At 43.5% G+C, this 1,094,939-nt stretch overlaps 7 protein-coding genes and 1 long non-coding RNA gene across 11 annotated transcripts in view; 3 read left to right on the top strand and 5 right to left on the bottom strand.

Moving 5' to 3' along the window:
* Window positions 1-28,450, bottom strand: part of DCP1A (decapping mRNA 1A) — a 69,191-nt gene extending 40,741 nt beyond the window's left edge. The window contains exons 1-3 of the mRNA XM_040359272.1: window positions 28,242-28,450; window positions 22,026-22,066; window positions 19,832-19,959 (exon numbers count right to left, since the gene is read on the bottom strand). Coding sequence (XP_040215206.1) covers window positions 19,832-19,959; window positions 22,026-22,066; window positions 28,242-28,406 — 334 coding nt within the window. The 5' untranslated portion in view covers window positions 28,407-28,450. The remainder of the gene's footprint in view (window positions 1-19,831; window positions 19,960-22,025; window positions 22,067-28,241) is intronic.
* Window positions 28,451-131,344: 102,894 nt separating this feature from the next.
* On the top strand, window positions 131,345-593,656 carry CACNA1D (calcium voltage-gated channel subunit alpha1 D). Its single transcript, XM_040359270.1, has 47 exons — window positions 131,345-131,416; window positions 189,682-190,003; window positions 192,446-192,551; window positions 324,712-324,851; window positions 329,969-330,120; window positions 333,523-333,675; window positions 336,804-337,000; window positions 345,465-345,568; window positions 372,737-372,906; window positions 399,501-399,588; window positions 404,995-405,021; window positions 408,334-408,494; window positions 411,157-411,382; window positions 413,905-414,112; window positions 422,483-422,603; window positions 426,562-426,676; window positions 431,336-431,405; window positions 432,604-432,652; window positions 434,618-434,819; window positions 438,266-438,395; window positions 444,971-445,030; window positions 453,218-453,324; window positions 458,697-458,784; window positions 464,037-464,144; window positions 469,169-469,221; window positions 471,955-472,101; window positions 474,003-474,204; window positions 480,511-480,669; window positions 483,408-483,518; window positions 489,226-489,351; window positions 512,080-512,208; window positions 513,446-513,511; window positions 515,208-515,299; window positions 517,573-517,732; window positions 519,203-519,330; window positions 523,985-524,081; window positions 526,847-526,949; window positions 530,773-530,874; window positions 540,644-540,774; window positions 553,164-553,283; window positions 562,750-563,126; window positions 564,797-564,823; window positions 580,038-580,178; window positions 581,039-581,202; window positions 583,867-583,988; window positions 589,101-589,421; window positions 592,062-593,656. The coding sequence occupies exons 1-47, from the start codon at window positions 131,389-131,391 to the stop codon at window positions 592,362-592,364; spliced, it is 6,513 nt and encodes a 2,170-aa protein (XP_040215204.1). The 5' UTR covers window positions 131,345-131,388; the 3' UTR covers window positions 592,365-593,656.
* Window positions 593,657-606,279: 12,623 nt separating this feature from the next.
* CHDH (choline dehydrogenase) lies at window positions 606,280-657,095 on the bottom strand. Its single transcript, XM_040359269.1, has 8 exons — window positions 656,949-657,095; window positions 637,296-638,060; window positions 637,052-637,203; window positions 636,460-636,589; window positions 631,094-631,228; window positions 628,983-629,125; window positions 609,938-610,040; window positions 606,280-607,772 (listed from the first exon to the last, which is right to left on the bottom strand). The coding sequence occupies exons 2-8, from the start codon at window positions 638,041-638,043 to the stop codon at window positions 607,354-607,356; spliced, it is 1,830 nt and encodes a 609-aa protein (XP_040215203.1). The 5' UTR covers window positions 638,044-638,060; window positions 656,949-657,095; the 3' UTR covers window positions 606,280-607,353.
* An 8,908-nt stretch (window positions 657,096-666,003) lies between these two features.
* On the bottom strand, window positions 666,004-696,712 carry ACTR8 (actin related protein 8). The gene is made up of 13 exons (XM_040359267.1): window positions 696,517-696,712; window positions 695,007-695,177; window positions 694,738-694,848; window positions 693,448-693,552; window positions 690,874-691,047; window positions 688,915-689,008; window positions 685,705-685,837; window positions 682,894-683,047; window positions 678,490-678,585; window positions 674,760-674,900; window positions 670,848-671,109; window positions 668,196-668,359; window positions 666,004-666,369 (listed from the first exon to the last, which is right to left on the bottom strand). Exons 1-13 carry the CDS (start codon window positions 696,652-696,654, stop codon window positions 666,226-666,228), a joined length of 1,887 nt encoding a protein of 628 aa, XP_040215201.1. The 5' UTR covers window positions 696,655-696,712; the 3' UTR covers window positions 666,004-666,225.
* Window positions 696,713-696,948: 236 nt separating this feature from the next.
* SELENOK (selenoprotein K) lies at window positions 696,949-710,791 on the top strand. Its single transcript, XM_040359268.1, has 5 exons — window positions 696,949-697,055; window positions 700,789-700,879; window positions 702,204-702,287; window positions 708,047-708,136; window positions 710,106-710,791. The coding sequence occupies exons 1-5, from the start codon at window positions 697,037-697,039 to the stop codon at window positions 710,107-710,109; spliced, it is 288 nt and encodes a 95-aa protein (XP_040215202.1). The 5' UTR covers window positions 696,949-697,036; the 3' UTR covers window positions 710,110-710,791.
* Window positions 710,792-745,256: 34,465 nt separating this feature from the next.
* Window positions 745,257-763,659, bottom strand: LOC120945247 (parapinopsin-like). The gene is made up of 4 exons (XM_040359266.1): window positions 763,113-763,659; window positions 758,228-758,556; window positions 748,525-748,767; window positions 745,257-745,859 (listed from the first exon to the last, which is right to left on the bottom strand). Exons 1-4 carry the CDS (start codon window positions 763,450-763,452, stop codon window positions 745,725-745,727), a joined length of 1,047 nt encoding a protein of 348 aa, XP_040215200.1. The 5' UTR covers window positions 763,453-763,659; the 3' UTR covers window positions 745,257-745,724.
* Window positions 763,660-1,032,363: 268,704 nt separating this feature from the next.
* LOC120945246 lies at window positions 1,032,364-1,043,004 on the bottom strand. Of its 2 annotated transcripts, XR_005750548.1 has the most exons (3): window positions 1,042,357-1,043,004; window positions 1,034,554-1,034,729; window positions 1,032,364-1,032,608 (listed from the first exon to the last, which is right to left on the bottom strand). It is a non-coding gene; the product is annotated as an uncharacterized LOC120945246 (long non-coding RNA). The 2 variants fall into 2 exon arrangements; XR_005750547.1 differs by lacking the exon at window positions 1,042,357-1,043,004 and having other exon boundaries at window positions 1,034,554-1,034,835.
* CACNA2D3 (calcium voltage-gated channel auxiliary subunit alpha2delta 3) overlaps window positions 1,040,703-1,094,939 on the top strand; it is a 1,177,822-nt gene continuing 1,123,585 nt past the window's right edge. The window contains exons 1-2 of one of the 3 annotated variants that reach the window (XM_040359261.1): window positions 1,040,703-1,041,913; window positions 1,042,513-1,042,594. In XM_040359261.1, the coding sequence (XP_040215195.1) occupies window positions 1,041,681-1,041,913; window positions 1,042,513-1,042,594 (315 nt within the window). In that variant the 5' untranslated portion in view covers window positions 1,040,703-1,041,680. The remainder of the gene's footprint in view (window positions 1,041,914-1,042,512; window positions 1,042,595-1,094,939) is intronic. The other 2 variants (XM_040359262.1, XM_040359264.1) reach the window with 2 other exon arrangements.

The following is a 1,094,939-nucleotide window of genomic DNA, read 5'->3' as shown; positions in this document are numbered from 1 at the left end:
TTTTAGTTGCATCCTACAGCAAAGGCCATGGTCCACAGAGAGCCTCAAAAGCATCAGAGGGATCTCATTGCTAAAGGGTATCAGACAGGAGAAGGGTACAAAAGAACTTCCAAGGCACTAGATATACCATGGAACACAGTGAAGACAGTCATCATCAAGTGGAGAAAATATGGCACAACAGTGACATTACCAAGAGCTGGACGTCCTTCCAAAATTGATGAAAAGACGATAAGAAAACTGGTCAGGGAGGTTGCCAAGACGCCTGCAGCAACATTAAAAGGAGCTGTAGGAATATCTGGAAAGTACTGGCTGTGTGATATATGTGACAACAATCTCCCGTATTCTTCATATGTCTGGGCTATGGGGTAGAGTGGCAAGACGAAAGCCTTTTCTTATGAAGAAAAACATCCAAGCATGGCTCAAATTTGTATAAACACATCTAAATTCTCCCAAAAGCATGTGGGAAAATGTGTTATGGTGAGCTGAAACCAAGGTTGAGCTTTGTGGCCATATTTCCAAAAGATAAGTTTGGTGCAAAAACACTGCACATTACCAAAAGCACACCATACACACATCGAAGCATGGTGGTGGAATCATCATGCTTTGGGGCTGTTTTTCTTTCGCTGGAACAGGGGCCTTAGTCCAGTTAGAGGGAATTATGAACAGTTCCACATACCAGTAAATATTGGCACAAAACCTTCAGGCTTCTGCTAGAAAGCTGAACATGAAGAGAAACTTCATCTTTCAGCATGACAACGACACAACGCATACATCCAAATCATCTAAGGAATTGCTTCTGCAGAAGATGATTAAAGTTTTGCAATGGCCCAGACCTGAATCCGATCTGTGGGGTGATCTGAAGAGTGCTGTGCACGGGAGATGCCCTCGCAATCTGACAGATTGCGTTTTTGCAAAGAAGAGTGGGCAAATTATATATCTCTATCTCTCAAGATGTGCCATGCTGATAGACTCAGCCAAAAAGACTAAGTGCTGTAGTAAAAAAAAAAAGGCGTATTAGTTTAAGGGTGTGCACACTTATGCAACCATATTTTATTTTTTTCCCTCCACCTAAATGATTTCAGTTTGTTTTTAAACCGAGTTGTACGTTTGTAGGTCACATTGAAAAGGTGGAAAAAGTTCCGAAATGATTTTTCCATCACAAAAATCTAACATTTTAAACAGGGATGGGTAGACTTTTTATATCCACTATACATTGGGCACATGAGCATCAGAACTGGACCACGGAGCAATAGAAGAAAGCCTGGTCTGATGAATTCAAGAATGGTTGAGGAACACAAGTTTGAAGAGTTGACTCTAGATTCTCCATATCTCAACAATCCAATCAAGCATCCATGGGATGTGCTAAAAAAAGTCTGATCCATGGGAGGACCCACCTTGCAACTTACAGGACTTAAACGATCAGCTACCATAGCATACCTTCAGGGACAAGTCCATTCTGATGGATAATGGTGGGAGGTCATAATGGTATGGCTGCTCTATGAATGTAGGATGGAATAAAAAAAGGTCCACCTCTTATTCAGGATTTTTTTCCCCCCCATTATGAGAAGCAATAGTTTGACTTCTATGAACAGAGTACAAGGTCTGTATAGTTGGCCCTTGACCAGTGCCCGTGACAGGTGCAGTTGTTCATATTAACCCCTCCAGCACTGGCAGATAACCACCGAGGGGGTATCTGGGGGCAGAGGTCTTTAGATTTTAAACAAACACAGCTGCTGCCTGGGAGACTGTTCATTCACCGTAAGCACCATCCCCAATGTTGTTAATTTAAGCTTTATGATCATGATGCAGGAGAAATCACTGTAAAAAACAAAAACAGGCTAAAACAGTAGTTTTTACAAAATAAAAATCTAATATTTGTACAGTAAACGCTCACGTAAGAAGCATCAAAGCGCATGACAAGTAGCACCTCTCCGTAAATACAGCTTCACAAATCTGGTTGCAGAAGAACTGAAGATGACTCAAAGTGATAGCACAGCGCAGGGCGAGATAAGAGATGCCAAAAGCTGACTAGCTAAGCCCAGAACTAGATCCCAAATCAGCATTTGTCTGCCAACATCAGAGGGCTCCTTCTGTGCAGCTGGCACCGAGTCATGTGGAAATTCCAGCAGAAGGATGCAATGTCACAGACTTGACAGTAATAATACGCACAGAGGTATCTGACACAAGACAAGCCACTGAAAAACGTGCGCTGCTCTTCCTCTTGTTAATCAGGCAAAGCAACTAATGGTTCAAGTGTATGACCAGCCAAAACTTTGTTTTTATTTCGGATAGCATGTAGGATTAGAACCCCCGTTAGGTGTTTTTTGCCATCAAGCACTCAGAAGGATTTCCCCTTGCTTACTGCCATAGTGACAGGAAGAGAGGGATAGGGTCCTTCCACACAGGCGTTCCATTTGGTTCATCAGTTCAGTCACATTTTCACAAGAAAAAATATATTCAGTTCACATCAATATTTCATCCGAACAAAAATACGGTCTTGATCAGTTTATAAAAAAAATGGATTTGATGGATGCGGATGTAAAAGGACGATTGTCTGTTTACATCCATTTTTCCATAGAGATGCATCGATGTCCGTTTTGGGTAAAGAAAAATGGAACGCCCCTGTGAAAGGGGCCAAAAGTCTCCAACAGCAACAGACCAAAAAAAAAATGTGTCAGCACTAATTTGCAGCGTGCAATCAGTGCAGATATGCACAACATCGTATCGTACATATAAAGAAAAATGCAGAGCTTAAAAGTTGTAGATAACAGAGAAGGAATAGAACCCTTTGTCCAGCCTTACTCTTCTCTGTGGTCCAGCTGCAAAAATATTCCCTCTTTCCCTGTCAAGGTAGGCAGTTGCAAGAACATGAAGTCAAGGGGTGTCTTCCCAGCATGGCCTCAGAGAGCAATAGAAATCCACATAGAATCAAATTATCCTATACTTTAATCACTTCAGCCCCAGAAGGATTTACCCACTTCCTAAACAGGCAATTTTTTGCGATACGGCAATGCGTCGCTTTAACTGACAATTGCGCATCGTGCGTCACAAACAAAATTGGAAAAAAAAAAATTCCGCTATAAAACCAAAATTTTTCTGCTATAATAAATATGCCACAAATTTAATTTCTTCATCAGTTTAAGACGATATGCATTCTTATATATTTTTTTTACCATACATACACATATTATATATATATATATATTTTTAATAAACGTATATTGATAGGTTTACGAAAAAGTTACAGTCTACAAAATAGAGATAGATTTATGGATTTTTTTTTTTAATAGTAATGGCGGATATCTGCGACATTGCAGCGGACAGATCAGACACGTGACACTTTTTTGGGACCATTGACATTTATACAGCGATCAGAGCTAAAAATAGCCAGCGATTACTGTATAAACGTCATTGGCAGGGAAGGGGGTTAACACTAGGGGCGAGCAAGGCGTTCAATGTGTGTGTCCTAGGGAGTGTTCAACTGTGGGGGGATGGGACTGTCTGAAGGAGGAGACCGATCGTTGTTCCTAATCAGTAGGAACAACAGATTTGTGTACTCTCCGACAGAACAGATTTCTGTTTACATTGACAGATCTCCATTCTGTCTCTCTCAGGAGCAGACATTGCGGCCGCCCGTCACGTGCATCAGTTTCTACGTTACATGGGGGGGGGTGGTTGGGGGGGCGCGCGCTCCCCTTCACCCCTTAATGCTCATTTCATACAGTTATGCCGATTTGGGCAGGGGAGCCAACCATAATACGGCGGCTGGTCGGCAAGTAGTTAAAACATATCGTATCAATTGTAGCCAAGACCATGGTGCCATCTAAATTCCAAAATATAGAAGACAGAGTAACATTGGGACAATTACATGCTCAGATCCCCCCCCCCCCCCCCCCCCAGTGTACATGAGGCCTAAGGCTGGTAAACACTGCTGATAAACAAACGATTAGGAGCAGTTGGGCATTTTTTTCACAGGGTCGTTTATAGTGATTTCTAGGCAGTCGAGTTTAGAATAATTTTTTGGAATGGACTGATGTTCATTTGAAACGCCAAAATGTCTACAACAGCCTGTAAACGCTGCTAAACTCGAATTTAGCAGCGTTTCGTTTACAGACTTTTTATTAACAATTTTTTTTTTCACAAAGCCGGTTAACACGGATAGCACAGGAGTCCAGTGCATCTTGGGCTCTGTTTCAGGTCCAGATTCAGGCAAAAATTTGTGCCCAATTAGACTTTGAGACGGAGAACAGGGACGCACTGGACCCCTGCTGTGAACCACATCCGATCCAAGTGTGAACCCAGCCTAAGGGTATACAGTATTGGAGTAACATTTAGGGGAATAAAGTCAGAGACAGACTGTGATATGGTCAAGCCCAAATATTTCACCTTCTCAACACACTGAAGTGGGCAGCTCATCGGAGGCCCTGAGGGTTGGGGAAGGAACCTTCAAAACTGCAAAATGTGTGACTTGCCCCAGTTACAGGTAACTTTAAGACCCGGAAATTTAGAAAATGTGGATTAAAAGCCTTTGAGGTTTCTGCTAATGTTTTTTTTTATTTATATATACATTTTTATTGTTTTTGCAAAAGGATACAAAAAAGATACGCAAAAATTAAACCTAGACAAGGTATAATAAAGGTAGAAGACCCCAATAATCAAAATAATAAGCAAGAGACCCCCCCCAAAAAAATAATAATAATAAAAACACACACACACACACACACACACACACACACACACACACACACACACACACACACACACACACACACACACACACACACACACACACCAAAAACATGGCTTCTAAATTGACTGCAAATGGAGGTTTAGGGCACTGCTGTATTCTTCCTTAGAGGGTCTATGTTCAGTCAAAGACGCCTCAAGCTGGTCTAAAGCCCCGTACACACGATCCAAAAAACGTACGAAAAATGCCGCTTTCAAAGCGATCGTACGATAATCAGGTCGTTCGTACAGAGCCGATCATGACAGTTCATCCAATATTATTCTAATCGGACAAGTACAGAATTTTTTTTCCGTACGATGCTAGATCGTACAATTTTCATTTAATCAGTACAGCCGTAGTTCGAAGATACAATACAAATGCATAACACATGACATCACTTCTGATTTTGCATTCTGTCGTATGAGATTAGGATGCAAAAAAAAAAAAAAAACGGACGTTCATTCGTCGGATAATCAGATCGTGTGTGTACAGGGCATAATGCCGATCAAATCCAAAAAAGTAGCAACATGGTATAGCCATAGGCAGAAAGAGGAATAACAAATGTCTTTATTGATATGGTTCCTCTTGCTGCGTATAGCTATGCTACATTCACTTTTTCCATTTCTGTATTAATATGGGTAATCTTGTTGAATACGGCTATTCTTTTTGGATTTTTGCAACCCAACTAAAATTGTTTATTGAAGGTGAAAATTTTCTTTCCTGGTGAAAATGGTGCCTTGCCAGGACATAGAAAAATATACAACAGGGGTGTCAAGTAGCAAAATATATCTAAAAGTATAAAAAAATAAAAAAAAAACCTTGGGCTTTTCAAAAATGGACATTAAACAAGAAACAAAAGCCAATAAAAATGTGTGTTTTACCTCCACCAGATTTCCCAGAGCCAAACAACACAGCTCTCCATGTTCTGTTTTCTCCTGTGCAGCTGCCAGAAATCCATCTCCCTGGCCGCGTGCTGACAAGCATTTAATGAAGACAGAGGAAGGAATAATAGGAGAAAAGCATTTGTAGGAGAGCCCTGGAAACCCATTTTAAATGATAACAGAAATTCTCTGTAGAACTATGAGCAAAATAAAAAATGACATATGATGCACTGTCACTAGCATTAACAGCATTTTTTTGTTTTATCCAAATCCCAGTCCCCAGGTTTCAGAACCTGTTGATCCCAACAGTAGACCTATTACTTTTCCGTGGCTTGTAACATGCCAAGCTGTCCAGCAAAGGTGGCATTTCGAGAGTTGGGGCAAACCCTTGAAACTTCTAGTGCTTTAATTTGTCCCCACCAAAATAAAACAAAATATTCTAGTTGGCCAGTTCTCAGATGTGGTGGCTGCATTCTTTTTCTTTGTCTCAGGACCATTTCCCTTTTTTATTTTTTAACATGGGGATCCTGCCAGTTACACATTTTCAGTGCTACTTTCAATGCTCGCTGGCTGTACAGAATTTATGGAGGAGCATCGCTGCCACCTTAGGCCTCTTCCCTTATCTTTCTTACAACCTTCCCCTTGTCTCATCTCCATTAGGCCTGCTTCACTGTCTTTTGCTTGTATAGGAGCAGACTGAAGAGCAAGTGTTGTTGAAGCTTTTAAAAGCACCATTCAAGTCCAGTTTGTAAATATGCCACTTTAAAAACAAGCTGCTAGCTGGCTTCAGCACTACTTGCAGTTTGTTGAAACCCTGCTAGCAGCTTGTTTAACCACTTGCTTACCGGGCACATATACCCCCCTCCTGCCCAGGTGAAATTTCAGCTTCCGGCACTGTGTCGCTTTGACAACTGCGCGGTCAAGCGACGTGGCTCCCAAACAAAATTGACGCCCTTTTTTTCCCCCACAAATAGAGCTTTCTTTTGGTGGTATTTGCGTTTATTTTTTGCGCTATAAAACAAAAAAAAGCAACAATTTTGAAAAAAAATTCAATATTTTTTACTTGTTGCTATAATAAAATAGCCCAATTTTTTTTTCCAAAAAACAAAATTCTCAGTTTAGGTCGATACGTATTCTACATATTTTTGGTAAAAAAAAAAAAAAAAAAAAAAAAAAAAATCACAATAAGCGCTTACAAAATATGACAGAATTATTATTATTTTTACTAGTAATGGCGGCGATCTGCGATTTTTTTTATTGGGACTGCAACATTATGGCGGACACATCGGACACTTTTGACACATTTATACAGCGATCAGTGCTATAAATATGCACTAATTACTGTATAAATGTGACTGGCATTGAAGGGGTTAACACCAGGGTGTGAGGAAGGGGTTAAATGTGTACCTGTATTGTGTTCTAACTGTGGGGGGTGACTGGGGGAGGTAACCGATGCCGTGTCCCTATGTACAAGGGACACAGATCGGTCTCCTCTCTCCCCTGACAAGACGTGGAGCTCTGTGTTTACACACAGAGCTCCACGTCCCTGCTCTGTCATTACCGATCGCGGGTACCTGACGGACATCGCGACCGCCAGGCACGCGCATCGGCATCTCGGGGGCGCGCCCCCCAGTGGCCGGAGGAATCCAGGATGTCAATAGACGTCCTGTTGGATTTTCAGAGCCACCGTGAAGCTGTCATTTTACAATGACCCGGGGCTCAAGTGGTTAAAGCAGAGTTACGCCCCCCTCCTCCTACACATACTGTAGCTGCTGACTTTTAATATTAAAGTGGATGTAAACCCAAATGCTTTTTTTTTTTTTTAAGTCACAATGTACAGTATACAAGATTTCCTATCATCTGTGCCCAGTCTTGCCACACAGAGTTAATCCAGCTCTGAGCAATCCTCTTTTATTGTTCAGTGAAATACAACAGACTTCCAGATAAAAACCAAAGTCCTTGCTTCTAAAAAAAAAAGTGCACAATTCACATCCCCTCCCCTGTGTTTTGATTAAATGTTTTCAAAATATGGGGTGAGCCACAGTTCAGTGCCATGAGAAAATGCAACAGCCATCAGAATATACATAGAGCTGGAGGGAAGAGGGGAAGGGGATGTGAATTGAGCACTTTTTACAGAAGCTGTGTATGTCTGCAAGCAGTGCACGAGATATGTAAATAACCTGTCACTCAAGCAAGGACTTTGGTTTTTATCTGGAAGTCTGTTTTATTTCCCTGAACAATAAAGAGGATTGCTCAGAGCTGGATGAACTGTGTGGCAAGACTGGGCACAGATGATAGGAAATCTTATTCTCTACATTGTGACATAAAAAAAAAAAAAAAAAAAAAAAAAAAAAAAGTGGGTTTACATCCACTTTAAGACACTTACCTGTCTTGGAATCCAGCAAGGTTGGCACCCCAGCCGTTTCCATCAGCTGTCGGGTGCTGCCGCCACGATTGCCATTAAGGCAACCCGGCAAGACGGAACCTTACTGCGCATGCGCGAAGCACGCTGTGCTCTCTTACTGGCCCGGCAGCACGGGAAGGTGGAGGCCAAACTTCTGATGCCGCGGCGAGGTCTGACGTAAGTGGGGGAATAAGATAAGTGGAAGTTCCACTTTGGGGTGGAATTCCACTTTAAAGGCGACGATCAGCACTGCCATTATAATCTGTGCATAACATTCCCAAACAGGAGCTGAAGGATACTTTAAAGGCTTACAGAAAGCTGCTCAACGCTAGCTGGAATGCTTTCCAAAAGCTTGCTAAAAGTTTCATAAAGAACGATTCACAAAAGTTATTTCATGCCATGAATTATTCAGAAAGTGCTTCCCAATCAAAAAGAGACGCTAGTTAACTCTCAGATTATAGAAAAGTCATATAATGCGAATAAGAATGATGTGTATAACAGGTAGGCCACCTGGATTCACCACAAAAAGCAAATAAGCAGGTCCCCAGGTACTCCGATACCCCTAACTGAAATCTAGCGGAACCAATTGCCTTCAGAAGTCACCCAATTAGTAAATACAGTCTACTTGGTGGAATTTAAATCTCAATATCAGTACAGCTGTTCACCTTAGTGAACAAAAACAGCACTATGAAGGTCAAGGAACACACCGGACAGGTTAGTAATAAAGTTGTGAAGTTTAAAGCAGGGTTAGGTTCTAAAAAAAAAAAAAAAAAAAAAAAAAGAAAAAACACATCCCAAGCTTTAAACATCTCTTAGAGCACCGTTCAATGCATCATCGGAAAATGGAAAGAGTATGGCACAACTGCAAACCTACCAAGATATGGACTTCCACCTAAAACTGATAGGCTGGGCAGGGCAGTGGGCAAGGAGAGTATTAAAATCAGAGAAGCAGCAAAGAGGCCCATGGTAACTCTGCAGGAGTTGCAGAGATCCACAGCTCAGATAGGAGAATCTGTCCACAAGACAACCATTAGTTGTGCACTAAACAAATCTGGCCTTTATGGAAGAGTGGCAAGAAAAAAGCCATAAGTCGTCCAGTTTGCGAGAAGCCATGTGGGGGGGACACAGCAAACATGTGGAAGAAGGTGCTCTGGTCAGATGAGACCAAAATTGAACCGTCTAAAAGCAAAACGCTATGTGGGCTGGAAAACTAACATTGCACATCACTCTGAACACACCATCCCCACTGTGAAACATGGTGGTGGCAGCATCATGTTGTGGGGATGCTTTTCTTCAGCAGGGGCAAGGAAGATGGTCAGAGTGGATGGGAAGCCAAATACAGGGCAATCTTAAAAGAAAACCTGCAGTTTGCAAAAGGACTTACGACTGGGGCAGAGGTTCACCTTTCAGCAGGACATTGACCCTGAAAATACAGTCAGAGCTACAATGGAATGGTTTTAGAGCAGGGATATGCAAATTAGCAGACCTCCATCTGTTGCCAAACTACAAGTCCCATCATGCCTCTGCCTCTGGGTGTCATGCTTGATGTTGTCAGTCTCACTATGCCTGATGGGACTTGTAGTTTGGCAACAGCTGGAGGTCCGCTAATTGCATATGCCTGGTTTAGAGCAAAAGCATACTCATGTGTTAGAATGGCCCAGTCAAAGTCCAGTCTAAATCCAATTGAGAATCTGTCAGTCACAGAGCTTGATATTTTGTAAAGAAAAAAATGGGCAAAAATGTCCCTCTCTAGATGTGCAAAGCTGGTAGAGACATCCCCAAAAAGACTTGCAGCTATAATTGCAGTGAAGTGACTCAGGGGGGCCGAATACAAATGCACCCCACACTTTCACATATTTTGGGGAGTGAAGGTTGGCTTTAATAAACCACATTGCCAAGATGATTTAATTCCATGCTATAAAACTACAACACAATTTCTACAGATTAAAACCATAGGCAATACACTAAAACCGTGCACAAAATGTATTATACAAAAGTCAATGTACATGTGCCAGGAAACAAAGAAAGCCGCATAAACAGCGCAGAGTAAGAGAATTCCACAATGCATGGCTGCGTTTCTTCTCTTAGCATATCTACATATATAATGGAGTAATTCCATGGACACTGCTCCGGCATTCTGGCATAGAATTAAACATTGCTTGTGATGCGCCACAAATTTGTAAGCGGGACTCTAGGTTTCCACATAAATGAAAATAGACCGCCGTTCACTTGTTAGATATTCGTCTCCCAGTTTAGTTTGCCTGAAGCTCAGCTGCCATAGTAACTGTGTTTAAAATCCCTTTTCCTCATGTCACGCTGAGACATCAAGAGACTTTGTGATATGTTCCTGACACCGCCTGTGGCATCTTCAGCACACAACAGAGGAGCAATACAGACCCCTCGTGGAATGGGAGATGCACCTTAAAGCTGAACGCCAGCATTACCTTCTGTCTTGCCCAGTTGTACAGACTCTTCTCCTGTACTAAAAATGAAATTACTTACTCTAATTCCACTGCATACTGTGAGTTTCTCTCAATGTGCATTAAAGTGGTTGTAAACCCTTATTGACCGCTTGGCCCTACAGGCAAGCCTAGATTAAGGCTTACCTGCAGGTGCAAGAAATATCTCCTTAACCTACACGGTTAAGGAGATATTTGCAGTAAAAAGCCTGCGTCGTAGACAACAGCGCAGGCGCACCGAGCATGCCGTTAATGAATGGGAATGTGCCGTCCGACAGCTCCCGCGCCATGTGTGGGAGTGACGTCACTGCTGCTCTGGCGATACCAGGAAGTCACTCCGGGTATCATGGCGGAGGAGGAGAGGAACGAGGGTCGATGCGGGGGTTCGATCTCAGGTAAGTAATTCATAATGAGCTAGTATGCTAGGCAGTTTTTTTTTTTTTTTTTTTTTCGGAAAACTTTCAGAGGGTTTACTTCCTCTTTAAGGCCCCTTTCACACTGAAGCGTTTTTCGAGCGAAACCTCATCTGCAATCACAATGTGCTGGTAAAGCAGTGCTAAGACCCTAAAGTTTTAGGGCGTTTTTGCAGTGCCTCAGTGTGAAAGGGTAAAGCGTTTTTACAGCGCTTTCAATTCATTTCAATGGAGAGGGGCGTTTTTGGAGCGTTTTTTTCAGCGCCCAAAAGCTGCTCCAAATATGCTGCTTACAGAACTCAGTGTGAAAGGGTCCATTGAGATGCATGGAGAGCATTTTATGAGGGTTTTAAGAGCGCTATTTTAACGCTAAAACGCTGTAGAAAATGCTTCAGTGTGAAAGGGGTCTTAAAAGCTGCAGCAAACAGATAGCTCTTCTCATTTCCTGGCTGAAGGACAACCAGCATCATCTAGCTAGGGCAGGGGGCTTACAACTTTCTAAACAAAGGGCCAGTTTACTGTCCATCAGGGGGGCGGACTGTGGTCAGTGGGAGTAAACAATGCCCCATTGCTGGCCTCAGGAGGGAGGAATAGCGCCCCCTTCATTGGTGTCAGTGGATGGACAAGTGCCTCAAGAGCCAGATACATTAGCATGTTGGTGAGCAGGCATAGAATGAACTGGGGCAGGCAAAATATTAATCAGATAAAATAACAGCTGTAATCTTCAGTGTTCCCATCGGATCCAGGTGTGTGGCTGCTTTTAGTGAAAAGCGGGCTACTTCTAATATTCAAAATGTTTTTTTTAAAGTGTTTAAACCTAAACGGATTTTGCTCATTTATAAACCAACAATAAATCTTACAGTGTCCTCCTAATTCCAGGTGCACACTGAATAGAAGTCTCAATTTAAAGTTCCACCGTACATCTCTCAACCTTCCGCAAACCAATGAGAGCTCTTTAACAGACAGAATTGGTGCTCTTGTGGGTGGAGTTCCAGATCAGAAAAAAAAAAAAAATGGGTCTGTTCATGCCGTTTTTAGGCTTATTATGCTGTGAACTTCAATAAGCTATTTGAAAAGTATAACCGTACATGTGTATACAAAAGACCTGAATGAACCCCCCCCCCCCTTTTTTTTTAATGCCAAAATGTTAGTCATCAGATGTAGCGCAATCCCCCTTTATACTGCCGAGCTTTCATAAATTAATAAAAATAATTCCCATAAATTACTATATAGCATTTTAAACATTGTATTATGGCACAGAGTATTACAGAGCAGAGCTTGCAAGTGTGTGCTTATACAGTATTATTTTTTATGTTTTTTAACTTGGAATAAAATAAATTTTGCCTTTATACTTGCCTATAAAGTTCCACTAGCTCGAAAATTTAGGGCCGGATTCAGAAAAGAGATACGCCGTCATATCTCCGAGTTCGGCCGGTCGTATCTATTAGCCCAATTCAGAGAATCAGTTACGCATAGATATCCCTAAGATCCGACTGGTGTAAGTGTCTTACACCCTGTCGTATATTAGGCTGCATAATCACGCTGGCCGCTAGGTGGCGCTTCCGTATAGTTACACAAGGAATATGCAAATGAGATAGATACGCCAATTCAGAAAGGTAAGTCCCGCCGCCGCCGGATTTTTTTTTACGTCGTTTACGTTAGGCTTTTTTCAGCGTATAGTTACCCCTGCTATATGAGGCGTAGCTAATGTTAAGTATGGCTGTCGTTCCCGCGCCGAGTTTTGAAATTCTTACATCGTTTGCGCAAGTCGTTCGCGAATACGGCTTTACGTCACTTACTTTCACGTCGAATCAAATACGTCCTTGCGGCGTAATTTGGAGCAATGCACACTGGGATATTTTAAGGACGGCGCATGCACCGTTCAAAAAAAAAAAACGTCAAAAGCGCGGGGTCAAGTAAAATTTAAATAAAACACGCCCCCAATATCCCCATTTGAATTAGACGGCCTTACGCCACAACACATACGTTACGCCGCAACTAAGGGCGCAAGTTCTTTCTGAAGTTACAGTGGCGTAACGTATCGGAGATACGTTACGCCGGCAAAAAGATGCGCTCATCTTTCTGAATCCGGCCCACAGTGTTTAGTACATTGAGGGATGTTGGCAGCTGTGAGTCCCAGTACTCTTAATGGAATCAAATTTTTCATATATGATAACCTTTATAGATGATGTTTATATATGTTTTGTTACATAGTAGTTCTCTTTAGAACTGCTCTTTTATTGATTTTCTGTAATTATATGAGGGACAGCCTGCACATGGAATAGCCCGAGACAATTATTGTTAGCTATATAAATATTGTCAGAAATTCTAACCCATGGGTCTTCAAACTACGGCCCTCCAGTTGTTCAGGAACTACAATTCCCATCATGCCTAGCCATGTCTGTGAATGTCAGTGTGTCACAATCCCTCATGGGATGTGTAGTTCTACAACAGCTGGAGGGCTGTAGTTTGAGGATCCCTGTTCTAACCCTTCTCCAAGTGTAATTTTGATTTTGCCCCTCTTGCGGAGATTTCCCATCACTTCCTGTCCTGACAAAGTAAAGGAAAATCTTCTCAGTCAGCAACAGTGGCGATTTTTGCCAGCACACCACAGATCTTCAGATTAAAATTGGGGTACACACTATAAGAAAATCGTGCAAACGTTTGTCTGATTTTCCTTGATGTTTCACAGCTAATCGGAACCGATAAAATAAAATTTGTACGGAAATATTCCCGTAGGAAAAAAGGCTTTTTTGATGTTTATGGACTCTGATTATGCGCAGTCTTTTTGTGATTTTTCTTGTATGAAAACGGTACACATTAAAACAACAATTGTTCGTTCTGTTGGTCCCTTCAGGAATTTTTGTTTGAAAATTCAGAATCGGCTGTTGAAAGTTGTGTACACGCTATATGAAAATTCTTTGGACGAAAATGTTCGCCCGATTTTCTTATAGTGTGTATGAACGAGCCTCAAGACCAAATGTTTGTTTAATTGAAGAATGATCGCATCAAAAGGAAGAAAGTGCAACATTTTGGAGCAATGCAGGACCCCTTCAGCAGGGATGCAGAAGGGGTCCTGCACGGCTATAAAAATTTTGCACTTTCCTGTTGATGTGATCATTCTTCCAAAAAAAAAAAAAAAAAAAAAAAATGCAATAAAAATAGATTTGGATTTTATCTGAAGATCGGTGGTGTGCTAGCAAATATCTACACTTGACTATGTAGGTTCCACTTGGATGTTGCTGGAGCGCCTATCATCTTGGAGCCCATTCCAGGAACATGATGGAAGATCACAGTCAGCCAAAAAAAAAGGGGTGTGGGGGTTTACTATTGGGGATCACATACGGCAGGTTGCCACTGCATAGCAAGTTCTGAAATGCTAGCTGCCTTCATCGCTGGCCGACGAGAAAAAGAGTATGAGGCTGGTGAAGTCTGTACATGACCCAGATCAGTATCCTAAAGTGGTTCTAAAGGCTGAATTCTTTTTTTTTTTTTTTTTTTTTTTTTTTTTACACCTTCAAGCATTCTATGCAAAAAAAAAAAAAAAAAAAAAAAAAAAAAAAAAAAAAGGTACAAAACCCAGTGTGCAGCTCCCCCTCAGTCCACCCAAGCCTAATCGCAGTCCGATGCGCACAAGAGAAGCGGCTCTTCCAGGTGTCCCCCTCCTCATTGGCTGAGATGGAGCAGCAGTAGCTATTAGCTTCCACTGATGTCAATCACAGCCAGTGAGGAGGGCTGAGTCAAGCTCTCTGTGTCTTATGGACACAGAGCTGGCTTGGGAGGGAGCAGGTTGCTAGGGGGGCACTTGGCAAGGTGGAGAGACCCAGAGTGTTGGCGGGTGACCCGAGAAGAGGAGAATTAGGGGGGATCTCTGTGCAAAACCCATACAGGCAAGTATGACATGTTTGTTTTTTCTTTCATTGTTTCCCCTTTCAAAAAAAAAAAATAGGTCTAATTTAGCTATTTTTATTACTTAAATGTATTCTCTGCATTAAGGTTACATTCTGAGTGCAGTCCGGCTCCCCCTTATTGAGCCCCATCTGAATCCAATGCTGTCCACAAGAGTAGTGGCTCGCTCTGTTCTCTCCCTCCTCATAGGCTCAGAGACAGTAGCCCCCACTGCTGTTAATCTCAGCCAGGGAGGAAGCGAACATTTAAATGTTGCTCATTTTGTTTTCATATCCATCACCATGCAGCTGAAGTAATTAAAAGGTATAAACAATACACATGTAGAAAGAAATAGTGGTATGTCAGCTTCCATTATGGAGCTCATTAGTCAAAGGCGACGATGCAATTTTGTGTTGCTAAAGCACAAAAAGTACAAACTAAAAAACTAACAAAACAGATAGCAGCAAAATTTGTGGGGGGGGGGAAAAAAATAAAAAATCTAGTCTGCTATGGGAGTTTAAAGAAAATGGAATGCATTTCTGCACATATTTTCTTGCGTCATTATTTTGCTAGAATATAAACATAAAATGCATTTTATATACGTTTTTTGTTTATTTATTTAAAAAAGTCAATGTTTTTTTTTCATTTAGGATAACGAAGGAAATTGTAAGGACCTTGTCAGGTTTTTTTTTTTTTTCCTTTTGCCGTTTTGAGTTCTGATATTACTTCCTGCCCCAGAAATGCAACAAAAAGTAAGAAGGAAGCTCTCCCAAGTAAGAGGACATCTTACGCCGCGCACACACGACTGTTTTTCATGATGAGGAAAATGCAATTTTTTAACTTTGTCATTAAAAACGATTGTGTGTGGGCTGCAGAGCATGTTTCTCGACGTGAAAAATGGCCATTAAAAATTTAGAACATGCTCTAATTTTTCGCATCGTTTTTCACGTCGTGAAAAAACGATCGTGTGTAGGCTTAAGCGATGAGAAAAAAAAAAAAAAAAAAAAAAAATGGAGAAGTTATGAGAGGGGAGCGCTCATTCTGGTAAAACTAGCGTTTGTAATGGAGAAAGCACATTCGTCACGCTGTAACAGACTGAAAAGCACAAAGACTGAAAAGTGCGAATCGTCTCTCAAAACTTTTACTAACATGAAATCAGCAAAAGCAGCCCAAAGGGTGGCGCCATCCGAATGGAACTTCCCCTTTATAGTGCCGTTGTACGTCATCGCGCTTTGCTCGAGCATTTTTTTTCCACGATCGTGTGTATGCAAGGCAGGCTTGACAAGAATCACTTCGAAAAAAAGTTTTTTCCATGACATTAAAAACGGTCGTGTATACGCGGGCATTAGGACTCATGCACACTGGAAATTTTTACAGCTGCTGTTTTTGCCTTCAGGCGTTTTTTTCTGTAGCTAGTAAACTCCCCAGCATGTTAGAAAAGACAAAATGCAGCGCCTTCTAAGCGTAGCAAGCTTGTTTAATGGGAGTAAAATGTTCAAAAACTTATAAAAGGCCTACTTACAAACATCAGTAGGTACAGGCAGAAATATAGAGATCATCCGCATATGTATCCCGGGGACCGTTTCGCAAGTCTCTTCCTCAGGCTGGGCTGAGGAAGAGACTCGAAAGTTTCGAACGCGTGCACCTCCCGCACCCGGAAGTGACGTCATCTGCAGTCCGCAGTGGATACCTGACCTCAGCCTGTAGGTTCCGAGAGCGTCTCGGTTCCTGCCGCCGCTGCTGCACAGAGAGTGACATCCCCACGCTGCCTGCGCCAGGACATCGAAACGGTCCCCGGGATACATATGCGGATGATCTCTATATTTCTGCCTGTACCTACTGATGTTTGTAAGTAGGCCTTTTATAAGTTTTTGAACATTTTACTCCCATTAAACAAGCTTGCTACGCTTAGAAGGCGCTGCATTTTGTCTTTTCTTGCTTTTATACAGATTACACTTCATCTGTCAGCTGGCAGCCATCTAAAGCAAGGCTATAGTGATATAGTGCTATGGACATTTGATGGACTATGATATTTCCTTTATAGCACTGTCTTTTGGGACAATTTTTACTTTTCCTTGTCATTCATCCTTAGTCCCCTTCCCAATCCAAATTTGTTTGTTGTGATCTCCAGACATCCACAGGGAGTGCGCTTGATTATCATGTTTTGTTTTATGTCCCCAGCATGTTATCCTATGTGTCCATGGACACACAGACTGTTAGAGCATTTTTCTCCAGCCAACTCTGGGGAAAAAAAAAGCTTAAAAATAAATAAGTCAAAAAACATGTGGCTATTCAGCATTTATGAGCATTTGAGCCATAAGCTTTTGTGGGACTATAGTTTTGCTAGAAAAAAAAACCCACTACAGCAAAGACGCTGCAAAGCCCATTCTACAGCCAATGCTACTGGCATTTTTATAACGTCCTGTGTGCATGACGACAGATGTCACCAGAACAGGTGTAGCTGTTGGAAACATTTCACCTCCTGTGCCTGCGACAACTCAACAATTTTAGTTTTCTATTTACTTTCCGTAGCAGAGACTGTGAGAGTGAATGTTCCTAGAGGGGGCACAGACAATGATGAGAACAAGGTTTTACTTTAAAGCCTAGTACACACGATCAGAAAATCGTATGAAAAATACTGCTTTGGAAGCGATCGAACCATAATCTGATCATTAGTACATAGCTTTTGAGAGCTGATCAGAAAAGGTCCTGCAAAATTATTCGCTAGGACAAGCATGAACACTTTTCTCGTACGATACCAAATCTTACGATGTTTGTTTAATCAGTACAGTTTTCATCTAAAAATACAATACAAGAGTTGACTTCTAAATTTTGATTCTGTCATACGAGGCTTTTCCTAACTTTAGTAACCTATTAAATTTTCGATATGAGACTAGCATGCAAAAAAACCAGGACGATCGTTCGTCTGATAATCTTATCGTTTGTACCAGGCTTGAGGATGAACAATACAAGCAGCTGCAATTTTATGACAAGCAGTCATCATGCCATCTGATTAAGATGCTGAGCTAGCTTTCATTCTATATTCCTCACTGATGACTGTAGGTAAGCATGATTAATTAGCATACAGTAATTAAAACAGCTCAGCAGGCGTAAAAAAAAAATCCATCGGTCAACCCTGAATGTCAACAAAAATCTGTGTCCGTGGAACAAGCACCTTGTACTCAGACTGTAGATCAGTGCATCTCATACAGCTCTAAATTAAAAAAAATAAAAACTTCTTTATTTGTCGCAAGGATAGAACACCATGCACTTCAAACAGTATGTTCTAAATCAAAGCCAAAAGGGTAAGAGCTCCATTACACAAAATGCGTAAAAAGCTTATTGTTTGTAACAAATAAAATGGACTTCTATAGCAACAGTCGGTTAAGCACTACCTAACCTTGAAATGCTACCTGAAAAAGCTTATACTTCAGGGATTCAATTTCATTCAATATGTTCTCATGCTGCAGATTTTGTTTTTTCCCTTTTGAGGCATATAACAAAAAGTATAGCACGTGTTTATATCTACAGGTGAGGCAAATATATTTAAAAAAAAAATGCAGCTCAATTTTTCTGCACTTGAGTTCCTTGATCCGCCACCGGGATAGGTTGGTGTCACTTTCCTTGTTGGATTTTTAATTTGATATTTTAGGGAAAGCAAAGTTGGAGGTTAACATGGAGAGTGACAGAACAGAGTGGCGTTATGACCAATGTGCATGGCCATAAGGGCTACGTCAGTACCCTACATGCAGGGGTTCAGTGGCAGGCATTAAACATGGATTGGAGTCCTCATTTTACTCCCCTTGTTGTCAAAGTATTTACTTTAGAGTTCACAGCAGTACATTCATTTGCAGCTAAAAGATCAATACAATGCTAAACTTATTGATCTCAAAAAGTGGTTAAAGTCAAACAACGCTTTGTATTATTTGGTGGGCTCAGTATCCTTCAACTACCTTTCGTCCAAAAGTGATAGTTAAGTTATTGGTGTAGCATGTTGTGCAAAGAAAGTTTCTGGCCTCTTATGTGTCATTGATACCCCAACAATGACCTCTACTTGTGACAATTCAAATTCAAAATAAATTAGAAAAAGTCACACATCCCCTTAACAGTTGAAACAACAGGTGGCAGACCGTGAAAAGTCACCAGATATACACTATATTGCCAAAAGTATTGGGATGCCCGCCTTTACATTAAGTTTAATGGCATCCCAGCCTCATGCCACGTACGCACAATCCGAATATTGTACGAAAAATGTCGTCCGAGAAAAAATCGTCCCATAATCGGATCGTTAGTACAGGGCTTCCGTGAGCCGATCAGGAGAGTTCATCCGATATTATTTTATCGGACATGCACGAAAATTTTCTCGTACGATTTTCGTTTGGTCAGTACAGTTGTTGCCGAAAATACAACACAAATACATTACAACACATGACATCACGTCCGATTTTTTTTTCTGTCGTATGAGAATTTTCGTGACTTTAGTAACCTATTCAATTTCTACTTGCGACTAGTAAAGGGAAAAAGTCGGACGATCTGTCGTCCGATTTTCGGATCGTGTGTACGTGGCATTAGTCTGTAGGGTTCAATATTGAGTTGGCCCACCCTTTGCAGCTATAACAGCTTCAACTCTTCTGGGAAGGCTGTCCACAAGGTTTAGGAGTGTGTCTATGGGAATGTTTGACCATTCTTCCAGAAACGGATTTGTGAGGTCAGGCACTGATGTTGGACAAGAAGGCCTGGCATGCAGTCTCTGCTTCAATTTATCCCAAAGGTGTTCTATCAGGTTGAGGTCAGGACTATGTGCAACAATTAATGAAATATGCCAATGCTGAAAAAAACAAAAAACAAAAGCAGCCATGGACTATATTACCTTTAACTAACGTTTATTGGGAGGCTTGCTGAGTTTTACTGGGTTTCCTAAGGGCCCAGCCCTCTACCTAGCTATAAGCATGGGCCACAGACATCTCCTAGTGCATAAAAATGCGTACATAACTTTCTCACCATGTACAAAATCAAAAAGCAAGTGCAGAAATTTACATTACACAATTAGGAACACTCACAACTGGAGTTCCGGTACAGCAAGAAAGGTTCATGAAGCTGAAATTCTAGATCTTTGTTGACAGGCTCCACCAAATTGTGCATGTTAAGGCGGTTCATTATCGTAAAGCCATGGTGCGGAGATGCTGATCTAAAAAAGAAGAAATAAGAATAAATGGACTTGGGTGTTTTCTATAGCTGCTTGCAAAAGGACAAATTATGATATCAACATGGGAGCTTTTAGAACCAAGCTGCCAGCATTGGGCAACAAAGTCTTAGAACCTACAGACATCCAAGAGTGGACTGAAAAAAAATGCAGCTGTACATTGGGGTAGATTTACTAAAACTGTAGAGTGCAAAATATGGTGCAGCTCTGCGTATAAACCAATCAGCTTCCAGATAATTTTTTTGTCAAAGCTTAATTAAACAAGCTGACATTTAGAAGCCGATTGGCTACCATGCACAGCTGCACCAGAATATGCACGCTCCAATTTTAGTGAATCAACACCATTGTACATGGTCAGGGTGCGCACTGTGTATATAGTAGTAGCTTAAAGTGTATTTAATGGCAACTTAATTTTTTTGGGGATATTATTTACACCTCCAAAATTTGGTATATGGAGCAGTTAACAGTTCAGTTTACAAAAAAATATTTTATCTGTGAACTGCTCTACATACAAAGTAATAAAGTTGCACACAAGAAGAAGTCTTCAGGTAAGGACCCAATGGCAGGTAAAAAAGAGAAGCTAGTAAAAAAGACAGACAGCGCATTTTATCTACCGGTATTTTATCTTTGCAGTTGTCAGTTCTCCCGCTGGTTGACGGAGCAGCACGGCTCACTACATACCACACAGATAGTAAAAAAATAAATAAAAAAATAAATATATATATATTGTTGTTTACTGCACAGAACTAATCTTTTCTATAAAATTTTGTTCTTGTGTTGTCATTTTTGCTCTTTTTAAGATTCACTAGACTTTAGCGCTATGTTGGCATTTCTTTTTTAAAAGAGAAGCTGGTGCTGACATCCTCAGGATACACAAAGTACCCCGACAAGTGGCAGTCCTTTAAGTGGAAGAACAGCCATATTGGAGATGTATTAAACCTCCTTGCTATTGGGATAATTACCTAGCTCTTGCAGTCCTCTCATTTGCTGCATAGTGATATTAACGTGGGGCTAAGCAGATGATAATCAACAAGTTGTAAAAGTGCAACAAAAACACTGTAGGGTTGATTTAATAAAGTGTGCAAAATCTGGTGAAGCTGCACATGGTAGCCAATCAGCTTTTAACGTCAGCTTGTTCAATTAAAATTTGACAAAAAAAAAAACCTGGAAGCCAATTGGTTTCTTTGCAGAGCTGCACCAGATTTTGCACTCTCCAGTTTTAGTAAATCAACCCCCACTGTGTTTGGTGGGCTCTGGGCATACTATGCAAGCATGCACAAAATACTTATTATGACACTTATACCTTTCTGTATCCAGAGTTGTATGCAGATACTTGCATATACATCCTACAGTAAACCATGCTTCCCCAGTTGCATTTTTACCAGCATCCCACTATTCCAGCCACCGCAAAGAATATTACAGCTGGAGGCTGAACAATGGATCTCTACAGAATCCTATAGGAGTCCCTGCCTCGGGAGATGTCCACATGGAAGCCTATGGGGTACGAATATGCAGGTAATAGAAAATAGCTGTAGGTTCCCAACACTGCAGCAAACAACCTGGGGAATGGAGTTAAGAAAACCAATGGGAAGAGGGAGGATGGGTTCTGCAAGTTGGGAGGGCAAAAAGGAGATGTACTTTCCCACAAAATGTACATTTATGCCTTAATACAATGTGCATCTAAGGATCTCTATCACATTGTACTTCAAATAGCTTTAAATCTCTCAATAACAAACATTCAATCACCAGTGTAGTCCTATCCTACGCTTTCATCAGTCTTCTGTAGTAGGATAAAGCTGGCAAGACGTGGAGTGGCAAAGGCCAGTTCCTGATGAACCAGCTGACATTCGCTTGGCGAGTTCCCCTGAGAGCCCTCTCCCACCCGACATTCTTCAATCGAAGAATGTTGGCTGAACAGTGGTATTCGGAAAGCCACTAGTGTAGACTCCAGTGGTTTGTCAAAATGTAAACTGTTCAGAAAAATAAAACAAACAGTGCGTGGCCAGCACTTACACATTTTTAGCACCAACTTTCCATGTAATCATACGCACCTTGTATAAACAAATAAGGTCCCTTCTATGTCGGTCTTCTCCTGTTTAAAAGAAAATATATTTTTACTACGTTAATCTTAACCTGTGGACCTAAAGACCCGTTTGTATAACAAAACAGTTTAATCAAAGCACATTCTCGCAATAAAGAAAATAATGAATACTTACCTCCTCTGCCACACAATGCTACTCTGTTGTAGAGAACACCAAACACAGACTGCATAAGTACCATGCATTCATCCGTGGGCACAAATTGCCCTAAACGTTTAAACTGCTAGGTGCACCTTTCAGTCTCTTGGAGCCGATTCACACTGCGGTGGCACGACTTCGGGGGCGACTCTGAAGACGACTTCAGAGGCGATTAGCAAAATGACTTCTGTATAGAAGTCAATGCAAGTCGCCCCTGAAGTCGTACAAGAACCTTTTTCTAAGTCGGAGCGACTTGCTTCGCTCCTATTAGAACGGTTCTACTGCATAGAATGGGACGCGACTTGTCGCCCCAGTGTGAACCGGCTCTCAGGCTGCATTCACACTTCAGCGTTTCAAACAATAAGACAGGAAAATGTATGGACAGCCGCACTCCAAAAAAAACATTTGAGGTTGTTGTTTTTTTTTTTTTTTTTAAAACGCACAAAATCACAGCAGAACAAGAAAACACACTGACACGTTTCGCACTATTGGCTAGTGCTTAATCATAGCTATGATTAAGCACTAGCCAATAGTGTGAAACGCGTCAGCTGTTTTCCCTTGTTCTGCTGCTGTGATTTTGCAGTGCGGTTTCATCTTTTTTTTTTAAATAAAGACAACCTCAAAAAGGTTTTTTTGGGAAGCAGCTGTCCATAAATTTTCCTGTCTTATTGATTGCCTCGTGCATTGTCAGCACTTTCTTTTGCTTTCCTGGGAGGAGATTGATCACATAAGCGGAACCACCAGGAGCGGTAATTCCCCCATCCAGCGTTTCAAAGTCGCACATTTTTACTGCGATTTTGTGCAGGTCCCCAATGTAAAAAGCAGAAAAACGCCTGTAATCTTTTCTGCGCTTAAGGCCTTTTGCTTCAGGTGACAAAACACTCAGATGCGAATAGGTGCCATTGAAATTAATGGGATTTTGCTTGTTGTGCGTTTTTATGGCGTTTTATGAGCTAAAAACGCTCCGGTGTGAATGCAGCCTGAGAGTTTAATAAGTTGCCAGCAGTGTGGCTGAATAGTGAACCTGAGCCCTCCATCTGCAGCTAAACACTGGAGCCCCAGAGCTAATCACCCAATGTACATAGGGCCTTAAAGCCCAACTCCAACCAAAACAATTTATTTTGGATAGAGCTGGGAAGGGTTATAACCTCTGTCAGGTTTTTACTGATGTCCCAGTTGGAAAGATTCCCTTCACCCCCTGTTGGGACAGGAAGGAATAGAAAGTCTCTGAAAGTGGGATACAAACACTTTTTTTTTTTATAAGAACAGGGAAGGGTTAAAACTACAAGTGTTTTTTGCTTTTTTTTTTGCTGTCTGCATTCCTGTTTCTGCTCCTTTACAGAACAAAAAACACTTTTTGGCTGGAGTAGTCCCAGCTTTAGTACCCCAAACGTAAAGCTGCTGAGCCTCAAAAAATTCAGTTCCATTTACACACCATCCGCAAACACCGTCCTAGGCAGACTTTGTAAATAGTAAGACACTTGCTATCCTCTGATGCATACATAGAAATTCCATCTAAAAGATGTAAAATGTGTCTTAAAGGAGAACTCTGAAGCAGCCTTTGTATCTGCATGCCAATAACACAAAAGGTTATTTACTGAAGGCAAATCCAAATTGCACTACAAGTGCACTTGCTGTAGATCCGAGGGGGACATGCAAGGAGAATAAAACAGCATTTTATCTTGCACATGGTTGCAGGTGCATTTTTCATTTTTTAATACACGCTTTTGATCCATTGAAGACTTTGGAACCCAAAAACCAGAAAAAGTCCCGGGCCCTTTCCATAAAATGCACAGATGTGAACTACATCCATAGCAAACCATGTTAAATGGACTGTAGGGGGTTTCTGCAAAACTGAAAACGCACAGAAAAAAATGCATAGGTGTGAACCAGGCCTAAGGACTTGTTTGCACTTGTGGTCAGGGGTGGTAAAAAGAGGTGAGCCACAGTTTTGCCACATCCATTAGGTGCAAATGCAAGGGTGCAACTGTATAAACAGCACAGCTGCAATGGTTTGTGGCAAAAATTATACCCCAAATACTTAGACCCCTTTCACACTGAGGAGTTTTTCAGACGGTATAGCGCTAAAAATAGCTCTGCTATACCGCCTGAAAAACTCCTGCCCAGCAACTTCAATGTGAAAGCTGGAGGGCTTTCACACTGAGGCGATGCGCTGGCAGGAGAGAGAAAAATCTCCTGCAAGCAGCATCTTTGGAGCGGTGAGAGGAGCAGTATGTATACCGCTCCTTCCCATTTAAAACAATGGGAAACCGCGGTAATACCGCTAGCCGGGGTTAATACCACACTACTAGCGGTCGAATCCCGCTGCAAATCCGACGGTATATCGCCGCTATATTTAGCGGCGCTAAACCGCCACCGCGGCTCCTGCCCCAGTGTGAAAGGGGCCTTAGCAATATCGCAAAGCATTCTTTTGTTGGACAAGGGGGAAAAAAGCCTGGCCTCACCATCTCTTCCAATCAGAGAATGATTTGCATATACCGTATATACTCGAGCCGAGCATAAGCCAAGTTTTTCAGGCCCCCCCCCCTTTTTTTTTTTAGGCTGAAATTACGCCCCCTCAACTTATACTCGAGTCAGTGTACCTGAATTCTTGACAGGCGTCCATTTTTTTTTTTTTAAAGTCGCGGCTTCCTCTTGGCATTCCGCGATAGGCATTTGACACTGTGTTCAGCCTATCACAGAGGTCCTCTGATCCTCGGACAGTCTCCCAGCAGACACTGTGTTCAGTGTTCCGCCAATCACGGATGTCCGCTTGTCCGAGGATGAAAGAATGTCCGTGATAGGCTAAAACCGAGTCTAAGGATGAGAGGACCTCCGTGATAGGCAGAACACAGTGCCAAATGCCTATCACGGAACGCCAGGAGGAAGCCGCGACTTTTAAAAAATGGACGCCTGACAAGAATTCAGGTACTCGGGCACAGTAAGACTGCAATGGGCACAGTGAGGCGTGCAAATGGGCATTGTTGACCCTCTCTTCCGCTTATAGTAGCTGTTGCATTCTCACCCTAGGCTTATACTCGAGTCAATATGTTTTCCCTTTTTTTTTGTGGTAAAATTAGATCCTCGGCTTATATTTGAATATATACGGTATTAAAGGAAATGCAAAGCAATCTCCGAATGGCACTGTGCAAAGCGGCCAACCTTCTGTGTTCACTAATCAGCAAGGCAGTTGCTCAGCATGAGACCTGGAAGCTAGTGAAAAAATGGTGGACTGTGGTCCGGATCTAGACTGTGTTGCTCTCCTATCTGAACCGCCATTTAGGAGTCAGCCGCAGTTCTGAACGGCGGGTGGGGGCTTCAATTAACTTTTAAAGTTAACCAGCAGGTGACTGGTGGCTAGGATACAGGGCAGTCCTAGCAACCAATCATCAGCTTGTTAAGAACAAAAATTTAACAGCAGCCGCTCCTACCCACTATTCAGAACTGTATAGCCCATGTGTGAGGACTCAAAGCACAATCCCATTCTTTTATCAGATCTTCCATTCCCCCTCCCCAGCATAGCATCACATCACACCCTCTTCCATGTCACCCCCCCACATCGGTATCCTCTGCCTCCCTCCCCCACCTTCAAATCACCCCCACAGGGCTGGGGGCGATTTGAGTCTCCTTTATCCCCCCTTCTAATTACACACCCCCCCCCCACCACAACAGCAGAGTCCTCTCCCCACCCCCCCCCCCCCTTTACGATGGTGTCCTCTGTTCCTCCCTTCACATTACATACATTTGTCCTGGATCAGACACCTTGTAGCGGGTGCCATTTGAAGGGGTAATTTTAGTTCAATTATGAAGTTGATTTGTAATTTTTGTTTTATTAAAGGACATCCATATAAATAGATATTGCATCCCCTCCCCCCCCCCCTTCCCTTTTCTCGGGAGTGCTTGAATACATTTTGTGAAAAATTGTTCTTTTGTTTACAGATTTTACATTGGGCATCTACCCCTGAAGAAGTGAAGCAGCATTCATGAAAGTTATAGGATGTACCTATTGTTATGTTTTAGAAAACTGGCCGTGTGGAACATGTACATGAATTAGTATCAGAGTGTACACCGATATACTGTATATTGGTAATGAATCAGCTTGCTCTTTTACTAACTCTTCTATTAATGTATAAGATCTTCATCAATTATGCATTATAATAGTTATTTTTTTTTAAATGTAATGCCCCATTTAGAGCGGTAGTAAACCGTAAAAAAAAATTTCCTTACAAAGTTAAGAGCATAATGTGCATTATAATATGCATCGCCTACTAGCATATTATGATAGACTTACTTGAAAACAAATCCCTCCAGCAGAGTGCTGACACGGCTCCCCTGGGACTCCCCATCTTCACAGGCTGCGGCTGTTTGGCCGAGCTGCGATGATGTCACTGACCTGTCCACCGGAGGCACAGCTTTCGCTACGGACGGCACGCAGTCTATTGGTGACCTTACCGAGCTCCTAAATACGGTGTACATTTAGGGGATATTTACTGTGCCTTATTATAGGCTTACCTGTAGGTTTAAATCAATAACAAGTCTTCACTAGCACTTTAAAGTCCCATGGAAAAAATGTTTAGTTTTATGTATGGTGTGGTGTGGTGTGGTTGTAGTGACGAGCCAAACCAAATCCTAAACGTGGATAGGCACTTTAGAACATTGGTCTCCAAACGGCAGCCCTTTGCTTGTCTTTTTCCGGTCCTTGGGGCACTATGCCCCCCTCCCACTGACACCAACTATGGGGCACTATTCCCCCCCCCCTCCTACTGACACCAACTATGGGGCACTATTCCCCCCTCTCACTGACACCAACTATGGAGCACTATTCCCCCCCCCTTCCACCAACAATGGGGCACTATCCCCCCTCCCACTGACACCAACGATGGGGCAATAATAGTTTGCCCAATACCAAAGATGTGACATTGTTTACTCCCATTGATGTCAAAACATTTTCTACTCAGGTTCACCCCCCTAAAGTTTGAAGCACAATAAACTGGCCCTTTGTTTAGAAAGTTTGGAGACCCCTGCTCTATCATTTTTCCCTATGCTAAGGCAGAGGAGCTGGGCCAGCACAGATAGCGTGCCTAGGGTCACATCTCTGGGGGTGGGGAAACGCATGCAAAAATCACGTTATTGACCCTGCACTGTAGCAGACGCATTGGGGGTGCCATTTAAAGTGGTTGTAAACCCAAAAACAACAACAAAAAAACACAAACCCTGTAAGATAAAGACATAATAAGCGAATATGCATTGCATACTAGATCATTATGAAATACTCACCTTACATCAAAGCTGTGGCAGCAGACCCGCACACTACTGTGACCGGCGACGTCATTATTTCCGGGCGCTGCGATTGGCCAAAGCCGCAATGACGTCACGGCACGCTGCTGAAGAAGGAACGCCACGAGCGATGACGTCGGCGCAAACGTATATGGTAAATATCTCCTAAACCATGCAGGTTTAGGCGATATTTCCAGTACCTACAGGTAAGCTTTAGTATTAAACGTACCTGTAGATACAAGTGGTGTAACAGGGTTAATGGCCACCCCCCAGCATGTTCACTTTTCATGCACAGCGCCGCAGCACCATGTGATTCAGTGCGCTGCAATCCCCTCCCCCCCCAAAAAAGTTGGGGACTTGTAAACTTTGAAGCGAAGGGGCTGCTCTACCTGCGACGTGTACAGGCAACGATGTGACCCCAGGGGGGTGGTAGGCACTCTAAGGGGTGGAGGGCTGTGACAGAAAAGAAGGGAGAGGGCTGTGCTGGAGAAGTCACATTTTCTAGAATGTTCTGAGTGTGAGAAGGGAGCTCTGGAAGTGATGTTCCTGGGTTATGACCTGCAGTGGAGTGGTGACAGGTTCTCTTTGTAACTATAAGGCCACCATAGGGAGGACAGCTACACACGCCTCTGCTGTCACCTCACCAATACATTGTGTGCCCGGTATTGTCCCGACCATCTGTGGGGTCCCCCATGTAAACAGATCTAGCACAGGAGACACCTCCTGGCTCCTCCTCTCTCCGGGCTCACTCACCCACTCATTGGCCTTAGCACTGAAGATGTACAGGGCCACCTGTCCGGTGACATCCACAATGCCGCTGATGTACGGGTCCGAGCGGCGCAGAGCCGCCAAACTCATCTCATGCTCCACTTTACACCGCGACTCCATCTTGCATCGACACTCCGGCTGGTGCACCATGCTAAACCTTCCTCCGCTGCCGCATATAGTTCCGCGGGAAGGAGGGTTCCGCCCGCTCGCTGTGGGAGATCTGCCCTGTGCGGCTGTCACAGACTTCCACTATGGAGACCACACTGATGGTCCCTTCAATGCAGAACATTGTTTCCCACTAAAGAGAACAAAAGTAGAACTAAAGGCAAAACTTTTTTTTTTTCATTTGGATAAAGTAAGGGATATAACCTTTTTTTGCCACCTGTGTTCCACTGGGGAGATTTCCCTTCACTTCCTGCCCCATAGGTAAAACAGGAAGTGAGAGAAATAGGAACTAACGTCCCAATTAGAAGATTTCCCCACTATTATTGTTCTGGTGACAAACCAAAATGTGGGATTTTCTTTACTTTCACTTTCAATGATAATGGTAAACAGGACAAATAGAGAGAGTGAATCTCCATAAAGCGCCTGAAAAAAATTCTGCAGCTGCTGACTTTTAAAATAAGGACACTTGCGTGAGCCCCACCGAGACTTGCTAGTGATAGATGCCAAATGTGAAACCACTACGCCTTATGTTTTACGGCCTGCCTTTGATTGTATGTTGACTCCACTGACTATGTTGAAATGCCTGTAAATGATGTGGTCCGACCGGGACCAGCTCCTCTGTTTATAAATAAAACTTTTGAAAAAAAAAAAAAAAGTGACATTGGAAAATATGAATAGAATAAAACCGTACTTCAGGTGAGAAAAAAAAAAAAAAAAAAAAAAAAAAAAATAAGGACACTTACCTGTCCGCGGCGCTTGCGATGTCCTCGCCCGAAGCCGCCCCGTCCCTCGGCTCCCAGATGGAGGCACCCGCATCTTAGGCCTCGTACACACGGACGGACTGTCCGATGAAAGCGGTCCGCCGCACCGTTTTCATCGGACAGTCCGCTGCCGGATTTCTGTCTGATGGTTGGACACGATACGCGGTGACGTGGCCGCGCCATCGCCGCGACGATTACGCAGCGACGTGCGTGGCCCTGGAAGGTCAATGCTTCCACGCATGCGTCAAATCACTTCGACGCATGCGAGGGCTTTCGGCCAAGCGGACATGTCCGTACAGACGACCGAACATGTCCGACGGACAGGCTTCCAGCGGACATGTTTCTTAGCATGCTAAGAAACATTTGTCCGCTGGAAACTTGTCCGATCCGCCGGACAATTGTCCGGTCGGCCGTACACACGACCGAACATGTCCGCTGAAACTGGTCCCCGGACCAGTTTCAGCGGACATGTTTGGTCGTGTGTACGGGGCCTTAGCGAATCAGGAAGTGATGCCTTGCGGCTTCACAGCCTTGTTCCCTACTGCGCAGGCGCGAGACGCGCTGCACGTTCTGACTGGTCCTTGCTGTCTTCTGGGACCTGTGTGTCTCTCAGAAGACAGCGGAGGAGGGGCTGGACATGGCATAGATTGCTGTGGATACTGCAATGATATTTCGCTGGAAATGGGAGCAAATACCTGTATGTCACATTTTTGTAAATATTTTATTATATCTTTTAATGTGGCAACACTGAAGAATTTGACAAAGTGAGTACACTCCTTAGTGAAAATGTCCAAATTGGACCCAATTAGCCATTTTCCCTCCCTGGTGTCATGTGACTCGTTAGTGTTACAAGGTCTCAGGCAGGGCCGATCCTAGGCAGTGTGCACAGCGTGCATTGCACCCAGGCGCCTGCAGAGGTGGGGGCGCTGAACATCTAACAGACTCTCTAACAGAAGCCCTCTCTGTGTCCATCACAGAGGCCCCCCTCCAGGTCCCAATAAAGTACTCTGCTTCTCTTCCTGTATTTTGTTTAATGTTAAGAGATCATGTTAGGATCCCAGGTTAATGAAGACTTCGTGGTGGAGCATCTCTGTGGTTGAGTTGTTGCCATAGAGACCTTTGTAAAGGGGAGGAGTTAGTAAAACGATGACGCCCATGTAGGGGGCGCCAGAAATATTTCTGCACCCAGACGCCTGTGACCCTAGGATCGGCCCTGGTCTCAGGTGTGAATGGGGAGCAGGTGTGTTAAATTTGAAGTACTGGTCATACTGGTCACTGGAAGTTCAACATGTACTGTGACACACTAAGGCCCCATGACAACTGAGCATATCTTTTTTAGGCAGAAAGTCGCGCAATTTCACCACGATTTTTGCTGCGATTTTTTTCGTGACTGCGACATTATGGCGGACACTTTTGGGACCATTGTCATTTTCACAGCAAAAAATGCATTGTTTACTGTGAAAATGACAATTTTCACAGTTTGGGAGTTAACCACAAGAGGGCACTGAAGGGGTTAAGTGTGACCTCATTTGTGTTTCTAACTGGATATTTTTTCTTTTTCAGACCATTCTCTCTAAACCCTAGAGATGGTTGTGTGTGAAAATCCCAGTAGATTAGCAGTTTTTGAAATACTCACACCAGCCCGTCAGGCACCAACAACCATGCCACATTCAAAGTCACCTAAATCCCCATTCTTCCCCATTCTGAGGCACTGTTTGAACGTCAGAAAGTTGTCTTCACCACATCTAGATGCCTAAATGCAACATGAGTTGTTGCCATATGATTGGCTGATTATCAATTTGTGTTACCAATTAATTGAACAGGTGTACCTAATAAAGTGGCCGGTGAGTGTATCGTATTTGCCGGCGTATAAGATGACCTTTTACACTTAAAAATATGGCTCAAAAATCGGGGGTCGTCTTATACGCAGGATGCAGACTGCGGGCGTCCATTTATTAAAAGCCGCGCCTCCTCCTCGTGGTGTTCCGTGATAGGCGGAACACTCAGTTTCCCATAAGAGCCTGTGTTTAGTGTTCCGCCTATCACGGACATCGTCTCGTCCTCGAACAAGAGGACGTCCATGATAGGCGGACAACTGAACACGGGCTCCTTTGGGAAACAGAGTGTTCTGCCTATCACAGAACACCACGAGGAGGAGGCGCGGCTTTTAAAAAATGAACGCCCGCAGTCTGACTCACTCTGCCAGGAATAAAGGAATGAAGATCGGTGAATTGAGGTGAGGCAATGGCACAGTGAGGCAATGGTACAGTGAGGTGAGGTGAGGCAATGACACAGTGAGGTGAGGCAATGGCACAGTGAGGTGAGGTGAGGCAATGACACAGTGAGGTGAGGCAATGGCACAGTGAGGTGAGGTGAGGCAATGACACAGTGAGGTGAGGCAATGGCACAGTGAGGTGAGGTGAGGCAATGGCACAGTGAGGTGAGGCAATGGCACAGTGAGGTGAGGCAATGGCACAGTGAGGTAAGGTGGGGCAATGGCACAGTGAGGTGGGGCAATGGCACAGTGAGGTGAGGCAATGGCACAGTGAGGTGAGCGAAATGGCACAGTGAGGCAATGGCACAGTGAGATGAGGTGAGGCAATGGCACAGTGAGGTGAGGCAATGGCACAGTGAGGTGAGGCAATGGCACAGTGAGGTGAGCGAAATGCACAGTGAGGCAATAGCACAGTGAGATGAGGTGAGGCAATGGCACAGTGAGGTGAGCGAAATGCACAGTGAGGCAATGGCACAGTGAGATGAGGTGAGGCAATGGCACAGTGAGGTGAGGCAATGGCACAGTGAGGTGAGGTGGGGCAATGGCACAGTGAGGTGAGGCAATGGCACAGTGAGGTGAGCGAAATGCACAGTGAGGCAATGGCACAGTGAGATGAGGTGAGGCAATGGCACAGTGAGGTGAGGCAATGGCACAGTGAGGTGAGCGAAATGCACAGTGAGGCAATGGCACAGTGAGATGAGGTGAGGCAATGGCACAGTGAGGTGAGGCAATGGCACAGTGAGGGGAGCGAAATGCACAGTGAGGCAATGGCACAGTGAGATGAGGTGGGGCAATGGCACAGTGGGTTGAGGTGGGGCAATGGCACAGTGAGGTGAGGTGGGGCAATGGCACAGTGAGGTGAGGCAATGACACAGTGAGGTGAGCGAAATGGCACAGTGAGATGAGGTGGGGCAATGGCACAGTGGGTTGAGGTGGGGCAATGGCACAGAAAGATGAGGTGAGGCAATGGCACAGTGAGGTGAGGCAATGGCACAGTGAGGTGAGCGAAATGCACAGTGAGGCAATGGCACAGTGAGATGAGGTGGGGCAATGGCACAGTGAGGTGAGGTGGGGCAATGGCACAGTGAGGTGAGGCAATGGCACAGTGAGGTGAGGTGGGGCAATGGCACAGTGAGGTGAGGCAATGACACAGTGAGGTGAGGCAATGGCACAGTGAGGTGAGGCAATGGCACAGTGAGGTGAGGTGGGGCAATGGCACAGTGAGGTGAGGCAATGACACAGTGAGGTAAGCGAAATGGCACAGTGAGATGAGGTGAGACAATGGCACAGTGAGGTGAGGCAATGGCACAGTGAGGTGAGGCAATGGCACAGTGAGGTGAGCGAAATGGCACAGTGAGGTGAGCGAAATGGCACAGTGAGGCAATGGCACAGTGAGATGAGGCAATGGCACAGTGAGGTGAGGTGAGGCAATGGCACAGTGAGGTGAGGTGAGGCAATGGCACAGTGAGGTGAGGCAATGGCACAGTGAGGGGGGGAAGGGGCCGTCTTATACGGCGAGTATATCCCAAAACCAACATTTTAGCTGGAAAATTAGGGGGTCGTCTTATACGCCCAGTTGCCTTATACGCCGGCAAATACGGTATATGATTATTTGTATAGAGTTGCTTTTTAACATTTCGTCACTTTTTCATAAGCCCCGAGCAGAAGGATCGATATATCTTTAAATGCATTAGGCATACAGTTCCTAGCTGTGCCTCTTGCAGTTTAAAATGTTCCCAGACTTAATTCAGAATCCAAGGGTAGAAAAAAGGAAGGCTTAGAACAGGTCCTAAGTTACTCTTCTGTTGACGGAGAACAGTAGAAGAATGAATTATTGATTGGATGTCTTTTAGAAGCAATGATCTGGTGCAGACAGGTGATCCAATATCCTATATCCTTCAGAGTCGGTGTGCGGTTTCCTTTGGTGATTATGACGAAGAGCTGCAATCATTTCCAGCAGACTTTGCCGGAATAGTGCATCTAAGTGGGGCTCGCGATGCTGGGCTTATATTTTGGAACATGTCTGGTGAATTAAGGTAAGTTGCAAGCTAAAATTATAATTTTATGATGTGCAGTTTTCTTTGCTAAAGAATGATTTACCCCTTAGAAGAAAAGCTATTGAACATTCATAGCCAGAAAAAGGGACCGGCAGCACTGCATGCCTGTACTGTCATAGAGGAAATGAAAAGTATTCATAGGATGCAATAGATTTTAATGTCAAGTTATTAAAATTCAATTATTATAAATGGAAATAGTTTGTTCTCTGTGTAATTATATGTTTTATAAGATAAATTCTAATCTTTCAGATTATTTATTAGAGGCTTACGCTGATATATAGAGTGTTATACAAACTGGATTCTAAATTACAGTGCAATGGCAATAATATAGTATTTGTTTTGTTTAATGTATTCATCCAAGAATGTAGAGCAATTGTATTGATTATGTGTTTGATGCACCGGTAAGAAAGATGTGCAGACAGGGCCGGGACAAGGGCTGGGCAGTAGGGTCGGGTCTGCTTCAGTATGTCACAGTACATGTTGTCATTCATGGTTCCCTCAATGATCTGTAGCTCCCCAGTGCCGACAGCACTCATGCAGTCCCAGACCATGACACTCCCACCACTGTGCTTGACTGTAAGCCAGGGGCGGACTGTCCATTGAGTCACTCGGGCACTGCCCGAGGGCCCCATGCCACTAGGGGGCCCCATCAGGGTTGCCAGGCTCAGTAAAACCAGGGACAGTATGTAAAAATCGATGTTTTTTTTACATCTGTCCCTGATAAGTCAGAAACCGACATGCTTTTGATGTGAAAATCCCGAGATTTTAGCTGCCCCACCTCTGCACTGCCTCCTGGCGTGGTGGCCATCTGTAAGCCCAGGGGCCCCATAATCTTCTATTGCCCGGGGGCCCCATGAGTTGTCAGTCCGCCCCTGCTGTAAGCAAGACACACTTGTCTTTGTACTCCTCACCTGGTTGCTGCCACACACGCTTGACACCATCTGAACCAAATAGGTTTATCTCATCAGACCACAGGACATGGTTCCAGTAACCCATGTCCTTAGTCTGCTTGTCTTCAGAAAACTGTTTGCGGGCTTCCTTGTGCATCACCTTTAGAAGAGTCCTCCTTCTGGGACAACAGCCATGCAGATCAATTTGATGCAGTGTGCGGCCTATGGTCTGAGCACTGACAGGCTGACCCCCCTACCCTTTCATCCTCTTCAGCAGTGCTGGCAGCACTCATGCGTTTATTTCCCAAAGACAACGGGCCAGATTCAGGTAGATCTGCGGCGGCGTAACGTATCGCATTTACGTTAAGCCGCCGCAAGTTTTACGGGCAAGTGCTTGATTCACAAAGCACTTGCCTGTAAAGTTGCGGCGGCGTAGCGTAAATCCCTCCGGCGCAAGCCCGCCTAATTCAAATGATCCGGGTAGGGGGCGTGGATCATTTAAATTAGGCGCGTTCCCGCGCCGAACGTACTGCGCTTGCTCCGTTTTGAAATTTCCCGCCGTGCTTTGCGCGAAATGACGTCGCACCGACGTCATGTTTTGAACTTCGACGTAAGTTACGTCCTTTCCTATTCACAGACGACTTACGCAAAAAACATTTTTTAAATTTGACGTGGGAACGACGGCCATACTTTAACATGGCAAGTCTATCTATACGCCACATAATAGCAGCTTTAACTATACGCCGGGAAAAGCCGACTAGCGACGACGTAAGAGAATGCGATGGCCGCGCGTACCTTCGTGGATCGCCGGAAAAAGCAAATTTGCATACCCGACGCAGAAAACGACGCAAACTCCACCCAGCAGGCGCCGAAGTATTGCACCTACGATCCAAAGGCGTACGAAGCCGTAAGCCTGTCGGATCGAAGCCAGATGCCGTTGTATCTTGGTTTGAGGATTCAAACTAAAGATACGACGCGGCAAATTTGAAAGTACGCTGGTGTATCAGTAGATACGCCAGCGTACTTGCACTGTGAATCTGGCCCAACCTCTGGATAAGATGCTGAGCATGTGCACTCAACTTCCTTGGTCAACCAAATGCGTCCTGTTCTGAGTGGAACCTGTCCTGTTAAACCGCTGTATGGTCTTGGTCACCATGCTGCAGCTCTGTTTCAGGGTCTTGGCAATCTTCTTATAGCCTAGGCCATCTTTATGTAGAGCAACAATTTTTAAGTTCCTCAGAGTTCTTTGCCATGAGGTGCCATGTTGAACTTCCAGTGACCAGTATGAGAGAGTGAGAGCGATAAAACCAAATTTAACACACCTGCTTCCCATTCACACCTGAGACCTTGTAACACTAACGAGTCACATGACGACGGGGAGGGAAAATGGCTAATTGGGCCCAATTTGGACATTTACACTAAGGCCCCATACACACCATAGAATCCATCCGCAGATAAATCCCAGCAAATGGGTTTCAGCGGATAGATCCTATGGTGTGTACACGCCAGCGGATCTTTATCCGCGGATATATCTCCCCTGGGATGGATTCCAGCAGATCGGATATTCGCTGACATGCAGAACAAATCCATCTGCTGGAATCCATCCCAACGGATGGATCCGCTGGTCTGTACAGACTCACCGAATCCATCCGTCCGAAGGGATCCCCCGCATGCGTCGCAATGATTCAACGCATGCGTGGAATTCCTTATATGACAGCGTCGCGCGACACGTCATCGCCAGAGGATTTCGGCGCGGATTTCAATGGACCGTATCCGTGGATAAATACTCCCGTGTGTATGGGGCCTTAGGGTGTACTCACTTTTGTTGCCAGCGGTTTAGACATTAATGGCTGTGTGTTGAGTTATTTTGAGGAGACAGCAAACTTACACTGTTTTACAAGCTGTACACTCACTACTTTACATTGTAGCAAAGTGTCACTTCTTCAGTGTTGTCACATGAAAAGATATCATAAAATATGTACAAAAATGTGAGGGGTGTACTCACTTTTGTGAGATACTGTATGTGATCTTTTTACCCTAATGATGAATTCCAGTGGACAAATGTAAGTACTGTATGTATATACCATACCTGTGGGATCCTGGTGGAAATGGGAAATCCTTGTAGTAGGCACCGCTAATAAAGTGATCTCCACTAGCTTCACTAGCTCCACTAGCCACTAGCTTCTGGGTCCCGCCGTGCTGTGCCCTGCTGCATTGTGAACACAGGGGGTCACCCGCTCAGCTCAGGTGCCTTTCGGACAATGCTTTGCACTTTCTCAATCAAGGAGAGATCAGGGGATCTCACTAGTTTGGTATATACACGCTTACATTGATCCAAGCTAGGCCAATTCAATTTTGTAAAAATAATCCATAACTGACTTGGATGATTTTTTTTGGGGGGGGGGGGGGGGGACGTTCTTCCTGCAAGACAGAATCCCAAGCATGAAATGCATCTTGCCTGTCCCTAGTCACATTGATGGCACAGTGGCTGCGTTTGATGGCATGGCACAGTGGTGACAATTAATGGCACAGTGGCTGCATTTGATGGGCACAGTGAGGCTGCAATTTTTTTTATTTTTTTTGTTTGCGCCCCCCCAAAAATTTTGAGCACCAGCCGCCACTGATCCTTGCCCTAACCATTCAACATTTGACATCCGACATGATGATAACTGGTGATGGGTGAGGGTAGGGGGCGCTGAGTGAACTACAATTAGAATAGAACTGAATATAAATGTGTCATACACAAATAATAGTACATATATTAAACAATATTGTGCTCAGATAGTGTCAGTCCAAATAAAAAATAAGTCCATGCATAATTCAATATGAGTGAAAATAATACAAAAAAATGTGCCATAGAAAAATTTCAATTATATAAAGAATCTTGATGATTGAGTTGCGTGATGAAATAAATGTTCAAAGTGAAGCCTTCACCAGTAAACACAAATAATCCACCCGACGTGACAAGTAATAAGATGGCTCCTTACCAACTCTATATGACCCTTTAATTAAAAAGAGGTCGTATGCGCTTTGTTTACACAAGGTAAACCAATGCAGACTCAGAGGAATCCAATCGACCGCAATCAGCCAGATCCAAACCAGATAGCAGATGTCACAGCATATAAAGGAAATAGAAGCCGCAAATAGTGTAACACTGATTTATTGAGCAAAGTAAAACAAAGATAGCCAAGTGGCCCCTTACTTTGTCCGGTGCCCAAGAACCCGACACTGAGGCTGCTGCGCGTTTGTCAGATAAAGGACCGGTCTCCTGCGCCGTGTAAGCCGGAGTGCGTTCCACAGCCGACAACCAGCTCAACCGGAAGGTGCGTATGTCTGCGTGACCAATAAGCGCCTCATGATGATAACAGCAGCAGTAAAATTATCTCACTCTGGGATTGTTTTGATTGGTCAAAGGACAAGTCAGACTATCACAAAGTTGGATCAAAGTAGTATCCTGTTCATTCAAGTCGGATGGATGTCGGATCAATGTAGGATCGATGTCGCAGAGCAAAGTAGGATGAAAGTAGTATGACTGTCGTGTAGTATCAGTGTGAACCCGGCCTGAGGCTGGGTTCACACTGGTCCGACAAACGTTCCGACATTAGGAGCTCATGTCACATGACATATGAAAATCAATGTTTCCCTATCAGAGCCGGTGCATTGCCACGAAATGAGATTTGCCATCGGATGAGATGGTCCGCCTCCATCACATCCTATTGGCTCACTCCTGTCACGTGACATATTTAAACGTCAAGTATCGACGCGAACATCAGTCTCAGCTAGGCTATCATAGGGAGAGGATCTCCTCCCCCTGTGATAGCTGAAGCTGCACGGAGCTGGTGCACGGAGCTCACATGGCCTCTGTGGCCCGATTCCGAGAGCGGAATCGGGCCACAGAAGCTCATACATTTACTAGGCTAATAAATGTTCTCCTTTATTACAATGTCAGGCTAATAAATGTTCTCCTTCAATACAATGTCACTTCGGGATCTACAGCGATATCGGGATCCCTCTGCCCGATAGCGCTGCCATGCCTCCCCGCGAGCGCGATAGATCCACAGCGCTATCGGGATCCCAATGCCCGATAGCGCTGTCAGCGTGCCTCCCGCCAGCGCTAACTACACCCCGCGCCCGCAGCTCTACTCCCCGTCCCCCGTTAAGGCTCAGGGAACGGGGAACAGAAAGTAGAGCATCGGGTGCAGTTAAAGTAGTAGTGCGCAGGCGCAGCACTACGCAAATAGCTCCGTGCACCAGCTCCGTGCAGCTTCAGCTATCACAGGGAGAGGAGATCCTCTCCCTATGATAGCCTAGCTGAGACTGATGTTCGCGTCGATACTTGACGTTTAAATATGTCACGTGACAGGAGTGAGCCAATAGGATGTGATGGAGGCGGACCATCTCATCCGATGGCAAATCTCATTTCGTGGCAATGCACCGTCTTAACTGGTCCGACTTTGAAAAAAGTTCCTGCACTACTTTGGTCCGACTTTGATCCTACTTCAGCCCATTGAATATCATTGAAGTCGGATCAAAGTAGGATCCTTGTCCTTACCATCCGACTTGTGGCATCCGAGTAAAAGGAATTTATCCCACACTGGGATTGTTTTGATTGGTAAAGGACAAGTCAGACTATCACAAAGTCGGATCAAAGTAGTATCCTGTTCATGAAAGTCGGATGGATGTCGGACCAATGTAGGACCGATGTAGGACTGATGTCACAGAGCAAAGTAGGATGAAAGTAGTCATATGACTGTCGTGTAGTATCAGTGTGAACCCAGCCTCAAAGTGGTTGTAAGGCCGGGTTCACACTAGCACGACAACAGTCATACAACTTTCATCCTACTTTGCTCTGTGACATCAGTCCTACATTGGTCCTACATTGGTCCGACATCCATCCGACTTTCATGAACAGGAGACTACTTTGATCCGACTTTGTGATAGTCTGACTTGTCCTTTGACCAATCCCAGTGACATGAGCTCCTAATGTCGGAGCATTTGTCGGACCAGTGTGAACCCGGCCTCAACCCATTACAACCACTTTAACCTACAGGTAAGCATAGATTAAGGCCCTTTCACATGTGCGGACCGTATGTCCGCATTTTCATCCATCCGTTGCGGATGAAAACGGGACATACATTGGTCCCTATGTGATTGCGGGTGTCAGAGAATGACCATCCACTGACACCCGTAATCACCCGCCTCCGCAAAGCTCAGATTTTTCAGACGGAAGAAAATCCTATTTTTCTTCCGTCTGGCGGATCGGATCAGGTGAACACGGACATACGGTCCGTGTTCATCTGATCCCCCCATAGGGGAGAGCGGAGAAAAGACAGGGCGGTCCCTGCACAGTGTGCGGGGACCGCCCTGTCAGTTGACGGCTCAGCGGGGATTTTACGGAGGATCCCCGCTGAGCTTTACGGACACACGGAGGCGGATCATTACTGATCCGCCCCGTGTGAAAGGGCTCTAAGGCTTACCTGTATGTGCATCAAATATCTCCCAAACCTAAAAGGTATGCTATGCATACTAGCTCATTATGCCTTTGTCTTGCAGGGTGTTTTATTTTTATTTATTTTTTAGAGAGGGTTTACTTCCTCTTTAAGGTACCCATCAGATCTTAGGCTTATGCCGCGTACACACGATCGGAAATTCCGACAAGAAAAGTCCGATGTGAGCTTTTGGTCGGAAATTCCGACCTTGTGTATGCTCCATCGGAATTTTTCTGTCGGAATTTCCGCCCAGAAAAATTTGAGAGCTGGTTTGGGAAAAGTTCTTGTCGGAAATTCCGATCATCTGTACGCAATTCCGACGCGCAAAAAAACATGCATGCTCGGAATTAATTTGACGCATGCTCGGAATCATTGAACTTAATTTTTCTCGGTTTGTTGTAGTGTTGCACGGAATTTGGTGTGACCGTGTGTATGCAAGACAATTTTGAGCCAAAATTCCGTCGGAAAAAAAATCAATGGTTTTCTTGTCGGAATTTCCAATCGTGTGTACGCGCCATAAATCTGACTTGCTTCGATCCACGATGGCTTTGACAGGCTGTAAGAAAGCGATATGTTGCCTCCTGATATAACCCTGTTAACCGCTTGCCGACCAGTCGCCACAGTTTTACGCCGGCAGGTCGGATCGGGTGCGCGAGATCACGTAATATTACGTCATCTCACAAATCAGCCAATAGGGGCGTGCATGCGCCCCCCTGGTCCAAAAGCGTGTGCCCGGCGGGCGCGTTCACCGCCGGGCACCTGCGATTGCTCGTTACAGAGCGAGAAACGGTCCTGTCAGGGGGAGAAATGCCTGATTGTCTGTTCATACAACGTATGAAAAGCGACCAGTCATTTCCCCTAGTCAGTCCCACCCCTCCTTCATTTAAAACACACCCAGGGAACATAATTAACCCCTTCCTCGCCCCCTAGTGCATTTTTATAGCACTGATCGCTATAAAAATGCCAATGGTCCCAAAAATGTGTCAAAAGTGTCCGCCATAAGGTCGCCATACCGATAAAAATTGCTGATCGCCCCCATTACTAGTAAAAAAAAAATATTAATAAAAATGCCATAAAACTATCCCTTATTTTGTAAACGCTATAACTTTTGCACAAACCAATCAATAAATGCTTATTGCGATTTTTTTTTATACGAAAAATATGTAGAAGAATACGTATCGGCCTAAACTGAGGGAAAAAATTGATTTTTTATATATATTTTTGGGGGATATTTATTACAGCAAAAAGTAAAAAATATTCATTTTTTTCAAAATTGTCGCTCTATCTTTGTTTATAGCGCAAAAACTAAAAACCACAGAGGCGATCAAATACCACCAAAAGAAAGCTCTATTTGTGGGAAAAAAAGGACGCCAATTTTGTTTGGGAGCCACGTCGCACGACCACGCAATTGTCAGTGCCGAATCGCAAAAAGTGGCCCGGTCATTGACCAGCAATATGGTCCGGGCTGAAGTGGTTAATGTCGCATCACACCGCTGTGTAGGGTGCCCACGTGTCCCGGATTGCCCGGGACTGTCCCGCAATTGACATGTCTGTCCCTGGTCCCGGGCACCTTCATTCCGGGACAATACAATGTCCCGGAATGAAATAGAGGACACAGTTACCCCCTACTAACTAGTAACTACATTTCCGGAACTGGTTGCTAGGGCTAGCGTTGCCTGGCGTCTTGCAACCAGTGACAATTTACTCTCAAACAGTGAGGCCGGGAGCGAGGCCTTTGCCTAGTGCAGCACTACTATCCCCACCCACCTCGGCACCTCCTCCTTCTCCCGCACCTAGCGGCAAGCAGCAGGGACTGGTGTGATCTTCACTCTCCAGATAGCAACTCCACTCCTTTCCTGTAATGCACGGGGCTCATGCAAAGGGAGTGACAGCAGTACTATGGGTGGCAAGCGGCACTGCATCTGATGGCAAGTGGCACATTCAGCTGACAAATAACCCACTGCCAAATTCCCCATAAACCCCCGAGACTATATTTCCCCCGTCCCGCCCTCATCTTTTTTTGGGGAAGGTGAGGGGGACGGGGTGTCCCTGAATGATAGTTTGGAAATGTGGTCACCCTACCGCTGTGGCTCTATAGATTTGCCTTGGTCACACTCAGCGCAGTGTCATCTTAAGAGCATTATAGGCCCCCGGGCAATACAGTGCACTGGGGCCCTGTCTACACAATCACGCACAAGAATTTACTGACAAAAACCATAAAATTTACTGGCAGAACCACATTTTTTACTGCCACTGCAAAAAAAATACCTAAAATCGCAGTTTTCAGTGCCGAACAATGCAAATGTCAGTATTTAAACTATAAACATATAGCTAGTGCTATTAGCAATGTGTTTAAGTTAAAAAAAAAAAAAAAAAAATGTCTTCATTGACATGAAGGTCAGGTTACTATAACCCAGCCAGCACAGAGTTTCCTTTTAGATCAGAGTCTGCAGGATTCCCCCTTACAGTGAAAGGGAACTCTTATGTAAAGGGGAACGCTGCAGATCATGATCTAAGGGGGGAACTATGATGTTGAGGGGGGCTCTGGTGACCAGAGACCACATTATATCAGAGTCCACTGCTTTTTCTTTCCCATTTACATCAGGGTCCGCAGACTGAGTTCCCCCTTGCATTGTAAGGGGGAATCCTGCAGACTCTGATGTAAAGGGGAACTCTGATGTAGGGGGCACTCTGGTGACCAGAGACCACCTTCCTTACATCAGCAACCCCCCGCACTCGTGGAGGACCGGATCTTCTCTGTAATTTCCGCAAACTGGGCATGGGCAGTTCTAACCCGTCACTCTCCACAATTTTTTACTGGGGTTGCTGGGCAGCCGGTGGGGCCCCCCAGGCAAGCGGGGCCCCCGGGCAACTTCCCAGCGTGCCCAATGGAAAAGATGGCCCTGACTCAGCGGCAGTAACACTGTACAAATGTGACAATGCTGTTTCATTTTTGCTGCGGCCAAGAAGCACAGCCTTTGTGCTTCAAGGCCATGGCATGTATGCAGCCCTGAGCAGCCTGATTTTACAGCCTCCCAGCTGCAAGTGTGAACAAAGCCTATGCAATTTTAGAAGGCTTTACTCAATTTGCTTGAGTTTGTTACATAATTATCTTAAAATTTGAGTTCTTGACATCCTGCTTGACTTTTAACACTATAACATTTAAGGCAGGTCTCAAGTCCTGCAGGAACGCGTGGGAACGGAGTTCCTGCATTTTTTTTACAGCAGGAACTCAGTTCCCTTTGCAGGACTAGAGCAGCCGAGCCGCCCGAGCCAATCCTTCACTAAGCGGCGATGCCCAGCTCGAGTCACTGTCAGGGGCAGGCGAACCTTAGTAATCCTTTATGTTACTGGCCGCTTCCTTTATATGGATTCATCAGGTAGTGTGCGGGTATTCCGTCACTTCCTCGATGCCGCAATGTCTCCTGGGAGCTTTTGTCATTGTTCCCAGGAGACATTGCTTCTTTCTAAATCCTGCGAGAACTCGCAGCAGACCTCCGCAATATCTCCTGGGAACAATGACAAAAGCTCCCAGGAGACATTGCAGCCAGGGGCGGACTGACAACTCATGGGGCCCCCGGGCAATAGAAGACTATTGGTCCCCTGGGCTTACAGATGGTCACCACGCCAGGAGGCAGTGCAGAGGCGGGGCAGCTAAAATCTTGGGATTTTCACATCAGAAGCATGTCGGTTTCGGACATATCAGGGACAGATGTAAAAAAAACATAGATTTTTACATACTGTCCCTGGTTTTACTGAGCCTGGCAACCTTGATGGGGCCCCCTAGTGACATGGGGCCCTCGGGCAGTGCCCGAGTGACTCAATGGTCAGTCCGCCCCTGATTGCAGCATTCGAGGAAGTGATGGAATATACCCGAATATACTACCTGATGAAATCATATACAGGAAGCGGCCAGTAACATAAAGGATTACTAAGGTACAGTGGATCGAAGAAAAAAAAACATGTGGTTTAGTAATTATGCATATGAGCATATCATTTTTTATTTTTTTTTGGTGGGGGAGTGGATCTTGGGTGGGAGTTCCCACACTTTTTTCCCCAGGACTTGAGCCCTGATTTAAGGCCTCTTTTGACACAGTGGAGTGGGTCGCTGCCTTGGAGGGGCTGACAGTGACAATGGCCCCCCATTGTCTCTTTACGGAGCTTAAATAGCGAACCTCTGTAATTTGTTTGGCTTTACTTTGTCAACATAAATCCTCGGCTATAGAAGAAACTGCAGATTACAAAGGCTGCTTTTCTGTTTAGTTAGGTACATAATACTTTTTTTGTTTGTTGACCATTTTTTGTGTGTCTATATTATCCATGAATACAGGGAAGTTGACATAGCTTGAACAGGAAATTATTTTGTCCCCTATGTGGAAAGGGTTAAAGAGACCCAGGTGACTTGTGGTGGATTTGCAGAAATCATAGCTGCACCTGAAAGTGGAAATTACATTTAATGATGACTATGTGCCGGAGAGCCGTAATCCAAAAGTATTCCTAATTCTGACTTCAAAGCCTGTCAACAGGAAGAGGCAGACAAGCCTGGTACACCGTGATGGTACCTGACAGCCACATCAGCTCGAACCTGACAGCCGCCAAGCCCTACATGCAGCTAAGGAGCGTACCATGATACAATGAAACGGGGGTAGGTGAGAAAATTGTGTTACACCGTCGGATCTTAACTGCAATTTAAAAATGGCCGCTGCTTGGTTCTTTTTTGTCCTATGTGTCATTTTTTTTTTTTTTTTTCTGTTGATTTTATTGTTTCCTTCCTGGAGACTCTGGTTACAATGTTGTCACCTACCAAGAGGCCATTTTGGCCGCTCACAATTTTTTGTTTCGGGTTCTTGTCATAATTGTTCCTGTTGAGTTATATGCTGGTGGGAGTCCTGCTGTGGGCGATAGCCATTGGGCTGACTCTCCACCACTACGTATTCATGACTGTACCCTGACTGTGACACCTTATGCTGTTCATGTATAACTTGTTAAAATTCTAATAAACATATTTTCAACTCTAAAAATGGCCGCTGGGGCGTTCTCGCTGATTTACGCAGAGAATATGTAAATCAGCGAGATACGCCAATTCACGAACGTACGCGGGCCCGACGCAGTGTTTTTACGACGTTTACGTAAGGGTTTTCCCGGTGCATAGTTACCCCTGCTTCTATGAGGCGCAGCCAATGTTAAGTATGGCCGTTGTTCCCGCGACTAAATTTTAATTTTTTACGTCGTTTGCGTAAGTCGTTCGCGAATACGGATGGACGTCATTTACATAATCGTCTAAAGCAATGAGCAATGCACGCTGGGAAAATTTCCGGACGGCGCATGCGCTATTCAATCGGCGAGGGGACGCGCCTGATTTGAATATTCCCCTCCCCCTAGCCGCAGAATTTGAATTCCGCCGGAAGAATTACGATCCGCCGCCGCAAGTTTGGAGGTAAGTGTTGTGTGAATTACTCACTTGCCTCTAAAACTTGCGGCGGCGGATCTTAAATCAGATAGATTACGCGGATCTAAATATCAGCTGATCTATCTGAATCTGGCCCAAAGTGTTCCTTGCAAAGAAAATAATTCTTGGGGGGGGGGGGGGGGCAAATCTGAAAGACCCAAACTCTACTCAGCACTGATTCTTTTTTTTTTATCTTTTAATATAGTGACAGAATCGCTTTAAATTTTCATAAATCATCCCTTTAATTACCGATAAACACAGATTACATTGTGGCTGATTAAAGGTGTTAACTGTGTCTTGTAAAGCAAGGAACCTGAATAAGGTTACCAATAATTGTTGATGAATCTGATGGTCCTATGACATTCTGTAGTATGATCATGACATAAACGTAACTTCAGTGAACTGAAAAAAAGTATACAGATCAGGCACATTAACCACTTCAGCCCTGGAAGAACTTACCCTCTTCCTGACCTGGCCATTTTTTGCGATACGGCACTGCGTCGCTTTAACTGACAATTGCGCGGTCGTGCAACGCTATACCCAAACAAAATGTATGGCCTACAAATAGAGCTTTCTTTTTGATTTTTATCAGGACTGCGACATTGCGGCGGACAGATCGGACACATTTGACACTTTTTTGAAACCAGTGACATTTATTTAGCGATCAGTGCTATAAATAGCCACTGATTACTGTATAAAGGTCACTGGCAGGGAAGGGGTTAACACTAGGGGGTGATCAAGGGGCTAACTGTGTTCTCTCACTGTGTGTTCTAACTGTGAGGGGATGGGACTGACTGAGGGAGGAGATTGATCGGTGTTCCTATATACTAGGAACAAGTGATCTGTCTCCTCTCCCTTGACAGAACGTGAATTTGTGTGTTTACACGTTCCTGCTCTGTCAGGAGCGATCGCGGGTGCACACGCATCGGCTCCTCAGTGATGCGGCGCGTCCGCCCTCCACGGAGGACGTCATATGATGCCCCCCCCCAGGATGGGATATCCCATCTGCGGACGTCATTTGACAATACACAGGCTATGAAGTGGTAAAAGCAGAACTACATTGCATCTGACCACCACAAACCAAAAACACTATTTAATTCACTTTTAATATTTAAAGCAAACTCACACATCCATGTTTTTTTGCAGAGAAATCACTTTGAAAAACCCACGCCTAGCATTTCTAGTCGTGGCTATGTTTTGTAAGGGCAGATGATTCAAGTAGAATTTCCTTTCTTTTTTTTTTAAATTTAAGCATCATTAAAATCACTGCTCCTGAATCTTTAGGTGCAAACTACAGAGCACACGTGCAGTACACACCAAGTAGCTTTAGGTGCAAACTTCAGAGGACACAGGCAAAAAAACACATAAGAATACTGCAGCTAGCACAATCACCTGCCTGCCAGTAAATTAGGAAGAACTGATCTAGCTAAACTATACAGTGTATAAATATATGTACAACACCTGGGATGTATATATATCCTCTACACGCTGTAACTTTAACTGACTAACCTGCCTGCCTGCCTGCTCTATCTACCTGAAAAAAATGACACTCTCTCTGTCCTCTCTTAACCACCGCAACACACTACACAAGGCCGACCTGCAGGCGGCCTTTTATAGTGTGGGGCGTGTACTAAACCCCCTGAGCCATAATTGGCCAAAGCTTTGGCCAATTATGGCTCTCCGTTTTTTGCAAGCTGTGATTGGCCAAGCATGTGGGTCATAGTGGATGCTTGGCCAATCATCAGCCAGCGATGCCGCAGTGAATTATGGTCTGTGAAACGTAACTCGAATTTGGTGCGAACGACCCGTTTTGTTCGTATTTCGACGAACGATCGAACATACGATGAGTTTGACTCGAATACGAAGCTCATCCCTAGTTTTGGAACTTGAGGCAGCCAGGAAAAAATGTATATAGGTGTGATTTATCTGGGTACTGCAGTTTTTTCCAGTCCCAAAGACAGTTTGGGTAATTGGCTCCTTACTATGCTGGTCCCAATATGTATGTACAGGTATGTGAGATACCGACCATAGACTGTAAGCTTCTTGAGAACATGGGCTGATATGAATGTAGAGTATGTAAAACAATATGTAAAGTGTCGGCACTCATAGGTGTGCGCAGCCTATTGCAATAGGGTGTGCACCCCAAAGCTCCAACACATATGCATTTGACATATTTACCGGCCTCTTCCCCGCTCTCCATCCTGAAACAATGGGATGAAGGGGGAGCAAGAGAGCACATGGGGGACCCAGCCAACAAAAAGAAGAGTAACAGGGAAAGGAGGGGTGGCATATATTAGTACCGATCCCCTATATTTTGTGGCAGCTGAATGGTGACAAAGGGGAGAGAATGAGAAGCCTACTTTCAGCTGCTGCAGGATTAAAATACAGATCGGTTCCACTAAATTTCGCCCCCCCCCCCCCACCACCTCTCCTGGCCAGGTTCTGAGGGTCGGCAAGGAAGTGTTGCGGTTTACCTGTCACCTGCCCACCATTGACAGGTTGCCAACCCCAGGATTAGGGTGTGCCCAGGCACACCTCTTGCGCACGCCTATGTTGGCGCTATATAAGAGCTGGGAACTCTAGATTTTCTGCCCAGATCTTACTGCTGATGAGTATAAAATAGCTGGTGAATGGTTCAGTCCACCAATGATTACCTCCAAGGGAAATATCCATTTTGGACGGGCTAACCCTTTAAATCAGTGGTTCTCAACCTGGGGGTGGGGACCCCCTTGGGGACCCCCTTGGGGGTCGAATGATGATTTGCCAGGGGTCACCAAATATTGGCCTGTTTCTGAAGCCCACACCGCTCTCGCAGCCTTTTCTCGGCCGCCCAGCTGGGCTGTTCCTGGAGCCCGCAGCCGCCCACTCAGCCTCTTTGCAGCCGCCCATTCAGTTCACGGCATGGCTGGGGGGCAGAGACTAGAAGTCAGCTGACTGGTGAGGAAAGTGAAGTGGGAGGGGCTGAAGGAGACCCTATCTCCTGATTTCAGCATAGGTGTCACTGCTGCGAGACACCACTGTAGTACGGGTTCCACGCTACGAAAATAATTTTACTGTTAGGGGTCCCCACAGTTTGTGAAATGTTATCAAGGGGTTACGACACTAGAAAGGTTGAGAACCACTGCTTTAAATGGGCAATCCTATAATTCTATTACAATTCTAGTCTTGCTTTCCACATCCTATTAAGTCTGACTTCAAGCAAACACTATAATAAGATCGAAATTCATTAGAGCAATTACATTTTCAAAGAATAGACAGCAGTGCTTTCATTCTTTCCTTCCTATCTATTTCAGTATTCAACCTTTAGATGTGTCCTTTGTTGGGCAGAATTGTTAGAGAGAATGGCTGCACATTAATGGATGTAACGCGCTATAATGTATATCCTTCAACTTTGATTATGTGTCACAACAGTCTTATGCAAATTCTGTTTACATTTTGTAATAGCATATCTAGTGCTCATTAGCCATTGTTTTCACAGGTTGTGAATATACGTGACCTTAAGGGAAACAGTTTTGAACTTAAACTAACTGCACACTTTGCGTCAGGACAAGGTATTTTAGCGCACAAGACGAAAAGGCTAAAGTACAACCTTTAAACCCCCTCCAACTGTTTTTCTAGTTCCTAGGCTATACTTTTCTACATCCAACACCTGTTATGTAACCTTTGCATAGATGCATAGATTATTGTTATTAATTGGGATTTATATAGCACCAACAGTTTGTGCAGTGCTTTACAATATAAAGGGATAATACAGTTTAGTATAGAAGGACTAGCAGGGCCCTGCTCACAGGCATGTACTGGCTATCGGGACTACCGGGAGTTTCCCGGTGGGCCGGTTCCAGTGACAGACTGTTTCTTAGGGCGCACTGCTGCCTAGCCTAGCCGGGAGGCTACAGCCCTGCCCGGATCAGTTTGCCAGGCTGAGCGGCCAGCACGGCTCTGCTGAAATTGTGCGGAGTGACTCTGACGACCTGGAGTGTCATTCACTGTGTGTGCGGCACACCTAAGCATAATCTGCTCAGCCTCCAGGTTCAGTGTGCAGGCCCCACGGTCTCTCCAAGCAGCGCTGTCTCAGTGCACCATTCAGATTGGTGGTGAGTTGCCGCCGCCCCCCAGACCCCGCCAATCACTGCAGCCTCGCTGGCACTGTGTGCCCAGGACAGGTGCCATCCCAGCCAATGAGGTGCTGAGCGCAGGCTTGGCACTCCGCCCACCTCAACATGACGTCATCCCCTCCTCCAGGCCCCAGTCCCACCCACAACAGATCAGAGGAGCCTGCGCAATCCCTGGCTGTTTGGACTGTCCCACACGGTGTGTGATTGCTGAAGAGTCCAAACGAGGCTACAGCATTTAAAAAGGAGAGAAAGAAGAAAGCACAGGGCTCTGGAGAAGAAAGCACACAACCTTTACTTTTGAAGGGAACTGTTCTGCCCAAATTATAGGGATGGTGACTGACAACAGAGTTCCTAAAGGTAAGCCAGGATGGCAAGTCCCATATTTCAACCCCAACAGACTACCTTTAAAGATGTCCTAATAGCTATTCTCTACAGATTTTGTCTGTTATCTTCACCCCCCCTGTCAGCTTCACCCCCCCTGTCGGCTTCACCCCCCTGTCAGCTTCCTACCACTCTGCCCCCTGTCATCTTCATCCCCATTGCCAGCTTCCTACCACCCCACCTCCTTAAATTTACAGGTGCACGTTACATATGATGGATGCAGGGACAATTTTTTTTCTTTCATTGACAACACGGACAGAAGGACATTTGTCCTTCCAGTGAAACCACCGATGCAGGGGCTTTTTTTTTTCAGTGAAACCACAGATACCCAAGTCCCTGCGTACCCATAGTGCATTGACCTGTGCTTTTTTACTTATAGTGGAAGGTTTTTACCTATGTGTTTTTTGCACAATTGTGTATAGCTTATATACTGTTTTTGTGCGTGTTTGCAAAATTAAAATTAAAGTGGTCTAGATGAAGTCCAAGGCCAAATTTTTAGCCCAGCCCTGCCTGGTCATGGAGCTTACAATCAAAAACGGAGGGGGGGGGGGTAGTACAAAAGCTAAAAGCTGTGGGGGATGAACTGACAGAGGTGGTCGATGTACAACTTTTAGGTGGAGACACAGTAGGTTTCTCTGAATAAATTTGTTTTCAAGGTGGACAAGGCAGGAGATTAGTGGACATATTGAGGTGGGGAGTTCAGAGGAACTTCAGGGAGAGGTTCTGGAGAAGTCCTGGAGGTGAGCATGGGAGGAGGTGACGAGGGAGCTTAGAGAGAAGGAAGTCTTGGGAGGAGCGCTACATTTACCCATGTATTTTTTTTTTTAACCACTTAACCCCCGCCCGCCGTCAAGGACGGAAGGCGGAATCCCCTATTGTTCTGACAGGACATCATATGACGTCCTGTCATTTAAAGCCGCTAGGGGGTGCGCGTGCGCCGCCGGCGGCATGCGCACCCGTCGCGTTACTGGGAACACAATGCGCGTATCCGGAGGCTGCGATGGCCGCCGGGCCCCCGCGATTGCCCAGTAACTCAGCAGGATCGTGGATCTCTGTGTGTAAACACAGAGATCCACGTCCTGTCAGGGAGAGGAGACCGATGCTGTGTCCCTTGTACATAGGGACACAGCATCGGTCACCTCCCCCAGTCACCCCCCCCCTCCCTCTACAGTTAGAACACTGACTAGGTTACACATTTAACCCCTTCCCCGCCCCCTAGTGGTTAACCCCTTCCCTGCCAGTCACATTTGTACCGTAATCAATGCATATTTATAGCACTGTTCACTGTATAAATGTGAATGGTCCCAAAAATGTGTCAAAAGTGTCTGATGTGTCCGCTATAATGTTGCAGTCCCGAAAAAAATTGCAGATCGTCGCCATTCCTAGTAAAAAAAATAATAATAAAAAAATCATAATTATGTTCCCTATTTTGTAGGCAATATAACTTTTGCGCAAACCAGTCACTATACGGTTATTGTGATTTTTTTTTTTTACCAAAAATATGTAGAGGAATACGTATCGGCCTAAACTGAGATAAAAAATAATAAAAAAAAGAAATGGGATATTTATTATAGCAAAAAGTAAAAAATATTGTGTTTTTTTTTCAAAATTTACACTCTTTTTTTGTTTATAGGCCAAAAAATAAAAACCGCACAGGCGATCAAATACCACCAAAAGAAATCTCTATTTGTGGGAAACAAAGGTCGTCAATTTTGTTTGGGAGCCACGTCGCACGACCGCGCAATTGTCAGTTAAAGCGACGCAGTGCCGGAAGCTAAAATTTCGTCTGGGCAGGAAGGGGGTGTATGTGCACAGTAGGCAAGTGGTTAAACAGTACACGAAAAATATGAAATAAAATTTTATAGTTTTGCTAAATTTCTCAAAGGAAACAAATATTCATTTTGTAGCAAATTCAATTTTGCCCAAATCACTCCAGAGGCTACACAATATGGCTAATTGTATCTTCTTCTAATGGAGTAGAGGGATGAAATTCAAGCTGTAATTCACGTGGTGTGGGCCTGTCGGCCATCTCCCTGTCAACACCGTCTTCCTCTACAAAAAGTAGATTTTAATCAACTTTTATCAAAGGAGCCAGTCTAAAAATTTTCATCCAACATTACTTGCATTTAATCAAGTATTCAGCAGCCCGCATAAAATTCTAGCCGGCAGCTGATGTTACTGTATTCATGCTGCTTAACATGAATAGGGCCCATGGGGCTGAAGGAGGATATTTGAAGTGTTTGGCCAGTTTAAGTCATACAGTACACTTAGGTGGGTCTCATGGCTTTCGAAGAATCGCAGATGTCTCTACATGCGTCATTCCCAGAGAGACTTCTTCCTGTCTGTGGTCATCTTGTACTATATATTTTACCTGACCAGCTGGTGTTCCAGCACATTGATGCTTATATTTACCGGAGAAAATATGCCATTATCGTTAGCAGATGGATAACCAATAATTGGCTTAAAGAAGAACACTAGCCTAATTAAAAAAAAACAGGATATCGTGAAGAACTGTTGAAACTGCTAAATATATCTAATTAACACTTTTAACTGCTTGCTTTAGAAAAGCGGCTAAACTGTATTAACAAAATATGCGCTCATCTCTTCCTGTCTGCACCATGTTTATGAAACTGGACGTTAAAATCCACATTTTACATGACTTAGTAGAGTTCATGGTGGCATAACCAAATTACATATTTGTAGTGATATTAAAGCAGAGGTCCACCATAAAATTAAACTTCATTTTAACCACTTAAGCCCCGGACCAATATGCTGCCAAGGGGTTTTTACAGTTCGGGACTGCGTCGCTTTAACAGACAATTGCGCGGTCGTGCGACGTGGCTCCCAAACAAAATTGGCGTCCTTTTTTCCCCACAAATAGAGCTTTCTTTTGGTGGTATTTGATCACCTCTGCGGTTTTTATTTTTTGCGCTATAAACAAAAATAGAGCGACAATTTTGAAAAAAATGCAATATTTTTTATTTTTTGCTATAATAAATATCCCCCAAAAACATATATAAAAAAAAATGTTTTCCTCAGTTTAGGCCGATACGTATTCTTCTACCTATTTTTGGTAAAAAAAATCGCAATAATCGTTTATCGGTTGGTTTGCGCAAAATTTATAGCGTTTACAAAATAGGGGATAGTTTTATTGCATTTTTATTTTTTTTATTTTTTTTACTACTAATGGCGGCGATCAGCGATTTTTTTCGTGACTGCGACATTATGGCGGACACTTCAGACAATTTTGACACATTTTTGGGACAATTGTAATTTTCACAGCAAAAAATGCATTTAAATTGCATTCTTTATTGTGAAAATGACAGTTGCAGTTTGGGAGTTAAACACAGGGGGCGCTGTAACATTTAGGGTTCAGTGTGTGTGTGTTTACAACTGTAGGGGTGTGTGGCTGTAGGACTGACATCATCGATCGAGTCTCCCTAATAAAAGGGATCACTCGATCGATGCGCCGCCATAGTGAAGCACGGGGAAGCCGCGTTTACACACGGCTCTCCCCGTTCTTCAGCTCCGGGGAGCGATCGCGACGGAGCGGCTATAAACGAATAGCCGCGCCGTCGTCCCGGATCGCTCCCCGAGGCTTGCCGACCGCCGCATGTACCGGGGGGGTCCCGATCGGACCCCCCACCCGCGTCAAGCAGAGGACGTATAGGTACGTGCATGTGCCTGTCCGTGCCATTCTGCTGACGTATATGTACATGAGGAGGTCGGCAAGTGGTTAATAACTTCCCTGTAATCTAAAAATAAACATTTTGTCAAAAAAATAAATAAAATTGTCTTGCCTGTAAATTGCTGTTACTAGGCAGATTTGCTAATCTGTTCCTGGACCACGGTGGGTCTTCTGCCCTTCCTAAGCCGAGTGGCCTCCTGGGAAATGAGTGTCATCATTTGACAGGAGTCTGTGCGCTTTACTCTGCTGGAAAATCTACGAGCACCGTTCTACTGTGCATGCACGAGATCTAGAGGTGCATGCTGGTTACCCAGCATGCACCTCTCACTGAAAGCCCAGGAAGACACAGGAACTGGGCTTCACATGCCCACAGCTATGATGGAAGCGGCCACAAGATTGCCGAGAGGATATCAGGTAAGTGTTTGCACTGATTTCTGTAACGACGGGGGATTTATCAATATGTTTTAGGGAATATTCACTGTAATTTAATAATAACAAATACTGTAGCTGCTGACTTTTAATATAAGGACACTTATCTCTCCAGGGAACCCGCAATGTCCTCACCCAAGCTGATTCTTCAATCTGCTTCGGGTGCAGGCACCAGCATCTCTAGTACGGGAAACAGGAAGTGAAGCCTGTTTCCTGCTGCACCTTGTGAATGGTCCAAAGCCTTCTGTGACCTGTGATGTGTTGGAGAAGGCTGTGGGGAAGGAGGGGAGGGCTGAACTTCCAGCTCAGTATGCTGCAGCGATCCAAGCCGGAAGTGGGAGCGGGTACTTGTCAAAACCTGGTAGCAGAGCTTCCTCTTTTGGGTGGTGCTCCACTTTAAAAAAAAAAAAATATTTAAATAACAAACATGTTATACATACCTGCTTTGTGTAATGGTTTTGCACAAAGCAGCCCCAATCCTACTCTTCTGGGGTCCCCTGCTGACGCTTCTGGCTCCTCCTGCCTATGTGTACCCCCCCAGCAAGCTTGCCAGGAGAGTGCTTGTGTGGGATCACTCCCAAGCCTCACTGTGTGCATCTACTGACACACACAGTGCGCTCAGAAACGCCCCTCCGCTCCCTCGTAATTGAATTTGTTTGATGGCATCAGGAGCAAGTGAGGAGAGAGAGAGAGAGCAGTGCCACTGCTGGATTGAGATTGGGCTCAGGTAAGTATTTACAGGGGCTGGGGCTGCATCTAAAAGGCTTTTTGCCTTATGCAGAGAATGCATTAGAGTTAGAAAAAAACTGTAGCCTTTACAACCACTTTAAAGTTTCAGTGAGAAAAAAATAAACACATTTATGCCGCGTACACACAGTCAGACTTTCCGACAACAAATGTTCGATGTGAGCAGGGCTCAAGTCCTGCGGGAACGCGTGGGAACGGAGTTTCTGCACTTTTTTCACAGCAGGAACTCGGTTCCCTTTGCAGGACTAGAGCAGCTGAGAGCAGCCGAGCCGCCCGAGCCAATCCTTCACTAAGCGGCGATGCCCAGCTCGAGTCATTGTCAGGGGCAGGCGAACCTTAGTAATCCTTTATGTTACTGCCCGCTTCCTGTATATGGATTTATCGGGTAGTATGCGGGTATTCTGTCACTTCCTCGATGACACAATGTCTCCTGGGAGCTTTTGTCATTGTTCCCAGGAGAAATTGCGGAGGTCTGCCGCGAGTTATCGCGGGATTTAGAAAGAACTTGCTGTACTAAGGTACAGTGAATCGAAAAAACAACAACAGTAGTAATTATGCATATGAGCGTATCACTTTTTTTTTTTTGGTGGGAGTTCCCACACTTTTTTCCCCAGGACTTGACCCCTGGATGTGAGCTTGTTGTCGGAAAATCCGAACATGCGTATGCTCCATCAGACATTTGCTGTCGGAATTTCCGACAACAAATGTTTGAGAGCTGGTTAGAAATTTTTCCGACAACAAAAGTTCTTGTCGGAAATTCCAATCGTCTGTAGCCAATTCCGGAATTTCGGAATCATTGAACTTCATTTTTCTTGGCTCGTCGTAGTATTGTACGTCAACCACGTTCTTGGCGATCTGAATTTCCGACAGCATTTGTGTGACCGTGTGTATTAAAGACAAGTTTGAACAAACATCCGTCGGAAAAAAATCCACGGTTTTGATGTTGGAATGTCCGATCGTGTGTACGCGGCATTGGGGTGCAGTAACACTGCACTACGCTCTGGTTCAAGGGCGGATCCAGAGTCTAGTCTAGGGAGGGGCACTGCCAGAAAATAAGGTGTTGCTTACAGAACTCAATTAGGTGTCCGATGTGTCCGCTGCAATGTTGCAGTACCGCTAAGAAATCAGTGAGAGGTGAACAAGAGATGGTCAAAGACTTCAGACATGGTTCAAGAGATGATCAGAGACTGCAGACATGGTACAAGAGATGGTCAGAGACTGCAGACATGGTACAAGAGATGGTCAGAGACTGCAGACATGGTACAAGGGATGGTCAGAGACTGCAGACATGGTACAAGAGATGGTCAGAGACTGCAGACATGGTACAAGGCATGGTCAGAGACTGCAGACGTGGTACAAGGGATGGTCATGGTACAAGAGATGGTCAGAGACTGAAGACATGGTACAAGAGATCAATGCAGCCTCATCAGTGCCCATCATTGCAGCCTCACTGTAAATATGAATGCAGCCCCACTGTATATATGAATGCAGCCCCACTTTTGTATATAAATGTAGTCCCACTTTTGTATATAAATGCACTCCCAATTTTGTAAATAAATTCAGCCCCACTTTTGTATATAAATGCAGTCCCACTTTTGTATATAAATGAAGCCTCACTTTTGTATATGAATGCAGTCCCACTTTTGTATATAAATGCAGTCCCACTTTTGTATATAAATGCAGCCACACTTTTGTATATGAATGCAGCCCCACTTTTGGAAATGAATGCAGCCCCACTTTTGTATAATAATGCAGCCCCACTTTTGTATATAAATTCAGTCCCACTTTTGTATATAAATGCAGTCCCACTTTTGTATATAAATGCAGTCCCACTTTTGTCTATGAATGCAGTCCCACTTTTGTGTATTAATGCAGCCCCACTTTTGTATATTAATGCAGCCCCACTTTTGTATATTAATGCAGCCCCACTTTTGTATATTAATGCAGTCCCACTTTTGTCTATGAATTCAGTCCCACTTTTGTCTATGAATTCAGTCCCACTTTGTATATTAATGCAGCCCCACTTTGTATATTAATGTAGCCCCACTTGTGTATATGAATGAAGCCCCACTGTGCATGGCACTCACCATGGCATTGCCTCGACTGGGAGCGCTGCAACTCAAAGCAGCCTCAAGACAGGCAGCCTACCGGACTGGGCCAGTCCGGCCCTGGTGATGAGAGAGAGAAAGTGAGAGACTCTGCAGCAGTAGCTGCAGGCACCGCAAAGCAGTTTTTAAAAGCCAATGTGACATGATTGTCTCGGGGGGGGGGGGGGGCATTGCCCTGTTGCCCCCCCCCCTGGATCCGCCGTTGCTCTGGTTGAGAGCAGTTTTTGGGATTTTTATGGTCTCCTTTATCTATAGCCATGGGTAATTGATGCAGGTCTTTTACTACGTGGGAGTGCTGATAAGTATTGAGCCTTACCCAGAAAAATATGATCTAAGAAGCTGTAAATTGCAGGGTGTACTGGCCAATCTGTCTTTATTCAAAGGTGCAAAAATCAACTACCTATGATTTAAACTTATCTTTCTTTTTCAGGTCCAAAATGAACATGGCAGCACCTCCAGAAAAATTCACTGTGGAAGCGCATAGGACCATATGGGAAAGGGAAATGTGCAAAGCAGATCCATGATGAAATGTCACAAACTTTGGGTGACAGTGGCCCTTCATATGTAACAGGTAAACGTTGGGTTGTCAATTTTAAAACTGGCCATTTCGATGTTGAAAATGAGAAACCTAGTGGAAGGCTTGTTCCTGTGCTGGCAAAAGTCAAAAGTTTTGGGATCCACTTTGCTGCAAGGTCTCTCATTCCCAAGTCTTTGTGGATAATGGCACCAACTCTCTCTCGTGATATTCCCAGATATGTTGCAATACTTTTAGCTGATATTCGGTGGTCCTCCATGAACATGAATGGCTTTCACATTTGCAGGCATAGAGACAGAAACAGGTCTTCCACTGGGTTTCTCACTTTCAACACCGAAATGGGCAGTTTTAAAATTGACAACCCAACAGTTGCATATGAAGGGCCCCTGTCACCTAAAGTTTGTGACATTTCATCACCGATCTGCTTCGCACCTTTCCCTTGGAGAAACAGGAACTTGATTATGGTCCTATGTTCTTCCACATTGAATTTTTCTGGAGGTGCTGCCATGTCCACTTTGGACCTTAAAAAGAAAGATACCGTATATACTCGATTATAAGCCGATCCGAATATAAGCCGAGGCACCTAATTTTACCACATGAATCTGGGAAGACTTATTGACTCGAGTATAAGCCTAGGGTGGGAAATGCAGCAGCTACTGTAAGTGGAAAAGAGGATCAACAATGCCCATTTGTAGCCTCACTTGGCCATTTGCAGCCTGACTGTGCCAATTTTCAGCCTCACTGTGCCCATCTGCAGCCTCACTGTGCCAATCTGCAGCCTCACTGTGCCAATCTGCAGCCTCACTGTGTCCATCTGCAGCCTCACTGTGTCCATCTGCAGCCTCACTGTGCCCATCTGCAGCCTCACTGTGCCAATCTGCAGCCTCACTGTGCCAATCTGCAGCCTCACTGTGTCCATCTGCAGCCTCACTGTGCCCATCTGCAGTCTCACTGTGCCCATCTGCAGTCTCACTGTGCCCATCTGCAGTCTCACTATGCCCATTTCCAGGCTCACTGTGCCTCTCTGTGCCCATTTGCAGCCTCTCTGTGCCCATTTGCAGCCTCTCTGTGCCCATCTGCAGCCTCACTGTGCCCATCTGCAGCCTCACTGTGACCATTTTCAGCCTCAATGTGCCTCACTATGTCCGTCTGCAGCCTCACTGTGCTCTCACTCATTTACCCTTGATCTCCCGCTGTGTCATGTTGCAGTCAGTGGCCGTCCATTGTAACAAAGCCCCGCCTCCTCCTCGTTCGTGATAGACGGAACACCGATCCCAGCATTGTATCAGTGTTCAGTGTTTCGTCTATCACGGATGAGGAGGATGTGATTTAACATAGCAGTGCTCACCCAAAAATCAAAGACTAGTTTTGGGTTAAACTGGATTTTATTTATTTGTATAGTTTTGGGTGTCACAATATACCGTTTCACATTGTGTCATCTGATTTGCGTTAAGTCTTAATTACTCCTTATTTTGGAAGTAGAATGCCAGTTGTGTCACTTCGAGTGGATCTTCCCTGTTTTTTTTCTGTTTGCATTTCAAAAGAATTTCTATGTAGATAGAGATGAACGTGGCTGTCAACCTGTGAAAATGGCAGCGTATTTTCAAAGTGAAAACTCAAGACAACATCAAGGAGAATCTTTAATAAGCTCGTGATGCCGTCTCCTTTTATTTAAATAGAAGCCGTCATCTTACGGTTAGCTTGTTTTTTTGCATTGGATGTAAGCTGTTCCTCTGGATATTTTGTTTATTTCTTTGTATGTTTTTCCTATATTTTTACTGTCTTGTGAGTCCCATAGCTTGGATTAGTAAAAATACATGTAGTGTCTTTGCTCCTCTCCTATGGGCTTTCAGAGTATTACTTATTTGTAGCATGTAAATATCAGTACTCCGTGGGAAGTTAAAGTGTTACTAAACCCACAATAGTAAAATCAGTCTGTATATGCAGTAAAACATGTTTGTTATACTCACTGCGGAACCTAAGCGGTTAATCCTCTGCATTGTGTAAAAAGGATGTTTGATCCTGTCTTCTCCAATCCTCCCCTTCTTTTACAGTCCCCAATCCATCTGCTGATAATACAGAGCCCTCGAAGGCACACTGTACATGCTTAGTTTGCTTTATATTGCTAGTTTTTTTGGGGAGGGGGGTGCATGTGATCAGCACAGGGCCAATCGGCACTGACCAGACAGAGGGTCATGAGTCATGCAGGCTCATAAGACAGAGAAGAATAAAAACTTTTCCTACAAGCTTTAACCCGACACTGATAGAAGTCACAAGACTGTTATATACTGCTGATGAGAAAAGGTATTTAGCAGTTTATTTTTACTAAAATAATTGCATTTCCATGTTCTGTGTACTGTGGGAGACCAAATATAGTAAATGCAGGGCCTTGGGTTTATAACACTTTAAAGGGAAGCTCCATATTATCCATTACTCAGGGACTAGTCAACTGAGTGTTGCATGTACTTCACATTTCTGTGTTCATGTTCATCTGCTGATACCAGGTTCCGTTAGTTCCCTAATGGACGCACCACCACTGTTGCTGATTGCCTGATGTTTGAATGACTTTGTATGCAGTTGCCCATTAAAGTGGTTGTAAGCCTCAGACATAAAATATGAACAAAGCATATACCTCTATAGTGTATACTTGTCTCAATTAAGAGCGCTAAGTATAATTTCTGTCGGCTGTCTGTGACAGCGGAGTGATCTCCAGCTGATTGACAGCCTCAACTCTGTTCTTGTGTGCTGTGTGGAGAGGGGGGTGGGGTTTCTTCCCTCCAATCAGTTTTTAGATCTCTCTTTACTGAGATCTGTTTTCTGACAGCTCAGACAAGCTTCATAAACATGTACAGTGGAACCTTGGTTTAAGAGTAACTTGGTTTAAGAGAGTTTTGATTTGCGAGCAAATTTTTTTTTTTTTAATTCTGACTCGGTTTGCGAGTGTTGACTCGCAAGATGAGCAGAATTCAAGCTAAATAGGCCTGCAGTACCTAATTTGGCCTGAGGTACGGGGGCGCAGAAGCCGAGCAGAGACGAAAATAGGACTGCAGTACCTCGTACAGGGGGCGCAGGAGCCAAGAAAAGCCGAATATTGTCCTGCAGTACCTCATTTGGCCTGAGGTACGGGGCGCAGGAAAGGAGCCGAAGTGTCCTTGGGCCTTTTCTAACGTTTTTGGCACTCTTTGGCGCCCCCCACCTCTGGCCGCATTCGGTATTGCATCCCATTGAAGTCAATGCAGAACTAATTATTTTAGTTTCCATTGACTTCAATGGGAAAACTCGCTTTGATATGCGAGTACTTTGGATTACGAGCATACTCCTGGAACAGATTATGCTCGTAATCCGAGGTTCAACTGTACAGCATATGTAGGAGGATTTATTTCATCTCTGTATCATGTGAGGCCAGTCACATCACTGGGTATATGTAAGTGTTTACAACCACTTTAAGGTTTTAATGGGCCCTGAGTGAAGGTGAAGCTGTAGGTGCACCATTCCCTATATTATTTTTATGTAATCAACCTCCAATACCCTCCTGTACCTTCTGTATTGAACTGTACTGTAATTGTGCTGCCCCCCCTCTACATTGTAACGCGCTGCGTAAACTGTTGGTGCTATATAAATCGTGAATAATAATAATAATAATAATAATAATACAATCATAACTTTTATTTTGCAATACCACATATAGTTTTTATATATATATATATATATATATATATATATATATATATATATATATATATTTAAAAATCCTACATTATATCTTGCGTGTGTGTGTTCTAGTATTAGGTTCAAATATTAGATTACTTACATAGCTTTCTGTACCCAGTTCATAATTACAGTATGCCTTGTGCAGCCTAAACTGATTTATAAAATGGAACAATTGTTTGCACTTACTTTTATAGCTAGCTTACTGTAAGTCTTAACAACTTGTACAATGTATCATCATTTAATAGATCCGTGTCGTGACCATATTGTTTGGCATACACTTGAGTCCTGTTTAGCTTACTGTAAATGTATATATATTCATATCACTTATTTAAGAGAGAGATCAAATATGTTAGGGTTGTGATTCCACTTCCATTTTTTTTTTTTATATATTTCTTTATTGATTTTTTTTTTCATGAAAGACATCTTTACTTTAAACAAGTTTCTCTTCTCATCTAAAACATACATACACGTATTTATCGGCGTATACCGCGCACTTTTTTGCCCTGAAAATCAGGGCAAAATCGTGGGTGCGCTGTATACGCCGATACCCGCTCATTTCCCGCGCCGAGTTTGAATACTGCGCCGACATATGCCGAGCGCAGTACACTCGTGTATTGTCGGGCAGTTTTGGCTCCTCCCGCACTGACGTCCTGGACGTACAGGACGTCAGTGCGGGTAGCCGAGCATTGACGACAATACACGAGTGTACTGCGCTCTGTATATGTCGGCGCAGTATTCAAACTCGGCGCGGGAAATGAGCGGGGAGGACGCCGCAGAAGGACGCCGGACCCGACGAAGAGGACACCCGAAGCCGCAGACGGACGTCGGACCCGACGAAGAGGACACCCAAAGCCACAGAAGGACGCCGGACCCGACGAAGAGGACACCCGAAACCGCAGACAGACGCCGGACCCGACGAGGCCGCCGATGGACGCCGCGCAAGACATCAAAACTGTAAGTACAAAAAAAACTTTTTTCCACAGGATTCGGGGCAACTTTAGGGGTGCGCGGTATACGCGGGAGCGCGTTATACCGCGATAAATACGGTAATTGAAAAACGTCAAACACAACATAAACCCAAACACCCTTCCTCCCCCCCCCCCCCAACCTCCCGTCCTAGAACCCCTAGGCCATTTTTTTTTCTCGCATCGAGTCAGTCATGAAATATTCTTTCTTATGCTCCCATCATTTCTGCGAATTTCATTGTCTGCTTGTAGTCTACCCATCGCTTCCATTTCTCCTCGTACTCCTCTAAGCCCTCTATGTCACTGAACCTTAAGTACTCTAGATTTTGTATTTCATTTATTTTATTACACTGATCCCCCACCAAAGGGCTTTCTCTTTCTTGCCAATGTCTGGGTATTAAACTCTTTGCGGCATTTAAGAGCTGTGGAAGCAATGTTTTCAGGTATCTCTTAGATGGGATTCTAATCCCATGATGTAAGCATCCCCACAGGTCATCTGGGACTTCGATGTTGGTTATTTCTATTATAAGATGTCTAATCATACGCCAGTATTTTGTTATTTTTGGGCAAGTCCACGAAATATGTGCCGTAGTGCCAATTCCCAGCACCCTCGCAAAATTCTGTCTCCTTATGGCATTTATGTGCCTTATCGGGTGTTATGTACCAACGCACTAGACACTTATAATTTAGCTCCGTCATGTTACTATTTACTGACATGGAATGTACCCTCTTCATTAATTGCTTTATCTCTGTTTCATTCAACTGTTCCCCCAGTTCCTCCTCCCACTTCCTAATGTATGGCGGTATGTCCTGCCCTTTCACATCCTTCAATATTTTATAGATCCTGGAAGTTACTCCCCTCCCTCCTTTTTCTCCACAGAGTTTCTTCAGAGGCTGTAGATTCGCAGCCGATCTAATAGGCTGGGGTATCGCCTCAAAGAAGTGTTTTAACTGGGCATACCACCATTCATCAATCACTACCAATTCTCTTTTATTTTTTTAATTCCTGGTATGTACTCAGTCTATCCCAGCCCTCAAAATTTCCACTCGCCTACTAGCATTTGGCGAGTGGATTTAAGCTGGGGGCGAGTGATGACAGGGCTGCATGACCAATCTCCCTCCAATCTGTGCCTACACTTAGAGTCCCGATGAGATTGGCGGCCGAAGAGGAAAGGTGCATGCTCGGGAAAAGTAGTCTGGTGAGCCTCGCACAGGCAGAGCAGTACACAGGTGCTCTCCTTACAATTCTCATTAAGCCATGGGACCTAACAGTATGACCTCTCTGAGCCTGCCCCCCTCCCCCGGGCCCTGACCAATGTAGATGGAGAGCAGAAAGTAATGAGTAAGGTGGAGGATTGCAAAAATTACCACTCCGGTGCAGCGCTCACTGAAAGTTGCCCTGACATGAGAGCGGCAGCCTTCTAGTTTGTGCAGTTTTCTTCTCCTTGTGCTCTATGTAAGTGTCCAACAGTTTAGCCTGAGCACTGTGAACAGACTGGTCTCAATGTGTGCTGTGCGCTGTCAGTGTGCGCTGTGCTATGGTGTCAATGGCTGTGCAGTTGTGTGGATCTCAGCGCTGGATTGTACTCCCTCCCGCTGTGCTGCAGCTCCTCTCCTCTCTGCCAGCCTGAATAAAAGGGGGAAGTGGGGACATGCAAGCGTGGAGCCGCACACACAGGCTCCTGATGAATGGGAGAGAGAGATAGGATGGATGGGAGTTGCAGAGGAGACAGCAAGAGAATGGGGAAGAGACCCAGTTCTAGTGCCCTGTCCCTCTGGTCTGCCCCCAGTGCCCTGTCCCTCTGGTCTGCCCCCAGTGCCCTGTTCCTCTGGTCTTCCCCCAGTGCCCTGTCCCTCTGGTCTGCCCCCAGTGCCCTGTCACATTTTGTTAAAGTTGTTGTTGGTAAATATTTAATTTTGTAACTTGATTCTGCATAAAACATTGTCATTCCATGAGATAATCTACGAGGGCGTGTTTACGGGTGCAATTAGGCGCAGGGCAGTGTATGAATTAGGTGGGGCAACTGGTGGCGAGTAACTCTTGAGGCCTGGCTAGTAGCTCAGGACTTGAAATTTTGAGCCCTGGTCTATCCAATGTCATTACATCTTTCAATTGTGCATAATCCATTTTCCAAAAATGTTATCTATACCCGGTGAAATAATTTGTATCCGTTTTTTTGCATTCCATGTGATACTATGTGTGTCCCTACTAAGTTCTCTGTATTGTGCTGGAATACATATTATCTTCCCCAGTGTGGCTTTACTAATTTGATATTCCATATTTACCCATCTCTTTTCTTTATTGTTTTTAACCCATTCTATTATTGGTGTGAGGATAATCGCATTGTAGTAGTTTCTAATGTCTGGTGCTCCCAACCCCCCTTGTGCCTTTTTTCTTTGTTAATGTTGTCCAACTAATACATGCTTTTTTTCCCTCGCCAAATGCATTTTAACAACATCGTTTGAAAAGTTTTAAAGTAGACCTGTGGTAGTTAAATCGGGAGCGTATGCATTTTGTACATAATTTTGGGTAGGAGTACCATTTTAAAAATGTTTATTCTTCCGCCCCATGATAGTTGGCCTGGAGCCAATTTATTAAGTTCTGCCTTAATATCATTTAATAAAGGCACAACATTTTCTTTATATAGAGTCTCTATAGTTGTTGTTATCTATTTGATAGGTGTTTTCGGTCTATTTTTGTTGTATTCATGCTTAATACTTCAGACTTAGTCGGATTAATTTTAAAATTGGATACCTCTCCGTATTCTTTTAAAGATCTCATGAGGTTTGGAAGGGGGTATTCTGGGACTGGTTATAAAAAATAAGATTTCGTCCACGTAGGCCGCTAATTTAACTTTATCCCCCTTATGTCCGTGTTCCGCCTTTTTACCCTTAATAGAGGTTCCAGCGCCAACATGAACAGCAGTGGGTATAGGGGACACCCCTGTCTTGTGCCATTATACATTTCAAATGATCCAGAGAGGGTCCTATTAACTTTTACTCTTGCCATGGGTCGGTTACATAATGCCTTTATCCAGGTAGTCATTCTTGGACCTACTCCTATTGCTTCTAAGGTGCTATGCTTGAAACCCCAGTCTACCCTGTCAAATGCTTTTTCAGAGTTAACTGACAGGAGTAGACCTGGGGCCCCGTTATCTTTAATTTTCTGTAAAGCTAGGAGAGTTCTGATTCCGTTATCCCTCCTCTCCCTTCCTGGGATAAAACTGACCTGATCAGCATGTATCAAATCATTCATAATTGTTTTCATCCTCCCCGCCAGTATTTTAGCAAATATCTTAATATCACAATTTAATAGTGAAATCGGTCTATAGCTAGAGCTAAGTGTGCTATCTTTGCCCTCTTTCGGGATTATGGTGATAGTGGCCTCTTAACGCCTCCCTCTGCATCTCCCGCCTTGCGCCTATCCCATTCATATAAGAGCAGAAGTAGCTACCAACTGAATATTCCATTGATCTAACCAGAATCTGATATTCAATATTGTTATGCTTGTCATGTCTTGCTTCTGCAGTGGTGATTTCTAAAACTGGTATTCTGCGTTCCTGCTGTTATTTAGAGAGGAGTGAGCTTGTATCACTTTTTAGCATATACAGGGTGTCCCAATGGTTTGGCGCCATAGGCATCAAATGATAAGAAATTATCATTTTTTTTTTTAGGCAGGGTTCACACCTATGCAAATTGGATGCGGCCTTCCCGTATCCAATTCGCAAAGCAGGGGAATGTGACTGGCTCTCTATGGCGCTGGTTCACATATCTCCGCAGCAGGTCCGGTGCGATTTGCTGGAAAAACACACCCCTGCTGTGCGATGGATCCGGCGATGGTTTGAACCCAGCTTTAAAGTGCAGCTGGTTCAGGACCTGCATAGTGATGAAGCAGACAGGCATGTGGAATATTGTGAGTGGTTCTTCCATCAGTGAGAATCACTTTTGCCTCATTTCATCTCAGTGGCAGCGTCACCACCAGCACAATGCACACTACTGGTCTTAAAACAACCAAACTGGATGGCTAAAGGCCATTTTCAAACTGATCCTCATATTATGGTGTTGGCGGGATATTTGGAGACAGATAAATTGGTATTTTTTTTTTATAGTAATGTAATGGGAAACTTAGCTTTGTATGTTACTGTTTTCTCTTGTCTCTGTTAGATTACATTCCTTTGTTAAAATGAAATAAAATGTGGTTTCAACAAGACGGTTGCCCCCACCAAACTTTTTTTTTGCAACATATTACATTACACATTTCCATACCTTATGAGTCAAAAGCCCCACCAAACTTTACTATACCTGTAGGAACATTTTAAATCAAACTTCTCCAAACAGGTGGATCAGAAGACAATGTCCAAATGAATGGCCTAACGTTTTTTTTTTTTTTTTTTTTTGCATGCTGGTCTCATATTGAGAGGTTACTAAACTTACGGAAATTCTCGTACGACAGAATACAACTTTGGCAGTGATGTAATGTGTTGTATTGTATAGTATTCTTTTGTTTCCAAGCATGCGCGATCTTCCTTTTCTGTTTTTTTTATGGACAAATACAGTACTGTACTGATTAAACGAAAATTGCACAATCTGGTATCGTAACAGAAAATTTTTCCTGTTTTTCCCTTTGGGTAATTTTGGATAAACTGTTATCATCTGGCTCTCGAAAGCTACAGTATGTACCAATGATCAGATTATCGTACGATCGGTTCAAAAACTGTATTTTTCGTCCAATTTTCTGATTGTGTACACTAGGCATTAGTCTCCAAACTTAACAACACTCAACTTTTTCTCTTTTGTCATCTGAAAGGGGTTGTAAAGGTAAATTTTTTTTTTCCTAAATAGCTTCCTTTACCTTAGTGCAGTCCTCCTTCTCTTACCTCATCCTTCGATTTTGCCTTTAAATGTCCTTATTTCTTCTGAGAAATCCTCACTTCCTGTTCGTCTGTCTGTTAAGCCGCGTACACACGATCAGTCCATCCGATGAGAAACGGTCTGATAGACCGCTTTCATCGGTTAACCGATGAAGCTGACTGATGGTCCGTCGCGCCTACACACCATCGGTTAAAAAAACGATTGTGTCAGAACGCGGTGACGTAAAACACAATGTGCTGAAAAAACGAAGTTCAATGCTTCCAAGCATGCGTCGACTTGATTCTGAGCATGCGTGGATTTTTAACCGATGGTTGTGCCTACTACCGATCGGTTTTGACCTATCGGTTAGGAATCCATCGGTTAAATTTAAAGCAAGTTGGCTTTTTTTTAACCAATGGTTAAATAACCTATGGGGCCCACACACGATCGGTTTTGACCGATGAAAACGGTCCATCAGATCGTTGTCCTCTGTTTAACCTATCGTGTGTACGAGGCCTAACTCCACACAGTAATGCAAGGCTTTCTCCCTGGTGTGGAGTGTCGTGCTCGCCCCCTCCCTTGAGGGGGGTAGGGGTGAGCACGACACTCCACACCAGGGAGAAAGCCTTGCATTACTGTGTGGAGTTACAGACAGAAGAACAGGAAGTGAGGATTTCTCAGAAGAAATAAGGACATTTAAAAGCAAAATCGGACTGCACTAGGGTAAAGGAAGCTATTTTGGGATTTTTTTTTTTTACCCTTTACAACCCCTTGAAGTTAGTAGTTGCCAGGACAATTATTCAGCTAAAGAAGAAAAACCACCTCTGTATGTTACATCAGATCAGATCTAAGACATTTTCAACTTTGAATTCTGCAGATATGCAAGTGTCTGAAGTCTACTGGCGTTTTTTATTTGTTTTTATTTTAACGTCCAGTGTGCATGAGGCCTTAAACTTACTCAATCCCAGACTGTATATTGCAAACGTGTTTTTGGTCCCAAAGTGAATAACTTTACATACTGTATATCTATATTGAACCTCATTTGTCCTGTGCATACACAGTATCTAAGATCCGTTGCAACTGTTCTCACAACAGTTTTCAATTAACAAAAGAAAAGCAGATTAAAAAAAAAAAAAGATAAAAATACAGCCTTGAGGCAGATGAGTTGGAGCTGAGCAGTGTGAGACTGGGGGTCATTTTTACACATGCTTTGGTGACTGATATCAGGCAAATTTCAGTACATATATTTTAGCTAAGAGGCATTTTTTATCTTTGAGCAATTCATCTTATGTGTTTCATTTGTTGTGTGTGTATAATGTTTTTTTTTTTTTCTACAAATACACTATATTGCCAAAAGTATTGGGATCCCATGCCTTTACACGCACATGAACTTTAATGGCACCCCAGTCTAAGTCCGTAGGGTTCAATATGGAGTTGGCCCACCCTTTACAGCTATAACAGCTTCAACTCTTCTGGGAAGGTTGTCCACAAGGTTTAGGAGTGTGTCTATAGGAATGTTTGACCGTTCTTCCAGAAGCACATTTGTGAGGTTAGGCAGTGATGTGGGATGAGAAAGCTTGGCTTGCAGTCTCTGCTCTAATTCAGGGGTCTCCAAACTGCGGCCTGAGGACCAGATGTGGCCCTTTTCTAGCCTTTATGCGGCACTATTCCTCCCACTGATATGAGGCAATATTCCTCTCACTGACACCAACAATGGGGCACTATATCTGCCACCATTACCAATGATGGCATACTACTCCTCCTCCCATTGACCAACAACCCTAGGGCCATATTTATTTTCACTGATGCTGGGCCCATGACATTTATTGCCCTTGCTGGTCACAATCCGGCCCTTCTTAAGTCTAAAAGACAATAAACTGGCCCTTTGTTTGAAAAGTTTGGAGACCCCTGCTCTAATTCATCCCAACGCTGTTCTATCTGATTGAGGTCAAGACTAAGTGGTGGTTGTTTTTGCTGAAATAACATTGTGTTTGTTTAGTTGCAAACAGTGTTTAGGGAAGTTTTTTTTATTTCTGTGTTGATCACGTCTATAGACAGCTATACGCTGTGCACGGCCATATGTTGTTCTGTGATACATAATCCTATGTGTGTTGCCAATTAGCAGGCAGACAGGAGATAGACTGCCAGCCAGAAGGAGATAGGAGATGTTCACCATTTAATGATTCTTTCATCAGTTCTTTCAAAGATAACTGATTATGTGATCAAGTGGCAGAACTGGCACAGCTTAAATTCGATACACAAATGGTTAAAAAAGAGTGTTAAAACTCCCGGGAGCTCATTAAAAATGGTTTAAATGATGTACATCTGAAATTTTACTTATTTTACTCTTTAAGCGATTCCCCCGGGCATCCTTCTGATCCAGAAACTATTGGTTTTCACTGTAAATTCTCCAAGATAATTAGGAAGGTTTATTAAGCTGAACTCCAAGAAAACAGGAAATACACAGTTGAAATTCATGTATGTGATCTGCCTTACCTGCCAAAGGATCTGTAATTCTGTTCAGGACGTCTTGTGATCTACACACCCCTACCAGACAACCAGACCAGGCCCTGTACTTTGCCCATTAAAGGAAATATTATGCACCTCTGTTGCTCACATTTAATTTTCTTTCTTTACCCTGCCACTCCATTCATCCGTCATGGGCTAAATATTCAGATTCTAGAATTAGGAGACACTGTCATGTCAAAAATAAAGTTAAATAAATCTTTACTGTTCAAAAAAACTACAAATGCTCTACTCAGATAACATCTGCAATAAAAGTAATTGACAGAATGTTTTCACATTAACCTAGTACAATGGAAAAATAGCTGTGCAACTAATGTGAATACTATAGTAGTGTTAATACAAAGTAAAATAACATTTAAATAGAACAAATCTTTCGCCCATACATGAAATATTACATTACTGGTGAGAAATAATAAATCAAACATGTGAGAGTCTATTGTTCAAACAACAGAATATGCATCTGATGGTAATTTGATAGTAGGACAAAGTCTTATGAGACGAAACGGCGTAGGGTGGCGGCGTGCTGACGTCTAGAAACCGCATACTGTGTCCCGGAGTGAACGGGTTGTGCTAGCCGGCCGGCTATAATTTCACAAGCAAATTTTATCTACATTCTTGTAAGTGTGATTTTACTCTTTTTAATAAATTGTTATATGGGTTCACACTATGTAGCCTTTTTCTTCTCCATGGTTTCAATCAACACTGATTACCGGTCCACTGTGGTAGAAGTTTTGGCTCTTGGATATCCTGCCACGCAACCCCCTGGCTGGGGAGTAAGCCATCTGCTGTCAGAAGATCTCTAGTTGGGATCTTCCCTTCTGGTAAGGGACAGTGTGATTGAGAGGTGGAGGTGTCCTGTCTATTCATGCACTTTTCTGAGGTTCTTGCATTTTTTAATGTCACTATCTGCTTGAATGGGAAAAGGATTTTTTCTACTATCAAATTACCATCAGATGCATATTTTGTTGTTTGAACAATAGACTCTCACACGTTTGATTTATTATTTCTCACCAGTAATGTAATATTTCATGTATGGGCGAAAGATTTGTTCTATTTAAATGTTATTTTACTTTGTATTAACACTACTATAGTATTCACATTAGTTGCACAGCTATTTTTCCATTGTACTAGTTTGTTTGTGGGTATCTCACATTTTAAGCTGCTTGCATTTATATATCCAATATCCACTTAGACAGCGCGGTATCTTCACATTTTTTCACATTAACCTGCCTGAGCTTCTCCCCTGACATTTTACTGCAATTGGGGCTTAAAGTGTTACTAAACCCACAACAGTAAAATCAGTCTGTATATGCAGTAAAGCATGCTGGTTATACTCACTGTGGAACCTAAGGGGTTAATCCTCCACATTGTGTAAAAAGGCTGTTTGATCCTGGCTTCTCTGATCCACCCCTTCCTCCACAGTACTCAATCCATCTCCTGATAGAACAGAGCTTTGGGGGCACTCTGCACATGCTCAGTTTGGTGTGTATTGCTAGAGACTTTTCTTTTTTTTCTTGGGAGGGTGCATGTGATCATCCCTCCTCTTTCAGCACAGGGCCAATCAGCACTGTCCAGACAGAGGGCCAGGGGTCCTCCAGTCTCATAGAACAATCAGGGGAGAATGAAAACCCCTTTTACAAGTTTTAACCAGACCGAAAAAGTATTTAGCAGTTTATATTTACTATAATAATTGCGTTTTCATGTTCTGTGTACTGCGGGAGAGCAGTTATAGTGAATGCAGGGTCCTGGGTTTAGTAACACTTTAAGGCTAAATTCACATGGACAGCCAGGGATGGCCGCTGGTGAGAACTGGTAGATAGTAGATACTTGGTGGCGGAGCTAAACGCTGCACGCACACAGAGTGTGAGAAAGGCCTGGCCAGCATCAAGCAATGGCCGACGCTGCCACTGTTCACAAGTAATCACTCATCTAAGCCATTACATGTGAACAAAGCCTCTTACTGACCCTGGACTGGACACAGACAGCTTGCATCCAGGGGTGGCATTTTAAAGTGGTTGAAAAGGCTGAAGATTTGTTATCTTCATACATTTGACAGCCATGCAGGAGTGACTGCAAGGCTATAAACATGGTTGTGACGTGGAACTTGAATAGGTTGTGTTTGATGGCAGTACTGGCTGCATGAGACCTGTGGTGTAATTTGTTTGCAGCAACCATGACATTGCGTACTAACATTTTTTTTTTTGTGCTCCCCGCTTACCTGATGCTGACCGTGCCACTCTTCAGATACCCACACAGAGGATCCAGTGTTGTCCTGCTGGGATCCTCTTCTCTGCAGCTGCCGCAGAGTCCTGCGCCACCATATTCATCTGTGACGTCATCGGGAGGCTGCGCCAGCTCTTCTGGGTTCTGGCCCAGCCTACCAATGCAACGCTGCTTGGCCTGACCTCCTCCTCTGTTAGTGAATGGGGTGACGTGCAGGGCTTCTGGTGCCTTGTGGGATGATCAGGTCACCTATCCCAGGACGTGCCAGGGGCACTGCCGTAATTGTCCTAGGCAAGGGGTCTCCAAACTTCCTAAACTATGGGGCGGTTTGCTGTCCTTCAGACTTTAGGTGGGCTGGACTGTGGCCATCGGGAGTACAAAATGTCCCAGCATCAATGGGAGTAAACAATCCCCCATCAGTGGTGTCAGTGGGAGGAATTGTACCCCATCATTGGTGTCATTGGGAGGAATTATGCCCTATCATTGGTGTCTTTGGGCCCCATTGTTGATGTTATTGTGAGGAACTGTGCACCATCATTGGTGTCACTGGGAGGAATTGTTCCCTTCATAAAAGCAAGCAAAGGGCTGCATCTTCTAGATTGTAAGCTCTAAAGAGCAAGGCCCTCCGATCCCTCCTGTATTGATTTGTATTGTAACTGTACTGTCTACCCTCATGTTGTAAAGCGCAGCACAAACTTTTGACGTATATAAGTCCTGTATAGTAATAATAATAACAATCTGGTCCCTGGGCTGCAGTTTGGAGACCACTGGCCTAGGCGAATGATAAAGAATGAGGGAATGGGCAGAAACTTAATAATAAAAAATATATACATGTGTGTGTGTGTGTGTATATATATATATATATATATATATATATATATATATATATATATATATATATATATATATATATATATATATATATATATATATATATATTATACAGGGCTTTTTTTTCAGCTGGAACTCAGTTCCACCACCTCTGGCTCAGGCCCTCTGCTCCCTGCTCACCACTATTACTTGTAAACATTAAAGTCTGGCTTCTGTGTTTACAAGGGACAGCTGGTCTATCAATGGCTCCCACAGATATGATCTGCTGAGTGGACAAGGAAGATGCAGGTGAAAAGAAGATCCCAACTACCCCACTGTATCATCTCCAACAGGGTGCTTCAGTTTAATACAGCAACACAAGTAAGACATGTGGAAAATAGTGGAGTTTTCGAGGAGGGAGAGAGAAGATGGGGGCAGTTCCTGGAAGGGGGGTTGCATGCAGAGGTCAGAGCTGAAGAGGGGTGAAAGTGAGATGTGCATTGCGGATGGGGGATGCAGAGGTAAGCACATGCGGAACTCTGCACTCTGTGTGTAGTGCACCCCTGAACTTTGCACTGTGTGTAGCGCACCCCTGGAACTCTGCACTCTGAAATTAATGCACTCCTGGTATTTAATGCCTCTTTAAGACCCTTGCACAGTTAGTGAAATTTGACCACACCCATTATTTGATGTGGTTTGGAGGGTGTGTGGGGGAGGTTGGTTTTGGGGGTGTCGTGGTTGAGTTCCTGTACCTATTTTCTGAGAAAAAATAAATAAATATATATATATATATATATATATATATATATATATATACATACATACACACACTGTGCAATGGTGGGATGCAGAGGAGCCAAGTCAATGGAATGGGGAAGATCCACTTTAGGTTGCTGCCTATATTTACCGTCGTGCCCCAAGACGACGTCCTTTGAGTGACGAAACGGGTAGGTAGAAGCGGCGTGCTGACGTCACCACGTTTACACAAGTTTACGCAAGTCCCGGCTGCTATTGAGAGTCGGCCGGCTAGAATTTTCTTAATGCTGTTTTTTTCTACTTTATCGTAAGTGTCCATTTGTCTTTTAAACTTATTACATTTAAAAAGGTTTTATACTATGCAAGCCTTTTGTTTTTTTATGGGGACCCATTGATGTATATTCGTATGAGGATAATCACTGCAGAGGCTGAGAGGTTCGTTGCAAGGCACTCAGACCCCAAGCTGGGTTATAAGCCATAGGCGCTCCCTGATACCCTGTAATAAGGGATCATATCTATCTGGTAAGCGGCAGTGCGTGCTTAAGGTGGAGGCACTTTCCTGTTTTCACTTCCTTTGGGGTGTTTGGACCATACGTCACCGTGGATGAGTTTTAGATATATTTTCTCACAAACTACCACTTCTGGTTTTCACCGACCTAAGGACTTAATAGTCGTCATCATCACTTTTGTATTTATAACAACTGAGGCCCTTTTTATATTTGTCTTTACATGGATTCCTTTATGGCATTCGTCTAATTTTTTATTATTCATTGTATTGGCATATTTGGTTCACTTTAATTTTTGCTTTATCCATAACAACTTTGTGACACCATTATTGAGGTTACCTACAACTACAAGCTACATTACTTTACTGGATTTCATTCAAAAAATGTTTTCAAGGTGTAGCTGCTAGCACTTGGTTTAGATCAGGGGTGCCCAACCTTTTGAAGAGCGAGGGCCACTTAAGCAACTTGGTAACCAGTCGTGGGCCACAATGAGCGGAGCGGGCGGATGACAGGTCATGGCTACTCTATAGGCCCTCTGATGCACCCAGATGGAAGGGGACAAATTCCCTTCTGTTTGGATTGGAGGTAGGCGGCGTAAACTGACATCTGTCGCTCTATAGAGGTGAATTGAGGGTCCCATTTGGTCGGGCTGATCGTGTGAAAAGGGCGTAAGACTTAGGCCCCTTTCACATTGAGGAGTTTTTCAGGCGGTACAGCGCTAAAAATAGCGCTGCTATCGCGCCTGAAAAACTCCTTCACTGCAGACTCAATGTGAAAGCCCGAGGGCTTTCACACTGAGGCGATGCGCTGGCGGGAGACAAAAAAATCTCCTGTCAGCAGCATCTTTGGAGCGGTGAGAGGAGCAGCATGTATACCGCTCCTTCACCGCTCCTTCCCATTGAAAACAATGGGAAACCGCGGCAATACCGCCCGCAATGCGCCTCTATAGAGGCACATTGCGGGCGGTATTAACTCTTTATCGGCCGCTAGCGGGGGTTAATACCGCACCGCTAGCGGCTGATACCTGCGGCAATTCCGGCGGTATAGCACCGCTATTTTTAGCAGCGTTATACCACCACCACAGCTCCCGCCCCAGTCTGAAAGGGGCCTTAAGCAACTTGGTAACCAGTCGCGGGCCACAATGAGCGGAGCGGGCGGATGACAGGTCATGGCTACTCTATAGGCCCTCTGATGCACCCAGATGGAAGGGGACAAATTCCCTTCTGTTTGGATTGGAGGTAGGCGGCGTAAACTGATATCTGTCGCTCTATAGAGGTGAATTGAGGGTCCCATTTGGTCGGGCTGATCGTGTGAAAAGGGTGTAAGACTGCTTTCACACTGAAGTGCTGCGGTTTACCCACACCGCGGGTGAAGCGTAGTTCACCTGTGTCTATCCTACGGGTTAGCTGAACTTTGCCATAGACTTCGCTTGTGGCAAAAGCTGGCGCTGTAGAGCACGCATCAGCTTATGGGGCTCTGCTCCGCAGCTGCGTTCTTCCTCTACCACCAGCTTCATTCACAACACTGATGCTGCGGTATGGCGGGTCGGCAACCTGCGATCTGGGCTTGCCAACCCACCAGTCCAGAGCAGGAGGTCGCGGGCCACATCAGAGGGCTCCGCGGGCCACTGGTTGGCCACCCCTGGTTTAGATAGTGCTTCACAGGTCAATTTATTCAGCTTTTTTCTTTTTGTCTATTTTTACCGTCGCCCGTGAAAATAAGGCCTTAAAGTTACATTGACATGTTAAAGGTTTGATAAGATTTTATTGATCTGATTTACATATTTTATCTTGCTGGCTTCATGTTGTGCAAATGAAATACAGAAAGTGAGTGAAGTTATTCTTCTCAGATGCACAAAAACAAGCAAAATATACTCCATTCAGGACCTGAACCCCATAGGCTTGTGCCCAAGACAGCAGCCTCAGATGGAACGTCTTTTGACAGCTGAATTTACTGCAAAGTGACACCATCTCTTGTCTGTTGTGTGTAACATTTTCATATCACTGAGGAGACAAAGGCACAAGGCTGAGAGCAAAGTAGGTCACCATGCTGCATGTATAAGGAACCATTGCATCCCTCCTAAACCTCTAATGCTATGCTTATCATTGCTGATGGTCAGGAGACAATGGATCCTTGTACACTTTTGTGGCTTTGTGAGACACTTAAAACCCAATTACCGAAAGCCGAGAATGTTTGCGATCACATATGAGCACCAGGGTCTCCAAGCAGCTGTAAAGGCTGAAAGGATCTGTGGAGTGTTCTGGAATTATTCCCCTCACCCTTACTGCTCTATAAATAAAAAACTTTCCAAAGTCCCAACCTGTTTCATTGTCTTGGAGATACAGGGCCGGAATGTGAATAAAGTGCAGTTATATATAGATCACACCTTGCCTGCCTGGAAAGCGTTAAGTGGTCCATGCTTGGAGCCGTGAAGACCGAATTTCATGTCAACAGACGAAATGTACAATTATCCACGTCTTGCCTCACTACTTGTGCATATCCGAAGGAAAATTATACTTTTGAGGCCCTGTTCACGGAGGGATCCGTTTGATACTATGTCTGCTGCCCTTCCAGCGTAATGGAGAGCAGTTATGGGTGGTAAAATACACGGCTCACCTATGGCCCGGATTCACAAAGCACTTACGCCAACGTATCTCTAGATACGCCGCGTAAGTGTAAGTATGCGCCGTCGTATCTATGCGCCGTTCCCATAAACTGAGATACGCCTGAAAATAGGCTTCATCCGACCGATGTAACTTTCCTACGCCGTCGTATCGTGGGCGCATATTTACGCTGGGCGCATTTGCAGCTCCCATTGATTTTCTATGCACATATGCAAATGAGGGAGATACGCCAATTCACGAACGTAGTTGCGCCCGGCGCATAATATACGCGGTTTCCGTAAGTCGTACGTCAGGCGTAAAGTTAGGAGGCGCAACTCATGCAAAGGTATGGACCAGGGAACACAAGCCGTCGTATCTTTTGTCGTTTACGTTATACGTGAATATGACTAGGCGTAGGTTACGTTCACGTCGTAGGCAGTGATTCGACGTATCTTAGGCAGTTGTTTCGACGTGATTCTGAGCATGCGCACTGGGATGTGGCCACGGGATGGCGCATGCGTCATTCATTTTCAGTACTTCTATGACGCTTGGCCCATCATTTGCATGGGGTCACGCCTCATTAGCATGGCTCACGCCCACTTACACATATGCTGGCTTACGCCGAGGAAACCCAGCGTATCTTTAACGGCGAGTGGGAGCGAGTGCTTTGTGAATCCAGTGCTTGCCTCTGTGCGCTGCGGAAAAGAGATACGCTACGGCGGCATAAATATGCGCCGATGTATGTGAATCCGGGCCTATGTGTTTTTACCACCCTACAAGGGCAAGTGTAGAGTTATGCCAGGTCAGGAAACAAAGGGAAATTTACCTTCTGTAATATTGACAGCAGAACACTGACAGAGGCTCCAGCCCTTCCCTACTCTATCCAAAACAAAATAGAATATTTTTGGGCTGAAGTTGAGTTTTACCCTACATTCACACCTATGTGCTTTTTGGTGCTTTTTGCACAAACGCACTACAGTCCATTTAACATGGTTTCCCATGGATGTAGTTCACATCTGTGCGTTTTGCGGTACTGTGTTTTTTGGAAAGGGTCTGGGAATTTTTTTCCCGCAGCAGATTGCGATTTGCATGTAATAGACTTCAGCAGCCCAGCATGCACCGGTTGATTATGTCACAGGGGGTGGTGCCACCAGGTGATGTCGCGGGGTGGCCCCTTACCTGTTTAAGAACTGTCAGAAGGAGGAGCAGGCAGTTGGCTTCGTCACGGGGAGAACTTTTTTTTCTCTCTCTTTGTCCAGCGGGGCAGCAGGCGACGTGATCATTGATAAATCTACATCAGGGGACATTGTTTGTTTTTTTTAATAAAGGAATTGTCAAAAACTGTGTTGTAAAGACAAAAATATTTTCCTCTTAAATTAAAGTCTGACAGTAGCTGATAAAGTAAAAAGTAACCTTCGATTTCCCTTCTAAATATTTGTTTTCTTTGTTTCCTTTGTCAGAATTTCTCACTTCCTGTTCCTCCTCAGTAAGCTGTTCAGTATGCTGTTCTGGCTGACTAAACACTGCTCGGATGATTGTGTGAAGTTTACTGAGGAGAAACAGGAAGTGAGAAATTCAGACAAAGAAAAAAAACATTTAGAAGGGAAATCGAAGGAAAAGGTAAGTGAAACAACAATGCACTAACTTAAAGGAACACTAAATTACTTTTTACTTTATCAGCTACTGTCAGACTTTAATTTAAGAGGAAAATATTTTTGTCTTTACAACCCCTTTAAAGGAACCTATTTAGAAAATAAAAAACAAACCTTTACAACCCTTTTAAACTGATGACCTACTGTATGTCCTCACGGCTACCAAACAATCCATAGTTCATGCTAGGCTAAATGACTCCCTCACATTAACGGCAGTTAAAAATAGACTTCACGTGACTTTTATCACTGAAAAAGCTAACAGCGAGACTGACAGACAAAATTTCCAAATTCCACTGGGTTTGGGAACCCTGGGTCACAATTAGGCCAGCAAATTATGACCGTAGGCTAGTTGGTCTATGATACCTACTCTTGTTTTACTACTTTTGTCTTTTTTTTTTCTACTTTTTTTTTTTTTTTTGCTTCTACTTTTTTTCTACTTTTGTCTTTTATCTACTTTTGATCACACTGGCATTACAAGCAGGCGTTTAAGAGGCATTAAAAAGGTCCCTCAAATGCCTACGCACAAGATACACTAGACAGACCTGTGCATTTGTTTTCGTCCGAATGCATTTTTGTCCGAATCTCAGGTATTTTCGTTATCTTTTTAACAAACGAAAATGAACGCACAGAATATGAAAACCAAAGATCCGACATAAACAAATGCTTTATTTTCGTTTTCGTTGGTCGAATATGCCTAACCTTAACTATGGGCAAGATCCACATACAAATAGATCGGCGCAGCGTATCAGAGATACACTACGCCGCCGTATCTTACCTGGCTTTAAATCGAAGAATTTGCGCCGTAAGTTACGGCGGTGTAGTGTATCTCTGGCGGCGGAATTCAAAACGGCGATTAGGGGGCGTGAATGAAGCCGAATGAACTGCGCATGCTCCGTTTCTAAATTTTCCGCCATGCATTGCGCTAAATGACGTCGCAACAACGTCATTTCTTTAACTCCGATTCACGGACGACTTACGCAAAAAAAAAAATCTAATTTCGACGCGGGAACGACGGCCATACTTAACATGGCAAGTCTATCTATACGCCGCAAAATACCAGCTTTAACGATACGCCGGAAAAAGCCGACTAGAGACGACGTAAGAGAATACGACGGCCGCGCATATGTTCGTGGATCATCGGAAATAGCTAATTTGCATACCCGACGCGAAAAACGACGTGAACGCCACCCAGCGGACGCCAAAGTATTGCATCTTAGATCCGAAAGGCGTACGAGGACGTATACCTGTCGGATCTAACCCAGATGCCGTTGTATCTTGGTTTGAGGATTCAAACCAAAGATACGACGCGGGTAATTTGAAAGTACGCCGGCGTATCACTAGATACGCCGGCGTACTCTGTCTGTCTGTCTGTCTGTGGATCTGGCCCTATTAGTCCAACATTATAGAGAGAAAAGATCGCTGCTGGAATTGGGTGGGGGAAGTAAAATAAAAATAATGATGATGATGAATGTTATTGGCTGATTGTAACCGAGGAGGAGAAGTAAAATAGCTAGAATTAAAGCGGGGGTTCACCCTTAGAGGGCACTTTTTCCCCTTAGCTTCCTGCTCGTTTTCTCTAGGGGAATCGGCTATTTGTATTAAAATATGTGCAGTACTTACCCGTTTTCGAGCTGCATCTTCTTCCGTCGCTTCCGGGTATGGGCTTCGGGAATGGGCGTTCCTTCTTGAGTGACAGTCTTCCGAGAGGCTTCCGACGGTCGCATCCATCGCGTCACGATTTTCCGAAAGAAGCCGAACGTCGGTGCGCAGGCGCAGTATAGAGCCGCACCGACGTTCGGCTTCTTTCGGCTACGAGTGACACGATGGATGCGACCGTCGGAAGCCTCTCGGAAGAATGTCAATCAAGAAGGAACGCCCACTCCCGAAGACCCATACCCGGAAGCGACGGAAGAAAATGCAGCTCGAAAACGGGTAAGTACTGATCATATTTTAATACAAATAGCCGATTCCCCTAGACCGAACGAGCAGGAATCTAGGGGAAGAAAAATTTTTTTTTTAGAAATGGGTGAACTCCCGCTTTAACTTGACATTTCAACATGAACAACGAAGTTTCGATAAAGTATCGAAAATTTTTGAATCTGTCATTAAAGGCTTATGGGGCCAGATCCTCAAAAGAGATACTCCGACTTAAGTGCTGTTCAGTCTGTGTGTAACTTTGGAAACGATCCTCAAAAGGCTTTTTCCAAAGTTACACAGAAGATCCGGCATGTGTAATTGATTTACACTGCCTAATTTTAGGATGCAGTACCGCATCCGCCGCTGGGGGCATTTCGAGTCGAAATGCCGTTGCTAGTATGCAAATTAGCACTTAAGGCGATCCACAAAGCTTTCTAGCTTCTTTTTTGCGCCGTAAGTGTTATTTTGCAAGTGTAAAATTAGGGCTCGTTTTACAAAGTGTAAAGTTAGTCACACCTTGTAAAGGCCCATTGCAGCGACGGCATTTGGTATGCTTTCCCGAGGGAGAACTCCACGTCAATTTGTAAAAAACAAAACCGGCATGGGTTCCCCCCCAGGAGCATACCAGGCCCTTAGGTCTGGTATGGGTTGTAAGGGGACCCCCCCTACGCCGAAAATTTGACGTAGGGGGTCCCCCTACAATCCATACCAGACCCGTATCCAAAGCACGCTACCCGGCCGGCCAGGAAGGGAGTGGGGACGAGCGAGCGCCCCCCCCCCCCTCCTGAGCCGTGCCAGGCCGCGTGCCCTCAACATGGGGGGGTTGGGTGCTCTGGGGCAGGGGGGCGCACTGCGGGCCCCCCCACCCCAGAGCACCCTGTCCCCATGTTGATGAGGACAGGACCTCTTCCCGACAACCCTTGCCATTGGTTGTCGGGGTCTGCGGGCGGAGGCTTATCGGAATCTGGGAGTCCCCTTTAATAAGGGGGCCCCCAGATACCGGCCCCCCACCCTAAGTGAATGGATATGGGGTACATCGTACCCCTATCCATTCACCTGGAGGCAAAAAGTAAAAGTTAATAAACACACAACACAAGGCTTTTTAAAATAGTTTATTATTCTGCTCCGGATGCCCCCCCTGTCTTCGTTATTAGCTCAATTACCAGGGGGGGCTTCTTCTTCCGCTCTCCGGGGGTCTTCTTCCACTCTCCGGGGGTGCTTCTCCGGACTCCGGGGGGGCTTCTCCGGACTCCGGGGGGCTTCTTCCATCTTCTCCCCTCTTCCGCTCTTGACTCGGCGAACCCCGGTTCTTCTGCAGCTCTCCGGTGCCTTCTTCTTCAGCGCTGGCTGCCTGCTATGTTTGTGTGTTAGCTCGATTTCAAACAGGCAGCCGGCGCGGTCTTCTGTGGCGTCAGGGTCTTCTCTTCCTTTCTTCCGATGTTGCCTCGTCGCCTGTTGTCGCTGTAATGATGGAAGCGCGCCTTGCATCACATTTATATAGGCATCACCGTCCCATCATGCTCCGGCAGGTACCCACGTGGTGGGTGCCTACCCACGTGCACCCACCACGTGGGTACCTACCGGAGCATGATGGGACGGTGATGCCTATATAAATGTGATGCAAGGCGCGCTTCCATCATTACAGCGACAACAGGCGACGAGGCAACATCGGAAGAGGGGAGAAGACCAGAAGACCCTGACGCCACAGAAGACCGCGCCGGCTGCCTGTTTGAAATCGAGCTAACACACAAACATAGCAGGCAGCCAGCGCTGAAGAAGAAGGCACCGGAGAGCTGCAGAAGAACCGGGGTTCGCCGAGTCAAGAGCGGAAGAGGGGAGAAGATGGAAGAAGCCCCCCGGAGTCCGGAGAAGCCCCCCCGGAGTCCGGAGAAGCCCCCCCGGAGAGCGGAAGACCCCCGGAGAGCGGAGAAGCCCCCCCGGAGAGCGGAAGACCCCCGGAGAGCGGAGAAGACCCCCGGAGAGTGGAAGACCCCCGGAGAGCGGAAGAAGAAGCCCCCCCTGGTAATTGAGCTAATAACGAAGACAGGGGGGGCGTCCGGAGCAGAATAATAAACTATTTTAAAAAGCCTTGTGTTGTGTGTTTATTAACTTTTACTTTTTGCCTCCAGGTGAATGGATAGGGGTACGATGTACCCCATATCCATTCACTTAGGGTGGGGGGCCGGTATCTGGGGGCCCCCTTATTAAAGGGGACTCCCAGATTCCGATAAGCCTCCGCCCGCAGACCCCGACAACCAATGGCAAGGGTTGTCGGGAAGAGGTCCTGTCCTCATCAACATGGGGACAGGGTGCTCTGGGGTGGGGGGGCCCGCAGTGCGCCCCCCTGCCCCAGAGCACCCAACCCCCCCATGTTGAGGGCACGCGGCCTGGCACGGCTCAGGAGGGGGGGGGGGGCGCTCGCTCGTCCCCACTCCCTTCCTGGCCGGCCGGGTACCGTGCTTTGGATACGGGTCTGGTATGGATTGTAGGGGGACCCCCTACGTCAATTTTTCGGCGTGGGGGGGTCTCCTTACAACCCATGCCAGACCTAAGGACCTGGTATGCTCCTGGGGGGGGAACCCATGCCGATTTTTTCTTTGAAAATTGGCATGGAGTTCTCCCTCAGGAATGCATGCCGCTGTCATTTTTTTTTTCCCCGACGCAACTTTAAGCCGTCGCGATCCTCAAAACTCGGCGTAACGTAACTTCGCGCATGCGCAGTACGGCCGACGCGCATGCGCAGTACGGCCGGCGCGGGAGCGCGCCTCATTTAAATGGGACTCGCCCCATTTGAATAGGAACGCCTTGCGCCGGCGGAATTTTAGTTACACAGCCTGAATTTTCTAGATAAGTGCTTTGTGGATCGGGCACTTAGGTAGAAACTTTAAGCCAGTGTAACTTAAATTGGATTTTTTAAGTTACGTCAGGTTTTTGTGGATCTGGCCCAGTGTGTCTGTTGATAGTTGTAAGAAGATTCGACGAAGCAGCTAAACTGTACGACGCCGCAATCATACATTTCCGGTCAAATGCTCTGCCCATAAGCTATAGAAAAATTCTATTGTTGGTTGAGTAGTAATATTAATTAATAAATATAATTATTACTAGTCATACAACATTAGAATTCTACTATAGCTTGTAGGCGGAACATTCGACCGGAAAAGTATGATTGAAGCATCGTACTGTTTCGCTGCTCCGTCGAATCTTCTATGAACATTCGACAGACAGTCAGACACCATAAGCCTTTAATGACAGATTCAACCCTAATTCGTTCGGATTTTTGGACGAATGCAATTTCCAACGAAAAACAAAATAAATAAAAACAAATTTCGGGAGTAACAAAATAAATAAATTTTTCAGACGAAAACGAAAATCCGAAACAAAATATTTCAGTGTGCACATGTCTACTAGACAGCATATAGTGCTGTTCACACTAGGCGTTAGCGTTGCGTCGCGTCAAAATTGAAGCCTCATGTCGAATCAGGAGGCGCTTAAAGCCTTTCAATCCCTCCCATTCAAGTCTGTGGTAATGCCTCGCAAATGCTCTGGCAGGCAGTTGTGGGGCAGTTGCAGGGCGTTAAGATTAGTTCATTTAGGCCCCTTTCACACTGAGGCGCTTCTAAACTGCCAGTAAAACACTGAGCACTTTTGAAGTGCTTTTCAGGTGCTTTTGAAGAGCTTTCCATTAATTTCAATGGAGAAGGGCATTCTTTCACCACCCTGCTAGTGCACTGCCCCAGTGTGAAAGCATTCATTGATTTTAATAGAAATAGGTTTTTGTAAACTTTTCAGGCGCTTTTTTTTAGCGTGAAAGTGCCTGTAAAGCACCTCAGTGTGAAAGGGGCTTAATGGAATAGGCTTTTGTGGAGCAGTTTTAACGCGTCCTAAGACCCCTTTCACACTAAGGCACTTCTAAACTGCCAGCAAAACACTGAGCGCTCTTGAAGAGCTTTCCATTCATTTCAACTGAGAGGGGCAATTTTTCACCGCCCTGCCAGCGCACTGCCCCAGTGTGAAAGCATTTATTGTTTTAAATGGAAATAGGTTTTTGTGACCTAATCAGGCGCTTTTTTTTTGCGTGAAAGCACCTAAAAAGCACCTCAGTGTGAAAGGATACTAATGCCATAAAACACTATAGGAGCGCTTGTTGAGCATTTGAAATTTAGTCAAGTGTGAACAAGCCCTTAGGCTACTTTCACACAGAGGCATCACGCCATCGGCGGTAAAATGCTGCTGATTTTAGCGACGCTTTACCGTTGTTTTTGCAGCGCTTCTCGGGCGCTAGCAGGGCGCTTTTAACCCCCGCTAGCGGCTGAATAAAGGGTTAAAAGCGCCTGCAAAGCACTGCTGCTGAGGCGCTTTGCAGTCGCTTTGGCGGCAATGCCCATTGATTTGATTGGGCAGAGACGCTTTAGGAGCGGTGTGATCACCGCTCCTACAGTGCCTCAAAGATGCGGCTAGCAGGATTTTTTTTACCGTCCAGTGCCAGCACACCACTCCAGTGTGAAAGCCCTTAAAAATAGCGCCTGTAAAGAGACTCTCCTCTTACTCCAGTGTTAAAGCCTGAGTGCCCTTGCAGGATGCCCAAAAAAGTCCTGCAAGCAGATCTTTGAGGCGCTGTAGGAGCGGTGAAATCAATGGGCACGATGGTAAAGCGGCACTTTGCCACCGACGCCCCAGTGTGAAAGTAGCCTTTATGTCCCATGGGAACATAATAGAGTGTTTGGTCTAGACTCGAGTTTGAAATGTTGGCACATTGTGCCACCATTACATTTTTCAATTTGCTATAACAAGAAATAATTCACAGACAGGCCATATACATTACAAAAGATTTTCCTGAATAAAGATGTTTAAAGAGCAATGAGAACAAGCAAAATAACAAATCAGATTTCACTTTTAATTTATTTCTGAAAAGTCGTAACAATTAAATATAATTTCCAGCTGGTTGCTGTGGGTGACTGAACTTTGCCCATTTCTTTATACTTTATTAAATAAGCCTGATTTATTTTTCAAGTCAAGAACAACAGATCAATGATAACAATATTTGAACAGAGTAGCAAAACATCCTGAAAATATTCTATGATTACATTATGAAACAAAAAAGTATAAACAACAATGTATAGTATATTAAGAGATAACAGAAACAAATGTGAGTAATATATTGATAGATGTTTAACTATATCGCATGGACAAAGTGGTATTTGCGGGTAGCAAAATGTAGTAGTAGTAGTAGGCACTTGCCACTCGGGATCTTGGGTTCAGTGCTGACAATGTAGTTCCTAAACAGGAATCTTTAGCACCCAAGTCAAAAAGGCAGACATGCGCCTCCCATTGGCTGTGAACTACTAAAGCAGAAAAGGTTGCAAGTCCTGCTTTTTTTTGCATCCCCTCCTGCTGGAGCACCCAAGGTAGCCGTCTTTTCTGTCCACTCCTCTGTCCAGCCTAAAGCCTGGTACACACTAATAGCTGGATTCACGTAAGGCGGCGTATGTTTTAGCCGGCATAGCGTATCGTATTTACGCCACGCCGCTGTAAGTCAGAGAGGCAAGTGCTGTATTCACAAAGCACTTGCCTCCTAAGTTACGGCGGCGTATCGTAAATGGGCCGGCGTAAGCGCGTCTAATTCAAATTGTGAAGAGGTGGGCGTGTTTTATGTAAATAAACCATGACCCGATGTGATTGACGTTTTGATGCGCCGTCCGTGGACATATCCCAGTGTGCATTGCTCCAAAGTACGCCGCAAGGACTTATTGGTTTCGACGTGAACGAAAATTACATCCAGCCCCATTCATGGACGACTTACGCAAACGACGTAACATTTTCAAAATTCAACGCGGGAACGACGTCCATACTTAACATTGGCTAGGCCAGCTTTTTGTTCGACTAACTTTACGCCTGAAAATGCCTTACGTAAACGGCGTATCTTTACTGCGACGGGCAAGCGTACGTTCGTGAATAGGCGTAATTTGCTGATTTACGCATTCTAGGCATAAATCGGCGTTCACGCCCCAAGCGGGCAGCGGAACTAGACAGCTAAGATATGACGGCGCAGGCAGTCGTATCTTAGCTACATTTAAAGTGGTTGTAAACCCACTTTTTTCACTTTTACCTACAGGTAAGCCTTACCTGTAGGTATAAAGAATATCTCCTAAACCTGTACGGTTTAGGAGATATTCCCCTCGCAATGCGCCGCTGATTGAAGCGGCGCATGTGCAGGGGGGATCCACGGCGAAAGGACCGGCAGCCGACGGACCTTGCCGAATTTAAATCTCCCGCGCGCACGCGCGGGAGTGACGTCATCGCTGCTCCAGCCAATCACAGCGCTGGAGCGGCGATACCTGGAAGACACGCCGGAGCAAGATGACATCTCGCTCGGCGTGGACCAGGTAAGTGTTCTTCAGCTCGTTCCAAGGTAAGTATTTCATAATCAGCCAGTATGCGGTGCATACTAGCTGATTATGCCTTTTGCCTTGCAGGTTTGAAAAAAGTTTATGCGGTCTACAACCGCTTTAAGTGTATCTCAATTTGAGAATACACTTAAATGTACGACGGCTTAGATTCAGAGTTACGCCGGTGTATCTACTGATACGCCGGCTTAACTCTTTGTGAATCTAGCTATAATAGTCCAACGTTAGTACAGCGATCTCCCTCGCTGAGCTGTTGTGTACCGACAGAGAGATGGCCCCCCGCCAGAACACTTCATTCATCTGAACAGGAGCTGGTCGGCTGCTGGTTTTCCAGCATGCTAGTCCAACAGAAGCCAGGCAAATGGTCGGCTTCTGTTGGACCAGCTGACATATATACAGGCCAAATGTAGGCTGTTTTTTATTGAACTGGTCGATGTCTCCAGACACCGGCCCCATGTGTACTAGGCATTAGGTGAAAAGGCCAAAGTACTTCCCATAAGTTGTGAATTATTTAGGTAGAAAAGGTTGCAGGTCTTGCCATTTGCTCTCTTTCCTCCTGCTGAAGCACCCAAGGTAGTCACATCCCTCTGCCTACCCCTTGGTCCAGCCCAAGGCGAAAAGGCCAAAGTGAGCCCCCATAATCTGTTAACTACTTAAGCAGCTTAGGTCGCAAGTGCTGCCACTTTTGCAACCTCCTGCTGAAACACCCAAGGCCGTTGCCCATTCTGTCAATCCCTCAGTCCAGCCCTGAAACCTGGGACACTGCATGAAATTGGTATATTTTAGTTCACTACATATGCTCTGGTTTTTCTCTAAAAATGCAAATACATGCTAGTGCTAGTAGGTGAAATAGCTTTTGCTGAAATGTGGGTGAATGCAATCAAGATATTAGATTGTTGGCACTTTACAGACATTGAATTGCAAGGCCCTGAACTTCTGTAAATGGTACTATGCATTCAGCAATTTAATGACTATATAACCCAAGGTAATAACAGTACAGTGGAACCTTGGATTACGAGCTCAGAGTGACATCGGTGCCCCCGGACCTCTGGCCAAATGCGGTACTGCACACCGCAGAAGCTTGAATCCTGCTAGTTTTGCGAGACAACACTAGCAAACCGCAGGTTCCATTGTAACAATATTCTGGCTCCTCTGCAAATCTACTCAGAGATTCCGCATATGATCTTACAGCACAGGTTTTGAAAGAATGGTCACCCAATAAACCATTTAGATGTTGTCATCGAAGGCCCTGAAGTGCAGAATGCATATGTCTCAGACCTGACGACTATTTATTTATTTATTTATTAAAATTCTTAAAAGTACAAAAAAAGTACAAAACGCAGTCAGTTACCCGTAGGCCTCAATGCGCCGAGAACAACAATACAGCAACAACCAAAAAAACACACACAGGCAGCAGAACAGATCAAATTTAAAATGGTAGCAGATCAAAGAACTATAAAAACCTATGTAATTCCATAGGCTAGACTGAAAAGCTCAGTTTTTAAAAGCTTCCTGAACTTAAAAAGATCATTCTCAAGCCTTAATTTTAGAGGCAGGGAGTTCCAAAACTGTGCTCCCTGGACCGCACTCGTCCTCCCTCCGCATTTTTTCTTACGAAATTTAGGAATCACCAAAGTTTCCAAATTAGCCGACCTTAAGGTACGGTTGGGCACATACTTGGTGAATTTTTCCTGCAGGTACACTGGCCCCTTGCCATGGGTAGCCCTGTGCACCATGCATCCAGTCTTAAACAGAACCCGTTCCTTCACGGGTAGCCAATGCAGGGCTCTCAGCGATGGCGTGATGTGGTCACGACGACCAACACCCGTGAGTAGCCTCGCAGCGGCATTCTGAATAAGCTGTAATTTGTGCATGATGTTATTAGGTAAACCCAGGTACAAAGCATTACAATAATCTAATCGACTTCCAATAATGGCATTGACCATGGAGATCTTATGCGATTCTTCAATAAAGCGAAAAGTCGACCTCAGGAGTTTCAAGTGGAAGTGACAAGAACTCACCACCTGGTTTACCTGTGGTCGTAGCGTCAATCTCTCGTCCAAGATGATTCCCAAATCCCTGACCTGGGTGACTGGCACTGGGACCGATGAAAACGAGTCCGGCCAGGTAGGGAAACCGCCCGACCATGGCTGATTGCATAAAACCATGCACTCAGTCTTGGAGCCATTGAGCATAAGATAATTGGCCCCCATCCAGGCTTGAATTTCCTCCAGGCAGGTGGCCAGAGTTATCTGTGCCCCCCCATCCCTGGGCAGAGGAATGTAGAACTGGGTGTCGTCAGCGTAGACATGAAAAGATAGGTTGTGGCGGCGGATGATATATAGCAGAGGCCTCAGATAGATGTTGAACAGGAGCGGCGATAACGCCGACCCTTGAGGGACTCCACAGAACAGGGGACTATCAGAAGAGCAGTGCAGTCCCAGCCTTACTCTCTGAACCCTGTCCAGCAGAAATGAGGTCATCCATGCCAATGCTATACCATCAATGCCTGCCACAGTCCCTAATCGATCAAGCAGTCTAGAATGATCGATGGTATCGAATGCTGCCGACAGATCCAGCAATACCAAGGCCGAAGCCTCATTTCTGTCCAGGGCCCAGAGTAGATCATCCTGGACTTTGGTCAAGGCGGTTTCAGGACCTCTTCCTGGTCGGAATCCAGATTGAAAATCATCGAGAATGGAATTGGACTCGAGATGGGGCTGAATTTGCCACACTGCGGCTCGTTCCATGATTTTTGCCAGAAATGGTAGAGTTGAAATGGGACGATTATTGCTCAACACGGAGCGTGCCAGGTTAGCTTTCTTCAGCAGGGGAATAATCACCGCCCGCTTCAGAATACCCGGCACTGTTCCAGTGGAGAAGGAAGTATTTACAATGTCGGCAATAAAGGGGGCTAATGTCTCTGCGGCGTCCTTCACTAGTTGCGCAATGCAAGGATCAAATGATGAGGACGAGGCTCTAAGAGACTTGAGGATATTCAGAATATCTAAAGTAGAGACGTCCACAAAACTAGAGAATCTTGTACCTTCATAGATGGGACAATATTCCTCAATATCTACTACTTTGATATTATTCCTAATAATTTCTATCTTTTCATTAAAATAATTTGATAAAATATTACAAAACTCTGGTGAAGCTTCTTCTTCCGGCTGTCTACATGCTGGATTAGCTAGATTTTTCGCAACTCTAAAGAGTTCAGCTGCTGCATTTTTAGCATTAGCAATTTTTTCAGAGAAAAACTGCTTTTTGGCAGTTTGTATCCCTAGTTTATAGTTCCTCAGGGCTGCGGTATATACCTCCTTGGAGGCGGGCACCGGATTTTTTCTCCACGCTTTCTCCGCTGCTCTGCACTTCAATTTTAAACTTCGGGTCACCTGGGTAAACCAGAGGGGATTATTATTTGCTTGCCTAATGCAATGATTTCTCTTTAGGGGGGCTAAGTAGTCGAGCGCTTTTGTAATAGCCGTATTGAAAAAATTAATTTTCTCAGCTGCGACTTTAGTGGACTCAAACGATGCCTTATCAATATTCAACAGGAAGTGGTTACTAAAAGCCTTAACATATATTTTAGTGAGATTTCTCGAAAAATTTTTGGAATACTGTTCCTATTAGGAACATGAGGTAACTTTTTGCGAAATTTATGGCTGTGATCAAATAATATTAATTTGTGATCACTCCATATAATCTCTTTCGGGGGATATACTTTCTCTATACATCCTGACTGGAAAAGCCAGTCCAGGGTGTGGCCCGCTTTATGAGTAGCCCCTATGACATCTTGGCTATAGCCAATGGAGTTTGCAAATGCAATCAACTGCTGGGCTTCCGAATTATTTACATCGTCAGCCCAGCAATTGAAATCTCCCAAGACTATAGATTGGGCATATCGCAGGGATTGAGTCGTTAGGAGTTCGCACATCTCCTCGCCAAACCTAGCTTTAGCATTAGGAGGATGATAAATCACTGCCATTCCTATGGTTACTTCAGGGCTCAAGTTGCACTGCAGGAAAAGTGTCTCCATAGACGCATAAGAATCCTGCGTGCAAGTTTTTATAATTTTCAACTTAGCCTTGTATATGCAGGCAGTTCCTCCACCTCTCCCCGAGCTACGGTCACAAGATAGTAGCTTATACCCAGGCGGGACCAATTCGTCCAGTCTGGGCGGGGAAGCAGGAGAGAACCAGGTTTCCGTGATTAGCAGGTAATCTAAATCATACTCTAATAAGGTGTCATAAATGGCTGTCGCGTTTTTTACCACAGACCGCGCATTAAGAAGTCCTCCTTTTATTGTAGAATTAATTTGTTTATGGGTTGGGGTTTTTTCATCTATCAAAGTATCTGCATTAGCAACTTTTGGTACTGACAAGATTTTCTCAGCTCTAAGATTAAAATTAAAATCAAGCAAATTATATTTATTCAATTTCATCAAGGTTCTAACGGGAACATGTCCTTCCATATTAAAGGTTTTTAATTGGACAGAAGAGTACACAGTTCTGCTCTGACTTTGAGGACTATAATGGATGGTCGATACCATAACGTCCGGCCTACCACCAGTTTCCATTATAAATAAATTTAAAAAATACTAAAACTCTTACCAGGAAGACTAAGCTGTTATAATTAGCCGTACTATGTCTATAAAAGCAACTGCTACCAAGAATCACAATCAAAGGCTCACCTCGACTGCTGCATGGTAAAATTTGTGCCCAACTCAAAAAAAGGGGGGGGGGAACCCACCTGACCCACCCCGGACGGGCACAGACGGGCTTCCCTCTTGCGCGCCTCCGGCGCGCCGCCGGCGCCCGCTGCGCTCCGCACAGCGTCCCGCCGCCTTTGAAGGCCTGCTAGACCCCGCCCACAGTGGGGAATTAGTCCCAGCTTCTCCCAGAGAGGGAAAGCTGATTGCTGATGACACTGCACCTGTGCGGCCTCTCCAGAGGCAACTTTACACAGCAGTGGGAAAGGGGCTGTTTGAAGAAAGTCACTCCAGGGGACACAGTCAGGTACAGTCAGGAACTGAAATTAAAATAATGCTGCCCTCCGCTCACCAGTGAGCCGTCTTGGTGCTGCTGATTATGATACTGCTCCGCACAGCATCCCGCCGCCTTTGAAGGCCTGCTAGACCCCGCCCACAGTGGGGAATTAGTCCCAGCTTCTCCCAGAGAGGGAAAGCTGATTGCTGATGACACTGCACCTGTGCGGCCTCTCCAGAGGCAACTTTACACAGCAACTTTACACTATCATACACACCATATACCCATGCCTACTTCCCCTCCCCCATACATTTGAGCCCTCTGGAGTTGCTCAAAACCATTTATCCAGTGTTGCACAAAACTATCTTTTATCCTTTTATGGTGTTGACTCCGATCCCGTCCTTGTCTTCTTTTCATTTTTTTCTACCCCCCTCTTTTTCTCTATTTCCCTCTTATCCTATTTTTTCTACTTCATTTTTTTTGCAAAAAAAAGCCTCAGATTGTACACATTTACAGGCTTATGACCCCTCTAGAAAATTGACCTTATATTTTGTGATTGGATGGGGATAGTACACTTACTACACAAAAAAATTAAAGGAACACTTTTTAATCAGAGTATAGCATCAAGTCAATTAAACTCCTGTGGTATTGATCTGGTCAGTTAAGTAGCAGAGGGGGAGGGGTGTATACAGAGGGGGTTGTTAATCAGTTTCAGCTGCTTTGGTGTTAATGAAATTAACAACAGGTGCACTAGATGGGCAACAATGAGACAACATCCAAAACAGGAATGGTTTTACAGGTGGAGGCCACTGCCTTTTGTTCCCTACTCTTTTTTTCTACTAGTTTTGCATTTAGCTAGGGTCAGTGTCACTACTGGTAACACAAAGCGATACCTGGACCCTATAAAGGTTGCATAGGCAGTCCAATTCCTCCAGGATGACACATCAATACGTGCCATTGCCCGAAGGTTTGCTGTGTCTCCCAGTCCCAAGAGCATGGAGGAGATTGCAGGAGACAGGCAGTTACACTAGAAGAGCTGGACAGAGCCGTAGAAGGTCCTTAACCCATCAGTGGGACTGGTATCTTCTCCTTTGTGCAAGGAGGAACAGGATGAGCACTGCCAGAGCCCTACAAAATGACCTCCAGCAGGCCACTGGTGTGAATGTCTCTGGCCAAACAATCAGAAACAGACTTCATGGGGGTGGCCTGAGGGCCCGACGCCCTCTAGTGTGCTCTGTGCTCACTGCCCGGCACCATGGAGCTTGACTGGCATTTGCTATTGAATTCCAGAAATGTCAGGTCTGCCACTGGTGCCCCCTGTGCTTTTCACAGATGAGAGCCGGTTCACCCTGAGCATATGTGACAGACATTAAAGACTCTGGAGAAGCTTTGAAGAACGTTATGCTGCCTGTAACATTTTTTAACATGACCGGTATGGTGGTGGGTCAGTAATGAACGCATATCCATGGATGGATGCACAGACCTCTACAGGCTAGAAAATGGCCCCCTGACTCCTATTAGGTATCAGGATGAAATCCTTGGACCCATTGTCAGACCCTTTGCTGGTGCAGTGGGTCCTGAGTTCCTCCTGGTGCAGGACAATGCCCCCCTTCATGTTGCGAGAGGATGCAGCCAGTTCCTAGAGAATGAAGGAATTGATACAATTGAATGGCCCCCACACTCACCTGACCTAAATCCAATAGAACACCTCTGGGACATTATGTTTCTCAGTCTGTTCAGGAGCTCAGGTCCAGATCTGGGAGGGAATACCTCAGGACAGGACACCATCCGTCGTCTCATTAGGAGCATGTCCTGACGTTGTTAGGCATGCATACGAGCACATTGGAGCCATACAAACTACTGAGTTCTATTTTGAGTTGCTGCAATGGAATTTCAGCAAACTTGACTAGCCTGCTGCATCATTTTTTCACTTTGATTTTTGGGGTGTCTTTGAATTCAGCCCTCTGTAGGTGGATAATTTTCATTTCCATCAAACGATGTGGCATCCTTCCGTTCCCAACAAATGACCCAATCCATATCAGTATAGATATCCTTAATATTTGTCCCCATTAAGATCTGTTGTGTTTTAAAATTGTTCCTGTAATATTTTTGAGCGGTGTATAAAAAGTAAGTTCATAAGTACTGTCAACTATTACTGCTGCATGTCTTTTTGATGTTCCTGGGTATTTTTGCAAAATCGAATTACCTACTAATGTACAGTCTGTATATTTTATTCATATAATGTTCTATCAGAAAATAATAAATATATTCAACCCTAATATTACCTTGGTTACCTTATTCAGTGCTTCAAGAGACACCTTGCCCATTCAGCACTGTCTATTTTAGTGTCCCTGGGGTCAGTTACAGTATACTTGCCTTGCCAGAGCTCTCTCTTTGCTTCTGCTGCAACAGGTGACAGTACCCAGTGCTTCTGTCTATGTGGCCTCCTCACAGTGCCCAGGCCTAGCAGACAATTATTAGGCCAGAGCACTGTCGCATGACCAAGGCAATGACATCATCACTCACCTTAGCATCCCACACCAGCTAAAACTTACGATTTTAGCGTTGGGTGTGGTGAAGGCAGGAGCAAAGAGAGAATGCTGACAAGGTATCATGGGTTTGACAAGTCTCTATTGTTGTGGAAATTTTATGAAGATGCATTTAATATGTATTGTCATAGTGTCGCCCAGTGTTAGTACGCCCGCAGCCCGCTCTAAAGAGCTGACTGGGGCAGACTGGCGCTGGTTGAGTTCCGTCTGGTAGTGGAAAACTTCCTGGGATGGGAGAGAGGTGTTTGCTGAGTGGGGTATGTCCGCCAGCGAAAGGGCCCCTTTGCACAGACGATCATCTGAGGGGATTTGTTTGCTCTGCAAGGACATTATCGGTTATAGGCGGATGTACGCTCTTGTCTCTGCTGTGTCTGATCAGCACATGTCGAAACTCGTAGTGTGCACCTGCAGATCCCATCCATAAGGAACTGTAGTAAAATCCGGGTATGCTTTGTTCTCTGGAACAACACAGAATAAAGATTCCTATCAGTGGAAATACGGGAGTCTTTGCGTTGTTATGGTCAGAGACGGAGTCCATGTTTGAAAGCCATGCGGCTTCTTCTGTTTAGCTTCCAGGTACAGGGGACAGAAAAAACATGCATGCACCCTGTCTCTGCTCAGACACGCCCATAAGACTCCTTTAGCTATTATTCATTGGTTGTTTGTATTAACTCATCCTGTTGGAAGGATTTCCTGTGATGTCATTTCCCATGGAGGAAGTGATTGGCTGCTGGAGCCATCACTTCCTGTTTGTCGATGCGTTTGTGATTTATGAATAAACAGCCAGGCACACTGGTCACTGGGGCAGCCATGCTGATGGAACTGAGAACGTAAGCTCTGGTGATGTCTGTTTACTTGGGGATATACGGGAAATAGAGTGATAAGTAAGATGCATTATATCATTAGATTAAATGTGTGCTTATTAGCACAGGAGATATGGTGTGCGCTAAGCGTACATCCAAATTTCCATGATGCTTTATAAGGTCACTGCTACTTTTCCCTGATAGACAAGGTGACAAAAGTCTCTTTCCTTCCTGTGTAAATGGAGTGGTCACGTGACCGCCCCTTGCAGCTAGAACAGGGGGGAGCCCAGCATAGGACCAATGTGTTCTCTGTCATGGGCTCCAGATGCTACCTTGGGACAGCCTGTGTCTAGTTTCCATGAGATTCGGGTGGGCACTAGAAGCAGGAACCCCTAGGCCTCACCTGTCATCTGGCAGTGGGTTGGAGCCCTGGGAACTCTGAGTTGAGGTGCTGGATTTCTAACGGAAATACTAGTTTACTGCCACCCACAACAATAAGCTGTTAAGTTAGTTAAGGGGTTAAAGTTGTAAATCAAACCAGTTTCTTAGGACCTTTAGGATCGCATGCTCCATGGCGGCTTCTGTGCATAAGAACTGCACCTTGTCCCAAACTCACGTTCCTTTCACTCTGGAAGTGAACTTGAAGAACATTAGAGTGTTAAGCCTCGTACACACAACCGGTTTTCCTGTCAGGAAAACTGCCAGGAGAGCATTTGGCTGGGAATCCCGGCCATGTGTATGCTCCCTAGCAGTTTTCCCATCAGGAAAACAGCCGAGAATCCCGACGGGAAAATAGAGAACCCTGCTCTCTATTTTCTCGTCGGGTTTCCCGGCAGAGTGTTTCCTGCTGAGAAAAACGGTCGTCTGTATGCTTACCTGTCCCAGGTAAACCCGTGCATGCTCGTTAAGAGTTCGACACGTGCAGTAGCATGCAAGTTTATTGTGGGGTGTAGCAAGATGGCGGCGACAGTATCGAATGTGACGAGCGCCGGCTCGTCGTAGTCGATGACGTCATCGCGTTCTTGCAATTCAATAGAACGGCGTTTTTTTTGAATGGCCGTCTGTATGCACGGCTTTGCAAGACAAGCTTGCCAGGAATCACGTCAGGAAAACCAACGTTTTTTTTCCTGACGGGATTCCTGACCATGTGTACGAGGCTTTACTGTATTTGCCGGTTTATTGTATATGAGTTTTACAAGTTGCTTTGTAGTAGTATTTGCATCTGCACAGGGCAGACTGGTTGGTTTAATGCTCTGCAATCTCCTTTTCATTTACCAAAGGGCAGTAAATAACAAGACTGGCTGACCAGAATAAAAAATATCTTGGAGGTTTAAACAGTAAACACATCTCTACTTTGTATTTAGATCAGTGGTCTCAAAGTACCGGCCCGCGGGCCATTTGCGGCACGCGGACCAGTTATAAATGGCCCACAGGCAGGGCGGAAGTGGGGGGAGCCATCTGGTGGTGAGCCATTGGTATTACAAGTCATTACCACCAGATGTGAGCTGGCGCCATCTGGTGGTGGCCGTTGGTATTACAAGTTAAGCATTACAAGTTAAACCGCAATTCTAATGTCATTTTACACTATTTTCACTGCCATCTTCTTCCCTCTAATTAGAACCCCCAAACATTATATATATTTTTTATCCTAACACCCTAGAGAATAAAATGGCGATCGTTGCAATACTTTCTGTCACGCCGTATTTGCGCAGCGGTCTTACAAGCGCACTTTTTTGGGGAAAAAATTACACTTTTTTTAATTAAAAAATAAGACAACAGTAAAGTTATCCCCATTTTTTTTAATATTATGAAAGATAATGTTACGCCGAGTAAATTCATACCCAACATGTCAAGCTTCAAAATTGCGTCCGCTCGTGGAATGCCGACAAACTTTTTTACCCTTTAAAATCTTCATAGGCCACGTTTAAAAAAATCTACTGGTTGCATGTTTTAAGTTACAGAGGAGGTCTAGGGCTAGAATTATTGCTCTCGCTCTACCAATCGCGGCGATACCTCATATGTGTGGTTTGAACACCGTTTACATATGCCGGCGCTGCTCGCGTATGTGTTCGCTTCTGCGCGCAAGCTCGTCGGGACGGGGTGCGTTTTCTGGCTCCTAACTTTTTTAGCTGGCTCCTAGATTCCAAGCAAATTTGTCAAACCCTGACTTACACCAGTGCTGGTGGTAATAATGCGCTCGCTGACACCAGTGCTGGGGGTTAATAATGTGTTCGCTGACACCAATACTGTAGTTTTTGAAGTTTGAAAGTTTGCATGCGGCCCCCCATGGCATATGAAAACTTGTCTTGTGGCCCTCAGGTAATTTGAGTTTGAGACCCCTGATTTAGATGTTTGTTTGTTCCAATTCAAAGTAAACTTTATAAAGAGCTAACCTAACCCCCAAAAGAGGGAAAGATTGCAATGCAGATGCCCCAGCAAGCAATAGATAGTCCAACATTAAGCAGTTAAAATAAATGATTGTGTAGTGTACATTGTGCTTTTCAAGGCACTGCGCATCTTAAGACAGCAGTTTTTCTTTGTTACACGTTTGTATTTTTAGTGCCTTAGCAGCATGGATATCACCATTCTACCTTCAGGTGTTGATCACACTTTTCAATCTCACATCCTATAACATATAATAATAAATAGGCAGGATGTGTGGTCCTCAGCTTTCATTACAGCTCACTTTAAAATCCTTCGGCATATTAATGATATAACTGCAAAGAAAAAAATGAATTTACCTTTGTCTGTATCAACTCCTAAAGCAGAACTTTACCCAATGAGGGGGGGGGGGGGGGGGGGCAGATACCCATTACGCCTTACACTAGGATCAGCTGTTGACTCTGATTTTTGTTTTAACTGGCTCAAGGCCAGATTCACACTGTTGCAGTGCATTAAGGCACACGTTACACAGGTTATTACACTCGCCAACGTACATTGCATTAAAGGGGTTGTAAAGGTTTTTTTTTTTTTTCTAAATAGGTTCCTTTAAGTTAGTGCATTGTTGGTTCACTTACCTTTTCCTTCGATTTCCCTTCTAAAATTTCTTTTTTCTTTGTCTGAATTTCTCACTTCCTGTTCCTCCTCAGTAAGCTGTTCTAGCTGACTAACCCCCAGCCAGAACATCTCGGATGATGGGGGCAAGTTTACTGTGGAGAAACAGGAAGTGAGAAATTTAGACAAAGAAAAAAAACATCAGAAATCAAAGGAAAAGGTAAGTGAACCAAAAATGCATTAGCTTAAAGGAACCTATTTAGAAAATAAAAAACAAACCTTTACAACCCCTTTGAGGCAATAGTACAAGTTTTTACGCTCAATAATGTACAAAGTATAAGTACAGTTCATTCATCCTGAATTAGCTCTCTGGGTTCCACCTTTTTTTTTACCACACTGTGCACAGTAGGCCAAAATACATGTGCTGTATGTTATAGTGCTTGGTCTACGTGCATTAGAAGGCCATTAAAAATAAAATTATTTTGTTGATGCTACAGTGTATTGGTTACTTACAGTTCACCTACTATGGGTTCTTATACCAAGAACCCAACGGTTACTTACAGTTCACCTACTATGGGTTCTTATACCAAGAACCCAATGGTTACTTACAGTTCACCTACGCAACCCAACGCACTGTTCCCAACACACACGTTCCTGTAGAAATGGCTGTGCATATAAGTGAGCGCTGAAGCGACCATCGGCTGGAATCAGAGCAAGAGAATTTAACCAGCACACCAAGTATCTCCAGAATGGGTCCAAAGCTTTATTCAGCAATCACATTGTTACAACAGATAGCAACAATTCGGAGACACACAGGACCCCCTTCATCAGACATGGCCACATACCCGATGAAGGGGTCCTGCATGGCTCTGAAACTTTGCTTTCTGCTGTAATGATGTGATCACTGAATAAAGTTTCGGGCTCGTTCTGGAGATCCTTGGTGTGCTGGTGAGGTGACATTCCCCTGTTTTTATATCAAGAACAACTCTGCTATCAGAGTAGGGTGACAGCTGGTAATGGTGTACTGATGCAGAATGGGCAGATTATTTTGTCCTAGCCTCCGTCTGCATTATGTTGCTACGATCATGGCCGTTAACGAGGCTCCTGAAGGCACGATGCTGTGCCTGCTGCAGGCCAATGTGCCAAAATGAGGAAGCACCTAACTCAGCACAGCCCTGGCTACGACCTCTCCTCTTTAATGTGATACTAAGGCTAGCCGATTCACTATTCGGGATGAGCCGAACACCCCCTGGTTCGGTTCACACCAAAACCTGCGAACGGACCGAAAGTTCACGCAAACTTTAGAACCTCGTTAAAGTCTATAGGACTCGAATGTTCAAAATCAAAAGTGCTCATTTTAAAGGCTAATATGCAAGTTATTGTCCTAAAAAGGGTCTGGGGACCCGGGTTCTGCCCCAGTGGACATGTATCAATGCAAAAAAAAGTTTTAAAAACTGAATTTTTTTTCGGGAGCAGTGATTTTAATGATGCTTAAAGTGAAGAAAAAGGTGAAATATTCCTTTAAATATCGTACCTGCTGGGTGTCTATAGTATGCCTGTGAATTGGCACGTGTTTCCCGTGTTTAGAACTGTCCCTGCACAAAATGACGGGCCCACCCACCTAGTGTATTACCGTTTAAAAGGATTTTATTTAATAAATTAAAACAATAGTCATACTCACAAAAGGAGTTATGGACAGCGCTTGTCAGACAATAAAACTGGTACACAGCATCGCCAAACGAACACGGTGACAGCACGGATCTGATGGTATCAGACCGGTAATATGGCTTACGCGTTAGAGGCTTGGTGGTCCATAGGTAGTTACGGACCACCAAGTCTCTGATGAAGGAGGTACGCCTCTAACGCGTAATCCATATTGCCGGTCTGATACCATCAGATCCGTGCTATCACCGTGTTCACCATAATGTCGCAGTCACGAAAAAAATCGCCGCCAATAGTAGTAAAAAAAAAAGAATTAATAAAAATGCAATAAAACTACCAAAAATAGGTAGAAGAATACGTATCTGCCTAAACTGAGGGAAAAAAAATTGTATATATGTTTTTGGGGGATATTTATTATAGCAAAAAGTAAAAAATATTGCATTTTTTTTAAAATTGTCGCTCTATTTTTGTTTATAGCGCAAAAAATAAAAACCGCAGAGGTGATCAAATACCACCAAAAGAAAGCTCTATTTGTGGGGAAAAAAGGACGGCAATTTTGTTTGGAAGCCACGTCGCACGACCGCGCAATTGTCTGTTAAAGCGACGCCTGGGATGCATATATATCCTCTACACAATGTAACTGAAGCTAACTGACTCGCCTGCCTGCCTGTTTTATCTAACTCAAAATAAATGACACTGTCTCTCTCTCTCTCTGTCTGTCTTTAACCACCGCCGCAACACACTACACAAGGCCGCCACGCAGGCGGCCTTATATAGTGTGGGACGTGTACTAAACTCCCTGAGACATAATTGGCCAAAGCCACCCTGTTTTTTTTTGCGCTGTGATTGGCCAAAGTATGCGGGTCATAGTGCATGCTTGGCCAATCATCAGCCAGCAAGGCACTGCGATGCCGCAGTGATTTATGGGCCGAAATTCGGCGAAAAAGGTCGAACATCCATTGTTCGAGACGAACATGGGTTCGACTCGAACTCAAAGCTCATCCCTATTCACTATTGTAAGAAGAGGGGAGTCACCAGACAGTTGGACAAAGGGTGTTGGAAATATAATTTCACTACTGGCCTACCAATCTTTTTGCAAGACCTGCTACACATGCTTGCAATCTGGCAAAAAACACAGATACCTGTTCTTTTATTTTTTCACACCCCTGCCATTTATTTATGGGCATTCCAACTTCCCCATGGATTCCAGATTAAAAGGAAATTCCTTACCTTGTATTTTTATCCCCCGCACCACAGTACATTTCCACATATCCCATATCACCATCACCTCTCATTATGCCAGTCTCCTTTTAAAATAAAAAGAAAACATTTCTTATCAGCATGATAGTCAATTTCCCTTTGCTATGTAAGTCCTTTTAATTGCATCTGAGAAATTAATCATCTTCAGTACAGAATAGGGGCTATACTGCAATTAATGAGCCATGTTTAAATGTTAATGAACAGTCTCAGCTTTATCATTCAGACTGCATAATATTGACAGAAATATAGAGATGAATCATTACAATCAGTAACATAAAACTCTTCTTTTTTCTTTTTTTTTGCGGAAGTGTCCAATTAATTTTTGCTTTTTATCAAATTCCATCATTATTAAACTCCATAACCTTCATCCATTTCATTTCTAGACAGACTATCACAGTACAGAGCTGTCAAATAGGAGGATGTCATACATATAACACTGTAGAACTTAACTCTTGCCCTTTGGTGATATCATTTCAGCCCTTACAGTAATGGTAAAACGTGATTTTTTTCAAAAATAATTGTAATTACTTCTTTAGTCTACTGATTTATTAGTGAAGGGGTTGTAAATTAAATAAAAGTCAGCAAGAGCGCAGTACTGTACTGTTTAGAAAAGTTTGTGAACTTAAAGTGAATTTAAAAGAAAGAATTGGAAAACAATGTTATACTTACCTGCTCTGTGCAATAGTTTTTCACAGAGCAGTTCTGATACTCTTCTAGTTGGGTCACCCACTGGCGGTCCTGGCTCCTCCCCCCTGCCAAGTCACCCTAATAGTAAGCCGCTTGCTATGGGGGCACTTGAGGAGGTTCGCTCCCTAGCTGTGGTCTGTGTGCCTATTCACACACAGATCACGGCTCGGCCCCGTTCTTTCCAAATTGGCTCTTTGGCTGTGATTGACACTACTGCTGTTTGAGAAAACTAAGGAGAGAGAGACCTGGGAGATCCGCTGCTTTCATGCATATCGCTGGGTCAAGATGGGGCTCAGGTAAGTACAGGGGAGGGCTGGCAGGGGGGGCAGGGTGGAAATCTCCCCCCGGGCTGGTGACACTATGCACAACCACCGGCCGCCACTACCAAATGCTGTTTTTGCAGAGCAGGAATATGCCTGCTGGAGCTCTGTTAACACAGGTCACAGCCGCTGCTCACCTCCCACTGTGCAGCCGTGCCTGTGTCAGCTCCGAGGTAGATGGCTGCAGAGCTGAGCTATGTCTCGTCTCAGACATAGCTCAGCCTCAGCGCACACCAGTGCTGACATCCCCTTCTCTCTTTGCATAGACACGAGGACTCGGATGTAAGGGGAGGCTCTGTGCGGACTCTGATTTAAGGTGGGGTCTCTGTGCAGACTCTGATGTAAGGGGGGCCTCTGTGCGGACTCTGATGTAAGGGGGGCCTCTGTGCGGACTCTGATGTAAGGGGGGCCTCTGTGTGGACTCTGATGTAAGGGGGGCCTCTGTGTGGACTCTGATGTAAGGGGGGCCTCTGTGTGGACTCTGATGTAAGGGGGGCCTCTGTGTGGACTCTGATGTAAGGGGGGCCTCTGTGTGGACTCTGATGTAAGGGGGGCCTCTGTGTGGACTCTGATGTAAGGGGGGCCTCTGTGTGGACTCTGATGTAAGGGGGGCCTCTGTGTGGACTCTGATGTAAGGGGGGCCTCTGTGCGGACTCTGATGTAAGGGGGGCCTCTGTGCGGACTCTGATGTAAGGGGGGCCTCTGTGCGGACTCTGATGTAAGGGGGGCCTCTGTGCGAACTCTGATGTAAGGGGGGCCTCTGTGTGGACTCTTGTGATCATGATCCATCTCTTTTCCACGCTCTATGGGCCACTTGACTGGACTTGCCCCCCAGGCCTAAGGCTGCCAGCCCTCCCCTGGGTAAGTATAAAGTGGGGGGGCTGGGACAAAACTGCACCCAGAAGGTTTTTTAGGTAAGGTAAAAAAACATGAGTCTTTAGAAACACTATTAATGGCTCTTCATTCAGCTGTGGGAGTGAATTGAAATACAAGGCATTTCTGGGTATGTCTGACCATGTGCTTCACTTTTTTAAAGAGAGCACAATGGAATCTGGTTCTCTTTCAGCTACACTGATTCTCCATTAAGTCTACAATGGAAAGGAAGTGAGGAGAATGATTAATTTCTATGTGTGTAAATCTCAACTTGTGCTACTGAACTCTGTAAACAATAATAGGAGGTAAAGAGAAACTGAAAACAAATATATTTTGAATGCCCCCCCCTGATGCACCTTACTATCACACCTCAACGCATCTCTGTTTCAGCACACCACAGTGCACAGATGTGAACCATCTTTGTGTTATGGTGCATTGAAAAAAAAAGTGCCCACTTACATTTTTTAGATGGACCTGATTGTAAGCTCATGTTAGTATATAGGCAGGTGGATGTAAACAGACTTGTCTTTATTTACATTGGATTACCATCCAGGTCTGGTAGAGAATGGAAAAGGACTGCATCCTTTTCCATTTTTCCAGACCTGAACATCATGGATCAGTGGTAGTCTGAAGTAAACGATCGCAAATACATTTTGAGCCAACCAACCACGGATGAAACATGGGTCCTTAAATATCCACTACCAAAATACAGAAGTAAAAACTTAATGGGCAAAGATATTAAAAAAGTGATATCCATCTCAATCTGTTCACAGATCTGTTAAGTGGACCCCATCATGGCCCTCATGAAAGGACCCCTAATGCATGAAAACACCATGTGCATTTTCACAACCCATTTTTGTGATTCTGACCTTGGTTTTTGCTTGAAAACAATGTGAAAAAAATGTTAGCTATAATTCCCTTTTTCATTTTCTGTATGTTACAAATAACTCTATTCTGTGCTTGTAGATGTCTACAGGGGGCTCTGTTTTCTACTTTAGAGCATTTAGAAGGGTTAATTCACCATCTTTTCTCAATTACTAGTGTAAATTAAAACTAGGATTTACATGGCAATTGTTCTGTTTTTTTTTACAGTAGGGATTATATCAAAGCACCTGTCTTCCCTGAGATCTTATTAGTGAAACCATAGGACATAATTGCGTTAGTCATCCAATATGCATGATGATTTTAGCCTGAAGCCTTTACTTTCTGCCAGCTGCAGGGATTTGTGTGAAACGGAAAAAGGCAGAATATGCAGTGTACTGCAGCTTCAAGAAGCAGACTTTCCAAGGATAAAATGAAAAATTTTAGAAAATGATGGGCGGTTTAAATGTAAGTAGGTAAGAAACCTCCACACTTGTTAAATGTAGCGCCTGTGTACTTTCAGTACAGGTGCTATGTTAAAGAGGGGGTTCACCCTATAAAAAAAAAAAAAATTCCTAGCATTAAATTAAGCATAGTAGCGCAAGCTACAGTATGCCTTTATTTATTTTTTTTGCCCCGTACTCACTGTGTAATCCTATAGTGAAGATTCCGACTCCCCGCGGGGAATGGGCGTTCCTATCCAGAGGGAAGATGATTGACGGCTGGCTCTGGCACGTCACGCTTCTCCGGAAATAGCCGAAATAGGACTTGGCTCTTCACGGCGCCTGCGCATAGTCTGTGCGCATTTGCCGTATAGCGCCGTGAAGAGCCGAGACCTACTCCGGCTATCTTCGGGGAGCGTGACGTGCCATAACCGGCCGTCAATCATCTTCCCTCTGGATAGGAACGCCCATTCCCCACGGGGAGTCGGAATCTTCACTATAGGATTACACAGTGAGTACGGGGCAAAAAAATAAAAATAAAGGCATACTGTAGCTCGCGCTACTATGCTTAATTTAATGCTAGAATGTTGTTATTGTGGGTGAACCACCGCTTTAAATTTAGAGGGGGATGAGAGAGTTACTTTGCTCTCATCCATGTTGATTTGTTTAAATTGGGTTTCTGCCAGGCTGGGCTGTCCTGTGGGTTCATTCTGTGTTCCGAAGATACATTTCCATCTTTGGATAGCAGGTGGTGCCAGAGGAGGCCAGGCAGAGACGCCTTTCTCCAGCAGCCAATCAGAGGAGAGTTTCCCTCGCGGGGCATGCTGGGGAGGGTATTTCTTGGGTCATTTTGTGAGTTCGTTTTCGCCCGTTCCTGGTTCCCGGGTGCGGCACCCACCTTTAGGGTTCCCAGTTCTGGGCCCTCATGGCCCAGAGCAACTGAAGCCGCAAAAGGGGCCCCAGTGACTTACTGGGTCCCCACATTCTATGAAGGAGATCCCAAGCGAGTTGTGCTGTTCGGTGCGGAGTCGGTCTGAGGTTAATCCCGGAGGCAGGTGATCCAATAGGGCTTGGACGATCCATCGGGGATCTGGGTGACCGGACACAGGCACGGAATTAATCTCTTTGCCGCCCCAAGGCTGGGTCCTTCAATGCTGCCCCCGCCTGCGCAGTACGGGGGGACATTTTTCGGCAGGACACTGAGAAGCGGGGGGGGGGGGTGTTGCTGCCAAAAATGACATTGAGCATTGGGGGGGGGGGGTGCTGCTGCCGAGAAAATGACAAAATGACATTGAGAACCAGTAGGGAGGTTGCTGCTGCCAAGAACTATCTCACCTTCTCTTTCCTCTGTTTTTTCTCCTCTCACCATCCGCATTACAGGGGGGAACTTCCAATATGAAAGTGAAAGTGTCCTCTCCTCTCAGCCGCAGTGCCGCCCCTGCACCCACTGCCGCCCCGAGGCCTGGCCTTGTTGGCCTTGTCTGGAATCCGGCCCTGACCGGACACTGAGAAGTTGTATGCTGCAACTTGTCAGTCGGTGACCCAAAAACCAAGAAGTCTACCTGAGGGAGATTCAGGCAAATTATATTCGCTGAGAGGATTCGCTCTATTATCTAAGTTCCTGAATAGAGGGCCTGTGGCAGAGGTTCCACTCCTAATTCTAATTCCATAGAGCCAAGTCGGTGGCAGAGACTTGTTTTCCTTCTCAAAGGTTCCGAGTGATACCCTAGCTGCCAGGTCGGTGTGAGAGGCCTGTCCAGGTACACTATACCCACTCCGGCTGGAGTGGCGACGTGAGTTAAAGTCCCATTGGAGGCAGGACTGCTTCCGTTATCCATAGGCCTGAATCTGAAAATTCTCATTTCACCAACCTATCTCTATCTACCTCGAGTTAACTGTTTGCCATGTTGGGCGAGAAATAAAAGCACAGAAAACGACACCCTGCTGTTTGGACATTCCATTATTGCATCATCAGCATCATCCCTAGACACATCACAAAGGTAACATAACATGCCGTCCCAATCTAACCAGCGGCTCCTGAAGGGGTAGCGCTACAAATTATATATGTAGGTCCTAGAGGCCAAATGAATGCGAGAAAGGACCGTCCATGCATCATCAATGTGGATTGTCTTTACAAGATGGCTATAGTAAAATCTACATATGACCATGCGTTGCCTCCATGTAATACTGAAAGGTACACTCCAGTCATCTATACATTTTAGCCTTAACCTAGCTGTGACAGCCCTGAAACTGGTATTGATAAAGTCATTACCGCTTCTGGGTTAATTTGTCACAGAGGAGATAGAGGAACATCCGTTCCCCCATCTCCTCTGTGAGAAGTTGCCCTGGAGAGCCCAGGAACCACCTAACCCTAAGGCGGTGTTGGTGTGTGTGGGGGGGGTCTTCACAGCATGCCGCCTGGATCACTTTTATAAAACGGCGATTGCCTGCTGAAAAAACTGTACTACGAACATGTGTGCAGCTGCAGCCATGATCTTGTAATAACCACTTGCTAACCGGGCATTTATATACACAGAGTCATCTTTAATGTTGATTGGACCGTGGCCAAAAATTGTCTTGCTTCCCCATGCAATTTTGTCCTCCACCTGCTCTGAGAGACTGAGACATACAATAAATATCAGTTAGACTTAAAATCAGTTTACTGTATCAGATCAGGCAGTGATTGCGATTGGTTGCCAGAGGTTACAGCATATCATTACCACTTACTGACTGGTTGCTAGAGGTTACAGCATACATTATGGCTCACTGATTAGTTGCTAGAGGTTACGGCACATGATTTCTTCTTGTTAATTGGTTGCTAGAGATTACTGTACAGCAATACTGCTCACTGATTGGTTGCTAGCGGTTACAGCACACATCATCTCCTCACTGCAGAGGGGCATGATATACATATGAATGTTCCCATTATTTACATATGAATGACGGTTATTTACATGTAAACACAGGGGGGGTTATTTACGAAAGGCAAAGCCACTTTGCACTACAAGTGCACTGCAAGTGCACCTGAAAGTGCACTGAAAGTGCACTTGGAAGTGCAGTCACTGTAGATCTGAGGGGAAGATCTGAAATGAGGGGAAGCTCTACTGATTTTATCATCCAATCATGTACAAGCTAAAATGCTGTTTTTTAGTTTTTAGCTTTCAGTGCACTTGTATTGCAAAGAGGATTTGCCTTTCATAAATAACCCCCAGGGTCTGCAGGTGAGTCATCTGTACAACAATAGGGCAGAGCTGGGCAGAATTAGTAGCAGCACTTCGCACTGAGATATCAGGACACAGCACAGGGCTAAAACTTCAAGGGACAAGGGGATTTAAACTGGGGTAGTTGGCAAGTATGAGGCAGCGGCTTTGGGCCCCACAACAATGACAGGGCCCAGCCAGCTGCCCCTTTAGCCCTTCCTTAACCACTTGCCGCCCGCCAATGACATATTGACGTCGGCAAAGTGGTTGTAGAATCCTGACTGGACGTCATATGACGTCCTCAGGATTCTGAGCCGCTGCGCACACCCTGCAACACCGATCAAGGTAAAGAGTCTCTCACGGAGACTCTTTACCACATGATCAGCCGTGTCCAACCACGGCTGATCACGATGTAAACAGGAAGAGCCGTTGATGGCTCTTCCTCACTCGCGTCTGACAGACGCGAGTAGAGGAGAGCCGATCGGCGGCTCTCCTGACAGGGGGGATTTGCGCTGATTGTTTATCAGCGCAGCCCCCCCTCGGATCGCCACACTGGACCACCAGGGAAGGGCAAACAAAAAAAAAGTATGTAAAAAAAAAAAAACAAAGCATTAAAAAATAAAAAAGATGCCAATCAGTGCCCACAAATGGGCACTGACTGGCAACATGGGTAAATCAGTGCCGCCCCACAGTGTCCATCAGTGCCACCCCACAGTGTCCATCAGTGCCACCCACAGTGTCCATCAGTGCCACCCCACAGTGTCCATCAGTGCCACCCCACAGTGCCCATCCATGCCCAGTGCCCACCTATCAGTGCCCATCTGTGCCACCCATAAGTATCCATCAGTGCCGCCCATGAGTGCCCATCTGTGCCGCCTATGAGTGCCCAGTGCCGCCCATGAGTGCCCATTAGTGCCGCCCATGAGTGCCCATTAGTGCCGCCCATGAGTGCCCATCAGTGCCGCCCATGAGTGCCCATCAGTGCCGCCTGTGTGCCCATCAGTGCCGCATACCAGCGCCGCCAATCAGTGCTACCTCATCTGTGCCCGTCAGTACTTTTTCAAAATTGCCAGTCTTTTTTTAGTTGTTGCGCAAACAAAAAAAATTGCAGAGGTGATCAAATACCACCAAAAGAAAGCTCTATTTATGGGGAAAAAAGGACGCCAATTTTGTTTGGGTACAGTGTAGCATGACCGCGCAATTGTCATTCAAAGTGCGACAGTGCTGAAAGCTGAAAATTGGCTTGGGCGGGAAGGTGCGTAAGTGCCTGATATGGAAGTGGTTAAAGACGGCCCTGTATATACGTACGCTTGTTATCAAGAGGTCAAAGAATTAGTCCACCCATACCTAATGTTTTACTTATGGGTGGATGCTGTAAGATCAGATCACCTACTGGTGTCATATCTTCTTGGAGACTCTAGCAGTAAGATCCAGCTGCTTTATCTTTCCCTGCTTTAGATGTCCTCTCTACGAGCTGCTGTATTGGGAGTCTCTGCTATCATTTTACAGCAGCAGGGTTTCAGTCCTGATATTTTGTACAGTGCAAAACAGTAAAATAAATAAGAGAGAGAGTGACCCCTGGTATTGGTGGCAACAGCTGGGCAGACCTCGGAGCTCTTGTGTAGGTCTCTCAATAACAGAGTTTCAGAAGAAAAAAATGGGGTCAGGAGATATTTGAAGCAGTAATTCAAGTGAAAAATGTCTAGGTCCCCTTCAGGTCCTGGGCAATGTCTGCTGCCTGGATTGCCTCTTTTATAATCCACCAGTGATTTTCATACAATGGTTTGCCTAAAGCGAAGAACATTCTTATCTTTTTTTAAAACTGTGCCATAAAATTGGCTCAGTGCATGAAAATCTTTCTTCTTTTCCTTTTTTTTTTTTAATATACTGGGAATATAATTCTCTTGGATGCCAAGAAAATTGAGGAACTAGTGCTCCTCGGTATGGCTCATGACTATTCAGTAGCTCCACACTATAGGTGGCTGTATAACTACTTGAATACATTAAGAATTTTTACAATCCAACCATATTGCTGGGGTGCAGATTCTTCAGACTGCTTTGCAGTTTCACTTAAACAGAACACTAAATGCTCATGAGATCGAAATGGAAACTAATTGAATTACTGGCAAAAGAGATATTTCACAAACTGAATTCAGGCTTATTTAAAGAGCAACTCCAGCACCCAACAGAAAATTATAGTATAGTAAGTCCCCTACTTAAATACCAGTTTCGTTCCGGTGACTTGTCGTTAAGGTTCCCCTATCGAGATGGTTCCTGTAAGGACTGCGCAGGCGCAATCCTTGCCGACGGAAATCTCTGAACCTCGCCCGGCATCCATGCTCATTCCTTAACATCTCCGTGGATTGGAGGATGTTAAAAAAAGAGCCAGGAGGCCGAGGCGAGCAGAGTGAGCCGTCCGAGCGAAGCGAGGACGTGAGACCGACTGGCCACTTTCCTCAAATTCCACGTCGCCCTGGATGCCGGCCGAGGTTCGGAGTCCTGCGCAGTCCTTACAGAAACCATCTTGATAGCCGAAACCATATCGGCAGGTCACAGGGAGCTCGCTCGTAAGTCCAACTTGTTCGTCTGTCCTGTGAGTGCTGATCAGTATGTTCTAGCAGGGGGACACTAGCACAGCTGGGGAGATCGCTGCACCAACATTGCTTGTGTTGGTATGGCGATCTGTCCGTTTTTTTTTTCATTCAGCCCAATTAAATCGGTCTGCTTTCAGGGGACTCCTTTAAGTAAAATAACCCAGAGAGCAGAGGTAAACACAGGAGGCTAATGAGTCAGAAATGTGATGTTACTCAGGGCCCAAGTCCTGCGGGAACGCATGGGAACGGAGTTCTTGCACTTTTTTCACAGCAGGAACGCAGTTCCCTTTGCAGGACTAAAGCAGCCGAGCCACCCGAGCCAATCCTTCACTAAGCGGCGATGCCCAGCTCGAGTCACTGTCAGGGGCAGGCGAACCTTAGTAATCCTTTATGTTACTGGCCGCTTCCTGTATATGGAAGTCCCTAATGAAGTCACGAGACGGTGACGCAACGCCGTAGGACAAGGAACCGCGTGATACAGGCAACCAACCGGAGGCCAGCAGACTGTAGCCGGCTAGTCACACGCCGCATTCTGTGCTGGGCGGCTAGTTCAAACTGCACTGTACCGCAACTGTATGGAATAAACAAGTTTTATCCTTTACTTGGACGTGCTTCACTATTTTTTGGCACCTTTCCTTCCCACTGGGCCCTACCTGCTTACACTCACGGATCGGAGGATATTGCACCCGAGGACCATCCATCCTACCAGGATATCGGTGGAGTGTATTTGGAACGGGGGACCGGTGACGCTGAACCTGCAGGAGAAGACAGCATTTGCCCTCTATGTGAATTGACTACTGGATGAAGGTAAGGGCAATGTGAGACTGCTGCTGGATGTATTCACCTGACACAGAAGACCCATTCCCCATCTTTTCCCATTGAGTTTAACGAGTAATGCTCAGTGACTTGTGTAGTTGTACACTCCATATTGCACCCGTCCTAACATTGATCATTCTCTCCTTTTCAATCAATTTTTTTCTTGTTTTTCACTGGACTTTTTCCCTCATAGAGGCTATTGTCACTGTATAATTTGGTCTTGCAGTAGATTGGCTTTATCACCTTTAGGGTGACCTGCTGCTGTAGCCAATCCGATGACTACACGGCTCATTATATGTTAGGTTTGCACTGTTATTTTATAGTTTAGTTGTTTTTTGTTTAAATTGTAGCGCTGATCACCATTTTTACTTATCCTGTATATGGATTCATCGTGTAGTATTCTGTCACTTCCTCGATGCCGCAATGTCTCCTCGATGCCGCTTTTGTCTTTGTTCCCAGGAGACATTGCGGAGGTCTGGCGCGAGTTATCGCGGGATTTAGAAAGAACTTGCTTAAAAAAAAAAACATGCGATTTAGTAATTATGCATATAAGCGTATCATTTTTTTTTTTTGGTGGGGGAGTGGATATTGGGTGGGAGTTCCCACACTTTTTCCCCCAGGACTTGACCCCTGATGTTACTTTAACAAAGTGTCTGATAACCTCAGTTAACTTGAGCTATATGGGTCCAAGCAGGAGGAGGGTCGAGAAATGTCCTTGTTTTAGTTTGTCAGTTTCTTTACCCTAGCACCACAGTCCCAGCAGGCCTGCTTAACCCCAATATTTGACCCAGTGCAATATTTGACCCAGTGTGGAGTCACATATAAATGACTAGTGTACTAAAAACAGATGGGGTACTTTAAGATCTCGAGTTACCTTAGGGTGGTGCACTTGTTGATCTCCTGTAACGGGTGAACACAGTACATTATGGGGTATTGATTGTCAACCTTTGAGCAAAATAATGAATTTAATCCATTTTGGAATAAGGCTGTAACATACCAAAATGTGGAAAAAGTGAAGCACTGTGAATACTTTCCAGATGCATTGTATACTGTAAATAAGTAGAGAGCAGTGCAGCGCAAAACAATATTAATAAAGTGAAATGATCCACAATAAGTCCAAAAGAAATAAAAGATCCAGCAATCCAATTCTTAGGAATCTTCACCACGTGATATTAGGCACACCAAACTTAAAACGTGATCCCTCCACCGATAAAGATGGGAACTCTCACCTCAGCAATAGACCACTGTATTACCAGATGGTCAAATGAGCATGTAAAATTCAGCAGAGAAAACCAGGGAGCAAAGTGATGTTTCAATTCCTCATAATGACAGGCAAACACATGGACCGGAACATGCAGGGAAAAAGACAATATCTAAGAGCTTCCGCTGGGTTCAATTGCTTTAATTCAGTAAAAACATTCACAGGCTACTCACACATTAGCCGGTTCAATAAGGCATTCGAAAATCATGGCATCACAGAGTTCTTTAGGACAGCAGCGAGCGACGTGTAGTAAGGCTCCTGACCCCCGGACGCGTTGCGTTTGACAACTTCCTTAGCAGGGCGGGCATTGTATACTGTGTGTGTGTGTGTGTATGTATGTTTATATATATATATATATATATTAATATAATGTGTAGCACCCTGGAGTTTAGGCAGGGTTGCTATTCACAAATATACTTGCCAGGAGTATGTATTTTGTGACCACCCTCAGTACTTCAAAGCATTAAGGTTTTTTTTATTTTTTATGTTCTATTTTTTTATAGGGTGTGGGTGGGGGGTGGTGGAGTGTTTGTCTCTTTTTTGTTTTTTTGTTATGTAGTGTCTGTTTGGTTTACGTGATTTTGTTTGTATTGTTTTAATATTTGCATATACAATTAAAAATAATAGGCTGACAATATCCACTGAGTGGTCTCCAAACTGCAGCCTGTGGGGCAGATGTAACCCTTTGCCTGCATTTATCTGGCCCTTGGGTCCCTGCTCCTCCTATTGACATTAGTGATAATGAGCCACCATTCCTTCCACTGACTGACACCAACCATGGGACGTAATTCCTCCCACTGACACCCAATGATGTAACATTCTTCTTCCCATTGATTTAAATAATGGAACACTGTTCCTCCCACTGATACCAACAATGGGCCACTATTCCCTCCACTTACGCCAATGACGGGGAACTATTCCTTTCAATAACACTAATGATGGAGTACAATTATTTATTTTACTCTGAGGCCGCGTACACATGGTCGTTCCAAACCGATGAGAATGGACCGAAGTTCAGTTTCATCGGTCCAAACTGACCATGTGTATGGCCCATCGGTCAAACCGATGGTTAGTACCGAAAACCATTGGTTCAAAACCTGCGCATGCTCAGAATCAAGTCGACGCATGCTTGGAAGCATCGAACTTCGTTTTTTTTCAGCACGTTGTGTGTTTTACGTCACCGCGTTCTGACCGGATCGGTTTTTGGAACGATGGTATGTACGCACTTCAGACCGTCAGGCCACTTCAGCGGTGAACCGATGGAAATGGCCCGTCGGACCATTCTCATCGGTTTGGATCGATCGTGTGTACGCGGCCTGACTGACCACCAGGTCTGAGTCATTGTTTGCTCTCACTGACACTGGGGCATATTTTATTCTGGCTGCTATCAGTCAGTCTGGCCCCTCTATATTCTGAAGGACAGTAAACTGGCCCTTCATTTTGCTGAGAGTGTTCTTGTTTTTTAACAACCTCACCTATACAACATATTTAGTTTTAGAGCATCTCCACTTCACCCCCTGAAGATGACCGCCCTCTACAAGGTCGAAACGCATCAGATTTCATTATTTATCATGCGTATCATGTTTGTATTTCAATAAGATTGCCATGCTCTTTTTGGTTTGCCCTTACGGTCTAATTAATATACTGTTACATTGTGTACATGTTTTTATTGTGATTACTGTTATTTTTTGGTTTAAATATAATAGATATGTTCTCTGTGAGACGTATAAAACACTAATAAAACCTTTGTATTAATCTAACAACATTTATTATTTTTTGCTGCAACACAAATCCCCACGGGGTAAATTTTCTTTTTTCTTTCTACAACAATCTGGGGTGTGCAGCGTTTTACCCACCTCCGGTATCGCTTTTCCTTGCTTTTATTTAGAAAGTTTGGAGACCTCTGCACTAGAGGATGTGTGTCTGACTAGGCCTGTTATTTTACAGAAGGCAATGGACAGGGTGGTCAAACTCTGGTGTCCAGTCATATTTAAGCCTCATACACACGATCGGACTTCCATCAAACTTTTACGTGCATTTTGGTCCAAATGGGCGTTGACCGTGAATTTGGTATGCATACACACGGCAGAACATTTTCAGCCAACTTTCACCAAATAACGTGGTTTTGGAGATCTTTACCGCCACCCTTTGGGCAACTTCTGCTAATGTTGTCTGATCTTTGGACTTGTGTACACACGATCGGATTATCGTTTGAGAGCATGCACAGTGACCATTTGTCCGTTGAAAAACCGAAAACAATTGTCCGATGGAGCATACACACGGTCGGATAAAACAGGGCTGTCGGACCGTTGTTGTTCAAATGTCGGATTGTGTTTATCGGCCTTAAGAAATACTGCTGTAACATGAAAGTGGAGGTAAAACTAGAAAAAAGGCTGATGGTACAATCCCTATCTGCTGTGGATTAATGTCTATTTCTGTGACCTTGGTTGGGGTTTACCCTTGCTCGTTGCACTGACCCCCACATACATTTAGATCGGCGCAGCGTATCAGAGATACACTACGCCGCCGTACCTTACCTGGCGTATATTCGAATCCTCAGCGAGTTCGCGCCGCAAGTTACGGCGGCGTAGTGTATTTCTGGTGGCGGATTTCAAATTGGGCGGGTTGGGGGTGGGTTTCATTTAAATGAAGCGCGTCCCCGCGCCGAATGAACTGCGCATGCGTCGTCCCGAAATTTCCCGCCGTGCATTGCGCTAAATGACATCGCTAGGACATCATTTTTTTAACTTAAACGTGAGTTACGTCCATCCCTATTCACGGACGACTTACGCAAAAAATAAAAAAAATTCAAATTTCGACGCGGGAACGACGGCCATACTTAACATGGCAAGTCTATCTATACGCCGCAAAATACCAGCTTTAACTATACGCTGGAAAAAGCAGACTACAGACGACGTTAGAAAATGCGACGGCCGCGCGTACGTTCGTGGATCGTCGTAAATCGCTAATTTGCATACCCGACGCGGAAAACGACGCAAACTCCACCCAGCAGGCGCCGAAGTATTGCATCTAAGATCCGAAGGCGTACGAAGCCGTACGCCAGTCGGATCTTACCCAGATGCCGTCGTATCTTGGTTTGAGGATTCAAACTAAAGATACGACGCAGGAAATTTGAAAGTACGCCGGCGTATCAGTAGATACGCCAGCGTACTTCGTCTGTGGATCTGGCCCAATGTCTGTACCATGTCTACTTCCTTACATTACTTTGAATCAGGGCAGATCACACAGCAGCAAGAGCCTTACATCACCCAACGCAGCGAGAAGAAGCATAGGAAGTGTATTCCTATACATGAAATCACAGCTACAGGGTAAAGGAACGCAATGTTGCAATCGTTCTACTGAAAGATAAAAATTCAGAAGCAGTGCAATCTTCTTGTTTCGCAGAACTAACATTTCTCTATGCACCAAAATAGATTAATCTTGTGTGTGTGGGAGCAGCGCTCGTCACTGGGACTGCGCTGAATACTCTGCAGCACCACAGCTTGGGGGGATTTTCATTTAAGGCTCAAACGCTCCAATTCTTGCTTTCTTTGAAGTTAAATCCTGGCCCACATTTTAACTACACTGGAGACACTCAGGAATAGATGGGTAAAGCAGAACAGCCAAAGGTGACCGGAGTGCTAATTAGTCACAGTTCGTTTCTTAAAGGACGATTATAACAATAATGTAGGCAAGCCCAAAGTGCATGAGGCATTTTTTAGCAAACCTGCCAAAAAAGTACCATTATTATTATTATGAATTATTATGTGGTAAATGTTCTATTACAGGAGCAAAGGTGGCAGGGTGTTTTACTACTCCAGGAATTTCATTCGCCTTGGCTGAAGCACCACTTGCACCTTTAATATAGAGTTGGGAAGCGAAGCGAGGTTTCTTCAGGTACCTGTTGAGCACACAGAGGCCTCCTATGACCCATGCACACATGAAAAGCCAATGGAGGCGGCCATTTATGGCACAGAGGTACCATGTTGCAAAGAGTTAATGTTGCTAACTCTAGATCAGTGGTTCTCAACCTTTCTAGTGCCGTGACCCCTGGATAAAGTTTCCCAAGTTATGGGGACCCCTAACAGTAAAATAATTTTCGGAGCGTGGGTTGTCAGCACCCAAGGCAAGACAAGTAATTTGCGCCCCCCAGCCCACGGACATTTAGCGCTCCCTGAGTCCCTTCCACTCATACAGTATTGAAACCCTCTCTATCCTAATTTCTTGCTTTTCCCCCCCCCATCCCTCGCTCTGGCCGTCTTTCTTGTTCTGTCTCTTATTCTTTCTCCCCCTTTTTCTTTGTTCCTCCCCCTCTTTTCCTCTCCCTTCCATGTATTCTCTATTTTTATTCCTTTTTTTACTCCTTGGTGGGGGGAGGGGGGATTAGTGGCATTGCTGGCACAGAGTTGGGATGAGTGGCAGTGCTGGGGGGAGTTCTGATCAGCCAACTTAGTTGCTCTTGATCAAGGTTGTCTGCTAATCTGAGAACTGTAGTGGGGACTTTTAATGGCAACTTTAATCACGGGTAGTGTTACTCACTGTGTCTCCGACTATGTGGTGTCTCATAGCAGTGACACCTATGCCAAAATCAGGAGATAGGGTCTCCTCCAGCCTCTCCCACTTCACATTCCTCACCAGTCAGCTGACCTCTAGTCTCTGCCCCCCACCCATGCCGTGAACTGAATGGGCGGCTGCAAAGAGGCTTAGAGGGTGGCCACGGGCTCCAGGAACAGCCCAGCTGGGCTTCCGCAGGCCCCAGGGACAGCCCTGCTGGGCAGCTGCAAAAAGGCTGGGAGAGCGGTGCAGGCTTCAGAAACAGCCCAGCATTCGGTGACCCCTGGCAAATCGTCATTCGACCCCCAGGTTGAGAACCACTGCTCTAGATGGTTGCACCTGATCCATACAGCCACTGGTGCTCGGCTTATGGTCTGAGGATCACATAGGGCCCTCCTCACCTTCACTTTTCCTGGCTTGACATCGAGAGTGGAGTTGTACTGCAGCATAGATGTCACTCTATCATTCCTTCACAAAAGAGTTATTATGCATAGGAATATTACTGTAATACAAACCTGACATACTGTGGATTAAAAACTATTAAAAAATTATCATCCTTGTTCACTATCAGAATTTGGGAGTTCTTGATTGACTGTGTGTTATACAGTCAATTAGGTATCTAAAAAAGGAATATAATTACCAATAGAGTTTAGAATAACTTTGTCTCTAGAATTTGGTGCATGCTATTATTACTAAGTCCCATGGTATATATCAGGCGTCTCCAAACTAAACAAAGGGCCCGTTTTTTGTTCTTCAGACTTTAGGGGGGCCAGACTGTGGCCAGCAGGAGTGGAAATTTCCTCAGCATCAATGAGCGTAAACATTGCCACATTTGGTATTAGGGGGAGGGATAGGGCCCCAATTGTTGGTATCACTGAGAAAAATAGTAGCCCCTTGTTGGTGTCAGTGAGAGAAATGGTACCCCAATGTTGGTGCCAGTTGGCAGAATAGTGTCTTGTATCAGTGGGAGGCATAGTGCCCCAAGGGACAGATAAAGGTAAGCCAAAGTTCGCATTTGTGAACAGTATAGTGTGTCCAGACTGGACTGTTCATGACTGGACAAGCTTGCTTCACATCAACCTGTGGACCTCCGTAGCCATCTTACCTCTCATCCAATTGGATGCGCAGTGAATGGACGCTATTCACTAGACTTCCACATGCTGACGAACTACACCAGCGTTTCTCCATCAGTGGATACCAGCGCATTTTTACAGGCTGAACTTTGAGGGGAATGGGTGCCTATTACTACGGCCTCCGTAGCCATTTTTCCTCAGCCTCTGCAGCCATGATCTCAGAGTGGTGAGAGCCTCTGGGCAACTTATATTCATAACACCCGTTTACTTTTCCCCCTCATCATCCTGTATATTCCCAGTGGATTTACCTGATTATCCAGCACTGTCTGGACACACTATACCGGGACAAGGAACTGTGTAGTTTATGCATGCATACATAGTATGCCAACAGCCAGTTTATTCTTCTATATTCGGCTCAATTGTCCTTTGCTTACCTAGACATTTTACCACTGGTACACCGGCAGCCTTTTAAATCCAGTACTTGCTGACAGACCCACTCTCTAACTTAGGCTACGGACTTCTAGCTTAGTTCTATATGTTTGATCTACTAGCTGAGGCAATACCTCAACACTATAACCATACAAGCACCCGGACATACAGCATATGTAATTGGCGATTTTTGATTATTCAGGATCAAGAGCAGGCACCGCCCCTTTATTTTTGCTAGCAGCTTCATTCCCCTCATAGCTGGTTCCCTGCATGTGTGTTGTCATTTTTGTTATTGTGTTCTATTTTACGCTTGTAATTTCAATAAAACGATTTTTCTAAATTTGATATTCCGTGGTTGATCCTGGTTGATCCTTCGTATAGCTCTTCTTTGGGACATTATCTTGTTCCACTTATTAACTTATTTGAGCTTTGGAGGCATCCTGTTTTACTGACGAATCGGCTACTATCATTAATATATGTTGCTAATATGCAACACAGGAAAGTGGATTCCATGTTTGTTATCAATCTATTTAAAAAACAAACAAAAAAAAAAAATATATATAGGGCTGCGGAAATTAATGATTAATTACTCGATTAATCATTAATTTTTTAATTTTAATCAGTAACCGCCCTATTATATAATATATATAATTACACAAACGACACTATATACTTTGAACTCTATTATATACTACACTGACTGCACACTACACTAACTACCTGCCTAATCTCCCTTCATTCACTATATACGGCCGCCGCATAAACAGCAGCCTTATATAGTGTCGGCCGTGGACTTAGCCCCTAAACCATGATTGGCCAAAGGCACCCTGCTGTGATTGGCCAAAGCATGCAGGTCAGGTGCATGCTTTGGCCAATGAGCAGTCGTCAATGCACTGTGCTCTCGCAGTGAATTATGGGGTGCTCTGCGTCAGGTGTACTTGCCGAAAGCACCCCATATGTTTGTTCTAAGAACAAAGGAATACCCCATGTTTGAGTCGAACGAACATTGGGGACCATCTTTTGTTATCACATGAAAAGATATAATAAAATATTTACAAAAATGTGAGGGGTGCTGTCACGTACCTTACCAGAGGCCGAAGTGCTGAGAGGGCTTCCCTTGCGACTAAGTGCAGAACGCCCCCTGGAGGTGACACGGGGAGCTATGCCCAGAGATGCAGGTGTTGCCAGCTGCGACTTGCTGAGTAGATGTTAGAGATCAGCTGTAGACCAGGATACGCAGTCAGGCAGGGGTACCACGGAAGTAGTAGGTGAGGTGGACTGGCAGGAAACCCAGGGGCGGAGTCAGGAGCGGAGCCGGTAGTCATACACAGGAAGCAGGAAGTGACTGGAACAGGTCAGAAGGCAAGCCGAGGTCATACACTGGATCCAGCAGACAGGAACAGGACAAGGATAAGCAGAGAAACAAACCAGGGGTCATACACGGAGAAGTCTGGTCAAGCAAGCCGGGTCGTCAACAGGAATACAAGGAGAACAGGAACAAGGATTCAGGATCACAATAAGGGCTGAAGATCATGCAGCAGTTGGTGACTGCTGCAACAAGCTTTAAATAGGGCACTGACGCCAGGAGTCCCGCCCCCATTGCGTGCGCAGTAAAGAACAATGTATTTATGGTGTTGTTGCCCGTATGCGCGCGCATGCGCCTTGCGCTCGTATGCGCGGGCATGCGCACTGTGCTCGTAGGTCCGTGCAAGACAGGTCTGCCAGTTCTTCCACGGTTGGTTCTCTGACAGGTGTACTCACTTCTGTAAGATACTGTAATTTAAATATTTTATCGAGTATAGATTGATTATTTCTATTGGAAGCGATCAATCATAAAATCATTTTTTGGTAGACTAATAGGTCTGCCTCCTGTATTATTCTATATTATCTTGTTTCCTCTGATCACTAGTTCCTGATCTAGCTCCTGTACCTTTCTCAGTCTCTGAATGCCCCAGTATTCTTCTGTCATTGGTCTCCACTGCTTAGGAGACTCAACCTCCAAATACAGCCTACAGTTTTTGTTAGCTACTTCCTAACAAGGCATGAAGGGGCTAGTAGCTCCACAGCAGCTGCTGGTTACCCAGCACTTATGTTGACAGTTTTCATGAACAGAGTAATAAAGTTTTCTGATTCTCTACCAAGAAATGTTGGAGAACTGGCAGTGTCGTTTAATTAGGATCGCTCTCTACAAAACATCATCCCGCACATGACACCTCTGCATATTATCAAGGGTAATTATGGAAGAAAGACAACAGGAAAAGTATGTAATGGGGAAATCCTGGACAGTTTGACAGGTGGGAGTGAGGGGGAGATCCTAAAAAAAACACTTGATTCAAGAAAGACAGGCAGCTAACTAGTTTAAAATACAGTAGACTTAAGCCCTGTACACACGATCGGATATCTGATGGAATCTAATCCGATGGATTTTTTCGTTGCATATCCGATGAAGCTGACTTTCATCAGTCTTGCCTACACAACATCGGTCAAAAATCCGACCGTGTCCAAACGTGGTGACATAAAACACTACGACGTGCTGAGAAAAATTAAGTTCAATGCTTCCGAGCATGCGTAGACTTGATTCTGAGCATGCGTGGATTTTTGACCGATGGACTTCCACACAGACGATCGTTTTTTTTATATTGTTTTTTTATCCATAGGAAAAATGTATGTGTGTGAAAAGGGCCAAACGCTCAATAGCGCGGCTCGGCAAAATCTGCTGATGTGGAAAAACGCTGATAAAGGCTAAAAAAACGCTGATAAACGCTATTGCAAAAACATTTAAAAAAAATCAAACACCAGTAGCTTTGCAGTAACATTAATTTAATGTCCAGTGGTCATAAAGCCTTAAAGGGGTTGTAAAGCTTTGTGTTTTTTCACCTTAATGCAACCTATGCATTAAGGTGAAAAACACCTTGCACTCTCGGGCCCCCCAGGCCGCCCGTTTTACTTACCTGAGCCAAGAAACTCTGTGGGCACAATCCCGCGATGCTTTCCCTCAGGCTCTTCATTGGAGATTAATAGCAGCGCAGCCAGTGGCTCCAGCTGCTGTCAATCATATCAATGACGGGGGGCCGAGTGATACACTTGACGACTATGGCCAACACTGTCTCACACGGGAGCGCGCCCGCAAGCTAACCCCCTTGGGAGAGCACTTCCCAGAAGGGGGTTAGATCTTGCGGGGAGGAGCCGATACAGCCGCTGAGGGACCCCAGAAGACGAGGATTGGGGCCACTCAATTTTTTTAACCCTTACAACCCCTTTAAAGTCCACCGGTACATTCCTTTTTCCTCTCTTGTTCCTTTTCACTATTTTTATTGTTACCTTGATGCACCAGCTTCGATAATTTGATTACCTTACTTAGAAAAAATATGCAGATAGAGAATTGTTTTAGGTCAGTGACTTGAAGTATTTAACCACTTGACCTCCGGAGGAATTTACCCCCCTTCATGACCAGGTCATTTTTTGCGATACGGCACTGGGTTACTTTAACTGACAATTGCGTGGTCATGCACCGCTGTACCCAAACAATTTTTTTCCCCACAAATAGAGCTTTACTTTTGGTGGTATTTGATCACCTCCTGCATTTTTTTTGTGCTATAAACAAAAAAAGTCTGGCAATTTTTAAAACTCTTAAAAGTGGTTATAAACCCTTACAGACCACTTATACCTACAGGTAAGCCTAGATTAAGACCTGAAGGTGCAATAAATATCTCCCAAACTTCAGGGCCCGGATTCAGAAAGGACATACGACGGCGTATCTCCAGATACGCCATCGTATGTCCGAATGAGCGCCGTCGTATCTATGCGACTGATTCTTAGAATCAGTTGCGCTTGAATTTGGCCAAGATACGACTGCCGAAAGTCTCCTACGTCGTTGTATCTTTTGTGCATATTTACGCTGGCCGCTAGGGGCGCTTCCGTATATTTCCGCGTCGAATATGCAAATGAGGTAGATACGCCGATTCAGAAACGTACTTGCGCCTGTCGGATTTAGCTACGCCGTTTACGTAAGGCGTCAGTCCGGCATAACTTTACCCCTCATAAAGCAGGGGTAAGTCATGTTAAGGTATGGACGTCGGAAAACGTCGGAACGGCGTCGTATTTTGCGTTGTTTCTGTAAGTTGTACGTGAATGGGGATGGGCGTAGGTTACGTTCACGTCGACTAAGCATTGAGTCGGCGTAACTTAGGGAGAAAATTCGACGTGATACTGAGCATGCGCGCGCATGCGCCGTTCGTTAGGCGCGTCATTTGCGCGGGGTCGCGATTCATTTCCATACAACATGCCCCCTACCAGCCTACTTTGAATTAGGCAGGCTTACGCCGGCCAATTTACGCTACGCCGCCGCAACTTACGGAGCAAGTGCTTTGTGAATACTGCACTTGCCTAAGTTGAGGCGGCGTAGCGTAAATAGGATACGCTACGTCCGCACAAAGATGCGCCCAGGTACGTGAATCTGGCCCAAAAGGTTTAGGAGATATTTGCAGAAAAGACCGAGCGTGCCGTTTCCAACGGCGATCACGCTGTGACTGGCCGGAGCTGCGGTACCCGGAAGTCACTCCGGGAGAGATGGCAGCGACGGAGGAGGGGAACGAGGACCGCTGTGGGGGGTTCGATCTCAGGTAAGTAAATCATAATGAGCTATTATGCTATGCATACTAGCTCATTATGCCTTTGTCTTGCAGGGTGTTTTGTTTTTAGAGAGAGGGTTTACTTCCTCTTTAAGACTGTGCTGGGCGACAGAGCAAACCTTCTGGCAATGGCACATATTGATGTGCCATCCTGGAGGAGTTGGACTACCTGTGCAACCCATAGGGTCCAGGTATCACCCTGTGCTACCAGTAGTGACGCTGACCCTAGCCAAATACAAAACTAGTGAAAAACAGTCAGTAAAGATGAGTAGGGAAAACAAATGTCAGTGGCCTCCACCTGAACAAATATTCCTGTTTTGGAGGTCTGCTCATTGTTGCCCATCTAGTGCACCTGTTGTTAATCAGTTGCAGCTGCTTTGGTGTTAATGAAATTAACAACCCCTTCTGCTGCTTAACTGACCTGATCAATATCCCAGGAGTTTAAATGACTTGATGCTATACTCTGATTAAAAAGTCTTCCTTAAAAAAAATTGAGCAGTGTATATACGTGATGCCGTCCTGTGGCAGTAAAACTGCTATAGTATAAGGTGGACCTTAAGTGATTAAAGACTGGAAAGATAAAAGAATTCAGGTCCAAACCAAACACCAACAAATATCACAAGATATATATAGGCTGTTACCATACACAAGACATGATGGCCAAAAGCAAAAATGGATGGAGGGATGAATGATTCCTATTCAATGCATTTCGTGGTTTTGTTTTAGCTCCTCATAAAGACTATAAACAAAGTATACTGTATGTCAGAACCCTATATATAAAAAGGAGACAAAAAATATTTTTGAAGAATTAAAATACATTGAATAACTATATACAGTATAAATCCACTATTTAACATATTTAACCTATTGACAGTTTTTTTTATGGCATAAATTATTTTCTACTTATGCAAACTTAACCCTACATTAGGCATTTTCAGGTGTTTTTTATGTGTTTTGCAAGTGCGTCCATTTAAGTCTATTGGTCCAAAAATGCTCATTGTCTTACCAAAAACAGCACCTGTACTTTTTTCCAAAATGCGTGGTTGAGAAACACACAGCTGTGAATGGGGACTCTTGTAAATGGGTCCAGAAGTGTGGGGGCTGTGTAATGTAAAGAGGTCCAGAAGTGTGGGGGCTGTGTAATGTAAATAGGTCCAGAAGTGTGGGGGCTGTGTAATGTAAAGAGGTCCAGAAGTGTGGGGGCTGTGTAATGTAAAGGGGCCCAGAAGGGTGGGGCTGTGTAATGTAAAGGGGCCGAGAAGTGTGGGCACTATGTAATGTAAAGGGGTCCAGAAGTGTGGGGGCTGTGTAATGTAAAGGGGTCCAGAGGTGCGGGGCTGTGTAATGTAAATGAGTCCAGAAGTGCGAGGCTGTGTAATGTAAAGGGGCCCAGAAGTGTGGGGGCTGTGTAATGTAAAGGGGTCCAGAAGTGTGGGGGCTGTGTAATGTAAAGGGGTCCAGAAGTGTGGGGGCTGCGTAATGTAAAGGGGTCCAGAGGTGCGCGGGCTGTGTAATGTAAATGGGTCCAGAAGTGCGGGGCTGTGTAATGTAAAGGGGCCTAGAAGTGTGGGGGCTGTGTAATGTAAAGGGGCCCAGAAGTGTGGGGGCTGTGTAATGTAAAGGGGTCCAGAAGTGTGGGGGCTGTGTAATGTAAAGGGGTCCAGATTATCTTTAATTAATTAGGAGGTGAATGTGGCCCTCCATGCATTCACATACATTGAATCCGGCCCTTAAAGCGGGGGTTCACCCTATAAACAAAAAAACATTTTTTTTTCTTCTAGCATAAAATTAGGCATAGTAGCGCGAGCTACAGTATGCCTGTCTTGATTTTTTTAGCCCGGTACTCACAGTGCAATCGTACATTGAAGATACCGACTCCCCGCGGGGGAATTGGCGTTCCTATCCAGACGGAGGATGATTGACGGCCGGCTCTGGCACGTCACGCTTCTCCGGAAATAGCCGAAATAGGCTTGGCTCTTCACGGCGCCTGCGCATAGTCTGTGCGCAGGCGCCGTATAGCGCCGTGAAGAGCCGAGACCTACTCCGGCTGTCTTCGGGGAGCGTGACGTGCCAGAGCCGGCCGTCAATCATCCTCCGTCTGGATAGGAACGCCCATTCCCCGCGGGGAGTCGGAATCTTCAATGTACGATTGCACTGTGAGTACCGGGCTAAAAAAAATCAAGACAGGCATACTGTAGCTCGCGCTACTATGCCTAATTTTATGCTAAAATGTTGCTATGGAGGGTGAACCACCGCTTTAAGTGGAAAAAGGTTGCTGACCCCTGCACTAGAGGGTGCTATAGTAAATTCACAAAGTGTTAACAAAATGTTAAGAAAAGACAAGAGAGATTGTCTTTTCCTAACATTCTGCTAAAACTGTGAATAAATACTGCTTGGACCTTGAAGAAGGTGTCCTCGAAAATTGTATGTTAGTGCAAATATAAAAAGTATCATGGACAGTATTCAGAATTCACCTGAGTCTCAGCACGCCACTTCTGGGGAGTGAAGACTGTCTGGAGATTGGAGAGGGGAAGGAGGAGGCTGCTTTCTCTGCAGTTTGTTATCTGTGAGTATAGATGGAAAGGGGGGGCAACTCTGATGTGCAGAGGGAGACCTGGAGGCATCTGATGTAAGGGGGGGGGGGGGGGGGGGTTGTAATGTGTGGAGGAACATCTGATGTATAGGGGGCACTCTGATGGGGACATCAGATGTATAAGGGGGCACTCTGATTGGGACACCAGATGTATAGGGGGGCACTCTGATTGGGACACCAGATGTATAGGGGGGCACTCTGATGAGGACACCAGATGTATAGGGGGCACTCTGATGGGGACACCAGATGTATAGGGGGGCACTCTGATGAGGACACCAGATGTATAGGGGGCACTGATGGGCACACCAGATGTATAGGGGGGCACTCTGATGGGCACACCAGATGTATAGGGGGGGCACTCTGATGGGCACACCAGATGTATAGGGGGACACTGATTGGGACACCAGATGTAAGGGGGGACACCAGATGTATAGGGGGGACACTGATTGGGACACCAGATGTATAGGGAGGCACTCTGATTGGCACACCAGATGTATAGGGGGGCACTCTGATGAGGACACCAGATGTATAGGGGGCACTCTGATGGGGACACCAGATGTATAGGGGGCACTCTGATGAGGACACCAGATGTATAGGGGGCACTGATGGGCACACCAGATGTATAGGGGGGCACTCTGATGGGCACACCAGATGTCTAGGGGGGGCACTCTGATGGGCACACCAGATGTATAGGGGGACACTGATTGGCACACCAGATGTAAGGGGGCACTCTGATAGGGACACCAGATGTAAGGTGTTTTTCTTGCACTTGAAATATTGATGTGATTGGACTATTTTTATTTTATATTAGAGCGCAGTTTGGACCTCCTTAAATTTGAATTCATTACCACTGCCCTAGGTGGACATTTTTGTGTTGCAGGAATGTGCGCAAAATTGTGTGCATTCCTGCAATGCACAAAAACACACAGCCCCTTTGCAGGTGTTCAGTAGTGCCATTAGATCTTAAAGTATAACTAAAGACAAAACTTTTTTTTTAGTTTTGGATAGAGTGGCGAGGGATTAGAGTGTCTATCAGGTTTTTATTGCTGTCTGTTCCCCAAGTTAAGGAGATTCACCCGCTCTATTTGTCCTATTTACAATTGTCATTGAAAGTGAAAGAAAAAGAAATCTTAAATTTTGGGTTGTCCCCAGAAAATAAATCTTCCAATGAGGCCATTAGTTCTGGTGATTCCCCAGGGAATTCCCTAAATTTGCAGGGATTTCCTCTCACTTCCTGTTTGGCTATGGGACAGGAAGTGAAGGAAAATATCAGCAATGGGACTATTTGTACTGCATTTTGTTTTTCATTTGTTTTGTATCCTACAAAAAAAAAGTTACTGCTCGCCGCTAAAGTGTTCGGATTTGTCTTGAAGAAAAGGTGGCAACCCTATCCCTATCCCTTCCAATAAAAGCACAGGAGACATAATTTCCCCTCATGTCTGCTTATACCAGTCTGATATCTGGTCCTTCTCCACATCCCCCGCTCTTCGGAGCACATTTTTATAATATGTGACAGGAAAGGGGGCTGTGAAGCCAAGCGAGTGAACAAAATCCCAAAATTTTCTTGTTTTTCTCACTAAATATAATTTTGATCTGCTTTTATTTAATATTCTATTTATTGAATGGGGCATTTAGCAGTGTGAAATACATGTGCGACACGCACTTAGATTCACCATTGCTGCAGCAGAACTATTCTGTATGTATAAATAATGAAGGAGAGTGGGAAGGTGGTGTGAATGACACTGTTTTTAGAGTGTGCAAATAAAGTGATGTGGAGTTACTGCAATCCCCCTCCCAGCTGCACATATTACTGTTCCCTTTCTTCCCTGGCGCCTCATTTTGCCACTAGGAGCAAAGAAAGAGCCTTATGTAACTCACAAGATGTTCTAGTTGGCATTTACATTAAAAAAGGGGTTGTAAAGGTTCATTTTTTATTTTCTAAATAGGTTCCTTTAAGCTAGTGCATTGTTGGTTCACTTACCTTTTCCTTCCATTTCCCTTCTAAATGTTTTTTTTTCTTTGTCTGAATTTCTCACTTCCTGTTCCTCCTCAGTAAACTTGCCCCCATCACCTGAGTGGTGGTTAGTCAGCCAGAACAGCTTACTGAACAGCTTACTGAGGAGGAACAGGAAGTGAGAAATTCAGAAAACAAAGAAAAAAACATTTAGGGCCAGATCCACGTAGCGGATCGTAATTTTAGTCCGGCGTAGCGTATCGTATTAACGCTACGCCGCCGCAACTTTAAGAGGCAAGTGCTGTATTCACAAAGCACTTGCCTCTAAAGTTACGGCGGCGTAGCGTAAATCTGCCGGCGTAAGGGCGCAGAATTCAAATGTTAAAGATGTGGGCGTGTTTTATGTTAATTTTACTTGACCCAACGTTAATGATGTTTTTTTTAACGGCACATGCGCCGTCCGTGGGGGTATCCCAGTGCGCATGCTCAAAATTAACCCGCAACAAGCCAATGCTTACGACGTGAACGTCATTCTACGCAAAGCCCTATTCGCGAACGACTTACGCAAACGACGCAAAATTTTCAAAATTCGCCGCGGGAAACGATGTCCATACTTAACATAGGATACGCCTCATATAGCAGGGGTAACTATACGCCGAAAAAAGCCTTACGGAAATGACATAAAAAAATGCGCCGGCCGGACGTACATTCGTGGATCGCCGTATCTAGCTAATTTGAATACTTGACGCGGAAATCGACGGAAACGCCACCTAGCGGCCAGCGTAAACATGCACCAAGTCGTACGTACGCCAGTCGGATCTAGCCCAGCTTCAGGCGTATCTTGTTTTGTGGATACAAAACAAAGATACGCCGGAGCAAACTAGAAGTTACGCGGCGTATCAATAGATACGCCAGCGTAACTCCTTTGTGGATCTGGCCCTTAGAAGGGAAATCGAAGGAAAAGGTAAGTAAACCAACAATGCACTAGCTTAAAGGAACCAATTTAGAAAAAAAAAAAAACTAACTTTACAACCCCTTTAAGTAGAGGCCTCTTCCCAACCCCCCCCCCCCCCCGTGTGACAGTACTGGACCACTGGGCAAGTACTGGTGCTGTCACATGGCCCTTCATCCCTTAATACCTGGACATTAGGGATGGGCCAAACAACCCCCGACTCGGTTCGCACTAGAACACGCAAACAGGCAAAAAGTTCTAGCGAACATGTAAACCCAATTAAAGTCTATGGGACACGAACATGAACAATCTAAAGTGCTCATTTTAAACACATATATGCAAGGTATTGCCATAGAAAGTGTCTGAGGACCCGGGTCCTGCCCCAGGGGACACGCATCAATGCAAAAAAACGTTTTTTCAGGAGCAGTGATTTTAAAAATGTGTAAAGTGAAACAATACAAATTTTATATTTCTTTAACCACTTCAGCCCTGGACCATTTTTGCTGGTCAATGACCGGGCCACTTTTTGCGATTCGGCACTGCGGCACTTTAACTGACAATTGCGCGGTCGTGCGATGTGGCTCCCAAACAAAGTTGCCATTTTTTTTCCCCCCACAAATAGAGCTTTCTTTTGGTGGTATTTGATCACCTCTGCGGTTTTTCGTTTTTGCGCTATAGACAAAAATAGAGCGACAATTTCTTTTTTACTTTTTGCTATAATAAATATCCCCAAAAAATGTATAAAAAAAATATATTTTTTCCTCAGTTTTCCGATACGTATTCTTTTACATATTTTTGGTAAAATCGCAATCAGCGTTTATTGATTGGTTTGTGCAAAATGTATAGCGTCTACAAAATATTGGATAGTTTTATGGCATTTTTATTAATATTTTTTTACTAGTAATGGCGGCGATCAGCGATTTTTACAGTCACTGCGACATGGTGGACACATCGGACACTTTTGACACCATTTTGGGACCATTGTCATTTTTACAGCGATCAGTGCTGTAAAAATGCACTGATTACTGTAAAAATGACACTGGCAGTGAAGGGGTTAACTTGTAGGGGCCATGAATAAGCACTAACTAAGTGTGAAACGCGTCGGCTGTTTTTGATTTCTGCTGTGTATTTGCGGTGTTTGCTCATGTTCCTTTAATAAAGACAACTCAAGAGTTCTTTGGTGTGCGGCCGTCCATCCGTCCTTTGCTACTTTCCATTAACTTGTAGGGGGTGCTGAAGGGGTTAAGTGTGTCCTAGGGAGTGATTCTAACTGTTAGGGGGTGTGGCTACGAGTGACACGTCACTGATCGCTGTTCCCGATGACAGAGAACAGACGATCAGTGACATGTCAGTAGGAAGAACGGGGAGATGTTGTGTTTACACTAACATCTCCCCGTTCTTCAGCTCTGTAACCCGATCGTAGGACACCGGCGGACATCGAGTCCACGGGTCCCACGGTCACGGAGCTCGCGGCGCACGCACAACCACATGGCGGCAAATTAAAGGGGACGTACCTGTACGCCCATTTACCCAGCCATGCCATTCTGTCGATGTAAAATGTTGTAAGCGGTTAAGGGGAACTTAAAATAGGGGGAATTTAAAAAAAATCAATACCAGACCCTTATCTGAGCATGTAACCTGGAGATCAGGATGGGGTGGACAAGCAAGCGCCCCCCCCCCCCTGAACCATACCAGGCCACATGCCCTCAACATGTAGAGGGTTCTTTGGGGTCCCCCCCCCAAAGCACTTTGTCCCCATGTTGATGGGGACAAGAGCCTCTTCCCGACAACCCTGGCCATTGGTTGTCGGGGTCTGTAGGCGGGGGGCTTATTAGAATCTGGAAGGGGGGACCCAGATCCCCCCCCAACTGTATAAGCATCAGGTACAGACAAGCATGGAAATTTTCCTCGTATGATACCAGAACGTACGATTTTAGTTTAGTCAGTATAGTTGTCGTCTGAAAATACAATACAAATACATTACAACCAGTGTTGCCAACCGTCCGTATTTTTACGGACAGTTCATAAAAACGGGCACTTTTTCCCCTCGTTCGTAAATGCCAGTGGTTGCGGAAATGTGCCAGTAAAAATAGCAGAGATTGGTTCGGCTTGGAACTGCGTATGGAGATTGGAGGCAGGGGGTGATGGTGGCTGCGGTGGCACTGCAGAGGGGGATGGAGGCAGAGGGTGTTAGTGGCAGGGGGTGATTGGAGTCAGGGGGTGTTGGTGGCACCGCAGAGGGGGATGGAGGCAGGGGACGATGGAAGCAGGGGGTGATTGGAGGCAGGGGGTGATGGAGGCTGCGGTGGCACTGCAGAGGGGGATGGAGGCAGGGGGTGTTGGTGGCACCGCAGAGGGGGATGGTGGCATCGCAGAGGGTGGGGATTGGAGGCAGGGGGTGATGGAGGCTGCGGTGGCACTGCAGAGGGTGGGGATTGGAGGCAGGGGACGATGGAGGCAGGGGTCCTGCGGGAGATTGGAGGCAGGGGGAGATTGTGGCACAGCAGAGGGGGGTGAAGGCAGGGAGAGTTGGTGGCAGAGGGGGATTTGACTAAATAATTTGCCCTTATTATATCGAAAATAACAAAAATATGTTTTTTGACCTTAATATCTACATTAAATCACATTAAATACTGAAATTTGCACCTAAAAATGTAATTCAGTAACTTTTGTGAAATGCCAATAAAAACTTGGCTGCGCCAGTAAATTTCGGGTGTCGTGCCAGTAAATTTCAATCTGATAGGTTGGCAAAACTGATTACAACACATGACATCACTTCCGATTTTTTTTCTGTCGTACGAGAATTTTCGTGACTTTAGTAACCTATTCAGTTTCTACTTGCGACTATTAAGCAAAAAAAGGCGGAAGATCTGTCGTCCGATTTTCAGATCGTGTGTATGGGCCATTAGACTGGTGCAGCCAGAATCTGGAACAGCTGTGGGAAGCAACCAGTCAGCTTCTAGCATTTATTTTCAAAGCTTAACTGAACAAGTGAAAGCTAGAAGTCGATTGGTTACAGTGCACAGCTGCTCCAGACTTCGTTCATGTTATGCAGTGATGTGCTACCACCGGGAATGTCATCCTGTCCAATGGACGGACACTGAAATACATCTCTAGCATGATATTCATGGCGATCTCCTCCCAGCACCGTGTACACCGCACATCCTACAACACACGACGGCCCCGCACTGTCACATCGCACATCACTGCCCTCCGATGACAGCGGACACGGCGCCCGGGGCCGTCAATGAAGAGTCCTCGGCTCCTCCCAGCAAGCGTGTTCTGCTCTCCCATACGCCGCCCAGCTCTCCCCCAAATCCCCGCCCACCTTCTCCTTAGCCAGTGGCGTCACTTCCATTCCTAAACCCTCTCCACTCCAGCGGGAGTTAATCCCAGCCCCGCCCCCCCGGGCAGGTTAACCCCTTCTCCTCCAGTGCGCAGTGACAGGAGACTGGAGCGGTTGCCATGAGAACCGCGGTCGCCCGGATGTGAAGGAGATGCCGGCCGGAGCTGCCAGGGATCGCCCGGTGCCTCAGTGACATGGGGGGCGGGTAGGGGGGCCGGACGGGAGAGAGCGCTCGGATCGGTGCAGGGATCTCGGCTTTCTCTGGAGGGGGCAAGGATGGACGAGCCGGGGGAGCTGGCCGGAGGTAAGACACGCTGATGTGTGACCACAACCGTCCTCTGTGTGACACCCTGACATCAATGGTGACATCGGCATCATCCGGGCTGACAACCCCAGCATCACTACATGACAGCTCGGGGACCCAGCATCAGGACCCATCATAGAGGAGACCCAGAGCCCCAACATCAGGACCCATCATCTCCAACATAGAGGAGCCCCAGAGCCCCAACATCACAACCCGGGGACCCAGAACCCCAACATCAGGACCCATCATCTCCAACATAGAGGAGCCCCAGAGCCCCAACATCACAACCCGGGGACCCAGAACCCCAGCATCAGGACCCATCATCTCCAACATAGAGGAGCCCCAGCATCAGGACCCAACACCCCCAACATAGAGGAGACCCAGAGCCCCAACATCACAACATGACAACCCGGGGACCCAGAACCCGAGCATCAGGACCCAACACCCCCAACATAGAGGAGACCCAGAGCCCCAACATCACAACATGACAGCTCGGGGACCCAGCATCAGGACCCATCATCTCCAACATAGAGGAGACCCAGAGCCCCAACATCACAACATGACAGCTTGGGGACCCAGAACCCCAGCATCAGGACCCATCATAGAGAAGACCCAGAGCCCCAACATCACAACATGACAACCAGAACCCCAGCATCAGGACCCAACACCCCCAACATAGAGGAGCCCCAGAGCCCCAACATCACAACCCGGGGACCCAGAACCCCAGCATCAGGACCCATCATCTCCAACATAGAGGAGCCCCAGCTTCAGGACCCACCATCCCTAACATAGAGGACATAGAATTCCCGACATCCAGGAGACCCAAAGCCCCAGCACCAGGACATAGCATCCCCAACATCCAGGACATAGCCACTCCAGTATCCTGGGGACCCAGAGCCCCAACATCACAACATGACAACCCGGGGACCCAGAACCCCAGCATCAGGACCCAACACCCCCAACATAGAGGAGCCCCAGAGCCCCAACATCACAACATGACAGCTCGGGGACCCAGAACCCCAGCATCAGGACCCAACACCCCCAACATAGAGGAGCCCCAGAGCCCCAACATCACAACATGACAACCCGGGGACCCAGAACCCCAGCATCAGGACCCAACACCCCCAACATAGAGGACCCCCAGCTTCAGGACCCACCATCCTAACATAGAGGACATAGAATTCCCGACATCCAGGAGACCCAAAGCCCCAGCACCAGGACATAGCATCTCCAACATCCAGGACATAGCCACTCCAGTATCCAGGGGACCCAGAGCCCTAAAATACAGGACTTATCTATCATACCCAACCTACAGGACTTATCATACCCAACATACAGGACCTGGCATCCCCAATATCTAACACATAGCATCCCCTACATCCAGGGGACTCAGAGCCCCAACATATAGGACTCATACCTAACATATAGGACCTGGCATTCCCAACATAGAAAACTTATCAGGTCCAGCATCAGAATCTGACATTCCCACATACAGGGGACCCAGATCTCCAACATTGGCACCTGTCATCCCCAACATTAGAATCTATCATCCCCAACATGGCATCCCAAACATTCAGGAAACCAAGATTCCCAGCATTAGATCTATCATCCGCAACATACAGGAGACTCAAATTCCCAAATGCACAGGACCTAGCATCCCCAACATCAGAATCTGACATCTACAACATCCATGGGACCCAGAACCCAATTTTTAGGAACCTAGCATCCCCAACATCCAGGGGACCCAGATCCCAAATATCCAGAAACCCAGCATTCCCAACATCCAGGGGACCCATATTCCCAATATCAGGACCTAGCATCCCCAATATTCAGGAGACCCAGATCCCAAATATCCAGGGGACCCATATTCCCAATATCAGGACCTAGCATCCTTAACATTCAGGGAACTCAGATCCCCAGTATTAGGAACCTAGCATCCCAAATATTCAGGAGACCCAGATTCCCAATATCAAGTACCTAGCATCTCCAAAATCCAGGGAACTCAGGTTTCCAATATCAGGAAACTAGCATCTTCAACATCCAGGGGACCTATATCCCCAATATCAGGAACCTAGCATCCCCGACATCCAGGAAACTCAGATTCCCAATATCGGGAACCTAGCATCCCAAACATCCTGGGGACCCAGAGCCCCAATAACAGGATCTAGCATTCCCAACATCCAGAGTACCAAGTTCCCAGCATCATACTTTGAGAACACCATTATCAGGTCCTTACAACCCTAATATCATGACCTGACATCCTCAGAATCCAGAAATCCCAATGCCGAAAAATCAGGATCCAACTTTCAGAACCTTAGAATCCCAATATTAGATCCTAAGATCTTCAGTATTTTCGATCTGTGATCCTAATAATCAAACTCCAAGTTCCCCAGCATTCAGTACCTGAAAACCCCAATATCCAGGCCCTTTAATCCCCAACATCAGGACCTGAGATCCTCCATGTATCCCCAGTATCAGAATCTGAGGACCCCATCTTACTGCGTATCTGGGATCAATGTATACAGATGCCTCATCAGCTATGCCACAAATGGACCCTCAACCCTCCAAATCTCCATTCTAAATCAACATCCTCCAGCATTATATCTTCTTCACTGCACTTGGGATACTCATACATGGTGATATGATAGAAGACAGGGTCCGACTTATCTTCACATCAGCTGATCTTTTCTACTGTCAGCTTTACACATAAACAGCTATTAAGCTCTACCGAGTCGTCTCAACCTCCCCGCACATCCACATTTCAGCTAGATATTGTAGGTAGACATCTCTTAACCCTGTGATCTGAAAATAAATCGATCATCCATGATCTGATCTTTGCACACACACACAGTCAGATAACCTTTCCAGTAACACTATGCACATATTCTATTTCTGGAACCCAAAGATACACGTAGATGTTTGTGGCAAGAGTAGTCACCATGTGCTGCTACCTTCATTTGACCACATGCCTGATATAAAAACATCAGCAACGTGTCCAGATGGCACTACAATCCATGCAGATGTACCCTGTGTTTAGATGTACCCTGTGTTTAGATGTACCCTGTGTTTAGATGTACCCTGTGTTTAGATATACCCTGTGTTTAGATGCACCCTGTGTTTAGATGCACCCTGTGTTTAGATATACCCTGTGTTTAGATGTACCCTGTGTTTAGATGTACCCTGTGTTTAGATGTACCCTGTGTTTAGATGCACCCTGTGTTTAGATGCACCCTGTGTTTAGATGCACCCTGTGTTTAGATGCACCCTGTGTTTAGATATACCCTGTGTTTAGATGTACCCTGTGTTTAGATGTACCCTGTGTTTTGTATATTGACATGCTGGCATTACAAAGATTAATTAGAGAAAGACACGCACATCATTCCAGGGCATGGTGGTCACACTTGACTATCTATCTATCTATCTATCTATCTATCTATCTATCTATCTATCTATCTATCTATCTATCTTTCTAACTGTATCTATCTATCTACTGTATCTATCTATCTACTCTATCTATCTACTGTATGTACTGTATGTATGTATCTATCTATCTATCTATCTACTGTATCTCCCGTATCTCCCGTATCTATCTATCTATCTATCTATCTATCTATCTATCTATCTATCTATCTATCTATCTATCTATCTATCTATCTTTCTAACTGTATCTATCTATCTACTGTATCTATCTATCTACTCTATCTATCTACTGTATGTACTGTATGTATCTATCTATCTATCTATCTATCTATCTATCTATCTATCTACCGTATATATCTATCTAGGAACTCCTAACATTCAGATGTCTGGGGAGCAATGGCTATTATATTTAACTCATGCCTTTCTAAGATTTTCCTAATGAAAGATTAAACCAATGATTGAGTGTGATCCTGAAAATGGGTTCCAAATTTCTTCTGAAATAGTTTCTGTACTGTATCTAGGGCTGCAACTAACGATTATTTTCATAATAGATTAGTTGGCCGATTATTGTTTTGATTAATCGGTTAATAACCTTAAAGAAAATACATTTTTGCATTTTTACATTTTGGCCAATTTGTTGTTGGGCAGATTTAAAAAAAAAAACACAAATTGCCGCAAGAACGCACTACATGCTTTTCTGCAGCTTCTCCATTGAAGTATATTGAAGCAAAAAAACAAAATAGCACTGTTTTGTGTTAAAAAAAAAAAAAAGAAAAAGTCCTTACCCTTTCCAAATACGCAGCAGCTGAAAAAAAATCATGGATGTGAACGTGTCCCATAGGAAACATGTAAATGAACTGTAGTTTGTTTCTACAAAAAGCACCAAAAAAAGCCCCCACATAGGTGTGACCATGGCCTGAGATGTTTAGTAACATAATGTTAAAGAAACTAAAATTAGTACAAAAAGAGCAAATAATCACTACTGTAAGGGGTTATTTTTTTACTGTGGGACAGTGAAAGTAATATTTACAGTAGCAATTTGCTCTTTTTGTACTATAAGAGCCAGTTCACACTGGGGCGTCACGACTTTGGGGGCGACTCGGCCAGGCGACCTGAAGACGACTTCTAAGGCGACTTGCAAAATGACTTCTGTATAGAAGTCAATGCAAATCACCCCGAGTCGCCCCCGAAGTCGTACAAGAACCTTTTTCTAAGTCGGAGCGACTTGCGTCGCTCCTATTAGAATGGTTCTATTGACTACAATGGGACGCGACTTGTCAGGCGGCTGTGTCGCCTGACGAGTGGCCCCAGTGTGAACCGGGTCTAAGGGGCTAATTTTTTTTTTTTAACCCCATTATGTTACTGGCCGATTAATCGATTATGAAAATGGTAATCGATTAATTTCATAATCGATTAGTTGTCGATTAATCGATTTGTTGTTTCGGTCCTAATGCTGCGTACACACAATCAGTTTTCTCGTCGGGGGAAAACTGTCATGTTTTCTCTTGGACGAGAAGACCGGGCGTGTGTAGGCTCTCCAGCAGTTTTCCCCGACGAGAAAACCGACGAGAATCACAACGGGAACATTTTAGAACATGTTCTAAATTTTCTTGTCGCGAACCGCTGCGTTTTTTTTCTCTGCAGTTTTCCCATAGGGAAACACTGCTAGGGAGCCTACACACGGCTGGTTTTCTCGACCAAGAGAAAACCTGTCGGGAAATCCGGCCGTGTGTACACAGGGAAAAAGGACCAAGCCGGTCCTCGGTTTTCCCGTCGGGTTTCTCGGCGGTGTATCGTGTGTACGCGGCATTAGTCTGGATCCTAACCCCATTCCAGTATCACACTTCATCGTCCAACTACTTCTATTACTCTACCTTGGTCCATAAAACCCTTTTCACAGGTAGGCGCTATTGCGCTAAAAATAGCGCCTGAAAACCGACCCTAACTGTGTCTCCAGTGTAAAAGCCCCGAGGGCTTTCACACTGGAGCGGTGCGCTAGCAGGACGGTAAAAAAAGTCCTGCTAGCCGCATCTTTGGAGCGGTGAAGGAGCGGTGTGTATACCGCTCCTGCCCAAATAAAATCAGTGGCTATAACGCGAAATTGGCGGTTAAGCGCCACTAAAACGAACGGCGCTTATCTGCCGACGCACCTCCCGCCCCAGTGTGAAAGGGCCCTAACTTTCCTGTTTTCATCCAGTAGCGAACCTTGTAGCATCCGTATACTGCACTACCAGACACTTATTCATTCACCCATCCATACTGTGGATTGTAAGAAGATTCCACTTTCTGTAGAAGTGAAACCTACTCTAATCAATTTTAATGACAGCGATTGACTCCCATCCTGACCTTCATGCCGCGTACACACGACCGTTTTTCGGGTTCTAAAAAATTACGTTTTTAACGGTCTAGAAAAAACAACGTCGTTAAAACGTCCTTGCCTACACACGATCGTGTGAAAAAAAAATGCTCTAGCAAAGCGTGGTGACGTACAACACGTACGACGGCACTATAAAGGGGAAGTTTCATGCGGATGGCGCCACCCTTTGGGCTGCTTTAGCTGATTTTGTGTTAGTAAAAGACGATTTGCGCTTTTCAGTCTGTTACTGCGTGATGAATGTGCTTGCTCCATTATGAACAGTAGTTTTACCAGAACGAGCGCTCCCGTCTCATAACTTGCTTCTGAGCATGCACGTTTTTTTCACGTCGTTAAAGCCCACACACGACCATTTTTTACAATGACAACGTTAAAAACGTAGTGAAAAAATCGAGCATGTTCGAAATTTTTAATGGTCATTTTTTAGATCGTGAAAAATGCTCTGAAGCCCACACACAATGACATAAAAAAAAAAAACGTAATTTTTTAGAATCCGAAAAACGGTCGTGTGTACGCGGCATCAGTCTAAACTACCAACTGATTTCATTCTCAACTACAAGATGGGTATTGCCCTGATGGACCCCATTGTTGACGTCCATATAAAATGATCCCTCCCTCCACCATATGTAGAGTTTATATATACAGTCTACATATCTGTGCTGTGTTTATTTTCTCGCCGGACCCCCAATCTGATCTGCCCGTCCTATTATAATCCATTCACCTAGCACAGCCAATCCGTAATTGCATTTGATTTATTTCCAGAACTACGTTAACACTGCGATACAGATCCACACGTGATCATTCTCTGATTTCTAGAAAGGAATTAACCCCCCAGCCAAGCCGTCGTGCGTTGTATTGTTCCGTAGATTATCTTGCCAGTTCATCATGTTAATTGCGTTCCATTTCGCATGCTAAAGCACCGTTTCCTTTCTCCACATATCTGCGTTTGTTTTATGTCCATGGAGAAGGCCAATGATTGGATGCAAGGGTTAATGGAATATGATGGAGAACACATAATCCACTATACATAAGAAACATATATACAGATGTGTTATTGCTAGAAGGACTTTGCGTTTCCGCCGCTTGGCTTATGCTTTGTGAAACGTTATTCTTTGGAAGGGAGAGTTATAATTTGCACACAATGTTTAGCTTTGTTCTGTCTTTTTATTTTTTTTTGCTGTCGCGGATATTACATCTCTACTGTGATGTGTCAGTGTTCCTTGGTATGTGAAATAGAGGCGTGATGGATTTAACGTGTAACGTTCACGTTCGCTGGTTTGATATCGTGTATAGGTTACCGTGAGGTAAAGTTGCCACCTCATCCCTTTAAACCTAAACACATATGAATTACACATACATCTCTACTGTGATGTGTCAGTGTTCCTTGGTATGTGAAATAGAGGCGTGATGGATTTAACGTGTAACGTTCACGTTCGCTGGTTTGATATCGTGTACAGGTTACCGTGAGGTAAAGTTGCCACCTCATCCCTTTAAACCTAAACACATATGAATTACACAGGTTCTGAGGCGAATTTAATGCAGATAAGTCAGCCAGTGAGTTTAATTACCACCTTCATCCGCCACAGAACCTGTGTAATTCATATGTGTTCGGTTTTTAAAGGGATGAGGTGGCAACCCTACCGTGAGGGGGAGGGGGGGCAGCTTTTGTTTGTACCATGGGATTAAAGGATATGCAACCTGTCTGTATCACTCTCAAACAGTGGGGGGAAGTGCTTGTAATATAATTATACAGACACTCTGGTCTAGAGGTCACTGAACCCACTCGCTTTTGTTTGCCATTTTTGGACTTTCTTAGAGAATCCTTGAAGAGTGCTCATAGGAGCTGCATAAGATGGCAGTTTTATAGGAAGGATCTATTATTTATACAAACGATCGCTCAATAAAAATGAGTGGTCATATCGGTGACTTGTCGTTAAGGTTCCCCCATCGAGATGGTTCCTGTAAGGCAGTGGTTCTCAACCTTTCTAATGCAGTGACCCCTTGATAAAGTTTCCCAAGTTGTGGGGACCCCTAACAGTAAAAAAAAAAATTGTAGCGTGGGTTGTCAGCACCCAAGGAAAGACAAGTAATTTGCACCCCTAACCCACTGATATTTAGCGCTCCCTGAGTCCCTTCCACTCGTACAGTATTAAAACCCCTTAGGCCTCGTACACACGACGGGACCTGTCCGATGAAAACGGTCCGCGGACCTTTTTTATCGGACATGTCCGCTGGGATCATTTGGTCTGATGGCTGTACACACCATCAGACCAAATTCCCCACGGACAGGATACGCGGTGACGTGGCCGCGACGATCGCGACCCTGGAAGGTCAATGCTTCCACGCATGCGTCGAATCACTTTGACGCATGCGAGGGCTTTCGGCCGAGCGGACATGTCCGGTGAGTCATACAGACGACCGAACATGTCCGACGGACAGGCTTCCAGCGGACATGTTTCTTAGCATGCTAAGAGACATTTGTCTGCAGGAAACCTGTCCGCTCAGCCGGGAATCCGGTCCGGTCGGCCGTACAGACGACCGAACATGTCCGTGGAAACTGGTCCACGGACCAGTTTCAGCAAACATGTTCGGTCGTGTGTACGAGGCCTAATAGTACATTTTAGGATGTGCCACTCTTTCTCTTTGTTCTCCTTTCTTTCCATTTTATCTCTCTATCTGAATTGTTTTCCCCACCCATCTCTTTAGCCATCTTTCTTTTTCTTTCTCTTATTCTTTCTCTCCCTTTTTCTTTGTTCATACCCCTCTTTTCCTCTCCCTTCCATGTATTCTCTATATTTATTCCTCATCTTACTCCTTGGTTGGGGAGTTGGGATGAGTGGCAGTGCTGGGGGGGAGTTCTGATCAGTCAACTTAGGTTCTCTTGATCAAGGTTAGCTGCCCATCTGAGAACTGTAGTGGGGACTTTTAATGGCAACTCTAATCAAAGGTTGTGTTATTTACTGTGTCTCTGACTTTGTGGTGTCTTGTAGCAGTGACACCTATGCCGAAATCAGGAGATAGGGTCTCTTCCAACCCCTCCCACTTCACATTCCTCAATAGTCAGCTGACCTCTAGTCTCTGCCCCCCCCACCTATGCTGTGAGCTGAATGGTCTGCTGTGAAGCGGCTGAGTGGGCGGCCGGGGGCTTCAGAAACAGCCCAGCTGGGCAGCCACAGGCTCCAGGGACAGCCCTGATGGGTGAGCATGAAAAGGCTGGGGGAGTGATGCGGGATTCAGGAACAGCCCAGGATTTGGGGACCCCTGGCAAATCGTCATTGGACCCCCAGGTTGAGAACCACTGCTGTAAGGACTGCCCAGGCGCAATCCTTGCTGACGGAAATCTCCGAACCTCGGCCGGTATCCAGGCTCATTCCTTAACATCCCTGTGGATTGGAGGATGTTAAAAAAAGAGCCAGGAGGCCATGCGAGCGGAGCGAGCCGTCCGAGCGGAGCGAGCCGTCCGAGCGAAGCGAGGACGTGAGGCCGACTGGCCACTTTCCTCAAATTCCACGTCGCCCTGGATGCCGGCCGAGGTTCGGAGATTTCCGTCGGCAAATATTGCGCCTGCGCAGTCCTTACAGGAACCATCTTGATAGCCGGATCCAGATCGTCAGATCACCGGCAGTTACAATCAGTAGGCTCAAGAAAAACTGTCCATTATAGACGTGTGTGAAAATTTAAATTTACGACCTTCTCATTCCTTTGTGTAACCAGCATCACTAATAAAAGGCCTGTCCTTTATAAAGTTGTATGCATTTGATTGGGAACATTGAATTGATGATCTTATAGACATAAAAATTGCACATGTGCAGTATGAAAAAAAATCCAACCATTTTTAATGTGACGTTGCGAGTTCCTGTAGAAAGCCATGCTGTGATTATTCAGAGGAAGTGTAAAATTTGGACCTTTTTAGTGTTTTGTCCATCAACACATGGACAGATTATTTACGGTACTTAATAACAACAGATCAAATAGATGCGCACCTTTTTCAAAGTATTAATGAGAACGGCACCATTTTGATGATCTCACAATTGTTGGTTACTTTTGTGGAGAGAATTATGTTTTTCAGTGAATTTATGGAGGGGACCCAGATCCCTATTATCAGAATCTAACATCCCCAACATGCAGGGGACCCATAATCCCAATATCAGGACATAATATGTCCACTCTCCAGGAGACCCATATCCACAACATCAGGACCTGACATCCCAAAACACACAGGGGACCCATATCCCCAAAATCGGAATCTAACATCCCCAACATGCAGGTGACCCAGATCCCCAGCATCAGAATCGAATATCCCCAACATACAGGGGACCCAGATCCCCAGCATCATAATATAACACCCCAATATGCAGGGGACTAAGATCCTTAGCATCAGAATCTAACATCCCCAACATATGGGGTACCAAGATCCCCAACATTAGAATCTAACATTCCTATAGGGGACCCAGATCCCCAGCATCAGAATCTAACATCCCCAACATCCAGAAGACCCATATCAACATCAGGACCTGACATCCCAAACACACAGGGGACCCATATCCCCAGCATCGGAATCTAACATCCCCAACATGCAGGTGACCCAGATCACCAGTATCATAATATAACACCCCCAGTATGCAGGGGACCAAGATTCCCAGCATTAGAATCTAACATCCCCAAAATACAGGGGACCCAGATCACCAGCATCAGAATCGAACATCCCCAACATATAGGGGACCAAGATCACCAGCATTAGAATCTAACATCCCCAACATGCATGGGACACAGATCACCAGCATCTAACATCCCCAACATATGGGGGACCCAGATCCCCAGCATTAGAATCTAACATCCCCAACATACAGGGGACCCAGATCCCCAGCATCAGAATCTAACATCCCCAACATACAGGGGACCCAGATCCCTAACATAGGATCTAATTTGCTCCAGGAGACCCATTTGACCAGAATTGTGATTTTTCAGGATGTTGCATGTCCAACATCCAGGAAACCCATACCCTGAGCTTTGGGATCTAACACTCCCAACATACAGGGTACCCAGAACCCCAGCATCAGGATGTGACATTTCTATCTTAAAGGAACCCAAATCCCCAGCATCTGGATTTGACATCTCCAACAACAAGATCATGCAACCCCAAAATCCAGGGGACACAGACCCTGCACATCTGCATTTGACTTTGCCAAAATGCGGATAAACCCAGATCCAAGCATCATCCCAGCATCCAAATCTGACATTCCCAACACCAGAACCTGACATCCCCATTATCTGAACCTTACAACTCTAAGGCCTGGTACACACGATAGGATTGATCCGCGGATACGGTCCGCCGGACCGTATCCGTGGATAAATCCTCTGTGGATTTTAATCCGATGGAGTGTACACACCATCGGATCGAAATCGACGCCGAATTCCCATCGCGGTGACGTGTCGCGCCGTCGCCGCGATGATGACGCGGCGACGTGCGCGACGCTGTCATATAAGGATATCCATGCATGCGTCGAATCATTACGACACATGCGAGGGATGGGTTCGGACGGATCCATCCGGTGAGTCAGTACAGACCACCGGATCGATCCGCTGGTGCCGATTCCAGCGGATAGATTTGTAAGCATGTCTACAAATTTTTATCTGCTGGAAATCGGAAATATCCGCTGGAACGTACACACCAGGGGATCTATCCGCTGAAACCGATCCGCTGAGATTTTTCAGTGGATGGATCCTCTCGTGTGTACGGGGCCTAATATCATGATCTGACATACCCAGCATCCAGAAATCCAATTCCCACAAAACAAGCTCAGATAACCCCAACTTTCAAAACTTTAGAACATGGGTCTCAAACTGGAGGCCCGCCAGCTGTTGCAAAACTACAAGTCCCATGAGGCACTGACAGTTACAAGCATGACACCCACAGGCAGAGGCATGATGGGACTTTTTTTAGTTTTGCAACAGCTGGAGGACCGCCAGTTTGAGACCCCTGCTTTAGAACATAAGGTCTTCAGTATTCAGGACACTTTGTTTTGTTGCCATTTTTGTACATTCTCATCCTTGATGATAAAGTATATGCTACTGTGCAAGAGATAATGTAGAAGTGTTGATACTTTTGCTCATAGACACAACAGGAGATGGCCGTTTTTTTTATTGGTAAAAAAAATCTGTAATTTCTACAAATGTTTGCTCAATAATGGTCATACCAGTAGTTATAATCACATGATTGCGATATGCTTTGACAAAAGTCTCAGAAAAATACTCTATGGGAAAGTAGACGGTATATTAAATAAATTATTTTTAAAACCTTACTAAATAGAAAAAAGACAGCAGACAACTTGGTGGATATTAAAGGCCGCAGTTGTTTATTATTGGTTTAAATAAATATATAAATAAATAAACAAATAGTGGGTAAGCAATCAATAAATAAAGATATAATTAAATATATAAATAAGCTTTAGCAAGCCTAGCCACTACGGCTCAGGCTGCAAACACAAATTACCCATTTCAAACTCAAACAATGCCCTCATGTAGCACTATAAATATAAACACTCAAACAATGAAAACACATAAGTATATATATATAATATATATATATATTTTTATTCTTTTATTAACTTATTATTATGAACAAAAACCAATAGCTTGTCCCCCTCTGCATAAACACAAAGGTGACCTTACCACATAATAACAAGCCGCAACATAAGTTAAAAAAGAAGGGGAGGGGTGGGAGAGAACACCACGGCTCCTGTCCTCTGAGGCGAATGAGCTCCATGCTACAGAACCCTCTTTTTATAGCCCCAAAACGGGCTAGATCTGGCCAGTTTAAACCCGCTTTTGCGCGGGCTCTACACGCGGCCAGAGAGAGGACACCTGTGAACTAGTTTAAACCTGATTTTTTTGAGCGGGCTTTTGCAGGTCAAAAAGAGGCCACCTAATATTGTCCCCTCAAGACCCGTGAGCCCGCTCAAATCCCCCTGAGAGAGACATGCTCACCAGGAGGAACTTAAAACTGCCCTCCCGCCACTTTCCCATGAGGAAAAGGGGGGCTAGAGACTGCCTTCCCCCTTTTCCTCTCATTCTATGCATTTGTGTGACTATTTGAGTTGATGACCATCTCGTGCCTTCATCATGTAACTAAGCCTATCTCTTACACAGTTGCATGCATGGGTGACATTTAATTGATGGTCTTATACATGTTTAAAGAATTGCATGTACAATAAATAGATGAGAGAAAAAAAAAGATCCAACCAATTTTTAGTGTGACATTGGCGTGTTGATTTGAGTATTCCCGTAGAAAGCCATACAGTGATTATTCAGTGAAGATGTAAAATTGCACCTTTTTATTAGACAGTTTTGTCTATCAACACACGGGCAGATGATTTGCCTAATAATAACAACAGATCAAATATTTGCTCTCTCTCTTCAAAGTATTCCTGAGAACACCACCATTATGACAATGGCACAGGCGTCAGTCACTTTTTTGGGGAGGAGGCAAACAGAATTATAGCTGTAAGTGATATTTTACTTAAAAAAAGCAAAAGAGACTTAAAGTGGAACTTCACTCGCCTTTGGGATAAGTAAAAGTCACCAGCTACAATTACTATAGCTGCTTAACCACTTTATTACTGGGCACTTAAACCCCCTTCGTGCCCAGACCAATTTTCAGCTTTCAGCGCTGACGCATTTTGAATGACAATTGCGCGGTCATACAACACTGTAACCAAATTAAATTTTTATCATTTTTTCCCCACAAATAGAGCTTTCTTTTGGTGGTATTTGATCACCTTTGCGATTTTTATTTTTTGCGCTATAAACATAAAAAAAACGGAAAATGTTGAAAAAAAAACACAATATTTTTTCTTTTTGTTATAATATCCCAATTTAAAAAAAATAAATAAAATTTCCCTCGGTTTTGGGCGATACATATTCTTCTACATATTTTTGTTAAAAAAAATCGCAATAAGCATATATTGATTGGTTTGCGCAAAAGTTATAGCGCCTACAAAATAGGGGATAGATTTATGATTTTTTTTTTTTTTTTTTTTACTAGTAATGGCGGCAATCTGCGTTTTTATTTTTTTTTTTTGGTCAGGCCTGCGATATTGCGGCAGACGTATCGGACACTTTTGACACAATTTTGGGACCATTCACATTTATACAGCGATCAGTGCTATAAAAATGCACTAATTACTGTATAAATGTGACTGGCAGTGAAGGGGTTAACACTAGGGGGTGAGGAAGGGGTTAAATGTATTCCCTGGGTGTGTTCTTACTGTGTGGGGGGAGGGGACTGACTGGGGGAGGTGACCGATGCTGTGTCCCTATGTAAAGGGACACAGATCGGTCTCCTCTCTCCCTGATAGCACATGGAGCTCTGTGTTTACACACACAGCTCCACGTCCCTGCTGTGTCACCGATGATCGCGGGTGTCTGGCGGACATCACGGCCGCCAGGCACACGCATCGGCTCCCGAGCGATGCGCCGGGCACGTTGTTTCCCCGCTGCGTGCCCCCAGCGGCGCGCATGGGGAATGACAACAATAGGACGTCCAAAGTCGTCCACTTGGCACTTGAGAGCCGCGCTGTGGACGTCTTTCGTCCATATCGCGGATCCCAAGTGGTTAAAGTGGAGTTTCCGTCCCAAATTTTTTTTTTCATTATTGTGCTCATTAGACCTAAAAAAAAAAAATTTTTTTTACTCATCTGGAAATGCCTGTTGCTATGCGGTCCCACGAAATCTGCCTTTGGAATCACCTAGGATTCTGACATCATCTCCCTCTAATGCTCCTGGGAAATGTGTGTCATAATTTCCCAGGATGCAGTGCACTACCCAATTATCACTCCCCATCCAAGACTTCCAGGAAGTAAGTGCTTGTGGGCTTCACAATGCCCTCAAGCAAAATGACAACGGTGTGGACATAGTTTTATAAACTATGTTTTTTTAATAACTATGCGGAGCGGCGGCGGATTGTAAAATAGTAAGTGACCGGATTTATATTATAAAAACGCAGGATGAAAGGACATACGATTAACAAAATGCTAATTGTGGTTGGAACCCCGCTTTAAGAAGTACATAATTAGCAAGCCATAAAGTTCAGCATTGTCTCTTAGGCACCCAATATTTAGCAGGGCTTCTGATCTTCTGCACTGCCATTTCCCCTATTAAAGCGGGAGTTCATCCAAATTTTTTTTTTTAACATTAGATTGAGGCTCATTTTGTCAAGGGGAATCGGGTAGTTTTTTTAAAAACGAAGCAGTACTTACCGTTTAAGAGAGCGATCTTCTCCGCCGCTTCCGGGTATGGTCTTCGGGACTGGGCGTTCCTATTTGATTGACAGGCTTCCGACGGTCGCATACATCGCGTCACGAGTAGCCGAAAGAAGCCGAACGTCGGTGCGGCTCTATACGGGCGCCTGCGCACCAAAGTTCGGCTACTTTCGGAAAATCGTGACGCGATAGATGCGACCGTCAGAAGTCTGTCGGAAGACTATCAATCAAATAGGAACGCCCAGTCCCGCAGCCCATACCCGGAAGCGGCGGAGAAGATCTATCTCTAAAACGGTAAGTACGGCTTTGATTTAAAAAAAAACTACCCGATTCCCCTAGACAAAACGAGCATGAATCTAATGTTAAAAATTTTCATTTCCGGGTGAACCTCCACTTTAAGGAGCCAGCTGACACTTCTGATGACTCAAAGTCTGCCCCCTACTGGCCGTGATCCAGACTGCAAGGTCTTGTAGCCTGGGAATCGTGCCGGTATGCCGGAAGGCTGCTCGTGGACTAAGGGAACGTCACCTTTGAAGAATGAGTCAATAGGGGCAATAGGAGTACAAAGATACTTTATTTGCGTTAAAAAAAAAAAAGATTGTGCAAGGGTGAATTCACACCACATGCGGTGGGACTGCGCAGTCCGAATGACAAAGTAAAATGTCTCCCTATCTGCCCGGTTCACACCACTGTGTTGTGGTGATGTGCGGTGATAAAAGTGCTGCGTACACTACTTTTTTTCAGCACAACATATTGTGAGACAATCCACTGCGGCCGGTAATTGAAGTTTTATGAGATGTGACATCTCAACAAAGTTTTGTTTAAAAAAAAAAAAAAAAAAAAAGAACAGTGTAATGCGCAGGTGGGTCTATCATCACTGTGCTGATCTGGCGGGGCTGAGCTGGCGGGGCTGAGCTGGCGGGGCTGAGCTGGCGGGGCTGAGCTAGCGGGGCTGATCTGGCGGGGGTTGAGCTGGCGGGGCTGATCTGGCGGGGCTGATCTGGTGGGGCCGATCTGGCGGGGGGGGGGTGGCACTGCACTTCTGTGAACATACCTAAGAGACCGGGGGAGGAGGACAATCATTTGGCGTGTAATTTACGGATGAATGTTCGCTTTGATATTGAATGCTTAAAGTCTAGATGGAGCCTTATATGTCTTGTATACATAACGGCAAGAATTCAGACTTCTTTCTCTGATCCGGTCTACCTTTAGTTCCAGTGTCTCCTCTTGTATTTTCCGTAATATCAGTGGGACCTCCTCGTAGATCTCAACAATAGAGTCATGGAGGGATATAGGAAAGGGTTAAAGTGGTTGTAAACCCTTACATATACCCAGTGAAGTGACTGGCTTCCATTAATACACAGAGATGAAGCTACCGGTAAGCCTTCTACATAAGTTGTACATGTTTATCTGCAGTCTCCTCTCCTCTACAGCAATTCAAAGTCCAGAATTTTTAAAGCTTATCTGAAGTGTCAGAAAAAGGGGGCAGAGAGCTGAAACCACACTCTGCAGAGCTTAGTGAGGAGAGCTCTAAGAGCTGATTGGAGGAAAGGGACACACCCCCTTCAAGCAGCACACAGGAACAGAGCTGGGGCGGTCAATCAGCTGGTGGTCCCTCCCCTGTCACTATTTTTCTCTTGGTGTCAGGAAAACTTGTCAGAAGTGACCATTGCTGATAGCAGAGGAACGAAGCAGAAGACAGAAATGACACTTAGTGCTCTTAATTGAGACAAGTACACACTATAGAGGGATATGCTTTGTTCATATTTCATGTCTGAGGTACTGCACTGACTTTTTAAATATATTATTGTAAAACCTGCAGATTTTCGGTTAATATATTTAATAATTTCCTTTCAGAGATATAGATGTGTGACAATTCTAAGCTGCTGAAATACACCTGCAATTTCTAGTACAGCCACCATAGCTTGTTCAGTTCTGTGTAGTGGGTTGGGGAATTGATACTGATTGTATCAATCTAAACTTTAGTTACTTTATACTTAAAACTGAACTCTGATTTAAAAGATACAAATGAATGCAACTCTGTTTACCATACAAGCAGTGCAAGGGTCTGAATGTGACCAGCTTTGACTTTTGCAATCTGTGATGGAGTGTGAGAGGAAGAAGCAGCACAAGGAGCCAATGGCCCAGATTCTCAAAGGGCTTACGACGGCGCAACGCCATGTACGCCGTCGTAAGTCCTAATCTGGGCCGTCGTATCTATGCGACTGATTCTTAGAATCAGTTACGCATAGATATCCATTAGATCCGACAGGCGTAAGTCTCTTACGCTGTCGGATCTTAAATGCATTTTTTTTTTTTTTTTGCCGCTAGGTGTCGTTTTCCCCGTCGAGTATGCAAATTAGCTAGATACACGAATTCCCGAACGTACGCGCGGTCGACGCAGTGAAGTTACGACGTTGACGTTAGGTTTGCGCGGCGTAAAGTTGACCCTGCTATATGAGGGGCAACCAATGTTAAGTATGGCCGTCGTTCCCGCGTCGAAATTTAAAAATGTACGCAGTTTGCGTAAGTCGTCCCTGAATGGGGCTGGACGCCATTTACGTTCACGTCGAAACCAATGACGTCCTTGCGACGTCATTTGCTGCAATGCACCCTGGGATATTTTCCAGGTTGGCGCATGCGCAGTACGTTCGGTGCGGGAACGCGCTTAATTTAAATGCTCCACGCCCCCTACCCGGCTAATTTGAATTAGGCGGGCTTGCGCCGGGTGATTTACGCTATGCCGCCGCAACTTTACAGGCAAGTGCTTTGTGAATAAAGCACTTGCCTGTAAAACTTGCGGCAGCGTAACGTAAATGACATACGTTACGCCGCTGCAGAGATACGCCGGATCTATGAGAATCTGACCCTATCAGTCCATGTATTCACATGGGGCATGCTGATAAACAGAGAGGACTGAATGACAAATCAATTACACCCATCACTGTGCTGCTTCTCTTTTTACTTCCCAGTCACAATCTGGGGCTGGTCCAAGAGGACCTGGGCTCATAAGTGGGTGGATTAATGCTGTCATACCAGATTGAGGACATCTAGTGGCAGACAAAAGTACTGCAGTGGAAATCTCTAGATTGAAAGTAAATATTTCAGCAAAAGCCGTTTTTTTTTTTATTTGACTTCATTAGATCTCAGTCAGATCTATTCCCACTAAGTGAACTGATAGCTATATACAGTGGGCAGGCCCAGATTTCCCACAAGGCCACTGAGGCCAGGCCTTGGGGCGGCAGGGCGCCAAGGGGCGGCAGTGGCATGGAGTCCCCCGATGCCTGGAACATACAGTTAAGGGCGGTAAGTTATGGGGGAATCCGCTTGCTCGTTAATAAGTGATGTCGCCGAAAACACTTATAAAATTTGTGCTCCCGTCCTTCCTCCCCTCTCCCCCCCACCCCACATACCTCTCTTTGCTGGCTCTGTCTTCGGGACTCCGTCCTCCCCCCCAGCCACCGAGTCTGTCTCCTGTCCCTGCTGCCGATGTACACAGAGAGAGGGGAGAGCTGTGCTCTTCCCATCTCAATTATGATAGGAGTTCTAGCACAGTGCTAGGACTCCTGTTTTGGAGGTGACAGGGTCAATAAAGAGAACATGTCACCTCCAATTGCAATCACACAGGGAATTGTTTTCTCCCGTGTGATAGCAAAAAAGTTAAGTGAACAAAATTGATAAAAAATAAATAAATAATAAGAAATAATAATTAAATTAATAAAATAAAAAAAGTAAAGAATAAGAAAAATAATAAGAAAAATATACAAAAATTTAAAAAAGTAAGCGACAAGCTACTAATAATAAATAAAAAAAATGATAAAGTAAAAAAACAAAACATATTTTAACTAACCGTGCCGCTCATTCTCCGTTGATTGGGGGGGGGGGGGGTGTTCCGGTTGGTAGGGAGGGGGTGCATTGCGGAACCTGGCCTTGGGGCGGCAGGGAGAGCAAATCCGGCCCTGACAGTGGGACCTTGGTTTATGAGTTCCGCGGTTAACAAGCTGTTAGAAAGACGAGCAACTTTAAAAAAAAAAAAATCTGACTCGGTTTGCGAGTGTTGTCCAGCAAAACAAGCAGAATTCAAGCTACTGGGGTGTGCAGTACCGCATTTGGTCAGAGGTGTGGGGGCGCCAGTGACACTCGGAATGGTTCGGAAAGACTTGTAATCGCTCGGAAATACTCAGTTCCCGGGTGTTTCTGTGCCTTTCCGAGGTCAGCCGAGCTGTCGCCGAGGCCCCCCCCCCCCCCCCACCTCTGACCACATGCAGTATTGCATGCCATTGAAGTCGATGAGGAACAAATTATTTTCGTTTCTATTGACTTCTATGGGGAAACTTGCTTTGATATGCAAGTACTTTGGATCACGAACATTCTTCTGGAACGGATTATGCTCGTAATCCAAGGTTCCACTGTCCTTGCAGTCTTGAGGTTAGACTTTATTTCAGGGGAACAAAAGAGTAGCACAGGATGGGAACTAATAATGCATTGAGGGATGTCATGTTTTAGAAACATGGGAACAGAAGTAGAGAAATTTATTAAAATAGACCAGCAGATACGGTAACTCATTTAAGGTCTATTTTAGGTCTGTGAAGTGAAAGAATCATTGTACTCTGCCTACGCCATCTCAAGCTTGGTAACCATTTTATTCTGGAAACGCATAGCAGTTTCCTTTTTTTGCTTTCATGATATTTATTTGACTATTGCTATAGCGTTGTGATGCCTGAAATGCTTGTTTATACATTGTACTTCTATACAACGGTTACCTGAAGTGATATTTGAATTGTCATATAATCAATAAAAACATTCAGTCCCTGTATAGGTAGCAGTTGATTTTTAACATGGTTGGAGAAATTCCAAGAGCCAGATAGCCAGTGTACCTACAATTTACTGATGCTTCTAAACCTTTGCCAAACTTACGTCCAGTGGCGTCTCCAGCTTTCATATTTAGGGGGGGGGATCACATGGGGGGACAGGGACAAAAGTAGGGGGGCCAACTATAAAATGCAATTTTATATATATATATATATATATATATATATATATACACACACACACATATAATGTGTAGATGGGGAAATTGGATCATTTCTTTTTTTTTTTCATTCAACCTAATAGTTGAATGAAAAAAAAGTTATCAATGTGTGGGCTGCCTAAGAGCTAAGACCAGCCATAGACAGTTTAAATCTCAGCTGGTTCAGCAGGAACTGGCTGAGATTTGAACCATTAATGAGCAGATTATTTTATGATTATCACTAGTGGTTGCTGTATAGCCACTAGTGATAATCACTGTTTGTCGGGAGAATACAATTGCTGGGCAGGAGGGATATTCCCCTGTCACCACTGTCTGTGTTGATGGGGGAATCATGCAAGTTTCTTTCCTGCAATCTGTGGATGTAGGAAAGAAATTTGCACCGTATATTACCTGCCTAACTGAAAGTGAATGTAAATTGTGAATGTCTTGAAAGAAGAGGAGAGGGGGAGGGAGACAGATGGGGGAGAGAAGGGATGGAGATAATGCAGTTCAGTAATTACAGAGTACTGCAGTCTGCAGTGCACACACTTACCCACGGTCCAGGCTAGAATCTCAGGCATCATTCACACACAGCCAGGAATGCTGCTAATTTTCATATTTTCCGCCCACACACCCCCTCTCTTCAGATACGGCACACCGGGATAGTGTGGGCAGGACTGAAAGGAGGAGGAGGAGGACCTGTATTCCTCCCTGCTCGTATGTGAGGAGAGTGAGGGGGGGGGGGGGGGTGGCTGGACTCGCTGGGCTGTAAAAGAGTGTCATAGACTGACACTCGGCTCAGCTTGCAGTCACCACTCTCGGAATTTACAGGCTGGTTCTCCTGTCCTCCTGTCCTAAGGACGGGAGAAATCAGTCTGTTTTTTCAGTAACTGAGATGAATGCTTGGGCCCCCCCTCCCCCACAGTACTCATGGAGTCCTTTCTGCAACTTGCTCTTCTTCGTGCCAATGAGGTTGCAGGGGAAGGAGCGGCCGTGGTTGTGTGAGCGCTCGCATTATGCAGTGTCAGCGAGCAGAGGGAGGGGGGAGGAATGCCCCTCAGAGCTGACTGGGGACGCTCTCCCTCTCAGGAGAGACTGTTACTCCAGCAGCGGCCCGAGCAAAATACAAAAAATGCAACAAAATTTTTTTTTTGGAGGGGGGCACATGGTGTGGCACAGCATGATGTTGGGGGTGTCAGGGCCCCCTCTGGCCCTCCCCTAGGGTCGCCATTGAGTACGTCCCATGTGCAGCTTTCTGGCTGATGAAGCCAAATGTTCCTCCAGTATTTTTTGATAACATACTGCTTTCATCTTGCCATCAATTTTGACAAAATTTCCTGTCCCTTTGTAGCTCTTTCATCATAAGCCTTGTTGACTCCTCTCCAAATGTAGCGTTTTATGGTTGTGGCCAAAAAGCTAAATTTTGGTCTCATCACTCCAAATGACTTTGTGCCAGAAGGTTTGAGGCTTGTCTCTGTGCTGTTTGGCATTTTGTAAGCGGGATACTTTGTGGCATTTGTGTAGTAATGGCTTTATTCTGGTGACTTGACCATGCAGCCCATCTTTCTTCAAGTGCCTCCCCAGTGTCGGTTTACACTACAGCGACATGAAAGTCGGCGAGACTTTGCGAGGCAATTTGAGGCAACTTCAAGGCAACTTCAAGTCGCCTCCAGGACAGGCAACTTTGCCAGTGGCCAATCAAACAATAATCAGCTCTGTGGGAGGGAGTAGTGTTGAGCGGAATACGCCATATTCGATTTCGCGATATATCACGAATATATAGACGAATATTCGTGAAATATTCGCTAAAATCGAATATTCGTGATATTTTATCAAAAATAATTTTTTTGCGAAATTTCGCTAATGCGAAATTGATTGCGAAATTTTGACAACTGTGGTAGGAGAACTCTGATTGGCTCTGATGCAAAAGAAGGGCGGAGAAAGTATTCGCGAATATTCGGAAATCGAATATTCGCGATTGCAAATATTCGGCACCATAAAAGGATCGCCTCAGCTTAGCTACTCGGCCCAAGGTCTCTAATCATACCAGCAATGCTTTTAGACGTCGATAGGATGTGATCTGTTTTAAAAATAAATTAGAAAAAATACGAATATTCGGAATAGCAAATTTTGGCCGCGAAATTCGAGTTATTCGCGAATATTCAAATATGCCATATTCGTAACGAATATTCGTAATGCGAATATTCGTGAGCAACACTAGGAGGGAGGGGTTTGCCTGAGAACTATTTTCTCTTCCTGTAACTTTGCTTCAGTAAAGACACTGATCCGAATTTGGAGGCGACTTCCATTGAATTCAATGGGTACAGGTCGCCTAGAAGTCGCCTTGAAGTAGTACAGGAACCTTTTCTGAAGTCAGAGCGACTTCAGAAGTGTACATTAAGACGGCTCTCATTCACTTTATTGTAATTTCTCATGCCGCACCACTTGGGGCGACACAAGTCGGATCCCAAGTCGCGGTAGTGTGAATGGGCACTTATTGTGCATCTTGAAATAGCCACACCACATGTTTTCAGAGAGCCCTGTATTTCACCTGAATCCAGAAATGTCAGTACATACTATTAATGGGAACAGTCCAGCACTGCCATGTAAAGATTACAAAAATTAATTTTATGCAAAATAATGAAAAACAGAGGAACACAAACACATAACGGATATTGGCCAACGTAATAAAAACAATTTATCCTGGCCCCCGTTCTCCTCCTACGGGTGTTTATGAAGATAATCATCGGTACTTGATTGTCATCCTTTTTGGGAAATGTCATATGTATGACAAATCTTATGTCCCAGTGGTGTGTGGGATCATGGGACATACAGTACTGTGCCAAAGTTTTAGGCAGGTGTGAAAAAATTAAATAAAAAGTAAATAAAGAATGCTTTCAGAAATTGAAGTGTTACTAGTTTATTTTTATTAACAAAATGGAAAGTAAATGAACAGACGAGAAATCCAAACCAAATCAATATTTGGTGTGACCACCGTTTGCCATCAAAACAGCATCAATTCTTCTAGGTACACTTGCACGCAGTTTCTGAAGGAACTTGGCAGGTAGGTTGTTCCAAACATCTTGGAGAACTAACCATAGATTCCTGCCAAGCTTGCCTTGAAAAGCCATGTATACACACGGCCACACAAAAGACCCGCTGTTCTTTTGAATGGCAAGAACGCAGTGGCGTCAAAGGCTAAATTACGTTCTATGCTACCGCGCATGCGTCGAATTGTTATAGAGAATGCGCAGTTTATTTCCCCTTCGGGAAAACTGCTAGGAAGCATACACATGGCCGGGATTCCCGGCCAAAAGCTCTTCTGACAGTTTTCCTGCTGGGAAAACCGGTCGTGTGTACGAGGCTTTAGTCGTATTTTAGTCTTTTCACTAAAATGCCATTTTGGTTTTTAGTTGTATTTTAGTCATCTCAATTGTTTTGGTTTTAGTCATATTAGAGACTACAATAGTATTAATTTAGTAGACAAAATTAACACTGATATACAGGCTGGCACAGCCCTTTGCTATGTTTTCTTGGCTTTGGGTTTTAGCCAGCCATGGGTTAAAGCTTTCAGAATAACCATCATATCAACTAAAAATCAATGAAAATAATTCATGGACAGCCGCACACCAAAATAAACCTAAAAAGGTAGCCTTTATTGGTGTAAAAAGGATAAAAAGCACAGCACAGCAAGCAGTGGGTTTAAAAATCTGACGCATTCATAGCTATGACTAAGCACTGTGCGAAACGCGTCAGTTTTTACCCCACTGCTTGCTGTGCTGTGCTTTGTAGTGCTTTTTATCCTTTTTACACCAATAAAAGGCTACCTTTTTAGGTTTATTTTGGTGTGCGGCTGTTCATGAATTCTTTTCATTGATTTTTTGCCTTGTGCACCCACGGTCTTTGAGGAGGACATTGATTGCTTATTGCATTTGCCTGGAGCGGCGGTCTCTTTTTCATCATATCAACTAAGTAAGGGAACTTTAAAATATTTTGATAATAATGTCTGTGTATGGCCCCATTCACACTTGCAAATGGGTCCGTCAGCAATCAGAAGTAAGAATCGCAGCTGGGTCACGGGTTAGATGTGGGCCACCCCAGTGAAATCAATGGGAGGCCAACAGCTCCTGCTAATCACAGCCGCTTACAATTATGGAGCGATTTTTTTTTTTTTTTTTTTTTTTTTGTGGTTGATCGCTTTAAGGTGATTGCTCCATGAGCGATTACGTATGGGCGGGCGTGATTACTGCGGGAGCTTTCAGCCTCCCATTCATTTCAATGGGGCTGTCCCGGCATCTAACACGTGATCCCACTGGGGTTCTTGCATCTAGTTGGCGATGGCCCCATTTGAAAGTGTGAATGGGGCCCTACACATGCATTAGCACTCATCTTCACCCTATTTACCAAGCTTAAAGTGGAGTTCCACCCATAAATATAACATTACATCCGTAGTTTTAAAAAAATGTCATTAGTCCTTTACGAATTTTTTTTTTTTAGATGCCTTCAAAGTGTTGTTGCTAGGCAGAATAGTTAATCTTCCAACTTCCTGCACATAGGTGCTTAATGCTTCCTAACCTACACCGCACAGACTCCTGGGAATGTAGTGGGTGTAACTTTCCAGGAGTCTGTGCACTCCCCAGTCTCAAAGAATCATGTGACTTGGAAAGCACAGGTGCTGAAACCTGATCTGACACTGTTTGTGCAGCACTGAGCATGTGCGAGATTTGCAAGGCTGAAATCCAGGAAGTCATACAGTCTGGCTTTATGATGCCCACACTTAAGATGGCCCCAGTCAATTTCTATTTTATAAAGTGTCTAAATGCTGTAACAACCTAACAAAACGGACCTTCGTTTACAGACTAACTTTACTAGAATACATTAAGCTTGTGTATTACAGGGGTATTAATATTTAAAAAGTGAAATTGTGGCCGGAACTCCGCTTTAAATTGTATCTCCACAAAAATGATTAGAAGTCTGTTTATACTTAATAAAATAAAAAGTTTTGATGTTGTGTTTATGTTACATAACCTGTGCGATTCTCTAGTAATTACTAGGTATGAGCTGGTTTCAGTCCAAACTCATGTTCAGCTAAACTTGGAAAGAAACTGTCAGTGCCGGCCCAATCAGCTGCAGCCAGGGCATTCTCTGCCCCGCAGGTGCACATACACAAAAGAGTGGGGTTGCCCTGGCTGCAGCCAATTGCTTCCTTTCTTCATCCTTAGTAATAACCTGTTGATGCTGCCAGTTCCCTCTCAATGCAGGAAATTCCCAACCATGCTGGCTTGCTTTTATTCAATTGCAAAGTGTTATCGGCAACTGGAGGCTCCTCTGGCTAATTATTTATGATCGAGAATGAGCATGTTGCACATCTCTTCTGATGGCACATGAGTAGTAATTCTAGAGGAAACTCCAACAGTGTACACTCTAGACTAGAGCACATGTGTCAAATAGAAGGCCCGCAGGTCATTTCATGTGGTCCTTGCACCCAGGGCGTTATTCATCCATTCTGCCACCTCCTGGCTCTCTGAACTTCGTACATAGCGCACCCCTGAACTGTGCACTCTATGCATGGCACACCCCTGAACTCTGCACTCTGTACATAGCGTACAGTCAGCCCATCCTATGTAGTTTTGCCGGGGTGTAGTGTACTCTTAGTATTATATACAGTTGGGAAACTTTTTGTGCCACATTCAGAGAGCATGTGGTTATGGATTGCAGGGCTTCCTCCCACTGGTCTCCTGTAAGTTGGCCAAGGTCCCTCTCCCACACAGACACCGCCTTACAGGGGTCAGCCCACAGGTGTTTTGTGAGTAACATTTGGTAGCATTGGGATATGATCCTCTTAGTTACAGTGCTGGAGTGCAGTACGTAGAATACCGGAGGGGGCGACAGTGCCCACTCTCCTGCATCCCCATGTGCAGCAACAGCATGCCGGAGCTGAAGGTACGAGTAGAGCATAGTGGCGGGTAAGTTGAATTTAGCTTGTAGGTCAGGGAAGAATAAGGCCCTGTACACACGACCGGATCGATCTGCTGGGATTGATCCGCGGATCAGTTCCAGCAGATAGATCCGGTCGTGTGTAAGGCCTAGCGGACATTTTCAGGCGGATAAAAATCCAGCCGACGGATTTTCAGCGGATAAAAATTTCTTAGCATGCTAAGAAATCTATCCACTGGAATCCTGTCCGCCGGACTTATCCGGTCGTCTGTACAGACTCACCGGATAAGTCCGTCCGATCCCATCCCTCGCATGCGTCGTAATGATTCGACGCATGCGTGGAAGTATTTACCTTCCAGGGTCGCGCACGTCGCCGCGTCATTGTCGCAGCGACGGCGCGGCCACGTCACCGCGGATGTATTCCGCGGGGATTTTGATCTGATGGTGTGTACAGCCATCAGATCAAAATCCGCCAGAGGATTTATCCGGTGGACCGTTTCCAGCGGAAATCCTCTCGTGTGTACAAGGCCTAACAGCTTACCGTCACTATATATGTGGGATAGCATAGTCACACCATGAGCGTGCCACCTGGGCCCCTGCTGTAACTTAACCAGCTCCACATATGAGCAATTGCCCCATATTGGGCTAAAACCTTTGCACCCCCTGGAGTTGCCTGCCCTTGTTTTTGTATTAGCGAGAGCGTAGGAGTCTGTTTATTAGATTTCAGGGACATTTGCGCCTCCAGTCCCATCGGGATGGTCTCAGCTCCTCCCCACTATCTAGTCTTCTTTATTTCCCTTCATTACTCTACAAATGGAAGGTGTAATATCACCTATTATGACTCGTCAATGCAACCCATTGTCATAATGTACTGCGTTGGGACATAAACGGTCTCCTTATATTCCGATCACTGAAAAATTCTCCAGCCGTGTCCACTACCTTCTGTGAACCTGAAAAACAACTATTGAATGAAAAATAAACACAAAACACTGATTGATCTTAAAGTAATTGAGCTGATCTTAAATTATGGGCCACAGGAAAGTGTTCTCGTGTTTGCGGATTTCTGTGTTGTATCGATTTTGGTCCATTAAATTGTTGGTTGTGTGCAGTTGTGTCATTCTGACATTAAGGCTGGTGGCCAGAGATCTTTATTTTGAGATTAGAATCATATTGAATTCTGCTAGTGTCGTGTATTTTAAGCACTTCACGGTTCCGTGTTCATATTATACAGAGTGGGAATTACTTTGAAAGCTTTTGGGTGAGACATTTGACAAAATAATTGTGTGTAGGAAAACCTTATTTCCCCGAGCTGAAAGTTATTGTTGCTTGTGAGTAAGAACAGTTCTTTACTCTTCATCAGGTTTGATGCTCTTCACATACCTAATGCTGGTCATACATTTAGTCCATCCATTCTTCCTCCAGAACAGTCTTTCTCAACCATTTCAACATAGGAACCCTTCAACCACTTAAGACCCGGACCTTTAGGCAGGTAAAGGACCTGGCCAGTTTTTGCGATTCAGCAATTCGTCGCTTTAACTGACAATTGCGCGGTCATGCGAAGTGGCTCCCAAACAAAATTGGCGCCCTTTTTCCCCACAAATAGAGCTTTATTTTGGTGGTATTTGATCGCCTGTGCGGTTTTTATTTTTTGCGCTATAAACAAAAATAGAGCAACAATTTTGAAAAAAATGCTATATTTTTTACTTTTTGCTATAATAAATATCCCCCAAAAATACATAAAAAAAATTGTTTTCCTCAGTTTAGGCCGATACGTATTCTTCTACCTATTTTTGGTAAAGAAAAACGCAATAAGCGTTTTATCGACTGGTTTGCGCCAAATTTATAGTTTTTACAAAATAGGGGATAGCATTTTTATTAATTTTTTTTTTTTACTACTAATGGCGGCGATCAGCGATTTTTTTCGTGACTGCGACATTATGGCGGGCACTTCGGACAATTTTGACACATTTTTGGGACCATTGTCATTTTCACATTGTTTACTGTGAAAATGAAAATTGCAGTTTGGGAGTTAACCACTAGGGGGCGCTGAAGGGGTTAAGTGTGACCTCATCTGTGTTTCTAACTGTAGGTGGGTGTGGCTGTAGGTGTGATGTCATTGATTGTGGTTCCCTATATTAGGGAACACACGATCGATAAAGGCGCCACAGTGAAGAACGGGGAAGCTGTGTTTACACACAGCTCTCCCCGTTCTTCAGCTCCGGGGACCGATCGCGGGACTCCAGCGGAGATCGGGTCCGCGGGTCCCGCGGCCACAGAGCTTCGGACCGAGTCGCGGGCGCGCGCCCGCGACCCACGGCTGGGCACTTAAAGAGGACGTACCTGTACCTGCTTGTGCCCAGCCGTGCCATTCTGCCGACGTATATGTGCAGGAGGCGGTCCTTAAGTGGTTAACCACTTCCCGCCCAAGGACGTCATATGACGTCCTGGACTTTCAGTGGGGATATCTGAAAGATGCCTGCAGCTACAGGCATCATTCAGATATCCATCTCTTCAGCCGGCGAATCCCTCCACCATAAGAACGATCATAGCGGCGGTTCCGCCGCTTGATCATTCTTATAGGCGTCGGGAGGGGACGCTCCCGCCACCATCCGGTGCTTCTCCGGGCTCTCCTTTGCCATCGGAGACCCGGAGAAACGATCCGCCGGCGTCCGATGGAAACCATAGAGTAGACTGGTGACCAGATGGTCACCAGTCATCTCTATGATCGTCGGAGGCCCGGGCGCGATGTTATGACGTCACGCCCGGGTCCCGGAATGTAAACACAGCCGCAATCGCGGCTGAAAGCATTAGATCGGTGAATTTTTTTTCACGATCTAATGCTTTTCAGCCTGGAGGAGAAATGTGCGGTCTTATTGACCCCGCATCTCTCCATAAAGAGTACCTGTCACAAACATTCCTATTACAAGGGATGTTTACATTCCTTGTAATACGAATAAAAGTGATCAAAAAAAAAATGACAAAAAAAGTGTGAAAATAAATAAAAGAAATTGAGTAAAATAAAAAATAAAATAATAAAAACATTTTTTTTAAACGCCCCTATCCCCGGTAGCTCGCGTTTAGAAGCGAACACACACGTAAGTCCCACCCACATATGTAAACGCCGTTCAAACCACACATGTGAGGTATCGCCGCGTGCGTTAGAGTGCCAGCAACAATTCTAGCACTAGACCTACTCTGTAACTCTAAATTTGTAACTTGTAAAAAAAAAATAAGCGACGCCTATGGAGATTTTTAAGTACTGACGTTTGGCGCCATTCCATGAGTGTGCGCAATTTTAAAGCGTGACATGTTAGGTATCTATTTACTCGGCGTAACTTCATCTTTCACATTATACAAAAAAATTGGGCTAACTTTACTGTTTTGTTATTTTTTAATTCACAAAACAGTTTTTTTCCCCAAAAAAGGGCATTTGAAAAATTATTGCGCAAATACTGTGCGAGATAAAAAGTTGCAATGGCCGGAATTTTATTCCCTATGGTGTCTGCTAAAAAAACATATATAGTGTTTGGGGGTTCTGAGTAATTTTCTAACAAAAAAAATGTGATTTATGCATGTAGGAGAGAAGTGCCAAAATAGGCCCGGTATGGAAGTGGTTAAAATAACTTTCCGGTGTCAGGGAACCCCTGGTAAAAATTACTATATTTGCAACTCATGATAGATAAGCGCAATGGTCAGGGGGAAGAATGCTCTTTATGCCCTGTGGGGGCAAACTGCAAGGATAGCTTTTGGCCAGGAATCCCGGCCGTGTGTATGCTCCCTCGCAGTTTTTCCGATATACAGATATACAGCGACTGCACTTCCAAGTGCACTTGTAGTGCAAAGTGGATTTGCCTTTAGTAAATAAACCCCATTGTATCATTTATATTTATCATTTCTAGGCTAACCTTAGTTTGCCACTATCCACAGAAAAAGATATACGACTATGGAGTTCTATTAGTAGTATATCAGTATAACTATGTCATGCTTCCCTTTGCGGAAAGTGTGTGCTGTCCATGTGAATAATGGCCGTACCAGCAGCGTGTACCTTGCTCTCAGTAAACGTATAGCGACAGGGCTTCTCTAGAGAGCTCTTACTTTTAATGGTGGTCATTAGTAAGCTTTGATAGTAATGTTCAGTCATGTATCTTGTGGGTGGTCTGCCGGGAGCCCAGAAGATGAGTGAATTTTTCTAAATATCTGAGAGCATCGATCAATACGAGGCCTAGCTGTGCCCAGGAGGCTCCCTATTATACACGTGTCCCGCATCAACCTGCCTTGTAATGGCACAGCGCGTATTATTAACCGCCGAGCTTGTTTTACATACAAAGCTACAAAGCTTCCGGCTCGTGTATAGAGCTTGCTCATTATGAGGTGAGAACAAGGCAGCCCTTTCAATATCCGGAGACATACTAGTGATCTGTGATACAGCTAAACATTCTAGCAACTAGAAAACAGAAAATCTTTTGCATGGAGGGCCGCATTCACCTGCTAATAAATGAAGATAATAATAATCCTAACACAGTAATAATAACAGGAAAGGTTTACCTCACTTTAACCAGGAAGGATTTACCCCCTTCCTGACCAGAGCATTTTTTGCGATTCTGTACTTTAGCTGACAATTGCGCGGTCGTGCAACATTGTACCCAAACAAAATTGACGTCCTTTTTTCACCACAAATAGAGCTTTCTTTTGGTGGTATTTGATCACCCCTGCGGTTTTTAATTTGCGCTATAAACAAAAAAAGAGCGACAATTTTGAAAAAAAAAAGCAATATGTTTTACTTTTTGCTATAATAAATATCCCCAAAAAATGTATAAAAAAAACTAATTTCTTCCACAGTTTAGGCCAATATGTATTCTTCTACATATTTTCAGTAAAAAAATTGCAATAAGTGTATATTGATTGGTTTGCGCAAAAGTTATAGGGGCAGATTCACGTACAGCCGCGCAAATTTGTGCGGGCATAACGTATCTGATTTACGTTACGCCTCCGCAACTTACACGGGCAAGTGCTGTATTCTCAAAGCACTTGCTCCGTAAGTTGCGGCGGCGTAGCGTAAATCACCTGGCGGAATTTAAATTCGGCGGGTAGGGGGAGTGTATCATTTAAATCAAGCGCGTCCCCGCGCCGAACGCACTGCGCATGCGACGTCTGTAAAATATCCCAGTCGCAAGGACGTCATTGGTTTTGACGTGAACGTAAATGATGTCCAGCCCCATTCACGGACGACTTACGCAAACGACGTAACTTTTTCAAATTTAGACGTGGGAACGGCGGCCATACTTAACATTGTTGCGCCGCACTTATGCCACCATATAGCAGGGGCAACATTACACCGGTAAAAGCCTAATGTAAACGTTGTAACTTTACTGCGTTGGCCGCACGTACCTTTGGGAATTCGTGTATCTAGCTAATTTGCATACTCGACGCGGAATTCGACGGAAACGCCACCTAGCGGTGAAAAAAAAATGCCGTTTAGATCCGACGGCGCAAGAGACTTGCGCCTGTCAGATCTAATGGATATCTATGCATAACTGATTCTTAGAATCAGTCGCATAGATATGACGGGTCAGATTAGGACTTATGACGGCGTACATGGCGCTGCGCCGTCGTAAGTCCTTTGAGAATCTGGGCCATACCGTCTACAAAATAAGGGATAGATTTATGGCATTTTTATTATTATTGTTTTTTTTACTAGTAATGGTGGCGATCTGTGATTTTTATTGGGACTGCGACATTATGGGGGACACATCGGACACTATTTTGGGACCAGTGACATTTATACAGCGATCAGAGCTACAAATAGCCACTGATTACTGTATAAATGACACGGGCAGGGAAAGGGTTTAGTGTGTTCTAGGTAGGTGTTCTAACTGTAGGGGGATGGGCTCACTACAACATGACAGATATCACTGCTCCCGATGACAGCTGAAGTTGTCTCGCAAATGAAAAAATTATAGAGGTAGGACTGCAGTACACTGGGGTGCTGTGATATGGCCTCGGTAGCTTACGCATATATTTGCAAATGTGTGCAAACTAAACCCCTTGTTTTGACATGAACTGTTAGACAGGGTGAATTTGGTTTGTTGCAGGCTGACTGGTATGTGAGCTGGGAATTTTTGTTTGTGTTTTTTTGACAGTGTGAGCACTGCTCAGTCTAAAAACCGGGAAGGGAAACAATCGCAAACGGTGCCTAGTGTGGGGTACAGCGTAAAGGTGGTCATAAATGGATCAAAATTTGTCTGGTTCAGCAGGGACCAGCCAAATTCCAATCCATGTGTGGCCATTGCAGATGAACAGAAATCAATCTACCGATCAACTTTTAGGCTTCATTTCCATGGACGTTTTTACAGCCACTTTTTTTTTGCCTTTTTTACAGCTTAAAAACGCCTGTCCATGTTTTTTTTTTTTTTTTTTTTCTGGAGTTTAAAAACGCAGCGGTAGCGGTTTTTAGCGTTTTTGCGTGTTTTTTAAGCGTTTTTGAGCGTTTTTACAGCTCTAAGGCTGGAGCTTCAGAACACACTGGTCCTGGTTTTTTTTTTTGCAGCTTAAAAACGGCTCAGCCATCTACAGCTCAAAAACGTCATGGTGGGCATGAGGCCATAGACTAACATGGAGAGCCGTTTTTAAGCTGCAAAAAAAGCTCAGAAAAGTGGCTGTAAAAACGTCCAAAAACGTCCATGGAAATGAAGCCTTAGAGGACTGCCCTATCAGATACAAGCCACTCGATCAGCGGCTGCAGCATTGATCTGTGTATTCTGTCAGCAGGAAAGATTCCCCGCTGTCAGAATACAATAATGCAGTGGGGAGGATTCCCCCATTCACCTTGAATATGTGGATGGGGGAATCGGTTCAGTTTTTCTTGTTCAGCCCGCTGGTTCAACGAAAAAACTGAACCATGTATGACTAGTTTAAGACCCCTTTCACACTGAGGGCGTATTGCAGGCGCTACGGCGTTAAAGTAGCGCCTGCAATCCTCCCTTAAAAAGCTGCTCCATTGTCTCCAGTGTGAAAGCCCCGAGGGCTTTCACACTGGAGCATTGTGCTAGCAAGACGGCAAAAAAGTCCTGCTAGCCGCATCTTTGGAGCGGTGTGTATACCGCTCCTTCACTGCAGCTATACCGCCCGCAATGCACTGCTTCAGCTTTCTCGGCCGCTAGCGGGGGTTAAATGCAACCCGCTAGCAATCGAAATGCGCCGCAAATCCACCCATACCGTCGGCGGTAAAAATAGCAGCATTTTACTGCCGACGCTATGTGTGAAAGGGGCCTAATGCCACGTACACACGATAATTTTTCGGGTTGTAAAAAACAACTTTTTTTTTTAATGTCATTAAAAACGACCGTGAGTGGGCTTCAGAGCATTTTTCGGGTTCTGAAAAACGGGCAAATTTTTTTTCGAACATGCTCTATTTTTTCACGACGTTTTTAACGTTGTCGTTTTTCGGGTTGTAAAAAATGGTCGTGTGTGGGCTTTAACGATGTGAAAAATCCGCGCATGCTCAGAAGCAAGTTATGAGACGGGAGCGCTTGTTCTGGTAAAACTACCGTTCGTAATGGAGTAAGCATATTCATCACGGTCACGCTGTAACAGACAGAAAAGCGTGAATCGTCTTTTACTAACACAAAATCAGCAAAAGCAGCCCAAAGGGTGGCGCCATCCGAATGGAACTTCCCCTTTATAGTGCCGTCGTATGTGTTGTATGTCACCGCGCTTTGCCAAAGGATTTTTTTTTCCACGATCATGTCAATCAAGTTGGAAAAAAAAATCGTTTTTTCTAGAGCCTGAAAAAAGTTGTTTTTTACAACCCGAAAAATGATCGTGTGTACGAGGCATTAGTGTCACTATTCTGAGTTTGCCTCTGTACTCTTGGTGCAGTGACATCCTAAAAGTGTAACCTTTCCCCTCGCTTTCTTTCCCGCTCCCGCTTCCTTTCCCGCTCCCGCTTCCTTTCCCGCTCTATCCAAACATGAGAAAAATAAGTTTTGTCTTTAGTTGCACTTCAAAGCATCAACATTCAAAAAGCCACACAAGTTGTTTTACATATGTTTATTTTATCTCATGAAAATTTCCATATCAAAATCTTCAGTTTAGAGAAATATATTTCGCATTAGTGCAAAATTATTTTTTCCAAAGAAAATTAACATTTAACTGTTGAAAACCTCTATTTTCTCTTAAATCTGTGTTTATCTCATGAGGCCCCGTACACACGGCCGAGGAACTCGACGTGCAAAGCACGTCGAGTTCCTCGTCGAGTTTTGGGATGAAGCCGCCGAGGAGCTCGGCGGGCCGCCTTCTCCCATAGAACAACGAGAAAATAGAGAACATGTTCTCTATTTTCTCGTCGAGCTCCTCGGCGGCTCCATCGAGCCAAAACTGTACAGACGACAGAGTTTCTCGGCAGAATCCGGGTTTTGACCGAGTTTCTTGGTGAATTCTGCCAAGAAACTCTGTCGTGTGTACGGGGCCTGAGTCTTTATGTAATCACCACTGCATATGGGCTCTTTTTCGCTGCTAAACTCAGTAGACACCTTTAGAAACTCACTGTAAGGCCCCATTCACACCTCAGCATTTTGTAGCTTGAAGCTCAAAGCTTCAAAACGCTGGAGGAGGGAAAAAAACTATTATGCCGCGTACAGACGGTCGTTTTTTGTGATGAAAAAAAACGTTGTTTTTAAAAACGTCATTTAAAATGACCGTTTGTGGGGAAAACGTTGTTTTATGTCTTCTGAAAAACGTCAAAAAAAAAATTCAAGCATGCTTCAATTTTTTATGTCGTTTTTCAAAACGTCGTTTTTTGTGTCACAAAAAATGACCGTGTGTAGCTATAACGACGTTTAAAACAACGTTTTTAAACCCGTGCATGCTCAGAAGCAAGTTAGGACGTGAGTTTGAATAGAACAGAGTGCTGTCGTACGTGCTGAATGTAACCGCGCTTTGCTAGAGCTTTTGGAAAAAACGATGGTGTGTATGCTACATCGTTTTTGAAAATGAAGTTTGAAAAACTTCGTTTTTTTACATCACAAAAAACGGCTGTCTGTACGCGGCATTATTCTCTGGAACTTTTTTTGGAGCTCAAATCGGGCAGATTGGTCTGTTTTTTTTTTTTTTACTTTTTTAAATAATAATAATAATAATAATAATAATAAAAAACTTAAATAATACATAAAAACTCTTGACCCCAACCTTTTAATTTTTAGCAGACACCCTAGGGAATAAAGTGGCGGTCATTGCAACTTTTTATCTAGCACAGTATTTGCGCAATAATTTTTCCAAAGCCTTTTTCTTGGAAGATAAAACGGTTTCATGAATTAAAAAATAACAAATCAGTAAAGTTAGCCCAATTTTTTTTGTATAATGTGAAAGATGATGTTATGCCGAGTAAATAGATACCTAACTTGTCATGCTTTAAAATTGCACACACTCATGGAATGGCGCCAAACTTCGGTACTTAAAAATCTCCATAGCTTTAATTTTTTTCTACAGGTTACCAGTTTAGAGTTACAGAACTATTGCTCTCGCTTTAACGCACGCGGCGATACCTCACATGTGTGGTTTGAACGGCGTTTACATATGTGGGAGGGACTTACGTGCGCGTTCGCTTCTGAGCGCGAGCTACTGGGGACAGGGGAGTTTTATATTTTTTTATTTTTTATATATTTTTTTTATTTTACTTAAAGCGGATGTCTGCTGAAAAAAAAATATTAAAAGCCAGCACCTACAAATACTGCAGCTGCTGACTTTTAATATTAGGACACTTACCTGTCCTGGAGTCCAGCGCTGTCCGCAGCAGAGGACGAGCGATCGCGTGTCACTCTGCTGCCCCCCCTGCCATCCTCGGTGAGGGAACCAGGAAGTGAAGCGCTCCGGCTTCACTGCCCGGTTCCCTACGGCGCATGTGCGAGTCGCGCTACGCCTGCCGATTGGCTCCCACTGTGTACTGGGAGCCGAGTGTTCCCAGAACTCAAGACATGGGGGAAGGTCTACATTCTCAGGAAATATATGAAAGCACAAACCTCTTCTCACATAACATATATATAATATTTACAAAATCCATCAAACCTGTCAGCTTCTAGAATTTCAAAACTCGGGTTCAAATGTCACATCAGGAGATTATTATCTCAAAACCCTAACATTCACATCACAATACCAGGGATATGTATTCTTATTGATTTATCCAGATTTAAAGAAAATAACACAGTCTGCCCGAGACTGTGTGGCCGAAAGTGGGTGCAAATACCTGTCTTTAGACAGGTATCTGCACCCCCCTACCCCCTGAAAGGTGTCAAATGTGACACCGGAGAGGGGGAGGGTTCCGATCAGTGGGAGTTCCACTTTAGGGTGGAGCTCCGCTTTAACTTCTTTTTATTTTTGCACTTTTAAAAAAAAAAATATTTTGATCACTTTTATTCCTACCGTGTTTCCCCGAAAATAAGACACCGTCTTATATTTTTTTTCCCTCAAGAAATCACACTATGGCTTATTTTCGGGGGATGTCTTCTTTTTATTACCGGCAAGTATGGTACAACAGTATGGTACAACAATACATTTATTCAACTATCCCCTGGTGTTTGTGTGGGGTGAGAGACTGTTGCTGGTCAGTGCTGGGGAGAAGCTTTACTTCAGTACAGAGCGTCCTTCTCCTCACTTCACTGAGGAGACTTTTTACTTTCACTTTCACCTGACAGGGGGAGCCGACCTTATTTATGGGGCTGCTGACACCTCTCCGGTCACTTGGATATACCGTGGAGCAGATAAGAAGGGCTGCACGACTTTTTTACAGCTCCTGAGCTCCGCACCATTACAGTACGCCTATCACGTCTTGTTTACCGCTCCGCTACGCATACGACACGCCATCACTACGTCTTATTTTCAGGGATTCGACACGCCATCACTACGTCTTATTTTCGGGGGTATGGCTTATATTTCGATCTTGCGTCGAAATCTCGCTACGGCTTATTTTCGGACTATGTCTTATTTTCGGGGAAACACTGTATTACCAGGAATGTAAACATCCCTTGTAATAGGAATAGTGTGTGACAGGTCCTCTTTATGGAGAGATGCTGTGTTACCTCATAACATTGACAAAATAAAAGAGTTGGACATTTTAGGTGCATTAGCTGCCCATAAGCCCATATGTTTTAAGCCCTTATATGAAGTGTCTATTTATTTTGATGAAAGTAAAGGTGAAGATTTCCAATCGGCTTTCACCTTGGTTTGCTAAATGACATCCTTTGTGAGGGTTTTCTCACAGAGCCGTCCTCACACAAATTCATTCCAGGTTTCCATTAGTTGGGAAATGAGTCTGATTTGTCCTGCCTCACGCCTGTCAGTGTTTCCTCGCCTCTTTCCACCAGTTTAAATAATCTTCAGTTCACAGTGCTGTTTCTTAATCAGCAAAGTTAGCTGGATGCAGGTCTCATTACAGATATATAGGCTCTGAAATGCTGGTGCAATTTAATACCCTATTATCTGTTCATAAGCCTCCAGTGACATATTTCAGAAATGCTATCCCTCCTGCAAATATTTCAGGAATTACTTTGTGGGTTAGAGCAATTGACATTTGCGATAATTAATAGAAAATATTGGATGCGTTGCAGGTAGGCAATAAGTGTCCCCGTTATTTAAAATGGATCTTTTAAAAACATTACATGTCTGCACAAATCCATTTTTTATATTTTAAGACCAGGTCTTTTCTGAAAAATAGGATATTCAAACTGCAACCTCAATAGGCGTTAATCAGACCTTATGCCCACGTACACATGACTGTTATTCATGTCATTGAAAAAAAAAAGTTTTTCTCTACGTGATTCCTCTCAAGCCTGCCTTGCATACACACGATCGTGAAAAAAAAAAATGCTTGAGCAAATCGCTGTGACGTACAACATGTACGACGGCACTATAAAGGGCAAGTTCCATTCAAATGGCGCCACCCTTTGGGCTGCTTTTGCTGATTTTGTGTTACCGCGTGTTAGTAACAGTTTGGTGAGAGACGATTTGCGCTTTTCAGTCTTTGTGCTTCTCAGTCTGTTACAGCATAACGAATGTGCTATCTCCATTACAAACGCTAGTTTTACCAGAACGAGCGCTCCCGTCTCATAACTTGCTTCTGAGCATGCACGTTTTTTCCCCCCTCGTTAAAGCCTACACGCAATTCTCTCATCTATCCTGGATAGGCCATATAAACTCGGTGAAAATTATGATCTTACCGAAACTCTTGTACTATTTCCACACCCTACCCGTGAGAGTTCCTCCACATTTTCTCCGCCTGCTCCAAAGCAAGATCCTACGCTTTATCTGGGCTAATAAACACCCTAGAATCTCCAAGGCCACCCTTTTCATACATAGATTACAAGGAGGCCTAGTGATCCCCCACGTCGCCAACTACTACCCAGATCTCCCAATTGACACTACTTCACACTTCCTCTGATGTCCCCCTGTGGGTACTCTTGTAGCTCTCTAATGCCTTGTTTCCACTGAACAGAACGGTTCGGGTCAGTAAATTTGGAGCGGTTAGAATGGGACCGGTCTATTCTCGTGAGCGTTTCCACTGCAAATCGGACCGTCAGGGGCCATTCAGGGTTTAGAAAAAATGCCTAGCACGTCCACCAATCAGTGGAATGTATTGTATCTCTGCCCTAATGGAACCGTTCCATTTTCTATGGCCCCACATCTGAACCAGGACCCAGAATGGTGCGGTACGGTTCGGTTTAATGGCACACTTTTCATAATGGAAGAATAGCGTACCGGACCGAACCGTACCAAACCGATCCACTCAGTGGAAACAAGGCATAATTGTGCCCCTCTTTTCATACAGGTGCTTCTATGGCTTCCTCAGAAACTATGACCTATGTCACTAAGCCCTCTTATGCAACAAAGCTTACAGGTGTGAGACTCAATGAGGTACTCAAGCTCTTTTATGTCTCCCTTTCTTCCCCTGCTACCAATTACTAATAACCCATTGTTCACTCCCTTCCTTGACCAACCTCAGGCGTTTGTGTGGTGAACTTCCTGAGGCCTTATGCAGGTTCGCCATTTATTGACCATGCATACTTCACCAAGTGGTGTGCTTTTTGTGTGTCCTATGACGCTCCCCAGTCAGAATTATTTTGTTTTCTGCAGCTCCAACACTGGATAGCTTTGCTGCTCCTTACTTCTTCTTATCCATTTCAGACAACCACTTTCGAACATACTTTATCTATCTACAATCCCCGGGTCCTCTATCTCTATTCTCTATGCATCTTTGAATGGCCGATCATCTTTCACCTCGCTTTCCTATGTGTATCAGTGGGAACAAGATCTGGGTACTGAGATTGACCAGGCGTATTGGAGTAAGGCCTGGTCTTCTGTAGCTAAATGTTCCTTTAATGCTGCAACTTTAGAAGCAGCGTACAAAGTGCTGTTGCGGTGGTACTGGGTTCCAGCTCGTATTGCCCATGCTAACCCGGCCTCTAGTGATCACTGTTTACGACAGGGGTGCCCAACCTTTTGAAGAGCGAGGGCCACATAAGCAACTTGGTAACCAGCCGAGGGCCACAATGAGCGGAGCGGGCGGATGACAGATCACGGATACTTTATAGGCCCTCCGATCCGCCCAGATGGAAGGGGACGAATTCCCTTCTGTTTTTCAGATTGGAGGTAGGTGGGGTAAACGGACATCTGTCGCTCTGTAGAGGTGAATTGAGGGTCCCATTTGGTTGGGCTGGTCGTGTGAAAAAGGGCCTAAGGCTGCTTTCACACTGATGTGCTGCGGTTTACCCACACCGCGGGTGCAACGTAGTGCACCTGTGTCTATCCTGCGGGTTAGCTGAACTTTGCCATAGACTCCGCCTGTGGCAAAAGCTGACACTGTAGAGGAAGCTTCGGCTTATGGGGCTCTGCTCCGCAGCCACTTTCTTCCTCTACCACCAGCTTCATATACAACACTGATGCTGTGGTATGGTGGGTCGCAACCTGCGATCTGGGCTTGTCAACTCGCCATTCCAGAGCAGGAGGTCGTGGGCCACATCAGAGGGCTCCACGGGCCACATGTGGCCCCCGGGCCACTGGTTGGCCACCCCTGGTTTACGAGGATGTGGCCATCGTGGGGATGTTCTACATGCTTGGTGGTCCTGCCCACAATTGGTGAGATTCTGGTCACGAGTGTTTGGCTTGTTGTATTCTTTTTTCATTTGAATGTCCGAAAAGAAGCAAAATTTGCACCGTTGCATTGCCCTATCCCGGGTTTATTTGCTCGTCAGCGAAATTTTGCAACGAATCTGTTTATAGCGGCTAAAAGGACGATCGCTCGGGTATGGGGAAACTCATAATCCCATTTCAGGAAGTGAAAGATCGCCTGACGGCCATGATGATCGATGAAAAAATGTTTAGTATTCTTAAAGACACACATGCTAAGTTCCTTAAAGTCTGGGAGCCATGGTTGGCGTATGCCTTCCCTGACCTCCCTCCGACTAGTGTGGGTCGGCTTTGACTGGTATCCTAGGTGATGCTGGGTCCCCTCTTCCCCTTCTCCTTATTCCTTCCATCCTCCCTATCTCTGCTTTCCTCTTTTGACTTCTCTCACTGAGTTGTCCCCCCCCCCCTTTTTTCTCCTCTATCACTCTTTAGCCATCGATGGCTGCCCAGGACCATTTTAGTGCTGAGTTACTAAATTTGTTCTGGTTACCTTTGCACTCTATGGCAGTGGTTCTCAACTCCTGTCCTCAGGATCCACTAACAGGCCATATTTTAAGCATTGCCTTGGGGAGATGCAGACTACAATGCTGCAATCACTGAGCAGCAAAATTATATCACCTGTGATGTAAAAGTGAGTACACCCATCACATTTTTGTAAATATTTTATTCTATCTTTTTTATGTGACAACACTAAAGAAATTACACTTTGCTACAATGTAAAGTAGTGAGTGTACAGCTTGTATAACAGTGTAAATTTGCTGTCCCCTCAAAATAACTTAACACACTGCCATTAATGTCTTAACCGCTGGCAACAAAAGTGAGTACACCCCTAAGTGAAAATGGCAACATTGGGCCCAAAGTGGCAATATTTTGTGTGGCCACCATTATTTTCCAGCACTGCTTTAACCCTCTTGGGCATGAAGTTCACCAGAGCTTCACAGGTTGCCACTGGAGTCCTCTTCTACTCCTCCATGACGATATCACAGAGCCTTGCGGCTTTACAGACAATTTCCTATTGCGCATGTACCAGTAATGCTGTGCTTTGTGAATGGTCCCGTAGTCTTCTGGGACCTGTGATGTGTCTCAGAAGGCTGCGGGGGAAGGAGGGGGCATCTGACCGGAAGTTGGAGTAGGTATCTGTCATAACCAGGTACCCGCTCCCCTCTCCCCCCCAAAAAAGTGCCAAATGTTGCAGTGGAAGGAGGGAGAATGCAAGCAAGCGGAACTTCCCCTTTTGGGTGAAGTTCCGCTTAAGTTCTGCTTTAAATAAGCCTTATTGAAACTGTTAATGTATTGAGCAATTTTAACAATTGTTAAACTTCTGGTGTTTGATCAAGCTCATTAGTGGTAGGTTGCTTAGTTTTGGGCAATTACTTGCGATCGTATTTACGATTCCCAGTGGATGGATTTAACTGAAAATCGGCAGGTGTATGGCCAGCTTTATATCTGTTAAGCAGAGAGTGAGCCCATGCTTGTGGCCTTGCATATTTTGGGGGGGAACCCGTAGTGATCAGACATTTTACATAAAATTCTTGGCTGTGATTCTTCATTTGGGCTCCATTTGTCCAATTGCTAGGTTGATTATTGTTGTTATTGCTTATTGTATTATTTTCTATCATCAGATTTACATGATTACTACACATTGACAAAATATACAGGGTGGGTCATTTATATGGATACACCTTAATAAAATGGGAATGGTTGGTGATATTAACTTCCTGTTTGTGGCACATTAGTATATGTAAGGGGGGAAACTAATGTGCCACAAACAGGAAGTTAATATCACCAACCATTCCCATTTTATTAAGGCGTATCCATATAAATGGCCCACCCTGTAGATTAACAAACCAAACATTTCAGTGGACCCTATTTTTTTGTAACATGCTTCAATGCCAAATTGGTGAGGACTGCTACCATTGATCATTATGATTGTTTTACTATGAACTGCAGGAAAATGCATTGAGGTATTAATGAGTTTAAGGTCTTGACCACGTAGCTGTCATTTATCTCCTCATAAACTGCTTTACTGTTATGCATGTCTCTGAGACTAGTCCTCCTCTCCCCTCCATAGGATGACGACAGTACAACCTACGTAGCTTTTATGTCCTTGGGCGTAAGTCTTGTTGCGTGGTCTCTTTGAGAAGTAAAACTTCAGGCTGAAAAATGCCAGTCAGAATTTAATTCTAAGGAGTTATTTCTGGCATTGCTTCTCTGTGTCACGTCTCAGTCTCTCTGCAATCTCTAAAGTGTTGTCTGTTGTTTCGCTGAGAGGATTATAAGTAATATTCTAGCCAATCTGATGGCCAGTTCTGACAGAGACATGGGTCAGGTTTCGAAAACCCATATTGTACTGAAGATAATGAAAGTGGTTGTGGAAGCACTGCATATACAGTATGTGCAGGTGAAGTTTTGGTAAAAACATATTTACATCAACTCATTTGACATTTAGGCAGTTAACTGTAGGCCTTGATTGGCAGACCCGTGCATGGTTAAATTATCATCTGAGAACCTTTTCTCTTTATAATAAATATGCAGTACAATCAATATCGGCCTTTCTCAACTAGGGTTTTGTAAAGGTGAAAAAATCTGCGCTAAACCCCTATCTAAATCAATATAAGTGACAGAAATAATAATTAAATAACAAGATAATTTAAATTGTGAACATTCCACATAAAAAAGACTGGTTTTCCCAGAGATTACTACTAGGGCAATGAGCAATTTTTGTAAGGAAGATTCTTCTCAATGACCACAAATGTAAGTAGCATTCTTCCAAGTGACCATTTTGGTAATGTACAGTGAGCTGTAGATACATTAATTATTAGCAGGGGTTCCCTGAAACAGAAACGTTTTTTTTTTAAAGGCCCCCTTCAGATTGGGCAGACTCCTTCAATTGGAATCCGCCTGTTCAGTGGGGTCTCTCTCCGCTGATCCCAGCTGAGCAGGTGGATGACAGGTCTGTGTCAGTTATGCAGAGCGTAAACAACCATATCCCGCTGTTCTCTATGGGGAGGGTGGACTGCCTTTCCATTTCCAAAAATGTTTTATTTATAACAGAGGAAACGGCCCACAAGGACCACAGTACAAACATAGTAGTACATCACAGCTCGTAACTGAAACAATCACCAAGGAAAGGTTCTCCTGAGAGCGTAATGGGGCGACTAAGCCCCAAGCATGCCCTACAGGTTGACCACGGAACCTATCCTCCCCTTTTCCGTTTACAACCAAAGATGTTAGCAATAAGAGGTGAGAGAGTAAGAGATAAGTGGACAGATAGCCCGGTGTTAGCGGGGAAGTAGGGGGGAGGGGGGGGAGTGAAGGCAGAGAGGGGGGGTGGAGAAGGGAACCCATGGGCATGGGTCAACACGTTGTGTTTACAGGAGACCGCTGTCTCTCAAAGAGTACAGCTGAAGATTAGTTTGGAGCAGTTGCGATAGGGTGAGGGGCGGGCGGGTCTAAACCCGCCTCCCCCCGCAGTAGTTGCCCTTCATTGGAGTACTTAAAAAAATTCCAATGTTGCCAGGTCATTTTATACTGTTCTTGTCTGTTTTGGCTAACAAATGGATGGAGTACAGCGCTCAGGGTGTTTGCACACAACAATCAAATAAAGGGTTAAAAATTAATAAAAATAATAAAGATAAAATTGGTTGAGAGAATCGATTAGTTTAAGATAAAAACACATTGGGGATATGTGGTATGGTAGTTCATATCAGAAATCCATGATAGGTTCAGTCCCAGCAAAAAAGCCTAAAAAGGCTGTGGTGGATGAAAATAAAAGTAAGGAACTGATGTGGTTGAAGGCAGTAGTTCAGGGCTGCTATCCGGGAGCGAAGCCAGCTCGGTGTATACAAGAGAAAAACAAAAGAAAGAAGCGCCTCTGAGTATACTGCTTTTAATTTAAAACATAAAAATATATATCCAGCACTTACATCAAAGTAGTATGGTGCAGTCGTGGAGGCTGGCGTGCATCTATGACAGACAGTCCGCAAAGCGTGAGATGTAGGCAGCCGGAGAGAGCCGGGGGGAGGAACGGCTAAGTCCTAGTTGTTATGCCGCTGCTGGGCAATGGAATCATCAGCTGTTGCGTGACGTCAGGTCGGACGGAGGCTGAGGGGGACCACAACGCGTTTCAGAGCCTGCGCACGGAGAAGACCAGCGCGCTCCTTTTTCAAGTGTAATGAGTGGAAGACAGAGCTCATATTTTAAACAGTCATGTGGTTCGTGCCGACCAATCGGCATACAAGGATAACGAGCAATTAAAATAAATGGAATTGCTTGGTTGAAACTGACAGCGGGACAAAGATTATATATATATACACTTAAACTGGAAAAGTATAATCTAAATAAGGTGAAGATTAAATGATTATCTATATATGCATAATGAAAGCAGCTATATAGTGCGGGAAGCGTGTTTAGACAGGTTAAAGGATAAAAGCCACGTATTAAAAACATTGGACACTAGAGGGCCGCCAGAGAAAAAAATATATATGTAGAGCCAGTGCCTCAGTTTAAAGTTGTATTATAATAGGAATGCTTATAAGGGGCGTTGCTTCGGGTAGTGGCAATAAGACCCGAAAGGCTGTGATGAGACAAATATAAATATAAAAATGACATGAGATTAAATGTAAATATAAATAAGAATTAATCATATAAAAAATATAATAAGTAATAAAATACAATATAAAGACAAGTAGGAACAATCATTGAGCATATCAGGCCTAAGTGTAAATGGAAGCTGATACGTGATAAAGTATAAGGGGATATAGGGGGTGGGAGGGGGGGGAAGGGGGGGGGGGGGAAAAGAAGAGAAAAGAAAAATAGGCGTGTAGGTGGGGCTGCATACATAAACACACATATGTATGCATGCATCCACATATACATGTTGAGATGTAATAACACAGTGAAGTTTAAAATGTAAAGAATATATATATATTTTTGGATATTTAAAGAATGGCGTTAACATCTAGTTCTTCGTTGAGGCCGAGAGGAGAGAGACAATCAAGAGTAAATATCCAGAAAGTCTCGCGTTCGCACAGTCTGGAAAAACGCTCAGCCTCAGAGAGGCCCCTAGGTATGGATTCAATGACCCATACCCGTAGGCCTTCCGTAGACCGGTCGTGATGCTCCAGGAAATGGCGAGGCACACTATGTTCGTCACATCCAGCCTCAACGAAGCGTCGGTGTGCACCAAACCGCTGTCTCAAAGGGTTGATGGTGCGACCAACATAAAGTAGTTTACAGGGGCATGTAATACAGTACACCACATAGTCGCTGGAACAATTGTGAAAATTGTCCAGCGAGTATGATTTACCTCTGTGGAAGAAATCTTTTTGGCCATGAGTGACAAATGGACAGGTTTTGCACCTGGGTTTGTTGCACCTGTACATCCCTTTTAGTGGGATCAGACAGGTGGAATCTAGCGGTTTAAGACTTTTTAACCTACTGGGTGCTATCTTATTTTTGAGTGTAGGGGCTCTTCTGTAAGTTACTTTAGGTTTATCACACAAGGTAGTAGCTAAGTGGGGGTCCTGTTTAAGTATGTTCCAATGTTTTGAAAGGATTTGTTCCATTTTTTTGTATTGTCCATGGAAACCGGTGATAAAACGCACAGCAGGTTTTTCTGGTGATTTAACAGTTTTGGGTTTTTTTCCGGGGAGAAAGATATTGTAAGCATGATCTATTAATGATTCGGGATATCCTTTTTCAAGGAATTTTTGTTTTAAATGAGCACTTTGGAGAATATAGTCGCTATCTTTGGTACAGTTTTGGCGTAATCGGCAGAATTGGCCTTTAGGTATGTTTTTAACCCATAATGGATGATGACAACTATCATAATGCAGGTAAGAATTTCCTGCAGTGGGTTTAGTGTAGTTGCGGACGAATATATTGTTGTGTTCGTGACATAATTCTAGGTCGAGAAAGGCCAGAGATTCCTGATTCCACACGAAAGAGAAAGAGAGTCCTAACTGATTGACATTACAGTGATCGACAAAACTATTCACCAAATTGGGGGGACCGTCCCAGATGATCACAATGTCGTCGATGTATCGGCCGTAAAAAATGATGTGTCTTGAAAAAGGGTTGTCTTTCCATATGGCTAGGTTCTCCCAAAGACCCATGGTCAGGTTGGCATAGGAAGGGGCAAAATTTGCCCCCATAGCTGTCCCATGGGTCTGTAGGTAGAAGTCGCCTTCAAAATGGAAATAATTATGATTAAGGCAAAAGGAGGTAGCCTCTAGAATGAAGGCCATCTGTTTTGAATTAAGCAGGGGATCAGAGAATAAGAATTCCTGTATCGCACGAAGGCCAATATTATGGGGAATGGAAGTGTATAAGGAATTGACATCCAAAGACAACCAGGAGTAGTTCTCCTGCCAAGCATACGGGGACAAGAGTTCCATGAGATGTATAGAATCACGTATGTACGATGGGAGTTTCTGTGCTAGGGGCTGCAGGAAAGAATCTATGTATAATGAAAAGCCACTGGTTACACTGTTCATAGAGGCAACGATAGGCCTACCGGGTGGATGTAATGAATCTTTATGAACCTTTGGTAGGTGGTAAAAATATGGGGTGCTATAGAAGTCTTTTCGTAGAAAAGCTGCTTCTTTCTTGTCAATGACTAGGTCAACTGTGGCTTGTGAGATAAGAGTGTCGGCTTCTTCACGGAAAAGGGGGAGGGGATCAATTGTTAGTTTTTTATAAGTGTTAGTGTCGGCTAGTAATCTCAAGGCTTCAAGCACATAGGTCTGTCTGTCCTGGATTACGATGCCTCCACCTTTATCAGCTGGTTTGATTATGAGGTCAGGATTGTTGAGGAAACGTTTGAGGGACGCTCTCTCTCCTGATTTAAGGTTAAAATTGTGGTGTTTATTTAAGAGGGCTGACTGTTGGCATAGCTCTTGGAATTCAGCGAACACTACTCTATAGAATGATTCTAGATACGGTCCCTTCGATTTTGTAGGGAAAAATAGTGATTTGGGTTTGAAGGATGTATGTATAATGGGTGGTGAGGTAACCAAGTGTTGAGTGAGTAAATGAAAGTCAAGCTCAGAGTTAAACTCGCCATCGTCTACGAGTAATGGGCTCATGTGGGACGTTTCATGAAGAGAGAGGTTTATAGTAGTCTCATTGGAAATGGAGATAGGTGAAGACTCTTTCGATGACAAGGTGTCCTTAAGGGATTGTATATGATAAAATCTCTTGAGGGTAAGATTCCTAATAAATTTATTAAGATCTTTAAATAATTGGAATGGATTGGGTTGGATAGTGGGGGAGAAAGTTAGTCCCCTACTCAATAGTGCGGAATCTTCAGGAGACAATATGTGAGAGGACAAATTAAATAACTTTATAGTTTTTGCTGTTTGGCACTCAGGGTGATGTTTTCTACGTCCTCCCCTGCATCCTCGTCTATGTGTTTTCTTTTTAGCCGGTGTTTGGAGTGGGGACCCTTTTCTAAAAAAGGCGAAAATGACAACGAGGTGGAGTATGATGGTATTTCCTCTCTATTAAAATCGCCTAAGATTAAGTCAAATGAGGTGGATGGGGGAACATCTGGAGTAACAAAATTAGTACCTATATTGGTGATATTAGAGGAGGAACTAAGTGCAATGCCAGGATTAGTGGTGCATGGTACAACGATATCAGTGGAGGTGATATTGGATGTTAAAATTACAGAGGACACTGTTTCACCAAGTATTGGAATAGAAGTGGAGGTAGACGGAGATGCTATAGGTTGAATTGATGGCCTATTTCTCTGTCTATGTATAGGTTGGGCCCTTTGGGGTAACGGGCGGGCTCTACAAGGTGTAGTGGAAGTACTGTGCACAGGTATATCTGTGTGTTTTAAAGCTACACGTGGGATTATTTTAGAATACGGTAAGATGGACATAAGAGCTGGTATAGAGGAATTGTTCTTCCATGAGAAGATCTTATTTTGACGATAATCGTCTAAATCCCTATGAAATTTACCCAATTTAGTTTTAATGAGAAAATTCTCATGAGTTTTGGTGTTCTTTTTCAGGGTCTCTAGCCAAGTTGGTGGAAGTTTTTGTTGGAGTGATGTAATTTCTAACGAAACCATCTGTGTGTGATGTACTAACTCATCATATTTAATGTGTCTTTGACTGATGAGTACTCCTATTAATTTATTAGTGCAGAACTCAGCTATTCCTTCCCACTCTGCATTGTGGGAGACATCTAAGAAGGAACAGGTCTTGAGAATTCTCAAGCCTCTGGGAGAGATTTTATATTCTAGATATTTTTTGAGAAAAAACTCATCCCACCATTGTGTGTTGGTGGAATTGATGAGTCTTTCTAATTTTTTGAATTTGCCACAGAGAGAGTATCTATCGGGGCGAGAAAGTTTAGAGGAATCACAAAAAAGGTCAGAGGGCAGACTAGTATATAGGGTATCTAAAACATCATATTTATGGTATTCTATTTCATTGATTAGTTCCATCTGGTCAAAATATAATGTATATATTTTTTATATATATTGAGGACTGGAGTTTGGGATAATAAGTCTAAAATTATGAAGTGGCTAGAAAGTTTTTTGGTCAGCAAAGGCACAAAGATGCTGTTAAAATAATGAGCAATGTCCTAAAATACCAAAAGGTGAAAGGTTCTATCTATATATAAAAAATAGTCATTGACTGGGCATGACAAATGGAAGATAATTACTGGAAAATAATTACTAATAAGATGAAAGTCGGACAATCAAACCTAGCTGCTATACAAGACTTCAAGGAAAAACAGAAACAAATGGATGGAGTACAGCGCTCAGGGTGTTTGCACACAACAATCAAATAAAGGGTTAAAAATTAATAAAAATAATAAAGATAAAATTGGTTGAGAGAATCGATTAGTTTAAGATAAAAACACATTGGGGATATGTGGTATGGTAGTTCATATCAGAAATCCATGATAGGTTCAGTCCCAGCAAAAAAGCCTAAAAAGGCTGTGGTGGATGAAAATAAAAGTAAGGAACTGATGTGGTTGAAGGCAGTAGTTCAGGGCTGCTATCCGGGAGCGAAGCCAGCTCGGTGTATACAAGAGAAAAACAAAAGAAAGAAGCGCCTCTGAGTATACTGCTTTTAATTTAAAACATAAAAATATATATCCAGCACTTACATCAAAGTAGTATGGTGCAGTCGTGGAGGCTGGCGTGCATCTATGACAGACAGTCCGCAAAGCGTGAGATGTAGGCAGCCGGAGAGAGCCGGGGGGAGGAACGGCTAAGTCCTAGTTGTTATGCCGCTGCTGGGCAATGGAATCATCAGCTGTTGCGTGACGTCAGGTCGGACGGAGGCTGAGGGGGACCACAACGCGTTTCAGAGCCTGCGCACGGAGAAGACCAGCGCGCTCCTTTTTCAAGTGTAATGAGTGGAAGACAGAGCTCATATTTTAAACAGTCATGTGGTTCGTGCCGACCAATCGGCATACAAGGATAACGAGCAATTAAAATAAATGGAATTGCTTGGTTGAAACTGACAGCGGGACAAAGATTATATATATATACACTTAAACTGGAAAAGTATAATCTAAATAAGGTGAAGATTAAATGATTATCTATATATGCATAATGAAAGCAGCTATATAGTGCGGGAAGCGTGTTTAGACAGGTTAAAGGATAAAAGCCACGTATTAAAAACATTGGACACTAGAGGGCCGCCAGAGAAAAAAATATATATGTAGAGCCAGTGCCTCAGTTTAAAGTTGTATTATAATAGGAATGCTTATAAGGGGCGTTGCTTCGGGTAGTGGCAATAAGACCCGAAAGGCTGTGATGAGACAAATATAAATATAAAAATGACATGAGATTAAATGTAAATATAAATAAGAATTAATCATATAAAAAATATAATAAGTAATAAAATACAATATAAAGACAAGTAGGAACAATCATTGAGCATATCAGGCCTAAGTGTAAATGGAAGCTGATACGTGATAAAGTATAAGGGGATATAGGGGGTGTGCCAACAGCTATGCCAACAGTCAGCCCTCTTAAATAAACACCACAATTTTAACCTTAAATCAGGAGAGAGAGCGTCCCTCAAACGTTTCCTCAACAATCCTGACCTCATAATCAAACCAGCTGATAAAGGTGGAGGCATCGTAATCCAGGACAGACAGACCTATGTGCTTGAAGCCTTGAGATTACTAGCCGACACTAACACTTATAAAAAACTAACAATTGATCCCCTCCCCCTTTTCCGTGAAGAAGCCGACACTCTTATCTCACAAGCCACAGTTGACCTAGTCATTGACAAGAAAGAAGCAGCTTTTCTACGAAAAGACTTCTATAGCACCCCATATTTTTACCACCTACCAAAGGTTCATAAAGATTCATTACATCCACCCGGTAGGCCTATCGTTGCCTCTATGAACAGTGTAACCAGTGGCTTTTCATTATACATAGATTCTTTCCTGCAGCCCCTAGCACAGAAACTCCCATCGTACATACGTGATTCTATACATCTCATGGAACTCTTGTCCCCGTATGCTTGGCAGGAGAACTACTCCTGGTTGTCTTTGGATGTCAATTCCTTATACACTTCCATTCCCCATAATATTGGCCTTCGTGCGATACAGGAATTCTTATTCTCTGATCCCCTGCTTAATTCAAAACAGATGGCCTTCATTCTAGAGGCTACCTCCTTTTGCCTTAATCATAATTATTTCCATTTTGAAGGCGACTTCTACCTACAGACCCATGGGACAGCTATGGGGGCAAATTTTGCCCCTTCCTATGCCAACCTGACCATGGGTCTTTGGGAGAACCTAGCCATATGGAAAGACAACCCTTTTTCAAGACACATCATTTTTTACGGCCGATACATCGACGACATTGTGATCATCTGGGACGGTCCCCCCAATTTGGTGAATAGTTTTGTCGATCACTGTAATGTCAATCAGTTAGGACTCTCTTTCTCTTTCGTGTGGAATCAGGAATCTCTGGCCTTTCTCGACCTAGAATTATGTCACGAACACAACAATATATTCGTCCGCAACTACACTAAACCCACTGCAGGAAATTCTTACCTGCATTATGATAGTTGTCATCATCCATTATGGGTTAAAAACATACCTAAAGGCCAATTCTGCCGATTACGCCAAAACTGTACCAAAGATAGCGACTATATTCTCCAAAGTGCTCATTTAAAACAAAAATTCCTTGAAAAAGGATATCCCGAATCATTAATAGATCATGCTTACAATATCTTTCTCCCCGGAAAAAAACCCAAAACTGTTAAATCACCAGAAAAACCTGCTGTGCGTTTTATCACCGGTTTCCATGGACAATACAAAAAAATGGAACAAATCCTTTCAAAACATTGGAACATACTTAAACAGGACCCCCACTTAGCTACTACCTTGTGTGATAAACCTAAAGTAACTTACAGAAGAGCCCCTACACTCAAAAATAAGATAGCACCCAGTAGGTTAAAAAGTCTTAAACCGCTAGATTCCACCTGTCTGATCCCACTAAAAGGGATGTACAGGTGCAACAAACCCAGGTGCAAAACCTGTCCATTTGTCACTCATGGCCAAAAAGATTTCTTCCACAGAGGTAAATCATACTCGCTGGACAATTTTCACAATTGTTCCAGCGACTATGTGGTGTACTGTATTACATGCCCCTGTAAACTACTTTATGTTGGTCGCACCATCAACCCTTTGAGACAGCGGTTTGGTGCACACCGACGCTTCGTTGAGGCTGGATGTGACGAACATAGTGTGCCTCGCCATTTCCTGGAGCATCACGACCGGTCTACGGAAGGCCTACGGGTATGGGTCATTGAATCCATACCTAGGGGCCTCTCTGAGGCTGAGCGTTTTTCCAGACTGTGCGAACGCGAGACTTTCTGGATATTTACTCTTGATTGTCTCTCTCCTCTCGGCCTCAACGAAGAACTAGATGTTAACGCCATTCTTTAAATATCCAAAAATATATATATATTCTTTACATTTTAAACTTCACTGTGTTATTACATCTCAACATGTATATGTGGATGCATGCATACATATGTGTGTTTATGTATGCAGCCCCACCTACACGCCTATTTTTCTTTTCTCTTCTTTTCCCCCCCCCCTCTTCCCCCCCCTCCCACCCCCTATATCCCCTTATACTTTATCACGTATCAGCTTCCATTTACACTTAGGCCTGATATGCTCAATGATTGTTCCTACTTGTCTTTATATTGTATTTTATTACTTATTATATTTTTTATATGATTAATTCTTATTTATATTTACATTTAATCTCATGTCATTTTTATATTTATATTTGTCTCATCACAGCCTTTCGGGTCTTATTGCCACTACCCGAAGCAACGCCCCTTATAAGCATTCCTATTATAATACAACTTTAAACTGAGGCACTGGCTCTACATATATATTTTTTTCTCTGGCGGCCCTCTAGTGTCCAATGTTTTTAATACGTGGCTTTTATCCTTTAACCTGTCTAAACACGCTTCCCGCACTATATAGCTGCTTTCATTATGCATATATAGATAATCATTTAATCTTCACCTTATTTAGATTATACTTTTCCAGTTTAAGTGTATATATATATAATCTTTGTCCCGCTGTCAGTTTCAACCAAGCAATTCCATTTATTTTAATTGCTCGTTATCCTTGTATGCCGATTGGTCGGCACGAACCACATGACTGTTTAAAATATGAGCTCTGTCTTCCACTCATTACACTTGAAAAAGGAGCGCGCTGGTCTTCTCCGTGCGCAGGCTCTGAAACGCGTTGTGGTCCCCCTCAGCCTCCGTCCGACCTGACGTCACGCAACAGCTGATGATTCCATTGCCCAGCAGCGGCATAACAACTAGGACTTAGCCGTTCCTCCCCCCGGCTCTCTCCGGCTGCCTACATCTCACGCTTTGCGGACTGTCTGTCATAGATGCACGCCAGCCTCCACGACTGCACCATACTACTTTGATGTAAGTGCTGGATATATATTTTTATGTTTTAAATTAAAAGCAGTATACTCAGAGGCGCTTCTTTCTTTTGTTTTTCTCTTGTCTGTTTTGGCTGGTTAGGATCAAGTCCTCTAGTCTGCTTACTTCGTCCACCCGTCTAATAGTTGGCTGGGTCGTGGTCTTCCATAAAATTGGGATACAGGACTTCGCTGCGCACAACTGAAGCCCCCTATATGCGGGCTGGTGTGTCGTTAGCGTGTAGGAGGAAGTAGGCTGGGTCAAACGTGATAGATCGGTCGGTAAATTGCTGTGTTATCCTGTGAACCTCTCTCCAGAATCTCTGGAGTCTAGGGCAGGACCAGAAGATGTGCAGAATAGTTCCCCTCTCCGCGTGTGCCTTTCCATTTCCATCTGACAGGCGGATGGGGAACGGATCCCCGTGCATCCTCTTTTTAGCAGGCAGGATCAGATTGGGTGCTGGCGGGTGTAAGCGGACATCTGCCGCTCCATAGAGAGCTATGGACGATCAGGTCTGCCTGAAAAACTGACAGGCAGACTCGACTGGTCAGTGTGAAAGGGTGCCTAAGGGTTCCTTCATGTTAAAAAGTTTGAGAAAGGCTGGTGTAAATACTGTAAAGCACCACAAAAATTTCAAAAAATCACAACTGTTGTTCATTATTGAGTTCGTTTGTGTATAGCATCATCTTTCAACTTTTTAGACATATCTACGTGTAACCGCTCTAGTGAACGCGAGTGAACCACAACTGCGGCTAGCAGGGATTTCAATGCACGTCCCTATGTTTTGTGAGATTTTAGTAGTAGGCCCCAGGTGTCACTCCAATCAGAGAACAGGAGTTTGGGGGGTCACTACATCATCTCTCTCACATATAGGAATGCGTTGAGCTACTAAGGGCGGAGGTATTACAACATGCCTCCAACCGCTAGCTAAGTAAAGTTTTTAAGGGAACATGTATTTAAAGCGGAGTTCCACCCTCTTTTTTAACTTTAAAGCTTTGTATAGCATACTGCCCCCTTAAACATATTTGGCATGTGTTTATTTTTTATTTTAAAAACTCACTTTGTTATCGCTGTGAGTTTCTTTCTCCCGCCGCGGCGCAGCGCTGCTATACCTCCTGGGACATGTTTGTGATCAATCCCAGGAGGCAGGGCTGAAGGATCGCCGCTGTTTCAGCTCGAGCGAGCGGGCTGGAGGGGGCGGGCTGGAGGGCGGGCGGAGGCGGAGAGATGTTTAACAGCCCCGCCCACCGCCAAGGGAAGCATTGCGGTTGTCTTTGAAACATGCGGTCCCACCCCCTGTCACTCTCAGGATCCCAGCAATAATCTGGCCGCTGGACGAATGTGGGCGGGGTATCAGGAGGGGGGGGGGGACCGTGCAGCAGTGTGGGCTCCTCAATGCCGGCTGGCTGGGATGAAGATGACAGCAGCCGGGGGTGTGTGTCCAGCCTGTCATCAGTGTTAGCAGAGATCAAACCATGTGTGTGTGCTGTCTGCTAGAGATACGCCAATATACAGCCCCACCCCTGTCATCTCCATCCTCCCTGTCACCCACCCCTGTCATCTCCATCTGTCATCTCCATCCTCTCCGTCACCCACCCCTGTCATCTCCATCCTCCCCGTCACACACCCCTGTCATCTCCATCTGTCATCTCCATCCTCCCCGTCACCCACCCCTGTCATCTCCATCCTCCCCATCACCCACCCCTGTCATCTCCATCCTCCCCGTCACCCACCCCTGTCATCTGCATCCTCCCCGTCACCCACCCCTGTCATCTCCATCCTCCCCGTCACCCACCCCTGTCATCTCCATCCTCCCCGTCACCCACCCCTGTCATCTCCATCCTCCCTGTCATCTCCATCTTACATCTCCATCCTCCCTGTCATCTCCATCTTACATCTCCATCCTCCCCGTCACCCACCCCTGTCATCTCCATCTGTCATCTCCATCCTCCCCGTCACCCACCCCTGTCATCTCCATCCTCCCCGTCACCCACCCCTGTCATCTCCATCCTCCCCGTCACCCACCCCTGTCATCTCCATCCTCCCTGTCATCTCCATCTGTCATCTCCATCCTCCCCATCACCCACCCCTGTCATCTCCATCCTCCCCGTCACCCACCCCTGTCATCTCCATCCTCCCCGTCACCCACCCCTGTCATCTCCATCCTCCCCGTCACCCACCCCTGTCATCTCCATCCTCCCCGTCACCCACCCCTGTCATCTCCATCCTCCCCGTCACCCACCCCTGTCATCTCCATCCTCCCCGTCACCCACCCCTGTCATCTCCATCCTCCCCGTCACCCACCCCTGTCATCTCCATCCTCCCTGTCATCTCCATCTTACATCTCCATCCTCCCTGTCATCTCCATCTTACATCTCCATCCTCCCCGTCACCCACCCCTGTCATCTCCATCCTCCCCGTCACCCACCCCTGTCATCTCCATCCTCCCCGTCACCCACCCCTGTCATCTCCATCCTCCCTGTCATCTCCATCTGTCATCTCCATCCTCCCCGTCACCCACCCCTGTCATCTCCATCCTCCCCGTCACCCACCCCTGTCACTTCCTCTGACACTCCCGTTGCTATTGAAACCTGATCTGAAACCATTACATTGCTTGTACAGCACTGAGCATGTGCGAGGCTGAAATCCAGGAAGTCATACAGTCTGGCTTCATGATGCCCACACTTAAGATGGCCCCAGTCAAATTCTGTTTTATAAAGTGTCTAAATGCTGTAACAACCTAACAAAATGGTCCTTAATTTACAGACTAACTGTAGTAGAATACATTAAGCTTGTGTATTACAGGGGTATTTATATTTAAAAAGTTTTTATATTTAAAATTGTGGCCGGAACTCCGCTTTAAGGGCGAAGCCCGTATACAAGTAACAACGTATGTCAGGCACGTAGCATATGAGAATACCGCATGCAATAGCAATTTACTTAAGAGAGACAACTTTAGCGTAATTGAATTGAAAGTGTATGTCCCTTTTAAGGTATTCCTCAGCAGTCAGCTGAAGATGCGCCAAATAATCCCAAGCAGCAGGATAGCATTAAATAAGCCAATTTTAAATACCGTACTTGTAACGGCTATATGTGAAGCGGGTAATTGTAATAGTACTTATCCGTTTTGCAGGTATGAGAGTTTTCCAATAAAGAGAGTATTGCAGCAGCAAGGGACTCGTCCTTGGAGGGTCTCCTGGTGGGGGGTATCCCGGGGTGTCCGCAGCATCTACAGCAAGGTCACCAGCATGGATCCAGGAGTGGATGGTTCCCAGTTTAAGGCATAAATGGTACATGTAGTTTAAAAGTAGCTAAGGCGGCTACGGCCGACAATAATAGAACAGTGTGCAGTCTGCACACTGTTCTGTTTATAGGTCCCCGGCAGGTGTAGTGCATAGCACTGATTCGTGCCGCACTTCCGCGTTTTACGGTGGAACGCACGTGGCGCCGCCCGATGATGTCATGGCGCGGTATGCGTTCCAGCGTGGAACGCAATGCGGCGCCGAGAGCGCCCGTTACACTACGACACATACAGAGAGATCATAGTGTAATCTTCAATACATTTTATTCACACAAAATGTCTTGTACTCACAAAATTACTTGCTGTAGATGCATATCTCACAAATTCCATGAAATGCAAGATTCCCCTAACCAGTCAGCACAAATCTACAAAACTCTCACAGCCCCCTAAATGCTGCCTCGATGATGCAGGAACCTTGGATATTATGGGTTTTGTCAAAAATGCACAATGCTTTTTACATTATCAAGTGTGACAATTTAAACTCAATTTAATCGTGGGCCGCATCAGCCATATGGTTGCCCTCAGAGGGCCGGTTGTATCTGTACCACTATGTATCTAGTCTTTTATTCTTCAGGAGTGCGTTACGTACAGCTTGCAAAGTTCGGGAGTATGCTACGTATAGAGTGCAGAGTGCAAGAGTATACTACGCACAAAGTGCAAAGTTCAGGGGTGTGCTGTTATACCCCACTGTGTAGGCAGCCCTCTGTGTAGGCAGGGAGATCATTCTCTCTCTCTCTCAGGTTTTGGGGAACTGTGTACATTGGAAAGATGCTGGAAGCAAAGCTTTCCCTTGTAAACACAGAAGTCTTCTGTGTTTACAAGTGACAGAGGGGAGCGGGAACAGAGGGATGAGAGCCGGAGGTGGCAGAATAGAGTTCCGCCACAAATGAACACAAATCTGCAGAAGAGCTTATTGATGGACTCTCTTCCATTTCAAGTAGACTTACTTGAAAAAAACTGGTCTTGCACAATACATGTTTTTTTTTTTTTTTTTTTTAAACAACTCAGCATTGGTCAATGGCAAACTGATGCACTATATTACATGAACTTTAATGGCATCCCAATCTTAATCTGTAGGGTTCAATACTGAGTTGGCCCACCCTTTGCAGATATAACAACTTCAACTCTTTTGGGAAACCTGTCCACAAGGTTTAGGAGTGTGTCTATGGGAATGTTTGACCATTCTTCCAGAAGCGCGTTAGTTAGATCAGGCACTGATGTTGGACGAGTAGGCCTGGTTTGCAGTCTCCACTCGAATTCATCCCAAATGTGTTTTATCAATTTGGGGGTCAGGCCAGTTAAGCTCCTCAACCCAAAACTGGCTCGTTCATGTCTTTATGGACCTTGCTTTGTGCACTGGTCCAAAACATTTAGTGGAGGGGGGATTATGGTGTGGAGTTGGGCTTGGCTCCTTAGTTCCAGTGACGAGAGCTCTTAAGGAGTCAGCATACCAATACATTTTAGACAATTTCATGCTCTGAACTTTGTGAGAACAGTTTGGGTGATTGCCCCTTACTGTTCCAACATGGCTGCACACCAGTGCACAAACCAAGGTCCATAAAGACATTGATGAGCGAGTTTGGGGTGGAGGAACTTGACTTGTCCTGACCTCAACCCAATAGAACACCTTTGGGATGAATTACAGCAGAGACTGCGAGCCAGAGATTTAGTGACAGGCTAACATAAGGTCAAAATAATTTGAGAAGGCTAAGCAAGCATAGAGTTTTTTTTTTTAAATAGCCTTTATTACATAAATATAAAATGCTATACATAAGTCTATTTAAAAAGTATTTTCCAATTAAACATATCTTTAATGTGCTTCTTTTTTTTTTTTTCACAGGGGCGAACTATGCAAGTAGCAAACGACCTCCACTTGCTGTTGATGGGCCAAGTCTCCAGTCCAGGACTTCAGCACCATCCAAACAGACTGTCCTATCTTGGCAAGCTGCAATCGATGCTGCTAGACAGGCCAAGGCTGCCCAAAATATGAGTGCCACCGAGCCCCTGCCGGTTGGATCCCTGTCACAGAAAAAACGGCAACAGTATGCCAAGAGCAAAAAACAAGGGGGAGGCTCAACAAACAATAGACCAGCCCGTGCCCTTTTCTGTTTGTCTTTGAATAACCCAATCCGGAGAGCCTGTATCAGTATAGTAGAATGGAAGTATCCTTTTCTTTTCTATTTGCCAACTGTGATCAATTTGAAATGGACATTGAGCAGAAGAGTTACTCTATGTGCTGTCTTGGCTTTACAAGGTTCTAGAATATATTTGAAGGTTAGATCATTTTTTTAGGATGACGTGGGACATTAGAATGCTAATTCTTACTGCATTTTAGAGCCCATTCACATCTAGGCGACAAAACGCCCAACGCCGGACGCTTGTGCCGCTAGAGGGGAGAATTCCCATTGCTGTCTATGGCGATGGTTCACATCTCATAGACGCCGTACGCCTGTCGCCTGAAAAAAAGTCCCGGACCCTTTTTTTCAGGCGGCATTGGCGTTCGGCCATACAAAGCAATGGGAAGGCTTTGTGAAAAAAAAAAAAAAAGTTACACACTCGCGGCAAAATACGCCGCGTACGCGGCGTATCTTGTCGCGGAGGTGTGAATGCAGCCTTAGGGCCTTCAGTCAGGAGATCCACAAGTTTTTTTTTTTTTTATAGATAATCAATAAAAAGCTACACTTTGTTCAGAAGACCCAACAACCCAAATTACATTGCCTACTAAAAATCCAAGAGCCAATTGCTATAAAAGGGTTTTCTGTAAATATTAGGACCACATCCACAACATTAGTGAGCCCTGGCTTATGGCCTTTCATTCCAAAGATCTATCTTTTTGTCTTTTTGTATCACTTAATTACTAGTATAGAGTTTATAACAGTTGGATGTTGTCTACCTCTTATATTTCCCTAATGACATAGAAGATAGGTGAAACCCTATTCACTTGTATAAACCATTGCAGAAATATAGAAAAGTGAGTAGTCCATCGAGTCTGCCCATTTTTTTTGTTTCTTTTTTTACATTTTTTTTTTGTTGCTTCTTTTTTATTAACTTTATTGTCTGAGTATAGATCTATGTTTGTCCCAAGCATGTTTGAAGCCATTTACTGTTGACTGTCTCACTACCTTTGCTGGTAGTTTCTTCACAGCATCAACTACCCTTTCAGAAAAAATAATACTTTCTAAGATTAGTTTTGAAGTATCCCCCAGTTAGTTGGAGGTCACATACCCATGTTCTTGATTTTGGTTTCATATTGAAAAGAATACCCTCCTGAATCATATTTACCCCCTTGATGTATTTAAAGAATTCAATCATGTCTCCCCTTTCCCTTCTTTCCTCCAGACTGTACATACAGTCAGGTCCATAAATATTGGGACATTGCCACAATTCCAACTCTTTGGCTCTATACACCAGCACAATGGATTTGAAATGAAACAAACAAGATGTGCTTTAACTGCGGACTTTCAGCTTTAATTTGAGGGTATTTACATCCAATTCAGGTGAACGGTGTAGGAATTACAACAGTTTGTATATGTGCCTCCCACTTTTTAAGGGGCCAAAAGTAATGGGACAAATTAACAATCATAAACATAAAATCATTTTCTTTGCCACACCTAATGTTTTTGCTATCTCTCTGATGGTTTTTTTTTTTTTTTTCAGCCTGATGGCTTGCTTCACTGATAGTGACAGCTCTTTGGATCTCATATTGAGAGTTGACAGCAACAGATTCCAAATGCAAATAGCACACTTGAAATGAACTCTGGACCTTTTATCTGCTCCTTGTAAATGGGATAATGAGGGATTAACACACACCTGGCCATGGAACAGCTGAGCAGCCAATTGTCCCATTACTTTTGTTCCTTTAAAAAAGTGGGAGGCACATATACAAACTATTGTAATTCCTACACCGTTCACCTGATTTGGATGTAAATACACTCAAATTAAAGCTGAAAGTCTGCAGTTAAAGCACATCTTGTTGGTTTCATTTCAAATCCATTGTGGTGGTGTATAGAGCCAAAAAGATTAGAATTGTGTCAATGTCCCAATATTTATGGACCTGACTGTATTAAGTTTCCGAAGTCGTTCTTGTTATGTTTTATCCCCCAGACCTTTCACCATTTTTGTCTGAGTATTACTTGTCAAACATATTCTAGCACAGGGGTCTCCATACTTTTCAAGCAAAGGGCCAGTTTACGGTCTTTCAGACTTCAGGGGGGGCCAATTTCTGACCAGTTGGGGTAGAAAATGCTCCAGGGCCAAGCATCAGTGAGAATAAACATGGCCCCAGTGTTGGTGGGCAGTAGGAGGAGAAATAGTGCTCCATCATTGCTATAAGTCTAAGAAATACTGCCCCGTTGTTAGTGCCATTGGGAGGAATAGTGCCTCATATAGTTGGGAACAATACTGCCCAAAGGGCCGGATGAAAGCTAGCAAAGGGCCACATCCGGCCCCCGGGCTACAGTTTGGAGACCCCTGTTCTAGGGAACCACTTAATGTCAGGCTCCATCAGAGGGTCCTGGGTATGTTCCTGGTCAGTCTAGCATGTTCACCAAATGTTTAATATGTATTCATAAATAATCGTTTTTTGACCTTAACCATCTCTTCAGACCATTTGACATATTTATATTAGTGGCAATTTTTGCCAATTGTGTGGCCTTAGCTGTTTACATTCCATTCCCTGAAGATGATTCCAACTCCACCAATCACAACCTGGTAAGTCCTATGGTTTGACATTTAAATATTTCATGGAACTGTGATTAGTGACATTCTTTTTGTGTGTTATGCTGGTGTAGCTACGTGAAGAATCTCTTTGACTTGTTAACTGGACCTGGAAGGGTTGATGTTTGAAAAATTGTAGCATCAGTCTGATTCTAGAGGAAAGAGGAAAGAAAACATGGTGGTCTTTTGATGTATTTTCGAATTGGTCCTGGAAAAAGTAGCGCTGGATTGTAATTGGTTCCAGAGGGCATCGCAGATTCTTTTTTTCCTCCAGTAAATAAGAGATATTGTTGCACAATGTTCTCATCAGTCAAGGAACGGCACTGGGAAAGTAGAGTGCGGTCAGGTTTCCGAAAACCCACGTTGCAGGCAGAACAATCTGTGTTTAAATACAATGAATACTAATAATAAGAATGAAGAGAGGCTATCATCGCTTTTTCATTACATTTTATTTAATTTTAATTTCTAAAATCTTGCCAACAAAAAAGTCTGCTTTCTAACCCCTCTTAGCAGCTTATATTTTCCTCCTAAACCACAGCTATGCTTTTTCTAAGTGCACAGTCAGCAATCATGTCTCATTGGTCTCTCTATGTGAAGTTTGGTTTCTATAGGTGAATGTGGATATTTGATCTGTCAAATAAAATTTAAGCTGCATTCACTTTAAGCTGTATCCAGCATTATAAGCCTACTAGCTACCGCAGCATACACATTTGGCATACAGTTCAATCAGGCCCCTATGAAGTTTAGTGCATCAGTATACATTTTGGAGCTAGACATTCCATTGTCCATTGTGTGATGCTAATACTGTGTTGTGTCTATTGTACTGATTAAGTCTGAAAGGTCAGATGTCTCCTTTCAGGGGTAGGGAATTAGCATGTCAGTTATGTTTAGTAAAGGAATGTGACTTGTCAAGCTGTATGCGGAGACAGGCTGTCTGGATAATGACTAATAATTAACTCAACTGGATGTCAATGTCTAAGAGAAGGTGTATTGAAGCCCCCCCATTGTGTGATGTGTGGGTGGAGTGTGTCTTTGTCCCTGTGATTAACTGTACCATGCTTGTACTGTATATAAGAAAGCTAAGATACCATTAAAAGTATTCATTCATACATTTTGAAACCAGAGAACAGAGCGTATGCCTCGTTTATTCTGGGAAATGAGATGGATCGTGTCTGCTGGCTTGTCTGACTGTTACACTACGCTTTAAGAAACTAGCTGTATTTCCTTATAAATCAGTGGCTGTCACAGGTTCTTAAAAAGGCAGTAGTTAAAACTACCTGGAGTTGTCACCTGTGTTGGCAATATTAAAACTGACACAAGATCTTGCTTGAATTAGGCATAGATAGATAAAAATGAAACTACCTCCAGAAACATCTTAACGCCTTTATCGAATTCCCCCTTTGTACTCTGCTCAAAGTCCAAATGTGTAGGCAAAGCTCATTCATCCTATGTGAATTGTGTATTTATTTAACCGCATGGATGAACAGTGCACCATTAAGGAAGTTGCTCATAGCAACCAATCGGCTTGTGTGTCATGCAATAGGAAAGAACATATATACCCAAGAAAGCGGGAAAAAAAAAAAAAAAAAACGATGACAAACATAAATTTCTTAACATATAATGTAAGAGGTCTCAGTTGCCCTGAAAAAAGGCATATGGTACTAAGAGAAGTTGAAAGGTATTCCGCTGAAATAGTTTTCCTGCAAGAGACGCATATAACGTTGGATTCTAATGTCAGATTGTATTCTCGGGCAGTTCCCATTTGGTATTATGGGGACTCCCCAAAGAAAAGAGCTAAGGGGGTTGCCATAGGAATAGGGAATAATATCTCTTTTACAGTAGAAGATAGGAAGGTAGACCCGGACGGTCGTTATCTGTTCCTAAAAGGAGTACTCCAAGGAAAAAAATACACGTTAGCAAATATATACTGCCCAAATAACCAACCATACAAATATCTGAGGGGGATCTTGAACGCTTTAATGGACTTTAAATCAGGACATATAATACTAGCAGGAGACTTCAACCTCTCAATGGACTATCAACTGGATAGTACATCCGGGGCTCAGAGGCGAAATATTAAACAGTTTAGAATATTAAGAAAAAAAATGCATGACTACTGTTTAATAGATCCTTGGAGGATTACACATCCAAATAAAAGGGACTATACCTACTTCTCTTCCGTCCACGGAACATACTCAAGACTGGACTATATAATGGTAGACCACGAGTTACTGGAAGAGGTAGTTAAAACTTCAATAGGGGTAACCACAATTTCAGACCATGCTCCTGTAACAGTGGAAATTAGATTCAAAGAGACAGAGCAAAGAAAAGGATCATGGAACTTAAACGAAGAACTTATAGAGGATATAGAGGTAAACAACATAGTGAGAACGGATTTGGAGCAATATTTCACCCTCAATAACACACCTGAAGTAAGGGTAGCTACTGTATGGGAGGCCCATAAGGCATACATCAGAGGGAAACTAATCTCAATAGGAGCAGGGAAGAAAAAGATAAGAAAATTAAACATGAAAAAATTAACAACTGAGCTATTTGAACTGGAGCAAATGCATAAGGAGCGAGGAGAAAATGAAATATACCAAGAAATTGTTGTAAAGAGGACCCAGCTTAGAGATCTTATGAAGGTTGAAACAAGAGACATATTTAAAAATGTTAGAAAGGAGAGGTATAAATGGGGGAACAAACCAGGGAAACTTTTAGCTAGAATATCTAGGGAAAAAAAAAAAAAAAACTACATAGAAAAAATAAAAAACCAAGACGGCCTTATGAAATATAAGACGTCCGAAATCGCGGAGTCCTTCCGGACTTTTTATAGCTCATTATATTCAATAAGAACTAATGAAACCCAAGAGCAAGAAAGGATGAGAAAAAGGAAAATCAGGGAATACTTAGAAGAAGTGAAATTACCTAAAATCTCCCAAAACGACATTGAATCCTTAGAGGCCCCAATAACTCAAGATGAGGTACACAGAGCCTTCCGGGAAACACTGTGTGGTAAGAGCCCAGGCCCCGATGGTTTGCCGATTAAATATTACAAAACATTTAAAGAACTTTTGATCCCAGAGATGTGCAACTATTTTAACAAAATAGGAGAGGAAGAGGAAATAAGAAAAGAATCTCTATTGGCAAATATTTCTATTATCCCTAAAACGGGAAAAGATGGAACGTTGTGCTCCAGCTATCGACCAATAGCATTGTTAAATGCAGATCTGAAAGTATACGCAAAAATATTAGCAACTAGGATAAAAAGTTTAATGCCGCAATTAATAAACCCAGATCAGGCGGGCTTTGTAGCGGGCAGAGAAGGAAGAGATAATAGCATAAGGACTCTGTTACTGTTACAACAAGATCCAAAAAAGAAACCCCCAGTCGTACTCATGTCCTTAGATGCCGAAAAAGCATTTGACAGAGTCGACTGGGGGTTTATGATGGAAACCTTACAAAATATAGGCCTGGGACCAAGGTTCATGAAATGGGTAAAGAACTTGTATAGTCACCCGACGGCAAGGGTGAAGGTCAATGGGAGTATGTCGTCTGTGTTTAACATGGAAAACGGAACCAGACAGGGTTGCCCGCTCTCGCCTCTCCTATATGTAATAGCCCTGGAACCGTTGTTAGCAAAAATTCGGGAAAACCCGGGGATAGGAGGGGTGAGGGTGGGAGATGAAGAACACAAGGTGGCGGCGTATGCAGACGACATACTCCTATACTTGACCAAACCGAGAGTCTCCCTCCCTAATGTCATAAAGGAAATAAAAAGATACGGTGAACTCTCAAACTTTAAAATAAACCCGATAAAAACAGTAATTTTGAATTTAGGGATAGATAAAAAAGAAGCAGAAGAACTTCAGAAAGAGTTTCCATTTACATGGGAAAAAGAAGCTATAACGTACCTGGGTATAAAAATTACATCTACAGTTGAAAAACTCTATTCGGCCAATTTTGTCCCCTTAATCAACGACATTAACCAAGACCTGAAAAACCTAGCAAAAAAACATATCTCCTGGATAGGCAAGATTAATGCGTTCAAAATGATGATATTACCAAAGATAACATACAAACTTCAAATGCTCCCAATAAAAATACCGCAAAGCTTCTTTAAAGTAATTAAAACAGTAATTTTGAAATATATATGGGCAGGAAAAAAGGCTAGATTAAGCTATCCAGTGCTGAGCATGAAAAAAGAAGGAGGGGGGTTGGGGCTCCCCGATATAAAAAGATATTATTTTGCTGTAAACTTAGCAAGGTTGGTAGAATGGACAAACGCATACACAAAAAAAAAATGGGTACGTATGGAAGAAATATTAAGTAGGACACAATTAAATAGAAATATATGGATACCACCGAAAATTAGGGAATTGAGCACGAACACACATAATATAACAAGGAACGTATTTAGAATATGGGACACAATATTTAGACGGGAAAAATGGGAGTATAACTCTCCATTAACCCCATTAGCAGGCACAAATTTTTTTCCACCAGGAAATGGAACACGTTTTGGAAAGCACCTAGGGGAGAAAAAATTAAAAGATATTGTTACACGTGGGAAAATTAAACTAAGACAAGAGATAAAAATAGGGGAAAAGGAACAAAATATGAGTGAATGGGAGTATTTGCAGTTAAAACACTTTGTGAGCACACTACCACAACCAATTAGGGAAGATAAGACACTATACCCAATAGAAAAAATATGCAGCATGGATAAGCCTCTGACACATGGAATATCAAAGGCATATGGGATATTAACAGAACTCGAGACTCAAGACACACTGCCTTTCTTAGAAAAATGGGAAAGCGATATCGGTAAAAAAATTGATAAAACACAAATGATAGGTGCAGTATACAACCATGCCGCGGACATTACCACCATAGAAGCAAACTATAAATGTATGGTGCGATGGCACCTGACCCCATCAAGAATGAGTAAGATTCATCCAAGAAATTCAGAGCTATGCTGGAGAAACTGTAAACAAAAAGGAACAACTCTACATATATGGTGGGACTGCCCGAGAATCCAGGAATATTGGAAAGAAATCTTGAAATATATTGTAGAAATAACAGGGGAGACGATTCTATGTAGCCCGCTGCCCTGTCTGTTTCATGGAACTGAAAAAACAAAAAAACAATATGGAACAACTCTGGTCCCAGTGTTATTAAATGCAGCTAAGGCTCTGATCCCAAAAAATTGGCTACATCCAAAGAGGCCATCAATTAAAGAGTGGATAGAAAGGGTGGAATATATAGAAGAGATGGAGTTTCTGGCCTGCAGAGAGACAGGAGAAGAGGACAAATACAGGGTGGTTTGGGAAAAATGGAAAGTATTCAAATCCTCAGAAAAGTTCGCCCAGGGAATGATAGAAGCAGATAGCTGAGAAAGCATAAAGAAGATTACATGGCACACAGATCTGGGGGGGGGGGGGGGAAAAAAAAAAAAAAAAAAAAAAAAAAAAAAGGGTTGGGACTAATAATGTTATACTAGCAAGGAATGCAGTCAGACTTGTTAAGCGGGGAAAGATTAATTAACAGTTTAAAAATGTCAAACCTGTAATGGCAAAAAAAAAAAAAAAAAAAAAAAGAAAAGGAACTTAATCATAAGAAAAGGAAAAAAAAAAACCCACGAATGATGCGAAGCCGCAAGAGAGACGCTAAGGGCGGGCGAACCGTGAGCTAGCCTCTCCGCTATATGTGAGCAGAGTCTGACGTGAAAAAGAAAAAAAAAAAAAAAAAAAAAAAAAAAAGCAACCAATCGGCTTCCATTTGTCATAGCTGCAATGTATGTTTAAGAATGAGCCAAAGGTTCTGATTGGCTATAGGCAACAAGAACTATACCTGATCCCACACTTTTTGTACATCTGCTCCCATCGTGCAGCAGGAAATGTGCTACTGTGATACCATTGTGTGTTGTGCTTATCCAATAATGCAATTGATATGAACGATGGATATTATTCTGTGATTGACGATGGTTCAGAGTTCCTGGTAAAATTCTACAGACCTCAGTCAGTCTATGAACAGCATGTTACATGACAGAGCCAGGCGGAATGGCACTTGTGAATTCGATTTGCAGGGATGTATTGAAACTGGGAAAACAAGGTCCTGCTCTGTGATGTCTGAAGTGGATACTTACATAACGAGACGCAATACGTAAATTAAATATATTGAGATTGCTGTGTGGAAGATAATTGGATTTGCTCTCTGAGGCAGATCTCGGGTTTCATCGTTCTATGTGCTTGTATTCAATGTGTCATCTGACAGCTTGGTAATATTGAGCTGGGAGATGTAGGTGGAGAGTTTTTAGTGGAATTTAAAGTGTGAAAACTGCCATGTAATTTCACCCATTATTCTTTTAAAAGCTCAGGGGAAAAAATTGGATTTGATTTTCATATTGTATGTGCTTGGTTTGTTTTTGTGATTAGGTTTTATACATATTTCATGTCCTTTAATGCAGATATGCAGATATCTCTAGCTCCCTCATCACCTCCTCGTATACTCGCCTCCAGGACTTCTCCCAAGCCTCTCCCATCCTCTGGAATTCCCTACCCCAATCTGTCAGACTATCTCCAAATCCATCCACTTTTAGGCTCACCCCCCGCAGTTTTTACCCTTTTGTATCACTTGACCCTCCCTTCTAGATTGCAAGCTCTAACGAGCAGGGCATTCTGACCCTCCTGTATTGAATTGTATTGCAATTGTACTGTCTGCCCTAACATTGTAAAGCGCTGTGCAAACTGTTGGCGCTATATAAATCCTGTTTAATAAATAATAATATCTTGCATTTTATAGGCATTAGCCACTTAAAATAAATGGAAAATAATTGGATTTGATCTCTGAGGCAGATCTCGGGTTTCATCGTTCTATGTGCTTGTAGTATTCAATGTGTCATCTGACAGCTTGGTAATATCGAGCTGGGAGATGTAGGTGGAGAGTTTTTAGTGCAATTTAAAGTGTGAAAACTTCCAAGTAATTTCAACCATAATTCTTTTAAAAGCTCTGTGAAAACAATTTGGATTCGAGTTTCACATTCTATGTGCTTGCTTTGGTTTGTTTTCGTGATTAATAAATATGTAATGTCCTTTAATGCAGAAATGCATTGGAATGCAAGGACCATTTATCTAGAAGTCTCTCACCCCAATTAAACAATACTAAATTAAGCTGAAAAAAAAAAAAAAAAAAAAACCTTTAGCAGACCCTGGGTTTCAGTCTCTTGCTAAAGACACCAGTGACATCACAGACACAGTTCAGAAGTACATTTCAGGATTTCAGGTACCCAGGTTTCCCAGGAGGCTGCAATGAAAAGTGATGTCACCGGTGCATTCAGGAAACAGCCGAAACGTAAGTCAATGGTATTTTCTTTCCTTTTTAGTTGATTTTTTTTTTTGGGGTGATGGCTCCCATAAAAGTGGAACTTGCATTTTATAGGCAATAGCCATGTAAAGCTTCCAATATATGTGTTGTGTACTAGTGTTGTCCTATATATGTACTGGAGAAAGGAGAGCAGCACTCCTGTCTCACTTGCCCCCTTCAAGGTCTGACTTACAGAACTGTAAAAGTAAATCTACTGTTTATAGGGAGTGTACAGAGGTTTTGTATATATTTTATTTCTGTATTATCGTCAAGATAAAAAAAATATTAAAAAGTAAAAAAAAAAAAAAAAAAAACCTTTGTCCTACGATGGAAATCACCTTCTGCCCCATCAATTAACTTGTGGAAATGTTTAATTAGTACGGCCATCCCACTATATAAAACGACATACTTGTCCAGAGGCTGTGCCAAGAAATTTCATGAAGTGTGAAACCTTTGGGTTCCCCTAGTACTAACATTGATTCCCCAGATGATTAATTCATGTCTATGTTAGGTTCGGCTAAATATATGGTGTTGACATTAGTGGCCTACCCTACAGTAATGTTTTGTTCTGGCAAAATGCTCCTGTTCTTTGAGATCTAAGAGGGGGTGTTCTTTGCGCTCTTTATGCTTTTTATCATGCTTTTTCTTGACTCATGCTTTGTAGAATGTCTGAGAGGAGGATTGTTTAGACAAATTGGAATGTCCGTACATCTCAGCCTTCACTGGCGGATGGAGCATATTACTTGTAACTACTAGATTTAGGTATTAAGGTAACTAGGTTATTTTGGTTATGTAGTTATTGTTATGTAAGTGAGCCTGGGTATGCCCCATAGGTTTGTTTTGTAACTCGACCTTGAAAAACTGTAATAAAGATAATAATAATAAAAAAAAAATAGTAAAAAAAAAAAAAGTGTGTGTGTGTATATATATATATATATATATATATATATATATATATATATATATATATATATATATATATATATATATATATATTTATTTATTTTTTCTTTTTAATAAAGTACATGTGAAATATTTCATATTTATATTCTAGCTGTTGAGCCATCTTGTGGAACTTTAGCCAATAGTCTCCATTTTGTCTCCATTTTGATTGTTTTCTCTTGGTTGAACAAAGACTATTTTTTAATTCAATGGCTCAAGCTGACATTTACACACAGGTGAATGAGTCAGTGATTTATCAAATGGCAAAGGTTTTAGTGAAAGCCATCCTGCTGTCCTGTCTCTGTACAGTGGAGATCGAAAATGTTTGGGCACCCCAGGTAAAAATTTGTATTAATGTGCATAACGAACCCCCCTTTGTTTAGAAAATTGAAGGATGATCTTCGCCGATGGGCTGACTATTCCTTATCATGGTTTGGCAGAATAAATTCTGTCAAAATGACGCTCTTACCCAGGTTACTTTATTACTTCCGAACTCTACCAGTGGCTGCCCCGAGAGGAGACTTACAGTGTCTACAGGCTGAGGTTCTCCGCTTCATTTGGGGTAATAGAAGATCTCGACTGAGAAAACAGACTTTATATGTCCCAAAACAGAAAGGGGGTCTGGGCCTTCCTAATTTGCAAAATTATTTTCAAGCTGCTCAGGTGGCCCAATTGGCCTATACTACAGCGGCTGGATCCACGCCTCTTTGGGTTTCGATTGAGGCGCTTTCCTGTCACCCATTGGCCATAGGAACATTGATGTGGCTCCCTAGTCGACTACGCCCTTCTATATTATGCCCCTCTTTATCACATTCATTGGCAGTTTGGGACAGAGTTCGTCACCGGGCATCTTTAGCATCTCCGCACACTCCCTTAGCCCCCATTTTTTGCAATCCGGAATTCCCACCTGGGTTAGTGCCTCAATCATTTCAATGGTGGTTGAATAAGGGTTTACTTAGAATTGGGGACTACCTTAGTGGGTATCAGATATATTCTTTCCAACATTTTAAGGACGAGTTGCAGGCACCTGAGAGTGAATTGTTTCGATTTAATCAAATAGTTTCTTTTTTTAGGCGTAAGCTTAATCTGGTTACTGAGCCACTTGCACTCACAACATTTGAGTTGATTTGCCGGGCAAAGGGGTTAGTAACAGGACGGATATCTGCGGTCTATACGTCCCTCGCTGAACCGAACTTAAAGCTCCCTTATATGAAACAGTGGGAAAAAGATCTGAATATTGTTATTGATTTGGCGGATTGGCAAGACATAGCATATAATTTATCTAAAGTTTCTATCAATACCACGCTAATTGAAGCCAATTATAAAACTCTTTTACGTTGGTATCTGGTACCGACTCGGGTAGCTAAAATGCATGCGTCCCCTTCGCATAATTGCTTTAGGAGTTGTGGTCAGTTGGGGACAATGTATCATGTTTGGTGGCAATGCCCTATGGTGACTAGGTTTTGGATTAGGATATTTAATTTGATTCATTCAGTGACGGGGGTGAATATTCGTAGATCCCCCGAGATAGCCTTGTTCCACAGATTGCCTGATGAGGTACCCAGGAAATCTGTAAAACTAATCACGTATATTTTGTTAGCGGCGAGAATAGCAATAGCTTGTCAGTGGAAACAATTGGGTGTTCCTCTGGACTTGGTTAAAAATAAAGTAAATTGGATTATGGTAAATGATAAACTCATGCATATACTTCATAATAATTCTGAAAAATTTGAGAAAATTTGGGACCCGTGGATTCACTATATTTCGGTTCCTTGAGCTCTGGGTTGACCCTCTTCTACCCTTCTACTCTCTTACTTTTCTACTTTTCCCCCCTTTTTTTTTTTTTTTTTCTCTTCCTCTTTCGTTTCCTTATTTCCTCTCTTTTTCTTTCTTTCTCTTTCCCTCTATTAATTCTTGAATATACTTGTTTTCGATTTGCATTAGGTCATTTTGGAATCCTGTCTGCTCTTTAGACTCTCAGGAGTTTTATACAGATTGCATGTTATGTATCGCGCAGTATTTCTTTTTGATACATATCCCACTTACGTATGTTTTTATACTGGTATCTGGGCTCCTATAGGGGTGGGATTTGTTATTGTGCTATTGATGTTCTTTTCTACACAAGGTACTGATATTGTGTAACGATTAGAAGTATTTTTCTTTGGAAACTGTACTGGTGTAAAAATTGGCCTTTGTATGCTGTTTATTCTGCTCTTTTCTTTAATAAAAACATTGAAATATAATGTGCATAACGAAGCCAAGGAAAGATGGAAAAATCTCCAAAAGGCATCAAATTGCAGATTAGACATTCTTATAATATGTCAAAAAAAGTTAGATTTTATTTCCATCATTTACACTTTCAAAATTACAGAAAACAAAAAAATGGCGTCTGCAAAAGTTTGGGCACCCTGCCGAATTTATAGCATGCACTGCCCCCTTTGCAAAGCTGATACCTGCCAGTGTCATGGATTGTTCTCAATCATCGTCTGGGAAGACCAGGTGATGTCAATCTCAAAGGTTTTAAATGCCCAGACTCATCTGACCTTGCCCCAACAATCAGCACCATGGGTTCTTCTAAGAAGTTGTCTAGAAAACTGAAACTGAAAATAGTTGATGCTCACAAAGCTGGAGAAGGCTATAAGAGAGTTAGTTGTCTCTGACCATGTTTTATTTGGCTAAATTTAAGACCTCTGTTCCAGCTTTGGCTGTGCTGTGTGTCCACTGTCGGTCTGGGGGGGCCTCACACCCCGGGCCGGCAGGTGGCAGCAGTAGAGTCAGGGTCGTGTGGATACTTCTCCTCGACAGCCAATCAGGAGGGTTGATCGCCTTGCTGTGCATGCTGGGGAGGGTTATTTAGGGGGCAGACGCCATTGGTTTGCGTCGTCGCCTTGCCGCCATCCACCTGGGGAGTCGTCCCACCACCCCCGCGTGTGGCCGTCCTGGCCAGGGTGTGTGTGTTGCAGTGTTCCTGGCTCCAGGACCATGTTGGTCCGGAGCATTAATCTACCTCGTAGACTCAGTAATGCCTCGTTTCCACTGAGCGGATCGGTACGGTTCGGTTCGGTCCGCTTTTTTGGGTGTTTCCATTATGAAAGCGTGCCATAAAAGCGAACCGTACCGGACCATTCTGGGTCCTGCTTCAGATGTGGGGCCATAGAGAATGGAACGGTTCCATTAGGGCGGACCTACAAATACATCTCACTGATTGGTGGACGTGCTAGGCTTTTTTTCCAAAACTTTGCATGGTCCCGGATGGTCCGATTTGCAGTGGAAATGCTCTGCAGAATAGACCGGTCCCATTCTAACCGCTCCATTCTTTCTGACCCGAACCGATCCGTGCAGTGGAAACAAGGCATTAGTGGACTGAGTCTGCAATTTGCAAGTGGTCCTGGGCTGTCCGTCCTGTGGGATAGATGGAGAACCTGTCTGGGGATACCGAGCACGAGGCTGGTGTCTCAGGAGAGGCCTACTTGTTCATCGAAGGACACTTCGTATCTGAGAGGTTGGACGATGGTTGCCTATCAGTTCCTGACATAACTAAAGCTGTTTAAAGGAGATCCGGGTGCTGAATCCAGTTGAGAAGGATTTTGGACCGAAACTATCTCCACCTTTTGGAGGGTCTGTGGCAGAAACTTCACCCTAAAGTTTCCGAGTGACACTCTGGCTGCCAGGCTGGTGAGGGAGGCCTATCCAGATGCACTATACCCACTCTGGCTAGAGTGGTGAAGAAAAGTTGTCGTTGGAAGCAGGACTGTTTCTAGAAACCAGTTACACCTGAGTCTGTCACCTTCCATACCTTCTATCCTTTCACCTTTCTACTTTTACCATTTTTACCCCGTTGGGTAATAAAAGCACAGAAAAGACAATGGCCCGGATTCACAAAGCACTTACGCCGACGTATCTCGAGATATACTGCGTAAGTGTAAATATGCGCCGTCGTATCTGTGTGCCGTGCCCACAAAACTAGAAAGGCCTGAAAATAGGCTTCCTACGACCAACGTAACTTGCCTACGCCGTCGTATCGTGGGCGCATATTTACGCTGGGCGCATTTGCCACTCCTATTGATTCTCTATGCACATATGCAAATGAGGGAGATACACCGATTCACAAACGTACTTGCCCCCGGCGCATAATATACGCGGTTTGCGTAAGTCGTACGTCCGACGTAAAGTTATTCCCCATATATGAGGCGCAACTCATGCTAAGGTATTGACCAGGGAACACAAGCCGCCGTATTTTACGTTGTATGTGAATAGGGCTGGACGTAGGTTACGTTCACGTCGTAGGCAGTGATTCGATGTATCTTAGGCAGTTGTTTCGACGTGATTCTGAGCATGCGCACTAGGATGCTGCCACGGGATGGCGCATGCGCCGTTCATTTTAAGTACTTCTTTGGCGCTTGGCCCATCATTTGCATGGGGTCACGCCTCATTAGCATGGCTCACGCCCACTTCCACCTACGCCGGCTTACGCAGAGGAAACCCAGCGTATCTTTAAGAGCGAGTTTTGTGAATCCAGTGCTTGCCTCTGTGCGCTGCGTCGGCGTAGCGTATATTAGATACGCTACGCCGGCATAAATATGCGCCGATGTATGTGAATCCGGGCCATTGACTTTATTACAGCTCTCACACAGTACCCTAGACGGCGGGGAAACAGAGGTAACATGCCACCCAAATCAAACCAGCAGCTCCTTCGGGGCTAGTTCTACATAATGTTTTTTTATGTCTATGCAAAAGTGGTTTGCCTTTTATTTCTGTTTTAAACGGAATGGGTTGTTTAACAAGGTGATTGTGTACAATCACTTTAAGTTCTGCTTTAGGGTATTTATCTTGGGAATTTTTTATTTTTTTTATTTTATTTTATTGTTTGGGGGAAGGTGAATGGACTGGGGTGCCCTGCGGTAAAATACTGCATATGGTGAAGGTGCCAATCACGGTGGCATACGGTGTTTGGTAAGTGGCCAGCCAAGCCTCGTAGTTTCCCATGAGATCTTACTGTTAATGGCTGGCCTTATTTACACAGCAGACCAACTCTTCGTGTTTGTTTTTATTAACCAGTGAGCCTAATTCATCTAAGATCCAAAGTTTACATCGATGCTTCAATTGTTTTAATGTGTCTTTCATGCATTATTCATGTAGTCTTCTTTTACATTCAAATCTATAGAGACTGCAGTGAGCGAGCAACCCTTCTTTTACGGGGGTGGATGCAAGTGGATCCATCAGTCTGTTGTACACAGTTGTTCTCTTTGAAATTCATGTTTGATGATTACATTTCTTATTCACCTAGCCTGGATTTCAAACATTTTTCATTCTCCAGCAGCATACCGACCGACAATACATTAGCCAAAAAGGACAATAGGCTTTTTTATTGAAATCATGCATATTTTTCGCTTTCCAGATAGAGAATTGGGACTTTTGCAGAAGTAATCATCCACTACTTTGCAGGTCTAAGGCACACATTATTAGGGCAGCAATACATGGAAAATGTTTAATTATGAGATTGTAGAGCTCCTGTCTGTCTATTGATTGGAAATTTGCAGTAAGGTAGCTGAAAGATTCTGGTACATAGCTCCCAAACCAAAGAATGATGCCCTACTATTATGCCGCGTACACACGATCATTTTTCGGCATGGAAAAAAAAACGGCGTTTTTCGGAATGTCTAAAAAACAAAGTTTTCCCAACTTCATCATTAAAACGATGTTGCCTACACACCATAGTTTTTAAAAAAATGCTCTAGCAAAGCGCGATGACGTACAACACATACGACGGCACTATAAAGGGCAAGTTCCATGCGGATGACGCCACCCTTGGGGCTGCTTTAGCTGATTCTGTGTTAGTAAAAGACGATTTGCGCTTTTCTGTCTGTTACAGCGTGATGAATGTGCTTACTCCATTACGAATGGTAGTTTTACCAGAACGAGCGCTCCCGTCTCATAACTTGCTTCTGAGCATGCGTGGGTTTTTAACGTCGTTTTAGCCCACACACGATCATTTTTTACAACCCGAAAAACGTCATTGTTTAAAATGTCGTTAAAAAATGCAGCATGTTTGAAAAAAAGTTTGGTCGTTTTTGAGAACCCGAAAAATCATGTGAAGCCCACACACGATCATTTTAAATGACATTTTTTAAAAACTAATTTTTTTTAATGCCGAAAAATGATCGTGTGTACGCGGCATTAGGCCTCGTACACACGGGCAAGAATCTCGTCAGGAAAAAAACGTTGTTTTTCCCGACGAGATTATTGGAAAGAATCTCTTGCCGCCCGAGCGTATACACTGACCTTTTCAAAAGTACTGCGGTTCTCTTGAAAGGCAAGAACGTGGTGACGTCATCGCGTATGACGTAACATTCTATGCCATCGCCGCCATCTTGCTTCACCCTACCTATTCCGTGGAAGCTACTGTGCATGCGTCAAAGTCATTTCGAGCATGCACGGGGAAAGGTGAGTATACACACTCTCTGGTTTCTTGTCAGGAAACAGGCCGACAAGAATCTCGACGAGAAAATAGAACGCAGGTTCTCTATTTTTCTCATCGAGATTCTGGCCAGATTTCCTGACGAGAAACCTGAAAGCCTTGTACACACGAACGGTTTTCTCTGCAAGAAAGCTCTGCCAGCAGTTTTCTTGCTGGTTTTTGCCGAGAAAATCGGTCGTGTGTATGAGGCCTTAGCCTTAGGCCTAGCACATACGAGCAGAGCGCTGGGCGACTTTGAGCCCATGTGTATGGCAGTCGGTCCAACAGAAGCCAGATATTCGGCTGGCTTCTGTCGAAGGGTCATGGCCCAAAACGGTCTGCCAACCGACTCCTGATCAGTGCTCGGCCTAATGGCTAAGAGCGATCACCAGAGTGTTCTGGGTCCCCGCCTGAACACTCCGGTCATCCCTCTCAGCTGTCCCCCTGTCAGAACACAATGGCACAGAAGGGGAGATCGCTGTACTAACATTGGATTGTTAGTACAGCGGCTTCAACCTGACCTGTGAATTTTTTTCACTCCCCGACTGCCTCCCCTAAGCTGCCAACAGAGCCATACAGGGGTATATACAAGCTTTGCATTGTGGAGTGTCAGAAATTATCTCTGCTCTTGTGTTCTGCAGGCGATTCAAGTTCAATTTAAATGGGGCAACATCGCAACCACCTCACAACTGCTTCACAGCGTATAGACATAGTCCTGCTGCTCAAAGGTGAACCGGCATATGGCTGTGTGACCTATGGAGTCTAGGGTGCATGCCCAGTCGCAGCTGTGATAATCCAAACAAAGATCTTCGGGTGGCTATACTGCCAACATAAGATCCAAAAACACCTTTATTGAAAATGTACACACAGAGGAGGGAAGAGGTTGACATGTTTCACACTGAAAAAGTGTTTTCTCAAAAACAGTATGGTAGTTCAGGCTTTTAGGAGTTAAAACAGGCAGTGAGGCAACACAACGCCTCTTGCCCACCTGTCAAATGCCCTCTGAAAAGCCATCCACTGCAGATGGCTCTTCAACCGGCCAGTGCTAGTGGAAATGAACCCTAAAAGTCTCGTTCACACTGCCAGTTGAGGGGCAGTTAAACCCTGTGGTTGAGCAGTGTGAAAGGGGCCTGAGTCTCATCACTATGCAGGGCCGATCCTAGGGTCACAGGCGCCTGGGTGCAGAAATATTTCTGGCGCCCCCACATGGGCGTCGTCATTTTACCAACTCCTCCCCTTTACAAATGTTTCTATGGCAATGACCCAACCACAGAGATGCTCCCCCACGAAGTCTTCATTAACCTAGGATCCTTACATGATCTGTTAACAATAAACAAAATACAGGAAGAGAAGCAGAGTACTTTATTGTGACCCGGAGGGGGGCCTCTGTGATGGACACAGAGAGGGCTTCTGTTAGAGAGTCTGTTAGATGTTCGGCGCCCCCACCTCTGCAGGCGCCTGGGTGCAATGCACCCTGTGCACCATGCCTAGGATCGGCCCTGTCACTATGTTGTCACTGGCATTCTGCTTGCCTGTTTCTGAGTATGGGGGGAGCATGTTTCCCTCTCCCCTATGTCCCAGAATACAGGGACCAGGCCTAAGTCGTCAACTCCAAGCCTCAGCATTGTCCATTGTGGGCGAAGAAGGTCCTCTGAACTGCTCTGCTTGCTGGATAACAATTATTAGCTGGATTAGATGGCTTTGACATGTTGCATAGAATTGCACTCAAAGCAGAAAAAGTATTTCAGGGTTATGTGGTACCTGTCATGATAAAACCAGAACAAGTTATTCAAGGCAACATGTACTTTGCTTTAGATTCAGTGATATTATTATTAGATTGTACATTTCCACAGTCAGTACCTGCAAAAAGACATACAAAAGTTACATTTTACTTACTAGAGTCTTGTGTCAACTCTAGGTGAGAGGAGACCCGAATCGGGGAGCCCATACCTTCTAGGGGGGTTTCCAGCAGTGTTAATTTTGGCAGAAAATTTCAATTTAGTTTTAGTCTTAGTTCTAGGACTAAAATGCATTTTAGTTTTAGTCCTTTTTTAGTGATCGTATTTTAGTCAAATAAAATCGAATGTGTTTAGTTAACCACTTCAGCCCCGGAAGGATTTGCCCCCTTAATGACCAGGCCATTTCTTGCGATACGACACTGCGTCGATTTAACTGACAATTGCACGGTCAAGTGACGCTGTACCCAAACAACATTGACTGACTTCCTTTTTTTCCCACAAATAGAGCTTTCTTTTGGTGGTAATTTATCACTTCTGCGTTTTTTTTTTATTTTTTTGCACTATAAACAAAAAATGACTGACAACTTTGGAAAAAAATAATATTTTCTTTTACTTTCTTCTATAATTCATATCCCCCAAATTTATAAAAAAAAACTAATTGTTTCATCAGTTTAGGCATATATATATTGTTCTACATATTTTTGGTAAGAAAATCACACTAGGTGTATATTGATTGATTTGCGCAAAGGTTATTGCATCTACAAACTATGGGAAAGATGAAGAAAGATGAAGAAAAAAAATAAAAGCTAATGTAATAAATAGTTTAATATAGTGCCTCACCCTGCCTAATTGGCCCTAGAGTAAAGCCCTGTACACTTGATCGGTCCATCCGATGGACCGTTTTCATCGGTTAACCGATGAAGCTGACTGATGGTCCGTCGTGCCTACACACCATCGGTTAAAAAAACTATCGTGTCAGAACGCGGTGACGTAAAACACGACGTGCTGAAAAAAACGAAGTTCAATGCTTCCAAGCATGCGTCGACTTGATTCTGAGCATGCATGGATTTTTAACCGATGGACGTGCCTACAAACGATTGTTTTTTTTTCTATCGGTAAGGTATCCATCGGTTAAATTTAAATCAAGATTTCTTTTTTTTAACCTATGGATAAATAACCGATGGGGCACACACACGATCGGTTTGGTCCGATGAAAACGGTCCATCAGACCGTTCTCATCGGTTTGACCGATCGTGTGTACGCGGCATATCTCCCAAGAATATGGGTTTAATCAAGTTTATATTTTAACTGTTGGGAGTATGAGAGTTTTATTTTATTGTATATGTTTATCTACTGGTTATATAATTAAGCAATTCATATTCATTATATGTAGATTATGAGTTCTTCTTTTGAAACCCCCACCTCCTTATGGACTCTCTGACTATCCTGCATAGGCCTTTAATTCTAAGACGATTGGCTGTGATGTTTTTATGGAACAGAAAGCTTGAACTTTTTAGATTTACAATTTGGTTTTCTTCTTTTTATCTTTCTTTTTTTTGTCCTTCTATAAATCTATTATGACTGGGAGATTAAGCTGCACTGGAAGTTATTTTGATCCTTTCTGGGGAAATGGGAATGCATTTGCATATGAAAATCTATCCTTAAAGAGCAAGTAAACTTGGCAAGCAATTTGCTTTGTATGAAATAACTGTTCACAAACATTAATGTAACTGTTTTAGGATTACATTTCAAAACATCTGATTCTGGGTACATGATCCTTTAAATGAGTTTCCATCTGGATTTCTGGTTAGCATCTTTAGAAGGAGAGGGTAGCCATAGCAGCCCATGTAAATCTGTAGTTAAAGTGTTACTAAACCTACAACAGTAAAATCAGTTTGAATATACATTTACACATGCTTGTTATACTCACTTTGGAACCTAAAGGGTTAATCATCTGCATTGTGTAAAAAGGCTGTTTGATCCTGCCTTTTCTGATCCTCCCCTTCTTCCACTCTCCCCAATTCATCTGCTGATAGCACAGAGCCCTAGGAGGCACTCTGCGCATGCTCAGTTTAGTGTGTGTTGCTAGAGAGTTTGGGAGGGTGCATGTGATCAGCACAGGGCCAATCAGCACTGTCCAGACGGTCACGGGTCATGCAGCCTCATAGGACAATAAGAGGAGAATGATAACTCCTCCTACAAGCTTTAACCAGTGCTCAGCCGGACACGGATAGAAGTCACAAGACTGCTATATACTGCTAATGAGACAAGGTATTTAGCAGCTTATATTTACTACATTAAAGGAGTTGTAAAGAAATTATTTTTTTCACCTTAATGCAATCTATGCATTAAGGTGAAAAAACATTGGATGCTGCCGCCCCCCCCCCCCCCCCCCCGAGCCCCCGTTTTACTTACCTGACCCCTCGAAAGTCCCGCGCGGTCCCGAGATTCTCTTTGTCGCTCAGCCTGGCCTCTGATTGGCTAGAGCGGATGGCTTGAGAGCAGCGCAGCCATTGGCTGACGTTGCTGTCAATCACAACCAGTGACGCGGCGCGCCGAGGCCGAGTGATGCAGTGAGCGGCTATGGCCGCTCGCTGTATCACAGGAGCGCGCCCGCTTTTACTGACCACCATGCGAGCGCTCGCATGACTGTGGTGAGTAATTGCGGGGAGGACCAGAGACAGCCGCCAAGGGACCCCAGAAGACGTGGATCGAGGCCACTCTGTGCAAAACGAACTGCACAGTGGAGGTAAGTATAACATGTTTGTTAGTAAAGGAAAAAAATGTTTTCATTTAAAATAACACTTTAATTGCATTTCTATGTTCTGTGTACTGTGGTAGACCAGATATAGTGAATGCAGGGTCCTGGGTTTAGTAACACTTTAAAGTGTTTGTTAAGGCACAAGTATGAATCACTGACAGCCCCTCTATTAAACTCAGGCATACCACACTGTATTTGTCTTTTGTAAAAACAAGGCTTGTAAATACCTATTTAGAGAGATCTTCAGGCCGGTCACGTGACTCGCGGACACTTTTCGGCTTCGATACATGGCTTCTGCAGAAGGGGCCAAGATCTCCCTCTGATGTCAGCTGAGGAGATCACGTGGAGACCTCTTGCAGAAGCCCTGCCCCGGAGCTGTAAAGCGGCCACGAGTCATGTGACCGGCCTGAAGATGGCTCTAAATAGGTATTTACAAGCCTCATTTATAGAAAAGACATATAAAGTGTAGTATGCCTGAGTATCATAGAGGGGCTGGCAGTGACCATTTAAAAGTTTTGGATTTCTACTTATAGCAGGGGGGGGGGGAGACACACAACAAGGTGCTGACAGGCACAGAGGAAGGGGTGAGGGGCAGAGAGAAGAGCTGAGAGCAGCTGCGGATGACGGAGGGGTGTGATCACGGTGGTCAGGGCTCAGCAGCCCTGATTATCGTGGTCAGTACAGAGGGGAGATAGGAAGAGACAGTTTTTTTTACAGTTTAGAGGGGGGGGGGGTGAGATTATACAGCACAAGCACTGTGCTGTTTAGTCTGCTTTAAGGGAACAGGATATCTATTTATTTTTTTGGGGTCAACAAACACTTTAAGTCTCTCTGAACTAGACTTGTTAAAATGTTCAAATTACCTATTACTACTATGCGCTATGCTATGTGTTGGAAGCCGTCTCCGCTGGGAGAAGACAGTGATTATCGCAAAAGAACGGCTTGTACCCAAGTTGATTGATTTCTGCAAATTAACGGTTCGAATCTTGACCAGTTCCTGCTGAGATTCGAACCTTGTAGGGCCGGCCTTAGGCACAGTTAGCATTTCTTAGTGTTGCCTATAACAAATCTTCATTTTTTTGAGTATGGTCCGCTTAAAACTATTGTTTTTGCTGCAATGAATCTCAGTGCAGTGTCTTGACTAATTACTTGACAAGAAATTCACACTCCTTCCCTATGGGCACCCCTTTGTTTCTTACCCTATGAAGATGGTCTATATGCAGTATCCACAATGTCTTACCAGTTAAATAAATCATCATTCCTTCTATTTCCTGGCACAAGCCAATGACACCATAGTGAGAATGTTCTCCCAGCAGGCTTCCTAGAACATAAATTTCGATAAACTTGTGTAACCTTCATGTTATAGGCAGAAACACATAAAATTAAACAAGCCGCAATATCAAGTTTAAAACAAGACTTTTCAGATCTTGTGGAGGGATTTTTATAAATATTACATGGCTTCCATTCTTGCATCCTTCTTTGAACACATTTATCCAATAGTTTTTAGAGGCTATTAACCTACTTCTATGTCTTTTGGGACAGTACCTCTTCTGGTTGGTATTCTGGACTGAGCAGTTAATATTGTCTGAAGTCATGAGGCTCCATGCAATAATATGATGATGGACAAACATTGTAAACATGCTTAAAGTGGACCTATACTACAGAGTGGGCCATTTATATGGATACACCTTAATAAAATGGGAATGGTTGGTGATATTAACTTCCTGTTTGTGGCACATTGGTATATGTGAGGGGGGAAACTTTTCAAGATTGGTGGTGACCATGGCGGCCATTTTGAAGTTGGCCCTTTTGAATCCAACTTTTGTTTTTTCAATAGGAAGAGGGTCATGTGACACATCAAATTTATTGGGAATTTCACAAGAAATGCTACGCTGTGGGCTCTTGCTGAATGAAGCTAGGACAGCCACTGATGTTTCTTCATTAGACCCCTTTCACACTGGATACGCCTATAGCGGAGCCTTAAAATCGCGGTAAAATCGCAGTAAAATAGCAGTGTTTTACCACGATTTTAACGATCCACTATAGGCATAAAAAAAATTATGTTTTTTTTTTATGTCATTAAAAACGATCGAGTGTGGGCTCCAGAGCATTTTTCACGATGTAAAAAAATGGGCATTAAAAATGTAGAACCTGTTTTAATTTTCACCAAGTTTTTAACGTCGTAAAAAAAAGTCGTGTGTAGGCTTTAACGACGTGAAAAAAATGAGCATGCTCAGAAGCAAGTTATGAAACGGGAGTGCTCGTTCTGGTAAAACTAGCGTTCGTAATGGAGTAAGCACATTCATCACGCTGTAACAGACAGAAAAGCGTGAATCGTCTTTTACTAACACAAAATCAGCAAAAGCAGCCCCAGGGGTGGCGTCATCCGAATGGAACTTCCCCTTTATAGTGCCGTCGTACGTGTTGTACGTCACCGCGCTTTGCTAGAGCATTTTTTTTTCAAGATCGTGTGTAGGCAAGGCCATTTTAACGATCGGGTTGAAAAAAACGTTTTTTTCTAGACCCTTAAAAATGTCATTTTTTTACAACCCGAAAAACGGTCGTGTGTACGCGGCATAATACATAGAATGCTGAAGCGTTGGTCATCTGATCTTTGCAGAAAGGGCTTAGGGGAAGGGATCCAAGCAGGTCCATGCTAGGCTGTGGCTCTCCTTGAACTTTGAGGGCAGTGTTTGAGTGCATGAAATATTATTCTTCTCCGGGACGTAATAGACAGATGCTATATGCAGCATTCAAACTGTGATTGCCTGCATTCTTCTATGCCGCCCCTTCCTATACCCTTTACAATTCTATTTCACAGTAAGGCTGCCTATCAAAGTGATGTGCCAATAGGAATGTTAGATGGCAGGGTTTCGCTGCAAGCTATGATATTCAAAATGGCCATCATTCCACCATTACAGAAAGTATGCCTGCACTTTATATTTGCAGTAGTCCCCCTCCCCCTCCTTTCCTCTAGTGACAGAGCCACTTTAGGCCATGTGCAGAACAATATATTTAATTTGAAAAACTAATATTCTCTTGAGATCTCTTATCTATCTACCATGCATATCTACCACTTGGAGCATATCGATTGAGTTCGCCAGTGTTCCCCGCAGGCAGCTTAGTGTATCAAGAGCTCATGTCTAGCGATTGAAGGTAGCCATGAAAGGCCAGCTGAAAATAGTAAGATTATAAAGAAAAAAAAAGGAGATAAATGTAATTAAAATCTACTGTATATTGTTACACGTTAGAAAATTATAAAGGACAGGTTGTGAATACATATATATATATATATATATATATATATATATATATATATAAACTGCACTATTTGGGTGAATAAATCAAGCTGAAAAAATAAAAACGTGATTCATTGGCCCAGGCCTCCTTCTTCAATTGCTCTGAGGTCCAGTTCTGATGCTCATATGCCCATTGCAGGGATGGACTGGCCATTGGGACTACAGGGAGTTTCCCGGTGGGCCGATGGCTCAGTGGGCCGGCTTCAGTGACAGCGGACCGCCGCCCCCCTTCCACTCCTCTGTCTCTCCCTTCCCGCAGCGCTCACCTCCTCTCACTCCCAGCAGCGCTCACCTGGGGGGGACAAAGAAGCAGGGGGAGGACCAGAGGAGCATGGGGGAGGGGACAGACAGCTGACTCAACAGCTATGGCTTGGGAGTTTCTCACTTCTGTCTAACCTTGTCCCATAAGGGGGGCACCAAACTGATTCTTTGCCCCGGGTGAAATAATGTCTAGCTTCCCCACTGGTACTGCCTATAAGAGTACCAGTACCCGCCATTCTACTCTAATAAAGTAGAACGGCTAGTGGCTAGTGAAGGGGGAGAGAGGGGTTGGGTGGCCGGGTGCGCGAGTTGTCCGGCCGCCATGGGAGAGACCTGTCAAAGTGGGCCAGTCTGGATAAAGTCCAGGGCCAAATTTTTGTTCCAGTCCAGCCCTGGCCCATTGTAGGCACTTTTGGCTGTGGACACAGGTCAGCATGGGCATTTTGACTAGTTTGTGGCTACGTACCCTTATACACACCATACTGCGATGCAGTATATACAGTATACATATCAGGATCTTAGATTTGTGTTATAATAGATGTTTAATGACAACCGTGGTTGAAAAACCGTGATAGAAAATTTCTTTGATATCATATTTGATCAGATAGTGGCCTAGTGTCTTATATACAGTAAATATTTACTAATAACATTTGACTGAAGATACATTTTGACCAATGATGTTTTAGGGTGTGATACATTATAATCAGATAATCATCGTTAAAGAGGAACCTCTGGAAAAAAATATATTCAGCAGCTACAAATACTGTAGCTGTTGACTTTTAATAAACACACACTTGCCTGTACAGGGATCCAGCGCTTCCCCTATCTGGGCCAGTTCTTTGCTGCTCTTCGGGTCCCTGGCGCGGCCATCTTGGATGTGGGAAGCCGGGTGTGACTTTCTGCAACTTGAGCTAGTTAGCCGAGTCATTCTACATACGCATTTACCATCTATTTTTTGGTTACCAACATTTGAAGTCCTTGGAGGTCGCTTTGAGAGTCTCAGCATTTGATTGGTTTCAAGAGATTTGCATATGCCCGATTGACCCTCACGAACGTATATTCCTCGGGGTTCAATCTGTCCGGTAAGCCTCTCTTCAGTTGGTGACGGCTTCTTTTCTATTTTGACTTTTCACGATTGAATCAAGGGAACACTCTTCACTTATTATTTATTGGACTATCACCTTTTCACAGAGACTGTATTCACATAGACTTTTGGTCATATATATTTACTCATATATGTACATTTAATTTAAAAATGCTCTAATTGAATAGGTGATTGGCACTTTATGGTGGTTAAGCTGGCCAAAGATGGATAATTTTTCTTACAGTGGGCTGAGCGCAAGGAAAAAAAAAAAAGATTTCCCTATCCACACAGTCAACACTGGGACATCGTATTTTGATTTTGGGGACGCTCCACACTCAGAATACACTGATCATTGATCAATACAAATTTTCCAACAAGCCCATTTGACAAAAGTTGATCGTTAGATCAACCTCCATTTGGGAGCGTCCACAAGTGGATTGAAATTTGTCTGGTCCTTGCTGAACTGGCTACATTTCGATCCATTTTAGTCTTGCCGTCAGGGAGGTCAGGCGCCCTGTAAGGCCCCTTTCACACAGACGGGACCGTTCAGGTCTGCCTGACAGTTTTGACGGCGGACCTGAACGGCCGCTCCATGCATCTCTATGGAGGGTCGGATGTCAGCGGACACATGTCCGCTGATATCCGATTCGCTAAAAACAGACTATGGGGAGATGTCCCCATCCGTCCATGGCGGATCGAATCGAGTAAGATCTGATAAAAAACGGACATATTGTGCGTTTTCATCAGATCGCTTCAGAGGAGATAGCGGCACCCGACAAGCCCCTCCCCGCTCAGTGAGCAGAGAGGAGCTTGTCATCCGTCGGCTCAGCGGGAGATTTGCTGGCAGATCTCCCGCTGAGCTGGCGGGAGCAGGCGGACTCCGTAGCGAATAGCGGAGTCCGCCTAGTGTGAAAGGAGCCTTATGTGTTTTAGGGGCCTTTCACACGGACGGATAGAATGGTGCTTTTAGCGGATTCTCTAGTTTTCTACCGCAGCTAAAAGCACACCATGCTTTCCTATGGCCCCATTCACACACAACTTTTAGCTGCGATTTCGTTGCATGCAGTTTGGTGCGAATAGAAAAAATAGAATTGAATGCGTCCAGGTGCGATTTAGCGCAGGTAATCGCAGTCTTTTGTGTCAACTGCGGATAGAAGCGTGAGAAAAAAAAAAAAGAACAACAGGAAGCACATCATAATCAAAAAAAAAAAAAGGTTGCTATGGAAATGACTACCGCAGCTAAACGCGGCCGCATGTAACCGCACGTAATCGCAATGTACAAATGCAGCTAATCGCAGTGCCCAGAGCCTTGAATTTTACCGAAAATGTACATGCTTTTAATTGCGGCAAAACTGACGTCCGTCTGAAAGGGGCCTTACTAGTTATGTTTATATTTTTATCCATTTTTTCTTTTTCTCCTCTTTTTTTCTTTTTTCGTTTTTTTTGTTAGTTGCAATGGTTTTTATGAAACTTTTGTACCTTTATTCATATTTTCATTAAAATGTAAGATGGAAAATGTGACTAGTTCTGAAAAACTGAAACACTAACTCAAGGTGGAACATTAACAATTAATATCACCGACAGACTATATATAGAACTGCAAGTGGCTTGTTTAACGATGAGATGGTTAGATGTGATTTGTTTTCAACTGCATTATGGTAATGTGATTTCTTTATTTAATTGTTCGCAGGTAGACAAGCTGCTAAGATTAAGACTTGGTGAGGATTAGCTGTAAATGAATTAGGGACACAAGGTTAGCTGTGTGTCACGCATTGTTAGATTGTGCGCTGTCTCATTATACCATTTCTCTGTTGAATATTTCATTTGGCAGTGTAAGAGCTCTGCAGCACATTGTTACATAACAGCACCATGTCATCATGTATGGAGTATATATTATATAATATATCTGATTGTGTTATTATAAGAAATATGCAGATGAGTGCGTACTCTGTCTATTCGTTCAACTACCATTCATAGGGTAACGTTGATTTTGAACAATAGAATGCATCATATTTCCTTTCAAGAGCTGTACATTTATAACATATTGTGGGGCTCCTAGCGTCTTCGAAATTTGGTGAGACCCAGCAACAAAAACAGTGGAACCTTGGATTACGAGCATAATCCGTTCCAGGAGAACTGAGGATGACACTCTAAACCAGGGGTGCTCGACATTTTAAAGAGCGAGGGCAACTTAACCCTTTCACGACTAAGCCTATTTCTGACATTTGGGGCCAGATTCAGAAAGACTTACGCTGGCATATCTAATGATACACCGCGTAAGTCCACGGATGCGCCGTCGTATCTATGCGCTGTATTCACAGTACAAGATACGCCTGAATTTTGGCTTCCTACGACCGACGTAAGTCTCCTACGCCGTCGTATGTTGGGTGCATATTTACGCTGGCCGCTAGGGGCGCTTCCATTGATTTACGCGTCGAATATGCAAATGACCTAGATACGCCGATTCACAAACGTACTTGCGCCCGTCGCAGTAAGCTACGCCGTTTACGTAAGGCGTACGTCCGGGGTAAAGATAAACCACCAAATAGCTGGTCTAAGTCGTCTAGGGTATGGACGTCAGAACTGCCATTGGATTTTACGTCGTTTGCGTAAGTCGTACGTGAATGGGGCTGGGCGTAGGTTACGTTCACGTCAAAAGCATTGAGCCGTCGTATTTTAGGGAGTATATGCGACGTGATTCTGAGCATGCGCGCGCATGCGCCGTTCGTACAGCCATGCATTTACATGGGGTCACGACTCATTTTAATACAACACGCCCACTACCTGCCTACTTTGAATTAGGTGGGCTTACGCCGGCCTATTTACGTTATGCTGGCGTAAATATGGGAGCAAGTGCTTTGTCAATACTCAGCTTGCCTCTCAATGTTACGTCGGCGTAGCGCATATGAGATGCACTACGCCGGCACAAAGATACGACAATGTACCTGAATCTGGCCCTTGGTGTTTACAAGTTAAAATCTGTATTTTTTGCTAGAAAATTACTTAGAACCCCCAAACATTATATATATATTTTTAGCAGAGAATCTAGAGAATAAAATGGCAATTGTTGCAATATGTTATGTCACACGGTATTTGTGCAGCAGTGTTTTTAAACGCAACCTTTTGGGAAAAATACACGTTCATGAATTAAAAAAAAATTTAAAAGTAAAGTCAGCCCAATTTATTTGTATAATGTGAAAGATGATGTTGCGCCAAGTAAACAGATACCAAACATGTCATGCTTTATAATTGCACGCACGTACAATGGCGGGAAACTACGGTACCTATAAATCTCTATATGCGAGGCTTAATTTTTTTTTTTTTTTTTTTTTTTACGGTTACCAGGTTAGAGTTTCAAAGGAGGTCTATAGCTAGAATTATTGCTGACGATCGCGGCAATACCTCACATGTGTGATTTGAACACCGTTTACATATGCGGGCTCAACTTCCGTATGCGTTTTCTTTGCTGCGCAAGCTCGTGGGAACAGGGGCGCTTTAAAAAAAAAAATCTTATTTATTTTATTTATTTTTATAATTTAAAATTGTGTTTTAAAAAAAAAAAAAAATTTTTTATCACTTTTATTGCTGTCACAAGGAATGTAAACATCCCTTGTGACAGTAATAGGTGGTGACAGGTACTCTTTATGGAGGGATCGGGGAACTAAAAGAATAAAACGTCTACGGCAAATTGCAGCTAACTTGCCATAAAACTGTAGGTGCACTGCGCTGAACTTGGTGTGGGTAAACCACAGTACATTAGTGTGAAAGCATCCTTATAGGGTGTCAGGACAGTAAGGGCTAGTTTACATTTGCAGTTTGAGGGGTAGTAAAACCCCTTAGTTAAGACGTGTTTTTAGCCCCCCAACCACTTTTTTTTTTAAACAGGAAAGTTTCAAACAGGCCCGGTCCCCCTTACCTGTTTCTGAACACCAATCTGTGCACCGGGCGGCTCCCGTCCCGAGTCCCTCAACTGGTCGCCGACGCCTCCAGGATGACGCTGCAGGTTGCACTGCCTGTACGGGTCCGGTCCGTCAGTTGCTCCGCCTCCTGCAGCCCTCGCTCCTTTACATCATGCCGCTGAGCGGCCAGGGGAACCATGGGTGGGGCCACTTACGTCACTCACTGACGTAGGACGTAGGCGCCACGTAGCCAAGGATGAGACAGTGAGACTATCACACACTGAGACTGCACAGGTCAGCGCCGCTGTGGGGACTCGTCCTTCAGATGCCGCCCGCAGCGGCAGCCCACACCACACACACTCTATCTTAATGATTGGGCGACTGTCACGGACTGGTCAATTTTTCGCCCTGTTCCCTGGCGCCATAAGGCAAGTGCCCATGTTGCCTTGCGCTAGCACCGGCCTTGCTTTAGGGCAGCAGAGGGAGGGTATTATGACTCAAGCTAAAATCCTATAGTAAATATGTCTCACTTCTGTTAAGCATTGTCTTGCTGTATGTGACAGAATTATTGAATGTCCATAAGTTCTATATAAAGAAGGAACCTCTTCAGGATAGCTGTGTTATATTGGGAGGCCCAGTTTGGCATTGGGCCTAAAATGGTTAGAACTTGAGACTATACAGGAGCTGCTGTCTCTGTACTTGTATAACACACAAAGTGACGCTAATTCTTTATATGGCCATAGAATGCTTAATGCTTAAGGTCATGGGAAATATGCTGAGATTGTACACAGTCTCTGCTACATAAAGAATACCCACTGGTTGTCTGAAGTTTTCAACAAGGGATACGTGGTAAAAAGATGAGGAAAGATAAAACGTAGATATATACAGGGGGCTGAGCGCAGTCCTCTACTTAATGAGGTGCGGAAATATACATCCTTAAGTGCTCCCATAAACAGTAGAGGTTGTATAACATATACCATTCATGTTTTATTAGTGTATGTAGTATGCATGAGGGTGATAAATCAGAAAATATTTAGTTTCTCCTAGTAAAGACGCATCTATTTTCACTCTTGATAAGTCTAGACCCTAGAAGAGTGTGCGTTGTGTACTTTGGGTTGAGGCCTATATGAAAGAACTCCATAATGCTTAAACCTTAGAGTGATTGTAAACAATCGCCTCGTAAAGACAACCCATTCAGTTTAACCACCTTACTGGGCACTTAAACCTTCTTCCTGCCCAGACCGATTTTCAGCTTTCAGCGCTGACGCATTTTGAATGACAATTGCGCGGTCATACAACACTGTACCCAAATGATATTTTTATCATTTTTTTTCCCACAAATAGAGCTTTCTTTTGGTGGTATTTGATCACGTCTGCTGGTTTTTTTTTTTGCGCTATAAACAAAAAAGACAGCAAATTTTGAAAAAAAAACACGATTTTTTTACTTTTTGTTATAATAATATCCCAATTTTAAAAAAAAATTCTCAGTTTAGGCCGATACATATTTTTGGTTAAAAAAAATTGCAGTAAGCGTATATTGTTTGGTTTGCACAAAAGTTATAGCGCCTACAAAATAGGGGATAGATTTATGAAATTATTTTATTTTTTACTAGTAATGGTGGCGATTTTTGTCAGGCCTGCGATATTGCGGCGGACAAATCGGACACTTTTGACACTATTTTGGGACCATTCACATTTATACAGCGAAAAGTGCTATAAATCTGCACTGATTACTGTATAAATGTGACTGGTAGGAAAGGGGTTAACACTAAGGGGCGAGGAAGGGGTTAAATGTATTCCCTGTGAGTGATTCTTACTGTGGGGGGAGGGGACTGACTGGGGGAGGTGACATAGCTGTGTCCCTATGTACAAGGGACACAGCATTGGTCTCCTCTCTCCCTGACAGGACGTGGAGCTCTGTGTTTACACACAGAGCTCCACGTCCCTGCTCTGTCACTACTGATCGCGGGTACCTGGCGGACATCCTTAAGGATGGCCAGTAACACACCTTCTGTATTGGTGAGACACCACTCTGGAAGAATGAGCACAAGGGGCACAGCAAACAGCACCACTGTAAGTCGGGGTGGGGTGGTGTAGTGTGGGCAGTTTTGATACGCTTAAGCCTAGTACACACAGGCTGAATGTTGGGCGGCATCAGCCAGTTCAATAGAAACCGTCCGACATTCAGCTTGTGTGTACTGCAGCCGGTCCAACAGAGGCCATGACCAAAAAAGGTCTGCCGATCAATGGTACTGACCCAAGTGTTTCCGACGGGAAAAAAGAGAGCTGCCCCATACACACGAGCGGTTTTCCCGTCGGAAAAACTGCGATAAGAGCTTTTGGTCGGGAATCCCGACCGTGTGTATGCTCTGTCAGACTTTTTCCCACAGGAAACCTATCGGGAAAAAAAAAGAGAGCGGGATCTCCTTTTTTCTCGGCAGGAAAAATCATAGCGGGAAAACCGTTCGTCTGTATGCTTTTCTGACGGGAAAAAAACGCACATGCTCAGAATCAAGTCGAGGCATGCTCAGAAGCATTGAGATTTTCTTGGCTCGTCGTAGATTTGTACGTCACCGCGTTCTTGGCAGTCAAAAGTTCACCAAACTTTTGTGTGTATGCAAGGCAGGTTTGAGAGGAATTCCATCGGGAAAACCATAATTTTTTTTTCCAACGGGAAAACCGCTCGTGTGTACAAGGCAGTTGTCTTTTTTTTTTTATGGAGGTTTTTGGCAGTTTTCCCGTCGGAAAAACTGTGAAGGCGCACGGGATTCCCAGCCAAAAGCTCTAATCGCAGTTTTCCCGTCGGAAATCCCGGGCCGTGTGTACGAGGCATAAGAATTGGCAAACTGCTATATATAAGGGGGCAGATTTACAAAGATCTGCCCCGGCGCATTGTATCCGAGATACGCTACGCCGCCGTACCTTACCTGGCTTTAAGTCGAATCCATAAAGAATTTGCGCCGTAAGTTACAGCGGCATAGTGTATCTCAAGCGGCGTAACGGGGCGGAATTCAAATCGGCGATTAGGGGGGCGTGTTTCATTTAAATGAGGCGCGTCCCTGCGCCGAATGAACTGCGCATGGGCCGTCCCTTAATTTCCCGCCGTGCATTGCGCTAAATGATGTTGCAAGGATGTAATTTTTTTTAACATAGACGTGAATTACGTCCATCCCGATTCACGGACGACTTACGCAAACCAAAAAAATTATTCAAAATAAACGTGGGAACGACGGCCATACTTAACATGGCAGGTCTAACTATACGCCACGAAATACCAGCTTTAACTATACGCCGGAAAAAGCCGACTAAAGACGACGTAAAGGAATGCACCGGCCGCTCGTACGTTCGTGAAAACGACTTGAACGTCACCCAGCGGACGCCGAAGAATTGCATCTTAGATCCGAAGGCGTACGAAGACGTAAGCCTGTCGGATCTAACCCAGATGCCGTCGTATCTTGGTTTGAGGATTCAAAACAACGATACGACGCGGGTAATTTGAAAGTACGCCGGCGTATCAGTAGATACGCCATCGTACTCGCTCTGTGAATCTGCCCCTAAATGTTTGTTTTTGGGTTGAATACTGCTTTCATTTGAATAATAAAAAAAATAAAAAATGGTCGCTGGACCTGTTGTAGGCCATGGCTTATTTTTCTATGCAGAAATTTACCCTGGTACGAAAAAACAAAACAAAAACGGCAACATGCTTTCTTGCATCTGAAGATTCCAAGCGCAAAATTAAATTTTTTATATTATAAAAAAATAATAATAAAAAAAATACGTAAAGAACAATAAAAAAAAAATGATAATAGTCTAGTGGACTGCTCTTTCTAGTCTCCTCCATCCATTCCTTTCACTAGACCATTACACACTCTTGCACATTTGTCCTTTCAAGTCAATTACTTAATACACACAGCGCAGTCATGTAACATAAACTGGAGACAGATCCGCAAGAAATGATTTTTTCCGGTCTCTGTGAAATTACAGATTGTGTCTGTTCACCGCTTAACTATTCCCTTCTCCATCTGTCCGTGGATGATACAAAAGATCTGGAAATGAAGCATTGTGCACAGCTTATATTCAGCAGGGAGGATGCTTTAGTCATAGGCCACGGAACAGATTCTATCAGCTGAGCAATAGAGAGTCTCGTATTGCTGAGGGCCACATGTCTTTATCAGAGGACAGATGAAAGACTGTGGTAAATGCGTGACAATGACCAGCCCGGCCTTATGTGTGGCAAGCACATGTGACGCCGATACGCTTTTTTAAAGGGAAAGGATTTTCAAGGAGCGCATGTTTTGAGTTATTATTGCCAGAAAATTATTTTGATTTTGATTTCGCATTTTATAAATCTTGCCTTTTATATTTTATTGTATTATTCAAGCCTAAAGCCTTGGCTTTAGGTTTGCTTCTCATTGCAAGACTTCCTTTTGCTCTGCTGAAATAATTATCTGCTGGTGTGGGGTTCCTCCAGTAGCGGTGCGTCCATACAGGGCGCAGGAGTGCCGCCCCCTCTCTCCTGCACCTGTCTATTCCCAATAGATTCATGCATTGCATTCTGCCCCCTATTGAGGTGTCTGACCCCTTGTCTGATGCTGGGCATCTGAATTACAGCAGCGTTTTTGTTTTTTTTTGGAAGCTGATTAGAGCCTTTTGCCGCGCGCACACACGGTCGTGAAAAAAAAACGACGTTGCCCACACACCATAGTTTTTGAAAAATTATGAAAAAAGCACGGTGACGTACAACACGTACGACGGCACTCTGAAGGGGAAGTTCTATTCGCCTTTGGGCTGCTTTTAGCTGATTCCGTGTTAGTAAAAGACGATTCACGCTTTTTTGTCTGTTACAGCGTGATGAATGTGCTTACTCCATTAAGAATGGTAATTTTACCAGAACGAGCGCTCCCGTCTCATAGCTCGCTTCTGGGCATGCGCGGGTTTAAAACGCCGTTTTAGCCCACACACGATCATTTTTTACAACCCGAAAACCGAAAGAAGCCGAAAAACTATGTGAAGCCCACACACAATGATTTTAAATGACGTTTTTAAAAATGTCATTTTTTTTCATGCCGAAAAACTACCGTGTGTACGCTGCATTAGGCTTCCAAATTGGTAAACAGTGGGCGCAATGCTGTGCGTTCGCTGTTTACTCAGTGTTAGGTAAGCGAGTAAATCGCTTTCCTAACACTGGCCGGCCTCTCAGCCAATCAGGTCTCGTTACCTGTTACCTGATTGGCTGAAGCAATCGGGCGTCCAATCATTGCAGAGGACAGGAAGAGGACGGTAGAAGACATTGAGGAGGACTTGGAGCGTGGAGGACAGCGCCGTAACCTGAGACAGGTAAGTGCCGGGCGGGGGATGCACACTGGCAGAATTTGATGGGCACATTAGCGGCAATTAATGGGGTACAGTAGCAGCAATTGATGGGGCACTTTGGCGGCAATTGAAGGGGCACACTGGCAGTAATTGATGGGCACACTGGCGGCAATTGATGGGTACAGTAGCTGCGTTTGATGGCACAGTGGCGGCAATTTATGGGTACAGTGGCTGCGCTTGATGGGCACAGTGGCTGCGCTTGATAGACACAGTGGCTGCAATTGATGTTTTAATTTTTTTTCAGTTTGTCTGCGCCCCCCCCTTATCCAAAAAATGTTTTGAGCACCAGCCACCACTGGCTTCCTCCATGTCCAACTGAATGCTGTCTCCACATCCACGTCCCCCTTTGCCATTGATTTGTACAAGTCTCACACATCGAACAGGCAAAAGTGCAGTTAGTGGCCCCTGGCCAGTGGAACCCAGAGGTAGCCGATCAGTGCTTGTCTCACACAAAGCAGTGATGAACAGCCAGATGTAGACTACAAGAAAGAAGCCAGTGGGTCCAAGATGGAGCTCATCATGCTAGTTAAAAGGTAAATATTTTAGGAGAGGGGAAATTTTCAAGCCCATGGAGCAGCATGACTGGCTTTAGATCAAGGGTAGTGATCATTGGAGCCTAGGTACCCAGGCCAAACTTAGCAGCAACAGCTTGATTGGGCTAACTTGGCAATAACTATATGGCTTTTCCCTAACATTATTTTATTTAAAACTCCTCTCTGTTTTTGTTTACAGGCTGACAAATGCACAGTGTAAATATATATATATATATATATATATATATATATATATATATATATATATATATATAAATGTGTAAATATATCAAAAAGCTGGAGATGCAATCTCAGTTTAAGTTGAATTCCTTCACTTCAATCTTCATGCATATAAAAGTTACAAGCAAGTTACATATATACACTATATTATCAAAAGTATTGGAACACCGGCCTTTACACGCACATGAACTTTATTGGCATCTCAGTCCGTAGGATTCAATATTGAGTCAGCCCACCCTTTGCAGCTATAACAGCTTCAACTATTCTGGGAAGGCTGTCCACAAGGTTTAGGAGTGTGTATATCCCAAAGGTGTCCTCAGGCGGAGGTGCAGGCCAATCAATTTCCTTTACCCCAACCTTGCTCACCTATGTCTTTATGGACCTTCTTTTTAGCACTAGTCCAAATCATTTGATAGAGGGGGTATTATGGTGTGGGGTTGTTTTTCAGGCGTTGGGCTTGGCCCCTTAGTACCAGTGAAGGGAACTATTAAGGCATCAGCATAGAAAGACAATTTCACGCTACCGACTTTGTTTAACCTATGACAATGGTCCATCAGTCCGTTCTCATCGGATGGACTGATCGTGTGTACGCGGCTTTACTCTCTGACTTTGCAATCTGCATGCTTGTTCCAGGCCTGTGACTGAGGGAGTATAAAAACCAGAGCTGGCCAGGCAACTAGCATTTTTAAAAGGTCGGCAAAAGAAGCCCTATATTTCATATGAAAGAAACACAAGGCATTTTTGTAAGTCGCGTCTTTCCCAGGAGATTATGTTTCCATAGTAATTTAGATAAAAATGTGACTTTCTGTCATTCACGGGTTTCCTCTGGACAAGACATAAAAAGACTGATTATGAAATCTAGAGGGAACAATTTCAGTTCAAGGCAATGTCACCGGAATGACTGGCTCTATTTCTGTACTTTCTTTATAATTACCACGTTATTTTCCTCAGAGGAAAACGGAGACTTGTGCTTTGTTAGTGATCTGGTACGAGATATGCCAAGTGCCACTAGGACTCCGTGTTTTATTGGCAGCGCCCAAAGCACAAGGACGTTCTTCTGAAAAATGAACATGATGGCTGTATAATGCTATAGTATCGTATATAGACACGTTGCTTCTCATACCCATACAACACACTTTTAATACATAAGCACTGAAGCCGCATACACACGGCCGGGAATCCCGGCCGTGTGTATGCACCCTAGCAGTTTTTCTGTCAGGAAAACAGCCGTGAATCCCGACGGGAAAATAGAGAACCTGCTCTCTATTTTCCTGTCGGGATTCCCAGCAGAGTGTTTCCTGCCGAGAAAACCGGTCGTCTGTATGCTTACCTGCAGGGTAGAAAAACCGTGCATGCTCGATAACACTTCAACGCATGCACGGTAGCATACAACAATAGTCTAGGGTGTAGCAAGATGGCGGCGACGGAATCGAATGTGACGAGACACCGGCTCGTCGTAGTCGATGACGTCACTGCGTTCTTGCCATTCAAAATAACGAAAAATCGTTGGTTTTCCCGATGGGATTCCTGGCAGGCTTGCCCTGAAAAGCAGGGACCAGTGAGGACGCACAGCGCGACTCGCACATGTGCAGTAGGGAACCAGGAAGTGAAGCCGCACGGCTTCACTTCCTGATTCCCTCACCTAGGATGGCAGCGGCAGCAGCAGCCGAGAGCTGACGCACAGATTGGCTTCGGCTGCAGACATCGCGGGCGTGCTGGACAGGTAAGCGTCCATATATTAAAAGTCAGCAGCTGCAGTATTTGTAGCTGCTGGCTTTTAATAAAAAAAATTCGGCGGACCTCCGCTTTAAATGAAACCATATTGCCACACTTAGAGGCGCCTCTCTTCTATTTTGTACTAAGTTGTGACATGACCCTGCTTGTATATCAAGACGTTGCTTGTATATCAAGTCAAAATGTTTTAAAAAATGTTGCTTGTCTTGCAAAACGCTCTCTAAAAACAAGTTAGTCCCCATTCACACCTAGGCGTTTTTACGCCTGTAGTGCTACGCCGCTGCCGCCAGAGGGATGAAAACACATGTCCCTCTATGGAGATGGTTCACATCTCCACGCTGAACGCCGGACGCCTGCCGCCTGAAAAAAGGTCCCGGACCTTTTTTTCAGGCGGCTTTCGGCGTTCGGCTAGGAGATGGGAACCATCTCCATAGAGGGGGTCAATCTGGGGCACATCTAGGCGGACAATACCGGCGTTTTGTCGCCGCAAATCGCGGTACAAAACGCCGCTATTTGTACCGCGATTTGCGGCGACAAAACGCCGCAAATTTGTCTGCCTAGGTGTGAATGGAGCCCACCTCTTAAACCAAGGTTTTACTGTACCCGCAATTCTTCTTTAAATCCCCTGCCAATTTCTTACTGCTATTTGTGTCCACATTGGGTAGATTCATCACTCTATTTGTACTGAGGACCATTGTCACTAGGAAAAGGGAAGTGAGGGGGAAATCGAACATTTTTGAGCTGTCCTCAGAAGAAGAGGTAAGGGAAAATCTTCCAATGGGGACACCTGTTCTGGGGGACACCTGTTCTGGGGACACCTGCTCTGGGGACACCTGCTCTGGGGACACCTGTTTCGGGGGCACCTGTTTTGGGGGACACCTGTTTTGGGGGGCACCTGTTTTGGGGGGCACCTGTTTTGGGGGGCACCTGTTTTGGGGGACACCTGTTTTGGGGGACACCTGTTTGGGGGACACCTGTTCTGGGGGACACCTGTTTAAGAGGACAATTCCAATCACTTTTTGGGCGATTTCTTCCATTTTCCTCTTGCTGCATATCTGAAATAAAAAGCGAAGGAACATTCCCCCAATGGTACACACTCAACAAAAAAATAATCTGGCAATGTTTTAACCACTATTTACCCTATCTAAAAATGCGGCTATAGATAGACTTTTAACTACCAAGTAAATGTTCACGTCTACACCAAATAAGCATTAAGCTGGCCATACACCATACAATTTTCTTATTCAATTTCCTTTAGATTTACCTTCAACTGTGTAGTACAAGGGCTTGCCTGATTGTATACAAATTGAAAGTGTTTAGGTTTGACCTCATATTATATGGTTTGGGTAAATCTAAAGGAAATCTATTGACGAAAATTGTATAATCTATGGCCAGCCTTAGCCTGGTTTCATACAGGCGGTCCAATCAGACGTTTTTCAGTTTTTCAAGAGGACCTGATCTGACCAGCCATTGCTCTCTATGAAGAGGCAGATGTCAGCAAATATGTGTCCACTGACACCCTCTGGCATCCGATCCCGTCCTGTCTGACAAAAACAGACGGATGGGGGATCCATTCTCCATCCCTTCGGCGGATTGGATCACAGTCAGATGGGAAGAGATGTCCATTTCCATCCAACCGCCCCATAGAGAACAGCGGGGCTGTGTCCTCTCTGCATAACGGAGCGAACATGGACCTGTCATTCACCTGCTCATCGGAGAGATCCCCTGCTGAGCAGGCGAATGCACATTACGAGGTCCGTCTCGTTTGAACGGGGCCGTAGGGTATCTTCTGTCATAAAAGCCCTGCCTGATTGCTTTAGGTTCCGCTTTAAGACCTATTATAATGGTTGAATTAGATGGACTTTTTTCAACCCGACTAACTATGTATAATCACAGGTCGACACATTTCATGGATCTCTTCCGCTTCTTCAGGAACCCCGTAATAGATAATTGTAGCTATATAACATATTGTAGTCTTCAAGCTTATAAATAATATGTAATCAAATTTTTAATTTCCAAAATACACCTTAAAAAGCCTCAAGGCATTAAACCCCAAATTAAATATATATTGTAGCTTATCATTTATTAGATGTGTCGTGCTCGCCCCCTCCCTTGAACTACAGGAGAGTCAGGACACTCTCTATATTGCAGATAGAGAAAGGAGCTGTGTGTTAGTGGGCGTCCTGACTCTCCTGTAGTCCAAGGGAGGGGGCGAGCACGACACTCCACACCAGGGAGAAAGCCTTGCATTACTGTGTGGAGTTACAGACAGAAGAACAGGGAGTGAGGATTTCTCAGAAGAAATAAGGACACTTTTTAAAGCAAAATCGAAGGATGAGGTAAGTGAAGGACGACTGCACTAAGGTAAAGGAAGCTATTTAGGATTTTTTTACCTTTACAACCCCTTTAAACCCCGGACCATTTGGCTGGCCAAAGACCAGGCACTGCGTCACGTTAACTGACAATTGCGCGGTTGTGCGACGTGGCTCCCAAACAAAATTTACATCCTTTTTTTTCCCCACAAATAGAGCTTTCTTTTGGTGGTATTTGATCACCTCTACGGTTTTTATTTTTTGCGCTATAAACAAAAATAGAGCGACAATTTTGAAAAAAATGCAATATTAAATATCTCCCAAAAATATATGAAATAAAATAAATTCCTCAGTTTAGGCCGATATGTATTCTTCTACGTTTTTTTGGTAAAATTGCAATTAACGTTTATTGATTGGTTTGTGCAAAAGTTATAGCGTCTACAAAATAGGGGATAGTTTTATGGCATTTTTATTAATATTTTTTACTAGTAATGTCGGCGATCAGCGATTTTTATCATGGCTGAGACATTGTGGCGGACACATCGGACACTTTTGACACCATTTTGGGACCATTGTCGTTTTTACAGCGATCAGTGCTAAAAAAAAGGAATGAATACTGTAAAAATTTCACTGGCAGTGAAGGAGTTAACCTGTAGGGGGCGCTGAAGGGCTAAGTGCGACCTAGGGAGTGCTTCTAACTGTTAGGGGGCGTGGCTTGCCGTGGCACGTCACTGATTGCTGTTCCCAATGACAGGGAACAGACGATCGGTGACATGTCACTAGGAAGAACGGGGAGATGTTGGCCCGGATTCATGTACCTCGGCGCATAGTTATGCCGGCGTAGCGTTTCGAATATACGCTACGCCGACGTAGCGCAGAGCGGCGAGCACAGTATTCACAAAGCACTTGCTCCCAGCGTTGCGCCAGCGTAACGTAAATTCTTCGGCGTAAATCGGCCTAATTCAAAGTAGGTGGAAGTGGGCGTGATCCATCTAAATGATGCGTGACCCCATGCAAATGATGGGCCGAACGAAGGCGCATGTGCCGTCCCGTGGAAGCATCCCAGTGCGCAGGCTCAGAATCACGTCAGAAATACTCAAGATACATCGAATCACTGCCTACGACGTGAACGTAACCTACGCCCAGCCCTATTCACGTACTACTACATAAAATATGACGGCTGTTCCCTGGTCCATACCTTAACATGACTTACACCTGCTTTATGAGGCTTAACTTTATGCCGGACGTAAGCCTTACGCAAACTGCGTATATGATGCGCCGGGCGCAACTACGTTCGTGAATCGCCGTATCTCCCTCATTTGCATATTTGCAATGAGGTGGCCAGCGTAAATATGCGCCCAAGATATGTCGGCGTAGGAAAGTTACGTCGGTCGGAGGAAGCCTATTTTCAGGCGTATCTAGTTCTATGGGCACAGCGCATAGATACGACGGCGCAAATTGACACTTACGCGGCGTATCTCGAGATACGTCGGCGTAAGTGCTACGTGAATCCGGGCCGTTGTGTTGTTACACTGACATCTGCCCGTTCTTCAGCTCTGTGAGCCGATCGCGGGACACCGGCGGACATCGAGTCCGCGGGTCCCGTGGGCATGGTCACGGAGCTTGCGACCATACGCCCAGCAATTTAAAGGGGGCATATATATATGCCCATTTGCCCAGCCACGCCATTCTGTCGACGTATAGGTGCGTGCGGCGGTCGGCAAGAGGTTAAACCAGTCTCCAAAAAGGTACCGATTTCAAATACAAGAACTAATGCCTCGTACACACTTATGGGTTTCCCGTCGGGAAAACTGCCATGAGAGCTTTTGGCCGGGAATTCCGGCCATGTGTGTGCTCCATCGCAGTTTTCCCGACAGGAAAACTGCCAGGAAAAAAAAGAGAACAAGCTCTTTTTTCCCGGCGGTTTTTAAGCTGGCAGTTTTATTATGGGAAAAGACTGCGGTGGAGCATACACACGGCCGGGTTTCCCAACCAAAGCTCTCATGGCTGTTTTCCTGCCGGAACACCGGGTTTTGTGTAGGGGGAAAAAGCTACTGAGCAGGTTCTTGGTTTTCCCCTCGTTTTTTCAGACCGTTGTCCTCTGGTTAACCTATCGTGTGTACGAGGCCTCAAGGCTGCTAGATGATGCAAATGCCAACTAGTTTGGGAAGTACATTGACATGCTTATGGAAATATGATGATTGCAAGTAGCCCATCCAACTGCTGGCCTACAGCCGCTACCCCGCTCACCGCCTGGCCACAGGTTCGGCACCAGTGGTTTTAGCTTTTGTCCAGCGCAGGTAAAAGTGTTTCATTGTAACAGAAACCTTCTTGTTTTAGTTGCACTTTTCGGCTGTAGATCCGTATTAATTATAAATCCGGCACACAGGGGGCTGTCAGTATCCAGGCACTCTTCCATGTAATTGAAAGTAATTAGATCTTGTCGAGTCTTTGGATTGTGTGATGAAGATGTATCATTTGTTTTAGTGCACCTGAGAGTGAAGTTATCCCCTTCAGACACTGTGCTGTATACTGTATTACATAATGCTGCAACCTATAAACAGTGAAAGGAGAAGTGCACCTTTGTGATAAATCCTAAAATCAATGCGATGCCTGGCTGATTTATAGAGCTGGATTTCTATACAGCACTTATCTTTAGTGAAGAGTCTAGAAGCAAGTGCAAAATGTCTCACCGAAAACCTGATATGAGATAACTGTATTCAGTTAATGCACCTAATTAGTTTTTTTCATATGCTTTTATTTGTATTTTACTCCTCATTTACATACAGAATAATCTCTTTAAAGCGGAGTTCAGCCAATTTTTTTTTTTTTTTTTAAAGTTAGCCGCTACAAATACTGTAGCTGCTGACTTTTTTTTAAATAAGGACACTTACCTGTCCAGGGCACCCGCAATGTCAGCACCCGAAGCCAAACTGTCCCTAGGTTTTTGGGTGGAGGCGCCGCCTTCTTCGGTAAGGGAATCACAGCCTGGTTCCCTACTGCGCAGGCGCGACTTGCGCTGCGCAATCCCACTGGTTCCTGCTGTCTTCTGGGACCTGTGTGTCTCCGAGAAGACAACGGGAGGACAGAGGAGGCGCCCTCAAGAGGCATAGATAGCCGCGGGTGGTTCGGGTATCTATGGCCGGAAGTGGTAGTAAAATACCTGTATTACACAGTGTGCCCTGGACATCTGCTCCCCCCTGAAAGGTGCCAAATGTGACACCGGGGGGGGATTCTTCTGAAAAGTGGAAGTTCCATTTTTGGGTGGAACTCCACTTTAACAAAAGTGACAAGAGGATGGGACCAACCATACCACTGTCAAAGGTGTTTGGGGAATTGCAACAACAGTTTTTGTAAGAACATTTTAAGTTGAGCTCCAGACAGATGCAAAATACCAAATTAATGCCGCTCTATAATCAATACATCATTAAAGCTTGTTTGTAAGTCTAATAAAAGACTGTCCCACGGTCCAGCAATGCGGCCGCCCGAAGCCGTGCTCCTCTCCTCCGCCTTTCCGCGGTGCCGGCATTGCAAGTGTGGGCACCTGACTGTGACAGCTTGCAGTTTCACAGCCGGGGCCACACTGCACCTGCCCGGGTCGCGCTGCGCACTCTTAGTGTCGGTTCACACTGGGGCTGCTTCAAAGTCGTCCGATTCTGATGCCTCCCTGCACAGCGCGACCTCAGCTTGGCTTGCAAACGACTTCTTTAATAGAAGTCAATGTGAGCCGCTCAGAAGTCGCCCACAAGTAGTACAGGAACCTTTTACTGAGTCAGAGCGACTTGAGTCGCTCCCATTAGAACAGTTCCATTGCACTGCATGGAACGTGACTTGTCAGGCGTCTAAGTCGCCTGACAGGTCGCCCCAGTGTGAACTGGCACTTAGTGGCCAGGCAATCTTCTGGGACCTGTGACGTGTTCCAGAAGATTGCAGAGAGGGGGGGGGGGAGAGGAGGAGTCGCCTAGACGGTGAGGCAAAGAGAGCAGGAAGTGGTAGCTGTCAAAACTAGGTTATCTCCCCAAATTGGTACACAGCCAGCAATCGATACCTAAGAGAGGTTTTAAATCTTACCTGTTCAGGACAGTTTCCACATTAGGACACCTCTAATGGCTCTTGCTGTACATACTTCATATCTGAGTGCTCCCACGTTACCATTTTGGCTCGCTTATTGCTCAAATAAGAGAGAACTACTCTTTTATGCTAAATACCCCCTGACATTTTGCTAAGGACTACTCATGAACAGGCCCAGACTGGCCATAGGTCTGTATTGTAGGGGGGGTTCTGTATTGTAGGGGGGTCTGTATTGTAGAGGGGGTCTGTATTGTAGGGGGGTCTGTACTGTAGGAAGGGGGTCTGTACTGTAGGGAGGGGGTCTGTACTGTAGTAAGGGGGGATGTATTGTAGATGGGGGCTGTAATGTAGGGGGGGTCTTTATTGTAGAGGGGGTCTGTAATGTAGGGGGGTGTGTGCACTGTAGGGAGGGGGTCTGCATTGTAGGGAGGGGGTCTGCACTGTAGGGAGGTCTCTGTAACATGCAGGGGGTCCAGAACTGTTAGGGGGTGTCTGTGTAACAAACTGTGGGGGGCTGTGTAATGTAAAGGGGTCCAGAGGTGCAGGGTGCTGTGTAATGTAAAGGGGGCACAGAGGTGCAGGGTGCTGTGCAATGTAAAGGGATCCAGAGGTGCAGGTGCTGTGTAATGTAAAGGGGCACAGAGGTGCAGGGTGCTGTGTAATGTAAAAGGGTCCAGAGGTGCGGTGCTATGTAATGTAAAGGGGTCCATGGTGCTGTGTAATGTAAAGGGGTCCAGAGGTACAAGGTGCTGGAACCCCACATCCCATCATTAAAGCGGATGTGCCACGGGGAAAAAATATTAAAAGCCAGCAGCTACAAATACTGCAGCTGCTGACTTTTAATATTAGGACACTTACCTGTCCTGGAGTCCAGCGCCGATCGCAGCAGAGCACGAGCGATCACTCGTCTCTCTGCTGCTCCCCCCTCCATCCACGCTCAGGGAACCAGGAAGTGAAGCGCTGCGGCTTCACTGCCCGGTTCCCTACGGCGCATGCGCGAGTCGCGCTGCGCCCGCCGATTGGCTCACACGCTGTGTGCTGGGAGCCGAGTGTTCCCAGCACACAACGGGCGACAGACGGGATGTGACGGAATGCCCATCTTTCGCCCGTAGCGTGTGGCCGGAAGTGGATGCAAATACCTGTCTTTAGACAGGTGTCTGCACCCCCCTCCCCCCTGAAAGGTGTCAAATGTGACACCGGAGGGGGGGAGGGTTCCGATCAGCGGGACTCCACTTTAGGGTGGAGAACCGCTTTAAGCGCTGCTGCCGCACTTAAAGGAAATCCTGAACAAAAGTCAGGTATGGCTATCTTTCCATAGTTACATTGGTCCAGCTTGCACACTTCACATCCCATAGTCTATGATTCATCTCGGGAAATTAAGTCCGATCACAGGGGGGGGGGGGGGGGTTTTGGATTTTTGGAGGAGACTGAGAGCATTAGAAGGGAATTTTTGAGTTAAAGTGGAAGTAAACCCTCCTATTGTTTTCAGCCAAGGAAGCTGCTATCTTGGCCTCTGTTTAATCTGCAACTGCCACGATGCTGCACATGTGATCAGTTATGAAACCAGCCATTGGATGGTTTGACAGTTTGGTTGAGAGTACAAGCAAATGTGACATCTAGCATTTCCGGCATGCCGGGAATGTTAACTGTTTTTTTAAACTATCAAATAGATGGGTTTACTTCCGCTTTAAGGCCCATCCGTACACACGATCGGATTTTTCAACGGGAATTGTGTGATGGCAGGATGTTGTCGTTTCTATGCTCCATCGGACAATTGTTGTCGGAAATTCCGACAACAAATGTGGGATAGCATGCCTTAAAATTTTCCCACAACAAATGTGCAATGTCGGATTTTCCGATCATGTGTACAGAAGTCCGAAAAAATCCAAAGTACAAACACGCATGCTCCGAACCAATACTAACCATAAGAGAACATTAGCAGAAGTTGCCCAAAGGGTGGCACTAAAGAGCTGAAAAAACACATAGTTTTGTGTATGTTGGCCAACAATTCTTTGCTGTTTTGTATGCTATACAAGTTCACGGCCAACTCCCTTCGCACAAAATTCCACGGCTTTGTCCGCGAAAAATCCGATCTTGTGTCGAGGCTTAAAGAATACATACATTCATAGAATTTTATTAAAACTAGAGTTCAGTGATGCTTTAAAGTGGATGTAAACCCGATTTTTTTTTTTTGCTGTCACAATGTACAGTATAAGATTTCCTATCATCTGTGCCCAGTCTTGCCACAAAGAGTTAATCCAGCTCTGAGCAATCCTCTTTTCTTTTTTCAGTGAAATAAACGGACAAACAGGAGAAAACTTTTGTCTGTTCCGCCCCCTTGTTGTGAGTGACAGGTTATTTACATATCTCATGCACTATAGATTGAAGACAGGCATTATTTTTTTTATTTCCCACCATCCCTTTTCTGAAGTCATGTGGTTACTTTTCTGGATGTTAGTGATCATAGCAGAATGTAGTGTAAGAAATACACAGGACAAAATGCATGTTGACAAGGGGTGTGTAGAGGTGGGCGGGGAGTCTACTGACATCACGTTTTGTGCCCAGACGTTGGAGATCCCCTTTATTATCTCCACATTTTGCTGATAGATTAGTATTTTGGAGAACTGGCAGCAAACTGTATTATTATTATTTTTTTTTGCAATCTATAAAAGGTTTCAGAGCCTCACAACGAACATACTTAAGATCTTTCATTAATAAAGCATAAAGCCGTTGAGATAAAAGCACGGAGGTGAAATAAAAACATCCCACTGCTGTAACAAGAGGCCCGTGCTCAGTGATCAGGAACCGCTCTTTGAAATGCACCGTATAATTATTGCACGGCAGTATAAACATGCCCTGACAAAATACTCATTAGGCCCTTTGAAAACACAAATCCCACAGAAGGCTCAAATGGCTTTTTATTGTCATAATATCGCTAAATTATATTCTTATTATTTATGCGTTCCGTTATATTTCATTTACGGATTTTACGTACAATAGGTCTGCTGAAACCTGGCTTTAAAGAATCTTTTCTTTCCCCCGAACGTGGAAACATAGCGGCACCTTCATAATTCTCTCCCTCAGAACGTGCCTTGTTCCCTCACAAGATGTCCCCCCAAGTAGGCTAAACAGCAATGTTATTGATAATCAAAGTCCTCATCTCAGCCTCTAACCAACCCTCCTGGCCACCTACCGTGCTGCATAAATGAGTGACTAGCGACTACACAACATAGACAGTGTAGCTTTGCCCTGTCTATGCTGTGCAAGACAAGTTGTGTGGCTCTTGGGGCCCCTGCAGACACTAATCAGTGTTTCCCTATTGCGCTGTTATTGCACTGATTTGTAGCATCTTCCTGTAATATGTCTTCAGTCTGTGACTGTGCTGAAGCATGTCCCCAGTCTCTACTTCTATAGCACGCTCACAGTCTCTGACATTCTCTTTTATGCATGTCCACAGTCTCTGACCATCTTTTTGCATCATATCTGCACAGTCTCTTACCATCTCTTGTATCATGTCTTCAGTCTCTGACCATCAATTGTATCATGTCTTCAGTCTCTGACCATCTCTTGTATCATGTTTTCAGTCTCTTACCATCTCTTGTATCATGTCTGCAGTCTCTGACCATCTCTTGTATCATGTTTTCAGTCTCTGACCATCTCTTGTATCATGTCTGCAGTCTCTGACCATCTCTTGTATCATGTCTGCAGTCTCTGACCATCTCTTGTATCATGTCTTCAGTCTCTGACCATCTCTTGTATCATGTCTGCACAGTCTCTTACCATCTCTTTTATCATGTCTGCAGTTTATGACCATCTTTTGTATCATGTTTTCAGTCTCTTACCATCTCTTGTATCATGTCTGCAGTTTATGACCATCTCTTGTATCATGTTTTCAGTCTCTTACCATCTCTTGTATCATGTCTGCAGTCTCTGACCATCTCTTGTATCATGTTTTCAGTCTCTGACCATCTCCTTGTATCATATCTGCACAGTCTCTTACCATCTCTTTTATCATGTCTTCGTTCTCTGACCATCTCTTGTATCATGTTTGCAGTCTCTGACCATCTCTTGTATCATGTCTTCAGTCTCTGGCCATCTCTTGTATCTTGCCCACGGTCTCTGACCATCTGTTACATGGATCTTCAAACTACGGCCCTCCACTTGTTCAAGAACTACTATCCCCATCATGCCTAGTCATGTCTGTGAATTTCACTGTGTTACAATGCCTCATGGGATGTGTAGTTCTACAACAGCTGCAGGGCCGTAGTTTGAGGATCCCTGATCTATTGTTTCATGTCCATAGTCTCTGACTATCTTTTGTATCACATCTGCCATCTCTGACCATCTCTTGTATCATGTTCGCAGTGTCTCACTATCTCTTTTATCATGTCTTCAGTCTCTGGCCATCTCTTGTATCATGACCATAATATTTGACTATAATCCTATTATGTATCTTTTGTCTCTGTTGAATATTCATTGAATAGCACCCAGTCTCTGACCATCTCTTGTATCATGTCTGCAGTCTCTGACCATCTCTTTGTATCATATCTGCACAGTATTTGACCATCTCTTGTATCATGTCTTCATTCTCTGACCATCTCTTGTATCATGTCTTCATTCTCTGACCATCTCTTGTATCATGTCTGCAGTCTCTGACCATCTCTTGTATCATGTCTTCAGTCTCTGACCATCTCTTTATATCATATCTGCACAGTCTCTTACCATCTCTTGTATCATGTCTTCATTCTCTGACCATCTCTTGTATCATGTCTGCAGTCTCTGACCATCTCTTGTATCATGTCTTCATTCTCTGACCATCTCTTGTATCATGTCTTCATTCTCTGACCATCTCTTGTATTATGTCTGCAGTCTCTGACCATCTCTTGTATCATGTCTGCAGTCTCTGACCATCTCTTGTATCATGTCTTCAGTCTCTGACCATCTCTTTATATCATATCTGCACAGTCTCTTACCATCTCTTGTATCATGTCTTCATTCTCTGACCATCTCTTGTATCATGTCTGCAGTCTCTGACCATCTCTTGTATCATGTCTTCATTCTCTGACCATCTCTTGTATCATGTCTGCAGTCTCTGACCATCTCTTGTATCATGTCTTCATTCTCTGACCATCTCTTGTATCATGTCTTCATTCTCTGACCATCTCTTGTATTATGTCTGCAGTCTCTGACCATCTCTTGTATCATGTCTTCATTCTCTGACCATCTCTTGTATCATGTCTGCAGTCTCTGACCATCTCTTGTATCATGTCTGCAGTCTCTGACCATCTCTTGTATCATGTCTTCAGTCTCTGACCATCTCTTGTATCATACACACAGTCTCTGACCATCTATTGCATGGATCTTCAAACTACGGCCCTCCAGTTGTTCAAGAACTACAATCCCCATCATGCCTAGTCATGTCTGTGAATTTCACTGTGTCACAATGCCTCATGGGATGTGTAGTTCTACAACAGCTGGAGGGCCGGTGGATTGTCGAGACCCCATTGGATCGCCAGCCTCTCTTGGCTCTCCTCAGATGGACTCTCCACCGAACAGCTTTCACAATGCTTGGGATCTTCTCAATGATAGAGACCCAGTCGATTACTGGGCTCCCTGCCACAGCTCAAATGTTCAGGACACCGAGTGGCACAGGTACCCCGGCCCGGAAAGCCATTTTGCCGGGGCGCCGTGATGCAGTCACCCTGAAGGTGGGTGCCGCACTCGAAGAAGAACCCCAGACCAATGGCGTCTGTGCCATAAATACCCTCCCCAGCATGCACAGTGAGGAGAAACCCTCCTGATTGGCTGCTGGGGAAAAAGTACCCCAAACCTCGACTCCAACTGCTGCCACCCATCGTCCGGGGTGGGAACAGCACCCCAGAAACAGAATGAGCCCACAGCACAGCCAAGCTGAGACAGAGACCCAATTTGAAAATATTAACTGGATCAGAGAGCCAACTACATCTCTGATCCCCCTCTAAATTTAAAGCGGGGGTTCGCCCTGTAAAAAAAAAAAAAAAAAAGTTTTTTTTTTATTAGACAATTAAATTCGCATCGTAGCGCGAGCTACGGTATGCCGGTCTTACATTTTTTATGCCCGTACTCACTGCGGTATCGTTGATTGAAGAATCCGGGGAATGGGCGTTCCTCTGGTGAGAGAAGGTGATTGACGGCCGGCCCTGGCACGTCACGCTTCTCCGGAAATAGCCGAAATAGGCTTGGCTATTCACGGCGCCTGCGCATAGCCTGTGCGCAGGCGCTGTGAATAGCCGAGACCTACTCCGGCTGTCTTCGGGGAGCGTGACGTGCCAGAGCCGGCCGTCAATCATCCTCCCTCTCCATAGGCACGCCCATTCCCCGCGGGAGTCGGATTCTTCAATCAACAATAGCACAGTGAGTACGGGGTTTAAAAATTTAAGACCGGCATACCGTAGCTCGCGCTACGATGCCGAAAGTAATGGAATAATGGGGTGAAGGAGGGTGAACTACCGCTTTAAGCTAGCACCCGTTCCTTGAAGTAACCAGGCGCTACACAAAGAATACCCAATCAAATGCAAGTAAAATTAAAAAAAACAGCATTTTTGCTTGCATGTGATTGGATGATAGACGTTTACTAAGCTCTGGAGAAAATGCCCTTGCTGAGTGCAACTGCCCTTGCAGAGTGTAGCAATTATTTGCCTTTAGTAAAAACTAGGGTTGTCCCGATACCGATACCGGTATCGGGATCGATACCGAGTATTTGCGGGAGTACTTGTACTCCCGCAAATACCCCCGATGCCTAAATAGAATACTTGCCGTCACCGCCGCCGTATATCGCAAATCCGCCGCTGCCGCGTTAATCACCGTGCGGCGAACATTACAGGCACCTTTAGTTTGAATAGCTGTTTTGCCCACCGCGCCGTGTATAGACACTCCCCCCTTGGACGGATCTATCCAATCCCGAGCAAGGGGGAGTGTCCTTTACACGGCGTGGCAGGGAAAACAGCTATTCAAACGAAAGCTGCCTGTAATGTTCGCCGCACGGTGATTAACGTGGCGGCGGCGGCATCATCATTAGGTATGGGGGACATGGCTGCATATGTTTGGGGACATGGCTGGATATATGTGGGGGGACATGGCTGCATATATGGGGGACATGGCTGCATATATGTGGGGGACATGGCTGCATATATGGGGGACATGGCTGCATATATGTGGGGGACATGGCTGCATATATATGGGGGACATGGCTGCATATATGTGGGGGACATGGCTGCATATGTTTGGGGACATGGCTGCATATGTGGGGGGACATGGCTGCATATGTTTGGGGACATGGCTGCATATATGTGGGGGACATTGCTGCATATATGTGGGGGACATGGCTGCATATGTTTGGGGACATGGCTGCATATGTGGGGGGACATGGCTGCATATATGTGGGGGGACATGGCTGCATATATGTGGGGGGACATGGCTGCATATGTGGGGGGACATGGCTGCATATGTTTGGGGACATGGCTGCGTATATGGGGGGACATGGCTGCATATATGGGGGACATGGCTGCATATTGGGGGGGACATGGCTGCATATGGGGGGGGACATGGCTGCATATGGGGGGGGCATGGCTGCATTTGTGGGGGGACATGGCTGCATTTGTGGGGGGACATGGCTGCATTTGGGGACACATTTAAAAAAAAGTATTGGTATTCGGTATCGGCGAGTACATAAAAAAAAGTATCGGTCCTAAAAAAGTGGCAACAGGACAACCCTAGTAAAAACACCCCATAGTGGTTTCCTTTAGTGCCCTGTGTTGGCTCCTGCCTTTACTGGCTTCTGTGGGGGGGGGGGGGGAGTAGAAGTAGGGGCAGATGGCTCTATGACGGCACAGGTGACAAGATGACAATGCCCACATTTGCCATCACACACAATCCTGAATACACAATGGGAAATCTTCCGCGCGCGTTGCAGGAATCGGAGCCCCATAGTAAACTCTCCGGCATTTCGGCATATTGCTTTGTGTAACGGCTTTGGAATGCAGCCTCAAGATTTATGTTATTTTTCAATATCCTTGGTTTCATCTGAAAGGATACTTAACCCAGTAATTGCTTATACTTAACACAAATATTATCCAGAAACCACAGGATTGTTATTTTAATTCTTAACAGCGTGGCAGCTAAGTGAGAGGTGTCTACATTCTCTCGGTGCAGCTAAAAGCCGCCCAGCACAAAAATAAAGCATCTAGGCTAAATTTAGGAACCTGATTACATCTGTCCTTATGCAGGGGGGAGGCAAGAGGGGACTCGCTGGAATTGGTACGCTGAATATTGACTAGACCGGTCTCAGGCAAGCCATAGGAAGCTTGTAAAAAGCAAGCGATACTCCCAATCTAAAAAGCCTCTTCTTTTCTCAGCCATTGGCTTTCTCAGGTTAGTACAGGAGGATGTTCCAACTATTTAGAGCCATTTCCTTTGATAGGACCTATATACGTAAAGCCAGGGCTGGTGCAAGGATTTTTGACACCCTAGGCACCCCCCTTGGCTTCACCCTGACTCCAGCCCCTTTGTCCTGCCCATGTATACCCCACCTTTTTAATGAAGCGCCCATCAAATTCAAATACAGTCTTACCAGTGCCCATCAATGCAGCCTCACCAGCGCCCATCAATGAATGTTTCTTTGCTTCCATTAATTCAGGAGTTGGGACACAGGCACAGCCCTCTGACACTATGTACAAACAGACCGCCACCTCTGACACTATGTACAAACGGACCGCCGCCTCTAACACTATGTACAAACGGACCGCCACCTCTGACACTATGTACAAACGGACCGCCACCTCTGACACTATGTACAAACGGACCGCGACCTCTGACACTATGTACAAACGGATCGCGACCTCTGACACTATGTACAAACGGACCGCCACCTCTGACACTATGTACAAACGGACCGCCACCTCTGACACTATGTACAAACGGACCACCACCTCTGACACTATGTACAAACGGACCGCCACCTCTGACACTATGTACAAACGGACCGCCACCTCTGACACTATGTACAAACGGACCGCCACCTCTGACACTATGTACAAACGGACCGCCACCTCTGACACTATGTACAAACGGACCGCGACCTTTGACACTATGTACAAACGGATCGCGACCTCTGACACTATGTACAAACGGACCGCCACCTCTGACACTATGTACAAACGGACCGCCACCTCTGACACTATGTACAAACGGACCGCCACCTCTGACACTATGTACAAACGGACCACGACCTCTGACACTATGTACAAACGGACCGCCACCTCTGACACTATGTACAAACGGACCGCCACCTCTGACACTATGTACAAACGGACCACCACCTCTGACACTATGTACAAACGGACCGCCACCTCTGACACTATGTACAAACGGACCGCCACCTCTGAGGCCCCGTACACACGACAGAGTTTCTCGGCAGAATTCACCGAGAAACTCGGTCAAAACCCGGATTCTGCCGAGAAACTCTGTCGTCTGTACAGTTTTGGCTCGATGGAGCCGCCGAGGAGCTCGACGAGAAAATAGAGAACATGTTCTCTATTTTCTCGTTGTTCTATGGGAGAAGGCGGCCCGCCGAGCTCCTCGGCGGCTTCATCCCAAAACTCGACGAGGAACTCGACGTGCTTTGCACGTCGAGTTCCTCGGCCGTGTGTACGGGGCCTGACACTATGTACAAACGGACCGCCACCTCTTGACACTATGTACAAATGGAACGCCGCCTCTGACACTATGTACAAACGGACCGCTACCTCTGACACTATGTACAAATGTACCGCCACCTCTGACACTATGTACAAATGTACCGCCACCTCTGACACTATGTACAAACGGAGTGCCACCTCTGACATTATGTACAAACGGACCGCCGCCTCTGACACTATGTACAAACGGACTGCCACCTCTGACACTATGTACAAACGGACCGCGGCCTCTGACACTATGTACAAACGGACCGCGGCCTCTGACACTATGTACAAACGGACCGCGGCCTCTGACACGATTTACAAATGGACCGCGGCCTCTGACACTATGTACAAACGGAGTGCCACATCTGACACTATGTACAAACGGACCGCGGCCTCTGACACTATGTACAAACAGACCGCCACCTCTGACACTATGTACAAACGGACCGCCACCTCTGACACTATGTACAAATGGAACGCCGCCTCTGACACTATGTACAAACGGACCGCTACCTCTGACACTATGTACAAATGTACCGCCACCTCTGACACTATGTACAAATGTACCGCCACCTCTGACACTATGTACAAACGGACCGCCACCTCTGACACTATGTACAAACGGACCGCCACCTCTGAGGCCCCGTACACACGACAGAGTTTCTCGGCAGAATTCACCGAGAAACTCGGTCAAAACCCGGATTCTGCCGAGAAACTCTGTCGTCTGTACAGTTTTGGCTCGATGGAGCCGCCGAGGAGCTCGACGAGAAAATAGAGAACATGTTCTCTATTTTCTCGTTGTTCTATGGGAGAAGGCGGCCCGCCGAGCTCCTCGGCGGCTTCATCCCAAAACTCGACGAGGAACTCGACGTGCTTTGCACGTCGAGTTCCTCGGCCGTGTGTACGGGGCCTGACACTATGTACAAACGGACCGCCACCTCTTGACACTATGTACAAATGGAACGCCGCCTCTGACACTATGTACAAACGGACCGCTACCTCTGACACTATGTACAAATGTAGCGCCACCTCTGACACTATGTACAAATGTACCGCCACCTCTGACACTATGTACAAACGGAGTGCCACCTCTGACATTATGTACAAACGGACCGCCGCCTCTGACACTATGTACAAACGGACTGCCACCTCTGACACTATGTACAAACGGACCGCCACCTCTGACACTATGTACAAACGGACCGCGGCCTCTGACACTATGTACAAACGGACCGCGGCCTCTGACACGATTTACAAATGGACCGCGGCCTCTGACACTATGTACAAACGGAGTGCCACATCTGACACTATGTACAAACGGACCGCGGCCTCTGACACTATGTACAAACAGACCGCCACCTCTGACACTATGTACAAACGGACCGCCACCTCTGACACTATGTACAAATGGAACGCCGCCTCTGACACTATGTACAAACGGACCGCTACCTCTGACACTATGTACAAATGTACCGCCACCTCTGACACTATGTACAAATGTACCGCCACCTCTGACACTATGTACAAACGGACCACCACCTCTGACACTATGTACAAACGGACCACCACCTCTGACACTATGTACAAACGGACCGCCACCTCTGACACTATGTACAAACGGACCGCGACCTCTGACACTATGTACAAACGGATCGCGACCTCTGACACTATGTACAAACGGACCGCCACCTCTGACACTATGTACAAACGGACCGCCACCTCTGACACTATGTACAAACGGACCACCACCTCTGACACTATGTACAAACGGACCGCCACCTCTGACACTATGTACAAACGGACCGCCACCTCTGAGGCCCCGTACACACGACAGAGTTTCTCGGCAGAATTCACCGAGAAACTCGGTCAAAACCCGGATTCTGCCGAGAAACTCTGTCGTCTGTACAGTTTTGGCTCGATGGAGCCGCCGAGGAGCTCGACGAGAAAATAGAGAACATGTTCTCTATTTTCTCGTTGTTCTATGGGAGAAGGCGGCCCGCCGAGCTCCTCGGCGGCTTCATCCCAAAACTCGACGAGGAACTCGACGTGCTTTGCACGTCGAGTTCCTCGGCCGTGTGTACGGGGCCTGACACTATGTACAAACGGACCGCCACCTCTTGACACTATGTACAAATGGAACGCCGCCTCTGACACTATGTACAAACGGACCGCTACCTCTGACACTATGTACAAATGTACCGCCACCTCTGACACTATGTACAAATGTACCGCCACCTCTGACACTATGTACAAATGTACCGCCACCTCTGACACTATGTACAAACGGACCACCACCTCTGACACTATGTACAAACGGACCACCACCTCTGACACTATGTACAAACGGACCGCCACCTCTGACACTATGTACAAACGGACCGCGACCTCTGACACTATGTACAAACGGAGTGCCACCTCTGACATTATGTACAAACGGACCGCCGCCTCTGACACTATGTACAAACGGACTGCCACCTCTGACACTATGTACAAACGGACCGCCACCTCTGACACTATGTACAAACGGACCGCGGCCTCTGACACGATTTACAAATGGACCGCGGCCTCTGACACTATGTACAAACGGAGTGCCACATCTGACACTATGTACAAACGGACCGCGGCCTCTGACACTATGTACAAACAGACCGCCACCTCTGACACTATGTACAAACGGACCGCCACCTCTGACACTATGTACAAATGGAACGCCGCCTCTGACACTATGTACAAACGGACCGCTACCTCTGACACTATGTACAAATGTACCGCCACCTCTGACACTATGTACAAATGTACCGCCACCTCTGACACTATGTACAAACGGAGTGCCACCTCTGACATTATGTACAAACGGACCGCCGCCTCTGACACTATGTACAAACGGACTGCCACCTCTGACACTATGTACAAACGGACCGCCACCTCTGACACTATGTACAAACGGACCGCGGCCTCTGACACTATGTACAAACGGACCGCGGCCTCTGACACGATTTACAAATGGACCGCGGCCTCTGACACTATGTACAAACGGACCGCGGCCTCTGACACTATGTACAAACAGACCGCCACCTCTGACACTATGTACAAACGGACCGCCACCTCTGACACTATGTACAAATGGACCGCCACCTCTGACACTATGTACAAACGGAGCGGCGGCTGCCTGCTGATGCTGAGACTTAGTTGCTTGTTGCAGAGAGAAGAGAGTAGGCACACCAGTGGCCCAGGTGCCCCTAGGTAACAGTGCGCACTAGGTGGCTGCCTAGTTTGCCTAGTGGTAGTACCAGCAGGATGGTCTTTATTGCATAGTAATAGTGGTCCAGCTTGGCACTATGTAAGTATGCACATCTTATACTAGAGGGGCCCATGGGCAAGCTGACAATCACTGTAGTAGTTGGTGCTACTACAGTCATAGCTATGATCTTCTGGGTCCTGTGCCAAGCAGATGCCCCAATGCACACTAACTACATATGAATTTGTAATTGGATTAGGCAGAGATTGTGATGTCACTGTTCCTCCTCTTTTTATATCAACCAATCAAAGAACGACGCCCTGTATTCAATTCAACACACACAATTTTTTTAAGCAGAGGCACTGGATAATAAAATGGTTGTTTATGCAATTTTGTATGTTGCACAATATTTGTTCAGTGGTTTATTAATTCAAATTTTCAGGAAAAGATGATGAACCTTAACAAAATATAATATATATAATAATAATATAGAACATGATGTTACACTAAGGTAATAGATACCCAACATGACATGCTTTAAAAATTGTGCGTGCCCGTGGAACAGCGACAAACTACGGTACATTCAATTATTATATATGTGATACTTTATAGGCCTTTACGGGTTACCAGTTACACATAGACTTACACAGGAGGTCTGGTGCTAGAATTACTGCCCCCACTTGCGGCGATACCTCACAATTGTGGTGCGATCACTGTTTACATATGTGTGCAGGACCTAAGTGCGTGTTCACATTTGTGTGTGAGAATGGGGGGGAGAGGGCACATTAAAAAACAAACAAAAAAACAAACAATTCTTATATATTGTTTTGACACTCTACCTTGAAATTTTTTTTTTTTTTTTTTTAAATTTAACTTTATTGCTATCACAAAGGGATGCACAACATCTGTTGTGAAAGCATGGGCCATGACAGGTCTTTTTTTATGGAGAGATCTGGGGACTATTAGACCCCAGATCTCTCCTCTGTATTCCAAAGCAGCCAATCAACCCCCTTTCGCCAACCGTAAATGAGATTAATCAGCTGTGTAGCCCAGGGCTCGACAAATCCCGGCCGCCAGGTCGCCATGGTGACTAGAAATGGTGTCCTGGCGACTTTTTTTTTTTTGTGAGCTGGCGCCGTGGTGAGCCGTTGGTATTACAAGTTATTACCACCAGATGTGTGAGCTGGCGGCATCTGGTGGTGGCCGTTGGTATTACAAGTAAAGCATTACAAGTTCAACAGCAATTCTAATGTCATTTTTCACTATTTTTCACTGCCATCTTCTTCCCTCTAATTAGAACCCCCAAACATTATATATATTTTTTATCCTAACACCCTAGAAAATAAAATTGCGATCGTTGCAATACTTTCTGTCACGCCGTATTTGCGCAGCGGTCTTACAAGCGCACTTTTTTTGGGAAAAAATTACACTTTTTTTAATTAAAAAATAAGACAACAGTAAAGTTATCCCCATTTTTTTTAATATTATGAAAGATAATGTTACGCTGAGTAAATTCATACCCAACATGTCACGGTTCAAAATTGCGTCCGCTCGTGGAATGCCGACAAACTTTTACCCTTTAAAATCTTCATAGGCGACGTTTAAAAAAATCTACAGGTTGCATGTTTTGAGTTACAGAGGAGGACTAGGGCTAGAATTATTGCTCTCGCTCTACCAATCGCGGCGATACCTCACGTGTGGTTTGAACACCGTTTACATATGCGGGCGCTGCTCACGTATGTGTTCGCTTCTGCGCGCAAGCTCGTCGGGACGGGGTGCGTTTTCTGGCTCCTAACTTTTTTAGCTGGCTCCTAGACTCCATTTGTCAAACCCTGGTGGAGCCACTTGAAACACTTTTACATTTGTAGGAAATCGCTGGCTCTACAAAATGGCATTTGGATCATGGCTGCCACTGCAGCCATGACCCAGAAATCACCGCTCCCATCCAAGAATGTACAGGTGTGTCCCAAGGACCAGAAATGGTTAATTAAAAAAAACATTAAACTTAACCATCCTTATTTTTATTATCCCTTCCCCTGATGCAGAAATACGCGTGTGGAAGCACCAACCCCGTGCAATATTGTAATTCTGTTTCTGTAACATGTTTCAGGCCCTGGCTAGTGGAGCCAAGTTGCAAGCCCTGGACATTGGTGTCACTTCTGGCTATACGGACTAGCAGGTGTTGGGTTGGGTATAACTCCAAATCTTTCAGTAGATTTCACATATCTCACCTACATATCGGCTGCCTAGTTAGCGGTTTGGCTGTAGTTTGTTTTTGAATGATTTACCTGGATTGAATCAGTGCTGTTCCCATGAGACCTGCTTATTATTGATGGGCTGTGGGTGAGGACTGTTTGATGTCGTAATCAGGGATGTGACTGGCTCGTACATTAACAGATGTCTAAAAAGTCAATAGGTCTGTGACCTCACTTGTAATGTGTGTACACGGCTGCTGTGTTTGTTTATTATGAACATGAATCACTTTTACCGGGATGCGAACTATGACAGGTGTGGGTTACGTAGAGCTAACAAGGTTTTGTTGATTTAGTGATAGCGTTGTTGGGCCATTTTTTTATGTGGTTGTGCTTTTTACATGAAGGAAAAACAGCTATACGGCTACACTGAAAAATCTGATCACATATTTACATTTATACACATATGGATATATTTAGTACATAGGTATAGACTATATAAAGCCAAAAGTTTCATTTGATTTTGGATTAAGTGGAGATTTGCTGTCGCTGTCTGGAAGATCTTATTTGCTGTTGAGAACTCCCCTCCACTTCCTGTCCCAGAAGAGGGTTGCCACCTCATCCCTTTAAACCCAAATACTTATGAATTACACAGGTTCTGAGGATAATTTAATGCAGATAATGCACCAAGTGAGTTTAATTACCACCTTAAAGCGGATGTGCCATAAAAAAAAAAAAAATTAAAAGCCAGCAGCTACAAATACTGCAGCTGCTGACTTTTAATATTAGGACACTTACCTGTCCTGGAGTCCAGCGCCGTCCGCAGCAGAGGACGAGCGATCGCTCGTCACTCTGCTGCTCCCCCCGCCATCCACCGAGAGGAAACCAGGAAGTGAAGCGCTCTGGCTTCACTGCCCGGTTCCCTATGGCGCATGCACGAGTCACGTTGCGCCTGCCGATTGGCTCCCGCTGTGTACTGGGAGCCGAGTGTTCCCAGAACACAACGGGGGGGGGGGGCGGCGGGAGGTGACGTCATGCCCGCAGTCTGCCCGAGACTGTTGTGGCCAGAAGTGGGTGCAAATACCTGTCTTTAGACAGGTATCTGCACCCCCTCCCCCCTGAAAGGTGTCAAATGTGACACCGGAGGGGGGAGGGTTCCGATCAGCGTGAGTTCCAGTTTAGGGTGGAACTCTGCTTTAACCACTTCCCACCTGGCCACTGCACATATAAGGCTGGGTTGGAGCTTCCTCCTTCTGAGAGGACGTTCAGGAACGTCCTTCAGAAGGAGGGTGATCACGTGCGCGTGTGCCTGCGCAGCGGCGCGATCCCGAGGCGCTTGTGTCTCCCGGACACGGTGCATCTCCGATCGGTAGGAGGGCTCTATGATTGGCCCTCCTGATCACATGACGGCTGTGTCCAATCACAGCTATCATGTGATGAAAATAGAGAGACGGTTGCTAGTTGTCAGTGATCAGTGAGTATGAACTGTTTTTTACAGCTTTTTACACACTGATCACCGGCCTAGTGTCCCCACACAATGTCCCCAAAATAGTGTCCCCACACATGTCCTCACACACCTGTCACCTGTCCCCAGGGCCGGACTTACCATTGGGCTTGACCTGGCTCAAGCCCATGGGCCCCGCCCAATAGGGGGCCCCCTTAAAAAAAAAAATCTTTTTTTTTTTAGCGGTCCGGAGGTCCCCAGGGGCCCGGAGGCCCCCAGGGCCCCCGGACGGCAACCCCCCCTTTTTTTTTTTTTTTATAAAAAAAATGATTTATCCGATGAAAAAATCCATTGGATTAGATTCCATCAGATATCCAATCGTGTGTACAGGGCATAAGGCTTTGTTCACATCTGTGCGGGTGCGGGAAGGCGTAAAATCACATGAGTTCCTGCACCGCAGGAAGATGCACAAAAATCATGCTGCTTTTAAAAGAACGTGCAGGGGGTGGGGGCATTAACTCTTTAAGGCACCCCCATGTACTGAAAAACGAGGTGCAGTCTTCCACACTCATGGTGCCAAAGCACCATGATGTTTCTGTGTGCCTGAATTAAAAAAAATTATTGAAGGACCTTTATCCTGGAGGAATTGCAGTTGTAGCAGTCAATTCAAATGAATCAAATAAAGAAATCTGCCCCTTGCACGAGCATCGAGAGCGTGTGGCACACTGTCAGCTGTTGTGCGCAGGCGCCATCTATAGCTGATCGTAAATTCTGATGTTCGGAGGCTTTCGGCGGCTCCGTACTGCGCATGCAGAGTTCCGGACGGGCATTTCTCGACAAGGGACTTTCTCAACAGGACACCGGCTCCCAAATCCAAGATACTGGCACCGGAGAGAGAAAACTGGGTGAAAAATCAGCTCTGGCAAGAACAGAGCTAAAAATACTGCATGCCGTACTATTGTCTTTGCAATCTATGTGAGATACAATTTCCAGAACATGGAAAAGCAAACAAGCAAAAAACATTTTAATTGCATAGAAGTTTGAGAAAAACAATTCTGAAAATGACACATTTGTACTGTCTGAAAATACACCACAATTTCCCTTTCATATATAGATAAGGAAAGTGAAAATAAGGCTATTTTCCCCGCAGTATTTACATCTGTTAATGCCCGTCAAGAGCCTTGGCGTAATGCTTAGCCTTGCTTCACCACCCTGGCCTGGTAGAAGCGCTTGTCATAGGCTGGCCACTTAGCTGCTCCGTGTGCTTAACAAGGTTAGCGGAATTAGAGCAGGAGTCAAACGCAGGGGGGACAGCAGTTGAAGAAAATGATATCACGAGCCAATCCAGAGATCAGGATTCTGCCAAGTAATGTGAAGTGTGCCAACCTCTCGGTGTCCGGACTGGAAACAACGTCCATTCAGCCACTGTAATCAGGATGTCATCGGCTCGGCTGATGTAATAAGAGGTATCTCTTTGGCATTAACGACTTGTCATCGTGACGAATCGACTTTTTAAACATGACTCATTATCTTCCATTCAGCACTAATCATGTTTACTCAGATTGTTTTGTCTATGACATTACTGAATGCATTAAAGTACTCCAGTTACTGCAATTAAGAGATTTTATATATGACTTGACTTGACTTGCCAGGGGGCCCTATAATCTCCTATTGCCCAGGGGGCCCCATAATATCCTATTGCCTGGGGGCCCCATAATCTATTGCCAGGGGGCCCCATAATATCCTATTGCCAGGGGGGCCCCATAATCTCCTATTGCCCAGGGGCCCCATAATCTCCTATTGCCCGGGGGCCTCATGAGTTGTCAGTCCGCCCCTGAATTTATTATTTATTCAAGTGGCATCATTCAATGTTAAAGCGGAATTCCGGGCATCATTTTTTTTATTTATTTTTTTGCAAGCTAAAATTAATCACATTAAATAGTCCCTAAAACATATTAAAAGCTCCCCGATCGTTCCAGAAATCATTGCTAACACTTGCCGTATATCCTCCAGCTCCTGTTGTGGCCGTATCCATCATAATTGTGGACATGTGAAGCCCAGTTCCTTTTTCTTCCTGGTTTTCAGGGAGAGGTGCATGCTGGGCGATTTTTTGGCCCAGTAATACCCAGAGACTCCTGGGAAATGAGTGTCATAATTTCCCAGGAGGCAATGGGGTCTTAGGACAGGAAGTTGAACCACCTAGGACTAGGAAGTAGGCAGATTACGAAATCTGCCTGGTAACAGCAAGATAGAAGTGAGTAAAACATTTTTTTTTTTTTTTTTTACATTAAAGGCAAGCTGTTAATGGAAAGTAATTTTTTTAGGGTGGAACTCCGCTCTAAACGATAAAAATAATGTAAAAGTCATGTTTTGGTATCCCATGTAATTGTCAATCAGTAGGTGTAAATCTAGGATGAGAGAGAACTAGTCATGGGTGAGAAGAATTACCCCTTATGCCGCGTACACACGACTGTTTTTCGTGTGTGGGCTCCAGAGCATTTTTCATGACATGAAAAATGGGCATTAAAAATTTAGAACATGCTCTATTTTTTCGCGTCGTAAAAAATGGTCGTGTGTAGGCTTTAACGACTTGAAAAAACTGTGCATGCTCAGAAGCAAGTTATGAAACGGGAGCGCTCGTTCTGGTTAAACTACCGTTCGTAATGGAGATAGCACATTCGACGCTGTAACAAACTGAAAAGCACGAAGACTGAAAAGCGCAAATTGTCTCTCACCAAACTTTTACTAACACTAAATCAGCAAAAGCAGCCCCAAGGGTGGTGCCATCCGAATGGAACTTCCCCTTTATAGTGCCGTCGTACGTGTTGTACGTCACCGCGCTTTGCTCAAGCATTTTTTTTCCACGAACGTGTATAGGCAAGGCAGGCTTAACAAAAATCGGGTTGAAAAAAACATTGTTTTTTCTAGACCATTAAAAATGGCCGTGTGTACGCGGCATAAGACCTCTTTCACGCTACAGACCAATCGGGTACTCCTGTCAGTTTTTTCAGCGGACCCTATCGGACCATCCATTGCCTTCTATGGAGCAGCAGATGTCAACTGGCTTCTTTTCTTGTTGACCGTGGCCACCAGGCCAAATAGAGGGACAAACCTCATCACTAATGAAAGTATAGACGGCAATAAACATTTGACAGATAGTCTAACCCTTTCCCACTTTATCTAAATTTAAAAAGAAAAGGGTATCCTTAGAGCAGCCCTCAACCAGGGTTCTGTAGAACCCTAGGGTTCCTCCAGAGCTGGGGTCTCCAAACCTTTTAAGCAAAGGGCCAGTATTTTGTCCTTCAAACTTTAAGGGTGCTGGCCTGTGGCCAGTGTGAGCAGAAAATGCCCTGCCCTCTATGGGAGTAAACAATGCCCCATCATTGGTATTAGTGTGGGGGGGAGGGAGTATTGCCCCATTGTTGGTATCATGGAAAGGAATAGTGCCCCATCATTGGTGTCAGTGGTAAGAATAAGCCTCAACATTGGTGTCAGTGGGAGTAAAAGTGCTCCATCATTGGTATCAGTAGAAAGATTAGTGCCCCATCCTTGGTGTCAGTGGAAGGAATAGAGCCCCATCATTGGTGCCAGTGGGAGAAATAGAACCCCATCATTGGTGTCAGTGGGAGGAATAGAGCCCCATCATTGATGTCAGTGGGGCGAATAGAGCCCCATCATTGGTGTCAGTGGGATGAATAGTGCTCCATCATTGGTGTCAGTGGGAGGAATAGAGCCCCATCATTGGTGTCAGTGGGATGAATAGAGCCCCATCATTGGTGTCAGTGGGAAGAATAGTGCTCCATCATTGGTGTCAGTGGGAGGAATAGAGCCCCATAATTGGTGTCAGTGGGAGGAATAGAGCCCCATCATTGGTGTCAGTGGGAGGAATAGTGTCCCATCATTGGTGTCAGTGGGAGGAATAGTGTCCCATCATTGGTGTCAGTGGGAGGAATAGTGTCCCATCATTGGTGTCAGTGGGAGGAATAGTGTCCCATCATTGGTGTCAGTGGGAGGAATAGTGTCCCATCATTGGTGTCAGTGGGAGGAATAGTGTCCCATCATTGGTGTCAGTGGGATGAATAGTGTCCCATCATTGGTGTCAGTGGGAGGAATAGTGTCCCATCATTGGTGTCAGTGGGAGGAATAGTGTCCCATCATTGGTGTCAGTGGGAGGAATAGTGCCCTATTCTTGGTATCAGTGACAAGAATTAAGGCCTATTGTTGGTGTCAGTGGAAGGAAAAGTGCTTTGTATCATTGGGAGGAACAGGGCCCCAAGGGCCAGATAAAGGCAAGTAAAGGGCCACATCCGGCCCTTTGGAGACCACTGCTCCAGAGGTTGCTATGGGTTCTTTGAGCTGTGGCTGATTAACCTCCTATTTGATAGTGGATGGATATCTCTGGAGGCAATGCCACATGACAGCAGGGCTTTTGTTAGAAATCATGGGGCCCCTTATAGCCTTCCCGATGGAGCCCCCCGACCCCACCTATACCACCCCCCCAGTGGTCAGTGTAACAGCCGCACTGACTTTATCTGATTACACCCCGAAAATGTAAAAAAAAACGTTCCTCCTCTGCTCCCACCTCCTGGGCCCTTCTGTTGGCGTGATGGAGTCCATGTTGGCGTGATGGAGTCCATGTTGGCGTGATGGGGTCCAGGGAAATGTCATTTAAGCCCCGGTAAGCAAGTAGGGAGCAGGGGTGCCAGAAACCACAGAAAACCAATATTTAATTTTTAAATATAAAAATTTATATAAAATTGATTATTAAAATAATATAAATGTTTTTCACTTTTAAATCCAGGTCTTTTCTAGGTTTAGACCAGGATATCTATCATTTTAAATACATCGGTGTACTAGGCTTCAAAGGGGAAGCCATAAAATCTGTATAGTAACAATTTCATGATTGACACAAAACAGTTGTAATGTAACTAGTAAAAACATCCAGAGACTGTAAATCTGGGAGACAGTGTACTTTTATACAGAAGAGGAGATGTAATGTTCTCGTGTCTCCCTGTAGTATTTAAAACACTGTCACTTGTAAAATCAGCATAAGTAATGGATTTGTTATTAGCAGTCAGGAAAGACGAGGTTCTTCATTTGTGACCTCAATAAGAGCTGTCCCCGCGCCGATTTAAATGAGCATGCGCAGTCCGAGAATTTTCCCGGCGTGCATTGCTCCCACTGACGTCGCTAGGACGTCAGTGGTTTCGACGCTTACGTTAATGACGTCCATCTGTATTGCAGAACGATTTACGCAAACTACGTCAAAAAATTCAAAATCGACGCGGGAACGATGGCTATACCTAACATTGGCTGCGCCTCATAGAAGCAGGGGTAAGTATACGCCGGGAAAGCCGCTACGGAAACGTCGTAACAACACTGCGTCGGGTTCCGCGTACGTTCGTGAATTGGCGTATCTCGCTGATTTACATATTATTCAGCGTAAATCAGCGGGAACGCCCCCCGCGCCATTTTTAAATTACAAATAAGATCCGACGGTGTAACACAGTTACACCTGTCGGATCTTCGCCTTATCTATGCGTAACTGATTCTATGAATCAGGCGCATAGATACGACCAGTGTAAGTCAGAGATACAACGGCGTATCTCTTTGTGAATCTGGCCCATAATAGTTAACTGATTCCTTTTAAAAACGATTAAAAATAGATAAAAACCAATCATATAATGTGCCTGCAGTTTAGTTTCGTTTTTGCTGTTGTTTCCTGGTTCTCTGATGTGCAGAGAGTCAATAGAGGGTAGTGAGCCAATAGAGGGCAGTGATACTTTGTCTAAAACTCCTCAGCACCAATCCAGTTTCGTTTTACACACAGTAATCACACCTCCTTGATTAGTGACCACCGTGAGAAATCTCCCAGTACTGTGGTGATCAGGAAACAGACAACCAGGAAGTGTCCAGAACAGAGAGGATTTACAGCAACATCAAAGCAAAAACGAACAATGAGGACATGAAACCAGGACTGCAGTAAGGTAAAGGAAGCTATTGAGCCGCAAGAGCCACCGTGGGACCCCTGAAGAGGAGGATCGGGGCCACTCTGTGCAAAACGAGCTGCACAGTGGAGGTAAGTATGACATGTTTGTTATTTAAAAAAAAAAAAAAACGATCCTTTTAAACCACTTTAATGTCTAAACCGCTGGCAACAAAAGTAATTTAAGTCTTGTTTGAAAAGCCTTACTTTGAAATGGAAGACTCATTGGTTAGTAATCAGAAATAGAGCAGAATCTTCACCTTTTCAAAGCTATCAGACACTTGGCTTGAAGGTGGAGGCCATAAACTCTGTTTAGTCTAAACAAATATCTGATTGACACTGAACAGTTGTAATGAAAGTGAAAGAAACATTCACAGATTGTAAACAGTCTATTTGATACAATGTAATAGAATCAATTCGCCTTGTATTATTTGGAACCCTGAAATGTCACATAAAACCCGCAGAAGTAATACATGTGTTATTTATTGGCAGTGTTGAAAGATGACTTTCTTGGAGAATGTGATTTCCTCCTGTTCAATATCTTACATTCCTGTGTTCTTTTCAGTTAAATCTCTTTGATCTTTAGATGCCCATACAAATGCAGATCACACCAAGAGTTCTCTTTTTAGTAGCATTCATATATACACTATGGGCCAGATCCACGAAGCCCGGGCGCAACTTAATTTTTCGGATTTAAGTTACACCGCCGCAATTTTTCCAAGTTAGTGCCCGATCCACAAAGCACTTACCGACGCTGGTTTACGGCGCAAACTCCCCCCAACGGCTATGAATCAGCCGCATAGATAGAAACAGGGATACAACGGCGTATCAGCAGATACGCCTGCGTATCCCTTTTGTGGATCTGGCCCTATATTCCCCCAAAAATTGGGACGCCTAGCTTTACACGCACATAGGGGCAGATCCACAAAAGAATTACGCCGGCGTATCTATTGATACGCCGGCGTAATTTTAAATTTCCCGCGTCGTATCTTTGTTTTGTATCTTCAAAACAAGATACAACAGCATCTCGAATGGATCCGACAGGCGTACCTCTTAGTACGCCGTCGGATTTAAGATGCAATTTTTCGGCGGCCGCTAGGTGGCGTTTCCATCGAATTCCACGTCGAGTATGCAAATTAGCTATTTTCAGCGATCCACGAACGTACGTCCGGCGCATTTTTTAACGTCGTTTGCGTTCGGCTTTTTCCGGTGTATAGTTAAAGCTACTGTTATGAGGCATACTCAATGTTAAAGCGGTTCTCCACCCTAAAGTGGAGTCCCGCTGATCGGAACCCTCCCCCCCTCCGGTGTCACATTTGACACCTTTCAGGGGGGAGGGGGGTGCAGACACCTGTCTAAAGACAGGTATTTGCACCCACTTCCGGCCACACACTACGGGCGAAAGACGGGCATTCCGTCACATCCCGTCTGTCGCCCGTTGTGTGCTGGGAACACTCGGCTCCCAGCACACAGCGTGTGAGCCAATCGGCGGGCGCAGCGCGACTCGCGCATGCGCCGTAGGGAACCGGGCAGAGAAGCCGCAGCTCTTCACTTCCTGGTTCCCTGAGCGTGGATGGAGGGGGGAGCAGCAGGGTGACGAGCGATCGCTCGTGCTCTGCTGCGATCAGCGCTGGACTCCAGGACAGGTAAGTGTCCTAATATTAAAAGTCAGCAGCTGCAGTATTTGTAGCTGCTGGCTTTTAATATTTTTTCCCCGTGGCACATCCGCTTTAAGTATGGCCATCGTTCCCGCGTAGAAATTTAAAATTTTTACATCGTTTGCGTAAGTCTTTCGCGAATAGGGATTTGCGTAGAATGATGTCACCGTCGAAAGCATTGGCTTGTTCTGGGTTAATTTCGAGCATGCGCACTGGGATACCCCATGGACGGCGCATGCGCAGTTAAAAAAAAACGTTCTTTACGTCGCGTCACAATGTATTTACATAAAACACGCCCCCTATCACAGAGATTTGAATGCCGCGCCATTACGCCACCAAAGATACACTACGCCACCGTAACTTACGGAGCGGATTCTTTGTGGATTTGAAAAATAAAAAGTAAGTTACGGCGGCGTAGTGTATCTTAGATACGCTACACCCGGCGGATAAATGCGCCGCTGTACGTGGATCTGCCCCATAAACTTTAATGACCTTCCAAACTTAGTCTGTAGGGTTCAATATGATGATCGAGTTTGGGGTGGAGGAACTTGACTGGCCTGCACAGAGTCCTGACCTAAACCCAATAGAGCACCGTTGGAATGAATAAAGCTGCATTCACACCTGCATTCACACCTGAGCTTATCATCATTTTCAGGCGTTAAGTCACGCTTTTTTACAGCGATTTTTACTGCGTTTCTTGCAGCGATTTTGTACAGGTCTAAAGGTCACCAATGTAAGCAGAAAAACACTTGTAATCTGCCCAAAAAGAAGCTTGTGTACTTTTTTGGAGCTTCAGGCAACAGAACGCTCAGATGTGAACAGGGGCCAATAATTGAATGGGATTTTTCTTGTTGGGCATTTTTTTATCTTTTGAGATGAGCATTTTTACGAGCGTTTTATGAGCTGAAAACTCTCAGGTGTGAATGCAGCCTTAGAGCGGAGACTGCGACCCAGGCCTTCTCGTCCAACATCAATCAGTGCCTGACCTCATAAATTTGCCTTTTTCTTAGTTTCTCTTATAAAAGTTTGCAAATACTGTATATACTTGAGTATAAGCCAAGTTTTTCAGCCCTCGGGTTATTCTTGAGTCAATACCTTGCCTTTTGCAGAATCGGATCTGTGTACCTGAGTCTGTGACATAGACGTACAGTTTTAAAAAATCGCCTTCTTGTCCTCTCGTCTATCACGAACGAGAGGGCGATCGTGATAGGCAGAACACTGAACACAGTGTTTTCTGGGAAAGCGAGTGTTCCGCCTATCACGGAACCGCACAAGGAGGAGCGCGATTTTTTAAAACTGCACGGCCGCCGTCTATGTCACAGACTCAGGTACACAGATCGGATTCTGCAATGGGCATGGTGAGGTCAGGCTGCAAATGGGCACGGTGAGGTCAGGCTGCAAATGGGCACAGTGAGGTCAGGCTGCAAATGGGCACAGTGAGGTCAGGCTGCAAATGGGCACAGTGAGGTCAGGCTGCAAATGGGCACAGTGAGGTCAGGCTGCAATGGGCACAGTGAGGTCAGGCTGCAAATGGGCACAGTTAGGTCAGGCTGCAAATGGGCACAGTGAGGCCAGGCTGCAAATGGGCACAGTGAGGTCAGGCTGCAAATGGGCACAGTGAGGTCAGGCTGCAAATGGGCATTGTTGACCCTTATTTCCGCTTACAGTAGCTGCTGCATTCTCACCCTCGGCTTATACTCGAGTCAATACGTTTTCCCATTTTTTTTGTGGTAAAATTAGGTCCTCGGCTTATACTCGAGTATATACGGTAAGTACATTTTGACCAAAATTTATACTGCTACATTTCTTTGGTAAAAAGAACCCAAATCAGTGCAAATTATTTGGTCTGTGTGGAAGTTATAGAGTCTACAAGCTATGGTGCCAGCCAATCATTAAAAATCGATCAATCCTGATGTACTGACGGCCTAGCTCATTTCTTGAGGCCCTAACATGCCAGGACAGTACAACAATTTCCCAAATAACCCCTTTTGGTAAAGTAAACAGTCCAAGGTATTTAGTAAGAGGCATTGCGAGTTTTTTGAAGTTGTAATTTTTTCCCACAATTCTTTGTAAAATGAAGAAATGTAATATTTTTTTTCACAAAAATTTCATGTTAACAAGTTATTTCTCACAAACGGCATAGGCATACATGCAACTACACCCCAAAACACATTCTGCTACTCCTCCTAAGTATGGCGATACCACATGTGTGATGCCTCGTACACACAACCGGGATTCCTGAAGGGAAAAGATCCGTCGGAAATCCCGGGGGGGGACCGAAAACCTGCTTGGTAACTTTTCCCCTGTCGGGAAAACTTAGATGAGAGCTTTGGTCGGGAATCCGGACCGTGTGTATGCTCCATAGGAAAACTGCCGGGAAAAAGTCTGCCGGGAATCCCGGTGGGAAAAAAGAGAGCAGGTTCTCTTTTTTGTCCGGCGGTTTTTGGACAGTTTTCCCGTCGGAAAAACTGAGAGGAGCATAAACATGGTCGGGATTCCCGGCCAAAAGCTCTAACGTCGGGAAACCCGGCCGTGTGTATGAGGCTTGAGAGTTTTTCACAGTGCAACATACAAGGAACTTCATGCATTGTCCACTTTAAAGACTAGGGCCCAGATTCTTAGAGGAGATACGACGACGTATCTCTGCGTCCAGCCGGTCGTATCTATGCGCCTGATTTTCAGAATCAGAAACTCGATCGGAGCTGGATTCTGCCGAGAAACTTGGTCGCGTGTACACTTTTCAGCAAGGAAGCCGTTCCTCGTCGGGCCAAATAGAGAACATGTTCTCTATTTCCTCGTTGTTCAATGAGGAAAGTCGGCCCGCCGAGATCCTCGGCGGCTTCAACACTGAACTCGACGAGGAACTCAATGTGTTTGGCACGTCGAGTTCCTTGGACGTGTGTACGGGGCCTAACAGAACTCCAACATTTCTCTTTGAAGGGAGGAAATCCTTTCAGAACAACCATCTCTACAGCACTCCACCGATCCAGCCTGTATGGTAGAGTGGCCAGGCGGATGACAGCCCACCTGGCATTTGCCAAAAGGCACCTGAAGGACTCTCAGACCATGAGAAAGAAAATTCTCTGTTCTGAAACAAAGATTTAAAGGGGTTGTAAAGGTTTATTTTAATTTTTTTTTTAAATAGCAAACATGTCATACTTGCCTCCACTGTGCAGCTCGTTTTGCACAGGGTGGCCCCGATCCACGTCTTCTGGGGTCCCTCAGGGGCTGTCTAGTGTCCTCCCTGCAAGAGCTAACCCCCCCTCTGGGAAGCGCTCTCCCAAGGGGGTTAGCTTGTGGGTGCTCTCCCGTGATACAGTCGGCGGCCATAGCTGCCGACTGTATAACTCGGCCCCGCCCCCCGGCACGCCGCGTCATTAATGCGATTGACAGCAGCAGGAGCCAATGGCTGCGCTGCTATCAATCATCCCAAGAAGAGCCGAGAAGCCTGGGCTGAGAAGCCAGCGCGTTCACGACCTGGGACTTTCGAGGGCTCCGGTAAGTAAACGGGGGGCTGGGGGGGGGGGGAGCTGGGGCCTGTAAGCATCGGATGTTTTTTCACCTTAATGCATAGGATGCATAAAGGTGAAAAAACGCAAAGCTTTACAACCCCTTTAACTCTTTTGCCTGAATGGCAAGCGTCATGTCTGGAGGAAACAAGGCACCGCTCATCACCTGGTCAACACCATCCCTACAGTGAAGCATGGTGGTGGAAGCATCAGGCTGTGGGGATGTTTTTCAGCGGCAGGAACTGGGAGACTAGTCAGGATCGAGGGAAAGATGAATGCAGCAATGTACAGCGATATCCTTGATGAAAACAAGCTCCAGAGTGCTCTGGATCTCAGACTGGGGCAAAGGTTCATCTTCCAACAGGACAATGACCCTAAGGAACCTAAGGCCACAGCCGAGATAACAAAAGAGTGGCTATGGGACAACTATGAATGTCCTTGCGTGGCCCAGCCAAAGCCCAGACTTGAACCTGATTGAACATCTCTGGAGAGATCTGAAAATGGCCGTGCACCGACGCTCCCCATACAACCTGATGGAGCTTAGGAGGTCCTGCAAAGAAGAATGGAAGAAACTTCTTATAAATAGGTGTGACATGCTTGTAGCATTATAATCAAAAAGTCTTGAGGCTGTAATCGGGGCCAAAGGTGCTTCAACAAAGTATTGAGCAAAGACTGTGAATACTTATATGTATATGTGATTTATTTCGTTTTTAATTTTTAATACATTTGCAAAGATTTCAAACAAAACAAACTTCTTTCATGATGTCGTTATTGGGTATTGTTTGTAGAATTTTGAAGAAAATAATGAATTTAATCCATTTTGTAACATAACAAAATGTGGAAAAAGTAAAGCACTGTAAATACTTTCCGGATGCACTGTATACTAAATATCAGGTTCATAGGTGTGCGCAGCCTATTGCATTAGGGTGTGCACCCCAAAGCTCAAACACACATGCATTTGAAATATTTAGCGGCCTCTTCACCGCTCTCCATTCTGAAACAATGGGATGAAGCAAGGGAGCACACAGGGGACCCGGGCAACAGAAGCAAGAGTAACAGGGAAAGGAGGGGTGGCATAGATTAGTACCGATCCCCTATATTTTCCTTCTGTAGCAGATGAATATTGACAAAAGGAAGGAGGCGGAGAAGCCTACTTTCAGCAGCTGCAGGAGGAAAATACATATTGGTTCCACTAAATTACACCCCCCGCCACCTCTCCTGTCCAGGTTCTGAGGGTCGGCAAGGAAGGATTGCGGTTTACCTGCCACCTGCCCACCATTGACAGGTTGCCAATCCCAGGATTAGGGTGCCCAGGCACATTCCTTGCGCACGCCTATGATCAGGTTAGTATCATAGTAGCATCTGACAAAAAGATCTAAAAACACTGAAGCAGCAGACTTTGTGAAAATTAATATTTGTGTCATTCTCAAAACTAGAGCTGTATATGTTTTCTTATTGCTTGCGAGCGTATATAGGATTGTATACCTAGGATCTGAGTTATACAGGAAGGTGTCACATATAAGTGTCTATTACAGGGATTTGACATTCTAATCGGATGGATGTTGTAGCAGGCCAATTTTTCTTACACTGGAAGATATGTAAAAATAGGGAGGAATCTGTTTATCTCTCAGGAACACAACCTCTCAACGAGACGTCAAGTGCATTTTATAGCAATTGAGGCCATTTTGCTGTGTTTGCTATGGTAATCTTATTTATAGGATGTGTCGCCAGTGAATCATTTTAATAATCTCATTTACAAACCTAAGATTGTTCTGATGATATGTAAACTTGTTTTCTCAACAGATCAGGGCCCATTATTATAAACAGTCTCATTTCTCCTTGTTCTGGACTTGGATCTCAACTGTTTTGCTGGAGTGAAATGTCTGTCTTAAAGTAGAACTACAGGCAAAACCTTTTTCCATTTTGGATAGAGTAAGGTTTATTATTGCCATCTTTGTCCTATTGGGGAGATTTACCTTCACTTCCTGTCCCATAGTCAAACAGGAAGTGAGAGGAAATCCCTGCAAATTAAGGGAATCCCCATTAAAGCTGGGTTTCCATTCTGTTTTTGAATTTTTTGAAATAGGACCTTTCATTTATCTTTCTTTAATTCTTTAGTATACCGCATACTACGTCTTTTAGTCCCGCCGTTCCGCCGACTTATATGCAATAAATACCTTATATTTCTTTCTCCTGAGCCTTCATGCGATTTCCCATCTTGCTTGTGGGCAAAGTGAAACCCACAAGCAGTTGCTTCCTGGATTAGTTGGGATGACGCGCCCGGACGAAAGAGCCGTCCCGCCCAAATCTCGCGCATGCGCAATACTGCTACAGTGCCGCGCTGTCTATGAGTTTGGTTGCCATCGCAACGAGCGTCGGACTGCTTTGCAATAACGAGATTCTCGTACAGGGGAGGTGCACGGCTGAATGACTCCACATTTCCCAGGAGCATTAGCGCTGTGGAGCCGAGGTAGCTGACGTCAAGATCCTAGGTGGATAGGAAGGCAGATTTCGTGTTTTTTTTTTCTTTTTCTTTTTTAGGTGTAATCTACAATTTAAAGCAACATTTTTTTTTGGTGGAACCTCCACTTTAAGTGTCCCCATTGGAAGATTTCCCCTCTATTACATTTCTGGGGACGATGAAAAATAAAAAATAAATCTGCGCTATCAAAGTAATTGAGCGGCTACAAACAATCCAGTGAAAAAAAGGAAAGCAATACAAACAGAAAAAACAAAAATGCAGCGCTTAAAAATGTGAGTAAATAATAATGTCTATATGGAACACATATATGTGTAAACGTATAAGTCCATAAGTGAGTGGAAGGAATCTTGGCTTGAAGAATGTCAATCAGTGTATGAAAAACACTGTGGACATGTATTCCAATTATATTAAATAAAAATAAAATAATCAAGGTCCACCAAAAATAAACGTGAAAGTAGAGGTGAGATGATCAATCAGTAACAGTGACACGACACCCACAGTGATCCAGAGTAAACTGAAATATAAGTGATAACGCCCGCCACCATTGGAGGCTTACCGGATGCGATGGACCCAAATGAGCTTATGCCCAAAGGATCAATAGAGCTTGAAATCAGTTGAATCATGGAGATAAACCGAACCACATCAGAACGTTCAACCAGCAAACAACGATGAAGTTTTTCACTTAATAACAGGTGGACAAGGTAACTCTAGTTGGAAGATGGTTCATGGAAGTGGAAAAGCTTGCGCAGAGTATGTGGAGGAAAATAAAAGGCACATAGCGTAACTCCGCAAAAAAGGGAAGTTTAATAATGGTTAAAAAAACTTACAGTTATGTAGGTATTAAAAGACATCAATGTAGGATAGTGCATGGCAGCAGTAGAGTCCCGACGCGTTTCGCTACAATTAGCATCGTCTGGGGTAAGACTCCACTGTTGCTACCATGCTTTAAATGTAAAATATGACCTGGTTCGGGGACACTCCCCTGGGGGATCGTCCAACGAGAGTGCACTTCCGGGTCAACATAATGTCTCATACAATGCTGATTATATAAAACAAATATCATGCAGAATCTGTAAAGATATATATATGCAAGTAAAATGTGGCCAATAGGATATTAAAATCGACCAACCTGGTATAGTTGTGATGTGTGCCTAATAACGCCTGGTGATCGGGTGGGATGAGAACTCGTAACCCGGTCACGTGTGCATCTGAGGCTAGTGTCCAGGACCAATGAGAGGGATCCACGTCACTGCGCATCACACCAGAGTGGACAAACGGCGAATGAAAATTGCCGTCTTTCCGGTCACATGACCGTGTCCACAAGGCGCATAAACAAACCGTCATACGGCGCGCCAGAGATCACATGGATCCGGCGTAGCGTCGTAAGATGACGATCTTAATGGGCGTACTCACCGTGTTTCCGAACGTCACTGCGTGCGCGCGTATATACGCACACACGCATTGTGTTCCAGAATAGATAAACGTGGAACGCTGCGCTCCACTGTGCGTTCCAGAAGGTCAAGCACTGACGCACAACTTGGACGCCTGGAATACTAGATGTTTGTAATAAAATACCCGAGAAAAGACAAGGGGGTGAATTCAAATATAGTCACAGCTTATTGATAGTCTGTGTGGAATATTAAAAATAGGTAGGATTGTGTCTGCTATATTATGAACAAAACACCAGCAGAGAGACAACAAGTCTTGATAAAGGAATGTTATATATTACCAAATATCAATATACCTACATATTTGAATATTATGATTCCAGAAATTGTGGTAAACACAAAAAATGGAAAATAAAAAATTAAAAATAGAAAATATATGTTTCTATCTATTAGTAATTTCTTAAAAAAGGCTGTATATGTAAAAAATAATGTGTGCAATATTGTGTCCAGAAAATGACTCTACCATGGACGAACCCCCAAAACAGGTGGTATAATATGAATATAATACACTCCATTATATATATATACATAGAAGAACAATATTAAAAAAAGGTTTAAAACATATATATATGAAAGAAAAGAAATAAATAACATTATTTTCACCGACCCACATTATATGGGCCACAATTAAACCCAGATGTGTTTTGGGCAACACCGATTAGGTTTATTTTAGAGAAAAGTGAAAAAATTGAACATAATAAGTTAGGACATTATAAAGATGTTAGGATTTATTAATAAAAGAATTGATGTCCCACTCTACATTGAGGCCTGATGGTATGTGAGTACCTAGCTCATAAATCCAGAATGTCTCGAGTTGGGACACCCCGCGAGTTTTTGGACTACCTCTCCACGGGGACACAAATTGATCTATAATGAGAAATTGTGTACCAGTAGGGTTCTGGGCATGATGTTTCTTATAATGCCTGGGTACAGTGTGGTGAATGTCCCCAGCTAGAATAAGAGCTATATGTTCGGCAACTCTGACAGAGAATTTCCGAATGGTGCGACCAACAATATGTTGGTCGCACCATTCGGAAATTCTCTGTCAGAGTTGCCGAACATATAGCTCTTATTCTAGCTGGGGACATTCACCACACTGTACCCAGGCATTATAAGAAACATCATGCCCAGAACCCTACTGGTACACAATTTCTCATTATAGATCAATTTGTGTCCCCGTGGAGAGGTAGTCCAAAAACTTGCGGGGTGTCCCAACTCGAGACATTCTGGATTTATGAGCTAGGTACTCACATACCATCAGGCCTCAATGTAGAGTGGGACATCAATTCTTTTATTAATAAATCCTAACATCTTTATAATGTCCTAACTTATTATGTTCAATTTTTTCACTTTTCTCTAAAATAAACCTAATCGGTGTTGCCCAAAACACATCTGGGTTTAATTGTGGCCCATATAATGTGGGTCGGTGAAAATAATGTTATTTATTTCTTTTCTTTCATATATATATGTTTTAAACCTTTTTTTAATATTGCTCTTCTATGTATATATATAATGGAGTGTATTATATTCATATTATACCACCTGTTTTGGGGGTTCGTCCATGGTAGAGTCATTTTCTGGACACAATATTGCACACATTATGTTTTACATATACAGCCTTTTTTAAGAAATTACTAATAGATAGAAACATATATTTTCTATTTTTAATTTTTTATTTTCCATTTTTTGTGTTTACCACAATTTCTGGAATCATAATATTCAAATATGTAGGTATATTGATATTTGGTAATATATAACATTCCTTTATCAAGACTTGTTGTCTCTCTGCTGGTGTTTTGTTCATAATATAGCAGACACAATCCTACTATTTTTAATATTCCACACAGACTATCAATAAGCTGTGACTATATTTGAATTCACCCCCTTGTCTTTTCTCGGGTATTTTATTACAAACATCTAGTATTCCAGGCGTCCAAGTTGTGCGTCAGTGCTTGACCTTCTGGAACGCACAGTGGAGCGCAGCGTTCCACGTTTATCTATTCTGGAACACAATGCGTGTGTGCGTATATACGCGCGCACGCAGTGACGTTCGGAAACACGGTGAGTACGCCCATTAAGATCGTCATCTTACGACGCTACGCCGGATCCATGTGATCTCTGGCGCGCCGTATGACGGTTTGTTTATGCGCCTTGTGGACACGGTCATGTTACCGGGAAGACGGCAATTTTCATTCGCCGTTTGTCCACTCTGGTGTGATGCGCAGTGACGTGGATCCCTCTCATTGGTCCTGGACACTAGCCTCAGATGCACACGTGACCGGGTTACGAGTTCTCATCCCACCCGATCACCAGGCGTTATTAGGCACACATCACAACTATACCAGGTTGGTCGATTTTAATATCCTATTGGCCACATTTTACTTGCATATATATATCTTTACAGATTCTGCATGATATTTGTTTTATATAATCAGCATTGTATGAGACATTATGTTGACCCGGAAGTGCACTCTCGTTGGACGATCCCCCAGGGGAGTGTCCCCGAACCAGGTCATATTTTACATTTAAAGCATGGTAGCAACAGTGGAGTCTTACCCCAGACGATGCTAATTGTAGCGAAACGCGTCGGGACTCTACTGCTGCCATGCACTATCCTACATTGATGTCTTTTAATACCTACATAACTGTAAGTTTTTTTAACCATTATTAAACTTCCCTTTTTTGCGGAGTTACGCTATGTGCCTTTTATTTTCCTCCACATACTCTGCGCAAGCTTTTCCACTTCCATGAACCATCTTCCAACTAGAGTTACCTTGTCCACCTGTTATTAAGTGAAAAACTTCATCGTTGTTTGCTGGTTGAACGTTCTGATGTGGTTCGGTTTATCTCCATGATTCAACTGATTTCAAGCTCTATTGATCCTTTGGGCATAAGCTCATTTGGGTCCATCGCATCCGGTAAGCCTCCAATGGTGGCGGGCGTTATCACTTATATTTCAGTTTACTCTGGATCACTGTGGGTGTCGTGTCACTGTTACTGATTGATCATCTCACCTCTACTTTCACGTTTATTTTTGGTGGACCTTGATTATTTTATTTTTATTTAATATAATTGGAATACATGTCCACAGTGTTTTTCATACACTGATTGACATTCTTCAAGCCAAGATTCCTTCCACTCACTTATGGACTTATACGTTTACACATATATGTGTTCCATATAGACATTATTATTTACTCACATTTTTAAGCGCTGCATTTTTGTTTTTTCTACATTTCTGGGGACAACCAGTAAACCGGTAAACAGGACAAATCAAAAAAGGTAAATCTCCCTAACAGGGACACAGACAGCAATAAAAACTGACAGGTGTTCTAATCCATTTCTAATCTATCCAAAACTCTTTTGTTAGACTTTAAAAGGCCATTCCAGGTTACACATCAAACTAACAAGCATCAAACCAACGAGCTCCTAACACACCACATAAAGGTGATGATGTCACAGTTAAGAAAGTTTACCAAGTCAGGATTTGGTGTAATTGACTGGCCCCGAAACTCAGAGAGCTTCTCATATGTAGGGTGTTTAGGTGAGGTTCCTGAAGAATATGATAGAGGACTTTCTTTAAAGCGGATGTCCGCTCAAAAAAAAATATTAAAAGCCAGCAGCTACAAATACTGCAGCTGCTGACTTTTAATATTAGGACACTTACCTGTCCTGCAGTCCAGCGGCGTCCGCAGCAGAGGAAAAGCGATCGCTCGTCACCCTGCTGCTCCCCCCTCCATCCACGGTGAGGGAACCAGGAAGTGAAGCGCTCCTGCTTCACTGCCCGGTTCCCTACGGCGCATGCGCGAGTCGCGCTGCGCCCGCCAATTGGCTCCCGCTGTGTGCTGGGAGCCGAGTGTTCCCAGCACACAACGGGGGACGGACGGGATGTCAGAAAATACCCATCTTTTGCCCGTGACGTGTGGCCGGAAGTGGGTGCAAATACCTGTCTTTAGACAGGTATCTGCACCCCCCTCCCCCTGAAAGGTGTCAAATGTGACACCGGAGGGGGGGAGGGTGCCGATTAGCGGGACTTCACTTTAGGGTGGAGATCCGCTTTAAGGCCAAATGGTCCAACCTTCCAAGGCTGGTTTGAACCTGACTGGTGGCTTTAGGCTCGGTTCACGCCTAATGCCAATGCAGCAGGGGTCCTGGTTCACCGTTTCAGTTCCAATTTCAGCCCGAATTTTGGGCTTAAAGCGGAGGTCCGGTAAAAAAAAAAAAAAATAATTAAAAGTCAGCAGCTGCTAACACTGTAGCTGCTGACTTTTAATAAGGACACTTACCTGTCTTAGTCGCCAGCGATGTCGGCCCCCACTGAGGTCGATCCTCGATCCTATCAGCTCCAGGAGCCGCCATCCACAGTAAGGGAAACAGGCAGTGAAGCTGTGCGGCTTCACTGCCCGTTTCCTACTGTGCATGCGCGAGCAGCGCGGCGCTTTGTGAATAGGCCGGCTGCTTTCTGGGATACACACAGTTCCCAGAATGCAGCGCACCTCATGCACAAGAAGAAACCGAGTGTAGGAGGAGGAAAAGGATCCACCGCGGAGGATGAAGAGGCAGATTCGGGTCTTCCGCATAGCAACAGCTATTTCGGGTAAGTAAAAATGTTTTTATTTTTTTAATTTAAAATTTCTGGAGTCAAATTTTTTTTAGGGTGGAACTCCACTTTAATTTGGACCTGAAACAGACCAAAAGACGCACAGGACTCCTGTGCAAAAAAATGGAAGTCATTCCCAGAAAAGTCAGTCAGGGGGCACTCATACTTATGCAGATAATCTTTTCCCCAGGAGCTACTTATTGTGCCTTTCAAGGTACAAATTACCATGCACTGGGGTTGATTTACTAAAACTTTAGAGTGCAAAATCTGGTGCAGCTATGCATGGTAGCCAATCGGCTTCTAAGTTTAGCTTGTTCAATTAACCTTTGGCAAAAAAACTAAAAAGATGATTGGTTTCTATGCAGAGCTGCACCAGCCTTTTCACTCTTCAGTTTTAGTAAATCATAAAAGGACATACATTTTGTTTGGGAGCCACGTCGCAATTGCCAGTTAAAGCGACGCAGTGCCGAATCGCAAAAAGGGGCCTGGTCCTTTAGCTGCATAGTGGTCCGGGGCTTAAGTAGTTAAATGCAGGTTTTGGGCAATTTTTTTTATGTGGGCAGCACAGTGGCTAAGTGGTTCCGCCTGGCAGTACTAGGCTCGACGGTTCGAATCCCAACCATGGCACTACCTGCCTGGAGTTTGTATATTCTCCCTGTGCTTGTGCAGGTTTTCTCCAGGTATTCCAGTGTCCTCCAGTTTCCTCCTACACGCCGAAGGCTAGCTGGTAGGTTAATTGGCTCCTGTCTAAACTGGCCCTAGTATGTGTGTATATGAATGTGAGTTGGGGACTGTAACATGAGTCCCTTTTGGGCACAGATTGAGCCAGGAAATAAAGGGACATATGTTGGATTGTTTTAACATGGACAGTAATCCACCATACATTCCTTAATGTCTGCAAAGAATATTCTGACCCGACCGGTCAATAATGACTCATTCAATGCTTAGCCCAGGCTAGTGAGTTGTTAAATGAGGCTGGCTCTTGAAAGGCCTTTCATTGTGTGATAACACTGTTTAAAGCCTAGTGATGCTCAGGTGTGAATACCTTTCTGTCGGAGACAGACCGTCTGTCTAAAGATGTGGATTGAGGGGAAATCATTGTGTGATGGTGTTTTGTTTGAATTCGGTTAATGAAGGAATGTGACTTCTCAGGTGGAGTGATTAGGTCATGTTAATTATAGACCGGCGCCAAAATGTCTGAAATGTTTAGCAATTAGCCCATCTGAAGGTGTATTGAAGCCCCCCAGGGTGTGATGTGTGGGTGGAGAGTTTGATTGTTCCTTTCATGCTTGAACTGTATATAAACTTGAGAGCTAACCATTAAAGATATATACATTTGAAACCAGTAACAGAGCAAGTCTCGTTATGCTGGGAAATGGGATGTCTGATGTCTGTTGGATGGTTGGAGTGTCAGATAAGCTGTCGTGGTTGATGGATGGGATATCGTAAACGGTGGTGACCGTTACAGGGACCTTGGATTGTAAAATAAATATAAAAATAATTATATTCCAGCTATCATTTGTGGCAGTTTGGCTTTGAAAGATAAAACCTGATTTTGTTACTATAAAAGCTTTTTTTAATTATTATTATTATTATTATTATTATTTATGTTTTAACACATTGATAAAATGGCTAGGTGCCACTTTTTCTATCCAGTGACCTGATGCTGTTTGTAGTCAGCGGTTATGTCACACAAATAAAAAACAGCCCCCGGTACAAGCGGCAATCAGAACGAATCAGCCTGTCGCAGCATGGACGCCAGTAATGTAAACAAAGCAGGGACATATCTCTATCTCAGAAGCAGGTTTGATGGAGCAGAAAGACTTTTTTTTTCCTGCCTGCATGCAAAGCATCATCTCCTGTTTGTTTTCTGCTCCGGGCAGCCGCCCCATTAGTGACCGCATTCAAATCTGCATTTAAGTCAACAAAGAGCAGGTGCTTTTGCTCTTTCGCAAGAATGCTTTATTACCAGAAATAACACCCTTTTAGTGATATTGATAGTCCCTTTACAAGACAATGTGCTCCTGCAGAAAGCACGGGAAGCTCTCTTCGCTCTCAAGTTACACTAAACGCGATCCGTGCGTCTGGCTGTATGGGGTCGCTTAGCCAGACAATACTGAATATATGTATATGCTGTAGAATTAAAGAAAATGCTTGACATAACAAATTAACCACCTGGCCTCCGGAAGATTTACCCCCCTTCAGGACCAGCAGGCGATTTCTCGCAATACGGCACTGCTTTATTTTAACTGACAATTGTGTGGTCGTGCGATGACATACCCAAATAAGATGTCATTTTTTTCCCCCCAAATAGAGCTTTCCTTCGATGGTATTTGATCACCTCTGCGGTTTTTATTGATTGCGTTATAAACAAAAGAGCGTAAATTTTGAAAAGAAGAACAATGGGCCAGATTTACAGAATAAGTACGCCGGAGTATCTGCTGATACTCCGGCGTACTTTCAAATTTGCCGCGTCGTATCTTAATTTGTAATTCACAAACAAGATACGACGGCATTTGGCTAAGATCCGAAGGCGTACGCCTTCGGATCTTAGGATGCAATACTTCGGCCGCCGCTGGGTGGAGATCGCGTCGTTTTCCGCGTCGGGTATGCTAATTAGCTGTTTACGGCGATCCACGAAGGTATGCGCGTTCGTCGCATTCTCTTACGTCGTCGCTAGTCGGCTTTTCGCGTCGCAAAGTTACAGCTTCTTTAGAGGTGGTGTAACAATAGACAGCCCATGTTAAAGTATGGCCGTCGTTCCTGCGTCGAATTTCAATTTATTTATTTTTTTGCGTAAGTCGTTCGGGAATACGAAAGTACGTTACGCACGTCGCCATTCAAAACATTACGTCGGGGCGACGTCATTTCGCACAAAGCACAGCGGGAAATTTCAAAACGGAGCATGCGCTGTACGTTCGGCGCGGGAACGCGCCTAATTTAAATGGTCCCCGCCCCATTTAAATTAGGCGGGCTTGCGCCGGACGGCTTTACGCTACGCCGCCGCAAGTTTACACGCAAGTGCTTTGTGAATCAAGCACTTACGATGAAAACTTGCGGCGGAGTAACGTAAAGGACATACGTTACGCCGCCGCAAACATATGTGAATCTGGCCCAATATTTTTTACTTTATGCTATAATAAATATCCAATAAAAAAGAGTTTAGTGAGGGAGTTTATGGGAGGGTCCAGAGCGAATATGTATGTATTTTTTTTGTCAAGAGGATTGTATTCATGTTTGTTTTTGGCAGAGTATTTGCCCTGTGCTTTTCCATATGCTGTTTTATGTAAAGAAAAGAAAAAAACAAATAAACATATAAAGTACAAAAAAAAAAAAAAGAGTAATATATCGAATTTCTTCATAAATTTAGGACAATGTGTATTCTGCTACATATTTTTGGTAAAAAAAAATCCCAATAAGTGTATATTGATTGGTTTGCGCAAAAGTTATAGGGCTAGATTCAGAGACAGTTACGCCGGCGTATCAGTAGATACGCCGTCGTAACTCTGAATCTACGTTGTCGTAAATTTAAGCGTATTCTGGAAACCAGATACGCTTAAATTAGGCTAAGATACAAGCGGCGTAAGTCTCCTACGCCGTGGTATCTTAGGGTGTATATTTACGCTGGCCGCTAGGTGGCGCTTCCGTCGATTTCAGCATAGAATATGCAAATGAGCTGGATACGCCGATTCAGAAACGTACGTGCGCCCGGCGGATTTTTTTACATCGTTTGCGTAAGGCTTTATCCGGCGTAACGTTACTCATGCTATATGAGGCATAGCCAATGTTAAGTATGGACGTCGGGACAGCGTCAAATTTTACGTCGTTTGCGTAAGTCGTTCGCGAATAGGGCTTTGCGTAAAGTACGTTCACGTCGAAAGCATTGACTATTTGCGACGTGATTAGGAGCATGCGCACTGGGATACGTTCACGGGCGGCGCATGCGCCGTTCGTGAGAAACGTAATTTACGTGGGGTCATGTTTTATTTACATAAAACATGCCCACCTCTTGACAATTTGAATTTGGCACGCTTACGCCGGCAGTTTTACGCTACGCCGTCGCAACTTACGGAGCAAGTGCTTTGTGAATACTGCACTTGCCTCTCTAAATTGCGGCGGCGTAGCGTAAATAACATACGCTATGCCCGCACCAATTTACGTCGCCCTACCTGAATCTAGCCCATAGTGTCTACAAAACAGGGGATAGATTACTATACTATTTTTACTATTATTATTTATTTTTAATAATAATAATGCCGGCGATCTGCGATTTTTATCGGGACTGCGACATTGCGGCGGACAGACACTTTTGGGGAACCCATCTGAGCGAGACCACAAGGAAGCTGTCACTGTTCTGAGCAGTGGCGGCTGGGGCTCAAAATTTTTTGGGGGGGCGCAAAGAAAAAAAATAAAAACATAAATTGCAGCCTCACTGTGCCCATCAAACGCAGCTACTGTGCCCATCAAACGCAGCTACTGTGCCCATCAATTGCCGCCACTGTGACCATCAATTGCCGCCACTGTGACCATCAATTGTCGCCACTGTGCCATCAATTGTCGCCACTGTGCCATCAATTGTCGCCACTGTGCCATGCCATCAATTGTCGCCACTGTGCCATCCCATCAATTGTCGCCACTGTGCCATCAATTGTTGCCACTGTGCCCATCAATTGTCGTCACTGTGCCATGCCATCAAACGCAGCCACTGTGCCATCAATTGTCACCACTGTGCCATGCCATCAAATGCAGCCACTGTGCCAATAAATTGTCGCCACTGTGCCCATCAATTGTCGTCACTGTGCCATGCCATCAGACGCAGCCACTGTGCCATCAATTGTCGCCACTGTGCCATGCCATCAAATGCAGCCACTGTGCCAATAAATTGTCGCCACTGTGCCCATCAATTGTCGTCACTGTGCCATGCCATCAAACGCAGCCACTGTGCCATCAATTGTCGCCACTGTGCCATGCCATCAATTGCAGCCACTGTGCCAATAAATTGTCGCCACTGTGCCATCAATTGTTCCCACTGTGCCCATCAATTGCTGCCAGTTTGCCCCCTCAAAAACCGTCAGTTTGCCCCGTAAAATGCCGCCAGATTTACCCCTCAAATACCACCAGATTGCCACCCACCCGGCACTTACCTTTCTCGGGTCAGTCATCCTCCCTCCATGCTCCCTCGATGTCTTCTCCCACCCTCGATGTCGCTTCAGCCAATCAGGTTACCGGACCCGGTGAACCTGACTGGCTGAGACACGTGTCAGTGTTAACCAGGGAACGCACACCCTGTGCGCCCTCTGGTTAACTATTTGGAAGCCGATTAGAGCCCACAGTGCTGCTGGCTCTGATAGACACTTCCAAAACCAACCAACTGCTGGTATTCAGATGGCCTGTATCATTCAATCTATGTATTGTTGACTTGAGTGACGGGTGCAAGGGAGAGAAGGGACGGCGCTCCTGCGCCCACTATGAACGTACCGTCACTGGTTCTGAGCCAATCATAAGTGGCTGAAGCACGGTATGTGGCCCCCAACCCCCCCCCCCCCCCAGTACATTGTATTCGCCATTGTCAGAACACATTGATTGGCTGCGACATGTCCCTTCAAAATAAGTCAATCAAACAACTACAACAACTTCTACTGAGCAGGAACAACCACACACTGATCGAAATTTGGCTGGTTCTTGCTGAACTGGCTGAATATTCATTAGTGTATGGCTAGCTTTAGGCCTCTAGAATAGGCATTTCCATGCTACAATTTTTCATGGGAGTTTCCCTTTAAGTTTCTATTCTGCTCGATTTCTCTAATTATACTCTTTAGCCGCTGGATTTTTTTTGTGCTGTATGTGTTGGATGTAGTATCCGTTATTTTACCATACGGCGCTCCTGAGCCATGCCTACATTTGCTTGTGTTGCCTGCGGTAAATGGGTCAGATATGGCTTTTTTGTTTTTATGACATATGGATTGATGACACAGAGAGTGTAATGTGTATATGTGTGCAGATAATTACTTATGCTTATTTACAGTAATTTGGAGTAAACAGCTGGTGAAAATGTCGAGTTGTATCATCAGTTACAGATATTTTATAAGTGAGAAGCTACTAAATCTTTTCCAATCTTTTTATTGCATTTCACATCTTGTGATGTAACACAGTGTCAGAAAATAGTTCCACTTCTAAACGTGAAATAAGCACTGTTTGTAGTGCTTTGTATTCACTTATCAGAGTCTTCCATTTTTTTCTTCAGCTGTTATTGTAAGAAATACATTTTAGGCCTCATGCAAATGGACCCAAGAACGTACATTGTAAATTATAGGTGTATTTCTGCTCCTGGGAGACATAGCTGCAGCGTACAGCCGACTATAGTAGTGAATGGCTGTATAATAGTTGTATGCAGGTGAACATGCACACCGGCGTAAATCCCTGAACATGCTTGTTTGCGTCCAGAGATTTATGCATTGCACATGTTTACACAAGCACAACATGTCCTGGGTGCAGCCATTCATTACTATAGGCCAGGGCTCAAAATCCGGGCCCCCCGGTCGCAATTGCGTCAAAAAATAGTGACCCTGTGTCTCCGTGCGCCCCGACCTCCGCACGGCGGGCCCGCGCCGGCAGTTAATTGAGGCCACAGCTTTGCAGCCTTCTGCAGGCCTAAGCTTCCTTCTGTGATCTTGTGGTGCACCATCTTGTGGTGGCCGTTGGCATTACAAGTAAAACAGCAATCCAGCAATTCTAATGTGTTTTTCACTGTGTTTTCACTGCCATCTCCTTTTCCACTCTAATTAGAGCCCCCAAACATTATATATATTTTTTATTTTAACACCCTAGAGAATAAAATGGCGGTCGTTTCAATACTTTCTGTCACACCGTATTTGTGCAGCAGCCTTACAAGCGCACTTTTTTGGAGAAAAAAATACACTTTTCGTAATTAAACACAGCTCTCCTCGTTCTTCAGCTCCGGGGACCGATCGTGGGACTCCAGCGGCGATCGGGTCCCGTGGCCGCGGAGCTTCGGACTGGGTAGCGGGTGCGTGCCCACGACCCACGGCTGGGCACTTAAAGAGGACGTACAGGTACGTGCTTGTGCCCAGCCGTGCCATTCTGCCGACGTATATCTGCAGGAGGCGGTCCTTAAGTGGTTAATGGCCTGCAATACCGCATGTGGTCAGAGGTGGGGGAGCACCGGTGAGCCTCGGAAGGCCGAGGACAGATTGGCTGAACTCTAAAAACCTTGGAAAGGCTCAGGACTGGAATATTTCCGAAGTTTTCCAAAAGGCTCCGCTCGTATTGCGAAACGCTCGTTAACCGCGTAACTCGCAATCCGAGGTTCCCCTGTAAATGGTTTGGGCTTGCTGCCTTCAGTAAAGCTGCCGTGTTTCTTGGATGGGATTAGAAGTATTGATTTTGCTTCTGTCTTAGCTTTGCTGTTTAAAGAAGGAAGTTTTTTTTTCTTTGCTGGGAAGTATTTGTTCTCAGCATTAACTTTATCATCACTTTTGCTTCGGAAAAAAGTCTGTACATCATCTGTTATGTCCCCGAGGTATTGTCCTCAAAAATGTTTCCCAGAGAACTCCTTGAACTTTCCTCAGTATAGTTCACCACGTGCCTCTTATGCGACACAAGGTTCAACTCCTTATTATTTCCGATTTTAGACTCCCGGGAAAAATTAAACTAGTGCTAATAACAAATTGACAGCAGCTTTCATGTACTGTAATGAAATGGTTGGAGGAAATAAACACTGTAATTGATTCCATATTGGCCTGTGTGTACATATTTTCTAAAGGATGGTGACGCATCCTGTAGTTTTTCACCTAAAATCTTGTCCATGAATGTTTAGCAGTATGTGATAGACCTAGTGAGTTGTAGGTCCTGGGGCTACATGCTTAAGCTAGAAGAAATTAGAGATCAAAATTGGGGTTCAATGGGGTCCAAGACGACTAACCATTACAGTATTCAGCAAAACAATGCAGATGAAACGGGGGGGGATTCAATAAACCATTTACAACACTGTTCTATCATTATGGCCCCTTAAAAACTGTCTGCGCCTAATTCAGGTATGGTTACAACAGGTTTAAAAAGAATTAGCGCCAGTTTGCAGATTAGGATTATATGTGCGGAAAGGTTGTGTTAAATGCGACGGCTTCCTACACTGGACTCTTGTGGTTGCTAGGAAGGCACCAGCTCCCAGCTTCCTAGCAACCAATGACACCCTAGGTCCCATTTAGCTGCTTGCCTGGACATTGATGGAATAAAGAATCGTGTCATTTTAAAGCAAATTTGCTTTTCCAAGGAAAAATAAGTAAAAGTAAATCTGTTGCTTTGCCTTCCATAGAAGAGTACAGATCACAGTTTCACTTTAAAATGGTTATAAAGGCTTTTTTCCCCCCTAAAATAACAATGTTATACTTACCTGCTCCGTGTAGTGGCACAGAGCGGCCCATTCCTCCTCTTCTCGGGTCCCTCTTTGGCACTCCTGGCCCCTCCTTGTTGGGTGCCCCCACAGCAGGCAGCTTGCTATAAGGGCACCAGAGCCATGCCACAGCTCCCTGTGTCCATTTGGGCACAGAGCCATGTACCAGCCCTGCCCCCTCCCTCTCCTCATTGGCTCAATGAATATGAATGACAGCAGCGGGAGCCAATGGCACCACGCTGCCGTCTCAGCCAATGAAGAGGGTGAGTCTTGGGCAGCTGAGACACTCCTGCAACATCGCTGGATGTAGATGGGCTCAGGTAAGTATTGGGGGAGCTGAGGGGGCCTGCTGCACACAGAAGACTTTTTTTTTCAAAATATGTTTTTATTTATGGAATCAAAGATATGTGATATTATACAGGTATTTCAGACATGAATGGTACAATAACGGTGAATAGAAAAGGCATAAGTACATTCATAATCCAATTGACCCAGCATAAACCTTAAAAAGGGGTAGGACTAATTCTAAGATCTGTCCTAGGATAAATGGCTTTCGTCTTATAGGGCAGTATTCGGCTCAAGCAGCCTCGATGGTACACTTATGTTGTTACACTTAAGTGTAGTATGAGCAGGGCTTTTTTTCTCAGAGAATAGGTGCAGGAACTCCCTACTTCCGAGTCACCTGTTGTGTCCACCCCCTACCCACCTCTCAGCACCATTCCTTGGTTCCACCCCCTACACACCTCTGAGCACCATTGCTTGGTTCCACCCCCTACCCATCTCCGAGCACCATTACTTGGTTCCACTTCCTACCCACCTCTGAGCACCATTGCTTGGTTTTACCCCCTACCCACCTCCGAGCACCATTCTTTGGTTCCACTTCCTACCCACCTCTGAGCACCATTGCTTGGTTTTACCCCCTACCCACCTCCGAGCACCATTCTTTGGTTCCACTTCCTACCCACCTCTGAGCACCATTGCTTGGTTCTACCCCCTACCCATCTCCGAGCACCATTACTTGGTTCCACTCCCTACCCACCTCCGAGCACCATTGCTTGGTTCCACCCTGTACCCACCTCCGAGCCCCATTGCTTGGTTCCACTCCCTACCCACCTCCGAGCACCATTGCTTGGTTCTACCCCCTACCCACCTCCGAGCACCATTCTTTGGTTCCACTCCCTACCCACCTCTGAGCACCATTGCTTGGTTCTACCCCCTACCCACCTCCAAACATCATTCCTTGGTTCCACCCACTACCCACCTCTCTGTAATGGATACAGAACCAAGTATCAATTTGTGGTGCTAAGTAATTTGTTTATGATAGGAAGTAAAATAGATCCCTTGTAGCCAGCAACAATGGAGCTCCCCCAGCAACAATAGACTCTGAACAGCTAGCAACAATAGACCCCTCCCTCAACAGTTGATGTTTTCCAGCAACGATCGTCTCCCAGTAGCATAAGAGCCCCCCGGCAACAATAGATCCCCTACCAGCGACAACTGACCTCCCCAGCAACAATAAACCCTGCTCCTGTAACAATAGATCCCCTCCAGAAACAATAGATCCCCCAGCAGCCAGCATTATTAGACCCTCCAGTACACCCCAGCACCCCTTTGCCATTACATACATTCAGAGCTGGAGGTGCCGGGACTGCGTTCCCCCGCGTTCCTGCTGAAAAAAAGCCCTGAGTATGAGGTATTATAGTCTGTTATCCTTGGGAAATTATCTGTGACGTGGGTGTCTCAGGTGTTGTGGAGTATCTCTCGACAGGAGAAGGGATATTGCAGTTGGCATAGAAGGCATTAAGTTAAAAAATCATCTGCCTTTAGAACCATTCCAGTGGAGTTCCTACTATATAACATTTATTTTTTGCTATATATAGTTTTTTAAATACTATTAGTTAGATGACTCACGTATTGATGCTCGATTTGTCAATTTACAATCATAGGATATATTCGATTCTTCTCTCCCTGGGATGTTCCATATTACTTGTGGGCATGTGAAGCCCACAAGCAGTATCTTCCAGGTCTCGGTGCAGCTGAGCGACCAGCATGCACCTCCCAGTCTCGCGCATTGGGCAGTATGTATGGCTCGCAGCACCGTACACTTCTAACGTTGCCATCACAGCGTCATCAGAAGTGCCCGCCCCGTTGTGATGGCAACCAAGATAATCACTGCCGTCATCGTGTCAATTTCAGTTTCGGAATACGCGATAACGAGTGGCGGCCATCCACACTAACACATAGTTCCCAGGAGACAGTGTGCTGCCGGATATGACGGGCATATCCGTGGGTGGCAGAGAGCGGAAACTCCGTTAGAAACTGAAATAAATGAATAATTTCCATTGCAAAAAGATTATGCCGCAAGAATGCTTATAATGCTAAGTAATAAAATGTGCATTAGTTTGATAAATATTTTGCCCCCGTAAGGTGACTCGTAGTTTTGCTGGATAAAGCATTGCATAGGAGGCCTGCAACTTCAGCAGGCGTTTTTTAATCTCAGAGAAGCGTGACCTATTCTTTTGAACTGCAGCCGAGAAGTCTGGGTAGAAGGAGACTCGCGTACCATTAAACTGGATGTTTCTCTTTTCCTTGGCCAGCCGTATAATAATTTCTCTGTCCCTGTAATTCAGCAGCCGTGCCAGTAGCAGACGGGGAGGGTGTCACGGCGGTAACGGTCTGGTTGGGACCCTGTGGGCCCTCTCCACCGCATACAAGTGTGTGATGGCCTCTGTTATACCTGAAGGGTTCCACATGTACTGGCACTTTAAGGCTGGCTCCACCCAGCAGTGATGACAAGGGTCAAGGGGCATAGTAGCCATCTTAGAGAGACCACATGTAGGAAGCAGAGATATGTAATGTCCTGAGATGCATTTTGCAGTGTACCTCCTGTACTGAATAAACATCCATTGTACCAGACCAGAGTCTTGTGTCTCTCACAACACAGAGGATATAACAGTGGCGACGAGGATGGGATTTACAAAGTGTCTATCAGTCTGAGAGAGAGACAAAGACATTGTGGATTGTCACCTGGATAAAAGCAATCACAGATCCCAGCAGGAACATGTCATTAATCGGGACATTAAGTGAGTTTGATGGAGAACAGACATCCTGGAGTTCCTGGGTTGAGAGACTGGAACAGTATTTCAGTGCAAATGCCATCCCAGACAACAGGCAAGTAGCAGTGTTTCTGACAGTGGTTGGGGCCAGGACATATGACACTCTGAGGGATCTGCTTTCCCCTGTAAAACCAGCAGCTAAGACATTGGCAGAGCTGCTGACACTGCTAGAGGATCACTTCCAGCCTAAACCATTAGAAATTGCAGAAAGATTTCGCTTCTATCAGAGGCAGCAACAGACAGGTGAAGAGATTAAAGTTTATGTGCTCGCCCTTCGCAGACTAGCCTCGACCTGTTCTTTTGGGGACTACCTACCTACTGCACTGAGAGATAAGTTTGTCATGGGACTGAATTGTGAGTCAACACAAAAGAGACTGTTATCAGAGAAAGACCTTACCCTTACAAAGGCAATTGAGATAGCTTCAGTGATGGAAATGGCTGTGAAAGATACAGAGGAATTGAACCCCCAGAGCAGAAGGGAAGAGGTGAAGCAGGAAGTTTTCAGAACAGCAGTCAAACCAACTGCTGCAAACTGGAAATACAGACCCCCGCCAAGCCGGGAGTCAGCTTGCCACCGTTGTGGCAATACAGACCATGACCACAAAGTCTGCCGGTTTAAGGATCAGACCTGTCATAATTGCGGTAGGACCGGCCATCTGAAACGAGTTTGCCGTAGCAAAAGGGTGCGAGATAAACAACCTCTGAACCCCAAGACAAAGTCATATATGGTGGGAAGATATACATCATCATCTGAGTCAGAGGATGAGGCTGTGCTCCACAGGTTAGACATACATCATATGCATTCAGCACCCACCGCAATGACTGTAGATGTAACCATTGAGGGAAAGAAACTTAGGATGGATGTAGACACAGGAGCAGCAGTTTCAGTTATCACCCAGAAACAATGGAGACAACTTCAGACCCGAAAAACTGTCCGCCCAACACCAATCAAACTGCAGACATACTCAAAGCAGATACTCCACCCACTGGGTTACGCAAAAGTACAGGTATTGTACAAGGGTCAGACAAAGAGACTGCCATTATATATCCTAGAAAATGGGGGACCCCCTCTCTTTGGGAGAGACTGGATTGCTCACTTTGGTATGCCAGACATCGCCATAATTCCCTGTAACACCGTTACCATTCCATTAGGAGATAATGAGGGATGGGTGGTGTCCCTGAAGCAGCGGTTCCCAAAGATTTTTGATGACCAGTTGGGAAAAATAAAGCATGACTGTGTGAGACTCAAGCTGAAACCCAACGCTCAGCCTAAGTTCTTCAAAGCTCGGACAGTACCTTTCGCACTCCGAGCAGGTGTGGAAGCAGAACTAAGTCGGCTGGAGGAACAAGGTGTCATCTCAAAGGTAGAGCACAGCGAGTGGGCATCACCAGTTGTACCGGTAAAGAAATCGAATGGGGACTTGCGCATTTGTGGCGATTTCCGCATGGCACTGAACTCTCAACTGGAAATAGACCAGTATCCCCTACCCAGAGTAGATGACATTTTTGCCTCTCTTGCAGGAGGTCAAAAGTTCACCAAGCTTGATCTCAAACAAGCATATTTACAGTTTAAGGTCCATCCTTCTTCCCGCAAGTTTCTGACCATCAACACCCACAAGGGACTGTATCAATATAATCGGATGGTGTTTGGGGTAGCCTCTGCCCCAGCCATTTGGCAACGAAAAATGGACGAGATTTTGGCGGACATTCCTTTCACTCAGTGCCTGCTAGATGACATGCTCATTACAGGACGGACCGACCAGGAACACAAGCAGAATGTGGAGCTTGTGTTGGCGAGACTCCAAGAACAGGGTCTGAAAGTGAACTTAGCAAAATGCCAATTCATGGTGCCTAAATTGGAGTTTTGTGCCCACCTTGTGGATGCAGAAGGTATACACACCACGGAAGCCAAGGTTGATGCTTTAGTCAAAGCTCCAGCCCCAACCAACGTCCAGCAGCTGCGATCATACCTTGGCTTGCTGAACTATTACCACAAATTCCTGCCAGATCTGGCACACACCTTGTTTCCGTTGAACAAGCTTTTGGAGAAACACTCCAGATGGGACTGGTCGGCTGCATGCCAACGTGCTTTTGAAGTTTCTAAGCGGAAGCTGTTGGCGTCACGCATGCTCGTGCACTATGACCTCCAGAAGCCTCTCACCTTGGCTTGTGATGCCTCACCCTATGGTCTGGGGGCGGTACTATCCCACATCTTACCAGATGGGTCAGAAAAACCAGTGGCATTTGCCTCCAGGTCTTTGACAAAAGCAGAAAGCAATTACTCACACATTGACAAAGAGGCTCTTGCGCTGATATGGGCAATTAAGAAGTTTCATCTTTACCTGTATGGTAGGGAATTCACCATACTGACGGACCATAAACCACTCCTTCAGATCTTTAGCCCTGACAAAGGCATCTCCCAGACTACTGCGGCCCGCCTCCAACGCTATGCCCTATTCTTGGGGGCATACAGCTACAAAATTCAGTATCGTGGTCATGATACCAATGCTAATGCGGACGCTATGTCCCGACTGACAGGGAGGTCCATGGACTCTTCTCCACCGGTCAAGAGTTGTCGTTACACCAGCCTGTCCTTCTTGTCTTCTGGGGAGATAGCAGCCCATACAAACAAGGATACCTTTCTGAAAACCATACTCTCCTGGGTACGGTCCGGTTGGCCTGCAACTGTCACACAGGAGTATGAACCTTTTTTCCGTAGGCGTATGGAATTAACTGTGGCTGGCAACTGTGTTTTATGGGGAGACCGAGTGATCATTCCACAGACCCTCCGGAGACACATTCTGGACTTGCTACATACTGGTCATCCCGGGAGCACACGTATGAAACAAAAGGCCAGAGGCTATGTGTGGTGGCCAAACCTAGACTCTGATATCACAACATATGTGAATGCTTGTGCTGGATGTGCACAAACGGCAAGAGACCCTCCTCGAGGGTGCGTCCAGCCCTGGACTTGGCCCACGGTTCCTTGGTTTCGCCTACACTTGGACTTTGCAGGCCCGATCAGAGGACACACCTTCTTGATCATAGTGGACGCCCATTCAAAGTGGCCTGAGGTCATTCCTGTTACTCAGCCAACGACTAAGGCAACGGTTTCCATACTGTTACATCTCGCTGCTACGTTTGGATACCCCAGAGAAATCGTCACAGACAACGGTGCACAATTCACCAGTCAGGAGTTTCAGCATTTCCTGACTGCCCACAACATCAAGCACAAGTTGACCGCACCTTACCACCCGGCTACAAATGGTCAAGCAGAGCAGTTTGTGCAGACTTTTAAACGCTATTTCAAAGCTACAGTGGCTGCAAGTAAACAACAGTCCCTGTCACCCCAGCAGCTGGACTCCTTCCTTTCTGCTTACAGAAATACACCACATGCAACCACTGGGAAAACTCCAGCAGAACTCCTTCTGGGGCGGCAGCCATGGACTGTTTTGGATATGCTCCGCCCTCAAACAGTCCAGGAACATGTACTACAGTCCCAAGACAAGATGGTCAAACACAATGAGCTCCCCCGATTCACAGCCCAACAAAAGGTATGGGCCCGATCTTATGGGGCTTCCAACACCCGTTGGCTTCCTGCTGTCATTGCAGAGACCTTGGGACCCAAGATGTACAAGGTCCGCCTGGAAGATGGTTCCATTTGCAGACGTCATGCGGACCAACTGCGTCCTCGTTCTCAACTGCCCGAATCCCTGATGCCGGCTGAACCACCAGTGTCTCAAGGATCTGCTCCCAGCGAATCAGGATGCACAGAGACTGATGATTGTCGGGACTCTGAACTTTTGAACTCTGCTCCAACAGAGCCCTCCAGCTCTGGTCCGGAGGTCTGTTTACCCTCTGAGCTGGGGGATCCCTTCTTGGCCCCGCCGGTACCCATTCCGGCCAGCCCTGTATCCTCCGGTCCCGAATCGCTGGATGCCCGGCCTCAACGACACTGTCGCCCTCCTGACCGGTTTCAGTTGCAAGAGCGGTTACGAGACTTTCGACGGGGCCGACGGAAGTGATCCGATGACATATTAACCCCGCAAGCTTGAAGTCCCGTAATTCTCCTGTGTTTGGAGGACTGTTATTGGACAGTTATCAGTTAATGTTTTGTGCCTGTTATTGTTTTGTTTTGTTTTTTTTTAGGGATGGATGGAAGGTGTTATACCTGAAGGGTTCCACATGTACTGGCACTTTAAGGCTGGCTCCACCCAGCAGTGATGACAAGGGTCAAGGGGCATAGTAGCCATCTTAGAGAGACCACATGTAGGAAGCAGAGATATGTAATGTCCTGAGATGCATTTTGCAGTGTACCTCCTGTACTGAATAAACATCCATTGTACCAGACCAGAGTCTTGTGTCTCTCACAACACAGAGGATATAACAGCCTCTTTTACAAAGACATCTGACAGCCACTGTTCCACAAATTGCGTGGGGTCACGGCCCTCCACCTTCTTGATTAATCCCACTATACGGACGTTATTGCGCCTTAAGCAGTACTCAAAGTCCTGAGCACGCATGTCAGTGGCCTTAGCCAGGCGTGTGGTGGACTAAGACTACCTAAGCATTGTGGAAAGCTTGTCTTCTATTCCGCTAATCCTACTCTCTGCTGCTATGGTTCTCTCCCTTATTTTTTGTATGTCTTGTCTGATCAGGCTAACCTCCTCCTTTAGACCCCCAAAACGGTCTTGCAAATTGTTCACTGAGGCTAAGCACTTGTTCACTGCTCTCAGGATGGCAGCTAGGGTTGGTTGTTCTCCCCCTCCTCTCCAGGATCCTCAGAGTCCTCCATTATGTCAGTGCAGTTCTTAGCCTGGTCAAACATGGCTGCCGCTCCCTGCTCATTGTGTCCCTCCTCCATGTCAGTGTCCCTAGGTGCAGTGGCATTGTCCAGGGACTGCACACCTGCCATGCCCGATTTCTCAGTATTTTTTTGGGCGTAATAGCGCATGTCTTTTGGGTGGTCTCAGGTGTAGTCTTTGGGGTATTTCAGTTGTTTACTCACCCCGTCTTTAGACTTTTCCCCCCGCCTCGCGCCTCCTGTTTGGACGATGGAGCTGTGCCATTTTGGTAATCCATCCTCGGGCCGTCTCTTCGGCTCCCGCGGGTCATCATTTCCACTATGCGGGTATAGGTGGCAGTAGGGTGTACAGTGGACATTCCCCCATGTGAGGTGTCCAAAACCGGGTGTTTTAGGGTGCTGGAAACCGGATTAATTCAGAATGAAGCCAGGAGCTCTGTGAAAAAGCGTCTGCTCACATGCTGCGCTTGTCACCCCCCGTTTGATAAATATTTTAATTCTAATGTAAGGTATGACCAGGCCATTGTTTGGGACATTTTAGGCCCCTTTTCACACTGGGGTGTTTTTCGAGCGTTATTCGAGCGTTATTCAAGCGTTATTCGAGCGAAGCCTCATCTGCAATCCCAATGTGCTGGTAAAGCACTGCTAAGGCCCTAACGTTTTAGGGTGTTTTTGCAGTTCCTCAGTGTGAAAGGGTAAGGCGTTTTTACAGCGCTTTCAATTCATTTCAATGGAGAGGGGCGTTTTTGGAGCGTTTCTTTTAGCGCCCAAAAGCTGCTCCAAAGATGCTGCTTGCAGTACTCGGTGTGAAAGGAGAGCATTTCATGAGCGTTTTAATAGCGCTATTTTTAATGCTAAAACGCTGTAAAAACGCTTCAATGTGGAAGGGGTCTTAGTGTACACATTTCTTAGTTCAATTTTAAATAAAATTGTCAATATTGGAACCAAAAGTGAATATTTTAATACCCGAGATGTAGACCTGTCAGAAGACTTCAGCTGTAGATCCATCATGCCGCTATACGTAAGTGTGTCCGTAGATGGCTTTCCATCCTGGTGCTCTGTAATCATCTTATGATTGTGCCAGGATTGCCATTATTATATGTACTCAATGTATCTCCTCCCGTGACTGTTACTTAAAGCAAAGTGTATGTTAAGTGAATTTCTTAGGCCTCTAATACTTTCTCTAAGAGAAGATTCACCCAGAAATGTGACCTTGCTTTTACCTTCTGGCTAAGAAGTAGAAAGCACATTTATTTCAGGAGTTTGGCCTCTTTCAGTCATAATCTAGCGAAAGCGGCTGCATGATTTGTTTCCTCGTAATTGCAGCTTGGATGAATAAACAAAACAAAAAAATGGAATGGTTTCAAATTAGAGTATATTCATTGGAGTTTAACAAGTGACCAGATCTGCGTTTCTACTATACGATGGCAGGACTGCTTTTTATTTTAAGCTTTGTATATTTTCCTGATTGCTCCACTGGGTCAGAGAGAACTACCTTAGGGTACAAGCACACTGGCGTTTGGACAGCGTTTGCATTAGATTACGGTTGGGTGCGTTTGCTGTGATCAGTTTAAAGATAATTAGTGGGAATGCTCAATAGCATTCCCAGTATTGTTATTCGTTTTTTATTATTCTTATTAGTGGGAATGCTCAATAGCATTCCCAGTATTGTTATTCATTTTTTATCAGTAGGAATGATCAACAGCATTCCCAGTATTGTTATTCATTTATTATTATTCCTATTAAAAAAAAAAAGACAGATTAAAAAAAAATACAAAACCGTTTTATATTTAGTGGGAATTCTTCAGCAGTCCCACTATTGTTGTTCGTTTTTTTATTTATCTTTAATTTACATTTTATTCCTTACGTTTTTTGGCTCTGCGTAACTTCGGCATACTTTCAGCTGTTAAAACCATTCAACTTTAAAAATGTTCAGCTCTCTCGGCTAATGATGTCTTCATTTTTTTTCTACTATTTACACTTTTTAAAATATTACGCCTTTTAACGCTTTTTTTAACATTGAAGTCAATGAGAGCATGTGACAGTTTATGATGGGGCAATAGGTTGGGGGCACTTTTTGATGGGGCAATAGGATGGGGGCACTTTTTGATGGGGCAATAGAATGAGGCGGTTTCATCAACTCAGCCACCTGTCTGTCTGGTGTGATGTAAATGAATCTAGGATGGCTTCTGAGGATCTGTCATTGTGTCTTGTGCTAATTGACCTTGTATTGTGTGAAGGTCTATTGATGATAAATGTGTATTGTGAGTTAGCAGACAGCCTAAAGGTCAGGTGTATGAAGTATCAGTTGTAGTTAATTAGCTCATGTAAATTATGTCAGAGCCGGAGTCAGAATGTCTGACTAAAAGATGTGTATTGATGGGACTCGTTAGGAACCATTGTATGAAGTTGTGGGTGGAGTTGGGTCATTGTTCATTTGGAGTAGTATCCTAACTGTATATAAGAGCCTGATTTTCTCAATATAGGGTCTATTCGTATGGAACCTCAAACAGAGCTGTGTGTCTCGTTATTGGGGTTTGTTTGCCTGACTGTGGAGTGTCGATAGCTGTCTTGGGTTCGGGAATGGAATATCTTAAACGGCTTTAACCCCATGGGTCATTTAGCAGCATATTGGTCCGGTCCTTAAGTGGTTAAATGGCTTTAACCCCTGTCCCATTTGGGGTTCCGTTACACTTATTTATTAGTGTCTCCCTATTATAGAAGCTGTACTAAATTTTTTAGCAATGAAAAGCATTCTGTGAATGGAGGATGGGCGGATGAATAAAAGCTCCACCTTCTTCATTCATAGAGTGATTTTCAGTGCTGGATGCTACAGTACAGCTTCTATGAATAGAGGAGGCTGGCGGAAGGGGTGAGCATAGTTTATACTTTTGACAGGTCCAGGGGTTCATTTTTTACTCCTCCCCCCTCCGCAATACTGGATGTTTACAGCTGGGGGGCAGAGGAACAAAGATTTAAACTAAAGTTTCATACAATCTGTGGATTTTTGTCTGAAGGGAGTTGGCTGGGAACTTGTTCTGCATACAGACGGCAGAACTTTTTCAGCCAACATACATGAAACTATGTTGTTTTTTAGCTCTTTAGCGCCACTGTTTGGGCAACTTTTGCTAATGTTGTCTGATGGTTAGCATTAGTCTGACGGATCCGTCAAAATTAATATAAGACCCAGGCTTATTTTCAGGGAAACACGGGTAGGACCGATTATGTCATCGGCTGCATCTACCATAAATATCTCCTAAGCGACGCACGTTTAGGTGATGTTTACAGAACCTATAGGTAGGCCTTATTATAGGCTTACCTATAGGTAAAATTCATTCATGGGAGTTGACTTCAACTTTAATACGGCACATCTGAAAAAGTAATCTCCAGTCTTCATTTTCTTGTATGCAACATCACATCCCTGGTTGTAGACATTTCTTATCTGAGCCATTGTGTAGGGAATTTTGCCATGTTGCTGTTCCCTGCGGGATAAACAGAGGTCCTAAGTGGGAATTTAATTACACTTTCTCCGAAACTCACTAGTTACTGCAGATCAGAGAAATGTCAACAGTCAGATTATTTTATAGTTACTTTATATAAATAGTCTGAATTTTTTCTGGAAGTCTGGCTCCCCATTGTCTGCCATTAATTGTCCTTTATTCTTCGATAAATGGAATGGAATGAAAAGGTTTTGAGCTGTCGGGCTGTCTTCTTATAACTTCTGATGGCCAGGTAATAATATGGTTATTGAAAGCTGATGAGACCAGCCTTCATCTCTTGTCCAAACTCAGGACTTCCATTGATGACCTTCACTAGTAATGTGATCTTGGTTGTTTTCCCCAAACCTCTCAGTACTAGAGTTTCATAAAAATAAAAAGGTTTTCACCTAAAGGATCAAAAAAAGAAAAAAAAGAATAGCCGCTAAACTCTTTTTGCATCTATATTATATTCTGTATATATGTATTTGTATCAATGTATTCCCTAATGCAATTTAAGAAAATTGGCATCCCTTTCTGTGCAAAGAAGAAAAAAAACACTACTTCATCTGACAAAGTTAAAGCAAGGTGTGAGTTTAATGCCACGCTCACATTATTGAAGCAAGAACGCAGAAGAGCAGAAGCTGCCTGGAGAAAAAACTCAACAAAGGAAAACCACACAATCTACAAATTTATCACCAAAAAATATCACAAAGAAATCTTTAAAGCAAAAAAAGAGCATTTTTCAAATATCCTCAAAAAAGCCCAGAACCGTCCACGTGAACTATTTAACCTGGTCGCTCAGACTATGAATCCAGCCTGCCTAGAGGCTCCAAATTATGAATACATCCCATGAGGCATTGTAAAACTCTGAAATTCAGACATGACTAGGCATGATGGGAATTGTAGTTCCCGAACAACTGGAGGGCCATAGTTTGGAGACCCCTGCTCTAGGGTGTTAGTAAAAACAATGTATAATGTTTGGGGGTTCTAAGTAATTTTCTAGCAAAAAAAAATGTTTTAAACTTGTAAACACCGAGTCTGAAAAACAGGCAAGGTCCTTAAGTGGTTAGATTGTAAGCTCTTATGAGCAGGGCTCTCCTAACCCTCTTATAAATCCTGTATAATAATACATATCTTCTTTAATAGAATGACTTTAGCCACTCAGTCGAGTATTCCTTGGGTCCTGTTAGGAATATTTTCTTTGGTAGATAGCATTTACTTTTTGAGATATATATATATATATATATATATATATATATATATATATATATATATATATATATATATATAAAATTTAAATACCTTACCCGCTAAGTGGTGCATTACTTGAATGCCAATCAAGAGAATGTCCATTAGCTGTGTGTTTTTTTTTAAAGCGGAGTTCCACCCAAAAATGGAACTTCCGCTTTTTGGAACCCTCCCCCCTCCCGTGTCACATTTGACACCTTTCGGGGGGGGGGGAGATACCTGTGTAACACAGGGCATAGATACCCGAGCCACCTGTGGGTATCTACACCACTTCCTGCCCCCGCTGTGTTCTGGGACACACACAGGTCCCTGAAGACAGCATGGACCAGTGGGAACATGCAGCGTGAGTTGTGCATGCGCAATAGGGAACCAGGACGTGAAGCCGCAAGGTTTCACTTCCTGATTCCCTTACTGAAGATGGCAGCGACTCCACCTGAGAGGCGTGGAAGAAATCCGCTTCGGGTTCCGACATTGCGGGCGCCCTGGACAGGTAAGCTATGATTAAGCACTAATTTATAGTGCGAAACGCGTCAGATGTTTTTTTATCCGTGTTGTGTGCTGTGACTTGTAGTGCATTTTTCCATTTTCCTTTTTTAAATAACGACAACCATCAAGGTTTTTTTGGAGTGCGGCTGTCCATATTTTATTTTTCCATTAGCTGCAGTATTTGTAGCTGCTGACTTAAAAAAAATCGTCGAACATCCGCTTTAATTAATATTTGTCTTTTGGTTTTGCAGGTTACGGGTTGTAATTTTTTAATCCTGCTTTTCCCCATACCCCAGTGTCTGCTGTCCTGTTTTTTAAACCTACCTGACATTTATTGTAATCTCATTCACCTTACATGGATCACTGGCGATTGTCAAGAATTATGAGCCAGTCAGCGCCTTTAGTTTTGGGTGAATAACAACACTTTTATATCAAAAGAATATTTTGGTCGGTTTGCTGCAACTGACATTTTGCGGATTACTTTGTGTGTAGGTGTGTTGTAACATTACACTGAGATGGGAAGATGAAGCTGGTGATTAGGAGATGAGGCCTTCTGTGAACTTACCACCAAAGGTGGAGCAAATGAGTCACCTCACACACAACCATGAATAAATTCTTTTCTCCGCGGCACCTCTTATCTTTGTCGCCTCTTACATTTTGCAATATCTGTTGTTGATAGCTTCTGTGAGTTCCTCATTTATAAATAAATATTACAATTATAAAATAAACCTGCCAGTTCCCAAAAGTTATGGACCGTACAATACATGTACAATGGTGTCTCTAGACACCTTAAAGCGGAGTTCCACCTAAAAATGGAACTTCCGCTTAACCCACTCCTCGCCCCCTTACATTTGGCATGTAATTTTTTTGGGGGGGGAGGAGTGGGGGCTTCAGGAGAAGGGAACTTCCTGTCCCACTTCCTCCTTCCGCCGAAGGGGCTGGAAAGGCGATTAGCTTAATCGCCTTCTTGCAGCCCCTCCCTGTAGGCGAGCGCCTGTCCAATCGGACGGCGCCGTTCGCGCATGCGCAGTGCCGCTCGCGCATGCGCAGTGGGTGCCCGGCCGTGAAGCCGTGTGCATAACCTTAAAGGGGTTGTAAAGGTACAATTTTCCCCCTAAATGGCTTCCTTTACCTCAGTGCAGTCCTCCTTCACTTACCTCATCCTTCCATTTTGCTTTTAAATGTCCTTATTTCTTCTGAGAAATCCTCACTTCCTGTTTTTCTGTCTGTAACTCCACACAGTAATGCGAGGCTTTCTCCCTGGTGTGGAGAAAGCCTCTGGAGGGGGGAGGGGGCGAGCAGGAGGGTCCTTAGGCCCCTTTCACACTGGGGCTTTCAAGCGTTATTCAATCGTTTTTCGAGCGTTATTGGAGCGAAGCCTCATCTGCAATCCCAATGTGCTGGTAAAGCACCGCTAAGACCCTAACGTTTTAGGGAGTGTTTTTGCAGTGCCTCAGTGTGAAAGGATAAGGCGTTTTTACAGCGCTTTCAATTCATTTCAATGGAGAGGGGTGTTTTTGGAGCGTTTTTTTCAGCGCCCAAAAGCTGCTTCAAAGATGCTGCTTGCAGGACTCTGTGTGAAAGGGTCCATTGAGATGCATGGAGAGCGTTTTATGAGCGTTTTAATAGCGCTATTTTTAACGCTAAAGGGGTCTAAAAGTGAACAACTCAACACCAAGTTCACTATATGGACCCCTTATATATTTGTACATGTTGATCAAATCCCCCCCTTATTCGCCTCTTGTCAAGAGAGAATAAATTCAGTTCCTCTAATCCTTCCTCATAGCTGAGCTCCTCCATGCCTCTTATCAGTTTGGTTGCCCTTCTCTGCACTTTCTCCAGTTCCCCGATATCCTTTTTGAGAACTGGTGTCTTACTAATATTGATTGGTTTGTGCAAAAGTTATCGTGTCTACAAAATAGGGGATAGATTTGATGCATTTATTTTTTTCTTACTAGTAATGGCAGTGATCAGTGATTTTTAACGCGACTGCGACATTGCGGTGGACAGATCGGACATCTAACTGACATTTTTGAGATTTTTTGAGAACCAGTGACATTACTACAGTAATCACTGCTAAAAAATATGCACTATTATTGTACTAATGACACTGGCAGGGAAGGGGTTAACATCAGGGGCGATCAAGGGGTTAAATGTGTTCCCTGTTTGTGTTTTCTAATTGTATGGGGGACTGTGCGACTGGGAAAACACACCGATCTGTCACAGATTCCTGCTTAGCAGAAATACAGGATCTGTGTGATCTTCCCTATCAGAACGGAGATCCCCATTCTGTCACTGTGGGGAACGATCGCGGGTGGCTGGCGGACATCGAGTTTGCCGGACCCGCTGATTGGCTCCCCTGCAGGCTAGTGGGAGAGCGCTCGTGCACACCCACAACAATGAGTTCACAAGCGGACGTACACCTACGGCGTTTTGTGGGAACGAGCCAACCTGCCACTGTATAATGACGGTGGCTGGTCGGAAAACAGTTAAAGTGGATGTAACCCTGATTCATGAAATTTGACCTAAGCACATGTTTCTGTTTTGTTTTCTTATCTCTCTCCAAAGCCCTGACTCCTGTGTCTTTTTGATTTTCCGTTCCTCTGTTATTAGCATAACTTCTGACAAGTTCTCCGACAACCGAGATAAAACCGGCCTGAATTTTGTGTTGGGGTGGGTACTATAAATAGATTAGCAGAGAGCTGGTCTATTCACAGCACATCTCTGCACATTCCTTCCTTCCTTTGCCTATGGGGGGGCCTTTCCTCCAATCAGCTGTCACACAGTGTTTGCCAGGAATCCACTCCCAGTGCTGGACAGGCAGAAAAAAATCTCTAACACGATGTGCACTTTCTAAAGAATATAGCAAGCTGAAGACAGAAGATATACACGTAAAACTTATGTAGGGAGATTTGATTAATCTCTGTGTATCATCTGAGGCTGCTCACTTTACTGGGTATATGTGAGGGTTTACATTCACTTTTTCAGCACCATTTATTAGTAAAAGAGAGTGTACTCATCAAGACTATGCGCCTGCCAGCATATAATGGGGGGGATTTACTAAAACTGTAGAGTGCAAAATCTGGTGCAGCTTTGCATGGTAGCCAATGAGCTTCTAACTTCAGGAGTCCAATAAGAAGACTTCAGCTGGAGATACAAGCGCTAACGCGTTTTGAGGGATATGACTTCCACATCAGAACTCAATGACGCTGAAAATAAAGACTCTCATTATTCTCAATGGGTCCATTCACACCCAAGTGTTGTATGAATTGTTGCCTGTTGCATGAAGTTTGAAAAAGTACACAAGCTTCTTTGGGGAAGAATCACACATTTCTCCTCCTACAAGCTTTAACCAGACACTGATATAAGTCACAAGACTGCTATATACTGCTGATGAGAAAAGGTAATTGGCAGTTTATATTTACTAAAACGATTGCATTTCCATGTTCTGTATACTGTGGGAGACCAGATATAGTGAATGCAGGGTCCTGAGTTTAGTAACACTCTAACTTGCGGGGGGACTTTTTGTATTCTTTTCGGAATTTACTACCACCTTAATACTATCGGGAGGTGTCAAGAATATCTTGTTATAGCAGCTTTGATTTCTGTTTGCTTTGTACTGACAGGTTTATTTAGCCCTCATGTACATGGATGTTTAATAGCTCAAACGTCCTCAAGCTTAAAATTCAGCTACAGCTGCCAGTACAAGTTAATGGCTGTACTCATAAAAGCTGTACTCATGTTGACTTTGTGTGTTCTGGGCACATACTGCTCTAAAGGTTAGTACTATTCGGTGCAATGTCCAGCTGCAGCAGCTTTCAGCCTTTCATAGTGGGGCTGGACGGTACCTCTGTGCCTTCCACCCGCACACAAATGCTGCAATCTCATGCACAGGGACCAAAAGCCCAGTGTGCATGAAGCCATACTTAAAGTGGAGGTTCACCCTAAAACAATTATTTAACATTACATTACATCCAGCATACTAACGACATGTTCAGTATGCAGGTATTTTTTTTTTTCACCGTACATACCGTTATATTGTTATTTTCCCCCCAGCTTCCGGGTTCTGATTCCCGCGGGACTGGACGTTCCTATCCCTGGGTTAGATGATTGACGTCTGGTGAAAAACTTCCCATGGCGCATAAGGCGCGTCACCAGTTTTCCGTAAGTAGTCAACCTGCGAGTCGGCGCTATACGGTGCCTGCGCCCGCCCTGTAGAGCTGACTGCGCAGGCGCCATATAGAGCCGACTCGCAGGTCGGCTATTTACGGAAAACTGGTGACGCACCTTGTGTGCCTTGGGAAGTTTTTCACCAGATGTCAATCATCTAACCCAGGGATAGGAACGTCCAGCCCAGCGGGAATCAGAACCCGGAAGCTGGGGGGAAAATAACAATATACTGGTATGTACGGCGAAAAAAAAAAATACCTGCATACTGTACATGTCGGCAGTGTGCTGGATGTAATGTTAGATAATTGTTTTAGGGTGAACCTCCACTTTAAGGAAGACTTTTGTATTGATGAAACAAGCCTATTTTTCTGCACTTACTGCTAAAAGCTTACTAAATTTTTGGATGGCACACTATGGCCCAGATTCTCAGTGAAGATACGACGGTGTATCTCCAGATACGCCGTCGTATCTCTGCGTTGTGCCGTCGTATCTATGCGCGTGATTCTTAGAATCAGTTACGCTTAGATATCTGTTAGATCCGACAGGCGTAAGTCTCTTACGCCGTCGGATCGTAACTGCATATTTACGCTGGCCGCTAGGGGCGTGTACGCTGATTTACGCGTCGAAATATGTAAATCAGCTAGATACGCGAATTCACGAACGTACGCCCGGCCGACGCAGTAAAGTTACGCCATTTATGTTAGGCTTTTTCCGGCGTATAGTTACCCCTGCTATATGGTGGCGTAAGTGCGGTGTACCAATGTTAAGTATAGCCGTCATTCCCGCGACGAAATTTGAAAATTTTACGTCGTTTGCATAACTCGTCCGTGAATGGGGCTGGACGTAATTTACGTTCACGTCAAAACCAATACGTCCTTGCGGCGTATTAGAAGAAATGCACACTGGGAGATTTCCACGGACGGCGCATGCGCCGTGCGTAAAAAACGTCAATCACGTCGGGTCACACAACATTTACGTAAAATACGCCCCCCTGTTCCAAATTTGAATTAGGCGGGCTTACGCCGGCCGATTTGCACTACGCTGCCGCAACTTACGGAGCAAGTGCTTTGAGAATACAGCACTTGCCCGTCTAAGTTGCGGTGGCGTAACGTAAATCGAATACGTTACACCGCCGCAAAGATACGCCGCTGGACGAGAATCTGGCCCTTTATTTTCCAGGAATAATTTTTCTGTCCCATACAAGACCTGCGTATAATTTTATTTTCAGAGATTTCCCAGCATGTTGCACTCTGTAGTTATATGTGGACTGATTGCGACTGCTATGTCAAATGGCAACAGACGTTGTTAAGCATTCAGGGTGTTCATAAAATATTTTCCCCGGTTTAAAAAGGCTGTAAAATATTGATTTCAGGCTGTGTGAAACGTATAAGTAATGATCTGGAAGTGCTTAAATCATAAAACCACAAAATGATATAAACACGAGTAGAAACATTGGGTTGCTAAGAAGTTGGCACATTAAATAATTGTCCATGAGCAAGAATAAGTGCACTTTCACCACATTGCTTTTACTAGTTTGAGCCGCCTGCTCCAAAAACAGAATTACAAAGGGCACAAGTCTTGCCAACAGCTAGAAGATTCAGACACCAGCCTGCAGCCTTTAGAAGTGTACTAACACTTAGTTCCCCATCTGCAGCCACTGCTTATATTCACCACTAGAGGGTGCTGTTTGGAGATGGTGATAGGCTCTATATTGGGATAAATAACTCCCTCTAGTGGTAGCCTGGAGCAGCTGCTGCAGAAAACAAGTAAGTGCAAATCTCTTCCTGAAAGTTGCAAGTCAGCTATCTGAAATGTTTGACTGCCAGAGAATGCATGGGCAACATAATTCAATATGTGCTAAAAATGCTGCCGCCTTCCTCTGCCCCACGCTCCCATAATTAAGTGAATTAAAAGAAATACAAAGCTGTCAGGTGTCCTTTAGCGGCACCTTTTCCAGTGGGGGCAGCATTGTGGACCATGCCTGCCAATGACCAGTGCCCTCGGGACCTGAGAAGACCTACCACTGGACAGTCAACAGGAAGTGAGTGGCCGTGTCACCCAGGCAGTGATGTGGCACCCTGCCACTCTGCAGTGAGTTAGAGAGAAGACTTGGAGCATGACCATGGATTTTATAAAGTCAAAGGGTTTTTAGATTTTTTTTTTTGTATTGCTGCAGGTATTAGAAGGAGGTGGGAGTATCCATGGCTGGAGCACAGTTTTAGAGGACTGATGTGTTGTAACATGGCTGCTGGTGTGCGCAGTACCCATGCTCTTTTAACTCTTTTGGAATGGCACAATGTTTTTGCACCAGAGTACATTGTAGTGCAGTGCAATACGCGGTGAAAAAAGTACCACATGCCCTACTTTTTAAAGTGGTGTAAACTGGGCAAATAGAACACAAGGTACTTTGCCTTGTCCATGTATTGGGACTGCACTAGGAAAGATTGCTCAGGGCAGCCCAACGCACCTGGTGTCAATGGGCCCTAAATCTGCAGTACCTACTGGGGCATCCAAACCATACCTGGATATTGTTTTTATGTATTTGTAGAACTTTATCTCTAACGTCTTTGAAATGGTATTTAGTCATCATTTCCTCCGCTGTCCTTCAGATTCAAGTCTTGAATTACAATCACGGAAATATGTAGGTTTTCAGTGATTCACTGGTGGGAGGTCAATTGTAAGGCAGTTGTGTCCTTGTTAGGCAATTGATTTTGCCTGCATACACTTTGAGATTCTTCAATAAAGAGATTACATGCTTATGACAACAGCATATTTAAAGAGGTTCTAAAGCCGGAAGTTTTTTTCCACTTTAATGCATTACCTGCATTAAAGTGATATTAAAGGCATTTAAAAAAAGACTAAACTTCATAGTTTCCTGCTCTGTGCAGTGGTTTTGTACAGAGCAGCCCCGATTCCCCTCTTCTTGGGTCCCCCGCCAGCCTGACCCCTCCTTCCTGCTAAGTGCCCCCAGAGCAGGCAGCTTGCTCTGGGGGCACCCAGGCAGGCTCGCTCCTAAGCCACTGCTCTACGTGTCCATTCAAACACAGAACCATGGCTCTGCCCCCCTGCATGACTGTAAAAAAACTATTTTGTGCACCCGCCCCCCCCCCCCCTATAGTTACCTGAGCCCCATAGCGATCCAGAGATGTGCACAGGAGCCTCATCTCTCCAGGGACTCTCCCTCCTCATTGACTGAAACGACCATTGGCTCCCACTGCTTTCAATCACAGCCAGTGAGTCTCCTTAGAGGATATCTAAAGGTACATTTTTTATTTTAATTTTTTTAAACAAGCATGTTATACTTACCTCCTCTGTGCAATTGGTTTTGCACAGAGTGGTCCTGATCCTCCTTTTTTGGGGTCCCTCAGCGGCGCTCCTGACTCCTCCCGTTCTCGAGTGCCCTGTCAGAAAAGCGCTCTCCCTCAAGGCACCCGTGTGGGGAGCAATGATGTGTCCTGCTGCTGCGTCTATTGACACAGACAGCAGGGCTAGGAACGACTCCCACATCACAGCAGCGGGAGCTAATTGCTGCTCTGCTATCAATCTATCCAATCAGAACACGAGACACCGGCTGGAGCTGGTGTGCTTGTTCCTGGCACAGACAGGGCTCAGGTAAGTAAAATGGTGACTCTGGGGGCTGCTACACTAAAGGTTTTTCACCCTAATGCATAGAATGTATTAAGGTGAAAAAACTTGAGGGTTTACAACCCCTTTAAGACTTCTTAGTCCTTTATCAATGCAGCGCTGTGCCCATATGGGGTTCTTTCTCTCTCTCCTTTCACAGGCTCAAAGGCAGCAGCAAGAGCCATTGGCTACTGCTGTTGTCAATCAAATGCTGTAAGGAGGGAGTGGGGGCAGCCCAACCGTGCTGTCTGTATTAATAGACACACTCAGCTTCCCTCAGAAGCGAGCCACAGGTGCACCACCATAGGAGTCGGCTTCCTATGGGGTACACTGAGAAAGAGGAGATGGGCACGCTGGTGGGGGACCATACCATTGCACAGAGCAGGTAAGAATATGCCTTTTCATTTTTCTTAAGATTGTTTTCTGAAACTAAACTAAACAGAGTAGAACATTTTTAGGAAAAAAAATAACTTGGCATTGGGCTTTGACCAGGACATAATCTACTTATAGTTTTTTTTTTTATCTTAATAGCTTCCTTTACCTTAATGCAGTGCTGTTCTCATGTCCTCATTGTTCGTTTTTGCTCTCAAGTTGCTGTAATTCTTCTCTGATCTCCACACATCCTGGTTGTCTGTTTCCTGATGACCACAATGCTGGGAGCTTTCTCTCTGTGGTCACTAATCAAGGAGGTGTGATTACTGTGTGTCTAGTTTCCTTTTTCCAAACCATCACTGCTCTATGGCTCTGTATGCTCTGTAAGGCAGAGAGGCAGGAAACAACATGCAAAAACTAAACTAGAAACTACAGGTACATTATGATTTGTATCTATCTTTAATAGTTTTTAAAAGGAATCAGTTAACTATTATGTCTCTATACCCTGTAAACAGTCATTTCAGCAAAAACATTTTTTTTATTTACAACCCCTTTAACTACTTGCCGACCTGCCACCGTCGTTTTACGGCAGCAGGTTGGCTCCCCTGCGCAAGAGCCCGTAGCTCTACGTCGGCTCTCGTGACTCCCATGCGTGTGCCTGGCGGGCACGATTGCCCCTGGGCACACGCGATCGTTCGTTACAGAGCGGGGACTGGGAGCTGCGTGTGTAAACACACAGCTCCCGGTCCTGTCAGGAAGGGAAATGCTGATTTTCTGTTCATAAAATGTATGAACAGAAGATCGGTCATTTCCCCTAGTGAGGCCACCCCCCCTACAGTTAGAACACACCCAGGGACATACTTAACCCCTTCCCCGCCCCTAGTGTTAACCCCTTCACTGCCAGTGGCATTTTTATAGTAATCCAATGCATTTTTATAGCACTGATCGCTATAAAAATGCCAATGGTCCCAAAAATGTGTCCGAAGTCTCCACCATAATGTCGCAGTACCGAAAAAAAAAAACGCTAATCGCCGCCATTACTAGTAAAAAAAAATATTAATAAAAATGCCATAAAAATACCCTCTATTTTGTAAACGCTATAACTTTTGCGCAAACCAATCAATAAACGCTTATTGCGATTTTTTTTTAACGAAAAATATGTACAATACGTATCGGCCTAAACTGAGGAAAAAAATTGTTTTTTATATATTTGTGGGAGATATTTATTATAGCAAAAAGTAAAAAAAATATATTTTTTTCAAAATTGTCGCACTATTTTTGTTTATAGCGCAAAAACTAAAAACCGCAGAGGTGATCAAATACCACCAAAAGAAAGCTCTATTTGTGGGAAAAAAGGACGCCAATTTTGTTTGGGAGCCACATCGCACGACCGCGCAATTGTCAGTTAAAGCGACGCAGTGCTGAATCGCAAGTGCTCGGGTCTTTGACCAGCAATATGGTCTGGGGGTTAAGTGTAGTAACCCCAAATGCTGCAAAATGCTCAATAAGCACTCACTTGAACATGCAAACACAAGGTCTGGTTGGCGGTACCATTTTTTGCACGATTACCAACAGAAATTGGATGGTAATGAAGAGGTCACTGTTGTTTATAAAGAATTCTGTAGATAATAATGGCATTTAAATGCAAATTAGAACATGGGCATGCAACCAGTATTTACACATAAATTAGACTAGTGAGTCATAAGAACATAGTATTAACAGCATTTAATTGGCAGTCTTCATCTAATTGGAAGAATGAGCCTGCTTAGTAGATAACAGTGATGAGTGTGTATTTTGTATAATGTTAAGTAATACTAGCGACAACGAAACAATGTTTCATCAGAAGGATATGAGTATGCCTTTATATATCTGTCGTGGGGGAGAAATTATTATTTGGCAGCCTATTGCATCAATCGGATTTGTATTGTCTATGGATTTCAAGTGGATTTAATTTTTCAAAATGTACTGAGAAATAAAGTTAGATTAATTCTAGGTGCTCTTGAAGTTTTTTTTTAAAGAAAAACTGTAGCCAAAAAAGTTAAAAGATAAAATAACAAAATCAGCCTTTGCTGATTACAGGAGAGTCAGGACGCTCTCTACGTTGCAGATAGAGAAAAGAGCTTTGTGTTAATGGGCGAGCACGACACTCCACACCAGGGAGAAAGCCTTGCATTACTATGTGGAGTTACAGACGGGGAGTGAGGATTTCTCAGAAGAAATAAGGACATTTAAAAGCAAAATGGAAGGATGAGGTAAGTGAAGGAGGACTGCACTAAGGTAAAGGAAGCTATTTAGGAAAAAAAAATTGTACCTTTACAACTCCTTTAAAGCGGGGGTTCACCCTTAGAGGGCACTTTTTCCCCTTAGATTCCTGCTCGTTTTCTCTAGGGGAATCGGCTATTTGTTTTAAAATATGTGCAGTACTTACCCGTTTACGAGATGCATCCTCTCCGTCGCTTCCGGGTATGGGCTGCGGGAATGGGCGTTCCTTCTTGATTGACAGTCTTCCGAGAGGCTTCCGACGGTCGCATCCATCGCGTCACGATTTTCCGAAAGAAGCCGAACGTCGGTGCGCAGGCGCAGTATAGAGCCGCACCGACGTTCGGCTTCTTTCGGCTACGAGTGACGCGATGGATGCGACCGTCGGAAGCCTCTCGGAAGACTGTCAATCAAGAAGGAACGCCCGCTCCCGAAGACCCATACCCGGAAGCGACGGAAGAAGATGCATCTCGAAAACGGGTAAGTACTGCTCATATTTTAATACAAATAGCCGATTCCCCTAGACCGAACGAGCAGGAATCTAAGGGGAGAAAAAAAAAAAAATTATAAATGGGTGAACTCCCGCTTTAACTATATCTCCTAAGTGCATTTGTGTGTTACTAAACCCACAGCAGTAAAATAAGTCTGTATATACATTAACCACTTAAGCCCCCGACCATATTGCTGGTCAAAGACCAGGTCACTTTTTGCGATTCGGCACTGCACTGCTTTAACTGACAATTGTGCGGTCGTGCGACGTGACTACCAAACAAAATTGATGTCCTTTTTTCCCCACTATAGAGCTTTCTTTTGGTGGTATTTGATCACCTCTGTGGTTTTTAGTTTTTGCGCTCTAAACAAAAATAGAGCGACAATTTTGAAAAAAATAGGCAGATCTCCTTAAAGAGGGCACAGAAAGCAATAAAAACTTTAAGCATATATCTGCAGCAGCTTTAAGCCTGCTGCAGTCGAACTCATGTTCGACTCGAACTCATGTTCGACTCGAACATCGTATGTTCGATCGTTCGTCGAATTACGAACGTTTTGGCCCGTTCTCGCCAAATTCGAGTTATGTTTCACAGACCATAATTCACTGTGGCATCGCTGGCTGATGATTGGCCAAGCATGCACTATGACCCGCATGCTTGGCCAATCACAGCACGCAAAAAAAAACAGAGAGCCATAATTGGCCAAAGCCAGGGGGTTTAGTACACGCCCCACAATATAAAAGGCCGTCTGCAGGTCAGCCTTGTGTAGTGTGTTGCGGTGGTTAAGAGAGAACAGAGAGAGACAGAGCGAGGGTCATTTTTTGCAGGTAGATAGAGCAGGCAGGCAGGCTAGTCAGTTAATGTTACAGTGTGTAGAGGATATATATACATCCCAGGTGTTGTACATATATTTATACACTGTATAGTTTAGCTAGATCAGTTCTTCCTAATTTACTGGCAGGCAGGTGATTGTGCTAAAAAAAATGGTGATCACAATAAACGCGCCCTAGTGACTCCCACCGCTGCGCTAAGGACTATGTAAGAGCAAAAAGTTCACAGCTGCTGTTTTAAAAGATAAATGTGACAAAGTATATATAATGTATTCAAACAGTGACATTTTTATTTAAATCATATATAAACAGCGCTAATGTGTGTATGACCCACACAGGTAAACCAAACAGGTCTAGATAAATAAATGAATAAATAGACCAATGAAAAGAACCCATGAATAAAAGTGTTCAAAAGCAAAAACAGTTCATAAGTGTTTGAAAAAACGAGGAAAAAATTTTCTTTCTCTTTCTCAAATGTGAAATCTTCAAAGAAATCTTCCACCACACCCGATGTGCAAAGTGAATCCTCCACCAATAAAAATTGGCCACTCACCAGAACGAGTTGCCTGACACTCTCGTGTTTCGGCACAAAAGCATGTAACAGTTTTTCAAACCATTAAGTGAGCTTCCAAATCCATGATTGTGCTAGCTGCAGTATTCTTACGTGGTTTATTGCCTGTGTCCTCTGTAGTTTGCACCTAAAGCTATTTGGTGTATACTGACCGTGTGCTCTGTAGTTTGCACCTAACGCAACGTGGTGTATGTACTGTCTGTGTCTGTGCTAATTTTCACAATGATTTTCATCCATATTGCAGGGACCAGACATTACATTAAAGCTGCAAGCAGTTTTAAATTACTTTTTTCTTATAGTAATCTCATTTTGTGCAGGGACAGTTCTAAACACCTGCCACTTCACAGGCATACTATAGACACCCAGCAGGTACAATATTTAAAGGAATTTTTCATTTTTTAATTTTTTATTTAAGCTTTATTAAAATCACTGCTCCTGATTCAGGAGCAGTGATTTTAATGATGCTTAAATAAAAAAAAATGAAAAATTCCTTTAAATATTGTACCTGCTGGGTGTCTATAGTATGCCTGTGAAAACGTCTTTGAGAACCCGGGTCATTTTTTTTTTTAAATTTAAGCATCATTAAAATCGCTGCTCCTGAAAAAACTACCATTTTTAAAACTTTTTTTTCCATCGATACATGTTCCCTGGGGCAAGACCCGGGTTCTCAAAGACGTTTTATGACAATAACTTGCATATTAGGCTTTAAAATGAGCACTTTTGAATTTGAACATTCGAGTCCCATAGATTTCAATGGGGTTCTAAATGTTTGCGCGAATGGTCGGTCCGAATGGTGCTGCCTCTTTGTACATTCCAGTTGGTCAGCAGAGCAGCTCTATTTTTTTAATGGGCCAAAAAGAATACCCAATTGTATTGGAGGTTGAGCTGTCATAATTACTTGGCATTTGGCCATATGTACAGTTTTTTTTTAGCTACGTCTTGTGCTTGTATCTTTTACCTGCACCAGCTTTTTTGTCTCTTTGGGGAGTGTTAAAGTCTCATCTAAAAGAAAAAAGAGCTTCAAGTACCAAGAGAAATGCCAAGGAAAGAAAAAATCAAACAACATCAAAAGATCAATGATAAATTCAGAATAAAAGAGAGAATCCTGCATAACCCTGTATGCCTATAGACGAAAGACAAAAGATCACAGGAAACCTGAAAACCAGGGTAACCTGAAAATCGCAAACCGCAAAAGAAAACGGATAAGCGGTAGAGAGTGTAAATATACTGGCTTTTAGTAGACTATGTAAAGCATGGATTGTAATTTTTTATTTATTTTTTAAAGGGAAATTACTGATAATTTTTAATATATTGATTAAATTGCAAACCTTAAAAAAAAGATATGTATTTATTAACATAAGTGGCAGTAAAACATGACTGTTTCTCTTACGAAGCACTACCACATCAAGTTCATAGGGGTCCTCGGTCTCCTAACACTTAAACTAGCTCTATGAGATCTGTCATGAGGGCCTGGAGTATGACACAAGGGGCAGAATTTAGGGGAACATTTCATGTAAAGTTGTGCACTTGGGGGTTAAGAATATGCATGCAACATACATATTAGGGGGAGTACAACTGGGGGAATCCTTAGTGGAAAAGGATCTGGGGGTTTTGGTAGATCATAAGCCCAATGATGGCATGCAATGTCAAGCTGCGGTTTCTAAAGCAAGCAAAATCATTTCTTGTATTAAGAGAGGTATGGACTCCAGAGAGAGAGATATAATTTTGTCCCTGTTCAAATCATTAGTAAGACCTCATCTGGAATATGCAGTTCAGTTTTGGGCACCAGTTCTCAAAAAGGATATCGGGGAACTGGAGAAAGTGCAGAGAAGGGCAACCAAACTGATCAGAGGCATGGAGGAGCTCAGCTATGAGGAAGGATTAGAGGAACTGAATTTATTCACTCTTGAGAAGAGGAGAATAAGGGGAGATATGATCAACATGTACAAATACATAAGGGTGAACTTGGTGTTGAGTTATTCACTTTACGTTCAACAAGAGCTGTGAAAATGTGGAATAGACTCCCTCCAGAGGTGGTTCTGGCCAGCTCAGTAGATTGCTTTAAGAAAGGCCTGGATACTTTCCTAAATATACATAATATAACTGAGTACTAACATTTATAGGTAAAGCTGATCCGGGGAAAATCCCATTGCCTCTCGGGTGATCCGGAAGGATTTTTCCCCCCTGCTGTAACAAATTGCCTTCCTCTGGATCAACTGTGGGTATAGAATTGGGTATATGGGATTGTACGATATTTTTTTTATTTTCTATGGTTGAACTAGATGGACTTGTGTCTTTTTTCAACCTGACTAACTATGTAGCTATCCCATGCCCCCCTATGGTAAAATCCCGACCTTCCCCACACTCTAATATCTATGAAAACCCTATTTTGTTGACGAGGTATGGGGTTAGGTCCTCATATCCTTATATCAACTCCCCAATACAGATTTATTGCAGATATATGCAGCTGTGACATGCCTACCAGTCTCAATTTTGGTTGTGCCCAGGTCTCCTTCCGTCCTTCAGACCTGGAGTCAATGTTAAACGATGATCTTGTCAAACCCCTATCGGCCATTTACAAATATTTATCCCCCAAAACTACAAAACTACCAAATTGCTCAGTATTTGTAAGTCTTCGTGGTTATCTAATGTGCCAGACCTTGATGACGAGGATTGGAAAAATGTGTGGGATGCACCATTTACCAGGTTAATCTCTGCCAGGGATCAACTTATACATTACACATTTCTACACCGAATATACCGAACTTAAAGGGGTTGTAAAGGTTATTTATTTTCTAAATAGGTTCCTTTAAGCTAGTGTATTGTTGGTTCACTAACTTTTTCCTTCAATTTCCCTTCTAAATTTTTTTTTTCTTTGTCTGAATTTCTCACTTCCTGTTCATCCTCAGTAAGCTGTTCTGGCTGACTAACCCCCAGCCAGAATGGCTCGGATGATGGGGGCAAGCTTACTGAGGAGGAACAGGAAGTGAGAAATTCAGACAAAGAAAAAAAACATTTAGAAAGGAAATCGAAGGAAAAGGTAAGGGAACCAACAATGTACTAGCTTAAAGGAACCTATTTAGAAAATAAAAAACAAACCTTTACAACCCCTTTAACTCCTGCCAAACGAGCTAAGATTTATGGAGTTCGCGCTTCCTCCTGTTGGCGCTGCTCCTTCCCTGGGGCAGATTTTATGGGATTGCCCAGCTATCCAGGTATTTTGGGTTAAAGCCCTTCAATACATTAAACATTTTACCACTATACTACCATTCAGCCCCTATAAGAACTTGCCTTTTAAGTTTGGTGGATGGATGGGCCCCTACTCAAGCTATACCTGCCCTACTTACTCTACTACTGTATTGTACAAAGAAACATTATCCTGTTGGGGAAAAGGCTGCAGGTTCAATATTAGCAGCTTGGAAGTTATTGGTCAACAGGGCCCTCAGCTTCTATAAGGCAACTTTCTTGAATAGAGGTGTACCACAAAAGTTTGATAAGGGGTGTGTGTGTTTGGGGGGGGGGGCGGGAGGGTTGAGTCCCCTCTCACTGTCTCTGATTAACTATATTCTTATTATACTCTCCATAGTTTAAGTGGTAGTAAAGTCTTCTTTTTGACTTGTACCTACAGGTATAATAAGGCTTACCTGTAGGCAAAGCAAATATCTCCTAAACTTGCACTGTTTAAAGTGGAGGTTCACCCTAAAACAATTCTATAACATTACATCCAGCATACTAACGATATGTACAGTATGCTGTTTTTTTATTTTAAATTTTTTTTCGCCGTATATACCGTTATATTATTTTCCCCCCGACTTCTGGGTTCTGATTCCCGTGGGACTGGGCGTTCCTATTCAGAGGTTAGATGATTGACGTCTGGTGAAAAACTTCCCCTGGCGCATAAGGCACGTCACCAGTTTTCCGTAACTAGCCGACCTGCGAGTCGGCACTATACGGCGATATACGGCGCCTGCGCCCGCCGTGTAGAGCTAACTGCGCAGGCGCCATATAGAGCCGACTCGCAGGTCGGCTTTTTAACGGAAAACTGGTGACGCGCCTTATGCGCCAGGGGAAGTTTTTCACCAGACGTCAATCATCTAACCTCTAAATAGGAACGCCCAGTCCCGCGGGAATCAGAACCCAGAAGCCGGGGGGGGGGGGGAATAACAATAAAACTGTATGTACAGCGGAAAAAATAAAATACCAGCATACATATAATTGTTTTAGGGTGAACCTCCACTTTAAGAGATATTTACACTGCATTCAGCCGGTGACGTCACGGTTTACTACCGCTTTAACTGTTCACTTGTTTGAACTCTGCTAAGAGATATTATGTAATCATCTGGAATTTTTTACTGTATTAGTTATGCTTTTCACCCTCCACTGTAGGAGATAATGTGTGGCGTGTACCATCTTGTAACCTCTGTTTTCTGTATGTAGAGAGGCCTTGCATCCTGTATTAGTCACAGGCATTATTGTTTTGTATACTGCTGTTTTTTTCCTTTTGTTTAGCACCACGACTGCTGTCGCAGTTTTGTAATTTCTGACAGGCAGTCACTGTTTTGTATGTACCTTTTATTGTTAAAACTAAATAAAAATAATAATAATTAAAAAAACACGATTGTAACCCTTCCTCACTCTATCCAGCACGAAATAAAGGCTATGGATGGAATTAGGCTTTTGTTTTCTATATTTGTTCAGAATAGTAATAGAAATAAAAAAAAAATAAGGTGGACAACATGTAATCTCTGTTTGCTAAAGGCAGCACAGTGGTTTAGTACTTCTGCTTTGCTACGCTGGGTCCTTAGTGGCAAGACCCGCGTCTGAACCTGGGACCCCTGCTGTGTCTGGCGATGTCTCTGCTTGATAAACCACATAAAATGCTGGATTATGTGGATTATCCATTGAATCTGATTCAATGGATAATCCTGTCCTGTGCCTTGTTTCTGCTGAACCTTGAACTCCTTGCTCCTTCCATGAACTTCCTATTTAGGCCATGCCTTTACACTTCCTGTTTGCCAGATTATTGTGCTCTCTCCAGACAATATCTCACTCTTGTGACTCCTGCTGCCATCCGTATCTTTACTAACACGTGTTACCCATGTTTGGCTTGTTCCTGACCCCTGATTGTGACACATTGGTTTGAATTGTGTTTGCATGTTCCTCCACCCTCCTCCCATACTCCAAAGACATATTGGTAGATTAATTGGAACCGTTGGCTGGGATCTCCTTGAGGGCAGGCACTGATGTGATTGGAAAGTAATTAAATCGCTGTATAAATAGTCAGCCGTATATAAATGCTTGTAATAAAAAAAGGCCCCCAAATATAATTGAGTTTATTTCTCACTGCATTATCCTAACAACCTAAATTGTATTACTGAAAAAAAATATCCTGCGCTTATTCCACTCTTAGGACAAATAAATAAATTGTGCAAAAAAATAATTGCGTGAAAAAACTAAGAGACTTACAACTCTTGAATAAACACATACAAGTAAATACTAAAACAAAGCATGTAATATATATACTGTGCTCTGAGGTTTTCTAGGCTTAGGTTCCTACTTTCTTAAATTCCCGAAAGCCTTACTGTTCACTTTTAACCAAATCCATTCACCATGTTTAGCTATAATTAATTCTGTACTGCTCTGTGGGTTTTTTTTTTTTTTTTTTTTTGGAAATGTAACTTGCAAGTGTTTTTCGGAACAAATATAGAGTCATGCATTCTTTTCTTAACTGCTGCAAAAACAAAGCGAAAATAGTGCGCTTCTCTCATTATAACCATCATGTACATAACATAATTGGGTACTAACAATTATTGGTAGAGTTTAAATTATTAGTATCATTTTTAATAGAGGTCAGTACTTCATACCAAAAGATGGACAGCTGATGGATGAGAAACTGAGTTATGTGGTTCCAAAAGAGGGCATTCGCTCCAAATGAGGGCAGTTGGGATCAATAAACTTACCCAATGGCAGGGTGGTAGCAGTGGCGGCTGGTGCTCCATTTTTTGCAGGGGTGCAACAAACAACCTCCCCCCGTAGACACCAACCCCCCCCCCACGTCATCGCTCGGTTGATCATCCTGCACTACTTACCCCATCCAGGTCGCCGGCGGCTTCCCCCCTGCTTCTCCTCCTCAGCTTCTTTTGCGGGTGGCTTGGGCAGCTTCTCCCCTGCTATCGGACAATATGGTCACTTGTCTCAGCCAGTTGGGTCGTAAGACCCCGCTTTCTTATTGGCAAGGAGAAGCATATTAATTTCGCTATTGTCACACAAGTGAGTGGACTCGGAGCGCAGAACTCTACAATTTTTAAGCCACGTCCCCTTTTTTCTCTCTCTCTTAATTCTCTATTCGTGCCTCTAATTCTTTGAATCTCAAACCTCTTGAATGTAGTTATGTGATCTAGGTTACAGTAGATTATTCTTATTTGCTCATTTTAAGATTGGATGTTAGCGAAGGCAAACTTTAGTGCCTCCGGCTCTAATCATGTGCTTAAAAAAAAAAAAAAACATTGAAATTGATGCGTCCGGCGTCCTGCATGGAGATTAGAAGCCGAGCACGTGGAAATTAGGGGTGACGACGCTCCATTTGGAGCGGCCGCCGCTGGGTGGTAGTGTGATCACATTTGTTCTGTTTGAAACCAGATGAGCAAGACTGTAAATTCTGATCCTTCACATCTGCATTTGGTGTCATTCAGCACATTAATGTCTTTTGCATCCTTCCAATATCTATAAACAATTCGATAATTCCAGTGCAGAAGAGTTATCAGCACAAAGTCATGCCGCATAAAATATGAAACACTGTGCAAAGAAAATGCAGGCAGCCAGGAATGTAAAAGCCAGTACACGTCTGCATTTACCTCTAGGAGGCAGAACTTGTCAGCTGAGATTAATATGATGCCGCCTCTCTGGCTTGGAGATGTGTCCAACGCTTGTAAGAAATGTGACAGCGCAAAGTCCTTTCACTTGTGCTGAGCTCCATCTAGATTCATCATTGTGACACTCAGCTAAGTTATATTCCACATTAGGAGTAATATATAGGATTTCTTATATATACATCATATTGTATGAAGATTAAGTGTGAGGTTACATGGTATGTTCATTCAGTAGTACGAACTTGGATTGCAAAGTAGTCATTTAAAGCAGCCTCTTGTTGTATGGGTGCCTGCGGCACTCCAGGCACATTCTCCTTATATAAACTGTACTAAAGATAGATATTATAGTCTCAAACAAAGCATTGCGCAGTCGGATCTTTGAAAGATTTAGCTATTTTGTTAAAGATGTCAATGTTTTTTTTCAGGGCTCGACAAATCCCGGTCGCCATGGCGACTGGAAATAGAGTCCTGGCGACTTGGCTTGGAAGGTGGGCAAAAAAATAAATAAATAAAATGTTTTTTTTTTTTTTTTTGTGTGAAGTCCCCAGCTCTTCCTTGTGTGAGCTGGCACCATCTGGTGGTGGCCGTTGGTATTACAAGTTAAGCATTACAAGTTAAACAGCAATTCTAATGCCATTTTTCACTATTTTCACTGCCATCTTCTTCCCTCTAATTAGAACCCCCAAACATTATATATCTTTTTTATCCTAACACCCTAGAAAATAAAATGGCGATCGTTGCAATACTTTCTGTCACGCCGTATTTGCGCAGCGGTCTTAAACATGCGCACTTTTTTGGGAAAAAAAATACACTTTTTTTTAATTAAAAAATAAGACAACAGTAAAGTTATCCCCATTTTTTTTATATTATGAAAGATAATGTTACGCCGAGTAAATTCATACCCAACATGTCACGCTTCAAAATTGCGTCCGCTCGTGAAATGCCGACAAACTTTTGCCCTTTAAAATCTTCATAGGCGACGTTTAAAAAAAATCTACAGGTTGCATGCTTTGAGTTACAGAGGAGGTCTAGGGCTAGAATTATTGCTCTCGCTCCACCAATCGCGGCAATACCTCACATGTGTGGTTTGAACACCGTTTACATATGCGGGCGCTGCTCACTTATGTGTTCGCTTCTGCGCACAAGCTCGTTGGGACGGGGTGCGTTTTCTGGCTCCTAACTTTTTTAGCTGGCTCCTAGATTCCAAGCAAATTTGTCAAACCCTGGGTTTTTTGTTTTTTTATCTGAGTACAAGCTCGATCTAGCTGTCTGATTTAAGGGTGCAGTAATAAATGTCAGGGGAGCAAAGGATGGGAGGTCAGCAGGGCAGTTTACAGGGGGGTCAGCAGGCCAGAGGAGAGTTTGTCAGCAGGACAGAAGACATGAGTTAGCAGGGCTAGCTCCTGCTAACTGGAGACCTCTTCCACTCCTCCATGATGACATCACGGAGCTGGTGGATGTTAGAGACCTTGCGCTCCTCCACCTTCCATTTGAGGATGCCCCACAGATCCTCAATTGGGTTTAGGTCTGGAGACATGCTTGGCCAGTCCATCACCTTTACCCTCAGCTTCTTTAGCAAGGCAGTGGTCGTCTTGGAGGTGTGTTTGGAGTCGTTATCATGTTGGAATACTGCCCTGCGGCCCAGTCTCTGAAGGGAGGGGATCATGCTCTGCTTCGGTATATCACAGCACATGTTGGCATTCATGGTTCCCTCAATGAACTGTAGCGCCCCAGTTCTGGCAGCACTCGTGCAGCTCCAGACGGTGACACTCCAACCACCATGCTTGACTGTTGGCACACTTGTCTTTGTACTCCTCACCTGGTTTCTGCCACACAGGTTGATAGCATCTGAACAAAATACGTTTATCTTGGTCTCATCAGACCACAGGACATGGTTCCAGTAAAGTCTGCTTGTCTTCAGCAAACTGTTTGTGGGCTTTCTTGTGCATCATCTTTAGAAGAGGCTTCCATCTGGGACAACAGCCATGCAGACCAATTTGATGCAGTGTGCAGCGTATGGTCTGAGCACTCACAGGCTGACGCCCCCACCCCTTCAACCTCTGCAGCAATGCTGGCAGCACTCATGCATCTATTTCCCAAAGACAACCTCTGGATATGATGCTGAGCACGTGCACTCAACTTCTTGGCCGACCATGGCGAGGCCTGTTCTGAGTGAAATTTGTCCTGTTAAACCACTTTATGGTCTTGGCCACCGTGCTGTAGCTTAGTTTCAGCATCTTGGCAATTTTCCTTTTAGCCTAGGCCACCTTTATGTAGAGCAACAATTCTTTATTTCAGATCCTCAGAGAGTTCTTTGCCATGAGGTGCCATGTTGAACTTTCAGTGACGAGTATGAGAGAGTGAGAGTGATGGCACCAAATTTAACAAACCTGCCCCCCATTCACACCAAGTCACATGACATTAGGAAGGAAAATGGCTAATTGGGCCCAATTTGAAAGTTTTCACTTAGGGGTGTACTCATTTTTGTTGCCAGTGGTTTAGACATTAATGGCTGTGTGTTGAGTTATTTTGAGGGGACAGCAAATTTACACTGTTAGTGCCAGTTCACACTACCACGAATTGGGATCCGACTTGTGTCACCCCAAGTCGGGCGACATGAGAAATTTAATTGAAGTGAATGAGAGCCGTCTTAATGTACACTAAGAAAGTCGCTCCGACTTCAGAAAAAGTTCCTGTACTACTTCAAGGCGACTTCTAGGCAACTTGTAGGCAACTTGTACCCATCGATTTCAATGAAAGTTGTCTCCAAAGTCGGATCACTGTCTTAACTGAAGCAACTTTACAGGAAGAGAAAATGGTTTACTCAGGCAAACCCCTCCCTCCCACAGAGCTGATTATTCTGTGATTGGCCAGAGCCAAAGTCACCTGTCCTGGAGGCAACTTTAAGTCGCATTGTAAGTTGCTGCAAGTCGCGCTGAAGTTGCCTTGCAAAGTCACGCTGTGAGTCGGGTTGCCCCTGTATGAACCGGCCCTAACACAAGCTGTACACTCTCTACTTTACATTGTAGCAAGGTGTCATTTCTTTAGTGTTGTCACATGAAAAGATAAAATATTTACAAAAATGTGAGGGGTGTACACTTTTGTGAGATACTGTATATTAACAAAGTGTGTGTGTGTGTGGGGGGGGGGGGGGGCATATATTGTGACTGGCAGTCTGAAACCCATCAGTTACACCCTCATCATTCCACTAAGAAGGGACGTAGTGTAAGCAGTATGATAAGATGAAAGGCCATATATCCTCTCCCATCAGCAACCATTTACATGTTGCTGATGGGAGATTCGAGAAAGCTGGCTTATATGACCCAATGGGAAACGGACCTGCAGATTGATCTGGACCTAGCAGAATGGCACTCAATTGCCACAACAGCATCTCGATCTCTCATCAACACCTCTATAATAGAGGCAAATTATAAAGTCCTCTTTCGGTGGTATATGGTGCCTGCCAGACTGGCTACCTTTGTATCGGGCGCATTCCCCCAGTGCTTTAGGGGATGTGGCCAGAGAGGCACTGCCCATCATATTTGGTGGACGTGCACAAAGGTTAAACGGTTCTGGATTAGGATCTATGGGGCAAATCCACAAAAGAGATACTCCGGCGTAAGCCGTCGTATCTCTGGTTCTAACTTTGGAACTGATCCTCAGAAGCAGTTTTCCTAAGTTAGGCAGAAGATCCGACATCTGTAAGGGACTTACACTGCCGGATCTTAGGATGCAGTACCGCATCCGCCACTGGGGGCATTTCGAGTCGAAATGCCTCTGTTAGTATGCAAATTAGCACTTAGGGCGATCCTCAAAGCTTTTGTGCCTAGTTTTTTCGCCGTAAGTGTTAGTTTGCCTGGTGTAAAACTAGGGCTGCTTTTACAAAGTGTAAAGTTAGTCACACCTTGTAAAGGCCCATTCAAGCGACGGCATTTGGTATGCATTCCCGAGGGAGAACTCCACGGCAATTTGTAAATTCCAAACCGGCATGGGTTCCCCCCCAGGAGCATACCAGGCCCTTAGGTCTGTTATGGGTTGTAAGGAGACCCCCCTCCGCCGAAAAATTGACGTAGGGGGTCCCCCTACAATCCATACCAGACCCGTATCCAAAGCACGCTACCCGGCCAGCCAGGAAGGGAGTGGGGACGAGCGAGCGCCCCCCCCCCTCCTGAGCCGTGCCAGGCCGCATGCCCTCAACATGGGGGGGTTGGGTGCTCTGGGGCAGGGGGGCGCACTGCGGGCCCCCCCACCCCAGAGCACCCTGTCCCCATGTTGATGAGGACAGGACCTCTTCCCGACAACCCTTGCCATTGGTTGTCGGGGTCTGCGGGCGGAGGCTTATCGGAATCTGGGAGTCCCCTTTAATAAGGGGGCCCCCAGATACCGGCCCCCCACCCTAAGTGAATGGATATGGGGTACATCGTACCCCTATCCATTCACCTGTAGGCAAAAAGTAAAAGTTAATAAACACACAACACAAGTCTTTTTAAAATATTTTATTATTCTGCTCCGGACGCCCCCCCTGTCTTCGTTATTAGCTCAATTACCAGGGGGGGCTTCTTCTTCCACTCTCCGGGGGTCTTCTCCGCTCTCCGGGGGGGGTTTCTGCTTCCGCTCTCCGGGGGGGGCTTCTCCGGACTCAGGGGGGCTTCTTCCATCTTCTCCCCTCTTCCGCTCTTGACTCGGCGAACCCCGGTTCTTCTGCAGCTCTCCGGTGCCTTCTTCTTCAGCGCTGGCTGCCTGCTATGTTTGTGTGTTAGCTCGATTTCAAACAGGCAGCCGGCGCGGTCTTCTGTGACGCCAGGGTCTTCTGGTCTTCTGTTCTTCCGATGTTGCCTCGTCGCCTGTTGTCGCTGTAATGATGGAAGCGCGCCTTGCATCACATTTATATAGGCATCACCGTCCCATCATGCTCCGGTAGGTACCCACGTGGTGGGTGCACGTGGGTAGGCACCCACCACGTGGGTACCTACCGGAGCATGATGGGACGGTGATGCCTATATAAATGGGATGCAAGGCACGCTTCCATCATTACAGCGACAACAGGCGACGAGGCAACATCGGAAGAACAGAAGACCAGAAGACCCTGGCGTCACAGAAGACCGCGCCGGCTGCCTGTTTGAAATCGAGCTAACACACAAACATAGCAGGCAGCCAGCGCTGAAGAAGAAGGCACCGGAGAGCTGCAGAAGAACCGGGGTTCGCCGAGTCAAGAGCGGAAGAGGGGAGAAGATGGAAGAAGCCCCCCGGAGTCCGGAGAAGCCCCCCCCGGAGAGCGGAAGCAGAAACCCCCCCGGAGAGCGGAGAAGACCCCCGGAGAGTGGAAGAAGAAGCCCCCCCTGGTAATTGAGCTAATAACGAAGACAGGGGGGGCGTCCGGAGCAGAATAATAAAATATTTTAAAAAGACTTGTGTTGTGTGTTTATTAACTTTTACTTTTTGCCTACAGGTGAATGGATAGGGGTACGATGTACCCCATATCCATTCACTTAGGGTGGGGGGCCGGTATCTGGGGGCCCCCTTATTAAAGGGGACTCCCAGATTCCGATAAGCCTCCGCCCGCAGACCCCGACAACCAATGGCAAGGGTTGTCGGGAAGAGGTCCTGTCCTCATCAACATGGGGACAGGGTGCTCTGGGGTGGGGGGGCCCGCAGTGCGCCCCCCTGCCCAGAGCACCCAACCCCCCCATGTTGAGGGCATGCGGCCTGGCACGGCTCAGGAGGGGGGGGGGCGCTCGCTCGTCCCCACTCCCTTCCTGGCTGGCCGGGTAGCGTGCTTTGGATACGGGTCTGGTATGGATTGTAGGGGGACCCCCTACGTCAATTTTTCGGCGGAGGGGGGGTCTCCTTACAACCCATAACAGACCTAAGGGCCTGGTATGCTCCTGGGGGGGGAACCCATGCCGTTTTTTTCATTGAAAATTGGCATGGAGTTCTCCCTCAGGAATGCATGCCGAGCGACGCTGTCATTTTTTTTAAAAATTATTTGTTTTCCCGGCGCGTCTTTTTTTCACCCGTCGCAACTTTAGTGTCCCGTCGCAATCCACAAAGCCGCCCGGCGTCAATTACGTTCGCGCGATGCACGTCGGGAAAATGACGTCACACGCATGCACAGTACGGCCGGCGCGGGAGCGCGCCTCATTTAAATTGTAAACGCCCCCCGGAGAGGAGGAACGCCTTACGACGGCGGCACTTAACTTACACGGCTTGAAATTTTTACGTAAGTGCTTTGAGGATCAGGCACTTAGGTAAAAACTTTAAGTCAGTGTAACTTAACTGCTGAAAGTTAAGTTACGCCGCCCGGCTGAGGATTTGGCCCTATAACTTTCTTTACTCGCTCACGCAGGTCAATCTGCGGAAAGCGGAACAACAAGCGTTACTGGGGAGCAGAGTGGCTGATATTTCGAAACATACTAGACAACTAATCTCCTTCATATTTATTGCCGCAAAAATAACAATAGCTAGGAATTGGAGGACCGCAGCCCTCCCATTTGACCAATTTAAGCGTAAACTTACCTGGCTGATGCTAAATGAACGGTTGTCAGCGTTGTCTCAAGACAAGATGGAATTATTCAATAAAGTGTGGGACCCATGTATTTCGTACCTTACCAATGACCCTAACAGGCTCACATCTTAATATAGTCCTTGTTGGTCTTACGGGCGCAGGACAGAGACCCCGTCCCCTTGTTCCCCCCTCCCTTTCTCTCAGGTACTCTTTAATCTTTTTCTTGACTTTCCATTGTTTCTTGTCTGACCATCTGTTCTTTTACCTGCCTACTCAACTAGTAGGTAATGTTAAAATGGTTTGCTGTTAGCTTAGACTGACAGGCTCCGGGCCTGCTCAGCCTGGTGGACATGCGCCTCTCCCCTACTGATTTGGGTGGGGAGGAGGGGGCCCCCAGTGTCGAGGGGGCCCCTGCAGGGGCGGCGGTTGTCACGGGTGATAACTGACCCCAGGGGACTCTAATTCGAACTGCTCAAGTTTGTTTATTGCTGGGCCTGCCCTAAGGTTGTGCCTTATAATGTCTGTATTTGCCACTTGGGCCGCGGTATGCTGCTCCTGCGGGATCACTGTCATATTGTTAAACACATTTTGTGAATGAAAAGTATGATCTTGTATACTTGAAAAATCTTTAATAAACACCATTGAAACCAAGAAGGGACGTAGACGCAACTCATAAGGTATATGAAAACAAGAACAATTTAGTGCTACTGTCCCTTTAAAATCCTGTTCCTGGAGAGCTGGTGGCATGAGCACATAACAGATATTAATGTCATCACTCAAGAGAAACCCATTTGTAAAATTGGTTTGGTTTAATTCAGCTTCCTTGGACGCCCTTGATTAGAGACATGCCTGTAGCAAGAGTAAACATTTCCTGTGTAAAAGGAGCCAATCAGCCAGCGACAGGGGGTGAATGAGCTGCCAAGGTGGATTCTTAGGACGAAGCTGGGGCACTGGTTGCTGGAGTCCAGGGACCAGCCACATTACTATGGCCATTACTCATTTCATGACGGGACTTCAACGCCTTTCTCTTCTAAGCTACTGTGACAAGGTGACATGATTTTTTCTGTGCTTAAAGAAATAGATGTGCCTTTTTCCCATGATACTGCTTCTTGGGATGATTCTAAAAAATGTCAACTTTGTAGCTAGAAACCACAGTCATAAAAAAAAAATCAGCCACTGGGACCACTGTCATCGGGAGCAGTGATTTCTGTCATGTCACTGGTAGCCCACCCCACCCCCACAGTTAGAATCACTGCCTAGGACACACTTAACCCCTTGATTGCCCCTAGTGTTTAACCCCTTCCCTGCTATTGTAATTTACACAGTAATCAGTGCATGTTTATAGCACTGATCGCTGTATAAATTAAATTGGTCGCAAAATAGTGTCAAAAGTGTCCGAATGCGTCCAGATTGCTGCCATTACTAGTAAAAAAAATATTCATAATAAAAATGCCATAAAACTATCCACTGTTCAATCCATCCTCCAAAAATGGAAAGAGTATGGCACAACTGCAAACCTACCAAGACATGGCCGCCCACCTAAACTGACAGGTCGGGCAAGGAGAGCGTTAATCAGAGAAGCAGCCTAGAGGCCCAATGGTAACTCTGGAGGAGCTGCAGAGATCCACAGCTCAGGTGGGAGAATCTGTCCACAGGACAACTATTAATCGTGGAACTTCTGCTTTAAGCACTCCTCGCCCCCTTACAAGCCACATTTGGCATGTAATTTTATTTTTTTGGGGGGGAGTGGGGGCTTCTGTAGGAGTGGGACTTCCTACTTCCACCCAGGGACCGCCTAGGCGACTCCTTCTCTCGCCTTAGGCGGCCCCTCCCTTTAGGCAATCTCCTGGGACACGTGACAGGTTTCATTGCTGTCACGGCCGGGTGCCCACACTATGAATGGAGGAGCCGGCCGGAGAGGGAGCTCCGGGCACCCGCGCCACTGGACTATGGGCAGGTAAGTGTCTGTTTATTAAAAGTCAGCAGCTACACTTTTTGTAGCTACTGACTTTTAATAAACAGTAAAAGGCTGGAACTTCGCTTTAAGTGGGCTGTATAAGGTCTTAACTGGCAGAAATGAAATGTTTTATTATCCAAAGTTAAAATAACAAGGGCAGAAGATTTAATAGATGGAAAGTTGAAAAAATTACTGAAGGTCCACTTCAAATAAATGAATGAAGCCAGTCAGCATGAAGACCAGGTAATTGCAGAATTAGAATTAGAAATGGCGGCCTCAATGTGTTTTATTGGAATGATTTCCTAAATCTAAGGTGTTTAATCCTTTACGTATTTTATTTAATTATAATTTGAAACATCTTTTGGGTGCTCCATCACACTTTGAAAGTGGTATTTAGCTTTTTTTTTTTCAGTTCGGTTTTTTAATGTGTTTTCAAAGTAGAAGACAAGTAAACAGATGCATAGAAGGCGCAACTGTTTTCCGCTAATGGAATACACAGTAGTATAGTACGCTGTCAGAATACAAAACAATTTTCTTGAGCCACAAAGGCAGCTGAAATGGGGGAATGCCATTTTAAATTAGAATGAGTAATTAGAAAACATCACAAACACAATACAAAAGGCAAGTGAATGGGGTATTTCGCTTTTGTTATTATATGTATTATTGCGCATGTGCAAAATATTTTATATTAGTTTTGTAACTGTTTGTTTTTGCGTTTGTATTTTCTCATTGTATTCATATGTTGACCTGTGCGGAGGTTAAACATCCTTAGCATAGCCTATTGTGGCCATGCATTATTTAACAACTTACAGTACCAGACATACGTAGTATTCCCCAGATGAATGGGTATAGCATATATAATTTATAATGTTCATGTCAGTTGTAGGTTCTCAGTGCAAACACTGTCTTTTCTTCTCCTATTAATAATGAAAGCGCTTTCTGTGTCACTTCCAATTTGCTCAGTAGGAGCTTTCCTGTTCTTTTTTTGTGCTGTTAATTCTTTACATTTTCTTCTGCTATGTGCTTCAGCCTGCGGCTTCTGCTTGGCTCTGAATTTTTTATTTTTTTTTCATTTCATTGAAGTTTGTAATTCGGAAAAATGACTGATGGAGTGGGCAAGACGAGATTTTATAAAGATTACTCTTAATTTGTAACTGATGAGACAGATATGTTATTTGAAATGGGTACTAATTACAACAGGAATGGATGGGTTCCTTCTTACAATTACACCACCTATATAAAAAGGAGGAGGATGAGTTTCGCTTTCAAAGTTTTGTAGTTTAAAAATGTATTCTGTATTAAATGCTCAGAAACTGAAGTCTGTGGGGCAGGGGCAGACTGACCCATCGGGCTCTCGGGCACCACACGAGGGCCCGAGGCCATTAGGGGCCCCATGAGAGGCCACTTGAAGCGGCTGTAATAATATGGCTAACGACGCGCTGCTCCCTGCCAGCCCCTCCTTCCCTCCCGTCTGCCGCAGGTGCTTGTACTGTACGCGACATCACCTGGGATGGACAAGAAGAGAGGAGGGGCTGGCGGGGAGCAGCACGCCGTTAGCGGTATTATTACAGGCATCGGTCCCCCTGTGTGCTCTCCCCTTTACAGTGTCCCACTGTGTGCTCTCCCCCCCCCCACAGTGTCCCCCTGTGTGCTCCCCCCAGTGTCTCCCTGTGCAGGTGTGGCTTGAGTGTGGGCAGGGACACAGGGGGCCCCATGATCTTCTATTGCCCGGGGACCCTCATGAGTTGTCAGTCTGCCCCTGCTGTGGGGTTGATTTACTAAAGTCAAAAACGTTGTTCACTTTACAAGGGAAGTTGCACTTTAATTTGTCCCAGCACTTAATGAATACTTTAGGTGATACTAAAGTCTTGGTTTTTCATTTAGAAATAACAAACGTTTTGTACTTACCTGCTCTGTGCAGTGGTCTTGCACAGAGCAGACCAGATCCTCCTCTTCCAGTGTCCCTCCCTGGTGCCCCTGACCCATCCCTCCTGCCGCGTGCCCCCAGAGCACACAGCCTACTATGGGGGCACCCAAGCTGAGCCGCCGCTCTGTATGTCCATTCAGACACAGAGCTGTGGTTTGGCCCCACCCCCTTTCTCTCCTCATGGGCTCATTGACTTTGATTGACAGAGGCAGGTGCCAATGGTGCCGCGCTGCTGTCTCCGCAAATAGGAGCGAAAGTCCCGGGCAGTCGAGGCTCTTCTGCAATATTGCTGGATCAAAATGGGATCACATAATTATTAAGGGGGCTGCTGCACACATAAGTTTTTTTTTTTTTTTATCTTAATGCCTAGAGTGCATTAAGATAAAAAATCATTCTGATTTTACAACCACTTTCACCACATTCACTAAGCTTTGGGGCAAATTCCCTTGCAAAATGTAACTTCCTGTGTAGATATACAGAGACCAAGGTACTAAACGGCGCCAACCTTCTGTACCTTTGAAAGGAAACAGTTGACAGATGCCCCGTACACACGATCAGGAATTCCGACAGCAAAAGTCCAATGTGAGCTTTTGAAGGGAAATTCCGACCGTGTGTATGCTCCATTGGACTTTTGCTGTCTGAATTTCCACCACCAAAAGATTGAGAGCTGGTTCTCAAATTTTCCGACGGAAACAATTCCTATCGGAAAATCCAATCGTCTGTAGCTATTCTGACGCTCAAAATTCCCACGCGTGCTCGGAAACAATTCGACGCATGCTCGGAAGCATTGAACTTCTTTTTCTCAGCTCGTCGTAGTGTTGTACATTACCGTGTTCTTGACAGTCACACAAAAGTTCTCTGAACTTTTGTCCGTGTGTATGCGAGCCACGCTTGAGCAGAAATCCGACGGAAAAACAATCCAGGGTTTTTCCGATGGAAAATCCCATCGTGTGTATGCGACAATATTTTCGACATCTTAAATGAAGGCCTTTTAGGGAGCTCCTGTTGAAACTTTTCTAGACATTTCCAACCCGAAAAATGCCCGAAAGTAGACCCAGAACATGCTATATCTCATTTGACTTGGAAAATCTAGCAATCTTTTAGAGTGAGAATTCATGACCTGGTAAAGGGAGCACTCAAATTAATCACAATTCAGGTAAGTAGGAATGGTTGGTTTCAAACCATTGGATCGTATTTGTTTTTTCTTAGCTTTTAATAGACATCACCTTCCTATTGATTGATTTTCTTCTTCCAAGCCTGGTCTGTCCTCCTGCCACCATGACCCTCTTAATGGAATGGGCTGACTGAAAGTGATAAAATTGATATTTATTTTTGGATGTATGTCTTTCTTTCTCAGCAAGTCTTATTTCACCAGCATAAGAATTAATTAGATGCTTGTTGCTGGCTGCACTAGTCGAGGAAAGTATAGTTTTTGTCTCGCATTATTTCGGCATCAGAACACTGACCTACTTTTAACTTTCATTTTCTATCTCTCACAAGTTTCGGGAGAAAAGCCTAATCCAGATTAGTTTGTCAGGTTTGAAGCCATGTCTGCTCTTTCTCCAGCATATGTATTACTCAGGATTCATGCCGTATAAGTGCCACATGCTTCAGAATAGAACATGAGGAGGGTTTAATTAACACAGAAAAAATGCAAGTTTGCAAGTTTAAGTAATATATAACCAAGTCAACAATTGAAACAGTGGCCAGGCTTTCATTCATGCCATTGCCATTGCCATTTTATTCCTTAGGGTCTCTATTAAAATATATATAATTTCTGGGGGTTCCAAGTAATTTTCTAGCAAAAAATATTGACTTTAATTTAAGAAACAAGTGCCAGAAAAAGATTTGGACTTTAAGTGGTTAAACTTACTGCATTTACACACAGACTTTGCTCTAAGAAGGAAGTTAGTTACAATGTTTCATATTGTTACAAACTTGGCAGACTGCCCAGATGTTTTCTTTATACACACACACACACACACACACAGAAGTTTATCCCTTTGATCTAAGAAGGAAGCGTTAAGCCTCGTACACACGACCGAGAAGCGCAGCGCCTTAGGCCCCTTTGACACTGGGGCGTTTTTCGAGTGTTATTGGAGCGAAGCCTCATCTGCAATCCCAATGTGCTGGTAAAGCACTGCTAAGACCCTAAAGTTTTAGGGCATTTTTGCAGTGCCTCAGTGTGAAAGGGTAAGGCATTTTTACAGCGCTTTCAATTCATTTCAATGGAGAGGGGCATTTTTGGAGCATTTTTTTCAGCGCCCAAATGCTGCTCCAAAGATGCTGCTTGCAGGAAAGGGTCCATTGAGATGCATGGAGAGTGTTTTATGAGCGTTTTAATAGCGCTATTTTTAACGCTAAAACTTTGTAAAAACGCTTCAGTGTGAAAGGGGTCTTAGTTTGAAAGGATGAGGCTTCTTTCAGGCGCTTTACAGCCATTTTTTTTTAGCACTAAAGCGCCTGAAAAGTGCCCCAGTGTGAAAGGGGTCTGGCTAGGCCAAAATTTGGACAGGAATGTTTGGATGCTGCAGCAGCTGATAGGTGAGAATGGAGACAGCCATTATTATAAATATGAAAAAAAAATAAAAATGTTTGATGTAAAATAAAAAGTTATGCTAACAGATACATTGATGAAAATATGCATAGTTCTCATTTAAAAAACATTTTCTTTTCTTTCTCTTTTTTTTCAGGAAAAAGTAGAGTATGCCTTTCTCATCATTTTTACAATTGAAACCTTTTTGAAAATTATAGCATATGGACTAGTCATGCATCCCAGTGCATATGTACGGAATGGGTGGAACTTGCTGGATTTTGTTATAGTAATTGTAGGGTAAGTATTCTTAATTGCGCTTTATCATCTTTATTAGGGAAACTGTTTTGTATGTATTTTGTGACCATGATTGTTTTCAATTCAACATTTAAAGTATAATTCAGAATGAAACAAAAATGTACTTTATATTAAAATGGAAGTAAACTTCCATCACTAAACTTTACCTATAGGTAAGCCTATAATCAGGCTTATTTATAGATAGGGCCGGCCCAAGACATTGTGCTTCCTGGGTCCAAGAATGAAATGCTGCCCCGTTCAGTCTTCAGTGCCTAGCCCAGGGGTCTCAAACTGGCGGCCCTCCAGCTGTTGCGAAACTACAAGTCTCATGAGGCATTGCAAGGCTGACAGTTAGAAGCATGACTCCCACAAACAGGCATGATGGGACTTGTAGTTTTGCAACAGCTGGAGGGCCGCCAGGTTTAGACCCCCTGGTCTAATCTCATGCATGCATTAGAGCAGAAAAAGGCAGGCCGGGCGTAAGGCCGGCTGCACCACCTTCTCCATTTGTACCCAATAGAAATGCAAGAATCGCAAACTGCACTCGAACTAACTGTACACCAATAAGGAGATATTTACAGTACGTGCAGCCAGTCACATCACTGGCGCATGCCTCTAAAGGAACGGCCGCCCGTGCCATTCCTTCAGAGCCCTGTGTCGTGAATGGTGGCTCCCGTGCGCGCCCGTAAGCAAGACGGGTAAAGATTGAAGCAGCTTCCAGCGTTGACAAGTTTCACATACCGTATTTATCGCGGTATAACGCGCTCCCGCGTATACCACGCACCCCTAAAGTTGCCCCCGAAATTCCTGTAAAAAAAAATGTTATATGATTTTATTACTTACAGTTTTGGTGTCTTCCCAGCGTCCATCGTCCGGTCCGGCGTCCGTCTGCGGCCTCGATGGTGTCCTCCCGGCTTCTCCAGCGCGTGCCTCAAGTCGAGTCCCCGCGCTCAGTTCGAACGCCTCCGCCGACATATACCGAGTGCAGTACACTCGGGTACATTCGGCAAGGCTCGGCTTCGCTCACGCTCTGTGCCGTTTATGCGTGAGCACGAGCGAAGCCGAGCCTAGCCGAATGTACCCGAGTGTACTGCACTCGGTATATGTCGGCGCAGGATTTCAAACTGAGCGCGGGAAGCGGCTATCGGCGTATATCGCGCACCCACGATTTTCCCCTTATTTTAAGGGGAAAATAGTGCGCGATATACGCCGATAAATACGGTAACTGTCGCACCGATTTTGAAAGTGGTTCTTGCACTACTTTTTTCAAGTTCAGGTGTGACTTCAAAGTGGGCTTCAAGGGAAGTTGCACAAATTCAAAGCTGCGTTCGGTGTGATAGAAGGCTTAACATACAAGAGATTTAAGAGGAAATTCACTCAGCACATACAGTCCTAAGGCTTCGTACACACGACCGAGGAACTCGACGAGACAAACACATCGAGTTCCTCGTCGAGTTCAGCCCTGAAGCCGCCGAGGAGCTCGGCGGGCCGAGAGCTCCCATAGAACAACGAGAAAATAGAGAACATGTTCTCTATTTTCTCGACGAGTTCCTCGGCGGCTCCATCGGGCCGAAAGTGTACACACGACAGAGTTTCTCGGCAGAATCCGGCTCTGACCGAGTTTCTCGCCGAATTCTGCCGAGAAACTCTGTCGTGTGTACGAGGCCTTAGAGTTCATGCAGGGTTTGCATTATACAGTCAGTTTAAATGTAGTGTCATTTAGGTTTGTTCAGATGTCATGGTAATTTGAGTGATTGCTATATACAGTCAATGTAACACAAGACAATTCAAGATTTTTAAATAGAATAATAATAATAATAATAATAATAAATTCAAAAGTAAAATATATTACCTTACCATACGATGCTTGCTTCATTATTTTTTTAAACAGTAAATTTGTATTACATTTTGTAAATAAAACCAAAGGTACAAATGACATAAAGTAATCCAATGTCAGTAACCAACAAGTTTACAGAACTAAGCATATCAGAACATATATATACCCATTATTCCACTTGGGCTCAGAATGTAACAGGTACCTTGTCTATTGAGAAAAGGTATAGAAATACAAAGAGTGATATTTCAAATACAAATAATAACCAGTAGAAGAGCTACACTTAAAGTGGCTGTAACCCTAAAAAAAAAAAAAAAAAAATGCTCCTGTCCCTTTAACCACTTCAATACCGGGCTTTTATACACACCTCATTACCGGGCCTATTCTGGCACTTCTCTCCTACATGTAAAAATCATTATTCTTTTGCTAGAAAATTACGCAGAACCCCCAAATTATTATATATGTTTTTTTAGCAGACACCCTAGGGAATAAAACGACGGTCATTGCAACATTTTATCTTGCACGGTATTCGCGCAATAATTTTTCAAACGCCCTTTTTTTGGAAAAAAATTGTTTCATGAATTAAAAAAATAACAAAACAGTAAAGTTAGCCCAATTTTTTGGTATAATGTGAAAGATTATGTTACACCGAGTAAATAGATACCCAACATGTCACGCTTTAAAATTGCGCATACTCATGGAATGGCGCCAAACTTCGGTACTTAAAAATCTCCATAGGCAACGCTTTAATTTTTTTTTACAGGTTACCAGTTTAGATTTACAGAGGAGATCTAGTTCTAGATTTGTTGCCGGCACTCTAACGCACGCGGCGATACCTCACATATGTGGTTTAAACGGCGTTCACATATGTCGGCGGGACTTACGTGTGCGTTCGCTACTGCGCGCGAGCTACCGGGGACAGGGGCGTTTTAATTTTTTTTTTTTTATTCTTTTATTTATTTTTTAACTTATTGTTTTCTTTTTTACACTTCTTTTCTAATTTTTTTTTTTTTTTTTTTTTTACTTTTATTCCTATTACAAGGAATGTAAACATCCCTTGTAATAGGAATGTGTGTGACAGGTCCTCTTTATGGAGAGATGCGGGGTCAATAAGACCCTGCATCTCTCCCCCAGGCTGGAAACCATGAGATCGGTGAAAAAAAATTCACTGATCTCATGAATACTGTTGCTTACTAGCCGCAATCGCGGCTTTGTTTACTTACGGGGACCCGGGCGTGACGTCATCACATCGCGCCCGGGTCCTCCGACGGTCATAGAGATGACTGGTGACCATCTGGTCACCAGTCATCTCTATGCTTCCTGCGAGCGCCGGACGATTCTTTCTCCGGGCCCCCGAAGGCACGGGAGAGCCCGGAGAAGCACCGGATGGCGGGAGGGGGGGGATGTCCCCTCCCGCCGCCTGTAAGAACGATCAAGCGGTGGAACCGCCGCTATGATCGTTCTTATGCTGCGCAGAATCGCCGGCAGAACAAAAGAATATCTGGATGATGCCTCTGGCTGCAGGCATCATTCAGATATTCACCCGCAAAGCCCAGGACGTCATTTGACGTCCACCCAGGATGGGAGATCCCATCTGTGGACGTCAAATGACAATGGGCGGGTATTGAAGTGGTTAAGGCACGAGATATAGCACAGTGCTTTTGCTATGTCAATTGTCCCTTTCTATGTTCTACAGTCTATGTTCTGACCATGCTATCAGAGAAAAGCAAGGGATAAGGGAATAGCCGCTCCAGGTGGGAACCCAAACGAACATCCACCAATGCAGACAACTCAGGTGCAGGCAATGCATTTGGCAAAGCAGGAACACAAATTGTCTCTGGACAGCCGCACTCTGAACAAGCACTAGTTTCAGTGCGAAACGCATCAGCAGTTGGGTTTTATTTTACTTTGCTGTGACTTGTAGTGCTGTCCTTCTTTTAATAAAGGCTACAATTTGTTCAGAGTGCGGCTGTCCAGAGACAATCAGAGAAAAGCAGCCGTGATAAACGTAGTCAGTTTACAGAGGGGAAGACAGGAACAGGCATGATCAGCCACGTGGCTGTTCCTGTCTTCCCTTCTGTAAACTGACTACATTTATCATGGCTGCTTTTCTCTGATAGCGTGGTCAGTTTATGTGTCTCTGTCATTCAGCTATCTCCTCAGCATCTCTGCATCCCCACTACTCCTGCTCCCTCTCTCCCTGTCTCTTCCATAGTCTGTATGAGAGCTGATCTCCTCCCCACCCCTCTCCTCCCCTGTCTGTGTACTTCTATTTCCTTGCTACAGGCTAATGCCTTGAGTACTAAGAAAATACCTATACTGGCAATTAATTAATACTAATCACTGCAGTTTTGCGGACACATAACCTCCCTCTGCCATCTTGCATTCATCAGAGGTAAATCTCAGCCCCTCCCACTGTACTCGCTTACTTGGGAAGGTATGCAGAGTAAGGTCACATGACAGGGCAGCAGGGCTCTGCAAAGACATGTGACTTTACAACCACTTTAAGAAGGAGTATATCCTAAAATTAATTCACTATTAATAACAGTAGTGAAAGTGTTCAATTTTGGTTTTACAAAGCTCTCTTAATTGTTTTGATGCTTACATTATTATAAAAAAAAATATCTAATGGTCTCATCTCCAGCACGCAGGGGGCGGGCATCTGACATTTTACACTGCATAGAGCAGGGAGGTGAGTGTAATCTGAGACCTGAGTGGAGGGAAAGGACATGCCCACCTCTGCACAGGGAAACATGCACAGCTGAGGCTGCCAATCACATTCTGTGTGTTGGTGGGGGGTCTCCCAAGATTCTGTGGTGTTGGAGTAACCTTGTAAAAGTGATTAATGCAGATAGCTTGAGGGTAGAGGGAAGAGAAAGAGATCACACTAGTTGCTTTGGATTGAGGCAAATACACAATTGAGCAATGTGCTCTGTTAATTTTTTATTTTAGAGGTTTACAACCACTTTAGGGAGCCTCTGACATTTTTACTTATGTCAGAACTTCACTGACAAATCACGAAGGCCAACCACATGACTAAATGCCTCAACACTTGGGTACACGTTCTCTGCTGAAGAGAAAGTTCATATTGCAACAGTGATCTTGTGATCAACTGCCTTAGGATCCTACATCGGTTCCTCCAAGGCAGGTAAGTATTTCAGGCCTCTTTTCTATATATAAAGTGGAAATGAAGGTTAGGTGGGTCCTCTTGTGTTTGCTTGTCTAGGTTGTGTTCATCTTATGCTTAAATTCTGCCTCTACTTACCATTTCTTTTGTCTGCTCTAGATTGTTTAGTGTAGCTTTGGAACAACTCAACTTTGGAACCAAAGAAACCGAAGGAGCAGGCCAGGCAACTGGGAAATCCGGAGGTTTTGATGTGAAAGCTCTGAGAGCTTTTCGTGTATTACGTCCCCTCCGATTAGTGTCTGGAGTACCCAGTAAGTCTGTTCAGCATGTATAAGCAACTGCAGTCTTTGTAGCTGCTGAGGAAGAACATGTCTTAATATGTTAGCAGGACATTCCAGAGCTTGCAGGTTATCAATTGCTGACTATCTAGCTGTAAATCTGTATAAACCTTCTTTGAGATGAATTTACCTGAAACAATTAGTGGGCCAGATTCACAGTTATCTGCGGCGGCGTAACGTATCCCCTTTACGTTACACCGGCGCAAGTTTTCAGCGTAAGTGCCTGATTCACCAAGCACTTGCGTGTAAACTTACGGCGGTGTAACGTAAAGCCGTCCAGCGCAAGCCCGCCTAATTCAAATGGGGCGTATACCATTTAAATTAGGCGCGTTCCCGCGCTGAACATTCTGCGCATGCTCCGTTAGGAAATTTCCCGACGTGCTTTGCGCGAAATTATGGCGCCCCGACGTATTGTTTGAACGGCGACGTGCGTTACGTCGTTTCTTATTCCCGGACATCTTACGCAAAAAATAAATAAATTTGAAATTCGGCGCGGGAACGACGGCCATACTTTAACATGGCTGTTCTAAAGATAAGCCATGAAAAAGCAGGCCTAACTTTGCGACGGGAAAAACCGACTAGCGACGACGTAAGAGATTGCACCGAACGCGCGTATCTTCGTGGATCGCCGCAATCAGCTAATTTGCATACCCGACGCAGGAAAACAACGCAAACTCCACCCAGCGGCCACCGGAAAATTACACCTAGGATCCGAAGGCGTACGAAGCCGTACGCCTGTCGGATCTTAGCCAAAACCCGTCGTCTCTTTTTTGTGAATTACAAATAAAGATACGACGCGGCAAATTTGAAAATATGCCGGAGTATCAGTAGATACTCCGGCGTATTTCCTCTGTGAATCTGGCCCAGTATTACTAAATTTAAAAAGGAAGAATGAAAGTGGTAAGTTGAAAAGGGTAGATACTGGCCTGGATTATTTATCCATATTAATACACATTATTGAAACCAATATAATTGTAGAATAATCGAATGAAATTCAATGATAGATTAAAATTATACAAACGTGGGTGTTGCAGCTTTTTAATTTAGGACAGACTAGGTTATGTTACATAATAATAATAATAATATTATGTTTTGGGGTTTTTACCCACATCTGACACACAGGGGCTTGATTTACTAAGGCCCCTTTCACACTGGGGCGGGAGGCGCGGTGGCGGTATAGCGCCGCTAAAAATAGCGGCGATATACCGTCGGAATTGCAGCGGGATTCGGCCGCTAGCGGTGCGGTATTAACCCCCGCCAGCGGCCGATAAAGGGTTAATATCGCCCGCAATGTGCCTCTGCGGAGGCGCATTGCGGGCGGTATTTCCGCGGTTTTCCATTGTTTTAAATGGGAAGGAGCGGTATACAGAACGCTCCTCTCACCACTCCAAAGATGCTGCTTGCAGGAGATTTTTTTCTCTCCTGCCAGTGCATCGCCTCAGTGTTGGGCCCCGTACACACGACCGAGTTTCTAGGCAGAATTCAGCCAGAAACTCGATGGGAGCCGTATTCTGCCGAGGAAACCGGTCGTGTGTACACTTTTTGCCGAGGAAACCGACGAGGAACTCGTCGAGCCAAATAGAGAACATGTTCTCTATTTCCTCGTTAGTCAATGGGGAAACTTGGCTCGCCGAGATCCTCGGCGGCTTCACATGGAACTCGACGAGCAAAACTATGTGTTTTGCCCGTCGAGTTTCTCGGACGTGTTTACGGGGCCTCAAAGTTTTTCAGGCCGTATAGCAGCGCTATTTTTATCGCTGTACCGCCTGAAAAACTCCTCAGTGTGAAAGGGGCCTAAAGATAAATAAATAGACTGTGCAGTTGCTCCAGAGCTTAGTAAATAAGGTAAAGCTTCACTTTACAAAGAGTACTCAATCACGTGCAAGGAAATAAAAAAAAACAGCATTTTTGCTTGCACATGATTGGATGATGGAAGTCAGGAGAGCTTCTGCTCATTTACTAAGCTCTGGAGCAACTGCTCTTGCCTATATCCCCCTCTTCTTGGTTTCCATGTTGGCGCTCCTGGATTTTCCCCCTGCCAAGTGTCCCCCATAGCAAGCTGCTTGCTATGGGGGCATTCATGCATGCATGCTCCTGTACTGGCTGGCTGTGCACTGATACACAGAGTATGGCTCGGCCCCACCCATGCCCCCTCCTCCGTGGTTGTGATTGACAGCAACGGGGGCCAATAGCTTTCACTACCTCTCAGTCCAATGAGGACAGAGAGAGATCCCGGACAGCCGCTGCTCTCGCGCACATCGCTGGATTAAGATCGAGCTCAGGTATGTATAAGGGAGACGAGGGGGGGGGGGGGGGGGCAGGTTCTTTACCTTAAAGCAGGGGTCTCCAAACTTTTCATACAAAGGACCACTTTATTGTCCTTCAGACTTTAGGAAGGCCGGATTGTGGCCAAAAGGGGCAGAAAATGTCAGGAGCCCAGGGTTGGTGCTCAAATGGAGGAGGAGTATTCCCCCTAATAGTAGGAGGAATAGTATCCCATCATTGGTATCCGTGGAAGATATAGTGCCCCAGTGTTGGTGTCAGTGGGAGGAATAGTGCCTCATATCAGTGGAAGGAATTGTGCCCCAAGGGCCGGATTAAGGCTGGCAAAGTGCCACATCTGGCCCTCGGGCCGCAGTTTGGAGACCCCTGCCTTCAAGTATAAGTTCACATTTGGGAACACCCATTTTTAGAGTGGAACATGTAACTTGTTCCTAATGCTGCATCCGCTGTGCGATCAACCAATGCCAGCAGTATAAATGCATTTTTTTACCTTCTAAAAAAGTTAACTTATCCTTTAATGCATACAATGCATTAAGGTAAAAAAAAAAAAAAAACTTGTACCTTCAGAATCACTTTCAGGCATTTAGAGTGTTTGCATATAGAAATACATTTTATGTTTTTTTTTTTTATGCCATTTGTCAATTAGAATTTTTAACTTTTTTTAAGCTTTAAGCTTATATTTAGTGTCTCATTATTGTTGTCTCATCTCCTTTTCTTCTATTGTCTGGTTTTATGTTTAACATTGATCGCTCCCAGCATCAAAGTTTTTTTTTCCAATTAGTCTTCCCCCATCTTATAAATCCAGAATATTGTGCTTTAGTTGCAGCATTTTAGTGAGCAATCTAATTTTCTTTTTCTACTATAATCTCTGTTTTGTCCTTGCAGGAATTTTCAACACATTTTCAAAGTGTCGGTTTCCCAGCAGCCCTAATAATTATTCAGCCAGTGACCATAAAACTGTTACTATATGATATCCATGCTGCATTATATATGTCTTAGTAATTCTATTGCATTATGTATTTTTATAGTCAAGGCATAATCCAGCATCTTTTCATAAATGATGGCCTTTCTCTCTTCTATTTATTTTTCTAGGTTTACAAGTTGTCCTGAACTCCATAATAAAAGCCATGGTTCCTCTGCTGCACATTGCTCTCTTGGTCTTATTTGTTATAATTATTTATGCTATTATTGGTCTAGAGCTTTTTGTGGGAAAAATGCACAAATCCTGTTTTTTCTCTGGCACTGGTAGGTAACAGAAAATATGTGCTTTTTTTTACTTTTTAAAGTAGACCTTTACCCAATAAAGATACTTATTTGCATCTGGCTCCTCCCCCTCCCCTCTTCCACAATTAAATTTACAAAAGGTGTTTTTTTTTTTTTTTTTTTTTTGTTTTGTTTACAAACTTTTATTGAAAAAATAGATAGTGGTACAGATCAATATAAAAAAGAGTCATTATAAAAGTTACGATTAGCTTATATAAGAAACAGAACCAATGAAAGGTACAGCCATTGACATATAAGGTAATAATCATCATCAAAGATAGGGGTCAATTAACAAAAGGTGTTTTTTTTTTTGCATTTCTGACACTTTTTGTGCTGCAGCGCAACACTTCCTTCTGTCTTACCTAGGTGACAATGACCGTGCCAGATTCTGAGCATTCATAGATGTGCCACTGGGCTTCGGGCCCTGCTGGAGACCTGCGGCACATCTGCACACTTGTGAGGGTTTTTCCAGGCATGCGCCAAAATGACACAGGTATGAGGTCCTGTATTTCAAAGTGTCTGCGCATGTGCAGGAGCCCCCCTTGCATGCACAGATCAGCCCTGGCAGCTGAGACCTTCAGCACATCTGTCCACATACTGCATTTTTAAAGAAGGCGACATTTTTAAATAGTGACATTGGATGGCATGGAACTATAATGGATCTGCGCTAACAAAATGTAAGGAGAAACAGTTCCCACAATGGCCAACTGTATTCAACAGCTCATTTTTCAGTGCAAGATAATAAAGAGAAACGTGCAGTTATGATTGGTTGCTGAGGTAACTGCATGGGCAAAGCACGGGTTTAGTGGTAAAAGAGAACTCCCGCGCTGTCAGTAAACCAAAGTAGGGGGGGGGGGCACTGCTGCAGACACCTGAATGAATGAATGACTTGTATAGCGCAACTCATGCGAACTGAATCGCCTCTGGGCGCTTTTTCCAGCCAGAGTCTGCTTGGCTGGTGCGGTCATTTTACCCCGTAGGATCATGACACGCTTGGGACACACAGTCATACACACAGATACATATATATACTGGGCCAATTTGGACAAGATCCAATTTACCTACCAGCATGTCTTTGGTGATCTATCCCAGGCATAAAAAAGTGTCAAATGTTGTAAAATGATGGTGTCTGCGCTGTGTGACAAAAGCTAAAGGGGGGGCAGTGTTACTGTTGAACACACTAGGTACATAAAACTCAAAAAAGTCTATAATAAAGTGAGCCTGCTATTGTGAACAATGGGTGCTCTAGATGCATCGAATCTTCAAAAAATGTAATAAAATACGTAAAACAAATAACATCAAATCAAAAATAAAATAAAACACGGTGACAATATGTGTAAAACTTTACAAATGAATAAATATATAAATAAATAAATAAATATATACGAGCCAAACAGAATTGGCATATAGAGCACACGCGTGCAAAAAAGTAATATAAATGAGATGAGAGTGAAATACTAGAAAGAGTCTCTAGTCTAGATAGTGGTCCCCAAGCCAGGTGTTGAGGAATGGGTAACTTCAGTGTGCAAACACCTCCTGTGATTCTTAGCCGCTCACCTCACAGCTGTTAGACTAACAGCCTTACAATCCTCACATAAGTACACAACAGTAGTTATGGTAAGCCTGGAGTACGGCTAGGAGACCCGATCCCGATTGGTCACATGTGGAGAGACAACAGAGGAGTAATAGTGTAACCTAGCACTTCTTTGATGTGGTGGCTGCATTCGTTTTTTATTTTTAGGCTAAGAATATATTTAGCAAGTAGAGAAAAACACCTGTTAATCTTACTAGGAATGTAGTGTCCTTGTCACCTTCTGAATGCTGAACTGAAAGCACAAACAATTCTATCTTCCTTGTGTAAAGTACTAAACCCCCCACCCTTCCACATAATGAAGATGAAGAGAGTAAGGGCGGCCATATGTGGATCATGATTCAACCAGTTCAGCAGGGACTGGCTGAATTTCAATCCATGTATGGTCAGGCTAAGTTGATCCAGCCTGTTAGGTTTTTCCTGAATGATCAGTGCTGACAGCTATTATCGGCAACACTGATCATTGTATTCTGAGGGTGAGAACATTTTCCACTCAATTAGCTGATTGAATGAAAAAATAATGATAATATATAGCCACAAGACATATTTTAAGCTCAATCTGGTTAACAACGACTCCCGCAACATGTAAAAGCAACCAGCTGCTAATTAGTCACTAGAATTGCTTTTTCATTAAGCATCACCGCCCGAAAAAAAAGATACTGGTATGATACCTGTAACTGCAGGCATCATCCTGGTATCACCACTCAAAGTCCAGGATGGTGTATGACGTCCTATGGGCAGGAAGTGGTTAAGTAATGGCAAAGGGTTGACGAATATATAGGTCCATGAGAAATGTAAAAACTGGTCCATGAGAAATGTACAAGTGTGAGAGTTGAAGTGGTTAAATATGAGATTTTTACCCAAATTATGAAGAATTGAGCCCTTATTAAGAACACTAGAATTGAGAGAATGTGACGCAAGATATTCAACACACTTTTTTTATTTTCATTTTACACCTAAAGGGTAAATTCACCTTTACAGCAAAATCTGTAAGGTGAACTTACACAGTACCCCCTCCTCACCCCCCTCCCCAGTTCCGCTGACCTGGTGTGTGGCTATCTCCCGTTCTAAGCCCCAGTATAGCCGCATCAGGGGTCCGGGGCTTAGAAATCCCCTTGGAATTCACGTGTCTTCTTCCCCGCTGACAGGTCGGGCTACGTGGGTTCTGATTGGTCGGCTCCACCCATGTGACAGAGCTGACCAAGTAGAATGCTCCAAAACGTCCCTCCTTACAGGGTACATTTTGGAGATTCAGCTGCAGGGATTTCTAAGCCTGGTCCCCTGGCGTGGCTATACCGAGGCTCAGAACGGGAGATCGCCACTCTCCAGGTCAGCGGGACTTGGGGGTCCTGTGTAAGTTCACCTTACAGATTTTTCTGTAAAGGTGAAAATGACCCGTTAAGTGACTTTTTTCTATGTGATTAATTGCACTTCGCAAAGTTTCTCATACTTGGTATATAGTTATGTATAACATTTGTGTAATCATGTAATTGCAATATTTTTTTATTTTAATTTACAGAAATGCTATCCGAAGATGAGCCGGCGCCATGTGCGTTCTCAGGGAGTGGGCGTCTTTGTCCTGTCAACGGATCAGAATGTAAAAGTGGATGGGTTGGACCTAATGGAGGCATAACCAACTTTGACAACTTTGCCTTTGCAATGTTAACTGTATTTCAGTGTATTACAATGGAGGGCTGGACAGATGTTTTATATTGGGTAAGTTAAATCCTGTAGATAATAATGAGAAGTCATTCAGGCTACCCTAACAAATCTACATATACTTGATTGGCTGACAGAAAATCCAATCTTCTCCCAGATGCTTCCTGACAAGAAATACCCCTGTGAAAAAAAAACATTGTTAACCTATTACCCTGCCATTAGCTCAGTAAGTACCTGTTTTTCCCATGCAACCCGCTCACTTTAATGCCTCCCCACCTCCCCAGGAGCACATTCTCCCTCACTTTTTCTATGTTTCTAAATACTTGGTTCAGCTATTGGGGGCAACGATATTGCCCAATACTTCCAAGTTTGAAAGATCCTGGAACTTACTCCTCTTCTTCTAATGTGTTTGGTGATTAGCTTGGCATTGTCACATTGGCAGAGATAGAGTTCTAAACCCTGTGTGAGCTCCAGCTAGTGCAACCCTGAACTTACAGAAGACTTCCGTTCCTAGCCACCGAAGGGGTGAAGGAAAGGTGAGTATTTGCTTCTGGTTAGGTTTGGACCTTCACCATCCCTGTAACATGTGACATCACAGACACTAGCCTCAGTATTTACACCTGCTGACTTTTAATAAACCGACACTTACCTGTCCCATGGTCCAGCGATGCGGCCACCTGGAGGCTTGCTCCTCTCCCCCTCCTCTCCTCGGCACCGTCATCGTAACTGTGGGCACCCGGCCATGACAGCTTACGGCTTCACGGCCGGGTGAGTCGCTCTGCGCTCTCCTATTGGCCAGCCGATCTTCTGGGACCTGAGTTGTGTCCCAGAATATGCTGGCAGGGAGGGGCCACCTAGGGCGAGAGTAGGAGTCGCCTAAGCAACCCAAAAAAGGAAGCAGGAAGTGGGACAGGAAGTCCCACTAAAAGTAAGGTAAACACCCCCCCCCCCCCAAAAAAAAAATGACATGCCAAATGTGGCATGTCGGGGTGAGGAGTGCTTAAAGCGGAAGTTCCACTTTTGGGTTCCACTTTTGGGTCGAACTCCGCTTAAACCCATCCATTTACCAGTTCCAAAAAACTGTTTAATTTCCGGCATGTGCCAGAAATGTAACGCTCCCATTGGTTGTGCTCTCAACCAAACTGTCAAACCATTCATTGGCTGGTGTCATAAATGATCACATGTGCAGCATCATGGCAGTTATAGATTAAACAGAGGCAGATGGCAGCTCCCTTGGCTGGAAACGATAGGGGGGTTACTTACACTTTAACTCCTCCCTATGCAGGCGCACATACCCTTAAATGATAGATCAAGCACCAATGCTGCTACATGGGAAGGGGAGTGAGTCACATGTCCTCCTCCCAGAAGGGCAAAGCAATATGCTTACTTACCCCCCCCCCCCCCAGCTGTACCTACCCTTTGCTGCTCTGCTTCTCTAATCAGCCACCAAGGGCAAAAAGAAGAAGCCTTGTGTAAGCTCTTTGTCATTACTTGCATTTCACACAGGCTGGAGAACACTGTCCCCACTTACATGTGACAATGCTAGACCAATCACCAAGCATCAATGCCATTACATGGGTCGAAGGGGAGTAAATAACGTACCCCCATACCTGGGAATGCTGAGTATTTATCTTTATTTTTTGACTAAATAAAGCAGTGAGGGAGCAAGATAAAGCTAAGTACAGGTATATGCTGCCACAAGCTTACACACAGCCTGTGGAAAACTGATCACAGCCATTTTGATAACCAGATAAAAAAACAGGCAAATAAAGGTACACCAGCATGCTAATTTATTTAAAGTCCGATGTGTGTGTCAGGCCTCGTACACACAACGAGTTTCTCGGCAAAAACCAGCAAGAAACTTGCTGTTTTGTTTTTTTTGCCGAGGAAACCGGTCGTGTGTACATTTTTCGACGAGGAAACTGTCTAGGAACTCGTTGAGCCAAAAAGAGAGCATGTTCTCTATTTCCTTGACGGGAATGGAGAAAATTGGCTTGTTGTGTTCCTCAACAGCCTAACAAGGAATTCGACTAGCAAAACGATGTGTTTCGCCCGTCGAGTTCCTCGGTCGTGTGTACGAGGCCTGACAGTGCTGGGCCAGTAGATGGTTTGGTGTTATTTAAAACACTGTGAAGTAAGATTCTCCTCCGGGGTGCTTGAACCTAATGAAGGTGTGATGTTGGTTGGTCCTATTAGGGTTCCAGGCTGTGACCTCTTTTAAAGTGACAAAAAAGATGCTTCGCAGGCATCTAAATTTCTCCAAAATTGGATTTATCTGTTATCTGTGAACTGTTAACTACAAGAAAACTCATTAAATTTACCTTGAAGTGTGATGAACCTTTATACCAAGCGCACCTCTATCCTCATCTAAAAATGTACTGAACGTGTAAGTTCAGATTTACAAAAAACACACTATGCTTTACCATATAGGTATAGCAGTGTATTTATTGTAGGGACAAATTAGCCATTGGGATTAGCTTCTTCTGCCATCCTGTTCGATGTGAGCTTGTTGTCAGAAAATACGACCATATGTATGCTCCATCAGGCATTTGCTGTCGGAATTTCCAACAGCAAATGTTTGAGAGCTGGTTCTCAATTTTTCCAACCACAAAAGTTCTTGTCGGAAATTTTGATCGTCTATAGCCAATTCCGACGTACAAAAATCCTACGCATGCTCGGAATCAATTTGACGCATGCTCGGAATCATTGAACTTAATTTTTCTCGGCTCGTCGTAGTGTTGTACGTGACCGCGTTCTTGACTTTCGGAATTTCCGACAACATTTGTGTGACTGTGTGTATGCAAAACAAGTTTGAGCCAACAATCCGTCAGAAAAAAATCCACGGTTTTGATGTCGGAATGTCCGATTGTGTATACACGGCATTACACTTTAAAGCGGGAGTTCACCCGAATTTTTTTTTTTAACCTTTTAACTGATGCTCATTTTGTCAAGGGGATCGGATAGTTTTTTTAATATCGAAGCAGTACTTACCGTTTTAGAGAGCGATCTTCTCCGCCGCTTCCGGGTATGGTCTTTCGGGACTGGGCATTCCTATTTGATTGACAGGCTTCCGACGGTCGCATACATCGCGTCACGAGTAGCCGAAAGACGCCGAACGTCGGTGCGGCTCTATACGGCGCCTGCGCACCGACGTCGGAAAATCATGACGCGATAGATGCGACCGTCGGAAGCCTGTCGGAAGCCTGTCAATCAAATAGGAACGCCCAGTCCCGCAGCCCATACCCGGAATCGGCGGAGAAGATCGCTCTCTAAAACGGTAAGTACGGCTTCGATTTTAAAAAAACTACCCGATTCCCCTTGACAAAATGAGCCTCAATCTAATGTTAAAAATGTACTTTTCGGGTGAACCTCCACTTTAAATAATTTAGCATTTTGGCTTACCTTTATTTGGCTGTTTTTTTTTTTTCTTGTTTTCAAAACAACTGTGAACAGTTTGCTATAAGGTGTGTTTAAGTTTGTGGTAGCATATACTCATCATTACCTCACTGCTTAGTTCAGACGAAAAAGCAAAGAAAAATACTTAGGCCGGCCATACACAATTTGAACCGTAATACGCAGGCTGAATGTACAAAATTTACCAATCGATCAAATTGGGTACAACAAGCCTACGTGATCCTCTTGTGATTATTGCTAGTGGCTGCTATAGTTACATAGTCAGGTTGAAAAAAGACTCAAGTCCATCAAGTTCAACCACAAAGCCGCTAGCAATAATGACTGGCTTCCCCCGCCTGCCGGGAGCAGACAGTTTCTCAGCAGGAGGGATTCCCATATCAGCACTGTCTGCGCTAATGGGGGATTTGTGCAAACATCTTTCCTGCAACCACGGATCTAAATGATCTTCTGCGCTATGGCTGCAGCGCTGTGTACCCACAATTTTTGTGCGGGTTAGCTCTGCTTTCCCATAGACTGTCATTATATCCCACAGTTTTGGTGCGATGCACCAAAACCGTGGGGCATATAAGAAGTCTATGGGAAAGTGCAGCCAACCTGCTTGAAAACCGCTGGTACACTGCGCTGCACCCGTGCTGCAGCCAAAATTGCAGCAGAGCTGAGTGTGAAAGCGCCCTTAAACTTCATGCCAACTTTTAAACTTTGTACCAAGTTAAAGCGGGAGTTCACCCAAAAATCAACTTTCTGCAGTTAGATCCAGCATACTGCTGACATCTGCAGTATGCTGGTCTTTTTTTTTGGTACTTATCGTTTTAGCAGTATCTCTTCTATGGCTCCGAGCTGGGATTACTTCCTGGTATAGGCATTCCCGAAGACAAGCAAGTTGATTGACAGCCTTCGATAGCGCGTCATGGCTTCCGAAAATACACACGAGTGACACTCGGCAATTTACGGCGCCTGCGCAGTCAGCTCTACACGGCAGGCGCAGGCGCCGTAAACAGCCAAGTGTCACCTCGGCTATTCTCGTAAAGCCGTGACGCGCTATCGAAGGCCGTCAATCAACTTGCTTGCCTTCGGGAACGCCCATTCCCCGCAGGATTCCCCGCTCGGAGCCATAGAAGAAATACTGCTAAAACGATAAGTACCAAAAAAAAAATAAACACCAGCATACTGCAGATGTCAGCAGTATGCTGGATCTAACTGCAGAAAGTAGATTTTTGGGTGAACTCCCGCTTTAACTCAAGTCACACCTCATATTTTGTCATATTTTACTAACCCAACAGTCATATGGTGCAAACCATTGAAACTTTTCCACAATATAGAGTCATTTGCTAAGCATGTGTATTGAAATATTTGTTAAGTCTCAAAATGACTGCCTCATCTGTACTATATATAATGTTATATATATGTATTATATAATATATTTCAATACTGTAACAAAATGTTCAATTCTAATTGTAATTTATGTTCTTTTATGTTTTATGTTACATGTTTGGCTTTGCATGCAAAAAAAAAATCCAGCCATGTCTAATTTAAATAAAGTGGTCCCTGTGTGATGTTATATATGTGTGACTGCTCCCTAGTCTTTCGTAGATGCATAGTAATGTAAACAGGAAGTAACACAAGTTTTTGGGGTATATCCAATGCAAATAGATCCAAAATATATCCAACATGTATACAAAGTATATCCAGTGCAAATAAATGTAATTTACTCTCAAGGTCATGAGTATTAATTTATGGTGTAAAAATGTAAGCATTTCATTTGCTGCTTTTTCTTTATGAATTTAAATTCTGTTTATTCAAATTTAGAATACCTCACAGCCAACTCCAAGGTGAGCTGAACATTAAAGGGGTTGTAAAGGTTTGTTAGGGTTAGAGGGTTAGGGTTAGGGGTTAGGGTTTCCCATTGAAGAATATGGCTAGGACTCAGGAATTGGAATCTCCCCCAGAGGTCAAAGATCAAAAGGCAAGTTTCCAGAGGTCAAAGGTCACAGGGCATGGCTGACCCACCCCCACCAAATGTACCGCCTACCCCAACTAAGTCGGGGTAAGTGTCTTGCGCTTCGATTTCCCTTCTAAATGTTTTTTTTCTTTGTCTGAATTTCTCACTTCCTGTTTCTACTCAGTAAGCTTGCCCCCATCATCATCATCATCATGTGAACACAGCATCTCCCCGCAGGGATGTAGTCCCAAGGGAGGGGGCGAGCACGCTGACTAACCCCCAGCCAGAACGGTTTGGATGATGGGGGCAAGCTTACTAAGGAGGAACAGGAAGTGAATAATTCAGACAAAGAAAAAAAACATTTAGAAGGGAAATCGAAGGAAAAGGTAAGTGAACCAACAATGCACTAACTTAACCACTTGAGTTCCGCCTAAACGCAGATATAGGTCGGCAGAATGGCACGGCTGGGCACAGGCACGTATAGGTACTTTGCCCTTTAAGTGCCCAGCCGTGGGTCGCGCGCGACGCCAGTGACGCGCTCGCGACCCGGTTCGAAGCTCTGTGACTGCGCCCGCGGGATTCGCGGACCCGATCGCGGACCCGATCGCCGCTGGTGTCCTTCGATCCGGTCACAGGAGCTGAAGAACGGGGATAAGTGAGTGTAAACAAACCTTCCCCGTTCTTCTCTGTGGCAGTGTCACTGATCGTCTGTTCCCTGTTATAGGGAACGACGATCAATGACGTCACACGTCCAGCCACGCCCCCCTATAGTAACAATCACTCCCTTAGGGCACACTTAACCCCTTAGCGCCCCCTAGTGGTTAACCCCTTCACTGCCATTGTCATTTTCACAGTAATCAGTGCATTTTTATAGCACTTTTCGCTGTGAAAATGACAATGGTCCCAAAAATGTGTCAAAAGTGTCCGATGTGTCCGCCATCATGTCGCAGTCACGAAAAAAAATTCTAGTAAAAAAATATTATTAATAAAAATGCCATAAAACTATCCCCTGTTTTGTAAACGCTATAACTTTTGCGCAAACCAATAAATAAACACTTATTGCGATTTTTTTTTTTTACTAAAAATATGTAGAAGAATACGCATCGGCCTAAACTGTGATCAAATACCACCAAAAGAAAGCTCTATTTGTGGGAAAAAAGGACGCCAATTTTGTTTGGGAGCCACGTCGCACGACCGCGCAATAGTCAGTTAAAGCGACGCAGTGCCGAATCGCAAAAAGGGGCCAGGTCCTTTATCTGCATAATGGTCCAGGTGTTAAGCGGTTAAAGGAACCTATTTCGAAAATAAAAAACAAACCTTTACAACCCTTTTAAGAATTTAGTATTACTGAATAATCATAAAAATTAATAAGAGATTTTTTTTGGTCCAAATATTTGCTAAATTTTGTCTTGTTACACCTTTTGAGAGTTAAAAAAAAAAGTGATGTTTTATAATCGCAGTTATACGCATGCATCGCTATAAATCCTCTCTCATACACACATTGAGATATAAATTACTTTCTATTTACATTTGCTTTGTAGCTTATTTTTTAGTCCTTCTCAATATACATCTAAGTGTTTTTAAAATCTCAGTTTGGGATTAATAGATCCTCTAAATTTAATTTGTGCAATTACATTTTTCCATGGCAAGGCAATCAGCAAAATGCTGTTAAGGGTTGATAAAACCTAAGCATAAGTTGGTTCATAGTTAATGTTTAATGTGGATATCTTTTTTGTATTTTTTAGTGGGATATAGCTTAGTGATTTTATACTATCATACAGTTTAGACTTGCAAGAGTCAAAGGAGGAACTTCAGACAGGGGCGGACTGACAACTCATGGGCCCCTGGGCAATAGGAGATTATGGGGTCCCCAGGCAATAGATTATAGGGCCACACAGTATACACACACACATACAGTATACATACACAATATACACACACAGACACACAATATACACACACAGTATACCTAAACACCGAATATACATACACACACTGAAAAGGCGGGGCAGTTATAATCTTGGGATCTTTAAAAAAATACAGATTTTTACATACTGTCCCTGATTTTACTGAGGCTGGCAACCCTGATGGGGCCCCATAGTTGCAAGGGGAATTTGGGCAGTGCCCGAGAGCCCGAATGGTCAGTCCGCCCCTGCCTTCAGACAATTGTTACCTCCCCAAAAGCTTCCTAGCTCCTGAGAAAAAAATAGAAATGAATGTTCTTAATAGTGCTTGCATAATCCAACTTCTGTTCATGTTTTATTAGACTTTTAATGCATACTATATGTCTTTATATAACTTTTTCTTGTCTGTTGTTCACACTTGTATGACATTCATATGCTAGTTGTTAAAGACCATCTCCAGCCTATTTTTTTTTACTTTTTTCTGTAGGTTTTGACTTTACTAGGGAGATTACCCTTAGGCCTCGTACACACAACCGTTTTCCTCGACAGAATCCATCAAGAAACTTGGTGGCAGAGCTTTTTTGCAGAGGAAAACGGTTGTGCGTATGTTTTTAAATGAACAAGTTCTCTTTTTCCTCGTCGGGAGTCTCAATTTCCTCCTCGTATTCCTCGTCGGGCTGGTTTTCAACGAGAAACACGTTCGTGTGTATGCTTAGAAACCCGCACGTGCTCAGAAGGGTGGCGCCAGTGGAATCAAACTTCAACTTTATAGTGCCGTCGTACGTGTTGTACGTCAACCCCGTTTGAGAACGACGAGATTTTGTCTTGACAGTGTGTACGCAAAGAAAGCTTGTCAAGATTCTCGACAAGCCTAACAAGGAACTCGTCGAGGAAAACGATGTTTCATTTACGACGAGTTCCTCGGTCGTGTGTACGAGGCCTTACTATTACCTTCCATTATAACTACAGTAAAAACCTTGTCAGATGTAGCAAACCCTTTCACACTCTACTAAAGATTTTTTTTTGTTTTGTCCCCAGTTAAAAGATTTCTAAGCACTCCTTGCAAGATAAAATCTCCCTAATAATGACACAGACAACAACAAATATCTGACAGAAGCTGCAGCCTGCCCTAGCTTTATCTAAAATTAAATAAATTATGTTGGCTGGAGTTGGGCTTTAAATGTCCAATGGGATTTATTCTCTTCGTTCTGATGTCTGTCATGTCTTGCCTTTTCTTTCTACAAGTCCATCTTATTTCTTCCAGATGAATGATGCTATGGGATTTGAATTACCTTGGGTGTATTTTGTCAGTCTCGTCATCTTTGGGTCATTTTTCGTGCTAAATCTTGTTCTTGGTGTTTTAAGCGGGTAAGCACATGCCTTTTCTATCATGAAGGCAGAGCCCAGTGTCCAGCTGCCACCAAAATGTTGGATAAGAAAAAGGCCAAAATTTGACCTCCAGGAACATACAATATAAAATCCTGTAACATTGGCATGGATTAGTAATATTTACAGATGTTCTTCATGAAGGCTCAATAAGGGGTAAATGAAAGAACTTTAAAGAAGTTTTTTTATACTTTAGCTATAACTTGCCTAGAAATCCAAGAGGTTTGCAGGGTACTGAACTAACTATAAATGACCCTTTCTAAGGTATATTGATGATTGAGATCTACTGATATATAGCATCATACGTGCAATATGAGCCTATGGCACATCAGTTTGAAGGGAAAGAATCGTACATTTTTCAATGAAAACATATTAAGGATATTATTGCAGGGGTTAAAATAATTTTGACTTGACTTTCAAATTTTTACTAGCTTCCTCTTACTTTTTTTCTATTTTATTATATGTAAATATTTGAAGATTAGTCACTGGAGGCAAGATTAGATACTTCAATTACCCCACCTAACTGTTTATTAATTGTTGAGAAAATTAGATAAGATAGTCAGACAGGGAGCCAACAAATACACTTGCATTGTGTGGCAACAGTAAAGCATAACCATCGTGTAGCACTGCAAAGCAGGCTGCCCTTCTGAAAACAGAAACAAGGATTTTAAAAGATTAGCACACATTTGTAAGATTAATACAACAACAAGCAGATATCTTCTACTTATAGTTAAGTTAGTTAAGAAAGGACTACACTATAAATTAACTATTTGTAATAAAGTTAAATGTTAAACTGCAGTTTAGTCCATATGTATCATTCTATATATAACACAGACACTTTACTAGTGACCAGTTTACATCAGGCCAGCCACTGATCAAGTGGAGTCTAAGGCCTCGTACACACGGCCGAGGAACTCGACGTGCCAAACACGTCGAGTTCCTCGGCCAGTTCAGCCCTGAAGCCGCCGAGGACCTCGGCGGGAGGAGAGCTCCCATAGAACAACGAGGAAATAGAGAACATGTTCTCTATTTCCTCGCCGAGGTCCTCGTCGGCTTCCTCGGCCGAAAGTGTACACACGACCAGTTTCCTCGGCAGAATTCAGCCAGAAACTCGGTCGGAAGCTGAATTCTGCCGAGGAAACTGGTCGTGTGTACGGGGCCTAAGGCTGGCCATAAATGAATATTTTTTTTTTAAATCAGCCAGCTGGTTGATCAACAAAAAAATGAATGGATTTTCTCATCCATACAAGGTGGATGAGGGAATCCTCCACACTGCACCATTCTATTCTGACAATAGGGACTCCTGGGCTGTCAGAATACACTGATCAGCGCTGCAGCCTATTGGCTACATGCATTGAGCAAGTGAACATTTTCCAACAGCCCCAAGAGAAGCCGATCGCTAGATCAACTTTTCTGGAACAGGAAAGGCCATCGATGGATTGAAATTTGGCAAATCCCAGCTAAACCAGACACATTTTGATCCATCCATGTCCAGCTTAAACCCCACACAGTCCTCCTATCTTTGAGCAATTTATTGACCTTAGAACACCCCCCACAAAAACACTACAAGCGCTTCTCTTGAAGAACATTTTTAAATATTCCAAATAGTTAAACATCACAAGTAGACAAGCTCATAAACTCATTGGGGGAGCTATTTGTCTTTGATTACATTCAGCTCTTGGCCAGAACTGAGGTGGACGGAAGTTGACCATGTCGCTTGGTGGCTGTAGGTTGGTCTCTGCTGTATAGTACATGAGTTGACTATAACCACCTTCCTTAAATTCCTACAGGTGAATGATGCCATAGGATGTGAGTGGCCATGGGTCTATTTTGTTAGTCTTATTATCCTTGGCTCATTTTTCGTTCTTAACCTGGTTCTTGGTGTACTTAGTGGGTAAGCAGTTGAATTGTGTTTGCATATTCTACTGCTGTGTGCTAGGTGGCCGACTGTCTTCTCATCTGCACAATGTCAAATACTTACAATATGTGTCTTGCATGCTGACAACATCATGTTTACTCTGTTTTGTCTTTGTTTGGTCGATTATGTTGGATTGTCAAAATAACGTGAGATTGACACAGATACTACACAGTATGCACTATGCATGTTCTTTGGCAGAGCTGCACAACATGTGGGCCAGAGAAGACCCTGATGGGAGCAGTGGAATGTGTTTTTTTCAATGTCATAAATTCCAATAGATTGTCATGATTTTTTTTGCGGTGATAGAACAGTGGCAACAGAGGTATCCAATCAGCAAGGTACTTTTTTTTTTTGGGGGGGGGGGTACCCTGCTTATTCTCACTCCTATATGGCTAAGTTTTCTAATTCCATTTAGCGCTTTTCCACTTTTTGCAAAATATACTAATCATTACTCATGTATTCAGTGTAATGTTTGGAGAAGTTATTGGTCATAGTTAAAGATTTGCGCACAAAAAAAATCACAATTTTAGCAGGATATATACTGAGGACTTAACATAGTGATGGGGTACACAGACTGGCAGAGGAGCAGTGATAGTTGATATAAGTGAAAACACATTAAACTCTTGTATTCATAAATTAAGTATGTCATTTTCAGTGTAGTTTGGAACTTATTACTACTGGCCCACAATCTGCATCAAACCACGTTGATGATACTGGTTCTTTGTCAGTTATCATATTGCATTTCTGGAGTTTTTCTCCAGACTACATAATTGATCTTACATTGTTCTTGGGTCTGGTACATTCAACAGTACCAGGAAGACTGATATTCTGCATGCGGTTGCAAATTGAGCTGCTCTACTATAGATCAAAACTAACGGCATGTTTTTAATGCATTTTTGCCTTTGTGTGCCTTTTTCTTAAGTTTTACCGATCTCTCAATCTTGGGGTGATTTCTGTGTGTTTAACCGGCCACCTAAAAACTTGTCAGGGTTTTGCCCTGATCACTTTGCATGTTTGAATGCTTGCTTTTTCCATTTTTATTAACTTTCTATGGTAAATTAAAAAATGTTGTTATTTTGCAATGTCCAAATTCTAAGTGTGTCTTGGGTGCTGTATATGGATCACAAATAAGTGAAGAAGTTTATTTGCATATTTTTCTTGTTCTGGTATTCTTAAGCCCCGTACACACGGTCGGACTTTTGCCCAACCAACTTCAAAATCCGGCACTTTTCGTATTTGTCCGACCGTGTGTACGTTCCATCGGACCAACTTTTTTGGCTTTCATCGGACAAAAAGTTGGGTCTGCGAACGGACCAACTTTCTGGCAACAAAAGTCCGATGGTGCCTTGTCCGACCGTGTGTACAGCAAACCATCGGACTTTTGGACAAAGTACAAATGCGCATGCTCATAACCAATGTTAAACTCAACCAACAATAGCAGAAGTTAACCAAAGGGTGGCGGTAAAGAGCAAGTAAAACCACGTGATGTTGGGAAAGTGTTAGAAAAGTTTGCAGAAAAGTCCGAGCGTGTGTATGCTATGGGTGTGATCGGACAAATCAATTAAGACAAAAATCCAAGGGAAATTTTGTTGGATGTCCGACCGTGTGTACGAACCTTAAGTCTATACTTGTTAACATCCTAGTAAAAAAGGTACAGTTTGGTCCTGCGTAAATAAAACCAAGTTGAGTCTAAACCGGTTAAATCCCAATCCTTTAGGCTAGGTTCACACTGTTGCGATTTCCCTGCATCCAATTCCCATGTCAGGAGATTGTGACTGGCTCTCTATGGAGCTAGTTCACAAATCTCTGGAGCGGCTCCGGTGTAAATTGCACAGTGCGTTTTCTGGTCCAAATTTAGCCAAGATTTCAGACCTGAAACAGTGAATGGGGGGCACTCCGGAACCCCTGCTGTGAGCCACTCCGTGCTTCAGTGTGAACCCAGCCTTGGGGTAAAATAAGGATTCTCACCTAAACTGGGATAAATGGTCATTAGGTTAGTCTGTTACAAAGATGCAAATTTTGCCAGTTCTCTTGAAACTAGTGGCAGCCTGAAGCACAAAATGGTGTTACTGGTTGTTCGTAACATTTGAGGTACATTTTGTGAATATAAATGGGGCCCATTAATGTAGTGTTTTCTCCACTAAAACAGATCATACACTGTAAGATTTCGCTTTTCTTTAGAAATCACTTGATTTCCTTTATCCACGCTATACATCTTGGATGGACGAATCTCCTCTGGAAATTTTATTTTGACAGAAGGCAGTCAGAATAATCTAACAATGGCTACATCTAATTGGATGCAGAGGCTCTTCAACCAACAATTTTTAGCCTCCCTCTTTTGAATTTTAGATTAAAGGAAGTTTGGCTTGAGGATACTAACAAGACCAACCCATGACTCCAATTTGGTCTGGCTTATAATAAACTGGTCGAAATTTGACCTGTGTCTGTTCAGCTTTGGCCAGGCTCGGCTTCTCTCCAACACCATCATTATTGTGCATGCACAGATGCGCCCATGGAGCTCTGCCCGGCCTTCTGGTTATGGCAGAGCCTGTGGGCACATTTGCGCATGCACAGGGGGGGGTTTCTATGTGCATGCAAACATGGTGGAAGATTTTGGATTTCTCTGTTGGCAGTCTTTGAGCGTGCAGGGGAAACCCAGTGCGTGCACAGATGGGAGGCAACCTGGCCCGTGCACAGATGTGTCGCAGGGTTCTATCAGGAGCTGAGCCCTGCGGCACATCTGCGCACGCATGAAAAGAATGCTTTGCCTAGGTGAGAAAAGTGTAAGTGCAGCATTGTAGCGCAAGTAAAGTATATTTACAAAAAAAATTGTCTATTGATAAGAGAGGGAGAGGGGAAGAGGCAGGGCAGCCCAAGATGTAATTTAGGGTGAAGGTCGCCTTTAAGTGTAGCTGACAGGTAAGCAGATTTTCCATATATATTTTATTATGAATTTATAAAAAACTAAAGCAAAATAAAATAAAACCTGTTGCTTATAACATATATTCTATATTTTGTTTTCCTACTATAGCACAATAAATAAAAACCTGATCTGGCGGTTTTAACAGCATTTTCCAGTTTACAGGACTGTTTTTAAGTTAAAAACACTAAAGTTATGTTTAGTGCTTCTTGAAGCAGAGTATAATGCAGATGCTGTATTATTTGCAAGATGCCCTATCAGCACTGAAAACACTGTTGGTTAGGGGGGATATTTAGGAAAATGGTAGGTGCACTGAAGTCAGCATGACACAATACTACAATGGACAAATGCAAACGTAAGTTCTCAGAGGACAAGATGAATGCAAGCTCTTCAGTGAAATTTCTACCCTGAGTTTTTCAGTTATTATAACAAGATATTGGGTGATAGTTCTCATCATTGTGTCATCGTTTTTGAGGGGAACTACAAGTGGTCATACCTCACAAATATTCTCAAGGCTTCACACCACTAGACAAATTATGTCTAAAAATACTGAAAGAAACATAGGTTGGTAACAATGCTTAAATTTACAAAAATGGATGAGCGCTAGGTTTTCAGTACCTATCCATACATAAATAACAGAAATTGTGCAAACAACAATTTATGAAGTACCAATAAAGTGCCACAAGTATTAAAGTGCAATCAAACAAAAAAGTCCATATGTGTCCTAAGTAAATCCTTAATCAGTGTGCTTAAAATTCCCATATAACATGCTCTGTGCACTATACAAATATAAAGTGCTGTATCAAACAGGGCTCCTCAGTGTCTCCATGCCACGACCCTCTTTCAGGAGCCGGAACACACGTCCGAGAAACTCGACAGGCAAAACACATCGTTTTGCTCGTCGAGTTCCTTGTGAAGCCGCCGAGGATCTCGGCGAGCCAAGTTTCCCCATTGACAAACGAGGAAATAGAGAACTTGTTCGCTATTTGGCTCGACGAGTTCCTCGTCGGTTTCCTCGGCCAAAAGTGTACACACGACCGGTTTCCTCGGCAGAATACGGCTCCCATCGAGTTTCTGGCTGAATTCTGCCGAGAAACTTGGTCGTGTGTACATGGGGCCTCAGGCTCTAACTCACAAGATCCTTATACAGGCGGTCCCCGGGTTACAAACAAGACAGGGACTGTAGGTTTGTACTGTAGGTTTGTTCTTAAGTTGAATCTGTTTGTAAGTCGGAACAGGTACATTTTTGAAGTGTAGCTCCATCCAAAAAAAAGTTTTTTTAAGCTTTTTGGATAGCGTAGGGAAGTGTTAACACCCCTGTAACGTTTGATTTGCTGTCTCTGCCCATGTTCAGAAGATTTCATCTCGCTCTCTGTCCCATTGACAATTGGATTTTATACATTTTGGGTTGTTGTGGAAACAAGCCTTGGTGATAAAGTATCAATGGAGACACCTTTTTCCCATAATAGCTCTTAAGCCCCGTACACACGTCCGAGGAACTCGACGGGCAAAACTCATCGTTTTGCTCGTCGAGTTCTGTGGGAAGCCGCCGAGGATCTCGGCGAGCCAACTTTCCTCATTGAACAACGAGGAAATAGAGAACATGTTCTCTATTTGGCTCGACGAGGAACTCGTCGGCTTCCTCGGCCGAAAGTGTAAACACGGCCGGGTTTCTCGGCAGAATTCAACTCCGATCGAGTTTCTGGCTGAATTCTGCCGAGAAACTCGGTCGTGTGTACGGGGCCTTACAGGAGTGAATTTCCCTTCCTATGGGTAGATTTCCTCTCACTTCCTGTTGTCTCCCTCCGTTTGTAAGTAGGAGTCATTTGTAAGTCGGATGTTTGTAACTAGGGGACCACCTGTACTCAGGTTTTAAGTGGGTCTAAAAGCGCTTTAGTGGATATCCAAAATGGGATAACAATATGGCCAGCTCCCGTTGCAGTCCCCTGCCCTTCCAGCTCAGAAATAAAAAGCCAAACACAAGTTCATCGTGAAACCCATTTATTCCATAAAACTCCAACAAAGGCTAACAATGTTCAACTTGCATGTATCCGTGCCCCAGCCGGCACCCAGCAGATTTCAGCAGTGTACTCTCCTTAGGAACCACCGTCTGTCCCTTGAGAAATATGGCGGAATGGTATGTGACATCAGATGTACTGTGTCCCCACTGGAAGATTTTCTCTTACCTTCTGTCCTGGTTAAAACTTTAATATATTGGATTTCCTATTACTTTCTGTTGTGGGGACATTGGACAAATAAAATAATTAGAGAAGAGGAATCTTAGTGGCAACACAGGCAGCAATACAAACCTGAGAGGGCTTTTAACATAACTCCATCAAAAACTTTTTTGTATTTAGATGCACTTTAATTTTGAATGATTAGGAAGTATGCTCTAAAATAAACGTGTGTCTATTTTGTAGACACAGATTGTGAAGTTATCATTTTTCTGTCTGTAGTGGCTCCAGAATTATCTTAAATTTTGTTAGTGCACTTAATAGATGGATAAGAAGTCCCCTTGGGACCTTCATGTGATATAATATGGCTAATTTTAGTCCAGAAGGACATAGATGGGCTGCACAGGAAGGTAATTAGCTGGCTTTATCTGCTGCCTTGTTCAAGGAAGTTTTCATGAAACACAGGATTTTGTACCTTGGATAAAAAAGTTCAGCCCTTTGAACTCAGATTTCAGTGTTATGTTAAGGCCTGCCTAATGACTATTGTGTGTCTTGTGTTTCAGATGGTAAACTGACATCACTTCAGATTTTTTAAGGATTTTGAAATAGTTTAATTAGCAATTGATGGGAAATGTGTGTTGGCTTAACAAACATATAACAAAGGATTTATAAAAATAATAAAGTGTGTCTAAACCCAAACATTTAAAGTGATATTAATGGCAGATTATAATTTTTTTAATACCAAAGATGTTATACTTACCTGCTCTGTGCAGTGGTTTTGCACAGAGCATCCCTGATCTGCCGCCTCTTAGCAGCTTGCTATGGGGGCACCTGAGCCGCTGCTCTGTGTGTCCATACACACAAGGTGTGTGGCTCGGCCCCGCCCCTGCTCTCTTCTTATTGGCTCACTGTGATTGACAGTAGCGGGAGCCAATGAGGAGAAAAAGACTCCGGAGAGCCGCTGCTTTCGTACACATCACTGGATTGAGTTGGGGCTCTGGTAGGTATTGGGGGGTTTACTGCACACAGAAGGTTTTTTACCTTCATGCATAGAATGCATGAAGGTAAAAACCCTTAAAGTGGATGTAAACCCACTCTCATCCTTTCTAAACTACTGCCATAGTGCTGATCTATAAGGATATACATGCCTCCTGCATGTATCCTTACCTGTCAAATGTCTCCCCTCTGTCTGTTATGAGACCTGAAAAACTGCAGATTCTGTGGGAGGGTCTGTTGTCTGGAGCTTGGTGGGTGGAGTTGTGATGTCAGTAGACTCTCTGCCCACCTCTACACTCCCATTGTCAACATGCATTTTTTCCTATGTATTTCTTACACTGAATTCTGCTATGATCACTAACATCCAGTCAAAATCCAAAAAAGTAACCACATGACTTCAGAAAAGGAGTGGGGGTGGGAATTAAAAAATAATGCCTGTCTGAAGCTAGTACATGAGATATGTAAAAAAACTGTCATTCACAGCAAGGGGGCGGAACAGACCAAGATTTTTCTCTGTAAGTCCGTTTTATTTGACTGAACAATAAAAGAGGATTGCTCAGAGCTGGATTAACTCTGTGTGGCAAGACTGGGCAAAGATGATAGGAAATCTTAAGCCCTGTACACACGATCAGTTTGTCCGATGAAAACAGACCGATGGACAAAATCAGACAAACCAATCGTGTGTGGGCCCCATCGGTTTGTTTTCCATTGGTGAAAAAAAAAATAGAACATGTTTTAAATTTTTCCTATGGATAAAAAACCGATGGAAAAAAAGGATCGTCTGTGTGGAAGTCCATCCATCAAAAATCCACGCATGCTCAGAATCAAGTTGACGCATGCTCGGAAGCATTGAACTTCATTTTTCTCAGCACGTCGTAGTGTTTTATGTCACCAGGTTTTGGCACAGTCGTATTTTCAACTGATGGTGTGTAGGCAAGACTGATGAAAGTCAGCTTCATCGGATATCCAACGAAAAAATCCATCGGATTAGATTCCATCAGATATCCGATCGTGTGTACAAGGCTTTATACTGTACATTGTGACATCATAAAAAAAAAATTGGGGTTTACATCCACTTTAAGCTTTTTCAACCACTTTAAATTTAGACATGTTGAGCCAAATCTTTTTTTATACTTTTTTTATTTTGAATAGGTAACAACGGCTCTATCGGGTTAATTTTTGCTGTCTCTCTGGTAAGATTTCCCTTTACTTCCTGCCCAGAAGAAGAATAAAAGGAAATGATAAGAAATCTCACTAAATGATGGGAATTACCATGTCATTTTTTACATGTTAATTCATGTTTCAACATGTTAGATTTCCCCTTGCTTTCTGTTTCTATTACAACGGTCACCAGGACTAATGGAAAGATTAATCTAAGCAAAACATCGGCAGCAATAAAAACGACAGAGGGTCTAAGCCATTCATACTCTATCCAAAACGAAAAAGAAAAGATTTGTATTTTGGTTCTGTTATAGCATATGTTCCATTTATATGTTTTTTTTATATGCTTTTAACTAAATCATACCAGCGACATGGATCCACAGATAATTGCTTTCCCAAGATGACAAAACCTATTCAGTTCAGAGTTGTCACCCTTTCCTGTACAATAATATGATGGTCTACAAGGCAGCCTTGACAGTGTACAATGTGCTTACATTCTGCTGTAGTCGCTGATAGAGTGCAAGGACATCTACTGGAACTTCCTACCCTCAGGCCTCGTACACACGACCGAGTTTCTCTGCAAAAACCAGCAAGAAACTTGCTGGGAGATATTTTTTTGCCGAGGAAGCCAGTCGTGTGTACATTTTCGTTGAGGAAACTGTCGAGAAACTCGACGAGCCAAAAAGAGAGCAAGTTCTCAATTTCCTCGACGGGAATGGAGAAACTTGCCTTGTCGAGTTCCTCGACAGCCTAACAAGGAACTCGACGAGGAAAACGATGTGTTTCGCCCGTCGAGTTCCTCGGTCATGTGTACGAGGCTAGAGTCTACACTCTGCACAGTTCATGAAGGGAAACATTAATGATGTAAAAGGAAAAGAAGCCAACCCGTTTTTACTTAAAATATGTATTCCTTTTTGAGAGTTTAGTTCTCCTTTTAGATTAACCACTTAATACTCTTAAGACATACTAGTACATCCTTGGGTTTCATTGGTTACATCAGGGTCATGGCTACAGACCCCCTACCCCTTGCTATTCAACAAGGCAGCCCAGAACTGAAGCCAGCAATTCCACCAGAACAAATTCCTTTATGGTCTATGAAACAGGAAGTGATGAGGAATTTGTCTCTTCTGCTTTTGGTTTGTTTACAAGCCATTATCCGTTTGTAATAGCATGTAATCAAACCAATATTGGTTTTATCAGATGCTTTTTAAGGCCAGAGGAGAGATCTGGGGATGCTGCCCCTCTGTTGCCTATTGGAGAGATGACAACTTGTGCTGGCGATGAAAGTGATGTCACCCATTGGGGGAGATCACCATATTGGAGGGATATAAAAAGGTGTTGGCATACAGCTCTAGAGATCCCCCTCTATAGAGAGAATATACTTTGTCAGGAGTTAACAGAGGAGGGTGAGCCTAGTATACAGCAGGATTTGTGTCTCTCCCCCCCCCCCCCCCCCCACCCTTTTCTTTAACGGGATGCCATCTAGGCCTTCTGTTAGTAGCTACTTGCCCCTCCTCCCAGGGGGGTGGTTTGGTGGTCCCTGAGTTTTTGATCTCAGAGTTTGCAATAATACAATAAAGTTTCACAGAACCTGAAGAAGTGGGGCAGTTGGACCCCCACAATGCGTTGTGATCAAATAGTTAACATCCCTCCAACCAGAGTCAGTCTGAATCTACAGACTACTGAGTTAATAATAGTATAGTAGGCTAAGGAGAATAACAATATCATTTATATGAATTGAATAAATGGATGTAATTTTAACAGTAGTATATAAATGTATTGTATCATTAGGCACAGTTAAAGTCCCATGTTTGGTGTTTTTAGGTAGATTTCCTCCTTATTATGCCCCATTTACACACATAGGGCCAGATCCACAAAGAAGTTACGCTGGCGTATCTATTGATACGCCGCGTAACTTCTAGTTTGCTCCGGCGTATCTTTGTTTTGTATCCACAAAACAAGATACGCCTGAAGCTGTGCTAGATCCGACTGGCGTACGTCTTAGTACGCCGTCGGATCTAAGGTGCATATTTACGCTGGCCGCTAGGTGGCGTTTCTGTCGATTTCCGCGTCGAGTATGCAAATTAGCTAGATACGGCGATTCACGAACGTACGTCCGGTGCATTTTTTTACGTTATTCCGTAAGGCTTTTTTCGGCGTATAGTTACCCCTGCTATATGAGGCGTATCCTATGTTAAGTATGGCCATCGTTCCCGCATCGAAATGTGAAAATTTTACGTTGTTTGCGTAAGTCGTTCGCGAATAAGGCTTTGTGTAGAATGACATTCACGTCTTAAGAATTGGCTTGTTGCGGGTTAATTTCGAGCATGCGCACTGGGATACCCGCACGGACGGCGCATGCGCCATTAAAAAAAAACGTCATTTACGTCAGGTCAAGACGTATTAACATAAAACACGCCCCCATCTCATACATTTGAGTTGCGCGCCCTTACGCCGCCAAAGTTACACTACGCCGTCGTAACTTACAGCGCAAATTCTTTCAGGATACAGAAAATACGTTGTAAGTTACGGCGGCGTAGTGTATCAGAGATACGCTACGCCGGACGGAAAGAAGCGCCGCGCTTCGTGGATCTGGCCCATATTGTGTGATCTCTGCCAACAAGAATCTGCACATAGCATATCCTTCCCTCCGTAGAACTGAAAGGAGGTACATGTTCACACGAACATGTATCTCCTTTCAAATGAGCCCGGCCAGGCCTGTACCTAAAAATGTTGGTACAAATCTATAGATGGCACTCAGTTGGAGAAGCACCTGTTTAACCTCAGCCCCATAGCAGCCATGGAGTATGTCTAGCAGAGGAAAATGGCTCCTGGAAGTGTCTAATCCTAAAAGAGTCTAATGCATGTTGTAGTGTTGGAAGGGAGTGAAGGTCGGGGGTCACAGGCTGCCAGAGAGATCCCCTATTGCAGGGAACTGGCCTTTCAATTGTTAAGTAATGGACAGGAACCTGTACTTTGCCCATTCAATGCACAGTGAGGCCCCGTACACACGGCCGAGGAACTCGACGTGCCAAACACATCGAGTTCCTCGGCCAGTTCAGCACTGAAGCCGCCGAGGAGCTCGGCGGGGCGAGAGCTCCCATAGAACAACGAGGAAATAGAGAACATGTTCTCTATTTCCTCGCCGAGCTCCTCGTCGGCTTCCTCGGCCGAAAGTGTACACACGGCCGGGTTTCTCGGCAGAATTCAGCCAGAAACTCGGTCGGAAGCTGAATTCTGCCGAGGAAACTGGTCGTGTGTACGGGGCCTCACAGGGTTTCTTGATTGTCTGTCCTTTCAACTGCTGAAGTGTAGCTCCTTCACTCTCCTGTTGGCCCAACCAAACTCCCCCTCTGGGTACATGGGAGAATGAGACTTGAATCCCCTTTCTTCCATAAAGCGACATCGGACATATGTGCAGCCAATTTCTAGGGATTGGGCAAAAATTCACATATATGCATGCTGTTTTATTATTTCTAAATAAAATAGTTATCTAAACCAGTTCTTAGGACCAAGTCTAAAATAGTCAAAAAAATTATAATCTTATGAAACAAATAATAATATATATTTTATGTCTCTTTAGCAATGCACTGTAAGAACCTGATTGAATGAGAGCTGGAACATGTGTCTTTAGTTATAGTAATTTTACTAGAGTGCCATGTAATACGCATTTCTTGATGTGACATACTGGCCATTGACACTTCCCACCACTCCTAATTTTGAGATTACGGTAATTCCAAACCATGTGATATATTTAAACACTTTCAAAATAGTCCGCTTGACATAAGAATAAATGCCTGCAGCAAAATGCTAACAGTGTAAATTTAACATGACAAGATGTATAATTTAAATCCGAAACATTACAGTTCTTTTTTTTCTCTAACATTTTGAAGGTTTTTTTATTCAGGTTGCCACAGCAACAATTTGCTCAAGAAATTTGTATTAATTCACTTTGTTCCTTAAAGGGACTATAAAGTTTTATAGGCCACTGTCCAAAAAAGTTGAGAATGGGAACTTTTCAGTGTAGCCTAAAGCATTTTTTTTAAAATTTTTTTATGGGTTTGGAAATCAAAAGCAAAAACCTGAGGGCCAGATTCACATAGAATTGCCCAGGTGCAGCGTATCAGCGATACGCTACGCCGCCGTACATTACCTGGCGTATTTTGAAATCCTCAAAGATTTTGCGCCGTAAGTTACGGCGGCGTAGTGTATTTCTCGGCGCGTATTTCAAATTGGGCGGGTAGGGGGCGTGATTCATTTAAATGAAGCGCGTCCCTGCGCCAATTGAACTGCGCATTCTCCGTTTTGGAATTTCCTGCCGTGCTTTGCGCGAAATGACGTCGCACCGACGTCATGTTTTGAACTTAGACGTGAGTTACGTCCTTTCCTATTCACGGACAACTTACGCAAAAAAATAATAATTTTAAATTCGACGCGGGAACGACGGCCATACTTTAACATGGCAAGTCTATCTATACGCCACATAATAGCAGCTTTAACTATACGCCGGGAAAAGACGACGTAAGAGAATGCGACGTCCGCGCGTACCTTCGTGGATCGCGGGAAAAAGCTAATTAGCATTAGCAAACGACGATTATTGCATCTACGATACGAAGGCGTTCGCCTGTTGGATCGCAGCCAGAAGCCGTCGTATCTTGGTTTGAGGAATCAAACTAAAGATACGACGCGGCAAACTTGAAAGTACGCTGGTGTATCAGTAGATACGCCGGCGTACTTGCACTGTGAATCTGGCCCTGAGTGTGCATTTTCAGTAAAAACTGCATGATAGTTGCACAAATACTATATTTTCAAAAGAAAGTACACTAACTGGGAGATTTACTAAAACTGGAGCACTTATGCCACGTACACACAATCATTTTTCGGGTTCTAAAAAAATTACGTTTTTTTTAATGTCATTAAAAACGATCGCGTGTGGGCTTCAGAGCATTTTTTGTGTTCTAGAAAATGGGCAAAAAAAAATTCGAACATGCTCTGTTTTTTAACGACGTTTTTAACGTTGCCGTTTTTCGGGTTGTAAAAAATGGTGGGCTTTAACAACGTGAAAAGTTTGCGCATGCTCAGAAGCAGGTTATGACGGGAGCGCTCGTTCTGGTAAAACTACCGTTCGTAATGGAGTAAGTACGTTCATCACGCTGTAACAGACAGAAAAGCGCGAATCGTCTTTTACTAACACAAAATCAGCTAAAGCAGCCCCAAGGGTGGCGCCATTCGCATGGAACTTCCCCTTTATAGTGCCGTTGTACGTGTTGTACGTCACCGCGCTTTGCTAGAGCATTTTTTTTTCACGATCGTGTGTAGGCAAGGTAGTTTTAATGATCAAGTTGAAAAAAACTTCGTTTTTTCTAGAGCCTGAAAAACGTAATTTTTTAGAACACGAAAAATGATCGTGAGTACGTGGCATAAGAATCTGCTGTCGCTGTGCATGGTAGCCAATCAGCGTCTAACTACAGCTTGTTCAATTAAGCTTTGGGAATAAATCCTGGAAGCTGAAGTTTCTATCCAGAGCTGCACCATATTTTGCACACTCCATTTTCAGTAAATCTCCCCCTAAATTTATTAGCGCACACAGATACAACATAAGTTCCAAAATGTTTACTAAACCAGATAAAACTGTATACATTTGAACCCCCTTACCACCACCTGCTGGTGGCCCTTTAAGGAACTGTTAATGCCAAGAAGTGGAGCAGCTTCCTGATCACATGATCGCTGGTTGATCACAGGTCAATCGCAGGTTGAAGACAGCTTGGTCAATGTGCTGGGAGTGAGCATTATGTGGACTCTTGGCACAGAACCTTAGAGCTCCTAACCTGTTTTTATAAAGGTTAGCCAGGATAGGTATGCAAAGGGAAATTTTTTAAAGGGGATGTTCCAGCCTTTTAGTGTTTATTAAAAGTCAGCAGCTACAAAAGTGTAGCTGCTGACTTTTAATAAACGGACACTTACCTGCTCCACGATCCAGCGATGCGGCCGCCCAGAGCTCCACTCCTCTCCCCCCTCTCTGGCCAACGTCTCCATTCATAGTGTGGGCACCCGGCTGTGACAGCTTTCGGCTTCACGGCCGGGCACTCACTGCGCATGCGTGAGTTGCGCTGCTCTCTATGAATAGACAGGCGATCTCCTAGGACCTGTCACGTGTCCCTGGAGATCGCCTAAAGGGAGGGGCCGCATAAGGCGAGAAGAGAAGTCACTGAGGTGGTCCCTGGGCGGAAGGAGGAAGTGGGACTGAAAGTCCCACTCCTACCGAAGCCCCCACTCCCACCCTCAAAAAATGACATGCCAAATGTGGCATGTAAGAGGGTGAGGAGTGATTAAAGCGGAAGTTCCACTTTTGGGTGGAACTCCGCTTTAAGAATAGTTAAACTTAGGCTTTTCTACTACTTTAAAGTGGTTGTTAGGTCACTATGTAAACTTTATACCATCCCCTCTGTTAGATAACAACCTGTGTCCTAGTGCCTGTGCTTTATAGGAAAAAAGCTGATTTCTACCTGATTTCACAGCGCCTCCCAGCTCTCTCATCTCTCCGTCTGACAGCTCCAGCGGACGAGGCCAAGAACTCCCGAACTGGAGGCATGTAAACTGACCACAGTGTTAGGGCTCAGCAGCCATGATAAACAGTGGCCAGTTGACAGGGAGGTGGGCATAGACAGGCAGGATCAGCCAGGCATTTCAGGTGATACAGGGGGCCAAATTACACAGTACAATCACTATGCTGTATAACATGCTTTAAGAGAACAGTATGCATTTATTTAAATTTTTTTAGGGTAACAAACACTTTAAAAGGGCGGTTCACACTGGGGCGGCACGACTTCGGGGGCGACTCGGCAAGTCGTCCTGAAGACGACTTCAGAGGCGACTTGCAAAATGACTTCTGTATAGAAGTCAACGCAACTCGCCCCCGAAAGTCGTACAAGAACCTTTTTCTAAGTCGGAGCGACTCGCGTCGCTCCTATTAGAACGGTTCTGGTGAATAGAATGGGTCGCGACTTGTCAGGCGGCTGAATTGCCTGACGAGTCGCCCCAGTGAGAACCGGCTCTAAGGGTCACGGAGCTGGCCAATTGCAAGCTGCAAGTTGAAATTCTAGTTCTGACATAAGCTTTACAAAGACTAAGGCAGTAAAAGGGTTAATACGTTCTGCCTGGAAACAAGTATACAGAAAAAAGTAAAAATAAAATGAGAACTCCTTATCTGCATACTTGAATAAGTGTCTCAAGAGATGTTCATTAAGATAGATAAGTTATATTAATTCCTTGTGCTATTTCTTTTCTCATGATAATTTTCTCGTAGAAGTATTCTATTCGCAAACATGTGTAACCAGTATGTTTTCTAAAAAAAAAATGTAGTTTATTTTCCCACAAACCTTTTTTTTTTTTTTACATAAAATGTTAAGCTACTACCAACTCAAACATTTCCTTTTCCTACTATTCTCTATAGACAGCCATTGAAGCTTGAACTCTAATGTTCCAGAGTTCATAAATACTTACCAGAATCGGCTGTCACGTGGTCTCCAAGACACTAACCGGTGGTTTAACGCTGCTCTCCACTGTCTTCACTAGTCCGGCCTTCTATAAACTATAGAATATGTACAGGGGTTGGCATGGTTCGTTTTTTATCCCCCCCTAGAAATGAGCTTTAACCACTAAGTTCCCGGTGAAATTGTAAAGCAGTAATGCAAAAGCTACTTTTTTTTCCTCTGCGTTGTTTTAACCGGTGTTAATATACAGGTTTTTCTTTAAGAGCCGCCAGAGGGCAGGCGCATGCCCTTGCTCCACAGGGTGGGGACCCAATCCGCCTGGCCGACGGTCGTGATCGCCGCCGGCCACGAGCGATCACATGCACAAGCGCCAGCACGGGGATCTGTGTGTTTAAACACACAAATCCCTGTGCTGTCAGAGGAGAGGAGACATGACGTGTGTTCCTACTAAGTAGGAACAATGGGCCAGATCCACAGCCAGCCAGCGTAACTTAAATATTTAGATTTAAGTTACACTGCCGGAAAATTTCTACCTAAGTGCCCGATCCACAAAGCACTTACCTAGAAATTTTCGGCTGTGTAACTTAAATCCGGCCGGCGCAAGGCATTCCTATTTTAATGGGGCGAGTCCCATTTAAATTAGGCGCACTCCCGCGCCGGACGTACTGCGCATGCTCCAGACGTCATTTTCACGACGTGCTTTGCGCGGTTTTACGTTGCGCCGGGTTTTGTGAATCGCGACGGGCATAAAAAAAAAAATACGAGTTGCGGCGAAAAAAAAAAAAAAAAAGACACCGTCGTGGGAAAGAAGGGTCTACTTTTACATGGTGTACTAACTTTACACCTTGTAAAAGCAGCCCTAATTTTGCGATAGCAAACTAATACTTATGGAGAAAAACGAAGCTGAAAAGCTTTGTGGATCTCCGTAAGTGCTAATTTGCATACCCGACGCGGCATTTCAACTCGAAATGCCCCCAGCGGCGGATGCGGTACTGCACCCTAAGATCCGACAGTGTAAGTCCCTTACACATGTCAGATCTTCTGCCTATCTATTGGAAACTGATTCTGTGGATCAGTTCCAATGATAGAAACAGGGATACGACGGCGTATCAGTAGATACGCCGGCATATCCCTTTTGAGGATCTGGCCCAATGATCTGTCTCTTCTCCTAGTCAGTCCTATACCCATACAATTAGAGCACACTGAGGGAACACACAGTTAACCCCTTGATCACCCCCTAGTGTTAACCCTTTCCCTGCCAGTGACATTTACACAGTAATCCGTGCATTTTTATAGCACGGATTAATGTATAAATGTCAATGGTCCCAAAAATTTGTCAAAAGTGTCTGATATGTCCGTCGCAATGTCGTAGTGCCGCAATAAAATGCAAATCACCGCCATTACTAGTAAAAAAAAAAAATAATAATAAAAATGGCATAAAAATATCATAAATCTTTCCCATAGTTTGTAGACGCTATAACTTTTGCGCAAACCAATCAATATACGCTTATTGCAAAAAATGTTACCAAAATATGTAGAAGAATATATATTGGCCTAAACTGATGAAGATTTTTATTTTTATTTTTAGTTTTAAATTGGAGATATTTATTATGGCAAAAAAGAAACAATATTTATTTGTTTCCAAATTGTCGCTCTTTTTTTGTTTATAGCGCAACAAATAAAAACCTGGTTTAAAATACCACCAAAAGTAAGCTCTATTTGTGGGTACAGCGTCGCATGACAGCGCAATTGTCAGTTAAAGCGACGCAGTGCCGAATTGTAAAAAGCATCTGGTCAGGGTAAAATCTTCCAGGGCTGAAGTGGTTAAGCATTTGTGCTTAATGCCCCTGGTGAATCCTCGCTGAGTTTAGCGCTGGAACTGGAAATTGCCATGTGTCAGCCACAGTTCAGCACTACCCAAGAGCCAAGCACTTTAAACACATAGGGGGTTATTTACGAAAGGCAAATCCACTTTGCACTACAAGTGCAAAGTGCACTTGAAATTGCACCGAAAGTGCACTTGGAAGAGCAGTCGCTGTAGATCCGAGAGGGACATGCAAGGAAAAAAAAAACAGCATTTTAGCTTGCACATGATTGGATGATAAAATCAGCAGAGCTTCCCCTAATTTCAGATCTACCCCTCAGATTAACAGCGACTGCACTTCCAAGTGTACTTTCAGTGCAATTTCAAGTGCACTTTGCACTTATAGGCCCAGATTCTCGTAGATCGGCGTAAAACTGGGCGGGCGTAACGTATCTGATTTACGTTACGCCGCCGCAAGTTTTTCAGGTAAGTGCTTTATTCACAAAGCACTTGCGTGTAAAGTTGCGGCGGCGTAACGTAAATCACCCGGCGGAATTCAAATTCGGCGGGTAGGGGGTGTGTAGCATTTAAATGAAGCGCGATCCCGCGCCGAACGTAAAATATCCCAGGGTGCATTGCTCCAAATGACGTCGCAAGGACGTCATTGGTTTCGACGTGAACGTAAATGGCGATCAGCCCCATTGACAGACGACTTACGCAAACAACGTAACTTTTCAAATTTCCACGCGGGAACGACGGCCATACTTAACATTGGTTGCGCCTCATATACCCAGGGTCAACCTTACGCCGGGACAAGCCTAACGTAAACATCGTAACTTTACTGCGTCGGCCGCGCGTACGTTCGGGAATTCGCATATCTAGCTCATTTGCATACTCGACGGGGAAAACGACGGACGCGCCACCTAGCGGACAAAAAAAAAATTGCATTTAAGATCCGACAGCGTAAGAGACTTACGCCTGTCGGATCTAATGGATATCTATGCGTAACTGATTCTAAGAATCAGTCGCATAGATACGACGGCCCAGATTAGGACTTACGATGGCGTACATGGCGCTGCGCCATCGTAAGCCCTTTGAGAATCTGGGCCATAGTTTGCACTTGTAGTGCAAAGTAGATTTGCCTTTTGTAAATAACCACCATAGCCTAAATATTTTAAAATTGCAATAGCTTTTTCCTTATTGTTTCCCTCTTCTGCAGATTTTTGGTCATTTGCTGAATTCCGCAAAAGAATTACAGGGGCACAGGAGATGTTAAGAATAATCAGGGGGCTCTTTATTGTTCAGAAAGCATGAAAATATCTTTGTTTCATGTGTGCAGGTTTTTGAAGTTGCAAAATAGCTCTGCATATAAAACAGATCCCACCCTGCCTCCAATAGCACCGTCTGGTGTTAGTACATATTAAATAATCATGACACAAGGGGCAGAGCTTGTTCTAGGGCAGCATGATGCCCAACTACAGTTCTATACCCCTCCATTGTCAGAGTTGGTCTGTAAAGTAGACTGTAAATTCCATATGTAACAAATGCTGTTACGGGATGACGACAATACACAGTTTTTAGTAAATAACTCCCATGGTCTTCTTGGGTTTGTTTTTGTCACTCTACAGACTCGTATTTGTTGGTTGTGGATTCTATTGAGGTTGAGTGAGATCCCCTTTAGTCTGGGAGGGTTTGTGGCTCCCTGGTCATCTCCCCCCCCCCCCACCACCTTCTATCCTTCCCCTGGAAACCTGCATTTTTACCCCCTCTAATCTTTCCTCTTCTTCTCCTATCTTAACTTTCCTCTGCCTTTACCTTTGAAATATGTATGTCCTTTGCTAAATTTTTCTATGTGTTCATATATGCCGTGAAGGGGCTATGGGTAAATTGATGACATTGGCTAGATTGCAACAGTACATTGTGGCGCTGTTTATGCGAAATATGAGAGCAAGCTCTAATAAAGGAACAGAAGTGCTCATGCAGTGTATTGTAACACGTGATCAGATCAAACCTCCAATAAAGGGAACACTTGAGGGCTTATCTGGGGAGGAAATGACTTGGAAAATCCATTGGATGAACATTTTGCTGCCACCTTTAATGCCCTGTACACAAGATCGGTCCATCCGATGAAAACGGACCGATGGATCGTTTTCATCGGTTAATCGATGAAGCTGACTGGTGGTCAGTCGCGTCTACACACCATCGGTTAAAAAAAAAACGATTGTGTCAGAACGCAGTGACGTAAAACACAACGACGTGCTGAACAAAACAAAGTTCAATGCTTCCTAGCATGCGTCGACTTGATCCTGAGCATGCGTGGATTTTTAACCGATGGACGTGCCTACAAATGATCGTTTTTTTCTATCGGTTCGGTATCCATCGGTTAAATTTAAAACAAGATTGCTTTTTTTTAACCTATGGATAAATAACCGATGGGGCCCACACACGATCGGTTTGGTCCGATGAAAAAGGTCCATCAGACCGTTCTCATCGGTTTGACCGATCGTGTGTATGCGGCATAAGTGGGCCTATACTTTACTTGACTTCCTTTTGCTCTAAAACAAACTTTTTTAAAATTTATTAGACACTGGGATACCATAATATGGTATTATGTCGTAAAACACTGCGTAAACTGTTGGCGCCATATAAATGCTGTATTATAATAATAATAGACAGCCCTGCATAACCAATACATATTTTCAAGAAAAAATGGTTGTAGTGTTTCTGACACAGTGTGGGCATTTAACTATAAATACATCTTAGTGGAGGTTTCCTTTAATAGTTGCGGTAAATTACAAGACTACTGATAAATATTCACATCAGCGTTCTGGTCACATAATTTCCACGGACTCTCAGTGACATTTTCAGTAAGCAGAAGTTTAAATGATACTAAAACTTGAAAGTAATTTCATTTTATAGTGGCTAGAGTATGTTCAGACTGCTTTATGAGGTATTTATGGTTTTATGAACCATTGCTTAAATGAACAATGAAAGAATACAGTCACTCACTGATTGCCATTTACATCATGAAAGTGATTTAGACATGTTCCTGTGCAGTTGACCTTTACTAGTGAAACTAAAGATGCTTGCCCTTAAGTTTCATCTCTTCCAACAGAATCAGTATGATCCATTAGGGTTAAAGCGTTCTCATACTTTTTGTAATAAAGTATGTAAAGAAAAAAATAGTAAATCTCTGGAATACATGCAAATTTCCCCAATGCTTTATTACTTTAAACATAATGGGGCAGATCCACAAAGATCTGGCCCGGCGCATCGTATCTGAGATACGCTACGCCGCCATACCTTACCTGGCTTTGGTTCGAATTCATAAAGATTTTGCGCCGTAAGTTACGGCGGCGTAGTGTATCTCAAGCTGCGTAACGGCACGGAATTCAAATTGGGCGGGTAGGGGGCGTGTTTCATTTAAATAAAGCGTGTCCCCGCGCCGAACGAACTGCGCGTGCGCCGTCCCTAAATTTCCCGCCGTGCATTGTGCGAAATGACGTCGCAAGGACGTCATTGGTTTTGACCTGGACGTAAATTACGTCCATCCCGATTTCACGAACGACTTACGCAAAAAAAAAAAAAATGGAAATTATACGCGGGAACGACAGCCAGACTTAACATTGAGTACGCCACGAAATAGCAGCTTTAACTATACACCGAAAAAAGCCGACTAGAGACGACGTAAAAGAATGCGCTGGCCGCTCGTACGTTCGTGGATCGTCGGAAATAGCTAATTTGCATACTCGACGCGGAAAACGAAGGGAACGCCACCCAGCGGACGCCGAAGAATTGCATCTTAGATCCGAAGGCGTACGAAGACGTACGCCTGTCAGATCTAACCCAGATGTCGTCGTATCTTGTTTTGAGGATTCAAAACAACGATACGACGTGGGAAATTTGAAAGTACGCCGGCGTATCAGTAGATACGCCGGCGTACTCTCTCTGTGGATCTGCCCCAATGCAAGTAAAAAAAAAAGTATATCTTTATGTGCCAGAAATAATGTAAAACCCCCCACCACCACCTGCAATAATAATACACTTTTATTTGTTTTTTTGAGGGGGAGGAATTTTTTTCAGCAGCCCCATCCCTAATGCCATTCTGGCCTGCTCCAGCAGCCCCCTTGAAGACCTCTACCACCAATCCCAGGCTGCAGAAGCCCATTCATAGCGCAAGCAGGGGCCAGGCTGGTGGAAAGAGGGGGAGGGCAGGATAGGAGCCTGCATGTCTAGTGAACCCCAGAAATCCCCATCGCCTCATCTTGGAAATGGTGTCCATTAATAGCATAGGAGGCATGTATATTGGGTTTCAAGAGTCTGGTAGGAGGCAGTAATGCCGCGTACACATGGTCGGAATTTCCGACAACAAATGTTCGATGTGAGCTTGTTGTCGGAAAATCCGACCGAGTGTAGGCTCCATCGGATATTTGCTGTCGGAATTTCCAACAACAAAGGTTTGAGAGCTGATTCTCAATTTTTCCGACAACAAAAGTCAACTTTTGTTGTCGGAAATTCTGATCGCCTGTAGCCAATTCTGACGCACAAAAATACTACGCATGCTCGGAATCAATTCAACGCATGCTCGGAATCATTGAACTTAATTTTTCTCGGGAAACCTGGGAAACAAGATAAACCAGGGAAAAGCTGTGTGGAGGTTTCCTGTTCCATGGTTACCCACAGTTTGGTGTTACGGTAGCAGTACCAGTCAACCACCTGCGTTAGGTTTGTTTCCTTGTACGATAGGTTAATGTCTGGGAGACTGATAGGTGTTTCACCGTGTAGCGTAGTTTAACATCTGGGAGACTGATTTCACCATACTCTTTAGGTCAAGTCAGGAGTGTGTGGTTTAGTATGGCCTCGTACACACGACCGAGAAACTCGATGGGCAAAACACATCGTTTTGCTCGTCGAGTTCCTTGTGAAGCCGTCGAATCTCGACAAGCCAATTTTCTCCATTCCCGTCAAGGAAATAGAGAACATGCTCTCTTTTTGGCTCGTTGAATTTCTCAACAGTTTCCTCGACGAAAATGTACACACGACCGGTTTCCTCGGCAAAAAAATATCTCCCAGCAAGTTTCTTGCTGGTTTTTGCTGAGAAACTCGGTCGTGTGTATGAGGCCTTACTGTTCCCCAAGTCCCACAAAAAGGATATAACTATTGATTGTAGTCGTGAGAAGTCCCAACCCATGTTGTGGATACCCAGTCAACATGGCCATCCAGCTCAGCATCAGGGTATTTTGCAGTTCCCAGGGCACACCTGTGTAGGTTGATTTCTATTTGGGTTACGAAGAATGCTGATGAGATCAGGTGGTTTGTCTTGGCAGCATTTTTCCATAGTGGTTATGTCTCCTGACAGCAACACAGGATGCTGGAGCAGTTGAAGAGGGGGAGTAAGACGCAGTCACATGGCAACCATTAGTTAGGTGAGTTATACTGCGTTAAAGGTAATGACATGGCTGAGAGGGGCCCTGAGGGTTGGACGCTTGTTGCAGAGAGGCAGTAGTGTCATGACAGATAGAAATTACAGATCCACATTAGGTACTTACTATTGCATTCTTAGGCCACATACTCAGGGCCCGCTGAAGGATCCTCTGGTGCTCCGGGAGTGAGTCTGACCCTGGATTCACCTGTATTTCTCCAGATTGAGCCACATTTGATATTTTTCACCAAACCCAATAATGTGATATTAGGTTGTAGTAAAATTCGCCTTATTTTTTAATACAGACATTATTACTTTTGCTGGCTGACCCCCTTTACTCATTGCCAGATATTTGACTGTCAAAATAAGACTAAACAAGTCAAGTCACAGGTCATTGGTGAAGATTTGACCCACAAGGGTCAGCTATTCTTCGGTTCAAGGAAACAACAAACTGCTTGTGAACTGGAGAGCTTCTACATACAGAAAGGCCAACCCCCTTCTTCTGTACCAACCGGTCATGTAATTGATAAGAGTTGCACTAGACGCAGGCCTAAGGGCCTTGATTTAAAAAATTTGAAGCATATGTTGTGCTTTTAAGTTGAACAGGACTTTTGGTAGGTTACTAAACTAAGTTAAAAAGTGATCATTTGCTACTGAAGAAAACGCAGCTAATGTTTTAGATTTCATTAAAAGATGTCTCTGCACTCACACCCGTAATGCACCAAACTTGTTTATTTACTATGATTGTTTGCCCTATCTAGCGGGCATTATGCAATATTTTTCTGATTGAGGTTTTGCAGAAAAATATTGCATTAGGGCCATTAGATGAAGAAGATGATCATAGGAAATAAAAATATTAGACACATTTCGCCACAGCTATGTGAATGTATTAAAGGTAACAAGCTTTTTTTGGTCAGACATTACTTTTTATAGTAACTATGTATATTTTCTTACTGAAATCAATCAGGTTCTTTTTTCAGTGTATGGGTGACATTGGTCATGGTAATGTATGTGGTCATGGTAATATAATACACAAGCGGTTAACGTTCATGTTAAGGTAACCCGTTTATTTTAAATTGGCTGCCGATGCACATAAATCTGTACATGCCTTAATTTTATTAATATATCACATCATGCACAGATGTGAATTCATGTAGGTAGCGGTGCACTACTTGGCTTTTTTGGGGTGCCATTCTTAATGAATAGCATTGCAACACACTACACTGCGTTCCATGCATTGTAATAACACACAGTAAAGATTACGGATTTGCATTACATTATCAAAACGCACTGCAGTGACTGTCACCTTACTATATAATGGGTTCAAGACAAATACTGATATTTTGTACTTCTTTGAGATCTAAGTCTTAGGTTGTGCTCTGTATGTTACAAAATGTGTGTCATTGTGATATGTTGTATCCTGTTAATATGAAAACTAGATCAAAACTAGTGAAAGTGCTTTCTTTAGCAGCCAATCAACTTCCAGGTATTGTTGTAAAAGGGATCTGTCCCTTTTTGGGGGAATATCTTTTTCTATTACTTGTTCTAGTTTTTGTATATGAGTCCTAATAAGTATATTGTCTTTTTCATGCTTTGTAATCAGGTGTCATCCTTGTAATACATTAAAGGCCAACTCGAGGAAATCCTATAAAAATGCTTAGCTAATTTACGTATTCCATCAAAAACCATAAAATAATTTGTTCTCAATTAGGCTAGTGCAATTATTTGAAATTCATCTTTATATTATGTTGCCAAGCTACAGCTTAAAAAGCAGACATGCAGTTGGAGTGTCTGCCATATAAGATAATGGGTAATCAAGGTTGTTAGGTGTGTTTTTGATGTCACAATGTAGAGTATAAGATTTCCTATCATCTGTGCCCAGTCTTTCCACACAGAGTTAAAGCGGGAGTTCACCCGAAATTTTTTTTTTAACATTAGATTGATGCTCATTTTGTGAAGGGGAATCGGGTAGTTTTTTTAAAAACGAAGCAGTACTTACCGTTTTAGAGAGCGATCTTCTCCGCCACTTCCGGGTATGGTCTTCGGGACTGGGCATTCCTATTTGATTGACAGGCTTCCGACGGTCGCATACATCGCGTCACGAGTAGCCGAAAGAAGCCGAACGTCGGTGCGGCTCTATACGGCGCCTGCTTACCGATGTTCGGCTACTTTCGGAAAATCGGAAAATCGTGACGCGATGTATGCGACCGTCGGAAGCCTGTCGGAAGACTGTCAATCAAATAGGAACGCCCAGTCCCGCAGCCCATACCCGGAAGCGGCGGAGAAGATCGCTCTCTAAAACGGTAAGTACTGCTTCGTTTTTAAAAAAAACGACCCGATTCCCCTTGACAAAATGAGCATCAATCTAATGTTAAAAATTAACATTTCCGGGTGAACCTCCACTTTAATCCAGCTCTGAGCAATCCTCTATTATTGTTGAGTGAAATAAAACAGACTTACAGAGAAAAACCTTAGTCCGTTCCGTCCCTTGCTTTGAATGACAGGTTATTTACATATCTAATGCACTAGCTTCAGACAGGCTTTATTTTTTAATTCCCACCCCCACTCCTTTTCTGAAGTCATGTGGTTACTTTTCTGGATTTTGACTGGATGTTAGTCATCATAGCAGAATTCAGTGTAAAAAATACACAGGAAAAATGCATGTTGACAAGGGGAGTGTAGAGGTGGGAGGAGACACTACTGACATCACAACTCCACCCACCGAGCTCCAGACAACAGACCCACCCACAGAATCGGCAGTTTTTCGGGTCTCATAACAGACAGAAGGGGAAACATTTGACAGGTAAAGATACATGCAGGAGGCATCTATATCCTTATAGATCAGCACTATGGCAGTAGTTTAGAAAGGATGAGAGTGGGTTTATATCCACTTTACATGAGAGCTCAGGGTGTGCTAATATTAAATAGAGCAGGCAGGAGATGGGTCAGTGGAGCAGAATCTGTAGAATTGCAGGATAGTGATGCCACTCTCTAATCGCATGCAACCATGAGCATAGCAGTTCTGGGTTGATTATAGACGTATGTGTGTTACTTTATCTGACAGATCAAATAGGTCTTCTATATGTGAATTCACTTATTTATTCTGGAGTTGGCCTTTAAATATCTGCAAATTTTAGAGCTTTGCATGCAGAACTTTGCTTTTCACAAATTATTTCCGTGCTTTGCTTGTGTGTGATTTTATTGCTGTTTGTGCATAATTCACGCGTTTACGGTATATTTCCTTTTTCTTGGCTCTGTGTAGTGAGTTTTCTAAGGAAAGAGAAAAGGCGAAAGCTAGAGGGGACTTTCAGAAACTGCGTGAGAAACAACAGCTGGAAGAGGACCTGAAGGGTTACCTGGACTGGATCACCCAAGCTGAGGACATTGATCCTGAGAATGAAGAGGAGGGAGATGAAGAAGTCAAACGCAATAGTATGTATTTAAATCTGACCTGAACCCAGTATAACAATATCACGGGTAATTCTACTCTCCATGTTAGTCCTATTATGTATCTAGATTTACACCTGCATTACACTAATATGCACCTTGCGTTTGGCACGTAGTGATTAGCCACAGTGAAAACACACTATTTTTATACCTTTTTAAGCCTCCTCGCCTTCCCCCTTCAAGATGTTTCCTGTAATCAGCCTTAACTAGGTAGTTGTCAGTCTCAGGAACTTAAGTCAGCTGGAGATTTAAAGGGGTTGGGACTGCTCCGGAGCCAAGTAAAAAGTACTAGTGTTGGCAAAATAATATTTGGAAGAGAATGTGATTATTTTTTCTTTATCTAAGGCTAGGTTCACACTGCTGCGAATTCCGTGATTTTACCGCGATTTCGCAGCTGCGATTTTGTCGCGATTTCGGCCGCGATTTAAGAGACATCTGTGCAGGGTTCAATGTAAATCGCGGCCCGAAATCGCAAAAAGTAGTACAGGAACTACTTTTTGAAATCGGTGCAGCGCCGCAGATGCGGCGTCGAAACCGATTAGGACAGTGCCATTGCCGGCAAATGCCGCCGATTTGAGATGCGATTTGACATGTGAAATCGCATCTCATATCGTACCAAATCGTACCCAGTGTGAACCTGGGCTAAATGATATTTTTTATTTTATTAGAGGTTATCTGAGCACAAATACAAAATGAGAAGCTTTCCATGGCATGATGACATTTTATCAAGGCCAAACTCCAGGCAAACAGCCCACTACATCATAAAATAGATTTGTTTTTACTATTCCTGTCCACCCAGTTCTGAGATTGAATCTGCTCTGCTACACAGCACAGCTGTCACGTACCTCGTGGAGATCAAGCTGGAGAGGGGGCTTCTCTTGCACCTCCTGTCTGACTGAGTCTTGGCAGGAACCAGGTGGCTGGAGAGCGCTGGGCAGACTCTGAGAACGGGAGCTCTGTATCGCTGGGTCAGCAGATGGAGGTGTAGCCGGCACATAAGCCAGGAGGTCATCAACAGCCGGACAGAGCAGGTACAGAGACAAGAGGCAGAGACGGGACACAGGCAGGGTTCGGTACACAGTTGGGCAGCAAGGTGCAGGAACATCAGGTAGAAGCGGAGTCAGACACAAGCCGGGATCAGATAGGCAGGCGGAGATCAAAGAGTAGGTTCAGGTGAAGCAAGGCTTAAGTCCTGCGGGAACATGTGGGAACGGAGTTCCTGCACTTTTTTCACAGCAGGAACTCAGTTCCCTTTGCAGGACTAGAGCAGCCGAGAGCAGCTGAGCCGCCCGAGCCAATCCTTCACTACGAAGCGATGCCCAGCTCGAGTCACTGTCAGGGGCAGGCGAACCTTAGAACTTGCTTCTTTCTAAATCCCGTGATAACTCGTGGCAGACCTCCGCAATGTCTCCTGGGAACAATGACAAAAGCTCCCAGGAGACATTGCGGCATCGAGGAAGTGACGGAATACCCGCACACTACCCGATGAATCCATATACAGGAAGCGGACAGTAATATAAAGGATTACTAAAGGGTACAGTGGATCGAAAAAAAAACAAAAAAACATGCGGTTTAGTAATTATGCATATGAGCGTATCATTTTTTTTTTTTTTGGTGGGGGAGCGGATCTTGTGTGGGAGTTCCCACACTTTTTTCCCCAGGACTTGACCCCTGAGGTGAAGACACAGGAAACTTGGATCAGATCGGGTAAACAGACACCAACTCAGCAATGTTCATGTGTCAGTGTTTAGTTTAAATAAGGTTACTTGGCGCCCATACGTGCGTGTGTACGTGCGCACGCGCATGCGACAATACAAGTTTTTCTTTGTGAACACACTGGTGTGCCCGTGATTTTGTGCAGGTGCGTGCCTGTTGGCCGGACTTCTTTCACAACAGCCCTGTTTGGCACAACACAACACATCCGTCGCTCCATAAAAAAGGATTGCTGTAAATGCTTGTAAAGTATTAGCTGGAGTTTGGCTCCAATTTGTTAGTGTATATAAATCTGCTAGTCAATCTAAAACTCCCCTCCGTGAGAATGACAGTTCTGCTGTCCAAAGATGCCCCTTCATCCAGAGTGGGGGCGCTCTCATACAGAAGGTGTGTTACTGGCAAAATCACAGAGTGAGAACAGAGGGAAACAAATTCAGACACCACATCTAATGATTGGTAAGCTGTAATATATTATTTTTTGGGGTTTTGGGTCTAATACCGCTTTAAGCCCTCCCCAGCAACATATACTTATCTTCCTTTTGCCACCCTGCCTCTTTGTTCAGTCCCCGGGAATAAAAGCTCTTTGTAAGCTACAAGTCGCTACAGTTGGGCTGGGCTATGAATTTTCTGCCCAGCACTATCACATGGAGTAAGTGAGCTGTTCTTCTATACCCAGAAGTAGCAGGTACCTCCTTTAGCCGTCAGTGCTGAATGGAGCAGTGGGTGAGTAAATTAAAGAAATGTATTTACTGGGGAGGGGTAGAGGAATAAACTAAACTGGTGCATTTCCAAAGGAAAAGTTTGCAATTCACTATGTGCAAGAAAATATATAGAAGGAATGGCTGCACACCACTGTATTGAATTTATTAGAACATCCCAAAAGACACTACGGGAAAAGAATGCCTGGTAACGCGTTTCACACACTTTTGTTGTGTGTGATCATTACACCTATGTGTAAGAGGAATTTTTTGGGTTTGGAAAAGTGGCTCCAAATGCATGCAGTGTGAGAAGTGCACTATGTGTAGATTACATGCAAGAGGTATAGTATGCTCAGGGGCGGACTGACCATTCGGGCACTCGGGCATTGCCCGAGGGCCCCATGCCACTAGTAAAACCTCAGCCTCATTAAAACCAGGGACAATATGTAAAAATCTGTGTTTTTTTACATATGTCCCTGAAATGTCCCTTACCAATATCCTTTTGGTCTAAAAATCCCAAGATTATAGCTGCCCCGCCGCTCCAGTACCTTCTCAGTGTGTGTATGTGTATTCTGTGTGTCTGTATGTGTATTCTATGTGTATGTATACTGTGTGTGTATATTGTGTGTCTGTGTATGTATACTGTATGTGTGTATACAGTACTGTGTGGCCCCATAATCTATTACCTGGGGCCCCATAATCTCCTATTGCCCGGGGGCTCCATAATCTCCTATTGCCTGGGGGCCCCATTAAACTCCTATTGCCTGGGGGCCCCATTAAACTCCTATTGCCTGGGGGCCCCATTAAACTCCTATTGCCTGGGGGCCCCATTAAACTCCTATTGCCTGGGGGCCCCATTAAACTCCTATTGCCTGGGGGCCCCATTAAACTCCTATTGCCTGGGGGCCCCATTAAACTCCTATTGCCCGGGGCCCCACAATCTCCTATTGCCCGGAGGGCCCAATAATCTCCTATTGCCCGAGGGTCCTATGAGTTGTCAGTCCGCCCCTGAGTATGCTCCACTTCTACATACAATGGGCACTTCTTTCTATGGGGTTTTGCACTATGCACATTGTATTCTGGATGTACCGCATCTATCGGCGTATACCGCGCACTTTTTTCCCCTTAAAATCAGGGGGAAATTGTGGGTACGCGATATACGCTGATCCCCGCTGTCTCCGACATGAGCCGAGCCGAGTGTACTGTGCACTCGGCTAGGCTCGGCCACGCTCGGCTCCGCCTGCAGCCACGCGAAAGGAGCCGAGTGAAGCGCAGGAAATCCGGCTCTGCACAGCGCGCCAAATTCAAACACATGACGCTGCATCCCCGCAGACGGACACCCACAAGGCTCGACAGACCACGCGCAAGGCCGCCGATGGACGCCGGGCAAGACAGCAGACGGACACCGACAAGGCTGGACGGACCCCGCACAAGGCCGCAGACGGACGCCGGACAAGGCCGCCGATGGACGCCGGACAAGGCTGCCGATGGACGCCGGGCAAGACATCCAAAATGTAAGTTTGTTCCCTAAACTTCCCTTCTCAGCTTGGGGTGCGCGCTATACGCCGGCGTGCGGTATATGCCGATAAATACGGTAGATGGATGGAATTTTGCATTGAGAACATACAGTATATGGGGTGTCTTGTGTGTGCAGGAGTAACTTTCAAGATACAATATGCGCAGGGAGCTTCTGCAACTTGGAAGTTACATCTTTTCAAATGACGGTACTTGCCATACAATTTGTAAAGTGAGGTGCATTTGAGTTTATGTCATAAAAGAACAGCATGAGCTGAATGAAATAGTCTTGTACTAATGGCAATGACAGTTTTAACAGTTTACCAGCGGTATATCACATAATAATAAAATCTCCGTCTGTCATCTTGTTTTGAATGATCTTCAGGTTATATGAGTTTACAGTCTTGTAAATGTAAATTGTCCTAAAACGGCTCTGTTTTTTTTTTTTGTGCTCAAATGAGTTAAGTGCTTAACATCCATATATTATAGAGATGTGTTTTTCTCTGAAGTGATTTAAGGATAAGTGTTCTTTCAGAGAAAACGCATTTATACTGTTTGCCTCTTTGGGCTCCATGCACACTGGAGCTGATAAACTGCAGTTTATTGGCGTTTTTTTTTTTTTTAAAGCCCATAAACTGCACTCTGTTAGCCTATGTGTCCATACACACATGGAAGTTTTTCAGCTTTAACCACTTACGGACCGCCCGCCGCAGTTTTACGTGATGACTTTGAAGAGGAATACTATTGTTATGGTAGCAGCTAGCTACCATAACCCCCGGTATACTCTTCTTCAGCGGGTGGTCCTCTACAAGATAAAAGTGGTCTCTGTGGCAGATTCGCCGCAAGATCACTGTTATCGGCGGTGGGAGAGAGCCCTCCCCTCCGCCGCTTACCGGAGCCATCGGTAGCGGCGGAGGCGATCCGGTCCTATTCCTTGCTGCATGTGGAGACGAGTGAGGGGAAGATGGCCCCCACCTGTCTCCATCTCACTGCAGGGCGGAAGCGACGTCAAAACGTCACTTCCGCCCATATGTCCTAAAGGGAAATTTTTTTGTTGTAATTTTTTCAAATGACAATTTTTTTTTTCTGTTATTGCATTTAAGTCGAAATATGAGATCTGAGGTCTTTTTGACCCCAGATCTCATATTTAAGAGGACCTGTCATGCTTGTTTTCTATTAAAAGGGATGTTTACATTCCTTGTAATAGGAATAAAAGTGACCCACTTTTTTTTTTTTAAACACATTAAAAATCAATAAACTCAAGTAAAATAAATAAGAAAAAACAAAAACATTTTTTATCAAGTGCCCTGTCCCAACGAGCTCGCGCGCAGAAGCGAACGCATACATGAGTAGGCCCGCATATGAAAACGATGTTCAAACGACACATGTGAGGTAGCACTGCGATCATTAGAGCGAGAGCAATAATTCTAGCCCTAGACCTCTAGCCCTAGATGCACACTGGAGCTGATAAATTGCAGTTCATTGGAGTTTGGGCATTTTTTTTAAATGCCCATAAACTCCACTCTATGTTAGCCTATGTGTCCATGCACACATGGACGTTTTTTTAGCAGTGGAGTTTATGGGCTTTTTTCTGAACACCCGAAAATCGCATTCAAAGTTTTTTTTACCTCAAAAAAGCCAAACGCAGATAAACGCTAAAAAACGCTAATAAATGCTCAAGAACGTATAACTACTTAGCTCGCCAGCATTTTTTTGCATTTTTGATCCATTGAAAAAAAGAAAAAAAAAACGCTAAAAATGCTTGTTGCACTACCCCCTGGAGGAATCATTTTTTTCTTTGTTCAGCCTTCTGGCTAAACAAATAATAGCAAAAAAGTGATCATTCTGTGGCCAACTTTAGTTTCTCTATGTCTATATAAAACATTGTGGTATTGTTTTTACTGTTTGCGGGGCTTCTGCCTTGCAATGTATAGTGGATCTGTGTGGGAAGGGCAGAGCCTAGAACCTGGACCTGAATCCAGAAGGCGACTATTGATGCTCTAGATCAAAGCCCGCTGTTTTGGAGTTTGTAAATATTTATAGCGCTGTTTGTTACACACGCTGCGATGTAAGAGCGCATTGAAAAGGTTGAGTTGGTACACTAGCAGAATTCTGACAAGTGCGTGGTAATTTGCAGCGCGCACAATATGCCTGTAGGATAGCCACGCGAGAAACACATTGCAAAGCCGTCACTGGAGCTGATCTAATGTATTAAACAGCAGGAAACAGACATTCATGGAGACAGCGCCTGATTTCTGCCAAATCCACGCTGTGAGCTCAAACACCTCGCTGCAGACGCCAGCTTTCCTCATGTAACAGCAGCCAACGTATTGATGATACAAGGTGGGAACCCGGGCTGGGATGTAATGGTGATACATTCTGGAGTTCAGGCAGGGAGCAGATCAACTTGCCGGCCGCGATGACACAGGGTCCAGTAATGTAATGCCCCCAAATAACAAATAACTTTTCTATAGTTTCTGACTACAGATGTTTAGATCATGAAAGCGTATCCAAACCTAAAAACAAAAAATAAACATACTGCAGCTTACCGGTCCTTAGATGAGTACAGAAAACGCCTGTTTATCTTCCCAGAAATGCAATATGCGTGACACTTCTTCTGAGATTTAAAGAAAGCTTAAAGGGTTTGTAAAGGACATTTTTTTATCTTAATAGCTTTCTTTACCTTAATGCAGTGCTGTTTTCATGTCCTCATTGTTCGTTTTTGCTCTCAAATTGCTGTAATTCTTCTCTGATCTCCACACTTCCTGGTTGTCTGTTTCCTGATGACCACAGTACTGGGAGCTTTCTCTGAAACACCTCTGATCGCTCAGTTCTCAGAGAGCTGGTGACTGTCAGCCACTGGCTCCCTGCTCTGCCTCCCTGCGCTCACTGGAGCGCTGGGCTATGGAGGAGGTGGGAGCAGCCAGCTAAGGCTCTCAGCGGCTCGCTGAGATGCTGATCCGGTTACCGGTGCAGGAATGTGAGCACATCCCAAACATATGGTCGTGATCTTTCCTGAGCCAGGACCGCCTCTGTGATGTCAGCTGACAGCGGGCTTCAGCCCACTGCCAGCTGAAAACGGGTCACAGGAGTGCAAAACGAACTGCACTCCTGTGATCCACAGAAGAAGTACAGCCAAATGAGCCTTGGCTGTACTTCTCCTTTAATATCCAAAGTCAGATTTATTCATGGCTTTACAGCACACTAGCTATTAATATTCCCTTACCATACATTGCAGCAAATTGCACTTTATCCTTCAACAGCTGCCCATAACAGAGATACGATCTCCATTCGGCTTACGGAAAGTGAGTGCAGCCGTTTGTTATCTGTTTAATAATGGTGGGTTAGTTGAAAATAATGACTGGAGTATTACATATTGCTGATTTGCTGCTCGCACAAAGTTCTTTAATGAGCTTATGCCACTCTGGTTTTATCACTGCACATTTCTCATTTAATTGACACTGTCCTCTGGGATGCTTTGACCTTATATTCTTCCCCACAGGAAAAGAACAACTTGTCTCACACATCTAGGAGCTTAACCTCATCTTCTCAGACACGCTTTTAATGTACATTTTACATGCATTGTTTATTTCATTGCCTATTAAAAGGTTGAAATGTGTTCCATCTGCCCTGTGAGGTTCCGTGATGTCAGGAGAAATGGTAGTCAGGTGTCAGTGAAAGCACCAATGAAAAACGAAAGAGAACCTGCCAAGATAGACTCATGGGAGCTTGGGCTGATGAATTGTTCCTGAAATTGCATTTTCTGGGGCTGTCGTCTTCATCCTTGCTTTAGTACTTACAGACAGTGGTGTATTTAGGTTTTGTGTTGCCCTAGGCCTGACTAAACTCATGCACCCCCTAATTTAAAAAAGACCCAAACCTTCCTGTCAAGGCCACACCCCTTGCTGTTTAAGACCCACCCTGAAATGTTCGAGTGGGGACACTAGTTCTGAGGGCCTGGGGGGGGGGGGGTGGATTCCTTTAATTTGCATAGATTTCCTCTCACTTCCTGTTTAGCTATGGGGCAGGAAGTGAAGGGAAATCTCTGCAATGGGACAGGGCTGGTAAAAAATAATCTGTCAGGGGCTATAACCCTCCCTTACTCTATCCAAAATGAAAAAAAAAAGTGCTGCCTATAGTTCTACGTTAAGCACAAATTTCTGATAATTTTATGGAGAGGACTAAGAAGCCGACAGGGACACTTTCTGTGCTGCCCCTTGCAAAGTGCTGCCCTAGGCCTGCACCTTGTTGGCCTAGGCCAGGATACAGCGTTGCTTACAGGGGAGTGTATATAGGTCAGGGATTAGACTATTTACAGACGAGAGAATGCGTCCGACCGCGATCACTGCAGGTGACTAACAGGTACAATTAGCTGTGGCTGCAGACAGTAGTGCTGTGAATTGGTCTACGCCGACAAGGCCCAGGCCTAGGGCAGCACTTTGCGGGGGGCTTTTTTTGCACACAGGATCAGCTTTCCGTAGTAGCCGACACCGCTCAAAGTAAGGTTTTTAGGTAGATATAAAGCATATTAATAGTGTATAAAGTTCTCCTTTATTAAAGTGGAAGCCCAATTTTTTCTAATCCACCTACTCCCTTCCCTGAACCCCTTTGGTCTTTTAAAAAAAAAAAAATCCCAATACCCTTTTCTGTGGTCTTCAGGCTGGTAGGGTTTTTATTTGGCGGTGGCAGTGAGCTGGGCTTCTAACTGGACTGAGCAGTGCTCCTATAATGACATGTGAGTGCCGCTCAATCCAGGAGTACTGTGATCCCAGGATTTGTGATGATGCGTTCCCATTGGGTGTGTCATGGACAGCCTTGGCCCACAGGATAGGATGATGCTGCTCACCATTTAACCTGAAAGATGAGTGCCAATGGACGTCTGTCGCTGTGAGTCTACGGAGACCAGCACTGGAAAGCAAAGCTCCCAACTGTCCCTGATTTCGAGGGACAGTTCCTGATTTGGAGCAATGTCCCTCATTCCTCCTCATTTGTCCCTCATTTTGGTCTGATCTATAGAGTTGTATATACAATGCAATTTTTATCTCTCAACAAGTGCTTTCCAGCCATAAACCTTCCATCTGATTTCTAAATTGCTGCATTTGTAAATTCCAAAAGCCAATATAAAGGAATAGTAGTGGTAAAAAAAAGCACTCGTGGGTTTACCCAATCATGTTTTTTTTTGTACAATTCTCCTTTAAGGGGCGTGGAAAGGGGTGTGTCCTATGCCTGCATACTTTTGCTGATAGGTGTCCCTCATTCCCATCTCAAAAAGTTGGGAGGTATAGGAGAAAAGTTTACTATAGCAGTAAAAACAGTTTTCTTTTCTTTTATGGAAATGCTGTGAAAGTGGCTTTTTTTTTTTACATTTTTGTATTTTTTTTTTTTTTTACCCCATGGGTGTCTGTCCTAAACATGTTTGTGTTGCCCCTTTAGCTGCCAATCAGGTTCTTCCTTCCTTCCCCCCATCCTGTACACAGGGCCGTCTTTAATGTTGATTGGACCCTGGGCAAAAAAATTCTTGGGGGGCCCCCCATGCAATTTTGCTCTTCACCTTCTCTGAGACATACAATAAATATCAGTTAGACTTAAAATCAGTTTACTGTATCAGATCAGGCAGGGACTGCGATTGGTTACCAGAGGTTACAGCATATCATTACCACTTACTGACTGGTTGCTAGAGGTTACATCACACATTACGGCTCACTGACTAGTTGCTAGAGGTTACAGCACATGATTTATTCTTTGTGATTGGTTTCTAGAGATTACTGTACAGTAATACTGCTCACTGATTGGTTGCTAGAGGTCACAGCCCATCATCTCTTCACTGCAGGGGGGCATGATATATATATGAATGCGCCTCTATTTACATATACAAATGCCGCCTGCCTCAGCTATTTACATATGCATGCTGCCTCTATTTACATATACAAATGCCGCCTGCCTCAGCTATTTACATATGCATGCTGCCTCTATTTACATACGAATGTTCCCGTTATTTACATATGAATGACAGTTATTTACATGTAAACACAGGGTCTGCAGGTGAGTCATCTGTATGCAACAATAGGGCAGAGCTGGGCAGCATTAGTATCATCACTTTACACTGAGATATCCGGACACAGCACAGGACTAAAACTTCAAGGGACAAGGGAATTTAAACTGGGATAGTTGGCAAGTATGAGGCAGCTGCTTTGGGCCCCACAACAATGACAGGACCCAGGGCAGCTTCCCCTTTTGCCCTGCCTTAAAGACGGCCCTGCCTGCACAGAGTAACTATGAGATGCTACCCTGTCTCAAACAACTTTTCTTTTATACACCTCCCTATACAAAGATTAGTGCCGAGTAGATTTAATTTGATGTCACAGGGCTGTTGGTTTATTCATGCAACGTTGTCTCTTCTTGTAATTGCCGCGCACTGTGCTAGTTTTCTGTTGCCACTTACCACCTTTTTTTAAATTGCTGTGGTTCTGTTCATTAATAGCCCATTTAATTGTGTACTGTAAACAGCTGCACGGAGCCTCCTGCGATTAACATTTGCGCCATCAGTTGAGTTTGTTTCCACTTAGGTAAATGGAGCGCCGTATTTAATATTAATCTGTCAATTTCTACATTGCTTGTATGTTAACGTTGCTGCCACCTGCTGCTGAATTGACAAATGGCTGTGTCTTTACCATGAAGGGGTTACGCTGGAGGACTTGCTTGGAGAAAAGAAGAAAGGGTGGTTTAGATGCTTTAAACGTAAAAATAAACACGGTAATGTTGAATCTGCTGTGATCAGGCTGCCCGTTTGCCGTGGTTCGCATGTCTTACTGCTGTTCTGCATGTTGTGGATTGCTTTAGGAAACTTTATTTATAAGATCTCCATTTTGGTTTTAATTTTTGGAGAATATTAAAGGAAAACTTTTGGAGGATGTATGGATGCCACCATTGCTGACCTTACCTTCTGAAAATACTAATTATCTGGCTGTCATGCTGATCCTATAGCTTAAATCAAGGGCGGACTGACAACTCATGGGGCCCCCGGGCAATAGGAGATTATGGGGCCCCCGGGCAATAGGAGATTATGGGGCCCCCAAGCAATAGATTATGGGGCCACACAGTATACACACACATACAGTATACCTACACAGTATACACACACAGACACACAATATACACACACAGTATACATACACACAGAATACACATACACACACTGAAAAGGTACTGGAGAAGCGCAGCTATAATCTTGGGATTTAAAAAAAACACAGATTTTTACATACTGTCCCTGGTTTTACTAAGGCTGGCAACCCTGATGGGACCCCCTAGTGCAGTGGTCTCAAAGTACCGGCCCGCGGGCCATTTGCGGCCCGCGGACCAGTTATAAATGGCCCTCAGGCAGGGTGGAAGTGAGGGGAGCAAACAAAAAAAAAAAAAATGTTTTTTTTTTTTTGAGCTGGTGCCATCTGGTGGTGAGCCGTTGGTATTACAAGTTATTACCACCAGATGTGAGCTGGCGCCATCTGGTGGTGGCCGTTGGTATTACAAGTTAAGCATTACAAGTTAAACAGCAATTCTAATGTCATTTTACACTATTTTCACTGCCATCTTCTTCCCTCTAATTAGAACCCCCAAACATTATATATATTTTTTATCCTAACACCCTAGAGAATAAAATAGCGATCATTGCAATACTTTCTGTTACGCCGTATTTGCGCAGCGGTCTTACAAGCGCACTTTTTTGGGAAAAAATTACACTTTTTTTAATTAAAAAATAAGACAACAGTAAAGTTATCCCCATTTTTTTTAATATTATGAAAGATAATGTTACGCCGAGTAAATTGATACCCAACATGTCACGCTTCAAAATTGTGTCCGCTTGTGGAATGCCGACAAACTTTTTTACCCTTTAAAATCTTCATAGGCGACGTTTAAAAAAATCTACATGTTGCATGTTTTAAGTTACAGAGGAGCTAGAATTATTGCTCTCACTCTACCAATCGCGGCGATACCTCACATGTGTGGTTTGAACACCGTTTACATATGCGGGCGCTGCTCACATATGTGTTCGCTTCTGCGCGCAAGCTCGTCGGGACGGGGTGCGTTTTCTGGCTCCTAACTTTTTTAGCTGGCTCCTAGATTCCAAGCAAATTTGTCAACCCTGACTTACACCAGTGCTGGTGGTAATAATGCGCTCGCTGACACCAGTGCTGGGGGTTAATAATGCGCTCACTGACACCAGTACTGTTTTTAAGTTTGAAAGTTTGCATGCGGCCCCCCATGGCATATGAAAACTTGTCTTGTGGCCCTCAGGTAATTTGAGTTTGAGACCCCTGCCCTAGTGGCATGGGGCCCTTGGGCAGTACCCAGAGTCCGAATGGTCAGTCCGCCCCTGGCTTAAATACATTTTGACAAGAAGTTCTGTACATACATCTTTATGCTTCCTCAGTTTTCTAGTAACTACTGATGCCAAGGACAGCCAGAAAACTAGCATTTTAGAAGAAGGCCAGCCTTTGCATTCCATTCAGTACAGGTTTTTTTAAACGAAAATATTTTTAGCTTAAAGTGTCACTTTTTCAGAAAAGGTGAACTAGGTGTTCCTCCCTTTCCCACGGCACTTACCTCCATGGGTGATGAGCTGTAAGTGCCCATGCATCCGGTGCAGCAGTCTGGGATTTCACATCTCCCTCTTTCTGCAGTGCTTCTAGGATGGACCAGAGTGGTGCTCTGTGCTGGCGCTGACCAATCAGAATTGTTTTAACCCTCCCTTAAGCATTGCAGAAAGAAGAACAGGGATTTTAAATCCATGTATTGCTACACTGGCTGTGTTTCCTCTCATTACCCATGGAGGTAAGTATAGTGGGGAGCGGGAGGGTGGAGAGAGTGCACAGTGTTAGTTGACTTTTTCATTTTTCTGAAAAGGTGCACAGGTTTTTTCCTGCAGCTAGTGCATATCATCCTTATCATCATATATTCATTAAAGTGACATTAAAATCCCAGGATGGATCAGAGCGTTGCTCTGTGCCGGTGCTGACCAATAAGAATCGTTCTGATCCATCCTGGAAACACTGCAGAAAGAAGAGGGAGAAAAGTGTGCTTTAATCCCTGGACTGCTACACTGGCTGCGTGGCCACTGACAGCTCATCACCCATGGAGGTAAGTACAGTGGGGAGCAGGGGTGGGGGTGGAGAGAGTGCACAGTGTTAGTTACTTGTTAATTTTTCTACGCAGGATTTTTTCTGTGGCTAGTGCATCCTTATCGTATATAAGTCCTTTTCTAGAGCTTCCATGGTGACACAGAGAGGTGGAGCCTAATGGCACAGGTTTGGTATTTAATACCACCTATATATTATATTATTATTATATGGGATTTATATGGTGCCAACAGTTTACGCAGCACAATATTAAAAGGGAGACAATACAGTTATAATACAATAAAATACAAGAGGATCAAGAGGGCCCTGCTCAGAAGAGCTTAGGCCTCTTACACACGACGAGAATCTCGACGTAAAAGAAACGTTGTTTTCCTTGTCAGGCTTGTCGAGAATCTTTTTGTAAAATTATTTTTATTGAATTTTCAAGACACATATACAATAACAGGCAACAAACGCGACCAACAGTTACCGGTCAAAACACAGGGACCGGTGTACAAAACAAAACACAACCAAAAGAAAAGGGAAAGGAGAGGAAGGGAAGAAAAAAAAAAAAAGGTGGGGGGGATGTGAAGAGATGAGGGGGGGACAAACGCTTGCAGTAGACATAGTCAACATTGGTCAAACGGAATGGGATGGACCGTAATTAAATGAAGTCCAAGCATGACTGGTCCCCCCTATACAATATAAATAAAACCTTTTTGCCGACTCCCGACCCCAGTGCTGAGCAAAGAGATGGGTGTTCTCACTCTCTCCCAAAGGACCCAACCACAATATAATAGACTAGTACCCCTTCCAAAATGCATAATTAACATGAGTCATGCCGTACAGTGTTCCATCATCCCCTCCAAAGATTTCCCCGACCCTCTCAGCTGTCGGACCACATATACCTCCACCAACCTAGCTTAATCTGACACCGTATGCACGGAGGCCATCCAGCCCCCCCATACCTTATCAAACTTGGTCAATGCCCCTCTATTCAAGTATGTAGCCTTATAGAATGGGATGGCTTTGTTGACTAACACCTTCCAAGCTGTCACCGTTGGGGCTGAGGAGCTTTTCCATGAAAGGATGATTCTTTTCTTGGCATAAAAAAGCAAAAGAATAAGAAGAGTCCTTATAGCCCTGGTCGTAGCCAGGGGTTCAACTAGCTGCAACAAACACACCTCTACAGTCATGGGGATTGAGATAGAAGTAACCGACCGAATGCAATCCACCACCGCCTGCCAGTATGCCCTGACCTGGGGGCAATCCCAATAGACATGCATAAAATTGGCAGAGGTCATGGAGCACCGCCAGCAAGCAGATCCCTGACCTCCGAACATTCTGGCTTGTCGAGAATCTTATCAAGCTTTCTTTGCATACACACTGTCAAGACAAAATCTCGTTGTTCTCAAATGCGGTGACGTACAACACATACGACGGCACTATAAAGGGGAAGTTCGATTCCACTGGTGCCACCCTTGGGGCTGCTTTTGCTAATCTCATGTTACTGCATGTTAAGTAAAAGTTTGGTAGGAGACTTTTCAGTCTGTTACAGCGTGACGAATGTGCTATCTCCATTACGAACGCTACTTTTACCGAAGGTGCGCTCCCGTCTCATACTTTATTCTGAGCATGCGCAGGTTTCTAAGCATACACACGAACGTGTTTCTCGTCGTAAACCAGCCCGACGAGAAACACGACGAGGAAATTGAGACTCCCAATTCTCGTCGAGATCCACGACAGTTTTCTCGACGAAAAACATACACACGACCGTTTTCCTCGGCAAAAAAAGCTCTGCCACCAATTTTACTGATGGATTTTGTCGAAGAAAACGGTCGTGTGTACGAGGCCTTACAATCTAATAGGGTGGGGCAGGTGGTACAAAAGGTTGTAACTGTGGGGAATGAGCTGATGGAAGTGGTAAAAGATTAGTTGGAGATGTGATAGTTTTCAGGGATCGCCTGAAGGTAGCAAGAGTAGGGGATAGCCGGACAGGTTGAGGTAGCGAGTTCCAGAGGATGGGAGAGGCTCTGGAGAAATCCTGGATATTATACAATTTAATATTCATAACTAAAAGAAAAAAAGGGGCTGTAATTTTCTTTCCAACCTTCCTCTTATACTGTATACAATGCTCTCCAATTCCACAGATGCACTTTTAGTACAGCAGAGAATATTGTCTTTTTTTTTTTTTTACAAATAAAACTATTTTGTAGAGGAAGGGGCACCAATTCTTTGTGTCTTGCTTTTGCCTGCAGACTCTCAGTCTGCATAAGAATAAGTCAGTTTAACTTAAAAACAAGATAAGCTTAGCTGTAGCTGACATATCTGACCTAGTTATTTGTAGAATTAATATCATGAAAATTCATGCGTGAAAAGGAAGTCACTTATTGCGTAGGGAGCAGTCATACTGCATGCTGCTACATGCACAAATATGACAGCATGTAAGCAAATGACATCAACCCAGTTCCGATTATTACCAATGATTTTTTTGAAAGAGGTGGAGGAAAGATCGCTGTTTGCAGTGGGCATGGCAAGCAGTTTATTTTTAGCATCAGCTGAGGAAAAAAAATCCGTCAGTAATTGGTAGCTAAAAACCAAAAAAAAGACTTTGTGCCAAAGAAATAATAAATAATACAATAGTACAATAAATCAATCAATTGCCAGCAGCAGTGTAATGCCTCGTACACACGATTAGTTTTCCCATCGGGAAAACTGCCATGACAGCTATTGGCTGGGAAAACTGGCCGTGTGTATGCTCCATGGCAGTTTTTCCGACAGGAAAACAGCCGGGAATCGCGGCAGGGAAAATGAAAACATGTTATCTTTTTTCCTGCCGCGATTCCCGGTGGTCTTTTTCCCGGCAGTTTCCCTATGGGAAACACTGCGGTGAAGCATACACATGGCCGGGATTCTCGGCCAAAGCTCTCACCGCAGTTTTCCCGACGGGAAAGTGAGTACACAGGGAAAGTGACCGAGCAGGTTAAAGTTCCCCCGTCCCCCCGGGATTCCCGGCTGACTTTTTACCACCGGGAATCCTGATCGTGTGTACGGGGCATAAGTGTGAGCTGACTAGCATCACTGTGAAATGGAATAGTCGAACACCGCGCTTAGCTGATACAAAACTCAAACATAATTAGCATTTTTAAGTGAATTAAGCATTTCAATTATTGTAAACGTCCCACTTTTGTGAAATAAAGTGCTTGTGCGTTGGTATATAATTGTTGCTCCAATATTCAGCGTTCAGACAGAGGTGCCTTATATGGATGTACACTCACCCCTAGACGTTGACCACCTATCGCTAGAGTGGTCACTTGCACTCTGTGGGGAATAAAGACCCCTAAGTTATGTTTTTCCAAGGTCAGCTGTCTTTAGGATGATCCTCCATGGATGGGGAGATAAAATGAGGAAGGGCACCCATGGTGTAAAACCGTATTTTATTTAACCACCTCCCACCCAGAAACTGCACAAGTACAGCCGGGTGGGTGCTTCCTCCTTCTGAGTGGATGTTCAGGAATGTCCTTCAGAAGGAGGGGGATTGCCCACGCAGCTGTGTGATCCGATGCGCTCCGGACATGGTGCATCTCCAATCGGCAGGAGGGCTCTGTAATTGGCACTCCTGATAACATGATGGCTGTGTCCAATCATAGCCATCATGTGATGTAAATAGAGGGCCGGAAGTCGTCAGTGAGGAGAGGAGAGCGGATCGCTGAAGCTGGCCGGTGATCAGTCAGTATGAGCTGTTTTTACAGCCCAGTGTCCCCACACAATGTCCCCAAAATAGTGTCCCCAAAACTCTGTCACCACACACATGTCCCCACGCAGTAAAAACACCTGTCCCCACATATGTAACAGTAAAATTATATGTCCCAATGATTATCTACACACATATGCCTGTGATCATCTGCGCACATCTGTACATGATCATCTGAATACATATGTCCGTGATCACACAAACCAATTATTATACACTAACGGGATTTTTTTAACCAAAGACATGTAGCAGAATAAATTTTGGCTTAAATTTATAACAAAATTCGATTTTATTGGATTTCTTTCAAGTAGAAAATATTGTTATTTTTCAAAATTTCCACTCTTTTTTTTGCTTATATCGCAAAAACAAAACTGATTTGTGAATAAATACCACAAAAAGAAAGCTCTATTTGTATAAACAAAATTATAAAAATTTCATTTAGGTACAGTGTTGCATGACCGCGCAATTCTCATTGAAATTGCGAGAGCGCTGAAAGCTGAAAAATTGTCCTGGGAAGGAAAGGGGTGAAAGTGCCCAGTATTGAAGTGGTTAAAACTTAAACTAAAACATATGGGATGCACTCACATGGTTTGGAGCCTGTGCCTGGCACCCGGTGTGATCAGCATGTGTTTTGATTAGAGGGTTCTCCGTCCTGTCCCCGTTGGACGCTGCTCAGTTGCGGTGAGGCTCGGTCCCCTGTACTCGTTTTTTCGGTGGATCTGGTGTCGTGATGACACGATCAAGCTGAGAGTAGAGCCGTGGGCTGGGGCATGGCTTACTGGCTATGCGTGTGTCTATGGACACACACAGCCCAACTTGGTAGTGCGCACACATAGGTACTTCCTTTATAGCACCTTGGTTGCTAAGGAGGCACCCAGAGCACGGAGAAGCTGATAGCATCAATAAAGGACAAAAAAAAGTTACATTTAACACAATTTTTATAAAAAATAAAATAGAAAACAGTCTATAGTATCGCTTCACGAGGGGCCTGCCAGTCCTCTACAAAGAGACCACTGCTTCCAGAGAGCAAGGGTCCTACTTTGCAGCATGCTGGCAGGGGACAAGTTTTGCTATTGAGGCTGTGGCTGCCTTTTAAAGAAGGGAAACTGTAATGCCACGTACACACCACCATTTTTCATGACGAGAAAAATGCAATTTTTTAAAATTGGTCATTAAAAACGATCGTGTGTAGGCTCCAGAGCATTTTTCTCAACGTGAAAAATGGGCATTAAAAATTTAGAACATGCTCTAATTTTTCGCGTCGTTTTTCACGTCGTGAAAAACGGTCGTCTGTAGGCTTTAACGACAGGAAAAAAAGCTCAGAAGCAAGTTATGTGACGGGAGCGCTCGTTCTGGTAAAACTAGCGTTTGTAATGGAGATGGCACATTCGTCACGCTGTAACAGACTGAAAAGCATGAAGACAGAAAAGCACGAATCGTCTCTCACCAAACTTTTACTAACACAAAATCAGCAAAAGCAGCCCAAAGGGTGGCACCATCCGAATGGAACTTTGTCTTTATAGTGCCGTCGTACGTGTTGTACGTCACCGATCGTGTGTATGCAAGGCAGGCTTGACAAGAATCACGTCGAGAAACAGGTCGTTTTTTTCCATGACATTAAAAATGGGTCGTGTGTACGCGGCATAACACTTTGTGCACTTTTTGTTTTAATGCACCTGGAATATACTTAGTCAATTTTAAGTTACATTTTTATTGGCCTTTTATAGCTGTTTGGCTGAAGTTTCCTTTTATTGCTCAAGGATAAACATGATCGTGTTGCAGTCTATCTGAGCAAACGTTTTTCCTCTAGATCCAAATGCGTATTATCAAACAACTCCTTGGTGACAGCGACTGTTAATTAAGATAGACATTTGCTAATGCATGGAAGATTGCTACTACTGGAACCTCTGGGATTTCCTGAACAAAGTTGTTATAGGAATGTAATTACAGTTTGGGGAGTTAAGGTAATTACTTGTGGAGTATATGGATATTTACAGTGACATGTACTTATGTCACAGCTCTTCTAATTATGTTTCTGAAATCAAGAACTACAGTTTTCTCTGCACAACTGTTCAGGAGGCCATTTTTTCAGCTTTAACCTTTGCTTCTATAGATAGGCTAGCACTCTTGCGATTCTGTTTTTCTGACAATATTAATGTGTTTTTTTAATACGTAATGGGGTAGATTCAAGTAGCAATTACGCCTGCGTATCGATAGATACGCAGCGTAATTGCTAAGTAGCGCCGGCGTATCGACTTTCTGTATTCAGAAAGCTTGATACGCCGACTGTAGCCTAAGATATGACTGGCATAAGGCTCTTATGCCGTCGTATCTTAGGCTGCATTCTTACGCTGGCCGCTAGGTGGCGTTCCCGTAGTGGTCAGCGTAGAGTATGCAAATTGCATACTCACGCCGATTCACAAACGTACGCGCGCCCGGCGTTCGAGTTTTACGCCGTTTACGTTCGTCGCTTTCTGCGTAATGCTGCTCCTGCTATTAGGAGGCGCAGCCAATGGTAAGTATACATGTCGTTCCCGCGTCGTGATTTCGAAATTTACGCCGTTTGCGTAAGTGAATCGTGAATGGCGCTGGACGCCATTTACATTCACGTCGAAGCAAATGACGTCCTTGCGACGTCATTTACTGCAATGCACGTCGGTAAATTTTCCCGACGGAGCATGCGCAGTACGTTCGGCGCGGGAACGCGCCTAATTTAAATGATCCACGCCCCCTACGGGATCATTTAAATTACGTGCGCTTACGCAGGCAACTTTTACGAAAAGCCACCGCAAATTACGGAGCAAATGCTTCGTGAATGAAGCGTAGCTCAAGTAATTTACGGAGGCGTAGCGTAAAAACGGTACGCTGCGCCCCTGTAGCAGTGCGCGCGCCTACCTGAATCTACCCCATTGATTCTTCTTTTGCACGTGAACTGACGGATGATGCATTTTTATACATCATGCGTTTTTAGGTTGGGCAGTAAGGAACTAGGCTTGTTTCTAGGCACTGAAAATGCATACAGAATGCATACAAACATTTGAATGCATTACCATTGACTCATATGGGCCTCGAAATGCATAAAAGCAGACAAAAACCTGCAGCAAGACATCACACAGTTGTAAGCAGGCTCAGTCTATAGTATTGCTTTTGCTGACACATGCATTACAGCATGTTTTGGCATGTGCGTTAAAACATGAAAGTGTGAACAGAGCCTATACTAGACATTTATTTTTTGTTTTTGTAACCATAAAAATTGGTTTCTGCCGTTTAATTGAAGTGAGTGGACCTACATTTTCTGTAGGTATTCATTTTATGTAAAAGAGCCCATACATACTGAGAGGGTTGTGACATGTAATGTATATGGCTAGAAAGCTAAGAGGTTACTGGTTATCTTTGGCCAATTTCTTAAAATGTTTCTAAATTACATTCACTAAGGGATTCTCCATCACTCCACTCTATACAAGAAGGGGGGAACCCCTAGGGTTGGACTTCAGAAGCACTACCACAAGTAAAGGATATATGTAAATATAACAAATACGTTTTATTCAAAAAACATATAAACATGACATACGAATATAGATACAATTAAAACTGTCAATAAAAGATACATTTTCCATCACTCCCCACTATTCCACTTTCCTTTATAATACTCGCTATACTGTCCAGAGAGATTACACAGCCCTGCAGCTGTGAAGGATCATATATTATTGTGAATAAACAGACAGAGCTGTCGGGGCTGGGTGATAGAGCTGCTTTAGATATAAACATATGTAAAGATGAATGTTTATTTATAATATTAAAAGATTATTCAGCTTAGAAAGGGTCAACGACTCAATGCTGGCTGAAGCCCTCCATAAGAACACCCATAAATTGGGATTAGGACTGGGGTGGAGCTACAGCCAATACAAACATAGAGAAATTGTTTTTTTTTTTTTTTACTGCACAGTGCTTTCGCATAAAAACGACTGCTGTTATCACCCTTAATATATTATATTAATAATTATTAATGTATTAAGCTTGGTCCCCTGGTGTTTTAAGTAGAAGTTTAACAGTTCTTAGTTTAGTGTTCTGAATACAGTCTGGCCCTCGTGCAGAGCGGCCTAAATGATCAGCAATGAAAAGGGGGATCATCCTTTTACCTTAGGGCTAGCACTGTGCTTACCATACATGTCCCCTTGTCCTTTTCTGTCCCTGAGTGGCAGTACAGGAATCACATGCAGCTAATCCACCTCTGTTAGCCATTACATTGGCACAGTTCTCTGGAGTTTCAAATAAAACTTGTTTTTAGAAGCCTCTGACATATCCAAAACAGGCAGGGATGCTGCCAAATAGGCTTAGTAAAATAGTATTATTTTCCCCTTAAATCTCTGAAATCCCTAATCCTGCAAGCTAGCATGTTGTAAGATTGCTGCCAGTGCAAAACGCCGTCCTGTTTAGTTGCAGTAAATTGCATCAAAAGCAAAGATTTTTTTTTTAGCCTTACGCTATTTTATATATAGATATTTTTACAGGACAGTTGTTTTATGTATTATTTAGAATAATTATTTGGGGAATTTTGTAATGTGGTTGTCTTTCTGGTTTTAGGGTTTCAATGCACATTCAGTCTAATTGTACATTCTTTATTAGACCTAGTAAAAACTAAAGAGGGGCAAAAGCCTGCCTGATTGACTATAAATGAAAAGGACTGTTTAGGTAGACCTAAATACTTTATAGTTTTGGTTAATTTAGGAAAATGTAAAGTCTGATTGTCACAGGTGTGGCCATCTTTATCCTACAGACCTGTAGCCAGACCCAAAAACCGTTGTAGGTACCTGTACCCTCTATCAGAGTTCAGTGGGCATAAAACCAGATGCAAGACTTTACACACAATCGGATATTCCAACAACAATTGTCAGACGGACGTGTTTTGTTGGACAATCCAACCGTTTGTATGTTCCATCAGACATTTGTGGTTGGAATTTCTGACAACAAATGTTGGCTGTGCATGCTCTCATATTGTCAGACAACAAATGTGTTACGTCGGATCATCCGATCGTGTGTATACAAATTCGTCAGATTAAAATCCAAAGTACAAACACGCATGCTCCAAACCAATGCTAGCCATGAGACAACATTGGCAGGAGTTGCCCAAAGGGTGGCGCTAAAGAGCAGAAAAACCATGTAGTACATCTATTACGTCACTACGTTCGTGTTTGTTGGCTGTCTGCCGTCTGTATGCATACCAAGTTCACGGACTATGCCCTTCGGACAAAAAAACATGGATTTGGAAGTCCGATCGTGTGTACGAGGCTTAACATTAGAACTCATTTGATAATTATGACGTTTTACAACCTCCAGAAGATACTCATTTGCAGAGTCTTGATATACAAAAGTAGGTCTAATATCCTTGGCTATCTTTATTCATGCTAGTAGCTAAACATGGACACTAAACACACTTTACATCACAAAGTGAGAAGTTTCTGTTTATTGCTAATTGTAGTTTATAGTTTTGTTAATTATAAAATAGCAGTAATAAAGTAGTACAGAGTGGTGCAGTAAATGTATTCACAGGTAAGCTGGTGGTTCATTGACTTGAAGAAAATGAATGTTCTTAAAATAATTTCAACACCCATTGACCACTAAGGAAACAATTATACATAATTTTTAACTAAAGATCATTCAATTTCGCTACTGAGGTAAGAAGATAATAATAATAATGTATTATCCATCAGGCCAATCCACCTGTCTTTCAAGGATTGCTCTGTTGTTTGTCTGTCATTTGTCTGTGTAATTTGTCTGTCTACCATTTGTTAGTGTGTTGTTTGTCTAATCCAGCCTTTCTCAAACTTTTTACCCCAGGGGAACCTTTAATTTTCAAGTCTCGGGGAATTCCTGCTAAGATTGTTCTATTGGGAAAATGCACCTTCCATAGGTGGTCATTGGGAAGAATGCCGCTTACATCTGTGGTCAGTGGGAAGAATGCCCCTTACATTAGTAGTCATTAAGAAGAACGCTCCTTGCATTTGTGGTCACTGGAAATAATGCCCCTTACATAGGTGGTCATTGGGAAGAATGTCCCTTAAATTGGTGGTCATTGGGAAGAATGCCCCTTACATCGGTGGACAGTGGGAAGAATGCCCCTTACATTAGTGGTCATTGAGAAGAACGCCCCCTGCATTGGTGGTCACTGGAAATAATGCCCCTTTCTTTGGTGGTCAGTGGGAAGAATGTCCCTTTCCTTAGTGGTCATTGAGAAGAATGCCCCTTGCATTGGTGGTCATTGAGAAGAATGCCCCTTGCATTGTTGGTCAGTGGGAAGAATGCCCCTTACATTGTTGGTCACTGGAAAGAATGCCCCTTAATAGGTGATCAGTGGGAAGAATGCTCCCTTACAGTGGTGATCAGAATGCCACCTTTACACTGAGCTAAAAAAAAAAGGAGTTATGCTGTTGGCTCTACCAAGTGGTGATGAACTTGAAACTAGGCAGGCAACATTTAATGAGCGGTCACTCAGCCACACCTCTAGGAACCTCTGGAGGAACCCTAGGGTAGCACTGTACCCATGGCTGGTCTAATCTGTCTATTTATTATTGCGTTGTTTATCCTTCTAATCTAACCATAGATCAATTTATTAATTGATTGAACCATCTATCAGTTGGGCTGTCGTTCTTTAACCAGTCTATGTAGTCTTCCTGCCTACCTTCGTTTTACATTATAAATACTGATTTGAGTTTAATTCTAAATGACTGCATCTATATAACCTGTTTATTTTTTACAGCTCTGTCACTTTGTACATTTACATGGGCATGTAACTTCTTTATGGTGAACAGTATACATTTATTTTTTACAATGGTGGTGCATTACTGATCCATATATACCTGAACTGCTGTGTGTTTGCTGTGCTGTGTGGTGTGCTGTGTCTTACACAGAAGATTTCGACAGTTTAAAAGGAAATCTGCTGAGGGAAAAATTCTGCTTTTGCTGACCTACTACTGTAAATGCTAGTTGCCTGACCTGACATGCTGATTTATTTGGGGAGACACCGTGAAGTTTGTGAGAGCTGCATTTGTTTTTATGTGTGCTGGGCAGTGAGTTTCAAAAAAAGTTGGAGCTTAGGTGTAAACCATTTCTGAGGCCTCGTACACACGACCGAGGAACTCGATGGGCAAAACACATCGTTCTGCCCGTCGAGTTCCTTGTGAAGCCGCCGAGGATCTCGGCGAGCCGAAATTTGCCATTGAACAACGAGGAAATAGAGAACATGTTCTCTATTTCCTCGCCGAGGTCCCCGTCGGCTTCCTCGGCCGAAAGTGTACACACGGCCGGGTTTCTCGGCAGAATTCAGCTCTGAACCGAGTTTCTGGCTGAATTCTGCCGAGAAACTCGGTCGTGTGTACGGGGCCTAAGTTGCTAATAAAGAAAAAGCATGCAGCAAGTAAAGTCACTGCAAAGCCAGAGCTACTGATCTGCATAACTGTTTTAGGTCTATATTCAAGCCATTACAACTAAAATTTTCAGAAGGAGAAGTCTGCATTGATAGCCTCCATATTTATCAGTACACTGCAGAGATTTCCTTTAAGATATGTTTATTGTAAAGTAAAAGACAGGGGGCGCTAGTGAAAATGAAAATACATTAATAAAAAAATGAAAATCCAAAATACAAGAAGGCAGTGACAATATATAGTCACAATTGTGCAAAAGTGCAATAAGAAAATGCTAGATTGAAATAGTGCAATATTCGCATCCATATACTGAGTACATAAAAGAAAACTGTGAAAAAAGAAAAACACAAAATGTCCATAAAACTGGATGAGAGGTGTTCATATATTCCTTGCAGTCCTCACTGTGCATGTGATAAGGAACAAACAGGTTTCCACCTTCACCGATCTAAAACACCCAATAGTGCATATAAAGGATGGCCCCTTACCGCAAAATGTTGACCTTTTTCGCTAAAAAGAGGTCAAATTTAGCTTGTTGTCACCATGGACAAAGTTATGACACCTGGAGTTTCCTTTGGGTCAGCTTGTTAGAGCGTCATTAGGGTATAAGAAGAGAGAGATACCGCCATGGCATAATAACGTTTTTATTAAAAAAATTAAAAACAACACAGTGCCGAATGGCCGCTTACTTGAATAGTGCCCGCATCCCGGCACTGAGGCTATAGGCTTATGGTCGAAATGGATCGATCGAATGGATCAGGTTGAGAGCGATGTCCGTGCTGGGGAGACTTACAGCGTGCGCCCCTCCTCTCGATGATGAGGAACCAGCTGGACCGGAAGGTGCTGTGTGTGTGCAAGGGATGTACTGAAGGCAATGCAATACTGGGCATCACTTTTTTATTAACTTACATAGGTTGTTCAAATTTTACATGTTGGCAGAGTAACTCTTCCTCTATTGTAAGTAACTCTTCTTCTTTTTCATTGCAGGTAAATAATGGATTCCAAGCAGAAGCAATGTGCTGTTACTGAGTTATTAACAAAGAATGGATGCAGGCTGTCCACATCCACCAAAAGTCACAGAGTGTTTACAGAGATGACACCATTGACAAGAGTAATGTCAATGGGTGTCATCTCCATAAACATTCTGTAGCCTTCTGTGGATGTGGACTCTGCCTGCATCCCTCATTCATCAATAACTTCAGCTTGGGATCCATATTTTACCTGCAATGAAAAAGAGGAAGAGCTATTCTACCAACATGTGAAATGTGAATGATCTACAGTATGTTCATAAAAAACATACAGTATGTAGTATAATAAAAAAAAAAGATATGCCCACATTGCCTTCGGTACAGCCCACTGATATGCACAACATTAGTATTTGCTGGATTTACATTGGGGAACAAGGAAATGCAACTGTGTACAATTCATTGCCACTGAGAAAAAATAATTTGAAATAAACAGGGCAAATAAATACATTTAATAAAAGGGGTAGGGGGACTAGACTGATGGTCCATTTGGTCTTTTCCTGCCATCACTCTTTTGTGTTTGTATACGTGTCCCTGAGCCATATGTATAGAGGAGTCTCATTTTCTATTGAGGTGAACAGAGGTTTACTTGCATCTGCTGACAGCAGATGGTGGCTATTGCAGCAGGTAAATCTAGATGGGTATGACTCATGACATCTGGATAGTCAGAGGTCACAAGGCACTGTTAAAGTAACCTCTCAGGATCATTTACCTGATGATCCTCATCTTTTCATGTAGACAGCTCTCATCAGATATACGTGTCAGATTAGCTGTCTTTTTCTTTTAATAAAAAATATATTACCAAACGCAACACTTGTAGACAAATACTCATTTAAGCATTGACGTAGTTGGCTTCATGCTTTATTTCTTGTGTTGTCATTTATATAAACCGATATCTCATGTGGTTGGACACTCATGGGCTGGATCACCCACTGGTTTTCTGTATTTCTAAAAGATGCCATATATGTATATGTATCAAGTAAAGTGTGATTTCTACCATGGCTCGGTAGGTGGGTGGAGCTTAGAGTGCCAAGAAAGACATAAAATGCATCTGGATGACTCCTTCCACCTGTATGAAAATAAATAGCTGCTTGGTTGGAACAAATCTTTGTGGAGATTGCAAAAACGATTAGTAGAAAACAGCTTGTATAAGCACTGGAAAGCAAAATCTTCTAATACCTAGAACACAGATCATTGGTTTAACTTGACGATGACAGCACAACAAAATGAAATGCTACAGCCACCTTGTATTATGCTCCTGTGTGAATTGTCAGATGCAATTTGCAAGATGAATGAATTATATGCAACCTACTAAAGTGGTATATTTTTTTTTTCTTGTACAGCGAGCATGCCAACAAGTGAGACAGAATCAGTAAATACTGAAACTGCTGGTGCAGAAGGAGAAGGCGGTGGGTGTTGCGGCAGTGTGTGGTAAGTTCGGAAAGTTCCATTGGAATTTCAGGGGTTGTAAAAGATTCACCGAGTGAATGTCTTAGCATTTGCAAAGCTATTGAAAATAATCCTATAATTTGTCTAATATGTGTATTTCCTATGATGGTCGGTGCATTCTAGTGGCCATGATGCCGTATTTTCCTGAAATAACGCAATCGGGTAAATGCCAAATTAAAGCGGAGTTCCAACCAAAAACAGAGCTTCCTCTTTTTGGAACCCTCCCCCCCCTCCGGTGTCACATTTGTCACCTTTCAGGGGGGGAGGGGGTGCAGATACCTGTATAATCCAGGTATTTGCACCCACTTCCAGGGAGAGTCACTCCACTAAAAACCCCCAAGCCCCCCACACCACTGTCTTCTGGGAAATACACTGGTCCCAGGAGACAGCGGGGACCGGACCACTGGGAAGGCGCCACGCCATTCCACAAGGCTTCACTTCCTGATTCCCTCACCGAGTATGGCAGAGAGACGAGCGATTGCTCGTCTTCTGCTGCCGACATCGCGGGCGTGCTGGACAGGTAAGTGTCCATTTATTAAAAGACAGCAGCTGCAGTATTTAAAAAAAATTTTTTCGCGAGACCTCCACTTTAAGGCCACTAAATAAAGCTGACAATCATATCAAATACACATATTAGTTCTGTCTTTGTCACTTATGCCTTATACAACTTTGTTTATTTTCAATAAAAAATATTGAAATACAAATACACATATTAGATACATTATTTTTAACAGTAGTGCAAATGCTAAGACAGCCAAACAGCATTTTTTTTTTAAAACACACCCCTGTACACACGATCGGTTCATCTGATGAAAACGAACCGATGGATTTTTTCATCAGATATCCGATGAAGCTGACTTTCATCAGTCTTGCCTACACACCATCGGTTAAAAAACGACCGTGTCCAACGCGGTGACGTAAAACACTACGATGTGCTGAGAAAAATGAAGTTCAATGCTTCGGGGCATGCATCGACTTGATTCTGAGCATGCGTGGATTTTTGACCGATGGATTTCTCCAAAGACGATCGTTTTTTTCTATCGGTTTTTTAACCATACGAAAATTTTAAAACAGGTTCTATTTTTTTCCACCGATGGGAAAAAAACTGATGGGGCCCACACACGATCGGTTCGTCCGATGAAAACGGTCCATCGGTCCATTTTCATCAGACGAAACGATCGTGTGTACAGGGCATTAGAGTCACTTGTGCAATATTCTTACCCTGCCCTATGTATTTTGGAAATGAGCTATGTTTGTGGGAAATACGTTCCAATCTCTCAAAATGATTAAGAGAACACTTTGCTCTCATCCCTGATCTACCCAATTAGTATTACCAGATTAGGGCCTATGACCTCAACATTTCCTTTAAATGTTAGTGAAAGTCAAGACATTTACACTACAACAGACACTCCTGACTAATTGGTCTTGCAGGCAAAAGCCATTAAACAGATTTCCCAATGCGATCCTCCAGGATAAGCCAGATGGACAGGTGGAGGGGCGTCTGCTGTATACCTAAATATGCTTGTATGGTAACAAACATACTTGTCAATGCAGTATTCTGTGATAAAGAGACTCATTTGAACATCACCTGTTTCTTGTGATCTGACCAAGTCATTATCTGCGTGTTAGGATTTTATAATAATTCAGTACAGGCATACCCCGCTTTAAGTACACTCACTTTACATACACTCACGAGTAAGGACATACCTGCGAGTGTATGTAAAGTGCCTTACAAGTACTGTACGGACATTTTGCAGCCGCAGTAGAAGGAGCTGAAGCTCCGAGAGCATACCCCACCCTGTTCCAGTGTGCCCCTGACACCCCCAATACAGACCCTGAGACCTCAACTACAATAAAGCAACTACTCAGCTCTTGACACTCCCACTACAGTCCCTGACCCCCCACTACACCCTAGAAGTGAAAAAGGGTATTGTTTCACTTTAAGTACATTTTTGTTTTACATACATGCTCTGGTCCCGTTGTGTACTTAAAAGTGGGGTATGCCTGTAATTGTTTTATTGATTTTGGTGCCTTATTTACTAAGATATGCGCCAAATAATTAATAAAGTTACATTTAGGTAAAATAAAAAAAGATTCAGCATAAGACGTTACCTAAATTTAATACAGAATGTGCTTTATGCTGGTGATGGGGGTCTTCTGCCCCCCTTTTATACCCTGCAGCCATAATCTTCCAAGGCTGCACGGTGTTAATACCAGCACTGAACCTGTGACCCGTCAAGAGTGCCGACTATGCCTTCCCCTTCTCCCCCCTCTTTCATTCATAGAAGTTGTACCTCTCGCTGCCAGTCCCTCCACTGGCTTCCGCTCACCCAACAAATATAATTCAAAGTACTAACAACTTACAAAGCCATCCAGAACTCTGTCACCTCCTCCCATGCTCGCCTCTAGGACTTCTCCAGAGCTTTTCCCTCCCTACCTCAATCTGTCCAACTATCTCCTAATCTATCCATCGTTAGAGGATCCTTGAAAACTTCCCTTTAACCACTTCTGCCCCGGACCATATTGCTGGTCAATGACCGGGCCACTTTTTGCGATTCGGCACTGCGTCGCTTTAACTGACAATTGCGCGGTCGTGCGACGTGGCTCCCAAAATAAATTGGCGTCCTTTTTTTCCCACAAATAGAGCTTTCTTTTGGTGCCATTTGATCACCTCTCCGGTTTTTATTTTTTGCGCTATAAACAAAAATAGAGCGACAATTTTGAAAGAAAATGAATATTTTTTACTTTTTGCTATAATAAATATCCCCAAAAATATATATATATAAAAAAAAAATGTCCTCAGTTTAGGCCGATACGTATTCTTCTTCATATTTTTCGTAAAAAAAATTGCAAAAAGCGTTTGATTGGGTTTGCGCAAAAGTTATAGCGTCTACAAAATAGGGGATAGTTTTATGGCATTTTTATTAATATTTTTTTTTACTAGTAATGGTGGCGATCAGCGATTTTTATCGGTACTGCGACCTTATGGCGGACACTTTGGACACATTTTTGGGACCATTGGCTTTTTTATAGCGATCAGTGCTATAAAAATGCATTGATTACTATAAAAATAGGGGGCGAGGAAGGGGTTAATTATGTTCCCTCATTGTGTTCTAACTGAAGGGGGGGTGGGACTGACTTGGGGAAATGACTGCTTACACACACAGCTCCCGGTTCTCGCTCTGTAATGAGCGATCCCGGGTGCCCGGCGGTGATCGCGCCCGCCGGGCACGTGCGTCGGGACCAGGGGCGAGCAGGGGCGCATGCGCCCCTATTGGCTGATTCGCGAGATGACGTATAGCTACGTGATCTTGCGCAGCCGAGCCGACCTGCCGCCGTATAACTGCGGCGGCTGGTCGGCAAGCAGTTAAAGAAGCCTATCCTTCTAACTAATACACCATTTTTACTTCATCCATCTGCTCATTCCCCACAGCTATTACCCTTTGTATCATTGACCCTCCCTCTTAGGCTTGATTAACACCTATGCATTTTTGGTGCTTTTTGCATTTTGAAGATTTGCACTACAGCCCAATTAACATGCTTTCCCTATGGAACACGTTCTGTAGAGCAAATCTGCAAAATAAAGTACTGCGCAAACTGTTGACGTATATAAATCCTGTATAGTAATAATAATAATAATAGCTTTCATCAATAAAAATAAATCTATAAATGGATGACAGGCAAATGAATGAAATCACTCATAGATCACTTTTCATTCATGGAGGTCTAAGAAACACTTTTGTTTCATTTTTGTCATGTCAAATCAAACAAAAATCATATGCAGCACATCTCTTCAATACATGCACATTTCCCAGTGAAGACCCTGCAAGTACAAAACATTACCTGTTGATCTGTCAAATGTATTCAGCTCCTAAAGCATCATTTACACAATACGATTGTTGGCCAACCGAGTGTCTGATTTTTGTCAAAAGGGCCAGGATCTTGTCTTGCATACTAACGGTACACAATTGCCGTGCCATAAAAACAAATGTAGTGACGTACTGCAAGGAATTTCAGCTCTTGAGCGCCACCCTTTGGGCCTCTTCTGCTAATTTTGTGTTTGGCGAGCATTTATTCCGAGCATGCGTGTTTGTACTTTTGACTTTTGTGTGACGGATTTGTGTACTGACCATACGAAAATCAGACGTCAAGCCGCTGTCCGCCAAAAATTTACTAGCCTGTCATCCAACATTTGTTGGCCGAAAGTTGGACAACAATTATCAAAAGGAGCGTACTAACGGTAAGTGTGGTGTGGTGTGGTGTCAGCCTTCCCAATGGCTTTTACTCAACTTCTCAACTACACCCACTCTCCAATCTCTGTAATGCTAAGGCTAATCACTCTGTAGTGCAAGATAGAAATGGGGGGGGGGGGGGGGGGGGGTATTAGCCTCTTTGAGATAACTGGTATGGAAAGTACACAGGAGAGCTCTGAATTTCTGACATGATCAACAGGTTTTTATTTTGCACTTATCAAACAAAGATAACATAAGGTTTCAATGGTATATTTAACAGACCAAAGGGAGCAAAAAGAAAAGGTTTATTATTATAGATTTATATACACTTTAAGCATTTCTCAAACAATGGGGTTGATTTACTAAAACTGGAGAGTGCAAAATCTGGTGCATCTCTGCATAGAAACCAATCAGCTTCCATTTTTTTTGTCAAAGCTTCATTGAACAAGCTGAATTTGGAAGCTGATTGGCTACCATGTGTAGCTGCACCAGATTTTGCGCTCTCCAGTTTTGGTAAATCAATCCCGATGTCCTGCTTCAATGGCTTCAAAACAACATACAAGGCATGCTCCATCCAGCTTGCAACTGAACAAAGTATGATTGTGTTTTATTTTTTTTTTATTGGGTTGAGTAGGTAAGGTTGGAATGCTGGGTTTTTGTTGCAGTCTTCGTTATATTAGGGACATTTCCCCACACTTCCTATCTTAGTGACTAAAAAGGAAGGAAGGTGAATTGTCACCAATGGGATGTTGAAAAAACATGAACCTTTAGGCTGCATTCACACCTCCGCGACAAGATACGCCGCGTATGTGGCGTATTTTGCCGCGAGTGTGTAACTTTTTTTTTTTTTAACAAAGCCTTCCCATTGCTTTGTATGGCCGAACGCCAATGCCGCCTGAAAAAAAGGGTCCGGGACTTTTTTTCAGGCGGCATGCGTACGGCGTCTGAGATGTGAACCATCTCAATACACAGCAATGGGAATTCTCCCCTCCAGCGGCACGAGCGTCCGGCGTCGGGCGTTTTGTCGCGGAGGTGTGAATGGGGCCTTAAATCTCATTAGACCTTGTAGGGATGACGTCAGGTTACGTAAACTTGTCTAACTGGAAAAGCTTTACTGTATTTCATATTTATGTTTTTTTACTTTTTTCTTTTTTAGTCAGTCATTATCCAAGTCTAAATGCAGGTATGTAAACATTATATACACTATTTATGTCCATCGTTTTTCCTTGATAAATAGGCCTATATCGTAATTAACTTTTGTGACGGTATTGGTATGATATCCCCGTCAACGTTCCCTTCTTCCCATAACGAAAATCACCCCAATATTCCACGAGAAGGAATATCCCTGGAGTCGCCCAGAAAGCCACACATGCCAAGCTTACTGCTGGAACAACACAGAGTTTAATGTTATAACACACACAGCTTATATGTCATTTCCAAAACTGTTACAATGACAAATCTCCGCCCCCCTCTTACACAGTGGGGGGTCTTCAATACAGCTCCTTTGAAATAAAGATATTTCTTTGAACTAATCAGTATCTAGCCGGTTCGGCACCGCATAGAGAGAGATAATTACCACAATGAAGCAATCAGCATAATTAACATGAGCCACTTATCTAATCACAGTAACCAGTAAACACAGGGCTAGAACAATTAACATTTGAAACAGGACTAGCTGCAGAAGGGTAAATACCATAACAGCCTTAAACAAGCAGGGAGGATTAAACTGAAGCATATAGGTAAAAAGTCCTTCACAATGGCCCCCCTTTCTCCCTGCTCCGGCAAACCCGGTTGGACCTTCCCTGGTCCAGTAGGGTTGACGGGTTCAGAGCTTTTAGTCCGAGGTTAACTCCGTTTGGCGTGACTGACCTCCCTTGGCAACTGCTTCAGACTCAGGTATGCCACCGGGTCGTCAGATCACACGCCGTTCAGTCCCCAAGTCTTTGTGCGATCTGCAGAGTCACCAGAAGTCAGTGTGAAGACGGCGAATGGGTCTGTGCGCCGCCATCTAGGTGTCCCGCTATGGGAGGGGCAGGTTATGGCTCTGAAGTGACAGTCACAGGAGATTCATAAAAATAAAAAGTTATATTTGTTGAAATGCTGTAGCACCGGTGCTCAGAGTCCGAGGGGGGGGGGAGGCGACTCAGAGCCCCATTAGGTCAGCCACCCCCTGCTCCCTCCGCAGCCGCCGGTTCTCCTCTTTGAGCTTCTCCAACTCCATCTCCAGTTCATGGAGCCTGGGGGGGTCAGCCCGCTGTGACCTCAGGTGGTTGTTCTCCTCCTCCATGCGGCTTATGCACTCCTCCAGCTCTATGTACTCACGGATCAGATCCTGCTTGCTCATGTCCTGCAGGCATTCCATGTGGTCCTTCATCATCAGGAACTGGGTGGTGGTGTAAGGGGCCACCGGTGGGCCCTTGGCGAACATCTCGGCCCGCATCTGGGGCGCCCGCTGCGATTCCATCTCCTCCAGTCGCTTCTTCTCCTCCCAGGTCCGCTGGTTATATGACTTCCAGGACCTCTTCTTCTTGGAGGGTAGCTGGCGGTGCCTCTTTCTGCCCAGCTCCCTCCAAGGCCCCTCCGGCTCATGGCTGTCGCCCATGACCAGCTGACAATGGTGTTCCCTGTTGTCCGTAATAACAGATTGTACCATGAGGGCTTCGTAAGGGGTGCCCAATGGTTCTTCCTGACCCAGCTCCTGGGGATCCCAAGCCGAGTCTACACAATGGGCTGCTGCTGGTGGGCGGTACCCCGGTTGAGACCAATTTGACCTGGTGTTGTCATTCATGGGGCAATTCTGCTTGAAGTGACCCAACTGTTTGCACCGGAAGCAGCGTTGTTCGTTGTCCTCCTGGCGTGGGTAGCGAGGGCTAGATGTCATCGGTCTGTTAGGCGGTTGGTATCTAGCGGCTGGTGGGTGTGAGGGCGCCGTTGGTTGTGGAGGTTGTACCCGTGGTGTGACCTGGTTTGTCTTGCGAGTATCCGCATATTCATCCGCCAACTTCGCGGCCTCTGGTAGAGTCATGGGCCTGCGATCTCTCACCCAATCCTTGACGTCCGTCTGGATGTGATTGTAAAATTGCTCCAGGAGCATTAGTTGCAAAATGTCCTCTGCGGTGGTGGCCTGGCTGCTGTTAACCCAGTTAGAGGCCGACAGGGACAACTGGCATGCCCATTCCGCGTAAGAGTCTTTCGTGGTTTTGCGTGAGTCCCTGAACTTCTGTCGGTGGGACTCTGGGGTTACTGCATAACGAGCCAGGAGCACTTCTTTAACCCTGGCGTAGCTATGGATATCCTGATCTGGCACGGTCCGGAAAGCATCAGAAGCTTTGCCTGACAGTTTGCCTGACAATATTGCAACCCACTCTCTTCTAGCTATTCGGTGCAGGTTACATTGTCGCTCAAAATCCGCCAGGTAGTTATCAATTTCACAGTCCTTTTCATCAAAAGCTTTAAAAGCGCTAAACGGAATCTTCCTTGTGTCTGCTGTGCTGTACTCACTGTTCGGAGAAGGTGCGGCTGCTTGTTGGACTGCTGCCAGTTTTAACTGTAGTTCTGCGTCCCTTATTTGTTTATCCTTCTGTAGCTCTGCGTCTCTTATTTCTTTAGCCTCCTTCGCTAACAGGTCCATCACTCTCAGCACCACATCTGCCGTTGGGTTCGGGCCGAACCACGCTAGCTTCTCTCTCATTAGCTTGTTGGCTGGCGATTCCTCCTCCTGAATCACTGGTGTCTCCATCTCTTGTACTGCTGGCGTTGCTGCAATCCCGTCCTCCTGGTCTATCTCCATTGATTCTGCTATGATGACCCGCTTGGTTTTGTTGCTAGCAATCCTTCCACGAACTTCCAGTAGTTCTTCCAGTGTCTGCTTGGAATCCGGGTGTGAAGGGGAATAGAAGGGAATAATCCCACTGCTGCCAACCAATTGTGACGGTATTGGTATGATATCCCCGTCAACGTTCCCTTCTTCCCATAACGAAAATCACCCCAATATTCCACGAGAAGGAATATCCCTGGAGTCGCCCAGAAAGCCACACATGCCAAGCTTACTGCTGGAACAACACAGAGTTTAATGTTATAACACACACAGCTTATATGTCATTTCCAAAACTGTTACAATGACAAATCTCCGCCCCCCTCTTACACAGTGGGGGGTCTTCAATACAGCTCCTTTGAAATAAAGATATTTCTTTGAACTAATCAGTATCTAGCCGGTTCGGCACCGCATAGAGAGAGATAATTACCACAATGAAGCAATCAGCATAATTAACATGAGCCACTTATCTAATCACAGTAACCAGTAAACACAGGGCTAGAACAATTAACATTTGAAACAGGACTAGCTGCAGAAGGGTAAATACCATAACAGCCTTAAACAAGCAGGGAGGATTAAACTGAAGCATATAGGTAAAAAGTCCTTCACAACTTTCAGTGTTTGAAGTTTAATATATATTCCTTGTCTTTTTTGCATAATTCTATGATGATCTCTCTGTAGTCGGCGCTGGCGTCGATGGAATCGGTTCAACAGAAGAAGGTGCAGGGCTGCGGTGAAATCTGTTTCCTTTTACTGGTTGGTTATAATCTTGGTCTTTCTCAACACTCTGACCATCTCCTCTGAGCACTATAACCAACCAGACTGGCTAACACAAATACAAGGTACAACTATATATATATTATATTTTAAAATTCAAAAATTCTCTTCTTCTTTTTTTTTTTGTTTTAAATGTATTTATGTGAACTTTATAATGGATTGTAATTTAAAAAAATGTTTTTGTAAAGTCTATAAAAGTTTTTTATGTGAAAAATAATAAAAATTTAAATAATTTAAAACTCAAAAAATTTCTAAAATTCTAAAAGCAAATACTACTAAAAAAAAATATCACTTCTAAAACAATATCTCTTCCAGTGGGGCTGTGCCAGCACTACAAGGGTAAATTGCTCATTTTGGTCCAGAGGAACAATAAAAAAAATTCTTACCTGATCCTCTGCTCCTCCCTGCAGTTAGACCGGAGCACGGGGAGCACCATCTGCCAGGGGGGTGGAGGATTAGGGAAAAAAAACATTCTCCTCTCTCTTAGACAAAACAAGATATTAACCCTTGCTGTGCAGGTGCACCCCACTGCAAGGGATCATTTTACATTATACCCAGAGTTGGGCTTTAAAACTTGATAAATGGATGTATTTAATGAGAATGGGTTGATGTATGAACAGAAGAAACATCATTTATGTAAATCATACCTAACCTGCTAGATGTTTTCCAGTAATTCCTTCCTAGGCCAGAGGTATTCAAGTAGTGGATATTGGGTGGGAGAGCTTGTTACAAAACCTGGGCACAATCCCCAATGAGGAGCCAAAACTTGTAAAGAAGAAGTCCCCTTGTCTCTCCACATGGGGAGACTATGGGGAATGGGGATTTTAGAGTGCCAAAAAATAACCAAAGTAACACAACATATAAAATTACAAATGTATTTATATAAAGTTGAAAGTGGAGTGAAAACTCCATCAAAGGTAATATCTCATAAATGTAGACATGCAATAACCCTCTGTGCAGCACATAAGAGCTATTAGGGTGAAAAGTGTCAATCAATATACTTTTCACTCTTCTCTGCTGCACAGACACTTATTGTACATGTCTACATTTATGACATATTACCTTTTATGGAGTTTTCACTCCACTTTTCAACTTTATATGAATACATTTGTTATTTTATGTGTTGTGTTACTTTGGTTATTTTATGGCACTCTTAAATCCCCATTCCCCATAGTCTCCCCAGGGTAAACCCATTTTGTCATGCAAAAATTGGACCACTTGGGACCAATAACATTAACAGCTGGGCAATCCCATAGCATATCAAAAAAGTCCCCCTGGGATCTAAACATCTAGGGCACATGGGAAAACGGGAGAGGCGATATCTGGTAACTTGTATAGGGGGTCATGTAGGCTCTATGAAGAATATATAACTGTATAAGATGATCAGAGATCTCAGGGGATACCACCTTACAGCTGTCTAATATTTCTTCCCAGTCCCCATCTTCCATGTCCCCCACATTCTGTGTCCATCTAAATTTAATTTCATAGGCCCGCCGAGATGCAGAGGGATTACTGAAGAACATAGAGATTCATTTCTTAGAGTCCACTCCTAAATTAATGCCCAGGGTAGGAAGAACTGATAATAATTGGCTGATAATAACAGAATGATCCCATTAGGGGTGCCCGGGACAGGTAGGACTCCCCTGAGCGAGTGACCACTATATTCATTTTTTCCCCTCCCCTTCCCCTGTTAGCAAGCTCGTATATTTCCTTTAATCAGCCTACAATCGGGCAATATGAAGTCGGTTGAGGCCTTGTTGCTGACATTTTGCCTTATTTGTTGAATGTTTTGATGTTGTAGACACAGCCTTTGGTCATACTGTTAGAGTCGGTTCACACTAGGGCGACACGACTTCCAGCGCGACTTTTAGAGGCGACTCCGACACGACTTGAGCATGAACCACAGGGCGATCTGGGGCGATTTACAACAGGACTTGAAGTTGTCTCCAGGACAGGAGACTTTCCAGTGGCCAATCAAACAACAATCAGCTCTAGGGGAGGGAGAGGTTTGCCTGAGAAATGTATGTTATCTTCCTGGAAAGTCGCTTCAGTTAAGACAGTGATCAGACTTGGAGGCGACTTCCATTGAAATCAATGGGTACAAATCGCCTACAAGTCGGATTGAAGTAGTACAGGAACCTCTTCTGAAGTCGGAGCGACTTGAGTAGTGTGTATTAACACCGCTCCCATTCACTTGCATTGTTTTTCTCTACAGCGCAACTTGGGACGACTTGAGGCGACCTCAAGTCGGATCCCAAGTCGCCCCAGTGTGAACCGACTCTAATTGTATTCTATATTTGGAAAAAAAAAATCTATTGAAAGTAAAATCGTGTCCAGGGTGGGAAGACCAGGTGTTGTTTAAATGAAAGCCACAGATTTATACATTTAGAAAATTCGATTTGAAATGATAAAACATGTTGAAGCTTATATGAGATTTTAGTGATACATATATTTTAAAATAAAATAGGACACACTGTAAATTGATATCATGACAATAAGGCATTGCTAGTACTGACACAGTTGAAATACATATATATTTATTGTTACAACTTTTAAAGGATTTGTAATCTTGTATAGCTATAATACACACATCATCAACACTTTCACAACCAGATAGATGATATTTTCTAAATTCTGATAAAATCACAGAATCAGAAAGAAAATTGCATGCAATAAAATTATAATGATAGAATTCTGTGTTATTCAAACCAAATGCCTGTTTTCCAGATATAGCAAATAAGGTCCTACTGGCTTGTTTCACCTGTGAGATGTTGGTGAAGATGTACAGTCTTGGCCTTCAAGCATACTTTGTCTCCCTCTTTAACCGGTTTGACTGCTTCGTGGTGTGTGGAGGCATAACTGAAACCATCTTAGTGGAGCTGGAGATTATGTCCCCTCTTGGAATATCTGTCTTTCGATGCGTCCGACTTCTGAGGATTTTTAAAGTCACCAGGTAACCTGACAAGTATGACCTGCAAATGCATTTTTGTGGTCTTGATTTCTTTAACTCACGGAAAGTAAATAAAAAAACAAGGTAACTTGACAAGTCACTAGGTAACTTGACAAGTATAACCTGCAAATGCATTCTGTGGTCTTGTTTCTTTAACTCACGGAAAGTAAAAAAAATAATAATCATTAGGAGATACAGTATCTCACAAAAGTGAGTACACCCCTCCTGGAGCCAGGAGCACCAGTGAGGGACCTGAGAAGAGGAGGATACGGGCTGCTCTGTGCAAAACTACTGGACAGAGCAATAAGAGCCGGTTCACACTGGGGCGACTCGTCAGGCGGCTCAGCCACCTGACGAGTCGCGTCCCATTCTATGCAATAGAACCGTTCTAATAGGAGCGACACAAGTCGCTCCGACTTAGAAAAAGGTTATTGTACGACTCCGGGGGCGGCTCGGGGCGATTTGCATTGACTTCTATACAGAAGTCATTTTGCTAATCGCCTCTGAAGTCGTCTTAAGTATTACATGTTTGTTGCTTTAAAAAAAATTGACTTTACAATCACTTAAAGTTCCACTTTGGAAGTGGCCTATGCCATTCCTCTTCGTACTCCATGTAAAAGTACATGCGCATAGAGGCTGTTCTATTTGTTCTTTTCTCTCTTTTTATTTAATGGGTAAAAGTTTTACCAAATGCAGTTGCAGCATACACGTAAAGCAGCATACATCAGCTGAGCAATTCAATAAGATACAGACATAGATACAGCAGTCTCAACCAGAAGTTAACCAGAAGCATACTCTTTTCTCACTTACATCACAGGTCTCTAGTAGGGAGGAGCTCAGGCTTGTCGAATCGTAGTCTGAACCCACCTAACCAATCCCACGAGAAGCTGACATTTTTGCTGTGCAAATCATAAATGTCTGAGGCTTTCCTCTCCTAAGGACCAAGAGCTGATGTATTATAAATTAAGGCTATGTGATTTTACTTCAAGTTGCGCTGGTGCCGGATTTCTACGTTCTTTCCTCTCCCCACAAGTGTATGTATACAAGGAGATTGTATACATGCGTCTGCAGGGTGGGGAATGCCTTAGCCTCCTGTGCTTAGCCAAGTATTGTGACTTGCTTCCTGTCAGGATCGTTCAGGTGGGTTTGGACTAGGATCTGAACACACCTGAGCTCACCCCTACTCTCTATAATCCTCTAGATAGCACCAGGGAAAACTCAATGTAACAATCCACTTTACCTTCAGAAGTCTGATGATCTGCATTATGTGTTAAGTCATCATCCCACCTTACTCAATGTATTGGAATGATATGTTTTTATTGGCTGAGGTCAGCTAAAATGGTATCATTGGTGCCAATTGTTATTTATCTTAAGGCCCATACACACGATCGGATATTCCGACAACAATTGTCCAATGGACGTGTTTTGTCGGATAATCCGACCGTCTGTATGCTCCATCGGACAATTGTTGTCGGAATTTCCGACAACAAATGTTGGCTGTGCATGCTCTTAAATTGTCCGTTCAAGGACAACTCCCTTCGGACAAAAATCCATGGATTTGTCCGATCATGTGTACGAGGCTTTAAAGCAGGGGTGGCCAACCAGTGGCCCGCGGAGCCCTCTGATGTGACCCGCGACCTCCTGCTCTGGAATGGTGGTTGGCAAGCCCAGATCGCAGGTTGCGACCCGCCATACCATAGCATCAGTGTTGTGAATGAAGCTGGTGGTAGAGGAAGAAAACGGCTGCGGAGCAGAGCCCCATAAGCCGATGCATCCTCTACAGCGTCGGCTTTTGCCACTGGCGGAGTCTATGACAAAGTTCAGCTAACCCGCAGGATAGACACAGGTGCACTACGTTGCACCCACGGTGTGGGTAAACCGCAGCACATCAGTGTGAAAGCAGTCTTAGGCCCTTTTTCACATGACCAGCCCAACCAAATGGGACCCTCAATCACCTCTATAGAGCGACAGATGTCCGTTTTACGCCCGCCTACCTCCAATCTGAAAAACAGAAGGAAATTCGTCCCCTTCCATCTGGGCGGATCGGAGGGCCTATAGAGTATCCGTGATCTGTCATCCGCCAGCTCCGCTCATTGTGGCCCTCGACTGGTTACCAAGTTGCTTAAGTGGCCCTCGCTCTTGAAAAGGTTGGGCACCCCTGCTTTAGAGGAACACAAAGCGCCTTAACTGAACTGGCTCTGCTTGGTGACATTGGTGCTGGAACTGTGTAGGTGCCTCCAGGTGGGCAATCGATCCATCTGGCAGTGCCTATATACAGACAGTGCAGTGCGCCCCCTTACTGGCTGGACCAAATATATCTGGCTCTGTTCTCCTCTTGGTATGTCTCTATTACTATGATTCCAGATATGCTAAAGAGGATGATTTGAGCCCCTTTAACACAGCATGATCCTCTCTTCAAATACAAAAGTAGGTTACTATGTATAATGCTCACATACAGTCTAAGGGAGTAAGGGAAGGAAGAATTTGCTTTCCTTATGGTAATGTGTTTGCTGTTTCTTTTTCAGGCACTGGGCTTCACTCAGCAATCTTGTAGCATCCCTATTAAATTCCATGAAATCCATTGCATCTTTGTTACTCCTGCTGTTCCTCTTCATCATCATCTTCTCTTTGCTGGGGATGCAGCTCTTTGGTGGCAAGTTTAACTTTGATGAGACACAGACGAAAAGAAGCACTTTTGATAACTTTCCTCAGTCTCTTTTGACAGTATTTCAGGTAACACACGCCAATTTTTGGGGTGTATCTTTGCTATAATGTATCTTTGCTATTATGATATTATTGAAAGGGCATTCTATTACCTCTAAACATATTGCTTTCTACTAATAAAGCATTAATGTTGAACTTCAGGCAATTATAAAAAGTTTATGACATGCATTTTTAAACACAGTATATGTGCCGGTAATCTATCTTTGTATTAGCTTCATGTGTGCCCCCATAAACCAGAACTCAGCCATGAAATACATGCTTTGTGCACCACTTGGGCTTTATTCTATTACACAGTTCACATTTTAACACAGGGAGCGTGCTTAAAAAATTTGAGAGCCCAGAAATGACAAGGTCACTGTATTGACCAATAAGCAGACTGGGGGAAAGTAGGTGACCAGGGTGAATTGTTTATCTATACCAGTGAAACGAGATCATTCACCTACAGTGGCGGCCCATCCATAGGGGGCGCCTGGGCGCCGCCCCCCCAAGCTTTTGACAAAAAAAAAAGGTCACTTTAAGAGCGTCCGGGCGCCGGACACACGGCAGTCTATGGGAAGCTTCCCAGCTTGCAATCAGCTGATTGCAAGCTAGGAAGCTGATTTGCCCGTGTTAAGGGAGGGTTCAGGGCGCAAGCACTGCGCCCGCAAACACTCCCACTCCTCACTGATTTGTATGTGGCCTCCATTTCTACTTTTTGATTGGCGGGGAGTCTGAGGACGGATGAAGACTGGGTGGTGCTTTTTGCGGCCACTGCCGCGTCACTTCCGGTTTCCGGCTCACTGCTGTTGTGGAGAGCAGTAGCGTCACTCGCTATGGCAGTACGGAGCAGCTCTTCCTCCTCCTGGCTTACCTCCTCCCTGTCCTCCAGCTCCTACACATAGGCGTGCTCCAGGTGGACATCTCTCGCGCTGTGACTGCCCCCAGGTAAGCAGATTCAGACCTCTCTCTGCGAAGCCTTGACTTCAGGGACTTGTTATGCCATGTGACTTTTCTCAGCTCTGCTGTCCTGTCCTGTGTACTCCGAGGAACTGACAGGTCAGCAGATTAGTGATCTCAAGAATGTGAGGAGAGAATGTGAGTCAGCGACAGCATCAGCTTTAACCCCTACCAGGCATATGTACACGGAGGATGCAATACATGAAGGGATGTGTAAATGTGGGCAAGAGGGGGTATTGTGTACAGGGAGGATGTACTACATACAGGGGGGGGTAATATGTACAGGGAGGGGGTTAATATGTACAGGAGGGGTTACTATGTACAGGGGGGGTTAATATGCACAGGAGGGGTTAATATGTACAGGGGGGGTTAATATGCACAGGAGGGTGTAATATGTACATGGGGGGACGGGGTAATATGTACATGGGGGGACGGGTAATATGTACAGGGGGGGTTAATATGTACAGGGGGGTTAATATGCACAGGAAGGATGTATTATGTACATGGAGGCGGTAATATGTATAGGGGGGAACGGGGTAATATGTACAGGGGGGGATGGGGAAATATGTACGGGGGGGGGTAATATGTACAGGGGGATGGGGAAATATGTACAGGTGGGTGTAATATGTACAGGAGTGGGTAATATGTATAGGTGGGTGTACTATGTACAAGGAGGGGGAAAATATGTACAGGAGGGGTTAATATGTACAGGGAAGAGGGGGGGGTATGTACAGGATGATGTGATATGTACAGGGAGGGGAGTTAATATGTACGTGGGGGGGTAATATGTACAGGTGGGGGTAATATGTACAGGGGAGGTAATATGTACAGGTGGGTGTAATATGTACAGGAATGAGGGTAATATGTACAGGTGGGTGTAATTTGTACAGGGAGGAGGGTAAAATGTACTGTGCTGTGATGCTGGGGCTGTATACTCTGTGCTGTGATGCTGGGGCTGTATACTCTGTGCTGCGATGCTGGGGCTGTATACTCTGTGCTGCGATGCTGGGGCTGTATACTCTGTGCTGTGATGCTGGGGTTGTATACTCTGTACTGCGATGCTGGGGCTGTATACTCTGTGCTGCGATGACGGGGCTGTATACTCTGTGCTGCGACGCCGGGGCAGTATACTCTGTGCTGCGACGCCGGGGCTGTATACTCTGTGCTGCGATGCCGGGGCTGTATACTCTGTGCTGCGACGCCGGGGCTGTACACTCTGTGCTGCGATTCTGTGCTGCAATGCTGGGGTTGTATACTCTGTGCTGTGATGCTGGGGCTGTATACTCTGTGCTGCGATGCTGGGGCTGTATACTCTGTGCTGCGATGCTGGGGCTGTATACTCTGTGCTGCGATGCTGGGGCTGTATACTCTGTGCTGCAGGTGGAAGCAAGTGGAATACAGGTGACGGAGTGAGTATTCTATAAGGGGTGGGGCTTATGGGAAGTGGGGGGGGTCAAAAAGGAAGGGCGGGGTCTGGGGCCCCCCCATCCTAAAACTTCACCAGCCGCCCCTGTTCACCTAGCTAAACAGTGTGCCTAAGATCTGTGAACCATATAGCTGGCTGGACAGAATTAAACATGTTTTGAGGATTAGAACAGTTCCCATTTTATATGTTTTTTTGGCTGTGAACTTAGGTTCATCTTTATAATTATTAATAGATATGCTTTGTTTTTCAAATTTTCCATACAATGATACGTTTGGTGGTATTTAAAATAGTAATGTAAAATAGAGATGAGCAAATCAATACAGGCATACCCCACTTGTAAGTACACAATGGGGTTTACTATTATATACTATACTATATTTACTGAGTAAGAGAATAAAGTTGCGCTAATATCAACTATTGCTAAGTGAATACAATGAGTGTCAATAGTATTAATCAAAACAGTGAAAAATGTTACTAGGAAACAACAACACTTATGAAAGAATACACTCTGTCTAATAGAATATCACAGTGAGTTCATAATGGGTTAAGCGGAGTAGACCCATATGCAGCCCTGCAGGTAATCAGCTGGCGTCTCCTTCTCACTGCTTCTCATAGACAAAAACCGACCTTCCCAAAGATCCAGCCAGAGAACTCCAATATGTAGGAAAGAGAAAAAAGAGAGGACAAGCCTCCTAGTGCAATATTGTATAACAAGGATGGTGGACAAGGGACTACACCGACTGTGTGTACACTCACAAATCCGCCGATTGACACAGGCTCGGAATCAGGTTGCCGCTCAGTGTGATGGTCTCCTCACTAGGATCGTAATCCCGTCACATAGGCTCCTCCCCCACGCGTTACGTCACTCGGCACGTGACTTAGTCATGGGTCTCTATTGATACGCAGCTCTTATCATTTGATATTTTTTGCTGGGTTTTTTCTGATTTTGTTTTTTTATTTGGTAGCGCAGTAGTACCACTCTTTTTATATACTATATTTACTATCGTTGGAAAGCGCAAAATCAGGCTCACTTCTGCATATAAGCCAATGAGCTTCTAACCCCAGCTTGTTCAATAAAGCCTGGTAATAAAACCTGGAAGCTCATTGGTTTCTATGCAGAAGTGAGCCTGATTTTGCACTCCCCAGACATAGTAAATAAACCCTATCTTACCTTTTTTTAAGTTTAAGATTTTTTTTTTTCTGTCTTTGACCCTGTTAGGCCCCGTACACACGTCCGAGAAACTCGACGGGCAAAACACATCGTTTTGCTCGTCGAGTTCCTTGTGAAGCCGCCGAGGATCTCGGCGAGCCAAGTTTCCCCATTGACTAACAAGGAAATAGAGAACATGTTCTCTATTTGGCTCGACGAGTTCCTCGTCGGTTTCCTTGGCCAAAAGTGTACACACGACCGGGTCTCTCGGCAGAATACGGCTCCGATCGAGTTTCTGGCTGAATTCTGCCGAGAAACTCGGTCGTGTGATACGGGGCCTTAGGCCTCGTACACACGGCCGAGGAACTCGACGTGCCAAACACATCGAGTTCCTCGGCCAGTTCAGCCCTGAAGCCGCCGAGGAGTTCGGCGGGCCGAGAGCTCCCATAGAACAACGAGGAAATAGAGAACATGTTCTCTATTTCCTCGTCGAGCTCCTCGTCGGCTTCCTCGGCCGAAAGTGTACACACGGCCGGGTTTCTCGGCAGAATTCAGTCAGAAACTCGGTCGGAAGCTGAATTCTGCCGAGGAAACTGGTTGTGTGTACGGGGCCTTAGAGTCTTTCTTGCTTGGTAGCAACTGAAGTTTTAGCAGGATAGCAAGACAAAAACATCAAGGAAAACCTAACCCTTCCCATTTATTGAAATAAGTGCTTTGGTTGCTGTCTCTCCCAAATTACCCATCACTTCCTGTCCTTCGACCCCATGTCAACAGGACAGGAAGTAAGGAAAAATGTCCCTAGTGGTGACATAGATGACAAAAAAAAAAACATCAAAGTGGTTATAAGCTTTCCTGCTCTCTTCCCCATCCCCTCCACCCCCCCCCCCCCCAAAAAAAAAAAAAAAATTGGTTCTAGATAGTCTATAAAGCTCAAATATCATTGGCTGCCATGGGTGAAATCTCATTACCTTGACTTTATATCGGTCTGAATATATTTTTCTGACTTAGTCCTTTGTCCTTCTATATCCATTCCTTCTTTTGTAGGAATACGATTACTGCTTTATTTTTTTCTATGGATAGATTTTTTTTTTCCAATTATCTTTTATTCTTAGAGAATGCTGTTGTTTTATTCAAGATAACAGCATATAAAACGTATTCTTTTACCAGTAATTCAGCGCTAATGTTAAATATACACATGCACAGTTGTGTATTTTTAGAGCCATTTAGTGACTCTGAACAGAGCAAACACGGAATAGCTTTCTTTTTATAGCCACATTACTATTCCTGGTCTTTTTTAAGACCCGTAACTCTTGATTGTCTCACTAGTAATGTTATTTTTGTGTTCCATGAGATGTCTGTTTCGTGAAACAAAGCTTGATTTTATTTAGCCTGCTCTCATTCTTTCATCCACCACAATGGCTTGCATTCAGATGGATTGCACAAACGATGAAAGATCATAGAGTTAATTAGCTATAAACACAAACAAAGCACGCATACAGAGTAAGAATAGCTCTTGTCAACAGCCGTATTGGCTTCTATTAGACCAGGTAAGGAATAATTTATCTGTAATGTACTATAAAGGTAGTATCACTTGTAATATACTTTGTAGGCTATATCACTCCTGATGGGAGCCATATGGTAGGCATGCCAGCCAAAAAGCAAGTTGAACATTGCCTCAGGTGGTACTTTGTAGGGGCAGCAGGGAAACATTTATGCCTCTGGTTTCTCTTTTGCTTCTGTCTTTCATGCAGTACATTTACAGGCAGCGAGTAGTCATAATTACTGTACTTGGCAATTTTTTTTTATTGGACTGACTTTAAATACACCTCCAACTACAACCAGTGGCTATAAGTGCCCCCCACCCCATTCCTCATGTAGTGTGGGTGGGGGGGGGTGGGGGTCAGTAGGACGTGTTTTTTCATGTTTTGACCAGATACTGTATGTATCTTGGGCTGGCACCCTTCTTCCTCCTTTTTTACCCAATTGGTGAGCTAAGCCCCCCCCCCCCCCCGATCTGCACACTAGAGTTAGGCCGGCTTATCAGTAGATAAGCCGACCTAGCCGACCTAACTCTGAATCTACGCCAGCGTTTGTTTAAGCATATGCTCAAACAGAGATACGCTTAAACAAAGCTAAGATAGGACGGCTTGCGCCGTTCTATCTTAGCTTGCAATTTTCTGCTGGCCGCTAGATGGCGCTTCCATTGCAGCCGGCGTAGATTATGTAAATGAGCTTTTACGCCGATTCCCGAACGTACGCGAGCCCGCCGCAGTCGAATTACGTCGTTTCCGTAAGGCCTTAGGCGGCCTAAAGTTATTCCACCTATGAGGTGGAATAACAATGTTAAAGTATGGCGCCGTTCCCGCCGCGAGATTCAAATTTTTTACGTTGTTTGCGTAAGTCGTCCGCGAATCGGGAGTTAGGTCGTTTACGTCCACGTCGAAATCAATAGGCCTGTACGGCGTACTTAGCCACAATGCGCACTGGGAAATGTAGTCGCCCGGCACATGCGCAGTAGCAAAAAACGTCAAAAAACGTGAGGTCAAGCCTCATTTCCATACAACACGCCCCCCTCCAAGTCATTTGAATTAGGCGCCCTTACGCCCGCTCGTTTTAGGCTACGCCGCCGTAGATTAGCAGGTAAGTTGATTGAAAATCACTACTAGCCTAGCTAATTTGCGGCGGCGTAGCCTAAAAACATTAGACTACGCCGCCCTAAATGTAATCCAATCTACCTGAATCTACCTATGTGTTTCCCTGGGAGACCCTGTTTCCATCTACCCCCTCCCTCCATCCCCATCCCTCTTTCTCTGTTACTCTGAGGAATTTTCCCCAGATCCGTGTTTTCCTGTTTCCAGACTGAAAAAAATTGGGTGACATCGCAACATTTGGTCCATGACCTTACCTACCTCTTCGATAATATCTTTTGCTATACATGTACAAATTGCCTTATGGTATTGTTGAAAGTTGGTATTGGTCATGCCTTTAGGACTTATCTATTAACATTGTATTGCAATCTTTATTCTGTTCCTTCCAGTGACCATGACTTGTATATTATATTTCTATTGATTTTCGTGATGCAACCCTTTCTTAAATAAAGAATAAAAATTATATATATATATATATATATATATATATATATATATAGTCACACGTCTTTTGAGTTCAACCAACTACAGACCTGAAGTTGACCCAGAGAAAAGCATTAACCAATTTGCTCTAACAAGGAAAAAAATCCTTAAAATAAATTCTTCCTCAAAACTTTATAATTAGAACAAAGGATATCTTGGACAGCCACACTCCAAACCCATGTAGCTTTATTATAAAATGAGAAACGAGCACTACAAGCCACAGCAACGGAACTCGGGACAGCTGACACGTTTCACACTACACTTAGTGTTTACTCATAGCTGATTGACACAGAAAACACTTCTAATACATATACCAATCCTATCTGAACATGTGATCAAAAACAAGTGATGAATGAAATCCAATTAACAAGTAGATGGACAACAAATCATTAGTGATTGGAGCCTGTTGTGATCAGGGTCTGCAAGAGCTATCAGCTATGAGTAAACACTAAGTGTAGTGTGAAACGCGTCAGCTGTCCTGAGTTCCGTTGCTGTGGCTTGTAGTGCTTGTTTCCCATTTTATAATAAAGCTATGTTGGTTTGGAGTGCGGCTGTCCAAGATATCCTTTGTTCTAATTGCTACGTGCATTTCCGGCACCCTTGGTTCTTGAAAGAAAGATCACAGGGCCAGATTCACATAGGGCAGCGGCGGCGTAACGTATCGTAGATACGTTACACCGCCACAATTTTTCATCGCAAGTGCCTGATTCACCAAGCACTTGCCAATTTAAATGGGCGTGTGCCATTTAAATTAGGCACGCTCCAGCACCGGACCTACTGCGCATGCTCCATTTCTTAACTCCCGCCGTGCTTTGCGCGCCGTGACGTAATTTTTTGAACGGCGAAGCGCGTAGCGTAATTCCGTATTCCAGGACGGCTTACGCAAACTACGTTATTTTTTAAATTTCGACGCGGGAACGACGGCCATACTTTACACAGCAATACGATTGCTGTGTAAAGTTTAAGGCACCAAAAAAAACGACTAACTTTGCGACGGAAAACTAGACTAGCGGCGACGTAGCGAAAAACTGTCGGGGATCGCCGTAACTCCTAATTTGCATACCCGACGCTGGTTTACGACGCAAACTCCCCCCAGCGGCGGCCGCGGTATTGCATCTTAAGATCCGACAGTGTAAAACAATAACACCTGTCAGATCTTATGGCTATCTATGCGTAACTGATTCTATGAATCAGTCGCATAGGTAGAAACAGAGATACGACGGTGTATCAGGAGATACACCGTCGTATCTCATTTGTGAATCTGGCCCACAGTTCATTAGACCGGCCTAAAGCGGCTATCTCTTTGTTCTCAAAACGTTATAGTTTAATTTTAAAGCTAAACTCCAAGCAAGAAGCAAAATACAGCATTCAAATACATATAAGAAGCTGTTTACCTGCCTAGGTAATTGTGTTTTTCTCTCCAGTCCTTAAGATTTAGACAGCTCTACCAGACAATAGAAACAGATAGTGACTTTCTGGGATATTGGTCCTTTAATGGGGGAGTACCATTATCCCTTTTATATTAAACAAGTCCATACAGTGACACACATCCATCTGCAGCTTGCACAGTGGCATTTCCTAGCTAGAACTAGCGTACATGAATTAAGTAATGAAATAATAACATTTTCTATCCATAGAGATAGTCTTGAAGCAAAATATTGTCGATTGTAATAATTTTCTTTTATAATGATTATACATTGATTATGTTATAATTAACTATGATTATGTCTTTTTAGATACTAACGGGGGAAGACTGGAATGCTGTTATGTATGATGGTATTATGGCCTATGGTGGACCCGCATCTTCAGGAATGATTGTCTGTGTATACTTTATCATACTGTTTATCTGTGGTAACTGTATCCTTCCTAACGGTCACAGTGACTTTTTTTCTGAACTGATTTTTCCAACTGTATTCTGAAACACTGGTATATGGTTCTTCCAGGTCTACATAGATGGTCATGTGTATTGAAAGGTATTTGTAAGGAGCAACTCATATTTAAACAGTAGCAATCTGCCAACACATACATCATACCTCCCAGTTTTAGGCCTTGAGAATGAGGGATGCCTGAGGGTTCCAACCCGCTGGCCTGTTCAGCTGAATCTCCTGGAGAACAGACCTGGGATGAAAGAGTAGCTTTTCTTTCCTTTCACTTGCCTTCATCAACGCCACTAACTGTGCTGACTGAGCGTGGCGCACTGCGTCGATTGATTGGTGGCTTCCAGGGAAGTGGGCGCAGACAGCTGACAAAGCAGCTTGCAGTCAACGCACAAAGTGTCAGTCTAACTACATTGGACCTGCAGCAGCCACCCACATGACAATCGGCAGGATTGTGGGAAACAGCCCAGATCAACAGTGCACTGGGATTTTGTTGCAATCCCTGGATAGTCTTGGGGAATCTGGGATGGGTGGGAGATATGCATGCATACTGTATACTGTATACAAGTCCTTGGGCAGTAAGGCCCTTTTTTTACTATTTTGTTGAGATTGGCTGCTTTTAACCACTTAAGGACCCCCCACTGTATATATACGTCCTCTTTTTAAACATGGATATCTCAGTAACGGCAGCAGCTGCTGCCACAACTGAGATATCCATGTTTTCAGCGGGCGGCCGTGTAAACGATAACGGCGGTCTCCGCGGCGGATTCGCCGCGAGATCGCCGTTATCGGTGGCGGGAGGGGCCCCTCCCGCCGCTTTTCCGCGCCCTCCGCCGCTTACCGGAGCCGTCGGTAGCGGCGGAGGACATCCGATGCTGCCGCCTGGAGAGTGAGGACTTGAGTGAGGGCAAGATGGCCCCCACCCGTCCTCATAGCTCTGCTGGGCGGAAGTGACGTCAAAACGTCAGTCCCGCCCAGCCTCTTAAAGAGACAATTTTTTTTCTGTCATTTTTTTAAATGACAAATTTTCCTTTTTTTTTTTTTTTTTTGCATTTAAGCCTAAATATGAGATCTGAGGTCTTTTTGACCCCAGATCTCATATTTAAGAGGACCTGTCATGCTTTTTTCTATTACAAGGGATGTTTACATTCCTTGTAATAGGAATAAAAGTGATCATTTTTTTTTTTTTTAATATTTTAGTGTAAAAAATAATAAAATCAATAAAATTAAATAAGAAAACAAAAAAATTTTTTTTTTTAAAGCGCCCCGTCCTGACAAGCTCGCGTGCAGAAGCGAACGCATACGCGAGTAGCGCCCGCATATGAAAACGGTGTTCAAATCATACAAGTGAGGTATCGCCGCGATCGTTAGAGCGAGAGCAATAATTATAGCCCTAGAGCTACTCTGTAGCTCAAAAAATGCAACTTATAGAATTTTTTAAACGTCGCCTATCTAGATTTTTAAGGGTAAAAGTTTGACGCCATGCCACGAGCGGGCGCAATTTTAAAGCGTGACATGTTGGGTATCATTTTACTCGGCGTAACATTATCTTTCACAATATATAAAAAAATTGGGCCAAATTTATTGTTGTCTTATTTTTTAATTCAAAAAAGTGAATTTTTTCCAAAAAAAGTGCGCTTGTAAGACTGCTGCGCAAATACGGTGTGACAAAAAGTATTGCGATGACCGCCATTTTATTCTCTAGGGTGTTAGAAAAAAAAAATATATAATGTTTGGGGGTTTTAAGTAATTTTCTAGCAGAAAAAACTGTTTTAGTCTTGCAAACACCAAATCTGAAAAACACCTGAGGTCTTTAAGTGGTTAACAAAGCCTACCAACTTAGGTGTCTTTCTTCTTGATGCTATTAAAAAATGACATGTTGTTAATTTAAAGATATTTTAAAATTAGCTACCCTGGAAAACAACTGCCTTATCAACCCCTAGAACAAGCTGAAGTTAGAAGCTGATTGGCTACCATGCTCAGCTGCACCAGATTTTGCTCTCTATAGTTTCAGTAAGGGCTCTTTCACACGGGCCGACCGTTTTCGGGCTTGCTTTGCTCAGCAGGGATCGTTCCGTCGATCCCCGCTGAGCCGACAGATGACAAGTCTGTCTCTGCACACCGTGCAGGGACCGACCTGTCAGAGTGCCGCTCTCCCCTATGGGGGATCGGATAACGACGGACCGTAGAGTCCGTTGTCACCCGAGACAATCTGCCAGATGGATGGAAAATAGGGTTTTCCTCCGTCACACTTTGGCGGGTCGGATGTCAGCGGGCATGTCACCGCTGACATCCGCGGCTGCTGATCGGTCCGCCCGTGTGAAAGAGCCCTTAATCAACCTCTGAGTCAGCTGACCCCTTGACAACAATGCATTACCCATATGTCTGATATTCTGGCTTTGCAGCTGTCGTGTTAGGGCCCCTTTCACACGTACGGACCGTATGTCCGCATTTTCATCCGTCCGTTTGCAGATGAAAACGGGACATGCATGGGTCCCTATGTGATTACGGGTGTCAGCGGATGAACATCCGCTAAAACCCGTAATTTGTCCGCCTCCGCAAAGATCCGCATTTGCGGACGGAAGAAACCCTTTTTTTCTTCCGTCTGCCTTTTCGGATCGGATCGTGTTCGTCCGATCCCCCCTAGGGGAGAGCGGAGGAAACACAGGGCGGTCCCTGCACAGCTGCCAGCTCAGTGGGGATTTTACGAAGGATCCCCGCTGAGCTTTGCGGACACACGGAGCGGATAATTACTGATCCGCTCCGTGTGAAAGGGCCCTAAGTGTTCTTTGGCCATAATGTCAGGTGTAGGACATATTCTAATTAGCACATTTGCAGCTCTCCCAGAAACACAAACATAAGCTGGCCATACATCAAAAGAAATTCTGAAAAATTGTTTGCCAGTGCATTCGAACTTGCCATCAATGAGTCAATTGATTTTGTTTGAAAGTCCCTAAAATTTACTGCTACTTGAATAGAATCTCAGATATATTAAACAGTATCGTGTACTTAGAACATGCGCATTACTATATGGACATATTTTCCAGAATGAAAAAAACAGTTCTATCCTAATTACCGTATATACTTGAGTATAAGCCAAACCGAGTATAAGCCGAGGCACCTAATTTTACCACAAAAAAATGGAAAAACTTATTGACTTGAGTATAAGCCTAGGGTAAGAAGGCAGTAGCTACTGTAAGCGGAAAAGAGGGTCAACAATGCCCATTTGCACGCCTCACTGTGCCCATTTGCACGCCTCACTGTGCCCAACTTCACTGTGCCCATTGCAACCTCCCTGTGCCCATCCTCACTGTGCCCATTGCAACCTCACTGTGCCAATCCTCACTGTGCCCATTACAACCTCACTGTGCCCATTACAACCTCACTGTGCCTATTACCTCACTGTGCCCATTACAACCTCACTGTGCACATTGCAGCGTACCTGAAATTATTGTCCATTGTTTAAAACTCGCGGCTTTCTCCTGGTCCTGTCCTGTTCTGTGATAGGCGTTTGTTCAGTGTTCCGCCTATCACGGACGTTCTTTTATCCTCGGACAAGAGAAGGTCCATGATAGGCGGAACACTGAACACAGTGTCTGCTGAGAAACTGAAAAAATGGACGCCCAAGGTACACTGACTCGAGTATAAGCCGAGAGGGGTATTTTCAGCCCTAAAAAAGGGCTTAAAAACTCAAATAAATCTGAAGTTTTGTTAGTTGAAACTTTGGAAACATTTTGTTTAGACTGGTGGTCTTTAATGAGCCTGTAGTTGTTAGTTCTCACAATGAATGTTCAGAGTCAGTAATAAATCATTACTGAATGGCAGTACTTGAAGATGTCCATATTCAGGCTTATAATTGCAAATGTTTTGTTTATTGAAACCTTTGGATGAGTAGACTATATATGAAAGGGTTACTTTCCTAAACTTTTGCACATCAGATATTCTACTAAATGTCTTCTTGGCCATTGCTGTGGATAACCTGGCAGACGCGGAGAGCCTAAACACTGCTCAGAAAGAGGCAGCAGAGGAAAAAGAGAAGAAAAAGAGTGCAAGGTACTGTAGGTGACCGCGATATTGTGTCAATCTCGCTCCCTTTCTCGGCGAGATTAACCACCTACGAGCCCCGTCGCGGGAGCCAGCGACGCGATGGGAACAAGCCGTCATAGAAGCGACGGGGATCTGACTTCGATTCCCGCCAATTCTAGCCGCGGCGTTTGGTATGAGGGGGAACTCCACGCCAAATTTTAAATAAAAAAACGTCATGGGTTCCCCCCTAGGGGCATACCAGGCCCTTAGGTCTGGTATGGATTGTAAGGAGAACCCCCTACGCCGAAAAAACGGCGTGGGGGTCCCCCCACAATCCATACCAGACGCGTATCCAAGCACGCCGCCCGGCCGGTCAGAAAGGAGGGGGGACGAGCGAGGGCCCCCCCCTCCTGAGCCGTACCAGGCCGCATTCCCTCAACATGGGGGGGTTGGGTGCTCTGGGGCAGGGGGCGCCCTGCGGCCCTCCCACCCCAAAGTACCCTGTCCCCATGTTGATAAGGACAGGGCCTCTTCCCGACAACCCTGGCCGTTGGTTTTTGGGGGCTGCGGGCGGGGGGCTTATCGAAATCTGGGAGCCCCTTTTAATAAGGGGGCCCCCAGATACCGGCCCCCCCACCCTAGGTGAATGAATATGGGGTACATTGTACCCCTACCCATTCACCTGGAGGAAAAGTGTAAAAGAAAATAAACACACAACACAGGGTTTTAAAATAATTTATTAGTCAGCTCCGGGGGGGTCTTCTCCGCTCTCCGGGGGGTCTTCTCCACTCTCCGGGGGGGTCTTCTTCCATCTTCCCCGCTGTCATCTCAGCGCTCCCCGGTTCTTCTCCCGCTCGCTCTCCGGTGCCTTGTTTGGGGCTGGCTGCCGCTATCTTCTTTTTAGCTCTATTACTAGTGGCGGCGCAGCCCGCTCGCACCGATTTATATAGGCCTCTTATGGTGTCACATTTCCATTATGGGACCCACGAGAGCTGCCGAGGGACCCCCATAAGAGGTGGATCGGGGCCACTCGAACTGCACAGTCGAAGTAAGTATGACATATTTGTTATTTATTAAAAAATACTGAAACCTTAAGGCTGGGTTCATACGATCACTGCATCCGTCGCACAGCAGGGGTCCGGTGCGTGCTGGTTCACCATTTCAGGTCTGATTTCAGCCTGAATTTTGGGCTGAATTCGGACCTAAAACGCACCAAAAAAAGCACACGTTTTTCCTGCACACCGTACCGGACCTGCTGTGGAGATATGTGAACTGACTCCATAGAGAGCCAGTCACATTCTCCTGCTATGGAAATTGGATGCGGGGAAACTCGCATTCAATTCGCATAGGTGTGAACCGAGCCTTAGGCCCCGTACACACGACAGAGGAACTCGACGTGCTTGGCACGTCGAGTTCCTCGTCGAGTTTTGGGATGAAGCCGCCGAGGAGCTCGGCGGGCCGCCTTCTCCCATAGAACAACGCGGACAACGAGAAAATAGAGAACATGTTCTCTATTTTCTCGTCGAGTTCCTCGGCGGCTCCATCGAGCCAAAACTGTACAGACGACAGAGTTTCTCGGCAGAATCCGGGTTTTGACCGAGTTTCTCGGTGAATTCTGCCGAGAAACTCTGTCGTGTGTACGAGGCCTCAGTGTCACTTTAATTGAACAAGCTGAAATTAGAAGCTGATTGGTTACCATGCACCAGATTTTGCACTCCCATAGATTGATGCATTTTGTCTTTAACCCCACCCTTATTTTTTAATTGAAGCAAATTGCAATTCATTTAAATCTCTTCTAAGTGGCATATTAAAAAACAAAAAACTTTGCAGCTCTCATTGCATATCATTTATATTATTTATCAGCTTGTAATTAGAAGTCATAATGACTACAAAACAGATCCCAAAGAAAGTGCGCTCTTCCAGGCCGCTGTCCCCCTCTGCTGTGACCTTATTCTGACTGTTATCTCCGGAGGCTGAGGTAATCTCCTCAGAGACTCGCTGGGGCTATACACGGCTGAACTTGATAGGAATTACACAGCTTAGAAGCAGCGTGTAAATGATCTGCTCTGATTTTTCTTTTCCCCTGATCCGCAGGTGGGAATAATGGTATTAACCGACTTCCCGCCTCAGGTTTGCTGTATCGCAAAACAGTAAACGGTACCTGTGTCTTGTAGTGGTTATTTAGCTGAAGTGTCACTGAGAAGGGAAAATGACACCTCCTGTGACTTGTATAGATGATTATTGTAATTATCATTAATTTACTAAGTGCCAACCTATTCAGCAGTGACATTTCTAGCACCCACTATTTATATCAGCTAAAGCTGGAGCCGCATCAAAGAAATCCAAAGTGCAATATGTATCTTAATTTCTGACTGTAGATCTGAATCGCTGCGCTTACTAGGAGCGCTAATTTGGCTCCTTGTTATAACACAGAGGGGGGAATTTATCAAAACTGGAGCAAACTGAATCTGGAGCATGGCAACCAATCACATACCTCCCAACTTTTTGACATGGGAATGAGGGACACCTATCAGCAAAAGTATGCAGGCATAGGACACACCCCTTGCCGCGCCCCCTTAAAGGAGAATTGTACAAAAAACAAGATTGGTTAAACCCACAAGTGCTTTTTTTTTACCACTACAGTGGAACCGAGTAACGCGGTTAACGAGCATTTCGCAATACGAGCATTTTTCTTTAAATCCTGACTAGGTTTACGAGTGTTGTCTCACAAAACTAGCAGGATTCAAGCCAAAGCGGTGTGTAGTACCACGTTTGGCCTCGGGGGGGGGGGGCACCGGAGCCATTTGAAAATGCTCAGAAAACCTTGGAAATACTCTGGGCCAGATTCAGATACAACGGCGTATCTTTGAGCGGGCGTAGCGCATCTCATATGCGCTACGCCGGCGTAACATAGAGAGGCAAGTACTGTATTCACAAAGCACTTGCTCCCATATGTACGCGAGCGTTACGTAAATGGGCCGGCGTAAGCCCGCATAATTCAAAGTAGCAAGGCAGTGGGCATGTTGTATTGTAATGAAGCGTGACCCTGTGTAAATGCATGGCCGATTGAACGGCGCATGCGCGCGCATGCTCAGAATCACGTCGCAAATACTCCCTAAGATACGTCGGCTCAATGCTTTCGACGTGAACGTAACTTACGCCCAGCCCCATTCACGTACGACTTACGCAAACGACGTAAAATACGACGCTGTTCCAACGTTTCCGACGTCCATACCTTTGCATTACTTGCGCCTCATATAGCAGGGGTAACTTTACGCCGGACGTAAGTCTAACGTAAACGACGTAGCTAAATCCGACGGGCGCAAGTACGTTCGTGAATCGGCGTATCTAGGTCATTTGCATATTTGACGGAAGCGCCCCTTGCGGCCAGCGTAAAAATGCACCCAAGATACGACGGCGTAGGAGACTTACTTCGGTCGTATCTTGGCAAATTTCAGGCGTATCTAGTTTTAAGAATACGCGTATAGATACGACGGCGCACATTTGGACTTACAATGCAATGGAGATACGCCATCGTAAGTCCTTTCTGAATCCGGTCCTCTGTTCCCAAGGTTTTCTGAATTCAGTCAAGCTGTCCTCGGGCCTTTCCGAGTGTTTCTGAGGCTCTCCACCGCCCCCTCATCTCTGGCCACATGCGGTATTGCATGCCATTTTCATTTCCATTGACTTCTATGGGGAAACTCGCTTTGATATGCGAGTGCTCTGGATTACGAGCATTCTCCTGGAACGGATTATGCTCGTAATCCAAGGTTCCACTGTACTATTCTTTTATATTGGCTTTTGGAATGTACAAATGCAGTAATTTAGAAATTGGATGAAAGGTTTAGCACTGGAAAACACTTTTTGATAGATAAACAGTGCCTTTTGTATACATCTATATAGATCAGACCAAAATGAGGGACACATTAGGAGGAATGAGGGACAGAGGGACAAATCAGGGACAGTCCCTCCAAATCGGGGACAGTTGGGAGCTATGCAATCAGCTTCTACCTTCTGCTGGTTTACTTAAACTTTGAAATGAAATCTAAAGGCTGATTGGCTGCCATGCACATCTGCTCCAGATTCTGTCTGCACCAGTTCTGAGAAATCCCCCCCCCAGAAAATGTGCACAAGACTACCAGGAAGAACGAGTCCATACATTTTAAGAGCACCTGTCATTTTAGATCCATCATGGCAGCGCTTCTTAGCGGGCATCCACTCACCTGCTGTCGCTAACGTCCCTCACCTTGTTGTGTCACTGCTGCATCACCAGCCATCCCATTAAAGTGAATTGGACTGTCGGTGAGCCAATAGCGGGTCAGAGGAGGAGACACTGTAGGACAGAGATGACAGTTGCTCTTTAAAAATTATGATTTAGATTTAAGACAAATGAAGAAGGTGAATCTCCCCAATGGGAACACAGAGAGCAACAAACACCTAACAGGGGTTCTTACTAATCTTCACTGCATTTAGATAAAATACAATTATTTTGACTAGAGTTACTTTTATGGCATTTCAATGTATATATACTTTAGCTAGAAGTAGAGATGCTGAACGTTATCCATATAGATCTGTCTGTACAATTTTACTGATCTCTGTACTTTGAATTCATTAACACTGCAGTGTTCTTTTGACTTTTTTTGTGCTTTTGAGAAAAAATATAATAAACATAAATCACATTTGCAGGAAAGAAAGTCTGGAGAAACGAGAGGAAAAAAAGGCAGAAAACGAACGTAAAAAAGCAAATGATGCAAAGGTAAGAACACTGCTTATGATTAACAGGAATCCTGAAGTGTATCAAGGAGACCTTGAAGAGCGACCTCTCAACCCTCACAGTGCTATTCAAAAGCAGTGGCCAGGATACTCACCAAGTGCTCACACTTTCAGCAGTGCCAGTTGGAATGCCCTCTTCAAGTAATTAAAACCTACCGGACCCTGGTGTATAATTTAACCACTTAAAGGGTAACTCTTCTTTGCAAAAACACTCCAAATCTGTCAGATTGCGAGGACATCTCTTGTGCACAGTCCTCTTCAGATCACCACAGATTTTCAATCGGATTCAGGTCTGGGCTCTGGCTGGGCCATTCCAAGACTTTAATCTTCTTCTGGTGAAGCCATTCCTTTGTTGATTTGGATGTTTGCTTTGAGTCGTTGTCATGCTGAAAGATAAAGTTCCTCTTAGACCCCATTCACACCTCCGCGACAAAACGCCGGACGCTCGTGCCGCTGGAGGGGAGAATTCCCATTGCTGTCTATGAGATGGTTCACATCTCATAGACTGAAAAAAAGTCCCGGACCCTTTTTTTCAGGCGGCATTGGCGTTCAGCCATACAAAACAATGGGAAGGCTTTGTTGAAAAAAATAAAAAAAGTTACACACTCGCGGCAAAATACGCCGCGTACGCGGCGTATCTTGTCGCGGAGGTGTGAATGCAGCCATGTTTAGATTTCTAGCAGAAGCCTGAAGGTTTTGTGCCAATATTTACTGGTATTTGGAACTGTTCATAATTCCTTCTGCCTTCACTAAGTCCCCTGTTCCATCTGCCCCAAAGCATGATGCTGCCACCAACATGCTTCACAGTGGGTATGGTGTTCTTTTGGTGGTGTGCAGTGTTGTTTTTGCGCCAAACACGACACTTTTAGAATTATGGCCAAAAATTTCAACCTTGGTTTCATCAGACCATAACACTTTTTCCCACCATGCTTTTGGGGGACTTTTCCAAAATTTAGCCAGGCTTGGATCTTGTTTTGTAAGAAAAGGCTTCCGTCTTGCCACTCTACCCCCTTACCTGGTAAAGGGCCTGGTATGGAGTAGAGGAGGACCCCCGCCATTTCTTTAAACATTTTTTGCTCGGCTAAAACTGTTCGCCCAACTCTAGTTACCACATACTGTATGAACCAGGAGGAAATTGGGTCAGTAATTTTTTGTCTGTTTTTTTTTTTTTTTCCTTTTAGGTAAAAGTTGATGAAGAAAATGATGAAGAAAATCAAAATACAGAGCCAGGTAATATAAGTAATACAATGGGGGTTATTTACAAAAGGCAAATCCACTTTGCACTACAAGTGCAAAACTACAAGTAAAAAGTGCACTTGAAATTGTACTGAAAGTGCACTTGGAAGAGCAGTCGCTGTAGATCCGAGGGAGACATGCAAGGAAAATAAAAAACAACATTTTAGCCTGCACATGATTGGATGATTAAATCAGCAGAGCTTCCCCTCATTTCAGATCTACCCCTCAGATTTACATCGACTGCGCTTCCAAGTGCACTTTGTACTTGTAGTTTGCACTTGTAGTGCAAAGTTGATTTGCCTTTCGTAAATAACCCCCAATGTCTGTTGTGAATAGTCAGATTGAAAGAAGGCACAATACCATTGAGTTCATCCAATAAAAAAATAACAATAATTTAAAAACCTGTATATATAGAGCCCTAAGCCCACAGTTGATCCAGAGGAAGGCAAAAAAAAAAAAAAACTTATAATGCATGGGCCAATTTGTTCTAATGGATGTTAAAAAAAAATCCTGATCCGAAGGAAATTGGATATTCCCTGGATTAACAATCTCTGGTGTTATTACCTATAAATGTTCCACAAACTTCCACTGCTCACCATTATTGGCTGTCACCTCACTGATTTGTTTCGGATTGCCTGCGGGAGTAAGTGACAATGTGCTCACAAAATTAAGAGTGCACACAGCAGCAAGCTCCTAGTTCAGCGCTCCCTAACCTTTTTTTGCACCAAGGACTGAGGGGGGGGGGGGGGGTTTACTGTGCAAGGACAGTTGAGTGAGTCAGTCCTCAGCTCCCCATCACATTACAGCACAGTCCCCCTTTATATCAGTGTCCACAGTTCCCCTTTACGTCACAGTTTCCATTTTTGAAGCAGTTCCACGGTACCCTCAGTTCCCCTTTTACATCACAGCCCGCTTTACATTATAGTGCCCCTTTAAAGTACAGTCCCATTTAAATTACAGTGCCCATTTATCATGTAGTCCCCTTTACATTAATGTAATGTGCACTTAAATGTAAAGGGGGACTGTAATGTAAAGGGGACTGCACTGTAATAGGGCACTGTAATGATTACATCACAGCCACCCCCAATTATAGTGCCCCTTGTATTCATGCCCCCCTTTTTTCTCTAAACACAGTGCCTCCTTTCACTCTCTGCCTCCTCTGCATAGTCCTACCTTTGACAGGGCAGAGACAGGATTCAGCCTGTTTGTCGTCTTCATGCCATCCTATTAGCAGGGCAGGGAGCACAAGGAGCTGCTCAACTTACCATATTAACAAACGGGTAATTACCCACTTGCTAATATGAAAATACACCCGTTCTCTGTGCATAAACTCCAGCTCCTCCCACCCCCTGCTGTGATAGGTTGACACTGTGCAGTGGAAAAGGAGACACAGGCATGGCCGTACATCAGGAGATGAGTGGTGGCCGTGGTCTGTGATAGCCCTGTCTGGACCGCGGTCGCTGCTCAACTCCCACTGTGTGGCCTAGTCATCAACAGGCCACAGACCGACTCCAGTCCACGGCCCAGGGTTTAGGGAACCCTGTCCTAGTTCACATCTGAAACATAGAATATTGAATTCCCTGCAAAGATTTTAGTGTCAGCCAACAATAAATTACTAATACCAAATGACAGCTAGTTAAGGCGGAACTAAAGGCGGAGATACTCACCTTTCCAACGGTCCCTCCGGCATTGGCATCTTCTCCTGTATGCCGGTGTTCAGGCCTCTTCATTGGCCGTCAAGGGATGATGTCATGTCAATGGTACAGCTGCTGTAATCTAAGCTGCGCATGTGCAGCTCAGTTTTCATTCCAGGGATCGCTGTGGTCAGACAGGTAGGTAGGTGTAGTTTATTACAAAAGAAACATTGCTCGTCTCCTCTCAATAAACTTCCGCTCCAAGGTAAATTGAACTTTCTTACTTAAGATGCTTTCACCTTGCCCATGAACGGCAAAGTGACAGTGACTCTGCAAACGCCTCCCCCTGACTTCCCTAATCTTACATTCCTTACCTTACTTGTTACTGCAGATGAAGAGGAAGAAGAAGAAGAACCAGAAGTACCAGCTGGCCCTCGTCCCCGGCGGATGTCAGAGCTGAACATGAAGGAGAAGATTACCCCAATTCCAGAAGGGAGCGCTTTCTTTATATTCAGCAACACCAATCCGTAAATAGATTGCCTTGCTTGTCAGTCTGTCTGTTCTGTATGTGGGTATAAATAGATAGACTAGGATATGGGTACAGGATGAAATATGATTGTACACCCTCTAGCATTTGTATTCAGTATTTCCAACCCTTATGCTATTCATACATGGCTCAAATTTCAGCCAATTCCTGGATCAGCTAAAATCTGAACTGTGGGTGGCCCTGTCACCACCACCTAGGTCATTAAATCGTGATCAGAGAGTTGAAAGAGCCCAGCAAAATATTATCAGCTGAGCAGGAGCCGCAACTGTCAGAATACAATAGCTGGCAGGGGAAATCCCTCCATCCAAGCTGTTTAACATGGATGGGGAAATCTGCTGGGTTTTCTCTTTCAGCCCACGGGGTTCACACTTTCTATTTGTCCTCATTTAGGCCTCATGCACACTGGATTTTTTTTTTAATGTTTTTACAGCAGCTGTTTTTGGCAGTAGATGTTTTTTTCTACAGTCATTAAACTCTCCATCGTGTTATCCAATGTGTCCATGCATGCACAGGCTGTTATCAGCAGTTTTGAGCAGTGGCATTTTTGAGCAGTAAAAAAAAAACAGACGTTTTTCAGCTGTAAAAACGCTCTAACGCTGATAAACGTTCAGAAACGTCGCTCACCACCATTTTGTAACGTTTTTGATCCATTAAAAAACGCTAAAAAACACTAAAGCCGTGTACACGCGATCGGTTTGTCCAATGAAAACAGACCGATGGACTGTTTTCATCGGACAAACCGATCATGTGTGGGCCCCATCTGTCTTTTTTTCATCGGTGAAAAAAAAAGAACATGTTTTAAATTTTTCCTATGGATAAAAAAACGATAGAAAAATCCGATCATCTGTGTGGAACTCCATCGGACAAAAGTCGACACATGCTCGGAAGCATAGTGTTGTACGTCACCACGTTTTGGCATGATCAGATTTTTGACTGATGGTGTGTAGGCAAGACTAATGAAAGTCAGCTTCATCTGATATACGAAAAAATCCATCAAATTCAATTTTGTCAGATATCCGATCGTGTGTACAGGGCTTGACGCAGAAAAACACTAAAACACTAATAAATGCTAAAAAACTGCATTGCAAAAAAGTTGAAAAACTCACTGCAAAGCTACTGGCATTTGTATACCGTTATTTTAACGTTCAGTGTGCATGAGGCCTAAAAGAAAAAGAAAATCCCACATTTTTGGTTGTCCCCAGAAAAGTAATCGAGGGAAACTCTTCCAATGGAGATATTAGTTCTGGTGACCTGGGGGTTCCCAAGGGATTTCTTCTCACTTCCTGTTTGGCTATGGAACAGGGAGTGAAGGGAAATCCCCAAAATGGGACCCAGATGGCGAAAAATAATCTGCCTGGGGTTACAACCCTTCCTTAGAAAAAAAGACCAAACAAGGAAAAACACTGCACTAGATAAATATAAAAGTGAAAAAATCCCCACAGTGATGATGGGATGTAAGCTGCCAGTACCAAAAAAATGTGAATACCAAATTTTAGACAATAAATAAAAAAAGGTACAGTGCTAAACAAATAAGCCGTGACAGACCTGATAAGTGAACATAGGTGTACAAATAAAATTGTGTTTAAAATATTCAAAACCAACCAGTGATGAAAAAGGAAAAAAGGAAAAATTTAATAGTGAATAAAAAGTCCCACATAAATGATTGAATCAATAAATCATGAAAGAAACAGTCCTTAAAGTGTAATAAATAATGGTGCACAGAGTTGAGTTTGTGAAAAGAGGGATCTTTTTCCACCAATAAGACACCCAAATAGTGGTATTGTAGTCTCCTTACCAAAGGTCGATGACCGCTATCACATCGGTCTTTCTAAGCACAGGGGTTTAAAGTCTCCCAACAGACTCTCTACAGATGGTTTGCAAGCACAGGATGGTGTCTTAATGTCTCAAGAGATGAAAAACAGAGAGAGACTCCATAGCCTAATACTGCTTAACAAAATATTTAATCTTCTAAAAGTATTGCACTCAATTAAGCTGTTAAAATGTTGAGGTCAATACAACATAGAGGGACGCTGCGTCTCCTCAAGGCTTTTCCTGTCTGTTAAGCTCCGTATCAGTGTACTCAGTGTAAAGAGGCATAATGATGTCAGCTGGCCACACCTACGCGTTTCGTCATCAAAAGGACGTCGTCTGGGATAGCCTTTCTCTCTGTTTTTCATCTCTTGAGACATTAAGACACCATCCTGTGCTTGCAAACCATCTGCAGAGAGTCTGTTGGGAGACTTTAAACCCCTGTGCTTAGAGAGACCGCTGTGATAGCGGTCATCGACCTTTGGTAAGGAGACTACAATACCACTATTTGGGTGTCTTATTGGTGGAAGAAGATCCCATATTTTAACAAACTCAACTCTGTGCACCATTATGAATTACACTTTAAGGACTGTTTCTTTCATCATTTATTGATTCAATCATTTATATGGGACTTTTTATTCACTTTTCATTTTTTCCTTTTTCATCTTTTTTTTTTATATTTTAAACACAATTTAATTTGTACACCTATGTTCACTTATCAGGTCTGTCACGGCTTATTTGTTTAGCGCTGTACCTTGTTTTATTTAAAACCCTTCCTTGCTCTATCCAAAATGAAAAAAATAAAAAAGTCTACTTTTAATATGATATAACAGATTTCATACTGTTATCTTGTAGAGTTATGCCGCGTACACACGATCGTTTTTTGGCATGAAAAAAAAAACGATGTTTTTCAGCATGTCCAAAAAACAAAGTTTTTCCAACTTCATCATTAAAAACGATGTTGCCCACACACCATCTTTTTAAAAAAATGATGAATAAAGCGCGGTGACGTACGACACGTACGACGGCACTCTGAAGGGGAAGTTCTGTTCGCCTTTGGGCTGTTTTTAGCTGATTCCTTGTTAGTAAAAGACGATTTGCGCTTTATTGTCTGTTACAGCCTGATGAATGTGCTTACTCCATTATAAATGGTAGTTTTACCTGAACGAGCGCCCCCGTCTCATAACTTGCTTCTGGGCATGCGCGGGTTTAAAACGTCGTTTTTGCCCACACACGATCATTTTTAACAACACGAAAAACGACATTTTAAAAAATGACGTGAAAAAATGCAGCATGTTCAAATATTTTTTTGGTCGTTTTTCAGAAGCCGAAAAACGATGTGAAGCCCACACACGATCATTTTAAATGACATTTTCATGCCGAAAAATTATCGTGTGTATGCGGCATCACCCTTGTGCCCACTTTCTGTAGTTTTAGAATTGAAAGTACTAATACACCATTGGTCTGAGGTGCTAAGTGGGTGTTTAGGACCCCAAATTCTAGTTAGCTATTACTTTCTGATCTGTGATTGTGAATTTATGTTAAATTCAGGCCACGGGGAAAGTGGGAGCCAAGATGTTCACACTGGAGAAATTCACATGTATTTTTTTTATTTAGGATTCGAGTGGGCTGCCACAAACTCATAAACCATCACATATTCACCAACCTCATTCTGGTGTTTATCATGCTCAGCAGCGCGTCCCTAGCAGCCGAAGATCCTATTTGCAGTACTTCCTTCCGTAATATAGTAAGTATTGTTATGTTAATCCAGTTTATTGCCGGCAATGTTGTTTACAAATTGTTAATGTTTAACCTCCTATCATTTAATTAATGCCTTTCAAACCCGAATTGCTAAATGTTTTAGGAACTCATCAGAGGTGAAAATAATTGAAAGATCACCTTACCCAAAAGTGTGATATCGGTCAAATTCTTTAATAGTGAGCCCTCTCTGCCATAATTCCTTACCTCTTTTTCCTTTCCATCTGGGAGTTGTGGGTGTTCGCGACCACCTTTATGTGTTCCAGCTCTCCCTGTTTTGTTTCTCATAATATAAAATAAAACATAAGTCCAACCGAAATAGAGATGGAACCTAATATCTCACCAATAGAGTCCCTGAGGGCCCATGTAGGCATGTGTCAACGTGTGTTGTGTTAAGGCAACCCATTAATTTTGAATCTGCTGCCAGAGCACAAGAATGGATAAAGAAATAGACATGCAGCAGATTTTCGAACACAACATCATGTTGTACACTGCAATGTATGTGTGTTGGAGCTGCATTGCCTTAGCTGTTAAGATTTGTTGGACCGTGGTGGCAGTTGGTGGGGTTTAGCTATAAAGTCGGTCCCCAGTAACAAAATCAAACAAAATCAGAAAGGGGCAGAAAAGAGGCTTTATCGGCCTCTGTGTTTAAAATGCTTTACTGATCTCAGGAGTTTGTTTAGATAGACCTAAAAGGGGTTGTAAAGGTTAGTTTTTTTTTCTAAATAGGTTCCTTTAAGCTTGTGCATTGTTGGTTCACTTACCTTTTCCTTCCATTTCCCTTCTAAATGTTTTTTTTCTTTGTCTGAATTTCTCACTTCCTGTTTCTCTTCAGTAAGCTTTCCCCCATCATCCGAGCTGTTCTGGCTGGGGGTTAGTCAGCCAGAACAGCTTACTGAGGAGGAACAGGAAGTGAGAAATTCAGACAAAGAAAACAAAGACATTTTTTTTTTAGAAGGGACATCAAAGGAAAAGGTAAGTGAACCAACAATGCACTAGCTTAAAGGAACCTATTTAGAAAATAAAAAACAAACCTTTACAACCCCTTTAAAGGATACATTAAGGTCTTTAAGAGCCTACAGAGTATTGTACCTGAGATCAGCAGATCGTGGGTGCAGTGCCAGGCTCCTGCAGACTCTTAGTAAAGCTGTTTGCTCGTACCTCCCGTATAGGCAGACTGTTACTGGAGAGCAGGATGATCAGTGAACTTTGAGAGTGCTCATCCGTGCCCTCGCAGTTCATTGAGACCTGCAGTTGTAGAACTCTATAAATGAATGACGCGGCAGTGTCTGCGAAGCATGGCCGTGCGGTTTTCAAATTGTGATAGCGGGTGCGGGGAGCAGAAACCTTGCCCACTGTCACAATGGGGGGGGACAGCGGTGCGGGGGGAGGTTGCTGAACATTTAACATGCTACACCATAAAGTGGAACTGCAGTAATTTTTTTCATCTCTTAAATCCTCTGCCCTTGTTGTTTTAACTTTGAATAGTAAATTAAAAAAATTCTGCCAGTAAATACCGTATACAGCCCACTTCCTGTCTCTTGTCTGGTAAAAAGCCTAGGCTTATGACATCATGCACAGCTCTCTCTCTCTCACTCTCCTGAGAGTTTTCCAGGAAGGGAGGGGGATGAGTCGTAAGAAGGTCAATGAGAGCTGCAGAGCTGGAGGTGTGCCTCTGTGTGTCTGTGTAAATCCAGGAACTGAACAGGCAGCAGCTTCAGCTGCCCACAGTTAAAATGGATGCAGCCAAACTCAGTGGAGGGAGATTTCTGCAGCATATTTGGCTAATACAGAATCACAATATATATAAAATAATATGCAAAGTGGTTGGAGGGATTAAGAATGGCAAAGATGTTTTTATTACAAATTATGTGAGCAGACTGCAGTTTAAATATGGGTGTAACATGTAACATATTCAGAAAGGTGAACTTTTCCTTTAATCATGTACAAAGAGATGGTTTATTTTTCACTTTAGTGCTGTCATTTTGTAACTTTTAATCTTAGCAGAAAACAGTGAAACATGTTGGTAGGTCATAGCTGACCTTTTGCAGGACTGAGCTAGCGTAGAGTCAGAAAATTCACTTGGTGCACATTAACAATTCGAAATCTATGTGTCCCACACAGCTCACAGTCCTGGCAGTGCGCTAGATTCATTACCAATTAATTGAGGAGCCGCACTGAGCCTTCTCCCGCTGCTACGCTAAGTACTTCGGTTTCTGGTTTGATTAAGTCAGAAATAGCTTGTGTGACCTTTGTTATAACACCGCAGGGGGCAACAAAATCAGAGCAGTAATCGTTTGGGCAAATGGGCTAGGTCCTTAAAGCAGAACTCCGGCCTTCCATTCAGTCTTCACAGTTGTACAGGCTCCTCTCCTGTACTGAAATTTCTTACTTTGATTCATGAACTGTAAACTTCTCACAGTGTGCATTAGAAGCTGAAGTAAATAAGATTTCTCGCTTTCTCTGGCTGGGGGACACCCAGCACGCCCCCTAGACGGCCGGGAAGCCCAGGACATCATATGACGCCAACCCAGGATGTGAGATCGCTCCTGTGGACGTCATATAACTATGGCTGGGATTGGAAGTGGTTAAAGATGATTGAGCCCAAGGATTGTCCTGAACTTCAATTCCCCGACACCTCTGACACCCTGGGTTCAGACATTTCTAAATGACAATATGATTATACAGGGTGGGCCATTTATATGGATACACCTTAATAAAATGGGAATGGTTGGTAATTTTAACTTCCTGTTTGTGGCACATTAGTATATGTGAGGGGGGAAACTTTTCAAGATGGATGGTGACCATGGCGGACATTTTGAAGTCGGCCATTTTAAATCCAACTTTTGTTTTTTAAATAGGAAGAGGGTCATGTGACACATCAAACTTATTCGGAATTTCACAAGAAAAACAATGGTGTGCTTGGTTTTAACGTAACTTTATTCTTTCATGAGTTATTTACAAGTTTCTGACCACTTATAAAATGTGTTCAATGTGCTCTCCAGTGACATGCAGCGAGTGCTACGCTGTGGGCTCTTGCTGAATGAAGCTAGGACAGCCACTGATGTTTCTTCATTAGTGACAGATTTCATGCGTCCACATTTTGGCAAATCCAACACTGAACCAGTTTGACAAAACTTAGCAAAAAGTTTGCTAACTGTAGCATGGGAGATGGGTGGTCTCGTAGGCTGTCTTGCATTGAAATCTGCTGCAATGACCTGATTACTGCATTCACCAGACATCAACACAATTTCTATCCGCTCCGCATGTGTTAACCTCGGCGACATGTCAATGGCTGTAAACAAAGAGAAACTTGTAAATAACCCATGAAAGAATACAGTTACATTAAAACCAAGCACACCATTGTTTTTCTTGTGGAATTCTCAATAAGTTTAATGTGTCACATGACCCTCTTCCTATTGAAAAAACAAAAGTTGGATTCAAAATGGCCGCCATTGTCACCACCCATCTTGAAAAGTTTCCCCCCTCACATATACTAATGTGCCACAAACAGGAAGTTAATATCACCAACCATTCCCATTTTATTAAGGTGTATCCATATAAATGGCCCACCCTGTACAGACACCAGACTATGACACTGTAATCAAGTGTTTTTTTACGGTTATGCAATCAGACAAATCAGCAAAACGTGGCCTAGGCAAATATGTTGTTAGTATCAAACTCTTAGCACACCTAAACAGGAGAATTATGAATGTATAGCTTCAACAGAATGAAGGGCAGCAACCAGTAACTTGAATAAAGCCTATGGCCACAGGTAGAAAAGGAAAGGAGAATGACCGTCTTTATGTCAGACTACTCCCTTTTGCCTCCTGACGCCACAACCCCAAACTAAACACAGATACACAAGAATATTACAACTGATTACACAAATCTAATACCCTGATTTCTGAAAAGACTTCCTTATTAATATGGGTAGGTATTGTACTCAACGTTCCTTAGGTGGGGGGGGGGGGGGTCAGGTAGAGGAGTCCTTGTGTTGAAAATGTTCTGTATCTTCAGCTAGCTTAAACAAGGGCCCAGGAAACAGGAAAGTTCCTTTATAATGACATCCCAATGCAAAGTGTCTCCTTATTAGAACTTTAGCAAACAGAACAAGGTAAAGGTGTCTGCATGCAGTGTGTCTTGGGGTGTAAAGAGGATGACCTCTTGCCCGCTCACCAATCCAGATGATGCCAGGCTCACAGGAATAGCGGGGAGATCCTGGAGCAGGCTCCTGAAGACTTTATCACGCCCTCAGATGGTCTTTTCCTGGATCCACAGTGCTGTTTTCTGGCCCCTAGATTAGTCATTTAAATTGGGGTTTGGGATTGTTTCAAACAAGGATTAAAGAGGAGCTATAGTTTTTTCTTTTTAGATGTACACATGAAAAAGGTCAGCTTAATGTAAAAGACCGTATGTAATATATGTTTAAAACATTTTTTTTTGTACTTTACATACATTTCTTAATTTTATATATAAACAAAAAAAAAAGTTCAGAACACATTAACCTTATTTGCATTGAACCCTATGGGAAAAGTTGCCTCGGTTCGCAACCAATTCGGTTTGTGATCAGAGTCGTTTCGCAAATTTAGTTTGTGAACCGAGGAATCACTGTATGTCTATATAAGCTGGCCAAACACTAGCAGAATTTCATAAAAAAATTGTTTTTTTGTGAAGATTTGTTTTATTTTCTATTAGTGGGGTCAAATCGCTGTTAATTTTCAACCTCAGTGATGATAAATTTTGAAGAAGTGGAATAGAAAGCTTTCTCAAACTAACACGTTTTTGGACGATAATGGGGGGGATTTACCAAAACTGGCGCACTCAGAATCTGGTGCAGCTATGCATGGTAGCCAATCAGCTTCTAACTTCAGCTTTGACAATAAAATCTGGATGCTAATTTGTTTCTATGCAGAGCTGTACCAGATTTTGCACACTCCACTTTTATTAAATCCCCCCAATGTGTTTTTAATTCAGGAAAGTCAATTTGTTCCAACATTAAATGCTACGGTAATAGTAAACGAAATTTTGAAGTACTTTTAAATTACATTTGTCAAGTCATCGCAAGTACTGAGAATTATTGTACAATACAAATGTTTATGCGAATATTTGTATGAATGTTCATACAAAAGGCTACTAGTGTATGGCCAGCTTTACTGTCTGTTCCACTGTGAAAATGTACTGTTATGTATTGATGTACGGTAAGTATTGGATGTCCACAGTTAATCCCCTGTTGGATTGCTTTCCCTGTTTCAAATCTACAGTATTATATGATTGTATCACAGCACCATGACACAATATACACACTAAGGCCTCGTACACACCACAGGACATGTCCGATGAAAACGGTCCGCGGACCGTTTTCATCGGACATGTACGCTCGAAGATTTCGGTCTGATGGCTGTACACACCATCAAACCTAAATCCCCGCGGACAGAGAACGCGGTGACGTAGACGACACTGATGTTCTCTATCGCGTGAGTTCAATGCTTCCACGCATGCGTCGAATCAATTCGACGCATGCACGGGATTTCGGTCCACTGGTTAGACGTACTAACCAGTGGGCATGTCCGACGGACAGCTCTCCAGCGGACAAGTTTCTTAGCATGCTAAGAAACTTTTGTCCGCTGGAAATCTGTCCGCTAGCCTGTACACACGATCGGATCTGTCCTCTGAAACTGGTCCGCGGACCAGTTTCAGCGGACATGTCCGGTCGTGTGTACGAGGCCTAAGGCTATGATTCAGATATAGGTTCATGAGCAGGGGCGGACTGACAACTCATAGGGCCCCCGGGCAATAGGAGATTATGGTGCTCCCGGGCAATAGGAGATTATGGGGCCCCCAGGCAATAGATTATGGGGCCACACAGTATACACACACACATACAGTATACACAAACAGACACACGGTATACATACACACACTGAAAAGGTACTGGAGGGGCGCGGCAGCTATAATCTTGGGATTTTTTTTTAAAACACAGATTTTTACATACTGTCCCTGGTTTTACTGAGGCTGGCAACCCTGATGGGGCCCCCTAGTGGCATGGGGCCCTCGGGCGGTGCCCGAATGGTCAATCCGACCCTGTTCACGAGTAAACAGCTGTGATGTAACCGGGTAAAATATCAGCATGTAATCTAGATCAGTTGGTGACACACAACCTTTCCTTTAAAAAAATCCTTCAAAAAACTATTCTGTGGAAACTCTATGTCAGATGGTGTTGAAGTGTTAACTGCTTCCTCTTCCTCCTCATGTGACCATGTTCAGGACTGGCAGTTGGCCACGTATAGCTGACCACTGCATCTTGGGAGGAGATCACATGCTCCAACTTACCTAAAAGGACCAAGTACTTACCAAAGCCCTTGGCAGAGCAAACGAAAGGCAGGGGAGGTCAGAATAAATGGGTGGGGGTTCTTTTTGTAAGTGATTACGACCAAGTCTTCAACAAAATAATTTCCCATTAAACTTAATGACAAGCTTTCTTTCTTAGTCCCAGCAAAAGGCAGTGATCCATTCTCAGCTTCTCTTCAAACAGATTACTCACTGTGCTCTTGTACCTTGCAGATTCTTGGTTACTTTGACTATGCTTTCACAGGAATCTTTACAGTTGAAATCTTCTTAAAGGTAAAATCATGTTCTTTTTTGATGATCAGAATGATGTCTGTGATAACCTATAACTCTTCTGTACCCTCAGGTGCTAGGATATGCAGATTATGTCTTCACTAGTATGTTTACATTTGAAATCGTTTTAAAGGTAACCTGGTTTGTGTGAAAATTGTATTTAAACCAGCAGTACAATTGTTTTTACTGTCTCTTTACAGACACTGGTCAGCGGGATTGTTGTTTTTTTTTTTCCTGCTAATTTTTTAAAATCTTTAGAATCCTTTTAATTTTTGCAGAAAAAGTGCTAAAATAGTAGGCATTGGCATTTATTTTTGCAACGCTATTTAGTTTGTACTGGCTCATGTTTTTAACGCTTTAAAGCCTGACTCCAGCCTAAATTTTTTATATTTTGAAGCAGGGAAGGGTTAGAGTCTCTGACAGGTTTATACTGCTGTCTGTGTCGTTCTTCTTTCTTCCTGTCAAGGCAGAAAGTCTTAACAGGAAAATTAAGTGATGGGTAATCTTATTAATGGGGACAGAATTATTTTTTAGTAGTGTGGATAGGGTTAAAATGTTTGACATTGGACATTTACCCAATATCTTTTATGGATGTCACAGGTAGAGTACCCCTAAGTAACAGACATAAATAAAAAGCCTGACACATGTTACCGGTAGCTTACCTCCTTTATCCAAAACTAAGAAAAAAAAAGTCATGCTTTAAAGGAAACACATCTAGACAGCCTTCTTAAAAGTGCTAGTTCCCTGAATCCCCCTATCATCCTCTGGCATCATTATTTTCTGAGACACTGATAGTAAACTAGTATGCACTCCAATTGTCACAGTCGGGGTAAGGCTCAGAAACCAATAGTTATGGCAGTACAGAGATTTATACCAACCAGCAGGATAAGTACACAAGCAGGTCACCCTGGCAGATAACGCGGGCTCAACCGAGACGCAGGGTCTAAGCACTAACTGGTCTTCACCAGATCTCCTGGTGGTGGAGGTGGGTTTTACAGTGTGCTAGTGCCAGGTTATGGACCTTAGGCTCTCCCCACCTTAAGCAGATGGAGAAAGTAGGAATCAAGCAGAAGCGTAGCCAGTAAACAAGCCGAAGGTCGGTAACAGTTGGCTGCAGGGTTTTTTCAAGCAAAAGCGTAGTTGTGAAAAACAAGCCAATGCTCAGTAACATATGGTTGTGAAGATATAGAAAAGGAGCAAGATATTGACTAGAGAGGAGCACAATAATCTGGCAACAGGAAGGGCAGAGCCATGGGTTAAATCAAGAAGTTCATGGGAGGGGCAAATGGTTCAAGGTTCATCAGAAACAAGAAACAAAGCAAGGTTACCCAAGGAATCAGGCAGGGAGCTGTCTAATATCTCAGATGGCATAGCGGGAAGAAATAGTCAGACGCCACAGAGGCTCAAGGTTCAGATCCAGATCTTGACACCAGACTTGTGACTTAACTCCTTTGATGTATACTTGTTCCACACATTATGAAGCCAGACAGTCAAGTTGACAGCCAGTGAGAATAGAATAGGAAAACAGATTAGTAATACTAAAAAAGAGAAACCTTATAAGAAAGTAACATACTTAGTAAAAATTGTAACACCTGTTACAATCACAGCTGGACTGAATTATTCTGTTTTACATTATTGAATCAAAGTTTTAAATAATTTCAGTTGTGTAGGTTTTTGTACTTAAGATGCATATGTCCCTTATGTAGCTTTTTTCTAATTGTGCAAATCTGACTCTTCGACCCCTTTCACACTGAGGGCGTTTTGCAGGCACTATAGCGTTAAAAATAGCACCTTCAATTCGCCCTTAACAGCTGCTCCTCACACTCCAGTGTGAAAGCCAGAGGGCGCTGGCAGGTGCCATAATCCGATGTAAACAGGCCCACGTTGGTTTACATTCGCCTGCCAATAGACTTAGGCCCCGTACACACGTCCGAGGAACTCCACGGGCAAAACACATCGTTTTGCTCGTCGAGTTCCTTGTGAAGCCGCCAAGGATCTCGGCGAGCCAAGTTTCCTCATTGACTAACAAGGAAATAGAGAACATGCTCTCTATTTGGCCCGACGAGATCCTCGTCGGCTTCCTCGGCCAAAAGTGTACACACCACCGGGTTTCTCGGCAGAATACGGCTCCGATCGAGTTTCTGGCTGAATTCTGCCGAGAAACTCGGTCGTGTGTACGGGGCCTTACATGGAACTTCTGATCAGGTCCACTGGAAGAACTGACAGCCAGACATGATTGGACCACCCGTGTGAAATGTTCTCTTTAAAGATATTTTTTTGTCATTTCTGACTAGTGCACAACTCTTTTTATTAGTGACAGCAAAGCTTGCTTTCTTGAAAATCCATCCTCCAAATTTTAATGTCAAGTGTTTGCTTTTTTGATGAGTGAAGGCCCGGTATACTAAAAATACAAGAACAAACATATTCTAGGAGACGGGCTAAAATGGTGTAACGTCACTTCACCATAATTTACTTTAATGGCGCTGTAGATTATATCTAGAAATAGCTCACTGTAAACATCTGCACAAGGATAATAAAGAAGATTCAGTAGATTAATTAATTGTTGCAAACAATGCTTCTTGTACTGTTGATTTAAATACTATTTTCTGTGTGAGTTTTGTTTGAATGGAGTGTGTTTATTCTGCACAATAAAAGCCAAGAGGCGTTTGTCTTTGACAGAAAATAATGTGTTTCTGGAGTTCTACACTGTGTGGCTGCATCTAACTCAACAGCTGAACATTTCCACCAAAACGACAGCTTACCAGAACAGTATCAATGGATCTCTTCCATAGGTTATTGTTTGCATCCTCGTGTCCAGAATCTGGCTATGCCCTGTTTATAAATGATAGAAGTGTGTCCAGTTCTCTCCATACATAAGAGGGGTGTTCATTTTCTTAGGGCGGTTCTTCTAGGCAATTTGCAGAAATGTTCTACTGAGGCACTCAAAGTCCAATACCCTTCCAATCAGATCAACACGAATGATTTTAATGAATGCATCTGAACCCCTAAACTAATCCTTAATTGTACAGATGATGTTCAGGACTGAATTGTGTCTCTCTTCAGCCTTGGGTACTGTTCTCCAATGGTGCCTAGGGCCATAGATCTTCAGGGGTGGTGCTTTCAAGCCATCGTTGGTGTTTCTGCCATTCAAAAAAATCATTCAGCCATTTAGGACTCCTAAAAACAGATTTTTGCATAGTCACTGAAAGATCAGGCAGCTTTAATTTTATGTAGATTGTGATATAATGCAAATGGTTACTGCTGTGACATTTTGCTTTTTTTTGTTACCTAGGTAGGAAATGTAAGTGCATCCTGTAAAGCACAGGTGTCAAACACGAGGCCTGCTGGCCAAATCCGGCCCTCCAGGCCATTTCATGTGGCCCTCGCACCTATTCTGCAGCTACAGGAGAGCTCCAGCCTTCCTCTGGTCCTACTCAAGACCCTTACTTTCTGCTTTCAAGCAATGTATCCAGCTTCTTCCCAGCAGCAGCATAAGGAAAGGGGGGTGCACTGTGATGTAAAGGAAAGTGGGGGACTTAACTTCTAATGGTGGAGTTGCTCTTGACATCTAATGTAAAGGGGAGGGGATGCGCTGGACATCTAATCTTAGAGATACAACCGGCCCTTTTGAGGGCAATCATAATGCTGATGCCGCCCATGAAGAAATTGAGTTTGACACCCCTGCTCTAAAGTATCTTGTGATGTCCTTCCTGAGACAGACCGAGTAGAGTGATACATGTGCGACGATGGTGACTTAAATGGGTGTAAAATGGCAATAAGGGGTAAAAGAGAGTAAAAAGACATCTTCCATGGCCAGACTGAGGGGGAAAGGACTGGTGTAGATGGAAATTTATTTTTAAAATGTATACAGGTATATTGGTGCAAACAATTGCACATACAAATTAAGAAGGAAAGTCAGCACATAAGTCAAAGTCATCAAAAGCTAATAAGGGTGGTACAATTCCATCACTATAACATTAGACTAATGCCCTGTACACACGATCGGATATCTGATGGAATCTAATCAGATGGGTTTTTTTGTCGGATATCCGATGAAGCTGACTTTAATCAGTCTTGCTTATACAACATCGGTCAAAAATCCGACCGTGTCCAAACGTGGTGACGTAAAACACTACGACGTGCTGAGAAAAATGAAGTTCAATGCTTCCGAGCATGCGTCGACTTGATTCTGAGCATGTGTGGAATTTTGACCGATGGACTTCCACACAGACGATCATTTTTTTCTATAGTTTTTTTATCCATAGGAAAATTTAAAACATGTTCTTTTTTTTTCACTGATGGAAAACAAACGATGGGGCCCACACACGATCGGTTTGACCGATGAAAACAGTCCGATCGTGTTTAGGGCTTTAGTGAGTATGGTCAATGTACAAGGATGCACTTACCAGAGGGACAACCCCTTAACGCTTGGTCTGCACCTCAGTGGATAGAACTTGCAGGCCAGGGGGAAGGAGACGGCCTAAGTGCCCTTCATCAGCCAGGATGCAAGGGGGTGAAAGACACCCAAAAAGAAGGTAAGAAAACAGCAGAGTAAGAAAAGAAAGGGAAAGGAATGGAGATGGGAAGCGTAGAGGGAAAAATCCATCAGGCTGCACTGAAACGTTCTCATTCAAGGCTGCAGGTAATTCATTACGTCAAGAGTAGGGAACGGTCCAGATTCAGGCTGTCAGGCCTCGTACACACGACCGAGAAACTCATCGTAAAAGAAACATTGTTTTTCTCGACGAGTTCCTTGTTAGGCTTGTCGAGAATCTTGTCAAGCTTTCTTTGCGTACACACTGTCAAGACAAAATCTCGTCGTTCTCAAACGCGGTGACGTACAACACGTACAACGGCACTATAAAGGGGAAGTTCTATTCCATTGGCGCCACCCTTGGGGCTGCTTTTGCTAATCTCGTGTTGCCGCGTGTTAGTAAAAGTTTGGTGAGTGATGATTCACGCTTTTCAGTCTGTTACAGCGTGACGAATGTGCTATCTCCATTACGAACTCTACTTTTACCGAAGGTGCGCTCCCGTCTCATACTTTATTCTGAGCATGCGCGGGTTTCTAAGCATACACAAGAACGAGAAACACGACGAGGAAATTGAGACTCCCGACGAGAAAAAAGAGAACTTGTTCTCTTTTTTTCTCGTCGAGATCCACGACAGTTTGCCGACGAAAAACATACACACGACCGTTTTTCTTGGCAAAAAAGCTCTGCCAGCATTTTTCTTGATGGATTTTGTCGAGGAAAATGGTCGTGTGTACGAGGCCTCATTGTATGCAAGCCATGGTTCTCAGCCTTTAGGAATGATATGAAGCATGTGTGTCTTTCAGGATAGAAGTGAGCTTCTTGTGCACCATAGTCCCTATGAATGTTTAACCTTGGCTACATTAAGGAACTGTTTCTGCCAGGCCCTAACAATGGTGGGTTGCCAGAAAAACAAAGTTCACCCACCTCCTCTGATTCCTGGCTGGGGCCATAATAGGTGGAAATTTCTATTTGTTGTAGACCTCAGTGTATGGTTTTACTTTACTACCCTGCCCTAAGGTGAATCTTGTTTTTATGTTGCACAGAGATTTGTATCTCTGGTATTCTTTACATTTTCAGGTTAAATTGATGGAAATATGTTTAATAAGAACTCACTGAAACTGAAAAGAGATCTTTCCTGGCTGTTACCCCTTTCGGACAGCCTTCCCTAATTCTGAGACGTTCTGGGTGTTGGCATCCTGTGGTTTTGGTGGAAATGTGTAAATTGCATGGGGAAGCTGGTGTTATACTGATATGGACTGTACACACAATGTGCTAAAGGTTTCCTCATCGTTTGATATATTGCTGAATCGCATGAGCTTTTTCTGTTGTGTGACACTGCACAAGTTTCTGCCTGGGCTCTTTTTTGGAGTTGCAATGCAGTGCATCATGTTTAACATTCCTGTTTCTGCCTTTCTGTTTCTGCAAAGTTTATGTCTGTAAGCTAGATTTTTCAAAGGAATAATGATCTGTAGGGCCCCGTACACACGACCGAGTTTCTCGGCAGAATTCAGCCAGAAACTTGATCGGAGCTGAATTCTGCCGAGAAACCCGGCCGTGTGTACACTTTCGGCCGAGGAAGCCAACGAGTTCCTCGTCGAGCCAAATAGAGAACATGTTCTCTATTTCCTCGTTGTTCAATGAGGAAAGTTGGCTCGCCGAGATCCTCGGCGGCTTCACACAGAACTCGACGAGCAAAACGATGAGTTTTGCCCGTCGAGTTCCTCGGACGTGTGTACGGGGCCTAGGGCTGTAGTTGGCATTATATCTATTTAATACAACTTTGTTTATTATTAAGTAAATAGAGACACACACTTCCTGTTTCAGGAGCTTAAGGGCCCTTTCACACGTACAGACAGTATATATGTATTTCATCCATCCGTTTTTGGATGAAATACGGACATACATGTATCCCTATGGGATAGCAGGTTTCAGCGGATGTCATCGGTCCCCGCTATGGTCCGATCCTGCAGACGGTCCGTGTTCATCCGATCCCCCCATAGGGGAGAGCGGAGATCTGACAGGGGGACCGCCCTGTCATCTGCCGGCTCAGCGGGGATCAATGGAGCGATCCCAGCTGAGCAAGGGGATAAGAACGGTACGGATCCTCACGGGATCCGTACGTGGGAAAGGGCCCTTAGAGAGAAGTATGTTAAAGTGTTACTAAACCCAGGACCCTGCATTCACTATATCTGGTCTCCCACAGTGCACAGAACATGGAAATACACCTATTATAGTAAATATAAACTGCTAAATACCTTTTTCCATCAGCAGTTACAGCAGTCTTGTAACTTCTATCAGTGTCCATCAGAGCACTGGGTAAAGCTTGTAGGAGGAGTTTTCCTTCTCCCCTGATTATCCTATGAGGCTGCAGGACTCCTGACCCCTCTGTCTGGACAGTACTGATTGGCCCTGTGCTGATCACCTGCACTCTCGCAATACACACTGAACTGAGCATGTGCAACTTGCCCCCAAGGGTCTCTTCTATCAGGACTGTGGAAGAAGGGGAGGTTTAGAGGAGACAGCCTTTTTACACACTACAGAATATTAACCCCTTAGGTTTCACAGTGAGTATAACAAGCATGCTTTACTGCATATACAGACAGATTTTACAGTTGTGGGTTTAGTAACACTTTCAATTGATTTTGGTGAATCTCAGCTTCCTATCTTAGTGTTAAGAGGCTCCTATCATCAGGGGAATCCCTCTTGCTGAGCAATTGTCTGCTCCTGGCAGTGGGGGATTCTTTGATTGCCATAATATAAAATTATTTTCCGGTGAATGCTGTTAGGCCTTATTCACACCTATGCGTTTTTAGTGCTTTTTGCATTTTGCAAATTTGCACTACAGTCCATTTACCATGGTTTCCTATGGAACACGTTCTGTAGTGCAAATCTGTAAAATGTAAAAAGCACTAAAAATGCCAAGGTGTGAATCCAGCCTAAGGCCCCGTACACACGAGAGGATTTATCCGCAGATACGGTCCAGCGGACCGTTTCCACGGATAAATCCTCTCAAAGATTTCCGCTGATTTCGATGGGATGGAGTGTACACACCATCGCATTGAAATCCGCGCGGAAATCCTCTGCCGATGACGTGTCGCGCTGTCGCCGCGATTATGACGCGGCGACGGGCGCGACGCTGTCATATAAGGAATTCCACGCATGCGTCAAATCATTACGACGCGTGCGGGGAATCCCTTTGGACGAATGGATCCGGTAAGTCTGTACAGACGAGCGGATCCATCCGTTGGAATGGATTCCAGCAGATGGATTTGTTGTGCAGCACAGCAAATATCCGATCTGCTGGAATCCATCCCAGAGGAGATTTCTCCGCGGAAACAGATCCGCTGGCGTGTACACACCATAGGATCTATCCGCAGAAACCCATTTGCTGGGATTTATCTGCGGATGGATTCTATCGTGTGTACGGGGTCTAAGTGAAGTGATCAAGTTGTTTATCTTACATTTTACATTGTGAAATGTCTACAAGTATTTAAAGTGTTGATCTTCTAGTTACAGCGATCACACGTGCTTCCTGTCAGCCCGCTATATGTTGAGTCTCATGTCACTACATGTATGATGTCCCTGAATTGGTTTGTAATAATTAGATCTCTGAATTTTGCAATATATTAATCTTTTTTTTTTTTTGGTATCGTAGATGATGACATTTGGAGCATTTCTACACAAAGGTTCATTCTGCAGAAACTATTTCAACTTATTGGATCTGCTGGTTGTTGGAGTTTCTCTGGTTTCCTTTGGTATTCAGTAAGTATCTTGTATATAAAGATTTTGCTGTTTTTCACACTTAGTTATCAGCAGCCATTTTGTACTCAGTCAGTGGCGGTGCGTCCTTAAAGGGCACACAGGCGCCGCCCCCTGTCTCCTGCCACCTGTCTATAACCATAGATAGATTCCTGCATTGCATGAATCTATCTATGATCGCCGCTGCCACCCCCTATTAATGTGTCCGCCCCCTTGCCGGGCACCTGAATTACAGTGGCCTTTTTTTTGGAAGCACCTGATTGGAGCCATAGGCTCTAATAGGTGTCCAAAAAGGTGAACATCGGGCTCCATGCTGGGCGCTCGCAGTTCACACAGCGAATTAATATTTGTTTCTTTACACTGAACCGCCTCTCAGTCAATCAGGTGCATGGGTCTGTTACCTGTCACCTGATTGGCTGAAACGACAGGCGCTGTGTTTGGACGCCTATCAGGCCTCCAATCATAGCAGAGGACGGGAGAAGACAACGAGGAGTGTGGAGGACACCGCCGATGTGACCCGCTGCCCCACCGAGACAGGTAAGTGCAGGGTGGGCGATGCACACTGGCAGCAATTGTTGGAGAACACTGGCAGCAATTGATGGGCACAGTAGCAGCATTTGATGGGCACACTGGTAGCAATTGATGGGCACAGTGGCAGCAATTGATGAGCACACTGGCAGCAATTGATGAGCACAGTAGCGGAAAATGATGAGCACACTGGCAGCAATTTATGGGCACAGTGGCGGCAGTTGATGGGCACACTGGCAGCAATTGATGGGCACATTGGTGGTAATTGATGGAATAAAGAGAGGGACGGGAATAGAGAAGGGGAAGAAGGAAAAGCAGAAGTAGAAAAAGAAGAAAAGAAAAGAAGGGGGAGAAGGTTTGGAATACAAGGGGATAGCACTCACATGGGCCACATCTGTATATATAGTGAAGGGGGAATAATAACTACAAGTAGATATTGATGGTCAGACTTTGAGGCCAAGGAAGTATATTAAAAAATAAAGTTTAATATCATATTAAATTACAAACAAATATACATGGTAATAAATTACAATTACAAAAATGACCACTGTATACAAAATCCTTAGAAGGCGACTTCTAAGGATTTTGTATACAGTGGTCATTTTTGTAATTGTAATTTATTACCATCAGGGCTTTTTTTCTCAGACAATAGGTGCAGGAACTCCCCTTTTCCGAGTCACTTGTTTTCTCTGCTCCTACCCACCTCCGAGCAACGTCCCTTGGTTCCATCCCCTACCCACCTCCCAGTACCACCCCTTTTAGACAATACAGAACCAAGTATAATTTTGTTGTGCTAAGTCAATTGTATGGAATTTGGTTTCCCCATCAGCCAGCAACAATAGATCCCCCTAACAATGTACCACCCACAACAAAATTCCCCATCAACAGATCTCCGCACAGCCAGCATTAATAGACTCTCTGGCAGCCATCAACAATAGACCCCTCTCCCAACAGTAGATTTCCTTCAGAAACAACTGACCCCCCAGCAACAATAGGTCCCCCACCAGCAACACTAGACCTCCTCAGCAACAATAGACCCCCTGCAAAAATAGATGCCCTCCAGCTAGAAAAAATCTGTCAGCAGTGAGCATCAATACCCTGCAGCACATCCCAGCACCCCTTGACATTACATAGTCAGTCCAGAAGGTGCCGGAACTGCGTTCCCCCGCGTTCCCGCTGAAAAAAAGCCCCGATTACCATGTATATTTGTTTGTAATTTAATATATTAAACTTTATTTTTTAATATACTTCCTTGGCCTCAAAGTCTGACCATCAATATCTACTTGTAGTTATTATTCCCCCTTCACGGTGGTAATTGATGGGCACACTTTTTTCAGTTTGTTTGCTCCCCCCAAAAATGTTGAGCACAAACCACCACTGTACCCATTAGTATCAGTTCAGCTGTATTTTGGGGCTGCATTAAGATTTATAATAAGCTGAGTTTACATTTGTTATAGATCCAAATGAAAAAGGGACGTCACTGAGCCTTTGGTGTGCTTAATGTTCTTTATGTCCTAACATAATTAATTATTGCTTACTCAGAGAATGTGGCTTATAACTGAACAAATAGATATGATCGTGATGATGTTTAGGATCAATTCAAGCTAGCACTCTGCACTGATAGATTATTATACTCATTTGTTATATGACTGGTTCCAAATTCATTAATCCCATGGTGGGTTGGACGTGACAATCAGGCCTCGTACACACGACCGAGGAACTCGTCGTAAATGAAACATCGTTTTCCTCGACGAGTTCCTTGTCAGGCTTGTCGAGAATCTTGACAAGCTTTCTTTGCGTACACACTGTCAAGACAAAATCTCGTCGTTCTCAAACGCGGTGACGTACAACGCGTACGACGGCAGGGGAAGTTCGATTCCACTGGCACAACCCTTGGGGCTGCTTTTGCTAATCTCATGTTACTGCGTGTTAAGTAAAAGTTTGGTAAGAGACGATTTGCAGTTTTCAGTCTTTTACAGCGTGACAAATATGCTATCTCCATTACAAACCCTACTTTTACCGAAGGTACGCTCCCGTCTCATACTTTATTCTGAGCATGCGCGGGTTTCTTAGCATACACACAAACGTGTTTCTCGTCGAAAACCAGCCTGACTAGGAACACGACAAGGAAATTGAGACTCCCGACGAGGAAAAAGAGAACTAGTTCTCTTTTTTTCTCATCGAGTTCCTCGACCGATTTCTCGATGAAAAACATACACACGACCGTTTTCCTCGGCAAAAAAGCTCTCCCACCAAGTTTCTTGATGGATTCTGTCGAGGAAAGCGGTCGTGTGTACGAGGCCTAAGAGTTCTATTTATAAAAAAATTGTTGGACAAATGGGATAAGCATTCGCCCATCCTTGACAAATTCTGGCCATATTTTGCTTAAAGCAGAACTTAACTGAGCACCACAAACTGAAAGCACTATTTAATTCATTTTTAATATTCAAATAAAACTCACCCATCTATCTCTGTCTCCATGCTATTATTATAATAATTTTTTTGAGAAATCACTTTGAAAAACACCCCCTTAGCAATTCTAGCAATGGTCATCTTGATTAAGGGCAGATGATTTATGTAGCATTTAGTTAGAATCCATCTACTCTTAGCTAAGGCATGCAGGCAGAGGGGTGTACTTACGGCTGAGAAAGTCCCTCCTCTCAATGAAAGAAAAAAAATGTTAATTAAGGCTCCAGGGATGTAGGACATCATTTTAGCCAAGGCTCGAAACTAGGAAGCAACTGACGAAAAAAAAACATTTAAAACAAGTAAATATGATACAGTATACTGTACCTTCCTATCTATTTACTAAGGCTAGCAGCATAATAATTAAAATAGTTATTGTTGATTGATAGAGTTTACAGGGCTCAAAATTTCAAGTCCTGCGCTACTAGCCAGACCTTAAGGGTTACTCGCCACCAGTTGACCCAACCAATCCCTACCCTGCACCACCCCTAATTCTGCCCCTAAACACGCCCTCAAATTATCTCATGAAATGACACTTACATGTTTTATGCCGAATTAAGTTACAAACTTTATCAGTGCAGCCACACCTGTGCCCACCATTGCAGCCTCTGTCCACTGTTCCCACCATTGCAGCCTCTGCCCACTGTGCCCACCATTGCAGCCTCTGCCCACTGTGCCCACCATTGCAGCCTCTGCCCACTGTGCCCACCATTGCAGCCTCTGCCCACCATTGCAGCCTCTGCCCACTGTGCCCACCATTGCAGCCTCTGCCCACTGTGCCCACCATAGCAGCCTCTGCCCACCATTGCAGCCTCTGCCCACTGTGCCCACCATTGCAGCCTTTACGCACTGTGCCCACCATTGCAGCATTTACGCACTGTGCCGACCATTTCAGCCTTTACTCACTGTGCCCACGATTGTAGCCTCTGCTCACCTGTGCAGAGGATAGCCCCAGGGGAAGAGGAGCTGGGAGTGGGGGGCGCGGGTACCGCCGGCATGCAGAGATTGATTGGGAGCCGTTCTCCCATCGATCACCCTGGGGAAGAGAAAAGCCGCGGGATTACATAGCTGATAACCTGCTGTTACAGCTGACTTTACATTGCAGCTCCCTCCGTTCCACTCGCGGTTACACACAGCCCCGCCTCCTGACCCTGTGCCTGTATCAGATTGACAGAATGCCAGTCCAATGCTGGGACATGTTCTGTCTATATGATACAGGCACGGGGTCAGGAGGCGGGGTTGTGTGTAACCACGAGTGGAGCGGAGGGAGCTGCAATGTAAAGTCAGCTGTAACAGCGGGTTATCAGCTATGTAATCCCGCGGCTTTTCTCTTCCCCAGGGTGATTGATGGGAGAACGGCTCCCGATCAATCCCTGCATGCCGGCAGTACCCGCGCTCAACCCCCCACTCCCAGCTCCTCGCCAGAAACGATTTTGCACTCGCAAAATGCAAGTAGGCGAGGGGAAATTTTAAGGGCTGGAGTTTAGTTCCGCTTTAGCAGAGAAGCAGGAAACATGCAAAAAACGAAACCAGAAACTAGAGGGACATTACATGATTGATTTTTATCTATTTTTAATCGTTTTTAAAAGGAATCAGTTAACTATTATGTCCCTATACCCTGTCATTTCACCAAAAAAAAAAATTTTATTTACAACTCCTTTAAGGGCACTCTTTGGTCAAAAGAATCAAAAGATTTGAGGTTTCCTTTACAAATAATTTAAGTGAAGTTTAAAAAAAAAACACAAACATAACAACATTTTTTTACCCAGAAGGGCCTCCTTCCCAGGTGCCCCATGTAATTTACATGATATGTAGGGTAAGTCTTATGCTGCGTACACACGATCGGTTAAACCGAGGAGAATGGTCTGATGGACCGTTTTCATCGGTCAAAACCGATCGTGTGTGGGCGCCATCGGTTATTTAACCATCGGTTAAAAAAAAGACAACTTGTTTTAAATTTAACCGATGGATTCCTAACCGATAGAACAAAACCGATCGTTAGTAGGCACAACCATCGGTTAAAAATCCACGCATGCTCAGAATCAAGTCGACACATGCTTGGAAGCATTGGACTTAGTTTTTTTTTCAGCACGTCGTTGTGTTTTACGTCACCGCGTTCTGACACAATCGTTTTTAACTGATGGTGTGTAGGCACGACGGACCATCAGTCAGCTTCATCGGTTAACCGATGAAAACGGTCCATCGGTCCGTTCTCATCGGATGGACTGATCGTGTGTATTGTGGCATTAGAGATAATACAAGTCCCATGTTAGATTATATTTTGTCTGTTTGGCAGGATCAATAATTGGTAGTTAAAATCTGTTTCATTTTGCACAGTGATCTTATGTCCGGACCCAACCATACACTGTTTATTTCCACAGGTCAAGTGCTATATCTGTAGTGAAAATCCTGAGAGTATTGAGAGTACTCCGGCCTCTGAGAGCAATCAACAGAGCTAAAGGACTGAAGGTATGGTTCTCGACTTTTGATTTATATTTGTAGCACTATCCCCGGAGGAGCTGCTGGTTGTTTCGGGTGGCACGATTACCTCATGGCTCCCCCGAATTCCTAGGGTTGAATGATGCGTATTGCATTTGGTAGAAGTAAAAGGAATGTCCGCAACAGGTGTATCTTTATTACCCAGCCGGGTAAAAACAATAAACTTGTGGTGAGGAAAGTAAAGTTGAAGAAGAAAGGAGAAAGGCAGATTCAGGCGAGATAATATGGAAACAGTCCTGCTCCCAAACGTAACACTTCTCTGCGCCACTAATGAGTGGGTTTAGTGTACCCGGACAGGCCTCTCTCACTGACCTGGCAGCCGGAGTATCACTCGAACATTTGTAGGATAACGTCCCTGCCACAGACCCTCCTTGGTGAACTTCAGGGAGACACCTCTGCCACAGGCCCCCTCTGACTTGTAGTTACAGAGGCAATCCTCCTTAGATAAATTATGCCTGGATCGCCTTCAACTTGTCGCTCAGGTACCGACTGACAGGGGATCAATCCTTCAGTGTCCGGCTACCTTGATCCCTGGTGGTTTGACGAGGCCCTTTTGGATCGCCAGCCTCTCTATGGCGCTCCTCAGATGGACTCCCCACCGAACAGCAATACAGCTTAGGATCCTCAAAGGTGGGAACCCAGTTGCTCACTGGGTTCCCGTCACTGTTCAGATGCTCAGGGCCAACATGGTCCCGGAACCAGGAACACCGCGTGGCACACATGCCCCGGCCAGGTAGGCCATAATGCCGGGGGGCCGTGATGTGGTCACCCCAAAGGTGGGTGTCACACTGGAAGAAGACCCAGATGCAATGGCATCTGCCTCATAAATACCTATCCACAGTATGCACAGCGAGGCCAAACCCTCCTAATTGGCTGCTGGGAAAGAGCAACCAAACCTTGACTCCACTGCTGCCACCGGGGCTGGAAGAACACCCCAATTCAACAGAATAGCCTACAGAACAGCCAAGCTGAGACAGAGACCCTGTTTTACACTTAACAATTTGGATCAGAGTTTAACTACACTCTGATCTCCCTCTAAATTGAACTAGCACCAGTACCATAAAGTACACAGGCACTACATATTGTTAAAGTGAAACTTAAAGTATAACTAAAGGCAACACTTTATTTTTGCTTTATATAGAGTGGATAGAGATTAGAACACCTGTCAGGATTTTAGAACAGGGGTAGGCAACCTGGGGCCCTCCAGCTGTTGCAGAACTACAAGTCCCATCATGCCTCTGGGAGTAATTGTAAGTGCCAGCCTTGCAATGACTCATGGTAAATGTAGTTCCACAACAGCTGGAGGGCCCCGGGTTGCCTACCCCGGCATTAGGGTGATTAACCCTTTCTATCAGTTTTATTTACCATTTCCACCGAGCGTGAAAGAAAATTCCAAATTTCACCCTGGTGGTACCCTAGGATTCCCTTACTTCGGGGGGGATTTTCACTCATTTCCTGTTTTGGCTATAAGACAGGAAGTGATGGGAAATCTCTTCAATAGGACACAGGTGGCAAAAAACTGATGGTTATTACTCTCCCTTCATCTATCCAAAATAGTCCTTTGTTAACTGTATCTGAGTTTGACAAACTAAAAACACAATTTAATTCAATTTTAAAGTACAGCTAAAGGCAAAACTATGTTTTTTTAGTTTTGGATAGAATGGAGAGGGATTAAAACACCCGTCAGGTTGGGGAGATTCAGCTTCTCTAGTTGTCCTGTTTACTATTATCATTGAATGTGAAAGTAAAAGAAAATCCCAAATTTTGGATTGTCCCCAGAAAAGTAATAGAGGGGAAATCTTCCAATAGGGCACTAGTTCTGGTGACCTGGGGGTCCCCAAGGAATTCCCTTTATTTGTAGGGATTTCTCAACACTTCCTGTTTGGCTATGGGACAGGAAGTGAAGGGAAATCTCCGCAATGGGACACCGATGTCGAAAAAAAATCTGTAAGGGGTTATAACCTTCCCTTCCTCTATCCAAAATGGAAAAAAATACACCCCCCTAGCATTTCTAGTCAAGGCCATCTTGAGTAAGATTAATTATCAAACAGTTACTTCTGGAATCCATCTGCCCTTAGGTCAGGGTCTCCTGAGATGTATGACCTAGTTTGCTTAGGCCAGAAGGCAGGAGGCAATTTAACCACTCATTTATGGGGCACTTATACCCCCTTCCTGCCCAGGCCAATTGTCAACTTTCAGCGCTGTCACTATTTGAATGACAAATATTATTTTTTTCACACAAATAGAGCTTTATTTTGTCAGTGTTTTATCACAACTGGGTTTTCATTTTTTTGCTAAGCAAACAAAAAAAGACAGAAAATGCAAAAAAAAGTTCATAGTTTGTTATAAAATTTTGCAAGCAGATAATTTTTCTCCTTCATTGATGTGTGCTGATGAGGCTGCACTGATGGGCACTGATAGGCTACACTGATAAGGCGGCACTGATAGGTGGCACTGATGAGGCTGCACTGATAGGTGGCACTGATGATGAGGGCCTTATGGGCACTGATTGGCAGCACTTATGGGCACTGATGGGCACTGATTGGCGGCACTGGTGGGCACTGATAGGTGTCACTGGTTGGTGGCACTGGATAGCAGTACTGATGGGCACTGGTAGGTGGCACTAGTTGGCACTGGTAGGTGGCACTGGTTAGCAGCAGTGGCTGTCAATGTGTGGGACAGATGTCCCCTGTTTACACAAGCCAGTAATCGTCTTATTTTTTTTCCCCTCACGCTGTCAGCATGAGGGAAAAAAAAGCAGATTACCAGTTTCTGTTTACATCATGTGATCAGCTTTCATTGGCTGACAGCTGATCACTTGGTAAAGTGCAGGGATCGACCCTTTACTCCGATCTGTGATCAGCCAAGTCCCAAGGACTCTAAGATCACAGAGTGTGCCGCCCACGCACCGCAGGGGGCACACAGGCAGTGCAAGCACGGGAGGATGTTCATGTATGCCCTCCCGGCAATCTAAGTCCAGGCTGTAGTCGTCTTTCGGCTATAGCGCGGGCATCAAATGGTTAGAAAGGAGCTCCAGGCTCCTGCAGAAAAAAATAAAAGTCAGCAGCTACAAATACTGTAGCTGCTGACTTTTAATAGTAGGACACTTACCTGTCCAGGAATCCAGCTGTGTCTTCACCCAAGCTGATTTTTCAATCGGCTATCGGGTGCTACTGCTGTCGCCATCCCCATGCACAAATTGCGCTGCGCTCTCTGATTGGGGCGGCTGCACGGGTAGGAGGAGGGGGCCAAACTTCCAGCAGATTTTACTGTGGCAAAGTCAGCCGGAAGTAGGAGCGGGTACCTCCCCCGCTCCCCCAAAAGGTGCCCAATGTGGCAGAGGAAGCGGGAGGAGGCAGACAAGCAGAGCTTCCCCTTTTGGGTGGAGCTCCGCTTTAAGAATTTTTATTTTTTATTTTTTTTTAAACAAGTAAATATAATATACCTTTGTATCTATTTACTAAGGATAGCAGTATAAGGATTACAAATAGTTAATACTGATTGAGAGAGTAAAGTTCCACTTTAATCCTGGGCTACCATGGGGAATTTGTTGAAATATCTATTTAATTTGCTGTCAGCTATTTAGAGAAGAGGCAGAGGAGAATCAATGAAAGGAGCATAAAATAATATGTGCTTCATTAAACAATTATGGCTCCTACACGCTGCAGATCATATTGGTAGGAGTTTATTGGTCCTATTAATCAGTAATCTGGCGCCTCTCCGCAGCATGAGTACTGCAGCACACTGGGAAAACTGATTAGTTTCAGTGGAGGTAGTTGGAGCATTTTTATTTTGGAAGAACTTTATGAAAAAATATACTAAAACAGTGCAATTAAAGGAAGCAATAATGTGTCTGTTGTATACGCTGCCTAAATGAATACACAACACTAGCAAATGAAAAATAAAAGTGCAGCGCTATATTGGATGAGCGCAGTAATATATTTTTTTATATTTTTAACACTAGCAAAGCATTTGTAGCTCTATGTGACTTTTAACGCCTATAGGAAATACATTTTGACATGCAAAAATACATGCATTACGTCTTTTGCAACATCACAAGATACAAGTTACGGCGGCGTAACGTATCTGTGTCGGCGTAAGCAGCCTAATTCAAATGGGGATGATGTGGGCGTGTTTTATTCAAATTCACTATGACCCCACGTATTTGACGTATTTTACGAACGGCGCATGCGGCGTTCGTGAAAAATCCTAGTGCGCATGCTCGAAATTACGCCGCAAGTCGTCATTGCTTTAGACGTGAACGTAACTTACGTACAGCCCTATTCGCGAACGACTTCCGCAAACAATGTAAAATTTTCAAAACTCGACACGGGAACGACGTCCATACTTAATATTAGCTACGCCTATATAGCAGGGGTAACTTTACGCCGAAAAAAGCCTAACGTAAACAAATGCGCCCGCCGGACGTTACGTTTCTGAATCAGCGTATCTACCTAATTCGCATATTCATCGCATAACTATACGGAGGCGCCACCTAGCGGCCAGCGTAAATATGCAGCCTAAGATACGACGGTGTAAGACACTTACGCCGGTCGGATCTTAGGGAAATCTATGCGTAACTGATTCTCTGAATCAGTCGCATAGATACGACGGCCCGCACTCAGAGATACGACAGCGTATGCGGAGATACGCCGTCGTATCTCCGTTCTGAATCTGGCCCGGTGTCTTTATTCGTTTTTGTTTTGGCTTTTATTTTTTTATTTCACCTGGTGATCCTGCCAGTATTACACTTCCTGTCCTAGGGTGACAATTCTCACGCACTGCACTGTATTTGTAGATGAGTAGGATTGTCAGCCTAGGCTGCTCTCATGGTTTGGACTACAAAAAAAAATGCCCTCTTCCCATCTCCAAAACATAGAGGTTGATTTTCCAAAAGGCAAATAGACTATGCACTTTTTAAAGTGCAGTTGCTCCAGAGTTTAGTAAATGAGGTAAAGCTTCACTTTGCAAAGAATACCAATCACATGCAAGAAAAAAAAAAAAAAACAGAATTTTTGCTTGCACATCATTGGATGATGGAAGTCAGCAGACCTTCTGCTCATTTACTAAGCTCTGGAGCAGTGGTGTACCAATGGGGGAGGGGGGGCGGGGTCCAAAGACTATAACTAAATCGAAATTTGATGTAAAAATTAACACTGCTTTTAAGACAGTGTATTATCGATATGTAATTATTTAGATATTACACTTTTCTGCCATTTCAGCATGTTGTTCAGTGTGTGTTTGTCGCCATCCGGACTATTGGTAACATTATGATCGTTACAACATTACTGCAATTCATGTTTGCCTGCATCGGGGTTCAGCTATTTAAGGTAGGTGATCTGACGAAAGAGATTGGTGAGTAGTTTGTATTGGGGAATACAGGGAGTGCAGAATTATTAGGCAAGTTGTATTTTTGAGGATTAATTTTATTATTGAACAACAACCATGTTCTCAATGAACCCAAAAAACTCATTAATATCAAAGCTGAATATTTTTGGAAGTAGTTTTTAGTTTGTTTATAGTTTTAGCTATTTTAGGGGGATATCTGTGTGTGCAGGTGACTATTACTGTGCATAATTATTAGGCAACTTAACAAAAAACAAATATATACCCATTTCAATTATTTATTTTTACCAGTGAAACCAATATAACATCTCAACATTCACAATTATACATTTCTGACATTCAAAAACAAAACAAAAACAAATCAGTGACCAATATAGCCACCTTTCTTTGCAAGGACACTCAAAAGTCTGCCATCCATGGATTCTGTCAGTGTTTTGATCTGTTCACCATCAACATTGCATGCAGCAGCAACCACAGCCTCCCAGACACTGTTCAGGAGGTGTACTGTTTTCCCTCCTTGTAAATCTCACATTTGATGATGGACCACAGGTTCTCAATGGGTTTCAGATCAGGTGAACAAGGAGGCCATGTCATTAGATTTTCTTCTTTTATACCCTTTGCCAGCCACGCGGTGGAGTACTTGGACGCGTGTGATGGAGCATTGTCCTGCATGAAAATCATGTTTTTCTTGAAGGATGCAGACTTCTTCCTGTACCACTGCTTGAAGAAGGTGTCTTCCAGAAACTGGCAGTAGGACTGGGAGTTGAGCTTGACTCCATCCTCAACCCGAAAAGGCCCCACAAGCTCATCTTTGATGATACCAGCCCAAACCAGTACTCCACCTCCACCTTGCTGGCGTCTGAGTCGGACTGGAGCTCCCTGCCCTTTACCAATCCAGCCACGGGCTCTTCCATCTGGCCCATCAAGACTCACTCTCATTTCAGCAGTCCATAAAACCTTAGAAAAATCATTCTTGAGATATTTCTTGGCCCAGTCTTGACGTTTCAGCTTGTGTGTCTTGTTCAGTGGTGGTCGTCTTTCAGCCTTTCTTACCTTGGCCATGTCTCTGAGTATTGCACACCTTGTGCTTTTGGGCACTCCAGTGATGTTGCAGCTCTGAAATATGGCCAAACTGGTGGCAAGTGGCATCTTGGCAGCTGCACGCTTGACTTTTCTCAGTTCATGGGCAGTTATTTTGCGCCTTGGTTTTTCCACACGCTTCTTGCGACCCTGTTGACTATTTTGAATGAAACGCTTGATTGTTCGATGATCACGCTTCAGAAGCTTTGCAATTTTAAGAGTGCTGCATCCCTCTGCAAGATATCTCACTATTTTTGACTTTTCTGAGCCTGTCAAGTCCTTCTTTTGACCCATTTTGCCAAAGGAAAGGAAGTTGCCTAATAATTATGCACACCTGATATAGGGTGTTGATGTCATTAGACCACACACCTTCTCATTACAGAGATGCACATCACCTAATATGCTTAATTGGTAGTAGGCTTTCGAGCCTATACAGCTTGGAGTAAGACAACATGCATAAAGAGGATGATGTGGTCAAAATACTCATTTGCCTAATAATTCTGCACTCCCTGTATAAGAATATAACCCATTTAATGCTATAGTTTTTTTTACCAGCCTAAATAGTGACTAATAGAAATGACAGAAAGTTAGTATGGAAACACAAGAGTTTATGACCCTTTGTTCTGTTTGAGTTCAGTCCAGCACTGGAGGAACATAGCTCAGCTAGCACTGAACATAAAGGCTTATTCAAGGCACGAGGAGTTGGGGGGGGGGGGGGGTGCCATTTACTGTTTACCCTCAACAGTGCTTAGCTGGTACCTAATTTTGTTGTGTAAAGCATATAATACCTTAGAAATGACAATATTATATAAGGGGCCAATAGTGGAATTGCTTACCAGTAGTTAAAGCGGGAGTTCACCCATTTATAAAATTGTTGCCCTTGTCCCCTTAGATTCCTGCTCGTTCGGTCTAGGGGAATCGGCTATTTGTATTAAAATATGATCTGTACTTACCCGTTTTCGAGATGCATCTTCTTCCGTCGCTTCCGGGTATGGGTCTTCGGGAGCGGGCGTTCCTTCTTGATTGACAGTCTTCCGAGAGGCTTCCGACGGTCGCATCCATCGCGTCACTAGTAGCCGAAAGAAGCCGAACGTCGGTGCGGCTCTATACTGCGCCTGCGCACCGACGTTCGGCTTCTTTCGGAAATCAGGACGCGATGGATGCGACCGTCGGAAGCCTCTCGGAAGACTGTCAATCAAGAAGGAACGCCCATTCCCGCAGCCCATACCCGGAAGCGACGGAGAGGATGCATCTCGTAAACGGGTAAGTACTGCTCATATTTTAAAACAAATAGCCGATTCCCCTAGACAAAACGAGCAGGAATCTAAGGCTAAAAAGTGCCCTCTAAGGGTGAACCCCCGCTTTAATCCAAAAAAAAAAAAATTGGCCAAAATTCATAGAGAAATATACAAATGTTTTGTTATAAATACAAATGACAACAATACATTTAATATATTTAAACCATCTACTGGCTGTTAAATCTAAAAATTTTGAAAATAACCGTACATGTGTTCATAAGACAAACACCTATTGAACCTAAAATAACCATACATGAGCCAAAAAATAAAAAATGAATGTCTGTGTTTATTACCTCAGTAATTAGTATTGTGGACACATCATACATCCAATAAATGTAATAGTCCTCAATGTAAATCTGCCTAGAAAAAATATTCTCTTATGTCTAAATTGGATTTATAGCTCTCAAACAACAAATAGGTCATGCATATCTATATCTCTTCCAATTGAGCCAGATGTTCATGGAACTGGAAGTTTATCATTTTGGGTATACTACTGAAAACGGTGAGATAATCACCTTGGCCTGGGAAAGATATAGTCATATGGCAAACATATCCCCATAGTGAGAATATAGCTTTTCGAAACAAATTGAACCATTCTATGAAGCCGATTATCACTCTAAGGCCTCGGACCGTTCTCATCGGTTAACCGATGAAGCTGACTGATGGTCTGATGTGCCTACACACCATAGGTTAAATAACCGATCGTGTCAGAACGCGGTGACGTAAAACACAACGACTTGCTGATAAAAAAGGAAGTTCAATGCTTCCAAGCATGAGTCGACTTGATTCTGAGCATGTGTGGATTTTTAACTGATGGTCGTGCGTACTAACGATCGGTTTTGACCTATCGGTTAGGCGTCCATCGGTTACATTTTAAAGCAAGTTCCTATTTTTTTGACCAAAGGTTAACTAACCGATGGGGCCCACACAGGATCGGTTTGGACCGATGAAAACGGTTCATCAGACCATTCTCAACGGATGGACCGATCGTGTGTACGCGGCCTTAGGGGGTTAATTATTATAGACAATCCACAATCCACAATAAATACAGGCAGCAGTGGACAGACATCTGCAGTAGACATCTTGGTTGGCTGCTGCAATCCATATTCAGTTTGATAATATACCAATGTCTTTCTTTTTTTGTTGTCAGACAACTATGTTCTGCCTTGGTTCTAAAGACTGCTTGATAGGCTGTTTGGGGTTGGATGGGTTAAATGATCATTTCTGGAAAACATTTTCCTGGGTCCTTTAAGCAGATCTAGCCTATCAACTCTGTTAAGTTAAAGTAGAACTATGGGCAAAACTTTTTATTTTCATTTTGGATGGAGCAAGGGAGGGTTATAAACCCTGTCAATTTTTTTTTTCATTGTCTGTGTTCCATTGCGGAGATTTTCCTTTACTTCCTGTCCCATAGCCAAACAGGAAGTGAGAGAAAATCCCTTCAAATTAAAGAGGTTGTAAAGGTCCATTTTTTATTTTCTAAATAGGTTCCTTTAAGCTAGTGCATTGTTGGTTCACTTACCTTTCCCTTCGATTTCCCTTCTAAATGTTTTTTTTTCTTTGTTTTCTTTGTCTGAATTTCTCACTTCCTGTTCCTCCTCAGTAAGCTGTTCTGGCTGACTAACCCCCAGCCAGAACAGCTTGGATGATGGGGGCAAGCTTACTGAGGAGGAACAGGAAGTGAGAAATTCAGACAGAGAAAAAACATATTTAGAAGGGAAATTGAAGGAAAAGGTAAGTGAACCAACAATGCACTAGCTTAAAGGAACCAATTTAGAAAATAAAAAACAAACCTTTACAGCCCCTTTAAGGGCATTTCTTGGGGACCGCTAGGTCACCAGAACTAGTGTCCCTATTGGAAGATGTCCCCACAAATTTGGGATTTTCTTTTACTTTCACTTTTGATGATGATTACAAACAGAACAAATAGAGAGAGTGAATCTGACACCGACAGCAATAAAAACTGGCAGGTGTTCTAATCCCTCTCCACACTATCCAAAACTAAAAAAAAATGTTTTGCCTTTAGTTATACTATAAAGTATAACTAAAGGCAAGACTTTTTTTTTGGACAGTTGAGATGGATTAGAACAACTGACACATTTTAATTGCTCCCTCTGGCCATATTATGGAGATTCACCCTCTCTATTAGTCCTGTTTACCATTATTAATGAAAGTGAAAGTAAACGAAGGACAGGGACACTAGTTCTTGTGACCTTGGGGGGGGGGGGGGGGGCAAGAGATTCCTTTAGATTGCAGGGATCTCCTCTCGCTTCCTGTTTTGGCTATGGGACAGGAAGTTGAGGGAAAGCTCCCCAATGGGACACATTGGAAAAAAAAAAACACTGAGAGGGGTTATAATCCTCCTGTGCCTATAGTTCTACTTTAAATCCACAATAGTGTTTGGTAAGATCCATAAAAAGTAAAAAGCAGTCCTACTTCGGATTTATTTAAAAAAAAAAATTAGAAGCTACCTTCTTCCTGGACTTACAAGCTTGCCTCCCAAATTTTTGAGCAACCTGATACTCTTTCAGTGTACATAGTTATTATATTGTAGCTTGCCAAAACTATCATAACGACTGTATAAACAAATATAAAGCTGGCCAATTATAACCTTTTTCATTCAAAATTAGGGCAAATTTTATCGATGTTCTGATGAAGCAAAGCAGACACCAGAAGAGTGCAAGTAAGTATCTGCATTGTTATCATTCTCCTAAAAAACCTTATTGCTTTGTGACTTTTTATGTAGGTTACTTCAAGAGAAGATAATGTAACTACCCAGTCTTTGGGAGTTATGGAGTTTAAATGCTGTAGTATTCTACTTTAACCTCCCTGGCGGTATGGTTATTTCAAATTTTAGGTGCTGAAAGCGGTACCATTATTTTGCAAGGAAATTTGGCGTTTTATATTTTAGGCCTGTAATTCTTAGGAATAACTCACTTAAATCTGTCCGAACAAGAGTCTAGTAGACATCTCGGGTATGAAAAAGTTTGAAAAACAAAATCATAAATTATAATATAATAAATAATTATAAATAATTATAACAAATAATAATATAATTATAATAAAATTATTCAATAATGTAATCAACTGAAAAAAACACTGAAATTTGCTCAGTTGCAGAATTGTGGCTGTCATTACTTTTTTTTAATGACGAATTTCCCCACAAATCGCTATCGCTCAATTCTGCAAGTGATTATAATTTATTATCACTGTTTTCTAGCTGCTCTAAAATGACTTTTGACATAAAGGGACACTTTTGGTTGCTATAGACAATCTACAGTTTGCAGGCAGAAAGAACAGTTTTTATTATATAAAAGTACATGCAGAACACTGGGCAGACCACTAGGGACAAGGGGGGGGGGGGTGAATTTTTTACATACAGTACTGTAATCTGTAAGATTACAGTATACTGTATGTAATGTGTTTGTTTACTTTTTTGAATTTGGCGCCGTTCTCCGCCCCCGTGCGTCGTAACGTCGCAGGGAACGTAGATCGGAGGCACGTGGGGACACTGTGTGAATCGAGCATGGACGCCGCTCGCTCACACAGCGCGGCGGCGGCATCGCTGGATCCAGGGACAAGGTAAGTAACTTTGTCTCTGGCTGCAGCGAGGGGAGCCCGAGTCTGGCTTGGGGATACCGCTCTTGGTATAAAAATCTTGCCCCGAGCCAGATTCGGGAATACCGCCAGGAGGGTTTATCGTAAAGCGGACCTTCAGTAATTTTTTCATCTTTCCTATTAAATCTTCTGCCCTTGTTGTTTTAACTTTGGATAGTAAAACATTTTTTTTTTCTGCCAGTAAATACCTTATACAGCCCACTTCCTGTTTCTTGTCTGTTAAAAGCCTAGGCTTATGACATCATGCACACCTCCCTCTCTCACTCTCGTGAGAGTTTGCCAGGAAGGGAGGATTGATGAGTCAATGAGAGCTGCAGAGCTGGAGGTGTGCCTCTGTGTGTCTGTGTAAATGCAGGAAGTGAACAGGTAGCAGCTTCAGCTGCCCACAGTTAAAATGGATGCAGCCGGACTCAGTGGAAGGAGATTTCTGCAGCATTTTTGTCAAGTACAGAATCACAGTATATCTAAAATAATATGCAAAGTGGTTGGAGGGAAGCTTCAGGATGGCAAAGATGTTTTTATTACAAATTATGTGAGCAGACTGCAGTTCCTTTTAAAGAGGAGCTCCAGTCTGGAATTTTTTTTTTAAGTATTTGTAGCTGCTGACTTTTAACATAAGGACACTTGCCTGTCCAGGGATCCCAGGATGTCAGCACCCCAAATCGATTAGTCAATCAGCTTCGGGTGCAGGCGCCGTCATTTTAAGTAAAAGCAACTTGCAGTGAAGCCTACACAGCCGGTTTCCTACTGCACATGCGCAAGTCGGGCTGTGCTTTCTGAATGGTCGCACCATCTTTTGGGACCCGTGTGTTTCCCAGAGAGCGGCAGGGGGAGAAGGAGGGGCTGAAAATGCTGGAAGATCACTGCGGCGTTCTTACCTGAAAGTTGGGGCAGGTGCCTGTCAAATACAGGTACCCGCCCCCCGCCAAAAAGTGCCAAATGTGGCAGTGAAGGGGGAGAGGGTGGAGCTCTCCCTTAAACTCCACTCCACAAAACATCCTTTGACCTAAAATCAAACGAGCCTAGAAGGAAAAATGATTGGCTGAATAGTGACTTTATTCAATCAGATGCAGCTTTGGCCATAAAACCTGGAAGCCGATTGGTTTATATGCAGAACTGTGGCTAATTTTGCACTCTCTAGCTTTAGTAAATAAACCCCAATGTATGGAATGATACCAGTTTGTAGTCTGTTCATTGGCTTCTGAGTTTATGTCTTACTTGTTGATACTTGAAGTATTTTAAAGAGAAACTATAGATTATTAAATGTTATTTTAGATGAATTGGAAATATTTATCTATATAATTTTTCTATATGCAAGCTCTGCTTCCTGCCTGGTAGGATGCATAGTAGCTACGTCTTGTTCTTTCTCAAGGCATGTCTATTTGTCAAGTCTGACTATCTGAAAACAATGCACTATAAACTATAAAAAAAGTATGGCAAGATTCAGTCTGTAAAATACTATAATTTAGGCCCCTTTCACACTGGGGCAGCAGCGGCGGTATATCGCTTTACTGCTGTTTTCGTGGCCGAAAAGGGGTTAATACCGCCTGCAATGCGCCTCTGCAAAGGCGCATTCCCGGCAGTATAGCCGCGATTTCCCATTGCTATCAATGGGAAGGAGCGGTGAACACACCGCTCCAAAGATACGGCTAGCAGAACCTCGGGCTTACACAATGGAGAAGCAGCAGCTGCTGTTTAGGGTCGGTTTGCAGGCGCTATTTTTAGTGCAATAGCGCCTGCAAACCATCCCAGTGTGAAAGGGGTCTTAAAGATCTATCTTTTTTACTTTTTCTTACAGGGGAAAATATATTATCTACAAAGATGGAGATGTTAACAGCCCTGCTATTCGTGAGAGACACTGGTTTAATAGTGACTTCAATTTTGACAACGTTCTAAACGCCATGATGGCCCTATTCACAGTCTCCACCTTTGAGGGATGGCCTGCGTATGTATAATATTTAATTCTCTTTTCAGTTCTGAACCTGCATGCTCTTTTGGATGATTGAAAGATTTTTATAACAACTAGTCAGTCAGCATTTCCCCCATCCTTTTTTTACAATAAAGCTTCTTTATCAATTAAAGAGTTTCTAGAATTTGTTTCTGCTACCTTAAAGCGTTTTTTTTTTTTTGTTAACAAAGGATCCTGTCCCTCTAAAGCAGGGGTATGCAATTAGCGGACCTCCAGCTGTTGCCTCTGGGTGTCAGTCTTGCTATGCCTCATGGGACTTGTAGTTCTGCAACAGCTGGAGGTCCGCTAATTGCATATCCCTGCTCTAAAGCATGTTATACAGTACAGTGCTTGTGCTGTGTCATTTGGCCCCCTGTAACACCTGTAATATCTGGCTGATCCTGCCTGGCTCTATCCTCCCCTCTGTAAACTGACCACGGTGAATAATGGCTGCTGAGCCCTGACACAGTGGTCAGTTTACGTGCCTCCGCAGCCTTCATGTCTTTCTATGTGCTCCTCTGTCCTCCTCCCCCCTCCCCTCCCTGCCTGTCTGCCCCTGTGTCAGTGCCAGCCCCCTCCGCTCCTGCTGCTCTCATAACTTAATAAAATACTTATATAAGCCCCTCTATGTTCTAATAACAAGTGCTCCTGTCTGTGTGCTTTATAAAAAAAAAAGCCTCTTTTACCGTATATCACAGCGGTTCCCCGCGATCACGCCATGGCCGGCTCTTTCTCTCCTCCTCGCGTCTTGGCTGACATCAGCGCAGGAATCTCGGCCCGGCCTTCTGCATCTGTCAGCCAGGCAGAGAGGAGACACGGCCGGTAACGTTATTGCGGGGGAACTGCTATGAAGCAAGGTAAAGGATTCTTTTTTTTTTTTATAAAACACACAGACAGGAGCACTTGTTATGAGAACACAGAGGGCCTTATATAAAGTTATGGAAGTGGGTTAATAACCACTTTAAGGGCTTCTTCCGACCAGCAAGACTCACTGAACGCACAGACACTGGTGTATTATGGTGAACAGTGATTCATCGCATTATTATTATTTTTTTTTACTTTTTAGGAAAAGTCACAAATTACATTTTTATTTGGTTCTTTTTACTGCAGTAGTACATGCAATTAATTTTTTTTCTGTACTCCAATGCAACGTTGTTAACTGATCCCATAGAAAACAAAGCAGATGGCCTTGTCTTTGTGTTGGAACTATGCTGTGATCAGCACAGTCCAACACAAATGATATGAAGGGGCCCCAAGATCAGATTAAATAATAAATTGACAGGCTAATGCCGCGTACACACGATCGCTTTGTCTGATGAAAACGGTCTCGAGGACCGTTTTCATCAGACGAACCGATTGTGTGTTGGCCCCACCGTTTTTTTTTCCCATCGGTGAAAAAACTTAGAACCTGTTTTAAAATTATCTGATGGTTAAAAAACTGATAGATTTCCCCACAGACGATCGTTTTTTTCTATCGGTTAAAAATCAACGCATGCTTGGAAGCATTGAACTTCATTTTTCTCAGCACGTCGTTGCGTTTTACGTCACCGCGTTCTGACACGATCGTTTTTTTAACTGATGTGTGTAGGCAAGACTGATGAAAGTCAGCTTCATCGGATATCTGATGAAAAAATCCATCAGACCGTTTTCATCGGATGAACCAATCGTGTGTTCAGGGCATAAGACCTTCTATTCATTTTACTTGCTTGCTGAAGATTTCCTAAATTACAGTACATTATTGTGATGCATAGTCTGTATTGTGCAGCACTACCAGTTGCTGCTGTAGCTGTAATGCCTCCTGCTAAACTGTACAGAAAAGTTGACTTTATCTGGCTGTTTTTGGCTATAAGGTTTTCTCAAATGTTTTATTATTGTGTGTTTGTGTCTTTTCTATTTAGACTCCTTTACAAGGCTATTGACTCCAATGGGGAAAATGTTGGGCCCATCTACAACAACCGAGTGGAGATTTCCATCTTTTTCATCATTTATATCATCATCATTGCTTTCTTCATGATGAACATATTTGTAGGTTTCGTTATCGTCACGTTTCAAGAGCAGGGAGAAAAAGAGTACAAGAACTGTGAGCTCGATAAGAACCAGGTAACAGGAGAAATCCTTTTTAAATTGCAGTAAAACCTCAGATTGCGAGTAACGCGGTTTACGAGCGTTTTGCAATACAAGCTGTTTTATTTTTTTAAATCCTGACTCGATTTGGGGGGAGTTGTCTCACAAGACAAGCAGGATTCAAGCCTCTGGGGTGTGCAGTACCGCATGTGGCCAGAGGTGGGAGATTCCTGAGTGTCTCTGAGCATCTCCGGGTGTTTCCGGCACCCCCCACCCTTGGTTTTGTGCTGCCCTAGGCCTGACTAAACTTGTGCCCTCCCTAATTTAAATTTGACCCACCCCTTCCAGTCAAGGCCACATTCCTTGCTGTTAAAGACCCACCCTGAAATTTTCGAGTGGGGACACTAGTTCTGAGGGCCTGGGGAGGGGCAATGGATTCCCTTAATTTGCATAGATTTCTGCTCACTTCCTGATTGGCAATGGGGCAGGAAGTGAAGGGAAATCTCTGCAATGGGACAGGGATGGTAAAAAATAAACTGAGAGGGGCTATAACCCTCCCTTATTCTATCCAAAATGAAAAAAAAAAAAAGGTGTTGTCTATAGTTCTACTTTAAGCACACATTTCTAATAATTTTATGGAGAGGACCAAAAAGATATAACCATACCAATGGTGCCGCAGAAAACATATAGCACAGTGAGGAAGGTTTGTGGTCCAGGACGATAGGACAGTTAAAAGTAGAAGCGGCGCCACCCACCACAGTTGTGTAATGCCAGCCACCCGCATATCGGAAGCAGTGCGGCCGCTTTATGGGGGAGCTAGACGAATTCGCCTTTCAGCCCAGTCCGCCCCATAAGACTGGTGCTATACTAACAGTTTAGCGCAAGCCGGCGGGAACTCTTTCTGTGCTGCCCTAGGCCTGGGCCTTGTTGGCCTAGGCCAGGATACAGCGTTGAGTGACACTGGAACAAATTATCTGAGTTTTTATTGATTCCTATTGGGAAACTCACTTTGATATACGAGTGCTTTGGATTAAAAGCATGCTTCTGGAACGGATTATGCTCGTAATGCAAGGTACTTCTGTATATGGCAAGTATGTCCTCTTAGTGACACAGAGGCAGGAATTGCATCTGCAAGCAAGCTTTAAAAAGTCATGTAATGTAAAAGTGCCCTACTTAGTAATGTGCTAAAAGGTTGAGCCAAATCAAAAAGTCATACATTTTACCAGGAATCATTATATCCTTCCCTCTACTGGTGCCAGTTAGATGACTAGATGCCAACATTTGGTCACTTTTATTTTTATTGGTAGTATCAAAGTTTAGGCAGCACCACTGGGGCTGCAGATCCCTAGAGCAATGGTTTCTCCAAGACAATTATGTATTTGAGGGATTGTTTTATCATCTTTAAATTGGACACCTATGTAACGATGACCCCCCCAAAGGGCCAACTGGATTTAACTGGGCCCCACCTACCTGTTCAGAGCATGCTTGCCCTGTTTCCAGTCCCAGTAGCACACTGACAAATTCAGGCTCCAGTCTAGAGGTCTATTTAAGATTCATTGTAGCACACAACCCTTAAAAGCAGATACGGTAACTTCTAAATGAGGGGAAACCCCTTCCCTAGTAATGGTCAGTCATATGATTCAGAGACTCACCATCCTTACGATGTTGTCCTTGAATCCAAAAATAATAATACCATAATAGATATAATATTTTATTAAGATTTATTGCAAGTCTTGAACAAAAGTGCAGAGTGGAGGGTTGATGGTGCAAGGATACCCAAAGCACCCACATCTTGGAGGATAGCTTTCTGAATATCTTTGTTCCAGCAGTATCAAGCTGTATTAGGAACCAAAAAATAATGCTGATGGAAGAGGGGACTGCCATTCAATCTGTAACCCTCTGGAAGCAGTCACAGTCCTTAAAAAGGATCTGCAGTCTGCTCACATAATTTGTAATTAAAACATCTTTGCCATTCTGATTCTTCCCTCCAACCACTTTGCATTTTATTTTATATATACTGTGATTCTTTACTTACCAAATATGCTGCAGAAATCTCCCTCCACTGAGTCTGGTGGCAGCCATTTTAACTGTAGGCAGCTGAAGCTGCTGCCTGTTCACTTCCTGGATTTACACAGACACACCTCCAGCTCTGCAGCTCTTATTGGACGTCTTATGACTCATTCCCCCAATGTCTTCCTGGCAAACTCTCACGAGAGTCAGAGAGAGAGCTGTGCATGATGTCATAAGCCTAGGCTAATAACCAGACAAGAAACTGGAAGTGGGCTGTATAAGGTGTTTAATGGCAGAAAAAAAAACTTTTACTATCCAAAGTTAAAACAACAAGGGAAGAAGATTTAGTAGTTGGAAAGTTGAACAAATGGCCGAAGGTCCACTTTAAGCAGCACAATTTGGAGTTTCGCCTTCAAGAAATACTTCTATACTTGGAGCTACAGGCGTAATGGAACCCCAACATTCAAAAGGATTTGAAATAGACATGTGCACTGCCGAAAAATGTTTGTTTGTTTCATTTGTTTATTTTTTAGGTTTTCGGGTCATTCAGTATGATTAAAATTCGTAAATTCGTAAAAATTTGTAAATACGTAAACATTCATAATTTGGATAAATTTGTAAATTTGAAAATTCATAGATTCGAAGGTCCAAAAACCCAAAAATCTGAAATAATAACTAACTAATAATAACTTAACTATTACTAACTATTAAATTATAGGTATTGGAATTTTCTTTCAAATTTGGCTGTTAGTGAAAATAACGAATATAAATTTATCTGAAGTTACGAATTATCCGAAATAACGAATGCCACATCTAAACAAATGGAATGGAATGAATTAATAATAAATAATTATACTAATAAAACGTTTTTATTATTATTCTTATTTATTCTTATTAATTTGTTACATTCCATTCATTTAGATACGGCATCATTTCTTATTTCAGATAATTTGTAACTTTGGATAAATTTGTATTTGTTATGTTCACTAACAGCCAAATTTGAAAGGAAATGCCCCTGCCTGTAATTGAATAGTTAGTTATAGTTATGGTAAGTTACAGTAAGTTTCTATTAGTTATTTAAGATTTTTGAACTTCGGATTTCCGAATTTCCAAATTAGGAATTTTCAAATTTACATTTTTCTTTTAAATTTACGAATTTACAATTTTTTTTTCGAATTTACAAATTTCCTGAAAGTTTCGTTAAACGGGTTTCCAATATTTCAGAATGAACTAATTTGTCGAGATTCGTTAAAAAAGAAATTCGGAACGAAACGAATTTCACGTGTCTAATTTGAAATTCTTTTGAGCCATTCTTTAGGTTCACTCACCAATGCTGTTAATGTAACACAGCTTGGTCAAGGACTTGCAGCAGTCTTTGATTGGTCAGTAAAAAGCATTGTCTCTTTCATGAGCTAACCCCTGACTCTTGTCAGTAAGTTATTTGGCTTAGATTGACAGCACTGTGCAGTGAAGTAGAGTCTTCCCCTTCCTCTCCTAGTCTAAGTGCTGCTGTACAGATGATTACAAAAGGCTAATATAAAGACAGATTACCTTTTCGTTTTTAAAAACAAAATGTTTTTCTTTCAATAATATATTTAAGCAAAAATTGAATAACTTTAGGTTAACATTCAAGTTTATGTCCACTTTAAGGCAAGTGGGTAAAGGATGGAGAATGTCCACTTTAAGGCAAGAGGGTAAAGGATGGAGAATGTCCACTTTAAGGCAAGAGGGTAAAGGATGGAGAATGTCCACTTTAAGGCAAGAGGGTAAAGGATGGAGAATGTCTACTTTAAGGCAAGATGGTAAAGGATAGAGAGTGTCCACTTTAAGGCAAGAGAGTAAAGGATGGAGAGTGTCTACTTTAAGGCAAGATGGTAAAGGATAGAGAGTGTCCACTTTAAGGCAAGAGGGTAAAGGATGGAGAATGTCTTTAAGACAAGAGGGTAAAGGATGGAATATGTCCACTTTAAGGCAAGAGGGTAAAGGATGGAGAATGTCTTTAAGACAAGAGGGTAAAGGATGGAATATGACCACTTTAAGGCAAGAGAGTAAAGGATGGACAGTACACAAGGAGAAAATGCGCAAAAAACTGAATACAAGAATTCCTTAATATTATAAAAGTATAGTAATGATAAAAATGGTAATTCAAATAATAATGTGCACGAGATTTGCACAATATAGAAGAGTCCAAGCTCAGGGGGTACAAGTTAGGGGGAGAAAGTCTGGGGATGGATGGATAAAAGTTTTTGCTGGGGTCACAAATATAACCTCAGGGCTGCCATCATTGAAGAACAGAAACCATGCTCTAAAACTGTAACAAAAAAAGCAAGGGAAGAGGCGCCTCTAAGTGTAGATGTTTAAAGCAATTTAATATGTAAATAAGTACAGGCAACTCACATTTGCTGAAATTCAAATAGGCGTTTGTACATAAAATCTTTAGGAGAAGTCATCAGGTCTGTCACTTGTGGTCCTTCTTCTGCTGGGCGCTGTGCTGTGAAGAGCTGTCCTTCACTGCTGTAAGGTGTTGAAGCCGGCGGCGGTGGGGAAAACTTACAAGCCAGGCAGGTGGTTGAAAATTATTTCAGCAGAATGGCAGCAGTGACGTCACTGGAATGTGACGCGTTTCTTGAGCGGGCGTACTGCGATGACACGGCAGTCGCACTCCTTTATCAAGCCCTTCAAGCCGCGTCATCGCAGTACGCCCGCTCAATCTCCTAAAGATTTTATGTACAAACGCCTATTTGAATTTCAGCAAATGTGAGTTGCCTGTACTTATTTACATATTAAATTGCTTAAAACATCTACACTAAGGCCCCGTACACACGAGGGGATCTCCGCTGGAAACGGTCCGCCGGACCGTTTCCAGCGGAGATTCCTCCTCCGGATTCCTCCTCCGGATTTGGATCCGATGGCTTTTACTCCGCCGGACCGTTTCCAGCGGAGATCCCCTCGTGTGTACGGGGCCTTAGTGTAGATGTTTTAAGCAATTTAATATGTAAATAAGTACAGGCAACTCACATTTGCTGAAATTCAAATAGGCGTTTGTACATAAAATCTTTAGGAGATTGAGCGGGCGTACTGCGATGACGCGGCTTGAAGGGCTTGATAAAGGAGTGCGACTGCCGTGTCATCGCAGTACGCCCGCTCAAGAAACGCGTCACATTCCAGTGACGTCACTGCTGCCATTCTGCTGAAATAATTTTCAACCACCTGCCTGGCTTGTAAGTTTTCCCCACCGCCGCCGGCTTCAACACCTTACAGCAGTGAAGGACAGCTCTTCACAGCACAGCGCCCAGCAGAAGAAGGACCACAAGTGACAGACCTGATGACTTCTCCTAAAGATTTTATGTACAAACGCCTATTTGAATTTCAGCAAATGTGAGTTGCCTGTACTTATTTACATATTAAATTGCTTAAAACATCTACACTAAGGCCCCGTACACACGAGGGGATCTCCGCTGGAAACGGTCCGCCGGACCGTTTCCAGCGGAGATTCCTCCTCCGGATTTGTATCCGATGGCTTTTACTCACCATCGGATCAAAATCCGCGCGGAATTTATCCACGGTGACGTGTCGCGCCGTCGCCGCGATGATGACGCGGCGACGTGCGCGACGCTGGAAGGTAAGTACTTCCACGCATGCGTCGAATCATTACGACGCATGCGAGGGAGGGGAGCGGACGGATTGATCCGGTGAGTCTGTACAGACCACTGGATCAATCCGCTGGACCCGATTCAAGCGGATACATTTCTTAGCATGCTAAGAAATTTATATCCGCTTGAAATCGATCCGGCCGAGAAATCTCCGCGGATAAATATCCGCTAGGCCAGTGATGGCGAACCTTGGCACCCCAGATGTTTTGGAACTACATTTCCCATGATGCTCAACTACACTGCAGTGTAGTTGAGCATCATGGGAAATGTAGTTCCAAAACATCTGGGGTGCCAAGGTTCGCCACCACTGCGCTAGGCCGTACAGACGACCGGATTTATCCACTGGAACTGATCCGCAGATCAATTCCAGCGGATAGATCCGGTGGTGTGTACGAGGCCTTAGAGGCGCCTATTCCCTTGCTTTTTTTGGGTAAAGGATGGAGAATGTCCACTTTAAGGCAAGAGGGTAAAGGATGGAGAATGTTCACTTTAAGGCAAGAGGGTAAAGGATAGAGAATGTCCACTTTAACAACATTATAGAAATAAAAAGTATGGTATCTATTTTATCTTATTATTTTCCAGCCTATAAAATGTAACTTTAGACATTTAAAACAAAAAAAGCTCAAAAATATGTTGTAATTACTGCATTTAATAGAATTTTCCTTGTTGCATATTTCAGCGGCAGTGCGTGGAATACGCATTAAAAGCCCGTCCACTGAGAAGATACATTCCCAAGAACCCTTATCAGTATAAATTCTGGTATGTTGTCAACTCCACAGGATTTGAGTACATCATGTTTGTCCTCATCATGCTGAATACACTGTGCTTAGCCATGCAGGTAAGTGAGCAGAGATGGGGTGCTCTCTTCGTATTTTTGTTAATGGGAATTGTGTTCTTTTATATGATTTTTATATTGTTATTATGTTCAGTAATAGAAAAGCAATATTTTGATTTTCTTTTTTTTCAGATAAAATGTGAAATATTGCTAATGTATAATAGATTTTTATAACTTGCAGTCAGCAAGTGATAAACAGGTTCAAGCTCTAAATCAGGGGTCTCAAACGGGTGGCCCCCCAGCTGTTGAAAATCTACAAATCCCATCATGTGTCTTCCTGTGGGAGTCATGCTTGTAATTGTCAGCCTTGCAATGCCTCATGGGACTTGTAGTTTCACAAAAGCTGTTTGAGACCCCTGCTCTAAATTCTCTGAAGTCTCCTTCTTTCCTAAATGACTCAGAGGAGGGACATTTTCCCCACTCTTTCTTTTGCAGATGAATAGCTTAAATTGGTTAGAGACAAGCAGCTTGGGATGGACAATGCGAATATGGAAATGCCTTAATGGGTGGGTGTCAGTTGAGAGGGTTCAGAGTTTCTAGGCCGACTGAATTTGAAAGTAGACTACCCTAGGTAACATCTGCATGACTCAAACAACTGAAATCCAATGAATAAAAGGGGCAGGCCAGGGACAGTTGGACTGTGGAGGAAAGCTTTACATCAGAGGTCTCCAAACTATGACCCTCCAGTTGTTTAGGAACTACAATTCCCATCATGCCTAGCCATGTCTTTGAATGTCAGAGTTTTACACTGTCTCATGGAACGTGTAGTTCCGCAACAGCTGGAGGGCCATAGTTTGAAGAACACTGGTTTAAATGATGCTGGATGTCCTCAAGTCAGTAGTAAATGGGGCTATAAAACTTGCTGCAGTTTTTAACGCATACTGTGAAAGGCTAAAAGTGTACAGTGAAACTTAGACTAACCTATTTCAGTACAGGAGAGGAGCCTGTACAACTGTACAAGATTGAGGGTAAGGCTGGAGTTCAGCTTTAAAGCCATGTACACACGATCGGATTTCTGATGGAATCAAATCCGATGGATTTTTTCGTTGGATATCCGATGAACCTGACTTTCATCAGTCTTGCATACACACTATGGGACAGATTCAAGTAGCCCGCCGTAAGTTTGTGCGGGCGTAGTGTATGTTATTTACGCTACGCCGCCACAACTTACACGGGCAAGTGCAGTATTCACAAAGCACTTGCTCCGTAAGTTGCGGCGGCGTAGCGTAAATGGGGCCGGCGTAAGCGCGCCTAATTCAAATGAGTATGAGGGGGGCGTGTTTTATGTAAATGGGTGGTGACCCGACGTGATTGACGTTTTTCCTGAACGGCGCATGCGCCGTCCGTGGAATTTCCCAGTGTGCATTGCTCCAAAGTATGCCGCAAGGACGTCATTGGTTTCGACATGAACGTAAATTACGTCCAGCCCTATTCGCGAACGACTTACGCAAACGACGTAAAAAATTAAAAATTTGACGCGGGAACAACGTCCATACTTAACATTGCGTACCCCTCATAATAGCAGGAGCAACCTTACGCCGAAAAAGCCTAATGTAAACGACGTAAAAAAACAGCACCGGGCTTGCTTTCTGAATAGAGAAAGAAGATACGCCGGCGCAACTTTGAATTTACGCGGCGTATCTATAGATACGCCAGCGTAAATCAATGCTGAATCTAGCCCTATCGGTCTAAATTCCAACTGTGCCAAAACGCGGTGACGTAAAACCCTACGACGAGCCAAAAAAAATGAATGCTTCCGAGCATGCGTCGACTTGATTCTGAGCATGCGTGTATTTTTCTCCAAAGGAGATCCACACAGACGATTGGAATTTCCTATCGGTTTTTTATCCATAGGAAAAATTTAAAACATGTTCAATTTTTTTACACCGATGGTAAAAAAGACCGATGGGGCCCACACACGATCGGTATGAAAACAGTCTTTTTTCATTGGACAAACCGATCATGTGTACAAGGCTTAAGGGACACAACCTAAAACTATAACCCATGGGCTGGATTCACAAAGAGTTACGCCGGCGTATCAGTAGATACGCCGACGTAACTCGGAATCTAAGCCCGTCGTAAGTTTAAGTGTATGCTCAAACTGAGATACACTTAAACCTAGCTAAGATACGACGGCCTGCGCCGTTGTATCTTAGGGTGCAATTTTTCTGCTGGCCACTAGGTGGCGCTTGCGTTGATTTCGGCGTAGAATATGTAAATGACTAGATACGCCGATTCACAAACATACGCTTGCCCGTTGCAGTAAAGATACGCAGTTTCCGTAAGAAGTATGCTGCGTAAAGATAAACCGTCCCCCATAGGTGGCGTAGCCAATGTTAAGTATGGCCGTCGTTCCCGCCTCGAAATTTGAAAATTTTACGTTGTTCGCGTAAGTCGTCCGTGAATGGGGCTGGAGGTAATTTACGTTCACGTCGAAACCAATACGTCCTTGCGGCGTACTTTGGAGCAATGCACACTGGGATATGTACACGGACGGCGCATGCGCCGTTCGTAAAAAACATCACGTCGGGTCACCAATCATTTACATAAAACACGCCCCCTCATCCTCATTTGAATTAGGCGCGCTTACGCCGGCCCCATTTACGCTACGCCGCCTCAAAGATGCGCCGATCTACGTGAATCCAGCCCCTTACCTCTACAGTTTTGATATAACATTTGATCTTGTAACGGCTCTCAGTGCTTACTTTTTATTGACCGAATTGTGTGATTTTATTTCCCAGCATTACGGACAATCAAAAATATTTAATGATGTCATGGATGTGATGAACATGGTCTTCACTGCTGTGTTTACTGTAGAAATGGTTCTGAAACTTATAGCTTTCAAACCCAAGGTAGGTACTAAATCATTAGATGTGACAAATATGACAATTACACAAACTGAGATTACCTGTTATATCCAATCTTATCACTGAATGATTATACTTTATATAGAATCAACATCATTGTGAAGAAGTAGTAAAATCTCCCATTCTATGCCCAGTCATTAAAGGAGTCTTCCATCTTAAATTAATAGTAATATGCTAGAGGCATCACAACACCTCTTTTATTAGAGCCAGTGTTGGCTTTCCCAGAGAGGAGTCTAAAACTGCAATCTCCTTTTACATTAATTATGGATAAACCCTTAAAGGACTATTACTTGTACAGTAAAACCTGGGATTGTGAGTAACGCGGTTTACGAGCGTTTCGCACTGCAAGCTTTTAAAAAAAAAATCTAACTCGATTTGCAAGCGTTGTCTCGCAAGATGAGCAGGATTCAAGCCTCTGGGGTGTGCAGTACCGCATGTGGCCAGATGTGGGGGGGGGGGCGCTGGAGATACTAGGAGACGCTCAGAGACCATAGGTGTGCGCAGCCTATTGCACCTCAAAGCTCCAATACACATGCGTGTGTGAGATATTTACCGGCCTCTTCCCAGCTCTCCATCCTGAAGCAATGGGCTGGGGGTGGAGCAAGGGAGCTCATAGGGAGACCCAGGTATTGGTATTTTCCTCCTGTGGCAGCTGAATGTCGGCAAGAGGGAGAGGAGGAGAAGCCTACTTTCAGCTGCTGAAGGAGAAAAATACAGATTGGTTCCACTAAATTCCACCTCCTGTCCAGGTTCTTGGGGTCAGCAAGGAAGGATTGCAGTTTACCTGTCACCTACCCATGATCACTGGGAAGATCGCCATTGATGGGTTGCCAACCCTAAGATTAGGGTGTGCCAAGGCACACCCGGCACACCCCTTGTGCACACCTATGTGGGAGATAACGTCTCCAATCGTCTGAGTGTTTCTGAGTGTCCTCAGTGCCCCCCCCACCTCTGGCCACATGCGGTACTGCATACACTAGCAGTGGCACTGGAACAAATGATCTGAGTTTCCATTGATTCCTATGAGGACAATTTGATATAGGAGTGCTTTGGATTACAAGCATGCTTCTGGAACTAATTATGCTTGTAATCCAAGGTACTACTGTATAATGTAGCCACATAAAGTTGCATATATTATTTTGATTTTTGAAAAGTTATAGCTATGTTATTTTAGGCAGGACAAAAGCAATGTGCAAGGCGAACTAACACATAGCAACCAGTTGCAGGGTACAATTTTAGGGGCCCTTTCACACCATTTTGCACGTCGCAACATGTTATAAGGCTTTTAGTGCAACCCAAGGTTGCTATAGATGTGCATTTCAGTGCAAAGTTGATTGCACAACAACGCACATCTACAGCGCACTGCTATGCACAGATAGTGTACATATGCTTTGCATGTTGTGCTGCACTAAAAAAATGGTGCAAGACTTCTGTTTCATTTGCTGAGGTGTGTCGATAGTAATCCTAGGGTCCTAGGATTAGCCTTAATGCTAATTCCAGTTCAGCAACGGCAGTGTTCATGTTTCTATAGTGTCAGGTTCCCTTTCTATTGGTAGATTTTGGTTTTACTTACAAATTAAAGATGGCCACCATAATGTCAGTTCTCCTTTACTGACGTGTTGAATACAGGGTTAAAAGCTATTTTAAAAAGTACACTTAAGGCCAGATCCTCAAAAGGGATACGCCGGCGTAACTGCTGTTACGCCGTCGTATCCCTGTTTCTAACTATGGAACTGATCCACAGAATCAGTTTTCCATAGTTAGGCAGAAGATCCGGCATGTGTAAGGGACTTACACTGTCGGATCTTAGGATGCAGTACCGCATCCGCCGCTGGGGGCATTTCGTGTCGAAATGCCGACTCGGGTATGCAAATTAGCACTTACGGAGATCCACAAAGCTTTTCAGCTTCGTTTTTTCTCCGTAAGTTTTAGTTTGCAAACGCAAAATTAGGGCTGCTTTTACAAAGTGTAAACTGTTTACACCTTGTAAAAACAGACCCTTCTGTCCAGCGACGCGATTTTTTTTTTTTGTTTTGAATTTTTTTTTTCGCGCCGTATCTTTTTTTTTTTCCCGACGCAACTTTATTGACCCGTCGCAATCCACAAAGCTCGGCGTAACGTAATTTTGCGCTATGCACGTTGGGAAAATGACGTCACGAGCATGCGCAGTACGGCCGGTGCGGGAGCGCGCCTAATTTAAATGGGAATCGCCCCCATGAAAATAGGAACGCCTTGCGCTGGCGGAATTTAAGTTACACAGCCAAACATTTCTAGGTAAGTGCTTTGTGGATCGGGCACTTAGGTAGAAATTTTAAGGCAGTGTAACTTAAATGGAAAAAATTAAGTTACGCCGGATCTTTGTGGATTACCCCCTTAGTGCTGCTAATCTCAGTAAACCTGTCCATTAAAGTGGTTCTGAAGTCAAAATGATTTATTTTTTACCATAATGCATTCTTAGAATTTCGGTAAAAAAAAACTGCTCACTACCTATCCTACCTACTTCCATCCCTAAACACCTACCTGGCTTTTCTCGCCGCTCCAGCGCTGTCCCGGCTGCAGAACCGCTTCCCTGACTTCCTGACTCACAGGAGACATTGTGAGCAGCGGGAGCCATAGGCTTTTGCTACTGTCAGTCAAACTTCTGTAAGGAGGAAGTGCAGGGGAGGGGCTTACCAGCATTGTGGATGTCTATGGATGCACATAGCTTCTCTCAGGAGTGAATGTACATGGGGGGTGCCTCCATAGCACCTCGCTTGTAAAGGAGACATCCAAAGGAAAGGGGAGCGTAAAGCATCGAAGGGGGGATGTAAGGATGGCAAGGGACTGCTCTGTGCAATATTGTTACACAGAGCAGGTAAATAAAACCACTTTTTTATTTTACTAAAAAAAAAATGTACCTTTTTAGTATCACTTTAAGTTAGTAACGTTGTTTAGTATGTATCAAATTACCTTTTGTTTGCATATTATCTGGTAGATTTGCGTGGCCAAAAAAAAACGTTGGCTCGTAAGTGACAAGTGGTTGCTGTGAAGACTTTTTTCTACAAATGCATGATAAGGATGAACTTGCTGTGACTTGTCCATATGACATTTCCCCTTGTCTTGCTAGAACTGTTGTGGCTAGTGATGTGTGTGGAATCTGTATTGTTGTTGTCATGTGACCGATATTGCTGAGAAGTGGCTGATTAACTAATTATGGTATACTGTGCTTTAAACAAAATATAATGTATTTATACATATAGGGAATTATTAATTGGCTGAGGGCAGGGGCGTTGCTAGGTGGCAAAAAGACCAGGGGCACCAGGGGGGGGGGGGGGGGGGTTTGCGGGCGCGGTCGTTTTTGTTTGGCTGGGCAGTGGGGTTGTGTGACCTACCTAAAACACATACCCTGACCTACATACACTGACCTACATGTCAGTACACACACACCCACTGACACTGACACACACACACTGATGTGTAAGTCAGTGTGTGTATGTATGTCAGTTACACATTCCATGAGATCAGCATGTAAGGAAGCTCTTATGGACACTAGCATGTCTTTCAGGGTTGTTTCTGACACATAACCTACATACAGTGACCTGACCTACATACAATGACATGAGACCTACCTCAGCCGTGGTGTGCGGCGCCGGCGTGCCCATCATAGTCGAGATGCAGCCAGAAGAGGAGGAGAGGAGAGCCGCCGAACCGAGCGCTGAGCAGGGAGCGGGGATGTGGCGCAGCGGACGGCATTGTAATTCCCGCCTTCTGAGCTTGCAGCGCCTATGATGGACGTCATAGGCGTCACACGTCCCGCGGTCCCGGCATAGGACCAGTGGGACGTCCATCATAGCCGCTGCAGGCTCCAGAAGGCGGGACCTGCTATGTCTCTTGGCCACACTGGGCGGCGCTCGGCGGCTGTCGGAATAAGAAAGGCTAATAATTAAATACGGCATGTCTGAGACTCGGGGCTTTTCAGGGACCCATTCGGAGCTACAGCCTCCCCAGCCCACCCCTAACTACGTCCTTGGCTGAGGGTGTACCAAAAATATTAGGCAGGCCCCAACTTTCCAAATTGTGTGATAATAGTAACAAATAAGAGCAAGCTTTAACAGTTATCTACAGTCAGTTGCCAGCAACTCATATCCAAAAATGTATCAAGAATGAAACAAAAATACCAGGCACTGTAGCTGTTGCAGTATCACTTGCTACCAGCAGGTGGCACTATTCTACAATTACTATTATTACAAAGTAATCTCTAGGTCCCCTTTTAGAAAGATATTGATAGCAATTTAAAGGACAAGACTAATATAAACTGTAAGCTGTTTTATTTCAATGAATGCTTACAGCATGTGTTCTATGCACATTTAAAAAATGAAAATGCTTTATTGTGCAAGCAGACCTATGATGAAATGCCAAAAAAAAAAAAATATGAAATACTTTTAAATTTTATTAGAAATGTAATTAGAAATGTCAAATGCAAAATTATTTACTTCCTTCCCTTTGTATGAATTGTCCTCAACTGCATATAAAGAGCAAGTCAGGATTCTGCAATGAATGCTGGGAAAAGCTTACAGTGCCCAGTCTGATTTAGAGGAGGAGCGAGCACGCTCTGCTCTGTGCCAGTATATGGGCTCTTCACAGTCTTATAACTGCTGGCAGTGGCATCACTAGGGGGTGGTTATTGGGACTGTAGCCCTGAATCTGGGGCCCATAGCCCTGAGTCTCTTGCCACAGGGTTCCTGACTGACCAGCAGATCGTGGCTGCGGCGGGCATTAGAAGTAGATGAAAGGGGAGTGGTCAGACAAGCAGAGAGGCGATTAAGTTCGCATTTGTTGCGCTATACAAGTTTCTCACTCACAAGCAGAGATGTCATTATCTCTCCACATCATCGCTCTTCTATTCTCACAGCCGGGCCTCTTCAATGTGGGAGCGATGTGCGGCAGGGAGCAGAGAGATGACACCATCTCTCACTACCGCCACACATCAGCGCTCTTCCGCCCTCACAGCGCGGGTGCTCATTTTTCCAGAACACGGTCCTCTTCAATGTCGGAGATGTGGCGGGGAGCATAGAGATGACAAAAAGGTTGGTGACCGCTGCTATGGGCTCTAGCCCCAGATTTTTTGCAGACCTAGCAATGCCTCTGACTGCTGTTATTTTTTTGGCAACTTCATGAACATGAAAAAGATAAATGAAACAAACTGTTCACGGCTGTAATGCAATATGACACATATTCATGTATATGGCCTCTTAGGACATGGTTTTAAGATGCTATCCTGTGCAGAGGATAAGTTCACTTTAAATGCATGGCTGACTCCCAGCAATAGGCCCTGGGGACTATTCTAAGCCTATGGCACTCTGAAAACAGGGCAATGTTTGATGTATGCGAAAAGCATTTACCATACAAAATTACAGATGATAAATATGTATTTATGTGTAGAAATATGAGTTGTTTTAGAAAAATATAACCACAGCTTTTTTTTTTTTGGAGAAAACCTGAGTATCGCTAGACATTGTCCTATTTTCATCTTGTCCTAGTCTTCTATATGCTCTCCAATTTGAACTGGACAAACCAGCAGGCCACTTCACAGACAATATAGATGTGTTGACTTTTGTGTTGGTGTGCTTTGTCCATGGTGTGTGGCTGCATGTACCTGTCTTGTGAAATGTTAATCGCCTCCATTTGCCCCCTCCTCGGCTGCTATGTGCAGGGCTATTTTAGTGATGCCTGGAATACCTTTGACTCCCTCATCGTTATCGGCAGCATAGTAGACGTGGTCCTCAGTGAAGCTGATGTAAGTAATGATCCTGTCCCTCTCCCGGTGTCTTCCTTCTCTGTGTCTCCTCCTGCATCCCATCACCTGGACAAGTCACAGACATATCTAACACTTTACCTTCCTTGGGTTCAGGTATTCCTACTTCAGGTGAAGGTTTTCTAGATATTGCATCTTCTATGGGCCTTGCGTATGAGAACCATGAATTCCTTCCTAAAGCTTTTCATACATGAGGTCCATATTGGGATCATCTATGGAGGATTTTGGTAGGACACAGCTAATGTTATGTGGCATAGGGAATGGTAAATAAATTAGGTGCTATCACAAAGGTATGGGCCAAAGGCCAAACCTCAGAATCTGAGGAGCTATTTACTGTGTTATTAATCGACTTTTGATGTTTGTTTTTTATTTGTTAGAATGTCGGCCCTCCCTATACTCTGATATTTCAGTTTTTAATAGATGCTGGTGGTTTGAATCATCCGAACATCTTATGTTTAAAAGGACACCAGGGGTGGACTGACAACTCATGGGGCCCTCGAGCAATAGGAGATTATGGGGCCCCCGGGCAATAGGACATTATGGGGCCCCCAGGCAATAGATTATGGGGCTACACAGTACTGTATACACACACACATACAGTATACATACACACACTGAGAAGGTACTGGAGAGGCGGGGCAGCTATAATCTTGGGATTTTCAGACCAAAAGGATGTCGGTAAGGGACTTTTCAGGGACAGATGTAAAAAAACACAGCTTTTTACATACTGTCCCTGGTTTTACTGAGGCTGGCAACCCTGATGGGGCCCCCAGTGGCATGGGGCCCTCGGGCAGTTTCCGAGAGCCCGAATGGTCAGTCCGCCCCTGAAGGATGCCCATTGTTGAGTTCTCCACTCTGTGCACCTGCTGTTATTATTACAAGGAGACTTGTTTTTTCTCTTAGGCCTTGTACACACGAGCAGACTTGTCCGATGAAAACGGTCCGAGGGCCGTTTTCATCGGACATGTCTGCTGGGAGCTTTTGGTCTGATGTGTGTACACACCATCAGACCAAAATCCCCGCGGACCGAGAACGCGGTGACGTAGAAGACACTGACGTTCTCTTACACGGAAGTTCAATGCTTCCACGCATGCGTCAAATCAATTTGACGCATGCGCTGGTTATACGTCATAACCAGCGGACATGTCCGATGAGTCGTACTAACCATCGGACATGTCCGACGGACAGGTTTCCACCGGACAAGTTTCTTAGCATGCTAAGAAACTTTTGTCTGCTGGAAACCTGTCCGCTAGGCCAGGAAACCGGTCCGCTAGGCGTACACACGGTCGGACATGTCCGCGGAAACTGGTCCCCGGACCAGTTTCAGCGGACATGTTCGGTCGTGTGTACGAGGCCTTAGGTCTGTTAAAGTTTAGTTTAGGGAAATGTTCCTGGAAGATAGAGACTCTATGGTGGTAAACGCATGGCTATTTAAGCTAGGGTTGCACCAATACTGTTTTTTTTTACCAGCGAGAATAGGTACTGTTACTTTCTGTCAAGCACTTACCAATACGAGTAACTTTGTGGGCTCAAATCGCATTGCAAAGAATCGCATGCGATTTGAACAGGAATGTGGTACAATTTGTGTCGTTTCATGTAGTTTCCCGCACCACTCCTGTCTGAACCCAGGCTGAAGTCAATATGACAAGCCTAGGTTTGCACAGGAACGGTGGTAGAAGCTGCTTGTGATTTGGATAGGAATCACACCGCACTCCTGTTTAGATCACATGCAATTCTTTGCAGTGTGATTTGTGCCCATTCATTTTGTATGGGCTCAAATCGTACCACAAAGGTATCAGTTTTAGGTATCAGAGTTCGAGTACCTATGCAGATGCTTAGTATCAGCAACGATACCAGTATCGGTATTGGTGCAACCCTAAATTATGCCCAAAAAAGATTGATAGGATCAACCTGTATCTGGTAGTAGGTGGAAAAGTGGAGGCTGGTGGGCTGAGTAAGCTCACAGTTTCTTGGTAGAGCTAGTAGGACTTACTGCGGTTGATTTACTAAATGCAAACAGCCTGTTCACTTTGCAAGAGAAGTTGCATTTTGCAAGGAAATTTGCCCTATAGCTTAGTGAATGTGGTAAAGTTCCACTTTGCAAAGAATTAAAATCATGTGCTAGGAAATGAAAACTGAATTTTTATTTGCACATGGTTGGATAATGGAAGTCAGCAGAGCTTCACCTCATCCACTAAGCTCTGGGACAAATTCCCTTGCAAAGTGAGCACCCCAGTTGCCTTTAGTAAATTAACCCCACTGTCTCAACCCCTATGGTAATTCTTAATTACGGGATTGGTGTCTTAAAAAGTGGGAAATTTGTTTTGTTATCGTGTCATTATCTGAGATCCCTGTTGACGACTGCCCGCTCGGAGGAGGGATGGGCCGCAGACGTCAGCCGGATGGAGGGAAGAGCCGAGATCCCCACTGACATCAGCCCACTCTGAGCTCTGAAGAGGGAGGGGCAGCAGAAGTCACCCTGGAGGAGGAAAGAGCCGAAATCCCCGCTGACGTCAGCCCTCTCTGAGCTCTGAAGAGGGAGGGGCCGCAGACGTCAGCCAGGAGGATGCAAGAGCCGAGATCCCCACTGATATCAGCATGCTCCTAGCTCTGAGGAGGGAGGGGCCGCAGACGTCAGGCGGATGGAGGGAAGAGCCGAGATCCCCACTGATATCAGCATGCTCCTAGCTCTGAAGAGGGAGGGGCCGCAGACATCAGCCGGACAGAGGGAAGAGCCAAGATCCGGCTGACGTCAGCCCGCTCTGAGCTTTAAAGAGCCGGAACGTCAGCCGGAAGGAGGGAAGAAAACCTCCGGCGGGTCAGCGGTGGGTGTAAATATGGAATTTTTAAATACAGTTGCAAAGGGAGAGAACTTTGGCACCTTATACCAGTTTTACAGGTTTTTTTATGAACTTTACTAGGGCTTATATTCGGGGTAGGGCTTATATTGCAGCCCTCCCTGATAATCAGGCTAGGTCTTATTTTCAGGGTAGGGCTTATTTTTGGGGAAACACAGTATTATGTCTCCATTGAGCTCAGTGATTATACCTGGCATCACCACTTGTCTTTCATTTTGGATACACCAACAGCAACATTTCCCTGCCATAATGGTTTACTCTGTTCCTGCCTAAATAACAAATGCGAAAGGGAGGTGGGACCCCACTTAATGAACACAGCAGGTGTGCAGACCCAGGAACCTCATGGACTTCATCAGTAGAGCCCCCCAAAGATGGAACTGTCAAGTGGTTTAATTTTTGTTATCTGTCAAAACTGAAATATTGGTTTTGGGTGGACTGAACATAACAGTATTAAGATACAAACCCCAATAACAAAAACATTGATTTTTCTAATTTGGGTTCAAATTTTGATTTTGTCTCTAGGGACTATTGAACTTGAGTTCTCTTTGGCCTATTATTTATTAAAGGGTCATTGTCTATGAAGCTAAATGAGGTGTAGCCCCACCTAGCATTTCTCTGCTGTCTTCTTATTCCTCTCTTGTCTTGTTCTGTCCTTACTTGTTACTAACAGCACTATTTCACTGACGCTTGGAACACTTTTGATGCCTTAATTGTTGTCGGTAGCGTCGTAGATATTGCCATAACAGAAGTAAATGTAAGTAAATAGTTCTACTAAGTAAAAGTTCTGTCTTGTGTGTCCATGCTGTTCCCTGATATAACTATGCTTGTTCATTTTCAAACAGCTTCGAGTCCATGGCTAGATACACATATATTTTGCTTTTACTGATCATACATATTATTAATGATGGAGATAATTATTGTTGTGACTGTCAAATCTTTTAAAAATTGGTATGGCAAGCTGTCATTTAGATTTCTTTTTAGTGATCACATTGAAACTGAAGCAATTTTTATTGTTCCTTCATTGAATTAAGCATTTAAATTGTAGATCAAATGAACCTTTTTAACCAATGGGCTTTTCCATCCTAACTTTATAATTATGTGTCACTTCCAAATGAATAAAAACCTGTGTTTTGATTGTTGTATGTTTTTAACCAGGTGGAGACCATTAAATAGCATAAGAAATTAGAACTGAATGGGCCAGATTCACATAGAATCCGCGGCGGCGTAGAGTAAGCCATTTACACTACGCCGCTGCAACTTAAAGCACTTGCTCCGTAATTTGCGGCGGCGTAGTGTAAATGGCCCGGCGTAAGGCCACGTAATTCAAAGGGGGCGGCTTGTATTTAAATTAAGCGCGCCCCCGCGCCGATCGAACTGCGCATGCGCCGGCCGAAAAAATAGCCCAGTGCGCATGCTCCAACTCACGTCGGAAAACGTCAATGAAGCCGACGTGAGCGTCATTTCTGCAAATCCCTATTCGCGAACGACTTAGGAAAACGACGTAAAAAATTAAAATTTTGTCGCGGGAACGACGGCCATACTTAACATTGGCTGCGCCTCATAGAAGCAGGGGTAACTATATGCCGGGAAAACCCTTATGTAAACGGCGTAAAGTGACTGCGTCGGGGCCCGCGTAGATCTCGCTGATTTACATATTCTCGCCGTAAATCAGCGAGAACGCCCCCAGCGGCCATTTTAAAATTGCAGTTAAGATCCGACGGTGTAACACAGTTACACCTGTCGGATCTTAGACATATCTATGCGTAACTGATTCTATGAATCAGTCGCATAGATACGACCGACGCAACTCTGAGATACGACGGTGTATCAGGAGATACACCGTCGTATCTCTATGTGAATCTGACCCTATGTGTCTAGCTAAAAGATCTTTTTTTTAAGAAGCTATCGATTTAAAAGATGATGTAAAAAATCGAATCACGGAAAACTGGTCACCTGTGTTTCCAGCATAGATCTGACCTTTTAGAGGTTATCAATGCTTATGTAGAACGAGGGCCTGCTGGACTGACACATACAGTCATGGCCGAAATTGTTGGCACTCCAGTAATTTTTCCAGAAAATCAAGTATTTCTTACAGAAAAGTTTTTCAAGTAACACATGTTTTGCTATACACATGTTTACTCCCTTTGTGTGTATTAGAACAAAACAAAAAAAGTGAGGGGGAAAAAGCAAATTGGACATAATGTCACACAAAATTCCAAAAATGGTCTGGTCAAAATTCTTGGCACCCTTTCAAAATTGTGGATAAATAAGATTGTTTCAAGCATGTGATGCCCCTTTAATCTTTCCTGGGGCAAGTAACAGGTGTGGGCAATATAAAAATGAAAGCAGATAAAAGGGAGAGAAGTTCACTCAGTCTTTGCATGGCCGGTTTAGGTGTGAACCAAGCCTAAGGCCCCGTACACACGATAGAATCCATCCGCAGATAAATCCCAGCAAATCGGTTTCTGCGGATAGATCCTATGGTGTGTACACGCCAGCGGATCTGTTTCCGCGGAGAAATCTCCTCTGGGATGGATTCCAGCAGATCGGATATTTGCTGTGCTGCACAACATATCCATCTGCTGGAATCCATTCCAACGGATGGATCCGCTCGTCTGTACAGACTTACCGGATCCATTCGTCCAAAGGGATTCCCCGCACGCGTCGTAATGATTTGACGCATGCGTGGAATTCCTTATATGACAGCGTCGCGCCCGTCGCCGCGTCATAATCGCGGCGACGGCGCGACACGTCATCGGCAGAGGATTTCCGCGCGGATTTCAATGCGATGGTGTGTACACTCCATCCCATCGAAATCAGCGGAAATCTTTGAGAGGATTTATCCGTGGAAACGGTCCGCTGGACCGTATCTGCGGATAAATCCTCTCGTGTGTATGGGGCCTTAGGCTAGGTTCACACTGCTGTAAATTCTATTGCAAATTTTGCCGTTGCGATTTCTCAAATCATTTAAATTACATAGTTTAACATTAGTGCCGTTCACATCAATGCGTTGCGAATATAAGCTGTGGGGAGAAAAGGGTCCTGTGCGAGTTTGATCCGTGTGCGATGCGAATTCAGCTCTAGACTGGCATTCCCTGAAATCGCGGCCGCGAATCACGGCAAATTCGCAGCAAAAACGCAGCCGTAGAATCGAGATTTTACTGCGATTTTGAATTCGCAGCAGTGGGAACCTAGCCTTAGACCCCTTTCAAACTGAGGCAGGTTTCATACATTTTAGCACTAGAAATAACGCCTGCAAAGCGCCTGAAAACTGTCTACCATTCATTGGAATGAATGCTTTCACACTGGGGCGGTGCGCTTGCGGAACGTCAAAAAAAGTCCTGCAAGAAGCATCTTTGGGGCAGTTTTGGACCGGTGTATACATATATATTGCAATGGATGGGGTTAAAAACGCCCCATTAGCTGCCAAAAAGTGCTTCTTAAACATCAGTAAAGCTTCACTAAAACGAGCGGCTCTTTAGTGCGAATGCTCGGGCGACCCAGTGTGAAAGGGGCCTAAGGCCCCCTTTACACATGGCCGTTCGGTTGCGGTGAATTGATACACACAATATTTTGCATGTTAATGTGCAACTGGGACACAGACAGAAATGAAATTCTGACGGGGAGGGGGTTCGCTTTTCCCTGCTCTACTGAAGAAAATATATATTTTTTCTGTTTATGCTCCGGTTGTTGACTTCCACTATTTCTTATCTGGTATTATGTTATCTGCAGGACAGGAAGTAAGGGGAAAATAATATAAAGGAGCCCCAGAAAGCAGTAAGACCCCTTTTACACTGGGGCCGCCTGTGCGCTAGAGTTAAAGCGCCGCTCATTTGCTTTTAACCCCCACTAGTGGCTGAAGAAGGGGTTACAAACGCTTGAGTTGCGGTGCTTCCGAAGCACTTTTCAGGCGATTCGGATTCATTTCAATGGGCAGGGGCATTTTTGGGAGCGCTGTATACAGGGCGGATTAACTATTTTCATATTACTGGGTAAAGTAACACTTTAACTGAATAAGATAAAGATAGAAGCTGATTGGCTGAATTTTGACTGTTGATAAATCCCTCCCAAACATATTGACATTTTGATATATGAGGTGTAGCAGAATCACAAACTTTTAGTGGCTGAGCATATCTATTGTCATACGAAAATATATAGTAATCATAATTATCAGGATAGCTTAAGGCCGGGTTCACACTATTGCGATTTGGATGTAGATTTCCCTGCATCCAATTCGCATGTCAAGAGATTGTGACCGACTCTCTATGGAGCTGGTTCACACATCTCTGGTGCGAATTGCACATGAGTCCTGTGCGTCTTCTGGTCCATTTCAGCCAAAGATTCAGACCTGAAACGGTGAACAGGAACACACTGGACCCCTGCTGTGAGCAGCTCTATGCAGCAGTGTGAACGCGGCCTCAAAGTGGATATCACATTTAAATATCAGCTGGGGGCTATAAACAGTATGCTTTGTTACTGAGCCAGGAGTGTATAAGTAATCAATGCAACACGTTATGTATAAACATGATTTAAAACAATATAAAGATTTATACCTTTTATGGAAATTATTTAAAGTACCGGCAGCTTGCCAGGTTAACCTATGGAGCAGCCGACTCCTTTCACTGTTGCATACTTATGGCTTGCAGAGGCTTTGAGCGGGACACCAACAGGATAGGAGTGCAGGGTGGTAGCGCTGTCAGTTTTTGTTCTTTTATGGAAATGCCTTCTACTTTGGAAACTAATAAAAATGTATTGAACACAAAAAACATGATTTAAATACACGTTACTGCATGTTTTCTGCATACTGATATTACATTATATTGTGATTTTTTTTTTAAATAATATTTCATAGGTTCCATATATTCATCTTTTCAAGAGATATTCCCTCTTTTAGAAGGAAATCTTTGTCCCTTTTTCCTTAATTTTACCTCTTTTTGGTCGGAGTACAAACCCCTAATAAATAAGGAGTACTTTTAAATTACCAAAAATTTTAAATTACTTAGTACATACTTCTCATCCACACATTAAGTTATCAGGCTTGTTATCTTACCCTGTTGAAAAGGAAAAGTACTGGTTAAAAAACAATTAAGTGTTCTTAAACGATAACTTTGTTTTGCACATTAATTCTTCAGGGTCTGTGTAACTGAGAGGCTTGGTAGGAGAGTACATACAGTTAGCTGGATTCAGAAAGCCCGCCCTAACTTTGCGGCAGCATAGTGTATCGTGTTTACACTACGCCGCCGTAAGTTAGCGAGGCAAGTACATGATTCACAAAGTACTTGCCTGCTAAGTTACGGCGGCGTAGCGTAAATAGGGCGGGCGTAATGGCTCCTAATTCAAATTTAGCTGAGGGGGCGTGTTTTATGGTAATGGGGGGTGACCTTACGTGATTGACATATTTTACGAACGGCGCATGTGCCGTCCGCCTACATATCCCAGTGTGCATTGCGGCAAAGTACGCCGCACGGTCCTATTGGTTTCTACGTGGACGCAAACGACGTAAAATTTTCGAATTTCGACGCGGGAACGGCGGCCATACTTAACATTACTATTCCAGCTATTTGATGGAATAACTTTAGGCCTGATAATGCGTTACGTAAACGGCGTATCTGTACTGCGTCGGCCGGGCGTACGTTCGTGAATAGGCATATCTAGTGATTTACATATTTTACGCCGACCGCAATGGAAGCGCTACCTAGCGCTCAGCCTAAAAATTACACTTTAGGATACGACGGTGTAAGACACTTACACCGCTCGTATCTGAGCCTAATTTAAGTGTATCTGTTTTCCAGAATACGATTAAATTAGCGCCGGTGCAAATTCAGACTTAGGCCGGCGTATCTACTGATACGCCCGCCTAAGTCTTTCTGAATCCACCTAAGTATGTGTATGCTTTGAAGTGTCCGTCTTGCTCATCAAATCATTACCTTATTTAGCCACTAGATGTCACTGTTTGTGTTAGTATCTCACTGGCTTCAGAGTCTGGTTTAAATGAAATAATTCCTGCAGAGTGATATTTACTGTACTTCTGCAGTCCAAATCCCAAGTGCTGCAATCACCTGGTGAGCTCTATCCTTTACTCCTTGCAGTGCATAGACCTGACAAATGTGAAGGATTTCTTGTTGATTTCAACAGATCAGCATTCAGTTGAGGGGGCATAAGTCAAGGTGGAAATGTACAGTATACATTAGTGTTAAAGGGTATTTTTTATCTAAAGGCTTATTTTAAATTTGCTTTCATGTGATATTGCACCATAGAAAAAAGAAAAAATTCAAAGGAAAACATAACACTTGACAATGGAAAATCAAATTTTTGTAAGCAACTAAAGTTATCCTTCTCTGCAAAGAATGTTGTTCATTCTGATAAGTTTTAAAGTAAACATTTCTGATCATTAAAATTTACAAATAAGAGATAATAAATCCTGCAAAAATGTTACTTTAGAAGCAAGTACATTTAAAGTACACTGTGACAAACAGCGAGCAAGCAGGCTTTCATTGCAGAAGAGACATGCAACAAAATACCCCTACCTGCCCGCTCGCTGTCTTCTCTGGCTCTGTAACTCTTAACAGAAGCCAGGATAGGCCTATTTAGTACTTGTATCCACCAAATAAATGGTAGCTATGCCAGGATTGTATTGTTTCTAACAAAGGATCCGGTTGGGAAGGTCAGATTTTAGATTATTTTGATAATATTTGGCCAGAGTTGGGCTATAACTTCATAAACTGTGCTTTTTTTTTTCTAAATACTACCAAACTTCTCTTACTAAGTGGAGCCCTAATATACTATCATAATCGGTATCAAAAGAGAAAGAGAGACATTTATTTAATACATAAATACTGATAAAATAGAGTGTATAACATCACCAGTCTGGATCCCAGTGAATGGGAAATGAAGGTTTTATATGCATAATGTTGGGAACACACATCACCAGGACCCCTGTAATAATAATGCATGTCACAGATCACATGTCACATAAGACCTAACAAATATAATTACTTTGACAACCAGATATCACCTTGTATGATGCTTTGGTCATGATCATAGAACCCCATTTAAATGTAAAACTGACAGTTATGTTGTAACAATCACCTTTAGACTTACCATTAACTACGTAGTTCAAGGTCAGCCTTATTAATTATACACTAAATTGATTAAAGTGGCTGTAAACCCTTGCATATAACCAGTGAAGTGAGTGGCCTTGGGTGATACACAGAGATAAAACAAATCCTGCATAAAAGGAAACTGTCTGCAGTCTTCTCTTCTCTACATCCATCAGTAGAGATTAATTTATAAAGCTTGTCAAAAAAAAAAGCTGCAACTACACTCTGCATAGCTCTGAGACCTGATTGGAGGCAAGGGACCCCCCCCCCTCCCCTTTCACAAGGCACGCGGCAAGCTGAGGTTGTCAATCTAGTGGAGGTCACCTGTCACCTTTTTTTCTCTTAAAGCGGGAGTTCATCCGAAAAAAGTTTTTTAACATTAGATTGATGCTCTACCTAAATTTCTACCTAAGTGCCCGATCTTCAAAGCACTTACCTAGAAATTACACGCCGTGTAACTTAAGTGCCTCCGTCGCAAGGCGGTCCTCCTCTCCGGGGGGCGATTACAATTTAAATGAGGCGCGCTCCCGCGCCGGCCGTACTGCGCATGCGTGTGACGTCATTTTCCCGACGTGCAGCGCGCGAATGTAATTTACGCCGGGCTTTGTGGATTGCGACGGGACAATAAAGTTGCGACGGGTGAAAAAAAAAATACGCTCCGGGAAAAAAAATTCAAATTTAAAAAAAAATTTCGGCGATCGAAAAAAAGGTCTGGTTTTACATGGTGTACTAACTTTACACATTGTAAAACCAGCCCTAATTTTGCGCAAGCAAATCGGAACTTACGCAGAAAACACAAAGCTTAAAAGCTTTGTGGATCTGCTTAAGTCCTCATTTGCATACGCAAAGCGGCATTTCAATGAGAAATGCCCCCAGCGGCGGATGCGGTACTGCATCCTAAGATCTGACAGTGTAAGTGTCTTACAGATGTCAGATCTTCTGCCTAACTTTGGAAAAATCCTTTTGAGGATCGTTTCCAAAGTTAGGCACAGAGATACGCAGGCTGAACAGCAGTTCCGCCTGCGTATCTCTTTTGAAGATTTGGCCCTACAAGTGCAAAGTGCACTTGAAATTGCACTGAAAGTGCACTTGGAAGTGCGGTTGCTGTAAATCTGAGGGGTAGATCTGAAATTAAGGGAAGCTCTGCTGATGTTATCATCCAATCATATGCAAGCTAAAATGCTGTTTTTTATTTTCCTTCCATGTGCCCCTCATATCTACAGCGACTGCACTTTCAGTGCAATTTCAAGTGCACTTTGCACTTGTAGTTTTCACTTGTAGTGCAAAGTGGCTTTGCCTTTTGTAAATAACCCCCTTAGTGCTCTTAAATGGGACACACTATAGAGGGACATTCTTTCTTTATATTTCATGCCTGAGTTTTACAACCACTCTAATTAAAGAGCCAATGTCACCTGGTCATATTGGGTAAAGTGACATTGTCCTTGCCATGGCCCTCTCCTGACCCCTTTATTCTCATCTACCAGCAATCTCTCACTATTCTTCCTCCTCTGGAGCCGCCACAGAAACAGATGGTGTTGGTGACCTGGAAGAACAGTGAAGTCACTCCACCAGTCATGTGACATTTTTTGTGGCCAATCCCCAAAATCCTGAGCACTGTCATAGAGGATGTCACATGCTGCTCCATACCTGGAAATCCTGGCTATTGTGAATATCTATGGAGAAGGAAGAAGGAGCTGATGGGGAGTGCTGGTAAGGCGTGTATAAGTGGGTCAGGGAGCCCTTTGCAGAGACGCTGTCACTTTTTCCATCATAGACAAGATGACAGTATCTCTTTTTAAAAGAATGTCATATTATATTGTTTTTGTAATTTTAAAGGTGATTGCACAGAAATGTTACAATCAGATTGTGGCCAGTTTATAAAATCAATGCACTTTATTAGTAGAATAGACACAATTCTAAAAACCTTCTAACCTTCTTGTGTTTATTTTATCCCTAGAAATTTCTACAGGCAAGTATGTAACATGAGTGATGAATATAGCTAACCCCACAAGGCACTGAGTGCCGGGCTTTAATGGCACATTAACTGCTTTCACACTCTCCACTAATTCACATTACTAATAACCTTTTTTTCTCTGTTAATCTTTCTTTTTTTGGAAAGGGTACCTGTCACAAACAATTATTGTAAGCCAATGTTTTGTTATATAGACCAATAAACAGAAGCATACAGGCTTTGAAATTGACAGGGCTAGACATGGGGTGAACTCTGGGCAGCAATAATAAAAACAAGGGGCCAGATTCACGTATAAGCGCATAAATCTGCGGCGGCGTAACGTATCACATTTACGCTACACCGCCGCAAGTTTTACGGGCAAGTGCTTGATTCACAAAGCACTTGCCTGTAAAGTTGCAGCGGCGTAGCGTAAATCCGCCCGGCGCAAGCCCGCCTAATTCAAATGAGCCGGGTAGGGGGCGTGGATCATTTAAATTAGGCGCGTTCCCGCGCCGATCGTACTGCGCATGCACCGTCCCTAAAATTTCCCGATGTGCATTGCGCTAAATGACGTCGCAAGGACGTCATTGGTTTCGACGTTAGCGTAAATGGCGTCCAGCGCCATTCACGGACAACTTACGCAAACGACGTTAAATTTTCAAATTTCGACGCGGGAACGACGGCCATACTTAACATTGGCTACGCCACCTAGGGGGCAGCTTTATCTTTACGCCGCATATCTCTTACGGAAACGGCGTAAATTTACTGCGACGGGCAAGCGTACGTTCTTGAATCGGCGTAACGACTCATTTGCATATTCTACGCCGACCGCAATGGAATCGCCACCTAGCGGCCGGCCTAGAATTGCAGCCTAAGATCTCCCTAAGACCTGTCGGATCTTAGGGAGATCTATGCGTAACCTGATTCTATGAATCAGGCGCATAGATACGACCGGACGGACTCAGAGATAAGACGGCATATCAGGAGATACGCCGTCGTATCTTCTTTATGAATCCGGCCCAAGGTTAATACAGTTATATATTTATAAAATGAAATATATTTGTAAATGCAACTAGTGAAGGTAATTGATTTTAATTGATATCCACTATTCCCCTTTACAGGAGTACTCTGAGACAGAGGGGCAGTACTAGTAGTACAAACAGGTGCACCCACTTCTGCAAAGATTATCTCATGTCCCCTGCTGTTCCTTCACTGTCCAATCACAGGCTGGGGCCAGGGAGGTGATCTAGCTTTATTGTAGAACCGCAGGGTAAAAGTCAGATCAGAAACTATACTGCACCGTCTGACTGGGCTTTGTAAATCTCAGGACTGGATGGACAGAAATACACACCTTTACCAGGTAAATTGGAAAATTGGGATCATTGAGATAATATAGAGAGAGGGAATAGAAGAGTAAGCAGGGGTAGGAAGACAGCGGGGGAGGGGGGGGAGATATATAGATGCCCCCATCCTCTCTCTTCATTCAAAACCAGTTCCACAAACAAATGATATGAGTCAAAGGCTCAGGGTACATTTCTCTATTAAAATGCTAGATGAATTTGGTCTTTATAAACCATAACGTCCATATTTTCCAGTATTTCTCATCCTAATCTTTCAGAGCCATAGTGGAGTTTAGTTTTAAGACTTGCGGTTTCTGTGCATAGGCTGTCTCTGACTTTCAGAGCAAAAGTTATTCACCTATTATAAAGCCTCGTACACACGACCAAGGAACTCGACGGGCGAAACACATCGTTTTCCTCGTTGAGTTCCTTGTTAGGCTGTCGAAGAACTCGACAAGGCAAGTTTCCCCATTCCCGTCGAGGAAATAGAGAACATGCTCTCTTTTTGGCTCGTCGAGTTTCTCGAAAGTTTCCTTGAAGAAAATGTACACACGACCGGTTTCCTCAGCAAAAAAATATCTCCCAGCAAGTTTCTTGCTGGTTTTTGCCGAGAAACTCGGTCGTGTGTACGAGGCCTAAGATATACCATAGTTGTGGAAGATGTGGCCAAATGAAGGTTGCATCGATCCCCAAAATCCTGAGCACTGTCATACATTTAAATTTCCAATGACATCCTCTATTGTCCTCTAAGGAATAAGGCCACTCAACTCAATATCTGTTCATACCTCTCAACTTAGTACTTGAGAATGCGGGACAGTTTGGGATAAGTGACCTGTTGCAAGTATAGCGTACCACAGTGATGAATGTGTGCGGTTAAATTGTGGTTGCAGTCAAACTGTTAACAGTAGGACAGGCTTAAGGGTCATGGTTAAACAAAAAAACAGTCTTCCTTATACCTATAAAAAATGCTTTGATTGCTTTGTTATATGCAAGAGTCTCATAGACACATATAAATCGTAGGACAATCAGTAAAAAAGAAAAAGCCCCTTGTATTACTTATAATTTTGTACACACTGAAAATAGACCGAGAAACAATAAACTGTTTGATGAGAAGCATATAATGTTCAAGAGACGGACTGTAGCGGTTTGTGGTGTACAATGCACACAGGGCAAGGGTCAGGAGTAGATAACACACAGAGGGCTGCAGGAAGTGTCGGGTTTAGGAGTACATAAGACACAGAGAGCAGGGTCAGGAGTGTATAATGCACAGTAGGGGTAGGGAGCACAAAATGAAAAGAGTGCAGGAGTCCTATGCAAACCTATGCAATATGCCTCCCTCAAGTAATACTCTCCCCCACTTTACCCTATCAGAAAAAATCCCCCTCCCCATATCAGCTCCCACCACAAATACCACCCCCCAGCACAAATGCTCTTCCACCCCCCATATCCCCTCAGCTTGGCACAGATCCTCTCCCTCCCCATCCCCTCCAGCACAAATCCCCCCTCCCCCCCATCTTCCATCCCAGCACAAATCCCCCCCAAATTCTTCCCTCTAGCAAAAATGATCTCCCCTTTACTAACACAAACCCCCCTTCCCCAAATCTCTGCCAGCTGGCTGCTTGTCACAACAGTAGAGCGAGTGAGTTGAAGGGGCTAAAAGGGGTTTGCTTAAACATAATTTGTGCTTAGCCACTGTATCTACTGCACACACATACTGTATACCAAAGTCTGACTCCTTGTGCCCACAAAATATTCCTACTTTCCATGTCACAAGTGATAGTCTTACAGATAAAAATAAACCTCGGAACTAAAAATCATTAAAAAAAAAAAAAAAGTTTCCATCACAAATACTTTTCTGCACACAAAAAGTGATTACTTTGTCTTTCTGCGCCCACCTTTAAAAAAAAAAAAACTAAAACAAGCAACTGTTGGGAAATTGAATTTGTTGGTCCCCATCAATCCCCTCTTACATCAGGGTCACCACAGTTCCCGCTTACATCAAGGTCCCCAAGGTTCTTCCCCTTACATCAGGGTCCCTAGAGCCCTAGCTCCCTTACATCAAGGTCCCCAGAGCCCCCCTCCTTACATCAGAGCCCCCCCCCAAGAGTTACCCCCCTTTCATCAGAGTACCCTAAGCTACTCTCTTTACATCAGGGTTCCCAGAGTTCCCCCCCCCCCCCCCTTACATCAGGGTTTACACAGCCATCCTTCTAACATCAGAATGCCCAAAGCTACCTCCCTAACATCAAGGCCCCAAATCCAAATACCCCCCCCTTTTATTAGGGTTCCCAGAGCCACCACTTAACATCAAGGTCCTCAGATTAATTGCTTTTGGCGCTGCTCAAAGTATAGGTGAAAGCACATCGCAGTGTCCCAGGCTTTTCCTAATACCAATCCAGGGGGTGGGTAAATGATAAAGAGCGGCCTTAGCCTACATGGCTCCACAAAACTACACCCCTGATGCATTTCACCCCGCCCACTAGGACTTAATCATAGGGGAGTAATGGACAAAGTAACTATGTCTCTTTAAAGTATTTACATGTTCCTAACAAGCAGCAAAAAAAAACTTTAAAACAAGTTCTACCAGACCAGATGAAGACACTGTGGAGAAATTCATCCTCAGAAATTAAAATGGAGACTCTGAATTTGGGTCTGCTAGTTCTAACCATTTACAAAGACCTGTTGCTTGACTACAATGGAAGGCTGGTAGGCTGCCACATCTCTGCTGCCTGAGAAAATAAGGGGAGAGGAGCTGTGATTTCAGATGAATTTCTCAGTTGTGTTTTTAGCTACATAGGTCAGTGAGGGGTTAATGGGCCCAATCACACTGGGTACATTGAACTGTGCTGGGGAGCCTTTCCCTGCCAGTCCCAATGCATAGACAAGACAAATTTCCTTGGCAAGGCAAAGGCCTAGTACACACGAGAGGATTTATCCGCGGAAACGGTCCGGAGGTCCGTTTCCGCGGATAAATCCTCTGGCGGATTTTGATCTCATGGTTGTACTAACCATGAGATCAAAATCCCCACGCAATTCTGTCCGCGGTGACGTGTCGCGCCGTCGCCGCGATGATGACGCGGCGACGTGCGCGACGCTGTGATATAAGGACTTCCACGTATGCGTCGAATCATTACGAAGCATGCGAGAGATGGATTCGGACGGATTGATCCGGTGAGTCTGTACAGACCAGCGGATCAATCCGTTGGACTGGATTCCAGCGGATCGATTTCTTAGCATGTTAAGAAATTTTGATCCGCTGGAAATCCATCCCCGGGGACAAAAATCCGCGGAAAAATATCCGCTGGATTGTACACACCAGGGGATCTATCCACTGAAACCGGTCCGCGGATCAATTCCAGCGGATCGATCCTCTCGTGTGTACGGGGCCAAACAGTCCTATTTGTTCAGTTGACACCACTGGATTGTAGTGGTGAACACTGAAAAAAGTTGGTGCTGCAGTACTTTTGTTCACTGCAGTACGTCACAACACAATACACTTAATTGCAACACTCTGCGGCAAATAAACATCAATGGGATACCACTGTTATATTCCAAAAAAGTAATCAGTTTTAAGTGCTGTAATCAGCCCATTAGACCTATGTACACTGCAGAACACACTAGTTGCTGCTGGTGTGAACCATTCCTAAAGATATTTTATAGTTTTAAGAATATGTGCGTAAATACAATCATATCTATATTCTGGACACAGGTGAGCTTTAAGTAGGTCAGAAATGACCGGTAAGCATATACAGTAAGTCAATTAAAAAACTGTGCAATTCATACTGGAACATCATATTACATTACATTTGAGCTTGGCCTTTTTGCTGGGTTCATGACCTCTTTTCCTGGCGCCACATACATTAGGCATTTACTGTCTGTTCCTTTAATTAGCTTTATGCTTTTGTAAAGAACCAATCTGCCTTGTGCAGGGCACTGCTATTTCTGTTAGTGGATCCCCTACATAGATGGAGTTCTATTACATATTTGTTTAGGTGGACATGATGTCTTACTAGAATTGTTACATTTCAGAGTTGACTGTTTTTCAATCTAACAAAAAAAAAATAAGAAGTCTGGCGCCAGGGGACTGGGAAAAGGATTTTTACCTCTACCAGTGTGTGATATCCTATGGGAGACCAAGGAGCAGCTGTGTGGATAGGCACACCAAGAGAGGTGTGGAAGAGGCACAAACATACAGAAGCAACCACAACTGAAAGCGCTGATCGGACCCAACTCATATGGAAAAAAAAAATTCTAAGATGAAGTCAGTATGATAAAATCATAAGTCAGTTTATTGTTGCCATGTTGTGGAGTTAATGAATGCCAACAATTAAAATCTCCTTGTGTGGATGCACCAGCTATGCAACATAATTAGCGCTGTGACAGTACCTTGTTGGGTGGTGGAGTGTGAACCAGCTAGGAGTAGCAATGCTGCGATGGTAAACTGGGCTCCTCATGTGCCAAGCCTACTCCGATGTAAGGGGAGAGCAGATTGCATCAACCGAAGCTCCAGTGATGAGTGGCGGGATGGCCGTGGAAGGAAGAGGAGCTGATGGACAGCTGGAAATGCTGCTTGCCGGGACCAGCAGTCATCTTGACTCGAAGAAGGGCCACGCCCAAAATGCGATGTCACAACAACAGCCACCTGCTTCCTCTTTTCTCCTCGACTTGTGCTTTATCCAACACCCTGTGTTCCAAGCCTCGTTCTGGATCAGTGTTCCCTAAAAGTAGGCCGTTACGCTCGGGCGCTTTCACCTGCCAGTCCTTGCAAGCGGTGTTTCCAGCTGTCCATTGGTTCCTCTTCTTTCCATGGCCACCCGGCCACTCATCACCGGAGCTTTAGATTATACAACCGACCCTCCACCCGGCTCTGCATACCATCCGCTCTACCCTCACATCGGAGTAGGCTTGGCACATGAGGAGCTCAGTTTACCATTGCAGCATTGCTACTCATAGCTGGTTCACACTCCACCGCCCAACAAGGTACTGTCACAGTGGTAATTATGTTGCATAGGTGGTGCATCCACACAAGGAGATTTTAATTGTTGGTATTCATTAACTTCACAACATGGTAACGATAAACTGACTTATGATTCTATCATACCGACTTCATCTAAGAATATTTCCAAATGAGGTGGTTCCAATCAGCCCTTTCAGTGGTGGCTGCTTCTGTATGTTTCTGTTTTTCAATTGGTGTTCTTTCTTCCTTCTTTTTTTTTAAACATGGTTTTCTTTTCTTTTATAGAGCCGTCATTAACCTAAATAGATGGTAAAATATGCCCTTTAGAAAATGTAATGTGTCTTTTTGAACAATGCAAAAATGGCTAAAATATCGCAAAGTACCGTAAATGTTGCTAAATCAGTTTATCCACACCAAGATATATATTACTAACCAAATACATTTGTTATTTTTCGTGGTTTCGGGCCAGTCTTGTTAGCTTTGTCTAAAGTGATATTATGTTGGACATCATTACATATTCTTAAAGTTAACCCATCATGAGAGATCAATGGAGGATATCATTGCTATACCCTCCTTTTAAGAGTGCTAGTTCCCTGGCTGTCATGCTATTAAAGCATCAATGCTATAAATTGTAAACATCGAGAATTCTAACACCTATTTAACAATTATTTCCATCATGAAGCCTCCGGGTCTGTGACTTCAACTAGAAATAAAGGCAACATTTTTTTTTTCATTATGATAAAATCAAGGGAGTTTTATAACTCCTGTCATGATTTTTTTTTTTTGCCATTTGTGTACCTATGCGTAAATTTCCCTTCACTTCCTGTCCCATAGCCAAACATTAAGTGAGAGGAAATGCCTGCAAATTAAAGAGAAGGAACAGCCCCCCCCCCCCCTTACGAAAAAATTAAAAGCCAACAGCTACAAATACTGTACTGTAGTTGTTGACTTTTAATATTGGGACACATTCTTGTCCTGGAATCTAGCAATTCCAGCACCCCAGTCGACGTTTCCACTGGCTCTCAGGTGCTGCCGCCACCATTGCCTGTAAACCAGCAGTAAAGCCTTGCAACTTCACAGCCGGTTCCCTGCTGCGCATGTTCAAAGCATGCTGTGCTTTCTGAATGGCCAGGCGGCGGCGAGGTCTCTTGGAAGTGGGGACGGGGACCTGTCAAAACCAGATACCTGTTCCCCCCCACCCCCCCAAAAGGTGCCAAATGTGGCACTGGAGGGGGGGAGGAGGCAGGTAAGCATAATTTCCCCTTCTGGGTGAAGCTCCACTTTGAGGGTATTCCTTTTGGACCTACATGTCACCAAGAACTAGTGTCCCCATTGGAAGATTTCCTCTCTATTAGTTTTCTGGAAACATTTGGGATTTTCTTTTACTTTTACTTTCACTTTCGAATATAATGGTAAACAGGACAAATAGAGAGTATGACTTTCCTTAACGGAGGGAACGGACAGCAATAAAACTGTCAAGTGTTCTAATCCCTGCAGCAAGTACAGTCCCATGTTCTTCTCTCATGGCAGATTCACTTTAAGTTGAAAAAGTCATTCAAGTCTAGGCTGTTGATTGATTACTGGTTTAAGAAGTCAAAACCACTACAGTAAAAACTATAAGAACAATGGGAATGGTCTCCCTGAGTTTGCATGATGCAGGAGTTTAAATATGGATCAAAAAAACATAGGATAAATAGATAAGAAAGTGTCTACACTAAGAATAGCTGCATGACCTAGTCATGTATTCCATGTTCATGTCATTAGATCTTGCTGGTTTCAGCACCAGAAGCAAGGAGTAGCATCCATATCATAACTTAAACTATATGACTTGCCTTCAACTTACAATCCTTTTAATTTTTCCAAAGCCACCAGAAATTGACCCAACTGGGCCACCCACGGTAAGATTAGGATCCCTCAAGGATGCCACATTTTTATCTTAAAGTTTTCCTCCATCTGTACAATCTGCAGGTTTCCCTCCTGTTATGTAATGTCTACATTTTGCCCACTTTTCTCTTAAATCCCTTTGAATGTATACGTGTATTACTATACATTGACATTGCTATATAAGACAATCTGAAGTTTGTAGAATTACGTACATGGAAATGTTGCATGTGGCATGAGTTGGTCAGGTGTGGCATGTACAATATCTGTTTATTTAGGAACGACAACAAGGCATTGCAACATGATCAGTGCTTCCATTGGGATTGGTGAAGAGACCCTAGGTGTATAATTATTTACATTTATTTCATATTTTTTACGTTTTTCTTGTGGAACCAAACATAACGTTCCAGAGACAACACTTGAATTAACTGCCAGTTTATTTTCAAAGAGTGATTACAATTGAGTGTTTCAAAGCCCACAGAGTAATAATTACAGTACTCCATCATAGAAATTTAAGAGACACAGCTAGCACAGGGAATGATCAATCGTGCTGGAGAGCCTGTCCATAACGCCCTTCAAGCTGGTCCTGTGGGCATCAAAGGTTTTGGTGTGTTGATCGAGTTTTCAAATTCTTTTTTATAGTGATTTGGAATGCTTATGGGCATCAAAATTTTCTGTGACATCAATAAATGACCATGTCTCAACACTTATAATAGAGGGTTAATTATAAGTTAATTTATATATATATATATATAAAAATATCTTATTAATTTGTCAATTTCTCTGAATATTATCTCTAGATACGTAGTGGGGTTGATTTGCTAAAACTGGAGAGTGCAACATCTGGTGCAGCTGTGCATGGAAGCCAATCAGCTTCCAACTTCAGCTTGTTTAATTAGGCTTACATAAAAAGAAAAATGGAAGCTGATTGGTTTCTATGCAGAGCTGAACCAGATTTTTAGTAAATCAACCCCAGTAATCCAAATTCTTTAACTTTATATAGGGATACCCCTTCAGTGGGTCGCTCCCGTTTGTGATCATAGATTAGAATATAAAGCTAGGGGAAGAAGAGAATGAAAATCTGGACAACAAGGGAGCAGTGTGTGGAAACAGGTGAGTATTTACAAGCCTTTGCTAGGTTGCCATGGCCATTAAAATTAAGATTAGTTTTAACAATATTGCTTGGCTGAATTAATATTGACTAATAAAAGGCTAAAATACCTACCTATCATTGAGAAAATGCTGCCCTGGATCCCTCATAGGAAGGTCACTATAACCAAGAAACTAGGCATTTTGTCAAGTGGCAGTCGTTGAGCCACCCAGGTTAACTCTGATGCCCGTCAGCAAAGATCACATGACCCAGCAAGACTTTTGGGGTGGCCATAAACGGAGCAAATTTCTTTCCTGAAAGAAATTTGCTAAATTCTCCCATCAACACTGGCCCCCAACCCACCGCCGAACCATTGCGTTCTCCGGAAAGGGATAACACGGTGATTATATATATATATATAAAACAGCTGCTAGCAATGTTCTCATTTAAAATATGGTAGGCTGGTTGTACCTAAGTTGATCGATCTCTTGCCCATACATGGTACAAACCGTCTATGACCGGCTTTAGTTATCATTTGAGTATAGGTTTGCTCAGAGCCCTCAGGGGCCATGCATTCTGTAGTTAGCACAGTGATTGCGGCTCCTTCCTGGCAACAAGCCCAAATCGGGGGGTTTGTCAGAATGTTGGGCATAGTGGATAGTTTTTACTTGCACAAGCTTAAAGGAATGAGAGAATTAGTAAAAGTACAAAAGCTGATCAGATTAGTAGCATTTTCATTCTGACAACTGATTTCCCAACATTATGAAAAAAACAATATTTAAAACACAATTTTTAGTCCCTTTTTTGTTATTACCCTTCATATTTTTATATGGCATATTTTTTTAAACCTTATTTGGCGCAACATCAACCATTTAATCATATGGTCCAAACCCAGTAGAAAGTTCTGCTCATGAGACGTTGCTGCCTCCATATCCAGTGTTCTTTTTCATGTTCCTCCTGGAATTTTTTTTAATATCTAATGTTCTTGATTTCTTAAAGCCTATGCCAACAGAACAAGGCCCCACTGGGGACCCGGTAAGATAAGTAGTGCCCGGAGTGGATTGACCTCTACTTGCCTTTATCCTGTATCATTTCCTGCCAGCTTGCCCTGTTTTATCATTTAGTCTAGGAAAAAAAAAGTTTGAATTGGGTACACTGGCCCTTATTTCATTTAGCTCAGTGAGAATCAAGGCTGAGAAATGCATGTGCGTGTTCCTGGAATGCAGCTGGAAGCCAAGTCTGTCTGAGCATGTGCAGCTTCAGTGCCTATCACCGGCACGACTTGGCAGGCTTTTTGCACACTAAGTAATATACTGCTGTGCTTTAACTAATGGAAAGGCTAAGATAAAAAAAAAAAAAAAAAAACAGGCTAGACCATCTTACCTGCTGCTGTACTATATTCCATTCAAACTGGTCTAAAAAAGATGGGTTTGCAGTTCAGCACAGATGATGAGGTTGTCTACCCCAGACATAACATGGTCTGTCTCTTGCTCAACATTATATCTGTGCTCTGTCCCATGTACTGTCTGCCCACCTACTCCTTTGCCCCGGCTTGATTTGCATGATGCCTTTCAGAGCTCAGAAGACAGTGCTCGTATCTCAATCACGTTCTTCCGACTCTTCCGAGTCATGCGACTTGTGAAACTTCTAAGCAGGGGTGAAGGCATTCGAACGTTGCTGTGGACATTTATAAAGTCTTTCCAGGTATGTTCTGAGTAGTTGTGATCACTGGTCTGCATGAAATAATAATATCTATATATCTATGTGCTGTTAGAGTGCCCCCCCCCCCGTTTTATGGTCTGTGTAAGAAGGAGCAGTGAAATGCAACCATTATGCACCACTGCAAATCGGGAAGTAGAATTTGCATCTGTAATAAGCAAATATGGCTGCTTTCATGTACATATATATTTACACATTCTCATAGAGACAAAGTTGTGAAAACATTTGCATGTACCAATTAGATTATATACATGATATATGTGTATAAAAATAAAAAACGGAAAGGCATAAAGCCAGCCATACACGGTTCGAATTTCGAAATAATTTTCTTTCGAAAATCCTATCAAAGATTTTTTGTACGTATTTAGCACTGTTAGCGGGTCGCAGCAACAGCCGATTTTCGTGCGGCAATCAAATTTGAGGAATTGGACATGTTGGAAATTTTTTGAAAAACAAACGATTTTCTAATCAATGATGGGAGAATCGTGCGAGAAATGTAATAGAAAAAAAATGTGCATGTGCAAGAAAAGAAAATTCCCGGATTTTGAAACTTAATGGTGGCATCATCGGATCACAAAAAAAAAAAACTTTCTGATTTTGAAATGAAAATTAATTCGAAATTCGACCGTGTATGGCCTGCTTAAGTACTTTCCCTAGCATTGCTCAAGAAAGTCTCAAAGGGGATTTGTCACATTACCTGACTGATAAGGCTGCTTTCACACTGAGGCGTGCAGCCGCGGTGATGGTATAGCCGCGCTATTTGTAGCGCGGCTATACCGTCGTATTTACCGCGATATTCGGGCGCTAGCGGTGAGGTTTTAACCCCCGCTAGCGGCCGAAAAAGGGTTAATACCGCGGTATTACCACGCTTTCCCATTGATTCCAATGGGAAGGCGCGGTATAGGAGCGGTGAACACACCGCTCCTATACTGCGGTATAGATGCGGCTAGCAGGACTTTTGGTGCGCTCCTGCTAGCGCACCGCTTCAATGTGAAAGCCTTCGGGCTTTCACATTGAACACTGCAGGGCATGATTTTTCATGCGGTATAGCAGCGCTATTTTTAGCGCTGTCCCGCATGAAAAACGCCCCAGTGTGCAAGGGGCCTAAAGAATCAAGTTTAGACAATTGTTTTATTTTGTGGCTTTTCTTCTTTTTTCAACGAATTTTGTATAAAAGGATATTGTGGTTTTAACTTTTTTTTAATTCTAAATTTTTTCATAGGCTTTGCCGTATGTTGCCCTGCTTATAGCAATGCTGTTTTTTATCTATGCTGTAATTGGCATGCAGGTAAGGCTCTCCGTATTGCTGTCAAATGTTACGTTCTTGTTAGATAAAGAGGCTCACGTGATAATAATAATAATTTATATATATATATATAATCTTTTTTTCAGAGAGTAGGTACAGGTGCTCCCTCCTCACTCCAAGTTACCCCTTGTCTTTGCCCCCATCCATCTTTAAGCGCACCCCCTGTCCCTGTCCTCCACCCACCTCCCAGTACCACCCCTTTTAGTGAATAAAGAACCAGGTATCATTTTGTGGTGCTAAGTAATATGTATAGGACTTTCTAATGATAACAAAAAAAGCAGTTTAATAGATCCCCGGCAGCCCACAACAATAGTATCCCCAGCAACAATGGAGCCCCTAGAAACAATATATCCACCCAAGAAACAATAGGCCCGGACCAGCAACAATACAGTGAGGTCCATAAATATTGGGACATCGACACAATTCTAATCTTTTTTGCTCTATACACCACCACCACATTGGATTTGAAATGAAACAAATAAGATGTGCTTTAACTGCAGACTTTCCGCTTTAATTTGAGGATATTTACATCCAAATCAGGTGAACGGTGTAGGAATTACAATAGTTTGTATATGTGCCTCCCATTTTTTAAGGGACCAAAAGTAATGGGACAATTGGCTGCTCAGCTGTTCCATGGCCAGGTGTGTGTCATTCCCTCATTATCACATTTAGAAGGAGCAGATAAAAGGTCCAGAGTTAATTTCAAGTGTGCTATTTGCATTTGGAATCTGTTGCTGTCAACTCTCAATATGAGATCCAAAGAGCTGTCACTATCAGTGAAGCAAGCCACCATTAGGCTGAAATAACAAAACAAACCCATCAGAGAGATGGCAAAAACATTAGGTGTGGCCAAATCAACTGTTTGAAAAATACTTAACCACTTCAATACAGGGCTTTAAAACCCACCTCCATACTGGGCCTATTCTGGCACTTCTCTCCTACATGTACAAATCATCATTCTTTTGCTAGAAAATTACTCAAAACCCCAAACATTATATATGTTTTTTTTTAGCAGACACCCTAGGGAATAAAGTGGCGGTCATTGCAACTTTTTATCTTGCACTGTATTTGCGAATAATTTTTCAAACGCCTTTTTTTTGTAAAAAAAAATGGTTTCATGAATTAAAAAATAACAAAACAGTAAAGTTAGCCCAATTGTTTTGTAAAATATGAAAGATGATGTTACGCCGAGTAAATAGATACCGAACATGTCATGCTTTAAAATTGCGCACACTCATGGAATGGCGATTGACTTTGTTACAAAAATCCTACGCATGCTCGGAATAAATTCAACGCATGCTCGGAATCATTGAACTTAATTTTTCTCGGCTCGTCGTAGTGTTGTACGTGACCGTGTTCTTGGCGATCGGAATTTCCGATAACATTTGTGTGACTGTATGCAAGACAAGTTTGAGCCAACATTCCGTCGGAAAAAAATCCATGGGTTTGTTGTCCCAATGTCTGATCGTCTGTATGCGGCATTACATTTTATGCCTTTCATTGATTGAATACTGCATAGAACAGTCAGAGTGACATTTCAAGTCTCTAGAGAGCTATTTGAACGTTTACTTTTACTTTTGCTTTTTGTAATTGCTATTATTATCCACCAATTATTTCTTTTAAACTTCCAGGTACTTTGTTTCATTAAAAACGAATAATCTACATTTGTGTTATGCAGGTTTTTGGTAAAATTGCAATGAGGGATAACACCCAGATAAACAGGAACAACAATTTCCAGACCTTTCCACAGGCTGTGCTCTTATTATTCAGGTAATTACTTTTTTAACACCCATCTGGTAAAAAAAATTTTTAAGGGAAGCACTAAGGATTTAAATATGGGTGCAGACCTCTCTGACTTGTATTTATTTAAAGTGTAACTAAAATTAAAACATTTGTTATTTTAAATAATGTGGTAAGGGATAAGAATCCTTGTCAGATTTGTATTCCTAACCCAAGACGGGGTGGGGTGCTGGTTTCAGATTTTGACTGAAATTGTCACTGGACACCGTGGTTCCTGTTCAGCAGCTTTCTATAAAATGGGGACTTCCCTTCGAGATAGGGAAAAAACCCAAAATTGAGAATCCATATACAGTTGTGCTCATAGGTTTACATCGAATTTATGGTTTCTAGGCCATTTTTCTGAGAATATGAATGATAACACAAAAACTTTTCTTTCTCTCGTGTTTGGCTGTAGCCATTTATTATCAATCAACTGTGTTTACTCTTTTTAAATCACAACGGAAACTACCCAAATTACTCTGATTAAAAGTTGACATACCCCAGTTAATACCCTGTATTGCCCCCTTTTAACATCAATGACAACTTGAAGTCTTTTGTGGTATTTGTGGATGAGGCTCTTTATCTACTCAGATGGTAAAGCTGCCTATTCCTCTTGGCAAAAAGCATCCAGTTCCTGGAAATTCTTGGGCTGTCTTGCATGAACGGCACGTTTGAGATCTCCCAGAGTGGCTCAATGATATTGAGGTCAGGAGACTGAGATGGCCACTCCAGAACCTTCACTTTATTCTGCTGAAGCCAATGACAGGTTGACTTGGCCTTGTGTTTTGGGTTATTGTCATGTTGGAATGTCCAAGTGCGTCCCATGCACAGCTTCCTGGCTGATGAATTTAAATTTTCCTCCAGTATTTTTTGATAACATACATTTTGACCAAATTTCCTGAGCCTTTGTAGCTCACACATCCCCAAAACATATAGATTTTTCCGTTCAATTCTGCAGGTTGAACTAGAAAAAAAAATGTCAGCTCCGGTCAGAGCCACTGTACTCACCATGCAAAGTACCGTATTTATCTTGCTCACCCCGGCGTATATCGTGCACCCCCGAACTTGAAGGAAAATTCCTGGGAAAAAAAAAATACTTAGTTTGGATGCTCCTCGTCGGTGTCTTGCCCGTCGTCCATCGCATCCATCAGCGGCCTCGTCCGCTCCGACGTCCTTCTGCGGCCATCGTGGTGTCCTCCCCGCTCGATCCCCGCTGTGTTTGAACCACTGCGCCGACATAGACCGAGCGCAGTACACTCGGGTATAGTCGGGCAGGCTCAGCTCCTCTCGCATAAAGGACGTACAGGACGTGACCGCGAGAGGAGCTGAGCCTGCCCGACTTTACCCGAGTGTACTGCGCTCGGTATATGGCGGTGCAGTGGTTCAAACACAGCGCGGGTATCGGCGTATATCGCGCACCCACGATTTTGCCCTGATTCTCAGGGCAAAAAAGTGTGCGGTATATGCCGATAAATACGGTAGGTACAAGTGGTAAACCACTATTGAGAATATCGAATTCTCACCAAGGTGTTGCCAACATCCCAAAAATTTGTTGGGTAAAAAAAACAAAAAAGGAAATTGTACCCCCCGGTACAATGGGACTTTAGGGGCAAACTGAAGATAAGCAATATATCATAATATAACATTTATTAAGAAATTGATTTTAAAATATATATGATAACAAACACATCAGTCGTTTATACATTACATCATATGAAAAAATGTTATGCTCGTAATGAGCTACATAGATTCCAGTTGAAGTGATTGTCTCCTTTAGCCTGACGCGTTTCAGGAAATGTGTCCCTTCTTCAGGGTCATTACAGGAGACAATATAAGTACATTCAGCACTGGATTATAGATACATTTCATAAGAAAACTTTAAAAACCAAATGCATGTGAAAAGAAGCTTGCTGTCGCCTGTTCACCAAGAGGTGATACACCCCGTCCGGGTCCGGCACGGCCCTCACAAGGGTCCTCACGGGACAGCTCCCACAGTCCAGCCAAAGAGAGAAGACCTTAAAGGGTCATGAAAGTAGGTATGTGAACGAAAAAGTGGCTGGGTTTTTTCAGATCCCGGAACAGCAAAGTCCGCCCAAGTTTAAGGTTCAGTTTGAGTCTCCTAAATTAGATTTTATTTATTTTTTTATAATTGTATGTTTATGTATTTTATAGAGTTAAATAAAAAAAATAAAGTTAATTAAAGTTTTTTAATAATTTTTTTTATGTATTCTGATGTCTACCATCTCTCTTGTAATGATTACAAGGTGTGCCACTGGTGAGGCCTGGCAGGACATAATGTTGGCTTGTTTACCAGGGAAGCGCTGTGACCCAGCGTCAGATAACAACTCCGACGATGAGAACAACTGTGGGAGCAATTTTGCCATTGTCTACTTCATCACATTTTACATGCTGTGTGCATTTCTGGTAAGTGAGAATATACTCAGAGAGACAAACTAGCCACTTAAATGACTGTGGTAGGAAGCCAGAGTGCTGCATCCCTCCACCACCCTCATTTAGTACAACACTACCTTACTTGGATCTGGCATACACAGGCTCTGGTCTGATATATAAAGGAAAGATCAGCTCTGACTGTGATCGGATGATTTACAATTCAATAATCGTATGCTCCACTATCTTGGCCAATCCAAAGTTAGCGGAGGTTTACAAAAATATGATTGCTAGCTAACTTAGATGAACACTGCGTGTCAAAATAATTGTGGATCCAGAGGTTAAAGAAACCTTATATGCAATTCTCAACTTTATAAATATAAATTAGATCTGGAGATAGCTACAGGCATCATTCAGATATCCCCACTGAAAGTCCAAGACGTCATATCTCCTTGGGCGGGAAGTGGTTAATGGTTGTCATAGTGTCCCCTATGCAGCCACTAAATCATGCAGGATTTCAGCACTTGCAGTTCTGCATCCTTCTGAGATGTAAGATGCATATCCCAGGAGGCTATGGGTAGAAAAGGGACTATGGGCCAGATTCACGTAGACTAGCGGCGGCGTAACTTATCGTAGATACGTTAGACCGCCGCAAGTTTTCATCGCAAGTGCCTGATTCACCAAGCACTTGCGTGAAAACTTACGCTGGCAGCCTCCGGCGTAAGCCCGCGTAATTCAAAGGGGCGTGTGCCATTTAAATTAGGCGCGCTCCCGCGCCGGACCTACTGCGCATGCTCTATTTTGAATTTCCCGCCGTGCTTTGCGTGAAGTGACGTAATTTTTTCGAACGGCTGCGACGTGCGTAGCGTACTTTCGTATTCCCGGACGTTTTGCGCAAGAAGAAAACATTTTTACATTTCGGCGCGGGAACGACGGCCATACTTTAAACAGCACATACGTGTGCTGTCTAAAGTTAGGGCACCTAAAACGACGACTAACTTTGCAACGGTAAACTAGACTAGCAGTGACGTAGCGAACGCGAAAATCCATCGTGGATCGCCGTAACTACTAATTTGCATACCCGACGCTGGTTTACGACGCAAACTCCCCCCAGCGGCGCCCGCGGTATTGCATCCTAAGATCCGACAGTGTAAAACAATTAGACCTGTCGGATCTTAGGGATATCTATGCGGAACTGATTCTATGAATCAGTCGCAAAGATACTCTGAGAGATATGACGGCGTATCTGAGATACTCCGTCGTATCTCCACTGTGAATCTGGCCCTATGTCCCTATCACCTAGGCAAGAAACCAGAAAGGAAGTAAAAACATCTATTTAGAAAAATGAAATTTTAAAAAGTATGAGAAGGAAATAAAAGAGAATACTTATAGATTTAGTGAAGGTCCACTTTCGCAACATCAACTGATTACAGAAACCTTTTTTTGTTTGCATTGCACAGTGAAAACCTGGGTATCCGTTTACCAATTGTCTTCCTTTATTTGTAGATTATTAATTTGTTTGTGGCCGTCATCATGGACAACTTTGACTACTTGACACGTGATTGGTCGATTTTGGGTCCTCATCATCTGGATGAATTTAAAAGAATTTGGTCTGAATATGATCCAGAGGCCAAGTCAGTTTTATTCTTCATCATCTGTCATGTTATATGTACATTTTATGTAGTTTACCATTTAACTATATACCTCTATATACAGTGGGGAAAATAATTATTTGATCCTCTGCAGATTCTGTAAGTTTGCCCACTTACAAGGGTCTATCATTTTTATCATAGGTGTATTTTAAATGATAGAGACAGAATATCAACCAAAAAATCCAGAAAAAAAACACATGATACAAATATTTTAAATTAAGTTGAAGTTCAGTGAGTAAAATACGTATTTGATCCCCAAGAAAAACATGACTTAGTACTTGGAAGACCCATCTTCAATGTTCTGGCTGAGGGAAGAAGCTTGACGTCTGACACTAGAGAACTCCTTGATAACGTCCTGTTGTATGAAACGCGTTAGTGAGGGGACACTAGTACTAACATCAGACCACTGTCCAATACTGGGTCGGCAGTGGCACCCATTGTCATATGTTTTTATGATTACTTTTATTTTGGCTTTTAACATACAAATCCAATAAATAATACACTATGGAGACTGCATCTGACCCCCTGGTGAGCTTTATTACTTTATTACTACAGCTACATCTGGATGGTGGAAGTTGCTGAACAGCCTTCACACAACAGACGGTGGATTCTGCTTAAATCTTTTCACTGAACTACAGTAAAACCTTGGTTTGAGAGGAACTTGGTTTGAAAGCGTTTTGCAAGACAAGCAAAATGTTTTAATACATTTTGCCTTGATATACAAGCATTGTCTTGATATAAGAGTAGCGTCATGTCACAACTGAGTATAAAAAAGAAGAGAGGAGTCTCTAAGGCCCTGTACACACGACCGGTTCATCCGATGAGAATGGTCCGACGGACCGTTTTCATCGGCCCACCGCTGAAGTGGCCTGATGGTCTGATGTGTGTACACACCATCAGTTCAAAAACCGATCGGGTCAGAACGCGGTGACGTAAAACACACGACGTGCTGAAAAAAACGAAGTTCAATGCTTCCAAGCATGCATTGACTTGATTCTGAGCATGCGCTGGTTTTGAACCGATGCTTTTGTGTACTAACCATCGGTTTGGCCTGATCGGTCAGCGGTCCATCGGTTCGATTTTAAAGCAAGTTTTAAAATTTTGGTCCGAAGGACAAAAGACCGATGGGCCGTACACACGGTCGGTTTGGACCGATGAAACTGAACCTCGGTCCATTCTCATCGGTTTTGACCGGTCGTGTGTACGCGGCCTAAGTGTAGCAATATGGTTCCATTTAATGAAGGTACAGTGCAACATTTAGAAACTTATTGCTACACTCAGAGGTGCCTCTCTTCTCTTTTATACCCTGTAAAAAAATGCTTTGATATACAAGTGCTTTGGATTGCAAGCATGTTTCTGGAACGAATTATGCTCGCAAACCAAGGTTTTACTGTATTGTGTTTTCACCAATAGCTTTATATTGCTGATCCTATCATGGGACTGTGCATTTAAATCTATATTTTTAGTTTTGATTTCCATTCAAGACTCTAGTTGTTTATATATATATATATATATATATATATATATATATATATATATATATATATATTATTCAGTTTAGCATTTTTTTCACTATAATGTCGCGTACACATGATCATTTTTCAGCATGAAAAACAAAGTCCATAAAACAAAGTTTTCCCAACTTTATCAAAACGACGTTGCCTACACACCATCGTTTTAAAAAAATTATCTAGCAAATCGCGGGGACGTACAACACGTACGACGGCACTCTAAAGGGGAAGTTCCATTTGCCTTTGGGCTGCTTTAGCTGATTCCGTGTTAGTAAAAGATGATTCGAGCTTTTCTGTCTGTTACAGCGTGATAAATGTGCTTACTCCATTATGAACGGTAGTTTTACCAAAACGAGCGCTCCCGTCTCAGAACTTGCTTCTGAGCATGCGCAGGTTTTTTACGTCATTTTAGCCCACACACGATCATTTTTTACAACCCGAAAAACGACATAGTTTAAAACGACGTTAAAAAATGCAGCATGTTCGAATTTATTTTTTGTCGTTTTTCAGAACCTGAAAAATGATGTGTAGCCCACACACGATCATTTTAAATTACTTTTTTGAAAAACTACGTTTTTTTCATGTCAAAAAATGATCGTGTGTACGCGGCATTACTCTTTTTTGGACTTTATTTCAATGTGCTGTCCATTTATAACAGTATTCACATTTCATTGCTGTTCATTTATTTTTGGCGCTACACACTTTTTCTTAAGATTATTTATAGGTTTGGCGCCGAGGTGCATCTTTTTTATTTCTTTTACAATACATGGCCCCATGCATTGGCCCCTCAATTCGGCAAAGCCAACCTGTACCTTTAGCAGAAAAACATCCAAAGCAAAACGATTCCACCTCTGTGATTGACTGTAGGGATGGTGTTCCTAGGGTCATAGTCAGCATTTTTCTTCCTCCAAACACAGCAAGATGAGTTACAAAGAGGTCAATTTTGGTCTCATCTGACCACAGCACTTTCTCCCAATCCTTCTCTGAATCATTTAGATTTTCATGGGAAAACTTCAGATGGGCCTGTACATGTGCTTTCTTGAGGAGTGGGACCTTGTGGGCGCTGCAGGATTTCAATCCATGGCGGCGTATTGTGTTACCAATCGTTTGTTTGGTGACTGTGGTCCCAACTGCCTTGAGATCATTCATCAGCTTCTCCTGTGTAGTTCTGGGCTGATCCCTCACTTTTCTCATGGTCATTCTTACCCCATGATGTGAAATTTTGCATGGAGCTCCAGACCGAGGGCAATTGATGGTTATTTTGTATTTCTAACATTTGCGAATATTCGCGTCCAACAATTGTCTTCTTTTTACCAAGCTTCTTGTGTAGGTCAACAATCTTGTCCCTGACATATGTTGACAGCTCTTTGGTCTTGCCAATGAGGTTTGAATGGAAGAAAGAGTTTCTGTGGACAGGTGTCTTTTATACACATAACGAGTTGTCATTAGAAGCACCTTCTTAAATTGGCAGGACTAATCTGGGTACCACACAAGCACATACTGTAGCCAATCTGTCGGAGCCAGAATTATTGTTGATTGGTTGGGAACCAAATACTCATTTTACTCACTGAAATGCAACCCCATTTATAACATTTGTATCATGTGTTCTTCTGGATTTTCGGTTGATATTCTGTATCTATCATTTAAAATACACTTACGATAACAATTATAGATCCTTCATTTCTTTGTAAGTGGGCAAATTGACAATAGCTGAAGATCAAATAATTATTTTTTCCACTGTAAGAGGTTTATACATTGAGCTGCTATCCCATGTATGTCTGCAGTGCACTTATTGGATTACATTTTTCTAAAGCATCAAAAGAAAAGGAAAGGATAGCTATGGGAAGTCTGCATGTTGGTATCAATAAATTAAATTGTAATTCTTATTAATTTAATATAAACCTGTATTAGGAATATAAAATGCAGATTAAGACATACTATGCTCTAAATCAGGGGTCTCCAAACTGCGGTCCGAGGGCCAGATGTGGCCCTCTGCTAGCCTTTATCTGGCCCTTGGGGCACAGTTCCTCCCACTGATATGAGGCACTATTCCTCCCACTGACACCAACAATGGGGCACTATATCTTCTACCAATACCAATGATGGGATACTATTCCTCTACTAATGGGGGGAATACTCCTTCTCCTATTGACCACCAACCCTGAGGCCATATTTTTTTTCACTGATGCTGGGCCAGTGACATTTTCTGCCCCCGCTGGCCACAATCTGGCCCTCCTAAACTTTTGTTTGAAAAGTTTGGAGACCCCTGCTCTAAAGCATGCATCATTGCCTGCTCCAATCTCCATACATTATCTGCTGACCATGTACTGTTACCCATCAAAAATCCCTTTGGGTATGCAGAATGGGATACACTTCCCACCCTTCTATAAGGGTGCCTAGATGGCCAGCCATCAATCCTAAGCACTACCACTTGGTGCTCAAAATGGGTGGTTTGGTGTGCCAAAACCTATTCATATAAAAACATGCAGAAAGATGTTATTTGAAATGGATGTTTGAGGCTCTCTGAATGGCAGGTGGTATTTTTGGAATAGAAGCAGGCATCTGTGCCTACTGGACAGCTCTAATAGTGTTTGCATTTTATATTGTTTGATACAGGTTTACTTGAAAATGGGCATTGCATGATAAATATATTTTAAGAATATCATTTGCTTCCTCTGCTTTTTAAAGTAACTAAAATATGAAACACCTTTACCCATGTTACATTGCATGTTCTTGTTCAAAGACTTTTGGCTCTACCCACCTCATTTTATTACAATGCCCATATAGAATGATGAGCCACTTCTGGTCAGCTGATCATGTGATTTGTTATGTCATCAACTTCAGAGACAGTGAGGGCAACAGGGAACCAGGAAGTAAATTCCTGAGAATAATGATCTTTGGAATCTAAGATGTAAGATGTGACCTGTAGGTAGTGTTTTTTATAATGTCACCTTATGCCAGGTACTCTAAAACAGGTTCCCTTTTTTGTCGGCTTGGTTGATAACAGATATGAATTAGCTTTACACGCACTGAATAAATGCTATCCTATTAGAGTATGACTCAATTTGAACTTCATATATGTCATGCATAATTGCATATATTATTAACTTTTTTGTGTAATCTAGAGGAAGGATAAAACACCTGGATGTGGTCACTTTGCTCCGTCGTATTCAGCCTCCTTTGGGTTTTGGAAAATTATGCCCACACAGAGTTGCATGTAAGGTAAGATAAAATATACATGATGCAGATATACATGTAGTATACACTCATGTTGCCCCTAATTTTTTGGATAAAAAAAATATACATCTTTGTGTTCCCTTGGTTGAGAGTCAGGACTAGAAAATCTCAGATTCTCTTGTGAGTCGGTATTATGCTTGCCATACACTAAGGCAATTTTCCAAGTTTCAACGGGTTGAAGGAAAAAAGTCCTGATTCCTCCTACCACACATTTGCTGTGCATAAGGAAATCCGTCCTGCTGAGCATCTGTATTCTCACAGCAGTGAGCCTTCCCCACGGTTAGAACACAATGGTCAGTACATAAGAACAAAAAGAAAAAACTGAGTAGGTGTTGAGACCATGTCAGTAGCATAGGACTTGGCTAATGAAAACAGAGTATAACGTTGTATAGAAAAATATCACAATTTATTATAAATACATAAAAAATAGTTGAAAATACAATGAATAAAATCATTGGTTGCCCTGTAACAGACGAGATGCAAGATTAGATGCATAAGATGCTAGTCGCCGACATGTTTCGCATAGAGCGTCTTCTGGGCGCCGCACTCATCTATGATACACTCTCATCTAATAATATGTAAACAAAAACAAATTAGTCACATATAATATTTGAAGGGCATAAGATATACATTTATGTAGTTGATTTTTAAATTAATACAAAATTAGTAAAGAATACATATGCATGCTCACCAGCAATTGTAGGATGTCAACCACGTCAACAGAGACAGACGAGACAGGATAAAGGGAAGCTGGATATAATCGCAGGGCAGAAGCTTTGCCCAAGCAACACCTTAAACCCCCTGCTGAAGTCAGATCCACAGGGTTCTGAGTGAGACCGTACCCCTGGTAGATAGCAAGTAGTATCCAGGTCAGAAGAGTGCAGTTCGTTTTGGACTCCTGTGATCTGTTTTCAGCAGAGAGCAGACTGAAATCTGCTCTCTGCTGATGTCACCAATGTCATCTAGGCATCCAGATTCCGTGGTTGGGATGACGCCGTTCCTGTACTGACACCTAGCTCAGCCTCTCAGCAAGCCACTGAGAGCATGAGACGATCACTCCTGCCCCCTCCACAGCTCAGCACTCCAATGAGCAAGGAGGGGGAAGGGCAGAGAGCTGTGACTGACAGGCTACAACTCTGCTCACGGAGCTTTGAAAACCCAGCGATCGAGGTGTTCGATCACTCGATTCCCAGTGTAGAGGCGTTGGGGGACAGATGCAGCATCGGACCCATGCTGCATCCACCTAGGTAAGTATAAATCCTAAAAAAGAAAAAAAAACTTACCTAGGTGGATGCAGCATCAGTTCGATGCTGCATCTGTTCCTTGGCGCCTCTACACTGAGAACGCAGCGATCGAACATTGCCGGTGGCTCGGTTCTTACAGCTCCCTGAGCAGAGAGCTGCTGACTGTCAATCAGCAGCTTTCCACACTGCTCCCCCTCACTCACTGGAGCGCTGAGCTGTGAATGTTGGGGGAGGGGGAAGCAGACGTCTGAGGCCCCGTACACACGGCCGAGGAACTCGACGTGCCAAACACATCGAGTTCCTCAGCCAGTTCAGCCCTGAAGCCGCCGAGGAGCTCGGCGGGCCGAGAGCTCCTATAGAACAACGAGGAAATGGAGAACATGTTCTCTATTTTCTCGTCGAGCTCCTCGTCGGCTTCCTCGGCGAAATTGTACACACGGCCGGGTTTCTCGGCAGAATTCAGCCAGAAACTCGGTCGGAAGCTAAATTCTGCCGAGTAAACTGGTCGTGTGTACGGGGCTTCAGGCTCTCAGCGGCTCGCTGAGAAGGGCATCAGTCCAGGCACCTGGCGGATCCAGACTTTATTGACGTGATGACGCGCTGCCTGGACTGATTCCTCTGACATTAGCAGAGAGGGGACTTCAGTCCAAATTGCACTCCTGTGACCCTTTAATTCTCTTTTAAGCCTCTGAAGGACCATTACATTGAGCGTTACATTACATTGAGCGTTGCGTTGTACTATATTTGCCATGCAACAGTTTTTTGCATGGCGTATGAGCTGTGATTATAATGCCGCGTACACACGATCATTTTTCGGGTTGTAAAAAATAAAGTTTTTCAGGCTCTAGAAAAAACTGAGTTTTTTCCAACTTGATCATTAAAACGGCCTTGCCTACACACGATCATGAAAAAAAATGCTCTAGCAAAGCGCTGTGACATACAACACATACGACGGCACTATAAAGGGGAAGTTCCATTCGGATGGCGCCACCCTTGGGGTTGCTTTAGCTGATTTTGTGTTAGTAAAAGACAATTCACGCTTTTCTGTCTGTTACAGCATGAATGTGCTTACTCCATTACGAATGGTAGTTTTACCAGAATGAGCGCTCCCGTCTCATAACTTGCTTCTGAGCATGCGCAGATTTTTCACGTTGTTAAAGCCCACACACGACCATTTTTTGCAACCAGAAAAACGATGTTAAAAACGTCATGAAAAAATTGAGCATGTTTTTTACAACCCGAAAAATGATCGTGTGTACGCAGCTTAACAGTTTATTTACAATGTACTTTTAGTCACAAATGAATAAAAAAAGCAATAAGGGCACATGTATTAAAATTTCTAATCTAAAAACTATATGAGATTGAGACAGACTCTACTGTCTCATAACAGCCAATTCGATTCATGCATGCATGGAAAAATGACATAGATTGAAAGTTTGAATCTCTTTGTTTAATTAAGAACGAATTAAGGATATTCAAATGTTAACCTGTGTTTTCCTTCACCAGAGACTGGTAGCCATGAATATGCCCCTGAATAGCGACGGGACAGTAATGTTTAACGCTACATTGTTCGCTTTGGTTAGAACAGCCCTGAAAATCAAAACAGAGGGTATGTAATTACAAACCAATACTTTATTCTAATGAGTTAATAACAATTTACAAAATACAGAAACAATGAACTGTATCATTTTGAAAATGGAGGGCAGAGAGTAGAGGATCTTGGGAGCTTTTACTTTAGCTTTCAATATATTTTAGACCTTTTTTCCCCTAGAAAGTGGGGGTCAAACATCTTGCTGTATCGTGCTCCACATGGACATTCAAAATATGTTTGTCCTTTCCAGCATAACAATTGTGACATACTGCAGTATTAATCCTTGTAGTTCCTTTTTTTACTTTATAGTAATGGAATTTTTCCCTGTGTTTTTTTTCTCTTTATTTTGCAGCAGAAAAATAAATGTTTCTGTGCACATATCTAACAATAGACTAACGTTTTGGGTAATTTTGTTTTCTAGCAACATATTACTTGACTTGTGTGCAATGCTAAATTAATGACTGATTGGATATTTATTAGAAGATGGGGTCCTCAACAACTTAGGTTGCCTTCACAGTCACCTTAATGAAAAATATAAGGTCTGATGTAATGAAATGTTAGAATTTTAGATTTTCATTAAATGTTGGGATAATAAGATGTCATTGTCTTAGATATGTTTTTCTATGCTTTCTTGAAATCTCGTGCTGACTTTACACATTACAATATAATTTTACAAACTCTTTTAGCTGTAACAATTATTATGTAATGCAAATAAATGCATAACTGCATACAAATGTTTAGGTAGGTACTCATACTACAAAGGTTAGGTAGATGTAACGTAAGTTTACAGAGATTGTATAGTCAGATTGTAATGTGTATGGGCAGCTTTTATTCATTAATATTTAACCCCTGTATTTAGAATGGCCAGGGTGTATATATATATATATATATATATATATATATATATATATATATATATATATATATATACAGAGCTTTTTTTCTCAGAAAATAGGTGCAGGAACTCAACCATGACCCATTCAAATTTCACAAACAGTAGAAGGATCTTAAAGGGGCATTAAATACCAGGATTGCATTACATACAGAGTGTAGAGTTCAGGGGGTTACACACAGAGTGCAGAGCTGTCACTTGTAAACACAGAAACAAGACTTCTGTGTTTACAAGTAATTGTGCCGAGCAGGCACCAAAGGGTCTGAGCCAGAGGTGGTGGAACTGAGTTCCCCCGAGTTCCCCCTGAAAAAAAGCCCTGTGTATATATATATATATATATATATATATATATATATATATATATATACACACTATGGGCCAGATTTTGAAAGGACTTACGACGGCGTAGCGCCATGTACGCCGTCATAAGTCCGAATCCGACCCGTCATATCTATGCGCCTGATTCATAGAATCAGTTACGCATAGATATCCATTAGATCCGACAGACGTAAGTCTCTTACGCCGTCGGATCTTAACTGCATTTTTTTTTGATCGCTAGGTGGCGCTTCCGTCGAATTCCGCGTCGAGTATGCAAATTAGCTAGATACACGAATTCCCGAACGTACGCGCGGCCGACGCAGTAAAGTTACAACGTTTACGTTTGGCTTTTCCCGGCGTATAGTTGCCCCTGCTATATGAGGCATAAGTGCGGCGTAACAATGTTAAGTATGGCCGTCGTTCCCGTGTCGAAATTTGAAAAAGTTAAGTCGTTTGCGTAAGTCGTCCATGAATGGGGCTGGACGTCATTTACGTTCACGTCGAAACCAATGTCGTCCTTGCGGCGTACTTTGGAGCAATGCACACTGGGAAATTCCACGAACGGCGCATGCGCCGTTCCGCAAAAACGTCAATCACGTCGGGTCACGGTAGTTTTACATAAAACACGCCCCCCTGATCCAAATTTGAATTAGGAGGGCTTACGCCGGCCGATTTATGCTACGCCGCCGCAACTTACGGAGCAAGTGCTTTGAGAATACAGCACTTGCCCGTGTAAGTTGCGGAGGCGTAACGTAAATCAGATACGTTACGCCCGCACAATTTTACGCGGCTGTACGTGAATCCGGCCCTATATTGCCAAAAGTATTGGGATGCCTGCCTTTATAGGCACGTGAATTTTGCATTGCAGTCTTGGTCTGTAGAGTTCAATATTGAGTTGGCCAACCCTCTGCAGCTATAACAGCTTCAACTCTTCTGGGAAGGCTGTCCACAAGGTTTAGGATTCATCCCAAAGGGTTTCTATCAGGTTGAGGTCAGTACTCTGTGCAAGCCAGTTAAGTTCCTCCACCCCAAACTCACTCATCCATGTCTTTATGGACCTTGCTTTGTGCACTGGTGCGCAGTCATGTTGATACAGGAAGGGACCATCCCCAAACTGTTCCCACAAAATTGGGAGCATGAAATTGTCCAAGATGTCTTGGTATGCTAATGACTTAAGATTTCCCTTTACTGGAACTAAGGGGCCAAGCCCAACCACTGAAAAACAACACCACAACATAATCCTCCCTCCACCAAATGATTTGGACCAGTGCACAAAGCAAGGTCAATAAAGACATGGATGAGTGAATTTAGGGTGGAGGAACTTGACTGGCCTGAGCAGAGTCCAGATCTCAACCTAATAGAACACATTTGGGATGAACTAGAGCAGAGACTACGAGCCAGACCTTCTCATCCAACATCAGTGCCTGACCTCACAAATGCACTTCTGGAAGAATGGTTAAACATTCTCATAGACACACTCCTAAAGCTTGTGGACAGCCTTCCCAGAAGAGTTGAAGCTGGTATAGGGTGGGCCAACTCAATATTGAACCCTACGGACTAAGACTGGGACACAATTAAAGTTCATGTAAAGGCAGGTGTCCCAATACTTTTGGTAATATAGTGTGTGCATATATATTTATATTTATATATATATATATATATATATATATATATATATATATATATATATATATATATATATATATATATATATATATATATATATATATATATAAATCATATAAAGGTCAGGGATGTCACAAGCATACTTACCCCTTGTTGTATGTGCAGCTGCAGAGTGGGGAACCCAAGCTATGACAGCTGTCTTCTGGGCTTGGATGAAACCCAAGCCCATTAGCCTGGTGGCTATACAACTAATTGCAGAATGTAATCCTTGTTGCTTAAATGAACTAACTCTCTGACTAGCTCTAAATCGAGGACTTTGACGATTGGCAAGTTTAAAGGTTTCTTCTTTAATGAGATCAGGAAGTAGACACCAACTATGATTCTGTATGGCCAACTAATGCACACTATTACAAAGGCTGAAGGCTTCCAGGGAAAGTGACCCAATTTCAGGGCTCAAGTCCTGCGGGAACGCGTGGGAACGGAGTCCCTGCACTTTTTTCACAGCAGGAACGCAGTTCCCTTTGCAGGACTAGAGCAGCCGAGCCGCCTGAGCCAATCCTTCACTAAGCGGCGATGCCCAGCTCGAGTCACTGTCAGGGGTAGGCGAACCTTAGTAATCCTTTATGTTACTGGTCGCTTCCTGTATATGGATTCATCAGGTAGTGTGCGGGTTTTCCGTCACTTCCTCGATGCTGCAATGTCTCCTGGGAGCTTTTGTCATTGTTCCCAGGAGACATTGCAGAGGTCTGCCGCGAGTTATCGCAGGATTTAGAAAGAACTTGCTTGGATTACTAAGGTACAGTGGATCGGAAAAAAAACAACATGCGGTTTAGTAATTATGCATATGAGCGTATCATTTTTTTTTTTGGTGGGGGAGTGGATCTTGGGTGAGAGTTCCCACACTTTTTTCCCCAGGACTTGACCCCTGCCAAATTTCATATCAAAATGTATACCATACGGTATGTGAGTATAATTCCCACTTGTTTTTTTATTTTTTTTGTCCAGGTAATCTAGAACAGGCCAATGAGGAGCTAAGGGCTGTCATCAAGAAGATTTGGAAAAAGACCAGTATGAAGTTGCTGGACCAAGTTGTTCCTCCTGCAGGCGGTCAGTGTAAAAGTCTTTATTTACATGTGTCCCACCATACCAGGTTATCTGTACCTGTAAATCACTAGTACCAGGACAGGAAAAGATAATCAGTAATGAAACATATTCAAATGTGTGTACACAGTTTCTTAACCCCTTTCTTACACCAGTAGGTATTATTTAAGCTTCAAATCTATATCACATTATTTACAGAAGAGATAAAAGGAAACCCCATCAATACATAACCAGTGGATGGGAATGTGCTTGGCGTGCTGTATTAATGCTCTTCAATTAAGTTCTGTTTAAAGAACAAATCTAAGATTTGTAAGCAAAGGCAATGCTTAGGGGCTTATTTACGAAAGGCAAATCCACTTTGCACTACAAGTGCAAAGTGCACTTGAAATTCCACTGAAAGTGCACTTGGAAGTGCAGTCGCTGTCGATCCGAGGGGGACATGCAAGGGACATAAAAAACAGCATTTTAGCTTGCACATAATCGGATAATAAAATCAGCAGAGCTTCCCCAGATTTTAGATCTACCCGTCAGATTTACAGCGACTGTACTTTCAGCAGTGCCGGGAAAAGGTCACCCAGTGCCCAGGGCAAAGATGCCAAACTGCGCACCACTTTCCCTTAGGGTTAGGCCCCGTACACACGGCCAAGACGTCAAGTTTCTTGTGAAGCCGCCAAGGATCTCGGCGGGCCAACTTTTCCCATTGAGGAACGAGGAAATAGAGAACATGTTCTTTATTTGGCCCGACGAGATTCTCGTCGGCTTCCTCGGCCGAAAGTGTACACACGACCGAGTTTCTCGGCAGAATACGGCTCCGACTGAGTTTCTGGCTGAATTCTGCCGAGAAACTCGGTCGTGTGTACGGGGCCTCAGGGTCAGGGTGCCCCCCATTCCTGCAATAAACCATTGTGCCAGGGGCAACCCACCCCTTGTCCCAGCCCTGACTTTCAGCTCAATTTCAAGTGCACTTTACACTTGTAGTTTGCTGTTGTAGTGCAAAGTGTATATGCCATTCATAAATAATCCCCTTAGTGTGTTTTCATACTAGCAGATCGGAGGATTTTACTCAGCGGGGTGGATTTATTAAAGGCAAATAGACTGTGTACTTTGCAAGTGGATTTGCACTCTGAAATGCAGTTGCGCTCCTTTTCACCAGAGATTAGTAAATGTGGTAAAGCTCTGCTGATTTCCAGCATCCAATCATGTGCAAGAAAAAGTGCTGTTTTTTTCCTTGCATCTGATTGGGTATTCTTTACAAAGTGAAGCTTTATCACATTTACTAAACTCTGGGTTAAATGAGTGCAATTGCACTTGCAAAATGCATATTCTATTTACCCTTCCGTAAATCCACCCATGTGTGTTCTAGTCACATCTCCTCCACTGAATGCTACCCTTCAAATGAATAGGGAACTCCACAAAAAAAAACACTTATTGGAGGTGCATTCTGTGTTGGGACATAAACTGAATTAAAATATGTGTATTTTTTATAGAAGGAAATACGGGAGCAATAATGTTTACCACTTCACTGATAATGTATTAAAAATGATTTCTGCATTGTCCCTAGATGTTAACGTAAACTGTCAAGGAAGAAATCTGGGGTCTGCCACTGCTAAAAAAAACTTTTCCCTAGCTGCTCATTTTGCCTGGGAGAAGATGAATAGGGTGATAAAATCACCTTATTCCTCACTCATGCAGACTTCCTCCATTTTGTTAGACCGATCCCCTGGAGATCCTTCTCATTGCTGCCTGACAGGTTGCAGTTCTCTGACATCATCTCGTACAATGCAGGACAAGCAGCACCGCATTGTACATGGGGTCACCAAGGACTTGTCACATGGCAGGGTATTGGACTATGATGCAGAGTGCCAGCCTCTGGGCGAGTGAGAGGAACGACATAGGTATATTACCTTATTTACCTTCTCATATCCAAAATGAGCAGTACGAAGGGACCCATGGCAAGATTACAGTTTCCTCCCTCAGAGATCAAAACAACCCCCCCCCCCTTTCCCAATGGCTTCAGCAGGTGTGCCATCAAGAAAAATTAAGCACAAATATATCATTGCTTCCAAGAAATATAAGAAACCATTGGTGGGTTTCCACCAGCATTTAACAAATGGTGACATATACATTTTGGGTTGAATTGTCCTTTATTCCATACTGCTTGGAAGATATATTTCCAGTTGATAAAATCTCAAGGCCCAACTCTAACCCAAACTTTGGTTTAGTATGAGATTGTTGTTGATGCCCGTTTCCGCTGGAGAGATTTTCCTGATTTCCCGTCATGGTGACCTGTGAAGGGAAGTCTCCCCAACATTTACAAAGACAACAGTAAAAGAGTGGGAAAGAGTAAAAATCTTTGCCCAGTTTTTGTTGGTGTCTGTGCCTTTAGTGGGGAGCATTCCTTTCATGTTTGTGGCCTGATGACAGGTGTCTTTAGGTCAAGAAGTTAAGGGAAATTTCCTTATTAGGGACCCAAACAGCAGTAAAAATTTTAATTTAAAAGTCTTGGTTGGAGAAGAGCTATAACAGCATAATCTACCAAAAAACTGGTCTCTCATTTTTGGGTTACTCCAATGGGCTAACCACGGACTCTTTAGAGCAGGGGTAGGCAACCTCGGCACTCCAGCTGTGAAACTACAAATCCCATCATGCCTCTAGGAGTCATGCCTGTGATTGCCAGGGTTTTGCAATGTAGTTTCACCACAGCTGGAGGGCCGAGGTTGCCTACCCCTGCTTTAGAGATTAGCCTGACTCCTTGTCTGTGCCTATAGTATCCTATTAGCTCACAGGTGCTTTAACAGTTCAGTTTTTACCCAGAGATGATGGTTGGGGCAATGGAGCCTTCAAAGCCTCCTATATGTTAGGCCCCTTTCACACATGCGAACAGTATGTCCGTATTTCATACATCCGTTTTTGGATTAAATATGGACATACATTAATCCCTATGAGATAACGGGTGTCAGCGGATGAACATTCGCTGACACCAGATGTCATCGGTCCCCGTTATGGTCCGATTCTGCAAACGGAGGAAAATCCTATTTTTTGGTGTAACAGATGGGTTTAAGAAGAGAATGAAGGCTAATTTACAGATACAATATAATGAATTGGAATGTCATGGTGTAACCGCTGCTATACAGAATGTTTCCTTCTACATCTACTGATGCAAATTATGTGCCTTAAATCTGGATCTGGATATGTGTAGTAATAATTTCAGTTTATATATATTGTGATTAACTGCAGATGTGCTGCTAACCTTGTTCTTGCAAATCTTTTTCTCTATTTCCTAATTATATTATTCTTTGTAGTACTGATCATTCTTGTGATGACTTAATGTGTTCTAAATGTGCTTTGTGTATGTGTTTCTTTAAATGTATACTGAGAAAGGACTAAGCTGTGTGACAGGGGACATTGTGATAATGGCCAGAGCGAGAGGGTACCCGTCCAAGCCCTAGTCTGAACTAAGTTACTATTATAAGACTCATAATAAGCACCATGTCTCTGAACCCCAAATCTATATCAGGTTGCTACAGCCCAAATTTAACCTATGTGTCACCACCATATTACCAAAATTATAACCAGTACAAAAGCCTCAACGCAAACCATATAAACAGAGTCAGAATTTGTGATATGTTACTCAAGCCAGTATAAGTAGTATGTTCCTAGGGCTACAATCACTACGCTGTTATCAGAAATAGAACTGAAACCATGTTACCAGTGCCAGAATTGATCCCAAATTGCAAGAAATTGGATCAGTACAGTGTTAGACTGAATTCAGATTTCAGACTGTGTGCGGACACGGCTCATAGCAGGGGTCTGACGCGTCCCTGTTCTCCATTTTCAGGGATGAATCAGGCCTGAATTTTTGCCTGAATTCGGACCTGAAACTGAACTAAAGACGCACAGGACTCTTGTGCAAAGCACTTCGCGGCCGTCCCAGAGATGTGTGAACCGGCTCCATTGAGAGCCGGTCACACTCTCCTGTTATGCAAATTGGATGCAGGGAAACCAGTGGGGACCCAGCCTTACCAGGATTGACACCATCCCAGCAGAACCAGATTTGGTACCATGTTACCAAAATAGAATCAAAACAAAGTTACCAGTGTCAGAATTGGTACCATATTACCAAAGCCAGGTACTGAAAATAGAACCAAACAAAATTTTGCAAAACCAGAATAAATGGCATATAAACAGATATTACATTCAGGACTAGTTTTACGTTATCATAGCCACATTTGTTACCATTTTACTAGAGCCAAAACCAGTATTCTATGACCAGAACCAATATAATGATTACAATGCTTCCAGAACCAGTACCATACTATTAGACGCTGAACCAGTATCTTTACCAGCAGACTCAGGATCATAACATGTTACTTGGGCCAGATCTGGTTCATTGCAATGTTGCCATGGCCAGCTTTGGTACATTGTTGTCAGGACCAGAATCTAAATGATGTTGCCAGGACCAGTTTTGCTACACTGTTACCAGGACCAGAAACATAACCATAGAACCAGGGCTAGATTTGATACATTGTTACAAGACCAAAATCAGATTTAGTCATTTAGTACATTGTTCCGAGGACCAGAATCAGCCATGTTGGCAGATTGTTCCTAAGACCCAATTTATAACCATGTGACTACAGACACATTTTGTACCATGTTGCCAGCCTAAAATCAGTGTCATGTTACCAGAGCCATAGTTTATAGGTTTCTCCTTATCTGACTCCGCAGCTCCGGGGTATGGTGTAGTTCACCCAAGTACACCGAGCCCCGTGGGTTTTTAGGTTCTCTCTCGTTCCAGTGGACACTTGTACACCACAATGGCCTTTATAATATCTGGTAATATTTACTGCCTTCTCCCCTGTCACCAGCCAATCAGCCACGTGACTTATTTACTTCTATCTTATACTTGTCTGGTGTTTTAAAGGTGCAGAATCCATTTCTCTCACCATCCATAAGAATAGTTACATGCCTTTGCTTTAGTCATTTGTAGCTTATTCTACTTTTGTAGTCTTGAAGCAACTTTAAGGAGTGGTCAGGTCTGGAAGCAACTTGAGGACCCCCAGTGCCAGTGGTGATGGAGGCTGAGCGTTGTGAAGGTGACATTCTCAGTCTCTTAGGCAGAGCATGCTGGCCACTCTGCTCTTCAGCATGATACAAGGAGCAGCATTAGCTATGGCGTTAGGCTAGCGCAGCCACTTTCTTACAGGACTGTGGCGGCCGGTGACAGCAACAGAGCGTTGATATCCCAACTCAAGAAGATCTGAGAACAATTAAACTACAGGGAAAAAAAACCTTGATACTGCACATTTAAAACCATGTTTTTGTCTTAACTGCAGTCTTTTTAGTCGTATACCTCTACTGCTTGCATGGTCTTACGGAACTGCTTTGTACTTGTTGTAACTACTGTGCTTGAGCTTTCTCTGCAGCCTTCTCTTTTCCTTTCAACTATCCTCTCAGAATATTCTGAAGCAATTCTGTTTTAGGGTGGTGGCATGGAACTAGTGTTGCCTCTTGCCAGCTGTATTCCCCTACATTTGTTAATATCGATACAGATGCATGCTTCAGAATACAGAATCTTTGGTAGATGTTGCCTGCATGTATGGGTCCTGTAGTGTCATATGATTCAACCTTCATACATTGTCCTCAATGTCCCAAGAGTCAGTTGTAATTATAGCTTTGGGGAAAAAGTTGGTGGCGGTAAGTATGTTATCCTTGGTATACCCACACAACAACCCCTGGATGAAAACCTCAGAGATGGGAAATCATGCAGAAATATGTGTACTGTTGGTGATGCTTACTACTGTAATTCCAGACAGACTTTTTTATGTTTTGGATAGAGTGGGGAAAGATTCGATTTTCTGACAGTTGTCTTTTGTTGCTGTCTTTGTTCCTCTGGGGAGGAACTTCCTTGTTTATTGGCCCAGTGTTGGTAATCACCAAGACGAAAAAAAAGCAATGGTGGTTTCTGCAAAAGGGACACAGACAGCTATAAAACACTGGGCCAGATTCTCAAAGGCGTTACGACGGCGCAAAGCCATTTGCGCCGTCTTAAGTCCTAATCTGGCCCAGCCTATCTATGCGACTGATTCTTAGAATCAGTTACGCATATATATCCCTTAGATCTGACAAGCGTAAGGCTCTTACGCTGTCTGATCTTAAATGCAATTTTTTTTCCCGCCGCTAGGTGTCGCCTCGTCGTTTTCCCAGTCGCTTATGTAAATTAGCAATTTACAACGATTCCCGAACGTACGCGCGGACGACACAGAGAATTTACGACGTTTACGTAAGCGTAAACTTGCCCCTGCTAATATGAGGGGCAAGTTTACGTAGGTCCGTCGTATGCCATGTTAAGTATGGCGTCGGGTCAGCGTCGGCTTTTTCCGTCGTTTTCATAAGTCGTCCGCGAATACGACTTTACGTCAATGACGCTCACGTCGGCGTCATTGACGTTTTCCGTCGTGAACTGGGGCATGCGCACTGAGCGATTTTTCCGCCCGGCGCATGCGCAGTTCGATCGGCGCGGGGGTGCGCTTAATTTAAATACTAGCCGCCCCCTTTGAATTATGCGGCCTTACGCCTGGCCAATTACACTACGCTGACGCAAATTACGGAGCAAGTGCTTGGAGAATACGGCACTTGCTCCAGTAAGTTGCGGCGGCGTAGTGTAAATGGCTTACGCTACGCCGCCGCAGATTCTACAAGAATCTGGCCCACTGTGTTTAGTAAAGCAGACAATGATCCAAACCTGTGCTGAGCTTTTATTGCTTTCAGTCTTCTCACAGGGGAGATTCCCCTCATTTTCTATATAGTGTCAGTAGTTACCTACACAGGAAGTGAGGAAATAAAGCTTCAGTTGGGACACAGACGGCAATGAAAACCTGACAAAGGTTGTAACTCGTTGTTACTCTATACAAAACCGAAAAAAAGTTAAAAAAAACTATGTCGGAAATTTGAAATGTTTTTAAATGTGAATAGCTTAATGGCCAACAGCGCCAATAACTAGGTAATACCAAATGTACACACACTACTGCATGATTATTGGTGGAATTACAAGGTTCACAAAGGATTAAACCAGAACTAGGGTTGAAGAAAACTGGAATAGGCCAGAATAGTTTTCCTATCACTGGCATAGAATGGGGATTTGGGAGATTTTCCACAGTATTACTGTGCTGGGCTTCCAGTGGTCATTGCATGGGCTACTGAGAACCCCTCTTGAACAGGTGCAATATGTGTTGACTTTGTTGACTTTTGGATGTATGATGTAATTGTGGGTAGTTCCGTTTTGACAAATTGCTCTGTGCATGTGATGACAATATTTCTGGGGCCACATTTATTAATAACTGGGCATTTTTTAAATTCAACAAACATTCACTGAAGGTGAATCTTCCTTTTGCTTCCTTATGCTTAATTATATATTGCATGATTTACCACCATTGAAGGTTTGGTGACTATCACATTTACTACTTTATAAATATGCCTGTAATATTAATGGAAAAAAAAAAATAACAAATGCTGGGTCTGTGTCTGCCCACAAACTATATTTATTTAACATCATATCTATTTATATGAAGTGCCAACAGGGGAATCGGGTCTAAATTCAAAGTAGAGAAAGTTAGGAGATATGCCAAGCGAAGCATTTTAGTGCAGAAAAATGTCCACAATCTTTTGGCCTTCCATGTATGAAAGTGACAGGTTTTTCAACTTTTATCTACAAGGAGCTCCTCTTGTTACATGACACTTTAAAGCATGCAAGCGCCACTTTTCATTTCCATCCAACCCCCTCTGGCTGCTGTAGGAGAAAAAGACCCTCTAGTACATTGGACATGTCATCCAATGTGAGTTCTGTTCTCGTTGGAATGCAAGCACTTCACAATGAGCACCAACCCTCTGCCATAGGTGTGCCAGGGCTGGTGATAAGAGCAGCACTGCTACTTCTCCTATTAGGAAAATGGGAATTACCTGTAGCTCTTACTAGACCCACAATATCTTTTGTTTCCAACTAGAAGACCTCATCTACTTCCAACATTTAATTGGCAAGGTTCCTAGAGTAATTGGTAGCATAACTGCCTTCACTTGCAAAAGTGCAATTTAAAAACAGCTTTTTTAAGCCTGCAGCACTATCTGCTTATTTAGGCTATAGCAGCTGTAAATTAATGGGCCGCCAAAATTTGGTCCCTAGCGTGCAGAAAAATTTACTTACACAATGGGGTTGATTTACTAAAGGCAAATAGTCTGAGCACTGCAAGTGCACTTACTGGGCCAGATTCACAAAGAGTTACGCCGGCGTATCAGTAGATAACTCTGAATCTAAGCCCGTCGTATGTTTAAGTGTATGCTCAAACTGAGATACACTTAAACATGCCTAAGATACGACGGCCTGCGCCGTCGTATCTTAGGGTGCAATATTTACGCTGGCCGCTAGGTGGCGCTTCCATTGCGGTCGGCGTAGAATATGCAAATGAGTAGTTACGCCGATTCACGAACGTACGCTTGCCCGTCGCAGTAAATTTACACTGTTTCGTAAGAGATACGCGGCGTAAAGATAAACATGCCCCCTAGGTGGCGTATCCTATGTTAAGTATGGCTGTCGTTCCCGCGGCGAAATTTTGAAATTTAACGTCGTTTGCGTAACTCGTCCGTGAATAGGGCTGGACGTCAATTACGTTCAGGTTGAAACCAATGACGTCCTTGCGACGTCATTTAGCGCAATGCACGTCGGGACGCGCATGTGCAGTACGTTCGGCACGGAAACGCACCTAATTTTAATGATCCACGCCCCCTACCCGGATCATTTGAATTAGGCGGGCTTGCGCCGGGGAATTTACGCTACGCCGCCACAACTTTACAGGCAAGTGCTTTGTGAATCAAGCACTTGCCCGTAAAACTTGCGGCGGCGTAACGTAAATGCGATACGTTACGCCGCCGCAGATCTACGTGAATCTGGCCCTAAGTGTCCTAAAATTGCAGTCGCTGTAGATCTGAGGGGAAGATGCAAGGAAAAAAAATGAATTTTTGCTTGCACACAATTGGATGATAGAAATCAGCAGAACTTTCCATTATGATTATTATTATACAGGATTTTTATAGCGGCAACAACTTTTCATCTTTCTTTATCGTACATCGCGGGATACAGAGCAGCCATAGTTATTACTATGTGAGTTATACGCCACCTATAGGTGAACAGACAGTGGCACACCCAAAGACAGGAAGTCCTCTCTATATAACCCCTCCCATACAGGAAGTACCTCAGTTTTTGTAGCATAGTAAAGCAGACAATGACCCCAATAAGAGGGGAGGGACCTCTGTGTCCCGTGATGTACTCCAAGAAAAGGATTTTACGGGTAAGCTGTTATACAAATCCTATTTTTTCAGAGCTTCCCTCAGATCTAGCACAACTGCACTTGCAGTGTACTAGAGGTGCACAGTATATTTACCTTTCGTAAATCAACTTCAATGTTCAATTACCTACTTTTCAACTTATACATTTTAAAAAGATAGTGAAATTCAGGTAAATAAAATATTCAAGGCCCCCAAGATTATACATTGCACTTTTTTTGCACACTAATTACTTTGCATGTAGTAAATGCACTCTTAGCTAGATCTTATCATCTTTCCTTTCGGACCCTCCATCTTCATCTTGCTTGCTTGCTGGTGTCCTATGCTAGTTTTGTCTGCACAGCTTAGTATCCGCTGCATCCATCACATTTCTTTTCAGATGCTAGAGTTCAGAGTGATCGTGAATGTTGCTGACTTGGGAAAGATTTGTCTGTTCATTTAGATGATGAGGTAACCGTGGGGAAGTTCTATGCCACCTTCCTGATACAGGACTACTTTAGGAAATTCAAGAAGCGAAAAGAACAAGGACTGGTGGGGAAATACCCTGCGAAGAACTCCACAGTGGCTTTACAGGTGATTGTTTTTTTTTTATAATATACTATGTATTGATCTTATTGGTATATGTTAACAAAGATTTTGTCTAAATTTCATTTGCATGACCCATGTGATGCTTTCAAGAAGTGCATACAGCAACAGTGACTATCTACAGACAAGGACAGAGGATTAGGGAAAGGTCTCTTTTTTTTAGGCAGTACAGTACTATAAACTCAAGGACCTATGAATAAATGGTTTGGGAACTAATCAATTGAGACGATAGCCTTCTAGTGGCAAACAATGAAATGCAAAGAGGAAACACATGCAAACACCAGATTACAAAAACAATTTTCTGATAGTGACAGATACGTTATGCCCTAGTAAATTAGGGCGCAAGTTCCGTATTCAGAAAGAACTTGCGCCCTATGTTACGGCGGCGTAACGTATGTGTGTCGGCGTAAGCCCGCCTAATTCAAATGTGGATGATGTGGGCGTGTTTTATTTAAATTACATGTGACCCCGCGTATTTGACGTTTTTTCAGAACGGCGTGAAAAAATCCCAGTGCGCATGCTCGAAATTACGCCGCAAATCATCAATGCTTTAGACGTGAACGTAACTTACGTACAGCCCTATTCGCGAACAACTTACGCAAATGACGTGGGAACGACGTCAATACTTAACATAGGATACCCCTCATATAGCAGGGGTAACTTTACGCCAGAAAAATCTGAACGCAAACGGCGTAAAAAAATGCGCCGGGCAGACGTACGTTTCTGAATCGGCGTATCTACCCAATTAGCATATTCCTTGCGTAAATATACGGAAGCGCCACCTAGCGGCCAGCGTAAATATGCAGCCTAAGATACGACAGTGTAAGACACTTACGCCGGTCGGATCTTAGGGAAATCTATGCGTAACTGATTCTATGAATCAGTCGCATAGTTACGACCCCGCACACTCAGAGTTACGACGGCATATCCGGAGATACGCTGTCGTATCTCCTTTCTGAATCCGGGCCAATGAGTTTAATCCATTTTGAAATGTGAAAAAAGTGAAGCACTGTGAAGACTTTCCGGATGCACTGTAGAGCTTTGAAACAAGATAAGTAAACACTACAGATATATGGGCCTAGGTCAAATTGAATGGGGTTTACAACCGCTTGCCGACCGCCTCACGTAGATATATGCTGGCAGAATGGCACGGGCAAGCAAACCAATGTATATATACGTTGCTTTAAACCTGCCTCCTAGCGTGCGCGCCTGCCGAGGTCTCTGTGATCATGCCCGTGGGACCTGCAAACTCGATGTCCGCCGGTGTCCTGCGATCGGGTCACGAAACGTCAGAATGGGGGGATGTCTTTGTAAACAAGACATCTCCCTATTCTGCCTAGTGACACAGCACTGATCGAGAGCAGCGATCCATGACGTATCACAGTAAGCCACGCCCCCTAACAGTTAGAATCACTCCCTAGGACACACTTAACTCTTTCAGTGCCCCCTACTGGTTAACCCCTTCACTGCCAGTCACATTTACAAAGTAATCAGTGCATTTTTTTTAGCACTGATCGCTGTATAAATGTGAATGGTCCCAAAATAGCGCCAAAAGTGTCCGATGTGTCCGCCATAATGACGCAGTGACGATAAAAATTGCAGATCACCGCCATAACAAGTAAAAAAACTAATAATAATGCCATAAAACTACCCTTTTTTGTAGACACTAACTTTTGCGCAAACCAATCAATATACGCTTACTGCGGCTTTTATTTTTTTTACCAAAAATATGTAGAAGAATACGTATCGGCCTAAACTGAGAAAAAAATAGCTTTTTTTTTTATTTTTATTGTGGATATTTATTATAGCAAAAAGTACAAAATATTGTTTTTTGTTTGTTTGTTTTTTCAAAATTGTTGCTCTATTTTTGTTCATAACGCAGAAAAAAAAAACGCAGAGGTGATCAAATATCACCAAAAGAAAGCTCTTTTTGTGGGAGAAAAAGGACGTCAATTTTGTTTGGGAGCCACGTCGCACGACCGCGCAATTGTCAGTTAAAGCGACACAGTGCCGAATCGCAAAAAGTGGCCCGGTCATTTGGCAGCCAATAAGTGCCCATTATCATACTTGGAAATGAGGAGTATTTGAGGGTTCTGTTGGCATACATGGGAGGTTGACTCATGGGACCTGCAACCCCCCAGCACCTATAGTTCTTTTTCTTTTTAGTATAGACATTCTTTAACCACTTGCGGACCGCCGCATGTACATTTACGTCGGCAGAATGGACACGGACAGGCACATTGGCGTACCTGTACGTCCCTGCCTAGACGTGGGTCGGGGATCCGATCGGGACCCCCCCGTACATGCGGCGGTTCCCGTGGCTTCAGGAGCGATCCGGGACGAGGGCGTGGCTATTCGTTTCTAGCCGCCCCCTCGCGATCATTCCCCGGAGCTAAAGAACGGGGAGAGCCGTATGTAAACACGGCTTCCCCGTGCTTCACTGTGGTGGCTGCATCGATCGAGTGATCCCTTTTATAGGGAGACTCGATCGATGACGTCAGACCTACAGCCACACCCCCCTACAGTTGTAAACACACACTAGGTGAACCCTAACTCTTACAGTGCCTCCTGTGGTTAACTCCCAAACTGCAACTGTCATTTTCACAATAAAGAATGCAATTCAAATGCATTTTTTGCTGTGAAAATGACAATGGTCCCAAAAATGTGTCAAAATTGTCCGAAGTGTCCGCCATAATGTCGCAGTCACGAAAAAAATCGCTGATCGCCGCCATTAGTAGTAAAAAAAATTAAAAAAACAAAACTATCCCCTATTTTGTAAACGCTATAAATTTTGCGCAAACCAATCGATAAACGCTTATTGCGATTTTTTTTACCAAAAATAGGTAGAAGAATACGTATCGGCCTAAACTGAGGAAAAATAAATTTTTATATATGTTTTTGGGGGATATTTATTATAGCAAAAAGTAAAAAATATAGCATTTTTTTCTAAATTGTCGCTCTATTTTTGTTTATAGCGCAAAAAATAAAAACCGCAGAGGTGATCAAATACCACCAAAAGAAAGCTCTATTTGTGGGGAAAAAAGGACGCCAATTTTGTTTGGGAGCAACGTAGCATGACCGCGCAATTGTCTGTTAAAGCGACGTAGTGCTGAATTGTAAAAACCCCTTGGGTCATTTAGCAGCATATTGGTCCAGTCCTTAAGTGGTTAAGCCTGTATTCCCTGACATGAACAGTAGATCTGTGTCATTGTTCTAATTTCCACATTTTCTTGAAAGAAAGACATTGGATGAATCATGAAACATTGAGAAGTGATCCCATGTGCCTAATTTATTGGCTGTTAGTAAGCCCACTTCTGTTTTATGCTATATTCCCTTTAATGGTTTTCCCAGTTAGCACAAGGCGCTCTACTGTTCAGGAAATGTATGTCCTCTCTTGTGTAATACATCACAAAACTCATAAAGTACTTACACTTTAAAAAGCTACAGCTATACAGTTTTTGGAAGCTTATGCAGTCAGCTGGTGAAAGCTGCCTGAGGTAATTTGTCACTCAGCTGGCGCATAATGAGCCTTTTATGTATACATGACGAGCCTTAGAGGAGAGGTCTGCTTGTTGTAACAGTGCAGGGCTGACATTTACCAGGAAGCAGAGAGTGAAGCTACATCGATGGATCAGAAGCATGGGGAGACGCCAAGGCTTGACTACTTTGTATCCTATGTCCACTGCTACAGTGTAGGTCTCCTCTTCATGGTGTCTGTCTGTCGCTCTGTGCCCCTTGCCAGTTCAGTATTGCATTATCAATCATTGGGAAGGCAGATTAATATTTTATAAGCATGTTGACTTGTGCATTTTGTATGACAGGTTTAAAGCCATTTTAAGATGTTTCGTGTGTGCTATAGTGTAGCTTGATGTTTTGGTGGATTATGTTTTAAGCATATATCTAATACTGCTATGTTTGTAGTGGATGAATATTTGTGTTAAAGGGCTAGTCCACCAAAATGTATATTTTAGATTTGGAAGGATACGGATATCACTTATTAGCACTGTGTGTCTCTCAGGGACTTTTCTCTTGTGAGTCTCGCCCTACTTGTTGAATTTCTTTTGGATTTTTTTTTATAAAATATAGTATTTAGCATGCAAATTAAGACCTTGTGTTGGCTTTGACAGTAAAGGAATCTAGGAGGTTACGGAGTTTGCTGGCATCCACCTATTGCTGGAAAAAACTTTAGATATAATCCCCTTGTAACGGAACTATGTATTCTGCCTGGACATCTATAATAATTCATGTTTGCAGGATGTTTTGAGATATCAGGACGTCTCCAACGGCTGATACCCTCTCACTAATTGGGTAGCCGTTACACCCCTCTTCATCTTTGTTCTTTTTTTCTTCTTATGATCATGGAGTGCTAATGTCTTTATCTTTTCTTGCCTTTTGTATATAAATAGTATTTCTTAGATTTTTTTTATAGCCATGAGGTATTTTGGTATTTCCTAACATGTATGATTGTCCTCAGCAAAACAATATCGTTTATAGTGCTTTTATCAACTTATCCTGTTAAGTCTGACTGTAATGCCCCCGTACACACGATCCGAATTTCCGATGGAAAAAGTTAGATGGACTTTTTCCATCGGACTTTCCGATCGCGTGTAGCCCCATCGGAAATTCCGATTAATTCCATTGGACTTTATATATAGAACATGTAGAGAGAAAAAGGAAACCTGTGTGTGTTACCAACACCCCTATATAGAATAGGAAAGAGAGGAATCCCCCAGGGTGGGGCTTTAATGGTAACAGCTCATTAAATTAAAAGCGTAGTAATAGTAATAAAAGTTTATTATACAATAAATACAAAAATATAAATGTTTAAAAACAAGGTTCATGGATAGGTGTCTGACTTGTCCACAGGGGTTCATTCAGGCCATAGGCGTTTCGAGACCTTGTCCCTTCATCAGGGGCCAGTGTCCGTGTGGGTCACACTGTATATAACATAAATTAACAGGTTTCAAAATATTGCATAAATTGTTTCTATACAAAACAGGAGAACATTGAAGCTGCATAGTACATATATCATACCCGTCACCATATATATGGTGACGGGTATGAATATATAGAACATGTTCTATATTTTTCCAATGGAATTCCGATGTGATTTGGCCGGGCAAAAGCCTGATCGTGTGTACGCGGCATAAGGCTACTATATGTGGGCATTAATCAAGCATATAAAGCCATGGTAGGCCTAGAAACTCGTAAGCGGCAAGGATGTGGAATTCCTGTCCACAGTTGGTGGTCTCAGTGGGGGGCATCAATGGTTTCAAGAAACTATTAGATAAGCACCTGAACGACCACAACATACAGGGATATACAAGGTAATACTGACATATAATCACACACATAGGTTGAACTTGATGGTCTTTTTTCAACCTCACCTACTATGTAACTACGTAAGGTGGGACTTTTGAGGTACAACATTTTACATAAAATACAAATTTTTATTACAATTCAAACATATACAAGAATTCCACATTCTTACAAAATTTAATGATAACAATAAAACACATTATTGCAGTTTGAATTTAACATTGCAGTGCGTTCTTTTCAAAGCTGATTTTCTATGGCCCAATGCATTTCTTGGACATTGTCCACTTCTTTAGAAGCCATCAGTATCTTTATTCACAGAAAGAAATCGAAATAAAAATAATCATAATTAATACACTTATGCCGTGTACCCACGATCGGTCAAACCGATGAGTGAGTGAGAAACTTGTAAAGCGCAACACATGCGAACTGAATCGCCTCTGATGGACCGCTTTCATCGGTTAACCGATGAAGCTGACTGATGGTCCGTCGCGCCTACACACCATCAGTTAAAAAAACGATTGTGTCAGAACGCGGTGACGTAAAACACAACGTGCTGAAAAAAAACAAAGTTCAATGCTTCCAAGCATGCGTCGACTTGATTCTGAGCATGCATGGAATTTAAAGCGATGGATGTGCCTACAAACGATCGGTTAAATTTAAAACAAGATTGCTTTTTTTTAACCTATGGATAAATAACCGATGGGGCCTACACACGATCGGTTTGGTGCGATGAAAACGGTCCATCAGACCTTTCTCATCGGTTTGACCAGTCGTGTGTACGCGGCATTATTTATTGTTTGTATCATCCCATTGTAAACCTTGAATTTGGCAACATTCCCAGATAAAGTGCTTTGGCCATGGAGAACCAGGGTCATGCCTAATGTAACCCAAACAAAGCCATTGGTGTGATACTCTAGGTCATGGGTGCTCAACCTGTGGCTCTCCAGCTGTTGCGGAACTACAAGTCCCATGAGGCATTGCAAGGCTGACAGTTACAAGCATGACTGCCAAAGGCAGAGGCATGATGGGACTTGAAGTTTCTCAACAGATGGAGGGCCACAGGTTGAGCACCCATGCTCTAGGTGAAGGACAAACTCTCTGCAATACCAGAACCAAGTCTGAATCTGTATTCATGGTCACACACTGGGAAAAAAAATTGGAATCATATTGGTTGCTATAAGCAAGTCTCAGTTTCCAAGCATTTTACTAGGCTAGAGGTGACCACTGAATCAGAGTCCTCTAAAAACCCACACATGATATCTTTTTTTTTTTTTCCAAGTTTGCTTATCAAAAGGATGTAAAAGTCCGGTACTTCTGATTTGTTAAGTGGTTTGCAGCCAAGGTGGAACCCTCTATGTTTGTGTTTTAATTGATGGAAATCATGCCTTCCAACTTTCTGAGATGAGAAAGAGGAACACCTTTTGCACAAACTCCTCCAGTTACACAGACCATGAATTTATATAAAAACAATATTTGTTAAACTCACTACTACTTTAAAGCGGGGGTTCACCCTATTGATAAAAAAAAAGAAAAAAATTTCCCTCTAGCATAAAATTTGGCATAGTAGCGCGAGCTACAGTATGCCTGTCTTTATTTTTTTATCCCCGTACTCACTGTGCACTCGTAGATAAAAGATTACGACTCCCAGCGGGGAATGGGCGTTTCTATGGAGAGAGAAGGTGATTGACGGCCGGCTCTGGCACGTCACGCTTCTCCGGAAATAGCCGAAATAGGACTTGGCGCTTCACGGCGCATAGTCTGTGCGCAGGAGCCGTATAGCGCCGTGAAGAGCCGAGGCCTGTTCCGGCTGTCTTCGGGGAGCGTGACGTGCCAGAGCCGGCCGTCAATCACCTTCCCTCTCCATAGGAACGCCCATTCCCCGCGGGGAGTCGTAATCTTCTATCTACGAGTGCACAGTGAGTACGGGGATAAAAAAATAAAGACAGGCATACTGTAGCTCGCGCTACTATGCCAAATTTTATGCTAAAAAGATGTTAATAAGGGTGAACCACCGCTTTAACTTTGAATTGGCTTTTAAAAAAATAACAAATACAATAATTTAGAGATTGAATAAAAAGTTTAGTGCCCTAGAACACATTCACTTTCAGTTAAATAATAGATATATAGAGTCCCCCCCCCTTTTTTTGTTGTTTGGGTGGTACTTGCCTTAGGTAGTATGATTACAATAACAGGATAATTTAAATATATGAGGTATATTGATGTAGAAGGGCTGAGATAGTCCACAAAATATATATACAGTGCCTTGCGAAAGTATTCGGCCCCCTTGAACTTTGCAACCTTTTGCCACATTTCAGGCTTCAAACATAAAGATATAAAACTGTAATTTTTTTTGAAGAATCAACAAGTGGGACACAATCAGGAAGTGGATCAAAATTTATTGGATATTTCAAACTTTTTTAACAAATAAAAAACTGAAAAATTGGGCGTGCAAAATTATTCAGCCCCCTTAAGTTAATACTTTGTAGCGCCACCTTTTGCTGCGATTACAGCTGTAAGTCGCTTGGGGTATGTCTCTCACTTGCTGCGCCAGTAAATTTTAGGTGTCGTGCCAGTAAATTTCAATCTAGTAGGTTGGCAACACTGGTAGTATAGAGCTTGCATAATTACATATTTCAATATTCCACCTCCGAGCAGGAACTTTATGCTGGTATTTAGTGTTCTTTTTCCAGCTATAGGCTTGTGATTAGTCACTAATAACACTAGACAAGTATACAGATGGCAATAGCCAGCAGGTGTAGTTCTGAATGCATTGTAACAAAATAAAGCCAACTGCTTCTGAATGCACTACCATGTATTATATATATATATATATATATATATATATATATATATATATATATATATATATATATATATATATATATATATATATATATATATATATATATTGTGAAGGACTAGCATCAATTGTAGAGCTTGAAGGACACCGCCACTCACTGGTTCTTCTTTTTAAGGGCTTTGTTTGCCCATTTTTATTAAAAGAAAAATTCAAAACAAAACAAAAGGCCGGGGGATTTTCACCGTCCATACAAAATTATGGTAAATTCAGCCTCCTGGCTTATACATACAGCAATGATGCTTAGGCCTTCCACTTCAGGCTCTCGTCTGTCTCCTACAGACTATTCATTGCCAACACCGTCCATTTAGATAGCAGCCCCTCACTGATCTGATCCTCAGACTTGGGTTTCTGGCTTCCCCAGTGCACACCTGCACTCGTCGGGAGGTTGGAGCCCAGAACCCTGGTCTTGACTCTACTATCAGGCTGACACACACCTGAACAATCAGTGTGGAGTTGAGTCTCAAAACCCGGATCCAGGGCTGGGGATTTCATTCCACCCGGATCTCTAAGAAATACCCAGGCTCCAGGTCCCAAAGTGGACTTTAGTAAGTAACGAGGAAACTGAAAAGCTAGTTTCTTCCCAAACAAGCAAATACACTTGAGCCCCTCAACCTGCCTGGTCGAGAATACTGTATTCGTACACTGGTGGGGTACCACACTACCACAATATATATATTGTAGTAGTATATCCATATATATGGAAAAGTATGTGAACTCTTTGAGTTAATAGGTGGTCGAACCTCATTTGACAGTAATGACTTCAAGCAAGCCCTTTCGGTAGCTCTGGATCCGACCTGCACAACATTCAGGAGGAATTTGTGACCATTCCTCTTTACAAAACTGCTTAAGCTCAGACACATTTGTAGTATGTCTGGTGTGAATGGCTCTCATAAGGTCATTACACAGCATCTCTATGGGGTTAGTGTCTAAGCTCTGACTGGGCCACTCTTAGGCCCCGTACACACGACCGAACATGTCTGCTGAAACTGGTCCGCAGACCAGTTTCAGCGGACATGTTCGGTCATCTGTACGTCCGACCGGACAATTTTCCGGCGGATCGGACAGGTTTCCAGCGGACAAATGTTTCTTAGCATGCTAAGAAACATGTAAGCTGGAAGCCTGTCCGTCGGACATGTTCGGTCGTCTGTACAGACTCACTGGACATGTCCGCTCGGCCAAAAGCCCTCGCAGGCGTCGAAGTGATACGACGCATGCGTGGAAGCATTGACCTTCCAGGGCCGCGCACGTCACTGCGTATCGTGTACGCGCGGATTTCTGTTTGATGGTGTGTACGACCATCAGACAGAAATCTCCGAGCGGACATGTCTGATGAAAACGGTCCGCGGACCGTTTTTATCGGACATGTCCCCTCGTGTGTACGGGGCCTTAAAGGCACATTTTATTTTTCTGAAGCCAGTCCATGGTGGATTTACTTTAATGCTTAGGGTCCTGCTGCATCACCGACTTCTACTAAGCTTCACCCTGACGCTATCCTTTAGGATATTTTGGGAAACTTGGGAATTCATTTTTCACTCGATGATGGCAAGTGGTTCAGGCCCTGAGGCAATGAACCCTTCATCCTTCCATACTTCACCATTGGGATGATGTTTTGATATTGGTAAGCTGTGCCCTTTTTGCGCCATGCATAGTGCTGAGCATTTTTCCTGAACAATTCCACTTGGGTTTCATCAGCCTACAAACATTTTCCCAGTAGTTATGCAGTTTGCCAAGGTCCTCTCTGGCAGACTTCAGGCATGCAGCAATGTTTTTTTTTGGAGAGCAGCAGCTTCTTCCGTAGTGCTCCTTCATGGACACCCTACCTGTCCAAAAACAGTTTCAGTGATGTCTTCAAGCCTTTAGCTGTTACTCATGGATTCTTTTTTACCTCATTTAAGCTTCTGTGTTGTGCCTTGGGAGTTACCTTGGCTGGGCAACCACTTCTAGGAAGACAGTACGAAACTGTCTCCATTTAAAGACGACTTGTCTGTCAAATAATGGATGCCTAGAGAGACTCCTTTGTATCCCTTTCCAGCCTTATGCAGATCAACTACTCTTGATGGTATGTCTTCAGAGTTCCTTTTTGCAAGGCATGGTTCACATCAGCTGATGTTTCTTATAAATCGCAATCTTAACAATTAGCCGACCAGCCGCCGCAGTTATACTGCGGCAGGTTGGCTCGGCGGCGCAAATCGCAGTAGCTGTACGTTGCTCCTTTAAGACGTCACAGCAGGCGTGCGCACACACCCGCTGCATTGTCCACAGAGCCAATGCGCGTGCCCTGCGGCGCGATGACCGCTGGGCACCCACGATAGCTCGTGACACAGCGAGAACTGGGATCTGTCCCGAATTTCTCAGGGGAGAGGAGAAAGATTGTGTGTTCATACTAAGTATGAACACTGATCTCTCTCTTCCCCAGTCAGTCTCATCCCCCTACAGTTAGAACACACTTAGGGAACACAGTTAACCCCTTGTTCACCCCTAGTGGTAACCCCTTCCCTGCCAGTGGCATTTATACAGTAATTAATTGCTATTTTAAGCTCTGATCGCTGTATAAATGTCAGTGGTCCCAAAATAGTGTCAAAAGTGTCCGATCTGTCTGCCGCAATGTCAGTCACAATAAAAATCGCTGATCGCCGCCATTACTAGTAAAAAAAAATAATAATAAAAATTACATAAATCTATTCCCTATTTTGTAGACGCTATAACTTTTGCGCAAACCAATCAATATACGCTTATTGCGTTTTTTTGGGGTTTTTTTACACAAAAATATGTCGAAAAATACATATCGGCCTGTTTGTACAAAGCTCAGCTAGCAGATTTTCACTAAGCTAAGTGGACATATCTAATCTATGGCATGACAAACAAGTAAATTGTAAAAATCATAGCCGCCATTTTTTTCCTTCATTTTCTATTGTCTCATCAGCTGTTAAGGACACTGGTTGTTAAGGATGCCGGCGGTTGGCGGTTTCTTAAATATCAAAATTAAAAAAATGGAGTGCTAGAAACGCAGCTAGTACGATATGGAAATAGTTCCAAGGTCCAGTTGTGCCAGTAGGCAGAGTTCAATAACTGCTGAGACCAGACAGGGGTTTAGATGTTCAGGTCTGCATCAGTGTGGGCAGCCAGTTCTAGAGAGCAGAAGCAACTGTGGATATGGATGAGAGAGAGAGAAGAGCGGCGCCACTCTGAGTGCAGTATATCAGTTAAAATTCAATATTTAATAAAAGTAATATCAACTCACATTTAAGTGAAATAAAATATGCATGGCATAAGTCTAAGTTACTAAAGCTATGTATATTTTATTTCACTTAAATGTGAGTTGATATTACTTTTATTAAATATTGACTTTTAACAGAGTGGCGCTGCTCCTCTCTCTCTCTCTCTCTCTCTCTCTCTCTTCCTTAATTGACTTTCACTTCTGTTTTTTTGCTGTATTTACAGAGGTTTTTTTTTTAGGCGGTAAATACTGAATAAAGCAATAGTGGGTTCACATGTTCAGGATGGCATCCAAATACTGCATGTGATATTGTTCTGTGAATGCAGCCCAATGTGTGATTCAACCACCAAAGCAGCCTATTCCACAAATACTAATGTTGCATTACCCTACTGTTAAAAATATCAATGGTAAGGCTGCATTCATGGCAATGGTGAGGCTACATTCATGGTACATGTGGGGCTGCATTCATGGCAATGGTGAGGCTGTAGATGGGCACTGTTTAGGCTGCATTGATGGGCACTGACTCTCATGTTCCTTCACAGTTCTTTATTTAAAATTTAAGTTTTTTCCTGAAACTTCCCTCTTAAAGTGAAGGTGCGTGTTATACACAGATAAATATGATATATCCAATAACACGCCCGAGCTAACCCTTAGTCCTAAGCGGCACTAAGATTTAAGGCACTGGGATTTGTTTGGGGCCACAAAAGATATATATATATCTCCAAATAACAAGCCCATGCTCATCTCTTCACCACACACACCGCCACAAAGGCAAGAGAATGCTTGTTGGGCCGTTTATTAGTGCTCGGACAAACAAACTTAGACTGAATTTTATTGGTTCAAAGAATGTCAGACAAAATGGTTGGACCTCACGCATGTTCACTTCATCAAATCTGGTCCTCTTTGAAAAAAGTTTGGGCACCCCTGACCTATAGTATTTCTCTGTGAAACATTCCTAATTCTATGTTTATCATTATCCAGGCGGGGCTGAGAACTCTTCATGACATTGGTCCTGAAATTCGACGAGCCATATCATGTGACCTGCAGGATGATGAGCCAGAGGAAAATAACCATGAAGAGGAAGAAGATGATGTATACAGGGTAAACAACTCACAGTAGATTAAGAGTACTAGATGGATCTTTTTTTGAATTTAGTACAGTAGGTTTTGTAATTTGGAAAATTTCCTTGCATCAGTCATCTTTAGGTTACACCTATTTGGGACAATATCCTGTATATATATAAATACATGTTTTCTATTTTGATTCTACAAAATGGTTTTAATATGATGTTATAATAAATTTAGTACTCTCTTTTCCATTTGGGTCTACTAGTGGCTACCAATTTAAAGTCCATATTAGATAAACAAGAAAACCCGCTCCAGGTGTCTGTTCCAAAATATCACCTCCCCTGCCAAATGAGGGTGCTGTGAGATTAAGCACCAGTGAGAGTGGTGGGAAACGCGTCAAGTGTTTCCATTTTATCCTGAATTTGTATAGACTAAGTTTTCAATAAAGGAATTTCTTTGGAGTGCGGCCATCCAGATCCTTTTTCTACGTACATTAAAGTCCATGTTCATCTTTGTTTTTTTCTTTTTGTATCATTTAACGATACTAGTCATACGAATGGAACGCAGTCATTAAGTGATGAGTGTCTATTATATTTTGCATATTAATGCTGCTTCACAGGGGCCTAAAAGTCTTCGTGAGAGGGTGCAGGGTTAACCACAGAAGTGAACATGTGTTCAGACCGGCCCCCATTGATTCAATGAGCATGCTTAGCTAACTACTTTAAAATTTAGGGAAGTTAAACAGATTTGAATAGCTATGAATATACTATACTGCCTCATAAAAGAAGCAGGAGGCACTTTTGTTTTTACAGTTTGAAATGGCTGATAGTTTTCGGTTAACTGTTTAAGTGCTTTGGCATGGAATACGTTTTACTGTGCTTCACAGAATATCAGTGCTGTTGGGTTAGTGACAACACAAACTAGTAAGTGGTCAGATACAGAGTCCACCATGGTCAGATAAAGCAAACAACAGAGGCTACTGATCAGCTGTTTGAAGGCATAACATGCTGAAGGCAGACTGTGTGGGCCTGATTCCCAAAAGAGATACGCAGACTTAACTCAAGTTTTCTAAATTTACACGGCGCGTATATTTGCGCACGATCTTCAAAACGAGTTAAGCAAAGATTTACGTATTTTCAGCCGTACTTAAATTAGTTACACCTGCGCATCCCCGGGCGCAAATTACGCTAGGCTCGCCGCTGTTTTTGATAGGCAAAGATGCAAATGAGGGAGTTAGGGCGATTCTCAAAATTAAGTGTGTGCGCCGTATTTTCCGCCCTGTGCGCACCTGTTAGTTTTTCTGACTAAATTTCCACATTATAAAACCAGCCCTAATTTTACACATGCTGTGGAAGGGTTTGCTGTAGGTAGTGACTAGAGCTTAGAGCTATAGTTGAGAAGGATCTTTGTGTAAAAATGCCAGGGCCAGCTATGATTCTGACGGCACTTGCTGCCTTACAGGCACAAAGGAGGAGGAGGGCACAGAGGAGGAGGATGAGGGCACAGGCGAGAGTTTATCGTCCACGGCGTGATCTTTTGCAAATGCCAGATTATGAGGTGTATGGCAACTACAGGTTTGATAGGGAGGCCATCCTGGAGATCACCCAACTACTTCATGAGGATCTTATCACCCCAACCAGACGCTCCCATGCCCTGACACCTCTTCATAAAGTGATGGCAACCCTCCATTTTTTATCCAGTGGCTCATTCCAGCGTGCATCTGGAGGTCTGGCTGGGATGGTGCAGTCGACAATGAGCAAATGTGTCCATCAGGTGGTCCCTGCCATACTGCGGCGCATGACCAACCAGTTTGTGATGCCCACCCAGGAGGAGCAGCGTCTGCAAGCCATGACAGACTTCTACAGCATTGCTGGCTTCCCAAGGACCATCGGGGCGATAGACTGCACCCATGTGGCACTACAGCCCCCCCATGAAACTGAACACCTGTTCAGAAACAGGAAAGGCTGGCATTCGATCAATGTCCAGGTGATCGTAGATGCCCATGGCCTCATCTGGCACGTTTGTGCCAAGTTTCCAGGGTCATGCCACGACAGTTACATCCTACGGCAGACCAAGATCTACCAAGACTTGGAGCAGAATGTGTATGGAGACAGCTGGCTGATTGGTGAGTGACATTGGTGTCAGGTATGCCCCCCCCCCCCCGTGATGCAGACATCACAAGGGGCACATGCATGACTAATATCCTCCTGTCTTTTCCCTTACAGGTGACTCTGGATATGCGTTGGGACCCCACCTGATGACCCCCTTTAGGAACCCCCAAACACCCAGAGAACGCAAATTCAACGAGGTGCACATCCAGACCCGGGCAATAGTAGAGCGGACATTTGGCCTTCTCAAGTCCAGATTCAGATGCCTTGACAAGACTGGGGGTACACTCTTGTATTCCCCAGACTTTGTCTGCCAAATTATTGGGGCATGTTGCATCCTCCATAATTATGCTGTGAGAAGGGGCCTGCATGTTGAGATATGTCCTGACCTAACCCCCCACCCAGGCAATCCCCCCCCCAAACCCCTCTACCCGGACTGCTGAGGGCCAGGTAATAAGGAGACAACTGGCTGAAGGCATCTTTGCCCAGTAAATGGACCCTAATTATCTTTTTTTTTTTGCTTTGCCCAGAATAAATCACAGAGATTATGTGACCTTTAAACATTTTCTTTGCACATAAAATGCACATTACTTATATGACAATGAGAATGTTTTTTTTTTGGTACAAAACGCACATTAATTATCTCACAATGAGAATGCATGAATGCACGTCACTGTGGTCCCTAGCACAGACACATCACATGCACATCGAATTGGATTAGATCCAAGTACCCCCCCCCCTTTGGTACTTGGGAGCAGTAACGCCCCGCCACGGCTCCAATTATGTCACTGTGCATTCATACACCATTCAGGAACCTAGGATGACTTCTCCCTGGTCCTGGGGATCCATACTCCACCAAAACTGAGGGTGACACCCTTATGTTTTCAGGAATGCCACCCCCCCACATTCACACATCATTCACACACATAAACCAAATCATAAGTACAGTAGCAAAAAAAAAAAAAAAAAAATCAAAAGTACCCCTGCAACTTAAGGATGTTGCCGAGTGCTCCTTCTGGGCTGCCCACGGCCACGGACACAGGCACGGGGACGGCCACGGCCGACTGGGGGATCTTCACGGGGGGGGGGGGGGGTCTGTGCAGGGGAGGGAGTATTTTCATGGGGGGGGGTCTGTGCAGGGGAAGAAGGAGCCTCCCCTGGTGTCTGTCCTCCTGCTGGCCTTCCCTCCAAGGCAACGGCTATCCTTGTCAGACAGGAAGTAATGTCAGCCGTATTAGCCTGGCCAGCCCGGGTATTGGCCTGCACAGCCCGGGTATTGGCCTGCACAGCCTGGGTGAGGGCAGTCACCTCCTGGGCCACGCCTGTTGTTGCGTTTTTCAGGTCCCACAAACACGTAATGACCCCCACTGAGTTGGTGGCCACCTCACCCAGTGACTCCCTCATTGCACCCAGGCTGTGCTCCACGTTGGTCATAGTTTTTTTGATTGCAGACAGACTGCGGGTCTGCCGGACATTGTCCCTCAACAGACTGACCGGCAGACGCACCAACCCCCCCCCTGTTTTCCGGGGTCGGCCTCCTACTTGCCCCTAAGGCTTGTGGCCTTGGAGGAGGAGTTGGAGTGAGCCATGGGTGCTGCTGCATGTTGGAGGAGGGTTGGAAGGGGCGACCCATGATGGTGGCCTGACTGCTGGGCGCATGTGGGGTTCCCTCAGGGGATGACTCAAAGGTCATATCTTGGCCCATCATGATTTGCTGCCCAATCTCAATATTGTCATCTTCCTCCCCCTCATCCTCCTCCCACTCAACATCCAAATTAGGGGAGTTGTGGGCACTCCCCTCCCATGGCGAATCCTGCCCTTCTTGGGACTCTGCATCAGCCTGTCTTGGGGGTGGTGCAGCAGCCTGCCCTGATGGGCCAGCAACCTCCTGACCTGATGGGGCTGCCACCTCCTGCCCTGATGGGGCTGCCACCTCCTGCCCTGATGGGGCTGCCACCTCCTGACCTGATGGGGCTGCCACCTCCTGACCTGATGGGGCTGCCACCTCCTGACCTGATGGGGCTGCCACCTCCTGGGCTGATGGGGCTGCCACCTCCTGGGCTGATGACCCAGCAAACTCCTGGGCTGATGGGGCTGCAACCTCCAGGCCATCTGGGGAGGACACAAAACAATCACAGGTTGTTGGATCCACACACTTGGCACATCTTCCCTTCCCCCACCCACACATGCTAATCACCAGATAGAAATTCCAAAAAATTACCTGTCCTCATAAGAGGATCATTGTCAAAGCCAGGCAGGCCCACCACCTGCTGTGGGTGGAAACACTGGGCCACTGCCCATTACTCATCCTGACTGGGCAGGGTCCCCCTCCTCCAGTGCCCCTGGTATGGGCATGCAGCGTTGCCAGCTTGTTCCGGGACACGCTCCTCAAGTCATTTTTTTTTTTTTGAACTCCAGCGATGGTCCTGGTCTCCCCTGCCGCATTGATCCGATCGGTAATATTTTTAAGGATCTCCTTCCTCCTGGCCGGGGTGGTGTTGTGTCTCTCAGGGCCATGGAGAAATCGCCCATATTTAATGACGCCCTGAGCAAGTATATGCTTCTCTGCCAGTGTAAAATTAAGCTTCCTGCGCTTGGGAGCCATGACAGACAACACCCAGCAACAGGGAACTCACCCAAAAAACAAACAACAATACACACACACAACAAAGAAAATAAAAACAAGCAAAAAAAAAATACAGACAGCTACTATAAATTCAACAACAAACAGGCAAAAAAGGGAAACAAAAAACAATCACACACCAAAAAAGAAACACTTATCAAAAACAAACAGGCAAACAATCAAAACAAAGAACAAATTAGCAAAAACAAACACCAACTATACCCTCCAACTCCACAAACACTTTTCTCACAAACAAATCTTACCAACAAACACTGACAAACGTTCAAAGCAGAAGCAACTTGCTTTAGGAAGGGAACACAGGGAAATACTTTTGCAATAGAAGTGTGTTTGACTGGGGCTATTTAGACACAGGGCGATCTTCAAACTAAGTACGCTTGGCCTTTTACCTATCTCACTGATTGCGCTGACCAAAGTTCTGCACATGCGCAATGAGGTCCAGATTCGTGCACGCATGCGCAGTACGGCCGGCACTTCATTTGCATGGGGTCACGGCTCATTACAATGAAGCACGCCCACTTCATTCCCACTTGCCATAACCACGCCTTACGCATTGGAACTTAGGTTAAGGATGGCGCAATTTTGACCGCAAATGCGCTGAGAATACGGTACTTACGACACCAACTTAGGGCGCCGTAACTTAAATGACATAAGTTAGATAATCCTAAATTTACACAGGTTTTTGGGAATCAGGCCCTGTATTCCTAATGGATAGGGCCATGTGGCCATGACAGGAGGGAATGCACATAAATAGATGGGTTTAAAGCAAAACCCAAACTGCTTGCATGGACCACTGCAATTTTATCTATTACTGCGTTAAATGTCCCATGAACTTCATATATCTGATAATAGTGGTTCCATTAGTGGGATCTGCATGTTACATTAATTTCCAGTTCCTTACACAGCTATTTCAGGGCTATTTTCCTTGCATTGTATCATAGAGAATACAGAAGGATAATTGGTGGCATAAAGGCAGATCTGAGAACATTAATCAGGAAGGTCTCACCTCTGAAGATTACAAGAGATGTAAGAAGCCAGTGAGAAATTCAGCTCACCCATGTTTGTCCATGGCTGAAGTTTCGGACAAACAGACACTCTAAGGCCCTATACACATGAGAGGATTTATCCGCGGATACGGTCCAGCGGACCGTATCCGCGGATAAATCCTCTCGAGGATTTGCGTGGATTTCCATGCGATGGAGTGTACTCACCATCGAATCGAAATCCGCGCCGAAATCCTCTGGCGATGACGTGTCGCGCCGTCGCCTGCGATTATGACGCGGCGACGTGCGCGACGCTGTCATATAAGGAATTCCACGGATGCGTCGAATCATTACGACGCATGCGGGGGATCCCTTCGGACGGATGGATCCGGTGAGTCTGTACAGACCAGCGGATCCATCCGTTGGGATGGATTCCAGTGGATAGATTTGATAGCATGTCATCAAATATTTATCCGCTGGAAATCCATCCCAGGGGATAAATATCCGCGGAAACAGATCCGCTGGAGTGTACACACCATAGGATCTATCCGCTGAAACCCATTCGCTGGGATTTTTCAGCGGATGGATTCTATCGTGTGTATGGGGCCTAAAAGGTGTCATTCATTATCTTATTGGCCATATAGTATGGAATCCCACTCAAATTCACACTACAGAGCCGAATATTATAAATATTTGACCTTGCATGTACGTGGCCAACTCTTGTTGGCACCTACCTTGAATATTGGATCTTGTTGGGGACAAAGTAAAGTTAACCACTTCCCGACCTCCTCATGTACATTTACGTCGGCAGAATAGCACGGACAGGCACAATCACGTACCTGTACGTGCCTGCCTAGACGTGGGTGGGGGGTCCGATCGGGACCCCCCCCGTACATGCGGAGGTCGGGTCCGCTCGGGAAGCGATCCGGGACGACGGCACGGCTATTTGTTTATAGCCGCTCCGTCGCGATTGCTCCCCGGAGCTGAAGAACGGGGAGAGCCGTGTGTAAACACGGCTTCCCCGTGCTTCACTGTGGCGGCGCATCGATCGAGTGATCCCTTTTATTAGGGAGACTCGATCGATGATGTCAGTCCTACAGCCACACCCCCCTACACTAGTAAACACATACACAGTGATCCCTAAATGTTACAGCGCCCCCTGTGTTTAACTCCCAAACTGCAACTGTCATTTTCACAATAAACAATGCAATTTAAATGCATTTTTTGCTGTGAAAATGACAATGGTCCCAAAAATGTGTCAAAATTGTCCGAAGTGTCCGCCATAATGTCGCAGTCACGAAAAAAATCGCTGATCGCCGCCATTACTAGTAAAAAAAATAAAAAAAATAAAAATGCAAAAAAACTATCCCCTATTTTGTAAACGCTATAAATTTTGCGCAAACCAACCGATAAACGATTATTGCGATTTTTTTTTACCAAAAATAGGTAGAAGAATACGTATCGGCCTAAACTGAGGAAAAAAAAAAATTATATATGTTTTTGGGGGATATTTATTACAGCAAAAAGTAAAAAATATTGCATTTTTTTCAAAATTGTCGCTCTATTTTTGTTTATAGCGCAAAAAATAAAAACCGCAGAGGTGATCAAATACCACCAAAAGAAAGCTCTATTTGTGGGGGAAAAAAGGACGCCAATTTTGTTTGGGAGCCACGTCGCACGACCGCGCAATTGTCTGTTAAAGCGACGCAGTCCCGAACTGTAAAAACCCCTTGGGTCTTTAGCCAGCATAATGGTCCGGGGCTTAAGTGGTTAAACAACAACTACATACACAGGCTAAAGAGGTAATTGCACGACTGGCTTGTCCATGGTGTTGAATCAACATCTGGAGGACAGTCACTTGGGGAAGTTTGTTCTGCATACACTGGTCAGCTAAAGCAGAACTTTACCAAGTAACTACCTTGCTGTTCAAATCTCTGTTTTATACTTCCACCTACAGATTTGCTTTGTTTTAATCATAAAAGGGATCTGTGTCTTGTCTTCTGTAATGCACCCATTGTATTGTGCATGCACATCATTGTCCTTATAACCAGCACCAATGAGAAATCGGGATGAAGAGTTCTGTGTAAAGATTCAGGTGGTCACTCTGTTGGCATCAGAAGAACTTTATGTTATGCTGTGCTTCTGGCACTTTTTTCTTTACTAGCACAATGAACATGCATGATGACTAGCAGGGCCGCCATCAGGAATTATGGGGCCCCTTACACAGCTTCAGGCATGGGCCCCCTGGAGCAGAGAACCGGGGGGGGGGGGGTGCTGCCGCCTGAAATTGAGAAGCGGGGGGTGGGGGCTGCCGCGGATTGAGAAGCGGGGGGGCCCTTTACACAAAAAAGAAGAAATAAAGAAAATGTATAAATGTATAAAAAAAGGGGATAGCCATCTGGGGACCTCTGGGCCCTTTAATAAAAATAAAAAAGATATATAAAAAAAATATATATTTTTTTTAAAAAGGGGGTTGCCATCTGGGGACCTCTGGGCCCTTTAATAATATATATAAATGTTTGTGTGTGTGTGTATGTGTGTATATATATATATATATATATATATATATATATATATAAAGAAATTACAAAAAAGGGGGGTTGCCATCCGGGACCTCTGGGCCCTTTAATAAAAATGAAAAAAAGAAACCTCTGGGCCCTATATATATATTAAAATAAACATTTATGAAAAAAAGGGGGGTTGCCATCTGGGGACCTCAGGGCCCTTTAATAAAAAAAATAAAAATATATATATATATATATATATAAATAAAAAAATAAACATTTATAAAAAAAAAAGGGGGGATTTGCCACACATGGGGCCCTGGGGACCTCTGAGCCCTTTAATAATATATATATATATATATATATATATATATATATATATATATATATATATATATATATATATATATAAGACAAAAAAATATATATATAAAAAAATATAATTTTTTTATTAAAAAAGGGGGGTTGCCATCCGGGGCCCTATAAAAAAATATATAAAGACAAAAAAAAAAAATATATATATATATATATATATATATATATATATATATATATATATATATATATATATATATATATAAAAATATATAATTTTTTTTATAAAAAAGGGGGTTGCCACCCGGGGCCCTGGGGACCTCTGGGCCCTTTAATAATAATAATAATAATAATATTATATATATATATGGGGACCTCCGGACCTCTAAAAAAAAAAAATTGGCCCCTAAAAAGGGGGTTGCCATCCGGGCCCCTGGGGACCTCCGGGCCCCTTACAGGTGTAATGCCTGTACCCCCCTGATGGCGGCCCTGATGACTAGTAGGTGGCAGGGGCTTTAGATCTGAAAAGTGAATATTATTGATGATGCACTATGTGAGCCAGCTGGGAAGCACTGAGAAATTATAAAGCTTGTATTTGGTGTTTTTACCAGTAATGCCCTTTAAAAAATAAAGATCATTAGTTGTCATTCCACTTTAATGAGTTAGGTCTAACCAGGCTCATAATGATCCTGTTTGGGTGTGTCATTTGGGAGAATTGATGCACATACAAGGCACTTAGATTCTGTCACTTTTATAAATATGTTTGAAAATGAGAATATAATTGCAATGGAAAGAAAGCATTTGGTAAAATGTTTAAAAGGCTGTTTGTACTAAGAAATGTTCATATACATCATTAATTTGCATAACATTGGTTGCACTGTAGAAATCAAAGAATTACACTAAAAATAACTAGTTACAGAACTATTAATGAAAATCACTTCCCTTGCAGAGAAATGGTAATCTATTTGGAAACCATGTCAACCATGTGGGGAATGACAGGAATGACAGGCATAATCCCTATCAGCAGACGAACACCACACGGCGCCCTCTGCACGTGCAACGTCCATCCATCCGCTCTGCGAGCGATACTGACAAATCTGTGTATTCCCACTCGGGCAACTCTGTGCATCACAACCATCATAACCATGAATACTCTGGGAAACATGTACCAAACTCCACTAACGCCAACCTAAACAACGCCAACGTGTTCAAACCCGCTAATGGGAAACATTCTAGCCTCGCCGCTCATAATCACATGTCTGAAAACGGCTACTATACCTACTCAAGGAATGACTACGAGAAACCAAGAAAATCCAGTATTAAAAGGTAAACCTGACAGCAAAATGTTTTGTAAAACAAATACAATTTGGCCATAGTGGCTTTCTATTAGAGAACAAAAAAATTACTTTATTGGTGTGCGCAAAAAGCTTTTCTGTTCTGATTAATGCTGAATACACACTATACAATTTCCTGTAGATTTTTTCCTTCAGATTTACCAAAACCATATAATATGAGGTCAAACCTTAATGCCGCGTACACACGATCGGACATTCTGACAACAAAACCGTGGATTTTTTTGCAGACGGAATATTGGCTTAAACTTGTGTTGCATACACACGGTCACACAAATGTTGTCGAAAATTCTGAACGTCAAGAACGCGGTCACGTACAACACTACGACAAGCCGAGAACAATTAAGTTAAATGATTCCGAGCATGCGTAGGATTTCTGTGCGTTGGAATTGCATACAGATGATCGGAATTTCCGACAAGAACTTTTGTTGTCGGAAAAATTGAGAACCAGCTCTCAAACATTTGTTGTCGGAAATTCTGACAGCAAATGTCCAATGGAGCATACACATGGTCGAAATATCCGACCAAACGCTCACAACGAACATTTGTTGTCAGAAATTCCGATCGTGCTAGAGTTAACATTTGTATGCAATCAGGCAGGCCCATGGTTTTGGTAAATCTAAAGGAATCCAGACCGCAAAAGTTGTATAGTGAGTATGGGGTCTAACAAAGCATTCTTGCATACACACTCTCTGATTTTTGGGATACAAATTTATTATGGACAGATATTTTGGCTAAGGATAGGAACTGAGATAGCTTCGAATTTGGATAGTATTCCTCCCATCAGCAAGGCAAAAAACGTAAATTATAACTGCTTTTTGGTAATATTTTCTGATTAGCATGGAGCTCCTTAAAATGTTGCACAAATTCTGATTGCCTGCTTGTATTAAATATTGATTTTTTTGACAGGTTAGATATGAGAATTAACCATTTATATCTAAGCTGCCTTACCTAGCTGTTTAAAAAATATATATATTATTACTATTGTTTTTATTTTTGAATATAGCAGTGAAGCCCCAGCTAGTGGCTTGGAAGCCACATGTCTAACACAGTTTGATGTTCTTCTCAACTCTTAGCTGCTCACACTGCTCTGTCTTGAACACTTTTTGCTTTATATTCTTTCTAAAAGCATGAATCCAAACAGAAATTGCCTTATTAATGAATTTACTATTTAATATAGTCCAGTTATAATTTATTATGATGGGAGAACAGGGGCGAAAACCCTCTTTCAAGCCTTTGAATTGAGACAACAAAGGCCACATATTGGACAAATCTCTTTGCAGTAATTCAGTCACCAGTACATTTACCAAAATTCCATTATCCAACACTGTAAAATATAACCCATTTTTAAGAAAATAAATTAAAATGGTACAAGTTTTGTAGCTGAGAAGTAAAATGTCTCAGTGGCACAATAAATGTTATTCAGCTGACACATAAATCCATATATCTTAATCTTTTAACCCAGCGTGCTGTACTTTTTGCATGAAACATTAATCTTTTTCTTCTTCTTAGACCCTCTGCAGGTTGGTGGCAATATTGTTTCACTCTGTCTGCCTTTCATTGTGCTGTCTACATATGTAATAACTGATATTTATTTTATGTCTAATAAATATCTTCCCATATTTGTATGGCTTTTCCGGATAGGACCCGCTATTATGAGACTTATATTAGGTATGTTCCTCTGTGTCTGTCGCTAACTGCTTGCGCCATACAATATATGCGAAGCCCATGGTTATTACATGCTCTGCTTCAGTGTCCATGTCTCTGCATGATCTATGTGTAGTGTCTGATGTTCACTCTCTATGTCAGAAATGGTCTACAATGCTTTATTTTGGCTGACAACTAACATGGTTCATCCGAGTATCAGTATGGCAGTCAGGTGTGTCCTAATGACTATAAACTGTGGATTTGTGACTTCAAGGTGGTCAAAATGTAGAATTCTTTGTCTAAGGATATGGTGATGGCCAACAGCTTGTAGAAAATCGCAACTTTTGCTATCACTAGAACTTGCAGTACTAATAACTGTGCTGGAAAGTGTATGTATGCCTAAAACATTTTCTTTTTAGTTTCGAATAGAGTAGGGAAGAGTTTCTCAGTGAATATTTTTCTGTCTGTGTCCTGTTTAGAAGATTTCTCTTCACTTCCCGTCCTGAAAACGCAAAAGGAAGTGAGAGGTATTCCCATTGCAAAAAGCAATGGAAATACAACTCTAAAGGCCGTACACACGATCTGATTTTTTGACAACAGTTGTCCGACTTTAGCTGGTTTAGCGGACAATCCAACCGTGTGTACGCTCCATCGGACAAATGTTCGCTGTGAGAACAGACAAAATTTCCGGCAACAAATGTCCTACGTCGGCTAATCCGATTGTGTGTACACAAGTCCATCGGACTAAAGTCCAAAGTACAAACATGCATGCTCCAGACCAATGCTAAAGATCAGACAACAATAGCATAAAATGCCCAAAGGGTGGTGGTAAAGAGCAGAAAAACCACGTAGTACGTCTATTACGTCACTACATTCGTGTTTGTTGTGTGTATGCATACCAAGTTCATGGACAACGCCCTTCGAACAAAAATCCATAAAAAAGTCTGATGGAAGTCCGATCGTGTTTATGAGGCTTTAGACAGCTATCACATTGTAAGTTTTTCCCTTACCTGTTCTGGTGACAACTATAACATTTTTGGTTTCCCCTCCTATTTCTTCTGCTAGGAATGGTATCCATGGCTTCCGAAGGGAGATAATCTGCTTAGCAGGGACACAGACAGTAACAAAACTTGACATATACTCTAACACCTTCTCTATTCGAACCTAAAAATAAAAATGTACCGTATTTATCGGCGTATAACATGCACCCCAATTTTAAGAGGGGAGTTTAAGGAAAAAAAAATCACAGCCCTCTTTACAGTACACAGCGCATCTTCCCAGTACACAGCCCCCCCCATTCATTATACGCCCCCCCCATCCAGTACACACCCCCCATCTATTATACAGCCCCCCTCCCCAGTATACAGCTCCCGTACATTATACATTCCCTCATGCAGTACACATCCCCCTATCCAGTACTCAGCCCCCCATCCATTATAAATCCCCCCATCCAGTACACAGCCCCCCATCCATTATACAGCCCCCATGCATTATATATCCCCATTCATTATACATCCCCCCCATCCCCCCCATCCATTATACATCCCTCCTATCCAGTACACAGCCCCCCCCTCCCAGAAGACCACTAGTCTCCTGGGACAGTGCTGCCAGCATTCTCTACAGTTAAGTAAAAAAAAAAAAAAAATCACTGTCAGCCCCTTCCACACTGCTCCTCCTGTGTCACTCCCATTGCAAAACGAAGCTTCTATATACCTCAATGGCTCCGTTTTTTTTCACTGACCTGGTCACATGACTGCTCTCCTCTGATGTTACACAGATGGTCATGTGACCGCTCTCCTCCTCCAATCAAAGCTACACTCAGAGGAGGAGGAGAGCAGCCAGAAAAAACTGAGCCATAGAGATATTTACAAGCTTCGTTTTACAATGACACTGGCACAGGAGGAGCGGTGTAGAAGGGGCTGGCAAGTGACTTTTTTTCTCAACTTTAGACTATGCAGGGAGCGCTGTTCCAGGGCCATGGGAGGCAGACCCCTATTGGTAAAACATGATATAGGCGTATAACACGCAGGCACCGTTTATCCTCTGTTTTCAAAGGAAAAAATTGTGTGTTATATGCCGATAAATACGGTACATACATTGGAACATAGCTCTATATATACATCTATGGTAGATAAAAAAATTCATAGATGACTTACACAATTGTGTTGGAAATGTTGTCTGGCCCAGGTAATATTTCATAGAAATTATGTGATGTTACATAGACCCACTCCCTCTTTGCTGAGCCACATCTCTTTTGCATGAGAGTTGCAGTGGGGTAAGGGTAGGAACTTGCATTTCCTTTAATAAAATGGAGGAATTTGTGTTCATGTACTTTATGTAACCTCCCTCCCCCATGTTTTGTAGCCAGTTATTAAAGTGCAATTCCAGCCAAAACTCTTCATTACAGTCAGAAAGGGTTAGCACCTCTATACATTTTTTCTTTTTTTGTGGTCTTTGGCAATTTAAAGCCCTGTGGCAAAAGCCAGATCGTGTGTACGCAGCATAAGGGAGATTGCCCTTCTCTTTGTATATCACTGACAATATTGTAACCGGTCAGGAAAAGAAGGGAAACCTTCAACTGGCATACAGACTGGAATAAACAGCTAAGGCTAGTTACTTTGTTTGTCCCTACTTTTATAGACGACCCCTCCCCCTAGGAATCAGATATCATTCTTTAAATAAAAGTGAAAAATATGTAGTGAGCACTCTAAATAAGTGAAAAGCTGCTGGCACAAAAGGTGATCATACAACCCTTATATATAAAGCAAAACTGTACAGGTGAAGTGCTATATAATATACAAACTGAAAATTTGAAAAAAGGAAAACAACAAGAATATAAATATAAAAAATTACAAAATATAAAAAGTCTGCACACTCCTGCTAAAATGTCAGGTTTCTGTGATGTAAAAAAAAGACAAATATAAATAATTTCAGAACTTTTTCCTGAGCTGAGATTAGGAGCACTCTCCTATGCTGGCCATACACTATACGAAAAATTGTTCAAACCCATTTTCGAAAAAACGAACATTCGGCCGTGAGAGAGCAAACGATGGTGCCATCATGTAAGGACCGATAAATCATTCAATGGACATAAATGAATCCATTCTTTTTTTTCATTTTTTTCACATATACCTAGCGCAAACAGTTTGGACAGGAAACACATTAAACTTTCAATTTATCGTTCGGCAGAAAATTTCCATACTTGTCCTTTGTTTTTCGGCTCAAAAAACGTCTTAATCGATTACCAATTTGTGCCCATTAACTGGCCTAAAAATTAAAACCGATTACCAATTTGTGCCCATTAACTGGCCGAAAAACTGTCTAAATTACTGAATTTCTGGCGATTTTTCGGATAGTGTATGGCCAGCATTAAGGCCAGTTCACACCATAGAAACGCAGTCCAGTTGCGTTCCAGAAGTTTTTCAGCATGTGCGTTTTTGGTGCGTTTATGGCACATTTTTGGTGCGTTTTCACCTATCTTTTCTTTTAACATTAAAAAAAGGACATGTGCGTTCTGGTGTGCTCCAGTGCATTTTTGGTGTGTTTCCAGTGCATTTTACATCGTCCCAGTACAGTCCAGTGCAGGAAAAATGCAGTATGTTTTTCTTTTTTTACTGGAAGCACTGGAACTGCAATCACTGGTGTGAACTATGCTATTGAAACCCATACAACCTACTTTACATGCATTTTTTGATGCAGAAAAAAACTGCACTGGACTGCATGTGGTGTGAACTGGCCCTCAAAGGAAGTGCTCCTAATCTCAGCTTGTTACCTGTATAAAGGACAACCGTCCACAGAAGCAATCAATCAATCAGATTCCACTCTCTCCACCATGGCCAAGAACAAAGAGCTGTCCAAGAGCTGTCCAAGGATGATAGGGACAAGATTGTAGACCTACACAAGGCTGGAATGGGCTACAAGACCATCACCAAGCAGCTTGGTGAGAGGGGGACAACAGTTGGTGCAATTATTCGCACATGGAAGAAACACAAAATAACTGTCAATCTCCCTTAGTCTGGGGCTCCATGCAAGATTTCACCTTGTGGAGTTTCTATGATCATGAGAACGGTGAGGAATTGGCCTAGAACTACACGGGAGAATCTTGTGAATGATCTCAAGACAGCTGGGACCATAGTCACCAAGAAAACAATTGGTAACACACTACACCACAAAGGACTGAAATCCTGCAGCGCCCGCAAGGCCCCCATGCTCAAGAAAGCACATGTACAGGCTCGTCTGAAGTTTGCTAATGAACATGTGAAAAATCAAGCTCTTTGGCATCAACTCAACTTGTGTTTGGAGGAGGAGGAGGAATGCTGCCTATGACCCCAAGAACACAATCTCTACCGTCAGACATGGAGGGGGAAACATTATGCTTTGGGGGTGTTTTTTTGCCAAGTTCATTCCCTCAACCAGGGCATTGAAAATGGGTCATGGATGGGTATTCCAGCAAAACAATGACCAAAACCACACGGCCATGGCAACAAAGGAGTAGCTCAAGAAGAAACCAGTCTCCAGACCTTAACTGCTTGCCGACCAGCTGCCGTTATACGGCGGAAGGTCGGCTCTGCTGGGCGCGATCACGTAGCTATAAGTCATCTCGCTGAGCAGCCAATAGGGGCATGTGCGCCCCGCCGGAAGGCGCGCACGCTCGCCCCCCGCTCGCCCCTGACTCTCGCTCGTGTGCCCGATCGCCGCCGGGCACACGCGATCGCTCGTTACAGAGCGAGAACCGGGAGCTATATGTGTGAACACACAGCTCCCGGTCCTGTCAGGGGAGAAATGCCTGACATCAGCCTCGAAAGCTTAATGACTTGGAGAGGATCTGCAAAGAGGAGTGGGACAGAATCCCTCCTGAGATGTGTGCAAACCTGGTGGCCAACTACAAGAAACCACTACAAGTCTGACCTCTGTGATTGCCAACAAGGGTTTCTCCACCAAGCACTAAGTCATGTTTGGCGAAGAGGTCAAATACTTATTTCAATCAATAAAGTGCAAATCAATTTATAACTTTTTTGAAATGTGTTTTTCTGGATATTTTTGTTGTTATTCTGTCTTTCACTGTTAAAATAAACCTACCATTTAATTATAGACTGATCATTTCTTTGTCAGTGGGCAAATGTACAAAATCAGCAGGCAATCAAATATTTTTTTCCTTTGCTGTAAAATGTACAACTCAGTTGAACAAAAAACTAATAATAATAATAATAATATGGTTGCATAAGTGTGCAACCCTTTGGATGTATTCTTTGGGTTTTTGTCATGCTGATAATGAAGTTCCTCGTCATGTTCAGCTTTCTAGCAGAAGCCTGAAGGTTTTGTGCCAATATTGACTGGTATATGGAACTGTGCATAATTTCCGCTACCTTGACTAAGGCCCCTGTTTCAGTTGGAAAAAAAAACAGCCCAAAGGCATGATGCTGCCACCACCATGCTTCACAATGTGTATGGTGTTCTTTTTATGATGTGCAGTGTTGTTTTTGCGCCAAACATATCTTTTGGAATTATGGCCAAAAAATTCAACCTTGGTTTCATCAGACCATAACACGTTTTCCCATATGCTTTTAAGATACTTCAGATTTGTTTTTGCAAAATTTAGCTAGGCTTGTAAGTTTTTCTTCATAAGAAAAGGCTTCTGTCTTGCCACTCTACCCCATAGCCCAGATATATGAAGAATATGGGATTGTTGTCACATGTACCACACAGCCAGATATTTCTGCAGCTCCTTTAATGTTGCTGTAGGCCTCTTGGCAGCTTCCCTGACCAGTATTATTATCGTATTTTCATAAATTTTGGGAAGGACGCCCAGTTCTTGGTAATGTCATTGTGCCATATTTTCTACACTTGATGATGACTGCCTTCATCTAACTGTTACCTTTTAACAATGAAATCCCTCTGATGCTTTGGAAGCTCTCTGCAGACCATTGCTTTTGCTGTAGGATGAAACTAAGAAAATGCCAGGAAAGAGCTACTAGAATAGCTGAACTTTATTTGTTTTGTTTTTTTACTTTTTGCTATAATAAATATCCCCAAACATGTTTTTAAAAAACAAATTTCTTCATCAGTTTATGCTAATATGTATTCTTCTACATATTTTTGGTTAAAAAAACGCAATAATCGTATATTGATTGGTTTATGCAAAAGTTATAGCGTCTACAAACTATGGGAAAGATTTATGGCATTTTTATGGTGTTTTTATTATTATTACTTGTTTTACTAGTAATGGCGGTGATCTGCGATTTTTAGCGGTATTGCAACATTGCGGCAGACAGATCAGACACTTTTGACACATTTTTGGGACCACTGACATTTATAGACAATCAGTGCTATAAATATGCACTGATTACTGTGTAGATGTCACTGGCGAGCAAGAGTCAGGACGCCCACTAACACGTAGCTCTTTTCTCTATCTGCAATGTAGAGAGTGTCCTGACTCTCCTGCTTGCCCCCTCCCCCCTCAAGGGAGGGGGCGAGCACCACACTCCACACACCAGGGAGAAAGCCTTGCATTACTGTGTGGAGTTAGACAGAAGAACAGGAAGTGAGGATTTCTCAGAAGAAATAAGGACATTTAAAATCAAAATCGAAGGATGAGGTAAGTGAAGGAGGATTGCACTAAGATAAAGGAAGCTATTTAGGAAAACATTTTTTTACCTTTACAACCCCTTTAAGTTTGTGTTCTCTCGCTGTGTTCCAACTGTGTGGGGAGGGGACTAACTAGGAGAGATGACAGAGCGTTGTTTCTACTTTGTAAAAACCCACAATCTGTCTCCTTTCCTCTGACAGCAGAGGGATTTGTGTGTTTACAGCTGGGAGGGCTGTCATTTGCATGTCTTTGGTGAGAGCATAATTGAGCAGATTTTAAACACTGGATGGAAGCTTGAACACATGGTGGATACCTATTTTTTTTTATCTTGGACTGTTTTACACTAGCAATTTTGGGACTCGCATATATATTTTGGAGTTTTTAATATATAATTTTTTAAATACCGGTATTTCTTGTTGTTTTCCATTTTTCAAATTTTCAGTTTGAATATTATATAGCTCTGCATCTGTACATTTTTGATTCATTCCTTAAAGCTCACCTGTCATGACATTAGGTTTCTGACTATACTCCCAAAATATCGACACCTCGTTGTAACATTAAGTACTTTTGTTCCGTTCAACATTCACAAACTGAGAGCCTTTGCTGGCATCTGAAGCTCACAGTAATGGACTATTGAATGGATGGACCTCATCTCCAAGTCATTAAAGGAATCAAGGAATATGTATAGTGGAAGAAAAAATATGTGAACCCCTTGACTGGTATTCTGCAGTAATTTGCCATAAAATATGATGTGATCCTCACAATAATAAACAAAAACAATGTGCTTAAGCTGATAACACACAAACAATTAAAATTTCTTGTGAACGCACCCTTTAAACATTCATAGTGCTGGGGGAAAAAGTAAGTGAACCACTGGAATTAATAGCTGGTCAAACCTCCTTTAGCAGCAATGACTTCGGTAGCTCTGGATGAGACCTGCACAACGTTTGGGAGGAATTTTTGACCATTCCTATTTACAAAACTACTTTAGCTCAGACACATTTGTAAGGGATCTGGTGTGAACGACTCTCATGAGGTCATTCCACAGCATCTCTATGGGTTTAAAGTGTTTGTAACACAAAAAAAAAATGGATCCTGTTTCTTTAAAGCAGTGGTTCTCAACTCCTGTCCTCAGGACCCACTAACAGGCCAGATTTTTCGGGTGAGATGCAGCCTAGAATACTGCAATCAGTGAGCAGCAAATTATATCACCTGTGATTTATTTCAGTTATCTTACAAACCTGGCCTGTTAGTGGGTCCTGAGGAGTTGAGAACCACTGCTTTAAAGCATGTTATACAGCACAATGCTTGTGCTGTGTAATTTGGCTGCTTGTATCACCTGAATTACCTGGCTGATCCTGTCCGGTTCTGCCCCCCCCCCCCTGTAAACTGAATAAAATAAATCTTAAAAAACTGTCACTTGCCAGCCCCCTTTTTTATGTAGCCATAACACGCTGTCTAAATATTTGTGGAAAATTAAGTCCCTAAATACAATTTTTCAGAGATCTTCAGGCCGATCACATGACATCTGGCCGTGCTGCACCGCACGGCCCGGCCCCCCCTCCCATCTAAGGGCTACAGAGGGGCTGTGTGACCAGCACAGTGGTCTGGTGACCTCCCGGGATGACATCAGAGTGAGAGCTCAGCTCCTCCAGCTGTTGCCCGTACATCAGAGTAGGAGATATATGTGAGGAATACAGCGCAGGTCTATGAATATAATTAATAATGACGTGATGTCAAAATAAATTATGTGTGTGGCTGCTGCAGCAAAAAAAATGTTAGATGAACAAATGATATAGAATGTAAAAAAGACTAATGCTGCGCTGCTAGTATAGTGTGTGTGTGTAAATCATTACCAACATTAAATGGCAAACATTGTACAAACCACAAGAAAAAAAGTGCTTATGTGCTAAAATTACAAAGTGAAATAGTGCACAGAAATATATCTAGTCCATATAGCTGTGGTCAGCTCAAAAATGGTTAAACGTAACAAATCTTCATATAAGCACCGAGTTGTGTTGGAAAGAAAATCCACAATGAGTGTAAGACAGCTGATTGAAGCACCTCCACCTCAAGTAAATATTCTGCTTACCGAACACCAAATAATAAATCTCATGTAGCACTGAATCTGAAAGCCTCCGTTCCCCAGCTAGGTTCTTCCACACCAGATGGAAAAATGGATAATCCTTAGCCTGAACGCACTCGTGCGTTGAACCCAGGAGTGAAGACAAGAAGGGCAAACATAGGGTAGTACTGCTAACAAAGCGATTTATTGATAAAATAAAGTTTATGCACTCACATGTCCAAAGTAGTACATAGGCGTGTATTTAAAATGTAAAAGCCGGCCGGCTTGAATAATCCGCTCGTTCCTTCCGGATAGTCGCGGGCAAACAGTGATGACGTCAGCACGCCGTTCCTCCCTACGCCGTTTCGTCAGTAGAATGACATCTTCCAGGGGCACGAGCGGCGTGCTGACTCGCCACTACTTATGTGCATTCAGTGTCGATAGGACCGCCCAGACTTGACTTCCGGGGATCGTGGACACAGATCCGCCATTTTTGATGAGGGATCCTAGCCCAAATAGTGTGTATCTCTACAGCAATTGAATGTTGGTACTGGCAATAATTCCCAATAATAGATAAAATTATATAGCAGCTGAACACTTAGGCTAAAAGTATATAAAAAAAATTATAAAAAAGGTAATGCATTGCGGTCATTCAAACTGATCGGATTAATCCGAATCAGATCGTATGCCGCAAACATTTCAACGTTAAAACACACCTGGATTGATGGGTGTGACCTAGTTAAAAAGACACATTCAACCTGAGCAGAATATAGGTACAAGCACTTAATAAAGTGCCAATCCCAATTCAGTTATTGGCTGACAATGTGACATCATGGATATAAAATCAAAATCCACTCGTGATCCGATTGTATGACATTCTAAAATGCTCGATCATATATGGCAGAAAATGATCGGAACAACAAAGACAAGAATCAATAAAAAAGGATTTTTTTTAAAAATAGCAACATATCAAATTGAGCCGTTACGGCACACATAAGGTGTAATGCTAGGAACAGAAAATTTGTAAAAAATAGAAAAAGTGAAAAAGAAAAAACAATTTTATAAGGAGGTCCTGATACCCCGGATGTCAAGTCAGGTTCACAACATGTATTTCAGAGATGCTGTTAAGCTTTCCTAATGTGAGATGACCTAACTATTATCAATGAAAGCGTTGACATCAACGTCTATATTTAATCCGTATGGGGTGTATGTACGGACACGGTGTATCCAGGCCATTTCTAGCCTGGATAGTTCTCTTACTAGAGAACCACCTCTCCAATGGGCATCATACTTGTCTATGCCCAGGAATAAAGTTCCCTCAGGATTCCTGTTGTGACACAAATCGTAATGGTGTGATACTGAGTGATTTGGGAACCCTGATCGTATGTTGGTTACATGTTCCCCCAATCTAATCTGCATGGACCTCTTGGTTCGGCCTATGTATTGCAACCCACAAGGGCACTGTAGCAAATAGACTATACCCGTTGAGCTGCAGGTAATGAATGGTTCGATGGAATGCTCTCTCAAGGTGCTAGTTGACATAAACTTCAGAGTTTTTTTAGATGCAACTTTGTTTAGTGTACAAATTTGACATCTGCGACATTGATGGTATCCAGAGATACCCCTCTGAAAAAAAGAAACCTTTTTGGTTGGTGGGTCGACAACATTTGGTGCTATTTTGTCCCTTAATGAAGGGACACCTCTGAATATGATCTGAGGGTTAGCAGGAAGAAAAGTGCTAATTAGCTGTCAAATACTATTTAGATGCTCTCTCTGATTTACCTCAAGTATAGAGAGATTATGTGATTGAACTTTTGGAATATGCCGCTGGACATAATTATTTCTGGTTCAATCAAAATTTCTACCAGCAAATTAGAGGTGTCGCCATGGGCGCAAAATATGCGCCGAGTCTTGCCAATCTTTTCATGGCTAAATGGGAGGAGGATGTCGTCTACAAGGACCGGAACCCACACATTCTGTTGTGGGCAAGGTACATCGACGACATCCTCCTCCTATGGAATGGCACTAGACTCCAACTTGATGAATTTATAGGTTCCCTTAATAACAACAACAGGGGGATCCATCTCGTCCATGAGATGGATAAGGAAACAATTAACTTCCTTGACCTTACCATCAATAAGAAGGGAGGTAACTTTCAAACACTAACATACTTTAAAAAGACGGATAGGAACTCCTTCATTCCGGTGGGGAGTTGCCACCATAGAAACTGGCTCAATTCTGTACCCAAGAGCCAATTCATCAGAATGAGGAGGAACTGCACGTCTCTTGAAGATTACCAATCTCAATCTGAAGTCCTTAAAATTAGACTAGTTGAGAAGGGCTATGAACCTAGTGACTTGGATAGTGTCAGGAAAGAAGTTGCTGATATTGACCGCTCAAAACTTCTAGATTCCACCACTAGGTCGCGTAGGGAGGGCCCCATTGTACCATTTGTTACTAGTTACTCTACCCAGCATTATCTTATCAAGAAGATTATCAAAAAGCACTGGCATCTGCTGGGTAATGACAGGTTAATTAGCACTTTTCTTCCTGCTAACCCTCAGATCATATTCAGAGGTGTCCCTTCATTAAGGGACAAAATAGCACCAAATGTTGTCGACCCACCAACCAAAAAGGTTTCTTTTTTTCAGAGGGGTATCTCTGGATACCATCAATGTCGCAGATGTCAAATTTGTACACTAAACAAAGTTGCATCTAAAAAAACTCTGAAGTTTATGTCAACTAGCACCTTGAGAGAGCATTCCATCGAACCATTTATTACCTGCAGCTCAACGGGTATAGTCTATTTGCTACAGTGCCCTTGTGGGTTGCAATACATAGGCCGAACCAAGAGGTCCATGCAGATTAGATTGGGGGAACATGTAACCAACATACGATCAGGGTTCCCAAATCACTCAGTATCACACCATTACGATTTGTGTCACAACAGGAATCCTGAGGGAACTTTATTCCTGGGCATAGACAAGTATGATGCCCATTGGAGAGGTGGTTCTCTAGTAAGAGAACTATCCAGGCTAGAAATGGCCTGGATACACCGTGTCCGTACATACACCCCATACGGATAAAATATAGACGTTGATGTCAACGCTTTCATTGATAATAGTTAGGTCATCTCACATTAGGAAAGCTTAACAGCATCTCTGAAATACATGTTGTGAACCTGACTTGACATCCGGGGTATCAGGACCTCCTTATAAAATTGTTTTTTCTTTTTCACTTTTTCTATTTTTTACAAATTTTCTGTTCCTAGCATTACACCTTATGTGTGCTGTAACGGCTCAATTTGATATGTTGCTATTTTTAAAAAAAATCCTTTTTTATTGATTCTTGTCTTTGTTGTTCCGATCATTTTCTGCCATATATGATCGAGCATTTTAGAATGTCATACAATCGGATCACGAGTGGATTTAATGACATGAATCCTATCTTTGATTTGATTTTATATCCATGATGTCACATTGTCAGCCAATAACTGAATTGGGATTGGCACTTTATTAAGTGCTTGTACCTATATTCTGCTCAGGTTGAATGTGTCTTTTTAACTAGGTCACACCCATCAATCCAGGTGTGTTTTAACGTTGAAATGTTTGCGGCATACGATCTGATTCGGATTAATCCGATCAGTTTGAATGACCGCAATGCATTACCTTTTTTATAATTTTTTTTATATACTTTTAGCCTAAGTGTTCAGCTGCTATATAATTTTATCTATTATTGGGAATTATTGCCAGTACCAACATTCAATTGCTGTAGAGATACACACTATTTGGGCTAGGATCCCTCATCAAAAATGGCGGATCTGTGTCCACGATCCCCGGAAGTCAAGTCTGGGCGGTCCTATCGACACTGAATGCACATAAGTAGTGGCGAGTCAGCACGCCGCTCGTGCCCCTGGAAGATGTCATTCTACTGACGAAACGGCGTAGGGAGGAACGGAACTATCCGGAAGGAACGAGCGGATTATTCAAGCCGGCCGGCTTTTACATTTTAAATACACGCCTATGTACTACTTTGGACATGTGAGTGCATAAACTTTATTTTATCAATAAATCGCTTTGTTAGCAGTACTACCCTATGTTTGCCCTTCTTGTCTTCACTCCTGGGTTCAACGCACGAGTGCGTTCAGGCTAAGGATTATCCATTTTTCCATCTGGTGTGGAAGAACCTAGCTGGGGAACGGAGGCTTTCAGATTCAGTGCTACATGAGATTTATTATTTGGTGTTCGGTAAGCAGAATATTTACTTGAGGTGGAGGTGCTTCAATCAGCTGTCTTACACTCATTGTGGATTTTCTTTCCAACACAACTCGGTGCTTATATGAAGATTTGTTACGTTTAACCATTTTTGAGCTGACCACAGCTATATGGACTAGATATATTTCTGTGCACTATTTCACTTTGTAATTTTAGCACATAAGCACTTTTTTTCTTGTGGTTTGTACAATGTTTGCCATTTAATGTTGGTAATGATTTACACACACACACTATACTAGCAGCGCAGCATTAGTCTTTTTTACATTCTTTTTTACATCAGAGTAGGAGAGCCAGTCCATGGTGGTTTACTTTCATGCTTAGGGTCATTGTCTGCTACATCACCCAACTTCTACTAATCTTCAGCTAGCGGGCAGCCACCCTGAAATTATCTTGTATGATATTTTGGTAAACATCTGAATAAAATTTCCCCTCGATGATGGCAAGTACCCTATTTATCGACGTATAACACGCACCTACATTTTAAGAGGGAAGTTTCAGGGGAATTTTTTTTTTTTTAAATAAACAACTTTGAATTTAAATAAGGGTCGGTGCCCATCAATGCAGCCTGTTAAGTGCCCAGCTGCAGCCTCAATGCAGCCTGATCAATGCCCATCTGCAGCACATCTGAGTGAGTGAAAAACTTATATAGCGCAGAACATGCAAACTAAATCGCCTCTGGGCGCTCGTTGTTCCTTTCTCCTTTGAGATCAAAAGAGATGAGTTTTGATCTTTCTTCTGAAGGCCAAGTGGTTCTCCTCCAACCGAATGCTGGTTGGTAAAGCGTTCCATAGCCTGGGGCCTTGGAACGCAAATCTTCTTTCCCCTTTGGATTTGTATCTGGCTTTGGGTATCTGGAACAGATTTTGGTCGGTGGATCGCAGAACGCGATTGGGGTTGTAAGTTTTTATTTTTTGCATAGATATTGGGGGGCCTTCCCATGGATGCACTTATGCGTCAGACAGAGTGCTTTAAAAGCAATTCTGCCTTTCACTGGCAACCAATGGAGGGTTCTTAGCGAAGCTCAGATTGATTCCCAGGGTTTTATCCCGGTCACCAGTCTGGCGGCCGTATTTTGTACGGCTTGCAGACAAGCGATTTGTTACTTTGGGAGTCCAAGGTAAAGGGCATTAGCATAGTCCAGTCTGGAGTTCACAATTGTTCCCACCACGACTGCTATGTCTTCTTTATGAATAAATGGAATAAGTCTGTGTAGTAGGCGCAGCAGATTGTGCGATCCGCTCACTACTGACCCTATTTGTGCATCCATTGTCATGTAGGTGTGGAAGATGACCCCAAGACTTTTGACTTTGGTGCTAGGGGTGATGATTTGGCCCAAAATGGGTGGGGGTGTCCAAGTTGTTGCAGGAGAGGACGTTTAGGCCTGTTATGGGCCTAAACCAATGCAGCCTGATCAATGCAGCCTTCAATGCCCATGTCATCAATGCAGCCTTATCAATGCCCCTTTTTAGCCTCAATGTTCATCTGCAACCATACCATCAATGCAGCCTGGACAGTGCAGGAAATCACAGAGCCATCATCTCCTGTTCCCACCCACAGTCCCACCTCCGCCATCTGACCTGCTCCTGTGATAGACAGAACACTGGTCCAATGCCATTGGCAGAGGCATGTGTGTGTGAAGTGAGAGCTGGACACAAGATGATGGCTCGTGAATTCCGGCTGTTTGGCTCTCACTCGGCAGTCACACACACGCAGTCCTGCCTCCGCCATCGGCATTGGACCAGCTCCTGTGATAGACAGAACCCTGGTCCAATGCCATTGGCGGAGGCAGGACTATGTGTGTGATGTGAGAGCTGAGTGAGAGCCGAACAGGAGATGACGGTTGAGTTCGTCCCCCTCCTTCCCTTCCAAGGCGTATAACACACACCCGTGTCCTTTATCAAGCAAAGTGTAGCTCTAAACTACACCCCCAAACGTATTTCATTATTTGGACTCCAGCTGTGCAAACTACTGACTCAATTAGCTTTCATTAAAGTAATAAGTCTATGTGTTCACTTACTTTTTCCTCTGGCACTGTGACTGTTTAATGGTTGTGTTAAATAAAGAAAAACTTTTCAACTGAAACATTAACTGGGCTTTAAATGCCCCTATAGATGTATTTGTGATTTTTAATGGCTTTTTTTTTTTTGGTATTGGAACATTGAGTTGCACTTATTGGCCCTTTTAAATTGCTATTAAAGGTAGTACAGTGGAGTACAGTCTCATTTTTTTCTATGCCTCTCTGCATTGGTGGGATGCAGTAGGCTTAATAAATACATTGTTAGTCCTTTTGACATATTTGTGTTACTATCACAGATCAGAGTCTGGAGAGAGGAACATGCCTGTCATCTTCCGTGAAGATCCTGACTTTATGGACTATGAGGATCCATACCTGGGGGAGCCAGAGTATTACAGTGGGGAGGAGTATGAAGAGGACAGTATTCTGTCTGGGAACAGGTAAATGATTAGAGTACCATAACCAGGCTCTTCAATAAAACTGGAGGAATAATGAAAGTGTTGTCCATACCAGCTCAGCAAAATGATGGCTATAATTGAATTGGAGTTTATAGGGAACATCCAAACTTTGATTTCCTCTAGGGTTATAGTTACAATTTCAGGTTGAAAAAAAAGACACTAGTCTTTCTAGTTCAATAAATAAAATAAAAAACAAGAAAAACACTATCCTATACCCATAGTTTATCCAGAGGAAGGCAAAAAAAAGTTCCAGTAAAGCATGATCCAATTTGCACCAGTGGGAGAAAAAAATCCTTCCTGATTCTTTAGGAGGCAATTGGAAATTCCCTAGATCAACTAGGCCTCACATTATTACCTCTGAAAGTTAGTATGCAGATATATTGTGTGCTTTTAGGAATACATCTAGCTCTTTTTTAAAATAATCTACTGAGCTGTCCAGAACCAGCTCTTGAGGGAGTCTATTCCACATTTTCACTTACTGTGAAGAAGCCTTTCCATATGTGAAGGGTAAATCGCTTTCCCCCAGATGTAAATGCCTCTTCTCAAGAGAGAATAAATTTGGTTCCTCCAATTTTTCCTCATAGCTGAGCTCCTCCATGCTTCTTAACAGTTTGGTTGCCCTTCTCTGCACTTTCTCCAGTTCCCAGATATCCTTTTCAAGAACTGGCGCTCAAAACTGAAATGCATATTCCAGATGAGGTCTTACTAATGATTTGTGCAGGGGCAAAATGATGTCTATACCTCTTTTAATATTTTGCTAGCTTTAGAAACTGCAGCTAACCGTATATATAGAACCAAATTTTTCCTACCAGTCCATCTAACCAAAATCTCCCTTAAACCAGGCCAATGTATGATGAGCCCACATTGTACCCAGCCAATGACCTGGACTATGAGCGACCCAGAGGCTACCATCATCCGCACAGCTTCTTTGAAGAGGAGGACCCACAGCAATGTTACGAATCAAGGAAATCGCCAAGACGGAGACTCCTGCCGCCGACACCTCCATGTGAGTAGCCTCAATAGAACCTTTTCTACAAACATGATAGATTTATTGCCCAACAATTGGTGAGCATGAAGAGTCAACTTTTGTTGTCGTTAATTCAGCCAGTAATTTTCTGATGGAGCATATACACAGTCGAATTATCTGACCAAACATGTCCGTCAGACAATTATGGCCATAAAGTTGGATCATGTGTACGAGGCTTTAGATAGTTTTATACATGACATCAAATGTTCCTGGAATGGGACAAGACTACAGCAGTGGTGTATAATGCGGCAGGCTTCAAGACTGAGCAGCTTTCAGAGGCTCAAACATCTCACAAATACATTCAGGTTTATCAGAAATAGAAATAAAAGTGTAGCGCCAAATAAAAGATCCACCTGGGTGGTGGGTCTACTGTGACAACAAGGGTCTGCTAGACCATACACACTGTGAATGAACGCAGGGTGAATACAATGACTTGTATATGTTACAAGTAAACGTGAAATCCCAATGGTGATGCTGACCAGTGAAATATACTTATAAAAAAATATGGGTGATAATCAGTGAATAACTCTCCCAATAATCAAAGAATTCCTTAGGCATTGAAGAGATACTATGGCACATAAGCTGAAATATCAAGTAGGTTAACCAGTAAGTGGTCATAAGAGATACTCAAAATACCCAGGACTGGTGTGAGCAATCCTATATAGTGAATATACCCTGTACACACTAAGGGCCAAATCCACAAAAGGGATACGACGGCGTAATTGCTGTAACGCCGTCGTATCCCCGTTCCTAACTATGGAGCTGATCCACAGAATCAGTTTTCCATAGTTAGGAAGAAGATCCGGCATGTGTAAGGGACTTACACTGCCGGATCTTAGGATGCAGTACCGCATCCGCCGCTGGGGGCATTTTGTGTCGAAATGCCACCTCGGGTATGCAAATTAACACTTACGGAGATCCACGAAGCTTTTCAGCTTAGTTTTTTCTCCATAAGTTTTAGTTTGCATACGCAAAATTAGGGCTGCTTTTACATGGTGTAAAGTTAGTACACCATGTAAAAGCAGACCTTTCTGTCCAGCGACGCGATTTTTTTTAAATTTTGATTTTTTTTTTCCCGCCGCAACTTTATTGACCCGTCGCAATCCACAAAGCTCGGCGTAACGTAATTTCGCGCTATGCACGTCGGGAAAATGACGTCACAAGCATGCGCAGTACGGCCGGCGCGGGAGCGCGCCTAATTTAAATGGGAATCGCCCCCATTTGAATAGGAACGCCTTGCGACGGCGGAATTTAAGTTACACAGCCCAAAATTTCTAGGTAAGTGCTTTGTGGATCGGGCACTTAGGTAGAAATTTTAAGGCAGTGTAACTTAAATGGAAAAAATTAAGTTAGGCACGATCTTTGTGGATTTGGCCCTAAGAGTGCAAGATAAGCAACTCTGGCTATGAATTGCTATATCCAAAAGTCCCAATCAAGGTGAAAGATGTGTCATAAGTCCATACACCATGATGATGATATGAATATGTTTTCCCTTATTTCTGGTAGACTTTGAATCAGGTGTACTGTTCAAGGAGTGTTTCCAACATCACTTGAAGATAATTAAATAAGGTACTCTTACCAGATGTCGTGGACCCTCAGCACACCGTACGGTGGGAGTATCTTGCAAGCTTGTGTGGGCCGATCGCCCTAACTGGTCACCGTCAAGATGGTGCCATCAGGATCTTTGTCCTTAGATGAGGTAGACGTTCCTCTGTGCACCGAATGTGCTTGTAGCCAGGTGTTCCGGGTTTCCCAATGTATAAATATACACCGCAATAGTACCATTCAATCAATCCCGGAATAGAAATAAAAGGAGAAAAGGAAAAAAACTCCTCATAGTGTAAAAAAAGTAAAAATTTAATGAAAAACACTTTCAAATACTTTCAAGCATCACAGCAATGACCAAAAAAGTCCATAGAAATGCTTTCAAAATTTCACAGCAGTGACTAAAGATCCATAAAAATCCATAAAAGTCCAAGAAAACCTTTTTAAAAACACGTGAGAATAGCAACACAGCAACAACTCTCCACCTGGATGGATGGACAGGAGATATCCAATAGTGTGCAGTGGACTGAGTGGACTGAGTGGTAGAACCAGGTTTATCAGTCCTTTTGGCAAATGCCAAAGTTGGCAGAAAAAACAACTCTGTTTTTGAGTTTTGCATGGAGGTCAGACTTTGGAATTCTTTACTTCCCTGAATCCCAGGGAAGGGCGCTAGGGGGCTGGACACATCAATTGGTAACTTCAGTTCTTTAGCTCCTAGCGGCAAAAGGACGTGATAAAACTGAACATGCATTACGTCTGTCTGTGTTTTGTACTTCTCCAGAAGCAACATATTTCTATGGGTTGTGGCAAGCATGACTGTCAACTGTGGCATGTACACTCAGCCGTTCAGCTTAGTACAAGCTTCCAGACCCAGCTTTTGGGGATCACACAACTGCCCAACAAGCTGCCTTCAACATAAATCTGTGAACTTTAAGAATAAACTGCTCTACAGTACCTGCAGCTACACAGCTCAGTAGCCCTAACTTTAACATTGAATAAAAACAGGGGTTCCGGTGGCATAATTTGCAGCTAAATGTCAAATGTCTGATAGGATTTGACGATAATGCTTGTTCACTGCTATATTCTCTGCTATTGCAGCCAACAGAAGATCTTCATTCAATTTTGAATGCCTTCGCAGACAGAGCAGCCAGGATGACATACCTCTAACGCCAACATTTCATCACCGTACAGCATTACCCCTGCATTTAATGCAGCAGCAAGTAGGTGCAAGTTTCACCTTACTGCCTGGGATAGTTTTTATAGAGAATGATGTAGATGTATAGTCCCTTAGGGTGGAAAACTTCATGTTCCAAAGCTGTGGCTGTGGTATGGTGTGAATTGTGTGTAGAACAGCTCAAGGGTTGGGGTTGGGGTGAAGCTGCTGGAACAGGTCGGGCCTACTGCATAAGAGGATGGTGGTGTTCAGGCATTGGTTCTAAGAGTGACCCAACTCCAGCCAAAATATTTTCTTTTAGTTTTGGACAGAGTGGGTTAGAGATCGAACCTCTGTCATATTTTACTTGTGCCTGGGATCCCATGATGTTCTTGTTGGGATGGAAAAAAATGCTTAATCTTTCCAGTTTGGGCAAATACTATAACAAAAAGATAACTCGCCTCACTTCGTATAGCAAACGACAAGTGAGGGTAAATCTCTAACAGTAACAGAGTAGATGAAGGCTAGAACCCCTCTCAGATTATCCCTCATTTCTGTTAGATAGTAAAAACCACTGTCACAGGCAATAAAAAGGATGGCAAATCTCTTCTAAAAAAAAAGCCCCAGAGTTCGATAGCAGGGGTTCTAACTCTTCTGCACTTAGTCCAAAAAAAAAAATAGTTGGGCATGCAATTTAAAGTGTATGCCAAGGCAAAATGAAATATAAAACATATGCAGTACATCTCTGCAATATATGCACATTCTTCTGTATTATATGCTTTATAGAATGCAAGTATAGAAAAATACCCATTGATCTGCCAGAAATGCACTTAAACGCCCCTCCCCCCCATCGCCTCGCCACATCAAGCCACTATAACTCGCCTCTCCCTGCTCTTACCTGCCTGTGCGCTGTCACCACGCCTGACACACCCCCCCCAGTGTGTGGTACCAGGGCGGCCCGCCCCCCACTTTGTACGCCACTGCACTCAGCTCTTATTTATTTCCCTGTTGTGGGCTGATAAAACTTTTGTGGACATGGATTGCCTTTTGTAGATCTACAGTGATGGTGCTGGCTGTCAGGATACAAAAGCTACAGCGGGAGATTTATCCATTTACATCTGGTCATAATCTACTCAGTGTATGACCAGCCAAAATCTCCATAATATGCTGTTATTTCTTACTGGAACATAGAAATTGAATAGATGTAAATCGTTTCTGATGTGACTGTTAAAGCAGAACTCTGGTTGGCTAAGAATATTTGGGTGTCCCTCCAGCATAAATTGCTTGTTTTGTCTAAGGAGGGGGGTGTCTAAAAGAGTGCAATATTTAGGGCCTTCACAAGAAAAATGTTGTATTTATTTATTACAGGTACTTGTATAGCACTGTCAATTCACACAGCATTTTACATATATATTGTACATTTACATCAGTCCCTGCCCTCAAGGAGCTTACAATCTAAGTTCTATAGTTCACATTCCTACCAATACACATACTAGGACCAATTTAGACAGGAACCAATTAACCACTTAAGACCTGAACCATTACGCAGGTTAAGGACCTTGCCCCTTTTTGCGATTACGCACTGCGTCGCTTTAACTGACAATTGCGCAGTCGTGTGACGTGGCTCCCAAACAAAATTGGCTTCCTTTTTTTTCCACAAATAGAGCTTTCTTTTGGTGGTATTTGATCACCTCTGCACGTTTTTATTTGTTGTGCTATAAACAAAAATAGAGCAACAATTTTGAAAAAAAAATATTTTTTACTTTTTGCTGTAATAAATATCCCCAAAATATATATATATATATATATATATATATATATATATATATATAAAAAACATTTTTTTCCTCAGTTTAGGCCAATACGTATTCTTCTACTTATTGTTGGTAAAAAGAAAAAAAACGCAATAAGCGTTCATTGATTGGTTTGCACAAAAGTTATAGCGTTTACAAAATAGGGGATAGTTTTATGGCATTTTTATTAATAATTTTTTTTTTTACTAGTAATGGCGGCGATCAGCGATTTTTTTCGTGACTGCGACATTATGGCGGACACATCGGACACTTTTGACACATTTTTGGGACCATTGTCATTTTCACAGTGAAAAGTGCAAAAAATAAAAATGCACTGATTACTGTGAAAATGACAGTGAAGGGGTTTACCACTAGGGGGCACTAAGGGGTTAAGTGTGCCCTAAGGGAGTGATTCTTACTTTTGGGGGGGGCATGGGTGTAGGTGTGATGTCACGGATCGTCGTTCCCTATAACAAGGAACAGACAATCAGTGACACTGCCACAGTGAAGAACGGGGAAGGTGTGTTTACACTCACCTCTCCCCGTTCTTCAGCTCCTGTGACCCGATCGCGGGACACCGGCGGCGATCGGGTCCACGGAGCTCCGGACCAGGTCGCTCGCGACCCACGGCTGGGCTCTTAAAGGTGACGTACAGGTACATGCCTGTGGCCAGCCGTGCCATTCTTCCGACGTATATCGACATTAGGCAGTCCTTAAGACGTTAACCTACCAGCATGTTTTTGAAGTATGGGAGGAAACAGGATTACCTGGAGGAAACCCACACAGGCACAGGGTGACAGTGCAAACTCCAGGCTGATAGTGTCGTGGTTTTCGGATTAGACCCAACAACCCTAAAATAAAAATATTTTCCTTTAAATCCTATGGAGCTCTTTTGAAAAGTCCTGCATGCTACATCTTTGGTGCCCTGTTGAAAAAACACATAAAAAATGCACCTCCCATTGATTTCTATAGAAAAACACATATGCATTTTTAACACGTTTTCGATGGCGCAGTGTAAAAGGCCCATACTGATCCAGCAAGAGCCAGTCTTCTTTCTCTCACTCCCTGGTTATCACTATTTTAGTTCTTCTAGTTTTATTATTAGGCCAATTATATGTGTGCTCCCATAGCAGTCATTTGTTGGCTTTTATTTTTTATTTGCATTGGAAAATACCTGTGAGAATCTTATTGGCTGCTATGAGCAAGACATGTACTTTTTTCATTCAGACAAAGCGCCGATCACCCTTGGTTTTATTTACCAAGTGCCCATAACTGACCAGATGGACCAGGGCTCAAGTCCTGCAGGAACGCGTGGGAACGGAGTTCCTGCACTTTTTTCACAGCAGGAACTCGGTTCCCTTTCCAGGACTAGAGCAGCTGAGCCGCCCGAGCCAATCCTTCACTAAGCGGCGATGCCCAGCTCCAGTCACTGTCAGGGGCAGGCGAACCTTAGTAATCCTTTATGTTACTGGCCGCTTCCTGTATATGGATTCATCAGGTAGTGTGCGGGTATTCCGTCACTTCCTCGATGCCACAATGTCTCCTGGGAGTTTTTGGCATTGTTCCCAGGAGACATTGCGGAGGTCTGCCGCGAGTTATCGCGGGATTTAGAAAGAACTTGCGGTTTAGTAATTAAGCATATGAGTGTATCATTTTTTTTTGGTGGGGGAGTGGATCTTGGGTGGGAGTTCCCACACTTTTTTCCCCAGGACTTGACCCCTGAGTTGGACCACCTTTATTCTCTCAGTGCAGCCATTCTCATAGAGAAGGCAAACAGTATTTCCTTAGAGCATAAAACTACTTTTGACTTTCCAATTCCTTCCATAGCCTGATGTAACATCCTTGTTTAATGTGATGTCTGCTAGGCAGTAAATACGACACTGTGCAGAGCATTAGAAGTCCTGAGTGGTGCTTTCTGGCACAAGTAATTGTCCCTATGACAGTGATTAGTCTCTGTATATCCTAATAATGTCCTGTAATTGTCTGATCTTTGCTCCCACGATCATGTACAATTACTTGTTTTTCCTGTGATAGATCCCAGTCACCCCACAGTGTGATAGCCTAATGAGATTCATATCCCGGACCGGGGCTTGTGCATTATCAGACTCTATACTGCTGTATAATTCACCATTTTTCAAGCTGTTTCTCTTCCGGGAGGGGGCCGGGATTGGGAGGGGGTGCGAGTGGGTCTGACTGGTAGATCAGGGCATTTTTGAGAACATGCAGGTGAATTGATTTTCTCACCTCTACTTACACCTTGATTAAACATATTTATTAAAATGTCTGAGGAAAGAGGGTAGCAAACGATTACATTTGTCTTCTTCTGTATTGCCAAAGGAGATTGATTGCATGGATGCTGTTTGAGCGGCACAGACTGAGATAATTCTGATACATGAGGCTCACTGAGCTTTGGGTTATTTGGTGTATACATTTAAAGGTACACTTCAGGCAGATATAGAAGATGCAATAATAAAGCCCATCAATATGTCAATAAATGTTTGGTATCAGCCTCTTCCAATCTCCTATGAAGCAGCATCAGACTGGAAGAGAGAGGGGCAGGCTTGGGAACAGTCTACAGCAGGGGTCTCAAACTGGCGGCCCTCCAGCTGTTGTGAATATACAAGTCCAATGAGGCTTTGCAAGGCTGACAGATACAAGCATGACTCCCACAGGCAGAGGCATGATCGGACTTTTAGTTTTGCAACAGCTGGAGGGCCACCAGTTTGAGACCCCTGATCTACAGTCTTAGGCCCCCATACACACTATTAGATTTTCTGCAGATTTTTGCCTTCAGATTTACCAAAACCATATAATAGGAGATCAAACCTTAAGAAGTTTCAATTTGTATGCAATCAGGCAGGCCCTTGCACTACATGGTGCAAGGGCCTGTGTATGAGAACTTGTTCTCTTTTTCTCTCGTTGAGTTCCTCGACAGTTTTCTCGATGAAAAACATACACACGACCGTTTTCCTCGGCAAAAAAGCTCTGCCACCAAGTTTCTTGATGGATTCTGTCGAGGAAAACGGTCATGTGTACGAGGCCTCAATTTGTTGTCGAAAAGTTGTGTACATGGTATACGATCGTGCCCTGTACGAAATGTTTCTTTTTCTCATAGCATGCACCCAGCTTAACTGTAACAAAGAACATGTTGTCATCTGACTGTGTCATCTGATAGGGCTGTGTACGTCTTAGAACTGGATGAACAGATACATATAGAGGAGCTACCTTTCAAAGTATTTTTATTTCATCTGTGCATTTAGCGATTTGCCTGGAGTTCCATGTTAAGACATTCTTTTAAAAATTGTAAGTCTTCTAAAATAGTGTCACCAAGTCTGGCATCTTGCCGCCTTACTAACAGTGTATTACTAATTCTCATTCATTTTCAGATAATGGCTGTGGCTGGCTTGGACTCTAGCAAAGCTCAGAAACATTCTCCCTGTCGCTCCACGAGATCCTGGGCCACTCCTCCAGCTACTCCCAACAACAGGGACCGCACCCCGTTCTACACGCCCCTCATCCGGGTGGACCATGCTGCGTCTAAGGAGAAGATGAATGGAAGTCTCCCGTCCTTACAAAGAAGCTCATGGTACACAGATGACACAGACATTTCATACAGGACATTTAACCAATCCAACCTGACTGTACCTAATGACTTCAGGAACAAACACAGTGACAAGCAGAGGAGTGCAGACAGCCTAGTGGAAGCCGTAAGTAGCCTTGGCTGATATTGCCAACTTCACAGCCCTTCAGAAATATGTGACTGTATTATACCAATTGTGGGACTTTAGTGTGGCTTGTATGGGCTTATGTAATAACAGGCAAAGCCCAGTGGTCATCGGCGCTGAAGCCACGATTCTTTAAATAGCTGTTCATGGACCACAGTGAAAAGCCTACAACAGTGACACACAATTAGGTATGTTCCTGACACTCATTAGAACTGAAGAAGCTGCTTGGATGCGCAGCAGAACCTCTTCAACACTACAGAAAAAGGCCAGATGAATGTGACTAGCTACTACTAACTACAACAGCGACACATTATAGGCTACCTAGTTTTTCATCATACATGGATGGGCTGCTGGTAAGCGGAAACGTGTCCCGGATTTATAAGCTTTGACAGTCCTAAGTCCTTTTAGGTCTTAATCACTAGACGAAGAAAGAAGAACCCAACGTTTGGTCCAAGCCTTCTCAGCACTATGAATTAGAAAAATGCATATTAGTTTAAACTGGTTTAGCCATGGTCTTGGATGTCCCAGGGCAGTATGTGTATAGGGTGGGGTACACATCAATGATCCTGCTTAAGAGCCGATAGATGTCATAGACCAGCCCACTGGAGAAAGGATGTTCAGAAGATATGCAGGGGAATTCATAAAGGGTGTCATAATCACCCTTTCAAATTCCTTCAAGGTGCAGCATTAAACGTGTTGGTTCTTGCACCCAATAATGATCATATCACCGACATATTTAGTCAGTTGAAAAAAGACACTAGTCCATCTAGTTCAACCATAAAAAAAACATATCGTGCAATCCCATATACCTAATTCTATACCCACAGTTGATCCAGAGGAAGGCAAAAAAAAAACAGCAGAGCATGATCCAATTTGCTACAGCAGGAAAAAAAAAATCCTTCCTGATCCCGCGAGACGCAATCTAATTTTCCCTGGATCAACTTTATCTATAAGGCCCTAAAAATAGCGGCGCTATACCATCGGAATTGCCACAGGATTCGGCCGCTATCGGTGCGGTATTAACCCCCGCTAGTGGCCGATAAAGGGTTAATACCGCCCGCAATTCGCCTCTGCAGAGGCGCATTGCGGGCGGTATTACCGCGGTTTCCCATTGTTTTAAATGGGAAGGAGCGGTATACATACCGCTCCAAAGATGCTGCTTGCAGGAGATTTTTTTTCTCTCCTGCCAGCGCATCGCCTCAGTGTGAAAGCCCTCGGGCTTTCACATTGAGAAGGCTGGGCAGGAGTTTTTCAGGCGGTATTTAGGCGCTATTTTTAGCGCTGTACCGCCTGAAAAACTCCTCAGTGTGAAAGGGGTCTAAATGTTAGTACCCAGTTATATTATGTACATTTAGGAAAGAATCCAGGCCTTTCTTAAAGCAATCTACTGAGCTGGACAGAACTGCCTCTGGAGGGAGTCTATTCCACATTTTCACAGCTCTTACTGTGAAGAAACCTTTCCGTATTTGGAGATGAAATCTCTTTTCCTCTAGACGTAGAGTGCCCCCGTGTCACAGACAGGTATGCGAGTTTGTCTGTGTCTCCAATGGAGAAGAAATGGCCACAATACACCCTCCTTCCCCAATGCACTAATTCACACTCTCTCTTGCCAGCCTATGGACCTATCAGAGACAAGTGCTTGGCCCAGAAGTTTTATACTAGGGGTGGGCGAAGGTCCACTGCCCTTTAGGTTGGCGGTACACAAGAGTGGGCAGACAACTGTATGGTTCCTCCATTGTGTCTCTCCCTTTGGTTGAGAGCACAACCAATGGGAGTGTTACATTTCCGGCACGTGCCGTAAATGAATTTGTTTTATGGATGGGTTTACTTCCGCTTTAAAGGGGTTGTAAAGGTTCATGTTTTTTCACCTTAATGCATCCTATGCATTAAGGTGAAAAAATATCTGTCGATTACCGGCCCCCCGTTTTACTTACCTGAGCCCTGGAAAGTCCCGCGTCACGAACACGCTCGATCTTTGCCCTGGCTTCTCGGCTCTTCAACGGATGGATTGATAGCAGTGCAGCCATTGGTGGGACCAAGTCATACATTCGGCGGCTATGTACGCCGAGTGTACAACATGGGAGCGCGCCCGCAAGGTAACCCCCCCCCCTCGGGAGAGAGCTTCCCAGAGGGGTTTAGCTATTGCGGGGAGGAGCCGAGAGAGCTGCCGAGGGACCCCAGAAGAGGATGTTCGGGGCCATGCTGTGCAAAATGAACTGCACAGTGGAGGCAAGTATGACATGTTTGTTATTTAAAAAAAATAAAACTGAACATTTACAACTTTAAGGGAGTGCATGCATGTAGACAGGAAGTGGCTGCAACAAAGGATGGATTTTTATTAAAAACAAAAACATGTCAATTTGATACACAGTGCTTTATGAAATCTAAATGTCGTTCAGTTGGGGTTTACATGAACTTGAGGTGGGCAGATAAATATATTTGTTTAATGCAAGGTTGAGCATAAGGTACCTTGACTCACTGCAACCATCAGAATATCTTCTACCAGTTTAGTGTGTAAGTAACCATAATGTGATCTTTTTATTCTTGGTATAGGTATCATCTGTGTTCAGTCCATGTGGTACTCTGTCCATCCTAATTTAAACCTTTTTCTGTGTATTTCAGGTCCTAATCTCTGAGGGATTGGGGAGATATGCTAGGGACCCCAAATTCGTTTCTGCCACAAAACACGAGATTGCGGATGCCTGTGACATGACTATAGATGAGATGGAAAGTGCGGCAAGCAATCTTCTCAATGGCAGCATTCGGAATGGGACAGCAGGGGGCGATGTGTTCCCTATCCTAAGCAAGAGTGACTATGATCTTCAAGACTTTGGCCCTGGGTACAGCGATGAGGAGCCGGAACCGGAGCCAAATAAATACGAAGAAGATCTAGCTGATGAAATGATTTGTATAACAACTTTATAGTATTTAATGAAGCTGTAAAAAAGACACTTAGGATTCTATATAAAAAAAAAAGAAGTGCCTCTCAGTTAATGAAGCATGGCACTAGAAAGGGAAAAAGATTAAACCAGCTTTGTGTGGTCACACGTAAGTACATGCCATGGATACATGTTGCAGGTGCAACTCACCGGGACATCTGCTGTTGCAGGACAACAACTCCCATTTTTTCCTGGCTCTGGTGGATAATACGTGTTCTTATGCAAAGTCTTCAGTACCGGAGTTCTAGGTGGTCAAGGAAGGATGGTCAAACCATATTGTGTTCTATGTGAACAGTAGGCCGCATGTTGCACCTGAATCAGTGCTGCAATTATGTGACTTTTTTTTTTGGTGATGACAATCAAAATGCCCTGGTCATTACCCCACAGCCATACCCACCATATCAGCTTCTTACTCGTTTATTAGGTCTGGTCGTTTTTTACTGCATCTTAAATCTTGGCCAACTGGATGGGCGCCAGAGTTGGCCACCATCAAGCTTCTTCAGTCGCACCCTCTTCTAAAGTGCTGGTCCGCACATTGCATTACAATAGGCCCAGGAATCCTGCTGATGATGTAAATGTAGTTTACATGGTGAAAATATCATTTCTCATAGTCAACTTTTTTTTGACTATCACATTAAGGGCAAATGACACTGGAATCGCTGCAATCAATGCACTGACACCCAGATAAAAAGCTTATTGCTTATTAAAAAAAAATGACAATTTAGATTTTATGTAAATTATCTGTAATATATGCTAATTTGTATTTGTAAAGAGATGTTCTATATTTTGTAATCATTTATGGCAAATTGAACTGCAGCAATAGCTAAAGGTTTCTGAGTTCACTTATCTCCGCAAAGATTATAAAAATATTTTTTTTTCTGCAAATCCATAGATATCTAGAACAATCTATTAAAACAAGAAAGACTAAATGTTTTTAAATAAAAAATCTATGAAGAAATCTGAATTTTTAAAATAAATATTTTATGTCAAATTGAATCTATCTTAAAAAGATATGCAATTATTACAGAAAAAAGCTGTTCCATTATTTTCGGGTGTTTTTCACGTAACAGTGGGCTACCAATCTTTTTAATCCTATAAAAATGTTACATCATTTTTTTCCAAGCAAACATTTTGTAATGTTGGGAATCCTAAAAGAGAGAACTGAATTAAATCAGGTGTTTTAAAGAGCACCTAGCGTTGGATTTGTTCTACATTACGTTTTTTTATGTATTTTCCCAAGAAAAGTAATACAGTCTAATGGTGTATAACATTCCAATGTCAGAATGAGTATTCCCAAAGGTGGCATTATTAAGATTTGATGGATATTCATATACAATAGGATTCTTTGTAATACAAGCTTCCTATGGAGACAGATTCTTCACATGGGGGGGCTATTTACGAAAGGCAAATCCACTTTGCACTACAAGTGCAAAGTGCACTTGAAATTGCACTTGGAAGTGCAGTCGCTGTAGATCGGAGGGGGACATGCAAGGAAAATAAAAAACAGCATTTTAGCTTGCACATGATTGGATAATAAAACCAACAGAGCTTCCCCTCAATTCAGATCTTCCCCTCAGATTTACAGCGACTGCACTTCCAAGCGCACTTTCAGTGCAATTTCAAGTGCACTTTGCCCTTGTAGTTTGCACTTGTAATGCAAAGTGGATTTCCCTTCGTAAATAACCCACATGTTGTCTCTACTGCCTGGATATACTTTGATAACATAAGGGTGTATCCTGCCTATCACATTTGTATACTCTGATGTTAATGCAGACACAATACAAAAGCCCGATAGCCAGAACCCCGGGGGTTACCAGGTCATTACTATTACCAATTGTGAAGATGTTAATTGGATGAAAATAACAGCTGCCAGGGTTGGATTTCTTGACACCTGACTATCCACCCTGCTCCCATGCCATGATACTATTTAAAAAAAATATATCACTAAAAATTTTAAATCATTTTTGAACACCCCAGGGGACTTGGAGCACGGATCACTTGGTCCCATTTAGATCTGTGCTGTTGTTGCGAAATAATATTTTTTGTACACGTTGGCAGTAGCTCCACCCCAGGCATAAGCCAAAATTATAGAAAGACCCTAAAACCTCATTTACTAAAGGCAAAAAGGGTGTTCACTTTGCAAGATATTTTACTATACTTTTTTTTTTACTTTTATATGTTTTACTTGCATAGGTTTGAATGACAGGAAAATTCACTTGCAAAGTTAACAGCCTAGTTGTCTTTAGAAAATCAACCCCAGTGACTATTGAAGCCAAGCAATTGAAGAATGGGAAGTTAGCAATGGCAGCCGCCAAGGGTTTTTCAGCAAATATTTCTTTAAAATGTATTTAAAGGCAAAACTTTAGTTTTAGATTGCGGAAGGGTTAGACTTGCTATCAAGGTTTTAATGCTGACTTTTCCCAATTGGGGAGAATCCCTATTTGTCTGGATGGGCCTTGTCTGCATGAGGAACTCCAAAATGTTAGGGTTGACCCTTACACTAGGGGTAGGGGGCAGACAGCTGTTTCAGTGACAACTAAGTAAGAGGAGAATTCCTTCACTTCAAGGTGATTTCCAGTTGTCTCTCCAGGACAGGAAATCTCCCCAGTGGGACACATCAAGCCAATTCTCTAGTCGCACCCTTTTTGGAATGTTTTAATACTTGGCCTACATTTTTGTATTTTTTTTAAACAATAAAAATTTAAGCAACTAAATTGAAGAAAATGGTGGGAAAAAACATTCATACAAGACACAGCATAGAATAATAAAGCCACACACAGACATCTTTTAGTCTTCCTATTCTCAGTATTTTCCATCTAACATACCCTACGTCTCCTCCTTGTTCTAAATATGTTTGACATTAGAATCTGGAAAGCCATAAAGATTGCATACTTTAGGTTGTTTTAAACTTCCTCCATAATGGAACAACCCTTCAGTTGAAAGAAAACCAATCGGATTCTTTAGGCATCCCAACTGATTTCCAGAAATCTGGGATGTCTTTTCTAGCTGCCATATGGAATACAATAATCACTCTTAAGGGTGGGTACGAATTTGCTAAGCAACAAAAATAGCTAAGAAATATAGGATTCGTCCCTGTGACAGATTTTTAATGAATAAAGGGAAATTTATCAGCGCCAATCAATGTTTTACCCTGGATTTTACTTCGTTTGACTTTTTTAAACCAATGAATAAAACAAAGCATGCTGAAACAAAGCCAAGCTTAAAAGGGGAGTGTATAGTGAAATAATGAAATGTACTCAAATTTTTTATACTTACCACTTTCAACTAGCAGCTGGTATTCTCTGTCCCCAGCGTGAGCAGCTAGAGCTGGATTTTCTTATTAGGAAGTGGGCATGCTTCTCAAACAGAGTGTCATAGTGGAAAAATGCAAGAAATTAAAAAGGAAGTAGAAGATATATTTATAAAAATAAGAAGAAATGTAACTTAATCTGACCAAACCAATTATTTTACCCATAAATTCTACTTTTCTTAGGAAAAGCTGGCTTAAAGCTAAGGTCACAGTGGAGTGGTCTTGGTTATTCTCAGAACACTTTTAGGAAACGTTTTCCATCATCAACCCACACTCATTTGACCTTGGGCACATGTCTGTGTTGCTCAGTGCTGAATCCAGCCCCGACAGCTGCTGAGAAGTGACCGACTCCTGGCAAAGGATATGCACTGGTGCTGAGATTGTTTGGTTTGTTTCGTTAAGTTGCCAGTGGTGGAAACTCTTGCAATTGATGATGGAGCACACTTTAATATATGACATGGTCTAATATATGTTCACTGAGTGAAAAAACATGCTGATCCGAGGGCTTTTACAAGCAGTAATATTGCAGAGAAGCTATGGAATTTGGTAAAATGTATATCTTATCATGGTTTTGTGTGCACATACAGGAGGCATCATTTCAGAGAGAGGACACATTATGCCTAAAATCAATAAACCTCTTTTTTCTTTTTGTTCGGTGTGTTATTTTGTGTATTTGAGAAAGTATTATTGAGTGCATTCAGAAAGGGGCTAGTGTGAGCAGCTATATGCCAGCCTTTCATTCTATTCCACATATTTTATTGGTGTATTATTTTACAACATTTAAATGCCTTTCACTTTTATTGCTTTTGGGGGAATTCTGTATCACTTTTCTGTCTTTCTGACCACTGTCCTCGTGACAGAAAGTCCAAAATATTAAAGTTGTCATCAAAACAGACAGCGAAAGGAAATCTTCCAATAGAAACGCCTGCTTAACCACTTGCCCACCAGGTGAATTCTGGCACTTCTCTCCTTCATGTGAAAATCACAATTTTTTTGCTAGAAAATTAATCAGAACCCCCAAACATTATATATTTTTTTTAGCAGACATCCTAGGGAATAAAATGGCAGTCATTGCAATACTTTTTGTCACACCGTATTTGCGCAGCGGTCTTACAAGCGCACTTTTTTTGGATAAAAATCACTTTTTTGAATTAAAAAATAAGACAACAATACATTTTGCCCAATTTTTTTATATATTGTGAAAGATAATGTTACGCCGAGTAAAATGATACCCAACATGTCACGCTTAAAAATTGCGCCCGCTCGTGGCATGGCGTCAAACTTTTACCCTTAAAAATCTCGATAGGCGATGTTTAAAAAATTCTACAGGTTGCATTTTTTGAGTTGCAGAGTAGGTCTAGGGCTAGAATTATTGCTCTCACTCTAACGATCGCGGCGATACCTCACTTGTGTGGTTTGAATACCGTTTTCATATGCGGGCGCTACTCGCGTATGCGTTTGCTTCTGCGCGCGAGCTCGTCGGGACGGGGCGCTTTAAAAAAAAATTTTTTGGTTTTATTATTTATTTTTATTTAGTTTTATAATTTTTTACACTGAAAAAAAAAAAAAAAAAAAAAATTGATCACTTTTATTCCTATTACAAGGAATGTAAACATCCCTTGTAATAGAAAAAAACATGACAGGTCCTCTTAAATATGAGATCTGGGGTCAAAAAGACCTCAGATCTCATAATTAGACTTAAATGAAAAAAAAAAAAAAAAAAGTCATTTTTTCAAATGACAAAAAAAAAAATGTTTCTTTAAGAGGCTGGGCGGGACTGACGTTTTGACGTCACTTCCGCCCAGCAGAGCTATGAGGACGGGTGAAGGAGATTTCTCCTTCAGTCCCGTCCCCGCTCAGCTGCCGGACACATCCGATCCCCTCCGCCGCTACCGACGGCTCCGGTAAGCGGCTGAGGGCGCGGGAGAGCGGCGGGAGGGGGGGGGGGCCCTCTCCCGCCACCGATAACGGCGATCTCGCGGCGAATCCGCCGCGGAGACCGCCGTTATCGTGTACACCACCGCCCCCTGAAAAGATGAATATCTCGGTTGTGGCAGCAGCTGCTGCCGTTATCGAGATATTCAACTTTAAAAACAGGACGTCTTTTTGACATGGGGCGGTGGTCAAGAGGTTAAATAGCAACTGTCCTATAAGTTACTTCCTGTTCTGTTGTAGAAAAAATGGGATTGCCGTACACCGGGATCGGAATCCAAGTAGAAGTCATGTTACAATTAAGTGCAGATCAGCGTGATACACGTTAAATTTTGTTCCTTGCTACTGTGACTGTGTTTGGTGGATTTAACAGCAATAGAGACTTCTACTTGGGATTTCCGATCCTGGTGTGTGGGCCATCCCATTTGTTCTACAGTGTTCGTCGGTTGCCAGCTGGGCCTGCAACTGGTCTTGAGTTTACATATTGGCCGTTGGGTATTTACCTAGAGCGATGCATTTATATACTTCCTGTTCTGTTGTGTCTTTGGGAAAGGGAATCTCAATCGGACACAGACATAAAAAACAAAAAACAGAACTTTTAACAATTTCCTGTAATATTCAAAAGAAAAAAAAATATTTGGATACCAATAACAATTTAGATTTGAAATTAAAATTTCATGCTTTGTACCAGAACCTAATTTTGATGTTATAAGTACAGTTATATAAGTGAAGGTATGTCCTGTCTAAGGCTAGCAATGAGAAAGAGGAGGGCACCCTTCCTCCCACCATGGCCATCCAACCACACACCAAACTAGGAGATAGCTCCTTTGACACATAGCATTTTTTACATCTCTGAGCACTGTCATGCTTGCCTGAAACATTTTAGCAGACAAGCCCCTCCCCCTACATTACTCATGATACACTTGTCTCAGGTAAGTGTTTGGAAGCAAAGAAAACTACAGTTTCTTTGCTGCATTGTCCGGCAGCTGTTGAGGGAGGAAGGGCGCCCTGTCTGATCTCACAGGTAGCCTTATGCTAGCCATAAACTATGTGAAAAATCATTAAAACTCATTTTCGAATAATAAACACTTGGTCGTGAGAGCAAAAGGAGAGTGCCAACATACAGTGCCTTGAAAAAGTATTCGTACCCCTTGAAATTGTCCACAATTTGCTATCTTACAGCCAAAAGTGTAAATGTATTTTATTGGAATTTTAGGTGATAGACAAACACAACGTGGCAATTACTTGTGAAGTGGAAGGAAATATATAGAATTATAAATATATAATTATAATTTTTTTTTACAAATAAATATCTGAAAAGTGTGGCATGCATTTGTATTCAGCCCCGAGTTAATACTGTAGAACCACCTTTCGCTGCAATTACAGCTGCAAGACTTTTTGGGTATGTCTCTACCAGCTTTGCACATTTTTGCCGATCCATCTAAGCAACATAACTCAAGTTCTGTCAGCGTCTGTGAACAGCAATTTTCAAGTCTTGCCACAGATTCTTTATTGGATTTGAGTCTGGACCTTGACCGGGCCATTCTTACACACATGTTTTGATCTAAACCATTCCATTTTAGCTCTGGCTGTATGTTTAGGGTCATTGTCCTGCTGGAAGGCGAACCTTCGCCCCAGTCTCAAGTCTTTTGCAGACTCTTAACAGGTTTTCTTCTAAGATTGTCCTGTATTTGTCTTCAACTATCTTCCCATCTACTCTGACCAGATTCCCTGTCTCTGCTGAAGAAAAGCATCCCCACAACATGATGCTGCCACCACCATGTTTTAAGGTGGGGATGGTGTGTTCAGGGTGATGTGCAGTGTTAGTTGTACACCACACATAGCATTTAGCTTTTAGGCCAAAAAGTTAAATTTTGGTCTCATCTGACCGAAGCAAATTTTTCCACATGTTTGCTGTGTCCCCCACAGGGCTTTTCGCAAACTGCAAACGGGACTTCTTATGGCTTTCTTTCAACAATGGCTTCCTTCTTGCCACTAAAGGGGGCTGAATAAAAATGCACGCCACACTTTTCAGATATTTGTAAAAAAATGAAAACTATTTTTCATTTTCCTGCCACTGCACAATTATGTGCCACTTTGTGCTGGTCTATCACATAAAATACATTTATGTTTTTAGTTGTAACATGCCAAAATGTAGAAAATTGTAAGGGGTATGATTACTTTTTCAAGGTACTGTATAATGACCGAATTTCGAAAAATAGATGTTAATTGTATAATAATTGTTTAATGGACATAAATAAATTATGTTTTTGTCCTTTTTGTCACATATGAGCAGAGGAAACAATTTTTTAACGGTCGAGAAACACATTAACCTTTCAATTGTCATTTGTTCAGCAGAAGTTTTCCAACCTGTTCCTTTGATTTTTTTGGCTTTGAAAAGTCAAAAACTATTTTCTATTTGTGCCCATTAACTGGATGAAAAACTAATCTCAAATTACAGTTTTTTAAAACAATTTTTTGTCTAGTTTATATGGCCATTAGACAGCACAGAGGAAGTTAAGACAAAGTACTAATTGTAATTTGTCCACTAGGGAACGGACTATATCAATAAAAATTCAAGTAAGACTTCTTCTTTCAAGGCAGTTTGTTGAAGATCTAATTTTGTCACTAATTTGCCTGATACATGTCCCTCACTTTATTCAGTTAGGGCTTTTAAAACATCTAAGCCTAGTACACACACGATCAGAATATCGTACAAAAAATACCGCTTTCAAATCGATCGTACGAGAATCTGAACAGCTTTTGTCCAAAATTATCCGAAGGGATAAAACACAAAAAATGTTCTCGTATGATACCAGATTGTACAATTTTTATTAAAACAGTACAGTTTTTGTCCAAAAATACAATTAAAAAAAAAAACACTATTCTGTCGTACGAGAATTTTTGTACTTTAGTAACCTCTTAAAGGGGTTGTAAAGGAAAACATGTTTTCCCTAAATAGCTTCCTTTACTTTAGTGAAGTCCTCCTTCACTTACCTCATCCTTCGATTTTGCTTTTAAATGTCCTTATTTCTTCTGAGAAATCCTCACTTCCTGTTCTTCTGTCTGTAACTACACACCGTAATGCGAGACTTTCTTCCTGGTGTGGAGAAAGCCTCTTGAGGGGGAGGGGGCGAGCAGGAGTGTCAGGATGCCCACTAACCCACAGCTCCTTTCTCTATCTGCAAAGTAGAGTGTCCTGACTCTCCTTCTCGCCCCCTCAAGAGGCTTTTTCCACGCCAGGAAGAAAGTCTCGCATTACGGTGTGTAGTTACAGACAGAAGAACAGGAAGTGAGGATTTCTCAGAAGAAATAAGGACATTTAAAAGCAAAATGGAAGGATGAGATAAGTGAAGGAGGACTGCACTAAGGTAAAGGAAGCTATTTAGGGGAAAAAAATAATCCTTTACAACCCCTTTAATTTTTGATATGGAGACTAGCATAAAAAAACAAAACGGACAGTCATTCATTCAATAATCTCATCGTGTGTACTAGACTATATACAACAAATGTGACCAATTTGAAATGTGTGTATAGAAACGTGTCTCTGAGGAACAGGCACTGCATTTGAAGGCAAGCTGCTTTAAAGAGGTTTATAAACTAACAAATCAATTAGAAACTTCTCAGCCTCACAATGGTCTTTTAGTACATGGACATGGCCTCAATTGACTTGCAAGTTCAATGAATAGGCAGCTTGTGGCTTGGTAATCATGAGTCAAGAGCTTACAAGACTAGAATACAATGGAAGCTGCATGCACAGGCCTGGCTTCTTTGGCAGAGTCACTTTGGCACAAGTTACTTGGGAAGTTATTTCAGCTTTAATAAATATTAAAAATTAGAATTCAAAGTCCAAATTCAGGTTAATGCAAAATTTCCCCAGCGAACATATTTTACGGCCACAGTACAATCAGGCATGTCTGCCCCTCCACGGGTCTGTACCTACCTTCAGTGGCCTCCTGCAGTATCTGCAGCCTGACCAGTAAAAATGTAGTGCCAGGCTGCCCGCTGCCCTGAATTGACAAAGTAACAGTAACTAAGTAAAGCGTCTCTGTAAGGAGGCTAAGGGGACATTAGACATTAAGGTCAGGTGAAGAAACAAGTGCAGACTTATATGAAGTCTACACTATATTATCAAAAGTATTGGGACACCTGCCTTTTCATGAACTTTAATGGAATCCCAGTCTTAGTCTGTAGGGTTCAATATCGAGTTAGCCCACCCTTTGCATCTATGCCACCTTTAACTCTTCTGGGAAAGCTGTCCACAAGGTTTAGGAGTGTGTCTATGGGAATGTTTGACCATTCATTCACAAGCGCACTTGTGAGGTCAGGCACTAATGTTGGACAAGAAGGCCTGGCTCGCAGTCTACGCTCCAATTCATCCCAAAAGGTGTTCTATCGGTTGAGGTCAGGACTCTGTGCAGGACAGCCAAGTTCCTCCACCCCAAACTCACTCATCCATGTCTTTGGACCTTGGTTTGTGCACTGGTGCGCAGTCGTGTTGGAATAGGAAGAGGCCATCCCCAAACTGTTCCCACAAAGTTGGGAGTATGAAATTGTCCAAAATGTCTTGGTATGCTGAAACCTTAAGTGTAAACTTCACTGGAACTAAGGGACCAAGCCCAACCCATGAAGAAAAAAAAAAAAAAAAACACACCATAATCCCCCTTCCACCAAATGATTTGGACCAGTGCACAAAACAATGTCCATAAAAACATGGATGAGGGAGTTTGGGGTGAAGAAACTTGACTGGCCTGCACCTCAACCCGATAGAACACCTTTAGGATGAATTTGAGTGGAGACTGTGAGCCAGGCCTTCTCGTCCAACCTCACAAATGCACTTCTGGAAGAATGTTCAAACATTCCCATAGACACACTCCTAAACCTTGTGGACAGCCTTCCCAGAAGAGTTGAAGCTGCTATAGCTGCAAAGGGTTGGCCAACGCAATATTGAGACTGGGATGCCATTAAAGTTCACATGCGTGTAAAAGCAGGCGTCCCAATACTTTTGGCAATCTAGTGTATATGACATCTTGAGACACCTCCAGGCTCTCTGAGGAGTAATAATTGACTGGTTTTGATTCTGCCAGCCGAATGCCATAGCTAAGATGAAACAGTGCCCCGAGAAAAAGTTTTGACAGTTTAAAAAAATAAAAGAAGAAGCAGATTGAAATAGAAATCTACATTTTAATTTGAACAACATTAAATTACAACAACATTTATAAATGCTACACAAGAAATGTATTACATTTTTTAGCTAATGTGAAGTTAAAAGTTTTGAACAAAATTTTAAAAAATGTTAAAGCGAAAATCATACTGTAATCTAAAATAACAAACATAGGGCTCCATTCACAAAGCAGTATGTACCGCTTCAAGAAATGTGATAAAATACTGCATAGTGTTTTTCCCCAAATTCTTGGGAATTCGATAAAAAGCGCTACTAAAATACTGCATGCCGTATTTATCCAAAATATGTGTAATTTATGTATTGAAACCATTCTTTATTTTATCTCATGAGATATCCAGTGGGATGGATAAAGTGGAATATAATTAGAACCCGTCAATTTATATTGGTAATAAATTGGTAAAATGGTTTAAATCGTAGAAATATGCCATATCGTCATTCAGTGCAGTTCCTGCACCATATATATTGATACAAAAGAAAAAAGGTGACTGGAATATCAGTCAAAGGGAAGCTGCTTTCACAGGACACACATGGGGGGGCAGCTGTGCATGGGAGCAGGGGCGGACTGACCATTGAGTCACTCGTTCACTGCCCGAGGGCCCCATGCCACTAGGGGGCCCCATCAGGGTTGCCAGGCTCAGTAAAACCAGGGACAGTATGTAAAAATCTATGTTTTTTTTTTACATCTGTCCCTGATATGTCTGAAACCAATCTGATGTGGAAATCCCGAGATTTTAGCTGCCTCGCCTCTACATTGCCTCCTGGCGTGGTGGCCATCTGTAAGCCCAGGGGCCCCATAGTCTTCTATTGCCCGGGGGCAATAGAAGTCCGCCCTTGCATGGGAGCCAATCAGCTTCTAACGTCAGCTTGTTCAATTGAGCTTCAACAATAAAACCTGGAAGCTGATTGGTTTCTAGGTAAAGCTGCACTTTCCAGTTTTAGTAAATCTGCCCCTATGGCGCATCAAAAACAACTAAAGTTTAATTAAGTAAATTCAAGATATAGTTATAAAAGTCAAATATTGAATGAAAATAGTATATAGAAAAATAAATAATCACGCACATATATAAATACTCTTCTTCCACCGATATAAAATACAACATCCTCTTCCTATTGGCGGAAAAAGGGTATTATCGGATTTGCCAGTGTATAAGGCGACCGGGCGTAAAAGACGACCCCCTAATTTTAAGTTTTTTTAAGATTTTTTGCCTGTACTACTCACCATATAAGACGACCCTTCCGAGGCTTCATATTTCTTCCTTCTGGAGCCATATTGTACTTCATTCTTGCTGGAGCTGGAGCCATATTCTTCTTCCTTCTTGCTGGAGTTGGAGCCAATCACAGCGAGCCATGTATTCTATTAATGACTACAAAGCCTGCTTGGATTGGCAGAGGCTGTAACATCATCAGCCCACGCCTCTCTGACTCTCAAAGCCAATCCGAGCAGGCTACTGTATGTAGCCTGCTCGGATTGGCAGAGGTTGTTACTCCAATCCGAGCAGGCTCTGTATTAATTTGAATACATCGCTCACTGGGATTGGCTAAGCGGTAAATACTGTATGTAGCCGAAGCTACATACAGTAGGCATCCCAGCAGCTGACCCGGCGTATAAGACGACCCCTGCTTTTTGGCCATTTTTTTTAAGTGTAAAAGGTAGTCTTATACACCAGCAAATACAGTATATATGTGTGTCATTTTTTGATACTATTTTCATTTAATATTTGACATTTATTAAGAAATTTTCTATTTAACCACTTGCCGACCCGCGCAAGAACTTTTACATCAGCAGAATGACACGGACAGGCAAATGGGCGTACAGGTACGTCCCGTTAAATTACCCGCCGTGTGGGCACATAAAACTATCCCCTATTTTGTAGATACTATAACTTTTGTGCAAACCAATCAATGAACGCTTATTGAAATTGTTTTACCAAAAATATGTAGAAGATATATTTTTGGGGTATATTATAGCAAAAAGCAAAAAATATTGCTTTTTTTTTCAAAATTGTCGCTCTATTTTTGTTTATAGCGCAAAAGATAAAAACCACAGAGGTGATCAAATACCACCAAAATAAATCTCTATTTGTGGGAAAAAAAGGACGTCAATTTTGTTTGGGAGCCACGTAGCACGACCGCGCAATTGTCGGTTAAATTGACACAGTGCCGCATCGCAAAAATCCTCCGGGGCTGAAGTGGTTAAAAATGCCTCATTCAACTTTTTGACTTGATACCTTTAAAACTATTTGCACGTTTAATGCACCTTTAAATAGTTTGTCCCAAACTAAATATTTACTGCACTTGCTGAACCCGCTGTAGGAACGATATTGTAGCCACAGTCACATACAAGTATACAGAGCTGTGACTTCCTGTCTCACTCCCAGAACAAAATAGAGCTGGGCTGAGCGCCGATCGGCCATTCACGGGAAGATGAGGTGGAGAGGTAGGCAGATGACATTATAATAAACGACTCGACCAATCAGAGTAGAGTTTATATTCATTCATAGAATACAAAGCTACGTCCAACTCAATTTTGTTCTAATGTGGGAATACACCGCTCCAGGATGATTACCTCTCCTGAGGTCAGCTGTCTTCACAATCAAGTGGGGTGCTGGCTCTGTTTGCAAAGATAATGAAAAGAAAGTAGCTGGATAGCCACACTCCGAATATTCACATTTATTCATAATTTTAAATCAAGGCATCAAGGGAAAGTACAGACCAACTGCACTGCCGCTGATAGATTTCACACCAGACATCGTGCTTAGTCAGACTAAGCACAGTGCCTGGTGTGAAACATGTCAGCGGCAGTGCAGTTAGTCTGTACTTTCCCTTGATGCCTTGATTTTAAACTATGAATAAAGGTGAATATTCGGAGTGCGGCTATCCAGCTACTTTCTTTTTAATTTTGTTCCAGGAGTGGGATGGGAAGTCCTCATGCCACAGCCAGGAACAATGCGATGTATACTGTATGTAGCTGAGGCTACATACAATTAAAACCGTGCCCGGGAAGCGCACCTGTTAGACCCCTTACACACTGAGGAGTTTTTCAGGCGGTACAGCGCAAAAAATAGCGCTGCTATACCGCCTGAAAAACTCCTTCACTGCCTACTCAATGTGAAAGCCTGAGGGCTTTCACACTGACGTGATGCGCTGGCGGGAGAGAAAAAAATCTCCTGTCAGCAGGATCTTTGGAGCGGTGAGAGGAGCGGCATGTATACCGCTCCTTCCCATTTAAAACAATGGGAAACCGCGGCAAAACCGCCCGCAATGCGCCTCTGCAGAGGCGCATTGCGGGCAGTATTATCCATTTATCGGCCGCTAGCGGGGGTTAATATCGCGCCGCCAGTGGCCGATTCCCGCGGCAATCCCGGCGGTATAGCGCTGCTATTTTTAGCGTCCGCTATACCACCACCGTGGCTCCCGCTCCAATGTGAAAGGGGCCTTAGTGCAGTAAATCGTTTGCATTGGCCAGCCAGTCCTTAATTTTCATCAAGCCAAAGCTGCGCTAGAACATACGTTAGCTGCTGGTACACGGTAGGACGAAAGCAGTGTTGATGCACTGATCCCCAGGCATTGTGCCGTTTCCTTTTGACATTTCAAAAAGTTCTATTGGCCGCAGGGCAGTGTGATACAGTGGATTGTGTTGCGCCCCATTGCACTGAAAGAAGTACTGAATTATGTTTTTCTTTTCAGTGTACGCCACCGCTGGCCTGATTGAAGACAAGACATTTTGCTGTCTGCTGTGGCATTGTCTTGGGGGAGGTTGCACAGAACAATCCCACTGCACCTGCTGTGAACAAGCCCCAAAGGATAGAACTGAGAAGAGTTAGAACATCTGTCAGGTTTCAATACTGTATCTGCTCCCGATTAGATTTTAGTTTTGGGTATCCATCAGGGGTGGCCTGTCCATTAAGGGTGCATGGGCATCACCCCTACTCCTATCCATGCGTCCGACCCCTTTCAGGATACCGGCGCAAAGATTCCAATGCGGGGGGGGCTGCTATTTTTTTTTGAAGCACCGATTAGAGCCAGAGTCTCTAATAGGCTTTAATATATGGTGGGGTTGGGTTGCAGAGAGTGTGCTCCGATCCCACCCAGGTGTGTTACAATAGTGAATGAATATGTGCTGTTGTAACACTGACCCTCTTCCCAGCCAACCAGGAAGCAGGTTTTGACACCGGTCACCCAATTGGCTAAAAGGACAGGCGATCCCTTTGGATGCCTAGGAGGAGCCGAGCCACTTCACCATGCTGCCTGCCACCGGCCACGATGGGGTAAGTGCCGGACTAACCGAATGTCAGCCGAATTCTACTGAACTGACCAATGCCACCCAACATTCAGCCTGTGTGTACTAGGCTTTAGACATTGTCCGCTATTGTCACAATCAGTAAAGCAGACCCAAGAAACGGCACGCAGTCATTACTGGGGTGCATGAAATCGGCAACAAAGTATTAAAAAAAGCATTTTCTACAATTAAAAAAAAATACAATTGTTTGATACACAATGCTATATATAGCAATCTAAATGTAATTCAATTATGAAGACGACTTTTACCTATCGCTGAGTCTCCAGGGTTTGAGGTCTGTACACGCGTACATCTCTCTCCACAAGAGGCGGTATCCTCTGAATGATATCAGCTGCCTTTTCTGCCAACATAATTGTTGGCGCGTTTAAATTCCCACTTACAATACTGGGCATGATAGAGGCATCCACCACTCGTAAATTTTCCACACCTATTACCTTTGTCTCTGGGTCAACAACCGCACTTGTGTCAGTTGGCTGCCCCATTTTACAGGTGCAGGATGGGTGATAGGCGGTGTCGGCCTTCTGTCTAATGAAAGCGTCAATCTCTTCATTTGTCTGGACACTGGAGCCAGGCAGGACTTCGGCGCCCCGGAATTCATCAAACGCTTTCTGAGCAAAGATCTCTCTGGACAACTTCACGCACTCCCGGAAATCTGCAATGTCCTTTTCTGTGAAATGATATGCACAGGAAGATAGTTTTACTACATTTTGGACAATTTGAAGGATAATTACAAAGATAACAGACCATGGAAAAGAGAGTGCACAAATTACACACACACACACACACACACACACATACATATACATATACACACACATATATATAAAAAGCATAGCTTGATGCACTACTCTACACTATTGACCTTTATAAATAACTACCGTATTTGCCGGCATATAAGACGACCCCCTAATTTTCCACCTAAAATTTTGGTTTTGGGATATACTCGACGTATAAGACGACCCCCTTCCTACTAGTCTGTCTGGAAGCTGAGGGGTAGCCAGAACAACCGCTGACAGGAAAAAACGCCGACAGGAACGGGCTTTATACAGCTTTTTCAAATCTCACTGTGCCATCAACATGCCTCACTGTGCCATTACATACCTCACATGCCTCACTGTGCCATTACATGCCTCACTGGGCCATCAACATGCCTCACTGGGCCATCAACATGCCTCACTGGGCCATCAACATGCCTCACTGGGCCATCAACATGCCTCACTGGGCCATCAACATGCCTCACTGGGCCATCAACATGCCTAACCCGGCAACCCAATGCCTAACCCGGCAACCCAATGCCTAACCCGGCAACCCAATGCCTAACCCGGCAACCCCATTACTCACTCTGCCATCAAAATGCCTCACTCTGCCATCAAAATGCCTCACTCTGCCATCAAAATGCCTCACTCTGCCATCAAAATGCCTCACTCTGCCATACCTTTAGTCCTGTAGGAACTATATGTAGCCACAGTCACATACAGGATACAGAGCTGTGACTTTCTGTGTCACTCCCAGAACAAAATAGAGTTGGACTGGGCGCCGATCAGCCATTCAGGGGAAGCGGAGGTGGAGAGATGACATTATGATAACCGACTTGGCCAATCAGAGGAAGATTTATGTTTATTCATAGAATCAGGGCCGATCCGCCCTATAGGCTCACTATGCAAGTCGCTTAGGGCCCCGCAAAGCTGCAGAGGGCCCCCAAAATACTAGAGGCCTTGCCTGGTGAGAAGTAATTTTTTGCCCCTCACCCCGCTTCTCAACTTGCTGGCTGCATGGGAGAAGAGGTAATAAGTCAGCACCCCCTGCTTCTCACTTTAATGTAAGATGTCATTTCCGACAGCAGAACATCCCCTCCCCCCGCTTCTCAACTTTAATGTTACATGTCACTGTCGGCAGCGCCCACCCCCCCGCTTCTCAATTTTAATGTGACATGTCATTTTGCTTAGGGCCGATCCTGACCTCCCTGGGGCCCTAAGCAAAATGACATTTCACATTAAAGTTGAGAAGCAGGGGGGGGGGGGGGGGCTGCCGAAAATGACATGTCACGTTAAAGATTAAAGTTCTTCTGCTGTCGGAAATTACATCTTACATTAAAGTGAGAAGTGGGGGTGCTGACTTCTTACCTCTTTTCCCATGCAGCCAGCGAGGTGAGGGGCCGAAAATTACTTCTCACCAGGCGGGGCCTCTAGTAATTTTGGGGGCCCTCCACAGCTTTATGGGGGCCTAAGCGGCTTGCATAGTGAGCCTATAGGGCGGATCAGCCCTGGGGGTCAGGATCGGCACTGCATAGAATATAATAGAATACAAAGCTGCCTCCAACTCGATTTTGTTCCAGGAGTGGGATGAGAAGTCCCCACTCCACTTCCAGAACACAGCGCTGTATACCCTATGTAGCTGAGTCTATATACAATTAGAACAGTGCCCAGCAAGCGCGCCTGTTAGTGCAGTAAATAGTTTGCTTGGGCTAGCCAGGCCCAAATAAACTATTTAAAAGGGACAGTAAAAAGTGAAGATCAGCTTTAAAGCATAACTGCCAACTTCAGCCCCTCTGGCAAATGCCAGATGATCCAGACCATCAGTCCAGGACTGTCTTCTACTCTGGATCATACCTTGCCTACTAAAAAACTGTATTAGAACATGGAAATAAATATAAATTATTTCTTTGGAAGCTGCCAATTATATATTAAATAAAACATTCTGAATTGTGTTTTGGGGTGAAAAGTGGTATTCAGGAAACATTCTAAAATTGAACGGAAATTTTTAATGTTGGGAATGTCAAGTTCACATTTTATTTTGAGTATATAAATTCGGATTGATGTATTTTATACTCACCAGTAGAAAGGTAGTTTGGATTGATAATGGGATGATCTCGTGGGTCAGTACTGCTAAGTTTCAGATTCCCCACGCTGGTTTCCCTCATAGTTCCAACGTGTACCTGGTATAGACAAATGATTTTGAATTACGATCGCTTCCTCTTCATGGAAAAAAAAAAAAAACATGCTGTAGAACTTTCGTAATGCCATACAAATTGTGGCATTAAGGCCTTAATGACACATGCAGACAGGGACCAAGGTAGGGTTTCCACCTGTCCGGGATTCACCAAGATAGTTCGGGTTTGTAATGATGTGTCCCGGTTTCAGTCCACCTGAAACCCGGGCACAAATTTTTCAGACAGGAATGTGGCTCAGAGCAGGGCTTGACAGGAGAGCGAGGGGGCACTATGGCCCAGATTCTCAAAGGGCCTACGACGGCGCAACGCAATGTACGCCGTCGTAAGTCCTAATCTGGGCCGTCGTATCTATGCGACTGATTCTTAGAATCAGTTACGCATAGATATCAATTAGATCCGACAGGCGTAAGTAAGGCTCTTACGCTGTCGGATCTTAAATGCAATTTTTTTTTTCGCCGCTAGGTGTCGCCTCCGTCGTTTTCCCTGTCGTGTATGCAAATTAGCAAAATACGCGAATTCCCGAACGTACGCGCGGTCGACGCAGTGAAGTTACGACGTTTACGTTAGATTTGCGCGGCGTAAAGTTGCCCCTGCTATATGAGGGGCAACCAATGCCAGACTCTATGGCAGGCTGGCACTGCACTGGACTGAGAGACACAAAAAAGGCAGGGCGCTGTGAGAGCCTGGGAGGAACCGTTGGGGGCTTAAAGCGGGAGTTCACCCGAAAAACAATTTTTAACATTAGATTGAGGCTCATTTTGGGAAGTAGAATCGGGTGTTTTTTTAAAATCGAAGCAGTACTTACCGTTTTAGAGATAGATCTTCTCCGCCGCTTCCGGGTATGGTCTTCGGGACTGGGCGTTCCTATTTGATTGACAGGCTTCCGACGGTCGCATACATCGCGTCACGAGTAGCCGAAAGACGGTGCGGCTCTATACGGTGCCTGCGCGCCGACATTCGGCTACTTTCAGAAAATCGTGACGCGCTGTATGCGACCGTCGGAAGCCTGTCGGATGCCTGTCAATCAAATAGGAACGCCCAGTCCCGCAGCCCATACCCGGAAGCGGCGGAGAAGATATATCTCTAAAATGGTAAGTACTGCTTCCATTTAAAAAAAAACACCCAATTCTGCTTCCCAAAATGAGCCTCAATCTAATGTTAAAAATTGAGTTTTTGGGTGAACCTCCACTTTAAATCTCTCAGGGAGCCTGGAGGCACTATGGGGGCTGGGAGGCACTGCTGGAGATTGGGGGATCTGCAGTTGGCTGGAGGCCCAGAAGGAGGGGAGCCATAGCCCAGGAATAAGCCATGGCATGGTGGTTGAGAACCACTGTTCTACACAACATTGTGGCTCATGTGTTAACATTCGATCTTCTCTCCGGTGGGCAGGAGCAATATTTCATATACTGAATGTATATGCGACTTGGTAACGGGTCGCGGGCCACAATGAGCAGAGCGGGTGGATGGCAGCCCACTCTACTCTATAGAGCCCACTCTACTTTTTTTTTTTTGCGGATGGGATTGGAGGTAGGCGTTTGTAAACGGACACAAGTCCATTTACATCTGCTACTCCTTAGAGGTGATTGAAGGGTCCAATTGGGTCGGACTGACCAAGTCAAAGGGGCCTTTGGCTCAGTGCAGGTAACACGCAGATGCTCTGCACCTGCGGATCAGTTTGAAAGCAGTCCAGTAACCACTGCAGAACAGATATGCCCATACAGTATATACACTGTGATTTTTAGTAATAAATTGACCTTTAATAACAGTATTCTATTCTATCCCAGAGCAGGAGACCCTGGGCCACATCAGAGGGCCCCCGTGGGCCACATGGTTGGGCACCCCTGGTATACAATTAGACCCCTTTCACACTGGGGCGGTGCGGGAGTTAGCGGTAAAGCACCGATAGTTATAGCGGCGAGTTCGGCCACTAGCGGGTGCTTTTAACCCTTGCTAGCGGCAGAAAAAAGGGTTAATAGGGCCCGTGTTGTGGCTCTGCCGAAGGGCTTTGGCAGCGCTGCCCATTCATTTCAATGTTCAGGGTGTTTTGGGAGCGGTGTATACACCAACTTTTTTTCCCATCCTGCAAGCGCACCGCCCCAGTGAGAAAGCACTTGCAGCTTTCACACTGGGGAGGCATGAGAGGCAGATTTCAGGCACTATTTTTAGCGCTAAAATGCCTGAAAAGCGCCCCAGTGTGAAAGGGTCCTTAATGCTCACTGCTAAGATATGTGAGACATTTGTGAGTCTGTGCCTGCAGCAATCTTGAGTAATAAAAGTCGGGTTTGAAGGACCCTTCATAACAAAGTCTGATTATATTCATTGCTAGATTTACTTTAACTTTTTTTTTTTTACAGCTTACACCAACAGCAGAAAGAACATTGAATTATAAAAAATAGTAGAAAGGAAGAGAGGACTGTTTTTCCTATACTGACTATCCAGATCCCAGACAATCATCCTCCATGCAGCTTAGAGAGTAAGAAATGGAACGTGATTGGTTACTAATGGTTAATCTTCCCACACACACAGAAATCTGAAAAGTACAATTGTCTTTACAGTTACCATTATGTAGTGGGAGTCAGAGTTAATATTGACAGCAAATTTCGCTTTAGTTTTAGTCTTATGCCACGTATACACGGTCATTTTTCGGCATGAAAAAAAACGACATTTTTTAAAACGGCATTTAACCTCCCTGGCGGTATGATTCTGTCTGGAATTACGTACCAAAAGCGGTACAATTATTTTGCAAGGAAATTTGGCGTTTTATACTGTAGGCCTGTAATTCTTAGGAATAATTCACTTAAATCTGACCAAACAAGAGTCTAGTAGGCATCCCGGGTATGATTTTTTTTTAAAAACAAAATTATAAATTATAATATAATAAATAATTATAAGTAATTATAACAAATAATAATATAATTATAATAAAAATTATTCAATAATGTAATCAACTTAAAAACACTGAAATTTGCTCAGTTGCAGAATTGTCGCTGTCATTACTTTTATTTTTTTATGACACATTTCCCCACAAATCGCTATCGCACAATTCTGCAAGTGATTATAATTTATTATCGCTGTTTTCTAGCTGCTCTAAAACCATTTTTGACATAAAGGGACACTTTTGGACAATCTACAGTTTTCAGGCAGAAAGAACCGTAACGTCACAGGGAACGGAGATCGGCGGCACACAGGGGCACTGTGTGAATCGAGTGAATCGAGCGAGAACCTGCTCGCTCACACAGCGTGGCGGCATCGCAGGATCCAGGGACAAGGTAAGTAACTTGTCTGTGGATGCTGCGAGCAGGTAAGCCGCGCCGCTGCACACTCTGCACATCTACCCCGAGCGTGACTCGGGGATACCGATCGCAGCATAAAAAAAACACCCCAAGTCACGCTCGGGGATACCGCCAGGGAGGTTAAAATGATCTTGTGTGGGCTTCACATCGTTTTTTCGGCTTCTGAAAAATGTCGTTATTCGTGTTGTAAAAAATGATCGTGTGTGGGCAAAAACTACGTTTTATACCCGCGCATGCCCAGAAGCAAGTTATGAGATGGGAGCGCTCGTTCTGGTAAAACTACCATTCATAATGGAGTAAGCACATTCATCACGCTGTAACAGACAGAAAAGCGCGAACCGTCTTTTACTAACACGGAATCAGCTAAAAGCAGCCTAAAGGCGAATAGAACTTCCCTTTTAGAGTGCCGTTGTACGTGTTGTGCGTCACCGCACTTTGTTCATCATTTTTCAAAAACGATGGTGTGTGGGCAACATCGTTTTTATTGATGAAGTTGGAAAAACTTCGTTTTTTGGACATGCTGGAAAATTAATTTTTTTTTCATGCCGAAAAACGACCGTGTGTACGCGGCATAAGTCTTAGGACTAAAATAGCATTTTAGTTTTAGTACTAATTTAGGGCTAGATTCAGCAAGAATTTACGCCGGCGTAGCTATAGATACGCAGCGTAAATTCAAAGCTGCGCCGGCGTATCTTCTTTCTGTATTCAGAAAGCAAGATACACCGAAATTAGCCTAAGATCCGACTGGCGTAAGTCTCTTACACCGTCGTATCTTAGGGTGCATATTTACGCTGGCCGCTAGGTGGCGCTTCCGTCGTAGAATATGCAAATGACCTAGATACGCCGATTCACAAACGTACGTGCGCCCAGCGGAATTTTTTACGTCGTTTGCGTAAGGCTTTTCCGGCGTAACGTTGCTCCTGCTTCTATTAGGCGTACGCAATGTTAAGTATGGACGTCGTTCCCGTGTCGAATTTTGCATTTTTTACGTTGTTTGCGTAAGTCATTCGCGAATAGGACTGGACGGAATTTACGCTCACGTCAAAAGCAATGACGATTTGCGGCGGAATTTCGAGCATGCGCACTGGGATTCTTTCACGAACGGCGCATGCGTAAAATACGCGGGGTTCAACAATAATTTTAAATAAAACACCCCCCATCATCTCCATTTGAATTAGGCGGGCTTACGCCGGCCCACATACATTACGCCGCCGTAACTTAGGGCGCAAGTTCTTTATGAATACGGAACTTGCGCCCTAATTTACGGCGGCGTAACGTATCGGAGATACGTTACGCCCGCACAATGTTACGCAGGGCTACCTGAATCTAGCCCTCTGTCTTCTGCAATTGTTTTAGTACCTTCACTACAGCAGCAGTAGCTGCACCCATCATTCAGATATCCCCACTGAAGTCCAGGACGTCATATGACATCCTACGGTACGGAAGTGGTTAATAAATCTAATGTGTTTGTAAGGGGAATGTTCAATTATTAGAGTGTTACATCTAGTCTGCTCAACACATACATTCTCTTCTACCGGCAAATATATTCTCCGGCCTTCGAAGCTTAAATCCCCTACGCCCAGAGTCAGTGACTCCCAACATTTGAGGTAAATGAGACATCTGGCGTTTAGGAAGATTTTTATAGCTTGTCGCTTCATTTAAATAGACGTCTAATTTTTGACTTGTCACAAATTACCTGTGAGCCATCAAGTTGTCACAGACATCAGCGTAATGGCGTTCATTTGTCTCTTAATAGCACATTATCACCCAGAATGCACAGCTCTGCATTCATATGTCATTAATTAGAATTCTGGATCTCACAAACACATTTCCAGACTTCAGAAAACACATTGTAAACACAAGTGCCAAGGCTGCCTCTAAATATGCAGCACACATTTTGAAGTGTTCAGATTGCTTAAAGGGACCCGGCCATGAAAGAATCTGGAGACTGGCATTGCGGATCTCTCCGTTTAGGATGCCAGTTCCTTGGCTGTATTACTTATACTGACCTGGGAACAGGTCAGACATTTGCAGGCAACAGACTTTAACCACCTAAGGACCCCTTTGCGCCGATATACGTTGGCAGAATGGGGTCGCCGGCGCGTGCACGCTACCCGGTCCGAAAGCACCGTGACCACGGGACCTGCGTACCCGATCGCTGCCGGTGTCCCGCGATCGGTCCTCCGGAGCTGAAGAACGGGGAGAGGTGTGTGTAAACACACCTTTCCTGTTCTTCGTTGTGGCAGTGTCATTGATCATGTGTTCCCTGTTATAGGGAAACACGATCAATGACGTCACACGTCCAGCCCCGCCCCCCTACAGTTAGAAACACATATGAGGTCACACTTAACCCCTTCAGCGCCCCCTAGTGGTTAACACCCAAACAGCAATTGTCATTTTCACAGTAAACAATGCATTCTTATAGCATTTTTTTGCTGTGAAAATGACAATGGTCCCAAAAATTTGTCAAAATTGTCCGAAGTTGTCCGCCATAATGTCGCAGTCACTAAAAAAATCGCTGATCGCCGCCATAAGTAGTAAAAAAAATTTTTTTTATAAAAATGCAATAAAACTATCCCCTATTTTGTAAACACTATAAATGTTGCGCAAACCAATGGATAAACGCCTATTGCGATTTTTTTTACCTAAAATAGGTAGAAGAATACGTATCGGCCTAAACTGAGAAAAAAATATGTTTTTTATATCTTTTTTGGGGATATTTATTATAGCAAAAAGTAAAAAATATAGATTTTTTTTCAAAATTGTCGCTCTATTTTTGTTTATAGCGCAAAAACTAAAAGCCGCAGAGGTGATCAAATACCACCAAAAGAAAGCTCTATTTGTGGGAAAAAAGGGGCGCCAATTTTGTTTGGGAGCCACATCGCACCACTGCGCAATTGTCAGTTAAAGCGACGCAGTGCCGAATCGCAAAAACTGGCCAGGTCCTTTACCTGCATAAAGGTCAGGGTCTTAAGTGGTTAAAAGGACACCAACAATGGCGGTGCGCGTGCTTCTCTCATAACAAAATAAGAGCCACTTTAAGATTGGATGCAGGTGGTGGCCTACAGGAGGCAGCACAGATAAGGCTGGCCTTACATTATACAATTTTGTTCTATAGATTTCCTTTAGATTTACCAAAAGCATATAATATGAGGTCAAATCTAAACACTTTTAATTTGAATGCAATCAGGCAGGTCCCTCTATTACACAGCTGAAGGTAAATCTAAAGGAGATTAAAATAATCCTTGTACACACGATCGGACTTCCAACCAACTTTTCCGCGGATTTTGGTCCAAAGGGCGTTGGCCGTGAACTTGTTCTGTATACAGACGGCACAACATTTTCAGCCAACATTCACCAAATCATGTGGTTTTACAGCTCTTTACAGACACCCTTTGGGCAACTTCTGCTATTGTTGTCTGATGTTTATCATTAATGGAAAAAATTGGAATACCCTGCGCTGCCAAGAATATGTAATAGCTGCTAACACGGCTTATTTGAAAAAAGCGAAGAAACAAACAGAAAAATATATGTGTAGCGCTTAAAGCGGGGGTTCACCCTAAAACTACTTTCTAGTATTACAATGTCCCGACACATTACAATACAATTATGCCTATTTTGTTTTTTGTTAAGCTGTACATACCTCGGTACAGCTAATTCACCCTAAAACTACTTTCTAGTATTACAATGTCCCGACACATTACAATACAATTATGCCTATTTTGTTTTTTTTTATGCTGTACATACCTCGGTACAGCTAACTCACCCGCAGCTTCCGGGTTGCGAATCCCGCGGGAGTGGGCATTCCTAACTTGTTGGTGATTGACGCGATGACCAAAAACGAGCTCCCCCCATCGCATAAGCTGCGTCACGATTGCCGAAAGAAGCCGAACGGCGAGTCGGCGCTATACTGCGCACCGCCGTTCGACTCCTTTCGGCAATCGTGACGCAGCTTACGCGACGGGGGGAGCTCGTTTTTGGTCATCACGTCAATCACCAGCAAGTTAGGAACGGCCACTCCCGCAGGATTCGCAACCCGGAAGCTGCGGGTGAGTTAGCTGTACCGAGGTATGTACAGCATAAAAAAAAACAAAATAGGCATAATTGTATTGTAATGTGTCGGGACATTGTAATACTAGAAAGTAGTTTTTGGGTGAACCCCCGCTTTAAGCAATGGCAGTCATGATGAAAATCATTGTAAACTAATGAATATAAATATATAAAACCCACATCAATAAACACGACAATGAAAATTTATATGTGCATCAATAGAATATCTAATTTGTGATAAAAGTCCGTATGGATCACCAAGTGTATAAATGTCACATGGATCAATAATCACAACATGGGTTAATGAACGCACCAGCGTGAATTCAAACACAAGTCAATTGTAAGTCAACTGACAAATATTATAATGGTAAAGTCCATATGAATCAGAAATCAATCAAGTGAATAAGTGAAATAAATCAGATAAGTGACTTCTTCAGTGTGCAGTCTTCCCATCACCAGAAGCAATGCAGGCTTACCAGAGCGCGTGGACTTAAAGCGGATTTCCGGCCACAATTTCACTTTTTATATATAAATACCCCTGTAATACACAAGCTTAATGTATTCTAGTAAAGTTAGTCTGTAAACTAAGGTCCGTTTTGTTAGGTTGTTACAGCATTTAGACACTTTATAAAATAGAAATTGACTGGGGCCATCTTAAGTGTGGGCATCATGAAGCCAGACTGTATGACTTCCTGGATTTCAGCCTTGCAGATCTCGCACATGCTCAGTGCTGCACAAGCAGTGTCAGATCAGGTTTCAGCACCTGTGCTGTCCAAGTCACATGATTCTTTGAGACTGGGGAATGCACAGACTCCTGGAAAGTTACACCCACTACATTCCCAGGAGTCTGTGCGGTGTAGGTTAGGAAGCATTAAGCACCTAGGTGCAGGAAGTGGGAAGATTAACTATTCTGCCTAGCAACAACACTTTGAAGGCATCTAAAAAAAAAAAAATTTCGTAAAGGACTAATGACATTTTTTTAAAACTACTGATGTAATGTTATATTTATGGGTAGAACTCCACTTTAAGGTGACATATGCCACCGAAAGTCAAAAAAGGCTTGTAATGACTGATGTCATAAACGATCAATTGCAGGATCACAGGTTAGCCGATCATCATAGCCTCTACTGGGTGGGTAGATAGAAGAGAGCAAGACCTGTACTGGAAATGGATTGCCCAGGCTGGTTTTCTCACAGGTTATCGATAGTATGAAGAGATAAAAAGAAAAGTGGCCACATGCTGTAGCGTAATCTCGTCTTGAAAAAGTTAAAAGGTTTATTACAGCTATCACACTTACATTTAGCTGAGATAAAATGCGCTTGTATACACAAGTGGGGCGGCAGTAGAGTCCTCCTGACGCGTTTCGTGACACAGCACTTGTCTGATGTTTAGCATTAGTTCTGAGAATGCGTGTTTTTACTTTGGATTTTAGTTGGACGGACTTGCGTACACACGTTTAGATAAACCGACGTAACAGATTTATTGCCCAACAATTGGTGAGCATTAAAACAGCCATCTTTTCTTGTCGTTAATTCAGCCAACAATTGTCTGATGGAGCGTACACACGGTCAGATTATCCGACACAACAAGTCCATCAGACAATTACGGCCATAAAGTTGGATCATGTGTACGAGCCATAAGAGGGTGCATGGTATATGGCCAGCTTAACAGATTTTATACATTTTTTCTTACAAGCTGTTTGATACAATAGAAAGACTTGTGATTATTTGTGTCTCCTCCTGCTGTCTTCTGCCAGTTCTCCAATCATTGAAGCACCTTGTTTGATGCTTCAGAATGTACTGTAGCACCTATGCCAAAGCAAAAGGTACCCAATTGTTTTCCCCGTGTTTTTCCTTGTATGCACCGTGGCGCGTGTAGGCGCCACATGCATCTTTTACTTTGTGGGTGTTCATTGGGGGCCCATTCTGTGTGCATAATTGTGAAGCTGGCTTGTATAGACAGACAATGCAACATGCTTCTCAAGTGCATTCAGATGCATTTTGAGATACATACTGTCAGGGCGCAGACCTTCCACGGTCTCTTTCCCCAGTTGGTCCTGGGTGGAATCGAACCCAGGATCTCTCCATTGAAGGTCCAGCTCTTTTGTCTCTAAGCCACTGCTCAGTGCTATTCTGTGTGCTGTCCGTTGGAACCTGGTCCTGAACCTGTACTCCTGTGGACCAATCAGTGGCTGTACTCCTGTGGACCAATCAGTGGCCAGTGCGGCCTATTTAAGCCAGCCCCTTCCCCTTTGCTGGTTGCTGGTTTGTCATCAGTTCCTGTATGTGCTTATCCCTTGAACTAACCTCTTGACCTGGATTACCTGATTGCTTGACTACATACCTGACCTCGGCTCGTTTATCGGATTGCTGCCTTCTCTTACCCCTGACCCCGGCTCTGGACTTTGGACTCGCTTCTCTCTGTGAACCCTGATCCCGGCTTGAATCTCAGACTTGCTGCTGTCTCCATTCCCTGAACCTGGCTTGCTTCTTGGACTTCCTTATTCCTGCTCCTGATTGACTTCGCATTGGCTTCCGGCTTATAACGTATCCTGTGGATTCCGGATCCCACACTTGTGATCTTCACCTCGGCTACTACCCAGCTACCCTCCGGTGCCGGTGCCTTCTGGTGCTTCCCTCTCTCTGTTTCCACCCTCAGAGGAAGGTTAGCGCCAGTCCGCAAAGGTGAGCCGTCCGCAGCATCTCGGTGTCGGTAAGTACGTGTCCTGATAGTACAAACCAGCCAGATGTCTGAGACCGACCGGGCGCGCTCACCTTTTGAGACCTTGTGCCAGCAGGTCTCCGACTTGACGGACGCTGTGCAAAAACTTCAAGAAGGCTATCTCCAGATGGATGGCCGCCTACAACAACTTGCCATCCCACCTGGGCCATCTGCTGTACCTGCAGCCCCTCTTACTGGACTTCCTGCTCCTCAGGCCGCATTAACCCCAGCAGTTATGACCACAAACCCGGAACCCCGAGTACCCACTCCTGAACGCTTCTCGGGTGACCGTAGGAAGTTCAGAGCTTTCAAAAACGCCTGCACCCTTTATTTTGGTTTACAGCCCAGGACTTTTTGCTCTGAGGCGGTGAAAGTGGGATTTGTCATCTCCCTCCTCTCGGATGAACCCCAGGCCTGGGCCCATGGTCTAATGGAGCAGAGGAGTCCCGCTTTGGACACTATTGACGAGTTTTTTATTCACATGGCCAAGCTCTATGACGATCCCCTGCGTTCATCCACTGCTGAATCCACCCTCCATAATCTGAACCAGGGTAGACGCCCAGTGGAGGATTACACCGCCGAGTTCAGGAAGTGGTCGGCCGATACTGGATGGAACGAGTTGGCCCTAAAGTACCAATATCGCCAGGGTCTCTCCGAAGCCCTAAAAGATGAACTGGCACGTTCTGAAACCCCTGCTACGCTGGAGGGTCTGATCCAGTCCGCCACCCAGTTGGACCGACGCCTACGAGAGAGGCGTTCTGAACGTTTCCAGTCCAACCGTCTCAGCTGGGCTCCGCCACGTCTGCCTTCGGTGCCCACACCTCCTTCGGTTTCACCAACTTCTTCATTACCTGATCCAGAGCCTATGCAGCTTGGCTTAGTACGTCCGCCCCTCACTCCGGAAGAAAGACTACGCAGGCGTCGAGCCAACCTTTGCCTTTATTGCGGTGGGGACGGCCACTTTTTGCGCACCTGTCCGGTGAGACCCTGTAAGTTGAAACCTGCACCAACCCTCAATTACCATGTCTCGCATCTATCACAGACTTACGTTGTGCTTTTCCTTTCCCTGCAGCTTCCGGAAGGGGCAACCCGCCTACCGGCGATCATTGACTCGGGAGCATGCAGCAGCTTCCTAGACTTGGCCCTGGCCCAAAAGCTGCGCATCCCTCACCGCACTAAAGATACTCACCTTCAAGTCCACCTAGCGGATGGGTCACTTCCCCGTTCTGGATTGGTTACACATGAAACACTTCCCCTGCACGTCATCTCTGATCTTGGCCATCAAGAACATCTTCGGTTGGACCTCATCCCATCTCCCATGTTCCCCATCATCCTGGGACTCCCTTGGCTTCAGCTCCATCAACCATGTATCAATTGGCTCACCAGAGACATCAGTTTCACGTCTTCTTTTTGCCTTCAGCATTGCCTGCTACCTCCTCCTGATTCTTGCTCCACCCTCATTAGCCCACCGGAAAACCTTCTACACGTCCCTCCTGCCTTCTTGGGGTACAAAGACGTTTTTGATAAACAACAAGCAGATTGTTTACCCCCCACATCGGCCGTATGACTGCCCTATCGATCTCCTGCCAGGCTCTGAGATTCCCTTCGGCCGTATTTTTCCCCTTTCAGAAACTGAATTAAAGGCCCTCAAGGCCTACATCGACGAAAATTTAGAGAAAAAATTTATTCGCCCCTCCTCTTCTCCCGCTGGGGCTGGTATTTTCTTCGTCGAGAAGAAGGATGGCTCACTCCGACCTTGTATAGACTATAGGGAGCTCAATAAGGTCACCATTAAAAACCGGTATCCCTTACCACTCATCCCAGAGCTGTTCCAGCGTTTCCGCTCGGCCCGCATCTTCTCAAAACTCGACCTCAGAGGAGCTTACAATCTTGTCCGGATCAGGGAAGGGGACGAGTGGAAGACAGCGTTCAGATCTAGATTCGGACATTTCGAATACTTAGTGATGCCTTTCGGGCTTTGTAACGCCCCGGCCACTTTCCAACATTTAGTCAATGACATCTTTCGTCAGTACCTGGACGACTTCCTTGTTGTCTACCTAGATGACATCTTGATCTTTTCAGCTACGCTAGAATTACACCGGAACCACGTTAAAAAAGTACTTATGATCCTCAGACAACACAAATTATATCTCAAAGCAGAGAAATGTGAGTTTGAGAAGACTTCAATACAATTCCTAGGCTTCCTTATATCCACTGATGGGGTTGCCATGGACCCCCAAAAGGTCAAGGCAATTCAGGAATGGCCGGCTCCTACAGATAGAAAAGGTGTCCAACGTTTTATTGGCTTCGCCAATTTCTATAGAAGGTTCATTGTGGGGTTCTCCTCCATTGTCTCCCCCATCACCAAGCTTACAGGTCAAGGGAATCGGTTCCATTGGTCACGGGAAGCTCAGGAAGCCTTCATTAAGCTTAAGTCAGTATTCTCTTCGGCACCCGTTTTACATCACCCAGATCCAACACTCCTATTCATCCTGGAAGTTGACGCTTCAGAGTCCGCCACTGGTGCTGTTTTATCTCAGAGACAGGGGCCAAAATCCCTCTTGCACCCAGTTGCTTACGCCTCCCGGAAACTTACTCCGCCGGAAAAGAACTATGATGTTGGGGATAGGGAGTTGCTTGCTATCAAATTCGCATTGGAGGAATGGCGGTACTTACTGGAAGGAGCTACTCACCCTATCATAATTTTTACAGACCACAAAAACTTAGAGTATTTGCGTTCCGCTAAGCGTCTAAGACCCAGGCAGGCTCGCTGGGCCCTCTTTTTCACACGGTTTAACTTCCACATAACCTATAGACCCGGTTCAAAGAACGGTAAAGCCGATGCTCTTTCAAGAATGTTCCCGGAAACACCTAATACTTCAGAACCCAGCACTATCCTGAACCCTCAAAACTTTTTTCTGATCGCTCAATCAGACTTCCTCAATTCTCTTAAATTGGCATCTCGCCAATGTACAGATCCGGAAACCTCTTCACTTGTAAAACGGGAAGATTTGTGGTGGTCTCGAGATAAGATCTTCGTGCCAAGGGAAGTAAGACAGCTACTTCTGGGTACCTTCCATGACCTCAAGATGGCAGGCCATTTTGGAACACGTAAGACCTCCGAACTAATTGCTCGATCCTTCTGGTGGCCTAAGTGGCGGCGTGACTGCAAAACTTATGTGGCCTCCTGTGTCCGTTGCCAACGCAACAAGGGTCCTAACACCAGGGCCTGGGGTCTTCTCAAGCCACTGCCCATTCCGGAACGTCCATGGGCAGACATCTCAATGGACTTTATCGTTGACCTACCACCCTCTGAAGGGTTCACCACGATTCTAGTCGTGGTTGACCGGTTGTCAAAAATGGCACATTTTTTGCCCATGGTTGGCACGCCCTCAGCTTCCGATACGGCAAACATTTTTTTTAAAGAGGTCGTTAGACTGCACGGCGTCCCCAAGAGTATCGTATCCGATAGGGGTACACAGTTCACATCCAAGTTCTGGAGGGAACTGTGTAAGTCCCTGGAAGTGAAGATTTGTCTGTCCTCGGCCTATCATCCGCAAAGCAACGGCCAAACGGAAAGAACTAACCAGACCTTGGAGCAGTACCTCCGTTGTTTCTGCTCAGTCTCCCAGAATGACTGGCGTTCACTATTAGTATCTGCAGAATTTGCATATAACAACTCCATTCATGCCTCCACAAATCAAACACCGTTTTGGGCAAATATGGCTTCCATCCTCCCTTCTTACCGGACTCCATTCCCGAAGCTTCTGTTCCAGCCGTCCAAGAACGGTTAGTATCCATTCAACAGAATTTCTCAAACTTGCAAGAGGTGATGCAGCGGGCTCAGGAGGACTTTAAGAAATTTTATGACAAAGGTAGAAGGGACTGTCCCACTTTTGGGGTGGGAGAGAAAGTCTGGCTGTCCGCCTCTAATCTAAAATTACCTGTTCCTTCACAAAAATTGGGGCCGAAATTCATCGGTCCTTTCGAGATTAAACGCAAGATTAATCCTGTAGCCTTTGAACTGGCCTTACCTGATTCTTACCGGATTCACCCCGTATTTCATGCCTCACTTCTTAAACCCCTGGTCCCGGATCCTTTCCAAGGGAGAGCGGAGCCTCCACCTCCACCAATAGAGGTTGAAGGAGAAAGAGAGTTTGAAGTGGAAGCTATCCTTAACTGCAGGAAAAGAGGGAGACAACTCCAATACTTAATTAAATGGAAGGGCTATCCCCCGGAGGACAGTTCATGGGAGCCTTCCAGAAACATTCATGCCCCTCGGTTGATTCGGTCCTTTCAACGCGAACATCCTGAGTTAATGGACAGTTTGGGCGTCCGGAGTCCGCCCCTAGGGGGGGGGCACTGTCAGGGCGCAGACCTTCCACGGTCTCTTTCCCCAGTTGGTCCTGGGTGGAATCGCACCCAGGATCTCTCCATTGAAGGTCCAGCTCTTTTGTCTCTGAGCCACTGCTCCTTGCTATTCTGTGTGCTGTCCGTTGGAACCTGGTCCTGAACCTGTACTCCTGTGGACCAATCAGTGGCTGTACTCCTGTGGACCAATCAGTGGCCAGTGCGGCCTATTTAAGCCAGCCCCTTCCCCTTTGCTGGTTGCTGGTTTGTCATCAGTTCCTGTATGTGCTTATCCCTTGAACTAACCTCTTGACCTGGATTACCTGATTGCTTGACTACATACCTGACCTCGGCTCGTTTATCGGATTGCTGCCTTCTCTTACCCCTGACCCCGGCTCTGGACTTTGGACTCGCTTCTCTCTGTGAACCCTGATCCCGGCTTGAATCTCAGACTTGCTGCTGTCTCCATTCCCTGAACCTGGCTTGCTTCTTGGACTTCCTTATTCCTGCTCCTGATTGACTTCGCATTGGCTTCCGGCTTCTAACGTATCCTGTGGATTCCGGATCCCACACTTGTGATCTTCACCTCGGCTACTACCCAGCTACCCTCCGGTGCCGGTGCCTTCTGGTGCTTCCCTCTCTCTGTTTCCACCCTCAGAGGAAGGTTAGCGCCAGTCCGCAAAGGTGAGCCGTCCGCAGCATCTCGGTCTCGGTAAGTACGTGTCCTGATACATCTGAATGCTTCTGCTTTGCCTCTGACTGATCTTAGATGCCGAATGTTCTTTTTACATTCCCGTTGACTATTATGGGGAAAAAAGCAATGCGGACACAAGCAAAAACTGGTGTGCCCAAGCCCAGATACCCATACCTCCCAACTTTTTGAGATGGGAATGAGGGACACCTATCAGCAAAAGTATGCAGGCATAGGACACACCCGTTTAAAGGAGAATTGTACAGAAAAACAAGTGCTTTTTTTACTACTACTATTCCTTTATATTGGCTTTTAGAATTTACAAATGCAGCAATTTAGATATCAGATGAAAGGTTTGGCACTGTGAAACACTTTTTGATAGATAACAAGTGCATTTTATATACCGTATTTATCTTCGTATAGCGCGCCCCGGCGTATAGCGCGCACCCCCAACCTGGAAGGGAAATTTCAGAAAATACTTACAGTTTGAATGCCCCTCGTCGGTGTCTTGCCCGGCGTCCATCGGCGGCCTTGTCTGGTCTGGCGTCCGTCTGCGGCCTCGGTGGTGTCCTCCCCGCTTCTCCCGCGCTGTTTTTGAGCCGTTCCCCGCTTCCCGCACTGTGTTTGAAAGCCGCCGCCGACATATACCGAGCGCAGTACACTCGGGCACACTCGGCCACGCTCGGCTCCTCTCGCATAAAAGCAAGGAGGCGGCACAGGGCGTGACCGCGAGCGGAGCCTAGCCTAGTGTACACCGAGTGTACTGCGCTCGGTATATGTCGGCGGCGGCGTTCAAACACATCGCGGGAAGCGGTTATCGGCGTATATTGCGCACCAATGATTTTCCCCTTATTTTAAGGGGGAAAAAGTGCGCGGTATACGCCGATAAATATGGTACATTTATATAGATCAGACCAAAATGAGAAACAAATGAGGAGGGGTGAGGGACAGAGGGACATTGCTCCAAATCAGGGACAGTTGGGAGCTATGGATACCGGCCCCTATTCCCAACACAAAAATTTAGAATGACCAACTGCCCTAAAATTATTTAGTCTGATGTTCATGATTTTCACTTATCCTAATGAATAGTCAAATCTTTTTGTTGGATCGGTATATCAATTAGCCTATCTATGGTTAGCGTCCATAACAGCTCTTATTTCCCTCCAGTAACAAATTGGCAGTTACAGAGAGAGTCCTTGTCCTTTTTCTTCTTTTTGAGTAACCACTACCACCCCCATGAGCACCACCGCCCCAAGCAATATCCTGAGCACCGCCACCAATTTCTCCTGAACTCTTCGTGCCACTGGTAACCAATTTCTGCACTTTGATCCTCTTTAATCACAGAGACAAACATGAGCAGCTATGAGTGACGCTGTGATTGGAAAATGCCAAAGAGCATAACAGGAATCAAAACACCATGAAGATTCAGATTAAGAAGATTAAATAATAACTTGGTGTCATAGCATTGACCTCAAGTTCCCTTAGGGACTGGATGCTGTTTTTTTTTTCACGTCTTTATTTATGGTTTTTCACATTTGTATTCACACCAAGCTGTGAAGAACTGATTTCAGCACTGGCATCTCAGTGCTACTATATTTAAAAAAAATGCGTGATAATTTTTGCAAGGTAAAGGGTTAGGTTTATGGATTAGAGTCAAGGCATGGTGGTCAAGGTTCGAGTTGAAGTGATTGTAAAACTCAGACATGAAATATAAACAAAGCATATCCCTCTATAACAAGGGCTGACTGTCAACTTTTGGCCCTGGGGGTTAGTACAACGCATAGGGTCATGGTGCAGCGACTCGGCACCATTCCCGCTCTCCCTCTTCCCCGTCTCCTCCTGACCCCAACCTGGGCTAAAGCTCCGCTCCAGGCACTCTCTGGCTCTGCTCACCGTGTGGGTCATACTGGACAGCGACTACTGTACCCACTCTGGGTTCCCCAACTGGTCAGCAGGGGGCAGCTCGCTTGGACCTGGCCGGGGGAGGAGACCCATTTCGGTGCGGCACAGTGTACACCATCAATGCCGGGTGGCCTGTGCTCTGTCCTCATCCCACACTCAGTAGGACACTGGTAGGGACGTTTTACTCCCCTTCACCAGGAAGCCTTAAGGCATAGGCGTGCTCAGCCTATTGCATTAGGGTATGCGCCCCAAAGCTCAAACATATAAAGCACTATTATATTCTGACAGTGGGAGGTTTCCCCACCATCAGAATACAAAAATCACTGCTGGCAGCTTGGCTTCTGTATAATCAGCCTGGGGAGAGGGAGAGAGAGAGAGAGAGAGAGAGAGAGAAAGATCTGCAGAGCCCCCCTTACATCAGAGTGCCCCCTACATTAGAGAATTTGCACTTACGCTGTAAGTCTTTGTGGACTCCAGAATGTAAAGGGGAACCCTGGTTGAGGGGGAGCTCTGATGAAAGGGGGAACGCTGTATGTGCTGGTGTGAAGGTGATCTCTTATGTAAGGGGGTCTTCTGCTCACTAAAGCAAAGCCCCCCTTACATCAGAGTCAGGGCCGATCCGCCATATAGGCTCACTATGCAAGCCGCTAAGGGCCCTGCAAAGCTGCGGAGGGCCCCCCAAATTACTAGAGGCCCCGCCTGGTGAGAAATCATTTTCGGCCCCTCACCCCGCATCTCAACTCGCTGGCTGCATGGGAGAAGAGGTAAGAAGTCAGCACCCCCCGCTACTCACAGCAGAACATCCCCTCCCCCCGCTTCTCAACTTTAATCTTTGATGTGACATGTCACTGTCGGCACCGCCCCCCCCATGCTTCTCAACTTTAATGTGACATGTCATTTTGCTTAGGGCACCAGGGAGGTCAGGATCGGCACTGATCAGAGTCCCTCTTACAGTAGAGTTCTCACTGGGAGGCAAGAAAGAGAAGGGAGGGAGGGGGAAGACTTCACTCACAATGGATGGATGGATTGGCAGGATGCACCTTTCCCCTTTTGGCTGCTGGGCTTCAAATTTCCATCCATGCAGGAGGAGGAGGGGGGGAACTCAGTGAGGGTTCTGGGCTGTGAGCACTGGTGGTCTGACATCGGTAGACATGCAGGTAAGCTGCGGCTGGGAGCAGGAGCTTTGAGAGATACGCAGCAGCTCTGTAGCGAAGAAACAGGGCAAACGACTCAAGCAGGACCAGTATAGGAGTGGAGCGCTAGTGACATCGGCAATCTGCTATCCTAACACCAAGAGAAAAATTATGACAGGGAGGCACCTCCAGCAGATTAACAGCTTCAGCTCTGTTCCTGTGTGCGGTGGGAAGGTTGGTGCGTCTCTTCCCTCCAATCAGCTGTCAGAGCTCTGCAGAGTGTGAATTCAGCTCTCCGCCCCCTTTTTCTGAACTCTGACATGCTTTAAAATTAAGCACATTGAAAGGATATAGAGAAGAGAAGGTTGCAGCTAGACAGTTACAACTTATGTAGGGGGATTTGTTTCATCTCTCTGTATATCACCTGATGCCAGTCACTATGGAAGGGTTTACAACCACTTTCAGTTCTAGAGGATTAATAGGCTGTAATTTTAAGGTTAGGGTTAAAGTGTATGTGTGTGCAAAATAACGAAAAACATCTCGTATATCTCTGGAAAGCTGTATCCCTTTAAAAATGTTGCAAGTACAGAAAACATCTGTTGTTCGTGGCAGAAATCCAATGAGCTTACAACACCACAGCTGCACAGAAATCACAAACCTGCTTTACAGAGGTAAGGTAGAGGAGGTACTGTATTGTGTGGTCCAGCAGGGAAGAACCCAGTCAGGGGTCATGGGGGGGGGGGGGATTTATTAGAGAACAGTGTGAAAGTCTTTGTAATCTCCTCACCTGGTAAGCCTCTATTTTGGGGCTCACGCGCCCGTGGTCTATGACCTGAGATGGGAGGAAGTGGAACTGGATGTCAGGATGTTCCACGCCAGGAGCACTTCGAATGAATCCACCAGTCTCCAAGTGCGCTGTTGCTCCGTCTCCTAATGGTCAATGAAAATATTTCCATTTATTGTAATGCGTAATCATGAAAAGCAATTATTAATTTATTTTGTCAAACTGTATCTAGAAATCCATCTGGCACTTTTTTTTTTTACAATTAAGACAAATTTATGCTTTTTGTATTTACTTAAAAGAGATGTATATTTCGATCTGGTTCTAAACTAAGACTTGGGTCTAAACTTAGGCTTGTGTCCAGGGCCGATCCACCCTATAGGCTCACTATGCAAGCCTCTTAGGGCCCCGCAAAGCTGCATGGGACCCCCCCCCAAAATACTAGAGGCCCGCCTGGTGAGAAGTTATTTTCGGCCCCTCACCCCGCTTCTCAACTCGCTTGCTGCATGGGAGAAGAGGTAAGAAGTCAGAACCCCCGGCTTCTCACTTTAATGTAAGATATCAGTTCCGATAGCAGAACACCCCTTCCCCCCGCTTCTTAACCTTAATATTTAATGTGACATGTCACTGTCGGCAGTGCCCCCCCCCCCCCCCCACTTCTCAACTTTAATGTGACATGTAATTTTCAGCAGCACCCCCCCGCTTCTCAACTTTAATGCGACATGTAATTTTGCTTGGGGCCACAGGGAGGTCAGGATCGACACTGCTGCGCTGCGTTTTGGCCTCAGAGCAGGTGTTCCTGCGGTTTCCCATAGACTTTCTATTAGATTGTGCTTTTTCAGAAAAATGCACAATCTAATAGAAAGTCCATAGGAAGCCGTGGGTACACAAACATAAAATAACTTACAAAATTCCACCTAAGGCTAAAAGATAAAAATTCACATAGGTGCGGAGGCCTGTACAGTGTAAATCAGTGCTTTTCTTTTTCTAATGCAGCTGGAGCTCAGCTGCTGTGTTCGTACAGCTGCTGCATCCTCGGAGCAACAGGCAGCTACAGCCTCCAGCAAAACACTCATTCACACTGTATGGGCCAGAAAACGCGTGTGAATGAGCCTATAATAATACTTTTTTCACAATTTTTTTTTAAATTATATTTTTTACAATTTATTATTTTTTACATGGAATTGAGGACACGGATTCTTAAATTAATTTCTCTGCAGAACCCTTCCACTGCTCTCCATCCTGACACATCTCCTTGTGTACCCGCAGCAGCCGACAGGAGAAGGAAGCCAGCAAAGCTGAGGGAGGGGGGCTCAGGCTTGCAGGGGGACACACAAATACAGAACTATTCCCTGTTTCTGTGTCTCTCCCTACAGCAGCTGAAAACGGGTGGGAGGGAGAGTGAGAGAAACCGGCTTTCAGCTGCTGCAGAGAGAGACACAGGGCGTTGTTTGGTAATTGTCAGGTCCCTTGCACTACTCAACAGAGCTGTTCTGTGTGGCAAAGCTAAATAAATCTTAGGACTCTGCCACATGAAACAGATCACTTAAATGATATGATAAAATACATGGCAAATCAAGAGAAAGATAATAGGGTATGGAGTACTTGAGTGTAACTGGAGGAAATTGGAAGGGTCTTACTTGAACCAGGTGAGGACGGTAGAGGGATCATGATTAAATGTATATAAATATGAGCACACTATGACTGGCACATCGAAAGTGGAAGTGCAGTCATAAATAAACCAGAGAGTTGTAGGGACAGTGGTAGAGGCAGAACAAGGCTGGCAAAGGATGGAGGAGATGTGAAAGTGGTGGGGATGTGTGCACAACAATCAGTCAGATACTGGGGTGAAATAGGTATGTGAATGATTGACAGAGGGAAAATATAAATCATGTAGTGGGAGATGAGGACGGTGGACAGAATAGGGAAATTGGGGTGATATATATGAACATAGTGGGGAAATATGGCAGAGATATGACAGATGCATGGAAGTTGGTGTATAATGAATGGATTGAGTGATGTGGGACAAAGCCCCTGTACATGGGACAAAGGTGAACATTAAAGAAAAGCTCATCGAATTCAGACCTGTTGGGATGTAAGCCTAAGGTCATGCATACCTGTGAACTTCCACATCCATTCTAGGCCGATCTTCACCATTTCTAGAGGTTTTTGTGCTCTGTATAAAGTGATGGGTTTGGTGCACATCTGCTGAATGTAAACTTCCAGGTGGTCCTGAAGATTCTGTCCCACACCTACAGGAAAACAATAATATAAACCAGGGGTCTCCAAACTTTCTAAACAAAGAGCCAGTTTACTGTCCTTCAGACTTTGGGGGGGCCGGACTGTGGCCCTTGGGAGTAGAAAAAGTCCAGACATCAGTGGGGGAAAAAAATTCCCTATTGTTTATTTCAGTGGAAGTAATTGTGCCTCAACATTGGTGTCAGTGGGCGTAATTGCGCCCTATTCTTGGTGTCACTGGGAAAAATTGTGCCCCATCATTGGTGTCAATGGGCCCAATTGTTTGTGTCATTCGGGGAAATTGTGCCCCGCCGTTGGTGTCATTGGTCCCCATTGTTGGTCTCATTGGGAGGAATTATGGCTCCAAGGGCCAGGTGAAAGCCAAGCAAAGGGCCGCATTTGGCCCCCGGGTCATAGTTTGGAGACCACGGATATAAACCATCCTGCTGCAGTGACAATGCAATGTATGAAGTTGGGTCATTTACAAGCTGGAGAGGGGACATGTGGTGGAAGATAGAAATACACTGAGGGACATTTAAGAAAGCTTGAGCCGTTATGAAAATGTACATATCAGTGCATTTTTCAAAATAGCTCCCTGTCCCAGACCAAGGTATTTTTATACATCTTTTCTGGAACTGCAAATATCTAAAACCTATATGGCAACAGTCACCACAATTGGACAATTAACAGGCAAAACAATTTCTTTACCACATCAGATGTGCTTATTATTTGTGCCTATACCAGATTTACCAGTAGATTGATCCATACCCTTTTCAGCTCCATCCAATGGACACTAGCATTTAACTGGCGTTCCCTGGCCACAAATAATAAACAGAATAGAACAGATTAAACTTTCAGAGTGTATCCACCATACACACTATTTGATACCTTACATATTTAAAAAAAGAGAAAAAAAATAAATATAAGTATCCCTTGGGATGTACCATTACATTAATAATTTTCCATATGTCAACCATCTCACTCCTTAGTATAAACCAATATAAACCTACAATACTTCAGTGATCTCATACTTTCTTTTTCTTACTGAGAGAGTACTATTTGATACTAAAACATTTTACTTGGCATATACACATTACAATTTTTTTTTTATTGTACTGTTAATATTCAACTTCTATATGACTTCTTTCATAAGTCTAATTGTACTTTGTAACAAATAACTATGTTCTTTTTTTAAATGAGTGTACTGAATTTTGAGCTTCACAATAATAAAAATCATTTGTAAACAAATAATCCAAGTCATTTCAAGTACAGTATTTATTGGCGTATAACACTCACCTTTTTACCCTTAACCCCTTAATGCCCGCCGCACGACTATTTATGTCCGCACAATGGCACGGACAGGCAGAAGGGCGTATATATAAGTCCTTGCCTTCTAGCCGGTGGGGGGTCCGATCAGGACCCCCTCCGCTGCGTGCGGCGGGCGGATCCCCTCGGGGAGCGATCCGGGACGACGGCGCGGCTATTCGTTTATAGCCGCTCCGTCGCGATCGCTCCCCGGAGCTAAAGAACGGGGAGAGCTGTATGTAAACACGGCTTCCCCGTGCTTCACTGTGGCGGCGTATCGATCGAGTGATCCCTTATATAGGGAGACTCGATCGATGACGTCAGTCCTACAGCCACACCCCCCTACAGTTGTAAACACACACTAGGTGAACCCTAACTCCTTCAGCGCCCCCTGTGTTTAACTCCCAAACTGCAACTGTCATTTTCACAATAAAGAATGCAATTTAAATGCATTTTTTGCTGTGAAAATGACAATGGTCCCAAAAATGTGTCAAAATTGTCCGAAGTGTCCGCCATAATGTCGCAGTCACGAAAAAAATCGCTGATCGCCGCCAATAGTAGTAAAAAATGTTTTTTTTATAAAAATGCAATAAAACTATCCCCTATTTTGTAAATGCTATAAATGTTGCGCAAACCAATCGATAAACGCTTATTGTGATTTTTTTTTACCAAAAATAGGTAGAAGAATACGTATCGGCCTAAACTGAGGGAAATTTTTTTTTTATATATATATGTTTTTGTGGGATATTTATTATAGCAAAAAGTAAAAAATATTGCATTTTCTTCAAAATTGTCGCTCTATTTTTGTTTATAGCGCAAAAAATAAAAACCGCAGAGGTGATCAAATACCACCAAAAGCAAGCTCTTTTTGTGGGGAAAAAAGGACGCCAATTTTGTTTGGGAGCCACGTCGCACGACCGCGCAATTGTCTGTTAAAGCGATGTAGTGCCGAATCGCAAAACCTGGCCTGGGCATTTAGCTGCGAAATGGTCCGGGGCTTAAGTGGTTAAAATAGAGGGTAAACTGTGCCTGCGTGTTATACGCAGGGGGCTGTGGAAAGTTTTTTCCCTGAAACTTCCCTCTTAAAGTTAGGGTGCGTGTTATACGCCGATAAATACGGTAATTTAGAACTTCTAATCTCTGAAACAGTTCTGGGGTTGAATTTCCACGCTAACCGAGTGCTCACAGTTGCGACACAATGGAGAACAGAGGTGTTTAGTTGTCATTGGGCTGCACAACCACACAAAACTATTGCTTTGGTCACAAAACAGACCAAAGATTAATACTAACATTTTAGCAAAATGCACACGCACACTGCTGATTTGAGAACAACTTGTAAGCAGGTGTTAGTACCATTTCAGTCTGGGTTCATAGCCATGTAAATTGTATGCAGGTTTCTCCACATCCAATTTGCATAGCAGGAGAATGTGGCAGGCTTCTATGGAGCCAGTTCACATATTTCTGTTGTGGCTGCGGAGTGGCTTGCACAGGAATGTTGTGCGTCTTTGGCTACGTTTCAGGGCCGAATTCAATCAAAAATGTGTCCCTGAAACAGGGACCAGGGACGCACCAGGCCCCTGCTGCGAGCCACATCCATCGGAGGTGTGAACCCAGCCTCACGGAAGCCATTCCTCTGGGTGTATGTGGTAGGTGGGGCTAGTTTAGTCCCTTATAATCTAGTGCTGGAGGAGCATGGAGCAGAGGGTGATAGAAAAAGACTACCCCTATTAAACTGCCATGTAAGCTTGTAGCCTTCGGAATGGAACCCTATCGGGTAGGCATGGAACAGGCTCCATGGGAGAGCCAATCTTTGGGGACCTACTGTCAGGACAATGAAAGAATTGGGCAGCCATTCTGTGTTATTGTTGGGCTTGCGTTATGCAGAGTTTTTGAAGTCAGGACAAAACGGTAGAGGTGAAAGCGTGCTGACCAAGAACTGACCATGGGTGGGGGATTCTTGAACTCTAATGGTGGACAGGCTCTTGACATCTGATCTAAGGGGATGGGGTGCCCTGGACATCTGCTTATAATTATTTTAAGAATAATAATTCTATGCCCATTGAAAAGGAGGTTTCCACACCGCTGGTATCATCCACAAGAAACTTTATTGGGGACTGCTCAAACAACACCATGGCAGAACAATGTTCCATGTGCGCAGTCTCCAATAAAGTTTCTTCTGGATGATACCGGCGGTGTGGGTCCCTCATTTTCAGACTTGCATCGTCTGCTACAGGAGTGTGAGTGGGCTCTGTGCTGGTCTGCATCTGCCCTTCACAGCTTAAGTCTTAAAGGAAAAGTTCACCTTTGGGCAGAATTTTAGTTTTCATAATAATAAGAAGCGTTTTCCAATGCCATTTCTGGCCTAGCCACCCCAATGTGCTTTTCTCTCACTTCTATCCACAGGGGGCGAAAACTCACATTTCCGAATTCGCTTGTTTTGGAGTGTTTTTACTCACTCATTCACTTGAATGAGCTGCCCCACACACAACAATCGCCCCAGAGAAGCCCCAGGACTTTTTTTGAGCAGAGCATGGTTTTCCGCAGTTTTGGTGCATTTGTTGCATTTGGGGTGCCTTTAACATGGAATGACAACACAAACATGATGCACATTTGCAGCATTTCTGAAATGCATGGCAAAGCATGCATTTTCTGTACAGTTTGCCATGCGTTTCGAAATGCACAGATGTGAATGGAGCCTTATTGTTCTTTTGTAAACACATCAATTTCACTAGGCCCCATTCACATCTAGAGTAGCGGGAATGCTACTCAGTGCCCCAGTGACACACATAGGGCAGCCCGTTGATTTCAATGCTGTGCTACATGTTGCAAAATAGCTTTTTGGGACATTTTAGGGTGGTGCAAGTTGCACTTTTTTTTTTGTGCATTTGTGTTTTTATGTGGCAGAATGTGTTTGCTTCTGTGTTTGGGGTGCCGTTAACAATTCATGACACTGAAAGTGCAAAAGTAATTTTACGTTTATAAATGTGGCCATACACTATACAATACGAATTCAACCTGAGCCCATCTGAAGGAACGCGGGGAAAGCCAGGTAAATGCACACAGAGAGATGTTGTGAAAACATGGGTGAAGGTGTGCTAATGAGGTCAGCTGGTAAACTCCTTCCTGTGTCTAAGGGCCGTTTCACACGTGCGGACCGTATGTCCACATTTTCATCTGTCCGTTGCGGATGAAAAAGGGACATACATTGGTCCCTATGTGATTACGGGTGTCGGCGGATAACCATCCGCTGACACCCGTAAACGTCCGCCTCCGCAAAGATCCACATTTGCGGACGGAAGAAAATCCTATTTTTCTTCCGTCTGCCAGATCGGATCGGATGAACACGGACATACGGTCCGTGTTTATCCGATCCCCCCATAGGGGGATGTCAGCTGCCAGCTCAGCGGGGATTTTACGGAGGATCCCCGCTAAGCTTTTGCGGACACACGGAGCGGATCATTACTGATCCGCCCGTGTGAAAGGGCCCTACTGGTGGTTTCTCTGTCTATATACCAGGGAGTCTCTGAAGCTAAGAAATATAGCAAGGGCTAAGGTAAGGTCTTGTTCTTTAAATCAAAGAAAGCTTGTAGTTTTCTGCAATTGAAGTACATTAATGGTAAATTGGTACACAGTGGAGCTGGGTTTTAAAAAGAAAAAAAAAAAGTGAACTTAGCTTTTAAGTTATTATTAAAACCAGTAATCGAATGCAGAGGAAGTTATTTAATATGATAAAGAGTAGATACTTTTATATAGTCTTACAGATACAACCAGAGCTTTGAGGGCAACCACAATGAAATTTAGTTTGAACCCCCTGCTTTAAAGTAAGGAATACTTTTGCCAGAAATGCACCAGAAATTATGTGTACTGAATCAAAAGTACCACAATAAGAGACACACACACACACACACACACACACACACACAATTGGACCATGTAATACCTGGAAGGTGAGCGATGACTGGGATTCCCAATTTGTTGAGCTCCGAGGCATTGCCAATTCCAGATAACATGAGAAGTTGGGGAGAGTTTATGGCTCCACCACTCAGTATTATTTCTTTGCTAGCAAATGCCTGGTAAAATAAAAAAAATCATCTTAGAATATATACATATATATATATATATATATATAAAAAAAAAAAAAAAAAAACACTTCTAAAGGCAGAACAACTATTTTACTGAAGTGAAATTGTAGATTTGTAAAAACGTTATCTCCTCTGGGTGAAATAATGTATTAGCATTGCAAGGATTTTGACCAATGCAATTGTAAATCTTTACCTGTTATGGAGATTTACTTTTTTGAGCTTTTTCCAAAACTATAAAGTCTCTGACTTTACTATAACTACCTTATCCGTCTCAGTGTTCTAATAATAAAAGCTGCAATCTCAGCATATTGTTATCAATGCAGAATTCTGAATCAGGGCCAAATGTGTAATGTATAACAAATGTGGATGAATTGGGTACCGCTAACATTTTTCCCTTAAAGTTTCTTTTTGTAGGAACCAAAGAATTAAAGACAGTTTCTGGATTGTTACCTTCTTTTTGCGTCCATTTTGGACATACTCCACTCCGGTGGCTCGTAGTCCTTGGAAAAGTACTTTAGTGACTAGAGTCTTCTCCTTTACAGAAACGTTAGGACGGGACATTGCAGGGCGCAGATAGGCGCTGGCCGTACTCCATCTCTGACCTCAACAATAAGGTTCTCATTAGACCGAGGAGTTATATGGAGAATAGAACAAATGTTCAATCATATTATAACTTGTGGGTTTAATCTCTTACCTTTGTATATAGTCATATCCATCCAACCAACTCCTTCTTGTTGATAGCCATTCATATCCTCAGTAAAGGGGTAGCCTGCTTGCTTGGCTGCTTCAATAAATGTGTTGTGAAGACGATGGTTGGTCTTTCCTCTTGAGACATGCAGTGGTCCATTGCCTCCTCTGTAGTCATCAGGTCCAAGTTCATGGGTCTGGGCCTTCTTGAAGTACGGCAAACAATGAGCATAATCCCAACCAGTTGCACCTTCGGCACTCCACCGATTATAGTCCTCTGCATGTCCTCGAATATAAACCATGGCATTCAATGAGGAAGAGCCACCCCAAACTCTGCCTCTCGGCCAGTACATCACCCTGTTGTCCATTTGTTTCTGGGGTTCAGTGTGATAAAACCAGTTGAATTTATCATCACATAGGTTATACATCAAAGCAGCTGGCATGTGTATCTTCCATGACAACCTTTTACAGCCAAAGATCAGATCTTTGGGTCCTGCTTCTAAAACCAGGACAGTATTGTCAGGATTTTCAGACAGTCTGTTGGCCAATACACAGCCTGCTGAACCAGCTCCAATGATGATGTAGCTAAATGAATCCTTGTTATTGGAGGGTTGGGTAGAGAATGGGCTGAGATTTAATGTATGCGATTTCAGTCCTAACGATGGTTTTATGTTGTGTAAATCACAAAGTAAGCCATTGGAGCGAGTTATTTTGTTGGCTGAATATATGAAGATGTTTTTAAGCACCGAAGTCATCTTTTATGGTGTATATGCTAAAAATAAATAAATATATATAGATATTAGTGGAGCAGAAAATCATGTTTGAAGCAAGGTGACAACATGATCAACTATACAAACAGAATTTCTTATGTGTAATAAGCAAATATGTGGATAGAGTGAGAAAGTGTTAAAACCTCATTTTTTTTCTTGTGGCCCCATTAGGGTAATTTCTTTTACACATTTCCACACTTCATGACACTGTGACAACTTTTAGCTTGATTCAGTAAGAGTTAGGTCGGCGTATCAGTAGATACGCCGACCTAAGTTTAAGTGTATTCTCAAACAGAGATACATTTAAACCTATCTAAGATACGACGGCTTGCGCCGTCCTATCTTAGGGTGCAATATTTAGGCTGGCCGCTAGGTGGCGCTTCCATTGCGGTCGGCGTAGAATATGTAAATCACTAGATACGCCTATTCACGAACGTACGCCCGGCCGACGCAGTACAGATACGCCGTTTACGTAACGCTTTATCAGGCCTAAAGTTATTCCATCAAATAGTTGGAATAGTAATGTTAAAGTATGGCCGCCGTTCCCGCTTCGAAATTCGAAAATTTTACGTCGTTTGCGCAAGTCGTCCGTGAATAGGGATTTACGTCATTTACGTCCAAGTAGAAATCAATAGGCCCGTGCGGCGTATGTTGCCGCAATGCACACTGGGAAATGTCGGCGGACGGCGCAATGCGCCTTTCCAAAAAAACGTCAATCACATCAGGTCAAACAAAATTATCATAAAACACGCCCCCTTAGCCCATTTTGAATTAGGCGCGCTTGCGCCCGCCGCATTTACGCTACGCCGCCGTAAGTTAGGAGGCAAGTACCTTGAGAATACAGTACTTGCCTCTCTGACTTAAGGCGGCGTAGCGTAAATACGATACGCTACGCCGCCTTAAAGTTGCGCGGGGCTACCTGAATCTAGCCATTTGTCTCCAGGACAGGAAATGAGAAGGAATCTTTAATGGGGATAATGACATCACTATAAAGCCAAGTGAGACCCTTTCTTTTCCCTACACTAAGAAAAAGATTTAATGGGGCATCATAGAGCAAAGAAAAGCCTTTTCAACCTATAATGAGCCCAACAATTAGGGCTAGAAATACACTTTAATCATGATATTGTATAAAGGCAGAGGCAGACAATACTGTCTACAGAATGCTTTATGTCCACAATGAAATGCATTACAAGGTTATTATATACACACACAATTAATACATCATCTCCTAGTCCTAGGCAAAACTTTTTTTCAGGGGAGGTTATTAACCCATCAGGTTTATTTATTTTTTACCATCTTTGTCCCCAAAGGGAGATTTTCCTTAGCTTCCTGTCCCATAGCCAGAGCAGGAAGTATGAGGAAATCCCTCTAAATTGGGAACCCCTGGATGTCACCAGAACTAGTGATTTCCACTCTGTTCCTGTTCTGGTGACAATGCAAAATTTGGGGATTTTCTTTTACTTTCACTAATGGTAAACAGGACAAATGGAGAGGCTGAATCTCCCTAAAGTGGACACAGACATCAATAAAAACCTGACAGGGGTTTCCAATACCTCCCTAACGAAAACACGTTTTTGCTTTAGTTATACTTGAACAATAAAAATATACAAGATAATAAATAAAAAAAAAAAAAAAGTAAAGTTTGGCTTTACCTAAAGATGTATCCAAGCCACTTATTAAAAATTAAGCAAACAATCCATACAGAAATAAATTATGTCATCACCTTGAATGTTCTTTAATTGGTGGTGCTTGAGCCAGATATGACGTGGATTATAGCGATTCAGAGATCTCCTTTTGCTTCCAAAAAAAAAAAAAAAGTGGACCAGCTACAACTAGCAGAACTATATACCTTTGTTACATTTTAAGAGCTGTTTTATTTGGTCTGCTCTTCTCCCGATTTTGACACAACGCTCTCTCCCGCTCTAATGCCGGGTGCGTTGTGTGCCATTACTTATATTGGCACGGGGTGGGGTCATCATCCAGAGGCCCCACCCATTATGAAGTCACCGCCCAGGGCATAATGGGTGGTGACGTCATAAGGGGCAGGACTCCGATGACCCTGCCCCATGCCAATATAAGCAGTGGCACACCGCGCACCCGGCATTGGAGCAGGAGAGCCCTCTTATTAAAGGGGCTCCCAGATTTCGATAAGCCCCCCCTCCCCCGCAGACCCTGACAACCAATGGCCAGGGTTGTTGGGAAGAGGCCCTTGTCCTCATCAACATGGGAACAAGGTGCTCTGCTGAGGGCTTGCGACCTGACACAGTTCAGGGGGGAGGTGCTTGCTAGTCCCCACCCCCTTTCCTGACCGGCCGGGCTGCGTGCTCAGATAAGGGTCTGGTATGGACTTTGGGGGGACCCCCATGCCGTTTTTCTAGCGTAAGGGGTACCCCTTAAAATCCATACCGGACTGAAGGACCTGATATGCTTTTAGAAGGGGAACCCATGCCGTTTTTTTCTTCCAAACACAGTGCCTGGTATTGTCGGGGACCGAAGTAGGATCCCTGTTCATTGAAGCCGGATGCATGTCGGACTTCAAGTCACAGGGCAAAGTCTGATCCAAAGTCGTTCCAGTGTGAATCCGGCCTTAATCACACTGCACCGTGACCCGCATCACATGTGGATAGGACAGGAATGCACAGCATGCAAATCAAGGTGTGAACTGGCCCTTAGGCTTTATTCACACTGCGCAATTTGGAATCGCGGTCAAAATTGCATCAATTCTGCCTGCAATGCCAAACTGCTGCATAACAAGCTTGTGGGTGCCATTATCGCGCTTTTCAAAATTGCATGAAACTTGTCGCCTGAAAAGGAGCAGGAGCTTTTTTTAGGGTGACAAACTCACGTAGGACAGCCCATTTAAGTGAATAGGCTGGCCCTATGTGCTCCTCCACGCAAGAACTCAACACCTTCATGCGAGCTCGCATGGTGTTGAGTTCCTGTGTGCGCTCTCCCGTGATACAGCTGGCGGCTATTGCCGCTCACTGTATTACTCGGCCCTGCCCCTGGGGCGCCACGTCATTGGATGTGATTGACAGCAGCGCAAGCTGTATGAAAAGGAAAAAGCAGTACAGGGAGGCAATCAGTTCAATTTATTACAAAAACATGCTGATAGGAGGAGACAGCAGAGAGAGGAGCTCATCACTATGCTGCTGATTCTTTCACTGTCCAGTCACTGGCTGGGGTGGGCTTAGAACGGGTGCAATAAATCTGGCCATAAGACCAAGGACCTCTCTAATGGCATAAATGTGTTGTGGGGGAGATCTAGGGATTAAGGGTAACTACTGCAGCAAAAGCTGATTTTGTTGTTTTTATTTTTTAATGAGCTATTCATTTCTAACTTATTGTTGGCTGATATTCTGTCTTAATTTCTGAAACGGCAAAAAGTTTCTCCTGCAGACTCATTCCATTCAAGCTTTCCCTACTTTTACACACAGGTAAATTTTATGGAAATAGATGACTTATTATTTGTTTATTTTAACCCTTACAAAAACCGGCAGAACAATGACCTCTATTCTCTATGCCACTAAAGGCATATTTAGAAGACGCACCTTCCAAGTATGTAATTCATGGGAACAGAAAACGCAGGTGAATTAAACCAGAATTTTAAGCAAGCTACTAATTGCATAGTTGAAATATATAGGAGCGGACTTATAATGGTCTACATTATACAACAACCCATCCAGACTGCATAACTAGATCCAGGACCTCCACTTCAGCATTGCAAAACACCCCCAAGCCTGTTGATTTAATATTGAAGTGGCAGCAGCACTTGGGCGAGGTCATCACTCTGGTCACCGCTCTCTCCTTCTATCAGCATGTTACCAGTCAGCACAGGCGAGTCTAGAGTGGCCTCTAGTGTTGGCCTTAATATTTTCAGGCCTAGTGCTGCTGCACAGAGTATTGCAGGAGGTGAATATCAAGGCAGGTTAAAAGGTATGTACTGTACACAAGTTTTATTTTTATGGCAACAATAAATGTAATTACTCATAATATAAGGGGGATGAATACTCCAAGCAAAAGGTATAAAGTAAATAAAGAACTCCTCTTTTTGGGCGCAAGTGTGGTCTGCCTCCAAGAAACGCATATTGCCCATGCTTCAGGGTGTAGACTGGCTTCACATTCTTCCCTACGTGGTTTTACGGAGATTCATCTAGCCACTCAAGGGGTGTGGCCATAGGCTTTGAAAAGACTCCGAGGGGAGATTTATCTTTGTAAAAGGGACCTTATTTAATATGGAATGTACATTGGCAAATATATACCGTATATACTTGAGTATAAGCCGACCCGAATATAAGCAGAGGCACCTAATTTTACCACAGAAAAATGGGAAAACTTACTGATTCAAGTATAAGCCTAGGGTGTCCATGTGCATGCCTCACTGTGCCCATGCCTTACTGCATCCATGACTAGACTGACGTTTAACATGGGAGCCTATGGAAGGGGTGCCCGGCTTTGAAAAATCGGTGCTCCCCAGCCGTAGAAACACTTGTAGAGGAGAAATGGGGCTACATGTGTGCCAAGTTTCGGGTCAAGGGGGCCTACGACCGGCCGGTACCGTGTCCCCAAAGTCACCGTAGAAATTACCATTTAACATGGGAGTCTATGGAAGAGGTGCCTGGCTTTGAAAAAAATCAGCGCTCCCCGGCCAACAAACTTTGCACACTTGTAGAGGTAGAGTGGGGTTACATGCATGCCAAGTTTGGGATCCATGGGACCTACGGCCGGTCGGTACCGGGTCCCCAAAATCTGGGAGATCAGGCGCAAAAAGGTGACTCGAGTATAAGGGGGGCATTTTCAGCAGAAAACAATGTGCTGAAAAACTCGGCTTATACTCGAGTATATACGGTACTCCCCAAACAGGGAACCTGACTTATTTCCGAAGAAAGTCTTAAAAAAAACTTGAACTATTTAAAGAAGGTATACTTCTAATGGTGGGGTATTTAAACCCAAGAATAGATCCGTAGATAGATATAACAGGGGGGCCCTCTCATTACACAGCCAAAAGACAGAAGGCAGTAATAAAATTACTACTGGAGCATCCGCTGGTAGATACATGGAGGGTTAGGCACCCAGGAAATAGAGATTACACTTTTTACTCCCCAGTCCACGGGTCATATTCAAGGATTGATTATATCTTTATAGAACATCAATTATTACGGTCTCTTAAAAGTGTGGAGATTAGAGGAATTACTTTATCTGATCATGCCCCAGTATTGATCAAGTTCGTAATCTTGAACACTATGACGGGCAGGAATTGGAGACTAAATGACTCCCTTAATCAGGGGATAATTAAGAAGATCAAGCAGGAACTTGAAAATGTATTTGCGGTAAATGACACATCAGAAATCCCCCGCTCAGCCCTGTGGGACGCGCATAAGACTGTTATAAGGGGGATACTGATAGGGGCAAGTGCAGGGAAAAAGAGAGAAAGGGGAGAGAAACTTAGTACTCTATATAGAGAGATACAGACTTAGAACAAATGACAAGGTACCTTGGAGAGACATTAATTAGCAGCAAAAAGGGGGCAATTGGTGGACCTTTTAGAACAGGAGAAAAAGCGTGCCTTCCACATGGTAAACAAGGAGAGGTATCAGTGGGGAAATAAATCTGGGAAGTGGCTGGTCAGAGTAATAAGGGAAAAGGAAAATCGCTCCTTTATCCCCAAAATCAAGAATGCCCAGGGTACATTTGTACTCTAAAATAGAGGACGTTTTCCATGGATACTATAGCTCATTATACAACGTGAATCAGAGAGAGGAGTGTAGGGAGGGAGCAATTTAAGCGTATCTGAAAGGCCTTGACCTTACCATGTTGCCTAACAAGGAACTTGAGCAACTTGAAGCCCCAATCACCCCAGAAGAAGTAATAAGGGTAATAAAAAGAATGGCTCTGGGAAAGAGCATGGGTTCTATTTTATATTATAAGAGATTCCAAAAGTGCCTTATTCCTAAACTATGTGAATACCTTAATGCCCTGGCCAAAGGAGAGACCTTGCGGGAGGAATCATTATTGGCCTATATAACCCTCATCCTAAAAAAAGGGAAGTCCCAGCAAGTAATCACCCAATATCCCTGTTAAAAACAGATATAAATATTTTACCTAAAGATTAAAACCTCTGCTCCCAAACTGGGTAGACAACGATCAGGTAGGGTTTGTATCAGGGTGAGAGGGAAAAGTTAATAGCCTGAAATCATTGTGTTTGATTCATGAAGTATAGGGGGGGGGGGGAGACCCTAGTCGCATTCCTCTCGATCAATGCCGAAAAGGCCTTCGACAGGGTGGACTGGGGTTTCATGGTTGGAACATTAAAACATCTAGGTATTGGGGCAAAGATGATTAAATGGATATCAGACTTTTATCATCACCCAATGGCCAAAATTAGAATAAAGGGGAATTTATCCCCTCCCTTGGACTTATTTAATGGGACAAGGCAGGGGTGTCCCCTGTCACCAATGCTGTTTGTAATAGCATTGGAACCCCTGTTAGCGGATATCTGCAAAAACCCAGATATTGGAGGGGTAGAAGTAGGGGAAAGGGAGTTCACAGGTAGCTGCATATGCAGACGACTTGCTTTTCTATATGTCTAATCCTAGAATAACAATCCCAGTCATATTAGATGAGTTACCGTATATACTCGAGTATAAGCCAAGTTTTTCAGCAAATTTTTTGTGCTGAAAATGCCCCCCTCTGCTTATACTCGAGTCACCTTTTTGCACCCAATCTCCCGGATTTTGGGGACCCGGTACCGGCTGGCCGTAGGTCTCCTGGACCCCAAACTTGCCACACATATATCCCAACTCTACAAGTGTGCAAAGTTTGTTGTCTGGAGGACCTACGGCCAGGGGAGCACTAATTTTTCAAAGCCAGGCACCCCTTCCATAGACTCCCATGTTAAACGGTAATTTCTCCGGTGACTTTGGGGACCCGGTACCGGCCGGTCGTAGGTCCCCAGGACCTTTCTCCTCTACAAGTGTGCAAAGTTTGTTGTCTAAGGGACCTACGGCTGGTGAGCACCGATTTTTCAAAGCCGGGCACCCCTTCCATAGACTCCCATGTTAAAGGATCACTAAACAAAAAACATTTTTGGGCTAAATAGCTTGCTTTACCTTATAGCAGTCTTGATTTCATGTCTTCATTGTCCGTTTTTGCTTTGAAGCAGCTGTAATCCTTTGCTGAAATCCTTACTTCCTGGTTCTCTGGCTCCATAGTAAATTTCTCATGGGAGCTTCTCACTGTGGTCTAAGCTGTGTGTCTAAAACTCCTCAGAACCAATCAGATTCATTTTAAAAACAAAACACTGCCCTGGATTTGTTTGTTTTTGTTCTGTGTGTCTCTTTACTTCACATAAACATGAAATCAGTTTAAAACCGAAAGTGAAACTAAATGCACATTATATGATAGAATTTATTCTATTTTTCATCATTTTTAAAAGGAATCGGTTAACTTTTATGTCTCTATACCCTGTAAACAGTCATTTCAGCAAAAAAAAATGTTTTCCTTTAGTGACCCTTTAAGCGTCAGTCTAGTCATGGACACAGTGAGGCATGGACACAGTGAGGCATGGACACAGTGAGGCATGGACACAGTGAGGCATGGACATGGACACAGTGAGACACAGTGAGAAATGCAGATGGACACCCTAGGCTTATACTCGAGTCAATACGTTTTCCCAGTTTTTTGTGGTAAAATTAGGTGCCTCGGCTTATATTCGGGTCGGCTTATACTCGAGTATATATGGTAACCAGATACAGAAAATTGACTAACTAAATTGGAGATTTTGAATATTAGGGGAGAAACAGTGAGCGATCCAATCTAAATTCCCCTTTGTATGGTGTAAGGAGGGATTGGGGTATCTGGGAATAAAACTGACTGCATCCGTAGTGACTATGTTTAAGGCTAATTATATACCAGCACTTAAAGCGGTGGTTCCCCCTTAAAAACAACTTTTTTTTATTCCACTGCCCCCCCACATTACAATCGAATTAAGGCTCTTATTTTTTTTTTGCTGCTGTACATACCTTGATACAGCATCTTCACCCGTGCATCCGGGTTGCGAGTCCCGCGGGAGTGGGCGTTCCTCACATGCTGTTGATTGACGTTTTGCCCAAAAACGAGCTCTCCCCTGTCGCGTAAGCCGCGTCACGGTTGGCGAAAGGAGCCGAACGGCGAGTCGGCGCTATACTCCGCATGCGCATCGCCGTTTGGCTCCTTTCGCCAATCGTGACGCGGCTTACGCGACGGGGGGAGAGCTCGTTTTTGGGCAAAACGTCAATCAACAGCATGTGAGGAACGCCCACTCCCGCGGGACTCGCAACCCGGATGCACGGGTGAAGATGCTGTATCAAGGTATGTACAGCAGCAAAGAAAAAAAATAAGAGCCTTAATTCGATTGTAATGTGGGGGGGCAGTGGAATAAAAAAAAGTTGTTTTTAAGGGGGAACCACCGCTTTAATAAGATTAAAGAACACTTGAAGAACCTGAGACATAAGCCCATTTCATGGATAGGAAGAATTAATGCCTTAAAAATGAATATTCTACCAAGGTTGACCTATATTTTCCAAATGATCCTAAAAACAGTGCCCCCGGACTACTTTAAGAAACTAAGATCAATGATACTAAAATATATCTGGGCACATAAACGGCCCAGAATCTCATATGCGATATTGGTAAAAGCTAAAAGGTCGGGGGGATTAGCAGCCCCGGGTTTCCAGAAATACTATCAGGCAGTCTGTAGTTCTAGGATAGTAGAATGGATTCAAAACAAAGAGGGGAGAAGCAGGGTAAATATGGAGATTTCCCTAAGTAAGGTAGATTTAGGGAAGATGGTTTGGGTACCACGACAGCACCGAGACTTAGCTAATAGTATAAACCTAATAACTGGAAATACTTTTAAAATTTGGGACAACTTCGGGAAGATGCACCACTGGGATTATAATTCACCACTATTATCGATACTGGGCACAGATTGTTGTCCTTTATTTCCCCACAAATAGAGCTTTCTTTTGGTGGTATTTGATCACCTCTGCGGTTTTTATTTTATACTTTCTGCTAAAAAACATCTCCAAAAAAAAAGTATATATCAGTTTCTACTACATATTTTTGGTAAAAAAAAATGCCATAAATCTATCCCCTATTTTGTAGACACTATGGCCCGGATTCAGAAAGAATCGCGTAAGTTTGGGCGGGCGTAGCGTATATCATATACACTACGCCGCCGTAACAGAGAGGCAGGTACCGTATTCAGAAACAACTTGCGTCCTAAGTTACGGCGGCGTAGCGTATATGGGCCGGAGTAAGCCTGCGTAATTCAAAGTAGGTTGGCAGTGGGCATGTTTTATTAAAATGAACCGCGACCCCATGCAAATGAGGGGCCGAACGAACGGCGCATGTGCAGAATCACGTCGCAAATACTCAATGCTTTCGATGTGAACGTAAACTACGCCCAGCCCCATTCAAGTACGAATTACGCAAACGACGTAAACTTCGACGCTGTTCCGACGTCCATACTTAACATTGGCTGCGCCTCATATAGCAGGGGTAACTTTACGCCGGTCCTACGCCTTACGTAAACGACGTATATTGATACACCGGGCGCAAGTACGTTCGTGAATCGGCGTATCTTACTCATTTGCATATTTTTAATGTGAACGCCGAATGCGTCCAGCGTAAATGCGCCCACGATACGCCGGCGTAGGCAAGTTACGTTGGACAGCTGAAGCCATGTTTTCAGGCGTGAATAAAGTAGCCCTTACTACAAAGGCTGCAAGAAATATTGTCCAAAATATGTGAATCAAAAATCAGAAAAAACAAGTTGTGAAACAAGGTTCAATATGGAACACAGTTCAAAACAAAAATATATAAGCCAAAAAACAGCTTGAAGTTATTAAGGCAAAAAGTGGTGAAGACCCAAATCTTGCGTGATAAATGGTAAAACAATCCTGATGATAGGAAGTCCAATGTATATATAGAGCTGAATAACCACCACCACAGAATCGCCTTAAAAAATGGAGGCTTACCAGATGGCAAGCATAAGTCGCTTGCGGCTGTAAACCCCAGCCCGGGCCTTTATGTAATCAACACCGGATACGGATGGATAAGGAACCCTCCAGGAAGATCAGCGGCAAGTTGTGTGTATCCAAAAATAAAACTCATATAGTGAAGTATGACAAAACAGCACATGCAAGTAAAATGGTTGTGACTGAGTTAACCACCATCACCAGATCACCTCATAAATTGAAGGCTTACCAGAAGAGAAATTATAATGAATCTCAGCTGCTGACTTGGGTGTCCTGAGGTAAAAACAATGGCGGGCAATGTCAGGTGACTACACAGAGGGGGCGGGGCCTGCGTGTTGTGACAGATGTCACAATATGCAGGCCACGCCCCCTCCGACATTGCCCGCCATTGTTTTTACCTCAGGACACCCAAGTCAGCAGCTGAGATCCATCAAGGCCCTGGCTAGGTTTTTTAGCCATAAGCCGATTATAATTTCTCTTCTGGTAAGCCTTCAATTTATGAGGTGATCTGGTGATGGTGGTTAACTCAGTCACAACCATTTTACTTGCATGTGCTGTTTTGTCATACTTCACCATATGAGTTTTATTTTTGGATACACACAACTTGCCGCTGATCTTCCTGGAGGGTTCCTTATCCATCCGTATCCGGTGTTGATTACATAAAGGCCCGGGCTGGGGTTTACAGCCGCAAGCGACTTATGCTTGCCATCTGGTGAGCCTCCATTTTTTAAGATGATTCTGTGGTGGTGGTTATTCAGCTCTATATATACATTGGACTTCCTATCATCAGGATTGTTTTACCATTTATCACGCAAGATTTGGGTCTTCACTTTTTGCCTTAATAACTTCAAGCTGTTTTTTGGCTTATATATTTTTGTTTTGAACTGTGTTCCATATTGAACCTTGTTTCACAACTTGTTTTTTTTTCTGATTTTTGATTCATATTTTGGACAATATTTCTTGCAGCCTTTGTAGTAAGGGCTACTTTATTCACATATGGTCCCTAAAAATTCAGGGCCTAATCCTCAGCCAGGCGGCGTAACGTAACTTTTTCCATTTAAGTTACACCACCGCAAATTTCCCAAGTTAGTGCCCGATCCACAAAGCACTTACCTGGGAATTTGCAGCGGTGTAACTTAAATTCCGCCGGCGCAAGGCGTTCCTCTTCAAATGGGGGCGATTCCCATTTAAATGAGGCGCGCTCCCGCGCCGGCCGTACTGCGCATGCTCGTGACGTCATTTTCCCGACGTGCATAGCGCGAAATTACGTTACGCCAAGCTTTGTGGATTGCGACGGGTCAATAATGTTGCGTCGAAAAAAAAAAAAAAAGATACGGCGAAAAAAAAAAAAATTCAAAACAAAAAAAAAAATCGCGTCGCTGGACAGAAGGGTCTGCTTTTACATGGTGTACTAACTTTACACCTTGTAAAAGCAGCCCTAATTTTGCATATGCAAACTAAAACTTACGGAGAAAAAACGAAGCGTAAAAGCTTTGTGGATCTCCGTAAGTGCTAATTTGCATACCAGAGGCGGCATTTCGACACGAAATGCCCCCAGCGGCGGATGCGGTACTGCATCCTAAGATCCGACAGTGTAAGTCCCTTACACATGTCGGATCTTCTCCCTATCTATGAGAAACTGATTCTGTGGATCAGTTCCATAGATAGAAACAGGAATACGACGGCGTATCTCTTTTGAGGATTTGGCCCTCACTGTGTTAGTTTAGCTTTGTTATAATTCACAGCGCAACTTTATTTTTTTCTTTGTACTATTTTTGTGTGTATTACACTTAGTCGTTGCAGCTTATGTCATTTTAGTATCTTTTCCTAGCGCGGTATTTTTCCTGATGTTTTCAGACGTATCTCTCTTTGTGAATCGGCGTAAAGATGCGACGGCGCACATTTGAAATTACGGCGGTGTATCTGGAGATACGCTGCCGTAAATCGTTTCTGAATCCGGGCCTATAACTTTTGCAATGCAGCACGGGAGGAGAAATGCTTTCTGGGTAATGTCATCAAAGCCAGAGAAACTGCTGTAAACGGATCGAAACGGATGCAAATGGGTAAATTATCGGATGTTAACAGAATGGAAGACGGATGAAAACGGAGATGGAATAGAAGACGGATGAAGCAACGGATAAGAACTGATACGTTTTTAACGTGGCTTAACTATGGTGCCCATGTGAATGAGGCCTTTGGGTCCATGGATAAGGGAGGCGGAGGAGAGTGTCATCCTAGGAGCATCCAATTAGGGTCCATGGATAAGGGAGGGGCGGCTTGTGAGCCTTACAGATAGGGTTTCAACCTGTCCGGGATTAACCTGGACTGTTGGGTTTTGAATCCTGTGTCCGGGTTTCAGACCCCCTGAAACCCGGACAAAATATTTACAATGGACTGTGGCTCCCCAAGTAACCGAGTACCACAACCGTCGAGTGCATAGGGGTGTGCACAGGACTCATTCATAGACTGGAGAGAGGGCTTGATTTGCTCGTCCTCCTCCCACCCCTACAACTGTCTGCCCATGCACACTCCAATCCCCGGTGTTCTGGTCCTCTGGAAAGGGATGTGGGATGTGTGGGCTGGAAATCTGAAGTTCAGCAACTGGCAGATACATCGTGGATGAAAGGTGTCAATACTCTATCCTTGGGTGAGTGAGCTCACCATCCAATGTCTGGGACTGAAGTCTCCCTCCACCCTCCCTTCTCTCTCTTGCCTCCGAGCGAGTGAATACACTAAGATAAGAGACTCAGATGTAAGGGATGCCCTGTGGAATCTGATTTATGGTGGTATATGGGAACCTTGATTTAAGGGGAAATGCTGGGAACTCTGATGTAAGTGGGAGGTTTGGTGTGCAGAATCCCCCTTACATCAGATTTCCACTTTACACCAGAGTCCACAGTATTCCCCCTTAAAAATTTTTTTTTAGCTGAAGTGTTTGGATTTGGCTTAAAGAACCTGCCTGGGATTCACTGGGACGGTCCGGGTTTGGAATCATGTGTCCAAGTTTCAGACTGCCTGAAACCCGGACACATTATTCAGACCGGCCTATGGCTTCCCAGCAGGTGTTTAAACCGAGAGTGTCTGTTACACTCTCTTTCACGCTGCCCAAAGCCAGCACTAACAATTCCCCCTCCCCCTACACACACACACACACACACACACACACACACACACACACACACACACACACGGGAGAGTAGAGAGGGCTTGATATGCCCCTCTTCTTCCAACCCATACTCCTCACCCCTCTGTCTGCCCACACTCCTCAGAAAAGGAAAGTACAGGCCTGAAATTTGAAGAAGTCCAGCAGCCTCAGATCTGGATCTGATCTGGATGAGAGGTGCCGACTGCCAAGGGGTAAGTGAGCTCACCATCCATCCCTGTCTGTGACTGAAGTCTCCCCCCTTCTCTCTCCTGCCTCTGAGGGAGTACACTATGGTAAATCAGGGTTCTCGGAGCACCCCTTACATCAGAGTTCCTCTTCACACCAGAGGCCACAGTGTTCCCCCTTACATCAGAGTCCTCTCCGTACATCAGAGTTCTCAGTGCTCGCCCTTAAAGAGGAAGTAAACTCTCACGATTAAAAAAAAAAAAAAAAAACACCTGCAAGAGAAAGGCATAATGAGCTAGTATGCACAGCATACTAGCTCATTATGTGACACTTACCTGAGATCAACGCCCCCGAAGTCCTCCTCGGTCCCGTCCACCGCCGCCGCCATGCCCCCTGGATCTTCTTCCTGTTTTCGCCGCTCCAGCGCAGTGATTGGTTGAAGCAGCGATGACGTCACTCTCGCGCATGCGAGCAAATACGGCCTTAACCCAATTAATACCATTAACAAAAGCGGCACTCGCATGCACATGTGCCGTAGACAACGGCGCCTGTCATTTTAGTAAATATCTCCTAAACCGTGTAGGTTTAGGAGATATTTCTTGCACCTACAGGCAAGCCTTTATCTAGGCTTACCTGTACTGTAGGTGCAAGTTGTGTGGTTGGGTTTACAACCACTTTAAATCAGAGTTCCCAGGGCATCCTTTATGTCAGAGTCCCCAGAGTTCTCCCTTACATCAAAGTCTGCAGAGCCTCCCCTTACAGTGAAAGGGAAATACGCAAGTTCAGATGTAAAAAGGGAACTCTACAGATTCATATGTAAAAGGAGAACTTTGGGAGTTTGCCGGAGCAGGGAGTCAATTATGTCAAGGCATTTATACATGGCGTATTAGCCTAATTGTTTAGTGCTGCCAGCAAATGAAAAAAGTGAAAAAACTTAACCACTTCAGATTCCGGCTATTGTAAAATGACGGCCACAAGGTGGCTCTACAATGCCGGGAGGCCGTCAAATGACGTCCGCGGGCCTCCCGGCCGCTGGTGCCGATGCGCGATCGTCAGTCACAGAGCCAGGGACGTGGAGCTCCGCGTCCTGTCAGGGAGAGGAGACCGATAGTGTGTCCTACATAGGGACACAGATCGGTCACCTCCTCCAGTCAGTCCCCTCCTCCCACAGTAAGAATCACTCCCTAGAGAACACTTTTAACCCCTTGATCGCCCCCTAGTGTTAACCCCTTCCCTGACAGTCACATTTATACAGTAATCAGTACATATTTATAGCACTGTTCGCTGTATAAATGTGAATGGCCTCAAAAATGTGTCAAAAGTGTCCGCCGTAATATCGCAGTCCTGACAAAAATAACTGCCATTACTAGTAAAAAAAATAAAAATAAAAAGAATGTCATAATTCTATCCCCTATTTTGTAGACGATATAACTTTTATGCAAACAAATCACTATGCGCTTATTGCGATTTTTTTAACCAAAAATATGTAGAATACGTATCGGCCTAAACTGAGATATAAAAAAAAAAAAAAAAAAAAAAAAATCGCTTTTTTTTTTAAAAAATTGGATATTTATTATAGCAAAAAGTCAATAAATATAGTTTTTTCAAAATTGTCGCTCTATTTTTGTTTACAGCACAAAAAATAAAAACCGCAGAGATGATCAAATATCACGAAAAGAGAGCTCTATTTATGCGAAAAAAAAAAAAAAGACGTCAAATTTGTTTGGGAGCCACGTCGCACGACCGCCTAATTGTCAATCAAAGCGTGACAGCGCTGAAAGCTGAAAGGGAACTGGGCAGTGAAGCCGGAGCGCTTCACTTCCTGGTTCCCTCCCCGAGGATGGCGGGGGGGCAGCAGAGTGACGAGCGATCGCTCGTCCTCTGCTCCAGACGGCGCTGGACTCCAGGACAGGTAAGTGTCCTAATATTAAAAGTCTGCAGCTGCAGTATTTGTAGCTGCTGGCTTTTAATATTTTTTTTTCAGTGGACATCCGCTTTAGTTGTTGCTTTCTTCAACACTTATCTGAATTTTTGTGGATCTTTCATGAATTTTTTATTTATGTTTTATATTATCTCTTTTATTATATAAACAGGTATAGACAGATACACATGACAAAAGTCACATTCCACTGTCTAAGTTCCTTATTACATCAAATCTATACATTTATTCTCCCTATCCCCCCAACAGAGGCGTTGCTAGGGGGGTGCGGTCCGCCCCGGGTGACACCCGCTAGAGGGGTGACACCATCCCGATTGTGCAGAGGTGCAGGCGGCTGTGTAATGTAAAAGGGGTGCAGTGATGGAGGGTGCTGTGCAATGTAAAAGGGTCCAGAGATGCAGGGTACTATGAGATGTAAAGGGGTCCAGTGATGCAGGGTGCTGTGTAATGTAAAGGGGTCCAGAGGTGCAGGGTGCTGTGTAATGTAAAGGGGTCCAGAGGTGCAGGGGGCTATGTGATGTAAAGGGGTCCAGTGGTGCAGGGGCTGTGTAATGTAAAGAGGTGCAAGGTGCTGTGTAATGTAAAGGGGCCCAGAGGTGCAGGGTGCTGTGTAATGTAAAGGGGTCCAGTGATGCAGGGTGCTGTGTAGTGATGCAGGGTACTGTGTAATTTTAAAGGGGTCCAGTGATGCAGGGGGATGTGTAATGTAAAGAGGTCCAGAGGTGCAAGGTGCTGTGTAATGTAAAAGGGTCCAGAGGTGAAGGGGGCTGTGAGATGTAAAGGGGTCCAGTGATGCAGGGGGCTGTGTAATTTTAAAGGGGTCCAGTGATGCAGGGGGCTGTTTAATGTAAAGGGGTCCAGTGATGCAGGGTGCTGTGCAATGTAAAGGGGTCCAGAGGTGCAGTTGTGGAGAGGGGTACACAGTAGTAACAAAAAGATATTGAAGGATGCAGAGGTATGCAGGGGGCACAGTGGGGTGTTTTTACATTTTAACGTGGGGAGGGTGCCAGATATTGGATCCGGCCCGGGTGCCAAATGCTCTAGGTACGCCCCTGCCCCCCAAACCCCCCAACCCCCTCTCCCAAAAAAAATCCTATACCTCCATCAAATTCCTCAAACCTCCAGATTCTTTCATTTTCATGAATGTTGTGTTTTCATTATTTATCTTCTTGGTTATGCATTTGCACTTTTTATTTATTTGGGACTTTCAATTAAGTTGCTTTCTTGAACATCTATATGAATTTCTCATAAATGTTGTGCTTTCATTTTTTATTGAATTTTTTTTTGTGAACTTTTTATTTGCTTGCACGATTAGGTTTATTGCTGTTTATATTTTATGTGTGGATATTTAGTAAATGCAGCTGCCTCCGAAAATTTAGACCTTCCCACTATATCAAACTAGCCATATACAGTAAAACCTTGGATTGTGAGCATAATTTGTTCCAGAAACATGCTTGTAATCCAAAACACTTGTATATCAAAGCGAGTCTCCCCATGAGAAATAATGGAAACTTGGATGAACCATTTATTCCTAGGTCCTTCAGTTTATAGTCCATATAAAAAGATTATAGAAATGTGACCAGGTTGTCGAACAATAAAATGTCCATCAACAAATGGAAGCCTCCACAAGGGGATTAGAAGCAAAATCCAGCAGGAGCCACAGAGTATAAAAGAGAAGAGAGGCGCCTCTAAGTGTAGCGATATGTTGCTAAATGTTGTACCTTCATTACATGTAACCATATTGCTACAATTAGAAGCGCCTCTCTTCTATTTTATACTCAGTTGTGATATGATTCTTCTTGTATATCATGTCAAAATGTATTTAAAAATGTTGCTCGTCTTGCCAAACGCTCTCAAACCAAGTTACTCTCAAACCAGGTTTTACTGTATCCTTTTGACCTAGTTACAACTCCATATTATATTTACATGTCTTATAATCTATACTATTTATGCTCACTAATACCAAAAACTGAAAACACAATACTAGTATATTAAAGGGGTTGTAAAGGAAAAAATTTTTTTTCATAATAAGCATCCTTTACCTGCAGACATTCCTCTTTTCACTTCCTCATTGTTCGTTTTTGCTCAGAAGTTGCTCTATTTCTTCTCTGTTCTGTTCACTTCCTGCTTGTCTGATTTTACTGACCACTGTGACGGGAGGCTTTACTGCGGTGGTCAGTAACGTGCTCACCCCCTCCTGGGAACTACATCTGTGTGGCAGGACGCTCTCTATGTGTTAGAGACTTCAAGGAGGTGTGAATTACTGGGCGTGCCGCAATGCATACTTGGAAATGTAGTTCTTACATGAACGAGCGCCACAAACCAGGAAGTGAATGAGAGAACAGAAACTAGAATGCCGGAGGTGATATAGATGAAGGAATTTAATAGGTATTTACTTGTTTTTTAACAGAATCATTACACTATTCTGTCTGTCTACCTTGCAGACATTAAAGGGTCACTAAAGGAAAACATTTTTTTTGCTGAAATGACTGTTTATTGGGTATAGAGACATAAAAGTTAACTGATAGCTTTTAAAAATTATTAAAAATTGAATTTAATCTATCATATAATGTGCCTCTAGTTTCACTTTCGGTTTTAAAGGACATACATGAAGTTCCGGGTGAGAGGTGAGTCGGGAAGACTCACAGAACAAAAACAAACAAATCCAGGGCAGTGTTTTGTTTTTAAAATGAATCTGATTGGTTCTGAGGAGTTTTAGACACACAGTAATGACAGCTTAGAACACCGTGAAAATCTCCCAGTACGATGGTTATAAGGAAACGGACAACCAGGAAGTGTGGAGATCACAGCAGAATTACAGTTACTTCAAAGCAAAAACGAACAATGAGGACACGAAACCAGTACTTCAGTAAGGTAAAGGAAGCTATTTAGCTAAAAAAAAAAATCCTTTAGTGACCCTTTAATTTTAGGCAAAAAAATGTTTTCCTTTACAACTCCTTTAAGTTGAATGTAATATTATACTAGGATCTATTCCTCATTTTTTTGTTTACTACGCTCCCCGAGAGAAGCATTGTTATAATTTTACCCCTTGTCTTTTTTTTCTTTATTCATAATGTATTGCAATGTATGTCAAAATCTTTGTTAGACCTTGAGAAAAAATAATAAATATTTTTAAAAGAAAATTTTGACCTTTATATATGTATTGGTGACACTTTAGCGCAATTACTTTTGGTTATTTGTACAGAGCGGCATGTTTGCTGGAGCTATATAAATGGCTAACATTAAAAGTAAAAATAATAATATATCTATCTAACACAGTAAATAAGCAAGAATTAAAACAACAACAAATTATACCTTGTATTGTCTTGCAAAAGTGCTACTAACTAATCCAAAATATTTTATAAATACAAAAATCCTTAGTAATGTAACAAACAAATCACAGAAGCCTTTTGTCCTGGCTGTTGCAATATAAAAAACGTACGGGCTGGAAAGAGATAGAAAATATATGAAATCATACGTGTCACCATTTATGTAATGTGAAATTCTAGACAGGTTCATATGAGGACAATAATAATAATAATAATCTGTCTATTGAAAATTCCTCCCGCTATGTATTGATAAAGGGAAAAGCTTGACATACCTTGACAGTACAATCTGTGATGTAGACAGCGCTGCAGTCCGGAGTTGTTTGTCCATGTAAGCTGTGACTATTTGGAAAAAAAAACTACAACACCCTCCACTTCTGTGCCAGCACCGACTCCAATACAGTATGCAAGTTTGCTGGGGGAAGGGTGTTGTCTTAAAGCTGTACAAAGTTACTATAGTGGAAACAATTAATAGAACAAACATAATAAATGTAAAGCTATGAAAATTACATTACCAAAGCAGGCATGTTTATACTTTTTATGACTATATGGCTTAATTCATATGGCTGTAAATATATATATATATATATATATATATATATATATATATATATATTTTTTTTTAAATCATATACATTGTGTTTTTTAACCTCTTACTGCCGGCCATGTACATATATACGGCCTCTCAACGGACGGGCTTTAAGGCCGAGACTGCATATATGCGGTCCTATGTAAACATCTCTCTGTGCTGAGAGCGCATGCCCTGCACCCAGGAAAGCTCCTGATGCATACTTGCGATCGGGAGCTTTTCCGAACATGTGACCACCACGAAAGGCAATAACAGCGGTCATGTAATTGGAATGCCCACCTCCTCGCTGGGAGGCGGTGACGGCAGGAAGGAGTTTATTACAGATCTGAACACAGCTGTTTTGCTTACAATGGAGCCAATCACACAGGTGCGTAAATATGCACTGCGTTCAGATCCGTAACACAGTATCCAAAAATCTGAGAACATGTGCTTACACCTGTAAGGCCCCTTTCACACTGGGGCAGCATGTGCGGTGGCGGTATATCGCCGCCATTCCTTCGGAATTGCAGCGGTATTCGGCCGCTAGCGGTGCGGTATTAACCCCCGCTAGCGGACGAAAAAGGGTTAATAAAACCCTCAATGTGGCTCTGCAGAGGCACATTGCCGGCGGTATTACCTCGTTGTCTCATTGTTTTCAATGGGAAGGAGCGATATACACACCGCTCCTTTCACCTCTCCAAAGATGCTGCTTGCAGGAGATTTTTTTTTTCTCCCGCCAGCGCATCACCTCAGTGTGAAAGCCCCAAAACAAAGGGCGAAAAATAAACAATCATTATTGTAGTGGGGTCCCAGGCCTCCTTTAGACCCTTAACACTGAGCCGCCCATAGCGTCGGCGGTAAAACGCAGCTATTTTTACTGCCGACGCTATGGGCAGATTTGCGGCTGCTAACGGGGCGCTTTTAACCCCCGCTAGCGGCCGAGAAAGGGTTAAAACCACCTGCAATGCGCTGCTGAAGCAGCACATTGCGGGCGGTATAGCCGCACTATCCCATTGATTTCAATGAGCAGCAGCGGTGGAGGAGCGTTAAACACACCGCTCCAAAGATGCGGCTAGCAGGACTTTTTTTACCGTACTGCAAGCGCAACGCTCCAGTGTGAACTGAGCAGCTGTTTGAGCATGGATTGCAGGTGCTATTTTTAACGCTATAGCGCCTGCAATACGCCCTCAGTGTGAAAGGGGTCTTAGTCCAATGAGAATCTCCAGAGCCAGCTGACATCCTTCTGTGTAGAGTGGGTTGCAAGGCATGGTGGGTGTAATGCAAGATAGATTCATGGGCGCCAGACACTTCTTGAATGCAAAGGGATGTATTTCTCTTAAACTGAACTGTGGGAGAGAGGGTTAGGGCCAGGTCACCCTTAGGGAGTTGCAGTGTTAATTGGCAGACTCAGACTTCTACAGGTAGACAGCCATGCAGGGAAAGGCATCCTGCAAGACACCACATCTGCATGTGTAGGAGTGCTATCTACTAACTATAGCAACAGTCTTATAACAGTTCCTAACACAAATTAACAAACTTCTTTACTTCCACTATAATTACCTGTTGTAGATTATAGCCCTCTGAGCTCCCAGTCTCTCTCACTAGACTTGCTGGTTCACTGCCACTGAACCCCATGAGCTCTTCCAATCATCTGACTTAGTATCTTTCTCAAACGTCACCCCCGCTTCCCTGCTGGGTCCCTGGCTTGGCACTCCAGATACTCCTCAAGCGTCACCCCACTGGATGGGTCCCTGACTTGGCACTCCAGATACTCCTCAAGCGTCACCCCACTGGATGGGTCCCTGACTTGGCACTCCAGATACTCCTCAAGCGTCACCCCACTAGAGGGGTCCCTGACTTGGCACTCCAGATACTCAAGTGTCACCCCACTGGCTGGCTCGGTGCCTGGCTTGACACACAAGGCTGCTCTGCAAGCGTCATCTCCGCTGGCTCGGTCCCTGGTTTGGCACCTGCTGAAGTTTCCCAATTCTTCGCCGCCCTCGGTTGGTGAAAATACTGCTCTGGTACTTGCTTCAGCGACTCACTGTGGTCCCTGGCAATAGGGCGGTTGGTCCCTTAGTGACGACAGCTTCCCCTCTACCTCCAACCGTGACAGGTTCTCTAGTCGTGAGAACCGTCACTTCTGGTTGGACTGCAAGCCACAGTCCCAACCCTGCGCTGCTCTCTTGCTTCTGGATAGGCCCTTGAACATCCTAGCAGCCAGATGCCCCCGGTATGCGGGCCAAACTCAGGTCTAGCAGCCCAACACACATCCACCCAGACAGCTGTCCAGGTGTCACAGAACAGTGATCACCTGACTCCACCCAAATATATGGGTTCTCCCAGCAGGCTCAGAGGCCTAAGAAAACCCCTGCCAAAAAAACGTGTCAAAAGTGTCCGATGTGTCCTCTGCAATGTCATGGTCACAATAAAAAAAAAAAAAAAAAAAAATCGCAGATCGCCACCATTACTAGTAAAAAATAATAATAAATAAAAATGCCATAAATCTTTCCCCTATTTTGTAGATGCTATAACTTTCGCGGAAACCAATCAATATACGCTTATTGCGATTTTTGTTTTTTACCAAAAATATGTAGAAGAATACGTATCAGTCTAAACTGAGGAAAAAATTATCAAAATTTAAAAAATAATAATATTTATTAAATCAAAAGTAAAAAAGCGTTTTGTTTTTTTAATTGTCGCTCATTTTTTGTTTATAGTGCAAAAAATAAAAACCGCAGAGGTGATCAAATATTAAACGAAAGCTCGATTTGTGGGGGGAAAAAAAACAAAGATTTCATTTGGGTACAGTGTTGCATGACCGCGCAATTGTCAAAGAGCAACAGCACTGAAAACTAAAAATTGGTCTGGGCAGGAAGGGGGTGAAAATATATGGAAGTGGTTTAATGACATGAAACACCCACAATGCTTTTTGTAGCCAGAGACTATGTGATCCTAGGGGTTACGTTCAAAAGGCCTTTTTAAAGGCTTTTTTCACTAACAGTAATGGTTATGGCTTTGGGTTGGCTATGCTGACATGTGCTCCACTGATTCATGAAAAGTATAAATTTTAATAACCGGTCCAATTAACATGTCTATCAAACCATAAATAGTGAATGCATATATTTTATGTAATTACAGGAACATTTAGCCCATTAAAATGAGCACAAAAATCTCACTCGCCGATCTAAACTTGGTTGACATGTCCTGATGGGAGGGATGCCGGGGACGTTGACACTTTATATTCCACTGGCTACAGTTAAAAGTTAACCTTTAAACTGAAGAGTTAATATCGGGATTGTGAAATCAAGCTTGACGTGTTTGGCAGCGACCGTTTCAGTATCTCAATATCAAACCAAACGCTTCTAATCTGACATTTTATAGTCAAAAAAGTAATAATTCTTTGGAAAGGAGTTCAATGGTAATTAGTCGGTTCTTTCCTTCCTTCAAGGGAAAATGTACTGTGTTTTCAGAAATTGTTATATTAACCACTTGAGACCCGCGCTATAGACGAAAGAAGTCCACAGCGTGGCTCTCAAGTGCCAGGTGGATGTCCTGCCATTTACATTCCCCGGCACATCGCTGGGAAGCCGATTCGTGTGCTTGGCGGCCGCGATGTCCGCCAGGTACCCACGATCGGCGGTGACAGCAGGGACATGGAGCTCTGTGTGTAAACACAGAGCTCCACGTCCTGTCAGGGAGAGAGGAGACCAATGCTGTGTCCCTTGTACATAGGGACACAGCATCGGTCACCTCCCCCAGTCAGTCCCCCTCCACACACAGTTAGAACACACCCAGGGAATACATTTAACCCCTTCCTCACCCCCTAGAGTTAACCCCTTCACTGTTAGTCACATTTAAACAGTAATCAATGCATTTTTTAGCACTGTTTGCTGTGTAAATGTGAATGGTCCCAAAATAGGTGTCAAAAGTGTCCGATATGTCCGCCGCAATATCGCAGGTCTGACAAAAAAAAAAAACAGATCGCCACCATTACTAGTAAAAAAAAAAAAAAAGAAAAAAAAAATCTAGCCCCTATTTTGTAGGCACTATAACTTTTGCGCAAACCAATCAATATACAAAAGATATCTACAGGATGTCAGGACTAAGAACTGCCTTAATTTCTCCAAAGGCACAGTCACAATTACATCTGTCCAGTAGGCAACCTGGTTATTTTCTTAAATAGTTGGCAGACCAACCTAAACTTACAGCCAATTCACCACTCCATGTCCAATTGTCATGTGCATATTATTGTGCTTGAGATGCACAGCATTGATTTACTGTTCACATGGATGGCATGGCACCAACAAGCTGAAGACAACATGCATGAAAATGCTATTAAAGTCAAACTGCTGAATGTAATTTGTTTCTTCCATAAATACCGTATATACTCGAATATAAGCCGAGTGTTTCAGCAACATTCTTTTTGTGCTGAAAACGCCCCCCTCGGTTTATACTCGAGTCACCTTTTTGCGCCTGATCTCCCAGACTTTGGGGACCCGGTACCAGCCGGCCGTAGGTCCCCTGGTCTCCAACCTGAAGCCCCACTCTTCCTCTACAAGTGTGCAAAGTTTGTTGTCCGGGGGACCTATGGCCCCGGGAGCACCGATTTTTCAAATTTCGGGCACCTCTTCCATAGACTCCCATGTTAAATGGTAATTTCTTCGGTGACTTTGGGGGACCGGGTACCGGCCAGTCGTAGGTCCCCTGGACACGGAACTTGGCACATATGTAGCCCCATTTGTCCTCTCCAAGTGTGCAAAGTTTGTTGTCTGGGGGACCTATGGCTGGGGAGCACAGATTTTTCAAATCCGGACACCCCTTCCATAGACTCCCATGTTAAACGTCAGTCTAGGCATGGACACAGTGAGGCATGGGCATCGACACAGTGAGGCATGCAGATGGACACTCAAGGCTTATACTCGAGTCAATACGTTTTCCCAATTTTTTGTGGTAAAATTAGGTGCCTCGGCTTATATTCGGGTCGGCTTCTACTTCAGTATATACCAGTGGTTCTCAACCTTACTAGTGCTGTGACCCCTTGATAAAATTTTCCCAAGTTATAGGGACCTGCTAGAGTCTGAAGTAGTGATAATAATTAAGGTTTTAACGTGCTGAATACATCCATAATGTTACATTTTGAGAATGAGCAATGCTGTGGATTCTGGAAGATCAGGCATTCTCTAAAGCAGTGGTTCTCAACCTTTCTAGTGCCGTGAACCCTTGATAATTTTTCCCAAGTTGTGGGGACCCCTAACAGTAAAATTATTTTAGTAGCGTGGGTTGTCAGCACCCAAGGCAAGACAGGTAATTTGTGCCCCTAACCTACGGACATTTAGCGCCCCCTGAGTCCCTTCCACTCGTACAGTACAGTGCTGGTGGGGAGTTTGGATGAGTGGCAATGTTGGGGGGAGTTCTGATCAGCCAACATAGGTGCTCTTGATCAAGGTTATCTGCTGATCTGAGAACTGTAGTGGGGACTTTTTGTGGCAACTATAATCACAGGTAGTGTTACTCACTGTGTCTCCAGCTTCTCTGTGTATCCAACTTTGTAGTGTCTCGTAGCAGTGACACCTATGCTGAAATCAGGAGATAGGGTCTCCTGCAGCCCCTCCCACTTCACATTCATCACCAGTCAGCTGACCTCTAGTCTCTGCCCCCCCAGCCATGCCGTGAACTAAATGGGCGGCTGCGAAGAGGCTGAGTGGGTGGCCGCGGGCTCCAAGGACAGCCCTGCTGGTCGGTACGCAAAAAAGGCTGGGGGAGTGGTGTGGGCTTCAGGAACAGCCCATGATTTGGTGACCCCTGGCAAATCATCATTCGACCCCCAAGGGGGTCCCGACCCCCAGGTTGAGAACCACTGGTATATACGGTATATTGATAATAAGCAGTGGCGGTGCGTCCATAAAGGGTGCAGGAGCGCCGCCCCCTCTCTCCTGCACTGCTCTATTACCAAAGCTAGATTCATGCATTGCATGAATCTAGCTATGGTTGCTGCTGACATCCCCTATTAAGGTATTCGGCCTCTTTTCGGGGGCAGGGCACCTGATTTACACGGCGGGGGTTGTTTTTTGGAAGCACCTGAATAGAGCCTAAGAGAGGATGAAAAAAGACATGGAGGACATGCAGGAGACCGCAGCTCCAAGACAGGTAAGTTCCGGGCAGTATCTGATGGGGCACAGTAGCGGCAATTGATGGGCACACTGGCAGCATTTGATGGGTACAGTAGCTGCGTTTGATGGGCACAGTGGCTGCGATTTTTTTTGCGCCCGCGCCCACCCCCCCCCCCCCCCCCACAAAAAAATTTGAGCGCCAGCCACCGCTAATAATTAGACATTTCCACTATATGCAAGATACACATTTTAACCACCTCCATACTGGGCACTTTCACCCCCTTCCTGCCCAGGCCAATTTTCAGCTTTCAGGACTACAAGACACCACCCACGTTACTTATAAAACTCTTGAAATACACTGTATTGTCAAAAGTATTGGGACACCACCTTTACACGCACATGAACTTTAATGGCATCCCAGTCTTGGTCTCTAAGGTTCAATATTGAGTTGGCCCACCCTTTGCAGCTATAACAGCTTCAACTCTTCTAGGAAGGCTGTCCACAAGGTTTAGGAGTGTGTCTATGGGAATGTTTGACCATTCTTCCAGAAGTGCATTTGTCAGGCACCGATGTGGATTAGAAGCTCTGACTCGCAGTCTCCACCCCAAAGGTGTTCTATCGGGTTGAGGTCAGTACCAGTCAAGTTCCTCCACCCAAAACTCGCTCACCCATGTCTTTATGGACCTTGTATTGTACACTGGTGCGCAGTCATGTGGAACAAGAAGGGCCATCCCCAAACTGTTCCCACAAAGTTGGGAGCATGAAATTGTCCAAATGTCTTGGAACGTCAATGTTATAAGAGTTCCCCTTCACTGGAACTAAGGGGCCTGCAGAGCAGTGGACTCACAACCAGTATGGATTGACTCCAGTTACTAACTCAGTTCTATATAAATAAAATATATAGAGTATAAAAAGAGTAAATACACTTGCATTTTGACCAGGGCTGAGCATACCTTGACATATGAGAACATACAAGTACACTTTGCAGGGAAGGGACTAATAGGCTTCATGCACATGGGTGCAATTGCCAATGCACATGGGTGCATTTGCCCATGCAGCATAAACACGCTGCATATTTTTGGTACCCGGGATGTCCTGATGCAGGTTATAGCTGCCTATGACATCAATGGGTGAAGGTGGCTGTATGCAGGTATTCATAATTTCCTGCGTAAAGTGGTGCATGCGCACAGACGTGATGTTCTGAACGCACAATACCTGCTGCATACAGTTGCTGTCACCCATTTATGTCTATTAGTGGCTGCACACAGCACCAGGACAAAAGACACAGATTTTCACAGACTTGAGAATCTGTTTGTTTATGAGATTTGCATTATTTTCATGTAGATATTACATAGAGTCCCAACTTTTTTGTAACTGGGATTGTAGTAATAGTTAACTTGGTGAACAAAAAAAGGTTTTCTTCAAAGATTTAGTCAGCGGCATTTTTACAGTGATGAAAAGTACAGCACATTTTCGCCCAATGATGAAAACCAATACGAAAATCAGTTCCGTTTTAGTTAACAAATGAAAATGTTAGGCCGGGGCGTTTACCCTTGTGAACCAACTTCCGGTCTTTCAGAGAGTTACGCCTGATCCCTCAATTCACTCGCAGCAAGCAAGCGCACCGCGACAAGATGACTGCCAGAGACCCCGAGAGTGAGAGCAGTACTGTGCGTTACAGGCCAGCCAGGCTGAGGCCTCCCGAGTCCCAAATCCTGATGCTGCTAGGTGCCCAGAGCAGACTGAGTGTACAGTAATAACAGTTGTGGTACATTACAGATACAGCAGGTCTGAGGCCTCCCCTCCACTCAGACCACCTTCTGCCCAGAGCACACTGTGCATTACAGGCCTCCTCTGACCACTGGCATCACTCACGGGTACTGTGGATTACAGGCCATCTCTCAGACCAGAGACCACCATCCAGCACTGTGCAGCATTACAGGCCTCCTCTGACCACCGGCATCCAGGGCATTATGAAAATTGCAGGCCTCCTCTGACCACTGGCATCCAAGGCACTGTGCATTACAGGCCTCCTCTGACCACTGGCAGTGGCATCCAAGGCACTGTGGATTACAGGCCATCCCTCAGACCTGAGACCACCACCCAGCACTGTGCAGCATCACAACAGGCCTCCTCTGCCCACTGGCATCCAGGGCACTGTGCATTACAGGCCTCCTCTGACCACTTGCATCCAGAGCACTGTGGATTACAGGCCATCCCTCAGACCCGAGACCACCACCCAGCACTGTGCAGCATCACAACAGGCCTCCTCTGCCCACTGGCAGTGGCATCCAGGGCACTGTGCATTACAGGCCATCCCTCAGACCACATCCAGCACTGTGCAGCACTACAGGCCTCTTCAGACCAATGTGCATAACATTAGATTTTTCACTCCAGCAGCAGCATATGATGAGTTTGGAAATTGTAGAGAAATGCTTAAATAACGTATTACAATTTAACTACACCCATTCGATTTTAGACTAAAATTAGTTTTAGTCGATTAAAATGAACTGAGATTCACTTGCAGAAGACAAAAATGGGGCTAAAAACTACAAAAATAAGTCAAAAAGAGAAAAGATAAATAAAAAAAAATCCCACGCTGCCACCTGCAGGTCAGTTCAACTAAATACACACATATACAAAACACTATTTATTTTCAATTTTTATTTTTTTGTGTGACTGAAATGTTCACTCAGTTTTTTGTAAAAAAATAAACATAGAACATGTTACAAGGGCAGAACACACTGACATTTTCTCACCTCTGCTGCTAGGCAGACTGGAATATATTACACAAAGTTTGTCCCAGTTACCAATTCAGTCTATAACTGGATTATCCACAGCTGCATTTATAGGAAACTGGGTCCATTTAAATCACCAGACAAAGGCAGCTCTCTCCCGCAGCATGCGCACTCCAAACCTCTGCCATTCCCCCTGGTATATCCACAGATCTTGAGTAGTGTCCAGACAGGCAAGGACTGCAGCCCCTTTCCAAGCAATCAGCCGTGGGTCCATGTCCTAAGGATATCAAACACAGAAAAAAAACATAGTTACCGTATATACTCGAGTATAAACCGATCCGAATATAAGCCGAGGCACCAAATTTTACCACAAAAAAATGGGAAAACGTATTGATTAGAGTATAAGCCTAGAGTGTCCATCTGCATGCCTCAATGTGCCTCACTTTGTCCATGTGCATGCCTCACTGTGCCCATACCTAGACTGACGTTTAACATGGGAGTCTATGGAAGGGGTGCCCGGCTTTGAAAAATCGGTGCTCCCCAGCTGTAGGTGCTCCAGACAACAAACCGTGCACACTTGTAGAGGAAGAGTGGGGCTACACGTGTGCCAAGTTTGGGGTCCAGGGGACCTACGGCCGGCCGGTAACGGGTTCCCAAATTCCGGGAGATCAGGCGCAAAAAAAGGTGACTCGAGTACAAGCCGAGGGTGGGGGGCATTTTTAGCACAAAAAAAAAAAAAATCGGCTTATACTCTAGTATATACGGTAGTTATTCTCCAAAAATGAGAAAACTACAGGTACCATTAACCTCTTTGTGACTGAGGGTAAAACAAATGTTAATGCCCAAGCACAAATTTTGCAACTTTGACATGTTACATAGTAGGTGAGGTTGAAAAACGACCCAAGTCCATCAAGTCGAACCTATGTGTGTGATTATATGTCAGTATTACATTGTATATCCCTGTATGTTGTGGTCGTTCAGGTGCTTATCTAATAGTTCCTTGAAACCATTGATGCCCCCCGCTGATATCGCCGCCTGTGGAAGGGACTTCCACATCCTTGCCGCTCTTACAGTAAAGAACCCTCTACGTAGTTTAAGGTTCTCTTGAGGTCTTAGACCTCTTTTCTTCTAATTTAAATGAGTGATTATATGTACGGTTTTACTAACACAACTACTTTGTGTATCCAGATGGATTATACCTTGTTTTTTTCAGGACAACGTGGACTTTCTTTTGGTGGTAAATGGTAACAGACATCACCTGCTTTTTTTTTGGATTATCAAAGGAAAACGGGCCCAAAATAGTAAAAAAATTTAGCTGTATATTTCTTGCCATTACTATAATTTACCACCAAAGAAGAACCCAAAATAAATTCTCCTGCTCCCAACGATTGCAGCAATACCACATATGTGTATGTTAGTTGTTTGTACTCAAAGTAGGGCCCAAAAACAACACACTGACAGTAACTCATACTAATTAAAAATATTCTACCCAAAATTATTTTTACACATTTTTTGCTTGTTTATATCTTCCTTTCCTGCAATAAGAGAAAGATGCAAAGTATCTTCCTCTCCATTCAAAAAAGGGAAGAAAAACACAGGGGCAGACTCACAGTAAGGCCATCACAGCAATGAGGTGACACACAACCGGGAGTCCCGGGTCCCAATCGCTGGTGAGAGCCCGGTCTCTGTGCTGGGAGTGCGCCGCACAGACAGATACGCAAATATGCGCCCCCACAGATAAAGAACAACTTTCGTGAGGCCACATATATGCATATTGTCGGCGGGGAAAGGGTTAACAACGTTGCTCAAACGTATAATAAAGCCAATCAAAAGTAAAATGATAAAAAGTACTTTGCCTGTAATACCTAGGCTTTTCCTAGGTCTCCACGCCCTTTACCCCCATCAAATCTGTACAGGAAATTACAGACATCAGCTGCAGAAAGTAGCTCAAGTCTTTTTTATTTTTTTTGGACAGGTATCTGTGCTCCCTCTTTTGTGTTCCTAGGACTCTTAGAAAACGACTTCTCCTAATCTTTCAATATAAGAAGGACTTATAAATCACACACAATCAAGAAAAAAAAATAACTTCTAAAAACGTGTTACCTTTGGTCTGGTAATAACCTCTACGTTTTCCACAACTCTTCGAAAGGATGGGGGCATCTTGTTGAGTATTCGGTGTTGCAAAAACTGTTGAGCCTTATGAAACATTAACCCTCCTCCCACCACCAAGATGGAGCTGTACATCTTCTTTTTGGTGTCATCAGAAGCTAAAAGCAAAAGAGAGAAGGGTATTAAATCAAAGTTGAAGATAGCCTTGAGAAATATTCAAGCTATTTAGCACATTAAAAAAAAAAAAAAAAAAAAATTTTTTATAAAAAAACAAAATAAAAACACATCCAAAATTTTACAAAGGAAAAAAAAAAAGAAGAAAAGAAAAAAGGGGAGGACAAACCGTTCTGTAAAGGCTGCATTCTCTTTGCAGTGGGCGGTCTAACGAGGCGAGGACTGGTGTATGGATCTGAAGCAGTCTGGGCACAACTGCCTCATACACCTCTAAGGCCGCGTACACACGATAGGTTAAACCGATGAACAGTCTGATGGACCGTTTTCATCGGTCCAAACCGATCGTGTGTGGGCGCCATAGGTTATTTAACCTTCGGTTAAAAAAAAGCAAACTTGCTTTAAAATTTAACCGATGGATTGCTAACCGATAGGTCAAAACCGATCGTTAGTATGCAAAACCATCGGTTAAAAACCCACGCATGCTCAAAATCAAGTCGACGCATGCTTGGAAGCATTGAACTTAGTTTTTTTCAGCATGTCGTGTTTTAAGTCACCGCGTTCTGACACGATCGGTTATTTAACCTATGGTGTGTAGGCGTGACGGACCATCAGTAAGCTTCATCGGTTAACCTAAGACAACTGTCCTTCAGACCGTTTTCATCGGATGGACTGATCTTGTGTACGAGGCTTAATACACCAGTCGCCTCCCTTTTCTTCGAGTGAAGAACCCAAAAAGAGCACTGCAGCCATGTGTCAACATTGCTTGAAATCATTTAGTTAAGCCATGGAGTAGAGATCTTTTGAGGGAAACCCACAAATGTCTAACTTCTGAAAGTCCGCTCAAAGCTAAAAGAACTAGAATATACCGTATACAGACTGCAATCCAGCTGCTGACAAGGCCTGTGCTTGCCGACATTTAAGGTCCCGGTTCACTTCTAGTCTATTCACATTGTTGTCAAACAAGCCCTGATGAAGGGGGTGCTCTTGGACTTTTTTGGATTGACCCCACTGACTTATTGGAATAAAGTTCTATCTGGACTTGGTGGGTGTGGCAGTTTAATTAAAAATGTTTTGTTATATTACTTTACAAGCCAGTCAAAACACGTTGGGACATTTTGGTGGTTATTCAACTATCAGACTATGTATATGATATGTCCACTCCCTGTTAGGAGAGTATGAGAGAACATTCAAATTCCAGAACAGGAATTTGATTGTATAGATTAGAGACACTTTATTTTGTTGTACAATAAACATTTTTCTATTTTTATACCTAAAAATCGACCTTGTTTGAGTACGATTTGCTGCAACAAAGTCCCATGGGAGATGCATGTGGTTTTCAATTATATTAAGGACGGAGCAGCCACTAATCCATGATATCTCACTCTTTTGTTCTTGCTTTACAAGCCAAGGAGTAGATCCCCTAGGGCAGTGGTCATCAACCCTGTCCTCAGGGCCCACCAACAGGCCAGGTTTGCAAGATAACGGAAAAGCATCACAGGTGATATCCTTTTCTGCTCAGTGATTGCAGTATTCTAGTCTGCATCTCCCCAAGGTAATACATAAAACCTGGCCTGTTAGTGGGCCCCGAGGACAGGGTTGATGCCCACTGCTCTAGGGTGTAGAAGCTGCCTGTCCAGGAGCCAAATCATTTATATCAACATCAATACTTTCTAAAGAGAAGAGTATGCTGCATCTGTTCCCCACCAACTCTACACTGAGAACCGAGCCACCAAACACCGCCAATCGCTGTTCTCTCACCTCCCCTAGCGGAGATCTGTTGACTGTAAATCAGCAGCTCTCCTCTCTGCTCCTCCATGCTCACTGGAGCACCGAGCTGTGGAGGCGGCTGTCTCAGCGGCTCGCTGAGAGGCTGAGACTGCCGTCAGTCCAGGCAGTTAGCGGATCCAGACTTCTTAAGTTGGGATGATGCGGTGCCTGGACCGATTCCAGTGACGTCAGCGGAGAGCGCACTTCAAACCGCTCACCGCTGAAAATGGGTCACAGGAGTGCAAAACAAATTGCACTCCTGTGACCCAGAGGAGAAGCCCAGGCTGGACTTCTCCTTTAAGATAGCAATACCAATGAAATAACCCTACAGGTCCAACACTGTTCTTTCCATATTCCTCATCTCATCACTGTGAAAGCCAGGCCACTAATCAAAACTAAGATGCGTGGAACAAAAGAGGACAGGGTCAAAGCCAGCAACCTGAAAGCCGATTGGTACTTTCATCTAGGGTGTCAGGGGTGCAAGAGTGCTGTGCAAGGGACCAGATGCCGTTATCTGGAGCTGCCTGCTTTTAATAAAATTGTAAGGCATTAAAAAAAAAAAAAAAAAAAAAAATCCCCACTTTCAGAATGTATTCTAATCCAATAAACAGGGGAGCACTAAATAATATCACAGTACAAGCAAATCAATAATCTAACATGTTTTTTAGTAGTCTGACAAGCAAAGTAGGAAGAAACAAGCCTTACCACAACAGTCAATACTATGAAGAATTGCTTTATCCAGTCCTAGAGCTTTTCCTTCAAACTGTGACACTATGCTTTTCCTGGAGAACAATGTGGCTGCGGACTCCTCTCCATCATTTCCAGCCCCCATACAATCACTCTGAGATGGTCCCAGGTCTGACTCCAGCAAGTGCCCTCTTTCAGAGATATCCATGGCTTGGCTTCGAGCATCTTCATACATCCCAGGCTTGGGTATGGCTTTGCGTTCTGCAGCTGCCTTCGAAGACTAAAAGTTAAGATAAAAATATAGGTATATAGTGTACATGGGTATATTGAGAGAATAATGGCAGTGTTATAAAGCAATGGACACCAAAATATTAATGGTAAAAGAGAAATTTGAGGCTAAAAACAGATCTGCGAGTGGATAACACTTACCAAGAAAGAATGCAACCGATTTAGTCAGAAAGTTCCATAAACCAATCTTAATTAGTGGTGCACCGTAATTTTGGCAGCCGAAAATTATCGGCCGAAAACTGTTTTTCACAGAAAAAAAAAAAAAGGAGAAAAATGCCGATAATGGAGCCCAAAAGGGGGCGGGGTCCACCCCGGGGGGCGCTCATTGCTGGGGTGTCATCCTGGCGTGCCCCAGTCCGCCCCTCCCTCCTCTCAGTGCTGCGATCTCCGTGTGTCACAGAGTTGAATTGTCCGGGCGGCCACAATAACAATGTCCTGCCTGTGGTGATAGATGACACACTGATCCAATGGCGTAACATTGAATCAGTGACACGTGATCTTAGGAAGCGGGACATTGTTACTGCAGCTGGGAAATTCTAATCAAGCTCCGTGACACAGTGGGAGATTGCTGCTCTGATCCGGGCACTGGCAAGGCTGCATCCGACGGGCACTGGCAAGGCTGCATTGATCTAGAGGTGAGCCGAATGGAAATTTTGCAAACACTATTAGCAATGTGTTGAAGTTTAACCACTTAATGATCGGAAGATTTTCCCCCTAAATGACAAGGCCATTTTTTGAGATACGGTACTGCGTCGCTTTAACTGACAATTGCGCTGTCGTGCGACGCTGTAACTAAAATTGACATCCGATTTTTCCCACAAATAGAGCTTTCTTTTTGTGGTATTTGATCACCTCAGCATGTTTTTTTTCCTGCGCTATAAACAAAAACAAAGCGACAATTTTGAAAAATAAAAATTAGGTTTTCTACTTTTTGCTATAATAAATAAGCAATAGGCAAATATTGATCGATTTGCACAAAAGTTATAGCGTCTACAAAAAATAGGGAATAGTTTTTTTTGGCTTTTTTTTTTTTACTAGTAATGGTGGCGATCTGCGATTTCTAGCCAGATTGCATCATTGCAGCGGACAGATGGGACACTTTTCACACATTTTTGGGACCATTGACATTTTTACAGCGATCAGTGCTATAAAAATTCACTAATTACTTTGTAAATGTCACTGCCAGGTAAAGGGGACGATCAAAGGGTTAAATGTATTCCCTCGTGTGTATTCTAACTGTGGGGGGTTTTACTGACTAGAGGAGACATATCGCTGTTCCCGATTAGTAGGAACAGACAGACAATCTGTCAGAACAGGGATTTGTGCATTTACACACACACACACACACACACATTCTGGCCCTTGACCCCTGACCACGCGCATCGGGTCCCCCGCCGTGCAGCAGGCGCGCCTACTATAGATGTTTAAAGGGCCGACGTACAGCTACGGCGATTTGTGGGAACGAGCCAATAAGAGATAGTTAGAGACTGAGGACGTGATACATCCTGCATTTTCGGTTTTGGCACCAAAATTTCCATTTGGTTCACCCCTAGTCTTAATTTGTACTTTTGGTAATACACAACAGCAAGTAACCAGAAAGCACCTCACCTCATATGGTAACTGAGTGAACACTTTCTGAGGCCTGCAGTATATAAAAAAACATTCCCTCTCTCTCTCTGCTTACCAATTACTGTATATACTCGAGAATAAGCCGAGGCACCTAATTTTACCACAAAAAACTGGGAAAACGTATTGACTCGAGTATAAGCCTAGGGTGTCCATCTGCATGCCTCACTTTGTCCATGTGCATGCCTCACATTTAACATGGGAGTCTATGGAAGGGGTGCCCGGCTTTGAAAAATCGGTGCTCCACAGCCGTAGGCCCCCCAGACAACAAACTTTGCACACTTGTAGGAGGAAGAGTGGGGCTACATGTGTGCCAAGTTTGGGGTCCAGGGGACCTACGGCTGGCACCAGGTCCCCAAAGTCCAGGAGATCAGGCGCAAAAAGATGACTCGAGTATAGAGCTGCATGATTAATCGTCAAGAATTGTCATTGTGATCTTTTTCCCGTTGCAATTTTTGACACAGGGTTTCATGATCTTTGACATGAAGAATTTTCTCTCTGCACTTTGGTATGCAAAGAATTTCCTCTCTACTCTCAGACAAAATTCAAAGTCTGGGCAGCCTGCCAAGTTTTGAAAACATTCTTTATCAGTGGAAAGTTAAAGGGTCACTAAAGGAAATTTTTTTTTTTGCTGAAATGACTGTTTACAGCATGGGTCTTCAAACTATGGCCCTCCAGTTGTTCAGGAACTACAATTCCCATCATGCCTAGTTATGTCTGTGAATGTCAGAGTTTTACAATGCCTCATGGGATGTGTAGTTCCGCAACAGCTGGAGGGCCGTAGTTTGAGGATCCCTGGTTTACAGGGTATAGAGACATAAAGGTTAAGGGATTCCCTTTAAAAATGATTAAAAACAGATAAAAATGAATCATATAATGTGCCTCTAGTTTCACTTTCGGTTTTAAACTGGTTTCATGTTTCTGTGAAGTAGAGAGAGAGACACAGAACAAAAAACAAACAAATCCAGGGCAGTGTTTTGTTTTTAAAATGAATGCGATTGGTTCTGAGGAGTTTTAGACACACAGCTTGGACCACAGTGAGAAGCTCCCATGAGTTTTTTCATAGGAAGCCAGACAAGCAGGAAGTGTGGAGATCACAGCAGAATTACAGCTACTTCAAAGCAAAAATGAACAATGAGGACATGAAACCAGGACTGCAGTAAGGTAAAGGAAGCTATTTAGCTAAAAAAATAGTTTCCTTTAGTGATCCTTTAAGTCTAAACATTGTATCACATCAAAGGAATAAACTTCTGTATGTAAATTAAAGAACATTTAACCACTTAAACACCAAACCTTTTTCTGACAGCTCTTTTCAAGTTAAAAATCTTTTTTTTTTTGCTAGAAAATTAGAACCCCCAAACATTATATATTTTAGAGACAGTAGAGAATAAAATGGCGGTTGTTGCAATATTATATGTTGTACTGTATTTGCGCAGCAGTCTTTTTAAATGCAATTTTTTTTGGAAAAAATGACTTTAATGAAGTAAAAAAACTAGCCAGTAAAGTGAGCCCATTTTTTTTTTGTATAAAAGATTTTACACCGTGAGAATCGTGATCTTCATTCTTTTTTTTTCATTCAAATTTAAGTTTATTTTCAATAAAATAAATATATACATTTGTATTAAAATAGCAGGATATAAGTCAATAGCTTACAGAAATATAATAATTTAAATACATTTCAATTCATATCAATCATTTCTGTCTTACAAACTGATCTTCATTCTAAGCAAAAAAATCGGGATTCTCATTTTGGCCAGAATCGTGCAGCTCTACTCGAGTATAAGCCAAGGGGGGCATTTTCAGCACAAAAAAAAAATGTGCTGAATAACTCGGCTTATACTCGAGCATATACGAGCCAACAGGCTCCAAAACTACAGCTCATGAAAAAACATAAATCAGCCACCGTAATGAGAAGGCCCTGTGCTTAAGCTTTTCAACAACATCAAGAAGATCAGAGAATGTCTCCATGTTCTAATTCGGATAAAGTAGGAGTAGTAGTAATTAGTCTAAACAAACCTGGTCCTGTTTGCTTTGTGTGGCCACCAGGTAATGTTCATCGTGAGGATCTTCTGGGTCTCCTGGTGATCGATGTTGCAGACAGGTCATTTTCTGGCCAAAGATTCCAAATGTGGCCGGGTAAAACAGAGCCATTGGGGCCTACATTAAGAAAAAAAATAAAAAATAAAATGTAGATAAAAGAAAAATAACTCTTGGTCAAATAGGCTAAAGTTCTGGAAAACCAACATGACTTTCAACCTGAATACTTTAAAGTACAACTAAAAATGTTTTTATTTTTTAATTTTGGATAGTGTGGAGATGGAATACAACACCTATTAGTTTTTATTGCCGTCTGTGCCCTCTTAAGAAGATCCACATTGAAAATGAAAGTAAAAGAAAATCCTAAATTTTGGGTTGTCCCCAGAAAAGTAATAGAGGGTAAATCTTCCAATGGGGACACTAGTTTTGGTGACCTGGGGGTGCCTAAGGGATTCCCCCTAATTTGCAGGGATTTCCTCTCGCTTCCTGTTTTGGCTATGGAAGTGAAGGGAAATCTCTCCAATGGAACACATATGGCAAAAATAAATAAAAAAATCTGACAAGGGTTATATCCCTCCCTTAGTTTTGCCCATAGTTCTACTTTAACAGGTAAAATCTCAATAAATCAGCTTGTAAAGGTCTAATTTCCACCTCCTTTTTTTAATAATTAAAATTATACTTCGATATTCTAGAAAAACCTAAAGAGATCCCAGGTAGGGTATGAATACATGGGCAGTGCAAAGGCAAATTTACTTAGGACTCATCCTGTCCTGTAACGGTTTCCCCCATCTAAAAAAAAAAATATAAGTATATATTGAGAACAGAAATAAATTGTATTTTCTGCTCGAAAATTACTATTTTGGGGGTAGGAAGAAACAAACAAACAACTTACCACAACAGTCAATACTATGAAAAATGGATTGGGTATAGCTAGACCAAGCTATTTGACTGGTTACTATCGACTTTGTCATGTGGCAGGCCCCTAGGGTTGGCACTGCAATCATGGCACCAACTCTGTCACATTCGCTGGCACTCTGGGATGGATTATGAACACAGGATAGTCCGATCTCCCAGTTTAATACCTTGGCTCATATCTTTAATAACCCCCAGTTCCCTCCAGGCATGGATGATGGGGCTTTCAAATGGCGGCTAGATAAAAGGCATTTATTGGACACTATTTCGCCTCCATTGGATCCTTCACCTTAGCTCACAGTGTTTTGAAGTTAGAATTGCCGCGATGTGAGTTTTCTCACTTTCGTCAAAAGTTCCTATTTTTTTTAAATCACTGTGCCCTGTGAGATAGATGGCCCCCTCACTCACTCCCTAGGAAAATGGTGTAATTTGGACAAGGAACAGAGAGGAGGAATCTTGCAGAATTATGGGTTTCTGTTAGCCTCCCTGGACAAGCCATCTTATATGGTGGACTGGAACAGGGACCCGTCTTCTGGTGTGTCTCTGGAAACACGGCACATCCAGTTCCGTGCAGCTTTGAGGCATTGTGCACGTGTCTCTTGTTGACGCAAATCTTAAAGTTCTTACGCGATGGTACCTTATCCCAGCCTGCCTGGCTAAGATGTATAGTGGCTCTTCTCTGTGGTGTTTTCATGGCTGTCCCATGAACAAAGTATTATATATGGTGGCAGTGCCCTCGAATTAGGGGATATTGGAACAGAATTTTCTCATTGCTTCGTCCTTTTGGTAATATTGTGCAACAGCCCCATTATGCTTTGCTGAATGAGACCATTCCTGATCTTCCTCGCAGTGAACAAAGGTTAGCCTCTTATTTTTCCAGCAGCTAAATGTTCAATTGCAGGTGCTTGGAAGAGATCATCTGTGTCTATTACCTGCACTAAACACAAGGGCCCGGATTCACAAACAGCGGCGTATCTTTGAGCGGGCATAGTGCATCTCATATGCACTACGCCGACGTAACAGAGAGGCAAGACCAGTATTTACAAAGCACTTGCTCCCTAAGTTACGGCGGCGTAGCGTAAATGGGCCGGCGTAAGGCCGCCTAATTCAAAGTAGGAAGGTAATGGGCGTGTTGTATTAAAATGAAGCGTGACCCCATGTAAATAAAGGGCCGAACGAACGGCGCATGCGCTCGCATGCTCAGAATCACGTCGCATACACTTCCTAAGATACGACGGCTCAATGCCCGCGACGTGATGTAACCTACGCCCAGCCCCATTCATGTACGGCTTACGTAAACGACGTAAAATACGACGGCTGTTCCGTCGTCCATTCCCCAACATGACTTACCCCTGCTTTATGTGGAATAACTTTACGCCGGACGTACGTCTTACGTAAACGGCGTAGCTTACTGCGGCGGGCGCAAGTATGTTCGTGAATCGGCGTATCTAGGTCATTTATATATTCGACACGTAAATCAATGGAAGCGCCCCCAGGGGCCAGCGTAAATATGCACCCAAGATACGACGGAGTAGGAGACTTACGTTGGTCGTATGAAGCCAAAATTCAGGCGGATCTTGTTTGCTGAATAAGGCGCATAGATACGACGGCGCATCCGTGGACTTACGCGGCGTAACAATATATACGTCGGCGTAAGTTGTTTCTGAATCCGGACCCTGGTCTTGTGCATTGGGATACATGAGAAATTGCAGAGTGTGGTGAATGACCAAGGTAAAACAATGAACCCTTTGGGCTTCATATATGCATATCTCAGAGGACTGATGAAGTAGTGTCTTGAGCCGACAACTCCCTACTCTCTATCATCTTCTTTCTTTTACCTGCTGTAGATTTCTGTTTCTCTTCTTTCCTTTGTCCCACTCTAAATTCTCAGGTATTCTCTCTTGGCCAGCACTATGTGTGATGAGGAGCGTTTCCCTCCCATGACCCATGTACAGTTTGCTAGTCTTTAAATGGCCTGTTGAAATTATGATGTATTAACAGTACTATTAGACCCCTTACACACTGAGGGCGTTTTGCAAGCGCTATAGCGTTAAAAATAGTGCCTGCAATCCGCCCTTAAAAAGCTGCTCCGTTGTCTCCAGTGTGAAAGCCCTGAGGGCTTTCACACTAGAGCGTTGTGCTAGCAGGACGGTAAAAAAAAGTACTGCTAGCTGCATCTTTGGAGCAGTGGAGTGGTGTGTATACCCCTCCTCCACCGCTGCTCCCCATTGAAATCAATGGGACAGCGCGGCTATACTGGCGGCAATGTGCTGCTTCAGCAGCGCATTACGGGTGGTTTTAACCCTTTCTTAGCAGCTAGCAGGGGGTAAATGCGCCCCGCTAATGGCCGAAATGCGCCGCAAATCCGCCCATAGCATCGGCGGTAAAAATAGCAGCGTTTTACCGCTGACGCTATGGGCGGCTCAGTGTAAAAGGGGTCCTATTGCTATGCCCCTAATGACTAGTGCTTTGAGCATCTGAGACTCTCAATTATGTGCTATGTTTGGATAGAGCGGATTTTCCTGGGGGTCTTTGTACTTTTAATTTTCTCTGAAAACTTGCAATAAACAAATCGAATGAGAAAAACAAAAACAGATGTGAGCGATACTGGAGACACCACACACTCTGGCTACTCCTCAGACTCTCCTCAAAATCTTTCAAAACCCATAGGCTGGACAAAGAATACACACAAAAGTGATTACAGCGTGCAAAATACTACTCTACCAATGAGTGCAAAGAAATATCTGCACAAACTACAGATTGGTTCTAAATAAATAAAATAATCATTTGTTCTTACCTGAAGTTTTTCATCTCCAAGTCTCATTTGGTACAGGAAGGCTGGAGCATCAGGGCGTCTGACCTGAAACTCATGATCCTGCAGTCCACAGATATCCTGTAGTAAATAAACATGGCTTTATTCTAAGTATAGGCAAACCCTACATTTTTTTTTCTTATTGTACACAAATTTCTTAAAAGTGATTGTAGCCTAGGGTGAACTCACGCACGCTGTATGCCCCCAAGAGGTATGGAGAACTAGGCTTCCCAGACCTGTTGAAGTATTATTATGCTGCACACAGCTGGCCCATATTACTAGATTCCATAGCTCACGTCCCCATCCGATCTGGATGCGGATAGAGGCCGAGTCTGGTATGACACACCCGATTTCCTTTATTATTTGGCTATCCCCTAAGCAGAGACCCCCAATTATCTGTCCGGCACTCTCTACCACCTTAAGTATTTGGGATAGATTGCTCAAATCCCATAAATTTCATTACATACCCCTTTAGCTCCAATCTTGAGAAATGCAAGTATTACCCCAGGCCTTACCCCTAGAAGGTTTGACTGGTGGACAAACAAAGGGCTATTGAGGATAGAAGATGTGTGTGATCGAAGTAGTATCTTAACAAGAAAGGCACTAGAGGATAAACATCAGTTGCCGTCATCCGAATACTTTCAGTACACCCAGATAGTGCATTTTTTATCTACCATCTGGAAAAGTTTGGACATAACTACAATGACCCCGATGGAATACTTATGTACACAGTATGACAAGATCAGGGGACATATCTCTGAAATATATATGGTCCTAACTAAATGTTCTGAAAAGTTAGAATACATGCAGAGATGGGAGACTGACTTTCAGGAGAACATTGAGCTGGACGAGTGGCATAAGATTGCCCAGGGAGCCACGAAATCCATCATACAGTGCCTTGCGAAAGTATTCGGCCCCCTTGAACTTTGCGACCTTTTTCCACATTTCAGGCTTCAAACAGATATAAAACTGAATTTTTTTTTGAAGAATCAACAAGTGGGACACAATCATGAAGTGGAACGAAATGTATTGGATATTTCAAACTTTAACAAATAAAAAACTGAAAAATTGGGCGTGCAAAATTATTCAGCCCCTTTACTTTCAGTGCAGCAAACTCTCTCCAGAAGTTCAGTGAGGATCTCTGAATGATCCAATGTTGACCTAAATGACTAATGATGATAAATAGAATCCACCTGTGTGTAATCAAGTCTCCGTATAAATGCACCTGCACTGTGATAGTCTCAGAGGTCCGTTTAAAGCGCAGAGAGCATCATGAAGAACAAGGAACACACCAGGCAGGTCTGAGGTACTGTTGTGGAGAAGCTTAAAGCCGGATTTGGATACAAAAAGATTTCCCAAGTTTTAAACATCCCAAGGAGCACTGTGCAAGCGATAATATTGAAATGGAAGGAGTATGAGACCACTGCAAATCTACGAAGACCTGGCTGTCCTTCTAAACTTTCAGCTCATACAAGGAGAAGACTGATCAGAGATGCAGCCAAGAGGCCCATGATCACTCTGGATGAACTGCAGAGATCTACAGCTGAGGTGGGAGACTCTGTCCATAGGACAACAATCAGTCGTATATTGCACAAATCTGGCCTTTATGGAAGAGTGGCAAGAAGAAAGCCATTTCTTAAAGATATCCATAAAAAGTGTTGTTTAAAGTTTGTCACAAGCCACCTGGGAGACACACCAAACATGTGGAAGAAGGTGCTCTGGTCAGATGAAACCAAAATCAAACTTTTTGGCAACAATGCAAAACGTTATGTTTGGCATAAAAGCAACACAGCTCATCACCCTGAACACACCATCCCCACTGTCAAACATGGTGGTGGCAGCATCATGGTTTGGGCCTGCTTTTCTTCAGCAGGGACAGGGAAGATGGTTAAAATTGATGGGAAGATGGATGGAGCCAAATACAGGACCATTCTGGAAGAAAACCTGATGGAGTCTGCAAAAGACCTGAGACTGGGACGGAGATTTGTCTTCAAACAAGACAATGATCCAAAACATAAAGCAAAATCTACAATGGAATAGTTCATAAATAAACATATCCAGGTGTTAGAATGGCCAAGTCAAAGTCCAGACTTGAATCCAATCGAGAATCTGTGGAAAGAACTGAAAACTGCTGTTCACAAACGCTCTCCATCCAACCTCACTGAGCTCGAGCTGTTTTGCAAGGAGGAATGGGCAAAAATTTCAGTCTCTCGATGTGCAAAACTAATAGAGACATACCCCAAGCGACATACAGCTGTAATCGCAGCAAAAGGTGGAGCTACAAAGTATTAACTTAAGGGGGCTGAATAATTTTGCACGCCCAATTTTTCAGTTTTTTATTTGTTAAAAAAGTTTGAAATATCCAATAAATTTCGTTCCACTTCATGATTGTTTTATATCCTTATGTTTGAAGCCTGAAATGTGGCAAAAGGTCGCAGAGTTCAAGGGGGCCGAATACTTTCGCAAGGCACTGTAAATAATTAATAGAAGCCAACTTAAACGTTTTAATGAGATGGTATATGGTCCCTGTAAGGCTGGCGGCCTTTCTACCCGAGGCATCCCCACTTTGTTTTAGAGGCTGTGGACAACTAGGGACGATGTTCCATATATGGTGGCAGTGTCCCAAGGTGAGGCGATATTGGATCAGGGTCTACAACTTTGTGTATTCCCTCACCCAAGTGAACTTGAATAAATCTCCCAGACAGGCGCTGCTGGGGGCCGAGTTGGACCTGTCCTCGAAATATCAAAGACGTCTCATAACATTTGTATTTACAGCGGCTAAAATTACCATTGCAAAATCATGGAGGTCGGCAGTGGTGCCATTCGACCAGCTCAAACACAAACTATCCTGGATTATGCTTAACGAACGAATGACTGCAACTTTAAATGATAAAATGTTGCAGTTTGAAAAGATATGGAGTCCCTGGATTCAGTATCTAACGGGGGAGTCGGGACCACAAGCCGGAGGTTGGGGTGTGAGGGTCACTTTCTAAATTTCAACTTCTTTCCTTATACTTTTCTTCTTAAACTACCTCTCGTTGGGTGCAATTGTCCTCTTGGTTGTACCCGATTAGGATGATGGAGCTATGTAGAGTGTCAGCCTGTAGCCTAAAATGCTTATCTAGCTTAAATTCAGAACTCACTAGAGTAACTTGTTTGTAGTTGCTTTGTTAATATACATTGCATCCCTGAAGGCATTACTGTATCATAGGAGGAGTATGGTGGCCTTAATGAGAGGAACGGTAATTACTGCCACAAAATTGTTTATATGTTTTGTATTCTTTTCTATTATGGAAAATTGAAAACTTCAAATAAAAACCATTGAAACAGAAAAGTGATTGTAAAGGATCAAATCTTTAAATACCAAATATATGTCATACTTACCTGATCTGTGCAATGGTTTTGCACAGAGCGGCCCCAATCCTCCTCTTCGGTGGTTCCCCCACTGTTGCTCCTGTCCAGGGGAGAGGGGGAGGGAGACTCTGCTATTGTGCACAACTTTGGATTGGGCTCAAGTATATTGGGAGCTACATGCAGAAGTTTTTTTTACCTTACTGAATAGAATGCATTAAAGCAGAGTTCCATCCAAAAATAGAACTTCCGCTTTTCGGAATCCTCCCCCCTCCAGTGTCACATTTGGCACCTTTCAGGAGAGAGCAGATACCTGTCTAATACAGGCATTTGCTCCCACTTCCGGGCAGAAATCACCGCAGTATCTGCGGCGATCAATGCCATGTCCGGCCCCTCCTGTCTTCTGGGAGACACACAGGTCCCAGAAGACAGCAGGGACCAGTGAGATGGCACAGCGCGACTTGCACATGCGCAGTAAGTAACCAGGACGTGTAGCCGCAAGGCTTCACTTCCCGATTCCCTTACTGACGATGGAGGCGGCAGCACCCAAGAGCCAAGGTACAGGTCAACTTTGGGTAACGACATCGCAGGCGCCCTTGGCAGGTAAGTGTCCTTTTTTTTTTAAAGTCAACAGCTGCAGTATTTGTAGCTGCTGCCTTTAAAATAAAAAATATAATTTAGTGGAAATCCGCTTTAAGGTTAGAACCCTATAGCCCTTTCAACCACTTTGGGCAAATAATTATTTTTATGAATCTGTTGCAAAGTTTTTTGACCCGAGATCCTGTCAGTGGCAGCACTTCCTGTTGCAAGCTGACAACACTAAGCTGAAACCTTGCATTTAACAGCAAGGTTGTCAGCCTGCTGTGTGCATTCCTTTAGTTGGCCAACAATCAACTGAAGGAGTGGCATTAATGCACATTTGCTAGGAATGGCCCAAGGCTTTAAGTCTATAGACTTGTAGGTTCAACATGAACAATGTAATGAAGACTTTTCAGATTATTGTTATTCTTGTAAGTTTATGCAATATGGTAATTCTACCTGGTCCAGGTGTGTGAAAGTCTCTTTAAGTTGCTGCAGGAGAAGGCAGTCAAGTAAGTTAGTTAGCTGGCACTCCCGGTATGGGAATCCTGCTCTTTGCATCAACCAAAAGAAGCAACGAGTAACATCTGATCCACCATATGCTAGACACAATCTGAAGAATAGAACAGTCAGGTATTAGTGCATTTTATACCATAATAATCTTATGAACTTTCATTATTTCAAAAGTCTAACTTATTAAGCACTGGCTATTACTGACCACATTATTTAGTGACGATTGCTTTAAATATACGGTACTTCAAATATCAAAATGCCCTGAATGCCACCAATCATACAAACTCACAATTTAGAAAGTGTAAAGTGTGCTCCTTGAACACATATGAACTACATTTTGTCAGTAGAAATACCAGTTCCTAGAACTGACCCAGGTATGTTAAAAGATGAGCTCTCTCAGTTCCACCTGGGGAAAAAAAATAAATAAATAAATAAATGAAAAGTCAGCAGCTACAAATTCTGTAGCTGCTGACTTTTAATACAAGTACACTTACCTGTCCAAGGAGCTCGCAATGTCGGCACCTTAAGCCGATTTTCGGATTGACTCATGGGTGCTGCCGTCGCCATTTCTTGTAAGGAAACCAGGAAGTGAAGATATTCGGCTTCACTCCTGGTTAAGGATGAGCTCTGGCGTGTTCACATAGTACACGTGCAGAGCCCGCCAGGAAGTGTGCACGGCACTGCGCTAATCACAGCCAGGGAGACATTGTTCCGATGCTCGGCTGCAGGGATCGTGAAAGGTCTCCCTGGCTGTGATTAGCGCAGCGCCGTGCACACTTCCTGGTGGGTTCTGCACGTGTACTATGCTAACATGCCAGAGCTCATCCTTACTCCTGGTTCCCTACTGCACATGCACGACTCGCGCTGCGTGTTCTGAATGGTTTGCTACTGTATTCTGTGTCTCTGTCAGAAGACAGGGGGGGGGGGGTTGGAAGAGAGAGAGAGAGAGAGAGAGAGATATTGGATAAGCGAAAAGTTCCTTTCCTGGGTGGAACTTTGCTTTAAGACCAGCGTACACATTAAATATGCTGGTTTCGTAGACACATTGGCACAGACTTACTAAAACTGGAGCAGCTGTGCATATTAACCAATCAGCTTCTAGGTTTTATTGGTATTTTAAAAGTAGAAATATAAGAAACTTTTTTGGGGAATAGAGTAAGGGAGGGTTATAAACACTATCAGATCTTTTTTTCACCAGCTGTGTCCCATTGCGGAGATTTCTCTTCAATTCCAGTCCCATAGCCAAACAGAAAAGGTGAGGAAATCCCTGAAAATGAAGTGAATCCCTTGGGGACTCCCAAGGTCACCAGAACTAGTGTCCTCGTTTGAAGATTTCCTCTCCATTACTTTTCTGGGGAAAACCCAATATTTGAGGATTTTCTTTTGCTTTCACTTTTAATGATAATGGTAAACAGGACAAATAGTGAGGGTGAATCTCCTTAATGGGAACACAGATAGCAATAAAAACCTGACAGGTGTTCTAATCCCTCTCCACTATCTAAAAAAATAAATAATAATAATAAAGTTTTGCCTTTAGTTATAGTTTATTTGAACAAGCTGAAGTTAGAAGCCGATTGGCTACCATGCAAAGCTGAATCAGATTGTGTGTGCACCAGTTTTAGTAAATCTTACCCATATTACTGCCACTGTAGCACCAATAAAATTTACATCCTCTATAGTTCACTTTCACTGAAATGCACTGTGACTCTTCTAACCTGTATTCCTGCAGCCTCCTTTTGCAGCAAATATCCACTTCACTTTTGACTTTTATGATCTGCATGCTTATTTTGGTCCAGGGTCTCAAAAAGTTTATGCAATACAGCCTGACAACCAGCAATTTGTCTTTAGGAGCAAGTCCATTGTGTCAACCAAGATATTTTTTTCAATACATTGTCCTCTAAAGCAGAGGTCCCCAGCATGCTAGGGGCTGGGTGGCAGTTGAACAAGCAAGCACAATCTGTACTGCCACCTTTCAACCACTAGTGGGTGACTGCTCCCCCTCCCCCAGCAACTATTTCCACCCAGAGAATTCATTCACAGTGCCTGCACTTGAAGAACGGTGCCCAACTGCCCTACCTGGTTCACCTAACAACACTCAGTCCCCACCTAGTATGCCATAGCTGGACAGAAGCTCCTACTCACACCACGAGACATCCAGTGAGTTTGCAAAGAATTATCCTCTCTTCAGAATTCAACTGCCCCACCCCGGAGGTGCAGGGTCGCACAACCAGGGCTCCGTTTTTCTTCATCAACTCTTTAAATAATTTATTGCAAAGGCAATACGATTCTAAAGCGGAGCTTCACCCAAAAGGGGAAGCTCTTCTTGTTCACACCCTAACCCCCTCTCTGGTTTTGACAGATATCCGCTTCCGGATAAGATCGCCGATCTACGTGCATTCCCGGCCTCTCCTCCTTCCATCCGCTGCCTTCTGGGACACACACACGTCCTATAAGACGGCAGAACTAATAAAGCGTAGCACGACTCTCACATGCGCAGTAGGAAAGCCTTAAGGTTTTACTGCTGGTTTCCCTTACAATGCCGAAGCCTGCACCTGAAACCGATTGACAAATTGGCTCACGGTGCCAATATCACAGGATCCCTCTCCAGGCAACTGTCCTTATATTAAAAGTCAGTAGCTACAGTATTTTTTTTTTCCCAGACTGGAGCTTCTCTTTAAGTCAGGAACCCATGTTTCTCCATATATATGTTTTAACTGAGAGAAGGATGGCGATTCTAAAAATTCATCCAGTATTTACCTGGTGTTTCTATGCGATATTCCATCTTCCACACAGCAAACACTGGTCTTCTGATCCCCAATATCAACAACACAGGCGCTGCTCAGGCCACTCCCATACACTGCGCACACAGACTCCTGAAGAACTATAACACCTGCAACATAAAATACGTATCTAAATCCAAAACACACAAAATTATTATTTTGTAGCTTACCAGTTTGAACATGGTGGCTGCAAACGTTTCCATTTTTACATGCTTGTTTCCTCTTCATTTTACCTTGCTGTCTTCCAGGACAGCTTATGAGAGATGGAGGCTCCTCCCACCCCCCTGTCCTGAAAGACTACTGGAAAGAACTACCAGTAGGTCTAATTCTGGTTAATAAATAGCCACCTTGCACTTACCACTGTCCGAGGGTGGGAACGCTTACTACACTACACTATCTATGAAAAGAGTGTTGTAACCCTGAACCATATATCAGTTCATTGTACAGGAACTGCGCTTACAAAATATATAATTCTGTGCACCTAGGGTCCAATCAGACAGACATTCTAAAAGCTGCCAAACTCATGTAAATGGGACCAAAATATATTCGAGTACGTTTCTGGCAGATCAACGGGTATTTTTCTGTACTTGCAAAGTTTTTACATGGATAAAGCATGGGAAATGTACCGTATATGTATTGAAGAAGCATACAGTAAAATTATATATATATATATATATATATATATATATATATATAAAACATTTTTTTTTTTTGCATTGAAACACGCTTTAAGCTTTTTGCGATGCCGCAATGTCCAAACTCAAAGCATAGGTACGACAGTTTTCAACTAAATTCACCCGGTTTCTGGGATACTAAAGACAAAAGTCTGTCAGTGTCTGAATAATAAACAAAAAAATAATCTAAAATTCCAAACAAATAAAAAAAAAAAAAAAAAAAAATCCAAATTAATGCAATGTACAGACATTAAAAAAAATTATGTATGCTTAAAGCGGTGGTTCACCCTCCTTAACATCATTCTAGCATTACATTCGGCATCGTAGCGCGAGCTACAGTATGCCGGTCTTACATTTTTTATCCCCGTACTCACTGTGCTATTGCACATTGAAAATACCGACTCCCGCGGGGAATGGGCGTGCCTATGGAGAGGGAGGATGATTGACGGCCGGCTCTGGCACGTCACGCTCCCCGAAGACAGCCGGAGTAGGTCTCGGCTCTTCACGGCGCCTGCGCACAGGCTATGCGCAGGCGCCGTGAAGAGCCAAGCCTATTTCGGCTATTTCCGGAGAAGCGTGACGTGCCAGGGCCGGCCGTCAATCACCTTCTCTCACCATAGGAACGCCCATTCCCCGGAATCTTCAATGTACAATAGCACAGTGAGTACGGGGATAAAAAATGTAAGACCGGCATACTGTAGCTCGCGCTACGATGCCGAATGTAATGCTAGAATAAAAAAAAATTTTTTTTTTTTTTTTTTAATAGGGTGAACCCCGCTTTAAACGCAACTAGTGTAAAAACGTTTACGTTTTAGTCTTCTGTAAAGCCAGGAAATGTACAGCCAGCACTAGTAAACATGCTAACAGGGGGACTGAGCAAAATAATTGGTGGAGGGATGAGCTAATCAGTGTGCTACTGCATTATCATTGGCCAGTGGCTGTTCTAGACCTGGCTTTGTTATCTGGCAGAGGCAGCTGCATCACAGATTTAATAATCTGGCATGTACAACAGTATTGTTATAGGGATCTCAATTGTGGCTGTTCAGCTTCCATCTGATTAACACATCAGTCCCGTTCAACTGTCAGCCAAAGACTATTTAAAGCGGTGGTTCACCCATAAAAACGACTTCCCCCTATTACACTGCCCCCCCGCATTACAATACGAATATGCCATTAATTTTTTTTTGGCTGCTGTACGTACCTGGGTACAGCTATTCACCCGTGTCCTGCGGGTTGCGAGTCCCGCGGGAGTGGGCGTTCCTACCATGGCGGTGATTGACGTTTTGACTAAAAAATGAGCTCCCCCCCGTCGGGTAAGCCGCGTCACGACTGGCGAAAGGAGCCGAACTGCGATGCGCAGGCGCAGTATAGCGTTTTTTAGTCAAAACGTCAATCACCGCCATGGTAGGAACGCCCACTCCCGCGGGACTCGCAACCCAGGAGGACACGGGTGAATAGCTGTACCCAGGTATGTACAGCAGCCAAAAAAAAATTAATGGCATATTCGTATTGTAATGCGGGGGGGCAGTGTAATAGGGGGAAGTCGTTTTTATGGGTGAACCACCGCTTTAATTTACTTTAGAATTCACTGTCTAGTACAAGGGTCTGCCTGATTGCATACAAATTGAAGGTGTTTAGGTTTGACCTCATATTAAATCTAAAGTAAAATCTTACAAGAAAATTGTATAATGTATGGTTAGCTTTAGAAGTTCATATTTAAATTAAGGCTGGGTTCACACTATTGCTAATTAGATGCAGGTTTCCCCGCATTCAATTTGCCTGTCAGGAGACTGTGACCAGCTCTCTACGGAGCAGGTTTACACATCTCTGGTGCGAATTGCACAGGAGTCGTGTGCATCTTCTGGTCCACTTCAGGTCCGAATCCATCCAAAAATTCCAGGCCGAAATTGGACATGAAACAATGAATGGAGACGCACTGGACTCCTGCTGTGAGCAGCTCTGTGCTGCGGTGTGAACCCAGCTTAAAGGGTCACTAAAGGAAACATTTTTTTTAGCTAAATAGCTTCCTTTACCTTACTGCAGTACTGGTTTCATGTCCTCATTGTTCGTTTTTGCTTTGAAGTAGCTGTAATTCTGCTGTGATCTCCACACTTCCTGGTTGCCCGTTTCCTTATAACCATTATACTGGGAGCTTTCTCACGGTGGTCTAAGCTGTCATTACTGTTTGTCTAAAACTCCTCAGAACCAATCGGATTCATTTTAAAAACAAAACACTGCCCTGGATTTGTTTGTTTTTGTTCTGTGAGTCTTCCCGACTCACCTCTCACCCGGAACTTCATCTATGTACCTTTAAAGCCGAAAGTGAAACTAGAGGCACATTATATGATAGATTAAATTCAATTTTTAATCATTTTTAAAAAGAAATCAGTTAACTTATGTCTCCATACCCAATAAACAGTAATTTCAGCAAAAAAAAAATTTCCTTTAGTGACCCTTTAAAGCTTTATGATCACCCAAGGTACAACAATATACAACAGAAGACACACCCTTACCTGAAAACCCCATCTTTACGAGGACCATATTAACCATCTCTTTCACATGCTGTCTGTTATATATGTCTGGAATAAGCAATATACATCTGTAATACTGTAAAAAATAAATAAATAAAAAAACACGCTATTAGGAATTTTAAATGAGTACAGAAGAAGAATGAAAAAAGGAATCTATCCTCCTTTTAACAAGTTTTAACTAATAGTATAAAATATATGCTTGTTATTCCATTCCTATTAATATGATTTTATATTTTAAAAGCCCTATTTCTTTGTGTAAATTGGTAATCATATTTTATATGGAATTTGCTCAATAAATAAAAGTCTCTGCTTCCTGTTTTACTGGTACTTCTCTTAAAGTAGAACTTCACATTTACTATCATTTTACATATAGTCAGCTTGGCCCAAACTAATTATTTTCTACCAGAACAGTCTTTTCTTTGTGGCTGCTGTAACAGACCATAGTAGAATTCGCTACATACAGTAAGCCGCACTGTGTTCCAGAGGCAGTACGAGACACTTCCGCTGAGATGTCGGGTACAGACCAAGTCAGTCTTTGCATATCTGTCATTCATGGGAATCCTTGCAATTTTAGCAACCAATAAAAGGCTTCTCCTGAAAGACAGAAAAACATTTAGGCCGCGTACACACGATCAGTCCATCCGATGAAAACAGTTCGAAAGACCGCTGTCATCGGTTAACCGATGAAGCTGACTGATGGTCTGATGTGCCTACACACCATCAGTTAAAAAAAACATCGAGTCCAAAGAAGTGACGTAAAACACAACGACGTGCTGAGAAAAATGAAGTTCAATGCTTCCAAGCATGCGTCGACTTGATTCTGAGCATGCACGGGTTTTTAACCAATGGTTTTGCATACTAACTGTCGGTTTTGACCTATCGGTTAGGCGTCCATCGGTTCAATTTTAAAAGCAAGTTCTAAAATTTTTGACTGAAGGATAACTGACCGATGGGGCCCACACACGATCGGTTTGGACCGATGAAACGGTCCTTCAGTCTGTTTCCATCGGTTTTGACCGATCGTGTGTACGCAGCCTAAGAGTGACTCGCTCTTTACTTGGCAGCAGAGGAAGTGTCTCCTACTGCTGTTGGAATACAGCACTGCTTACTGTATGTAGCTAATGCTATTATGGTCTATTACAGCAGCCCAATCGGCAAGACTGTTCTGGTATAAAATTACCGCATATACTCGAGTATAAGCCGAGTTTTTCAGCACATTTTTTTGGTGCTGAAAATGCCCCCCTTGACTTATACTCGATTCACCTTTTTGCGCCTGATGTCCCGGGCTTTGGGGACCTGGTACCGACCACATGTAGCCCCAGTTCTCCTCTACAAGTGTGCAACGTTTGCTGTCTGAGGGACCTAAGGCCGGGGAGCACCGATTTTCAAAGTCGGGCACCCCTTCTATATACTCCCATGTTAAACGTAAGTCTAGTCATGGACACAGTGAGGCACAATGAGGCATGCAGATGGACACCCTAGGCTTATACTCGAGCCAAAACATTTTCCCATTTTTTTGTGGTAACATTAGGTGCCTCGGCTTATATTCGGGTCGGCTCATACTCGAGTATATACGGTATTAATTTGGGCCAGCTTAGCAATAATGAACTGGGTGACAGGGATTGGATTGAACTGCCAAGGGTTCCCCCAAATGACCTTCTAAGCGCCTTGAGGCGATTGAGTTCGCATCTGTTGCGCTATACAAGTTACTCACTCACTCACTAATTTAGAAATTTCTTCATTTTATACAATAATAAAAATGAAAAAAAAAAGAGAAAGTTTGTGAAAATGTAAAAGTAATACCAAAAATTCATGACAGCTGAAAAGTGAAAAAGTGCCTGGACTGGAAATGGGTGAAAGTGTCTGGACTTTAAGTTCTTAATAAACCTAAAATATACAGTATGCATATTGACCCCTAAAAATAAAATAAAAACCTCATACCTTTAAGTCCTTTAACTGAATCTCTAAGAGTTTCTGCAGGACATGCAACCAGATGGTTTCCAGATCTGTCAGGACAGCCGTTAGTGAGCCCCCTGGTCCACTGTGAACATTAAGTTGCCCCCTTCGAATGGGAAAGTGAATATTGTAGCCTTCTGCTGGATTCACAAATAATGCCTAACGAGACAGAAAAGTGCGGGTCACATATAATAAACAAAACAAAAACTATGAATCTATAAATGTAGTCAGTGTCACAAAACAGATAAGGTAGTTGCCTGAATATAGAACATGCCAACAATATAAAATTGCAAGGATCACATTCAGTTTGCTGCCTCAGGGAATATTGGTACAGAGATGAACTCTGCACGCAAAGAATTGATTTCTAATGCCGCGTACACACGATCAGAAATTCCGACAACAAAACCGTGGATTTTTTTCTGACGGAATGTTGGCCCCAATTTCTGTTGTATACACACGGTCACACAAATGTCGGAAATTCCGACCATCAAGAACGCGGTGACATACAACACTACGACGAGCTGAGAAAAATGAAGTTCAACAATTCTGAGCATGCGTAGGATTTTTGTATGTCGGAATTGGATACGGAAGAACTTTTGTTGTCGAAAAAAATTGAGAACAGCTCTCAAATTTTTGTTGTCAGAAATTCCAACAGCAAATGTTCGATGGAGCTTACACACTGAAAATTTCTGAAAAAAAGTTCACATCGTTGTTGTCAGAATTTCCCATCGTGTGTACGCGGCATTAGAAATGTAAAGGAAAAAATGGGACCAGGGGTTCATTCTCTTTCTAATAGATTTAGGAATGTGGCACATTTATGAGTGATCACCAAACAATCCTGCAATCTTAGAGATGTAAAGACCTATCAGCACCTCCCTCCCCTGAAAAATATATAACCTATATTTTATGACCTGAACAGGATGGCACCGCCAACACAACCCACGTATACTCTATTCTAAGTCCCTACTAAATTGCAAACATAGACTGAATATCACATGATCTCCCTCTAAATAGAGAGGACAAACCCAAGGGGCTATACATAAACGACTACCTTCGATTCACACCCCTTACACCCCCAATTAATGGATTTTTCACAAGATGAATATAATACAGGACACTACAGACCTACAGTCTAAGTGAGACTATAACTGAAATACACAAACTGTCGGTTAAACTATAAGATACTGGAACAGTCTTACGTGTTAACTATGTCACATTGTATGCCCGATTGCTTTCTCCCCCTGCTCATGTTCATACTGTTCCTATTCAATATGCATGTTCAATGCCTGTTGTAACCTTATTTGTCTGAAAAATAAAAACTTTTTTTTTCCAAAAAGACCTATCAGATCTTTCAGGTGCACCATGGTGCATTACTGCATGCACATACTGAATATGGGGTGCCCACTCACCTACAGAATATTTTTTTTCCTACAGAAATATACAAAAAGCTATGTCATGCTGCGCTACAATGTATGTGTGTGTTGCCATGTTTTTTTTTTTTTTTATGGAGCTGCAATAGACGGTGTATCCTTTGTTACTTAACACCTCTGCCTTGCAGCACTAGAGTCCCAGGTTTGAATCCCTATCAAGGCAAAATCTGCATGGGGTTTGCACTTTTTACATGTTTGTGTGTTTTTTCGGGGGGGTATTCTAGTTGCCTCCCACACTCCAAAACATGCTGGTAGAATAACTGGCTCCTGTCCAATTTGGCCCTAGTATGAGTGCCTGCATGCAAAATAGGAATTAGATTGTGAGCTCCATGAGGGCAGGGGCTAATGTGAATATATAGTACATGACATGCTGTGTAAATTGTCACTGACCCACCAATGCAAGGGGCATTCTTCCCAATGGCCACCAATGCAAGGGGCATTCTACCCAATGGCCACCAATGCAAGGGGCATTCTTCCCAATGGCCACCAATGCAAGGGGCATTCTTCCCAATGGCCACCAATGCAAGGGGCATTCTTCCCAATGGCCACCAATGCAAGGGGCATTCTTCCCAATGGCCACCAATGCAAGGGGCATTCTTCCCAATGGCCACCAATGCAAGGGGCATTCTTCCAAACGGCCACCAATGCAAGGGGCATTCTTCCAAACGGCCACCAATGCAAGGGGCATTCTTCCAAATGACCACCAATGCAAGGGGCATTCTTGCAAATGACCCCGAATGCAAGGGGCATTCTTGCCACTGATCAGTAATGCAAGGGACATTCTTGCCACTGACACCCAATGGTGCTATATAAAAACCTGTATTAAATAAAAATGATGTGCAACGCACAGGTATGAATAGGCCCTTAACGTATTAGCTCACTGCTTGATAACAGGTGCTGAGTGGTTGAAAGCTGATAGCCCCTAATTTGTTGGTAGAACTATAAAATGCCAGAGCACCTACTTGGATTTGACTTCTTGATCTGTCACCTGAACTTTAATACAAATAATAGACTATAGCAGTACTCAGAAATACAGTTCCATTAGAAGAAAAAAAAAAAGTCAAGATGTTGACATTTTGAACATACTAGCTTCTAGTGCCCTGGGATGCATCTAGTCAGAATTACATACCTCTTCACCCACAAGATGTTCAGGTCTATGTGATGTGCTTGTCCACCCAACGTCAGAGTTGTGGTCTAAAATCGCCGGTCTCATCTGTTTATTGTAAGCACGTGCCTGAAAACCGTAAACCACATTAATAAATATTCTGAGAATTCGGTACGTCACAGTATTTTTTTTTTTTTATGCATTAAGGTGAAAAAAAACTGTCACTGAGCGGTCCCCCAAACCTGAGCCCATTTGTTCCTACGGCGGAGACATGCTCATAACTCTATGCCTGTTATCTCGGCTCTTGATTGGATAGATTGATAGCAGCGGGAGCCAATGGCTAAGCTGCTGTCAATCAAATCCCATGACGTGGGCGCCGGGGCTGTGTCCAGCATTCTGTGTCTATAGACGCAAATGCTGGACTGGGTAGCACACCCGCACGATAACCCTCTGGGAGAGCACTTCTCCTAGGGGGGTTTGCAGATGCGGGGAGGAGCACCACCGGGGGACCCCAGAAGACGAGGATCGGCCCACTCTTTTTTAAACAAGCTTTTAGTAACCCTTTAAAGCAAGGGTCTCAAACTGGCGGCCCTCCAGCCGTTGCAAAACTACAAGTCCCATGAGGCATTGCAAGGCTGACAGTTACAAGCATAGCTCCCACAGGCAGAGGCATGATAGGACTTGTAGTTTTGAAACAGCTGGAGGGCCACCAGTTTGAGACCCCTGCTAAAGGCTAAGTTCACCTTTGATAATAAATGCAAATTTTTTTTCTTGCAGGTAAAAAATTGCATTTTTTTCTAAGGAGCCTGCAGAGCATTGCATCCGTGATTAGCAGATGGCGGGTGCAATGTCAGGCTCCTGAAGACTCTCAAGATAGCCATTTTCCCAGAGCTCTAATATACACAGGCAGTTACTTGAGAGCAGGAAGATCAATGAACAGCGAGAGCGTTCACCAGCACCTTCGTAGTTCATCGAGAACTACAAGCCGTCAGCTGCAATGGCTGACAGTACTTAAAAGTATATTCATTTACCGGAAGCCGTTAATGCGTCACTCGCCCGTGTGGGCGGTTTACAAATTGTGACAACGGATGCAGGGACAGGATCCCCCTCCCTGTGGGGAGGGGATGCATGCTGTACATGTCACATGGTACACTCTAAATACGGGTGTAACATGAAACGTATTCAGAAAGGTGAACTTATCCTTTAAGAAAACTAAACTAAAATAAAGGATGATTAATAATATATAAAAAAAAGGGCGGCCTACAAAACACCAGCGATTGCCAGACCACCATGGCTTCTGTGATTGGTACACACCTGCTCTGACACCACGGGGATGCGTCTTGTCCCATTAGACATCTTTTTGGACCAGATGGCTTGATCCACCATTTTGAGGCCATTTTGTCTCTGCTCGTTGCTTTCAGGTTTCTAATGATAAAATGACACAAAAAATGAATATTTAACTTAAACAAAGGGGACCAAATTATGATCTTAGTATGTCATTCCTCATACAGGTTAGTGTGCTGTAATCATAAATCCCATACAGAGTCGCAGGGGTGTGCGCTACGACAGATGAGAAGACTTACATTCAGACCGTCTCTGAGCAGCCACTTGTCACAGTGGGTAGGTTGTCCTGGCTGTTTGTGCCTGCGGGCGATGACATGAGGTATACCTGCTGGGTGGGTGTCTGTGGCTCTGCCAATGCGCAGTATATTAGAGCCGGCGTGTATCACCACCACATAGTCACTCTGAATGTGCTGCATGAAACAAAGAAAATGAGAATTATACAGAGGAAGGAGGTCACTGAGATACACCACCCCCCACTGCCCGCTGTACGATACTTCTAATATCAATATGATGACTGGGGGTCACTAGAAGAGGGGCCCACTTGTACTGGGGGTCAGTGGGGAGAAGGGCCCCCCTTGTACTGGGGGTCAGTGGGGAGAAGGCCCCTCCTTGTACTGGGGGTCAGTGGGGAGAAGGCCCCTCCTTGTACTGGGGGTCAGTGGGGAGAAGGCCCCTCCTTGTACTGGGGGTCAGTGGGGAGAAGGGCCCCACCTTGTACTGGGGGTCAGTGGGGAGAAGGGCCCCACCTTGTACTGGGGGTCAGTGGGAAGAAGGGCCCTCCTTGTACTGGGGGTCAGTGGGAAGAAGGGCCCTCCTTGTACTGGGGGTCAGTGGGAAGAAGGGCCCTCCTTGTACTGGGTGTCAGTTGGAAGAAGGGCCCCTCTTTGTACTGGGGGTCAGTGGGAAGAAGGGCCCTCCTTGTACTGGGGGTCAGTGGGGAGAAGGGCCCTCCTTGTACTGGGGGTCAGTGGGGAGAAGGGCCCTCCTTGTACTGGGGGTCAGTGGGAAGAAGAGCCCTCCTTGTACTGGGGGTCAGTGGGAAGAAGGGCCCTCCTTGTACTGGGGGTCAGTGGGAAGAAGGGCCCTCCTTGTACTGGGTGTCAGTTGGAAGAAGGGCCCCTCTTTGTACTGGGGGTCAGTGGGAAGAAGGGCCCTCCTTGTACTGGGGGTCAGTGGGGAGAAGGGCCCTCCTTGTACTGGGGGTCAGTGGGGAGAAGGGCCCTCCTTGTACTGGGGGTCAGTGGGGAGAAGAGCCCTCCTTGTACTGGGGGTCAGTGGGAAGAAGGGCCCTCCTTGTACTGGGGGTCAGTGGGAAGAAGGACCCTCCTTGTACTGGGGGTCAGTGGGGAGAAGAGCCCTCCTTGTACTGTGGGGCAGTGGGAAGAAGGGCCCTCCTTGTACTGGGGGTCAGTGGAAAGAAGAGCCCTCCTTGTACTGGGGGTCAGTGGGAAGAAGAGCCCTCCTTGTACTGGGGGTCAGTGGGAAGAAGGGCCCTCCTTGTACTGGGGGTCAGTGGGAAGAAGGGCCCTCCTTGTACTGGGGGTCAGTGGGGAAAAGGCCTCCCCTGTACTGGGGGTCAGTGGGGAGAAGAGCCCTCCTTGTACTGGGGGTCAGTGGGAAGAAGGGCCCTCCTTGTACTGGGTGTCAGTGGGGAGAAGGCCTCCCCTGTACTGGGGGTCAGCCCCCCAGGGTTAGTTATGTATGGCCAGCCATATCTTTAGAACCCAATAACACCCCGTCCCCGGTCACCTCCTGCAGAGGCTCGGGAATGCCGGCGGGGACAATGGGTCTCTTCACCCCGCGCTGCTCCTTCTCTTTTTCCTTCCCGTTCTCCGGCTCTCCCTTCTCCGCCTGGGTCATCGCAGCCACCGGGCTCTGACCGCGCATGCGCCACTGACAAGCGCCGACCAGGAGCTAACCCTGGGACATGCACAACTGTGTGTATATGAGAGAGCGGACAACCATGCGCTGTCCCTGGGAACTCTACAGCCCATTGGTGGAGAAGTGCTGTGCTGCCAAAGGTCATGGACAAACATAACGTATCCCATCAAGCATGGACAGCCATTTCTAACCCGAGAACAATCCGTCAGTGAATTTCACTCTCTGGCAGTGGGAGGGGTTATCTCTGTAACTAAGACCGCGTTGCCAGGTTCTCCGGGACACGCCCACAGTGGCCAATCAACGCTCTCCACCTCCTGTTTGGTGTTCCCGGATTTCCGCAGCTGTAGGAGAGAAAGAGAGAGACTGAGTCACCATCCGAGGAGGAATCATGGTGTACATCGCCAATGGTGAGCCCTGTGTACTGACCACACACCACACAATCTCAGTGTGGGGAGACCCATCTCTGTACAATCTGCACAGCTGTTAGCAGATGGAGTGGAGATCGCACAGCCACAACCATACAGTCTACTGCCCATTCACCATACAATCTGATTGAGATCTGTCAGCAGAGATGCAGTGTAAGGACACGTCTGATTGGGTACAGATGAGATGGTAGAACCAAAGGATAGTGTACAATCTGATTGTATAGTGTATGGCCAGCTGTAAGTTCCAGTCTGATTGTACAATCTTCTATAGATCTACCAATATTTATATAGTCTGAGTACACGCATGATTGGATAGTTCAGACATGTCCTCATATTACATAGTGTGGGCAAATCTAAAGCCGATTGTTCAACCAGATTGTAATGTGTACGGTGACCCTTAGTTGTACAGTCAGATTGTATTGTGTGTGGTCAGATTTATGCTGTAATAACTGTGTGTGCTTTTAGACCCCCTTCCCCCATCACATGGCCTGTACAGATCTGGGGGCCATATATGATACTGCCTTGCTAAAAGTGATGGACTGGCCAAGAATGTCTCCAGACCTAAACCCTATTGAGTATCTGTGGGGTATCCTCAAATGGAAGGTGGAGGAGCACAAGATCTCTAACGTCCACCAGCACTGTGATGTCATCATGGAGGAGGGGAGGAGGACTCCAGTGGCAACCTGTGAAGCTCTGGTGAACTCTAAGGATGAGCTCCAGCGTGTTCACCAGGAAGTGTGCACAGCGCAGTGATAATCACAGGCAGGGAGACATTGTCCCGATGCTCGGCTGCAGGGATCGTGAAATGTCTCCCTGGCTGTTATTCGCGCAGCGCCGTGCACACTTCCTGGCGGGCTCTGCACGTGTACCATGCGAACACGCTGGAGCTCATCCTTAGTGAACTCCATGCCAAAGAGGGTAAAGGCAGTGCTGGGAAATAATGGTGGCCACATAAAATATTGACACTTTGGGCCCAATTTGGACATTTTCACTTAGGAGGTGTACTCACTTTTGTTGCCAGTGGTTTAGACATTAATGAGACAGAACATTTACACTGTTATACAAGCTGTACACTCTCTACTTTACATTGTAAAAAAGTGTCACTTCTTCAGGGTTGTCATATGAAAAGATATAATAAAATATATATTATAAATATCATTTCCATGCAATGTTTGTGTATATGAGGTGTAAGGAAGCGCTGACTTCAGCACAAAACATGTTCCCTTTTATGTTCCCGTCTTACCTCTGATGTGATTTTAATGGTTCAGTAAAGATACCAAGGAGTGCAGCAATATTCCAGATTTTGCATGTTGCCGACTCTCTCCGGGGCTGTGCATTGCAGCGTACAGAACGCTATGCATGGGGCATTGCAGTGTACAGAACGCTATGCATGGGGCATTGCAGTGTACAGAACGCTATGCATGGGGCATTGCAGCGTACAGAACGCTATGCATGGGGCATTGCAGTGTACAGAACGCTATGCATGGGGCATTGCAGTGTACAGAACGCTATGCATGGGACACTACAGTGTACAGAACGCTATGCATGGGGCATTGCAGTGTACAGAACGCTATGCATGGGGCACTACAGTGTACAGAACGCTATGCATGGGGCATTGCAGTGTACAGAACGCTATGCATGGGGCATTGCAGTGTACAGAACGCTATGCATGGGGCACTACAGTGTACAGAACGCTATGCATGGGGCATTGCAGTGTACAGAACGCTATGCATGGGGCACTACAGTGTACAGAACGCTATGCATGGGGCATTGCAGTGTACAGAACGCTATGCATGGGGCATTGCAGTGTACAGAACACTATGCATGGGGCATTGCAGCGTACAGAACACTATGCATGGGGCATTGCAGCGTACAGAACACTATGCATGGGGCATTGCAGCGTACAGAACACTATGCATGGGGCATTGCAGTGTACAGAACGCTATGCATGGGGCATTGCAGTGTACAGAACGCTATGCATGGGGCATTGCAGCGTACAGAACACTATGCATGGGGCATTGCAGCGTACAGAACACTATGCATGGGGCATTGCAGCGTACAGAACACTATGCATGGGGCATTGCAGCGTACAGAACACTATGCATGGGGCATTGCAGCGTACAGAACACTATGCATGGGGCATTGCAGTGTACAGAACGCTATGCATGGGGCACTACAGTGTACAGAACGCTATGCATGGGGCATTGCAGTGTACAGAACGCTATGCATGGGGCATTGCAGCGTACAGAACACTATGCATGGGGCATTGCAGCGTACAGAACACTATGCATGGGGCATTGCAGCGTACAGAACACTATGCATGGGGCATTGCAGCGTACAGAACACTATGCATGGGGCATTGCAGCGTACAGAACACTATGCATGGGGCATTGCAGCGTACAGAACACTATGCATGGGGCATTGCAGCGTACAGAACACTATGCATGGGGCATTGCAGTGTACGGGACACTATGCGTGGGGCATTACAGTGTACGGAACACTATGCATGTGGCATTACAGTGTACAGAACACTATGCATGGGGCATTGTGTCTCACATTTTTACTTTTATATAATATCCTTTTTATTCAGTTATATTTTAGATGTAGCGCCCCCTTACTTTCAGTATGGGCACTACGCTAAAGTTAGTGGGGAATGGGAGAGTAATCTTGCTCCCATTCACAATTTGCTAAATTGTGGGCTGCTGTCATTCCAGAAATGTCCTGTAGGTCAGTCTGCGCTCCAGGGGTGCTGATTCCACCCCTGGGCAACAGGTGGCGCTAGAGGTGGTTCTGGCAGAGCCACTTTTCCCCAGCAGCCAATTAGAGGAGTTTTCCCTCGCGGGGCATGCTGGGGAAGGGTATATCTGTGGCAGACGCCATTTTTGTTGGTACTTCGCGGGTTCCAGGTGCAGCACCCACCTTTAGGGTGCGCGCATCCAATGGACCCCGGCGTTATGGCCTACCAGGCCGGGGTCGCATGCTACGCGGAGCTCCATGTTGCTGAAAGGGGTCCCAGTGACTTGCTGGGTCCCCGGCTCTATTGAGGAGATCCCAGGTTGGATGCCGTTCGGTGGGGGGTCGGTTTGAGGAGAACCCCGGAGGCAGGTTATCTGAGGGGCTTGAACGAACCATCGGGGATCTGGTGACCGGGACATTGACAGGTAGTTTAATCTACTGGGAGGATTCGCTCAATCCGTTCAGCTCATCAAGTACTAGACCTGTGGCAGAGCCCCTAGAGTCAGGTCTGTGGCAGAGGCCTGTTCCTCCCAGCAACCTAAAGTGACACTTCGGCTGCCAGGCCTGTGGCAGAAGTCTGTCCGGGGGCACTTCACCCACTCTGGCTGGAGTGGTGACGAACCGTAACTACCACTACTGTGCTGTTGAGAGCAGGATTGCTCCTTTCATACCCAGGCCTGATACCGCAAAGTTCTCTATCGCTTCATCAACCTTTTTGCTCTACCTCATGTTGATGTTGGGCCTGGAAACAAAGCTTTTAAAAACCTTCCTTTATTGACTGGACATTCGCTCACTACTCTACTCATCAACTACACCCCTAGACAACACTGAGAGGTGACTTAAATATGCCGATCCCAAAACAAACCAGCGGCTCCTGAGGGGGTAGCGCTACATAGAGATTTAAAGTGACCCTGTCAATGCTCATAGTTTGTATTGTATCATTTTATTTTATATTCTTGTCGTTTACTATTTTTTTCAGGACAAGTGTTGGATGGTCAGAGCAGATCACCATGGAGACTCTCCTTTATTACAGATCTGTTCTGGGGAATTACAGACTTTGTTGTTCTATTGTAAGTACTTTTCTGACCATTTCAATGTGAATTTTTATTTTTTATTGAATTTTTCCAAGTAAGGAACATTCTTCCCACTGACCCTCCAATGTAAGGGACGTTCTTCCCACTGACCCCCAATGTAAGGGACGTTCTTCCCACTGACCCCCAATGTAAGGGACGTTCTTCCCACTGACCACCAATGTAAGGAACATTCTTCCCACTGACCCCCAATGTAAGGGACGTTCTTCCCACTGACCCCCAATGTAAGGGACGTTCTTCCCACTGACCACCAATGTAAGGGACGTTCTTCCCACTAACCCCCCAATGTAAGGGACGTTCTTCCCACTGACCCCCAATGTAAGGGACGTTCTTCCCACTGACCCCCAATGTAAGGGACGTTCTTCCCACTGACCACCAATGTAAGGAACATTCTTCCCACTGACCCCCAATGTAAGGGACGTTCTTCCCACTGACCCCCAATGTAAGGGACGTTCTTCCCACTGACCACCAATGTAAGGGACGTTCTTCCCACTAACCCCCCAATGTAAGGGACGTTCTTCCCACTAACCCCCCAATGTAAGGGACGTTCTTCCCACTGACCCCCAATGTAAGGGACGTTCTTCCCACTGACCACCAATGTAAGGGACGTTCTTCCCACTAACCCCCCAATGTAAGGGACGTTCTTCCCACTAACCCCCCAATGTAAGGGACGTTCTTCCCACTGACCCCCAATGTAAGGGACGTTCTTCCCACTAACCCCCCAATGTAAGGGACGTTCTTCCCACTGACCCCCAATGTAAGGGACGTTCTTCCCACTAACCCCCCAATGTAAGGGACGTTCTTCCCACTAACCCCCAATGTAGAAAATTGGGAAAAGATGGACAGCCACACTCCAGAAGAACTTCAGAAAGTTGTCTTTATTCGGTAAAAATCAGCATACAAAACAAAATACAGCCACAGAAGGGGACAGCCGACATGTTTCACACTACATTAGTGCTTAGTCATGTTGCTTTTGGTGAACTCTGGAAAGTTATTGTCTACTATATCATGTAAAATCCAATACATTACCATATGTACTGTATTACTATTTTTATCCTTTTAACGTGTATCTACATTATATGTTTGTTTGTACTATATGGCAATCAATAAATTCCAATTATGTCAACTCCTTTAATCTTTTGCAACCATGTGCCTCACTCAAAGTCCCACCCTCTTGCTCTCTCCCCCTTCTTGAAAAAACTGACAGGAGGGTCTAATCCCTCTCCACTCTATCCAGAACTTACAAAAAAACTTTTGCCTTCAATTATACTGATAAGGTGTTTTTTTTTTTTTTTTTTTCCAGTTTTCAAAGCATGGTCCGACCTGATATGTCGAGAAGAGGCAATTCGAACTCTGTGTCCAGCTCACGGTTTGATGATGGGAGAGGGTAGGACTCTTCATCTTTTTCTGTTAACATTTACATATTTCGTGATGGTGTAAAGGAGAACTAAAGTAAGGGGGTACTTGTTACAAAAAAAATCTAGGGTGTGCGGGGCACACAGGACAGGTACTTGCTTAACCACTTAACCCCGGACCATATTGCTGGTCAAAGACCAGAGCACTTTTTGCGATTCGGCACTGCGTCGCTTTAACTGACAATTGCACGGTCGTGCGACGTGGCTCCCAAACAAAATTGGCGGCCTTTTTTCCCCACAAATAGAGCTTTCTTTTAGTGGTATTTGATCACCTCTGCGGTTTTTAGTTTTTTGCGCTATAAACAAAAATAGAGCGACCATTTTGAAAAAAATAAATATTTTTTACTTTTTGCTATAATAAATATCCCCCAAAAATATATAAAAAAAACGTTTTTTTTCCTCAGTTTAGGCCGATACGTATTCTTCTACATATTTTTTGTAAAAAAAAAACAAAAAAACGCAATAAGCGTTTATTGATTGGTTTGCGCAAAAGTTATAGCGTTTACAAAATGGGTATTTTTATGGCATTTTTATTAATATTCTTTTTTTACTAGTAATGGCGGCGATCAGCGCTTTTAAAAAATTTTTTTCGGTACTGCGACATTTTGGCGGACACTTTTTTGACACATTTTTGGGACCATTGGCACTTTTTATAGCGATCAGTGCTATAAAAATGCATTGGATTACTATAAAAATGCCACTGGCAGTGAAGGGGTTAACACTAGGGGGCGGGGAAGGGGTTAAGTATGTTCCCTGGGTGTGTTCTAACTGTAGGGGCGGGGGGTGGACTGCCATGGGGAAATGACTGATCTTTTGTTCATACAGTGTATGAACAGAAGATCAGCATTTTTCTCCCTGACAGGACCGGGAGCTGTGTGTTTACACACACAGCTCCCGGTCCCCGCTCTGTAACAAGTGATCACGTGTGCCCGGCGGCGATCGCGCCCACCGGGCACGCGCACGGGAGTCAGGTCGGCGGCGTGCCCCTAGTGGCCTGCGCGAGAGCCGACGTATAGCTACTGGCTCTCGCGCAGGGGAGCCGACCTGCCGCCGTAAAACCAGTTAATATATGGCATACTTACAGCTTAGTTTGTCCTTCTCTAGACCTGGCAGGTCAATGCACTTTGCCATCGCTCTGCTGTCATGCAGCTATTTTTTACTGTTCTTCAGCCATTGGGTAGGCATTGCTGATGTAACTCCAACACGGAGCTACTGTACATCGTCCCACAATCTGGCTCCACTCTTGGCATCTTGTAAGATAGAAAAAGATTATTATTATTATTTTTTATACAGAAGAAATATCCAGTCTTTTTTACAACAAAAAGAACAAAACATTGCACTCATCCATCGCCATAAACATCCTGGTTGCTGTCACAACGGGCGGCGTCATTGAAAGTACACACCCCGTTGTGATGGCATTCACAACCAGAGAAACTTCAGCGATGTTTAGATAATAATTGATTATGCCCTTCTCTAAAATGGCGATTTTTAGCTACGCCCCCGTCACGTGATTGTCATCAGGCGTCGCTTGTTTGTAGAAAATTTTGCGGGATTGCGATGGGCGGCGTTCACGGTGTATCTTGGGAAGCACGAACGTTATGCTCCCATAACACACTGTGGCGCCGGGGACACGCCTCCTCCCGCAGGAGGGAAAACCAGGAAGTCCTAATTATAAAGGTAATTACATGTCCGATTAAAAAAAAAACTGGGGTTATTTGTCTATCCTTGGTGTACCAAGAAGCGCAGAAAATAGACTTGTAATTTGGATGAACCTCCACTTTAATGCCGCATACACACGATCAGTCCATCCGATGAGAATGGACCGTTTTCATCGGTTAACCGATGAAGCTGCCTGATGGTCCGTCGCGCCTACACACCATCGGTTAAAAATCCGATCGTGTCCAACGTGGTGACGTAAAACACAATGACGTGCTGAGAAAAATGAAGTTCAATGCTTCCGAGCATGCGTGGACTTGATTCTGAGCATGCGTGGATTTTTAACCGATGGTTGTGCCTACTAACGATCGTTTTTTTTTTTTCCCCATCGGTTAAATTTAAAACAAGTTGGCTTTTTTTAACCGATGGCGCCCACACACGATCGGTTTGGATTGATGAAAACGGTCCATCACACCATTCTCATCGGTTTAACTGATCGTGTGTACGCGGCATTAGTGTTTCTAAAGGCTGAAGGCTTTTTTACCTTTAATGCATTTTATGTGTAGGATGGAAATTAGAAAAAGTGTAGCGCTGGAAAATAATTAATGTGATATAAAAATAATCAAATAATATTACTGAGCAATGCCAATAAATACAGTGGGCCAGATTCACAGAAGAAGTACGCCGGAGTATCTACTGATACTCCGGCGTACTTTCAAATTTGCCGCGTCGCATCTTTAGTTTGAATCCTCAAACCAAGATACGATGGCTTTTGTCTTTGATCCGACAGGCGTACGCCTTCGGATCGTAGGTGTAATACTTCGGCGCCCGCTGGGTGGAGTTTGCGTCGCTTTCCGCGTCAGGTATGCTAATTGGCTTTTTCCGGCGATTCACGAAGGTACGCGCAGGCGTCGCATTCTCTTACGTCGTCGCTAGTCGGCTTTTCCCGGCGTATAGTTAAAGCTGCTATTTCGTGGCGTATAGATAGACTTGCCATGTTAAAGTATGGCCGTCGTTCCCACGCCGAAATTAAAAATTTTTTTTTTTTTTTGCGTAAGTCGTCCGTAAATAGGAAAGGACGTAACTCTCGTCTCCGTTAAAAAAAATGCGCAGTACGTTCGGCGCGGGAACGTGCCTAATTTAAATGATCCACGCCCCATTTGAATTAGGCGGGCTTGCGCCGGAGGGATTTGCGCTACGCCGCCACAACTTTACAGGCAAGTGCTTTGTGAATCGAGCACTTGCCCCTGAAACTTGCGGCGGTGTAACGTAAATGCGATACGTTACGCCGCCGCAGATGTCTCTGAATCTGGCCCAGTGTTCTTAATAAACATATGTGAATTATTCAAAACGTGACTGTCCAGTGAACACAGTGCTGTGAAACTGAAGGTGAAATCAAACAAATCTTGTGCTGCCCGCCACCTCTGGTAGAAATTAAGGCTTACCGAAAAGCCTGCGACTACCCTAGGGTAGTCAAACAAGGCTTAGCAAAATGGTGTCCTCGCTGGATGAGAAGTGCCTTTTCTTTTTTGTTCTGTTTGTCTTTTGCTGTTGTGTAAGATGCACCTAGCAAAATACAAATGCCGACATTTTAGGAAATCTGTATTTTCATAATCCGTGGGGCTATAGTAAGGGCACTAGGGGGCGGCTGGAACATTAAAGGTAAGATAAAGCATCCAGAGGGCACCTGCTATGTATCTGCAGGTGATGTTTTTCCTATGATGATGTGACAGCTGTTTTACGGCGGCAGGTCGGCTCTGCTGGGCGAGAGCACGTAGCTATACGTCGCCTCGCCCAGCAGCCAATAGGGGCTCGTACCTGACTCCCGTGCGTGTGCCCGGCGGGCGCGATCGCCGCCGGGCATCCGCGATTGCTCGTTACAGAGCGAGGACCGGGAGCTGTGTGTGTAAACGCACAGCTCCCGGTCCTGTCAGGGGAGAAATGCCTGACCGTCTGTTCATACAATGTATGAACAGCGATCAGTCATTTCCCCTAGTGAGGCCACCCCCCCTACAGTTAGAACACACCCAGGGAACATACTTAACCCCTTCCTCGCCCCCTAGTTTTAACCCCTTCCCTGCCAGTGGCATTTATATAGTAAGCAATACATCTTTATAGCACTGATCGCTATAAAAATGCCAATGGTCCCAAAAATGTGTCCGAAGTGTCCGCCATAATGTCGCAGTACCGAAAAAAAAACGCTGATCGCCGCCATTACTAGTAAAAAAAAAATATTAATAAAAATGCCATAAAACGACCCCCTATTTTGTAAACGCTATACATTTTGCGCAAACCAATCAATAAACGCTTATTGCGAGTTTTTTTTTTTTTTTTGTTTTTTTTTATATATTTTTGGGGGATATTTATTATGGTAAAAAATATTCAGTTTTTTCAAAATTGTCGCTCTATTATTGTTTATAGCGCAAAAAATAAAACCGCAGAGGTGATCAAATACTACCAAAAGAAAGCTCTATTTGTGTGAAAAAAAGGACGCCAATTTTGTTTGGGAGCCATGTCGCACGTGCAATTGTCAGTTAAAGCGACGCAGTGCCGAATCGCAAAAAGTGCTCTGGTCTTTGACCAGCAATATGGTCCGGAGGTTAAGTAGTTTAAAGACCAATAGGTAGATTCAGGTACATTGGGTTAAAGTTACGGCGGCGTAGCTTAGCGTGTTTAGGCTACGCCGCCGTAAATTAGCTAGGCTAGTAATGATTCTCAATATACTTGCCTGCTAATATATGGCGGCATAGCCTAAAGCAGGCAGGCGTAAGGTCGCCGAATTCAAATGTGTTGGAGGGGGGCGTGTTTGATGGTAATGAGGCTTGACCTCACGTCTTTTACGTTTTCCTCTTAACTGCGCATGCGCCGGGCGCCTACATTTCCCAGTGTGCATTTGCGGCTACGTACGCCGCACGGGCCTATTGATTTCGACGTGGACGTGAACGACATAAATCCCGATTCGCGGACGACTTACGCAAACGACGTAAAAAATTTGAATCTCGCGGCGGGAACGGCGGCCATACTTTAACATTGTTATTCCACGTAATAGGTGGAATAACTTTAGGCCTGATAATGGCTTACGGAAACGTCGTAAATCGACTGCGCCGGCCGGGCGTACGTTCGTGAATCGGCGTATCAACTCATTTACATATTCTACGCCGACCGCAATGGAAGCGCCACCTAGCGGCCATCCAAAATATTGCAATCTAAGATAGGACGGTGCAAGCCGTTGTATCTTAGATATGTTTAAGCGTATCTCTGTTTGAGCATACGCTTAAACATAAGTCGGCGACGATTCTGAGTTAGGTCGGCTTATCTACTGAAATGAATCCCGTAGTGACTGAGTGAGTATGAACAGCATTTATTGATGTTTTTTTTTTTTTTATGATGTGGGTTTAGTGACACTGTAAATATTTTCTGAATAATTTCATAGGTTACAGTGATACTTATTGCAGCTTTGTCTGTTCCATCCCTGGACACTGTTGAACACTTGCCACTTTCTGCAGTAATATCCAGTGCTCCCAGTGGATTGAATCCTTTTGGTCAGATAAATTATTGTGGAAGATGGATGTGCGCTGGTTCAGTTATCCAATAGGGGAGATTTACTAAAACTGGAGCACTCAAAATGTGGTGCAGCTGTGCATGGTAACCAATCAGCTTCTAACTTCAGATTTTTCAATTAAACTTCGGCAATAGAAGCTGATTGGTTTTCTATGAAGAGCTGCATCCTATTTTGCATGCTCCTGTTTTAGTAAATAACCCCCATCGCGTAATTAACAATTCTGTTTATTTGGAATGGCATAGCATTTTTTTCTTAGGCCCCTTTCACACGGGGCAGTGGAGGTGCAGTGGCGGTATTTACCGTGATATTCGGCCGCTAGCGGTGCGGTTTAAACCCCCGCTATCGGTCGAAAAAGGGTTAAGACGGCCGGCAATGCGCCTCTGTAGACGCCTAATGCCAGCAGCCTGAACAGCCTGGAAAACGTGTCCGTGTGAAAGGGGCCTTATTGTTTAGCATTGGGTAATGATTCTGCCATTTCTGATGTTTTGTGTGTTTTTTTTTTTTACATTGCAGTCCTCCAGGAAACCCACGCCGGAGAATGGGAAGGATCAATCACGGTTCAGGACCCAGTCCCCCACCAATGGCGGGAGGTGGATGAGGAAGGTATGGCGTTTCTTGAATGAGGCAGGCGTATGAAGAATGTACTTGTTCTTGAAATAAACCCGGAGACAATGATGAAAACTATTTATCATCGGGCACATTGTCAGCTGTTCCCCTTTTCTGCAGCTTTTGTAGCCCCAGTAAAGTCTGATTCATTTACAATTCCCATATATACTCGAGTATAAGCCGAGTTTTTCAGCCCTTTTTTTAGGGCTGAAAATACCCCTCTCGGCTTATACTCGAGACAGTGTGTGCATGCGTCCATTTTTTTAAAACTTGCGGATTCCTTCTGGTTCCGTTCTGTGATAGGCGTTTGACACTGTGTTCAGTGTTCCGCCTATCACAGACGTTCTTTCATCCACGACTCAGTTTCCCAGCAGACACTGTGTTCAGTGTTCCGCCTATCACGGACCTTCTCTTGTCCGAGGATGAAAGAAAGTCTGTGATTGGCGGAACACTGAACACAGTGTCAAACGCCTATCACGGAACGGGACCAAGAGGAAGCCGCAAGTTTTTTAAAAAAAAAAATGGACGCCCACAGCGCAGCCTGTCAAGGTACGCTGTAATGGGCACAGTGAGGTTGTAATGGGCACAGTGAGGTTGTAATGGGCACAGTGAGGCGTGCAAATAGACACAGTGAGGTTGCAATGGGCACAGTGAGGTTGGGCACAGTAAGGCATGCAAATGGGCATTGTTGACCCTCTTTTCTGCTTATGGTAGCTGCTGCATTCTCATCCTAGGCTTATACTGGAGTCAATACGTTTTCCCAGTTTTTTGTGGTAAAATTAGGTGCCTCGGCTTATACTCGAGTATATACGGTAGATAGATATAGTTAAATTCTAGTGAGGTATAGGAGAAATTGCCCACACAGAAACAAAAATAAAACCCTCTGGTGGGTCTTCGAAGCGCAATGAGAAGTATATCAAATATAATAGTTTAATATTACAAAATATAAAAATATAGACACAGCATTGACCTATATCGGACAAATTACAAAAATACATAGAAATTGTGTAACATATTGTTCATCATGAAATCAAAACCACAAATTTACATCACTTTTGTAGGAATAGACAGAGTGATACTTGACGCGTTTCGAGGTCATGCGTTATTCCTCTTCATCAGGATTAAGTGGTGTGAGTATCTATGATATCTACAGTTTAAGAGGCAGAACAAAACATTAAATAAAGAGTATACGTATACACTGACCTCGAAACGTTTTGAGTATCACTCGGTCTATTCGTACAAGAGTGATGTAAATTTGTGGTTTTGATCTTATGATGAACAATGTTGCACAATTTTGATGTATTTTTGTAATTTGTCCAATATAGTCAATGCTGTGTCTATATATTTGTCGTAAATGTATTATTTATTTTGTAAAGTGTGTATCTATATATTTTATTATTCTCCTTTCTTTTCTTTCTTTTCTTTCTTTTCTTTCTTTTCTTTCTTTTCTTTCTTTTCTTTCTTTCTTTCTTACCCTCTTTCTTTTTTCTTTCTCTTTCCCTTTTCCCTCTTTCTTTTCTTTCTTTCTCTCTTTTTCTCTCTTTCTTACTTACCCTCTTTCTTTTTTCTTTCTCTTTCCCTTTTCCCTTTTTTCTTTCTTTCTCTTTCCTTTTTTCTCTTTCTCTTTCCTTTTTTCTCTTTTCTCTTTTCCTTTTTTCTCTTTTCCTTTTTTCTCTTTCTCTTTTCCTTTTTTCTCTTTCTCTTTCTCTTTCCTTTTTCTCTTTCTCTTTTCCCTTTTTCTCTTTCTCTTTTCCCTTTTTTTTCTTTTTCTCTTTCCCTTTTTCTCTTTCCCTTTTTCTCTTTCCCTTTTTTCTCTTTCTCTTTTCCCTTTTTTCTCTTTCTCTTTTCCCTTTTTTCTCTTTCTCTTTTCCCTTTTTTCTCTTTCTCTTTTCCCTTTTTTCTCTTTTCCTTTTTTCTCTTTCCTTTTTCTCTCCTATATATTTAATGCAGCCCGTTTGTCTTTCAGGTAAACGCCTGCTCCTAAAAGCAGGCATCTAGAGAAGAGCGTGCGCCAGGCAATGGAGACAAGAAAAGGGCCCCTTTTACTGGTCATGTTTTTCTCTATGTGTGCAATACTCTGCAGAAATGCAGATTTATGATGTGGTTCTGGGAATTCCTTCATCAGGATCCAGTACAACTGAATCAGCATATGTAAAACTGTAAATGTCTTCCCCTTTTTTTTTTTTTGTAGTAGTCCTACTTTGTACTGGATTTTTAGAGAAGAATATTTTACAAGGAAATTTCGGTCCTGAAATCTAAGCTGTGTTTTTTTTTTTTTTTTTGTAATATTAAAGAGGATGCAGGAAGTTTTGAATGTGAGATCCCAAAGTGTTTATTATTTTTACAGAAAACTTGTAATGGGGGGAAAAAAACTGTAAAATGTAGCTGTAGGCAGCATAAGTGGCAGTATATACCAAAACTGATTTGTAACTGCCGTCAAATTTGAGAAAAGGAACACATGGCTCCTATGGAGTAAACTACACCGGAAGCATGTAGTCTCGAATTGCTACTGCATGCTACAGATGTCATTTTATATGTAGGCAGCCATTTGTTCAAGTGTTTAATGCTCTATTGTGACTCTTGGATTTGTTCACACAAGCTTCAGCTTCTATAAGAGCAATATGTACAGCAAACTTTATTAAAGCTTTTAAATCAGGGGTCTCCAAACTGTGGCCCGGGGGCCGAATGAGGCCCTTTGCTAGCCTTCGTCCGACCCTTGGGGCACTATTACTCCCAATGACATGGAGCACTATTCCCCCCACTGACACCAACAATGGGGCACTATTTCTTCCACCAATACCAATGATGGGGCACTACTTCCCCCCCCCCCTTCTACTGACCACCAACACTGAGGCTATGTTTATTCTTACTGATGCTCGGCCCAGGGCATTTTCTACCCACACTGGCCAGGGTCTGGCCCCCCTAAAGTCTAAAGGACAGTAAACTGTCCCTTTGTTTGAAAAGTTTGGAGACCCCTGTTTTAAATCAACCTTCATCTCCAGGGATCCGGATGTTAACCACAGATCTAAATGAGAGTGCTGATTATCACTTTAAAACAAGTTGCTAGCAGACTTCAACCAAATTTTAAGTAGTTCTGAAGCCTGCTAGCAGCTCGTATAAGCCTTTTTACTGCAATTGACCTAAGGCTTATGTTGGCGGCAGTGCAGACAATTGCCAAGCTCGGTGTAGGGAGGCCACCCAATCACTTCCACAATTCCTGGGAGATACCGCACACCCCTTTTTCACCCAACTACCCCCATAATATATCTATTACTCTGATGTCCCTTGGGGGACGGGGTAGAGCTGAGGGAGATCAGCAAACTCCTGTTCTCTGATCATCCCTCTGGTAAATGCAATGAGAAGCCTGCAAGCAATTCATCTCTTCCAGTTTCAGCACTGTCATATCTTGGCAGGACTGGCTGGGGAAGAAGCTGATCAACCACTATCTGTGCTAGATCAGCTTCAGTGGTGTCCAAAAGTGACATTCTGTAAATAGAACCTGTCATTTCCATTATGCTATCAAATAGTGGGGCTGTAAGCACCCTATGTGATAGTAATAAAGTTAGTGTTACTAAACCCACAGCAGTAAAATCAGTCTGTACCGTGTTTCCCCGAAAATAAGCCCGGGTCTTATATTAATTATGCCAACAAAAGACATAGTAGGGCTTATTTTCGGGGTAGGTCTTACTATGTAATGTGATGTCTTCTCTCCCCCTCTCCCTCCCTGCCTGTCAGGAATCCCCAGTGTGAACTGAGTTAAAATGCTAGTAAAATCCTATAATCCACTCTATTACAGTATTATATGATGTAGAATGTGTGTGTTTCTGTAATACAATTGTGCCAAATACCTTTATTATAGTGCTGCTCTGTGCTTCAGTTACCCGCCGGAGCTCTCTTATCCGCAATTATATTACAGAAACACACACATTGTACATTATATACTACTGTAATAGAGTGGATTATAGGATTTTACAAGCATTTTTAACTAGGGCTTATTTTCAGGGTAGGGCTTATATTGCAGCCCTCCTGGAAAATAACGCTAGCTCTTATTTTCAGGGTAGGTCTTATTTTTGGGGAAACAGGGTATATGCAGTAAAGCATGCTGGTTATACTCACTGTGGAACCTAAGGGGTTGAACCTCTGCATTGTGTAAAAAGGTTGTTTGATTCTGCCATCTCTGTTCCTCCCCTTCTTTCACTGTCCCCAGACCATCCCCTGATAGTATGAAGGCTAGGGGACAAAGCTGCACATGCTCAGTTTGGTGTATATTGCTAGAGAGTTTTTTGTTTCTTGGTAGGGTACATGTGATCAGTACAGGGCCAATCAGCACTGTCCAAAAGAGGGTCAGGGGTCCTGTAGCCTTATAGGACAGTCAGAGCAGAATGAAAACTCCTCCTAAAAGCTTTAACCAGGCACTGATAGAAGTCACAAGACTGTTCTAACTGCTAGTATTTAGCAGTTTATATTTACTAAAACTATTGCATTACCATGTTCTGTGAACTGTGGGAGACCAGATATAGTGAATGCAGGGTCCTGGGTTTTAGGGAAAAAAAATAAAAATGATGGAAACAAATAAAAAATGGCACTCCAGATGTTTTGGAACTACATTTCCCATGATGCTCATGCACTTTGCAGTGTAGTGGAGCATCATGGGAAATGTAGTTCCAAAACATCTGGGGTACCAAGGTTTAAATTGATGACTTGTAAAGCATCGCCTATAGACAGTTTGGAGTTCTGCTTTAACAAATTTGCACAAATGCAAATGTACATTTCAACATGTGCAAAAAAATAAAAATGACCCGGGCAGCAAAAAGATTGTCAGCCTTCATTCTGTGCAAAATCTTTGTTTAACATCTTCAAACTGGAGCTGAAGGTTTCTTTTCAAATCCTTGAATCTGATTTGGTAAATGCTTTGTAAAAACTCAATGGGGGTTATTTACGAAAGGCAAATCCACTTTGCACTACAAGTGCATTGGAAGTGCAGTCACTGTAAATTTGAGGGGTAGATCTGAAATGAGGGGAAGCTCTGCTGATTTTATTATCCAATCATGGGCAAGCTAAAATGCTGTTTTTTTTTTTTTTTTTTTTTTTTTAAAGTCCCACCCCCCCCCTCGGATCTGCAGTGACTGCACTTCCAAGTGCAATTTCAAGTGCATTTTGCACTTGTAGTGCAAAGTGGATTTGCCTTTAGTAAATGACCCCCCGATGTATACACTTGTTATATGCAAGCTAAAGCCAGTGTGAACAAATCCTTTGAGATTAGTTGCTGGTAAATGTAGTAGTATGATATACCTCCAAAAAAATTCTGTGTGGTTCTTGCCTTATTGTTACAGTGATTTTTCATGTTTTCGTAGGTAACTGCTATGTATTTCAGTGTAAAAGCATATTTATGTACGTAATTCATGTTAGGATTGTTTCAGCGCAGTGGCCTAATGGTTAGCATTTCTGCCTTGCAGCAATGGGCTCCTCCGGTGAGGACACCATCTGCATGGAGTTTGCATGTTCTCCCTGTGCTTGTGTGGGTTTCTTCACACACTCAAAAGACATGCTAGTAAGTTAATTGGCTCCTGTCTAAAATTGGCCCCATTATGATATTCTACGTAATGCTCCCAGGGTGGCTACCTCAACAGCAGATAATGGACTTTGGGGCAGATCCACAGAGATCTGCACCGGCGCAGTGTATGTGAGATGCGCTACGCCGCTGTAACTTACTTTTTTAAACTTTGAATCCACAAAGAATTTGCGCCGTAAGTTACGGCGGCGTAGTCTATCTCTCGCGGCGTAAGGGCGCCTAATTCAAATCGGCGAGTAGGGGGCGTGTTTCATTTAAATGAAGCGCGTCCCCGCGCCGAATGAACTGCGCATGCGCCGTCCCTAAATTTCCCACTGTGCATTGCGCTAAATGACGTCGCAAAGACGTCATATTTTTTAACATAGACGTGAATTACGTCCATCCCGATTCACGGACGACTTGCACAAAAAAAAAAAAATTCTAAATAAACGCGGGAACGACGGCCATACTTAACATGGCAAGTCTAACTATACGCCGCAAAATACCAGCTTTAACTATACGCCGGAAAAAGCCGACTCGAGAGGACGTAAGAGAATGCGACGGCCGTGCGTACGTTCGTGGATCGTCGGAAATAGCTAATTTGCATACTCGACGCGGAAAACGACGAGAACTCCACCCAGCGGACGCCGAAGTATTGCATCTAAGATCCGAAGGCGTACGAAGCCATACGCCTGTCGGATCTTACCCAGATGCCGTTGTATCTTGGTTTGAGGATTCAAACCAAAGATACGACGCGGGAAATTTGAAAGTACGCCGGCGTATCAGATACGCCGGCGTACTCGCTCTGTGGATCTGCCCCATTGAGTCTCCAACGAGAAAGGTACTGCAGATATATAAATGAAGTCCTAATTTCCCCTTTTACTTTCTGCCTTTTACAGGGGAACTAAATTCTAGTATTTGCACATATCTGTTTTTTTCCCATTAAAATTGATTTTCATTTGGACCCAGAGACAGACTTATACAGTAAGGAAGAAAACAAAGTATTACTGTTCTGACTTCAGTCAATTAAAATCTGGTTTGTTGTTTTTGGGTCATGCTTTCTGCACAATATCCATACTTTTGTTGGTGAGATAACTCCAATTGCCATAGGGGACTCGGCTTGATATGAGATTGGATTCTGATTTCATGTGTTTTTAAACATGTAAATAAAGTAATATTTGTGACAAGCAAACGTATGATGGTAATTTCGCTTCTGCAATTATTATTATTATTATTATTTTTTTATAAACTTTATTGAGTAGTTAAAGATAAACATCACAAACAATCCAAATGAACCCCTTGACAGAGCTTCACCGCATCAATTAGGCCATCATGTTATTTGTAATAAGCTGATTTTAAAGTGATTGTAAAGGCTTGTGTTTTTTTTTCCTATAAAAATCACAAACATGTTATACTTCCCTCCTCTGTGTAGTGGTTTTGCTCTCAGCAGCCTGGATCCTTCTCTTCTGGGGTTCCTCTTCTGTGATCCTGGCCCCTCCCTCCTGTTCAGTGCCCCCACAGCAAACAGCTTGCTATGGGGGCACCCGAGCGGAGTCACAGCTCTGTGTGTCCATTCAGACATGTAGCCTTTGTCCCTTCCCCCTCTCTCCCCTGATTGGCTAGCTGACTTTGATTGACACCAGCGGGAGCAAATGGCATCCCCGCTGTGTCTCAGCCAATTAGGAAGGAGAATCTCGGACAGCTGAGACCTTCGTGGACAGAAAGGGACCTCAGGTAAGTGTTCGTGGGTGCTGGGGCAGCTGCTCCACACAAAAGGCTTTTTATCTTAATGCAGGGCTCGACAAATCCCAGGCGCCAGGTCGCCATGGCGACTAGAAATGGTGTCCTGGCGACTTGGCTTGGAAGGTGGGCGCCATCTGGTGGTGGCCGTTGGTATTGCAAGTTAAGCATTACAAATTAAACAGCAATTCTAATGTAATTTTTCACTGCCATTTACTTCCCTCTAATTAGAACCCCCAAACATCATATATATTTTTTATCCCAACATCCTAGAGAATAAAATGGCGATCGTTGCAATACTTTCTGTCATGCCGTATTTGCGCAGCGCTCTTACAAGCGCACTTTTTTGTGAAAAAATTACACTTTTTTTAATTAAAAAATAAGACAACAGTAAAGTTATCCCCATTTTTTTTTTAATATTATAAAAGATAACGTTACGCCAAGTAAATTGATACCCAACATGTCACGCTTCAAAATTGCGTCCGCTCGTGGAATGCCGACAAACTTTTACCCTTTAAAATCTTCATAGGCAACGTTTAAAAAAATATACAGGTTGCATGTTTTGAGTTGCAGAGGAGGACTAGGGCTAGAATTATTGCTCTCGCTCTACCAATCACGGCGATACCTCACATGTGTGATTTGAACACCGTTTACATATGCGGGCGCTGCTCACGTATGTGTTCGCTTCTGCGCGCAAGCTCGTCGGGACGGGGTGCGTTTTCTGGCTCCTAACTTTTTTAGCTGGCTCCTAGATTCCAAGCAAATTTGTCAAGCCCTGCCTTAATGCATAGAATGCATTAAGATAAAAAAAAAAAAAACTTCTGTCTTTACAACCCCTTAAAAGCCCAACTCGGGGCAAATAAAATTGACCTCCTTGCTTTGGGGCTGTGCCCACGCTGCAAGGGTTAATTGCTTATTTAGGTCTAGTGCTTCTGCACCCCTCACAGTCTAGAGTCCTGATGTCAAGACCAGAGCAGGGTCCATAGCCCGGCTCTGGATGTGAGGATGCCAAAGGATAGTCCACTGCCAGATTGTGGGGGCATGCCTTCATAGAGGATTTTAAGCGTTATAACCTGAAGTCACACTTTTGTGCCTTCATCTATGAGGCCTTACTGTAGGAGGTAACTTGTCAGTGACTGCCTCACTAGTATGTTAGGTACAGCAAGGGAGGTTTGGAGACATAACATTGCAATTTCACACAATGGGGCACATCAGCTTCAAGTTTAGGGAGTTCAACTGCCTCTACTTATAGGGGGCAGCAATGGGCAGTTCAAATGCTTCACTGTATACTTGCCTCTGTCATGGCTGGTGGAAACCTGGAGCTTTTGGGATGAAACCAGGGCTTTTTTTCAGGGGGAACTTGGGGAAACTCAGTTCCACCACCTTTGGCTCAGACCCTTTGGTGCCTGCTTACCACAATCGCTTGTAAACACAGAAGTCTGGTTTCTGTGTTTACAAGTGACAGCTCTGCACTCTGTGTGTAACCCCCCTGAACTCTGCACTCTGTATGTAATGCACTCCTGGTATTTAATCCCTCTTTAAGACCTCTGGATGGAACAGTTATTAACGTACCTGCCAACTCCATACTGCCATTACCTATTCCAAGGGCTCTGCATCTGGTCACATGATCTCCACAGTGACCAGCTTCATGGTAGAGAAGAGAGCAGCAACAACGGCTGCAATGCCTAGGTGGTGACGTCACCCATAGACTTACTATGGGGCATCTGTTGTTGGCTGTCCCTTCTCTTCACTGAAGTCGGCTCTGGGACCCAATCATGTGACTGGACTCCAGTGCCATGAGAATAGGTATGTATACACATCTTTATTTTACAGGTTAAAGCGGAACTTCAGTCATTTTTTCATCTTTCCATCTATTAAATCCTCTGCCCTTGTTTTAACTTTGGATAGTAAAGCATTTTCTGCCAGTAAATAGCTTATACAGCCCACTTCCCTTTTTCTTGTCTGGTAAACAGGCCTAGACTTATGACATCATGCACAGCTCTCTCCCTCTCTCACTCGTGAGAGTTTGCCAGGAAGGGAAGGGATGATTCATAAGAGGGTGAATGAGAGCTGCAGAGCTGGGGTGTGTGAATCCAGGAAGTGAACAGGCAGCAGCTTCAGCTGCCCACAGTTAAAATGGTTGCAGCCAGACTCAGTGGAGGGAGATTTCTGCAGCATATTTGGCAAATACAGAATCACAGTATATATAAAATAATATGCAAAGTGGTTGGAGGGAAGCTTCAGAATGGAAAAGATGTTTTTATTACATATTATGTGAGCAGACTGCAGTTCCTCTTTAATTACTATATGACTTAGAATGGGGGAGGGAGCAGGTTTACGATTAGATGGGATTAGCCTGGACTTCTATGTTAAAGCATAACAGAAATACACATTTGATTGATTGTTTCCAGCCTTGGACGAGCTTTACAGAGCTAAAAGGGGATTTAAATAAACAATTTTACGTGTTTATAAATATGTCTGAAAGTTCTCATTTAAAAAGATCATGTAGCTAGTAGTAATTAGTTATAATTAACTGGACTTGTTGAAATGTTGCAGACGTTTCCTCAGTTATCTAAGCAGGGTGAAGAAGTGTCTTCAACATTACAGTCCCAACTAAATGTTACTATTACTAACTGTCCTTTATAAAATAAGTAACACTGTGATGCAGTTATTTAAATAGCCACAAGATGGCAGTGTTTATTAAACAGCTTCACAAATGAATGGGCTACCTGAATGCTGTGGCAATGCACTGCAATGGTATGAATGGGCTGATTGACACTAAAGCGTCCTTCATGGTACCCGATGAAGTTGTTTCTATATCTGCATGATAAACCACATTTGCTGGGCAATGATTGGCAACTTCTGTGGCTAGTTATGATTTTATCTATGGCTGCATTCAGACCTGCACGTTTCCTAAATGTGCGCCAAAACGCACAGAAATACACAATTTTCCACATGTTTTCTAAACGAGATGCAAACATGCTGCACATGTGCATCACACTTGCAGTGCCATTATTCATTAATGACGCCTCAAATGCGGTTAGCAGATGCACATTTTGCCATGTGACAAAACGCGTTACAGATGTGCAAAAAAAGTGCCTTCCTGTTATCCTCTGGTGTGAATGGGGCCTTAAGCATCTTCTATTTGGACATTTTACATCATCTCAGTCTAGGCAAATTAGCTTCACAGGAGCCTGAGAACTACTTTTTCTTAAAGTGGAGGTTCACCCAAAAACTAAATTTTTAACATTAGATTGAGGCTCGTTTTGTGAAGGGGAATCGGGTGTTTTTTTTTTTTTTTTTATCTAAGCAGTACTTACCGTTTTAGAGATAGATCTTCTCTGCCGCTTCCGGGTATGGGCTGCGGGATTGGGCGTTCCTATTTGATTGACAGGCTTCCGACAGTCGCATACAGCGCGTCACGATTTTCCGAAAGTAGCCGAGCGCAGGCGCCGTATAGAGCCGCACCGACATTCGGCTTCTTTCGGCTACTCGTGACGCGCTGTATGCGACCGTCGGAAGCCTGTCAATCAAATAGGAACGCCCAGTCCCGCAGCCCATACCCGGAAGCGGCGGAGAAGATCTATCTCTAAAACGGTAAGTACTGCTTCGATTTAAAAAAAAAAACACCCGATTCCCCTTCACAAAATGAGCATCAATCTAATGTTAAAAATTGTTTTTTGGATGAACTCCCGCATTAATTTAAAGGTAGAACCTTTTTAATAGTCTGGTATGAATGGGACCTAAGGGCTGATTGACACCAAAGCGTCCTGTTGCAGGCTGTTCATGCACACTTGTTAATATGTGTTGCGGTAAGGAATTCCATTCATTATGGGTGGTCTGCCAATGCACCACAAGTAATGCACAGCACCACATGCTATGCAATGATACTATGCAGTAGGGCTCGACCGATATCGTTTTTTTTTTGTGCCAATGCGATACCGATATTTTGGCCACCTTTCCTGCTGATAGCCGTTATTTTGTACATTTAAACTATTCAAAAAATAAAAAATGTTATGCAATATTCTGGTATAAACTGAGCAAGCTGTGTGTGGCTGCTGGCTGGCACCTTGCTGTGGGTGGGTGGCTGCTGGCTGGCACCTTGAGGTGGGTGGCTGCTTGCTGGCCTGGCAGGCACCTTGCTGTGTGTGACTGCTGGTTGGCACGGCATCTTGCTGTGGGTGGGTGGCTGCTGGCTGGCCTCAGTGGCCTGGCACCTTGCTGTGGGTGGGTGGCTGCTGGCTGGAACCTTGCTGTGTGTGACTGCTGGTTGGCACGGCATCTTGCTGTGGGTGGGTGGCTGCTGGCTGGCCTCAGTGGCCTGGCACCTTGCTGTGGGTGGGTGGCTGCTGGCTGGCCTCAGTGGCCTGGCACCTTGCTGTGGGTGGGTGGCTGCTGGCTGGCTGGCTCCCGCTGCTGTCAATAAAAGTCAGTGCGCCAGCGAGGAGAGAGGGGGGCTGGGACGAGCCACGGCTCCGTATCTGAATGGACACGCAGAGCAGCAGCTGCCTGCTGTGGGGGCACCCGAAGGAGGGGCCAAGAGACCCGAGAAGAGGAGGATCTGGGCTACTCTGTGCAAAACCACTGCACAGGGCAGATACTGTAAGTATAACATGTTTGTTATTTTGAGGCCTCATTCCCACCGTGCAGAGACATCAGTGTTCTGCTAAGGTACAAAAAAAAGCGATTGTTCCTTATGTGCCCTGTTCACAACACTGGTATCATGTGTAGATGACATTAGTATTGGTGTGAATAGGGCACATAACTGATGTGCATAAAAACTGATGTAAGCGTGCATGAAAACAGATGATCGGTTTTCCCACCAGTTTTCATGCACAGACTGTATGGTGTGAAAGCCCGTAAACAAAAAAATACAAGACTTTAGTATCACTTTAGGACAGAGACAGCTTGGCACAATCTAAGTATGCAAATGGTAATCACTGGAGGCATTAACGCTACTACAGGGATAACTGCAATCTTTTGGGTTCTGCTATCTTTTTAAACGACTTCAATTATTTTTTCTGATTGGACTGGGTGGATGAAGTCATGATCTCAACGTCATACAATCAGAGAATTCCTTGTATTCAATGAACAAAATACAAGTAGTTCTGTAAATGGGGGTGCCGATCGGGGTGCCGATCGAGTGGCACTGTGTGGTCAGTGTCTAGTGGGGAACAGAACTCGACCAGGATCTGGAAGCGGACTCAGAAATAACATTGACTACTATAGTGAATTAGTGAATATATAAAAAGTGGATACAACGCTAATTATAAATAATATATAATGAATGTTGTTAAAAGTGAAAAAGAAAAGTGAAAAAAGAAAAACCAAGGCAGAGTCCCATCACATAAGAAAGTTCATAAGTGTCTATTTAGAGTCCATTCATGAAAACAAGGAATAGAGCAGTGAATGTGATCTTCACACACAATATATGTATGGTGCATCCGGCTCCGCACACCCAAGGGGGTATGATAGTCTGCTTACCAGATGGCGATGACTGCTGCAGCGGTCTCGTCCAGCACAGGGATATAAAGGTCTCTCCAAAACCTAAATAGTGTTTCTAGATGATGATTCCTACTGTCACCAGCTAGTGGATCATATTGCTCAGAAATATAAAAGAAAAAGCTCCCATAGTGTAATATATCAAAGAATGTGGATCAATTTAATAAAGGATAAGTATTGCACTTATAATAGAAAAGTTTAACAGCCAGCGAATCGTGCAATTTGATTGTATAAATATCGCAGTGTCTCCATAAGCCTCGCTCCGCTTCCTGTGTCAAAAAAGCCCGTCCACTGTCCCGGCAGGAAAAACGTAACAATGTCACCGTCAGTGGCTCCACCCTATGCGTTTCGTCATCAATAGGACCCTCCTCTGCCTCCAGATCCAGCAATGTCTCCTCTCTTAGTCATAGTGATTTCCAGTGGCCCATCAGGTTGCGCCAAGTTAGACCAATTGTGAGAGATATAGATAAATAAGAACCACACACCAAATATTACTTCCTTCTAAATATTCTTTATTGAACCATCCATACTAAAGCTGCTGCCATATTGTCCCTGCCCAAAGATCGCCCTGGCTGAGATGTTAAGGCAAGTTAATCCTTGGGCAGGGACATCATGAAAGCAGCTATATTAGGGATGGTTTATTAAAGAACAGAAGTAAGAGATTTCTAGTGTGCGGCTCCTATTCTTCTATATCTTTCAACAGCAAGCGAAGATGGTCTTTTTTGAGCCAGACACCAATGGGGATTGCACAAGGTGCAGGTCTGTTTTGAACAACAATATACTGTGTATACTCGAGTATAAGCCAAGTTTTTCAGCCCTTTTTTTAGGACTGAAAATACACCCCTCGGCTTATACACAAGTCAGTGTACCTGAATTCTTGACAGAAGTCCATTTTTTTTAAAGTAGCGGCTTCCTCCTGGCGTTCCGTTCCGTGATGGGCAATTGACACTGTGTTCCGCCTATCACGAAGGTCCTCTCATCCTCGGACAGTTTCCCAGCAGACACTGTGTTCAGTATTCCGCCAATCACGGACATCCTCTTCTCTGAGGATGAAAGAATGTCTGTGATTGGCGGAACACTGAACACAGTGGGGCAGATCCTCAAAGAAATTACGCCGGCGTATCTCTTGATACGCCGCGTAATTTCAAATTTGGCGCATTGTATCTTTGTTTTGGTATACACAAAACAAGATACGACGGCATCTGTGTTAGATCCGACAGGCGTACGTCTTCGTACGCCGTTGGATCTTAGATGCAATTTTTCGGCTTCCGCTAGGTGGCGTTCCCGTCGTAATCCGCGTTGAGTATGCAAATTAGCTATTTCCGACGATCCACGAACGTACGACCGGCCGTCGCATTTTTTTACGTCGTTTCCATTCAGCTTTTTCCGGCGTATAGTTAAAGCTGCTATATGGTGGCGTAATCAATGTTAAGTATGGCCGTCGTTACCGCGTCTAATTTTGAAAATTTTACGTTGTTTGCGTAAGTCGTCCGTGAATAGGACTGGATGCCATTTACGTTCACGTTGAAAACAATGACGTCCTTGCGACGTCATTTGGAGCAATGCACCCTGGGAGTTTTTATGGACGGCGCATGCGCAGTTCGTTCGGCGCAGGGACGCGTTTCATTTAAATGAAACACACCCCCTACCCGCCCAATTTGAATTCGGCCACGAGAGATACACTACGCCGCCGTAACTTACGGCGCGAATTCGTTGAGGATTCAAACCAACTCAAAGTAAGTTACAGCGGCGTAGCGTATTTGACATATGCGCCGGGCGCAGCGTATGTATGTGGATCTGCCCCAGTGTCTGCTGGGAAACTGAGTCCGAGGATGAGAGGACCTCCGTGATAGGCGGAACACAGTGTCAAATGCCTATCACAGAACGGAACGCCAGGAGGAAGCCGTGACTTTTAAAAAATGGACGCCTGTCAAGAATTCAGGTACTCGGGCACAGTGAGACGGCAATGGGCATAGTGAGGTATGGCATAGTGTAAGGTGACCAGATTTTTAAAATGAAATCCGGGGAAATATTTTTTTTTCACTAGTAATGGCAACAATCAGCGACTCTCTGCCCGTCGCCGCAGCCGCCTGCCTTACAGCCTGTCAAGTCTTACTCTCCGGGCCTCGGCTACTACTGGGTGGGGTGCGGAGGAAGATCACTCTGCCAGGGAAGGCAAGGAGATAAGCAGGCAGGCGGCTGGCCGGGACTTAAAGGGGTTTTCCACCTTTTTTTTAAGTTTATTAAAAGTCAGCAGCTACAAAAAGTGTAGCTGCTGGCTTTTAATAAACTGACACTTACCTGCTCCACGGCTCCAGCGACGCGCCGGCCGGGGCTCCGCTCCTCGCCTCCCCCTGCCATCCGGCGTCTTCATTCTTAGTGTGGGCACCCGGCAGTAACAGCTTTCGGCTTCACGGCCGGGCACCCACTGCGCATGCGCGAGCGCCGTCCGATTGGACAGGCGCTCGCCTACAGGGAGGGGCTGTGAAAAGGCGATTAAGCTAATCGCCTTTTCAGCCCCTCGGCGGAAGGAGGAAGTGGGACAGGAAGTCCCCTTCTCCTGAAGCCCCCACTCCCCCCCCAAAAAAATGACATGCCAAATGTGGCATGTAAGGGGGCGAGGAGTGGGTTAAGAGGAAGTTAAATTTTTAGGTGGAACTCCTCTTTAAGCCAAGGCAGAAGAACATGCAAGCGGAGCTGAATGGGCATGCACCCGAAACTGAAGAAATATTCCCTCCGCTCCGACCAGCACATGATCATCAGAAAGGGGCACAGATAATGGAAAAAATACACCCCCCCAAGCTAGTAGGAGTGGCAGAGGGGGGGGGGGTGTAATTCAGAATTATTATTTTTTTAATTCTGCACTGACTGTCTTTGAAATTGCCCCTGTTCAAATACAATCTGGGGACAAAACTGGGGACAGTCTTGGTCTGGGGACAGTGTCCTCAATCCGGGGACTGTCCCCTGAAAACGGGGATGTCTGGTCACCCTAGCATAGTGAAGTATGGCACAGTGAGACGGCAATGGGCACAGTGAGGTATGGCACAGTGAGGTTGCAATGGGCACAGTGAGGTTGCAATGGGCACAGTGAGGTTGCAATGGGCATTGTTGACCCTCTTTTCCGCTTACAGTAGCTGCTGCCTTCTCACCCTAGGCTTATAGTCGAGTCAATACGTTTTCCCATTTTTTTGTGGCAAAATTAGGTCCTCGGCTTATACTTGGGTCGGCCTTTACTTGAGTATATACGGTAAGTGTGCAGTTCCAATAATTCCTGAAGTTTAGCTTGTTGTATAAAAATGAACATAGATTTCTTACAGAGAATTTGTAAAAAAAAAAAAATTCCCAGTCAACAGGCCCATATGACTTTCACTTGTCTCCGACTACAGCTCTCTTTGAAGCCCTATTCTCTTTACTCATACACATAACTTTGACAAATACAAACAGCGAAAAACATTTCTAAGCATTGTTAGTTCTTCATGCAGTTTCATGTTTCAAGGCCTATTGGCTGGCTTTATTTCCTGCCAACTGCATAGAGGATTTTCCTATCTTCCCTGCACACTCAGTGTTCCAACGCAGCCCCATTCGGCAAGAGTGTGAAATGAAGTGCTATGCTCACTTTAATCGTAAAGGCTTTCCCAGCATCCTCAAACGATTTCATTCAAGGAGAATTCCACTAAACCCAAAACTAGATAAGGAGGATGAATCTTCTGGACTGAGAGCTACCTTAGATGTCTAAAATGCAGAGGCAGCGCTTTGTGTTCGCTGCTGGTTACAAGACTTGTGATCGTGTTTACAAGCCAATAAGCTGCAAAAGAACAGCAAATGCTGCCTTTTTTTTTTAATACTTCCCTTTCTTGTTGTGCTTATATGAAGCAGAAATAGCCTGGATGCAAAAGTGAATTCATCTTCCCAGGCACATTCTGTTTTCTGTATTTGTTGTCTGATAACCCAGAAATTTCAACTTAGGCGTGTAATGAGAAATTTCTGTTGTAGGTGTAGATCTTTTTTTTTTTTTTTTTAAGTCTGTCTTTTTTTTTTTATCTTAACCACTTGAGACCCGCGCTATTAGGGTTGCCACCTCATCCCTTTAAAAAGGAACACATCTGAATTACACAGGTTCTGTGGCTGATTAAGGTGGTAATTAAACTCACTTGGTGCCTTATCTGCATTAAATTAGCCTCAGAATCTGTGTAATTCAGATGTGTTCCTTTTTAAAGGGATGAGGTGGGAACCCTACGCGCTATTGACAAAAGACGTCAACAGCGCGACTCTCAAGTGCCGGGTGGACGTCTTTTTAAAAGCATTACCCGCGCGTGTCACTGGGTGGCACGCAGCGGGTAAACAGTGTCCCGGCGCATCGCTGGGAAGCCGATGCGTGTACCTGGTGGCCGCGATGTCCGCCGGGTACACGCGATCATCGGGAACACAGCAGGGACGTGGAGCTCTGTGTGTAAACACAGAGCTCCACGTGCTGTCAAAGGAGAGGGGACCGATCTGTGTCCCTTTACATAGGGACACAGCATCGGTCACCTCCCCCAGTCACCCCCCTCCCCCCACACAGTTAGAACACACCCAGGATACACATTTAACCCCTTCCTCACCCCCTAGTGTTAACCCCTTCCCTGCCAGTCACATTTATACAGTAATTAGTGCATTTTTATTGTGAATGGTCCCAAATTTGTGTCAAAAGTGTCCGATACGTCCGCCGCAATATCGCAGTCCCAATAAAAATCACAGATCGCCGCCATTACTAGTAAAAAAAATAATAATAAATAAAATCATAATTCTGTCCCCTATTTTGTAGGCGCTATAACTTTTGCGCAAACCAGTCGTTTTATTGCAATTTTTTTTTTTTACAAAAATACGTTGAAAAATACGTATCGGCCTTAACTGAGAAAAAAAATTGTTAAAAAATTAAAATAAATGGGATATTTATTATAGCAACAAGTAAAAAAAATATATATTTTTTTTAAATTGTCGCTCTTTTTTTGTTTATAGCGCAAAAAATAAAAACCGCAGAGGTGATCAAATACCACCAAAATAAAGCTCTATTTGTGGGGAAAAAAGGACGTAAATTTTGTTTGGGAGCCACGTCGCACGACCGCGCAAATGTCAGTTAAAGTGACGCAGTGCTGGAAGCTGAAATTTCGCCTGGGCACGAAGGGGGTTTATGTGCCCAGTAAGCAAGTGGTTAATCAGTTTTCCATATAAACACATCAGCATTATAACTTTTATACAAAAATAACTTATTAATAAATGTAAATAGAAATAAACCCTATCCCCCCCCCCTACCCTCCTGAGTCCCTGACCCAGGGGTGCCCAACCTTTTGAAGAGCGAGGGATATGTAAGCAACTTGGTAACTGGTCGTGGGCCACAATGAGCGGAGCAGGTGGATGGCAGGTCTGTGTCTGCTCTGCATATGGCGCAATGCACCTTTGGCTTTCCTGCTGGTTAGCTGCACGTTGCCATAGACTTCGATTATATTCTGCCGGTGTGGTGCACTTTCAGAAAGTGCACCAAACTCCCAGGTTATAACAAAAGTCTATGGCTCAGTGCAGTTAACCCGCAGGTGTACTGCTCTGCACCTGACGATCAATTTGAAAGCAGCCTAGTAATCACTGTAGGACAGATATGCCCATACACACATATATATATTGTGACAGGAAGTCAGGTAAATCTGTGGGTGTTGTCACAGACGGAACATACATTTCTGCCTTATTTAGACAATACACCAATCATTATTGGGCGTCGGCTGCAGAAATAGCCAGGAAGGCTAAGGGCCGTTGAAAGACTCCAGCTGTTCAGAGTGAGGCAATTAAAGGCCTCTATAAGAAGTCCAAAGGATTACCACTAATTGGCTGCAACATCCTGAGTCTGTGTGAGTAGGAGAGCAGTGCCAGAAAGCCTTGTGTGAAGGTGAGAAGAGGATTGATTTTTCTGTGTGATAAAAATCAAAAGACTATTGTTTTGTGCTGTATGACCAGCACTGTCTACCCAGCAGTAGGCTGTGTTAGACTTCATAGATAGGTTCCTGTGTGGAAGGTAGACGCCCAGAGTGGCTAGGATTTATTTTATGTTTGATTTTGTTTATGCTGTTTGAATGCTTGCAATTGTTTTCCAGCAAGATGGAAAAATTAACCAGAAACATTGTTTTCAACCGTCTTCGACTGCCAGTCTGTAGAAATTCAGTGTGTGGTGAACCCATCCAAGGGGTCACACACCCCGCTACCGAGCTAACCCCTCACAATATATATATATATATATATATATATATATACACACACACACACTGTGATTTTTGTAATAAACTTACCTTTAATAACAGTATTCTATCCTATTCTATCCCAGAGCAAGAGGTCGCGGGCCACATCAGAGGGCTCTGCGGGCCACTGGTTGGGCACCCCTGCCCTGACCTCTCCCATCTGAAATGTCTCCAACTTCCTTACTCTTACTTTATTATGTACTTTTCCCCTCTTCTCCCTTTTGTAGTTCAAATTGATATGTTTTTTTTTTCCCCCTAGGTAATTTGTTTCTATTTTGTTATTTTATATTATGTTGTATTGTACTCCATCTTACAACACCACATAATATCGTACAACATTACATAACATTATACTCCCATCACTTCTGTGTATCACATTGTATGCTTACACCTGTCTATTCCTTCCACCTTTCTTCAAATTCCTCCATTACCTCCCCCTCACTGAACCCTAAATATTCCATATTATATATTTCATCTATTTTGTTACACCACTGAAAGGGTGGTGTAACAAAATAGATAAAATATATAATATTCAAAGTCTGTCTTTAGCCAAAACCTTCTTGTCCTGGGTGGAATAAGGAATGGTTAAAACCTCTACTTTTATTTATTGTCTATGCTTCCACTAAGGAAATGTACCCTTTACTTCCCATCAAAGAAGTAAATCAGGAAATGAGAATAACTCTCTCCGAAGTGAGTGGAAATTTCTTGTTAGGAATGTCAGTATGCAGAATGGTGCATCTGTGCAAATATCCATGTGAAAGCAGAGGCTGGCTCTCAGCCTCACATCACAGGCTGCCAATAGTTGTGCAAGTGCGCATGCACGTGTGTAAAAATGTCCCGGGGCTCCTGAAGCCCAATGGTGACCTCCAGAGTTAAGGACAGCTGACATCCTTCAGTGTAGAGTGGGTTACAAGGCATGGTGGGTGTAATGCAAGATGAACAGGTGGGCACCAGACACTTTTTGAATGCAAAGAAATGTATTGTCTCTTAAACAGAACTGTGGGAGAGAGGATTAGGGCCAGGACACCCTTAGGTAGATGCAATGTTAATTGACAGACTCCAAGATTTCTAAAGGTAGATAGCTATACAGGTGAAGGCCTCCAGCCAGACACCACTTCTGTATAGGTAGGGCCGTTGTCTCCTATGGCAACAATGTTGTAGCTGATGGTAAAGGTATTCAACTATCTGGAACACGAACAGTTCTCTTTACCCCACACTCACTCACTGTGGTTCTTCACTCAACAAGCTCCCAGTCTGAATCACTAGACTTCAGATCCACTAGCCACTGGATCCCCTGAGCTCTTTCACTGTAGCACTCAATATCTTCCTCAAGCATCACCCCCACCTCACTGCTGGGTCCCTGGCTTGGCATTCACAGATATTCCTCAAGCTTCACCCCTGCTGACACGTTAGGTCCCTGGCTTGGCTCTTCACAAGTGTCACCTCTGCTATGCTGCTGGGTCCTTGACTTGACACTCACCATCCCCGGCTGGTGAGAAGTCTGCTATGGTACTGGCCTCAGCTCATTCACTGTGGTCTCTGGTAGCAAGGTGGATGGTCCCTTCGTGGCGACAGCTTTCCCTCTACCTCCGACCACGACTGGTTCTCTGGCTGGCGTAACCTCTGGATGAACTACAATCCTGCAGTCCCAACCCTGCACTGCTTCTGGATAGGCTCTCGGATAGGTTTCTGGCTAGTAGCCCGGGGCAATACGACCCATGTCCACCCAGACAGCTGTCCAGGTGGCACAGAACTTGACTCCACCCAAATAAATAGGTTCTCCCAGCAGGCCAAGGGACCCAAGAAAATCCCTGCCCATTGGCTGAGACACCCCATTTCATTCCTAATCTGTCCTTGCAATGTCCTTGTCTTATCTAATGTCACCAGACACCAGGTCATCTAGTGACAGAAGAGAGAAGTGCAGGAACTCCAGAATTAGAACAAAATCAACTGACCTCCTAACAATTGGCAAAGGTAACTCTTACTTTGCAAATAAATTGAATAGCAACTCTGCCTAAACATCAGGGTGCTACATGCGCATGTTCCTAATTTCAATGCCTAATGGGCTATTCACATTGGTCTACTGCTCATAGCAGGTGAATGGAAGCTGGTTGAGGCAGGTCTAATGTGCCGATTCCAGGTGAACACAGAGCCCAGAGTGACATAAAGCTGCCAGTCATGGTGGAGAGGCTCTGGGAGAACTGTGACTGAAGATAACACCACCGGAAGCCAAAAATCATAAGCCGCACCGCATAGGTTTGTTGAGACACAACAACGCCTTTCTCAAATCCTAGAGCAAAAAACAGCAATGGAGCTTTATAAACCCTACCACAGGGAGTCGGCACACCACCTGGCACAGCAGTGGAGCAGCAAATAATCATGTGCTAAGTAAGGGTTACAATGGGTCTAAACATTATACTAAAAAACAATTAAACATTAAATGAAGTACGATATAAAATTAAAAATATACAGCTGCTACAGTCACTACCTATTTGGATATAAAGAATAAATATATGAGCAAAGCAAAAATGGTAATAAATATAAATATCACTAAAAATAATAGTGGTTAATTTATCAAGCATGGACACAATAAAATAAGCATCAACATGAAAATTGTATGAAAAGGGATTCACTCATAATCATATAAAAAAAGTCTCAAGATTCATATAATGTATATATATTTTTTGGATTCACAAACTGGATACTGTGTCCCTAATGGGCTTAATATAGACCCTGAAGTTCATAGTTTAATTTGAACATTGCTTCCCCCCCCCCCCCCTGCTTTACAGGTTTTTCTCTTCTTCTAGGCAGGAAATGGCAAGAGTTAGCGTATCATATACTGTATATATATATATGAATCTTAGGGCCAGATTCACATAGCCCGGGCGCAGCGTAACGTAACTGGTTTAAGTTACACCGCCGCAATTTTTCCAAGTTAGTGCCCGATCCACAAAGCACTTACCTGGAAATTTGCGGTGGTGTATCCTAAACCCGTCCGGCGCAAGGCGTGCCCAATCGAATGGGGCAAAACCATTTAAATTAGGCGCGCTCCCGCGCCGGACGTACTGCGCATGCTCCCGTCGCAAATTTCCCGACGTGCTTTGCGCGAAGTTACGACGTGCCGACGTTTTGTGAATCGCGACGGGTAAAAAAGACTTGCGCCGGGAAAAATAATAAATTTGAAAGCGACGCGGGAAAGACGGGTATACTTTTACATGGTGTACTAAGTTTACACTTTGTAAAAGGTACCCTATCTTTGCGATGGCAAACTAAGACTTGCGGCAACGTAACGACGGGAAAAAAAATTGTGGATCGCCCTAACTGCTAATTTGCATACCCAACGCTGGTTTACGACGCAAAATCCCCCCAGCGGCGGCCGCGGCACTGCATCCTAAGATCCGACAGTGTAAAACTATTACACCTGTCGGATCTTAGGGATATCTATGCGTAACTGGTTCTATGAATCAGTCGCATAGATAGAAACAGAGATACGACGGCGTATCAGGAGAAACGCCATCGTATCCCTTTTGTGAATCTGGCCCTTAGATTTTAAATGTGATGGTTGAATTTTAGTTTTAATTTTAAATGTGATGGACAAATCTTTTTTTTGTTATTGAAGTCTCTCCATTATGAAGTATCCTGATGCTTATGGGTGAGGCATGGTTGAATTTAAATGCTCAGGGTGAATCTTGTTGTAATTCGAATGTTGTGTGCTGATCTTCTGAAAACGATAAGCACATTGGACGAATCCTTATGAAGGAATGGTGAATGCGAGCACAGGGGTTCATTTACTAAAATTGGAGAGTGCAAAATCAGCTTCTAATTTCAGGTGGTTCAATTAAGCTTTGACAAAAAAAAAATGTAAGCTACGGTTATTGGTTTCCATGCAGAGCTGCACCAGATTTTGTACTCTCTGGTATTAGTAAAAAAACACCAAAATGTCCATTAAACATTTGCCTTGTGAATCACACAAAGGATCCTTTATAAGTAGACCCCTTAACCACTTAAGGACCGCCTAACGACGATATACGTCGGCAGAATGGCACTGCTGGGCACAATCACGTACCTGTACGTGATTGTATAAAGCCCAGCGAAAGCTCCGTGACCTCGGCCGCGGGACTCGCGGAACCCGATCGGTCCCCGGAGCTGAAGAACGGGGAGAGCCGCGTGTAAACACGGCTTCCCCGTTCTTCACTGTGGCGCTGTCATCGATTGTGTGTTCCCTATTATAGGGACGCACAATCAATGACGTCAGACCTACAGCCACACCCCCCTACAGTTGTAAACACACTTCAGGGAACACATAACCCCTTCAGTGCCCCCTTGTGGTTAACTCCCAAACGGCAACTGTCATTTTCACAATAAACAATGCATTTTAAATGCATTTTTTGCTGTGAAAATGACATTGGTCCCAAAAATGTGTCAAAATTGTCCGAAGTGTCTGCCATAATGTCGCAGTCACGAAAAATATCGCTGATCGCCGCCATTAGTAGTAAAAAAATTTTTTTTATAAAAATGCAATAAAACTATCCCCTATTTTGTAAACGCTATAACTTTTGCGCAAACCAATCGATAAACGCTTATTGCGATTTTTTTTACCAAAAATAGGTAGAAGAATACATATCGGCCTAAACTGAGGAAATATTTTTTTTTATATATATATATGTTTTTGGGGGATATTTATTATAGCAAAAAGTAAAAAATATTGCATTTTTTTAAAATTGTCGCTCTATTTTTGTTTATAGCGCAAAAAATAAAAACTGCAGAGGTGATCAAATACCACCACCAAAAGAAAGCTCTATTTGTGGGAAAAATTACGCCAATTTTGTTTGGGAGCCACGTTGCACGACCACGCAATTGTCAGTTAAAGCGACGCAGTGCCAAATCGCAAAAAGGGGCCTGGTCTTTTACCTGCATTTTGGTCTTAAGTGGTTAAAGAAACTTGTGTTAAAAAGAAAGGAATCTTATTAAAAACACATACAGTATACAACATAAATAACGGGAGTGTATTTTTAGCTGTGGTTTTAAGTCATACCTTTGTGCCATATTTTAGAATGTAGGTCATCTGGTGTTAAATTGATACGATTACTGTAATCCTTCCTATGATTTTAATCATGAAAGTAATGCAATTAATTCTGGCTGTAAGTATTCCAAGGAAAGATAAAGGTACTTTTTCTTTTGCTGTATAAGGAGATTATTATTTTCTAACATGAGAATATTACCAAGATATGGATAGTGTTTTCCCAGTCCACATAGTTAGGATTGTTTTAATTGCTTTTGTGAAAGATCAAAAGAATATACTGAATGTCATTTTTTGTTAAATACATTCAAGCTGTAGGTAATGTTCTATGAGTTCACTGAAGTTTTCAAATGTAGGCATTTTGCTGTGGGAAAATATACCCAGAGAAGATATAGGTTTTGCTAGAATTCACCAGAGCTGAATATCCATCACTGGAGCCTTGAGACACAACCTTTGCAACCCAAGGATTTTTTCTTTAGCACTGTGAATTTCTTTGTTTTACCGGTCCCAGCTTAGCATATTATAACTGCCTCAAAGAGAGATGATTTTACATCTGCTGATTAAAAATAAATAAAATGGGCTGTCAATATGTAGGTGGGTGCAATTAGTCTTTCCAATTGTAGGTAGTCTAGTGCGATTGGTGCATGGCAAGGGGAGTAAGGAAATTGATCCCTTAGGCCGCGTACACACGATCAGTCCATCCGATGAGAATGGTCTGATGGACCGTTTTCATCGGTCCAAACCGCTTCGTGTGTGGGCCCCATCAGTTAGTTAACCTTCGGTCACAAAAATGAGAACTTGCTTTAAAATTTAACCGATGGACGCCTAACCGATAGGTCAAAACCGATGGTTAGTATGCAAAAGCATTGGTTAAAAATCCACGCATGTTTAGAATCAAGTCGACGCATGTTTGGAAGCATTGAACTTTGTTTTTTTCAGCACGTCGCTGTGTTTTACGTCACCGCGTTCTGACACGATCGTTTTTTTAACCGATGGTGTGTAGGCGCGACGGACCATCAGTCAGCTTCATCGGTTTAACGGATGACAACGGTCCTTCGGACCGTTCTCATCGGATGGACTGATCATGTGTACGGGGCCTTAGTGATTCCAAACAGTTTCTCAAAATGGAAAGTAGCCGGATTGGACACAGAACTTGGTGGCTATTTTGGGTTAAATAGCCTTTTAAATAAAGGAACCCATATAATTTTGTTGCACTTCTAGCGAGTGGTCAGGGACAGAGTCTGGGAAAAGTTCCAGGCAAAAAAAGGATAGCTCAAGGAAGGCTCCTTCTTCACTTTGCTTTATATTGTTGCTACAAATTGGCTGATCTGTTGCTTCAAACAAGCTTGTAGGTAGGTACAGTTTGGGAAGGTGTTTCCCATTTCTTTTCTTATCGGGCTTTTCTGAGTCCAACCCACTGGTTCTGTGTATTATAAGAGGGACAGTGGGTACCCAGAGAGCAAGGGGAGCGGAGGGGGCTTGGGGATTCTCACGCACAAGAGAAACTGTTGGTACCACCACCGGCATAGCTCTCAACTGTCCCTGATTTCGAGGAACTGTCCCTGATTTGGAACAATGTCCCTCATTCCTCCTCATTTGTCACTCATTTTGGTCTGATATATATATATGTATATAAAATGCACTTTTTATCTATCAAAAAGTGTTTTCCAGTGCTAAACATTTCATCTGATTTCTAAATTGCTTCATTTGTAAATTTTAAAAGCCAATATAAAGGATTAGTAGTGGTAAAAAAACACTTATGGGTTTAACCAACCTTGTTTTTGTACAATTCTCCTTTAAGGGGGTGTAACAAGGGGTGTGTCCTATGCCTACATTCTTTGGCTGATAGGTGTCCCTCATTCCCATCTCAAAAAGTTGGTAGTTATGACCACCGGACTCCATCCTGTTAGCCTGTTGAACATGCCGAGTTCAGGATGACAAGTAGTGCTCATCTGCCCTCAGGTACCTGCTACAGTCTGAAGTAGTGATAATAATTAAGGTTTTAACGTGCTGAATACATCCAAAATGTTAAATTTTGAGAATGAGCAATCCTGTGGATTCTGGAAGATCAGGGATCCTCTAAAGCAGTGGTTCTCAACCTTTCTAATTTTTGTAGCGTGGGTCGTCAGCACCCAGGGCAAGACAAGTAATTTGCGCCCCTAACCCACGGACATTTAACGCTCCCTAAGTCCCTTCTACTCGTACAATATTAGAAAACACCTTGTTTTACTTTTTCTTTCCGTTTTCTCTCTCTCTATCCTAATTTCTTGTTTTTTCCCCATCCCTCTCTCTAGCATCTTTCTTGTTCTTTTCTCTTATTCTTGTTTTCAATTTCTCTTTATTGATTTATAAAAAATGTTTACAGTAATACAAAATTCATTAAAACATACATTTACTTTGTCTCCTGTGTGTTTATAAAGGACCTTAATTATCATCTATTAATTTCCTTATTCCCGTCCTTTTTTTCAAAAAATTCTACAATCACATTCACATACTTCTACTATCTTCCCAAACCCATTCACCCTTTCATCTCCCATTTTCTTTGCCCCCCCCCCTTTCCTCTCCCTTCCATGTATTCTCTATTTTTATTCTTTCTCTTACTCCTTGGTGTGGGATGGGGGGAATGGGATGAGTGGCAGTGCTGGGGGGGGGGGATGGGATGAGTGGCAGTGCTGGGGGGAGTTGGGATGAGTTGCAGTGCTGGGGGGAGTTGGGATCAGTGGCAGTACTGGGGGGAGTTGGGACGAGTTGTAGTGCTGGGTGGAGTTGGGATCAGTGGCAGTGCTGGGGGGAGTTGGGATCAGTGGCAGTGGTGGGGTGAGTTCTGATCAGCCAATTAGGTGCTCTTGATCAAGGTCATCTGCTGATCTGAGAACTGTAGTGGGGACTTTTAATGGCAACTATAATCACAGATAGTGTTACTCACTGTGTCTCCGACTTTGTGGTGTCTCGTAGCAGTGACACCTATGCCGAAATCAGGAGATAGGGTCTCTCCTCCAGCCCCTCCCACTTCACATTACTCACCAGTCAGCTGACCTCTAGTCTCTGCCCCCCCACCCATACCATGAACTCAATGGTTGGCTTTCGAAGAGGCTGAGTGGTCGGCCGTGGGCTCCAGGAACAGCCCTGCTGGGCGGTCGCAAAAAGTCTGGGAGAGCGGTGTGGGCTTCAGGAACAGCCCAGGATTTGGTGACCCCTGGCAAATCATCATTTGACCCTCGAGGGGGTCCCGACCCCAGGTTGAGAACCACTGCTCTAAAGTGTGAGAAAAAGCTATTCAAAATCAGCATACACAGATAAACAGAGGATTCAGATGTATCATTGGAAGGAAAAACTCCTTGTGCCTCAAAAAGCTGCCATATAGGTTCTTGTTCAGGGTGACAACTCTCCATCCCATCTTCCAATTTCTCTCAGGCATTATCACCCTGTCACATACATTTCTGTTGACAACTATAAGTAGCTATGAGCAGGTATTACACAGGCATGTCCCATTGTCACCATCAGAAAGTCTACACCAAGCAATGCCATGCAGTTGATGCACCCATGTGCATGCATGTAGACAGGAAGTGGCTGAAAGAAAATGCAGGCCGTTAGCAGAATTAAGACCCAGCAAAAGAGGTTGATAAAAAAATTAAATCATTAAAAAAAATATGGTAATTGTTACATTGCTTTCACAAACTTTAGTTGTGCAGTTAGGGTATACATGTAAGCAAGGGGTTATGTCCTTTATAGGATAACCCCATCCTATTCCCTATTTGGGTGTGGGTTGGAACCTTTCCCTCTGGCAGTTAGAATAAAATAGATAGGAAGAGCTTGAGGAAGAAGTCATAGAGGAGTATTTCGAGTTTTCCCCTTGGCAGACCCTGTCTGGTTCACCCTCTGGGTATTAGAGAAGTAAGAAGTAGGAGTTGAGAAGAGAATTCTAACTGGCAGCCCCTCTGTGTAGAATGTGTTTATCTGTCAACTGGAAGATATTCCCTGAGACTGGGATGGGTTATGCCATTGCTATGTCCAAAGCAGGCCATACACGGTCAAATTTCGAACTCATTTTCTTTTCAAAATCAGAAAGTTCGTTTTTTTGTGATCCGATGACGCCACCATTGATTTTTGAAATTCGGCCGACCAAGCCTTCATGTTGCTACAGAATTTTTTTTTTCGTGGCCGGGAATATTCTTTTCTATCTGGGAATTTTCTTTTCCTGCACATTTTTTTTTTATTACATTTCTCCCCAGATTCATCATTGATTAGAAAATCGTTTGTTTTTCCAAAAATTTCGAACATGTCCGATTCCTCAAATTTGAAAATCGGCTGTTGCTGCAGCCCACTAACGGTGCGAAATTCGTCCGAAAATTCTTAGAAACAATTTTTGAAATTTTTTTTTTTTAGAAATTCAAACCGTGTATGGCCGGCATAAGTCAATAAACTGTTGGAAAAGGAAGATCTGACTGTACATTATTTTTGAGGGAAAATGATCGGGGTTCCTATTGTAGGGCCTTGGGCCTGGTGCATGTGCATGGAGACAAGGATTTAGGTTTATAGCTAGATTCACAAAGAGTTACGCCGGCGTATCAGTAGATACGCCGTCGTAACTCGGAATCTAAGCCGTCGTACATTTAAGTGTATTCTCAAATTGAATTACACTTAAATGTAGCTAAGATACGACTGCCTGCGTCGTATCTTAGCTGTCTAGTTCCGCCGGCCGCTAGGGGCGTGAACACTGATTTATGCCTAGAATGCGTAAATCAGCGAGATACGCCGATTCACGAACGTACGCTTGCCCGTCGCAGTAAAGATACGCCGTTTTCCGGCGTAAAGTTAGTCGAACAAATAGCTGGCCTAGCCAATGTTAAGTATGGCCGTCGGTCCCGCGTCGAAATTTGAAAATTTTACGTTGTTTGCGTAAGTCGTCTGTGAATGGGGCTGGACGTAATTTACGTTCACGTCGAAACCAATACGTCCTTGCGGCGTACTTTGGAGCAATGCACACTGGGATATGTCCACCGACGGCGCATGCGCCATTCGTAAAAAAAACGTCAATCATGTCAGTTCACAAATCATTTACATAAAACACGCCCCCTGTTCCTCATTTGAATAAGGTACACTTAGGCCGGCCCATTTACGCTACGCCGCCGTAACTTAGGAGGCAAGTGCTTTGTGAATACAGCACTTGCCTCTCTGACTTACGGCGGCGTAGTGTAAATACGATACGCTACGCCGGGTCAAAATTACGACAACATACCTGAATCCAGCTATTAGTTTTCATTCAGCCATGTTTATATTGCAGGACAAAAAAACACTCGAACATACACAAACCAATCCATGATTTTCTTTCAAAAATATTTATTTTTATTTTACAGTTTTTCTAGAGTTCAGTATTAGTAGGTGAACTGCTTTGGTACATCATTTTATAATCCAATTCTAAAAAAAAAATTCTAATATCTCAAGCCAAAACTTCTTATATTATTTTGAATAGAGCTTGTAAGGGTTGGAAGTTAGAACCCCTCAGGGTTTTATTGCTGTCTATTTCATCCGTACTAATCCTGGGGATTGTGTTCACTGAGACAGAAAGTGATGAGAAATCCAGCATTTTACAGTTGTCACTGGAACAGGAAGTAAGGGAAAATCTCCCAAAACGGACATCGACTCTAGTGACAACTAAGGCCCCATACACACGATAGAACCCATCCGCTGAAAAATCCCAGCGAATGGGTTTCAGCGGATAGATCCTATGGTGTGTACACTCCAGCGGATCTGTTTCCGCGGATATTTCTCCCCTGGGATGGATTTCCAGCAGATAAATATTTGATGACATGCTATCAAATCTATCCGCTGGAATCCATCCCAACGGATGGATCCGCTGGTCTCTACAGACTCACCGGATCCATCCGTCCGAAGGGATCCCCCGCATGCGTCGTAATGATTCGACGCATGCGTGGAATTCCTTATATGACAGCGTCGCGCACGTCGCCGCGTCATAATCGCGGCGACGGCGCGACACGTCATCGCCAGAGGATTTCGGCGCAGATTTCGATTCGATGGTGAGTACACTCCATCGCATGGAAATCCGCACAAATCCTCGAGAGGATTTATCCGTGGATAAATCCTCCCGTGTGTATGGGGCCTAAGATAGAGACACTTTGGAAAGATTTTCTATCACCTCCTATTATAAAGGAAATTAAACAATCTTTCCAGACAGTAAAAAATAAATAATTTAAACAATTTCTTATTCTGTCCAACACTAAAGAATGCCGTAAAGCTCTGGCTTTGGGTACATTTTATAACAGCATATACTTACATCCATAACACAGAAACTAAGCTAAAGTTACAGGTATAATAGTGAACCGCAACAAACAGAAATTTTTAATCCTATATATATCAATATACAGTAGTCTAGAAGACAAAAACAATTGTATAACCCTAATTTAACAAGTAAATACAATAATGACAATCTGGGCACCTGAAACAGATATAGAAATATAACCACCAATGAATGAAAATGTGTAATATTGCATTGTCATGGGATGAGTATAACTTTGGGTATTTGTCACAGGCGTATATATCCTTATAAAACTCTAATTTAATATGCTGTAGGTGCAAGGCTTTGCAGTATATAATCAGCAGTATATGGTATACTTCAGTTTTGCAGTAACAGATGTCGCAGAGGTAGCAAACAACACTAAGCTCATAGACAGGGGATGGCCTAGCTCTGAAAAAAGAAACTTAAAGCATAGGTTCACCCTAAAAAACATCTATGTAACATCCCATCCAGCATACTTGCGTCAGCTACAGTATGCTTTTTTTTTTTGCGCTGTATTTACGGTTTAATCCTTCAGTTTCTTTTCAGACTCCCGCGAGGTGTAGGCGTTCCTATGAAGAGAGGAACATGATTGACGTCCGGCTATGGCGCGTCACGCGTTCCGAAAATACCTGGACTAGGTCTCGGCTCTTCATGGCGCTATACGGCGCCTGTGCACGGACTAGGAGCTGACTGAGCAGGCGCCGTATACAGCCAAGTCCTATTTCGGCTATTTTCGGAACGCGTGACGCGCCATAGCCGGACGTCAATCATGTTCCCCTCTTCATAGGAACGCCTACTTCCCGCGGGAGTCTGAAAAGAAACTGAGGGATTAAACGGTAAATACAGCGCAAAAAGAAAAAAAAAAGCATACTGTAGCTGACGCAAGTATGCTAGACGGGATGGTATATAATTCTTTTAGGGTGAATCTCCGCTTTAAAAAATATGTTTTTTTTTCCCCCTCTATTAAATAAATTAAACATTGTAACGATGGTATGAGAGAGGGCAAAATTTAAACAGATTAAAGTTCAACTAAAAGTAATTTTTTCATCTTTCCATCTGTTAAATCCTCTGCCCTTGTTATTTCAACTTTGGATAGTAAACATTTTTTTTCTGCTGGTAAATACCTTATACAGCCCACTTCCTGTTTCTTGTCTGGTAAAAAGCCTAGACTTATGACATCATGCACAGCTCTCTTTCTCACTCTCCTGAGAGTTTGCCAGTAAGGAAGAGGGGATGAGTCACAAGAGAGGCCAATGAGTACTGTGGAGCTGGAGGTGTGCCTCTGTGTGTCTGTGTAAATCCAGGAAGTGAACAGGCAGCAGTTTCAGCTGCCCACAGTTAAAATGGCTGCAGCCAAACTCGGTGGAGGGAGATTTCTGCAGCATATTTGGCAAATACAGAATCACATTATATATAAAATAATATACAAAGTGGTTGGAGGGAAGCTTCAGAATGGAAAAGATGTTTTTATTACATATTATGTGAGCAGACTGCAGTTCCTCTTTAATTACTATATCACTTAGAATGGGGAAGGGAGCAGGTTTACGATTAGATGGGATTAGCCTGGACCTCTATGTTAAAGCATAACAGAAATACACATTTGATTGTTTCCAGCCTTGGACGGGCTTTACAGAACTAAAAGGGGATTTAAATAAACAAGTTTACATGTTTAGAAATATGTCTGAAAGTTCTCAATTAAAAAGATCATGTAGCTAGTAGTAATTAGTTATAATTAACTGGACTTGTTGAAATGTTGCAGACATTTCCTCAGTTATCTAAGCAGGTTGAAGAAGTGTCTTCAATATTACAGTCCCAACTGAAAGTTACTAAATCCCCCTACGCAATTCTATATCACATAATTAGTACCAGAAGTCCTCAATTTAAAATGCTGTTCCAGCTTTTCTTTACATATTCAGCCACGGAGCAGACTCTCCGCAGGAACTGCTGGCCCCTTGTTTCCAACCCATCCTGCCATTTGCAGGTGGGATGAAGCTAGTGTGCACCCCCTTTCCTAGTGCCATTCAAATTGCACAGTGAGCGCTCTCCTTCTGTCTTCTGTAAATGGCAGAACAAAGGGGCATCAAGGGGCCAGCAGTTATCTTGACCTTTTAAATCAGTGTACATTAAGGCCCAGATTCTCAAAGGACTTACGACAGCGTAGCGCCATGTACGCCGTCGTAAGTCCGAATGAGAGCCGTCGTATCTATGCGGCTAAATCTTAGAATCAGTTACGCATAAATTTGGCTAAGATACGAGCGGCGTAAGTCTCTTACACCGTCGTATCTTAGTTGCATATTTACGCTGGCCGCTAGGTGGCGCTTCCGTAGATTTACGCGTCGAATATGCTAATGAACTAGATACGCCGATTCACGAAACGTACGTGCGCCCGGCGTAGCAAGATACGTCGTTTATGTAAGACATACGCCGGCGTAAAGTTACCCCTCATAAAGCAGGGGTAAGTCATGTTAGGTATGGACGTCGGAAACGTACGAACAGCGTTGTGTTTTACGTAGTTTGCATAAGTCGTCCGTGAATGGGGCTGGACGTAAGTTACGTTCACGTCGACTAGGAAAATTCAACGTGATACTGAGCATGCGCGCGCGTGCGCCGTTCGTTAAAAACATCAATCACGTCGGGTCACGATACATTAACATAAAACACGCCCACACTATCCTACTTTGAATTACGCGGGCTTACGCCGGCACAGTTATACTACGCCGCCGTAACTTTGGCCACAAGTTCTTTGAGAACACGGGACCTGCCTCACAAAGTTACGGCGGCGTAGTGTATCTGAGATACGCTACGCCCGCCTATAGATAGATGCTTTTTTGAGAATCTGGCCCTAAAAGTACAGTTTATCAGATAAGTCATGATGCTGGCATTGTGGTGTGCCATATTTCACTAAAATGGCATTGTGGGAGATTGATATCTATGGGCATAAAGGCTTAGGTAAACAATGATAGAGACTGCCGTGTTTCCCCGAAAATAAGACCGGTCTTATATTAATTCTGGCTACAAAAAACACACTAGCGCTTATTTTCAGGGGATGTCTTATTATTTATGGTATGTACAAAAAAGTTTCTCCCCCTGTCAGCTCTGGAGTCAGCATTGTGAAATTCTGTAATCCCAAAAATAAACCTTTGTTTAAAGACCTTATAAAATGATGTAATCCGTTCTGTAAAAAGTTGTAATCGTTCTGTAAAAAGATGATATCATGTGCAGTGTGTCTCCTTGTGTAACATTATTGTGGAAAATACCTTATTTACAGTGCCGCTTGCCGCTCACGTGACCCACTGGAGCTCTTCTTCCCTACTTCAAATACTGCAGAGGGAGGGGCCAAGATCCCCAATGACGTCAGCCCCACTTAGAGTACTGCAGTGGGTATGGGCTTAAAAAGTTTTATTGGAAAAAAAAACAGCTGACATCAGCCGAGAGAAGAGCTCCGGCGGGTCACGTGAGCGCCCAGCAGTGCTGTAAATAAGGTATTTTCCACAATAAAGTTACAAAAGGGAGACACACTGCACATTATATAATCTTTTAACAGAACGGATTACATGTTTTTACAAGGACTTTAACTAGGGCTTATTTTTGGGGCAGGGCTTATATTGCAGCCATCCCAGAAACTCACGCTAGGTCTTATTTTCGGGGTAGGGCTTAGTTTCGGAGAAACAGGGTATCAAAGACAACAGTAGCCAAAGGCAGAGAAAGGCCGAGGCAGAAGAGGCACGTGCCTTGGGTATTGTGGGTGCTGTGCTCCATACACAGCTGGGTCAGGAACCCCCCTGTCTCTGCATCGTCCAGCTGTGTCCTACACTGTGCAGGACTGAGCTGTCAAACTGACAGCCGTGTCATGCAGATTACACTGGGAGATCGTGGCTCCTCCCTGTGTAACCAGTGATACTTATTGTGACAGTCACCCATTCTATATAAAAACCTCTTTGTGCTTCTGATAAACAAACTATAACACCTGGCTGTCACAGAGATTATATAGTAAGCGCAATGTTCTCCCTGTGCAATCTGCAGGACTGAGCTATCAGTTTGACAGCTCGATTCCTGCTCTGCATTTATTTATCAATGAAACCTTCTATTATTGATTTCATTCATAAATTGTATGTGTAAATAAAAAACATCTTTAAAAAAAAAAAAAAAAGATCTCCTAATTAACCCCTCATGAACCTTAATTACATTTTATTAGCCTCTTACTATTATTCCCTTCTTACCTATGTTTTTTTGTCCTGCTTTTTTGTATGTAAACTATTTTAATTTGTGTTTGTTCTTGTTTATTTCTCAAAATTTAATTTTTTTTTTATCAGAAATGATGACATGATTCTTATGCATTTTTATAGAATAATATTTGTAGTTAATCTTATTAAAGGGGTTGTAAAGGTTTGTTTTTTTATTATTATTATTATTTTTTTTTTTTTTTAAATAGGTTCATTTAAGCTAGTGCATTGTTGGTTCACTTACCTTTTCCTTTGATTTCTAAATGTTTTTTTTCTTTGTTTTCTTTGTCTGAATTTCTCACTTCCTGTTCCTCCTCAGTAAGCTGTTCTGGCTGACTAACCCCCAGCCAGATGATGAGGGCAAGCTTACTGAGGAGAAACAGGAAGTGAGAAATTCAGAAAAAGAAAAAAAAACATTTAGAAGGGAAATCGAAGGAAAAGGTAAGTGGACCAACAATGCACTAGCTGCACTAGGAACCTATACATTTACAGGATTAGCTGGCAGCCAAGCCTGGGTGTCTTTTGATCTGGGTTGGGAGTAACTCAGAGTAGAGCTGGTGACTCACAGGCAGCATCACCCAGACCTCCCACTTCTTTCCAGAGCCTTCTAGAATATTCTGGAAAGGAAGGAGGAGAGGGGAGGTGGAGTCACTTGGGGTGTTTTGAGGAGCCCTGACCAATCCCCAACCTGGGTTGGTAGGGAGCAGGCCTCCTTAAATGCCTAGGGTCAGCCCAGCTATGGAGGAGTTCATTGGGAGGAAGCTGGAAATGGAGTGCTAGGCTGTCGTGGCCTTTAAGTGAACTCCCCAGTCTGGGGGGGGGGGTGATCTTGGGCCTGGGCTCAGGTGCGCACAGGACCCTCCTACAACCTACAGAGGTGTACCGGACAGGAGGCACAAGAGGAGCAAGACAGGGGACAGCGGGAGAGAGCATTGCCGTGCAAGTCTCCAGGGAGGAACAATAAATCGCAGCCAAGAGGGCTGGTGAGTGACACACAGTTAAGGGAGGACTGGGGAGGCACGCCTTAGAGGACTGGGAAATTGCAGTCTGGGATGGGTGCAGAGCCAGTGGAGTGGACTATGGTGGAACGGGCAGTGGAGAGGGGCAGCTGAAGCCAGGAGGGCTGGCAGTGCCTGAAGAGGTGGCACTGGGAGCAATAGCCACATGGACAGCTAGCACCAAGGACTACCATATTTTTGATACACTAGGGGCCCATGGTCCCTGCCTGCAAAGGGAATTTGCTAAGGCCTGGCTGAGCCAGTGTCAGGCCTATCTACTTGTGCTAGCTGGTCCGGAGAGTGCATGCAAGTGATGTGCTGGAGATTGTATATACCAGGAGTGTATATAGTTCTGTCCCAACATTTTAATTTAATTTTACTCCACCTGAGACAAGTCAACAACGGCAGTCTGAAGAGGAGTCAGTGGAGGATGGGGCCGGGGTGGATGAGGAGGAGCAAGAATGTACAAACAAAAAATGGTGGAAATGTTACCACCATCACAGAGGGCTATCAGAGTGCAGCACTTCCAGGCCTTGCTTTGAGAAATGCTGCATTCTGTTTTTGCGTGCGCTGGCAGAGGAATTTCCATTCACAGAGAAACAGTTGCGGGTACCAATCCAACAGCGCCTGCAAGAAGAGGGCGGTTTGAAGATGTGTTGGTCACTAATGATATGAGATCATTCTTTCAGCCGACCCATCGACAGCTGTCCTCCGAATCCAGCATCAGGCAATGCCTAGACCGACAGGTGTCCGACTACATCGGGTTAACGACCGATGTGGACGCACTGAGAAGTTATGAACCCCTGGACTACTGGGTGGGCAGGCCTGACCTCTGGCCAGAGCTTTCACAATTTGCAACTGTTGGCTTGCCTCTCGTCCAGTGTCCTGTCCGAAAGGACGTTCAGCGCAGCAGGGGGGGGTCATGACCGATAAGTGCACTCGCCTAGCTCACGACAGTGTAGACTACCTCACATTTCTAAAAATGAATGAGGCATGGATCTCGGAGGAATTCAACACAAGTGACCAGTAGACCATGTTTGATTCAAATCCCTCATGACAGGCCACAAATATCCGCCACCACCCATAACAATTCATGGTCCCTGTCTTAGGTAAATACCTAATTAATGCTGTCAGGTGAACGCCTGTCGGCTAATTTTTGGGGCCTGTAATGGCCGGAACTTACTTCTGTATCCGGTTTTTCGCTTAATACTTCTGGTAGGTCAGTGTCCATGTTGTGGGACTATTTGTGCACAGCTAGTAAGTATTTTCTGGCTGCAAATATGACCTGCAGGTTTTTAATGTTCGCCTGCCATTAAAGTCAATGGGGCCCACCGCGAACTTGCGGTTCGCGAACATTTGAGAAAGTTTGCGGTTAGCGTTCGCGAACCGCCCCGTCAGATGTTCGTCCATCACTATCGGTAAGGGACATTTCAGGGACAGATGTAAAAAAAACTACGATTTTTACATACTGTTCCTTGTTTTACTGTCCCTAGTGGCACTGCCCGAGTGCCTTAATGGTCAGTCTGCCCCTGCGAACTTCACTATGTGCCTCCGTGTCTTTCTTTTATGGCACATATCGCTTCTATTGATTGTCACTGGAATCGGAGGCTGTTCCATTACCGAGTATTGGGAATCTGAAGAGGATCCTTATATCTCTGAGCTTTCTTCCTGCTGCCTATGCGAAAGCTAATGCTGCCTACAGGAGTCACTGGATGTGACATATACCTCAATGCTTGATTTTATTTGACCCCTATGTCCATCTACCCATCATCTTCTTATTTATCTCCTACCTTCAGTGCTGCATTTGGACTTTATCTTTGCCTTGGGGGCCAGAGGACCTTATCCTGGCTTGGGCTATAAATACATACATTTTTTGGACAGTAATAAACACTATGGATTCTTATTCATTATTGCGCTGTACATGCCCACATGAAATACATTTAGAAGGAAGGTAGATGATGATTAGCAGGGGCATACATGTAACAATAAGTCATGCAGGGGCCACTTGGTCTTTACGTGAAGTAGAGCTGGCAAATTTCGTTGTCACTGTCTCTGCTGAAGACACCGATCTTTTAGCCCATGGGTTCCTTCCACAGCACAGGAAAGGGATCACACAATCCTGGAACTGCAAATAGATAACAAGAAGTGAAAATCATATCTTAGACCCCACATAAAATAAGGTACCAATCTAACTTTCTTCTCCCTCGCTGTCTTTTGAGCATGGGTCTAGCTAGGTAAGTAAATATATTTATCCACAGGTCCTGATTTAGGAGTACAGTAAAACCTTGGATTTCAAGCCTAATTTGTTCCAGAAACATGATTGTAATCCAAAGCACTTGTATATAAAAGCAAATTTCCCCATAAGAAAAAATGGAAACTCAGATGATTCGTTCCACAGCCATTTATTCATAGGTCTTTCAGTTTATAGTCAATATAAAAAGATTATAGCAACGTGACCAAGTTGTGTAACCATAAAGGGCCAGATCCAAGTACCTTGGCGCATCTATACGTCCGGCGTAGCGTATCTCAGATACACTACGCCGCCGTAACTTACAGCGTATTTTCCGTATCCTCAAAGAATTTGCGCCGTAAGTTACGGCGGCGTAGTGTAACTGTGTCGGCGTAAGGGCGCGCAATTCAAATGGATGAGATGGGGGCGTGTTTTATGGTAATTCCTATTGACCCCACGTAATCGACTTTTTTTTTTAAATTAACCCGCAACAAGCCAATGCTTTCGACGTGAATGTAATTCTACGCAAAGCCCTATTCGCGAACGTTTTACGCAAACGACGCAAACAACGTAAAATTTGACGCTGGCCCGACGTCCATACTTAACATTGAGTACGCCTCATATAGCAGGGGTAACGTTACACCAAAAAAAGCCTTACGGAAACAACGTAAAAAAATGCGCCGGCCGGACGTACGTTTGTGGATTGGCGTATCTAGCTAATTTGCATACTCGACGCGGAAATCGACGGAAGCGCCACCTAGCGGCCAGCGTAAATATGCACCTTAGATCCGACGGCGTACTAAGACGTACGCCAGTCGGATCTAGCCCAGCTTCAGGCGTATCTTGTTTTGTGGATACAAAACAAAGATACGCCGGAGCAACCTAGAAGTTACGCGGCGTATCAATAGATACGCCGCCGTAACTTCTTCGTGGATCTGGCCCATAATGTCCATCCCCCAATGGCCAGCTCCACAATGGGATTAGAAGCAAAATCCAGCAGGAGGCACAGAGTAGTAATAAGAAGAGAGGCGCCTCTAAGGCCGCGTACACACAGGCAAACTTGTACGATGAAACCGGTCCGCCGGACCGTTTTCACCGTACATGTCTGCCCGGGGATTTCTGTACGATGGCTGTACTAACCATCGTACAGAAATCCGCGCGTAAACAATACGTGGGGCGTGTCCACGCCGTCGCCGTGACGATGACGCGGCGACGTGGGCGGGCCTGCTAGTTAAATGCTTCCACGCATGCGTCGAAGTCATTCGACGCATGCGAGGGATGGCGGGCGCTCAGACATGTACGGTAGGTCTGTACAGACGACCGAACATGTCCGAGCGGGCAGGATTCCAGCGGACTGTTTTAAAACAAGTCCAGGAATATTTGCCCGCTGGGAAAAGGCTCGGCGGGCAAATGTTTGCTGGAATCCTGCACGCTCGGGCCTACACACGACCGAACATGTCTGCTGAAACTGGTCGTCTGTACGGCCCATAAGTGTAGCAATATGTTGCTAAATGTTGTACCTTCATTAAATGTAACCATATTGCTACACTTAGGGGTGCCTCTCTTCTCTTTTATACTCAGTTGTGACATGACGCTACTCTTATATCAAGACATCGCTTGTATATCAAGTCAAAATGTATTTAAAAACTTTGCTTGTCTTGCAAAACGCTCTCAAACCAAGTTACTCTCAAACCAAGATTTGTTCTGTAATGGAAAAAGGGAGTTACCGCTCCAGGTGGGTGTGCTGGACAATTAATAGCTTCTCAGGAGACCAGAAGTGCCGGCAATGCACAAGGCAAATTGTAGAGGCTAGAAGAATGGACAGCCGCACTTCCAAAAAAAAACCCTTGGGTTGTCTTTGTTTTAAAACAGATGGCAAATGCACTACAATGTACAACAAAACAAAGAAGATAGCAGCCTACGCGTTTCACACTGGAGTTAGTGCTTAATCATGGCTTAAGCCTTGATTAAGCACTAACTCCAGTGTGAAACGCGTAGGCTGCTATCTCCTTTGTTTTGCTGTACCTTGTAGTGCATTTGCCATCTGTTTTAAAACAAAGACAACCCAAGGTTTTTTTTGGAAGTGCGGCTGTCCATTCTTCTAGCCTCTACATTTTACTGTAATGGCCAGACAGTTTTTTTAGTTCTTTTGTTTATTTCCCCAAACCAGACACATACAAATAGAAGCCACCCCCTTGCATTGCGGTGCCCACTGAGCCTTTAACGTAAACCTGTTGCTTTGCACAGTCATGCTGTGCTTCTGATTACTGGATTACACTAATGGTGCACTAGATGGAGAAGTGGCTGGGGAAAAGTGCTTACTATTTACATCTGATTTGTTTAACAATTGAAGAATAGGTTTGCCTGGGTCTTGATCCACTTTAACAAGATGTCCTTCTTTGGTAGGACTTGAATTAGACTCCTACAACTCTTGGCTCACAATTGTGATAATAACCTCTATAATGGCATTGGTAAATTTTTGTTGAGGACAAAAGTTATTTCTTTTGGATGTTTGTCCATATAATCCAACATTTAACCTGTTCATGCTTTAAAGTCTTACCTGCTTGTTCATAAATATGTAGATAATAGGATTATAAACAGTGCTGGTTTTAGTCAGGTACATTGGCACAGTGGCTATAATTGGATCGATGTACATGCCAGGATTTGCCACAACCATCATTGCAAAAGCCGCATAAGGGAGCCAACAAATGAGAAATGCCAAGATCATTACTAGGACCATGCGGGAGACCTGGACCTCAGCTTTGCTGGTGGTTCCTCCTTCTGCCACTCCAAGCTTGGCTACCTAGGAAGAGACAAAGGGAAAGATCATTTATTTTGTGATATTTAGAAAATATATAATACATGGTTTTCATTGTGAGATACATTAACCACTTCAGCCCCAGAAGATTTTACCCCCTTCCTGACCAGAGCACTTTTTACAATTTGGCACTGCGTTGCTTTAACTGACAATCGCGCGGTCGTTCGAAGCTGTATCTAAACAAAATTTGTGTTTTTTTTCCCCCCACAAATAGAGCTTTCTTTTGGTGGTATTTGATCATTAAGTGTATATTGATTGGTTTGCGCAAAAGTTAATTAGCTGGATTCAGAAAGTGTGAATCTACGCCGTCCTAAATGTAAGCGTATTCTGGAAACCAGATACGCTTAAATTAGGCTAAGATACGAGCGGCGCAAGTCTCCTACGTCGTCGTATCTTAGGGTGCAATTTTTCCGCTGGCCACTAGGTGGCGCCTCCGTTGAGTTCGGAGTAGGATATGTAAATGACTAGATACGCCGATTCACGAACGTACGTGTGCCCGGCGCATTTTTTGTACGTTGTTTACGTATGGCTTTTTCCGGTGTAAAGTTAGTCAAACAAATAGCTGGCCTAGTCAATGTTAAGTATGGCTGTCGTTCCCGCGTCGAAATTTGAAATTTTTACGTCGTTTGCGTAAGTTGTCCTTGAATGGGGCTGGACGTAATTTACGTTCACGTCGAAACCAATACGTCCTTGCGGCGTACTTTGGAGCAATGCACACTGGGATATGTACACGGACGGCGCATGCGCCGTTCGTAAAAACGTCTATCATGTCGGGTCACCACCCATTTACATAAAACACGCCGCCTCATCCTCATTTGAATTAGGCGCGCTTACGCTGGCCCCATTTACGCTACGCCGCCGTAACTTAGGAGGCAAGTGCTTTGTGAATACAGCACTTGCCTCTCTGACTTACGGCGGCGTAGCGTAAATACGATACTCTACGCCGCCGCAAAGATACACACATGTACCCAAATCTAGCTAATAGTGTCTACAAACTATGGGAAAGATTTATGGAATTTTTGTTTTACTAGTAATGGCGGTGATCTGATTTTTAGCGGTATTGTGACATTGCGACGGTCAGATCGGACACGTTTGACCCATTTTTGGGACCATTGACATTTATACAGCGATCAGTGCTATAAAAATGTACTGATTACTGTGTAAATTACACTGGTAGGTAAGGGGTTAACACTAGGGGACAATCAAGGGGTTAAATGTGTGTTCACTCTGTGTGTTCTAACAGTACAGGGATTGGACTGAGTAGGAGAGGAGACATTTCACTGTTCCTACTTAGTGGGAATAAATGACATGCCTTCTCTCTTCTGACAGCACAGGGATTTGTGTGTTTACACACACAAATCCCCATGCTGGCACTCGTGCACGTGATGTAAACTTACAGCAGTGGGGACCAAACTGCAATGAAATGAAGTGTCACAGCTTAACATTTAGCCATAAAATGAACATTAATCCATGTCTCTTTAAGAAATGTAAATTAATGGACTCTAGCATTATGAAAACACTTAGCCAGTGCCAGGGGCTTGCTACCGGGGTTGCACTTGTTCAAATAGATTCTTTTTAAATGTTCCCTAAGGTGACACAGAACTGTGCACTGCCTAAGAAGTTCTTCAAATCTAATCCAATCAGCCGGCTTTACCAGAGGAAACTCTCTTTGAATTAATGGCTACTAAGAACTGATAATTACCCAGAGACAATTAAAATGTAGCTAGAGCTGAAACTAGGTAAAATGTTCTATGGTGTAAAGAGCAATTAATTTATATTAATATTTTTTTTGCTTTAATTCTCTGGATCATTAAGTATTCCATCATGTAGTTATTTTTAGAGTTTTGAGTTTAGCATTTGAAGGTGATTTTTATCATTCTAACTTTTACTATGATGCCTTAAAGCAGGGGTGCCCAACCAGTAGCTCGCGGAGGACATGTGGCCGGTGGAGCCCTCTAATGTGGCCCACGACCTCCTGTTCTGGGATGGCTGGTTGGCAAGACCAGATTGCAAGTTGCCGACCTGCCATCCCAGAGCTTCAGTGTTGTAAATGAAGAGGAAGCAAGCGGCTTTTCAGAAAGTGCACCAAACCTGCAGGATATAATAGACGTCAATGGCAAAGTGCAGCTAACCGTCAGGAAAATTACAGGTACACAGTGCCGCACCCACAGTGTGGGTAGACCGCAGACCATCAGTGTAAAAGCAGCCTAATGCCGGGTACACACGAGAGGATTTATCCGCGGAAACGGTCCTCCGGACCGTATCCGCGGATAAATCCTCTGGCGGATTTTGATCTCCTGGTTGTACTAACCAGGAGATCAAAATCCCTGCGGAATTCCGTCCGCGGTGACGTGTCGCGCCGTCGCCGCGATGATGATCAATTTCAGCGGATCGATCCTCTCGTGTGTACGGGGCCTTAGGCCCCTTTCACACGATCGGTCCAATCCAATCGGACCCTCCATTCACCTCTATGGAGTTGCAGATACAAACAGACTTTTGTCCGTTTACACCTGCTCACCTCCAATCAGATCTGCTAAAAAAAACAGAAGTGGATCTGTCCCCTTCCATCTGATTGGATCAGAGGGCCCAAAAGGTTGGGCACCCATGCCTTAAAGAGTTCAGCTGACCATACACTGTTAGCCTGCAGGCTGAATGAAAATACAAAGCGCAGATGGACAATGCTACCACTGTGCCTATTGTGTTTTGCAGCCCACCCCTCAAAATACCAGAACAGTGGCACCATCTGATTGGATGCAGCCACATATTAAAAGCCACGAGCGGCTGGATGTCAATGATAAAACCGGCTGGTTTAACTGCCCCCTGGCTGCTCATATGAACACAGTCTAAGAATGTTCTGAATTCCGTACTCTTCTCTCTCATGTGTTGCCTTGAGGAATAGAACGTTTAAAAATGTCCTTAAAGGAGTTGTAAAGGAAAACATTTTTTTGCTGAAATGACTGTTTACAGGGTATAGAGACATAATAGTTAACTGATTCCTTTTAAAAATGATTAAAAATTGATAAAAATCAATCATATAATGTACCTGCAGTTTTGTTTTTGCATGCTGTTTCATGCTTCTGTGATGAACAGGGACAAAGAGCCAATACAGGGCAGTGATGGTTTGGATTGGAAAACGAAACTGATTGGTGTTGAGGGGTTTTAGACACACAGTAATCACACCTCCTTCATTAGTGACCACAGAGAGAAAGCTCCCATGACTTTTTTCATCAGGAAACAGACTGTTCAGAGCAGAGAAGGATTACAGCAACATCAGAGCAAAAACGAACAATGAGGACATGAAACCAGGACTGCAGTAAGGCAAAGGAAGATATTTAGCTAAAAAAAAAAAATTCCTTTAGTGACCCTTTAAAGTGACTAATACTCAATTGTTACTGTACACATCACCCATCTTTTAGCAATAAACTCAGCCCTGGTAAAGTGCTATTCCACCCTGTGTCTGGGGGTACCCCATATGCCTAGGGGTCAGGGCGGGTACTAAACATCCAAACCCGTACCCTTTTGATGGAAGCCCTCATCAGTACTGGATTTAAATGGAATCTATACAGGTGAGCCTGTACTTGTACACCTTGCAGCATATTAGCTAGATTCATAAAGAGTTAGGCCGGCGTATCAGTAGATACGCCGACCTAACTCGGAATCTGCGCCAACCTAAGTTTAAGTGTATTCTCAAACTGAGATACACTTAAACCTATCTAAGATACGACGGCTTTCGCCGTCCTATCTTAGGGTGCAATATTTAGGCTGGCCGCTAGGTGGCGCTTCCATTGCGTTCGGCGTAGAATATGTAAATCACTAGATATGCCTATTCACGAACGTACACAGTAAAGATACACTGTTTCTGTAAGAGATAGGCCGCCTAAAGATAAACATGCCCCCTAGGTGGCGTAGCCAATGTTAAGTATGGCCGTCGTTCCCGCGTCGAAATTTGAAAATTTTACGTCGTTTGCGTAAGTCGTCAGTGAATAGGGCTGGACGTAATTTACGTCCACGTCGAAACCAATACGTCCTTGCGGCGTACTTTGCCGCAATGCACACTGGGATCTGTACACGGACAGGGCATGCGCCGTTCGTAAAAAATGTCAATCACGTCGGGTCACAGTTAATCTACATAAAACACGCCCCCCACATCCTCATTTGAATTTGGCGCGCTTACGCCGGCCTATTCACGTTACGTCGCCGTAACTTAGCAGGCAAGTACTTTGTGAATACAGTACTTGCCTAGCTAACTTACGGCGGCGTAGTGTAAATACGATACGCTACGCCGCCGCAAAGATGCAGCGGTCTATTTGAATCCAGCTATTTATCTCTATAAGTGACACTACTTCACTAAGGGATCTATTTATTTAAAAAATATAAACAGTGCCTTGCAAAAGTATTCACCAACCTTGGAATTTTTCGTGTTTTGTTGCCTCACAACCTGAAATTAACATGGATTGTTTAAGGATTTGCATCATTTAATTTACAGAACATGCCCACAATTTTGAAGATTTTTTTTTTATTGTGAAGCAAACAACAAATAGGACAAAATAACAGAAAAAGTCAATGTGAATGACTTTCACCCCCCTAAAGTCAATACTTTTTAGAGCCACCTTTTGCGGCTATCAGAGCTCCAAGTCGCTTTGGATAAGTCTCTATGACAGGGGTAATGAATTAAAATTCACTGAGGTCCGGTCAGCAAAATTTTCTTCCAGCAGGGGTCCGAACATCATGTCATTACCCGTTGCGCCTTTTCGCATGTGCCAAACCGCATGTTGCTGCCGCACTATTTTGGAAAAGACGTCAAGGACGTCTTTCCCCAGTTTTTTTGCGGGCAGTGCAGCCCATTAAAAAGGGCTGACCTACCCACGACATATGCACATGTACAGATCTGAACCCATTCTTACATCAGCATCCTCAGTCCCCAGTGCACATCAGAGCCCTCTTGAGGAGTGTCCTCAGGTCCTCCTTTATATCTCCCCCCTCCACAGTAATGTTCTCAGACTACCTTGACACTAACCCCCCCGCCAGTACTGTCCTTTGCCCCAATTTACATTATCCCCCCTCATTACTATCTTCAGCCCCCTTCACATTACTGTCCTCATTGCCCCCACATCACAGTCCTCAGCCTCCCCCCTGTCATGTCCACATCTCCCACCCTGTAATATCCACATCTCCCCCCATACATCACAGTCCGCTCAGCCTCCCTCCCCCCCCACCCTAATGTCCTCAGCCCACCACATGACAGCCCTCAACAACTCCACTTTAATGTCCTCAGCGAGTTATCTTTTTCCGCTTTCCAGACCAGTGTCCTCACTCCCTGTAACTCAGAGGCATAACTAGAACCATCTGGGCCCCGGTGCAGGGAACCATAAAGGCCCCCCTGATCTCTGGTCCCGGGGCCCTTTCCAATGATCATGGTGTCCGTTTTGTCCCATGTGAAAGGGCCCTAAGGGGGAGTTCTGTGGATTGTAATATAAAGGGGAACTCTGATGTAAGGGGTGCTCTGGGAACCGATATAAGGGGGTCTCTACTCACCAAAGCCCTCACTTATATCAGAATCCCCCTTTACATTACAGTCCACGGAGCTCTCCCTTACATTGGTGTGCTCAGAGGCTGGCGAGATAAGAGAAAGCCTCCATCATAGATGGAGGCTTGGGTCAGTGGTGGTGCGCCCGGTCGCTGCCCCCTCTCTCCAACCACCCCCCTCTATCACCAATAGATAGATTCATGCAATGCATGAATCTATCAATGGCCGCCGCCGACACCCCCTATTCTTGGCACTCGCAGTTCCCCCTGCTGTGTTAGAAAAGAGAATAAATATAAGGTAGCATGGAGGAAACCACTGCTGCCCCCCTCCATCCAGAACTGTCCCGCCTCCTGCTGTCGGCTCTGTGTGAGGATTACAGAGACGGCAGGGGGAAGAAAAGGCTGCTAAATGGCGGGGGGGCATTGTGCCCGCCCGCCGTCTGCCCTACTGAGACAGGGTAAGTGCCGGGCAGACAGCGGTAGGGGGGGCACAGTGGGAGCGTTTGATGGGGCACAGTGGGAGCGTTTGATGGGGCACAGTGGGAGCGTTTGATGGGGCACAGTGGGAGCGTTTGATGGGGCACATTGGCTGCGTTTGATGGTACAGTGAGGCTGCAATTGATGGGGGGGGGGGGGTTTTCAGTTTATTTGAGCACCAGCTGCCATTGACTTGGGCAGTGGAGTTCTGCCACTGTGGTCAGCAAGCAGGCCTACTCACCTGTGCTATACATACACATAGGCTGACAGAGCATGCTGGGGCTTGTAGTGCACCATACCAGGGAAATCCCAGCAGGCTGCTGTGTTGGTAGAGGGGTACTAGAGGTGACAACAGACTCTCTCTTCATGACTGACCCACCTGTGAGCTGCTTTCTTTTCAATCACTGAGAGGTTTGAAGGAAGGAAGAAAGGCTGTCCTGGAGAGCTGTGGATCCCCTATTGTGGAGGGTTGCAATCTTTCATCCACTATCTATCTAGCTGCAGGCTGCTGAACTTTCCCTTTGCAAGGCACGGAGCTGCCAGGGATTGGATGTGGGCGGGGCTGCTGGTGCACACAGGAGGAGAAGCTCCTGCTCTCTCTATCTCCTCTCCTGTCTGAGTGTCCGGAGGAGGAGGGGGGTGGGCTGTCAGTGCGAGGTCTTGGCAGTGTGACAGAGAGTAGACGCTCTCTGCTCATAACTGCAGCCAGCAACAATGGAGCGATATCCCGGTCTCCTGAGGGCCCCCCGCAGTGAGGGAACTACAGAGCCACTGCAACTTTGCCCCCTCACTCACCTTGCATAGACCGAAGATCGGAGGGAGGCACGGCATAGCTCCGATGGAGGGCGGGTGTTGTAAGATGATGATTGGTTGCTAAGACTGCCCTTCATCCTAGCAGCCAATCACCTGCTTGTTTACCTCCGGCAACTCCGCCCTGCATCCAGAACTGTCCCGCCTCCTCCTGTCGGCTCTGTGTGAGGATTACAGAGACGGCAGGGGAAAGAAAAGGCTGCTAAATGGCGGTACCGCGGCGGGCCGCATAAGAGAGTGAGGCGGTCCGCATTTGGCCCGCGGTCCGCCATTTAGTGATGCCCGCTCTATGAGCTTGCCACATCTTACCACTGGGATTTTTGCCTATTCCTCCTTGCAAAACTGCTCCAACTCCTTCAAGTTGGATGGTTTGCGCTCGTGAACAGCAAATGAGGTCTGACTGCAGATTTTCTATTGGATTGAGGTCTGGGCTTTGACTAGGCCATTCCAACGCATTTACATGTTTCCCCTTAAACCACTGGTGCTTTAGCAGTGTGTTTGGGGTCATTGTCCTGCTGGAAGGTGAACCTCCGTCCTAGCCTCAAATCACACACAGAGTGGTACAGGTTTTGCTCAAGATTATCTCTGTATTTAGCACCATCCATCTTTCCCTCAACTCTGACCAGTTTCCCAGTCCCGACTGCTGAAAAACATCCCCACAGCATGATGCTGCCACCACCATGTTTCACTGTGACGGTGTTCTTTGGGGAATGTGATATGTTGGGTTTGCGCCAGACATAGCGTTTTCTTTGATGAGCAAACGTTAAATTTTAGTCTCATCAGAGCAGAGCACCTTCCTCCATACATTTTGGGAGACTCCCACATGCCTTTTCGCAAACTCAAAACGTGGCATTTTGTTTTTTGCTGAAATTAATGGCCCAGATTCAAGAAGCACTTGCGCCCGCGCAACCATAGGTTGCGCGGCGCAAGGGCTTACTTGCTCCGGTGTAACGAGTGCTCCTGATTCAGGAACCTCGTTACACCGACTGCAGCCTAGGATGTGACAGACATAAGCCTCCTTATGCCTTCACATCCCAGGCTGCATTCTTGCGTTGGCCGCTAGGGGGCGCGGCCTTTGTGATCGGCGTATAGTATGCAAATTGCATACTACCACCGATTCACAAAAGTTGCGCGGGCCCTGCGCACGCAAGGTACGGATTTTCCGTACGGCCACTTTAGCATAAGGCTGCTCCTGCTAATAGCAGGCGCAACCAATGCTAAAGTATAGCTGCGCTTCCCGCTCGCGATGTTCAAATTTTACGTCGTTTACGTAAGTGAACCGTGAATGGCGCTGGACGCCATTCACGTTCACTTAGAAGCAAATGACGTCCTTGCGATGTCATTTGCCGCAATGCACGTCGGGAAAGTTTCCCGACGGAGCATGCGCTGTTCGCTCGGCGCGGGAGCGCGCCTAATTTAAATGATTCCCGCCCCAGGCGGGATCATTTACATTAGGCAGCCTTACGCACGGCTGATTAACATATCGCCCGCGCAATTTACGGAGCAATTGCTCCGTGAATCGCGGGCAAAGCGCAATATTTGCGTGGGCGCAGAGAAAAATTTTTGCTCTTTGCCCACGCAAATATTGCGCGATTCTACCTGAATCTGGGCCAATGTCTTTCTTCTGGCCACTCTGCCATAAAGCCCAACTCTATGGAGCGTACGGCTTATTGTCGTCCTATGTACAGATACTCTAGTCTCTGTTGTGGAACTCTGCAGTTCCGCCAGGGTTACCTTAGGTCTCTGTGCTGACTCTCTGATTAATGCCCTCCTTGCCCGGTCCACGAGTTTTGGTCTGCGGCCATCTCTTGGCAGGTTTGCTGTTGTGCCATGTTCTTTCCATTTGGTTATGATAGATTTGATGGGGCTCCTAGGGATCATCAAAGATTTGGATATTTTTTTATAACCTAACCCTGACTTGTACTTCTCAAAAACATTGTCCCTTACTTGTTTGGAGAGTTCCTTGTCTTCATGGTAGTGTTTGGTTAGTGGTGCCTCTTGCTTAGGTGTTGCAGCCTCTGGGGCCTTTCAAAAATGTGTGTATATGTAATGACAGATCACATGACACAGGTGGACATCATTTCACTAATCATGTGACTTCTGAAGGTAATTGGTTGCACCAGAGCTTTTTATGGGCTTCATAACAAAGGGGGTGAATACATACGCACATGCTAGTTATTTTTTTATTTCTTAAAAATTGTTTTATGTATATATTTTTCTAATTTTACTTCACCAATTTAGACTATTGTGTTCTGATCCATCACATAAAATTCAGATTTAAAAAAAAAAAAACATTGAACTAAAGGCTGTAATGTACCAAAATAGGTAAAAAGCCAAGGGGGTGAATACTTTTGCAAGGTACTGTACAGTGCGAAAGTCTATGCATTATCAGAGCCATTAGGATGAATCACAGTGCATGTTATTTATTTATTTATGTTTTTTTTCCCCTTGATTGCTGGCTCCATCTAGTGGCTATAATGTGGTATTTTCCTAATAGTGGTATTTGAAAAATACCCAATTGTGGCCACTAGATGGAACTGCTGATCATAAATAAATAGAAAATAAGTGTCATTGACTCTCTCTTTTTCCTTTTAATCTCTCTATTAAAATGAAAAAAAAGAAAGCTAATTACCTGACGAAGAGTCCACATGAGGTATCCATATGAGACCAGGATGGTGAGAAATGGGATTGCAAAGCAGAATGAGAAAAAGCATATGATGTACGACATATTGACAGGGTCAGTATTGTACCAGTCTGGAGCACAGGAGGTCTCCACCCCTTCCAGCTGATAACTACCCCAGCCAAACAGAGGTGGCGTGTTCCATATGAGAGACCAAATCCAGGAAACAGCAATTCCGGCCAGGGCCTGCTTACGGGTAAAGGTCATGGTACCCATAGGCTTACACACCACAAACACGCGGTCCACTGCGATCACAGCGATTGTGCAGAGTGCTGCAATTCCTGCAACAAAACAGAGGTTGTATTAATGATTTCTGAATGTTGGTCAGCACTTTAAAGAACAATGAAACAACACAATATATATAAAAAATACTCAAAGTAAGGGTAAACACTACAAACTGTTGTCCTCATTCGTTTCTAATTTTCTGTTGCCCTAGGTAGTATATACATTATGGTAAATATACAGAATCTCTGCAATCTATGCTCCATTGTACCTCTCTTATAGTTGAATTAGTCACATCAGTATTTCAGTTATTTACTGCCGTGTCATATAGACCAGGGATATTTAACAGTTATTATATGGCGGCAGGTCGGCATGATCCCGCGAACCGCCGTAGTCAGTCTCTTCAAGCAGGATAGCAGGCGCGTGCCCGCCGCCGGAAGGTGTTGATGTTCATAAACATCAGGGGTGCTATTAATTCTTAATGGCACCCCTTTCACATTGGCACCTGTTTCCCACAGTAACCATAAAGCCTCATACACACGATCGAACTTCAATCGGACAAATCAATGGATTTTTGTCCGAAGGGCGTTGCCCGTGAACTTATTCTGCATACAGACGGCAGGACATTTTTAGCCAACATACACCAAACTACGTGTTTCTTCAGCTTTTTAGCGCCACCCTTTGGGCAACTTCTGCTATTGTTGTCTGATGTTTAGAATTGGTTCGGAGCATGCGTGTTTGTACTTTGGATTTTAGTCCGACGGATTTGTGTACACACGATCGGATAATCCGACGGGAACACATTTGTTGTTGGACAATTTGAGAGAATGCACAGCCAACATTTGTTCAGCCACATATTGTCCGATAGAGCATACAGACAGTCGGATTATCCGACAAAACACGTCCATCGGTACAATTGTTGACGGAATATCCGATCCTGTGTACGGGCCTTAAGACTCATCCACAACAATTCCCAGATCTGGTAAAAGTGACTCCCATACTCTGCCCTGAAGCTACATAGGATCAAAGGATCATGGGAGATGTAGTTAAAGGAATGGCAAAGAAAGGAAGGAAGCAAGAAGTCAGATGACTTTGAAATTCAGCCAGGAGGAGTGACATCACAGATATAGAAAGCATGGTGTTAGGCTGGGTTCACACTGCCCTCTGCGAACCGTTGCGGGTGTCAATACAAAGTTAATGAGGTAGGTTCGCAGATTGCAGTCTGAACTGTGAATTCAGACAGGAATCGGATCGCATGGGTGTGAACACCCATGCGATCCGATTCTGGTGCAGACAAAAAAAAAAAGTCCTGCACGAGTTTGGTCCAAATGCGATGCAAATTCAGCCATACAGTTTGTATGGCTGAATTTACATTACACCGAGATCGCATGTGATCTGCACACAATGTGGTGCGAATCACATGCAATGTCTGGCATCGCACCAGTGTGAACTGGCCCTAAAAGTTTCCTGAATATCTTAACAGTGTCGGCCCTGGTTCACACTAGAATAAGGTGACCAGATTCTTAAAATGAAATCCGGGGACATATTTTTTTTACCAGTAATGGCAGCAATCAGCGACTCTCTGCCCATCGCTACAGCCGCCTGCCTCACAGCCTGTCAAGTCTTACTTTCCGGGCCCCCCGACTACTACTGGGTGGGGAGCGGAGGAACATCATTCCGCCAGGGAAGGCAAGGAGATAAGGAGGCAGGAGGCTGGCTGGGACTTGAGCCAAGGCAGAAGAAAATACGAGCGGAGCTGAATGGGCATGCACCCGAAACTGAAGAAATATTCCCCCTGCTCCGACCAGCACATGATCATCAGAAAAGGGAACATGTAATGGAAAAAATACACCCCCCCCCCCCAAGATAGTAGGAGCGGCAGAGCGGATGTGTGTAATTCAGATTTTTTTTTTTTTTTTTTTATTCTGCACTGACTGTCTTTGAAATTGCCCCAGCCCCTGTTCAAATACAATCTGGGGACAAAACTGGGGACAGACTTGGTCTGGGGACAGTGTCCTCAATTCAGGGACTGTCCCCTGAAACCGGGGATGTCTGGTCACCCTACACTAGAATGTAGAAACTGTGAATCTTGCTCATTCAAAACACAGGCACTTGCAATCTGCAGTGGGTGTCAGCTTAATGTTAACAACACCCCAAAAGCAGGTCGCAAACACAGTGTGCCTGCACTGAATCACATGGCAGACCAGACTATATTCTCACAGTATTTCACAGGCTTGTCTAAATGTTGTGCAGTAAACTGTATACAAGCTTCAACATGCTTTTTCTTCAGCGATGGAGTCTTTTGTGGTGAGCGTGCATACAGGCCATGGAGGGTTGAGTGCATTACTTATTGTTTTCTTTGAAACGATTGTCTAATTCCAGGTGTTTCTGAAGCTCTCCACGATCATTTTTCGGCATGAAAAAAAACTTGTTTTAAAAAAATGTCATTTAAAATGATCGTGTGTGGGCTTCACATCATTTTTCGGCTTCTGAAAAACGACAATTTTTTTCCCCGAACATGCTGCATTTTTTAACGACGTTTTAAACAATGTCGTTTTCGGTTTGTAAAAAATGATCGTGTGGGCTAAAACGATGTTAAAAACCTGCGCATGATCAGAAGCAAGTTATGAGACGGGAGCGCTCGTTCTGGTAAAGCTACTGTTCATAATGGAGTAAGCACATTCATCACGCTGTAACAGACAGAAAAGCGCGAATCGTCTTTTGCTAACACGGAATCAGCTAAAGCAGCCCAAAGGGTGGCGCCATCCGCATGGAGATTTCCCCTTTATAGTGTCGTTGTACGTGTTGTACATCCCCGCGCTTTGCTAGAGCATTTTTAAAAAACTATGGTGTGTGGGCAACGTCGTTTTAATGATGAAGAATGACGTTTTTTTTCCATGCTGAAAAATGATCGTGTGTACGCGGCATCAGACAACTCTTTTGATAATTCTTTTACTCCTCTGTCAGAAAATGAGCACCTGATCCTGGCCGGTTTATGGTGAAATTATGTTCTTTCCACTTCCAGATTATGGCCCCCAACAGTGCTCACTGAAACATTCAGAGGTTTAGAAAGACTTCTGAAACCAATGCCATCAGTATGTTTTGGAACAATAAGGTTGTGAAGATCTTGGGAGAGCTCTTTGCTTTTACCCATCATGAGATGTTTCTTGTGTGACACCTTGGTAATGAGACACCTTTTTATAGGCCATAAGTTGACACTAAACCAGCTGATATTCATTTGCATTGATAAAGGGCAGGATTGCTTTCTAATTTATGATAGATTTCAGCTGGTGTCTTGACTTTCCATGCCTTTTAGCACCTCCCTTTCTTCATGTGTTCAATTACTCAGTAAACACCAAGGGTGGCACCCCTTTGATGATGTCGAATGACGAAACTAGTAAGGGCGGAGTCAAGTAACGTGAGCAAGGACGCCGACGGAGTTGGAGTTGAGTGTGTCTTCCCCCCGCAGCTTCCAAAGCAGAGAGAGCGAGGAGACGCTACCCACACACCTGTCGCTTGGGCGTTCACGGTATTTCACAACTAAAAACGCTAATGATTTTATGTTCTATGTGAGTGTACATCTAGATGGATTTTGTATGAATTTAATTAAAACTTTTTAAATGGGATTACGCTATGTCCAACTCCTTTTTTCTTCCTATGGTGTTTACTGAGTAATTGATCCAGCTGAGGAGATACATACCAACATCGATCCCTGATTGATTATCTTTATGCTGTCTTTTGATTGATTTCTGGTAAGAGTCTTTCTAAGAGGGGGCTGCTATCCACACCCCCCCTCCTTTTTTCAGCACACGCGTGGTGGTGTGGTCTTCTGGCAACAAACAAGATTGCATCTTTTCTTCTTTGGGATTAATTGGACTATACATTTTCCTTTACAAACTCTATTGAAATGTGGTTTACACGTATTATGGACAGAAATTAATTAGACCATTTATATGTTCATTTATTTATTTTTTGCACATATATACATAAGCGCTGCCTGGTGGATATTCATATCTTTTGTGAATTTATATTCATCCTGTGTAAACATGATCTAAACTTTCTAAACAGTATATAAATGTGAAGACAGCAGATATACATGTAAAACCTATGTAGGGAGATTGGGTTCATCTCTGTGTATCTGAGGCTGGAGGGATAACATCCACTGTAAGCTTTGTATCAACTCAAAGTTTTGACCTAGAGCTTACACATGGCTTTTTCTATTGCCTATTCATTTTGTAGTTTTCTTATGTGATATGTACAGTATATTTAAGATATTCAAATTTTTTTCTGCAATACTGGTATCAAGCCCTCTGTTCTAAAGTTCTTCTCTTCACCTGTACATAATGACAGTGTTTCACTAGAGGTGCTTGATTATACCATTTACATACACTATATACATTTATAGAGATTTTAACTTGCAATGTTTGGCTTTCTGATGACCTAGAAAACGAAGAAGTAACAAAAACACCAGTAGGGCAATTTTGCTGCTAGACACCCCAGGAAAGGGGTTAAAAGCTGTGAATAATTCAACCCCCCAAGATGTACCCATTACCAAATTTGGTTGCATTTAGCCCTTACACGTTACATACTGTTAATATTAAATAAAAAAACTTACCAAAAAAAGCCACAGCAAACCCTTCTATGACGCATCCTATTCTTCCGAGATTAAAGTAGCCGACGGCATTGGTTTCTACGGTTAAGAGACTTCCTAATATGGTGACTCCCAGGTCAGCAACTGCAAGGTTGACTAAAGAATAATTGATGGGATGTCTTAGCTGACGAAACTTGAATGTCACCAAAATCACTGTAATATTCAGGAAGAGGGATGCCGTACAGAATATCGCCATTATAATTGCCAGTATTGTATAGCCAATTCTTGGCATTAGGACCTTTGGTGGCTGGATTGTCCCAGTGCTAAAGTTCATCATTGGTAGTAGGATGTCTTCATGAACCATTTTTCCTGAGCTATAGGCTAGATAGATTCAAAGAGTTCTGTGTGCTCCCAGCTGTCCTTAAGACACACTGCTTCCTTTAGAAGAGCAGAGCCAACTGATATTATCAGAAAATCACACTGCCCATAATGCCGGGCATTTAAATCTCAAGATCCGGATTTATTTTACATAAATCCGCTTTCTCATTACAATTTTAATTATACATTGCACTTTTCAAGATTTGTACCTGGCTGTATGAATGAATGACTTTCTGGTGTCCTTATAGGATTAGCTGTGTACATGAACATAAACAAGAGTATCTAATAAAGTTGAGAGTGGGTTAACATATCCTGGTCATTGTTGAATTTTTATGGAATAATAACTTTCTGCATTCAGTAATTTATTGTGATGATCTCTGCCTCTGCATTCTGCTGCACACCAGTTTGTTGTTATATTGAAATGACAGTTAAATGTAATTCAATGCAACTGTTCAGATATTTATTGGAAGGGGAAATGTTTTCCATGAATCTCCTAAAATCAAGGGGGTTCATGGGAGATGGGGATTTTTAAAGTGCCCAGATAATGATAATTATTTAAACAAAAAATTCATTTAAATCAATGCATTTTATTTATACAAAACTTTTAAGTGGAGTTCCACCCAACAATGAAACTTCCGCTTTTCAGAACCCTCCCCCCCTCCGGTGTCACATTTGGCACCTGTCAGGGGGGTGCAGATACCTGTCTTAGACAGGTATTTGCATCCACTTCCAGACATAGACTCCCGTGGGAGTCATGCCACTCCCCCCCCCGCTGTCTCCTGGGAAACACACTGGTCCCTGGAGAGAGCAGGGACCAGTGAGGGTGCGCCGAACTACTCGCGCATGCGCAGTAGGGAACCGAGCAGTGAAGCCGCAATGCTTCACTTCCTGATTCCCTCACCGAGGATGGCGGTGAGAGCAGCCGAGAGACGAGCGATTGCTCAGCTTTAGCTGCCGCCAGGTAAGTGTCCATTTTTTAAAAGTCAGCAGCTGCAGTATTTGTAGCTGCTGGCTTTTAAAAAAAAAAATTTGGGTGGACCTCCGCTTTAAAAACAATAAAGGTACAAAAGCTCTGAAAAGCAAATAATTTTATACATGTTAACATACAGTACATTGATTTCATTTGGGGAATCTCAGGAAGTGTATAGATCGACACGTTTCCCCCAAGTTGAGGTCTTCTTCGGGATCTGTTTTGTAAATATATCTTTTTAAAACAAGCAGAAACAGCAATAGGTGTGTGATCGAAGTATATGTTGGGCCAAAACAATTAGGGAAGGGAACAAAAGAAGGTGGGGAAAGAAATGGGAGGAAAGATGTGAGAGTTGGACGTTCTTCCCAAGGAGAGTCCCCAGAAATGGGGGAGAGCCAGCCACAGAGCTGCACGAATAATCGTTAAAAAAGTGTGATCTCGATTTAACCCCCTCACGATCTCTATGCAGAATTTCCAGATTCATTCATGTAACAAGCGTAGAGAGTTCTCTGCTCACTCAGCTGTCAAAAGAAAAAAAAAACAGGCAGCCTGCCAAGTTTTTGACAACATTGTCTGGCTAGTAGATAACTATAAACATTGTAACCTTTTGTTCTTAGATCAAAGGAATGAACTTCATCTGTAAATGAGGTCAGTTTACCACTTAAAGACTAAACCTTTTTCTGACATTTGTTTCTTACAAGGTTAAAATCAGTATTTTTTGCTAGAAAATTACTTGGAACTAGGGAAGAGCCGAACACCCCCCGTTTCGGTTCACACCAGAACCTGCGAACAGACCAAAAGTTTGTGTGAACTTTAGAACCCCATTAAAGTCTATGGGACTCGAACGTTTGAAATCTAAAGTGCTCATTTTAAAGGCTAATATGCAAGCTATTGTCCTAAAAAGTGTTTGGGGACCCGGGTCCTGCCCCTGGGGACATGTATCAATGCAAAAAAAAGTTTTAAAAGGGCAGTTTTTCAGGAGCAGTGACACTTTGTGCAGGGACAGTTCTAAGCACGGGAAACAAGCGCAGCTTTACAGGCATACCTTACACACCTCCTAGGTACAAAATTTTAAGGAATATTTCACTTTTATTGTTTCACTTTAAGCATTATTAAAATCCCTGCTCTCGAAAAAACTGCCATTGTTAAAACTTTTTTTGCATTAATACATGTCCCCTGGGGCAGGACCCAGGTCCCTAAACACTTTTTATGTAAATAACTTGCATATAAGCCTTTAAAATTAGCACTTTAGATTTCTCCCATAGACTTTTCCATGGTGTTCTGCGGCTTTTCGAATTTGCCGCGAACACCGCAAATAGTTTGCTGTTCGGTGAACAGGCAATGTTCGAGTCGAACATGAGTTTGACTCGAACTCGAAGCTCATCCCTACTTGGAACCCCCAAATATTATATATATATTTTTAGCAGAGAATCTAGAGAATAAAATGGCGATTGTTGCAATATTTTATGTCACACTATATTTTCAAAGCGGTCTTTCAAATGCAAATTTTTGGGAAAAAACACAATGAATTAAAAAAAAAAAAAAAGTAAAGTTAGCCCATTTTTTTTGTATAATGTGAAAGATAATGTTACACCGTGGGAATCGTAAAAGAATCGCAATCTTTATTCTAAGCATTTTAGCCAGAATCGTGCAGCTCTACCCACCATATATGCTTCATGTCTCCCAGGTCTGAGCATCCCCTAAAACATGTAGAGGGATAGTAAGGAAGGCATATTCGCAATTCTAGCTGGGGTAAAGTACCACCGAGACAGAACTTTGAAAGAGTTTTCTAAAGTCATAACATTGCGGGAACAGTGGAATAATGCCTCCCAGATTTTTTCCATGTCTCTGGGGTTTGTGTGGCACCAAAGTCTCGTTCCCAACTGGAGCAGAAAACCAGAGCTTGTGAGTTAGAATTATTTAGTATGAAAAAGTATAATAGCGAGATAAGAATTTGGCTTGTGGGAGACATTTAGCATCTAGTTTTCTGCCTGTTTTGCCTGCACTGTTTGGGAGAAAATAAATGGCCAGAATGGTCTTGGGCCTATATAGAAATATGAAAAAAATAATGGCAGATGCACATATCAGTTTATAAGCCAGTGTTGACTGTTGCTTTTTTTTTTTTGTTGCTTTTTGCTCAAGGACAGTTTTTCTACTTATAGGTCTATGGGAATGCAAAAGCAGCACAATTTCATTTAAAGTACCGTATTTATCGGGGTGAAGCGTGCACCGGCGTATAGCGCGCACCTCAAACCTAGAAGGGAATTCTAAGGGAAAAAAAGAAATACTTACAGTTTGAATGCCCCTCCATTGCACGTCCATTGGCGGCCTTGGTGGTGTCCTCCACGCTTCTCCCGCACTGTCCTCCCCGCTTCTCCCGCTTTCCCGCGCTGTCTCTGAGCACCGCCGCCGACATATACCGAGCGCAGTACACTCGGGTACACTCGGCTAGGCTCGGCCACGCTCGGCTTCTCTCGCATAAAGGCTAGGAGGCGGGACAGGGCGTGACCGCGAGCGGAGCTGAGCCTAGCCGAGTGTACCCGAGTTTACTGCGCTCAGTATATGTCAGCGGTGGCACCCGGGAACAGCAGTATCAGCGTATATCATGCACCCACAATTTTCCCCTGATTTTAAGGGGAAAAAAGTGCGCGTTATACGCCGATAAATACGATATTATCTTTCCCAAAAGAATCCTGTGAAGGATATGTCAGTGTAAATCTCCCTGCTTGGTTAAATTGTGGGTTAGAGGTAAAATGGATTCATGTGTTACAAGCTATTGACATGTTAATGACCCGTCTGCAGCTAGCTCCTTATTTCAAAGGGATGTTTAACCTGGTTACTGTGATTAGAGGTGACTCATGTTATGTATTCTGATTGCTTCATTATGCGGTGCCAGGCTGCCCAGCTAATGTGTTCTGTACACCTTGTAATTAACTTCCCTGATGTCATTATTTAAAGAAAATGTGTCTCAGGTCGGCTTCGAATTGTCTGGCTATATTCTGTATGAGAAACTCCAGAGTGGGTGAAAAGGGGGTGGAGCTCCCATTGTTCCTTGATTAAGGATTTAGCTTGTAAAACTGTATTTATAACCAGCAGCAAGCTGCCAATAAATCAGTCTTGGTTCCAGCATTCAGTCTTGACTCATGTGTGGATGATCCTGTGATGTTCTTGTATGGAGAGGAGGGAATGCTTGATGGGGATATCATACCGATACCGTCACAATTGGTTGGCAGCAGCGGGATCTTCCCTTCTACTCTCCCTTACACCAGGACTCCAAGCAGACACTGGGAACAGTGAATGGAAGGCTGCTACACCCTGCTTAAAAGAACTACTGGAAGTTCGTGGAAGGATTGCTAGCAACAAAACCAAGCGGGTCATCATAGCAGAATTAATAGAGCTAGACCAGGAGAACGTGATTGCAGCAACGCCAGCAGTACAAGAGATGGAGACACCAGTGATTCAGGAGGAGTCACCAACCAACAAGCTAATGAGAGAGAAGCTAGCGTGGTTCGGCCCGAACCCAACGCCGGATGTGGTGCTGAAAGTGATGGACCTGTTAGTAAACGCAGAGCTACAGAAGGATAAACAAATAAGAGATGCAGAGCTACAGAAGGATAAACAAATAAGAGACGCAGAGCTACAGTCAAAACTGGCAGCAGTCCAACAAGCAGCCGCACATTCTCCAAACAGTGAGTACAGCACAGCAGACACAAGGAAGATTCCGTTTAGCGCTTTTAAAGCTTTTGATGAAAAGGACTGTGAGATTGATAACTACCTGGCAGATTTTGAGCGACAATGTAACCTGCACCGAATAGCTAGAGGAGACTGGGTTGCAATATTGTCAGGCAAACTGTCAGGCAAAGCTTCTGATGCTTTCCGGACCGTGCCAGATCAGGATATCCATAGCTACGCCAGGGTTAAAGAAGTGCTCCTGGCTCGTTATGCAGTAACCCCAGAGTCCCACCGACAGAAGTTCAGGGACTCACGCAAAACCACGAAAGACTCTTACGCGGAATGGGCATGCCAGTTGTCCCTGTCGGCCTCTAACTGGGTTAACAGCAGCCAGGCCACCACCGCAGAGGACATTTTGCAACTAATGCTCCTGGAGCAATTTTACAATCACATCCAGACGGACGTCAAAGATTGGGTGAGAGATCGCAGGCCCATGACTCTACCAGAGGCCGCGAAGTTGGCGGATGAATATGCGGATACTCGCAAGACAAACCAGGTCACACCACGGGTACAACCTCCACGACCAACGGCGCCCTCACACCCACCAGCCGCTAGATACCAACCGCCTAACAGACCGATGACATCGAGCCCTCGCTATCCACGCCAGGAGGACAACGAACAACGCTGCTTCCGGTGCAAACAGTTGGGTCACTTCAAGCAGAATTGCCCCCTGAATGACAACACCAGATCAAATTTGTCTCAACCTGGGTACCGCCCACCAGCAGCAGCCCATTGTGTAGACTCGGCTTGGGATCCCCAGGAGCTGGGTCAGGATGAACCATTGGGCACCCCTTACGAAGCCCTCATGGTACAATCTGTTATTACGGACAACAGGGAACACCATTGTCAGCTGGTCATGGGCGACAGCCATGAGCCGGAGGGGCCCTGGAGGGAGCTGGGCAGAAAGAGGCACTGCCAGCTACCCTCCAAGAAGAAGAGGTCCTGGAAGTCATATAACCAGCGGACCTGGGAGGAGAAGAAGCGACTGGAGGAGATGAAATCGCAGCGGGCGCCCCAGATGCGGGCCGAGATGTTCGCCAAGGGCCCACCGGTGGCCCCTTACACCACCACCCAGTTCCTGATGATGAAGGACCACGTGGAAAGCCTGCAGGACATGAGCAAGCAGGAGCTGATCCGTGAATACATGGAGCTGGAGGAGTGCATAAGCCGCATGGAGGAGGAGAACAACCACCTGAGGTCACAGCAGGCTGACCCCCCCAGGCTCCATGAACTGGAGATGGAGCTGGAGAAGCTCCAAGAGGAGAACCGGCGGCTGCGGAGGGAGCAGGGGGTGGCTGACCTTATGGGGCTCTGATTCCCCTCCCCCCCCGGACTCGGAGCACCAGTGCTACAGCATTTCAACAAATATAACGTTTCCTTTTTATGAATCTCCTGTGATTGTCACTTCAGAGCCATAACCTGCCCCTCCCATAGCGGGACACCTAGACGGCGGCGCACAGACCCATTCGCCGTCTTCACACTGACTTCTGGTGACTCTGCAGATCGCACAAAGACTTGGGGACTGACCGGCGTGTGATCTGACGACCCGGTGGCATACCTGAGTCGGAAGCAGTTACCAATGGAGGTCAGTCACGCCAAACGGAGTTAACCTCGGACTAAAAGCTCTGAACCCGTCAACCCTACTGGACCAGGGAAGGTCCAACCGGGTTTGCCGGAGCAGGGAGAAAAAGGGGGGCCATTGTGAAGGATATGTCAGTGTAAATCTCCCTGCTTGGTTAAATTGTGGGTTAGAGGTAAAATGGATTCATGTGTTACAAGCTATTGACATGTTAATGTCTGCAGCTAGCTCCTTATTTCAAAGGGATGTTAAACCTGTTTACTGTGATTAGAGGTGACTCATGTTATGTATTCTGATTGCTTCATTATGCGGTGCCAGGCTGCCCAGCTAATGTGTTCTGTACACCTTGTAATTAACTTCCCTGATGTCATTATTTAAAGAAAATGTGTCTCAGGTCGGCTTCGAATTGTCTGGCTATATTCTGTATGAGAAACTCCAGAGTGGGTGAAAAGGGGGTGGAGCTCCCATTGTTCCTTGATTAAGGATTTAGCTTGTAAAACTGTATTTATAACCAGCAGCAAGCTGCCAATAAATCAGTCTTGGTTCCAGCATTCAGTCTTGACTCATGTGTGGATGATCCTGTGATGTTCTTGTATGGAGAGGAGGGAATGCTTGACGGGGATATCATACCGATACCGTCACAAATCCTAAGCCCAAATAATGCACAGAAGGTTCTGACATGGTACTGTGGAACAACTGGTGGAAGCTACTGGGCAGTCTAAAGTCTTGGAGCATTGAACTATCCCACATACCCCCATAGTAGATCCAGTATGGTAGGTTAATTGGCTTCTGCCTAAATTGGCTCTAGTATATGAATGTGAGTTAGGGACCTTAGATTGTAAGCTCCTTGAGGGTAGGGACTGATGTGAATGTACATTGTATATGTAAAGCGCTGCGTAAATTGACGGCGCTATAAAAGTACCTAAATAATAATAATAATAATAATAATAATAATAATAATAATATTTCACTTTGAGTGTACGGCATACCTGCACATTGCCAAGTCCCACAATTAGAACCTGGCTCAATTTGACCTTACTAATCATTTACCCCCAAAGATATCTACAGATTAGTTAATAACTACTTTTTTATGTAAACTTTACAGAGCCTTAATAACTCAGTGACCTGTAAAACCATTATATAATGATGGAGCTAATTTAGATTAAAGGCATCATCTTTGAATAAGTGCAATTACATATAGGTGTTGGAATCATATTGTAAAGAACAGGTGGCACCAAGATTACAGAGTACGTAGAGACTGGAAATGCGATGAAAATCTTTTTTAAGAAGATGTATGTAGGATAATATATTTGTACTTTACATAATTAAGAGAGATCCTAACTGGTCCAACTTGTGTCAGGCCCCGTACACACGACCGAGTTTCTCGGCAGAATTCAGCCAGAAACTCGATCGGAGCTGGATTCTGCCGAGAAACTCGGTCGTGTGTACACTTTTCAGCGAGGAAGCCGACAAGGAACTCGTCGGGCCAAATAGAGAACATGTTCTCTATTTCCTCGTTGTTCAATGAAGAGATGAGATCCTCGGCGGCTTCAACACTGAACTCGACGAGGAACTCGATGTGTTTGGCACGTCGAGTTCCTCGAACGTGTGTACGGGGCCTCAGTCTGACTTTAGAAAATCAAAATGTTCTCAATCTCTTTTTTATTAACCACTAATGCCGCGTACACATGATCGGTTTGTCTGATGAGAACGGTCTGATGGACCGTTTTCATCAGACCAAACCGATCGTGTGTGGGCCCCATCGGTTATTTATCCATCGGTTAAAAAAAATGGATCTTGTTCAAAAATAATCTGATGGATACCTAACCGATAGAAAAAAACGATCATCTGTAGGCACGTCCATCGGTTAAAAATCCACGTATGCTCAGACTAAATTAGGGAACGGGAGCGTTCTTTCTGGTAAAACTAGCGTTCGTTATGGAGATGACACATTCTACATTTTGAAAATTAGTGCCTTGTTTATTGCAGCACATTTTTTTCATCATTCTATTGCTAGAATAAAGACGTTGTTTTGCTGATGGTATTTAGAGAGAGTTCTCCCATACTGACTTATTTTTTGCTTGTGATCTCATGAAAAATCCTTTTTTTTTTCTTAAAAAGCCAGATCTCCAAAATAACTCCACATCTCTTTTTTTTTTTTATTTTTTTTTTTTTTATCAAGTTAACTTATATACCGTATTTATCGGCGTATACCGCGCACTTTTTTGCCCTGAAAATCAGGGCAAAATCGTGGGTGCGCGGTATACGCTGATACCCGCTTTCCCGCGCCAAGTTTTGAATACTGCGCCGACATATACCGAGCGCAGTACACTCGGGTATAGTCGGGCAGTCTCGGCTCCTTCCGCGCTCACGTCCTGGACGTACAGGACGTCAGCGCGGGTAGCCGAGCATTGCCGACAATGCACGAGTGTACTGCGCTCTGTATATGTCGGCGCAGTATTCAAACTTGGCGCGGGAAACGAGCGGGGAGGACGCGAGGATGCCGCAGAAGGACGCCGGACCCGATGAAGAGGACACCCGAAGCCGCAGAAGGACGCCGGACCCGACGAAGAGGACACCCGAAGCCGCAGAAGGACGCCGGACCCGACGAAGAGGACACCCGAAGCCACAGACGAACGCCGGACCCGACGAGGCCGCCGATGGATGCCGCGCAAGACACCAAAACTGTAAGTACAAAAAAAACTTTTTTTCCACAGGATTGGGGGCGTTATACCGCGATAAATACGGTATTTGCTTTCTCATCTCAGAAAGTAGGAAGCCCAATGAACGATAAGGTCTGATTGGTTGCTATGGGCTATTACAAAATTAATGTCACATTGATCTTTGCCTGACTGTGTGATTGTAGTAGTCCTGTGGCTCAGTGCTGTGTGAAAATCCATTCTTTGCATTCCAAGCTGTTGTTTTTCTGCTCCATTGTAAATGAAGATGAATGCTTTATCTTGTGACCTTCATAATTTCCTGACCTACAGCTACAAACAGAAGAACAGTGAGGGATCCTGGAGCCGTTCATTAATATCGACGGTGCAATTTCCAAGTGTCAGCACGCTTTGTACTTTCATGTGTTCGCTGAGGGGGAAAGGTGTTTGATGTTTTGCTACTTATGCCTCATCAAAGCTTTCCCAGTCATTGTACTTCATGGCTTCCTGCAAAGCACCTGCTTTATGAACTGCTATATGAAATGATAGGTGGGGAGTGTCTCACCGCTGCCGCTTTCTAGGTTACTGAATGTTATTGAAAACTTGCTAATTTGGGGGCTAAAATTTGCAATGGACCTGCTGCCTGGATCCTACACACAACACCGCATTATGCCTAACGCGGCCATAAGTGGTTTTAAATGGGGTTGGTTCAGCAGGGACTTGCCGGATTTTGATCCACTGCCGTTTAACAGATGATGGTCTATCGATTGACTTCTGTTCAATGTACCTGTTGGGAAAAAAAGCCATTCTGACAGCACAGCCATTCGTGGCCCTTTGTGATGCACATGCAAACAGGTGCAGTTAGCTAGTCTGCCACTAGGTGTCTCTGTTCTAAAATAGTATGGTACCAGGAATTTAGAGAAGTCATTCCTGTAGTAATGACATGGTGGGGAGGAGTCTTAGGCAGATGGGGCATGGGAGCCAATTACTCCCCACCTATGCGGATGCAGTCAGCACAGCCAAGGCCCTGCTTAAGATAGAAGTCCCAGGAGAGGTGAACAGAGTACAGTAGGCGTGGTCGTCACAATCCTGTCCCTGGGCTTACTAAAGGAGAGTCATGAGCTGGATGCCTAAAGTCTAATGGGCAAGTCAGAGCCTTCCGAGTGAGTACTAATGACTCTGGGATCAGGAACGTAATTACAGGGAACATACTTGGCTGGGTAGAGCTATGGAGTGGGACTTAGAAGGAGAGACTGGTACACTTTAGAACAGGGGAGTCTAACCTGTGGCCCAAGAAGGCTATGAATGTAAACTCACACAAAAATTGTAAACTTACTTAACCGCTTCCCGACTGCTGCACACAGATGTACAACGGCAGAATAGCATGGGTGCAAAAGGGCGTACTCATATGTCCCTTCGTTATCCTGGGCTAGCAGGTGCCTGGCGTTGGACTCCGGCGGGAGCGTGCTCGCAGGTCCCACAGACTCGATGTCTGCCGGTGGCCCTCGATCGTGACGAGGAGAGGCAGAATGGAGAAATTTAAACAAGGCATTTCCCTGTTCTGCCTAGTGACATGACAGGGATCTACTGCTCCCTGTCACCGGGAGCTGTGATCTCTGTCATGTCCTAGGTAGTCCACCCCCCCTACAGTTAGAACACGCTGAGGGAACACATTTAACCCCTTCCTTGATCATCCCCCAGTAATCAGTGACTATTTTTAGCTCTGATCGCTGTAGAAATGTCAATGGTTCAAAAATAATGTCAAAAGTGTTCGATCTGTCCACCGCAAAGTCGCAGTCCCACAGTCTTCATCTCACATTTACCAAAAAACATCTTAACTTATATATATATATTTATTTATATATATATATATTTCTATTCTATTCTATTACTTTTGGAAATTGGAAAAGTGTTTTAATTATGAACTTCCCAGTCTTAGTCCGTAGGGTTCAATATTTAGACATGTGCGGAACGAAAAAATTAGTTTTGTTTAGTTTCAATCCACTATTTACATACATTCGTTTAATTTGTTTACTTTGTTTTCGGGATTCGTTTAGTTTGAAAAGCTTTCAAATCAATTTCGAATAGTTTTCAAATTCGAAAAGTTTTCAAATTCGAATAGTTTTCCAATTTCCAAAGAGAATAAAATAGAATAAAAAATAAAGGAATAAAGTAGAAAAAAAAATTCTATTCTATTGTATCCTTTTTTGGAAATTGGAAAACTTTTTGAATTAAAAAACTATTCAAAATTGATTCAAAAACTTTTTTGAAATTGATTTGAAAACTTTTCAAATTCGAAAGCTATTCAAAATTGATTTGAAAACGAAGAAACAAAATGAATTCCGAAAATGAATTACACAAATTTAACTAAACTAATTTATGTAAATAATGAATCGAAATGTAACGAAACTAAACAAACCTTTTCGTTCTGCACATGTCTAGCCTATAGGCTTATTCACATGGGCAGCCAGGTGACTGAAAAGCAGTTTTACTGCCCTTTAACGGCCCTCCTGCAAAAGGGCATTTGGATGTTTTGAGCTATACACACGGCATGGCAAAAACGAAATCGGATGTTACGTTGGGCAGCCGAGCACAACACATTTGAACGTATGGGACTGCCCTGCAACCAAATGTAATGCACACAGTTGGGGCACAGTGGTTTGGTCTTTTTAGGGTAAAACAGACATTAAGTATGCATCGCATCGCTTTCTCACTGCCTGTCAAATGCCCTGTGCAAAAGCACCAGACACTACTTCTTATAGGATTAACCACTTGACCACTGGGCACTTAAACCTCCTTCCTAACCAGACCAATTTTCAGCTTTCGGTGCTCTCACAATTTGAATGACAATTACTCAGTCAAACAACATTGTGCCCATCTGAAATGTTTGTCCTTTTTTCCCCACAAATAGAGCTTTCTTTTGGTGGTATTTGATCACCTCTGGGTTTTTTATTTTTTGCGCTATAAAAGAAAAAACACTGAAAATTCTGTAAAAAAAAAAAAAAAAATCTTGTTTCTGTCATATTAGCAGGTTATTTCTCACACACAGCATATGCATGCCACAAATTAAACCCCAAAACACATTCTGCTATTCCTCCCGGGTATGGCGATACCACATGTGTGAGATTTTTACACAGCGTGGCCACATACAGAGGCCCAACATGCAGGGAGCACCATCAGGCGTTCTGGAGCACCCAGGCCAATTCTGACATTTCTCTCCTACATGTAAAAATCACCATTTATTTGCTAGAAAATTACATAGAACCCCAAAACATTATATATGCTTTTTTAGCAAAGACCCTCGAGAATACAATGGCGGCCATTACAACTTTGTATCTCGTACAGTATTTTCGCAGTAATTTTTTGAACACTTGTTTTTAAACAAAAAAAACAGTTTTGTGCTAAAAAAAAAAAAAAACAGTAAAGTTAGCCCAATGTTTTTGCATAATATGAAAGATGAAGTTACGCCGAGTAAATAGATACCCAACATGTCACCCTTCAAAATTGCACACGCTCGTGGAATGGCGCCGAACTTCGCTACTTAAAAATCCCCATAGGCGACGTATTGCAAGGTATTGGAGCATTGCAGGGAATTGCAGAGTATTGGGGCATTGTGAAATATTGGGGTATTGTGGAGTATTGGGGTATTGTTGAGTATTGGTGGTATTGCAGAGTATGGGGGTATTGCAGAGTATGGGTGGTATTGCAGAGTATTGGTGGTATTGCAGAGTATGGGGGTATTGCAGAGTATTGGTGGTATTGCAGAGTATGGGGGTATTGCAGAGTATTGGTGGTATTGCAGAGTATGGTGGTATTGCAGAGTATGGGGGTATTGCAGAGTATTGGTGGTATTGCAGAGTATTGGTGGTATTGCAGAGTATGGGGGTATTGCAGAGTATTGGTGGTATTGCAGGGTATTGGGGTATTGCAGAGTATGGGGGTATTGCAGAGTATTGGTGGTATTGCAGAGTATGGGGGGTATTGCAGAGTATTGGGGGTATTGCAGAGTATGGGGGGCATTGCAGAGTATTGGGGGTATTGCAGAGCATGGGGGGGTATTGCAGAGTATTGGGGGGTATTGCAGAGTAATGGGGGGTATTGCAGAGTAATGGGGGGTATTGCAGAGTATTGGTGGTATTGCAGAGTATTGGTGGTATTGCAGAGTATGGGGGGTATGGCAGAGTATTGGGGGTATTGCAGAGTATGGGGGATATTGCAGAGTACTGGGGGTATTGCAGAGTATGGGGGGTATTGCAGAGTATGGGGGGTATTGCAGAGTATGGGGGGTATTGCAGAGCATGGGGGGGTATTGCAGAGTAATGGGGGGTATTGCAGAGTATTGCACAGGGAGGGATGGATGGCTGGATCTGTGACTGCAATTGTCACAGATCCAGCCCGCGCTGTAGACGTGTTTTGTTTATAGCGCGGTGGTAAAGAGGTTAAAGAATAAGTTCACCTTTTACAACATGTAACGCCCATATTCATGGTGTTACATGTACATAAATTTATATTTTTTTAAAAGGTGAAATTATCCTTTTATACCTTAAAAAATAAATAAAAAAAAGAATATCATATCTTCTGAAATAACTTCATAAATATTGTAGTTACCGCCATGATAACCCATCATGAGATACGACGGCTGTGAAATACTCCCTTTCACTTGTTTTGTGAAATTATATTATGTGACTTACTTCATGAACACCATAAAGTAACTATAAGACCAGGTTTTTTTCTGGCACTTTTTGTTTACAAGTTTAAATAAGTAATTTTTGCTATAAAATTACTTATAACCCCCAAACATACAGTTTGCAGAGACCCTAGGGAATAAAATAGCGAGCGTTGCAAGTATTTGCGCAACAGTTTTGCAAACGCAACTTTGGAAAAAAAATACACTTTTTTTTTGCGTCGCTTTAACTGACAATTGCGCGGTCGTGCGACGTGGCTCCCAAACAAAATGGATGTCCTTTTTTTCCCAGAAATAGAGATTTCTTTTGGTGGTATTTTTTGCGCTATAAACAAAAATAGAGCCACAATTTTGGAAAAAAAAATCAATATTTTTTACTTTTTGCTATAATAAATATCCCCCAAAAAATCTATAAAAAAATCTAAAAATTTCCTCAGTTTAGACCGATACGTATTGTTCTATATATTTTTGGTAAAAAAAAAATCGCAATAAGCGTATATTGATTGGTTTGCGCAAAAGTTATAGCTTCTACAAAATAGGGGATAGTTGTATGACTTTTTTTTTTTTACTAGTAATGACGACGATTAGCGATTTTTATTGTGACTGCGACTTTATGGCAGACAAATCAGACACTGTTGACACATTTTATGGACCACTGTCATTTTTACAGGGATCAGTGCTATAAAAATGCACTGATTACTGTGAAAATTACACTGGCAGTTGAGGGGTTAACCACTAGGTGGCGCTGAAGAGGTCAAGTGTGTCCTAGGGAGTGATTCTTTCTGTTAGGGGGCGTGGCTACAAGTGACATGTCACTAATCGCTGTTCCCGATGAGAGGGAACAGACAATCAGTGACAGTGTCACTAGGCAGAACAGGGAGATGCATGTTTACACTTGCCTCTCCCCGTTCTGCAGCTCTGTGACCCGAACGCGGGACCCCGGCGGACATTGAGCTCGCGGAAGGGGCCTACACGGCAGGAATTATATATACGTCGCTTTGCCCAGCCATGCCATTCTGCCGACATAAATGTACAGGAGTCGTTCGGGAACCAGTTAATCAATAATGAAAAAAAAAAAAACACAATACATACCATAAATTTTTTGTAAAATGTGAAATATGATGTTATGCTGAATAAATAAATAGCTAACATGTCACGCTTTAAAATTGCGCCAAACTACGGTATTTAGAAATCTCCAGAGGTGACGCTTTTCAAAAGTTTCCATATGCATACTTACAAATGCGTTCACTTGCGTGAAAGTACGGGGAGATTGGGGTGCTTTAAAAAAAAAAGGTTTTCTTATTTATTTTACTTTCTATTTTTTTTTTTTATCCCTATAATTTTTTTTTTTTTTTTTATCACTAGTATTCCTACTATGTAAACATCTCTTGTAATAGACATAAGGATGACAAGTCCTCAAAAAGATCCCAAATCTCTTTTTTACATTTAAAAGCAAAAGATCCCCCCCCCCCCCCCCAAAAAAAAAAACATAATTTTTTTTGATCTTTTGCTTTAAAAAAAAGAAGAAATTGTTTACTTCCAGCCTAGACTGGAAGTGACTTCGCTCTGGTCCTCCGTGGCCATAGAGATGTTACTTTAGATTCAGCATTGAAAGTCTGAAAGAATAAAGGGCCAGATTCACAGAAAAAGTACGCCGGAGTATCTGCTGATACTCCGGCGTACTTTCAAATTTGCCGCGTCGTATCTTTATTTGTAATTCACAAAGATACGACGGCTTTTGGCTAAGATCCGACAGGCGTACGGCTTTGTACGCCTTTGGATCGTAGGTGTAATACTCCGGCGGCCGCTGGGTGGAGTTTGCGTCGTTTTCCAGCGTCGGGTATGCAAATTAGCGGATTACGGCGATCCACGAAGATACGCGCGTTCATCGCAATCTCTTACGTCATCGCTAGTCGGTTTTTCCCGTCGCAAACATAAGCCTGCTTTTTCATGGCTTACATTTAGAACAGCCATGTTAAAGTATGGCCGTCGTTCCCGCGTCAAATTTCAAATATTTTTTTTTGCGTAAGACGTCCGGGAATACGAAAGTACGTTACGCACGTCGCTGTTCAAAAAACACGTCAGGGCGCTGTAATTTCGCGCAAAGCACGGCGGGAAATTTCCTAACGGAGCATGCGCAGAACGTTCGGCGCGGGAACACGCCTAATTTAAATGGTACACGCCCCATTTGAATTAGGCGGGCTTGCGCCGGACGGCTTTACGTTACACCGCCGTAAGTTTACACGCAAGTGCTTGGTGAATCAGGCACTTGCGCTGAAAACTTGCGGCGGTGTAACGTAAAGACGATACGTTACGCCGCCGCAGATCTCTGTGAATCTGGCCCAAAAGTTTTACTAATATGATGGGAATCAGGTGAAAACGATGGGCCAAATTCTCAAAAGAGATACGCAGACTTAACTCCATTTTTCTAATTTTACACGGCGCGTATATTTGCGCGCGATCGTCATAACGACTTAAGCAAAGATTTCCGTATTTTCAGCCGTACTTAAATTAGTTACACCTGCGCATTCCCGGGCGCAAATTACGCTAGGCTCGCCGCTGTTTTTGATAGGCAAAGATGCAAATGAGGGAGTTAGGGCGATTCTCAGAATTAAGTGTGTGTGCCGTATTTTCCGCCCTGTGCGCACCTGTTAGTTTTTCTGACTAAATTTCCACATTATAAAACCAGCCCTAATTTTACACATGCTGTGGAAGGGTTTGCAGAAGGAAGTGACTAGAGGTTACAGCTCTAGTTGGGAAGGTTGTTGTTTAAAAATGCCAGGACCAGCAATGATTTTGACGGCACTTGCTGCCTTACAGGCACAAAGGAGGAGGAGGGCACAGAGGAGGAGGATGAGGGCACAGGCGCGTGTTTATCGGCCACGCCGTGATATTTGGCAAATGCCAGCTTATGAGGTCATGGGCAACTACCGATTTGATAGGGAGGCCATCCTGGAGATCACCCAACTCCTTCATGAGGATCTAATCGCCCCAACCCTACGTTCCCATGCCCTGACACCTCTGGAAAAAGTTATGGCAACCCTCCATTTTTTATCGAGTGGCTCATTCCAGCGAGCATCTGGAGGTGTGGCTGGGATGGTGCAGTCAACCATGAGTAAATGTCTACATCAGGTGGTCCCTGCCATACTGCGGCGCATGAGCCACCAGTTTGTCATGCCCACCCAGGAGGACCAGCGTGTGCAAGCAATGACAGACTTTTACAATATTGCTGGCTTTCCTAAGATCATCGGGGCGATTGACTGCACCCATGTGGCACTCCAGCCCCCCCATGATACTGAACACCTGTTCAGAAACAGGAAAGGCTGGCATTCGATCAATGTCCAGATGATCGTAGATGCACATGGCCTCATCTGGCACGTTTGTGCCAAGTTTCCCGGCTCGTGCCATGATAGTTTCATCCTAAGGCAGACCAAGATCTACAGAGACTTTGAGATGAACGTGTATGGAGACAGCTGGCTGATTGGTGAGTGACATTGGTGTCAGGTATGCCCCCCCCATGATGCAGACATCACAAGGGGCACATGCATGACTAATATCCTCCTGTCTTTTCCCTTACAGGTGACTCAGGATATGCATTGGGACCCCACCTGATGACCCCCTTTAGGAACCCCCAAACACCCAGAGAACGAAAATTCAATGAGGTGCACATCCAGACCCGGGCTATAGTAGAGCGGACTTTTGGCATGCTAAAGTCAAGATTCAGATGCCTGGACAAGACTGGGGGTACACTATTGTATTCCCCAGACTTTGTATGCAAAATTATTGGGGCATGTTGCATACTGCACAATTTTGCATTAAGAAGGGGCATGCATGTGGAGATATCTCCTGACCTAACCCCCCACCCAGGCAATCCCCCCCCCCCAAACCCCTCTACCCGGTCTGCTGAGGGCCAGGCAATCAGGAGACAACTGTGTGAAGGCATCTTTGCCCAGTAAATGCATCCTAATTATATTTTTGTTTTTGATTTGCCAAGACCAAATCACAGAGATTATGTGACCTTTAAATTTTTATTTTGCTAAATAAATGCACATTACTTATATGCCAAAGAGAATGTTTATTTTTATTTACAAAACGCACATTAATTATCTCACAATGAGAATGCATGAATGCACGTCACTGTGGTCCCTAGAACAGACACATCACATGCACATCGAATTGGATTAGATCCAAGTACCCCCACCCCCCTTTGGTACTTGGGAGCAGTAACGCCCCGCCACGGCTCCAATTATGTCACTGTGCATTCATACACCATTCAGGAACCTAGGATGACTTCTCCCTGGTCCTGGGGATCCCTACTCCACCAAAACTGAGGGTGACACCCTTATGTTTTCAGGAATGCCATCCCCCCACATTCACACATCATTCACACACATAAACCAAATCATAAGTACAGTGTAAAAAAAAAAAAAAATAGTACCCCTGCAAATTAGGGATGTTGCCGAGTGCTCCTTCTGGGCTGCCCACGGGCACGGTCACGGGGACGGGCACGGGGACGGCCACGGGGACGGCCACGGCCGACTGGGGGATCTTCACGGGGGGGGGTCTGTGCAGGGGAGGGAGTATTTTCAGGGGGGGGGGGACTGTGCAGGGGAGGGAGTATTTTCAGGGGGGGGGACTGTGCAGGGGAGGGAGTATTTTCAGGGCGGGGGGACTGTACAGGGGAGGAAGCAGCCTCCCCTGGTGTCTGTCCTCCTGCTGGCCTTCCCTCCAAGGCAACGGCTATCCTTGTCAGACAGGAAGTTATGTCAGCCGTATTGGCCTGCACAGCCCGGGTATTGGCCTGCACAGCCTGGGTGAGGGCAGTCACCTCCTGGGCCACACCTGTTGTGGCGTTCCTCAGGTCCCACAAACAGGTGATGACCCCCACGGAGTTGGTGGCCACGTCACCCAGTGACTCCCTCATTGCACCCAGGCTGCGCTCCACCTTGCTCAGAGTTTTTTGTATTGCAGACAGACTGCGGGTCTGCCGGACATTGTCCCTCAACAGACTGACCGGCAGACGCACCAACCCCCCCCTGTTTTCAGGGGTCGGCATCCTACTTGCCCCTGAGGCTTGTGGCCTTGGAGGAGGAGTTGGAGTGAGCCATGGGTGCTGCTGCATGTTGGAGGAGGGTTGGAAGGGGAGACCCATGATGGTGGCCTGACTTCTGGGCGCCTGTGGGGTTCCCTCAGGGGATGATTCAAAGGTCATATCTTGGCCCATCATTATTTCCTGCCCAATCAGAATATTGTCATCTTCCTCCCCCTCATCCTCCTCCCACTCAACATCCAAATTAGGGGAGTTGTGGGCACTCCCCTCCCATGGCGAATCCTGCCCTTCTTGGGACTCTGCATGAGCCTGTCTTGGGGGTGGTGCAGCAGCCTGCCCTGATGGGCCTGCAACCTCCTGACCTGATGGGCCAGCAACCTCCTGACCTGATGGGCCAGCAACCTCCTGACCTGATGGGGCTGCCACCTCCTGGGCTGATGGGGCTGCCACCTCCTGGGCTGATGGGGCTGCAACCTCCTGGGCTGATGGGGCTGCAACCTCCTGGCCATCTGGGGAGGACACAAAACAATCACAGGTTGTTGGATCCATACACTTGGCACATCTTCCCTTCCCCCACCCACACATGCTAATCACCAGATAGAAATTCCCAAAAATTACCTGTCCTCATAAGAGGATCATTGTCAAAGCCAGGCAGGCCCACCACCTGCTGTGGGTGGAAACACTGGGCCACTGCCCATTCCTCCTCACTCATCCTGACTGGGCAGGGTCCCCCTCCTCCAGTGCCCCTGGTATGGGCATGCAGCGTTGCCAGCTTGTTCCGGGACACGCTCCTCAAGTCATTTATTTTTTTTTGAACTCCAGCGATGGTCCTGGTCTCCCCCCCCCCCCCGCCGCATTGATCCGATCGGTGATCTTTTGAAGGATCTCCTTCCTCCTGGCCGGGGTGGTGGTGTGGCTCTCAGGGCCATGGAGAAATCGCCCAAATTTAATGACGCCCTGAGCAAGTATATGCTTCTCTGCCGGTGTAAAATTTAGCTTCCTGCGCTTGGGAGCCATGACAGACAACACCCAGCAACAGGGAACTCACCCAAAAAACAAACAACAATACACACACACACCAAAGAAAATACAAACAAGCCAAAATAAAAAATAAACAGACAGCTACTATTAATTCGAAAACAAACAGGCAAAAAAGGAAAACAAAAAATATAAACAAAACCCCCAAAAAAATATTAGGAAAAACAAACAGGCAAACAATCAAAACAAAAAACAAATTAGCAAAAACAAACACCAACTATACCCTCCAACTCCACAAACACTTTTCTCACAAAACAATCTTACCAACAAACACTGACAAACGTTCAAAGCAGAAGCAACTTGCTTTAGGAAGGGAACACAGGGAAATACTTTTGCAATTGAAGTGTGTTTGACTGGGGCTATTTATACACAGGGCGATCTTCAAACTAAGTACGCTTGGCCTTTTACCTATCTCACTGATTGCGCTGACCAAAGTTCTGCACATGCGCATTGAGGTCCAGATTCGTGCGCGCATGCGCAGTACGGCCGGCACTTCATTTGCATGGGGTCACGGCTCATTACAATGAAGCACGCCCACTTCATTCCCACTTGCCATAACCACGCCTTAGGCATTGAAACTTAAGTTAAGGATGGCGCAGTTTTGTGCGCAAATGCACTGAGAATACGGTAGTTACGACACCAACTTAGGGCGCCGTAACTTAAATGACATAAATTAGATAATCCTAAATTTACACATGGTTTTGAGAATTTGGCCCGATGTTTCTACTAAAATGTTCAAATAGATGTTTCTACCACTAGATGTCACCAGACTACCTGTTACACTTATACACGCCACTCATGTGGTCTGTGCTGCAGCTGATATAACCCAGACTCCTATTTATTATAGCTGCAGAGGAAGTTTGGACTTCTGAAGTAATGCTTGAGAAGTTCGGCATGTCAGTGTCATCTAAATATGTACATCTTATTATTATATTTATTTGAGGGGGGTTACTCAGTATCAGCTCAATTAGTACGTTTTCTTTTTTATTGCAATGTGTGCATTAAATTTAGTCTTCATAGCATTTCTTTTGGTTGTGTAGCTATAATTACCTTTTACTCCATGTCTTCCTAAATGGGCAGAACATATTTCAATACAATAATTTCAATACCAAAAATATTCCAATATATATATACACACACACACCCAGCGGGTAAAATAAGTATTGAACACGTCACCATTTTTCTAGGTAAATATGTTTCTAAAAGGTGCTATTGACATGAAATTTTCAGTAGGTAACAGCCGACACAATCCATGCATACAAAGAAACCAAAACACATAAGTTCTGAAATTAAGTTATATATAATAACATGGGCACCAGCTGAAATATATCAGTAAATAAAAAAGCAATCCTGCCCCTTGTCAGTGCAAATTATTATCAGCTGATTCAGTCTCAACTGATATCCTATAAAAAGGTGTCTCAATACCAAGGTGTCCCACAAGAAACATCTTATGATAGGTAAAAGAAAAGAGCTCCCTCAAGACCGTCGCAACCTTATTGTTGCAAAACATACTGATGGCATTGGTTACAGAAGGATTTCTAAACTTCTGAATATTCCAGTGAGCACTGTTGGGGCCATAATCCGGAAGTGGAAAGAACATCATTTCACTGTATACTGGCCTCGACCAGGTGCTCCTCACAAGATTTCTGACAGTGGAGAGCTTCAGAAAGACCTGGAATTAGCAGGTAAAATGGTTGAGAAAACAATAATTAATGCATCCAACCGCCATGGCCTGTATGCACACTCACCACGCAAGACTCCATCGCTGAAGAAAAAGCATGTTGACTCCCATTATTTTATTATATACTGAAGAAATTACACTTTGCTCCAATGTAAAGTAGTGAGTGTAGAGCTTGTATAGCAGTGTAAATTTGCTGTCCCCACAAAATAACACACAGCTAATAATGTCGAAACCGCTGGCAACAAAAGTGAGTACACCCCTAAGTGAAAATGTCCAAATTGGGCCCGATTAGCTATTTTTCCCTCTACGGTGTCATGTGACTCGTTAGTGTTACAAGATCTTAAGTGTGAGTGGGGAGCAGGTTTAAAGATTAAAGTTGAGAACCGGGGAAGGGGTGCTCTGCTGTCGGAAATGACATCTTACATTAAAGTGAGAGGGGGTGCTGACTTCTTACCTCTTCTCCCATGCAGCCAGCGAGTTGAGAAGCGGGGTTAGGGGCCAAAAATGATTTCTCACCAGGCGGGGCCTCTAGTAATTTGGGGGGCCCTAAGCGGCTTGCATAGTGAGCCTATAGGGCTGATCGACCCTGACTAGACTTAAAATCAGTTTACTGTATCAGATCAGACAATGATTCTGATTGGTTGCCAGAGGTTACAGCATATCGTTACCACTTACTGACTGGTTGCTAGAGGTTACAGAACACATTACGGCTCACTGATTAGTTGCTAGAGGTTACAGCACATGATTTCTTCTTGTTCATTGGTTGCTAGAGATTACTGTACAGTAATACTGCTCAATGGTTGGTTTCTAGAGGTTACAGCACATCATCTCCTCACTGCAGAGGGGCATGATATACATATGAATGCTGCCTTTATTTACATATGAATGTTGCCAGCCTCAGCTATTTACATATGAATGATGCCGATATTTACATATGAATGCTCCGGTTATTTACATATGAATGCCGGTTATTTACATGTAAATACAGGGTCTGCAGGTGAGTCATCCGTAGACAACAATAGGGCAGAGCTGGGCAGCATTAGTAGCAGCCCTTCACACTGAGATATCAGGACACAGCACAGGACTAAAACTTCAAGGGACAAGGGAATTTAAACTGGGCAAGTTGGCAAGTATGAGACAGCTTCTTTGGGCCCCACAACAATGACAGGGCCCAGGGCAGCTGCCACTTTTGCCCTGCCTTAAAGACGGCCCTGATAATACTACTCTGAGCATAAAACAACTTGCAACCTATGGTCAACGTTCTGATTTGCAAACCCCAGATGTCAGTAAACTGCTCTATGAGAGCACAGACCATTAGTGTGCGACCGGATGCTCAAGAAATGATTCCCAGAACAATTCAAGTAAATGGATATCATTTTTTAGTCTGCGATTTCCAAAAGCATATTGTGATTAGCCATTGGAGGTCTGAGATCATGGTTGTGACAAATACCTTAGAATGGCAGCATTACTTGCTACGACACTAAAGTTTGTGACCAGAGTCATTCATAGTGTTTGCTGGAATATCTACCCTAAACAAGATTTGTAGGGAAGTGAGTACGTTCTGTGCCAGTCTATGAATATTCATGATATTTAAATCTATTTTCCATATATTACTCATGAATATTTGCACCTGCCAAGATGTAAATGGAAGATGATAGAGGAACACGTACTGATGTGACACACTGTCAATGTAACACATAGTTATATGCTATGAAATTCAGATGCACTGACTGGAGGCAGGGTTCAGAGACATAGGAATGAGTGTCATGATTACCTGTATAAATTACTATGAGTGCTAATTGGTGAAGAAGAGGAGAGATAAATGCAAAGCTGGCCAAAGATGTTAGAAGCTGATTGCACAATTTCCATTAGAACTAAATGCAAAACTTTTTTTTCTTAGGTAGAGAAATGGAGGGTTGTGACCCCTGTCAGTTTGTTTTTGTTTGCCAATCTGTGTCCCATTGGGAAGATTTTCCTTCACTTCCTGTCACATACACAAAACAGGAAGTGAGAGGAAATCCTTCCAAAGTGAGAGAATCTCTGGTTGTCACCAGAGCTAGTGCCCACATTGGACGACTTTCGTCAGACATTTGTATACACAATCATAAATTGCACAGACACCAGGACGGTTCTCTGTCCGATAAGAAGGTACACTGCTACATAGATGTGATATGAAAGATTCTGTCCTGTCTAGTGAAAACTACTTCTTTGGTGTATAGCAGGGGTGTCCAAACTTTTGACCTTCCTAGGCCATATTGAAAGAAAAGGAACTGTCTTGGGTCACACATAAAATACACTAACAATAAGGATAGCTGATGAGCATAAAAAGTCTGGTAGATCAGGACCGTTTCCAGCGGATAAATCCTCTGGCGTATTTGGATCTGATGGCTGTACACACCATTAGATCGAAATCCGCGCGGAATACATCCGCGGTGACGTGTCGCGCCGTCGCGGCGACGTGCGCGATGCTGGAAGGCAACTACTTTCACGCATGCGTTGAATCATTACGACGCATGCGAGGGATTGGAGCGGACGGATTGATCCGGTGAGTCTGTACAGACGACCGGATCAATCCGCTGGACACGATTCAAGCCGATAGATTTCTTAGCATGCTACGAAATTTTTATCCGCTTGAAATCGATCGGCCGGATTTTAATCCGCGGGGAAATGTCCGCTAGGCCGTACACACAACCGGATCTATCTGCTGGAACTAAACCGCGGATCAATCCCAGCGGATAGATCCGGTCGTCTGTACGAGGCCTTAGGGGCGCCCCCTGCTCACCCCTGGTGCCGACACGCGTGCGGACGCGATCACCTCCCGGCACCCGCGATCGCTCGTTACAGAGCGAGAACCGGGAGCTGTGTGTGTTTGTCTGTTGACAACAGACAACAGACTGTTTGTCTGTTCATACAATGTATGAACAGCGATCTGTCATTTCCCCTACTCAGTACAACCCCCCCTTCAGTTAGAACACACCCAGGGAACATAATTAACGCCTTCCTCGACACCTAATGTTAACCCCTTCTCTGCCAGTGACATTTTTACAGTAATCAATGCATTTTTATAGCACTGATCACTATAAAAATGCCAATGGTCCCAAAAATGTGTCAAGTGTCCGAAGTGTCTGCCATAAGGTCGCAGTACCGATAAAAATCGCTGATTGCTGCCATTACTAGTAAAAAAATATATATATATGAATAAAAATGCCTTAAAACTATCCCCTATTTTGTAGACGCTATAACTTTTGCGCAAACCAATCAAAAAACGCGTATTGCGATTTTTTTTACAAAAAATATGTAGAATAATACGAATCGACCTAAACTGAGGAAAAAAATTGTTTTTTATATATTTTTGGGGGATATTTATTACAGCAAAAAGTAAAAAATATTCATTTTTTTAAAAAATTGTCGCTCTATTTTTGTTTATAGCGCAAAAAATAAAAACTGCAGAGGTGATTAAAAGTGTCCGAAGTGTCTGCCATAAGGTGCAGTACCGATAAAAATCGCTGATCGCCGCCATTATTAGTAAAAAAAAAAAATATGAATAAAAATGCCTTAAAACTATCCCCTATTTTGTAGACGCTATAACTTTTGCGCAAACCAATCAAAAAACGCGTATTGCGAGTTTTTTTTAGAAAAATATGTAGAAGAATACGTATCGGCTTAAACTGAGGAAACATTTTTTTTTTTATATATTTTTGGGGATATTTATTACAGCAAAAAGTAAAAAATATTCATTTATTTTAAAAATTGTCGCTCTATTTTTGTTTATAGCGCAAAAAATAAAAGCCGCAGAGGTGATCAAATACCACCAAAAGAAAGCTCTATTTGTGGGAAAAAAAGACGCCAATTTTGTTTGGGAACCACGTCGCACGACCGCGCAATTGTCAGTTAAAGCGACGCAGTACCGAATCGCAAAAAGTGGCCCGTTCATTGACCAGCAAAATGGTCCGGGGCTGAAGTGGTTAATTTTGCCCTTCCTGTGCATCATCCTTGGAAATAGTTGCTCACAAATATAAATGCTGTCGAAAATAAAGACATTAATAAGGCGTGATTGTGAAGAGTGGGAGATTTTTCTTTGGGAAGATAAAATTGATAAGTCCAATAAAGAGATAGGGCTAGATTCGGCAAGAATTTACACCGGCGTATCTATAGATACGCCGCGTAAATTCAAAGCTGCGCCAGCGTATCTTCTTTCTGTATTCAGAAAGCAAGATACGCCGAAATTAGGCTAAGATCTGACTGGCGTAAGTCTCTTACGCCGTCGTATCTTAGGGTGCATATTTACACTGGCCGCTAGGTGGCGCTGCCGTCGATTTCAGCGTAGAATATGCAAATGAGCTGGATACGCCGATTCAGAAACGTACGTGCGCCCGGCGGATTTTTTTACGTCGTTTGCGTAAGGCTTTTTTCCGGCGTAACGTTACTCCTGCTATATGAGGCATAGCCAATGTTAAGTATGGACGTCGTTCCCGCGTCGAATTTTGAAAATTTTACATTGTTTGGGTAATTCGTTCGCGAATAGGGCTTCGCGTAAATTACGTTCACATCGAAAGCATTGACTATTTGCCACGTGATTAGGAGCATGCGCACTGGGATACGTTCACGGCCGGCGCATGCGCCGTTCGTGAGAAACGTCATTTACGTGGGGTCATGTTTTATTTACATAAAACACGCCCACCTCTTGACAATTTGAATTCGGCGCGCTTCCCCTGGCAGATTTACACTACGCCGCCGCAACTTACGGAGCAAGTGCTTTGTGAATACTGCACTTGCCCGTCTAAGTTGCGGAGGCCTAGCGTAAATAGGATACGCTACGCCCGCATAAACTTATGTCCCCCTACCTGAATCTAGCCCATACTGTTAAAATTTCCTTCGTCCACATGTGTTCGCTAAGTGTAAACACATTTTTATAGGAAAATTTCCCCAATAAAATCAAAATTTTTACGTAAGTTTACAATTTTGTGTTGGCCGTCTTCATAGCGGTCTTGGGCCGCAGGTTGGACACCCCTGGTGTATAGAGAAACATGTGTGCTGCGCGATGGATATGGTTGCAGCGGGAGAGGAGGGCACAGTTCATTGAATAGTAAGAATGAAAGCAGGTGATTTACATCTAGGGAAGGAATCTTTCTGCAAGAAACAGACAATAAATTGATTCATAAAAAAGAAACGTATTGTCTGGCAGATGCTTGGAATCTCTGATTACCCCACTGGAACCTGTGGAATTCTGTCTGTGGATTTCTTGAAGTTTTTGGTCGTGTTCTAATATCCACAAACATGTCTGAAACAAAATCCAGCTGTTGCTCGTGCTCCCAGGAATAAGAATTATGGGAACTTTCCTTTAACTCATTGTCTGTCATGTGTAGACCTTCTTTTATTTTTCTGCTAATACCATAAATTCCTAGTCTCAGGGCTAGTATGAAATATGCTCCAAAACATAAAATCAAATAAACTATGTGTGTCTGAAAGCACACCCTAAAATCAAAATTCTTCCCTTCTTCCCAAGAAACGGAAGAGAAAGCATATGGACTGTGATGGCAACATTGACTGGACAACGGGAAAGCCATCATAAAAAAAGATGGAATTTAGTGGAAGTATTTGGGACATATTTCTGCCATCTGAGAAAAAAATAAAAAATAACCTGTTTGTGATAAAGAACACACAAATCCTTCTACTGATTTTGTTCCAACTCCGCCTTCCATGTAGCCTTCACCGGAATGAAGAAGTCATCAGAATGGCAGTTGGTCTAACCACCACCCGCAGAAAAGTGAATTGGAGACAGTGACCCAGATTCTCAGAAAAACGCCTATCTTTAGGCGGGCGTAGCGTATTTCAGATTACACTACGCCGCCGTAACTTAGAGCGGCAGGTCCCGTATTCAGAAACATTTTCCGCTCTAAGTTACGGCGGCGTAGTGTATCTGATACGGCGTAAGCCCGCGTAATTCAAACTAGGCTAGTGTGGGCGTGTTTTATGTTAATGTATCGTGACCCGACGTGATCGACGTTTTTAACGAACGGCGCATGGGCACGCATGCTCAGTATCACGTCGATTTTTCTAATTAAATTGCGCCCGCTTAATGCCTAGTCGACGTGAACGTAACTTACGTCCAGCCCCATTCACGGACGACTTAGGCAAACGACGTAAAACGTGAAAAATTTTACGCTGTTCCGACGTCCATACCTAACATTAGTAAGCCTCATCTACGCCTCATAGAGCAGGGGTAACTATATGCCGAAAAATCCTTACGCAAACGTCGTAAAAAAATGCGCTGGCCGCACCTACGTTTGAGAATCGGCGTATCTAGCTCATTACCATATTCGACGCGTAAATCGACGGAAGCGCCACCTAGGGGCCAGCGTAAATATGCAACTTAGATACGACGGCGTAAGAGACTTACGCCGGTCGGATCTAAGACAAATCTATGCGTAACTGATTCTAAGAATCAGGCGCATAGATACGACGCCTCAAACTCAGAGTTACGACGGCGTATCTGGAGATACGCCGGCGTAACTCGTACGTGAATCTGGGCCAGTTAGTGATGAGAAGATCTACCTGGATTTGATTCACAAAGGGTTCAGTGAATCTTGTTCAAAATTTAGTGAACCTAAACTTAGAGGCGAATACAGCTGGCCATTTAACCTAGGGTGACCAGACATCCCCGTTTTACAGGGACAGTCCCCAGATTGTGGCCAATGTCCCCAGACCAAGTCTGTCCCCGGTTTTGTCCCCGGATTGGATTTGAACAGAGGCTGGAGCAATTTCAAAGACAGTCAGAGCAGAATTAAAAGAAAATCTGAATTACACACCCCCTCCATGCCACTCCTATTAGCTTAGGGCAGGCATGTCCAAAGTCCAGCCCGCGGGCCGCAATTGGTTTTGAACGGCCCGCCTGGTAATTTGTACATGTATATATTTTGTGGCCCCCAACAAATCCCGGGGACCACAAAAGATATATATGCTGGCTGCCTTGGAGGGCACAGGGAGGGGAAGGACGAGTGCCGTGCAATAGGAAGTCCCGTCTCCTGCGCTGCCATTGGATGACTGTTCTGTCCATCATAAGAGGCAGGACTTTGTATTAAAGAGGCCGCAGAGAAAACAGATTCTCCTGTATATAATGTGTTGGCACTCTTCCCGCCCGCTCCCTGTCCCTCTAAGGCCGCAGATGGGCAAGGATCAGGCTGCACTGATGGCAATGGTGAGGCTGCATTCATGGTAATGTTGAGGCTGCATTCATGGCAATGGTGAGGCTGCAGATGGGCACTGATTAGGCTACATTCATGGGCATTGACCCTTATTTTGCTTCACAGTTCTTTATTTAAAATGTTAGTTTTTTTCCTGAAAATTTCCTCTTAAAGTGAAGGTGCGTGTTATACGGTATATCCAAATTACACGCCCAAGCTCATCTCTTCACCACACACAACCCCAAAGGCAAGAGAATTCTTGCTGGGCAGTGTATTAGTACTTGGATGAACACACTTAGTCCAAATTTTAATGGTTCAAAGAATGTCAGGCAAAATGGTCGGCCCTCACACATGTTCACTTCATCAAATCTGGCCCTCTTTGAAAAAAGTTTGGTCACCCCTGATGTAGACATTCCCATTGGTGTCAACTGGGGTGCAGCGGCTGTACCCAATATGACATCTGTGTGGGTGCCGATGCACGGTCCTGAACGCACCCAGGGTGCGTACACGTAACCACATCCGCATGGATGTCCTTTTTGGGGTAAACGCAGCCCCCACACAGGGTACAGGGCCATACACATCATGTGAGTGAGGCCTTGGACTTCTCCCACAAGTGAGAAGGATCTCACTTGTGGGAAGAGTTGTCATTTCCCAAGCAGAGAAAGCCTAAAGAAAGCTGGAAAGACTCCTCCCACCAAGAAGACAAGACAAGAAGAGTTCCAACCTCCCCTTATAGCCGGTCCAACACGCGTCTGAAACACATACTGGCCTCCAACCTTCCCTCATAGCCAGTCTAACACATGCCAGAAAAACATACAGGCCTTCAGCCTCCCAGTGCAACACACGCCTGAAAAACATACTGGCCTCCAACCTCCCCTCATAGGCAGTCCAAAACACGCCTAAAAAACATAACGTCCTCCAACCTCCCCTTATAGCTGGCCCAACATACGCCTCAAAACATACCGGCTTCCAACCTCCTCTTATAGCCAGTCCAACACACGCCTACATGTCGGTTTGGAATTGCTGGTGATTACTACGGAGGTCGTGTGACGCTGTACCCAAACAAAACTGACGTCCTTTTTTGCCCACAAAAAAGGAGAAGTGCATGAGGTGCAAAGCATGTTTAATCCTTGCATGAGCTTTATGGGAAACATTTAAGACCAATGTGGAGCCATTTACTGATGAGAATCAATATAATTTCTTAGCGCGTTTGACCCTATACAGCATGGGTCTTCAAACTACGGCCCTCCAGTTGTTCAGGAAATACAATTCCCATCATGCCTAGTCATGTCTGTGAATGTCAGTGTGTTACAATGCCTCATGGGATGTGTAGTTCTACAACAGCTGGAGGGCCGTAGTTTGAGAATTCCTGCTATACAGGGTCTAGGAGGGAGGTGAGCTGCCATTGTACGCGGTGAAGGGAGCACTAGTCACAGATTGCTGTCTCAGTTGAGAAGCTCTTTTTCTTCACAGTGAAAAATTGAAGCACACTTTATATAAGAAGATTACTTATAATTATTATTTCCATCATTATTATATTTTTATTTTATATTGGACTTTATTCAGCACATGCGTTTATATTGCACATTTTATAAGATCAGCAGCATTCTCAGACTGTATAAGCAGAGCATGAATATCCAGGGAATCTGACTGTATTCTGAACGAGCAGGGAATCGTTTTACCAGGGACCGCTCGGCCATTAACCACTTGCTTACTGGGCACATATACCCCCTCCTGCCCAGGTGAAATTTCAGCTTTCGGCACTGCGTCGCTTTAACTAACAATTGCGCGGTCGTGCGACGTGGCTCCCAAACAAAATTGACATCCTTTTTTCCCCACAAATAGAGCTTTCTTTTGGTGGTATTTGATCGCCTGTGCGGTTTTTATTTTTTGCGCTATAAACAAAAAAGAGCGACAATTTAAAAAAAAATACAATATTTTTTACTTGTTGCTATAATAAATATCCCAATTTAAAAAAACAAAAACAATTTTTTTTTCTCAGTTTAGGCCGATACATATTCTTCTACATATTTTTGGTAAAAAAAAAAAAATCGCAATAAGCGACTGGTTTGCGCAAAAGTTATAGCAAAAAGAAAAAAGAAAAATACCGCGCTTTACCATTTAAATTGACTAGCTAAGCTGCAACATAACAGTGTCATACAAACACAGATCACATAAGAAACAGGGAGAATGTTGCGCTATTAATAAAAACTAAACTAGACAAACAGTTGATAATAAAAAGATATTGAGAATGTTGTGGATGCAAAGAAAACCCCTAAATGAAAGAGGAATAAAACAATAACTGGCAAAAAGAGTCTTTGTATCAATCAACGATCGTTGCAAGCAAGTTCTTCAATAATGAATAGACTGTTGAAAACATAGACGATAACCAACACCACTAGATAAAAAAGTGGAGGCTTACCAAATGGCAAGCAATAACCAGCTTGCGGCTGCAAACCCCAGCCAGGGCCTTTTGATGATCCTCGTAGGGGGATGACAAGGGGGTAGATGTTGAAGCTTCCCACTCCAAGAGCCACAAGATCACGGCGTGTCACACACAAAAAGAAGGAACTCAATGGTGAAATACAGCAGGACCAGTGTGTACAAGTTATTCGTGACTCAAGGGACCACCACCACCAGAACACCCTAATTTTAAAAGGCTTACCAGAACATAGGCAATATAAACATGTGGCTAAACCCCTAGCCAGGGCCTTTAGGATCCTCTCGCAGTGATATATCCTACAGGTCCTCCGGTATGTAAAGGTCAGTGGGTGCATGGAAAAAACGATAATGCCCACATAGTGAAGTATGCAAGTTGAGGGGTTTATTTAAAAAATAGTACACTTACAAGTTAAAAAGCAGGATAATAGATAGAAGCCGGCCGGCTCTAACAATCGCCCGTCCACACGGAACGAAGAAAACGTCTTGCGTCAGCACGCTACCTTCCCGACGCACGTTTCGTCACAAGTTGACGTCATCAAGGGGCACGGGCGACGTGCTGACACCACACATATAAATAGGCTAAAACCAAGCCTCGATCTGAGTCACGGGCTAAGTGACCGCCAAGAAGGCCATGCTGGAACGCATAAATGAAAACAAAACCAGAAAAGGTTTTGACGTAACATAAGCTAGATGGCCATCTTGTGGTAAAATAAGTGAATAACGGTGCAAGTCCAAATGTGTAGGGAACTCATTCAGCTATACCAATTATATACAAATTTATATTAAGGAAGTTTGATCATCTTAAATGAGAAACTATTTGTGATTATTCTCTAATGATCAAGAGAAAAAAGGCACCATGACACTAATAAATATATATAAAAAGTGATAGTGAAACAAATAGGAAAAAATGTATAAAAATAAAAAATTGAAAAATATTGTCAAAATTTAGCATGACAATAGCCAAATATTTTATACAAATTGTGAATAGGATGCATTAATTAAATGCAAATAGATAATGCATAAATATAAAATGTGATAAAAATTGTGCTGTGAGTGCACGAGCTCCAAGAAAAAAATTAAATAGTAATTAATTTAAAATAGTATAAATATATACAAAAAATTATGTTACAATGTGACATAAATCTAGTGGTGTATTGTGAAAAATATACCAAAAATGAATCTAAATAAATAGAATTGTATTATAGAGTGGACATTGATATGGACCAGTGAATAGCGGGACCATCTTTGGTCAATATGTAAAATATTAGAAAAAGGGAGAAGATAGAAAAAATAAATTAAAATAAAACTCCCAAGGTCATCTTGTAGATCACCCCGTCACCCAGATCGAGTTCACAAATGACTGAATAAATCAAACAAAATAATTAAAAAACAATAATAATTAAAAAACAATAAGATGTTCTATTTAAGAATTGTCAATAAAGGCATTGACATCAACCTCTATATTGAGTCCATAGGGAGTGTAACTCTTAATCCTATGGATCCACTGCATTTCAGATTTAGAGATGCTCCTCACTAGTGGACTACCACGCCAATGTGGAGCATATCTATCAATCCCCAAGAAGATAGTTTTTGAGGGGTCCCTGTTATGAGCCAAACGGTAATGTTTAGAAACCGAATGGTTCACATAACCAGCTAAGATATTGCTAATGTGTTCATTTAGTCTCACTGAGAGGGCTCTCTTGGTTCTGCCCACATACTGGAGCCCACAAGGGCACTGGAGTAAGTAGACCACCCCTTCGGTCGCACACGTAATAAAAGGTTTGATAGTGTGTTGTTCACCTGTGACCGTGGAGACAAAAAGGTGTGTTCTTCTATGTTCACAACCACTGATGGAACACACCCGGCATTTCCTACACTGATAGAAACCGGTAAATGAATTGAGAAAGGTAGTTTTAATGACCGGTGGCTCAAGAACATTGGGGGCCAATTTGTGTCTCAAGGCCGAACCCCCCTTAAAAATCACCTGTGGGTTGTCTGGCAAGACAGGGCCCAGAATTGGGTCATTTTTAAGGATGTGCCAATGTTTTTTTAAAAGTTTTTTAACACTAAAATGCTGGGTGGAAAAAGTAGTGACAAAGGGAACAACAGGCACTCTACTGTTGTCACGTGGTTTATTTTTCAACAAATCGATCCTATCAATACCTTTAACCTCATTTAATGTGGATGTAAGGGTACCCTGGTCATAACCTTTTTCCAAAAATCTGTTCATCAAGATACCAGATTGTGCCAAAAAATCTGACTCGTTGGAACAATTGCGTTTAATACGCAGAAACTGGCTTTTAGGCACAGATTTTAGCCAAGAGTCATGATGGCAACTATCCGTGGGGATGTAAGAGTTTCTATCTGTGCCTTTAAAGAAGGTACTCGTACAGAAACCATCATCCTGGACGAAAATTGTAAGATCTAGAAAATTGATGCTAGATTGACTTGCCTCAAAATTGAGGTGAATGCCTCTCTCGTTGTTGTTGAGAAAAGACATAAAAGATTGAAGCTCCATAAGGGGGCCATCCCATAGGAGGAGGATGTCGTCAATGTACCTAGCCCACAGCTTAAGCTGGGGTTGTTGGCAAACATAGACGACATCCTCCTCCCACATGGCCATAAATAAGTTGGCCAAGCTGGGGGCGTATTTTGCCCCCATAGCCACGCCCCTATCTTGCCGGTAGAATTGGTTTTGAAACCAGAAATAATTTCTAGTCGCAGCAAAATGCAATAACTCAAGTATAAAAAAAATTTGTTCATCAAACAGGCCAGAGTCCCGACGAAGGTAATACTCTACTGCCGCTAAACCTAGATCGTGGGGAATCACCGTATAAAGTGACGTAACGTCAGCTGTGACAAGCCACATATTTGAAGAGGGTTTGAAATTAGATAATAAATTAATAACATGTCTGGAGTCCTTTAAATGAGAGGGCATCCTGGAAACTACTTTTCTACAACCCTTAGTTTCCAGGATGCCCTCTCATTTAAAGGACTCCAGACATGTTATTAATTTATTATCTAATTTCAAACCCTCTTCAAATATGTGGCTTGTCACAGCTGACGTTACGTCACTTTATACGGTGATTCCCCACGATCTAGGTTTAGCGGCAGTAGAGTATTACCTTCGTCGGGACTCTGGCCTGTTTGATGAACAAATTTTTTTTATACTTGAGTTATTGCATTTTGCTGCGACTAGAAATTATTTCTGGTTTCAAAACCAATTCTACCGGCAAGATAGGGGCGTGGCTATGGGGGCAAAATACGCCCCCAGCTTGGCCAACTTATTTATGGCCATGTGGGAGGAGGATGTCGTCTATGTTTGCCAACAACCCCAGCTTAAGCTGTGGGCTAGGTACATTGACGACATCCTCCTCCTATGGGATGGCCCCCTTATGGAGCTTCAATCTTTTATGTCTTTTCTCAACAACAACGAGAGAGGCATTCACCTCAATTTTGAGGCAAGTCAATCTAGCATCAATTTTCTAGATCTTACAATTTTCGTCCAGGATGATGGTTTCTGTACGAGTACCTTCTTTAAAGGCACAGATAGAAACTCTTACATCCCCACGGATAGTTGCCATCATGACTCTTGGCTAAAATCTGTGCCTAAAAGCCAGTTTCTGCGTATTAAACGCAATTGTTCCAACGAGTCAGATTTTTTGGCACAATCTGGTATCTTGATGAACAGATTTTTGGAAAAAGGTTATGACCAGGGTACCCTTACATCCACATTAAATGAGGTTAAAGGTATTGATAGGATCGATTTGTTGAAAAATAAACCACGTGACAACAGTAGAGTGCCTGTTGTTCCCTTTGTCACTACTTTTTCCACCCAGCATTTTAGTGTTAAAAAACTTTTAAAAAAACATTGGCACATCCTTAAAAATGACCCAATTCTGGGCCCTGTCTTGCCAGACAACCCACAGGTGATTTTTAAGGGGGGTTCGGCCTTGAGACACAAATTGGCCCCCAATGTTCTTGAGCCACCGGTCATTAAAACTACCTTTCTCAATTCATTTACCGGTTTCTATCAGTGTAGGAAATGCCGGGTGTGTTCCATCAGTGGTTGTGAACATAGAAGAACACACCTTTTTGTCTCCACGGTCACAGGTGAACAACACACTATCAAACCTTTTATTACGTGTGCGACCGAAGGGGTGGTCTACTTACTCCAGTGCCCTTGTGGGCTCCAGTATGTGGGCAGAACCAAGAGAGCCCTCTCAGTGAGACTAAATGAACACATTAGCAATATCTTAGCTGGTTATGTGAACCATTCGGTTTCTAAACATTACCGTTTGGCTCATAACAGGGACCCCTCAAAAACTATCTTCTTGGGGATTGATAGATATGCTCCACATTGGCGTGGTAGTCCACTAGTGAGGAGCATCTCTAAATCTGAAATGCAGTGGATCCATAGGATTAAGAGTTACACTCCCTATGGACTCAATATAGAGGTTGATGTCAATGCCTTTATTGACAATTCTTAAATAGAACATCCTATTGTTTTTTAATTATTATTGTTTTTTAATTATTTTGTTTGATTTATTCAGTCATTTGTGAACTCGATCTGGGTGACGGGGTGATCTACAAGATGACCTTGGGAGTTTTATTTTAATTTAATTTTTCTATCTTCTCCCTTTTTCTAATATTTTACATATTGACCAAAGATGGTCCCGCTATTCATTGGTCCATATCAATGTCCACTCTATAATACAATTCTATTTATTTAGATTCATTTTTGGTATATTTTTCACAATACACCACTAGATTTATGTCACATTGTAACATAATTTTTTGTATATATTTATACTATTTTCAATTAATTACTATTTAATTTTTTTCTTGGAGCTCGTGCACTCACAGCACAATTTTTATCACATTTTATATTTATGCATTATCTATTTGCATTTAATTAATGCATCCTATTCACAATTTGTATAAAATATTTGGCTATTGTCATGCTAAATTTTGACAATATTTTTCAATTTTTTATTTTTATACATTTTTTCCTATTTGTTTCACTATCACTTTTTATATATATTTATTAGTGTCATGGTGCCTTTTTTCTCTTGATCATTAGAGAATAATCACAAATAGTTTCTCATTTAAGATGATCAAACTTCCTTAATATAAATTTGTATATAATTGGTATAGCTGAATGAGTTCCCTACACATTTGGACTTGCACCGTTATTCACTTATTTTACCACAAGATGGCCATCTAGCTTATGTTACGTCAAAACCTTTTCTGGTTTTGTTTTCATTTATGCGTTCCAGCATGGCCTTCTTGGCGGTCACTTAGCCCGTGACTCAGATCGAGGCTTGGTTTTAGCCTATTTATATGTGTGGTGTCAGCACGTCGCCCGTGCCCCTTGATGACGTCAACTTGTGACGAAACGTGCGTCGGGAAGGTAGCGTGCTGACGCAAGACGTTTTCTTCGTTCCGTGTGGACGGGCGATTGTTAGAGCCGGCCGGCTTCTATCTATTATCCTGCTTTTTAACTTGTAAGTGTACTATTTTTTAAATAAACCCCTCAACTTGCATACTTCACTATGTGGGCATTATCGTTTTTTCCATGCACCCACTGACCTTTACATACCGGAGGACCTGTAGGATATATCACTGCGAGAGGATCCTAAAGGCCCTGGCTAGGGGTTTAGCCACATGTTTATATTGCCTATGTTCTGGTAAGCCTTTTAAAATTAGGGTGTTCTGGTGGTGGTGGTCCCTTGAGTCACGAATAACTTGTACACACTGGTCCTGCTGTATTTCACCATTGAGTTCCTTCTTTTTGTGTGTGACACGCCGTGATCGTGTGGCTCTTGGAGTGGGAAGCTTCAACATCTACCCCCTTGTCATCCCCCTACGAGGATCATCAAAAGGCCCTGGCTGGGGTTTGCAGCCGCAAGCTGGTTATTGCTTGCCATTTGGTAAGCCTCCACTTTTTTATCTAGTGGTGTTGGTTATCGTCTATGTTTTCAACAGTCTATTCATTATTGAAGAACTTGCTTGCAACGATCGTTGATTGATACAAAGACTCTTTTTGCCAGTTATTGTTTTATTCCTCTTTCATTTAGGGGTTTTCTTTGCATCCACAACATTCTCAATATCTTTTTATTATCAACTGTTTGTCTAGTTTAGTTTTTATTAATAGCGCAACATTCTCCCTGTTTCGCAAAAGTTATAGCGCCTACAAAATAGGGGACAGAATTATTATTTTTTATTATTTTTTTTTTTACTAGAAATGGCGGCGATCTGCGATTTTTATTGGGACTGCGACGTTATGGTGGACACATCGGACACTTTTGACACATTTTTGGCGCCATTCACATTTATACTGCGATCAGTGCTATAAATATGCACTAATTACAGTATAAATGTGACTGGCAATGAAGGGGTTAACAGGTGAGGAAGGGGTTCAATGTATTCCCTATATAGTGTTCTAACTGTAGGTGGAGGGGGGGGGGGTGACTGGGGGGGGTGATCGATCTATGTCCCTCGGTACAAGGGACACAGATCGGTCTCCTCTCCAGAGACAGGATGCTGTCTCTGTGTAAAACGGCAATGAGAGATGATCTCATATGTTTACATATCAGATCATCTCTCATTGGCCGCACAGATCGCATCGCAAACTGCCACTCTGAATTGCCGTTCGTGGCGATCTGTAATTGGCTGTGTCCAAGGGACACGGCCAACACAGAGTTTCCCCACTGCGTGCTCTGGAGCGCGCGCGGGGAGCGCGCAAATGGGCGGACGTCAATTGACGTCCACTTGGATTTTCAGATCCGCGCTGTAGCCGTCATTTGACTATAGCGCGGATCCCAAGCGGTTAAAGAGGCTTATTTATGAGCCAGATGAGGTGAGAGGCTGGGGGAAACGTGGGCACCCGCACTGGATGAAGGCACATGCACTTTGCGTCGGGACCCTTCGGGGGGAAAGACTGCACTATATTAAGATACCTCTCAACTCAACTCAACTCATCTGAGGAAACTTCAATTGGATTCAGTATTTTGCACTTGGACTGTATGCCCTTTATATGAGATTGCTTTGGATTTGGAATATTTACCCAGCACAGATTTTCTTTGCACATTTTTTTGCTTGGAATTTCATAACTCTGATTTGCACATTTTTTTTACCACAGAGGATGTATATATTTTTTTGCACATTTCCTGTGTCTGGAAACTTGGGACTGTTTTTTTTGCATTATTGTTTGTTTGCACATTTGGGGGTAGATCCACAAAGAAATTACGCCGGCGTATCTATTGAATTTGCGTAGAATGACGTCACCGTCGTAAGCATTGGCGGGTTCCGGTTTAATTTCGAGCATGCGCACTGGGATACCCCAGGGACGGCGCATGCGCAGTTCCAAAAAAACGTTGTTTACGTCAGGTCACGACGTATTGACATAAAACACGCCCCCATTAGATCCATTTGAATTCCGCGCCCTTACGCCGTGATAGATACACTACGCCGCCGTAACTTATGGCGCGGATTCGTTGTGGATTCCATTTAAAAAAGATAAGTTACGGCGGCGTAGCGTATCTTAGATACGCTGCGCCCGGCGCAGATGTCTGTGGATCTGCCCCGTAATGTTTGCATAATTATTTACTTATTTGCACTTCTGTCATTCTTTGCATTTATGCACATGAAGATTTGGGCACAGACTGATCTTATCACTATTTATTGCACCATTATTGCATATTTGCACAGGATTATTTATTGCACCATTATTGCCTTATTTGCACTGGATCACTTTGCACGTTTTTATACATATTTTATACTTGCTTGCAGCATATTATATATTTTTCCCATTATTTGAATATTAGTAATATTTTTATTTATTACTGGAGACATAGTAAGCGCCACATTCTCCCTCCTTTCCATATATTGCACATTGTCATTGGATTCAGCAACCTTATAGCACATGCGTTTTTATTGCACACTGATATTGGATTCAACTATTGATTATTTGTAGTTTGCAGCAGCGCTATCACATTATATATACATTAGGGCTGTTACTGATTAAAATTTTCGTGTTCGATCAATCGATTTTTTAAACTTTTATAGTCTTCAAGTAGGTAACAAAATAAATATTGCACTGGAGATAAAATCGATGTAGCTACATAAACTGTAAAAATGGTGCGAGTAATACCGAACGGTAGCAAAAGCAGTCATAAAAACATGTAGCTAAGTATGATACTGGTATAAAAATGTGTACAACGATACCACTGCTGAATCCAGATGATCAGTCCGTCGGCATGTAGATGTCCCGTGAAGGGAACTATCACAACTCCCAGTGGATGGGTGTAGAATCCCAGGTTGATAGAGGGAAGTGATAGAGGGAAGTGTAACAGCTCCTTGCGTGTGGCAGATAGTAAGGTCCCGCCGGCATGCAGATATGAAGGCACAGCAAAGGAGCCCTTGAGATGGACACGGCAAGCCCCGCCGGTGTCCGTGACGTCGCCGGATCTCCGACGGAACTCCCTGAAGACCCGGGAAGCCAGCGGAGAGGTGAGTACTGATCAAAAGACTTTTGATTGATCAAAAAAATTACGATTAATCGAGAAATTAAGAGTTAATTTCCACAGCCCTAATATATACATATATATATATTAGGGCTGCGGAAATTAACGATTAATTGCTTGATTAATCGTTAATTTCTTTGATCGATTAAAATTATTATCACTCCGCGGTCTCCCTATAGGAAAGGCCGCGACTTCCGCGGCCATCTTGGTCCACCCGGCGGCAGCCGAGTAGCGGCACGTTGACGTCATCATCACCCGCCCGCCTGCTTGTATCATCTACTCTGCGGATGGGTCTGCCTGCCTAATATATAGTCCGGTAAGAGTGGTTACAGTAACAGTATGGGGGCACATGTATATATCCCGGCAGTATGGTGGCACATTTATATACCCCGGTCAGTATGGGGGCATATGTATATATCCCGGCAGTATGATGGCACATGTATATATCCCGGCAGTATGGGGGCACATGTATATATCCCAGCAGTATGATGGCACATGTATATATCCCGGCAGTATGGGGGCACATGTATATATCCCGGCAGTATGGTGGCACATGTATATATCCCGGCAGTATGATGGCACATGTATATATCCTGGCAGTGTGGGGGCACATGTATATATCCCGGCAGTATGGTGGCACATGTATATATCCCGGCAGTATGATGGCACATGTATATATCCCGGCAGTATGATGGCACATGTATATATCCCGGCAGTATGATGGCACATGTATATATCCCGTCAGTATGGTGGCACATGTATATATCCTGGCAGTATGGTGGCACATGTATAATGTATATATCCCGCAAGTATGGGGGGAGCACATGTATATATCCCGGCAATATGATGGCGCATGTATATATCCCGGCAGTATGGGGGCACATGTATATATCCCGGCAGTATGATGGCACATGTATATATCCCGGCAGTATGGGGGCACATGTATATATCCCGGCAGTATGGTGGCACATGTATATATCCCGGCAGTATGATGGCACATGTATATATCCTGGCAGTGTGGGGGCACATGTATATATCCCGGCAGTATGGTGGCACATGTATATATCCCGGCAGTATGATGGCACATGTATATATCCCGGCAGTATGATGGCACATGTATATATCCCGGCAGTATGATGGCACATGTATATATCCCGGCAGTATGGTGGCACATGTATATATCCTGGCAGTATGGTGGCACATGTATAATGTATATATCCCGCAAGTATGGGGGGAGCACATGTATATATCCCGGCAATATGATGGCACATGTATATATCCTGGCAGTGTGGGGGCACATGTATATATCCCGGCAGTATGGTGGCACATGTATATATCCCGGCAGTATGGTGGCACATGTATATATCCCGGCAGTATGATGGCACATGTATATATCCCAGCAGTATGATGGCACATGTATATATCCCGGCAGTATGGTGGCACATGTATATATCCTGGCAGTATGGTGGCACATGTATAATGTATATATCCCACAAGTATGGGAGCACATGTATATATTCCTGCAGTCTGGGGGCACATGAATATATTCCTGCAGTATGGGGGCACATGTATATATCCCGGCAGTATGGGGGCACATGTATATATCCTGGCAGTATGGGGGCACATGTATATATCCCGGCAGTATGGGGGCACATGTATATATCCCGGCAGTATGGGGGCAGATGTGTTGCTTCATTTATACTTATGAGCCGGTGTATGTGTATATTCTTGCAGTATAGGGGCAGATGTGCAAGGAGATCAGCTAAAAGTAGTTGTATCTGTATGTGCGTTATAATTAATCAAAATTAGTCGATTAATCGATTAAAAAAAAACGAACACAAAAATTTTAATCAGTAACAGCCCTAATATATATATATATATATATATATATATATATATATATATATATATATATATATATATATATATATATATATATATATATATATATATTTCTGTGACTTTAGTTGGCCTTTAAAATGGAAATCTAGGTAACTAAAAAAACAAAACAAATACAAAAAATAAAGGAACAGCTGAGCTAAAGCTTTGCTGCAAAACTCTCCCTCATGCCGCGTACACACCATCACTTTATGTGATGAAAAAAAACTACGTTTTTAAAAAAGGTCACTTTAATTGACCGTGTGTGGGGGAAAACGTTGTTTTATGTCTTGTAAAAAACGACCAAAAAAAATTGAAGCATGCTTCAATTTTATGTGTCGTTTTTCAAAACGTCGTTTTTTACTTCACAGAAATTGACCGTGTGTAGCAAAAAACTTCGTTTAAAAAGACGTTTTTACATCCGCGCATGCCCAGAAGTTAGTTATGAAGCGAGCTTCAATGGAAAAACGTGGTGAACGTAACCTCGCTTTGCTAGAGCATTGTGAGAAAAACGATGGTGTGTAGGCAACTTCGTCTTTGGAAATTGAAGTTTCAAAAAGGTCAATTTTTACTTCACAGAAAATGTCGTTTTTTTTCATCACATAAAGTGATGGTGTGTATGCGGCATCAGGCCTCAGGCCAGAGCTCTTTCCTGCAGTAATGCCTTTTTTCCCCACAAGATGTCAGCAGTGATGTGGGTTGAATGCATACATACATATACTGAGCAGTATAGATGGAGGAATGTTTTAAAGAAAGGCTACAGATGCAACCACCTCAGAGAGAACAGTACTCCCAATCACTATGAGGGTTAGGTCCCACACCTGTCATTATGCATTGGAATGGTAAATAAAACCAAGGGGGCCTTTATGCAATCTAAATAAACACAGAAAGAATTTGCAAACGTAAGCGAGCAGCATCCTTAATGAGGGCTGAACTCAGGACCCCAACATGTCCAGTCTAGAAGTACTTTTAACCAATAAGTACATTTTTTATTTATTTTTTGCTCAAAAATGCCTTTTCCTTGCACATGTTAATGTTCTGTGAAATATTTGCAGCTATTATAGGTGTTAATGAGATATCACGGGGCCTCAGATCCTACTTTGCCTAAGGGCCCCGAGGAGATTAGCTCCACTCTCCTGACCCAACCTACAGACAGTTTACTTCTTATTTGAGCTCATTAGTGAAGGATAGGAGAGGGAATAAAAAGAGTAGAGCGATCTGCAGATCAGTTCACACTTACTTCACTTATCACTAGCTAATATACATAGGCTTGGATATCTTATTTCACATTCTAGGAAATAAGATAACAAAGTTGTATTTCTTCTCCTTCAGGTCTGTCAGCTGCAAGTAATATGTTAGGCCTTTTGATTCATATCTAAAATAAATGGAATTTCGTATGAGACAGATGGTGACTAGTTATGCAGATTAAACATAACAAATCACCTTGGTGCTTGCTGTTCTGCAGATATAAAAAGCGCATGGAAACTTTCCCCCTTCTACAGACAAAACCCCTCGAGGACAAAACTTTGATTCACATTTATCAGAAGCTTTTACTTTTTTCACCGTCTCGTCGGTGGCATACAGGTCTTTTAATAATGTACCTTTTCATCTGCTCGGGAGTAGAAAATAAATGATTGCACACAGGTATTCAATTAGAAAAATAAACACTTTAATGGGAAATAAATACATAATTATGGAAATTTGCACTTAAACTGTCAATCGTTAACTCTTTTATTGCCAATCACCTTGACCCTAATTTGCATAAAACAGCTATGTGTAGTGCTCAATAGAAACCAATCAACTTTTAGAAATGTAATTATACATCAGTTGCTGCAATTTGCATATTTATGTTTACCTTTTTAAACAAGGACCTTTTTTTTTTTATATTGCAGCATTTAAACGCTTCAGCCCCGGACCATTTTGGTGGTTAAATCGAATACCGCCGTTAAAAAAATATTAAAAGCCAGCAGCTACAAATACTGCAGCTGCTGACTTTTAATATAAGGACACTTACCTGTCCTGGAGTCCAGCGACGTCTACAGCAGAAGACGAGCAATTGCTCGTCTATCTGCTGCCCCCTACCGCCATCCTCGGTGAGGGAATCAGGAAGTAAAGCGTTCCGGCTTCACTGCCCGATTCCCTACGGCTCATGCGCGAGTCACGCAGCGCCATCCTCACTAGTCCCCGCTGTGTTCTGGGAGCCGTGTGTTTCCCAGAACACAACGGGCGGGGTGGGAAGTGATGCACTACCCGCAGAATACCCACAGAGGGGTCTACCGGAAGTGGGTGCAAATACCTGGCTTAGACAGGTATCTGCACCCCCTCCCCCCCTGAAAGGTGTCAAATGTGACAACGGAGGGGGGAGGGTTCCGATGAGCGGAAGAAAGAAAAGAACGGGCCACTTTTTGCGATTCGGCACTGCGTTGCTTTAACTGACAATTGCGCCGCCGTGCGACGTGGCTCCCAAACAAAATTGACGTCCTTTTTTTCCCACAAATAGAGCTTTCTTTTGGTGGTTTTTGATCACCTCTGCGATTTTTATTTTTCGCGCTATAAACAAAGAAAGAGTGAAAATTTAGAAAAAAATTCAATATTTTTTACTTTTTGCTATAATAAATATCCCCCAAAAATATATAAATATTTTTTTCCACAGTTTAGGCCGATATGTATTCTTCTACATATTTTTGGTAAAAAAAAAATCGCAATAAGCGTTTATTGATTGGTTTGCGCAAAAGTTATAGCGTCTACAACATAGGGGACTGTTTTATGGCATTTTTATTAATATTTTTTTGTACTAGTTATGGCGGCGATCAGCGATTTTTATCATGACTGGGACATTATGGCGGACACATCGGACACTTTTGACACCATTTTGGGACCATTGCCATTTTTACAGCGATCAGTGCTATAAAAATGCACTGATTACTGTAAAAATGACACTGGCAGTGAAGTGGTCAACCACTAGGTGGCGCTGCAGGGGTTAAGTGTGCCCTAGGAAGTGATTCACGTAGCACATCACTGATGATCATGGGGAACGGTCAAATCGGATAGGACTGAAGGTGTAGAATTAGGTGTGTCACAGCCTAGTACATGCGGGCAATCTAATATCGGTACACCGATGGCAGATTGTACCAGGCAAATTTCCCTGCCCCAGCTGCTGCAGCGCCGAAAGTAGTTCTCTCCCAGCTATCCACATGCCCAGCGGTTGAATGCTAGCTTAGCTAAATTGCTAGCACTTCAACTGCTGCCTTTTCAGTTGGTAGATTCTTCCCCCTTCCGTGAGTTTGTGGAATGTGTGGTACCTTAGTGGCAAATTCTCAGTGGCCTACGGAGGTCCGATTTGTTCTTTGGTGTGGGTCTTTTAGGTACGCTTGCCAACGAACTGCATGGCAGGTCGACATATGTCTGGTCAGGCATATGGTGCCCAAGCGGGTGATGTTTTGGCCACGCGAGATACGCTTGAGACATATGTTGCAAATAGCAGTGGTGCGATCTGATGCACTTGTCTCAAAAAAGGCCCACACGAAAGAACTTTTGCAATAACGCTTAGACACAGCAGCGCCCTGCACATGCGTAGCTCTGCGTTGTGATGCAGTCGGTGTGCTGCCCTTAAGCTGGCCCCTGGAGGGCATCCTGCCTCGTTGGAGATGTGACTGTGCCTCCTCCTCTCTCCTATCAGGCACCCACGTAGAGTCAGTGACCTCATCATCCCCTCCCTCCTCATCACTGTAGAAAACCTAGCAGTATGCTGCAGCTGGGGGAACATGACTGCCAGATTGCTGTTCTTCTTGGGCACACCCTCTCTCTGGGCTCACGTTACTGCCTTCCTCTAGCTGTGTACCATCATCGGAGCCTTCAAAACGCTGCACATCCTCCTGCAGCATGTACCCAACACTGTGGTCAAACAGTTCGGGGGACTCCTCAGGATTACATGGTGGGGCTAGGGAATGCTGATGCCAGGGAGTGCTGATGCCATTGAGGGAAGAGGATGCCTTGGCAGCTGCTTTGCCAGACAAAGTACCCGGAGCCTGGGTGAGAGAGGATGAGGAGGATGAGGGCGGCTTGGTCATCCACTCTACCAAGTCTTCGGCATGTTGCGGCTCAATACGGCCAGCTGCCGAAAACAAGGATGAGCGTGTCCAACGGCCACGTGCTGATGAGGATGCACCGTGTCCACGACCAGCACTGTTGCCTCTAGACACAGAGCCTGCTTGCCCTCGTGACTCCCTGCCTCTCCTTGTTGTCCTTCCAGACATATTAATGGCTTGCAGAGGACAAAGGCAGTACACACACCTCGTAGCTTTAGGTCCAAACTGCAGAGGACACGGGCGTACTGCTTTAGGTGCAAACTGCGGAGCACAAAGGCAGTACACACTACGTAGCTTTAGGTGCAAACTGCAGAGGACAAAGGCAGTACACACCAAGTAGCTTTAGGTGCAAACTGCAGAGGACACGGGCAGTACACACCAAGTAGCTTTAGGTGCAAACTGCAGAGGACAAAGGCAGTACACACTACGTAGCTTTAGGTGCAAACTGCAGAGGACACGGGCAGTACACACCACGTAGCTTTAGGTGCAAACTGCAGAGGACAAAGGTAGTACACACACCACGTAGCTTTATGATGCACACCGCAGAGGACACGGGCAGTACACACTACGTAGCTTTAGGTGCAAACTGCAGAGGACACGGGCAGTACACACCACGTAGCTTTAGGTGAAAACTGCAGAGGACAAAGGCAGTACACACACCACGTAGCCTTATGATGCACACCGCAGAGGACACAGGCAGTACACACTACGTAGCTTTAGGTGCAAACTGCAGAGGACACAGGCAGTACACACCAAGTAGCTTTAGGTGCAAACTACAGAGGACAAAGGCAGTACACACACACCACATAGCTTTATGGTGCACACTGCAGAGGACACAGGCAATACACCACGTGAGAATACTGCAGCTAGCACAATCACCTGCCTGCCAGTAAATTAGGAATAGCTGATCTAGCTAAACTATACAGTGTATAAATATATGTACAACACCTTGGATGCATATATATCCTCTACACACTGTAACTTTAACTGACTAGCCTAACTGCTCTATCTACCTAGAAAAAAATGACACTCTCTCTCTCTAACCACCGCCGCAACACACTACACAAGTCCGACCTGCAGGTGGCCTTTTAAAGTGTGGGGCGTGTACTAAACCACCTGTCTCTCCGTTTTTTGTGCGCTGTGATTGGCCAAGCATGCGGGTCATAGTGCATGCTTGGCCAATCATCAGCCAGCAATGCACTGCGATGCCGCAGTGAATTATGGGCCGTGATGCGCCACTCGAATTTGGCGCGAACGGTCCGTAACGTTCGTAATTCGACGAACGGTCGAACATACGATGTTCGAGTCGAACATGGGTTCGACTCGAACACGAAGCTCATCCCTACATCAGACGAATGTAAAAGATATACATTTTAAAGAACAGTAGAAATCAACCATTGTATCTCATGAGATATATTAGCATAGAGTAGTGAAAAAGTTAAATTGTATCATACATTACAAAAAATTAATATGAAACTAAATCTCAGGATATATTCATTTAAAGCAAAAAGTGGGCACCGCGGGCCCAAAAAAGCTTTAAGGTTCAACAGAAAAGTGTTAATGAAATACTGTATAGGTAGTTTTAATAAAATTACATAAATCATTCAAATACCCATTAGCGTTTTTATATTCATCAGAATAAATGAAAATGAACCAGGCATTCCAACTTTTGTGATATTTGGTCAAGAGATCATGGCCACAGAGGATTTGAGTTGTTTTTCAAACTTTAGGAATAAGGGATTTGGCTGCGCTAACCAGATGATTTGTCAATTAGTTCTTATACCCTTTGAGCCTCCGTTCACACCAGATGAGGCGCAAATTCACATAGAATTTGCTGTGGATTCCACACTGCATCGAAATTGCAACCCATTAATGCAAACCAATTGCAGAGTGTGTGTTAAGGTAATGACACCCAGAAATCGGTTTAAAAAACGCAGTGCGATTTGCAGAATCGGATCGCATGGGTGTGGACAGTCACCTCTGTAACTGCACAGAAGACAGTCTGTCTGGGATGCTTTCAGCATAATCCACGCAGGAAGGGTGAGTAGTAATCCCCTGCTTTGGCAGGAGGACATAGCTGTACATTCCCAGGGAGGTCGAGTAGGGGGTTTCATCCTTCCTTTCCTCCCTCCCTTCTTCCCTCCTCCCTGGGCTCTGAGAGCTAGGCTGGCTGCTGGGGGCTCACCTGGGTTGGCTCCATCTGTGGCGGGAACTGCACTGTAGTCTGCTACTGGGGTGCTAGTGGGCTGCCATTAAGAGTGTCAGTTTTTGCTTACCTGTGTGTTTCTCCCCCCATGCTGTCAGCGGCCATTTTGGCAGCGCCTGGCGCTTGTTTGGCCTCTATCTGCCGCTCGGCGGCCATTCTCTTTCTTGTGGTCCACGCCATTTCTGGCCCCTATCTGCTGCTCGGCGGTCATTTTCTTGAGGTCCATGCCGTTTTACAGTACGGCCGTTTGTCGACCATTTTGTGGGGGCTTTTGGCCTCTAGTGTGCATTTAACCAGAGCAAATCAACAGACACACGCTGCGGAGGGTCAGACTGACACAGGCGGCTGCAAAAAGAGCATCTCAAGCAGGAAGCAGACAGCAGCTGTGCAGTACCGTTAAGGGGTGGTGAGTCCTCTGGGGGGGCCCCTCGTCTCTGTGGCAGCTAGGAGGGTGGGCTGTTGTTACCTTGCCTGGAGCCCCTGTGGATGTCAGGCGCGTGAGTCAGCATGGCGTCAAAAGCAGAGGCCTCTTCCCCTGAAACGCCTGAGTTGGCAATTGGTGCCCCTGCACCCGATGTATCGGTGGATGCTATGTCAGCGATCCTTGAGGCTTTTGTTGCCAAGGTGGAAGCGGCGCGTGGGAACATGGGGATAAAAAGTGCCCTCTCCCCCTGCAATCTTCTGGGGACAACTCTGATACGGAGCCAGGCCCATCTACGGCTCATGGTCCTGGTGTATCTGAGGATGCGGACCGAGATCGGCCGGACAGTGAGGATGACTCCAGGTCCGGGTCAGCACGCGAAAAGGCTCTGGTAGGTGATCTTATCACCGCAGTGCGAGATACTCTAAAGATAGAGGAGTCTGCAGAAGCAACAGAGGCGTGGGTCCCTTTCAGGTTCCGTAAGCCGACCCGCACTGCTAAGGTGTTCCCTGTGTGTCTTATCTAGACAAACTTTTATACAAGGAGTGGGACAAACCACAGAAGGTTTTTTCGGTCCCTAAAAGTTTAGCAGTGCGTTACCCTTTTGAGGAGAGTTTCCTGAAAAAATGGACCTCTCCTCCGATAGTGGACCCTCCTGTGTCCAGATTAAACAAGGTAACCACGATTCTGGTGGAAGGGGCTCCTGCTTTCAAGGACCCTGCGGACAAGAAGGCTGAGGCAGTGTAACAGCTCTGGTGAACGGGAGTGAACCACAACTGCGGTTAGCAAGGATTTCAATGCACTTCTTTATCTGAGAATTCAGTATTGGACCCCAGGCATCACTCCTCACAAACAGGAGTTTGGGGGTTCTCTACATCATCTCTGTCTCACATAAAGAAAGGCGCTAAGCTACTAAGGATGGACGCTTGACAACATGCGACCAGTGCTTAGCGTTTAAAATTATAGTATACACTTTAAAGATTCCAATGCACCTCTATATGCAAGTGATTATCAGTACGGGACCCCATGCGTCACTCCAAACAAACAGGAGTTTGGGGGTTCTCTACATCATATCACTTAACATATAGAGATGTATTAGGCCACTAAGGGAGTTGGTATGAAATACCACCAACCCTTAGCATAGAAAAGTTAGAGCTAACGTGTTCAGCAAGTCAGGGCAAGGCCCATAAACAATTTACACTTATTTCAAGCACATAGGCCCATATTCTCTGTAAAAATCCGCGGGCTGTGCTTAAGGCACTTACACTCCGCTGTCCCAACTTACAAGAACAAGTGTTGTATTCCCCAAACACTTGCTCCATAAGTTGGGACGGCGGAGTGTAAATGCCCCGGCGTAGCCCGGCGGATCTCCAAGGGGGTGGCTTGTATTCAAATTAAGCGCGCCCCCGATTCTAATGAACTGCGCATGCGCCGGGCTTCAAAAAGCCCAGTGCGCATGCTCCAGTTCTCGGCGGAAAACGTCAATGACGCCGACGTGTGCGTCATTGACGTAAAGTCGTATTCAAGAACGACTTAGTAAAACGACGTACCCGACGAAAAAACACGACGCGGACCCGACGCCATCCGTAACATGGCCTACGTGGGACTTGCGGAAATTTACTCCTCATATAGCAGGAGTAAATTTCCGCTTACGCAAACGACGTTAGCGACGGTTACGCGACGTGAACTCGTTCGGGAATCGGCGTAGAAGGATCATTTGCATACGTAAATGCCATCTAGCGGCGGCCGGCGTCATTACATTTAAGATCCGCCAGTGTAAGTGACTTACAGATGGCGGATCTTAAGTGTATCTATGCGAAAATTATTCTAAGAATCAGTCGCATAGATACACGGGCCAAAAAAGGGAGTTACGATGGAGTATCCTGAGATACTCCATCGTAACTTCTATGAGAATATGGCCCATAGTAAATAGGAGTTGTTAAAGCGGGGTTCACCCAAAAACATTTTTTTTAAATTGCATCTGGCAGATCCAGCATACTAAGGACAATACATTTCGGCAGTTTTTTCTCGGTACATACCTATATATCCTGATGTTGTCCAGGGCTTCCGGGTTCCGATGACTGCATGATTGGGCGTTCCTATCCCTCCGTTCGATGATTGACGTCTTGTGAAACAGGTGACCTATCGCACAACGCGTGTCACCAGACGTCGGGAAAGAGCCGAGCTGCGAGTCGGCACTATACGGCGCCTGCGCAGTTAGCTCTACACAGCGGGCGCAGGCGCCGTATAGTGCCGACTCTTAGCTCGGGTATTTCCGGAAATCTGGTGCTGAGAAGTCTCTGGACTCTTCTAAAAGCAATCCTATCTGTTAAATAGTCACTGGATTGCTTTTACATGCAGAGGGAAGGGGGCCCTCGTCCCACAAGGGAACCCGGGATTGCGTCTCCGGCCCTATCATTTTTATGGTCTAAGAAACCGAAAGTGAAGAGTATTTAGTCACTTCCGGTTTTGCTGGTTGTAAACAAACCATCAGTGGTTTGTAAAAAGCAACAGATCATACTGATCTTGGTATGACCTGAAACTTTTAAGGGCAGAGGGAAGACCTGATCCCTGATCTCTCAGTAAAGAGGACCTGTCACTGCCTATTACTATAAGGCAGGGGTAGGCAACCTGGGGCCCTCCAGCTGTTGCAGAACTACAAGTCCCATCATGCCTCTGGGAGTAATTGTAACTGCCTTCCTTGCAATGCCTCATGGGAAATATAGTTACACAACAGCTGGGGGGCTACTGGTTGTATACCCCTGCTATAAGGGATGTTTACATTCCTTGTGATAATAAAACTGTTCCAAAAACAAAATTAAGGGTACAGTGTAAAAATAAACAAAAAAAATTAAATCAATAATAATAATAATATATTTTTTTTAAAGCACCCCCACCCCCGTGCTTGCAAAGGTGAATGCATGCGCCGGTCCTGTGTTGGTATCTAGACAGCGATTGCACCACACATGTGAGGTATCACCGCGAACGTCAGATCTAGAGCAAAACATTTTAGCACCAAACCTCCTGTGTTAATCTAAAGTGGTAACTTTAGGAGTTTAAAGTGTCAGCTATGGATAATATAATTTTTGTAGTTTGTTGCAGTTCCACAGGCGTGCAAAATTTTAAAGCGTGACATGTGTGGCATCTATTTACTCAGCGTAACACCATCTTTTATATTTTACCAAACAATTGGATATTATATTGTGTTTTTGTGCATTAAAATTCATTAAAATAATTTTTGAAATTTGAAAAACCGCTGTGCAAATACCATGTGACAAAGAAAATTGCAACACCCACCATTTTATTCTCTAGGGCCTCTGTTTTAAAAAAACATATAATGTATATACATATTATATATAAAATATATAATATATGTTTGGGGGGTTTCTAGCAAAAAATACAGATTTGTACATGTAGGAGAAAAGTGTCAGAATAGGGCTGGTTTTCAAGTGATTAAAATGCCTTGTTGGGTGGATGTCAGTCCGGAGTAGTTAATGTTTCTTGGCGGACTCGCCGGACTGCAGTCAGTCCTCACCAACAGTCAGGTTCGGAGAAAAGAGCTAGATAATGTCCTCCATCCCCCAGCCAAGAAATGAGGTAGGCTCTATTTGACTTGCTGAAGCTTCTAATACACACTGGGCCAGATTCAGGTACAATTGCGGCGGCGCAACGTCACCCGTTAACGTTACACCGCCGCAAGTTTTCATCGTAAGTGCCTGATTCACAAAGCACTTACTTGTAAACTTGCGGCGGTGTAGCGTAAACCTGTCTGGCGCAAGCCCGCCCAATTCAAATGGGGCGTGTACCATTTAAATTAGGTGCGCTCCCACGCCAGACGTTCTGCGCATGCTCCGTTCGCAATTTTCCCGACGTGCTTCGCGCAAAATTACGGCGGCCCGACGTGTTTGTGAATCGCAACGTGCGTAACGTACTTACGCCGAAAAAAAAAAATTCTAAATCGACGCGGGAACGACGGCCATACTTTAACATGGCTGGTGTAAAGTTAAGCAATGAAAAACATTGCTTAACTTTGCGACGGGAAAAAAAGACTTGCGACGACGTAACGAACGCGCGTACCTTCGTGGACCGCAGTAAAACCTCATTTGCATACCTGACGCTGGAAAACGACGCGAACTCCCCCCAGCGGCGGCCGAAGTATTGCATCCTAAGATCCGACGGTGTAAGTCAATTAACCTGTTGGATCTTAGGGCTATCTATGCGTAACTGATTCTATGAATCAGTCGCATAGATACTCTGAGGCCTCGTACAGACGACCGGATCTATCCGCTGGGATTGATCTGCGGATCAGTTCCAGCAGACAGATCCGGTCATGTGTACGTCCGAGCGGACATTTCCCGGCGGATAAAAATCCAGCCGACGGATTCCCAGCGGATAAAAATTTCTTAGCATTCTTAGGTCGTCTGTACAGACTCACCGGATCAATCCGTCCGCTCCCCTCCCTCGCATGCGTCGTAATGATTCGACGCATGCGTGGAAGTATTTACCTTCCAGCGTCGCGCACGTCGCCGCGTCATCGTCGTGGCGACGGCGCGACACGTCACCGCGGATGTATTCCGCGCGGATTTCGATCTGATGGTGTGTACGGGGCCTGAGAGATACGACGGTGTATCAGGAGATACGCCGTCGTATCTCTTCTGTGAATCTGGCCCACTGTGAGAAGCTCACAGATACACTTCAAGTGATTTTTGATATGACATTTGTGATTGATATGGCTGCTGTTCTTTATTTTTTTTATTGTAATACATGTAAAGATTTGTACATTAGTCACTTCACTTCAGGGTAGATTAGTTACTACAATAACGTATTACCTTCTTAACAATTGCAAGGTAGGTATCAACCAATTAGACTTTACGCTGATTTTAGTAAGTCAGCTGACTGGTGTATTTATAAAAAATCTCATATCAGTTGGTTGAGTGAAAGTGCATGTACATCCATTCTGTATGAATGCAACGTTTTTCCATTGATTTTAAGCAGAAAAAGTTGCATTTAGCCACTAGATGGAACTGAGTATCAAAGGAAAGTCTTAGGATATTTAGCACCATCTAGTGGCCAAATATTTTCCATTTTAAATCAATGAAGAATATTAGACCAGCACACATAATTAATGCAGGAAGCAGAACCTGTGGGTAATCGGCAAATATACCTGCCAATTTACATATTTATTTTTAGAATTATACAAAAAATAAGATTTAAAAAAAACCTATACACATTATGATTTGTATACACAATATGATACATTACTTCATTCTAAGCTCTTTTACACGCATATCGAAAAATATGAAAAGACTAAGTATTGCCTTTAAATGCATAGCTTAGACTAATTTAGAGATCTGCTTGTCACACAGCCATGCCTGGGGAAAAAGGAATTCTTATGTGCTTAGAGCATGTTTGTCTGTAACTGCTACATAAGTATTATTTCTCATTAATTAAGAGCCAGACTAAGCTTAAACTGCTAAATAAAAGGCTGGTGCAGCCTGGTATGAGCTGTCTGGGCCTTTGAAAGCACTGATCATAATTAGGATAGGCTGTCATCACAAGCATCTTAAGAGTGCTGCCTTCATTATCTATACACAACAAAATATTCATAATGCAAATTAATATTTATCAGCATGACAGGGATAACAAATTATTCCAATCACCGCAATTCAAATGTTGTAAATTTTTGCAGATGTTCCTTACGCTGCTTTTTATATATATGTAATATAATCAGTTTAATTTTTCACCATGAAATTGTTTGGCCGACATTAAGTTCTCAGTGCTGTCAAGTAAAGTGTTCTTCTTAAATTGCCCTTTGAAGAAAAATTTTGCTAACACAGAAACTGCTCAGCTATGAAAGTGAATTTTCTAATGTTCACACATGCAATATGTCTGTTGTAGGGATTTACTTCTGGTGAGGTTTTTTTTTTTGCCTAGTAACTTATTCTTTTAAAGGGAAATTTGAACTTCTAAAACTTTGTTTTGAAAGCAACGCAAACCATGGCAGAATTGTCTAATTGAAACCAGCATGTTGTAAAGTAAAAAAGGGATGCTACTGTATAATAAAGAACAAGAACATATTCATCCATTTAAAGCGGATCTCCCATGCAGATTCGTTTTTTTTGGGGGGGTAGTTAAATAGTTAATAGCGATGCTTAAATAAACTTACGTTTTTCGTGTCCAACGTCCGCGCCTATCTCTTTCTGTCTGCAATATAGACTTATATTTCTTTGTGTCCTCCGTTGCCATTTTCACTGTGGGCATTAGAATCCCACCAGCAGGGACTTCCTGGTTGCGGTGATGCGTCTCTGTTACCATAACAACGGCAGGCGTTACCTCCCCTGAGGTAAACCCAGCCTCATAGAACAATAATGTCGCGCGTCACTTCCTGATCCCCGAAATCGCGCAATGTTTCCTATAACAGGCCAGAATCTGAACACAATCTCCCAGAACACACTGCGCGGTCCAGGAAATGAAGAACAACCCATGAAAAACCCGAAGTCTGCAGACCGGAAGGAGGCATAAGATATCTGGTACTGTAAATTTTTGATAAATAAAAACATCCGTTTAGTAGCATCAGTAATATTATGATTATCCTAAAATTCGGGTGGAGCTCCGCTTTAAGGTTGTCTTCAGCTCCGGAATCTGACCTGGTCATCTCTTGATGGCCTCAGTTATGTTTTAATGAGATACTCGAAATCTGTTGTTATCTGCAGATTTTAAACCTGACACAATTATCTCTTGTCCTGCCTAAATGAGCTGTCCTAAATCAATTAAAAAAAATCTGGAATGTTAGGCCTCGTACACACGATTGGTTAACCAGAGGACAACGATCTGATGGACCATTTTCATCGGTCAAAACCGATCGTGTGTGGGCCCCATAGGTTATTTAACCATTGGTTAAACAAAAGCCAACTTGCTTTAAATTTAACCGATGGATTCCTAACCGATGGGAAAAAAACGATCGATAGTAGGCACAACCATCGGTTAAAAATCCACGCATGCTCAGAATCAAGTTGACGCATGATTGGAAGCATTGAACTTCATTTTTTTCAGCACGTCGTTGTGTTTTACGTCACCGCGTTGGACACGATCGTTTTTTTAACCGATGGTGTGTAGGCGCGACGGACCATCAGTCAGCTTCATCGGTTAACCGATGACAACGATCCATCAGACCATTCTCATTGGATGGACTGATCGTGTGTATGAGGCTTAAGAGTCTAAAGTAAGGTTTTATTCCAAACATTATTAGGTATACACGAGTGCATTTTAGGGGACCGCACATCAACCTCTTTATCAGGCCTTATGGAACTGTGATATTTGTGCAGACTGATGGTACCAAATATATTTTTAGGCACCATACCACATTCAGAGCAAAAATCGAGTCTGCACTAATAGATCTTATAATTGCATAAGCTCTAATGAAAGGGGCGATTTGTGGACCCTGAAACGCATTGGTTCTTGTACGTTGTAATAATGTTTGTAATGAAACCTTACTTTGGATTCTTGAGGTATGCTTTCGTAGAAACAACAAGGGGCTGTAAATGTATGTCCATATATTGGCCTACCTGGGCTGACAATGAATCTACACCATTAACAATCGGTCTCCCTGGTGGCCTAGTGGCATTTTTATGTATTTTCTTTTTATGCAAAAAGATTGACTATGGGAGTCCTACAACCTGAAGGTATTTAAAATTTAGCTTCTTTTTCATTTAGAATCTTTTTCTTCACACCTTTCTTGATCAGTGACTCTAACTCACTCAAAAAGATTTCTGTCTAATAACCGGTAGGTCGTTCTATCAGATAATAAACTTTCCATTTCTTCTGTGTAATATTATTTAGTCATCAGAACAATCCCTCCCCCTTATCTGCTGGTCGTATGATGATATTTTTTCTATCCTCCAGTTGTTGAACACCTCTCTTAGTATATTGGGGGGTCTAGTACTTCCCCCCTCCCAATGTTCACCCTACTACAGAGTCACACACGCCTTTAGTAATATCTCTCAGGATGCCTTGGGGAAACCCGCCTGTTAATGGCGTAGATTCATTGTCAGCCTAGTTAGGCCAATATATAGACATACATTTACAACCCCTTGTTGTTTCTACTAAAGCATATCTCAAGGATACAAAGCACACAATGCAGAATATAGATGAAATATCAATTTCTAGTTACAATGGACGTAGGTTCGCTATATACCATTATAGGCCATAAGGAAACCATGGAATCCGTTAAGTGGGCCCTGAGATCCTCTGACTTTACGAGGAGTCATAAAAAATTCATAATAGATAGTTTGGCATCCGGATTAGGGCATAACTATTTTTGGTATGCCAACCAGAATTACCATCAGATTATGGGAGTTGCTATGGGGGCTCGGATCGCCCCTAGTGTGGCCAATATTTTTATGGTCCACTGGGAGGACGATGCTGTTTTTAAGGAGCGACCCCAAGACCTTCTTTGCTATAAACGCTACATAGACTTAGGCCCAGATTCACAGAGAGCAAGGCGCACATTACGCCGCCGTAGAGTAACCACTGTACGCTACGCCAACGCAGCGCAGAGAGGCAATCATTGAATTCAGCAAGCCATGGCTCCCAACGCTGCGTCAGCGTGACGTGGGTTTTGAAGGCGTATGTCGGTGTAGGTGGAAGTGGGTGTGACCCCATCTAAATGATGGGCCGAGCGCCAGACAGGTACGTATCACGAACTGAGCATGCGCCGTGACATGGACGCACCCCCATGCGCCTGCTCACAACCACGCCGGCAAAACTGCCTAAGCTACGCCGGATCACTGCGTACGCCGTGAACATAACGTACACCCAGCCAGACACACGTCCAATGCACAATACGCCGGCTTGTGTTCCCTGGTGCAGAGCTGTGCATGTCTGTTGCTGGGTTGCACCTCCTTTATGGGGAATAACTTTACGCCGGACGTACAACTTACACGCATCTCGCGTAGCATGCGCCGGGCACACGCACGTTCGTGAATTGCGTATTTCCCTCATTTTCATATTTGAATGGCTAATCAATGGGAGCGCCACCATGCGTCCAGCCTAAATGTGCGCCCACCCTACGCGGCGTAGGCAAGTTACGTTGGTGGGGTGAAGCCTGTTTTTAGGCACATATTAGTTTGTAGGTCTGGCGCACAGATACGACGGCGCACATTTGCACTTACGTCAGCATAACTTGTTATACGTCGGCGTAAGTGCTTTGTGAATCTGGGCCAATGTGTTTATGATTTGGCAAGGAGAGGTGGCAACATTGAAAAGTTTATGTCTAAATTAGATGGTAATAATAAAAATATAGTATTGACATGGTATGTGAATAGACAAAGAGTGACATTCTTAGACTTAGGCCGCGTACACACGGTCGTTCCAAACCGATGAGAATGGTCCGACGGGCTATTTTCATCGGTTCACCGCTGAAGTGGCCTGATGGTCTGATGTGCGTACACACCATCGTTCCAAAAACCGATCGGGTCAGAACGCGATGACGTCAAACACACGACGTGCTGAATAAAACAAAGTTTAATGCTTCCAAGCATGCGTCGACTTGATTCTGAGCATGCGCGGGTTTTGAACCGAAGCTTTCTGTACTAACCATCGGTTTGGACCGATCGGGCAGCGGTCCATAGGTTCAATTTTGAAGCATGTTTTAACATTTTGGACTGAAGGAAAACAGACCGATGGGCTATACACACGGTCGGTTTGGACCGATGAAACTGAACCTCGGTCCATTCTCATCGGTTTTGTCCGACCGTGTGTACGCGGCCTTAGAGATCTTCAGGAAAGGTATTGTTTTATGTACGAAAAAATTCTTGAAACTCACAGATAGGAATAGTTTCATATCAATGGACAGTTGCAATCACAGGTCCTGGCTTTTGAACATCCCAAAAGGGCATTTCATTTGCCTTTGGAGGAACTGTACAGATCCAGAGGATTTTTTGAGACAATCTAGTATGTTAGAGAAAAGATTCCTGGAGAAAGGTTATTACCAACCCAATATCAGGCACAAAATTGAAAAAGTCAACAGTATGGACAAAAGTACCTTGATTAAAAAGACAAAGATAAAACAGGGGTGGTGAGTAAGCCTGAGGATCAATTTAGAATCATTTTAGATTACAATGCCCAAACTAAGAAAGTGGAGAATATTATCAAACTGCATTGAGATATATTACAAAAAGATAGAATATTAGGTCAAGTCTTACCACCCCGACCACGTTTTGTATATAAGAAAGCTCCTGCACTGAGGAAGATCTTAGCCCCAGGAGTAATAGATGCCCCTAAGCCCAATAAGGGTATGAATCTTTTATGCAAGTGGTTATGCGTAGGACGTACCTCCAGGGAGTGGCAAGTAAGAGTGAGGAAACATATGGACAATATTAAAAACGGCAAAAAAGAACAGTGTTCCGAAACAATTCAGGATAGCACATCAGAAAGATCCATTGAGATTCAGATTTTGGGGGATCGAGAAGGTCACCAAACTCTGGCGAGGCAGTAACTATATTAGACAGATCAGCCAATGAGAATCACTCTGGATATATGAGTCTAAGGACTTAGCTGCTTTAGGGATCAATACATAATTTGATCTGAATTGTTTTATCAGTACAAATTAATTACTATTACTTTAATATGGAGTGGTCTTTATAGATATATATGTTCGAGGGGATAGTATCTTCCTCCATGCTTGGAGTCTAATGTGTGGGCACTTACGCCCACACGTGACATCATATCCTCTTCCCCCTGCTTAGTGTCTACCTTGTGGGCACTTCCGCCCTACTCCTAAACAGGAAGTGACATATCTAAGATGTGACCCTCTCACTCAGGGCTGATGCCACGTACACACGATCAGAATTTCCGACAGGAAAAGTTTGATGTGAGCTGTGGTTGGAAATTCCGACCGTGTGTAGGCCCCATCTGACTTTTTCTGTCTAAATTTGAGAGCTGGTTCTCAATTTTTCCGACGGGAAAAGTTCTTGTCGGAAATTTCCGATTGTCTGTATGCAATTCCGACGCGCAAAAAAACACATGCTTGGAATCAATTTGACGCATGCTTGGAATCATCAAACTTAATTCTTCTTGGCGCGTTGTAGTGTTGAACCTTTACAACCCCTTTAAGTTTTATTAAATGTTATTAACAGAGAGCAATATGGTTTGCCTTCGTTTTATAAATTTTAAAACATGCTTCAAAACCGAACCGATGGGCCGCTGCCCCATCAGACCAAACCGATGGTTAGTACAGAAAAGCATCGGTTCAAAACCGGCGCATGCTCAGAATCAAGTCGACGCATGCTTGGAAGCATTGAACTTTGTTTTTTCAGTACGTCGTGTGTTTTACGTCATCGCGTTCTGACCCGATCGGATTTTGAACTGATGGTGTGTACACACATCAGACCATCAGGCCACTTCAGCGGTGAACCGATGAAAACGGTCCGTCGGACCATTCTCATCAGTTTTGTCCGACCGTGTGTACGGGGCCTTAGTGGTGGGGGCAGCAATCACGTCAAGCCTATTATTAGGCTATTATATTGATTTTTTTTTTTTTCACAATCACATTATTTATTGCGCTGATTATATATATTTCTTAGCACATTTTCTGACCTGGAGTGATAAAGCTGCTCCACAATAGATACAGTATTAAAAGTGTGTCTTGTATGCAGGACTACCATGTAAAAACAAAGTATAATACAAAAAAAGATTGCAGTCACCACGTCTAAGGCCTGTCAAGTAGAAATATATTAAACTTTTTTTCTTGTTTAATAAAAGCTGCATGAAATAGCAGGGAAATAGCCAGATCTTGACCTTTTGAAAAATGAGTTTTAAGGGCATGATGTTTAATAAAGGTGCATTGGGAGTTTGGGACCATCACTTAATTCTGTTTAAACAAGGAAAATGGTTAAAGAAGGTATATGTTAAGTCAGTCAGTGAATTGTTAATACTACTTATGATTTGTTATTGCAAAAATAATTACTGTATTATATAGTGCTATTATTATCTAATGGTTTTTAAGCCCTCTCAATTTTTTTTTTTTTAGTTTAAAAATCTGATATAGACAGCTGAAGCAGGACCGATCCTAGGGTCACAGGCGCCTGGGTGCAGAAATATTTCTGGCGCCCCACATGGGCGTGGTCATTTTACTAACTCCTCCCCTTTACACATGTTTCTGTGGCATAGACTCAACCACGGAAATGCTCCCTCACAAAGTCTTCATTAACCTGGGATCCTTACATGATTTCTTAACAATAAACAAAATACAGGAAGAGAAGCAGAGTACTTTATTGGGACCTGTAGGGGGGGGGGGGCTCTCTAAAGGATACAGAGAGGGCTTCTGTTAGAGAGTATGTTAAAAGACCCCCAGACATACTACAGACATGATACAGGAGATGGTCAGAGACTGCAGACATGATTCAGGACAGGAGACGGTCAGAGACTGCAGACATGATACAGGAGATGGTCAAAAACTGCAGACATGATACAGGAGATGGCCAGAGACTGCAGACATGATACAGGAGATGGTCAGAGACTGCAGACATGATATAGGAGATGGTCAGGAACTGCAGACATAGTACAGGAGATGGTCAGAGCCTGCAGACATAGTACAGGAGATGGTCAGAGACTGGAGACATGATACAAGAGATGGTCAGAGACTGCAGACATGATACAAGAGATGGTCAGGAACTGCAGACAAGAGATGGTCAGAGACTGCAGACATGATACAAGAGATGGTCAGGAACTGTAGACATATTACAGGAGATGGTCAGAGTCTGCAGACATAGTACAGGAGATGGTCAGAGACTGCAGACAATAGTACAGGAGATGGTCCATTAGACCCCTTTCACACTGGAGGCGTTCTTTCAGGTGCTTTAGCGTTAAAAATAGAGCCTGAAAAAAACCTCATCTGCAATCCCAGTGTGAGAGCCCGGGTGCTTTTACACTGGAGCGGTGCGCTGGCAGGACATCCAAAAATTTCCTGCAAGTAGCTTCTTTGAGGCGCTTTAGTGTGTGTATACACTGCTCCTAAAGCACCCCTGTCCATTGAAATCAATGGTCAGTGCCTGCAAAGCACCTCGGCAGTGGCGCATTGAACCCTTTAGTTGGCCGCAAGTGGGGGTTAAAAGTACCTCTAAAACTATGGTAAAGCGCTGCTAAAACTAACAACGCTTTGCCGCCGACACCCCCCACTGTCAGTGTGAAAAGGCTCCTAGTACATCTCATTATACATCACATCTGTAGATCTGTAGATGGACTACTGAGGCGCAGGAATGGGCAGGGTATCTTATGCAATCTATCATACCATAATACATCTAAAGCAGGGGCAACCCAGAGCACGTAAAGGGATGCTGGGGATGCCATCCTCCAGCACACTGAACACTGTCACTCACTTTGGTTTTCTCTGCAGCCCGAGATAGAGATGGGAGGGGGAGGGAGGCATTCCAACTGGAGTTGGTAGAGACAGTGCGGGATCCCAGACTCCCAGTGTGAGGAATTCATTCCTGCACATCAGCACTCAGCAGCCACTGAAAACTAGAACCCTTGTGTCAGGAAGAGGAGGGCCCCTCCCCTAAACACTGCCAGAAGGAGGGGAGAACTCTGGCAATTCGGCGCCCCACCTCTGCAGGTGCCTGGGTGCAAAGCACCCTGCGCACCCTGCCTAGGATCGGCCCCGAGCTGAAGCAAGCATCTAACAAGACTCTAAAGCCGCGTACACACGATCATTTTTCGGCATTAAAAAAAACAAGTTTTTCGGCATGTAGAAAAAACGAAGTTTTTCCAACTTCATCATTAAAACGACGTTGCCCACACACCATCGTTTAAAAAAAATGCTCTAGCAAAGTGTGGTGACGTACAACACGTACAACGGCACTATAAAGGGGAAGTTCCATGCGGATGACGCCACCCTTGGGGCTGCTTTAGCTGATTCCGTGTTAGTAAAAGATGATTTGCGCTTTTCTGTCTGTTACAGCGTGATGAATGTGCTTACTCCATTACGAACGGTAGTTTTACCAGAACGAGCGCTCCCGTCTCATAACTTGCTTCTGAGCATGCGTGGGTTTTTAACGTAGTTTTAGCCCACACACGATCATTTTTTACAACCCGAAAAACAACATTGTTTAAAACGTTGTAAAAAAAAATGCAGCATGTTCAAATTTTTTTTTTGTCGTTTTTCAGAACCTGAAAAATTATGTGAAGCCCACACACAATCATTTTAAATTACATTTTTTAAAAACACATTTTTTTTCATGCCGAAAAATGATCGTGTGTACACGGCATAAGACAAGAATGCAGCATCTTGTCAAATGACATTATTCTCTCTCATTCTCATGTGTGTGGGTTGGGATTCAGTGATCTTGTGGTGGTCCTAGAATTTTAGAACACATTAAGGTTAATATAATAATGACAAATAGGCGGTTCACTGCTCCAGGGGGATGTTTTGGGGATGTGGCCTGCCCGGAGCCCAGGCTGAGACTGCCACATACTTCTCCATTAGTAGATTTGCAGTGATGTGTGGCTTGAGGCACCTTTCCTTCACTACATGCTGATGTGTGGAGCCGAGAGGAGCTCCGTTCCCAGCCAGCACACCTAGCAGTTGGCGATTTATTGGGATCATTGCGGAGCCTGATCGGCACCCAAAATCGTACAAAGTTTCCCCAGAGCTTAGGAAATGATCAGTGACTTCATCAGCTAATCACATGGAAGTAAAAACATGCTGCTTTTTCTTCTTTTCTTTGCAAGTGATTAACTATTCTGTACAAAGTGATATTCCACTACATTCCCTTGCAAAGTGAACAGCTTTTTTGCCTTTAGCAAATGAACCCCACCGACCTTAGATAAGAATGCTGGTGACTTTAGGGGTTTAGCTAGCAAAGTACCCAAATGCAAAAGTCAGGATGACATTTAGATCAATTCATAAGGTAGGCTGTATCACGCTAGTTATGTCTGAATTATGAGTGACTAGATAGTAACTTGGGGGCAGGACTGTTGTTAAAAATCATGAGGCCCTGTTCAGCCTACCAGAAGGAGCCCCCTTCGACCCCACCCTTTGCCCCAACCTAGACCACAACCCTGGCCTCATCCCTGGTCCCTCCACTGGTCCTGCTTTGAAACAAAATGCAGCTTTGTCTTCAAGTGCATGGAGTAGATAGGGGAGCAGTTACAAATACAAATGTAAATGAGGCATAAGTCTACAGGACTTTTTATCAGAGAATAGGTGCAGGAATTCAATCACGCCGACATCACACCACTCACCATCAACAACACAACCCCCCCCAGTGTGCTACATACAGAATGCAGAGTTCAGGATTGCGCTACATATAGGGTAAAGGGTTCAGCAGTGTATTATGCACAAAGTGCAGAATTCAGGGGTGTGCTGTGTACAGAGTACAGAGTTGAGAAGTACGTTACACACGAAGTGCAGGGTTTGAGCAGTGCGTGCTACATACAAGGTTGTGGAGTGCACTACGTATAAAATGCAGAATTCTGTGGTGAGCTACATACAGAATGCAGGGTTCAGGCATGCTCTACATACAGTGTGTAGGGTTCAGGAGTGCTCTATGTACAAAGTGCAGGGTTCAGAAGTGTGTTACATTCAGAGTGCAGGGTTTAGAAATGCTTTACATTCAGAGTACAGGATTGAGGATTGCGCTGTGTACAGAGTGCAGAGTTGGGAAGTGCAGGGCTTGAGCAGTGTGTGCTATGTACAAGGTTGTGGAGGGCACTATGTACAGAGTGCAGAATTCTGTGGTGTGCTACATACAGAGTGCAGGGTTCAGGAGTGCGCTATGAACAGAGTGCAGGGCTCAGGAATGCACTAGGTACAGTGTGCAGGGTTCAAGAGTGTGCTACATACAGAGGTCAGGGCTCAGGAGTGCACTACGTACAGAGTTCAGGGTTATGCAGTGCCCTACATACAGAGTGCAGGGTTCAGGAGTGCCGTACGTACAGAGTGCAGGGCTCAGGAGTGTGCTACATACAGCGTGCAGGGTTCAAGAGTTTGTTAGATACAGAATGCAGGGTTCAGGCATGCTCTACATACAGTGTGTAGGGTTTAGGAGTGTGCCATGTACAAAGGGCAGGGTTCAGGAGTGTGTTACATTCAGAGTGCAGGGTTCAGAAATGCTTTACATTCAGAGTACAGGGTTGAGGATTGCGCTGTGTACAGAGTGCATGCAGAGTTGGGAAGTGCAGGGTTTGAGCAGTGCGTGCTATGTACAAGGTTGTGGAGGGCACTATGTACAGAGTGCAGAATTCTGTGGTGTGCTATAAACAGAGTGCAGGGCTCAGGAGTGCGCTATAAACAGAGTGCAGGGCTCAGGAGTGCACTAGGTCCAGTGTGCAGGGTTCAAGAGTGTGCTACATACAGAGTTCAGGGCTCAGGAGTGCACTACGTACAGAGTTAAGGGTTATGGAGTGCCCTACATACAGAGTGCAGGGTTCAGGAGTGCCGTACGTACAGAGTGCAGGGCTCAGGAGTAGGGTTGTCCCGATACCACTTTTTTAGGACTGAGTACAAGTACCGATACTTTTTTTTAAGTAGTCGCCGATACCGAATACCGATACTTTTTTTAAAATGTGTCCCCATATCCAGCCATGTCCCCCCACAGATGCAGCCATGTCTCCCCCCCATATGCAGCCATTGTCTCCCCCCATATGCAGCCATTGTCTCCCCCCATATCCAGACATTGTCTCCCCCCATATCCAGCCATTGTCTCCCCCCATATCCAGCCATTGTCTCCCATATCCAGCCATTGTCTCCCCCCATATGCAGCCATTGTCTCCCCCCATATCCAGCCATTGTCTCCCCCCATATCCAGCCATTGTCTCCCACCATATGCAGCCATTGTCTCCCCCCATATGCAGCCATTGTCTCCCCCCATATGCAGCCATTGTCTCCCCCCATATCCAGCCATTGCATCCCATATCCAGCCATTGTCTCCCATATCCAGCCATTGTCTCCCATATCCAGCCATTACATCCCATATCCAGCCATTGTCCCCCATATGCAGCCATTGTCCCCCATATGCAGCCATTGTCTCCCCCCCATACAGGGCCGTCTTTAATATGGTTTGGGCCCTGGGCAAACATTTTTTTTGGGCCCCCCTCCAGCTTATTTTGGGCCTGGCTGGTTCACATATATGTTTTGGCGGTCCTCATTTGTGCAGGTACAGCAGCCCATTGATTTGAATGGGCTTCCATGCCTTTGTTTCCTGCAGAAAAAAGGTGCATTCAGCATTTTAAAAATACAGTTGCCTTGAAATCCATTCTGCTTTTGCACCATGCTACTTACCTGCAGTTCTTGCACCATGCTACTTACCTGCAGTTCTTGCACACACAAACGCACTGTGTTTTTAAAAGCGTGACCTAAACGTCTAAAAATGCAGCAAGTTTGACAGTGCGGGAACTGCAGATAAGTCACAGCAGACAGCAGAATGGACAGACAGTGCTGTATTTCAGTGTTTGATGGGCATGGGCGTACCATGTGCGCAGCCTATTACATGAGGCATGCGCTTTTCTTTGCAGGAAACGCAGGCATGGCGGCCCATTCAAATGAATGGGCTGCTGTGCCTGCGTAAATGTGGGCCGCCAAAACACATACATGTGAACCAGCCAGGCCCAAAATAAGCCCATCAAGCAGTTAAATACAGACAGTAATGCCATGTGCTCTGAGACCTTACTCAGCCTGGACTGCAGGTCTGGTCTGTGATTTAAAGAGTTCTTCTATTTTACACATGGCATGGCGTCTCATGGTGCTAAAGCAGAATGGACAGACGGTGCTGTGACCCCATGCCATGCCATGTGTAAAATAGAGGAACTTTTTAAAACACTGACCAGACCTGCAGTGAATCATCAAATATTATAAAGACTTTGGGCACACTCTACAGAAAACTTCTATTTACAATATAGATTAGCAAACAGTGACATACCTTGAGGAGCAGGACATGAAGAAGTCAGCCTCGGGAAGAGCAAACTGGGGATGTTATAAAATCACATTCTAATTCACTTTTATATACAAGCAGCACCCAGTGGCAGGAAGGGAGAAGTGCACGTCTAAAGGGAAGCCAGGGGTGCTGTACATTTTAAAACACTGGGAAGGGAAGCAGTACTGTCACTGGCTGCGTGCCGCTGATGATTTTCAGCCTGATTTGTGGGCAGCACAGGGGCTTAACGGGCGGCAGGGCCGCCATCAGAAATTATGGGGCCACTTACACAGCTTCAGGCATGGTCCCCCTGGAGCAGAGAACCGGGATGGGGGGGTGCTGCCGCCTTAAATTGAGAAGCAGGGGGGGGCTGCCGCAAATGTAGAAACGGTGGGCCCTTTACAAAAAAAGAAATATAGAAAGAAATAAAGAAAAATATATATAAAACAAGGGGTGTAGCCATCCGTGGCCCTGGGGACCTCTGGGCCCTTTAATAAAAAGAGAAAAAGAAATAAAAAATATATATAAAACATATATTTTAAAAAGGGGGTTGCCATCTGGGGCCCTGGGGACCTCTGGGCCCTGTAATAATTTTTTTTTTAATAAAAATAAATTACAAAAAAAGGGGGTTGCCATCCGGGACCTCTGGGCCCTTTAATAAAAAATAAAAAAATATATATAAAAAAGAAACATTTATAAAAAAAAGGGGGGGGGGTTGCCATCCAGGGCCCTGGGCCCTGGGGACCTCTGGGCCCTTTAATAAAAAAATAAAAAAAAATATATAAACACAAATAAAAAAAATAAACATTTATAAAAAAAATAAAGGGTGTTTGCCACCTGGGGACCTCTGAGCCCTTTAATAAAATATATATATATATATAAAAAAAATAAAGAAAAATAAAAATAAAAAATAAAATAATATATAATAATAATATCCCTGGGGACCTCTGGGTCCTTTATTAATAATAATAATAATAATAATAATAATAATAATAACATTTATATTATTTTATATATATATATATAGAAATAAAGAAATATATAAAAAAGGTTTTTTTATATTAAAAAAGGGGGGTTGTCATCTGGAGCCCTGGGGAACTACGGGCCCCTGGGGACCCCCAGACCTCTAAAAAAAAATTGTCCCTTTTAATAAAAAATAAAATAAAAATATATTAAAAAAAATATATTTTTTTTATTTAAAAATAAATAAAAAATAGGGGGTTGCCATCTGGGGCCCTCCGGGCCCCTGGGGACCCCTAAAAAAAATTGTCCCTTTAATAAAAAATAAAAATATATTAAAAAAATATTTTTTTTAATTTAAAAATAAATAAAAAAAAGGGGGGTTGCCATCTGGGGCCCTGGGGCCTCCGGGCCCCTGGGGGCCCGGGGGCCCTAAAAAAAAAAAAAAAAATTTTTTTTTTTTTAAAGGGGGTTGCTTTGGGCCCCCAACAGTGACAGGGCCCAGGGCACCTTCCCCATTTGCCCTGCGGTAAAGACGGCCCTGCCCCCATATACCCCTTACCTGCATCCGCGCTGCCGCCGACTGTTTACTACGCGTGGGGAACATTACAGCTGTAATGATTTGTGCAGCGCTGCGTACAGACACTCCCCCTTGCTCGGGATTGGACAGTTCACCCGAGCAAGGGGGAGTGTCTATACGCGGTGTGGTGCCGATCATTACAGCTATTCAAATGAATGCTGTAATGTTCCCCGCGCGTATTAAACAGTCGGCGGGAGCGCGGATGCGGCGGGATGCGACGTAACGGCGGCGGCGGGAGTATTCTATTTCGGTATCGGGGGTATTTGCGGGAGTACGAGTACTCCCGCAAATACTCGGTATCGGTCCCGATACCGAAACTAGTATCAGTATAGGGACAACCCTACTCAGGAGTGTGCTACATACAGCGTGCAGGGTTCAAGAGTTTGTTAGATACAGAATGCAGGGTTCAGGCATGCTCTACATACAGTGTTCAGAAGTGCGCCATGTACAAAGGGCAGGGTTCAGGAGTTTGTTACATTCAGAGTGCAGGGTTCAGAAACGCTTTACATTGCGCTATGTACAGAGTGCAGGCGTACATATGTCACAGGCCAGTTTACAACCCTCCCATCCCAGTACAGTGCTTTACTCCCCAGTACAGAGCTATTATCTTATCCCAGCCCAGTGCAGAGCACCCCTCTTCTCCTCTTCTGGACCTTTCCTCTCCTCCCTGTTCATTACACAGCGCTCCTCTCCCCCTCAGAAAAGAATGTACTGTAACTTACAGTAAGAGGTCAGGCTACTGGCGCTGACTTCTGGAGATGCTGCAGGTGTGAGGCTGTGCATATATCGCCCCACCCCGCCCCCTCCTCTGTTGAATAATACAGGGATGGTTTTGAGTGTGCTGCTGGGAAAGGATAGCTGTCACTTGTAAAACACAGAAGCCAAGCGTCCGTGTTTCTAAGTGGTGAGTGACAATGCAAGTGGCCAACGCCAGAGGTTCCGGCTGAAAAACACCCGTGTATACTACTGTATTTGGAAACTTGAAGCTGCTGGCTGTCTGGGCCCCCCTGTCAAAGTGAAGAGCCAAAAGCCTGGAGGTACCCCCCTTATCGGCGGCCCTGCTTTAGAAATAAAGCAAATAATAATGCAATATTATATGCACCCTTTAGTCTGGCTATGTACCATTTCTATTAAATATATTTTTACACTCTGAACCAGACTTTACAATAAACTTTGATGTGCGGCTGCACATGCGATGGGACTGTCCCTAACTTTGGGGGTCATCAGAGATTGAGTCAGGGAGCAGCTATTGGTCCTATTGCTGGAGGGTGTCTTGTGGAGTTCCAGCCCTATCTGAACAGGATACATATTAACCCTGCCTATATTAACTGCCCCGCCCCCCCCCTCCCTCCTCCCCTCCTCACTGTGATTGGTGTCACTCCTATGGTCACTAATACCTCATGGTCTTTGGGAACCCAACGCACGATTGATTTAGCACATTTCTTCTCCTTGAGCATTCTGTATCAGCAATTTCAGCAATATGCAGCATTCATAAGCCTCCTGAGGAAGTCTATATGGCGAAACATGTACAGCGGATGCTGCTACACTGCTATTTATAAACTCATATTGTTTTGTGATGTTTTTTTTATCATATTTTAAACTTGATGTAATAAAATGTATGTTTTATTGAATATTATCTAGTGTGTGAAGTAGTTGTTTCAAGCACCTCTAAAGTTCCATCCCGTTCTTATGCCGCGTACACACGATCGTTTTTCGGCATTAAAAAAAAAAAAAAAAAGTTTTTAAAAACGTCATTTAAAATGATCGTGTGTGGGCTTCACACCGTTTTTCACGTTCTGAAAAACGACAAAAAAAATTCGAACATGCTGCATTTTTTAACGTCGTTTTTAAAAATGTCGTTTTTCGTGTTGTAAAAAATTATCGTGTGTGGGCTAAAACGACGTTTTAAACCCGCGCATGCCCAGAAGCAAGTTATGAGACGGGAGCGCTCGTTCTGGTAAAACTACCATTCATAATGGAGTAAGCACATTCTTCACGCTGTAACAGACAAAAAAGCGCGAATCGTCTTTTACTAACAAGGAATCAGCTAAAAGCAGCCCAAAGGCGAATAGAACTTCCCCTTCAGAGTGCCGTCGTACGTGTTGTACGTCACCGCGCTTTGTTCATCATTTTTCAAAAACGATGGTGTGTGGGCAACATCGTTTTTAATGATGAAGTTGGAAAAACGTCGTTTTTTGGACATGCTGAAAAACAACGTTTTTTTTTATGCCGAAAAACGATTGTGTGAATGCGGCATAACTCTTAATTGTTTAAAAAAAGATCTGCCCCTCACGTCCATGGAGGAGATATGCCTAGAATCGGGTACGTTGCCACATTCCTTATCACTGATGCACACAATGCTGGTTATGCCGCCGGAAGACTACCAGGTCCCGAGCCTTGGTAAGTGGGAACGGGACCTGGACTGTCATTTCACGACCGTCCGGAAGCAACATATACTCCGGTTTACACATAAATGGTCAATTTGCGCCAGGGTCCAAGAGACTAATTTCAAAATACTGACGAGGTGGTATAGGACCCCAGATCTGCTGAGTAGATTATTCCCGACGGTATCGGACCTCTGTTGGAGGTGTCAGGCAGACAAAGGCACCCTGCTTCACGTCTTTTGGTACTGCCCGCGTCTACAGACGTATTGGGAGGAAATAAGACGCATAACACAAAAATACTCTGACCGCGTAGTCCCGAATGACCCGGCGTACTTTCTTCTGCACGCGAATAACACCCCGGCGCGAATATACAAGAAGTCTGTTGTCCGACACTTACTGGACGCGGCAAAAGCGTGTATCTCGCTCTGTTGGAAATCCCCCGAATCCACCGACGGTAGCCATGTGGCTGCGGAAAGTGGATGACATAAATAAAATGGAAGACCTTATTCTGACAAAACAAGACAAGAGCGAAGTGTATTCCCAAACTTGGCGATTATGGAACATTTTTTTTTACATATTCAGAGGAGGGTCAGGCCCTCATGCCGCATACACACCATCACTTTATGTGATGAAAAAAAACGACGTTTTTAAAAACGTCACTTTAAATGACCGTGTGTGGGGGAAAACGTCGTTTTATGTCTTGTGAAAAACGACAAAAAAAAATTGAAGCATGCTTCAATTTTATGTGTCGTTTTTCAAAACGTCGTTTTTTACTTCACAGAAATTGACCATGTGTAGCAAAAAACAACGTTTTTACACCCATGCCCAGAAACTAGTTATGAAGCGAGCTTCAATGGAAAAAAGTGGTGAACGTAACCTCGCTTTGCAAGAGCATTGTGAAAAAACGATGGTGTGTAGGCAACTTCGTCTTGAAATTGAAGTTTCAAAAACGTCGTTTTTTACTTCACAGAAAATGTCGTTTTTTTTCATCACATAAAGTGATGGTGTGTATGTGGCATAAGCAAAAATCCGGCGTATCTTGCTTTCTGGATACAGAAAAAAGATACGCCGGCGCATCCTAGAAGTTACGCGGCGTATCAATAGATACGCCAACAAAACTTCTTTGTGGATCTGGCCCTATGTAACTAAATGTAGCATCCTCTCTGTAATTATGTGCTTATATAAAAATGTATTACTGCTTAAAACTTTGCATGCCCAACAATAGAAGATAAGAAAGCAATGATAAGCCTCAGCATTCGCCGCAAGCCAGGCCCATGAATCATATTGAATAAGTGCCTTATTGCCAGGCTGTCTTGCACCTAATTTCTCTTCATCGATTTCCCCATGCTTTTCATTGCTGAAACTGCAGAAAAATATTACATCAGTTATTAGATAGCATTGAAATGGCGGCAATAGGAACGGAGGCTTGGGCATTGTAGCGAGTGATAATTCTCAGCCCCTTTGTGTTGTCCTGACGTGAGATAGATCAGCCCCCGGCATTGCGGTGTACAGTGATCTGTGCAATGGAGGCGAGAGATGGAGTTTATGCTGCTCTGGCAGATGGAGATGATTGTGGAGAATGGAGACAGGGATCAGACGAGAACAGCCTGCTGCTTACTTTGTACTTTTCAGCTGAAATGCTTTTAGACAGAAATATTGCTTATATCATTACAGTGCAGATGGAAAGTGTAGCAACAAGCACAATGTTTTCTTCCTGGTCAAGGTTATTGTGTAGATATGAAAAATCATCCACCTTCATTAATCATTAAACAAAAGAGATACAGGAAAGGCGATGGAGGGCTTTTCGTTTTCATCACAGAGAGCAACACCCGCCATCTGCTTTAGTCTTACTGTCATCGTCGGACAGAAATGGTCTCTTTAATGAAAGTTAAGGGGAAGACATCAAATGACTATTGCAAATGATAAAGGTCATAAAACTTTTTTTCTATTGACTTCAGTCAACAAGAAACATGTTTCAAGCATTTTAACAGGCTGCAATATATTTTGTAGAAGGGTGGTAGAGTACTTCCCTGTTTATCCATTAGGTGGTGCCCCTAGCTAGGTATGAAGGGCAGTGTCAGGGTTTAGAGAGTGGCACAATAATCAGAGAAGAGAGAAGAGAACAACATCTGATTGGGCAGGCATCCATGGGATGGGTTGGGGCCTATTCTTTAAACATGTAGCTGTGCTGGTTAATGATATTCCCCAGCTGTGGAATACCTGTACGGGGGTCAGAGTCTATACTCTCCTCCGTAACTTATTTCATGTTAACCTCAGACGGGACCCCTATGAAGCCCTTCTTGGCAAACCAATTGTTGAATTGCTATGCCTGGAAAGGCAACTTACCATATATTCTCGAGTATAAGCCGACCCGAATATAATTTGAGGCACCTAATTTTACCACAAAAAAATGGTAAAACGTATTGACTCGAATATAAGTCTAGGGTGAGAAATGCAGCAGCTACTGTAAGTGGAAAAGAGGTCAACAATGCCCATCTGCAGCCTCACTGTGCCTATTTGCAGCCTCACTGTGCCCATTTTCAGCCTCACTCTGTTCATTTGCAGCCTTACTGTGCTTCACTGTGCCCATTTTCAGCTTCACTGTGCCCATCTGCAGCCTCACTGTGCCCATTTGCAGCCTTACTGTGCCTCACTGTGCCCATTTGCAGCTTCACTGTGCCCATCTGCAGCCTCACTGTGCCTCACTGTGCTCATTTGCAGCTGCAATGTGCCCATCTGCAGCCTCACTGTGCCCATTTGCAGCCTCAATGTGCCAATCTGCATGCCTCACTGTGCCCATCTTCCTGCCTTACTGTTTTTATCTGCAACCTCATGTACCTGATCTTCAGAACACTGGTGCTGTTACATGCAGTCTAGTCGGCGGCCGTCCAGTGTAACAAAGCCCCGCCCCCACCTCCTCCTCGTCCACTGATTCAGTTTCCCAGCACTGAGTCAGTGTTCTGCCTATCACGGAAGAGTTTTGGAGTCCATGGATTGCTTATTCTCAGCCCTCCTGATTTGACAGTATGTTTCTCTCCATTTAGTACTCCTCCGGTGCCCTCCCTGTGGCCTCTTATCTCTCTTTTTTTTCTTTCTCCTTGGTCTTTTTTCTCCCTATCAGGTATTCTCTCCTTTGTTTCCTTTTTCTCCTTTGTTCAATATGCTTTATGCATCAAGTAAAAATATGTTTATCAGGCCGCCAGGTATTACCCTGGCCAATATGGTTATATTGGGCCAAATCCTCAAAAGAGATACGACGGAGTAACTGCTGTTACTCCGTCGTATCCCTGGTCCTAACTATGGAACTGATCCACAGAATCAGTTTTCCATAGTTAGGGAGAAGATCCGGCATGTGTAATTGAATTACACTGTCGGATCTTAAGGATGCAATTCTAGGCCGGCCGCTAGGTGGCGAGGCCATTGCGGCCGGCCTAGAATATGCAAATGAACACTTACGGCGATCCACAAATGTTCCAACGGGCCCGTCGCGCTAATTCTACGTCGTTTACGTCGAGTTACGCCGCGTAAAACTAGGGCTCAGCCCTAGCTCTCTTAAGCCATGTTAAGTATGGCCGTCGTTCCCGCGTCGAAATTGAAATTCTTCGTCGTTTGCGTAAGACGTTCGTGAATGGCGCTGGACGCCATTTACGTTAACGTCTAAGCAAATGACGTCGGAGCGACGTCAGTTAGCGCAATGCACGTCGGGTAAGTTACCCGACGGAGCATGCGCAGTACGTCCGGCGTGGGAGCGCGCCTAATTTAAATGGGAATCGCCCATTTGTATTAGGAACGCCTTGCGCCGGACGGAGTTAAGTTACAGCGCCGCAAATTTCCAGGTAAGTGCTTTGTGGATCGGCACCTAACTTGGGAGATTTGCGGCAGTGTAACTTAACTCTGAAAAGTTAAGTTGCGCTCGGCGGCTGTGGATCAGGCCCTTTGTTTATATGTTTTTTATATTATTTTTTTTCCCTCTTTTTTTCATGTTGTATCCTCCCCAATAGGGAGACTCTTTACCACAAATACTTTTCTTTGGGTAAGAAAGGTTCTATAAATGGACACTTATGTTTGTAGGCATCATACGCCCCCTATGAAACCTTGGAAAGCTATATTTGGACTTCCCTTCTTCCTTTTTGTTACCTGGAATGTCATGCTTAAAACCTGTGTAACGCCAATGTTTACATCTCCCTTTTATTATTTTTTATTTTTGTTTTTTGCTCTATCTTTGTTTACTACATAATATAAGCATCTAATTGCTTCCCTGATATGTTTGATTATATCTTAATAATGCCCGATACACACGATCCGATTATCGGGCGAATGATCGTCCGTTTTTTTTTTGTATGCTAATCGCAAATCGAATCTGATGAGTTTACTAAAGTCACAAAATTCTCGTACGGCAGAATAAAAAATCGGAAGTGATTTCATGTGTTGTAATGCATTTGTATTGCATTTTCGAACGACAGCTGTACTGATTAAATGAAAATCGTAGGATCTGGCATCGTACGAAAAAAAATTCCGTGCATGTCCGATAGAATAAAATCGGATGAACTGTCCTGATCGGCTCTCGACTAAAGATCCGATTATCGTACGATCGTTTCGAAAGCCGAATTTTTTGTACAATTTTCGGATCGTGTGTACAGGGCTTTAAATCATTTGTAAAAGAATACAGTAAAACCTTGGATTATATATATCTTTTTTTTTTTTTTTTTTTGCGGTTAGTCTGAAGTTCCATCAGAATGTCCTGTATGTAAAGTTGCCGTAGTTTGACCCACATATTATAGGCTTGTAGATATATATCTCTGTGATCTCTGACCTTCCTCATGGCACATGCTTGAACTTAGTGAGCTGCCTAAACACATTCCTCATCATTCTGCATTATTTTAGCAATAACATCAGTTTGTAGAATCCAAGGCAATTGCACTACTTAACCACTTGCCGACTGCAAAAATATTGAATTTTATTCAAAATTTTTGCTCTATTTTTGTTTATAGCGCAAAAAATAAAAGCCACAGAGGTGATCAAATACCACAAAAATAATTTTGTGAAAATAGTGCAGCGCTGCGTATCTAGCACTATTTTCACAAAATGAATATTGCAGTAGGTGTGGTGTATCATTATAAGTGTTCATTTGTTGTTTTTTTCTCACGTTATTATAGGAGTAATTTATTAGTATTGTGGCGCTGATTGTTTTTCTCACAATAAATACCACAAAAAGAAAGCTCTATTTGTGGGGGAAAAAAAGGACATCAATTTTGTTTGGGAGCCACGTCAGTTAAAGCGACGCAGTGCCGAATCGAAAAAGTGGCCTGGTCTTTGACCAGCAAAATGGTCCGGGGCTTAAGTGGTTAAAGTGATTGTAAAGGTTCTTTTTTTTTAAAATAACAAACATGTTATATTTACCTCCTATGTGCAGTTGGTTTTGCACAGAGCAGCCCGGATCCTCCTCTTCTCTGGTCCCTCTTTGCTGCTCCTTGTCCCTCCGTCTTTTGAGTGCTCCTCAGCCAGCTTGCTACAGGGGGCACCAAAGCCGAGTCAGAGCTCTGTGTATCCATTTAGACCTGGGAAACCCCTGGTAAAGCCAATTAATTGGGGGTCAGTGAGCAAAATGTTCCTACAGCTGGCCACAAACAGTTCAAATTTTGGCCGGTTCAGCAGGAACCAGCTGAGATTCGAACCATGTATGGGCAGGCTGAACGAACCAAAGTTGATTCATCAATCATCTTGGGTACAACCAGCCTGCCTGATTTTACATGCGATTATTACCACCAGCTGTTATGGCCGCTTGCAATAATCACTTTCTTTTCCCCTGGGGGGGCACCCCCCCCCCCCCCCAGCGAGAAGAACACAATGGCTGAGTGGGAAGGAATTACCTGTCAACACTGTCTGTGGTTGTCTGCAGCCAGTGGTTGCAGGAAAGAAATTCAGTCCATCTTTGGGGCCTGCCTTACAGTAGTGGTCAAAATGCCATTCTTCAGAAAAATAAAAAAGATAATTGATGTGATTTTGCAGGTTTTACCAAGTGGGGTATACATTCACCATTGACAGGGAGGTCAATTTGCCACAGCTCAGGGAACCCCTAGCAACCTTTGAAGGAACTGTAGTTAAAAATGGCTGGTCTATAATAACCAACCAGGTATTGTTTTCTTGGTCCTAGACTATTGAGTCTGATTAAAGCACCCCCTGCCCCTCTCCCATTCAGAGTGCTGTAATACAGGTGATTTCAAAAGGGCAATAGCGAGTCTAATTCACGTATTTACAAAAGCTACATTTTAAAAATACATTTATTAATGAAAACATAACTGCATTTTTATATCTGCCTGGAGTCCATTTCAACAATAAACTGTTTAAAAAAAAATAGTTTACAAATGTGGTGCAATTACTTTTAGGTAACGTGATCTCAGATTGCTATCTATTTCTGTACTAGAGATATTACAAGCACCCTTTTTATGGACTGGTGAGATGTTTCATAATGAGTGTGACAGATTCCAGTGCTTCCGGCAAGATACAGCTTCCTCCACTCTGGAACCAGGAACCAGGTGTTATTGCTAAGCATTGCACCTAAGAACTAGAAGACACTAGCTAATATACAAATTGGAACTGACTTTATTGTAAACTCACACAGAATATATACCACACAAAATCAGGTAAGAGCTTGTACATATTATCCTAAACAATGCAAACTGTAAACAGTAATAGCAGTACAACTAATGAACAGCTAAAATAAACAGTGATCTAATCAAACAGCAATTTAATTAACATAAACATATAACATCCCATAATAGTTTGGTAACAAGGTGAAGTGGACACAATACTAGCAGACAGATGGAAACAATGGGTAACTCAATTAACAATTGGAATTCACACCTAGTAGACACAAAATGGGGAATTATACCATGAGATAAAGACACCTTAAAGAGGAAGTAAATCATCTAAAAAAAAAAAACACCCTGGAAGACAAAGGCCTAGTACACACGAGAGGATTTATCCGCGGATACGGTCCAGTGGACCGTTTCCGCGGATAAATCCTCTCGAGGATTTCAGCGGATTTGGATCCGATGGAGTGTACTCACCATAGGATCGAAATCCGCGCCAAAATCCCCTTGCGATGACGTGTCGCGCCGTCGCCGCGATGGCGACGAGCGTGACGCTGTCATATAAGGAATTCCACGCATGCGTCGAATAATTACGACGCATGCGGGGGATCCCTTCGGACGGATTGATCCGGTGAGTCTGTACAGACCAGCGGATCAATCCTTTGGGATGGATTCAAGCGGATAGATTTGAAAGCATGTCTTTAAATTTTTATCCGCTTGAAATCCATCCCAGGGGATAAAAATCCGCGGAAACAGATCCGCTGGATTGTACACACCATAGAATCTATCCGCTGAAACCGATCCGCTGAGATTTTTCAGCGGATGGATTCTATCGTGTGTACGGGGCCAAAGGCATAATGAGCTAGTACTCACAACAGTTCTCAGATCAGCAGGTGACCTTGTTCAAGAGCACCTAATTCACTCATCCCACCAATGAGTAAGAGAAGGAATACAAATAAAGAATACATGAAAGGGAGAGGAAAAGAGGGGTGAAACAAAGAAAAAGGGAGAGAAAGAACAAGAAAGATGGCTAGAGAGAGGGATGGGGGGAAAAAAAACAAGAAATTTGGATAGAGTGAGATAAAAGGCAAAAAAAGGAGAAAGAGTGGTACATCCTAAAATGTACCATAAGGGGTATTAACCCTCCTGGCGGTATTCCCGAGTCTGACTTGGGGTGAGATTTTTTGGCTACGATCGGTAACCCCGAGTCAGACTCGGGCTCGCCTCGCTGCAGCCACAGACAAAGTTACTTGTCCCTGGATTAAGCGATGCAACCGCGCTGTGTGAGCGAGCGGGACCTCGCTTGATTCACACAGTGCCTCTGTGTGCCGACGATCTCCGTTCCCTGCGACGTTACGACGCAAGGGAGCGGAGAACGGCGCCAAATTCAAAAAGGTAAACAAACACATTACATACAGTATACTGTAACCTTATAGATTACAGTACTGTATGTAAGAAATACACACCCCCCTTGTCCCTAGTGGTCTGCCCAGTGTCCTGCATGTCATTTTATATAATAAAAACTGTTCTTTCTGCCTGCAAACTGTAGATTGTCCAAAAGTGTCCCTTTATGTCAAAAATGGTTTTAGAGCAGCTAGAAAACAGCGATAATAAATTATAATCACTTGCAGAATTGAGCAATAGCGATTTGTGGGGAAATTCATCATAAAAAAATTTAAGTAATGACAGCGACAATTCTGCAACTGAGCAAATTTCAGTGATTTTGAGTTGATTACATTATTGAATCATTTTTATTATAATTATATTATTATTTGTTATAATTATTTATAATTATTTATTATATTATAATTTATAATTTTGTTTTTTTTAAAAATTCATACCCGGCATGCCTACTAGACTCTTGTTTGGTCAGATTTAAGTTAGTTATTCCTAAGAATTACAGGCCTACAGTATAAAACACCAAATTTCCTTGCAAATAATGGTACCGCTTTTAGCACCTTTTTTCTGAAATAATCGTTCCGCCAGGGAGGTTTTAATACTGTACAAGTGGAAGGGACTCCACTACATTGTTATGCATGGAAATTTGGCATTTATATTGTAGGCCTGTAATTCTTAGGCCCCGTACACACGAGAGGATCGATCCGCTGGAATTGATCCGCGGACCGGTTTCAGCTGGTGTGTACGATCCAGCGGATCTATTTCCGCGGATTTTTGTCCCCGGGGATGGATTTCCAGCGGATCAAAATTTCTTGACATGCTAAGAAATCGATCCGCTGGAATCCAGTCCAACAGATTGATCCGCTGGTCTGTACAGACTCACCGGATCAATCCGTCCGAATCCATCCCCCGCATGCGTCGTAATGATTCGACGCATGCGTGGAAGTCCTTATATCACAGCGTCGCGCACGTCGCCGCGTCATCATCGCGGCGACGGCTCGACACGTCACCGCGGACGGAATTCGATATCATGGTTAGTACAACCATGAGATCAAAATCCGTTTCCGCGGATAAATCCTCTCGTGTGTACTAGGCCTTAGGCATTTAAATCTGTCCAAACAAGAGTCTAGTAGACATCCCAGGTATAATAAAGTTTGAAACAAAAAAATCATAAATTATAATACTATGAATAGTTATAAATAATAATAATAATATAATTTTATTCAATAATGTAATCAAATCAAAAACACTGACATTTGCTCATTCGCAGAATCGTCGCTGTCGTCACTTTCAGTGTCTAATGACAAATTTCCCCACGAATCACTATCGCTCAACTCTGCAAGTGATTCTAATTTACTATCGCTTTTGATGTAGAGGGACGCTTTTTGGATGAGATGGACATTCTCAAGTTTCCAGGCAGAAAGAACAGTATATATAATATAAAAGTGCAGGCAGGGCATTGAACAAAGCACTAGGGTCAAAAGGGAGGTGAAATGATTTGATAAAGTATTGTAATCTTACAGATTACAGTGTATTGTATGTGTTATGTTTTGTGCACTTTTTTTTTAATTTGCTGCCATGCTCCGCCCCCATGCATTGCAACGCTCACAGGGAACGGAGGCCGAAACATTGATGAATCGAATGGAGGATCTGGCCGAGGACACAGCGGGGGGAGATCGCAGGATTCTGGGGACAAGATAAATAGCCTGTACCTGTGGCACGGGGTTACCGCTCTTGGTACTGAAAATTAACCCTGAGTCACACTCGGGATTACCGCTACGGTAGAAAGGTTAAAGTTCATGTGCGTGTAAAGGCAGGTGTCCCAATACTTTTGACAATATCGTGTATGTAGAAAGATATATTGCTTTAATCTCTGTACCTGCTCCTTCACTGAAGGAGGATTTAAAAAAAAAAAAAAAGAGATTTTGACATTTCCAGCTGCAATGCCCTTACTTGAAATAAGGATCTTGTTGCTGCCAGTCACTAGTTATCGATTAAAAATCTTAAAGTTGCACTCTTTGGGCAAAAATCTTTTTGGAGAAGTACTGTTGCGGGGGGGGGGGGGGCATTTCCTTTAACTTTACATTATAGTAGTACTAGAATAGTAATAATTATGTTTTTGTTACTAGATAAAACAACATTCAGAAATGTACATTTTGAATTGTTTTTAGCATTAAAAGCATCAGTTGACCTCACAGCCTACTTCTACAGCAGCTTCTGCAGTGTGGCCTCGGTTTACTAGCGTTTATAAATGATTTGCTTTTTGATAAATATGGTGCTTTGTCATTGTACAAGTCTAGAAGTAGAGACTTGTAATGACAAATAACCCACTTGAATTCTAACAAATGGAAGTTGTTAATCTTAGTTTCCCAGTCAGGAGCACAAAACATCAAAATATCTGCAAAACTCCAACCCAAGGCATGTTGTGCGTCTTTGTCTTGAAGTGGCTTTGGATTCATTGGCCCAGATTCTCAAAGGGCTTACGACGGCGCAACGCCATGTACGCCGTCGTAAGTCCTAATCTGGGCCGTCGTATCTATGCGACTGATTCTTAGAATCAGTTACGCATAGATATCCATTAGATCCGACAGGCGTAAGGCTCTTACGCTGTCGGATCTTAAATGCATTTTTTTTCGCCGCTAGGTGTCGCCTCCGTAGTTTTCCCCATCGAGTATGCAAATTAGCTAAATACGCGAATTCCCGAACGTACACGCGGTCGACGCAGTGAAGTATGGCCGTCGTTCCCGCGTCGTAATTTTAAAATTTACGTTGTTTGCGTAAGTCGTCCGTGAATGGGGCTGGACGCCATTTACGTTCACGTCGAAACCAATGATGTCCTTATATTTTAAGCAACAGACAGCATGGATTCATGAAAGACAGAAGTTGTCAGACAAATCTGATCTCGAGGAGGTAAGTAAAACATTGGACAGAGGGGTGGCTATGGACGCGGTACAGTGTGCCTTGAAAAAGTATTCACACCCCTTGAAATTTTCCACATTTTGTCATATTACAACCAAAAATATAAATGTATTTTTTGGGGATTTTATGGGATAGACCTATACAAAGTGGCACATAATTGTGAAGTAGAAGGGAAAATGATAAATGGTTTTCCAAATATTGTTACAAATAAATATGTGAAAAGTGTGGCGTGCATTTGTATTCAGCCCCCCCAAGTGAACATTTTTGCCCATTCTTCTTTGCAAAATATCCCAATCTCTGTCAGATTAGATGGAGAATGTCTGTGAACAGTAATTTTAAAGTCTTGCCACAAATTCTCAATTGGATTTAGGTCTGGACTTTGACTGGGCCATTCTAACACATGCATATGCTTTGATCTAAACCATTCCATTGTAGCTCTGGCTGTATGTTTAGGGTCGTTGTCCTGCTGGAAGGTAAACCTCTGCCTCAGTCTCATGTTATTTGCAAACTCTAAGGCCCTGTACACACGACCGAGTTTCTCGGCAGAATTCAGCCGGAAACTCGATCAGAGCTGGATTCTGCCGAGAAACTCGGTCGTGTGTACACTTTTCACTGAGGAAGCCGACGAGGAACTCGTCGGACCGAATAGAGAACATGTTCTCTATTTCCTCGTTGTTCAATGAGGAAAGTTGGCTCGCCGAGATCCTCGGCGGCTTCAACACAGAACTCGACGAGGAACTCGATGTGTTTGGCACGTCAAGTTCCTCGGACATGTGTACGGTGCCTGACAGGTTTTCTTCTAAGATTGCCCTGTATTTGGCTCCATCCATCTTTCCATCAACTCTGACCAGCTTCCCTGTCCCTGCTGAGGAATAGCATCCCCTCAACATGATGCTGTCAACACCATGTTTCACGGTGGGGATGGTGTGTTCAGGGTGATGTGCAGTGTTGGTTTTCTGCCACCCATAGCGTTTTGCTTTTGGGCCAAAAAGTTAAATTTTGGTCTCATCTGACCAGAGCACCTTCTTGCACATGTTTGCTGTGTTCCCCACATGGCTTCTTGCAAACTGCAAACAGGACTACATAAGACTTTCTTTCAACAATGACTTTCTTCTTGCCACTCTTCAATAAAGCCCAGATTTGTGGAGTGCACGACTAATAGTTGTCCTGTAGACAGATTCTTCCACCTGAGCTGTGGATCTCTTCAGCTCCTCTAGAGTTACCATTGGGCCTCTTGGCTGCTTCTCTGATTAATGCTCTTCTTGCCCGGCCTATCAGTTTAGGTGGACGGCCATGTCTTGCTAGGTTTACAGTTGTGCCATACTCTTTCTAATTGTGAAAGCTTGGGATATTTTTTTATAACTTAGCCCCACTTTAAACTTCTCAGGGGGGTACAGGCAGCACTCATGTAAGGGGCCCGTATGTCCTAAGGGGCCCGCCTGGCCAGGGCCCGCTCCCCCTACAGCAGCACATGAAATACATCTGTCTGTCACCATAGCCGCCGCTAGCATGTGCCCCCTTCTATTACTTTCACTGCCCCCCCTCGCTCGCTCGCTATAGCGAAGAGGAAAAAGGTGATCACGGCCACACTCGCTCCTTTTCCTTCCCTGGCTGCTGCTACCAGCAATGTGATTGGCCAGGACACGGGCAGGGGGTGTGGTCAGCAGTGAACAAGGACCCAGCGTGCATGCAGATAGATACAATCAGCATGGAGGGTAAGTCAAAAAAAGTGTGCTGCTGCTGTGCCCCCTGTGCTGTAGTCGATTTGGACTTTAGTTAATCATGTCAGCCAAGGAGAAGGAGATTGAGTTGCAGTGTTAAAATGGATGAGGATGCCTCTGGGTGGAGATGATAGTTACATTGTGGAGAGTCATCCTCATCCATTTTCATACTGCAACTCAATCATCTTCATCCCCACCAGGCACCATCCATCCCTCCAGTCTCCACAATGTATCCCCCACCTCTGCCCAGCACCATCCATTCCTCTCCATAATATATCCCCACCTCCGCCCAGCACCATCAATCCCTCTCCACAACATATCCCCATCCCTGCCCAGAATCCTGGAGAGGGATGGATGGTGCTGGTCGGAGGTGGGGATATATTATGGAGAGTGATGGATGGTGCTGGGCGGATGTGGGGAAATATTATGGGGAGGGACAGATGTTGCTGGGCGGAGGTAGGGAAATATTATGGGGAGGAATGAATGGTGCTGGGCGGAGGTGGGGATATATTATGGGGAGGGACGGATGTTGCTGGGCGGAGGTAGGGAAATATTATGGGGAGGAATGGATGGTGCTGGGTGGAGGTGGGGATAGTGTTAAAATAAAAATTAGTGCACCGAAGGACTCAGTGGGATGGCTAGTGGGCGGGCCCTGGCGAATGTTGTTGGTCAGGCCTGAAGCTGTGTAAGGGGCCGCAAAATTTCTGATGGCTGCCCTGCTGACCTGTCTGGTGTGTTCCTTGGCCTTCATAATGCTGTTTGCTCACTAAGGTTCTTTAACAAACCTCTGAGGGCTTCACAGAACAGCTGTATTTATAATGAGATTAAATTAAACACAGGTGGACTCTATTCACTAATTAGGTGACTTCTGAAGGCAGTTGGGTTCACTAGATATATTTAACGTCACTGGGCCAGATTCAGATAGGTCAGCGGATCTTTCATTTCTGAATCGGCGGAAATCCTCATTTGCATATTCGTAGCGTAAAAAAAAAACGAAACACCACCTAGCGGCCGGCCTGGAATTGCAGCCTAAGATCCGACGGTGTAAGTCACTTACACCTGTCGGATCTTAGGGATATCTATGCGGAACCTGATTCTATGAATCAGGCGCATAGATATGACCGACGGAACTCAGAGATACGACGGCGTATCAGGAGATACGCCGTCGTATCTCTATTTGAATCTGGCCCACTGTCTTTACATCTGCATAAATTAATTCTTGAAAATCAGAATGTACAGCAACAGTGCCTTAAAAAGGACTGGTACTGTTTTTTGTAAAGAAAAGCCGATTTTTAGAAACAGCACGATGATCTCTGAGGAGTAAAAATTACCTATAAGTGTTACTTCTACACATTACCCAGCATCCATGCACTTACTAAAATATATCTGTTAGTTGTGCTTTAAGTGTTTGATAACTTGTCAAGGGTATTGTATATGTACTGGGGTCCCCTGGGCCGCTAAATGAACTGACACCACACCAAGGCTGGATTTGATGGTCACAGCAGTCATTAATTAAATACAAAGCCAAATAATATCCTTGTAGGGCACAATTATAAGCAATAAACATAAGTTAACTGGAATTGGGATCAAGGTCTTTGAAAAATCTGCATACTAAGCTCCAGCCGCGCACGATCATAAATTCAGATACCACATGTATCTTCACATGGCTCGTGGCCACAGCGATACCATACCTAAGGCGTCTCTCCAGTTTCTGAATGTTAACTCCAGATGCTACAACAAATTTTATCCCAAAAATAATCTAAAAAACAGGAGGGTGGGAACACTGCTCCAAAGGTGCGACCTCCATCTGGAGCTGAAACGTTCCCCCCTTCAGACTCTCCTACAACTCCTCCTCATCCTAACTTGCTCCAGGCCTGACATAACTCTTGTCATTTTTTTTGCCATCTGTGTTCCATTGGAGAGATTTCCCTTCACTTCCTGTCCTATAGCCAAAACAAGTGAGAGGAAATCCTTTCAAAGTGAGGGAATCCCAGTTTATCGCCAGGGTCACCCAACTAGTGTCCCCATTGGTATTTTGTTCCTCTATTTCTGTGTTCTAATCCCTCTCCACTCTATCCAAACACAAAAAATAAATAAAAATGAAAAGTTTTGCCTTCAGTTATACTTTATAGTGGTTGTAAATCCATACAGACCACTTTAACCTACAGGTAAGCCTAGATTAAGGCTTACCTGTAGGTGCAACAAATATCTCCTAAACCTACACGGTTTAGGAGATATTTGCAGAAAAGTCTGCACCGATGTCTATGGCGCATGCCTGCTGTCACCACTGAAGAGGCTTCCATCTTCACCCAGTCTTCATTACGGGTTCGGAGACTCCGGCCATCTGACTGGATGAGCCACGGTGACGTCACTCCAGCGCATGCGCGTGGAAGTTTCGCCCATGGCACGCTGTTTTTGAAAAAACTGCATATTCCTTCAGAGTGCCAGATGCTACTCACTAGAATATCACTAGAATATCTCCTAAACGGCGCACGTTTAGGAGATATTTATTTTACCAACAGGTAAGAATTATTATAAGCTTACCTGTAGGTAAAATTTTTTTTTTTATGGATCCTTGTAAGGGACAAGATAATAAAAAGCTTTTTTTTCTTAATTATGTAGCGCCATGCTCCTGATGACCAGGCGCTATGTTTAAATTTAGTGGGTGTCTGAGCTGGTAGTTAGCTCAGACTCTGATAATTAAGGCTAAATCAGCCTTTGTTCCAGCTATGGCTGTGCTTGGAGGGTTTTCCCATTGTTTGCCTGTAGGTGGCATTACCAACACAGGCCAATGTTGGAACACAGGCAGGCCAGAGTGTATTTAAGTGTTTTTCCCTGGGAACATCCCAGTGGGAGTGGTCTCTGGGTTGGGCATGCTGGGGAAGGATTCTTAAGGGCAGACGCCATTTTCTCGGGGCTCCTTGCCTCGTGCCCTCCTGGCTTGAGGTATGTGATGGTCCATTTTCAGCCCCGGGACCATGTTGGCCCAAGGCTGCATTTCCGCCAGGTAGGCCCAGTTGTCTTGTCTGGGGCCTGCACTCTGAAGGTGATCCTGTGCCGTCTGTCCTGCGGGAGGAAGCCACTCAATGGAGGAAACCAGGGGAGGACCTGTCCTGGGGAGGACCAATCGGAAGGCTGGTATCTCGGGAGAGGACTGGTAATTTTTTTGGAGGATGCACCGTATTCTATGATGCCTTACAGTGTTGCCGGGTCGGCCTAAAGGCTTTAAACTGTATGGCTGGAAATACGGGTACTAAATCCTGTGGCAGAGGATTCTGGAACATTTACGGGGGTTTCCTTGGACAGGAAAAAGTCCAAGGAAACCCCCGTAAATCTTCTTTTTTAGAGGGACTTGAAAGCTGACAGTCATTTTTATATAATTAATGTTATGCTCTGCCAATCCACTTATACAGGACTCTGGAACAGTTTACTCTACTTTCAAAGAAAGTTCTGTGGCAGAGACTGTATTCTTTTTTGTCCGTGCATCATCCCGGCTGCTAGGCCAGTGAGTGGGGCCTATCCGGGTGAGCAATACCCACTCTGAGGAAAGTGGTGAGTGTGACTTTTGAAGCTTAGAAGTTCCCCAGTGATCTGCATCGTGTGCCTGAACCTTCCCCTGTAACGTGCAAGACCCAAATTTAAACCTGCAGCTCCTACGGGGGTAGTGCTACAATAGATTTGCATTGCCTTACATTAAAATGCATGCATGTAGCATTGTAACGCAATGCACCACACTCCACATGATGGTGTTGAAGAGGACAAATAATAAACAATTGTTTTCTATGTGTCCTTGTAGTGACCTGGATTCTTCCGGTGCAGAAAAATGTAGGTCACTGCAGTATGTATGAATAGGGCCTAAACCTTTCGGCTTTGCCATCTGCTGGTACTCAGTACTGCAGCTCAGATGTCTGCAGTGCATACCTACTCTAATCATGAGTGTTATAAGAATGCTGAACAGTCAGCCTGTGCCTCATCAACTGGTTTCTTCATGTGCTTATGTCTTGTATTCAAGTTTGTTTAGCTGCTGTCTGTTTATTCCCTGAGCTGCTTATGCAAATTGTTTGAGCGAGCTGTGTTTGTACTCCGCTTGTCTATACTTTTACTGCTCATCAGTGTGTTATCCCTGTTGTTGTGAGTCATTGCTCTGTCTACCTGTCTGGAACCTGTTTTCACTTTAGGCTTAGTCTTGTGTCTGCCCCTGATCTGACCATCAGCCTGCTGACCCGACTACATCAGGGGTATCGAACTATCGAATTAAAATTCATGGAGGTCCAACCAGTACTGTCCTCTGCCTCTTAACATTCCTGCCCACAGTACTGTCCTCCGCCTCTTCACATCCCTCCCACACAGTACTGTCCTCCGCCTCTTCACATCCCTCCCACACAGTACTGTCCTCCGCCTCTTCACATCCCTCCCACACAGTACTGTTGTCCTCTGCAACTTCACATCCCTCCCACAGAGTACTGTCCTCTGCCTCTTCACATCGCTCCCACACAGTACTGTCCTCTGCAACTTCACATCCCTCCCACACAGTACTGTCCTCTGCCTCTTCACATCCCTCCCACACAGTACTGTCCTCCGCCCCTTCACATCTCTCCCACACAGTACTGTCTTCTGCCTCTTCACATCGCTCCCACACAGTACTGTCCTCTGCCTCTTCACATCCCTCCCACAGAGTACTGTCCTCTGCCCCTTCACATCCCTCCCACACAGTACTGTCCTCTGCCTCTTCACATCCCTCCCACGCAGTACTGTCCTCCGCCTCTTCACATCCCTCCCACACAGTACTGTACTCTGCCCCTTCGTATCCCTCCCACACAGTACTGTGTCCCGCCTCTTCACATCCCTCCCACACAGTACTGTCCTCTGCAACTTCACATCCCTCCCACAGAGTACTGTCCTCTGCCTCTTCACATCGCTCCCACACAGTACTGTCCTCTGCCTCTTCACATCCCTCCCACAGAGTACTGTCCTCTGCCTCTTCACATCCCTCCTACACAGTACTGTCCTCTGCCCCTTCTTATCCCTCCCACACAGTACTGTCCTCTGCCCCTTCTTATCCCTCCCACACAGTACTGTCCTCTGCCTCTTCACATCCCTCCCACAGAGTACTGTCCTCTGCCTCTTCACATCCCCCCCACACAGTACTGTCCTCTGCCTCTTCACATCCCTCCCACACAGTACTGTCCTCTGCCCCTTCTTATCCCTCCCACACAGTACTGTCCTCTGCCTCTTCACATCCCTCCCACAGAGTACTGTCCTCTGCCTCTTCACATCGCTCCCACACAGTACTGTCCTCTGCCTCTTCACATCCCTCCCACACAGAACTGTCCACTGCAACTTCACATCCCTCCCACAGAGTACTGTCCTCTGCCCCTTCTTATCCCTCCCACACAGTACTGTCCTCTGCCTCTTCACATCCCTCCCACACAGTACTGTCCTCTTCAACTTCACATGCTTCCCACACAGTACTGTCCTCCGCCCCTTCACATCCCTTGCACACAGTACTGTTCTTTGCCCCTTCACATCCTTCCCACACAGTACTGTCCTATGCCTCTTCACATCCCTCCCACACAGTACTGTCCTCTGCCTCTTCACATCCCTCCCACACAGTACTGTCCTCTGCAACTTCACATCCCTCCCACACAGTACTGTCCTCTGCAACTTCACATCCCTCCCACACAGTACTGTCCTCTGCCTCTTCACATCCCTCCCACACAGTACTGTGAGTGAGTGAAAACCTTATATAGCGCTACACATGCGAACTGAATCGCCTCTGGGCGCTTGTTTGACCACTTCTCCTTTGAGCTCAGAGGAGGTGGGTTTTGATCTTTCTCCTAAAGGCCAAGTGGTTCTCCTCCAACCGAATGGAGGTTGGTAAAGTGTTACAAAGTCGAGGGCCTTGGACAGCAAATCTCCTTTCTCCTTTGGACTTGTATCTGGTTTTGGGGAGTTGGAGTAAATTATGATTGGAGGATCGCAGAACGCCATTGGGGTTGTAGGCTTTTATTTTATTTATTTTCATATCCCTCCCACACAGTACTGTCCTCTGCTTCTTCACATCCCTCCCACACAGTATTGTCCTCTGCCTCTTCACATCCCTCCCACACAGTACTGTCCTCTGCAACTTCACATCCCTCCCACACAGTACTGTCCTCTGCCCTTTAACATCCCTCCCACGCAGTACTGTCCTCTGCCTCTTCACATCCCTCCCACGCAGTACTGTCCCCTGCCTCTTTAGATCCCTCCCACACAGTACTGTCCTCTGCCTTTTCACATCCCTTCCACACAGTACTGTCCTTCGCCCCTTCACATCCCTCCCACACAGTATTGTCCTCCACCCCTTCTCATCTCTCCCACACAGTACTATCCTCTGCCCCTTCACATCCCTCCCACACAGTACCGTCCTCCGCCCCTTCACATCCCTCCCACACAGTACTGTCCTCTGCCCCTTCACATCCCTCCCACACAGTACTGTCTTCCACCCCTTCTCATCCCTCCCACTCAGTACTATCCTCTGCCCCTTCACATCCCTCCCACACAGTACTGTCCTCTGCCTCTTCACATCTCTCCCACACAGTACTGCCTTCTGCCCCTTCACATAGCTCCCACACAGTACTGCCCTCTGGAATAAGGGGAAGAGATGCTGGGCCAGCACAGAGAAATCACACACTCCCAGAAGATGAGAAGGCTAAAATATGCAAGGAGGGAGGGGCCTATGACAGGAAATTGACTCTTCCTGCAGTGGTCAAATATTGTAGCATTCAAAGCAGTTGCAGCCCGTGCATTGTGGGCGCCCCCCCCCCAACACCTCTGCTGCCCTCCCTATCCTTATGTTGGCCCCTTTTAGGATGGCAGGGTAGTGTTTTTTGAAGCACCTGATTAGAGCCAGAGGCTCTAATAGGTTTCAAAATAGGCTGGGCTCGGGGCACAGAGAGTGCGACCCGATTCCACCCAATTGTGTGGCCATAGCAAATGGATTTTCGCTGTTTTCACACTACAGTGCCTCCACGCCAATCAGGAGGCAGGTTAGTGAGACCTGTTTCCCGACTGGTTAAAGCACCAGGCAATCCTATTGAATGCCTAGCATTGTGGAAGAAGAGACACTGGAGCCGGACCTGTCACTGCCGCTGCCCGGAGGACACAGCCAGCAAGGAGAATAAGACACAGCCAGCGAGGAGAGAAGGACACAGCAAGCCCGCCCGTCGTATAGTAAGTGACAGACCTGGGGGATAGCTGGCCGCGAGTACTTAGTGGTCAAATATTGCAATGGTCTTTGGCCCCCCCTTTGGGGGTGCATCAGTGTTGCATCGCCGAGTGGGGATTAGTGCTGTTTGTTTGCCGCCGCCCCAGAAGAAAATCTCACCAGCCGCCACTGATTCAAAGGCATATGGCAAGTGAATACAAATGTTTTATTGAAAGTAAGCATTTCAAATATTTGCATACTTTAAGTTGGTTACAGGGTCTATTTAAAAGAGTTGTATCTTGTTGATGAGCTTTGACCTTTTTCAGCAAAGTTGCTAACGTAGAAACAGCAAATATTCAGCATTAATTCTTCCTTTTGGAATAAATCCAACAATCCAAGTATATCATAAAGATGTAACACAAAGCTGGCTTACTAATCACCATAGCCTTTATTTCTGGACATATGTCATTATGACTGTGGAGCATGTTATTTTGGCGATTACATCATGGTGACATTGCTGTGTGCATGGAAAAAAGGAAACGAACTGACAAATGTTTTAATTATTTCTTTTAGACCCTATCTTCTTTCCCACTAATAATCTTCGCTTCTCTGTTTGTCTTTGCAAACTGGGCAAATTATATGCAAACGAGACTCGCATGTCTAATGAGCAAAAGCTGAAAAGATTAGAAAGATTTTTTTCCCTTTTATTACAGTGAAAACATGCAGTAAGGTTCAGATGTAAGAACAGCTTCTGTTTCCTCACACAAATAGGTTCTGTCACTTCCCGGTTTTATCTTGAATTTTCCTGAAGAAATCTGGATTAGCATAATGAGAATGTTCACAAACTGTCTCATTATAATGTTAGAAAAAAAAAAAGTGGTTGGGTGATGCTGGTGTATTACTTCTGTTGGCTTATTTCACAAAGTCAGATTTCAGGCTCTCGGGTATAAGGGTTTCTGTGCTACCCATAGCAGCCAAGTTCCAACAGTTTTGAAAATGGAAAAAAAGAGACTGTAGTTGCTGGGGGCAAGAATCCAAAAAGATTCTAGTATAAGGTTTAGTAACTTATAGAAACAAGAGAGCAGTTTACATTCGTGTGCTCATGATGCATAAAACTGATATTTGATTGTAATGGTCACCACCGTTTACGATATCCCATTCCATCGCCCCACTACAGCTTATCCGACAATCCAGCCGACAGGACCCATTTCATTTCCCAGAATAACGAGACAGCACACAGCTCTTTTACTGGTTCCAAAATGAATGAATCGTTAAAGGTTAGCTCTCATGTTTTTATACAGTTACAAGCATGCTTCAGTAAGCACAGGGACAAAGACACACTCCACCCACACATCACACAATGGGGGCGGGGGGGGCTAACGAGTCTCCAATACACATCCCACAGACTTTTCGGCACCGGTCTGACATAATTAACATGACCCAATTACTACACCTGAGAAGTCAGACGTTATGACTCTCACCTGCTATTCACATCACATATTATCATCAATAGACTTTTCACACAAAACAGTGTCATTAGCATCACACAATGAAATATCTTAGAAGCAGACATAATTAGCACAATGGACACAGAATGCACAATGGACACAGAATGCAATTACAGCAAGCTTTTATCATTACAGCCAGGTAGACTAAATTAGCACCTCAACAGGCTATGTGTCCCCACATGAATGAATCACTATGCTATTGACCTGTTGGAGTCAGAATTAACCACCTGTAATATTTCAAGTTCCTTCAATACATGAACTATCATTAATGTCCCATCTCATGTAATCCGAGATATAATTTCTCAGTCATCCTATGCCCCTATCAGATATAGGATGACCCTAGACCCAAGAGTCATTGGTGAAGCTGGCACAGGAGTACCCCACATCCTTCAAAAGTCTCTGGGTGTCACGGGCCATTCCGTTACACTGATGTTTGGCTTTGAGTCACCTATCTAAGGCCCATGGCCTAATGTAGCTATTTGACTTATATAAGGCTCATTTAGCAAGGCAGGTCAAGAGAGGATGCTCAAATTACAGCAACCCGTAACATTCTAAATCAGGAATGGCCAACTTTCTTGATAAAGAGAGTGTTAAGTGCGGCCCCTGGATTACCAAAAGGGCTGCATACTGTAAGCTATAGGGGTTGTTGGAGACTAGTGTTGAACTTGGTCTTGGGTTTGTTCTAAACTCAAGTTCATCTTGAACCCCGAAGACAGCCATTGAGCTGCAGGTGGGAGATTTCCTACCCTTCGGCTGACGTACATAGGAGGGCAGAAATGCTTGAGACATAATTTACCTAATATGAGTTTGTGGCCATTTAATGTTGGACCGAACCCATGCTCCACCCTATTGGACACTAGAAACGTGCTTTGGGAGACAACCATAGACTGATGACATATTACAGGACATTGCTTCAGATCATTGCTCCCAATAGCCCTTAAAAAATTACTTATGTCACAGCAAGATTCATTATAAATGATCAAAAGAACCAAACATACCCAAAGTAAAAAAGGGATGGATAATACAGAAAAAAGGATAGTATGAAACAAATAAACTAAACATTTAAATACTAAAACCCAGGTTAAGGATATTTTTCCTTCACTGGCCTGAAGAAGCCCCTAAGTAGGGAAAAGAAACTCAACTCCCTGAGGGCCACAACAGTGAGTGCCAAAGGGCTGCATGCAGCCCCTGGACTGCAGGTTGGGCACCAAAAATCCAAATGACTGTAAATTACTGTTCAGAACAGCTAAAGGGTCAGTCCACCCAAAAACTGAGGTTTAGTTGTAGGTGCAGTCCAGGGGGCTGAGCCAGCCTTTGGTATCTTATAGGTCTTGAATACTATAACAGTGACATTCCCGTGTCGTAATATCCTAATCTGTTCCTGTCCTTCAGTGTTAATTTTGATGTCAAATTTTTATTTAGTTTTAGTAATAGTCTCAAATGCCATTTTAGTTTCAGTCGCATTTTAGTCATCTGAATCATTTTTGTTTTAGTTGTATTTTACTCAACTTAAATCTCCAGTACATTTTAGTCAACTAGAATCTAATGGGTTTAGTTAAATTGTAATGCATTATTTTGGCATTTCTCTAGCAATAAAAAACAAAATATGTCCACAATAGAACTATACAGTATATATACAAATTGTGAAAAACTAAATAGACAAAGCAGCAGCGCTAAAATAATATCAGAAGCCATAAAAATTATTAATCAAATGAATGTCAAAATCCATAATGGTCCATATGTGAACAAATTAAAGCGGTTGTCTACCCAAAGAGTGACATCATCGTGGCTCTGGACACTCACATCGCCGGAGCCACGAAAATGGAAGACACGTCGAGGGCAAGATGTCAGCTCCCTTGGCGTGGACCGGGCTCTGATACGGGAGATTTGTTCTGAGGCAAATATTTCATAATGAGCTAGTATGCGTGGCGTTAGTTCCTTTGCTGGGAGCCATTGGCAGAAAATACAACCAAAGCCTGTTTGACCACTTATAACTTCATTATCCATCATATCAGGTAAGAAGCCTTTATTAATGATGGGACATTGTGGTGGAATTATTTTCAAACTTTAGGTATTTGCTCATAGAACAACATCCCTTGTAATAGCATAAGCTGTGACAGGTCCTCTTTATGGAGAGATGTGGGGTCTATTTGACCTCTCTCCTCTCCTCTGCAATGCAGCCAATAAGACAGAGATCATCCTGATTGGCTGCTTCCCTGGCCAGTAAAGGTCAAGTAAACTAAGTACCAAAGCAGGAAGTGACAAAATCTTTGTTGCTTCCTGTTTCTGACATCACTCAGTGGAAGGAACTACATCCTTTACTCTAACTGTGTGCCTAGAGCTGGATGCCGCTGTTCGCATCCTTACTGGTCTCTCTAATCGTTGCGGTGGCTGGAGGGGGTGGGACCCCCCTTCCGCTGCCTGTAAAAGTAATCTAGTGACTTGTTAGCCACTCTGGTTACTTTTATTGTGTGCAGAATAGCTGGGGCTAAAGAATGGTATTGTTTATTGCTGCAGCAATCGCCAAGCTATCATCCTTCTAGTCCGAGAACATTTATAAACGTAAGGGGGGACGGGAAGTGGTTAAGAGTAGATAGTTACAGCTTGAAATTCCACTTTAAATACTGCTCCCTTTGTCGATCCCCTCCCTATTCAGAATAACATACTTTGTCCTGAACAATAAATAGTAAATGCAAGCTAGAATCTAGTACAATTTCCTGAAGAAATCATTTTCTGTGAATCCTTTTAAAGCAATTTTTTTCTGAATTGAAGAAAGGAGAATAGCTTGCGTCCCTTTTACGCTGAGAAGATAAGCAGTCAAGGTCACAAGGTCATGATTCACGTTAACCTTCACGAATATTCTGGTCATTGACTTCTTTTCCGCATATTAACATTTTTCAGCATGTTGGAGAATAGCCAGCTGGAGTGATATTATCAGTTCATACATAGCCGGCTTGTGCTGACGATACAGAATATCTGAAATGAAGGTAAAGAAAGCGAGAAATGTAAGGCTTTACCACTAAATGTACATTCTACAGAGTTATTCATGCTTTTGAAATTGGATTATCCTCTCAAAATAGATTACCACTATTTGCACAAAAATTGTTATTCAAATGACAATAAAAATATTACAATAAAATATAAAAATGCTTAGTACATACTGTATTGGGGTTGATTTAAAAAAAGAGTGCAAAACCCAGTGCAGTTTTTTTTTTTAATTGAACAAGCTGAAGTTAGAAGCTGATTGGTTGCCATGCACAACTGCACCAAATTTTGCACTCTCCAGTTTTGGTAAATTAACCCTATTATGTTGCCTGTTATATATATAAGTATTGGGTTATTTTCACTCTGTTTTTCTGTTAAATTATCTCATAAATTTAGAATGATGTTTGCTACAGGCTGGTAGGGTTGGACCACTGAATCATAACAAAATTATAGAACAAATGCATTTATAATTGAAATTATTGTGTACTTAGGATATCAAATATATGTCTTGTATATTATTTGTGAGTGAGTGAGAAACTTGTATAGCGCTACATATGCGAACTGAATCGCCTCAAGGCGCTTGGTATCCATTTCCTACTATTTTTTGCCTTCAGGATAGATGGGTTTTGATTTTTTTTCTGAAGGCCTAGTGATTCCCTTCCGTTCAGATGCTGGTTAGTAAAGCGTTCCATAGTCGAGGTCCTTGGACTGCAAATCTTCGTTCTGCTTTGGACTTGTAGCGGGCCTTGGGTATTTGGAGTAGATTTTGGTTGGTAGAGGACGCGATTTGGGTTGTGACATTTAAATTTTTCCCATAGATATTGGGGTGCACTTTTTTGTACACATTTGTGCATCAGGCAGAGTGCCTTAAACGTGATTCGATCTTTTACGGGCAACCAGTGAAGGGACCTAAGAGAGGGAGAGATTAATTCCCATGTTTTTTTTACCTGTTACAAGTCGTGCCGCCGTATTCTGGACGACTTGTAGACGAGCAATTTGGTACTTCGGGAGTCCGAAGTAAAGGGCGTTTGCATAGTCGAGTCTGGAGTTGATTATCGTTCCCACCACGACTGCTATGTCTTCTTTTGGGATAAAGGGAATGAGTCTACGTAGCAGACGCAGCAGATGGTGGGTTCCGCTGACTACTGAACTTATTTGTGCATCCATTCTCATGTCGGAGTTAAAAGTGACTCCAAGACTTTTGACTTTGGTGCTAGGGGTGATGGTTTGTCCCAAAATGGGCGGGGGCATCCATGTTGTCGTAGCAAGTCTTTTTCGGTTGGCATGGAACAGAAGAAGTTGTGACTATTATAGTCTCATACAAAAACATACTTGGGGGGCACACCCTTAAAATGGGTTTAGATTCAAGTTGGTGCTGCTACAAGATCAACAATCAGTACAAAACAGATTATAGCGCACACATTTAAGAATTACATTTATCCTGCAAGGCTAGTTAAAAACACCTGAACATATTCAAAAAAATACGGGGGTTTGGTCACACTATATGGTCATATAGTGCTAAGCCCACTTACTGCGACAAAGTACCTTGAAATAGTGGGTCCTACCCTAGTAATATAGGGTTAAATCTGACGGTAAGAAGGCAACACACACCTTCTCAATGCCTTCAAACACCCCTGATATAAAATTCAAAGATCTGACAAATCTAAGCACCCAGGGGAAACCTATATAAACATGACATGACTATGTAAAACTACATGCAAATATTGTTTTTGGTGGGACTCAAGCCCAGGACCTCAGTATTGCAAATTAAGAGTTCTGTCCACTATGACTTTCTGTGTAGTTCTTTATTAAATAAATGTAGTTTTGTACTAAGAGGAATACGACCACATTGATCCTGAAATGTTCTTTTCCATTACCTTCTGTCCAGATCACATCTTTTTAGAGGCACCACTTCAGTGCTGTTACTTGTTGGTGCAGAACTGTGAAAATTCAACGAAGCTGCTCCAGTACAAGATAACATGGTTAGGCTTTAGAGGGGATTAGGTTAGTGTTGGAATTAAGGGCTATGAAGTTTAGTTTAACCCTTGGGTTTTATATTGGGAGGCTCTGGAAGTGAACTCAAGGAGTAATGAGAAGACGCCCACTATAAGCCCCACCACAATTTGCTGTTTGCAAATCTCCCTTCCTTCATAACAGTGCTGGGGGCCTGATTAGCCATCACCAGTGCTTTCACATGGGAGGAAGAGAGGTAAGTTACGTTCTTCCCATACCTGAAAAGACCAGGTAATACGCTTTGCTCCTGGTAGTTGAATGAAGAGGAGGGGAGATAAAGGAAAGGTTAGAATAAGTGCAGCTAGGAAGGTCAGTAGAAAGTTGAACGTGTTTCTTTGCCCGTTAGGGGCAAACCACAGGTTCGCTTTAGCCCACTTTAAATTGTATGTAAACCCTAAAAATTCAATTATCCTATTTGCTCATATTTTAGTGTAGGTAATTATACCATTGGAAGCATTTTCATGGTATAGCATATACCTCTTTGCTCTAAGCCGCTCTTCACAGATGATTTTAACTAAGCCCTATCGGGTTTTAACTAAGCCCTAGTGTAGCAGCTTAGGTTGTTTTATACAATAAACATGGATTTTAGAGATGCCATGGGTGTGCAGCGGTCATCTATTTCTGTATTGTCAGCATTTTGAAATATAGAGATTCTGATTGATCTTTTAGGGGAGTTAGAAGTTGAGGAACCATGTAGGGCAGTAAAGATATGGAGGTGGCCGGTGGATGAGCCCGTGCACCCTGCACAGGTCATAGAGTCTTGTACCAGAAGACTGACATCCCTGATGGGCCAGGAGTGCATCTCTGCCTAAATACAAGTTGCACATATCTATTGAGACCACCTCCTCAGCCACGTTCCCCTTGGATCAAACATCAAGTCTCTGACATCAAGTGTGCTAGCCGGTATTGACCCATTGGGACTGCCAGACCATCCAGGCTGGAGCTCCAGGAATGCCAGGCTTGAGAGCCACTTCTAGCTGTGGATGACCCAGGTAATAACCCAGTTTGGGTTACAAGCTGTCCTGGCTTGAATAGCTGGTAAGCCTTGACTCTATGTGGTGGTGGATTCACAGTTTCCTGTTCTATTGAAGATTCATCATAGGGTGCTGCATTGTTTATTCGTCTGGAACATCCACGAAAGAGACTGTTGTAAACCCTTGTTTATGCTTAACCATTTTACCATCATATGGGGTAATTTCACTCGATAACTCATCTATGGCTTCTTAAGGGTTTGTCCCACGGTGTTCTTTTGCCACTTTATATATTTTTTTTTGTAATTTGTTTTTTTTTCCACAAATATTTCCTTGGCTGTGTTCATCAATCACATCATATTTAGATGTTTATTTCACTGGTTAACATAATTGACATTGACATCACCATTAGCGTAACTTCCTTTTGTTATTTATACTATTGCAGTGCATTGCCGCATGTTATGACTCAACTTATGTTTATTGCGATAAGGTAGCCCATTCAATTGAAATTGGCTGCCTGGTGCACCAAAATAGGCAGCTCATACCCGCACTGAATGAATGGCACCACATCCCATCAATGCATGTAATGGTGAATGGTTTAAAGTTGAGGGTTCTGGAAGGAGAACCCAATGTAAGGTAAAGTGGGCAGCCAGGTGAATATTGATGAAATCAATCTTTATTCAATCCACGTCACCGCGCTGTCTGTCCGCGCAGATTTCGGTTTGATGGTGTGTACAACCATCAGACCGAAATCTCCGAGCGGACATGTCCGATGAAAGCGGTCCGGCGGACCGTTTTCATCAGACTGTCTGCTGGTGTGTACGAGGCCTAAGAGACAGAATAACAAACAAAAATATCTAGAAAAACACACTTCAACAAAGTTAGAAATTGATTTGCATTTTAATGAGTGCAATAAGAATTTGACCCCTTCGCAAAATATGACTTAGTACTTGGTGACAACCCTTGTTGGCGATCACAGAGGTCACACGTTTCTTCTAGTTGGCCATCAGATTTGCACACATCTCAGGAGGGATTTTGTCCCTCCAAGTCATTAAGGTTTTGAGGCTGATATATGGTTACTCGAACCTTCAGCTCCCTCCATATATTTTCTAAGGGATTAAGGTCTGGAGACTGGCTAGGTCATTCTATGACCTTAATGTGCTTCTTCTTGAGCCACTCCTTTGTTGCCGTGGCCATGTGTTTTGGGTCATCGCCATGCTGGATAATCTATCCACGACTCATTTCCAATGTCCTGGCTGAGGAGAGAAGGTTCTCACCCAAAATTTGATGGTACATGTCCCCCCCCCCCCCATCGTTCCTTTGATGCAGTAAAGTTGTCCTTTCCCCAAAGCAGAAAAACACCCCCAAAGCATAATGTTTCCATATCCCATGTTTGACGGTGGGGATGGTGTTCTTGGGGTCCTCCTACAAACACGGTTTTTGGTCTCATCTGACCACAACACTTTTACCCAGTTCTCCTCTGATTCATTCAGATGTTCATTATCAAACTTCAAAAAAGCTTGTACATGTGGTTTGTTGAGGAAGGGGATCTTGTAGGTTACCAATTGTTTTCTTGGGGACTATGGTCCCAGCTGCTTTGAAATCATTGACAAGATTCTCCCGTGTTGTTCTTGGCTGATTCCTTATCGTTCTTATGATCATTGAAACTCAAGGAGGTTAGATCTTGCATGGAGCCCCAGACCGAGGGATATTGACAGTTATTTTGTATTTCTTCCATTTCTGAATAATCGCACCAACTGTTGTCACCCTTTCACCAAGCTACTTGGTAATGGTCTAGTAGCCCATTCCAGCCTTATGTAGGTCTACAACCTTGTTCCTGACATCCTTGGACAGCTCTTTGGTCTTGGCCATGGTAGAGAGATTGGAATCTATTTGATTGCTTCTGTGGACAGTTGTCTTTTATAACAAGCTGCGATTAGGAGCACTCCCTTTAAGAGGATGCTCCTAATCTCAGCTCATTACCTGTATAGAAGACATCTGGCAGCCAGAAATCTTGCTGATTGATAAGGGATCAAATACTCATTCACTCTTAATTTTTTTTAAAGGCTGGCATAGCACGCTATGTAAGTGGTTTTAAAAAACAAGTGTTCTAAATACTGATTGTGAGCTGTCTTCAGGCTGGTCACGTGACTCCCGGTCGCTTTACAGCTACAAAACAGAGCTTCTGTGGGAGAAGACAAGCGGCCACATGATCTCCCCCCGGCTGATGTCAGAGGGAGATCACGGCTCCTCCCGCAGAAGACATCCATCGGAGCTGGAAAGCGGCTGCGAGTCATGTGACCGGCCTGAAGATAGCTCAGAATCGGTATTTAGAACACTTACATAGTGTGCTATGCCAACCTCTGAGAGGGGCTGGCATAGTCTTATAAATATGGGTTCACAGACACTTTAAGGCATACAAGGCATATTTCTCTGGGGTTTGTAGAAGCTGCACAGTCTCTAAAGATTGCAAATCAAGGACATTCTCCAAAAAGAACTCTTAACCTTTTTCTAAGTCGGAGCGACTTGCGTCGCTCCTATTAGACCGGTTCTATTGAATAGAGCGGAGCGCGACTTTTCAGGCAGCTGAGTCGCCTGACGAGTCGCCCCAGTGTGAACCGGCTCTTATACTGTGTAAGTAATGGATGTAAAGAGGAAGTGGAAATTCCAGAAGCTTCTGGAGATGCTGTAAGTTCAAGATAATATCAAACTTTATTGGCTGTATTGAAGGACAGATAATTATACTTTGAATGCGACAATGGGATTTATACCATTGGTCCGTAGAGGAGTACAAAGAAAAAACTATTGACTTTATTTTTTTTATGACAGAATCAATAGAAACTAATCAGGTCTTGAATGTGTTCCGAGCTGTAAGCGGAGAAACAGAATAAGTCAGAGGAGACAGGGTTTTGGTGCAAAGTTGTCTGTCATGGATTAAAAAAAAAGATTCCCAAAAGCTGTCACGGTGTGTAAGAATGTAAAGCTATGTGAAAGGGGTAGAATTAAAGATGAATCCTATTAAAAGCCAACTTCACTTTGCTGCCTGTTTAAACTTTTTAAACAAGGAGCAATGCAATGCGTTCGCTTAAACATCAATCTAAATAATATAGAGAGCCCAATGTAATTACAAAAGCATTGTTCTTGCCGATGCAGCACCTACCCCGGAGTCCATCATGCGTTATTCATTTATGTTCATTTGATTTGACAAGATCAAAGCTGATTTATAAAGAGTGTGGGAGAGTTGCTTACTGCTGTTTTTAAAGTTATCAATCAGACTGTCATTATTAAACTGTCATTTTTTTTCATTGTAGGTTGGAAAATGAGACCTGGAGTCTGTCTGGATGTTAAAAGGTCGGTTCACCCCAAACGATTGTTTCAGTTGATGTAGATGATGCAGAGGTTAAAGTGGAAGTAAACTCGTCAATTTAACAGTAAAAAAACTGTTACATTCCCGACACGTCCCGGGAATGTAACTGTCACATTGGTTGTGCTCTAAACCAAACTGTCAAACCATCCAATGGCTGGTGTCAAAACTGATCACATGTGCAGCACCATAGAAGTTGAAGGTTAAACAGCGGCCAAGATGGCAGCTTCCTTGGCTGAAAACGATAGGAGGGTTTACTTCCACTTTATGCCCCTTTCACACTGGGGCATTTTTCAGGTGCTTTTGGGCTAAAAATAGTGCCTGAAAATGCCTCACCTGCATCCCCAGTGCAAAAGCCTGAGTGCTTACACACTGGGGCGGTGCGCTTGCAGGATGTTAGAAAAAGTCCTGCAAGCAGCATCTTTTGGGCGGTGGAGGGGTGGTGTATACTGAACAACATTTAGTTGGTTAAAGCACTATCATGTACCCCAAACAGTTGCCATGCACAGCCTCTTTCCGCCATTTCCTGCCTACATGCACTAATGGCAGAATTAGTTGCACATCATTGCTCTTGATTGGCTTCCTAGTAAAACAATGGTCATGTGCACAATGTGTCAGCATGGCCACTTGTAGTCTCCATCAGGGGTGCATGTGACAGGGTGAAAGAGCACAAATAGGAAAGAGTTGTCACCCATAACAGGAGGTACTTGAACAAGGACTTTCATTCAGAAAAGTTTAGTATGTGCAGATAGTTTGTTGTTCCTTCCTTTGAAAGTCTGGGCATGATTGACATGTATTCTATAAATTAAAGATCTAAAAAGACCGAAAAGAACATTTGGAATTACACTAATACGTTAAAGCGCCGATGTTCTAGTGACAGAGTTTTAAATATACTTTGAACAAATTTAAGGATTTTTTAATGTATAAATAATTTGTATTATTTGAATAAATAATTTGTTTTTATATCTGCTTGAAGTTCCGTTTTAACTAATCAAAATTTCACCTCCCAAAGCTAATAATGTTGTCTATGGGCTACAACAGTTATGAGGGATTCCCATTCTCTTTTTTAATTGATTTTATATTATAGAAAATGCAACAGGAGAATTTAGAACACCTAAAGGTTTTCATTGTTGTCTGGGAAATGAGACCCCTAAGGTGGTGGGAAGATATTTGGAAACTATGGCAAGCATATTTTGCAGTTGGCTATTCCAAAAAAATAAAATAACAGGGTACACAGGCATAATACATAACACACATTTTATGATAAAAAGTTGCTTATAAATTTAATTAAAAATGAAAAGTAAGTAAATAGTCTTTTTTAGATTTTGCGTGGAGTTCCCCTTCAAAATCATTAGAGCACAAGTGGCATGCCAAAGTCAGATCAGTTAAGACGGCGATCTGACTTTGATCCGACTTAAAATTCAATGGCCTGAAGTAGGATCAAAGTAGGACCTAAGTAGTGCAAGGACTACTTTGAAATCAACACGACTTGAAGTCGTATAATTTGAATGGTAGTCATACGACTTGTCATACGACTTTGCAGTCCCAAGTCGTACAAGTGTGAAAGGGGCCTTAGCTGAAAAATTTCAAAAGAGTTTAGCAGAGTTTAACAGAGTTTGGAGTTTGGAGTTTATCTATTTCAATGGCCAGAATTTTTATTTATTCTAGCTATTTAAATAAATGAACGCTGAAGTGCTAAAGGTGCCTAGAGTTCATGCACGTTTTTCAGCGCTCAGTGTTTTTAGTGGTCAGAAGAACTGCTCCTGAATACTATTTTAGGGCATTCAGACAACAACCCATAAACTCCCCTGCTGATAAACTGCTAAAAGTGGACACATACAGTAGGATAAAATAGAGTAGGATAAAATAGAGGGGAATTTAAAGCAACGTTCCCACTGTTTAAATTTTTTTTTTTGATTAACATATTTTTTTTTTATAAAGTCTTATTAATATCACTCCTGTTTTATGTATTGATCACCGCTCTATAGCCTCTATTTTAAATCCTAAAATAGTTTATATTTTTCTCTCCTGGCATTTTCCATATTGCTTGTGGGCATGTGAAGCCCGCAAGCAATATCTTCAGGGATACGGTGCAGCTGAGCGACCATAATGCACCGCCCGTTCTCACGCATGCGCAGTAGGTACGGCACACATCGCCCAACACTACTGATGTTGCCATCACAACGGGCCTCGTTGTCGGAAGTGCCCGCCCCGTTGTAATGGCAACGAAGCCTTCGGCGATGCCCACTGACTCCTGGGAAAGGATGACACATCTCCCAGGAGCACTAGTGAGCACTGAGGGAAATGATGTCAGGTGCCAGGGAGAGGAAGAGGCACATTACAAGGCACCCCCTAGCAACAGCCAGGAAAGAGTAAGTAAACATTTTTCCAAATGTTGTTGCTTAGGTTTATTGCTGCTGAATACGGCAAAGATCATTTTATGGGTGGAACCCTGCTTTAAGGACTGTTAAAAAAAAAAAAAAAACTCACAAAAAAGTGAGTTTAACAGCAGCAGTGTGCAGGAGGCCTAGGAATTGGTAAGCTGCAATATATTAAATGTTTGTGTAGCACTACCCCTGTAGGAGCTCCTGGTTTAGTTTTGGGCTTTGCACGTTACCTCGTTCCTCGTCTTCTAGGGGTTGAGAGTCTGTAAAAAGTTCAATGTCCACAAGTGTAGCTCCTTTTATTTCACTTTTATTTTCAAACAAAGAAGTAGAGGGATGAAGGATTAGGGGAAGGTTCAGGCGCTCAAGGCAGATCACTGGGGAATTGCTAAACTTCAAAGTCACACTCACCACTTTCTCTCGAGTGGGTATTGCTCACCTGGATAGGCCCCTCTCACCTGGCCTAGCAGCCGGGATGATGCATGGACAAGAATAATCTCAGTCTCTGCCACAGACTGGTTGCAAGTTCAGATGAGGGATTCCGGAATCCTCTGCCACAGGATTTGGTAACCGGAGATCCAGCCTTACAGTTCTAGAGCCTTTAAGCCTGTAAGGTATTGTAGGCTTTGGTGCATCCTTCAATAAGTTACCAGGCCTCTCCCAAAGTACCAGCGTTCCGCTCGGTCCTTTCCGGGATAGGTCCTTCCCTGGCTTTCTCCATTGAACGGCTTCCTCCCGCAGGACAGACAGCACAGGACCACCTCCAAAGTGCAGACCCCAGTCAGAGTAACCTGGCCTACCAGGCAGAAATGCGACCTCGGGCCAACATGGTCCCAAGGCCAAAAAATCACACAACACATACCTCACGCCAGGAGGGCCATGAGACGAGAGACCCCGTAAAATGGCGTCTACCCCTAAAGTATCCTTCCCCAGCATGCCCAGTGGGGAGACCAGTCCCACTGGGCTGTTCCCGAGGAAAGACATCCAATACACCATGGCTTGCCTTAGTTCCAACATTGGCCTGTGGTGGTATCGCCACCTACAGGCAAACAAAGGGAAGTCCCTCCAGGCATAGCCACAGCCGGGAACAGAGGCTAATTTAGCCCCAATTAACAAAGTCTGAGCTAAACTATCAGCTCAGACACCGTTTAAATTTGACATCGGGAGCAGGGCGCTACATTTGCTTTTGGGATTAATTCATTTCTGCTATGGTTTATTGGCAAGGCATATAAAAATAAGATGCTTTTTATGCAGTAATACAGATGTCTACTTATCTGTGCTTTTTTGTATTTTAAAAATATGTTTTAAGTCATGTTTATTTTACCATTTATTCCATAAAGAATTTACTAAATGCCCCAGCAGGTTTTTTATTTCTATCAGTTTTTTTTTTCTATATTTCCTGGTCATTTGTGCTGGGTGAAACTAGGCCTGTCAGTACGTACATTGCTATGCACACAAAATAGGCAGTTTACTGTCAGTTTGTCTTCATTTTCAGCAGGAAAATGTGCAAAAATTTCTAATCAAACTTAGAGGTCCGACAATTCTCTCAGACAATTTAACTCTGGAAAGGAGATTACTGAGCATCAGAAAAATCGGCAAGATGCAGACACGAGTCTAATACGGCTCACGCTGATGGCTTTATCATAATTCTTGCCGGGAATGGAGTTTATAAATGAGTTTTAGCAAGATCCCAGCGTGAAAACTTGCATTGTGATGGGAAATTGTCATGTAAATTTCCGAGCAGCTGTCCCTTCAATATTTTAGTAAATCTGTTTGTGGCAAGACTGAGTATCTAAAATGAAATGGCACAATGAAAACTCCCAGCAGGAACATTTAATGCAGTGAAAAGCAAAGTATGACTGCACACCGCTGACCTGCAGTAACTTGTTACTTAATGACTGCGCAGAAGGCTATTAAATGCTTCTAATCTATGCCAATGAGGCAGGTGAGTCGGAGTCATTCATGCTCATCTTTTGGAGCCAATAATCAAAAACACTGGAACTCAGGCAGTGAAAGGTAAATGGGAAACGAAGGCTTGAAATCCATAAAGGAAGTACAGCCTACCTGACTAGGGCTGTGGTCTTTCATCTTGGCATTGCCTGTTGAGTTTATTCCTGACTGTTAGCGATCACCGATCATTGCTTCTGGATCTAATTCTGAATGTGCAAACAGGAATTTACCGATTCATCTTTTTTCACAAACTTGCATGAATCTAATTGCTGTGAGATTCAGAACTTTGAACATCATCATTGTTCTTTGCACTGCTGTCTTAGGCCCCTTTCACACCGGGGCGGGAGGTGCAGTGGCGGTATAGCGAATAGCAATTCTACGGCAATTCCGACAGTATAGTGCCGCTACAAACACTAAAGGACCCCTTCACGTCGATATATGTCTGCAGAATGGCATGGCTGGGCACATCCACGTACCTGTACGTGGCCCTTTAAGCCCAGCCGTGGGGTCGTGCGCGCACGCCGCCGGCGCGTGCACGCGACCCGGTCCCGCAACCCGGTCCGAAGCTCCGCGGCCGCGGGACCCGCGGACCCGATCGCCGCTGGAGTATTGTGATCGGTCCCCGGAGCTGAAGAACGGGGAGAGCTGTGTGTAAACACAGCTTCCCCCGTTCTTCACGGTGGCGCCGTCATCGATCGTCTGTTCCCTGATATAAGGAATCACAATCAATGACGTACAGCCACACCTACAGCCACACCCCCCTACAGTTAGAAACACATATGAGGTCACACTTAACCCCTTCAGCGCCCCCTTGTGGTTAACTCCCAAACTGCAATTGTCATTTTCACAGTAAACAATGCATTTTTAATGCATTTTTTGCTGTGAAAATGAGAATGGTCCCAAAAATGTGCCAAAATTGTCAGAAATGTCCGCCATAATGTCGCAGTCATGAAAAAAATCGCTGATCGCCCCCATTAGTAGTAAAAAAATAAAAATAAAAAAGCAATAAAACTATCCCCTATTTTGTAAACGCTATAAATTTTGCGCAAACCAATCGATAAACGCTTATTGCGATTTTCTTTTACCAAAAATAGGTAGAAGAATATGTATCGGCCTAAACTGAGAAAAAAAACGTTTTTTTATATATATATTTTTTTATAGCGCAAAAAATAAAAACCGCAGAGGTGATCAAATACCACCAAAAGAAAGCTATATTTGTGGTAAAAAAAGGACGCCAATTTTGTTTGGGAGTCACGTCGCACGACCGCGCAATTGTCAGTTAAAGCGACGCAGTGCCGAATCGCAAAAACTGGCCAGGTCCTTTAGCTGCCTAAAGGTCGGGGTCTTAAGTGGTTAATAAGGACACTTACCTGTTCTAGGCGCCCGCAATGTTGGCCCCCCCGAGGCCGCTCGCTCGATCCTGACAGCTCCTGGCTCTGCCATCCTTACTGAGGGACATGTGCGAGTCTTACGGCGCTTTTGGTGAATGGGCGGCTGCTTTCTGGGATACACACAGTTCCCAGAAGGCAGCGCGCCCCATTCCCCAAAAGACACCGTGAGAAGGATGAGGAAGAAGACCTGCCACGGTATGGGAAGAGGCAGATTAGAAAATTTCCGCATATCAACCGCCATTGGCTGGCGCTGCTGTCAATCACATCCAATGATGCGGCGCATCGGGGGGGGGGAGGCGAGTGATAGAGTCAGACACTATGGCCGCCACTGTATCATGGGAGCGTGCCCGCAAGAGCTTTCCACCATGCGAGCACGTTTGCATGAAGGTGGAAAGCTCTTGCGGGGGGAGCCGAGACAGCCGCCGAGGGACCCCAGAAGACGTGGATCGGGGCCACTCTGTGCAAAACGAGCCGCACAGTGGAGGTAAGTATAACATGTTTGATATTTAAAAAAAATTTACTTTAGTGATCCTTTAACCACCTAAAGTTATTTTTTCACTTTTCTCCAAATATTAGCAGATGTGGTCTACATTTGTAGTGTTTCTGTGCTGTGACCTTTCAGAAGTGTAAACTGAGCCTGAATTACTACTAAAATATATATAAAATACGTATTTAATGTCAAATATATTCCATAATTACATTTCTTGCATAAACATAGTGGCAGTAAAATAACAGTTGTAAATATGCCAGCTTGGCGGTAATGATAGGAGCTGTCCAAGGTTCTGATTTTAACTTCCCATACAAGCCTGCTAGGGTGCACTGCCACTAGCAGTTTAAATATTATATTACTTTTTTAATGCTTTAGCCCTTAAATCACTTAATGTACAATTTTTTATATTTTAGACATATGCAGAAAGGTGAATCTAGAAGAACTTTGGTTAACTTTAATGGAAACGTGTATTTTTTAATCTATGTAGTTTCTTCTGTATAATAAAATTTCAGATACAGAGGACATCACTGACTTTGAATACAGCGTTTAAAGTAAACTTGTCACATCCGAAAGCTTTTAAAATGCCTACAGCAATCACATATGGGCCCCTGCCAGGGCTTGAACATACCTTCAAAAGCCATCTCCAGCAATCCATTACCTCCCACATCCTGCGGTGCTCTCCTAGGCAAATGTTGACTCTTCTTGATAGTACTGTAGGCATTTTATGAGTTTTAAAGGGGTTGTAAAGGTTTGTTTTTTATTTTTGAAATAGGTTTCTTTAACCACTTCAGCCCCGAAACATAACGCTGGTTAAAGACCTGCCCACTTTTTGCGATTCGGTACTGCGTCACTTTAACTGACAATTGCACAGTCGTGCGACGTGGCTCCCAAACAAAATTGACGTCCTTTTTTCCCACAAATAGAGGTTGATTTTGGTGGTATTTGATCATCTCTGCGGTTTGTATTTTTTTGCGCTATAAACAAATATATAGCGACAATATAGAAAAAAAATGCAATATTTTACATTTTTTGCTATAATAAATATATACTGTATTTGCCGGTGTATAAGACGACCCCCTAATTTTCCAGCCAAAATGTTGGTTTTGGGATATACTCACCGTATAAGACTACCCCCTTCCTACTAGTCATGCCACGCCTCACGGTGCCACCATTACATGCCAGACTGTGCCCCATTACATGCCAGACTGTGCCCCATTACATGCCAGACTGTGCCCCATTACATGCCAGACTGTGCTCCATTACATGCCAGACTGTGTCCCATTACATGCCAGACTGTGAACCATTACATTACATCTCCATTGTGCTGTTCTCCCCGTCCGCGCTCCGCTCCGTGTCCCCCCTCGCTGTGCCCTTACCTTATCCTAAGACATGCAGAATCGCGGCCGTACGTTTTTTTTAAAAGCCGCGCCTCCTATGTCTTCTGTTCCGTGATAGGCGGAACAGTCAGCTTCCCAGGAGGCACTGTGCTCAGTGTTTGCCTATCACAGAGGCCCTCTCGTTCGAGGACGAGAGGGCCTCCGTGATAGGCGGACACTAAACACAGGACGAGAGGGCCTCCGTGATAGGCGGACACTAAACACAGGACGAGAGGGCCTCCGTGATAGGCGGACACTGAACACAGTGCCTCCTGGGAAGCTGAGTGTTCCGCCTATCACGGAACAGTAGGAGGCGCGGCTTTTGAAAAAACATACGGCCGCGATTCTGCATGTCTTTAGGATAAGGTAAGGTTAGGTTACCGGCGTATAAGACGACCCCCGACTTTCAAGAAGATTTTAAGGGGTTAGAAAGTCGTCTTATACGCCGGAAAATACGGTATCTAAAAAAAAACTGTTTTTATATTATATTTAAGACATATTTTATTATCCTATAAAAACAGTACAGTGCAACCAAGAAACTGAAAGAAAAAATAACTAGATGCAAAAACAAAAATTGGGAAAAAGAAACATCACATCTTTAAAAAAAAAAAATACCAACCTACCCAACAATAGAACTACATTTATAGTAACGTTGTTGCTTGCTATGGGCAAGGGAGGTCTGATGCAGTTTGTTTCTTGTCTCCATCACAGCAATATACCTCCCAGTGGCGGCTGGTGCTGAGAATTTTTTTTGGGGGTGCAAACAAACTAAAAAAAAACAAAACATCAATTGCTGTCACTGCCCTCAAATGCAGCCACTGTGCTATCAAACGCAGCCACTGTGCCCATATAACGCAGCCACTGTGCCATCAAGCGCAGCCACTGTGCCCATCAAACACATCCACTGTTCCCATCAATTGACGCCACTGTGCCCATCAAACGCAGCCACTGTACCTATAAATTGCTTCCACTGTGCCCATCAATTGCCACTACTATGCCCCATCAAATGCTGCCAGTGTGCATCCCCTGCCCACTTGGCACTTACTTGTCTCAGCGGGGCAGCGGGTCACGGGGGTGTCCTCCATGATCCTGGATGTCTTCTACTGTCCTCTCTTCCCATCCTCTGCTATGATTGGACGCCTGATAGGTGTCCAATCACAGCGCCTGTCGTTTCAGCCAATCAGGTGACAGATAACAGAACTGAGCACCTGACTGGCTGAGTGGCGGTTCAGTGTTAGGAAAGCAAATATTCATTCACTTTCCTAACACAACGCAGACTGAACAGTGAGCGCCCAGCATGGCGCCCACTGTTCACCTTTTTGGACGCCTATTAGAGCCTATGGCTCTAATCAGGTGCTTCCAAAAAATACCCCGCCTCTGTAATTTAGGTGCCCTGCGCCCGAAAAACGGTCGGGCACCTGAATAGGGGGTGTCAGCGGCGACCATAGATAGATTCATGCAATGCATCTATCTATGGTGATAGAGAAGTGTCAGGAGAGAGGAGGCGGCACCCGTGCCCCCCCTTATGGACGCACCGCCGCTGATAATGGTTGCGTTCAGCTATCACCAGTTGCTTGGTGATTCATAGCTGTGCCGCCTTGCATTGATCTGTGTACCATTTTTAAAGCAAGTGCAGAGAAAGTTTCCTATATGGTTTCTTTAACCTTTTCTGCATTTGTTGAAACATCATAAACTTAAACAGTCTGTAAATCACAGGAAACATGCACTGAAATGTTTTTTTTATATCTTATGTACCTCTGCAGTAAACTGGTGATTATCTTCTTAAAGGTCAACTTTGTGTCCGTGACATTTTTCACATTCTCCATAATGAGACTGGCTGGTCTGAAATTGTAGTGGTTAGCAGATTCTGGGTAAATCTCTCCAAAGATTGGAGTTGACATAATAGCCACTTAGAATTTCAGGCTTCTAACTTCCAAATGATCCAGAGTAGTATAAAAAAAATACCAGATCAAAGTGAGCAAATTCAGATGTGTCCCAGATCAGGCTTTTGTATCCCAAATCCATAAGTATTATTTCCAGGGGTGCTTACTACATGATCAGGGTCAGTGCCGTCACTATAACATGTATCAAACACTGAATGCATACCAGACGCAGGCAGTACCTGTCCTTGTAGCTTTCATGTTATGCATTTTCTTTGTAGATCGCTTTAATCATTATGCGAAAAGAGCATTTTGAACTATTAAAAAAACATATGACAGCCCTGATATGCTAACTCCATTCATAGGATTCTTAAACATCTAGGAAGATATGATGTAGTCTATTGATCTTTTTGAGATGAGCACTGGATCTCGGCAACAGGGTTACTTCACAGTGAATCCGTACTTACTATGTGCTATTGAGGCATCTCTAAATTATCTTACCTAGGATAATAGCTTAGGCCCCGTACACACGACCGGGTTTCTCGGCAGAATTCAGCCAGAAACTCGATGGGAGCCGTATTCTGCCGAGGAAACCGGTTGTGTGTACACTTTTGGCCGAGGAAACCGACGAGGAACTCGTCGAGCCAAATAGAGAACATGTTCTCTATTTCCTCGTTAGTCAATGGGGAAACTTGGCTCGCCGAGATCCTCGGCGGCTTCACAAGGAACTCGACGAGCAAAACGTTGTGTTTTGATCGTCGAGTTTCTCGGACGTGTGTACGGGGCCTGAGTGTTCTAGGGTCCAGAGACTGACAGCCACATCCCTAAATACAAATGTAAAACATGAAAAAAAATTGCCCCATCAGGACTTTAAAGGAAGATTTTAAATTAGTAGTTAAGATAAAGTATAATCAAATCAACAAGACTTTATTTGCACAAAGTAAAATGGTGATCACAGTCACATCACAAAGGGTTAAAAACAATTATAGACAACATACATTTATAAAACAGGTACCCAGGTATAGCTCATACATCTGGAACCCTGGGTTGGTGTTGTGAGATACAGGCAGTCCCAGAGTTAACGGGTTAGGGACTGTAGGTTTGTTCTTAAGTCGAATATGTTCGTAAGTCAGAACAGCATGCGCAGAACGGCAGATACGTAGTTTTCCGATGTTCCGTCGAATGTGCCCGCCGTCGAAAAGTTGCTGTGCATGCGCAGAACGGCAGATACGTTGTTTTCCGATGTTCCGTCAAATGTGCCCGCAGTCGAAAAGGTTCCATTGAATAAGGCCGCCATTGAAAAGGTCCCGTCGAATGTGCCAGCTGTCGAAAAAGGTTCCGTTAAATGTGCCCGCCGTCTAAAAGTGGCCACGCAGCCTCCCGTTCGTAAGTAGAAGTCATTCGCAAGTCGGATGTTCGTAACTCGGGGACTCCCTGTATAAGACCAAGTCAGAAATTAACTTCACAGGAAGGTTCCCAACAGGTTTTGGAATATAGAGAATTTCCTCCTTTAGGGGTAGGTAAGAGCAAGGTACAACCATAATGTATGGCTAATAGTATAGCGACTATCCCTCAGACATGCCCCAATACATTAAGCCCATGAGTATGGGGGACTGATGGAAAGAGGGGGGTGTCTCCGGCACTAGGAAGATGGAATAAGTAAAGGCAAGGAGAATAATGCTTGCATAACTGTGTCAATTAGACCCACAAGGATCACAGAAAGGGAATCGGATAATCATGGATGATAGTGCTGAGCGGCATGGTGTCAGTGGATCTGGGACAGATAGACTGCCTCTAAATTATCTTACAGGGTACTCCAAGAGCCGCAAAAACCAAGAGCTTATATAATAAGGAAATACTAACTGCCTGGCCCTTCCTCTTCCATCTCCCAAAGCTTTCTATTAAGCACTGAGACAGTCCATCATATTATTGGACTGATAATGTGCTTTTGGAGGTTGGAGCAGGTAGGGCAAAACTCTGGTTTAAACAAAAAAGTTAATATTTGCAAACCATTCAGAAGAGCACGTTTTTGGAGGTGTTATTGGATCAATTATTTTTATTACGATAAGTCAATCCTTGTACCCTTGATCCAGCCATCTGTAACTGCACTATTGGGTAACTGGTAACTGTGTCCATACAGGGTGTTGTTTGTATGTTGTTTATATGTTTTTTAATCATGTTGTATTAAAATTATACTTTTTCAATGATTGTTCCTCTCATTATGTGTGTTTTTCAATTGTTATATATATTTATTGGATGTTGGCATGGTGAGGGTCTTCCCTTCCTTAATATTTGCAAAAAGGAGCATCTGGGTTTTATGAATTTCTGGGGGAAATAATGTGAAGGCATATCTGTATAGCCACTGCTAGTTTACAAGCACAAGGTTAGTATAGATTAATTGTATTGTATTTCCATGAAAAGGCAACTAATTACCCAGACCAACACACTTTTTTTGTGGCTTGAATGCTAGACCTGTTCCTGTGTTTATTTAATTTGCTGATTGCAAAAATCGCACCAATTAATGGACATTGTTGCAGTTAAGAAGATATGCTTTCATTATTTATTTGTTAGGAGCCTATACAGCATTGCACCCACGATCATGGGTGTAATGCCACAGTCCTGCAGACTGTCTGTGTAGCTGTCTGCCCGTACCTCCGATATGGGCAGGGAGTTACAATCTGACAGGAAGACTCAATGATCTATTAGAGTGCTCAACAGCACCTGGGTAGTTCAATGAGAACTACAAGCCGAGAGCCGCAAAAACTGCCGGTACTTGTAGTTTTTACATTTACAGAACACTGTGAATGAATGAGGCTATGCGAGTGGGGGGAGAAGATCCCTCTCTAGCTGTCAAAACGGGATTGGGAGAGTGCGGGACCCGGTGCATCTGCAACATGTTATGTGTTTAGGGTTGCTACCCCATCCCTTTAAACCCGAACACATGAATTACACAGGTTCCAAGGCTAATTTAATGCAGATAAGGCACCAAGTGAGTTTGTTTACCACCTTAATCAGCAACAGAACCTGTGTAATTAATATGTGTTTGGTTTTAAAGGAATGAGGTGGCAACCCTATATGTGTTACACCCTGAATATGGGTGTAAGATGTTGCAAAAGGTGAACTTATCCTTTAAGATACAACATGGATGCCATATACCACTTATAATTCTGAGTACCCTTCACAAATTAGGATATAAATACAGAAAAATGCATTGATGGTAGCCATAACCTCTATGGTACTCGATCTGTAAAAATGAAACAATATGAGCAGCAGTATACATACACCTTCTATAGGATCATAACTACTATACACTTAATAACTGTGTTGCTATGGCCATGTGTATTGTCTTGATAGCAATAATATAACATTAGATTATTAAGAGGATATGTTTGCAGAGAAGCCAGGTGTTACGTCACCCTGAGTATGAAATGGGTTAAAGTCGTTTAGGACATTCCATCCCCGAACACAAAGGCAGCTACCGAACACTCCAACCAGCTGAACAAGAAACCCATATGAATAATTTTCCCCCAAATACAAGACGAAGCTCTGTCTTGAGGGTCAAGCAGGAATGAATCTTTATTGAAAGCAATACAAGTTTTATACACAGTCAAAAGAGGAGGTGCATACCTCCTGATCATATTACTCTGAAAATACACCTGTTACCAGAAACCTAATTAACATGAGCTCATTAACTAATCCCTTTTGACAGCCTAGATGACTCAGAGACATGACCTTTAGGCTAGACTTGCCGTCTTGTAGCTCAGAAGACACAATCAACATTATCACAAATCAACACAGAACTCCTTCACACAATAGCAGAGTTAATTAACACAAACAACAATGGGGATCTAATGACTCTTACATTGAACTTCCTGGAATGCCCATATTAGGAGTTATACTTCCTGGTCATAGCCTTCGCAGTGTACAGGGGGAAAAATCTTCATATTTCTTGAGAGATATTGTTAATGAATATTACTGTCCCATTTGAAGTAATCCAATCATATTCTCAGGGTTCATTCTTTTCTTGTTCACCCTGCACCCAAAAGTGACTCCCGTTACACCAGGCTTCCTCCTCCATTGATATGTAAATTAACCAGTTGAATAGGTTTTGGAGCTGAGCAGAGGAAGTTGGTATGCAGGAAGTTGGTGCGAGGGGCTTGGGGTCTTTTGAAACAAGCAGAGAGAGGAAGACAGAGGTGTTTGGAAGGACAATGAGGAAAGACATGGTTACCAGAAGCTGGAGAGTTTTGGAGAACTTTTGAGTGGGACTGAGCAAGAAACATGAAGGATATTACATCTTAAACCCTAAGTTGAGTAACTGTTTAGTTTATTGTGTATTCTACAGTTGTATGTGTAGTTTTCCTGTGTAGTTTTCCTGTTTAGTAAAGCATTGATACACTACAGAAATCTAAGCTTCCTTGGTTTTTCCGCAAGAACTTTAATAGACAGACGCAAAGCATAACAATAACTTATGCTTCGTACACACTATCGGTTTTCCAGACGGGAAAACTGCCATGTTTGCTTTTGGCTGGGAAAACCGTCCGTGTGTATGCTCCATAGCATCTTTCCCGACAGGAAAACTGCAAGAAAAAATATGAGAACTTGTTCTCTTTTTTTTCCCGCCGCGATTCTAAGCATTTTTTGCTCGCCAGTTTTCCTATGGGAAACACTGCAGAGGAGCATACACACGGTCGGTTTTCCCGACCAAAGCTGTCATGGCAGTTTTCCTGTCAAGAAAATCGGCCGTGTGTACACGGGGAAAAGCAACCAAGCAGGTTCTCAGTTTTCCCCTCGGTTTTCCCGGTGGACTTTTGACCGCCGGGAAAAACGATCGTGTGTACGAGGCATTATGTTTTAGAATCCAATATTTCCAATGTAAAATTACAGTTGGAAGTACATAAACACTATCACTATATATTCTAACTTGTACGTAAAAAGACATACTAGGTAACAGGAGAATAAGTTGATCAGCAAGATCTTTTCAAAAACTGTCTTAAAAATGATAGAAATTTGACCATATCTAAGAAACTAAAGCTGATGCAGTGTAGCCAATGCCATTTTCTGAATCAGCTCCCCAAATAACCTCTAGAATAGGTCTAAAATGTAAGACACCAAGAAAAAAGTTTTTTTTTTGTTGGGCTGTGTTCTTCATATATCTCCAGGTAGTACACCAGAGGGGATCCTTTCACTCACAGTTGTTGGTTTCACAGGGACCAAGAGGCATTGTGAAAGAGTAATTGTAGCTTCAACAGCCAATGTAAAAACCCTTCCATAGAATTAAGTTGTCTTTTCCAAGCTCCATTTTTGCTAGTTGGATGGATATCTGTCCACTGAAATTAATCAAGCTTAAAAGCTTAACAGTTTGTTTTCTCAAATCCCCTTTAAACATAGGAACGCTCTTTAATTTCAATACAATTAGCTCTAAAGATTAAATATTGCTTGTGAAATATGCAGATTTCCAAATGTTCATTTACGGTACATTGTTGACGCAGGTGGTCACAAATTCGCAACAGGCTCAAGAGTTACAAAAACAAAAATGATGAACCGAACACAGCTCATTAGTACGCATGGACTCTGTCATGGCAAGGATACATTAACGATTACCATTGTGAACAGCCAGAACTTAAGACCTGGGTGATTAAATAAGTATCCAGTGCAGCTGGTTCAGCTCCATCCAAGCTAAATTCTCTCTAATTTAAGCCTGGCATGTTAAGGCTGGAATGGCAGAGAGTGATAACTGGCACAAGGTGATGTCCATGCAGCTGGGATGTGGCAAGTTAAGTTGCTATCAATGTTCTAAACCTACACACACATCCCTGGTAAGTGGTTTGGGCAGAAATGAATGGCTAGGAATGGATTTTCAGCTCAGTTGTGACTTTAATGGAACATAAAACACGTAATAAAATTCGATAGCCCAGAATTTTTAATGATCTTTTTGGCTACTATATTATGCTTCATTTACTGGACTCCTTGGAGTACATAATTGACAGTATGATAGAAAAAAAAATGATTTAAAACTTCTTGTGCAATACATACTACAACTTATCTACATGGATTTCCAGCAATTTGCATCTGGACATCCACTAGGGATAGTTAATCAAAAATAGAATGTGGCAATGAATCTATTGCAGAGGACAACTCACCAGGATAACTGAGAATGTGTTATTTTGATCATTAAAATAAATCAAAATCCTAATTTATACTGAGTTTGCTAAACAATGTATATCCTAAACACCGTTTTATCATAAAATACAGTGTTTACTTTATTTTATTATTTTACTCTTCCTTGCATCTCAGTGTTGCTGATCACCTCCAACTTCTTTTAGCCACTTGTACACTAAAACAGTATGGTCGTGGGACCCAGAGGCTCTTGAAGGGTGTGGGGTACTCCTGTGTCAGCGTCACCAATGACTCTTGCGTCTAGGGTCATCCTATGTCCACTAGGGACATAGGATGACTGAGAACTGATATCATGGATTACATGAGATGGGACTGTAATGATAATTCATGTATTGCAGGATATCTTGAAATATTACAAGGTGTTCATTCTGAACACAACAGGTCAATAGAGTGTCTCCTTCAATGTGGAACATAGACTGTTGAGGTGCTAATTAGGTCTGCTACTGTTAACATGTTAATTGATGTTAATAACCTCCAGCTACCTGGCTGAAGTGATGAAAGATTGCTGTGATTGCATTCTATTGTCTATTGTGTTAATTAAGCCTGGCTCCTAAGATATTTCATGGTGCTATGCTAACTAACCCTGTATTGTGTGAAAGTTCTATTGATGATAATATGTGATGAGAATTAACACAATCTAAAAGGTCAGACGTCTGACTTATGTTCACTAAAGGAATGTGTATTGTGTATCAGGGGAGAATAGCTTATCGCGGAATCAGAACGTATGGGTAAATGACTAGTAATTAGTTCATGTAGATTATCTGAATGTCATTATCTAAAGGAATGTGTATTGAGCACCCATTGTGTCATGTTGTGGGTGGAGTTAAGCCATTGATTCTTGGGGCTTCTAACTGTATATAACAATCCTGAGTTTACCATTAAAGTCTATTCTGTTTGGAACCAGAGAACAGAGCTGTGTCTCGTTATTCTTTTTTTTTTTTTTTTTTTCAATTCTTTATTTTATATTTTTTCCAGTTTTAAACAGGCATATTTTCCATTATTCCCATAACATATGGTTTAGGCGTGTTGATACACAAATTAACAAAATATTCCTAGCACGCTTAAAACTTCTCTATACAAAATTCACTAGCGCACAACAATACCGTAGAACCATAACATATATCTCCGATATCCTTTAACACAAATTCACAAATTATTCCTATATCCCTCTTATCTTCACTGTGTGACATTCAAACAAACACGAACAACCCCCCATCCGTCTCTCATCTTCCCTTGCCCCATCCCTTATCTACCCGCCCCCCTCCCTCTACCCTCCAAAAAAAAAAAAAAAAAAAACCCCGCACGAAAGGCCTTCACCTACCCTGCCCGCCTCCCTCCCCCCCCCACCTCACCCCCGCAGAGCTCCCTCTCTATAACTTATATACGGAGACCATACCGATCTGTAACTCTCCTCCTGCTCTCTTATACCTGCAGTTAGCTTCTCCATCTGTTGGATTTCTGATATTCTACCTATCCATTGTTGTCTAGTCGGGCTGCTTGTACATTTCCATAAAATTGGTACACAAGCCCTTGCCGCCGTCAAGAAATGTCTTAACAAAGACTTTTTGAATTTAGTCATGGCCATTGGTAAATCAAGTAATAGATAGGTAGCCGGATTAACTCCTAGCTCTATGTCCAATACCTCTTTTATTGTGTCTCTAACCATTTTCCAAAAATCTTTTAACTTTGAACAAGTCCAAAACAAATGTAACATTGTACCCTCCTCTTCACCACACCTCCAACATCTGTCTGAAGTTTCTGGAAATATCCGCTTTAATACCACTGGCGTTTTATACCACCTGGTTAGAATCTTATATCCCCCCTCCTGGTACCTTGTGGCTAGGGAGGCTTTATGTGCAAAATTGAAAATTTTTGTTTTCTGCGTTTCCGAAAATTTCACTCCTAACTCTCTTTCCCATACTTGTATATATGGTAATTCCTTAGGGGCCTCCAAATCTACCCATATACTATACATCTGAGAGAGGGAGTGTCTCATCTCTTCTCCCTTCAAACACTGTTCCTCAAATCCTGAGAGACCCCTAAGAGGACATCCTCTTGGGTTCAATGCTCTGATAGCAGATTTTAATTGAATTTGTCTTAGAGGGTCAAGTTCTTTTCTCATTACGTCCTCCCTTCCCCTCTCCCCAGTCCTTGGGTTCTCCCCCTCAAAATGTATTATTCTACTACAGCCTAGACCTTTAATAGTATCGAAACGGGGATCTACCAGTCCCACCTGGAACCTGGGGTTTCCCAATACCGGGGTGAGTGGGCTTGGATGGGTCGAGAGATTTGTTCTCCTAAAAAGTTTTTTCATTACTCTTAGGGTGGCTCCTAAGGTTGGGTGTTTTTTTACCTCCAATGGTATATCTTCCTCATAAATCCACGCCATCCCTTCCAAGGGAATGGACGTGATTTTCTGCTCTAACCGTAGACAGGGTTTGACCTTCTCTTTTATACACCATTCGACCGTCCTGGCCATGTGTGTCGCCTCGTAATAACCTATTGGATCTGGGAACCCCACTCCTCCCCTCTCTTTTGGTAAGGTCAAAATTTCACGCCGTAACCTCGCTGATTTACCAGCCCATACAAATTTAGCCATACTGGCTCTTAGGTCCCTTAGAAATCCCAACGGGATCGACACCGGTAAGGTTTGGAGTAGGTACAATAATCTTGGTAAAACATTCATTTTCAAAATGTTTATTCTCCCAAACCATGTGAAACTTTCCTTGTCCCATTTCAGAAGATCTGACTTAATCTGCCTTGCCAAGGGGGCAAAGTTCAACTCGAAAATTCTATGTAGATTTTTCGGGATTTTAGTGCCCAGATAAAGTATATGTGACTCTGTCCATTTAAAGGAGAAATTCCCTTGTAGTTGTTCCTTATTCTGTTGGTTTACTTCTATCCCCATCGCCTCTGATTTACTGTTATTTACTTTAAAGTTGGAAAGGTCTCCATAGATCCTTAACTCTTTCAGCAAAGCTGGTAAAGACAACTCTGGAGCCACCACCGAGAACAGAAGATCATCTGCGAAAGCAGCCACTTTATATTCCTCTCCTTTACTCCGAAACCCTCTTATGTCCGTGTTTGATCTAATTGTTCTCAGAAGTGGCTCCAGTGTTAGGACAAATATTATTGGGGACAGTGGACACCCTTGTCTTGTTCCATTTTTAATTGGGAAGGGATCCGATAGTACCTCGTTAACCTTCACCCTTGCCGACGGGCAAGAGTAAAGGCTCGCAATCCAGTTTAACATCCCTATCCCTAAGCCTATATGCTTTAAAGTGGCGCCCAAAAATCCCCAGTCCACCCTATCAAACGCTTTTTCAGCGTCTGTTGAAATTAATGCCATTGGAGTCTTGTAATATTGGGCCATATAGATTGTACTTAATGTTCTATGAGTGTTTTCCCTGCCTTCCCTACCAGGGACGAATCCTACCTGGTCTGGGTGAATTAGCGAGGGGACGTGCGCCACCAGTCTATTAGCTAATATCTTGGAAAATATTTTTAAGTCGGTATTCAGTAGGGAAATTGGGCGATAACTTGAACATACCGTAGGATCTTTCCCTTCCTTGGGGATAACTACTATGTGCGCACCTAATGTTTCCCCTCTCATCGACTGCCCCTCCCTCAAAGAATTAAAGGCCTCTAGAAACGTAGGTATTAATTGCTCCTGGAAGGTCTTATAATATTGTAACGTATACCCATCTGGGCCAGGGGATTTGCCTACTTTCATTTCTTTAATTACCTCTAAAACCTCTCCCGTCGTGATTGGTTTTTCCATGTTAAGAGAACTCTCGTTTGTAATTGTCGGCATTCCTGATTCCCTCAGGTATGTTATTATTCTCTCTTTTCTACCCTGTGTCCACCTTGGATTAGGCTGGGCCTCTAATTGATATAAGCTGCTGTAATAATCTCTGAATGCTTTCGCTATTAATTGTGAGGAATACACTAAATTGTCTCCTTGTGTTTTTATTTTCTCTATGTTTTTTTTGGATCTGGATTCCCTCAGCGCGTTCGCTAGCATCCTGCTTGGCTTATTTCCGAACTCGTAAAAAGCCCTCCGGCATCTGCTCAACTTGGCTTTCGCCTTGTCCATGAGAAGTAGATTAAGTTTCTCACGAAGAGACATCAACCTCTCTTCTAGATCTCCTTTCTGCTCTTTCTTATGTTCATTCTCTGTTCTCTTAATTTCCCCAAGAAGGGTGTCTAGCTTGGCAGTGAGGGTCCTTTTCCTATGAGCCCCCATAGCGATAAGTATACCTCTTAAATAGCACTTGTGTGCTTCCCACCTACAAAGCGGGGCTATTTCTTCATCGTTATTCCTCTCAAAAAAAGACTCTATTTCCTGCTTTATTTTCCCTTCGTACTCTGGGTCTTTCATTAAGGTTTCGTTTAACCTCCAGGTCCACTCCCTGTGTCCTACAGCGCCCCAGTCGATCAAACAGCTTACTGGGGCATGATCAGATATTGTGATTGAGCCTATTACAGCTTCCCTTACATTCATTAGGACTTTCTGGTCAAGAAATAGATAGTCGATTCTTGTATACGTTTTGTATTTATGGGAATAAAAACTATAATCTCTTTCGTGGGCATGCAGTGCCCTCCAACTGTCCACTAATTGTAAGTCATTGATTATGGTCCTTGCTTTTCTCAGTTTACTATTAGATATGCTATAAGACCCCCTGGACGAATCCAGAGTGGGGTCCCATACCATATTCATATCTCCTCCAAGGATCAAAACCCCTTCCCTATTTACTTTTATCACTTCTGCAAATTTTTCCAGTATAGTAACCGGGTCCTCATTCGGGAGGTAAATGTTGACCAACGTGACTTTATGCTCGTTTATTGTCCCTTTTATCAGTAGAAACCTACCTTCTTCGTCCACCACTACTTTAGATTCTTTCCAAGATAGATTTTTAGCCATTAGAATTGCAACCCCATTTGCTTTCGAGGACTGAGATGCCCCCATATATATCACTGGGAATTTCTGAGAACTCAATTTCGGGATTTTATCCTTTCTAAAATGTGTTTCCTGAACAAAGACTATTTGTGATTTTAGTCTTCCTATTTCTAACATTAATTTTGATCTTTTTTCTGGAATGTTTAACCCTTTCACATTATACGAAGTTATCTTTATTCTGTTCATCTCGTTCCGATTTATCTTAAAACCTCTTGTAGGCTTCTATTACAAGCTCCAATTATTTATCGTGCTACTTCACTGTCTCTGCAAGGGTGAGGTGGCGGGATGAGACCGAGACGGCGAGAGGAAAACAAGGAAGCCCCCTAAAAAAAAAAAAAAAAAAAAAGGAAAAAACGCCCTCCCCCCCCCTGTAACTCGGATTCAGGACCACCGTCCGATTGTCCGAGTAATCTAAATTGGCCCTTTCGTGGTAACAACTTCCCCCTCTCAGAGGTACGTCGCCTTCACCCCGGGCCAAAAAAAAAATAAAAAAAAAAAAAAAAAAAAAAAATAAAAAAAAAGAGGGGGAAAAAAGCCCCCCCCCCCCCTAGCGTCTCCGACTACCCCCCTCCTGGAGGAGAGACGCTCAATTGGGGGAAAGTGTGAAAACACAGCGGAGAGTCACGTCCGCTGCCCTCCGTCCGGTGCTCATCCTCTAGATGATAAAGCCTATCCCCAACCTTTTACTCCCTGAATGTTACCTCTTAGTTCTACGAAACTATATCTCTTCTAAATTAATAGCTATTGTGCCCGCCTCTCTTGAGGAAGACCATGCCTCGAATTCAAAAAAAAAAAAAAAAAAAAAAAAGGGGGGACCCCCCTTCCACTGTTAAACTCCAAGCACTCCAGTTAAATACACGCAAGCCTCTGGCTCCCACTAAGTGCGATGTCTACCTACTTGACGCTCGTCACTCGTCTCTAAGCGGACTCTGTAGCCTCCTTCCAAGTGACCCCCCCTGGTCATTGATCAAGAGGCAACAACCCTATTAGTGTGTACAACATAGAGTATATGGCATATTCGGTGGGAGTTACGTCCCTGTCTTACATAGAATAGGATATAGAATATAGGATATATTATACATTAAGAAGTTATGTTGACTGGTACTATATGATGAAAATAAAAAAGCCTTTATGTCACAATGTTTTAAAAAAAATCTTACTCCTTACCCTAAGCATCACACCCTCTCAACCTTATCCTTCCCACCTTCCTGATCTCTCTTCCCCCCCCCTCTCCCCCCTCCTTGAAACCTCCTATGCAACTATTAATTCAATGGGCCCCCTCCCCAATAAAACCAAAAAAAAAAAAAAAAAAAAAAAAAAAAAAAAAAACCCAAAGTTATACCCCACTATTATAGTGTGATCCCCCACTTTAATTGTGAACTTATCCATCTCCCTTACACCCTCCCTCCCCTCCCTCCTCCCCCCCTCTAAATACTACTCTCCCCAAAAATATTCCAAAGTAGTCCATATCAAAACTACTCTTCACATGCAATCTACTCCACGTGAAAACTACCCCCCCTGTGTGTCTTCCCCTGAAACACAACATAATAAAAAAAAAAAAAAAAAAAAAAAAGAAGGGGGAAAGACAGTTCCCCCCCTAATAAATGAGGGAGTATAAAAAAAGTGTTAAACATCTACTACCCTAATTCCCAATAATACAGTGCAGTCCTGGGGCCCTCAATTCCATGAGCCTCAACCAGGAAGTGAACAAATGTTATACTTTTTAATTACCATAGACCCCCCCTTCCCTCACTACACCACTCCCCCCCCCACCCCCACCCCCGCCCCCCCCCCACCCCCCCTCCATCCCTCCTCGCCCCCCCGCCCTAATGAGCCCCTATAGCCCGGGGGGGGGGGGGGGGGACGGAAAGGAAGACCATTCCTGACATCCGGCACAGTGATGAGTCAATTACCCATTAAATAATCTATCCACCAGACCTCCTTTCCCTCTAGATTAGTAACATCTATACATATCTTAATACTCTATTAACTTGTACCTTGTACCTATTCGTGCTGCACCAAAACAAAATTTTCCCGGTCCCCCTCCATCCCCAAAAAAAAAAAAACCCAAAAACAGGAAAGTCAAGTTAGGGGGGCCGGGGGAGCTGTTCAGTCTCTATCATACATTTGTATCATAATATCATAAATTTAACCCTCCACGAAACCCCCCCTCCCCTCCCCCTCTCCTCTCCCCTCAGGGACAGCCTTGCCCCCCAAAAAATTTGGAGGCATCCACAACAACACTACAGAGAAAAAAAAAAAAAAAAAAAAAAAAAATAAAAGAAACACACCAAAAAAGGAGAAAAATTTCCTCCTACTCCTCGAGCCATGGTCCCCCCCCCTAATGTCTGCGGAAAAACCATTGTCGGACCACTCCTTTGTTCGGGGCTCCTTATCCTCTCAGATCTTCTTTAGTTAGTTAAGTTTTTCCTTTCCCCTAATACTAATAGATCCAGCCAATTAGGAACATGTATCGGGTCTGCTCCCAAGAATTGAAAAAGTGTCTGAAGTTGCGATGGCTCACACAAATAAAAGCTCCTCCCTTCTTTTTTGACTATTAAAGCCAACGGAAACCCCCATCGATACGTGGCCCCCTTGCTACGCATGTACTCCAGTAACGGTTTTAATAGCCTTCTTCTGTTTTTAGTTTGCCAGCAAAGGTCATGAAATATATGGATTTCTGCACCCTCCAACACCCCCAGACGCCCTTCCTTCCAAGCCTCCCTGAGAATCTCTTCTTTAGTCAAGTAGAAATGAACTCTACATAGCACATCCCGGGGGTTTGCATGCTCTTGGTATCTTACTGAAGGGATTCTGTGAACTCTATCCAGTTCAAGGGCCGCGTCTGGGTTTTTTTTCAAAATTTTGTTCAATAGGGTAGTTACCACCTCTCTTAATTCCAAACCTTCATATTTATCCGGAATACCTTTAATGCGGACGTTATTTCTTCTACTTCTATTTTCTGTTTCTTCAGCCTGCAACTGCAACCTGATCAAGTGTCTCTGTTGAAACTCTAACTTTTCTTCAAGCTCAGTCAATCTAATTTCCATATTACTTTGCTGTTCCTCGCATCTCCCGATTTTCTGGTCCGCTTCGGCTACTTTCACATTTACCTTTTCAATCTCCCCCCTCAATGTGGCAGTGATGTCTGCTACTATCTGCTGTATATCTTCTTTAGTAGGAAGTGCTTGAATGAGCCTGCTAATTTGCCCCATGTCTGTAGATGACCCCGTTTCTCCTCTCCCGCCCTCCTGTGCGTGTTGTGGCTTGATTGAGGACTGCAAACCTGACGCCTCCGCTATCGTTAACTGACGGGTCATATCAGTGCCCAGGCCTTGTTTAGGCACCTCCATACTTAAGACCAGGGAGGCGCTCCCTGCTCCTGACCTGGGATCTGTGGGGGATTCCTGCGGCCCCAAGGTGAGCTCTGTGGCAGGACCTAATGGCCCTCTCGTGGGTGGCAACGCACTGCTTGGTGTAACAGGGGTAGATGGCTCCTTTAATATAGCCTCCTCTATATGTTCCCCCCTGTGTGCTATCAGATGACCGTCACTAAGTATTGAGTGCAGGGCTCCTTCCCTCACGGTTACACTGCCTGATGTTCTTCTCACCTGGCTTCCAGAGGACACCCCTCTCTGTTCCAGAGGCTTCTCCTTCCCCCTTGTCAGCCGTGTATCCGTAGCTGCAAAGGAAGCTGTCGGCTCCGTAGATGGAGATAGGGGCGCTGACCTTCCAGATGACGGCGGGACACTCTCTGTCAGCGAGTTCCTCCTCTCTACTCGATCCGTCTGCTCGCTCCCCTTCCCGGTCAAAAAGCGCGTGATATGCGCTTGGCACGGCTGTGGAGGGACACCGCCGGTATGCTTCGTGGCACTCCGACCTCTCCGCGACATCTGCCGCTCGTGCCTAGCTTTCTCCCCACTCGAGACGTAAGGGGGGCTGGTGGGGATGCCAAGGTATCGCCGCTCTCCTGACACTCGAGCACCGCGGGACCCGGAGGACTCTCCTGGCGCGGACGCCTACTCCGCCATGCTTCCGACTCCTCCCCCAGAAAACGGAAGTGTTACCTGTCTCGTTATTCTGGGGAAAATCCAATGGGTCCTGTCTGCTGGATTGTGGAGTGTCGCAAGCTGTCTTTGGTTGGTGGAATGGAATATCGTAACAGCGTTAACACCTGACTGTTACACACACCTCCCAACTTTTTGAGATGGGAAGGAGGGACACCTATCAGAAAAAGTATCCAGGCATAGGACACACCCCTTGCCATGCCCCCTTAAAGGAGAATTGTACAAAAACCATGATTGGTTAAACCCACAAGTGCTTTTTTACCACTTCTATTCCTTTATATTGGCTTTTGGAATTTACAAATGCAGCAATTTAGAAATCAGATGAAAGGTTTAGCACTGGGAAACACTTTTTGATAGATAAAAAGTGCATTTTATATACAGCTACATAGATCAGACCAAAATGAGGGACAAATGAGGAGGAATGAGGGACAAAGGGACATTTCTCTAAATCAGGGACAGTCCCTCGAAATCAGGGACAGTTGGGAGCTATGCTGTTATTATCGACTCCACTTCAGCAACAGTTACATATCATTGATCTTGACAGTGGCGGTTTGTCCATAGAGGGCGCTGGAGCGCCGCCCCCTCTGGCTCTCACCGCCACTGAGTCAAATAACATAGATTCATGCATTGCACGAATCTATGTTATTTTCCCCGCTGCCGCTGTTATTCAGATGGTCGGCGCTCAATGTCCGGCCATCTGAATAACGCCAGCTGGTTGGCTGTACGGAAATGTCTATCAAAGCCAACAGCTCTGATAGGCTTTCCCAATACAGCCCTCGGGTCCCGGAAGCTTATTCTCGGAGCGCACAGACTGTACGCCCCTTGAATAAGATGACAGGCGTCTCAGCCAATCAGGTTGGCCGGTTCTGGCTACCGGTAACCTGATTGGCTGAGACGCCTGTCAGTCATCGAGGGCGGGAGAAGACATCGTGGGACGTGGATGCCTAAAACCAGTAAAGGTAAGTGCCGGGCGGGGGGGGGGGGGGAGAAAGCAATTTACAAGGCACAGTGGGGACAATTGGCACAGCGGCGACCATTAAAGGGCACAGTGGCTGCGTTTAATGGCATGGCACAGTGGTGACAATGTATGGCACAGTGGTGACAATGTATGGCACAGTGGCTGCGTTTAATGGCATGGCACAGTGGTGACAATGGATAGCACAGTGGTGACAATGGATGGCACAGTGGCTGCGTTTAATGGCATGGCACAGTGGTGACAATGTATGGCACAGTGGTGACAATGGATGGCACAGTGGCTGCGTTTAATGGCATGGCACAGTGGTGACAATGGATGGCACAGTGATTGCGTTTAATGGCATGGCACAGTGGTGCAAATTGATGGCACAGTGACTGCATTTGATGGCATGGCACAAGTGACTGCGTTTAATGGCATGGCACAGTGGTGCGAATTGATGGCACAGTGACTGCATTTGATGGCATGGCACAGTGACTGCGTTTAATGGCATGGCACAGTGGTGCGAATTGATGGCACAGTGGCTGCATTTGATGGCATGGCACAGTGGTGCAAATTGATGGCACAGTGGCTGCGTTTGATGGCATGTAACAGTGGCTGCGTTTGATGGCATGTAACAGTGGCTGCGTTTGGGCACAGTGAGACTGCAATTTTTTTTCCCTTGGGCCCCCCCAAAAATTTTGAGCACCAGCCGCCACTGGATCTTGTCCTATTTCTTGATAGCGTGAATGAAGGATGGTAGATCATGCCTGAGTAATGTGTATGGTCAACTGTATTGTACACCAGGATTGCATGTGACAAGAGGACAACACAGTTATCCCAACCAGAAGTACAGTAAAACCTTGGTTTGAGAACGTTTTGCAAGACAAGCAAAATGTTTAAATAATATTTGACCTGATATACAAGCGCTGTCTTGATATACAAGTAGCGTCATGTCACAACTGAGTATAAAAAGAGAAGAGAGGCATCTCTAAGTGTAGCAATATGGTTACATTTAATGAAGGTACAACTTTTAGAAACATATTGCTACACTTAGAGGCGCCTCTCTTCTCTTTTATACTCTGTAGCTCCTGCTGGATTTTTCTTCCAATCCCCTTGTGGAGGTTTCTATTGCTATAATCTTTTTATATGGAGTATAAACTGAAAGACTTATGAGTAAATGGTTGTAGAACGAATCATTTGAGTTTCGATTATATCTTATGGGGAAACTTGCTTTGATATACAATTGCTTTGGATTACAAGCATGTTTCTGAAACGAATTATGCTTGCAATCCAAGTTACTGTATCTCTGGGTTTTATTTCAATGAAACCTACAGATCTAAAATGATTGGCAATGGCTTTTAAAATGACACTAACATATTAAAGATTAGCGCCAAGCTGCTGAATATTCATTGATCTGTGCTGGGAGTGTGTTTACCTACTGAACTCAGTTCAGTAGGTACTGGTACTCTTATAGGCAGTACCAGTGGGGAAGTTAGACATTATTTCACCCGGGGCAAAGAATCAGTTTGGTGCCCCCCCTTATGGGACAAGATTAGGCAGAAGTGAGAAACTCCCAGGCCATAGCTGTTGAGTCAGCTGTCTGTCCCCTCCCCCATGCTCCTCTGTCGTCTTCCCTGCTTCTTTGTTCCCCCCAGGTGAGCGCTGCGGGGAGGGAGAGGAGGTGAGTGCTGCGGGAAGGGAGAGACAGAGGGGGGTGGCGGTCCGCTGTTACTGAAGCCGGCCCACTGAGCAATCGGCCCACCGGGAAACTCCCTGTAGTCACAATGGCCAGTCCATCCCTGCAGGGAATGGTATCACATAATCAGGAAGCAAGCCCCTGGCTTCCGTCATTATGTTCCAGTTAAGCCGCAAGGGGTTTAAGCTCATGATAGACCTTTTATACATAATTTTAGAACACAGATGTACTTTGAAGTGTTTACTTTTTTTAATTGCAGGACTATAGATAAATATATTAATGTGCAGGAGCATACAGCTCAGATTTTGGCACCTGTCCAGTAAGCCACAGGTGCCTGATTTAGATGTGGGGGTCCTTAGGACCCCATTCACATCATATCATAGTGAAGTGCAATGGAGGCAATAAAATGACTGGCTGCCAATGCACATCAATGTATGGAAAAATAAATATTCTGCGAAATGCACGAAGCGTATGCAGCTGTGTGTCGCGGTTCGCTATAACACACATTACAATATGCAAAAACATATAAGGGCAGATCCACAAAGGTATTACGCCGGCGTATCTCTTGATACGCCGCGTAATTTCAAATTTTGCGCGTCGTATCTTTGTTTTGGTATCCTCAAAACAAGATACGACTGCATCTCGGCTAGATCCGACAGGCGTACGTCTTAGTACGCCGTCGGATCTAAGCTGCAATTTTTTGGCGGCCGCTAGGTGGCGTTTCCGTTGAATTCCACGTCGAGTATGCAAATTAGCTAGTTACGGCGATCCACGAACGAACGTCCGGCCGCCGCATTTTTTTACGTCGTTTGCGTTCGGCTTTTTCCGGCGTATAGTTAAAGCTGCTATTCTGAGGCGTACTCAATGTTAAGTATGGCCGTCCTTCCCGCGTACAATTTTGAAATTTTTACGTCGTTTGCGTAAGTCGTTCGCGTATAGGAATTTGCGTAGAATGACGTCACCGTCGTAAGCATTGGCTGGTTCCGGTTTAATTTCCAGCATGCACACTGGGATACCCCCACGGACGGCGCATGCGCAGTTAAAAAAAAAACGTTGTTTACATCGGGTCACGACGTATCTACATAAAACACGCCCCTATTACTTCCATTTGAATTCCGCGCCCTTACGCCGCCAGAGATACACTACGCCGCCGTAACTTACGGCGCAAATTCTTTGAGGATTTGGAAAAAAAAGATAAGTTACGGTGGCGTAGTGTATCTTAGATACGCTGCGCCCGGCGCAAAGGTACGTGGATCTGCCCCATAAAGTATAAAAACACAGCAATAGCTTAGCAAAGGAAAAAAATAATTGGTTGCGTTTGATTGGATATTTCACAGTCTCCTTTTGGAATAAAACAATCTCTAATTGATCAAGTGGGCCGTTCAATGCAAGCGATTTCTTAAATCAATTAATCAAAACGATTGTTGTATTGAATGATTTCAATCACATGTATTCCAGCCACAACACTTAGCACTTTTTTTTTATTAAATAATCCTTTATTTTTGTGTTTATTTCCTCCTCTTAATAAAGAGCTTCAGGTGCTTTGTAACTAAATATCCATGAAAGGTTTACGATTATTGCAGCTTGTTTTATGCATCATTTTGTGCGCTGTGTTCACATCTACATATAATGGATTACCATGAGAGGGCAGCAATGAGTCAATATTGGAAAAGTCATTCTTCTATGTAATCTGCATAAAAATCCAAGCCAACAAATAAAAGTAAGGAACTGCTCAGCGGGAAACATTCTGCAGTACATATTCTAGTTAGCTCATTAGTACAAAAAAAAAGAAAAGAAGATGCATTGACCTATCACAGTAAAAGACAAAGCAGAGTAATCTATGACAGGTCACTGGCCTCTTTTATGCTATCGATATTCAAAGCAGAATTGAAACTAAAAAGTAAAAAATGCTGACAGGTATGACAGAAGAGATACTATTGATCTCTTCTATCATACACCCTTCTCCCTCGCCTGTTTGTGTTTCTGTACACCAAGCCGTGCATGCGCAGCTCAACATACATTTATGGCACCGCTCTGTGCATGCATGTATGGGAGTGACTTCATCACAGCCTGACCAATCAAGTAGATGAAGAATCCGAACCCAGATGAATAGTTGGAAAAGATGGAAGCACCTGTGACAGATAGGAGTGCTAACACTGCACCATTGGAAGGATTAGAACCTTTGTCAAGTTTTTATTGTTTTCTCTGACCCTGCTCTGTGAATTCCCCTATCGCTTTGTTCTACTGACATCAATTCCCCTATCGCTTTGTTCTACTGACATCAATTCCCCTATCGCTTTGTTCTACTGACATCAATTCCCCTATCGCTTTGTTCTACTGACAACACAGACAGGAGCTGGTGGGAAATCCCAAATTTTAGTATTAAGAGGAGTAACCTTTCAATAGAAAAATCTGTTACAGTAACTGGCATATTTCCTTGGCTTTGTAGAAATTTCCTCTCACTTCCTGGGGCATCATTGGGGCAGGAAGTGAAACCTCTCCTTCACGATAAGACACAGTTACAAATAACCAAACAGACTAATGATGGCTACAGCGCAGACGGCTAGTTCTGGACGTTGTCATATGTCAGAAGGCCGTGATCACGCCCACCACACTCCTGCTTCGGGGCCCGAGTGCCAGTCAGTGGCTCTTTACCACATGATCTGCTGTGTCCAATCACAACTGATCACAGAAGCCGGTTATCGGCACTCATGAAGCCGGTTATCGGCACTCCTTTCCTCATGCTGACAGCATGAGGAGAGAAAAAGAAAACAGATAACCAGCTTCAATAAAAGGGACATGTACACTGGCAATCAGGGCACTGATTATCAGTGCAGTCCCAACAGTGCCCACCAGTGCGGTCAATCTGTGCCCACCTGTGCTGCCAATTAGTACCCACCAGTCATACGAATCAGTGCCTCCTCATCAGTGTCACCTATCAGTGCTGCCTATCAGTGCCCTTTAGTGCCGCCTACCAGTGCCCTTTAGTGCCGCCTATCAGTGCAGCCTCATCAGTGCCCATCAGTGCAGCCTATCAGTAGCGGCCGCGATGTCTGCCAGGTACCCGCGATCGGCGGTGGGCGGTGACTGCAGAGCCGTGGAGCTCTGTGTGTAAACACAGAGCTCCACGTCCTGTCAGGGAGAGAGGAGACCGATGCTGTGTCCCTTGTACCTTGTACATAGGGACACAGCATCGGTCACCTCCCCCAGTCACCCCCCTCCACACACAGTTAGAACACACCCAGGGAATACATTTAACCCCTTCCTCACCCCCTAGTGTTAACCCCTTCCCTGCCAGTCACATTTATACAGTAATCAGTGCATTTTTATAGCACTGATCGCTGTATAAATGTGAATGGTCCCAAAATTGTGTCAAAAGTGTCCGATATGTCCACCGCAATATCGCAGGCCTGACAAAAAAAAAACCGCAGATCGCCGCCATTACTAGTAAAAAATAAATCATAAATCTATCCCCTATTTTGTAGGCGCTATAACTTTTGCGCAAACCAAATCATCGCAGAGATGATCAAATACCACCAAAATAAAGCTATATTTGTGGGAAAAAAATGATAAAAATATAATTTGGGTACAGTGTTGTATGACCGCGCAATTGTCATTCGAACTGCGTCAGCGCTGAAAGCTGAAAATTGGTCTGGGCAGGAAGGGGGTTTAAGTGCCCAGTAATGAAGTGGTTAAATACCACCAAAATAAATCTCTATTTGTGAGAAAAAAAATGATAACAATTTCATATGGGCACAGTGTTGCAAGACCGCTTCTAGTTTGCTCTAGTTTGCTCCGGCGTATCTTTGTTTTGTATCCACAAAACAAGATACGCCTTAAGCTGGGCTAGATCCGACTGGCGTACGTCTTAGTACGCCATCGGATCTTGGGTGCATATTTACGCTGGCCGCTAGGTAGCGCTTCCGTCGATTTCCGCATTGAGTATGCAAATTAGCTAGATACGCCAATCCACAAACGTATGTCCGGCCGGCGCATTTTTTTACGTCGTTTCCGTAAGGCTTTTTTCGGCGTAACGTTACCCCTGCTGTATGAGGCGTAGCCAATGTTAAGTAAGGACGTCGGACCAGCGTCGAATTTTCCCTCGTGTACGTCTTTTGCATAAAACGTTCGCGAATAGGGCTTTGCGTAGAATGACGTTCACGTCGAAAGCATTGGCTTGTTGCGGGTTAATTTGGAGCATGCGCACTGGGATACCCCCACGGACGGCGCATGTGCCGTTCAGAAAAAACGTAATTGACGCCGGGTCAAAACGTATTAACATAAAACACGCCCACAACTTAGCCATTTGAATTGCGCGCCCTTAAGCCGGCACATTTACACTACGCCGCCGTAACTTACGGCGCAAATTCTTTGTGGATACGGGAAATACGCTGTAAGTTACGTCGGCGTAGTGTATCTGAGATACGCTACGCCGGACGTAAAAAAGCGCCGCGCTACGTGGATCTGGCCCAAACTTTTTACATCAGTCCAGTGAACCTGAGCGCACCGGGATGTGGGCAGATATAGGAAGATGCAGGTCCACTTACACCTGGCCACCCATAAGGACACTTCATTTCACACTGCAGATCAGTTTTGCCCAATGTAATGGCGGGTCAAAAATGGACTGACTGAACAACACCTGTGTGAAATGGCCTTTCACTACCGGAGCCCTATTGGCACATATTGTATGATTTTTCTATGTACTGTAGCATCTCTATGGTTCAGGATATGCAAGCAGCTTGGAGTAGCAATTGATCTTGTATGATCGAATACTGTACATTTCTAGTCAATCACTAATACATTCTACTTTATGCCACTTGTGTAGCCTAAACCATTGGGATCATACCCTGTTAACTTTATGACCAACCACCTAGTATTGAGAAGGTCCCCCTTTTGCTGCCAAAACAGCCCGACGCCTCGAATCATGGACTCCACTAGGCTTCTAAAGATATGCTGTCATATCTGGCACCAAACTTGTTCCCAATGATGTTCAATTGGATTGAGAGCTGGAGAATTTTGAGATCAAGTCAACACCACAAACTCATTAAAATATAAATAATAGTGCACTAAAAACAACCTAATAATATTACACAGTACTTACTACTACTCACACTTGTAGATAATGCAAATTGTAGAAACCAAAAAATTGTGAAAAAAAAATACCTTCCTCCGTGAAAATATAAGAAACGATGTAGTGCAGATAAAAGTTCACCACCCCCTGTATGTGGATTGCCTGTTTACCTCCCAAGCAAACAAATTGCTTAAACTGTCACTTTTCAATGCCTATCCTTGTTGAGATCAATTCATATATGTTCAGACTCCAAGTAATGGCCTGTAGTACTGTCTGGAGTTCTCCGTGTGTAGTGATTCTCTAATAAAAAAGATTGATAAAATATCATTGAATGAAGTAATCAAATATTGCACTCACATTATTTCAATGAATAAACGCATATTGTACGATCAGTTTCGCAAGCAGCTCGTTCCTCCTCACTGCACATCCAGTGTAATGAAGCACCGGAAGTGATGTCACTGGCTCCTCCCGACGCGTTGCGTCACAGGTCACATGACTTTCTTACCACAAACTCATTGTTGTGTTCCTCAAACCATTCCTAAACCATTTTTTTTTCAGTGTGGCAGAAAGAGGCCACTTCCATCAGAGAATAGTGTTTCTATGAAGGGGTGTATTGTTTAGGTAGATGATACATGTCAAAGTAACATCCACAGGAATGGCAGGAACAAGTAGGTAGATTCACGTACAGAGGACTAACTTTAGGTTGGCCTAGCCTAGTGTTTTTAGGCTACACCGCCGTAAATTAACTAGGCTAGTAGTGATTTTCAAACCACTTACCTGCTAATCTACGGTGGCGTAGCCTAAACCGAATGGGCGTAAGGGCGCCTAATTCAAATTACTAGGAGGTGGGCGTGTAGTATGGAAATGAGGCTTGACCTCACATTTTTTGACGTTTTTGCGCATTTCGCATGCGCCGGGCGCCTACATTTCCCAGGGCGCATTGCGGCTAAGTACGCCGTACGGGCCTATTGATTTCGACGCGGACGTAAACAACGTAAATCCCGATTCGCGGACGACTTGCGCAAACGACGTAAAAAATTCGAACCTCGTGGCAGGAACGGCGGCCATACTTAACATTGTTATTCCACCTCATAGGTGGAATAACTTTAGGCGGCCTATCCCTTACGGAAACGACGTAATGCGACGGTGTAGGCCTACCGTTCGTTCGTGAATCGGCGTATCCCCTCATTTACATAATCTACGCCGGCCGCAATGGAAGCGCCATCTAGCGGCCAACAGAAACATTGCAAGCTAAGATAGAACGGCACAAGCCGGCCTATCTTAGCTTTGTTTAAGTGTATCTCTGTTTGAGAATACACTTAAACAAACGCCGGCGTAGATTCAGAGTTAGGTCGGCTTATCTACTGATAAGCCGGCCTAACTCTTTGTGAATCTACCTAAAGGTTTCCCAGGAGAACATTGCCCAAAGCATAACACTGCCTCCCCCTTCCTACCATATTGCACTCTGGTGTCATCTCTTCCCCAGGTAAGTGAGGCACACACACCAAATCATCCACATGATGTAAAAGAAAATGCAACTCATCAGACCAGGACACCTTCTTTTATTGCTCTGTGGTCCAGTTCTGATGCTCACTTGCCCATTGTAGGTTTTTACAACATCAGGGAGGATCTTAGTTTGATTAAAACCTTGTTTCTTGAGTTTCCTGGGATATACTTCAAATCCATTTAACAACAAAGGAGAATGTTTAAGACTTAACGCTCTCTTAGTTAGGGTTTGTAAGTAGAGCATTGTCCCTGGGGGATTTGTGAGTCATTTATCTCTCAGCAGAGACTGAAATAAAAAGAAAGTGGAGTAGCATATCATTATTTATTTATAATCTTTATGATTCAGATAGCAATGTGCTGCATCACTCTGTCATTTGTATGATAATTAGTTATAATACTGCATGTCCCACCTTTGACATCAGCTTACAATATTTGGAGAGCTCCGCTTCTAAGCCAGTACAGATGCCGCCATCTCTAAGGAGACGTTAAGCTTACACTTATTACTATTACTAACTGTAAAAAATGTTGCTTAGACTGATTGGGAAGACACCAAGTCAGTGATCCACTCTGCCATCAATTATCAATACTTATTTATTGAGACTTTTACTTTAAAGTGATCGTTAACCCCTAAAATGAAAAAGGAACAAAGCAAATCTACAGTATCTATGGTATGCAATTGCCTTGATACATTTCTCTGCTATCTAGACTTCTGATCATTTATGCCAACACCATGAGACCCCAGGATGCAGCACACAGCCTGTGATTGACAGCCTCAACTGTGCATATTTTCCTGTGAGACTGTGTAGAGGTGTGTGTGTCCATTCTCTCCACTCCGGTCCTAGATTACACTCAGCTCTCTGCTCTATGCTCTGCAGTGTGTGCCATTAGATCCACACCCTCTGCTTGCTGGAGCTTGGCAATGCTGTCTACATTCTGGACTTTGGCTGTAGAAGAAAGAGGCTGCAGAAAAAACAGGTACAACTTATGTAGAAAGGATTTGTTTATTATCTGTGTATCACCTGAGGCCAGTCACTTTGCTGGGTATATGTAAAGCCTCGTCATACACACGTACGGGTTTTCCGTCAGACTTCCCGGCCGTGTGCATGCTCCCCCACCAGCTTTCCCCATAGGTTAAAAACCGCGGGAAAAAAGGAAACATGTTCTCATTTTTCCCGCCGCGATTCCCGGCAGTTTTCCTGGCCAAAAGCTGTCATGGGAAAACTGGTTGTGTGTACGAGGCTTAAGAGTTTACAACCACTTTAAGGCTGCTGATAGGGATTTTGTGTCTTCTTCAGCCCTCCATCACCTCCAATAACCTAGTAAATAGTAGTGTGATATAATTTGCTGCTCAGTGATTGCAGTATTCTAGACTGCATCTCCCCAAGGTAATACTTAAAATCTGGCCTGTTAGTGGGTACTAAGGACAGGAGTTGAGCACAACTGATAGAGATCACTAACTTTGAAGAAAGGAGATTCTTAGCTCCGTATCCTTTATTGGCTGTAGGAAACACTGTACTTGTTATCCAATCACATTCTTACAATCCCTCCCGTTGTCAAAGGCTTCGTTTTTAACATGAAAGCATATTTGCAGCGTCTTGTCAAGCAGAAACAGCCATAAATAAATAATTGTGAGCGTTGCTTTTTGCAGACATATGTCACATCTGTTGTGGGATTAACGTGGTGAAACGCCTCTCCGCGAGGCTGCATCCAGAGCAATTCATCAGAAACTGAGGGGGGATAAAAGCTCCCTATTTGATTGAGTGAGTAAAATGATTCCGCCGTTTGATCTAGTTCCAGCTAACTGAATAAAAATCATATATAACTGTTTAGTCAAAGGCTGACTATGTGCATTGTTTTACTAAACTGGAGTTCAGGGACTTCTGTCATATATCCAAGAGTATTGCTGTCACAATCACTATTACTCAGTACTTGCTTGTAAAATACAGTCTGGGGCTGGGGAAGAAGGTGCATCAAGTATTAAAACAGAACCCAAGGAAAATGAATGGTTGTTTCAAGTTACACAATCAAGGTGCTGCATTCTACTGCACTTTAGAAAGTTGAAGAAGGCAATGGCTGTGAGAAAGATTATCAATAGTGCCCAATAAGGCTTATGTCTGTAGGGAGGGGTGCCGCAGATTCAGCTGTCATTTTGACATTTGGGTCCTGCTCTTTGTTGCTGGAGCTGCTGACACAGGGGGTTGATTTACTAAAACTGGAGAGTGCAAAATCTGGCGCAGATCTGCATAGAAAACCAATCAGCTTCCAGGTTTGTTTTTTGTCAAAGCTTAAAGCGGAGTTCCGCCGAAAAAAAGAAAAATTAACAGTCAGCAGCTACACATAATGCAGCTGCTGACTTTTATAATAAGGGCACTTACCTGTCCAGGGCACCCACAATGTCCTCACCCGAAACCGGCCCGTCCCTCGGCTCCAGGTGCAGGCGTCGGCATTAGGGTTGCCAACTCATCCCTTTAAAACAGAACACATATTAATTACACAGGTTCTGTGGCTGATTAAGGAGGTAATTAAACTCACTTGGTGCCTTATTTGCATTAAATTAGCCTCAGAACCTGTGTAATTCATATGTGTTCTGTTTTAAAGGGATGAGTTGGCAACCCTAGGCGGCATCTTCAGTAAGGAAATCAGGAAGTGAAGCCTTGCAACGTCACAGCCTGGTTCCCTACTGCAGATGCGTGAGTTGCGCTGCATGTTCTGACTGGTCCCTGCTGTGTTCTGGGACCTGTGTGTCTCCCAGAAGACAATGGGAGGGACGGCGGAGGGGCCGGACATGGCCTAGATCGCCGCGGATTCTGCTGCAAACTTTTGCCGGAAGTGGGAGCAAATACCTGTATTAGACAGGTATCTTCTCCCTCCTTGAAAGGTGCCAAATGTGACACCGGAGGATAAGCGGAAGTTCCATTTTTGGGTTGAACTCTGCTGTAATTGAAGAAGCTGAAGTTAGAAGCTGATTGTCTACCATAGACAGCTGCACCAGATTTTGCACTCTCCGGTTATAGTAAATCAACCCCATAGATTAAACAATGTTTGTAGACATTGTTTATGCAGCAGCTGCTATTACCATTCCCGTATAAGGCCGGCCATACACGGTTCGAATCTCGGCCAGTTCAGCAGGAACCACCCGAGATTCAAATCGTTAATGGGCAAGCTGAATGTACCAAGTTGATCGATCAATCAACTTGGGTACAACCGTCCTGCTGTATTCTCTTGGAATTATTGCTAGTGGCTGCTTTAGCCTCTAGCAATAATCACTGTTTTCTCACAGCAGGGATGGGTTCCCCCGCTCCCCGACCGGGAGAAGACAATGGCCCAGCAGGAAGTATTCCCACATTAACACTGTCTGTGTTGATGGGGGAAACAAGCTAATTTCTTTCCTGCAACCCGTGGTTGCAGGAACGAAACTTGCTCCATTTATAGTTGGCCTAAGTGTAAACCCATCCTGAAAATCTGCATACAATAGTCTAAGTTCAAAGCTTTAAAACAAAGATAAGGATCTTTAATTTAGCTGTGTGATTGTAATTTTAAATCATATTGATTGAAAATAACTGTCACGTTTTTAAACATTAATAGCCTTACACTGGTGTGCTTGCTTTGGAAATTAAGTCAGATGTCCACTAAAGCAACCTGGTAGGTAAAAATATGTTTTTATTTAAAAAACCTTGTATCAATTTAACATCTTCAGGACTTGTAAACATTGGGCATTTTATACTGTACACATGTGTGTTTACCCGCACGGGGATGTACAGGTGTTCCATGCATCCCCATGCAGGCAGTTCCATTGGTGTCTATTGGAACTCAGTGGCTGCCCGGACACAGCCGCTGCTCCAAAGATGATCTGAGTGGGTGCCAGGGCATGGACCAGAATGGAGACAGTTTGAGTTCAGGGACACACAACCACTGCCACCAATACCCACACAAATGTCAAGTTGGGAGCAGCCGCTGTGTCCGAGTAGCCGATGTGGTCCAATAGACATCAATGGGACTGCTTGCACAGGGATGCTTGGAACACCTGTCCATCCCCATGCAGGTTAACAAAGGTATACCGTATAGTAATAATTAGAACTTAGCTAACCTTAATCAGCCCTAAGTAAATCAGAACTCCGGGGGTTGTTACAAATTTCACCACCAGGCTATCCCTTCTCCATCCTCTAAGCCCCTCACTGGGATCTTAAAAACAAAACAAAAGAACAATACAAACATGTTTTCCTATAGTCTTTAATCTGGTCTGATGACATTACAAGAGGCTAGTCTTCTCCTTCCTTCAAAGGGTGAGTCCAGGACTCAGCGACACGACACTTATATAATGATGTGTGTGTACCGCTCAGTCCTGAACTACCGTGCTCTCAGCCTGCTTGATTACACATCTCCTAGAGGAGCGTGTATACAATCGGCTGGGCTGACAGGAAACAGGCAGAATGATAAAGTGTTGTTTTGCCCTAAAGAGGAGCTCTGGTACTGGACTGGGGAACAAGTCAGGGACACAGATGGAACATGGAGAGAGTAGGTAGTGTAACAGAATGAGTAATCTACTAAATGATCAGCTAAAAAGTAATATAAAAGATGATCGGAATTGCAAAAAGCATGCAAACACTACACAATAATGCAAAACAGATTTTGAAAGCTGCACAAACATGGACTCTTCACAGCAATGTCTCCTTGGCTCAATAAAGGTAAAATGTGGCTGCATAGTATAGGCTCTCTAAAACGCTATAGTAACATAGTCAAATGCAGCCACTGTGCCATCAATTGTCACCACTGTGCCATGCCATCAAATGCAGTCACTGTGCCATGCCAAACGCAGCCACTGTGCCATCAATTGTCACCACTGTGCCATGCCATCAAACGCAGCCACTGTGCCATGCCATCAAATGCAGCCACTGTGGCATGCCATTAAACGCAGCCACTGTGCCATCAATTGTCACCACTCTGCCATGCCATCAAATGCAGCCACTGTGCCATGCCATCAAACGCAGCCACTGTGCCATCAATTGTCACCACTGTGCCATGCCATCAAACGCAGCCACTGTGCCATGCCATCAAACGCAGCCACTGTGCCATCAATTGTCACCACTGTGCTATGCCATCAAACGCAGCCACTGTGCCATGCCATCAAATGCAGCCACTGTGCCATCAATTCGCACCACTGTGCCATGCCATCAAACGCAGCCACTGTGCCATGCCATCAAACGCAGCCACTGTGCCATCAATTGTCACCACTGTGCCATGCCATCAAACGCAGCCACTGTGCCATGCCATCAAACACAGCCACTGTGCCATCAATTGTCACCACTGTGCCATGCCATCAAACGCAGCCACTGTGCCATGCCATCAAACACAGCCACTGTGCCATCAATTGTCACCACTGTGCCAATTGTCACCACTGTGCCCTTTAATTGTCACCACTGTGCCCATTGATGTCATTGTGCCCTTTAATTTTCGCCACTGTGCCAAATTGTCGTCACTGTGCCACATTGTCGTCACTGTGCCACATTGTCGTCACTGTGCCACATTGTCGTCACTGTGCCACATTGTCCCCACTGTGCCCATTCATGCCGCTGTGCCAATTGTCCCCATTGTCGCCACTGTGCCCATTGATGTCACTGTGCCCTTCGTCGCTGCTGTGCCCTGTAAAATTCCACTCCCTCCCCCCCCTGCCCGGGACTTACCTTTACTGGATTCAGCCATCCACGTCCCTCGATGTCTTCTCCCACCCTCGATGACGCTTCAGCCAATGAGGTTACCGATAGCCAGAACTGGTGAACCTGATTGGCTGAGACGCCTGTCAGTCTTATCCAAGGAACGCACCGCCGGTACGTCCCGAGGATAAGCATTCGGAAGCCGACTACAGCCTGAGGGCTCTACTTGTACAGCCAACCAGCTGCCGTCATTCAGGTGGCCGGCGCTCTATGTCCGGTCATCTGAATAGACCAGCGGCAGCGGCGACAATGACATAGATTCATGCAATGCAATGAATCTATGTTATTAGTCAGTGGCGGTGCAGAGCCAGAGGGGGCGGCGCTCCAGCGCCCTCTATGGACGAACCGCCATTGCATTGTATCATTTGCATAGGCATTTGAGGGGCGTTTTTAACACCTCTCAAAGGGCTGCTTTTAATGCCAGTGTGAACCTAGCCTAATACTGAGATTTTTCACTTATGTTAACTTATATAGGTTGGAGAAATTCCTTTGCTTCCTATATTCGTTTCTCAGGCTAGAACCTCTGTCAGCTTTAAATAGTAGGTGAATATGTCACTGGTAATGAGTGGGCTTAGGGACCTCACCCCTTTAGAGTATTTCTGATGCCAACAAATTTCTGTATGACTTTGAGGCTATGAAGACGTTTTTTCCATGTTAGATTGATTTGTATTGCAGCATTAATGGTGTTCTAATTAACCATTTTGCCGTGAAATCAATTTTAACATGTAAAGTGTATCTTCTGATATTGCTTATGTCATTATACTCGAAGGCTGCTCATTTTCTTCTCAAAATTCCTTTCTGACAAGTTTCCTACCTGATTGTGTCTATTCATTTTCTTCTAGTTCACAAGGTCACTTCGAACCAGCTCATCACTTAGAATGTCCAGAGGAACTTTGTAATTAGCCAACTAGTAATGACCCTTCCAGTGTTTGAGCTGAACTGTAACCAAGCTGTGCCTAGCTCACAAATCACAGATGTGCCGGGATAATGGGAGTTGCTGAATGAAAATTATTTATTACCAGCCTTTTTCTTTTGACAAGCAAGTACATTGTCTGTGTGTATGACAGCGAGACTCTAGGTCAGATAAATGCACACCGACTTTCCATTTTCTCTTTTTAGAATTGGCCCTACTTTACAGTAGTGCATATTACTTGGAAATACATTGTTCCTTTTCCAAAACTACTGCTGGGTTTGAACAACTTTTTAGTGAAAGTCGTCAAACATAATCAAACTTATATATAGCACAGGACACACTGTACAGAACAACTATACCCGCCACATGAAAATAGGTTTGCAGCCTGCATTATAAAACAGATATCTATGAATTCCACAGATCACATTGTTTAGGCTGGCATAGGCAGGCTGATTATTCAAGAAAGACTTGACAAAATTTCAACTATAATTCCACTAAGGTTCTTTACCAAAGTGAAATAAGCAGTTAAATAGCAATACATGGCTCTAATTATGTATGCTAGGGCCCCATATTAAAGGCTAAGGGCCAGATTCAGAAAGATCAGCAGATCTTTCTGCTGGCGTAACGTATCCCCGATACGTTACGCCGCTGTAACTTTGGGCGCAAGTTCTGTATTCAGAAAGAACTTGCGCCCTTATTTACGGCGGCGTAACGTATGTGTTGCTGCGTAAGGCCGCGTAATTCAAATGGGGATGTTGGGGGCGTGTTTTATTTAAATTTGACCCCGCGTTTTTTACGTTTTTTTTAAACGGCGCATGCGCCGTCCGTAAAATATCCCAGTGTGCATTGCTCCAAATTACGTCGCAAGGACGTATTGGATTTGACGTGAACGTAAATGACGTACAGCCGTATTCGCGAACGACTTACGCAAACAATGTAAAAAATTTAAAATTAGACGCGGGAACGACGGCCATACTTAACATTGAGTATGCCTCATAATAGCAGGGGTAACTATACGCCGGAAAAAGCCGAACGCAAATGACGTAAGAAAATGCGCCGGCCGGACGTACGTTCACGGATCGCCGTAACTAGCTAATTTGCATACTCAACGCGGAATTCGGCGGAAACGCCACCTAGCGGCCGGCGGAAAAAATGCATCTACGATCCGACGGCGTACTAAGACGTACGCCTGTCGGATCGATCCCAGATGCAGTCGTATCTTGTTTTGTAGATACAAAACGAAGATACAACGCGGGAAATCTGGCCCTAAGTTAAGCTTTTCAGGCAGAATTTCACTTTTCATAATAAATAGACTCCTTCTGTAATACCATTCCAATGTTCTTATCTCTCACTTAACCTTATCCAAAAAAGGTTTGAAATGTAATGTTTCTGTCTTCTGTTTTAAAACATTCTTTCTGGTTGCATCCCTTCCTGTAGTTCAGCTCCCATCTGCTTCACTTCCTGTAGGTCAGCTCCCATCTGCTTTACTTCCTGTAGGTCAGCTCCCATCTGCTTCACTTCCTGTAGGTCAGCTCCCATCTTTTTGTGTTTTTGCATCACAGAAAATGTTGTGATAGGGCTTGTATTACCAGTTTGGACCACACCTCCCTCATTACAATACCACCACTTACTTCTTCCCTTAAGGTGAACAAACACATTACAATCTGGATGTACAATTCCCTTTAGGCTTCATGTACACACGGTATAAGAAATAGTGCAGCGCAATATAGATACAATTAAACCAAAGTACAAAACACAGTTGTTATACCGATAACAAATTAATCATGAATGGTGTATAAATAATGCAAAAATCAGGCCAAAAAGTAAAAAATTCCAAAGGAATAGGATGACAACCACTCCAAATCTTCACCGGTGACTTTAACTTTAAATAAGTGATCCCTCCACCGTTAAGAATGGCTACTCTCACCTTAAGGTATGATCCCCTGTTTTACCAGGAAGTCATACCAGCAGAAATCGATAGACAGATTGGTGCAATATGTGGATAACAAACTTCTTAGGCTCGGCAGCATTGAGATTGAGCATAAGAGAAAAAACAGATCTAAGTGCTCTCTGCTTTAAAAACGGCTTAGGTTTATTAAAAAGGCATAAAACAGGCTACTCACATTAGCCCGAAAGGCAAAATGGCAGAAAGGAAATACACACAACATGTGTCTTCTCAGAGATGGCAGCAAGCGACTTCAGGCTCCTTTCCCCGTACGCGTTACGTTGTAGCAACTTCCCCACTAATGAAGTTGCTGGTAAATTCCTTCCTGTGTCTTACTGGTTTCTCTGTCACAAATCTATGTACCAAGAAGTCTATGAAGCTTTCTAAGAAATACAGCAAGGGCTAAGGTAAGGCCTTGACCTAAAAATCAATGAAAGGTTGTATTTTTCTGTAACCAAGGTACATTAATTTTATATGGTACATAGGGTAGCTGGATTTTATAAAAAAAACATAAACAAAAAAAAGTGAACTTTAAAACAATTAAAATAGAACATCTAGCTTTTTTTTTATTTTGGATAGAGTAAGGAGTTTAGGTCTCTGTTTTGAAGAAGCTCTACCGAATGAAACATGTAGAGAAAGTGGTTTTGTCTGTTAAAAATGTACTCTTAAGGCCTCGTACAGACGAGCAAACATGTACGATGAAAACGGTCCGCCGGACCGTTTTCAGCGTACATGTCTGCCCGGAGATTTCTGTATGATGGCTGTACTCACCATCATACAGAAATCCGCGCCTACTCGATACGCGGCGACTCGATGACGCGGCGACGTGCGCGGCCCTGGCAGTTCAATGCTTCCACGCATGCGTCAAAGTCATTCGACGCATGCGAGGGATGGCGGCCGCTCGGACATGTACGGTAGGTCTGTACAGACGACCGAACATGTCCGACGGACAGGATTCCAGCGGGCATGTTTCTAAACATGATAAAGGAGATAACTAAGGGCTAGTTTTTGGACTTTTTAGGCACGGTTTGGTTGGTCAGAATATATTTACACAAGAAAAGATTTTTTCTAAAAAGTAGGTTTGTTTATTTAGATATAAAATATCGTAATATGTAGAACAAATAAAGAAGAAAAAGTATTGCCGTTTCCAGCACAAAAAACTATCTAAGAGGCTAACTAGGCAAGCCTATCCATAAACATTGACAGGAATTATACATAAAATATAACAATGTATCCACAATGAGATTGAACACTTCCAAGAGGATTTGGAATAAAGTGCATAAACATAATTAGTAATCCTGTCAAGTTGTGGAAATGCAGGCAAGGATATGTCTGCGGTGGTTTGGCTTGCTGCGTTGGTAGACTCGACCGGTTTCGCGCTTTAGCAGCGCTTCCTCACGGAGTCAGCAGTGTAGTTTTAACTATAGGACAACATTGAACAATGACACACAAAAGAATAGATAAAAACAGTATATCAATTTGGATAATAACACTGATGAGGCAGTAAAATAAATAAGTATAAACAAGGATATATACACGGGCAAGTGGAGGTGGAGGAGAAAGGTAAGGGAAGGGGGGGGGGGGGGAAAGGGGAGGTGGAGAGTGAGGGAAGAATAGGAAAAAAGGGGGGGAGGACATAAAGGGGGTGAAGACAGGGAAGGAGGAGATTGCTGTCGCATACACTGAACCAGGTATGCCCCTTCCTACTACCCTCTGTTTATCTTCACCCCGTTTTCTGTAACTAATAGGTTCCATTTTTTTCTCTTTATCACATCAGGCTTACTACTGCCTTAATACCTGGCTATCAGCCGGCACCCAGCTCTGGTTGCTCACTTCTGCTACCAGGAAGTGTAGCATTTATTGAGGATTGTTAGAGGGTACTGTTCACTCTCTCCCTTCTTTCCTTTCCTCAAGCCCTGCCCTCCTTCATTGAAGGTAGGATGTCCCCATTGTTATCATTTTGCTATCACTCTGTATTAGCTTTATATTATACTCATTGTATTTCTTTATTCTTCAGACTGTTACTTTTTATTTTATTTGGGTCGTTCCCCTATACCCCTTACAACGTCCAGCAGCCCGGACACAGTCTGTTTCTTCCTTTATTATTGCCAGAAAATTTTCCTTCTGTAATACCATTCCAATGTTCTTATCTCTCACTTAACCTTATCCAAAAAAGGTTTGAAATGTAATGTTTCTGTCTTCTGTTTTAAAACATTCTTTCTGGTTGCATCCCTTCCTGTAGTTCAGCTCCCATCTGCTTCACTTCCTGTAGGTCAGCTCCCATCTGCTTTACTTCCTGTAGGTCAGCTCCCATCTGCTTCACTTCCTGTAGGTCAGCTCCCATCTTTTTGTGTTTTTGCATCACAGAAAATGTTGTGATAGGGCTTGTATTACCAGTTTGGACCACACCTCCCTCATTACAATACCACCACTTACTTCTTCCCTTAAGGTGAACAAACACATTACAATCTGGATGTACAATTCCCTTTAGGCTTCATGTACACACGGTATAAGAAATAGTGCAGCGCAATATAGATACAATTAAACCAAAGTACAAAACACAGTTGTTATACCGATAACAAATTAATCATGAATGGTGTATAAATAATGCAAAAATCAGGCCAAAAAGTAAAAAATTCCAAAGGAATAGGATGACAACCACTCCAAATCTTCACCGGTGACTTTAACTTTAAATAAGTGATCCCTCCACCGTTAAGAATGGCTACTCTCACCTTAAGGTATGATCCCCTGTTTTACCAGGAAGTCATACCAGCAGAAATCGATAGACAGATTGGTGCAATATGTGGATAACAAACTTCTTAGGCTCGGCAGCATTGAGATTGAGCATAAGAGAAAAAACAGATCTAAGTGCTCTCTGCTTTAAAAACGGCTTAGGTTTATTAAAAAGGCATAAAACAGGCTACTCACATTAGCCCGAAAGGCAAAATGGCAGAAAGGAAATACACACAACATGTGTCTTCTCAGAGATGGCAGCAAGCGACTTCAGGCTCCTTTCCCCGTACGCGTTACGTTGTAGCAACTTCCCCACTAATGAAGTTGCTGGTAAATTCCTTCCTGTGTCTTACTGGTTTCTCTGTCACAAATCTATGTACCAAGAAGTCTATGAAGCTTTCTAAGAAATACAGCAAGGGCTAAGGTAAGGCCTTGACCTAAAAATCAATGAAAGGTTGTATTTTTCTGTAACCAAGGTACATTAATTTTATATGGTACATAGGGTAGCTGGATTTTATAAAAAAAACATAAACAAAAAAAAGTGAACTTTAAAACAATTAAAATAGAACATCTAGCTTTTTTTTTATTTTGGATAGAGTAAGGAGTTTAGGTCTCTGTTTTGAAGAAGCTCTACCGAATGAAACATGTAGAGAAAGTGGTTTTGTCTGTTAAAAATGTACTCTTAAGGCCTCGTACAGACGAGCAAACATGTACGATGAAAACGGTCCGCCGGACCGTTTTCAGCGTACATGTCTGCCCGGAGATTTCTGTATGATGGCTGTACTCACCATCATACAGAAATCCGCGCCTACTCGATACGCGGCGACTCGATGACGCGGCGACGTGCGCGGCCCTGGCAGTTCAATGCTTCCACGCATGCGTCAAAGTCATTCGACGCATGCGAGGGATGGCGGCCGCTCGGACATGTACGGTAGGTCTGTACAGACGACCGAACATGTCCGACGGACAGGATTCCAGCGGGCATGTTTCTAAACATGATAAAGGAGATAACTAAGGGCTAGTTTTTGGACTTTTTAGGCACGGTTTGGTTGGTCAGAATATATTTACACAAGAAAAGATTTTTTCTAAAAAGTAGGTTTGTTTATTTAGATATAAAATATCGTAATATGTAGAACAAATAAAGAAGAAAAAGTATTGCCGTTTCCAGCACAAAAAACTATCTAAGAGGCTAACTAGGCAAGCCTATCCATAAACATTGACAGGAATTATACATAAAATATAACAATGTATCCACAATGAGATTGAACACTTCCAAGAGGATTTGGAATAAAGTGCATAAACATAATTAGTAATCCTGTCAAGTTGTGGAAATGCAGGCAAGGATATGTCTGCGGTGGTTTGGCTTGCTGCGTTGGTAGACTCGACCGGTTTCGCGCTTTAGCAGCGCTTCCTCACGGAGTCAGCAGTGTAGTTTTAACTATAGGACAACATTGAACAATGACACACAAAAGAATAGATAAAAACAGTATATCAATTTGGATAATAACACTGATGAGGCAGTAAAATAAATAAGTATAAACAAGGATATATACACGGGCAAGTGGAGGTGGAGGAGAAAGGTAAGGGAAGGGGGGGGGGGGGGAAAGGGGAGGTGGAGAGTGAGGGAAGAATAGGAAAAAAGGGGGGGAGGACATAAAGGGGGTGAAGACAGGGAAGGAGGAGATTGCTGTCGCATACACTGAACCAGGTATGCCCCTTCCTACTACCCTCTGTTTATCTTCACCCCGTTTTCTGTAACTAATAGGTTCCATTTTTTTCTCTTTATCACATCAGGCTTACTACTGCCTTAATACCTGGCTATCAGCCGGCACCCAGCTCTGGTTGCTCACTTCTGCTACCAGGAAGTGTAGCATTTATTGAGGATTGTTAGAGGGTACTGTTCACTCTCTCCCTTCTTTCCTTTCCTCAAGCCCTGCCCTCCTTCATTGAAGGTAGGATGTCCCCATTGTTATCATTTTGCTATCACTCTGTATTAGCTTTATATTATACTCATTGTATTTCTTTATTCTTCAGACTGTTACTTTTTATTTTATTTGGGTCGTTCCCCTATACCCCTTACAACGTCCAGCAGCCCGGACACAGTCTGTTTCTTCCTTTATTATTGCCAGAAAATTTATGTATCGATCCCCCTACCAACCAATACTGTCTGTAAGTATCTATATTAGTTCCTTTATCCTATTATTTTCTCCTCCCCCAAACTATTCTACACTGTATATACATACCTACCCTCGCTCCCACTGCATCATTGAGGAAATGCTCTGGGGTTGCTTTCACCTATCAGGACTTTATGCTCCTTCTTTTCTCCCTCTCCCCTTCCCTGTCTTCACCCCCTTTATGTCCTCCCCCCCTTTTTTCCTATTCTTCCCTCACTCTCCCCCCCCCCCCCTTTCCCTTACCTTTCTCCTCCACCTCCACTTGCCCGTGTATATATCCTTGTTTATACTTATTTATTTTACTGCCTCATCAGTGTTATTATCCAAATTGATATACTGTTTTTATCTATTCTTTTGTGTGTCATTGTTCAATGTTGTCCTATAGTTAAAACTACACTGCTGACTCCGTGAGGAAGCGCTGCTAAAGCGCGAAACCGGTCGAGTCTACCAACGCAGCAAGCCAAACCACCGCAGACATATCCTTGCCTGCATTTCCACAACTTGACAGGATTACTAATTATGTTTATGCACTTTATTCCAAATCCTCTTGGAAGTGTTCAATCTCATTGTGGATACATTGTTATATTTTATGTATAATTCCTGTCAATGTTTATGGATAGGCTTGCCTAGTTAGCCTCTTAGATAGTTTTTTGTGCTGGAAACGGCAATACTTTTTCTTCTTTATTTGTTCTACATATTACGATATTTTATATCTAAATAAACAAACCTACTTTTTAGAAAAAATCTTTTCTTGTGTAAATATATTCTGACCAACCAAACCGTGCCTAAAAAGTCCAAAAACTAGCCCTTAGTTATCTCCTTTATCATTTATATTAGGACGTGGCACCCTCTTTTTACTTTATAATATCCACATGCACACTACATGTGAGGATATTGTCATCCCTCCTCTCTCAATGTTTCTAAACATGTTTAGAAATATTTGCCGGCTCGAAAAAGGCCAGGCGGGCAAATGTACGCTGGAATCCTGTCCGCTCGGCTGTACAGACGACCGAACATGTCTGCTGAAACTGGTCCGCGGACCAGTTTCAGCAGACATGTTCGGTCGTCTGTATGGGGCCTTAGGGAACAAATAATATCTCTACTCTATTGTCTCATGTTTTTTTTTTATCTGTTTTGTAATAAAGTCTCCTTTTTTCTATTTTGAGTCTACTAGTGACCTCATTATTGCCAACTTGACACCTTTAAAGTCCCAAAAGCCAGTGACCTCCAGTCCCCCCCAATTTTGTCTCTTTTATTGGGATGTGGTGTCTGATCTCTTGAATACTCGTTCTTATCTTTTTTTTAAACCTGAGTTTTGAGTGGCAACAGAAAGATTTAAAACAACTCTTCTCAAAATGTTCTATCGGTGCTCTAAATGCCCCCATTATGGAAATTTGTCTCACAGTTTCCAACATGTTATGGTGTCAACTTTTGTTTAGTGAGCTGCCTTCCAAAAGTCCCAGAGGGCCCACACTGATTCAGATTGTCTTCCAAGAACAACGTCAACACTTTTTCCAGTGCCAGCACCTACATACTTGGGATATTCCTGTAGCAAAAAGTTATTACTTTTTTTTTAAACCTTCCTAGCCCTTTCTACTTGGCTGGCCTTTTGCTGCACTCAGAAAAGTAGATGGTATCCACTCAAACATCTAGGGCTGCCTTTCCCAACCTTTTCAACACAGAGGAACCCTTGAAATAACTTTACGGTCTCAGGGAACACCTGCTAAAAATGATTATATCTACAACTCATGATACATTAGTGTGATGGTCAGTGGGAAGAATGCTTCTTACATTTAGGGTCATTAGGACAGATGTACCCACTTACAGGTAGCTAAAAAGATCATTGATGTCCCTAGGAAATTATCTGAGAGGCAAAAATTACTCATTGCTCAAGGAACCTCTGGAGGAACCTCAGGGTTCCATGGAACGCTGGTTGAGAAACCCTGGTCTAGAGGCTAGAACAGCTAAACAGCAAAAATTCCATTTGCTATGTAGTATCTTTTCAGTGGACTCTATGGGCCAGATCCACAGAAGAATTACGCCGGCGTATCTATTGATATGCCACGTAATTTCAAATTTCCTGCGTCGTATCTTTGTTTTGTATCTACAAAACAAGATACGACTGCATCTGGGCTCGATCCAACTGGCGTACGTCTTAGTACACCGTCGGATCGTAGGTGCATTTTTCCGCCGGCCGCTAGGTGGCGTTTCCATCGAATTCTGCGTCGAGTATGCAAATTAGCTAGTTACGGCGATCCACGAATGTATGTCCGGCCGGCGCATTTTTTTACGTCGTTTGCGTTCGGATTTTTCCGGCGTATAGTTACCCCTGCTATATGAGGCGCACTCAATGTTAAGTATGGCCGTCGTTCCCGCGTCGAATTTTGAATTTTTTACGTTGTTTGCGTAAGTCGTTCGCAAATAGGGATTTGCGTAGAATGACGTCACCGTCGTAAACATTGGCTTGGTCCGGTTTAATTTCGAGCATGCGCACTGGGATACCCCCACGGACGACGCATGCGCCGTTAAAAAAACACGTTGTTTACGTCGGGTCACAACGTATTTACATAAAACACGCCCCCATCACATCGATTTGAATTGCGCGCCCTTACGCCGCCAAAGATACACTACGCCACCGTAACTTACGGCGCGCATTCTTTGAGGATTAAAGAAAAAACACTAAGTTACGGCGGGGTAGTGTATCTTAGATACGCTACGCCTGACGCAAATATGCGCCGATGTACCGGGATCTGCCCCTATGTATCTTTATGCCTCTGCCAAAGGGTAATGCACATTAAGTAGGTGAGATAGCTAGCTACCTGTAGGTCAGCCATCCTCCTAGAAAAGGACCTTTAAGAAAAACTGTAAATTATCAACTAACTTTCTTCTCCTATTTCATTCACAGAGTACTCCTTTTTTTATGATGCCTGTATTTATATTATTCTGCTGTTTTTCAGTTTATCATATGAATGTTTTTCTTCTTCTGCCCCACTCCCATGTCTAGAATAAGAACATTCTACTTATCAGCCTATTCGCTCTATCAGTCTGTCACTTGATTGGCTCATCTTGAACACAATGGCAGCTTACAGTCTAAAAGGAATATTTCCAGGCAGGCATCATGGAATACATTGAGCTCAAAGCTGCCTAGAAAAAAAGGTACACTGAGGCCAACATAGGTACAACTGCTGCTTTATTTTCCTGATCTGTGAAATATATCAACTCCTACAGCTACCTATTAAACAGCATTAGTCCAACTTCACAGCACAAGCTTAGGCTTCATTATCTCTCCTATAATTTTAAATTGCATGTATTTTAGTCGTGGTTCGGAAACTGCTAAAAGCATCTTCTGAATGCTGTTGTGTACATTGTGCTCGGTATTATTATCTGAAGAGCACATCCTTGCTTCCTATTGATTAGGACAACTAAAGAAGGCCATTAGCAGAAATAAAGCTCACTTCAGATTATGGTCCTGTCATCATCACCTGTTTTTTTTTAGATGCAATAAATGAAAATGCTTGACTCAGTAGCAGCTTTCAGCTACCAAACATTTTATCACATGAAGCCTACTTGTGTCTTGAAATGTTGAGTTCATTGTCTGACAAAAGAAGTATAAAAATGAAGGGTGGAAGTGGAACATTTTGCATTCTTTAAAAATTATGTGTATTGTTCAAACACTTTAGATCTTAGGAAATAGCTTGTCAAAATCAAGCAAGTTTAAAAAAAAAAAAAAAAGTTTCACCATTTACTTCTCCTTTCATCCTTTGAGAGCTGCACTTGAGCCATATATGTCAACTGACAACTTTAGGCGCTCTCAGCTTCTGCTCATTCCTATTAGTTACCGTATATATATATGTATATATATAAGCCGACTCAAATATAAGCTGATGCACCTAATTTTATCACAAATAACTGGGAAAACGTATTGACTTGAGTATAAGCCTATGGTGGGAAATGCAGCAGCTACTGTAAGTGGAAAAGAGGGTCATCAATGCCCATCGCAAGCCTCACTGTGCCCATCGCAAGCCTCACTGTGCCCATTTGCAGCCTCACTGTGCCTCACTGTGCCCATTTGCAGCTTCACTGTGTCCATTTGCAGCTTCACTGTGCCCATTTGCAGCCTCCCTGTGCCCATTTGCAGCCACACTGTGCCCATCTGCATGCCTCACTGTGCTCATCTGCATGCCTCACTGTGCACATCTGCGTGCTTCACTGTGCCCATCTGCAGCATCACAGGGCCAGATCCATGTAGACCGGGCGCAACTTAACTTTCCCGATTTAAGTTACACCGCCGCAATTTTTCCAAGTTAGTGCCCGACCCACAAATTACTTACCTGGAAATTTGCAGCGGTGTAACTTAAATCCGTCCGGCGCAAGGCGGGCCCAATAGAATGGGGCGAGTCCCATTTAAATTAGGCGCGCTAGCGCGCCGGACGTACTGCGCATGCTCCGTCGGGTAAATTACCCAACGTGCATTGCGCTAACTGACGTCGCACCGACGTCATTTGCTTAGACGTTAACGTAAATGGCGTCCAGCGCCATTCACAGACATCTTACGCAAATGACGTTGATGAGTAAATTTCGACGCAGGAACGACGGCCATACTTAACATGGCTTAGGAGAACTAGGGCTCAGCCCTAGTTTTACGCTGCGTAAACCGACAGAAACTACGTAGATTTAGATCAACGGGCCGTTCAGGACGTTCGGGGATCGAGTCTTCATTTGCATATTCTACGCCGGCCGCAATGGCCTCGCCACCTAGCGGCCGGCCTAGAATTGCATCCTTAAGATCCGACAGTGTAATTCAATTACACCTGTCGGATCTTAGGGCTAGCTATGCGTAACTGATTCTATGAATCAGTCGCATAGTTAGAAACAGAGATACGACGGCGTATCAGTAGATACGCCGTCGTATCTCGTTTGTGAATCTGGCCCACTGTGTCCATCTCCCTGCCTCACTGTGTCCATCTCCCTGCCTCACTATGTCCATCTACAGCCTCATGTACCTGATAACCAGAACATGTTTACACACACAGATCCACGTCCTTGGCTGTGTAACTGCCAATCGCGGTTGCCTAGCGGACATCGTGGCCACCAGGCACGCACATTGGCATGCGCATCGGCACCCTAGCGGCACGGATCACAGGAGTGTAAAACGAATTGCACTCCTGTGACCCAGTGGAGAAGCCCAGCCTAAAAAGCTCAGGCCCCGTACACACGTCCGAGAAACTCGACGGGCAAAACACATCGTTTTGCTCGTCGAGTTCCTTGTGAAGCCGCCGAGGATCTCGGCGAGCCAACTTTTCCCATTGACTAACGAGGAAATAGAGAACATGTTCTCTTTTTGGCCCGACGAGATCCTCGTCGGTTTCCTCTGCGAAAAGTGTACACACGACCGGTTTTCTCGGCAGAATACGTCTCCCATCGAGTTTCTGGCTGAATTCTGCCGAGTACGGGGCCTCAGACAGGACTTCTCCTTTAAGGATCTTGCCATTTCATAAATGTTGTCCCTTTTATGAGCTGATACGACAATGCAGCTGCACTGAACTGGTAAGGAGCATCATTAGGCCTGTATGTGAAGTCTGCAGCTGGGCCACAAGACACCATTCCCACATTACCTGTATCAGCACAGTACACTCTACTCTCTAGTGTCATTGCTTGCCTGAACATCAAGAAAGCACAGGTACTGCCTGTAAAAAATGCTTCTGCGTCTCATTCAGGAATAACAATGTAACCACTTAATCTCTGGAAGGTTTTACCACCTTCATGACCAGGGTATATTTTACTGTTCAGCACGGCACTACATTAACTGGCAATTACATGCAACACTGTATGCAAATGAAGTTTGTATGATTTTTTTCATACAAATAGAGCTTTCATTTGGTGGTATTTGATCACCACTGGGTTTTACTTTTTCTTGTATAAATGAAAAAAAGACCAAACATTTTCTAATTTCTGTTATAAAACATATCAAATTTATTCATAAATTTGAATATTCGAAAGTTCGTAAATTGGTCCAAAAATACAGAAATTCGAAGATTTGTACATTCGGAAATTCGAAATTCGAAAATCCGAAAAAAACGTTTTATTATTATTACTATTTATTGTTAATTCAATCCGTTCCATTTGTTTAAATGCGGCATTAGCTTCAGATAAATTCGTATTCGTTGCGTTCACTAACAGCCAAATTTGAAAGGAAATTCCAATACAGATAATTTACTAATTATTTTTTATTAGTTAGTTAGTTAGTTAGTTATTATTTCAGATTTTCGTTCTTTTGAATTTTTGCATTTTCTTTCTTATTTTCTAATTTTTGGATTTTCGAATTTCTGGACTTTCGAATCTTCGAATTTACGAATTTCAATAACGAATGACCTGAATTTTTTTTTTTTTTATGAAACAAAAACAAACACATTTTTCATCAGTGCACATGTCTAGTGGCGGTACCAGGAGGGAAGCTTTGAGTGAGTGCTAGCAAGGACAGGGGCCCGGTAGGATAGGGTGACCAGACATCCCCGGTTTCCGGGAACAGTCCCCGGATTGAGGACACTGTCGTGGTTTTGTCCCTGGATAGGATTTGAACAGGGGCTGGGGCAATTTCAAAGACAGTGCAAAATAGAAAAAAAAATCTGAATTACACACCCCTGCTCTGCCACTCCTACTAGCTTGGGGGGGGGGGAGGGGGTGTATAATTTTCATTATCTGTGCCCCTTTCTGATGATCATGTGCTGGTCAGAGCAGAGGGAATATTTCTTCAGTTTCGGGCGCATGCCCATTCAGCTCTGCTGGCATGTTCTTCTGCCTTGGCTCAAGTGCCTTCCCTGGCGGAGTGATCTTCCTCCACTCCCCACCCAGTAGTAAGCTATGAGTAAACACTAACGTTAGTTTGAAACACGTCAGCTGTCCTAGGTTCCGTTGCTGTGACTTGTAGTGCCTGTTTCCAGTTTTTCACATTTAAGTTACGTTGGATTGGAGTGCGGCTGTCCTGATCAGCTTTTGTTCTTAACCCCCACCCAGTAGTAGCCGGGGGCCCGGAGAGTAAGACTTGACAGGCTGTAAGGCGGGTGGCAGCGGCAACAGGCAGAGAGTCGCTGATTGCCTTCATTACTAGTAAAAAAAGATGTGTCCCCGGATTTCATTTTAAAAATCTGGTCACCTTACGGTAGGGTGTCTGTGGAACTCTGTAGAAAGGCCAGTCTGAGCCTAAATTCACTGCCGGGTAGAAGTGAGGTCATGGGTCAAAGGTAAGTTGTCTCCATCCCCCTTACTCCAACTGCTAATAGTTGGCATGAAAAATACACTGTGCATGTGTTGTCATTTTATCCTGATTTCTTACACCCTGCATACTGGCACATGCTTTTATCTTTTCAGTAGCAATTCCAGTATAGGTGAATTGCGACAGCCATTTTGGGATGGTCTGAGATCCACTGAACTCTATTGATGGCAAGCAGGTTATTAACAGATTGGTCACTGACAGAGAAACAGTCTGCATAAATTGAACAGGTTGCTTGGGTCTAGCACCCGTGTATCAGCCCAAGAAGGGGCAGGAGAGTTTGTGAGAGAAGAGAAAGGTGTTAAAATAGTCCAGTTTCCCTTTGCTAAAAAAAAGGGTACTGCTTGGAAAAGAGTCCATTGTGCCTTGGAAGCTTGTACTGCCATCTGTTGGCCAGTAAAAGAAATTATTCTAAATCCAAACTTCTACTTTTCTCAATGACTGAAATGGTACAATAATCTGCTGCTGAAGAAGGTTAAAATGGAGAAGAAGGTATTATAGCTTCAAATATTTTTTTTTTTTTAACATTCATTTGTAAGCCCTAAACATCTTGTGGGCCCTACATACGATACCCAGGGCTGCTGCTAGAAGTCATAGGGCCCTGTACAGCCTACCTCGCAGGGCCCCCACCAATATAACAAAACAAGATTTTCACCAAAAATACACAAAAATCATTATTAGCGGACACAAACATAATAGAGAACCTGTGTGAATTAACCCTTTTTTTATTGCTTTTTTTTTTATGTATAATTAAAAAAAAAAATTATAATTCATGTTTTAACAGGACAGGTAAGCCAACAGTGCAACGGAAGGGGGGGGGGGGGGGTTGCAGCACAATGACAGGGGGTGCACATAGGGGGGATCAGAAGTAGGCAGAACAAGAAGGGGGATCGGTGTGGGGGAAGCGATTACAGAAACGATCCCATGTGTCTGTGTCTCTCCCTGCAGCAGCTGGAAGCCAGCGGGAGGGAGAGAAATCAACTTTCAGCAGCTGCAGAGAGCCGCACAGGGCATCTTTCTGTAATTGCACCTCTGCCCGACCACACCCATTCCTTCTGCTGTTTGGGCCCCCCTGTGTGCCTGGGCCCCCTACAGGAGGACTGGTGGTCCCCCCTATCAGCAGCCCTGACGATACCTACTGTATATGTGTCTGTTAGGAAATCTAGCTTTGATTATTATTACACTTAGCATAAACGCAAATGCTTCACACAGCATAATAAGCTTGTGAGCACAAATGTCTTCTCTATATTATTAAAACATAATTTCCCCATTGCTGCACTTAGGAAAGAAAACACAAGCAATTCTGTATTAGCATCATAACAAAGACCCCCCCTTAGCCACAAACCGCGCTACACTTACTGTTTCCTCCACCGTCATTGCTACTTTAATGCATTCAGCATGCTCAAGGTGAGTACATAATTGTCCTTCTGTTTATTTACTGCTGTGTTACTGCACCCCTGAGTTTTTCAAGTACTCTCATTGTATAAACAATTAGAAACCTTATCTTCCCAAGTATATGAGCCTACTAAATCCTTCCTTACAAATGATCCCGTGTCTGGAGTGAGCAAAATATGTCACTTACAGTAAAGTAAAGTAACTGGTAACAGAGCAGAAAGCTTTGGAGGGCTCCAGGTCACATGGTGACTGTCCCCGTCATTATCTCACCTTTAAATATAAGGGTTAGCGCTTGATCAATCAGAATGCCGCCAGGGAGCTGGTATAAATAAAACATGTCTTTTCTGCACAGGGCAAAAGCTGTAATTTGCCAAGTGCATTGTAATTATTTCTAGTTAATTATCACAGTAGTGCATTTCGAGAAGCTATGGTAGGCCATTTACATGTAGAAAGGCAGAGCAATGGAAAATCCCATAAGATAATAACAATTTCAAAGCTGCTAAACTGTTGATGAGCAGATAATATGCTTCCTTTTACTTTGAAAATTGCAGCAGCAGGACAGTAATAATGAACTGGAACAGGGTTCCTGGTTGCAAGTCTTAACACCAACTGTTTACTAAGTTCTTAGGGCCAGATTCAGGTACAATTACGTTGCTCCCGAGCGGCGTAACGTATCTGATTTACGTTACACCGCCGCAGGTTTACAGCGAAAGTGCCTGATTCACAAAGCTCTTACCTGTAAACTTGCGGCGGTGTAACGTAATTCCGCTCGGCGCAAGCCCCCCCAATTCAAATGGGGCGGGCACCATTTAAATTAGGTGCGTTCCCGCGCCGAACGTTCTGCGCATGCTCCGTGTTAAACGGCGTTTCGTATTCCCGGACATCTTACGCAAAAAAAAAAATTGAAATTCAACGCGGGAACGACGGCCATATTTTAACATGGCTGATCTAAAGATAAGCCATGTTAAAGCAGGTGTAACTTTGCGACGGGAAAAACCGACGAGCGACGACGTACGGGATTGCGACGAACGCGCGGATCTTCGTGGATCGCCGTAACTAGTCATTTGCATATTCTACGCCGACCGCTATGGAATCGCCACCTAGCGGCCGGCCTAGAATTGCATCCTAAGATCCGACGGTGTAAGTCAATTACACCTGTCGGATCTTAGGGCTATCTATGCGGAACTGATTCTATGGCCCCGTACACACGAGAGGATCTATCCGCTGGAATTGATCTGCGGATCAGTTCCAGCGGATAGATCCGCTGGTGTGTACATCCCAGCGGATCTTTTTCCGCTGATTTTTTTCGGCCCGACCGATTTCCAGCAGATAAAAATTTCTTAGCATGCTAAGAAATCTATCCGCTGGAATCGACTTCAGCGGATCGATCCGGTGGTCTGTACAGACTCACCGGATCGATCCGTCCGATTCCATCCCTCGCATGCGTCGTAATGATTCGACGCATGCGTGGGTATCCTTATATGACAGCGTCGCGCACGTCGCCGCATCATCATCGCGGCGACGGCGCGACACGTCATCGCGATGGGATTTCGGCGCGGATTTCGATCCGATGGTGAGTACACTCCATCGGATCCAAATCCGCGGAAATCCTCGAGAGGATTTATCCGTTAATACGGTCCGGCGGACCGTATCCGCGGATCAATCCTCTCGTCTGTACCCGGCATATGAATCAGTCGCATAGTTAGGACGGGCGGATCACAGAGATACGACGGCGTATCAGGAGATACGCCATCGTATCTCTTCTGTGAATCTGGCCCACAGATCTTTGCATTCATACCTGGCTTAAACACAGACTCCAGACATTTTTTTTTGTAAAATGGGAAGTAGATAAATGTCTGTCGGTTTTTTTACTTCTATCTATTGACTTCAATAAAAAAACATTTGCTAGTAGGTAATAAAAACATTTCAGTGGTTGCAATACGCGATGCAGCGATACTGTTTTTTTAAGACTGAATACTGATACCTCTTCTCAAGTACTTGCTGATACCAATTACCGATAGCTATTTTTAGTGTCATGTGACCATTTTTAGGGCTCGTTCACACCATACATGCATGAAAACGAATGGGAAAACAGAACAGATTTTACTTGCATCGATGTCTTTATGGTCCTTGCTTTGTGCACTGGTGAGCATTAATGTTGGAACAGGAAGGGGTCATCCCCAAACTGTTCCCACAAAGTTGGGAGCATGAAATTGTCCAAAATGTCTTGGTAGGCTGATGCTTTAAGAGTTCCCTTCACTGGAACTAAGGTGCTAAGCCCAACTCCTGAAAAACAACCCCACACCATAATGCCCTCTCCACCAAATTATTTGGTGCAGTGCACAAAGCAAGGTCCATGATGGATCAGCGAGTTTGGGGTGGAGGAACTTGACTGACCTGCACAGAGTCCTAACCTCAACCCGATAGAACACCTTTGGAATGAATTAGAGCAAATACTGCGAGCCAGGCCTTCTCATCCAACATCAGTGCCTGACCTCACAAATGTGCTTCTGCAAGAATGGTCAAACATTCCCATAGGCACACTCCTAAACCTTGTGGACAGCCTTCCCAGAAGAGTTGAAGCTGTTATAGCTGAAAAGAGTGGGCCAACTCAATATTGAACCATATGGACTAAGACTGGAATGCCATTAAAGTTCATGTGCATGTAAAGGCAGGTGTCACAATACTTTTGACAATATAGTGTATGTGAACCGAGTCTGCAGGTTTCGGTTTTAGTAATGGAACATTTGCACGAGTACAAGTGCTTGTGCAAATGTTTAGTATCGACACCAATATTGGTATCGGTGCAGCGCTAGTTCTAACCTTTCCTCTTGCTACTAAAAGTTTTCTTTATTCTTGTCTGTGCTCCTGTTGGAGCGATTTAGCACCACTTTCTGTTCTGATTGGTGAACAGGTTCACGCTTCTTGTACTAATATTGAATTTAGGCTATCATTATCTCATTATCAGTCACAATGTCTACATACATTAATCTACAGATTGTGGTCAGGAATGGGTTAAAGAAGGCATGAAGTGCAAGGCTTATACTAGGCTCACAGGCACAATGGCCCTGTGAAAATTCTACTGTCTCTTTTATTATCAAGGTACCACTCATTCTGTAAACTGGCATACAGGACAGTTTGTGGAATCGGACATTACTCAGGATATCAAAGTCAAAAGTTAGAAAAGAAGAAGAAAAAATACATGGGCAGAGGTTACTTGCATTTCTCATGATAAGACGCTCAGAGATATTTTGATAATGAAATCTTGATATATCAGCTTGTTCTGTGAAAGTTGAGTTTGCTCCCCATCCCGTGCCCGACTCCTAAGCCTAGCTATTGAAATTTACATTCAACATCAGTAGTCTTTTTAAGGGATAGGCTTTCACTTTTCATACCGCTCTCTCCCAGGGGGTTAACTGAGAGCACTCCATAATGTTAACTCACTTAAGGGCACTATATGGCTTTGAGTGAACTACAATATTCTGCTTAGGCATAGCCGAGCCTATATACTGGAGGCAGTGTCATCTTAAGAGCATTATAGGCCCCCGGGCACTATACGGTGCACTGGGGCCCTGTCTACACAATCACACACGAGAATTTACTGACAAAAATCATAAAATTTACTGGCAGAACCACATTTTTTACTGCCACTGCAAAAAAAGTAGACTGAGTTCCCCCTTGCATTGTAAGGGGGAATCCTGCAGACTCTGATGTAAAGGGGAACTCTGATGTGGGGGGCACTCTGGTGACCAGAGACGACCTTCCGTAGAGTAAATACACTAAGGTAAGGGGGGTCACTAATATAGGAGGGGGAACCTTTATATCAGTGCCCCCTTACATTTTTGCATTCACTCCCCCCTTACATCAGCAACCCCCCCGCACTCGTGGAGGACCGGATCTTCTCTGTGATTTCCGCAAACTGAGCATGGTCAGTTCTAACCCGTCACTCGCCACAATTTTTTACTGGGGTTGCTGGGCAGCCGGTGGGGCCCCCCAGGCAAGCAGGGCCCCCGGGCAACTTCCCAGCGTGCCCAATGGAAAAGATGGCCCTGACTGGAGGACTTTATAGTCGTTGAGATACTTTGGACTTAAGGATTATACCCCCTGTTTTCCGTCAAGTTTTTGTCTATAATCCCCTATTGGAGGTCACTATATGAGGATACCTGTAATATATGAGCCACTGGCCTTTATGAATCCTTGTTATGAGATTACTGGAACAAGCTTATTTTCCTTCTCTGCTGGACATCAACCCTTCTCTAACTACTTGTTGAACAAGGTAGACTCTCTTGCAAGATAGTGAGACCTGTTCTCACTTTTTTTGCAACCAACGAACCCCAAATGTGTCCTGAAGAAGCTTAACAGCGAAACGCGGTGACGCACAAGGGCTCACTGTATATCATGTATCTTAATATATATGCTTTTTAATTTGTTTTTCATGCCCTTTTTCATACCATATATGTATTTTTGTCTTAATAAATGGGAAACTTTTTCTATATTTTTCATTTTTTACTGTGCCTTCAAAGTCTGACCCTGGGTCACCTCCTGTGACCCTTTTTTTTTGGTTAGATCAATGGGATACTCCAAAATGATTAGTAATCAACAATGAGAGGACAATCTTCTCCTTAGGTAATTGTGGGTTTTGGGCAGTCTAATGCTTCACAGCTGAAGACCATGGGGCAAGTCTCTTTGGCATCTGGTTACCTTGTGCCAATACACAACTACTGGTACCTAATGCAATCTCCAGAACACTACACAGTCAAAGAGATCAGTTTAGGGTCTTTACTCACAAGGCTCCAGGATATCTGCCAACTTCCAGCTTCCTCCGGACACGGTTCAATGAGTGAGAGGTACCTCTCCAGACCAGATCCCATGTAAGCCTGAAACCCTAACACCGCTGAGGCCTCAAGAACAGCTGTACAGTCCATGGTCTGCTTGAGGGCAGCAACCCCTCCAACTCTGAAACCCTCCTTGAGTACAAACCCAGCTTTCCATTGCTTCAGACTATTTATCACCATTCCAGCCCCCTTTCTGGACATTCCTCCCCATAAGTTGGCTCAAACCTGATTAATATTTAGGCTGGTCAATTTGAATCTCCTGCCCCAAGATCTGGAATCTTCTTCCAGAGGCAGGGAGAAGCAATCAAACTTCCAGCCTGTGAAACCCTGAACAGACCAGATCAAATAATAACAGTTCCCCTAATTACTGAAGGAGCCAGAACTAAATGTACTGAGCATTCTGAGCTAGGAGGGTGCAAATTCAGCTTAGTTTGAACTTTCTAGCTTTAGGAGAGGTTCAATGAGGAGCAATGATTCTTTAAAGTTATACTGTCATGAATATAGAATAAAAAATACAGCTGGTACTTGTTAATAAGACTGTAAATAGTCACCTCCTCTGCTGTCCATGCCGCTTAACACCATGATGTGGCTAATGAATTGACCCCCGAAGTCTTTTTGGAAACTGACACTTCCTAGGGTGTCAATCTCCTGCGTTCCACTCTGTTCACTGGTTCCTCCTATCTACCTCCATGTGACTAATGTCTCCTGCAGTGATGTAGGAGGAACCAGTAGAAGCTGTGGCATACACAGGAGATTGGCCATCTCAGAAGTGTTATGCCGCATACACACGATCAAAATTTCCGACAACAAATGTTCGATGTGAGTTTTTGGTCGGATATTCCCACAGTGTGTAGGCTCCATCGGACATTTGCTGTCAGAAAAATGTTTGAGAGCTGGTTCTCAATTTTTGCGTCAACAAAAGTTCCGATTGTGTTCATGCAATTCCGACACACATAAATCCATGCATGCTGTAAATCAAGCAGAAGAGCCGCACTGGCTTGAACTTAATTTTTCTCAGCTCGTCGTACGTGTTGTACGTCACCGCGTTCTTTTTTTTATATTATTTTTTAATTCTTTATTTTATTTTTTCACAGCAATAGCAATATACATACATAAACACCTCTGACTTCCATTACAACTATTATTTTCTTTAACATTAGCCATTACTACCACTTATCTCAGACAGTTGCATTCTCTTAATACCTAAACTCATCTTTCGTGCTTCCTCATAATTCTAATATAACCCTGTGATAATTCCTACTCTTATTGCAATTACATTTTCCTTGTCCAGGGATATCCCTGGATCTACTCCCCAGCTAAATACAGGCAAAGTTATTCAGATAAGAGAAAAAAAAAAAAAAAAAGGAAAAGAAAAAAAAAAGGAAAAAGACGCTCGGAATTTCCAACAACATTTGTGTGGCCGTGTGTATGCAACACACGTTTGAGACAACATTCCGTCGGAAAAAAATCCACGGTTTTGTTGTCAGAATGTCCGATCGTGTGTACGTGGCATTAGGGGACGATTCTTTCTCAGCAACACAGAGGCGTTTGGAGAACACACGGGCAGCTTTATTTTTAATTGCCAACAGGGTTACTTTAACCACTTAAGGACCGCTGCACGACGATATACGTCAGCAGAATGGCACGGCTGGGCACATCAACGTATATGTACGTTGCCCTTTAAGCCCAGCCGTGGGGTTGCGGGCGTGTGCCCGAGGCGCGCTCCCGCGTCCTGGTCCGAAGCTCCGTGACCGTGACCGCGGGACCCGCGGACCCGATTGCCGCTGGAGTCCCGCGATCGGTCCCCGGAGCTGAAGAACGGGGAGAGCTGTATGTAAACACAGCTTCCCCGTTTTTCACTGTGGCGGCGTCATCGATCGTGTGATCCCTTTTATAGGGGGACACAATCGATGATGTCACACCTACAGCCACACCCCCCTACAGTTGTAAACACACTTCAGGTCACACATAACCCCATCAGCGCCCCCTTTGGTTAACTCCCAAACTGCATTTCCACAGTAAACAATGCATTTTAAATGCATTTTTTGCTGTGAAAATTACAATGGTCTCAAAAATGTGTCAAAATTGTCCGCCATAATGTCGCAGTCACGAAAAAAAATCGTTGATCGCCGCCATTAGTAGTAAAAAAATGCAATAAAACTATCCACTATTTTGTAAACGCTATAAATTTTGCGCAAACCAACCGATAAACGCTTATTGCGATTGTTTTTACCAAAAATAGGTAGAAGAATACGTATCGGCCTAAACTGAGGAAAAAATGTTTTTTATATATATTTTTGGGGGATATTTATTATAGCAAATAGTAAAAAATATTGCATTTTTTTCAAAATTGTCGCTCTATTTTTGTTTATAGCGCAAAAAATAAAAACCGCAGAGGTGATCAAATACCACCAAAAGAAAGCTCTATTTGTGGGAAAAAAAGGACGCCAATTTTGTTTGGGAGCCACGTCGCACGACCGCGCAATTGTCAGTTAAAGCGATGCAGTGCCGATTTGCAAAAAGGGGCCTGGTCCTTTAGCTGCATTTTGGTCCGGAGGCTTAAGTGGTTAAACAAGACTCAAGATAAAATATTATCCTACAGCTCCCAAAATAAAAATAATAAAGTTTGACAAATCTGTGACTTTAAAATGTGAAATATCATGTAGCGGGAACTAAGGTAAATCTCATATATCATCTGTGAAATCTATCATTTATCCGTTCCTCTCGAGAAGCACAAGTCTGCATAACTGGAACAAATAGTCTCACACTAAACAAAGGTTAAATATGAATTTCCAGACACAGAGTGTATTAGTTACGTACAAGAAATTGAGTGGTATGACAATGTGATCTTTTCAAAGCCTCAGCTCTTTGCCTCAGGCTTATTTTCTACATGGTAATGAAGCATTTCACAGAACAGTGAATGATCTGGGTTGTCACCTCACCCAACCACGTTTAGTTATGATTAGGACACGGTGAGCGGCTTAACCTCATCGTCTGGTAAGCATCTTTACTCATTAGTCTGCAGTCCTAGCGTTCAAATGTGGCCTAGAGCAAGTGCCAGTGGAGTACAATGTGCTTGTGTGCAACTGATCGTAAATATCCCTTACAAGTGCAAAACGATGTCAAAACATGAAGGGACACGGGTATATGCTGGATCAACTATAACATATTGCATTGTCTTGTTCTTCTTAATAAGTATTGTCCTCTGTATTGCTATTTTTTCTATCCATTTGTATACATTTACAATATATACAGTATATGATACCCAGGTAATGCTCCTTCTGTATTTTGTTTTTTGTATATTGTTTTGCCTCCCTTAAACAAAAGGAAATAATGTGTTATCATGTCCATTACAGATGCAGAAACAAGGGCTTTATTTCTCACTTTGAGAGTTATGGGAGTACAGATGCAGCTACAGCATGCAAAGCCACCAAGCTGTATCAATTGAAATGCCCTCTTCTTAAAGTGGAGGTTCCACCTATCTAACAACTTAACCTTAAACACAAGGGCACAGTTAGCCTAAAAACCGTTCGCCAAACAAATTTTTTTAAAACGTTTGTTTACCTTTCTTTATGGTCTGTGAAGCAGGCACTTCCTGGTCTGCCTGAGTGGGGCTGGGCGTGTCTATTTCTTTCCAGCATAGGGCTTCAGAATGCCAGGAGCTAAGATGGAAACGTCCATCGCTGTATTTTATAAAGTTTATTTTCTGATGAATTAAGAATGCTGGCGCCTAGATTCCTGGGACGGGTGAGTACATTATTGTACATGTACTAAGCGGGAGAAAGGATTTTTTTTCAAAAAATGAATTTCGGGGGAACCACCCCTTTAATACAGAAAGATTTCATTGTCAATACCTCCACCACAAACCCCCAAAATGTTTTTTAATTCTAGGGATAGTGAACAAGCCAATCATTACTTCCCGCCTCTATATCCGTTTCTGGCTATTTGGTTATCAGCCTTGCAAGGTGTGGAAGCTATAGTCTTAATAAGGTTGGAAAGGGGTTTGGAAAGAGGGGTATTCAGCTTTCCAAGTGGCTAGGTGACCCCATGGGGCTTCCAGGAACAATAGGCAATAGAATATCCACTGCAAATGCTTAGCATATCCTTCCATTTATTTGGTAACCCCAGTCCCCAATTTCCAGTACCTCCTTCCATTTTATAATCACCTGTTCCTGATCCAGTCAGCTGCCTCTATCTAAATGGCGCAGCCAAGTCAAATTGATCCTGGCCTGGCCAGCACCCAGTGGTGTATTTAGGTTTTGTGCTGCCCTAGGCCTGACTAAACTCATGCAACCCCTAATTTTAATATGACCCGCCCCTTCCTGTCAAGATCACACCCCTTCCCGTTTAAGACCTACCCTGAAATTTTCCAGTGGGGACACTAGTTCTGAAGGCCTTGTGGGGGGGTTCTTAATCTGCAGAGATTTTCTCTCACTTCCTGTTTGGCTATGGGGCAGGAAATAAAGGGAAATGAACGAATGGCAAACAATTAAAGGGCTGTAACCATCCCTTACTCTATCCAAAATGGAAAACAAATATTTCTACTTTAAGGAGAAATTTCTGCTACATTTTTGGAGTACTAAGAGGATATAACCATGCCAGTGGTGCAGCAGAAAACATGTAGCACAGTGATGAAGGTATGTGGTCCAGGCATTGAGCAAAGGAAGGATTGGGGGCAGGAACAAAAAAATCCATCTGTTTATTTTTCTCATTAGCAATTAACAGAAATAAGATTAAGATTACTTAATATGTACAACTGACACAAGCAAAGGATTGCAGGAGAGTCCTACTACCTACCTGCCAGGTATAGGTGACCATGTCAGTGTCCCTTTTGTCTGCACCATCCCTATCATACCGGCAGCAGTGCGGCTGCTTTATGGGGGCGCCAGACCGATTTGTCCTGCGGCCCAGTCCATCTCATAAGACAGGCGCTGCCCTAGGCCTGGGCCTTGTTGGCCTAAGCCAAGATACACCGTTGTCTGCACCTTTTCATTCCTATAGACTTCCAAATATGAGACAGTACAGTGCTGGATCATCTTATAGTAAGATTAGGAATTCTTAGTAGGGATGAGCCGAAAACCCCCCTGTTCGGTTCGCACCAGAACCTGCGAACAGACCAAAAGTTTGTGTGAACTTTAGAACCCCATTAAAGTCTATGGGACTCGAACGTTTGAAATCTAAAGTGCTAAATTTAAAGGCTAATATGCAAGTCATTGTCCTAAAAAGTGTTTGGGGACCTGGGTCCTGTCCCAGGGGACATGTATCAATGCAAAAAAAGTTTGCGACGGGTGATCTCCACCTGGGGTCCAGCGATGAGAAGATCTCTTCATCCAGGTCCGGGATCCAGCGCACGCATCGCTGCCTGTCTCCAGCGGAGACAGCCCGGCGAATGACGCGGCTTCAGCCTGTGACAGCTCTTATGTAGGTAAGGGCGGATGGGTCACGTGACATGTGACCCCGCCCTCACCTCCATAAGAGCTGTCACTGGCTGAAGCCACGTTATTCGCCGGGCTGTCTCCGGTGGAGACAGGCGGCGATGCGTGTGCTTGATCCTGGACCTGGATGAAGAGATCTTTTCATCGCTGGACCCTGGCGGACAGGAGATCACCCGTCGCATGAAAATATTGGAAAAAAATAGCTTGTTTCCTTTGCAGAAGTTCATTGTTGCATAGATTTTTTTTTTAATCAACGAAAAGCTTACGGTCATTACATATTTGACCCCCTTCCCTTTCCCTCCACCTCCCCTTTCCTACCTATCCCTGCAGCTCATAATATGTGTATTGTTACTGTAAACCTAACTTATACTAGGCCATACTTATTGATCTGTATCATCATAACTGTTAGGCCACGTACACACGGTCGGTCCATCCGATGAGAACGGTCCGAAGGACCGTTTTCATCGGTTAACCGATGAAGCAGACTGATGGTCTGATGTGCCTACACACCATCAGTTCAAAAACCGATCGAGTCCAACGCAGTGACGTAAAAAAACACAACGACGTGCAGAGAAAAATGAAGTTCAATGCTTCCAAGCATGCGTGGACTTGATTCTGAGCATGCGCGGGTTTGGAACCGATGCGTTTGCGTACTAACCATCGGTTTTGACCTATCGGTTAGGCGTCCATTGGTTGAATTTTAAAGCAAGTTCTAAATTTTTGGACCGAAGGATAACTGACCGATGGGGCCCAAACACAGTCGGTTTGGACCGATGAAACTGAACTTCAGTCCGTTTACATCGGTTTTGTCCAAACGTGTGTACAGGGCCTAACTGTTTTCTATGGCTCTTAGCCACACTCAGTACCTTTCTACAATGTTGATTACATTTAAACATTTGTACAGGCCATACATGTATCTTTCAAAACTTTATTAAAAACTTATTGAAAGTTAAAATAATTATATAGGGGATAGAGGGCATAGTGCCATTAAATCACGGATGACATGGCACATTCAAGGCAATACAAATCTTTGGCCAGTTGACAGCAACGTAAATAAGGCAAAATTAATGACAGAGAGACTTGAACATGGTGTAAGGTGAGGAGACCAATATGCATCTAGTTTTAAAAAGGACAGTGCAACCCCTACCTTCAAATGTCAGTTTATATAAGGGTGAACTAAATAATTAGCACAAAGGAAGATTTGAATGTGCAGGGGCAAGAGAAATCTGATCTGAAATGTTTTAATATTTATGGTCATGAAATAATTGTATCCACATGAGATAAGTTGGATTTAAAGATCCTTCCATTTAAGCAGAATGTTTTTTGGCTTAAATATTTTTTTTTTTGTTTAGCGGTGTATTTTTTATTTAGGACAATACAAAATAAAGGGACCTTGCATTTGTATGCAAGGTTTAACCACTTGGCGTCATTATATTTCGTCAGGCCGGCACATTCCCGCAAATTGCTGTAGCTGTATATCGGCTGGGTCGGGTTCTCAAACACGTTTTACGACAATAACTTGCATATTAGGCTTTAAAATGAGCACTTTTGAATTCGAACGTTCGAGTCCCATAGACGTCAATGGGGTTCTAAATGTTCGCGCAAACGGTCGGTCCGTTCGAAGGTTCTGGTGCGTAGATGGTGTGTAGGCAAGACTGATGAAAGTCAGCTTCATCGGATATCTGATGAAAAAATCCATCGGTCCGTTTTCATCGGATGAATCGATCGTGTGTACAGGGCATAAAAGTAATGACAACGACAATTTTGCAACTGAGAAAATTTCTGTATTTTTGATTTGATTACATTATTAAATAATTTTTATTATATTATTATTTATTATAATTATTTATAGTTATTTATTATATTATAATTTATGATTTTGTGTTTCAAATTTTATCATACCTGGGATTTTGACTCTGGGTGTTTGACTCTTGTTTGGACAGATTTAACCACTTAAGGACCAGACCAATATGCTGCTAAATGACCCAAGGGGTTTTTACAATTCGGCACTGCGTCGCTTTAACAGACAATTGCACGGTCGTGCGACGTGGCTCCTAAACAAAATTGGCGTCCTTTTTTCCCCACAAATAGAGCTTTATTTTGGTGGTATTTGATCACCTCTGCGGTTTTTATTTTTTGCGCTATAAACAAAAATAGAGCGACAATTTTGAAAAAAATTCAATATTTTTTTACTGTTTGCTATAATAAATATCCCCCAAAAACATATATAAAACATTTTTCTTCCTCAGTTTAGGCCGATACGTATTCTTCTACCTATTTTTGGTAAAAAAAATCGCAATAAGCGTTTATCGATTGGTTTGCGCAAAATTTATAGCGTTTACGAAATAGGGGATAGTTTTATTATTTTATTTTTATTTTTTTACTACTAATGGCGGCAATCAGTGATTTTTTTCGTGACTGCGACATTATGGCGGACACTTCTGACAATTTTGACACATTTTTGGGACCATTGCCATTTCCACAGCAAAAAATGCATTTAAATTGCATTGTTTATTGTGAAAATGACAGTTGCAGTTTGGGAGTTAACCACAGGGGGCGCTGTAGGAGTTAGGGTTCACCTAGTGTGTGTACAACTGTAGGGGGGTGTGGCTGTAGGACTGACGTCATCGATCGAGTCTCCCTATAAAAGGGATCACTCGATCGATGCAGCCGCCACAGTGAAGCACGGGGAAGCCGTGTTTACATATGGCTCTCCCCGTTCTTCAGCTCCAGGGAGCGATCGCAATGGGGCGGCTATAAACGAATAGCCGCGCCGTCGTCGCGGATCGCTCCCCGCGGGAATCCGACTGCCGCATGTAGCGGGGGGGGGGGGGGGGTCCCGATCGGACCCCCGACCCACGTCTAGGCAGGGACGTACAGGTACGCCAATGTGCCTGTACGTGCCATTCTGCCGACGTACATATACATGCGGCGGTCTGGAAGTGGTTAAGTGAGTTATTTCTAAAGATTACAGGCCTACAATATAAAATGCCAAATTTTCATGCAAAATAATGGTAACGCTTTAAGTATCAAAAATCTGACATAATCATACCGCTAGGGAGGTTAGGAAGGGAAATTTTTCCAGTCCTTAAGTGGTTAATTTAACTGCCAGTGTTACTGTAAGGAAAGACCGTAGAGCTACAAAACAGATTTGCAGGCAAGTCCGCCAGCACTTCCCAGTGGTCGTTAAATCCTAAATTTGGGCCTACATGACCCACCCTCAAATGTAGAACTTCTAACTCTAGATTATGACGTATTATTTTGCTTTCTTTTCTCCCAATATTTTTAGAATTCATCTATGAGCAGGGCTTTCTTTCTGACAACAAGCATAATAACAGAATGTGTGATACATGAACACCTTGTAACTCTCTGCAAAATGACAGTAATAAATAGAGAGACATATATGAGGCAGACTGTCTTCCTTAATAAGTAATGGTACTTGTAATATTCATCCAGCGGATTTCTATTCAGCTAATTTGCACACAAATGTAGTGCTTTTACCGAGCGCTGAAAGTGATTAGGATCTACATGGAAGGCTTCTTCCTCTGCTGATTTAAAAAATACTGTAGATTCCTTAATGAAAATGTTACATGTCTGTGTGGGCTACATTAGCCGCATGTGACAATAATAGAGCTTGAGGGTCTCAAGAAATATGGAGGGGCTCGTGTCAGGCAGAGTATAATGCATTGTGTCAGCGGGGGAGTCATTTGCTGAGTGAAGCTGTCATAGAACCCCCCTGGTGTGGGGGTTCTTCAACTGAAATGATTTTCAGTCAAGTTTGTGGTACGTTCCTCCATGTTGAAAGAAAGAAGGAAAGGTGCTTGTGGCGGGGGTTGCAGGGGGGGGGGGGGGAATGAGCCATTGGCAATTTCACAGAGACCACAAATTAATTATAAAAATGCTGAGGAAAGGAGAGGTAATGATGTGGAAAAGTGACTGGGAACGAGAGGAGAAATGATGCAGTGTAAAAAGCTGTTCCAGAAAGAGCGATTTTCTGGGTGAATATAAAGAACAGAGGTATATTCCGGAAATGTCTCGTGTTCAGGCCACTTCTGCTTCCCTATATCAGGTATTAAAAGTCACTGAGCAGCACACAGAATGCTACTAATATGCCGGCTAAAATTAGCTGGAGTGCAGCCATTTCCCTGCGCTGTTACCTTCTGTATAATGCTGCATAAAAGATGGAGGTTCAGATACCATTTCTATGTTATATAATGAGCTTTGTTTCCTTGGAGCATATAGTCTAGGGCAGTGTTTCTCAACTCCAGTCCTCGGGGCGCACCAACAGGTCTTGTTTTCAGGCTTTCCATTATTGTGCACAGGTGATTTTATCAGTTTCACTGCCTTAGTAATTACCACAGCAGTTTGATCTGAGGGAAATCCTGAAAACATGACCTGTTGGTGCGCCCCGAGGACTGGAGTTGAGAAACACTGGTCTAGGGTAGCCATGTAAGAGACAGAACCAGTGCACAGGATTCAGCAAGGCAAAGAAGGACATTTTTAGACAACATGGAGACTAAAAGCAGGTGTCTGGAGGGACTACCTCATGTATGGCCATAGCATAAGGTGACCAGATTTTTAAAATGAAATCCGGGGACATATTTTTTTTTTTACTAGTAATGGTGGCAATCAGCGACTCTCTGCCTGTCGCCACCGCTGCCCGCCTCACAGCCTGTCAAGTCTCACTCTCCGGGCCCTGGGCTACTACTGGGTGGGGAGCAGAAGAAGATCACTCTGCCAGGGAAGGTAAGGAGATAGGCAGGCGGCTGGCTGGGACTTGAGCCAATGCAGAAGAACACACGAGCGGAGCTGAATGGGCATGCCCTGAAAGTGAAGACTTGAACTAAGGACTAGTGAGTTGGGCTTTGAAGGCACACGATACAAAAATTGTAGAAAACTAGAAAAATGTATTATAGATATAGAAATATCATAGAAACCGTTATAAATAAAAAATCACAAAGTGAAGTTCAATTGACAACTGGTTTACCACACACGGTTCACATACATTGTATAGTTCTAACATAAAAAGCTTAAGATAAAAAGCATAATTATAAAAAACGTTATATCACAAGTGACCAGATGGTTGTCCAGAGGACTAGGAGGATTTGCTCGACATGTTGCGCGCTTATGGAATTAGCGCTTCCTCAGGAGCATAGATATTTCATTAAGGGGTATCCCGCGTTGGTGGTAATCAACGAACGGTCTTTTATTGGCCTATCACTGATTGTAATTCACAAGGAAATTTGTTTCAACCAGATAGGAGAGTATATTCATAAAGGAAAGGCAGAACTAAATTGCATGCGGTGGTATGGCAGTTGATTGCTGGTAAGCAACGAACAATGAATCTGATCCAGGTATATGTTCACACACCCAGCTAGTGCATACAGTGTATTAAATCGGACATAGAAAAACAGATGGGTAAATCTGTCTAAATAATCGCCTACCTAACTGACCTTAGTCCATGGGTATGGAAAGGATAATAGGTGAGGGCGTTAAAGTCCTTAGTGTTGCCGTACAGCCATACTGGCGCTACTCTGTTACCAGGGACACACTCAGCACTGTACGGCAACACTAAGGACTTTAACGCCCTCACCTATTATCCTTTCCATACCCATGGACTAAGGTCAGTTAGGTAGGCGATTATTTAGACAGATTTACCCATCTGTTTTTCTATGTCCGATTTAATACACTGTATGCACTAGCTGGGTGTGTGAACATATACCTGGATCAGATTCATTGTTCGTTGCTTACCAGCAATCAACTGCCATACCACCGCATGCAATTCAGTTCTGCTTTTTCTTCATGATTATACTCTCCTATCTGGTTGAAACAAATTTCCTTGTGAATTACAATCAGTGATAGGCCAATAAAAGACCGTTCGTTGATTACCACCAACGCGGGATACCCCTTAATGAAATATCTATGCTCCTGAGGAAGCGCTAATTCCATAAGTGCGCAACATGTCGAGCAAATCCTCCTAGTCCTCTGGACAACCATCTGGTCACTTGTGATATAACGTTTTTTATAATTATGCTTTTTATCTTAAGCTTTTTATGTTAGAACTATACAATGTATGTGAACCGTGTGTGGTAAACCAGTTGCCAATTGAACTTCACTTTGTGATTTTTTATTTATAACGGTTTCTATGATATTTCTATATCTATAATAAATTTTTCTAGTTTTCTACAATTTTTGTATCGTGTGCCTTCAAAGCCCAACTCACTAGTCCTTAGTTCAATTCTACATTATCGGGGCGGTGGCACATCTAATACCGGTGCATCCGTATTATCACCTTACGCTTGATGCACACCAAATTAGTTTTTTTTCTTCCTGAAAGTGAAGACATATTCCCTCCGCTCCAACCAGCACATGATCATCAGAAAGGGGCACAGATAATGGAAAAAATACACCCCCCTCCCCCCAAGCTACTAGGAGAGGCGGAGTGGGGGGGGTGTAATTCAGATTTTTTTTTTTATTCTGCACTGACTGTCTTTGAAATTGCCCCAGCCCCTGTTCAAATCCAATCTGGGGACAAAACTGGGGACAGACTTGGCCTGGGGACTCGATCTGGGGACTGTCCCCCGAAACCAGGGTTGTCTGTCACCTTACCATAGCAAGCAGCCAAGCGTTCCGCTATGCCCTACTGTATTGCCCTATGTGAGGATGGCAGCTGGTGACTGGACCCCCTCCACCATCTTGACTGTACTTGCTCAACCAGTGGCGGTTCGTCCATAGAGGGCGCTGGAGCGCCGCCCCCTCTGGCTCTCACCGCCACTGAGTGAAATAACATAGATTCATGCATTGCACGAATCTATGTTATTTTCGCCGCTGCCGCTTTTATTCAGATGTTCGGCGCTGAATGTCCGGCCATCTGAATAACGCCAGCTGGTTGGCTGTAGGGAAATGTCTGGCTTTCCCAATACAGCCCTCGGGTCCCGGAAGCTTATTCTCGGAGCGCACAGACTGTACGCCCCTTGAATAAGATGACAGGCGCCTCAGCCAATCAGGTTGGCCGGTTCTGTCTACCAGTAACCTGATTGGCTGAGACGCCTGTCAGTCATCGAGGGCGGGAGAAGACATCGTGGGACGTGGATGCCTGACTCCAGTAAAGGTAAGTGCCGGGCGGAGGGGGAAGAAAGCAATTTACAGGGCACAGTGGGGACAATTGGCACAGCGGCGACCATTAAAGGGCACAGTGGTGACAATGTATGGCACAGTGGTGACAATGTATGGCACAGTGGCTGCGTTTAATGGCATGGCACAGTGGTGACAATGGATGGCACAGTGGTGATAATGTATGGCACAGTGGTGACAAAGGATGGCACAGTGGCTGCGTTTAATGGCATGGCACAGTGGTGACAATGTATGGCACAGTGGCTGCGTTTAATGGCATGGCACAGTGGTGACAATGGATGGCACAGTGACTGCGTTTAATGGCATGGCACAGTGGTGCAAATTGATGGCACAGTGACTGCATTTGATGGCATGGCACAGTGACTGCGTTTAATGGCATGGCACAGTGGTGCAAATTGATGGCACAGTGACTGCATTTGATGGCATGGCACAGTGACTGCGTTTAATGGCATGGCACAGTGACTGCGTTTAATGGCATGGCACAGTGGTGCGAATTGATGGCACAGTGGCTGCATTTGATGGCATGGCACAGTGGTGCAAATTGATGGCACAGTGGCTGCGTTTGATGGCATGTAACAGTGGCTGCGTTTGATGGCATGTAACAGTGGCTGCGTTTGATGGCATGTAACAGTGGCTGCGTTTGGGCACAGTGAGACTGCAATTTTTTTTTTCCTTTGCGCCCCCCCAAATATTTTGAGCACCAGCCGCCACTGTGCTCAACCCTATCTTTCCCAGGGGTATTCACACACAGGCCCTTATTCCTCCTGGGGTTCGACAGCCAGAGTTACACAGACAATGACCTCTAGTATGCTTCCTATGATTAACTGTAGTTTGCAGACAAACTCACCCAGAGACTGAAGTTTCAGATTATCTTCTTTACGGCTTCATTTCAGGTGGCAGCATAACAAAGTCGGGTCCAAGACCCCAAAACAGTATTTAATTTAAATATGGGAGGTAGTTGATCCCTGCCTGTTCGAAAGATACACGCTCCTCAGTGCGATTAAAGAAATTGGCCCACACTCCATTGATCTACTAGCTGACATACACTATATTACCAAAAGTATTGGGATGTCTGCCTTTACACGTACATAAACTTTAAGGGCCAGTTCACACCAGACGCAGTTCCGTACAGTTTTGTGTGCATTTTTTCTGCACTAAAAATGCATGCACAGTTTTTTCCATGTATTCCAATGGCTCTAGCTGGCTCTGTTTCACACCATGCAGTCAGTTTCCGGTCAGTTTCTGGTGCAGAAACTGAAAGAAAACTGACTGCATGGTGTGAACTAGAGCCAACTAGAATACATTTCGCCATTAGAATACATGGAAGGAACTGAATCCGAAGCCATCCGGTACCGAGGATCGGGAATTTAAACTTCTAACCCTTCCATCCTGACTCGGGGAATCTCCCTGCACAGCCCCATACCATTATTGTGCCTTTTGATGGTCTGCCGGCGGTGTAAATCAGTCCGTGACAGAGTTCAATTGCAGACGTCCCGCCGCCATCTTGGGGCCTATGAAGCCTTGATCACAGCCGTGCTCAAGTGAGGTAAAAACAGCAGAAAAAGACACAATCATAGTGTCATCCTCCTCATATGTGTAGCGATCTACGTGGTGGCCCAGAGACATAAGCCTGAGCGGCGATTTGAAGCGGTTATTAGGTCCGGGAGCAGATCTTTAACCTGGAGACCTGCTGCCATTTTGGGGCCCAGTAAACATTATACCCCTCGATCTAAAGTACTGTGACAGCGGGCTAAACGAACACAGCTTCCGATCGTTATGTGGATTGAAAGCTAAAACTGTGACAGTGATCCTTACACCCTGTGGGGTGTCAAATTATCACCTCAGAACTGGATGAAATACCTTGGAAAGATTTTATAACTAAACTGCAGAGGTGACACCGCCATCTTGTAGACTGTAAGTATATTACCACAGAATTCATAAGCAATTCAACTGCGGAGGTGACACCGCCATCTTGTGGCCTGCAAGTTTATTAACACAGACTTGATATATATTTAAACTGCGGAGGCAACGCCGCCATCTTGTGGCCTACAAATATATTACCACAGATTTAAAAAAAAAAAAGTGTAACTGCTTTTCTGAGGCGAAAACTGCTGAAATTAAACACTTTTCTCTTATAATCCACCTCAGTGACTAAAACTCAGTGTGTGGTGACTTGTGACCATTATCCTGCAAAACTACTGCGAGGATCTGATAGAGTGTAGATGGATTTTATCCCCAGTTCACCGTAACATCTTGCAACCTAAATAATCCATTATATCACACTATTTGGAATTTTTATTATATTTATTCCTTCTCTACACTGAGGTAATTTTTTGTACACTGGATACCTGACTGCAATAATAGACTAATCACAGTAGTCAGAGATTGGTTACCAACTCGATACGGTCCCCAGGGCCTGTGTTATACAATATCGGATTATCCTATGATTATTCCTGCAATGGAAACTTACTGAGGGGTTCCTACTCACCGTCCGATGTTAGTCGAAGATAGCTGCAGACCTATCCACTAATATGACACCTGCATGATACGTAATTTGAGACATTTTTATGATGCTGATCTTTTCACAATACTTACTGTAAAGGCTCAAATCTGGGCCTGGTCAGTTCACATAAGCAATACCCACTGTAAGATGGTGGTTATAAGACTGTTATGCCTATAGGAGCTGATATAGGAGTGAACTGTTGATTTTACGATATAGAACAACTCTACCCCTGCTGATAAGAATTCACTATAACACTTATTTTATATGAAGGGGAAACAGGGCAAAAAAAATAAGAACTCAATTATCAAGGAGAGTCTTTTTGATATGGACACCCCTCCTCATACAAGTCCTCAGGTACCTGTGGTGGATCCTAAGTTTACTGAACATTTCTCGTCTCATGTGACACCCTCCTCATCACCTCCTACCTTAAGTTCTACTACATCTTCAGCTTTATTTTCATCTGTAGTAAGGGAGGGTATAACACCTATAATGGCTGATCATGGGATTCCTATGGTTTCTCCATCACATGACCCTATACAAGTAACTACTAACGTTGAAACTGCTCCAGAAGTTTCTTTCAATGTTGCTGATCTCTATAACAGGATCTCTGAAATGCTGGAAAGGGGTTTAGCTCACACGGCTGAGAAAATTACTAAAGATATTAGGGCAGACTTCCAATGTCTTGGCAACAGGATAGACTCAGTTGAGCATAAATTGGACACTAACGTCTCTAAAACTGAACAACATGATGATCATATCCATTTCCTACAAGAACAACTGGAGGCTGCTCAAACTAAGATTGACGATTTGGAAAACAGGTCAAGAAGAGAAAACTTCAGGGTTAGGGGTCTTCCTGAGTCCATTATGGACGTTCATTCAGCAATACGAGACATTATGAGAATCCTCCTTCCATCTGCACCTGATATAAAATTGGAAATTGATAGGGCTCATAGATCATTAGGTCCAATGAGAAGAGATGGTTTGCCCAGAGATGTGGTGGTCAAGCCTCATTATTTCTCCACCAAAGAAGACATTATGAAACGGTCCAGACAACAGGAGAATCTTCAATACCAAGGTACTAATATACAAATATTTTCTGACATTTCACCATATACCATTCAGAAAAGAAGAGCAATGAAACCGTTATTGTCTGCCCTCATCAACAAAAACATCAAGTATAAATGGGCTTTCCCCTTCGCCTTAAAATTCAATTATAATGGTAGAAACCATATAATACATAATTTCCAAGAAGGTGAACGACTTCTGTATGATCTGAAAATTATATCTCTTGATCCTGTCATGGACACTAATCCGCCTCAACTTCCATCTGCCAAGAGGAACACACCTACTAGTCCGACTCAAAATCCTTGGAACAAGGTCAAGTACAGGAAAATTGGAGGGGACCAAGCACCCTGATATTGAATAGACTTATCCAGGACGTATCTCTTAATCTTTAATTCAGATGAATTTTTATCCCGGATGCTTTTTAAAAACAAAGAAGATTCCGGGTTTACATGTCTAGTTTAATGCCGTTTTTCTTTAGATTATTCTCCTACTGTTTTTGGGCCATCCTATGATTCACTTGCCTTTTATCTTAAACTTGTTTTAAGGTGTAATGTTTAATCTGTCGGCAACTGACGACGGTGAGGTATTGAACCTCAACTTACCTCTTGTGTCGACACTTTGTCGACCCAATGGGTAAGAATATAGTCCTTTTCTGGGACTATACAAAAATTTCTTGTTTGAATGAGGGAAGGAGAATCATTCTCTTCCCCCATTCTGGGTCACGAATTGACCTTGCACGATCTAATAGTTTATTGTGCCATATGTTTTTTTATTTTTCTCTTTTTATCTCTCCTTTTCACTTCTTTTTCTTTCTTCTTCATACTCTCTTCGTTTCTTCAGCCTGCCTGCCATTGTTCGTATTTGCGAGACTATTGATGATATCTGTACGGTCCCGCATGTTCATAGATGTAGAAAAGACTTATGGCTGGATCGAATGATGTATCTAAACCCCTTAGTGTTGTTACTCACAACACTCAGGGGTTGAATTCTCCTGTTAAGAGGCGCAAAGCCTTTCAAGTATACAAGTCTCTCCGTGTGGATGTGGTTTTCCTTCAAGAAACCCACTTTCCTAAACGATACAACCCTTCCTTTATGCATGCCCACTTTCCATTGTTTTACCTAGCTAAAGCAGAAAACAAAACTAAGGGTGTGGCCATTTTGTTTTCTAGGTATTGTAATTTTAACCTGACTAAAGAATTTGGAGATCCGGAAGGTAGGTTTCTATTGTTACAAGGTACCCTTGATGGCAGACTATACACATTTATCTCTTATTATGCTCCTAACAGAGGTCAGAAAAAGTTTTTCTCACAGATGCTTGATACCCTCCGACCATTCATGGAGGGGATCATTCTTATGGGTGGAGACTCTAACCTAGCTTTCGACACGGGATTGGATAAGTCCAAACCTTCTGTCAAGGGAATCGTCAGACCGACTAAACTTAGTCTACAAGTAGCACGCATTCTACATCAGTCTAGATTAACTGACATCTGGAGGGAGATGAACCCCAAAATTAAGGACTATACTCACTATTCTAACCCTCACCACTCTTATTCGCGTATAGATCATATATTAATCTCTAACCATCACGTCCCAGCTGCCATTAAGTCTCATATAGTTGATGTTTCTTGGTCAGATCACTCGATGGTTCTATTGTCACTGAGGAGAGAGGACACTTCTCCTAAAGTGTCTCATTGGACACTAAATAAGTCTATTTTGAAGGACCCTGTCCTAATGAAGGATATTGAGCGATCTCTTCTAGAATACTTTAAGCATAATGATACAGAAGATGTGTCCCCTGAAACTCTGTGGGCTGCCCACAAGGCTTCTATCAGAGGCAAAATTATACAAGTGGCCGCTGGCCTCAAGAAACAAAGAAACATAGACATAAGGAAGCTGGAAAACAACTATATAGAGCTACGTAAAAAACATAAATCTGATCCTCTTAACTTTCCTACTCAGGCACTTGATGCAGCTAGATCTGCCCTAAACTTGGTACTTACCACCAAAGCTGGGGAAGATATGAAATGGACTGGAGCTAATTTCTATAAATTTAAAGATAAAATAGGCCCGATGCTAGCTCATAAACTCTCACCCAGATTTCAATCGCGGTCTCTCCCTAAAATAAGGATGACTGATGGTTCTCTTACCCTGAATCCTAGGAAGATAATGGAGGCCTTTCATGATTTTTTTTCTAAGCTTTATGCATCCACTGATGATTCTTCTTCAGAGGGAATGGATGATTTTCTAGACAATTTGATTCTACCTCAATTGACTGAAGTTCATAGAGAAATGATGGAGTCTCCCATATCAGCTGAAGAAGTATTGTTAGTAATTAAAAACCTAAAATTAGATAAAGCCCCGGGCCCTGATGGGTTTTCAAGTGCTTATTATAAAACATATTCGAGCATTTTAACACCCTACATGGTTAAATTCTTCAACCACATGACCGGTGGAGTTCCCATAGACAGGCAACTTAATTTAGCTTATATTTCGGTTATCCCAAAGCCAGAAAAAGACCATAGCCTGGTGGAAAACTATAGACCTATATCCCTCATTAACAACGATCTTAAGATACTCACTAAGGTAATGGCCAATAGAATGTCCTCTTTCATTGGCCAGTATGTTAGTAAAGATCAAGTAGGCTTCATCGCTGGAAGGCAAGGTCCTGATCAGGTTAGGAGGGCTGTGGATCTGATCTCCATTTTGAACTCGGGTTGGACTGGTGATACTAATCAAAGGGGAATGCTTCTTTCTATTGATCTACAGAAAGCATTTGACTCAGTATCATGGCCATTCATGTTAGAAGTGATGAAACGTTGGGGGTTTGGCACGAAATTTCTTGGAATCTTATCTGCACTTTACTCTCATCCTAAAGCTAATATACGCTTTCAGGGTATCTTTTCTGAACCTATTGAGATTCATAGGGGTACTAGGCAGGGTTGTCCTCTGTCTCCCCTGGTGTTTGCAATAGTTATGGAATCCTTGGCTATAGCTATTCGTGAGAACACAAACATCAGAGGAGTTAGATGTGCCAAAACGGAACATAAATGTGCCTTGTTTGCAGATGACCTTTTACTGTTTTTGACCGCTCCAGATACATCCCTACCGGAATTATATTCTCTTTTAGACAAATTTTCTATAGTTTCAGGTCTAACTGTGAATATGGCCAAGTCTAGGGCCCTCAATGTTTCTCTTTCTGAATCCACGGTTTCTCTACTAAAGGAAAATTATGGATTCAAATGGGACACCTCGTATATCAAATACCTAGGTATCTATTTGACTCCCAACATCCAAAACTTGTATTTGGCCAATTATCCACCTATGTATAGAAAACTTGAGAAAGATTTGAGAGATTGGGGGACTCAGAATATAGGTTGGATTGGTAGAATTAACTCGGTTAAGATGACTCTTCTCCCTAGGCTTTTGTATCTTTTTAGATCATTACCCATACCGATAATTAAAAGTCATCTAAAATCCTTTCAAGGAAAGATTATCAAGTTTATTTGGAACAATAAGGGTCCACGCCTTCCATCTCGCACTCTCTATAACTTGCCTGAACAGGGGGGTCTGGGGGTACCCAACTTATTATGGTACTATCAATCAGCAAGATTGGCACAGTTATCGGAAACTTTTCTTAAACATGAACGCCCTGACTGGTTCGATATAGAAGAGCAGGCGACCCCGAATCTAACGATAGAGGAATTAATGTGGAGTCCTACCAAGAATAGGCCTTCTATTTTATCTCCGACTCTTTCTCAAACCTTTGTTTTATGGGATTCACTTAAAAACAATCCCTCTCTAATTTCTAAAGGCAGACCTTTATCGAGTATTTTTCTAGACCCACTCTTTGTTTCTAAAATTGAAGTAGATTCGTTCAAATGGTGGCATGACAAAGGGTTGTATCGTATAGGCCGTTTTTTTTCGCGCTCGGGTCCACTTCCTAAACAACACTTCATTGACAAGCTAGGTCTTCCTGTCTCAGAAAAATTAAGATTTTCTCAACTACATGACTATGCACAAAGCCTATGGGATAGTGGCTCGATCTCTGGACTATTGACACCTTATGAAAGTAATTGTGATCAGGGTTTGATCAGGAAGGGGAATATTTCAATCATATATCAATCGCTTGCTAATAATTGCACCAAATTACCTCATATGCTGGCCTGGGAAAGGGAACTTAATAACAACTGGGATTTATCTGACTGGTGCAGTAATTATACTAGATCCATTAAAGGATTTGTGAATATATCCCTTGTAGAGGCTAATGTAAAAATTTATACTAGGTGGTATTTAGTTCCCGTTAAACTGGCTTCCATGTATCCGTCAATTTCGCCCCTTTGCTTCAGAGGTTGTCAGGGATTGGGGTCTATGGTACATATATGGTGGGAATGTCCCAAAATACGTGGATACTGGAATAAGGTGTTCAACATAATAAGACGTGTCACAGGCTGTAATTTGCATCAATCCCCCACTATCGCTTTACTTAACGGAATGTTACCCCAAACCTCCAAGGTTACTAGAAAACTCATCCTATACATTCTGACAGGTGCCAGGATCACAATTGCAGCTGCGTGGAAAAAATCTACTGTCTCCATCCGGTATATGAAACAAAAGGTTACATGGATTATGGAACAAGAAAAGAGGGTCTGTTCCATGTTGGATATGTCTACTCTTTTCCATGAAATATGGGAACCGTGGATGAAATTTATGGGAATATCTTTTATCCCATAAAGGCTGTGGTGATATTTATATCCTTAGGACGATGTTGTTCATTGACAGGCAGGCTGCCATCTCTTTTTCCTTTTACTTTCCCCTGATCTTCTTTTTTTTTTTTTTTTTTTTTTTTTTTTCTTTTCTTCTCTTTTTTTCTCTTCTTTTCATTGATTGTTATTTGATTTGATAATTTTTTTTTTTACACGAGGATAACATCTTTGTTATTTCTCATTCTCAGAGTGTTATGTTTAGAAAAAAAAAAAAGATATATATAAACATTTGTATTAGCCTATGTTTGGGTTATCAAAAGATTCCACCAAATTTTTGGGGATGTTAGGTATGTTAAGGGTTTTGAAAATATATATTTACAGTGACTGGGTGGTATTGGTGATAATTATTGGAGGGAGGGAAGGGGGATTTAAAGGTTTGCTTAACCTCTTGGACACAGACTGTTCCCAGTGGGGGTGTCAGAGAAGTCTTTGTTATACAGAAATCCTGTCCTTTATTAGTTCCATGAAATTAGACCCAGTACACACATGGGGTTTTTTATTGTGTGACAACAATAAGCCTAAGGAATTATATAGTATATAGAAATATCCTTTTATTTATTTAATTATAAATTATTGGTTATACCTAGCTTTTCTTTTTAACTATTACAATCTGTTATACTCTCACCGTATGGTGATAGCATATGATATGGCTGTATATGATAGTCAGTTTCTATGACAAGACCATCTTCTATGTAAAGCAATGCATTGGATTTATTATTTACTGTGTATTACTGAAATGTATACTGCTGTTTTAGTACAAATGTATGTACTTTTATTGAAAATAAACATAAATTTGAATGAAAAAAAAAAAAGAATACATGGAAAACACTGTGCATGCATTTTGTGCAGAAAAAAAAGTACACAGAACTGAACGGAACTGCGTCTGGTGTGAACTGGCCCTAATGGCATCCCAGTCTTAGTCTGTAGGGTTCAATATTGAGTTGGCCCACCCTTTGCAGCTATATCAGCTTCAACTGTTCTGGGAAGGCTGTCCACAAGGTTTAGGAGTGTGTTTATGGGAATGTTTTGCCATTCTTCCAGAAGCTCATTTATGAGGTCAGGCACCAATGTGGACGAGAAGGCCTGGCTCGCAGTCTCCGCTCGAATTCATCCAAAAGGTGTTCTATCGCGTTGAGGGCAGGGCTCTGTGCAGGCCAGTCAGGTTCCTCCAAACTCGCTCATCCATGTCTTTATGGACCTTGCTTTTTGCACTGGTGTGCAGTCATGTTGGAACAGGAAGGGGACATCCCCAAACTGTTCCCACAAAGTTGGTCTTGGTATGAGTTCCTTCACTGGAACTAAGGGGCCAAGCCCAACCCCTGAAGAAAAAAAACACACCATAATCCCACTTCTAACAAATGATTTGGACCAGTGCACAAAGCAAGGTCCATAAAGACATTGGTGATCTTGACCTCAACCTGATAGAACAACTTTGGGGTGATTAAAAGCCAGGCTTTCTCGTCAATTTCAGTGCCTGACCTAAAAAATGGCCTTCTGGAAAAATAGTCAAACATCCCCATAGACACATTCCTAAAACTTGTGGACAGCCTTCCCAGAAGAGCTGAAGCTGTTATAGTTGCAAAGGGTGGGCCAACTCAACATTGAACCCTAAGGACTAAGACTGGGATGCCATTAAAGTTCATGTGCGTGTAAAGGCAGGTGTCCCGATACTTTTGGTAATATTGCATAGCTTCCTTTCCGTAATGGGGGGGAAATCATTGAGCAAATCATGTCCCAACAATCTCATCTCCAGTTCTGCGGTAGAATAGCATTGCCTTATCTTCCCAGGGATCCTGAAAAGAGGACCGTTAACGACACTCTGCTCTTCCCCAGAATGTGGGAACTGTCATGGTCACGCAGCTGGACACCTCTGTCAGTGATTAGCTGTCAGTTTCCACACAGCTGGTCCAGGAATTTTAAAGCCTCTATTTCCTCAACTCTCCCAGACCAGCCCTCGTTCACATGGAAGAGACTTTTCATGCATTTTGACAAGTCAAATTGCATGACAAGTCGCACCCTATTGCCGGCAATCACACTGTTCAAATTGGTGCGACACCGACATTGCGGTGCCGCAACGATTTGAAAAAGCAGTTTCTGTACAGTTTCTTATTTTGGGTGTGACTTGCACCTGAAGTCGCAGTCAATGTGAACGAGAGCTCAAAGCTATTCCGATGGGTCACAATGGTCACATGTCAGCATGTGACCAATCAAAGTTACTCTATTCCCCCCTATTACTTTTCTGGGGACAACCCAACATTTTGGATTTTCTTACTTTCATTTTCAATAGAGAGGGTGAATCTCCTTAACGGGAGCAAGGATGGCAATACAAACTGACAAGCATTCTAATCCCTCTCCACTTCATACAAAACAAAACAAAAAGTTTTGCCTTTGGTTATACTTTAATACTTACAGTTTTCGGATATTTTTTAAGGTTTATGGCTGTGCTGGCCAGAGATATGCTGTATTTTCAATGATGGCTGCAAGGCATATCTCTGGGAAAGTTTCTTAATGGTGAAAACAGTGGACCATGCCTACATAATGTGTGTTAATTCTTGTAGTGCCCACTTGGATAAGGTGACCAGATTTTTTAAATGAAATCCGGGGGGGACATATTGAATTTATTTTTTTACTAGTAATGATGGCAATCAGCAACTCTCTGCCCATCGCCGCCACCGCCCTTCTCACAGCCTGTCAAGTCTTACTCTCCGGGCCCCAGCTACTACTGGGTGGGGAGTGGAGGAAGATCACTCCGCTAGGGAAGGCAAGAAGATAAGCAGGCAGGCTCCTGGCCCAGGACTTAAGCCAAGGCAGAAGAACATGCGAGCGGAGCTGAATGGGCATGTGCCCGAAACTGAAGAAATATTCCCTCCGCTCCGACCAGCACATGATCATCAGAAAGGGGCACAGATAAGGAAAAAAATACCCCCCCTAAGCTAGTAGGAGCGGGGGTGTGTAGTTCAGAATTTGAATTTTTAATTCTGCACTGACTGTCTTTGAAATTGCCCCAGCCCCTGTTCAAATCCAATCCTGGGACAAAGCCAGGAACAGTATCCTCAATCCGGAGACTGTCCCTGGAACCCAAGGATGTATGGTCACCCTACACTTGGAGAGGGTGTGACAGGTTGACAACACAGAAGACAAGTTGAAAGGCAGGGGAGCATTGTCACACAATTAAAGGGAGTACCTGCAGAAGGACTTTCATGGTAGGATCAGTGTAACAAATAATAAAAAAAAAAAAATCATGATCACTGTCGTAAGAGAGTTTAGTGATTGGGTTTACATACACTTTCAGGAAATAGCAATGACGTTCTTGGGAAAAGGATCATCTAGTACAAGGAGCTCATTCAGTGCTTACACGTTAAGAAACCTACCGAAATTAGCTTTATTATCAGGAGCGTATTGTACCACCAGCACCCTATGCACTCTTGGCCTTCAAATGTGGGTGACTTCATATATCTGCCATTGTCTTCTAGTCAAGACTTCAGTGTTTACTACTCTTCAAGGACCACAATCCCAATACGTGCAGTTTTTCTGCTCAGAATAACACTCTCTGTCGTACTTGTGTACTAGCTCTACAAATTGATGTATGCTTGTAGACACTTGCATTGAAGTGACAACAATGGTACTTAAGCAGGTATTTACAGATCAGGCACTGGAGATACAACATTGATCTTGAAGATGTATACCACAGAGACTACCTATTCATACATGGACTGCAGATTGCTAAATCCTTGTAGTGGCCATTAACATTACATGTAGGCGGCTTTTATTAAAGCAGTAACAGCAAACTTAAATATATTCATACTTGAATGAACATTTATATCTGTTGTTATGGGGATAACTTTAATTTGGTGAAATAAGCGGTTTCTACAGTTACTTTTTTATCATTTTAAAATGATACCGTGTTTACTTTAAATCTACCAAAGTGATTGCAGACCTGAAAAGTGGGTCCCTACTGACATATTTTGCTAAACATCCTGTAACTGTAACTTTAGTCCAGATTGGGCACACCTCCTAGACTCCCTTCTAGTCCTTAAAGTGGAACTAAAGTCTCCATACTAAGGCCCCTTTCAGACTGGGGCGGGAGCCGGGATTGCCGCTATCGGTGCGGTATTAACCCCCGCTAGTGGCCGATAAAGAGGCGATAAAGAGGCGCTATAGAGGCGCATTGCGGGCGGTATTGCCGCGGTTTCCCATTGTTTTCAATGGGAAGGAGCGGTGAAGGAGCGGTATACATGCCGCTCCTCTCACCGCTCCAAAGATGCTGCTGACAGGAGATTTTTTTGTCTCCCGCCAGCGCATCGCCTCAGTGTGAAAGCCCTCGGGCTTTCACATTGAGTCTGCAGTGAAGGAGTTTTTCAGGCGGGATAGCAGCGCTATTTTTAGCGCTGTACCGCCTGAAAAACTCCTCAATGTGAAAGTGGCCTTACCTGTCCAACGGTCCTATGGTCCTTTGGGCCTCTTCATTGGCCAGTAGGGATGACAGGTGCATGCACAGGAAGCCGTCAACCCGGCACTTGAAGCTCGGCCCAGCACTGTAAGCTGAGCTACGTATGCGCAGCTTAGTTTACACTGCCGCAGGAGACGGCAAGCAGGCAGGTAGAGGGATTTTTATTGCAGAAGAGATAGTGCATGTCTCTTCTGCAATAAAAACCTGCCTGCTTTTTACAGCGGGACTTCAGTTTCACTTTAACTTTTGACATTACCAATGATGAATAATAAGATGGAGGCAACAAACCGAATCTTTGCTTAAATTAATTATAAAGGTTAATTTTTTTCTTAAAACATTTAAAATGTTATACTTACATGCTCTGTGCAATTGTTTTGCACAACCTCCTCTTCTGGGGCCCACTACTGGTGCTCTATGCTCCTCCTCCCTTCTAAGTGTCCCCATATCAAGCCACAACCCTGCCTCTGCTTCCTCCTCACAGGATTTGATTGACAGCAGGAGCCAATGGCTTCTTTTGCTGCCTCTGAGTCCTGTGAGGAGGGAGAGAGAGAGAGAGAGAGAAAGAGAGATGCAGCTCTTGGGCACAATGCTGGATCAAGATCTGGCTCAGATAAGTACTTAGGGAGGCTGGGGGGGAAACTGTTTTTTTTTACCTTAATGTAGAGAATGCATTAGGTTAAAAAAAAAAGAATTTAGCCTTTACAACCATATTAAGAGTCCATTCACACATATGCATGTACATTACTAGGTGTGCTCACATGAGTTTTAGTTCATGTAGACTTGCGTTGGTAGCACACCTTGTACATACAGTACATTCTGATGGGTTCCTCTGTCATTTTAATGGCCTATCAACATATATTCAATGCAGTAAATATGCCCCAAAAATAGAGGCATGCTTTGTGGTTTGAAGCAGAAAAAAAGGGGGGCTTTCACACTGGAGCGGTGCGCTAGCAGGACAGTAAAAAAAGTCCTTTGGAGCGGTGAAGGAGCAGTGTGTATACCGCTCCTCCACCGCTCCAGCCCATTGAAATCAGTGGGGCACCGCGGCTATACTGCCGGCAAAGCGCCTCTGCAGATGCGCTTTGTAGTGGTTTTGAACCCTTTTTTAGCCATTAGCGGGATGGGAGTGCAAACGCCCCGTTATCGGCTGAATAGCGACAGAAAATGTGCTGTAAATCGCAAAGCCCCACCCCAGTATTGGGGCAGTATTTTAATAAGTCCCTGATAGTCTTGTCCAGTCATTTTGTTTTCCAAGTTACAGTCCCCTTTTAGGCTTTTCCTCTATATTGGTGCAAAGAACCCTGTTTACTACGTACGTTGAAATCTTCTTGGCTACTGAACATTCTATAAATGTATTGATCGTCTTTAAATGTATTTGTGCATTGTTAGTTAGATGTCTGGAGTCATCTTTCTACAAGCGCGTTATCGCTGAATATTGTATTTAACTCTTGGCAGCTACATCACAGGAAGATTTCATTGTGCCAGCCATGTACTTTTTATATACCAACACAGCCACAACATTTACCCAGGTGCGTGCACCCTGATACCGTCGCTATCTCAAGGCTGTTTACATTCAGTTGCCCAAACTAACTACTTACGACAATATGTTCAGAGCCGCTGGCTGGTAATGAGGAAAATATTGAAAAGGAGTTGGAGGAGTAGAGAGGGCTTAAAAATGAATAAGCGGAAAAGCCAAATCCCGCAGCTGTTGTATGTAATGGGCAGCCTGTCTTCAAACAACTCAACTGTGAAACGATGCAAGCCGTAGCTCATAGCTCTGTCCTAATGGCAATTCATATTCTGCTGGAGTAGACATTAGGTACTGTATTTCAGTCCCTAGTGGCCTCGCAAGTGATTGAACACTATGATAGAATGCAGTAAATGTTCCTTTAAAAAGGTCATTAAGGTCACTGCAGAGTTTTGAATTTTTTTTACCTCCCTTACTATGTATTAGTTGATAATGGAAAATTCAAGCATTGGACCCCTTTTGGGATTAAATTTGGAGGATTGCACGTTGTGTTTTTTGGAGCAGGTTGAAGACACGTTTTAGAGGTCTGGTAGAGATGAATCATAATAGAAAGCTTATCAATCAGGTTAATTTAAAAGCACCTAAGCGGATCTAGGGTCTGGTTCAAAGAAAAGTTGGGTCTTGTAGGGATTCCTAAAATCTAGACTGTCTTCAGAAACTAGACTGACTGATTTAATACATATGATGTGGAAATGTCCTAAACTGGCTAGATACTGGTGAGAGGTGGTGAATACAATTAATGAAACTTTTAACACACATATCGATCCTAAGATGTGCTTACTGGGCCATCTCGATGAAGAGTTTTTGCCCATAGAGATCTTGATATCAGTTAGCTGATTATTGTTTAAAATGCACGAAAGCTAATTGCCCTAAAGTGGATATTTCCGAGTGTACCCGCATTTGGGGAATGGTGCCTTCAGGTAAATGATAACCTTCTGAAGGAACAACAAATCTATTATAATAGGGACATACCTAATAATTTAAATAAACTCTGGAAACCATGTATATTGGTTCCACGGTTGGCCCCATCTTCACTGGCTTTTGTTGTTCCTTTGTAGGGTGGTCAACTGCAGCTTGGGTTAGTAAGTACGGTATCAGAAGGAAGATGGGGATGGAGGGGTATACCAATGGGCAGAAAAGAAAGTAATGAAATAAGCCACCAGCAGAGGTAACTTTTCTTATAGATATAGACATAAAGCTCATTACTTTAGGCAAGGATTGAATTAGTTGCTATAGTTATGTACTTTTTTTTTTTTTATTTATGTGTGTGTGGGGGGAGGGGGTTCCTTTTCTTTTTTTTTTGCTTAATCTTTGTATGTTTGTGTATATGTTGTTATTATTCGTGTTTAAATGCTTGATATGTTAGTATAGAGGATATATAAAAGAAAAAGAATGACATTTTCAAAACGTGCTTTGGACTGACCATATGTGAGATTTTAGAAATATGAAATTTATGTATTAGTTGTATAAAGAGTTAAGTATTATATTTTCCAATAAAATTTTATTCAGGTCTGTAATGATGAAAACTTATTATAATAAAGAAATATAAATGGAAAAAAAGAAACTAGATATATTAGAGTGTGTTAGAACCCTTTTCAGTTTGGCCACTAGGCGGTGCCCTCCCCATGTGTAAATAGTAGGTTACCTTGGAGGGAGGAGTTTAGGCAGGGAGTCATGAGGATAGCAGTGGGACTCCAGAGTTGGCTCCCATTGGACCTTGTGGGGCCTCATCTGTAGAAATGTAGTGTTTTCTGCAGCTGGCATTCCCCGACTGGTGAATACCCAGAGAGGTCCTAGTGCCCTGGTTAGGAGGGTAATGGGGACACGACATTGATTACCCAACCTGGAAAAATGCCAATGATCACTACCATAATGGGTGAGAAGCTGTATGCCTTTGTATGCCAATGTTGTATGCCCTGAAGTGGTATGATTTGAGGTTGCCTACCTTGAAGTTATGAAAATAAAACTTTGAAAATGTATTGAACCTACCTCTTCTTGTTACCTATTGCCTTTGTTTTGAACTGGTACCTGGCTCGGCCAAGAGGAGTTTACGGTTAACCTTTGGGCATTGTAATTTAGATGTGCTGGAGAATGTATGCACAGTGGCCCAGATTCAAGAAGCACTTGCGCCCGCGCAACCATAGTTGCGCGGCGCAAGTGCTTACTTGCTCCGGTGTAACGAGTGCTCCTGATTCAGGAACCTCGTTACACCGACTGCAGCCTAGGATGTGACAAACATAAGCCTCCTTATGCCTTCACATCCCAGGCTGCATTCTTGCGTTGGCCGCTAGGGGGCGCGGCCTTTGTGATCGGCGTATAGTATGCAAATTGCATACTACCACTGATTCACAAAAGTTGCGCGGGCCCTGCGTACGCAAGGTACGGAGTTTCCGTACGTCGCCTTTAGCATAAGGCTGCTCCTGCTAATAGCAGGCGCAGCCAATGCTAAAGTATAGCTGCGCCTCCCGCCCGTGAAATTTAAATTTCACGTTGTTTACGTAAGTGAACCGTGAATGGCGCTGGACGCCATTCACGTTCACTTAGAAGCAAATTACGTCCTTGCGACGTCATTTGCCGCAATGCACGTCGGGAAAGTTTCCCGACGGAGCATGCGCTGTTCGCTCGGCGCGGGAGCGCGCCTAATTTAAATGATTCCCGCCCCCGGCGGGATCATTTACATTAGGCAGCCTTGCGCCCGGCTGTTTAGCATATTGCCCGCGCAATTTACGGAGCAACTGCTCCGTGAATCGCGGGCAAAGCGCAATATTTGCGTGGGCGCAGAGAAAAAAATTTGCTCTTTGCCCACGCAAATATTGCGCGATTCTACCTGAATCTGGGCCATTGTATTTGGCTCCCTCTGGGAGTGGGGACTCACACTAAAGTAAATTAGGGCAAAATGCCTGTTGGTGGTACCCAGGAATGAAATGCTATGCCCACGTTCCAATGGTCCTGCCTACAAATATCACATTCACTAGTCCCGTTTTAGACTGGACTTTATTCTGGTTGCAAAAATATCTAAATGTGTCCCTGAAATGAGTGCCTATCTCTAACCACCTGTGAAGACCAGATAACATCTGTTTATAGTAGTAGGAAGGAACAATCCTATAAATGTTTGGGCTGGTTGAGAGCAGTAATATGCTTCAGTGACTGTAACCACAAACTAGCCAACTATGGCAATGCCTGCAAAAGAAACTGAAAAGTTGAAAAGCAGGGATGAAGAACTAAAAATAGCTGAAAGGGACAACAGGAACGGTGCACAAGCAAAAGAGGTTGAAGGTGTGCAGTGATGATATAACGAAAGGCTTATGGCCAATTGGCCATATGTATTGAGCTTGCAGATCTTGCTGGGTGCAATTGCAAATTACTTTTTATCAGACATTGACATTGACAAGGTAAATGAGGGGAAGGGGTAATAAAATAAATAAATAAACAAATAAATAAATACTAATAACGCGGTATTACACCCCAAACCAAAGATATAGGGGCAGATCCACAAAAGAATTACGCCGGCGTATTGATACACCGGTGTAATTTTAAATTTCCCGCGTCATATCTTTGTTTTGTATCCACAAAACAAGATACGACGGCACCTCAGGTCGATCCGACAGGCGTACGTCTTAGTACGTTGTCGGATCTAAGGCCCCGTACACATGACCGAACATGTTTGCTGAAACTGGTCCGCGGACCAGTTTCAGCAACATGTTCGGTCGTCTGTACAGCCGAGCGGACAGGATTCCAGCGTACATTTGCCCGCCGGGCCTTTTTCGAGCGGGCAAATGTTTCTAAACTTGTTTAGAAACATACCCGCTGGAATCCTGTCCGTCGGACATGTTCGGTCGTCTGTACAGGCTTACCGTACATGTCCGAGCGGCCCCCATCCCTCTTATGCGTCGAATGACTTTGACGCATGCGTGGAAGCATTAAACTGCCAGGGTCGAGCACGTCGCTGCGTCATTTTCGTGGCGACGGCGCGGCCTTGTCGCCGCGTATCGTGTACGCGCAGATTTCTGTATGATGGTGTGTACAGCCATCATACAGAAATCTCCGGGCCGACATGTACGCTGAAAACGGTCCGGCAGACCGTTTTCATCGTACATGTTTGCCCGTCTGTACGAGGCCTAAGATGCAATTTTTCGGCGGCCGCTAGGTGGCATTTCCGTCGAATTCCGCGGCGAGTATGCAAATTAGCTAGTTACGGCGATCCACGAACGTACGTCTGGCCGGCCCATTTTTTTACGCCGTTTGCGTTCGGCTTTTTTCGGCGTATAGTTAAAGCTACTGTTATGAGGCGTACTCAATGTTAAGTATGGCCGTCGTTCCCGCGTAGAAATTTGAAATTTTTACGTCGTTTGCGTAAGTCGTTTGCGAATAGGGATTTGCGTAGAATGACGTCACTGTCGGAAGCATTGGCTTGTTCCGGGTTAATTTCGAGCATGCGCACTGGGATACCCCCACGGACGGCGCATGCGCAGTTAAAAAATAATGTTGTTTACGTCGGGTCACGACATATTATCATAAAACACGCCTCCATCACAGAGATTTGAATGCCGCGCCATTACACCGCCAAAGATACACTACGCCGCTGTAACTTACGGCGCAAATTCTTTGAGGATTAAAAAAAAAAAAGGTAAGTTGCGGCGGCGTATGTGGATCTACCCCATAATATATTGCAGTGTACCAATCTATAAATGTATGGCTGCATTATGTTTTATTTTTTCCCTTTTTTTCCACATGGTGAAACCAGGCATATACTCGCTATCGGGACTACTGGGAGTTTCCCGGTGGGCCGGTTTCAGTGCCGTTCACCTCCTCTCCCTGGCTTAGTTATGCAGCGCGACTGAAGCTCATCATACAATATGGAAGGAAACCTCAGCTGTAACTTACTTCCTGACTCAGGCCCCGTACACACGACAGAGGAACTCGACGTGCTTGGCACGTCGAGTTCCTCGTCGAGTTTTGGGATGAAGCCGCCGAGGAGCTCGGCGGGCCGCCTTCTCCCATAGAACAACGCGGACAACGAGAAAATAGAGAACATGTTCTCTATTTTCTCGTCGAGTTCCTCGGCGGCTCCATCGAGCCAAAACTGTACAGACGACAGGGATTCTCGGCAGAATCCGGGTTTTGACCGAGTTTCTCGGTGAATTCTGCCGAGAAACTCTGTCGTGTGTACGAGGCCTTAGGGTGTCTCCACTCCACTAGAAGAACAATGCTGATACTGTTGGACAGCAGCATTGGTGAATCTGAGGAGAGGGTAGTGTTAAACTAGCAGATTTATATAGACTGAGCTAAACAGAAGCTGAACTCTAAACTCTAGCTAACACTTTAAAGGAAGTTACAGCAACAGTGTTTTTCCTTTTGGGATTTTATACAAAGGGATAAAAATTGACCATTGTACGCACCCCTGTTAGGCTTGTCTGAACCCTCTATCTGCTGCTTTTGCTTTACACCTGGGTCTTTTGAAGGAAGTTGAAAAAAAACAGACTTACCAGCTGAATTACCAGGTGAAAATAAAGAAAAAAAGGCCAAAAAAAATAACAAATGCAGAACTAAACTTTGTAAAAATTTTTTTTAGCAGGCAGCTCTTTATTGAATGAGAAGCATGTTATTTCTCTTCTGTAGTAGCACACATTTATCTATATATATAAAACTCAAGTGTGTGTATGTATGTATGTATGTTCCAGCATCACGTCCAAACGGCTAAAGATATTAACATGAAACTTGGCACACTTGTTACTTATATGTCAGCAACAAACATAGGATAGGTGGTTTAACCCTTACCCACCCACATTTGCCATGGTCGGGGTTTTCCTTTAAAGTCCCATTCTATGGGAAATACATGTTACTTCATAACTTCCAAACGGCTGTAGATATTTCGATAACACTTGGTCACATGTTACTTATATGTCCACTTAAACTATAGGATAGTTAATTTATCCCTTAACTACCCCCATTTGTGAGGGTCGGGGTTTTTGTTTAAAGTCCCATGCAAATCAATGGGAAATGTATGTTCCCACATAACTTCTGTACGCCTGGAGATATTTCAATAATACCTGGTACACATATTACTTATATGCCAAATAAAAATATATGACAGTTAAATTAACCCTTACCTACACCCTTATATAAAAGATGGGTATATTTATATTACTATGATTTTCCTCCCCAAAAGGTTAAGATAGGAAGACCGGGCAACGCCGGGTATTCAGCTAGTTGAAAATAAAAGATAAAAAATGAAAACCGGGAACCTGATCAATGTTGAATGAATGAGGGTACCGCCATGAATAATGGCAGGGTGTGCACATTAGATAAACTTCAGTTTTTCAGCCTCAGTGCCGGGTCCAGGGCATCGACACAAGTAAGCAGCCACTTGGCGCCCTGTTTTTTACATTTCTTTTAAACAAAACGGAATTATACTGTTGCGGTCTTTTTCTTCATTCTGTATATTGCTATTGGAGCCTGTTTGAATCCAAGGATTCTGAGTACCATAAAAGAGTCAACAACATTTGGTAAGGTGCCATCCTTTTTTGAGCACATTCTGGGTGATTTTTCACAGTCGGTGAATGTGGATATATCTACAGTGAATTTGAAGGCCACTGCTTATACACATAGCACTTTATTAACCACTTCCCGCCCGGTCAATAACAGATTGACGTTCGGGAAGTGGTTCTGAAATCCTGACTGGACGTCTATTGACGTCCTGCAGGATTTCATGCCACGCGCGCCCGTGGGGGCACGCATCGCGGCGATCGGTGATGCGGGGTGTCAGTCTGACACCCTGCATCTCCGATCTCGGTAAAGAGCCTCCGGCGGAGGCTCTTTACCACGTGATCAGTCATGTCCAATCACGGCTGATCACGATGTAAACAGGAAGAGCCATTGATGGCTCTTCCTCACTCGCGTCTGACAGACGCGAGTAGAGGAGAGCCGATCAGCGGCTCTCCTGACAGGGGGGGGGTTTGCGCTGATTATTTATCAGTGCAGCCCCCCCTCAGATCGCCACACAAATGGGCACTGACTGGCAACATGGATCCATCAGTGCCACCCCACAGTGTCCATCAGTGCCACCCAACAGTGTCCATCAGTGCCACCCCACAGTGCCCATCCATGCCCAGTGCCCACCTATCAGTGCCCATCTGTGCCACCCATAAGTACCCATCAGTGCCACCCATAAGTGCCACCCATGAGTGCCCATCTGTGCCGCCTATGAGTGCCCAGTGCACATATTCAGACCAGAATTTTGGTTGCTCTTACAGTAAGGTGACCAGATTTTTAAAATGAAATCCGGGGACATATTTTTTTTTTATTGGCAAATGGTAAACTATTTTCATACGCACATTTTCATCAAATTATATATGCAGTCAGTGGTGTAGCATGGGTTATCAGTGCCCGGGGCAGGGCAAGAAATTTGCACCCCCCAACAGACTTTTAGCACTCCGAGTCCCTTCCACTAGTACAGTAGTACTGACCAACTTGATTCCTACACTGACCTACCTAACCATTGCACTAAGCTACCTGATTCCTACACTGACCAATACACTGACCTACCTGACCACTACACTGACCTATCTGATTCCTACACTGACCACTACACTGATCTACCTGATTCCTACACTGACCACTACACTGACCTACCTGATTCCTACACTGGCCACTACACTGATCTACCTGACCACTACACTGACCACTACACTGATCTACCTGACCACTACACTGACCACTACACTGACCTACCTGGCCACCACACTGACCTACCTGACCACTACACTGACCACTACATTGACCAACCTGATTCCTACAATGACCACTACACTGACCTACCTGATTCCTATACTGACCACTACACTGACCTACCTGATTCCTATACTGACCTACCTGATTCCTTTACTGACCACTACACTGACCTACCTGAGTTCTATACTGACCACTACACTGACCTACCTGATTCCTGCACTACTCACACACCCCTACATGAACAGTGTAGATTATTTGATTTTGCTCATCTCTCCATGGCCTCCATGATAATCTAACTGAGCAGGGCTCTCCCCAGCACCAGGTACTATACCCGACACCCAGCTGCTCCTCAGTATCCCCTACCAAGAGCTTCTCCAATAGCCGCTGTACGTTCTGCACCGAACCTCCCCTCTCACACACGGGCCGTCTGCACCAGAGGGATCATGGGGGACAGGCTGGACTACAGGAGTCCCTGGGCAGGGGGGCCAACACAGAACACTTGGGGGGACACAGTAATAATTTTGTGCCCCCCAAATGTTACACCTGTGGCGAGAGTACCAGATGCCCCCCCTCCATGCCACTGCAATTCAGGGACAAATCCGGGGATAGACTGGCTCCGGGGACTCAATCTGGGGACTGTCCCCGGAAACCAGGGATGTCTGGTCACCCTATCTTACAGGGCTAAAAATTATAAGTTGAACAAGAGAAAAGGCGCACACACAAGCTACATGAAATATGGGACCTGGAAATTGAGATTCACCTCGCTACCTTTTTCTGGATATCCTGTGTTCCCTAAGGCCCGGTACACACGAGCAAACATGTACGATGAAACCGGTCCGTCGGACCGTTTTCACCGTACATGCCTGCCAGAGGGCTTCTGTACGATGGTTGTACTAACCATCGTACAGAAGTCCGCGCGTAAACAATACGCGGGGCGTGTCCGCGTCGTCGCCGCGACGATGACGCGGCGATGACGCGGAGACGTGGGCGGGCCTGCCATTTAAAGGCTTCCACGCATGCGTTGAAGTCATTCGACGCATGCGAGGGACCGCGGGCGCTCGGACATGTACGGTAGGTCTGTACTGACGACCGTACATGTCCGAGCGGGCAGGATTCCAGCAGACGGTTTTAAAACACGTCCAGGAATATTTGCCCGCTGGGAAAAGGCCCGGCGGGCAAATGTTTGCTGGAATTCGGCCCGCTCGCACCTACACACGACCGAACATGTATGCTGAAACTGGCCCGCGGACCAGTTTCAGCATACATGTTTGGTCGTGTGTACGGGGCCTAAGGCTCTCTTCCAGTGTTATCAGCAATAAATGACAGCGACACATCCAACCTATTCACCACATCATAAGTCAAGGATCCTGGCCTAAGAGTGAATCCAGGGACTACTATACACCTGTGAGAGAACTAGTGTTTCAATCTTAAAGCGGTAGTTCACCCTCTCGTACTTGATGTTACCATCGAGACAGGCATTGTAGCGCGAGCTACAGTATGCCTGTCCCGATTTTTTTAACCCCGTACTCACCTCGTAGTCGTCCATCGTAGATACCGGGGAATGGGCTCCCGCGGGGAATGGGCGTGCCTATGGAGAGGGAGGATGATTGACGGCCGGCCCTGGCACGTCACTCTCCCCGAAGACAGCCGGAGTAGGTCTCGGCTCTTCACGGCGCGTGCGCACAGGCTATGCGCACGCGTCGTGAAGACCAAGCCTATTTCGGCTATTTCCGGAGAAGCGTGACGCGCCAGAGCCGGCCGTCAATCATCCTCCGTCTCCAGAGGCACGCCCATTCCCCGGTATCTTCGATGGACGACTACAAGGTGAGTATGGGGGGAAAAAATTCGGGACAGGCATACTGTAGCTCGCGCTACAATGCCTGATTTAAAGGTAAAAGAAATTTTTTTTTTTTTTTTCCCGTCGATAGGGTGAACCCCCGCTTTAAGAACAGAAACATTTTGACCGGGAAGAAGAATGATGTCAGGAGAATGATGTCAGAATAATTTATGGCAGTCTTGTGTAAGTGGTCTGTAAGATGTCATAAAATGAGTGATCAAAGAAATCATCATGCTTTTAAATGTACATGTCCCTTGGGCTTTGCTGTGCTTTTGTTTTGCTCTCAATAGATAAAGATTGACCTATTAGCTAGCACATTTTGAAGTCATGTCTGTGTCACAGCTGTAGAAATCAATTTTGTAGACTTTTGTGGCTGGAATGTCTACATGCCCATTAACGTCTTAAAGCCCAGCTCCTCACAAAACATTTTGGGCTAGATTCACATAGAATTGCCCAGGCGCAGCGTATCCGAGATACACTACGCTGCCGTATCTTACCTGGCTCTAAGTCGAATCCAGGAAGATTTTGCGCCGTAAGTTACGGCGGTGTAGTGTATCTCTCGTCGCGTAATTCAAATCGGCGTGTAGGGGGCGTGATTCATTTAAATGAAGCGCGTCCCTGCACCGATTGAACTGCGCATGCTCCGTTTCGAAATTTCCCGCCGTGCTTTGCGCGAAATGACGTCGCACAGACGTCATTTTTTGAACGTAGACGTGAGGTACGTCCTTTCCTATTCCTATTTTCTATTAATGTGAGTACCAAATTGGCTGTTATTTTAATAAATATACTTAAGTTTCAACATTCATCACGATCTTGGCCCCCTTTCTTCTTCCCCTTTATACATCGTTACTGGATCTGGAAACCGCAGGAGTGTGGATTTCATTGGCTGCTATTGTAATTTCTCACACTGTTACCTTACAGTGGTAAGGTAAGGGGCTATTTCACACCAAGGTGTAATTGCAGTGAAGAAATCAACCACCAAGTCACTGTTTACATTCCCTTCACAGAGTGACAGTTGGAGCAGCACTTTACAGCTTCAGTTCACTCGCTTATATGGACATTTATCTCTGATTGGAGGACTTTAATATTAATGTGAAGAGTTTTATATTTGGACATTTTTCACTACCTATCATTACTCAATATGAAGATTATGTGTCACTTTTATCACTTGCACGTTTTATATTAGAATGTATCCATGTTTAGTGGTTGTCTCTGTACCATCGTTTGATCAGAATTTAGGACTTGATCATATGTGTCCACATTATATACCTACTTTGGTTCCTACAACACTTTCTATATATTATTGTTATTTTAGTTATAACCTAGAGCGAAATCATCAATTATTGATTTTCATCCCATTTATTTTGTTGGTTATGGTTGACCAATCGGGTGTTTGCTGCAACTAGTAATCTCATCCCTATAGCCACAGGTAGCGTGGGAATAATTCATTTCTTCAAAAAATATGCAGGGCGATGGGCTTAGGTGAGTAAAAAAAAAGGCCGTTGGAAGGTTTCTCAGTTTATAAATGCATGGTTTCTGGGAGCGTGGAGGAGCTTGTGTGGATGGGAGGTCAACATTAGCCTGGCGATGGGCTTTAAATTTCACTTTTGGGTGAATTGATCATTTAGAAGAGATAACATTGATGAAAATAACCTTATCAATGTCCTTTAAAGTAAATAAAAAAACACTTTATATGTATCGTTTATAAATGTATGTGTATATAACAGCCATATTTGTTAATTACATACGCAGCCTCTGCTTCCTGCGTACCGTGCTATACTGTGGTTATGCTGTACTGATCCTTTTCACATTGCAAGTCTAGGAGACAAATTTACTAAAACTGTTTCCTTAGCGCATTGAGTTTGCTGATCCCAGTTGTTTACGTACAATATTAATAACGTTATGTATCTATACAATGATAAATAATTATTGGAATATTTTTTATATTTATTTGGTACTATTAAGACAGAGGTTTATGAAATTGAAATCTTAAAACAAACTGCAGACCATGCCAAATTATATTTTAATGACCATTTTATTTAATTACACCCATCTCAGCTGCGAAGAAGAGCTGATGAAGTAGAGTCGATGCCCACAAGTTTCACAAGTTCTTAAATAGATTTCAGCTTGTTGTAAATTAAATTTATCTCGGTGCTTTACAATACTATAAATTTTGGAGGTAATTGAGATACACAAGGCAGTTCTGCTGAAGTACCAAAAAACTGTCTACAACAATTTATATACCAGAGATTAAAAATCATATTGTTATTCCGAAGAAAAGTCTTCCCATAAAAGTCTTTTTTTTTTTTTATTCTTAAGGTAAAGGCTGACGTATAGTGGATGCTTCAGTGGTTAACACTGTCAAAATCCCTCAAAATAACAAGAAAAAAAAAGTTTTTGATTTAGGCGGGCTTGCGCCGGAGGATTTACGCTACTCCGCCGCAACTTTTACAGACAAGTGCTTTGTGAATCAAGCACTTGCCGGTAAAACTTGCAGCGGCGTAACGTAAATGAGATACGTTACGCCGCTGCAGAGATGCGGCGATCTACGTGAATCTGGCCCATCATCTCCCCTTATAGGTCACATTCTCCCATCTGGTGTTCCTGAAGCAAGAAACATCTTTATCATTCCCTATGATGTCATCACCAGGCTTCTAAAATTCTTGTAGGGGCATGTATAGTAGATGCTTCAGTGGTTAACATCGGCAAAACTCCCTCAAAATAACAAAAAACTTTTTTGCATAGGATTGGGCATAGTCGAAAGTTTACCCCCAAAATATCATCTCCCCCTATATATAGGTCACATCCTCCAATCTGGTGTTCCTGAAGCAAGAACCATCTTTTATCATTCCCTATGATGTCATCACCAGGCTTATAAAATTTCTGTGGGGGCAGATGCTGGAAGCTCACTCCATATTGGTGTATGTATACATGCCCTCAGAACTACATCTCCCAAGAGCCCATTTTCTATACACAGTGTGTGGACAGGCTCTTGGAAATTAAGATGGCAGTATTATTTGGCTCGGGAAAAAAAAGAATGCATATTAATCAGAAGTGGGAGATAGGCAGAGTTCTGTAGTCCAGTGGGTAGTCCAGTGGGTAGGGCTGAAAATGATGCGTGAGATTAGAGAGCAGCAAATGGACCGTGTTGTCCACTCAACAATAATTTTTAAAGTGATACAGCATAGGGAGATGCATGTATTACAGAGATGTATTGAACTGTTTTTTAAAGGTGTGTGCACATTAGCAGTATATTCCTCGCTATGTTTCAGTTCTTATAAAGAAAATAGGCCAAGGCTAAAGGTCAATTAGCTTTTTAGCTTATACTATACTGTATCTCTACATCATTCTAATGGCACAATCTCCTTGATTGAGTTTCAGGCTCTAACCTTTATTGCTACAGTCGCAACTCTAAATCAAGGGAACCTAATGCCGCGTACGCACGATTGGATATTCCGACAAGAAAAGTCGTAAATTCTGACCATGTGTATGCTCCATCGACTTTTATGTATAATATATTGCGCTGAGTATTAACTAAGATAATGTGAAAACCCCAAAGTATACGTGATTCAATATATACAAGACCCACAAACAAAGGGAAAAAAGACAATTAGTCCAGTGGATACACCAGAGTTTCTTCCGTGCACAACACCCTGTGTAATGATTGAGAGATGTTTGATCTAATCACACTATGCAGACTTCTGTTTCATATGTGCAGCACTTCCTCCACACTGATACAGCTCATAGAAGAAACAAGAGAAAAATCTTCATAGCGCAAATGGCATGAACAAATATAAATAGAAAATTTCAGACTAGGTCTCACTCACGAATCCGCCGAGTTAAAACAGCATTTAGGATAACCTAGCACCAATCCTTCAAATTTAGCCGCTCAGCGTCTCTGATGAGCTCTCCTCATTCGGGTCTGCGATCCGTCCCGCTCGTAACTTCTCCCCCACGCGTTACGTCACTAGACACGTGACTTAATCATGGGTAACTGCTAGCCAGGTCTCAGCTGATGTTATTTATAGTCAGCGAGATACACAGGCACCAACGGGATATGCAGTAATGGAGTGTTTCATCTTACATCATCGCAGGCTCATAAGGATTGGTAATATATTCATATGTATAATTTTAATACAAGTACAATTAAAATGAGTACAATTATTTAAAATTATTATTTAAGAACAATCATTATTATTCAACCACTGGGGATATGTCTCAACATAGCAGCCTCCAGTGGTTACAAATGGTACAGCACTATAACCTCCAACCCATTATCCATTTATATGGACAACTGTGGGTATGCAACAACCCCCACAGGACATTAGTAATACAACACTTGTAATAGAAAATGGTAAAGGGGAACTCCAGTAACTTATCAGTACCATATTTACCGTATATAATAAAATTATATAAAATATATATATATAAACATAGAATATATATTTAAAACATGTTAAAATAAATTTATGTTAAAATAAATTTAAAATTTAAAATTTAAAAATCAGAGAGGAAGTAGACTCAAACATACACATAATTATAAAAATATATAAATATGTGAAAAAATGTATGAAAATTAAAAAATCAGTAATCAGAGATGAAACAATTGAGATCAAATTCTATATTTAACCCATTCGGTGATAATGATCTCATTTCGTGTATCCATCTTGATTCAGTCTGACTCAGTTGCCGTACCTTATGGCTCCCCCTCCAATGTGGATTATATTTGGCAATAGCCCAAAATTTAAGATCTTTGGGATTTTTTTGATGACACATGGAAAAATGCCGTGATACATTATGGTCAGGGAAGCCCTTTTCAATATTTTGAACATGCTCCCTCAGACGTTTCCACAAGGGCCTTTTGGTGCGGCCAATATACTGAAGAGAGCATGGACATTGTAAGGCATAGACTACACCCTCAGTTCTGCATGTTATTAGATCTTTGATTTGATATTCTGTTTGGGTAACATTAGATACAAAACTGGAGCATTTTTGTCCGTTGAAATTAGTTTTTCTGCAGGCAAAGCATCTTTTGCAAGGGAAGAAACCTTTTCCTTGGAAAAAAGTTAGTCTATTGGACTTAGTAGGGGGATCCGGTACATTCTTAGCCACTAAATCCCTTAAAGTGGGTGCCCGTCTATAAATTATTCTTGGCATACTTGGCAATATACATTGTAATTGTTTGTCCGCCTGTAATATAGCCCAATGCCTTTTAAAAATGGTCTCCAGCTGTTTATGTTGGACGTTATAATTCAGAATGATTGGCACTTGATCATCCAAAGCTGTTCTTTTGACCTTATCTTTTATTAGTGTTTCTCTGGGTATCTCTAGTACTTTTTGGATCTGTGTCTGTATAAAACCAGTGTCATATCCTTTGTTCACGAACTTTTCGCCAATCATATTAGCTTGGTCTATGTATATTTGTGGGTCAGTACAGTTCCTACGAATCCTGACCAATTGTCCCTTCGGGATATTAATTAACCAGGGGTCATGATGGCAGCTGTCTACCGGTATGTAGCTATTTCGCTCAACCGGTTTGAAATAAGTTTTAGTGGTAATTCTTTGAGCTTCAAGTGTGATTTCTAGATCCAGAAATTGTATAGTTTTCTCATTAATCATGTGGGTGAGTATAATGTTTTTCTGGTTCATATTGAGTTTTTCAAAAAATTGGATCAAAGAACCCTCATCACCACTCCATATAAGAATACAATCATCAATGAATCTCTTGTAGAGAACTAATTGCTCAGGTGGGTCTTCATAAATAGCAGTTTCCTCCCACTCCGCCATGAATACATTGGCAACACTTGGTGCATATTTTGCCCCCATGCCTATGCCATTCAGTTGGCGATAATATTTCTGTCTGTGCCAAAAATAATTGTGTTGTAGGCCGAATGCCAAACATCTCAACACAAACCTATTTTGTTTCGACACAAGTGACCCAAATTCATTCAATGCCCATTTTGATGCCTGAATCGCCTCTGCATGGTTGATGACCGTGTAGAGCGAAGACACATCCGCAGTGGCTAATAGATATTTCTTAGATCTATCGATCTTCACTGTATCCAAAATCTGAATCAGATGTTTCGTGTCCCTTAGATAGGCTCTTGTATGCGGGACTAATGGCTGAATGAACTTATCAACATATTGTCCAAGTCTTGAATTTATGGACTGAATTCCGTTAATAATGGGTCTACCTGGGGGTCTGAGTGGGTCCTTATGAATTTTTGGTATTGTATAGATTATAGGCACCCTGCAATTTTCTGGAACCAAATATTTTTGTTCTCGTTTATGAAGTATTCCTTTGTCCCTCCCTCTTTGGATCAAATCAATTAATTCTTCCTTATATTCACACGTAGGGTTTCCCCTGAGCTCAATATATGTATTTTGATCTTCCAGTTGACTTTCCAATTCTTCAAAATAGTAATCTTTAGATAATACCACTATAGCTCCTCCTTTGTCCGCAGGTCTAATGATGACTTGTTTATTCTCCTCCAGTTCCTTAATTCCTTTGTGTATATTCTTAGGATCCGGGACTTTTTTAGTTTTTAGTTTCTCTAGGTCTCCATTGCTCCATCGACTTTTGCTGTCGGAATTTCCGCCAACAAAAGATTGAGAGCAGGTTCTCTATTTTTCAGACGGAAAAAGTTCCTATTGGAAAATCCGCTCGTCTGTATGCAATTCTGATGCGCAAAAAAACACACATGCTCAGAATCAAGCAGAAGAGCCAAACTGCCTATTGAACTTCATTGATTTCGGCTCGTCGTACGTCTTGTATGTCACCGCGTTCTCGACGGTAGGTCGGAATTTCTGACAAGATTTGTGTGACCGTGTGTATGCAGCACAAGTTTGAGCCAACATTTCGTCAGAAAAAATCCACGGTTTTCTTGTCGGAATTTCCGATCGTGTGTACGCGGCATAAGTCTTCCATGCTTTTTTAAAAAAAATAGAGTATCCATTATTAAAAGTTAGATCTCCAAAATATTGTTGGGGGAAGAATGTCAATGATTACACTTGCAAACATCAGCCAACATGTTTGATCAGTTTCTGTTTTATTCAGTTCCAGTTTTTGTTTGATACATTAAAGGCATGTGTACAACAGTTAAGATATTCAATAATCTAACAGATCACAAATGGTAAATCCATCCAAAATAACTTTTTGACCAAAGATCACAAATTCACTATGTGGGTGGCCCAAAGACATTCATCTATACATGCTTTATAGTATTTATTTAGAAATCTGTTCGATTTTTTTAGATCAGCCTAAAAGTCAGTTGTGTATGACCAACATACGGTAGTTGTTTCAAGTCACCTAGGGCCAGATTCACAGCCAGGCGGCGCAGCGTAACGTAACCGATTTAGGTTACACTGCCGCAAATTTTCTGGCTAAGTGCCCGATCCACAAAGCACTTACCTGGAAATTTGCGGCGGTGTATCCTAAATCCGTCCAACGTTTTGTGAATCGCGACAGGTAAAAAAGACTTGCGCCGGGAAAAATATATATTTTTTAAAATAAACTAAAGCGACGCGGGAAAGACGGGTATACTTTTACATGGTGTACTAAGTTTACACTTTGTAAAAGGTACCCTATCTTTGCGACGGCAAACTAACACTTGCGGCGACGTAACGACGGGAAAACATTTAGTGGATCGCCCTAACTGCTAATTTGCATACCCAACGCTGGTTTACGACGCAAAATCCCCCCAGTACTGCATCCTAAGATCCGACAGTGTAAAACTATTACACCTGTCGGATTTTAGGGATATCTATGCGTAACTGATTCTATGAATCAGTCACATAGATAGAAACAGAGATACGATGGTGTATCAGCAGATACGCCGTCGTATCCCTTTTGTGAATCTGGCCCCTAGTGTGGAAAGCTACACACTTTTTTGGGATTATTTAAGCCATTTCGGCTTTTGATTATCTACGGTGAACTTCTCCATCCAAATCACTTCTATTCCATAGCCAGCAGTTGAGAGTAATAAAGGGATTCAAGAAGACCAGACCTGTTGGATCAAACTGGCCTGGGTATAGACTGAAGCTGTTGGGGTTTCGGAAAATTACTCATGCAATCCACAGACTGAGGTGGCTGCTGTGAAATTGTCACCTTTACCAGATTAGCTGTCTCACCTGCAAAGGAGAGATCTGCCGATGCTCCAGACCAGATTAACACCACCTCAAAAACCTGCTCATGAGGGGGGCCCCTTCCATCGTAGGACATAATCATATCACAAGTAGTTCATGAGTACCTGTACTTAACGCCTGATATATTGCTGAGAGAAGAACCTCTGTTACTCCTTCCCTTTTTGTGAAATCGGACCCTTACTTTTGCTGCCTTTATCTCTTGACTTTACTTCATATACTGCTATCTAAGGGTACAGTTTTATTACAGCCCAATGAGCATTCCTGGGGCTAATGTGTGTTTGCACTGCATGGTGGCAGGAGATCAATACCATAGCTGTACTGCATGTAAGATATAACCACCATCACCAGTGCACCAACAGTTTTCTCCAGGGCCCCAACATTAGCCATGAAGATATGTCTTGGAGACTGTCCCCCTTGCTCAGTTTACATCTCCCCCATTCCAGGTTGTTCAGACTGTCTTATTCTGACTGAAGTTTCTTAACCAGTCTAGGCTCAGCACTGTCACCATTAGGACACTGTGGAAATATAATCCCGTTTCTTTGTTATACAAACATCCCCTATAAACTTCTGGGTGCTTAGGGCGATATTGACAGTATTTACGTTGATTTGGGCTACTACATCATATATGCTGTGGGTAGTTAGTGGTCGATAGTCCTAATAAAGATACGGCACCTCATCCCTTTTTGAGTTGAAAAAAGGAATAGAGGAGTGTGGGATTATTACGGTGCCAACAAATAGAAACCAAAACGCAGTAAACATAAAAAATAAGAAAGATTTATTAATTGCAAAAAGGTAAAAAGTCAGTTCAAACATATAAGCAATACAGTAGGAACGTGGGAGCAAAACATCAAAGTACAGACTATTGGTCAGGTCTTCCCGCCTAGTTTCGCCAAACCTTTGGCTTCATCAGGGGATTTGTGACATGACCAGCTCAGAGCCACTCACTGAGCTGGTCACAAATCCCCTGATGAAGCCAAAGGTTTGGCGAAACTGGTCGGGAAGACCTGACCAATAGCCTGTACTTTGATGTTTTGCTCCCACGTTCCTACTGTAATGCTTATATGTTTGAACTGACTTTTTACCTTTTTGTAATTAATAAATCTTTCTTATTTTTTATATTTACTGCATTTTGGTTTCTATTTGTTGGCACCGTAATAATCCCACACTCCTCTATTCCTTTTTTCGTCATATATGCTGTGTTTGCCCTCTTGTATGATTGTTGATTACCCAGAGTGTTAAATTGTGTAAATTAATTGATTGCATTTGTTTAATGACCATCTTGCTAAATCATAATTCATCAGTTCACTCCTCTCATGTCTCTTGTCTCTCGGGTATAGAGTGCTAAGAAGTTTGTGTGTGTTTTTTAAATCACTAACATCAAATGAATAAAAGAAAAAAATGTGTGTCAGTAGGGCTGAGGCCTGTGGCAGTGGGTGGCAAAGAACAGAAAACCAGTTTTGACCAGCGGCTCCTTCGGAAGTAGCACTACATGAGTAAATTAAAGTTGTAAACTGTAAAAAAAAAAAAACAACCTGCAAGACAAAGGCATAGTGAGCTAGTATGCCTCGCATACTAGCTCATTATGAAATACGTACCTTAGAAAAAAGCTGTTGCAGAGGTCCCCGCACACCGATTGGACCAGTGACATGTCTCCTGTAGTTATTTCCAGGTTTGCGGGCTCCAGTGCTGTGATTGGCTGGAGCCGCTATGACGTCACTCCCATGCATGTGTGCAGGAGATGGTGGTCACGGCACAGCGACTGAAGAAGCGTCACGAGCGAGTCATTTCTTCAGTGCGTATGTGTCGATGACATCATCACATGCGGATGTAGTGAATATCTCCTAAACGGTGCAGGTTTAAGAGATATTCACGGTACCTACAGGTAAGCCTTATTATAGACTTACCTGTAGGTAAAAATGGTAATAAAGGGTTTGCAAACCCTCATGTTTTTTCACCTTAATGCATCCTATGCATTAAGGTGAAAAAACTTCTGGCAGTGACTGGCCCCCCAGCCCCCCTGTTTTACTTACCTAAGCCCTGTATTTCCCTCGATGTAGGCGCACTGTTCCTCTCTGCACGGAGTCCTGACTCTTGATTGGATAGATTGATAGCAGCGCAGCCATTGGCTCACACTGCTGTCAATCAAATCCAATGACGTGGGCACCGGGAGGCGGGGCCGAGTCCGGCACCGAATGCTGGACTCGGGAGCACATCCGCAAGGTAACCCCCCCGGGAGAGCGCTTCTCCTAGGGGGGTTATCTGATGTGGGGAGGAGCCGCGAGAGCTGCCAAGGGACCCCAGAACAGGAGGATCGGGGCCACTCTGTGCAAAACAAGCTGCACAGTGGAGGTAAGTATGATATGTTTGTTGTTAAAAAAAAGGGAGCTTTAAAATCACTTTAAGGCCTCGTACACATGATAGGTTAACCAGAGGACAACGGTCTGAAGGAAAGTTGTCATAGGTTAACCAATGAAGCTGACTGATGGTCCGTCGCGCCTACACACCATAGGTTAAATAACCGATCGTGTCAGAACGCAGTGACGTAAAACACAACGACGTGCTGAAAAAAAACTAAGTTCAATGCTTCCAAGCATGCGTCAACTTGATTCTGAGCATGCGTGGATTTTTAACCGATGGTCGTGCCTACTAACGATCGGTTTTGACCTATCGGTTAGGAATCCATAGGTTAATTTTAAAGCAAGTTGGCTTTTTTTTTTCCTATGGTTAAATAACCTATGGGGCCCACACACGATCGGTTTTGACCTTTGTCCTTCAGACCGTTGTCCTCTGGTTAACCTATCGTGTGTACAAGGCCTCAGTGTAACAAGGTGACTGACTGCAAAACATTTGTAAGGAAAAAAAAAAAGATTTTTGTTTGTACATTGCATGATTGAAGTCAGCACAATTTCACCAAATTTACTAAAACGAAGTAAAAATTCACATTCCAAGGACAAAATTTAATAATCTTAGGCCCCGTACACACGACCAGTTTCCTCGGCAGAATTCAGCTTCCGTCCGAGTTTCTGGCTGAATTCTGGCGAGAAACCCGGCCGTGTGTACACTTTCGGCCGAGGAAGCCGACGAGGAGCTCGGCGAGGAAATAGAGAACATGTTCTCTATTTCCTCGTTGTTCTATGGGAGCTCTCTCCCCGCCGAGCTCCTCGGCGGCTTCAGTGCTGAACTGGCCGAGGAACTCGATGTGTTTGGCACGTCGAGTTCCTCGGCCGTGTGTACGAGGCCTTAGTGTAGTGTCTGAATGGGACGCTTGCACTTTGAATAAAATAAAAATGGCAATAGCCGTAGGATAAACGGATGTTTCTTTGTATCTGGATCTGAAGAGTCGCTGTATCTCACTCGCTGTGGCTCCGAGTCTTTATGACCTAGAGTAACGTATTATCCTATTAACTCTCATGCGATTTTGCTAGAGATTTTAATGTTTATAAGGTCACTGTGAACAATGTCTAGCAACTGCTGAACAGAACAGAAGAAAATTGCTACAATGTGAGTTTCTATAAGAGATCAGTATCTTATCAGTGTTGTAAGATGCAATAAAGAAGAATAGCATGGGGAAGGGGGGTGCAGGAAAGAGGAAGCGGGAGGACAAGACAGTTGGCTAAACACAATTCCTCATGATGAAGCATTACAGAGGGACACCTGCTTATCCAGACTATTACAGACATAGGTAAATGATCTAAAAATGAAGCAGTGACAAAGTCTGATTAAAGGGACAGTAACACAAAACACTGTTTAATCCAGAAACAAGTAATAAATAACAAATCCACCAAAAATTGATGTTAAAGTGTAACTAAGCTCTCTCAATCAGTATTACCTGTTTATAATACTTGAGTTGCTTTCCTGGTTTCCAGCCTGTGTCAAAATGATGTCATAAATCCCAGGAGTTTTCATGGGGCATTTTTTATTTGCTGGAGGAGGGGCTTTCTCACCTAAGTACATCCTCCTGCATGGGCAAATGGATTCCAGGAAGTAAAGGCTACACGAATCATCTGCCCTTACTCAAGATGGCCACGGCTAAAAATGCGAAAGGGGTGTTTTTCACAGTGATTTCTAAACAAAATAAAGCATTGAGACATGGGTGGGTGGGGGAGTTTGCTTCAAACAATAAAATATCAATTTATTAGATAATGTTTTTGTTTTGTAGTGCTCACTGCTCAGATGTAGTTAAAGTGATTGTAAAGGCTAAAGTTTTTTTTGTTTTTTTTTTACCGTAATGCATTCTCTGCAATAAGGTAAAAAATGTTTTATGTTTATCTCCTGCTGTCAATCATATCCAGTGAGCAGAGAGAAGGGGGTGGGGCCAAGCCGCACTGTGTGTGTCAATAAATGCACACAGTCCTGCTTGGGATCAAGCTTGCACGTGTTCCACCTTCCTGTGATGGCAAACAGAGAATAGGAGGAGTCGGTAGCCCTGCCAAAATGAAGCTTTACTATAACTTCAAGTTCTGCTTTAAAGGTGGAGCCTGATGGGTTGGATCACTTCCTAGATTCTTATACCTCTTGCGGGCTCTAGTGGTGAAATCAGTCTATAGCATGTAGTCCTTGAACGCACAAGGCACTAAATTCCAGTATGACTTGGTAATACACAATATACAATAATTAGCCCAACATCTTTACATATGTCCACATTGCAGTAAGACAAACACGTTTATTTACAAAGTGGAAAAGTGGATAAATGATGCAAAGCTTATAAAAGCAATGGCCTTCAATCAAAATGTAAAAACATCATATTCCATGCATGCCCACCCAGCTGTAAGCTGAGGGGCGAAAGTAGAAGTCTGGCATATAAGCTCAGAGATCCCAAGGGTGCTAAAAAAACATATAAAAAAAGGAAAACAACCTATATATATATATATATATATATATATATATATATATATATATATATATATATACATATACAGGGTGGGCCATTCATATGGATCCACCCGGGTGGGGCATTTATATGGATACACCTTAATAAAATGGGAATGGTTGCCGCCATGGTCACCACCCATCTTGAAAAGTTTCCCCCCCTTACATATACTAATGTGCCACAAACAGGAAGTTAATATCACCAACCATTCCCATTTTATTAAGGTGTATCCATATAAATGGCCCACCCTGTATATATATATATATATATATATAAAAAAAAAAGAAAAAACATGGGAGCTCTGCGGCCAAATTAGACAGTAGGCTAAATTTATTAATTAATTATTGCAAGGCAGCATTCTTCCTCCCACTGTTCACTAATGTAAGGAACATTATTCCCACTGACCACCAATGTAGGGAACTTTTTTCTCATAAGCCACCAATGTAAGGAACAATGGCCATATGACCTATGACCATAGCGATATGTTTCCACTGGTACTCTTAAGCCTCGTACACACGATCGGATATCTGATGGAATCTAATCCGATGGATTTTTTCATCGGATATGTGATGAAGCTGACTTTCATCAGTTTTGCCTACACACCATCAGTCAAAAATCCGACCGTGTCCAAACGCGGTGACGTACAACACCACGACAAGCCCAAAAAAATTAAGTTCAATGCTTCCGAGCATGCGTCGACTTGATTCTGAGCATGCGTGGATTTTTCTCCGATGGAGATCCACACAGACGATCGGATTTTTCTATAGTTTTTTATCCATAGGAAAAATGTAAAACATGTTCTATTTTTTTTCACCGATGGAAAAGAAAGCGATGGGGCCCACACATGATCGGTTTGTCCGATGAAAACAGTCCAACGGACTGTTTTCATCGGACAAACCGATCGTGTGTACAGGGCTATACAGTGTTGCTGTTACTACCTTTGTATGGTCATTAATTTCCATTTGTTTGTTGCCCACATATTGTAATAACTTCCTGTTTGTTGCCTGCATATTGTCACAATTGCCTGTTTGCTAAAAAAAATTCAGGCTTGCCCATTGGTTGGTTGTCACAATTGCCGATTTGTTGCCCATGTATGGACAAAACTGATCCTGGGGAACCAAGTTGGAGATTCCAGTAAAGTTAAAGCATCTGCAAAGACTGTTAATAGCTTTTTGACTACTGTATGTCTGTAGACCTGACTGTTGTGCTCAGTAGACTGCTGTAAACACCTGCCAATAAATCTAAATTCTGTATCCATGCGGGTGAATTATTTAGCCCTTTATTGCTATTCAATTTCCAATTGCATTTGTTAAGTGTCATAATACAGTGGTATAGAAAAGTGTGTGGCAGTTAGATAAGCTTTAGGTAAACTTGTCTCTCAGAATTTGCTTGAGAGAATCATACATTATGTCTATACTATTTGCAAGAAGAAAAAATGCCCATCACAAAGCTGACCACACATCTTACATTTGTCCATAAATATTCTGTACCATCTCTTTTAGATTTATCAACAACTATGTAGAATTCCAGCTAAACAATGGGCCAGATCCTCAAAAGAGATACGGCGGAGTAACTGCTGTTACTCCGTCGTATCCCTGGTCCTAACAATGGAACTGATCCATAGACTCAGTTTCCCATAGTTAGGACGAAGATCCGACATGTGTAATTGAATTACACTGTCGGATCTTAAGGATGCAATTCTAGGCCGGCCGCTAGGTGGCGAGGCCATTGAGGCCGGCGTAGAATATGCAAATGACCAGTTACGGCGATCCACGAACGCTCCGACGGGCCCGACGCTCTAAATCTACGTCGTTTACGTCGAGTTCCGCCGCGTAAAACTAGGGCTAAGCCCTAGTTGTCCTAAGCCATGTTAAGTATGGCCGTCGTTCCCGCGTCGAATTTTAAATTCTACGTCGTTTGCGTAAGACGTCCGTGAATGGCGCTGGACGCCATTTACGTTAACGTCTAAGCAAATGACGTCGGAGCGACGTCAGTTAGCGCAATGCACGTCGGGTAATTTACCCGACGGAGCATGCGCAGTACGTCCGGCGTGGGAGCGCGCCTAATTTAAATGGGACTCGCCCATTTGAATAGGAACGCCTTGCGCCGGACGGATTTAAGTTACAGCGCCGCAAAATTCCAGGTAAGTGCTTTGTGGATCGGCACCTAACTTGGGAATTTTGCGGCGGAGTAACTTAAATCCGAAAAGTTACGTTGCGCCGCGGCTTTGTGGATAACCCCCAATATTTTTAACATACAGTGGATATAAAAAGTTATATTAAAAGTTATATAAAACCCCTGTTAAAATGTCAGGTTTCTGTGATGTAAAAAAAGGAGACATAGATAAATAATTTCAGAACTTTCTCCACCTTTAATGTGACCTATAAACTGTACAACTCAATTGAAAAACAAACTGAAATAATTTAGGAGGGAGTTAAAAATAAAAAATAAAATAATGTGGTTGCATAAGTGTGCACATCCTCTTACAATGGGATGTAGCTGTGTTCAGAATTAAACAATCACATTCAAACTCATGTTAAATAGGAGACAGTACACACCTGCCATCATTTAAAGTGCATCTGTTTAACCCCAAATAAAGTTCAACTGTTCTAATAGGTCTTTCCTGACAATTTCTCAGGCCTCGTACACACGACAGAGATTCTCGGCAGAATTCGCCGAGAAACTCGGTCAAAACCCGGATTCTGCCGAGAATCTCTGTCGTCTGTACAGTTTTGGCTCGATGGAGCCGCCGAGGAACTCGACGAGAAAATAGAGAACATGTTCTCTATTTTCTCGTTGTCCTCGTTCTTCTATGGGAGAAGCCGGCCCGCCGAGCTCCTCGGCGGCTTCATCCCAAAACTCGACGAGGAACTCGACGTGCCAAGCACGTCGAGTTCCTCTGTCGTGTGTACGGGGCCTTAGTCGCATCCTACAGCAAAAGCCATGGTCCACAGAGAGCTTCCAAAGCATCAGAGGGATCTCATTGTTAAACGGTGTCAGGAGAAGGATACAAAATAATTGCCAAGGCATTAGATATACCATGGAACACAGTGAAGGCAGTCATCATCAAGTGGAGAAAATATGGCACAACAGTGACATTACCAAGAACTGGATGTCCCTCCAAAATGAATGAAAAGATGAGCAGAACACTGGTCAGGAAAGTCTACAGCAATATTAAAGGAGCTGCAGCAGTATCTGGCAAGTACTGGCTATGTGGTACATGTGACAACAATCTCCCGTATTCTTCATATGTCTGGGCTATGGGGTAGAGTAGCAAGCACGTTTAAATTCTACAAAAACACATCTGAAGTCCCAAAAGCATGTGGGAAAATGTGTTCTGGTCAGATGAAACCAAAGTTGAACTTTTTGGCCATAAATCCAAAAGATATGTTTGACGCAAAAACAACACTGCAGATCACCAAAAGAACACCATACCTACCGTGAAGCATGGTGGTGGCAGCATCATGCTTTGGGGCTGTTTTTCTTTCACTGGAACAGGGGCCTTAGTAAAGGTGGAGGAAATTATGAACAGTTCCACATACCAGTCAATATTGGCACAAAACCTTCAGGCATCTGCTAGAAAGCTGAACATGTAGAGGAACTTCATCTTTCAGCATGACAATGACCCAAAGAAAACATCCAAATCAACAAAGGAATGGCTTCACCAGAAGAAGATTAAAGTTTTGGAATGGTCCAGCCAGAGCCCAGACCTGAATCTGATTGAAATCTGTGGGGTGATCTGAAGAGGGCTGTGCACAAATATTGCCAAGTCAAGATGTGCTAAGCTGATAGACTCATACCAAAAAAGACTGCCGTAATAAAATCTAATGGTGCCTCAACAAAGTATTAGTTTAAGGGTGTGCACACTTATGCAACCATATTATTTTTTTTATTTTTTTTTACTTCCCTCCACCTAAAAGATTTTGGTTTGTCGTTCAACTGAGTTTATAGGTCACATTAAAGGTGGAAGAATTTCAGAAATTATTTATCTTTGTCTCACTTTTTTACATCACAGAAACTTGACATTTTACCAGGGGTGTGAAGACTTTTTATATCCACAGTAGACAACTGTTGGTAAATATAATTGGTGGCCATGTACGCTTTGATAAATAACAAAAGTATAAAGTACCTGGTGCAAAGGATAAATATTATTATCCTTTGCGCCGGGTACTTTATACTTTTGTAATTTATCTTTGTTTAATTTTTTCCAGGTCATCTCTCACACTGCTGGCTGCAGAATCATTAAGGGCTCATTGACTCTGGCTTTGGTCTCTGAAGAACAATCCCTGGTCACAGAGAGAATTTGACAGGTGGTGAGGAGGCATTGTATCACCTTGTTGCCACCTGCTTTAACTCCTTGAACCCTGCGCTAGTGTTCTGCAACCACATGCAGTGCACTCTAATGGGTCCCGCACGGTTGGTGCAGAGAGTCACAGCTGCAGCATGTCCATTCCCCCCCGCCGCTGCTTCTGCAGCTAAAGAGAGAGGTTGGAGGGCATTAAAAATGCAGCTCAACTGTGGGGTTTTATCACCCCTCAAATGCTAGACTGAACAAACCTTTATTTCCCTAGTTCCCCTAGTTCTGATATCGCCAGTATATACTGTATTCTTTATGAAGGCCATACATGGGCCAAATTTCGAACACATTTTTTTCAAAATTGATTTCGAAATTTGACCAAATAAGCCTTTAATTTCACCTCGTGTTGCTACAGAAAATAATTTTTGTGGCTGGGAATCTTCTTTTCTTTCCACAAATTGTATTTTCTTGCGCTAATGAACATCTCTTTTTCAATTATAGTTCTCGCACGATTCTCCCATCATTGATTGGAAAATTATTAGTTTTTAAAAAAAAAATTCAACATGCCCAATCACACAAATCCGAAAGGCTGCGCGAAAATCGTCCATTGCTACGGCTCACTAATGGTGCGAAATTTGAACTAAAATTCTTAGTTACGTTTTTTTAAAGAAAGTTCTTTTGAAATTTGCCCCATGTATGGCCAGCTTTAGTCGTTTTTCTGTGTTCTTTGATACATTTTCTATTTCTTTTCTAATCTTTTCCAATAGGAATAATTGATTTATATCTGTCAACCCATTTGATCATATTTCGATCAATAGCTCGCTCAATAGTATAATCAAAATGTATGTTTGTAAATTATCAAGAAAAGAAAACAAAAAGAAAAGCGCCTCGGAGTATTCTGTTTTAATAATTTAACACTTAATATATCCAGCACTTACATCACAGTAAACTTGGTGAAGCTTGGGAAGCTGGTGTAGTCCTGGCTGATAGTTGATCCAGAGTCGGGGGATGCATTCAAAGCAGAAACATCTTAGTCCAGGCTTCTATAGCCACTCGGAGCCGGGGGGGGGGGGGAGCCGACTGTGTCAATGACGGAGGTTGGCGGCTAGACTGGAGTCTCGTTTACTGGCGTGTGACGTCAGCTGGACAGAGGCAGAGGGAGACCACAACGCGTTTCAGAGCATGTGCGAGTCGGGGAGCAGACATGCGTGCTCTTTTCTCAAGTGTGGGGAAGTGGAGAGGAGGGAGGGTTTAAATGCTTGTCATGTGAAGACAAGGTACCCTATAGTACCTTGTATGGACTATAATTAATTGGACTAATTATTCTATAGACTATTTTTGACCATACACAGTTGTTGTGGTTTTAGTTTTAGTCTTAGTGTTACTTTCTTTTAAACTGTATATACCCCATTTATGATTGATTGTGTATGCAGACACCCTGATCGCTGTAACCCATTGCAGTTGTTTGTAAATTATTTTCCACCATGTTTCCACCATATCACCATAATCAAATCCATCAAAATACGTTTAAATTCAACTCAGCCAATAGATCTACAATAGAGCAAAATGATCTATATTATTCCACTGTGGCTGAAATTGAAATTGAGGTTAAATCAATTGGAATGGAAGTTATGGCTTATCAATTAATAAATACCGTAAATCAAAGCACGTATAGTTACCATAAACTAAGTTTTACAACCATGTTGTGATGTGTGATGTTGGCCTTTTAGATAGAAATCCTAATAAATAAACAAGTGGACAGTGAAGACCTAGAGGAAGGCTCATCCTACCTCCAATAACAGGCACGCACTTTTGTATTTTCAAGTGATATTTTATCAAACACAAAAACAATCTAGGCTCCCTTGCAGCTTGCTTGAAAGGCCCCTTGATAATATTATATATGTCAGACACAAAAAAGCACAGTATCATGGGTTTAATTTAAAAGTTATTAAAAAGCCACAATACAATGGGACAAGGAAACTAAAGGCTCCAGGAAATTGTCAGATAATTCTCCTTTACAGGACTCCCCAGAGGTAATCCCAAGTATAACCTGAACAGTACCATCTAAAACCTACCAGAACCCGTCTATAATGGTGTTCCACTGAGCATTCCTTAGTCTGCAAAACAAATGCTAAGAAAAGAATAAGAATCTGCATCCTATAAATTTTCTAAATGTCAGATAGATGCAGATATTTTTCTTTGTCTCTTGATGCCTTCTAGTATTATCACACTGTATACAAAATTGATTACTTCCATAATATATTATTCTTCCAAATTTCATTTACAGAATCTCCAATGTGGAGATCAGTTCATCTAATGTTATACTGTATATCATCACAATTAATTATATATAATATTAGATGGATTGATCTTGTTTTATGGCACTAGCAGCACCATGCATATTGGAAATTGTTTTATTATAAAGTGTTAAATTAACGATGTGGGTATAATATATTTTTATACATAAGGTGACAGAATAAAAAGTTTCTAAAGATATGTAAGACCGGTTCTAGGGACAGTCATAGCACATCCAAATTCCTGGTTAGTACATCAAAAAAAGGGGGGAGTGTTGAAAAATCACCACTCTCCCATATGGTGATGGGACTTTAAAGGGAAGTGCGACTGTCACTGAGGTAAGCACACAACGGTATAATGATAAAAATTCATTTTATTACAAATTACATAAATTTGATTGCATAGCAAAACACATGTGGCAAAAGCCAATTACGATACTTAAATCCTTTAAAAGGTTAATATTAAAGATGCTAGTGCATGGAGTATTCTGACGTGTTTTGCAGAGACATAGATTGCTTCTTCTGGGTGACTCTACATGCATCTAAGTTTGACTGTTTGTGGCTTGCAGCATCATTGGAAGAATCAAACTGTCATCCAGGAAGTGATCAATGGTGTCAAAGCTATTGATCTGGTCTGGTAAGCATTGGACCATAGCCAAGGAAAGGGGAGAAAAGGGGAGGAAGCAGACATCTCCCGGTAGTCACCTTATTTTGAGGAAGTCACCCGTACTCCTATCCTCCTCCACCAGAATGCACATTCCGGTGGAGGGGGGTAGGAGTATGGATTCCAGGACAGGTGGACACTGTTGTCTGCTGCATAGCTATGCAGGTGACTTCCTCAAAATCAGGTGACTACCGAGAGATGTCATTGGCTACGGTCCGATACTTACCAGACCAGATCAATAGCTCTGACATTACTGATCACTTGCCAGGTGACGGTTTGAATATACATTTCCTATTATGTCTTCAGGACAAGAAGTAAAGGGAAATCTCACAAACAGGAAACCGTCATCCAAAAATCAACTTTGTTGGAAGGTTGCCCCCTAGGGGTACCTGAGGAGAGATTTTAGCCATGAGCCTTATCTTTACATAAATTCAGGATGGATTAGTGTCCTCTTCAGGTCAAGGTTACATTTACACGTGTAGAAGGACAGCATCTCTCTTCTCTGCCAGTGTCCAGGTCTACTTTTACTCAACCTGAAATCTGATTTAGCAGTTTTTGTAATAAAGTGGCATTGAGCACTAACCAAACCTCATCAGCTTATACTGACTCACTTTTCAACACCATATACCCATGGGCCCAGAGGAAAGTCACCATACTTTTTCCACAAGTCGTTTCTCCACATGAACTTCAGGTCCTTAGGAGACCCTGCTGCTTAGGGAGATGCAGAAAGTACCAAACTGCCTCCTCACTACTAGAGTCTCTCCATCACCTGCCAGCGTCAGTTGACTGCATTTACCTTCTCTTTAAACTCTCATACCCTAGACCAGTGATGGTGAACCTTGGCACTCCAGATATTTTGGAACTACATTTCCCATGATGCTCATGTACTCTGCAGTGTAGTTGAGCATTGTGGGTAATGTAGTTCCAAAACATCTGGGGTGCCAAAGTTCGCCATCACTGCCCTATACCCTGCATACCGTAGAAGTTATTTGTAATGTTCCTATTTGTTCCTAGTCCAACCAAGAGGGATAATTATGGCTTAATTATTCACTCCTCGATTTTTCTGCATGCACCACAACTACACATTTTTACACTGCACATATTCCTCATCTTTAATGAATAAAGATCAGACAATTTCTTGAATGAAAACTTGTTTTTACTGAATAGTTCCAAATTACAGTAGTGACAAAGACTCACAAGGGAAAGGTTGTTAAATGTATACTACACAAGAATGCATAACATAGTACAATGTAGGCACCAGTCTACATGTTTAAGCCTTCCCTTACTCTAAAACTCAAAAAGCCTTTTGAAACACTTTTCAAAACACTTTGAAGAATGAAAAGCATATAATCATCATTGCAGTCAGGCAGCTAGAATTTTTACAAGGCATTCAACAATGGGATCCCTCGTATTTCTGTCAGAAAAGGTTTCCTTTTGCATAAGAAAAGATTACACCTACCTACAAAGAACAATTTAAAAAAAACTATAGCAAGTTTTAAGCGCAAACACAAATATCTTACAACAGAAGTTTTTTTTAAAGGAAACTTGTCATGATAGACAAACAAGGGCTGCCTTTGCTGACCTGGTTATAATTCTGGATTGCTGGCCTGGAACAGGTATACAGTTCATGAGCTCTAATTTCAGTGGCTGCACTTTCGTTCTGGGCTAACAACTCAGAAAGTATTAAATCCACAGGCAGTCAGGTATCTAGTATTTTCAGAAAGTCAGCAGTGCTTGAATATTTTTTTCATAATGGATGTATATATCCCTAATGGCATAGTCCACCTTATAAGAAAAATGGTCCATGCAGACGAAGGTCCTGGAAGCTATTAGGGAAAACCGAAGGTAAATATTATAGGAGCATATCAGACAGGCTTCAGAGTGCCAACAAACGTCAACAGGTGTGTCAATTATATAACACTATAGGCACAGGGCATTATAATATACCGGGCCCTTCGTCTGCATGGGCCATCTAACTCATAAGGTAGACTATGCCATTACATTTATATTTCCGTATGTTTGGCATCATGACCCACTCTATATCCTTTTTGCAGGCTCGGCTCACATCTATCGAGGTGCGGCAGAGCATGTTCATTCTTGTGCATTATCGCACAATTTGGTGTGCTGATTTAAGTGGCCTGTCCTACTCGCACAAAATGCACAAAAAAGTGTATGACCCATTTTAAGGCCTCATGCATGCTGGACGTTTTTTGAAGTTTTTACAGCAGATGTTTTTGGCAGTTAATATTTTTTCTACAGTCATTAAACTCTCCATGATGTTATCCTATGGGTCCATGCACACATAGGCTGTTATCAGAAGTTTTGGGCAGTGGAGTTTTTGAGCAGTAAAAGTGGGGTCTGATAAATGCTGATAAACGTCTTAGCAGCGTTTTTGGATGTTTCTGATTCATTGAAAAATAAATTGTAATAATATTTTTTTTTTTAAAACGCAAAAAAACGCTTACGCAGAAAAACGCAAAAAGCTAAAAACCGCTATTACAAAAACTTTAAAAAACTCACTGCAAAGCTACTGATATTTTAACGTCCAGTGTGCATGAGACCTAAAAATCATGCTGCGCTGAAATGCATGGTACTTTGTTACCATGCGCTTTGGTGCATGAACATGCTTGTGTTACCAAGGTTTATGGGGGTTACATTAAGAATTAAAGGCACTGCTGTGAGTCTGCAAAAGGGCTGCATATTTTGTGCATTGTGAGAAAATGCGTGATTTTGTGTGCATTTCCACAACACACCAGTGTAAACCTAACCTCAAGCAAATAGTTTTTATTGAATTCATTGCAACGTTTATGACCTAGGAATACATTTTGTATTTAAGATTGGAGAATTCACTACATGTACCACCTCCCTTAAATAAGTTAAAAAAAATATACCAAGAAGACAAGATTGGAGTTTAAAGGTGCAGAAAAAAATGTTTTTTTTTTCAAATAAAGAAAAAATAATATAGCACATATAATTGCTACAATAATCATATTGTAATGAAATGTTATTAAACATTACCTTTCTTTTTCAATCCTCAGCCACTGTCATTTTCTGAGAATAAATTGCAATATGGCTACCTGGAGTGGTTCTGTACACACAGTATTTACTGACCACCCCCCGGAAACATAATTTCCTGCTTGTGGGATTGACTCACCAATTTTACAAGAAGTCTGCCTAAGATACAAGTCAGATTTCAGGCATCCCCTGCAACAAAAATGACATTTTTGGAGATACTTTCAATAGAAGCATGTCGAAAGTGATGCAGGCCCATCAGATTCCCTCATTAGTGCCATGCTGTTGCACACCTAACAGTTAATTATGAAACTACTCCCATTAGACCCACTCTGTACAGAGGCACAGAGAGACACACAGGGATTTCTTCAGAATAACAAAAGGTAAGAATCTGCAACAGAGGTTGTTATAATCCTTGCAATGTACATCGATCACCCAGAGGGGAATGTTTTCTTCTCAACAAAAGTTACGCTTTAAGGAAACTGTACATAATGAGACATGACACTAAACTTAATGAAAAGTAGATTTTGATTTCCCATAGACTTTAATGGTTAGTATGCTACCAATTACCCAGGATCACCTTGGCTTGTAACAGAAGGACTAACTTAAAATGACAGAACAAGTCCAGAATTACACAATATCTTCCTATAATTTACAAGGCAGATACCATTTTGATAGAATTGCTTTAATTTTATCTGCAGCATTGTTAAATCCAATCACAGCGAAAGCCGTTCTGCCTATAATGTTCTCTATTATTCATCTCTGGCATCTCATTCTAGACGTTTCTTCCATTTTCAACTCATCTGAACAACAACAACAGAATAGCTAGGTACAAGGAACAGTCACCCGAGGGGTCTGGGGATAATTCAACCCTCCGCTGATGTGTTCATTCCTTAACGCGATACACATAAGCTAAGAAGTTGGATCATTCAGGATGATTGGAAATAGATGAAGATTTATGAAAACAATATTAAATAAGACGAACAGGAAATAACCGCACTGAACTCTTCTTCCGAGGTGAGATTAAATAAATCTCGGCTTCTTCAGATAAAGAGGCTGAAAATCCTCTTTGAAAATCTTCTCTCTGCTGGAGATTGCAAAACTAGCCATGCGCTGGCCGCGTTTTTTGTACAGTTGGTTAACAATTCAGCAAATGTGAACCATAATTGTTAGATTCTGTGTAACAAAACAAAGGAATGCCATTGGCATAAGTGTAAAATATGCCAAGGAAGTGAGAAATTCAAACAAAGAAAAAAATATTTAGAAGGGAAATCAAAGGAAAAGGTAAGTGAACCAACAATGCACTAGCTTAAAGAAACCTACGTAGAACATAAAAGACAAACCTTTACAACCCCTTTAATTAAAAAAAAAAAAGCTTTTAAGATCAGCTTCCCCCCAGCCCCCCCCCCCCATAAATACATACCTGAGCCTGACCTTGATTCATTGTTGTCCCCAAAAGTAGCAGCAATGTTTCCTCTCTCCTTCCTCATTGGACTCAGCCATTGGCTCCTGCTTCTGTCAATCAAATTCATTGACAAGTGAGCAGGGGGCGGGGCCCAGCCACATCGTGTGTGTCAATAGACACACAGCGCTTCTTGGGATTGAGCCTGCATCTGTACCACCATAGGAAGAGTCTTCTTATGGTGGCACACAAAGAGGAGGAGGAGCCCAGCATACTGGCGGGGGATACCTAAAAAGGAGGATCGGAGCCTTTCTGTGCAAAACCATTCCATAGAGCAGGTATGTATATTTTTTTTTTTTTTTTAAACAACCTTTGAAATCATTTTAATTTATATCCACTTACAAAAAAGATGATATTACATGTCTGCATGTTTGCACTTTTTAAAATAATTTCATGAAGTAGAATTTGCAAGAAGATTTAGAGAAACATATTGGTTTAGGTAGTATTTTACTGCTCAAGCCAATGATCTAATTATTTTGGCTGGAATAATATTTTTTTTTATAATCATTTAGGTGTTTTCCCTTCTTTAATTGTGGGAATTTTGTCAGATTTCTTATATTTAGTAATAGGTAATTTAGCCACTAGCAGATCTGCTTAAATAAGTATATTTACTGATGTATTATAATATTTCCTCATTATATAATTTTTTGTTGTTGTCATTTTTATTAAGAGCAGGTTAGTCACATATGCTTCTAATGTCTCTCAATTTAACAGGCTTCCTTTTAATTTGTACAGTAGCAGCTCCTGGGTTAAATGTGATTCGGTCTTAGTATATTAAGTACCATCTATGTATTTTTTTTTCTTTGTACTGTAAACTTAGATAGTGTTAAATCAAGTTAGGGAGTCTCCAAACAAGACCATTCAGATGAGATAGTAAATCCAAATCTTGTAAAAAATGAGGTGCTATTATTCAATGCAGTGGAGAAATACAACGCAAACAGAGACCCAGCTCAGGTGAGCCAAGCAAAGGAAAGAAGTATCTCTGTCTCACAAACATCAAATTAAACAATTTATACTTATGAATATGCATAAGATATGGGTGTGTGTTAAGCGTATTCTAGGCGTGACCTATGTATGACCGTATAGTTAGTCCAATCAGCATTCTACTTCTTAGTAGCAAGGGAACGGTTAAATATGTGCTAACATCATGTGACTTATAGAAAGTGAAACTGCATGGACACGGACGCCGCCATGACAGTTCCAACTCAGACTGGTTAGATAAGACAGTCCAACAAACCAAGCATTATATAAATTCTTAAAGTGATAATATATATATATATATATATATATATATATATATATATATATATATATATATATATATATATATATATATATATATATATATATATATATATATATATCTTAACATTATTGGACCCCTATAATTCTAGTCAATAGTCTGTTTAATAATATTAGGCAGCTTCTATTGTCTTCTTCCTGGAGAAGCACCAAGATCCATGCCCTATTTTATCACTGCATTCAGGTTTTGTTTTTCTTGATTTTTTTTTTAAATATACTAAACATTCTTGAGAGGTCTTGGAAATTGGAAGTGTTGTAATTTCTCAAATTACCTTGTGTAAGCTTTGAGAAGGCCAACTTATAGTCTGAATCAAGCTTTTTCAAATAGGTTTAGTGGGGGTGGCTAGGGAAGTATGTATCGGTAGTGGGGTGGGTGCACCTGCTACTTTGTCCTGAATAAGCAAAGTATAGGTTGTTTTATTAAATGTCCCAAGAAACAATTCCCAGATCTACCTCTGATCTCTTACAAATAATTTACACAACAGTTTTGACCAGACCAACATTAGCAGGCGTATTCTTATGCAGAAACAAAGGATGGAAGATTTGCCCACACATCTTGTACATAGATTAAATAAAAATATGGAACTTGCTTTGACGCTGTCACATCATGGAGTATCATAAAGCTTTGTATACCTGATATTGTCCACAAGCTGCCTCTCCAAAGGGATCTAATTGAGGAAAATGAAACATAAATTGTGCTAAAGATTGAACTACCACCATTGTAAAATAAATGAAAATTTATATAATACCCCAGTAGGACAGAAATTTCACATACCAGACCACAGTTAACAATAAATGGAAGGAAAATCTGGGAGTATAAATCTATTAAAATGTACAATACAATATAGGGGTTAAATACAGTGGCACAATTTAAAATGCCTTATGTTTATTGACTATTTTTTAATATCTCTGTAAATCTGACTTTTCACACTTAGACGCTAATGAACAATATACTGGATTTTAATTTTTTGTTAAGCTTATTGAAATGTCATCTTTTATTATCATATTTGAGAAGACTCTGTGTACATTTTTGCACTATGCCACTTCAGCTTTTATCTGTCTATATGTTAGTGAGTTAAAGTGGTTCTGAAGACAGAAGGTTTTTCTGGGTGCAGCTCCCCCTAAACCCCCACAGCCAGTGAGCCAATGGGGAGAATGCTGGGGGCAGGGCCGAGCTGCCCTCTGTGTGTAAATAGACAATGTCCATTCACAGGAGTGAGGCTCAGGAGTGAGTCTACTCAAGTGCCCCTATAGCAAGAGGCTTGCTATTGGGGCCTTTTAACAGGGGGGAGGAGCCAGGACTTTTTATACCCAAAAAGAAGAGGATTGGGGCTGTTCTGTGCAAAACCATTGCACAGAGCAGGTAAGTATGACAGGCTTGTTATTTTGAAAAAAAAAAAAAACATAGCTTTAGTATCACTTTAAAGTGAATGTAAACTTAAAATGTTTTTTTTTTTTTACCTTACTGGATTATCTGCAATAAAGAAAAAACCTCCCCACTACATAATCTACCCATGCCCCTCCCTAAACACTTTCCTGACTGAGTCACTGATTCAGCACTGTTCTACCTGCAGCACTGATCCTCTTTCTCCCTGGTCTCACAAGGAGAAGCAAGGGAGTGGCTTACTGGTGCTGCGTATGTCTATGGATGCACACAGCTCGGTTAAAGAGCATGCCTGGCTTGCTGAGGGGGCACGTAGAAGGAGGAGTGGAAATGTCTGTGGAGGATAGAAAAAGAGAAAGTAAGGAACCACTCTGCAATATAGATGTGCAGAGCAGGCAAGTATAATATATTTTTTATTTTAATTAAAAATAAAAATAAACTTTAGTATTACTTTAAATCAGCTGATGATTTTTTTTATATCAATCCAGGGTGCTGTTGTTAAAATGCACTTTTGCACATGTCTTCTATGGTCATTATGAGGGATCAAAATATATCAAAAGGAAAGTTAAAGCAGAATGCCAGTCAAGGTAATAGATACAAATAAATAGCTCATTAAAAGGTAAAATAACATAACCAGTTAACAACTACAACCCAAAGATTTACTCTGTAGTGCTTTTTTCCTGCCTTTAGATGTCCCCAGTCTGATAGCCAGCATCATTCAACCCAATTCCTCTGAGGTTAGATTGTCAAGCCCCCCCCAGCCTGTGATGGCAATTAAAAAAGAAGCAGCACAGTGCTCATCCAGCACAGTGCTCATCGTCTGTCACTCTCCTTTCTTTCCCTATTAGCAGGCTTTTTGTTAGCACGTGAACTGATTGGGTCCTTGTTGCTGCTTCTTCCTCTCACCCTCCAGCTCTGCTTTACAGGGACTGCAATAGACTTTTAAAAATATATTTAATGATGTATTCATCTTTATAGAGCTACATTCATTTGTGTCTTTTATATCTACCCAGAGATCACCTTTAACGTTATTATAAAGAATACAACAGAAGGAGCAGTGAAATGAGGAGTTATGGAGGACTTATGGAAGAGAGATCACAGTGCTGGATGAATGAGGACATACATGAAGCCAGTAGCGGGAGATACAATATTTTAGTCCTTGAAGTCGTGCCGCAATATTGGATCTGTCGTTACTGGCCTAGTGAAAGACTTAATTGCTGGCCGTAGTGAAGGAATTGCTGGCAGGCGGTATATTGTGCTGTGATGCTGCACCCTGCTTATTCTCCTGATGAAGTCATTTGAGGAAATGCACAGGACAAGTTTAAAGTGGAGGTCCATCCTAAAATTAACAGTCTCCTTAAAATCTGTTAAAAAAACATTTAAAAAAAAAATACTTACAGAAATGCCTGTTGCTAGGCAGTCATTCCTAATCTGCCACTTCCTATACCGCAGAGCTCCTCGTCCTCTTCCTCCCTCGCGTGTTCTCCTGGAAAATGAGGCCCGCTGTCTTCTGGGACCTTTGTGTGTTCCAGAAGACAGCCGGACATTCACATAGCGCCACGCGACTCACGCATGTGCAGTAGGAAACGGGCAGTGAAGCCCAAAAATATGTAGAAGAATACATATTGGCCTAAGCTGGTGAAAACATTTGTTTTTTTTTACATATTTTTATTGGATATGTATTATAGAAGAAATTGTCGCTCTTTTTTTGTTTATAGCGCAAAAAAAAAAAAACGCAGAGGTGATCAAATACCACGACAAGAAAGCTCTATTTGTGGGGAAAAAAGTATTTATCGGCATATAACATGCACAGGCGTATAACACGCACCTTCATTTTATGAGGGACGTTTCAGAATGTATTTTTTTTTTTTTAATAAAGAACTTTGAAGCAAAATAAGGATCAGTGCCCATCAATGCAGCTTGATCAATGTTCATCTGCAGCTTCACAATTGCCCATTAATGCAGCTTGATCAATGCCCATCCGCAGCCTCACAATTGCCCATCAATGCAGCTTAATCAATGCCCATCTACCCATCCGAAGCTTCACAATTACCCATTAATGCAGCATGATCAATGCCCATCTGAAGCGTCACAATTGCCCATTAATAAAGCTTGATCAATGCCCATCCGCAGCCTCACAATTGCCCATCAATGCAGCTTAATCAATGCCCATCAGCAGCCTCACAATTGCCCATCCATGCAGCTTGATTAATGCCCATCTGCAGCCCCCCCCCCCAATACCATGAATGCAGCCTGATCAATGCCCATCTCAGGGAGTTAAATAAAGAACTTTGAAGCAAAATAAGGGTCAGTGCCCATCAATGCAGCTTGATCAATGCCCATCTGCAGCTTCACAATTGCCCATTAATGCAGCTTGATCAATGCCCATCCGCAGCCTCACAATTGCCCATCAATGCAGCTTAATCAATGCCCATCTGCCCATCTGAAGCTTCACAATTGCCCATTAATAAAGATTGATCAATGCCCATCCGCAGCCTCACAATTGCCGCTCAATGCAGCTTAATCAATGCCCATCAGCAGCCTCACAATTGCCCATCAATGCAGCTTGATTAATGCCCATCCGCAGCCTCACAATTGCCCATCAATGCAGCTTAATCAATGCCCATCTACCCATCCGAAGCTTCACAATTGCCCATTAATGCAGCTTAATCAATGCCCATCAGCAGCCTCACAATTGCCCATCCATGCAGCTTGATTAATGCCCATCTGCAGCCTCCCCATTACCATGAATGCTGCCTGATCAATGCCCATCTCAGGGAGGGATGAGTGGCATCAGATTACATACAACGAGAATCTCCCGTTTACTTGGCGACCTCTTTAATACAGTCCCGCCTCCTTGACTGGCTTCTATGATAGACAGAACATTGGTCCAATGCCGGCCCATGAGACAGACTTCCTATTACAGAAGCCGCCGAGTAAACAGGAGATTCTCGCTGTATGTAATCTGACGCCGCTCGTCCTGCCCACTCCCCATTTTTTTCGAGGCAGGGCAAATTGCAGTATCGCCGTATAACACACACACGCTATTTGCAACCGATTTGCAGGGTGAAAAAGTGGGTGTTATACGCCAATAAATACAGCACATTTAGTTTGGGTAAAATGTCGCACAACCGCGCAATTGTCAGTTAAAACGATGCAGTGCCATATCGCATCAAATGATGCAACTGCCATCAATTTATTATATGGATCCTGTAATTTAAAAAAAAAATGTCATATTGTTTTGGGCGGGATTTAATTGCATTTTTATGTCAGTAATGTTCATTTAGGCATATGTGGGGAAAAAAGCCCAGCAATAAAAAGGGTTAAAACAAAGAAAATAACCTGTTGAATTGTTGTTTATGTTCATGTTTTCCCACCTAGCCACTATTCCCTAAGAACTGCAAGAGGGTTGGCCTTCATGAATATATTTGGGAAAATTGTGCAGCAGGGGAGCTGTAATTCATTCTTTTGTCCTCCACAGTAAAAGGCCAAAAGACCTTTTGTCATTTTATTTGTTCAAGAGCACAGACCACCCTTGGTTACAGCTTGTCATTACTCTATCACTGCGCTTTCCAAAAGATTATAATACACAGGCAGATAATTGACTCCTGTGAATTAGATTAGGTCACTAATGTATAGTCAAGGCAGTCACTTTGAAACATCAGTCCCACTTAGCAAGACCTATTAAAGTCTAATACAATGAAAGTATTTCCATCAGACATTCTCAACAAGGTACATTAATTTGCTTAATAATTTAATATATAATTGTCAAATAGAACATTTTTGAGGCAATGGAATTAGGAGTTCTGAAACCTTACAGTGATTGCGTATATTGTTCAAAACTTGCGAGACAATTTTAAAGTCATGAAGTTAAAAAAGGTGAAGAAAAAAGTTACAAAAAACAGAGAGGAACTCCAGATCCAGTGTACCAGATCCAAAATGACATTGCAAACGTATATAATGTAAAGTTGAGTTAAAGTGGTTGTAAAGCCCACTTTATGACTTTTACCTACAGGTAAGCCTATAATAAGCCTTACCTGTAGGTATAAAGAATATCTCCTAAACCTGCACGGTTTAGGAGATATTCCCCTCGCAATGCGCCGCTGACGTCAGCGGCGCATGCGCAGGGGGGATCCTTGGCTAAAGGACCGGCAGCCGCCGGACCTTGCCGAATTTAAATCTCCCGCGCGCGGGAGTGACGTCATCGCCTCTCCAGCCATTCACAGCGCTGGAGCGACGATACTCGGAAGACACGCCGGAGCAAGATGATTTCTCGCTCGGCGTGAACCAGGTAAGTTTTACACACCTCGTTTCGAGGTAAGTATTTCATAATGAGCTAATATGCGGTGCATATTAGCTCATTATGACTTTTGCCTTGCAGGAGAAAAAAAAATGTAAACGGGTTTACAACCGCTTTAAAGAATATCTAAAGATTTTGTTTTTTTAATTTTGGATTTTTTTTGTGAATGGTTAAAACTTCTTCATTTGTCCTTTTGACCAGGACTAAAAGTGAGAGAAATTTTAAAAACAAGAATAGAGGTTTAGCCCTGGTTCACACTGGGTACGATTTGGAACGATTTGAGATGCGATTTGACATGTCAAATCGCATCTCAAATCGGCGGCAATTGTCGGCAATGGCACTGTCCTAATCAGTGCGACGCCGCATCTGCGATTTCAAAAAGTAGTTCCTGTACTACTTTTTGCGATTTCGGGCAAATCGCGGCAACATCGCGGCAAAAACGCGGCCGCGAAATTGCGGTAAAATCGCGCATTTTACCGCGATTTTGAATTCGCAGCAGTGTGAACCTAGGCTAAGGGACAGATTCAGAAAGGAGATACGACGGCGTATCTCCGGATACGCCGTCATATCTCTGAGTTTCGGGGTCGTATCTATGCGACTGATCCATAGAATCAGTTACGCATAGATTTCCCTAAGACCCGACTGGCGTAAGTGTCTTACACCGTCGTATCTTAGGCTGTATATTTACGCTGGCCGCTAGGTGGCGCCTCCGTATATTTACGCGAGGAATATGCTAATTAGGTAGATACGCCGAATCAGAAACGTACGTCCGGCCGGCTTTTTTTTTACGTCGTTTACGTTAGGCTTTTTCCGGCGTAAAGTTACCCCTGCTATATGAGGCGTATGGACGTCGTTCCCGCGTCAAATTTTTTAAATTTTACGTCATTTTGTGTAAGTCGTTCGCGAATAGGGCTGTACGTAAGTTACGTTCACGTCTAAAAGAATAACGATTTGCGGCGTAATTTCGAGCATGCGCACTGGGATTCTTTCACGAACGGCACATGCGCCGTTTGTAAAAAACGTAAAATACGCAGGGTCACATTAAATTTCAATAAAAACACGCCCACATCATCCCCATTTGAATTAGGCGGGCTTACGCCGGACAACATACGTTACGCCGCCGTAACTTAGGGCGCAAGTTCTTTCTGAATACGGAACTTGCGCCCTAATTTACTGCGGCGTAACGTATGTGAGATGCGTTACGCCCGCAGAAAGATACACCATTGTATCTGAATCTGCCCCAATATCTTTACTCATCAGTGAAGAATAATCACTATCACTATCATTCACTTTTTCTTTGTTTTTCAGCTGCAATTCCTCCACCTTTTCAATTTATATAAAACGTTAAGGCAAGAGTTATTACACTAAAATGTCATTTACAGTCATGAAAAAATCTACCCGTATTTGTCGGTGTATAAGACGACCGAACGTATAAGACGACCCCCTAATTTTACAGTTTTTTAAGATTTTTTTGCCTGTAATCACCGTATAAGACGATCCCCCCCCCCCCTTTCGAGGCTTCCGACGCTTCATATTTCTTCCTTCTGGAGCCATATTCTTCTTCCTTCTTGCTGGAGCTGGAGCCAATCACGGCGAGTCATGTATTCTATTAATGAATACAAAGCCTGCTTGGATTGGCAGAGGCTGTAACATCATCAGCCCACGCCTTTCTGAATCTCAAAGCCAATCCGAGCAGGCTACTGTATGTAGCCTGCTTGGATTGGCAGAGGTCGTTATTCCAATCCGAGCAGGCTCTGTATTCCTTTGAATACATCGTTTACTGGGTTTGGCTAAGTGGTATATACTGTATGTAGTCGGAGCTACATACAGTATTACCGCACAACCAGCAGGCATCCGAGCAGCTGACCCGGCGTATAAGATGACCCCTGCTTTTTGGCCAGTTTTTTTAAGTGTAAAGCCTCGTACACACGATAGTTTAACCAGAGGACAACGGTCTAAAGGACCGTTTTCATCGGTCAAAACCGATCGTGTGTGGGCCCCATAGGTTATTTAACCTTAGGTTAAAAAAAAGCCAACTTGCTTTAAAATTAACCTATGGATTGGTAACCAATAGGTCAAAACCGATCGTTAGTAGGCACGACTATCGGTTAAAAACCCACGCATGCTCAGAATCAAGTCGACGCATGCTTGGAAGCATTGAACTTCGTTTTTGTCAGCACGTCGTTGTGTTTTACGTCACCGCGTTCTGACACGATCGGTTATTTAACCTATGATGTGTAGGCGTGACGGACCATCAGTCAGCTTCATCGGTTAACCTATGACAACGGTCCTTCAGACCGTTGTCCTCTGGTTAACCTATCGTGTGCACGAGGCTTAACCCTCTTGGCGGTATCCCCGAGCGTGACTCTGGGTTGATTTTTTCTACCAAAATCGGTAACCCCGAGTCACGCTCGGGGTAGATATGCAGAGCCTGCAGCGTGCGCTGGCTTACCTTGTCCTGGATCCAGCGATGTCACCGCGCTGTGTGATCGAGCGGGACCTCACTCGATTCACACAGCGTCCTCCTGTGCCGCCGATCTCCGTTCCCTGCGACGTTACGACGCACGGGAGCGGAGATCGGCGCCAAATTCAAAAAAGTAAACAAACACTATACATACAGTATACTGTAATCTTATAGATTACAGTACTGTATGTAAAAAAAACACACCCCCCCTTGTCCCAAGTGGTCTGCCCAGTGTCCTACATGTCATTTTATATAATAAAAACCTTTCTTTCTGCCTGAAAACTGTAGATTGTCCATAGCAACCAAAAGTGTCCCTTTATGTGGTTTTAGATCAGCTATAAAACAGCAATAATAAATTATAATCACTTGCAGAATTGTGCGATAGCGATTTGCGGGGAAATTCGTCATAAAAAAAAAAAATAATGACAGCAACAATTCTGCAACTGAGCAAATTTCAGTGATTTTGAGTTGATTACATTATTGAATAATTTTTATTTTAATTATATTATTACTTGCTATAATGTTTTATAATTATTTATTATATTATAATTTAAAATGTTGTTTTTAAAAAAATGTCATACCCGGGATGCCTATTAGATTCTTGTTTGGTCAGATTTAAGTGAGTTATTCCTAAAAATTACAGGCCTACAATGTAAAACACCAAATTTCCTTGCAAATAATTGTACCGCTTTCAGCATGTTTTTTCAGAAAGAATCATACCGCCAGGGAGGTTAAAAGGTAGTCTTATACGCCAGCAAATACAGTACATCAAAAGTATCCTAGTGCCTGTGCAATATGAGTAGGTCTTTTCCAGCAGCTATTTTTTTTTAAATATATGAGCTCTCATGTGAGGTGAGCTTAAGTAAACGGCGAGGTGGTAATATTATTATTGTTTTACAGCCAGCAGAAAGGTTTTGTCCCATGGAACAAAAGGTTACACTTGCATCTGGGATTAAACCAATCTTTGGATTCTATTATATGTTCAAATCAGTATATTAAATATACTAGGTAGTGCAGAAAATATGTGAACACCAGGGAGAAACTTCTGTGCTATAGTATATAAAATGTTAAGATTTTCCTAAGTTGTATATAATCATGTTCCTTACAAACCACAACATCAATCCCCTTAGTGCCGGTTCACACTGGGGCAACACGACTTCCAGCGCAAATTTACAAGGCAACTTGGAGACTTCTTGAGTGCGACTCCATCGCTACTTGGAGCAACTTACAATGCGACTTCAAGTCGCCTCCAGGACAGGCGACTTAGACACTGGCCAATCACTTATTAATCAGCTCTGTGGGAGGAAGGGGTTTGCCTTAGAAAACTATTTTCACTTCCTGGAAAGTTGCTTCAGTTAAAACAGGGGATCCGACTTGGAGGCGACTTTCATTGAAATCAATGGGTTCAAGTCACCTAGAAGTCACCTTGAAGTAGTACAAGAACCTTTTCTGAAGTCGGAGCGACTTCCGTAGTGTTCATTAAGACGGCTCCCATTCACTTTCATGTAATTTGTCATGTCACGTGACTTGGGGCGACAGGTCGCGGTAGTGTGAACCGGCTCTAACTGAGCTGATAAATGCAACATCAGCTCAACATAGGTTTGAATAGGAATAATTTTCTTGCCACATAAGCCTACAAGATATTGATTTAATGTGGAAAATGCAGTGTTGTCTGTGTGTGGCCCTTTTACTTCAAGAAGGCCACACAATAGCAGCGTGTTTTTGAGCGCTAAGGTGCAATGCGTCAATTTGGCAGCGCACTCCAAAGATTTATTAAGCTCTATCTTAGGTGTCATTGGCCATAATAGTAAGCCCCCACATTGGAGTGTGTGGCCACAATCAAAACCCCCAGTGTTGGTGTCAGTGGATGTAATAATAACCCCAAGCATTGGTGTCAGAGACTGTAATATAAAATCCCATATTAGTACCAGAATTGGTGTTAGTGACCACAGTAATAACCTCCAGCATTGGTGTCAGTGGCTGTGATAACCCCCAGCATTGATGTCCGAGGCCATAATATAAATCCCCACATTGTTGTCATTGAAAGCAATAATAACCCCCACCACTGATGTTAGTGACCACCAGCGGCGGTGTGTCCATAGTGTGCGCAGGAGCGCCGCCACCTCTCTCTCCTGCACCGTCACTGAAGTCAACAGACCATAAATTCATGCATTGCATGAATCTATGTATTGTTGCCGGCGCCGCTGCCGCCCCCTAAACAGATGGCCGACCCCCTGGTGAGCGCCGGCCATCTGAATAACAGCAGTTGGTTGGTTTTTGAAAGTGTCTATCAGAGCCAGCGGCTCTGGTAGGCTTCCCGATTACAGCCTGCGGGTGTGCGTTCCCTGGTTAACACTGACACTCGTCTCAGCCAATCAGGTACACCGAGTCTGGTTGCCGGTAACCTGATTGGCTGAAGTGACATCGAGGGTGGGAGAAGACATAGAGGGATCGTGGAGGGAGGGTGGCTGGCCCGAGAAAGGTAAGTGCCAGGCGGGGGGGGGGGGGGGAATCTGGTGGTATTTGAAGGGGTAATCTGGCGGCATTTTATGGGACAAACTGGCGGTTTTTGTGGGGGCAAACTGGCGGCAAATGATGGGCACAGTGGCGACAATTATTGCCATGGCACAGTGGCGACAATTATTGCCATGGCACAGTGGCGACAATTGATGGGCACAGTGGCGAAAATTGATGGCACAGTGGCTGCGTTTGATGGAATGGCACAGTGTCGACAATTGATAGCATGGCACAGTGGCGACAATTGATGGGCACAGTGGCGACAATTGATGGACACAGAGGCTGCGTTTGATGGCATGGCACAGTGGCGACAATTGATGGGCACATTGGCTGCGTTTGATGGCATGCCACAGTGGTGTCAATTGATGGGCACAGTGGCGACAATTGATGGCACTGTGGCGACAATTGATGGCATTGCACAGTGGCTGCGTTTGATGGCATGGCACAGTAGCAACAAATGATGGCACAGTGGAGACAATTGATGGCATGGCACAGTGGCGACAATTGATGGCATGGCACAGTGGCGACAATTGATGGGCACAGTGGCTGCCTTTTATGGGCACAGTGGCTGCGTTTGATGGGCACAGTGAGGCTGCAATTGATGTTTTTTTTTTTTCGTTTGTTTGTGCCCCTCCAAGGGGAGGGGGGTTGGAGGGGCCTCCATGTCCATTTTGCTTGGGGCCCCCAAATTCCTTCAAACGGCCCTGTTTGGAAGCGCAGTTGCTCCAGAGCTTAGTAAATAAGGTAAAGCCTCATTTTGCAAAAGAGTACCCATTATTACAGATTTCAAATTAGTGATTAGTGATCATTAGTGATTGGATTTAAATTTACTTTAAAAAAAACACACTATCATTCTTGTAAATGTAGTCTTTATATATGTAAAGTCTGGTCTAAAGTGGTGGTAAGATTGGCGAGATTCTGAATTCTTTATATTAGATCCTGGAGCTTTGGTCCTGTCTGAACTTTGCACAGTCACTGAGCAAATAGCAACCTCTTTTTCCACCTACAGGGTATACAATGCAAAGATTTCAAAATCTGAAATTGTCTTTGGATTCCCCAGCTGACTTGTCAGAATAACATTTCTCTAGGTCACTGGTTCTCAATCTTTTTCACCAAGGTCATGCGTGCTTGCCACAGATGACAAACAACCCTGACCTATTTTATACAATATCACAAAAACGATGATTTGTGAGATGGCTTAACGACAATGCATCAAAAATATTACATTATTAGCAGACCTCACAGCTTTCTATGATGTTACTACAGACTTCCCATGCTCTATATGAGTAATGGCAGTTTTGCCATAGTAATTAATACACTCAGTTTACACATGATTTTGGGATGGAGCTGCTTTGAATGCACTTATTGTGTCAGTCTACTAAAAATTGATATTTAAAAAAATAGAAGAGTGATGAAAGAAAAAAAAGTCAGGTGGTGCACTATTTTTTAATATAACCCCGATTTCAAAAAATTTGAAACTGGTGAAAAACGACTGGTTAGTCACTAATAATACATTTTTTATCCTTATATCTGACCACAGTTGTACACTTTATTCGTTAATTTTTTTTAATGAAAACTTATTGAAAGAGAAATTGATGCAAATCTGGTGCAACTCTGCAAAAGAAACCAATAGTTTCCATTTTTTTTTGCCAAAACTTAATTGAACAAGCTGAAGTTAAAAGTTGATTGGCTACAAAGCACAGCTGCACCAGATTCTGAGTTTTCCAGTTTTAGGCTGGGTTCACACTATACTACACTACAGCAGTACGACTTTCATCCTACTTTGCTCTGCAACATCGGTCCTACATTGGTCCTACATCCATCCGACTTTCATGAACAGGATACTACTTTGATCCGACTTTGTAATAGTCTGACTTGTTCTTTGACCAATCAAAACAATCCCAGAGTGAGATAAATTCCTTTTACTGCTGCTGTAATCACAATGTCGGATGTCAAAAGTCGGATGGTAAGGACAAGGCTCCTACTTTTGTCCGACTTCAATGATATTCAATAGGCTGAAGTAGGATCAATGTCGGACCAAAGTAGTACAGGGAGCATTTTCAAAGTCGGACCGACTTGTGTCAGACCAGTTAAGACGGCTCCCATAGGGAAACATTGATTTTCACATGTCATGCGACATGAGCTCCCAATGTCGGAGCGTTTGTCGAACAAGTGTGAACCCAGGCTAAGTAAAACTTCCCCACAGAGTATTACAAATATAAATGCATCACACATGCACAAGCTACCTAACCTTCCTAGCAAATTAGTTACTTAGCTTGGGTTATAGTACACACTTTCTGTAATGAACAGGATTTCAAAGTACTCAACCAATTACAGGAAACCAGATCCTATTATAATGCAGCTTTAGTGTCATCCCCAGGTGAAGTCCCTTTGGTCTTGTGAAATCCCCTCTGGCACAGACCTTTCTTTTTCTTCTTCTTGTTATTGAGACCCCTTCCTTCTACCCAAGGTCACAGATGGCTGTGTCATCTCCTTTCTCGCCTCCCCTCATTTCCTACCAATATCATTTCCTGTTTTACTAGCCTTTATTAACCAGCTAAACAAGTTAATTAGCACTCTGAAATGTAGACGGTAGCTAAAATGTATTATTCCATATATTTAGCTATACAACAATCACTAAAATAGCCATGGCAACACAATTGTCCATTGTAAAGCAACAGGTACCAGGAAGGATCTAAATTCCAACAAATTAGTTTTTTATTCCTTTACTTTCAGTTGCGTTTACATTGCATTAAAATACAGACAGCTTTCATTTTGATGCAACATACATCAAAAAAGAACACATGACACAACATGGTGTGGTGTGAATGTGACACATAGAAAACCTTTATTTTTTCCATTGGTCCTTGCTGCGACCTACATTGATTTGGTGTGGAAAAAGTCAGGTCACTGCACATGGTGTGAACGAGCCCTTAGCACACTTCCTGTCTCAGTGTGACTAGCTACGCTTTTCTAAATACAACACAATAAAGGCACGGAGTGTGTTACTAGTGGGATCTCTAGGTAAAAACAAAGGAAAAAAGCCTGAAAAAAAGAAAACTAATATAGACACTGCATCCAAGGCCTGGGAGCTGCTGTATATTATACTTTTGTGCCTGGGTTTAGATAACCTTTACAGCTGAACTCCATACTTCCTATAAATAGAACAAAAAGCTGCTTTAAGGTAGAGGTGCCTGCACATATCTGCAGTTCTCTTTCTGTTAGGCCCCTTTCACACTGGGGCGGTGGGTGCATCGGCAGTAAAGCGGCGATAATTTTAGCGGTGCTTTACCATCAATTTAGCAGCGCTATTTGGAACTTTTACCCCCCCACTAGCGGCCGAGAAAGGTTTAAAACCACCACAAAGCACCTCTGCAGAGGCGCTTTGCTGGCGGAATAGCTGTGGTGCACATTGATTTCAATGGGCAGGAGTGGTGGACGAGCTTCAAAGATGCTGCTAGTAGGACTTTTTTACCGTCCTGCTAGCGCACCGCTCCAGTGTGAAAGCCGAGAGACAGCAGCGGCTCTTTCAGGGCGCTTTGCAGATGCTATTTTTTGCATTATAGCACCTGCAAAGCGCTTCAGTGTGAAAGGGGTCTTAGGGTCAAAGCTTGCCCACCCCATCCTGCCTCATTCACATTCCTATTAGCCTGTGTCCTCCTGTACCAGCAGATACATTAAAGGAGGGCCCCTCCAAGGTCTTGGCTAGTCGCTGAAGGAAACCCCAAGGGAGAGCAGTGAAAGGGTCGCAGACCCACAGTCAATCTTGAATACTGACTTTGTTTGCATAGAAGGTTGTGTTTTTAAGCTACCACACACAACTACCCTAGCATTCTGCTGCCGCTGAACTAGGCCCAACCTGACCAATTTTCCCTACTTTTTCATCCAACTGCTGAAATTGTATCTTAAAGATCCCCTATACCTTTTTAGCCTGACCTACTGGGTGCAGGATTGCAACCACTCACACTATAGACATACCTCAATAAAACGCACCAATGTCTACAAGGGCCCCAACTTAGCCGGCAAGATTAACGCTAAGGACTGTAATCAGATTACATTTGAGCAGTTACATGTGAATACTGACCCTGGCTGCAGACAATATGCATCCAAGATCGTCACCCATCAAAAATATATCAGATTCCATGCTAAAAGGGTATGTTTCTATCTCATACACAACCAAAATTTCATTGCCCACAGGTATGTACTAAATGGGACTGAGACACGCCCCTTCCCATTCTATACCAGCTCTTTTTTGTGTTATATTTTCTATCTCATCACTACAAATGTTACAACGGGAACATTAAAAAACAAGGATGGATTTGAAATTATTGCTATCCATGCATTGTAAGTGAATTTGACCTAAATTTCACAAATCACAGTTTAATTGTATTCTCTCGTACATTGAAAGTGAAGTAGTCGGTTAATAAAGATCAAAGACAAATCTGTAGTATTAAAGTAAACCTGTCACTTTAGTCATTCAGGGCCTATTTACAATGGTGCATTGTAATTTTGAATGCTAAAACATGCCCGTATACATGGAAGGCAACTGCTCTATGTGAATTGGGGTGCCTTTTATTGCGAATGGCACCTCAATGCATTGTACAGTAGAGTACAATGCACAATACATTACAGGGCACCGCATTGCATATAACCTGCATTGTGGTGCACTGCATTGCAAAAAAGGGTCAGGTTTGTTTTTTGTGCGTATTAAAGCACTGCAACAGATCAATGAACTTGGATCAGGCCCTCGGGGCCTGCTCTATTTATTCTAGAAAATAATTTTACTTATTATGTTCCTCATCTGTTGTGTTTACCAGCTTTAGCCCTATGAAAATACCTGGGACTTTCGGGTATTGGGAAGTATGTGACCCCCTTCCTTTCATGATGCATTGCTGTGTGCCCTAAAAGGCCAGTCAGCAGTCTTAAGCCCTGTCATGTGTATATAAGGTGAAAGTCCTTATGCTTGTGTACGCTTGAACAGAGAGCAAAACTGAACTTAACCTGGGTATTCTATTTGAGGGTGAAGGCCTTTTGAGCCCCTTAGGGAAAGAGAGCCTTGACTGATGGGGACATGGCCAGGTACTGGATAAGGTGGTGGTCATGTAAGGATTGGTCAGTTTGGGGGATGGGTTGGGCCTGAGCTCAGGTAAAAGGGATCGCCCCAGGGAATTCTGGGTCTTTTTGGAAACGTGCTGGGAAGAGCTACCCACCCTCCCGCCCTTTTTTGTTATGGTATGTCACAGCTTGCTGCGGTTTTCTTGACCTTGCCAGCAGAAAATGGCTGTAGTGGGTCATGCCCTTAATGGACACCTGAAGTAGGTGGCCTGTCCAGCACTTATGGTAAGGACAGGCCCCTCCCCCCTTTTGGAATTGTGTGCTCACAGTACAACTGTGACTGGCACTGGTTATAAAATGTTGAATGTTGAAAACGTTATGTTTGCTTTTAATAAAGCTTTGGCCATGCCCTTTCCAACTTAATGGTTGTAAGAGTGTTTATTTATTGGAATGAAGGGGCAAGGGGGAAGGTTTATGTACATCATTTTGTAGTAAGGGGTACCTGGGATCATTGCGCCTCAGCAGTCATGCACCAGGGGAGTGCAGGGAAGTTATGTATCAAGAGTAGGTGCAAGATAATCTCAATTTAAACCAATCTTTTTACCCCCAAAGAACCCTAAAATAATGTTCAGGTCTCAAAGAAAGCCTGCAAAAATTAACTAATCAGGTGTCAGTAGCAAAAATATCCTCCTCCCCATACAATAGAGAGAATGCCCCCCTTATGCCGCGAATTTCCGATGAAAAAAGTCAAACGGAATTGTTTCAACGGATATTCCGACCGTGTGTATGCCCCATCGAAAAATGTATATTGGAAATTCCGTTCGTATGTATGGAATTCCGACGGAGAAAAAAAACATGCATTCTCTGAAACAATTTGACGCATGCTTGAAAGCATTGAACTTAATTTTTCTAGGCTTGTCGTAGTGTTGTCCATCAACGCGTTTTTGACGGTCGGAATTTGGTGTGTCCGTGTGTATGCAAGATAGCTTGTGCGGAATTCCGTCGGAAAAACCCGTTGGAGTTTATACCGATGGAAAAACCGGTCATGTGTACGCAGCATTAGAGTGGTGGTCAATGAAAAAATGTCCCCCTTACGGTGGTGGTCAATAGAAAGAATGCACCTTTACAGTGGTGATCAGTGAGAACAGTGCCCCCTACATTGGTGGTCAGTGGGAAGAATATCCTCTTTACAGTGGTGGTCAGAATGCCACCCTAGCAGACAGCAAAATGATCATTAGTGTCCTGCTGCTGACTCTGTCAAGTGCCTTTGAACATGGAACTATGCAGGAACCATCAGATAGGAAGTAAATTAGCCACAGCTCAAGGAACCCCTAGTCATCTCTGGTGGAACTCTAGGGTTCCACAGAACCCTGGTTGAGAATGGCTGCTTCAAACAATAAATCCTTTATAAACTGAAGATTTAAACGAAGTGTAGGCTCAGGTTAAGCATGTTTTGCTATTTTTAGCTACAGTGTTTCCCCGAAAAGAAGACTTACCCCGAAAATAAGACCTAGCTCTATTTTCCAGGATTGCTGCAATATAAGCCCTATCCCAAAAATAAGCCCTAGTTTAAAATGCTTGTAAAATCCTATAATCCACTCTATTACAGTAGTATATAATGTACAATGTGTGTGTTTCTGTAATTTAATTGCGGGGAAGAGAGCTCCAGCGGGTCACAGAAGTGCAATAATGAAGGTATTTGGCACAATTATATTACAGAAACACACACATTGTACATTATATACTACTGGGGAGGGGGCGAGCAGTAGTGTCAGGACACCCACTAACACACAGCTCCTTTCTCTATCTGCAAAGTAGAGAGTGTCCTGACTTGCCTGCTTGCCCTCTCCCCCCTCAAGAGGCTTTCTCCACACCAGGAAGAAAGCCTCGCATTACGGTGGTGAGTTACAGACAGAAGAACAGGAAGTGAGCATTTCTCAGAAGAAATAAGGACATTTAAAAGCAAAATGGAAGGAGGTAAGTGAAGGAGGACTGCACTAAGGTAAAGGAAGCTATTTAGGGAAAAAAATAAATCCTTTACAACCCCTTTAAACAGTCTGGATGTGTTTTGTCCCTGGAGTGGTGAGCAGAACCACATTTGCTTAACCCCTCACTGCCCATAGTTACAGCAAATAGAGACTGCTCCTTAATTAGCAGCTCATCATCCATCATGCATCCACCCCCTATAGGGTGGATGCACGTTGATCGGCTTAGATCGGCTCTCCCTGTCAGCGCGAACCGAGGAATGCCGTTTACCGGTACTTCCTGGTTCACGCGATGATCAGCTGTGATTGGTCACAGCTGATCACGTGGTTAGAAGCCTCTGTCAGAGACTTCTTATCACGATCGGAGTTCCGGCATGTCAGACTGACATGCTGCACTTGCGGGTGCACGCCGGCATGTTATCCTGCTGGATGTCATATGATGTCCAGTCAGGATAACAGAACCACTTCCCGGAACGTCAATATGCTATTGGTTGGGCAGGAAGTGGTTAAACATGTTCAGTTGCCTGTCTACTGAATCTTGCATTGTTTAACAGCCTTGCCATAATACATTTATTCAATCTACCATCCAATTGCTTGTGGCCTATTTTCTGTGTACTTTTACAGTGTTATAATAATAAGTTACACAGGTTTGGGTGGCCTTCAATCTATAACCAGGTGTTCCAGTGGGAACTGAGCAGTTAGGGAGTTGTGGGAGAACAGAGGACCCATCAAACCAATCGGCTCCTCCGAGGGTAATTCTACACTTGCATAAACTGCCCATTTAAATTCCCCTACAAAGTTTCAATGGGAATAAAATCAGGGCTGTGACTAAAGCAGTCCATAACACTCCATTTTTTTTGAGCAATTATTTGGTGGATTTGGTGGTGTACTTCAAAACAATATTGTGTTAAAAACCTATTTCCATTTCAACTTGGACAGCACTTGGACACATGGCCTCACATTTTTATCAAGCACACTTTGGTATGATGCAGAATGTATAGTTGACTTGATGACTGTAAGCATCCCAGGTCCTGAAGTCAACCTCAAAGCATATTTCTACCACCATGGTTCACAGTTGTTACGAGGTTCTTCTGCTGAAACTCTGTCTTGAGATTGTGGCAAACATATGTACTGTTACTATGACCAATCAACTCTATCTTTGATTGGCCAGTCTTCAGCACAAGGCCTGGCCTTTGCCTTTAAGTTCAGTGGCAAACTCCTGTATATTCTTGCACTAATGTTCTTTTTGGACATGCAGGTCAAATTGGTGCAGTCATTTTAGATGCATGCACTTTTACCCCAACTGTTGCAAGAGTTACCTGAACACTCTATGATGAAATTTTAAGATTTTTGGAGACTTCTTTTAGCTTCAAATGGTCAGCTGAATTTGCTGGGTCAGTCAAACCTGGACAGCCTAGCAGATGTCTGAAATTTTTGCCATGTGCCTTACAGTGGAATGATTGATTTCAAATTATATGGTGATCTTTTTAAATCCCCTGCCAGACTCATAGGCAGCCACACGTTTCTTTCTGAGGGCCATAGAGAGCTCTGTGGATCTTGGCATGATGGCACCACACACATCCATAGCAAAGAGGACACCAAACCTTGGATATCTGAAGTCTAATACGAGATTACCATGCATACACCCCAAGGAGGTTCTAATTATTGGCACTTGATCTGGAACACTCAATTTTAATGTTATGGATATGAAGTGATGTACTAAAAAGTCTAAACCAGAGCATTTAGTGTGTGGGCAGTGTGAACAGACCTTAATGTTTGCCCCTGTTACTGCATTTACTTATCTTCTCTCTGCCCATCCACCCCCCATTCCATATGCATGAATATAAAACCATGGGAGAGATGAGTATAATGTGCTAATTATGTTTACCCCTGTGTTATCCTTTGCCTTGAATGGATCATTGAAAACACTACTGTCTGTGGAATCTGTACAGTGCCAACAATAAAAGTATGCTGCAATTACCTGGGTGTTTCTATTACAAGGATAGTAGATTATATGTCTTATGCCTTAACACCCAGCTGCTGCACATATATGTCCACAGCAGCCTGGGGTTGCATGCTGAGAGTGTGCTCACTGTGCGCTCCCAGCACACTGACTGAGCTGGGAGTTTCCAACAGCTCTTAGTCATAGCTTCTGATTGGAAGCCAGCGGGACTGACTGACGATCAAGAGAGACAATCACAGCAGTCGCATGATTAGGAAACCACTCTGGCTCCCTGCATTAAAGCCTACATAAAGGGCTCATGGGGAAGCAACTAGAAAGGGATAAAACAATACCATTGTTTTAAATGGTGCCTGTTCACACCTGACTGCTGACGTGTCTGCCACTTGAAAAAGTACAGGAGCTTATTTTCAGGCATATTTGGGTATAGACTTTATTTTGAGCATCTGAAAAAAAAAAATGTGAAAATGTGTGTTGTACATTTTTTCAAGTGCTCCTATAAAAGTAGATGGGGTCAAAAATGCATAATCCTGCCCAAAGAAGTGTCTGTACAGCAAATCACTATTAAAATGAACATAGACATGCAAAAAAAAGCACAAAAAAAAAATGAACAAAGAATACTAAGGAAATATGGGTATGCTTTAAGAGCATCTTAAATAAGAGTATTGGCCAGTGCATCGAATGTGAAATTAATTTAAAAGCGATAATAAAAGTCCTGGGTGGCTTAACTCCAATGTAAAAATGTATTAAAAAAAAGTAGAAGGCCTTAAAAAAAAAAAAAAAATCTGAGGGATCATCACCAGCATTCCAACTTTACAAAGAATGCAACAAGAAATGTAAGGGTGCAATCGGGGGGGGCGGGGGGGGGGGCTAAGATAGAACACAAAAGGCACATAGCGGAGGAGAGTAAAAAAAAATCCCAAGAAACTCTTTAAGTAAATAAATAGTAAGAAAGGGAGGTCAGATCAGATTGGTCCCATAAAGAATGATTAAGGTAATCTGTTTACTAAGGATGGAGAGATGGCGAATGTATTGAATTTATTCTTCTCCTCAGTCTTCATCAGGGAAACGGGGGGCTTCATTAACCAAAACTGCAATCTTTATCCTCATGACACATTGCAGGAAGCACCCTCATGGCTAACAGAGGAAAGAATTAGAAATAGACTTGAAAAACTTAACATTAATAAGTCACCAGGACCAGATGGCATGCACCCGAGGGTCCTTAAGGAACTCAGTCAAGTAATTGCCAGACCATTGTTCCTAATTTTAAGCACAGTCTACTGACTGGAATGGTACCAGCAGATGGTAGAAAATCCAATGTAGCTCCAATAATTAAGAAAGAGCCAAAATACATCCCTGGGAATTACAGATCAGTTAGCCTCACATCAATAGTATGCAAGTTCTGATATGATGAGGATGATAAGGGACTATATACAAGATTTTAGTAATGAAAACTGTATCATTAGAAGCAATCAGCATGGATTCATGGCAGTGGGTGGCATCGATAATTTAAAAAAAACTATTAGATAAGCACCTGAACGACCACAACATACATAGATATACAGTGTAATACTGACATAAAAGCACACACAGGTTGGACTTTTTTCAACCTCACCTATTATGTAACTATACCCAATGCTCAAGTGTTAATGTAGGCTAATTAGGAGAGCCAAAAAATGTATAAAGCCTACTTATAGTGAGAAACCCATTAGTGTGAAATGCTCCTTAATTTTTGCAGACGACCACTGGTTATAAAGGTTTTTCCCTCTGTGTTTTTTTTTTCGCCTTGAAAGTGTCCCTGGCTTTTAAAAAATGAACATTATCACATTAAAATCTCATTTTTTTAATAATACATTTTTATTATTTTGTACAGCATATGAGGTATCAACATTAGAGAATAAAGAAACATACTGTAGCTTGCAGGTGTATTATGTTCCCACGCAAGGGAAACGGGATATACTGTCACAGATCTGTAAGTGCCATTACAGTAGTTATGGCCTCCACATTTAACACCCAAACCCAGCAGCTTATAAAGTCGGAGCAATGCTCGTTGCCTTTTAATATGTCCCATGGGATCTGCCTTTCAGTGATTGAAGAATAAGAGTAAAAAAGCAAGAAATCAAGATGAGATGAGATGGAAATTAAGGGTAAGAGGAAGAGAAGAAGATGGCGTGCATCTGATTGGTACATGGGGGCAGGAGTGAAAGGAGGAATGAAGAAAAAGTAGGTGATAATCGGGAAACTGTAACAATAGGTAACATAACAAGGTTTAGGGAAAAAAAACAGATGAGTCTGAAATTCCAGTATGTAGCATTGTGGAGTTAAAGGTTGGTAGGTACATTTATAGATCTAGATATGTCGAAATATTATCTATGCAATGGATCACTAATGCCACGTACACACGATCGGTTTGTCTGATGAAAGCGGTCTGATGGACCATTTTCATCAGACTAACCGATCGTGTTTGGGCCCCATCGTTTTTTTATCCATCGGTTAAAAAACTAGGAACTTGTTTTAAAATTATCTGATGGTTAAAGGGTCACTAAAGGCAGATTATTTTTTTTTTTTTAAATAACAAACATGTTATACTTACCTCCACTGTGCAGATCGTTTTGCACAGAGTGTCCCCTAACCCTGTCTTCTGGGGTCCCTCGGCGGCTGTCTCGGCTCCTCCTCGCAAAAGCTTTCTACCTTCATGCGAGCGAGCTCGCATGGTGGAAAGCTTTTGCGGGCGCGCTTCCGTGATACAGCGGCGGGCATATATCACTCGCCCCGCCCCCCGGCACGCTGCGTCATCTGCTGTGATTGACAGCAGCGCCAGCCAATGATTGCGCTGCTATCAATCCGTCCAGCCTAGCCAATCAACGGCCAGGCTGGGAACCAAAGACAATTACATGGACGCGCGCGGGACTTTCGAGGGGTCAGGTAAGTAAAACAGGGGTTCGGGGGGGGGGGGCGGTACCGTCGGATGCATTAAGGTGAAAAAACATTTACCTTTACAACCCCTTTAACTAACCGATAGGAAGAAAACGATCGTCTGTAGGCACGTCCATCGGTTAAAAATCCACGCATGCTCAGACTAAATTAGGGGACGGGAGCGTTCGTTCTGGTAAAACTAGCGTTCGCTATGGAGATAGCACATTCATCACGCTGTAACAGACAGAAAAGCGTAAAACGTCTTTTACTAACACAATATCAGCTAAAGCAGCTCCAAGGGTGGCGCCATTGGATTTGAACTTCCTCTTTATAGTGCCGTCGTACATGGTTTACGTGACTGCGTTCTGACACAATCGTTTTTTTAACCGATGGTGTGTAGGAACGACTGATCATCAGTCAGCTTCATCGGATAAAAAATCCATCAGTCCGTTTTCATCGGATGGACTGATCGTGTGTACAGGGCATTAGTGTTTTGGAGACAGTGGTTACAGAATGAGGGAAACCCCTTTTGTTTTGTTTTTTTGCTTTTTACATTGAGTAGTATTATTGTTTGAGAATGTCTTGACATTTTTTTTAAAATGTTACATTGATTAGTGATATTGGTTGAGAATGTCTTGATATTTATTGTATGATTTGCAGACAGAGCCAGTTAAAAAGGGGGGAAAAAAACAAAAAAAACACTGTTAGATCAAGCTGTATACCTTTGCCATCATGTAAAAGTAGGGCTCTGGGGTTCCAGAGAGTACCGGTATTTGAAAACCTGTATGCCCTACAAGGTAGAATAGGGGTGTATAACGTTTTCTGGATGCTTGTTGCCTTTTAATATGTACCATTACAGTAATTATGGATTCAATGTTTAACACCCAAACCCAGCAGCTTATAAAGTTGGAGATATGCTGGTCTTCTTTTAATATGTCCTATGGGACCTATCTTTCAGTGATTAAAGAATAAGAAGGAGGGAAAAAAGCAAGAAATCAAGATGAGATCAGATGGAGGAAAATTAGGGTAAGAGGATAAGAAGGGGATGGCGTGCAGCTGATTGGTAGATGGAGGCAGGAGCGAAAGGAATAAAGAGAACCTGTATGCCCTGCAATGTGGAAGATGGGGGTGAGTTAACCACTTAAGGACCACCGCACGCCTATTTACTGTATTTATCGGCGTATACCGCGCACTATTTTGCAAAATCGTGGCAAAATCGTGGGTGCGCGGTATACGCCGATACCCGCTTTCCCGCGCCGAGTTTGAATACTGCACCGGCATATACCGAGCGCAGTACACTCGTGCATCTTCGGGCAGTCTCGGCGCCTCTCGCGCTGACGTCCTGAGCGTACAGGACGTCAGCGCGAGAGTTGCCGAGCCTGCCCGACGATACACGAGTGTACTGCGCTCGGTATATGTCGGCGCAGTATTCAAATTCGGTGCGGGAAACGAGCGGGGGGGACGCGAGGACGCCGCAGAAGGACGCCGGACCCGACGAAGAGGACACCCAAAGCCGCAGACGGACGCTGGACCCGACGAGGCCGCCGATGGACGCCGCGCAAGACACCAAAACTGTAAGTACAAAACATCTTTTTTCCACAGGAATTCGGGCAACTTTAGGGGTGCGCGCTATACGCGGGAGCGCTGTGATAGACGTGAAACTAAAATGAAAATTTTATGTTATGATTAGAAATATTAAAGTGTATTTCGGTAATATTTCTTTAGTATATTGCTTATTTTCCTTGATAAGTTCTATCAGAGATTGTTTTAAAGGGATTTGATGTTTTGTGAAAAGCAGAACTGTTTTCCAAATTAAGAAGCAGAGGACTTTTCAAATGAAGCTTCCCCATCCCCCATTGTAATTCACTCTTCCCTGCATTCCTGATCATTTCAAGAGGAAATTGTGACTTTGCTACATCCTGCCTTTTGGAGATGGAAAAGGAATTTGTAGCCTGGACTGTTTTTCCCTTAAAAGGCAACGTGCTGGTTTCCTGTGTATGGATTTCTAAATGGGCGATTTGCTGGAACTATTTCCCAACGAATATCCTTCCTCCTGTCCTGGACATGCCCCTTTCCAGCCCACCTCACTACATCCTTGCAGTTCTGATCGAGAGACCCCTATCATTTATGATGAAACAAAGACTTTGCCATGTGGATTAACAGAATGGGAGGGTAACTGGGTGGAGTAAAGGGTTATTGGGAGGGATTGATGGGTGTGTATTCTGTGACGACATAAGGAGAATAAAGCTAAGAATGAGAAGATTGCCATCAGCACTCTCCTCTTTCATTATTTTCTCACATTCTCTGTGTGTGCATCTGTCTGTTCTTCTCTTCTCTCATCTTCCTGCTGTGCACTTCAGCTCCAGACCACAAGAAGCTGTGTGTGTGTGTGTGTGTGTGTGTGTGTGTGTGTCTCTGTTTGTTTCTGCTTATTTTAACAGATTATAGCAGTGAATCATGGCAAATCTAAATCAATTGGGCCCAACGTGCTTCTTTTGGACTTCAAGGACAGACTTTGTGGACGCACAGGAAACTGGCTGAGAATTGAGGGACCGTCTACCATTGAAAGGGGCGTCATGAACCCCTAAACACGGTAAGTGCGAGTTTTTTTTGGCTCCCTTACACCGTGTTACAGGCTGGACGGCCTCTATTCCCATCTAGTTTGTCTGCAAATTCCGAGCCTTTGAAACAGACGGAATAATTCTGGTCCAGAAGTGAACCCCGGTTTGTGTTGATTCACTGCTATTAATTTTTTTTGGTTCTTGCCTGTTTGTATGCTGTAAGGGTGTGCGTAGCTTGTGAGCTGTGTGTGAAATCGGCCTACTAAGTGAGGTACTGGTCGTGCATCGTCTCGGATTAAGCCGATGTGATAAAGGTGGTGTGCACGGGGAGTGCATGCTGGCTGGGATTTGAGCCTGGGCAGCTCTAAGGAAGTTAGCTGCGAAGTTTATATGGGTTTGTTTTATTTTATGCTTGTGAAAAATATTCCAAACCTCCTTGTTTTGTTAGATTAATTGGGGAACTGGGATTCTGGGGTTTATTTGTGTATGAATGTAGTGAGATATATGTGTGGAGTCAGATATCTCCCATCTGCCTTGCTTTGAATTTCGCGGGGTTTTTGCTTACAAAGTTTTCCTGTGTAAGGAAAGGTGGGGGCTGAGCTGGAGGAGGTTGTTGCGTGTGTCTGCTAAGCTGTGTATCTGTTTCTATTCTCGTATCTAAATTGTTTCTTTTCTTGCACTTCTGCCTTTTGTCACAGTTGGCTAAGCAATTAACTCTTGGTCTTTCTAAACTAGCATTCTTAACTCTTTCGTCTGTGGCTTCTTGCTCTGCTAACTGTGCTGATTTGTGACCTGAAACCCTATGCCTTTCATCACAGCTGGATACCAATTAAGGGTTTTCTGCCTAGCAGTCTTAACTCTTTGCAGTCTGAACAGGAAACTTTTTCATTTCTGTGCCTTTCCTAGTTAATTTTTTTTGCTGGGATGATCCTTTTGTCTTTCTCAGTATGTATGTGTTTTTATTATGCTGGATAACTGTGTTTGACTGAATAGAATATCTGTTTTTTTTTTATATATATATATAAATCGACTGCTTTTGTCGCTGACTTCTGTTTTTAATATCTGGCTGAAGTTTGAAGTTTTTTCTCTCCTCCTTGCTTTGTCTTTACTTTTTCCTTGATTCCTGATTTCCCCCCCCTCCGCCATCTTCTTCTTAGCTCCTCCCTTTCTTCTCCAAATCCTTGCCGCTTTTTTTTCATAGCTCCTCCCCCCTCTGCCATCTTTTTCTTAGCTCCTCCCTTTCTTCTCCAAATCCTTGCCGCTTTTTTTTCCCCATAGCTCCTCCCCCCTCTGCCATCTTTTTCTTAGCTCCTCCCTTTCTTCTCCAAATCCTTGCCGCTCTTTTTTTCATAGCTCCTCCCCTCTCCACCATTTTCTTCTTAGATCCTCCCGTCCAACCCTTTCTTTGCTGCCTACTACACAGCCCCCTATCTTCCCCTCCCTCTATGTAGCATGCTGATTGTACTGACTGTGCTAGAAGTGATTTGATTGCGTCTAATGGTACATTGTGTCTGTAACATATAACTTATGGTGTCTTTCTTTGCATGCACTTTTCGTTTGGGTTCTCAACTCTGTGCTGGAATCGAACTCTTTCTTTCTTATTAGTGGGAATGCTTTAATAAGCATTCCCAGTATTGATATTCGTTTTTTATTATTAGTGGGAATGCTTTAATAAGCATTCCCAGTATTGATATTCGTTTTTTATTATTCTTCTTCTTAATTTTATTCCGTACGTTTTTTGGCTCTGCGTAACTTCTGCATACTTTCAGCTATTGAGACCATTTAACTTTTAAAATGTTCGTCTCATTCAGCTAACGATGGGACTTCTTCAAGTTTTTTTGTACTATTTATACTTTTTAAAATATTAAGCTTTTAGACACTTTTTTTTAACATTGAAGTCAATGAGAACATCCTTTTTCCTGCTTCAAAACACACGTTCTGCCAAAAGTTTCAGCTCCTTCATACTTTCACTTACAGACACCAAACAAACTTTAAAGCGGTCACAAAATATTCAGCTATCCAAACATGACTTTTTAGATTGATATCTTATACGGTTTTTGTGAAAACGCAATTTACGTTTAGTGATTTTTTTATCGGTTATAATGTAATCCTATGGAGCAGGTTTAGAGTGTGTCATGTGACCTTTAGAGTGGAGATCTTTGAAAACAAAAATTATCTTTAAAAAAAGGGCGAACAAATTGCTCTCACGCCCACAAGATCTACTTGTCATACACAATTTATATATCAAAACGTAGGTATGCTTGTCTGGTTTCAGGCAATGTGATCAGTTTTGTGATACGTATTTTAGTTTTAGTTCCAGGAGCTTCTAAAGGACAAGAGTGACAAAACCACTCTCATTGACCGTCCATGTTAAAAATTTTAAAAATTTTCCTGCAAAACACACAAAGACGCTCTTTTCTAAATCGCTGGCATGGCCACAATTTTAAGTTTATCAACATAAATTTCATATCGATGCGTTCACAAGGGCCGTGTCTTTCAAACGGTGAAGTCGCTGTATCGATCGCATGTACGGTTGTGGATTTATTACGTTTTGTTTGGAGGCGTAATTAATGTATTGGTCTGTGAATTAAAAGGCGTTTGTAATGGAATTTCTTTCCATAAATAGCTTTCCTTACCTCAGGGCAATATTCCTCCTCACTGACCTGGGGGGAGGGGAAACCTCTTGAGGGGGGAGGGGCGACCAGGAAGTCAGGATACTCTCTACTTTGCAGATAGAGAAAGGAGCTGTGTGTCCTAAAGATAGTGTAGTGGTTATGGTGAATGGCTTTGGTGCGGGCTCAGCAATTCAGCATTCCCACTCGCATTTTCCTCAGGGAATGCATTTTCTAGTTCTTCTTCTTAATTTTATTCCGTACGTTTTTTGGCTCTGCGTAACTTCTGCATACTTTCAGCTATTGAGACCATTTAACTTTTAAAATGTTCGTCTCATTCAGCTAACGATGGGACTTCTTCAAGTTTTTTTGTACTATTTATACTTTTTAAAATATTAAGCTTTTAGACACTTTTTTTTAACATTGAAGTCAATGAGAACATCCTTTTTCCTGCTTCAAAACACACGTTCTGCCAAAAGTTTCAGCTCCTTCATACTTTCACTTACAGACACCAAACAAACTTTAAAGCGGTCACAAAATATTCAGCTATCCAAACATGACTTTTCAGATTGATATCTTTTACGGTTTTTGTGAAAACGCAATTTACGTTTAGCGATTTTTTCAGAAAATGGAATCGGTTATAATGTAACCCTATGGAAGGGATTTAGAGTGTGTCATGTGACCTTTAGAGTGGAGATCTTTGAAAACAAAAATTATCTTTAAAAAAAGGGCGAACAAATTGCTCTCACGCCCACAAGATCTACTTGTCATACACAATTTATATATCAAAACGTAGGTATGCTTGTCTGGTTTCAGGCAATGTGATCAGTTTTGTGATACGTATTTTAGTTTTAGTTCCAGGAGCTTCTAAAGGACAAGAGCGACAAAACCACTCTCATTGACCGTCCATGTTAAAAATTTTTAAAATTTTCCTGCAAAACACACAAAGACGCTCTTTTCTAAATCGCTGGCATGGCCACAATTTTAAGTTTATCAACATAAATTTCATATCGATGCGTTCACAAGGGCCGCGTCTTTCAAACGGTGAAGTCGCTGTATCGATCGCATGTACGGTTGTGGATTTATTACGTTTTGTTTGGAGGCGTAATTAATGTATTGGTCTGTGAATTAAAAGGCGTTTGTAATGGAATTTCTTTCCATAAATAGCTTTCTACCTCAGTGCAATATTCCTCCTCACTGACCTGGGGGGAGGGGAAACCTCTTGAGGGGGGAGGGGCGACCAGGAAGTCAGCATACTCTCTACTTTGCAGATAGAGAAAGGAGCTGTGTGTCCTAAAGATAGTGTAGTGGTTATGGTGAATGGCTTTGGTGCGGGCTCAGCAATTCAGCATTCCCACTCGCATTTTCCTCAGGGAATGCATTTTCTAGTTTCTTTCTCCTTTCTTCAACCCTTTTTTTTCTTCTTCCCATTGAAATTCATTGATCCCTTTTCCCAATTCCTTGTTGGCAAGTGGTGAATGAATTCTTCTTATTATTATTTTTGCTGTTTTTTTTATATATATATATTTCTGGGATGCCTCCCTGATATAATATATATTCCTGCCCCCTCCCTGGTGGGGGGATAGAACTGGGTGTGTGAGGAATGTGGGAGGTCCAGACCCCTGCATCCTGCCCGCCCTGAGCTCTGCCACATTTGCAAGTTGGAGGATAGCCCCCCTCTTCCCCCCCAGGGACGACAACCTAGGAGACAGTTTTTTTGTAACACAGAGTTTTTTTTAACAAAAGGTTGACTTGGGATATTGCACTGTCTATGTCCGTTAGGGTCTACGATTTCAGTTGCTTTGTCGCAATTAATAAACGGTAATCAGTAAATAATGGGATATTTCTCCTGAGGTTTAAAAAATATGGAACAGACATTTGATGCACATAATAAGCAATTGTTAAGTCTTTATTTTACAGTTAAAATCTTCTACAGAGAATTAATTTAGGTGAATTATTTCGTCCCGTTTTTTTTTTATCCTTTTAATCGGATGGATTGAATGCGTGTTCTGTGGGGACCTGTCCCATCTGGGTTGCCCACTTACACTTACACTGACGATGCCATGCACTGTATTTTGACTTGATACATAGAGGGCTTTTTGCCAGTTTTGAAATTTATAATGTGATACCCAGGGCCTATTATTGTCTTTTCGTTTCCCTCATGTTCTGCCCACGATGCCTGCTGGAAGCATGGGCCCCGCCCGACTGCTTGAGGCCGTGCCCCTTCTTTCCCCTCACGTTCTGCCCAACTGTATGCCCCGCTGGAGGAAGCATGGGCCTGCCCGGATGCTCTTCCCTGCTGAAGGCTTTGCCTCGTTCTGAACGCATATGGTGTCGCCTCCTGCCCGCTGCCCGCTGCCCATACTGGATTCTGTGCCCTCCGGCCCACGGGCCTTCTTCTTCATGCCCTCCTTAGTCTGTCCAGGGGGGGGTAACTACAATGCCACTTCGCTGGACAGACACGTAAGGGAGGAGAATGATGTAGATGGGAGTGGCAGACCTACCTGAAGGTAGAATCCGCTCATATGCTGTCCTGTGTGCCCCGACCTCAATTCCTTGACCTCATGGGGTGCCCAAAAGCGGTAGAGAGAGTGTGTAAATCCTGGCGTTCATGACTACAGAAGCTGCGTTCACAAGTCACAAATGAGGGATGAGGAGATTCTGGGTATCACATTGGAACAGTAGAACATTTTACATAGTACATTTAAATGGTTTTATTCCACATGCTGTGCCATGCCATCCTCAGGGTTAAGTGGGTAAGTGGCCCCAAGGGGGGAGCATTCAATACATTATCCCTTTCTGAAATCTTGTTTGAGACAGTCTCTAGATTAGATTGTTATGAGCTATGATTATGTGACCGCTTTTGAAAATAGGTAACTAATATTCGTGTACGAGTTTTTTCTCGCATTCCTGATGTAGGTACCGATAATTACCAATATCCCCTGGGTGATGATTAAGAGGTTCCTTCGAAAATATTCTCTGGAAGATGAGTGATATTATGGATTGTGCCGCCCAAATCTGAATGAAATTATATATCTTTTTTTCAAATACATGGGATTGTGACAACTGGGGTTTGTGGGTTGGAATATCTCAAAGGGGGGTCCCGGTTACATGGGGTAATTAGTTAAATAATGTCAGAGTGTAAAGAAGTTCTCTAATGAGATAATTAAGTTTAATTCTGCCTGTAAATGTTTATGAATATGTCTACCCCAACAACTGAAAATGTATTATGACATGTCAAAGCATAAACATGGGATTAGAACAAAGGTTTAATGGGAAAATTGTTGATTGAGATTGTGTGAAGAATTGTATACAATTCAGTCTATGGTAAACAACATGGTATTTTATATTTAACTGAAATCCTACAGATCTGGTTGTAAGAATTAATAAGTTGAGGTTTGAGCAATGTTTACGACAGATTCTAAACTTGGGTTTGGTTTATTATAAGGTTCCCCAGAGAAAAATATTAAAATATGAAAGTTATGTTCAATCTAAAAAAACTTTATAAAAAATATTATTATAAAAATTGTAAAAATAAAATTAAAAAATAAACAAGTGTTAAAAAGTTATTATAAAATGACATTTCTGATAAAATATAGATTGTGAGTAATTATGAGTGACTTTATCAGTAGAAAACAATGGTCGGTTCATGCGCAGGGACTGGTCAGTGGATTTCATGAGATTTGTCCTCTAAGCGATCTTTTGTCGCTATTGGAAGTTAAGGAATGTCATGTTATAATGTGGTGTACATGATTTTTGGCAGATGTACAAACCAAATATGTTTTAAAATTTTTGAAAAAGAGTTAAAAATGAGAAAAACGATGCAATTCGATTGGATTGTATATGGCCTAAAACTTGTACAATCTGCTCCAAGCATGGGGGGGGACAGATGTTTTCCCTTAGAGGTCTTTAACAGCAGATCAGGTTACAGGCTGTGGTGGTTTACAGGAGTGAGTGCTAGCTTGAAATCCGACTCCCAGTGTAAACATCCTCAACTTTGCCTAGTTTGAAGGGAAAAATAAATAAATATCAGAGTTTATGTTAAGTAAACTATGGAAGCGTATTATGAGGGTAAATCTTTCTTTAATAATAAAAGGTAATTTGTACACAATCATTAGAAGATCTGAAAGAAAGCCCTTATTAATAAAGTATTATTTTTCTCTTTCTTTTCCTTTCTTTCTTTTTCTCTCTCTCCCTTTCTTTTGCTCTTTCTTTCTTTCTTTCTTTCTTTCTCTCTCATTCTTTCTTTCTCTCATATGTTACTAAACTGTGGTTTTTTTTGCACCATTTGGTTTGAAGAATACCTTACTTTGAGGGTGTCATTTTAAAGAGAATGATAATGGTGTTAATCTGCATAGCTTAAGAAAGTCAGTTAAAATAGTTTAAAAATAAAAATACAAATATGGATAGATGATGCGGTATGATACAGCCATATTTATGGATTAAAGGGTCATCTTCCAGGTTTTGGAGTGAAGAAGGTGTTCAGTCAGAGAGGGAAGTTGTGTTTTGTAGAAGGATCCCTATGAGATACAGTGAATCTTCAAGACTGAACCAAAGGCTGCTATGTTTGTTTAAACAGACATGCGACAAGAATATTCATGCTGCATGATCAGTCCTGAAAACTAGTGTAATGTAATAAAGTTTCTTTAGGAAATAAAATATTTAGGACAGAGCCCAATATAAAATTAAAATGCTAATGAAGGGAAATATAGTAATTTGGTGGGAACGGATGCTTTTATGAAATTTAACTTAGTAATGTAAATGTAGATTGGATCAATTATGGTTGCTATGGTCAATAGAGGTTTGTTAACTATAAACAAGGATGCATTCCAGTATATTACTGAACACCTAGAGGCCACTTCACAAATGACTTTGTATAAAATTATGGCCTTATACAGGATATTAGGTGAACAAGGGGGGCATTTAGAATGTCACCTGCGGACAATATTTTGGGTGATAACACATTTGTACTCAAATAGGTATAGCAATTCTGTTTATATTGGTTATGATAATGTTTTGTTATATGGACCGTGTCCTCCATTACCGTCCTTGTCTGTTAAGAAATAACAAAGAGAATGAACTGATAAAATATTCATTTCAAGGGGGGGCTGTGATAGACGTGAAACTAAAATGAAAATTTTATGTTATGATTAGAAATATTAAAGTGTATTTCGGTAATATTTCTTTAGTATATTGCTTATTTTCCTTGATAAGTTCTATCAGAGATTGTTTTAAAGGGATTTGATGTTTTGTGAAAAGCAGAACTGTTTTCCAAATTAAGAAGCAGAGGACTTTTCAAATGAAGCTTCCCCATCCCCCATTGTAATTCACTCTTCCCTGCATTCCTGATCATTTCAAGAGGAAATTGTGACTTTGCTACATCCTGCCTTTTGGAGATGGAAAAGGAATTTGTAGCCTGGACTGTTTTTCCCTTAAAAGGCAACGTGCTGGTTTCCTGTGTATGGATTTCTAAATGGGCGATTTGCTGGAACTATTTCCCAACGAATATCCTTCCTCCTGTCCTGGACATGCCCCTTTCCAGCCCACCTCACTACATCCTTGCAGTTCTGATCGAGAGACCCCTATCATTTATGATGAAACAAAGACTTTGCCATGTGGATTAACAGAATGGGAGGGTAACTGGGTGGAGTAAAGGGTTATTGGGAGGGATTGATGGGTGTGTATTCTGTGACGACATAAGGAGAATAAAGCTAAGAATGAGAAGATTGCCATCAGCACTCTCCTCTTTCATTATTTTCTCACATTCTCTGTGTGTGCATCTGTCTGTTCTTCTCTTCTCTCATCTTCCTGCTGTGCACTTCAGCTCCAGACCACAAGAAGCTGTGTGTGTGTGTGTGTGTGTGTGTGTGTGTGTGTCTCTGTTTGTTTCTGCTTATTTTAACAGATTATAGCAGTGAATCATGGCAAATCTAAATCAGCGCGCTATACCCCGATAAATATGGTACATTGACAGAATGGCACAGACTGGCATATGGGCATACAGGTACTTCCCCTTTAAGATGCTGCCGTGTGGTTGCATGTGCGCCGCCAGCAGTGTGCACGCAACCCTGTTGCAAGCTCCATGATCCCGACCGGGGGTCCCATGGACTCTCCGCTCTGCCTAGTGACAATGGGCCAGATTCATGTAGATAGGCGTATTTGTGGGCGGGCATAACGTATTTGATTTACGTTACGCCGCCGCAAGTTTATCAGGCAAGTGCTTTATTCCCAAAGCACTTGCCTGTAAAGTTGCGGCGGCGTAGCGTAAATCACCCGGCAGAATTCAAATTTGGCGGGTAGGGGGCGTGTTTAATTTAAATGAAGCGCGTCCCCGCGCCGAACGAACTGCGCATGCACCGTCCCTAAAATATCCCGGCGTGCATTGCTTTAAATGACGTCGCAAGGACGTCATTGGTTTTGACGTGGACGTAAATGGCGTCCAGCCCCATTCACGGACGAGTTATGCAAACGACGTAAAATTTTCAAATTGCGACGTGGGAACGCCGGCCATACTTAACATTGGATACGCCACCTAGGGGGCATGTTTATCTTTACACGGCGTATCTCTTACGGAAACAGCATATCTTTACTGCGACGGGCAAGCGTATGTTCGTGAATCGGCTCATTTGCATATTCTACGCCAAACTCAATGGAAGCGCCACCTAGCGGCCAGCGTAAATATTGCACCCTAAGATACGACGCCGCAGGCTGTCGTATCTTAGGCATGTTTAAGTGTATCTCAGTTTGAGCATACACTTAAACATACGACGGGCTTAGATTCGGAGTTACGTCGGCGTATCTACTGATACGCCGGCGTAACTCTTTGTGAATCCGGCCCAATGACACAGATCTCCGGAGCGGAGATCAGTGTCATGTCACACACAGACCACCCCCCCTAACAGTAAGAATCACTCACCAGGTCACACTTAACCCCTACAGTGCCACCTAGTGGTTAACCCCTTTCACTGCCAGTATCATTTTTACAGTAATCAGTGCATATTTATAGCACTGATCGCTGTAAAAATTACAATGGTCCCAAAATGATGTCAAAAGTGTCCGATGTGTCCGCCATAATGTCGCAGTCACGATAAAAATCACTGATTGCTGTCATTACTAGTAAAAAAAACATATTAATAAAAATGCCATAAAACTATCCCCTATTTTGTAGACGCTATAACTTTTGCGCAAACCAATCAATAAACGCTTATTGTGTTTTTTTTTTAACCAAAAATATGTAGAAGAATACGTATCGGCCTAAACGGAGGAAACAAAAACATTTTTTATATATTTTTTGGGGATATTTATTATAGCAAAAAGTAAAAAATATTGCATTTTGTTTGGGAGCCACGTTGCACGACCGTGCAATTGTCAGTTAAAGCAACGCAGTGCCGAATCGTAAAAAGTGGCCTGTTCTTTGACCAGCGAAATGGTCCGGGGCTGAAGTGGTTGAGTATATAAAGTTTTCATTACAGTGACATTTTTAGGAAATCATTTTTACAGGGAGGGGGGTGGGTATTTTCACTGCAGGGTCAACTTATCGTTAAGGATAATTTACATATCTGAGTTATTGTGTGAATATTTGAGCTTGAGCGTTTTTTTAACACACAGGGCTCTTTTTTATTGTAGGTGAAAAGGTGATGGAAAAATTTTTAAAAAAGGAGCTTAAAGTGGTTCTAAAGGCTAAAGGCTTTTTACCTTTATGCATTCTTTTCATAAAGGTAAAGAAACCTTCAGTGTGCAGCCCAGCAATACTTAGCTGAGCCCGATCCAGCAATGTGCATGAGAGCAACTGCGCTCCCGGCTCTCTCCCTCCTCATTTGCTCAAACACAGCAGCGGGCGCCATTGGCTCCCGCTGGCTGCTGTCAATCACGGCCAGTGAGGAGGGAGCTCGGTGGGGCTGAGACCCGCTCTGTTAGGTAGATTCAGGTACAATGGCCTTAACTTGCGGCGGTGTAGCTTAGCGTGTTTAGGCTACGCCGCCGTAAGTTAGCTAGGCAAGTACATGATTCACAATGTACTTGCCTGCTATGTTACGGCGGCGTAGCCTAAAGCGGGCGGGCGTAAGGGCGCCGAATTCAAATGTGTGTAAGGGGGGCGTGTTTTATGTTAATAAGGCTTGACCTTACGTTTTTGACGTTTTTTTTCTTACTGCGCATGCGCCGGGCGCCTACATTTCCCAGTGTGCATTGCGGCTAAGTACGCCGCACGGGCCTATTGATTTTGACGTGGACGTAAACTACGTAAATCGATATTCGCGGACGACTTACGCAAACAACGTAAACATTTCGAATCTCGAAGCGGAAACGGCGGCCATACTTTAACATTGCTATTCCATCTAATAGATAATGGCTTACGGAAACGGCGTAAATGTACTGCGGCGCCCTGGCGTACGTTCGTGAATCGGCATATCTACTCATTTACATATTCTACGCCGACCGCAATGGAAGCGCCACCAAGCGGCCATCTGAAATATTGCACCCTAAGATAGCACGGCGCAAGCCGTCGTATCTTAGCTATGTTTAAGCGTATCTCTGTTTGAGCATACACTTAAACATAAGTCGGCGTAGATTCTGAGTTAGGTCGGCTTATCTACTGATAAGCCGGCCTAACTCTTACTAAATCTACCTATGTGTGTCTTGCTATAGGGGGGGGGAGACAGGAACACTGGTGGGGGACCCGAGAAGGGGAGGAACCTTTACCTTTAATATCTCTTTAAAAGGATAGTTCACCTTTACAAAAAACCTGCCTAGGTAAGGAAAGTTTGTAGATTAAAATAAACTGTGCAGCTCTGACTAAAGATGAATTATACCCTTGCTATAGGTGTAGGCCATTTATATACCTTATGAAGCCTGAATGGAATACTCCCAGCCAGGACATTGCTAAATACTCCCAGGACGTTGCTAAATGAGGCCTAGTCATCACTGCTCACCTCCACCATCACAGGAGTGAGCTCTTCCTCTGATTCAAAACCCCTCACATACTCTTTCTCTCCCCTGATGCAGTAGCTCTGAGATCAGCATTTGAGAGCTCACTCCTGTGATGGTGGAGGATGACTAGGCCTCACTTAGCAACGTCCTAGGAGGACCTAGCAACGTCCCGGGAATATTCCAGTCAGGTTTCATAAGGTATGTAAATGGCCTACACCTATAACAACTTTAGTCAGAGCTTCACCAGCCAGCTTAAAAAACATGAAACTAGATAATATAATGCACTAGACGACTACACATTACCTTTATAAAACTTTTTTGGGAGGAGTACATAAATTAAGATGTTTTATTAACTGCATGGAGTTCAGTTGAAGGCACAAATATTGTATATTCATCAATAACCACAAAGATATAAATCTACTTTGTGGGCACCAAATGCCTTTAACCACTTAAGGACCCCTTCACATCGATATACGTCGGCAGAATGGCATGGCTGGGCACAATCACGTACCTGTACGTGTCTCTTTAAGCCCAGCTGTGGGGTCGCGAGCGCGCCTCCGGCGGTCCTAAGCTCCGTGACCGCGCCCGTGGGACCCGCGGACCCGATCACCGCCGGTGTCTAGAGTTGCCACCTCATCCCTTTAAAAAGGAACACATATGAATTACACAGGTTCTGAGGTTAATTTAATGCAGGTAAGGCACCAAATGAGTCTAATTACCACCTTAATTAGCCACAGAACCTGTGTAATTAATATGTGTTCCTTTTTAAAGGGATGAGGTGGCAACCCTACCGGTGTCCCGCGATTGGTCACCGGAGCTGAAGAACGGGGAGAGGTGTGTGTGAACACACCTTCCCTGTTCTTCACTGTGGCAGTGCCATTGATCGTCTGTTCCCTGATATAGGGAAAGACGATCAATGACATCACACGTCCAGCCCCGCCCCCCTACAGTTAGAAACGCATATGAGGTCACACTTAACCCCTACAGTGCCCCCTAGTGGTTAACTCCTAAACTGCAATTGTCATTTTTACAGTAAACAGTGCATTTTTATAGCACTTTTTGCTCTGAAAATGACAATGGTCCCAAAAATGTGTCAAAAGTGTCCGCCATAATGTCATAGTCACGAAAAAAAATAGTCACCGTTAGTAGTAAAAAAAAAAAAAAATATTAATAAAAATGCAATAAAACTATCCCCTATTTTGCACAAACCAATCGATAAACGCTTATTGCGATTTTTTTTACCAAAAATATGTAGAAGAATACGTATCGGCTTAAACTGAAGGAAAAAACGTTTTTTTTTATATTTTTGGGGGATATTTATTATAGCAAAAAGTTGCTCTATTTTTGTTTATAGCAGAAAAAATAAAAACCGCAGAGGTGATCAAATACCACCAAAATAAATCTCTATTTGTAGGAAAAAAAGGATGCCAATTTAGTTTCGCACGACCGTGCAATTGTCAGTTAAAGCATAGCAAGGCCGAATCGCAAAAAAAGGGACAAGGTCCTTAACCACTAGCCGACCAGCCGCCGCAGTTGTACGGTGGCAGGTCGGCTCGGCTGCACAAAATCACGTAGGTATATGTAATTTTGCATTTCATACATTAGGGGCGCGTGAGTGCCGCTGGAGGCGCGCGCGTGCCCCCTGCTCGCCCCTGGAGCGAGAACCGGGAGCTGTGTGTGTAAACACACAGCTCCCGGTCCTGTCAGGGGGAGAAATGACTGTTCGTCTGTTCATACAATGTATGAACAGCGATCTGTCATTTCCCCAAGTCAGTCCCACCCACCTTCAGTTAGAACACACATAGGGAACATAATTAACCCCTTCCTCGCCCCCAAGTGTTAACCTCTTCCCTGCCAGTGACATTTTTACTGTAATCAATGCATTTTTATAGCACTGATCACTATAAAAATGCCAATGGTCTCAAAAATTTGTCAAAAGAGTCCGAAGTGTCCGCCATAAGGTCGCAGTACCGATAAAAATCGCTGATCGCTGCCATTACTAGTAAAAAAAAAATATATTAATAAAAATGCCATAAAACTATCCCCTATTTTGTAGACGCTATAACTTGTGCGCAAAGCAATCAATAAACGCTTATTGCGATTTTTTTTAACGAAAAATATGTAGAAGAATACGTATCGGCCTAAACTGAGGATAAAACATGTTTTTTTTATATATTTTTGGGGGATATTTATTATAGCGAAAAGTTAAAAATATTCATTTTTTTCAAAATTTTTGCTCTATTTTTGTTTATAGCGCAAAAAATAAAAACCGCAGAGGTGATCAAATACCACCAAAAGAAAGCTCTATTTGTGGGGGGAAAAGGACGCCAAAGAGGGCAACTGCACTTTGCAAAGTGTACAGACTATTTCCCCTTTTAGAAAATCAACCCCAAAATGTTTTTTTTTTTTATCTTAATGCATTCTTTACATTAATAAAAAAAGCCTTATGTGTGCAACAAACTCCCTTAGCCCCCCAATACTTTCCTGAGCCCAGCGATGTTGCAGGTGTGCCTCGGCTGCCCGGGACTCCCCTCCTCATTGGCTGAGACAGCAGCGTGGCACCATTGGCTCCTGCTGCAATCAAAGTCGGTCAGCCAATTAGGAAAGAAAGGGGGCAGTTCCGGGCCATGGCTCTGTGTCTGAATAGACACAGGGAGCTGTGGATCGGCTTGGGTGCCCCCATAGAAAGTGGCTTGCTGTTGGGGCACTCAACAGGAGGGAGGGGCCAGGAGCACCAAAAAGGGACCCGAGAAAAGGAGGATCAGGGCTGCTCTGTGCAAAACCATTACACAGAGCAGTTAAGTAATGTTTGTTATTTTTAACAAAAAAAAAAAGAAGAGACTTTACAATCACTTTAAAGCTGAACTCCAGGTATGATCTTTAACTTTATACTTACATTGGTCAAGCTCGGCACAATGTAAGTATGCATGTCTCAAACCTGAGGGCCAACTGGGAAAGCTGGCAATCACTGTACTGTAGTAGTTGGTGCTAATATAGCGATAGCCGTGATCTTCTTCTGTCTTGTGATAAGCACAAGACAGAAGACCCTCTGGTCCCTCTGCGTGCTGACCATAGAGGGTCGTTCACTTAACACTAATTTTTTTTTTTACTGAATACAGACATTCTCTGATCGAACAAGGTGGGGTAGCAGGACCGTGACATCAATCTCCACCTGGTCCAATCAAACAAAGACTTGTATTCATTGAAAAAAAGGCATTCTATGAATGGCGGCTTGCTCAGCACTACCGCCATTCATAGAATGCCCTCTTTTCAATGATCACCCTGTAGTCAGCATGCAGTGGGGCATCCGCTTGGCACAGGATGGAAGATATTGGCTATCACTGTAGTAGCACCAACTTAGTAGTTAGTAGTAGCTTCCCCAGAGGCCCCTCAGGTATGAGATATACATACTAATATTGATCCAAACTGAACCAAGCTAAGTATGTAATGAAGACCATACATGGAGTTCAGTATTGGGGGCTCATTTACATTTGTACAGTGGGGTTGATTTATTAAGACTGGAGATTGCAAAATCTATTAACAGAAAAGCATAGGTGTGCGCAGCCTACTGCATTAGGGTGTGCACCCAAAAGTTCAAACACTTATGTCTGTGTGTATATATGGGCAGTAGGGCAATGGACGGTGTCAGTAGGGCAGTAGACGATGCCATTAGGGCAGTAGACAATGTCAGTAGGGCAGTGGATAATGCCAGTAGGGCAGTGGACGATGCCAGTAGGGCAGTGGATAATGTCAGTAGGGCAGTGGACGATGCCATTAGGGCAGTAGACGATGTCAGTAGGGCAGTGGATAATGCCAGTAGGGCAGTGGACAATGTCAGTAGGGCAGTGGACGATGCCAGTAGGGCAGTGGATAATGTGAGTAGGGCAGTGGATAATGTCAGTAGGGCAGTGGATAATGTCAGTAGGGCAGTGGACAATGTCAGTAGGGCAGTGGACGATGCCAGTAGGGCAGTGGATAATGTCAGTAGGGCAGTGGATAATGTCAGAAGGGCAGTGGATGATGTCAGTAGGGCAGTGGATGATGCCAGTAGGGCAGAGATTGGTGTCAGTAGTTTTTTTTATTATAACTTTTGTCCCACTTTGAGACAGGGAAAGGGACCGAGGACAGAGCTTCCCCTGCCTCTTTCTCTTCATCCAAGCATCAGGGGAAATCTGTACATTACAACATGATTAGGGTGTGCCCAGGCACACCTGGCACACCCTGTGTGCACGCCTATGCAGAAAAGTCAGTGCTACTACCCATACAACACATGGATAGCAGAGCTCACAGGTGCTGGATCCACAGTCGCTGACTGAGTAGAGTGATGTGGAAAAAATTATCCGCACTGCATTTGGTGCTCTTAAAATATCTTCATTTTATTGAATAGCCACAGTAAACAAACGCAGATTTATTCAGTTGACGCGTTTCAGACTAATAAGGCCTTAGTCATAACCACAAAGTACAAAATCTGGTGCAGCTGTGTATGATAGCCAATCAGCATTTAACTTCAGCTTGTTCAATGAATGTTTGACAAAAAAAAGTAGACGCTGATTGGTTTCTATGCAGAGCAGTTTTCTGCACTCTCCATTTTAGTAAATCAATCCCATTGTGTTTAACACATGCATGTTAACTTGCTTTGCATTAAGACACCCCAATTCTTTGAATAGGTTTCCCAACATGCCACCATGATTTTTACATTGCCATGCATTTAGGTGCACTGCAATACAGGTTTGTTCATTCTGCTTGTCACTGCAACGCAATACTGCAATGCAACAGCGTGCCTCAAACATATGTCGTATTTCAGGGTTAAATAAATTCATGTGATCTTCAGAAGCAAGACTGACCAATCTAAGAGTCAGCAGGAGTCAAGGCACCATAATGCGAGGAAGTAGGTATAGTTTCAAATATATGTCACATTGCAGTTCTATTTCATGAAATTGGTGTTCCATCTTTGGGATTCCTAGCCTCATGAAATTGCAGATGGAGCATTATTGTCATCTGTAGATCTAACATCATGTCCTCTGAACAGGGGAGAGGGGGAGACAATTTATTCTGCTTTCTACTCATTACAGCACCAAGTACAGAGCTACATTTTTCACTTTTGTACAATATACTGCGATACCATAACACTATACATGCAATAAAGAAATACCGTGGGTTAAAAAATTGAATTTAAGTTTATAGTTTATTACAGCAAATCTCATTAGTATAAATATTTACCAAAATATATAAGAAGGTTAAACAACAGTTAACCACTTCCATACAGGGCACTTATACACCTTCCCGCCCAGACCAATTTTTAGCTTTCAGTGCTGTTGCACTTTAAATTACAATTGCACGGTCATGCTACACTGTACCCAAACTAAATTTTTATCATTTTGTACCCACAAATAGAGATTTCTTTTGGTAGTATTTGATCACCTCTGGGATTTTTATTTTCTGCAAAAAATAATAATAAATGACCGAAAATTTAGAAAAAAAATACTTTTTTTTCCCGTTATAAAACATTGTAAATAAGTACGTTTTCTCCTTCACTAATGGGCACTGATGGTACTGCACTGACTGGCACTGATAAGGTGGCACTGATGGGCACCGATGAGGTGGCACTGATGTGGTGGCATTGATGATGGGCACCAATATGTGGCACTGATGGGCGGCACGGATGGGCACTGATGGGCGGCACAGATAGGTGGCACAGATGGGCACAGATAGGCGGCACGGATGGGCAGGGATAGGCGGCACGGATAGGCAGGGATAGGCGGCATGGATAGGCAGGGATAGGCGGCACAGATGGGCAGGGATAGGTGGCACGGATGGGCAGGGATAGGCGGCACGGATGGGTAGGGATAGGCGACACGTATGGGCACTGATAGGTGGCATGGATGGGCACTGATAGGCGGCATGGATGGGCATAGATGGGCACTAACTAATGTGTTGTACTAATGGATGCCAATCAGTGCCAAACAATGCCTGCCAATCAGTGATGCCCATTGTGGGCACTGATTGGCATCCATTGTGGCACTGATTGGCATCCATTATGTGTCATCCCTGGTGGTCTAGGGTGGCATACCTTTGATTTAAATCCCTGGTGATCTAGTGGAATCTCTGGTGGTCCAGTGGGCATCCCTGGTGGTCCAGTGGGCATCCTCAGGGGGGGCTGTGCTGATAATCGATCAGCACAAACCCCCCCTGTCACAGGAGCAGCCGATCGACTCTCCTCTACTCGCGTCTGACAGACGCGAGTGAGGAAAAGCCGATTACCGGCTTTTGCTGTTTACATCGTGATCAGCCGTGATTGGACACGGCTGATCACGTGGTAAAGTGTCTCCGTGAGAGACACTTTACCTAGACCGGTGTTGCGGGGTGTCAGACTGACACCCTGCAACAACGATCGCCGCGATGCGCGCCCCCAGGGGCGCGCAGCGGCTCAGAATCCTGAGGACGTCATATGACGTCCGGTCAGGATTCTACAACCACTTTGCCACCGTCAATTTGTCATTGGCGGGCGGCAAGTGGATAAAGACTAACTCCACTTTTGTTGAGAAAAAAAACATTCCCCTCTGGGTGATCTATGTACATTGCAGGGATTTTAACAATCTTTGATGCAGATTCCTACCTTTTGTTATTCTGAAGAAATAACGATTTGATTGTCTGTGTCCATGTGCTGTGTGAGTCTGTATTTGAGTGATTTTATAATTTTCAATCAGCTGCTGCACCTGCAGGGCTCTAATGAGGAAAGTGCAGGGACTGCATCCCTTTAGGCCCCTTTCGGATGGGGGCGGACTCTGTCAAGAGGATTCGCCTGCTCAGATGGGGATCTCTCTGCTGAGACACAGGTCCGCTATACAGAGTGGACACAAACACAGACTCCTGTTTTCTATGGGGCGGTCGAATGGAAACGGTCCGCCTGTCCATTTCCATCCAACTGTCATCCAATCTGATCTGCTGGACAGATGGCGAACGTATACCCATTCATCTGTTTTTACTGGACCGGATCAGCTGCCAGCGGGTGTCTGGAACACATGTCTGTGGCTACATAGAGAATAATGGGATCGAAAAATGGACATACAGACCCGATCAGTCCGCTGGTGTGAAAGGGGCCTTAGATGTGATTTCTCTTTGAGAGTATCTCACCACAAATGAATTTTTTGTTGCAAGGGATGCTCAAAATATGACTTGTATCTTAGTGCAGGCTTCTGTAAAGATCAGTGAGCCAATCACACGAGCAGAAAGGGGCATATCTGGGGGGCATCTGTGCATAAAATGTCTCCAGGCTGCCACACTGATTTTTACAGAAAATTACAGAGCTGCAGAATGAAAAGGAAAAGTAATGTTTAATAACAATCAATTACAATATGACTTGTCACACAATTTGTTTTTTTATTTGCTATTTTTTTTTTTTTCACAAAAGCAAAGTTACACTTTGAAAGAACATATCAAGATGTTTTCACACATACCTTCCTCAAAGCTGAGTTGATACTCAAATATTATCTAAAAACAAGAGTCGTTTGTAGAGTTGAGCGGACACCTGGATGTTCGGGTTCGGGTCCGAACCCGAACTTTAAAAAAAAAGTTCGGGTTCGGGAACCCGAACCTGAACCCGAACTCCGAACCCCATTATAGTCAATGGGACACGGACTTTTAGAAAAAAAAATGCGCGGAGGTCCCCGCAAATTCAATAACCAGACCCTTTAGGTCTGGTATGGATATTAAGGGGAACCCCGCCGTCAATTTAAAAAAAAAAATACGTGTGGTTCCCCCTAAATATCCATAACCAGACCCGTTATCCGAGCACGTTGACCTGGCTGGCCGGCCGCAGAAAAGAGGGGGGGACAGAGTGCGGCCCCCCCTCTCCTGAACCGCACCAGGCCACATGCCCTCAACATGGGTTTTTCCCGAACTCCGATCCCGGACCCAAACTTTTTCCAATTATTCGGGTTTGGGTCCGGGAAAAACCCAAAGTCCGTACCGAAGCCGAAATTTACAGTTCGGGTTCGCTCAACCCTAGTTGTTTGTATTCCTTCTTTAATCTGTGTATCATATTTTTCAGATCAGTACAGTAATCCAGTATGAAACGTTGTCTCTGTACATAGGAAGGAAAGACCCCAACTATGCCAACATCCATTAATTATACAAAAGGATTGAATGAGTTAAAAAAAAAAAAACTCCATCAAAATATGGCGGAATTTACTAGCACAATACAATGCAATGGTTTAACAATACAAAAGTTTCTTTATTACAAAAGTTAAAATACGATAACATGTAACACACAAGGACACCCTATTAGCAAACAGGGTCAACAGAAATAGATACAAGAGCTTTAGGATTAAAGGTTAAATATAGTGTAGCCACAAATTGTATAAGAGTATCAGTTGGTAAAATCCATAAAACTCCTTCATGTCTTCTTGTGAACTGGTTTCGCAGAAAATAGCTTCCTCAGGACTTTTTGGGTGGAAGCTGGTACATGATTAAAATAAGAAAAGGAAATAACATAAGTACTCATAATATGGAAATGTATATATTGTATTTTAGCCAAATTTTGGGTTCTTGGGGGGACAGGGGACAGTAGCTTCCTGTAATTAAGACCGATCACTGATGATTCTCTCCTTTTGCAGGGTGACAGGACTTGTATCCTCCCCCTCCTGGTCACACTGATGTCTAGAAACTGGCCTAATGGGGTTGTAAATGTACAATTTTGTTTCCTAAATAGCTTCCTTTACCTTAGTGCAGTCCTCCTTCACTTACCTCATCCTTCCATTTTGCTTTTAAATGTCCTTATTTCTTCTGAGAAATCCTCACTTTCTGTTCTTCTGTCTGTAACTCCACACCGTAATGCAAGGCTTTCTCCCTGGTGTGGAGTGTCGTGCTCGCCCCCTCCCTTGGACTGCAGGAGAGTCAGGACGCCCACTAACACACAGCTCCTTTCTCTATCTGCAATGTAGAAAGCGTCCTGACTCTCCAGTAGTCCAAGGGAGGGGGTGAGCACGACACTCCACACCAGGGAGAAAGCCTTGCATTACTGTGTGTAGTTACAGACAGAAGAACAGGAAGTGAGGGTTTCTCAGAAGAAATAAGGACATTTAAAAGCAAAATGGAAGGATGAGGTAAGTGAAGGAGGACTGCACTAAGGTAAAGGAAGCTATTTAGGAAGAAAAAAAATTGTACCTTTACAACCCCTTTAACCACTTCCCGAGCGCCGCATGTATATGTACGTCCACAGAATGGCACATACAGGCAAATGGGCGTACATGTACGTCCTTGCCTTCTAGCGGGTGGGGGGTCCGATCGGGACCCCCCTCCCCGCTACATGTGGCGGTCGGATTCCTGCGGGGAGCGATCCGGGATGACGGCGCGGCTATTCGTTTATAGTCGCGATCGCTCCCCGGAGCTGAAGAACGGGGAGAGCCGTATGTAAACACGGCTTCCCCGTGCTTCACTATGGCGCTGCATCGATCGAGTGATCCCTTATATAGGGAGACTCGATCAATGACGTCAGTCCTACAGCCACACCCCCCTACAGTTGTAAACACACACTAAGTGAACACTAACTCCTACAGCGCCCCCTGTGGTTAACTCCCAAACTGCAACTGTCATTTTCACAATAAACAATGCAATTGAAACTCATTTTTTGCTGTGAAAATGACAATGGTCCCAAAAATGTGTCAAAATTGTCCGAAGTGTCCGCCATAATGTCGCAGTCACGAAAAAAATCGCTGATCGCCGCCATTAGTAGTAAAAAAAAAAAAAATAATAAAAATGCAATAAAACTATCCCCTATTTTGTAAACGCTATAAATTTTTTTACCAAAAATAGGTAGAAGAATACGTATCGGCCTAAACTGAGGAAAAAAAACATTTTTATATATGTTTTTGGGGGATATTTATTACAGCAAAAAGTAAAAAATATTGCATTTTGTTTTAAATTGTCGCTCTATTTTTGTTTATAGCGCAAAAAATAAAAACCGCAGAGGTGATCAAATACCACCAAAAGAAAGCTCTATTTGTGGGGAAAAAAGGACGCCAATTTTGTTTGGGAGCCACGTCGCACGACCGCGCAATTGTCTGTTAAAGCGACGCAGTCCCGAACTGTAAAAACCCCTTGGGTCTTTAGGCAGCAATATGGTCCGGGGCTTAAGTGGTTAAAGGAGATTGTGCTTTTGTCTTATTGGCCAACTATATTTTTCCTTTCTAACTTGCTTTAGAAAATGACAGCCGGTCTTTGGTTAGCTGCTTTACACTCTCACCCCCCCCCCCCCCCCCCCCCAATTTTCATCAATCAGTTCTAATGTATTACTATATGTATCATCAAGCAACATTTGCTGTGCATTTAAACCTCATGATTAGCTGAGAGAGGGCAGCAAATCAGTAATCATCGTTAATAATCATAGACAATGTCCACTTACCAAGCTTACACTTACTAGCTCTCTCAGCCATACGTTACGCTGTTCCTGTAGTGTCATAAAATATTCAAGCGCGTCAGCCCGTTTGCCTTTCGATGTTTCCTCTCTGCTTAATTGATTTTATCCCAGGAAGCTCTGGCTCACTAATTTTAGCAAACAGGCGCGTGCATCCTCACAATCTATGGAATATTGCAGATTAGCCACTAATTAATTGAGTGTTCACACAGCTGAACAGCAAAGTCCAACATGCAGCAAAAACAAGGTTAAAATTAGCACGCTATACATATACAGACCCAACTTTCCAGTGGGTGGAATATTCTGAATTGTGACGCATACCAGCAGTGAAATCCATGGAAAAAAAAAATATATGTCCAACCTTACAGTAATTCTTTTGTTTTTTTCCGTTTAGAATAAAGGGAAGGAGATACTCTGTGTGCAGTTTGTGTGCAAGGAGGCGAGTAATTCATTATACATGGTAAGTCATCCATGCATATCTGTACATTTTGCCTGTAGGTTATCAGTGCACCTGGCGTTCCGATGTCTAGCTTGCATTAAAGGCACTGCTGGAGGAATCTTTAGTATATATATATATTTATATACATTTTGCAAATTCTGCACAATCGGTGCGTATAAAACATTACTCTTGTGTAAATTTTCAAAGAAGAACTTGGATCTAATGAAAATGCAGAGATTTATTCAACTTGTGAAGAGAGCAACACATAGGCTATCATTGCTTTAGTGTATGCTGCAGGGCTGCTTTACTAGGTAGCGGGTTACTGACTCTGAATAAGCATGTAGGATGGGAGCTCATACTTTTCAATCTTCATTGACTGCATTCTTATTCCAGGTTAGTCGTCCCCTGATAATAAATCTGAGAACCGGAAAGAAAAGCTGTGGAGTTTGCACTTTTAAAAACCAAGGGCCAGATCCACATAGAAATAGATTGGCGCAGCGTATCAGAAATACGCTACGACGCCGTACCTTACCTGGCGTAATTTCGAATCCTTAAAGATTTTGCGCCGTAAGTTACGGCGGCGTAGTGGCTGCGGAATTCAAATCGGCTATTAAATGAAGCGCGTCCCCGCGCCGAATGAACTGCGCATGCTCCGTTTCTAAATTTCCCGCCGTGCATTGCGCTAAATGACGCAACAACATCATTTTTTTAACTTAGACGTGAATTACGTCCATCCCGATTCACGGACGACTTACGCAAAAAATAAAAAAAATTCAAATTTCGACGCGGGAACGACGGCCATACTTGACATGGCAAGTCTAACTATACGGCGCAAAATACCAGCTTTAACTATACGCCGGAAAAAGCCGACTAGAGACGCCGTAAAAAAATGCGCCGGCCGCTCGTACGTTCGTGGATCGTCCGAAATAGCTAATTTGCATACCCAACGAGGAAAAAGACGTGAATGCCACCCAGCGGACGCCAAAGTATTGCATCTTAGATCCGAAAGGCGTACGAGGACGTATACCTGTCGGATCTAACCCAGATGCCGTCGTATCTTGGTTTGAGGATTCAAACCAAAGATAAGACGCGGTAATTTGAAAGTACGACGGCGTATCAGTAGATACGCCGGCGTACTCTGTCTGTGGATCTGCCCCCAAGTCAGCAGTGGCAACTTCACATATCTCCAAGCATGGGATTCCTTTAAAGTGAACCAATGGCTAGACTCTGGATGCGCGTATACTTATTCTAAAAGTGGAGGTTCACCCTGAAACAATTATATATCATTACATCCAGCATACTTGCGACATGAACAGTATGCTGGTAATTTTTTTTTCTCGCCGTACATACCGTTATATTGTTATTTTCCCCCCGGCTTCCGGGTTCTGATTCCCGCGGGACTGGACGTTCCTATTCAGGAGGTAGATGATTGACGTCTGGTGAAAAACTTCCCAAGGCGCATAAGGCGCGTCACCAGTTTTCCGTGAATAGCCGACCTGTGAGTCGGCTCTATATGGCGCCTGCGCAGTTAGCCCTACACGGTGGGCGCAGGCGCCGTATAGAGTCGACTCGCAGGTCAGGTATTTACGGAAAACTGGTGATGCACCTTGGGAAGTTTTTCACCAGACCTCAATCATCTACCTCCTGAATAGGAACGCCCAGTCCCGCGGGAATCAGAACCTGGAAGCCGGGGGGAAAATAACAATATAACGGTATGTACGGCGAAAAAAAAAAAAAATACCAGCATACTGTTCATGTCGCAAGTATGCTGGATGTAATGTCATATAATTGTTTTAGGGTGAACCTCCACTTTAAAGTGGATGGAAACCTGATTCATGAAATTTGAGCTGGGCACATATATCTGCAGTATTTTGTTATCTCTCTCCAATGAGCTAAGTCCTGTAGCTCTCTCCTGAACCATTCCTCTGTTATCAGCCTGTCTCTGACACTTTAGACAACAGCAGCCTGAATCTTCTGTCAGGGGAGGTTGCTAAAATAGATTAGCGGGGAGCTGGCCCTATTACAAAACACCTCTGAGAGTCTCTGCCTATGAAGAGAGAAGGTGTGTGCCTTTCCTCCAATCAGCAATGTTAGCTATCTTGGCTGTATGTCCAGACATCACACTCTGTGTTAAACAGAAAGAGAACATTTCCTAACACAATCTGAACTTTCTAAACCGTATATAAATGTGAAGACAGCAGATATACATGTTAAACCTATGTAGGGAGATTTGGTTTATTCCTGTATCATCTGAGGCTGTTTACTTCACTGGGTGTATGGAGGGTTTATATCCACTTTAACAAGCTGTGAGGCTCCATTCACACTATGTAGGTGCGGCTGAGCATGCACAATTTTCATGTATTCCTGCATATTACGTTTAGGGCAGCTGATTCATTTCATTTGGCTGCCCTGTGCAGGAGAAATAAGCAAAATAATGCCTGCACCATTTTAAAAATTACACTGCATCAAAATGGATGGCACTACAGTGCTTTTGTGTGAGTGTGTTTGAAAGATGCACCAATGTGTGTCTGCAAAGGGACACCGTGTTTGTGCATGTGGAAAGCACATGATTCTGCAAGTTTTCCCGCAATGCCCTGAACTAAACAAAGCCTAAATGAGCCTAAACCAACCCTTGCTGACCTCTGTAGCTGCAGGCACCGTGTAGCAATTCATCCTCAAAATTCACATCAGAAGCACTGAAGTCCTCAAGACCTCTCTCAGTAGCTCAGCTCCTCCCTCCCAGACCCCCTCTATTGTGTTCATATTAGAGATTAGAAGGCTGGAAGGCCACCCAGTCATTGCTGGAAGAGGGATTGGGGGGAGCTAAGCTGCTGAGAGAAGTATTTTAGTGCTTTTGATGCTAACTTTGAGAATGCATTGCTCCACAGTGTCTGCAGTCAGTGAGGGATTGTTATTGAGGATTTGTTTTAAAGCTCATTTCCTGATTGTAATAATATGTAGATACGTAGATACGTGATTGGGCAAAGCCTAGCCACAGATTTGCTTTAAAGCCCATCTCCAGCCTAAAATGTTTTTGTTACTTTTGGTTTAAGCAGGGAAGGGTTCAAGCTTTTCTTGGGGTTTGACTACTGTCTGTGTCTCTATTTGGGGTATTGCTCTAATTTTTGAGCCCTTTGACACCACGACAAGAAATAAAAGGCATAGGGGTCATGGGCAAAGGATGCTACATATTGCAATACAGACCTGATCTATTCTAGCTCTTTCCCACGCTACCAAAATGAATGTGTTTTTGCAACTGTCAATTACAGTCGTATAGGTTTATTATCATTTCTTGGTCCCTTGTCATAGGTATGGGATGTAAAGGAAAATCTCCTTGGCATTGACACAGAAAGAATAAAAAAGATAGTTCTTACCCTACCCAAAACAAAAACAAAAAATCTTGGACTAAAATTAGCCTTTAAAATTATATATACCTAGCTATTACTTCTTTCCTTTTTTTTCTGCATTGAATGAGAGGCTTATATGCAGCCCAGAACTCTAAAAATAATGGCCCAGATTCTCAAAGGGCTTACGACGGCGCAACGCAATGTACGCCGTCGTAAGTCATAATCTGGGCCGTCGTATCTATGCGACTGACTCTTAGAATCAGTTACGCATAGATATCCATTAGATCCGACAGGCGTAAGGCTCTTACGCTGTCGGATCTTAAATGCATTTTTTTTTTTTGCCGCTAGGTGTCGTCTCCGTCGTTTTCCCCGTCGAGTATGCAAATTAGCAAAATACGCAAATTCCCGAACTTACACGCGGTCGACGCAGTGAAGTTACGATGTTTACATTAGATTTGCGACACGTAAACTTGCCCCTGCTATATGAGGGGCAACCAATGTTAAGTATGGCCGTCGTTCCCGTGTCCAAATTTTAAAATTTACGTTGCTTGCGTAAGTCGTCCGTGAATGGGGCTGGACGCCATCACGTTGAAACCAATGACGTTCTTGCGACGTCATTTAGCGCAATGCACGTCAGGAAATTTTAGGGACGGCGCATGCGGATTACGTTCAGCGCGGGAACGCGCTTAATTTAAATGCTATACGCCCCCTACCTGCCTAATTTGAATTAGGCGGGCTTGCGCCGGGTGATTTACGCTACGCCGCCGCAACTTTACAGGCAAGTGCTTTGTGAAAAAAGCACTTGCCTGTAAAACTTGCGGCGGCGTAACGTAAATGACATACGTTACACCGCCGCAGTTTTACGCCCATCTACGAGAATCTGGGCCAATGTGCCCATATGCACACACTTAACACAGGGCAAATATTGTCAGCTTTATTACATTATAGGAGCTCAGTTTTTGAAAAATCATTGGGGATATGATATGTGTAAGATGGCACCATTACTAGTGTTATTGTTTTTTTGAGGGTTGATAAGGCATAGTTGGCCCTATTTATAGTTTTTGTATATCTTTAAAGTATCACTATACTCTTTTTTTACAGTCTAACCTTCCAATGCTGATGCTGATCTCACCTTGAGTTGTGGTACTGGTGCCTATTGCTAAACTGACCATGAAAAAGGAGCTAGGAATTACTACAATTTTTCAATCTTATGGGACTTTGTTATCACTCAAAAGCAGAAAGGCAAAGACTTGATAATTGCAAGCGATGATCGTCATCAGGAAAATCACTCCATAGACCCGTCTACAGCCAGTGTAACTGTGAAAGTTCAAAAGACTGACAGTTAATCTACACACTATCTGCCTTTTTTTAAGTTGAAAGATTGTATCTGCTTGGTACAGTAGCAAGAGAGATGGCTTTAAAAAGTGAGACACATCTTTGTGAATTTTTAGGTGGATAGACCATCTGACTCCAATAGTGCAACCTCAACGCATCTGTAAGTGCAATACATTTGGATGATGTTTGCATTGATGTTCACCTTTTCTATAATACAGTCAAATATTCCTTATGTGATTTAGGATAAAGTTTATGTTACTCATCTAAACTTTTCTAAGTCTTGCTTTTGGTATGTTAAATGCTTTTTTTTTTTAAGGAAGGCAGAGGTTGATGCTTTTAAAGAAAGTGTATGTCTGAATTTTTATAATCGAATGTCTGGGTTAAGCATTCTTTGTTATAAGCTATATCCATCTCGCCCCTGCCTTGACCTTTGACCCTGACGCTGTTGACCTCCCAAGTAAATGAACCTGAAAATGTCAGTCCAATTGCAGCAAAAGGCATCATCCAGACCTGCATGTCATGGATAGCTAATAATCTGTTATAATGAGGACTCCTATTTGCATACAATCTCTGAAAACCGGTGTTGTGTATGTATGCAACCATCCCCATTGCTTAGAAAGGTCTTCCAAACTTTGCTGCAGGGGATAATATCTCTCAGCAGCACATGGGTTAAATAATATACATGATCTTTTACGCTAATGTGAACAGATCTCACCATAGTAATATGCTAATTGCAAATAATCGTGGCATTTTGTGAGCTGTTAGATTAATGGAGGCTCAGCATGCACGCCTTGAAAGGAATGCACAATAATAAAAGAAGAGTAGTGAGTCAGACAAGCAAAAAGGAATAAGTGTTTGGATTAATAACGGGGAAAAAAAAAATTCTCTAGAGCTGCTGAGCATTTTTTTTTTTTTTATGGGAGAGATCTGATGCTTAGTCTACCAAAGGGATTCCTCCTCAAACCAAAATTAATAATTTATTCATAGGCTCAAGTCACTTAGCCTGCATTGATCTAGCAAAGGCTGTCTTTCTTTCCCTTTCATTCATAAGCGTTTAAGTTCCAGATTTCTCCAAGCAGCAGCTGCTGCTGCAGCTGTGATAGGATGCAACGTGCCTCTATGCACAGGGACAGGCTACATACGACTTAATTGAGGCGAGCCGGGTGATTGTCCTTGTCACTGGAAAACTGCCTGCGATCCCAACATGACATGTCAGCGAGGTTTCGCTTCTCATCCACGGCTTCCTCTCCACTTTGTCAGCAAGCTGCTTCTCGGCTGGATGTAGCCTGCTTGTTCACACAACAAAAGCTTCTATGCAGTACGGCACTGAATGAATTGGGGGAACTCTCTTGTCTCCGGTGGGTGTTCATTGTCCCTTGTGTCAGCCCCCCACCACAACCATCCTCAATCGCTGTCAACATAACCCCCCCCCCCCCCAAGCAACTACTGAGCAAGACCGTCCCTCCGAGAAGATCCACTTGCCTTATAACTGCTCTCCTTGTCAACTCTTCCTTTAATTCCTGTCCTCCTAGTCTTGTTTTATTGTATATTATACGCTTGGTCCATCTCGCACAAGTTCCCTTCTTTCCTTTTTTTTTCCTATTTGTCAGCACTTTTCCATTAATGCCTGTTCTTGCTCCAGTGAAGCAGCACTAGACTTGATATGGGATGAAGGCTCGAGGTTACCGGCAACATAAAGGAGACCTGGAGGCAGCTTCCCATTTGTAAAGTGAGCAGTAATTGTGAGAGGACAGACTGCACAGTTGGAATCAATAGTCTGCTTTCCTTGCAGCTAAGAGCACTCCAGTCTCGCAGTAGGTCAGGGAAGTAACTCCAGTGCACTGCTCTTACTGCAGAGTTGTACAGGAGTAGAACGCACGAGGCTGCAGTGCTGGTACATCACGCTTCCTGTTACCAAGGACACAACTTTTCAAGTCATCACAGGCTTCTCCTCACACTCTTACACCACAATCCCATGGACCGTTCTAGGATGGATGATCAATGATCAGCATAGATCCCTTCCAAACTGCTCTTCAAGGGGGAAACCGAATATCAGCCCGTGCTTTCATTTTACTGTACCAACCTCTACCGACATGAGACAAGGAACCATGCAAGGCATTTTCACTTTTCCTCTAGCTTTTGGAATCTTTTTCTTTTTCTTCTGGATAGCTTTGCATACGACACTAAAGCCAGCGATTGGATCGGAACAGCAGATCCCCTTATCTATGTAAGTGACAAGTCTCCTTTTTTTTTTTTTCGCAGCCTTGCGTATTTTTTTTTATGACTGAGGATGTGGCGTAAACTTATCTGTTGTGAAGCAAGTTTGTGAGACTGCAGCTATTTTTTTTCCAAGAGCTGTTTTAATGTCCCCCCATTAAAAGCAGTCAGGCGGGGAGCCGAATATGGCTTTTTGTTCCCTCTTGCCACCTCCGGATCATTTACCTGCTGTAGAATTTTTGACCTTGCTTTCCGATTTTGCAGGCGTCCTTCTGATACTGTCATTTTTATCCGCATCCGTTGTGGCATTAAATTGGTGGTGAATGAAGCGGATCTTAGCACAGCTAACAGTGTAATTTCTAAGGGGAGTTAAAGCTAAATCTTCATTGTTATAGTTAAAAAAAAAAGATCACAACTGCAGCATAGGAAAGAGACAGATGAGAAAGGCCTTACCTTTTCTTGGGAGCTAGATGTATTAATGCTTTGGTTTTGCAAGTAGCTTAACTGTCTTGATATTTATGATGCGTGTAACTAAGCTTTTTCGTGGTTTATGCTACTATCCGTGTGATGCCGGTATACTACATCTCTCTCTATGTCTTGTCCTGCTAGGGTGAAGCTTTGGGCCTCGGCGTTCGGTGGGGAGATCAAATCCATAGCTGCTAAGTACTCAGGTTCCCAGCTTCTGCAGAAGGTAAGCGCTGTATTGATGCTCACTACTGATTGCAGCAGTTTTGCGCGTTGGGAGAGCTATATCGATAGCACAGTCGGGTGGAGATTCTCCCTCCATGCAATCAGCCTTTATTATATCGTGGAATCTAAAAATAACTGGTTAATTAAGTCATTATACGTAATTGCAAAATCCGACAGAACGAACAGACTGTCTAGCAGTGGCATCCAGGATTTTTTTTTTTTCACGGGGCACGATGGGTTTGCCTATTTGGGTTCCTGTTCCTAGCTACTAACAGCTGGTAGAGTGGAAATGGCTAACTTAATTCCAAGACCATATTAGTGTTTATTTTCGTATTCCCCCGGCTTGTATGTATCAGAGGATTGCACAGTACAGGCGTCAGGAGGCACAGCCGTATTGTCATCTCCGCAGTTCTTCCAATCCCATTATTCCCCAATCATCTCGACCCAGAGCTCGGATGTATTACATCATTACAGATAAGAGGCTGGGGCTGTGGTTATCTCCCCGCTCAGCCGCACAGCTGGGTAATAACCCAAAGAAGTCATGTACAAACTTGAGGAATCTGTCTAAGTTGAAATTATTGCAGGCTGTAATGAGCAAGGTGAAACAGAGATTATCAGTGCGGCGGCAAAAGCTGCACCTTTTCCCAGATTAAAGGCGTGTGTCAAAGACCCACAAACCATTTTGATGAACTGTTTTTGCCGATAAGTCTGTGACATGCAGTTCTAACGTCCTTTATATTGGATATGTGACAATAGTAGATAGTTGGTGCATTAAGAGTTAATTAACATGGCGCCTTGCCTTTAGGAATTCTTAAACTCAATACAATAATAGAGTGCAGAGTTCTGTATAAGGATTAATGGCCATGGCCAATTTTTTGCTAGCAGTGTGGCGCGTACAAGAATCAGTAGCGATAAATGGCAATTTAAGAATTAAAATATGATCAATATTGTGCAGTTACAAGTAACAAAACTCTGTATTGTCACTCAAAGAGATCTTGATTGATCTTTAAAAATCGTTTCTTCCAATTATACAACGCCTTGATTTTCCATAAATGAGCAACAGATCTTTTGTGCACAAACGGATGATCATTTGAGCCAGGGTAAAAGATCACAGCAGGTATATGGGGATATTTTATCAACATTGAGTTTGGGTTTAGCTTTGGGTTGGCCATGCAACGCTGATATCCAATTTTTTTAAACTGAAAGACTTAATATCATCATAGTAGTTAAATGACTGTTTGTAAATGATCAGTAATGAGTTACAGGCCCGGGAATACACTTAAGCGAATCATAAAATTTTCAGCAAAATATTTGTCCAGTCATTTTCTAGCAGGTTTGCAGTTTCGCCCGCTCCAGCTGCTAAATGACCACATATATCAGTAAAAAATACTAAAAAATATACCTGGCAAACAAACTTTTTAAACAAATTATTTATCCCATGATATTTTTTTTTATGTATTCACTAATTTGTCAATATGAAAATCCAAAAATTGGCCTGTATCTGACCATTCTTTGGTTGGTCGCAGAAGTGGTCTTTAATATAAGCACTTAACCCCTAGCGCATGTCGTGACTGGTGTTGTCGCATTCAGTATATGTGCAGTGAAAGTAGTATTCCCTTTACCTAACCTAATCTCCACACATGGAATTATTCCAGGTACAACTTAACTTTTACAAACTAATACTTTTGACGAACATTTTGAGCATACAGTTAGTAATACTGAATATTTTGGGGTTTAAAAATACAGCTTTCTCTTTACTTTGTCCATTATGTCTCTTACTGCACTGTACACATGCTGTAGAGTCTATGTAGAAACTTCCTATGGATGAGTGCAAGCTCTAATTGTAGATACAATTGACAGATTTAGCGCAGTGACTATGGCAGAATGTACCAGCACATGGGGTGTTGGCATGGCTGTTTTACTCCAAGGAGTGCACAGGAAAGGGTACCATTGATACACCTGAACTCAGTGCCATGTCACATTAGCGATCCTGTAACTTGCTATTGCTGAAAAATGCAAGGATGTATATCTACTTTGCATGTGTTGCCTCCTAGCCTGCTTCAGCAGCAAGGTATCATTCCCTTTCTGCAGAGATGCTACAAACTTACAGAAAAAAGTCGTAGGCAAAAGAGTGCCGCCCCACTAATCCAGCCAGCAAGGGAGCAAGACATGCAAGCAGGTTAGAGTTACATTTCCTGCATGTGTGCTCCTAAGATATCCTGAAGCTGGTGAGTTCTCACTGGTGACAGGAACACATTAAATGGCATTGCCCCTAAACGTTGTCACCCTAGGAAAGGAAGTGTCTCTGCATACACCTTGATGGTATATGTTAGTTGAAAGCAAGAAATATAGAACAAAAGGGTTACACTTTTTGATTTTACAGGAACATGTGCAGCAACATACTTTGTTTAAATGTTTGGGTTTTGATTCACTTTCATTTAGAGGGAATGTTTGGTTGCGGGAGCCATTCGGAAGCTTTGTTTAGCTCTTAGAAGTTCCAGAAGTAACATTTCCCTACTGTAGTTCTATACTCTGTTCACACCCCACTTGGAGATTCCAGTTTCCCCATTTTTATATATTTTATGAGTTTTTATAGTATTGACATGTTATACAGTGTTTCACAGAGTAGCTAGTACCATATACATCAATTCATGCCCCATTCAGGGGCTCACTGTCTAAGGCTAGGTTCATACTTGACTTGAGCTTCTTCACAAGTTTTTGAAGTGTTTTATTAGCCAATGGGAAGCTAGTCACTAGGAGAAGAACAGGGAGAAATTGCATTAACAAGTGTATTATCAGGTGTTCACATTGAACTCTACAGGAACCAAAAATGTGAGATTCTGCCCCAAAGAAGCTTATGTACTTTTTTAAAACTCAAGCAACATATTTTATGTAACATGAAACTCAGTTTGTGAATGGGCCCCGAAGGATAATAGTATTCCTCATGTTTGGTGTTGAAGTGCTTCTAGAAAAACACTCTAAACTGCTTATGTGTGAACATGGGCTTAATCTCTACCACAAACTAGGGCCAATATACCTATCAGTAGTTTTTGGGAGGAGCCTGGACTACACCCAAACAAGGACAATGTCTAAATGCCATACAATTATGCCGCGTACACACGCTCAGAATTTCCGACAACAAATGTTCGATGGGAGCTTGTAGTCGTAAATTCTGACCGTGTGTAGGTTCCATCGGACATTTGCTGTCGGAATCTCCAACAACAAAAAATTGAGAGCTGGTTCTCAAATGTTCCAACAACAAATGCCAGCCTCCACAAGGGGATTAGAAGCAAAGAAAAAAAAAAGCAGGAGCTAGAGAGTAGAAAAGAGAAGAGGGGCACGGCCTGGGAGGAGCCATGCTAAATCTGCATCTTACCTCCTTGTATTTGGAATATAATTTAAACCACCTCTCAGTTAGATTTTAAGAGCAACCAACAGACTATTGTATAATTAAAAAACATTTTAGTTTCTTTATTAATTGTTTTGTATTGTAAAACTTTTGTATTCGGATTGTGTTTCTGCTGTGTGACGTCCCTTTGGTTGCTTCTTTGTACATTCCCTGGAGCTGGCATGAGCTCTTTGGATCTCGAAACCTGTCAGCTGTGTGAGACATTGGTGACTTTTACAGTGTCGCTTTCAGCTGCATTCAAAGCTTTCTTATACAGGTTACAATAGTTTAGTTAGGACTACAGTAAAACCTTGGATTGCGAGCATAATTCGTTCCGGAAGCAAGCTTGTAATGCAAAGTACTTGTATATCAAAGCGAATTTGCCCATAAGAAATAATAGAAGCTCAAATGATTCGTTCCACAGCCATTTATTCCTAAGTCCTTCAGTCTATAGTCCATATAAAAAGATTATAGCAATGTGATAGGTTGTGTAACCATAAAATATCCATCCAGAAATGGCAGCCTCCACAAGTGTATTAGAAGCAAAAAAAAACAGGGTCTACTGATTATAAAAGAGAAGAGAGGCGCCTCCAAGTGTAACAATATGGTTACATTTAATGAAGGTACAACATTTAGCAACTTACATGGTTGATAAATAAAAGAGGCACATCTAAGTATGGAGGTATCCGGGGTAAAGCTGTCCACGAAGACCATCCCCCGCACCTTCGTCTTACAAAACGCTCTCAAACCAGGTTACTCTCAAACCAAGGTTTTACTGTAGTTAATTTTGGAATAACATGTCATTCTCTTTTTTTTTAAGTAAAATACTTGTTTTCACTTTTGTTGCACCTCTTGCATCGTCTTTAAAGCCGTATCCTGTCTGACATTTCTCTGACATGTATCCTGTCTGACATTAATGGTGACAATTATGGACCATGCGTAAAACTTGAGGTTTCCATGTGTTAAAACTTGAGGTCTCCAAGTGTTAAAACTTGAGGTTTTCAAGGGAAGCCAATGTGGCAGATTGACAACTCAGGAGCACAACTAGTAGACAGGGACAGAGTGTTGTCACCCTATAAAAGGAAGTATCTTAACAAGAACTTTTATAAAAGGGTTATGAAGCATTATTTTAATGAAAAGTGCAGATTTCTAAATAGTAAAAATTAGTTTTGAATTTACATTACCATATTAAAGGTTATATGATATTTTATTGGTTGTGTTTACTTATACATTAAAGAGAAACATCACAAACCCCCTGGTGTATATTTTTTTAAATCCCCCTTAACTTTTTTACTGTGGTATTCACAATAAACATATATACACACGCAGCAAGTTCAGCGGCACCTTGTAGTGATCTGCCACTCTGCTGTTGCATGCTAGGTCCCAAGTTGCCTTTGTCATCAAGAGCCAGCTGTCTATTCTGGGTTCTTACAGCTGACCCCTGATGACACGCTACTACATCTATCCTCCACCAGCCAGTGTGTGGATGTTGATGACTTCTGGGATATGTAACATGGATATCTTAGGAGGCATCAGAAGCAGGACTCATGTCATTCCTTCCTAGGCAGGGTGCCTGTGAAAGAAGAAACAGTCAGGTCAGTGGGAGTGAGAAATGCCACAGGGATGGTAAACAGTGGGAACGAAAAAATTATATAGTAGTAGGAGTTAATGTCAGTAGGAAGAATAGGTATTGTCCATATTCCCATCGCACACGTTCCTGGACATAGGCTCATCAGTAGCGGGTGCTGTAGCAACTACCAGCTGGAAACTGGGCATGTTATGAAACAACGCACATATGCACCAGCACACTGTGAATCATAATATATCATCCAAAACTTTTATTGCAGAAAGAACACAACACAAAAGATCAAGTGCAACATTTCAGAGCTGCGCAGAACCCCTTCATCAGGCATGTGCAGATCACATGCCTGACGAAGGGGTCCTGCGCAGCTCCAAAACTTGGTCCTTTGTGATGTGATCTTTCTGCAATACAAGTTTTGGGCAATATCTGATGATCCACGGTTTTCTGCCAAATATGGTGCATTAGTAGGAAGAATAGTACCTCACCATTGGAGCAAATGGGAGGAAAAATGCCCTATTGTTGGTGTTAGTAGGAGGAATAGTGTTCCAAGGGTCATTTAAAGTCAAGAAAATAGCCACATCCAGTCCATGGTTTGCTCTAGATTTTGCTTTATGCTGTAATGAGCCACTGATGAGGTTACCCAGTAAATAAGTGCAAAGTACAATATTCAGTAATTAAAGCTAACAATTAGAATTCACCATTCACAGAGGGTTAAAGCTGTGCCACTGAACCACAACATAAAGTCCACTGAAACCAAAAATGTTAAACTATGATTATATAGTCCAAATGTGCACCATTCAGTATGCACACAAGTATTTAATCTTGAAAAATATGCTCCAAAACTTCACACCACCGTGACCTCACAGATGTTTCACACTTAAGTGAAGACCCACCACTGAGTATCATTAGCCGCTTACCGAAAGGGCAAGCTCGATTAGCAATTGGCTATAGCCCAGCCGCAGCCTTTAAAGCTGTAATAGACTCCCAGGGTAGAAGTTCCCAGAGCTGGCTTCCTTCGCATTCACAGACTCCACCGGATGGACATAAGTAGAAAGAAGGTGCACCACAGCATAATTCCGTATGACTTATTTATTTAAAAAATGTAAGTGGTACTTACAAAATGCAGGTAAAAATGTTACACATAAAAACAGATGCCGGCCGGAAACAAGCGGAGCCCTTTCTCCTTGGCGTGGTGACCTCACTGCACATCCACCCAAACGCGTTTCGTCATTAACCAGACGTTTTCAATGGGATCCCATAAGTCATACAGAATTATGCTATGGTGCACCTTCTTTCTACTTATGTCCATCTGATGGAGTCTGTGAATGCAAAGGAAGCCAGCTCTAGGAACTTCTACCCTGGGAGTCTATTACAGCTTTAAAGGTCGCGGCTGGGCTATAGCCGATTGCTAATCGAGCTTGCCCTTTCGGTAAGCGGCTTTGATACTCGGTGGTGGGTCTTCACTTAAGTGTAAAAAACATCTGTGAAGTCACGGTGGTGTGAAGTTTTGGAGCATATTTTTCAAGATGAAATTCTTGTGTGCATACTGAATGGTGCACATTTGGACTATATAATCATAGTTTAACATTTTTGGTTTCAGTGGACTTTATGTTTTGGTTCAGTGGTGCAGCTTTAACCCTCTGTTTTAAACCTTGTTTCTATGTATCGCACGCAAGCTGCTGCCTTCCTTATTATTTTATCAATTCAGTTAAATTTTTGAACATTTTTTCATTATTTTGATTGTTTATAATTGTAACTAGCGCAGTTTCCCTTGTTTTGTTCTTTAGAATTCACCATTAATTTATTTGACGGAAGTTTTGAAGCCCATTTTTAAACTAGTTGGTCATACATAATACAATTTTCTTATTCAATTTCCTTTAGATTTACCTTCAACTACGTAGTGCAAAGGCCTGTCTGACTGCATACAAATTGAAATTGTTTAGGTTTGACCTCATATTATTTGGTTTTGGTAAATCTAAAGGAAAATTGTGCAAGAAAGTTGTATAATGTATGGCCAGCCTAAGAAACTGAAAACAATCTCATGTTGGTGCTACTGGAGAAGATTGTTGGGTTATTTTTCTCAGGAGATTAACCTCTCTCATCTTTTTTACCCCAGGGAAAACCTTAAAGTTGAACTATAGGCAAAACTTTTTTTTTTTCATTTTGAATTAAGCAAGCAAGGGTTATAATTGCTGTCAGACTTTTTTTTCACCAGTTGTGTACCATTACAGTGATTTCCCATCACTTCCTGTCCCATAGGCAAACCGGAAGTGAGAGCAAATTCCTGCAAATGAAGGGAATTCCTTGGGTACCCCCAGGTCAACAGAAATAGTGTCCCCATTGAAAGATTTCACCTCTATTACTTTTCTGGGGACAGCCCAAAATGTGGGTTTTTATTTTACTTTCACTTCCAATGATAATGGTAAACAGGACAAATAGAGAGGTTAAATATCCTTAATTGGGGCACCGACTTCCAAAAAATTGACAAGTGTTCTAATCCCTCTGCACTGTATCCAAAACCCCCAAAACTGTTTTGCCTTTAGTTATACTTTTAAATAATTCTTATGTCTTGGGGAACCCTACTAAAATCAATTTATCTGAAGTAAGTGGAAAAAATTATCCTTACATTGGTGTTCAGTTGGAAGAATGCACCCCTTGCAGTGGTTGTCAGTGGGAAGAATGCACCCCTTGCAGTGGTGGTCAGTGGGAAGAATGCGCACCTTTCAGTGGTGGTCAGTGAGAAGAATGCGCACCTTGCAGTGGTGGTCAGTGGGAAGAATGAACCCCTTACAGTGGTGGTCAGTGGGAAGAATGCATCCCTTGCAGTGGTGGTCAGTAGGAAGAATGCACCCCTTACATTGGTGGTCGGAGGGAAGAATGCATCCCTTGCAGTGGTGGTCAGTGGGAAGAATGCACCCCTTGCAGTGGTGGTCAGTGGGAAGAATGCACCCCTTGCAGAGGTGGTCAGTGGGAAGAATGCACCCCTTGCAGTGGTGGTCAGTGGGAAGAATGCACCCCTTGCAGTGGTAGTCGTCAGTGGGAAGAATCCCCCCCCCCTTGCAGTGGTGGTCAGTAGGAAAAATGCACCCCTTACAGTGGTGGTCAGTGGGAAGAATGCAGCCCTTGCAGTGTTGGTCAGTGGGAACAATGCACCCCTTACAGTGGTGGTCCGAATCCCCCCAGTCAAACAGCTCAAAATATAATTGGCTCTGCCAGGCAGAGTTGGATGTGGAACTATCCAGGCACCATGAGATTGGAAATCAATTAGCCACAGCTCAAATAACCCTTACCAGGCTCTGGAGGAACCATAGGGTTCCACAGAACCCTAGTGTAGAATGGCTGCCTTTGAGTATACTTGAAAGGAAAGAATTGCTAGAGAATCTCCAAAATGAGAAACCATTGAGCGATTAAACTCCCACTCCTATTGAAGTATATAGAGGAAAAGAGAGCATTAATTACTGTTCGATTACTCCAACAGTTTTCTGCTATGCCACTGAGTTGTTGCATTGTGTGCTCATAGGAGATCAATCACACAACTGTCTGACTGTGGATTGCTAGTGTAACACCTCTTATAACATTGAATGTTCCAAAAGGTGACACCACGTTTGCACGACTAAAAAACGCGCGTTTAGCCCTAGCCCAAAGCCATTGTAAGCCACCTCCATCATTTAGCTGTGATCTAGCTGACCTCCAAAGAATTCTGCTAGAGTCTATTTTCTTCTCAAAGTTAGTATTCTTGATTATACAAAACCTGATATCCTGAAGTCATGCATACATTATGAATGCTCTTCTGCAGTTTCAAAAAAAAAAAAAAAAAAAAGAGAGAGAAAAGCACAAAGAAAAGGCTGGATTTGAACAGCAGAAAAACAATCATTAATTGCCGAAGGTAACACACTTCTGATGCCCGAGACTTCATTAAGCTCTCTTGCAATGAACATAAAACAGCAGCCACACTTCTAACACACCATGTACAAGAGCACACATCTATAAACTCGCATGCAGGCACTGTGCATTTCCCAGAACAGGTCTGTGGCCCATTTTTCACTAAATTACCCAGCATTGAAAAAACACAAATGGAAGAAATGAGTGATTTTCTGCAGCTGTCTAAATTACAGTAAGAAAGAAAGAAAACGAGAGATATTATTTGGTAAATTACAACTGATCATTAGGAGTACTTTGATCTGATGAGCAGTGCAGTGAATGCTTGACAGTTCTCCGCTGAGTTTCTTAGCAGAAAATGTTTGGTGAAATGATGTCGGTTTTGACCTTTTTTCTCTGTGATCTGCAGTCTATAAACATAAAGTAAGTTCAGAGGCTTGGCTATATTTACACATTATGGCCATTCTTCGCACCATAAAGTGAGGTTTGCAGCATTGGACAAAGGACATTTAGACATAGCTGGATTTTTAGTATGTCAAATTATGTCCCTCTTCCATCCCTGGTGTAAATTATAAAGCTATTATACAGGCATTTTATGGAGGAAATTCAAGTGTCTCATTTTTAAAGAGGCCATTCTGAACCTTTTTTATCCCATAGGAACCCTTGAAATAATTTTCAGGTCACAGGAAACTTTCCCCTGTTCAGGGCCGTCTATAAGGCAAGGCAAAAGGGGAAGCTGCCCTCGGCCCCTGTCATTGTTGTGGACCCAAAGCAGCTGCCTCATACTTGTCAACTATCTCAGTTTAAATTCCCTTGTCCCTTGAAGTTTTATGCCACGTACACACGACCCTTTTTCATGTCTCGGAAAAAAAAAAACATTTTTGTCGACGTGATTCCTCTCAAGCCTGCCTTGCATACACATGAACGTGATAAAAAAAATCTCGAGCAAAGCGCGGTGACGTACAACACGTATAAAGGGGAAGTTCCATTCAGATGGCGCCACCCTTGGGGCTGAAGAAATGGGGGGGGGGTGGAGCAAGGGAGCTCACAGGGGGACCTAGAAAGAGGGAATTAGTAGGTGGCGCCTGCTGTGTGGTTCAAAAATATTAAATACAATGAAAAAAAGTGGTGTGTCCCCACTCTTAAGTGTGCACGTGTAGTGCTACTATAAACACACAAGTGCAATAGGAAATAAAGTGCATTAATAAATGTGCATATACAATAAAGCAAGAACGCAAAATAAAACTGATGATTGAGACCACTTAAATAAATAAATAGTTCATATAGTCCATATAATTTTAACGTGCTAAATTGTTGCTTGTTGTATAGTTCATGCTGCAATATAAAGTGCTATGTTATCCGTGCAAAGTGCTGCGTGCCAATCTTAATGAACTATTCTGGTGATTCATTCTGTGCACCCTTCCTCCGTGCTCCGGTGTGTCCCGCACTCACCAGTTGGGGTAGCAAGCATCCACAGTGTACGCCCTGTGCTGCGCTCTGGCAAATCTTTTGTCCCCCTGTATATGGCTTATTCCAGTGTCCGCTCAAAGAAAAAAGAGGATGCCCAATAGTTTGATACTGTAATAAAAGTCTGGTTTTAATAATTAAAATCACTGGGTACTCACATTTAGAAATATCAAATCAGTTGTGTGTCCGCTCGACCGGTTTTGTCGTAATGACGTCGTCTGTTTTATGCACCTTCCTGAGGAAGTGGCCAGTGTAGTGCCATGAAACGCGTTGTACTGTATTTTATACTATTCTGTGAGCAACAAATATCAAATCAATGAAGAACACAACTCTCCTTCACATTCGGGCACTTCTGCTGACACCAATTTCCTATCTTTTGGGGCTCCTAAACCTCTTACTAGGGTTGTCCCGATACCACTTTTTTAGGACCGAGTACAAGTACCGATACTTTTTTTCATGTAGTCGCCGATACCGAATACCGATACTTTTTTTAAATGTCATGTGACAGTTTTCAAACCACAATACAGACTAAGGATATTTTCTTTAGAATTATGAAGAACTCTAACTCAAGACATTATAAAAGAATAAAAATGAGTAAAAATGAATAAAAATGTTTTATTTGCTTGTCACGCAGTAGTAAAAAACTCAAAGAATTTTCATAGAACATGTTGATAAATACAAAAAAAGTATTCTATTTAGGTATCGGGAGCATTTGCGCGAGTACGAGTACTCCCGCAAATACTCGGTATCGGTCCCGATACCGATACTAGTATCGGTATCTGGACAACCCTACCTCTTACCATCACATAAAGTTGAGGAAATTCTCCTAAGCCCCTTGTAATTTCTGGCTAGAATGACTTGAAGCTTAGACAAGGCTTTCCTTCCTTCCAGCAGCTGAACAGACTGGTGAGGGATTGAGTGGTATGTGCTAGTGGGAGGATTAAAGCAAACCTGTTGTTTTGCCCGGTATTGGCAAAGCACCGATTTGTTTTAAAGGGCCTTCAAATACGTTGTACATATTTTAGCCAAAGTTTGATTGATGAGCCATGAAATCTGTTGTCTTCTTTATTTTTTCCTCTTAGCCAAAGACTATTTCTGCTAATTGTTCTATATTATAAAGCCAATAAATACTCAAAGGAGATTTCTCATTATAATGATCGATACAGGTAGACAAGGAATCTAATCTTTGACAGACCCTTAAACCCCATACACACTATTAGATTTTCTGCAGATTTTTGTTTTCAGATTTACCAAAACCATGTAGTGCAAGGGCTTGCCTGACTGCATTCAAATTAAACTCTAAAGCCCCCAAATTAAACTCTAAAGACCTTTGTCCGACCAAAATCACATTGGAATTCCGACGGAATTCCATCGGAGTAAAAGAGAACATGTTCTCTATCTAAACTCCGATGGAATTCCTCTGAATTTCCGATGGAAATAATCCGATAGGGCATACACATGGTCGGAATTTCCGATGGAAAAAGTCCGTCTGACTTTTTCCATCAGAAATTCCAATCATGTGTACGGGGCATTAAGTTTTGATCTCATATTATATTGTTTTGTTAAATCTCAAGACAAAAATCTTCAGAAAATGTAATAGTGTGTATGGGGCATTAGAGGTATTAAAATTGGATGAATATTAAAAATAGTCACATGTCAGTTTTTATGTGTACTGCCCCTTTAAGGCTGTAAAAAGCATGTGTATGTGTATATATGTGTGTGTATGTACAGTATATATGCATGTATGCATGTATGTATGTATGTATACTGTATGTGCCCATTCAAGAACAGGTACATTTATGGGAGGAAATGGAGAGCAGTGTCCCTTGTGCAGTGTATTTTCAACTTATGTTTACTTATAATAGTAATTATAGTAATGATTATATTAAATGTATTTAGCATCAGCTGTCCTAATTATAACTTAGATGATAATCAAATAATATTTAGGAGCCATTCATGCGTCAGTTTTTAAACATGTTCAGCAGCTCATTTATTCACTTACAGAGTATGCAGCTCGTTTATCTTTTAATCCTTGACTGTGTTCCAGTTCAATCTATACAATCGTGTATATAATAATAATAATAATAATAATAATAATAATAATCTGGTGCCATGACCCCTGCCCAAGGTTCCCTGTTTCAGGGTGGCTCCTTGCTCTTGCAGTGTCTTATGGAGTCACCCTTGTATGCAGGAACTAGAGTTGGTAATATTAGGCCTCGTACAGACGACCGGATCTATCCGCTGGGATTGATCCGCGGATCAGTTCCAGCAGATAGATCCGATCGTGTGTACGTCCGAGCGGACATTTCCCGGCGGATAAAAATCCAGCCGACGGATTCCCAGCGGATAAAAATTCCTTAGCATGCTAAGAAATCTATCCGCTGGAATCCAGTCCAGCGGACTGATCCGGTCATCTGTACAGACTCACCGGATCACCGGCGGACCGTTTCCAGCGGATATCCTCTCGTGTGTACGGGGCCTTAGGGTGCTAAGGCATTCCCCTGCACCCCCGCCTCCCTTCTTTAAGCCAATAAATTGGCTGGAGACTGCACTGCCCACTTCCATAATGGTAGTGGAGACCATTTAATAGTTTACTTGGGAATGTTTATTTTATTGTGCTCAATGTGTTAAGATAAAAAACACTTAAAGCGTTTGTTAAAGTGGAGTTCTGTGGAAAAAAATAATATTAAAAGTCAGCAGCTACAAATACTGCAGCTGCTGACTTTTAATACATGGACATTTACCTGTCCAGGGCGCCCACGATGGAGGCGCCGCCATCTTTTTTTTTTTCTTCTCTTCTTTCGTTCTTTCTTCTTTTTCCTTTTTTTTTTCTCTCCTTTTGTTTTTATGAAGATGATATGCATTGAAGATCTGTAAGAATTTATAATGTATGCAACCAGTATTGGTAGATGGTCATCATATATGTATTTCTGTTGTGCATAGGGAAAAATCCCCGTAAAACGGATATAACACAATAAAATAATATTGTAAACATCTTCGGTAAGGGAATCAGGAAGTAAAGCCTTGCGGCTTTACTTCCTGGTTTCGTACTGCGCATGTGCGAGTCGCACTGCACGATGCCACTGGTCCCTGCTGTCTTCTGGGACGCATGTGTCTCCCAGAAGACAGCGGCGGGGACAGAGTAGGCGCCGGACATGGCGTAGGTCACCGCGGTGAGCTATGCCTGGAAATGGGAGCAAATACCTGTATTACACGGGTATCTGCTCCCTCCTCCCCCTGAAAGTTATTAAATGTAACACTGGAGGGGGTCCCAAAAAGCGGAAGTTCCATTTTTGGGTGGAACTCCGATTTAACCTAAAAAAAGGATCTTGTCCCTTTAAAGCATGTAATACAGTACAGTGCTTGTTCTCTGTTATTTGGCCCCCTATATCACCTGAAATACCTGGCTGATCCTGCCCCTCCCTCTTAAACTGACCACAGTATATCATGGCTGTTGAGCCCTGACACTGTGGTCAGTCTACATGCCTCCGTCATCCACAGCTCTCCTGTCCTCCTCTGGCCTCTCCCCCCTCCCCACCCTGCCTGTCAGCTAGTGATAGTGCCAGCCCGTCAACTCCTGCGGCTGGAATAACATCTATATCTTTATAAGGTCAGCACTCCTATTCCTGTGTCCCCCTTTGTGTGTGATTTATAAAAAAAATGCAGTATATACCTGATTTTAGAGCGCCGCTCAGCGCTCACGTAACTGGTCAGCTCTCTCCTCCTCCCTCCCTCCCTCCCGACTTCAGCAGGGGAATTTTGGCCCCACCTGCTGCAGCTGTCAGATGGGGAGAGGGGGAGAGGAGAGAGCCGGCTGGTCACGTGAGCGCTGAGCGGCTCTCTGAAATCAGGTACATTCTGATTTTGTTTTTATAAATCATACACACAGGAGGACACAGGATTAGGAGACAGCACAGATAGTATAAAGATGTTATAGTAGCTTGACAACCACTTTAATACTAAGAATTCATAAACTTTTTATAACAACTGTACATTTTTATGGGACTAGATAAACCATAGGTTCCCAGTGTGTCAAAAAGATTGAGTTGCCACTTAACATGTTTTAGCTTTTTTTTTATGTTGTCCATGGCAATCGATATTCTTTGACACCCTAAAATCCTGATTGGATTGACTGGCTTCTGAATTCAGATTTCTACCTCATGTTAGTGCATAAATATACACTGATCGGCCATAACTTTATGACCACAGAGAGGTACAGTAAAGTGAATAACATTGATTATCTTAATACAATGGCATCTGAAAGTATGTGGGATGTATTAGACATTGTCTATGAAGTTGATGTGTTGAAAGAAGAAAAAATACATCTGTTAGATGAATAAACAAGTCCGAACCATAGAGGCCCCACCTCGCAACCACTATTGCCAACCGTCAGTATTTTTCCTGGCAGCCAGTAAAACAATGGGCACTTTTCTCCTGCCAATAAATGCCAGTGACAGGAAAAGGTTGCCAGTAAAAAATATGGCTGTGACGCTCGGCTCGGGGTTGTGCATGTGCGGTTCTGGTCCGGAGCCTACTGTGACCATCCCAGTGCTTGCTACAGTGTGGGTTTTGCAGGACGGGAGCAAAGCAAGCCGGGAGCAGGGCTATCAGTGCTTTTTGGACTGGAGTGGACTGAAGGGACCACCTGGTGTGAGTGTGTAACTTGTATAGTGCTACAAATGCAAACTAAATCGCCTCAAGGCGCTGTATCCAATTTTGTCGTCCAGCTACGCTTCAGAATAGATGTGTCTTAAGTTTATTTCTGAAGGCCCGATGCTTCACTTCCATCTGAATGTCTGTAGGTAGAGCGTTCCATAGCCGTGGTCCTTGGACTGCGAATCTTCGTTCTCCTTTAGATTTGTAGCGGGACTTGGGGATGTGGTGGAGGTTCTGATTAGGGCGTAGGGCCCAATTTGGGGTGTAGTGCTTTCTCGCATAAGTATTGCGACGCGTTTCCTTGCGTGCATTTGTGGGTGAGGCAGAGGGTCTTGAATATCACCCGATCCTTTATGGCTAGCCAGTGGAGGGACCTCAAGCCCGGGGAGATTGGTTCCCGTGGTTTTTTACCTGTTACCAGTCTGGCTGCAGTGTTCTGCACGCCTTGTAGGCGAGACATCTGGTATTTCGGTAGTCCTATGTAGAGGGAATTTGCATAGTCGTGCCTGGAATTGATTAGTGTTCCCACTACTACTGCTGTGTCTTCTTCTGGGATGAAGGGGATGAGTCTACGCAGCAAGCAGAGAAGATGGTGAGATCCGTGGACCACTGATCCTATTTGTACGTCCATGCACATGTCTGAGTCAAAGATAACTCTGAGGCTTTTTACTTTCATGCTTGAGGTGATGGTTTGTCCAAAGATGGTGGGAGGAGTCAATGTCATTCTAGATTTTGTCTTCCGGTTTGCGTGGAGAAAGAGAAGTTCTGTTTTTGATCCATTGAGCTTGAGGGAGCTCTCTGTCATCCAATTGTCTATCAATGTCAGGGAGTTTTCTAACCCGTGGTATTGGTCTTTTTTTTTGGTGATACGCAGATAAAGTTGAGGAGTGGTAGAACAGGTTTTGTTTGCTAATGATAGTGAGGAGGGGGCAGAGGTAGATGTTGAAGAGTACGGGCGACAGGGGTGATCCTTGAGGGACTCCGCATGTGACGATGTGGGCTTCTGAGGTGAAGGCTCCTAGTTTCACTGTCTGTGATCGATTTTCTAGGAATGATGCGAACCATGGAAGATTGGAGAGAGACTGGCACTGTGTCTCAGGAGGGGACGTAACGTGTTGGTCAGATGTCATTATCATCTGTGCTGCTACACACTGCTATCAGTGTCACTGTGAGACCCCGTACACACGACCGAGTTTCTCGGCAGAATTCAGCCAGAAACTCGATCGGAGCTGTATTCTGCCGAGAAACCCGGGCGGGTGTACACTTTTGGCCGAGGAAGCCGACGAGGATCTCGGCGAGGAAATAGAGAACATGTTCTCTATTTCCTCGTTGTTCAATGGGAAATTTTGGCTCGCCGAGATCCTCGGCGGCTTCACAAGGAACTCGACGAGCAAAACGATGTGTTTTCCCCGTCGAGTTCCTCGGACGTGTGTACAAGGCCTGAGAGTCAATTTCATGTGTGTGTGTGTGTGCCGGCCCATTCTAATTTCTTGCCCTCCGGAGCCCTTTCCTTGAGTTACTTACTTACTATATAAAAAATAGAATAGAAAATATATTTTTTGCCTTAATATTTACCTTAAAACCCCATTGGTAATTGCATATTGTACTTGTTTGTAGCCTAAAAATTGAAATTTGCACTTAAAACTGTAATTATTTAAATTATGGAAATGCCAGTAAATTTTGAATGTCGTGTCAGTAAAAATCTGGAAGGTTGGCAACACTGCTCACAACTTAAAGGACTTACAGGGATCTGCTACTAACAGATTGGTGCCAGATACCACAGCAAACCTTAAGAGGTCCAGCGGTGTCCATGGCTACATGGGTCAGGGCGGTTTTGAAGGCAAAGTGGGACGGATGGGTGGTCATAAAGCTATTGTTGATCAGTGTACATATTTTTATTATTCTATTTGGTTGTCAAAGCCTCCGGGACACCATTGCTCCTACATTACATGTTATAAAATACACCTGGAAATATTATATGGTCACATATCACTGAAGGGCTTACACTTAAACAGTTAGACAGCCAAAGAAGGTACGCCAAGCACCCTCATGTCTTTATTTCTGTATTTTAAATGGATTCTCATCTCCATGAGCGTTAAAAGCATGTTAGAGACACAATTGCTGATGAACTTAATGTGAGTGTATGTGAATTGCTTGTCACACACGCGGCAAGTGAATGACATAATCTACTCTATGCAAATTCATTTCTGCCTTATCTTTTTTTTCATGGGCCCCATATGGTAATTATTGCAGTCAAGCAAACAGAGTAAGGTCCGGAAGGCTTGCTCTGATTTATCTTTCGTTTAAAAGAGAGCTCTTTCTGACTTGTTTACATCTGAATGATCTATGCATTAAATAGTAAAATACCTTAATATATACAGTTGTGCTCATAAGTTTACATACCCTGGCAGAATTTATGATTTCTTGGCCATTTTTCAGAGAATATGAATGATAACACAAACATTTTTCTTTCACTCATAGTTAGTGTTTGACTGAAGCCATTTATTATCAATCAACTGTGTTTACTCTGTTTAAATAATAATGACAACAGAAACTACCCAAATGACCCTGATCAAAAGTTGACATACCCCAGTTCTTAATATAGTGTATTGCCCCCTTTAACATCAATGACAGCTTGAAGTCTTTTGTGGTATTTGTGGGGGAGGCTCTTTATCTTCTCATATGGTAAAGCTGCCCATTCCTCTTGGCAAAAAGCCTCCAGTTCCTGTAAATTCTTGGGCTGTCTTGCATGATCGGCACGTTTGAGATCTCCTCAGAGTGTCTCAATGATATTGAGGTCAGAAGACTGAGATGGCCACTCCAGAACCTCTTCTTTATTCTGCTGTCGCCAATGACAGATTGACTTGGCCTTGTGTTTTGGTTTATTGTCATGTTGGAATGTCCAAGTACATCCCATGTGCAGCTTTCTGGCTGATGAAGCCAAATGTTCCTCCAGTATTTTTTGGTAACCTACTGCATTCATCTTGCCATCAATTTTGACCAAATTTACTGTGCCTTTGTAGCTCACACGTCCCCAAAACATCAGCGATCCACCTCCGTGTTTCACAGTAGGAATGGTGTACCTTTCATCATAGGCCTTGTTGACTCCTCTCCAAATGTAGCATTTATGGTTGTGCCCAAAAAGCTCAATTTTGGTCTTTTTTTTAAAGGCGTTCATAAACATTAGGAAATAAAACAGTACAAATAAGCACTACAATTTGTAATAATTTATATATGAAGATACGTTGTACACAATGAGTGCACATGCATCACTCAGGGTAAACTGAGTGTTAACATAATAATGGACCCCACACAGGAGCCCTGTTTATTGGATGGCAACACCCGGTAGTATATATTGGCCCCAATGTGTGTGTGTTTTTGTGTGTATGTGTTGGGCTACTGGGGAAAGGCAGCAATACAAAACACATCTAACACCAGCTGGGAAAGGCAGCAATACAAAACACATCTAACACCAGCTCTTGTTGGATGAAACTGCTTTTTTTTCCCCAACAGCATTGTCAATCTAGGGAGAGAGTAGTGTTGGGTGCGCTAGCAGATTTAAATGGACTTGTCTGACGAAGTAAAGCCAAACTCTAGATTAAAAAACCCTCTGGGTGCAGCTCCCCCCTCAGCCCCCCCCTTATATTTACCTAAGCCCCATCTCGATCCAGCTATGTGCACAAGAGCAGCGGCTCTCCCGGATATCTCTCTCCTCATTGGTTCACAAAGCAGAAGGAGCTATTATCTCCTGCTGCTGTAAAACAGCCAATGAGCCAATAAGGAGAGGATGGGGGCGGGGTTGAGCCGCACTCTATGTTTAAATGGACAGACACGGCAAGGGGGGGGGGGGCCAGGACCGCTGGCAGGGGACCCAAAAAGAAGAGGATTGGGACTGCATTGTGCAAAACCTGCAGAACAGGTAACCCATATAGAAAAAATAACTTGCCACAAATTTGTGGCAGTGTTGAATTGTAAGTTTACAAGTGCACATTTTCACTGGCAAGTTATACACTTGCAGAGCACTTGAAGCACACGTTCTAGTTGACACTTTTCCAATTTGTAGCACATTTGCATGGCAAGTCTCTAGCAAGAGCAAAGTTGCAGTGGTGAGTCTACAGCAAGAGCTCTGCAAGTCTATAGCATGAACATTCAGCCACAGTGCCCCTTGTGGTGGGATGAGTATTGCACAACATAAATTAACCAGAACATGCAGCAGACTTGCAGAATGTTTGCAAAGAAAGGTCATCTGGAGTCATGCAATGCAGACTTGATGCAAATGTGCGACAAACTTGTGAAGTCTGGAAAGTCTAGCAATAACTTAGAAAGTCATTTCAAACTTGCAGCTCAATTGCTGCTATCTTTTTTTTTATATCCTTTAGAATCACTTTAAATATTGGCTTATGTTCATGATGCATTGAGTTCAGTTCCTGCTGAAGTGAGGGAAATTGGGGAATGAAAAAATGTGTATGTATACAAACCTTCAAGAATTAATAAAAGTTATGTAACCCTTCACGTGGACTTGAACTCAAAAAGTAAAGATTAGCTGAAATTTAAATTTTCCCTAAGTAGTACCAATAAAAGTTAGCTTTTTTTCTTGAATGAAAAATTACCAGTGCATTGAAGCCTCTGATTGCTGCTATTACAAGATTTGCAGTGGTATTTAGAGATGTCACTACTGTGTCGTTTGCTGTTCTCCTTACTGGAGAAAGAATTGTACCCAAGGACTTGCAGTGCATGGATCTCCATGCTTCTGCTTCGTCCATTCTGTGGCTCTGTGATTTATGCACCTCTCCTGCAAATATCTTGAATACCTCCACAGTCCACAGATCACCAGTCATCAGGTCTCACTGTGCCAATGTCTCACTGTGCCAATGTCTCACTGTGCCAATGCCTCACTGTGCCCATGCCTCACTGTGTCCATGACTAGACTGACGTTTAACATGTGAGTCTATCGAAGGGGTGCCGGCTTTGAAAAATCTGTGTTTCCCAGCCGTAGGTCCCCAGACAACAAACTTTGCACACTTGTAGAGGAGAAATGGGGCTTCATGTGTACCGGGTCCCCAAAATCACCGGAGAAATGACCGTTTAACATGGGAGTCCGGCTTTGAAAAATCGGTGCTCCCCGGCTGTAGGTCACCCGGACAACAAACTTTGCACATTTGTAGAGGAAGAGTGGGGCTACATGTGTACCACGTTTGGAGTCCAGGTACCCGGGTCCCCAAAGTCCGGGAGATCAGGCACAAAAAGGTGACTGGGGTATAAGCCGAGGGGGGCATTTTCAGCACAAAAAATGTGCTGAAAAACTCAGCTTATACTTGAGTATATACGGTAAGCAAATTACTTTGTGAGGCCCCGTACACACCGCGGACCAGTTTCAGCAGACATGTTCGGTCGTGTGTACGGCCGACCGGACAGGTTTCCAGCGGACATTTGTCCAGCCGACCGTTTTTCAGCGGACAAATGTTTCTTAGCATGCTAAGAAACATGTCCGCTGGAAGCCTGTCCGTCGGACATGTTCGGTCGTCTGTACAGCCTCACCGTACATGTCCGATCGGCCGCCATCCCTCGCATGCGTCAAAGTGATTCGACGCATGCGTGGAAGCTTTGAACTTCCAGGGCCGCACATGTTGCCGCGTCATCGTCGTGGCGACGGCGTGGCCACGTCACCGAGTATCGTGTACAAGCAGATTTCTGTCTGATGGTGTGTACAACCATCAGACAGAAATCTCCGGGCGGACATGTCCGCCCAAAAAGGTTCGGCCGACCGTTTTCAGCGGACAGTCCGTCCGTCTGTACGAGGCCTTATAGGTATTGTCAGTGTTTCCATATCATGTTTATACTGTTCAAATATTCACTGTGTTAGTTTTCAATAGGAGTTCTGTAATTTCTTAGGTTGCCATTAAAAATGTGCTCCGCCAGTAAATTTTCCATGATTTGTTAGTAAAAAATGCTGCGGGAGGTTGGCAACCCTGGAACAAGGTATAGTAAATCACAAACAGAGAAAGATCAACTGCCCACGACCTATAAGCAATACTGATGACCAGTCCTCTGATTGTTTTTTTGGGGCACAGTTTCCATAGTTCAGGTCCTCTTTAACACAAACATAAGGACACAAGACTGTTCAAGGTTATCACGCAGCATGTGATGTCCACAAGTTTTGTGACCATGAATATTATTATCGTTTTCTAAAAATATTTCCTTCTTTGACAATGACTATGCATATTGCTGTATAGAGATTTATATTCATATCCAGATTGCTAAACAATTGCTTACTGTATCACCTGATACGCTCCAGGTGTTTGTTTAGTCTTTTGTAGATTTAGAAATGAATTGGTCCACAACAATTCTTCACTACTGGAAATGTGTATAATTTATCAGTGGCGGCTGGTGCTCAACATTTTTGGGGGGTGCAAACAAACTGAAAAATACTGAAAAAAAAACATCAATTGCAGTCACTGTGCCATCAATCGCAACCACTGTGCCATCAAACGCAGCCACTGTGCCCATCAATTGCAGTCACTGTGCCCATCAAACTCAGCCACTGTATCCATCAATTGCAACCACTGTGCCATCAAACGCAGCCACTGTGCCCATCAATTGCAGTCACTGTGCCCATCAAACGCAGCCACTGTGCCCATCAAATGCAGCCACTGTGCCCATCAAATGCTGTCACTGTGCCCATCAAATGCTGTCACTGTGTCCATCAAACGCAGCCACTGTGTCCATCGAATGCCGCCACTGTGAACCCGACAACGGCCCGCTGTCTGCCCAGCACTTAGTCTGTCTCGGTGGGGCAGGGGGTGACGACGGTGAGCGGTGTCCTACATGTGTCTCCTCCTGTCCTCTCCTTCCAACAGGTGTCCAATCACAGTGCCTGTTGTTTCAGCTAATCAATATCCCGACCATATGGTATTGATTCTTCCGCAGCCTGGACCGCTCTTTGACATCAGCCAATAGCAGGCTTCAGCTCGCTGTTGGCTGAAAACGGGTCATAGGAGTGCAGGACGAACTGCACTTCTGTGATCCACAGGAGAAGTACAGCCAAACAAGCTTTATCTATACTTCCCCTTTAAGTTCTGCTTTAGGACCACCATTTCTTTTGCGCCAGATTATTTTTTAGCAGCAATTTAACATATTTCTCTCTAAGGAATTCATACTTACCTTCTATTAAATCACAAACTCACTACTTTTACATTGATCTGTAGCTTAGTCGCTCAGCAACTGAGTTTGTGCAGCGTTTCATGTCACTGACAAGCTCACCAATGACAAAAGCTCGGCATTCACCTCTATGCTATAAATCGCTGAAGGAAAATGGTTTGTAGCAGTAAATGTTATCATGATAATGTAGCACAAATTTGAGCAACAATCGTCATCGACTATAGCGATTATAGCTACAAATCACAGCAATTTGTAGCGCTGAGGAGCTTCTTCTGTAAGGTCGCCTATCTGGGTTGACCCCTTTTAGCTACAAAATATAGAAATTTTACTTTAGTTCACTGGGTTCAACTAGGATGTTAGAATTGGTGTCTGGGAAAACCCAAACAGAGAACACACCCTTGGGTCCATGTTCTGCTATTGTCTCAGGGTGCTTGACAATGGGATTGATTTACTAAAGGCAAATCCACTCTGCACTACAAGTGCACTTGGAAGTGCAGTCGCTGTAGATCTGAGGGGATGATCTGAAATGAGGGGAAGCTCTGCTGTTTTTTCATCCAATCATGCGCAAGCTAAAATTCAGTTTTTCATTTTCCTTGCATGTTCCCCTCAGATCTACAGCGACTGCACTTCCAAGTGCACTTGCAATGCACTTGAAAGTGCACAGCGGATTTGCCTTTAGTAAAAAAAAAACATTGTCATTAATGGTTATATTAACCGAGTCTGAAGAGACATCCAACAACTGGATTCTCTGCGTAGTTGCAGGTGACCCTAAACAAAAAAGTTGGCCAATAATTCCAGCATGATAATGATCACTTCTAACTTTCAGAGGTACTCATTATCACACTGTAATGAATTTTTACATGGTCCAATCGACAGAACCTATACTTGAATATGCTTTATGTTTAGAATGATCATGCTGTCTATAGCCACTCCAAGCTAAAAACTAAATGGTGAATGTAGAATATATATTGTGTAACTGTCCTTATAAATAAATAGAGAACTGCATACCTGCAGTTCATATTGATATGTAAAAAAACGATATAAAAAAATTATAATAAAATTAAAATGCAGTCCTTACAGTATATGTCAGTATTCTATCTATCTATCTATCTATCTATCTATCTATCTATCTATCTATCTATCTATCTATCTATCTATCTATCTATCTATCTATCTATCTATCTCTCTACTGTATCTGTGTGTGTGTATGTATATATATATATATATATATATATATATATATATATATATATATATATATTGTACAGGACACCGGGGGTGGGTCCTGGACGGGTGCTATACGGCACCACTGTTTGGACTATGGTCCATTTAAATAGAGGTAGAAGGTTCAGGGGGTCACCCAAAAGTAGGTGAAAAGTTCCAGGCAGGCGCTAATTCAGAGAGGACTGGCTCGCAGTCTTCTCTATCTTAATAAAGTAGTTTGGGGCCTGGAATTTTGGAGGCTCCAAAGTGTTATTTGGGTGGGATGGAGCCTCCACTCCTAAACCCTGGGAGCCAGCGCACAAGGGGTTAAAATCTCACAGACAACCACCCATTAAAGCAGGAAGTGATGCTGGAGGGAGTGAGTGAGTTGGGAGAGTGCACCTGTGAGGACAAGATGGAAGTCTGCTAGCTGCTCAGAGAGGACTTTTGAGTAGTTTGGAAGTGAAGCTGTGTCTGCAGGGAAGGTCTGGAGGACTTCTTACTAAAAACGTATGTGCCTTTCTTTTGGTTGTTTTTCTGAAGAAAGACTTTTTCCTAATTTATGCTGGAAACAAGCAGGACTTTTGTTGTGACGTTTTGGATGCTGAAGAAAAGCTTTATTTTGTTTTGTTTGGTCACCAATAAAGACCCTTTGCTTTACTGACACGGTTTTACGCACTTGTCTCGCGGAGCTTAAAGGCCCCCAAAGTTTACAATTGGTGTCGAATGCGGGCAAAGTGCATTTGCAGGCGCAAAAACCGTTTAAAACTGACATTTAAAGAGACAGTATACTTATGGCATGTCTTGGGTGAAGTCAGCCCAGGCTTTACAAACAGCAGACAAAGGCATGGAGGAGGTCGTTAAGGCTTTGGCACAAGCCACTGTGACCCAGCAGCAAGCGTCAGCAGAGTCAAACCGTCGCCATGAGGAAGCGATGGCTCAGCAGCAGCAGGCCCTGGCACAGGCTATAGCTGCGCAGCAGGAAAATACACGGCTGCTATCCGCCCAGTTTACGGCCCAGCAGGAGTCCACTCAAGCACAGGTGGCTGCCTTGCAGGAGGCCGTACAGCAGCTGGCTCAGGGACAAGCGCAAGCTGTCATTGCCGTTAGCAACCCAGTGTCTGTTAGAGCCCGCCATTTCTTGCAGAAACTAACACCCAGCGATGACGTGGAAGCCTTTCTTACCACCTTTGAAAGGATAGCAGAGAGAGAAGCGTGGCCCTGGGACCAATGGGCCGGCATTATATCGCCTTTTCTCACTGGTGACCCGCAAAAGGCCTATTTTGACCTCCCAGCTGAGCACATCAAAGACTATGAACGTCTAAAAGCTGAAATCCTGGCCCGCCTGGGAGTGACCCCAGCTGTCCGGGCTCAGAGGGTGCATCGCTGGCGGTACAAATCGGACCAACCACCCAGGTCCCAGATGCATGAACTAATTCAGTTAGTTAAAAAATGGCTGCAGCCAGAAAAGTTGTCAGGTCCACAAATGGTGGAACGAGTGGTGATGGACCGGTACCTACGGTCCCTACAAGATGACCTACAGCGCTGGGTAAGCCATGGAAACCCTACTAATGCTGACCAGCTGATCGAGCTGGTTGAACGGTATACCGTGGTGGAGGACCTGCTTGGGCCTGCCAAGCGTCGAGAACCCACGCCAAGGACACTCAGCCCCGGCCACGTTCCAAAGGGCCATGGACAAAACTCTGCGTCCACACCAACGGTACGCTTCTGTCTACCTAGATGACATAGTCATCTTCAGCACTGATTGGGAGTCCCACCTTCCCCGGGTTCAGGCAGTCGTAGACTCCTTAAGAAGAGCAGGGTTCACCATCAACCCTGAGAAGTGTGCCATTGGGATGGAGGAAGTAAAATACCTAGGGTATATTGTGGGTAGAGGGCTGGTGAAGCCCCAAATGAGTAAGGTGGAGGCCATACAGGACTGGCCCCGTCCCCTAACCAAGAAGCGGTCAGAGCGTTTTTGGGCATAGTTGGCTATTATAGGAGGTTTGTCCCCAACTTTGCCACTGTTGCTGCACCACTGACCGACCTGACCAGAGGCAGAAAGTCAGTGATGATAAAGTGGAACGCCGAGGCCGAGACGGCTTTTCAAAAGCTTAAGACAGCTTTGTGCCAAGATCCGGTGCTTGTAGCTCCAGATTTTACAAAAGATTTTGTAGTACAGACAGATGCTTCAAGCGAAGGGTTGGGAGCGGTCCTATCTCAGGAAATCAATGGGGAGGACACCCTGTGGTCTTTCTTAGTAGGAAGCTGACGGCAGCTGAAAGAAACTATGCGGTGGTGGAGCGGGAGTGTCTGGCCATCAAGTGGGCTCTAGACTCCCTGCGATATTTCCTCCTGGGCAGAAAGTTCCGCTTGGTGTCAGACCATGCTCCGCTTACCTGGATGAGACAGAATAAACACACCAATGCCAGGGTAACAAGGTGGTTCCTTTCTCTCCAGGAGTTCAATTTCATGGTAGAGCACAGACCCGGGAGACAGCATCAGAATGCCGATGCCCTCTCCCGAGTCCATTGTATGGTGTCTACTGTTGCCTCCAACACTTCCGCGTTGGGGCAGAGGGGGGGGATATGTACAGGACACCGGGGGTGGGTCCTGGACGGGTGCTATACGGCACCACTGTTTGGACTATGGTCCATTTAAATAGAGGTAGAAGGTTCAGGGGGTCACCCAAAAGTGGGTGAAAAGTTCCAGGCAGGTCGCTAATTCAGAGAGGACTGGCTCGCAGTCTTCTCTATCTTAATAAAGTAGTTTGGGGCCTGGAATTTTGGAGGCTCCAAAGTGTTATTTGGGTGGGATGGAGCCTCCACTCCTAAACCCTGGGAGCCAGCGCACAAGGGGTTAAAATCTCACAGACAACCACCCATTAAAGCAGGAAGTGATGCTGGAGGGAGTGAGTGAGTTGGGAGAGTGCACCTGTGAGGACAAAATGGAAGTCTGCTAGCTGCTCAGAGAGGACTTTTGAGTAGTTTGGAAGTGAAGCTGTGTCTGCAGGGAAGGTCTGGAGGACTTCTTACTAAAAACGTATGTGCCTTTCTTTTGGTTGTTTTTCTGAAGAAAGACTTTTTCCTAATTTATGCTGGAAACAAGCAGGACTTTTGTTGTGACGTTTTGGATGCTGAAGAAAAGATTTATTTTGTTTTGTTTGGTCACCAATAAAGACCCTTTGCTTTACTGACACGGTTTTACGCACTTGTCTCGCGGAGCTTAAAGACCCCCAAAGTTTACAATATATATATATTAGGGCTGTGCAAATTAACTTTTAATTAATCGATTAATCTTAAATTTTTTTGAACGATCAAAATCTTTTTGATTGATTAAAATTCTTTTGATTGGTACTCACCTCTCTGCCGGCTTCTGGGCCTTCAGGGAGTTCCGTCGGAGATCCAGTAACGTCACGGACACCAGCGGGGCTTGCCGTGTCCATCTGAAGGGCTCCTTTGCTGTGCCTTCATATCTGCATGCCGGCGGGACCTTACTATCTGTCACACGCAAGGGCTGTTACACTTCCCTCTATCACTTTCCTCTATCAACCTGGGATTCTACAACCATCCACTGGGAGTTGTGATAGTTCCCTTCATGGGACATCTACATGCCGACGGACTGATGTTAACCTCTCCTCATCTGGATTCAGCAGTGGTATCGTTGTACACATTTGTATACCAGTATCATACTTAGCTACATGTTTTTATGACTGCTTTTGGTACCGTTTGGTATTACTCACACCATTTTTTAGTTTATGTAGCTACATCGATTTTATCTCCAGTGCAATATTTATTTGGTTACCTACTTGAAGACTATAAAAGTTTTAATGCTATTCCCATCGAGCGCTGCCTTTGTGTGTTTTTTGTATCCTGCTATCCATTTTTTCAGTGGTTGGTAGCTGCAATGGGAATCAGCCTGCAAGGAGGAGATCAGCTAAAAGTAGTTGGATCTGTATGTGCGTTATAATTAATCGAAATTAGTCGATTAAAAAAAAAAACGATTAATCAAACAGAAAAATTTTGATCAGTAACAGCCCTAATAAATATATATATATATATATATATATATATATATATATATATATATATATATATATATATATATAAAATATACTGTACTGTATATTAGATATGTGCATTCCCGTTCGTACGAATGTTATTTTCGTACGAAAATGTTCATTTTCGTACCCGCAGAATAATGTGTCCATACGAAAAAATTAAAGCACCAAAATACGAAAACGACGGGATTACGAATGAGCCGCATAACAAACAACCGCAAATACGAACGAACGATCCGACAAAAATACGACAAAACGAAAACAGCAAAAGAACGAAAATGATATTTTGTTTGAATCCTTGTTCTGTTCGTATTTTGATTTTCAGTCGTATGTTCATATGACATCTAACAAAAGATTTTCATTCTGTATTTTGTTTGAATCCTTTTTCTGTTTGTATGTTCATATGACATCTTATAACAAAAGATTTGTATTCTGTATTCTGAAATCCTTTTTTCTGTTCGTAATTTGGTTTCAAAATACAGAATACAAATCTTTTGTTATAAGATGTAATTTTCGGTTTTTTGAATGGACAGTGAGTGTGGTTAGTTAGTGAAGCAGCTTCTCTTTTGTGCTGAGTACAGTAGTACAGTAAAGCCAAAAAAACTTTTCTGTGGATTTTCGTCTGAAGGGAGATCAGTTGGCCAGACTTTTGAACCTGAAACCCAAAAATGGTTTTCTGATGGAGTTTAAAAACGAACGAACGTTCGGTAAAACGATCGTTTTTATGTTTGTTGTTAAAAAAAGTCTGACCAAGTGTATGGGGCTTAACAATAGTTAATATGGATGAGCCGCGTGTTGAAAGTGCCGCGAATCCCGCGATATATTTACGAAAGTACAAAATGACGAAAATTATTGTCTAACAAGTAACGAACATGAATTAAACAGAATGATGAATCATCCCGCGTGTACGAAAATAAAATGGTAACCAAAATACGAAACGATCGGAATACGAAAAAATCGCGTCGTAGAAAAACGAACGGGAACGAACAGGAAAACGGGTGTCTTACGAAAAACGAACGGAAACGAACCTACGGAACGATACGAAATGGAACAAAAAAAAACGAAAAAAAATTCTGTGCACATGTCTACTGTATATATACACATATATGTGTTATTATATAATATATAGATTAATTCCTTGATTAATCCTTAGTTTTTTTGATCGATCAAAGTTATTTTGATCGGTACTAGTGGGGCAACGCATCATAAATGATCCGTGATCTGAACAGGTCACCATATGAGGATCGGCACACCACGTGATCCTGCAGAGCTCCGCTGCTGCCTCAGCCATAAGAAAGGCCGCAGCTTCGGCCTAGCTCCCGGAGAGGCGGCCATCTTGGTCCACCCGGCGGCAGCCTAGGTGAGCCTAGAGCAGCGCGCTGACGTCATCACCCGGCCTCAACTGCTCCTGTTCGGCCGGCTTTTCTGGTAAGACTAAGCAAGCACTAATATTCCTATACAGTGGGGGAGATGTGGACCATATTACAGTGGGAAGATGTCTGTGGATTTTACAGTGGGGAGATGTCTGTGGATATTACAGTGGGGAGATGTCTGTGGATATTACAGTGGGGGAGATGTCTGTGGATATTATTAATGGGGAGATGTCTGTGGATATTACAGTGGGGGAGATGTCTGTGGATATTACAGTGGGGGAGATGTCTGTGGATATTACAGTGGGGAGATGTCTGTGGATATTACAGTGGGGGAGATGTCTGTGGATATTACAGTGGGGAGATGTCTGTGGATATTACAGTGGGGACTATATATGGTGGTGATCCGAAAAATGTATGTGCGTTATAATTAATCGAAATTAGTCGATTAATCGATTAAAAAAAACGATTAATTGAACATGAACATTTTTAATCAGTAACAGCCCTTTTATTTATATATATATATATATATATATATATATATATATATATATATATATATTAAGATTGGGGTGATCAGACTCCAGCGGTAGGTGCGTTTTCCAGTGAGTACGCCAGTCCAGAACTGAGTTTTTAAGGGCCTGGTAGCCCACTTTTATTTAAAAGCACAAAAGTTCACAAATACAACAGTATTTCTGCATCTTGCATAACAAACAGTTTAGCCTCCTGGCTTTCATACTTGCCATCCGGCTGTTTCAGGCCTTTAGCCTAGGCCTGAGTTTGGTTCCTCAGAACAAACAGTTTCCTAGGGATAAGCTCAAACCTAGCTTTCTCCTAAAAGCGTCTTGCTGCTCATTCATCAAACGACATCTGCCTCCTGCAGACATGCATGCTCTAGCTGCACCCATGCAGCGTCTCTGACTCCTCTCAGAGGGATTGGGAATCTACCTGATTCCCAGGAACAGACTTCCTGTCTAATGGGTGGGGCTCTGAGCCATGTCAGGTCAGAACTAAAAAGCCCAAGACACAGCTGTGTAATTAATGTGTCTTTCTCTCCAAAATCTGGCGTAAACCAGCAATCTTTCACATAGCACAGAGTCCCACCATCACAATATATATATATACTGTATACTAGCTGAATACCCGGCGTTGCCCGGTCTTCCTATCTTAACCTTTTGGGGAGGAAAATCATAGTAATATAAATATACCCATCTTTTATATAAGGGTGTAGGTAAGGGTTAATTTAAGTGTCATATATTTTTATTTGGCATATAAGTAATATGTGTACCAGGTATTATTGAAATATCTCCAGGCGTACAGAAGTTATGTGGGAACATACATTTCCCATTGATTTGCATGGGACTTTAAACAAAAACCCAGACCCTCACAAATGGGGGTAGTTAAGGGATAAATTAACTATCCTATAGTTTAAGTGGACATATAAGTAACATGTGACCAAGTGTTATCGAAATATGTACAGCCGTTTGGAAGTTATGAAGTAACATGTATTTCCCATAGAGTTGAATGGGACTTTAAAGAAAAACCCCGACCATGGCAAATGGGGGTGGGTAAGGGTTAAACCACCTATCCTATGTTTGTTGCTGACATATAAGTAACATGTGTGCCAAGTTTCATGTTAATATCTTTAGCCGTTTGGACGTGATGCTGGAACATACATACATACATACACACGTTGAGTTTTATATATATATAGATATATATATATATATATATATATATATATATATATATATATATATATATATATATATATATATATATATATGTATATATATATATATATATACACAATATACTGTTTATATACACATATATGTGTTATGTTATATATATATATATATATATATATATATATATATATATATATATATATATATATATGTAGATGACGTATGGCAGACATGAATGTTTGTATATGTACATTTAAATGTACATACATGCATTTATGTCTAAAATATCTTTTTTTCCAAATGGAAAAATATCCCCATGAGATATTGTTTTCTTTCAAATTCAGCTGCCCACTTGCACTATACAGGACGTGAATTCACGCTTTGCAGGAGCATACTGCGCTGTTGATTTTCCTCCACGCTCACTGGAAAAGTGAACGTCTGCTTTTAAATCAATTAGCTCTTTCAGAGTTTTTACACTTGATTTGGGATTTATTATTAAGAGGAGAATGAAAATTGAAACCATATTATGCACCATCTGCAATGCTGTTAATATGTACATTAGAAGGCTGATATAATTGGCATGCACAGAATCTAGATCTGATTAAATTATTGCCAAAAACAAAATTATACAGATACGTGCTTGAATAAAATACAACTCAGGGGTTATTCTAAGTTGTGTGTTGAATAGCTCTGCGGTCAGGCACAGTGGCAAAATAACATTATTTCCAATACTTAGAATATGCACAAATATTTTATTTTGCCCTAATATTGAGTCAGCCTTCCCACTGAGATGTGAAGGAAGGCAAAGTTTGAAAATGTGCTTATTGTGGTTTCCATAATTCAGGCAAATAAAACTTGCTTGTGAGATATATAGTAATGGGTATAGTGATATAAGGGTGATGCAGGAATTATTCAGAGCACCAGCAGTGACTGGAGTAGAGCTTCCCAAACAGAGGACTTTTTTTTTTCAACCTGGCTAACTTTGTAATGGTGGGAGGGTGTATGGCACTATAGGAAGTTTGGGGGACACTGTGGAGGTTGAGGGCTCTAATGGAGGCTGTGAGTATTGTGGGCCACCATGGGAGTTAGGAGGCACTGTGAGAGGTTCAGGTACAGTATAGGCAGATGGCTGGAGGGTCTGGAGAAATGAATAGCAGTGATAGTAGGGCCTGTACAATGAATTAAGTAAAATTAAGCTGGAAAACAACCATTAGTACAGCATTTCCAAAAAGTATACTAGTTAATACTCATCTAAAAGGGATGCTAGGGGTGCCTATTTTTTTTTAAATAGGATCAGGGACTGTTATTTCTAAGTTGGCATCTAAAGTTCCTCTCTGGGGAGCTTTGATGTTATAATATCGTAGTGAGGTTTGTGCATAATGGGATCCTTTTATTATGACACTAATGTAATGCTTTAATGAACAATGGATGCATGACTCTTTGTCAAGAAGTAATGTAAATACAATAGTAGAAAATCATAAGGTGAACAGTTACAATCCTCCTTGAAAATCAGGACATATACCTGTATATATATTTTAGCTTTCCCATAAAATCAGTAATGTCTTTAAGGATATTTTACTCCACATTTTTTGTTTTTTGTAAGTAATACAGACGAAATGCATAAATTGTTTTTTTTTGCTTTGACTTATTCAAGTTTCTAAAAATAATTATTTCTGAGTTTGTGCTTGGCTAGAGCGTGTGAGAAACGTCATTGCTTTTTAGGTTGAAGAACATTAGTTGTGTCCCACCAGAGCTTGCTATTCATCTTTTCTGATCTGTACTAAACTTTCTAGTGCATAATGTTAGGGGTATGACTTAAAGCATATGTGGGGGATGATATAATTTTTTGCCATTATATCATTCATGAAGGAAAGTATAGGTGCTCCTGCACTCAATGTCAAACTGGGGCTCCTGGCACCCACCCAAACAATGATTGGCACAAGGTGGTGAAAAGTGGATGTGGCTTGAAGCTTATGGGTATTTGTAAATATGCATGGTAGAACGGGTGATTTATTCTTGTGGAGCATACTAAAATCGCATCAGTTTGGGGAAAACAAGGCAGTCCCGTTGATGAATTTGCCACTTATTAGTGTACTCCCAATATACGGTAGTTATTAATGGTTCATATTGTATAAATATACAGTGTGACTATTTTAATTAAATAATCACCAGACTTTTTTTTACTATGTGTATTAAACACTTTACTTAAAAAAATAAAAATGTAAAGCTCAACTACAGGTAATTTAATAGTAAATTGGCCTCATGTAGGTTTCAAAATATAAAAGCTCAGGTTGCAATACCAATTTCAATTGGAAGGTGTCTCCCAAAGTACTTCACATTCACAAGATGTCTTCAATCATCACTGGGAGTCATTCAAACTGGAAGAACTGAGGATATACTCTATGAATGAATGTGCGTCATGACCCTACCCCCAAAGAGGGAATCAGCGGTGATCTCTGCATAAGCAGATAACCATATTGGGCAAGAGAAGAGGCACTGTGGAAGAAGGCCCAGAGCATCCCATGTATGGCATGAAGACATCTGAAAGTAGTAAGTATTTAAAATAAACATACATGCGGGGGGGGGGGCTTGTAGAGGAGAGGCTTAGAGGAGGGGAGCCCAGCATAGAGTTGGGCTTTAAGTCCCTGGGCTCCTATGAAACTGGTGTCACTGAACATTTTGGGTTTTTATAAAAATGTAAACACAAAAGATTGGTTTCAGACTTTATCTCTAAAAGAAATTCCAATGAAACCAAATGAACACATTGGACAGGGAAAGCAAGGTGAACATGTTACCCCGTCAATCTTTTAGTTGTGCATATTATTCTAAATTTTGGCTACTGACCTCTCTAAACTCGTTTTTACTTTTTAACAGATTGCATAAACATACAGTATGATTAGGAGCCTAAAGCTTCACTTGTTGGCTTAAAATGCATAGCTGACAAATGTCACCTTTTCCCCAGGACAAAAGGTGTTTCATTTCAGACCTTCTCTTTCTCTCTAAATGAAACTCCAAACAAACCAAATGAACACATCGGACAGGAAAAGCAAGGTGGATGAGTTAATCCTTCAATATTTTTGTGTGAATATTATTTTAAACTTGGGCTACTGACCTCTGTAAACTCATCTTTACTTTTTAACAGATTGCATAAACATACAGTATGATTAGGAGCCTAAAGCTTCACTTGTTAGCTTAGAATGCATAGCTTCTATTGCAAATTCTCCTATGCCCCCTATTCAGAAATGTTCCACAGTAGATAGGATATAAAGTTCACCACTGTTTTTTCCTGTTGCAGGTAAGTGTCCATTTTTTTATGTGGAATGGTGGCAAGTATGAAATGTCATAAGAAATAATTATATGCAAAATTCATGTTTGCTCAACCAATGCAAACATTTTTTATTTCCTTAGTTGGGGACATAAATACATAGAGGTTAGAAAAAAACTCTGTACATACAGTATATTGTAATATGGTCTTGACAGTAGATGCTTCCAAACCCAAGGAATAGTTTGTTAACGAGTCATTACCTGACTATGCCGGACAGATAACATCCTTCTATTTAGCGTGTTGTCTGCTTGTGCAACTGTTCCTCCTCAGTCTTTCTGCCCTTTGGCTTTAGAAATTCAGAAATGGTAAACTGTTATGCCATTTCCTCTTCAATTATGACTAGAATTCCCATAGAGCAAGTCAAGTTTTGTTTTATCTGAACGTATTAAGCAGATGAACCATGGAGGGAGACACAATCATGAAATGTAGTGGATGAAGGATTCATTGATTATTTCTTTCCCAGACAATGCTACACATTACATATTACACACATTCTCTTCCCAGGGGAGTCTTTTATAAAGAGTTTAGCCGATTCCTAAATGTGACATCATCCCTTGGGAAACGACACTCTGTCATGTGACATCTATGTTATGTCAGAGGACTCTGAAATTGACATTATGTGTATATGATAGTGAGTTATTGAGTGCACACCACATATCATGGTTCCGTATAAAAGTTGATACTGTTGTATCATACAGAAGGACACAAATCTCTGGCCATTTCTTTACCTTCCCTTGTCAGTTTTATTTTTAATGTCTGAAAGCTTTATGAAATGGAACAGCTGAATGAATAAAAGGTGTGTTAGCTTTTTACATACTTCAATTATTTAAATATGAGCACCTGGCTTCCACATTATCATGCATAGCATTGTCAGCATTGACTAAACCGTCACAAAGGTAAGCTCAGTGGTACTGACTGACTGAACAGTGTCACAGAGGTATTTATAGTGGTTCTGACCAATTGAACAGAGTCACAGAAGAATGCACAGTTGTACCAATTGAACAGAGTCATAGAGGTATGGAGGTATGCATAGTGGTGGGCATGGGCATCCACAGAACTTTTATCAGGGGGGGCATCATTTTAAGGTCACCCATGCAATATAAAAAGATGCAAATTCTCTAGGCTATATTTATATGTGCATGGTATGCCTGGCCTGAGTAATTTCTAATACAAAGTGACGCTGATTTAACATTTTCCAGTGGAAAGATATACTGTATTTATTGGCGTATAAGACTCACTTTTTTCCCTGAAAATAGAGGGTAAACTGTGCCTGCGTGTTATACGCAGGGGGCTATGGAAAGTTTTTTTCCTGAAACTTCCCTCTTAAAGTTAGGGTGCGCGTTATACGCCTGTGCGTGTTATACGCCGATAAATACGGTATGTGTTATATAAAAGATAATTCAGCGTCACTTTGTATTGGAAGTTACTCAGGCCATGCGTACCATGCCCATATAAATATAGCCTAGAGAATGTACATCTTTTTATATTGCAATGTATTGCAATACATCTGTTGTGGCCATATTTTGATCTAGATGAAAACAGCTTATACAAAATAAAGAAGATGAATTATCTCTTAACATACACAGACATATCTTTCCAGTAATAGCTGTCCAACTTTCCAGCAATATATAAATCAAAATGCTCCTCCTAACTGCTGTTACCTGTGGTTCTTCTTATGTTGCTTGCAACTGTATATGACACTTCAGGTCAGGATTTCCTGTGATGTGATGATGAGTAGGCACTGGTAGTGTATTACTCGGCGGCTTGGCCACTGAATGCACTGTGTAAGCGGCGCCGATGCTGACTGGATCTACACAACATGTATACAGGCAGGCAGCCAATCACTGAAGAGGAGCGGCGGAATGGCTAAGCTGCAGAGCCAGCTCATCCGATGATCGGGCCGGGGGTGAGCGAGGAACATCAGATGTGTCAGGATAGAGAGCAACTGGCTGACTCAGAAAAAAGTCAGCAGCGGCCACGACAGACACTGCAGCTGGCAACTACAACACCTTCTTAATGATTTGCAATTCCCCCCCCCCCCTTGCCCCTACCTGCGGACGCCCATGGTGGAGGGCTGTCCCTGAGGGCTATTGTTGGTTAACAAAAATTTCACATAATTTTCCTGATTAATATGGCATTATGGGAAGTAACGATAAGTTAGACAGTTATGATGCTTAAAACCTATTCTTCTACAGGGGACTGATTGGCCGTGGGTTTTTAGCCCCACCCACCATCACAGAAGAGTGCAGAGACCAATGTGGACTACCCTGGAAAAAGTGTGGGGAAGTGTCCCCTTGAGCTGTAGGCCTGGCCACTGTAGAGAACTGTGCATACATAGGGCTGCACTTGTTGGTTTTTTAAGTCGGATGCAAAAGATCTTCCTACTAAGATGGCTTTCTCTGCAGTTAGCATATGTTAATGGTGGTTCTGCTAATCGTGGGGTTTAATCTTATAAGCAAAGGGATAGTGGGCACACTACATATTGGTGAAGGCAAAGGGAAGAGAAGGCTTCCTAAAAAAGTGCAAAAAATTATGCTTTTTACTGCAAATGTAATTGCCTAGCACAGCCCTCTTGCTTCCCTCACATCAAAACCCTTTCCTCTTCTGGAAGTGTCTGATTACTCTGTGGATGGTCAGACTCCTCCACCCCTCCATTCACCTCCCCACTTAAACATGTATGTAGCTGTAGGGAGAGGGGTAAATTGGAAATTTATAGAGTATCACTTGAGTGACAGTCTGATGGGGCTGCTGACATCACATCCAAGATGGCAGTGATTAGCAACAGTTTGATGGCTTTTTGATGTCTACACAGGAGAGGCTTCTACAAGTTATTAACACGCATCAAATTTGTTAAATGTACCTATAATCTTGTGGGAATATTTATGTTAAAAAGAATGATCTGGAAATCGTGTTTCTTTAAATTCACAAAATAATTTCTCTAGACTATGACCTTGCATCAGTCATTGTATAAGATGTTAACACACCCTTAGTTTCGCTCCTGTGACTATAAAGAAAACAAAAACGTTAAATCATGAAATCATTATACCAATATAATTAAAAACTGTCAGTACATGTTGTATTACATCCTGTTCATACTCACTCATCGACTATGGGACACATTTTCTGAATTCTGCAAAAAAAAATGTTGATTCTGCTGTTCACTGTCCCTCCCTCCTTGTCTGTGTCCCCACTACCGCCTGAGATTGTGTAGACCAGCCATTGCCACATCTACTGAGCATTCTGCAAATTCAATTACCTTCTAAGCTGTTCACTTCCTCCTTTTTCTTATCTGTGGAGCCTACATATTACATGCTGATTGATTGAGGCTTCACCTCCCTGAAATTCTTAGCATTTACAAACAATAGAAACAGGCTGCGGTTGGCAGAATCCCCCCCTAGACACCCACACTATATTTTTGGACAAAAATAATAAAGACTTGAGTTCCAATAAATATTTGTATGACAATTTAAAACATTTGTTTGATGTTAGTTATGTATTTTTCTTCTGTATTCCAAAAGCAGTTTTCTTAAGATGTGACAGACTGGGAAAGAGCTGGGTCACATGACAGCTATATATCAATTATGAAAAAACATACTTAGATTTTTATTTTATTTAAATAACTACAATGCCATCATCCATATACAGAACTAGAAGGGATAATGTAAATCAATCAGTATGTGTTTAGTATAACTTTAAATAAAATATGTATTTTTCATAAGGAATGTAGTTGTTAGTTACTTTAATTCGTAGTCATAGTGATGCAAATACTAAAAAATTTAATAATTATTAATTGATCTTTTTATAACATTCCCTCCAAAATTCAGATGCCAGTCATATACCATGCTACTACAGTTGACCTGAATACATTTTAACAAGTAAGCCCATGATTATACCTGGATAATTACTAACAATTAGCATTCTGGCAGTAAATCCTATCCATAGAGTGTATCCATCTTTTCAATCACAGGAATAGAATTTAAAAGTCCATCTGTATTGATTTTGCCTAGTTAACGCTTCGTTAATTGCTTTTTTATTTTTGAAAAACATATTTTTTACTTCTCTTCAGGCTATTTACAATAAAATAGCACAAAGTGCATGCACCAACGCAATTTTACTTTCTGAATATACCGTAGCTTCTGTTGCCTGTGCTCCCTGAGCGTGTGTCACTGAGGTCCAAGCAATGCACCATCAGACCTTTTATGTTGTGTGTGGGGAAAATTGTCTTCTGACACAAATACATTGTAGATCTTGTAAAATACTATATAGCCCTTTGTGAGCTGCCCAACTCATTTGTAAATGCCCCCCTGTGCCCCCCCAAAAAATAAAAAAATATATATAAAATATTCTGGCTACAATAATCACATTCAAGGTGGTTTTATGAATACAGAGTCTCAGGCCTTGTACACACGATCAAGGAACTCGGCGGGCGAAACACATTGTTTTCCTCGTCGAATTCTTGTTAAGCTTGTCGAGGAACTCGACAAGCCAATTTTCTCCATTCCCGTTGAGGAAAAAAAAAGAGAACATGCTCTCTTTTTGGCTCGTCGAGTTTCTCGACAGTTTCCTCGCTGAAAAATGTACACACGACCGGTTTCCTCGGCCAAAAAAATCCTGCTTGATGGATTCTGCAGAGGAAACCGGTCATGTGTACGAGGCCTAATAAAGAATGGTTTTCCATTTTTATTTATTTTTTGTTTAGAAAGGAACTGTTGAACCTTTAAGGCCCTAATCACACTTTGCGATTTAGAATAGTAGGCAGAAATGGTGGGATTCTGCCCACGATTCCAAATTGCATTAGCAATTGGCCAGCAAAAGACTGAGAGCTGGTTCTCAAATCCGGTCGTCTGTAGCAATTCCAACGCGCAAAATTCCGACGCATGCTCAGAAACAATTTGATGCATGAAGCATTGAACTTAATTCTCTGCTCTGTGGTGCCATTAATTTAGAATTGGACCCAATGCACTGAAGTAGTGCATGTTTGTTGCAGCCCACCACAACTTACAGTAAAGGCACTACTTTGTGTCATTGTGTCCTGCATCGGGAGAAACAGTGCTGGTAATGTTTTATGGTCTAATGTGGTGCATTGGCAGCCCAATTTAAATGAACATACTGCATAGTGATTGTAAAGCCCCCTTTTTTATATATAAAAATAACAAACATGTTATACTTACCTGCTCTTTTGCAGTGGATTTGCACAGGGCAGCCCAGATCCTCCTCTTCTCAGGTCCCTCTTCTGTGCTACTGGCCCCTCCATCCTGTTGAGTGCTCCCACAGCACACAGCTTGCTATGGGGGCACCCAAGCTGAGTCACAGCTCCTTGTGCCCATTCAGACACAGGGCCCCGCCCATGCCCTCCTGAATGGCTAGCTGACTTTGATTGACAGTAGCAGGGGCCAATGGTACTGCTGCTGTGTCTCAGCCAATCAGAAGGAAGAGTCTCGGATGGCCGAGACACTCGCGGACATCGCTGGACAGAGATGAAGCTCCTGTAATTATTAGGGGGGGGGCTAAGGGGGGCTTCTACACAAAGAAAGCTGTTTATCTTAATGCATAGAATGCATTAAGATAAAAAACCTTCTGACTTTACAACCCCTTTAATGCATCATACATTACCAAGCATTATAATGAACATTAATGTACCTGTACTAAAACGGTTTGAATAGGGTTTAAAATGGAATCATGACCTCCAATGAAAAAATTGTTCAGCAGCACTTGATTATTAGTGCTTTTGTGCTTAATGTTTTCTCCCTGCAAAGTCTCACTAATAATTTTTGGAAAGTTAGCGATGGCAATCTACATATTTGCCTTATGATATGTTTCCTTCAATTTTCAGCTTGCTATGGGGGCACCCAAGTCAAGCCACTGCTCTGTGTGTCTATTCAGAGAAGGAGCCACGTCTCGGCCCACCCCCTCTCTCTCCCCATTGGCTCACTGACTTTGATTGACAGTAGTGGGAGCCAATGGCGCCTGCTGTGTGTCTCAGCCAATCAATAGGGACAGCCGAGTCTCTCGTGCAACATCACTGGATCGAAAAGGGGGAAATGTCCATTTTAAGTAATTATAGTCTCAGCTTTAAAGTTCCCATAATTGTAAAAAACATGATAATAATTATATTGTACTTATTTGTGCCGTACAGCTGTGTGCAATGCACTGCCTGTTTTATCAGCCATTTCTGGACAAGAAGGGGCTCCTTGCAGAGATCTTTAATGGGAATAAAATCTCTACTCTAGATCAAAACGTTATCGAAAATAAATTCAGGTGTGATAAGCTTTTAATGTTTCATCTGTGTATTTGTATAAACGGAATTCATTTTGGATCACACTAAGCTCTTACTTTAAAGGGAAACTATTGCTTTTTTCATCTTGATTAATAAACACCAAGTAGATCATATTCATTTAAGCAATCCTATCAGTGTGTTTAGGTTTTCTGTGTTTCTATGTATATTTTGTAATTATATTATAATATGTATGGGGGGGGGGGGGGGGCATTTATAATTGCTCACTACATTTGAAGGTCTATTTGTGCCTTCTTTGTGGCTTCTACTTCATTAATACAAAAAAACATACATTAAATAATTATTTTAAATGCAAGCAGTGTAAGTACTCGAATTGGACTTGATATTGGCTGATTACAGTCCTTGTACAGCAGAGCTCAGATTAGGGGAAGAAGAAGCATCCCAAGGAAATGCTTATATGCTAATAAAGAACATGCTGATAGGCATAGTTGCTGATACGGTAATACACCTGGCTCTCCTGCATGGCCATCAGTTCAACATTGGTGCCTAGGCATATGGTGAGCAGGAGAATTGGCTGTACTATCTTATCACTACAACTGATCCCCCTGTGGTTTCCCCAACTGATATCACCTTCTATTCCTCCCACTGGCTTTCAGCTTCATCTTCACTCTGATCACCCCTGCTTTCTGCTGCTTTGATCTCCATGTGTGCTCCCCAGTTCCGCATCTGCTGGCTTCTCCTCCTCTCCTTCCCACCATCTGCAGCTTCTGTGGGACATAAAAAGATCAGGTTCAAAAAGGAGAGGCGATGTATCCAGGCCCGGATTTACTCACTTTGCCACCCCAAGGCCGGGTCCTTCAATGCCGCCCCCCGCCCCCAAAAAAATAAATGAAAGTCCCCCAACCTGTGCCCATCATTGCCACCTCACCATCATTGCAGCCTTACCGTGCCGTCATTGCAGCCTCACCATCACTTCCGCCTTACTGTGCCCTCATTGCAGCCTCCCTCACCATCATTGCTGCCTTACTGTGCCCTCATTGCAGCCCCCCTCACCATCATTACAGCCTTCCTCACCATCATTACAGCCCCCCTCACCATTATTACAGCCTTCCTCACCATCATTACAGCCCCCCTCACCATTATTACAGCCCCCTCACTATCATTGCAGCCTTACTGTGCCAAATCATGTAGCCTCACCAGTCAGTGTGTGCATTACGCACATCGGGCATCGCCTGCTCCTGCTGTGTCACGGAGCTCACTGTGAAAAGTTGGGGCATGCTGTGATAAAAGTCCCGCCCTCCTCCTAGACCAGCTTGTGTGATAGACAGAACACTGCCTCTATCACATGGGCTGGTCTAGGAGAAGGTCAGGACTTTTATCACAGCGTGCCCAAACTTTTCACAGTGAGCTCCCTGACACAGCAGTCTCCCGCTGTGTGTTTCAACTGGCACCCACTGCCGCCCCAAAGCCTGGCCTCGGTGGCCTTGTCAGGAATCCGCTCCTGGATGTATCACTTCCTCACAAACTGCATTAATCCCTTTACCCTGCACTAGAATGCTACAACCATGTGGTTGCAAGGAACTTACAGAGTAGCACCATTCACTTAAACGGGGTCGTGTTCCACAGTATAATTCCTTCTGCGGCAGCAAAGCAAAAGGTTGCGGCCATGGCATGTGTACACCCCTAGTTACTGCCTCTGTAGCTAAAAGGGGTAGTGGTTGAGGGGCAGTAAAGGCACAGCTCAGTCATAAGGTTTTACTGCACTCAAGTTCACATGTGAAAGAACACTAAGGGCTCATTCATACAGGCCCTCTGGCCTATGGGGACAGAGTGTCTGTACGAACACAGCTGCAGGTCCTAACTTGACTGGTCTGCTGGCAGTGAGTAGCCTCAAATGCACACTGTCATACAGTGACACCAACACGACCGTCAAATAAGGACCTGCATCTGTGTTCGTACAGCTGCAGCATCCCAGTAGCGTAACACAGGCTGCTTGCAGACAGCTCCAGTCAGATCCAGCAACATAAACAAACTGCTGATCCACACTGTATAAGCCACAGCGTTTATGTGAATGAGCCCCAAGACCTTATTTACACACACAGCTTTATTTATTAACTCAATACAATTTTATCTTTTTAGATTTAAAAATAATTTTGTAAGTTATGATGGGTTTAGTAATAATAAAATAATATAAGTGCAGCTCAAAGCACTGCAAAACTTCCCCATGCAGTCCAATACACAGATCAGGTGCCAACGTTCCAACAAGCTCATCTAGCCTAGGTGAAACAGATTGGAAAATAGATAGTGGAAATGCCGTACACCGGAACCTAGCCAGTATATAGAGCGGTGAAGATATGGTTTCAGCCTGAACTCTTCCTGGCTATACTTCTCTGACATGTTTCTCCCTACCTTCAGGGCTTAATCATATAGTCTAAGATTAAGCCCCATAGGTGGGGAGAAACATGTCAGAGGAGTATAGCCAGGAGGAGTTCAGGCTGAAATCATATCTTCACCTCTCTATATAGTGGCTGGGTTCCAGTGAACGCCGTTTCCACCTTTTGTTTTCCAAAAAAATATTAATAGAATAAAATGTAATAATAGTTTTAGTATATATATTTTTTAAATATTGTGGGGAGGGGGAGGGGGAGCCCTGCCAGTTAGGCTGTACAGGGCCCTGTGATTTCTAACAGCATATTGAATAAATTATCCCCCTGCGCTACCAGATAATAGGCTAAGTGACTAAATAAAATGAATGACATTTAAATTCTGCAAAATTGAAAGTGTTCACAATACACATACGCAAAAGAAATGTTAGAAATACATTGATCTAACAACATATGCTGATAGAAGGAGAGAGAGATGAGTAAATCACTCTACTGCTTCTCCTTTCACTGTCCAGTCACAGACTGTTAGGGGCAGGACCTGTAATGCCCTTTCGGAATTTACGATCAAAAAAGTCTGATGGAATTTCATCAGAAATTCCGATCGTGTGTGTTCCCCATCAGACTTTTTTCCATCAGTGTTTAGAAATAGAACATGTTTTATTTTTTTCCGATAGAAAAAAAAACGATAGGCAACACCAACAGAGAAAAAACCCACGTATGCTCAGAATCAAGTCGACGCATGCTCGGAAGCATTCAACTTAAAATTTTCTCGGCTCGTTGGAGTGTTTTACGTCACCGCGTTTTGGATGGTCGGACTTTGGTCTGACAGTGTGTATGCAAGACAACTTGAACTGAATTACGACACAAAATGCCATTGGATTTTAGGCCATCGGAAATTACGATCGTGTGTACGGGGCATAAGTGTTACTTAGCTGCAGCAGGGAAAAATCAGGTCTCCTGCCCTGCCAGATAGAGCTGTGTGGCAAAAATGTGTAAATTTCAGGACTGGATGGACAGAAATACAATTTTTTTTGGCATGTAAACAGCTCCTGTATATTTATTTAATCTGTGTATGTAGCTTCTTGCTTAGAGTTCAACTTAATTTGTGCAAAATACAATGTAAGTGCTGTGTTGCTTCTGAAATAAAGAGGGGAAGGGATCTCATGCACATACTATATATATGCATATTTGAAAAGTGCAGTTGAAAGCTGCTGTGTGTCAACAGACAATATCTAGGCTTTGAAATTGCCTGCAGTGCCGATTTCACAGAATCCATTATCTGGGAATTTATCTGAATAGGTACTTTTATAGTGAAAGGGTCCAACAAGGAGGATGCACCTCTTGAAAGGAAATTAATGCTAATTCCACTGTTTAATGCATTTAGGTTTTGCCCATGTCTGCATCCCGTATTGGGAGCTGCTAACATTTCAAGGTTAAAAATGCTGATCTTCATGCAAATTGCCCTGACAGGGAAGGGAGATAGATCGGTGACTAGATGCGGCTTGCGGAGTTTAGCTTATGGTGATTAACCTTAAGCAAAGAAACTACTAATCAATATTCTGCATGAATGACTCTTGGCCACATACAAAAATGCTAATTATTTTAAGGTGAAAAAATGCTTAACCATTTCATTGGTGTAGAGGGATGTTGTTTTGTTATTAGTTTATGCAGATTTATGTAAACTTGAGTAGGCTTTACGTGGACAAATCAAACCTTTTGACCCAACTTTGGTACGGCCCATGGATTTGACTTAGTCAGTTATGGTACCACATACGTACACATACGTACACATACGTACACATACGTACACATAGCCATTTTTATGATTAGGTTGACCATTATTTATGTTCTTTATAAATACTTTTAGCTATGACTAAGCACTGAACCCCAGTGTGAAACGCGTCAGACTATACCCCACTGCTTGCTGTTTTTTGTAGTGCCTTCTTTCTTTTACCATTAAAAGGCTACCTTTTTGAGTTTTTTTGGTGTGCGGCTGTCCATATCTTCTTTCCAAGTCTTTATCAATACTGGTGACCTCAAAATTAATTTCCATACCATAAGTTCACCATCAACATAAGAGAGCTGTTGAATGTGTGGGAACAATCCGATCACTCAAAAAGCTTTCCATAGACATGGCTAATAACAGCAAAAGGAAGCTGAAGAAAATTCAAGACAATCCAACTTCAAATCCAATATTATTTCATATGAGTTTGGCTGGTCAATGTTGTCTGCTGATGCCTATAGTCAATAGAATATGCAGATCTGGCCAACATTAACTTCTACATATTTTGAATTTAAATAGCGATAATCCAAAAACCACACCCTAATAATTTCATTGAGTGAGAATCATCTCATAAATGGGCACCACTACATTCCTTTTCATTGATATCGTGCTTAATCTATTTTTTATTTTTTGCGATCTAAATCAATCCATTTAGGAATGCGTTCCTATATCTTTATTTTTATTTTGTTAGTTTCACAAATAATTGGAAGCTGCTTGTTAATTGCTTGGTTCTTGCACATGTCTTGTAAGCTAGTTTGGGTGCAGAACATTGAACAGTATATACATTTTGAAACTGTTGTTTTAAACATTGCTTTTTACATATTCCAATACAATAAGATTAGACACTTACAAGATTTCAGACTTGAAAGGTTATCAATGACAATACAACCTAACCTGTATTGTACCCTATATAAGAATTTTCAGAGCATTATGGGTTAGCTAAAGAGACTGGCTGATTTTTGAGGTTAGCTTTGTCTGACTGAAACTATAGCCTAAGCAATTGGATAAGGAAAAGGTTACTACTGACTAGTCATTGAGCTATGCATCAACAGGCTTCTTTTGTTAAATAAGCAAATTGAAAACCTTAATGGACAAATAGCAAATTAAAAAATAATAATAAAGTGTATACAATAGCTACACAAGTCATATTGTAATTGAATTGTATTAAAAATTACCTTTAGACCCCTTTCACTTCACACTGAGGAGTTTTTCAGGCGGTACAGTGCTAAAAAAAGTGCTGCTATACCGCCTGAAAAACTCCTGCCCAGCCATCTCAATGTGAAAGCCCGAGGGCTGTCACACTGAGGCAATGCGCTGGCAGGAGAGAAAAAAATCTCCTGCTAGCTTTGGAGCGGTGAGAGGAGCAGTATGTATACCGCTCCTTCACCGCACCTTAACATTTAAAACAATGGGAAACCACGGTAATACCACCCGCAATGCGCCTCTGCAGAGGCGCATTGCGGGCGGTATTAACTCTTTATCGGCCGCTAGCGGGGGGTTAATACCGCACCACTAGCGGCCGAATCCTGCAGGAATTCCGATGGTATAGCGCCGCTATACCGCCACCGTGCCTCCCGCCCCAGTGTGAAAGGGGCCTTACTTTTAAATCTGAAGCTCTGTAATTTTCTGTAAAATGCAATGCAATATGGCTACTGGGAAGTGTTCTGTACACAGAATGCGTCAGAACCCCCCCTTCCAGAAACATAGGGCCAAATCCTCAAAGATCCTGCCTAACTTATCTTTTCCCATTTAAGTTACACTGCCTTAAAGTTTCTACCTAAGTGCCCGATCTACAAAGCACTTACCTAGAAATTTCAGGCCGTGTAACTTAAATTCTCCCGGCGCAAGGCGGTCCTCTTCTCCAGGGGGCCGGCCGTACTGCGCATGCTCGTGACGTCATTTTCCCGACGGGCAGCGCGCAAAATTACGTTACGCCGGGCTTTGTGGATTGCGACGGGACAATAAAGTTGTGTCGGGTAAAAAAAAAGTTACGCGCCGAAAAATAAAATTCAAAATTTAAAAAAAATAGCGGCGATCGAAAAAAAGGTCTGTTTTTACAAGGTGTAACTAGTTTACACTTTGTAAAAGCAGAACTAATTTTACGTATGCAAACGTAAACTTACGCAGAAAACACAAAGCTGAAAAGCTTTGTGGATCTCCGTAAGTCCTCATTTGCATACGCTAGGCGCCATTTCGACACGAAATGCCCCCAGCGGCGGATGCGGTACTGCATCCTAAGATCCGACAGTGTAAGTCTCTTACAGATGTCGGATCTTCTGCCTATCTTTGGAAAACTGCTTCTGAGGATCAGTTCCAAAGATAGGCACAGGGATACGCAGGCTGAACAGCAGTTCCGCCTGCGTATCCCTTTTGAGGATTTGGCCCATAATTTCCTGCATGGATTTTCCCAGAAGTCTACACTAAGATACAAGTCAAATTTCAGGCATTCCCTGCAACAAAATTTTAATTTTTGGTAAGATACTCCCAATAGGAAATCACATCTAAAGTGATGCAGACCCTGCAATTTTCCTCACTAGAGCCCTGCAGTTGCAGCACCTGGTTGATAATTAAGAAACCACTCCCATTAGATTCACTTACAACACAGACACAGATAAACACACAGGGATTTCTTCAGAATAACAAAAGTTAGGAATCTGCAACAAAGTTTGTTAAAATCCTTACAAAGGGCATAGATCACCCAGGGGGGGATGTTTATTTCTCAACAAAAGTAACTCTTTAAATGCATGGCGAGAAACCTATAGCTCCACTTAAATTGAAGGTGTTCTTTGCCCATACAGGTTCACTTAATGAGCATGCATAGCCCAAACTTTTTTTTTTAAAGTTTTTGTATATAATAGGGAGGGGTTAGAATGCCAGTTATGTTTTTATTGATGCCTATGTAGGTAGATCCACACTCTCTGGCCCAGATTCTCAAAGGGCTTACGACGGCGCAAAGCAATGTACGCCGTCGTAAGTCCTAATCTGGGCCGTCGTATCTATGCGACTGATTCTTAGATACGCATAGATATATGCGTATCTATGCTTTGCGACGCGTAAAGTTGCCCCTGCTATATGAGGGGCAACCAATGTTAAGTATGGCCGTCGTACCCGCGTCGAAATTTAAAAATTTACGTTGTTTGCGTAAGTCGTCCGTGAATGGGGCTGGACGCCATTTACGTTCACGTCGAAACCAATGACGTCCTTGCGACGTCATTTAGCGCAATGCACGTTGGGAAATTTTAGGGACGGCGCATGCGCATTACGTTTGGCGCGGGAATGCGCTTAATTTAAATGCTATACGCCCCCTACCCGCCTAATTTGAATTAGGCGGGCTTGCGCCGGGTGATTTATGCTACGCCGCCGCAACTTTACAGGCAAGTGCTTTGTGAATAAAGCACTTGCCTGTAAAACTTGCGGCAGCGGAACGTAAATTACATACGTTCCGCCGCCGCAGTTTTACGCCCATCTACGAGAATCTGGGCCTCTATGTTTGTCCTGGTGAACATTTTCACTGAGACTGAAAGTGATGGGACATCTCTGATAGGACACTCTTTGGCCTCTTTCACACGGGCTGTCCGATCAGGTCCGACTGTCAGTTTTTCAGGCGGACCTGATTGGACCCTCCAGTCTCTTCTATGGAGCGGGGGATGTCTGCTGTACCACCAATTCGATCAGATCCGATCCCGTACACCAAAAACAGATGGATGGTGTTCCTATTCCCCATCTGTCCGGTGGATTAGATTGGATGACATCAGATGGAAATGAACAGGCGATCCGTTTAAATCCAATTGCCCCATAGAGGAGACTTTTTTGCTATGCAGAGCAGACACGGACCTATCCGCCTGCTCAGCGGAGAGATCCCCTGCTGAGCAAGCGTATTGCGCTTAGGGGAAGAGCCTGTGTGAAAGGGGCTTAAAGGAGGAGAATTCTGCTCACTCCCTGTTGCTTATTCAGGGTTATATTTTAAGGGGTTGTAAATCCTCTGGATTTTTCACCTTAATGCATTCTCTGCATTAAAGTGAAAAACCTTCTTTACTGAAGCAGCGCCCCAGAGCCCCCCTTATACTTACCTCTGGCCAGTGTCTCATGTCCTGATTGGATAGATTGATAGCAGCACAGCCATTGGCTTAAATCTAATGATACGAGCGCCGGGGGGCAAACACGAGTCCTGCTGCCTGTTCCAACAGACACAGCAGCAAGACACAGGAACGTGCCCGCATGGGTGTCCCGTAGGAGAGCGCTTCTCAGACGGGACACTCAAGAAGAGGAGATCCCAGGAGCACTGTGGAGTGACCCCAGAAGAAGAGGATCGGGACCACTCTTTGCATAATCAACTGCGCAGCGGAGGTAAGTATGACATATTTGTTAAAAAAAAAAAAACGGAATCTTTACAACCCCTTGAAGAGTTCACGTGATCACAGTGTAATAGGCACTTCTGAAAAATCCTGCAGCATTTCTGGCAAAGTAAAATGTAAGGACACGTGAAAATCTATTACTTGGAACTCTTCACATTGTGTTGTTTTGCAGTGTGTTTTTAAAAGGCCCTGTGTGGTGCATTTCGTGTGCATTGACCTGCATTTTGCTACTCAAGTCAAATGAAGTTAGATCTATACCATGCATGAACACATCTCAAGGGGCATCAGAGCAATATATGTTATTACATGCACTTCTGGTTTTCCCGTGCCTTGTACACTGGAGGCATATGTCATTTTAAATGCCTTTTAATAAATTTCAGCTGTATTCTAGCTCCAGGGCAGTGGAACTACATCACCACTAGAACTGGCCCAAGCAATATGTGGCTAACTGAGATTTTTTTTGCGCTACACAGAAGGTTTTAAAGCCCCCTCTGCACAAAGGGACACAAAAATGGGTTCTTGGTCTGCCTACATTGAGCAATAATTGCTATGTATCTATTGTATATGCATTTTTTTAATACAACATGCTCTATTTAAAGTTGACCTATATGCAGATTTACAAAAATACTATGTATGTATAGGTGTGCATGCATGTATGCATATACATGCATATTTCCCCACGGTTTGCCTCTTTAAAATGTTGCTAATCTGCCAGAAAACCAGTGAGCTCCAAGCTCCCTGTGTACTTTGCCTGGGCTGCACTGAAACCCCAATCCCAAATCTAGCGAAGGGTGGTAACTCTGTGGAGTGATCAGCAATATTAAGTTCCATATGATTTTAGTTACCAGACAAAGTCTTGCCATCTTCAGAAGTTTTGTGATGACTCTGTGGTAGTGTATCAGGCATGGGGAGGAGACTGAGTATAGGACTATGATGGAGAACCTTGTCACATGGTGTGAGTGTAGTCATCTGTATCTAAACGTGACAAAGACAAAGGAGCTGATTGTGGATTTGAGAAGGAAAAAGGCACATTGACCACCATCTCCATCCTAGGAGTAAAGTAGATGTGAATGTAGTAGAGAGTCACACAAATCTGGGAGAGCACAAAGACAATAGGTTGGACTGGAGCAAGAACACTGAAGTGCTCTATTGGAAGGGCCAGAGCTGCCTCTATTTTTTGAGACTGAGGTCTTTTAACATCTGGCGGACAATGCTGAAGATGAGTATGTGGTGGCCAGCCCTCTCCTGTATGCAGTGGCATTATGGGGAAGCAGGCTTGGGGTGGCTGACCCAACAGACTCAACAAACTGATTTTCAAGGCCAGTGATGTTGTTGGTTTGGAGTTGGAGTCTTTAAAAACAGTGTTGGAGAGGAGAACGTTGTTTAAGGTACATTCAATCTTGGACAACTCCTCCCACCCACTCCACAATATGCTGGTCAGTCTGCAGATTCCCTTTAGGGCGACACAGGTAATAATTTTTGCCTGTGGCTATCAAGTTCTAAAAGTTATATAGTTATAACTATCAAGTTATATACATTCTTGAGGGCTGGATGTGAAGATTTAAATCTGGTTTATGATTAGGGTTTTTATGTAATTTCTATTGTATATTGGTATTATGTTAATTATTACTTGGGGTAATACTAGAGAAAGTGATGTAATATTTGCATTTTGACTTTCTGTTATTTTTTAATCTGTGTTATTTATTCTATGTTGTATTTTTATTGTAATGATTGTTTATTAGAGCAGAGTTTCTCAAACTTTGTTTCAGTCAAGGCACCCTGTACAATTATTGACAATCTCAAGGCACCCTCTAAAATTATGGACAGTCTTGTGGCACTCCATTCTTAAATAAATAAATAAATGATTCTAAAAAGTTTGACATAAAACATCAATACCCACATATGTAGGACACCCAACGTTAGAGGTGATTTATTCTTCCAAATCCAATACACTTTTGCACACTGGTACTGACTAGTATTCCAATGTTTCTCTTCTCCCTCAATTTTTCTTTATCACTTAGCTAATGTGACCCCAGTACTGACAGAGAGGGGCAGGAAAGGGCCATTGATTCTTAGGATGCCGGCGCCTAGAAGGTTGTAATGGGGCATAATAAAAACCTATAGCTTTGTGTAACTAAAAGGTAGGCTTTATCCATCTGCTAGCTTGTATACAATTTTGAGACAATTTTTAGGCAATTTGCCAAGGCACCTCTGAAGAAACCTGAAGTCACTCCCGGGTGCCTGGGCACCCTGGTTGAAAAGGCTGTATTAGAGTATAGTTTTGATTTGTTTTATGGGCACTAAGGGCCAGATCCACGTAGATCGGCGTAACTTTAAATGGGCGTAGCGTATCGTAGTAACGCTACGCCGCCGCAACTTTGAGAGGCAAGTGCTGTATTCACAAAGCACTTGCCTCTAAAGTTACGGCGGCGTAGCGTAAATCTGCCGGCGTAAGGGCGCGGAATTCAAATGATAAAGATGTGGGTGTGTTTTATGTAAATTCTACTTGACCCCGCGTAAATGACGTATTTTTTTAACGGCGCATGCGCCGTCAGTGAGGGTATCCTAGTGCGCATGCTCGAAATCAATGGTCAATGCTTTCGACGTGAACGTAATTTACGCAAAGCCCTATTCGCGAACGTTTTACGCAAACGACGTACACGGCGGAAAATTAGACGCTGGCCCGACGTCCATACTTAACATTGCGTACGCCTCATAGAGCAGGGGTAACGTTACGCTGGAAAAAGCCTTACGTAAACGACATAAAAAAATGCGCCGGGCGGACGTACGTTTGTGGATTGGCGTATCTAGCTAATTTGCATACTCGATGCGGAAATCAACGGAAGCGCCACCTAACGGCCAGCGTAAATATGCACCTTATATCCGACGGCGTACTAAGACGTACGTCAGTCGGATCTAGACCAGCTTCAGGCGTATCTTGTTTTGTGGATACAAAACAAAGATACGCCAGAGCATCCTAGAAGTTACGCGGTGTATCAATAGATACGCCGACGTAACTTCTTCGTGGATCTGGCCCTAATTGTTGTTATTGTTAATTTTGTTGTGTCATTGTGTCTTGTTCTGTTCTGTTCATTGTTGTGATTTTGTGTTGTCCTTGTTGAGTAAGGCTGTGTCGCAATAATTTCCCTTTGGGATTAATAAAGTATTCTAATTCTGATTCAGACAACACAAGATGTGAACATGTGCTCAGATGTGAACAGGCACCATTGAATATAATGGAAATCCTAGCACCGAACTTTGAAATTCTTTTGATGAAGTTTCAAATTGTGCTTCAATTTCCTGAGGTGTGAACTGGACCTGAGTGCTGTGCAGCTGTTGATAATGCAATGCAACCATTTGTTTTGAGTGGGTTCTGTGGCTAATTTATATGAATAGCATTGAAGGGCAATACATGAATACCCATGTATACATAAGCGTGAATTTGAATCGGCCCCCCCCCCACAAAAAGAAAATCAGTAGCTTTTAGGTAGGGATGGGATCAGGCATGCTCGAATCGTAGTCCCAACCCACCTGAGCAATCCCACCAGAAAGCATTCAATACACACCACCAATCATAGGCAGTGAGGCATTTCCCGGCCCGCAGCAGCACATGCATACGCTGCCTCTGATTGGTGGTGTGCAGTGATGGCTTCCTGGTGTGATTGCTTAGGTGGGTTGGAAATACGAACCAAACACGCCTGAGCCCATCCCTAATTCTAGGTTGGTAGTAGCCTTGGAACTGAACTCTAATAATGTGTTTATGAGAAAAGTTCATATATATATATATAATAAGCATTGGCAATTTGGGTG

This window comes from Rana temporaria, chromosome 7 (assembly GCF_905171775.1).
Source record: "Rana temporaria chromosome 7, aRanTem1.1, whole genome shotgun sequence".
NCBI lineage: Eukaryota > Metazoa > Chordata > Amphibia > Anura > Ranidae > Rana > Rana temporaria.
The sequence above is the reverse complement of the archived record's forward strand: the minus strand, read 5'-3'. Positions and strand labels throughout refer to the sequence as shown.

Excerpts from the sequence above, each read along its gene's own strand:
- CACNA1D (XM_040359270.1), top strand. The coding sequence starts at position 131,389 with ATGGACGAGCCGGGGGAGCTGGCCGGAG. Across the intron at positions 333,676-336,803 it reads CTGTTTTTTCTCTGGCACTG|AAATGCTATCCGAAGATGAG; the intron begins GTAGGTAACAGA and ends TTTAATTTACAG. Across the intron at positions 345,569-372,736 it reads GTTCTTGGTGTTTTAAGCGG|TGAGTTTTCTAAGGAAAGAG; the intron begins GTAAGCACATGC and ends GGCTCTGTGTAG.
- CHDH (XM_040359269.1), bottom strand. The coding sequence starts at position 638,043 with ATGACTTCGGTGCTTAAAAACATCTTCATATATTCAGCCAACAAAATA. Across the intron at positions 637,204-637,295 it reads GGATATGACTATATACAAAG|GTCAGAGATGGAGTACGGCC; the intron begins GTAAGAGATTAA and ends CTTATTGTTGAG. Across the intron at positions 631,229-636,459 it reads AGTCATCGCTCACCTTCCAG|GTGTGGGACAGAATCTTCAG; the intron begins GTATTACATGGT and ends GTTTTCCTGTAG.
- ACTR8 (XM_040359267.1), bottom strand. The coding sequence starts at position 696,654 with ATGCGCGGTCAGAGCCCGGTGGCTGCGATGACCCAGGCGGAGAAGGGA. Across the intron at positions 695,178-696,516 it reads TTCCCGAGCCTCTGCAGGAG|CACATTCAGAGTGACTATGT; the intron begins GTGACCGGGGAC and ends TGTTTCATGCAG. Across the intron at positions 668,360-670,847 it reads TCATAGTATTGACTGTTGTG|CTTCTGATGACACCAAAAAG; the intron begins GTAAGGCTTGTT and ends TTTTGCTTTTAG.
- LOC120945247 (XM_040359266.1), bottom strand. The coding sequence starts at position 763,452 with ATGGTTCATGAAGACATCCTACTACCAATGATGAACTTTAGCACTGGG. Across the intron at positions 758,557-763,112 it reads GTTTGCTGTGGCTTTTTTTG|GAATTGCAGCACTCTGCACA; the intron begins GTAAGTTTTTTT and ends GTTTTGTTGCAG. Across the intron at positions 748,768-758,227 it reads TCATGTGGACTCTTCGTCAG|GTAGCCAAGCTTGGAGTGGC; the intron begins GTAATTAGCTTT and ends GTCTCTTCCTAG.